Genomic DNA, 1,008,766 nt, shown 5'->3' on the forward strand with positions numbered 1-1,008,766 from the left:
CGTCAGCACCTTTTAAAATTTAGGTTCTAGATTTATTTTAGGATGTGTTACAGTGCTGCTTTATGTAGGTATGTTTATCATGTCATACAGAACGACTATTATTTTCGAGTCGACATCTAGCATCGAGTAGCGGAATTATCAATACTGCTACTTGACAATAGATGTTCCTACGACCGAAAAGTCTAATGCTATGCTCAACAATTTTCAGCTAATATTATAACCGGATTAACCGGAACTCTATTTTCAACCCTTTCTGCTTTTAATATTAGTTGTAAATTGTTGTTCAATACAATTTTCGTGAGTCGCGACACTAGAGAATTCTAGTATCAAGTAGTGGTACTGATCATTCCGCTAGTCGATGCTAGATGTCGGCTGCGAAAATAATAGTCGTTTTGGTACCAAAATTGATGTATGGAGTGAGCTCTCTATTCTTACTATATTTCTCTGTGTTAATACTTACAACGCGCTAAGTTGCATTCCTGCATTTCCTGCAGCCTCAGCGTCAATAGATGGCGTTACTAACCAAAATTAGGAAAAAAATGTTTTGTCCTTCATACCACGTATGTTCAAACTTGTTGTAGGTATAGTTGGTCAAGCAAATCTTGTCAGTAGAAAAAGGCGGCAAATTTAAAAAACGTAGGCACGAAATTGGGCACGAAGGGTTATCGTCCATTAGAAAATTTGAATTTGGCGCCTTTTTCTACTGACAAGATTTGCTTGACCAACTATAGATGGCGTATTTTGTTCTGTATGCATTTCAGCTCAGAATAATATGAAAACTGTTACCTATAAAATGTTTACGATTGTATGCAACTGTCGTTTAAGTATAACTTTGAAACACAAAGCAAAAATTCATTAATTATAAATTCGTACATAAGTAAAGAAGAGACGCTTTCCAGATAGATTTTCGTACTTTGACCCGCCTGTTGCTATCTCTATTGCATGCGAATAATTATATCGCTGTCAAACACGCACAGTGGCATTGACAACTGGCATCATGACCGGGACAGCAATGTACTGTAATTATGCACATGCAATAGAGATATCTAGCAACAGGTGGCCTAGCCAAGGTGACAATCGCTTGCGCTTCGCTATCGAATCGCTTTGTGTCTCTATCACTCTTCCATATTAGTGTGACAATGACAGTTGCGTTGCGTTCGCTACGAAGCGTCAGCATTGGCATCTTATCTACGGGGCCTGGCCATTGATTTTCGCTGAACCTATCAGTTGGGTTTCCAATGTTTCCATTGGATCCGTAGCGAATATGACACCTTATATATTAATGCTTTAATCGGGCAACAGCGTCATCCATATATTTCTTGAGAATATAAAATTCCGACGTGTCCAAGGCCCCAACGCTTTCTGTTCTCTTTGACGGCGCAGCAACTAGTACCATTTCTCTCTCCTTGCTCTTTTAACAATGCCGTTTGTCAAAAAAGGACAACCATACTGTTGACAGGATGGACTTCAAATCCAAGTGTCCCCTTTTTAGGTAGACCCAGGATGTGCATGTGTGCGTAAAAACGTATATATATGTGTGCTCTTTTAGGGATGTAAAAAGTCGATTTTAATCATGTTATATATCGATAAACGCTACACAGCGGAACGAAATAGCGATTAATTCGATTAATTGAAGCTTCAATATCTTCGTTAAACATAAACATAATTGAAATGCTAATGGATAATGAATATATTATAATATAATAAAATAATTCAATTATTGCGGAACACCTATTTTAGTAGGTATTTATGTATTTTAATTAAACATCTGAACTTTCCCTTGATTCCCTGCTGGGGCGTGACTATAAAATTGTGATCTGATAACCACAATAAAGAATAACAGCGTTTTTGTTCATTTTAGGTATCGTTAAACCTTTGAAGTAAAATTAAAATTGCAAGAAATGTCGATAGTTTATCGATATGACTTTATCGACATGGCTACAGCAAGGTGGGCCACATTGTTAATCGTACACTAAACAAAAGTGGTCCCACTGACAGCTCGCTTGGAAGGTATCTCTGTATATTATTATATCTATGGACGTGTCGGAAGCCGGTGTTGCTCGAAGAGTAAATATGTACAGTCAAGTGTACAAATATGGGTGTAGACAACTTACCTTCTCAAAAATATGTCCCATAGTTCTTAATTCGCTGACATAAGAGTTACAGGACATATTTTTGAGATGATTTGTGCACCAACATTGTTACACTTGATTGTAAGTACATAGATTAACCATGTTTTCAGATTGGCTTTAGATGGATAATTTTAGGTAGGACAAATTTTCCCGACTTTTACTTAGCCTTGTCTTTGAAGTTCACGAAGTCATACGAAGTCCCGCAATCTTCTCAGTCTGCTGATGCTCCAGTGGGTACCTATACTCTGTATCTTTAGGTATTTAAATAAAAGTAAACAAATAATTTGTACATTTTCGGGTAGTTATAACATTTATTGGTTAACCAACCAAATACAAACCCGCCTGGATCTGTCACTGAACGACCTGGCTTTAACCTACATTATTTGATCGTGTACTGTTTTCATCTACCCTCGACTGGCTTTAGGAGCCATTTAAGGGTAGATTTTATTTACTCTTTTTTAAATACCTAAAGATACAGACTATAGGTATTAGCTTGCAGCCACGCATCGACGGTGTACAGCCACCTGCAATAATATGTTACACAACGAAGGCCGCAAAAATATCTGACGCGATCTTATTTGTAGAGCCATAAGAGCGTGTCACATAACTATTTTTGCGGTCTTCGAAGAATAGGTAACATACTATTGCAGGTGACTGTACCTATCTATAGGACTTTTTACACTGTTCGGCTTCACACTGAACTAATTTCTAAGTATTTGGATGTATAGTCTGTAGATTCGTAACAGACCCCGAACTGCTAATCCTTTGTCTATACCACACTTACTACTTACCTGCAAAAAGGGTCTTAATTATTCTAATTGGCACATGCGCGCGGGCTAGTCCAACGCTCAAAAAACCAGTGCAGGTGCGCTCTCCGATAACGCGCCTTCGTTACGCATCTGGATGACACATTTTAGACTAGTTCGACTCGCCAGCACTCAGTAACCGTAGAGAATTACACGACCCTTTTTTTTTACAGGTAGAGGTACGTGCGGTTTTACTTAACGATAGACAAAGGATTAGCGGCTCGGGGCCAGTTACAAATCTAAAAACTATACTCATAATCATAACGAAGTAGGCAGGGCACCACTCTTTTTTAACACATTCAATACCACTAAGTGCTTACTGGGTTACGCTCGTAGCGCGTAGCCACGGTTTCGTCGTATGTAGCGCGTAGTCGCTACGAACAGTGTACCCGACAGTCGGGTTCTTGGTGTTAATGTGTTAATTGATCTAGAGGAAAATTATATTAAGATTCATTGATTGTTTAAGGACTTTAAGGTGTGTAAATTCTAAAATAAATTCATGCTTCAAAATGGACACCGATGTAGATGATGCTGTACCTACATCTTTGTAATTCGGTAGGTAATAGCTAGGGTATTTGACTGTATTTAAAATAAATTATTTCACACTATATATGAAATAAATCACAAGAAGATTAATAGAGAAACGTATAGGTACAGCAGTTATTTTTAGACACAATATATATTTTAAAACCCCTATAAAACTATAAAGAGTAGGTGATTTGATTGTGACGTCACATGCTAGTGTTTCATATGTGACGTTCCACGGGAAAAGGTACCTTATGAGGGTTTCTAATTTCGGAGATATGAAATGTTTTGTAAAGAGGTGAAAAAATTCTCAATTTTTTTTATTGTGTGATCTGAAACCTTAATGCGTAACGTTTGTTTACCTGTTTTTATTTTTGTTATAAGTTAGTTATAAGCCTAGTAATGTCGTCTCAGAGTTTAGTAGAAAAGGTACCTTATGGAAAAAAGATTGAAAATTCCCAAAAAAACTAGTCAATACGGGAAAAGAAGTTTGGTAGAGAACTGTATTAGCATTCTGCAAAACTAATTTGATAATTTCAGTTCTGGTTGGGGCGCCTCGCAAATATTATAACCGTACATAGACCGACATCACAAATCCAAGTAGCCTGCTATTATACCAAAGTTACTCTCGTCAAGTCTTTCTTAACTAGAATAATCTTCATTTGGTTTGGTCGCATGCAGTAAATCAGCCATTGGTTTGCTGAAAAATGCCAATACCCGACGCATTACCTTATGGAATATCTGAGGTCATTGAACCTCAATGCCGCTTATCTTCAATAGCAACCGAAATATATTATTGATAAGAAATAGACGATTTATACCAAGTTAACCCCAAAATATTATTAGTTTATCCTAACTGTTCCATCATCATCATCATGCCTCATCATGTAACTTAATCACAAGGTACCTTTTCATTACATACAAATTATTGGTCTTTTTTAAGATTATTATGACGAAGAACTAATTAAATTTGGGGCAGTTTAATGTAAATTAATATTTTCTATTCATAAAAGATAAACTGTAATATGATTGATATTTTGTAGTGATGTATTATTAGATTTATTTCCATAAGGTACCTTTTCGTAAATGTATGGAGCAAATACTGTTATTGTTATGTAAGTTTAAAGTGGCATAAGGGGTTAAATATAGTATTTAGTTGGGGTTTTAGGATTTATTTCATTTGAATGACAGAATTTCTTTCATATGTGCTCAGAAAAATTGATTGTGTGTCACATTAAAAGTAAAAATATTCAATTTTGTGATTTTATATGAAAAAGTCAGAAAATACATTTTCACCTCTAAATCGGTATTGTTTTTTGCTTAAACTGTCTGTCAGTGTCGTTTTCTAATAGATAAAATTTAAATCTTGAGAGCTCATTGCAATCAATCGTGAAAATGAAATAAAACTTTATTTTCAAGAGATTGGTTAGTATACACATAAATCAGTCGATATCAAAAGTTTCTATTTGCATTACAGAACAAGTCGCAATATTTTTTAAATCTCAGATATATAAGGTATTATTATTTGTAGTCAACTATGTAACTTACTTCAGGAACATAGTTTTTTAGGCGGCTAAACTTAAAACTTCTCTATCGTAAAGTTGCTCATTTCACAACATTATTTTCAAAAAATCATATCTCTGTAACTACGCAACCTAGAAGGTTGATCTTTTGTGTTATCGATAGCTTATCTATTGTAGATTACTGGGGTATGCATAACTCCATACCCACCATAAGGTACCTTTGACCGTGGGACGTCACATATAAATTCCATAGTAGCAAAATCGTTTTGACCTTAGAGCATTTAGTAACTGGAGATGTCATCGCTGTCTTTTTCTTTACGAAACAGTCTGCCGATTTTTGCGGGGGAGGGGACGTCAAATGTATTGCTATTTCTACATGATTTATACGTAATCGTACGTACAAATATCCATTTCAGTCCATACAAAAGTTTGCACAATTGTGCAAGTTTTTCGGCAGAGGGGTAAGCTCTTGGCCACTCCAGTTATTAATTGCTCTAAGGTTTTGACAGATCTAAAAAATAAACTGATTTGACTAGTAGTCAAATACCCTATTCTGGTTGGCAATAGGTGACATTGTAACAAGACAGTTCCCACGAAACATCGCGCTGCACTGCGCCATCTACTTCAGCTGTCACACTCGAGGGTACAATTTTAGTTAGACTTTACCCCCCTTATTCATAAACGTTTACTAAAGTTGACAAGCCGATAATAATCGTTTGTCCCTTTCCAACGTATTGGTATGATGGAAAGGGACAAACGATGATTATTGGCTTGCTAACTTTAATAAACGTTTATGAATAAGGGGGTGGTTACATCTCTACCACTATAAATAACTCGTTGCTACAGAGGCGTAGCGGCGTAGCATAGCACACGCCGCTACGACAGCTACGAAGCGCGTAGCGGTACAGTCACCTGCAATAATGTTACAACGAAGGCCGCAAAAATATCGGACACGATTTTATTTATGGAGCCATAAAGGCCCCAGTACACAATAGGCCATCGCCGGCCATTCCAAGGGACGCATTTATGCGTTAGAGGGAGCAAGTGATATTGCTATCTCATTCTACGGCATGGCTGCGTCCCTTGGAGTGGCCGGCGATGGCTTATTGTGTACTGGGGCCTTAAGAGCGTGTCACATATTTTTGCGGCCTTCGAAGAGTAAAATATAGCAGGTGACTGTACTACATCACAAACATCGTCAGAAGAGTTTTTAGATGTGTAGTAGGTACCTAAGGTAAGTTAATAGAGTCAGTCTAAGCTAACTCTGCACCGTGTTTGATAGCACAGTGTGCAAGAGTATTTTAAACGTCATAATTTCATAATTTTCATAGAAGTTTGACGTTTATATGATAAACACTTCCAAACTCTGTGTTATCAAATACGGCGCAGTGATTCTATCTCATAGTAGGTATTAATTTCATAGCGCTCATCTCACCAATAGAAATGTGAATGGAAGTCGTCGCCTTTAGACGTGGTTTATCCGCACTGAAAAGGTTGATAAACGTGTTTTTTACAAGTAGGCCCTTGTATAACAAGTAGGTAGTTTAACAACGGTTTCTTCGTCTAGCCCAGCGGTCGGAAACCTTTTAGCAGCCAAGGTTGTTAATGAAGTTGACGCGGGCCGCACTTTGTTAATATATGAATTTAATTACCTATATTTAGGACATTGTCGTTTGTCAATATTACATATAATAGCCAGGGAGGCTCGCGGGCCGCAAGTAAGAGGTTCGGGGACAGCATGCGGCCCGCGGGCCGCCTGTTGCCGACCGCTGGCTAGCCTAGGAAAATCAAAATGTTATGTCTAAATTAAATCAAAAGCAAAATAAAATTGATGATACGAAGTTTTAACCTTTTCGTAAAACAAGTTGTGTCAAAAGTGTATGGTGACACTTTTATTACTGTCTGTACTTCTCATTTGCATGTCTATCAAGTACCTTCTACTTCAATCAAGTACTTACTTTCAAGGATATAAGACACATTCGTCAGATTCCTTTTTCGTCAGGATGAATTTTAGCCTATTTTTTGTCTGACGAAAACGGACTTTTGGGTCAAATTCCGCTTTCGTCGGGATAAATTATATCTGTTTTTTTTTTCGACTAAAGCGGAATCTAATATTTAACTGGCAATACATTGTGTAGCTGTATTTACGGAAATGTGATTTTATATAGAGACTAGCTGACCCGGTGAACTTTCGTGTCACCTATCTATAGTATATGTCTCCTTTTGGCACGTCACGGATTAGCCTGGCCCCACACGCTCGGAATTTTCCGTACGGAATGACATGTGCAAGCGAGACAGCACCATGCATTTGTAGAGCGACGTCCCGTTCCCACCTGTCATTCCGTGCGGCAAATATATAAGTGGGGTCCCATACAACAAACGTGATTTATTGCCACTTTTTGCGTAATGGTACGGAACCCTTCTTGCGCGAGTGCGACTCGCACTTGGCCGGTTTTTTTTCAATCCTGTTGGCACCTCAGACAGTGGGGAGACACTCCTGACTTCGGGCAAACTCGGCTCAGCATTGCTCCGAGCAATTATTAGGGTTGGCACCACTTGACGTCCTTTTGTATGCATGACCACAGATAAGATAATGACTTGAATTTTGACAACCCTAAATAGCCGAGAGGGATAGCATGATTCGTCCCTGAATCGCTGTCAAACTGTCACTGGTGGAAGTATCACAGGATAATTCCAAATCTTTCACACCAAAGTTTTTTCTATCCAAAGAGGAATCCCGTTTTCGTCCGAAAAAAAATAGGCTATAATTTATCCTGACGAAAAAGGAATCTGACGAATGTGTCTTATATCCTTTCAAGATAGACCCCTTTCTAATGAGTCGAAACTTTTCGTATTTTTCTGTCGAGAAGTTGTTTTCGTTACCTTCAGACTGTATCATCAGATCATCGCCATCTCATCAGTCGATATTTTCTCTGCGCTGTTTGGTAATATACCTAATCATACCTTCTGATACTTACTTTTATTCGGTTTTGGAGTCAATACCCGTACCGTACCATGTAGTTGTAGATGGTAATCTATACTTTAACTTGTTCTAGTGTGAAGTTATTCTACCATAGTTCCTACCATAGTTCCTACCATAGTCCCTTCTTCATATTGCACTAGGCCCTAGTGCAATATGAAGAAGAAGGGACTCGTATCAATTTTATATAATAGACTATGGTATCGTCTTGGGTCGTCCCATTCGTTTTTCGTCAAGTTCTTAAAATAGTCCTATTCTGCTTTCGTCACTCATTCTACATTCGTCACAATCGTCGTCTTTCAATGTAGAATGAGTGACGAAAGCAGAATAGGACTAATTTAAGAACTTGACGAAAAACGAATGAGACGACCCAAGACGATACCTAGAGTATTTATCAGCACAAAAATATAAACAATGAGTCTTCAAGAAATGTATGATTACTTTATTTTTATACAGTTACAAATACTCATTTATACAAATCTAAAACTGTATTTCTATTAGCTTCCTCTCAAAATCTAAGTACGTAAACGTGTCATATGTAACCCCATCTAAAACTGCTTGAAAATCATGTAGACGCAACACCAAAGAAGAATCCACCAACAAACCCAACAGAGTAACAGCTGTTCCTCCTCACGAAGGCGACGACAGCATCCGCTATATCTTGACTCTGCCGGACACCCTCCTTCACCCTTTCCCAGTTCACATGAATGTACCCCCACTCACACGCAAAATGGAGAAGCAATACCCCCCCACCCAGACCGAAAGCTGCTATCTTCCCTACCCTCATAACAGCACCCCCTGTCATCCACCCACATAATGTCCCGAGAGCTAAATTCCGGCTAGAACGATTCTTGGAAATCTTCTCTAGAGTAATGTCGAAGTAGGATTTGTCCTTAGGCTCTTCATAGGTAAGTTTGGACACGTCTCGTAAGTCCGGGATCGGTCTGGACATGGGGCATCGTCTACTAATGAGTTTTAAGTACACAATTGCTCTTACGATTTGTTTAGGGGGCACGGAAATTGTTTGGTTAAAAATGACGAAGTAAATTGTGTAGCTTTGTTTTGATCGATTTGACAGGTGTCACTTGGACAAAGAGTAGAGGATTTATCACTTATGCTTGGTGTTGATAAAGGTTTTATTTTACTTAGCGCGGTCAGACCGGTCGGACTCTTTATTGACCGAGATTTTCAACAAAGAGAGTGAATATTACACGAAACACTGCGTAGGGGGCGCTACTACCACAATCCATCAAATGGAAAATTTAGATTTTCGCGTTTCCCGGTAGGCCCTTGTAACCTCTTGAACGCCACAGACGGCAATTGACGTCAACGCAAAATCGTGACAACGTCGCCAAAGACGGCATTTGACGTCGATCATTTTTTGATGAAAAAACTACTGAAAAACACCCCACTTTTAGGTTGGCATTATTTATTCACAAAACTAAATTTTACCCCCGTGGCGTCAGTGGCACAGCAAATGGATGCGCCGTTTGGCGTTCAAAAGGTTAACAAACCGCCTTGATGCATCAATATCATATTTTATTGTCTGCGAAAACTTGCCAAAAAACAGTTTTTAAGGCACAGTATGTATAAGTTACTCTATGGTTAACTAGCTAGCTTAGTGCTGCATTCTAGCGGCAGAATATTGCAGTAATACCCCCTATTAAGCAAAGGTCTCCGTTTCAGCTTTGACAACAATGCTTCCGTATGTCCGGGAGTACTTCTCTACAGGACGCATTTCTCAACCGATTCTCGTGAAATTTTCTGAGCGAGCAACTAAGTAATCGGTGAAAGCGAGTCAAATGCATCAATGCTACCCGTTCATGCTATTGAATTTGTAACTTAAAACTAGATGTCGCCTCTTTTATATCTGTTTTAACCAAGTTTTCTAGAACTTAAATCTGTACCATCAGCCGCAAAAGTGCATGGCGACTTTATCAATTTATGCATTCATAATTTCTCCATGCAAGTTCGCAGCTCACTGTAATACAATGTAGTATTATAGTAGATCGCCTCTTGATACTCCAAGATTCATTATGTTATTTCACACGTTCAGTAAATGCGGTGATCAAAAGACAAACTTAGGGCTCGTTTACCCTGGACACCACATTCGACAGTTGAAAGGCTACATTTTGCATGAATCTATCAGCTGACGAGTGCGTTAATCAATCTAGCATATATTAACGTCCCCTAACTTTGGCCATAGCAATATGAGAGGTAGACCAAGAAAAGCGATTCTGATAACCCACGCAGTGCAAGTGTTATTTATACGTCATAATTTCATACAAGTTTGACGTTTAAAATTACACTTGCACTGTGTGGGCTATCAAAATCGCTGCAGACTTTTCTCGGTCTGACTCTACCTACTGTCAAAGCAATCTGACCCTTCCAGTAATTCACTTCTTGTCATACACAAGGGCGCGAAAAGTAGTGCAAAATTAGGTTGCCGCAGTTTTGATAGGTGGCGCAAATGACATTGTGCAGGTTCTACACTTTAGAGTATGTGCGGAAAGAGAAGATACGTAGAATGTAGTGTATCCCATACATTACACGACTCTTGCCTTTCCGCACATACTCAATGTGATAACTAAATAATGGCTTTAGAACTGTCAAAACGGAGGCAACATTATTTTGCACTATTTAGTATTTACCCGTCTTAGTATTTTTCATTTGTGCTTTTAGTTTGTTTTATAAGTATCTCAAGCATCACGTATTTCTTGCATTTGTTAACCTTTTCGACGCCGTGTCAAACACAAAAGCTTTCACTCGGACGCCACGTCACCGAAGTGTCTAAACTGAAATTGAACTTGATGCATATTCACGTAGGTCTATGTTGCTCTGTGGTCTGTGACCGATTAATCGGTCTATGGTGTTGAACTTGCGGTGCGGATATATGTATCGGTAATTGGCGTCCAAAAGGTTAATATGCTTGTTGTTGTTAATGTTTTCTTGTGCCATCTTTCTAGTTATTATCATGTATATTTTCTTTCTCAACGAAGAAAAAGTAATTGTATTAGTTATATGCCATTTTCCGTTAATATGTGTAAGAAAATAACGGAGCTATTGAAAATTAAACCTTGAAACGTAGCTCAGTATCGCCGTCGGTTCCTTTCACCTATATGCAACACACAGCACATACTAACTACATGCGTTAACTTCAAGCTCGGGGAGGGAAAGGAGGGAAAAAAATAAAAATAAACTACCCCCGAAACGCCTCTCGAGAAACGCCTCGGGGACTAGCATGCACACGTCAATTCCATTGAATGTATTTCAATAAAATCGCTTTACCACTTCTCGTTAGGTATTGTCCGTATAATATCTACCTATTAAATATACTATTTACAAGACGGCCGTCTAAATGCTGCGAGCGATAAAAAAACGATCTGAAAAATATTGAACACCTATTAGGGGCTAGAATTAAAGATAACTATCTATTCGGCGGCGGTCACACCGCGGCGGCGGCGGCGGCGGCGGAGGCGGGCTTGGGAGCGGGCGGCTCCTCACCTTTGTCCTCCGCGGCCGGCTGAGCGGGGTCCGGGGCCGCCGCGGGGGTGGGGACAGGCGCGGGGGAGGCCGGCTTCACGTCGGGCGGCGGCCGCGGCTCGTACGGCCCGGGGTAGGGCCGGTACGGTCGGTACAGCAGCGGCGGCGGCAGCAGCGCGCGCGGCAGCGAGTACACCGGCGGCGGCAGGAGGTGGTGGTGCGGGTGTAGCGCGGCCAGTCTCTGCTCGTCTCGTAGCGCCTCTCTCGCTCGGCTCTCCTTCTCCCGTTGTTGTCGCTCGCGCTCCCTTTGTTCTTTTTCTCGTTGCTCGCGTTCTCTTTCCCGTTCCCTGAAATGTGATAGACGATCGTGTTATTATTGTACACTTATACGCAACTTCGTTTGGCTCCATAGGACGCGCATGAGCAAATATTTAACCTGCCAAACATTTCGAAACTTGAGAATCGTTTACATAATCTGCGAAAAAGTTTTCAAAGTTGATATTGAATTATAATCATACGCCTTTTAAGTACCTAAATCTGTTTTTGTAGTAATTGTTAAAATTTACTCAGGCTCAAGTAAAAAAAAATGTCTTTATAAATTTCAAGAGAAACACAATTGGTCCATTATTTTTTTTTATCTAATCCCAAATCACTAAGTTAAAAGTTGAAGCCGCTGTTTTGAAATTCAAGCTGAATATCATACTACCTAACCTCGGTGCCTAAAAAACTTAAAAAGTAAGTACTAAAATTACGACTAATACGTCAGGTCATGTTTGCTCAAATTATTGACAGCTTTCACGACTAAATAGAATAACGATCATCCTAGAATCCAATTAGCAAATTCTGCAGCAACCTCAAAAATCAACTTGTGAAAACTTGCGTAAAATGGAAAATTGGTGTTAATTGATCCCAAATCAATTACCACCAACTGTCTGAGACCGCGTAAGCAATACAAAGGTTTGACTTGTCCAAACTCACCGTTCTCTTTCCCTTTCCCGCTGTAGCTGCAGATCTCGCTCCCGCTCCCGCTCGTCATGCAGGTGATGCGCGGGCGGCGCATGCGGTGCGTGCTGCGCGTGCTGCGCGTGCGCGGCGTGCGGCGTGTGCGGCGTGTGCGGCGCGGGCGGCACGAGCGGCAGGTGCGGCGCGATGGGCGGGTACAGCGCGTACGGCGGGAGCCAGCCCACGCCCACGCCGCCGCGGAACACCCGCTCCAGGTACATTTGTTCTTCTGCTGCTAATCTGGGGACGATACACGATACAGCTGACTGCGAGAACACTGCAAATGTTTACACATTATCAGTATGATGTTAATTTTCTTTGAAGTCCAGCCAAAGTTCATTTGAAAATACTGCACGGAAATCTTCCGTTCTGTTCATCTGCATGCTATCGTTTGAAAGCGATGTTCTTAGAGATTCGCTACTCAAAGAAGAACTTGAGTGAGGAATCTCTATTTCCACTTGCGTCTGGAATCTGACTACGTTATTCATAAACGCGTTACTGGCCTGAATTAGCTATGAATCGTTTGTCATTTTGACTTATGTATTTGTAACAAAGGGATAAAACAATTAACTAAATCAGAACATAATTTAACTAAATCAGACCCGTAAAGTATTATGAATAAGGGGGTAAAGCGATATCTCAGGCAAGTAAAAACAAATAATGCTGTCACTTCCCAAGAGGCTGGCAGAGGAAGTTGAACAATAATAATGAAGCATACCTATACTGAAGCGCGGCGCTGGAGTAGAGTCCGGGGTGCGCGTACGGCGCGTAGGCCGCGGGCTCCAGCAGCGGGAACGACGCCGCCGCCGGGTGCGCCAGCCTGCAACCACACAACACAACACTAGATATTGTGCTTTAGTCTGCTTGAAGCTAATTGCACCAACCACACTGACGGACTTTAACGCTGCGACAGTGTCTCGCGCACGAGACAGACTACCTGTCTTTTTGTAACTGAGCTGTGTTTTTGTTATAGTTTCGCGCGCGAGATACTTTGCCCGATTCGAACTTTAAGATACGTCAAATATTACGACTAGATAAGATATGGATTAGATATGTCAGTGTCAAAAGTGACGTTTCTTCAAACAAAAACGTCAGTTTTGACACAGACAAATCTAAACTATATCGTATCTAGTCGTAATGTTTGACGTTCGAATGGGGCCGACTGACGTGTGCTATGGCTACCATCACATCACAGTCACTCAGCACCTCAACAGTGAGCGTTGAAAAGTGTTATGAAAAGTCCCACACGATAATATATTGCGAACTTTATAACGGTGACAGACGGGTTGGAGTAACCGGCATAAAAAGTCGGTAAGGGGACGGATTCGATTCAACCGATATCCTATTCCGCGAATGTCATTGCAAGCACGTCGCCTTGACATGATTCAATACCACCTGGACTGCAGGCAACTCAATTTAGGAATTGACGTTAGGATGGATTGCGATTTAATAAGTTTAGGGTTAACGTTCTGTGACACCGAATCAACGAATGCTGTGTTATGGTCTCGCCTTCGCCAGATTGCGTAGATAGCTATATAGCACATTTTAGAAACATTCTTAAATTTAAAATTATCATTTGACTTCCTTGAATTATTCAGAGAAGTGTATAAGTTTCTCTGCACTGGCCCAGCTTTATACTTTGGCCTGGCGTCTGCATTTCCGAGTAGGGCATTAAAACTTTCAAGGGTTTACACAGGCTCGAATAAAGTTATCTCTCTTGTTCCCGCAAGAATCAGGGTTTTAAAGTCACTATTTTTATGCAATATTCATATGGAAGCTGTTGCAGTTTGATTTTTTTATGATTTCACATATTTTGTGCACCAACACTTTAAGCATTAGACTTATGGTGGAATGGAAGATACTGCCTTCTGGAACTAATGCTGCCATTTAGAATTCATCATATCATCACAGAATAAATAATAGTACTAGGTAAGAAGACTCACTCTCTAACAAAACGCGTCTGTTACGATCAGCACAGATATGGCCGCTAGGTGGCGACAGCGCCACGCGCGGCTTATGGCAAACCCCAAAATTGGGGCCGAACGGATGTACTTTTAGCTACCTGTAGCAAAGCGACGAAATCGCGGAGTGAGCCACGCCTGATATCATGTCCTAAGAATGAATAGCAACCTGTGTAAATCCTGATTCCTGACTGCCTTATAATTATTATTAGGAGACCGTACACATTTAATTCTTAATAAGAAATGCCATTTTAGGGCAATTCGCTTCAGCCCAGTCTTCAATACCATACGGCGCGACTTCTATTGCGTCTAATGACCGAAACTAAATGGATGGTGTTTAGCAAAAATGAGTCATCCCACATCCATTTTGCAATAAAATGTCAACTCTAAGCGTTAATTTTTTGAGTTGACATCTTATTGAAAAATTTATGTGGGTTGACACATTATTGCTTAACAGCATCCAAATGCACCTTAGCAAGGCTAGCGTGCAACTCAGGCGGAAGAGCAGTGCGTGTTCAGTGTTCACGTCCCGCTGATATACTTGCGTTGATTTTCCCGCGCGATAAAAATGCAATCACATGTCACGCGGGCAACCATTAGAGACTAGATACTTCAGCTTTACAATACGCTTACAGCGTCAGATTGTATGTAGACTTCCAAAGAACGTGAGACTGTTGCTGTACGCAGCGTACTAACGTCTGGGCCACCTAACGCACGCTCCGAGCGTGCACGCTCGACGCTGACGCTGACCGCTATAGGGTTACTGCTATACTAATTGGCCACTCCTAACAAATCAGAAAGAAACAAGCCAAGTGAAGCTTTATTGTTAAGAGTGACCAATAACTACCTATAGCAGTCACCCTACATTGTTTACAACAAAGCATAGCGATCGGCGTAAGTGTCGAGCGTGCACGCTCGTGTAAAGCCTAAAGGTGGGATCAGACGGTTCACTCGAATGAATGTTCACTTGAGTGAATGATTCATTTTTCATTCATTGCATGTTCACACGGTGCTGGTGTTATATTATACACTTTTCATTTCCTTTCACTATGGCGTCGAAGGAAGTTGTGCGTCTTTGATTAATTTTATTTGTGGTCATTTAATAAAATAAGATGTTAACAAGCAAAACGCAAACGCAAACGTCGACGGTGGTGGGTGCGAGTTTTGAATACATTGGGAACACTAGGTAGTCATTGAAGATCCTGAATTGTATCGCAATCATTTGCGGATGAATTTAAGTAATTTTGAAGAACTTCTACTATTGGTTGCATCACCCATGGCAGCATGGTTCCATTTCTAAGAAGTCCAGGTACTACCTACTACCCATAGGATTCGAGAAAAATATGCAAAATTGGTATGAACAATCACTCTGTGTTCACACTGTTCATTTTTTTCATTCGGAGTGCGAGTGAAAGATGCCGAATGAAAATATCCAACACTGTTGGATCACTTCACTAATGAATAAATTTTTCACTTTTGGTTCATTTTGTGTTCACACGTCTCACTTTGAGTGAAAGATGAATAATGAAACACGAAAATGAACACAAAATGAACCGTCTGATTTCACCTTTACAATAGTAAAAACTGTGTGTACTCACCGGTCATCAGGCCTGTAGGGCTGGAACCCGCTGGTGGGGAGGTGGTGGGGGGAGGCGCGCTTGGCGGGCGCCGCGGGCGGCGGCTTCTCCTTCTCGCGCTCGGCCGAGCCTGCAACCTTCCACGGTCAAACACACGCTCGCCACGAACACTACTCGCTCTTATGTCGAGGCCACAAAAACGCTCCGGGCGTTTTCGCTACACGCTTGCCGGCAGCATCGAGCGCTACACATTACAACTTTTGGAACAACTATTTTTTTTTTATATTAATGTAGTCACACTACTAAATATAATCCGGCCTTCACCAGTGGAGGGCTTCGTCACTTTTTCATTAATATATGACAACTATTTCAGTTTACGCTATACATTTTGTTGGGTAAACTATACTAATGTCGGCCATTCAACGTTCTTTTAAAGCAGCAGTGAATGATTTTCCTATAAAAATAGGTGTCAACGACTGTCGTGTCGATCGTGTCGTTAACCCTATATCGTACAGAAGTAGTGAATAATCATTTACCATCGTATTTTCACGGAAACGCACGAACGTGTAATGCTATTTCAACCAGTCTCAGTACAAAAAGTACTGAGGTTGACTGAAGTAGCATGACAAATAGGTACGAACGTTTCCGAAAAAATACGATAGCGATTACCACATCTGTAGTCGACGCTGCCAGCTTCAGCGTTGAGCGAATTCGCTCGGAGCGGGTTTTCGTGGCCTTCAGGATTGACTAACAGAACCACACTTTTATGATTACTCGTAGGACTTTACGAAACTAAAACATGAGTGAAAGTAAAAAATACCTCTATTTTTGTGTTTATTTTTCTTGTTGGGCATTATCTTAACCAAAGTGCCATATATTATGTGTAAGCCGCGACCGCGAGGATACAAAGACGGTAGTCGCGTTTCGAAGAACATTTCGTCAAAACATATGAATCCTCAGTTAGAAACATAAAGCCTGTTTGTGAAAAATACAGCACATTATAATAAGCTAATAAATTATTTACGTAGTAAAATAAGAATATAAGACATGATTTTCTGAACCACTGCGATGCATTTTTGTTTGTAGTTATTCAATAAAAGTGTGGTAAATGAATAAGAGCGAATTGTGTTAACGTAGCTAATACATTTCATTTTACAATAAAACAATTACAAGGACTTACAATGGACTTGTTTAACAACATACGAATTACAGAAGGATATTTTAGAATGAACAAAGAGAAGTTATACGTTATGTTCTTAAAGATTTGCGTTATTATTAGGATTGCATGTAATTATTGACACAGCAAAAGCGACGGTCTCGAGCGTTTAGCTTAGAAACCAAAAATGATTTATTATGTCCGGCTGACCAGACGTTCTCCTCTTACCTCTACAGTGCCCTGTTTATCAAAAGCTTGCAACTTGTAATACAAGTGGAAGTCCCTTTTTGACAGCTTTTGTTAGAAAGGGACTTCCACTTGTATTACAAGTTACAAGCTTTTGATAAACAGGGACCAGGGTCGCAATTCTCAACAGATTCTTGTGAACTTTTGTGCTTAACATTTACAGCTCATAGAGCTACTAGTATCAATAGTATAATACTTATTTGATTTCAGAGAATCATTAGTTAACCTTTTGTAAGTGTTTTACTTTGTTCAATCTTTACAACAATGTGCAGATATTATATAATACAGATACATAGATTGAGTCGTATTTTAGTCAGTATCGAAATACTTAGGTCCCTAACGCGAAGTAGTCAACGATACAAAACCCAACAAGTGTGAGTTCGCACATTGAATGTGTAGAGAAATAAAACAAAAGAGGGAAATCAGGGAATGCTGGCCCTTTCGCACCCCGTTTTGGGACTATTATAATTTAAGGTTCATTTATAATCCCTAAAAATCCCTTTAAAATCCCTTATGCCCCAAACAGTGACGAGGGATTTCCATGTACAAAAAAATTGACTTAAGAATTCATTAAATAAACTAGATAAATATTTCAAAGTAATAAACTATAATCGTCCCAGGACAGTTTGTAAAGTACTGTTTTGATATAAGCCATCATAATTATGACTACAACGATTTTGATCAATATCAAACAAATCAAACTTTACAAGCGGTATTTCTTTTGGTTGCTAGTTTCATCAGAATCAATGATCATTTAATTTGAGCTCAAAGTATGTACTCGTACAGCCAAGGATTATATGTGAAACAAGCAACACAACAGATAAGCCAACGTAACTCCCTATATCTCGATACACCGCAAAATTTCTTGAATATCTGTTTCACACCGCCAAATATGTATGCAAAATTCTCTAGGTTAATTCCGAACGATCATATAATATTTTAGATACAAAGTCTCATCGTTCATAATAATAGAACCGGCTGAGGTTCACACAGAGCAAATCGTTACCTCTGTATTAGCTGAAAGAAGTATAAATGCAGATATACCTATCCACAATGGGATACTAGTTGGGAAGAAAATATAGGAGGTTACAGCAAATTGCAAAAAACTTATCTCCAGCTCCATCTCTCTAGCATTATTGAATTTACCAACTTAAGTTCGCGGCAGGTCTTGTAAGGAGCAACTTGCCATATCGCCCACCTGAAGGCCTACCGCAAAAAAACCAGAATCGAAATTTTGTCATCTTTCTATCGCTCTTGCATATATTCGAGTGATAGAGAGGCAGATAAAGAAATTCAGATTGTCGTGGCAGGGCCGCCTCAGTAAACTCCTTTTAGAAGATCGGTACGGTACACCATGTGTGAATTGGATATTCTGTCAATTCGGCGTCTAGTCAGTAAGGTGTCACGTGAGCTCAGGGCTAGGGCCAGCAGGTAGGGTAGATGCTACAGCTAGCGACTCACCGTCCTTGGAGTCGGGCCCGGCGTTCTTGGCGAGCGTGCGGAGCGCGGCCGCGAACGGCCCGCCCTTGTTTGGCGTTAGCTCCGTACGCTTCGCTATTTTGTTCGCGCTGCCACCTGGAAAGAAAGAAACTGGAGGTTAACATTATTTATTTAACGAGACTACACAAGTAACAGTAAACTATAAATAAACTTAAATATAATACAAAGTACTAAAAAACGTCCCCCAAGTCACTGCCGATGGGCAGTGTGCCCAGAACAGAAGGTTGGCCACATTGCCCACGTTGGATGGCAAAATCCTTTCAGCAAAATACTGGCCAGCCCTCTGGTCACCTGTGGCGTCTATACGGCGCGTCGGTAGGTCCTTATAGAGCCGACGCGCGCTTGGTTCCCCTCGGGGGGGTCAGAGTTGTGTTGATAATGTTGGCTGGTTTTCATGTTTTTATATAGCAGTTAGTGTTGAAAGAAGATTACTGTTGAAGTGTCTCAATATAATTCTTACTGCTATGATGGCACTTTTAATAAACACTATGGATTAAGTAAAGTAACTATCAAGTTCGCGACGTTAGATGTAGAGGGTCACCGGCGTCACCGCTATGCGCTCTTGCAACGTTAGCAATAAATTCACGACGTATAATATATAGGTATGTAGGTAACTCAAGAATGAACTCTGTATGGACAATTTCAATTTCGGCGAATAAAAATTAAAACAGGCTGGTGTAGACAGATAATTCAATAGACAGATAAAACAAGTAGGTAAATCCCATACCATGACGAAAACCCACGAAATGTACTTAACTACCGCTTATGAATTTCCAAATGGCAAACCACAGCAACAGGTGTACTCCACCACACACACAATTATCATATTCCCGTCCGTGTGAACAGGCCAACCCTCCTACTGTCCGGCTTTAAGGACCACTCAAACGGACACGTGCTCAAAAGCAAACAGGAACACACCGAATAACTGGCATCTAGTTATAATGCTGTGGTAACTGCTTAAATTCATGCGAATAAAGTTCAAACTTAAACAAACGAAATCAAAATACAGAGTGTGAGAGCAATCCGGCTCGGAGGACCATCCAAAAATGATTTATTTGAACAGAGCTAATATCCACACCACCACAAAGCTATAGCGTAATCAATCAAGTTATACAAAATACAATCTACGTTCAAGAGAATAATGTTTGAATTCCGAACAAATAACCACCGTGCTACGGTCACGTCCGAGTTTCCCTTTGCCCCCGGCAGTGTCGATGACAGTTTAATTTCGTAACAGTTATAAAAAAATATGGCGGCACCGTCAAACGGAGGCGGTTATTAAAAATCCCATTGTGTGGAACCCTTCGCAATTATGTTCACACTTTGTTGGTCCGTCCAGCCGGCAGCGGGGGCTTGAGCGGAAGCGGGGAGTTTTATCAATAGTAATTGTAACTACCTACAATGTGTTTGCGTGTGTACAATTAGTCTACTGTGTGCGGTTGCTTCGTATAGTCGATTAATAGTGTATATTTATACAAAACCGTTCAGATGCAAAGTGCTGCTGAGTGTATAAATTCAGTTTAACATAACGGCTTTGTAACATTTCTTCGTCTAATGTGGATACACAGTAATTCTGATGCAATTAAACTTTTCTGTTCTGTTCTGAGATGTTGACATAGTGATCCAAAAGACTCGAGCCTTTGGAGCTCGTTTTTTAGGGCTCGCCTCATCTCTTGAAGCCTAAAAGGCTAAAAGCCTATTTAGCTCTTTAGCCCCCGAGCCTAGTTCTATTTAAGAGCCTAGACTCTTGGGGCTAATAACCTTATTAGGCCTCTAAAAAAAAGCCTATTTAGCTCTTTAGCCCCCGAGCCTAGTTCTATTTAAGATCCTAAACTCTTGGGGCTAATAACCTTATTAAGCCCCAAGAGTCTAGGCTCTTAAATAGAATTAGGCTCGGGGGCTAAAGAGCTAAATAGCCTTTTAGGAGTCAAGAGATGAGGCGAGCCCTAAAAAAAGAGCTAAAAGGCTCGAGTCCTTTGGATCACTAGTTGACAGCCATACAAGACAACACGACGGCACAATATGTTTTATAAGATCGGATCATCTGAGTCTATATTATATTTCTACAGATCGCAATCCTTATGCCTCAATTTTAACTACGTACGGAATCCAGACAGCCAAACCAATGTCAGTACAAGGTAGTTTCAACATTTCTCTATCCAAATCTCCGGCGTGATTTTACCAAAGTACCGCAAAGTCTAAATGACCTCGCCTTCTGCAACTGTGTCCAGCGTGATTCCATAATGTATCGTCCTTTGGACTCGTCGCCAGTAGACAGACAGACCACAACCTTACCCTCTAGGGCAAGTACCGGTGACGCGCGGCTAATGGAGCCAGCCCGGCGGCGGTTTAAACATTCATCGCCCACGCCCGAGCCGGTAATTGAACGCTTATTGTGTTACATTTACAGGTTATGTACACGTAAATACGAGAGAGAAATGTTTAATATTGGATTTTGAAAGAAACATAATGGTAGGGTGCGGTCGAAGGGAAAATAACAAGGCCGAAGCTTATTTTTGACTGGATTTTCTTAAAGACTAGTAGTAGCCTAGTGGTGCTCAGTTGGCACGAAAGGCAAGTCGGTAGGTTGCTCCAAAAAATGGGTCAAAGGAAAAAGGAAAGGTTACAAATATTTTGTTTTCTAAAACTTATTGGTTAACGAACGAACGAAACATAAGGTCACGTTCGAAACGTCAGTCCATAATAATAAGCGTATGTGTACGCGATTAAGTCCCGCTTCAGTTTTAAAATGATAACTTATTGCTTTTATTTATATTAGTTATTAATACACCAGAAGTTACAACTTTTTTGTTAAGGACAAAGCTCCACAAAACTACATTTAGTTTGACTGAGGAGTCTCACTATACTATACTTAATTAAATTTAAATATACCTTCAAACGAGCAATTCTTGTTATTTATTCGGGGATCTCGGAAACGGCTCTAACGATTTCGATGAAATTTTGCTATATGGGGGTTTTCGGGGGCGATAAATCGATCTAGCTAGGTCTTATCTCTGGGAAAACGCGCATTTTTGAGTTTTTATATGTTTCCCGAGCAAAGCTCGGTCTCCCAGATATTTAAATTTAAATATTATAATAGGCTTACATTGGGAGTTATAATGCTTACATTGCGCTCGTTGCTTCCTCACATAAACAAATATACCTACCTATGAGAGCGAAATGCACTGACAGAATGAATTGCTCGAAAGGAAGGATCCTTCATGAGTATAACTCGTAAATTAGGTTACCTTTATAAAGTACGAGTTGAAGCAGCAGAAGGGTTGAAGTGTAGCTGGAATAAATAACGATGCCGTTCGTCTAGCAGGTAAATATGCAATGAAGTCATTTGTAGCCTGCCCGCCGCTCGGCTGAACACCGGGAGGAGGCGGTATATGGATCGCATCATTTTTAGGGTTCCGTACCCAAAGGGTAATAACGGGACCCTATTACTAAGACTCCACTGTCCGTCCGTCTGTCTGTCCATCTGTCTGTCACCAGGCTGTATTTCATGAACCGTGATAGCTAGACAGTTAAAATTTTCACAGATGATGAATTTCTGTTGCCGCTATAACAAAAAGTACGGAGTCCTCGGTGGGCGAGTCCGACTCGCACTTGTCCGGTTTTTATATGAATTATTTTTATAATAGTAGACAGTCTGAGCTAACTCTGCACCGTGTTTGATAGCATTGTTATTATAAACGTCATAATTTCATAGAAGTTTGACGTTTATTATAACAATTTCCACACTGTGCTTTCAAATACGATGCAGAGTTAGCTTAGCCTGACTTTGGATATGTGCTATTTCTGACCCTACTTTGGCAATTATTGATAACTGATTTGGACACATTTTTAAGTTTATTTAAGGGTGGTATTCCATCTGTCCAATATCTTGTGTCAATATCAATAATGCTATTGCGTCTCATTCTCTCATTAAGCAAAATGTGAGACAAAATACACATTCGACAGGTGGAATACCACCCTAAGCCATACATAGAATATAACAGAGCAAGGTCATAATAATCGGCATTACTCGTACAGTCGCCATCAGATATATCGAACCGGCCAAGGTGCTCACAAATATCTGATAACGCCTCTATTGTCAGGGCGTTAGAGTGCGTGTTTAGATATTTATGAACACCTCGTCCGACCCGATATATCTGATGGCGACTGTAAAACTCGTCAAGAAAGCCATATTTTATTACAAATAGAATCGCTCGCGTGACCATGTGTGCCAGTTAACTCGAACAATATTATGAATAGTTAAGGGGAAACATGTGTTAGCGATACGTTCACACAAAAAACTATTTAGGTTTCTTTCTCGACAGTTACCTTCTTCATAATTGAAGAAACTTGAATTTGTTTACATAAAGGTACCTACTGTACTTACACAGTAAAAAAAATATTTCATTATTGTGTTATAGGTACTTAATTTTTGTTTGAAGAGGAATATACAATAAGAAAAAAACATTCGTAATTAATTCACTAATAAAACATAAATAAAATAAATAGAGTTAAAGCAGAATGACATAGCAACACCACCAGTCATTTTAGAAAAAATATTAAGATTCAGTTTTGGAAGAAGAAACAGTCGAGAACCGTTTAGTTTATTAAAATTGGCGAAACGCTAGCTCATATTTCCCCTTAATCCACAGGTTCTTACGATCACTAGCAATAAAGAAATATGAGTGGCTGAATTACAAATTTTATACGACATTTTTCAATGCAGTGACCATAAAACTAAATGATATTAACGTGAAGGCTATACTTTATAACAATAGGTAGGGCTATTTGTGGTTAATGACTAATTATTGATTATTACGATGAAATGTTATTCCTGAAAACGCAAGGGTAATTAAAATAGGTAATAAGCGAAGTAAAATATATTGGTTAAGATAAAACCTATTATCTAAAAGAGCAATTCTTGTTTATTTATATATATTATGGATCTCGCAAACTGCTCCAACGATTTCGATGAAATTACTTATATGGGGGTTTTCCGGGGCGATAAATGTAGCTAAGTCATATCCCTGGGAAAACGCGCATTTTTTAGTTTTTATATGTTTTTCGAGCAAAGCTCGGTCTACCAGATATTTACCGTGATATGGCGTGGTGTAGTTACGTGTTGCGTACCCTAAATTTGTTACATTTTAGTTGGTGTAAGCATGTGCATGTAAGTACATTACGTTACTGAATTCGGAGACCAAAGCAGAGCTGTTCTAGCCCATCTTGTATAATGAATAAAATAACACGACACATCTCCGCCAGCCGTATGTATAGGTAATTTGTATTTATTGTACGATGTCACATTCTCGAATTGACATTAAAGAGACTTAAACATTTCCAACTGAAAATGCAGTGAACTGAAACTTATGAAATTCGGACGTTTTAATGTTATTCAACGAAGCTCCGTGCGATGCAAATGAAACACGGGAATGTTCGGTTAGCGAAAAATTTAATATCTGTAAAAATAGCACGGAATATAGAACAGCGAGCTGGAAAGTGCATACTCACTTTATATTTATGATTAATTTATACAACCTTATGCTGGTTCGTATGTGCCTTGACTAACTCGTTGGCGATTAAAATGACAATTCCAGAAAGCAAAGATAGATGTAGACACCTGGCGTGAACACGCGATCCCTGTGTTACCCACAATTATCCACAGATGGGCCCGATATGACCGCTGTTAGGAGAGGCACTTCAGCGTGAAATTTCGGTTAGACATTTTTTTACCAATAAGACAAAACGAGATATCTATGTATAGAAAATAGACATCCAGTTTCGCTGGTATAAATGGGAAGAATGCTGATTAGTGATGGTCAATAGAAGCATAACAGATGACGCTGTAGGTCTTGACCGTTGAAGAAGTGAAAGCAAAACTTGCTGAGGTCTGAGATAGTGGCAGAAAGAAGTTGCAACCTAGTCTACCAGTCCCAAGATAGAGTCAACACAAGCACCAATAAAGAGCGTTCGCAAACAGCAGTTTTTTGCCTGCGTCCACAACACAAAGTGCCGGTTAAAAATGTTTATTTTACAGTGTGAGGTGTGTATAGTATTGTTGGTCTGTGGGTCTGTGTTACGTCCGTTCCATTGTCGAGGTGTACCCGTCATCGGTGGGACCCGCCTCATTAACCCCGCAGCTGACAAATTGTTTGGTTCCGCCCCGGCGCACTTTGTACTCGGGGGTTAGTATATATTCAAACGTAACTTAGGCAGTTGTCAAACTGAATACAAGTCACTTGGCATGGCACTTCTCCCATCGTATCTTTAAGGAACTCGATACCTTACTATAGGAAGACATACAGATATTCGATACAGGTTTGTAAGAAGCTGACTTTGCATCAATCGAAGTGGAAGTAGCTTCTACTATTAAAAAGTAACTGAAGTTACCATGCACCACAAGTTCTGCAAACAGAGGCTGTTTCGTAATAATTAAGGCTGCCTTTTCACTGAGGAGGAGATGAGCGGAGACTTGCGGAAATCAAGCAATAGAAGAAAGAAGAAGAAGAAGAATTACATTTATATTAACGCCACAACATAGTACATGAAAAAAAAGAAAAGCATGCAGACATAAAAGACATTTGGATGCTAAAATAGGATCCCCACTCAGCATAATGCCGCGGCAAACCGTGGCGCTGGTTTTCTGCGGGGACCTGACTTAATCTAAAGTTGATGGCGACACGTACGTCAACGACACACAAATAGAATCAATAGAATTGATTGTCTTCACCGCTCCGCTGGATTACAACCTCAGTGGATATGCAGCATAACAAGTGCCGTTTTCATTGAGTAGCTAAGATATTTACGCAACGCCCTGACGAACAACACAAAGATCAACGTTAAAAATGGTAACGGCGGTTGCCATAGAAAACTGACCAATTTTTTATAAGTACAAGCAAAACTAAAACGAACTACGATGACGCTGACGGGAGGTGCAACTGCTCATTAACGAGTTGAGGTTAACCCCTCGCCGGTTCAGTCCCACCTCATTTGTACCGCAGCTGACAAATTTGTACGGTTCCGCTCCACCGCGCTTTTTTGGGGTTACACATGTAACTATTTTAAATTGAGACTAAACACACACGCATGTGGTTTAGGGGTAAAAAAACTGAGTTTAAATAAGGACAAAATTCTCAATTTGATAATCAATCAATCAATCATTTATTTATTTCTTTGTATAGGTAATAATAATAATATAATGTCTATTTCAAGAAAAGCCTTTCAGTACGTACGTATGTACATATATTTATGAAGTCGGTTAAAAAATGAAGAGAAATGTTAGAACAAGGCCGGAAACGACAAAGTTCCCAGAATCGGTAGTCTACAAAATGAATTGTTAATATTAAAGCAACAAGAGACATTTATTAAATTTCAAGAGAATCTGCTGAATGCTCTCGCTTTCGTAATACTGTTTAATTAATTTCGACTTCAAATAGGTTTCACCGGTTTCACGAGAAATACCTAAGAATGATCAATGTTGTGATAGGATTAAACGACAACGATTTTGACGAGTATAAAAATAAATTCAGACGCGACTAAAACTAATTCTAAATAATATCCTCAAAGCAATTCCTAGCTACATTTCAAATTATAGCACCACTCATTGACGGCAGAAGGAATTAGTAAATTGTAGTGTAGAGTTCCTTATTGTATGTCATGCGCATATAGTAACCCACAATGCAGTTACATTAAGAGAAGTACTCGTATGAAAGAAAAATATTTCTTCATCTCCATTTTTTAAGACAGCGGCCACTTTCTTCGGTTTATTTAAGAAATAAATACCTGGGGACATAAAACTTTGCTCGGAAAACATATAAAAACTCAAAGACCTAGCTAGATTAGTTTTTCGCCTCTGAAAAGCCCCGTGTAGCAAATTTCATCGAAATCGGTAGAGCCGTTTCTGAGATGCCCGAAATGTATATAAAATAAATTAATATACCAGAATTGCTCGTATAAAGGTATAAGATAAATTAGCTAAAAGGTGCATCAAAGAAAACCAATACATTTATTTAAAGGAGACTCCTGTCAATGACCGCATCTACTCACCGTCTGAAAGCCTCCAGCTAGAGAGCACTTTCTAAGTGGCAAATCTATCAAGATCCATCTTCGCATACAACCGAGTCACGCTTAAAAGCCGAACTCTGGCATAATCAGGCGATGAATAAGGAAATTGAAACTTATTATTCAAAGTTAAAGTTTGCGAGTGGCCGAGCGTAGATGCCATGATTACCTCAGAAGTTTAAAAACTTAGCGGTGTTAAGATTGTATAAGAATGAAGTAAGGTAACCATTACCTACGAATATAAAAGTGTAGTAGAAGGGGTATGAAGCCTAAGAAAGGTTCGTGTCTCGAATTTGACAACTGAAATAGATGTCGCTGTTTGGTCATGTAGGTAGGTACTTATAGTATGCAGTAACTCCGGTGTCAAAAATTAAGTTGCCACAAAACATATTACCGTCATCTCCATCTTCTTCCTCGCGTTATCCCGGCATTTTGCCACGGCTCATGGGAGCCTGGGGTCCACTTGACCACTAATCCCATGATTTGACGTAGGCACTAGTTTTTACGAAAGCGACTGCCATCTGACCTTCCAACCCAGAGGGGAAACTAGGCCTTATTGGGATTAGTCCGGTTTCCTTACGATGTTTTCCTTCACCGAAAAGCGACTGACAAATATCAAATGATATTTCGTACATACATAAGTTCCAAAAACTCATTGGTACGAGCCGGGGTTTGAACCCGCGACCTCCGGATTGAAAGTCGCACGCTCTTACCGCTAGGCCACCAGCGTTTACAAAACATGTTACCGTCATGACGGCTTTTAAAGCTTCCTAAATAATACGATATTCGAACTGGGGGAGCACAATTATTTCTTAGACAATTACTGACACCATATGTCTGTGACACTTTGGCATTAAACATTACTTCTTCAGACCATTGTCTTCGGTGTCTACTTGTCAAACATGATATTGGACACACAGCTAGCGAACTAGCATCTCGTTAACAATGTCATTGGACAGAGCATCCGTCACAAGCTAGTACAGTGCGTGCTAACCGCGTTAGGGGTCGCCAATTGACCTGCGCTCCCGCTCAATTGACCCGCGTGCGTTGACTCACATCATATTACTAAACAGAGGCCGTGTCCATTACAGAACAGATACTGTAGATGTTTCAATGACTAAGATTCTGTCTCGTTGTTCATGAAAACTGACTTCTTGCATAGTTAGTATTACTAAAACCCCGTTTAGACGGTTCAAGAACTTGCGATTGTCGTTACATTGCGGTATTTGGTCGATCGACTGAATTCATTGTAGTCTGTAGTCGGCAATGTATTGAATATTACGTGCAAGTTCTTTAATCGTATAAATGGAACTATAAATGACTATGGGTTGACACTCAATCACCAAACCGTATATATTATCAGTTGTCACTTATCAGTGCATCAAGCAGCAGAAGAGGAGGTGGTCAAAATTAAATAAAAAATAAAAAAAATAATATACCTAGGGGACATCTTACACAGATCGACCTAGCCCCAAACTAAGCAAAGCTTGTACTATGGGTACTAGGCGACGATATAGATATGCTTATATAGATAAATACATACTTATATACATAGAAAACAACCATGACTCAGGAACAAATATCTGTGTTCATCACACAAATAAATGCCCTTACTGGGATTCGAACTCAGGACCATCGGCTTCGCAGGCAAGGTCACTACCCACTAGGCCAGACCGGTCGTCAAATTATCTGAAGAATCTCTTACCCTTTTAACAAAACAGCTGTGCTCAGATCGTTTTGAATAGCTCACCCAGATAGCGACTTTTGCTGCTGACTGTACCGCCTGTTACTATATTTGCCAACCTTTATTTATTACGTTCATGCTTTACCGTTATGCCAAACTCGAATACAATTTTTTTTTATGTGACTAAATCACTACACCTTATAAAACAGTCCCCCATCAAAAACTACTGAACGGATTTTCATGCTATATACACCTATCAATAGAGTGGTTCTGGAGTAAGGTTTAGGTGTATAAAATGTTAAGATTTTGTCTGTTTACACCTATCAATAGAATGATTCTGGAGGAAGGTTTAGGTGTACAAAATGTTAAGATTTTGTGTAACCCGTGCGAAGCCGGAGCGGGTCGCTGGTTATGAATAAATCTATACGTTACCAAACACTTTGTATTGAATAGTGTGGTATCAGAGTTCCCAATAGCAGCGTGCTATGAACCGTACTTTCTGTATTTCATTACTCTGTTTGATAGCATCAAGTCACGGCCTGTTTCAGTCATTGATGTCGTTAACTAATCAGTCGATACAATGACTCTTCCTCCACTGAATTACTTACTGGAATTTTCATTTAGTTTAAAGTTCGTATGGCATAGCTTGCATACCATTTCAAATAGAGTTGTGCGATTGGTTAAAATCGCAGCGCATGTCAGCATGGTCCCGGTGAAATACAAGAAAAGAACCCTTCACTGAGAATAAGACTGATTATGACGATGATTTATTTATCTCACAATATACAATTTCACTTAAAATTACACATGGTAAATTTTTAGGAATTGATATTGTGATTGTCAGTTTTTTACATTATGAATAATTGAGTACGAAAAATAAGTATGAGTGTGAGTAATTGAGTAGGTATGTAAATATTATTAGGTACCCTAATTGGTTGATTATAAAGATCTATTTCGCGTTGAAGATACAATTCAAACCTGGCCTGTGTCCCGCTGAAAAATCTAAGATTAACTCGAACATGTGGTTACCTGGAACAAAGCAAAATTTTTCATTAGTTTTAGGATTTTAAATAAACACAAAGTACCTCTATAATGAAAAATAAAGTCAGTTATAAAATAACTGAAATAGAATGCGGTACATAACTATGCACAGATTATATCAAGGGTATCAAGTCACTTTGCATTACCATTACGCCAACGCCTAGATTTGCCGCATGACTGCGTAGTCTAAACAAATCAGCAATATTTATGTATATCACCAACCCTAGTAGCAAATCACAATCCGCTTTATCCGTGTGCGTTTTAATTAACTTAATAGCTCGCTGCGCCTGTGTGGGTGTGTGCACAGGATACAGTACAAAGGGTTGTCGCGCAAACATTTGCATTACTTTTGCCCGAATGATCGCTGCGAACCGAGATATTTCCATCGGCATTAATTATACGGACGCATTGAAACCGCCAATTAATGTACACGATAATTGCTAGGCTTTTAATATTTCACGTGTTGATTATCATAAATAACTGACGGTTTCCAGCATTTATTAATTTTTTCATTAATATTAAGTGGTGGATTGCTGACGGGTTTTACGCCCAATTAATACGAATATTGCAATATGTAACAGGTCCGCCAGTGTAATGAATAAGTTGTCAATATTTTCATACATAATGGAGCTTCACATATTTTGAATCAATTTGTATAATATGATATGATGTGGCAGTGTTCCACTGCCTAGATTTGTAAGAGTTGCTACGCTCCACCTAGCATTATTTTGTCTACGTCACAAACATGTTTCGTTTCGAAACGTCGCGGTATCCCGTCACGCGCAGCTTAGTAACTTGAGCGCAGTTAAAAAACCACACCTGGCAGGGTTGTCAAAAACGATCCGTCGGTGCACTCAGCTACTTCACGGCTACCATGAGTTGGCATTTGACTCTCTCTCTGGCGTGAACTCTATCGCACCAATACATCAGTGCGAGCGAGTTGCAGGCAGTCGCCAGCGTAAACGTCAAGTGTTAACTCATGGTGGCCGTACTAAAGGCTCAATTACACGAGCAAACGGCGGGCAGGTGATCGCGACGTCAACGCCCCAAATTGAATATTGCCCCAATACCGCTATGAAGCTCATGAATATGCTAATTCAAGGTAACGTTTTCATCCTATTAGGGAAAGTGGATTTCGCGGAATCATTTCTATTGTTATTGTATTAATATTGACCTTATGAATTTGGTTTGCCATGAATTTATATTTCGTGCAGGTTTATGTTGCTTCAATTGATTTAGGTTTTATTAGGAAATTGATTAAGTCTGGCACACCCACTTTTCCGTAGAAAAAGGCGGCAAATTAAAAAATGTAGGCGCGAAGGGTTGACTTCGCATAGAAAATTTGAAATTAACGCCTTTTTCTACTGACAAATTTGGTGTGCCAGAGTATGCTTCCTTGCACTTGCTGTCCCGTTCAGCACCACCATGTTTCACTTACGCAAGGTTATTGACATCAGTGTTTCTCATTAAATCGCCTTTGGGGGGAACCCTCAGAACCGAAGCGCCTACCCGATAAAGTCGAGCGCAGTTTGGAACGACTAAATGCAAATATTGTCGACATTTTCGTTTAAATTACATCTAAAACATTCCGTAAGACAATTGTTTAACTATGCAGCGGATGTCAATCGATGTCGGTAGCGTGGCAACCCTGCGCCGAGGGTTGTCACCGAAGCGAGTACTAATTAATTCTGTCTGAAGCTAACTCGGGTGCCGTGCGAAACTAACTTATAATTGGACGTTCGACTAAAAATAGGCAACTCGACTGCATATGCCTCGAATATATCGAAAAAAGATGATCTCTACTCACAGGCGTCTGCTTTTAATAACAAGCTATGAATTAGATCTGGATCAGATCTGTCAGCGTCAAAAGTGATATTTCTTCAACCATAAACGTCACCTTTGACACTGACAGATCAGATCCATATCTGATCCAGATCTAATTCGTAGTTTGTTTTAAAATCAGGATACGCCTGTCAGCCACTGTCAATCTACAAGCATAGTGCAACGCCGTAGCCCTCAGAATTGATAAATCAGTAATTAGAACAATAGTCTTAAAACTAAATATCACAACGATGACTAGCAAGGACCGACCTCTCAACTCAGTAGTAGCTCCGAGTTTGCTTCGTATAAAAACTTTTTACAAAAAAAAGCAAACCGACTTCAAAAAGGATGAAATAAAATATTATCCTTTTTGAAGTCTATGCGTTACCAACTGATATGTTTGAAGTCGGTGCCAAGCCAAATTTTGAAGCATACCATGATTTTGGTGCGATTCGATAAGGATGTACCTACGTTGGATTGCCTTACACGAGGACAATGAACGTACTTTCTGTAGGTACAGTCGACGTTAAAAATATGTTTACACTTTTCGCCTTATTACAAAGGAGTAAGGTGCAAAAGTGTAAATATATCTTTGACGTCGATTGTATCTAAAGCCCCCTCCAGACTATGCGCGTGAATCGCGGGCGAAGCCGCGAACGCGAGTGTGGAGTCGATTTCGCAGGTCTGCGTTCAGGACTCCACACTCGCGTTCGCGGCTTTGCGCCGCGATTCGCACACGAGTGTGGAGGAGGCTTAAGAACACACCTCAGAACACACGATCAAACCTTCTTGGCGCAGTCTGTACCATGTTTGTCGGCACATTAGTGGAAATCCAATGCATTTTTTTTCGTCGTATTTTTTAAAGAGCATTTCTTACTAATGCTCGAACAGTCTATAGCACGCAAGTGTGAGATTGGGACTGAGTAATTTCCCGTCCCTTATCCAGAGGACTACATTTCAAAATATAAAACAATTTAAGAAATTTACTTTCTTGCCAAATTTCACCTAAAGCGGTTCAGTTGTTTAGCCTTGAAAAGGCGACAAAGAGGCAGACAAAATTACTTACACATTTGTAATAGTTATTAGTGCAGTTCTAATGGGATTTATAGCCATAAAGCTGATTATTTTGACTGGTATTGTTACTACTTGGCTTGGCACCGACTTCAAACATATCAGTTGGTAACGCATAGACTTCAAAAAGGATAATATTTTATTTCATCCTTTTTGAAGTCGGTTTGCTTTTTTTTGTAAAAAGTTTTTATTTTTCCATTTTTAGTTTTAACGCATTGTTAAGAGCGCGACGCATGAATGAAAAACAAGATCCGTCTGGGAAATTATAATTCCTGTCAACTAAATCCATCCGCTCGCCCCGCCACTGACCCAATCCCTCAGCCCCCCGATCACTCAACCTCACAGCACATCAACCCCTGATCCAGGAACCCCTCGATCCTGAACCAGCAACCCTTCAACCGCCATTCCCCGACCCGTTAATCTCTGACCCCTTAACTCCTAACCCTAACCCCCGATCAGTAGCCTTACCAGCTTACCACGAGTTTGACATTGATATATTCGCTAGCATGTGTGTAACTTACTTCCTATGCATCTCGCTCGTACTAACCTTAGTGTGAGCGAGATGCATAAAAAGTTACATTTAGATGCATAAGACGTTAGCGAATATGTCAATGTCAAACTCGTGGTAAGGCTACAGTTGCAGTACATCAAATTGGTGGTTTTCGGAAGCAAATGCTCGAGTTACTTTAGAAAACCCCGAAATCACTTAACACGTGCCTTTAAAAATTGAGGAGTTCCCTCAATTCCTCATGGATTCCATCATCAGACCAGAACCAAAAATAATACGGAAACACCTTGGAGGTAACTTCTTCCAAACAAAAAAAGAATTACTCAAATCGGATCACAGGTGCCGGAGTAATCGGTGAACATACTTACATTTAAAGAAATCATCATCATTATCATCATCAGGTCTACTTCATCAAATTAGTGGTTTTCGGGAGAAAATGCTCGAGTTGCTTAAGAAAACGCCCAAAACACCATGCATGTGCCTTTAAAAATTGAGGAGTTCCCTCAATTCCTCATGGATCCCATCATCAGAACAGAACCAAATTAAAATGGGACCAACTCGAAGGTAGCTCCTTTCAAACAAAAAAAGAATTACTCAAATCGGACTACGGATGTCGGAGTAATCGGTGAACGTACATAGAAAAAAAAAAAAAAAAAAAAATAGCCACAACCGAATACAGAACCTCCTCCTTCTATGAAATTGAAGTCGGTTAAAAATGCAAACTTTTCGTCCCTCGCTTGTCATTAGCGAGGCAGCCCTACGGCTAGGGTCGTCAACGAAGCGGTGAACTGATTAATTCCGTCTGAAGCGCTAATTCGGGCCGCGAGTCAACACGGCACTAAACTTATAATTGGACGGAGTTCAACTGAAACGCGAGTTTTCTATCGCAGTGAGATTTTCAATAAAATTAAAAGTGATGATTTGATGAATAGTTTCGACCAACCTGTTGGCTAAAGCGTTTATTGAGATAGAAAATATGAAAAGACACTCCTCAACTGCACTGCATAGTCTTCTTCTTCAGTTGAATATCAGTATGTACCTATTAGTATTTACTTACTCGTATACCTACTTACATAGTGAAATAATCAAAATACAAGATGGTTTTATTTACCATTTACACAAAGTTCCGTATAGGTTTCATTTTAAGTTATAGCTGAGATTAATCTGGATAAGTGGGAAGTGAATTTCTAAATAGTCATACCTAGGTTTCCATGCCTTCTTAACTCGCTGTAGTTTGGAAGCTAAATGTCTATATTGATCTAGTAAACATCCGACTACAAGAATATTAGTAAATTGCGATTTATCACCACGTCAGCCATTGCATCCCACACTTTTGAAAGCAATCTTCCCGTCTCTCTTGCACTATGGCTTCATGACTTGCGTGTGAACAGGATACACTCCCCTGACTTGTGGACGTGCATTATTAACCGTTTTATAGCCGATTAAGGGGCACGTGTTTCCACTGGTGGCTTTAAATAGGCATTTTTATGTGCCACCAAAAAGAACCCGCTGTCGGAGACAGAAGTGAGCTCCATTTTCAACTGTTTTTGTGCGTTGCGTACGCACATATTTTTTTACTACACTGGTAAGAAAGGCAAGTAATGTTTTATTAAGTACGTTGTTTTGTCTCTAAAAAAGGCGTTCGTTTGAAAGAAAAAGATGATGATACCTTTGATGGTAAAAGAAAATATTTGAGGGTCATTTGAATGCCCTCTCCGTCCATTCAGTTTCAAATACTTCACTACTATTGTAGGGCCATTACCAACTGAGCGTCGGGGCAATAAATAATTTTTATATAATAGCTCTGTGAGCTGTAGACCTTGTAAAACCCCCATGTAAGCGCCATTTTGAAAAAACTACAACAAATGAATCGACCAAAAAAATCTATATAATTTTCCAACCAACCAATCAAATTTCCCGAGAATCTGTAGAGAAATGCTAGAACGGCGACCTTCGCTCTCGCCAGTCAACTATGTCGACTGCTCCCTGCTATTGGAGTTCCATAGAATCCACTAGTTATAATCTAATAGTACCGAGTAACAAAAACATTAGCAGCCATGTTCACGCGTTGGAAGGGAGTCAAGGAAGTAAATCGTAATTTTATCGCGTCACTCGGGGACGGGACGCGGGGAGTGACGCGTGGGGTCTGCTGAGGATCTAATTTAAGGTTAATGTCCTCATTACATGCGACGACAACCACAGACTATTATTTGATACAAGAAAACGTTCAAATAAATAGTAAAACAAATAAATTACGGCTTTCAGGGTCGTTCATGTCGTTATCTAGTTAGAAAGGCAAAGTGGCTCTGTGAGCTGTAGAGCTTGCAAACTCATTACGTCTCCGATATTTTGATTGGACTCGGTTGAGACATGCGACCTGAAAAGGAAAACTGCTGGGCAGCCAGATAAACAAACAAAAGCATTTTAAGCTGTAACGGAGTGTCAATTATTGCAACTGGTATTAAACCTACAAAGTGACTTTCCTAAATTTAGATTACGTCGATCTTAGCGGCATATAGTGGATTTTACAAACTCAATGGTCTGTAAGCACACGGGTGAACACACCCCGGATACACACATGCATGTACCCGTACCATAGCCATAAAGCCCCCGTATTAAAGTCAAGAGTGCGTCACGCGAAGAAACGATTCGATAAAATTAATCTGTTTCCTTTACACATTTTCATAATGCGAAGGGCACTCCGTTACCAACTTCATCGGGATCAAGGCGATTACTTTCCAAGCGAACGTTAGTTGAGAAAGGACTTGAGTAGTCCAGAAACTAGCGGCACTTGATCTCCTTCGATCCCCAAAAGGCGTATACAATAGGACGACTGCGGGTGGACGCTCCATCCTTACGGATGTCTATAGAAAATGGTTGCCTGAAGATTACAGCGTTACGGTTCGCGTTTAATCAATTTCAGGGGGGCGGGCGTTGAAAAGTGAAATCTGCCGCAATTGTAATAAAGCATAATTTACTGTGACGTCGATTCGAAGATTCCGTCCGCTATTTGTTGTGATAACACGTGATTTGCGACTGTGGCGGCTGTGGGCTCTATTCAGTTGGGGATAAAGCTTTTTTCAGCTTAGCTTAGCGAGTGAGGAGTAGTGCTGTTCGAGACTCGAGTCTTTCTTTTAAGCCCTGTAAGACTCACTCACTCCTTTTAGACTACTTCTTCTAGTTCTTCTTCAATTTAAGTAGAATGACTTCCCAACTTGTGAGTGATTTGAGTTTACAGGTTCGAGTGTGTATAGTAGAGTTCGTAGAGTAGACTTATCACTTTTGTAATGTCGACTGTACAACCTCGTTGAGAGTCTCCCCACCGCTCCGATCCAATCGGAGAAGCGCGAGACAAGAAAAGGAAGAGCGAGATGAGAAGGGAGCAGCATGTATACACTCGTTCTCGGCCTGTCTCGGGGTCTTCTGAGGAGTGTGTACAGCCCGCATAACAATTTTCAAGTGTGATCAGATACGATTAATAACTTTCACTTACGACGTTTTAGGTCCAAAAATTATCAAGCTTATTTTAAGTATAGCCAGGCGTGGTTCACTCGATTTCGTCGCTTTTCTACAGGTAGCTAAAAGTACATCCGTTCCACACCAATTTTGGGGAAAGCCATAAGCCGCGCGTGGCGCTGTCGCCACCTAGCGGCCATATCTGTGCTGATCGAAACAGACGAGTTTTGTTAGAGAGTGAGTCTTCTGTACCTAGTACTATTATTTATTCTGTGGTATAGCCTTAAAACTACGCCAAGTGTCCCAAATTTAGACAATAAGGCTCGAGTTTTTAGCAACACTAGCGAGGGTTGATAATCCTCGCGGCAGCCGGTCGTGCTTCGTCAACTTTTAATTAAAGTTTCACGTTTAGGGAGTGTCGGCTGAGTCGGATGGTTTATTGGTTTAATTGCTTGTTCTGGTGGATTTCAACGCCAATGATGAGCACTGATTGTGGCAATTTGTTTCGCCTTATCATTTAGGGAGTGCGGTCCGTCCGTCTGTCACCAGGCTGTATCTCACGAACCGTGATAGCTAGACAGTTGAAATTTTCACAGATGATGTATTTCTGTTGCCGCTATAACAACAAATACTAAAAACAGAATAAAATAAAGATTTAAATGGGGCTCCCATACAACAAACGTGATTTTTGACCAAAGTTAAGCAACGTCGGGAGTGGTCAGTACTTTTTTTTTTTGCTTTTTTTTCGTTTTTTTTTTTGCATTATGGTACGGAACCCTTCGTGCGCGAGTCCGACTCGCACTTGCCCGGTTTTTTCTTGTAGCCTTATCGTACAAAGCTATTGTTTATCCCAGGCAAGAAAATCCTGTTGTTACAGACACTTTGTAAAAACCTACTACTAATCGAAAACAAACTTTAAAAATCCATCTCAACATTTCTCATAAAAGAAAAAAACAAAAATCTCGTCGCCAGCCCACCTTTACTAATTACCAGACTAACTCCGCTACAGAACCCTGGGAAAAAAGGAAAATCCCCGAGTCGTGACTAACAACCTCGCGATGCTGAAGTTTTCCCGCTTAGTGGTTCATTCTCCCCCCGCCATGCGATTCACCAACCTAGACTTGTAAAAACTCTGACATAACTTGACCTGGAGATACGTAACAGCTATGTGCACTCGAAGGTCAGAGTTACACCGGTGGAATTCTCATGCAAGCTTCAGCAAACTGCCCTGGAGTAATTCCAATCGCTTCTCAAGTCGAATTTTAAAGCAAACCACTATATAAGCGCTCTCCGATACTCTTAGTTGTCAGGGTTCACACGTTACATGGGGAAGCTAGAGAGTTTGACCGCCATATGCTCGGTAAGCTTTGTGGAACAGGCTCCAGTGGGGAAGGTAGTTTTTATATCGCCGCCGACCATCCGCGGAATAAGCACACCCGCGCCATTTTATACGGTTATCCGGCGCGGGGCGACGGGTGTCCATGTTGCGAGTGCTGAGGTAGACTTGCTTTCTTTTTTGTGGATTATGTCTGATTTTTACAATGACTTGGCTATTTTTCAGCGGGGTTAGACGGTGTACTGAAAAGTATTATGTCAAAAGAGTTTTGCTTGTTGGTGTGAGTTTATTTTATTTATGGAATGTATTTCGTACGTTGCCTAGGTAAATAGTATCTTTGGGTGTTACAAAATACTGTCATGATTCAGAGGTAAGTATCGTTAGCTAGCTTGAGATGCGCCTTTTTATTATTTACGTGTCAGTTTACCGTGATACCTGTCAGATATTAGCAGAAGAATCTTGTTAACATAAAAAATCATGAATTTTATTTATCTCCGTGTCTACAAACCTGAAGCTCACATCAACTTGTACATTTCCAGCTGCAGCCTAGAGATGAATAACGCTCTTCAGTCGTCGCTCCGACGCTCAAGGATATTAAAAATACAAAGTATCCACGGGATGCACGCCTTTGTGCGCCTCAGCGGAGCCGTGGAGAAAGGTACCAAGTGTCTACGAGACTCGCATGCACTTACAACCTTGTTCGTCTAAGCGGCCACGTTGCAGGATTGTTGCGTCAACAAAGGAAGCGTTTTCACGGAGACAAGTTATTAAATATTCACTGCGGTGTAGGGGAACTGAATTTACAAAAGACATATTTGAACCAGTGTATTGGATTCACGAGCATAGCTCCGAAGTGATGGACAACGATGTTTGTAGAACGATATGTCTTTCTTACTTCGCGGTTTGTGCAGATGTTAGAGAGACAGTCAATATGTTGATCAAATTATACTATCAGTATATAGATGGCCAATGCTGGGCAAAAACTACAGACAAGAATCTTTACAACCATCGGCCGTACGCTACCCTCAACCAACAACGGTCTTCTCCAGATATCCGGCCTAACTTTTGCCTGTTGAAATACTGCCAGTATTTGGTTTAACTGCGGCTTGCGAGCGGCTCGTGCCATCTCCCTTGCGCCTCTCTAAACAGAAGAAGACCCTTGCCGTTGTTGTTTGATTGTTTTCACAATTAACTTTTCCAACGAGTGTTTTGAGGACAACGCTTTGACCAAGGACTAATTATATCTATTCAGATATTGGACTGAGTAAGTTGAGTGATACTTGTGCAAGGGGTTGGAAGTTTTTTACTGCTTTTACACTATTATGAAAATAAAAGTTGTCATAAAGACTATGCTTTTATTCAGCAAATCGAAATTGTACGGCGAGAAACCTGGCACATGTCTAAGAAAGCTTCATTAACGACGTTTTAAATGCATCTCAGTTATTGGATAAAGGCCGTATCCTTCTGAGAACTTACTTCGTTTCCAGAGACGGCAACCGATCAATGCGCTCAGCTTAAGTCGGAGCTTGAGATCATGAATAAGGCTTTGCGTTACTAATCTGTTTGTCGTTCAGTCTCGGCAGTTTAGTCAGCAGCAAATACATGTATCAAAGGAAATGTTTAACAAGCAAAGTTACTTAAGGTTAGATGGGGTGGAACACTGGGGCAAGATAAACACGCAGGGACTCATCATACTGTTGCCCCGAGCAAAAAAAAACTGTTTCTCTTATCCCACGTGATCTTAATAGAAATTTAGCGCAAACTGAAAGAATTTACTATATTGAATGTTTACAGGGACGCCGCGTAGCAGTGATGTTTTATGTATTCTTGGTACATTATCCCGGAATAGACGTTGCGTCAAGTTATTAAGTTTTAGTCAATACTCCAACAGTATTATACAGTTATGCAAAAAACACCTCTACAAGGTCGAGGTGTTTATTAAACACCCAGAGGAATTGAAAACGAATGACCCCACAAAACACGCAAACATAACAACCGCAAAACCCTCGGAACCCTCATCGGCGCGCGGAGTCTCCGGTTGCGGGGTAAACTCCCCGTTGGCGGGGTAACGGGCGCGGGGTATAAATTACCCGGGAGCAGATAGCGTCGGGCGGTAATTGGCGCGCCGGGCCGCGACAAATCTGACGGCCATTTCCGGCCGGGACGCTAGATGTGTATAGCGAGGCTGGGGTTAGTGTGGTGTAAGCGAAGAGACCTCAGCATCTTTCATTCCTACAGTGACACGTGTGCTGGCGCGATGGGGAATACGAACCGCCCAAAGTAAATAACAGACGGCACCGGGCGTTTAAGCCGTACCGTGGGGTTAACCTATAGCCAACCAGTAGATACTAGAACTAAAATGGAATGTTTATTTGTCTAACAAGACTGATATTTGAAAACAAGAGATCACAAACCATGCCATTCCTCCCTGATGGTTAACACAATCTCTTACAACTCGCTAGCGCGCAATACTCAGCAAGCAAGAGGTTAAACTTATCTTTGAAGGTTTAACTTCTTAGGTAAGGTAAGGTTTTTGTTACCAACCGATAAAGAATCCGAAACTTATGAAATCTCATTGAACATCTCAGCTTACTCGAAAACTATTATTCCGTATTCCGCTAAGCAGGTCAAAAGTAGAGGGGTATCATAGATACACATAATCTCCGTGTTCTCATCACTTGTACCGCACCCATCGAAGCGTCGGGGCGCGAACCTGCGCGCGCATCTCGATAGGGTGACAATGATGCCGCGTTACGAAACCGTCCCGATAAAACACCGCACTTATCCGGGGCTACTGATTGATCACTATCGCGAGCCACTCACGCAATTGTGCTTTAAATCGCTCTTGTGGACTTAATAAGGGTGACAATGATTTCGCATTGGGGTTACAGCGATATTGATGATGGCTGGTGCGGCATTTGTCAAGTAATCTGACCGTTTAATCACACCTTAATTTGCTTTTGTCAGCATTATAGAAAAGCCTTAAGACTGGATTTCTATCACGAAAGGCAAGATATCGTTACGTCTCAGCAAACAGCCTCGCCTCAACCACAAGTACTTTAAAAATGTTTCCATGTATCTTAAAATCGGGTTGACTGATAATTTTCCATCTGTGTAAAGTATTTGTGAATTTATACCTTGTGATATCATCAGCGATGGTTCTTACGCGTTTAAATTCTTAAGTAAACCTCCTCGTTTTTTACGGGAACTCTTGGCTAGATAAGAACTCTGTACGGTACTTTATCTCTTGGGCCGGTCTCTCATGTCTGAGGATCGTGGTCAGTATCAGGGTTGTTTTTGGAGCGGATGATCTGCCTCCACCGGTTTCTGTCCAGTGTCCAAAAAAACGGAGTCGGAAAGGGTTTAGATCGAGAGGAGAGGCGAACAGTGAAAGTGTTTACAATGCATCTATATCCAGCTTTCCTAATCACATACTAAGCTCACCCAATGTTTCCATGTATCTCAAAATCGGGTTGACTGATAATTTTTCATCTCAGTAAAGTATTAGTGATATAATATCCCCTGATAACATCAGCGATGGTTCTTTTGCGTTTAACTTATTTATTATTTATTTTATTTTATTATGACAACAAACAGTCATTACATCAAAAGATACAATGGATGGATCACAGAGAAGACAAACAGTGCCGAAGTTTACAAGCGTTCTTGTAGAAACATTATAGGAGTTGATACTGAGTGGTAGAGAGAGATCTTAAGTAAATCTCCTATCGTTCTACGGGAACTCTTGGCTGGATAAGAACTCAGTACTGTACCATGGTCTATTCTTAATGTTACATGGACGGAAGGCGTCGGATAAAGGGCGGGTTTACGAGCGCGTCCGGGCACTACATCAGCGCTAAGAGGCCGTCCATAAAACGGGCCATTTAGGGGAAGTGCACTGCGCTGTGGAAGCTCTTTATGAATATTTTTAGCAAGCTTGGGTCTATTACGGCAAGTTATACCATATCTGTCGAGATTTATAACTTCATGTCACTGTTATAAAATTATTACGATGATTAGAATTTGTCATTTTTCATTCAGCACTCAGCAGGATTGTTATTTAGAATTCGGATCTTGCCCTTTCCACAATTTCTCTAATGGTATAATACGCGCTTACCGCTCTATAGAGGTAGGATTGTAGCTCTTCAAGCCAGCCAAAAAACGAACACTTCCGTTCTTATAGACCTCTGAAAACAACTATTTCTACTGTGGTTGACTCTTTTCAAAAGTTTGCTGACCTCTGCCCCAGAAGAGACAACCAAATCCAAAAAGAAAGCACGCAAAAGCGATTAGCTTTCTTCAATTTGTCACGTGACAAGGATAGCCCCCGTCAAGCCGGCCAGGCCATCTGTCATGGCATGGCCGCGTCACAGGGACGATTATCCGAGTGACCCCGACACGTCAAATCGCCTATTGTACTGTGTTTTTACTCGAGTACTATATTGTGAGTGAGAATGGGGTGGTGGAAAGTCGGAGCAGCGTTGTAGAAGACAAATGGATGCGTATGACGTTTGTATAAGGGCAAACAATATAGAAAATTTAAGGTTGACTGAAAACAAAGGAAGAGTTAATTTCTAATCATACTACTCATACTGTTGTTCCCTATCTTTTTTTCATAATTTTTTGTGCCGGTCTCTCATGTCTGAGGATCGTGGTCAGTATCAGGGTTGTATTTGGAGCGATCTCCCTCCACCGGTTTCTGTCCAACGCGTCTCTTACCATCGTGTAGAAAAAAATGTCATACAATGAAGTGTTTATTACATGCAGTGTTGGCCGAAAGTTAATGCGAATTGAAAATGTTGGCCAGTAACCATTATAAATTGAACCTTAAACCGTAATGGATGATTACAGTTTACGGTTCAATTTATAATGGTTAATGGCCAGCATTTTCAATTTGGATTAACTTTCGGCCAACACTGATTACATGCTTACTTACATTTCTACCGTCATCGCTTACAGTATCATCTAAAGTAGTGTATGTATGATATAGTAGTTCATCATCTGAATCTGTCACAAGGTCGAAAGCCGATGATCCCAAATTCCCAAGCGGCCGCTTTCACAATTTTCGCTAATCCCACTGCGGCCAGCGGGGGCAGCCGCTCAGCTAATGACGTCACGGCGTCTCCATCGGCGGTGACGTCATCAATCACGCTGTCACCGCGACGTCACCGGGCCCTAGATTAAGACCGTTTGACCTTTCACGTTGGATTATAGCGGGAGGGATGATTACCTGATGGAGATGGGTACCTACGCTGAAGTGTTTTCCGACGGATATTGGATTGACTTCAAAATTTTATTATCTTAATAAAGTGTTGCCAGTCATTACCTCGAGGGGTTTCAAAATATTAAATTCAAGAGCTCTGTTTTTGTCGTCGGAAGCTAAGGCGGTTATCACACTGATGCGGTTTTTTGGATTGCGACTTGCGACACAAGTGTGATAGCTGCCTAAAGTGGCAAATCCAAATTGCGCAAAAAATGTTTGCACACGACTCTATTGTCACTAGAATAGAACATATGCGTCATATTAACTTTGTTCTTTTTTATCAACATTTTCTCTGCTATCCCTCACCATGCCCTACTGGGGAGGATGAAGTGTCCATTGGTGGAGTCATCACCAATTTCGCTGTCACAGTGACTACATGCCCAGGATTAAGACCGTATGTACTTTCACGTTTGTTTGCTGTTATGAGTCTTTAACTCCACTTTAGATTAGATTACAGACACCCACAGTACACCAGCCAGAGACAATACCGAAGTTGTCAGCAGTGGCCGTAGCCGACACCCATCTTGGAAGTATTACGTGGTCAAGTACTACAGATCTTATTACATGGTTACATACCTGGATGGTTGAAGTACGGGGCGCCGACGCTCATGGGATGCGGTGCGCGGTAATCCATTTTGCACTACACTGCACACATCACAGTTTAACACTATACACTATATCTGCACTCGCAACGTCTTCATTGTCAAAGGTAATTGTAATGGAAGAGTTATCTATATTTTACATACGGCACATCACGACGGGTGCAAAGTTTTATTTATTTGAGTTCATTTTCACACTGAAAAATTCAGTCCCAATCACTTACTTGATAATTTGAATCAACTACCATTTGCGATTAAATATGCTGCAAAAAGGAGAGTAATGTTATCAGGATTCAAAGTTGTGTCTATGTCAAATTTCTTTGGTGGTTCTTATGATATGAAGGATTTTACCACAAAAGGTGATATTGAATCTACCTTGACTGAGAAACTTAAGGCTAAATAACGATACTTCAGTATGTAAACTGCACGTGTTTAAAAAAAAGCAAATTAGCGTGTGTCTAAATGAAACTGTATCCTAGAATGTTGGAGCATATGGAGCAATTAACTGAATACGGCGCTCGATTCACCTGTCCACTCAATTTATTTATGAGAGCAATGCGAGTGAAGGTAAATGCAGGCCCACTGACGTAAGATACAATGCCAACAAGGATAAAACTCCATGCTACTGTACGATGCTCTGATACAAGTAAAAGAGCGATTAAGTTGTTAAAAAAATCGACTAAATCGATAATTTATAGGAATGGCTGTTCCACTGAACTTTTAAACGTTCAGGCCATCAAAACGAAAAGATATCCTCCGTATGGCCCAACTCCAAAGTGCAATAAAGTTTGAATGTCTAGCACATCTTGCCAAAAGTCGCGCGGCTTCATACCTACATCAAGTGCGACTTGACATATAGAGTCGCTCCAGTCGCAGCAAGACTTACTAGGCCTTCTGACTACGTTTAGAAAATCAAGCGGAGATATGACTAGCAAGCTCACAGGAAAAGACAGTAAATTGTGTTTTCAGTACAAACATTCTCGAAAAGCTAGACTATTCGGCCGATATAATTGAAAATGAGAACAGCCGCCGCAAATCCGGGGTCAGACTGACAATTGAAAAAAGCCGTCCCTATCAGCTTCAGATACGAAAAGACTTGACAGTCCTCGTAGGCCCAACATACATACACCTGGTACGGTGTACAAAACACGAAATATTCTATCTGCCTTTGGCGCCTGTATGCTTTCACGACATTCTAGCTTCACGCAACAGAATGGCCCCGAGTCTCTTTTATTGAATCGATTAAAACAACGCTCGTTGTGTTTTTAGGGTTCCGTACCCAAAGGGCAAAAACGGGACCCTATTACTAAGACTCCACTGTCTATCTGTCAGTCTGTTTGTCTGTCTATCTGTCCTTCTGTCTGTCACCAGGCTGTATCTCATGAACCGTGATAGCTAGACAGTTAAAATTTTCACAGATGTGTTTCTGTTGCCGCTATGACAACAAATACTAAAAACAGAACAATATAAATATTTAAGTGGGGCTCCCATGCAACAAACGTGATTTTTTGTCGTTTTTTGCGTGATGGTACGCAACCCTACGTGCGCGAGTACGACTCAAACTTGGCCGGTTTTTTAACGAAGCGGAATGGATACGAACGACCGCCTATTAGAGTAAAGGATAACGTGGTATAAATCATACGCACCGAGTGGGATTAAAAGAAATATAAAAACATTTGTGACCGAGGTTACACTTTGTTATGTGTAGCAGTCCCACGGATGTCAATAAGATACATGAAAAAGATTTTCACAAACCATGGACTATCATAAAACGAATACTATGGTTATAATATGAAGTACCAAATAACTACATATAGTAGAATATGAAGAAGGCTATTCCTATTTCTATATATGAATGGAGATAAAACATTGATACGAGCCCCAAAATCTTGATTTGTCGTAATAAATCTTGATGTATTCGGAAAAATCAGAATGACAATAACGGATTGAGTCCGATATTGCGGGGAGTATAAAATATTATCCGCCAACGACATTGTATTCGCCGATAAGAAAACATGGAAAATACGAAAAGCTTTCAAGGTTACAAATTGGAGTCAAAGATATTGAGTAGCATCATCGCGGCGTCACGTTTATGATGTCTGCCCATTTATTTGGCATTACTAATCTTAAAGCTGAAATGGGACTGGGCAGGGCCGAATGCACCCAGAACGCTGGGCCAATGTAGCCACGGACTGGATCCCACAGGATGGATCTCGGGGCAGAGGAAGACCCAGACGGCGATGGCGGGACAACCTCGATACATTCTGCGTGGAGTGGCGGGAGTGTGCATTAGACAGAGACAAATGGCGGGAAAGAGGGGAGGCCTATGCCCAGCAGTGCGACACACTAATAGGCTAATTAAAAAAAAAATCTTGAGGGATTTTAACGAATGGAGGAAATAAATTCATCGGGCTTTATGAAATTAGTCAGTGATTTTGAGTTGTCTTTTAAAGTGTTCTTTAAAAAAGTTAAGGGTATAGAAGTTACCTGGAGGCATAATAGTCCGGTATCACTAGTTTAAAAGCGGTTGAAGTTAAAGAACTATTTCCAGTATAAACTTTTGCAGTTTCAGTTTTAATGGAAGCGGTTAAAAAAAACGCAACAGGCGCGGCGGTGTCGCGTCGCGTTTCATCAGAGAGCTTACCGCGAACACCGAAGTTCGCAAATTGCGGGCATATTTCTCTGTCACTCCAATTACGCCTTAATTGGAGTAAAAGAGATGAGAGCAGATGTCCGCAATTTCCGAACTTTTGTGTTCGCTGTAGGTCCTGAGGCCTGACCTGAGTCTACTCGACTGTCGGGAGACGATATGACGCGGTATGGAAAATTGTTCCTTCAACTTTAAGGCACTTTATTTTTGTCCATATAGGTATCGTTTAGCTTAGCTTGTACTCATGCGGCCTTGATGTCTTTGAAATCTTCAATTAGGTTTGCCTCTACCTCTATGGCTCTTTTCTAAGAGGGAATCTTGCATTTTGAATCGTTAAAGTGCAAGCCGTGACGTCAACATCGCATTTGAATACCTAGTTTTTGTTCTATTTACTTTACCAAACATCATAATCGTCTTCTCAGTAATTTTCTGCAAGTTTTCTCACTCATTCAACAACAGGAAAATCCAACGAGAATACTGTCGTAATAATATGTAGGGATCCATGCAGACATAGCCACGGGACAAAATCCACTGAACATCCAAATCCGTCTAATCCGCCGGAACCGTATTTACAAACGGGGAGTAGATCCTACCGACACTCACACACTTAACGTCGTAAGTAACTAAACATTCGTACTAAAACATGACATTATATGTATGAAGCAGAGGAGTGTTGTAATTCTGAGCGCTTACCGAGCGTAGCGCCTCGAGGCAACCAGTATAAGTGATACCTCGAGATTTCTTTATTGGTGTTCGGACTTAAACTGGTTGGTTTTTAGCTTTGTAAGTGTTTAGAATAGCAAGCAGTCTCGCGGGAGCACGGGGGTCAATTGAGACGTTTCTGGAGGGGAGGGGGCTAATGTGTCGGTGTATTTGTAACGCTAATGAGATTATGGCTTTAAAACTTGAGTTTTATTACTCTTTCGCGTTTTAAATGGACTTGTGGGGCTTCTTTGAAATTTAATGTACAGTAGCGATTCAGTGGCAGACAGACAAATCTTGACTGAGGGAAGAGATGTAACAAGCTTGCCAACAGAACGTTTGTTACTAATTAAAGTTTGGTGCACGTGATGTTGAAAACACCACTTAAGTAACAGATGGGAAAATATCCTTACCTAAAGATAAATTTACGAAATTAATCCAACTATTAGGTAACTATTATTTTGATGTCACGTCTGTATTAACATCAAAGAGCAGATGACACTTTTATATCTACATCCACAAACAGTCCTTAAACACTCGCGCGCCAAATATAACTAAGTATCCATACAGATGAACGAATGAATGAACCACGATAAAACACTCGCATCACTATTACATATTTAATAACCATCGATGTTTTTTATGCAGCATCACTAGTCCGTCGACATCTCGCGACGACACACGTCCGTTCCGAACGGCGCGCGGAGCCCACTGAATATACAAGCGTCTGTGATTGGCGCGCATGCGTCAAAATATAACACATATGCCGATCTAAATAGAGCCTAAAACGTAGAATCATAGGGTTGAAATTCTTATAACAGAGGTTACAGACACCTGTATATGCTGGCAGGGGTCGGAAGTCGACGGTACAGTGTCATTTCCACTCTTTCCACATTACTTCCCTAATAAAAATGAGATTTGGCCCGAGGACGTGCATTGGCGACGCGATTACGCTTGCATTTGCATCCCCCCCGACGTTACACTTAAAGCCTCTTTTAACGATGCAGTGGAAATCGGGAAAGTGTCGAGTGAGTTTAGGAACTTTTTGTAGGGCTCAGGGAATAAGTCCAAAATGATAATCGTCAGAGATCACAAACATTAAACATTACAAATATATTCTTAAGTAAGCCCAGTTGATAGTTTTTGGACCATTTCTCTTCGCTATTATTTTTCGCAGCACTAGTATTCAATTCAGACTTGTACAAATATTCGCGTGGAACGGAAGTGGATGACTATTTGCATAATAAAGTTTTGAGTTGTGTAGTCGACGGTACGGAATCAAGAAGCGTTGAAAGAATTTGCATCATTTATAATTTTTCATCGATATAATCATACGTAAATTACCAAAGGTCTAAATGTCAGATAGGAATTTCAGTGCACTGCGCATTTACCGCATTGCATCATATTAAAATCTCTGTATTTAGTAAACTGAAATAAATGTCATATTAGGCCCACTTGCACCATTCCACTAACCCGGGGTTAACCGGTTAAACCTGGAGTGACCATGGTTACCAGTACAATTTGACACTAGGTTAACGGTTTAACCGCTTAATCCCGGGTTAGTGGGATGGTGCAAGTGGGCCTAATAAGAAAAAGTATAGTGTCTCTGTATTTAGTATCAATAAAAGACAATTAAAGAATATACGAAGCAAGAATCCAAGTATGTTAGAGTTCTTAAAATGCAATCCCAGATCAATAGAAAGACTTAGGGACGGGAGTTGGACGGTCAATAAGATAACCACCTGAGATGGGGAATTGGGCGACAACGTCTCTCTGCGAGTGTGGAGTCCCGCAAACAACAACAAATGCACTAAGGATGATCTCTTGTAAGCTACACCCTGCACCCCGAGTGCTAAAATTAGCAAAACATTGGTAAACAAAAATTCAGTTATAAGAAATTGTATCCCTTCACACGAAGTAAAAGACATAAATACCTAATCCATCTTCATCAGTGAACATGACACGTATATATGTCCGTTAGAAAATACGAAGAACCGTCGATTCTAAATAAATAATATCCCAAGCGGTGATACTAAGCAGCTGGCGGTCTCGCGCGTTATACCTCACTTATAAATAGAGCCATCATCGACATGTGGCACTAATGAAATGAATTTACGACTAATGGTAGACTGTTAGTGTGAAACTGTAGTGCATTCTTTAAAGACATGTCACGTTGCGGCAGGGTTCCTTGCAAGCTGGCAGCATTGGGCTTGATAAAAGCTAATAGAAATGGTAGAAACCAGCTATTGGAATAAACTTGAGTACGTTATCTTATGTACTAAAGGTTTTCTATAAAAAAATCCTTAACGCCGAATGTAGAAAGAGTCGTCATGGTCTGCCGCTTCGGAGAAAATGTTACCAGAGGACTTTTAGGAGTCTGATCACTTCTGATGTAGCTTATAACTACTAGAATATAAGTGTGTCAGGGTCATTCACTTTCCAATGGAATGTTTTGTGGATATCATCACTTTTGAACGGACATCTCAGCTACCTGACATGGTAAGGTTAGCGCCTGACCACCGAGCATCACCGATCAGCACCACCCATCGCAAATAAATTCAACAGCAGTAAGAATATTTCACGTGCTCTTATTGCCATGTCGGGGGCTGATACTCCATGAAAGCGACTACCACACTTGCAGAGCACTCGCCTCAGGCCAGTGTAAGAGTGGCCTGTTTTGTACTATACTAGTGGCTCTGTGAGCTGTAGACCTCGCGAGCAGAGCTTTAAATAACATGGTACTAAGAGCTTTAAATATAGTAAATTAAAAAAAAAACCGGGCAAGTGCGAGTCGGACTCGCGCACGAAGGGTTCCGTACCATAATGCAAAAAAAAAAACAAAAAAAAAAGCAAAAAAAAACGGTCACCCATCCAAATACTGACCACTCCCGACGTTGCTTAACTTTGGTCAAAAATCACGTTTGTTGTATGGGAGCCCCATTTAAATCTTTATTTTATTCTGTTTTTAGTATTTGTTGTTATAGCGGCAACAGAAATACATCATCTGTGAAAATTTCAACTGTCTAGCTATCACGGTTCGTGAGATACAGCCTGGTGACAGACGGACGGACGGACGGACGGACGGACGGACGGACGGACGGACGGGCGGACGGACGGACGGACAGCGAAGTCTTAGTAATAGGGTCCCGTTTTACCCTTTGGGTACGGAACCCTAAAAACAATACGAAATGTATGTGTAAAAAAATACAAAAAGTTATATAATAATATCCCAGCATACAATTACTGGGGATCGAACCCAGACCCTCTGTGCAAACAGAAAAAGCGAACGTTTACAAACTGAGCCAAATAGTTCTTAGATGGGTTGACGAAATTTAGCTACTCCTTCTCAAATTAAAATTAGTTAAAATTAAATATCTCCATACCTTCGAAACCAGCGAAATAAATTTTCTGAATTTTTGGCCATTTAATCTATAAACATATCTCAAAAAGAAAACACTCGTATGGTACCGATACCACTATTTGTTTAGGCGCGAGCTATCACAACTCCGCCATTTAAAAAAAAATCAAAAAACCGGACGGACAAAAAAATTTTATTTAGACATAGAATCCAGTCACAAAATTTCACGAGATTCGGTTAAGAATTACGACCTGTAGAGGAGAACATCCGGACATACAAAAGCAAAATGCTCCAGTCGAAACGTAGACCTTCGCTACGCTCCGGTCAACTAGTATTGTTGTACGGGATATCGATATTGTTGTGTGTTGATACACACAACAATACTGACGTATTGTATCGATAATGATATCGATGTTCACTTATGAGTGAATAAAGTAGGCGGTCGGAGCGGAGCGGTTACCGTTATATACGAGGGGTGTTCAAAATATTCTCGGTATGAGAATGAAAACAAACAAGTACGAAAAGTTTGATATTTTTATTTTTCAATATACTCCCCCCCTATGTTCATACACTTAAGAGATCGATCAATTATTTTTTTTAATCCCTCATAAAAATATTTTTTATCTTTGGTGTAAAAATGCTCCTCCGCTGCCGCCTTCAATGCTTCATCGTCAGAAAATTTATTTCCACGCAGATCCTTTTTAAGATTGGGGAACAAAAAGAAGTCGCTGGGGGCTAAGTCCGGGCTATACGGTGGGTGAGTAACAGTTTCAAACCCACATTCAACAATAGCTGCCTTGGCAATATGAGCAGTATGGACGGGGGCGTTATCATGCAGAAGCAGAACACCTTTGGTTAACTTTCCTCGCCTCTTTTCTTTGATTGCATCCTTTAACTGACGTAGAATATTAGCGTAGTACTGTCCTGTGATACTGACACCTTTTTCTTTATAGTCGATTAGTAATACTCCTTCACAATCCCAAAATATCGTGGCCATGACCTTGCCAGCTGAAGGCATGACCTTGAATTTCTTGGGATGAGCTGAACCCTTAATGTGCCACTGCATGGACTCTTGTTTACTCTCTGGGTCATAATGATGAACCCAGGTTTCATCTCCAGTAACTATTCTTTGCAGCACCTCATCAGGATTTTCACCGCACAGGTCAATAAAATCGGAACAACAAGCAACACGCATGTCTTTTTGAAGCCGAGTCAGCATTCGCGGAACCCATCTTGCACTTACTTTTGACATATTAAGATGGTCATGGATAATATCATGTACGGTACCAATAGAGAGATTGGTTACTTGAGCTATAGATTTTACTTTCACTCGACCATCTTCTAATATAAGTTTTTCCACTTTATCTATATTTTCTTGTGAAGTAGCTACTACAGGCCGGCCAGGTCTAGGGTCATCTTCAATACTCTCCCTTCCACGTTTAAACTCGCTTGACCACTTTTGAATGGTAGATAAAGAAGGAGCAGACTCGCGGTAAACACAATCCATTTCCTCTTTTATGGTTTTTTGATTTTTACCCTGTTTTGTCAAGAATTTTATGACGCATCGATGTTCTAATTTTGTTAACATTGTCAATTCGCACATGATGTCCGTGTTTGTTCAGCAATTGCAGAAAAACAAAAGAACATCTCGGTTCGAATTATACTTTTTTTTAATGTCAACGAATAAACCTTAGCGGCCAGTAACGAAAGAAATTTTAGAAGAGGTTGTAAGATATCAATACCGAGAATATTTTGAACGCCCCTCGTATATAAAAAGTAGACAATGGTAACGGAACAGGATAACATTTGCAGCGCTATTTCCAACGTCAAACTCGTTACTGTTTTCAAACAAACGAAATTTTGTTTATTATTTAGATCGTCCCGAAAGTCAAGTTCAGGAGGTTATTCCTAGAGCATATAATTGATTACCTCGAGGTAAAGTTATACTAGGGAATAGTAATCGTTATGCAAAATGTTTAGTCCTCCATCAATTAGCGCGCGTTTGGCACGAGTGGCGGGAGGTCAGAAGGGGCCGCATCGACAAATAGAAAAAACATGCTTATATCGACCGGTGATGGCGAGCCGAGGTGATGTGGGTGATGGCTAAATATACAAGTAGAGAACACCGGAGTAGTTATAAGGAAAATTTTGTTTGTGGAAACTGATAAACGGCTGGTAAAATTAGCTGAAAATTTTTCACGATTATCTAGTTAGAAATGATGACTGGTGAAGAGATGAGCTTATGAATACCAAGAAAAACAAATACGGAACTAGAGTACAAGTTGGAACTATTTTGTGAGATTATTCACAAAGTAATCCTAGAAGACTTAAACAGGTAGTGTTGTTGCTAACATGAGTAGTAGGTCTTATACAAAAGTATCTACATGAAAATTAATAAAATATTACAGAGAAATTTCCCGGTAATTTTATTTGCTTGGTTTCATCCGCATTAAAAATGAGATTCACCGTGCCGGAGTGCAACATAATGCGATTAAGTCTGCAATTCTGCATCGACCGCCACTCACCCTATCGCATCGTATAAAATCTGGCGGGGAGAAATGAACGCGTCAAATTATAGCACTCGTCACACCGGATCTTGACGTTGCGTTTACGCAGTGTTTTGTGAGTTGGGTGGCTTTGCGTCTTAAACGATTACTATACGGTCGGAATTAAGGTTTTTGCCCAATGTAAGGTTGCTAATTTTCGACCGTGTGGTAGGCTTGCCACCAAATTGTATTCCGCCCCAACCAAGGTCAGGGTGACATTGGACCCTCGGAAGATTGGTTGGTCAGTGGTCACAGTGTATAAGTCTCTATATGAAACTGTATGAACAATCCTTTATTCGAGATTATTTTTTCGCTTGTACCTGCATGATGAATATCAATATTTTGATCTAATAGCAGTCGACCCACGAAAATTGGATAGGATGACATGTTGAAAGTGCATACATCAATACACCCTTTCATTATTTATTCCTGTATTTTATTAGCTATGTTATTGAAGCGAGACCTACACGGTCCAGTTATCAAAATTTCTATATCATCACGCCCTGCGATTGTTGCGCCATTTAGGGTCCTAGCTAAATTGGTTGTTCGATACTTACGCTATAGAATTTCCAATTCAGCAAGAAACCTAAATGGCATATCAATCCAGAGTGGAGTGGCTGTACGGTAGCTAGACGTACAGAATATCCGAACCGTGTCAATACGCCGGATAGCTAGGTATACGATTAGGTAAGCCATGTCATAGCCGGCTGCATTCGGCCGATCCAATATAAGCTCGGTCTGCGCACTCCCAATGGCTACCTAGAATATACGATTCCATTTTGTGATATCGAACTCGAGAATTATTGGGTTGAGAACTGAGAGATGAGATAAAATAGATTAAAAGTTAGATTCTGTCTTAAATGTCAACTTGGAAACATTTAACCAATGACAAGAAGTCTTTTGAATGATGGCACAATTGTTTAATTGCGTACCATTATTACAGGTAAAACTATAGATATAAACAGTGTAACATAAATTTAAATACTTAAGGAGTCTATGGTTCCCAAGAGGCTCGGCCTAGTTTGGGGACCACTGTAATTTTTTTTCATGTAAGGTGCAGTGGGGCAATTTAGACTGCATCTTAATGATTTTTGCCTCAATAAACCTTTTTCATTTTTGTAGAGACGTCCGAGTGTTCGTCACTCTCCTAGTACATGTCATCTTTACACTTACGTCATTAGCAATAAAGGTGACGGGGTATCTACTATTGGGCATTAGCATGTTGAGCCCTAGAACGTTTATCTTGCTACGAACAAAATTAAGCATTAACCGATTTTTAAACAAGGCCAAATTTTAATGGGAATATCCTGAAAGTAACCAAAACTCAAGAGATATTTATCCTCAAATAATTCTAAATAGAATTTATAATATCGACATCGATAAAGACGTGTCGCGTCACTGGGCGACTGATTCGTACCCGGTATACCCCGACATATCTCTAGTGTAGTGCATGCCTGTTAAACCTACTAACCACTGCGGTGGACGCATGCGCGCTGGGGGTGCGCAGACCTACGCGATACTAGAGCCCACAAGATTACGATGAATACGTACTTACAGTTTGATGATTTAGTGAATAAATTAGTGCTGTAGCTTACCTGCAACAAAAAACGTTAATTATTAATGGTGGACTTAACACATACCTACATATGTTAAGCGAATAATTATCGAAAAAAGTTTACTCCTCACTAAAATGTATACAATGCTATGACGACAAGTTTTATTCTGACGACTTCAAAATGATTTCGAATCATCCCATTGCAAGTTATCTCAGGAAGTTATATTTCAACAGCCGCCTACACCTCCAGATTGCAATCATAGCATACTGATTTACCGAAAGACAACTACATATGTATTTCATAGTTCACAGGTACAGGTTCAAACACATTGACATAAACATTGACAATAAACCTGGCGGGTCTATCGTTTCGCAGGACATTCCACTTGGCTCGGAGTCACACTCTACACTGCACCCGAGTGTGACCACTCTAGATTGCAATCATACGTTGATATAACGTCTGCATATTATCGAGAGCGCGTAAAATGTCAGACATATTGCTACTGCTCTACTTCTACCGACACAAAGATACTCGATCATGACGGGTCTATCTTTTCGCTAGGCATGCAGCTCGTAGCAACTTGGCTCGGAGTCACACTCTACACCCGTGTGCGCCCACTCGAGATAGCAATCATACGTTGATATAGCGACTGTATATTACTGAGAGCGCGTAGAGTAACGGACACATCGCTACTGCTCTACTCTCTCTACCGACACAAAGGTACATGAAACTTGACGATTTTATCGCTTCGATAAGCATGCAACCCGTAGCAACTTGGCTCGGAGTCACACTACACTACACCCGAGTGCGACCACTCGAGATAGCAATCATATGTTGATATAGCGACTATATATTATTGGGAACGCGTAGAGTAACGGACACATCGCCACTGTTCTACTCTCTTTCTAACAACACAATTTATGACAACATTAACATTATGACGGGTCTATTGCTTCCCTAGGCATGTAACTCGTAGCGACTTGGCTCAGTGTCACACTCTACACCCGAGTGCGACCACTCGAGATAGCAATCATACGTTGATATAGCGACCGTATATTATTGGGACGGCGTAGGTGACAGACACATCACCACTGTACAAAGGTACCCGAACATGAGTACATCGCTTCGATAGGCATGCTGCTCGTAGCAACATGGCTTGGAGACACTACACTACACCCGAGTGCGACCACTCGAGATAGTAATCATACGTTGATATAGTGACCGTATATTATAGGGACGGTAAGTGACAGGGACACCGCCACTGATGTCTACTCTCGCGTCGATAAAACTGAATTCAGACTGGCCATACAGTGACGTATCCGTGCAATCAGTAATCACAATCACTCTAGATTGCAATCAATATGGACGTGATTTTGTTTCATAATTCATAACATATAATCAGAAAATTGGTACGGTTTATATTTATCGCGCATGTGACATTTAATATGTATGTGATGCTTTCAATCAAAAATTTAAACCAAAAAGGTTAATATGCTCCGCATAAAGATGCAAGTCTCCTATAGAAAATTCTTGAGGAGCGTTTGATCGTAATAGCACGATATACCGTAAATTTCATTATAACATTATTACTACCAAAGGAATTTCTAAGGGATGTGTCCACAGTATCGACAAAAGCTAATTTAGAGAGGCATTGTCCGGTGATACAGCGTGTGTAGCAGCGGCCGATAACCACGGCGTGATTAGGGTGTGACAGCACGCTCGAACCTATTAAGATATTACTGCGCTAGTTCGATTACAGGATCTTAACAATATAAATATAATGATAGAGGTATTATTACCTAATTTGTTAAACACGTTTGAATATTGTCTGTAGCTTTATAAAGGTACCCTCACCACCGCGACAGTTGTCGCGTCTCCAAAATTCATGGTAAAGATTACAGGCTAAGTCTAAACTGTGAATTTTGTGATCTATACAGAATTTCGATTATTTTCCTAACAAATAGAGATCTGGTATAATATAAAGCCATTGAATAGTACCGGACAACGAAAGCATAGCAATATTAAATCTTTCAGTTATTTTTAATGCATTGAATGGCACAGTACATTCCGTGCCATCTGGTAAACAGTCATTTATTACATCGTCGATCGATCACTTCAGACAGTTACCGGAATCGATTCACACCACAAATCGCTGAAAGCTTGCTGATAAAAGAGCACCGAAATTCCGGGAATGTCCATATTGCCAATCAAGCCACTTTGCCAGTCAAATGTCAGTTCTGTTGTCGTCACCCCTTAGGTACGTTTCCAGGAATATTGCCTTTTAAAAGGATTTATTTGTCAAACAAAACTATTAGTTCCTCTGACCTGTGACTCTCTGTTCGATGAAAAATCATTTAAAAATAAAGCATTCAGATTCAGGGAAACTATGGGGCTTTTTTATGATTACACTACAAAATTGTTTGGGGGATGTATTGATTGTATTGTAACGTAAGTACAGTCAAATAATTTGATTTCTGTGCATTTTCGTTTCTTGTCACATGACAACCAATATGAAACTCGCTAGGAATCTTATGTTATTGTAATTACAGAATGGCACTGAAAGCAATACCTTGATCGCACCTAAACACCTCATGTGTCGGATTAAGTATACTAACAATTACACAGCTAATATACGACTAATAATTCGCATATTGCGTGTCTCTGAACTAACTATTCGATATGTCGTCTGTTCATCACTATTTGACGAGTCGAGCTTGGCTATACGCTACGTCAGCTAATCACCAGGAAACTTTGCGCCCCCACCTTAGAGGCGGGCTTATCGATACAATCGCGATGAATAAATTGCGAGAATATCAACTTCGCTAGAGATGGGGTAGACAATAATGAAAATGATGAAGTGGTGAGATACGTATATCCGCTTTTCAGCTTTTCACTGTTTCGATAATCATCAAGGCCAATAAAAGCAGTGACAATTAACACAGACAGAACAAGTAAAAAGTTCCACCAGTTCCAGAGTAAGGCAGCAGTTGAAATGAACAACGCCGGTGTAGCAGCCTAAATAGCCTCCAGTTGCCGACTGCTGAGCATAGGCCTCTCTCCGTGTAGGTACGCCACTTATCTAGTAGCTGGGCTAGAGCTAACAGACGCCACGCGCTTTTTTCAAAAGCGCCTGCCAATCCACCTGCCATCACTCTGCCTTACAACTGTCCCGCCCAATTCCACGTGGTAATGACGTCACCTACGATAAGAAAACGTATCGATAAAGGTGCAGCACTAGAGGGAGGCAGCAGTTAGCATGCAGGCCGTCAGTGTGGCCGCCGTGAATAATTCCGACCCCCGTTGCCAACTGTGTTGCCTTTAAATAAATTATTTATCCAGCCTTCTTGGGTTTTATCGCCTGTTGGCGCTGACACTGACGGTTCCGGGGGCGTATTCAGATTTTCACACGAAAGTTTATAGTTTGGTGTCAGGGGTTGCACCTGAACCGAAAATTTTATACTAATCTAATACAAATTCCATTTAAATATAAATATCAGTGCGGTGCGTTCGAATATAGACTTAAGGTAACAACTTTTGTCCACGGGACACTTGTATTGTTTGTCAAGAGTTCAGTTATTTTGATTATTTATGCATTCGGGGCCAGTTATTTAAAAAACTTGGTAGCTATTGTTAAAGTACTGAATACTGATATTGTACTCAAGATGCCAGTAGCGTACATAGCGTACGTAGCGTTAAGGCGCCCACTGATTAACAGTCCGCCGGACGGTATCGGCCTGTCGGTTAGAACAAAATTTTTTACAGTTCCGAACAACTGACAGGCCGATACCGTCCGGCGGACTGTTAATCAGTGGGCCCCTTTACAACGTATTTCCTTTCGAACGAACAACCAGTTCCACCGTTCAAATATAAAAGTAGGTACCGTAGATAATGCCGGCACGTAAGCCTGAGAGACTATGCATCTACCTTACATTAAGCTTGCTATTTCCATATACAAAACTTAGGCGCGGTTGAACTTTTCACTTGCAACTTTTAAACACTGCATATTGGCAAGGTCTTCATCAAGAAGTCTCGTCGATTTACAAACTACTTAGTTGCCTGGAGTCGTTCGAAGTTACTGCCGATCGACTTATAATGTTTACTTTGTTTCTTTATTGCACTTGATTCAGAATGGAATATAACGAGGAAACTTCGAGATCACCATTAAATTTGAATTCAGCGTTACATAAGGAAGACGGAAGACCATTAATCTGTTCTTTACAGATACGTATTCCCTCTGAAGGGTCGACATTCTACAAAATTTTAGACACCCTTGTAACATGTCCATTGTATCCTCCTGAGACACAGAAACATTTGTTTAGTTTTTCGATTTGGAACTCTTTGTTATTCAATAAAAGTTCAAAATAAGTTCTGGAACATGTACAAAAATTTGTACCGGGGGTCTCAGGAGGGTATCACGAAATCAGTTGTGCGCGTTCTATAATTTGAGCATCATATATTTCGGCATCGAAATATATATTTTATAAAAGGGGCCATAATGTCGCCGTCAATAACACAAGTGAAATTTCACCCCAGTTTTACGACAGATATGTAAATAACGCAATCAGTGACGTGGACAAGCTCGTCAGCGGGGAATTTTCCGGTTGGCGGAGCGCGGCTTACCCCCGACCCGGTAGCAGAAGCTTAAGCGACTGCTTTTACGGGTTCGGATAGGGTCTGCATTGCTGGACTAACAGTTTTTGTTCTTGCTTCTTCCAAAAATGGAAAACACGTGGTTTACGCTTTCCAATTACAATAATGCAGAAATCGGTTTCATAAAATAGAAAATTTAAATTTTTACTTGCTTCGTCACTAAAAATTTGGATAGCATCCAAAGAGGATCATTAAGTTTGACCATAGTCATTTCTGGTTGTCGCTTTCACATGACCGAGCGTCAGTCATCAGGTTATCACCAAGATCATGGTGTCGAGCGTATTTTTCTTAAGACTGTATGCTTTATCCTTTCTTTAAATATTTAAAATTAGAATAATTTAACATAACAACAGTTGTGATGTGATACACGGTTTTATACGGACACCTGAATGATATACAGCACTAAGCTGTACGAAGTCAAGTGTACGCTGGAGCGACACCAGCAAGGACAGGAAGTCATAACAGATAAGAGGATTGCTCGCAAAGCTGGTGCGCTTTCCAACTGGAAATATATTGTTAAAGTCAGAAATAGGTCAGCGAGCGATCCATTTGTTCTGTTCTTTGAAGATGTTTCAAGTTATTAAATGTATTTTTATAAATAGACGGTTCCAAGTAGTTTCAAGTGATATGATCGTTTTATTGTTATTGTTACAGCGAAATGGGGGTTACTCTATTTGCAAAAGTGACATTAATGTGGTCAAGTCCTAAATCAAGAATGGTCAAAAAATGTAATCCTATTCTAATAATCTATTCACACATTACTGTCAATCAAATCCAAGCCTCATATTTCTGCTCCAGTCAGTCTAAGCCATCGTCCAAAACGAACGGGGATAAATGGTCCGAAGGTATCCTCGGATGAGTTAAAGCTCTATCCCTGAACCGGTGAAGTGAATTCCAGCCGCAGCGGCCTACGGGCCTTATTCAGAAAAGAAAGTTCAATACCAATTCAAGTGGAAAAGGTTGACGAGATGGTTAAAACGATAACAATTAACAATGCTCCAAATGTATGATACACGGATCAACTACAAAATTCATCTAAAGGGTACTACTGGTTTGTGAATGATGCAAAAGACAGAAGCTTGTGAAGCCTATCATATAGTCCTCCATTGCATGAACAGAGAGAAAGAAAGAGGCATATAAAGGTTTCGCGCTTGCACACATGTAACTTCTAAAGAGAATAAGCGCAGTAAATCAATGCGTTTTTGATATCATTTTGCTACATTAAAAGCACATGCGAGAATCAAGGCCTCTGGTGGACTCGGCAGCGGAAAATGACCCGCATTAAATAAGCCCGACCGCGACCCCTCGTATTTCAACCTGTTCGCTCCTCTCCCGGCTTTATTAACTCGACGAGAAGATATTTTCTATTATGCAAAAAAATTGCTCAAGTTTTTCCTTCAGAAGAAATGTAGCCTCATCGGATACTTTATTCCAAACTTCTTATTTCCATAGCTTCAAGATGGAAAGATAAAAAGCTAATTTCTTGTCTGTTGAGATGAAAAATTGCGTGGAAATAAGAAAACCTTTTCGGATGAGATTAACTGTGATTTTTCTTGATATATCTTTTTATCTTCGCAGCATCGATAAAACAAAATTGTAAGGAAAATGGTTTCCTTCATCGCATTCCAAATATAATCTGTAATTCGATCCCTTCGGTCTGGCAAATTCGCAAGCCCATACCACCATAACCGAAGTTCATTCCGTTTAGCACATTTCGCATTCCTCGTCTGGCGTCGGGTTTCACACCCCTAATCAACGCCCGCCTCACGTGTACTGTCGACGTTAAAGATATAAACATTTTCTGTCTTATTACAATGGGATAAGGCGTAAAAGGGAAGATGTCGGACGATCATTAAAGAGATAACTTCCAAGCACTCTTGTCATTTGCGACATTTCTCCTTTTAGTTTTAGCTGGGTTGCCAAGAGAGAGCAATATCTGCAAGACTGCCTTGACGTTAGGCCGTTTCTCCATCCACAAGAATGCTGGCCGACTTTGAAAAGGGAACAACTGGGAAAACCACGAGAAGTTCCAGGCATTCCCTAGAAAGTTGCGAAATTTCTCCACTTTTAGCCGTGTTCCACATCGTTGGCAAAAGAGAGCCATCTCTGCAAAATTGCGTATACGCTTACAACGTTTCTTCTACGATGATAACAGAAGAGTTTGAAGAGGGAATAAACTCACTGTATATACGCGTAACTTGCGCTGTTCCTGCCTTGTAGGGGTGTACTGTGGAGGGTATAGGTGTACCGAGAATAGCGCCGCATAATCTTGGCGGCAACAGTGGCCCGCGCCCCTCGGCCGCATTGCCGCCGCGCCTGCGCTCTGCGCGAGTCGGGGAACGAGGTTTGGGACGACACGAGACGGGACTCGAATGAACGACATGTGTCGCTATATGACAATTTATTAAAGCTCCTTTGAAGAACACACTTCATTAAGCTAAAGACTTTGATTGATAGTCAGTGGGGCAGAAAGGATCTAGATTGGCAAATACGTATCGGAAGAGAACTGAGCACGGAAAATCACCAAGATGTTTGGAGATGACTTGTCCAACAGTAGGGGAATCTTAGTCTAAGCGCCACTTGAACCATCTCTCTAACCCGGGGTTAACTGGTTAAACCAGGTGTTACCATGGTTAGCAGTACAATTTGACACTGGGTTAACGGTTTAACCGGTTAAACCCGGGTTAGTGGGATGGTGCAAGTGGCGGTAAGTCGATCAACAAGTTACCTCGGTTTTCGTTTTAGTTTATATTATTATCGTTTGGCGTCCCGACATTGACTGTGGAAACGAACCCGAGCACTACACGCAGGACCCGGGGGTTAAGCGCCCGTAAAAAGGGGGTAGCACGGCAATAACGTCTTGATAGCAATTCCGATTCCTCTGCCGCCAGACTGAGCCAAAACTACCCTTATAACGCCAGGAGCAAGGCTATTAATGGTGCATTAGTTACGGGGTTGTATTTCAACGTTTGCATGACACATCCATTTAAGAGAGAGCTGCCAGTGGGGCGCGTACTTACGATACTTAGTTGGCAGAGTAAATGCTAAGGGCGATGAGTGGCGGGACTGTCGCGGCACTATTTGGTATTTCGAGTAAATGTTGAGGAAGTTTTGAACAGGAAACGACAAATATGAACTTCCATTGTTTGCCAAAGAAAATTACAAACAATCCAAATTTGAGACGTAAATTGAGCTTGTAAGCGGAATAGTAGTTGTAAAATAATTTTGGAAAGTTATGTAGTGTACAAAACGAGCGAAAGACTGTCCTCCAATGTTGTGAGAATCACCGAGAACTTTTTGAACCAAAGCTTGATCATTTTGTAATTAAAAGCATCATATGAACATAATCTAGCCTCAAAGTTGATATCAATACGGAGATTTTTTTTTAAATTAACGAACACACCTAAAGTAAAGCCTGACCAGGAATATATGATCACGCGCCATGTTGCGGAATTTCACTGGAACGATTTTTTTCATAATATACTGAACTGTCATCCTATACATGAGAATAACAGCGCCCTCTTGACAATGATCATATATTACTGGTCAGGCTTTACCAGCTGTGCTACTTGTGGCACGTATACGTTGTAACAACTTGTCACCATGGACTAATGATCCGCGGGTCTCTCTGCGCTGGTGGCACTAAGCGCTAATGGAGCGAAGTGTGGATATAGCAGCAGATTACTCATGGTTGCCACAGCGTTGTTACTAGCATTTGTCCATTCTAAAGTAATGCAGAATAATGTGGCTGCTAACTTGAGAGCTGAAGTTGGTGGCTCAATGCGACCTGACACTACATTACATCAGCTACAGGGTAAGTAACTAGGGTTTGATAATCCAGTCACCACAAAATGTACACAGGTGACGTATTTTCTGAGTATTTTATTCCTATAAGAAAAACAAACTCTTATTCCTGCAAATCCATAAAAATATGCAGGCCCTGTAGAGTGTAGACTGCTCCTAAATGTTTTTTGGACAGAGAATCCTCTGAATTTTAAATGCTGACTTCGCATGCCTATAAAATCAGGAACAAATTGAGAAAAACGTAAACCATTTTCCGGAGAGTTAATCGTTAATCCATTAGCGCAGCCCTTCGTTTCACGCCTTGCATACAGTCCATAGACTGGCTCCCGCTAGATCTTACTCGTAAACTCGGGCTCACTATTTATTACAGGTCAATTCGAACGTACAATGACATGTTATTTAGCTATGCGTCTCGCCCGCGCAAATTCATGTATGGACAAGTACGACCGAAATGCACGATAACAAATATCGTTAGTGTACGTTATGATGATGATGATGATATTATTATGATGTTAGTGTACGTTCGATTTGGCCTATGAGTTGGTTTATGTTACCGCCCATAGAAAATTCACTTTTAAACATGGTATCATTATGTTTTTAATTTCAGTCTTTCGTGCCTGTATTATATGAGCGAATGTCAACTAATTATTTAAGTTAAATTGAATTGAAAGGATAAACATAGGCTGCTTCAAAGTAGGTCGCTACTGAACGATTTGCGAATTAGTTTAGATTCGTCAAAGTAGGAATTTGTGTTAGGCTTATTTTAGTCAGGTCTATGATATTGAACTCTGTGTTAAATTCGATCAACACTAAATTAATCTAGAAGTTAGTCTGGTGGTGAACCCGAGTGTTCTATCTTGCGAAAGATAATCTATGCATACGGTTGATATGGCGGCGTAGTGGGGCGTAGGGGGTAGCTTGTTAACTGTATAGGGAGCAAGTACATTTGAGAATGGAGTGCACATACGTCTGTATCGAGGGGTGGGGTAATAGCGGCGTGCGAGGGCAATGATAACGAGACGGTAGGTAAATTGCTGGTAGCTTGGCAGTGCAGCGTCGAATTAGTCACGGCATGATGATTTGTATGTGGCGATACGGCCACATCTGGCAAACGCGCCTGTACGCTAAAGGTTACTGTTCGTTAAAGGTTCGTTTACTGTTCGTTAAAGGTTGGTTTACTGTTCGTTAAAGGTTCGTCTACTGTTCACGTGAATTACATGGTACGTCGCGCGCGTGCAGTGTGAAAGCCATGCGGGAACGGCCCAGTAGATGTACACCCACCATAATGGCCTCATACATGAACGCTTTGCAATGCCTCATGCGCTACGACGTAGCTTGTAGCAGTTTTCCTTGCTTGCTTCATAGAGGCGTAACGACAATGTATTGTGATTAACGCTGATATTTTATAAGGCGCTTGAAATATCACAAGCATGGTACGTGCTAGGTACGTCAGAGGTCGGCAAACTTTTGAGAAGAGCCAACTGGGGTAAAAATTACGAGTTTTAGGAGGCTCCAAGAGCCGCAAATGTTGTTTTAAGAACTTAAGAATAGGGTTAATTTTATGGGCGATTTTAAGAGCTGCAATTGTACCTCCAAAGAGCCGCATAGCTGCGCATTCTAAGCTCGATGTTAGTCACACTGGTTAGACAGACAGAGCTTCCGACTCGATAAGCGTCATACACGGACCATGCTCGAAACAATAAAAGGGGATTTGGCGGAGTCGACTCTTGTTTACCGAGGGCTTTGTGAGGTTTCTCGTTCTCCGTTCGGCTTATGAGCTCCGTATTGTGTGGCGATATGTATCTCAGATGTTTGTGGACGCAGAGCATTATGAAGCAAATAACTGGTCATTTGTCTTGTTTGTTTTGTTAACCGATTTAAAAAAAGAAGCTTCGTTATTAGACACGGATGTAAGTACGTAATAGATTTATTACAGTGCGTCATCATGTCACCAAACTTTACGTCTTGAAAATAGCTTCAGTAAAACTATTAGCTAATCAAACCTGCATAGAAATTTGTATGTAGTGGTGCTAAGCTAATAGTTTGGCTGACTGTACTGACATTATTAGAGCTTCCAAGATGATACAAACATAAAATGTATGTATTTACATACGACATTAATTATATATGTCTCATATTTATGCGAAACTTTAAATCAGATTATGGTCATTATTTTTAGGGTTCCGAAGCCCTATAGTTTCGTCATGTATGTCTTATTTTAACTCGAGTTAATTGACTTAAAACTTAGGGAATTTATATGAAACTTGCACCGTATTTCATTCAAATCGGTCCAGTAGCTTTTCAACATAAACCAAAGCATCCAAATCCCGTAATATCAATATTCCAAAAATAATGGCAGCATATTTATTCGTGCGCCCGTAACAAATGCCTCCGACGTCGTCGCGTAGAAACTTGGAGTTTCAGCCGTCGGAACAATCTCGATCACACAACACACAAACAGCGCGAGTGAGTGCTCGGATATTACAAACGCTTACAGGGTTGCCTCGGTGAACCAGAATACTTAAGAATCGCAGTGCTAATAAATAATAATGCGGTAGCGACTAGGCCGATTGGAGTTGTCATTTAAATTTGGATTGTAACTACTTTCTGCTTCATGCTATGACTCTAGGCGAATGGTGTGAATTGGACATAAAGGGGCCTACTGATTAACAGTCCACCGGACGGTATCGGCCTGTCAGTTGTTCGGAACTGTCCAAATTTTGTTCGAACTGACAGGCCGATACCGTCCGGCGGACTGTTAATCAGTGGGCCCCTTAAAGTAGCACTACCACGTCACATCCGCTGTTTCAAGTCTAATAATGTCTAGCCAAACTTAGTTGAGTGTACGGTACGAATTATTAAGGTACTGAACAAAGCGGTTAATTGGTTAACTTAAGACTATCCCCAACGGCACTGTCTTCTTGAGGTTACATAGAAACCTGGCGCCTAAATAATTCACCTGTCACCTGACGGACAATTTACTATACATATATGGGTTAGCAAAAGGTACGTCGTACCATCAACTTTAACATTCACTTGTTGGACCAGCAATGTACGAAAAATTTACATTGTCATCTGATAATTGTCAATGTGGCGTAGGGGCCAAAGCTCGGCAAGCGGTGACAACAGCGAGTGCTTATTCGACGCCGTAAACACGTGACGCGGGCGTGGCCGGAATACCGAGCGGGAACAATTTGACAACTGACAAGTGGGGGTGTGTGTGAACATGATTACTTCATTTCATTGTGATTACGTGCTTTTATGTTGGCGTTTTGTTATTAGCTAGCCAGGCAGCGGCAATATAACCAGGTATGGAAATAGTCAGTTATCTCTGAAGTACATCGACCAATCGGGCCACCGCACGCCGGACGGCGATGCGTAGCGAGGCAGTCGAGCGTGCCTGTCCTTAGTTCGACTGGTATTTTAACCTAGAGGCAGATTACACACGGCGGCAAGAGACTAAACGAATGAAGTTGACCATGTGATGACATCCGACGGCACCCGGTACCTACGCAAGACGACTGGATTCCAAGTCCTAATGTACCTCATTTCAATATGAAATCCAACCACTGACTGTAGATAAGCTTCTAACTCGTTAGCTAGTACAAATTTGCCCTTCGACAAATGAGAATTTGTAATTACTTATAACTTATAACCACGTTCTATTAGACTCCTATCTCACCACTATCACGAAGCCATATTTCACGCTCCTAAATAGAAAATGCCGTGTAGTGGCGAGCGATTATTTAAAGCTCGGTGCCGGGGACAATATGTTCGCGGGGGAGGTAAAAATAAACAAGCGGGGGGTGTTCCAGCAACGATACAAGTACATGTGGGGTATGCTAAACAAGTGACGAATGCTAATAAGAAACAGACGACAGGGGAGAATTGTAATCACGTATGGGATTCAAGCAAGATATTAATTACAGCGCATCAGCTATACTCCCAATCTGTTGTGACTAAATTGGTATTAAGATGATTTTGAGTAACTGAGGTTGAGGTTAGATTAGGTTACGTAAAATGTATACGTAAGAACAGTGAACGTTACGAAAAATTCTATTTGAAAAGTTGTCAACATAACTGATAAAAAAAAATCGGTGATACTCATTGTACAGTTGCTAAAGCATGTCACATATGTATTTCAGTGTTGAGTGATTAGGCCTGCTCTTTGATCGATAGCACTACTTAATTGCTTGCGGCTGCGATTTTGAGCGCTCGGTTCCTCCACGCATTCCTGACTCAATACTTCACCCTTCACCCGATCGCACTATCGACACCATCCGTAATTATATTAATTCCCCGCAAAAGCCAAACCGCCCCAGTCTCCCCACTTGTGCCAGTCGGCAGGGTGTGAGCCGCCGACAAATAGCACTCCGGCCCGAGCATGCGCAGTGCGGGCTGCAGAGCTTGTTGCACAGGGCGCGCGATCGCGATGGCACGCGACAAAGTCAAAGGGGTTATAGTTGGCGCCCAAACGTGGGACCGTGTCATTGCTTGGGGTAAATTGAAAGGAAATAATTCACACTCAGGTTATGATTACTTCAAATTAATGCAATAACCGCAGTGGATCCTTTCCAGTTTCAATCGCTTCCTTATTGAATGACTGCATTCACAGACGTTTTAAAGTACTTCGAGAATTGGTCAACTATATTATATTAGGGCTCCAGCTTCTTGTTTTAAGAACGTCTTTACATAACTATTCTCCTCGGCGTTTATTTAGACCAAAATACTAGAAAATACTTAGACTAACCTCGGCAGTGAGGACGGGTTAGTCAGAGTAAAGTTATGTAACTTAGCTTAGTTTTATAGTGCGTTGATTTTTACAAATACGACAAAGATGAAGTTATATTTTGGCTACACTATATAACAGATCAGCTCAATGATAATAGGCTCCTAAGCTTCAATATTCTTAGGGTTGAAATCAAACAACAAACGTCACTGTATCTAAAAATGAGTGCCAGCCCTACACGTTGTCTCGTCTCGACTTTGCTTACTCGTCACCGTCGCAAGACAAAGGGCGGCGGAGTGGTATCGCAGCCGAGAGCCCTCCAGCACAAAGGGATGGAAAACATGCGAGGCTACCCTCGCTGCTCGAGCTTTGTTGCTCTTGTTAGGGTGCGATGTGTTCAGATACACTTTTAGGATGATATCGTGTGAACTGTCGATATATATCATGTTCCAAACGTGTTGAGGTAAGATCGATAATAATCAGCACACCCAAAATATGCTGCGCTTAATCACCCCTCTCTCCTATGATCGCCACAATAATTTGTATGCCCGCCTTCCTAGTGGATTGACAATGATTACCAGATGAGACCGAGTAATGAATGATCCTAAACCTGTTAGGAGGTTTGAGGAACAATGATCATACCACTAACATGCACTACTGCGCATGGGGGTCCCATCATCTTTCTACTATGATCACCACGATTTGTGTTTTGCCATCCTCACGTAGTGGACTCGCTTGCCAGATCGTATAGAATGCTGGAACTGATTTTAGTGGGACGCCTACCCACGCCGATTTCTAACATGTGGTCGTTTATTCGAAAACTTTTCGGCCCTATCGAGCGTCCCTTCCACGAACTGTACTAATATAAATTCTTACCTACTATAACTAGTAAACTGTAATGTTTTCTGCAAACTGAATATTTGAAATAAAACTTTCGAGGTACGAGAAATTGTAGTGCAAACATAAAAGACAAAACTTGCACCTCTCAGTGGGAATTGGTTTAATAAAATCTGTTGGCACGTCCCGTCTATAAGTTTTACGACGCGAGTGCAGCTAAACTAGTCCGGACACGTTCTCTACAGGAGGACACCCAGGGTTGCGCATGCAAGGGTTCAAATGTCCGTTAAAATCCATGACAAGTGCGTTTGGGGTGCATGGCGTAGAGCTTCTCAGCGTTTCGGATTTGTGGGGGACCCCATAGCAATTGACCAGGAATTGGGAAATTGAAATTGGTTTAATCTAAACTTATCCAGAGCACACCGCACAGCCTTTAACTTCAGTAGACCAGATTTGTGTAACACTGTGTGTTCCGATTCTAACAAATATATCCAAGAAGGTGATCTAAAAATACCAATACTAAAAAGCTAAACATCTCCCAAGCACTCGTCAAATAGAGCACCGCTCACCCCTCGAACGCCTGCCATTCCGCAAGCGGAATTATTCCAGAAGCTTCCCAAGCACTCAAGACTAAGAAGCCAGCCAGTATAAGCAAGGCTCATGATCCGTAACAAGTATTGGAATTCAGGGATCAATATTACTGGCTACGGATGGAATAATATGCCAGCAATTGCTCAGCTAGAGTACAAAGAGTCGACAAACTCGATTACCCACCGTCGCACGCGGCGCGAATGCCGCCCAACTAATATCCTAGCGGTTTCCACTTACTTGTTTGTGTTTGCGATGCGAGCTGGATGTTCATAAAGTAACGTGTCTGTGGTACGTGGTTTTTTGCGAAAGTTTGATTGGATGCCGGTTGCATGCCGTGCAAATGGCAAAGGGAAATGAGTTTTTCGGAAAAAATTTGACAGGAGCAGAAAGAGGAAGACCATGGCTTACTGAATACATTAAGTCATTTATGCACTAACATCATACATTTACCGAATATTGGAACGGACCAATGAAAAGAGAATGAGAAAGTTTCGTCTCGAACTTTAAGCCAAAGACGCGTTAACCTTTCCGACCGCTTAAAGGAGATAATCAAGAATAATGAGACCCCATTTTCTTAATATTTATTGTTCCATAAACAAGTGATTCCCCCATTACCGCAGCATACTAAATCCGACCATACGTAACAATCCAATAGGCAATTAAGTAAATAGGCCCATTAGTATGCTACGCCTCGCGCCGTATCCATCTCAAGACGTATCACCGTCTCAGAATAGATGGGGCGCGTGAGAGAGATAGCAGCTAAAACACCGAGGAAGAAGTGATTAGGTGTTTAAGCTAGAGTCCAGTGAACCCGCAAAGTGTTTTCGCTAATGTTGTTATGTCAAATTATTATGTCTGTTGCGTAGTAACGGTAACAGTAGAAATGAAAATACATTGGCTTTGGAAGCGAAACGGGTGTGAGGATGATAATAATAATAACTAGTGGTCTCGATAAACAATAATGAATGAAATATTTCGTTGTGCACTGCGAGTACTATCACTAATTAAATTATTGATGTACTCCTTAATTAGCATTTTGATATTTAGGTATAGGAATTAACCTGTAATTAATGACATTCATATTGGAATGTATTGTTGTATTACACGAAAATGTCATCTTGTTTATCAGCTAAGTCTCAGTTACATGTATTTAAAATTAACTTAATTAGTTTCTATCATTTACATTGTAAACATCACAGAAAAGCAGTGACAATAAAGCAAACAATAGAAATAATCCAAAGGCGAGTGGCCCCACGTTGGGCGCCAATTAATGCTCCCATGGCGACGAGGAAAAAGTCAGCGCATTCAATCGGCGCCTTTCTGCCCTAGGCTGTTATTATTGTCGTTTACTGTGCGCTTTGTCTTACACAAACCAGTAATCGTGTGAACTTTGATCACCTGACGTTGTTACGAGGCGTGAGGTCATATTAATACACAAAGGTTAAAATACTGGTCAAAGTGAGAGTAACTTTATAGGTGCTTCAATAATACGTCTTTTTTCAACAATATTGTCCTGGTGCACGCAAGGGTTGGGCAGGAGTGTCGCGTTAGACTGTCTGGTTATTTCGATGTCAGACTTTAATTAACGTAGCTCTGCCTGATGTCGTACCGTAAAAAAAGAACTTGAACTTTTCGTGCTCAGCTAATTATTCGTTCCCTTTTAATGTTGATTGTCACTGGCGATGTCAGAAAATGAACAATGACGAAAATCTAAACGACGAATTTTAGTCAATAACACCTAGAACGTTTTTAATCCACAAATGGGTCTGCATTTCAAACCTCCTACCGACTCGTATTTATAATAATCGCTATTTCCTATAGGTAGGACAAATGTAGGCACGAAGTTAATATTGACATCGAATTCAATCCGCGTATCAATGCATCTGCTAGCAAGCAGTTTTTTTTTGTCCATTCTCAATACTTGGTTCAGAAAACTTATTAGGTTGTTGCCATAACAAAGCAATATCCCATCAATAGACATATCAGCCGAGCTTTCACCCCGTCGCCACGGATCCCTTGACAATCCTCCCTTTGTCCGAGCCACTGTCGCCGCAAAACGGCTTTCCGATAATCCCACGTTGCGTGGCAAATAAGCGAGCAACAGCGTAAGGATGTATACGAAGATATGTGGGGTCAGATTAGGTTGTATAACCTGGTTGTATATAGGATTATAAATCCTTAATAGAATCGGTCCAAACTAACTCGCATCGCGTTTGATAGCACAGACTGCGGATGAGTTATTATAAACGTCATTATTTCATAGACATTTGACGTTTATGATAACACTTCCACGTTCTGTGCTATTAAATTCGCTGCAAAGTTATCTTGTTCTAACTCTAGGTACTTAGCGCCTAAATATGAGGTTATTAGCTGCATTTTTTTAGTTACAAATGTAGATACCAGAGAATGGCAGGGTGTTATGGCTAAAATGCTTGTCTCCAACACGAAATCATTCGACTTGGAATTAAATAACGGAAGAGTAATTTCCTTGTTACAGTGTACGTCAACAAAACTTTCCCATTAATCTTCAAAACTATCGGTGGTGCGTTTAAGCTGCCGCCATCTCTCTATCATTTTCACCAGATCTCTTCTACCAACATTAATTTCAAAATCAACCCCCTCGTTTCACCGATGTTTTGGAGATTTATTTTTGATCTGTTATTAAATTTTGCCAGTCATAACTGTAGCTACCGTAGTCGAGTTACTCGTATATATGAATATGATAAATATAGTTGTAGCGAGAGCACAAAGCGAGCACAATAAACTGTGACACGAATCAATTCCGATATCGGACGTAGCCATCGGCGTCACTAGTTTCCGTTGTGCGGTCTTTGCTGCGGTCTTCAGCGGATAGAATTATTGCAAGTTTACAGCCGATATATTGCCATTAACGTAAAGTTTATGGGACGTCGCTTGCAGTGCAAGAATTAAGACCCGGATCATTTCCACCAACTTAATACAACCCCTCTTGATACGCGAGCAGCGAATGTGTTAAGTGATAAATTTCACTTAACACATTCACTGCTAACGTTTTCGTAGCGCTACGCTCTTAGCCGATCCCAGCGTTTTCTCGTTTTGTAGAGGAAAGCTACTACAAACAGATAACCCACCGAGCAGCTTCCCAGCACTCAAGGTGTTAAATAAGAGTTTATACCAAAGAGGTTATTGATGGTGGAAGAGATGTGTCAAATCGAACTTCCGAGTTTGACAGCTAAGTAGGTGGCGCTTTAAGGCACCATAATGTTTTGTCAACATTACGGCCACATAAAGTAATTCGAAGCATGTTTTATTCAGCAATCAGTAACTGTTTGGTTTATACTAATAATTTCCACTAACAGAAATTACAGCGTCGTAAGATCTCTAAAAAATACCTATTCGATGCTCCATAAATATCTATCTCTTTCTCTTGTAAATTAATGTTTATTTAGGTCGATAGTGACGACATCAAAATGTTCACAAAGTCGTTTATCAAATCGCTAGTCTCTCCCAACTCGCGCACATAATCACAATCGATCCGCACCAATATGTAGCGAAACGCGATACATTCAGATACTCGCATCCTCTCATCAAATCTGTCCACCGACTCCCAAACGTCACAACAACTATTCACGCGACACGCAAAACTAGACCCTAAAGCAGTATAAACAAAGTTTGTTTTTATACATTGTTTTTCGACGATCGTTACGGGCTAGAACGGCATTTTGCATATTTGATTTCGGTGTATAAATATTAAATTTGATTCGCAAAAAGCAATGTTCGATTGAATCTGTATCGGAGTTCAAATTGTTATTCGATATTGGAGCTTTAGGATTGTTTGGCGAACGGGGCGCTTCATATCCTGTTATTGGGTTTCGTGGAATCTATGTGCCTAGTAATATGAAGCGAAATAGATTCGCAAATTGAAGATGCTTTGTGTATATAATCCGGCTCCTTTCAATGAGTTTCTAGGAAGATAATATATGATTAATATGATGTGCGAAATATCATTTGATATTTACCAATCGCTTTTCGGTGATGGAAAATGTCGTTAGGAAACCGGACTAATCTCAATACGACCTAGTTTCCCCTCTGGTTTGGAAGGTCATATGGCAATCGCCAAAAACCTAGTGCTGTGCCAATTCTTGGGATTGGGTTACCGAGCGTACCACAACCTTTCCAAGTGAGCCGTGGGTGCAAACAAGCTAATTTTGTTCGGGCCGAAGCCAAAGTCAACATGCATGGACTAAATGTAGAAAATAAATAGTGTCTTATTCGTGTCAAACAGAACTACTTATAAGAACGTCGTATTTATTGACCGAGCGAAACCGAGGATCTCCGTTTCAACTTGGGCAAAAATACTTTCGTATGTCGTCCGGATGTAGGTACATTTTTCAGATCCATATGAAATTTCGTGAGTAGATTTAATAACTATATGATTTTCTATGTATATAGTTATTAAAGTTTCAAAAGGCACCATACATTTATACGTTTAGAGTATGCAAAGACAGACTCGCAAGGTCTACAGCTCACAGAGCCACTAATAACTACAAATCATGTCGACAAATCCCTACATTGTTAATAATAGCCCCTAATCGTCCTAAAACACACTAAGATTCCCTCACACACAGTGGTTAAGGTTACAAACGACAAACACGCCTTTAGTCCAATCAATAGGGCTCGCACGGCCATTTGCGGGCGAGTAGGGTTTCCGCGGGGGCGACACGGATACCGCACTGCACTTACGCCGGTATCGAGTTACCCCGCGGGGGCGGGAGATGAGGGAACGCAGAGGCGACACTATGGTAATAGTACATTATTGTCGAGGCTCGGAAGTAGCTACTTGCAGGCTGAGGATTCGTTTTAAACGGACGACCTTGGGAGTCCGTTTAATTGAATCCGAAGCCAGCAAGTAGCCTTCCAGCCGAGTCATATATAGTGCTTTTCTCAAAAATGGTGCAAGAAATATAAATATCATAGAAATATTTTACAAAAGCAACTTTCTTACGTATATATTTTCACAGAAAAAAGTAGAAACAATTGAAAAAATTAGCTTTGACGCCTTTTTATTTTTTTAATAAAAAAATAGAAGTGTATTTTTCTGCCGAAAATACGCCAACCTATTTGAGACAGCTAAATAGTCGCGGTACTAATCATCTGTTTGGCTGTTTAATGGGCCTGTGCCTTCATTTGATATGGCCATTTCAACTTTTAAAAAGTTTGGAACTCGACAAATAATGGAATTTGTATGCAACATTGCAGTCCCAAAATCGAGACTGCAATGTTTTTAACTTTTTAATTTTTGACTGACCATAAACTACGCGCTTCGCAACCTATTTTTTAAACGGCAAAGTCGACTTTGCCGTCCATTTTTGAGAAAAAGTACACTTCATTTGTCATGCTCGTAAAATTGAGATTAAAGTCGCGTGTAAGCGGCACTAAGTTGCTTATTATGCACTAGCTAGAGCATAAAGTAAAATCATCTATTACGACCCTTATTGACTTAATCGTGCCTTGACTCTTTAGTCCGTAGCGGCAACATACTTGCCATCATAATTAAAACAAAAACGCATCTCTACTACAAGAATTACGGTTCGAAATCGAATGTATACAAAGGAATGTCAAATGGTTAAAGGGTTAAAATCAAATCAATTTTTTTGTACCATATGCCCTATTCTGAATGGGTCTAATTGTCAGACTAAAGTAAAGTGGCTGTAATATGGATACTTTATCCACTGACCTGTCACTAGAGAGTTAATTAGGGTATAATTCACCTTCGCTCAGTCAACCTGTCTTTCGTCAAATCAATATCGGCTCGGGAGATGTCATAGCGCAAAAGAAATCATGGTGTAATAAATGCCTTATTGTGAATATGGCCAGATAAATCTGCAATAAGATTCTTTCTTCCTCTTCGAAACTACGGCTCTATCTTATCAATCTGAGAGCGAGTAACTATCTCCCTCACTGAGGCACCGTACCTTTAGGTACAAAATGAGCACGTTCGCTTATTCCTTCCTCTTTGGCCACGTCTTGGGAGGCACTTAGCCCTCCACAGGTGGTTACCCCCGCTGAAAAATGAGCGCTTATAACTCGGGGACTGCGACGCTAATAACTTGCGAGTGTAACCTGGGGGAGTATTGACACTATAGGGTATATTGGATTGAGATGCTGAGGAATGTTCAGAGTTCTGCTTTTACATTGATTTAAACCATTTTTTAGGGTTCCGCACCCAAAGGGTAAAAACGGGACACTATTACTAAGACTCCGCTGTCCGTCTGTCTGTCACCAGGCTGTAACTCATGAACCGTTATAGCTAGACAGTTGAAATTTTCACAGATGATGTATTTCTGTTGCCGCTATAACAACTAATACTAAAAACAAAATAAAATAAATATTTAAGTGAGGCTCCCTTACAACAAACGTGTTTTTTTTTTGCCGTTTTTTGCGTCATGGTACGGAACCCTTCATGCGCGAGTCTGACTCGCACTGGCCGGTTTTTTTTATTTCCCACCTTAAATTTTGCATGATTTATGGTGGATGGTGGGTAACAAATAACCCGACCAAATTACGTAGGTCCTTTTTGTAATGTTGCCAGGAATGTTAAAACGTGTTTTTAATTTTGTCGCATTGCGTATGTTCTGCCCCTCACGGTGAGTGGTTCAGTGTAAAGGTAAACTAACCTTGATCCTTGTCGGGTTTGGGCGGCGGCCGTCGGTCGGGCAGCGGCGTGGGTTGCTTGGGGCTATTCCGCTTGGCGCCGCGCGACACCACCAGCGACTGATGCGACATCTATACAACATAAGTCAATACTGTAGTCTGTAGTCTACAGTGTAGACTTTACGATTTTCTGTTCCAATATTATTGTTGAGAGTTGTTTTAATATGTGACGTTTTCAAACAAAAGGTACCACACCACATTGTCGCTTACCATAAGGACAAAATTTGCTTGTATCTTCATATTAATAACCAGTCAGAGCGTCCTTATTGCAAACGACAATGTGGTACCTTTTGCTTGAAAAGGACACATATTTGATATATAAATAATAATAATAAATAATAAATTTGGCACTGTCGGGTGTCGTCAAAAATCGACAAAGCCCCTCGATGCCCCCGGTCTAATCCAGTCTATTCTGGTATAGATACCTAGAACCATGTGTAAAATATCTCTATATTATACTGTGGCAAGCCAGCTTTGTTCGTAGAAAAAGGCGCTAAATTTGAAAAATGAAAAGCGTGAAGGATCGATCTCTTATACAAATTTTGAATTACGAGCCTTTTTCTATTGACAAAGTTAGCTTGCCAGAGTACATTGGCATCCGGACGCACACGGTCAACAGCGAATTGTCGAAGTGTTTGATGCTTCGATCAGTTCTGTCGATGTGTCGTACGTAAGCCGTACGACTGGTTGGTTGCTCAATGTATCGACGTATGAAAGTTTGTACAGAAGCAGGCGTGGCTCACTCCGCGATTTCGTCGCTTTGCTACAGGTAGCTAAAAGCCACAAGCCTTTTTCACACACATCCGTACTTCCGTTCCACACCAATTTTGCTGGCTAGCCATAAGCCGCGCGTGGCGCTGTCGCCACCAAGCGGCCATATCTGTCCTGATCGGAACAGACGCGTTTTGTTAGAGAGTGACTCTTCTGTACCTAGTACTATTATTTATTCTGTGACAGACGTTCTAAGGGCCAGTGTAAGAGTGTGTAAGTGTTACCAGCTTGTCGGAGCGGTCGCCAGAGGGCAGCCTGGCGATGGTGACGTCGGCGCTGTCCTCGGGCGGCGGCGGCTGCTGCAGCCAGTTGTACTCGCGCTTGTCCACCGGCACGCCCCGCCGCTCGTAGTCTTGCGCTTGTGTTCTACAACAAATAAATAAATATTGGGGACATCTTACACAGCTCGACCTAGCCCCAAACCACTGACAAGACATCCTCCAGACTGGGCATAGTAGCGCTACCCCCTCTGCCACAAATATACGGTAGTTTTACTCCATTTTCAAGTCAGTGTCTTTGTGTGACGTCCGTGTCTTTGAACGGACCAATCACGGCACGGGACTCGCTCACCTCGTCCCCCGCACCCCAGTATTTGGCAGTATCGGTTTCATGAAATAATTGCTAGTCCGCCGGTTCCGTATGGACATTTTGACCCCTGCACTTTCCGGCGATCGAACATTTTTTCACGTTGACTGCCCACTCCCGGAACGGTCTGATCACGTAGCGAGTTCATATTATGAGCATATTAATGTCATTTAAGGTCAACTGATGGAATTAAAACCTACGTATAAATCGCTAATAATTAATTTAAGTCTCAAGTTGCAAGTACTCACCTTAAACTTTCATAACAGTCTAAACATACAACGGCATAATCGCCGTTTTCTAATAATAAAGAATTTTCAGTCCGCCTCTGCATTAAAAATGGGAATTCCTGTAACAAAAAAGTTCGTTAGGATTCATTAAAAAAATAAGTATAAGATTGGAGTGCTGTAGCGGATTCATTTCAATGCTAAATCTCGCCAAAATTGTAGTTTTAGTGCTACTGTATCTTAGACAGTATTTAACAACTTGTATGTGTATGTCGCGTTAGTCGCGTACCAAGTTCACAACCGTACTTTATTAGCGAAAAAAATTGTTGTAATTAGTACTGTAGTGCGCAGACATAAAGTCTAAATTACAAGTCCAAATTTTCCACGCAATTAGTACGAATGTGAACTAGGGTATCGATTTGTAACCGAAGCCCGTTGTAGCAATACATCAACTTCCTTACATGGCGACCCTGCCATAAACCGCCAAGCGTATACTTTCAGTAACTGACGATAATCACTTTGACGGTGTCTTCAATAGTATAAGTATGTATGTCGCCTACCTTAATAGGTAACGCGCGCACGCGTTTCCGGTACGTCTTGATGCCGCACAGGTGGCAGTGGTAGTCGTGCGTGTTGTACACGCGCCGGTCTGCGCCCACGCCGCCCAGCGCCTCGTACCTGTGGAAACGTATGTACGGTACAATACACAATAAAGGGACAATCGAACCTATATTAACTACTCAAATTATACCGTCGCGATATCACATCGGCAGAAAAGTTACCTCTACCTAACAACGTCACGATATCGAGTTATGCGATTTCATTCATACATTGCCGCGCTAAGCCGGTCGGTCGGTGGAGAGGTGCCTCGCCCGAGGCAATGCGGCCGAGGCACGTCTACATAGACCGAGCTGCTTCGTGCGGCAATTTCCTCGCGAGGCGGTTAGTTCTGTGTGGACCCGCTCATTGACGACGAGTGAGTAAGCGCCTCTATGAAGAAGCACACTTCGAAGTTCTGTGAGTTGAAGGGTTACTCGGAACTCGAATATTGTAAAGCTGAAATGCTCACAAATGAGTTACAACACACTAAACACGCATATTGATGTCTAATTCTAACTATAACTGCATCCAGATATATACACAGTTCTATATAATGAATATACACATACCTTCTCCATTGACTAAGTAGCGAGTGATAACAGAATGTGCATACTAGCGCCGACCCGTTTTCCCGTAGTTGCTCTGCGTTTGGTAGACTCTGTAAGAGATAAATCATGTTATTTATAGCAATTTTGTTTATACTTCGTTCAATAATTAGTTCAAGATATATGAATCCAAATGATTCATTTTCCCAACGTAAACAACTAAATATAAATATCTTGTTGAGATAAAAATAAACGTAAACAAACTGAACATACAAAGTTTTAAAGGGTCTAGCAGGCTAAGCGAAGAAGAAGTGCCCCCAACGACGATTTGGTCATTCTTTCAGGTGGTGTACTGGCAGGTCCTAAGCATACACTCCATGCTTAATATCAGTCCTCGATCATCTTTTGTTTTCGAGATATTCAGGATAATGTAAAATAATCAGTGTATCATTGAAAGTGTCATATTTTGTAAACTGTTCAAGTTAGATTAACCAAACAAAATTATAGTTGACAACAATAAACCTGGTGGGTGAGGAGACAGGGGAAGTAGGGCGCGTTGCCCTGCGGCTGCCCGTACAGTATCCGCGCCAGCGTGAAGTCCGAGTGCAGCCCGCATAGGAAACAATATATCGATGTACACGCTGCAAACAAACGTAGTTATTCTCATTAATTTATACCACGTTTCATGCCGACTGTACACACTCGTCGGGAGCCCGAGACAGGCTGAGAGCGAGTGAGTACATACTGCGCCCATCTGTCTCGCTCTTCCGAATCTCGGCAAGAGGCGAGTGTGTACAGCCGGCGTCACATTATCTCCGAAAAGTAAGGCCAACGATGAGTGAGTAGACCTTATCACGTTGCAGTAAGGTACTTATATGAAGAATCATATGACAAAGATAGGTAGGTACTTACTATTACTAGCGACGGTTCTGTCGGAGGTAGTAGAAGGTGGGGTGGGGATGACTCGCTCGCCGTTCATCGACGAGTTGCTCGGCAGCGGCGACGGGATGTTGTACCTGTTAACAAATGATTCTTATTTATTTAACTATGGTAATTTCAACATTTCATACTTAACACTGATTTAAACTTTCACGATTATTAAACATTATCAAACTGCACAACGGGACTTAATCGCGTATTTAAGTTTTAAGATTTACCTCCGACGTTTCGAGGACGGCGTTGTCCCCGTGGTCTCGGAGAAGACTGGCTCAAGTTGACATCAACATCTTCTAGCCGCGCGAGTTTTTCGAACTACCCGCACTTGGTCTTGTTTATCAGTTAACGTTTTGCACACTAGGGATGTTACTCTGTCGACACACAAGACTAACGATATTCGATTTATCGACTGTCGATATTCGTTTCCGCTCACATTTGCTAATGACTGGATTCCATGTGGATGAGATCTTAAAACCCAAATCTTAAAACTTAAATACGCGATTAAGTCCCGTTGTGTAGTTTGATAATTTCATACTTAGTTTACCTCAGGTCGACCTTCATACTAGCAGGGCAGGCCTATATCGTAATGTAAGTATTCGAGGGGCATGTGGCGCCGCGTCCATGTTAAACTAATGCAAATGCGAGCGGAATGTAATCACCTTGGACGCTACACGCCCTGCCGAACCCTCCGCTGGACATTAGGCGTATAGACCTGCCTCGGGCGAAGCAAACGACACGCGGCCGTAATGCTTCTGGCGAGGCACGTCTCCGCAGACCGAGCTGCTTCGCGCGGCAATATCCTCGCGAGGCGCCTCGGTCTATGTGTACCCGCCTATTCGCTACTGAGGCCGTACTCTTATATATTGGACACCTATTATAAAAGTACCGATGAAGTGCCAAAGACCCCACAGCTCGTCGGCACCCGCACTCACCTCCGATGCTCGAGCGGCACGCGCTCGGCGTCCATGAGCTCCCACTGGCGCGCGAGGTGGCGCACGCAGCGCGAGCACGCCAGCACGCGCCCGCCGCGCGCCGCCGCCGGCCCGGCACCGGCGAGGCACGGGAAGTGCATCGCGTGCGAGTTCATGTACTCCGCCGTCGTCGACAGCCACTCCATGGACTGTTGCGGGAACAGCCCACAGCACACGTAACACCTGGGGATTTCATTACACTATTTACACTGTTATGTAAGCACTGATATCGCTGAATCCGTCATCATCTCTTTCTATCCTATCAGAAACTAACGATCAGGGGCCGATTGCATAACAATTATAACAAACTACAACTAATATTACAAGCGGAACTCCTTATTTAATAAGTGAAATTAGAAAAGGAGTTGCGCTTGTAATATTAGTTGTAGTTTGTTATGCAATCGGCCCCTAGATAGAAGAGTGAGATGACGATAAGCTATGTAAAAAAATATGTTTATTTCAGTCATCGAAATAGGAAAAAACTGCTGATGAATTTCTTTAGTAATTGTTGTCTCTAACTCATCATTTCGGAGTATCTTCTCATCAAAGTTTAATAATAGATAATTCACACAAAACATGCCGTCTCGCGAGGATATTGCCGCACATTGCACATCGGTCTGTGGAGACATACCTCGCCCGAGGCAAACGCACAAGCGATCACGATGACCCGGGCGAGGCACGTCTTGAACTGCTTCGCGCGGCAATTTCCTCGCGAGGCAACTCGCTGAATAATCCCACGTAATGAATGATTGGAACGCTAGACCAGGAATGTCAGTACAGACCTATATAGCCCCATGCCATTCTCGCCGGCGACCAGTTGGCTGTGTGGCGACGGCGGCAGCGCGGCAGGCCGCTTTGTCGCACTTGACGATTTCATGTCGTACGGCTTAAACCTGCACACCAACGCAACTTGTCAGTATTGTTTGACCAACAGTCGATGTTACTGGAGGAAAGGCAGCGTGACTTGTATGTATAGTCACCTGCGATAATATATTACACACAACGATGGACTCAAAAACATCTGACACGATCTTATTTGTAGAGCCAAAAGAGCGTGTCGCATATATTTGCGGCCTTCGAAGAGTAACATATTATTGCAGGTGACTGTACTGTTTTAAGGCAGCGTAAAGAGATGACACCATTACGTGACGTAGTTACAAGTAATCCCTGTATGATCTAGACGCTTAGAAAAATTTGTTTGTATTTACTCATGTTTAATTATTTTAATGGTTCTATTTTCTTGCATGGCGACCGTGACAGGTCTCCCCTAAGTAATCCACTTATCCTTAACACTGAAAATTTCGATATCAAAAATATATATAGTACATTTACTAATAAAAATATCCAAAGGCTAACTCCTAACATTACAAATGTATTTAGATAAGATTTTTTTTTTAACTAAGCCTAACTAACTAACTAAACACTGTTATCAATAATTAGTTTTACAAAGTGAAAATTGTTATTAAAGCAAGTCGTGAACCGGATATGTCACATTTCGTTTTGTATGCAATATGCATTCGCTTTGATAACCTGACACCTCTAAGTTATGATAACTGGGGGCAAGACAGTACATCTGTCAATATATTTAACAATTAACCTCTAGATGGGGACGTGCAATGATAATTTTAATAGTAATGCTAGTTTCGAACAGAGATAGCCCTAGTGGCGATAAAATGAGTGAGGTCGTTTTTTACACGACTATGGGAAGGGTTGTAATTTTGTAAGTATTACCTAAAAGGTACGTAGGTATATTTGTTCTGTGTGTTCCACCGCAGTGACAAAACTGTTAAGCGGATTTTGGTGTCAATCGGTTGGTTAGGTTTTATAATGCGGTGACATACCGTATATTTTAATCCTTTTTGAAACGGTCTTCTCTGGTGGTTTTTAGGGTTCCGTACCCAAAGGGTAAAACGGGACCCTATTACTAAGACTTCGCTGTCCGTCCGTCCGTCCGTCTGTCACCAGGCTGTATCTCACGAACCGTGATAGCTAGACAGTTGAAATTTTCACAGATGATGTATTTCTGTTGCCGCTATAACAACAAATACTAAAAACAGAATAAAATAAAGATTTAAATGGGGCTCCCATACAACAAACGTGATTTTTGACCAAAGTTAAGCAACGTCGGGAGTGGTCAGTACTTGGATGGGTGACCGTTTTTTTTTTGCTTTTTTTTTTCGTTTTTTTTTTTGCATTATGGTACGGAACCCTTCGTGCGCGAGTCCGACTCGCACTTGCCCGGTTTTTTATTAAAACAGTAGTGTTTTGAAATTTTTGATGTGACATGTGTAAGTCCAGTCTTATTAATTTCTAATTACATAATGACGTTCAAGTATCTGAGCTGTATTTCACACGACTACTAATTATTAATAATACTACATTTGTAATAAGTATATTAATCATTAAAAACTAATTAATCATAAGTGCGCAAAAAGTGAACCGGTAATAACCGCGTGTAGGCAAATATTTGACCCGTTTTTATAATGAGTATAGCCCAGCCAATTAAGATCTGTGGGCTGTTTTATAAAGCTACAAGTTACAATTTACAAGCGGATCGTTCTAACACATAGGGTTAGAAAGAGACTTCCGCTTGTAAATTGTAACTTGTAGCTTTATAAAATAGGCCACTGATCGTGCTGGTATGAGCCAGACATAACAATCTGTGAAAATGTTATGATATTATTTGATCTTTATATAATGTTATCAATCCGCGAGTGTAACTAACTGTTTTACGCGATATATTTATCGATGATGCCCATTTGAAGTTTCTTCTTTAATTTTTCTAACAAATGCCTATTTTTTTGTTTGCTTGATAGGAATTAGTTCAAAAATTGACTGATGATAATCGATAACAGCGATCTATTATTAACTTCATCACATGTAGGTAATAGTTTAATAAACTCGGAATCATACTAAACATTCCCTAACGAACTCTGTCTCCAACATCGAGGCGGAATTTTATGTTTAGATTACATCGTAAAAGGCCAAATTGTTACTAGCTAGTTCCAAAAACCAAATTCTACTGGTTGGCTTGTTCAACATTTTCCGGAGAGATGCCGCGAATAGGAAGCTTTAACCTAAATATTAATAAGGTTGGTATTCCATCTGTGCAATGTGTATTTGCGTCTCACATTCTGCTTAATGAGACGCAGTGCATATTGGACCAACAAACTGGACAAGTGGAATACCACCCTAAGCAGAGTCCCACACAGAACAAGAAGCCTCGCGAGAAAATTGCCGCGCGAAGCAACTCGGTCTGTGTAAACTCGTCCGAGGTAATGCGGCCGTTGGTGTTTGCCTCGGTCGAGGCACGGCTGTACAAACCTCGTTCTGTGTGGACCTGTCTAATGATAAAAGTAACATCATACCTAATGTTGTTGGCGTGCGCATTGTTGTTGTTGTGCGCGTGGTTGGCGTTGGCGAGCGGCTCCGGCTCGCCGTACGAGGGGTATTTGTGGGGGATGCTTTTGTAACACGACGCGCAGATTTGCACCATACCTGTAACATAACAAACACACAACCGTCTTTCACACGTCCGAAACAATATACCGAAAGAAAACGATCTAACCGAAATCCGTCTACTACATACTAAGATTTGCTACAGTCAGCAGCAGAAGTTTCAGGTGTTCAAAATTACCTTGACACGCTCTTATTCTTTTAACAATAAACTCGCGTCAAGATCATTTTGAACACCTCGCCCGCTTAGCAACTTCTGCTGCTGATTGTACAAGCAAGATTGGTCTTGAGACATTTCTGCCAGCAAGGTATTTAATGCTACGCTCACAGTGGCGGATTTGCCTTAAGGCCCAGTAGGCCCAGGCCTAGAGCAGCAAGATATTAGGGGCGGCAGTCTGTTTGATGGGTGCTGAGAAAGGGGCGGCTAGTAGCTACTTTAGAGCCTGAGGCCTAGGGCGGCCAAGACTATAAATCCGCCACTGTACGCTCAGCTACCAGGAGCTCATAACTCACCCTGTGGACTAATAGGACTGGCTTCAGGATGCGGCTTCAGCGACGTTATGAACGGGTAATACGGCTCCCGCTCCGGGTTCGCACAACAGTACACCAGCCTGAGCTGCGACGAGGGGGCGGAGACGCCGCACACGTAGCAGACGAAGGATGCGGTGGTGGCGGGCTGGCTGGCGGGGCGCTCGAGCGACGGCGAGTGCGTGTTGGCGGCGAGCGACTTGTCGCCGGAGCTGGCGAGGCTGAGGGGGGAGGGCGGGAGGAGGGAAGGAGGGCGGGTGCGGAGGGTGTACACTCGCTCGTTCGCCGCGACGCCGCGCATCTGTAACAAGAGAGGTCGAGGTTAGGTTCACCTTCATATTGAAATGTTTCACAATAGTTATTTGTACAACAAGAGATCAAAGTTTGACATTTCTTCGAGTGCTTATTTTGAGTCCCGTGCAAGCGAAAGATTCTATAATAGATTCACGAGCGTAGCGAGTGAATCTAATTTAGAATTTCTGCCGAGGTAGTATATATAGTCCGAGTCTGAAATGATGCCTTTCATCCGAGTTAAACACTCTACTTTTCATTTCGAATACGAGGAAAGTAAAATGCATGTGTTCTTTTAAAAACACGACTAAGTAACTATAAATTTTTTAGGGTACTTTCAGCTAACAATTTAGGCAAAAGTATCGTTATTTATGGAATGGGGAGTCAAATATCAGAATGGAAATTGTATAACAAATCCATTTATACCCAAATTTCAACTGCTTATCGAAAAAAAATTGGAACCTAAAATGCTCTAGTGCAGAAACGTATCATTTTCTGCACACCTTTTATAACAACAATGACCCTCTTTCAGAGCATGAGAAATGAAAAGAATAAACAATAATGTGTACGAAATGCGGTATCGTCTTGGGTCGTCCCATTCGTTTTTCGAATGTAGAATGAGTGACGAAAGCAGAATAGGACTAATTTAAGAACTTGACGAAAAACGAATGGGACGACCCAAGACGATACCCGAAATGCATGTGCAATTGGTAACCATGAGTGGTATAATTGAAATTGCTAAAAATCGGCACATGTTGCGATTAACCGATTAGGGTCGTATCGCCAGTAATTAAATGTACAAATAATCGATTAGATAACCGTCGCCACCGATTAATGCCGTATCATGTGGTCCGACCACGATTGACCGGTATGCTAGACTTTGTCCGAGGTCAGACCAAATTCAAGCTTATGTCAATGTCATAAATAAATAATAAATAAAATAAAATAAAATAAAATAAAAATAATTTATTTCAGACAGTTGACAGTCCATATTTTAAATGAAATAAAATTAAAATTACAATTAAATTAAAGATAAAATATTAAAATTAACAAACAACTTACACATAATTAAAATACAATTTAAATTTGAAATTACTATTAACATTCATAAATAACATTAGATTAAATTAAATTTACAATTATTAAAACTAACATGTAGGGAGGACCAGTGCTTTAGCAAGCCACTGTCCCACCTGTTACCCACTATAGCCAGGAGGCTGTGGCGGCTGTCACGCACCCTGCTTATCATCGCGGCGCAACGCTTGCGGAGCGTGGCGTGGAAACCGTCCACGCTCGCGTCCGCAAACATTCCGGACGCGCTACAGTGCCGCGGCAGCCGCAGCAGGACCCTGAAAGCGTCATTATACTGGACTCGCAGAGCGTTTAACGATCGCTGAGTGTATCTTGTCCATAGGCTACAGGTGTACAGCGATGTACAGTACGCTTTAAATAAGGTTATCTTTACTTGGGCTCTACATCGGCTGAACCTGCGCGCTATCATGTTTGCTCTCATCGCTAAAGCTCTGCGTTCCCTCTCGATGTCTGCATCATCGCGCAGATCTTCGGTAACCAAATGCCCAAGGTATTTAAATGAGCTCACTCTATTTAGTTCCTGGCCATCAAGAAGTATAGGAGGGACATACGATGGACTCTTGGTTCCGGCTTTAAAAACAATAAAGATTTCCAGTAGGTATCAATTTTATCTGTACGTTAAAACTATTGACGTGATTATCGTACTAGTGATTGATGCAACTGTAGATATCGTAATGGACTCTCTACTTTAGATAGCGTAGTATAGATAGTGAGGGCACTAAATATTCTAGAGCATAAGTAGTAAAAAATAAATATCAGGGGACAATCTTGAACATATCGGTTTAGTGCCAGCTAAGCCGATTAATCTATCTAATCAATTCTTGATAGTTACTAGAAGATAAACAAAATAAACAACTATTCGAAACATTTAAATACCTACATAGTAAACATCCTAACTTCCTAAATAATAATGCTTTTTTGGGGCAGTCGTTTAAAAATATCTCTGATCAATTTTTGATCAGAGACCTGTAAGGGCGACCGCTAGCTGGCGCGGTTACACGGAGCGGGTGAGCGGGTTAACGAAAAATAGTATGAGCAACGCTCTGGCGCGGACGCTTGCGACGGATTTTACCTACAATGGCACCCGTCGAGTGCATGCTTACAGCATTTAGTAATCTCCAGTTACTCTCAGTCATGGCTGTCATTTTCTGTACGAAACAGTCTGCCGATTTTTGCGGGGGAGGGGACGTCAAATGTATTGCTATTTCTACATGATTTGTACGTGACGTACAAATAGCCATGTCAGTCCATACAAAAGTTTGCAGAATTGTGCAAGTTTTTCGGCAAAGGGGTAAGCTCTTAAAGGCGACTCCAGTTATTAAATCCTCTAAGTGTGCGTGCGCCCGCTCCGTGCACCCGCCAGCTCCGATCAGACACCCTAACGGCTCCGCCACAACATCGAGCGACTTGCGACGGCGGCAGCGATAACCATAGGTTGGAGCGTGACACAGCGAACGGACCTTTCGTTCCACTCTATGATTATCGCTGCCGTCGTCGCAAGTCGCTTGATGTTGTGGCCGAGCCGTAACTCTTTAATTGACAGTCCATGTCGTGTGTAATGGAGTAATCAATTCGAAGACTGTATACGAATCAGTTCGTGAATGAATCGGCCGATCTATGATGCCGGCGGTCAATGTCACTGTGCGAGCAGGTCAGCAATATAATTATGAGCATGCGATAGAGATAGGAAACGGCGGGTCAATATACGAAATTATTCGTGCTTCTAATGTCCTTAGCGCCACTTGCACCGTCCCGTTGACCCAGGGTTAACCGGTTAAACCTGGAGTTACCATGGTTACCAGTATAATTTGACACTGGGTTAACGGTTTAACCGCTTAACCCCGGGTTATTGGGATGGTGCAAGTGGCCCTTACGTTAATAAACTTTATTCCAAACACATAAAGTTAGCATAATCTGTGTACCTATGTACATGTGCGTCCTACCACACTACGCGTCAGGCCATGTGCTTGGCCCCGCGATAGCCCGGCGACCCCCCGATACCCCGGATAACCCCGGCTGTAGGTACGTTATTAGAAGCGTATTATTTGCCCTGCGGATTATTTGACCCGCGGATACAAGTTGACGCGATAAGGCTTGCATAAAGGAGCCCGCTTGGATTGAATGATGTAGGTGGCCCACTGCGGCGTACGGTGCGCACGTAAACGAGCCACGTGGATCTGCAATTGTGGAGGCTTAGTGTAAGGCCTGAGTGGACGCTCGAAGCGGAGCGTTCGGCGGGGCGTGCAGCGTGGCGTCGGGCTCACAAGTGATTTGAGCAGCGTGCACTAAGGCCGCTCCTATACGTTTGCATAACAAATGCAACATGCACGCCGCACGCCCCGCCTCGCTGCTGCACGCTCAACTCGAGCGTCCACTCAGGCCTTACACTTAGAGTGAACTGTCTTGATGACCATGCGGTATTATTCGTTTAAAATATTACATAAAGAGTATGACTTAAGTCAGACTCACATTAAATATTCTTTCATTGAGTTGGATTTCGTGTACAGTCACCTACAATAATATGTTGCTCTTCGAAGGCCGCAAAAATATGTGACACGCTTTTATGACTCTACTAATACCTAAGATCGTATCAAATATTTTAGCGGCCTCCGTTGTGTAACATATTGCAGGTGAATTGTTAGCAGAACTAACGAATATAATCAAACTTTGCATAGATCCGTTGCCCAAGTTACAACGAGACTCAAACTTTCAAATGTGCCTATTTTTTCTACAATCTAAAATTTCTAATTCATATAAATGACGGTGTTTCTGTTATTTTACAAAAATCTATATATAAAATTTGGTACCAATACGTTATCAAGCATACAACACTTGTAACACGAATGAATATTGACTCATTTTCACAATAACAACATTATAATCGCTTCATATCCGTATATGAAGCTTGTCAATGTTTGTGTAACACAATTTCGTGACTGCAGTAGGTATTTGTTTAGCCAAGACGAGGAACCGACGATAACGGGTTTAGGTATTTCGAAACACGCCTCCTGATAATTGGCCATAATAAAACGATTACGTTATCTTTAATCATATAATGACATCTGTAGGTATCACAGACAATTACTACCTACTTGTTATGTCTGGCCATAGTTGTGTATAGAGTAGTGATGCAACGGATAGTTGCTTGGCCGGATACCGGATACCGGATGTTCGGCCTGACCATCGGCCGAATATTCGGCCGGCGGAACTATACCTACTTTTCGGTTTTCAGGTGCGCATTGTGTAGGTTTTGACCTGTTTCGTAGACCGTCCGTTATTTGGCCGGATAGTAACTCACTATCCGGTATCCGACCGGATGTTAAAATAACGGCTGGATAGGCCGGATCCCGGATAGTAACCGAATATCTGGTGCATCTCTAGTATAGAGTCGAGAGTTCCTAAAATTTAAATCATATAAATATAGACAAACATATTTATGAAGTGCAGCTGAGAAAAAGTTAGTTCAAAAGTATATGTACAATAATGTAAAATCGTCTCAAACCCCGTCGAGTTTAAAATTATTCCATGAGATGCTATTTAATGAAGGAGAGTACAGTCAGCAGCCGAAGTTGCTAAGCGGGCGAGGTGTTCAAAATAACCCTGACACGCTCTTATTCTCTTAACAATGAATTCGCGTCAAGATCATTTTGAGCACCTCGCCCGCTTAGCAACTTCTGCTGCTGACTGTATCAACTTTATTAATAGTTATTTGGGAATATTTACACAAGTGTGTGTACAGGAAAGTCTTAAAATGCTACTTTTGATGGAAACTTATCGTATTATATGGTGATTTTAGACGTTATCAATATACGAATGAGACGATACTATGCTATCTGCCGATATCCAGCGACACTTGGGTTTATCTATAGATGGAAAGACACCATTTAAAATAAAACAAATAATTAAAAAAGCTGATGAAATAAACTGCCATATACACGTCATCTTTCGCTGATATTAAAACCCCTTGCCACGCCGGCAAAAAAAAAAGCTATTTTCAACGCCGAATAACAAGTGTCTAAAGGAGCATTCCACGGACTGTCCCGTACAAACGCATTTTATTTCCCTTGTTGCGACTTTTTTCTCGGCATTTAAAGCAGGTGATTATTTTTCTGTACATATTTTTGATCATTTGTCATAGAAAAGGAAACTCTTATACGTGCAAATCTTCAGAAAATTCGTGTTTGTACGGGACAGAAGGTAGATAATTTCATGGAATGCTCCTAAAGATAAGTATAATAAATAAGATCAAAAGTCAAAACTTTAGAAACCTGTAGTCCTGTTATAATATATTCGTGTTCGTACTGACACTTGCAGTAATATCTTGCATAACGAACCGCAACAATATTTGACAATCTTATTTGTAGTTTACGAGGGGTTTTTGTGCAGTTTGTTGAGCAAGATATTATTTTTTGTCGAATTTGATGTCGATTAGTGACGTTATCCATAAACGTGTGATAAATCTAACAAGCCTTTGATGATAGGTTATCGCTGTCTTTTCGACATTTACATTTGTTAGAAAAGAGATAAAATTTAACAGAACTTTGCAAAGTTTTTTATCGATGTTAAAAGTTCAAATGATTTGAGTTAATGCGTGATTTGTCGGTGATTCGGTTTGATCCAGTTAAAGATATGATTACATTGATTACCCATGAATTGGTCATTGTTTGTATAAAATTTGGCGATAACATTTGAATTTAAAGATCATGAGGGCATCGGAAAAATGAACGAATTCGCGAACGGACGCACGTCTGCACGGGTAGTAACTAGATGTTTGTAGATTCGAGCTAACTTGACCTTTATGACGTCCGTTACAAGAGATATTTTGTGTATTTTTGACCGTTGTTCCGAGATAATTTCGAGTAGATATTGGCTCAAAACACGTTTAAATAAAGGAGAAAAGATAACAACGCAAAATATAGACTTCGTATTCAAATTTTTTAAATAACCTCACAAATAGTATATGATGACGACGAAGGTGGCAGTACGGTGGCATTGATTTTAAGCTATTCAAAATCGTCTATTTAATGAACAGAATATTATTGTCTAAACGACAATTAAGTACAGTCACTTCATAAAACTGGTATCTAAAATGATTGTTGGATATAACATTTTTTTTTGACAAATATCATCCCACCCAATTGATCAAGAGTTATCAAATCGCAACATGGAATAAACCCATGATCTGAACACGGAGCGAAGAATAAAAATATGGCTCGGACCTTTGACTCGCGATAGCTTGAACCGGAGACTTACTGTAATCAATAATCATGTACAATATTTAATGTATATTGTCATCAAAGACATTTATGTGGATACTTTGACGGACAATGCACTCGGGCTGAGGTCATATTGGTACAATCATCTATTTTTATGACACTATTTTCGTCTTTTATTTTTCTTTATAATCAGGGAGACACGAGTGGTTATGGTGTAATCTACTAGTAAACAATTCATCTATGAACCAGTTGAATCCATAAAACGTTACTCATACTTTAGTTTTGGTTCCTTTATCATCACGTCAGAATGATGATGGGATTCTGAAGAAATCGATTGAACTCTTCAAATATAGGCAATGGTTGGTCGGGTTATAACTGACCGTCAACTGTGTTGCAGCAATCTATTCATTTGTGACGGAAAATTACAAGAATGATATGCGAATGATTATATTGTTAGATATCTTTATAAAAATGTTCAGTGTACCTGTGTGAGAACACAGTAATTGAAATAAATATAATAACATTCAAAGTTGATTAGATAACAAATTCGAATGTTGTACTTTACTTGACCGCGTTATCCGACATCTTGCTCACTGTAATACCTTTATCTCAATTATTGTATTAATCAGACTAATTGTAATGTTATCGCGTATAATCTCGCAGTTGGTAAATCTTAATAGCTTCACTCACATTACGTCCAATTTCACGATATCATCTGGTATTTCTTCATTTCTTATCACTTATAATACTGATCGATGATTATTGTACTGTATAACTAATCTTTCTTCTAGAACCTAAGTCGTTATCAAGCTTAAAGCCTCTAAAACGATTATCGTACTTATTTATATTATTATCGAGTGTTATCATTTAATACGGATATACCTAAACATACATAAATAACATGTAACATCCTGACACGGTATCAGCGGGTCACTAAGATAGCAGCTGATCTGTGTTCGCAGATTACGTAGACTATAAACCGATTCCTATTGTAGATGAGACATCAACAGTCGGGTAACCGACATACAACTCGGTCGGAATATCCGGCATTTTTGGCGCCAAGTCCGGCTTTTAAAGTTTAGGGCCTGACAACCCTAATTGTAGGCAAAACAAAAATACACCTTTGTGAATCACACTAAGGGCTGATTTACACGGCTCGCGAACTCGCATGCGATTTTAGTTACATTGCGGACTGTTGGTTACGTCCAATTCAACCAAGTCCAAGTTTCATTACATTGCAGTTTTTGATAGGACAAAAACTGCAATGTAATGAAACTCGCATGCGAGTTCTCGCATCGTCTAAATGAGCCCTAAGAGTCAGTAAGTGAGTAAAATCGGGGTTCAGAGAACCGATACTAATATTATACGTGTGAAGAATAGAACGGGATTATGAGAAAAGTGGCAATGGCACGTCAACCGCATTATCCTTAAATTTTAACCGCTTAACATTTGCTATATAGAAGTGTACAATGAATGTGGATTTAACATTTGCTATATAGAAGTGTACAATGAATGTGGATTTAACATTTGCTATATAGAATTGTTCAATAAATGTGGAGGATGGTACAGTCATCAGCAATAGTATCTTACACAACTAGGGCCGCAAAAGTATATGACGCGCTCTTATTGCGTTCCAAATAAGAACGTGTCACATATTTTTTCAGCCCTAGTTGTGTAAGATACTATTGCTGATGACTGTACTACCAAAGAGTTATTGATCATGAAAGAGGTCTAAGAAAATATAGTGCCCACGAGTTTGACTGCCGGCGATAGATGGCGCTATACGCCGTACATTATGAGGTACTCTGGTAGTCAAAAGTTGACGTTTTACAATTCATAATTACCACAAAACATATATAGCGCCGTAAAGTGCCATCAATTCGGCTACCAAAGTCAGTTCCAATAACTCTTTGGTACTACGTAGGTAAATATTGGGGCAGACGGTGTAGAAACAATTGTGGCGTTTGCGTCACAGGGCCCACCTGAATACACTCACACGGCCTGAAAAGTCTCGTATGGGTTTAGTGACTATTAACGGTATATCTGTTGGGTGGCGATTATTTTATTAAACTTTACACGTCTTCCACGATCGATAACTCTATGGTACTACGTATATAGGAAAACAGTGGGTAGACGGTGTAGAAACAATTGTGGCGTTTGCGTCACAGAGCCCACCTGAGTCCACTCATGCGGCCTGAATAGGCTCGTATGGGTTTAGTCGTTATTAAGGGTATGACTGGTGGGTGACGATTATTTTATTAAACTTTACACGTCTTTCACGATCGATAACTCTTTGGTACTAGCTACGTAGGTAAACAGTGGGCAGACGGTGTAGAAACAATTGTGGCGTTTGCGTCACAGAGCCCACCTGAGTACACTCAGGCGGCCTGAATAGGCTCGTATGGGTTTAGTCGTTATTAACGGTATGTCTGTAGGGTGGCTATTGTTTATAATTATAACCTTTGAATAGGAGGAAATCCTCAATTTATAGGTATCGATATCTCTTTCTAAAAGGCTGGATTGATTAGTTTGAATGAAAATAATTTTCTCTTAGAATGGTTCCCAGTGTTATCAGAAGCAAAAGAGGAAATTCATAAAAATATTACGAATTAACTATACAAATAAAACATAGTTGACAAAGGTACTAGTAGTAGGAAAGGTACTAGGTAGTTGGTAAAGGTACTTTAAAATAATGGTGTATGAATCACGTCAATTACATCAAAAGTGATATTTTAGATCAGTGGTGGGCAAAGTACGGCCCGCGGGCCATCTGCGGCCCGCGAAAGGATTTTATCCGACCCGCCGACGGTCCTATGAAATAATTAGTAAATGGCATTGACCCACGATTATCAATTTATCACAAATCAAAATAAATTTTGGCTACAATTCTGGCCCTTCACTTAAATTTTCTAAACTTTCTGGCCCCCCATGAAGAAAGTTTGCCCACCACTGTTTTAGATACATAATGTATTGAAATATCAAGTCTAAGTAACATCTAAGCTGAGGGCAACAATATATAGTTCGTTGACATAAAACGATTGCTAATGCCTGGCTAAGTAATCGTCTAGTTTTAGAAGGCTTCAAACAGTTTGGGTAAATAAATTTTTCACGCCACTGTTCGGAAATGTGGCAATAGATGGTCTAAAACCAAGCTGCAAAGTAGGCAATAGCTGTAGCACCTGAACCACCACTACTACAATGTTTCATTGTTATCATCATCTGTCATTGGTGACGGTTCGCTACAGCAATGAGTATCATTTAAAACATAAAAATCAATAAAAGGTCTTTTTTGGCGCAACTTTTTCCTTAAAAATAAAATAAGGTTATTTATAGGACCAATTTCTTGTATGAAAAAAAAAAAGAAATGTCAAAAACCATTCAGTTCATTTTTTTTAACAATTATCCATTCAGTTCACACTTAAGGCGTTTTTTACTTTTGTAGCTGCTTGTGGTTTTTTTAGCAAAAACGCTTCTAAGTTTAGAGTCGGTTTGAAGCAAATAAGAGAAAAACGCCTCTTAAAAGTGATAAAAAAAGTAAAAAAGGCGGGATTTGAAAATACTTACTGAATTGGATAGTGTAAATTGTGTTTGACTAAAAAATACAAGAAACGCGTATATCTACGCTCGCTATAAAAATGAGTTCTTCTAGTGAAGAAAATGATATTCTTACACTGACGCCTACCGAAATTCAAGAGACAGCACAGGCAGTGGCTAGTAATTTGCTACCAGAGAAATCGCGGGCAAGTACTTATAGTTATGCAAATGTTTTCTTATTTCCTCGCAGTAGTCGTGAAAAGCACTATGTAATGCCTCGGCCGGAAACGCTAAAGATGGACTCGTATTATTTGAGGGCCTCCACTAACGTGTCGGCCCTCAAACGACTCGTCCATCTTTTAGCGGTTTTCCATCCTCTCCTACAATGTACTATTGAGAATAAATGCACGGTTTAACATCACTATGACGTAAGTTTAAACGAAAACAGTCATTATCACGGGTGTTACAATATCTTAATTGGCAACTAAATTATCGATACCAAAATGTCTTAATACAGTTACAATCTTACAATAGGTATAATCTGAGACAATTATGTGTTACTTTCTGACAGCAAAACTTCTTGAACAAGTGACCTTGCCTGTATTGCGCGACAGAGATGGAAACAGAGTACCACAGTGAAACAACCTAACAACAACAGCGTAACTTTGTACTGTATATCCATCTCTGTGGCGCAAATAAATGATAGGATTAAACGAACTTACAGGCAAAATCACTTGTTCAAGAAGATTGCCGGCCGGCACCTGTACAAGAGTTCTTGCTCTATGACGGTCTCTCCAACCAAAAACTTTACATGCCGGTCTTCTCCACATTAACCATATTAACATTATAAAACAAGTACCTGGCCATCACAACTTTTGTCCTGTTTCCCGCACATCACCTCTCCATTCCTCTTCCCAACCTGCCTCAAAACCAGAACCACGTTACACACTATACACAACACTACACTTACACACTACGGTATACCTCACTGAGCATCGGTACCATGAATTTCCCGTTGTACCACATTATCGACACTGCACATGATCACTCGTTGAATATTTTGGTGACACTGAGTTGAGTTATCGTTATCAGTAATAGTGATTGCGGTATCGCTATACACGCGCTATCTGAGGGGCAAAAGCGACTTGCCATTGAGTGACAAAAAAAAAACAATCCATCGGAGAAATTGATTAAATTAAAAAAAAATCTCGAGATAAAATTAAAGGAAAATAATTACAGTCTAAAAAAAACGCTCGCAAAAATACTTTCAATGTTTTTTTAAGGATTTTGTACTCCACAGCTTAACTTTTTAGGTCCATTTAAAAAGCGATATACGGATCACTTACTCGGCTCAAACGTTCAAGCGAAGACGCGTGCGTCAACTTCATCTGCGCAAGCGACTGTGCGCTGCGCGCTCACAGGCGCCTTACTCCGAGACTCACGCGCAATAGTAACGAAAACGTATTGGCTTCTTTGGTAGCTAGATGTGTGGAAGCCGAACTTAGTGACGTTTATATTAGATTTTTATTGAATATTTATTATGAATAAGGCGCAAGTTTTGTAGGTCATACGAGGTTAATGGCGAAGCAAACAACGCGTTGATGTTATTTGCGCTTTTATTTGGATTTTGAGATGTTTAGATTTGGTATTATCGAATGTGTGGTAATGTGTAGGCGTGACACTTTTGAGTTTTATCGATTCATTAGCAACTCGTATGATTTTTATTCAGTTGGCTAAGTCACCGATCAATAGTGATTCTTGATGAAGGTTTAGGTTATAATTTGTTAACCCGTGCGAAGCCGGGGGGGGTCGCTAGTTGAGTATAAGTAGAGGTGGATGATCATTTCTTGTATATTTATATCGTGCGTTGCACGCGCGTTTATTCTTATTACTGCCATAAAGATAAATAAATACTTAAAATACCTATTCAAAGCATTAAATACAAACCTGACTGACGAGATTAATCAGAAATCGCAAACATGTAATGCAGATTTTTAGTAGCTATTAATAAACCTTAATCAAACGCAGTTAGATTCACATTTCATAAGCATAGTAGTTCATGTTTAATATATGCTGCAACAAATGTCAAACAAAAATTTTTGTACCCGTTTAAAAGGTGTGTTCCTGTTTCTTTTATAACCTTCTAACCTTTTTCTTTCTTGTTTTAGAGAGGGTATAATAACAAATCCTAAAAATAATATCAGTGTATAAGTACTAATATCTGGGAGAAAACATATAAAAACTCAATAATGCACGTTTTCCCAGAGATCGCCCCCGAAAACCCCCATATAGCAAATCATCGAAATCGTTAGAGCCGTTTCCGAGATCCCCGAAATATATATTTAAATAAATTAATAAATAAACAAGAATTGCTCCTTTAAAGGTATTAGATTTATGAACAAGGTTAACTATACATTTACAAGTATCAATTAAAAATGTAGGTAAGTATATAGTTACAATTAACATTTACAAATAAAAATTAAATCTATAGATTTAAAAAAACAAACCGACCCTGCCATTCCCGGTGCAAAGGTGCCCATGATGCTCGCAGCATTTCCAAGCTGGATCACCACGGACAGCCTTTGGATAAGGAACGACTCGGAGCGGAGGCCCTCCCCTTTGTGTCTGAGTTGACGTCCTAAATACTAGTCCTAGTTAACTATTGGTATTTTATGTTCGAGTTTCTCTTAAATCGTCTGTAATAGACGAAAGAGCCCTTAATGATACTTTTTCCAATACGCACTTTGGGGCTGTCCATAAATTACGTCATCGATTTTTGACGATTTTTGACCCCCCCCCCCTATAATCATCCAAAAATCATGCTTCAAATGACCCCATTTCCTCCTACTTCATGGTACCGTCATCCGATGTCCAGACCCCGACCCCCCCCCCCTAATTTGAAATGACGTAATTTATGAATAGCCCCTTTTCTATAAATAACATGAATAATTGATTAAGACCTTACTGCTCGACACAATTTAAAAACAAACAAAAACAAGCTAATTAAGCCCTCCCATTCAACTTGAAGTCTTATATGCGTAAATATAAAGTCGATAACCTGTTATCAAAGTGCAAACATTAATAAACAGTATCGGGACAGTTAACACTGATCCTGCCCTTACACAAATCGACCCCAGACGACTCTTAGATAAACTATTAATAACATGATATATACGAAAATATACCTTGCCGGTATAAATTTAAAGTTGATTATTGTAGTATGGGGCGATGCCCCGGGGTGACATAACGCCGCTATACTTACTCAACCTCGTATCTGCAACACTCATTTGATGACAAAAACACCCGTATTCCGAATGAAAGAAAAGCGACATTTCCATCAAATGATTGTTGCAGATATGAGGTTGAGTAAGTATAGCGACGATATACGCCCATTTCGTTATATCTACAGATATAGTAGTGACGTAAGAAGCTCATTAGTTAGATACGTGACTAGCACGCAGTCCGTTCTATTTTGACTTCTAATGGGAATTTCACGTGTCGATTAAAAATGAATTCTAATCTGTAAGACATTAAGTTGACAATTAATTGTAAACGAAACCGTAAGTCAGTTCAAAAAGACACAAGTCACATGGCTAATTACTTCCTGATTCAGACGTAATACGATGGCATAAGGTCGAAACTGCAACGAATCCGATTGATTTAGTCTGAAAGCCCAGTTAAGTAGTAAAATTATTCAGTGTAAATAGTACTGTAAGTTAGAACCGGTAAGATTTAGTTTAAACCGAATTGAATTAAAGTATTAATTAGCGGAATTTTGGGTGTGGAATAAAGAGACCTGCTATCAGTACGTGATTAATGAAAGAGGATTACGTTCCAATTAACACCTTTACGATAACACTTTTGTATGACGAAACATTATCACAATATTGGTGGTGGTAATTGCTATAACTGTTCCAAATTTTAGGTATGTACGTCAAACGGTCTCTGAGAAAAACGCATTTAACTGATTTGCAAGATCGAAGTGATCACATAAGTGTTCCGTGAATAAAGTTTTGCACGGAACACTAAAAACGCCACCGAAATAGTGGTGTGTCATTTTTCACTTATTAGAAACTAAGGAATCAGACATTACAAGTGATCATAATATTACATAGTTATTATAGAAATGTTTTCAAAGGAAAGTTACAGATTAACAAACGATTAGTTAATCAAATAATAAACATGGTAATGTTGTGACAATTATTAATAGGACAGATATTCTACAAATAGGTAGCTATCATATGAGTACGATGCAACGTGAATCATTAATTTTGTGGACATATTACTCACCGATATTTAAATTATAGTAAAACAAGATGCAAGAAAGTCAATTTAATTTTACATTTCTATGAACTATCCTTCCTACTTGTGGGTACAGTAACATTTATACAATACGCAGTATTGGGGGCGCATATCAACCAGGTAGCAGTAATGAGCATCGACCAACCAGCGCTGCGTGTATTATAGCTGGGATACGCGGATGTCGAACTAAGTTAACAACCCTAGCTACACTAGCAAGCCACAACGTATTACGTTATGGCACCGCATTGCGCTGTAGAGCCAAACAATTGCGACAACTTGCGACTGCAACCGCGTACTCACGTCATACCATACCGTAAGTCATCAGTTCAGTGTTAACGATCACGCCCAGTTGCATACTAAAATTGAAGATGCGATCAGCACTTGCGAGTCCTTACAGTAAAAGAAGTCTTGCTCACAAAAATGCCGCTCGCAATGTTGTACTTGAGCCGTTACGTGTCAAGCGTGAAGGATGTGACATGTAATTGTTTAACTTTCAGCTTTGTCACAGAATAACTAATAGTACTACCGTACAGAAAATTCACTCCTTCACAAAAGTCAGATTTAGGTATAAAATTATAGCTCTATACTTGCCGCCTGCAACAAAATTGAAACTTATAACCGCGCACGAACGGTGAATCTTCTTTGCGCCAGCGCCACGTGACACGACTATCGTGCGGTCGAGCGGCGCCCACTGCCATACGCCTGCCCTGCCCGGGAGGCCCGCCGGCCAAATGTACCTAAACTGCGTAGTGACACCCCCCTGGCGTTGTGCTCCAGAAACTTCCTGCCTCGCACGGCTAAACTGTGGAACAAACTGTCGCCTGCGGTATTTCCGGACCGATACGACCTTCAAACCTTCATGTAAAGAGCGTACTCCCATCTCAAAGGCCCGCAGCGCACATGCCTTACCACCTCTCTGGTCATCATGAGCGATGGTAATTCGTGGATTAATCTGCTATTTTTCCTCCTATATCATAAGAAGGTATATATCTAATAGTACTGACCTGGTAGCCGCTCCACTGCTGCAGCAGGTGGTGGTGGCAGGCGGCGCAGGCGCGCACGGTGCCGAGCGCGTCCTTGGGCCGCGAGCGCGGCGGCCGAGGGTGCTGCTCGCCGAAGATCGGGAAGTATGGTTGCTTGTTCTGGAATTATAATGTCATATGATAGATGGTTATATTGTGAGCATATAATGAAATATTTGTTCAAAATCCCCTGACATTCTAAAGCATCGGCCATAAACGCACGCTCCGAGCGTGCGCGCTCGACGCTGAATCTGACCGCCATACATTGATTATAAGAGATGTAAAAAGGTCGGCGTCTGCGTCGATGGTGCACGCTCGTAGCATGCGCTCACCCTGACCCTAGAGCAAGATGGATATAATCGTGGTTTCTAATCAACAGGAGTTAAGGATTACAGCATAATCTTTAACACAATTAATTTAAAATCCCCTGACGCTAACACTTCAGCCACGAAGCGCACGGTATTGGTAAAAATATGGCGGTCAGCATCAAGCGTGCAAGACCGGAGCGTGCATTCCGTGGCTCTCGGCTAAGCGTGCAAACTGAGTGGACGCTCGTGTATGGCGTACATGTTAAACAAATGAAAGTGTGCCTCAATGCGGGCCACTCAAATTCCTTGAAAGCTTGACACCACTGCGAATGCGAACCGAGCGCACCGATGAGACCGTACCCTAAAAAAGTCGAACATTTGTTTTTCACATACGTACGGTGGCGAAATCACTGGTTTTCCGTGTCTGGGGAATTACTTTGTGCTAATTTGAGGATACCGTATTGGTGGAGGCGTGTCGTACTATGCAATGGCGAATGTGTTAACATAATTGACAGATATCGCGCGAAATACAGGTACATAACGGCATTTTTCGTGCATTAGGTATGTGTGCAAAACTGTCAATGTTTCTTACACTAATAGCAACGCACAAAACTGTTGGTAGATCTGATCTCGTTGCAATAAGGCTCTCTAATAGTATCTACATTTAAATTTTCATCTTATTAGTTACCGTCGTTTACTTTTCTTTACAAATACAAGCAAATTTGCACACCTCAAGAGTAATACCACAAATAATACATACGAACAGAAGCAAATAACATCCGGCTAATGATAAAAAAGTTACACATGTTTTCATAGTTAGTTGGATTTTGTCGTACATTTTTAATAACAGTTACAATCACAGGGTTATACTGATAACACTTAGGTTAAAAGTTACCGGAATCGTACCAAAGCGGCTTTACTGACACGCTAAGTCGATCTAGATATCTTGTTAAATTAATTTGTCCAATTAGCCGGATCGTTCAGAAAACTGTGACCTTTGGATAACGAGAAACGGGGCAGCGCTTGTCATGTCGCGACGGAGAGAAACTTGACCTTAAATATATTGTGATTTGCAGGGTGGTGTGTAATATGGCTAGCAAGTTTAGAAATAATATAGCGCAGTATTTACAAAGTTATGCCAAACTAAAAAAAATAGATAATCAATCACCTACCAACACTAAACTGCAATAAAAAAAGATTCTTCTGATCTATTTGATACACAATTTGATTAATTTGACCATTTGGAAAAGTAATCGAGGATGGCAGATACCTTTGGCGCATTGTTTCATACGCATACTATTGATGACTGGACATTTGGGCAGTGTACTCAATGATATTATAAGTACAGATAGGTTAAACGCGCTCTAAAATTTAAGCACTTGTGACAATTGTATACAGTTTAACTTTAACTATGACCCGCAAATAACAAATACCAATAGTCTCTTTCTTATTTCGGTATTCATTTAATTTTGCCGTCTCTTTTACACTTTTTTGCGTATGTGATCAATAAACATAAAGTGAGTGTGTGCTGCCATGACGTTAGAAGCATTATTTTCGCTTGTTATATAATAGTAGGTATGCCAGTTATTAACACATTCATTGCCTCCCAGCCAAACAAGACGTCCGCGCCAGGTCACAACAATTTCGTCATATAAAGCAGTAGTACCACGATCCCGACTACCGGGTCGTCCGGCCTGGGAACGAAATCCTAAAACCGATAGTCAGGTTCTCGGCACTGAATGTATTAAATCACTCAGTATCTCAAATCGAATTTCCTGTTTTATTTCTATAAGTATCCGATCCTTTATATCAGCAATAAATGTGACATTCGACCTGCAGGGCCGTGTTTGTCCGTCGCAAACACTAGGGTCGGAGGGCAGCCGATATCCATCCGATATGTCTGCGGGTCGAAAGGTCCACTCATGTGACTGATAGCCCGCTACATACGGACTGTATTATCGTAGACAGAAATAACTGATCATTCGTAGACTTTATTGCAACGACATTAGGTCTATGGTCCGTTAAGAGTGCAGTTCTTAGTACGCAAGTAATTTTATTAAGGCCTGTTCAGCAGAGAAAGTGCCGTGAGCGCCGTCTTAAGCCCCATTTAGACGATGCGAGAACTCGCATGCGAGTGTCATTACATTGCGGTTTTTGATCAGTCGGTTGAATTGGACGTAACCAACAGTCCGCAATGTAACTAAAATCGCGTGCGAGTTTGCGCGCCGTCTAAATCAGCCTTTAGGCTGTGTTTCCTCCAGAGATGTGCGAGGAATCGTAGCGAGGGATGACGAACCAATAGAATTACTACACGCTAAACGAGTATAGGTAAACAAAGAGAAAAGTTCTCATTGGATATCGTCCGAAGTTGGATATAGTGAATAAAAAAAAGTTCACTACATTTTTCTTAAATCTAGACAACGAAAAGTTCTTAACAAACGTATCTATACGTACGTATCCTCGCACATATCTGGTGAAAACGCAGTCTGAAATTTGTGAGTCTTACAAAGACAATCTTACAGGTACAAAAGTGAGACCGGGCCGATTGCATAACAAACTACAACTAATATTACAAGCGGAACTCCTTATTTAATAAGTGAAATTAGAAAAGGAGTTCCGCTTGTAATATTAGTTGTAGTTTGTTATGCAACATGGCCCTGTGCCCTGTTTATCAAAAGCTTGTAACTTGTAATACAAGCGGATGTCACTTTTTGACAGCTTTTGTTAGAAAGGGACTTTCCACTTGTATTACTAGTTACAAGCTTTTGATAAACGGGCCCCTGCTCCCTTATTACTCATTCTATGGTCAACGCCGTAGACTCTACGGTGATAACAAACATGGATTAATGATGATTGTCTAAAATGAACTTTATTACATAAGCGTAGAGTTCACATTGAATCGTGATCGCGTTTAACTAAATTAGTTCAATTATGATCGAATTCATAAATATTTCGAATATGGTTGCGAAATTCGTGTTTATGCGATAGCAAATATTGAGTGGTTAGAGTACGAGATATGACTTGCCAAATAAGTAATAGTAAATAAAATAATTAGATACAATATGTAACCGGATATTCGCAGTTTAACATTAACCAGTACATTTCACGAAATGATACACGAATGAAATGAAGTAAACATGTTTTCTTCCAGACATACTAAACATATATTTAAGAGCGCTATTACATTTCGGCGTTGAGCGAGTTTAGGTATTTTACGCGCTGCGGCAGGCCGTGCGAGCTCAGTACGCCGATCCCTTCTACCACACTCGCACTACAATGATGGATTAAACATTCTTGATCCTTCGCGAAGCATATTGAAATCAACCATAACAACACTAACTGTACTTAACTTTTAAAGTTCTAAAACTGTTATTTGGTAAGTACGAAAATACTAAATGCAGTGCAAATGTACATAGGGGCTGTTCATAAATTACGTCATCTATTTTTGACGATTTTTGACCCCACCCCACCCCTCAAATCATCCAAAAATCAAGCTTCGGATGAATCTGTTTCCTCCTACGTCATGTTACCATCATCCGATGTCCAGACCCCCCCACTCCTCCCATTTGAAACGACGTAATTTATGAATAGCCCCATACTTGTACTTATGAAGGTATATTACTCGAAAGAAATTATAGGTACCTACTCGCTTATTTACATGTTTCGTCATTGCATTTGGTACCTATAGGTTGTAAAGTTTGTATCAACGAGGGTTTAAAAACGAACTGGTACTGAGGATCTGATGATGATTAAGGTGGTCACGGATACCAATCAACCATGTAGTAACATGATTAGGCTCGTTTGATTCGTCTCAACAAGATCTTTGACACTGAAGATACACAGGGTCTGATGATGGAGCTTGAAGGTGGCCACGGGTACCAGTCTATCATGTAACTAAACAACTTCGTGTTTGGGCTCGTTTGATTCGTCTCAACAAGATCTTTGACACAAGACAGTACTCAGGGTCTGATGATGGAGCTGGAAGGTACCATTACCAATCAACCCTGCAACTAAACCACATCGTGTTTAGGATCGTTTGATTCGTCTCAACAAGATCTTTGACACTAGGTGATACTCAGAGTCTGATGATGGAGCTGGAAGGTGGTCACCGGTACCAATCAACCATGCAACTAAACCATTTCGTGTTTAGGCTCGTTTTATTCGTTTCAACAAGATCTTTGACACAAGATAGTACTCAGGGTCTGATGTTGGAGCCGGAAGGTGGTCACCGGTACCAATCAACCATGCAACTAAACCATTTCGTGTTTAGGCACGTTTTATTCATCTCAACAAGATCTTTGACACAAGGTAGTACTCAGGGTCTGATGATGGAGCGCGAAGGTGGCGACGGGTACCTGTCTGTCATCATCAGCTCCATCATCAGACCCTGAGTAGTATCTTGTGTCAAACATCTTATTGCGACGAATCAAACGAGCCCAAACACGAAGTGGTTCAGTTACATGGTAGACTGGTACCCGTGGCCACAGTCCAGCTCCATCATCAGACCCTGAGTACTAACTTGTGTCAAAGATCTTGTTGCGACGAATTGAACGAAGCCAAACACGAAGTGGTTTAGTTGCATGGTTGATTGGTACCGGTGACCACCTTCCGGATCCATCATCAGACCCTCAGTACTACCTTGTGTCAAAGATCTTGTTGCGACAAATCAAACGAGCCCAAACACGAAGTGGTTCAGTTACACGGTAGACTGGTACCCGTGGCCACCTTCCAGCTCCATCATCAGATCCTGAGTACTATCTTGTGTCCAAGGTCTTGTTGAGACGAATCAAACGAGCCTAAACACGAAGTGGTTTAGTTGCATGGTTGATTGGTACCGGTGACCACCTTCCGGCTCCAACATCAGACCCTGAGTACTATCTTGTGTCAAAGATCTTATAGAAACGAATAAAACGAGCCTAAACACGAAGTGGTTTAGTGGCATGGTTGATTGGTACCGGTGACCACCTGCCGGCTCCATCATCAGACCCTGAGTACTATCTTGTGTCAAAGATCTTGTTGAGACGAATCAAACGAGCCTAAACACGAAGTGGTTTAGTTGCATGGTTGATTGGTACCGGTGACCACCTTCCGGCTCCATCATCAGACCCTGAGTATTATCTTGTGCCAAAGATCTTGTTGAGACGAATCAAACGAGCCCAAACACGAAGTGGTTTAGTTGCATGGTTGATTGGTACCGGTGACCACCTTCCGGCTCCATCATCAGACCCTGAGTACTATCTTAAGTCAAAGATCTTGTTGAGACGAATAAAACGAGCCTAAACACGAAGTGGTTTAGTTGCATTGTTGATTGGTACTGGTGACCACCTTCCGGCTCCATCATCAGACCCTGAGTACTATCTTAAGTCAAAGATCTTGTTGAGCCGAATCAAACGAACCCAAACACGAAGTGGTTTAGTTGCATGGTTGATTGGTACCGGTGACCACCTTCCGGCTCCATCATCAGACCCTGAGTACTATCTTGTGTCAAAGATCTTGTTGAGATGAATAAAACGAGCCTAAACACGAAGTGGTTTAGTTGCATGGTTGATTAGTACCGGTGACCACCTTCCGGCTCCATCATCAGACCCTGAGTACTATCTTGAGTCAAATAAATACATATAGAATGTCAGGTCGTTTCAAATATTTTTAATCCTGTCCGGTAGTTTATTAAACTGTACCATTATAAATTATAATACTATAAAAACGGTGCTAGGATCAAAGTCTCTCGTTGCGGTTTACACGCACACAGTATAGCGTTTTACACGGCGCCCGCCGCACACAATGATAAAAAACCTCGTCGTCGCCGTTGAAAATGTGCGGAGCCGACCGACACACGTCCTGCCTCTACAAGCTCTGCCGCGGCACTGAGCTGGCGCAGCGCGCGTCATCGGTAATATAGAGTAGTTTTCAAAAAATTGCCAAAAAATTATAGTAGAATTTCATAAACACTAATGTATACCAACAGTATAAGCAAACGTTGCAGATTGCTTGAGTATGAAAATGACTTCGATATTAAGTAGATTTTCGTAGGAATTGACACTTGTTTCGGAGAGAAAATCGAGTTCGTTTTACTTTGATTTTCTCTTTCTCAAAGGTATGTAGGAAAAATATAGTTTGATATGCCTAAAGTACAGGGTATTAGTAATACAAAATAGCCAGGTTTAGCAGAGTAAAATTCTCAACATTTCCAAATAAGAGCTCGCCATTCAGTGCTTCACGGGGTTTTTCGGAAACGACCATCAGAAAAAAAATCATTACTAATTTAATAAGTCCTTTTTCTAATATTTACAACGATATTTATAAAGATAAGAAGACGCTTTTACTGGAACAAGTACTCATTGTTTCTAATAATGAGCGCAAAGTCCTGAATTTCGTCGACTAGTATCATCAATTTTGCATTATTTCGACTTTTCTTGTAAGAGCGCTCTTAACCTATGCGTAATCTTTAAACGAGCAATTCTTGTATATATATTTATTTATTTATATATTTATATGTAGGTATATATATTTCGGGGATCTCGGAAACGGCTCTAACGAGATCGATGAAATTTGCTGTATGGGGTTTTTCGGGGGCGATAAATCGATCTAGCTAGGTCTTATCTCTAGGAAAACACGCATTTCTGAGTTTCTAAATGTTTTCCGAGCAAAGCTTAGTCTCCCAGATATTAGCTCTATTATGTTATAATATCTGGGAGACTAAGCTTTGCTCGAAAAACATATAAAAACTCAAAAATGCGCGTTTAAAAAAATCCAAAAAGATAACCTATGCAATCGGTTAGGATCATGAATCATTATCATACAAACACAAGTTACACAAGAGGTTAATGATGGAGAAGCACTTGTTACAACGAGCCAACTGCAAACTTGTAAAAAAAAATCTCATTGTCTTGTGATGCGTCTACTAAACTAGAACCCCACTATATAGGTCAAAGACCAATAGTTCGCTGCCCACCTCCTGAATAAGCATTTCCTATCCTGCACAATAGTATCCGCTTGTACGCTTATTGACCATTTGTGAACTCTATTGCAACGAGATAAGGTGTATTTTAATAAAACCCCACTATATAGGTCAAAGAGCAATAGTTCGCTGCCCCACCCTCTGAATAAGCATTTCCTATCCTGCACAATAGTAGTATCCGCTTGTACGCTTATCACTATCAGTTGTAAACCTCAGTTGCGACTGGCTCTAACTGGTCACAAGACATCGCAGCTAGCTGACCATTTGTGAACTCTATTGCAACGAGATAAGGTGTATTTTAATAAAACCCCACTATATAGGTCAAAGAGCAATAGTTCGCTGCTCTGAATAAGCATTTCCTATCCTGCACAATAGTAGTATCCGCTTGTACGCTTATCACTATCAGTTGTAAACCTCAGTTGCGACTGGCTCTAACTGGTCACAAGACATCGCAGCTAGCTGACCATTTGTGAACTCTATTGCAACGAGATAAGGTGTATTTTAATAAAACCCTACTATATAGGTCAAAGAGCAATAGTTCGCTGCCCCACCCTCTGAATAAGCATTTCCTATCCTACACAATAGTATCCGGTTGTACGCTTATCACTATCAGTTGTAAACCTCAGTTGCGACTGGCTCTAACTGGTCACAGGACATCGCAGCTACCTGACCGTTTGTGAACTCTATTGCAACGAGATAAGGTGTATTTTAGTAAAACCCCACTATATAGGACAAAGAGCAATAGTTCGCTGCCCCACCCTCTGAATAAGCATTTCCTATCCTACACAATAGTATCCGGTTGTACGCTTATCACTATCAGTTGTAAACCTCAGTTGCGACTGGCTCTAACTGGTCACAGGACATCGCAGCTAGCTGACCGTTTGTGAACTCTATTGCAACGAGATAAGGTGTATTTTGTGCCTATAGTTTGTTGTTTATACGGAAACACGATGCGTCACTACACTCATATGTAATTGCGTTTTTGTAAATTCTACTTTATTTAGGCGGAGGATGGTTTAATACTGAAAAGGCAAATTTTTAGGCTGTTTTTTTCTTGTTGTGATTTTGTGATTGCCGTCAATACAATTTTATTTTACGAATACGCATAGAGTTTATAACGCTTGAGGAATTTGGACATATAAAATCGCGTTTAGTATATTTGAACTTTTTGACTAAAAATGTATGTGGTTTGAGCTTAGAGCATTTAGTAACAGGAGATGTCATCGTTGTATGTATGTATGTCACTTTATTGCACATAAACAGGTTTACATAAAACGGACAAAACAAAACAAAAATAAAAATGTTATGTACAAAGGCGAACTTATCCCTAAAAGGGATCTCTTCCAGCTAACCTTACCATTACGGTTGTCATTTTCTTTACGAAACAGTCTGCCGATTTTTGCGGAGGATGGGACGTCAAATGTATTGCTATTTCTACATGATTTGTACTTTACGTATGTGTCATGTCAGTCCATACAAAAGTTTGCACAATTGTGCAAGTTTTTCGGCAGAGGGCTAAAAGCCAGTCCAGTTATTAAATGCTCTAAGGGTTTGAGGTCTCTAATGGAAAGTTCTTGGCATCTTTTATAGCTGCCGGTGCTATGTAACGTCAACCGATTCGTTTAAATGTGTATATGTATCATGTTTGAAGACATTGTTAATAATCTAGAGTAATCTAGACCATGAAACGGGCTGTTAAGTACAGCATCTTTGTAGATTAACCTTATATCTTCGCTGTAAGATTTACAACATGCCAGCTATGTGGATAATGGTACATATCAATAACAATGATTGAAGCATCATATAATCTGCCACGCGAATCGGTTATTAGCGATAGATCCGAGCGATTATACTAGTATCTGTCAAAGGCTAACATAAAACACGTGAGGTCTAAAGATAGTACAGCTATATTGACAGATGCACCACTATAGAAAAGACTAACGACCACACGCACAGGATTTGTGTGAAATAGGGAATATTACGCGAACTTATGTACGAAATGTCATTTGATATTTGCCAGTCGCTTTTCGGTGAAGGAAAACATCGTGAGGAAACCGGACTAATCCCAATAAGGCCTAGTTTCCCCTCTGGATTGGAAGGTTAGATGGCAGTCGCTTTCGTAAAAGCTAGTGCCTACGTCAAATCATGGGATTAGTTGTCAAGCGGACCCCAGGCTCCCATGAGCCGTGGCAAAATGCCGGGATAACGCGAGGAAGAAGAAGAAGGGAATATTACGCGAAACTCTGCGTAGGAGGCGCCACTACCACTATCCGTCACAATCGGGGAGTCTACCGCGAAATAAGAAAATCGAAATTTCGTTATCTAACCTCTCTATCACTCTTGCATATTCAAGCGATAAAGAGGCAGATAACTAAATGTCGATTTTCGCGTTTCCCGATAGGCCCTTGTTAACAAACCGCCTTTATGCATTAATGTCATATTTTATTGTCTGTGAAAACTTGTCAAAAAGCAGTTTAAGGCACAGTATGTATAAGTTACTCTATGGTTTACTAGAAGAGCTAGTGCTGCACTCTGGCGGCAGAACATTGCAGTAATACTCCCTATACTGTACGCTGAGCGATGAAAACAAATGAAGTGATTCTATTGGTTCTTAAGAAACATCCCTCGCAACGCATCCTCGCACATCTCTGGTAGAAACGCAGCCTAAATGGAATATCAGCGCTACTATATTTAGCAATAGCAAAGATATATTGATTGAGTAAGATGTGTAAAATCTATAGTACATTGTAGGAGAGGACGGAAAACCGCTAAAAGATGGACGAGTGTAGGGGAGGCCCTCAAATAATACGAGTCCATCGTTAGCGTTTCCGGCCGAGGCATTACATAGTGCTTTTCACGACTACTGCGAGGAAATAAGAAAACATTTGCATAACTATAAGTACTAGCCCGCGATTTCTCAGGTAGCAAATTACTAGCCACTGCCTGTGCTGTCTCTTGAATTTCGGTAGGCGTCAGCGTAAGAATATCATATTCTTCATTAGAAGAACTCATTTTTATAGCGAGCGTAGATACGTATTTTTTAGTCAAACACAATTATTTACACTACAGTGAGTATTTTCCGATCCCGCCTTTTTTACTTTTTTTATCACTTTTAAGAGGCGTTTTTCTGTTGTTTGCTTCAAACCGACGCTAAACATAGAAGCGTTTTTGCTAAAAAACCACAAACAGCTACAAAAGTAAAAAAACGCCTTAAGCTTGAATCGAATGAACTGACTGAATGAATGAATGGTTATGACATTTCTTTTTTTTTAAACAAGAAATTGGTCCTATAAATAACCTAATTTTATTTTTGAAGGAAAAAGTTGCGCCAAAAGACCTTTACTTGATTTGTATGTTATAAATTATACTCATTGCTGTAGCGAACTGTCACCAATGACAGATGATGATAACAATGAAACATTGTAGTAGTGGTGGTTCAGGTGCTACAGCTATTGCCTATTTTCCAGCTTGGTTTTAGACCATCTACTGTCACATTTCCGAACAGTGGCGTGAAAAGACAATTTCGTGCTTGTAATTTGACAGGTAAACGAGATGACACTGTACAAGTGTACAGCTCCATACATTTTTCGGTAACTTTGACTGTAAAAATTGACGTTTGACAATTCAGTGACCACAAAACATTTGGGGCAGTACAGCGCCATCTGTTTGGGGTGTTAAATTAAGGGGCACGTTTTTTCCTTAGACTTTACCTCTCTATTACAATCGATTCTCTTTGGCAATAGGTATGATCAAAGAAAACTATCTAATTCAAATAACAAAATATCGTCAGGTGACAAAACTCACTAATTACTAAAAAAATATTAAACAAAAATCAACCTTATTTAGGTATTAATATGGTTCACTGTCTATGGCTATTAACTTGTGGTAGTAATTAGTGAGTTTTGCTTGTCACCTGACGATATGTCATATGGAACTATCAAGCCCTACCACGCATAACTCGCTGGCCCAATATTACAGGGTTCTATGTTGCACTTTTATCAAACTGGAATTTGAACTTTGTCATAGTGACATTAAGTCGAATTTCAACTAGTTTGAAAATGTAACACGGAACTTTGTAATATTGAGGCAGCGAGTTCGTAGGCACATTAATTCTTGGTAGGAGCCAGATTCTGACCTTACGACGTCCGGGTTGAAAGGCACACGCCTGAACTGCTCACGTGAATATATTCAGGTCGCAAAATAAGATGAAGCTTACAATGGAACTATTATCAAAACTTTTACAATATTCGTGAGACTAATTAGGTTTAGTATAGTAAAAATAAACTAATTAAAAAGGTAATCTGGAGTTATCACGAGTGCATGTTGCAACATTGTCTATAATTAAGAGAAATAATAGCGATTTATATTTACTCGTAATATGAAACAACACAAGAGAGACAGTTAGTGCCATCTACTGAGAAGCGGCGGAACTAAATCGAGTTGATCGGTGAGAGGTATGTGAGTTTCGTAAAGCCGCGAGAGTATCTGTGTCTTCATGTAAAATGCGGTTAACTAATCTAAACTGAATTCTTATGTTCTTCCTAGTCACTTCTGCTGATCAGATAAACGCTAGGGATATCTAATATATCTATGCATCTACCAACTGTTTTAAAGGTGTGTTTAGAACTGCTATGTAAGTAATCTTAAAGGACTCAATATTTTCTGAGCGTGAGCTATTGTTCACAACAACAGGAGTGTATGAAATTACTCGGTCTCTGCTCTCTGCGGCCATACTTTAGGGTGGTATTCCATCTGTCCAATACCTTGGTCTAATGTCATTGCGTCTCACTCTCTCATTAAGCAAAATGTGAGACAAAATACACATTGGACATGTTAATACCAACCTTAGTAATAAGTCTGTGTGACAGTTACTTACGTTTTTGTCGTTCGGCTCCTTAGTGTGTAGATTACAGAGCGTCCCGCGCTTGTATTCGTCGCCGCACACGTAGCACACCTCCGTCATGGAGTTCTTGTCCGGCATCGACAGGTCGTCAGTTAGCAACTTACATATGTAGCAACCGGATTAATGTACAACATTTTTAGTTGTCCGTACTCGGTTACAACAAAGTGGACTTACGTTTTTGTCCTTCGGCTCCTTAGTGTGTAGATTACAGAGCGTCCCGCGCTTGTATTCGTCGCCGCACACGTAGCACACCTTCGTCATGGAGTTCTTGTCCGGCATCGACAGGTCGTCAGTTAGCAACTTACGTATGTAGAAACGGGATCAATGTACAATATTTTTAGGTGGCCGTACTCGGTTACAACAAAGTGGACTTACGTTTTTGTCCTTCGGCTCCTTAGTGTGTAGATTACAGAGCGTCCCGCGCTTGTATTCGTCGCCGCACACGTAGCACACCTCCGTCATGGAGTTCTTGTCCGGCATCGAAAGGTCGAGGATGTCGCGGTCGGAGCTGGAGTTGGAGTTGCCGGAGTACACGGACACGGTTGATCTGGAACATGGTATAATAACGTAAGCAATCGATGCATCGATATATCGGTAGAAAGGAACACTCTAACAGGTATTGTGACTAGAGACCGAATTCCGAACATTGTATCTCTTTGAACTTCGGTCTTTTGACATAGAAACATCGATAGCGAGTTATTCCAAGACTCTATCATATGTCTACTGAACCCATCGTGGTCGTTACAATTCTTCACAATCCGACGCCGTCCCTCCCGTACTGAATCTCTTTTTGTATATTCGCTTTTTAGAAATCCAAGTGATTAGAAAAAGCAGTGCCTTCTGAAACCTTTTTTGAGATTTATTTTCTGTAGTTTAATATCCGCATTATTAGAGTAACGCGTATACATTTTGTTCAGCTTAAGTGTGATGGATCATTAAACAATTGAACTCAAACTACGCCTAACGTCCGCGGCTTGTCACCGTGAACTTCGTGAATACACGAAGGTTTATATTAGGCCATAGCCGCCCGCGTCAGTTGATGTCTTTAGTGGACAAAGCGTTAAGCTGCAGTTCAAGAATTAGCTCGGTGCATTATCGATCTGAGAAAGCAGAATGTTTGCCGCGCCGTGCACCAAGTACAGGGGTGTGGAGGCAAGCAGGGCTCCCCTACAATTCAAACAAGTAGTTACCGCACGGCGTCGAGGTAGCCCGCGGTCTCGGAGGCGCCGGAGTGCTGGGAGCCGACGGAGATGACGGAGGGGTCGCGCGCGCGCAGGTCCAGCACGCCCTCCTCCTCCGTCGTGCCGTTCGTCGTCGCGTTGTTGGCGGGGAACCGTTGCTGGAACATACAGACTAATTATCAGTTGTTTTCAAACAGAAGAGTCCGGGAATGGAGTTAGTTTTACTGGGCATTTTCCGCAAATCGACATCCACTGTGCTTATATTGCGTGAAACGAGGTAGCCCTACTCTAAACATCCCAGCTCCTCCACGAAACCTAGCCAGGTCTTCAGGTTGCTAACTGCCTCCTTCAGTGTGCACGGATTCCCTAGCTATTTGCTCCTGTATACAGGAGTAAATACCTGCCATACTATTGGAGTTATAGTGGCGATCCAATAATAACGAGCGCTGGTGGCCTAGCGGTAAGAGCGTGCGACTTGCAATCCAGAGGTCGCGGGTTCAAACCCCGGCTCGTACCAATGAGTTTTTCGGAACTTATGTACGAAATATCATTTGATATTTACCAGTCGCTTTTCGGTGAAGGAAACATCGTGAGGAAACCGGACTAATCCCAATAAGGCCTAGTTCCCCTCTGGGTTGGAAGGTCAGATGGCAGTCGCTTTCGTAAAAAACTAGTGCCTACGTCAAATCATGGGATTAGTTGTCAAGCGGACCCCAGGCTCTCATGAGCCGTGGCGAAATGCCGGTATAACGCGAGGAAGAAGGAGTGGCGATCCAATAATAGGTTAGCTATTAAATTGGCGGCCTGCGATTTCAGGCCTCCTAATCTGTTCCTAACAGTCTTAAATCTTGACAAAAGGCACTTATCACAATGAACATCAAACTTGAAACTTTAAGAAGAATAACTCTCCCGTATACAAACCTGAAGGGTGTTAAATGTCTGCAGCTCACTGTACTCGAATGTAGGCACCGTTTTGACAGGGCAGTCAAGCGACATCGTATATTACGACTCCAACAATGTGTTCCGGACTATACATAATATACGAGCAGTACAGCTGATTTATACGAGCGGAGAGCCGTAAATCTGTTTCAGAATCAGTCTGGTGCCGGATTTGAGTGACTAAGGAGTTATTATAGTCGTAACGGTATTCGATTATTGGCCTCTTTGAACACTACAACGTTCCGTGACATGTAATGTGTTATAGTTAATGCTAGAAGTTGCTAAGCGGGCGAGTTTATTGTAAACATTATTGTAAAGTGAAGGCAACTTTAGTTCAAAATAATAAAAGAGTGTTCAGATCCTTTCGAACACTTCGTTTTATTCAGCTCAGTTACTTTCTACTGATGTCTGTAAAATCTGCTACAAATAAAATAGTGGGTATAACCACCTAGATTACGTGGGAATAGGACCGCAAGGCCGACATTTGCTCTGACGCCGCCCCGCTCGCTCTGCGAGCTGCGAGCCGTGCTGTATACGAAGCGGTGTGCCTCGGCCAGTACCCAAGTTGTTTTTAAACTTGGGGTCCGCATTATCTAGGGCGCGCGAATGCTGCCAGCTCCTCGCGAGCGGCGTCGCTGCTTAGCTCTAGCATAGATCTTCAGGAACATACAGGGTGGAAAGGCACGACGATCCTTCCCGGAAGTATTAGGTCGTTTAAGTGATACAGAGACTATTGGTAATGGTAAGAATCGTTAATTGAGTAAAAAATAAAAATTGCAAAAATACTACTTTTTAACTGTGGTGATAACCCTATAGCATGTGCACATGACGGCTAGATTAAGGATCTCCGTCGGGAAAGCTCGGGACTTTACACTTTTTTCCGATCGTTGACAGTATCGCAATGATGTATGAATGACGCATAAATGTCAAATAAATCAAATGCATGCAAAAATATTACAAACAATTTTATTACTTTCTTAGATAATTACTTTTTTCCAATATTTAATACTATCTTCTTTTCACATACGGTGTTCAAATGTACCTCCGTGTATTACAAAGCCGCCGCAGCCCGTACCCGAGTATGTCGATGCACATGCGATATAGTGTATGCTCTTCGTCATTTATCCTCCGCAGAAAGCACCAATTAGCCTTTGTCTCATTTCGTCCGCAGTTTCACATTCCGTTTGGTTTGGTACACCATATCTTTTACACAGCCCCACAAATTTAAATAGCCACGAGCATCTAACATTTTTATTTGAAGAATATGACATTCAATAAGTATAGTTCAATGAAAATTTAATTTCAAACATCAGACGTCTTGTCTATTTCCTACCACGCAAGAAGGTTTGTTAGTTTGGTATTGAAGAAGTATTTATTCTTGATTTATTCTTAGTATTTAATTTTTACAAGTTCATTTGGTGCAACTAACACAACCTACTTGTTATTTTTAATTATTTTAGATAGTTTCCAATTATTCGAAAATAATTTTGTGAAACGTGTTAAGAAACTAAAACCTTTTTATCAGTTAAGGAAACCAGAGATATTTATAAGACGATTGCGTACTTTTGAGTGGTTGTCAATGTCACAATTTGAACTGTCGTTGTAAACAATGTTGTGGTTAGTATTATTAATATTAAGGAATAACATAACTATTTCATTCAAGTATTGAACAAGTGGAACCACTAAGAAAGCGAAAATCCTGCAATGATTCTTACCGTGCTGTAGGCAGACCTAAAAATGGTTAGATGGCAACAAATTAGCATAATTTCCTGTCGAATACTGATTGTTTACAAGTAAGTTCATTGACCCTGTCACCTGTTAGGGTTAGAACAAAGTAGTTTTTTGCGTGGATGTTTAAAAGGTCATAATTTAGAAACGGTTGCCCATATTAACATAGTTTCTATGGAGAAAATATAGAGCTTAGGCTAAACTATCTCCCATTTCCGGAAAGGATCGTCGTGCCTTTCCACCCTGTATACTCACGTTGTTGTTAAACTTGGGGTCCGCGTTGTCCGGGCGGTGCGCGGGTACGGGCGGAGGCGCGGGGGCATCAGGAGGGTAGAGCGCCCGTGACGCGGGTCGCGGGGACGCCACCGGTTCTTCGCGAGCTGTGTCCCCGCCCAGCCCTAGCACGGACGCCGCATACTCGCCCTGGAAGGACATGTCCGCACCTGGAATAGAGATAGTCCGGTTGAGAGATTGTAAATTACATTACATCATAAAGAAAAGAGCCTAAATGGCAGGTTAGGTCAGTGTCACGTCTGTGTCCAGTCTAGATTTATTGTGAATATTTTTTAACACGGAGCTGTTGAGCGTCTATGCTAGGTAGTTTGAGACGCTAGACGGGGTGATAGGTCATACGCGTAGGTATCTCGTATTAGACAATAGACAGGTATTGAGACAAAAGGGAATAATTTTTTATTTGTTTAACGTCGACAAGGGCACTAGACGTAGACGTCCGAGTCAAATACGTCTGTAATAATCTGTTTTGGTTGAGTTTTATTTTCTCCAAACAACAATCATCACAGCACAAACTCAATGACGTTGCGTTGTTGCACTGTCACCCAATTTATCAATTAGTAAGTACATCCGCCGAAATTTAACGAGATTTCGGATCAATTGTTTTCATCTGTAATCAGAAAAAACCTAGCAGATTGCATATCGAAGGTTACATTTTATCTATAACGCTAACAAGGCAAATCCTAATGATATAAAGTTATGAGCAAATATCAGCGATAGCGCTTATCTCCGCGAGTCAAAGGGAAATTTCGTTATCTGCCTCTCTATCACTCTTGCATATTCGAACAATAGAGAGGCAGATAAACCTCGGTATAGCCTACGTTTCGAAAAAGCCCTGGCGCAGACTAGCGCGTGACTCATTTAATTCTTGCGGAGGCAACGCCGGCTCTCGAGTTCACCGGGTTAAAGTGATGTAAGGCGACCCAGATGCCGAGCAACCGGTTAGGATACTGTGGGTTATTGATACAATGATCAATTATTACATGTAATCTGGCGTGGATTGACCTCATTCTTCATCTAGTTTTTATTGGGAGACGCTTTCATTAATATACCTCGTAAACCTCGTGTCAAATCTAAACTGCCGTCAGTCATTTTGACATACGAGTTTGTTAGACAGCCAAAATTAAACGGAAGTTTGCTGTCTTATACCGGGGTCAGTCTGTGCCCTTATCTATATTTTTACGAAAACGAAAAATAAAACATACTAAAATTTACGAGTAAGACTTGGTTTCCGGATTCCTCCGCAAAAGTTCAATATAACGAGGCACAGCGTATGGATCAATAGGATCTCTTAAACATTGACAAGTGCGCACTAATGTTTCACTTTTGCGATAATACGAGTACTAAGATAGTATCTATCGGGGAATAAAAAAGACGAAATCAAAAACTGCGAACACTAAATATAGGGGTGATCCAAGTTGGATTCGCAGGGCCATCCGTGATGTAATGCCAGCCGGCATTCGTTCGATTATGCGCATGTAAATTAATGTCTTAGATGTATTCACTGTCTCAGGGCCTCTGAGCTTCTGTTTAACAACTGACGCAAGTATTGCTTACTCAAACATATGTATACTTGTATAGTGAACTCTAAGAAGCGCTGGTGGCCTAGCGGTAAGAGCGTGTGACTTGCATTGCAATCTGGAGGTCGCGGGTTCAACCCCCGGCTCGTACCAATGACTTTTTCGGAACTTATGTACGAAATATCATTTGATATTTACCAGCCACCTTTCAGTGAAGGAAAACCGGACTAATCCCAATAAGGCCTAGTTTCCCCTCTGGGTTGGAAGGTCAGATGGCAGTCGCTTTCGTAAAAACTAGCGCCTACGTCAATTCTTGGCATTAGTTGTCAAGCGGACCCCAGGCTCCCAAGAGCCGTGGCAAAATGCCGGGATAATGCGAGGAAGAAGATGTATAGCGAACTCTGCTGGATATTGGGGTGATCTGTCTTAATGTAACGGCAGCTGGCGTTCGTCGGATTAAGTGCAATGTCTTAGGACCTCTGTTTAAATTTCAGTATTTTTACCAGGGAAGTCCTTTGACAGCCTGCCTGCTGTGCTGCCTGTCAGCCTGTGTCGACTGTTCAAGTCGCCATGTATGCATGACATAGGGGTCGTCCAGAAATCATGTGATCGTTTAGGGGGGAATAAAAATATCACGAATGATCACGATGGGGGAGAATAATAATAGGCCAAATATGATCTCATGATTTCTGGACGACTCCATAGACATACTTAGTAAAAAGGTTTGCATTATTGTGCCAAGTGGGTGGCACACGAGCGTATGCGCTGCCTGATGGTAAAGTTATCGTAGCCATTAGTCCTTAGCGAAAACCTTGGCACGGAGTTCATTCGACAGCTGGAGAAAATCTCTGTAAAACCGTCCAACTGTGATCTCAAGGTGTGGGGGTGAACGCCCTGCCGACGGTCCATGACCAATAATTCAATTTGAACCAGCCTCTAGATCATTGTCGGTGCATTAGCCCCACTTACATCACGTCTCCCGTCCTGTTTAGCTGATCCATCAAAGCGTTTCCGATATCCACATAAAACGGCTGTTGCTAAATATCAACACTGGACCGCGCTAGAATTAGAAAGGCGTAATGTATCAAAAGTTTCGTTTACGCACATGTCTTTTATTAACAAAGATAAACCTGACTGTGTAGTTTAATCGCACACCTAACACACGCGAGCTTCCGCCTTCGCAGAACCAATTTAAGAGTGATCTCCGATTAGGTTTAATTGTTTCGGAGCTAAAGCTTACACTTAACTGGTTCCCTGAATTTGAACAGAAATAACAACTCGAAGAAGTGCGTAGATCGAAAGGACAGGAAAGCCGGGCCAGCGTGTGTTGCGTCGCTATTAATAACATCAAAGAGATGTAAAGGGGTGTACATGTAACGGGGCTCTGAGACCTCCTCGGTGTCATAAGATTTATTCATTTAGCAGTATTTCTAACCCATGACTTTCTAGATTGATTAAACCGATTTAGGAGGCAGAAATAACATAATTTAAAAGTTTCGAACTGGATATCATACATAACAATTGTGCGTTAGAATGGGTATAATCATAATTCTTCTAAATAACAAATAAGCCTGAAGCGTACGAGAATATTGTATGCGTAGCGAATTTCTCTTTTCGACAAATATTGCTATATTTGGTGAAAATATATGGAAAGATTTAGATAATATAACATTGCTCCAGGCAGGGATTACTTAAACATCGCCGTAGACATTTCTCTAATGGATATTACTCTCAGAATAATATAGACATTGTTTATTGTTTACAGAATGGAATAGGTTTACGAGCAATAAAGCTTTAATTAAAGTTGTTAGAGTCAACCTCCAATATTAGAGTTAATCTTATCCAGCTGATAGACTTTCGAGCTGTAATTGGATATTGCCTAACTCAATCTATTTATTGGATCCCTTCCACGGCAGAAGATAACTGTGTCAACTGTCAACGATTACTTTAGTAATTTGATCAAATAGCAAAATTTTATCAGATAGACTTATATTTTTCTTGAGCATGTCTCCATCATATAATACGAAGCGGACAAGGCGCTCACAAATATCTGATCACGAGTAGCAGTCTCACTGTCAGCAGCCGCATCAAGTCGTACGAGATCTACCTACCTCATTCTGATGCACGGTACCTACTAATAGGTGCCTATGAGACGAAAATGGCCGTCTCTTGCGACTTGAAAGGAAGTCCAACTCATGCTACAAACAGGGAATTCGAGTATTCAGATGTTTTTTTATCACCCTGAATAGTATATGTTCATTTATTCTTCTGTCAGTGTTCATTGCGTTGCCGAATCTACGCGAGCATGCACCGCACCGCCGAACCGATAACGAGAAGTGGGTCAAAGACGTCTTGCGAGAATAATTCACACAATTGTTACGTTACTTTAGGTCAAGTTCTACTAAACTTGCGAGATCTTTATACCCCTGCGAAATATTATTGTAATTAGTTATGTAGGGTTTTCACAACCTACTTTTTACAGGATCACACGCGTCATAATCCTTCAAGCCGTTTGAGCTACAGAACGTTAAATGAGCATGTGATGTGCCAGCCAAAAACGGTCCTGTGTTAAACTTATGAACAGGATTCACGGTTGTCCCTTTCTATGGAATCGCGTGACGCATTCTCGACTACTAGGAGCAGTTATGATTCGAACGCGCCCGAACAGTTAAGTAAAATACCAACCACTGTTAACACTTTAGTGGGCATACCCTTTAAATCTCTTTCCCTCCTCAGTCAGTCAGCTGTGAAAGCTTTAAGTTTGTAGAAACGACAGTAGCTGGTGGGTGTGACAGCTACCCAGTCAGCTGTTCGTCTACTAACCACTTTCGCCGGTCGAGGCCGTGCGCTGTTATAACATCTGACCCGGTGCCCCCGATCTGCGCGCGAGTGACGCGCAGAACTGACCTAGCGGCGCGTTCTCATTGCCTAGCGCAATAGAACCAGAAGGCGTACCACGAAAATCCAAGTTTCGTTATATGCCTCCCTATCGCTCTTGCATATTCGAGCGCTAGAAGAAGTAATCAGTGTGTTTATTGCTTTCATAGGTTATACAAGTTGGTACGTTTTATCGGTTCAGCTATAGGGCACTGCAATATAACTTAAATCTAACATAATTACTAGAAACTAGAACGAACGAAATATTTCGCGGTAGGCCTCAGTGGGACTCTGGCTTCAACTATTATATTCAGTCTGATAAAGTACGTATGCCGTCTTGCAGTTGCTCAGTAAGAGATTGGAATCATCTTCTGCCATTCTGTGATACTTAAATAGAAATCTCTTTTGCCAAACCTACGCTATGCTTTCAAGCCAATGAACAATTATGCTTCATAAGATTTGTCTGAGTAGTGAGAGTCACAGATGCTTCATCATTATTATTATTTATTCAGGACAGAGATCAGACAGTTTACCAACTAAATTTTGCTCAGAAATTCTTATTTTGAAGGTGAGACATATCTTTCTACTCTCCTGAGCGATTATGCGCATGGCAATAAGCGACGAGGGATCGCAGCTGGATGCTAATGGAGTATAACAAAAACTCAACATTAAAATGATCGATGTATCTCGGAAAAAGCTACTTGATATTTTCAATCTTTCTTACAAAGTTGTCGCAAGAGATTTTGTAATTTACTCTGAAGCTATAAGGACAAATATACCTACGCCTTAGTAGAGCATTTAATAACTGGAGTCGCCTTTAAGAGCATACCCCTCTGCCGAAAAACTTGCACAATTGTGCAAACTTGTATGGACTGACATGGCTATTTGTACGTTACGTACAAATCATGTAGAAATAGCAATACATTTGACGTCCCCTCCCCCGCTAAAATCGGCAGACTGTTTCGTAAAGAAAATGACAGCGATGACATCTCCAGTTACTAAATGCTCTAAGACCTACTCAAAAAGACTGACACCCTTATTGTAGGGGATTTTAATTTAAAGGATAATACTTTAGTCCACTGCCTCTTGCATCTTGTATTTTCTTGAAGCACAATCCTCGGCAACTCATCCAGATTGGGTGGCTACCCAATACCCACTGTAGTAGTCGGAAAAAGTCCGACGTTTGCGGATTAATGGTATCTGTCTCTATTCTTTCACTAACTCGTTGATCCACTCTAAAATTACATATTTGGATTATAACAAATTTAAAACATAACATAACAACTAGTCTGGCGAGTACCTAAAGTCGACAAAGAACTGTGATCTATTGTTCAATTTTTGAATGAGAATCACACAAATATGTTTTACTAAATTCTAACATCAATATGCCGCTTTGTCAACGGTTTCAGTAAAAAACACACACATGTATGTCATCTTAGCTTATTCTTACGTGGAGATATAAATATTTACTTGGAAGTCTATTAGATATGTAAATAAAGGTGATTTGAATGTGAAAATAAGGTCACAGGAAACCTGTCTAGTTTTAATGAAATATGGAAGAAATCTCTTTGCAGGTAACTTTATTGGGTAAAGAAAGACGTCTAGTCAAGTAGTCACTTCACGGGATTCTCTTGAAAATTATATTAAGCTGTAGCCGAGATACTTCTTAAATTTTCAAGGTGTATGATACAGAAAATTCCACTTTACAAGCTTTTATTTAACTTGTATAGTGTATGTATATGTATGTTCGGGTCAAAATCCTGCAAGCTAAATTAGACCCATTTCCCATTATTTAATTGAGCTGAAACTTCACATATACGAGTATAGGTATGTAAATTGAGTGACAATGCAATATTACGGTGCCATCGAGCTGATCTGATGCTGATGATGGACACAGGAGGTGGCCATAGCAACTCTGTCATAAAACAACGCAACCTAATTTTATTTGGTTTTGTTAGAATTGTCTCGGTGAGTATTAGTTGCATGTTGAAAGAAAAGTACAGTCAGCGATAAAAGCTTGTATCGAGTTTTTGACAATATACCTACATGGCATATCTTAATGATAGGAGCGCCACATCACCATTTTGCGTACCTATAAGTCCAATTGGACTAAGCCTCTGAAATGCACTGCATTTGGCGTATCAACTGCAATACCAAAATTTTCAGGTCACCGATGACATCGCCAGTGACGACTCTTCACAAAAATCATCACAGATCGTCATCAATACAATATACACTTCCAGAATCTCACCCTTGACTTTAGCTACCTACACATCAACGTAAATTGAACAGTCACCTCTTATGTCGCGAATGTCCTGACCCTCGACCCTCTCATTGTTTAAAACTAAAGTCAAACACATGCAAACTAGACGCGTGAAAATTCGCGGCATTGAGAATGAGAATTTTAAATGACTTGTTAATTTTTGAATGCATTGTTAACGAATTTTCCGCTAGTCAAGATTATAAAGAGACCCAAAATAACTGTAAGGACCTATTTATTTAAAAACATCAATCCTTAATTATTCATTCACATGATTAGAAACATTGTGTTAACCGCGAAAATAACATTATATCGACTAAAGAACCCTTAAGAAAGTCAAATGACCTACGCTCTGCACAAAATTTTGCAGTTATTTCAAAACAAAGGGTGTGGTTAAGTATTCGATTGATTAATTACCTCCGGTAATGTTGGCATCAACGCATACAAATTTAATGAAAACAGAGAGGGTGTGGAAATATACAGAGTTGGTATGTACACTTGTATTAAATAACCGATCCATAATCCTGAATTCTTTCAAATACAACATCATAAATATTTACAAGGAGAAAAAATGCAAACTCCAGCGCTCGCCTGTCATAACAGTGCCACAAATCAATCGGTGGTAACGTGACACTGCATTTTAAACGTTAGCAAACACATAACAAGGCCTATTGTTCCGTGCGTGTTCCGCGTACGTTTTCCTAAACATTGGGGTGCTGGAAAATTCTAAGGCCGGTCGCACAATGGATACAATTTAGTGTCGTTTACATACTTGGCCCGTCCAGCGTAATCTTTCCCTGTGATTACGAGTATGTCGGCGGCCGATCGTAATATCCGTCAGATCATGAAATGAAAAGGAAAAACCATTGTCTCGTTCCCTGAGTGGACGGAGTCGGGGCTTTTATTTCTGGACAGTTTGCCCTTCGGGCCTCTGAAGCAACCTAACGATCCTATCCTACCTATCTATTAGTTAAATGTGACTACCGTCAAAACATTACCCAGGAACTTTACGATCGGCCGCCGACAATTACACGTCGTTCACACAGAGTAAGCAAACTGCATAATTACATTAAACAGGCAGTTCAGTAATAATGTTGCATTCGTCAAGTGCGGTCGTACGTACGTCGTCAGATTCGTAGTTCGTTTTGTATCCCGGCAAAGAAATTTACTTCAAACTCTCGTTGAAAATGATAATGAAAACTAGGTAACTTGGATTCATCTTCGGGCAAATAAATCAGCATTTTTGGACACCGAAGAAGGGATGCTATGATTTGCCACCCCTGTACCTTTAATTTATAATTCACTTGCCTCGTTTTGTATGTTTGTCCTTAAAATTCGTACGAAAACGCATACAATGTGTGAACGACCTAACCTCGCGAATGACAGACGTTGAGGGGGCATTTGAAATGCGGAGAGGATGCCCGTGTCAAATCGACGTCCGATTTATAATGGCCGTTCGACGCAGAACACTACAGCGAGTTTAAAATAGAATTGTATATAAATAAAGCTCTCGAATACCATAACTAAGGAAGCATGAAAGAGTTTCGTAAACCACGACGTTGGCTAGACGATGTTACTGATAAATCATCTGTGGCAGTGGTCTGTAAATAATACGAGACTAACAGGTACTGATAACGCGCGCCCCTACTAGGATTAAAAACGTATAACTTAAACTAAATCGAATATATTAGTCTTAATCCGGCAATCACGGGGTTTAAAAGATAAATGCGCTCGTCCGTGCCGCGTGGGATGACGAACGAGACCCATTCGTCTTTCGCTAAGCGCCGCTTCGTCTCCGTTACCACTGAGGTGAAGTATTACGGAAGTATAGAAATGTTTTACTGTTACATTTTATTGGAACTTGGCAAGTGTCTTCATCGTATAAGGCAATGAAGCGTGCTGCAATACTGCACAACGTCGAGCTCAACACTACTATAGAATTTTATTTACTTACTCTTGTTTACATCCTTACGATATACGAATATCGAAATAACTACGTGTTATTTCATAAGTTTTAATTCCTTGATAGATAACGTTCGTCTTACATTAGATACAAATCGTAATTATCAACGTTTCGAGTGCTGATAATCGAGGCCGTATAACATTGTACCGATAATGCTACCAGAATGGTACTACAGAGACACGGAGATACGGTTACGACTTTGACGAGATTAGTGACATTGAAGCTCAATACAATGGGTGAATCTATGTCACCATTGTGTTACGAATCATGAGATAGTCTCTAGAATTTCTCTTCGATTATGGCAGCTTATGTGTATTGCATGAAATATCTAAATTGCCAGGCGAACCTGAGTTTTATTCATAGTCCATATAAAATGTCCAAGCTAGTACTAAGATCGGCAACATATGTACACGATAAATACGACCAATAAAAGCTTACAGGAATCCAGTTCCCGACGATAACTGCGCGAAAAATAAAACCTGCGTTAGAAATGAGAGAGCATCGAATAAAATGATAAATTCACCTGGGATTCTTAGCGGAGAATTTTAAAAGACAAAGCTTTGTTGAGGCGGATCTCTTTGAGCGTTCTTTGAAAACGTTATGTCTTTGTTAGCAATAATATTTGGCGAGGGAATCAAACATTTGTGGGGAGAATAACTACAAGGTTTACGCGTTCTTTGGAGGGTAGACCGCTCTACCCTGGGATTCTGTACGATTAGTTAGTAAAAGAAACAGTAATGTGGCACAGTTTTGTCATGTAACTTTATGTGTAAACGGTGCGTCAACAGCTTTTAGGTTTGGTGCCGACGGTTGATTAGTTAGCAAGGGTTTCGTGCAGCTCAAGGGGTTATTGTCTTTTCGACAATATATATGGACTTAAAACCATCCATACTAAAATCATGCGTTTATAATACGAGAGCAGTGAAGTACAATTATTTCGCACACTCTACTATACTCCCTATTTTAATCGGTCGATCTTATTATTTTCTGTCTGTCGGCCGTTCAACTGGACAAAATTGTTACTAAAACAAACGAGTTTTGTTTCTGAGCAAAGTGGATATGAGAATTGATTTTTCTATTTAAACTCTTTCATTTATTAAGCCTCATGTCCATCAAATTCCCCCCTAAAATGGAGTAAAAAGGTTATGTTCGTCAATCAGCCCTCAGGCCTGGGGAGAGGGGTGTATTACGTTGCGTTAATCTAGGGGGCGATCAGGTTCCGAGCGGCTCGTTTCTTTCTGTTCGATGACCGAGCGATTCGAGGGCGTCGATAGCGTATGCGATTTACTAGCTGTCATCGCACATCGTATTAGGTACTAGGAAAACGGCAATATCGGTGGTTAAACTTCATATTTACATGGTAACTGCTTGCGGTCGGCTGCAATCGGGTATGGAAAGTTACTGCTGTTTGGAAGTTTCAAATCTCCTATGCCAAAAGTCAGTCGTACGTATCGTATCTCGAGAACAAGTAACGACACACGGATGGATAAAGCGTTAGACTAACACGAGAACAATCTAAATGACTCTGTTCGACAAAAGCGGCGATGCTCGAAGGCTCGAAGGCTCCTTAGTTCGGACGAAATCTCGAGTGACACAAAGGGAAGGGATTATATCGGAAAATGTTTGACAAGACCAGGGACGTGTAGGATTACGGGATCGTGTATTCTATTTCTGTCCTATCAGTCGTTGTGGGCAACCAGGAAAAAAGGCTTGTGGAAGTTGTAGGCCGGCGAACCTAATGCGTTGAATCGAAAAAACTAGTGAATCTATGGAAGGCTATTCAGTATACGGGTAAAGAGGCCAATTCAAACTTATATTGTGTTATCAAAACGATATTTAAATGACGCCAGTCGCCCGTGCGTCTCGCAGGCGCCAAAACATTTACGGACAAGCGAGCGAAATAAACGTGCTCACATCATTTAGATATTATTTTTCATAACTCATGCTCTGAAAGTGGGTCGTTGTTGTTCTAAAAAGTGCGCAGAAAGTGATACGTTTCTGCTCTAGCGCAGAAAAGTGGTGTACTCCTCTGCGTCCCCGTCTCACGAGCAACTGGGTGGAAACAAAATGGAAAAAAAATAGTGTCTTTATTTCCCCGCTTGAAACAATTGGTAATTGTTCAATTTTACTAATCCCGTATTGAATTTTTTCATCGAAAATGATGTACGTAAATTATTAAAATAAATTATTTTTGATTTCTTATGATGAATTGTATTTACTCGATTACATAAGGCGGGAACCAAAAGGAATACACCAAAATATTATTTTTAAACCTTACACTTGCGTAAATGAGCAACTAAAGGCAGAATGTTATACAGCCACAGTTAAACGTTTGTACGTTATTAAATGGGTTTTAAAGTTAATTAGCACTTCATAAAAATGAAATAAAATACAAGATAAAAATTGCTTATTTCATTCATCAATTGTTATTTTGCAAAATATTTAAATTCTTAAAATATTTTTAGTGCGGTAGTCTGTTACGGCTTTTAGAACAAAAAAGTAAAAATTTAAAAAGTAAGAGGCAATCCCGCTGATTTTCATACTACATATTAATAATGAACAAATCATTTTAAAATACTGCAGTTTGTTAAAATGTGTGTTTTTTCGTAAATATTGCAATCTAAATGTTTTTCACTAGGGGTTATTGATCTTCACACATGTATGTCTCCGTTTGCAAGTAAGTCCTAAGGAAAAAATCATGGCCGTAAGTCAATTAGGTAAGTAGTCTAATTACTGATTTTGCAAAATTGTCATGTTTGGTTTCGTCGCATTCAATATGAAAAGTAGAGTGTTTAACTCGGGTGAAAGGCACCATTTCCGTCTCTGACTATTGACTACCTCGACAGAAATGGGTGCCTTTCAACCCTTGGTTAACAATCTACTTACTATTACCATACATATTTTATTTGGGTAGTCAAGGATAAAATTATATATAATTATAATTTTATCCTTGACTGTACCCAAGTAAACCTTGTAGCAACAAATGCGTAATATTTCCTTTTACAAATGAGAAGGCGTCCGTAATTGTTTCATAAACAAAGGCGAGTGTGCTCAGGGTGTGTAGGAGACTCGGAAACGATACGATTATCCGCCCTTATTGGATTCGGTTACTTAGCCGAATTGCTCGGAAAGTTGTCCACATGTTACATAAAACTGGCGTTGGTGGAAGGACAACCTTCGTTTCTACGAGCTTAATTCATGAAACTCTATAGTTCGGTTTTTTTAGCATTAGATATAAGGTAAACAATCTTGATGTGTATTTTAATTGAAAAACACATTTTTAAAATAATTTACGGCAAATATGTAACAATTATGAATCTAATATGATCATTTATATGCTTCTACTTTCATAAGTAATAGTTACTGATTTTTAAAAACCGTTTTTCAATTAAAAGACATGTCAAACACGCTTACCTTCTTCCAAGTTCTTTCTAATGCTAAAAAAAACGAACTATAGGTATGGATATACCAGAATCAATCATCATTATAATTAACTTAAGCATGTCCTTCGATGATAAACACTCGTATATAGCAGTCATGCTTTTTCTGTGTCATGCTTCGTAAAAAGTGGGGTACAATTATCTTTCGTCTTACAAAGTTTATTAGATTCATCCCATTCGGTATAATTTAATTTGTTTTTCACTTCTCATGCTCAAAAAGTGCACCTTTATGTCGTGCGTAGACGACATAAAATCGCATTTTATGCTCTAGAGCATAAAGTAAAATCATCTATTACGATCCTTATTGACTTAGCAATAAAGTCCAAATTCTGCCATACAAACTGCCAGCCCTGCCGGCGCGCCCCCGACCGGCGCTCTCCCGATCGGCGTGCCCCGCGCCTCCGACCGGCCCAAGAACAATTTTCTTTAGTCTTGAATAAATACGTTAAAATAACCTAAAATATTTGATTTTTTGTATATTTTCCTCGCAATCGAAGTGAAAAGCAGAGTGTACAACAAGGGCATAAATGTCCATTTTTACCCTCGTCTACTATTTTGCCTCGGGTAAAAATGGGTCACTTTATGCCCTTGTTGTACAATCTACTATTGACAGACAGTGCTTCCTCTGTATGGCACAACTGCGTCTGGAATGGTATCAGGTCCGCGGAGCCATCTGTTTCCATCAGCGCGGACTGCTCGCAAAAACGCAGTGCATCTCAGTAAGTTTTACGTTATTGGCACGACAGTGTACATTCGCGTCTGTAGCTGTACAGTCAGCAGAAATCGAGCAGTAACAAGTTCGAAATGTTCCGAATTAGCCTTAACGCGACGATATAGACAGGTGATAAAATCACCCAGGGGATGTGCTGGATATTTACGTCCACGAGATCACCCAGAGGATCTCATAAGACAATCGGACCGTACTATATAATTAATAACCTGGAAGTTCCACTTAGGTGATTCTAGTGGATTGTAGTGGATATTTTGGTGGAGATGGTATTAACGTTTGTGATATTAAAAACTTGATACAGCTTCATATACTTAGTATAACATCAGATCAGGCCCCAATTTCACCACGGTGACAGGCGCGACAATTGTAAAATCACTGTTGCTGACGTCACAGGCATCCATGGGCTACGGTTACCACTTACCATCGGGCGGGCCGTATTCCTATTTGCCACCATCATTGTATTATTTAAAAAAAACTTTATTATATCGGAATAAAACAGATATTTCTTTTGCGTAGTTTCTGACAATTGTCAAGATTTAGAAGAATTGTAGGTAATTCTTGACAGGTAATGAGTTATATGTCGGAATTTCGTGACAATTGTAGTGTTTCTTGTGACAATTGTCATAAACTTAGCAAGAGAAATATCTGTTTTTTTCCGATATAATAAAGTTTTTTTTAATAAAACAATGATGGTGGCAAACAGGAATACGGCCCGCCCGATGGTAAGCGGTAACCGTAGCCCATGGATGCCTGTGACGTCAGCAACAGTGATGTTTTACAATTGTCGCACCTGTCACCGTGGTGAAATTGGAGCCAGGTGGTAAACGGACGGCCATGCAACCAATATAGTAAAAGTTAGAAAATTACGAACGTTTCATTATTTAATTGCTACCGCCATCTGTACATTTTTTTCGAACAGTGTTTTCATAGATCGAGAATTTCTTTAACACAGTACCTCTAGTGCTAACTGTACAAGTGTACACTGCCATTGGAATGGCAAGATTGTTGCAACCGTTTTATAGAGACGATCGTAAATCCAGCTTCGATCCCACAATCGCTGGGGATGAGATAAAGATATACGCAACGGATCCTAACTTGGCAGCTATTAAATTAGCCTTTTTAAGAATATTACATTAAATTAGATAAAATTAGGATGAGTTTTTTCTTTGGGCAAAGCAAAACTATACTTTTTGAAGTGAAAACTTCTTTAGCGGCGCTGAGCACTTTTTGAGGTGGGGAAAAAATGATAAACTCGAGACAGCGTAACGCGTAACGCGCTGACGTCATGTGTGACGGACAATGTTATTCACCAAAGAACTTAAGTCATAACGTATCATAATCAGGTCAATTATTTAAAACTGGACTTTTATATTAAGCAATAAAGCTCAATGTTCTAATCTTGTACGGGCTGAAATACGAGGATCTCACAGTTACATTCTAACTTTATATCACTCCAATATAATTCAATAAATCTTGATGAAATCGCTAATAAAAGTGAACTCTAGTACTGGTGAATAAAACTCAAAATATCATGACCAAATATATTTAGATACGAGGTCTGCAAGGTAACTTTACAATTTCTATTCGAATTTTAAACAATTAACGCTACAAATTTAAGCTCACTGGCCAGCAATTTCGGAACTAGTTTTTCAATAGAAAGGAGGATGGGTCAATTATACATAGTGCTGCAGACATTTTGGACTAGTCATTGAGTTTTCACTTCTGTCGGCACTCCCGGAGTGCAACCCGTTGTTTTTTTACTAAACTAGGCCTGTTTGTTGACTTGGGGTCAATTGCACCAACCACAATTAGCGCACTAATCAACATCATTAAACAGTGAACTTTCCATAGAATATATTTTTGCGAACGTTTTAACAGTGACAGACGGTTATACAACCGACTCTTAGTAGAAAACTTTAGCATTTGTAATCAACATCTCACATGGCAATACAGCGGGCCATATCACCACCGAGCATATTTCAGCAACATTGTACGGGCCGCGCAATCTCAGCCCACGCTGCGTCCGGCCGTTCGAATTTATTGTCGCTGGATACATTGATTCCAGTTCAAATATATCATTATGACAACAACGGTTGAGATGACAGGATAGTATTTAAGGGTACATGACAAAGTAACATTGCGTGGGACTACTTGGAACTGTTTGGCTGTTTGAACTTTCTAAGTCACATAAAAGTAGCTAACCAAACATTCATATTGCCAATTACTACTTAGAACCTATGGCCATTGGTGTAGTGACGTTGCGCTGGTGCGAAACACGACTGGAGTGCTAAAAGGAGGGCAGTGATCCTAGCAGCCTGATGGTGCAAAGAAGCTTGTGATATGATTGAAAATACATCCACCTTGTTTAGAATAGTAATAGAATAGAAATACATTTATTTATGACAAACAAACACAGATGACAAAAACATGTTGACAAATATACAATGTATAACATTTAGTTCAACATGCCATAAAAGGGTCACAACTCAGCATGTAGCTGGCAAAGCCAGCGCTGTTCTTCCGTTGTGACCCAGGCGTACGCCGTTCGACGACGAGGTGGTTATGCTTTAATTTACTAAACTAATTAAAAACTAGAACTATACCTAACACATAAAATTGAAACGAAAACTATTTATACAACTGCAACATTGCGTTTCACTTTGCCTCTGCCTATAAGAAACCTAGAACAGTTCTGACGTAAAGGTCAATTTTCCAAAAGCAGCCGGGAGCGATGTACGAACGGAACTTACAACCTCACAAATAACATCCTGATAGAAAGTTAACAATAAGTATAAAATTGATAGAATAAATAACCTCATAGAAAATTATAGTATAGCTTAGCGACAGTTCAGAAAAGATTATAGGCCAAGGAAATAAGCCTACTAAATAACAGTTAGTATCAGACAATGGCGGCTGGCACAATGGTGGCAATCAAACACAGGATTTTTTCGTGCCGTGACACACATGTATTGTGCCACCATAATGCTTGATGACGTGCAACGTGCATTATGCCGACTAAAACGTAATAAGACAATAGGGGTATATGCGTACATGGTGCCTTTTTGTGGAAGTCCGTGTCATGCGCTAAAAAAGGCAATCGCGTGCGAAAGTTTAAACTATTGCGGTGACATATTATATACCTAGGATATATTAAACGCTATTCAAAATGCTATGTCTCAACACACATACAAGCAGGGCTATTCAAACAGCGTGTGTTATGTTATGTCATTTCTAATTTAAAATATGTTTAATGTTATCATTTCATAACCAGCACATTTGGCAAAGCTTCACAGACTGGCAGAATGATAGGCACAATAAGAAATAGTAGTTTATGTGACTGCTACATAATGAAAGGCATTAAAATACGAGTGTGGGTTTATGAAACGAATGAAATGAGTTTCATAATAGTATCACACGAGTGTTTTAATGCCTAATTATGTACAGTTACATACACTGCTTTATCTACACACATATTATAAACTTTCTATGATATATTCACTAACCTCATATTACAGCCGACATTGGGGCACTTTTCTCTCTGGCGGAACTCGCGGATATGAGATGGCGTCTCCGAAATATCTTTATAATACATTTTACACGAAACTTTTGTTATAGTTACTTTAAAAACAACAAAACAAATTATTTTTTACTTACAAACTAATTAAAAGATAAACTGTACGTCAAATGGCGGCAAATGAAAACTTTTTTCACGCATGTCACGCATCCGTAGTTTTTTTTTTAATTCAAAGACAAACTAGAGTCGGGGTCGATTACCATATCGTCCGATACCAACTTACAAGCGAGATTTGTCAATATTGTATGCAATTGCCATTTGATTTCGAATAAAACGTCATCTCGACTGATATTAGAATAGGGGTCAAATCAAATTGCCTTTTTTTTTCAGAGATGTTCGAAATTTGAATGTCATTACCAAATCGATTTTGATATAGTAATGAAGCTATTACCACATTTTCACAGATAAGAAATTTGCTGTAACAAAACAGTTTATCGTAATGTGGGCCATTATTTACGGATTTTGAAGGTATCATAGAGAGTTTATGATATGTGTGTAGATAAATTAAATTTAACAAACGAGTTACTCATGAAAATGGCATTAGGAAGTAAATCCGAAAGCTCTAAGCAATGCGAAACATTTAATGCCGCAAAAATTTTAGACCCATTTCTGTCAAATCGACGTAAGTAAATAACGACTCTGAGAGCTTTAAACAGAGCCCACAATCACACGACTGCTTGTAGGGTACTAAATTTTGTGAAGGTACATTAGTCGTATATGTACGTCGATGAAACAACGTGCCAAGTTATGGTAGCAGTCCGAACTGGGGCAGCGATAAATTCCTAGTCACTAATACCTAGTGTTTGCACTGTGTCGGTAGGGAATTTTACTAGTGAGATATTTATCAACAGAACGGTGAAGGTAACACCTGAAAGTCTTGAATTTATTATTGACCGAAGCGAAGCGAAGGTCTACGTTTTGACTCGGGCATTTTGCTTTCGTATGTCCGGATGTTCTCCTCTACAGGTCGCAATTCTTAACCGATTCTCGTGAAATTTTGTGACCGAATTTTATGACTAAATAAAAATTTTTTGTCAATCCGGTTTTTGGAAATTTTTAAAAATGGCGGAGTCGTGATACCTGGCGCCTAAACAAATAGTCGTATCGATATCATAAGACTTTTTTCTTTTTGAAACATGTTTACAGAATTAATAGCAAAAAATGCAGAAAAAAATTATCGCTGGTTTAGGCGGTATTTAGATATTTAATTTTAACTAATTTTAATTTGAGAAGGAGTAGCTAAATTTCGTCAACCCATCTAAGAACTATTTGGCTCAGTTTGTAAACGTTCGCTTTTTCTGTTTGCACAGAGGGTCTAGGTTCGATCCCCAGTAATTGTATGCTGGGATATTATAACTTTTTGTATTTTTTTACACATAAATTTCGTATTGTTTTTCTTTAATTTACTATACACCGTGTTTTTATTGAATTCCGTAACTTCGGGGTATAGTTAAGTACGTTTATAAGAACTAAATGGCATAGTTAATTTTCAAAAAAAAAATTTTTTTTTGTTTTCTTTTTTGTTTTTTTTTGTTTAAAAAGTAATTAAATGTAGCATATAGCGTTGTTGTAACACGGGCATTACATTTAACTCAACCAAACAATTGAAATCTGTGACATATCAATGTCATTTCGTACATCAATCGACCGAGATTGTACTTAAGTTTAGTAGCAAATGTATGAACTCATTCTAAACACTAATCAATATGTAAGCCGGCCCTAAGGCAAGTGTACACGCTTGTAGAGGCCTTATAGTAAAAAAATAAATTATGGATTATCTCCGAAATGGACTTAATTAGAACATCGGTGTCTTTGAGAAAGTTACTTGATTTAAGCTCAGGAATGCACCCTTGAAATTAACGGAAATCATAAAAACACGGTGTATTTAAAGCTCTTAGCACCATGTTATTTCAAGCTCTGCTCGCGAGGTCTACAGCTCACAGAGCCACTAGTATAGTTCAGTCAAGAGATCTGAGTGTGTGTTACAAGACAGCGAATTGTCGAAGTCCAAGAACAGAAACTGAAGTTTCATTCAACATTTTGTCAGCCTGTACCCGTTCACAGTTGGACCAATGCCTCTCCCATGGCACGCCACCGAGTTCGATCTTCAGCTCACCTCCACTCCCACTGGCAGAATTATGCTACATAATAACTCACCGACGAACGGTTTCCCGTCGAGCCTCTTCATCCAGTAGAAGCGCTCGCTGTGTGGCTGGTTGCTGGCGCAGGAAGGTGTAGCAGACGGTGTCTCCTTGGACCAGCCGGGCTAGCACATGATTGGCGTGACAGTATCTCGTCTTTCTTTAACTATGTTAACAAAAGAGGGACGGGTAGTCTATCTCGCCGCGTGATACTGTCGATGTCGCGCCAATCATGCGCTTGGCCTACAGTGACGGTACTACAGTATAACTCACCGATGAACGGTTTCCCGTCGAGCCTCTTCATCCAATAAAACCGTTGGCTGTGCGGCTTGTTCTCGCGGTCGTACTGCTCCCACTGCTGGCGCAGGAAGGTGTAGCAGACGCAGCAGCAGCGCACGGTGCCATCCTCGTCGGTGCTCTCGCTCCGGTAGCCGGTTGGAGGCGCGTGGGCGCCGAGGAATGGGAAGTATGGCTCGGTACTCTGTAACAAAGGTGGAGATTGAGATTGTTAGGGACAATCATGTTTGAGGCTTTAACGGGCCCCAATACACTTTATCTGAATATTGTACTAGCAGATTTACTGTTTACTGTTTTACTGTTAAAACGCGCGCTAATTATGTACCAACTTCTCCAGAGAAAAATCTAATCTGTATTGTTGATTTTATTTGGAGACCCGTAGGAGACCCGTGTTCGTTGTCTTAAATTAGAAAAGTAGGTGGAAATTAAGTTCTCCAAAAACCTCACAATGCGTTAACATCAAATTATGTGGCTTGTTACACAAAAGAACTGAACGATTACGAAAAACCCAATTACTTTTGAGACTGTAAATACCTACAAGGCTATAAATTGCGACAATTACAGTAAATTGTTGAATATCTCGCTGAAACCGCTTCGCGGGGCATTAACCACCCAACGCAGCTCATTAGCTGGTATCAGTCAAACTTTAAGGGCAGTAGCAGTAGCGGTAAAAGTTGACTAACGGCCCGGGTGACTCATGCGACAGGTTTGTACACCAATAAACGGAGCCGTTGTCATATACGCTATGTCCATAAAATCGTCGGACGGCTTTATCGGACGGGTTAGTAATGTGATGGGCAGAAACTGGTCACACGCGGCAATTAGTCAGTGTGCAAACTAATTTGCAATGTATATGACGAGGTAGCGTTTCTCCTTATCTTATGCTAATCCTATCAGATGAAACAAGCAGTTCTAATTAAGTAGGTACATAAAATCGAAGAGTAGTGTGTTAAGTAATTAAGTGGCATATTCTAAGAGAGCGGCGATGCCTTCCGCTTTATAAATTAGTTCGTACTTCGTAGACTGATTCATAAGAGCTGGTAAGTGATTTTTTATTGAACTGTCAAAATTGTCACATAAAATCCGTGCTAGCTCTTGTTAATCCATTTATACTGACTGTGATAAACTTCGGATTGTATTAAAGTCCTTCGGAAAGTATAAAACTGAGGTATTCAGTTTACAGATGTAATAATTTACATCATATAAAAACCGAAAATATAACACGGCATTATGAGAAACATAATTATTGGACCCTACAAAAAATGCCCTTCGTTGAATGGGGTAGAGCGAATAAGTGAAAAACTAGCATAAACATAAACACGATCAATTATGGGATTAAGCTGCGTGTACACATGCAAATGCCACGAAAGGAATAAAAACACAAAAAAAGTATCATAAATACAAGACATCACAATGACATAAAGGCCAAGGCCAAGGTGACAATTTGTTTCATATAGAACAGTGAAAAGCAAACCAATGTGCTAAAAGAGGGAGCTACATTGAAATAAGTACTAAGAAGAACGCAATACTCTGTAAAACAACGATGGACGGAGGATGATTACAATAACATGGCTTACGATTGTCTGAAATGTACTCTACGTTCCACAAACACTCGTAACTAACCTTGCAGAAGGGACTGAACATATTACACATATTAGTATATGTGCTAACAATTCTACAAATCGAATAAGAAATACTCGCAATTATCGACTGACAGGTACTCAATACATTTCTCCACTCAGCCGAGACAATTGGAAAAAGAAGAAACCATTGGCCCAGCAGGCTAAAATAAAATAACACGAAACACGATCCGCTCGCACGTCTACACCCAGCATTACGCGAGCAGCCATATAAATGGCACAGTCCAATTTGGGATTCGAAATGGCGAGTTCTTGTTTTACATCTACAGTGGGGCTACCTCAAAACGTGCCGAATTATGAATCATTTGTAAACTTTCCATCCGAGGCAAAGCAGGAAAATTAAAAATTAGAAAACTTTGTTTCGCAAACATTTGCACGTTTACAGGCGTGAATCTAGGGTTCTCAAGAAAACAACGACACGACTCGTTATTTTTGAGAATTTCTATGAAATAAGAGGAAGCTAATTAATATCAGTAGAAGACACAGTATACTTCTCCGTGTTTTGTTTGTTGACCTAAGACGAAACCATTGGAAATCAGCAACCTGACATGTCGAACGTATCGCCATATGACAATGACATCTGTCTGACGCGTTCCACTAGGTCGTTTCGATTATAGATGCTAAAGGGCCAAGATAATCAAGATAAGTGGAGGTACTTAAGACACCGACAGTACCAGGAACACTGAGAACATGAAGTCCTGTTCCATTATCATAATCCAAGGGGGCCATGAGAAAACTTTATGGGAAAATTCTTCGCGTTAATTTAATGGCTTTCTACGAAGAGGTGACGTTATGGCGTTTTTCGTCTGGGAACCGGCGTTGCTGATGCATTGATCCCACGGTGCACAATTATCTTTACATATAGAACAGTTCCGTGAACGATTGAGTTATTGACTGACAACTGATAGGCTACACTACTGCCATGGGGAACGACAACTTGGGAGATATGATCGTAATAGTTGATATGGTAGAGAATTAACCTAAGAAATCCTACATCTCGCCTAATTGTAATCGGGTACCTTAACAAACGGAGTAAACGGACACTAACAGACGAAAATGGAAACTCTCTGCTTAAAATACCACTTTAGGACATGCCGTGAAAATATATACAGACATTTAAATGTGGGTAAGCATATCTACACTCAAAAAATGTTCTGTAAGTGGATTGGTCATTGGTCAAGCAAGATGCTCCCTAATCGATCGTTATCGAACTTGAGAGGGACGGAATAGTTACATAATTATAGTAAAGTACGAGTATCACATGTAGCACGTTTCGTCTCATGCACTTGCTTCCGATTTCTACCTATTAAGCTTGAAAGTTCAATAAACTGGCACAGTGTAGTGTAAAACGTAAACGCCATGTCATTTCACTCGTGTCGAATGCATGCCAGCATGTCCCGATTAATGAATTCACGGAATTTATAGGAGTTCAATTTACGTGACTCGTATCACGTCGTGAATATGACGCTGCCGGTTATTCATTAAAATCAGTCAGGCGTCATTTAGTTATCATTTTATTTAATAGTACGGTTTACCTAAAAAGTTTGGCAAAGTATTCCCCCACAACGGATGTTTTCTCTATTACATTCTCCTCCTTTATGAAAGCAGATTTAAAATTTAGCCTAAACTCTGAACGAGAAAGCCTAATCACCTATTTAAAAGGACCATCGTCGACATTTTGTTCTAATCCATGACTTCTATGATTAGTGACTTTGAGCTCGCTGGCTCAATATTACAAAGTTCTGTGTTACATTTTCAAGATAGTTGAATTTCGACTTAATATCACTATGATAATGTTCAAATTTCAGTTCGATAAAAGTGAAACATAGAACCCTTTAATTTTGGGCCAGCGAGCTGTAGACTTCCAAGACCCTTATAGCAGCGCCATTTTTCAAAATCTCCCAAAACTATAATAATCCAACCTGCTCCCAAAATTTCATGTCGATCGGTTGAGAAAGCAGTTTTGCCCAGGCTGAAACGGAGGCCTCCGCTTCCCTCGGTCAAAAATGGAAACTTATCATCCTAACACTGTCAACATTGTATTCTTCCGAGAGCATGTTCAACCTATTGTTTTAGCCAAGTTAGTTTAGGTCAGTACCTCGCTAAAGGTCAACCCTCATAGCGAAGGTTTACCTGCGATGTTTTTACACGCCGATAACGAACTCTTGTTTGGTTAGGATCGTTTGTCTTGCGAATCATACGGCGATTGATGGCTCTGTGTCGGTAGTGTTTTGTTTTAGTATATCGCTACCTAAATATTGACTGTTTCAGATACAAGATATATTTCAAATTGTTTTTCCACCAGTCGATTTTAACATTTTACTTGCTCCGGCACGGCCAGACGCTACAGAGTTAACTGACAGTTCGTAAACCTTATTACAAATGGCATAAGGTCCTTAAGAGTGTTGCTGTCTGTATGTTCAGTCACCCTGTAATGTTCTCTTGGTTTGAACAGTCTGATTACCAACGGCTCGGGTAGATAGGCATTGAGGTAGCGTTAGGTACGTCCTAATAATTATGACCGCGACAATATAATCAGCCAATCTTCAATTCATTTGACTTTTTGGTTGTTTTCTTTAATCAATTGCTTTTTAAAAGCCAAAGCTCCGTTTTGTTCCCACATACCTAGTCTCTATAAGGATTTCTTCTGTAATTAAAACAGCGAGCCTAAGAATCTGTTTCTTCGAACACTTGGCTCGGTCGTCAACTCACGTCGCGCGTCGGTGTCAATTGACTCGTGTCTAATGTCAATCGTTTTACTTGTCTCGCTAATAGCTAACTGCCTTTAACCGGTTTCGCGATAGGCGGTAATTTGCATCGACGGAATGGTGACTTTGAATGGTCAAGTGGTTTGATTGAGTGATTTCTAAAAATGTTTGGGTGGAGATTTGATGGATGTGTTGTTTGATGATGGTTGACGTCCAGCGTGTGACGAACTACTTTTCTACTGATTTTTTTGAAGTGAAAACTTCTTTAGCGGCGCTGAGCACTTTTTGAGGTGGGGAAAAAATGATTCAATAAAGTCTCATCTTGATGAAATCGCTAATAAAAGTGAACTCTAGTACTGGTGAATAAAACTCAAAATATCATGACCAAATATATTTAGATGCGAGGTCTGCAAGGTAACTTTACAATTTCTATTCGAATTTTAAACAATTAACGCTACAAATTTAAGTTCACTGGCCAGCAATTTCGGAACTAAAGTTTTTCAATAGAAAGGAGGATGGGTCAATTATACATAGTGCTGCAAACATTTTGGACTAGTTATTGAGTTTTCTTATCTGTTAACGTAATTAAATTTTCGGCTTGACGTTACGGCTTACGAGGTGTGCAGTTTCCTTGTATTCTTGTATCCAATGAAAAGTAAACTATTTTTAAGGCGAATCGTAGTTATTTTGATAGTTTATGTTTCGTAATATTCACTGATGTCATGAGTTGATGACGATGACCCATCTGTCACGAATGTTGGGGAGTCGGGTGAGGGTCTACTGGTCGTTGAAGACAGCGCGGCCGCACACGAAGCACCCGCGGGGACGCCGGCCACGAGCTCTCTGTACGTGTCTCACCTGAGGTTCGGGCTTCACTCGGACGGTGTACTGGTCGTTGAAGCCGGCGCCGCCGCACACGAAGCACACGCGGGCGTCCTCGGAGGGCGCCGCGGGCTTGTCGCGCGGGGACGCCGGCCGCGACGCGCTTAGCGAGCTCTTTATGTACGCTTTCGCCTTTTCCATCCTCGGTGCTGGAACAAGAGATAACCATGTTAGGTTCAAGTGTCAGGAAAATATTTCATCCTTTAACCACTTATCGTGAAGAATAGTGAAGATACTTCAACATATACTCTACAAGTGCCACTTAACTTTAATCTCGGGTAAATCCATTCGACCCTCTCAGCAAATATCTACCCTATTTTTTAATACCAAAATCGCATAATCTGACAGATGGATTTACCCGAGTTTGAAGTTAAGCGACTCACATATCCTATTGCCATACTGGCGACATGGAGGATAGTTGCATCGGGATTAAATTAATCAACGTCCTCAACTTTGCCTTAAATGTCTTAATGCGATGTTTGTTAAATCTTTATTTAGGTACACATTATTCTATTGCATAATTTTCTAGAACCGAAACACTAGCCCGTGTAGCCTAGAACCCCCTGAGGCGATGCGTTTAATGAATATTTAATTGAGATCCGAAGCGACGGCGCGATTAGGCTAATGCACCAGTTATCGCGTGTCTAGTGTGTTCCCACTGCTTAACATAAGCGAATAAAACCTGCTAGATGTGGTGTTAACTTGACCCTTAGATCCGTGGCAACTATACGCAATGAGAGCGAACTTATACTAGAAGACGTCGAATCTATCTTCGTGCTACTGTAACACCCCTGGACGTTACTGACTGGTAGAATAATGTCGTAGTCCAAGTCCACTAGAGAAATACCATGGACATGAGCGGCCTTGTCGCACTATAATCCTAAGTCTTCTCTATTTTCCAAATGCGACTCTAATGGTTACAAGTTAAGGTTGAAAATTGGAAATGAAAGTATCACGTACGAGCTTGGGGAGGTTAGTTAGTTGGCTGTTGTCATGTCGGGCCTTATTGGGGAATGGAGAGGTGCCAGAATGGTGTTCGTTGGCAAATGGGTTTAGAACCTTTTAGGCTGTAATTTACGAAGGACAAAACATCGTTATGCGAGAGACTAATATACGAGTTAAGCGACCACCCTTGACGCTACCAGTAATTTAGTTAAAAGCCAAATGATGCCCGTAGCTATGTTAAACCACTATCGTCCTATCCGTCTAAAGCCGTCCACCTACCTACCCAATGTATACCGTACTACAAATCATTGAGAGAATGATGTTTATGCTTTGGATGTTACCTACTTCGTAGATACGCGATATTCTATATGTCAAAAGAATTAATAAATAACCTGAATTCACTTAAACAAAGCACATTATTTAACACCTACGCCTAGATTACAGTCGCGATCGAAACCACTAATAATGTCGGCTTAGCGTGACAATTTATCGATTCCAGTTATTACTGGCTTAGCTAGGGACCAGATTAGAAAGATATTAAATATTACTGGGTCAGCGCCACATCATTCCTTATTTAAGGGAGTTGAATAAACTTAACTTTGATTTTACTATTTCGAAACAAAAATCAGTATATTGGCGTTGCCTGAGAATAAGATCGCATTAGAATCATATCGTATAAGAATGATTCAATAACTAAATGAATAAAGAAAGAAGATGATGACAATATCAATTAGATAACACACATCACATGCACAAAGGTACCTAATCTAATTGCATTTCATTTTTCCGAAATAAAAACTGAAATCCGTATCCGCGTATGTCAACTAAAATCAGAACACAACGACAGCTACATCCGATAAGAATGTACATGATATATTGATTTTCTCGGTATTTGTCACAAAATCAATGTGTCAAACTAGTACTGAACGCGTACTGGAAGCGTATGTGCAGATAGGTATTGGTAATGTGAATTTAGAAACGCAGTAGTACATATTATTATCCTATCTATATATTACAGATGGAGGTCAGAGCGCCGAACAGATTGAACTATATGTGTACATGTGTACAAGGTGCAAAAGTGTAAACATATTTTTGACGCCAGAAATGTCCGCAAGATATATCTTTTTGGGATATAACGATAACAACAAAAGCACTCGTGCGGAAATATTATTTTGACTAGAATTTATTTTATAGGTTGTCTATAAACTTAGAAAAGGTTGTGAACTTCAATATTAATAAATAAATTTAGCCCGCCTTGCGTTAAATGTAGCTGACGGTTAATAGAAAACTGTCAAGCTTCATTTATATCAGATGTTAGAGAAATAAACCGAAAAGAACAAGTAAATATTCTATAACCACACCGCTTGCAAAATTGTAAGCAACGAACTAAAAGAAAGCCAATTTAGGCCTTACGACCAGATTTAACCAAAGGACTAATCAAGATTAGAATGCAAATTGTTAGATATCTTATAATTTAGGGGTAATCTTCCGACGCCGGATTAAACCTACACATTTTTATTTCTGTCTTGAAAACAACGAATCGTATACACGTGTCTATACAAGGATTTAGAATCAAAACAACTAGCCGGCACTGCGTCCGACAATGCCGTCTGCGCCGCTTAATCCTGCATTATTCCTTTGTACGGCCTAATAGCATCATACACACATACATACAAGTCATGCAACGCACAAAGCCTCCCTCATGCAAATCCGAGGCGTACTATAGTATATTGTATACAAGAGAGATATATGACACGACGGACAGGCAGACCAATCAATATGCGTGTTGCGGTGCACGTGTGGAAATTAGTGAAATTCCCGGATGGGAGTCGAGTGACGTCTCTAATATCGTCGTATGTTTGAGTAAGATAGTGACATTGAGCTTCTAGCACACTGACATTGGACCACGAAAAAGATTTCAGTAATAAATACTCCTAATAATCCTGTATTATCCGATTATTTAACCCCCTACGTCTGCTTTTGGAATGCGTTCTTATTCTTATCATATCATAGCCTCTAGCCGCCCAGAAATCAAATCTTGTTAAGACAAATGCAATTTTGATTTGTCAAAATAAAAATTCAGATAAGAATGGAACGGGAGACTTTATACAGGCCTTTAGCGGCTAGAGGATAAAGAAGATAGCAATACAGCCATTATGACACTACCCAAAATATTTCGCTTTTTGAAGATCGAAACCAGACCTAGCCAAATTCAATTCCCCTGTTACCCCACAACACCCGCCACTTACACCAAACACTGTGTACATAGTCATAGTACGCATACGCACTGTCGGCCGTCAAAGACATGTTTACAGTTCTGCACCTTATTCGCTTGCAATAAGGCGAAAGTTGTATACATATATTTGATGCTGGCGGCACAAGTTACGCAACGTGTCGTGCGGGCACTAATTGCTCAGCCTTTGTGCCCTATGTCAGATACATGTACATGTACGGGACATGTATGGTTAGTTATTGTTAAGAGCATCTAATGGTTGAACCCCTAAATTAACCTCGTTTGTTGCGTGATTTCTGTATGTCATGTTGACTTGTTAAGGCAAATAGAAACGAGAGGTATGTACCTACTACTCGTAGTAATTGCTATGTGGGTTGGTTATATTTCAAAGCGACGCTAGGTAATTTATAGGTCATTAACGTTGGAATACAATCACCAGCAGTCTTAAACAAGAACGAATAAGTACGGTCAACCAAAAACTTGTTTGTGTAATGTAATGAATCTTAACACATTCACTGCCAATTACACGCTAGATGTGTTCATTTTGAAAAGGAAATGGGGCGCCAGGCACTGAAAGTGTTAAATTTACTAATTAGGTACTAAGAAAATTGACACACAACTTTTGGGGTTAAACCAGCAAAGAGGTTGTATCGTAAATGCCAACAGCGAGATGGTATCAAAACTAAAGGAACAAATAAGACAATAGATGTCAAATAAATCAAAGAAACCGGTCGGTTGTAAAGATATAAGAATACTTAACATTTCAAAGCAGTAATCAGCCTTATCCAATTACAGAATAAATCAATTATACAAGTTTTATCGCATTCAACGCATATTTTACAGCTTGCATGGATTTTATAACACCGAATTCAAATTGCGTGTCAAATGCAAAAAGACACACGTATGTATATTCTCTTTATTTACATTAAACAATTACACAACGATACAATACAACAACAAAACTTGTCAAAAACGTTTCATGCGTCTATAGGTAATGCAGAAACTACGATTGCAAATATTGCCATTTCCTCAGTAAAATCTGAATCTACTAAAGATCGATGCTCGGTGAGATATTCTGCATAGGCGTATATATTACGTGTCTGGCATCTATCGAAAATGAAACCGGTGCCGTATTTAGTTCGTCAAGTTTCCGAGACTCTAAACTAGACCAAAGCGTCTTGCATTTTCCGTCCGCGTCGATGCGCTCCGTCACATAAATCGAGTCACGAATAGAGATAAGCCTTGCGTACTGTGCGCCCGACAAAAACGAAACCGGTAGTCTCGGAGTTAAAACTAGAATTAAAGATCGTGCTTTTCCGTTCACACCCATGTGCTCTCATTATCGAGGTCTCGGGGTATCTAGGTGTCGATGTCGGCGCGGTGTGACAGACGGCCGTCGAAAGCGAAACCGGTCGGGTCTAGTTCGTGTTTACGAGAATTTAATGAGTCGCCCACGTGATCTATTGTATTGGAGCACTCAGAACACGGTCAATTTGCATAGTGATAAACTGATAGCGTGTCAACGCCGGTATCTTTCTCTCCCTCTATCTGTTCGTGTAGACTAGTACCTATTCTAAGATTCGAAGTTATTGAATTGAGTTATCAACTTATCAGGCCTTTCAATGTTTCTGAAATCCTTAATTTTTCTTGTTCAGTCAACGGTAAAAATATGGGTGTAGACAACTTACTCAAAAATATGTCCCATAGTTCTTAATTCACTGACATAAGAGTTATGGGACATATTTTTGAAATGATTTGTACACCCATATGTTTACCGTTGACTGTTCCTCCTATGCTAAAACTCGTTTGTTAGTAGAAGGTCCGCAGGAAGCTCCGTAGGGAGTTAGAGTTACCATCAAAGTCACACTATCAACTCTCTATTTTGATTTTACGTAACATTCAAGTCTAAACATAAAAGAGAGGCGTTCGTAAAGGGTCCTGGAAGCCTGTTATGTGTGTGGGTGTTAAAACAAATACTTACATAAGTCTTGGTCAACCCAAAACTTAACGGGCCGCTAGCTTGACCTTGGCCGCCATTTCAAAGAGATTGAGTAACCCAAGTTCCAGTTTACAAGGACCGTCAACTTACAGACACAAAAACATTATAATTCCTGGGGTTTCTTGAAAAATTTTAGACATTTTTCAGTAGCAAAATATGAAATAAAAGAAGGGACAGAAAATTGTAATGAAATCTCGCTTTATTTGATGTTCGCAATCTCGTTTACGAACATTTTAAACAGCGCAATGCGGTGAAATAATTTCAGGTATCCGCAGAAAAAAGACAAGCAGCAAAAACAATTCTACATATTCGTTTCCTACCCAAGTAGGCTAAAAACAACATACATTTTGATAACCCACACTCTACAGCATTAAATGGGTATTGACAGAAATAATATTGGACGAAGCCTCTCGTCGTTTTGGATAAAAGGGGGGTTTAGGAGGGGCCACCCGGCGGGGGAGTGCTTGTGTATTATTTGACGGGGGATGTCGATTCGGAACGGTTTGAGTTATTAATGTCCAATGAATGTTTATTTTCCTTTTTCTGTTAGCGAAGGTAACATTTTCAGTTGATTTTCGATTCGTTTGTGGTGGCACAAGGTGCAGTATAGGTATTTGACATCCCGTCAAGTAAACGGTGCATTTCATTAGATCTTGGCATTCATTTTGTGTCTGTAACGGAGTGTTGAATGGTGCCTGCAAATTGAAACGTTCCTTTGAGGCAATTCGTGCTTGAAAATTAAACAATTAAACGAGTTTGTGCTACAGTTATTTCGGAACTGAAAGCTTTGTATAATTCACATTTCTTTTATCTAGAGAGCGAACTGAAGGCTTTTAAGTACTTTAATATTTATTTATTAGGCCAAGCAATAAGAAGGTATAGAGGGAAATGCTAGTGACACAATTTTTGACTCCGTAACTTTGTTTGGACTAGTTAGGAGGTGAACATATCAAGTCCCCGGTCGTAGCTCATGAGCCGGGGGAGAGGGGGCTTTGAAGGTCCCATTTTTCGGTTTATCGATTATATCTCAGAAACTATGCATCTTAGCGACATGGCCACTTATACAAAATGAAAGTTGATTAAATAAAGCATTTCCCTCTACAACTTTTTTTGAGCATTCGTTGCCTGACCTATTATATCGTTTATGTTTTTAGTTTTTACGTGTCACTGGATTTTCCATCATCAGCTTGCTTCTATTGAAATTTTTGTATTTGACTGTGACGTGGCGTGTACAAAATTTCAATACTTAAACTTTTTTTTTTTATTCAAAAGACTACGTTAAACCTAAATCGGTTGTTTTTACTGTATGCATGTACGCCACACAAACTAAATCCATAAACTACGCAAAATTAACAAAAAACAATCCCATATTTCACCGTTACCTGGCAACGTATTCCCATTGCTTGCATAAACACAGAGTGTTCATGCTCCACTCTAACGAGACATCAAGATCAGCAACTACTATACGTAGCTTTTTAAACGGTGCGAGCGATCGGAAACACAGCCCTGTAAAGTTGGCCGCGTGCACAGAAACGTTTTTTACCCCCTGTTGGTTGGAATTTTGCGAAATCCTCTAGCCCAGAACAAAGTTATTTGGCAACCGGCGCGAAACCGTTGCAATGCCGGGGGAAAGCCATTCAGTCTTCCCACTCGAAACGAGTAATTTCCTCATGTTCTGTTGAAATTTTTGGAGTAAAGCCATAATATTGCTAAATAATTGTTTGAAAGGGGAGTGCCGAAATCATAAACCCGTGAGCCTACGCAAAGGCAGAGTTTCACTTGGATGGCTTTCCGGCTGCCAATTACCTAAACACATAATATCTAAGAAAATGCCAAGTTAGGGTTTAAAAGGCATTTATAACAAGAAACAGATATAAGTGTCAACAGATAATATGTTAAGTGCCAAACTAAGTACGATTTTCGGTACAACGCTACTTTTATGCCTCATAGAACTTAGGACCAATTTTCCACGTAAGTCAACTCAATTCCCTCAAGCAAATCGCTACCTACACGGCAAAAAGTTATACTCAGGATTCTCAGGAACAATTAAATAGGCCACTTTAATTAGTACTTACCGAACAAAGTTACCCGTTTTCGTTGCTGTTGAGAGTAGTAGACGTAAATATTAATCTGAAATGTCATCTGGTCTGTAGATCGTCTACGTTAAGAACACCGTAACATCTTTTGGCAAGAGAGCGGACAGAAGCCAGGTATACGCTCAAACAATTAGGGAATGTATGTAGAATCTTGTAACAATTTTATTTTAGCAACGAAAATTTTAAAGTTATCTAGCGCCTAAAATCGCGCGATGTCCCGTTGTGTGTTTTTCCATCTGATACTAACGGTTTAAGTTCATATTACTTTCTAAATCCCCTCGTCACCGGCGTGACGCGCTAATAGTGTAAACTCTAAAGTACCATTAAATAAGTCGACAGTGTGCACGAGAGTAACTATTAAAAGAGCCATATAAAACTGCTGTATTTTCAGTGGCGACCTATTCCCGAGCTTGCTCCTGGAATTGATTTTCTCGGTAAGCTGCGGCATTTGTGCTTTACGACGGTTTAAAACTTCGGAGAAATGTGCTTTAGACTTCTTGTACACGACAGCCGCTGCAATATTGCACTGGTAAGTTTGACGAGTCTTGGATGACTCCGCATTAGGGAGGTATATACGCTGTAAATATATCGTCAGCAACATTTTTTTAAATGATATAGTAATTAGAGATGCCACGAATATTCGGCTTCTATTCGGTATTCGGCCTATTCGGCCTCTTTGCCGAATATTCGGTATTCGGCCGAATGTAGTCACTCGGCTACGGCTACGTTACCGTCGCCCATGGAGGGGTGTAAGTGCCTCGCCGGTCGCCGCCCTTTAACTAAATGAAAGCGTTTAACTTACTTTACCAATATAACATAAGACTTCCCCGAGACAATCAATCGCGATTGTCAAACGGCCGTACAGCGAGCTCATAAAGTGGGTATGTACTTTTGCAGCTGGGTGTACGTTATTGATGATCGTGTTTTAGAATGTGCAAGAATCGATTAGCAATCACAGCGGAACGTGGACGAATACGTGGCGTTAAGGCTCCGTCACACAGGCGCGTTTTTCTGGTGGGGCGTGTGCGTTTTAATATGTAAAAGCGGCGCGCCCTGCTCACGCACGCCTAAAAACGCGCCTGTGTGACGGAGTCTTTAATGAATATTTCTATCAATCTTACAGGTATTGTATTGTAAACCAATTGTCAACAATTGAACAACGAACGAATTGTAAGTGATTTTTCTAGTGACTCGCGACCCGGCTTCGCACGGGTTAACAAATTATACACCTACACCTTCTTCAGGGATCACTCTATTGATAGGTGAAAACCGCATGAAAATCTGTTCAGTAGTTTTTGAGTTTATCGCGAACATACAAACACACAAACACAAACAGACAGACGCGGCGGCGGGGGACTTTGTTATATAAGGTATAGTAATAAGTAACGTACAAAAATCACTCCTCATATACTCAATTTATCTTAAGTTCATTCATTTGTAAAGTGTAGGTATTGGATTATGCCTATCATTTAAAAACAATGTCATGTGTCATGACTCATGACTGTCATGCGAAGAACAGGCCACATGTGCGGGTGGCATGCACGCTCAAATATGTGGAGTATCGCAGCTATGCAGGTGCATAAACGTGTAGTTAACTACGTAGTTAGCATTGATTATTACACATGCATTTAATTTTAAGGTTATTAGGTGACGCAAGGTTTGTATAAACTAATCTATAGTGATACGGTTTTAATCAAAAACAAACGAGGGTGTAAGTTCATAATTATATTGTTACAGATCTACAACATGTTCTGGAAAACCCAACTAATTATATTAATGATAACAAAAAATGTCTGTGGGAAGAAAACGTGGCTATGTCTGAGAATGAGCCGGGATCATAAGTGCCACGGAGTTTTTCTTAGCTAAGCGAAACAACGAAAGACATATACAGAGCAGACTTCCAATCTACACGACCTCTATCCTAAGGATATATGTCCTCAGTCTAAAAACTTAGGCACTATATTGTATAAGGCGAGAACGTATGCAATGCATTATGACATCTGGACCCTGAAATTTGTACGCTTAGAAACATACGTGTCATACGCAACGCAACGCATGACAAGTATGTTTCTAAGCATACAAATTTCAGGGTTCAGATGTCATAATGCATTGCATAACGTTGCTTACGTGGGATAAGTGTGTCTCTGCCTTAAATATGCCATCACGAGCATTCAAACTTCAGACAGGTTTTCCAATATAAATTTCGGCTTATACAACCCTAAGCGCTGAATAGTCGAAATACATTCCAACAAACATGCCTGTTCCAATCAAATCTCAAATAACCGAACTACAACATAGAATCAATCCGACAGAGCAAATATTGCTTCATTCAATATATACAGAATGTTAAAACATTGTCTAAAATAAATCAATACCCAATCACAGCGCAGGCCTGCGTAGTTTCTGTCCAAATTTGGGTCGACGTACAAAATTTTAACGTTCCGTTATTTTAATTTAATGCCGGACTTAATTAAAATATTTGCATAATTAAAAGGTTTCCGCGAAACTGGACGTTCAATATGATCAATATGGGTTTTGGGTAAATCCTTTTGCAATACTGTGTATGGATTAACATTATATTACACATCCAGTTTCAATTAGATATGAGCGCCGATAGGCATTTAGCCGGCGGCGGCGCGCCGGTCAAAATTGGTCGGCGGCGGCGGCGAATCGGCGGCGTGGCCTTGAAACACCTTTGATTAATGAAAAAAGAAATCAAACCAAAATTTTACCGAAAAGACATGTTTTTTCTGTAAGAAAGTTATAAAATAAGTGCATTTTTCAATTTCAAGCAAAATTTATTGAATAAAGGTACGATTTTTAGGGTTCCGTACCCAAAGGTTAAAACGGGACCCTATTACTAAGACTCCGCTGTCCGTCCGTCCGTCCGTCTGTCACCAGGCTGTATCTCACGAACCGTGATAGCTAGACAGTTGAAATTTTCACAGATGATGTATTTCTGTTGCCGCTATAACAACAAATACTAAAAAGTACGGAACCCTCGGTGGGCGAGTCCGACTCACACTTGTCCGGTTTTTTTAATATAGTATAAACGATAGCGCGCATCATCAGAGGCGGTCTTAATCTTGGCGAGGCCCTGGCCGGAAGATCTTTCCGTGGCCCTTATCTTTTGTACTAAGTAAAAAGTAGCGGATTGACTGTATCATGGAAACGTCTGGTCGACAGTCCAAAGAGCCGAAGTGAGGAAAATCAAACTCCGTCATGAACCAATATCGACCCAACAAACCGATTAATGTCAAAAAGGCCGAGCTCCACCTAACACCGAAGACCTGATTCCGACGCCTTCCCATGAGAGGCTAGATGCTGAGTTGCAAGTAAGCTTACAGCTTAGAATCGAACGCCAAGTGTGAGCTTGGCTGAAGGCCGAATGCGCGGAGCGCCGACTACGGCGCGCTTCTTTGCGAGGCCGAAGGACAAGCTGCAAGAGAGCAAAGCTGGAATTGAACTATTGGTCCAGTGTAAGCAAGTCCGAAGGCCGATAAAGACCGAGGCCATAGTGTTAAAGACCTGGAGCTTTCCTGCAGGTGCATTTGTACGAGGCCAAAGGCTGTGCTGCAGTGGAGCTAAGATCGGAGAAGAACCAATGACCAAGCATTTTAAAAGCGAGGCCTAAAGTTAGGCTACAAACAGGGTCGAAAACTTGGAGGTTCAGATAGCGGCTTACTTCTATGCGAGCGATGCGAGGCCAAAGATTGGGCTGCGAGGGAGCAACGCTTGAATTTTGAACAATGGCCAAGCTTGAATGAGACCCGATTCCGCTTCCGATGCCTTCCGTGCGAAGCCAACGGCCACCTTTGGGCGTGAAAACACTTAATATCTGAAATTAACCCCCTTTTACACCTTTTTAAGACATTCAACCATGTTTGCAATGGTTAAATTAGCGGTGAATGACGGATGAGCTAGCCAGCTGGCAAAATTAGTCATTTCGTTGCCCTAACACTAGTAGCGCGGTTACCAATCAGAAAAGTTTGAATTTACCATCGATATTTTTGAATTATATGGACCTAAAACACCTTTTAATGTCTATAAGCTATTCAGACTGGCCCCGTTAAAGATCTAAACTAGATAAAATATATATTATCTGATTCTGAAAATAGTAGTATCTAACAAGGTCACGCCGATGCCACGCCGATAGCGCAGCGTCGGCGGCGGCGGCGCGAAAATTTTGTCGGCGGCGGCGGCGCGCCGGCGCGGCGCTCATATCTAGTTTCAATACAGCGAATAATTAATATTGGAGTTATATGATTTGCATTAATCAGTGCAAAACAAATGTTTTGATCAACACATTTGCACTTCTAATGATCTATCAATTTCTAAACAAAAATTCATCGCTTATAATAATTAACAAATCATAATGAGGACTACTAAACTAGACGATTTTACGATAGTCTCTTGAATATGAGCACCTATTTTTCTGGCTAGGCCTCATAAACCAGTTTACAACCTGCGGAATCGGTATCAAATGCGATTTACAATTAAGTCTAGCCCAACCATTTTTTCGTCCTCTCACACATGGTTTTACAACAGTACAGAGGTTACCGAAGATCGTCCGAGGCGAAAAATAATTGCCTGAACGCGGGTCTCTCAGATTCTAAAGCAACAATAATATAATAAATCATTTATTTCGAGTAACTTTACAGACTCATATATTTTGTTAGTATGTACTTATAGCTAGCTATGTTAGTGTTTACACTTATCACTATACACCAAGAAATGTAATCGGTGATCAGGAACCAATATTTCTAATTCAGTCATCGATGGCGATCACATTTAACTATGCGACCAACCTCGAAATCACAAAAAAAAAATTTGCCTGTTACATTTGGGCTGGTCCGATGTTGATATTTTCTAAGAGAGAGTTAATTATTTTTTCGCGATTTCGGGGTTGGTTTCATAGTTAAATGTGATCGCCATCGATGACTGAATTAGAAAAATTGGTTCCTGATCACCGATGAAATTTCATAGTGTATATACAGAAAAATAAAAATGTTAATATTGGAGAGTTAAAATAAAAATAATAGATGAGGATGAAATCGGGATAAAGGTGAGAGATCATTTCTCCAACGTATCAACGCTGATGAATAACAGAAGCTTTATATGAAAGATGTAAACAAACATGGAAACAAGATACTTGATGTAAAGCCAATGGGATATTAAGAGAGAGGTCAACAACATACTGTTTACAAATATTTGTTCCAAATATTTGGTCAAATGATGAAGATCTAAATCTAAAGCACTTCCCACATAGAGTCGCTTTTTGAATCGTCGTACCTCTTAATAATCCAGTATCATATAGTATCATACAGTAATTATCATAAAATAACTACAGTATTCTCAACCTTGTTAAGATAAACTTAAGATTGCTTTTGAATACAGCGTTTTCGAGATGAGCCTTTATATGAAAGTAAGGTGCAAATTACTCAACAGAGCATTTACAACCATACCCCACTAAATCACAGCGCAAGCTGAAATAAAGTTCTTAAAAAACGACAAATTAATGTCACACCGTGTGATACATAATACACGTGGAAGACACGTTCATAAATTTATGTTATGTACGAAGGACATAAATAAAGAGCAAACTTGGTCGCGATAAATTTGATTGACCCATAAAAATGTCACGATCGTAAAATTGTTTATTTTTTTACTGTTTACTAGCGCTCGGTCGAGATAATTTTATGTATAATTAAGTTCTTGTTAATGTTGGTCCTGGCCCCTGTTTCACCAACGTGACAGGTGCGACGAATTGTAAAATCACTGTTGCTGACGTCACAGGCATCCATGAACTACGGTTACCGCTTACCATCGGGCGGGCCGTATTCCTGTTTGCCACCATCATTGTATTATTAAAAAAAACTTTATGATATCGGAAAAAAACAGATATTTCTCTTGCTAAGTTTATGACAATTGTCACAGAAACACTACAATTGTCACGAAATTCCGACATATAACTCATTACCTGTCAAGAATTACCTACAATTCTTCTAAATCTTTGACAATTGTCAGAAACTTCGCAGGAGAAATATCTGTTTTTTTCCGATATAATAAAGTTTTTTTTAAATAATACAATGATGGTGGCAAACAGGAATACGGCCCGCCCGATGGTAAGTGGTAATCGTAGCCCATGGATGCCTGTGACGTCAGCGATAGTGATTTTACAATTCGTCGCACCTGTCACCGATGTGAAATTGGGGCCTGCTGTATGTTGATAGAAAGGTTCTTGCAATATTAACTTCAGCCAGGCATGTATCATGTTTGATGAAAACAAAGGACAATAAACAAAGCATTTTATAGGCATGTAGCATAATACTTGACTTTTTATTTGACTACAAGTCTCTGTTATGAAAGTGACATAATTATATAGTAGCAGTATTGATAGTAGATGCGATGTTAAGTCTAAGAAATAATCGTGCCCCTTGTTTGTCTTGGTTTGACTTAGTCTTAGACTTTACACAACATATATGTAAATCAACGAAACAATGATAATAGTCAAGTTTAATTAGCAGCCAATTTTTTAAAGTTTCTTTTAACTATACTTGTTAACAATAGCACGATAAGAGGGTCGCGCGAGGAGTGCATTGGTCTCATTAAGGTCAAGACGAGAGATATGCAATCGCTGCACAGGTCAAATGTTAACGATAATAGTGCATACTTAACGATGCATCTTCAGTCAAAAGGCCGTTCATTCAGACGACAGCAAACGGGATACAAGTTCCATCGTCGACCCTGTTAACTGACGACTCGTATGGGTATCCACTAGCTGGCGCGGTTGCACGGAGCGGGTGAACAGAGGACCTACCGCGAATCACGTTCGACGTGTTGCCTCCCTGACACACTTACGTACGAATTTACAAGCGCGACAGAAAGGCAACACGTAGAACGTGGTTCGCGGTAGGCCGCCAGGTTAACGATAAATAGTATGAGCAACGCTAACGTGCGACGGATTTTACCTGCAATAGCACGCGCTAAAGCCTGCGTACAGCTTATTGCAAAGGCATAGGATCCACCATTTCCACCAATGGTTCCTTTGAACGCTACGCCGTCCCACAGGTTACCAGTTCGCCGGACGATATCTGCCTGGCAGTTGCTCGGAACTGTCACCTTTTGCGACATCCGGCGATCGGTAATCTGTGGGCCTCTTTAAACATAACGAGCCATCTTAAACCTTAACGGAATGCTTGAAGGTCTATATTACACCGTAATCGTGCGCGTCAGTTGACGTCTTTACCGGTCAAAGGTTTGCTGCTAGTTCATCTGCATATTACCGTATTATAAGCCTCATCTAAACGTTTCCCTCGTTGGTATGAGTCTGGCATAGAACTCATGAGCTCCTATTTGGAACTAGCACGCTGTACTCCTCTGCTAGTTCGGCTACAAGCATTCATTAGGAGATCTAGGCCAGTATTGTTCTATGATAATACATTGCCGGCGCCTATGTTTGGCAGTACGTTATCGCAGACAAGCAAAATATTTGTTCATATTCTGGAAAACGTTTTCTCAAACAAACGCACAAATATTATCGTTCATCACATCACGCATCCTTGAGGCAACATTAGCGAATGTAGAAACAACGATGGTATTTATACTAACATCACAATACGAGTAGCATCAAAAGTAGCGGATCAGACTACGCGTCAAAAATGAGACTAAAACGCCAATTTCCGTGCGCCAATTTCTGGCGCAAAGGATAACCGGACAGCCAAAATAAAAAGTGTGTGTTGTGCAGTGGATTGTGAGGATGCTAGGTAGTGACTACCCGTGGAAACCCCGTGCGCCAATTCCCGTGCGCCAAATTCCTCGTGCCAAACTCTGGGCGCAGAGGAAACCGGACCTAAAACAAAGGTGCTGTGAGGATCGGACTGTGAGGATGCAGGACTTCGGTAATCGTGAACTCTGCGCGCCAGCTTCCGCGTGTCAAACTCCTCGCGCCAAATTCTGGGTGCCAAGGATAACCAGACTATTGAGACAAAAAGTGCTAAGAAGTTAAACAGGACTGTGAGGATGCTAGACAGTGAGTACTCGTGATCTCCGCGCGCCAACTCCAGTGCGCCAAATTCCATGCGCCAAAATCCGTGCGCCAAATTCTGGGCGCAAAAGACAACCAGACAATCAGAATAAAAAGTGTGGTGCAGTGGAAGCGGACTGTGAGGACGCTAGACAGTGATTACTCGTGGAAACTTCGTGCGCCAATTCCCGTGCGCCAAATTCCTTGCGCCAAATTCTGGGCACAAAGGAAACCGGACCCAAAACAAAAGTGCTGTGCAGTAAATCGGACTGTGATGAAGCAGGACTCTGGTACTCGTGAACTCTGTGCGCCGGCTTCCACGAGCCGACTCCTCGCGCCAAATTCTGGGTGCCAAGGATAATCAGACTACTGAAACAAAAGTGCTAAGAAGTGAAACAGGATTGTGAGGATGCTGGACAGTGAGTGCTCGTAAACTCCGCGCGCCAAATTCCGTGCGGCGGTAGAAGAGGAAGCTTCAGGGGGGCTGCCTCACTTGAAGCACGGTGGCCGAGCGGTTGGTTGCTGCGCCAAATCACACGCCAAAATAAATGCGCCATACCAGATAGGATAAAAAGTGTGCGCCAGTACCCCGCACATGTGGATCGTGGCTGGAAGTCTTCGTGTCGAACCTGCGAACCTGCGTCGAACACCAGGCGGGAAACCCGTGTAACGGCCCATAGACAGTGATTACCCGTGGAAACTTCGTGCGCCAATTCCCGTGCGCCAAATTTTGGGCGCAAAGGAAACCGGACCCAAAACAAAAGTGCTGTGCAGTAAATCGGACTGTGATGAAGCAGGACTCTGGTACTCGTGAACTCTGCGCGCCAGCTTCCGCGAGCCAGACTCCTCGCGCCAAATTCTGGGTGCCAAGGATAATCAGACTATTGAAACAAAAGTGCTAAGAAGTGAAACAGGACTGTGAGGATGCTGGACAGTGAGTGCTCGTAAACTTAGCGCGCCAACTCCAGTGCGCCAAATTCCGTGCGCCAAATTCTCTAAAAGCCTAAGGGCCACTTGCACCATCCCACTAACCCGGGTTAACCGGTTAAACCTGGAGTTACCATGGTTACCAGTACAATTTGACTCGGTTTATCGGTTTAACCGGTTAACTCCGGGTTAGTGGGATGGTGCAAGTGGGGCTAAAAAAGGTATGTGTCTTTACTATGTAGATAAATTAGGTCAAGACATACTTTTGAACGCCACCTGTAGTGGTATATATATCTCTATTTGAAAAAGTTATTCAGGGTGGCAGATACTTTTGGTACGTTTTGTTTCATCCGCTACTATTGTGCTTGCTGTGCAGTCGCCATCAGATATCGGAGCGGCCAAGGTGCTCACAAATATTTGAACACGCCTCTAATATCAAGGCGTTAGAGTGCGCGTTCAGATATTGTGAACACCTTGGCCGCTCAGATATATGTGATAGCGACTGTACAACATTATTAGCCTTTACAAATTCGGCATTGCTCCCTAATATGATTGGGGTCGGTAAATATTTGCTAAATATATTGGTGCCAATCTTGCGTACATATATTTACTCGTGGTAGTAAACGCGGCACAGGCGATAGCGAGCGTGCAAATTGAAACTGGCGCGTCAATAGTCAATCATTACATGTGTTTATATTAAGAGATACCAATTTTTTTAGTGTCCATAGAAGTTTGTAAAAACCAAAACACAAATGGGAATTTTGTTCGTCTACAGGTGCTATAGACTCGAGCAGATCATCGAGCTCGAGAACGCTAGTACACTCTTCTGTCCGCGAGAATGCTCATTACAAGTGAATGTCCAATTTCAAAATTAAAACGAGTGTCTTCTCATAGAATGTTTAGCTTAAAATTGGTTACGACACGACACATGAAACCAAGAAGATTCCCACACAATTTTAAGGGCGAAGCAGAAGTAAGAATAGCACGAAAGCTCAAAACATACTGATAAATGTGCGATGATCTTTGGATTCTTAAATACCTAGGATTAAAGTCGTAAACGCTGTTGATGATACTATATGTACATGAAATAATGAATGCGGTTTACGTACTAAGTACTAACTATTAAATCGATTAATGATTAAGCTCATTAAAATGCAAAAAAGAAATTTATATAGTATGTAAGATACCGGTTATCTCGTCCGCAAAGATTACCAATAATGAGCGCTTAAGTCACGACGCTGATATCCAAGATAACCATAAGAGACGCACTCTGCGAATAAAGGCCAATAGTCATTATTTGTAGGGCATGCAATGCAACGCAAGCTATGTGACAATCGCTATAAAATTCCATACATTACAAACGGCGTGTGTAAGCAGGGAGCTGGACTCGTGATCTATGTATTGGGCTTAAGTTTGTACGCCAAACTGTTTAGTATTCGTCTCTCATTACGCAAGTAGATACAAATACCTAAAAACACGAATTGACGTTACAGATTAGACACACCTTCCGAAATGGCGAATGGGCATGACTTTGGCACATTACGTGTACGTCGGCCGTCACGGATGTTTACTTGTTTACAATTTTGAATCTTATTTCATTGTAATAAAGTATACAGACCTTTGACGTCGCCTGTGCAAACGTTTAGCGTGAAGAAAATACTTCGGCGTAATGACACTGGACATGATTATGACATTTATGATAGTGGTATAAATTGTAAAGTAAGTAGAAGGCGTGGTGGTACTGCTAATGCTAATACCAGGGACTTGTATATTTGAAACGTGACTTTGCTATGATATCATGGTCTCATGTCCGCTTTTGTCCAAATAAAACGTGATGAGCATACCTATCGTATGTGTAAAATGTGCACTTCTATCCAGTTTTCATCAATTTCCAATTGTAGAGTTCCGTCCCTTCAAAGCACAGCTTCAATAGTAGATTGTTAACCAAGGGATGAAAGGCACTCATTTCTGCCGAGGCTGAATTGATGCCTTTCACCCGAGTTAAACACTCTACTTTTCATTTCGAATACGAGGAAAGTAAAATGCATGTGTTTTTTTTAAAACATGATTAAGTATAAATTTTTATAGTATTTTTTGAGGGTACTTTCAATCATGGTATAATAATATACTCCGCCTGGTACTCTATTCCGAGATTCGCGTATGACCTAACTGACACGGGCCTACGTCATCATGCTGTTTACAGGTTCTCAAACTTTAAAATGTGGGAGAATTTTAACCAACGGTGAAAATTATTTTAACGGCATTAATTTTAAGTTATTCATGTAGAAACATAGTAAAATAAAACAAATCTAATGTATTAAATTAAACTTTATTTATCCATACAAGACAAACGATTAAAAAACTAATTCACAGTTACACATTAATTACCAAGCTTACGACGTGAAAAGTTTGGAAAACACTGCGACTGCTGACACTGAGCGAGAAGGAAATAACAATTAACACGCGTTCGACAAGGATGACGGTCAGGGCATGAAGTTATCTAGATCCGAATTGTCAAATGTGACAGCGCTATCCTGTGTTGCCAGTAATGTAAACAGAATTACCCGAACGTCTGAAATTTCTTTCGTGAATCGGAAGATATTGCTAACGAATAATTAAAAATGACGTGTTATTGTAAAATTTAAGATAAAATACATTATAAATGAAAATTATAAAATTATAAAGAAATATTTTAACTTATTAACCATAGCTATAATGTACCCATGTAACATGTTATGTTGAAATAAAGTGGCAATGTTATTGTGACGTAGGCCCGTGTCACTCTGGGAATAGAAGACCATGTTTTATTAGACCATGCTTTCAATTAACAATTTAGGCAAAAGTATCGTTGTTTATGGAATGGGGAGTCAATATGTATCAGAATGGAAATCGTATAACAAATCCATTTATACCCAAATTTTAATTGCTTATCGTAAAAAAAAACATAAAATCGTACTTTAAACCTAAAATGCTCTAGTGCAGTAACGTATCATTTTCTGCACACCTTTTAGAACAACAATGACCCTCTTTCAGAGCATGAGAAAAGAAAAGGAAAAAACAGAACCCTTATAGGATCACTTTATTGTCGGTCCTTCTGTCTGTGTCTGTGAAGACCCTTTATCTCGGGAACGCGTGGAGGTCGACCCTTCGGCCGTGTACGCAACCGGAGCTTCGTAACCAGTTGCGATCGAATACTTTTTCGGTCTTGTACGAAACCGATTGCGATCAAAAACTATTTTCTTCTCATACGTAACCAGTTACGATTGAACATTTTTTGTTTTTGTACGAAACCTCTCGACCGTTCGTAAAACCAGCAAAGACTTTCTTATTATAAATTTTAATGTACTAATAATGCACATGTTATACAGGTAAATAAGCCCGTTTAAGCTAACTCTGCACCGTGTTTGACGATGTTTCACATAAACTAACCTTTATACTAGATTAATTTTAGACATATGTAACTTTTTATATTTACATAACCAATTATGTTTACATTTACCTAGACCAAAAATCGGTAATAGTACATTATTGTTGGTCGAGGCTCGGAAGTAGCTACTTGAGCGCCATTCATTTATTACGTAAGACGATTTAGGGGGGAAGGGGGTCGAAAAAATCGCAGTTTTCTTACAAGGGGGAGGGAGGGGGTTTTCATAGTTCTTACGTAAGATAATAAAGATGCGATTTTTTTAATTTCTATGCAATGATAACGTTTAAAATAATACTTCCATAATATATGCTATCAAACACGGTGCAGAGTTAGCTTAAACGGGCTTAATTACCTGTATAACGTGTGCATTATTAGTACATTAAAGTTTATAATAAGAAAGTCTTTGCTGGTTTCATGAACGGTCGAGAGGTTTCGTACAAAAACAAAAAATGTTCGATCGTTACTGGTTACGTATGAGAAGAAAATAGTTTTTGATCGCAACCGGTTCCTTACAAGACCGAAAAAGTTTTCGATCGCAACTGGTTACGAAGCTCCAGTTGCGTACGCGGCCGAAGGGGTATCGAGATGAAATTAAAACCAAATACAGTAGCGGAAAATAATCTGTCATATTTTTTCAGATACATTTGCATTTTTTAGGATTCCGTAGCCAAATGGCAAAAAACGGAACCCTTATGGTTTCGTCATGTCTGTCTGTCTGTCTATCCACCATTCCACCTCTGTCGCTCATTCCACCTCTGTCGCTCACTGCGATAAGTCAATACAGTGCTCCAATATTGTAACTTTGTTTAAAGTTAAATACTGTGCAAATTAATATCAACCTTATCTACGTGCCAATATAGTATTCAATCAGTGTAACCCAGTGGGCAACACATCTGCTAAGCAACAGACGATTCTTGCGTGCATAAGGTTTGTAGTATATGCAAAAATAGCAGAACAAATGGGAACACCAATTGACAATAAATCAATGTCGAATCCTGACCTGTCAGACAATGCGGATACGTCCAATGTAAATGTTAGAAAAAGGAAAAACCGTTTGGACTTCGACGATATGACGTCACTGGAATCAGGTATACGTGAGATGCTTAACACCTTCAAAGCCGACAGGGATGTTCAGAATACGAAGTTATATGCAGCAATTGATGACTTGAAGGCACAAAATAAAGAAATCATCAAGACCAACAGCAAAATTGAGAAAATTCTGGAAGATACGACATTGCTGTACAACAAGCTGAATGACAAATATGAGAAAATGTCTACTGAACACGATAATGCCATGATAAAAATAAACAGCCTTGAAGAACAAGTGGAAGCCTTGCAGAGGGCTCAAAGTGCTGCAATGGTAGAAATAAGAAACATTCCTGATGCCGGAAATGAAGATTTGGGTGATTTAATTGCTGTAATGCATGGTTCATTGGGACTTCCTTTCTCTCCGAATAACCTCAAGCATGTTAGGCGTTTAAAGACTGCTCACAAAAAGCAAATAATTGCCGAGTTCCAGACGGTGCAGCAAGGCACTGCTTTGCTCCAAGCAGTAAAAGAATATAACAAATTGCATCCAGATGACAAATTTAATACGCTGAATCTAAACATAGAAGGAGAAAAGCAGCCAGTTTATGTATCGGAATCTTTAACTCCGCGAGCCCGAAAGCTTCACTACTTCGCACGTGACCTTCGTAAAAACCATAACTATAAACACTGCTGGACCCGGCAAGGAAACGTGTTTGTCAAACAAACGGATGCATCACAGCCCATCCTGATCAAATCAGAGCAGCAGATTGAAGCACTCAAGGCAGCTTCTGTGTGCCAATGACTATTTATTGTGTTACCTTGTAAGTTTTTCTTGTTTCTTATTGACTCTTTCATTCACATTTCCCACACAACACACCAACATCCTCAGACACGCCATTTCACTTGTATTATTTTCCTAAGCAGCACTCTGTTAATTCCACCGGTGGAAGACTACTTAGCCACATCATATCAACTTAAACACGACCGACTTAATATTGTTATCATCTGATATTGATCAGAGTATCAATATCGGTGATTCGGTGGCGGTGGATCAACCAGAGTGTTGCAAAAATGTTTTTACTAGTTCAGCACACCAGCTGAAAGTTATGACTCTAAATATAAGAAGTTTGAAGCATAATTTCGATGATTTGCAGGTGCTACTTGCACGAATAGACATTAATGTTGACGTCATTATATTATCTGAATGTTGGCTAAGCGACGATACTTGTTTGCCATTGTTACCTAACTATAAAACATTTTCTACTAACCGTATACTCAATCAAAATGCCGGTGTGGTGGTCTATGTAAGGACTAACATATCGTCTAAAACAACCGAACCTGATTCAATCCAAGACGCAAACTGCCTTGTCACAGCAATCGGTAAAAAATTTGCTATTGTTTCGATATATCGGCCTCCATCTTTTAGACAAACTGATAACTTTATTACGTCTCTTGATTCATTATTGCAGACACTAAAACAATACCAGAACATCATTCTTATAGGTGATATTAACATAAATATAATTGAAAATACACAAGACAACAGATCTCCCGACTATCTGGATATGCTGGCGTCACACGGACTGTTACCTTCTCATAAACTCCCCACTAGAGGTTGTAACTGCCTGGACCATTGTATGGTTAAAACAAAACTAAAAAATACTACAATAGTTTGCGATTCCTCTATTACTGATCACTCGTTAGTCATGATATCACTTTCCAAAGCACATGTACAGAAATCAGATATACCAAAAACACACAAAAAAGTTGATTACGCCTCGGCTATAGCAGAATTGGATCTAGTTAACTGGGCTACAATATTGAGTGGAACGGATATTAATATTGTTACTAATATGTTTCTGCACCTCGTCAACAGTACTCTAACAAAACATACGACATTATTTAAAATGTCTCACAGGAAACGCAATGTTAAACCGTGGATAACACCAGGTATTGTCCGCTGTTTAAGGAATCGGGATAAACTCCACCAACGACTCAAAAAGGATCCAGATAATTGTATTATTAGAATAACTTACAAAAGATACAGAAACACATGCAACCGTATGCTACAAAACCTAAAACGAGCGTATCAGAGATCTTTAATCAAAGAACACAGTAGAAATGTAAAAAAACAGTGGGCTGTAATAAAAAATATTTGCAATTTTAATAGGACTGATAGTAATGAGATGCATCTTTTAACGTTGAAATCCTCACCACAAGAATCTCTAAATCATGCGAATAGTTACTTTACCAATATTGGCAAAGAGTTAGCGACTAATATTATAACTGGCACTCGACTATCTGAGTCTAATCGAGTTGAGACTATGCCTGCATATACTACTCCGTTAAGTTCAATGGCGTTATTACCAACTGATGAGCTAGAAGTAAAGGCTACTATTTTATCACTAAAAAATACTCACTCTTCTGGATGGGACGGAATATCTTCTTACTTTCTAAAACTGGCACTTAATAGTCTTGCCCTTCCTATAACAATTATATGCAACCTTTGCTTTAAGACTGGCAACTTTCCAAAGGCCTTGAAAAAGTCAATAGTTGTACCTATTTTTAAGTCTGGAGACAGAGACAGCATCGAAAACTACAGGCCTATTTCACTATTACCCACAATAGCAAAAATTTTGGAAAAAATCATTAACAAAAGATTAAAAAATTACCTTGAAGATAATGATCTATTAAGTTCTAACCAACATGGCTTCAGAGAGCGCAAGTCGACTGCTGATGCAGCACAACAGCTAACATCATTTCTTGTGGACAAGCTTGACAGAAATAAAAAGGCAACTGGCATATTTCTAGACTTGAGAAAAGCCTTCGACACTATCTCTGTCCCACTACTTATTAAAAAGTTGGAAAATAAAGGAATACGTGGTTTACCGTTGCAACTTTTCCAGGACTACTTGACCGATCGGACTCAGGCAGTAAGAGTGGGAGACCGATATAGTACAGAAGAACCTATTAATTATGGTGTGCCACAGGGCAGTGTCCTTGGGCCAACCCTTTTTCTCGTGTACATAGACGATCTCTGTAGACTTAAACTCACCAACGCACAAATAATAACCTTTGCCGATGATACTGTGATATTGTTTTACGGAGAATCTTGGTCAGAAGTTAATAATATTGCTCAAACGGGTTTCGATTTAGTCACACAATGGCTAAATCAAAACTTACTCACGCTTAACTTAACTAAAACTAAGCTCATCAATTTCAGTATAAGAGACAATTATCGACCTGCAGAGGATACAATATCCATCAAGGCTCATGTAGACTGTGATAGGAATAGAATCTGTGACTGCCATGTGATTACTGAGACTACATCAATAAGATATCTAGGCTTACAAGTAGATAAAAACCTTCGCTGGCAAGAACATATTAACAGTCTTACTAACAGAGTTCGAAAAATGATCTACGTTTTCAAAACATTAAGACACGTGTGTGACCAGAGACTTTTAATCTCAATTTATTATGCACTGTGCCAGTCCGTCATATGTTATTGCATCAATATTTGGGGAGGTGCAGCAAAAACGACCATGCTTAAGCTAGAGAGATCACAAAGGGCGGTATTAAAAGTCATGTTATTTAAAAACTTTCTTTACCCAACCACAGCTGTTTACAATGACTCCTGTGTTCTAACAGTAAGGCAATTGTTTATTAAACACTTGCTTCTGACGCAACACAAAAATCAACCAGACTTTTCAGCATCACGAAGAAGAAATGACAAAAATATAAATTTACGACAACTTACTAGATATTCCTGTAAATTGATGTTGGAAAAATACATGAAATCACTGAACTATGAAAACACGGAAGAACTAATTACTAAGTAAATGGCCAGGCACACATACACATACACACACACACCCGAAACACGCACACAAACACACACTCATACACACACACACACACACACACACACACACACACACACACACACACACACACACACACACACACACACACACACACACACACACACATGCACGCACAAACACATATGTCAGGATACGCATACATGAATACATAAAACAAACTGATACATATCAAACCTCTACACATACTCATTTAGTTAAATAATCGGAAGAGTCAATGGTAAATAATAGCGTAATTATTAAGTTAATACTATAATTTATCTTTAATAAGTTTGATCGGCTAACTTTGCATATACTACATGTTTACTGGTTATTCGCACAGCCGCGTTGCGGCGGAGAGTCGTATGTTAGTGCTAGTCCTTAGTGACATGCGCCCTTCTGCCTCGTTTCGACTGATGCGAACGAATTAGCTGTTTGTTACTTCCAACAGTTTTATTTCTATTGTGTTTAACTTAACCACATATCTAACTATATGAAAAGTCATGTTATAATATAATATAATAATTAGATAATTAATGTAAACAACGACAAGGGGAATCCTGTTCCACCGTGATACAGTTTTTACTAGTACGGGGATCAGATGACGCTTACTCAATGTTTCATTGCACTTACCTTAAAAACTTATGTGTACCTACAAGTTATTTACAATGTTAAGTTCACCTTGTATCATTCGTTACTTGTAAGCAGTTGTGAGCTATCATTTAGCTAAATAAAGTTATTTTTTTTTTAGTTATTTTATTTTATTTATCCGTGTATGTCACAGCCACTTTTTCCGAAACTATAAGAACTATACTGTTGATACTTGGTAAGTTAAGTGGTGGTATTCTGTGAACCGCATTAAGATTTTCACACAAAAATAGAAAAAAAAAAACAATAAATTTTGGGGGTTCCCCATACTTAGAACTGAAACGCAAAAAAATATTTTTCATCATACCCATACGTGTGGGGTATCTATGGATAGGTCTTCAAAAATGATATGGATGTTTCTAATATCGCACTTGGCCGCTTTTTTGGTATTTATAGTCTCCATTCGAACATGTAAAAACAAATATTGAAAACTCACGTTAACTACATCGTTAAAATTGCGGGCGCCGGGCAGTAGATACGAACGGCATACAGCCGGCCGAAAATATTGATTCATCGTGAACAAACAGGCTGGCCTGCAATTACTGCCCGATGCGATAACACGCATCCTATGTTGTGACGGTTATGTGCTTGTGTGAAAACTATTGTGGAAATTTGGAAAATGTTTGTTTTATAAATATTACAGAAAAATATTGACGTTAAGCTGTTGAACGTGGAAAAACCGGACAAGTGCGAGGCGGACTCGCCCATCGAGGTTTCTTTTTAGTATGTCCGACTGTCACCAGGCTGTATCTCATGAACCGTGATAGCTAGGCAGTTGAAATTTTCACAGATAATGTATTTCTGTTGCCGCTATAACAACAAATACTAAAAACAGAATAAAATAAATATTACGTGGGGCTCCCCTACAAACAAACGTGATTTTTTTGCCGTTTTTTGCGTAATGGTACGGAACCCTTCGTGCGCGTGTCCGACTCGCACTTGGCCGGTTTTTATTGTTAGGTTCCCGACACTTGGAACCTTTTTTAAACCTCATTAGTACAGTGTAGTGTACTAGTTGTACCCGCAGCCAAACGTTAATCCCGTATTTGGTAAAGCATGCCTGAATAGCGATCGTCGATCGTAAGCTCGTGTTACAGCGGTGTAATTACGTACAACACCGCGCCGACCGCCTAATAGTGGATATTTAATGGTAATTGTCCTTTGACACACTATTCAGACCGTGCGGGCACTTCTAAGGCCAGAGACACATTAGCCGCATACAGAATTGATTAAATGCCCTGTATACGCGGCTATCATTATCACATTGATGTGCTCCAGTTTTTTGAACGAGAAAGCGCTTTGTACCTTGTACGTATAGAGCGAAACCCTGCTCGCACACCAAAGTGACATGACTGACAATACTGACATGCATCCGCATGCAGATCTCAGCATAAGGTATGTTGTAAAAGTGCATACCGTATTTTTTTTCTTACTCACGCGCAATAAAGATTGGTACAGACGGACTGCAACTTGAATGGGGCGGTGCAGTTGGCGTGCAGTTCCCATACAAATTGCAGTCGGGTTGCAGGCCCTCTGTATCAGCCCTTAAGCCCAAGTTCAAACTGATTTGTTATGCGCGATAGGACCAAATATTAACATGGTATGTATTAAAAAAATGCGGTACAAGGACGTCCTGAAACGCCACCTGTCGGCCACCGGCATATCGTGTGAGTCGTGGGAGGAGCTTGCAACTCGGAGATCGGACTGGCGAACTGCGATCAGCACTGGTCTCAACAACTTCGAAAGTGCACGCCTCGAAGATATTGATGCTAAACCCCAGCTTCGAAAATCTCGGCCCAAGCCCTCCTACACATACACTTACGACTCAAATGGCGAGCTTTACTGCATGTCTTGCGGCCGGAAGTTTAAAACAAAACTCGGTTTCGCAAGTCACGTTCGAGCCCATGCACCTCAGAATTTACATAATACCTGATTTGTCCGGGTGTCGCCGTCGACGGATACGTCTGGGAGGACATCATCATCATCAAAAAAAATGCAAAGCGCCAGTATGTCCTCACCTTTATCATGTAGAGCCCGTCGATCCGAATGCGTAATGAGGCTCGTTCATCATTCATTGATTATTTGTGTTGCCGTGTCTGTACTTACGTCAAAAGACCCGACGTTCGACGTGTTGCCTCCCCGTCACACTTACGTACGAATGTACAAGTGCGACAGAGAGGCAACACGTCGAACGTGGTCCGCGGTAGACCCTCTGTTCGTCGCTACTAAGTTGATATGATTTGACATTACGGGACAGCTGTATGTTTTTTTGGCTTCTACATATTTGATGACTGCGGTTGATGACCTGGCCCCTGTTTCACCACGGTGATAATTTCACGGTAAAACATATTACACGGTTAATATTGTCGCTGGGTACAAACAGCAACACTCTTAGGTGTACCTCGGTGGACCTTATTACAAAAGGCATAAGGTCCACCGATGTACAGTTAACCGTGTGGGCGATGGTACAGTCGCTACTTGCGAAATGTACAAAAAAGATTCAGTCTCAGGTGTCAATCGTCAGTGTGGTGAAATACGCGCCAGAAACTTTCTCGACATGCAGGCAGGTGCTAGTTGAGTATATTTTCAGTATATTTCAAAAACAAACATCCATCGACTCAAATTGACCCTGCCCATATCGGCTTCACTGAATAATGAAATTGATTCGCCGTTACGATGCGGAATGGGGCCGCGACTCAGATTTATAGGCTGTTGTCTAAGAATACGTAACTTTAGTGCTAAATTTTGGTATTACTGACAGAATACAAGAGGAAGGTCTAGAATTTGGTGAGACGTCTAGGAAAACCTAAGAATGGGCAGGGAAATGCTTGGAGCAGGGAGGCCAAAGAGATAGCAAAATGGAATAAAACCGCAGAGGAGACTAAAATCCACAAGAGATATACATATCGCTGCAACAAGTTAAAAGTAAGATAAGGAAGTCTACAGGTGTATCATTAACGACACTGACAATTCTTAAACTTTATCAAAACGTAATAACTACTATTTTACACAATCGTGATATAATGGAGAGCTTTTCAGTCGAGTACCGTGTTTACTACTATTATGACAATATATTTGACAATTGGAATACACGGAAACTTTTGATGTTTCTCTTCGTCGTAATAAATAGGTGTCAGCGTCATTTTAAAACTTAATCATTTCGTAAACGCTGTCGATATAACATAGGTAATAAATAGCCCGACTAACACAATAAGATAGCTGAGTAATGGCTGATATACGGGCGTTTGATGGTCATTAGCGTCGCGGCTTGTTAGCTGGTAATGATCGGAATATGGTAATGGGACGCAATATATCGGTCGGGCTTAGTAGACTAATTTGTAGGTGCCATGATTTATACTAATTCGGTTAGCACGAAGAAACGCAGAGACATAGACATTGGCAATTTAGCACCGAGTCGCGGTAAAGCTCTGTTTTCCTATAGCGGTGCCGTCATATAGCGGCCGTCTCCATACAAAATAATACGACTAAATATGGATGTAGTAGTATTTTGTGTGGAGACGGGCGCTATATGACGCCACCGCTATCCTAGGGAATGGAGGAAACCCCAGAGCTTTAGTGTAAAGTATAAGCATTCCACGAAATTGTCTACCCTTGTGCCGTACAAATGCGAATTTTCTGAGGATTTGCAAGTAGGTATAAGATTTTTCTGTCACAATAGATGTAACAAATGCTCAGTAAAAGGATCATCGACATAAAACATTGAAAAAATATACCTAAACAACGAAACAAAATGCGTTTGTATGAGACAGCTGTTGGAATGCCCCAAAGTGAAACCAGTAGTACCTATATGCAGCGACTTTTGATGTCATTATTGTAGTCAGAGGAATGTTGGGAAAAAGAACCAAAGCCGGCACTATAACTATTAATTTTTAACAGGCTGTTGTATTACAAAAGACAATTGTATTATGGCTAAAACAGAGTAAGCACGAACCACACCTGGTGCGTCATGCAGGCGCGGCTCTTAACTGCACGCGCACACACCGGTTGTAAAATTTGGAATTATATGTCAACTGCCACATCACTTGTGTCGCGTGCTTGTAATATCATACGTATCAGAGGGCCTCCGCCAACAATAAAAATACGAAAATCGTTATCATCCTCTCTTACTCTTTTGCATATTCGAGCGACAGAGAGGCAAGTAACGATTTGCGATTTTTCGATGTTGGCGATCTGCCGCTTTCAACGCGATCGCACCCATTACGTTGCAATCATCATAGCCACAACACAACGGTACCGCGGCATCGTCTGGCAATCCGTCAGTGTCGGCTTTTGATGAATCGCACCGCAGACCCAATACATCATATCTATATCACCCAATATAAAAGGACCAAAGCGATACGGTCAAGCCAAAAAATGCAAACAATTTTGAGCTCTATCCTATAGAATCTAACGACTATATTGTTACGCTTATCGTGTATAGTGTAAAGGTTGTTAATACATATTGAAGGTGGGATAATGTGGCGAATTGTATCGCGATACATGAGCTTATTAGCGGATATGCGAATCAAATGACATGTAAAACATGCATAACACTGTATCAACACTATCAACGCATAATGGAATAGCGCGGCTGCCAAACAGGGTGCGCTATATCGACTTTTAAGCCGTTTATTTTATCAGATAACCCTCCATAAACCTATTATTATTGTTGTAATAGTAGTTATTTTGACAGAAACGGCAATACGACGCAAATTCGTCAGGTATTTTTCCCAGAAATTCAGATCAAGGTTTGCTGATCGATTAAAAACCTATTTTATTCTCTTCTTGCGTGGAATAATTTCCTTTATGACAAGTGTAATAAAAAAAGGTTTATCAAGCCTTAGTCTTTAGAGTGTTGCTTGCTGACTCGCATTGAGTAAAATTTGTAAAATAAACATGAGTGATCTGTTCGCATTCACATGCTACTGCGGTTTGTACGTTTGTCTGCCTCCAACGTGGCGATACAAAGTGATATATCTACATAGATAGAGTTTGTCTTCCCACGTCTATTTTAGATAAAGAAAGGGAGAGAAAAAACTCGACTGAGTAAGCAGGTGCATCCGATCCACGATTATTCTGACTTTTTGCACGTGCTTCGTTATTCTTAATCTGACTGGAGTCAGACAAACCCTAACGGCCTTAACCACTGACGAGGTTTTACGGTAACCAATTATGAACTTTAACGAAACGTCATAACATAACGACTTTGACTACGCGGACGTACCACATTCGTACGTTAGTGGTTAAGAGCTAAAGAAATGCTATGAGAAGTGTAGCTAAAATGTTTTTTTTTTTGCATGTAGGACATAGATTGTGTATAGTTTTTGTTGTGAGTTTTAAAAGTTATCGTATATATCAACCCGACATCGTATCGGCAACGTCTGCCTTCCCTGTCACCCCAAAGCTCAATGCCAATCGCTGTCATAGTTGCTAAGTATACGATAACCTTAATTATATGTTTGCGAGTAAGTAGTAACACTAGTAACTAACCACACGTTATTATTTTCAAGTGGACTTACCGCGCCAAATTACTGCGCCAAATTGACAGGCGCCAAATTTACGCCATACCCCGTGCGCCAAATTCAAACAACTCTATAGATTTTAATAAATCTGTAATTATGTAAAAGACTAAAAGTTGAACCATACGAAAACTCTGTGCGCGCCAAATTGTGCCAAATTAGTATGCGCCATATGCCGCGCCAAATTAAGTGAGCACAATTTGGCGCCGTACCCTGTAGCTTAGGAAATGTAGTGTTTTGCGCTGAAAGCGCGCTAATCGGATCGCATAAAGAATTGAAAATGTATAGATTTAAATAAAAAGGTAGTTATGTAGAAGCTAAACCATACGAAAACTCTGTACGCGCCAAATTGTGCTAGATTACTATGCGCCATATGCCATATGCCGCGCCAAATTAAGAAGCACAATTTGGCGCAAAACCCTGTTGCTTAGGAAACGTAGTGTTTTGCGCTCAAAGCGCGTTAATCTGAGCGCATAAAGAATTGAAAATGTATAGATTTCAATAAAACGGTAGTTATGTAAAAGCTGAACCATACGAAAACTCTGTACGCGCCAAATTGTGCTAGATTAGTATGCGCCATATGCCGCGTCAAATTAAGGAGCACAATTTGGCGCAAAACCCTGTTGCTTAGGAAATGTAGTGTTTTTCGCTCAAAGCGCGCTAATCCGATCGCATAAAGAATTGAAAATGTATAGATTTAAATAAAACAGTAGTTATAGTTATGTAAAAGCTGAACCATACGAAAACTCTGTACGCGCCAAATTGTGCTCGATTAGTATGCGCCATATGCCGCGCCAAATTAAGGAGCACAATTTGGCGCAAAACCCTGTTGCTTAGGAAACGTAGTGTTTTGCGCTCAAAGTGCGTTAATCTGATCGCATAAAGAATTGAAAATGTATAGATTTAAATAAAACGGTAGTTATGTAAAAGATGAACCATACGAAAACTCTGTACGCGTCAAATTGTGCTAGATTAGTATGCGCCATATGCCGCGCCAAATTAAGGAGCACAATTTGGCGCAAAACCCTGTTGCTTAGGAAACGTAGTGTTTTGCGCTCAAAGCGCGCTAATCCGATCGCATAAAGAATTGAAAATGTATAGATTTAAATAAAACGGTAGTTATACAGAAACCGCTCGCAACTGTTTATATCGCTTAAAACTTTTATATAACATCCGAAACTTTCTCAGTGTCAACCTTCGATTGAGACTCTGTGAATCCTTGGTTTTATCCAAACTGAATTATTGTCTCACTGCATATGGCCCATGCCTTCTGGCTCGTTCACAGCGTCTCATTCAAAGAGTACAAAATGCTTGCGCGAGATATTGTTTCAAAATACCTCCTAGGACACACATCACACCATACCTTAATAACTCGGATACGTTAAAAATGGCCGCTCGACAAGAACTTATGTTTGCATGCCTGCTATTTGACACTATCCAAACGAAACAGCCCTCTTATCTCTTTAAAAAACTCGTATGGCTCTCTAATACCCACCACCAACCTAGAACGTCACGAGCGGTCGTTTTACTGGTTCCCAGGCACAGCTCCGCTGCTTTTAGGGGGAGTTTTCGGTACCGTGCTAGTAAATGCTGGAACAATATTCCTCCACCGATCCGTCGCTTACGAAATAAACTTAGTTTCAAAAACAACTATCGTCTACACCTTTTAAAACAAAAAGAAAAAGGCTGAAACTCCCTTGTCTTCATTCATTCATTTTTTTGATGTTTCTTTAAATGTACTTATATATATGTCACTTATGTTACTTTCACGTAAAAAAAACCAGATCACACAATTTAAAAGATATTGCCGCGACTCGCATATATACACAATTACACATACTAAATCACACTAACACAACACTTACACAAATACTACATAAACATCAGGTACATCATAAAGCGTTGCACATTACATTATGTAAGGTCCTGGCAGAATATCAGCGGTGTGGCTTGCCGCATCATCATGCTGAGCCAGCGCCAATTCTCTGCCACGACACATGGTCCTTTTTTGTATAATAGTTTATCGTGTATAATAGTTTTTCTTTTAATTTAAGCTGCATGTGAATGTTTAATAAATCTCTCTTTGTAATTACCATGTATGTTGTGGAAATGAATAAAGTGTTTATCTATCTATTAGTTATGTAAAAGCTGAACCATACGAAAACTCTGTACGCGCCAAATTGTGCTCGATTAGTATGCGCCATATGCCGCGCCAAATTAAGGAGCACAATTTGGCGCAAAACCCTGTTGCTTAGGAAACGTAGTGTTTTGCGCTCAAAGTGCGTTAATCTGATCGCATAAAGAATTGAAAATGTATAGATTTAAATAAAACGGTAGTTATGTAAAAGATGAACCATACGAAAACTCTGTACGCGCCAAATTGTGCTAGATTAATATGCGCCATATGCCGCGCCTAACCTAATTAAGGAGCATAATTTGGCGCAAAACCCTGTTGCTTAGGAAACGTAGTGTTTTGCGCTCAAAGCGCGTTAATCTGATCGCATAAAGAATTGAAAAAGTATACATTTAAATAAAACGGTAATTATGTAAAAGCTGAACCATACGAAAACTCTGTACGCGCCAAATTGTGCTAGATTAGTATGCGCCATATGCCGCGCCAAATTAAGGAGCACAATTTGGCGCAAAACCCTGTTGCTTAGGAAACGTAGTGTTTTGCGCTCAACGCGCGTTAATCTGATCGCATAAAGAATTGAAAATGTATAGATTTAAATAAAACGGTAATTATGTAAAAGCTGAACCATACGAAAACTCTGTACGCGCCAAATTGTGCTAGATTAGTATGCGCCATATGCCGCGCCAAATTAAGGAGCACAATTTGGCGCAAAACCCTGTTGCTTAGGAAACGTAGTGTTTTGCGCTCAACGCACGTTAATCTGATCGCATAAAGAATTGAAAATGTATAGATTTAAATAAAACGGTAGTTATGTAAAAGCTGAACCATACGAAAACTCTCTACGCGCCAAATTGTGCTAGATTAGTATGCGCCATATGCCGCGCCAAATTAAGGAGCACAATTTGGCGCTAAACCCTGTTGCTTAGGAAACGTAGTGTTTTGCGCTCAAAGCGCGCTAATCTGATAGCATAAATAATGAAAACAAGCAATCATAGAATCATGTTTGATTAGAGTGTATAGGAAGTAAGAGAAAAAAAAAAAAGAAAAACAAAAAAAAAAAAAAAAAAAAGTACATATGCTTCAAAAATACTAGTAATAAGGAACAATAGTGTTAAGTACAGAAAATGTTAATTGTCTTAGTTTATTAGATTGTGTAAGACGTGACATGAAATAAAAGAAAATAAAATATACAAAAAGATAAAAGACAAAAAGAAATAAATATTGAACAATAAAATCAATAATAAAAAACAGAGGAGGGAGGAGAGAAAAAAAAACACACGTTATGGCACGACGCCCTATATGTAATTAAATATACGTAACTAAAACTCGTGTCAAATATAAAACATACCCTACTAGAGCAACACACCCTGACCACTGGTAAGCTTTATCTCTTATGCTGTAAGGTTTAAAATGTGTAAATTAAAGGTAATTGTAAAGGGGTGTCCTCACCTGCCAAACACCTGGCTCGTTTTGGTGTTTAATCACCCTTTTATTAGAGGGGTTTTTACCTTCGTTATACATCATTGATAACAATGAGAACTCTAAATTGATTCATGGGGTAGTATAAAAGGGATAGGCCACGTGCGCCTGATAAAATGATGCCATATATACGTTTAATTTGATTTATTAAACTATTTTCGCGAAGGGTATTTTTAGTGAATCTTCAGATACGGACATTTTACATTTTAGTTGTATATTGTAAGGAAGTTAAAACTACAGTTTAGTTTACTACGAGGATATAGTTTGAGACATTACAAAGGTAAAGATACACATTTCGTTTTTAGGGTTCCGTACCCAAAAGGGTAAAAACGGGACCCTATTACTAAGACTCCACTGTCCGTCTGTCCATCTGTCAGTCACCAGGCTGTATCTCATGAACCGTGATAGCTAGACAGTTGAAATTTTCACAGATAATGTATTTATTTCTGTTGCCGCTATAACAACAAATACTAAAAAGTACGGAGCCCTCGGTGGGCGAGTGTGACTCGGACTTGTCCGGTTTTTTTAGAATTTCATAATATCCAAAGTGATAAAACTTATAAAGGAAGCAGTATATTACGCCTCCGCTGGTTATCTGAGCATTTATTAGTGAGCTATTCATATTTTTATGGTCGCTAAAACAACAATCAATAAAATTAATAACAAATTAAAAAATCATCCTCCGTCCCATGGCTTTACCAATACCATAAATACATAAAACCTAGAGTTAAGACAAAGTCTGTTTAAAATAAGCGGTTTTGACTTATTCACAGTGTTAGTGATAGTACTTGCTATAACTGTTCCAAATTTTAGGTACCTACATCAAAAGGTACGTAAATCCTACATCATCATCTTTGAGAAAAACGCATTTAACCGATTTTCAAGACCGAAGTGATCACATAAGAGCTCCGCGAACAGTTTTGTGCGGCGTTGAAACAATATTATAAAAATGTGAGTACGGTACGTTGGGGCACCATTTAGACTCGCACTTGGCCGGTTTTTAAACAGATGCAACGTTAACAAGCCCGACCGGGACGGCTTCCTGCGCCGCGGCCGCAACCGCATTGAAAAAGATTTATTCTAAATTATTCCAATTTGGGTAATTGCTTGGGAAAGGTCAGGCATAATGACATTAATGACAGAATTACGAATTAGCGATCGCTTCCGTTTCCTCGTCAATGTTATATCAAATCAGTTAAAAAAGTTATAATAAATGACCAACCTGTGCACACCGACTGCGTGTGCGTAGATGTACACGTGCGCGTTGTAATATACAGATCACTATGAGAGACGGCACACCGCTTTCGTGATGTGTGCGTGTCCGGCGACATTTTAGTGCACGCGCACATGCACGTCTACGCACACGCAGCCGGTGTGCTCTGGCCTTTAATATCAATGCGATTGATACGATGATCGGCAGGGCAGGTCAACGCAAATAGTTATTTACGATACAAGTGCGGAAAAGAGGAAATTCGAAACGAGTGGCGATAAATTAAAACACGATCGAAGGGAGTGTTTTAAATCGACACGAGTTGTGAATTACCTATTCGCACGTGTATCGTACAACGTTTTACAGTACATATGGCCCTTTAAACTTTTGACATCGCACGAAAAGTGCTATTTTACGCACTAGTGCGGGAAAATAGGACTATATGTACTGTAAAAAGATTTATACTTGAGAGAATTTGGTTCTGCACTGCTCTGACATATAACAATGTGAGATCATTGGATAAAAACAGGCTACAGTTGGTCAGTATCGTCAACAAACTTTTGGGTATATACAAACATCATTATTCTGTGTTTAATTGTGTTGTATTGTAAATGGAGGCCGCCTGTTATAGTGACTTTTTCCCTTCTCCTGCGGTTAAGTACCTAATTATCATATTTCTTCAGAATTTATTCCAAACAAACACAATAGAAGCCTTATGTATATGTATTGTATAAATAACCTGCAGCTAGACAAAGATTTCAACTTGACAACTGAACCTGTCGATTCACAAAAGGCCAAAGATCCAAAATTTGAATAAACAATTAAACACAGACCTGTTTGGAAGCTTTGCTATATGCAAACTGTTCCTAGCTAAGCATTAGACTTGTTGACATTGTAAATTCTTCTGTTAACATGTACGAATTTTATGTCGCTATATTTGAAACAAAATAGTTTTAACTCACCTCGGAAAGGAGGTAGTATACACAGTGGCCAAAAAATTTGTGCATTCCCATTGCCAGGGAGGTTTACTATGGGACCAACCGTGAAATCGCGAAAAAAAAATTTACCCTCCCATAGAAAATGGACGCCAAAATATGAAACTGCCAAACAATTTTGTGCGATTTCGGGGTTGGTCCCATAGTAAAAGTTGCTCAGTAAAATCCCAAAACCTACCTGGCAATGGGAATGCACTTATTTTTTGGCCAACCTGTATGTTCTGTGCTGTATTCTTTACAGAAGTATGTCCACTAATTGGTCTAAATAGGTTAAGGTAAGTGTTTTTTGTGTGAGTTTGGATCTTAGACTTGATACTTAAATTAATCAGTAATACTAATAATAAAAATATGTAGATTGCAAACAATTGTAATACCTAAGTTTACTCAGAATTAGTCATTACCACAGGAACTAGACAACACAAGGAAAATCCCATGTACTCTTTAGTGACCCTTGTACTTGTTTATTAAAAAAAATTTTAGAACCAGTGAGTTAGCACAACAAAGAGGACAGTGAAGAAATAAATGACAAGACTATAACCTCCTGTCTAGTAGTCATTTTTGCAGTTTTGAATTTGGAAAGTTCTTTTTTTCCATTGCAGTTCAAAATTCGATTACATTTTGTCCATTTAAAGTATCCTCCAGTAGATCCCCAACTACACTTGAGGTAGCATTCGGTTCTTAGCCACACACGACCGCAACCACAACCACGACTCACTAGTTTGTATGGATTACTAAGAAACACTGACAGATGCAACTACCACGTCGCGCGATTTAATCCACACGGAACACATGGGTTGCGGTCTCCAAGAACTGAATGCTACCTTTAAAATGAGAAGGCAAAAACAAGAACATTAAATGCATTCAGTGAATAACTTATCAAGAAAATAAAGGTTGGGAAAGGTATCTTGAGAAATTGGTAACACCTGCCTTTTGCTAATTGCTGTTTTTATGTAATAGCATTTCGTGAAGCCTGTGCATTTTTAAATGTTATGAAATTCATATTGAAGCAAAAATAAATGCATTTTATAGGCTTGACTGTACAGTATTCCTTGTCTTAAGGGTTTTTTATAAACCACTTTGGCTGATGTAATTTCAACTCAAGAAAGTTATAAGAATAGATTTCTTGTGCATATTCACATTCATATATTCATAATAATTCATATTACATGCATTTTTGGGATAAATATAAAACTGTTGTATTAAGTATAAGATGTGAATTATGACTAAATATTTGATTTCCAGACATTTCTAAACAGTAATATCTTGTGTGATCAGGATTTTATTATAGAATTCTAATGTACAAATCATACTTGGATCGAAAATGGGTACAATAAACAGATCAAAGATCAATGTTTAATACATAACATTTAAATTTATGATAACCTCCCACCTAACTCAGATAAATTGCGTATTCAGTAAATAGAATAGTTGTTTATGGATGAAAAAACTTCAGAACGATATTATGAGCGTCAGTCGCGAGATCGGTCTTTGGCAGCCACATCGATTGAAACCACCCGGCCGGTTTAGCCTTAAAAACGGAACAACACCCTTTAGTAAGCCAGCAAACACCATATGAGGAGTTCGTGACGCTTGCAAAGAGTCATAATCACTTGTCAAACAAAGAACTAAAACATCTGTTCCTAGATAACTAAACTTTCGTGTCAAGTTTGAACAGAACATTCTAGGGTTACTAAATTTAATGCCAACCCAGCTTTCGGCTGGCGACTTATCAGCTGCTCGGCAGCCGGCAGCCCGGCGCCACCACGCCACTATAAACTTAAAACCCCGATATAGTCAAATAGGTTACTGACGAAACAGTTCGACAAACATCAAAAGATTTACAAAAGTAAGTATAAAGCTGTTGGTACTTACGTGGAACTCCCTGTATCATCCAATAATAAGCATAATATCAGCCCAAAAGGGCTGTCACTGCATAAATAATCACGAATCAACACAGAACATTATAAATGCCACAAATCCAACGCAATATTGCACACACGATTTAACAAATATAACTTATAAAAAATTGCACGAAAACATTAACTGAGCGTTAACACTATATTAGTAATATATTTATAACGCTAAAATCACATTTGTAGTGTATTATCACACTAGTTGAAAATATCACTAAACTACTTGTCCTTGCATTCACATAAATTGGCAGCCATCTTGCGTTCGTGCAAAATGGAATGGAAAATAAATGTTGCCAGTTTATAATATATTTCTCCCGATTTTTCAATTTTGTGACATTGTTTTTAAATCGAAATGTTTAGAGTTAGACCAAAGAATATAATACTCACTAAGTTAGACCAAGCTAAGTTGGCAGCAATTTTGATAGCCCAGACTGTGCAAGTGTTATAGACGGTCAAGCAAATCTTGTCAGTAGAAAAAGGCGCGAAATTCAAATTTTCTATGGGATGATATCCTTTCGCGCCTACATTTTTCAAATTTGCCGCCTTTTTCTACTGAAAAGATCTGCTTGACCCAGTATATTTAAACGTCTTAATTTCATAAAAGTTTGACGTTTAAATTAACACTTGCACAGTCTGTGCTGTCAAAATCACTGCGAATTTAGCTTGGTCTAGTCCTCCATAGACAATTCAGATTTTAACATTATACAATATGAATATATAGTTGGTCAAGCAGATCTTGTCAGTAGAAAAAGGCGGCAAATTTGAAAAATGTAGGCGCGAAGGGATATCATCTCATAGAAAATTTGAATTTCGCGCCTTTTTCTACTGCCAAGATTTGCTTGACCATCTATAGTTTGGCCCAGGATTGCCTCATTTCAAACTTTTCTATGTTTTAATCATAGACAGAGCGAGAATCATGATGTCTTTGTCTTACGAGCACCCAAAAGAAAGGGCTGAGTAAGCAGACTAAGCAGAGTTACTGTTACTGACTCTGAAGTTGTGTTTGCCAGACTTTAATTATTTTACCTTGCCTTAACCTAACCTAACCCAACCCGTGCGAGACTGCGAGCATCTTAGTAGGACGCTAGCAGTGGAACGGTACGTGACGGTACTAGGGTTACCAACTTTTTTTTGGTGGAATATAGCATTTTCCAGAATACGGCATCATAAATATAGTACATTTCTAAAAAAAATAGTATTTTTAGATAAAATACTAAACATGAGTGTAATATACGTTTAATCGGAAATATAGTATTTTAGCGTACTATATATTTTTCCAAAAGTATATAGTACAGAGAGCCAAAATATAGTACAATACTATATAATATAGTACGGTTGGCAACCCTAGACGGTACGGACGAGGTGCTCCAGAGCTACCGTTTGTGCTCCAAATAAGAGTGTGCCACTAAGATATCTACTCCGCGGTGATCCAAAGCCTCTACGTTTTCTGGCACTAATATTAGTCTGTACATATTGTGACGTCTAGGTTCTGTTGTATTACAAGGTGATAAATAAAACTCAGTTGGTCAGTCAGGTGTGCTCCGCGACCCGCCTGTACGCCATGACAGTTGACAACAGAATGTCGACTTGCAGGTAGTTCGCATTGCACTTTTATTGTATAAACGTCACATCTCTTCCTTTTTATAATGATTTATTTATTTTATTTTATGCGTTAGCCATGCAACAATAGTTCAGTCATCTCACATCTGTTTATCTTATAACTGCTAGGTTAATTTAGATTCTAATTCCGACATACTACCACCGGTTCGGAAAACAGCGTTAACCTCAGACCCGAGAAGAACCGGCGGAAGAAACTCGGCGAGGTGTGGATATATTCATTTCTCAACAGTTCAACAATAAACATTTTTTAACAATATAACCTTGGAATATTTACACTATTCCTAGTATCTCTCTCAGTTACTTAGCGGTCAGCTGGAAGAGATCCTTTAAAGGGATGAGTTCGCCTTTGTACACATTTATTCTATTCTCTTATTGTTATGTACTTGTTTAGCGTAATAAAGTGTTTTAATACAATTATGGTTTTACTTTTACAATGTCAGTCTCTCTCCTTCTCCTTTTTTCAGTTTTGAATTTCGAGTCTGCTTTCTTTTATTCAAATTGACAATAACTCGAGGTTTAAATATCTTACCAGTTTAACCTTAATTGATACATATTTTCTTTGGAAGCTTACACTTTTCTAGGTATTTTCATTAGCGTTCAAGGTATATACACGTTTCACACAATTAATACCTATTTCGTGAATTTCCAATAAAATTGTAACATACAGGTCGCTTTCCAATAACATCTCGTACATGTACATTATTTATTGGCAACAACTGATTTCCTCAGTTTTACTTGGCTGTTTGATAGGTAATATAGTATAATATATAGATATAATGCAATTTATAATATACGTAAATGGTCCAATGTTATGTAAGGTAAAAAGTCATACCAGATATCACAACCTATTTAGTTTTACTTGTGTACTGGTATGTTATTTACGCAAACCATGATCTATACAAATAGATTTCTATTACTCGGGTAAAATGATGTAGGTACCTACATATTTGACCGTTATTATTATAAATTGCATTGGATACATTATTTTATCACCGTTTTTTAATTATAATACTTGCTGAATACAGTATTGACCTCAATTATATTCAAGTATGGTATATCGACTGTACTGTTAATCTAGCAACTTAATGTTACTTATACAATGAATGATATTATTTATGTTATGAAAACAACTTTAATCCCTGCTTACAATTGGAAGTTGATTTTAGCCTTGACTATAGTCTACAATAGCCCTTGACTACAATATACACAGCCTTAATTTTACAGTTACAGTCACATTAATAAAAATTTTTAAAGACATTTTGCTTCCCTTAGGTTCAATTACTTACAGATTTATTATAGAGCAAAACTAGCACCTGTGTATGTTCATTTTGATGGTGGCATATATTGTTTAACTCTAATTATGTATATTTTACAAGGAACCAATGGAATTTCATTACCATGAACACGGTTTCACCGACTACATTGTTCGAAGATTTACTTTATTATTATTCCGTTGCTTTAATAAAACCCTACGTCATTTTGGGTTTTAGTTCATACTTGGTACTTAGTACCTGTACGATAATTAAACAACGACTTAAGTAAATAACTCTTTGATAATATATATGTATTCTTGCAAATATAGAGGCTCGATCTGCAACCTCAATTTACAAGGTTTGTTTGATTTTGTTAGTTTCAACCTCAACTAGGCAAACTGCAATTTGGTGCAATCAAGATCACGTCTGGTCCTTACGTTTTTATACGTACACAGTATAAATTTCCCACTAACGTGCCTTTTTATTACACTTAATTAAAACTCATCTCTATCTGGGTAACTGTCCGATATTGACGCCATCGCTTGGCCGTCCATTTTACGGATTTGGTTACTATGTTCGTATGTGTATGTTTTCACTATTAGGAACAAGTCATATATAAAGTAGCGCAGTGGGAGTGCAAGGTTTCACGCATCGTCACTGATTGGTACTTTGTATTTTTTTCAGCATTTACTTTAGATACCTACACAATGTGTGGCATTGTGACGGACCCAGCGTCTATTTATTTACCTTAAATTGACCTTTGACCTGATTGTAAATTTATAGAATTACTATTGTGTTCTTTTGGCACTAAAATTAGTTGATTGGCTTTAGGTAATTTATTTATTTTTGGACTTTAATTTAGTCGGCCCGTCGACTTTTATCGGTACTCATTTAGTCCTAGTGCAGCTTTGCATTTTGAATTGGCCTTTGTAGGCACATTTATCACATGCCGGCACATTTTATCTTTTAGGGGGAAGGCGGCGCCATTATCGCAATCCTGTCTACCTGTTTGTTGTTTGCCCAAAAACTCTTTCAGTTGCCTCCTAACATTTTATCAAATTTGTTCCCATAATCACTTGTTTATTGTAACTGAAACCCCTAGATTCAATATTTTCCTTTAGATCGGCGGAGGCTCAATTTTCCGCATTGAAATCACATTTAGAATCATTAGGAATAGATTAGATTAGAAATTTCCAAAGTACAATTCTTGTTGCATCAGTCGAAACACGAATCGTTCATACAAACTCTGTTTTTGCGAAAAGTATTCTTATAATTTGTCGACAGCAACTTTAAAAATGTCCATTACGCTAGCTTCTGAAACGTGCGTACTTGGAAGAGTGCTCGCAGATAGCAGCACACGACACCCAGGCACATTCTAAAGCGGACAATTAAGACATTATTGTAATACTATCCGTAAGTAAGCACGGAACATGTGCGTGAGGTAAGTACCTTCTAACTACCGAATTTCTGTACTTAAGGAGTTATCGAAGTAACCTAACGTGTAACAAACAGAACAGGTAGACACATATACATAGGATTGGACCCCAAGACATACATTAAAGTTCAACGAGTCTTTGTGACAATAACCTGAGTTTCACACCTTAACGTTAATTATAGTCACATATTACTAACAATTTAAATTTTATGGAATTTTTCCTGAGCTATATTTATTTTTAATTCTGAAGAACTTATCATTTGCACTACATGGGCCGATATCCCATGCAGCACTCGCGGAGTTTTCACTCCAATGGTATTTCCTTATTCGGACTTAGGTTCCACTCACGGAGTCTTCACTCCAATTGTAGGTATTTATTTATACGGAACTCGTATCTTGCATAAACTATACATTAATACCATTGTCTTTTCAGCCTATGAAACTCGACTTTTCTAGTTTTCATATTTATAGGCAAGGTTGTGTCAATGTCTAGTTAGTTATTTTAAATACACCATAGTCGGCATCAGCAACCCCGCCCCACCACCATAACCGCGGTACTTGCATTTGAAAACTCGTTTAAATAATTAAATAAAGAACTTATTTAAGGAGGACAAGGTAAGCATTTCATGAGTTTCCAAATGTAATCGATCACCGCGCAATCATTGCTGGCGCGGCAGAATTATTAAGCATAGCCATACCTTCCCAAGGCCCACGGTCCTACCAGCTGTAGTAGGTACTTTCTAAGTTCGGTGGAAGAATTTTTTACATTTATTCGGAAAATGGTTTTTTTTTTATTATAATTATTTTCAACAAAATCTGTTTACTGCACACATGTACGCCTCTAGATTCTTCAGACTCTCAAGACCCTTTAGACTTCTTTAGACTATTTAAACTCTTACAATCTTTAGACTCTAACTTAGATTCTGTAGTCTCCTTAAGACTTTTTAGACTATTTAGACTATTAAGACTATTTAGACACTTTACTTTTTAGACTATTTAGACTCTTTACTCTTTAATCTCTTGAAACTCTTTAGACTCTTTAGACTTTTTAGACTATTTAGACTCTTTAAACGCTTTAGACTCTTTAGACTATTTAGACTCTTTAGACTCTTTAGACTCTTTAGACTCTTTAGACTCTTTAGACTCTTTAGACTCTTTAGACTCTTTAGACTCTTTAGACTCTTTAGACTCTTTAGACTCTTTAGACTCTTTAGACTATTTAGACTCTTTAGACTCTAGACTATTTAGACTATTTAGTCTCTTTAGGCTCTTTAGACTATTTACTCCTTAGACTCTTTAGACTCTTTAGATTCTTTAGACTATTTAGACTCTTTAAACGCTTTAGACTATTTAGACTCTTTAGACTCTTTAGACTCTTTAGATTCTTTAGACTCTTTAGACTCTTTAGACTCTACTCTTTTAACTCTTTAGACTTTTCAGACTCTTTTCACTCTTTAACTCTTTAAACTCTTAAGACTCTTTAGGTTTAAACTCTTAAGACTTTAGGTTCTTTGATCTAACTTATTTTTATTTTTTATTTCCTTATACATATATTATGTGATGTGAAAAGCAGTATGGGTCACATGGTAGCAAAATTATTTTCACTTTGGGCGTTAACACTTGAATCCCTCACTACGCTCAGTATTCCATTTTAATACCTCGCTTCGTTCAGGATTCAATGTTCGCCGTCGCCGTAACCATGACATTTTGCTCCTTAGCGACACAACCTAATGTTTAATTGAAGCAGAGTTGCATCTGTTTTGCTTCGTTCCATTTTAAACAAAACAAAATCAACCCTGAATCCTACACTATAGATTCAAATTTCAATAGCAAATTTCAGACTTTTTCCTTGTATGGCTGGGCCCCAGGAGGGTGAGTGCAATATTAACACAACAACATTTACAACCATAAAAGTATTCCATTTTTGGAGAATACTCGTATTAAGCTTAAGCTTTACGACAAATTTCACCGACAGTATCAGTTTGTTTACTTATTTTTCCTTTTGCATTATAGAAACAAGACCCAGATAATATTATGCTGATTTGGTTAAATAATTTAAATGCATATCTAACTAGCACACGTAAGCTAAGTAGCACCATGTTGTATAGCAGATGATCTGTTGATTTTTATTGAGTCTGACGCTAAATAAAGCGTACACTTATTATTTATTTAGGTAGATAACTTCTGGTTAAAAGTGTTAACCCTATTATGTGAACTATTATTAAGCATTTGTCGTTAATTTGATACATTTGTGAGCTAATAATAAACTACAACGCACCCAGATATTGTTTCAACAACCGTTAACGCAGACAGCACCACGTTGGTATACTTAGTTACCTGTGGTAAATTACCGGTGAACAGACATATTCAGCACTACACAGCAATATGCGCGACAGTTTATTTATTATACGTATAACTTAATTATAGTTTTACACGCTTCCTTAAATACACAGTCGCTATAAAAGTTTTATTTCTATTTTATAATAACTTATTTTACTGTATTTGGCTTAATTTCTGTTCACCGACCCGTTTTTTGGAAAGGTAAAAGCATTAAATAGTATTTAAACTGAATAAGACGTTGAAATGTGCCCTATAGTAATAATATTAGCGTAAAAATAGTTCTTTTCTCGATCAAAATATAGTTTAAATACCAGAAGTGTACCTTATAAAGATGTTTATGTGCGCAGAGCTATAAATTAAGTCCACAATGGGTCCATCATACCTGTGCTATTTGGGTCATTCGTCTCCCTCCCTTATATTGAAAAAATAATTTCAAACTGATAACTTTTTGTCGGTTATTTAGCAACTACATCGATTTTTTTTGTTTTTTCTTACGTTCTTTATCCTCGTCGCCATTGTGACGTCTAGGTTCTGTTGTATTACAAGGTGATAAATAAAACTCAGTTGGTCAGTCAGGTGTGCTCCGCGACCCGCCTGTACGCCATGACAGTTGACAACAGAATGTCGACTTGCAGGTAGTTCGCATTGCACTTTTATTGTATAAACGTCACACATATAATCACCCCCTCTCTACAAAACTGTAGGTATTTGATAAAATAAAACTCCTCTGTTTTTAGAGCCAAAATTTACAAAATATTATTCATCTCGTCTTGCGCCACACTTTGACATAAATGTAAGGGTGTGGCGTAGGACCCCGACGAAGCCGGAGAAAACGACTCAACGATCCTCTGTGAGGAAAAATATGGGGAACGGGAAAGAGGTCAATAACTGTATTGACGTCACTCTTCAATGTCATGTTAACTTGTTAAGTGCTGGAATGGAATATCTAGATAAATTAATAATTTGGTGCCTGAGTGAATAAAATAATGTCTGTAGGTATATAAACTGACAATAATACCAAGAAGTACTTATTTGAAGCAACGCAGTCGTTATGTTTTTGTAACGTTAAAGTCTCATTGAGTTGGAGCAGGCAGCTCGCCTTAATCCTATCTAGAAGTGCGGCTTGAATGACTCGTTTACCCTAACATGAAGAAGTTTTGATTCGCCTGGCAATACTAATCAACGCCATAGACATTTTTTATACTTTTAAATGGACGATGGAAAACACTATACGGACAAAATTATAAAACTTTAGGAAATTATTTTAATTAATAATAAATAAAGTCGTCTAAAAATATAAGGCGCGATATTCAAATTTTCTATGAGACGATTACCCTTCACGCCTACATTTTTTAAATTTGCCGCTTTTTTCTACTGACGGAAATAGCTTGACAGACTATAAATTGCTTTCTTCCCAGTTGTCCCTAGGACTAGGATCTGTCCCCGCCTGATGTATGGGGCTGTACACAGACATTGTCTATGGGTCTGTATGGCGGCAGGGCGGCAGTCACGTGGGGCGAGGACAAAGGGAATACCACAGACCAGACCACAGACAGACAGGTTTTCTGTGGGGAATACATAGTCAAATTACTCCCTGAATTGAAAAATCGTGTACTTAACAGCATGAGGCTGAAATGTAGACCGTAGGTAGTTCTAAAATGTTGATTTACTTAATTCACATCGGCTAATTAGTTTTGATGTTACGATAGCCCACACGACACAAACATACATAAAGTTAGACCAAGAAACGTCTGCAGCGATTTTGAGGTGCCTGCACTGCCTACTATAGATTGGCCACTCCTAACAAAATCACAAAGAAACAAGCCATGTTTATTGTTAGGAGTGGCCAATATCTATAGCAGTCACCCTACATGATTCTGGTCACTACCTTCCATAATAGGGTATTTGCCTACTAGTCAAATCAGTTACTTTTTAAGAACTGTCAAAACGATTTGCTAATATGGAATTTATATGAAACATTACATCGTGACGTCACGGTCAACTCACCTACTTATTACATTTCTATCCGATTTATTAAATAGAACTTGTGTTTTAAAATAACTCCTATCTGTGTTTTTCTAATAATTATCTGGTGCTTAATTTCATGCATGGTGTAAAATAATTTATTTCAAATACAGTATAATACCCTATTCTGGTGGCTCCGTGGTCTATGTATGGGTTAACGGTCACAGGTTAAACTCCTATTGTTAGGGTTCCGTACCTAAAGGGTAAAACGGGACCCTATTACTAAGACTCCGCTGTCCGTCCGTCTGTCACCAGGCTGTATCTCACGAACCGTGATAGCTAGACAGTTGAAACTTTCACAGATGATGTATTTCTGTTGCCGCTATAGCGGCAACAGAAATACATCTGTTATAGATAACAAATACTAAGATATAACAAATACTAAGATAATATACATTTGTTATAGATAACAAATACTAAGATAATATACATTTGTTATAGATAACAAATACTAAAAACAGAATAAAATAAAGATTTAAGTGGGGCTCCCATACAACAAACGTGATTTTTGACCGAAGTTAAGCAACGTCGGGCGGGGTCAGTACTTGGATGGGTGACCGTTTTTTTTGCCGTTTTTTGCATTATGGTACGGAACTCATCGTGCGCGAGTCCGACTCGCACATGCCCGGTTTTTTTTCAGTTGCGTTGCACTTTAGCGTTATTCATAAATGCGTTCCTGGCCTGAATTAGCTATGAATCGTTTGCCTTTATCTGTCATTTTGACTTATGTATTTGTAAGAAAGGGATAAAACATAATTTAACTAAATCAGGCGGCTTAGCACGGTCGCGTTTTTATCCCTTGTCACCATGCCTGTCACGTTCTAACAAGTGTGTAAGTGCGAAAGGGACGCGCATAGTGATAGTCGATAAAAATGGAACCGTGCTGAGCCCGCAGGCCTGTGAAGTTTTATGATTATGAATAAGGGGGTAGGGTTTAATTTTAATGCAAGTTAAAATCTGATATAGGTAGATATTGTAATGAAACCACATCATAGTTGTAACATAATTATTGTTTATTTTCATATCTTTTTATTTGTTAAATCTTACAGACCACGGGTCTTACGTTTTTAATTAACTTACATAATTAACTTTAAAGTAAGGAAAATTTTAAAGATCCAAAGTACAGTCCAATAAAGGCAAGAATTTATACAAAATGCAAAGGGTAGTTTTTTTTTCCGTATACAAACAATACAAACATAGTCAAAATAGAGTCCCAGTCAGTGCAAAACAGAGAATATTAAACAAATTATTGCTAATCCAGTTATCACATAGTTAATTCTACAGAATTTTTGCCGATTTTCGAATATTTTTCCTTTTTTTTATCACCCTTCTAAAACGAAGGTATTACAAACTAAGGTTACATTGTTAGCTTAAGTACGTTTCCATATGGATTCCGAACATTCCAACTTAATTGTAGGTAAAAAAATGCACTTGTAGACCATTAGGTCTCGAACACCAGTCTTTACTAACTGTATACAATCCCACTTTCTTCCACAAGGGACCACTTTAACCCATTTCAGGTAAAGGGTCTGTCACACTCGCTGACTAGACACACACGCAGGCACGCCAGATATCGACAACCGTCACATTTTGAGCAAAATGTCGGTTATGCGATGCTCATTTGTCGATGAGCAGGGCGCTGCTCTGGTACTCGATGGGAAGGAAGATGTGCATGGTTTTCTCTATCTCGCCGCGGCACAGCGGGCATCGTTCGCATCTGTAACAATATGGAGGGGTTTTGTTAATTTTTGTTGACAAAAATAGTTTCCAAGAGGGCAGATATGGATACAAATGTTGCTAAATATTATTAAGTCAAGCCAACTTGCAGAGTAGGTAAAAAAAAATTAACCCTACCTATATCTAATATTGCTGCTAGTGTTATTTAATTACGATATTACTTTTTCCATCATTCTAAAATCAGATATTGAAGCTTTTTCAAGAAACAAATTTAGCTTTTGAGGCCAATGATGACTTTTACTACCAACACAACAACGAAGTTTTGTTAATTTCCATACTTGGTCTGAGTGAGGTTTAGATGCCTAGCAGTAGCGGAGCGACCATAGATCTGGTTTACCACTGGCTAGCCATGTTTTGAGCTATTTAACTTTAACCATTATGCTCCGGACTGTCCAATCGCAGTTTCATAGGTGTCTAAAGCTGCGTCTACAGACTTGACATGTAAAAGTGCCTTAGTGGCGTATTGGCTGAATGAATTTTTGAATTTTTTTAATGGACTTGTACATACCTGGGTGCGCACTCCTGACAGCAGACCACGTGTCTGCAGGGCAGGAACAGCGTGTCCATAGCGCTGTCCATGCACACGCGGCACGCGAGGGTTGAGCCGCCGCTGCGGGAGCGGCCACGGGACTCCTGTGGGCAAGGAACGGGCTTGGTTAGTGATTATATAAGAGGTTGGGTATAGGTACTGACATCTCCAAATAATAACGTTAAATTTTCTGAGCAGTGACAAATGTAAACAGTAATCTGGTTGATGACTTATTTTGAGTGTCAGTTGAGTAGTTGAGGATCTAAGTATACAATAACACATTTTTAAATGACTTAATTTTTTAAGAAGGTTGATTCCTCGATTATTTGAATAACAAAGGAGTTTCATCTCACTAAGTACTACCATTCGTTGGGGTCCAACCACAACAGATGGCGTTACGTAAGTATCGCTAGATATTTTATACTACAGTACCATTAATATCATCATTATTAGCAGAAATACGTCACGACAAAGTCACATCGTCCGTGATGATTCTGACTTGATCGAATTAACGTGGACCGGTAGTGCCTGTCTTCACGCACAACTGTTTCCTGCGATTGCTGGCCTTCCTCGTAACTTTATACTAGGGTAATAGTCGTACCTTGTTGTCTGTCCCAGATTCGCGGCGGCGCGGTCTCGGCTCGTGCGCGTGCGCGTGCGCGTGCGCGTGCGCGGCGGCGGCGTGCGCGGCGCGGCGCGCGCCGTCGTGCACCTCGCGGCACGTGCGCCGGATGTCGAACACGTAGCGGCGGCCCAGCGTCGTCGAGTCGTTGAAGATGGACGCTATCGTGCCCTGCAACAATGGAATACTCATTTTAAGACCTGATATACAAAATTCACATTAAGAAAGACCCCACACCGGCGTCACTCGCCCGAGAGTCGGCGGCTCAAAATAGTGTGAGGTATAGATATAGAGATCTGATTCTGAAATAAACGATCACTCGCCTATGAGCGATGACCGCGAGTTTTCATATATTTATAAGCTCCATTTGATAGTAGTAAGTGGTATTCCACAACAGCAGGTCGGTGACTTTCCATTCAATTCTTCCTGTTATACTTATGTATCTGTGAACCTTATGTCTTTGTATTAAGGTATAGGAACTGTCAGTTAATACTGTTAATAGTGTAAATAATGATACAAACAGAATAATTTAGGGCGCCATTTAACGAGACATTCAATCGCAAAACATCTAATGATTTTAATATTGTTTTAGATATTACTGGTGTAGTAATACATCACAGAGAGAGACTATATACCTACAGTAATGGTTATGCCACAGATAAATGTTTAACGGACGAGCTGAAACAAGGTCGATTATAAAACGAGGCCATAATACCTAAAAATATCAAAGTGTTTCTTTAAAATACAGGGCAACCTGAATTGCTGTTTATCCGAAAAGAAATAGCGCACAAAAAACAAGGGTCAATGAATTCAATACCTACCTTTAGGTATGTATTGGTAATTTAATACAATATATTTAACTTTTTCTTTAATTTAGCACGAACAGAACAATCGTAAAAAGAAGGTGTGTCTTTTCGAATAACAATTGGGAGCAAAGTTCACTTGATTGGTTTTTAATATACGTTTAATTAACATCATTATACGTTTCGGCTTGACATTTACCGTGTCCCTAATAAATTATGCGCACTAAATCCTTTTAAACTTCCAAAAATATAATTTACAAGTTGAAAAATTGAGTATATCAGTTAGAAAACTTATAATTTATAGATTTCTGTCTTCCTTCCTTTTGTATTATTGAGACACTAATAGGTAAGTACAGTCAAAGAATTTAACTAATCATTTCGTAACTTGTCACAGTGGCAATCGATATGAAAGTCACTAGCAAAGAGAATAGAGTATATAGAGACGGATTGTCAAAGTAAATTATGTAGCCACTGTAAATTTACTGCCATCTTTCGACAGAACATAAAACTGTTAGAACGCCATTTGACTTTGATCCTTAGTATGTCACTGATATGTGTTAATTTATTAAATATTAATATTAACGCCATCTACTCGAGAGTAGGCTGAAAGTTATGGCGCCATCGCTCGAAAAGATTGCACCATACATTTGGCCTATACTCTATTCTCTTTGTCACTAGGGACCTCATACTATTGTCACTGTGACAAGGTACAGTCAGCCAAGAAAGTGGTCTACCACTTTTCGACTCTATCATCTGATTGATAGAGTCGAAAAGTGGTAGACCACTTTTTTGGCTGACCGTACGAATTGACCGTACTGTAACGACAATTTTCCACAATTAGTAATTTATCATCATATCATATCGTATAATTTTATTAGCAGCGGTTCTAGAATATACATACATATATGTACATATGTATATACATGTATACTAAGCCGTTGTTGTGTCATACATACCATATTTGATCTAGATATAATGTAATGAATAGATAACATAAATATTGTGGTAACGGAGGACTAAAGATAGATATAGCGATCACGTGAAGATATTTGAGTAAACATTTTCAGTTGTTCTCATGCAAAATATACAGAACAAACTAGCAAGCAGATATCGACCATATTAACAACTGACATAGTGGTGTTTTTTGGCTGTTAATTTTACATTTCCATAGATGTCTCAACAGTGGGCTATCAGTTTCTGCAAGCGTGAAATTCTCGTATTGCGCATCGAAGAAACATCACGTTTCGAGCGACCTTACTCAATATTTTACTGTAAGTTACTCGTAAATTAGTACCAATGAGTCGTAAACGCATGAATTATGGTTTTGTTCTTGGAAATTTATGATGTCTACAAATCCAATTCTAACCGTATCCGTATTTTCAACGACTATGGGACACTATGGGTTCTGTTTAAAGTTTCTCGGTATGGGGCGAATCAATTCGAGTAATGACTATCGTTATTCGTAATAAGTTACTGAGGGTTCTTCTAAGTTAACCGGTCCTCAATTGAAGCTGTAACTTTGTAACTAGTCCTTCCAAATTTGGGTGGTAATACTGGAATCTAGAAACATCGCTGGCGTGTTCCAGCTCGTCTTTTTCGCTCCGAAAATAACTACAATAGATAAATAACAATTCCTAATGTCAGATTCCTACAGTTCTGTAATATCACTGCCACACAGTGACTTACTGTCACCACACGGCAAAGCGTATCAGCCTATCGACACGGCCATCCTGATAGCCACGCGTCCTCTGCCTTCCTCAAACAAAACATTAGATAATCACCTTTAGATCCCTAATGAACTGCTCCGTGACGTCACTCCGAACAGTCTCGCAGCAGTAGAACGCGTGTCGCTCCGTCACCGCGCGGTACACCGCGCCCGCCTGCCCTGAGGTCGCCATCTTGACGTGAAGCGTGGCTTCGTGTCCCTCCCCTGTCACGTATGTCAGCTGGAAATTACGCCGCATTGGCTGCGCGCGGTGGATCGCTGTGTACGGGATGCTGAAAAGATGGGGGTTTTGATTAGTTTTTGGGTTTCTAGCTTACCAGGACAAGGTTTGTTTAGTTTAATCAAGAAGGTCATGCTTCTTTAGGTACAATCTCGGTATAATTATATTTAGCAATGAGAAATGCGTGCCTGAAATAGATAATGTACCTAATCACAATCAGATAATGTTTTCAATATAATGTAAATTATTGTTAAAGGTTTTGACATTACTGAATTGTAACCGGATGTGACTATAATTATCATCATACCGGATGTAATTTTGTCCCAAATTAGGTACTAAAAATTTACTTCTCACAATTTCAAAAATAAAAGTAAAATCAAATTTGGATTAACCAGATTCAAAAGTGAGTGTTTCTAAAGCCTTGTGTGACATTTTAGCAAACATGTATATTTGTTCGTTATATTTTAGAGGGCCACTAGAAAGATCCTCTGTTCACTTTTTATCTTATCAAGAGTAGCTGTTTGCTTGACAACTCCACTATCGCAATAACATCACACAAAGGAAATCTGTGTGTGAAATTATTATATGTAAATTGATTTGTTAAATTTGTTGACGCAACAAGAGACGTTCTATTTAACAAAATACCTATAAAAATCATGTGATAAATGTATTGTTGCGAAGTTGCATATATATCTGTTACTAAGACATATGGTTTTGATTCAGCATTTTATTAACCTAGTAAAAGTCTGAAAAACAATTTACGTCAACTTCGATATCCTTCATTAGCATTTAAAATATGGGATTGACGCAATAAGTGTCGTAACTTAGGTAGTTATAGTTATTTATGTTATCAATATCATACCTGACTAGGATTTTCTACATACATATCACATACCTATTATTCTCTGTTAGATAAAACAACAACTAGCCTTATTAAACAGATATACAGGTACATCCTTCGGGTACTAACCGATATCCACACTCAACCTGATAACATACTTCCATAAAACAAAGATTAGGCTTATCTTAAGCTTAATGAATGCGGCTTTAGCGGGTTAACAATGTAATCTTAATCTTACCTTTGTTTTTCAACTCCGATCTCCTGTTCCCCGTTGCACGCGGGCCGGTAGACCACGATGCCGTGCGGCCCCACGCCCACGCACGTGCTGAGCCGGCAGCCGCAGCCCGCGCCCGTCTGCCCTGTGGCCAGACACCCCACCGTCCCACTCCCGTCTATCTCCTGGTCGTCGCGCGTCTTAGGCTCTTCAACTTGCTGCGCGTGATACAACAAGTGACTGTACAGGTTGTGAGCGTTGTTGAGCTGCGTCACTGGCTTGCAGAAGAACAGCTCCTCCCCAAACGACTCCAGCTTCGATATCTCTTTTAGAAGCCTGTATTCCGCCTGCGACGCGCGCATGCCGACTATCTCGCAATGGTAGTCAATGATTTTCTCTAAATGGTCGTCAGGCTTCTCGCCTTGAGGTCCGATTTTGTCGCATTCAGCGTAGATGTCAGTGGGGGGTACTTCGGCGTCGCAGTCGCCGGTTTCAGCCTGCGCTATGTAGGCTATGATTCTTCTGGCCACTTCTTGATCGGCGACGACGAGTCTGCCTTCGGTGAGGTCGAGTTTGGCGTGGAGATAGAACTGGTGACGGGTGGGTTCGTTGATCAGGAGGTGGGGAGGGACCCAGAATTTGACTCTGAGGTCCAGACGGCCGCCGGGGATGCGGTGCGGGTCGAGTGGGTTCCGCAGATTGAGCCAGCGACTGGGCCCCGAGGCGGGGCACACGCGCAGTCCGAAGTAGTCGGACTCGGCGCCAATCTCCAGCTTTTCGCATAACTGGAACAATTAAATCGAACGTTAGGACTCTGAAATTGCTAGAGAATATTGCGTAAGTTTCTTTACTACCCAGACTGGGAGCCTTGATAGCTTTTGAATTCAAAGTCTTACGAAATAGACGTGCGAATGTATGCGAATTTGCTAAACGGAGCCACGCCATCGTGGAGTGAAAGCAATCTGACAACTCAAACCTATTATTAGTCGACATTTTGCGTTTTTACGTCTATGGCTGACATGTTAAATTAGCACTTATAAATAGTTCCGAACTGCGAGTGTGTGTTATGTTTTACGAGCGTGATTAACAAGCAACATGGCGCCTACGAACTGTTATTACAAAGGAAAGTTATCAGTACTGTGCCAGCTGCACCTCATATTTGTTATTCGGTTGAGTAAATTAAATATCAAATAAGTCAAACACCTCATTTGAATGTGTCACAGTTTCAAAAGAAAAGCATGTTTCTTTATATTGTACCTGTTGACTTATTCAAGTTAAATCAACTTGATGCGCAGTTAATTCTATTTTTACGCAGCAGGAAATGTGTAGAGGCAATTAAGGTATGGTAACAACGACGTACTATGGGTAGGATGACAAATATTTACAACTACGGAACGCTGTTGTGGGGTAACTTAAGAGCTCATCTCAAGTATCAATGGGCACAGAACTCGCTCAAGGATAGACGTAAGATGAACATAGAATATTGAATTACATAGGTATCGGTATTATCTTTGCTTTATACGTTTTACGCATTCATAAGTTTGATTTATAAAGAACTCTAAAGCACTTAAAAAACAAGTACCAACTGATAAAACCTCATTCATAATATTTGACCCGTTTAGTAAAACTGAGGGCATTCACCCTCAAATAATCTTGAAACCGTATTACACTACACTTAGTAGGTATTTACAATAAAGTCATAGGTACCTATGTATTATTACCTATGTACATTAATACCCATTACGTTCGATTATAACCTATACTTATCACATCATTGGTTTAACCATTTAAATCTCTAAAATTATATTAATTAGGTCAAAATGATGAAAAATTTCTCCCATATTTATTTTTCCACGGAGATAACTGGTCAACGAATTCTGGCCCTTATCAAACGAAATATAATTTGTAAACAAGCCTTAGCATTGAACGGAATTGTAATCAATGTAACTGACATTTATGTTGACATCTCGACGTTCCGTTCATAGTCAGGGGCAAAAATTACGAAATCATAATTCTGAGTTCTGAATGACTAAAAATTAAGAGCTAAAGCTAAATATAACCTCGATTTGCAGATGCTTAAAGGTTAATGTAAATCGTAAAATCTTAAAAATTGTAATAAGACGACCATCTTGGATTTAAGAAGTTTGGAGATAGTAGTAGAGAAAATATGACCAAGTCAACAGTGTCAACACCGAAGACCTACATTCGATAGAACTCAATTAATTGTGCTAACTGTTAAGTAAAATATTTACTCCCCAAGCAAATCTGGCTAAGAATGGAATATCTTATAAGAGAAAACCGAATTTTATAGGTAAAGCTTGTTTGTGAGTTGTAACTTTATGGAAGGCGAGCGTAGCGCTCATAAGTCATAACACTAGAAATAATTCTTAGAAAAATACAGAGAATACTTACATAAATAAAAGTAGGTATAGATTGGCCAGGGACTGTCTCATTTCGAACATACATATTTGTCTTTTCGCTAGTACTAGACCACAAAAGGATTTCTTTGTTCTAATTTATTGAAAAATTGGGTTTGCCAGACTATACCATCCGAACACAAACTGACCATACGTAAACCTTTAAAGACATAAAATAAAAACACCTAGTAGGCTAGGCTAGTTAAGAGCGCTATTACATTTCGGCGTTGAGCGAGTTTAGGTATTTTACGCGCTGCGGCAGGCCGTGCGAGCTCAGTACGCCGATCCCTTCTACCACACTCGCACTACAATGATGGATTAAACATTCTTGATCCTTCGCGAAGCATATTGAAATCAACCATAACAACACTAACTGTACTTAACTTTTAAAGTTCTAAAACTGTTATTTGGTAAGTACGAAAATACTAAATGCAGTGCAAATGTACATAGGGGCTGTTCATAAATTACGTCATCTATTTTTGACGATTTTTGACCCCCCCCCACCCCTCAAATCATCCAAAAATCAAGCTTCGGATGAATCTGTTTCCTCCTACGTCATGTTACCATCATCCGATGTCCAGACCCCCCCCCCCCCCACTCCTCCCATTTGAAACGACGTAATTTATGAATAGCCCCATACTTGTACTTATGAAGGTATATTACTCGAAAGAAATTATAGGTACCTACTCGCTCATTTACATGTTTCGTCATTGCATTTGGTACCTATAGGTTGTAAAGTTTGTATCAACGAGGGTTTAAAAACGAACTGGTACTGAGGATCTGATGATGATTAAGGTGGTCACGGATACCAATCAACCATGTAGTAACATGATTAGGCTCGTTTGATTCGTCTCAACAAGATCTTTGACACTGAAGATACACAGGGTCTGATGATGGAGCTGGAAGGTGGCCACGGGTACCAGTCTATCATGTAACTAAACAACTTCGTGTTTGGGCTCGTTTGATTCGTCTCAACAAGATCTTTGACACAAGACAGTACTCAGGGTCTGATGATGGAGCTGGAAGGTACCATTACCAATCAACCATGCAACTAAACCACATCGTGTTTAGGATCGTTTGATTCGTCTCAACAAGATCTTTGACACTAGGTGATACTCAGAGTCTGATGATGGAGCTGGAAGGTGGTCACCGGTACCAATCAACCATGCAACTAAACCACTTCGTGTTTAGGCTCGTTTTATTCGTTTCAACAAGATCTTTGACACAAGATAGTACTCAGGGTCTGATGTTGGAGCCGGAAGGTGGTCACCGGTACCAATCAACCATGCAACTAAACCATTTCGTGTTTAGGCACGTTTTATTCATCTCAACAAGATCTTTGACACAAGGTAGTACTCAGGGTCTGATGATGGAGCGCGAAGGTGGCGACGGGTACCTGTCTATCATCATCAGCTCCATCATCAGACCCTGAGTAGTATCTTGTGTCAAACATCTTATTGCGACGAATCAAATGAGCCCAAACACGAAGTGGTTCAGTTACATGGTAGACTGGTACCCGTGGCCACAGTCCAGCTCCATCATCAGACCCTGAGTACTAACTTGTGTCAAAGATCTTGTTGCGACAAATCAAACGAGCCCAAACACGAAGTGGTTCAGTTACATGGTAGACTGGTACCCGTGGCCACCTTCCAGCTCCATCATCAGATCCTGAGTACTATCTTGTGTCCAAGGTCTTGTTGAGACGAATCAAACGAGCCTAAACACGAAGTGGTTTAGTTGCATGGTTGATTGGTACCGGTGACCACCTTCCGGCTCCAACATCAGACCCTGAGTACTATCTTGTGTCAAAGATCTTATAGAAACGAATAAAACGAGCCTAAACACGAAGTGGTTTAGTGGCATGGTTGATTGGTACCGGTGACCACCTGCCGGCTCCATCATCAGACCCTGAGTACTATCTTGTGTCAAAGATCTTGTTGAGACGAATCAAACGAGCCTAAACACGAAGTGGTTTAGTTGCATGGTTGATTGGTACCGGTGACCACCTTCCGGCTCCATCATCAGACCCTGAGTATTATCTTGTGCCAAAGATCTTGTTGAGACGAATCAAACGAGCCCAAACACGAAGTGGTTTAGTTGCATGGTTGATTGGTACCGGTGACCACCTTCCGGCTCCATCATCAGACCCTGAGTACTATCTTAAGTCAAAGATCTTGTTGAGACGAATAAAACGAGCCTAAACACGAAGTGGTTTAGTTGCATTGTTGATTGGTACTGGTGACCACCTTCCGGCTCCATCATCAGACCCTGAGTACTATCTTAAGTCAAAGATCTTGTTGAGCCGAATCAAACGAGCCCAAACACGAAGTGGTTTAGTTGCATGGTTGATTGGTACCGGTGACCACCTTCCGGCTCCATCATCAGACCCTGAGTACTATCTTGTGTCAAAGATCTTGTTGAGATGAATAAAACGAGCCTAAACACAAAGTGGTTTAGTGGCATGGTTGATTGGTACCGGTGCCCACCTTCCGGCTCCATCATCAGACCCTGAGTACTATCTTGAGTCAAATAAATACATATAGAATGTCAGGTCGTTTCAAATATTTTTAATCCTGTCCGGTAGTTTATTAAACTGTACCATTATAAATTATAATACTATAAAAACGGTGCTAGGATCAAAGTCTCTCGTTGCGGTTTACACGCACACAGTATAGCGTTTTACACGGCGCCCGCCGCACACAATGATAAAAAACCTCGTCGTCGCCGTTGAAAATGTGCGGAGCCGACCGACACACGTCCTGCCTCTACAAGCTCTGCCGCGGCACTGAGCTGGCGCAGCGCGCGTCATCGGTAATATAGAGTAGTTTTCAAAAAATTGCCAAAAAATTATAGTAGAATTTCATAAACACTAATGTATACCAACAGTATAAGCAAACGTTGCAGATTGCTTGAGTATGAAAATGACTTCGATATTAAGTAGATTTTCGTAGGAATTGACACTTGTTTCGGAGAGAAAATCGAGTTCGTTTTACTTTGATTTTCTCTTTCTCAAAGGTATGTAGGAAAAATATAGTTTGATATGCCTAAAGTACAGGGTATTAGTAATACAAAATAGCCAGGTTTAGCAGAGTAAAATTCTCAACATTTCCAAATAAGAGCTCGCCATTCAGTGCTTCACGGGGTTTTTCGGAAACGACCATCAGAAAAAAAATCATTACTAATTTAATAAGTCCTTTTTCTAATATTTACAACGACATTTATAAAGATAAGAAGACGCTTTTACTGGAACAAGTACTCATTGTTTCTAATAATGAGCGCAAAGTCCTGAATTTCGTCGACTAGTATCATCAATTTTGCATTATTTCGACTTTTCTTGTAAGAGCGCTCTTAAGAGTGCAATAGTACTTAACAATTGCGGCCGTTACATACTAATAGCACGATGCATTAAAAACGTTGCATTCTTTAAGTCACGTGGCAATAGCGTGTTTTTAACGAATTGTAATAACTAGACTTCTATTAGGACTTAGCATTGTAAACTAACACGATCTAGTGGCGTGGTGCTTTGTCGTGCTACTCTCAACTCTATGGCTACTGGTTTTAGGTTGAGATCTTGTTTGGATCACTATGTTTATGCATGTCCAAAGGTAAAGTGTGCAGGAGTGGTATAAGATTAGAAGTATGCATGCTGTTGTTACAATTATGACCTTGTAAAACGAGCAATGTAAATAATATTATGATTGTTTACTTAATATTATTAACATAGAACTACATTTATTATAATTACCTACTTACATATTAATTATCCTACACGCAAATTTATGTTTTACACTAGCCTTAGTTCTTCCTAACTTTTGCTTTACTTGATGTAAATTATTTGTTAATTATTTTAAGAAATATAATTATTGTTAGAAACTTGATTCTTCATTAGTTTAACGGTGATCTAATCGTTAAAAGTATTGCGCAAAATTGAATTAAGTAGATTAAATCGTAGCTAAGAATAATGAGTCATTATAGAATAAATTGTAAAAAATTAACCCTTTGACATGGCGCCGAAGACACGTGAATGACTAAAATGTACCTACACCTACATATTGCGAGTACGTATTTCAATAAGATTAATAAAAACTTTTTACAAAAAAAAAGCAAACCGACTTCAAAAAGGATGAAATAAAATATTATCCTTTTTGAAGTCTATGCGTTACCAACTGATATGTTTGAAGTCGGTGCCAAGCCAAATTTTGAAGCATACCATGATTTTGGTGCGATTCGATAAGGATGTACCTACGTTGGATTGCCTTACACGACGACAATGAACATACTTTCTGTAGGTACAGTCGACGTTAAAAATATGTTTACACTTTTCGCCTTATAACAAAGGTGTAAGGTGCAAAAGTGTAAACATATCTTTGACGTCGATTGTATCTAAGAACACACCTCAGAACACACGATCAAACCTTCTTGGCGCAGTCTGTACCATGTTTGTCGGCACATTAGTGGAAATCCAATGCATTTTTTTCCGTCGTATTTTTTAAAGAGCATTTCTTACTAATGCTCGAACAGTCTATAGCACGCAAGTGTGAGATTGGGACTGAGTAATTTCCCGTCCCTTATCCAGAGGACTACATTTCAAAATATAAAACAATTCAAGAAATTTACCTTCTTGCCAAATTTCACCTAAAGCGGTTCAGTTGTTTAGCCATGAAAAGGCGACAAAGAGGCAGACAGAATTACTTACACATTTGTAATAGTTATTAGTACAGTTCTAATGGGATTTATAGCCATAAAGCTGGTTATTTTTGACTGGTATTGTTACTACTAAGCTTGGCACCGACTTCAAACATATCAGTTGGTAACGCATAGACTTCAAAAAGGATAATATTTTATTTCATCCTTTTTGAAGTCGGTTTGCTTTTTTTTGTAAAAAGTTTTTATTTTTCCATTTTTAGTTTTAACGCATTGTTAAGAGCGCGACGCATGAATGAAAAACAAGATCATGTTTAACACTAAATTCGTGTACCTATTTCTTTAATAAATATGTAATCAGGATTTTTCTCGAGTCCGTCTGGGAAATTATGATTCCTGTCACTACTACACTAAATCCATCCTCCGCCCCGCCACTGACCCAATCCCTCAACGCCCCGATCACTCAACCTCACAGCGCATCAACCCCTGATCCAGGAACCCCTCGACCCTGAACCAGCAACCCTTCAACCGCCATTCCCCGACCCCTTAATCCCTGACCCCTTAACTCCTAACCCTAATCCCCGATCAGTAGCCTTACCAGCTTACCACGAGTTTGACATTGATATATTCGCTAGCATGTTTGTAACTTGCTTCCTATGCATCTCGCTCGTACTAACCTTAGTGTGAGCGAGATGCATAAAAAGTTACATTTAGATGCATAAGACGTTAGCGAATGTGTCAATGTCAAACTCGTGGTAAGGCTACAGTTGCAGTACATCAAATTGGTGGTTTTCGGAAGCAAATGCTCGAGTTACTTTAGAAACCCCCGAAATCACTTAACACGTGCCTTTAAAAATTGAGGAGTTCCCTCAATTCCTCATGGATTCCATCATCAGACCAGAACCAAAAATAATACGGAAAGACCTTGGAGGTAACTTCTTCCAAACAAAAAAAGAATTACTCAAATCGGATCACAGATCACAGGTGCCGGAGTAATCGCTGAACATACTTACATTTAAAGAAATCATCATCATTATCATCAAAATAATCATCATCATCAGGTCTACTTCATCAAATTGGTGGTTTTCGGGAGAAAATGCTCGAGTTGCTTAAGAAAACGCCCAAAACACCATGCATGTGCCTTTAAAAATTGAGGAATTCCCTCAATTCCTCATGGATCCCATCATCAGAACAGAACCAAATTAAAATGGGACCAACTCGGAGGTAGCTCCTTTCAAACAAAAAAAGAATTACTCAAATCGGACTACGGATGTCGGAGTAATCGGTGAACGTACATAGAAAAAAAAAAAAAAATAGCCACAACCGAATACAGAACCTCCTCCTTCTATGAAATTGAAGTCGGTTAAAAAGTAAGTACTTATGTAAAGAAATTCGCTGAAAACTAAACACGCAACGACTGCAAAATAAAAAGTATAAAAATTTTGTTGTCTGTGGCAATTTCAACGCCATTATTAAAAAGTGAAAATCCGGCGGCCATTTTGTTTCATATTCGTAGGCTCGGAACGTGGTGCGGAGTATCCTCGCGTTCGTTGACCTGCTGAGGCTCGGGACTGGTTGCCAATTCTATCTCACGATCCAGTCCCTTCAATACAGGTACTACTCTGTATAAATATCAATATCAGGTTGCATATATTCCATTATGTACTATTTACTTCGCTTCGGCTTACCGCTATTCGGATTTGTTCTATACGAATTGTATAACTGAAGTAAACAACCTCTAATAAATGTAGAACAAAACAGATAACCAGACAATGTTCGACAATGATGACTAAAACCATTTTCTTTACGAGTTTTACGACCTACTTAATGACTCACTGATTCTCTTATAATAGCTTTCCTCGTCGCATTATATTTACATCATGCTATAGTTACCTTGTCTCTAGATTTATTGGCAACGAAGAGACTAAAAAAATAACAGAAAAAGTCCTCGATGGCTAAAAGCAAAGCGTCCCAATTTCGTTGTGTTGTGGAGAAAAGAGACCATTGTTAATTGTTTGAAAATTACAGAAAGTGGCACCAGAGCCTGCCTTGCGTGACCCTTACGAATAAGTACAAAGCAACTTGCGAAATATGCATTTGCTTTGCGTTCCACCTTGGTTTCATTTCGAATCACATAAAATCTTAAAATAACTGGACAGCCACATACGCTAAGAAACTGGTTCGCAATCACGAACAATTATGAATCTGATATAAAATGAGACGCGAAAAACAAATTATATCAACCGGTTTATCAAGTTTCCTATTTTCATAAATAGAAGAGGTTAAGATTAAAGGACAACAAAGATCAGATAGATTCAATTTCAAAGGATCGAAGGTTTCATAAAGCTTTTGATCAGTCACCTTTCAAAACGCACCTAACAAACTTCCTTTAGAAGTTTAGAACAAAGAGACTGCACGCCGTTATCTGGAGCCCCAGGTACTTGCGAAGGGTGAACGCACTTTGCGTTAGAGCCCTATTTTAGGACGGATGTGTCAACTTACGCTGAAATGAGAGGCACGTGCAAGCTAAATGAACACAACCATTAATCCATATCAAATGTATAAAACTAACAAGTTTAAAACTTCGAATTCCGTCTCTTTTGGTCTATGGTAGATGGAAAAGGACGCCGAGAAAGAAATCCGTGGCAAAATGCGGCTAGAAGCTTGTTGCAAACCAGTTATAGGTTATAGGACAATCAACTACGCATTACTAAGCAATGGGCAACTGAGCTGGTTGCAAATAACCATGATGATTCTTGGGTAATAACCAACCCATCTTTTATCTACCGTGACAGAACAGCTTTCTATTGTGACTGATCATATCCTCAAGAATTATGCACGCACAATAATATATACAACAGCCATATAATGTAAAGAAGACAGGGTTTTAAATTTTAATGGGCTGGTTTAAAGTAAATCTGAGGTCACTGTATTTTAGATGCCTTGGTTTGGAACAAAGGCTAGAGCTGCCAAGGATGTAACAAAGGCCAGAATACTTTGTGTTGCCAAGGATTTAACAAATCGATTTATTTTTAAATACAAATCAATACCGCCAGAGCAAAAACTCGCCATGTTTACAAACGAATGCAAACAAGATTATATGCAATTCTAGTCTCTTTACCAAATTATCACCCACAAAGGCTTGCCTTTGAGTGCCCTCACAGCTTTTTATATCCTTACTTAGCTGTATTACATCATCGGCTATATTTGTGGCGTTGCTACCGCCGTGTCACGTGAAGGTGAAGCCATAGTGTCTGGATTATTTGAATTTCCGACCAGCCCGACTAATTTGAAACGCTTAAACTCAAGTCAGTCATAAACCCTTGTTTAATTTAACGAGAGCAGACCAGATTGTTTAGCAAAAACAGTTCTATTAATATTTTTGCAAGCCCATTTTGCCAAGATATTTATAGTAGTTGGGTTACTACTGTTACTAGTGACTTCCGTATTAAGGATTAGTGATCACGCAAGCCAGTCGTGTTAAGTTGAACGAACAAAGGTTGTATTTGCGTAGGTTTAGACTCTGTTGCTATTTGCCATGTGATGTTATTCTCTTCTCGTTTGTTTGCGCGGCACATGAGAACATTTGCTTTTATGATCATCGCATAGGTCGAGTGGCGTCTTACATATGTACTCGTATACCTATTTACTGTAGCTTTGTAAATACCTGCTAAGTCGTAACGAAAATGGTGGTGCTTATTGTTAAATGTACAAGACTTAAGTCAATTTGAACTGATAGTGTCAAGACTGATGTCACAATGTTATTCAAATTTTAATAAAAACATCTATAATTTGTATTATTTGCACATTTGTTACACTTCAAATTTACCTTTGTTGTTTCACTTCAAACTTAACTTTGTGTTTATACTTTGTATCATTGCTTCTATACTAATTGTTATTGTAATTAAGTAGACACACGATTCTGGTCACGTAGTCCCTCGCGCAATCAATTCATCATTAGAATATTAAATTCTGTTCCTGTAAGTACTTCAGCGATTAGTATCAGTAGTTAAACTCAATAGTAGGTACATCAAACTATGAAGTCTTAAAATCTGGTAGATTTAGACGGGTTCGTATCATATCATGAAAGAGGAACAGTAGATGAAGATGACTATACACAGCTTTTTATCATAACATACGATGAATTCCTTTCTCAATTAGTCTTAATGAGTGATACTGCATATGAATAACAGTGTTCATCTCCATCTGAACAGTTATCCTCTTAAATTATCAGATTTAATTGTTTATATTAACAATCTAATTTGATAAACAGCCTATTTCAAACTGTTATCGAACTCCGCAGGGGTCGGTTCAACCATGACACCAAAACACGCAGGTGTACTGCGCAGTTCCCACTATCAGTTGTTTTCATGCACTCTACAATCAAGGAAATTGTCACGAGAATTAGTTGTTATTGTAGTTGGGCCTATTTTGAACTTATCGCTTATTGTTGATTATTCAAGAGCTTATGCTTAATCTGTTTTATTTATAATAGCGTTGTGGCGTATAAAGAACAACTTGAACTGTGAGCAGTAAAGGGAACTCAGGTTCGTCTAGGGAAAATCGCCTGTATCTTTGACCGTTCGACTAACCTAAAAAGAGTCTTAACTTAGGCTTCGACATAAGTCGAAAATGTTCCTACTCATCTCATTCCTGTGTCCTCGATCAATTTTCCGCTAGCTTCAAAAAAAACGCATATTTGAGTCTGCACTCGAATTTGTTCCAATGGCACCTAATGACAAAATTGCAAAATCGTACAGTCTTGAGAACTCTGGACTCTCTGGAGTCTGGAATGTTGCGGTTGTATTCGAGCAACTTAACATTTGAATAGCTGATAATGTGAACTTAAATGGCGTTATTGAGTCATTGTTGACACACGCTGCTGGAAATTATGGACTATTCACTAGAAATTAAACGATACGAGCCACATGGACTTTGGACTACGAATGTTCTATGAAATTCTATCAAATAGCGAGCCTTAATAGGTTGTGCAAACATCATAATTTGTACTGTTTGCTTTAGGATTGACTCGTATTTTGGTTGTCAGGGATAAAACATGTTCTAAATTAGAATACCTATTAATTTGATATTATCCTTACGACTAAATGCAGCTCGTTTATGTCAGACCACGTTGTCTTTTCTCGGTTTTATTTAACGTACCTACATTTTTGCTGAAGTTGGGAGCTCTGGCGATCATCCAAATTTAAATCGTGAATCGTGGAAGACATAGTTTTCTATTTTATTATCTGTGCTAGATGGTATTTCATATTTATATGATGTATGCAGGTAGTTTTAATTTTTGGTTCGAAACATATAAACAACAATTGCGAAATTCTTCATAAATGTAAATAATGCTGTTAACCGTAAATAGTTCTTTAACCACGCTGTAGTGTATTAAAGTTGTACAAATATGGCGAAAATAAACAGTTTAATTCATCGCTCGGCCTTCGCCATACAGGCCCCGTAAAATATGCGCATACGCATATGCGTAGGTACATAACGTCGCCATCTTGATGTTTTGCTGGACTCGCGCAAATAACATATTTGTCAAATGTTTATCTGATATTTTAGCTAGATAAGTTAAACACGGTTGCACCTTAGATTTTGTATTTGCTTTAGGTTTATATTTTCAGATTTTGTTTATCATTTCATGGGACTGACAAGGTGCAGTCAGACTTAATGACGTATTAAATTTTGTCCACATGAAAACAACAATAAACAGGAAGCCTTTGTATTTGAATTAAGGTATAAATAAAGTCAAAAATCCGTTGCTGTACGTAATCATTCAATTATTTAAACTTATCATTTTAATCAGAGCAGGAAGTGTACCTTATTCCCAATTGGCCTGACCTTATTCACATTTCCGATCCGATACGGATATTAAATTATTCATATTCTACGAATGAAAAATGCAAAACCCTCCAATATTATGAAATTGGAGTCTTGGTTCTGCGCCAATCTGAAAGTATTTTCAGAGCAGCATTAGTGAAAATGGTTTTTCGTTTTTATAGAGGATTCCAGTGTAGGTCAGTTATTTAAGAAATCGCAAAAAGTTATAATTTATACATTTGAATCAAAGGCATTACCAGATCCAAGTGAAAGGGCCTTTGAGGCTTTCCTTCGGAGCATCTTGACTTTATTGTAAAGCAGAAAGCTTATGTAAATGAAGACTCAACTGGTCAACTTAGCTAAGTCTACGTAACTAATGTCCCTCCAAATCTAGACTTTATATCAAAACTCTAAAGCTTATTTCAATCTAAGTTACTTCTGAAAAGACGCTGTTGATTGTTTAAGTCACTGACTTTTTGTCAGCTATTGACTCCCCAAATGATCTTGCCAAGGACGTTCTAATACACATTGAAATAATCCTACGACTGGTCAGTGACACGATGACAACTCCATTTTGGAAGTATTCCAGGAAACACCACGAGGTGAGCGCGTGGCCATGACAACGCTTAAAAAAATGATCCATTTTAGACTGTCTTTTTTTGAGCTGTCAACATTATGAAATAGAGTAGGTTGAATATTAAATAACACGGCAACTTTATGACGTAGGTATGTATTTAGGTTTATCTTTGTATGTACGAAATAATTTACATGTAAGGGACTATTGTCAAACAGGCTTGATGCAGAAAGCATATAGTAGGAACCTAACTAACATAAAGTAAATCGTACACCTTGGTTATTAATTTCTGTTAATCCATAGATACACGGATATTTCTCGTCATCGCCGAAAAAGTGCTAAAGCCAAGCAACACCAATCATTAAGAAATAATCGTTAAAAAATTACTTCCCAAAAAAAAATTACAAATTCTTTCAAACATCAACCTTAACATTGAAGCAAGAGGATAAAAATCGCAGTATCAGTAAGTCGCAGTAAGTTTTCCTCCATGTTATAATGACCACAGCGTGTAAACGCACGCTCAAGGTGCGCGGGAGTTGCGTACGTGAGCGGCCCAGCGTATGCGTCTGTGACTCTCTACTCCCTAGTCCCCAATATCTTTGTAAACATGGAATCGTACTGGAATCTTTGATTGCGTAGTAACCTTGCTCCAGATTTCGTAATTTCGATCTAATCTACATGATACTAAAAAAATATGTTTATGTTTAGGTATACCTACATATTTTTAGGGATAAAAAGTTTTTCGGAAAACGTGAATAGAATATTATTTCAATTATTTGACTTTGTTTCCGAAACTACTACTAAAGTCTGATAATTGTTTAGTATTTAAGATCTTATTCTTATCATACCTCGCTTGGATACAAGCTTACTTAGCACAAATTAAAATGTCTTATCAATAACAAATATGTGATAACAAGGTCCGGTTCAGAGTATAATCCCCAATTTGATTAGGAGAAAATAACATGCTTAATTTCTTTGTGACGTCATTATACTTGAGATGTTTGCGACAAAAGTGAGTACATATTATAAGTACACATTTTATTTACAGGAAACAATAAAAAGGTTATAAAATTTATTCATACTGTGACAACAAGGTGTAAAACCAATTTTTACAACTGCCGGGTATTCGACGTAACCTAAACAATGTCGTATTGTTTACAAAGTGTAAACACTTTTTAAGCTAATATTTTAATACCTACTGCATACTTTAATGATTTATCCATCATCATCATCATTAGCGCCCCATATTGAAACGAACTATAATGAACATGAGCTCAAGATTCTTAATAACTATACCTATACGGAGATCTTTGTATACTGGACAGTTTTACTTGAGAAGTTGAGATGTAAACACGTTTGGGTTTTAGGAAATCATAGACAGTCAATTGAGAAATGAGAAAATATTATTGACTAAAAGGACTAATCCCCTCTAACTCCGAATCCGAAGGACTGTCCTATGGATTGTAAACTGGAGTCCTCAACTCGTCACAGTTAGCATGCATGCAGTTGAAAATATCTTGACACAAATCCGTAAAGATGTTTGGATTTCATCATTTATGGGAGGAAGGAATGTGGAAGTATTATCAGTACCTACAGTTGCCAAGGAGTTATCTTAATTGCTAAACTTATCGCTTTTTTACCACATCCATTTTACAAACAATATTAGTATTAAGTATGTCGGTGTGTGTCACTTTATCATTCTAGCGATGACCTGTATGGTCCGGTCTTATCGTATGAAAACAACAATTTAACCAAATTCCAACCTAAAACCTGTAGCAATAACGTCTAAAATTACTAGACACCTCTCATTCTTCGATACCTATATGAGTGAATGACGAAATCACTAAACCGTACATATCCTGTAATTTTGAACCGTATACCGTAATCGAAGAACCTTATCGAAGTAAATTATCTCCCGGTTACGTAAGATTGTGTACGCACGGGTCAAAGTGACAAGGTACCGTCTTGGGCTATCAGTGCCTGGTTACATTAATTACCGATAACTTGGTGTGACTCGGACGATTAATTGATGTAAGTTCATCGCGATATACATACTTACTATCACCGCATTTATCTCTGCAGTTTACGCATTTAAAATGTTTTATGCACTTATACATATATTATAATAACAATATGACTATTACTTTTACTGACTTTACTTCAAAGAAACTCCACAACATGCTTAATTTCATCTTCAAATTTTAAATTAGTTAAAGACGACGGACTTGTATTTTATGGCCAAACAGTCAGAATTCATTTTTGAACGGTTATAATGTAATCCAAAGGTTTTCGCAACACCTAACCCATAATTTACCGCGCTAAGTGTAAACTGCATTGTAGACCTTGTTCTTGTTCTCAATGTTCTCATAAGACAAGAGTATACAGTTAGCCGAGTTTTCAAATACATAGTTGCGCTTATAGAAGCCAGCGATCAGCAAAGGCAAGATAATGGTATGTGAGCCAAGGTCCTCGATCACGGAGTCTCCTCGTGCTAAAGTCACGTAGACTGCCCAATTTACACTTCCTTTTTCAAACACTGAATGCCAAAATACGGAAGCTCTAAATCTAAAATTTGCTATTCGTTATTTTATTGAACATGCTATAAAAATGACCTAAGGTGCATTGGGGTAAGTGCGATAGGGTTAATTAGAAGCCATTTCTACTGTAGGAACAGTAAGAAAAGATGCTTCGATAAGCTTTGCAGCAGCGGAAGCTTTCGCAGTTACCCCAATGCACCTTACATTCAACATATAATATAGGTACCATCATCAACATTTTTGTGCTCAGAATCGGAACCGCCAAAACTCTTTCGCAATAAACCTCTTGTTCTAAATTTGCGTGTTGAGTGTTAAATGCTCCAGATGCATCATTTAAACAGATGTACAAACAGAACCCCTCTGTTCGCAGTGAAGTATTGAGGCTATATAATTAAAGCCACATGGTCAGCTTGAGAATTCTATATAAATCATTATGCTGCCACTAAGGTATTATTAGAGACACGGTAAAATAAAGTATGTCCGAGGAAAAGATTCTCTAAGATCGTTTGCGGCATAGCAAAGATATTGATTCAATATATACATAAAACAGCTCAGCTCAAGATCAACGTACAACACAATGCGGTGACGAATTGTTGTTACCTTTTCTGTTCGAAAATATAAGGTTGTAAAGTAAAAAATAAACTTTCAAATTATCATAATAAATTCATAATGGGTTGAGTAATGGCGTAACAAACACAATAACATATAGTCGAATTAATAACCTACTGTTTTTGTGTTTATGTAGGCGGTTAAAAATCGGAAACTGTCCAAACGTCATGTTCATGTTATATGCTTTGACAGTTATTATCTTCGTGTTGTTAAGTAATGTTGCTTAAAATTTTCTACCTACGTAGATTTCCTTCACTTCTTTTAAGTGGAGGACTATTAGGTTTGCTCGATCGCTTTTACGAACGTATTTTTGCATATCCACATGCTTAGCGATGGGATCACGTAACATGTGCATAAGTTTTTGTTTCGAATGACTAATGTGAGAGAAAGTTCTGAGAAACCAGATGGATGGGTCCGTAAAGCAATTTAAGACCGAGAATCCTTATGCAACCAGAAAACATGCAGGAATATGTCTGTTGCGGATTTTCGAATCCTTTTAATAACTTGGTTTCTAATGTTTCTATCCTCCACATATTTTGAGCTTGCAAAGCAAAGGAGTAGAAATCTTGGCAATTAAAATTAGTGATTTTACTATTTGACGTACTTAATCAGATTTAGATCAACAGATTCATAATTATGGCCTTTCAAGTCTTTCAAGTTGAAAGTTTCAACCCAGTGGGGAAGTAAGACCTTTTAGCTGTAATCATTACGAAACACAACCACCTACAATTCGTCTAACTACTCTTAACTATCATTATCATTCCATAAAATCGTGGTTTACCTTTGTACCCACAGCGCGTCGGCACATACCAGGCAATCATAACGCCGAAGGATATTGTGACAAACAACGTCGGTATGGTTACAACAGAAGGCCGGGTGACGTGTGGCTCCAAAGTCCACCGGCCCAATTGGAAAGTTCAAATGCAAAGCAATTAACAATTCGTCTAGTTTTTGCGCGAACTAAATTGAATAGAAGCTTCGAGTGTGATTCTGATACTGCAAAAACTAGTTACCAATGATAGGTAATACCTACCAATATCTTTAGATTTTAGTCTCACATTAAATGCCAAGGCAATTTAAAGATGTTAGTTGAATCAAGCTAAAGTATAATATCAAAATGTCCAACGACTTATAAAGCCTTAATACTTGCTTGCATATTCCACAATTCTGTATTTTCTAGGTTGCTTCGTGTCCATCACGCAGTTTTGTGATTTTCGATGTCAATGGTATTTCGCAATACCGATTTGGGTCGATTGTGAAACTGCTAACAATTCGTTTGTTTCCTTTACCTATTCGTAGAATCTAGGGCAGTTTCAACGTGTAGGTACTAAATATACTGTAACCCTTGTCTAATAAAGTCGGTGAGACAGTCGAATTGAGTTAAATATACCGCTCGGGTTGGACTTTGGACTCTGCTAGGCGTGTTAGCATCGAGTAAGGTTAAATGCATTAATTAAGGCAATTCAAACTGTATTCATTCCACAATAGAGTTCTTTATTGCCTGCGGCCGCGGTTCGTTTCGTATACTTCGCACTTTCGAAAAGTTGTCATTTGTTTTGTAGAACTAGAAACCCTTTTGTGGATCCAATGAAGAAAGTAAAATTAGATTCTTCTGTCTGTTTCATTCATTTATAACTTAAGTAGTTGGTTGGTACCTATACCTACTTAGTACTTACTGAACCACTTTGCTAGGAAGGAAACCTGTACGGTTACCATCAGTTTCTCACTGACATAAACGCCGTCGAGAACGTAATTTACTTTCTATACATCCCGTTTGCACTAATATGCGAGTGCGAGCGAGATGTATAGAAAGTAAATTACGTTCTCGACGGCGTTTACGTCAGTGACAAACTGATGGTAACCGTACTGTTGCACAAGTAGCATAGATCATAGAATCTAGTGGCTATGTAGGGAATACCGGTCTGAATAAGCAGTTCAATTACTTTTAGCATTATGTAATGCATCGTGCTTATAATTTGCGTTAGCAACTGAATGGACCTGCTTGTAGCAAAAATACTAGCTGTCCCAAATACCTAAGAACTTAAAAAAATAAGCTTAGAAAATGAGAGTTCTGGTATTAATTTACATACAAAACATGGATGGTTCAATATGTTAATGGTCTTCCATATTTGGCATGACGTATAGGTTTGTTACATTTATTTAACAACCATAAAAATTAAAACGCTCTCGACTTAAAATAATGCGGCAGTTAAGCACACAAATTTAAACAAAAGACTGAAAAAAGTTCGAATTCTAAATGGTTAGTTATGATTAGAGAACCGTTTTCATTTATTTCACGCAGCGGCCACGTGAACGCACAAGCTGTGTATTCCCTACGCCTACCGAGCGCAAGCGACACAGAACGCTCAGCAGAACCAGCGAAACTGTGAGCTCGTGATCCGTTACAAGTAGAATATCTCGCGTATACTGGGTCAATGGAGCGTTTGACTCGTTGAAATTCGATTGGCAATAAGAATTACACGGCCAGCTGGTGGACTTTGGACCCGACGCACAATCGCCGGTGAGAAGCGGTTACGAGAAATCAAAATGGCGTATGACTCAGATAAAAAATTACACAATTATAACCTTCTGGGTAATACCTTGGGTTATTTTAAGGCTTAGGATGGTTGAGGAAGTTTGATATAGGGTTTCTGATTGACCAGGAAGTTTAAAGAACAGCACAGGTTGCAATTTTACTCGTGGTTTTCCTGTAGGTTAATAAATGATACTTAGTACATACTAGGTAGGTAGGTATAAGTACTGTAATTGCTCTAAAGTCTGTATGTTGAGTTGGGATAACTTTTAAGATAAGTAGGTACCTACCTACATTGGGTATTCTTAAGGACCTTATCCTATGTAGGTAGGTTACATTAGATATTACCGTACTTGAACGAAATTAATCGATTACCAATGCCTGGCGGCTTAGCACGGTCGCGTTTTTATCCCTTGTCACCATGCCTGTCACGTTCTAACAAGTATGTAAGTGCGAAAGGGACGCGCATAGTGATAGTCGATAAAAATGGAACCGTGCTGAGCCCGCTGGTGTAAATTCCAGTCTCGTATTGAAATCCGCTTTAAAAATAGGTAAGTAGGTACATCTACAATTCCACAATCAAGAAAGTGCGTTTTCTCATAAAACTTGAATTGATCAAGTAAGTAGGTAAATACCCGCCTAGTCATCGATCAAAGGACATGGTCAAAACGTTTATAAATAGGTAGGTATTAAGATGCGCGACATGCAGTAAACGCCATGCACCTACACTCAAGAGCAAAGAAATCTGGTCAATTACTTTGGATCAATATAGAAGAAATGTTTCTGCAGGGGCAGATGAGATTGTTACTTCTAGAGTCAGACCAAGCTAATTTGGCAGCGATTTTGATAGCAATGATAGCCCAGACGGTGCAAGTGTTAATTTCAACGACAAACTTCTTTGAAATTATGACGTTTACTTAACACTTGCACCGTCTCGGCTATCAAAATCGCTGCCAACTTGGTAAAACTCTACTTTTTTCCTAGGTACAAGGCGAAAATGTAGGTATATTCTTACACGGTCTGTTACCTGGTTGTCTTTCACAAAATGCTAGAGTGTTTTATAAGAATAGTGCAAGTAGGTCGGTGCAAAACCGAAATACCTATTTCCCTGAAAACCAACCTGAATTTAAAGTGGCGTGTGAAATCATTTTGATTTGGCCACCGGCCAGCGAAAACGAACCGTTTTGGCGCCGTAATCGGACTTCAAGGAATTTACTACCAAATATCTAGGTTGGACCAGTCAAAACAAAACAATCACGGTATTTCGGGACCTAGGAGTAGAAATGAAGTCTGTCTTACGGTTTGTCTTTTAGATATCAAGTTTTGAGGTATCTACAGACATAATTAAGTATGAAGTTGGTATAATGTATTAATATAATAATATGTGTTGGTATATAAGTTGTATTGGGATAACTTTGTAAGAGCGTTCATTTCGAAAATGGCTAACCAGAACCACTTATAACGGCATTTTGCTGACTGTTGCTATAATAGGAAGTGTTTGTGGATAAGAAGATATTAGCAATTTCCTAACCCGCATACGATATTACCCCAATGCACCTATACTTTAGTATACACAAGGTCAATAATGACCGAGACTGTACTTAGTTATATTTGGGAACATTAACTTATTAGGTAGGTATTTACCTACAAGTTCTGGTTATAATTTGAATTGGTGATTTATAGGCCTCCAGTAAACAACTGGTTACCTAAATGTCAAATGAAACCACTTTATAACTAAATTAATAACGTGTCAAAAGTTAGACACTAATGGTCTCATTAAGAGACAGGTGTATACCATAGGCCATCCGTATGATGATTCGAAAAGCCCTAAAGTAAAAACTATTGGCATTCGATTGAAATTTTACCAACTATGTACCTATCAAATGTAAATGTTGAACGTAAAAAATGTAAAGTTTGGTACTTGCACGGCAAGAGAGCGTGATCGCAGCCGGGTCCAAAGTCCGCAAGGTAAGTCTGACGTCGACAACGTGTTTCTACAGCTAGCATTGTAATTTTAATAGAAGCACGGTCTTCATTATTAAAACCATTTGATAAAAATCCCCTTAAAACCGGTAATTTACTAATGTTATAAACTTAAAAATAACATTGTGTGTGTTAGTGAGGATTTTACACAATTGCACAATTTTATTATTTATTTTTGAATAATTATCGTTTGGTTAATTAAGGGTTAATTATGTAAGGCTGGCACATGTCCTTCGACCTCGAAACATTCGAAATTAAAAAAAAACAGGCTCTGTGTTGTCAAATTTACAGCTAAAATTTAGCAAAACATTCAATGTTTTTTTGAAAAATAAGCATAAAAAGCACTTACTCTTTCCAGGCACTGCTGCCCAATGGCGTTGGGTTCTGCCTTCACCTCCTGGATCACTCCGTTCGGTTGACTGATTAGCCACATTTTGGATAAAAACAAGAAATCCGTGAAAAATTAGAAAACAGAAGGCGACCGAATTAAAAACAATTAATATTATTTCACTGCTCCTTCAATGTTTATGTCACTCGCGTAAAGAATTTATTAATAAATGTCTTTCTTAATTCGCTCTGTGCAATGTTTATCGCGTATTCTTTGTGGAAGTAAAACTGTGAATACTTCCAAATGACGGCCATACTATGTTAAGTTTGCCTTCACAATGATAAAGAAAGAAGCGGTGACGTGACGCCTAGCGAGGGAGCGGTCTTGGACTTTGGCCAAACGAGCGTGCGTTTAAAACACTAATTACAGATCCATTGCTGCTTTGATGCGAGAATGTAGTAATTGTATATGAATGATCCAGTCATTGCAACACAAACTGTGCGATTACCACAACAAAACACAGCGTGTCAAATAGATGGGAGTGGAATGGATTTACATTTCTGTTTCATTATTTGCGCTATGTAAGAGAGAGACAGCTACATAGAGGCCAACGGTTTCCCTACTTTACAATATAATATATAAAGTCACAGATTTCTGTGAATAAAGTACTAAGTTTTAAAGGTTAATTTGAAGATCGCTAATAATGGTACCTTTAATTGAGAAAATAAATAAACTAAAATAATAACTATAATATCCACTATTCTTTACAATTATAAAATGCTGGAAATAAATACTTAATGTAATAGCCTCGTTTCTCCGTGGAATACGAAGTATTATTTACGCGCGTTAATTTGTATAGTTGATAATGATAAGTAAGAATGTACCTTTAGTAATTAAAATAGAGTTCATTATTCATCGCATTATTTTAAATTTTTGACAGTGGTGACCTTGAATGGTCTAGTCTATGGTTGCGCATACGTATAATAAAAGTAATTGAAACCTACAATTAATTTATTTATTGTGAAAAGATACCCTCATATTTATCATAAATAACCAATTTCTAATTTTTATTTTTATTTTCTGCAAATAATTTAATTAACCCATGGTAGTGCCATCTAGTAACAAATTAAGCAAACAGTATCATGCTTAGTTCATTATACGCAAAAGAAACTATTTTAATAACGTTTCAGTTTTGACAAATATCGATACGACAATGAATATTTGCAATACATGCTGCAAGTTTACATTTTCAACATTATAATTTAAAGTAACTTATGAGCAATCATCGTTAAAAAAATTTAATGCAAGATAGAAACCGTTCCATTTTACTCATATGTTACAAAGCACGAGCCGCTGACAGCGCCAATCGTGACAACATGGTGTAACTAAAGTAATCATATGACTTTCGTCACATCTCCGTTCTGCGCCTATTGATTCTGATCCTGGTCTTGATTCTTACTCGACATAGTTTTTGTGTATCGGCAGAAATGGCGAGTCAAACCCAGGGGATCCAGCAATTGTTGGCTGCTGAGAAGAGGGCGGCCGAGAAAGTCTCAGAGGCGAGAAAGCGTAAGTCAAATTACTCATATTGTCTAATTTTACTACGTATTTATTTGGGGTTGAGCTCTGCGTCTCCACCTTAGTATGTATAGATACCTACCTATATCTACAGTCTTGTTACTAATTACTGGTGTTTAGTATGATATATGTGCCTAATTGGTATCTTTACGAGGTTTTAGCGTATACGAGATTATTGTGTTAGATTTGATCACATGATTTCGTTTAACATCAAGTCCATCAAGAATCTAGTAACATGACCCTGAGTACTGCTAGATAACGATTTATTTGTCCCCAGAATGATCAATTAACTCAAATAGTCCAAAATACAATAGAATGTAATACCTTTTTGAACATTTTGACCCCTCTTGTTAGACATGAATCCGTAAATCCCATCTCAAGTCTTAACATCTTGATGTAAGAATTATTATGCCATGAATACTGCCATAAATTTGCTGAAGAACAATATATCTTTAGCATTTTTTTGTCATGCAGGATATTTGTATGGATAAATCATTTCATATAAATATAACTGAGAAGTTATCTACAAAAAAGTGAAATGATAATATATGTGCTGATTTTTTAAATCATATTTATGTAATGATAGATGATAGGTATCCAACTTTAATCACTAATTTATAACATAGATAGAGTGTTGGAAGGTGGATAGTTTTTAATTTTAAAACATTAATTTCAAAGCACTACTATAAATTTTATTGTACTGGGAAGAATTTAATGATTGCAAATCTTTCAGTGAGTTGGTAACAGTTTTGATTTTAAGCCTGTAACTTGTAAAATAGACTTTCACTTAATGTACAATTTGACAGATGTTTGTAAATCGGTCCACTCTCTATTGAAATATTAAAAAAAAAAAAGTCTTTTTTACAAATAACAAGTGAAGGTGAAAATAACCTTGCAATAAGTATACAATTAACTCGGTTGATCATTTCAGGAAATGAGTTCTTTGAACCAAATGAATGTTATAGGAACTGGTTGCTACTGACTGATGTTTTGTAGATTTGACAAAGTTTTCCATATTATAGATAACAGATAATTTGGGAATTGCATTATGTTATTTATGTTACTCTATATGGATATTTATCATTATCACCATTGGGTTTGGAACCAATAATTAGGTATTATGTGCCAAGTTTTTGGGTTGGGTTCGTTGGTTGGGTTAGTGTGCTCTGTTTTTGGGTGATGCATTTGACTGTGACATTTCATATTTGTTTACAGGAAAAGCGAAACGCCTAAAGCAGGCCAAGGATGAGGCCCAGGATGAGGTGGAGAAGTACAGGCAGGAACGGGAGAGGCAGTTCAAAGAGTTTGAGGCCAAGGTGAGGAACATCGCCTTATTGTATAATCTTTTATTTACTACTTGATGTCCTTGTTTATAATCAAACTTTGTAAGTAAAATTCGACTGCTTCCTGGTGAAGTGATGAAGCTGAAATATAGTAAACTTATACTTATAATTGAAGATATGGTATAACACTTTAAACTCTCGCGTTTAGTACACATATTTAATTACACAAACGGGTAAAAACAATTGAATCGCGGTATACCAGTTTGTGTAATTAAATACCTATGTGAAGATATGGTGCCATTTGATGTCGACATTCGACGTCAGTTTGGTTTGATGATGGAAACCTAAGGCGGTCAAAAGAACTTTCCCTTATTGTCTTTCGGCTCATGCAGTTGGTAATGAAAACTTTTGATAAAAACATACTGTCAAACATTGGAAACTGGTGAAAGATTATTTTCTTATTACATTTTCCTTTGCCCTAGTTATGTCAATTTTATATTTAATATAGTTTAAAAAAATTCTTATAACAGATTATCATCTTGTACTGCAAAAATGTGCAAATGACTGTTGTTTTGGGTGCCAGTCTGATATTATAGAAATGGAAATAGGAAGTGTTTATCCCTGACGAAAAAGAAGGGAGCAACATAACATAAGTAACATACCTAAGCCGCGAAATGGTCCCGACTCAGCAGTTATTACTTTACTACTAGATAAGCTAAGCCCTAAGGGCCAATAAGCATTCCAAAGACACAATTTTACAATAAAGCTTGGTACTCAATATAGAATTAAGAATTAGACATTTCCTTCACAGCTGTAACATTGAAAACCATCCCCTTTGTAACAAAACTTAGCCATACATATGTCAGGTTTTTAACTGCTAGATAAAATAAAAACTACTTAACATGTTGTTTATTGTTTTAGCACATGGGCACCCGAGAGGGAGTGGCCGCCAAGATCGACGCCGAGACCCGAGTCAAGATCGACGAGATGAACAAGATGGTCAAGACCCAGCAGGATGCGGTCAGTGCCCTAAACCCTTTAAATCTTTTCATTTATTTTCTACACCCAATGCTTCACTTTAAGAATTTAAGACTATAGTGACCCAGGCCCTGTTTCAGGGTCGATCAACTATTGCTTGTTGTTATTCTGTCCCATCAGCCAGGAGACAATAGTAGCATAGTTTGTTAGAAGAACTGCTGTACCATGTTCTCAAAACATGCTTAGTAGGTGTCCCATTATGGAAAGGCCTTCATCATCATCATCATCATTCTCTTGTCGGTGGAGTATCTTCCAGCTTTCCCTATCTTGCGCTAGCTCTTTGACTTTTTGATACGACACAACCCCTACTTTTTTTTTCACTTGCTCCAAGAAGCAGCATCTGGGTTTTCCTCTTCCCCAGTTGCATCCTATACGCCCCTCCAGGATAGTTTTAAAGAAGTGGTCGTGGCCTTATAAAAAATCAAATTTGGTTCATTTAAATACGAAAAAACTAGGATTTTAAGAGTGACCCAGGAGACCGTATTCATTACCAGCCCTACTAAGCTAAATGGCGGTATCTCAGAAAGAAATGAACTTGAAAAAACTATCAAATAAACAATTTAAGGTACATCATACATGTTTGCATTCATTTTTTATTTGAGGTGCCGCTAATTAGCGTAGCAGGGTCGCCACGCTGTATTTGCACCCGACGTTGATAATTCATTCATTTCATTATACATTGCTGGGCCAACAAGTAAACATTAACACCAGGTACCGTTGTTAACACTGACCCAGAAATGTTCAGGAAATTGACAGTATCAGGTGTCGATTGTCAAGAGTTGGTGTAATAGGTTCCTGACGTTCCTGTAGGTTTTTCAAAACATTGACGCTAGCTTGTTTATTCACTAGTATTTCTGCTAGTTTAATTACGAGGCTCCTGTGTAGAGGGCATCACCATATAAAAGCTTGGGTTGTCAATATCGACTTTTGAGATATTGTCGAAGAAGCCTGTACTGTTTCGTCAGCGAGTACTTGAAGCTAGATGTCGACTACGAAAATACACCTATACGCGTAATGCTTGCGCTTGCTTGAGTGCGCTTGTAACGCGTGCGTTTTGGTTACAAGTTACAAGCACATCAAGGGGATTGGCGGTCTAGTGTTATTAATCTATGTCAAAGTTTAGTTTAAGCGACTCTTTAGTAAATAACCTAGGTTGAAATGTTTATGAATAATGTTCCTGTGATTACTTTATATCTTTTACCACGACAGCAATCATACTGGGCACTATATCTTAAACAAAATCCAATTGTCAATGCTCCTGAAGTTCCGCATACTCATCATGAATGTTTTTATTTCCAGGTGATCCAAGATATCTTAAACCTGGTGTACGACATTAAGCCAGAGCTGCACGTCAACTACCGCGCTAAGTAATAGGCTAGCCGTTCTACGTTAAATTATCGCATAAATTATTATTACTACGCGAGCGCCTACCAGTTATCCGCCATTTTCCTAACAGCTGTCACAGATAGCCGCCATCTTATCTAATCTGACAGCTGTCACGTCAGCCGCCATCTTGAATATTAAAGCGTCAAAATGGCCGCCGCTGTATATACAACGCTTGGGTTTTACGTATTTAGTAATATTGAAGTTTAGTGTTTGGAATCAGCTCGATATCATTCCATGAAATATATACGGAGATCCGCTACGAACTTCCCATGTATGTTCAATGTTGTATGTTATTTAGAAATATATAATGTTAAATAAAATGGATTTTTGATTTTTGTGTAGTGGAATGGAAACTGGCCTGTACAGTATTAGAGCAAATATATTGGTTTATGTTTTATTATTGTTTCATTGCATGTCGTTCATCCAGCCGTGCACGAGCTCGTCGCTGTGAAAGAAGAACAAATGTCACACTTTTTATAGGTACAGTCGCCATCAGATATATCGGAGCGGCCAAGGTGCTCTAAAATATCTGAACACGCACTCTAACGCCTTGACAATAGAGGCGCGTTCAGATATTTGTGAGCACCTCGGCAGCTCCGATATATCTGGCGACTGTACTAAAGTCAGATGTAGAAATAGCTGAGCAGGATCAGGTGTTCAAAATGATCTGCACACGCGCTTATTCTCTAACAATAATGGTGAGGTCATTTTTGTATGCCTCGCGCGCATAGTACCTCTGCTGCTGATGGTTCTTTCGGTCGATTAATTTATCGATATTCTTTCTAATAGGGTAATTCGCCAGTAACTGGCCACCCTAAACTAAAAATGAATTCTATTCACCTAGGGTAATTGGCCAGTAACTGGCCACCCCAAACCAAAAATGAATTCTATTCACCTATAAATAGGATTAATATTAGTATAAGGTGGCCAGTTATTGAAAGCTGGCCAGTTATTGATACCTTATACTAAAATGAATTCTGTTTATAGGTGAATAGAATTCTTTTTTAGTTTAGGGCGGCCAGTTACTGGCGAATTACCCTATATACCTACAATTCATTTTGGTAGGTTCAGTCACCTGCAATAATATGTCACATAACGAAGCCCGCAACAATATCTGACACGATCTTATTTGTAGAGCCATACGAGCGTGTCACATATTTTTGAGGCCTTCGAAGAGTAACATATTATTGCAGGTGACTACATATAAGGTTTCAATAACTGGCCAGCCTTCAATAACTAGCCACCTTATACTAAAATTAATTCTATTTATAGGTGAATAGAATACATTTATAGTTTAGGGTGGCCAGTTATTAACAGGTGGCCAGTTACTGGCGAATTACCCTATCACCTCTTTCGCCGAATGTTCGGAATGCTATCCAGCCAGTCCGCGGCGGCGCCCGTGCTCGCGAACACCGCAGGCTTGTCGGCCTCGTCGCAGCGCTTCGCCGAGAACGACAGGATGCCGATCAGCTCGCCGTCCATGATGGCGGGGCCGCCGGCGTCGTGCTGCAACAAGTCAGGTATGGTCTCTGTTAACTCAGTATTCGGGAATCTTATTGGAAAGTATATCGACGGGAGATCTGAGGCCCAAGAAGAGACGGTAGAAAACTAAAGCGGATAGTCATATCAACGTACGATACGTTGAGATCCATAGTACCCACCTATGGCTGTACCTACTCGGAGTTTCGTGCGATATTTTGAGGATTTGGTCTCATATATGTTGTCTCACTCTCACAACACTAACTGATACATCATTTATAAATGTTGAAATGAAAATGACAAAAGTTTATTGTATAAATTTAAACATTAGTAAATCACGACCCTGTGTCCTGAGCTCGGACCCTGTGTTAGAGCTGTAATTTAACCAACTATTGGACACTACTGTATGATGACTATAGGTAGGTAGTACTTGGGTTGGTAGACCTGCATATTCGGATCCACTCTGAAAATCCCAGTTCGAGTGTATTTTGACTTACCATTTTTGTTTCCTCATACTTACGTTACAAACATTCTTGATCTTGCTGATAAAGCCAGCGCAGAAGGTGCTAACCGAGACCAATTCCCTGTAAAACAGTGAACTTTCATGGCTCTTGGTTTTGCATAGTGAGTCATAAGTCCCCTCCACACTCTTGGCTTCGCGCCGCGATTCGCATACGAGTGTGGAGGGGGCTATAGTGTCACTACTATAAGGTAGAAATTTGCAAAAAACCCGTTCCATCATGTTGTGAAAGCACGTGATTTGGAGTGGTTATAAGTTTTCTGTAGAGGCACTAAAGCACAAGAGACACAAGTAATGGCGTCACCAGTCGATGGACTAGGGAGTGGGTAAGTTGATATAGGCCTAGCGTAGGGGAGGCCCGCCCTGACCCCTTTGGCAATGCCCTTGTACACAGGTAAACGTAAGATAGACAAGTAGGTGTACACAAATACGTTACTTACTTTCCGTAAACGTCGATACAATCTGCCTTGTCGTAGATGGGAAGATTTACTTTCTGGAGCAGCACTGCTCCACCCTTGTCGCCCATTCCCTGAGAAAACGCAGTATAATCACCTAATTAAACCAAACCAATGTCACCAAAATACGAATAATAGAGCTATGTTACCTCGTGTCGCTTACGAAATGCTTTTATTTTAATAAGTATTTTTAATAATGCAAAGGGACCAGGGTATCCTTGCATTCTCATTACAATGTAGTATTTCATAGATAAGCGACACTGGTGGGAATGCTTATACCAACCATACCTAATTAGTACAAAGGAATCTAGATGTAAGTACCTGGAGTCAAAACTTTAAAAGTTATCTTACCAGCACCGATCCCCATCCCAAGAACGTAATCGTCTTATCAATGGTGACATCCTTCCTCTTCGAATACTCTATCTTGGACACGTTCAGCGCTGAGAACGTGATATTCTTATGCAATCTGACGACAGCATAGTTGAAGGCTAAATTATCTGGCTTGTAGTTCGGATGGAAGAAGATCTCGTCGACCCGTAGGACTTCGCCGCCGGCCGTGGCGTTGCTGGAGCCGATGCGGACGGTCAGCATCTTGACGTACTCTCGGAAGAAGCGGTTGTTGTATTGGCTGGAATAACATTGATGAGATCATAGTGCAAGACCTAATGTGGGCAAGGTACATTTTGCGAGGCCGTCTGGTGGCCGACTCATAAACCATTGGGGCGCGCGAGGCCGTTAGCGGTGGCCGACGTCGCCTATGCCTAACGTAATGTCGCCCGATCATAGTGTTAGATACAGTGCATTGTCAATTTGGAAAACTACGACGAATGCATAGTACCATCGCCCACACTCTTAACTGTCCATCGGTGGACATTATGCCTTTTGTAATAAGATCCACCGATGGACAGTTAAGAGTGTTGCTGTTTGTAACATGTTTAACTCCGCATGACTGACATGTCTGACACTTTCTCCATTGAAGGTAATTTATAATTCAATTTCGAACATTCCGACCGCCAAAATATTGGTTTTAGTGTGAGTAACCCATCCAACAGGTCCTTCTAACCGGATATAGCAATCAGTCGTGAGATTCGTGAGCTCAATTAATCGGCAGAGCAGTGTAAATCTTGGGCCAAGTTAAAACGATAAATTTACTCACAGTTGCAGACAGTGCGCCGCCGTAAGCACGAGATCGGAGCTGATAATCGCTCCGCCACACCACAGCTGGTTGTTCATCAAAACAGCGGCCAGATACGGGTATTCCTCTATCCTGGCCGTCTCATCCGAGTTGTAGATGCGTCGGTAGCGCGGGTGCAGCGGGGGGATTATGGGGGCTTCTGTTGTTGTTGTGGTTGTTGTCGAAGCCATTTCGGTTGTGCTTGTAGAGGTGGTTGATAACTCCAGTATCGTCGTTCGAGTTGCTGGTGGTGAGTCTGTAGTTTAAAGCAGTTGAGGCAACGTAAATTCAGCTGCCATAAAATCACAACAAGTGATTAAATAGCGTTCGTGTGAACCATGAGTCATGTCACGGCGTTTACGCTTCTTTAGCGAATTTTGAGCAGCGGTGTGGTCGATCCTTTAGTAATAAGTATGTTTTTGTATGAATTCAAGAGACTATTATAATCTAGGGCTAGCTAAAATAGTTTGCAAATTCTTTGATGCGAATAATTGGTTGCTGTTAAATGTAAGATGCGAATCAGGTGTTCCGAAATTGTCGTGATAGGTAGAGTCGAAAATTTAAATTTATGACCCTTTTTGTACCTTGTCACAGTGACAATCCAATAGGTCTCTAGCGACCTAGCGACTTTCATATAGATTGTCACTGTGACAAGGTACGAAAGGCTGTGACAGCGCAGGAGTTCTTTGTTTGGCTTAAAATGTTTTACACAATGCTAAGTATTTGTAGAACAATAGGATCATACATTTTTGCACACTCATTGTGTTAAGCTGCCTTTCTACGGGACAGGATAATGAGCGTGAAACGTGAAGACATCAACCAATAGCATTGGTACTCTTTGCTGGATTACAACCACCTCTCATCTCGGCTGATCTCAGTGGCATAGGCGGATCCGGCCCTAGGCTGGGTCACAATAAATAAGTTTCATAGTTTTGTTTGCGAAAATATAGCTAGAATATAACCATGTGACCCCGACCCTCTGACCCTAAAGCTGGATCCTCCCTTGCTCAGTTTGACGGCAGCCTAATATACTAGCCTGAATAGCCACCTACTTGTAAATGGTATGTATATACTCACTGCTCTCACTGGAAGGTTCAATTTCCTTCGACTCGCTTCTTCTCGCCATCGCTTCAACGGGAATACCCTCGTATTGCCATGCACGACGGGACAACGTTTGGGCATCCACTAAAACATGATCATAATTATTCTGTAAAACCCAAGCTGCAATACAACCATATCGCGGCTACAACTCTGCAGCTGCTGCAAATATTGGTCGCCAAAGTCACGCCTATCGGGCGCGGTGCAGAGGGCCTACCGCGACTACGTTCGACGTGTTGCCTCTCATTCGCACTTGTAAATTCGTACGTATATAAGTGTGACAGGGAGGCAACACGTCGAACGTGTGGTTCGCGGTCTCAGAATGCACAGAGGGTGTTAAGATTGGGCTGTAGCCGCGGCCGTCAGTTGACGTATTTGTCGGTCAAGGGGTTATTAAGGAGCATCCCGGCTCTTTAAGGCCGGACCACACCGCATGCCTAATACAGCAACTCGAGATGTGTGGCACTTAATTACGAGAGATGTACACACAGAAGCTGAGTAGTGTAGTAAATAAAGGTAGTGGACCCCGCAGTAATTCCTCAGCTAGAAAAAACTTTACAGTATGATAAAGTATCACTAAATAAAAAGTATTGTATAAATTTCCAAAGAATAATAATAATAGAATTAAAGTAAATACCTAAAGTCTTAAATCGTTAATATCTTTTTACGGAAAAATGCTCCGTTTAAACTTTCTTCACCAGACATATTCATGTAACGTATTGCAACAATATATGAAATATCAAAAAAATATCCCAGCAGAAATACCAGTATTAATAAAATACATTTTTTTGGCGCGTCTTGGACCGGAAAATTGCTCAGTCTAATTTTTTCACTGGAATGCCATTTTATTGCCGTTTTATACCTACAAAATGAAAATCTAAAAATTTTCCACTCTCAGTTTTTAATAGTTCTATAATACATACATTTCGATACGCATTTTTTTTGGATTTTTTTACCCACTGCGCCAAATTATATTCTAAGATCATATAAGAAGAAAAAAATGACAGAGCAATTTTCCGATGAAAATGAGCGTCAAAAAAAGGAAGTATCATAAAAAAATATTCTCATGTTTGACAAAACTTTTAGATTTTTGTCTAGTATCACATACTGATACAAATAACTTATTTTGTAAAATAATTTTGGACTGAGGAATTACTCGGTTCAATATATACTCAGATTTGTGTTTTTACCTAACTTAGGAGTGTTTTTTTTTTGGATATTTATAATGTTAGTCTCGGCTCATACTATACAATAACCAAGCTAAATTTCATCGACTGAGAAATTAATGCATGGGTCTCCATACAACAACTTGCTTCATTTACTACACTAGAGGGCGTACCGCGAACCATGTTCTACGTGTTGCCTCTCTGTCGCTCTTGTGAATTCATACGTAAGCGTGACAGTCGACGTGTTGCCTACGTCGAACGTGGTTCGCGGTAGGCCTTCAGTGAGCAGGGAGCTGTAGCTATGATAGTTTACGCATGCGATGTGATTTGGCTACATGCATGGGCAGATAGAGTAGGAAAGAGGCGATATAGTTACATGACATGATGCCAACGAAGGTAAATGATGAACAAGTGCGGCAAAATGAGATCTGAATATAGTTTGCTCTCTCTCTCACAGCTGAGTAGTCCCTTATTGGCCTACGGTGGATCAAAATATTAATCGCGCGTAACAACTACTTTCCTAAATAAAATTATATTAATGTTACGAGTAGGTAAATAGGTACTAAACAAGTATCCTCAATCAATCCACCCTCCAATCCAATTCTCCCTCAATTGCTCAAAGGTTAACTGGAAGAGATCCCTCAAAGGGATAAGTTTGCCTTTGTACTAATGACGAATGTTATTTTTCCTGTTTTGTTTTGATTATTGTACAATAAAGTGTTTTACTACTACTACTACAAGTAGGTACTACAAACAGCCAGGAGGCAGGCTATTTAGACCTCAGTAATAAAAACTATTAAGACATCATAAGAATCATAATCATTCGTACCGTTCATGAAATACCTAGTCATTATTCAATTATGATAATTTGATGAATGGATTAGAACTTAATAAGTCTTGTCCGTTATTAAAATTGAAGGAAGGAAGGATGTGAGAAATTGTTATTCACCTACAAGTTGCGATCCATTGCATACCCACACTCGGGAGCAAATAAAACAGGATGATATATGAAAACTCTGTGATACAAAGCGCCTCGTTTTCATTGCAATAGAGTGTAACTATGGACACTAATAAGTAGGTAGATACACAAATATATAGCCGAATTGATAACTTCCTCTATTACTTTTTTTTTAAGTATTTTAAACATGACTGGTAGGTAGTATATTACTTAGAGCAAAGAGAATAGATAGTATAGAGGGGTCCTGTCATAGTAAATTTTTTAGTCACAGTAAATTTACTGCCATCTATCGACACACGACCAAAACTCAAAATGAAAACGTATAAAACTATCAAAAAATTAATATATATGGATAAATGATTTTATTATTTTTATATCATTTTGACCTATGTTCATTCACTGATACCTATTTGTTAAAATTGTTAAATATGAAACGGTGTCTTCACCGCCATCTAGCCGAGGATAGGCCAAAGGTGTATGCGCCATCTGTCCGAGAATGACTTTTTCTTGACTTCCGAGGCACGTTTTTTCCTTAGACTTTATTCATCTTATACGGAGTTACATATGTCTTTGCTTAGAGGCAGGGGTGCGAAACTCATGACTTCGGTCAAACTCGGCTCCGCTCGGCTCAGCATTGCTCCGAGCAATTATTAGGGTTGGCACCACTTGACTTCCTTTTGCGTGCACGACCACAGATAAGATAATCACTTGATTTTTGACAACCCTAAATAGCCGAAAGGGATAGTGCCATCTATTAGAAAGGGACAGCATGATTCGACCCTGAACCGCTGTCAAACTTCGTTTTTGTAGGAAGTTTCCTTTCTGTACGGTAGTACTATTAATTATTCTGTGTTAGAGGTAGGTATTGTTTGGCTTTATTTCCTCCGACATATGAAAATGTTCACAGTTAAGGCCAGAACGTACTTACCTGGCGCATTTACACTGACATGTAGATTAATTGTTACAAGATCTTCCTTGGATCTTTAATACTACAGCGCTAATTTGATTATGATTAGTAAACCATAAGAGTAACTTAAACATACTAGGCCTTAAACAGTTTTTTGACAAGCTTTCACTGTGACATTGATGCATCAAGGCGGTTTGTTGTGTTACAGGTGGCCTACCGCGAAACGCGAAAATCGAAATTTCTTTATCTGCCTCTCTATCGATCAAATAGGCAAGTGTGATAGAGAGGCAGAAACCGAACTTTCGACTATCGAGTTTCACGGTAGGCCATGTGATTGGCCTAGTGACGCCCTCTACGCTGAGTTTTGCGTAATATTCCCCCTATTGGAGAGACAGTAGACAGAGATGGTGATACACGAATGATTTTCTAATTCGTAACGTACTGTCATCGTCGTCAATATTGTCTTCGTCGTGGCCACAGAGCGCGCGCGCCGCCAGCAAGAACATCAGCGCCATCTTGATTTGAACCGCCATTTTGTACCTTAAATTTAACGTTATCTTTGTACGTCTGTTTGAAATGATTTATTGACAGCAGAGAGTGTATGCCTTTATTATTTAGGTATATGTATGTCTCTGTTGACAGCAATGCTAATTGTTGAGCAAAAGAAGATAAAAATGGTCTATGCTGTCATTGCCACATTTGAAACCAGGGTCTTGACCTCCGAGCTTTGAGTAAAACAGGTGCATTCCCATTTGTCCTCGAACACGTGAGGCGTGGACAGAGAGGAATGATTCATATCAATGTACCTATTCCCATCTATGCCAGGGACACATGGGAATATACCGTAAAACTTTATAAAGATGTCAAGTTCTTTAGAAAATATGAAATGAGCCTAATTTTCACATCTAAATCAGACTAATCCATTTAAAATCTACACTAACCTTCCTCACCACGCTCCAACTCCAATCTTGACTGCGCTCAATAAAACAAAGCAATAAAAACAAGATTATATTTGCCAATATATACAGTAACAGGCTCAAGAAAGCAATATCGTTTCAATATTGAGAGATGTCGTCACTTATCAGTGCCAGCCGTGACCACCGAGGCCGAGTCCAAGCCCGGAGAGGCCGAGGGGCGCAACGATAGGGGAGCGGATGATGGGCGCGCTGATGATGGGGGTCCTGATGATGGGCGCGGTTATGATGGGCGCGGTAATGATGGGCTTCACGACAGGGAGGGAGACGCCGTGATTGATGACGCTTGAGCTGTAGGACACAGCGCTGGGAAGCAGGACGGGGCCTGTGGGAGTTATAGTTGATGAAATCATTGACACATGTACGATTTGATATACACAACTTGAATTAATTATTAACGGACGCATTTGGAGTAAAGGCTCATTTAATTAAGGGCTTTTCTCGGAGAATTGTCTGCGTTTGCGTCTCATTACCACGACCACGACACTTATCATGCATATTGTAGGAGTCGCGGCAATAGGGGATATTACTGCAATGTTCTGCCGCCAGAGTGCAGCACTACCGACTCAGTAAATTCATAGACTAACTTATACATACTGTGCCTTAAACTGTTTTTTGACAAGTTTTCACAGACCATAAAATTTGACATTGATGCATCAAGGCGGTTTGTTAACAAGGGCCTACCGGTAAACGCGAAAATCGAAATTTAGTTATCTACCTCTTTATCGCTCGAATATTCAAGAGTGATAGAGAGATTGGATAACGAAATTTCGATTTTCTTGTTTCGCGGTAGGCCATGTTCTTGACGTGACGTGTGATGTGTCAATGTGGTTTGTTTACTGTATGTGCCACAAAGGTGCCACCTACGCAGAGCTTTGCCTAATATTCCCTATTAGATCGCAACATATTCGTCGCATGCGGTTTTCGATACATTGTCCAATAATTACCAAGAGGTGCAACAAATTAAATATCAAATGCCTCAAATACTAGAGCCCTAAGCCGCCTAAGCCTAAGCCGCTTGAGCCGGAAGACGCTGGATGCGGGTCGCATCCAACCGGCATGTATGTAGGTCCAAGGGGGAGGCCTATGTTCAGCAGTGGACGTCTTATGATGAGCCCTAAATTAGGTACAAAATTATTTCACTCGTGAGTTACGCTTTGCGCTACTTCGTATTATGATGGTTCATATCCTATTGGAATACATACCGAGACCCCAGCCCAGGGATGGAGCCACGGGGACAGCCGTCGCCACTCCGAAGAGGGCCAGAACGATAGCGACCTGTCGAGTAAACAGAGTTAGAAGGTCCAGTTGAGGTCATTAACAAGTAGGAATAAACATAGTATATAAACATTCACCTTCTTAAACTTTACAAGCTGGAGTAAGTATATTGGATAAGACAGCTACAGTCTTTCAACATCCCAAGAAAACAAACTTGCCTGTTATATCCGCACCCATATATGTCAAAAGCATTGTTAGTTAATCCCGTCATCCGTTAAGTAGTGCAAAACATTTTAGATTTTAGCCACTAATTTGAAGACTGAAGTAGAGTGCGTTGCACAACTTGCACAGTGCCATAGGTTCCGTAAATAACTACATGATTGATTTACGGTTGAAATTCAAAGTGGCAAAGTCGCTTAAATTATTTTTTGATTTTTTTGCTCATTAATTATTACTAAGTGTTAGTCATTTAAGTAATCCTCAAAAAGGACCTAAAATTCTCACGGACACTACGATTCTAAAACTCGCGATTTCACCTCGACGGGCTCACATTCACAACAGGAGGGCCAAGTGAAACCCATTTCAAACATTTGGACGATGTGATGCCAAGATTAACTTACCGCGCACTTCATGTTTGTAAGGTTGTGAACTGATAACAGAACTATGGTTTGGTGGTGGGCAGACGTTATATATGCGCGCTCCAGGGTTCACGCTTCGTTACACTCGGCGTATCCTTTGAAAACTTATCAATTTATCGTGATGGACCGGGACCTGTTACTGTAACTAGTAGTTCGCCAAAAACTATACAATATAGAGTAGATTCATTAGACATGTATTGAATTTTCGATGTGATTAGATAAAAAAATTGGAAATTGAAGATTTCTAATTTTCGACTACGGATTTAGGGCCTTTCAGATCGTCATACATATTTTTTTACAATTTTGACTTACAAGGGTCAAGTTTTGAACCCTAAAATTGCTGAAAATAAAATTTTTTTTTGGCAGTTTAATCCAGTAGGTAGGGCCATCCGGCAAAGCAAACTTTGCACCGATTTTAATAGGTACCGTCATTTTTTTCATAGAAACATGATATTAATGATGCCATTTCCACACTTTGTCATTGCTAAATGCCATGCAGAGTTAGTTTAGTCCACGCCTAACGTAAATTATTTGTATCTGAATACTAAAATTAAAGCAAATATTTTTGACTAACTCCCGCGCCGCTCGTACTGATACTTGATCGACATATGGCGGTGTGGAACACGCTCCAACATTTTAGAGCATTAGCATTACTAATTTTCGGTACAATAGCAAATTGCATCCCGCTGCAATCCGCTTCCAATCTTACGTCAGATGTTGTCTTCAGTGAATGTTGCAACTTGCTTATTTTGAAAGTTTTATCGAAGGAGCGAGCGAAGCGAAGTTCTTAACCTTTTGGACGCCAATGATCGATATAACGCCAAATCGGTCACAGACCACAAAGCAACATAGACCTACGTGCATATGCATAAAGTTCAATTTCAGTTTTGACACTTCGGTGACGTGGCGTCCGCGTGACAGCTTTTGTGTTTGACACGGCGTCGAAAAGGTTAAGGCCCCTGTACATATTGGACGAGGCAATAATTCTTAAACTAAACTAAAAGTTCAAATTGAATGTTTTTGAGAAGGAATATATCTTAATCATGTTAAGCCCTAGCACAGAATAAGTAATAGTACTCTAGCTTTAGCCAGCACAAAATTACAGGCCGTCGAAAATGGCCTGAATCGCTTCGAGAAAAGGATGGTACGGCCGTGCCTCTTTGTTTTGCTCGACTTGGCGGGGGCACTGCAGTTCGGGTGAACGATGTCGATATATGACATTGATACATAAAGGCGGTTTAAATCGAAACTTCAGCTATCTGCCTTTTTTATCACTTGAATATGCATGAGTGATCTATCACTTAACAAAATTTCAACTCTCGTTTGCGGTAGACTCTCAGATTGTGAGTACCTAATTGTGGTACCTAGTGGCGCCCCCTACGCAGAGTTTCGCGTAATATTCCCTTATTGGTACAAACCTATTTCAACTCCACGTCACCGGCCGCGAAAACTAAAGCCGAAACGTCAATTCAAATCGCTTTCTGACTTGTTATAAAATTTTGTCAATTATCAAGTTGACAACAATGGCTATGTTAAAATCTCGTTTTTCCCCGGCCATCCGGTACGCCAGGACTGTAACCAATCGGTGCAGGATCGGGACGAGGGATGTAGTGGGGTATGGCCATAATGGGGGGTATAACTATAAAGATGACCCGCACTTTCCGTTCCCGGCGATTCGGTTTAAGGAGAACACTAGGGACATTGTGGTAAGAATTTTTTCGTCGTTTATTCCGATTTACTCGCACAAAAGATTTAAGGTAGGATTCCACCAGTATGCAGCGGCACAAGCATATTCAATTCCGTACAAAAATCCTTGTGCTGCACGCTTGTGGAATCCTGCCTATAGATCTGCCGAACGTCATTAGAGAAACGCAAGCACGTAGTCTGGATGGGTGACGATCGTGCAGTCTGCATGTCGTACTCTGGCGTACCAAGTGGCCAAGACCTAGGTACCGCTGGAGAGACGAGGCGCATAAAAGCGTTATCGAATGCGGCGCCGTCGATTGGACAAACTACTTTGGACAGAGAAGCATTGGAGGTCTTTGGTGTCAGAGACCACAACTTCCACTTCGGTCCGTCGCGCTACAGCAGTAAGTACGTACCTACCGTAGCTCAAATATCAATGAGACTAAACGTAAAACTTTTAACCTAGGCTAAAAGTCATAAAAACGATTCGGTTGTCACATTCGCCAAAATCAGATTAGAATCCGTTTAACCTCCTAAGCATAAGACTCTGCGTACAATTTTTTTTATGTTATAACAATCGATTTTGAACTTTTATTAAGTCACCAAGGATTCAAAAACACAACAAATGCTTCTGGGTCTCAAGAGGTCTATGAAAACTTTTCAGAGACAAGAGTGTGAAAGTAAACGCCACATTCCTATAGAAAATGTTAGCTCGGTACCTACGGTACGGTGAAACACATAAATAAATAAATATTGGGGACATCTTACACAGATCAACCTAGCCCCAAACTAAGCAAAGCTTGTACTATGGGTGCTAGGCGACTATATACATACTAATATAGATAAATACATACTTAATATACATAGAAAACACCCATGACTCAGGAACAAATATTAGTGTTCATCACACAAATAAATGCCCTTACTGGGATTCGAACCCAGGACCGCAGGCAGGGTCACTACCCACTAGGCCAGACCGGTCATTCCAGTCATTTCACCGTATGTACGCTATATCAGTGACCGAGGTGCTCAAAAATATCTCAACACGCACTGTAACGCCTTCACAATAGAGGCCTATTCAGATATTTGCATCGTCCCAGCAAATGTGAACGGAGATATTAAATAAAACAACACTGAACTACCCGAAATTAGTTTATAAAAACAATGAAACTATATCGCGGTAGACCCGATACTTATGTGTACAAAATGCGAGAGTTTAAAGACTTTGAAGTGTTATAACGTCGTACTCATTTCAGGCCCTCCGCCAAAAAGAGTGCGGCGACTGGAGGATGCTGTGCTGTGAAGAAAAGAAGGCGTTGTACCGCGCGTCCTTCTGCCAGACATTCTCGGAGTTCCAGCACCCCACGCACCACTGGAAGATCGTCATCGGCGCGGGCATGTTCTTCCTGTCCTGGATGTTTTGGCATCAGATAATATATCGCCACTTCAGTAAGTCCCCTAATATTATACTTATACCTCTCTCTTTCTTTTTATGTCAGGGAATAGCATAGAAGGTATATAGGATCCTATAGAAGTGGTACGCGTGCCTCCGTGAGGGACAAGACATACGCAATGCGACACTATGATTGGTCGAATTTATTTGTTGCCCACCATTATCCATACTAAATTTACAGTAGGGAACACATATAATGTGAGACTGTGATATGGACAAACAATAATAGCTCTTTCGCTGCTACTCCTACTGAAAGATACATAAGACTATCCTGTTCGGTTACTTCCCCCCACCTTTTAATGCCGGATCTAGTTATATACTAGATTCATGGGGAATAGATACGACGTAGCGCTGGTGGCCTAGCGGTAAGAGCGTGCGACTTTCAATCCGGAGGTCGCGGGTTCAAACCCCGGCTCGTACCAATGAGTTTTTCGGAGCTTATGTACGAAATATTATTTCATATTTGCCAGTCGCTTTTCGGTGAAGGAAAACATCGTGAGGAAACCGGACTAATCCCAATAAGGTCTAGTTTCCCCTCTGGGTTGGAAGGTCAGATGGCAGTCGCTTTCGTAAAAACTAGTGCTTACGTCAAATCATGGGATTAGTTGTCAAGCGGACCCCAGGTCCTCATGAGCCGTGGCAAAATGCCGGGATAACGCGAGGAAGAAGAAGAAGAAGATACGACGTCTAAAAGCAGGTAATAGCTACCTATACCTACTATAGAGTTGAATAATATGGTTGAATGGGGCGGACGCAGAGGTTACGTGCATTTTTAATGAAACGGCACTTCTACACCAAAGTGGATTGGGGGCGTTACGATTTTTATTCAATTTCTTTAATTATCTTAATTTCCTGTAAATTTATCAGCGCATGTATGCAGGTTTCCTCACGGCGTTTTTCTTCGCTAGCTATTGATAAATATTAAGGCGCGGTGTGTAGTAAAATGCGCTTTTTTGTCACCATATTTACAGACTTTTACAAGGATTTCATGCATTATTTTCTAGTATGTATAACTTCAGTCCTTGAACTACGTTATTGCTTGTCAGAAACACGACGGCTCATTATTTTCTCGATAGAATCTTAAGTTGAAAACATGCCTAACACTGTCTTTATTTCCTTATGTTAGAAGTACTACGACGAAAATGTATATGAAATTTACTTCAGTCGATAGCTTTTAAGTAAATCTTCATTATTGCTTGTCCTTTTATCGATACGTTAATTTTTTCATTCATCATTTGATGAATTCAACATTTTGCCTACTAAATTACATCCTACGCGGCAATACCTTGCGCCCATTCCTCACGCCAGTACGCCCGTGACCACTGTCAGCGTCGGACCTATGCTAGTTTAGCGGACGTTTCATAAAATGGGTAATCACAGTATAAATATGCAAATATGTTATACACACAATGTTTTTCAACATACTTGCGAAGAAAAGCAAAATAATTCTTAAATACGGTGACATTTCAGACATTCGTCCGTCATATTGTCATTTTATAGCAAGTTGGGCAGCAAAGGCACACACCCATCTAACCAATCCGGAATTCAGTCACGATTGATAAATTGTGTAAACATATTTTAAAAGTCTATAAAATTAATCAAATTGAATAATTTTTAAACATAGATATACAGGATTCAAATATTTTAGACTGGTCATATTTTTCATAAAATCGATTTCATTTGGCAAATCGTATTACTTTTTGGCAACCGGGTTTTTTAACCTAATTAGACCCCGCTGAATCCGAAATTGCTGGTTGCTTGATCGAATTCTTGACCGGAAGTGAGATATTTGATATTAAAGGACCCTTTTTTTAGTTTTTCGTAAATAACTCTTAAACGGTGGCGCATAGCAAAAAATATTCTATTACATAAGTAATCTGCATAAAATTGCCTACAAGAAAGATTTAGTACAATTTTTTGCTAGGATCAATATTCAAAGAGATATTAACGCGGGAAATTCAATTATAATCAATTCTAAGGTCCCCTTTTTTAGATTTTCGTAAATAACTAGTAAACGGTGGCCAATATCAAAAAATGTTATAAAACGTTAATAATCTACACAAAATTTTGTACCAAAAAGATTCAGTACACTTTTCGCAGGGATCAATATTCAAAAAGATAATAAAGAAGGAAAGTTAATTATAATAAATTCTAAGGTTCATTGTTTGTATGTTTTCGTTAATAATTTGAAAAGTATGACTCATTGCATCTTATACATAAATAATAAACATAAAATTTCCTACTAAACATGTAGAACTTTTCGCTAGGATCAATATTAAAAAAGACAAAGCAGCGGGTAAGTTAATTATAATCAACTTTAAAGTCCCTTTTTAGTTTTTTGTAAATAACTCGTAAACGGTGTCCCATAGCAAAATAGGTTTTAATTAATAAATAATTTACATAAATTTTTTTTCCAAAAACATCTTGAACTTTTTTTCTCTAGGATCAAATTTAAAACGATATTAAAGGAAGAAAGTTAATTACAATCAGTTCACAGGTCACTTTTTTTTTAGTTTTTCGTAAATAACTCGTAAACGGTGGCCCGTTGCAAAAAAATATTATACATAAATATTGAACATAAAATTGTCCACAAAAAAGGTTCTTTACACTTTTGCGCTACGATCAATATTTAAAGAGGTATTAAAGGGGTTAAGTTAATTAGAATCAATTTCCAGGTCCCTATTTTTAGGTTTTCGTAAATGATTCGTAAAATAAGGCTCATAGCAAAATAAGTTCTTAATGTTCTTGTAAATAAATAATCGGCATACAATTTTCTACGAAAAACATAACACTTTTCTCTAGGATCAATATTTGAAACGACGAAACGTTTTCTTAAATCAACTTTTTATCTCTTTGTTAACTTTAACAACCCTAAAGTATTGATCGTAACGTAAAAATAAAAAGATCCAAATTTGTAGGAAATTTTATGTTAAAACTTTTGTTATTGTTTTGTACCTATGCTATTCGTACAGATATTCGAGATATTAGCAAAAATATGAAAAAGGTACCTTCACCCCCCTCCCCCCTACACCCTCAGCACACCCGCTAAGCTCGAGGACATTAAGTATGGTTATCTGGACACCACAAGGTATAACTGTGCCAATTTTCAAAATTATACGAATTATTTCCGCAGATTTTTTTTATTTTCTTGAGCTATTAACTAACTCGAATGTCGAAGTAGAAGTGTTTTTTGTCATTACAATCTTTAAATGCTTGACTTTTACTCGTCAATTCAAAATTAGAAAAATAGTAAGTAATTACAGTTAGAGTTATAAATTGTTATAATTCTTTTTGTGAAGATAGCTAAATCATCTTAGCTTTGCTAGTATTCTTCCTTATTTTCACTACCTACTTGCCCGAAATTGACTGCTAGAGTTAGACCAAGTCTGCAACGATTTTGATAGCATAGGCAGTGCAAGTGTTATACATAATTTCATAGAAGTTTGACGTTTAAAATAACACTTGCACTGCGTGTGCAATCAAAATCGTTGCAGACTTTTCTTGGTCTAGCTCTATTACATTTTTAATGTCTATTAGTAAGAACTATTATTTGTCTCATAATAATTTGGTATCATTTGATTAGATTCTCAGTTTGTCGCGGTATACACTCATATTGTATATATAATTAATAATTATTTACACTCACCGTCTTACCTACCATTTTTAATTTCATTAAGTACTCATCAAAATTCGAATTTGCTAATAAATCTTATTCAATATTAATTGCCGGAAAAAATCCCGGAACTGACAATTCAGAATACCGATGTCGTCAGAATAAGGACGTAGACGTGCTGCGCGGGAATGGTGCGGTGCGCCGCGCGGGGCGCCCGCCTGCCCGTTCTACCACGCGTCTGCTTCACCCCCTTGAAAACGTAAAACTCGAGTATAAGAGCGCCTTAATAGTATTTTATACAATTGTGATATAATAGAGAGCTTTTCAGTCGAGTACCGTGTTTAGGCAACGAAGCTTGCTGAGTTACCTAAGTGAGGTACGAGATTGAAAAGCTTGATTATATCACTGTTATATACAATACTTTTTCTACGAGTCAACAAAAATAATACTTTAAACTAGTAGAATCATACATACAAACAAACCAAACCAAAAGTATACAGCTAAGATACGCGAGCAGCTGCGATACCTTCATACTGGTACGCGGCCCGGCGGGCTGGTCAACGACACCTTCTCGTAACTCATGAAGCCCTGGTACTTGCTCCGCGCTAAATTCAATTTTTAGACAGTTGTATTCTCGATTTTGGCCACCGTAACCATTGGAGACTAACAAGCAACACTAAGTGGTTTTCGTAGTCTATGGATGTTGCTATATTAAGGGTGTCACATGCGCGTTTCTGACTTATGAACCAATTATTTCTACTATACAACCTAAAATAAATAATTAATTTGAGCTATGGTTTTGTTTCGTCCTCTTGATCGCGGCGAGCTGTGATTGGTCAATTTCATTATAGTTGATTAAACTGCATCGAAATGAATATTATAGTTGAGTTGGGCTACATTAAAAATACCCAATTGCAGTTTGGTATAAGAAATCTTAATTCAAGAATTACAGTCGACGAGTAGAAAAAAGATATTTCGTACTCAAGTTCACCAGAATTCGATCGCATTGTTATCGCAAAGTTAAACGCCTGAACTTCCATTTCACTTCAACAATTTTGAATGAAAATTTTGGATTGCAGTCGCCGAGCCCAATTGGCCGGACTCCTTTTCCCTGGAGTCGCAAATGGCGCAGCTTCGCCGCATGCTGGAGTTACGCGTGCAGCCGATCGACGGCTTGTCCTCTCTGTGGGATTACGACAACGACTGTTGGAAGGTAAAAGAACAGTGCAGCTTGTGTCATTGTAAAGGCAATCTGCTGATCGAGAGACACTCTTCAGGTCTGTGCACACTGGCTGCGTATGCGTGACGTGTACATGCGCGTGCGGCGAACAGATCTGTATGAGAGACGGCACACCGCTTGCGTGACGTGTGCGTGTGCGGCTCCAACATTTTAGCGCACGCGCACGTGCACGTCACGAACACGCAAGCCGGTGTGCACAGGCCTCATTAGCAAACAGCTTTTTCGCATGCGCTGCGCATGATGCGCAAGATTCCATCAGTCGACCAATGGACTACTACTATGTACTGTATGTTTTCTTTGTGAGACTATAATAACGACCGAAGGTAAGCGTGCCGCCTTGTGGCTAATCACACGTGCAAGTGTGAGTCGGACTCGCGCACGAAGGGTTCCGTACAATTACGCAAAAACGGCCAAAAAATCACGTTTGTTGTATGGGAATATTTATTTTATTCTGTTTTTAGTATTTGTTATTATCACGGTTCATGAGATACAGCTTGGTGACAGACAGACAGACGGACAGACGGACAGCGAAGTCTTAGTAATAGGGTCCCGTTTTTACCCTTTGGGTACGGAATCCTAAAAACCAATCTGCTGATCGAGAGACACTCTTCATCAGCAAACAGCTTTATCGCATGCGCAAGATTCCACGCAGTCGATCAATGGACTGCATGTTTTTTTGTTACATCATAACAACTAATACCGTTTTAAGACTTTTAAGGTAAGCGTGCCGCCTTGTGGCTAATCACACTCGTATTAAGTTATAGGCGGGGAAGAAGAAAATAAATGTCTGGAGCGAGAGCATCCAATTAAAGATCTCTCTGCCGTGCCGAGATCCTTACCTGGCCTCAACTTTAATTGGTGAAATAGTAAATTTAGCGAACATCACTGTTCAGGAATACAAGTGCAATTTCTAGGTCCGTGTAGATTTAATATGAATATTTCTATTGTTTCAGAAATAAGAGTGATTGGAGTTCAGTATGCCCTGATTTTATTGGATCACTATGTTGAATATACGTTTCGGACCGATGTAAGAGATTTCATTTATATCACAAGTAAATAGTGCACACTATAAATCGTCGCTATACTTACTCATGAAACCTCATATCTGCAACAATAATTTGATGGAAATGTCGCTTTTCTTTCATTCGGAATACGGGTGTTTTTGTCATCAAATGAGTGTTGCAGATACCTACGAGGTTGAGTAAGTATAGCGGCGAAATACTACAGTAGGTACAATAAGTTCTTAAAAATATTGAAATGTAGGTGCATTTTAATTTGGGGAAAAACAAATCATCATAATCAAAAGAATATACCAATTTCAAGATCATTCTTGTTAAAAGTCTAAACAAACTCCTGAGCTAGACGAGTTTTAGCTGCTAATGCTTTAAATCCTCTTTCGTAAATGGGATCGTTTTTATGCAGTTCAATTCTCTCAGTAGTACCAGAATCGAACATTACAATTACTGCCATATCATCTTCGACATTATCAATTTTAGATTTTATTGGTTGCTCTAGTTCAATTTGGTCTCTTAAACCTTCAAAATCTTTTGGATTTTCGCGTAGTAAATTTGAAGCTTTCGGTCCTTTCTTATTACCTTTTTTGCATGAAATATATTCAATAGCACAGTTTTCTTCAGGGTTTGTTTTGATGTCATTAAGTGTATTGTCAAAGTAATTTTTACTTAGACTTGTTTCTGTTGTGGTATGATCATTTGTAGACCCGTCGATGTCCTCGTAAATGCCTTGTGAGCCATATGCTATATTTGTTGTCATTGTAGCCAATGTTGTTGTATCAAACTGATCTTCAGGTGCATACTTATCGGGTGTCGGATCTGTCTGTTCGTTTGATGGCACATCTCTCCAGTACTCGTCTGGTATTTCGGGGATAATGGGTTTCGGAGTTTCAGATTGAGGTAAGTTTGCCACAAATTCTGGATTAGGGAACAAGCTTGGGTCGCTGGGGAAATGTCGCAAGAATGATTGGTTAAATACTATAGGGTTGTCTTTGTCGTCTAATGTTTCTATTGGCCCGTAAAGTACGTCATTGACGTTGTAGTTTTCTCGGTATACATCCCTCATAGCTTCGTCTATGTCTGGAATATCATTGTTTTCAGTATAGTCCTTCAGTTCATTTGCCTGGGATGTGATTTCTAAATTCTGTAAATAATGGAATCTTTAGAAAATTACCCTGAATAACACGTTAATCAACGAAGCAATCAATTGCACCAACGAGCAGGAAACACGTTACGGAGTATCTACGTGTACATATAGGGCTACGTATAAGACAAACTTACGACTTAAAACCGTCGCGTAAAAGTGTAAGCTAAACTAACCTATAGGTACCATTCATAAAATTATTGTTTTTTATTTACCGACAAAAAGACCGCGCTCAGTTCGGTGTATGTCAAGCTGTATCTCCAATACGATGACATCCTGTGTTGTGTTACCTGGGCAAGCTTCTGGAACACGCTTTCGATCCACTCGTCGTAAGGACTGAGGCGAGTGAAGACTGTGGGTGCTTCTGCGGCGCCGCAGTGTGGGGATCCGAAGCTGATAACTCCGACCAATACGTTGTCCACTAATGCCGGTCCGCCGGCATCGTGCTGCCAATCACACAAATAGAAAAATCTGAACACATATTCCTCTTGAAAGCCAACTGACAATTACCTCTGCATGATCTTGGAATAGCCTTGTGGCATATGCTTCTGCTAGGGTTTTAGTCGCTGGCTTTAGGTAAGCCGTCTAAGCTATTTATTTATGGTTGACAGACCGAAAGAGTCGTGTAGACTGGAGTCTGCCACGGTGTGTTTTACTCGGTGAGTAGGTAAGTGCGTACATTCAGAAACCCATTGTATAAAAAAAACTACAAGTACACTACATTTCTGTAATCTGATAACCTACATCGGGGTTTTCGGTGAGGGAATGATTCCGTGTAAAGCCTAACAACAGTTTATTTGACCATCGCCATTTTGCGGATTTTCAATGGTACTAATTTCTTTTACTGGCAACAAGTACTCTTTGACAACGAACGTTGGATGTCATCGAATGTCACCGATGTAAACAAACCATGGAAACAAACGGAAAATATCCACGAATATATTCAAATATAAACGGTTTTATTACAAAAATGACAAAAAAATTTACCAAAGATGCGAAAAAATTGTAGTGAATGCAATCAAATACTTACAGCTTTAAGCCCCCCATTCACACCCCTACCGTGTAGGCCGCCTCTTAGTCCGCCTCGTTGGGTAGGATTGTGTATGGGGGTTACTACGAGCCGTCCTACCGTTTAGCCGTTTGTAGGACGGCTCGTAGTCCGCAACCCCCATACACAATCCTACCCAACGAGGCGGACTACAAGGCGGCCTACACGGTAGGAGTGTGAATGGGGGGCTTAAAAAAGACGAAGGATTACATAGCATTCCAATAAATAATGTTTTGAAGTTGGTTGTTGACATGACCGGTATTGACATTTTATAGTGCGGTTTTATTGAACTGGTTAGTTGTTTCGTTTAAACTTTAACATTTCATTTAAGGATGTAGATCGACGATAAAAATCCTATAATCGAATTGGAGACTGAACGTTTTATAATCGAGGTTGGTGGTCCTGAAAGCGACACAACATCTGATGAAAATCAGACTTCGTCAGAGTCAGAAAACGAAGAATATATTAATATTGAATATTTAGAATCAGATTTTGACGAATAGGTAAATTGAAAGAACCGAATTCTCTGTAAGCAATGTTTCTGACATTATACGAGTATCAACATGAAACCAATGTCCACTACCCCGACTATACATGACGTACGCACATTATTGCCATACGTAAGCTGTTTGCAGCGACACTATCTCAGGGTTAAATAAACTGTTGTCAGGCTTAATATTAACTTTGTTTTTCTACTCGTCGACTGTAATTCTTGAATTAAGATTTCGTATACTTACCAAACTGCATTTGGGTACTTTTAATGTATGGGCTCCCAACTCAACTATAAAATTCATTTCGATACAGTTTAGTCAACTATAATGAAATTGACCAATTACAGCTCGCCGCGGTCAAGAGGACGAAACAAAACCATAGCTCAAATTAATTATTTATTTTAGGATGTATTGTAGGAACAATTGCATCATAAGTCAGAAACGCGCATGTGACACCCATAATAAAGGAACATCCATAGACTACGAAAACAGCTTAGCGTTACTTGTTAGTCTCCCTAGGCTACGGTGGCTATAACCGAGAAAAAAACTGTTTAAAAATTGAATTTAGCAAGGAGCAAGTACCAGGGCCTCATGAGTTACGAGAAGGTGTCGTTGACCAACCCACCGGGCCGCGGTCTGGGAGCTACGAGTATGAAGGTATCACGGCTGCTCGCGTATCTTAGCTGTATACTTTTGGTTTGTTTACCTATGATTATACTAGTTTAAAGTATTATTTTTGTTGACTCGTAGAAAAAGTATTGTATACAATAGTGATATAACCAAGCTTTTCAATCTCGTACCTTACTTAGGCAACTCAGCAAGCTTCGTTGCTTAAACACGGTACTCGACTGAAAAGCTCTATATTATATCACGATTGTATAAAATACTATTATTGTAAAATAATTATCAAACTATGAATTAAACGTAGGTAGTAAGGTCCAAATGTGCTTAGGAATGTTAAATTAGTATCGTTTTTTACAGTTTTTACCTGTTATTTGGCTAGTGTAAAACATTCCCGCACCGAAAACCCCGATGTATGCTGATAACATAGACGAGATTGATATGCGCTTCATCACGTTGAAAGGCCTTTGGACCAGTCTTGTTATCAAGGGGGTGGCTGCTGGTTCGAGTCTCCAAGAGTGATGAAGTAAGAAGATAAGTGACTGTAGTGTGATAAGTATACTTACGTTGCATGCTCCCGCGCCTCGGTCGACGGACCCAGCGCAGAAAGCCTTATCAGTAACGAAATCTCTGAAACATCATTTACTATCTTATTTTTAAAATCTGTACCTAATCTTGTCATTTGTTCAAGCCGGGTCAGCCAATCGTACCCGTAGCAAAATGGCTAAAAAAAAGAATCTACTTTCCTAGACAGCTCTGTCTTTATTAGCTCAATATGTACCTATTTACTTTAACTTGTCTCTGTGCTTGTCTGTAATCTCATCCTGTCTCTCGTTGACTTTTTCCTTCCTTCTTCAGTGGAAGCTTATGTAGGCATGCACAGAGCGAATAATTTAGTTATTTAAACTTTATTGCAGTTGCACAAAACATAATAATAATGTACAAATGGCGAACTTAATGCCTAATGGCAATAGATTAAGAGCGCGGCGCGCTCATTCTTTCTTCCGTGATTATGCGGAATCCTAGCTATTTTGGTATTTACTAAGAGCTCTTTCCCACTTACGTCCAGTTTTTTGCATGACCCCGTTTTGGTAGTAAATTAAATATACGTGGTAATATGCGTGGTAGTATAACGTTCACACGCGCATTCTGCACGCATATCTACTACAAAAACTGGATCCTGCAAAAAACCGTACCCGCAAAAAAACTGGACGTAATAAAAACTTTTACAAGAAAAAAGAAAACCGACTTCAAAAAGGATAAAATAAAATATAATCCGTTTTTAAGTAAGTATATGCGTTACTAACTGATATGTTTGAAGTCGGTGCCAAGCCAAATTTGAAGCATACCATGATTTTAGGGCGATCCGATAACAATGTTTGCCATAACAAGGATTGCCTTACACGACAGCAATTATCATACTTTCTGTAGATATCTAAGAACCCACTATCAATCCACCTTGGCGCAGTCCGTACCATGTTTGTCGGTACTAGTATAAAACCAATGCGATTGCTGATATGTTTTTTAAAGAGCAATTTTTACTATTTTTCGAACTGTCCATAGTACTCAGGTGTGGGATTGGGACTGAGTTATTTCCCGCCTCTTATCCAGAGAACTTGATTTCAAAATATAAAACAATTCAAGAACCATCTACAGGGCTTTAACTTTTTACGTGCATGGCAAATTTCACCAGTTTACATGGCAGTTGTTTAGCTGAAAAGGTGACAAAGAGACAGACAGAATTACTTTCACTATTATAATACCTATTAGTACAGTTGTAATGTGATTTATAGACATAAAGCTGATTATTTTTGACCGGTATTGTTACTATTTGTCTTGGCACCGACTTCAAACATATCAGTTAGTAACGCATATACTTAAAAACGGATTATATTTTATTTTATCCTTTTTGAAGTCGGTTTTCTTTTTTTTTGTAAAAGTTTTTATTTTTCCATTTTTAATTGTAAGGCATTGTTAACAGCTTATGAGTGACGCGTGACGCATGAATGAAAATAATAATGATGCGTATCACTAAATTCGTAATCATTCCTGTCACTACAGTGCACAAACACAAAATCCATCCTCCGCCCCGCCACTGACCCAATCCCTCAACCCCCAGATCACTCAACCTCACAGCACATCACCCCTGATCACGGAACCCCTCGACCCTGAAGCCTGAACCACCAACCCTTCAACCGCCATTTCCCGACTCCTCAGTAGCCTTACCATAAGTCTAACACAGACATATTCGCTAGCGTGTGCGTAACTTACTTTCTATGCGTCTCGCTCGTACTGGCATCCTATTAGTGCAAGCGAGATGTATAGAAAGTAAGTTACGAAGACGATAGCGAAGATGTAGTGTGTTATTAATGGGAGGAAATGTTTGAGTTACTATAAAAAACAACGATGTCGCCATACTCGTACCTTTAAAAATTGAGGAGTTCCCTCATTTCCTTATGAATTCCGTCACCAGATTATAACCAACAATATTATGGGAACACCTTGGAGGTAACTTCGTTCAAACAAAAAAATAATTACTCAAATCGGACCACGGGTTCCGGAGTAATCTACACTTATAAAATCATCATCAACAATCATCATCATCAGGTCCACTCCATCAAATTAGTGGTTTTTAAGAGGAAATGCTTGATTCGCTTAAGACAATACCCAAATCACCATACATGTGCCTTTAAAAATTGAGGAGTTCCCTCAATTCTTCACGGATCCCATCATCAGAACAGCACCAGATTAATGTGGGACGCTCTTGGAGGCAGTTCCCTTCAAACAAAAAAAGAATTGCTCAAATCGGACCACGGGTCTCGGAATAATCGCTGAACGTCGTACATTTTAAGAAATCGTCATGATTATCATCAAAACAATCATCATCATCAGGTCCACTTCATCAAATTGGTGGTTTTCGAGAGAAAATGCTCGAGTTGCTTAAGAAAACACCCAAATCACCCTACATGTGCATTTAAAAATTGAGGAGTTCCCTCAATTCCTCATGGATTCCATCATCAGAACAGCACCAGATTAATGTGGGACCACCTTGGAAGTACGTACCTCCTTTCGAACAAAAAAAAATTACTCAAATCGGCCCACGGGTCTCGGAGTAATCGATGAACATACATAAAAAAAAAAAAAAAACATAGCCACAACCGAATACAAAACCTCCTCCTTCTATGAAATGGAAGTCGGTTAAAAAGGGCTAAGGGGCCCACTGATTAACAGTCCGCCGGACGGTATCGGCCTGTCAGTTGTTCGGAACTGTCAACATTTTGTTCTAACTGACAGGCCGATACCGTCCGGCGGACTGTTAATCAGTGGGCCCCTTTAGAGTTTCTCAGCTCTGCGAGTTTTGCAATAACTTACTTTGTGTAGATATACTGGCAGGCATTAAAGTCGTAAAGTTCGACTTTGGCCTCCGAAAGCGGTCTGTCTTCTTCACGCAGGTCTGCTTCATCTGTCTATATCAATTATATTTGGCTTCAAAAACGAACAGTATTTTTATGTTTTCATTGGTTTTATAGTCATATAACAAAATAACAGAGGAGAGTTTTTCAAAAGGGCTTATTTCTCTCTGAACACCATACAAAAATAAGCCCTTTTGAAAAGACACTCCTACAACTAGGTATAGGGAGTACGTGAACCTGTAAAGAGCAGCAAAGTTCAGAAACAGCTTTAGTTTTCCATTTATCTACGAACGCCACAACATGATTCTAGTCTTTCCAATAAAATAAAAAAAATAAAAAAATAAATATTATAGGACATTCTTACACAGATTGACCAAGTCCCACAGTAAGCTCAAGAAGGCTTGTGTTGTGGGTACTCAGACAACGATATATATAATATATAAATACTTAAATACATAGAAAGCAACCATGACTCAGGAACAAATATCTGCGTCATCACACAAATAAATGCCCTTACTGGGATTCGAACCCAGGACCATCCTTTCCAATGGGCGAAGAAGCGTGCGTGAACTGTAGCCATTGTAGGGGGTTACTGCTACTATATTGCTGACAAAACTGGAATTTATTTGGTAACTCTGTCTACTATATATTTATCTATTATGGTTCTAAATGCGAGTCAGGACACCTCACCTTTCTTCGACCCCAGCCCAGTATGACGACGTGTTCGACGCTGGGTTTCAGAGCGCTTGCTGCCGCCGTGTCGTACTGGATGGCTACCACGCGCTGTTGTCTGAACCGCAGTGCCTTTTACATTCAACGGTACATATTATTGGGAGAAGGAACTGCAAATTGAGTGTTTTAATCGTTCTATAATACATATTAACCTCATCACAAAATCTTATCTATATTTCAATCAAAATTACAATTACAAGGTTGCTTTAGATTGCGCGCCTAATTAGTGCAACTCGTGTAAAGCTCGCAATTGGTGCGCTTGCTCTTACTTAGCCGGCAATTTACTATTTACGAGTAAAATCAAGGCCAAGGGCTGTATAACTTAAACACACAATTTGTAGAAAGTTGCGAAAAGTTTCTGGGATATTTTGAACTAATTAGTTTCCCAGATTTGAACTTTACCAACTTTTTGGAAACTTTCTACTTTCCACAATTAAAGTAATTGTGAATCTATTCTCAGTTTTGTATCAAACCGATTAAATTGTTGTAAAACAAGACAGACTCACTTTCTTCGTCCGTAGAAGCACTAAGTTGTTAGCCAGAGTTTTCCTGTCGAACTGAGGATGGAAGAGGAGCTCGTCTATGTTTATGAGGTGACCCATTTTGCTGACGAAGTCGCTGGCCACTCGGATTTGGACGTGTGCATTTAAATCTGAAGGACTGAGGGATAAAAAAGGCTATATTAAAATACTTAAGGCATGGACAAACTATGCTAAGGGGGGGAGGAGGGAGTAGGTACGCTCAGGTATGCGACGCTGGGCTATTGGCCAACACCTCAAGTCCATCATACACGTCCCCGTCGTCCCTGTATCTGCCGCCGCGGATCAGGGCCGAACCCACCCAGGGTCTCATTGGTGGGTGGGTCGTCCCTCCTGGGCAATGCTAGTGGTCGGATCGGGCGTCGCTATATTTACCAACGTACCCCGGACCACTAGTAGCGAAGTATGAGGGCCCCGCCTGGTGTGGGCCACGCCAAATGTTGTGGCATTCCAACCCGCCAGGTGTTCCTTTCCTTACCCTAGAATTCCATCTTTCAATCCCATGATCCAAAATGTCACTTCCTTTCTTTATTCCCGTCTCAACTTTCCTTCTTCTAGGGTTTGCAGTCCGGAGCCTGAATGTGCGGAATAACCCTTCCGCACATTTGGGACCCGGAATGCAAACCCTAGACTTCCCTTTCACTCCACAACTCCTACTCCACTCCAAGAGGAGACAACCTCTTTAAAAAACCCCAATCTAAGGTGGACCAATCGTGGGCTCAGTCGCTAACGATGACCCTCGATACCGGGCAACCTCGAGGTGTATTTTGCCTTGTTCCAGCAAGCGGGGCTCTGCTGGCAACTGACCACATCTTTCCCTAGCTTCTCGTGGGATTTGTATGGAAGAAGCTAATAAAAAAACTGAAGGTACCCTGGAAGACCTATGCCAGGAACTAATGCCCCTGATGGTAGGTGCGGAAGATTCTGCCCAAACATCGGAGTAAGCCATGGAGGGAGTGGAGAGCGCCGACACGGTTGAAAGGAGCGATACTCATTGCCCAAACAACCCAACGGAGGCTCCCAACCCTGACATGCGCAAGTCCGTCAAGAAATTGACGGGCTCTGTGAAGGGCCGCTACAAAGCTCTTAGAGGACTAGGAGTGGCGCACGAGGAAGCGCTACAACTGTCCGCAAAGAGCTTTGCGGAACTTAAAAAGATGGGGTACAAGTTCGGGTCCTCACACTCCAAACCCGAGCCGAAATCGGCCAAACGGCCGCGCTCGGAGGAGAAATCGCCACAGGGTAACGCTAGCAAGTTCCCAAAGGTGAGTGAGAGCCCTACAACCCAACCCCAACCTCCACAAACCTATAACGAGGTCCTTAGCCAAGTCCGGGTCGGAATCAAGGACTGCAAGCCGATGAATGTCGCGCAATTGGGGTCCCTATGCAATACCATCCTGCAAAAGATTGCGACCCTGGAATTGGACAAGGGACCAAAGTTTAAGGGTTACGCTTACAAGCCAGGCTGGTTACTCATTACATGCAGTGACCAAAGATCTAAAGCCTGGCTTGAGGAAATAACACCAACCCTAAAACCATGGCCGGAAGCCAACCTCGGGGTCATCCCTGAAAATGAGCTTCCTAAGCCTAATATAGGGATGGTGTTCATTCCTGAGATAGACGACTCCAAGGTCAAGCAGTCGCTATCTCTACTCTATGCGCAGAACCAGGGGCTGCACACAGAGTTATGGAAGATTCTCCACACCAAAGTCGAAAAGGGCGGGGTTATGGTAACCCTGTCTCTAGACGACGTGTCGGTGGAGAACCTTCAAAAAAAGGGCCTAAAGGCAAACCTAGGTTTCCGGGAGGTCCAGTTTCGGCTAAAGGGCCAACCTAAGACCCAACAGCCAGAAACGCAACCCACCCAAAACCCTACACCGCAGCCTGCAATCCCTGTCCCACCCACCACCCTAACCCAAACACCCGCCCCAAAGGTGCCTTCCGGCCCAAAGCGGGCGGCTCCTTCCACCTCCAATCCTACTCCAGGATCCTCGGGGATGCAGCGGTTTCTCGCCAACAGGGGAGGCCACAGGGGCAAAAACCGTCCAAGGGGTAGAGGGAACGGAGGAGGCCACCAAGGGCACAACAGTGCCCACCGCCGTGGTAAATAACGACGCAACCAGGGGTAGGGGGGTGATGTTCCTACAGGCCAATCTACACCACGCCATAGCGGCCACTGCGGTCGTAGAGAAACTCTTCGGCGAAAATGGCCTGGACATCGCCCTCATACAAGAACCATGGATAAACAACAAATCCATGGTAACAGGACTCAACAGAGCAGGAAAGGTACTAATCGACGAAAAAGGTGCTAAACCGAGAGCCTGCATCGTATTTAACAAAAACATTAACTTCTTGCCTGTTGCAGAACTATGCAGTGAAGACACCGTAGCTGCCTATGTCAATCTCAAAGGGAGAGGAGCACTGAAGGTAATAGTTTGCTCCGCCTACCTGCCCGGAGAGAAGCAAGACCCCACAGAAGAACTGACTAAAGTGCTAGAGTACGCTCAGGCACAAAAGGCGGAACTTATTGTGGGGTGTGATGCCAACGCCCACCACACCATCTGGGGGAGCACTGGAATCAACAAAAGGGGTGAGTTACTATCCCAATTTATCTTTACCAATTGTCTGCACTTGTTGAATAAGGGCAACACGCCCAGACGCCCACCTTCGTAACTAGAGCTAGGCAAGAAGTATTAGATATAACCTTTGCTACTGAAAAGGCGGCAAGCTGCCTAGTCGACTGGCGAGTCAGTAGCGAAAACTCAATGTCGGACCACAGACATATTTTGTTCAGTGTTAAAGACTCTCTAGCTAGGGAATCACTCATGCGTAGAAATCCAAAAGAAACGTCATGGGAAGCCTATAAGGCTGACCTCGAAAACCGTCTAAAGGATTTACCAAAATATGTTAAAACACCAGACTCTCTCAACCTAACAGTCGACTTATTATCCGAAGGCATACTTAAGGCCTACGAACAAAATTGTCCTTTGAAGGAGTCAAAAACTACTAACTCAACGACGTGGTGGAACAAAAGGCTAGAAAACCTCCGCAGGTCCACACGTCGCATATTCAATCACTCTACCACACCGAATGAGTGGGAAAGGTATGGTAGAGCGCTGACTGAATATAATAAACAAATCAGGAAGGCAAAAAGGAAGTCCTGGAGAAGGTTTTGTGAAGAGATTGCCCAAACTCACAAAGGAGCACGAATTCACAAAATACTCTCCAAGACACCAACCAACTACCTCGGTCTTCTTAAAAGACCAGATGGCACTTTTACGAACACAGAAGAGGAAACTCTAGACCTGCTCAGAGGCACCCACTTCCCCGGTTCGTACACAACCAGTAACACACAGTTATGCGCCCAAAGGAATAATCAAATCCACAGGGCACGCAATATAGACTGGAATTTGGCAACTAACATCTTTAGACCAAACAAAATTAAATGGGCTTTGGGAAAATTTAAACCATTTAAATCGGCGGGAGAAGACGGAGTGTTTCCAGCGCTTTTACAGCAAGGACAGGACCTCCTCCTCCCGCATCTGGTCAGAATATTCCGAGCAAGTTTTGCGTGGGGAATTATACCAGATCAATGGACTAGGGTCAAGGTACGATTTATACCAAAAGCAGGGAAAAAGGACTATTCACAGCCTAAATCCTTCAGACCCATTAGTCTAACATCGTTCTTACTCAAAACGATGGAAAGAATCATTGATCAGCACATTAGAGCGAAATAGCTGGTGGAGAGACCACTAAGCGTAAACCAACATGCTTACCAAAAGGGAAAATCTACGGAGACTGCCCTACTCGACCTGGTTGACAAGGTGCAAAAAACCCTAGAGGAAAAGCAAACCGCTCTATGTGCGTTCCTTGATGTTGAAGGTGCTTTCGACAACACGCCCACAGAGACCATACTCAATGGTATGACATCAAAGGGAGTAGACGAAATCACCACCAGATGGGTACATAGCATGCTCTCGAACAGAGTAGCCACTTTGACCATGAATAATATAGAGCATGCATTTTATACCACTAGAGGGTGCCCACAAGGAGGCGTTCTATCCCCACTATTATGGACCCTAGCAGTGGACCAACTTCTTGCAATCATGTCAGGCCAAGACTTTGACACACAAGGATATGCCGACGACCTTGTAGTTATCGTCAAAGGCCCTTGCCTCAGCACCATATCCAACCTAATGCAAGGAGCTCTAAACACAATATTCAAATGGTGTAGAGAAAATGACTTGTCCATTAATCCGAGCAAGACTGTAATAGTACCATTCACAAGGAAACGGAAGCTCGATAAACTAATAAAACCAAGACTTAATGGACAAATAATACCGTTCTCGGAAGAGGTCAAGTATCTAGGGGTCACTTTTGACCAAAAGTTAACTTGGAACCCTCACCTGAGAAACATTATGCAAAAAGCGAAAATGGCCATGTGGTCATGCTGTCGAATGGCAGGAGCAAGATGGGGCTTAAGACCCAAAATTGCTATGTGGTTATACACAGCGGTAGTGAGGCCAATTGTCACCTACGCCTCCGCAGTCTGGTGTAACAAAACCAACCAAAAGACAGCAATAGACACTCTAAACAGCCTGCAACGCACGGCTTGTTTAACAGCAACAGGCGCCTTCTCCTCGACACCGGGAGCGGCCCTAGATGCACTGCTAGACATCATACCACTCCACCTGCAGGTGCAAAAGGAGGCCAAGCAGTGCGTCTACAGAATATACACGCTAAACAGGCCAAAATGGCGCTCTCAGGCATTAGCCAATCTAAAGGCCTGGGTTTTGCAAATAGAACCCTTAGCATGCCCACTGATGACACGCACACCGAATGTCATCTCACCAAACTGTACACAGTAGAAATACCTCCTAGAGACAAATGGATCAACAACCAAATGTACGTCAAAGAGGGAAGCCACGTTTGGTATACAGATGGTTCCAAAAAAGGCAATGATGTAGGATGTGGGATCTATGGTGAGAGACCTAAGCTCAGAGCTAGCGTCAGCATGGGCACACAGGCCTCAATCTTCCAGGCAGAAGTCTTCGCCATCAACAAATGTGCGGAGATCAACCTGGATAGAAACCTAAGACACCAGCATATCTACATCAACTCAGACAGCCAGGCTGCTCTGCTGGCACTAGAATCCCTTGAGTCAAACTCAAAACTAGTCCAGAACTGTAAAACAAACCTAAATGCACTGGCTAACTCCAACAAGGTCACACTTAGATGGGTACCAGGGCACTCCGACATTAACGGAAACGAAGAAGCGGACGAACTTGCTAGAAAGGGCGCAGACTAGGGCTTCCAATACCGGGATCCCGGGATCCCGAAATACCGGGATCCCGTCTTTTTAAACGTATTTATCAATACCGGTATTTTTAAATGCAATACCGGGATCCCGGTATTTTCAAAAACAAGGAGAATTTGCAGTAAAACCATTTATATCCATTAGAATGGTCACATTCGGCTGTATTAAGAAGCTTACTACACGTCAGACGCATCTAACTTGCATCTAACCCTTATTTTATTATTGAAATAAGATCGTTGCCTGAACGTCAGATAAATATTTGGTGGTTGGTAGTGGATGAATCCTGACAGTGAGATTAATATAGTTCTTAAAATTTTATGAAAAAATTTAAAGAAAAGAGCATGGAACAAACAAAAACAAGAAAAACTGTAGTATGGCAAACTAATTTAGGCCGAAATTAGAAAAAAAGTTGGCTGGTGGGTTGTTGGACTAAAAATGTGACTGGTGTAGTCAACAAGTTGGATAAAATTATTGCCAACCTGGAGTGTGAAATAAAATTTATGCATATGGAGACATTGATTGTTTATTGTTCTAAAAGCTTTTAGGACATTTCTGATGTTACATTAACCCTTTTTAATAAAACTATAATTTTTTAAGCGATTCATATTCAATACCGGGATCCCGGGATCCCGGTATTGATGAAGACAGTTTCGGTATTAATACCGGTATTGTGAGAAGTCCGGTATTTGGAAGCCCTAGCGCAGACACACCCCTGGTCGGCCCAGAACCGTTCTGTGGAATCACAAAACGGGATGCATATTCTCTGCTCAGCAAGTTAGAAAAAACGAGAGCAACCGAGTGGTGGAAGTTCGTTAAAGGACAAGAACACTCGAAAGCTCTAATCAAAGGGTTCAACAGCAGAACTGCTAAGGAGCTTTTAGGACTCAAAAGGCACAAAACCTGCGCGGTGACCAGAATACTGACTGGACACTGTAAGTTGAATAAACATATGTTTCAAATTGGGAAGAAACAAGATGCGACATGCAGGTTCTGTCAGGAGTCAGAGGAGACTGCAATGCACATTCTCTGCTCTTGTGGACCACTAATGTCAAAAAGAAGTACCTACCTAGGGCGACACGTAGTGCAACCCTATGAGGTACAGAACATTACGGCCCAAAGAATCTGGAACTTTCTGGATGCAACGGGCATTAGTAATGAACTTTAAAGGGCCGTCACAATAGATCAATGCTGGTCGATGCGACACTCAAAGGCCCACAACACCACAATAATAATAATAATAAACTATGCTAAGCCAGATAGCGCTGATAATCATCATTTTTGTCACAACTCTTCCCTGAAGTAACCAATAGCTCACCGCATTAAGCCCCCTCTACACTCGTGCGCGAATCGCGGCGCGAAGCCGCGAACGCGAGTGTGTAGCGGGCTTTAGACAGGAGGCCGCGCTGAGCGCCAAGCTCTCGTGAACCAGCGAGTCGACGCACACGAAGCGCCCCGCCACGCGCACGCTCGAAGATTCGCTTCATCTTGGCTACGACTCTGTGCCTAAAGTGACCACAGTGGCTTACCGCATGAGACAGGAGCCCGCGCTGAGCGCCACGCTCTCGTGAACCAGCGAGCCGGCGCACACAATGCGCCCCGCCACGCGCACGCTCGAAGATTCGTTTCATCTTGGCTACGACTCTGTGCCTAAAGCGACTACAATCGCTTACCGCATGAGACAGGAGGCCGCGCTGAGCGCCAAGCTCTCGTGAACCAGCGAACCGGCGCACACAAACCTCCCCGCCACGCGCACGCTCGAAGATTCGCTTCATCTTGGCTACGACTCTGTGCCTAAAGCGACCACAATGGCTTACCGCATGAGACAGGAGCCCGCGCTGAGCGCCAAGCTCTCGTGAACCAGCGAGCCGGCGCACACAAAGCGCCCCGCCACGCGCACGCTTGAAGATTCGCTTCATCTTGGCTACGACTCTGTGCCTAAAGCGACCACAATGGTTTACCGCATGAGACAGGAGGCCGCGCTGAGCGCGAAGCTCTCGTGAACCAGCGAGCCGGCGCCACACCCCGGACACTGGCGGTCAAATGTATGAAACAAACGCGTTCCTACGCACACAGTCTAAGCTCGTGTGGGTGAACGCGTACCATGCTTGTGTGAGTGAGATAAGACGGGCTAGGGTTCCCGCCATTTTGTTGTCAAGTTCGATGATGACTCAAAACTCATTGCGCGAATTAGGAAGAAATAAGAATCGTATTATGTTGTAAGGTGGATATCTAAGCTCGATTTATACAATAGTTTCCTATTTTGAATCAGTATAAACGAAGTAACAAAATTTTTGTAAGGAAATTCAGGCCACCAAAATATTACGTAAGTTGACAACATGATTTTTTGTTCATATAGATATTGCGATGTTTTCAGTGTGATCTGATAGGTTTAGGTCTAAAACAGATAGGGTAAAAGAAATACTAAACATAAGTACCTATTGTAAGTTGGTATTCTACTAAAACATAAAACACTTTAAAAATAACTGGGTATGTACTTGCCTTGATTCATCCAATGGGAATCTGTAGAACTTTCTTTTAGTTTTGTCGTTTATAGAGCTTAAACAACCGTACACAGCACAACACACGCCCATTGCAAAAAGATTTGTAAATTTGTTTAATATTTTACGTGACCTCCGCTCTGCGCACCGCGTCGTCGCGTCCTTGCCAGCCGGTAACTGAGAGGTAACCGAGAGCGGGTGGGCGGCACTTTCAACGGGAGGCAAGGAGTGTCCATACTGTACGTTAGTACTCTTTATTATACTGTGCCGGCGCACACAAAGCGCCCCTCCACGCGTACGCTCGCAGCTTCGCTTCATCTTGGCTACGACTCTGTGCCTAAAGCGACCACAATGGCTTACCGCATGAGACAGGAGGCCGCGCTGATCGCCAAGCTCTCGTGAACCAGCGAGCCGGCGCACACGAAGCGCCCCGCCACGTGCACGCTCACCATGAACGGGTACCGCTTGATACCCGTGCTACTGCCTTCGAAGATACGCCGCGCTTCATCTTTGCTAACTTTCTTTGTGCCTAAAGAACAACAATACTACTAAAATATGGGTGCATACAACTTACTCAAAAATATGTCCCATAGTTCTTAATTCACCGACATAAGAGAGGACATATTTTTGAGTGCCTAAGATGTGGGCACCTATATTTTTTACACTTGACTGTACAAAAAGGGGCCATAGTATGTACGGGGGATATCGATGGATTGTGTAGGCTGATGTGACCACAACGACTACTCTATCAGGAGCCACTATTTTATTTTTGTGGGAGCAAGAGCGTGTTTAAATGCTCGTTATATTTGGAGTTATTCAATGATAAATACGTACTTATTAAGTAAAGTGTAGGTATATACTTACTAGGTAACTTAAGAACAGTTGCAGCAATTGTTTTGACATTTAAATTAAATCTTCTTGCTAAGTTAACAAAGTCTTGTCTTCCACTCAATGTGTTGTTATCATTCTGGTAATTTTCGTGTTTTATCACCATTTCATTCCTTATCATCTCGTCAACAACTTCGTTAATGTTTGAAATGTAATAAGCATTTTTATGGCTAATATCCGTTTTACTTATATCGCGTATTTCTTTATATTTTTTATGGTTTTTATAAAGCGCGTCTTGTATAAGACCGTGCTTGGACATATACTCTTGTACGTTATTGAATTTTGAGAAGTTTCTATTGATTTTCAAGGCAATGAACAAGGCATCGAGGATGTCTAGTATTTTGTCGCTAGTTTGATGAACCATAGCCGTTTCTGTGGACTCCGAAAATGCGGTTATGATCGTTGTTTTCAAGAAAACGGCGAACAAAATTACCACTTCCAATTTAGTCATGTTTTGAAAATTATAATTTGAAATTGAAATGATTTCTGCAAGTATTGTCTACAAGTAGGTCCCAATGAAATAAACAACTTCTACAAATTATTGTTATTTTACTACCTTGTGATAAACTTTACACCTATGTATTTCAACATGAAAAATATAATAATGCAACAGCAATTACCCACTTATCGATTTTGTTTTCTATTTGTTTAGGTAGAGTTAGACCTAGAAAAGTTCTATGAAATTATGACGTATAAATAACACTTGGCCTGCGTGGGCTATCAAAATCACTGCATACTTTTCTTGGTCTAACTCTAGGTATAAAACATTCAAATCAAAAGGTTCCTGGTCAATTGTTTGAAATCAACATAAGATTGTTTTACCTTTATACAGTCACTTGTAATTAATTAATGTAATACCTTTAAACGAGCAATTCTTGTTTATTTATCTCGGTATCGGATCTCGGAAACGGCTCTAACGATTTCGATGAAATTTCGTATATGGGGGTTAATGGGGGCGATAAATAGATTTAGCTTCTGGCTAGGGCTTATCTCTGGAAAACGCGCATTTTTGAGTTTTTATATGTTTTCCGAGCAAAGCTTGATCTTCCAGATATTTATATCTATAGTCACTTATAATCAGATTTCGTCAGATATTTTTCATCCTTCTATGTAGGTATAATAGACATTATTGCAGGTGACTGTACTCCGACCCTTGTTCAAGAATGTGTCTTGAGAAAGAGCTGCTCCGAAAGTACAATCATCCAATTTGATTCCTAGACCACTATAGAACCATGTTGCTTTAACTACGAGTACCAGTACCTGTGATGTATCTAACATTAGGTACCTACATCACGTCGCAGAATGTAATGAAATAATTATAGATGGTCAACCAAATCTTGTCAGTAGAAAAAGGCGCGAAATTCAAATTTTCTATGGGACGATAACCCTTCGCGCCTACATGTTTAAATTTGCCGCCTTTTTCTACTGACAAGATTTGCTTGACCAAGTAAAATTAATTATGACGCGGTCTATAGTGGCCTAGGAATCAAATTGGTCGACTGCACCTACAAATGTTGTAAAGCTAGAACCTATTAAACAATATGATTTATATTTAGGCCTTATTTTCTGTCTGTGACCTATAAGTAAAAATAGTAAGGGCCTGTAGATATTTAATTGCAATCACTTTTAAAATTGTTATTGCAATCTATAGTAAATTATAGCTTGATAACATTAGATTAAGACCAAAAACTTTAATGTCGTAAGAAGAAATAAAATTTAGGTATTGCTAGTTTGTACCAATCACTTTGGCGTATGAGTGACGTTTTTGATTAAGACAAATAGCGTTGATTTGTATAAAACTAATAAAAAAAAAAGCATCTATACGATTTTGGTATTATCTTGTTTGATTTGAGCATATAATTTCCACATTTTTAATTGCAGGCATTTATATAAGTACCTCAGGCATTTCGAAATATCGATTGGAAACGGAGTGAAATCCATATAAAGAATCGTTAAACGAAATCGATTGAAAACAGTTAATGTCGCAATTCACATAAGAGTTAGGCCAAGAAAAGTCTGCAACGATTTCGATAGCATACGCAGTGCAAGTGTTATATTTCAAAGAAGTTTGACGTTTAAAATAGCACTGCGTGTGCTGTCAAAATCGTTGCAGACTTTTCTTGGTCTAACTCTACGTATTCTTAAGATATGCCAAGAATAGGAGTAAGAAAATTCAAATAAGGAGATAGCGGCGCGATTCGGGAAATGAATTAGAGATTAACTAGATACGATATAGTTAAGATATGTGACGTTCCACGGATAAAGGTACCTTATGGCGGTTGGCGCTTACCCTATTATTAACGCCGCTCCAATATTATTGCGGCGCTATGCGACGTAAGCGCCAGCCGCCATAAGGTACATTTTGCCGTGGAACGTCACATATCTTTGCTATTTCATATCTAGTGAATCTCTAATTCATTTCCCGAATCGAGCCGTAGGGGCCATTTTGTACAAAATTATACCATTTGATTTAACAAGGCTATATAGCCTTGTAGTATTGATAAATGAAAGAGTTGTATGATTGGAATCACAATTTATTATCTTACAGAGATAGTTCTTATTATACATTTGTCTACTCTACCCAAGCCGGACCATAGCACCAACCCAACTGAAACAGAAATAGCAAAATTATCATAAGCACTAAGGGTGGCCTAAAAATACGTTGACGTTTTTTCTAATTATTTTATTAAGTACCTAACTAACTAACTAAGAACTAACACAAAGTAAGTTAGGCCAAGTGCGAGTCGGACTCGCGTTCCAAGGGTTCCGTACATTAAGTCCGACTCACGCTTGACTGCACTTATAGGTAAAGAACTATTTTGTGTATTTATTAAAAAAAAAACCGGGACTGGTCATTTTTTGGCTATTTTCTTAAATAACTTCTAACCTATATATTTTAAAATTATAAAAAAAATATATTTGAAATTCTCAAAATGAGACATATAACACGATATAGTTTAAATAACTTTATTTTAAAATTTTCTCATTTGCCCCTCAAAAGTGGCCCCCATGTTTAAAATTCATTTATTTACGTTACAAGTCCGTCTTTGGGTCACTAATTTACATATGTGTATTTAATTTCAACTTAATTGGTCCAGTAGTTTCCGAGAAAATAGGCTGTGACAGACGGACAGACAGACAGACAGAAGCACGAGTGATCCTATAAGGGTTCCGTTTTTCCTTTTTAGGTACGGAACCCTAAAAATTAAAACTAGTCTTTTTATGCAACAAAAATTAATTGTCTTCAAAATAGCCTCCTTTCGCTTTGATACACAAACGATTTTTCACGATTTCGGGGTTGGTCCCATAGTAAAAGTTGCTCAGTATAATCCCAAGACCTCCCTGGCAACGGGAATACAGTAATTTTTTAGCCAAGCAGATCTGCTCTTAAGCATACCAAAGGTTAATATTGACTGCAGCTGGCATATGAGTGAATAATGTATTACCTCGAGTGTCAGTTTACTTCCAGCGGTTGTTCTCGTAGTCCCACTTGGAGGCGAGACCGTCCACGGGGTTCACCTTCATGTCCAGCATGCGCTTCAGCTGCGCCTTCTGTTTCTCTTCGCTGAAGGAGTCGGGCAGCGGGCTGTACACTGTAAGGATATGGGAAATTTAGTTTGGGAATATGTGATGTTGTATTTGAGGAAAAAATTGTAATGTTATATTATGAATTATAAGTTTAACATAACTGATGAATAGATTTAAGGATGGTCGTTTTTAATCAAAAGGTTTACCCGTCAACATGGTTCTTAGATTTTAACGCATTACAATCACTGTTATACAATAATGTCAGGGTTTTTTTAAATCACAGATTTTGAGTTACGAAAAGTTATATGGGTTCTGACGCCCATAAACTCGTCTTAGACTCTAAATCAGAAAGAAATGTGCTGATCTACACTCATCAAACATCTTTTTATTTAACTGTTGCTAAAAGTGTGCTAAATTCTATTTACCGAACAGTTTCATGCCCATGTAGATCCAGACAGACAGAGAAGCCAGGATAAGACCCCATCCGACAACTCCCTTCCACTCCCCCGTGGGAGCCTTGAACTCAGCAAAGGTCTGGCAGAAGGACGCGCGGTATAAAGCTTTCTTTTCTTCTAGCGTCAGCTTCTTCCAGTCAGCCTTTTCCTTTTCGCGGAGGACCTGTTTTGAATATTTAGTTAGATTTTTATTAGACAAAGCTTATTGGTGATTGGGTTGGTAAAAGTCCACTGGATAATCATAATCGTCAAAGCTGACAGAAAGTGGGCGTGGCATTGATCGTAGAACCTCTGCCCGCTGAATAGGTAACATTAGGCAAAGCTCTGTGTAGGTGGCACCATTAGCACATACAGTAAACAAACCTCATTGTCATCATCAATGTCACATCATTCGTCACTAGGTCAATCACATGGCCTACCGTGAAACACGACAATTGAAAATTCGGTTTCTGCCTCTCTATCACTCTTGCTTATTCAATCGATAGATAAAGAAATTTTGATTTTCGCGTTTCGTGGTAGGCCACCTGTAAACAAACCGCCTTGGTGCAAACCTATTTTGAGTAGTGAAAACTTGTCAAAAAGGCCTAGTATGTATAAGTTACACTATGGTTTACTAAACAAATTAGTGCTGCACTCTGGCGGCAGAACATTGCAGTAATACTCCCAATTAAGTAACCGTATCTGAAGACTCATTAAAAGAAGGCAATGATTGTTGGTTTAGTCAAGATCGCATGGAACCATTGATTTGATTACTACAAAATCTTCCTTTGAATCTTCGAGTAGTTGGTAGGCTTGAGTCGGTCCTGAACTAAGAACTATTAAGAATGAAATCCCATCAAGGACCGAAAGGAACTAAATCTTTTTGCGCGCTCTTAATCGGTCTTTAGGTCCTTTAGTTCAGTGGGATTCGAGAGCGCTTGACTGAGTGAAACGTAAAATAGACGGAACGAAACGGTTGTCAATGTCGCTGGCACGAGTGTGAACGAGATGAAAGAACGACGTGACACTCCTAAGCCCGTAAAATATGAAGGAAAATCAAATATATTTCGACATATTTCACATTTTTTAATTATGTTAAGGTGTTTTAATGTTAAATACCGACACATCGTATCGTACAAGTTGAATTGTATTCAGTTACCAAAGATTGGAAAGAAACCAATGAAAAATCGACTCCTATTCATTCCCGGCTCTCAACGACCGAACTGAACTAAAGGAACTAAAAGACCGAACTAGTTCGTTTGACCGATTGACCGAGAGCGGAGCGCTCTCTGTAGTGACCGAGCAGGCACAAGCCTAGTAGTTGGACTGGAGCGACTTATGGATTTTATACCTACTGCATCTCTTTCTAGCAGGGCTCCATGACTGGTCAGGAGCTTTCAGGTCAACTGTTTCCTTTTTCGGGCTTTAAGATTTGCCTCTTCCTTTCCGAGGGAGCAACCACATACCTTGATGTCTGGGGTGTCGGGGCGGAAGCGGACGGCGGGCAGGGGGAAGTCGGGCCTGTCCACGTAGTTGGGTTGTCCGTTGAAGCCGTAGCCCACCCACTCGCGGCTGCCGATCTAACAACACATCAAGTTGTAATATCATTAGCAATTTCTTTTTAATGTATTACATTAGGATGTAATTATTAGGATGTCATTTGAATGAGAAGAAAGCGCTGGTGGCCTAGCGGTAAGAGCGTGCGACTTTCAATCTGGAGGTCGCGGGTTCAAACCCCGGCTCTTACCAATGAGTTTTTCGTAACTTATGTACGAAATATTATTTTATATTTACCAGTTGCTTTTCGGTGAAGGAAAACATCGTGAGCAAACATGACTAATCCCAATAAGGTCAGATGGCAGTCGCTTTGGTAAAAACTAGTGCCTACGTCAATTCTTGGGATTAGTTGTCAAAGACCCCAGGCTCCCATGAGCCGTGGCAAAATGCCGCGATAACGCGAGGAAGATTTGAATGAGAAGAAGTTTTTACTTCTTCTTCAAGTGTTAAATTGCTTGTAAAGCCACTATTTAACTTTGACAGGCTGGTACTAACTTCCAATAAGATAATGATAATTACCTTGGACAGCTCACTCATGGCACGGGTGCCAGCGGGAACGCGGACTGCATCTAGCAGCGCTCGGCGCATCAGGTAGTTAGCCATACTGGAAATATAACAAATGATTAAAATGTTTAACGGTGGCAATAGGTACATACAAGTGTTTTTAACTAGTCACAACATTTGAAGTTAACAAGGTTACTTACATTTATACCTACTAATAATTAAAATGTTTAGTAGTTTCTCTTATAGGCTTTTTGTATCAATTATTATTCCTAGATACAAGATAGGCTGAGCCTAGTGTAGGACCCAGAGCAACCTGAATTGTATATTTCTTAGCCAAGGTATTAACCACCAACCAACTGTACCAACTGTATTTAGTACTATTTATTTAGGAAAATTTTACCTTATTAGTTTAAAATAAATTTTAGAAGTTTTGATTGTGACCCATTATTGACTAGCGATGCCACGCAGCATTACTATTTGTATGAAAGGTCAGGTTTTACACGATTTCAAATGAAATTTCATTTGAATACTAGAAAAATTTCTAACTTTGACACCCAACATTAATTTGGCATTATTTAATTGGTTTATTAAGCAAGTTCCTGATAATATGGCATAATTTACCCAGTTACCGAAGCTTTAATTATAGAAAATATGTACAAAAAGATAAACCATCATAAGAAATCATAACATAAGACAATGTGAGTTGAAGGACATTTTGCCAGCTTACTTTATAAGTATTCCGACTGAATATTTGCAGGTTTTTTAAATATGTAGTTGTTGAAGACAAAAACTTAGGTAAAGAAACAGTAATCACGCAAACTATTAAATGTTTCTCTCTAGCTTTATACTTGAAACGGGACATAGTCTAGTTGTAATTTTATTATTGAGCTATTTGCACAAACAATGCATGTTAGTATATTATATTATTTAAGAGGAATTTATCCTTATTTTTTAAAAAGTTACTTGATAAATAATTACCTAAGATGTAATACTATACTACAAATAAGGAAAATACTAAAATAAAATATGATGGTAGAAACTTTGCAATATGAAGTTAAGTTATATTAAGGTTTCAAATAGATTTTTATTTCCAATACGGATGGATTAGCACACCAATTAAATAGGTTATAGATAATTATTTACCAAATGATAAGGTTACGTTATGACAATCGATAGCATGGTTACATAACGGGAAATGTTGAGAAAACTCCATTCAGGATTACTTAAATGTACACCAAAACTTACGCAATCACTAAAATACTTGTTTTATTAATCTTAAAGACAAGAGAACATCACTAATTGCAAGAATTAAATGAAATTCCAAATTCCAATCGGCACTTTTCGAATGTCAATTTTAGTCATGTACTTACCTGTTTGAAACGATATATTACTTTCAAACTATCATAAATAAACACACATCACATAACAAAAGAAAATAGATGAAATAACTTGGAAATATTACCTGGAAAATTTAGTTTCTTTTCACGTGAAATATTTTATCACCACCCAATATGACTGAAAAATTCCAGTGACATCTGACGGATATTTAGCGAAGTAGTAGCGATTCGTTCCACGCACTTTTGTTTGGCTGGTTTGACTTTGACAAAGGAGAAGAGCAGCATTTTATGTTTAAAATGAAATAAAATAACATTGAAACAGTACAATATTTCAAAAATATATCTATAGCGATTTTTCTCAGCACTTGATAGTGCGAAGTTGAGAACCAAAAAATACACAACACCGAGAAAACAAATAATGGCAAGCAAAATAACTGTTTGTGCAATCGCGAATGTAGAGCGCGAGAGGGTTCACGAATGGGCTTTAAAGGCCCCTGTACATATTGGGCCAACGCAGGCCAGTCTCAGGGACGCACCCATGCGGTAGAATGAGATAGCAACATCACTTGCTCCCTCTAAACGCATAAATGCGTCCCCCGGACTGGCCCACGCTGGCCCAATATGTACAGGGGCCTTACGCGTTGTTTCCATGTCCCTTTTAAGCCCCCCATTCACACTCCTACCGTGTAGGCCGCCTACGAGCCGTCCTACCGTTTAGCCGTTTGTAGGACGGCTCGTAGTCCGCAACCCCCATACACTCGGAGTAATTAACAATGGAGCCGCCATTAACAGGCGTTCCCCTCTGTCGAAAATAGGCGGCCAATGGTCAACCACATGTCAACCATATGTATGGACTGACGTTTATCAGACATGCTATCTTAGATTCCTTTAAAACTCCTAAGTGAAATTTAGGTTTAGTTAATTTAGTTTAAGTTTAATTTAGTTTAAGTTAAAGCTTTGTATCTGCATCTAATCTAAGCAAACTTTTTCATTACATATTTGTTATATTTATAAGGCATGACGTCACTAACTTAGCACATAATTTTGACCTGTTTAAATAAGTAGGTACCTACAATGTACATCAAATAATTATCAGTTTCCCTTTTTTGTGCCAACCATTGCATAATTTTGTTGTAATCCGTGGATAATGTCGTTGGTTATGCATTAAGTTAATTTTAATTCTACTACTAAATGTAACACTGTATTGTATAGCTGTTTGGTATCCCTAAAATGAATAAAATAAAATGACGTACCTATACATTTGATGTGCCCCTCCCCCGCAAAAAACGGCAGACTATTTTGTACCGAAAATTTTAGACATGGCGTCTCCGTTGGTTATATCCTCTAAGCCCATACACAATCCTACCAAACGAGACGGACTACGAGGCGGCCTACACGGTAGGAGTGTGAATGGGGGGCTTTAGCAGCAAGCTAGCAGAAGTGACAGGCGAAAGGATAGACTCCTTTCCGTCAAGGGCGATAAAAATGCAGTAAATTTTACTCCAATGTTTTATTAATTACAGTGTTCATGACGTTCGCAAAAATTGTGTATATTTCACTTTTCCCTATTAATTGATTACTGTCGTTAATTTGTTTTTTAAACGGTTTTGGATCTATACTCAATCCTTCGTCACTTGTGTCTGATTTCGCTCGTCGATGGATTTTCTCCTCAACATCTGTCAAATAAAGGAAAGTTAGTATGGTGTCTGAATCTTTAATTTTACGAGTATCTGTATTTTTCAGATTATTGCGTAACGGACTATGATCAGTAGACTTGTAGACGTCGGTTTGTGAGTTTAACTCACTGCTTATTTCCAGCTGTTCTATTAATTTTTGGATTTCATGTTTTACAATATCGTCTGAAATATCATTTGCAAGTTCAACATGACCTATTTCTTCTTTATCGGTAGTAGGTTCACGATTTTCTTTCCAAATTATTTTGTCAATACCAAAATTTTTATCAACTTCTGGATTTTGCACTTGTTTATTATTTTCATTTTGAGTAGCTTCATGATATTCCTGATATTTAGGCAAATTATTTGTACCATCATATTCCAAGTCAATAGGATGTGGATTCCCAAGAATATTTGGAGGATTTGGAGGGACGTAACCCTTATGCACAGTGTGGTTATTTGTTTGTGGCATTTGTTTATTTCCGATCTGAAAATTGACTACAGTAGTAGGATTACGATGTTTTTTTCTTAAAACAGAATCGTCGTTTTTAACTACTGGAAGTTGTTTTTTGATTAAAGTAACACCTGTTTCTCTTGATATGGATTCTACGGGACCAATATTATCAGTCATTGATTTTTTTGCTGAACCAGCGTTCTCAGGGAAATCAGATTCAGAATCCATATTGAAATGATTATCCGGTGGTTCTGTCACTCTAACGTTCTCTATCTGAATTTCTCTTGACTCTGTTGGTTTTGGTTCAAAATCAATTACTTTGGTTGCGCGATCTACTGGATTCATAGTTATACCATCAGAATCAACGTCACTTCTGTACACATTCGTTTCTTCTAGAGATGTATTCTTGGCTTCTTCTTCCTCTTTGGTTTCAGGATCTTCATTGTGTTGATCTTCTTCTCTTAATGCATTACCGGTTTCTTCTTCTTGAGTCCGATAAGAATCAATAATTTGATGTACTCCTACTGGATTATTTTCGGTACCAGGTTCAATGTATTTTATTTCGGGGTCTTGTTCTTCCTCTGGTAAACTTATCTCTTGTTTTTGGGGAGTTCCAGGTTGTATGTTTCGAATTAGATCCGCACTCTCTTTGCTTTGCATTCCAAGCTTTTTAAGTTCATTCAGCACTATTTCAAGGTGTTCATCTATGTGTGCAGTGTCTTGGGCTGGCTCGGTATTTGTCCCTTCACGTTGTAAGGGGATTGGTGCTGTTTCCTCGCCGAGCCCGTATAGAATGATTTTTTTATCCAATATTCTAAAGGGTCGTTCTGTTGTAGTACTGCGACTGATTCGAATTTTCTCCTGAAATGTAACCAGAGAGGGTTATCATGGGAAACCATAAAAAAAACAACGCGTTGCACTCCGGAAGTGCCGGCAGAAGTGAAAACTCAACGACATTGTAACTCAAAATATTAATAACAGCGCCATCTAGTGCAAAATGTCTGCAGCACTATGTATAATTGAGGTTAACGCCATCTAGCGTTATTTCCTCGAATGCGACGAAACTTGAAACCCCTAAGCACATCACTGTGAGTACTAGAGTTAGATTAATACCAGTTTGAGGGAAACTCACTAGGTGGCATTTAAATCAAACACAATGACATTGTTCGTCACACGTGACGTCACGCAAGCGCCCTGCGCCGCCAAAACGAAACAGCAGGCTCAGGCATACATTTTCGCCGCGCGGTAGAAAGAGAGGGTTACGCCTTACGCCTTACGCCTTATGCTGTCTCGAGTTTAACATTTTTTCCCCACCTCAAAAAGTGCACAGCGCCGCTATAGTTATTTGTACAACAAGAGATCAAAGTTTGATATTCCTTCGAGTGCTTATTTTGAGTCCCGTGCAAGCGAAAGATTCTATAATTTAGAATCTTGAGCGTAGTAAGGGATTCAAAAGCGCACGAGATGTAAATAACTTTGATCTCGTGTAGTACACAAAATTTTTCACCCTAAGCAGTGAGAACATACCTAGAGGGACAGAGATAATAGAACCCAAGTATATCGAACTTGTATTAGACCCCGCATGTTGAAATGACATTTGACTATAAAGGTCACTTGAATGTCATTTTGTCTCACTCAGTGAGCAAAATCGCATTTTGCTCACTGAGTGAGACAAAATGACTCAGTGAGCAAAATCGCATTTTGCTCACTGTTTTTAAGAAGCAAAGTACCCTTGTTCGTGCTGCTGAGGTGAAAAAGAAGTTTTCACTTCAAAAATCAAAAAGTTTTCGTATAGTCCGCGTTTTGTATGTTGATTGATAAATCCGTGCGAGCTGATTCAAAACACTGTCTTGCTCACTGGTCGTACGCTTAACCGCGTAAGCAAGCGGGCATATAGGGAGAGATCCCTGTACTGGTTTAGTACCTACTGAAACTGGGGATTTCCAGTTCTCTATATGCAAACTCAAGCATCTAAGTTGACAGGAGTGCAGTTACCTGATCCATGAGGGCTTGAATCCAGTCGGCATAGAACCCGACCTTGGTGAACACTGTGGGCGTGTCAGGTCGTCCGCAAATCGGAGAGCCAAAGCTGGTGACGCCCACCAGGTACATACCCGTGACGGCCGGGTCGCCTACGTCTTGCTGGAGAAAAAAGGAGTATGAAGGCTTAGTTTGATTGTTTAATAACTCCGACGCATGGTCTAATAAAACATGGTCTTCTATTCCCAGAGTGACACGGGCCTACGTCACAATAACATTGCCACTTTATTTCAACATAACATGTTACATGGGTACATTATAGCTATGGTTAATAAGTTAAAATATTTCTTTATAATTTTCATTTATAATGTATTTTATCTTAAATTTTACAATAACACGTCATTTTTAATTATTCGTTAGCAATATCTTCCGATTCACGAAAGAAATTTCAGACGTTCGGGTAGTTCTGTTTACATTACTGGCAACACAGGATAGCGCTGTCACATTTGACAATTCGGATCTAGATAACTTCATGCCCTGACCGTCATCCTTGTCGAACGCGTGTTAATTGTTATTTCCTTCTCGCTCAGTGTCAGCAGTGGCAGTGTTTTCCAAACTTTTCACGTCGTAAGCTTGGTAATTAATGTGTAACTGTGAATTAGTTTTTTAAACGTTTGTCTTGTATAGATAAATAAAGTTTAATTTAATACATTAGATTTGTTTTATTTTACTATGTTTCTACATGAATAACTTAAAATTAATGCCGTTAAAATAATTTTCACCGTTGGTTAAAATTCTCCCACATTTTAAAGTTTGAGAACCTGTAAACAGCATGATGACGTAGGCCCGTGTCAGTTAGGTCATACGCGAATCTCGGAATAGAGTACCAGGCGGAGTATATTATTATACCATGCTCCGACGGACGGACGGCAATGACTAGTGAAACTCATTATGGCATGAGTTATGGAAATCTCCCTCGCCCCGTGTTGAATGTAGTACCTAATGTTCAGTTTTTATAGTTGTGGGCAATTTCCATAACTCATGCCATAATGAGTTTCACTAGTCATTGCCATTGTGAGATTGGGATCTCACAATAGGTGTCACAGTTCTATCGATTTTTCCACAACCCCTTATATAGTAAATAGCCGAAAGGGATAGTGCCATACATTACAAACGGACAGCATGATTCGACCCTAGACCGCTGTCAAACTTCGGTTCTGTAGGAAGTTTCCTTTCTGTACGGTAGTACTATTTATTCTGTGATCCTACCATCTATGTTGCGCGTGGAACCATGTCGGAACAGACTAGTATTGGACTTACATTGCATGCACCTTCGCCTCTTGATATGAAACCGGCGCAGAAATTTGTTCTAGTTACGTACTTCCTGAAATAATTTTAAGTTTATTATAATTTGGGCACCTTCCTTTAAGTCAGAGAAACATACAATCGCTCTACTATCACTACATAAGCCCCCTCTACATTCGTGCGCGAATCGCGGCGCGAAGCCGCGCACGCGAGTGTGAGTCGAGTTCTCAGATCTGCGAAATCGACTCCACACTCGCGTTCGCGGCTTCGCGCCGCGATTCGCGCACGAGTGTGGAGCGGGCTATAAGTCTACGTACGTCTGCTGACCAATGACGGAATATTTGGAATCTCATGGAATTGTCATGGAATGGAATCGGAACCCAAATCTGGTATCAAAATGGAACGTGGTAGTAGTCGTAAACTCTCTATTGTACAGAAACATAATGAAAGTATTTTTCACCTCAGCAGCTCGAACAAGGGTACTTTGCTTCTTAAAAACAGTGAGCAAAATGCGATTTTGCTCACTGAATCATTTTGTCTCACTCAGTGAGCAAAATCGCATTTTGCTCAATGAGTGTCTCACTCAGTGAGCAAAATGCGATTTTGCTCACTGAGTGAGACAAAATGACATTCAAGTGACCTTTATAGTCAAATGTCATTTCAACATGCGGGGTCTAATACAAGTTCGATATACTTGGGTTCTATTATCTCTGTCCCTCTAGGTATGTTCTCACTGCTTAGGGTGAAAAATTTTGTGTACTACACGAGATTAAAGTTATTTACATCTCGTGCGCTTTTGAATCCCTTACTACGCTCAAGATTCTAAATTAGATTCACTCGCTACGCTTTATTATTATAGAATCTTTCGCTTGCACGGGACTCAAAATAAGCACTCGAAGAAATATCAAACTTTGATCTCTTGTTGTACAAATAACTATTTTTATAGAAAAGGGTTCATATTTGCACCTTAGGACACGCGCTTCACCAGAGGGATTGTAAGTACGGTCGTTGTCTGCCTTAAAGTTTTATTTTCTTAAAGGTTTGAAGGTCGTATACATAATGATTATGTATAGTATGTGTTGAATAATGTTTACTTACTTTCCGTATACTTCCCTGCACGACTCTCTATCGTAGTAGTCCAGACTAGCCGCATGTAACTTTTTTCTATGATATTGTACATTGCTCTCCTGTAGAAATAATCAAACAATTGTGCGATTTGTGCGATGCCATTAGATGGCTTGGCGATATGACGTGGTCGCTTAAAATGAGTTTCATAAAAATGCGGGTAACAGTAACTTTAAGGGCAATGGAGCGAGGTAAGGTCAGTTTCACTATTTTCACTAGACTTAGGTTAGGTATATCGACTGGAATATGGTCCCGTGATTACCTTTTGTATTGTTTTTCAGCTCCAATCGACGGCCCCGAGCTCGTTCAGATCTTTCACGACCTCATCGCTCCAGCGATTCCTAGGACGCCCAACCGGTCGTCGACCATCCGGACGGCCCGAGTAGGTACGCTTCCAAACCGCTCGATCTTCACCCATACGGACCACGTACCCGAGCCATCGGAGTCTTGAGGCTTTCGTTTCTCCTACTATGTTGGGCTCGGCCACCAGATCTTCGATTTCCTGGTTCCTGGTTTGGTGGTTAGAAACGGCGCTAGACGGAGAAGTATGGCGTTCCTTAGTGTCAGATGCCAAGATCGGGTCGCTGCGCCACGGCAGTAAGTAAGTAAGTAGTAAGTATTGTTTTCCAGATCCCAATATTTCGACGCAGTTACAAGTATGGAAAACAATACAAAAGGTATATCCTCGTCATCATCCTCGGTTCGGGTCCTCACAGTGAAGTAGATAAACTAGGTAAGTATACAAAAGGTAATCACGGTTCATATCCCGGTTGAAGACATAAGTCTAGTGAAACTAACCGTAAATAATTCAAAACTGTTCGTCAGTTTCTTTCTGCAATTGAATTTTAGATCTTCGGGTGATCCAAGAATCCAAGGTGGTTGATATAGCTCAGTTGATGCTGATAACATTTTTCGCTGTAACCCTATCATGTAGGGTGGTTTTGGATAGATCTAATATCAAAACGAATAGGTGTTTTCAACAACCATTTTTTGGTAAATTGAATATTAATGCTTACTAATATCCCCCGATTGTGACGGTCGGATTACTACCGGAGACTAAGCCGAACATGGTCTTAGCCAGCTTTTTTTTCTAATGCCAAAGACTTACCCCTGTAGCGCCCCACCCAAGAATAGTAATGGGCGGCGTGTTTTCGGGCAAAGCGGACGCAGCTCGGTCAATCTCGATCTTCTTCACGTTCTTATGCCTGAATCTGAGGACCCTTTGGAGCTGCATGACAGCTAGGTTACCGTGCAGGGTTTTAGGATCGTATGAGGGATGGAAGTACACTCCTGTACAGGGAGGGTACATATTGAAATTTGTGACAGCACTTAAACGCGAGTGTGGAGTCGATTTCGCTGATCTGCGATCTCGACTCCACACTCGCGTTCGCGGCTTCGCGCCGCGATTCGCCGACGAGTGTGGAGTGGGCTGTACATTTTGCAACGAGGGGGGCAATGCTCTGGTTTCCTATAGTTCGTTTTTTTTAGCATTAGAAATAAGGTAAACAATCTTGATGTGTCTTTTTATTGAAAAACACGTTTTAAAAATAAGTCACGGCAAATATGTAAAAATTATGAATCTAATACGATCATTTGTATTCTTCTGCTTTCATCAGTAATAGTTATTGATTTTTCAAAAGCGTTTTTCAATTAAAAGACATGTCAAGATCGCTTACCTTCTTTCAAGTTCTTTCTAATGCTAAAAAAAACGAACTATAGGATAGCGGTGCCATCATATAGCGGCCGTCTCCATACAATTACTACGACATCCATATTTAGCTGTATTATTTAGTATGGAGACGGTCGCTATATGACGGCACCGCTATCCTAGGAAAACCGATCTTAAGCGAGATTTTGTAAACGAGGTCTATATAATTCACGACAGCCGCAGGCCGGAGTGAAATGTTTTTCATCACACTTGCGAAGAAAAAACTAAATGTTAAGCGAAATAATTATTAAATACCGTGACATTTCAAACAATCGTCCGCCATATTGTCATTTCTCGACAGGTTAGGTATCGAAGGCACACTTCGGCATTCAGCCACGATTGAAAATTGTCTAAAATATTAGCGACTTACGTATGACAGGGATAATCTCGCCGCCTAAGAAGAAGTAGTTAGATCCGGCGCGGATGGCGATGAAGCTGGGGTTCTCGCGGTAGAAGCGATTGTTGTGGGCGCTGAAACAGACGGGTCGATCGCTAAAATATGGTAAAGGTCATTAGGCTGATAATTGGTATATACTTTTAATGAGTTCCCAAATAGTCCTATGCTCATCCCCATTTTAGGGATAGCCCCAACATTCCGCGAACTTTTGGACCCTCCCCTCGTAGTTCGTACGTAGGTACCTGCTTACTGTTGACTGTTTGGCCGCTCCCCGCGCCGCGCGCCGCGTGCGTCCAGTCCGCGGCCTACGGGGATCTATCTCGGAAACATTCGATATCATTATATGGGGGTTTTCGGAGGCGAAAAATCGATCTAGGTCTTAGCTCTGGTAAAACGCGCAATTTTTGAGTTTTTATAATGTTTTTATGTGTTACTATAGAAATAAACATACTAATACTTACAGCTGCAAACATGAGGCAGCGGTGATGACGAGGTCGTCTTTAATGATGGAACCGGCACAGTAGAACACGTTCAAAATGTGAACGCTCACTATGAACGGATAGTTTTTGATCTTGACTGTCTTTCCCCTGAAGATCCGCCGGGTCGGAGTGTCATCTGGATCTGTCGGATTATATTAGTAGTTATTTAAAGGTCAAGGTTTTGACCTCCTGAGACCCAGAAACAATTGATTTGTTTTTGAAATTGGAACCCTTAGTTACACAATAAAAACCGGACAAGTGCGAGTCGGACTCGCCCACCGAGGGTTCCGTACTTTTTAGTATTTGTTGTTATAGCGGAAACAGAAATACATCATCTGTGAAAATTTCAACTGCCTAGCTATCACGGTTCATGAGATAGAGCCTGGTGACAGACGGACGGACGGACAGCGGAGTCTTAGTAATAGGGTCCCGTTAAAATAGATTTTGGAATATGTACAAATAATTGTACGCAGGGACTTAGGAGGTCAATAGCCTCACTCACTATATTTGAATAATTTTTACTGCAAGTGGATTATTCCGTTAAATTCCGGATATTTCACCACAAAAAAAACCAAACCAGCAATCAAACCAAACAAACGAGACAAACCAACAAGCTTTGTAAGTAGAAAGAGGCATCCAATTTCAAAAATCTAGGCACAAAGGAGCGGACTGACAAAGCTGACTTTCCAGAGTACAAAATGTGTACCAAAGCGATTTACAGCCATCGCTAAAATTCGGATCCGTCAAGAAAATAAGCTCTTACTCCAAAATGGATTCTCTTCAATGGCTGTTCCACTACCAGCAGCGTCAGTATCGTTAGTATTCAAATCATTGTCATCAAGTCTTGTTAAGTTCGGCTTCGTGTCCCAATCCAGTCTTTGCAGGTATAAATGGGCTAACGCTTTAACATTCTCGGGGTTACTAGCATACGTTTCGAGATATTCCACGATTTTACCGTTGAGTAGTTTGTTGTTGTCTACTGTTATATTTTCTTCGGCCAATGCATCATCTAAGGCTGAGGAAAAAATTGCGTATTAGACACTATAGCCACGCTCAAGAAGTGGAGATGACAGAAGAATATTGTTACGCGCTCTGACCTTTCTAGGCCAATCAAATTATCTACTTCCAAAAAAAGCGTTTTGAGGAATTACTTCTCAGCAAGGTGGAAATCATTTTAATATCTTCATTTGGTTCTAAATTAGTGTAATTCGAGTTTGCTCCATTCCAGAAATTGTAGAAAATTTTTTGTTCTTTTTCAGTAGGTGTTTTGCTTGTAGTTCAAAGACGGTACATCCGACGGAAAATTTGCTCTAATCATCATAAAAATTGACATCTGAAGATCCGAAAGGTACCTTAATATGAATACGATTACACAAAAAAAAAGATTACAATCTTTGACTACGTATTCATATTAAGGTAAAACCTATACATAGAAAAAACATAGTGAAAACTAAAAAGTGTCACGAAATGGCCCCATCTCAGCATGTTGCTGACGACTTACAGCGTTGATCTTCTGATGAGACAATCAAGTGAGAAATAATCGCGGAAGATAACAGACAAAAAAAAAGAAAATAAAGGAAAGAAACATAAAATAAACCGAAAAATAAATTACACACAGTTTACACAACTAATACAAAAAAGAGATACAACATGACGACAAGTAAATACATGACACTAAGTTACAGTAGATAGATAGATAAATAGAATACTCTTTATTGGCACACCTCAGTAAAAATATACAAAATGAAACACGAAAAAAAAGAAGAAGAATTACACGGATCAACCGATCGAACATATAACGGTTCCCAGTTGACTATGGAACCCTAAAAATATATAAGATTGCCAGATATGCATCAAAAATCTACTCGGACTATGGCGTACGAACGCCTCTTACCAGTTTCCCATGCTAGCGATCCATACAAGTCATCGCTTTCGTCATCTCCAGTAGAGTTAGTCCACCCAGTCGCTAGTCTACTCAATACTTCTCTGCTCCCCTTCTCTCTCACAGTCAGATTCACGTAGTGATTAAATATGACAGCAAACTCCTGTAGTTTTGACTCGTTTGGAGCGAATATTTGACTTGATACGCCTTTTAACAATCCTGCTGCTATAATGTCCTGGGGTAGTTCAATAAGGCCCTGGATTGAGTGTAAACAACATAAAACTGTCCAGAAAATAAAGGTAACCATGTGAATACCGGAAACCAAACGTTTTCGAGGGAACTGTGTAAGCGTTATCAGTAAACTATTTATGATATTATTTTAAAGTGTGATTTGGTATTTATTTCGACATGTTGTAACTGTGCTAGTGTTATAACAAGAAGTAGTAGGTAGGTAGCTAAAGAATAAAATATTTCGACATTGGTGACTTGACTATTATTTCAATGGAACTTAATAAAACAATTCTACGTTGAAGGCCTTCACCTTCATATGAGGAGGGGTTCGTGCGTAAAAATAAACCTAAAACTAAATAATTAATAATCCACCACTAAATATATACTAATTATTTTCTTTTTATCTTACGTTTCCCAAAACTGTGTACTTAACTTTTGATACTTGCATGAAATAAAAGGCTTTTTATTTATTTTTATTCTACGCCAGAGTTATAAAATTTTAATTTTATACTTACTATAATTTATTAACTGATAGAATGAGAAACACGGAACTGCGCTCCAGAACTAGAGTTGTAGATGTAGGTGTCAAGACCGCTAAGCTTAAGTGGGACTGGGCTGGACATGTCTGCCGCATGCTCCGTGAAAGGTGGGCCAAAATGGTTACGGAGTGGGACCCACGGAACACCATAGATGGTGCTGGCCGGAGTGCAGGCAGACCGAAAAGGAGACGGGACGACTTGGACGCATTTTTTCCGGATTGGCGGGAAACTACAAAAGACAGGGTTGAGTGGAGGAAGCGAGGAGAGGCCTTTGCCCAGCAGTGGGACACTTAACCAGGCTAATTAAAAAAAAAACTTACTTAAGTTGTGTTTCTGTCATTTTACTGACAAAATTTATGGGGTTTGAAACATTGACCATCAGTTGAGGTACACAGTAAAGTGAAAAGCAACGTACTCCAATGCAATGGTCCTATAAATGTTATAATTAGACCAGTGGTCTATCTCTTAACGCTACGATTCCATTAGCTGCAGAATTTAGAGGCGGCAAACTTTATTATTGGAAGTCCTTGGTTTGGATTTGGATGATATATTTTTCTACTCGTCGACTGTAATGGTTGAATTAAGATTTCGTATACCAAACTGTAATTTACATGTATGGGCTCCCAAATCAACTATAATATTCATTTCGAAAGGGTTTAGTTAACTATAATGAATATGACTTATCACGTGGCGCCGCGGTCCAGTGGAAAAGACACCAACGCGCAACTATTTATATAATCAAGCTTTTCAATCTCGTGCCTTCATGCTGAGTGGCCTAAACACGGTACTCGACTTAAAAGCTCTCTATTATATCACGATTGTATAAAATACTATTTATTTAGGTAACAGTTTTTACCATGTAGGTACATATTTTAACTTAGCTATTCAATCACCCCAAACTTTGAGGCACCTTTAGTAGGTAGATATCTAATAAGGGCTAGTAGTAGGTATTTGCTGTGTTGTTCGCAGATGTTGTTAGTGAATCGTTTATACAATTTTATAATATTATGTTGGTATTATATCGCATACCTATAAATAAAACAACGAAAATCAATTATCATTTTTATTTGTTTTTTATTTAATACGTAACACATTTAATTCAATTTTTGCTTTGTTGTCGTCATTACTTCAAACTATCTTCCAATTTATAGATTGTAATACGATATAATTTTAGAAACCGTTAGTAAAGTAAGGTCTTATCAATTATGAAAATAGTTTGGAAATGTGTGGAAATGTGTGATCTAAATTCTATTAGGCGTTAGTAAGAACATTCTTTCAATGGTTGTACCTGATTCACTTAAGGTAGATATTTTCGGAAGAGTATTGTCCAATGGAACCATCGTTGTACTATGTTCCTCACTATCATCAATCTCTACTACTCTTAATCTCCTTCTTAATTTTACATCTTCAAACTTTCTCCTACGAAAAGTACGTAAGTTCGCGAGATCTTGTTCGTCTTTGTTACTAACATCAACATCATAGTATACAGGTGTAGATTCCGTGGTTGTGGTGTCTACAGGAGTAGGTTCCGTGGTTGTGGTGTCTACATGTGTAGGTTCCGTGGTTGCGGTAGGTTTCCTTGTCCAACCACTCCAACCAGCACACTCGGTGGTCGTTTCTGTTGTTGTATCTGTTGTTGTTTCTTCGGTGCTTGTACTTTCATCCGATGATGATGATTCCTAAAAAAAAACAATAAACTGTATGCCATTTGGGTTAGAACCCAATGGGATAAGGTAGACATTTGACGGTATTTTGGAACAGTCACCTGAAATAATATGTTACTCTTCGAAGGCCGCAAAAATATGTGACACGTTCTTATGGCTGCACAAATAAGATCGTGTCAGATATTTTTGCGGCCTTCGTTGTGTAACATATTATTAATGATTTATATTTCTGTTAATAGCTACCTAGTTACTATATGTACCTACCAATCAACGCATTTTAATAGATTTATCTTTTTTTATTGTGAAACGTACCACATTAAAATCTATAAATTGTACATACCAGATCTATCACAATTAAAAAGTGAATTTAGGCTAACGTGATTCAACCCACATATTTAGATTGCCAGTCTAAAGCGCAACGGAATTGGTTTTGTAGTATTATTATTTATCTAGTACGATTAATCGGTCGGTGGGAATCGTACATTATATATATCTAGTATAATGTACGATTCCCATCGACCGGCTGGAGTCGGGCTGCGCCGGAGCGCATTTTCGATGTGCTTATACCATTATGTTTGGCAGAAGCGATGGAGTCCGTCCGGAGCCGTCCCCGTCCGCGAGGAGTCGACCGGCTTGCGGCTGTTCAAATGTGAAATGCGCTCCGACTCCACCCGTTCTGTGGGAATCGTACTAAATGGTCAATCTATCAGCAACTTCGCTTCCTAAACATTGCCCAGTCGTAATATTTTTGACAGATGTTTATTAATACCAACGGAGTCTGTGAGCTTTAGTCTGATGATGATGATGATGATGATGATGTTAGGTTCAGCCACTAGGTCTTCGATCTCACGGATATCGCTGGTGCGACATGGTGGAGGCTTCGAGTGCGCGAACTTCGAGTCAACAATTGGCGAGAGTTCGCACAGGACCGAGAAAAGTGGCGCTGTCTTGTGTCGGAGGCCAAGTCTCATTTTGGGTCGCTGAGCCAACGGAGTAAGTAATTTATTAATACCAGGGACATGTCCATGATCTCTTGAATCCAGTCTGCGTAGTAGCCAACGTTGGTGAAGACTGTAGGAGCGTCCCATTGCCCACAGTTAGGGGGGCCAAAACTGACAACACCCACTAGCACCCCATCGACCACCGCAGGGTTACCTCCATCGCCCTGTGATCGAGAGTTATAGAGGTATATGTATTGCTGGTATAACCAGCAAGCCGTTCTCAAGCAAGAAAAAGTTTACCTGAGGGCTTGTTCGACGTGTTGCCATCCTATCACACTTACGTACGAATGTACAAGTGCCACAGAGAGGCAACACGTCGACCGTGGTTCGCTGTAGGCCCTCTGCTGTGATCGCCCCTTAAGCAAATAGGAGGTATATTTTTAGAACACCTATTCCATAATAAAAAGCAGTAGAAATTAACGAAGATGATATAAAAGCCATACTCAGCCTTTTGTTTTAACTATGAGGACCACAAAGACGGCTTTGTCTTGTAGCCCAGGGACGCAAGATGAATTTGCTTAAAATTGACGTTACTTGTCGGACCACCTAAAAAGCGGCACTCGGGTTGTATGGTTGGCTGCGATAGATTGATAGAGCCATTTGAAGGAGAAAAATAGTCATCTTACATTGCATGCTCCCTCGTGATGTTCACTGAGCGCACAAAAGTTCGTTGTTCTCACGAAGTTCCTGTAGAGTTGTTAAAACAAACAAGTAAGTAGGTAATTATTTGTAATAACATTGATACTTAGCTGGTGCGGTCACGAAATGCACTCGACGTTGTTGCCGACCGCCATACATTTGGTGGAAACAATGGTATTTCGAAAGATGACAACCAAAACTCACTATGTAATTCCTAAAAAATAATATTACAGAAATCAACCTTATTTTGGTTATTATACGGTTCACTGTGGCTATGAACTTGTGGTGGCAATTAGTAAGTTTTGGTTGTCACCTAACGGTATGATAATAGTTAATTTTTATTTAATTTTATTTTCTTCTGGTCTCAGCTTGAATAGGTAAAATGTAAAGTAAAGTAGGGTAGTTAAAGTGTATACTTACTCAGTATATGTATCTACGCACTCTTCTTGAGGACTGACTGTCAAGACAGCCTTGTGGATCAAATTCCATAAAGCGTTAAAGATTTTGTTGTGGTACTGAAAAAAAATTACATTAGAAAACTATTCCTACTTTTAAAATTAATCAAGTCAATAAAGTAATTTATATTATTACTTCATTGACTTGTTACTAAATTAATTACCTACCTAATATTATAAATATTTGCGAAAATTGTAATTAATCATGTAATTGTATCTAACTTTAAACGACTGAGTGACTATAGGCATCGGTATATCACTGACAAATATTTTCACATGTCTATCTTGACTGAATGTATAATGGGAAGCAATGTATTTAAATTAAGATCTTATGTTACTATATGTTCATTGTGAATAAACGATTTCATTCATTCATTCAATCATCACACCACCATAATTTTAAGTATTTTTAGAGATTCTAGGTTGAAGTACCTATACTTAGTTACTTACAGTCTTAGCACCCCAACCAGCAATGGTCACTTCAGTACCCTCGGGCACATCACCGTCGGTACTGATCTCTATCTTGCGTACTCTCCTCCTTTCGAAGATGAGGTGTCTCTCCAGTCTCATGATGACCAGGTTGTCTTGCAAATTTTCCTCATCGTATGAAGGGTGAAAGTAAACATTTGTGATTTGGACCACCTTTCCCTCTAATCTGTAATAGTTCGTGCCAATGCGAACAGAGAGGAGACCAAGAGTTTGAGGTGTAGAGGTTTCTTCCGTGACGACTGTCTTTGGTGGATAAGTTTCGTAGCTCGAGCTTTTGCCTGATTCGTCCGAGTTAATCATTATTTTATTGTCGTTTAGTGTCTCTGTAGTGGTCTCAAAAAGGATAGTTTCAGTTCTATCAGCGATGGTTGCATCGGTATCGATCGTGATTGTATCGGTCGTGATTGTATCGGTCGTGATTGTATCGGTTGTGGTCTCATCAGTGGTGGTCGCTTCTGGTGTAGTGCTGGTGCGACGTATCCATTCTTGCCACCTGCATTCAAAGTTAGATAAGTGGTTCAGCATAAGGCTAGAGCACGGCTAGAGCCACAAGGCCCCCCGAATCTTTAAACATGCATACTCTTAATTGTTCTATTAGCAAAGCAAAAAATCCACTATTTACTTATTTACCTTTTCAAACAACTGGCGGCGGTTATGACCAGGTCGGATTTGATGATAGTGCCGCCACACACGAACCGGCCTAACACGTGAACGGTCACCAAGAAAGGAAAGTGCTTGATCTTCGTTTTGTGTCCGCGGAAGATGCGTCGAGCGGGAGTGTGCACTGGGGATAAATAATTTAAGGAATTAATTTGTGAATTTGAAGAAGATAAGTACAAAGATAATGAAATACGTCATATCATTTGTTAAATGCTATCTCTATCTACTGATCCCACAGCAGATGTGCATAGGCTCTCTTTCACGTCGGGTAGACACATGCCTACTAAAGTCAGCAGATCGAACGTGCGAATGTGTTGACAATGGTCAAGTATAGATGATATTGATATCTTCGTAGAGGTATTAAGAAGTTATCATAAACGGTAAATTAAGCAATAATTGGAATTTTTAATAGGACTGTAATCTCACCCCTGTAATGATTTTCCTCGGTACTTGTTTCTCGTGAATCTGATTCGCTTCTTGTGAAATCCCTATCTTGGAAAAAATCTTCTGATTTCTGATAACGCTCAGTAACTCGGTGTGGCTTCTTAGGAAATTTAGTCGCACTTAAAGTTTTCTTAATAAAGTCATCTTCTTGTATTATATTTAAATTTGAAGTAAACATTTCTTTACGAAATCCGTTTATCGCTGTCGTTAAAACTAAATTACTATAGTTATATGTGATATCGGTTATTGTTGGTTTGGTTACTTCTTTACTACTTTCATTTTCTACAGGAGTCAGCCTAGTGAAGTAGTTTTCTTTATCTTTAGTCAATACTTCAGCTGATTCTTTATCATTGTCTGTTTTTAATTCCTGACTCGAAAGTTTTTGGTGAACATCATAAACGAAGGGTGATGTTACTATGGGGTATGGCAGCCACTGTTTCAAACCATGAGTTGCGTTGAAGAAACAGACGATAGCCCAAAATTGGATGATCACCATGAAGATATCGATTATTGAAAAATTATAACAAATGTTTGAAACCTTTAAGTAAATTGTAAAATGTTACCACATTAAAGTCTTTTCTTTGTATGAATTGTTTTATTGCAAGTCGTAAATATAGGTTTCTAACGGTATGTTGCAATATGTGTTTTCGTAATATTAATACATCTAAGTCAATAACTTTTATCAGGAAGCAAAGTACATATTTTATTGTTGTTTTAACGTTTCGAAATCAAATAAGTGAGTAGGTACATAAGTTATGTAGGTACCTTACCTACCTACTAGTATAATGACAAAGTGATGAAATAAGTAATGTAGCTTATCTTAAGTACCTATAAAGTTATTTACATTAAATTGAAATTTCGAAATATGAAAGCGATTGAGGATATGATTAGGTTGTATAAACAAACTATTTGTGTAAAGTTATTTATTAATAATTCATAGAAACTAGTTGTCTAAATACACTATTTTAAATCCATTTTAATAATAAACTATGACAAAATTTGCAGCTATTACTTTCATTATAATTTCTTCGCTAGGCAATTTAAGCATTACTGTTAAAATCATAGACACATATGATGTAACTCAAGAAGTTAGCGACAGAATATTTGCTGTAGTAGATGATTTATTTATTTCTTTGAAAATCAACCAAACGCTTATTCAACCCAAGAATAGTGAAGAATACGTGATTATGCAGAATTTTGTGCAAGGCGTGCTTCGCAAAAACTATGAAAAACATAAAGAAATGCACAATAATATTAAAACAAATATAAGCGATGAAATGGCTGATCAAATTACTGGCGTTAACGAAGTCATTGATGAAATGATAAGAGAATATGCTGTTACACAGAAGGACAGCAGTCACAATGAGAATAAAGCTTCTCTTCAGCTCGACAACTTCGCAGATTTAACAAATCTGACAAAAGGGTATAATGTCACAACGAAAACACTCACTCCGAAAGATTATACGTTATGGAGTAAGTATTATAGAGAAAATTAAATGGTAATGCTAAGTAATCCCTTAATTTAAGCAAGTCTGCAATGTAATCATTTACGTCGTAAAGAGTAATTATAATGTTTTATTTTTATTTTTATTAGCCTATGAATGTGTCCATAGTCTATGTGTGTCGTAGTCATGGCAAAGTCGATGGAGGAACTCAGCATGATGCTCGATGACCTCAACCGAGTTTCACAACGGGTGGGCTTGAAAATGAACATGGACAAGACGAAACTTATGTCAAATGCCAATGTTGTGCCCATCCCAGTCTCTGTTGGGAACTCGGTACTCGAAGTTGTTGACTCGTACATCTACCTAGGACAAGTAGTCCAATTAGGTAGGTCCAACTTCGAGAAAGAGGTCAACCGCCGAATCCGAAACGTGGTCTTTCACTATCGGCCTCATCTCAAAACTCAAAGTCGCTCAACGAGCTATGGAGAGGGCTATGCTCGGAGTTTCTCTACGTGATCGAATCAGAAATGAGGAGATCCGTAGACGAACTAAAGTCACCGACATAGCCCACCGGATTAGCAAGCTGAAGTGGCAATGGGCAGGCCACATTGCACGCAGAGAAGATGGCCGATGGGGTCGAAAAGTGCTCGAGTGGAGATGGACAGACGATCTTGTTAAGGTCGCCGGAAGACGCTGGATGCGGGTCGCTTCCAACCGGCACGTATGGAGGTCCAAGGGGGAGGCCTATGTTCAGCAGTGGACGTCTTATGGCTGAGATGATGACGATGAATGTGTCCCACTGCTGGGCAAAGGCCTCCCCTCTCCCTTTCTAATCCTCCCTGTGCTGAGCAAAACCAAATCCCGCTGGAATGCATCCAAGTCGTCCCGCCATCTCTTTCTCGGTCTGCCTCTGCCACGACTACCCTGGGGATGCTAGCTAGTGGCTATTTTGGTCCATCTGTCATCATGCATCCGGCAGACATGTCTGCCGAATTATAATGTATTGTATTTTAATCTGTATATGGATGCAGACTCCAACTCTAGTCAGGAAGTGGCCCTGGAAAGTCGACGGATTTTCAAAGGCAGTAGCACCGGCATAGCACGGTACCCTTTCATGGTGAGCGTGCACGTAGCGGGGCGCTTCGTGTGCGCCGGCTCGCTGCTGCATGAGAGCCTGGCACTCAGCGCTGCCTCCTGCCTTATGCCGTGAGTTCTGTCATACAGAAATAAGTGAGAGTTTCTTTTTTTTTTTGACACTTTTGTGTTATTTCTAGTCAGGATCGCGAGCCCTTTTCATCCTTATAGGAGAAAAAAAGTGTCCTAAAATTTCCATACATTTTTCAAACTTTCCTTTTTGTTACCGCCATAAAAGTATATGGGGAAATGGTAACATAGTAGGAAAAAACTCTGGGACGTTTTTTATCCCATTAGAATCGAAAGAGCTCGTGATTCTGAGTAGAAATAACACAAAAGTGGAAAAAAAGTTCACAATATATGTATAAAAATGGCAAAAAATGAAAGAAACGCTCAAGTAAGCATATGTAGAGTGCAGCTCACTCCATACATCAGTTTTGTTACTAAAACGACTATTATACGATCGGAAAGTCTAATGCTCAACAATTTCCAGCTAATATTATAACCGGAACTCTATTTTCAACTCTGCTTGTAATACTAATATCACGTGTGTCGCGGGTGTATTCACAATTAGTTGAAGGAGCAGTACTGATAATTCCGATACTTGAAGCTAGATGTCGACTACGAAAATAATAGTTGTTTTGTTAACACACTGCTTTCAATTCATCGATGCCATCTTGAAGATGAGTTTTTCAACGGTAGGTACAATCTTCTTAAAGCGGTCACGCAATGTACGCCAGTGCTTTACTATAACTTTGGATTTTACAGAACTCGGGACGATACCAAGCTCGTGGTACAGATACGCATCAGTAGTGATTACGTCACCAAAATGGGCTACCTAGTGAACATAGACAGACTTTTCTTCCACCCAGACTTTGACAGCTCTACCCTAGCTAACAACTTGGTTATTCTCAAAACTCGGAAAGCGTTGCGATTTCAAAAGAAAAAAGTGGTGGCTGTGAAGTATGATAGATTTGATCAACTCAGTTTAATGAAGAAAGTTAAGGATATCATGATTTTGGGGTGGGGACGAAGGGGTGTAAGTTTTATCTATTATCTTAAAAGTAGCATAATGCCTTCATATATAAGAAAGCCGGTCAAACTTTTCAAACATTTTGTTTATGTTTCTAGCCGTCAGAAAAAAGTGAAGTAGACGAACGACCGTTATCTCGAGCCCGCCTAAACATCTATGATTTAGAAGAATGCAAATACATTTACACCAAGTAACAAATGTTCAATAATTTATGTGTTTTTGTAGTTAGAGGGTTCATTTGAGGTGGACTTTTATTTTTATCCCATAAATCTGACGGACATCTATTCCAGAAAACTTTTGCTGATGTGCTTGGGAACAATTGCTAACGTAATTGCAGAACAAATTATTTTCTTTTTAGTTTCTTCCACATGTTTTTTGCTATTGTTATAAAAATTATAGTTTTCTTACTGATAATTAATTATGACTACTTTTTAGGGAATATGTCTCAGACAAGAATTTCTGCGCTGGATTTGTTGATCGTGGTGAAGGAGCCTGTAATGTGAGTACTTCATACATTTTTAAAAATATATTCATTAAGTGGAGCAAGTGTCAGAGGAATAGTCGTAAATAAAACGAAATCGATTCTGTCTTTCCTTACATCACATACTTTTGCTGAGTTTTGTATTTTTTAGCTTCAGCCCGTAGATACAGTATTTTAGAATACGCTATTCTCGATTTTTCATTAAACTTTAATGCTTTTTTTTATATTCAGTTACTAAGGCTCCATCGCATGTGATAACTAGTGGGATGGATAAATGACGATCTTAAATCTTCAGCTCGGTCATTTTGAGTGTTTCTCTCGGCTCTGTGCCGCTTTTTGCCGCATTCTATTTGGTCTCATAAATGAATGTCGTTTTCGAACAATCAGCATGACGGCGGCGGGCCTGCGCTGGCGGGCAACCTGCTAACGGGTGTCATCAGCTTCGGTTCTCCGAAATGCGGCCGCGTCGACGCGCCCACAGTCTTCACACGCATCGGCCTTTACGCAGACTGGATCGAAAGAGTCTTGGATAGCGTTGCGGTATGTTCACTGTTGTTATAGCATATAGAAATATAGTAAGCAAGAGTGCTCACTCCATACATCAGTTTTGGTACCAAAAATATTAGTATTTTCATAGTCGACATCTAGCATCGAGTAGCGGAATTATCAGTACTTTAAGTAGCAGTAGTAGTACTGTCAAGTGACAATAGATGTAGCACCGACCGGAAACTCTAATCTCAACAACATAAGCCATATTACCGGTTATTACCGGTGTATGTGCCTGGCTCCTGTCAAACACTATTTATAGTACCTAGTTCATATTATTAGTGTTCCGTACAAAACTTTGTTTTAAGTTAAATTTAGTTTGAAGATAGTTAGTTTTTTGGTGTAAGTGTATGGACTCAAGGTCAGAAATAAATGTTTTTTTTTTTTTTTTTTTTTTATTAATAAGACTTTCCGGTCGGTGCTACATCTATTGTCACTTGACAGTACTACTAGGTACTACTACTTAAAGTACTGATAATTCCGCTACTTCTTCTTAAAATCTTTTATCTTTAGTAGATTAAAGCCTGAAAGGTTATTGTCAGGATTCAGTACGAACAAAAAAATAACCAGTAAGTAGGTATATTTTTAACAAAGCACTTGACAATAGAAGAATAAGTAAAAAAAATATTGTCATCATAATTGCTATCTCCATCGTTGTCATTAAGAATCAATTCTCATAGGGGTGGTTACACTATCACCATAATGAGGTAATTCAGATGTTACACGCACTTCAATATAAATAGTTCGTTCCAGTTAGTTTAGTTAAAATTCATTTGGAGTTTCTAACATATGTAAATTTATTGTTAAATTGATATATGTAATCTACGAAATATTAATTACCACGTTTGGTTTTTAGATTGCCGACGGTAAACTGGCTAATCCACATACATTTCAAACTCCTAGTTCTATCGACGTCGGCGTTCCAAGTGCAGAACTTGATAAGATGGCATTAGAACTAGAAAATCCTCAAGAGGTATTACAAAGAGAATTCGGTTTGAAAGACATACTTAATGGGCCTATAGATAAACAAACAAATGGGACAATTAAGCCCTCCATTAAAGAAAATGAATATTTAGAAATACCAAAGCATGATGCCACTCGTACTAAAATTACTGATGTGGAGCATTCTGAAGTAGATCAGATCAGGTTTTCTGATGATTCTCAAGAACACTCAACTGTAACACCAGAGCGACCGACACTGTTCGAGGAAAAGGGAGAAGTAGAAGATGCACATGACGAAAGTGGCGCTTTTACCAATTTTATTGAGACACTTTTTGAAAGCGGTAAAATTATCGAAACTGATGATCCAGGAATCATCAATTCAGAAGATAATGAAAATATTGACATTCCGGATATTAAAACAGATACCACTGCTCGACCTGAATATTATACTGAAAAAGAGTCATCGACACAACGTTCTGACGTCCCTCGTGAGGTACAAGTTACGCGAATGCTGAACTGGGATTTAGGTACCAATGATACATCAAAGGAACCCACAAGGTCGCTTCAAGCGTTTGATGTTCAATATGAAATAGATGTTAAACCTATTTCTATAAAGAAAACTAATAGACCGGGTCATAATAAACCGATTATTATATTGTCTAATAGTGGGACTACTCAACGTATTAGTATCAAAAATACAGACAAATTAAATATAAAACTCACAAAAGGAATTAAAGACTTAATAGAACATATTAATGACCTTCCATTAAAAAATAATGGTAAAGTCAAGAAAACTAATTACGTAGATATTACGTAGATCTACAAAGTGTTATTGTAAAATATATTGGTGTGTTAGATATCTTTCTTTATAATTCCATCTTTAAACTCTGTATCCCGACGTTAGTTTTTAGTCACTTGACCCTCATGTTATTAACATTCAGACTCTTTTTGCCAGTTTAATTGTTATAAAAAATGCATCTAATAACAATTTGATCAATCCTATCGTTAATGCTGACGAGATTGCTTTCAGGTTTATTGCGGAGTGTGTTACAAGTTGTATAAAGATAATAAAACGAATATTGGGAACAACTTTTATTGTTTTATATGAAACAACAATTCAACATAAATTCAAACAATATATCCACTGAGCGTTGTTAAGACATGTAACATGTAGTATATTATGAACATATATCACTTTACGTATCTATACAATATAATAGGATTTTCTTAAACTGAACCAAAAGTAATATAACTATTTCAATGTTACAACAAATTCAAGTTTGAAAACATATTTTTTCTGGAACTCAAGTTTTTCACTGATTCTATTCTAAATTCTCCGGATGATATTGACTAAAAAAATGACATATAAAAAACTATTCAACGAAAATCATATCCAAAATATTGAGATCTATAAACCTGGACACCTAGTTACAATTCTTAGAGAAATGAAATGACTAGAGATAAGACTAGCTTAGCTAACTCAATGTAAGGATAGAATTAGTAGACTACTGTCGCCGAGACTAACCATTTGTCTACAAATATTTCTATCTGTTTTCTGTATCTCATTGGTGTTTTCTATATTCTGATTTGGCATGAGCCGATGTGCAATCTGCAGAGATAGTTCACCCTCCCTTTGCATAGAAAGTTGTTTTCAGGGGAGGACAGCTATATCTGCAGCCGACTGTAAATCTTTAGTGACCAACATCTGCTTTCAGAACTTTCATACAGTTAAACTGCCTTTAAATATATTAGTTATAATGCTTGATTTACTTTTTCATACGTTTCCTCTAAATTAACAAGGTTGCTAAAACCAACTAAAGCAATTACGATTTTTTCAGAGGTTCTATTTTACACAAAGATCAAATCTCGGCAACTTTCAATGTGCGTTTGAGGCATACGCAGACGATACTTTGGGGCTGTCCATAAATTACGTCATCGATTTTTGACGATTTTTGATCCCCCCCCCCCATAATCATCCAAAAATCATGCTTCAAATGGCCCCATTTCCTCCTACTTCATGCTACCGTCATCCGATGTCCAGACCCCCCCCCCCCCTAATTTGAAATGACGTAATTTATGAATAGCCCCTTTACTGCATATTACAAATATTTCATTCGAATATTCCAAAAATACGGATAATATGAATGAAACAACATTTAGGAAACAAAATGATTACGTTTGATATCAATCACCGTTCTAATAGGTGTCGAAAGCAGTTCGTCTGCGAAATACCTCGAAATGAGTAGGTTATTGGAATTATTAGGTTGTTTTATGCTTCTTAATATTGTATCCCCCATCGACTCGTATGTTTGTGGCAAAAATATAATGTAGATATTGATAATTTAGGCGGTTTAAAGTCAATGTGGGTGTAAATTACTCGTACAATCTATTAGTTAATCTTTATTTTACAAATGACTTTAAAGTACAGTACTCAGAAATAACACTTCGATAGACTTATAGTTGTCCAATGATAATAATAGTAGTTTATGTGACTGCTACATAATGAAAGGAATTAAAATACGAGTGTGGGTTTATGAAACGAACGGTCGTGTGATACTATTATGAAATGAGTTTCATAATAGTATCACACGAGTGTTTTAATGCCTAATTATGTACAGTTACATACACTGCTTTATCTACACACATATTATAAACTTTCTATGATATATTCACTAACCTCATATTACAGCCGACATTGGGGCACTTTCCTCTCTGGCGGAACTCGCGGATATGAGCTGGCGTCTCCGAAATATCTTTATCGTACATTTTACACGAAACTTTTGTTATAGTTACTTTAAAAACAACAAAACAAATTATTTTTTACTTACAAACTAATTAAAAGATAAACTGTACGTCAAATGGCGGCAAATGAAAACTTTTTTCACGCATGTCACGCATCCGTAGTTTTTTTTTTAATTCAAAGACAAACTAGAGTCGGGGTCGATTACCATATCGTCCGATACCAACTTACAAGCGAGATTTGTCAATATTGTATGCAATTGTCATTTGATTTCGAATAAAACGTCATCTCGACTGATATTAGAATAGGGGTCAAATCAAATTGCCTTTTTTTCCAGAGATGTTCGAAATTTGAATGTCATTACCAAATCGATTTTGATATAGTAATGAAGCTATTACCACATTTTCACAGATAAGAAATTTGCTGTAACAAAACAGTTTATCGTAATGTGGGCCATTATTTACGGATTTTGAAGGTATCATAGAAAGTTTATGATATGTGTGTAGATAAAATATATTATAATTTCAAGCGTTCTAAATATGTGTTGAAGTTGTACTGCGTAGGTACGTGATGGACGACAGTAGGACCGTGTACTAAAAAGTCGTTTGTATATTAAAGACTTTCTTATCAAGGTAAGGATTTAAGGGAACTATATTTAAAGCTATTTTACGATGACATTGAAAGCGACATAGAAATAGTATAGATAAAGATCTTGATACGTTACACGATAAAATAGAATTTCCTTCCTTATAATAATCATAAGAAAATTTTCGGGAGTTGTTATCCCATCGTCAAGCCAGTGAACAATTGATTTCGCAGTAAGTAAGGATTATTCGTCAATCTGTTCACAAACTTGAGTTCATATTTAAACATCTAATAAAATACTACATTTATCTCTTTAAATATCTATTTTAACCGTCGTACTTTATTTTATTGTTTCACAATAAAGTCTAACATTTTAGGCTTCAAAGGTTTGGATTTATCCACAATTTTCAACATTCTTTCAAATAAGGGTATGAATGGTATGATACAACTAGAATTTTTTTAATATGTAGTTACTGTTAGAAAAAACGTTATGTAAAGTTATGATAAAATAATACTGGTTATTCTTTTCCACAAACCGTCAATAATTAGCGATAAAATTAATCTTAAGACATCCCATTATTAATCATGTCAACATCCATAATGCCATTTAGGCTACAGACAAAAAAATTATCAACACAAATACATTAATTACCCACCATTTTGGGGCAATCTTGTAAACAAGGAGAAACTAAAAATTATATTTATAAGTACTTGAAACAGCCATTGATATTATACCTTAAATATTTATCACACAAAGATTTATCAATCCATTTATCTTGGAAGTGCAAGTTTGGCTTCATTTTGTTTTAAAATGTCATTCAAATACAAGTTCATTGGATTTTGGTCCTCAACTAACCAAAACTCTTACTTTTAATCATACATAAAATATTTCTATAAATAAGTAAAACTGATATTTGTAGTTTAACTGATAACTATAGGTAGTTATTATAAAGCCTGACCATTAATATAAGAATATGATCATTGTCAAGAGGGCGCTGTTATTCTCATGTTCAGTATAGTATGAAAAAAATTATTCCAGTGAAATTCCGCAACATGGCGAGTGATCATAATATATTCCTGGTCAGGCTTTAGATTTTAAAAGCCAATCTTAGAAATGGCTCAAGCTATCATTTGATCAAAACCTTAAGAAGACTAGACCAGATATTTCGCCATGGGAACACGAATGGCACCAATACCTACTATTAACAGATTTTTTACCTCATATCTTAACTATCTTAAAGTTTTGGTCAAAATTATGCCATGTTCAGATACTTACAGACATCACTGTGCCTTGGTTTTAGTAATCCAGGACAAATTTTCGGGCCAAACTAGCTAAAAGCCCTTTAAATTTAGCTCTTGATTCATTCTACAATGTTACTTTCTACATCTTCTCCACGAGTTTCTTTTTACGTTGAATGATAATTTCTCTAAGTCTTGAACGTTTTTACTTTTTAAGTTTCCAGTTTTCTCAAGTTAATAACAATGAACACGTATCAATTCACTAATTTTAGTGACACTTAGATAAATAGAAGATAAGAGGAATTATCGTAACCATTTAGCAAATATATAATGACGACATCTGAATATTCGTATCGTTCACAAGATTAAACCCTCGATAGGCTAGATTTAAATATCAGGAAACATCATTCAAACCACCTTATTAATAGGAAAACGTTTCACGGTTCTTTAATTTCCCAAAAATTCACGTAGATATACTTAGATCTTGAACATAATGCCAGCATAGATTTTGTCTCTTAATATCCAACTTTCTTTTATTTTGGAAGCGTTTAATTTATCTTTCCATTTTATTTCCCATTCTACAAAATTATTCAATACGCATACAATATATGTATACTCTGTCAAGCCATTTCTGTTAGTAGAAATGAGCGGCTTTGAATAATGTAGGCGCGAAGGGTTATAGTCGCATAGAAAATAAAAATATCGCACCTTTTTCTTCTGACAAACTTGTTTGACCGGCTATATTATCCATGATATCCATCTTTAATTCGCTACCAATAATATTTTGACATTAAATTACATTAGGTAAACATGCATGTATTGTATAGAATCAATTGAGATTCGTGATATTTATGTTAATGCTCATTATCATTCATTTCTTATATTCCTAGAAACTCCAGTGTTTCTTCTGTTTGATTATATCTTCTATGTGCTTGTCCGGATTATATTTGGATATTACGGACATTTCTTCTTGTGGGTTTTTGCACTATTAAAATGTTTGAGTTGTAAAGTCAAAGATTTTGCACGTTTACGAAGCAGGAATAATTCTGTTCCACTATCACTAGTTCTTTTAGGAGGAACTTGATACCACACTAGTCGCAAGAAACAAAATTCTCTTATAGAAGCATAACAAGTAGTGTTAGAGTCATTGATGCACAATATATTCGAACGAGGGAGGGTCCTTCAGCACCAGACTAGTGGCAAGAGAGGATAATCCTCTAAAGACAGCACTAGTTAGAAGAGAGAGCTCAGAATCACCGTCATATGAGAGCTCAGCTCTAGCAGGATAAGAACCCCCCCTCCTCACACTAGTCACGGAAGGGGAAGAGTCCCCCCACCCCGCCGACGTCCCAGTCGGCGACCTCCACGGGCCCGAAGCACTCGTCGAAGAACTGTTCCATGGCCTTGTGCAGGTGGATGGTGGAGCGCTCGAAGTTGTGGCCTTCGTCTGGGTAGATCTGTGTCAACAAAACATACACTTATAAGTAGTCAGCAACATGGCTGGCTGGTAAGATATAATATGTTACTGAAGGGGCAAGTAAATCAAAATATTCAGTTGAACAGTGAACAGTGAACATTGTTTGAAAAAAGTCTTAACTAAAAAAGTTGCGGCGTGAGCATTGGTTGTTATTGACCAGCTAGCGGGGTGGAAAATTGTCCGCCTGTTGTGTCTCATCTCATTTGGTGTATATAGACTGCTCGTATCAGAGCCCCAGTGAGGGTCAGTGCGTGGTCATGTGGGGCAGCGAGGTCAGTAGATCATGAGTCAGTAACAGTCGGCGGGGAGGAAGGTCACCTGCTGAGACTCACCTGGTGAATATAGACCGCTCCTACTCGTATTAGTGCCCGAGCGAAGGCTAGTGCGTGGACCGGCAGCACAGAAGGGTTCGCTGTAGCATGAGCCAACAGCAGTTGACGGGGTGGAAGGTTGCCTGCTGTGACTCACCTGGTGTGTATAAACCGCTCCTGCTCGTATCAGCGCCCGAGCGAGCGCCAGTGCGTGGTCCTGTGGCGCGGCGAGGTCGGCTGTAGCGTGAGCCAACAGCAGGCGGCGGGGTGGAAGGTTGCCCGCTTTACGCCACACTGCGCTGGCTCCCAGCGCGCCCGCCCAGTGCGCGCCGTAGCCCGTGTATCGCTCCGTCCAGAATGAATCTGGAAAATAAAGTGGTAGTGTTTTTAAACCTGTATAAAAAATGTCTTAGACCTTGCAACTGTAAAAATGATAGTGTTTTATTTGAACGGTCTGTTCAGTGTCGTCCGAGTTGTCTGACCGTCTGCGCGTCTGTCGTGAACTGCCTATACGCGTGCTTCACTAGATATAAGAAAAAATAGGCCCTTTTAGACCCGTTATTATCTACTGCCATATATTATGTAACTGTCATCGTAGCAGAAAACTAAGAGTCACATTATTAGCCACAGCATCTTTGCAGATGATAGTTGCAGCGACTAAAGAAGGTATTTTGAGGAGGTAGTCTACCGCCTACATCGACTGCGATGACTGTAGAGACCAATGGCCGATCGACATTTCTTGCCGCAGCGATCACAGACGTGTCTTAACTCCTGGGGTGGTCCAGCAGCTCTGCGATTTCGTTTCTGCTTAAGTTGGTCCAACTGGTGCTCATCATGCTTTGCCATGGCTTCCCGCAAGTTACGACGCCACTCCGGTCTCATCTACGCGCGTTCCTCCCAACAGTTTGCTGGGTTGCCGAACGTCAACAATAATTTGCCATTATAACGCGAAGGAGCCCGTCCTTTGGTAGCGATCTGACGATCTCTAGTTACTTATAGCAGGTCGGTAATCGGCGCGATGGCGGTGCCCCCTGTTACAACAGACATACTAGAAACTTACTATAGTGGCGCAGGTCGGTGACGGGAGCTATGGCGGCGAGGCAGCGCGTGACGTTGCGCGCGTCGTCCGCCACGAGCGCGGCCGCCGCGCCCGCGCCGTAGCCGCGCCCCCACACGCCCACGCGGCCGCCGTCCACCATCTTCAGGTTGTCGCGGAGGTACCTGGACAACGGTGTATTACAGTCAAGTGCATGGGCGCCGCCAGGATTACTTTCAGGGAGGTGCATATTTGGAATAGAAGCACTCGATCGACTTGATACAGTCATTTGTTTCTCTTATGTCATAAATCATAATAATTGTTTGACCAAGCACAATTGGCTAGCTGGGTAAATTTTTGAAGAGTGAGTTTTTTCGACATTTGTATGGCTTTTTTTCTTTTATTGGAATATTAGATTCGTAATGATTGGGTAAAGGGGGTGTTTTAACAACAAAAAATATAAGGCATCAATCTGCTTTTTGAAATATGATCATTATAAACGCTTAAAAATCGACATTTGTATGACAGTATCGACATTTTTAAAATAGCACTGTGTCGACATTTGTACGCCACATTCGACATTTGTATGGTGTAAGTAGCCGTACAAATATTATATTATCTTTAAAAAGTTTTTTGACCATCTTTCGTACATCATGAACCCGATTGAAGCAGTTATTAGACACGAAATTCTACCATCACTTTGCTAACATCAACAAATACGGGCCAAATACGAATTTCGTAGTAACCGTACCAAATACGTCACTTAAAAATTTAACCTTTTTTTCTTCGATCATAAACACCGGCTCTGTGTCCACTAGTGTTGGAGATAGAAGCCCAAGTGATGCACTATTGTATCGTATGATAAACCTAAATAGTGAACCAACAGACACACCATATTTTGGGAGGCATTCTTGAATCATAACAAAAACAGTGCCGATGCCGCGCCGTCAAACACGTCAAATAAACGCTTTCCTAATTTTAATAAATAACGCATTATTTTTTATAAACAATAAAATCAGATCTTAAGCTAAGCAATACTCTTTATAAAGGTATTACTTAAAAAAAGTGTTGTTTTATAAGTGTATCTCATGTAAGTGAATTTTGTAAATTCTTAATGAGATAATAAATGTCTTAAACCATATTACATTTTTAACAATACATTACCTAAGTCCAAAGTTATTATTTTTCTGAGCCATCACGTGATTACTGTTCGTATGTATTTGGAATTTTAGCCTTAGAACACCAAAAAATGCTCAATCGAGAATTGACCCAGCTTATGACATTAGGATTAGGAAATATACTTTGTTCTCAGGAACAGAGTAGAGGAGGATACTGAATTCCTTGACAAGGTGATGAACAAATTTGGACAGCAACCTAGCCTTTTTTATTGAAACAGTAACTTAATAATGCTGGTGTAGTCGGGTAAAATTTTATTTTTCTATGTATTTTCTTTCCTGACAGGGGGGTGCAAGTGCACCCCCTTGCACCCCGCTGCCGGCGCCCATGGTCAAGTGCTAAGAAATGTTAGAACTGGTATAGTCTGTAGATTTGTAACTGGCCCCGGACTGCTAATCCTTTGTCTATTGTTAAGTAAACCCGCACGTGCTACTTACCTGCAAAGAAGGGTCTTAACTCTAATTGGTACCTGAGCGCGGGCTAGTCCATCGCTCAAAAAAACAATGTAGGTCTTTGTTACGCATCTGAATGACACATTTTAGACTAGTTCGACTCGCCAGCACTCAGTGACCGGTAGAGAATTACATGACCCTTTTTTTTTACAGGTAGAGGCACGTGCGGTTAACAACTTAACAATAGACAAAGGATCAGCGGCTCGGGGCCAGTTACAGATCGAAAGACCATATAAAATACAGAGGGACAACTTTTAAGCGAGAGAGCTATCTATGCACCCCTCGCAGTCGTCGCAAAATAAACGTTGACCCCTCTTCAATCACGTTAGTTCTCTTTATAATGGCGTGACCAATCTAAGCCATGTAAATTATGTAAAAAAGCCAAAAATTATTGTTGCTTACGATAAAACGGCGATTTGATCTTCCACGTCTACAGACAACAGCTTGTGGTATATTTCAGTCCTAAGCTCCTCTCCCTGAAAATAAGAATATCCAGTGTACTGTGTTGTGCGACAAGAAACGTATCAAAATTAAAATAAATGAGATACCTACCTATTTGTAATATATATTTTTATATTGTAAATAAATAGAGTCAGTCAGTCAGTCATCAGTGTAAGTTCTTTCAAGAACGTGCAGTAGGAGAAATTACGGATAAAGCTGGTGGTACTGACCTGCCCGCCAGAGCCTCTTGCATCAATTTCAGCCACGATGAAATTACGTGCGGCTGCGAGGTACCAACCCCATCCGGGATTCCATTGCTCCGTCACCAGCTGCCCTCCTGGTTCCGCTGACCTGCAGGCCACAAATAAATCACTCTGAAACTTGAATACCTTGTGATTCTCACCCACTCAATAACCATTTAGACTCACCTCTCCTGGCACATGCGGTGAACATGCCCAGAATCTACGATTTGAGCCCTAGAGGGCAGTGCCGGTAACGTTATTAGATCACTCATGCGATCAGTAATAGTAGTATACGGCGTACGTTATACTCTCTGGAAAATCGTTGGGCTTTAGAAACCTGAGTTATTATGTGAAGCAGAGGTATAGATAACTTACACGTGCAGCACGAGTGGCAGCGGCAGATCGTCGGTCTCTCGGAACCCAGGCGGCAGGTAGAGTCTCACACGCGCCTCCCTGTTCGCTTGCACCTGAAGTTAACCAATCATTATGGTTAAGTGTAGAGAAAATCAAGTGAAAAGGTTGAGACGCTCATACAGAACATGTACAGAACACAGATAAAACTACAGTTATGTTTGCCAGTTATTTCTTAAGGAAAACATTGCGAGGTATCTGGATTAATCTAAGTAAGGTTTCGTTTTTCCTCTTGGAAGGGTGGCAGTCGCTGTCATAAAATTCAGTGTCTAAGATGAGGAAGAGAACTTTCATTTTCAGACTTCAATTTATAATTGAACGGTTGAGTTTACAAGCCAACATTCCAAAAATATATTCACATGAGCTTATTGTCAGTCAGTGTCCTAGAAGAGGCGTATTAATAAATTTTTGGAAAGTTGGCATGTAAAAATGTTTGTGAATTCGACTGTAGCTACAAGAGTGTAGTCTGTTTTAGCTCTGGTATGAAAGTGAGATCAGTAACATTAACATCACATATTTAGCATTAGCACCAACCTCAACCCTGAAGACCTTGGCCTGTGGCACGGCTAGCGCGGCAAATTTCTGCCGCAGCGGGGCCCCGTCCCACAACACCGCGCGACGCTCCCCGTTAGATGCGCATAGGAAAATGGTGGGTGGTCCAGGACCCAGGCATTCCTGAAATAAATTACATGAAAATTTAAATACAAAGACATATCTATAGTTTAACAGAATGCTCTCCTGTCATTGTACGAATAGTATTTTACCACAATTCTTCGGCCACACAGTCAGACGCGGCACGGACACGCTAGAAAGGCGCATTATTACCAGGAATGTCGACGGACGAAGGAGTAGAGGGCATGCACCCAGTAGATGGGCAGATGTGGTCCAAAATATTACCCAGACTTCGCTCCAGGCAACGATGCAGATACCCGAAGATCGAGAGGCCTGGAGAGCAGTGATAGGAAGAATACCCCATAGGAGTCACGTCCCTCAGACATGAGGTCACGACCACGAAGAAGATTTTACCAGAAATTTAGACTCAGATCTGTTCTGTGTTGTGTCAGATCAGGTCTGTTTAAAAAAGTTTGCGGCATGCTTACCTGGACATAGTAAGAGAAGTTTCTGCTGAAGATGACTCGGTTGTAAAGACACTCGACGGGCAGTGAGTCGTTCTCCTCGGATACATGTGGCAGCACTGTTGATGTCGGCCATGCCGGCAGCGGTGACGTCGAGTTCTCCGGCTCCTGCAACTAAATCCATCATTGACTTCATTGATATTAATTAGCAACAAATGAATCAACGCATTAGCAAATTAAAGTTGCTTAAGCTGTGCCACCCGGTATACCATCTGTCCAATATCTTTGTCCAATGTGTATTGCGTCTCACATTTTGCTTAATGAGAGAGTGAAACGCAATGACATTGGACAAAGAAATTGGACAGGTGGAACCAACCTTAACTATCATAAAGACTACATTTCCATAAAAATCCAGAAAAAATGCATTGTTAGTGCTTTTACAACTGTAGTAGTTATGTTCTGATGAGCTGGCTGGCTGCCGGACACGTGAGGTAGTGCGGCGTGTATCGGCTACTGTCGGTCACTATGCTTAATACTCTCCTGAATTCTGGCAGACGCTACAGGCAGTGATATTGAGTGATGTGCTATTTGCCAATAGTTGAACACAGTGCCTACTGACCGGCGGTTCCTCACTGGTGGGTGGCGGCGGCTCGTCAGGCGGTAGAGGGGCTGAGTCCGGACACGTGAGGCAGTGAGGTGCCGGCCAAGTGCCGTCATCGGCTATTCGCACGCGGTACAAGTGTCGCTCGCCCGCCTTCTCTGGTGCAGTGCCCATTACGTAACTGCAACAAGTAAGCTGTTAAAACAGCGTAATACCAAATATCAAACATAGGTTTGTAAATAAAATGAAGGAGAGCAAGAGGAAACGCAGTAGCGCCCAGTTTTCAGCCTAGACTAAACACTCAAGTCTGGTTGCTCCGATTATAGGCTGAATTTAAACCCACATTAGCTGATGGTGCCAACCAACATATGTGTACAGTAGCTTTTTTAATTCCAGTAGTTTTCATTCGTCTCTTCTCGACAGCGGTGTGCCTTTAAGGAGTTTAAGGCATATGGCATGAACCTGTTGCTGTAAAATGTCAAGCAAAGCAATGTCAAACTGACAAGATACTTACAGTAGCTTCCTGCCCTCGTCCCATCCCATTAACTGCGTCACTTCGAACGGTCCCTGCGTGACGCTAGTCTTCCCGTCGGGGCCGAGCCGCACGGCGTGCCGCCACGCCCCGCCGCGGTCGGCGACAGGCGCGCTGGTGAAGAGTGCCGTGCGTCCGCCGAGCAGCGCCGAGCCGCCGCACCAGCCGCAGTCGGGCTCAGGCTCAGCGCCGAGGCCGGACCAGCGGGTGCCGTCGGCCTCGTCGCGGATTATCTGTAAAGCAATCATCATTGATAACGTTTGATTACGAAGTATCATCATCACTGCAGCATTATTATCACCGGACAATCTAGTATACTGAACGCCAACAATGACGGCTAAGGTAGAGCTATAGTAAGATGGACGCTCCGGCTTGGGCTGATGGTAAGTGAAAAAAAAATTACCTGGTTTAGCTAAATTATAAATCTTTGATCATTGTAAGCTTACGGCCATTTACGTAAAGTTCAACGTTTTTGCGACACACATACGAAAAGCAATATTTTTGTATTTATTTATTTCAAAAGATTAAGAACTTTAAATATGTCCAGTCTCGTTGACGAGAGTGCCAATGTGTGTGAAATAATTAAGTATCTAAAATAGAATGTCATGGAATACGTCTAAAAAACTTGGCCACTTTAAAGCAACTAAAATAATTACCTACATTATTATGATATTTTGTATGATATCTTTCAGACCTGCTAGCATGAGTTGCGTTCTCGCGAGCGACTCTATACATCTAGCGCGATTTCAAGTATGGACTCGCGTGCGAGAACTCAACTTATGCTAGACCGCCGGGTATATCTGAGAAGAACTTGCAAAATGCTAAACAGCAATTATAAGTACACTCGAGTCAAAGCATGGCTCTCCTTAAATATAAAATCTCCGCAACATCATGCCACAAAAACGTGGCATCCTGTGACAAAACTGCCCTCATTAATCTTCCTAACTGGCTGATGTGGAAATTATAATTCAGTCGTCAGCCGCGAGCGTAATCAGCAAGAAACGCTGGCTCATCATTATTCGTCATTGTCTGAGGGTTTTTCGTTAGAGCCCTTGTAAAAAATGGCTAGTGATTCTTGAAATGTAATTGAGGGTGGAGATACGAGCGTCAGTTATTGTGCGGCTATTGAAAAACGTTGTCACCCATTAAGGCCGGTCGTTCATTCTAGAGACTGCGTAATAAACAAGCTAGATAAATAGTTCTCGAAATCAAATTTGCAATATACCGGGTGAGCCCTATAACAGGAGCAATAAACTAAACTGTAGGCTGTACTCCTCAAACATTTGTGCAGCGACTTTAAAGTTTATTCTAAGACGCAATCAATGTATTGCGAATTTTGTTATGTTTAAAGCGTGAATTTTGTGATGTTAGCGTACATTGAAGAAAATAATTAATTTGTATTAAAAATAGTACCTAAGTGTGTAATGAAAATTTGTAAACAAAAGTTTTATCGTTGGAAATGTACAATATACTCGTATGTTTTAATTATTTGCTCGTGTTACATGTGGGCCGTATAAAATTCGAAGATTTGACGTTTCATTTCAGTTTTAGATTTAAAACAAGTATATCGGCTAATTAGACCCATGTTGATATAATGTTATTTACCCATAATACCGCCAGGATGTGATTATAGTTGGTCGGGTTACTCAGCCCCAATTTGTACATGTACTTGAAAGGCCACTTTAAATGTAATTTGGCGACACGCGCCGTCCAGCAGCCACGCGCTGTTTTCGTAATTGCAAAATAATTCAACCGTCGCGTGTAACAATAGTATTAAATAAATGTGGCTTGTTTGTGCGCATTTACTTTGTTAACAAGGGTGTAATATTAAAGCGTGTAGAATGTGGCTGATCGTCATCAAAAAACAATTTTCTGAACTTTTATCAACTTTTCGACAAATATAATGCGGGCTGTACACACTCGTCGAGAGACACCGAGACAGGCCGAGAACGAGTGCGTACATGTTGCTTCCTTCTCGTCTCGCTCTTCCTTGTCTCGTCTGGCGCTTCTCCGATTGGATCGGAGCGGTGCCGAGATTCTCGGCGAGAGGCTTTTAACGAGTGTGTACAGCCGACATAACTAAGCTACTACAACACCTCTCATTCAGCCAGTCCACTTGTACATGGTGGCTTAGACGTGGTGGAATATGTTCGCAAGAAAACCTGTTACGAGCTGAAAGTGTTCCAGTTGCGATTGCGCTATTACGTGCACACCAGCTCGTTAGTAGTGCGAGTGCCGCGGCCGCTTTTGCAAACCATCACAAGCGCGCTGCCGAATGAATACTGCACCGGAACAGGTGAAGGAACAAAAAACTATGTCGCCAATTTTTTTAGCTTTAAAGATTTTTATTATTGTATGTACCTTAGTTTGTAAGGTCATACATATAAATGGGCTCAACGTTATTGCTTCGGTAGCGAGACTTACGTCCTGACAGTTGTAGTTGGTGGCGCTGCAGACGCTGATGACGGAGACGTTCTGCGCGCGGTTCAGCAGCAGCACCGCCAGCTGCCGCTCCGATGACCACGCCGTCCAGCGGACGTACCAGTCTGCCGAATAAACCCACAATTCAGTACTAATAATAATAATAATTGGGGCAGGGCAGCTTGTGGCGAGCTGTTGGGAAGTAACGACCCCACGGACCCGAGTACTCCCGAGAGTCGGTCAGGGTCTCCGTCTCCGGCGTGTCTTCGTCGGTCGGAGTGGACCCCAAGGGGATCCGCAGGACACTCAGCTCTGGCTTGCCTTAATTGGCCGTCCAGAGAGGAGTCGTTAGAGCTATATGCTCCAGGGGTGGAAGTGAAAGATGCATAAGACGCGAGTTGGCACAGTGGCTGTTAACAGCCACTGGGTAGAAAGCGGCGCACACCTCTCGACACCCCTGAGCCGCTCACACCGATGTTGCTCCTGGTCGTCTTCGCGACGGCAGTTTCAGGGGCCCATCTAGTGCGCGGCAAGTCATCACCTGCCTCGATAACTTGTGTAAACATTGTTATGGCAGGTGTCCGTACGTCTTTGTAATAACCCAGTCTCATAGTCCACCCAAACTTCAATCCATAGACCGGTATACTGTTCTCTTTTTCTACAATAGTCCCAATGCCTGCTGAGACCGGTTCATGGGTGTCTATTGTTGCACCTGTGAACGGGCTCCAGCAGGCGTTCTACATGACATAAAAGCTCTCCAAGGGGCCTCTACGTGTTCGATCTGTGTCCCCACGCAAGCCTATAAAAAAACCGGGATTATAGGCCCGTGATATCCAAGGAGATACAAATAATAATAATTCAGCCTATATGGGCATTTTCATTTAACTTGTACTCTAAAGCGTGACTTAAGTCGTGTTTCAGTAACGTCTAACCATTACATTCCTGACAAAATGTATGGGATTTGACATTGACCGTCAGTTTTGTAACGATTGCTAACCAGCCGTTAAAGGTGTTCAATTAAGTGAAAATGCCCATATACGTCTCACTGCTGGGCAAGGGCTTCCTCTCATGCGCGAGAGGGCTTGGGCTATACGTAGTCCCCACGCTAGCCCAATGCGGATTGGGGACTTCACATACACCTTTGAATTTCTTCGCAAATGTATGCAGGTTTCCTCACGATGTTTTTCCTTCACCGAAAAGCTAGAATTCAGCGTAATTCAGTACTAATCTGCGAAATCCATCATGCTCTGATATCTGTATAAATGTACTTTACTAAATTTTAAAGCATCACTTAAATGAAAATGAAAACTTTTATTTTCAGGCAACTATTGGCCCATAGATAAATACCTTAAAAACTAGCATACATATTATTACAAAATATATCTTAAAACTAAAAACACAAAAAAGCGAAGCGGAGACTTGTAAAAATAGAAATTGTAAAAGCACTTGAAAATTTAAACTGCTTTAAGGTCAGGTACTATGTGTCCGTAAAAGCTTCCTGTTGACGTGACAAATAACGCGCCAGAAGATGCGTTAAGTACCTACGGCGGTGCTTACATTAGGGAGAAGGTTGACAGGATGTCTGTCTGCGCCAAGTGGCAGGTCTTTAAGTCGAAGGTGATCTTACCTTTGTCGATTTGGGGAGTGAACTGTATCGCGTGCGGGAAGAGGAACTTGGGCGTCTTCAAACTGACCACGAACACCGTCGCCACTGGATTGTTCGTGTTCACCTGTAATTGAACCTTCAGTTAAACAGATAGGTAGATAATATAAGGTGCAATTTGAAATACTTGATTGTCCGAGCGTTAGTTAAAGATTGGGCAAAAATGCTTTCGTATGTCCGGATGTTCTGCAGCTGTAGCATTTCTTAACCGATTCCCGTGAAATTATGTGAGCAAGTTCGCTAGATAGAATTTTTGTCGTTTCATTTTTTGGTAAATGATCAAAATGGCGGACATTGACATAAAGGACTTAAAAGTGACCATTGTGAGTTCGCTGTGATAATGACTCAAAAAAATTAAGTATTTTAATTTTACATTTTCTAAGCTTATGAAGCCTATCGTGAGGTCTACAGCTCGCAGAGCCAATAATTATTTAATTGCTGGCGTGGGGATTTTAGATTAATATTTTGAGAGAAAGAGTAGAATCCTTGGTTTTGAATTATCAGCCCGGAATCACGAATATCTTTGGGATAGAATGGCGCTTTGGTTGATTGGAGGTCTTGGAAACTTGGTCCTAAAGGTCGGGGGCGTACTAAGGATACCAGTGCTGATAGGTCAGTGAGGTTATGACTGACGCAAAATATTTGGAACTTGGTCTTAACAACCTACCTTGGGGTACCTCAGCGTCCTAATAGCCGGGTAGGCCGGAGGTTCTTGTTCCTCCAGCCCGTACCAAGGATACTGGTGCTGGTGGACGAGCGAGCAGTTGTAGCTGACGTAGAGCAGCGTCTGCGCGTCGGGACTGAACCAGAGCGCGCGCTCCAGCCGCAGGACTTGCGTCTCGTACAGGAAATCCGGGACGCCATTGAAGATCACGCCAGGAACACCTGGAATCAGGAGGTTTTTTTTCAAATTGCTTTCTTGCTTTTCTTTGCTGACCGTTACTTTTAACCTCGACTTTTGGTATAAAGAAGCGACTCGAAGAAACGCGCGAGAACGCAACTCATATTAACCGGGCTGGTATTCTGTAGTTATGAAAAAATTGTCTTAGTTACCGAAGACAATGTTCAATGAACAATATTTTTTCAAACAATAACAATTACAATAACCTGCACACGACAGCTTTGCTGACGCTCGAGAATCCACCACGTGTGGTGGCGTTTACTTATTTAATTCCAAACGAAATGTTGATTTCGAAGTTGGCTCTAGTGTATCTTTTAACCGCAAATCTTTTAGTCCTATCGTATACTTATTAAGATTCTAATAGAATACACTCCGTTCCAATCCACAAAGTTTCCGCTTATCGCCTATTTGGCACCTTTACAGTTCGTATCGCAAACGCCGCAGCCTCCACACGAAGTCTTCACGCCTTACATAATACAGTTGGCGGGTCACAGGCTTTCTAGGAATTCAGAAGTGGGTCACCACGTAATCACGTCTCCGCTGATAGTTTCTGTTTAAGGCTTGGCTACGCACGAATGCGCTCGGTGTGGGATTTTGCATAATTCCGGAAAAGGCAGTTTTCCACTTCCTTTCGTTTATTTAAAACCCAAAACCCTGCATAAAGTAAGGTTACACTGGAGTAACCTAAAATGTGAATATTTTCGCGGTGCAATGCAATATTTTAGGCACCTACGTGGAAATCTATATCAGTGAAAGCAAAATATTGATTGCACGGTTCAATGAACTCGTTCACGCTGGCTCTCAATATACTTTTCACCTCAGCAGCTCGAACAAGGGTACTTTGCTTCTTAAAAACAGTGAGCAAAATGCGATTTTGCTCACTGAGTCATTTTGTCTCACCCAGTGAGCAAAATCGCATGACTGAGTGAGACAAAATGACATTCAAGTGACCTTTATAGTCAAATGTCATTTCAACATGCGAGGTCTAATACAAGTTCGATATACTTGGGTTCTATTATCTCTGTCCCTCTAGGTATGTTCTCACTGCTTAGGGTGAAAAATTTTGTGTACTACACGAGATCAAAGTTATTTACATCTCGTGCGCTTTTGAATCCCTTACTACGCTCAAGATTCTAAATTAGATTCACTCGCTACGCTCGTGAATCTATTATAGAATCTTTCGCTTGCACGGGACTCAAAATAAGCACTCGAAGAAATATCAAATTTTGATCTCTTGTTGTACAAATAACTATTTACAAATATAATATTGCGAGTGAAAGTCGGAATAATATATGTAAATTTACAGTAGGTACTCTAAATACAGCTTCATCCCATCTATTATATGGAAAGCCTGTTGCCGAGATAGATGTCGTGCCTATCGCAGATATATGTGGGTTTATCGTGTTCTTTGATGTGAAGCACTCCGGACGATGACGTTGATATTGATGTATTGTTGTTTACTCTAAGATTTTTCCCAGGAATGGTTGCCTGGCAAGCTTTACTTTAAGCTGTGAACGTGAAAAGAAGAGTTGTAAACTTAGCAAAGCAGTACCTACTGTAACCGATTTGCGCTATTTAGACTATAGACTAGAAGAATATTTTTAAATGAAACAAATATCAAGAACTGGTTAAAACTGGCTAACTAGAAGAATATTTTTAACTGAAACAAATATCAAGAACTGGTTAAAACTGGCTAACTAGAAGAATATTTTTAACTGAAACAAATATCAAGAACTGGTTAAAACTGGCTAAAAATGTTTAACCCAATCAAAATAGAAATAAAGAAAACACCTAAACAATACCTCCCAAAAAGTACTCAAAGTACTTAAACAAAGTTATGAATTTATTCCATATTTACTCCATAATACAGACATTACACTTATCAATGTTCTTAGCTAAATGGTTGTGTTTAAGTATACATATTTAAACTTATACACATCTCGTTCACTGTGGATAAAGTAAACGACCTCTTGCACTTGTCAGAGCGTGATGGATGATGATCCACAACCTTAAAGAAAATCGACTTGCTTTTAATCCACCAAATTTTAAAGCACCACTTAAGCGGAGCGGAGTCTTGTAAAAATACAAATTGCAAAGGCACTTGAAAATTTAAACCGCTTTAAGGTCAGCTACTAAGTGTCCCGCTAAAAGCTTCCTGTTGACATGACAAATAACGCGTCAGTCAGACCACCACTCAGTGCTAGGAGATGCGCTAAGTGCATTAGTGTAGGTACACTGAGTACTGCGGTGCTTACTACTAGCTTAGAGGTACATTAGGAACGGGAGTTGGCTTGTAAAGTTATTCGTGAACTCGACCGTACACTGAGTACTGCGGCGCTTACTTTAAGGTTGGTACAGCCGGTACAGGGTTGATAGGATGTTCTGGGCGTATTTCTTGAGAGCTTGTAGCTTGAAAAACATAAGGAAATCTCTTCTTAAATCATTTTATTGTAAACACACGACCAGTATGTGGATCTTAATGTAGAAATCACATTTTATCTTCTTCCTCGTGTTGTCCCGGCTTTTTGCCACGGCTCATGGGAGCCTGGGGTCCACTTGACAACGAATCTTCAGAATTGGTGGAGGCGAAAGCGACTGCCATCTGACCTTCCAACCCAGAGTGTAAGCTAGGCCTTATTGGGATTAGCCCGGTTTCCTCATGATGTTTTCCTTCACCGAAATTGAAAGTCGCACGCCCTTACCCCTAGGCCACCAGCGCATCTTAATGTAGAACTCTACTGACCATTATTGGTGATCCGGCACACCAGTGTTTTGAGCACTCTGGGCTTGTAGTAGATGTCGTTGTCATGCACGAAGACCAGGCTAGATCCAGTAGGGGACCATTCCGCGTACTGCAGGAGCGGCGCTGTTCGGTCATCCTCGACGGGCGAGATAGGGATCTTGTTCCTGTCAATAAAACTACAATTCAACTACCTGTACACTTGAGCACATTATACGAGGGTCAATTTTCAAATAGGCATTTTTTGCTGTCCCACGGTTAAAACTCGAAGTCCATAGGACTAAAAGACTGGGTATGTATATATTTTCATTCAATGTATTATAAGCTTTAAAAATTATGCACAATTGTACCTAAAATATTATTTGTTTCTGAGAAAATCGCATTTCAAGTTCCAAAAACAGCGAAATTTTTCGCGTGTCCCAGTGGCGGCATAGCGCAATAAAAAAAACATAACTTTGGATGTAGGCAACGTATTATAAACAACTTTGTATTTTTATAAAGAGCATTTTCTAGAGAATTGATTTAATCGTATTGGTAAATTAATGCGTTATTTAATAAAACAAGGAAAGCCTTTTTATCGCTGTCCCGCGCGGCACCTGTTTGGTTATGACTTCAATATACCCCCTATAATCTTCTTTGTCTATTGAATAACGGTTAGATTAAATTTCCGAAGCAATAGTTGGGCATCGGTTGACATTGAATGTGGACGCGGAAACAGTTTAATTTATTTAAAAACAGGTAAGAATCTCTTTCGATATATTTTAGTACGACTACAATGACATTTGTATGGACGCTTAGTTGATATAAAAATGTTTATTTTATAATAATAGTTGCAAATATATTGTTAAAATATATAGTATAATAAATAAGTGAATCGGTTGTATTGTGTAGGAAATATCGCTAAAAATATTATTGGCGACATGTCGCGACATTTGTATGGCGACATTTAAACGGCTATTTTGACCGTAAAAATGTCGATTGTGGCATACATAGTGTCATACAGATGTCGAGAAGGTGCCATACAAATGTCGTCAGGGTCTTATAAATGCAACAAAAAGAAAAAAAATTTTAAGTAGGTTTATTTTAATTTTGGTTTAGTTTGTAAATCTTTAATTCATAGTTAGTTTTAATGTTTTTTTTCTAAAATTATATTAAATGTTGTTATAACTCCCATGAGATTTACACATTAAAAATATTTAAAACCGGACCACTAATATTGATATATTATAAGGCTCCGTTTTTGTTGCCAAACTATTAATTTTAGTACCCATATCTATTTTTTTAAACTACCCAAATTCGATGAATTAGTTGGCCGGTTAAATAAGTACGTGCCTTTGCAAAGTAGCGGGGTACTACCACCACTCTTAAGGTAACATTCCATTTCTGACCGCAGCTGCACTACTGCTCCGACACGTCGATGTTATTGTCAATTTCCATAGTAAAATTAATGACATTGACAAGACAATGAATGACAACAGTTGTGCAGCTGTCGTTGGAAATGGACTGTCGCCTTTAATTGTCCATTGTTCGCGTTTTGAAAACATAATTGCGTGTATTGGTGTGCGTGGATATTGTGCGTGTTGCGTGTCGGACTATTGACAATAATCTTATACCTTTAAACAAGCAATCCTTGTATATTAATTTCTTGATATATATATATATATTTCGGGGATCTCGAAAACGGCTCGAATGATTTTATGCAACAAAAATAATAAATAGTGGCATATACATGTTAATACTGCCATACAATATCGAAAAAATGCCCTATACATGTCAAAAGCGCCTTACAAATGGCTAAATAGTGCCATACAAATGTCGATCTTTAAACGTCCATATCTAGCTAACTATAAAAAGTACAGAGGTGCCTCGTACAGTATATTTTTTGTTGTTAAGAACCGTTCCTAAAACGATGATTATAAATCAGATTTTTCAAAAATAAAAAAATGCCATACAAATGTCGAAAAAACACCCTCTTCAAAAATTTACCCACGATTGGATTTGGATGTTTTTTGCAATGGAAGGTGATTTGGGACATTGGATGATGATATCGATGATTTAATTTCCGAAAGATGCAAGTTATAGCTCATGGATCTACGAGTAGAGTCTATAGGCGCTGGAACAGAAACAAATTCTGAAACCCCGAAGACAAATTCTTGGCCTTTTGCTTAGCAGTGATCTTTTGGGTAATATGATTCATTAGCTTACTTAGATTTTAAGAATTTGTGTGTATGTTGAAAATAGTTTTTCCAGATAAATGTATGCTATAGGAAAGCTGTTTAGTTTAGACCTAAACTGTTAATGACATATTCTTCTGGACTGCACGCAGGTAGAAGTATACAGGCAAAGGTACCGTACTAGGAACAGGACTAGGTCTCCGTACACACTATAGGAAGTATTAGCAACCTGGAAACCTGTGGACCCTGTGGTTAGAGTAGCGCTACCTCGTTCTTCACGCAAAATAAGGACAATGGTTGTCGACTCGATTGTTATGTTACCTGTTGATGACGTCATAGACGTGGTATCTGGCGAGCCTGGCGTGCCGCCAGCCCGGCCTCACGTCCGACACCAGCAGCACGAACTTGAGGTCCGCCGATACTTTGAAGTCTACGGCGTTTAGCTCTCTCTGCAATAAAAAACGCCCCATTAACGGTTTGTTAAAAAAGTTTTTTTACACAAGTTTTTATCCCTGACTATACTTTTCTTTCAACTGGCAACTATTAATTACTGAGACTGTTGTTTTATCTTAGAGTGAATTCGCACCTCCTGTATCCGTCATCAGATGAGCTCAATGGTACCATAATATTACATTGTCGCCTAATTTACCTACCTACATATGTAAGTGAGTCTAATTTAGTTCGCAAGATTTGCCACGAACACACATACATACACCGCAAGTTAAATAAAAGCTTGTAAAAAGTACCAATTCGTCAGCAACCGCTACTTAATTATTTGCGGATAACCCTTGCCAGTATAGACTCATCAGCGGTTTATTAAAAATAATGGTCCCTTGTTGAGTTAAATTGTGGGAGAACGAATATAAGTAAATAACCACATGTAAAGCAACTTTGTTATCATTGACAACTAATAATAATGTATATAATGTAATAAATACTTAGCTTAAGAAATACAACAAATATTTGCATGCTGTTTGTGGGCGGTTGAATTAGGAGAAACTTTATGTATATACTCGTATAACAACTGTAATCTGACCCTATTCACGCAAATAAATAATTTATGATTTATGATTTAACTAAGGGTCGGTTGTACCAAACTGTTTGTCATCGTTTAAGAGTTAATTTTATTGTATGGAAAGTTTCATAGTAAACCGCAGCGGCACGCCGGGTGACGTTGATCAGTCTGTCAAGTGCGAATGGTGCAACTGGCACTAAGTCTTGAGAATTTTCAATCGAACTGTCAAAGACCACATTATCCTAAAAAAACTTTCTCTACTAAGCGCTCGCAAACCTAAAAACCCTTTGATCGTCGGTCAATCAAGCCAGGGAAACAAATCGAACGAACAATTCTCCAAATAGTTCTCGAGGGATAAAAGAAAACGCCGAGAATAGACTCGTCCTGTGCAATAAAAGAATCGCGCCTATTGAATATTCGAGGCAGTTTGAAAAGGGTGAGTTCAAAGGTAGACAGATTATATAATGGGTTCATTCAAATGTGGATTGGACGGATGTCTAAGAGATATGTTTAATAATTGAGCGATAAAAATGGCAAGGATAAGAATGGTTAGATATATATATAACCACCTAGTTGTCACTCTGTTAGGTAATATATCCGTAAGGCTCGTGATTTGCCCAAATTTACTGTCATATATAATTCAGGTATCCGTAAAACATGCTCCAGTAGAAAGCGAAATTTAGTAGCCCCGTCAGAAGCAATTCAAAGTTTCCTTAAATTTCTTGACTTCACGCCCCCGCTTAAGATTTAGTGTAGACCTTTACAAGATCGCAAAATTTCGTGTCCGTGTTACCTTGAGAGCGCTCGTGGCCTAGCGGTAAGAGCGTGCGACTTTCAATCCGAAGGTCGCGGGTTCAAACCCCGGCTCGTACTAATGAGTTTTTCGGAACTTATGTACGAAATATCATTTGATATTTACCATTCGCTGTTCGGTGAAGGACAACATCGTGAGTTGGGTCGGCAGTCGCTTTCGTAAAAACTAGTGCTTACGCCAATTCTTGGGATTAGTTGTCAAGCGGACCCCAGGCTCTCATGAGCCGTGGCAAAAATGCCGGGATAACGAGAGGAAGAAGAAGTACCTTGCGCGCGCATCACACAATTTGGTTTAAAATTATCATAACAATATACTTACACAGATACCGAAAAACTTTGCATCTCAAGTGTAATTAATTCACGACCTTATTCCATGGTTCATAAGTATCGAATTGCCACCAACTGAGGACAAAACGACCTGAATATCGCCCCAAAATCATGTTAAATTTCCATACTTATCTTACAAACGCGTTTGTTTACGAAATACGTAACTTTTTCTGGTTGGGGCGGACTTTGCAGATTTCTCATGAGAATGTTTTCTGATTTGTCTTATAGTTATACCGTTAAATGGGGTGAGTAGGGATTACGAGGGCAGTTGGGTTATGAATGGGGTGAGGAGGGATGACAGAGGGGTGAGTTGGTTTTTACAGGCTACTGCTACGTTAATTATATATATTCTAATAACAAATCAAGCTATTATAATGTTCATAATCCCAAAGTGTCGATCCAACAATTTTCAAAACTAACCTTAGTAGGAAATCCCTCCTCACCCCTAGTACGGGGTGAGCTGGGAATTCTTACTATTTCGTATCTTTAAAGTTATGAAATGGAACTACACAAAATCATAAAAAAATTAAAATTCAAACAACCGGAACATTTATTATGTATAAAAATCAGTTTGCCACATGTAAAAATAAAGTTTTATAGAGGTTTGAATGTCAGTTTTGTTCCTACTCACCCCATTTTACGGTACGACTTTATTATTGGTAAAAAGTAAAATAAGGACTGTTAGGGTAACATTCCATTTCTAACCGCAGCTGCATTACTGTCAATTTTACTATGGAAATTGACAATGACAGCGACGCGTTCAGTACCGGTAGTGCAGCTGCGGTTAAATATGGAATGTTACCATTAGTGTTACTTCGAACTTTAGATACGACGTTAAGCAAAATCTACAAGGTTGACAACGTACAATACAAAGTAATACATATGAATCTGAGATGGGTCATGCAAACTGACACGTGGTAGCATTTACGACAACAGGAACGCAATTTTGTATAGAAATTGTCAGCACTTATCTTTAAGACGAAACAGGAGCTGAGTTTTAAATATTTTAGGTAAATATACCCGTCTCGCTAACGGAAGCGGCACCTAAAAGTAGTGCGATAAGGACAAGGCGAAAAATCCTGCGTAAAAATCTCAAAAATCGAGGTTTCGTACTTCTCTGTTTCCTCTTCCAAAACTTAACCAATCGTAACCAAATTTGGAAATATAAATGATTATGAAATTATCTGTGTCGGACCGTTTTGTTTTTTTGGCTAATTGATATCAGTTTTGAATGCCACGCCTCTCATTGCGGCATAGTCAATTAGGCCATTTTGGCCATTTTTGAAGGGCTCTAGCGCCTTAAAAAACAAAAATATCAAAAAAAGCAAAACGGTCCGACACAGATATTGACAATATTAATCTGTGTTGAAAAAATCATTGCTCTAGCTTCAAAAACCACGGAGGAAAACGAGGAGTACGTTTGTATGGAGAAATGACCACTCTCGTTGGCTCTTAAATTCCGTTGTATCTTTTGACGTTTACAAGTTCTTGTATGTCATTTGAATATATATTGTGCTCGTTTTTAAACAAGGTTGTGTTGAAATATTGGCAATGGATCAAACGAAGTAAATGAATGCATGAAAATGCTATTGTGTCTGAACTCGGTCGAGGCTGGAGATGGGATGTTTTATTTGCACGATTCGTTCAGCTTTCATTCAAGATTCAATTTTAACAACATTGTGGAAAGCAATCTTAATTTATGTATATGAAGTAGACATTTATTTCTTTTTAAAAGTATATTATTCAAAGTGTAATTATTATTGGTATGAAAGACAGTCATAGCTGGTCAAGTTACTAAATTTCGTGTTTGTAGACTTACCTATTCCATTAAAATCGGTTTAGCAGTTTAATCGTGTAAGGCCCACTTGCACCATTCCACTAAGCCGGGGTTAACCGGTTAAACAGTTAATCCAGTGTCAAATTGTACTGGTAACCATGGTAACTCCAGGTTCAATCGGTTAACCCTGGGTTAGTGAATTATGGTGCAAGTGACCCAAAAGGTAAAAATAGATAGGTAATAGACAAAGCGGCTGACAGATAGAGTTATTTATAATATTAATTGGAATAGGTAAATTAATTTTGTATCAAGCAGAAACGTCTGCGAACTGCGAAATTAGAAGGGGAGAAATTTTTCTGTCTTGGGTGGGACTTGAACCCACGACCACTGGATCACTAGTACAGTGCTCTGCCCTCCGAGCTACCAAGACCGTCCCCAATACAATGGGTACAGTATTGGCAAAGACATATGTAACTTCGTATAAGATGAATAAAGTCTAAGGAAAAAACGTGCCTCGGAAATCAAGAAAAAGTCATTCTCGGATAGATGGCGCACCCATCTTTGGCCTATGCTCGGCTAGATGGCGCGACGACACCGTTTCATATTTAACAATTTTAACACATAGATATTAGTGAATGAACATGGGTCAAAATGATATAAAAATAATAAAATAATTTATCCATATATATACATTTTTTTGATAATTTTATACGTTTTCGTTTTGAGTTTTAGTCGTGTGTCGATAGATGGCAGTAAATTTACTGTGACTACAAAATTTATTATGACAGGACTCCTCTATACTATCTATTCTCTTTGGTATTGGGTAATATGTGTTCAAAACGCGAAAGTTATAAACATTGGTATTGGGTAACCCTAAAAAAATGGCGAAATAAGAACATTTAGTCCATATTTCAAGCGTCAATAACATGCAATACAGAAAATACAGCCAAAATACGAGCGCCCTTCACGTCAAGTCGTCGAAAAACGCCCAATAATTCAACAACAAACAATAACTCCTCCGTTTTATACATTTCTGACAGCGTGTCAGCGCGCCATAAAAACACGTCCCCCAAACACGCCAATCTACCCCCAATATTCCGGTAATAGGATCCAATTTCCCTTGAAAAGTTTAGCTAGGCACCGGCTGCCGGCGATTTGTCTTGTTTTTTACCGTTTTTCCTGAAGCCTTGCCTCCGGATATAAATATAATGCACGAAACGTTCGGATAAGTTGCGATATTAAAAGGCAAGTTGGACTGAGTTGGACCCTTAGACCAATAAAAAGGTTTGCAAGAAAGATGAAAGTCTGAGTGGTTAAAATACTGTTAAGTAGTGTCATAACCGAATAAGTGTCTCTGGCGATACTTTAATGTTTACAAACTCACTAGCGATCCGCCCCGGCTTCTCACGGGTTAATAAATTACACACCTAAATCTTCCTCAAGAATTATTAATAGGTGAAACCCGGATGAAAATCCGTTCAGTAGTTTTTGAGTTTATCGCGAACATACAAACAAACACACAAACAGACAGACGCGGCGGGGGACTTTGTTTTATATTTAAGGTGTAGTGACTTATTTATTGCCGACTGTGGATACCATCGAACAACTTGATTTCTGATTCACTGTAAAAACCTTTTCACATTTACTGCGTCATCAATAAACAAATAAACTTAAAAAAAAAGAAAAACCGACTTCAAAAAGGATAAAATAAAATATTATCCCTTTTATATGATATGTTTGAAGCCGATGTCGATATCGTGGCAAGTAATACGAAAAAATTCCGTTTCGTAGCGAAACAATACCTAATGCTTTCTGCTACGACGTAGTAATCGTAGCGCAGCATAGTATGGGCCGGACACTATCATGAAACTGACATTAATTTGAAAAAATTACGTTTTTAGTGATAGTGTAGGGATTGTCATGAAGGAATGACGGCAAGTAATGAAGTGTATTTTAAATAATTGCCGTCAGTATTGGAGTTATGTCAAAGTAATGATACTAGAAATGACATTACTACTGACAGTGAATTGATTAGAATGATGGAATCAGAAATGACAGAAAGAATGATGGACGATAATGAAGTTATCAAACATTTTTAATATTTTTGAAGTAATGACAAAATAATGACATTATACTGTCATGATAGTGTCGGGCCCGTATATGATATGTACGGCCCGATTTCGGTCTGCCAGTGTAAAAAGTGGAGTTTTTGGTTGAAGAAATGTCACTTTTGACAGTTTTGACACTAACAGATTAGTATCGTATCAGTCAGCCATGTTATAAGCATTGTTCGAATAGGGCCTATTGGAGCGTCATGCGATCGCAAAACGCACTGTGGGTCGCGATAAGGTCGTCACATAACAATATTAAACATGAACTAATTGTGAAATCTTCTAATTAGAACATAGACTAGGAATCCTCTAGACGGAGTTTAGCGCAATTATTTTATGAAACCGCTGCTGCCAAAAATACGGGGGAGCGGGGGACGACGTGAGCGAGGTTCCGTGCCGTGATTGGTCCGTTCAAAGACACGGACGTCACACAAAGACACTTTCGACTCGAAAATGGAGTAAAACTACCGTATGCGTGGCAGAGAGCGTCGAGCTACTATGCTCAGTCTGGAGGATGTTTGTCTGTGACTTAGAATATCAAGCGGGCCGCAGCGAAATTAATGTTGATGATTTCTCAAAATGTTGTTTTTATTTTGAAGTGAAAACTTCTTTAGCGGCGCTGGGCACTTTTTGAGGCGGGGAAAAAATGATAAACTCGAGACAGCGTAAGGCGATCACGTGACCGTAAGGTTTAGATGGCCTCTCATTTAGATGGCATTTAAATCAATAAAGAATAACTCAATGACATTACATGAAAAAGGTTCTAATCTTGTACGGGTTGAAATACGAGGATCTCACAGTTACATTCTAACTTTATATCACTCAAATATAATTCAATAAAGCTACATCTTGATGAAATCGCTAATAAAAGTGAACTCTAGTACTGGTGAATGAAACTCAAAATATCATGAATATATTTAGATGCGAGGTCTGCAAGGTAACTTTTTACAATTTCTATTCGAATTTTAAACAATTAACGCTACAAATTTGAATCTCTAATTTTAAACAAGCTCACTGACCAGCAATTTCGGAACTTAAGTTTTTCAATAGAAAGGAGGATGGGTCAATTATACATAGTGCTGCAGACATTTTGGACTAGTCATTGAGTTTTCACTTCTGTCGGCACTCCCGGAGTGCAACCCGTTGTTTTTTTATTGACCGAAGCGAAGCGAAGGTCTACGTTTTGACTCGGGCATTTTGCTTTCGTATGTCCGGATGTTCTCCTCTACAGGTCGAAATTCTTAACCGATTCTCGTGAAATTTTGTGACCGAATTTTATGACTAAATAAAATTTTTTTGTCAATCCGGTTTTTGGAAATTTTTAAAAATGGCGGAGTCGTGATACCTGGCGCCTAAACAAATAGTCGTATCGATATCATAAGACTTTTTTCTTTTTGAAACATGTTTACAGAGTTAATAGCAAAAAATGCAGAAAAAAATTATCGCTGGTTTAGGCGGTATTTAGATATTTAATTTTAACTAATTTTAATTTGAGAAGGAGTAGCTAAATTTCGTCAACCCATCTAAGAACTATTTGGCTCAGTTTGTAAACGTTCGCTTTTTCTGTTTGCACAGAGGGTCTGGGTTCGATCCCCAGTAATTGTATGCTGGGATATTATAACTTTTAACATATATATGACATTTTTTATTCAGGGAAGTAGCAAAAAGATCTATTTCTGGCATACCGAATTGTTTAACGATAATCTTGAAAGCGGAATTATTTAGTTCCCATTCGATATCCGAGTGAGGACGACGCGATTCCGCGTCGGCCACAGTGTTATCTACCGATTTAATATAAGAGGCGTAAACAATAATATTCCGCGCCTCGCACCACTGCCAAAGATGCCAAATAACTTTTTGTATTTTTTTACACATAAATTTCGTATTGTTTTTCTTTAATTTACTATACACCGTGTTTTTATTGAATTCCGTTAACTTCGGGGTATAGTTAAGTACGTTTATAAGAACTAAATGGCATAGTTAATTTTCAAAAAAAAATTTTTTTTTGTTTACTTTTTTGTTTTTTTTTTTGTTTAAAAAGTAATTAAATGTAGCATATAGCGTTGTTGTAACACGGGCATTACATTTAACTCAACCAAACAATTGAAATCTGTGACATATCAATGTCATTTCGTACATCAATCGACCGAGATTGTACTTAAGTTTAGTAGCAAATGTATAAACTCATTCTAAACACTAATCAATATGTAAGCCGGCCCTAAGGCAAGTGTACACGCTTGTAGAGGCCTTATTGTAAAAAAATAAATTATGGATTATCTCCGAAATGGACTTAATTAGAACATCGGTGTCTTTGAGAAAGTTACTTGATTTAAGCTCAGGAATGCACCCTTGAAATTAACGGAAATCAAAAAAAACACGGTGTATTTAAAGCTCTTAGCACCATGTTATTTCAAGCTCTGCTCGCGAGGTCTACAGCTCACAGAGCCACTAGTTTATTTAGGTAAACAAACAGCCTCTACAAGTATTACTTACTAAACTAATTACTGTAATGTGTACAATATGTGTGGCCCACATTGATATTATCCTTCCATGAGCTGACTGTACTGGCTTCAACCACAGAATAATTAATAGTACTACCGTACAGAAAGGAAACTTCCTACAAAAACGAAGTTTGACAGCGGTTCAGGGTCGAATCATGCTGTCCCTTTCTAATATATGGCACTATCCCTTTCGGCTATTTAGGGTTGTCAAAAATAAAGTGATTATCTTATCTGTGGTCCTGCACGCAAAAGGAAGTCAAGTGGTGCCAACCCTAATAATTGCTCGGAGCAATGCTGAGCCGAGCGCAGCCGAGTTTGACCGAAGTCAGGAGTTTCGCACCCCTGCTTCAACTTAAAGTCACGTGCGTGGGCTACGTGCAGGACGTGCACCTGCTGTGACGCCGATCTAAACAATTTGCTATTTAAGTTTACAAAAGCCCTGGGTTTCGGTAAAATCTGCCTTAAGACCATAATAATAAGAACTAGGCGAATGCATTAAAGCTGAATTGTCCTGATAAATGTTTTTGTGTCGCTTTGTAGACAAACGCCAAACAAAAACTTTATAATTTAATTTTGTACTAACGAAACGACTGATTCTGTGCTTCGGACTGTCTGTGCTACACAGCCTTTTCCTTTTTTAAATAAACCTAATTAAATCAACAACTTTTCACTAGTCACTAGCTTTTCGGTGACGGAAAACATCGTGAGGAAACCTGCATACATCTGCGAGGAAATTCAAAGGTGTATGTGAAGTCCCCAATACACATTGGGCTAGGGTGGGCCAAGCCCTCTCGCGCAAGAGTGGAGGCCTGTGCCCAGCAGTGAGACGTACATAGGCTGAAATTATGATTAATTATTATTATTATGTCAACAATTCAAATTTCACCTTAACCAGCCTATAAGGGCTCTCTTTATACTTCAAAAACTGACGAGAAAGTTGCATTTTGTCCACAACAGTAGCAAAGTAATTAGATGCAGTGTTGCCAACTTGGCATAAATGATGCCAGAACTGGCATATTTTCACTCGCTATGGCACCCAATTTTTCCATTTAGCATCTGGCATATTTTTTAGCATAATTTAGTCTCAGCCAAGTTTGCACCAACTTGGCAGCGACAATATGCGCCATCGCCTTATGTGGTTCATATTTTCATATGAATTTTGAATTTTGTGGGCGGATGGACGTCGACGGACTATATTCCGTACGGAATGACAGGTGCAAACGAGACATGGATAGTTATGTGACTAGCGACGTCCTATTCACACCTGTCCGTCCGGAAACCGAATGAAAATTGCGTGCGTCTGAGGCCAGCCTATATAGCCAAACAACAGCAGACTCGTAACCGTCGTAACTATAGTCTGTCAAGCCATTTCCGTTAACAACTGTGGCAAATTTAAAAAAAAATAGGCGAAGCATTATAATCCCATAGAAAATTTGAATTTCGCGCCTTTTTCTACTGACAAAGTACGGTGTTTTTACTGAATATTTTTAGACACCATATTATTTTAAGTCTCTATTTTCAAGTTACACTTTAGCATTTTTTAGCATATTTCAAAAAACTTTGGCATAATTTTGGCATAATCTAGACATTAGTCTAGCATTTTTTCAAAATTCGAGTTGGCAACACTGATTAGATGCAAATTTTGAGTTGTTTCCTTATGTTGGCTGGTTGAATTCGCTTTTAAGTGTTAATTTTAATGATAAATATTAAATAATGTTCATTTGGATTTGATTTGTGGTATTTTCCTCGCGTTGGTGTTGTGGTGTTTCACTCGGGAACTTGAATTACACTGATTCTAACTTTTCGAATTTCAATTATCTGATCTGTCGCTTGCTCGGGTATCAATATTAGCAAGAGAGGTTAAACAAAAACTTTGCCTCCTTGTAAAACAAATAAATATTAACATGATTTCAAATTACTTTCATTGACTGAAATGGAGTAGGACTGATGTTGATATCTAAATTGATTAACTGAATACTGGGGTGGTCCAAAAATATGAATTGATTTATATTTAGGGAATGCAAATCGGTTATTTTTTGTATGGAAATAACCGCGGTTTCGGTTAATAACCGATAATTTCCATACAAAAAATAACCGAAAATAACCGATTTGCATTCCCTATTTATATTCCTTTTCAACAAGGTTACATAAAACATCTCCTTACCAAAATTATGATCAAATAAAACATCATTTGAAGGTCGCCACAAATTAAACATTTCTAAAAAATATTTTTTATTTAGGTATAAATATTCTTAGAACGGATAATTGTGATATGAGAAAATTGTTGAGTAATTTCCTTGTTTTTGCCTTTCACAGCTGTGTAAAAAATATCACATGATTCTTGGACCTGCCCTCCCCCATCGTGATCATTTGTGATATTTTTCTGAACTTTGTTTCGGTTCTAGGTAACTTACATTGACAAATACCAAGATAAAAGGCAGGTATAAGGCGATCCCCTGAGGCGTTTTCACAAACGTATTCATTTTCTCGCATTATTTGCCCCATAAATCCAGATACGTTTGTTGGCCTTAGGAAAACGATCCGAAGCCGATCATCACACCGTTAAATAATAATTAAGCGTAGCCTAAATAATTTTATTAAAGAAGACAATTTCATTCCTTAAGTCCATCCTTTCCATCCTTCGTCAATTTGTCATTAAAATAGTAACCCTGAACTTAATGTTATTTTTTAAACTCCGCTAGCCACCACTAGGATCATAGAAATATGTAAACAAATAGAGTTAGACCAAATAAAATCTGCAGATATTTTGATAGACCACGCAGTGCAAGTGTTATTTTAAACGTCAAACTTCTGTGAAATTATAACGTACAAATAACACTTGCTCTGGGTGAGCTATCAAAAACGCTGCAGACTTTTCTTGGTCTAACTCTAACCATGTGTATCGGTAATTAGACTTAAAACTATTCGAAATAATATCGTTGGTCTAATGAATATAATAGTAATATTATTTAGGACTTTTCACACCTTTTGGGATCTTCCAGAGGCCCGTTCTTCTTAAACATTCAGTTTGTGCGAATAGTTTTTGTGTCTCATAAAATATAAATTTATCCTTAGAATAAAATAGACTAGAAATAGTTTAGAAAGAATAAGTGCCACGAAATTTAGGAGTGCAAGATTTTCAATCCCTAGACTTTTTGAGCATCTCATGCGTCTCGGCACAGTGTAAAAAGTAACAGTGGTCCGACGGTCTTTGACGTGTACTGAGCTACTAATAAGCGCGCGCGACCCCCCCCCCCCCCCCCTACTCGTCGAATGACTATAATAGACTTTGGTCTCGGTGTGAGTGTCAGTCTTTCCATTATTCGTAAGATAAAAGTTCCGTTCAATGCTAAGTCGATACCATTCGTTCAGGAACGATCTTATTGGATGTTTACTGCCGATCGAATGGATTCTCATCGGCCCGCGTGAATATCAGTAAGGTCTAGAACTCTAGACGATTGTATTCTGCAAGATTTTTTTTAAAGGTGTATGTGGTCAGTAAATCCTGAAATATTTCTATTCCGTTTTAATGTATTGATTTTGGCATTAGTAGGAAAGAGTCTGAATATGATGATATTTGTAAACAATAAATAAACCGATTAAAAAAAACCGGACAAGTGCGAGTCGGACTCGCCCACCGAGGGCTCCGTACTTTTTAGTATTTGTTGTTATAGCGGCAACAGAAATACATCATCTGTGAAAATTTCAACTGTCTAGCTATCACGGTTCATGAGATACAGCCTGGTGACAGACATACGTACAGTGGAGTCTTAGTAATAGGGTCCCGTTTTTACCCTTTTGGGTACGGAACCCCTAAAAAGAAAAACCGACTTCAAAAATTATAAAATAAAATATTGAATCACCTGGATCCCATAACTGATCACCACAGCAATTATTTACAATAATGATACATGCAAAAGACTCGTCGTAAAATTACAGTTGAATTTCTTCAAATCTCTTCCTACAATTCAGATATCATAAAACATTCTAAATCGGATCCCTTTGTTTGACATACTTATTGAATGTCATAACGTAATGATTGTCAGATTATCATTAGTCATAATTCTGAAACCGTTAACTTTGCAGGATTTTCGTAAGGTTATTCTATAGATAGGTTAAGCTAGGCTTGTTTTATGGCAATCCTGAAAAGTCACGCGTTCTGACAAAAACCAATTTATGACTAACGAAAATGAGGACAAACAATACATTATGACTTAAAACTTTATGGGAAACAATAGAGACTCATTCTAAATATGCCACTAACATCAACATTTTAAATATTCTTCTCTAAATGTTCTGCTTTTACTCGTATTGTTGATATTTTCGGCCCTTGAGCCGTCTATCTTTCTCCTCCACCGGCCTCAGAAATGGACAAGGCTTTTCAATTTCGCCCCGACAGTTTACCGATGGCTGGCGTTTGTACGAGCACTCTATTATTGGACCACTCTTTTACATTTCTACGCAAAATTACTTGAGTTAGAACGGCGACAACAGAAAAAAACCTTAGAAATAGCTATCTTAAATATGTGTGTATATGTCTGGTGACAGGCGTCTGATTTTTGCGCATTAGTTTCTAGTTGAAGTAGTAGTTTCAAGTAGCTTGTTTCAGCTCATAAGAACATCTTTGAGAATATGAAATGAGAATAATAAAATTACAACTCAAACCTTTTTACAATTACCATAAAATATCCAGTTTTACACAAAGGATATCTGATTCGGCGCCTTACCTTTTACTGTATTACAAGAGAAATTAATGATTATGCAAACATCGAGGAATCCCTCGGTACCGAAATGGACCACCATTATACTCTAATTTCCTCCTGATGGATCGTGCTGGCAAACTTTCTGATTCCCCCGCTTTCGACGTGATTTTCAAGGATTTTGGGAACAAATCACGTATTTTTTGCTCAGTTGAATAACGCGCAATGTTCTCGTACCGGATTATAAAAAAATCGAAACTGAGAAATAAAACAACAAGTTTGCATTGCTACCATAGTCTCTAAATATTCCTACTTCCCTACTTATTTAATATTATAAATGCGAAAGTGAATCTGTCTGTCTCTTAGTTACCTTTTCGAGTTTCAGGCATAAATCGTTGAACTGATTTAGATGAAATTTGTTTTGGAGAACCTCTAAGTTTTGAGTTACTGAAAAGGATAAAAAGATAGTTTTTATGATACAAGTTACTTACAAAAGTGGAGTTGTTCATAAGCAGCCTCGTGGTGAAGTTGCGTACGTTGAACAGCGTGAGCCCGCCCCAGCGGTCGCGGAACACCAGCTCCTCGTCTGGAACAAGCAAATGTAGACTTTAAACTCTCGCGTTTTGGACACATATTTCATTACACAAACGGGACTACCGGTTGGAATTTAAAGTAGAAATAATGAAAGTATATCGCGGTAGAGCCGTTTGTGTAATTAAATAAGCAAATATAGACCTTATCCGTTAATTGGTACGGAGCGTGGCCAAGGCGACAATCGTTATTACAACAACAACAACGAAAAGTGACAAATGTATCGAAACGAGAGATGTGTTCAACTGTCGTTGTGTTCGAATGACGATTACTAAGCCCACTCACTGGTCAATTTGTTCCAAATAAACTTTTGAACATAGTAAATTAATTTTGATGCGTCTTCTACGTGCAGCTTTGTTTAATGTAAGTACCTTGAAAGTCCTGTAACTCTCAAGTATTACGTATTTTGCTTGTAAACTTATACAGAAGCTTTATTCCAGGAAAATCTGCAAAATGATGGAGTGACCTTCGTAATACTTTGGGAGAGCCCGTGATGGATCGCTCACGGTTAATAATGCCCAACTTCCTCTAGGCAACACCATATAACAAGTGCAAAACAATTATGGCAGATGCCCAAGTTAGTGTAAGTTTTTGAACCAGCTACCCCAATATTCGTAAGTACATTTAATGTGTGGAAAATGGTATTAGGTCCGTCACAATAGACCGACATAAAAGACTTTTTTTTCCAGGGTACTTCGGACATAAAAAGCAAAAGGTAAAGGTATAATTATACCTTTAAGGTAAGGAGTATCTTCGCGGCATTGGGGTTGGCCGCTCAAAGTAGGTATATACCAGATGGCGCCAGCATAGTTTGCCCTGTCAATCCCTAGAATTGTGTCAAACTTGTATTTTTTTATTTAAGTTTTTTGGCCTGGAGACAGGGGCAAGCTATGATGGCGCCATCTATGCAAACCTTTGACAGTTGCCAACCCTATTAGTTACGTTCTTTTACTCAGGGATAACATTTTGCAAATAGGTAAGGTAAGGCCTTATATTATACCTAAGAACGGATGTAAAGAGTAATGAAATAAATGCATTTGTATTTGTAAGTACTCAAAAACGGCTTAAACTTTACTTTTTTTCATATTTTGTGGACCCATGGTTCAAAAGTTTACAAGAACAGGTATAATTAACACTCAGCAGCAAATAATCAACCTAAAGGTTATTGAAACTATAAATAATATGCATCTCGACCGTCTATTATTTTATTAACAGTTTAAAATACTTCAACAATATTTTCCAGGAAGCTCTGAAGCGAAAAGTTTTCCTATTCAGTTACCGAAAATTTAAATAAACCCTACTACTTTACCTTAGAGTAGATTTTCATGTAGCATTCCAAGAAACTTAGCTGGTTTAAATTTGGACGTAATTACTTTACAAATACGATTCAAACTTACTTGAGCTGTCCATGGTTTTGTTCACATTTTAGGAACCTGGCTCATTCTAAATTAGACTGAATTAATTGTTGAATTCGAATTTCGTTAATAGTTGTCTGTATTTTTGTTCGTGGATGAAAGTAATTGAAACGGCGCACGGCAGCCATTTTGAATAATTGTACGGTCGACCACTTGTAGATGCATATAAATTGCGGAGCCTGGCGGGCCCGAGTGTTGTTTTAAACAATTCGGTGCAGCTTAGTTTGCGATTTCGGAACGTAAATACGTATGTTTTTATGGCCAGACGCGAATAAAGGAAAGCGGGTTGTAGTATAGTCAAGCATAAAAATATGGGTGTGGACAACTTACTCAAAAATATGTCTCATAGTTCTTAATTCGCTGACATAAGAGCATGGGACATATTTTTGAGTAAGAAATGTGCACCCATATTTTTACACTTGACTTTACCTATTTATTCTAAAATTAGTCTTTAAGTAAAGGTTGTTTCTGAAGCTTGTTTTTGTGTTTATACATAGAAGTAATTGGATGAAATTTAAATGGCAGTGTGACGTCACATATGTAGATACAGTCAACGAATTTAATTTCCTACCCATTTGGCAACTCGTCGCTAGAGACCTCATATATGAGGTCCGTATTTACTCATTTAGGTGGGTAGAGACCTCGTATATGAGGTCTCTAGCGACTTTCATGTTGATTGTCACTGTGACGAGGTGCCAAATGGGTAGGAAATTAAATTATTTTACTGTACATGTACTGTATCGTATGTTCTTTTATCAATTTCACTTCTAATAAATGCTTTTATCGCCAAATGTTCTATTTCTGTCTCTAGACAGTAATTTTACTACTCATATATGTAGATGATTATAACGAGCCTTACACAAGAGGATTATGTTCATATTTTATATCAGAGTTTTTATTCCGTAACAAATCATTATAGGTACCTAAACGAAATTATAGTCGTACGGTTTTAAAATGTCCTAATCCACTTGAGAGATTACCTGCCGATAAATGGCATTGTTATCTATTGTGAAACCAAACCGCTAATTACGTGTGCAAAATAAAAAACAACAACAAGAAAAGATTCCTTACAGATAACAACTTTACCGCTTAAAGAATCTCTTCTTCTTCCTCGCGTTATCCCGGCACTTTGCCACGGCTCATGGGAGTCTGAGGTCCGCTTGACAACTAGTCCCAGGAATTGACGTAGGCACTAGTTTTTACGAAAGCGACTGCCATCTGACCTTCCAACCCAGCGGGGGAAACTAGGCCTCATTGGGATTAGTCCGGTTTCCTCACGATGTTTTCCTTCACCGAAAAGCGACTGGTAAATATCAAATGATATTTCGTACATAAGTTCCGAAAAACTCATTGGTACGAGCCGGGGTTTGAACCCGCGACCTCCGGATCGCAAGTCGCACGCTCTTACCGTTAGGCCACCAGCGCTTTTTTTACCGCTTAAAGAATAGAGTCTGAATAGAGAGGGCCTTTTGGAATTTAGAGCCGTGGTCGCCCACGGTGTTTTGTTTCTTTCATGTTTAATTTCCAAAAGGTTCTATTCTACCTATATCGGTTTAACTTTCTCAAGATCTCACAAATAAGCCAACTAACATTAATTTTATTTAAGTCCATTATGGTCTCCTAAAAGTGTTCACTCAAAATGTCCCAAAAATCAAAAATTCCCTTGAATTTTGCAGTTTCACTAACCAAGCCATTTGGTTGGCTACAAGCAATATGGCGCCGCTTCCGGTGGCGGAAGTGGCGCGGCCACACCGGAAGTCAATTTGCAGCGGCGCGGACAGTGCCGATCGAGCTGGGATTAGGTTTACAGGGCTTGGTTTCAATATTTTTCCATTTGGTTTTAACGTGTTACTTATCCTACCCATGATCAGAGTATCGTGAAAAACTAAATTTCTTTATCTGCTTCTCCATCGCTCGAATATGCAAGAAGTATAGAGAGGCAGATAGAGTCAGACCGAGATAAGTCTGCAACGATTTTGGTAGCACACTCAGTGCAAGTGTAATTTTAAGCGTCAAACTTTTAAGAAATTATGACACTTGCACTGCGTGTGCTATCAAAATCGTTGCACTCTTACCTCGGTCTAACTCTAACGTTTTTCGATTTATCGATGTTAGTGCGTCTCTGGTATAGGTCTACTGTTCAAAGCGATTAAAAGTATATGTACTAAAGTTAGATTAAAAGATGTTTTAGAAAACTTCTATCTTCCTTTGCATTTTACTAGCAGTTCTTAACCTAGATTCTAGTTATTCGAGGAGTACTATCAAGGAAACTAAAGCGATAAAAGACGAATGTATTATTTAAAATTACATTATAAAATGTGTCTTAGAACGATTATTACTTCCTTTGCCATTTGAAGCAGTTCTTATCTTCGATTCTAGTTCTTAGAGGTACTTAAGAATTGAATTCATTTGATATGTTGGCGCTTTGACTGTTAATGGCTTCGAAGGAGCAAACTTCTGACTTTGAAGCTCTAAGTTCAACTTAAGTTCTATTAATGAGGGTACAGTGGAGCTTTACTTAGAGTGAAAGTTATATAGCGGATTTTAACTAAGTACTTATCGTTTGAAGGTTCTTTATATATCGGAAAAAATCGAAGATAACTGTAGATACAACGAGTACACCGAAATCTATAGTAGAACATGTATGTAGATTGCGAACTAAGAGTTGAAAGGCGCTCATTTTTGACAAGATATTTTAGTTCGAATTAGAATGGGTAGTTTTCACCTGAGTTAAACACTCTACTTTTCATTTCGAATACGAGTATAATAATATCAAGCACTTCTAGAGTTCTTTCTAATGAGCCAGCCTACGCTCTACACCCGATGTGTTTGTGTTTTTCGAGGTGCTCCGTTTGTTACCTTTCATGTGTTTTCATCGAAACTATAAAAGTAAAACCTCTGCATTTCAACTGAATCAGCTTCATTGCGTATTCATATAATTGCATTTATACGCAGTGAAGCCAATAGGGTATTTTCCTACTAGTCAAATCAGTTACTTTTTTAGAGCTGTCAAAACGATTTGCTAATATGGAATTTATATGCATCATTACATCGTGACGTCACGTCACTCACCTTTTTTTTATATTTCTATCCGAGTTATTAAATAGAACTTGTGTTTAAAAATATCTCCTATCTGTGTTTTTCTAATAATTATCTGGTGCTTTATTTCATGTATGGTTTAAAATAAGTTATTTTAATAGTACATTATTGTCGAGGCTCGGAAGTAGCTACTTGCAGGCTGAGGATTCGTTTTAAACGGACGACCTTGGGAGTCCGTTTAATTGAATCCGAAGCCAGCAAGTAGCCTTCCAGCCGAGTCATATATAGTGCTTTTCTCAAAAATGGTGCAAGAAATATAAATATCATAGAAATATTTTACAAAAGCAACTTTCTTACGTATATATTTTCACAGAAAAAAGTAGAAACAATTGAAAAAATTAGCTTTGACGCCTTTTTATTTTTTTAATAAAAAAATAGAAGTGTATTTTTCTGCCGAAAATACGCCAACCTATTTGAGACAGCTAAATAGTCGCGGTACTAATCATCTGTTTGGCTGTTTAATGGGCCTGTGCCTTCATTTGATATGGCCATTTCAACTTTTAAAAAGTTTGGAACTCGACAAATAATGGAATTTGTATGCAACATTGCAGTCCCAAAATCGAGACTGCAATGTTTTTAACTTTTTAATTTTTGACTGACCATAAACTACGCGCTTCGCAACCTATTTTTTAAACGGCAAAGTCGACTTTGCCGTCCATTTTTGAGAAAATACAGTATAATACCCTATTACATGTGTGTAAAAATGTGTAGGTATTTAACCCAGACAGTCCGGCCAGCACACCAAAAATACGAGTGGCTGATTTTACAATCCTTCACTGTAGGTACACAACCGTGTAAATTATCGGGTTACCCGGCACCCGGATATTTATCTCCGATCCGGGCAGAGGGCGCAATAACCGGCCAGCTTCGGTTTTTAAACTCGGCCATTTTACCTCAGCGATGGGGATAAATCTGCGGTGTCTGCGGAATGAGAGAGATTGTTTCCACAGTTTTTCTGGGAGTTAATTTATGAACTCCGCATAAAATGATGCCCAAATACAAACTTGAATATTTTCCTTCTCATTTTCGCTTACTTATTTTTTAAAGGAGCCTTCTTTTCAGCTGCCTAATTCTAGCAATTGACTAGATTGTACCCCGTTGCTGCGAGGCCTTACTTAAAGATAGTGGAATACTTGAAATAACAAATCATATATAATTTTACTATTTTATTAGGGGCTCTTCATGAATTACGTCATCTATTTTTGAACCCCCCCCCCCCCCTAAAATCATCCAAAATCATGCTTCGAATGACCCCGTTTTCTTCTACCTCATGCTACCATCATCCGATGTCCAGACCCCCCCCCCCCCCTAATTTGAAATGACGTAATTTATGAATAGCCCCTTATATCAAAGTCAAATTCAAATTCAAAATATACTTTATTCATGTAGGCCTAGCAACAAGCTCTTATGAATTGTAATTAATCTTCATCTAATTATCAGAGCAATTTATTGATGTTAATATTATTCCATAATAACATTGGATTATTTTACAGATCAAATTTAACACTAAGAATTTCACAAAAGGATCGTCAAACATGAAAAAATGTATAAAAAATAATAGTCTAGAATTTCTACAATAAAATCTAAATGTCAAAAATAACATAACAAAAGAAGTACCTACATATTTACTACGGAATATCCATTTCCTCATCAATAACCAAATATACCTTATAAATAAAATAATCATTTCGAATAACAATTAATCCCACGTTGTATTATCATTCATGTAGTCTTGTGTGGTATAATAAGCTTTAGAAATGAGTTTGCGCTTAGCATAATTCTTAAATTTATTAATAGATAATTCGGTAATATGGAAAATGAAAATGAAAATGAAAGTTTATTGGTAACAATGGTTACAAGTCTGTTTAGTTAAATAGTACATTTAGTATATATTTTTCACCTACATACACAAACATGGTAAGTTAGGATTTTTTAGACATCAGACAAATTTACAATTTGGAAATTCATTACGTATACATTTATATCATTATATTACATTCATTTTACTATGTATTTAAGATTCATTATTGTTTATGTATTACATTAAAATTTAACAATTTATCATTATATTATAAGCTAAGTGGCATGTCAAAAAATTCATTATAGTCGTAAAACATATTAGTAAGGAGCCACTTGTTTAATTTAGATTTAAAACCGGCGGTGGAAGTTGCATTTCTGACGCATTCCGGGAGGCGGTTAAATACTAATGGTCCGAGACAATAGACCGATTTCGCCGACTTCGCTAGTCTGTGACGCTCTGCTACTAATCTATCTGCGTATTTATTATTCTAATCGAAGGCGCGTGAGAGGTCACAGCAAATGATAGCCACGTGATGTCCCGCCTCGCGGGCGCGTAGCGCGCAGTGTGTCACTTCCCTTAGGTACCAAGTCTGTGGTCGATCGGCCCTGGCGATAAGCGTACTGTCTGTCCGATAGAACATTCCTAGTAAACCAAAAGGACAGCGACCTTTTGTTTAAGCCCACTTCAAGGCATTTGCTGAGAGCTGGTACTAAAGATATAGGACGGTACGATTTAGGGTCTTTTTTGTTGCCTTTACCTTTGTATAACGGGCAGACTTTAACTTTCTTCAGGCTGTCTGGGTATGATCCTAACCGTAAACAATTATTAAATAGCTGTGAGAGTACGAAGCTCAATACAGGGTTGGCTTGTTTTAGTAGATTTGCGGCTAAGCCGTACACGTCAGTGCTATTTTTTGCTGCTATGGATGATGATATAATTACATATATTAATTTCGCCCGGGGTGAAGGGAGATAGTCGCAATGAACAATCACTATATGACGTGCGGCGGGATATCGACGTTAGGCATAGCGCACGATCGGCGGCAGGTGCGCCGTACGTGGTGCCTGCATATATGAATTCTTCGTTCAGTGCATCGACAAGTTGTTGCTTTGACGCAAATGGGTTTCCGTCATGGTCGACGAGGAGGTCTGTAAAGTCAACACGCTCGCGAGGTGCTTTAGCTATCTCACTGTTTATGGCACGCCACATAGCTGTGCTTTTATTCAAACTGTTATGTATTGCGGAATTAAAGTATTCCGTGCGTTTTGTCTGCAATTTACGGTTGTAAGTGTTGAGTAGTTTGGTCGAAACGGTATTTAGGTGACTATTATCGGAATTAGTTTTGGTAATGGCAATTACATCGAACAGTACGGTTACCATCAGTTTGTCACTGACATAAACGCCGTCGAGAACGTAATTTACTTTCTATACATCTCGCTCGCACTCGCATATTAGTGCAAACGGGATGTATAGAAAGTAAATTACGTTCTCGACGGCGTTTATGTCAGTGACAAACTGATGGTAACCGTACAGTAGTATTTTCAAGTTAATGAGTTCGGAGTCTATCCACGGGTTTTTGTTGTGCTGTATCGTGACAGTTTTATACGGTAAGTGAATATCTATTAGGTTGGTGATAGTATTCAATATTCTAGAAGCAAAATGCTCGCACTCGCCTTGGTGTTTAGCGGCTAAATTATGCCAGTCTATGCTTTCTAGCGCGGTTAGAAACGAGTTTCTATTTTTATGGCTAAAAACGCGTTTTTTAACAGTAATGTATCGCGGCTCTGGGGTTGATCGCGGGACGACTAGACGCTGCGCCATATGGTCGCTGAGATTGGTGATAACGCAGGACGCGGACACACGGGCGTCTCTGATGTTAGAGTAAGCGTGGTCTAGCAATGTTGCACTATCGCCGTCTCTCCTGGTAACTTATTTTATGTATTGCTGGAAATGGTGAACAGAGAGAGTGTCAAGGAGATGTTTTTTAGTGGTGTTGTTATTGAGGAGGTCGATGTTAATATCACCCAATATAATGGCGGTTAGCTTCTCATCGTTTATTTTGGTAAGCAGGGTGTCGAATAGTTTCAGGTATTCGGAATAACTCGTTAAATTAGAGTGATATATTCCCACTAATAATAGGTTCTCGTCGAGTAAATGTATTTATTGCACATACGTCAAATATCTGCTCGCAGGATAATTTGCAATAGTCGGGTCGGTCTATGGCTTTAATGTGGGGTTTTGCGTAAATGCAACTTCCACCGCGCTCTATGTTTGTTCTACAAAAGTAGGATAATAAATCAAAGTTTGTTAATGTTACGGATTTAATTTCATGTTCACGCAAAAAATGTTCAGTTATAATTAATATGTCACATGTCAGATCGTCGCTTAATAATAGTTCTAATTGTTTAGTTTTACAATTTAAACCTCTAATATTTTGGTGACAAACCGTGAGGGTTGTAGTTTTCCGTGGCTGTGTGTCGCGCCGAGGTGCGCTGGATGTTATTGTCGGCGGCCGGTCGCTGGGCGCTAGCGGAGCGGGTGCGACGGCGGTGGGGGGCGCGCCCGGCGCGCCCGGCGCTGGTGAAAACCATTCGCTAACAACAATCCCGTGTGGCCATGTATCGGGGGACATCAATTCCTCAAACTTACTGCATGGGACGGTAATGGAAAACGACGCGTAATGCTGGTGTTTGAGGCGGAGTTTCTCCACTACGCAGTTTGTATAGCCGGTTTTCTTGGCAATATAAGTTTGGATGACATCCTGAGTTGTATCACTCCTAAAAAAGCATGCGTGGATTTTCTTGACACGCTCTGCCGTGTGCAAGTCGCTGTCTACCGGGCCGGTCCCGGTGACTGCGATACGCTTCGGGCTTAACTGCATCCGGCCTTTTTTATACGTCACTGTATGGTAGTTGTTTTTATCGGAATTCGTGAGAATAGTCGATTCGTCATTCAATACATCTACTCCCATGTTCGATGTTTCCAAATTGTCGGGGTCGGCCGTTTTAGTCGTTGTAGGTGGATTCGCTTGCGGTGATGACACATTGGTATTCGCAATCGTCGCCGGTCCGCTCACCTCGGGTGTTTCCGCGCCATCTAGTGTGCTTGATCCGCCCGCGCGCTCAGCGCTTGATTTTTTCGCTGCGCCGGCTGCTAGGTTCGCGGCGGCTTTCATGCGCGCTTGACGTATTGGCCGCTGCAGCGCTACCTGGGTCGGGGGTGTGCAATTGGTAATGGACTTGCGGTGCGCCGTTGCGGTACCCTCCGAATTCGCTTTTAGAACTTTTATCACATCACTTTGCTTTTTAATTAACTCACTTTGTTCGGTTATTTTCAATTCGAGTGCACTTCATTTATTCGACATTGCCGTCACTGTTAGTTGTAGCTCGCGAATTGCACATTCGAGCGCTTTTTGCGCCATCTAGATATTTTATTTTATTAAATTGCTTAGGACCGATCTGACGCGCGGGGCTGCTAGCTACCCACTCTATGGTTTGGAAGTTTATTATAAAATCTTACACAATTACCCATGAATGATTTTTTAATTTTATGGAGCCGAGTGAAGGGCACTGCGAGCTTATGTTTATTTCTAGTATTAATATTATGAATTTCACAATTTTTCCTAAAATTTACAATATTTTTATGTACATACAGAATATTCTCATAAATGTATTGACAGTGCACTGTCATTATGTCAATTTCCTTAAATTTATCTCTAAGTGAGTCTCTATGGTTTTGTATATTGCTCGAATAGCCCTCTTCTGCAAAACAAAAATGGTATTTATCTCTGAAGCACCACCCCACAGTAAAATACCATATGCCATAATGCTATGGAAGTAACTAAAATATACTAATCGAGCTGTTTTCACGTCAGTTAACTGACGGATTTTGCTCACTGCAAAAGCTGCAGAACTCAGTCTATTCGAAAGAGTAGCAATATGGGGACCCCACTGGAGTTTAGAATCTAAAGTTATACCAAGAAAAACTGTACTATCAACTAATTCCAATTCCTCATCCTTCACAATGACACTTGTTTGCACATGCCTTACGTTACTACTAGTGACAAACTTAATACATTTAGTCTTTTTCTCATTTAACAATAAATTATTAACATTGAACTAATTTACTACTTTTGAAATAGCATTGTTTACATAATTGTGAGCTTGTTGCTGTCGTTGGACTTTGAAAATAAGTGAGGTGTTGTCTGCAAACAATACTATATCATGGTGGGTCTTAACAAGGAATGGCAAGTCATTTATGTAGATAAGGAACAGGAAAGGCCCCAATATTGATCCCTGTGGTACACCCATAGAGACCAATGCCCCAGGTGATCGCTGTCCATTCACATCGACCCTTTGTATTCTACCATTTAAGTAGGACTTAAGTAAATTCAGTGCCGATCCTCTAACTCCATAATAATGAAGTTTCCTGATTAATGTTTCATGACAAACGCAGTCGAAGGCATATCCTCGATTTAAATATTGTAATTTGGCTATAACAACCCAACACAGAATAGGGACTATATAGGTATTACCCTAATTAAAAGGGTTGCTACGTGGATCTCATTGTTATACAAACTTTCTTGCGTTCACTTTTCCTTCAACCCTTTTCCGAAACTATTTGGTGCCCATAGTAAATTCGGACTTGTTCTTGTTTCAGTCGAAAACATGTCCGTAATGAAAAGGCTAGCCAAATAATATTGGTATTCAATCATCAATCTTACTGGCCAATTCGAGTTTTAGATATTAGATCTGATTCCGAAACGATACTGATCTGGTAGTGTCAATGAGTCATTCTTCGCCCAAAAACGTCACTTTTGACACTGACAAATCAGTATCGCATCGGAATCTAATCGCATAACTATAACTCGAATTGGCCCGTTAGAGTTCGCCAGCCTGGAGCCTTCAAGTTGGAAGTGGGAATAAATAACGAATAAATCAATAATACTCGTATTATGTTAATACCACATCTGCGCTCTCGACGTCTGTTTCTTTCCGCATAAACAGGTAAATAAAATAACAACTAGACTTCGACCTGCTAAGTTTAACACATTCAGGGCCAAGAACCCGATAGTCGGGTACACTGTTCGTAGCGACTACGCGCTCCATACGGCGAAAACGTTGCTACGCGCTACGAGCGTAACCCGTAGCACTTAGTGGTAATGAATGTGTTAAAGCTTCCTTTCTACTAAGGCATTTATTTATTTATTCGTATGGCATTTACAGAGATTACAATCAATGCTATTGGTTGATTCCCGCATGTCTTCTCTCATCTCCGCTCGTCTCCGGCTCAGTGGAAAGACAGCCTAAAGTATGGCTTTGTTATCCATTGTTATTACCAAGAAATTTAAGTCGATGCAAATTTAGCGTGGTCAATGTGGTCAGATTCTAATTATAAATTACGAGTATCTAAATATTTTATAAATTTCCAAAACTAGAATCTAAATTAACCTTCGAGCAACACCGGCTTCCGACACGTCGGAAGGGAGGGGCCCAAGCGATATCTCACCGTACAAATCTTTCTGCCATTTTTTGCGGGAGGAAAGGTGCACACAGTCGCACTTCTCACACACTTACATAAAAAATCCAATCTGTAATGACGACACAAATATATAGAAAATGACACCCTACACCTACACAGACAAATCTTGCACACCTCGATCTGTTTTTGTGTACGGACGAGTCACAAGTGTCACAACACGCACACTAACACATTTTCGGGCTATGCTCCCGATCCTGTCTTCACTGATTCTAGGCAATTTGTATCTTATGGGAGACTACACTAAATATGCCACAAAAAAAACCGGGCAAGTGCGAGTCGGACTCGCGCACGAAGGGTTCCGTACCATAATGCAAAAAAAAAAAAAACGAAAAAAAAGCAAAAAAAAAAAACGGTCACCCATCCAAGTACTGACCACTCCCGACGTTGCTTAACTTTGGTAAAAAATCACGTTTGTTGTATGGGAGCCCCATTTAAATCTTTATTTTATTCTGTTTTTAGTATTTGTTGTTATAGCGGCAACAGAAATACATCATCTGTGAAAATTTCAACTGTCTAGCTATCACGGTTCGTGAGATACAGCCTGGTGACAGACGGACGGACGGACGGACGGACGGACGGACGGACAGCGAAGTCTTAGTAATAGGGTCCCGTTTTACCCTTTGGGTACGGAACCCTAAAAAGCAACCAATCGCAATTAAAAAAAAACTATTTATGAACGCAGATGAAATACCAAACTCGTTTTCCGGTTAACCGTGTTGTGTAACTGCGTGTACCCGGGCGGGTGATTTATCCAGACGAAGGTGGAATTGATGGCCACCGGCGGCCATCCGGGTACTCGGGTTACCCGGGCGTGACGCTTAAATCAAAAGGGGTCACGTTAAACATGACCATGAAAGTTTAGGGTAACATATGATTTCAAAATGGAAATTTATATTTTTCATGACAGTTTTACCGTAGTATGGCGCGAATTTAATTTAATTGCTAAATAATGGAATGACTTATGTGCCGTAGTCTGTACCTATTTCATGATTAATATTTTATAGGGCTCTCTATTGTTTCCCATAAAGTTTTAAGTCATAATGTATTGTGTCCGAATTTTCGTTAGTCATAATTTATTTTTTTCTCAGAAACGCGTAACTTTTCAGGATTGCCATAAAACAAACCTAACCTAACCTATCTAGAGGATAACCTTACGAAAATTCTGAAAAGTTAACAGTTTCAGAATTATGACTAATTATAATCTAACAATCATTACATTATGACTAATAATTATGTCAAACAAAGGGATCCGATTTTATAGGCTTATCAAGGGGCTTAACTATGCTAGATTAAATAAAAAATCATAGAATTTCACTAAATTTATATGCGCCAGCTACAGATACGTCTGAAGTCGGTGCCAAGGTTTGCTTTTATGTAAAGGTTAAATTTATTTTTGAAGTGAAAACTTCTTTAGCGGCGTTGTGCACTTTTTGAGGTGGGGAAAAATGTTAAACTCGAGACGGCGTAAGACGTAATCCTCTCTCTCTACCGCGCGGCGAAAATGTATGCCTGAGCCTGCTGTTTCGTTTAGGCGGCGGAGGGCGCTTGCGTGACGTCACGTGTGACGGACAATGTCAATGTGTTTTTCATTTTTGATTTAAATGCCATCTAGCGAGTTTCCCTCAAACTGGTATTAATATAACTGTAGTACTCACAGTGATGTGCTTAGGGGTTTCAAGTAATGCGACGATATAACGCTAGATGGCGTTAACCTCAATTATACATAGTGCTGCAGACATTTTGCACTAGATGGCGCTGTTATTAATATTTTGAGTTGCAATGTCGTTGAGTTTTCACTTCTGCCGGCACTCCCGGAGTGCAACCCGTTGTTTTTTTCATTGTGAGTTAGGTTTAAGTTTTTGTTATGCGTGGCGCAGAATTATGCAGGACTTGTTCCTGTCGCGCCAAATAGTGTCACTAAATGTCACTAAAAACCTGCTCCTTTTTTTTTGAAGTCGGTTACCCTCAAGTATCCTTTGTCGTTAGCTCCTATAGCCTCTCGAGAAAGGATCTATGGTCACCATGAATTTAATTTATGACTTTCGAATTTAGCCGTCGGCTTCCGAACTAACATTAGACAGATTGGCCGTTTGAGAGCGTTTCGTTCCAATCAATCCCGTTAAAAAGTATTCCAATTTTGAATTTGGTCTTTCAAAGGGAGCCGTTTTATGAATAGTCATGGATCTCGTTGCGATTCGAGTTTAAAAATAGAACGAACTAGCTAGCCAATTCGAACGTACACTAACATCAGATTGATATCGTTTTGTTATCGTGCGTCTCGCTCGCGCGAATGCATGTACGGACAAGTATAGGCACTTGCAATAATATGTTACACTTCGAGGGCCCCAAAAATATGTGACACGCTCCTATGGCTCTACAAATAAGATATTAGTGTCAGATATTTTTGCGGCCTTCCTTATGTAACATTCAGGTACGCGCGAAATTTACTGTACCTGAATGACATCATCATCATCACATCATTCTGATGTCAGTGTACGTTCGAATTGGGCTGTAGGTTTGAAATAAAATCATTTTAGTTTACGTAGAGTGGGATTTGGTTCGATATTTTTAATTTTTTAAACATAACATTTTTTGTTGGCTGTTATTGGTTTTGAGTATTCGTGTGTTTGTTTTATGTATGACGGGAAATTAATGTTGCAATGAATGACGAAAATTGTATATTTAAGGCAGCGTTTATCCTGAAAGCCATAGACACGTGCTGAGCTTGGTTGGTTTTAAACATCAAAACATAATGAATGAGACATGTAATTACTCGAAGTCATAGATGGTAGAATCCTATAGATGTGCTATACGCGTGCCTCCGTGAGGGACAAAACATAAGCAATGCGACACTATGATTGGTGGAATTTATTTGTTGCCCACTATAATCCATACTAAATTTACGGCGGGGAATAAAAAAATGTGAGACTGTGACAAGGACAAACAATAATAGCGCTTACGCTGCTACTCCTACTGAAAGATACATAAGACTATCCCGTTCGGTCATTTCCCTCAACCCCTCATGCCTGATTCAGTTATATACTAGATTCATGCCCGAAGTCGATTTGGCTCGCAGTCCCTACCTAATAATAATATAGGTAGATTGTAGCCAATAAGCCTGACATCGTGATAATAGATCGATCGCAACGTCGGGCCGTGCTCGTTGACATCACCATCTCCCATGATGAGAATCTCGTGAAGGCCGAGAAGGACAAGTCCAGTAAGTACCTAGACTTGGCTCACGAGATAACCGCCATGTGGGATGTTGATTCGACGATCATTGTCCCGATAGTCGTTTCAGTGAACGGTCTAATAGCGAAGAGTCTCGACCAACACCTTGAGAGACTCTCGCTAGGTGGTTGGATCAAGGGTCAGATGCAGAAGGCGGTGATCTTGGACACGGCGCGGATAGTCCGCCGGTTCCTCTCTCTGCGGCCCTGACCACCGGTAGCTTGGGCCTTGCCCCGCTGCTGGCGGCACCCTAGGTTAGGTTTTTTATAATGTGTTTATATGTATTTTTTATTGTTTCTTATGTGCTTTTGTATTTTACTTTTATATTCATGTTATAAAGAACCTAACTTATGAAGAAAAATAAATACAGAATATAGGTAGGTACTTAGTAAGTAGTACGAGTAAAATGCTTTAAGAGTGATGTCAAATTAACATAGTTAATAACAGGGACCGGAACCGGTTACCTTAACCGGGGTTTTTCATAGGGTTATTTTAGAAGTGGTTAATAAAACCCCTACCATAACGGTAACCGTCTGATAAGGTAACACTTTGATTCGGTAACCGTATCAGATAGAGTTAACCTCGGTTACCGGTAACCGAAATAAAAACCCAGTCGATTCAGTTACCTCATAATAAGGTTTTGAACCAGTTCAAACGATTGTAATCTTTACGCACACTTAAATTGAACTTATTATTGAATAACCTTGGTTGGCATGGGCGGTCTATTAAGTCTCCAGCACAAACACGTTTTTTTGTCGGTAACTTCGCTTATTGTCAATTCAAACAATATTGTACTTTGAGTCCTTAAGCTAAAATTGAAAACATTATTGAGCGATTACAGTATTATTTTGGAGCGACAGCCGCAGCGCGGCCATTCCTTTGTTTATCTTTATACCTGTGTGTGTTCTTATTGTTTTTGTTCATTTCGGAGCAATTCTAGTTTGGAATTTTTAGAAAAGGGCTTGCTGCAAGTATACACTATCCTATCCTAGCAATATCTGCTATTATTTAGTTATATTTTTAATGCTACTTAGATATTATTTTTCTATTTTCGGGTTCAAACTTGGTATGTACCTACAGATTAAAGACTTTTAACCTAACTAGTAATTTGACTGGTAGGTATAGTTTATCTTTAGATAGAGTGATTAAAAAAAACACTTTGTGATAAAGATACATACGTTAGCGGATTGTGGTAGTGTGGTAGATATTTAACCATTGTTGACAAATGACATAATAGTTATTATGAGCTTATTTTATAATAAGCAATTACTGTTAAACGTTTTCAGATGCGGTGAGTTGTGTCAGCTAAAAGTCGTAATTTACCTTGTTTTGCTTAATGCAGCGAGCAGAAAAAAATATATATATTATCTATAGCAGTGATAACCTTATTTGAATACTTCAAATCTTTCATTAATACCAGAATTCATTATATTTATTAAGTATCTGTAACAATGGTAGGTGAAATAATTTTGATTAAATTAAATAGATACATACTTAGTAAGCAGTGTTGGGCATTCAAGAATAAAATCATTATTTGAATAAGAATTCCTAAGAATAAAATCCTGTTGATTTTATACCCGTTAAAATTATTCAAATAAAAAAATTAATAAGAATAATCTCATTCTTAATCAAGTAAATGTAATCATGATTTTATATTCTTAATAATATTCCTGGATTAAAACGTAGTCTGGGTGCCGTATAGATAGAAGTAAATAATAATAGTTTCTTGTCTAATTTATACTTAATTTTATTCAATAAATCTTAAGAATTTAATTTACTGCCGCATAGTCTTTGTATTGGTCGATACCCGTATTGCTTTTAATGTGATAACTAAATCATCAGGTACAATTCAGCTGATCTGATCGGATGGTGGATAGCGAAACACTTCAATGGCTCACTGTGCCTAATTTAATGTAAAAAATAAAGTACCGGCCAAGTGCGAGTCGGACTCGCGCAGGAAGGGTTCTGTACCATTACGCAAAAAACAGCAAAGAAATCACGTTTGTTGTATGGGAGCCCAACTTATATATTTATATTATTCTGTTTTTAGTATTTGTTGTAATTTTTAGCGGCAACAGCAATACATAATCTGTGAAAATGTCAACTGCCTAGCTATCACGGTTCATGAGATACAGCCTAGTGACAGGCAGACGGACAGCCGAGTCTTAGTAATAGGATCCCGTTTTTACCCTTCGGGACGGAACCCTAAAAAAGATGTTTTTAAAGGTATGATAAGGAATAGCTCGATATGGTGTATTCCTAATTCTCTCCGCCGGGCACAGATGGGAATAGGCACTTCATTTAAATCATTCCCATATATATGTCCCCACCTCATGTATCGCGGCGGTCACGTTGGGCATGAACAAATGGGGAAAGTATTCATGATTTTTTCTGTTTTCGAATTATGTTTAGTATGTAGTTTCAGTGTCCGAGTTACTACCGAGACTCATTGTGTTTTTAAAAGTTCAGCTGATATTTAAAATTTGCATTCATTATTAGACGGAAATGAATAGATATTAATATCGTTTGACACACCGCCTACCACACGTGTTTAGCAAATGCTGACAAAAAATTCACCACGCCACGACTTAATCTTATTGTTATTGCCAATGAGTAATAAATGACGGTCTCAAGTGGAAACACGCCAAATAATACAATACAATTCATGCTGCGATCTGCGACTTTCTGCAAATCTAGTGATAAGCGTGGGACTATTTTCTTACCTGCTGTAATTTGCTATCTCATTCACTTTCCGTAGGTGTGAAAGAGATAGCATACGCAAGACCTCAAGGCTGATAAGAATAATAAACAAAATACATATTTAATTGGCAAAGGAATATACATTGAACCATCATAATTATAATTTCGCAGTTTACTTTATATGTAGTTTCATTATCAAATTATCATCGCCACAAAATAAACAAAATAAACAAAATAAACAAAATAAACAAAATAAACAAAATAAACAAAATAAACAAAATAAACAAAATAAACAAAATAAACAAAATAAACAAAATAAACAAAATAAACAAAATAAACAAAATAAACAAAATAAACAAAATAAACAAAATAAACAAAATAAACAAAATAAACAAAATAAACAAAATAAACAAAATAAACAAAATAAACAAAATAAACAAAATAAACAAAATAAACAAAATAAACAAAATAAACAAAATAAACAAAATAAACAAAATAAACAAAATAAACAAAATAAACAAAATAAACAAAATAAACAAAATAAACAAAATAAACAAAATAAACAAAATAAACAAAATAAACAAAATAAACAAAATAAACAAAATAAACAAAATAAACAAAATAAACAAAATAAACAAAATAAACAAAATAAACAAAATAAACAAAATAAACAAAATAAACAAAATAAACAAAATAAACAAAATAAACAAAATAAACAAAATAAACAAAATAAACAAAATAAACAAAATAAACAAAATAAACAAAATAAACAAAATAAACAAAATAAACAAAATAAACAAAATAAACAAAATAAACAAAATAAACAAAATAAACAAAATAAACAAAATAAACAAAATAAACAAAATAAACAAAATAAACAAAATAAACAAAATAAACAAAATAAACAAAATAAACAAAATAAACAAAATAAACAAAATAAACAAAATAAACAAAATAAACAAAATAAACAAAATAAACAAAATAAACAAAATAAACAAAATAAACAAAATAAACAAAATAAACAAAATAAACAAAATAAACAAAATAAACAAAATAAACAAAATAAACAAAATAAACAAAATAAACAAAATAAACAAAATAAACAAAATAAACAAAATAAACAAAATAAACAAATTAAACAAAATAAACAAAATAAACAAAATAAACAAAATAACAAAATAAACAAAATAAACAAAATAAACAAAATAAACAAAATAAACAAAATAAACAAAATAAACAAAATAAACAAAATAAACAAAATAAACAAAATAAACAAAATAAACAAAATAAACAAAATAAACAAAATAAACAAAATAAACAAAATAAACAAAATAAACAAAATAAACAAAATAAACAAAATAAACAAAATAAACAAAATAAACAAAATAAACAAAATAAACAAAATAAACAAAATAGACAAAATAGACAAAATAGACAAAATAGACAAAATAGACAAAATAAACAAAATAAACAAAATAAACAAAATAAACAAAATAAACAAAATAAACAAAATAAACAAAATAAACAAAATAAACAAAATAAACAAAATAAACAAAATAAACAAAATAAACAAAATAAACAAAATAAACAAAATAAACAAAATAAACAAAATAAACAAAATAAACAAAATAAACAAAATAAACAAAATAAACAAAATAAACAAAATAAACAAAATAAACAAAATAAACAAAATAAACAAAATAAACAAAATAAACAAAATAAACAAAATAAATAAATAATATTAATAACATATAAAAACACTTACAAAACATAACAAAAATATATAAACACATTATAAAAAACCTAACCTAGGGTGCCGCCAGCAGCGGGGCAAGGCCCAAGCTACCGGTGGTCAGGGCTGCAGAGAGAGGAACCGGCGGACTATCCGCGCCGTGTCCAAGATCACCGCCTTCTGCATCTGACCCTTGATCCAACCACCCAGCGAGAGTCTCTCTAGGTGTTGGTCGAGACTCTTCGCTATGAGACCGTTCGCTGACACAACTATCGGAACAATGATCGTCGAGTCAACATCCCACATGGCGGTAATCTCATGAGCTAAGTCTAGGTACTTGCTGGACTTGTCCTTCTCGGCCTTCACGAGATTCTCATCATGGGGGATGGTGACGTCGGCGAGCACGGCCCGGCGCTGCGATCGGTCTATCAGCACGATGTCAGGCTTATTGGCGAAAATAGTCCTGTCAGTGATGATAGATCGATCCCAATAGAGCGTGGCACGACCATTCTCGAGAACAGGTGCAGGTAAGTACTTGTAGTACGGTACTTCGCGGTCCACAAGGTCGTATAGAAGAGCAAGTTGCTGGTGAATAATCCTGGCTACGAGATTATGTCTGTGCAAGTACTCACCGTTAGCAAGATGAGAACAACCGGAAATGATATGCCTGAGTGACTCTCCGGGACGGCGGCATGCCCGACAAATGTCGACCGTACCGTCCTTCAGGATATATTTCCGATAGTTAATAAAATAATTATTATTAATAAAATAAATATCATTAATAAAATAAATGAATTATAGTAAATAAATAAACAAAAAGTTAAAACAAGATTAAGAAAATTAACAAAGTTAACAATTAATAAATTCACTATTTTTTTTAGTATTTTACTGACGGCACATCACTAAATACGGATGTAGCAAACCTATAAGCAACCGATAATAAAGGTTACCATAACTGAATAAAAACCTGTTAAAAACCCCTAACAAAAACCCTATCGCGATTGGGTTTTGAGATTAACTCGGTTAAAGGTTAAGGTTACCGTTTCAATAAGCTTACCATTACAATCAGGTAACAGTATGATAGGGTTACCGAATGATACGGTAACCGAATCGATTGGGTTACCGAATGGATAGGATTAAGCGTAAAGAGGGGTTTTCCGGTCCTTGGTTAATAATCAAGATCAGATTTCCAGAGTTGAAATGACGCCTCTGTTACGAGTATATGTGGCTTTCCATTACAGAAAGATTATGTCTCAAGTGTCATAAGGTTTTTTCAGCATGTTAGCCTACATGTGAGGCATATGTGGCTTTCCATTAGAGAAGGTTCCTTATGCTTCATGTGCAATAAGGACCTTTTTATTATTTTCCATCTAGAATCAGAATTCTACATAGGCTCACAGTGCACATATGGCTCACATGTAGGCTAACATGCTACGAAACTCTAACGCATCTGATAATTTTAGGACGCTACGGGCTACGAGATGCTACGTCGTAGCGCATTCGCACTATGGATTTGACAAACGTACACCATTCATTATTTCAATCAGATGACCTACCGCGACCACGTTCGAAGTGTTGCCTCCCTGTCACACTTAAGTACAAATGTACAAGTGCGACAGAGAGGCAACACGTCGAACGTTTCGCGGTAGACCCTCAGGAGCCTGACGGCCTGGGTCGAAGGCCGTGATTCGGATCTAACAACTAGTTAGAATTTTGATCTAATTTTGATACTTTGAAGATATGAAGAGAAATTCGTGCGAGAGATGTACACCAATTACCAAGACGATCGTCAATGCAGGTATAGGTAATAATACTAATTGCGCTCCACTCACTATCAGTATAATGTCATTATTTTGTCATGACTTCAAAAATATTAAAAATGTTTAATAACTTCAATATCGTCCATCATTCTCTCTGTCATTTCTGATTCCATCATTCTAATCAATTCACTGTCAGTAGTAATGTCATTTCTAGTATCATTACTTTGACATAACTCCAATACTGACGTAAATTATTTAAATAAACTTCATTACTTGCCGGCACTCCTTCATGACAATCCCGACAATAGCTATAACTAAAAACATCATTCCTTCAAAGTAATGTCAGTATTCATGATAGTGTCCGGCCCATAAATAATTTTAATTCACATATTATTTAATATGGTGATATGTCAATTAAATGTATTATGCCCTTTGCAAATGTGGTATCAGATAAGATGAGCCTGGAGCTAATAGTCTGTATCTTTAGGTATGTAAATAAAAGTAAACAAACAATTTGTACATTTTCGGGTAGTTATAACATTTATTGGTTAACCGACCAAATACAAAACCGTCTGGATCCGTTACTGAACGACCTGACTTTAACCTACATTGTTTGATCGTGTAATGTTTTCATCTACCCTCAACTGGCTTAACGAGCCATTTGAGGGTAGATTTTGTTTACTTTTATTTAAATACCTAAAGATACAGAGTATACTGATTATTGGGCTTTACCGAGCGAGAGTCAAGTTTCATCAAAAATACACACAATATGTCACAGAACAGATAAAAAGACGATTGTGCACTATACATAGTGAACCGGAACGCTCGCTACGCAGGCATTAGCCTAACCGGATTGCGGGCTTCTGGCGGCGCAGACGGGCGGGCTAAACGCGCGGTTTGCAAACGGCCGCTATTTTAAGGGGTAGGATATTTTAGGCTTACGGCTACTATTGGGAAAATATAATTCACCATCTTCAACATCATCATATCAGCCTTTTATCGCGCACTGCGGAGCATAGGCCTCTCTTCGAGTACGCCACTTACCCCGGTCCCGAGCCAATCTCATCCAGAAGTGACCCGCAATCTTCCGAATGTGGTTCACCCAACGAACCAACGGACGGTAGGCACTCCTTTCGTCTGTAAGCGGCCACCATTCCGTTCCGTTAAGTTTGCATGCTTCTTTAAGTAAATGTACGCACTTTAACTACCTACTGTCCAACTATGTTTACCACTACATATTTGCAAATAAATATCTTTATCTTTAACATTTTAGCCCACCTGTCATCACTCTGCCTGGCAACATGTCCCGTCCAACTCCATTTAAGTTTGGTAATGACGTATCCGACGTCTTGCACCTCGGTGCAACGTCGGATCTCCACATTCCTCACTCTATCTTGAAGTTTGTAAATATTATTACCTACTACAATCGCGTTAGTATTTGACACATAAACTGTGCTAAGTTTGAGACGGTCCCCACGAGTAAATAAAAGGGTCTTTCTATTTATTCCATTATGTTCTTTTTTATTTTGTAAGGTAATTTAACACCTAATTTTGCATACAACACACCCGCTTGCGGTTTTTTCGTACACAAATAACGTTCCATCTGATTTTGACAGGTAAGTGCTCTTAAAAACGGCTCACCCCCTCTTTTAAGTGGATCCTGTCCATGCCAGGTCAATTTCGAAAATATTTATTAGATTTTTAAACAACCAGGGGTTTAATTTAAGAATTATATCAAATTGACACGTTAAAAGTTTGAGAAACAAAATATTCATAATGTTTTTGATTGCTATTCTCTTCTCGTAAATATGAATAACTTTTAAGAAAATGTCGTACAAAAAAACCGCTCGTGTGTGTGATTTTACATTACACTAACTAGATTGCCGGCGCGCCTAGATAGAACTAGCACTAGCCTTCGTCTTGATGTCCTAGGTTGCCTAGATCGATACAGGAAGATCGCACCTAGCACAGATACGCCACCTTTTAAAAGTTACGACTATTCTTGAATATTATATAGTTTTTTAGAAATTAAAAAAAAACTAGTTATTTAGAAAAGGCTACAAATATAATGACCACCAAAAATACTTTGGTACCCTAAATAAAAAAATCATGCTTACCAAAAAAAATTACTGAACACCAAAAAAAATAAGGCCTAAAAATACAAAAGTACCACCATTTTAATTACGACTGCACTTCAAATTGTATTCAAATACCAAATATATTGAATGATCACCAAAAATCATTAATGATCACCAAATCTTGAAGACCAAATTAATGCGATATTTTCACCTAAATAAACCACAATGATTACCAAAAAATTTATACATATTACCAAATAAAGTAAACTGATGCCAAAATTACTAGCCCCTCCCGCTCAACCCCCCGTACCCCGCACCGCATACCTACCTTACCTAATCTACTTTTCTAGTAGCATTTCGTTATGCTACTAGAAAAGTAAGTCAAACTGCTATCAGTTAAGTGGGTTAGGTTAGCACTGCGACCCTTACAGAAACGAAATGGTACTAGAAAAGTAGGTTAGGTTAGGTTTGAACTGCGACCTTTACAGAAACGAAATGCTAATATAAAAGTGGGTTAGGTTAGGTTAGAACTGCGATCCTCACAGAACCGAAATGCTACTAAAAAGTGGGCTAGGTTAAGTTTCAACTGCTACCCATACAGATACGAAATGCTACTAGAAAAGTGGGTTAGGTTAGGTTTGAACTGCGACCCATACAGAAACGAAATGCTATCAGAAAAGTGGGTTAGGTTAGGTTTGAACTGCGACCCTTACAGAAACCAAATGCTACTAGAAAAATGGGTTAGGTTAGGTTTGAACTGCGACCCTTACAGAAAAGAAATGCTACTAGAAAAGTGGGTTAGGTTAGGTTTGAACAGCGACCCTTACAGAAAAGAAATGCTACTAGAAAAGTGGGTTAGGTTAGGTTTGAACTGCGAACCTTGCAGAAAAGAAATGCTACTAGAAAAGTGGGTTAGGTTAGGTTTGAACTGCGACCCTTGCAGAAAAGAAATGCTACTAGAAAAGTGGGTTAGGTTAGGTTTGAACTGCGACCCTTACAGAAACGAAATGCTACTAGAAAAGTGGGTTAGGTTAGGTTAGAACTGCGACTGTTACAGAAATAAAATGCTACTAGAAAAAGGTGACGAAGTGGATTAATTAATTTAATAGGATAACGGTAATTATATTAAATATTTGCACATTTTTAATTAATAAATAAATGTGGTTACAATTTTGGTGGTCATTTACAATTTTTGGGTTTACAATGATTATTTTGGAGTCATTTGCTTTAATATGATATCAAGATTTAAACATTTGGTTATAATTTTACATTAAAATGGAGTTCTAATTTTGGTGGTCATTTACTATTTTTGGGTTTACAATGATTATTTTGGTGTCATTTTCTTTAATAGGATAGCAAGATGTAAAAATTTGGTTATCATTTCACATTAAAATGGGGTTTGAAATTTGGTAATCATTAAGTATTTTTGGGTTAATAATGATTAGTTTGGTGTCATTTCCTTTAAAAGGATAGTAAAGTGTAATAAAATTGGTAATCATTTCACATTAAAATGGTGTTATAATTTTGGTGATCATTCATTATTTTAGGGTGGTAAAATAGATTTTTTTGGTATTAAATTTTACTAAATCTGGTGATCAGTTAAATAGCAGCCTTTAGAAAAAACGAGTTTTTTTTGTAGTAATTTTGCTGATGCTGGGCACCTCGGTTGCTAGTGTTTTTATTTTTTTTACTCTCCATTACTCGTCGACTGTAATTAAGATTTCGTATACCAAACTGCATTTGGGTACTTTTAATGTATGGGCTCCCAACTCATTTATAACATTCATTTCGATACAGTTTAGTCAACCATAATCAAATTGACCAATCACAGCTCGCCGCGGTCAAGAGGACGAAACAAAACTATAGCTCAAATTAATTAATTATTTTAGGTTGTATTGTAGGAACAAGCTTCATAAGTCAGAAACGCGTATAGAAACATGCATAGACTACAAAACCGCTTAGCGTTACTTGGTAGTCTCCATAGGCTACGGTGGCTAAAATCGAGAAAAAAACTGTTTTAAAATTGAATTTAGCAAGGAGCAAGTACCAGAGTAACGAGAAGGTGTCGTTGACCATGGCTTTAGTTTGATGTTTAACGTACCCACATTTAGGAGAAATGGTTCAGAATCAAGCATCGACAATATTATATCTAATCTTTCCGATGAGAATATTATTTGTTATAAAATTGATCATAATAATTTAGCTGACGGGCACGCAGGTATTTTCGGTGATTTTTACTTCGAGCAGAAAAACAAAAAACAACTTCCAAAGTACATTTTCGCGGAACAAAGGATGTATAACAAAACTAATAATGAAATATTTAGAAACTTTCTAACATCTGTGGACTGGTATGAATTAGGAGTAAATAAGTTCTTAGACAAAATTAAAGAAATTTTCCAAGAAAGTTTCAAAAAAAAGAAAAGAAAAATATTGCTTAATAAGCGGGAAACACTTAATTGGGTCACTCAGGGGATAAAGGTATCAAGTAAAATGAAAAGATTTTTGAACTCTGTTAATAAATCTGAATGTGACAGCAGCATCCTAAGTTATAGAGATAAATACATAAAACTCTATAGAAAAGTCATGAGACAAGCTAGGAGACTTGCCGTTCAAGCGGAAGTAGACAGATCCAATGATTCTGTGAAATGTATTTGGAAATTGGTCAATAAATGTAGAAATAAGGTGAAGAAGAATAATCAAAAATCAATACAGCTAGTTGTAGACAACAAAGTAATTTGTAACTCAATGGAAGTTGCAGATATTTTTTCGAGCAAGTTTGATCACGGCAAGAGCGCTGATGTAGGTGACTGTAGCAATGCACTTGACATGATAGAGAGTAATATAGAAACAAGTTACAATGAAATGAAGTGGTGGGCTGTAACACCTAAAGAAATTGAAAGCCTTGTTACTTCCATGAAAAATAAAAAATCTTGTGGCCATGATGAAATGCCGATTACAATTTACAAGGACAATATTGATTTACTAGCGGGCCCATTAGCACACTTCTTTAATAAATGCTATGAACTAGGCAGCTTTCCCGATCAACTCAAAGTAGCAAAAATTCTCCCAGTACATAAAAAAAATGCTAAGAATGATCCAAAAAACTACCGACCGATTTCTTTATTGCCGGTTATGTCAAAATTGTTCGAGAAAGTGATAAAAAAAAGGCTCAGTACACACCTAAATATACACAATGTAATAAATCCTAGACAATTCGGATACCAAAGAAATATTGGCACTACAGATGCAATAGATACTTTACTTAGCGACGTAGCACAGTACCTCAACAATGGAATGAAAGTAGCGGGTCTCTTCCTAGATTTGAGCTCCGCCTTCGATACAGTAGACCATACAATTCTTTTAAGAAAGTTAGAATACTACGGAGTGAGGGGGAAAAATCTTCAAATACTTAGAAATTATTTGCAGAACAGGAAACAGTATGTAGAAATTAGAAACGTAGATGAGGGACAAGACAAAGTCTTCAAGTCAAAAATGACCACAATTACTAGAGGGGTCCCTCAAGGATCTATTTTAGGCCCTATTCTCTTTATCATATTTATAAATGACGTCATAAAATACGTACAGAACTCCCAAAATAATTTAAACGTGGTGATATTTGCCGACGACACAAATGCTATTATTAGTGCAAGTAATGAAGTCGAACTAAAAAATAATATTAAAACGGCTCTTTCAGTTTTCCATAAGTGGTTTGGAGATAATAATTTAAAATTAAATACAGAAAAAACAAGTATCGTCCAGTTTAAGAGTGATCGAAAAAATAAGGACATCCTAGAACTAGCCTTTGACGATAACACTCTACGATCCGTTGAGGTTGTCAGGTTTTTAGGGGTAGAAATTGATTCTTTTCTTAACTGGAAACAGGAATTGAATCAAATCGAAAACACAATTAGTTCTGCCTGCTTTGCACTGAGAAATTTAAGAGATATCATCGGAATAGATCGATTGAAAACTGTATATTACGCTTTAGTTGACTCAAAACTCAGATACAGCATTAAATTCTGGGGGGCAACGTATAGTTATAATATAAAAAGAGCTTTCATCATTCAAAAGCGGGCAATAAGAATAATGGTGCGTATACCCCAGTGGGTTTCATGTAAAGACTTCTTCGCCAAATTAGACATTCTAACTGTACCATGCCTTTATATTATGATACTATGCACGGACTTAGTAAAATTTCTGGCAAGTAGTGAAACTGTAGACGCTCGGGCGATAAGACTGGCAACAAGAACAAAAAACCTGAACCGTCCCTTTACTCCAAGACTAAAAGTCACTGAGTACTGTGCTAGATACCAGGCTATCAAAGTTTTTAATAGGCTACCCACAGAACTCAAAGCGGTTTGTAACCCAACTACATTTAAAAATAAATTAAGGTCGTTTTTGCTAGCTAAATGTTTTTATTCAGTTGAAGAGTTTTTCCAATACAATAATGAATCTATTTAATTCTGACATGTACACCGTATATTATTTAATTGAATCAAGTTTTCTTTGTTTTTTAGTTAAGTATTTGTTTTTTTTTTTTTTTTTTTGATTGACATGTTATCAAATATTTATTTCACTGTAACTATTGTAGGGTACGATTTTATAACATTTTATATTTGACATTATATTATATTATTTTATTAGTACTTTTCACCTGTTATTTAATTGTTTAATTTAATTATTGAAAACTTATTTACTTATTTGCTGACATGTATTATGCGGCATCTATTCAAGGAGATCGCTGGCCTAGCGCCGCCGGCGATACATGCTGACATAGAGGACATGCGGACTACGTGCATCGCGAGTCACGAGGAGCTGACCAAGCAACCCGTGGCCGGCAGGAATCGAAACCTTGGGACGCATTCAATAGCTAGCATCGCATTGATTCACTTCTAATAATTAATATTAACTTTATTGTAATTTTTCTATTTCAAATTAAATTAGTTTAAAAGTATTGGTTTTTTTTGGACTCTCGAGCTGCAGCTTCCATATTTGGCGCAGTCGGTATTCGGATTCTCGTGGCTGATCGGTAGCCGTTCGTTGTGCGCGAGTTACGAGCAGCCGGCAGTCAACGCCTTCATCGGGATCCGGAAAAGAACCTGAAGTTTGCCAGCCCGAAGAGGAATCTAGCCATCGATTCACCAAAGATACCAGGGACATCTTTTACTTCGTTTAAACAAACAAACAAACAAACAAACAAAATTTACTTTATTCATGTAGGCCTAGCAACAAGCTCTTATGAATCGTAATTAATCTTAATCTAATTATCAGAGCAATTTATTGATGTTAATATTATTCCATAATAAAATTGGATTATTATACATATCAAATTTAACACTAAAAATTTCACAAAAGGATCGTCAAACATTAAAAAGATTGTATAAAAAAATACTAGTCTAGAATTTCTAGAATAAAATCTAAATGTCAAAAAAAAAGCATAAGTAACAAAAGAAGTAGATAGTATTACATCGGAATATCCATTTCCTCATCAATAATCAAATATACCTAATAAATAAATAATCATTTCGAATAACAATTAATCCCACGTTGTAATATCATTCATGTAGTCTTGTGTGGTATAATAAGCTTTAGAAATAAGTTTACGCTTTACATAATTCTTAAATTTATTAATAGATAATTCAGTAATATGGTTTGGAAGTTTATTATAAAATCTTACACAATTACCCATGAATGATTTTTTAATTTTATGGAGCCGAGTGAAGGGCACTGCGAGCTTATGTTTATTTCTAGTATTAATATTATGAATTTCACAATTTTTCCTAAAATTTACAATATTTTTATGTACATACAGAATATTGTCATAAATGTATTGACAGTGCACTGTCATTATGTCAATTTCCTTAAATTTATCTCTAAGTGAGTCTCTATGGTTCATTTTGTATATTGCTCGAATAGCCCTCTTCTGCAGAACAAAAATGGTATTTATCTCTGAAGCACCGCCCCACAGTAAAATACCATATGCCATAATGCTATGGAAGTAACTAAAATATACTAATCGAGCTGTTTTCACGTCAGTTAACTGACGGATTTTGCTCACTGCAAAAGCTGCAGAGCTCAGTCTATTCGAAAGAGTAGCAATATGGGGACCCCACTGGAGTTTAGAATCTAAAGTTATACCAAGAAAAACTGTACTATCAACTAATTCCAATTCCTCATCCTTCACAATGACACTTGTTTGCACATGCCTTACGTTACTACTAGTGACAAACTTAATACATTTAGTCTTTTTCTCATTTAACAGTAAATTATTAACATTGAACCAATTTACTACTTTTGAAATAGCATTGTTTACATCATTGTAAGCTTGTTGCTGTCGTTTGACTTTGAAAATAAGTGAGGTGTCGTCTGCAAACAATACTATATCATGGTGGGTCTTAACAAGGAATGGCAAGTCATTTATGTAGATAAGGAACAGGAAAGGCCCCAATATTGACCCCTGTGGTACACCCATAGAGACCAATGACCCAGGTGATCGCTGTCCATTCACATCGACCCTTTGTATTCTACCATTTAAGTAGGACTTAAGTAAATTCAGTGCCGATCCTCTAACTCCGTAATAATAAAGTTTCCTGATTAATGTTTCATGACAAACACAGTCGAAGGCCTTAGATAAATCACAGAAGACACCTAAAGCATCTCGTGACTCCTCCCAGGCATCGAAAATATGCTTAATTAGCTCAACACCAGCATCGGTTGTTGAGCGACCCCGTGTAAAACCAAACTGCTTATTATGCATCAAATTATTAACGTTAAAATGTCGTACTAATTGAGAAAGAACTAATTTTTCAAAAATCTTGCTAAATGTTGGTAGCACAGATATCGGTCTAAAGTTAGTGGGGTCAGAGCTGCTACCAGATTTAAATAAAGGAATTACTTTACTATGTTTCATTAGATCAGGAAACTCGCCGCAATCAACACTGTTGTTAAATATAACTACCAAGTCAGGCGCTACAATTTCTACTAAGGATTTGACAGCATGGACAGAGACTCCCCAGAGGTCATTAGTTTTTTTGACATTAATTGATTTAAACGCCTTTATTACATCTGAGGTACAAACATGTTCAAAATGAAGGTCTCCACAACACTCTGGAGCGTTATGTTTTAATAATGTAACAGCAGATGAGGGTGATGAATTTAAATCCTTAGTTGTGGATACTGGTACCTCGGTGAAAAATTTTTCAAATTCTGTAGCTACTTCTAAATTGGAATCTATAATTTTGTTATCAATGTTTAGTTTAAGTTCTTTAATTGTATGTTTCGAGCGACCAGTCTCCACATTTATAACTTTCCAGGTTGCTTTAACAATGTCGGAACTACTTGTTATTTTCTGACTTAGATAATTTCGCTTAGCTATGTGACAATCTACTTTAAACTTCTTCGAATACTCCTTCACATGTTCTTTAAATTCATCACTCTGATTAAACCGCCGTTCCTCATATAAGGCATACAGTTCACGTCTTCTTTGATGTAAGTCCGCAGTAGCCCACTCACTAAAAACTGATGCACTACTAACTACGACCGATTTTGAGGTGAATATCGCATTATAATGATCCATAAAAGTGTGAAAGAATGAATTATACATACTATTAGGACTCATATCGGAAGACAAAAAGGGTTTAATTTAGTTTAATTTAATTAGAGATTTAGTTTAATTAGATTATAAGTATGTAATTAGTTCATAAGTTTTCTAACACAATGTATTATTGTTATAGAAATAAATGAAATGAAATGAATGAACCAACCCGCTGCCGGGCCGCGGCCGGGGAGCGTACGAGTATGAAGGTATCGCGGCTGCTCGCGTATCTTAGCTGTATACTCGTACTTTTGGTTTGTTTACCTATATGATTCTACTAGTTTAAAGTATTATTTTTGTTGACCCGTAGAAAAAGTATTGTATACAATAGTGATATAATCAAGCTTTTCAATCTCGTACCTTATTTAGGCAACTCAGCAAGCTTCGTTGCCTAAACACGGTACTCGACTGAAAAGCTCTCTATTATATCACGATTGTATAAAACACTATTATATTATCCAAAGGTCTACTAAGCTTCCTACTCCCGGTTAACACCCGGGCAAAGCCGAGAAAACTAATAAATAACTTTCCCACAAAGCTGAGTCGGCTGCCGACTGGCGAATTCACTAGTAGCCATAATTTTTATTAGGCTCTATTTAGTTCAATGGCGATTCAGCGCTTTTAGTTTCATGAGGAGTGTCGTCTATTTTTAGCATAGAATCTAAGGGCAACCAACTAGGCTGAATTAGTTAACGAAGTGTAATAGAAACCCGACACCGGAATGTGTACTAAACAATATTTCATTAATCAAAAAAGAAATAAAAATAAGAATAACAAACATGGTTAGTTCTAGGTCACATTCATAATAACAAACAACTTTAAACGCTTACCCTAAAAAAGAAACGAAATCCCGGGCATCCTTCAACTTATGTATTCAAAGAGACACAGGCCTGTTTTGAAAACGTTGTTTCTAAGTGTATCCGTAACTCGCGGTTAAAGCCCGGATAAAGCCCGGGCTAATAAATAACATTTTCATACAGCTGCTTGCTGCGAGTTCATTTCAAATTTGTGTCGCGCACTAAGGGTTGGCAGTTTAAATAAGCTTTATTAAATTAAATTATTACTGTTTTCTGAAATTAAATTAATATAAATATTTATAGGTAAACTGCCACCTCATTATGATTATGTACAGAACGGATAGAAGAATTTGTGTTATAATTCGAATACGTAATTTCACTCGTCCGACTCGCACTTGTCCGGTTTTTCAACCGATTCTCGTGAAATTTTCTGAGCAGGTTCGATAATAATAACCAGGTATAAATTTTTTTGGCGATTCCTTTTTTGGATTTTATTCAAAATGTCGGAGCCATGGGGGATCACGAGATCTGTACCTCACAGGGCCACTAGTAAATAAAACGACTTGGCGGGGGCACTGCCGAGTTCAGACTAAACGTGATTATAATGTTGGTTCCTTAATAAAATGCTTGTAAAATGACCACCAAAAATACTTTGGTACCCTAAATAAAAAAATCATGCTTACCAAAAAAAATTACTGAACACCAAAAAAAATAAGGCCTAAAAATACAAAAGTACCACCATTTTAATTACGACTGCACTTCAAATTGTATTCAAATACCAAATATATTGAATGATCACCAAAAATCATTAATGATCACCAAATCTTGAAGACCAAATTAATGCGATATTTTCACCTAAATAAACCACAATGATTACCAAAAAATTTATACATATTACCAAATAAAGTAAACTGATGCCAAAATTACTAGCCCCTCCCGCTCAACCCCCCGTACCCCGCACCGCATACCTACCTTACCTAATCTACTTTTCTAGTAGCATTTCGTTATGCTACTAGAAAAGTAAGTCAAACTGCTATCAGTTAAGTGGGTTAGGTTAGCACTGCGACCCTTACAGAAACGAAATGGTACTAGAAAAGTAGGTTAGGTTAGGTTTGAACTGCGACCTTTACAGAAACGAAATGCTAATATAAAAGTGGGTTAGGTTAGGTTAGAACTGCGATCCTCACAGAACCGAAATGCTACTAAAAAGTGGGCTAGGTTAAGTTTCAACTGCTACCCATACAGATACGAAATGCTACTAGAAAAGTGGGTTAGGTTAGGTTTGAACTGCGACCCATACAGAAACGAAATGCTATCAGAAAAGTGGGTTAGGTTAGGTTTGAACTGCGACCCTTACAGAAACCAAATGCTACTAGAAAAATGGGTTAGGTTAGGTTTGAACTGCGACCCTTACAGAAAAGAAATGCTACTAGAAAAGTGGGTTAGGTTAGGTTTGAACAGCGACCCTTACAGAAAAGAAATGCTACTAGAAAAGTGGGTTAGGTTAGGTTTGAACTGCGAACCTTGCAGAAAAGAAATGCTACTAGAAAAGTGGGTTAGGTTAGGTTTGAACTGCGACCCTTGCAGAAAAGAAATGCTACTAGAAAAGTGGGTTAGGTTAGGTTTGAACTGCGACCCTTACAGAAACGAAATGCTACTAGAAAAGTGGGTTAGGTTAGGTTAGAACTGCGACTGTTACAGAAATAAAATGCTACTAGAAAAAGGTGACGAAGTGGATTAATTAATTTAATAGGATAACGGTAATTATATTAAATATTTGCACATTTTTAATTAAAATGTGGTTACAATTTTGGTGGTCATTTACAATTTTTGGGTTTACAATGATTATTTTGGAGTCATTTGCTTTAATATGATATCAAGATTTAAACATTTGGTTATAATTTTACATTAAAATGGAGTTCTAATTTTGGTGGTCATTTACTATTTTTGGGTTTACAATGATTATTTTGGTGTCATTTTCTTTAATAGGATAGCAAGATGTAAAAATTTGGTTATCATTTCACATTAAAATGGGGTTTGAAATTTGGTAATCATTAAGTATTTTTGGGTTAATAATGATTAGTTTGGTGTCATTTCCTTTAAAAGGATAGTAAAGTGTAATAAAATTGGTAATCATTTCACATTAAAATGGTGTTATAATTTTGGTGATCATTCATTATTTTAGGGTGGTAAAATAGATTTTTTTGGTATTAAATTTTACTAAATCTGGTGATCAGTTAAATAGCAGCCTTTAGAAAAAACGAGTTTTTTTTGTAGTAATTTTGCTGATGCTGGGCACCTCGGTTGCTAGTGTTTTTATTTTTTTTACTCTCCATTACTCGTCGACTGTAATTAAGATTTCGTATACCAAACTGCATTTGGGTACTTTTAATGTATGGGCTCCCAACTCATTTATAACATTCATTTCGATACAGTTTAGTCAACCATAATCAAATTGACCAATCACAGCTCGCCGCGGTCAAGAGGACGAAACAAAACTATAGCTCAAATTAATTAATTATTTTAGGTTGTATTGTAGGAACAAGCTTCATAAGTCAGAAACGCGTATAGAAACATGCATAGACTACAAAACCGCTTAGCGTTACTTGGTAGTCTCCATAGGCTACGGTGGCTAAAATCGAGAAAAAAACTGTTTTAAAATTGAATTTAGCAAGGAGCAAGTACCAGAGTAACGAGAAGGTGTCGTTGACCATGGCTTTAGTTTGATGTTTAACGTACCCACATTTAGGAGAAATGGTTCAGAATCAAGCATCGACAATATTATATCTAATCTTTCCGATGAGAATATTATTTGTTATAAAATTGATCATAATAATTTAGCTGACGGGCACGCAGGTATTTTCGGTGATTTTTACTTCGAGCAGAAAAACAAAAAACAACTTCCAAAGTACATTTTCGCGGAACAAAGGATGTATAACAAAACTAATAATGAAATATTTAGAAACTTTCTAACATCTGTGGACTGGTATGAATTAGGAGTAAATAAGTTCTTAGACAAAATTAAAGAAATTTTCCAAGAAAGTTTCAAAAAAAAGAAAAGAAAAATATTGCTTAATAAGCGGGAAACACTTAATTGGGTCACTCAGGGGATAAAGGTATCAAGTAAAATGAAAAGATTTTTGAACTCTGTTAATAAATCTGAATGTGACAGCAGCATCCTAAGTTATAGAGATAAATACATAAAACTCTATAGAAAAGTCATGACACAAGCTAGGAGACTTGCCGTTCAAGCGGAAGTAGACAGATCCAATGATTCTGTGAAATGTATTTGGAAATTGGTCAATAAATGTAGAAATAAGGTGAAGAAGAATAATCAAAAATCAATACAGCTAGTTGTAGACAACAAAGTAATTTGTAACTCAATGGAAGTTGCAGATATTTTTTCGAGCAAGTTTGATCACGGCAAGAGCGCTGATGTAGGTGACTGTAGCAATGCACTTGACATGATAGAGAGTAATATAGAAACAAGTTACAATGAAATGAAGTGGTGGGCTGTAACACCTAAAGAAATTGAAAGCCTTGTTACTTCCATGAAAAATAAAAAATCTTGTGGCCATGATGAAATGCCGATTACAATTTACAAGGACAATATTGATTTACTAGCGGGCCCATTAGCACACTTCTTTAATAAATGCTATGAACTAGGCAGCTTTCCCGATCAACTCAAAGTAGCAAAAATTCTCCCAGTACATAAAAAAAATGCTAAGAATGATCCAAAAAACTACCGACCGATTTCTTTATTGCCGGTTATGTCAAAATTGTTCGAGAAAGTGATAAAAAAAAGGCTCAGTACACACCTAAATATACACAATGTAATAAATCCTAGACAATTCGGATACCAAAGAAATATTGGCACTACAGATGCAATAGATACTTTACTTAGCGACGTAGCACAGTACCTCAACAATGGAATGAAAGTAGCGGGTCTCTTCCTAGATTTGAGCTCCGCCTTCGATACAGTAGACCATACAATTCTTTTAAGAAAGTTAGAATACTACGGAGTGAGGGGGAAAAATCTTCAAATACTTAGAAATTATTTGCAGAACAGGAAACAGTATGTAGAAATTAGAAACGTAGATGAGGGACAAGACAAAGTCTTCAAGTCAAAAATGACCACAATTACTAGAGGGGTCCCTCAAGGATCTATTTTAGGCCCTATTCTCTTTATCATATTTATAAATGACGTCATAAAATACGTACAGAACTCCCAAAATAATTTAAACGTGGTGATATTTGCCGACGACACAAATGCTATTATTAGTGCAAGTAATGAAGTCGAACTAAAAAATAATATTAAAACGGCTCTTTCAGTTTTCCATAAGTGGTTTGGAGATAATAATTTAAAATTAAATACAGAAAAAACAAGTATCGTCCAGTTTAAGAGTGATCGAAAAAATAAGGACATCCTAGAACTAGCCTTTGACGATAACACTCTACGATCCGTTGAGGTTGTCAGGTTTTTAGGGGTAGAAATTGATTCTTTTCTTAACTGGAAACAGGAATTGAATCAAATCGAAAACACAATTAGTTCTGCCTGCTTTGCACTGAGAAATTTAAGAGATATCATCGGAATAGATCGATTGAAAACTGTATATTACGCTTTAGTTGACTCAAAACTCAGATACAGCATTAAATTCTGGGGGGCAACGTATAGTTATAATATAAAAAGAGCTTTCATCATTCAAAAGCGGGCAATAAGAATAATGGTGCGTATACCCCAGTGGGTTTCATGTAAAGACTTCTTCGCCAAATTAGACATTCTAACTGTACCATGCCTTTATATTATGATACTATGCACGGACTTAGTAAAATTTCTGGCAAGTAGTGAAACTGTAGACGCTCGGGCGATAAGACTGGCAACAAGAACAAAAAACCTGAACCGTCCCTTTACTCCAAGACTAAAAGTCACTGAGTACTGTGCTAGATACCAGGCTATCAAAGTTTTTAATAGGCTACCCACAGAACTCAAAGCGGTTTGTAACCCAACTACATTTAAAAATAAATTAAGGTCGTTTTTGCTAGCTAAATGTTTTTATTCAGTTGAAGAGTTTTTCCAATACAATAATGAATCTATTTAATTCTGACATGTACACCGTATATTATTTAATTGAATCAAGTTTTCTTTGTTTTTTAGTTAAGTATTTGTTTTTTTTTTTTTTTTTGATTGACATGTTATCAAATATTTATTTCACTGTAACTATTGTAGGGTACGATTTTATAACATTTTATATTTGACATTATATTATATTATTTTATTAGTACTTTTCACCTGTTATTTAATTGTTTAATTTAATTATTGAAAACTTATTTACTTATTTGCTGACATGTCCCATCTTTTACTTCGTTTAAACAAACAAACAAACAAACAAACAAAATTTACTTTATTCATGTAGGCCTAGCAACAAGCTCTTATGAATCGTAATTAATCTTAATCTAATTATCAGAGCAATTTATTGATGTTAATATTATTCCATAATAAAATTGGATTATTATACATATCAAATTTAACACTAAAAATTTCACAAAAGGATCGTCAAACATTAAAAAGATTGTATAAAAAAATACTAGTCTAGAATTTCTAGAATAAAATCTAAATGTCAAAAAAAAAGCATAAGTAACAAAAGAAGTAGATAGTATTACATCGGAATATCCATTTCCTCATCAATAATCAAATATACCTAATAAATAAATAATCATTTCGAATAACAATTAATCCCACGTTGTAATATCATTCATGTAGTCTTGTGTGGTATAATAAGCTTTAGAAATAAGTTTACGCTTTACATAATTCTTAAATTTATTAATAGATAATTCAGTAATATGGTTTGGAAGTTTATTATAAAATCTTACACAATTACCCATGAATGATTTTTTAATTTTATGGAGCCGAGTGAAGGGCACTGCGAGCTTATGTTTATTTCTAGTATTAATATTATGAATTTCACAATTTTTCCTAAAATTTACAATATTTTTATGTACATACAGAATATTGTCATAAATGTATTGACAGTGCACTGTCATTATGTCAATTTCCTTAAATTTATCTCTAAGTGAGTCTCTATGGTTCATTTTGTATATTGCTCGAATAGCCCTCTTCTGCAGAACAAAAATGGTATTTATCTCTGAAGCACCGCCCCACAGTAAAATACCATATGCCATAATGCTATGGAAGTAACTAAAATATACTAATCGAGCTGTTTTCACGTCAGTTAACTGACGGATTTTGCTCACTGCAAAAGCTGCAGAGCTCAGTCTATTCGAAAGAGTAGCAATATGGGGACCCCACTGGAGTTTAGAATCTAAAGTTATACCAAGAAAAACTGTACTATCAACTAATTCCAATTCCTCATCCTTCACAATGACACTTGTTTGCACATGCCTTACGTTACTACTAGTGACAAACTTAATACATTTAGTCTTTTTCTCATTTAACAGTAAATTATTAACATTGAACCAATTTACTACTTTTGAAATAGCATTGTTTACATCATTGTAAGCTTGTTGCTGTCGTTTGACTTTGAAAATAAGTGAGGTGTCGTCTGCAAACAATACTATATCATGGTGGGTCTTAACAAGGAATGGCAAGTCATTTATGTAGATAAGGAACAGGAAAGGCCCCAATATTGACCCCTGTGGTACACCCATAGAGACCAATGACCCAGGTGATCGCTGTCCATTCACATCGACCCTTTGTATTCTACCATTTAAGTAGGACTTAAGTAAATTCAGTGCCGATCCTCTAACTCCGTAATAATAAAGTTTCCTGATTAATGTTTCATGACAAACACAGTCGAAGGCCTTAGATAAATCACAGAAGACACCTAAAGCATCTCGTGACTCCTCCCAGGCATCGAAAATATGCTTAATTAGCTCAACACCAGCATCGGTTGTTGAGCGACCCCGTGTAAAACCAAACTGCTTATTATGCATCAAATTATTAACGTTAAAATGTCGTACTAATTGAGAAAGAACTAATTTTTCAAAAATCTTGCTAAATGTTGGTAGCACAGATATCGGTCTAAAGTTAGTGGGGTCAGAGCTGCTACCAGATTTAAATAAAGGAATTACTTTACTATGTTTCATTAGATCAGGAAACTCGCCGCAATCAACACTGTTGTTAAATATAACTACCAAGTCAGGCGCTACAATTTCTACTAAGGATTTGACAGCATGGACAGAGACTCCCCAGAGGTCATTAGTTTTTTTGACATTAATTGATTTAAACGCCTTTATTACATCTGAGGTACAAACATGTTCAAAATGAAGGTCTCCACAACACTCTGGAGCGTTATGTTTTAATAATGTAACAGCAGATGAGGGTGATGAATTTAAATCCTTAGTTGTGGATACTGGTACCTCGGTGAAAAATTTTTCAAATTCTGTAGCTACTTCTAAATTGGAATCTATAATTTTGTTATCAATGTTTAGTTTAAGTTCTTTAATTGTATGTTTCGAGCGACCAGTCTCCACATTTATAACTTTCCAGGTTGCTTTAACAATGTCGGAACTACTTGTTATTTTCTGACTTAGATAATTTCGCTTAGCTATGTGACAATCTACTTTAAACTTCTTCGAATACTCCTTCACATGTTCTTTAAATTCATCACTCTGATTAAACCGCCGTTCCTCATATAAGGCATACAGTTCACGTCTTCTTTGATGTAAGTCCGCAGTAGCCCACTCACTAAAAACTGATGCACTACTAACTACGACCGATTTTGAGGTGAATATCGCATTATAATGATCCATAAAAGTGTGAAAGAATGAATTATACATACTATTAGGACTCATATCGGAAGACAAAAAGGGTTTAATTTAGTTTAATTTAATTAGAGATTTAGTTTAATTAGATTATAAGTATGTAATTAGTTCATAAGTTTTCTAACACAATGTATTATTGTTATAGAAATAAATGAAATGAAATGAATGAACCAACCCGCTGCCGGGCCGCGGCCGGGGAGCGTACGAGTATGAAGGTATCGCGGCTGCTCGCGTATCTTAGCTGTATACTCGTACTTTTGGTTTGTTTACCTATATGATTCTACTAGTTTAAAGTATTATTTTTGTTGACCCGTAGAAAAAGTATTGTATACAATAGTGATATAATCAAGCTTTTCAATCTCGTACCTTATTTAGGCAACTCAGCAAGCTTCGTTGCCTAAACACGGTACTCGACTGAAAAGCTCTCTATTATATCACGATTGTATAAAACACTATTATATTATCCAAAGGTCTACTAAGCTTCCTACTCCCGGTTAACACCCGGGCAAAGCCGAGAAAACTAATAAATAACTTTCCCACAAAGCTGAGTCGGCTGCCGACTGGCGAATTCACTAGTAGCCATAATTTTTATTAGGCTCTATTTAGTTCAATGGCGATTCAGCGCTTTTAGTTTCATGAGGAGTGTCGTCTATTTTTAGCATAGAATCTAAGGGCAACCAACTAGGCTGAATTAGTTAACGAAGTGTAATAGAAACCCGACACCGGAATGTGTACTAAACAATATTTCATTAATCAAAAAAGAAATAAAAATAAGAATAACAAACATGGTTAGTTCTAGGTCACATTCATAATAACAAACAACTTTAAACGCTTACCCTAAAAAAGAAACGAAATCCCGGGCATCCTTCAACTTATGTATTCAAAGAGACACAGGCCTGTTTTGAAAACGTTGTTTCTAAGTGTATCCGTAACTCGCGGTTAAAGCCCGGATAAAGCCCGGGCTAATAAATAACATTTTCATACAGCTGCTTGCTGCGAGTTCATTTCAAATTTGTGTCGCGCACTAAGGGTTGGCAGTTTAAATAAGCTTTATTAAATTAAATTATTACTGTTTTCTGAAATTAAATTAATATAAATATTTATAGGTAAACTGCCACCTCATTATGATTATGTACAGAACGGATAGAAGAATTTGTGTTATAATTCGAATACGTAATTTCACTCGTCCGACTCGCACTTGTCCGGTTTTTCAACCGATTCTCGTGAAATTTTCTGAGCAGGTTCGATAATAATAACCAGGTATACATTTTTTTGGCGATTCCTTTTTTGGATTTTATTCAAAATGTCGGAGCCATGGGGGATCACGAGATCTGTACCTCACAGGGCCACTAGTAAATAAAACGACTTGGCGGGGGCACTGCCGAGTTCAGACTAAACGTGATTATAATGTTGGTTCCTTAATAAAATGCTTGTAAAACTTTTAAAGTGGATTAAGGCAATGTAACCCTATGTTAAGGCTGCACTAAGGCACGGCAATAACCGTCTAATGGGTTCCGTGCCATAAGGAACCCCATTACCCTCTTATCCGGAGTCGGGTAAGTGCCCATCAGGACTCAATTACGGCTGAATTTAGCACATTGTTGGAGATAATTGGGTGTTTCTACACTGCCCCTGTAAGTAATGGTCGTTTATGAGTTGATCGATGACGTCACAAGCAAACTTGTATACATAATTTAAAACCAGCCTGATTCTAAGACACACAACGTGACAAGAAGCTGAGTGACGACCTTTTGGCACAAATATTTATGTTCTGAATGAATTTGAAAACCCTGGATGCGGGTCGCTTCCAACCGGTACGAATGGAGGTCCAAGGGGGAGGCCTATGTTCAGCAGTGGACGTCTTATTGCTGAGATGATGATGATGATGAATGAATTTTAGTTTTGTGCTATTTATTATTTGTGCTAATAAACATTTCTTATTCTTATTCTTATCTGAGGATTAGTTACACATTTTTCAAATAAATGGTGACTCGCGTTAGCACGGTCCGGGTCTAAGGCGTCCGTCACATCGTTTTCTATAAAATACAATAGTGTGCAAAGAATTTTTCAAAATCATTAAAACTCACAAAATAAAAGTTTTTAATGATATAAAAAAATAGCGGGAATATAATCTGTCTTTTAAAAGTTTCAGGGTCACTCGGTGCATTCAAGATTTATGGAAGATTTACGAGTTTTAGGTACCTCAATTAGTTTCCAGGTCGGTTAACTGGCTGCCCGCCAGGTGGCGCTGGAATCAGGTCGCTATTGCGGATACTCCGATAAACGGTAACCCAGGCAATCGAATACGGATAAACGAATGAAAAAGAACATAGGATGAGTAACTTAAACAATACTTATGGAATATATTTATCCGTAAAATTTCATAAATATATTATAGAACATCTCACCGAATATTCTCTTTATTCAATTAGGGTCTTAGGTTAGGGTTTTACAATGTGAGTATAAAAGTAAAATATAAAAACACTTACAAAACATAACAAAAATATATAAACACATTATAAAAAACCTAACCTAGGGTGCCGCCGGCAGCGGGGCAGGGTCCAAGCTGCCGGTGGTCAGGGCCGCAGAGTGAGGAATCGACGTACTATACGCGCCGTGTCCAAAATTACCGCCTTCTGCATCTGACCCTTGATCCAACCACCCAGCGAGAGTCTCTCTAGGTGTTGGTCGAGACTCTTATTATTATATATTATTATATTGTTTAATACACTAGCAGCTGAAAGCTGATGCGTGTATATCACTGCACTTGTTTTTTTAACGATTAATGTTCATTTTTTTTTGTTTTAAGTACAATACAAGCTTTTACAAATTACAATTATGAACTTAGAAAGTTTAAACGAAAGTTGAGAGTAGGTAGTAAATACAAGATTAAGTGTTCATAAAATATGAGTAATTTTATGTTTATTTCGAATTTACTAAATACAAAATTTAAATTATAATTTCTTGAAAACTAAAAGTAGGTAATTTGCTAGAGAGAGTTATACCTTACGATTTATACCTTAGTATCTACAGCAATTTCTTACGAAGTTATCGAGGTAACGTCCTGTTTTAGGCCCCACTTAAACGTTGTGGCTTCTCTGACTCCAGATTAGTCGAAGAATCGAGTATACATAGTTACGGACAAACAAACGGGTGTTGTAAATATCTTTAAAGGAAAATACAGATTATATACAGTATAAAATTTAATCGGTGATCAGGAACCAATTTTTCTAATTCAGTCATCGATGGCGATCACATTTAACTATGAAACCAACCCCGAAATCGCGAAAAAAATTAACTCTCTCATAGAAAATATCAACATCGGACCAGCCCTACTGTATGAAACAGGCAAATTTTTGTGATTTCGAGGTTGGTCCCATAGTTAAATGTGATCGCCATCGATGACTGAATAAGAAAAAATGGTTCCTGATCACCGATTACATGTCTTGGTGTATATGACACCGTAAGACTGTGAACCCGTCAGTTTATAATCTAACGTAGGTTAGGTTAGGTTAGATTGTAATCTCCCTACCGTCAGTTTATAATTTAACTAGCGATATTATAAACTGACCAGTGTTTACAATTTTACGGTGACATATATAACCCAATCAATCTACAATCGTTGTTACTCGTACTCAGGTGCGTGACATAAATGACTGATAAAAACGTTCGTTCCGAAAATGTAAATACAAACAGCAACACTCTTAACTGTCCACTGGTGAACCTTATTACCTTATGCCTTTTGTAATAAGGTCCACCAATGGACAGTCAAGAGGTACAATAGCCCTACAATAACTATATTAACATCAAGTAACTTTCTTCTTCCTCGCGTTATCCCGGCATTTTGCCACGCCTCGTGGGAGCCTGAGGTCCGCTTAACAGCTAATCCCATGATTTGACGTAGGCACTAGTTTTTGATGATGATGCTCTCCTGACCGATTTCGGCCCCAGCGACTGTGTGCTCTGGAATAGGCAATTTTTAGCTCGTCTTATTAGAGTGTAGCTGATCCACTCTCTGATGCTAAATACTCGAGCGCATTTTGGGCACGTCAGCACACCACCTATACACAGTTGTAGGAAATTGAGGTTGGCTGAGCTCGACAAAAAACGTGATGAGCTTAAGGCTCGGCCTTAAGCTCATCACGTTTTTTGTCGAGCTCACTGCGGCGTTCCGTCTCAAAAATGCTAACTCTATCATTAATGACAGCAATAATAAATTAATGGCCAACGTCCCTGACAACGAACCAAATGCGAGTGTATGTATCGGTGATGAGATGTTGAAGCGGGTGGAGAGGTTCAGGTACTAGTTTTTACGAAAGCGACTGCCATCTGACCTTCCAACCCAAAGGGGAAACTAGGCCTTATTGGGATTAGTCCGGTATCCTCACGATGTTTTCCTTCACCGAAATGCGACTGGTAAATATCAAATGATATTTCGTACATAAGTTCCGAAAAACTCATTGGTACGAGCCGGGGTTTGAACCCGCGACCTCCTGATTGAAAGTCGCACGCCCTTACCTCTAGGCCACCAGCGCTTCTATAGTAACATCAAGTAACAAGTCATCTTAATCATCATAGCTTACATACACAAACAATATTTAATATCGGGCAACATCGAATGCTCGTTTCGGCAAAACAGTTGAAAAGTCCCAGTAGCTCCGGAGCGTTTGCCGAAATCCAATTACACGAGTTAGCGAGTTCGGATAGTTGGGATAGCCGTTAAAAAGGTGTGGGCACAAACTAGTGAAAATCAGCGCGTTATTACCGAAGCATACAGGCCGTGGTCGAATTTTGATTTTCCGATCTGTTTCAGATATTGTACTGATTTGTTAGTATCAAAAGTGATATTTCTTCAACCAAAAACGTCACTTTTGATACTGATAGACTTTTGTCTATTTCAGTCTCGGACTATTGCCTTGACAGAAATGAGTGCCTTTCATCCCTTGGTTAACAATATACTAGGTATTTCACGAAACTAAAGACTCGATAAAACAAGACTGGAGGAGAATTTAACTAATGACAGTAAGTTAGTCTCGTTATTCCGAGTTTTCTTAGTTTTGTGAACATAACTTACTCAGAATAAATTTAAAAGTGGAAAAATTACTGTCTTGGGTGAGACTTGAGCTCACGGCCTCTGGATCTTAATTCTAAGCTTAATAGCATCGTTCGCAGATGTTTCTTCTTGCTAAAAAATAATAATAACTTACTTACAGGCCTATTCGGATTTCGAGATAATCACAAGATCTTGAGACGATTTAGAGATCAACTAGATCTACATTAGATATCGACTAGATGTGACTTGGATATCTAAGTCAAAACTTGTCGAAATCGTTCAAGAGGACCTCCAGAATCGCGGAAACGTCAAATTTGACATATCTATCTTACACATATCTTTAAATTATCCGTATCGTAACTTGTTGAAGTCTAGTAGAAATCTAATTCATTTTCCGAATCGAGCCGTAACGGCCTAATTCCTAATTCCTAATTTTTCACGTCAAAAGCATAATTTTCTGAGTGTTTCTTTAGACAAACAAAATGTAAGTTCCCTCAAATCTTCATAAAACAAACTTTTGGAGTTCATCGGAGTATGTCAAAGTTTTTAACATTTTTACGAATAACAGAATTTGTGAAACGGAACTAACTTAAACTTTATGATATCTAAGTTTTGAAAATACTAACATTTTAGGCTATTATGAACTCATGAAATATGCAGTGAAGTTCCATATAACTCGTTTTCCATCGGTTTATTGTATAGGTACATAAAGCGCCTTATTTACTTACAGGTCTTGGAAAATGATGAAACTAAATAGGCATCATACATATAAATTGACCGAATATTTAATCATCGTTTTGCATTTTTTTCGAGAGCAATTTTTCTGCTCTATACTGCACAACCAAGGTTTGAACTTACAGTTTTACCACTACACACATATGACAGGTTAAATCTAAACCTACGTAGAAGGTAACCGCCATGCTCCGTTCCACAATAGAAACAAATATCGCATTTAATAATAATTACGTAATCCCAGCTCACTGTAACCCCGTTCCGACGCGCGTGACGGGTAATAACTAATCCTGGAGTTAGTTGCATTAGCCTGACTTATTGATAGCGCTCGAGACTTGAAACCTTAAGGCCTCTATTTGGTAAGGTAAGTAAAACTTGATTATATTAAGAGTTTAGAATATTAGTGGCTCCGTGTGCTATAGAGTTCTCGAATCCTCCTGAGTCCTGCCCTAAAAATTGAATCAACAATGATCTATAAAATTATGAAACCTGCTTACAAAATAAAATAAAAAATAATTGAGAAATACGACCTGTAGTAGAGGAGAGATTCGGACAGACGGAGATACATACGAAAGCATTTTGGTCCCAGCTAAAACGGGAACTTCGCTCTCGATCGGCTAGTAGTAGGTACCTAACCTAACACGATGAACTTGGTTTCTAGTTCTTTTAATAACTAAATCATATATCATCTTTAATATTCACGTCAATATCATGTAGGTTATTATGATGCAGTTTTATGTATTGTGTCCAGTCATCTTGTGATATGGAATAAGCCTTGTTTAAATAGATAATTTTAAGCATGTCATTCCCCAGAGCTGATACTGATTAAAGTAATACTCAATTGATAAATACAGATATGGTATCTCTATAAGTATTATTTGGGTTTTTATATTATTATGTAGCAGCTTAGTTGTGTAAACTATGGAGAAATATGTAGATACAGTATTCTACGTGGATTTCACATGTTATGCAATATTCAGTCGCCCGAGCTGCATACATCGCTTTCATCGCCATTTTTAGGAGCTCGGTACACGTCAAAGGCCGTCGGACCACTGTTACTTTCTACACTGTGCCGTTTACGTAATGGTACGGAACCCTTCGTGCGCGAGTCCGACTCGCACTTGTTCGGTTTTTTATTACTTCACATCATATTTACGCTCCAGTTGTGTATCGGCATTTTATATGGCGTCTGATTGCACAAATTGCAACGGAATGCATTTTGCATTGCAATTTGATTCAAATTAGACGACGCTACGGACGAGCTTACATTCAACAAACGTGTGTCAGGCGCGTGTGCTTATAAATAGAACTAGATTTATGTTATTGTACCATGAACACATGAAATACGTAAAATATTAAAATTAAAAAAATAATCTCAACCAGGTATATACCAGAGGTAATTAAGTAAGTAAATTATTATAGACTTAACTGATTTCCTTAGATAACATAATATTATGCTATTATTTAGCAGTCAAAAAAAGATAAAAGATAAATAATCACCGTATTATTTATGCTTGAGTTCATGCTTGAGTTTATAGAATGCCTCAGCAATGTCGAGTACGTAATTTAATTAATGATTACTTCACTACTGGTTAAAACAATACCATCATCTTCTGCAATCGCCGACTTCCTAGTGCATTCGTGCAATCGTATAAATAGCTGACTCATTTAAGAATGTAACGAGATTATATTGACATTGACGGATTGCCAGTCGTATCTAAAGCGTATAGCAGATAACATCAGTTAATCTAACAATATAAATGTTCGTACTGCGGTAATCATACCACAGAACGCTATTGCTGGCCGAAGAGAAAATATATTTTGTTATAAATATTTAAAAACACCATGATTGACAAAGTGGCATTAGTGACGGGGTCCAACCAAGGCATTGGATTCGCTATCGTCGAAGAATTACTAAAGCGAGAAGTAAAGTATGTCTACGTGACATCTAGGAACGAGCAACGGGGCCAGGATGCCGTCAACAAGCTTAAAGCAAAAGGTCTGAATCCTCTCTTTCACCAGCTAGAAGTCACTGATGCAGAAAGTGTTAAAAAATGCGCGGCTTACTTGAAATCAAAACATGGTGGCTTGGATATACTTATCAATAACGCTGGCGTCATCGTTGAAGATTGGGAGAAAACTACATACGAGGACGCAGTTCGAGTTATCACCACTAATTACTACGCTATCCTGACAATCCAGGAGCATTTCTTTCCAATCCTGAATCAAAATGCAAGAGTAATCAACATTTCAAGCGACTGTGGGCACATTTCTAATCTCAAAAATAAAGATTGGATAGCCAGATTAACGAAGAAGGATTTAAAGAAAGATGACGTTGATGCGTTCGTTAACTGGTTTTTAGACTCAGTCAAGAATGGAACTTTGAAAAACGAGGACTTCTTTCAAACTGAACTGCTTGCTTACCGGATTTCCAAAGTGGCGCTGTGCGCGTTGACCGTCGTGCAACAGAATGAGATTGATAGAAACATTTCTGTGAACTCTCTACATCCTGGATTCGTACAGACATCGATGACTAACGGGACTGGCCCGTTTACAATGGAACAGGCTAGCAAAGCCCCGGCATATTTAGCTTTGGACGTGGATCAGTCGGTGAAGGGACAGTACTTCTGGTATGATAAAGAAGCGAAAGATTGGCGGAACCCCGACCTGCCGCTTTACTGTGATTTTAATGTGACAAAGCAGTATTTGTAAATTAAGCAAAAAAAAAAAAATCTTATTATATCATGAAATATGTAACAAATCTAAATTAAAATGTAACCTTAACTTAATCGTAGATTATACTTTGTCATTATGGTTGGAAAATATTGTCACCGCTTTTGAGAGGCAAATATAATTTTCATCGTATTAAATTTTTTAAATCATTTTCAACCTAAACGGAACTTAATCAACAAACACATTAGTAATTGCGATAATTTTATACCTTGTTCAGTAGAAGAGCAGGAAATAGATAACATAGGTTATCTAGATAACATACAATTACGAGTGAACTTTAGGTCGAGTGTTGATAAGTTATCATTCACTCTTACGATCGAGTCACCTTGTTAATGACATTCATGTGAAGTACCCATAGCTAATCACACGTCGATATTAACATACGTTTTTATATAAATAAATTCTGTGGATCGCGGAGTAGAAAGGATTAACAATTTATAATAAAAAGTCATGATCAATAAATTAGCATTGGTAACTGGCTCAAATCAGGGCATTGGATTCGCCATAGTGGAGGAATTATTAAAAAGAGGAGTCAAAAATGTCTACGTCACAGCAAGGAACGAGCACCGAGGTAGAGACGCCGCAGATAAGCTTAAAGCCAAAGGCCTGAACCCTCAATTTCATCCGTTAGAAGTCACAAATACAAACAGCGTCAGAAGATGTGCGGAATACATTAAAATGAAACACGGAGGATTGGACATCTTAATCAATAATGCTGGCGTCATAACAGAAAGCTGGGAAACCACCGCATACGATGACGCAGTACGAGTGATTAATACAAATTACCACGCTATTCTAACGGTCCAAGAGCATTTCTTCCCGATCCTTAACCAGAATGCGAGAGTTATAAACATCGCCAGCGACTGCGGGCACATTTCTAATCTCAAAAATAAGGACTGGATCGCCAGACTGACGAAAAAGGACGTTCAAAAATCAGACATCGATGCATTTATTGAATGGTTCTTGAATTCCGTGAAGACTGAAACGTGGAAACCCGAGGATTTCTTGCAAACGCAGTTACTAGCTTACAAGATTTCCAAGATAGCGCTATGCGCGTTGACTGTGGTGCAACAGAGAGAGATTGACAGAAATATTTCCATCAACTCCCTGCACCCTGGATTCGTTCAGACGTCGATGACGACTGGCAGTGGAGTGTTCACACTGGAAGAATCGAGCAAAGCCCCGGTGTATTTAGCTCTGGATGTTGACCAGTCGGCGAAGGGGCAATACTTCTGGTACGATAAGGAGCCAAAGGATTGGCGTAATCCAAACCTGCCATTATATTGTGATTATGAAGTGCTTAAGAAATATTTGTAATATTGTGTGATAAAGTGTTATATTTAATATAATAAGCAGGTAAATTATACAAATGTACATCCCTTTGCTAAGTAGATATCATATTTATTATAACACTTTAAACTCTCGCGTTTTGTACACATATTTAATAACACAAACGGGAAATCTAAACGGGGAACCGTCGGAATTTAATGTAAAAACAATGAAATTATATCGCAGTAGACACGTTAGTGTAATTAAATATCATAATAATTATTAAAAAAAAGTAAATTATTATTATCTTCAATTACTTATTATTAGTTATATTTCCTTTTGCATTTTCCTATCCGGTGCATTCCAAGTTGAAACAAGCGCCAGAATAAGCCCGATAAGATATTTAAGATACGTCAATTAATAGATCTAGAAATGGATTTATGAGTCAGTGTCAAAAGTAACGTTTTTGTTTGAAGAAACGTCACATTTGACACCGACATATCTAATCCATATCGTTTCTAGATCTATTAATTGACGTATCTTAAAGTTCGAGTCGGGCCGTAAGAAATAAGTTGTTAAACTTTCAGATAAAATTACGTATTTTGACAGCAGGTAGCCACGATTTCTTATCAAACCCCCCATTTAACTTTGCCTGCCAATTTGTTAGGGAAATTTGAACATTTGACCTACTTTCGTGCTAATCGAGAATTGTTTTTGATGACATTGCAACCCCGCCGGTGCCAGGGAACTTTTGCTTCTTACATCCGTGGCTAATTTAATTATTTTGAAACGAATTCCGAAATCTTAAACTGCTATTTGCTTGGGAATTTTAATAAGTTGATTCATTTTCAACTTTTTAACGTCTGACGCAAATTGCACTTATAAAATATTTGAAACTATTGAAAAACTTTGTCGATTTTGAAAAAAAGGGGCCTATAAAAAAGTACTGGGGCCCTCTGCTCTGTACATAATATATAGTACAGTCAACGGTAAAAATATGGGTGTAGACAACTTGCTCAAAAATATGTCCCATAGTTCTTAATTCACTGACATAAGAGTTATGGGACATATTTTTGAGATGATTTGTACACCCATATTTTTACCGTTGACTGTACGTTCAGGGCGTTTTGGCTTATATGAGTTACGTGACCTGAATTTCTATAGAACCCAACATAATACTTTATAATTGACTCACAAAGAGAAGAGAGTACAAATAAGCCGTTATTTCCGCATGCTTATTATAAATATGAATAAATGTATACCGTAAAACGGGGTGAGTAGGTTTCGCGGGGAGCTATGGGTTATGAATGGGGAGAGAAGGATTGAGAGGGGGGTGAGGTGGGTTTTTAAGGCTACTGCTACAAATATAATGTATTCCAATTTAAAATGGAGCTATAGTAATATTCATAATAAAAAAAATCGATCCAACAATCTTCCAAAATCACCTTTGTATGAAAAACCCTCTCACCCCGAATACGAGGGACTACGGGGTGAGGTGGGTTTTCCTCTTTATCGTCAAAGTTATGATATGGAACTAAGTACCCAAAATAAAATACAAACGTCCGAACCACTTATTATATACACCATTCAGTTTTCACATGTAAAAATAAAATTATATCGAGCTTTGAAAGTCAAATTTCACCCAACTCACCCCATTTTACGGTACCTATGTTTAATTATATATAACCACTAGCGATATGTTGAGTTTGATGACAATGCAATGTCTGATGATTGAGATGAAATATTGTGATCAAACAACGCAATCTTGTCGACCTTGTGTTTGGTAGATAAGATGTATGTCTCGTAATTAGTAGAAGCTCAGTTTTGGGATCTAGTTTAGATTTTCTTTTGGTTTTTCTTTACTTAAGATACTTATATAATACAAGTCACAGAGTTTTCAGCCCGTCCATAGTTGAGTATAATTGCTTCTTACCAACCACCTCAGTCAACTAACTGATATGATTCTAATATGATTCAAATATTGGTTTGACGAAGGCTATAACCGCGAAAAAAGAAGTTCGCAAATTGCGGGCATCTTTCTCTGTCACTCTAATTACGCCTTCAATGGAGTAAAAGAGAAAGATCCCCGCAATTTGCGAATTACGGTTTTTTCAGTAGCCCCCCGAGGTGTACGTTCCAATAGGCCTGTTAGCCGTTACAATTACTAGAGAAACTTTGAGCCAAGTTAGTTTTAGAGTGGAAACGTGGCCAACTGTGGACCCGTATCCTGAAATCGGACTCAAATAGTACCAAGCTCTTTTGCTATAGGAGCCCGCATCGAGGCTGAAACAGAAATGATAAGGGACCTATATAGTCCATAGGGGTTCAAGTATTTTTTTTTGTTTATATATCCAGAGTTGATTGGCGGTATATTTCGATACAAACGTGATGTCATGCCTGATATCTTGAGAAGATATCATATGTACAGTCGAGCTCAAAGATATCTTTACACTTTTTACCTTAATACAAAGGAGTAGGTAAGTTGCAAAAGTGTAAACATATTTTTGACTTCGACTGTGCTAAAAAAATTGGCCGTATTTGATTTCTCAATTATAGAACCGTCATAGCACCAACGTTTACCAAATTGCGCATAATTTCATTTGGGTGAATTATCATTTAGCATGTATTGAATAAGTATATTAAACAATCATTCGCAAAAGATAATTATGCGAAAAGTTATTACAAGTTAGGTATGCCATGTTTACGAACCGTAACCGTAACGAATCTCTGAACAATTAAAAATACGACCATATAATAGGGAATATTAGGCAAAGCTCTGCGTAGGTGGCATGACTAGAGCACATACAGTAAACAAACATCAATGACACATATGCATCACTACGTCAATCACATGGCCTACCTGAAACACGACAATCGAAAGTTCGGTTTCTGCCTCTCTATCACTCTTGCATATTCGAGCAATAAAGAGTAACTAAATTTTGATTTTCGCGTTTACCGGTAGGCCCTTGTTAACAAACCGCCTTGATGCATCAATGTCATTTGTCTGTGAAAACTTGTCATAAAACAGCATAAGGCACAGTATGTATAAGTTAGTCTATGAATTTACTAGAGTCGGTAGTGATGCACTCTGGCGGCAGAACATTGCAGTAATATCCCCTATTTCGGACGACGGTGCCCTTTCGCGTGCATCACTTTTCTTTCCGTACCCTTTGTTTCAAGATGGATTAATAACCGTTCGTTGGGACAAATTGGGACAATTTTACTAAAATAAAAATACCTACATCGTTTATCGTTCGGTATCTTTTAAACCTCAAACCGAAAGCCCCGAGCGTTTTTCGCTTTCCCTTCGATTGAAAAAACACCAAAAAGATTAGATTATAATCGTGGGGGGTCACAGGTTCGACCGACCGGAAAATTGAAAATAGAGGGTTCTGTTCGTTCACCTGTCGATAGTTATCTAGGCTCAAAATTCAAATACCTTTATAACTACAAACTAGTTCAAAACATTGATGTGAAACTTTGTAAGTAGTTTCAATGAGTATATAGAATTTATTGTCGATTCAGTTTTTGATAATTTTACAAATTTATACAGCTCATAGAGCCACTTGTATACATGGTGTGTCTGACCATGGGGCTTTAAATCCAGGGTTTGATTTTACTCGCTAAACTGAGCTACTTTTACTATGGGACCAACCCTAAAATCGGGGAAATTTTTTTGGCTTTTCCATAGAAAACGTCGACATCTGATCAGCCAAAATGTATGAAAAAGTAAAATTTTTTTTCGGGATTTCGGGGTTGGTGCTATAGTAAAAGTACCTCAGTTTAGCGAGTAGAATCGAGCCCTGGATTTAAAGCCCCATGGTCAGTAACACACAGTAGAAGGAGTCGGTTAGATTACTCGTAAATAAAATTTACTTTTGTTTAGCTAGTGAATAGAATCAGGCGTTACTTTGCGGAAATCCATACTAATTAAAACCAAAATATTACTTTGCTAATCCGCGAAAAGATAACGTGCTAGTCAATCAGTGCTAACCCGTTATACTTACTTGCGTATTTTTACATGCAATTAATATTCCCACCCTCCCACCGCAAAAATAAATACGCAAATAAATATAACAAACCACCACCAAAAGAATAAACCTCGACACGTGTTTCGCCTCTCTACGAGGCATCCTCAGGAGTTGTTGACGGTCTGACGCCCGGCAACGGAATAACCTGTCTAGAATGGTCGGCCATATTTATACCTTGACCACTCCCCCTACCGTGCAAGTGTGAGTGAGATGGAAAAATTCGTAATAACGGCGATGACGCAACATTCAATTGTTCGTTAAGAATCATGCCCCTATTGTTGTACCTAATTATTTCCAGTTGTTCCAGAACACCCAAACGCAATCCCTTTTCGCAAACATGTAAAATATCGAAAGAATGATTCTCAGATAAAGTGTGACCTGTATCTAATAAGTGCTTTGCAAAATTGGACTTCTCTGGATGGTTATGTCTATATGACGCAACATGCTCTTTATACCTAGTAGTGAAACTACGGCCCGTTTGCCCCACATACACTTTATTGCAATCGTCACAGGTAAGCTTATAAACTCCAGACTTTTTCCCATTCTCGATCTTATCTTTGCCATTGCAAAGCTTCGAGTGCAAAGTATATTAAAATTAAGTATATTATTTAAGTATAGTAAATTTTGAAGTCCAACGACATTCCTGTGGCCTTTAAGACAAATAATACTTTGCACTCGAAGCTTTGCAATGGCAAAGATAAGATCGAGAATGGGAAAAAGTCTGGAGTTTATAAGCTTACCTGTGACGATTGCAATAAAGTGTATGTGGGGCAAACGGGCCGTAGTTTCACTACTAGGTATAAAGAGCATGTTGCGTCATATAGACATAACCATCCAGAGAAGTCCAATTTTGCAAAGCACTTATTAGATACAGGTCACACTTTATCTGAGAATCATTCTTTCGATATTTTACATGTTTGCGAAAAGGGATTGCGTTTGGGTGTTCTGGAACAACTGGAAATAATTAGGTACAACAATAGGGGCATGATTCTTAACGAACAATTGAATGTTGCGTCATCGCCGTTATTACGAATTTTTCCATCTCACTCACACTTGCACGGTAGGGGGAGTGGTCAAGGTATAAATATGGCCGACCATTCTAGACAGGTTATTCCGTTGCCGGGCGTCAGACCGTCAACAACTCCTGAGGATGCCTCGTAGAGAGGCGAAACACGTGTCGAGGTTTATTCTTTTGGTGGTGGTTTGTTATATTTATTTGCGTATTTATTTTTGCGGTGGGAGGGTGGGAATATTAATTGCATGTAAAAATACGCAAGTAAGTATAACGGGTTAGCACTGATTGACTAGCACGTTATCTTTTCGCGGATTAGCAAAGTAATATTTTGGTTTTGTTTAGCTTACAAATGCGAGAATTTCCACTACCTATCCAAACCTGCGCATTCCCTACCAACCCTGATAATATTCTCCTCAAAACTCCCTGGCTTATTCCCGTCACAGACTAGTTTAACCAGCGTAATGTGATCTCCCAACACGCATAATTGTTACGGACCTCGAGATGAAAGATATACTGGTGTAAGGTCTAGAATATTTCTGAGATTCCTTCCTATCGGCTTATTCCAATAATTTAACAAAGCGCTTTAGCCGCAAACACTGTATTATTATATTACATTCCTGACTGAGCTCGGTGAGGGCCAGGCGCACAATGTAGAAGGTAAAGTATACCTACTTAGATTAAATGATGAAGCAGAGATTTCACTTAAGTATTAAGAGGAGGTAAACGCAAAATTGCCGCTTTTCTATTAAATTTGTACACGTTTTCATCAAATGTCATGAAAAAAAAAAAACAACGGGTTGCACTCCGGGAGTGCCGGCAGAAGTGAAAACTCAATGACATTGTAACAGTTTTTCGATCAGGTCACGTGTTCGTCTTACGTCTTACGAATCCTACGGTCACGTGACCTGTCGCGAGTTTTACATTTTTTCCTCATCACAAAAAGTGCACAGCGCCGCTAAAGAAGTTTTCACTTCAAAAACCACTCTGATACTGGACTAATTTACTCAAGCAAACCTTAAAAGGTTAAGGTTGGCTCGATAGAAAAAAATCACGAGACATATGTCTTATGTCCACACGCTTTATAAGTTTATAACCTTAAAAATATCGTGCAAATCTTTTTTACTCATTTCCTAAGCGTAACACCTTCTGATGTGAACTGTATGAGTAGATATACCTACTCAAGTACTCATGGACAAATTTTATTTAATCGTATGGCATCATATTATATTTACAGATATAGAGAAATCATAAATCTAACTCCAGAGAATGAATCCACTTGATAGCTTCGTCGTTCAGTTTTATCAGGTCTTCCGGGGGGCCTCCAGTATACCGAGTAGATGGGCACTCTTGGAAAATATGTCGGACAAATTTAGACGCAAAACATTTGGTAAGGTTTATTTCAAAATTAGTAACAAAACTTTATTTTTGTGTTCATCTAAATTTGTATATGAATGTATTAAACAGTAAACATCTGAAAATTACACTTACTCATCGTCCCAAACGTAACAATACAATGCATTTCGATCTGTATCTTCAATTGTCACCAGATATTGTTTACAAAAGAATCTTTAGCGCATTTTTATCTATCTCCATTGTGTTTCATAATTTAAAATGGGATCTCTATTTAATTCTAACACATAAAACCTTAGAAAAGGAAACCTCACCGGAATTTCACCGTGTATAATTATGTACCCGGGGGTATCTTTATAAAAAGTTTGCTTAAAGAATTCATCAAGAAGGGGGTCATGACGGTGAAGAAGGGGGGATGTAGGGAAGTGTGTTTGTTTAGGCGCCATTGATATTGAATATCCATAGTCAACGAAATATACAAATATTTTTACGACGCGTGGCAGTTAATCAAATAGAAAGATATATTTTTTTATTGAATCGTGAAGCACTACTATTGATTGTCATAATACCAATGATTGGCTATGAGGTAAAGAGACAGGGCCCAATTCAATTTAACATTAACGGTTTTGATGTGTTTGCTGGTGAAATGCGTGAGTGAGATGCACGCCATTCACTAAGACGATGGTCATGGTCGTATCAAAACCTGTTAAAACCATAACAAGTTGTTAATCTGAATTGGGCTCAGAGACATAATATACACTTAGAGCACATACGGATCAAAGTCAAATGGCGTTCTAACAGTTTTAATCTTCTGTCGAAAGATGGCAGTAGGTAGGTACCTAAATTTACTGTGGCTACATAATTTACTTTGACAAGCCGCCTCTATTTCAAATTATTTTTGCCATTACTCAGTACTAATATATGTATATTCTTTTTTGTAGAGTGTTTGTCGTAAACATCGCGCAGTCTACCTCCCACGCTTTAGAGCTTGTTTGTAATCGATATTATTCAGACGCAGGCTGCTTGGAAAGCGATCCGGATTTACAATGTTTTTCTTGGCTCACCGCGTACCTATAAGCTTTACAAGTATAAACTTAACTTTACAATATTTACATGGTGGCCAAAAAATAAGTGCATTCCCGTTGCCAGGGAGGTTTTGGGATTATACTGAGCAACTTTTACTATGGGACCAACCCCGAAATCGCGAAAAAAAAAAAAATTGCCTGTTTCATACATTTTGGCTGGTCTATTTTCTATGGGAGGATAAATTTTTTTACGCGACTTCGGGGTTGGTCCCATAGTAAAAGTTGCTCAGTATAATCCCAAAACGTCCCTGGCAACGGAAATTCACTTATTTTTTGGCCACCATGTATATCTAATTGCATTTATATACCAGTGGCCCCATGAAACGTAGATCTCCTGAATCCATGGCAAATTTCAACATGGCACCGCCATGCCGCCGCCGCCGCCAACGAAATTTTCATATCTATACAGCACAACCGAGGTTTGAACCCACGATTTTTAACCACCACACACATATGAAAGGTAACTGTATTAGTTACGTGATAAAGATGCTCGTGATTATACTTTTATCCCACTAAAAGCCTGAAAGTCAAAGGACCGGCTTTTGCACAGGTCATTGACTGGCGACCTTTCACCGTCTAGGATTAACGGCTAAAGACGCTGAAATAGCATTATATTAAGTGCCGACTAGAGTAGGCTTATCTGTAAATAATCTGGTTTGGAATAAAAGGTAGCTGTAATTATAATATTCATGCCAAAAGGATAATACTTAATAGTTGTCTTTACTATTTATAACAAGGCCACTTTGGTTGATTTGTACTATTTGTTGTATACATTCAGTACTTAATCAGCATGTCTTAATTATCTACCTAGTTACACGTCATTAAGTTGATTCGTCCCCATTACATTTGATTACAGTGATACTCCTATTAGCCAAAAATCTTGACCAACAATAAATTTCATTTTATGAAAATGGAATTAAAAGTACCTGTACCTAGCAATATCTTAATAAGGAGGCATGGCATGTAATAAAGAGGAATGAATGCCATTATAGGCAAAATAATGTTAGGGATGAATGTTGATGGACGGAGAGCGGATGATGGTAGACCCAAAAAAAACGATGGATTGATTGTGTGAAAGAGGATATGAGAAAGAAAGGAGTGAGTGCTGAGGTAACGAAATTTCTAAACAAATACCTACATTGAATATTGTGTCTTCATTGACACTTACCTGACAGCCAAGTCCCGTTAAACGGCTTGTAATGTTCCTGCAGCAGTTCTTGCAGCGCAGGCCGGCGCCCGCGCACCCTCCCACCGTCACCGGCCGGCGTTAGCAGCGCGATACTGAACACGATCAGGCCCAACACCGCCGCGATCACTAGGAGCGCTATGAGGATCCCGCGCCAGTTGCGTTGGGTCGGCGTTGCCGCTGCTAGCTCCTGGGGACAAAAACATGAAGATTTTAATTCTTTGTACCCCTTAATTCAGATTTGATGTTAGAGCTATCTCATCCTCATGTAACTAGATGTAAGACAGATAGATGGAATACTCTTTATTGGGACACCTCAGTAAAACAAAAACACGCAGCTTAAAGGAAAAACTGTTGAAGAAAAATATAGGCAGGCAACAGGCGGCAGACAGTCGTAGGAGGTAGTTACTAGTCCTAAAATAAAATCTCTAATTGTTGACGTAGCTTTGTTGTGCAGCCATGTAGAATTCTCTGGACACATTGGCCACATTTTAAGTGAGCGTTAAATATAAATAACTTGCGCGAGGATTAACACAATCTTTACACATTCATCTTTCTAAATCGAGATAATATACAGAGTAGCCAGATCCGATCGCAGTTGTTTTTCGCTTATCACCCCCGTGGCTCCAACCGATTGATCAATTAGGCAGGAAAAAAGTCAATAACTCCTGTCCAGGGCACTCCGGGGTGCCGAGGGACTACGATTTATTAGTTCTTTGGCCAGTCTGAGCCTGGGCACGCAAAGGTTTGACGCAACATTTAGGAATTTAAGAACAGTATAATATCAATACAATATAAGCACGTCACGCTTTCACACAAGAGGCTGCGCACTAGAGTGAGCGAGTGGACGCAACCAATCAGTTTTCAATATAATCTTGGTACGTAAAATATATGATGGAGAAAAATGCTTATGGAGTTCGCAATGCCAGCAAAAACTCAACGATAATTCAAAGATGGCGCAAGCAAGGTCAGAGTTAAGACGAGGTGTGTACAAGCTAATTATTAATATATTCGTTTTGTTTTTCTGTTGAGCTTGTTTCATGCTCTCATGTAATCTCCTAGAATCTAGATACTAGGGCTAAAATTCCCAAGGGTAGAGTCACTACCCTTGAATTCCCCTTTTCCCTTTATACCTAACTAAAAGCGGTGGGCTCGACTTAAGGTGATTAGCGTTAAAATGGGTAATAATTTAGTTAGAGGTAATTAAACTTCTATTCATTGATCTGTGCCAAAGAGATTTATCTGCCTTATTCGTAAATTATTATTGATGAATAAAATAGACTGTAAGGATTTCAGTTTGAGGCAAAATATTCTTCGACACATGGATGGGGGAGGGTGTTGTCATTCATGGAGATCATGGTACATAGGCGAACATTATCCCTATAAGGGATCTCTTCCAGCTAATTTTCGAGAAGATGAGGGGAGAATTCAAATTAGAATTTAATTCGTTGCTCCTACTTAGCCAGCAATTATCTAAAGGTCTGTAGAAGCCTTAAGCAAGCTCGGTAAGTGATAGCAATGGCAGCCCACCTAATTGATGTGTCGCTCGAGTCTGTGCGCACTTGGAATATTAATTGTGGTTGATTGCACTAATGCTAGACGGACGCTATACTCTGTATCTTAAGGTATTTAAATAAAAGTAAACAAAATCTACCCTCAAATTACTCCTAAAGCCAGTTGAGAGAAGATGAAAACATAACATGATCAAATAATGTAGGTTAAAGTGAGGTCGTTCAGTCACTGATCCAGGAGGTTTTGTATTTGGTTGGTTAACCAATAAATGTTATAACTATCCGAAAGTTTAAAAATTGTAGCTTGTAACTATCGTAAAAATTGTAAGTGCGGCGCGCGGTAACGTGCGTACGTGAGCGCGTGTGGCAACCAACTGGCTTGCTTTTCTACCGTGAACGGGAACAGAATCGTAGGTATAAATCCGAGCTCGCGCGGAGAGTTCCATAGGCCTGTCCTGGGTTCGAATCCTGGTAAGGACATTTATTTGTGTGTTCATCACAAATATTTGTTCCTGAGTTATGGATGTTTCCTATGTACCTATATAACTATATATTATATATATAGTCGTCTAGTACCCACAACACAAGCCTTATTGAGCTTACTGTGGGACTAGGTCGATCTGTGTTAAATTGTCCTATAATATTTATAATATTTATTTATTTATTTATTATTTATAATAATATTTATTCTAGTGGTCTGATAAACTTAAAATTTTAATTATATATTTGCGTCATAAAAATTGTACGTAATACTTCGGGTTCTTAGCTGTTCAAACGTCTACAACAATGCGCTCGAGTGTTCATTACTTAGTGGTCTCAAAGACGTCTCGAGCTCCTTCTGGTCTTTGTTGGCGACAAACCCCTCGAGCGGCGAACGGGTTAAAGAGACCGAAGGTGTTCTTGAGAAGGTCCGCTTTTGTGACGATTTGAATGGCTTTTATGTGAGTTCATGTTTGGACGACTAGGTGTAGGTACGGTCAGCCAAGAAAGTGGTCTACCACTTTTCGACTCTTATCAATCAGATGATAGAGTCGAAAAGTGGTAGACCACTTTCTTGGCTGACTGTACCTATAGTTCATAATTTTATTGGTTATTTATTTATTTAAACTTTATTGCACAGTAAAAAATGTACAAAAGGCGAACTTAATGCCAGAAGGCATTCTCTACCAGTTAACCCTCGAGCCAAACAGAGAACAAGTCGTAATAGGTGCAAGAAAAATTAAAAGTACGAAAAATTTAATATTAAGAATAAATTTTATGTTGAACAACATACTATTTCAAATATACATATACTTACTTATACATACATAAAATACTAATATACATATGTGTACATATAATACAATATATATATCGGGTGGAACAGAACGAAGGACTTTTACGCAAACGGGGAATTGTTTAGGCTACGTACTTTATTTTTCACTTATTAATCACGTTCATATTTCTAACCGTTTTAGAGATACAGTTTGTTAAACATTAGTGCATAAATCTGTATGTTTCAACCCTAGCAAGTAGATCCTATTGAATGACATGACATGTGTCAATTTAAAATGTAAATATCTTTGTAGGGTTGTCACTGATATAAAAATATTTCATTTTAGTGATTTTGTTTTACTTGTTACTTCAGCTTTACGATTATAATAACTCGATTGTAGATCACTTAGATAACATTATCCTTTCAGCTCAGTCTCTAGAAATGTTCTACCCTGTATATCTATATACCTGCTTTTTATGAGATTTTTATGAGACTTACTTAGCTTATGGTTGAAATTAGTTTCTTAACTTAGGTTATGGTTGAAATTAGCTAAGGAAATCATCCAAATTATTTATCTCGCTATAACTGTTTCATCATACTGAAAGTTATTAAAGGCATAACATCAGCTTATTATTTATTACTACGGTACTTTATGATTAAGGTGACATTCGGATTGCAACTGCAGCTGCATGACTGTTGCGACATTACTGCTGCGACTTTGACGCGAGCGCTATTATTGTCAAATGCCTTGATAAAATCAGTGACAGAATGAACATTCTAATCGCGGCAGGAATGCAGCTATGAACGTCACTCATTTTACCAAGCAAATTGACGTGACAGCGCCCGCGTCCACGCAGCAACAGCAATGATGAGGGTACAATTTTCTTTCATTTATAACCGTATCCGAAAACACATTTTAAAATCCATCAATTTTAAAACCACTTAGGTAATGTTCAAGTAAGCAAACGTTCAGTTTCAAAATGAATGCTTCATGATTGATAGCAACTAAGAAATTCTACTTAACAGAATCAAAATTTAGAAAAATGCAAAAACTTACCGGCGGACCATCTATAGATATATCTACACAGAACTTATAAGCTGCATGTCGTAAATAAACCCTAGGGATAAAAAGTACAACCACACAACAACAACAACACACTTACAACACAACACAACAACAACACGAACACAACAACAACTTAAAATATTTTTCTTAATAAATTTAGAGAAAATTTTAGAAACCACAGGTACACCATATTTGTTACTTAGAACGACGTGGACAACTTTTAATTAATTGCTTAATATAATTTTGTGCCTAAAACGCTCATTCATCTTAAGTTCAGTAATGTATTTAAATTACTGCGTAAAGCTACTGGAAATAAACCTAATATAATTCAAGCCATAAAATGTAAATACAGCTGTAATGGCAGCCGTGCAAGTTAAACAGCGGTGTGGAATATAATAGTTGGACAAAATAAATACTACAATTTCAGTTCACAGAGTGGCACATTGTGGAATAGTCCGTATTGTTGGACATTTTTAATGATGTCAATGCATTTTAGACCTCGGATACCTATAATAAGTAGGTATAAGATACCAGCAGCATTTTTATTTAATCGTGTAGGTATCTATTTAGTAACTTCAGTCGCATACACAATAGGCAACCTACTAAACGGTTACTTGACACTTACATGATCGATAATAAATATTACAAAAAAAAAATTAAAAAAAACCCCTACGCAAGTACGCAATTATGCCAAAAAATGCCTTACATCATTTTGGAAAAGAGTTGATACTCTTCAAACGCTGGATCGATTTTTATGAATCATAGCTAAGAACCACAGCCGCAACTCGCATTCACGTAAAAAAAAACCCGCGCATTGAAATCGGTCCATCCGTTTGAGAGCTACGACGCCACAGGCAGACACACAGACAGACATTGGCGGCTTTTTACGTCGGGGGTTAAAAATATCAAATCGAAAATACTACAAGTCAGCTCTAAAATATCTTGTCTTGAAATTAAACACAAAACGTAATGTCGCAGGCATACTTAGGTATGTTTTTGGGCACGTGGAACGGTACATGCCCGGGATAATGGCTTGAGGAAAACGATGTAGCCGTAATTGCCATGCTAATATTTCTAGTCGTTCTTTTATGAAACCCAGCGCAAATAAAAAGTCCATTACCTTATTACGGTACATGCGAAAAGGTCGTATATGTAGACACGTGTAAACAAAAATCTTTTGTCCCAATATACTGCAACTTTTTTCCTTGCGGGATTTACATTACGAAATTAGTATCATGCGTGTTGAAATCAGTTTCACGAAAGTAGTTTCGATATATGCGAAAGTAATTTCGTGAAATAATTAGTGTCATGAAATTCACAGTATTTGACAGTTCTTTTGACAAATTTTGGCAGTTCCGAACAACTGACAGGCCGATACCGTCCGGCGGGCTGTTGATCAGTGGGCCCCTTACCTTTCACGTCGCATCTACACTACGAAATTAGTTGCACGACACTAATTTCACCAAAAAATCGCGCAGGGCACGAAATTGATTTGCTTTCGTGAAATTAAAGCATGCATTACGAAAATAATAAATTACACGTGAAACTGTTGATAAAACTAATGTCACGAAATCAATTTCACGTCACCAATTTCGTAATGTAAATCCCGCTGTTGTAACTTAAATCGGTCATAATCATTTCGGTAGTTTTTACCGTTACAAAGTTGACTCTTGTTACACCACATTTGATAACTTTCGGGAGCTATAAGGCAAATTCTAACTTGAATCTCCGTTTGACCCAAATATAGGACAAACGTTACGATAAAAGGGTTGCGTGTTTGACTACGGAACTCCGAAACCATCATCTGTCTTCATTTAACGCGCGACAGCTCGGTCTGAAATACACGTCAAGTACCTTTTAAAACTAAAGCGAGCTAAGTCATGAAAGGCGATGCTTTTAACCATTCTATGTCAACGAAATAAAGATGAAATTGCAGTGTCGTCTGTGCGGTAACTTACTACACTTCAGGTTTGCAAAGATTAATGGAAATCAACTGATGTTATGAAGTTCCCATTTTAAACTTTTTGCCACCGTGTTAAGGTTGCAATTGGAATGTTTTAGTAATGGCTTAGTCTATGCACTTGCCTTTTGCATTTTTAATTGTGTTGAAGAACGCTCAGCGGATTTCACAAGCTTTTTATTAGCTTGCGACGTTCAGTCGTTCAAGTTTAACGTAATAACGGGAAGTAGGTAAACATTAAACTTTGCAAGACATTTTAAATCATTTTCCTGTAACCTATTAAGCTAAAATAAGAAAAATATATAAATAAAAGTAATCATGGCATTAAAACCAACAGCGAAAATTTAAAAATATTAAACTTACAAATATCTCGTTTATATTACATACTAGCTTTTGCCCGTGGCTTTGTCTGCGTGGAATAATGATGATGATTAATAAAATTTATCCAATGCCCTTCCTCAGGATTCAAACTATGTTCATACCAAATTGTATCTAAATCGGTTTAGCGATTTAAGCGTGAAGCCGTAACCGACAGATAGAGTCACAATAGGAATAAATCTATAAAATAAAATTTTCTAAAACTGCAAACTTTAAGGTTTCCTCGGCGAAAACCATCCGTCAAACGTCTAACGGTCGCCTGTAGAATTAGCGAGGACCGTTGGTACTATTCATTCGTAGTTCTAATATAACAAAAAAACAACGGGTTGCACTCCGGGAGTGCCGGCAGAAGTGAAAACTCAATGACATTGTAACTCAAAATATTAATACAGCGCCATCTAGTGCCAAATGTCTGCAGCACTATGTATAATTGAGGTTAACGCCATCTAGCGTTATTTCGTCGCATTACTTGAAACCCCTAAGCACATCACTGTAAGTACTAGAGTTATATTAGTACCAGTTTGAGGGAAACTCACTAGATGGCATTTAAATAAAAAAAGAAAAACTCAATGACTTTGTAACAGTGTCCGTCACACGTGACGTCACGTCTTACGTCTTAGGCTCTCGCGAGTTTAACATTTATTCCTCATCACAAAAAGTGCTCAGCGCCGCTAAAGAAGTTTTCAATTCAAAAACAGACAGACATAGTTACATTCGCATTTATAATATTGAGGGGTTTTTAGTTAGACGAGCATTTAAAATAAGTATATTTAACAGAATAACTTTCACAACTTATATTACTATATTTTGCTCAAGAACGGTGTCAAAAATATAATGCCGTCGAAGTGCCAAACTGGCCGGCAATTTGCCCCAGTTCCCCAAACTAAAGGGATCGAATAAAACTTGTAAGCGAGCCGATATGAATATTTCATTAAAAACTTTGTCGTTGTCGTGCCGTGGAAAGTTGTTCAATCACCGATTGGTTTTTTTAGACGTCAGAGATCGTTAACTTGACAAAACGACACATTTTATTTACTTGTAAGTACGGTCACGGAAATCAGTCTGTATCGTATTGACAGAATTCATGGAATTCAAAATTTCAGAACCAGAATGTCATTTCTATGTCTGTATCTTTAGGTATTAAAATAAAAGTAAACAAACAATATGCACATTTTCGGGTAGTTATAACTGTTATGACATTTATTGGTTAACCGACCAATTACAAAACCGCCTGGATCAGTCACTGAACGACCCACGAACGACCTGACTTTAACGTACATTATTTGATCGTGTCATGTTTTCATCTACCCTCAACTGGCTTAACGAGCCATTTGAGGGTAGATTTTGTTTACATTTATTTAAATACCTAAAAATACAGACTATACACAGTATAGTTGAAGAAACGTCACATTTGACACTGACAGATCATATCCATAACAAATATCCGGACATACGAAACCATTTATTTCAAAGCTGAAACGGAAACCTTCGGTCCGTCCACTCGTACAATTAATCAAAACAGCCATGTACATGTCTGCATATGTATGAAAAATCAAAATATTGCGGCTCTAAAATTAACAGGTTCTTAGGTTTTATCACATAGGTACACACTTATATCAAGGATCAGACTTATACTTATAAATAAGAATACAAGGATGATATTGAAACACTCTTTACTCGATCGATCGCGTCTTTATGAACACTCCATCAGAAATCATGGCTCCGGCTCAATGGTTCCGCGCTAATCCATTGCCGATATTATTTCGCCGTAATATTATTATGGCGTTTTATAGACGACGAAATCAAAAGGGAATGGTTTTCGAGGCCGAGCTCTAGCGAAATCCTTAATATTTAAGATGGTCAATTTGAATTTACTTCAATATTTAGTGTTAGTATTTTGTTGTTTAATTATATTTGAAGTGGTTTTTGAACTGTACTCGTAACACAGGCAAGTAAATACGATATGCCCGTCGAAACCTACGCTTTATTTTCCTTAGAAAACTGATTCTAACATTGCAGTAATTCTCTAATTACAAAGCTGAAATCCCAGCACCTCTAAGTGGTAAATCATGTATCGACAAGAACCGGGACCTCTATTATTAGACAATGTATTCCTGTTAATTGCGTGCACGCGGGCGAGTTTATTTCTTGTTAAAACGAGTATAAAATGGCCGACAGGCCCGTAATAATTATACGTAAGCAACGAGCGCTCTTATAGCGGTTGAGTATTTCTGCCTGGAGTTAAAAAGCGCTTGGAAAAAATACCTCCGCTCGCGCCGATCGATCGAACCTTAAAATAAATTTGCCCTTTGTGGATAAAGATACCTACATAATTATCCTTATTACATTGTTTAGATTTAATCTCACTAATCGACGTTTCACAGGGGAATATTTAGTTGGAAACTTGATAGCAATACACGCAGACAGTTCGGTATTGAATTAAAGTTAGTTGGATTGAAATTCAACGCGATCCCGGGGTGCTACTAACATTTGCTGTGCATCATGCATCACTTTGCAAAACCAATAAATAACCCCTAATTCAGTTAAAAAGGAGGTGAGGATCTAATTTCAATATTACTTTCCTGACGATGCAATTTAGATCTAAACGGTACCAAATTCTATAGAAAAACATATACTTAGGATATATCGATCCTCAAGACTTCACTTGTTACTTTTTACAAGGAAACTTAATTTTTGGAATATGTTTACTTTGCACAATTATAGTGTAACGACGTATCTAAAATGCCTCGAAACTTTTATCTCGGTGATATTGCAATATCATGTACATTTTGGAAGGAATTTGGTGTCTAAAATAATAAAATGAATAATATCACGCATTCATAAGCGGCAGCTTTTCGCCTATATTAGCATTCCCGGCGGGGAAATTGTGAAATTTAGACCAAAGTTAGTAGCATAACCCGCGTGAAAAGTTAAACCTGTGATGTAGAACCTAACGTGCTCTTGGAATAATGCAGGCATTGCTTTTAGGGGTTGTGGGTTCTGTAGGTTATTAGTCATTCATCATACTTGTTGAATGTACACTAGCGTCTCCCGAGCATCGCCGTAGGTGGGATCAGACGGTTCACTCGGATGAATGTTCACTCGAGTGAATGTTTCATTTTCCTTTCATTTGACGTTCACACGGCTGCTGGAAAGATTTTTTTTTCTTTTCTTTCACTATGGCGTCGAATGAAGTTGTGCATCTTGGTATAAGTTTAATTTGTGATCATTTAATAAAGATTTTAACAAACAAGATTCAAAGAAAGCGTCGTCGGTAATGGCTGCGACCTTGGATCGCAAGAAGAAATTTATTTGGAGCCTCGAATACATTGCTGAGAGAACTAGCCGATGAAGATTCGAAATTGTATTGCAATCATTTGCGGATGACTTAAAGTAATTTTGTAGAACTTCTATTATTAGTAATAGGTCCGTTAATAGCGAAAGAAAACACTTTAATGAGAGACAGTATAATACCTAGCCGAATAATACTCCAAATTGTACTGCGATATCTTGCTACTGGCGATTGTTTTGGAACTCTGGGATATTTATACAGAGTACCTAGAATTACCATATATCCTACTTTGTTCGTTCCACTTGAACACAATTTTATTGCTTTTACGTTATCTTAGTCTATTAGCTAGATAGTAGGTAGTATAATACCCACAGGATTCGGGAAAAATATGCGAAATCCGAATGAGCGTTCATTTATGTGTTCACACTGTTAATTTTTTGTTCATTCGGAGTGCGAGTGAAAGATGCCGAATGAAAATATCCAACATTGTTGGATTCTTTCATTAATGAATTCATTTTTCATTTTTGGTTCATTTTGTGTTCAGACGTGTCACTTTGAGTGAAAGATGAATAATGAAACTAGAAAATGAACAAAAAATGAACCGTCTGATCCCACCTTTTTTAGTCAACTCCTATGGCTGCTACTCGACGCAACGTTGGCGCAACTGCGCAGGGCCGCAGCGCTGACTAAACGCCGAGGCTCAAAAGACACTAGTGAGGGGGTGGGCCTTAGAGAGTGTCTAGCGTCTTTTGTAGTGATCCAAAAGACTCGAGCCTTTGGAGCTCTTTTTTTAGGGCTCGCCTCATCTCTTGATGCCTAAAAGGCTAAAAGCCTATTTAGCTCTTTAGCCCCCGAGCCTAGTTCTATTTAAGAGCCTAGACTCTTGGGGCTAATAACCTTATTAAGCCCCTAAAAAAGCCTATTTAGCTCTTTAGCCCCCGAGCCTAGTTCTCTTTAAGATCCTAGACTCTTGGGGCTAATAACCTTATTAAGCCCCAAGAGTCTATAGGCTCTTAAATAGAACTAGGCTAGGGGGCTAAAGAGCTAAATAGGCTTTTAGCCTTTTAGGCGTCAAGAGAGGCGAGCCCTAACAAAAGAGCTAAAAAGGCTCGAGTCCTTTGGATCACTAGCGTCAGCGTTTAGTCAGCGCTATGGAAAATGGCGTCGCCAACGTTGCGTCATGCAGCAGCCATAGAGCTGGTTAGATGCCGACGCTCGGGAGACGCTAGCGCGGTGTCGCCCTTTGTGTTAGAGAGTACCTACAAGAGAAAGCGAGTTTATGACGGGACGGTAGCCAAAAAACGTGAATTCTTTAGACTGACGGCCTGGCGGCTTTCGTTATCTTCCACTCTATCACGTGAATAATCAAGCAAGACGGATAGAGAAAAAGATAATGAAATTGTTCGCGGTAGGTTTTTGAACTCCGCGAGTACGCGGTGCCGTGCGGCGCTGCCGGCCGAGCCAAGGTGGCAATCGCTATCGCTATGACAACGAAACATTTTGTGTCTCTCTATCACTCTTCCATATTAGTGCGACAGTGACAGTTGCGTTTCGATTGCTACGAAGCGTAAGCGGTTGGGATGTTGGCTACGCGGCCTGGTTATCTAGGTACATATGTATTAGCGTGTATGATCTGCCTTGACTAAAAGACCTATTGGGATGTGCCTCTTAATTAAACTAAACTAATCAAAATGGCGAGACATTTGTCTCTGAAATCCCCAACAATATACATTGGAGCTGTACTAATGAGTTTCACGCGGACAGAGTTGCAGGCAATTCATAGCATAGCCTACAATGAAGTTACGTCAAATTGCGATAAAATACTGCTGAATCCCAATATTATATAAGCTTCCCTAATGAATATTCCTCTACAACAGGGAACGCTGAAATCTTAGAATGAATAAAGCGCAAAACACACGAGGCTCGCCTCGACAAAAATTGAGACATTATATGCTAGTAGTATGCTGCTGAACCACAATATTTTATAAGCTTCCCTAATGAATATTCCTCTACAACAGGAAACGCTAAAATCTCAGAATAAATAAAGCGCAGAACACATGAGGAGGCGCGCCTCGACAAAAATGGAGACGATAGTTAGATGCTACGGAATAGGTACCTTCATACATAGGCTGCAAAAATCCATTCCCCTAGTCAGGTAAAAACTTGCGTGCAAAAGCGTAGTTCCCTGTATAACTCTAGGTGTGCATGTCTTTAACATTTGTTCAAAACAATTAACAAATCATTCAAAAAATAACTATTTTGTAGCCCCCAGATAGTAAAAACTTATTAATTTAACACCTCAAACAAATACATATTACCAAATATAAACTTAAAGGCAATCGGCCGCCCGTACTCCTAGCGAGGACCGACTGACCCTCACCAACCACCAATATGATAAAAAAAAACCTATGCACAGGTTAGCCGCAAGTGTGTAGGTTAGCTCATATCGCTTAGCGCTAAGTTCAACACGTCTCTGTTCTTCAAAGGTTTGCACTTTATAACTGCCAGCCCTTCACTCAATCATCTGACTATACACTACACTCATTAACTACGATTATGATTGATTTTTGATTTATTACGGGGTTAGCGTAATTTGATTGACTAGCACGTTATCTTTTCGCGGATTAGAAAAGTAATATTTTGGTATTAATTAATATGGATTTCCGCAAAGTAACGCCTGATTCTATTCACTAAGTTACAAAAGAAAATAATTTGTTTTGACGTAGATTGTCCCGTAAATCGGTGTCGATAACTTCCGCACACAATGCCAAGACCATCAATATTTGGTTATCAGGAAGTAGCCGAAATGATTTTAATTTATGGTGAAACTTGACGAAGTGGGCGGCTAGCCAATAGCTTTATACAGGCAGCGATTTCCAGATCGTAGCGTACGATTTACAAACTCATACCAAACTCAATGTCGGCTATTATTGACAGCAGTTAAGAGTTATCACTTGTGACAGTTGTGACGTCACGCCAATAAGGCGAAGTAGCGATACATTGTGTGCTGAATTATTTTATTAAGGAGCAAAAAATAGTTAACGATTTTTTTTCTTGCAATATCGGTTCATAGCACTAACGCCTACGTCTGGTTAAAATTTGAGGTAATATTAAAAATACACGCTGTATAGGTAGGTGAGTTCAGATATTTTCTGTCTCCTACTACTTTACAGCTCTAAATTTAGAAATGTTTCATGTTTGACAAAATACCTCTCCGTATAACCTGAGCCTAAAGCTTACTGTGCGCTTAAACTTTCACAACTTTGCCAGTAATGTCCCGAGTCTGACAGAGGCGATATCATTTGGGTCTACTTTCAAGGTTGCGAAGGATCCATTTGTAAGAACTGAAAGAAAGTGGATTGAAATAATTTCGTGCCGCCCAATGTACATTAGGATGAACACGTTTCGATGGAATGTAAATAAAAAGTAGCATTTCACTTGCCTCGTAAAATTTTGAACAATTTAAACTGGATTCAAACTTTCTTAGCTAGAATTTTGTATGGTGAGCGTCACGTGACAGGCATGGTGACAGATGATAAAAAGGCGGCCATCTTAGCCCTACTGATTCATAATCTGACCAACGAACAATTGGCACACGTAATCGTTTTCAAAAGCTGAGCGGATTATTTAGGATGTAACCTAATTGGAATTAACTGAAAATAATACGAGTCAAATTAAATACAGGCCCAGTGAAATCGATCGCTCCAACAGGTGGTTTAGTGACCACCTGGCTCCAATTTCACCACGGTGACAGGTGCGACAATTGTAAAACATCACTGTTGCTGACGTCACAGGCATCCATGGGCTACGGCTACCGCTTACCATCGGGCGGGCCGTATTCCTGTTTGCCACCATCATTGTTTTATTAAAAAAAACTTTATTATATCGGAAAAAAAACTGATATTTCTCTTGCTAAGTTTATGACAATTGTCACAAGAAACACTACAATTGTCACGAAATTCCGACATATAACTCATTACCTGTCAAGAATTACCTACAATTCTTCTAAATCTTGACAATTGTCATAAACTTAGCAAGAGAAATATCTGTTTTTTTCCGATATAATAAAGTTTTTTTTAATAAAACAATGATGGTGGCAAACAGGAATACGGCCCGCCCGATGGTAAGCGGTAACCGTAGCCCATGGATTCCTGTGACGTCAGCAACAGTGATTTTACAATTGTCGCACCTGTCACCGTGGTGAAATTGGGGCCTGGCGGCGTCGGCAGATCGCTACAGGTTGACAACAGTACGAAATGCACACCTGACGGTTTAGCATAAGTTGTGTTATCGCGCTTGATGTATAGAGTCGCGCGTGAGACTGCAAGTCATGCTAGACCGCCTGGTCAAGTGAAAAACTAGGTACGGTATTAGTAATAGGGCCATTAGGCCCTCAGCACACGGCGTCGTAACGTAAGAGACGTAATACGCGCGTAGAACGAGAGCGCTACGAGCACGAACAAGTTCAAACAAGCGTATGAGATTTCTGTCGTAATTATGACAGTTGTAGCGTAATACTGACGTAAAGAACTTTTTATGCAAACAGTTTCTTCGTAATTGATGTGAATAAATCGATTACGCTTACGCGACGCTTCGTGCTCAGAACTCTACGCCTCTCGAACTCGTAACGTTTTTACGATACGCTTACGAGACGCTTACGCTTACGCACCATGTGCTGAGGACCTTAGTTTGCTCGTTTACCCTCCTATATTACAAGAAAGTTAGAGCAATAGATAATACTCTATATCCCAGCAGTAACCCTATGTTTGCGCATGACTTAATCCAGTGGGGCGAATTCAAATATAGGTTCTTATGTACCTCCCCTGTGTGCAAGCGGCCATTATGAAATCTCTTTCACAGCCTCTTCATTAGCCATTCAGCCGAGTCAAATAAGAAAACCACCCCAGTGTATAAAGAAATATGCGAGTACCTGCTTTTATGTGTTATATATTGACATACTTTTTAATCAGAAATTGTTCGCATATCGTATAAATAACGTAAATATATATTTATCTGTAATTAGTTTAATATGTATAATTAGTTTCTTAAAATAAAATTTAGCAAAGACAGCATTTAAGTAATTTACTCATGAGTTTCAACCATTAACAAACAAAATCCCAACCTTGCTTTTGTTTGGTCGTGGTCGGGAAAAAACTATACGAGTAGGTACTACCTAATAAAAATAAAAATTAAAAAAATGTACATTTATTTTTTGGATAAATATTTTGTTTTAAAGATATTGATATAGTTTATGGATGGAGTCTCCTAATAAGTAGGTTTATACCTGTGACAGGAGATCCCGGTATTTTCATAAATCGGTTTACCCCCTGGATGCAACGATATTAAAACCAGACAGGCAAATACACATGTTAAACTTAATACCCCTCTTTTTCCGAGGGAAAACCCACTAATCTCGGTAATCTGTCAGTTACGCAAGCGTTGGCTGTTGTAAACAACGCTTTGTTTACGTTCGACGAACGGTAAACAAAGAAATACGATATTCGCCAGAGTTGTGGACAAATAGACGGCCGAGCACACAATAGGGCGAGTACGTACATACAAATAGTGGAGAATCCACATAAAAAATATTGTCTGTTCATAGAAATCTCGATATATTTAGAAATCTCGATATACTCAGGCAAACCAAATTTGTCACTACAAAAGCAGGAAATACAAAATGTGTATGGGCGATTGATCCTTCGCGCCTACATTTGTCAAATTTGCCGCCATCTTCTTCTGAAAATGCTGGATTGCCAGAGTACAGTTGAAATTGCTCGTAAAAAAATTAAAGTGGGAAACCAACGTCATCTTCGGTTATCAGTGGAGTTCAGAGTGACAGGCCAGCAAAACCGCTTTAGAAATTGGTTATTGTTAAAGAAATGTGAGAGTAGTAGCTCCATATGGTTTTAGGCTTACCCTCAAAGTAATGATAAGGCGTCCTTGCGGGTGAAAATTTAGGACAACGTGTTTTTAAGGAATGTAACCTATGTCTGTACCTTTAGGTATTTCAATAAAAGTAAACAAACAATTTGTAATTTTTCGGGTAGTTATAACATTTATTGGTTAACCAACCAAATGCAAAACCGCCTCGATCAGTCACTGAACGACCTGACTTTAACCTACATTATTTGATCATGTAATGTTTTCATTTACCCTCAGCTGGCTTAAGGAGCTATTTGAGGGTAGATTTTGTTTACTTTTATTTAAATACCTAAAGATACATAAACAGTTCGATTGTTAACACTATTAATAAAACAACTATGGAATGATATACAAACTATAATCAGAGCCTTTACAGAGCAGTATCTTTGATATATCTCCTGTTTTCTTCCAGACACTTCACTGTTCATTTCTCCATACACCCACAGATTAAACTCTTCCTCCCCTCCGTGTTGCCAGTGCAATCTTATTTTTACAATTAAAGTTACATTTGAAATAAACTATTATCTTTTTATATTGATATTGAAATAAAATTGATATTTAATTTTAGAAATGCTCACAGACGGCCTTCCTGTTAGTCGGAATGTCCCTATTCCGTTTCGGCCATTCACAACGATGTATGTCTCTATACTCTAAGTTACATTGCAATCAAATAATTATGTGATTGTAAAATAAAACAATATTATTCAAAACTAAATAGCTATTTCAATATCGCAATTTATGACGTAAGATAATTATCCAATTGTAATCAAGTCTTCTTCTTCTCGTTATTCTTGCTTGATGGTCTGTTTGAGTGGCGGCTGCTGCTCTTCTTTTAGAATACCTGTAAATGATAGAATACAAATTAAATTCGAATAATAATTCTACTTACTGTGCAGTATTTAGTATATTTCAGTATAACTGTTCAATTTAATCACTGATCACCGCATTACACGGCATATTTCAGTACAAACATTCATGTTCATTGAATCACTGATCACCGCATTACACGGCATATTTCAGTACAAATATTCATTTTCATTTAATCACTGATCACCGCATTACACGGCATATTTCAGCACAAACATTCATGTTCATTGAATCACTGATCACCGCATTGCACGGCATATTTCAGTACAACCATTCATTTTCATTTAATTACTGATCACCGCATTACACGGCATATTTCAGTACAACCATTCATTTTCATTTAATTACTGATCACCGCATTACATGGCATATTTCAGTGTATCTCTTGAATTTAAACTTATGAATAATTATATATTTAATTGTGTATAAACGTATTATATATGATAGCAAGCACTACATATAACGCAGAATATTACGCTTATTAGAATAAGCATAATATATATCACATAAATGTTTTTTTTTTTTACTTACACTTTTTATTTCCATTTATGACATGATTCAGCAAGGTACGCCACGCCCAAGTAGCAACTGTTGATTAGTTTTTTATATCCTGCAACATTCACTAGGAATAGGACTTTGCTATTCGAAAAGCATTTTGTTTAAATTAAAAAGGAAAATATGAAAGGATGGTTATTGATGGAATACATTATACAAAATTTGAAATCTAATTGTCTTGTTCGTCAGTCAGTTCAGCATCGTTGTCACTACTGTCGCTGGTGTTATTAGTAATATTATCATCTTCGCAATCTGGTGATGAAAAGGTTATCCATCTCTTTAAAGCATCCGCTGGATATATACTTTTGTATTTTCGTTTAGAATGTCCATCAATGCTGATGATTTCGTAGCGATCATTTGCTAGGACAGCACTAATTTTATACGGTCCTCTAAATTTAGGACATAGTTTTTTGCTTTTCCCATTCGCGGGCAGATGGTTGTTGGGAGTCATGACCAGATCCCCCAAATTGAAAAATTTGGTGGGTGCTTTATTCTTATCATAGCGAGCTTTCATCGATTCTTGATTTTTCTTTATATTTTCCACAGCAGCCTCACGGATAGTATCCCTAAGACTTTCAAATACGCCAGTCTCCGCGTCTTGCTCACTTTGTGTCAATGTATCTGTTTCGTTATCAGCGTCATGTCTCTGTTGAATATTAGAGTCCTGGTCTCGTATAGCATTTAGGACAGGACCTTCTTGAGGGCTAGTCATTCTCCGTCCGTAAACGATTTCTGACGGTGATGTCCCAGTTCCACGGTTTATGGTATTATTCAGAGTTGTTTGGATGTTATTTATATGCTGATCCCAGTCGCGCTCGTCTTGTCCATGGTTAGAGGCTGCCAAAGATTCCAGTATGGTACGATTGTACCTTTCTATTTGGCCATTAGCTCGAGGTGTCGCCACGGCGTTAAGAATGTGCTTTGCACCAATCGACTTTGCGTACTTTGTGAACGCGGCGGAAGTGAAGCTAGTACCTCGATCTGAGATAATTATTTTAGGACTGCCTATTACACTAAATATATCGGTCAGAACCTTAATAGTGGTCTTGCTTTTTAGATTTTTGACAGCCTTTATAAAAATAAATTTGCTAAAGCCGTCAATAACTCCCAGTATATAAGAATTACCCTGTTTACTTCTCACAAATGGACCAAGATGATCCATATGCAACGTGTGGAAGGGAATGTTGCCTTTCGGAATCGGGTGCAAATATCCACTACTTTTAGTAGTTGAAGTCTTATTGTACGCACAACTAAGACACGCTGAAACATATTTACGTACAAACCTATTCATTTTAGGAAACCAGTAATCTATTTTCATTTTGTCTATTGTTTTGTCGAATGAAAAATGTCCTGCCTCATCGTGGCACATTTGACACACACGCCATCTTGCACCATTGGGTACAACCCATTTTAGTCCATCACCTACTTTCCGATACAGTTTGTCATTTTTTAGAACGTAATTCTGTGTGATATCCTTAATGTCTGTGCTGTTAGTATTCAAAATGCTTTTTATTAATTTTAACTTTTGGTCAGTCATTTGGACAGTTTGCAGCCATTCCGTTGACGTAATATGCATGATTTCAAATTGACGTATTTCTTCGGTATCATCTTGAGAATCTACTTGAATGGGATTTCTACTTAAAGCATCCACGTGTTTCATATTTTGGCCGGGTCTGTACTCAACAGTAAAGTTATACTCTTGAAGCAATAACCACCATCGAGCAATTCGAGGCACTAAATCTCTCTTTGTCAACGTAGATCTTAAAGCGTTGCAGTCAGTATATACCTTAAACGGAATCCCTATTAAATACGTTCTAAATTTCTTTAGGGACAACACGACAGCAAGGGTTTCTAACTCGTATGAGTGTAAATGTTCCTCTTCTTTAGTCGTTTGTTTGCTAAAGTAGGCTACTGGTTTGAATGCTGTTTTTTCATCAGGTCTTTGTAATAATATACCCCCATATCCCAATTTACTAGCGTCACAATGTACTTCGGTCAAATAGGATGGATTATACAGTGCCAATATCGGTCTAGCGACTAATTTAGCTTTTATATTTTGGAATGCCGTTTCTTGTTCTTTGCCCCATTTCCAAGGTGTGTTGGACTTTGTAAGACTAGTCAAGGGTTTTGCGATACTTGCAAAACCAGATATAAACCTTCGGAAGAAACTAGACAGGCCCACAAACTGTCTCACTTGGTGAACATTTGTTGGGGTAGGGAATGAAGCAACAGCTTCGATCTTTTTCATACCGGGCCGTAATCCTTCATTCGATACTTCGTAGCCTAAATAATCAAGCTTCTTCTCAAAAAAATGACATTTGGTTATATTTAAAGTTAACTTTGCGTTTCGTAAAGAAACTAGAATCTTCCGTAACTTAGCTAACCCCTCGTCTATTGATTTAGCGGGGGATAATAAATCATCCATATATGGAATAGCGAGGTCGTATCGATCCTTCCCTAATGCTTTATTGACCATGTGTTGAAACACAGCCGGGGCATTGACCAAACCAAACGGCATACGAGTATACTGATAATGACCGTCAGGCGTTACAAAAGAAGTTAGGTGCATTGAGTCTTCGGCCATAGGTATTTGATAATACCCCGACTTAAGATCGAGACTCGTGAAATATACTTGGCCACTTAAACGGTCCAGTTGGTCGTCAATAACTGGCATCGGATATGAGTCCTTCACCGTTTTCTTATTTAATGCCCGGTAGTCAACACATAATCGGTACTCGTTGTTTTTCTTTTTTACTAGGACTATCGGACTTGCATATGATGAGTTTGATTCTTGTATGATTTTGGTCTCCAGTAATTCGTTTATTAAATCTCTGACAATCAAACGTTCACTATACGGCAGACGATATGGTTTATATGAGACCGGTGAATTATCTTGCAGTGTTATGTGCATATCCGTTACATTAGTCATACCCAATTCATGTAGATTTAATGCAAAACAATCCCTGAACTCGTTAATTAAGTCTAACAAACCTTGTTGTTGTTCTGGTGTCAAGTCTTCTCCTATATTGAGCATGTCTAATGTAATCATACGGGTCTGATTAGGATCGCAAAAAGAGTCACCATTTGATAAATTTAATGAATTTACCACAAATTCATCGGGGTTATGATTTTGCATTGTTTTTAAATTAATTGGTATCATTTTAGCACGCGTCAGAAGTCGGTCTTTTTTTAGCAAAACATTTTGACTGATAAAAGACATCACCGGGATCTGCCCACAACCATCGTTAATATGATAAAATCCTGGCAAAATCATGAATTCTTCGCCTTCTTTCTTAGAAATACTTCCGGGTACATAGATTAATCCGGTATAACTACTATCGCATCGTACTTTGATAACTCGTAAATTTTGTAATGTAACATCCTCGACGTTGCGTACAAGAATTTTATCAAACTCAGAGTTTTCGGAAAAGAGTACCAGATTGGAGCTCGTCTTGTAAACTATCACTGCAGGCATCTCTGTGACATTCTGTCCAACTAACAGATCCGTGTTCAAATATTGGTCGGGGACAACATATGCTTCTGTTTCCATTTTGACGAAATCTACCATTATATCGAAACAAACCCTACCAATAGCTTGTAATGTACCTAAAGCGAATCCTTTCAGAATAGGCATATCTTTTGTACACATTTTTAGATTCAAATCTTCTACTGAACTTTGTTTTATTACGGTGCATTCACTACCGAAGTCAATAAATGCAGTTCTTTCTTTATCGTTAATGTAAACTATTTTATTATAAATTTTACTACGTAAATTTTGAGCTGTAATACATACCTTTTTAATTACTATTTCTGTATTGCCCGTGTTTGAATTGGTATTTGTATTCAAGTTTTCCGTACCCCGTCGACAATATTCGGGCAAATGTCCTAGTTAGTTACTGCATTTAGTGCATTTGTGGGGATTTTTACGACAATTAGGTGCAATATGTCCAGATTCAGAGCAGTTGTAACAAACACGAATTGCTCTTTGACTCGTTTTATTTATTTCATAATTTTTCAAAGAGGGTGTTGATGTTTTTATTGGATGGTTCGGCTTCTTTACATCGGTTCGGTTACTATTCCGTTTGAGGGCAATGCTACGTAAATACCTTAGCAATTTACTAGGGCTCCTAAAATTGGCCCCTTGAGCATTTAATTTTATATTGAAGTCAAAAATTCCATGTATTATGCAGTCAACTGCTTCTTTACCTCTTATATTGCAACGACTGACTAATTTAGATTTATCGTAAAAATATTCTTCGAGAGATTCTTCTCGTCTACTTGTCCTAGCTAACATTTCAGAAAGCCTATCAGCGTAATTACGGTCATCAGGAAAATTGCGAGACAATTTGCGTTGCCATTCTTTCCACGAATATCTAACCGTTGACAGCCCTTCATACCATTGTTTTGCTAGGCCCGTTAGTTTTGGAAGTGCATGAAAGATGGTTTGCTTATCACTCCATTTATATATAGCGGCAGTTTCATTTACTTTTCTGAGCCAGTCCTTGGTCGACTGGGTCTTTTCACTTGGGTTGAATTTGGGTATAACGTCATGCGAACCTATAAAGGTATTTTTACCGTGATTACTAATCGCATTTATAAATCTCTCCATTACACTTCCACTCTTACTAGAAGACGCCCTGCGAAGTTTGCGCCTTGTATTATAGCCGCGCCTTCTTGACTGGGTTGATTCAGAACATGACGAACCACTGTAGCAACTGCTCGACGTATTATAACTAGACGTATTCGTACTAATTGAACTACTACTAGCTCGGCGAGTACGCCGTCCTCTTCTAATGTGCCGTGATCGACTTCGGCCCATACGGCGTGAATTTGAATGCCTAGTAGGCGAGCGATGGCGTCTTTTATGCGCCCCTCTTCTATTCCTAGTGCACGACGCAGATTTATCACGAGTAACATGTTTTCTAGCTTTCTTTGCCGTGCGTGTTATTGAAGGACTCCGAGTCCTCTTACGCCGACTATTATCAAGTAATGGAGGAGTACAACGATCACTATCCACACTAGACATATTTAACGACGATGTCTATTTTCATACAATACATCATTAATTCGTCTTAGTATTTTTGTGAGAAAATAGGTAGTTAGGGGACAGGATAAATGTGAGTTCATTAGTATATGCGTCACACACTTAATAAATCCATTAAAAACTAGACGTACAATGTACATAGCATTCCGATAGCTATAACGAAACTATGTCAAATCAAGAGTGTATATATTAGTTAGTGTATATGGACCTACCGCGTGGCCCTTTATTCGATTTTTATTATTATTCTTGGTAACTAGATTATTAAGCTACCATTTTATGCATAAAAATTCCACAAGATATTCATCGTGCATCTTAAAATAATGATTGCGTTTATTTTGTACATTTACGTTTAAACGTGTAACCTCTCTGAATGGGTAAGAACAAGATGGAATGCAATGTCACTGCGCTGAAACAATGCACTTATATACAAAACACGCGAGCGCAAGCAAGACGACAGGAGAATGTCAGCCGCGCTTGTCTTTCAATCTGTATATAGGTGCCGTTTGCCTTACTTTTACTTAATTTCATACTTTAAATTGCAATTGAATTTGAGTTTTATTGTTATTGAAATAGAATTCCTTTTATTTTGTAATAGCATAAACTTGTAAACATTTATGTTAAATTACTGAGAACTTAAAAAAATAGTTTTATTGGATAAGTATCATAAGCTCCTACGAGTATTTAATATCGTAGAATGTGTATTGTAGTGACGTTGCGATAACGAGAAAAGAACAATAAGCACCTGTATGTTACCATTAAATGGTTGTTGGATGTCTATAAATTAGGATTGTTCCCAAATATTTTTTAAATAGCAATTGTATATGTATAACCATACCAAACAGAATGTAATTCATTCAATCAATTTGCTCCCGGGAAATACCTAAACCGAAATTACCGGTTCAGCCATCCCTACTACAGACTTACAACATCTAAGTATTCTGCTCAAAAAAACATAGGTACGAATCTGCAAAATACCTACCTAATTTCTTTGTTCAAATACTTTGAACTCATTATTACCAATTACGCAATCTATAAAAGAAACCTTATTCATACAGACGTAAGGTTCATTTTTTTAGCATCTTCAAATAAATATATTGTGGGTAAGCTAAGCACTTGACTTGCCGTACGGTAGTACAAGCGTACGAATAAATGGATGAAATAAAATAAAAGAAATCATGAATTGCCGATCGGAACATACAGTTCTGTTTATCTCGTTATAATTTCAATAAATAAAACCGATTAAGTTTTATTCCCTGCGCAAAATAAGTACTTCACGGCAAATATGACAGTTCCTTTACAAGTAAATTCAAATGTACATACCAAAGCGATGATGAGCGTTTTCAGTCGTCCTACACTTCTGATTGTTAACACTATTAATAAAACAACTATGGAATGATATACAAACTATAATCAGAGCCTTTACAGAGCAGTATCTTTGATATATCTCCTGTTTTCTTCCAGACACTTCACTGTTCATTTCTCCATACACCCACAGATTAAACTCTTCCTCCCCTCCGTGTTGCCAGTGCAATCTTATTTTTACAATTAAAGTTACATTTGAAATAAACTATTATCTTTTTATATTGATATTGAAATAAAATTGATATTTAATTTTAGAAATGCTCACACGATCGATATGTCTTTTAGGTCAATCCGTAGGTAATATTGTAAATGTCGTAGAAATAGTTAGAGTTGTTACGTAAAAATATTGCCCGTTTAACATAAATAACTAACTCATTTTCTATGCTCATTCATTCATAAACCAAACGGCTACGTCGTAAACTGTAGTAAGTCGGGAAACGCTGAAACGTGCTGAAATACTGTAATGTGCAGTAACGGTGACATTTACTACGGAGGGGACTGAGACGTTAGCTGTAATTACATTTGGAACAATTCAATTTATTCGTTTGTAGTCGGTTGCTGACAGTTTTACGAACTTTTTGGGTTTGTGGACTACTTTGTTGGATTCGTTATATAAGTTTTAAGTTGGTCTATCTCACTTTATAGCACAAAGTATGTTTGTACATACAAAAGGTCGAACGCATAATAAAATGTCTGCTACATCACGAATCATGACTGTAGCGTGTGCGATATGTGTGATGTAGTGCGTGCAGTAGCGTGCATACGTTTAAATGTATTTCAGTGACGGAGTCCGGATTCCAGCAGGCATCTTCGGCTAACGCCTTGGATCTCTAGGCTATCCCGTCGGTACCCATCCCAACTTCTCGAGTATATGCAACCTTAGAAAGACTAGGCGTCTTCGATCAACTCTAAAAGCGAGCAATAGGTATACGTGCCTGCACCTCTTATACGGATCCCTTACTGGATTACGATATTAACGTAGATCAAGATCACATTAAAATTCAGCATTCTCCTTACCGACATACCTTACTCGTAAAATGGGGTAAGTCGGGAATAGTTGAATCGGTCCGACGTGAAATATCGCAATGCTAAGTTACGGCGACTTTTACAGCCGGAGAGCTCGAGATAGGGAGCTTCTATAAATATACTTGATGTACATATACCTAGTTGAGGTAACTTTATTTCAATAGCTGACTTCATGAGTTTGAAACGAATGCTCCCATTTGAGACAGCACTATGCTATGGGTGATATGGACAAAAGTATTAACTGTAATCAACTAATTAAAGAGAAAACTTAATGTAAGAATGTTTTATTGTCTATGATTTGAGTGTATAATTTCGATTTCCTTCGATTATATTTTACATCACATTTCAATTAAAAGTAATCGTACTTGGGACTTTGCCCAGAGTCTACCATCACGTTCTATACAGGTACCATTGCCATTTAAGTAGGTGATATTTTGGGGGAATTTAGTTACATATTATGACGGTACGAGTGTTTGAAAATCACATGATCTGCGTGCTACCATTAGATCATTGCACTCAATAAATATAAATAAATAAAATAAATAAATATTATTCGCTCACAACCACTTTTTGGAACCCATATTTTTTTAATGCTGTTAGGTAGAGTTACAGTAGAATATCGAATCTAACACCGTAACCCAGGTGTACCCAAGTAGATACAATGGGCGGTAATGGGTTAAAGATCACTGACTTCTCCCACAGATGGTTGAAAACCAAGTATATATGGAGTTCATGGTTCCCTAATATACCTACCTTCTTTGCTTATTCTGTTCAGAATTATATTCCTAATAGCTTACCGTGAGCATTGCTTCACTATCACCCGCCAGGGATCGGATACCGGTTTTTTTTGGGAACGACAACGGTAATTTTTCGTTCTTTGTTCATTATTTAATTTCTAATTGGGCTATCTAATATTTAATGCGAAGTCGTTACCTAAAAACACAACTGGGTCCTACATTTGGAGTTTAAAATAATTCGAAATATATGGTTATTTCGAAGTTTTTGCGAAAAACCGGTTCCGTTTCCTGTCACCAGCTATATAGTAGGTAGGTCTTTTCTCTAAACTGAAACCATAAACTTTGGATGCTTGTAAGTATGTATAGCAGTGTTAGGAGGCCGTTTTTGACCCATTTTACCTAGATAATTAACGCGTTTACAAATGTATTGGCAAAGGCTGTTTCATTTTTACAAATTTTCGATTTTCATCTGACTTCGCTCGAATTCTTGTTCTAACTCTCATTCGATTTTAGTATCAGTTCATTAGGTATATTTTGTCATTTTAGAACATAGTTCATTTTCACGCAATGTATGGGGTTCTCACTCTACCTTTTCAAATTGTGCAACCTCTAAACGTTATTCGATTCTATTGAAAATTTAAATAGATAGTTTTTAGTGTGGGGTGGGGAGAATCCATTGGATAGTTAAAGGAACTAATTAAGTACTTATGTCAAAAATGTGAACTAGTAAAAGAGCGTACTCTCTAAATGCCCCTTTGGTGTTGCAGATGTCCATGAGGGACAAAAATCGCTTACCATCCGACATCACTCGTTTTCCTCCTATCCTCCTAAGGCCCAGCCATACAAATGAAAAATGCAGAAATTGCCACTGAAATTTGAACCTGTGGTGCAGGTATTAGCGTTGATTTTGGTTTTGTTCGAAAATTGAACGAAACAAAACAAATGCGACTCTGTTCCAATTGAATATGATTTAAATTTCATCGAACTGAATAACTACTATAGGTAGGACCTTGGGCCTTAGGAGGATATATCATAAAAAAAAACTTCTGGGGGCAACATTTTTGGGCTTTGTCAATAAACAATTATCATCTTTGCTACGATCCCTGGAAGTACAAACAGCAACAGTCATAACTGTACATCGGTGGACCTTATTACAAAAGGCATAACGTCCACCGATGTACAGTTAGGAGTGTGGGCGATGGTACCTTGAGTCGAAGCTTTACGTCAGTGTCGGGAACAAGGCGTGGTTTAATGGGGAATATGCGGCGCCGTCGCGTCGCCACGGGTCGAGACGAGCTCGTATACTTGATATTGTAACTGTGTTTTAATAGAATGACATCATTTCCATCTTCACCTGACTCCATAGTTAAAAGAAATGGTTAAGATTTAAGTATGTAGCGATGTTTAAAGTAGCGTCTGTCCGCGACTTCATTCTCGAAGAAATCGATAAACTGCCCAAGCTGCCGGCCTAGCCAAGGTGACAATCGCTATCGCTTCGCCATCGAATCGCTTTGTGTCTCTCTATCACTCTTCCATATTAGTGCGACAGTGTCAGTTGCGTTTCGATCGCTACGGAGCGTAAGCAATTGGCATGTTGGCTACGCAGCCTGCTCCGACTTTCCCTCACCCGGTGGTACAGTCGCCGTCAGATATATCGGAGCGGCCAAGGCGCTCACAAATATCTGAACACGCACTCAATTGTCAAAGCGTTAGAGTGCGTGTTCAGATATTGTGAATACCTTGGCTGCTCCGATATATCTGAAGGACTGTATTGTTATAATTTCAATCCCATTTCACAATTTTAGGAAATTAATTCATAAGTAATATCCTATTCCATATTACTATCTTATATCTGTCTGTTAAAAATCATCACTATCTTTTAAGTATTTTTTGCGTGGATGTGATTACAAAATTAGGTACCACATTTTATAGACCAAGCGAGAGCGAAGCGCAAGTGTAGCGTTTACGATTCAGCTTGTTTTTAGCAGAGGTAAAAACGAAATGATAATTTTATAAACTTGAAGCCAATGAACAATTTTATCAACACAATAAGTTCAGTGCAGTGGAAACGTACCCACTGCACAAACGTGTTCAACTATTGTCCATCACTCGAACACACTAGTAACTTGCATCGAATGAATCGAATCGGACGCCACAGCATTCGGTTCCAATTTGCGATTCGTTAATTCCGCCGTCAATATTAACGATGCGTTGATTCAGCTTCATGAAATAGATTGCAGTGGGAGCACTTGAGCGAAAAACGCTGCTGCTCTGAATGAATAGGCGGAACCAGCGGATACACTATTGAAACGCATATCGCTGGCCCAATATTACAGGGTTCTATGTTACGTTTTCAAGATACATAGTTGAAATTCGACTTAATGTCACTATGACAATGTACAAATTTCAGTTCAATAAAAGTGAAACATAGAACCCTGTAATATTGGGCTAGCGATAGCCCCTTTTTAACATCATGATGTTTTGTTTATATGTAAACATTTTAAGATTTTATGTTTAAATGCTTAGACTAAATACATTAGATCTATGTTCAAATGTACCATTAATGTGATGTTTGTGATGTTAAATAAAGTTTTTCTGTCTATGTCTATATCCTCCTAAGGCCCAAGGTCCTATCTATAGTACCTCTTCAGTTCGATGAAATTAAAACCATATTAAAATAGGAATAGAGTAGCAATTGTTTTGTTTCGTTCAATTTTCAAACAAAACAAAATCAACTCTATTCCTTGCATTATAGGTTCAAATTTCAGTGGCAAATTTTGGATTTTTCATTTGTATGGCAGGGCCTTAGGAGGATATGATACCATGAGTACAACGACACGCTTTCAATTTCATCATTTGTTTATGTGTTAATTAGGATCACCAACAGAAGATACAATTTACACACTATAATTAACATACTATTATTGATCCCCCACTTATAAGGTCAATTACAGCATGCATTATTATATTAAATTAAACATTAAGTTAACACTCAGAAAAAGGTTTAGTAAAGACTTCGTATAAATTAGAATAATGTATACTTAATACAATACGAAATTAACAAAACATCCACTTAAAATACAATACAATACTCTTTATTGCTCACATACACGTAGTTTAGGTACAATAAATGTACAATAACATAAACAAAGACAATATAGGTAACAACAGGCGGTCTTATCGCTTAAGAGCGATCTCTTCCAGACAACCTTTGCACTTAATATTAACAATAAATATTCCACACAACGAACTAAGTTAAGTTAGTGTGTGCTTGTGCGTTGGATCTGAGCTAGATTCTAGATTACATGCTGAGTGCGTTGCTTCGTATGAAATCACGACGGCCGGTTCAGATCAGGTCACGGGTATTCATAATGTGTGGTCCTTGAAATATGATTCGATTCAACTCTGTACCTATCACGTTATGTAATTTCGAAAGTGTGTTTTCACCAAAATTCAGGGGTCTCGTTCCAACTATTTGCTGACCTGAGTCTTGAAAATTGTGAACTAATAATATTAATACAGAGTAAACAACAATTTCATTATTTACATCGCATTAAAGATGACTCACGCTAGATCAGGCCGGGGCCGGGCCGGAGCTTTCGGCTCTTCGTTTTCTTTTGGAAGCATCACGTGATCACTGAACAGCCCTCATAGAAAATGACATGTCGGACGCCTCGGCCCGGTCTAGCGTGAGTCATCCTTTAACTGAAGCTAAAATATGAGAGGTGTTCCACAAGTTAAACACTGTTTGTTTTATGTAGAAACAGCGTTTATTCTTTAAAGTACATAGCTAAATATTCGCTGTAAACACATCGGTGCGATTTAAAGCGGCTGCTATTTAACTGATCACCAGATTTAGTAAAATTTAATACCAAAAAAATCTATTTTACCACCCTAAAATCATGAATGATCACCAAAATTATAACACCATTTTAATGTGAAATGATTACCAATTTTATTACATTTTACTATCCTTTTAAAGGAAATGACACCAAAATAATCATTATTAACCCAAAAATAGTCAATGATTACCAAATTTCAATCCCCATTTTAATGTGAAATGATAACCAAAATTTTACATCTTGCTATCCTATTAAAGAAAATGACACCAAAATAATCATTGTAAACCCAAAAATAGTAAATGACCTCCAAAATTAGAACTCCATTTTAATGTAAAATGATAACCAAATTTTTAAATCTTGCTATCCTATTAAAGCAAATGGCTCCAAAATAATCATTGTAAACGCAAAAATAGTAAATGATCACAAAATTGTAACCACATTTTAATTAAAAATGTGCAATCATTTAATATATCGTTATCCTATTAAATTAATTAATCCACTTCGTCACCTTTTTCTAGTAGCATTTTATTTCTGTAACAGTCGCAGTTCTAACCTAACCTAACCCACTTTTCTAGTAGCATTTTGTTTCTGTAAGGGTCGCAGTTCAAACCTAACCTAACCCACTTTTCTAGTAGCATTTCTTTTCTGCAAGGGTCGCAGTTCAAACCTAACCTAACCCACTTTTCTAGTAGCATTTCGTTTCTGTATGGGTCGCAGTTCAAACCTAACCTAACCCACTTTTCTAGTAGCATTTCTTTTCTGTAAGGGTCGCAGTTCAAACCTAACCTAACCCACTTTTCTAGTAGCGTTTCGTATCTGTATGGGTAGCAGTTGAAACTTAACCTAACCTACTTTTCTAGTACCATTTCGTTTCTGTAAGGGTCGCAGTGCTAACCTAACCTAATCCACTTAACTGATAGCAGTTTAACTTACTTTTCTAGTAGCATAACGAAATGCTACTAGAAAAGTAGATTAGGTTAGGTAGGTATGCGGTGCGGGCTACGGGGGGTTGAGCGGGAGGGGCTAGTAATTTTGGCATCAGTTTACTTTATTTGGTAATATGTATAAATTTTTTGGTAATCATAGTGGTTTATTTAGGTGAAAATATCGCATTAATTTGGTCTTCAAGATTTGGTGATCATTAATGATTTTTGGTGATCATTCAATATATTTGGTATTTGAATACAATTTGAAGTGCAGTCGTAATTAAAGTGGTGGTACTTTTGTATTTTTAGGCCTCATTTTTTTGGTGTTCAGTATTTTTTTTTTGTAAGCATGATTTTTTTATTTAGGGTACCAAAGTATTTTTTGGTGGTCATTATATTTGTAGCCATTTAAAGCCACCACTCATGTTTACCGAGTTAAGCCCGGTGGGGGTCCCCGGGCAGTTTGCATAAGTGGACACGACACACGACTCGCGATGTACAGTCGACATTATATAGGCCAAAGTGGCCAAATACATCGGAACATCTTTATTTGCATGGTACAGACGGTGGTCTGTGACTGTAACGTAGTCGGAGCACATAAGACAATGAAGTCACCGCACATAAACGCTCACGTAAAAAAAATATATTACTAGTAGTTCGCCCCGAACTGAGAACTCGCAGTTAACCAAAAATTATTATAGAGCGATTGACTTTGTTGCACCTACTTAGGTATCGTATAGTGCGTCATAAAATAGTAGAAAATAAATGAGAGCACCACTTTCTACGTAACTGTCACATTTTTGACGTAAAATGCTTACACATGGCAACAATTTAGTATGGTCATTTTTGAGTTCCATTTTATTCAATTTCTACTATTTCATGTCGCACTATAGGCGGCAATAAGGCGGCAATGGATCAAAAATCGCCTGGATTTATTGCAAGCTCTGTGGAGCCCTTGACTGATAGATTTAAGCAAAGAGTAGTATGTATAATATATAGGACAAAGAGAGCCCTCTCGTGGAACTTTTTTGCATCCATTTTGAAATGCCATCTGTAATTCTTAACCAGAAATATCAACGTCAATACAGGGGGGGGGGGGGAGAGGCATAAATAGCGACTAAGTATGTTGCGAACGTAAAAAACTTTGAAGAAAGGCAAGATTAGATACTTTTAAATTGACTGTTGATGTAAATAAATTACCTATCCATAAACGGCTGGAATAACACACAATTGACCACGAAACACAATTACACGCAGCAGGTTGTGAATCTACCCGCCATAATTTTTTGGTAATAAAGTTCTCAGCTACTGTGATGGCGTATAAAAACTTTGTTTCTTTTAATATTGTAAAACTGAAAGTATTTTTATTTATCTGAATCATGTCGTAGACTCGTAGTACAGACAATAAATGGGGTGCTATAATATTTTGAGCTTTATTTGACAAAGTTGTTTTTTTGTGACAATCGCCTCCATGGCAACGATGGCCATAAATAATCTGTTCTAAAAGATGTTTTTTTGTTTGATCCATGCCTTAGATACAAGACTTTTAAGAAGTTCTGACGAAATAAAGTGAAGCCATATTAAAAAAAAAAGTTTAGCGTTAAGTAATATAGATGTCGCTATTTTTTCGCATAAAGTGCTTATATACGACTGTCCCTCCCCTAGATTTAAGTCATCATAGAAATCATAGAGATTAAAATAAACTGTATCTGTGCTAAGCCGAAATATTTCCTGTCAAATGTCAAATACCTACATTATGTTTATATTATTTTATTTTTATCATGCTAATTATTTCAAAAAGGTAAATTTAAAAACGATATTATAAAAGTGCAAACCGAGCACTTTCATTTGATACTAAATTCGACCATGTTTTTTGCAAATAAAATGACCAGAATAGCTAGGCCCCTCACAAACAGCTTTTTGGCCTTCTAAGCTCTTCTACCTCAATAATCCCTTAATCGAGCCTGCTCATAATTTAATGACTAAAATATAATGCCCTCAACTACACGTTTACCCAATTTCATTTAAATTAGAACAAATTTACTTAAGTTCTTGAGTTTCAAACTATCTTCTGACAGTTCAGCTTAAAAACATCGAAATGCCGGGACGTGCCGCTAGCCAGCCGCGTGATCCAAGTCGAATGTAAGAACTTCGCTTCGCTTCGCTCGCTCGTTCGATAAGAACTTCGCTTCGCTCGCTCGTTCGACAAGTGTAATTGCATGTAAATATGTGTGGTGAGTGGGACTGGGACCTCGTGCTCTTTAACCTTTTAACCGCCGACGACTGATATATAAGACAAACTAAATCGGGCTCATTTTGGAAGCCAGGGAATGATTTTACACGATTTTCATAATTAGACTGATATGTTAAAATCGAACTTCACCTCATAGCAACCTTTTCGTAATTAGTTTGAACATACATTTTATGTAACATTATAAAAAAATACTTAAATAAATCTTATTTATACTCACATACCATTAAACACATCAAATTTAGAGGAAAAACGAAAATACCCGCGTATATACCCGCGGGTAGGTAAATATCGGGTATTTACCGGGTAAATACCCGCTCTCAGGTATTTACCCGGGTAGTTACCCATCTCTAGTTGTATTGTAGAGCATCTAAACAAAAAGGTGAATAAAGACATATACAGCGTGTATTTTGTATACAATCGCATTATTTTAAGATAGCTAGTTTAGGCCCTAATGAAAACACTTTCATAAATTTAATAAAAAATATACGACTTTTATTTTTCCTTATTAAATAATTCACTCAAAACGTCGCATTTACGGGGTGGATTTCAACACAAAAAATTTCACCATACAAAAAAATAATTTTTTTAAATGTTTAATTTAACACGAATCTAGCTGGGTAAAGTAATGGGGGGCTGTATATTGAGGATATGTATGGTATTTATACAATCATTTGTGGCTTATATTTGAAGTTATCGCTTTCGGAAAATAAAAACGCAAGATGGTGATGACAACCATGGTATGGTAATGACTCTTTTAAAGACGGTAATGACACTGCATGTACGGTAATGACGATTTGGGAACTAATTTACATATGTATTAAAACGTATTAAAAAAACAAAAACTTTTTTTAATTGTAATACTTTAGAACTTTAATAAACATTACAAATAACATGTTTTTGAACATAAGACTAGCTACATAAATTATTTTTAGAAAATTATAAAAAATACATTTTATTCATATAAATAAATAAATAATAAGTATTTTTATTGCATAATTTTAAATAATTTATGTTCCGAAATAGGCAATTTATGTATTCATTTATTTTTTTGGATTTTTTCAATGTTAAATCATATTAACAATATTGTACTCTTATTATCTGTTTAAACCCGCATCTTCTTTTATCTACTGCATAACTTGGTATTTATGTCATATTATAAAATTACTGGCTTACCAATGAGCTTAATTTTTATGATATATTACTTTTTTTTGATAGTTTGATTCATTGCACAAGTTTGTATTTTTGTTGTTTTATTAATTAACTTTAAAAATAGCTATAATGATTTAAATCCATATATATGTTGTTTAATAGCTAAACATTAATATATAATCAGTGTTTTATAAGTTGCAAGACCCCTACTTGTAATGCATGTCATAAGTTACAAAATGTTAGGTATTGGGTCCGGTGACTACCCAATGGTATAATTATTAATTGCTGTAATTATATACATCAAATCATATAATATTATCAAAAAACATAAAGCCATCACGATAGTGAGCCAGTACCGTAGCCTATGGTCGCTTAAAACTTAATATATGTTGCTTGTTTAAATACTTTGTTTTAACACGACTAACATGCAATTACAGACTCTAAGTTGCACGATTTACATTATTAGATTATAAAAAAAAAAACATTTGTATGTTCTAAGTTCTAAATGACCTAAATTTTGCCTACTTCAGTCAAAATGTTAATTAAAAACTAAGCATCCTCTAGTGTGAAAGAAATAGTTATATCTTCTTCTACATTTATTCTACATTTATAAGGTAGACATTATATAGTGTTAGAAGACATAGAGAACGTTTTTCAAACATACAGCTTAATTTCATAATGAATTATAGCAAAATAACTAGAAAAGTTTCTGAGAACCGTCATCACCATACACATGAAATCATCACCGGTCGTCATTTTTTCCCGGTGATGATGGGTATGGTGTTGACGATTTGAGAGTTTCTTGTTTTTATTTCTAGAATACGAATAATAGTAGTTAATGTCTATGCTACACAATAAACTTCATGTAGTTTGCCATTCATTTCAGTAATTATTTCTAATATATCATTTGTAACTTTTTTAAACCAAAGCATAACGGTGATGATGCTCTGTTGTGACAAACTACGTTTTACAAATTTGTTCGTAATATTTCTCACGATTCAGTGATGTGACTTTATAGTGAAATCATTTTTGGCATTCTATACTAAAGTGAAAAATAGGGCAAGGACCTTTAGCGGTATTTCGTTGTTCATACACCGAGATAAGCTCACATTGACATTACCATGACGGTGTTGACGAATATTCGTGACAAAATTTTAAATATTTTTAAATGTACTTTCTCGGTGAAGGAATTATTGCATATTTTTTCATGTGTTAAACAACAACATGGAAAAGATATAAGTAAAAGAAAAATCGCAATCGTACGATAGGTATGCTATAATTTTCACTGCAAACAAAAAGGTTCAGATTTTTCCGGTCGACGGTGATGATTTTAGACACATAAAACATTTTACATAAAAAAAACTATTAAGTTATTGGAGATGGTAATTGAAGGAACATGAAGATAATAGTTCTTAAAAACATATAAAAAAGTTGCAACTCGCACAACCTACTAGTTTTTTTTATAAAGACCGAACCATAAGTTTTTGCTGGATTTTGAAATCCACCCTACGACGTCACAATGGTTACAAGTGATCAAATTGCCGATATTTCCGCTCGAAAAAAAAAACTCTTTGGTTAGTAAAAGTAAATTAAAATTGTCTTTTAGCTTAGAGCATTTAGTAACTGGAGATATCATCGCTGTCATTTTCTTTACGAAACAGTCTGCCGATTTTTGCGGGGGAGGGGACGTCAAATGTATTGCTATTTCTACATGATTTGTACATTAACGTACAAATAGCCACGTCAGTCCATACAAAAGTTTGCACAATTGTGCAAGTTTTTCGGCAGAGGGGTAAGTTATTAAAGGCGACTCCAGTTATTAAATGATCTGTCTTTTAGAGTCGTTTCATAGCAGTAATACCTACGTCTTATTTAAGTTTGCAGTGATATTAAAAATACACGACTAAAACCTACGTAATTAATGTCATTACAGGTCGAACGCGATAAAATTTCATTATTTTACCTTTTTTTGTTTAAATAATGAAATTTAATCGCGTTAGACCCGTTAATGACATTCATTATGTGCTTAGAATAAATTTAAAAGTGGAAAAATTATTGTCTTGGTTGAGACTTAAACTCACGGCCTCTGGATCGATACTCCAGCGCTCTGCCATCTGAGCCACCAAGACCTCATCCGTAGCCAGCAAATCTGTCCACCATATGGATCAAGGGGACCCTAGCGACATCTACCGTAAGAGTACACTTCTTAAACGGCCACCGGAGTCGTCGGAGACGTTTCTGCTTGTTAAAAAATTAGTACTCATTATGTGTACAAAACGCGAGAGTTTAATAGTAGTTTATGTGACTGCTACATAATGAAAGGCATTAAAATACGAGTGTGGGTTTATGAAACGAATGAAATGAGTTTCATAATAGTATCACACGAGTGTTTTAATGCCTAATTATGTACAGTTACATACACTGCTTTATCTACACACATATTATAAACTTTCTATGATATATTCACTAACCTCATATTACAGCCGACATTGGGGCACTTTCCTCTCTGGCGGAACTCGCGGATATGAGATGGCGTCTCCGAAATATCTTTATCGTACATTTTACACGAAACTTTTGTTATAGTTACTTTATAAACAACAAAACAAATTATATTTTACTTACAAACTAATTAAAAAATAAACAGTACGTCAAATGGCGGCAAATGAAAACTTTTTTCACGCATGTCACGCATCCGTAGTTTTTTTTTAATTCAAAGACAAACTAGAGTCGGGGTCGATTACCATATCGTCCGATAGTGAATAGAATCAGGCGTTACTTTGCGGAAATCCATACTAATTAAAACCAAAATATTACTTTGCTAATCCGCGAAAAGATAACGTGCTAGTCAATCAGTGCTAACCCGTTATACTTACTTGCGTATTTTTACATGCAATTAATATTCCCACCCTCCCACCGCAAAAATAAATACTTACGCAAATAAATATAACAAACCACCACCAAAAGAATAAACCTCGACACGTGTTTCGCCTCTCTACGACCAACGGCAACGGAAACACCCGTTTCCGTTGCCGGGCGTCAGACCGTCAACAACTCCTGAGGATGCCTCGTAGAGAGGCGAAACACGTGTCGAGGTTTATTCTTTTGGTGGTGGTTTGTTATATTTATTTGCGTATTTATTTTTGCGGTGGGAGGGTGGGAATATTAATTGCATGTAAAAATACGCAAGTAAGTATAACGGGTTAGCACTGATTGACTAGCACGTTATCTTTTCGCGGATTAGCAAAGTAATATTTTGGTTTTAATTTTTATATCGTCCGATACCAACTTACATGCGAGATTTGTCAATATTGTATGCAATTGTCATTTGATTTGGAATAAAACGTCATCTCGACTGATATTAGAATAGGGGTCAAATCAAATTGCTTTTTTTTTCAGAGATGTTCGAAATTTGAATGTCGTTACCAAATCGATTTTGATATAGTAATGAAGCTATTACCACATTTTCACAGATAAGAAATTTGCTGTAACAAAACAGTTTATCGTAATGTGGGGCATTATTTACGGTCTGAAGGCATCATAGAGAGTTTATGATATGTGTGTAGATAAAGTGTTAAACCTACGTCTCGCTTAACTTTGCGGTTATAGAATAAATACACGCTATATATGTATACACATAGTTACATTCGATTAATACTTTCCACGTGTCACGGCTCGATTCGGAAAATGAATTAGATTTCTACTAGACTTCAACAAGTTACGATACGGATAATTTAAAGATATTTGTAAGATAGATATGTCAAATTTGACGTTTCCGCGATTCTGGAGGTCCTCTTGAACGATTTCGACAAGTTATGACTTAGATATCCAAGTCACATCTAGTCGATATCTAATATAGATCTAGTTTATCTCTAAATCGTCTCAAGATCTTGTGATTATCTCGAAATCCGAATAGGCCTGTAAGTCGGCTTTGCTTTACTCCCGACCTCTATTTCATACGTATCTTTTAACAGCTGTCTATATAGCGTTCCTCATATGTTATATGGAACAAAGGCCCCGTAAAGCTGAACAAGGCGTATTATTCAGACGCTATCCGACTTCTATTGTGAACCTGAAGCTTGTGTTCCTATAGGCGTGAACGTGAGGAGTCGAGTTCACAGGCTATCCAGTAAGTATTAAGGATGACTCACGCTAGACTGGGCCGAGGCGTCCGATGTGTTTTTCTATGACGGCTGATTGATGATCAAGTGGTGCTTTCCATAGAAAACGAAGCGCCGGAAGCTCCGGCCCGGCCCCAGCCCGGTCTAGCGTGAGTCATCCTTTACGTCACTTTGAGATCTTTAAGAGTTCTTTAGTATTAGTCAAAAGTAATCCAAGAGCGAGCGCTTCTATATTGAATCTTGTGACCGATTTGGGAGTCGCCAACCGGACTATAATAATGTCAATTTAACTGTCAATAAATAAATAAAAGTAGAAATTAACTCTCTCCTGTATGCCAAGTTACCGAGTTGACAATATCTAGCGCGCCCTAGTTTCAATATTTGCCAACTTTTTGCCAGCCCGCAAAACAAGCGCCAAGTTCGGGGCAATTATGGCGGCAATTAATCTCGCAACTTGGCGTGTTCGCGATGATTAATGTTGCACAGGTATCTTGCCTTGAAATTAACTGTGGAATTATGACGTTTGGAGTGGGGCTAATTAAGGTAGTGCCTAAGTTTGTCTGATTCTAAGGAGATTTATGTTTAAGGTGCCCCAGCAATAATTAATGCACTTTGTCTCTATCCGAGCATTTCAATGTTACAGGCAGAGAGACATATCATATTATCTTATTTAACTCAATCGTAGTTACACCGTTTTCCTGTGTCTTCACGTCATATTTTAAAACTCGGTGACACGGCTGACATCTTACTTTTTTTACGTGACATAGTGATAACATAAAAATATGATGACTAAATTTAAATAATCACTTGAGAGAAAATACTGGAATGTTGTTACATAATAGTCGCCCCCCTCAGTATAATACAAATAGAACATCACTTACATACAGTTAACATACTACCTCCTAGAGGGAAGCTACACTTACATACCCAAGTTCGATAAAGCGGTTATACAAAACATACTTCGGCGTCACAAAGCCTTTGGCCTCACGTTTCTAACCTTCGGATTAATTATTAACTTTGTATTACAAAGTAATGTAACACGCAGGTTAATTACTTCGCCTTTGAAACACCCTGTAGATGAGCACAAAGGGAGACAATGGGGGCGTACACGTGTTTATATCGAAAACTTCGACGTGTATTGGGTAAAGAGACCCGTTTAATTACTTGACTAAAGGAGACGATTCTGATTTATAAATTTGTCACGGTTTTGATATTATTCCATCGATAGTTCTGCCCTCCTAAGCCGAATAGCATATCTCAAAAACAAATGACGTTGAAAATTGAATTTTCAGATAAAAAATATAAGGTATATGTTTGCATTCCATTTTTATTAGAGCACCGTACAAAACTTTGTTCACGGTGCTTATGGGATCTTATGGGATCACTTCGGTCTTGCAAATCGGTTAAATGCGTTTTTCTCAAAGACAGTTTGATGTAGGTACCTAACATTTGGAATAGTTATGGCAAGTACCATCACTAACACTGTGAATAAGTCAAAACTGCTTATTTCTGATTTTAGGGGGAAATTTAGGGGGTTGAGAGGGGTAGCCTGATTTTTTTTTTATTTGTAAGAATCGTGTGGGGTACCATTAGAAAGCTTGCAAAAAATTGAGTCGATGGACTGATTTTGACTTCATTTTAGAGTGCAATAGTTTCGATAAAAAATGCATTTAAAGTTGCAAGTTTTCATACAAAAATTTTCACCTCTGTCCTGGCGATTTTCGCGAAAACTATAGCTAACAGGCAGCTGACCAGTCAATACCCAACTTAAAGACGCATGGAGACGGCGGGAAAATTATCAGCTTAACTTTATCTTTATTAGTTTTTCAACTGCAGCCTGATCTTTGGTTGCTTAGGGCTAGCTAACTGATGCTTACACTGGTCATTCATATTAGGAAGTAGTTTTAGCGAGAAAGATCCTTAGTTAAAACTTTGGCATTGAAATTTATGACTTATGTCTTTGATACAAAGTTTAATTCTGCTTGCTTATTTTTGTGGGATATTTTTTTTTTCTGAATAGCCTACTATAAGTATGAGAGAGATCTACAAAATACAACCTTATTATATTGCAAATAAGTTTAAATTTCGAACGGGCTTTCCAACCAATTGACTATCAATGTGCTCGGTAAGAATCATATTTATTATTGGCTACAAATATAATGACCACCAAAAAATACTTTGGTACCCTAAATAAAAAAATCATGCTTACCAAAAAACATTACTGAACACCAAAAAAATAAGGCCTAAAAATACAAAAGTACCACCGTTTTAATTACGACTGCACTTCAAATTGTATTCAAATACCAAATATATTGAATGATCACCAAAAATCATTAATGATCACCAAATCTTGAAGACCAAATTAATACGATATTTACACCTAAATAAACCACTATGATTACCAAAAAATTTATACATATTACCAAATAAAGTAAACTGATGCCAAAATTACTAGCCCCTCCCGCTCAACCCGCCGTACCCCGCACCGCATACCTACCTAACCTAACCTACTTTTCTAGTAGCATTTCGTTATGCTACTCGCATCGCAGTGCTAACCTAACTTAACTGATAGCAGTTTAACCTACTTTTCTAGTAGCATAACGAAATGCTACTAGAAAAGTGCGTTAGGTTAGGTTAGGTTAGAACTGCGACCCTTACATAAACGAAATGCTGCTAAAATAGTGGGTTAGTTTAGGTCTGAACTGCGACCCTTTCAGAAACGAAATGCCACTAGAAAACTGGGTTAGGTTAGGTTGGAACTGCGTCCCTCACAGAAACGAAATGCTACTAGAAAAGTAAGGTAGGTTAGGTTTGAACTTGCGACCCTTACAGAAACGAAATGCTACTAGAAAAGTGGGTTAGGTTAGATTTGAACTGCGACCCTTACAGAAAAGAAATGCTACTAGAAAAGTGGGTTAGGTTAGGTTTGAACTGTGACCCTTACAGAAAAGAAATGCTACTAGAAAAGTGGGTTAGGTTAGGTTTGAACTGCGACCCTTACAGAAAAGAAATGCTACTAGAAAAGTGGGTTAGGTTACGTTTGAACTGCGACCCTTACAGAAAATAAATGCTACTGGAAAAGTGGGTTAGGTTAGGTTTGAACTGCGACCCCTACAGAAAAGAAATGCTACTAATAAAGTGGGTTAGATTAGGTTTGAACTGCGACCCTTACAGAAAAGAAATGCTACTAGAAAAGTGGGTTAGGTTAGGTTTGAACTGCGACCCTTACAGAAAAGAAATGCTACTAAAAAAGTGGGTTAGGTTTGGTTTGAACTGCGACCCTTAAAGAAACGAAATGTTCTAGAAAAGTGGGTTAGGTTAGGTTAGAACTGCGACTGTTACAGAAATAAAATGCTACTAGAAAAAGGTGACGAAATGGATCAATTAATTTAATAGGATAACGATACATTAAATATATGCACATTTTTTAATTAAAATGTGGTAACTATTTTGGTGGCCATTTACTATTTTTGGGTTTACAATGATTATTTTGGAGTAATTTGCTTTAATAGGATAGCGAGATTTAAAAATTTGGTTATAATTTTACATTAAAATGGAGTTCTAATTTTGGTGGTCATTTACTATTTTTGGGTTTACAGTGATTATTTTGGTGTCATTTTCTTTAATAGGATAGCAAGATGTAAAAATTTGGTTATCATTGCACATTAAAATGGGGTTTGAAATTTGGTAATCATTTACTATTTTTGGGTTAATAATGATTAGTTTGGTGTCATTTCCTTTAATAGGATAGTAAAATGTAATAAAATTGGTAATCATTTCACATTAAAATGGTGTTATAATTTTGGTGATCATTCATTATTTTAGGGTGGTAAAATAGATTTTTTTGGTATTAAATTTTAATAAATCTGGTGATCAGTTAAATAGCAGCCTTTATTATTGCAGTTTATCTGAAAAAAATCAAATTAAGAATTCCGTTCTTCACTGTCGTTGTGTTTTTTTTTTCACAATAGAGCACATAGAGTTAGTAAGGCGTATAGAGAAAGGGAACGGTGCTCTGAACACCGTAGTCTTGACTTCGTGCTTGGCCAATTATTTGAGATACCGCTTATTGGCTTAGCATGGCAGAGTTTACAGCTTTAACTATTTTATTTTATTTAAGCCATTTAATTCCTTAATAAATAAAATATACATATTTCATTATTAAGTTAAATAATAATACATTAACAAATTCAATTAAATATTATCAAACTAATGTACATGCAAGTTTAAATTGGTAATAGTTCTATAAGTTCTATTCAATAATTTAGTTTTTATTATTAAGGACCTCTTGACGAGTAAAGGCCTCCTACATTTTACTCCACAGTCTTGGGCTATTGTTACCTTTAAATTAACTATACTGTCATACTAAAATGCTAATTGTGAAATGCATAATTGCATACTGTCAGTAATATAAACTGAAATATATTGCGATTATACCTAATAAACAAAATAAATGTTCTCTTGGACTTGGTATTTCTCATAGGTCCAATCTGGGCTCAGCGCTAGTGACGTCCACGCCTTAATAAGCATAACAAGCAATATCGCCAACAATATTTTCTCACAGCGAAGTACAGATTTCCCGGCCAATGTGCTGCATCGGAGGGAATACCAATTTCCGGCCGTCAGGGCTCGCGGCCAATCTCACGGATCTCAAAACTGGAGCGAGCTATCCCGGGCCGTAGGGCATGGATTTCAGTTACAGACCAGCACAAACAACATTGCCAATACAACGTTAACTTTTAAAAGAAATGTTCAAAACCAGTTTTGTTGTTGTAGAGACATCGGTACGGACAAGTGAGGCTTGGTAGTTCTTTTAAAAATCATGAAAAAATTAATACATCTGCTACTAGTGAGTTGCTATCTATTTAAGAACAATCGCTGGCGCTGAGTGTATCAATTTCAAGCCATTTTGAAGATTAACTGTGTGCACAAACACGCAAACAAACCGCCTTTAACCCAAAATACATGTAATGTTTACCTTCCAGCGGGTGTAAAAATACATTAAATTCCAAAGGTTACAAAGTGTTGATGTACCTATGTGAAATTCAACTCCCTTCTTTTCTGCCTTACTACCCCACCCCCCACCGGTTTCACGTTGGAAACTTTCTATTGCCAAGTTAATTTTAAGTTTCGGTCACATGGCTGCACGAAGACACTATAGTGGCGATACTAACAGTAGGTTGATATCAATTCAATACTGGGTTATTACAGGGTCATAAGGTTATACGGTTATAAGGTTATGTCCTATATGGATGCGAGACATGGCCCGTCAAGCAAGACATAACCAGTAGACTCCAGGTGTTTGTAAACAAGTGTTTGCGGCGAATCGTAGGAGTCTACTGGCCACGGACCATCTCCAATATTAAATTATGGGAACTGACTGGCCAAAACCCTTAAGCTAAGGAGATACTTCTGCGGAAATGGCGCTGGACAGGACATGTTTTACGAAAGCCAACCAATCACCTATCCAAGCAAGGGCTGACCTGGAAAATTCCCGGAAAAAGAGGGCAAGGTCGCCCACGTACCACCTGGAGGCGCACAGTGGAAAAGAGGCGGCATCAGTTGGCCTCGGCTGGGCGGAGCTGGAAGAGGCCGCGCTGGACCGCGAAGAATGGAAATCCCTTCTGAGAGCCCTATGTCCCTGATAAGGGAAAACAGGATATCATCATCATCATCATAACCTTATGTGAAATAAGTAGACCATGAGATGGAGGAAGTGTCATTTGTAGGAAAGGAGAAGTCTAAGTTTTGAACGTCGATAGTACCTAAGTCCTGAATGTATGGAAATAGTATACTCTCTTTAGTCTTTTCACTGTGACAATATCATGTATAGAATAGAATAGAATAGAATAGATTTATTCGTAAGCACAAACAATCGGAACAGTACATAGTATAAAAGAAAACACAAAATAAGATTAAAGTGCCACGAAATGGCCCCATCTCAGCATGTTGCTGGTGGCTTCCAGCGCTGATCTTCCGATGAGACCATCAAGTGAGAAGAATCACGGAAGGTAACAGACAAGAAGAAAAAAGACAGAAATAACATACAGTAAACAGTTAGTTAAATAAGAAAAAAGTTACACAGCAAGAAGATACAACATAACGACTATTTACAATTAAGATTAATTAATACAAAAACAAGCATCGTGCTCTAAATTGCTGTATCGATCCGGTCCGACCATATCTTGGCTGAGCATTACAGCTGTATATACTACTAGCGCCAACGGTGGCTACACTAACTAAAAAGCAATGTCAGACCAAACCAATATCGAGCGTTCATGAAATCTACGTTAAAAAATCTTGTAAGATTAGCTTATTAGCAAAACAGCATTGTAGGATGACGAATTTACGAAAATGTACGAAATACTAACATAACAGCACTCTACTAAGTATGGCGTAAAGGAATGATGAACCCTTGTCAGGCCAAAGGAACAAAACACTTGAGGTAAGCATAAGTAAAATTACAAACTACAGGCAGCTGGTATCAAGTCTGTAGGCTTCTTGGCTACGTTGGTGATTAAGTAAATACAGTTTAATCTTTGACTTAAAGCTATGAATACTTTGCAGGTTTCTCAAAGGCGGAGGTATATTGTTCCAGACTTTCGACGCGGCATAGCGAAAACTTCCCCGAAACGCTGCTGTGGCATGGCGTGGCATTAACAATTGAATTCCACAGTTACGGCCTTCGCGGAGCTTAATACAAGAAAGCTCATTGAAGAGATAAGGCGGAGTACCATATTTAAGCACACCAAAGAGCAGACAAGCCAAATGAAGTTTACGACGGTGTTGCATCTTGAGGATCTTATGGCTGTTCAGAAATGGTGTCACGTGAGCTCTCAACGGAATATTGAAACAGAAGCGAGCACAGGCATTTTGAACACGTTGAATGAGTCTCTTTGTCTTTGCAAGAAGTCTAGGCCCAAACACTACATCCACATAGTTTAATTTTGATAGGACAAGTGATTCAACTAGTTGACAGCGGAGGTTTTCGCTTAAATATGGCCGAATTTTATATAAAACTTTAAGCTTGTAAAAACAACGCCTAATGGCCTCGGAGACATGCTTCTCATAACGTAGTCCACAATCCATTATGAGACCTAAATTACGCGCTTCATACACCCTCTCAACCGGTGTATTCATTAGCGTAACATCCGTTGATATACTGACACCAGCCAGTTGTTGCCTGCTGCCAAATACTAGGTATTTAGTTTTATTTGGATTAAGCAACAGGCAGTTTTCTGTGGCCCATGATGCTATTGAGGTGAGATCTTGGTTTAATTTTTCTATAGCACTGTCAATGTCAGCTGGCTTACATGATATATACACTTGTATGTCGTCTGCATATATATGGTATTTGCAATGCGTGATGTGGGACCCTATATCTGCGGAGTATAATATGAACAGGAGTGGGCCGATCACCGATCCCTGTGGAACTCCTCTTGTTATATCAGCTTTTTCGGTAGGTATGTAGGTTCTGGTGTAGTTCGCCAAGGTCTGTCAAGGTCGCCCACGTACCACCTGGAGGCGCACAGTGGAAAAGAGGTGGCATCAGTTGGCCTCGGCTGGGCGGAGCTGGAAGAGGCCGCGCTGGACCGCGAAGAATGGAAATCCCTTCTGAGAGCCCTATGTCCCTGATAAGGGAAAACAGGATATCACCATTATCATCATAACCTTATGTGAAATAAGTAGACCATGAGATGGAGGAAGTGTCATTTGTAGGAAAGGAGAAGTCTACGTTTTGAACGTCGATAGTACCTAAGTCCTGAATGTATGGAAATAGTATACTCTCTTAGTCTTTTCACTGTGACAATATCATGTAGGTTCTGGTGTAGTTCGCGCACTTAATGCAGTTATTGCTAACGCGAACTTCGCTTAAAGGAAAAGCTTTTAAACAGCTTCGTATGTCAGTCTAGTTAACTAGTTTCATCTATACATATACTTAAATATACTCTAGTAGTTTACTCAGAACTGTGAAACTCGCGATTCGTCAAAAATGTGCAAGAAAGCTGGTTCTTTTGATTACAAGATTTAATTAGAGTGGATTAAATTAAATTAAATTTTCGAAGCGAATGAGTTAAAAATGTAGAAAATTAAGATTTGTATCGGGTACGAATATATTAAGTAAGGAATTTGAAACTTCGTAGTAAGACACAATATCAGAAAACAAGAAAAGCAATTGCAGCATTTATAAAAATGCATTCCGTAGGGTATCAAAACAAAAGCAGTTCGGAATGCAACAGCTCGAGTTTATAGGTTCGCTGATGATCGCTTTGCAGAACTACGGGCCGCCACTAACACCGTAGCGTAACATCGGTTTAAGACTAGCATTGTTTTTGCACGTCCTTCTCGAGCTTAAAGTACCTATATGTCGTCTCTGTATCAAGCTTTCATGGGCACTGGTTAACTCGTATACCCCGTAATAAGCCCGTACAGGTCTAGTGAATAATTTTCCATCGTATTTTCATGGAAACGTACGAACGTGTCTTGCTATTTCAGTCAGTCTCGGTTCAAAAAGTACTGAAGTTGAATGAAGTGACATGACAAATACGAACGTTTCCGAGAAAATACGATGGAAAACAATTATGCACTACATCTGTACATGTGAATGTAGAATTTAATGATTGTGCTGAAAAAACCGCTACTAGTAAGCAAGCTACAACGAAACAAGAATGTGGGAAAGAAGATTATACGTTCAAGGAAACCAGGCTATGTTAGAACAGGCATTAAACCCACAGTAGTATAACGAAAATAAAGAGAATATCATGTTTCTCAAAAACGTATCGCGGGAAAATTTAGATAATTAGGTAGGATTAGGATGTCTGGAAGAGATCTCTTTTTAGCGATAAGACCGTCTGTTGTTTAACCTCTTCTTTCCTGTATTATTTGTATTGTTTTCTGTAATGAGGTGTGCAATAAAGAGTATTTATTGTATAATTGAGATTTAATCCATCTCCTAAATCTCTAAATCAGAGATCTTCTAAACCAGAGAGACTGAAATCCCGCGAGAGGGCCATGTCGACTTACGCACCGTATTAAGACCAAATTTTTTTTTTAATTTATTTATTACTAAAAGAGAAGTTACATTAATTATTGTTACTTATCTGCCAAACTGCATAGCAGTTTGTTGGCAGAATAGTAGATTGTTAACCAAGGGTTGAAAGGCACCCATTTCTGTCGAGGTAGTTTGGCGCTCGAACGCAGTGAGAGCGCCAATAGTCCGAGACAGATATGGTGCCTTTCACCCGAGTTAAACACTCTACTTTTCATATCGAATACGAGGAAAACAAACAAGACAAGGCAATTTCCCAAAATCAGTAATTGAAGTACCTAATAGACCTACAGCCATGATTTTTTTACTTAGGACTTACTTGCAATCGGAGACTTTAGGTACATGTGTGAAGATTAATAACCCCTAGCGAAAATCATTTAGATTGCAATATTTACGAAAACACACATTTTTTAACAAACTGCAGTAATTATAAAATTATTTGTTCATTATAATATGAAAATCAGCGGGTTTGCCTCTTACTTTTTAATTTTACACTTTTTCGTTCTAAAAGCCGCAACAGACTACCGGACCTCACCGCGACCTTGGTGCGGCGCACCACGTAATAACAATAACATAATAAAAGTAATTAAAATATAAAATAACAATTTAATTTAAAATATAAGAAATTATTATATTGTATTTTATTTTATTTTATTTTATTTTATTTTCATGAATATAGTGATAAATAACTTTAAAAACCAATTTAATATCGTACAAACGTTTAACTGTGGCTGTATAAGATTCTGCCTTTGCTCATTTACGCAAGGGTAAGGTTTAAAAAATATTTTTGGTGTATTCCTTTTGGTTCCCGCCTTATGAAATCGAGTAAGTAGAATTCAACGAAAGAAATCAAGAATAGTTTATTTTTAACAATTTACTTACATCATTTTTTATAAAAAAAAGGATCAACGTGGAATTAGTAAAATTAAACAATTACCAATTGTTCCAGGCGAGGAAATAAAGACACTATTTTTCCATTCTGTTTCCACCCAGTTGTTCGTGGGACGGGGACGCAGAGGAGTACACCACTTTTCTGCGCTAGAGCATAAACGTATCACTTTCTGCGCACCTTTTAGAACAACAACGACCCACTTTCAGAGCACGAGATATGAAAAACTTATTCTACCCTCCACCATTGTAAAGTAAGTTAATTCTTACTTAATTTATAGCTGTGCGAGTGCGATTTCTTACGAACAGTTGTATACGTAACAGACAGACTTTATTAAAAAAAAAACCTTTAGATTACAATAACTATTAATAACAATATGATCATCATATTTGTCCAGAAATAACCTTAAAATGTTGCTTCGTTGTGATTGGCAGCCATTTTAACGGGCGGACTAAACCGCAGCCAGAAATGTTCCTTTTTACTGCGAGGTAGTCGGATCGATGCAGTCCCCGGCACATATTACTGGCGATAGACTCGAGAGACTCGAAGAGACTTAGCTCCAGTGGGTTAAGCTAACTTTGTAAGTACGTATTTTGTTTTGTAGATTCAATCATTCGATAATGTTGTGAATAGGCTTGCATTCAAATACACCAATGTAAAATAATCCCATTATGTATGTTATGAATTTAATTTAATTTATTTCATTTCCGTAATCAATACAAATACTCTTATTGGTGTTATCTGAGCTATTTCTTCCAATTATTCGACATTCAAATAATAGTCACACCGAAACGCGGATATTCGACTTAATATTTTTGGAGCATAGTTGCGACCTTTTGAACTGTGGTTTGGTGGTTACTGTAAGTCTAAAAGGCAAATGTTGGTAGCTTTTTTTCGCTGGTTTTCCAATCAGATGAGCTTCAATGTAATCGTGTTATCGTAGTGTGTGTGTGTGTGTGTCACGAGTTGAATCTCTAAACTAGTGATATTGCTACACGGTTACAAGATTACATAATTTTTGTTAGACGGTTACGTGTGTATGTGTTAACATTCGTCAGTAGCTTTATTGAACTCTTACTCCGCCCTAAAACTAGTGCCAGAGATTTCAAAACAATAGTCAAACCTCTGTCTCTTTCTTACAAGCTTAGAGAAGAAGAGATAAAGGATTATAGATTATTGAATTTTCCAGTAACGTGGCATCGTAAACAAGTTAATGACCGTTTAGAACGCAGTTGAAAGCTAGGATATTCTTGGCGTTTGCTTTCCAGATACAAAAGGTCTTAACTCATTTGGTTTTCTTATGAAACGAGACGTTTTGTATTTGGCTGGCTTTTGTTTTGTTTGGTTTAAATAGAATGCTGGTTGCTGGCAAACAATGTCTGCATCATTAATTACGTTCAGCAAAATTTTAGGAAATAACAATATATTCTCACCCTGATATTTAAGAGTCGACAGAGTAGGAACAATATAAGACACTTCTACTGAGATGGCCATTAAAAAAAAAAAGAAAACCGACTCTAAAAAAATAAGTTGAAGAGTTCCGTTCTGACTTCATTAGTAGTTCCACTTCACCAAACGGCACTTTTTATAATACAAATGCTTGATTAGTTGATGAAAATACAAAAAATCGCTATATGCTCATGGCTCAACTCTTGGAACTACCCATATCATCATCATCATCATCATCTCAGCCATAAGACGTCCACTGCTGAACATAGGCCTCCCCCTTGGACCTCCATACGTGCCGGTTGGAAGCGACCCGCATCCAGCGTCTTCCGGCGACCTTAACAAGATCGTCTGTCCATCTTGTGGGTGGACGTCCTACGCTGCGCTTGCTAGTCCGTGGTCTCCACTCGAGCACTTTTCGACCCCATCGGCCATCTTCTCTGCGTGCAATGTGGCCTGCCCATTGCCACTTCAGCTTGCTAATCCGGTGGGCTATGTCGGTGAATTTAGTTCGTCTACGGATCTCCTCATTTCTGATTCGATCACGTAGAGAAACTCCGAGCATAGCCCTCTCCATAGCTCGTTGAGCGACTTTGAGTTTTGAGATGAGGCCGATAGTGAAAGACCACGTTTCGGAGCCGTAAGTCATCACTGGTAACACACATTGATTAAAGACTTTCGTCTTGAGGCACTGAGGTATGTCGGACGAAAAGACATTACGTAGTTTCCCGAACGCTGCCCAACCGAGTTGGATTCGGCGGTTGACCTCTTTCTCGAAGTTGGACCTACCTAATTGGACTACTTATCCTAGGTAGATGTACGAGTCAACAACTTCGAGTACCGAGTTCCCAACAGAGACTGGGATGGGCACAACATTGGCATTTGACATAAGTTTCGTCTTGTCCATGTTCATTTTCAAGCCCACCCGTTGTGAAACTCGGTTGAGGTCATCGAGCATCATGCTGAGTTCCTCCATCGACTTTGCCATGACTACGATATCGTCGGCAAACCGAAGGTGAGTGATGTATTCGCCGTTGATGTTGATGCCAAGTCCTTCCCATTCCAGGAGCTTGAAGGCGTCTTCCATTACGGCAGTAAACAGTTTCGGAGAGATAACGTCTCCCTGCCTTACGCCTCTTCGCAATGGAATCGCCCTCATGCTCTGCTCCTGTACTCGGACCGACATGGTGGCGTTACTATACAAACACTTCAACACTTCGATGTACCGATAGTCAATATGGCATCGCTGAAGAGACTCAAGCACCGCCCATGTTTCCACCGAATCGAAGGCTTTCTCATAGTCCACAAACGCTAAGCATAATGGCAAGTTATACTCTTCGGTCTTCTGTATAACTTGCCGCAGCGTATGGATGTGGTCTATGGTACTATAGCCTTTTCGGAAACCGGCTTGTTCGGGAGGCTGGAAGTCATCAAGTCTGTGTTCGAGACGGTTCGTGATGACCCTTGAAAACAGCTTATAGACATGGCTCAGAAGCGTGATGGGTCTGTAGTTCTTCAATAGGTTGTTATCACCTTTTTTGAAGAACAGCACCACCTCGCCTCCATTCCATGTTTCAGGCGTTATGCCCTCGGACAATACGGAATTAAAGAGCTTCTGGAGGACTTTAAGTACCGGTGTTCCACCCGCTCTCAGAAGCTCTGAAGTGATTCCGTCTTTGCCCGGCGCCTTGTTGTTCTTAAGCTGCTTCAGGGCCATCCTAATCTCGTACAGACTGATGTCCGGGATATCTTCGGTATAATGTCGGGACAGCTTGGCTCTTGGATCTCCTACCAAGCTGTCAACGGGCTTTGCGATCGAAGTGTATAACTGTCCATAGAACCTCTCGATCTCACCTAAAACCTCCGCTTTGCTCGACGCTATGCTGCCATCTTCCCGTTTCAGCTTTGTCAGCTGGCTTTGCCCAATAGACTTGTCCTTTGCGAACACCTTGGAGCCTTGGTTTCGCTCAATAGTCTCTTTAATACGGTTAGTATTAAAGAGACGCAGATCGTGTCGCAAGGACTTAGATATACGTCTATTGAGCTGCCTATATGACTCCGCGTCATCGGGAGACTGCAACTGTAACGAGCGTCGTTCAGCCATGAGGTTTAAGGTTTGCTCGGTCAATTTCTGAGGTCTATCTTTACGGCGGGGTCTAAAAAACTTAGACCCTACTGTGTGGACAGTTTCCACTAGCCCGTCGTTGATTTCGTCCACTGAAGCCAAGTTCTCTAGGCAAGCAAAGCGGTTAGAGAGCTCGAGTTGAAAGCTTTCGGGGTTTTGAACATGGGCTCGAGTAGGTCGGAGCGTAGACTTTATCAGGCTGGACCTTTCAAGTTTAATATTGATATTCAGTGTGCCTCTTACGATTCGGTGATCACTACCGGTCTTTACCCTGTTGATCACAGAGACATCACTGAATATCCGTTTCTTGTCGGTCATGATGAAGTCTATCTCGTTTCTCGTGGAACCGTCAGGACTCATCCAGGTCCATTTCCTGTGAGGCGGCTTCTGGAAGAAAGAGTTCATCATGAAGAGTTCCTCCCTCTCCAGAAAGTCGGCCAGCCTCTGACCCCTAGGGTTCCGTTGCCCATACCCAAATTGCCCCACTCTCAACTCATCCCCGCTTCTCTTGCCCAACTTTGCGTTGAAGTCCCCCATAACAACAGTAAAGTAGGTTTTAGAAGTATGTATGGCCCTACTTACGTCCTCATACATAGCTTCTACTTCATCATCGGAGTGTGACGAGGTCGGTGCGTATACCTGAATGCCCTTCAGCGAATATCTTTTGGATATTCTGAGTATTAGGTATACCACCCTGCTCGACACACTGTCGATGGTTATTATGTTGTTTACGAGGAACTTGTGAACGAGAAACCCGACACCACCTTGGGACTGTTGGTCGCCCTCCCGGTGGTAGAGCAAGTTACCAGACTTCAGGGTTGTCGTGTCCTCCCCCTCTCTACGGACTTCGCATAACCCTACAATGTCCCAGTGTAACCTGCTCAGTTCCTCTTCCAGCTCGCAGATCTTTTCGTCAGTCCTCATAGTGCGTATGTTGTGTGTTACCAGGGCCAGACGTCGTCGGGGCGGGTAGCCGGATCTTTGCCGGAGATTCTTAGCACCCCTGACCCCGCTAATGGCCTGACCGCTACCATAGCCAGAGCACCGGGGGTCGCCGGAACCTCGGGGCCGTGGTTTTATTGTGCTCATTATGATGGGGGGTGAATGCCATAATCGCCACGCTTGGCAGGCGGGTTGGCGATCGCAGTCGGGTACACCGAATTTGAGGGACGCTGCTGCCCGTCCACCGGTGGTCTTGGACGTAGTTTAAGGACATACCCGGGTCCATACTACCCATATACTTCTGAACTATTAAATAAATATTTTCCAAATCGGAATTTTAACATAACAAACATCCAAAAAAGAAATATGGTCCAATTAATAACCTCTTCTTTTTTTGAAGTCGGTTAAAAAAGCACACTACAATTTTCAGTAAGAATACAAAAGACAAAAGGTTTTAAATTTACGAGTAAGGCTTTTTATCTTTTCTAGTTTTTTCTTATATTTCTGGTACCAACTGTTTTTTAACCGACTTCAATTTCATAGAAGGAGGAGGTTCTGTATTCGGTTGTGGCTATTTTTTTTAAATAAGCGTTGCATATTTGTATGTAAGGTACTGGCAGAATACCAGCGATGTGGCTTGCCGCATCACAATGCTGAGCCAGCGACTTTTGTGTGCCACGACACATGCCTTCTTCATTTTCTTATGTAATATTTAGTTAATAGTTTTTTACCGACTTCAATTTCATAGAAGGAGGAGGTTCTGTATTCGGTTGTGGCTATTTTTTTTTTCTATGTACGTTCACCTATTACTCCGACATCCGTAGTCCGATTTGAGTAATTCTTTTTTTGTTTGAAAGGAGCTACCTCCGAGTTGGTCCCATTTTAATTTGGTTCTGTTCTGATGATGGGCTCCATGAGGAATATATGGAACTCCTCAATTTTTAAAGGCACATGCATGGTGTTTTGGGCGTTTTCTTAAGCAACTCGAGCATTTTCTCCCGAAAACCACCAATTTGATGAAGTAGACCTGATGATGATGATTATTTTGATGATAATGATGATGATTTCTTTAAATGTAAGTATGTTCAGCGATTACTCCGGCACCTGTGATCCGATTTGAGTACTTCTTTTTTTTGTTTGGAAGAAGTTACCTCCAAGGTGTTTCCGTATTATTTTTGGTTCTGGTCTGATGATGGAATCCATGAGGAATTGAGGGAACTCCTCAATTTTTAAAGGCACGTGTTTATTTAATTTCGGGGTTTTCTAAAGTAACTCGAGCATTTGCTTCCGAAAACCACCAATTTGATGTACTGCAACTGTAGCCTTACCACGAGTTTGACATTGACATATTCGCTAACGTCTTATGCATCTAAATGTAACTTTTTATGCATCTCGCTCACACTAAAGTTAGTACGAGCGAGATGCATAGGAAGTAAGTTACACACATGCTAGCGAATATATCAATGTCAAACTCGTGGTAAGCTGGTAAGGCTACTGATCGGGGGTTAGGGTTAGGAGTTAAGGGGTCAGGGATTAAGAGGTCGGGGAATGGCGGTTGAAGGGTTGCTGGTTCAGGATCGAGGGGTTCCTGGATCAGGGGTTGATGTGCTGTGAGGTTGAGTGATCGGGGGGCTGAGGGATTGGGTCAGTGGCGGGGCGGGCGGATGGATTTAGTTGACAGGAATTATAATTTCCCAGACGGACTCGAGAAAATTCCTGATTACATAATTTACTAAAGTAATAGGTACACGAATCTAGTGTTAAACATGATCTTGTTTTTAATTCATGCGTCGCGCTCTTAACAATGCGTTAAAACTAAAAATAGTAAAAAAAAAATGAAACCGACTTCAAAAAGGATGAATTAAAATATTATCCTTTTTTTATGTCTATGCGTTATCAACTGATATGTTTGAAGTCGGTGCCAAGCCAAGTAGTAACAATACCAGACAAAAATAATCAGCTTTATGGCTATAAATCCTATTAGAACTGTACTAATAACTATTATAAATGTGTAAAGAATTATGTCTGCCCCTTTGTCGCCTTTTCATGGCTAAACAACTTAACCGCTTTAGGTGAAATTTGGCAAGAAGGTAAATTCCTTGAATTGTATATTTTAAAATGTAGTCCTCTGGATAAGGGACGGGAAATAACTCAGTCCCAATCCCACACTTGCGTGCTATAGACTGTTCGGGCATTAGTAAGAAATGCTCTTTAAAAAATACGACGGCAAAAAAATGCATTTATATATACACTAATGTGCCGACAAACATGGCACGGACTGCACCAAGAAGGTTTGATCGTGTGTTCTGAGGTGTGTTCTTAGGTCCAGTCGACGTCAATGTTATGATATGTTTACACTTTTGCACCTTACTACTTTGTAATAAGGCGAAAAGTGTAAACATATTTTTAACGTACAGAAAGTACGTTCATTGTCGTCGTGTAAGGCAATCCAACGTAGGTAAATCCTTATCGAATCGCACCAAAGTCATGGTATGCTTCAAAATTTGGCTTGGCACCGACTTCAAACATATCAGTTGGTAACGCATAGACATAAAAAAGGATAATATTTTATTTCATTCTTTTTGAAGTCTGTTTAATTTTTTTTGTAAAAAGGTTTTATTAGTAATTAAGTTGTTTTACATGTTCTTATCTTGTACTTTTTTCAATGCCGTGTATGTTGTGGGTGTGAATAAAGAAATTATCTATCTATCTAGATAGAGTCAAGGGTCAATGCCTACATAATCGTTGTTGACTGCCCTATTTCAGAATACAACAGCAGTATCGAGCGCTGACTGAACTGGGTTGCAGTAATCGTTCTAGGAACTGTGGGAAACTGCCACTTGGTCACTACAGTTAATTATTTAACTGCGATACTGATGATGGCCAGTATAAAGTTCAATAAAATTGTCTTTTACGTGGTCTTAGCATGTGGAAAACTCGTAAATTCTGCGATGAGTGTCCTCTCTTCGTTGTTGTTATACTCTTTGCAGAGTGTCGTGGTCAACTGTTGACATCAGGCACAGATGTTGCTCGCCGTATTTCTCGCCATTTTCCGCGGTTGGAGGTCATTCTGGCGAATTACATTGTTATCGCAAGTTAAAGTGAGGCTGTTTTTTTGTGTACTCGCTTGTTAGTTCAGAAAATTATGAACTTATGATGTACCTACGCGAGTACGCGTCATAGAGAGGACACGCGCATAATATACAGGTTGGCCAAAAAAGTTGCTCAGTATAATCCCAAAACCTCTCTGGCAACGGGAATGCACTTATTTTTTGGCCAACCTGTAACTATTGTGTGCCTCGATGCGACTACTATTAAAATCGCCAGCCAAAAGTATCCCCCGGAAGGTTAAAACCCATCTAAGTACAAACAAACAGCCTCACCCTAACTTGCGATAACAATGCAATTGTTTAGCCTCTTCAAACGTTCTGCAGATAATCAAAACGCCAAGTCTCGTAAAACTGTAACGAGACCCACAATAAAACGCAGCAATAACTCAAATTGAAACCAAATCAACTTAAGATTGGTCCTAACTTTATGATTGGATGTCTTGAAAAGTTTTTGGCTTAAGGATGACTCACGTTAGACCGTACCGTGTCCGGGCCGGAGCTTCCGGTGCTTACTTTTCTATTATGACATAACAGGCTATCACGTGATGACGATGCGCCAGAAGCTCCAGCCCGGACACGGCCCGATCTAGCGTGAGTCATCCTTTGCTTAAACATATTTCAAGAACATTCGTAACAGGATTTGTGGATATTCAGACCATCAAATATCTTCCTTAATTGACCGAGTGCAAGCAAAAGTCCTCGTTTAGATTGGGCATAAATTCTTTCATGTGTCCTCGTCTAATACAGGTCGCATTTTTCAATCAATTCTCGTGAAATTTGTAAAGCTCGGATATTTTCTGTCGATTTATGTTTTGGAAATTTTTCAATATAGCGGGGCCATAGGGGTTCGAAGTCTACAGCTGACAGAAACACTAGTTTATAACCCGAAATATATGTCATATAGGTACCAAACCTTCTTATGATCAGTCATTACACAGCTTCCCTAGTTGATTTTGAAAAGATGTTTTTTTATGAGGTCTTGGCGGCTCAGGTGGCAGGGCGCTGGAGTATCGATCCATAGGCCGTGAGTTCAAGTCTCATCCAAGACAGTAATTTTTCCACTTTTAAATTTATTCTAAGCTTAATAGCACCGTTCGCAGACGTTTCTGCTTTTAAAAAATTAAAATTACGATAATTATTTATTAAAGATATATATGAAATTTCTACCTATATTTTATTCGCCAATTCTTTTTAGTTCCACATCCTTGAACCTACCTATTACCCCCCAAGTAGAGCTCAAGTTTCAAGATTTATGGCAGTGTTATTGACGAGGCGTGGTGGAGCGAATTTTAATGACCTCCTTTACCTTTTTAAGTGATATTCGGATAGCGACTGCAGCTGCATTACTGTAGCGGCATTACTGCTCAGGCGTGGATGCGATGAATGAGTGACGTTCAGCGCCGCATCACAATTCGAACGTTCAATCCGTCACTCATTTTATCCAGGTTATATGGGGTATTACTGCAATGTTCTGCCGCCAGAGCGCAGCACTTGTGCCTATAGTAAACCATAGAGTAACTTATACATACTGTGCCTTATCTGTTTTTAACCGACTTCCAAATCTCAAAGGAGGTTATCAATTCGGTTGTGTTTTTTTTTATGTTTGTTACTCCATATCTCCGTCATTACTGGATCGATTTTGAAAATTCTTTTTTTAATTGTATGTATATGCATACAGATTGGTCCCGTTTTTGTCAAAACCCAGTTCTGATGATGGGATCCATGAGGAATCGAGGGAACTCCTCAAATCTTAAAGGCATACATATAGTGATTTTTGGGTTTTTATCAACAAATCAAACATATACATACAAAAAAGTGACAATTGATGAAGTCGAACTGCTGATGATGATCAGAACAGAACTCTTCAACGACGCATAGTTCACGTTTGGCGATTTTTCCTCTTCGTTATGTTTGTTAAGCAAGTTAAGTTGCACAATCTACAATAATCTTTCACCGGCCCCCATAGAAGTCGGTTTTTTTCCTTAAAAATTATTTGACAAGTTTTCACAGATAATAAAATAAGACATTGATGCATCAAGGCGGTATGTTAACAAGGGCCTACCGGGAAACGCGAAAATCGAAATTTAGTCTTTATCACTCGAATATGCAAAAGTGAGTGAGAGAGGTTTGATAACAAAATGTCGATTGTCTTGTTTCGCGGTAGACTCCCAGATGATGATGATGATGATGTGATGGATTATGGTAGTGGCGCCCCCTACGCTTCGCGTAAAATGCCCTATTTATAGTGACAGCGCCCGCAACAAAGCAGTAATTTTGCAACAGTAATTGCCTTTTAAACGTCACCTTTACTGTTGCGACGTTACTGCTGCAGCGTCAACGCGGGCAATGTCACTATCAGTTTTCTTTTATAAAATGAGTAAAGGAATGAACGATCGTGGCTACGATTCGCGAGAACGCAATTTACCAAGGAAATAGACAGTGACATCGCCAGCGTCAACGCTTCAGTAGTAACGCAGTTGTAGTCGTAATTCGAATGTCACATTTTGCGCTTCGTTTCGACTCAATTTAGTGACCTAAAGTTTTTAAGGTCATGTGAAATTTATAGGTACGACAGTATATTCTGAATTATAATCAAAATATATCACATACATTTTAGAGAGGCCGTAATTTCTTAAACTAAACTTACGAGTAATACGGGGGCGAAAAACGGGTTGTTATATATAAAATCTTCATCCTTATTGACTCTTGAGTGTAGTTTTTTTAGAGCACCGTACAAAACTTTGTTCACAGTGCTCTTATGGGATCACTTCGGTCTTGCAAATCGGTTATTTTACATTTATTTTTAGGGATTTCAATCCATTTTAGTATGTCAATATTGGCAATACTTCCTTTTACTTCGACTTACTTCCTTTTACACTGTCAATTTCAGCTACTTACCTGAAAAAAAAAACACGATAAATTAGTAATACGAAGTTTTATCATGATAAAAGTCCTGCCGGTGAAGGTAGATTATTATTGAAGGGTCAGAAACTAGCGTATTTCCTGCGGACGTTAGTCTCTATACTCTGTATCTTTAGGTATTTAAATTAAAGTAAACAAATAATTTGTAAATTTTCGGGTAGTTATAACATTTATTAGTTAACCAACCAAATACAAAACCACTTGGATCTGTCACTGAACGACCTGACTTTAACCTACATTATTGATCATGCAATGTTTTCATCTACCCTAAACTGGCTTAAAACGCCATTTGAGGGTAGAGTTTGCTTACTTTTATTTAAATACCTAAAGTTACAGACTTTAGACTCAGCCAGTTTGTCATCAAAAGTTAACGATTTGGATAAATTTTTATTAGAGTTTCATTATACAACTTTTAAGATGTAAAGTCGGTTTATTTCATGATTTCCACAGGTAAGAGGCATAACCTTATCATTACACATCGGTAACTCGTGGCATTTAGGTAGCACTTAAAAGATTAGTGATGAGTACACATCGGTAACTCGTGGCACTTGACAGTTTCTAACAGACTAGTGATGTGAAAATGTTCTTCCTATACGAGTCGAGAAAAAGAAACCACAAAAAAAAGGAATTAATTAAACTAATCTTTTAAGTGCTACCTAAATGCCACGAGTTACCGATGTGTACTTATCATACTATAAAAGTTTTTGATCTTTAAGCGTTCCAACCACCTCAGTTTTACGGGTATTCATATAATCTATTGGAATATTTGGTTACTGTAGCCTGTACTAATGAACTCTACAACTTATTCAAAATAACACGAGGGTACGTTTCGAGCAGGTGATGGGAGTAGTAGTTAAACAGTGTGATAGTATAAGAACGTATATTCTCTAAATGCCTGCCTATATACACTTTAGGTTGCGCTGACACAAGCAATATGCGTTTATGTCGCAGCAAACTATAGCGTTGCTGCGAAACACTGAAAGTGGCTAATTGCCATATTACATTATAAAAATAAAATGTACAAGAAAATGATTTGAGACAAATGTAAGACGATGCGAATAAATAAAAAGAAAACATGAAACGTTCCACCAACGTGGGATAAACCTACCGGTCTCATAAACCTAACATCATAAGTATCATAACTAACGTCCTTTATTCATTTCCTTCATAAATAAAGGCCTGTTTCTGCCACAACAGATAAATAACCAGGGAGAAATATCATAGCTGTTTGTCATGCCATGTCACATGTGGACCAGTTGTCATGTTATTTCATAAGGTCTTTATTTAACTTCGGATTGTCAGATACAATTTTAGACTTGTACTTATTGTTTGGGAGGATTATATATCTGGTGTAAATAAGTTTTGAAACCTTATATAATTGCCCTCTTAAGCCTTTATATACCTAGTTTTAAATAATATTTTTGATTCGCTCTAACAAGTGTATAAAACTTAGATAGATTCATATCCATATATGTGTATATATTATACATATATACAGATAAATTTTAAATTGTAAGTGCTTTGCACCAGGTACTAAGGTTACCATATTTGATTTTTATTATGCAAGAAATAAAAGGCATTTATTTATTTATTATAAGCCTTTATAAGGTAAAGGAAATATATTTCCTACATGATTTTGAACTTTTTTTCAAGGTGATAGGGTCCAACTTTGCATAATTTCTGACACTTTTTCTACTGCGATGTACTTAGCCTAGGCGTTAAAAGCGTATCTTGTCGTCGCATACTTTCTGCCATATTTCTTCTGAGAGGGTCAGAAATATATTATGTTACCTTTCCCTGTTCCTCCCAGCAGGTACCTAGGTATTTATTAACACGACTCTCAGACACGAGGTGTCGGTGCAGAAGAGATAAAATAATATACGAGAATATTAACAGAGAAAACGTTATTATCTCAGCTGAGCCTCCAAATTTATCGCGGTGAAATATCGCGGCGGCGTTAATTGCGTTACCGCGATGAGGACAATGCTTTATTATCCAAAAGTAATAGCAATGACAGCAACTTATCTTATGAACGTTTACGGCCCGGCCACGACATTGCGCGACCGGCGACGGCGGCGGCGGCAACCATAGGTGGGAGCGAGACACAGTGATAGGACCTTTCGTTTCCATCTATGGTTGACGCCGCCGCCGCCGATCGCGCAACGCCGTGGCCGGGCCGTTAAGGATGAATCACGCTAGTACGATGTGGATCCGGGCCGAGGCGTCCGAAACAATTGTGGTACAGCCACTATGAACGTCATATTTTCATAGGAACTTGACGTTAATGTTGACACTTATACACTCTGTTGCTTGCCAAGTCAGTGCAAAGTTAACTTAACTATGTATAGTGTTATTTCGTCACTTGTTTTTGTACGAGTAAACGTCTTTAGCATTCATTTCTCTATGAAGTTGGATTACTCTGTTAAATTACCTAATCTATTGTGTTGTGCTAAGCGGTGTCAGGGGAAAAAACAGATTAGAATACCTTAAAATGAATTAATACTTGACGAAATAAATGTCTTGTCGCATACAAGAAATTGTTCTTAATCCATTATTTCTTCAAAAATATCAAAATGGAAAAAATGCCCATAGTTTAATAAATACTGTGTACACAAAAACACGTACACATTTACATGTTATAGAAGAGCCAACACTGAAGGGATTATAATCCTTACAAGTTTAGTTAAGCTAAGACTGAGACTAGACCGTATCAAATATGTAGGTATAACTACGTATATCATTGTAGCCAAATAATGTATAAACTTATCGGAACCCAACTTAAAGTACTTATATAGCCCCAGGCTCAGACATCGGAGGGAAAATATAAAAATGCACAAAATATTTCGGTCGACAGCATAATGTATCTGTCCTACTTGTCCCCTGACGACTTGACGCTAGACTTGCCTAGAGTATACAGGGTGGAATATCATATTGAATTTCTTCTTTAAATTAGACTTGTAGCGGCTCAATTCCTTTCAATTTATTTTATTAACGACTTAATGTTGTGTTAAGCAGAAATGTTGGGAAACCATACCACAATCCTTAGAAGCAAAGGAAAAGAGACAAACTTATTGTCTCGGGCGAGACTCGAACTTACGACTTTGGAACACCAGCCCATCGCTCTACCAACCGAGCTACCATAGACTTAAGGATGACTCACGCTAGACCGGGCAATGCCCGGGCAGAGACGTCTGACATGTCATTTTCTATGACGGCTGATCGGTGATCACGTGGTGCTTTCCATAAAAAACGAAGCGACGGAAGCTCCGCTCAGCCCAGTCTAGCGTGAGCTGCGTGTCACCACTGATTGATGCGAGCGAAATTTACTGCAAGTCATGTCATCAGACATCTCGCTCGCGCTTATTGGTGAGTGGAAGATACACTGAATCGTGTCAAGGTCGTATCATAACAGGATCGAAACAATAACAAAATGGTAAAACAGAATCGGCCCCTAGGTGGTCCTTTGATGTCATGTGTACGATTCCTCATAAGCATTATAGTAAACTATTAGCTTTTGCCTGCGACTTCGTCTGCGTGGGATCACAATGATGATTGATAAAAACTACCATATATTCTTTCCTGAGTTTCTAACTACATATCTCCATACCAAATGTTATCTAAATCGGTTCAGCGATTGAAGAGGTAATAGATAGAGTTAGGACCTTTTGCATTAATAATTAAGTAGCGATAGCCAAAACTCGACTTGTCATGCTGACGACCCGAATTTGCCTCCTGTCCATGTCCACCCCGTATGTCCAAGCCAACTATCTCCACGTCCCTTATCTGTGGTAATTTCCCGAGGGCGGCCGTAAGTGATTGGTGTGGGACGGCCTTTAATTGATTTTGCCTCGATTTTCCCGATCATCCCTGGTTTGAGATTGTCAGTCAGTTGTTTGTTTTGTGTCTACGTTCTACGTTCATGTCGTCCGTTACGTGTTAGAGTAATATAAGTAAAGAAAGAGTGGTAACTCCATACATCAGTTTTCTTACCACGCGAGTTATTTCGTAGTCGACATCTAACGTCAAGTAGTAGAATTATCAGTATCGCTACCTGGCACCAGATATTACAAGTGTCGCTGCTGACGAAAAATGTACTGCTAAAATAAATTACAACTAATACTAAAAGCAGAAGGAGTGGAAAATAGAGTTACGGTTAATCCGGTTATAATATTAGCTGAAAATCGTTGAGCATTAGAGTTTTCGTTCCTTGCAACATCTATTGTCGACTAGCAGTACTGATACATTCCGTTACTTGACGCTAGATGTCGACTACGAAATAACTCGCGTTTTGGTAAGAAAACTGATGTATGGAGTTACCACTCTTTCTTTACTTATGTTACTCTATGATCCTACGAGGAATCACAAATACAGGTTACATACAAAAATGTGGATATTATGCGTTACAGACCGAACTAGGCTGAACCTGTCGCTGGGCCATCTATGAGTGTGATTAATTGGTTAACATGATGTAATATTAATATTGGTGGGTATCTCAAACATAACAAAAATCTATGTTACAAAACTAAGAATGACCGTATAACATCAACTAGGAATAAATGTTTTTTGAACAAGGAAAGTACATATAAACTAGAAATGTATGATAATTGATTTTGCCTCGATTTTCCCGATCGGCCCTGGTTTGAGTTTGTGGGTTGTTTGTCTTGTGTCAATCTACGAGTAAGTACGTGGTAGCTGTCTTTATACTTTAGGACGTGGCAGGGAAAATTAATGATGTCGAAGATTGTACAAATCCTGATTTATATTGCTGTCATTCAAAGTTGTTTTCCGTCCGTTATTATTGTACTAGGGTAGGGTAATTTTTCATTTGTTTGTGATTGGAGTAATCTCTGGGCAGTCGTAAAGACGGTCCCTGTCAACCGCCATTTCTGGCTTGGCCTGTCACGTCGTTACCTATCTTGTGGCGCCCGCTATGTGATTTACAGATGTAGTGCATAATTACGTTCCTTCGTATTTTCACGGAAACGTACGAACGAGTCTTGCTATTTCAGTCAGTCTCGGTACAAAAAGTACTGAGGCTGACAGAAGTAGCATGACAAATACGAACGTTTTCGAGAAAATACGATGGAAAACTGTTTTGCACTACATCTGTAGTCGCAGGTTTGTCTGGACAGGTACGTCAGCCTAACAGTCTTTTATTTAGATTTCAGAAATGTATGTTTCAAAATTAGAGTCTCTGCGGAAAGAGGAGAGTCGTGGAATGTATGGGACCCATTACATTCCACGGCATTTTTAGGTTACGTACATGTAAAAAAATCGGTAAAAAGCAACAAATAAGCTGAACAGAATTGTACACGCCGTTGTTTTGTTCAGCTTGTACATTGAAAGGTGTTTGAAATAAAAACTTCACTGCTCAAACTTCAACTGAAAATTACTTAACTATATAATTCTAAATAACATATGTAATGAAACATCTGTAACTGTAATCAATTAGTCACCCTATTTCTTTAACTGAGCATTTCAGCAAAAGAAAATGTCAGTAAGTAATGTCAGTAACTCTTGGCCAGGCATCGTTGCATAAAAGCAAGTGTTCGTTCCCGTGAGATCCGACGGCTGTCCATAATGGCCGACACATAATACCTAGCTCCAGCCAGGCTCGTAATACAAGATTGGCGGCTTCGGCTACTCTATGGCTTGTTACCGAACTTACACTTCCTATCTAATTATTTCTTATCAATGGAACAAAGACTGTGTAATCGTTTAAATCGAGAGGCAGTTTGTGTTTGTCGACATAAATGAATGTTTATATGTCTAAAAAAATTACCGGCTTAAATAGTTGTAAAAGTTTTAGGGCTGTTATATTTTTGTCCAAGAGTTACATTTTTTAATAAAGTTATTCGTATGAAGGATGGAAGCGAATGCAGATGTTTGTATGTATGATGGTTAGTGGTGCCTAGTGAGGCGAGGATTTGCTGATTAGTTTTCCCCAAAAATATAAGTATGTCTCTACGGATGTTTATGTTAAACAGCAGTTAAGGTTGTCGAAATATAAAGTGACCCGATCTCGTTCAGTTGGAACAAGATCGGCTCATTTTATATTTAGTCATGTTTACCCATCATTGTTGCATAATAGATGAAGAAATAAACTCATTCTAGTTCAACAATGCCTAATCATTAATTAATGGTAAGGCATTGTTGCATGAACGCATGTTGGCGCTCCCGTGGGACCCGACAGCTGGCTGTAATGGCCAACACATATCTGACTTGGATCCGAGTAGTAATGGCTACGTATTTTCATGGTTTGTACGAGAATTGGAGAGCCGAGTACTTAAGTGAAACAATCCTGACCTCGAGATCCGTAACAAATTCGAAGGCACATTTCCATTCGTCCCCAAGGAAAGATAATAAACACGCGATCATCTTAGGCCGGTAGTAGCTGACAAGAACAGCTTTGAATGATTCACGGTTAGTTTCATTAGACTTATATCGACCGGGATATGAACCGTGATTACCTTTTGCATTGTTTACGAGCTCCCGAAAACAATATTCCGATATTCGAAAACAATACAAAAGGTAATCACGGTTCATATTCCGGTGTTCGATTCGATTACAACAGTTCCGCATTCAGCTTCCATCATTAATTCCTCAATTTCCATTCGAGGATATAACAACATTACTTTCTCTTCATCAGTAAGCTAATACCTTTAAGATGAGATAAAAATATCCTATTCGCAGTAAACCGAGCTCGCAGGTGTCTGAGCGTGTTTGATTGCCGTTTTACTGCGGGGAATCGAACCCGCATAAACAACTCGGCGTAAACATTGGAAACTGGCATAAAATGGGAATCGCAAAACAGCTTAAGCGACATAATTGGAGAAGGGAGTTGAGCCCTTTTAAAACCGTCGGGGGTTTAATACTATTGGGAATCGGGAATAAAAGAATCAGGTGTGCGTTTCGTAATGTTTTTGTTGGAATACTTTCAGTGTGTTTGGAATATTTAGGCGGTTGTCATACAGGCGGCCTAGCCAAGGTGACGATCGCTTGCGCTTCGCCATCGAATCGCTTTGTGTCTCTCTTCCATATTAGTGTGACAGTGACAGTTGCGTTTCGTTCGGTACGGAGCTTTAGCGATTAGCATTTTGTCTACGGGGCCTGCGGCTGGCGGCTTTCGTATGGAGGATTTAAAAGTAGAAACCTACGAAAAATAGGCAAGTCTTAAGGTAATATTCGGATAGCAACTGCAGCCTGCAGCTGCATTCCTGTTGGCTGTCGTGTTGACGCGGGTGCTTTCACTGTCAATTCCCTTGATAAAATGAGTGACCTTCGTAGCCGCATTAAATAAATAAATAAAAATAAAAAGCCTTTATTGATTCTCTACATGGTACATAAAAAGTTTAAAAAAATGATTTGATAGTTAAAAAAAATATATATTATTATTTTGTAGAGACCCCTCTTCGGGTGAAGGCCTCCTCCAGACTCAGCCAGTTTTTCCTGTCCTTTGCCTTCTGTGACCAGTCTTGCCCGGCTGTAGCCACGATTTCGTCGAGCCATTTTTCTTTAGCCTTCCCTCTATTCCTTGTCCCCGCAGGGCCCCGCCATTGGGTGGTTATTTTTGCCCACCTGTCTTTATGCATTCGTGCTGTATGGCCACACCATTTCCACTTAAATTTTTGCGCAAATGATAATGCGTCGATTACACCAGTTATTTGCCTTATGTCTTTGCTCCTCTTTCTTTGGATTAATTTTATATTAAGTATGGATCTTTCCATGGCACGTTGGCAGCGTTGTATTTTATTCCGCGCTTGTTGGTTGTATATCCAAGACTGGCACGCATATGTCAAGCTAGGCAGCAGACAGGTATCGAGTACTCTTTTTTTCAGCTTCATTGGCAGACTTGATTTTAAAATGTCTTTGTATTTCCAGAATTTAGCCGCACGTAGCCGAACGTAGCAGCATTACTGCCGCGATTTGAACGTTCAATCTGTGACTCATTTTACCTAGGAAATTGACAGTGACGTGCCCACGTCAAGGTCGCAACAGTAATGAAGCTGCAGTTGCCATCAAAACGTCACCTTTATCCTGTTTACCAATAACTTGGAAAAAAAAAGAATGTAATACATTCACTGATGTCAAATTGCTTTTAGTTAGACATTGATTCCTTAATGGTACGCAGCTCAAGTTACTTTCTTTGATCGACCGAGCGAGGGCAAATTTCTCCATTTCAGCTGAGGCAAAATGCTTTGGCTGTTCTCCTCTACAGGACACATTCCTCAACCAATTCTAGCGAAATTTAGTGAGCAGGTTCTATACAGAACTTCATTGTAGATTCACTTTTTTTTCAAAAGGGCTGAATCGCGAGGTGTACAACTCACGTAGCGCACAATGGGCCAAAGCAAATTATCAAAATGTAAAGTTCACTAAAAAGAAAATCGATTCTATCATTGACATTTCGGCCCCCCATCTAACCTTCATCAAAAAGTTATTATCAAGTATCAAGATACTCCGCCCTTCAGCCGTATTATACTGTCTTGGCCAGTTTTATACTGTCCCCGCCTTTAAATCCAAACTTATTACGGCTTAATCCGCAGTGACAGCCATTTTAATGGCCACAGCTTAGCGGCGCGAAGATAGACGGTGTGTCCAGAATACATGTGCAAATAATTCACTCTGAAAAATTATCCAATATCTTTCTCCCTCCATTACGCTGGTGAATGCGTAAACATTTACCACGCCGTCATTTGAAAATTCCAAATGTGTTTACTGTTTAGGCTAGAAGGGATTTTAACTATTACTTTCTTTGCATGTACGTACAGTCGACGTCAAAGATACGTTTACACTTTTGCACCTTACTACTTTGTAATAAGGCGAAAAATGTAAACATATCTGTGACGTCGACTGTAAAAGGCCAATTTTACACTAACATACTCGTAGATATAGGTACCTAGTTAAATAATATTTTTTGTACTAACTGAACTATGTGGGATTTGTGCCTGAAATAAATTCAATTTCAATTTCAAGCCTCCGAGAAAAAGTCAGGAGAATAGTTATACATGGGTTGACCTGTATAGGTTTTTTATAATTGTATATATATGTTAGTTTGTAAGGTATGTATCTATGGGCCTTAGTAGCCTGAAAATAAATGCTTTGATTTGATTTGATTTGATTTTATTCTAGGAGAGCGGACGAGATATCTGTACCTGACATTTCTCATAATGCAAGCTAATGAGGTAGGTAAGGTTTCTCATGAATATCCAAGTGAATGAGACGGGTAAGGGTAAACTACAATGATGTAAGTGTGAACTCTCTGTTTTGTTCTGTAGCAGCCATTTGTGCGGATCGCTGGTTGATGAGAGGAGAGTAAACAATCGGCGGATGATGAAATGCGCCGCTAATGTCCAAGTTAAGCTGAATTTCAGGATTTTCTACAGAGCACAGAACTTGTCAGCCATATAGATCTCAATTCTTTTGTCGGCTCAAACTATAGTATTCACCATGAAAGCAGTTTGCCTAAGCTGAAAAGGAGACCCTCGCTAATGCGCGGTTAATTGTCAAAAAGTTGCAGTTTTCAGATTTTTTCTTTTGTATACGCGTAATAGTCTTCTACCTTCATGCCAAATATCAAGTTTCTAAGTGATCTAGAAGTGGGTTAGGTTTTTGGTCTATATGTATTAATTTTTTTCCATCGAAATATCAATAATTTCCAGTTTTCAGATTTTTTCCTGTATATTGATGCCAAATATCAATTTTCGAAGTGATCTAGAAGTGGGTTAGGTTTTTGGTCTATAAGTATTAATTATTATTTTTTCATCGAAATATCAATCATTTCCAGTTTTCAGATTTTTCCCTCTATATCTGCCTAATAGTTTACCTTGATGCCAAATTTCAAGTTTCTAGGTCATCTGGAAGTGGATTAGGTTCATGATCTATATGTCAGTCAGTCACAAAAATGCCGGTTTTTAAACGTTAATATATCAATAACTGTTTGAGCTACGTTTATGAAATTTTGTATTTTGGCCAAGCTAAGAGGCTTGAATACATGTGCCAAATTTCATGTGTGTAGGTTAAGTAGGTTTCAAGTTGTGAAGCGGTCAAAAGTAGCTCGAAATGGTTCGTGTAATATTACACACGGTTGCTGCGTCGCCAGTTCTTTTTTCTTTGAACCTGGCTGGACACGCTACCGCGTGTCTAGATTGAGTAATGAGGGAGATATTGCAAGAATTATTATCCTGACGGAATTGAAAATCCAGTGCCGTTTATCAGTAATTTGCCTCCAGCGGATCCTTAACTACTTTGGACACGTGGCCAGACGGGAGCCGGACAACTTTCAAAAGCGCATTATGGTTGGCATGGTGGATGGACGGGGTAGTGGACATCCACCAACCCTCTGGATGGACACTGTAAAGAAGGCCTGCCAGGGATCTACACACGCGCCTATTATTAGGAAGGCGTAAAATCGTGCAGAATGGAGAGCCTTGGTGCACAAAAAAAACGGCCTCATGTAGTCGCGACCCTCAGTCATGAGGAATCGAGGAAGAAGAAGAAGATTAACGAAAGACGTGACATGATTTGATGATGACATTTTACATTTTAGATTTTTATCGCTCAATTATAAGATGAAACCCTGAAATATGTAACTGTTACTATCACTTTCGTTTAGGGGTCCACTGATTAACAGTCCGCCGGACGGTATCGGCTTGTCAGTTAGAACAAAATTTTGACAGTTCCGAACAACTGACAGGCCGATACCGTCCGGCGGACTGTTAATCAGTGGGCCCCTTTATAGTTTACGTAAGGCCGGACACGGAGACCTCATGTCGGGCTCAGGAGTCAGGAGCGTAAGTAATCCCAACCGAGTCTCTAAAATCTTTTCACCAACATTTTTCTCCTGCTGTGAGTTTCTCCGCTGGTTTTGATATACGGCCGCTTGTGGGCACAAAGTTTCGAAACTTAAATTTGAACATTCTTCACTACACTTTTACAAGTTACTTGGATTGTAGTTTAAACGCGCCTCATGTAATCTGGATTAGATGAAATATCTTGAACATTAATGTTGCAGCTGTTGTTTTAACTTCTTTCATTAGCAAGGCGCGTCTAATCGTAATGGAAAATTTCACTGCGGTTCATTGAAAGTTGGAATTCATCTGCGTTTGGCAGTTCATTTGATAAAGACGCTTTAACGAAATGTAGCTCTTTAGCGTACAGTGTAAACTGTGTTTTGTTTTTGACAGTATATGTCTGGGATATATCCTTTATCGCCTTGATTATTGTAAACTACTAAATGGATCTTAATGATCGAGGTTCATATTGAATTGTCAGAATCTAGACGTGATTAGGCTAAGTTTTGTGGCTATAAAGGACAAATTGTGGAACATAAATCAAGAACGTTTAAAGTATAGAAATATGGGTATAATTTGTTGCTACCTATCACTGAAATTTATTTTAAAATCAATTATCTACCTCTATTCTAGAGTATCCAGTTGGGTTGTATGTTTAATTTATTTTAATAAATTACAGTTAGTAGGTCGAAAATGCTTTATTTCTGCAGGCAAGTCTAATAAAGCCTGTCTTGATAGACATCAGAAAGGCGTTTTGAGATGCCGGTAATTATTGATAGTAAATTCTACTAAAGGTCAAAGATAAATTTTGCAAGTTCTTGAATGAGAGTTCTACAAGTTCTAACACCCTCTGTATTAGTAAGTACTGTATTGTATTGACCGGCCTCGGGCCTATATTTCAAGATACGCTCCCAGGTCGAAATGTATTGAAGTGCCTATTTGTCCTACTCACTGACCCGTTAATGTAGTCCAGTCAACATTTATACATTAGATTTAATATAACTACTTTCGCGTGCGCTTATTGCAATTGATAATTATGATTAGTGGCTCTATGAGATGTAGGCCTCACGAGCATAACGTATAACTGAACAAGTATGGCCATTTAGAAAGATTTTCAAAAACTGAACCACAATAAAAAAAAATTACCATTGCTCACAAAATGTCACGAAAATTAGTTGAGAATTGCGACCTGTATAGGAGCTCTGTAAAGCGGCCCACTGATTAACAGTCCGCCGGACGGTATCTGCCTGTCAGTTAGAACAAAATTTTGACAGTTCCGAACAACTGACAGGCCGATACCGTCCGGCGGACTGTTAATCAGTGGGCCCCTTAACGGAGTAATAGCAACGGAACCTAATAAAGAGCGTGCACGAACTATAGGGGGCAGCAAAGGAGCCATCAGATTTTTGGCGCGAGGCGTAAATGTGAAGTTTATGCTTCCGATAACACACAACTACAGGCAGGCAGGATTGTAAGTAAAATTTGCATGCCTACACTCTCGGCGAGATGTGATGTTCGATTTAAGATGAATGTTACCATCTAATTTATGTACCACATTTCTGGCAAATAAACGATATTTCTATTTCTATTTCAGATCCTACTATGCCCAAGAAAACGTATGATAACGGTAGATGGTAGCACTTGCTTCGGCATTGTACATGTTTATGTTTCCCATTCAGGCCACAAGATGGCAGACCCTCCAACGCGCACGGTCTCTATAATGACGATACACTGCCAGAAACTTCTTAAGTATTCAGTTCCAATCTTAACACTATCAGAAATGTAATTAAGGTAAACGTACTAGTGCTCGACATGCTAATGCCCAATAGATCACACCTTGCTGTCATCCCTATTGACAATGACTTAAGTTTCAAGATGACATGTACTGGGACCGCGTCGAGCACCAGTACGTTTAATTGATTGCACGCACGAAGTTATACTAAGTTTCCTTTGAAATATTCAGTAGGTATATACATACATGTCATCTTCTACATTTATCAAAAATCTTCATCATCTGGAATAGCTGGGTAAGAGCTCGAATAGCCTGCAGGTATTCTCGTATTTATCATCAAGATCGGTGGTCCGATCCGTTATATATATACTTGGCCCATCTTCGGCCCCTTGGGCGTAGGCGGGTGATTTGAAACAGTACGAAAGTATGTGTTTTATCTAAACTTTTAGCTGGAACTGTCAAATCGCTATTTTACTTACTTAGCTCATGGTCACTGAGCCAGTGAACCCAAAACGGATTTTAGCTTCTGACACAACACAAGAGAACGCCTCTCTGCCCTATTCTAATAGCTATCTACTATTCATAACAGTTTTTTTTTAATATCGATTAGCAAGATTCGATATTTAGGAGAACAAGAAGCGTAGGACTTTTCGCGCGAAAAGTAGTGGTATTGGTACTAGTGGTGATTAATTCTGGTCTGCAGATATTCTTCTTATAGATTATAAACTATCACGAAGCCTTTTCCTAGAAATTTAAAAAAGAGAGTAGGTATTATAGTAAAAAAAAATTGTAGCTTAACATACTAATGTAATCTACAGATCACATCACATCATGAACTAAATATTGAATAAAATCGAATGGCGTTATTCATAAACGCGTTAGTGGCCTGAATTAGCTATGAATCGTTTGTCTTTATCAGTCATTGACTTATGTATTTGTAAGAAAGGGATAAAACATAATTTAATAAAATCAGGCCCGTAAAGTTTTATGAATAAGGGGGTGAATCTCCAGCTAAAAGGGTGACTCACGCTAGACCGGGCCGTGTCCGGGCCGAGGCGTTCGACACGTCATTTTATATGACGGCCGATCGGTGATCACGTGGTGCTTTCCATAGAAAACGAAGCGCCTAAAGCTCCGGTCCAGCCCCGGCCCGGTCTAACGCGAGCCATCCATTAATCTAATGTCTTCTAAAAATTTAAATTGTTGACTTACTGTAGTTAAACTAGCCACTGTTCTCCCAGCTGAGAGGGTCCGTGTGACGGGTATGTAGGACCGAGTAATGTCATTCAGACGACGTTTTATTAAAACAAGGGATTTATTGCGGTGCCCCGTCTGACGCATTTGTTACTCCCTTTGTTTTGCAGGTTATATTATTAATTTATTATGCAAAAAACCCAAGGGAAAATGTTCTATAAAGGCCTTTAATTGTAATGGTGTTTTAAATTGTTGCAAAATAGTATTTTATACAATCGTGATATAATAGAGATTTTTTCAGTCGAGTACCATGTTTAGGCAACGTAGCTTGCTGAGTTGCCTAAGTGAGGTTCGAGATTGAAAAGCTTGATTATATCACTATGTTGTATACAATACTTTTTCTACGAATCAAGAAATTAATATTATAGTTGAGTGGGGAGCCCATACATTAAAAGTACCCAATTGCAGTTTGGTATACGAAATCTTAATTCAAGAATTACAGTCGACGAGTAGAAAAAGACAATTTCAAATTATCTACAATGTTCGTACATGGGTTATAAATACTGACAGGCCAATTCGAATGTACACTGACAGCTAAATCATGTCATTCAATTATCGTGCGTTTCGCTCGTACGTACAGTCACCACACGGGAATTAGGGTTCTAGCTAAATTGGACATTCCATAGCGAAAGTATTGAACAACCAATTTAGCTAGGGCCCTAAATGGCATAACAATCGCGGAGCGTGATGGTACATGTATTGCAGCGGACGAGACACACGATAACTAATATAATTCAGAAGGCCTACCGCGAACCACGTTCGACGTGTTGCCTCCCTGTCACACTTACGTACGAATTTACAAGTGCGACAGAAAGGCAACACGTCGAACTTGCTGGTTCGCGGTAGGCCCTCTGATGACAGTATACGTTCGAATTGGCTTAAAAAACTAAAGCCGACCACTGACTAACAGTCCGCCGGACGATATCGGCCGGTCAGTTGTTCGGAGCTGTCAAATTTTTGTTCTAACTGACAGGCCGATATCGTCTGGCGGCCTGTTAGTCAGTCAGCCTGGTAGTCGGCTTAAACATCTAGCATTCTCAATCGCTACGCGCTACGCGGGCCTACGCCGTAGCAATTACGGCCATCTACGACGTAAAAAAATATCCGTTTTTATTTTTAAGGTCACTAAATATAGTAATAAAGAAATCATGTACAAGTTTGTAATTGAATTGCGTTCTTAAAATTTGTCGGTAATTTAGGTACAGCAAGTAGAAGTTATATCTTTTATTTAATTATTAATGTATATCATCGCCTACACTGTTAATTACATTACGTAAACCTTATTCCATAGACATACGGCGCGATTCGGGAAATGAATTAGAAATTAACTAGATACGATATATATAGTAAACATATGTGACGTCCCACGGGTAAAGGTACCTTATGGCGGTTGGCGCTTGTGCTATTATTAACGCCGCTCCAATATTATTGCGGCGCTATGCGACGTAAGCGCCAGCCGCCATAAGGTACCTTTTTCCGTGGAACGTCACATATCTTTACTATTTCATATCTAGTGAATCTCTAATTCATTTCCCGAATCGCGTCGCCAGCCGCCATAAGGTACCTTTTGCCGTGGAACGTCACATATCTGTACTATATCGTATCTAGTTAATCTCTAATTAATTTCCCGAATCGAGCCCTTAAGGTTCACTTATTAAGAGTTTTTCTGTTAGTAATTAATCAACTGCTTTGAAAGTTTACAACGTAAAAACCTCTTTGGATTCAAGTAAAAACCTTATTTAATCAGCAGAACTGTATTTTCAAAGTTTGGTGGAGTTTTTGGAATTACTCTGAAACATGGCACTATGAATACCTACCTACTTACTTACAGGAGCCCAATTCTGATATAATCGTTTGTTATGATTTTGATTTTATTACAAATATATGATACAATCTTGAAGATAGCTCTCGCTGATTGGTGCATGCGAAATGAAGTAAAATAAAAAACCGGGCAAGTGCGAGTCGGACTCGCGCACGAATGGTTCCGTACCATAATGCAAAAAACGGCAAAAATAACGGTCACCCATCCAAGTACTGACCCCGCCCGACGTTGTTTAACTTCGGTCAAAAATCACGTTTGTTGTATGGGAGCCCCACTTAAATCTTTATTTTATTCTGTTTTTAGTATTTGTTGTTATAGCGGCAACAGAAATACATCATCTGTGAAAATTTCAACTGTCTAGCTATCACGGTTCGTGAGATACAGCCTGGTGACAGACGGACGGACGGACGGACGGAAGGACAGGACAGCGGAGTCTTAGTAATAGGGTCCCGTTTTACCCTTTGGGTACGGAACCCTAAAAACCGGCACGAAGGGTTCCGTATTACCATTACGCAAAAAATGGCAAAAAAAATCACGTTTGTTATGTGGGAACCCCACTTAAATATTTATTATATTCTGTGTTTAGTATTTGTTGTTATAGCGGCCATAGAAATACTTCATCTTAGAAAATTTCAACTGTCTAGCTATCACGGTTCATGAGATACAGCCTGGTGACAGACAGACAGACGGACGGACGGACGGACAGACAAACAGACAAACAGACAGACAGACAGACAGACAGACAGAACGACAGACGGACAGACGGACAGACGGACAGACGGAGAGCGCGACGGAGTCTTAGTAATAGGGTCCCGTTTTTACCCTTTGGGTACGGAACCCTAAAAGGTAAAGGTTGGTCAAAGTCGTATTAAAACCAGTGCAAAACTAAACAAATTATTATATTAGAACCAACCTCCAGGGCGTGGAACGATTTTGCTGCCTCAGCATTCAATTGAAATTCTTTTAGAATACTATATAACATTTTATTAGCGAAGTAATAAACCGGCCAATAAATGAGATTATCCCGCATTATCGAGACGCGCGCCATTAGTATTGAGTACGGTTTGCAGCGAGACCTTGAAGATATAATCTAAAGGGGCCCACTGATTAACAGTCCGCCGGCCGGTATCGGCCTGTCAGTTGTTCGGAACTGTCAAAATTTTGTTCTAACTGACAGGCCGATACCGTCCGGCGGACTGTTAATCAGTGGGCCCCTTTATATGGCCGATTGGCCGCATTATGTATTAAACTATATCCATGCAATAACTGTAACCATGTAGATTTATGTATAAAAAATATAATTCGGTCTTTGTTGTCTTGAAGCCGGGTAAAAAGACGTACTTAACGTGATCTAGAGTTAAATATTGAGGAAGAAAAATAGAGACAATATTTTTTGACCTGATATAAAAGAATCAGAGTGTGTTTCTCTCCGTTGTTTAACCCTAAAAAAGATTGTTTAACCCTCATCTTTAAAACGCTCGCAACGCTCAAGATTACACTTTTAGAATCTAACTTTTTATATGGATTCTTTCGCTTGCGCTGGTATCAATATTAGCACAAGGAGTTAAACAACAACTTTTCCCCCTTGTAAAACAAATACCTAAGTGGAAAACCGTCGTTCATCTAGTCTAAACTTACCTCAGGGTTGACAGTAGGTGGCATGACAATCTTCTTCTGCGCGGGCGACCTCAGCACCACATTCTCATCCCTTATGATAATCTGCTCATTCAACAGCTTCTTCTTACACTCCTGCATCTGTATGCTGTCCTTGTCTCTCCTGGACAGCACGGACTCCGACGATGCATGCTTCGACGAGCACACTGAGGTGTTTTTACTTGACAGCTTTAAGCTGTCTATTGACGCCGTCATTTTAGAGTCTTTGCCGTTTGAGGACGCCATTTTGTTTTTGGTTTTCGCTATATCGTCATTGTTTTTGGTTTTCGCTATATCGTCATTTTACTTTTGAAATCTAAAGGGTTTGCAAGGTTTTTAATAGAAAAAAACAACAGTGGCTATGTGAAAGATGATAAATAACATTCATCCAAGATGATTGTAATTGGAAAATGTTACGCAAAAGTATGATGAAAAAATGAATGCAAAACGCACAATGGCTGTCGAGGCTGTTTCCGTCGCGGGCCAGATATCTATTTAAGTAGCTAATTACATTTCTCAGTGCAGAGTCCTGTCGTTCTTAAATAACGATATTTAAGCATAAATATTTCAAGCGTCAGACTGTTGGACATGTCGAAAATTGTCGAGGCCATATCTCCCATAAGAGTTCCTAGTTGACGATGATAAGTACCCTAAAACCTGTTCAACTGTGAATCGGAATCTTTTCGTCCGAAAATCAAGTTTATTTGCTGTTCGAAGCGCGAACGGTAAACTCGGACTTTAAGATTTACGATGAAAACATTTCTTTCCTAACCAAAATCGAAGCCGATAATTTATGTTTGTTTCTCCTCATTGAGAATAACCACGTGTCGTAGATTTTAAACTCTTCATAATATGTTTATTTTAACACTTATGAATTTGTTTATGTTGCGCTTATGAAGAGCGGGTTTTATGTATTATTTTAAAATACTGGTTTTGATAGGGAATATTTGTATTTTAGCATAGTAAAATAATATTAGCCAGAGTATTATTTTTAACTTCAACATTTTCAGAGAAGAGAGAGCATGTACTGTAACTATTTCCAGTCATTTTGTATATCATTGTACAATCATAAAAGATGATATACAAATCTATATATACCTACCTAAACTAAAAAGCGCCCATGCCTACTATTAAATAATTAGGCAAAATAGGCCAAGTTATTTCGGACTTCATCCGGATGACAACCTCCATCTTCAAAAGCTTTAATGTCTATATCTATACCGCCTTATAAATCAGTACATGATAAGTAGTACCTACGTAATTTAAGGAATGAAAACTGCTCTATTCTTTACGGGCAACACGCGGTTTATACGAAATGGAACCAGAATAAGATTTTGGCAAAAATTAAATTTTTGGTACAAGCTTTTATCGCTGACTGTACTTTTCTTACGACAGACAACTAATACTCATCGAGACAATTCTATAAACCCCTAACATAATTAGGTTGCGTTGTTTCATCACAGAGATCCTATGGCCACCTCCTGTCTCCATCATCAGATCAGTTCGACAGTACCATATTATTGTATTGTCATCAGAACTACATACAGCTGCTAATTTTCATGACGCTACGATCCTTGGAAGATGGTTAAATTAGTTACCTTAGATTCCATTACATAGTTACACACAGGTCGACCTAATATAATTTTCTTATCAAAAACTCGAAAAGGTCAGACAAGAATTTGATAATAAATAAAATTATTTAACCGTTAAATTGTGAGTTTCGTCGTTAATAGTCGAAGTATTTAGGGTAGTAATATCGAAAATATTCCCTGCTTAATTTTTTTTAAAGCAGGTGTGGTGACATTCACACATAAAACTGTAAGTAGTTTAGGTACTTACATTAAAAACCAATCATCATTAAATTGGAAAAGAAGCACCTATAGCTCCCTTTTGTAACACTCCAATTGTTATTAATCGACTGACATATTTTGTATAGCCGGTTACATGCTTCTAAGAAACAACCCAAGGCCGTTACGTAATTTTGTAGTGACCGGCATTCACGCCCTACATCAACGTGACGGACACCCGGTGCTTATTCGAAAAATCAGTGAATTAATTGGAACCCTTTTGTGCCTTACCCGCCTCGTCATCGTGGCGAGCTCGTCGGCCGTAAAGCCACTCCCATTCAGCGCGTGACGTGAACAGCCCCCTTTTCATTACCATCCCAAAGACTGTTATCATCCTCTTAGCGCCGCGTTTTGAAAAGACTGACAACTCTTAAGTGCCACGGGTTTAAAACGAGCGGGTCCCGTACCGTTTTTACCGGTTTTTCGGGGGTAAAAACGTACAGTGATTCAGGTGTTATCGATAGCAAGCAATTTCTAAATCGTAATAATAAATGTGACTCGTCTCTGAAGTAAATAATATAAATTGAGAGTGTTAATTTCTTTATTATGTATTTGTAAACCTCTTTGTTTTTTTTTGTAATGAGATGATTCTAGTCATTCTGACTTAGGTAATTAAAGTTACATGAAATAATCATTAATTTACATAACGATTGTCTTACGTCGACTTATAATACGACTATAAATTGGGTCAAATAAGAAGCATGCTTGTATGTACATGTATGTACTATTTTTCTGCCGTTATCGTCGCTATCCAATGGAGTTGAATTTTGCCTTAAGTATTTATGAAAGATCGATGACGCTACAATAGACATAATTGAGCTGATGAGCAGTCGTATTATGGATCGCTTTATCCACGTGATAAAATAACTGTCACTTTTTAACTCCGCGGGTGACGGATACCGTTTTATCACGCTGTCACGTAGACAAAAAACGACCATCATATCCGTACTGGTGATGAAACCAAATGTAACCATAGGTGCCTGTGATAAAACAACGAAACTACGTTGAAGGGCTCGCCAGAACCGCCTCAATAACAAGATAAGTATTTAAGTACGGTCAGCGATAAAAGCTTCTATAAAAAATGGATTTTGCAAGAATAAAACCTATTAAGGCATGAATGTGTAATTGTGTAGGTACACATTCTTGCCTTAGTACAAGGTTGTCTATTTGGAAATCATGCAGTGACCCAAAAATCACAACAGACCTATGCACTAAACGGGAAATTAAAAAAAAATCACAACAGATATATGCACTAAACGGGAAATTAAATAAAATCTCGTAAAGAGTAGATCGCAGAAACAAAAGAACTCTAAAAGCGGAAGACTTCTCTTCGCGACCCGTCCGCCATGTTTCTTTGAACGTTCGCGTTTTGTTTCACTTATTTCTTAAACCCTTTCTGTTTTGCGTTTCTGTTTTCGTTTTCAACCAATTTTAAGATATGTAGCATTTCTATTGAAATTTAAAATAATTTTATTGTGTGTTTCATATTTATATAATAGTAGTAGTAGTAGTAGTAGTAATCACTTTATTGTACACAACACAGGTTTACATAATATTTACAGAAATAAAGGTACAAAGGCGAACTAATGCTATAATGCTTGCAATCATGGTTTGCATTATCAAATTTTTCAGACCTGCGTTGAACTAGTATGTAATATTCAATCAAATTACGTTCTATTTACAACATTAACTCATTTGAAGAGTAGGCTGTTGACTGAGCGAAGCGTCTCCGTTTCAGCTTCGGAAAAAATGTTTTCGTATGTCTGTCCGGTAGTCCGCCTATTCTTCTCCATGGGTCGCATTTTCTCAACCGATTCTCGTGAAATTTTGTGAGCAAATTTGATAATTGGAACGTTTTTATCCATACAGTTTATAATTTTTTCGCAAGGTACAACTTTCAGATCCGCTAGGGATAATATGACAATTTTATATTTTTTACTTAATTTATAATGTATGAAGTGTTGCTAGAGATTCGTAAACGATCATGATTCATGAGTTAAATAGCATATCTCTAGTTTCAATTTGAATTGAATTATTATTAGGTCGTCAAAAATAAAAACTTATAAGTTATCGTTAAGGAATTAGAGATACCCTTAATTTGCACTTAAAAGATGTCATATCTTAGTAATGAAAACTAGTATTAATATTTTAACACATCAGATTACAAACCCTTTGGATTTATCTTTTCAATTTTTATTTAATTTACAGTTCTCACTAACACTGACATTGAGGTTAATTACAACAACTACACACTTAATTACTGTGACATTTTAAAGTATTTTTGTCGTTATTTTCAGTCAATTTAATCTCAGCTTAACACCCATGTTTATAACCATCACAACAGCTGACGGTGTCCTAACAGGTTTTACTATTGTCAAATATAATTACAATATAAACACGTCACTATTCATTTAAAAACACGAACTACACTACATCAGCTATTAAGTACTAGAACGTACTACGTGCTAGTACGCTACGAGTGCTAGTACCGCTAGCGCTAGTAAGCGGACGTGCATCTAGCGCGCTTCGCGGCGTCTCACTGCCGCTGGGCGGCCCGCCCTCGATGGAGCGTTTGCAAAAACATGCCATTTTATTGCATTTTTTATTTGTATTATTAAGTCGTTAAGTACATTGAGTTAGGCCGGAGCCCCACTGCTGCGCACGCTACATCCACGGCCCACGTTTTAATACAAACCGTGGGCAAGCCCACGAAATTTTGTATAGGAACGTGGGTTGTGTACATAGCGTGCGCAGCAGTGGGGCTCCGGTCTTAAAGGGTCCTTTGTTTGTCGTGAGGTGTAAAGTGGTTACTGTGTAAGTTGACTTTCCTTACAAAATTACTCTGTAAGTTGGCATTATGTTTCAATGTTGTGATTTTAGGTTTGAACACATTCTTGTCGCCATATCACTTGTTTTGATTTAGTTATTTCTGTTGCTATATAAATTTTCCAAACTTTTGAAAATGGCAGCCCGTAGAAGCCTTTGGGTTAGGTCGTGTTAGATTGGTGACCCTTCTAAAAATTCAATGGTTTTGACAAAAAACCAGTTCAGTCAATGAACATTTCGGGATTTTAATAATCGGATTAAAATTTTCGGAGATGGATGCATAATGTACCTATGTCCAAAGAAATTAGAGTCGATTATCGACTACTCTACAATGTTTTGTTTGTCTGTCTGTTGTCAGCTTCGCAATTAAAATCGTTTCGAATTTTGAAACCTTATTTAACCTTTTTTCATTGGCTGGCTTGTCAGTTAAATTTCTAGTGACGCTTCGCGGACATAGTCGCGGGCGCGGGCACAACTGATAATATAACAACACCCAGCACCCAAACCTACCCGTCTATCAAGAGTTCCTACACCCACCAAAGCACCGCCCGAAATCTCGGAACCCACCATACGAAACAGCAAAAACCCTGCGGGAATGTGGGTTTAATATAAATGAAGAATGGAGAAAACCTGGATGTCAGATCCGCCTAGACAGTCCCTATCGAACTTCGACCCTACAAAAAAGCCAGGATGTTTTTCGGCTCCCAGAAAGGAATGGTGCCAGATCAACCGACTTCGAACTGAGCATGGACGCTGTGCCGATTATATGTTCAAGTGCGGGTGGCGAGACTCGCCAGAGTGTGACTGCGGAGCTCCAAAGCAGACTATCCACCACATAACAGTCGACTGCCCTAAGAGAAAGTTTATTGGTAAAACCATGAAGACTTGCTCGCTCCTAGTGAAGACGCAGCCCTATGGGCCAAGACATTGGATATAGTTCTTTAATTCTTTATTACTTTCTAATACTCTAAGCGACTCGAATCTTGCCATACGATTAAATAAAAAACTATTATTTTCTTATGACCATCTAATTACGTCTCCTTCTAAGTATGTAAATAGTAACATCAACATATAGGAATCATAACATGAATAATTATGTACTTCTCACCACTAATTGCATCAGAAATTATCGTCACTTACGACCTTTCTGGCTGCAGGCAACCTGCATTCGCCTGGTGATCAATCTTGCGATGTCACATTCGTGACGTCACACGCTTCGTACCTGACGTGTGATTACGATGTCGCATCGGGCTAGAACTTACCTGGAATGAAAGAATGCTTATTTATTATGTGACTTATAGCATTTTACTTTTACCTTACACTTTAAACTTATGACAAGTACAGCCATCAGCTGTACCTAATAAATATTATTTGGTTGGATTAAAATTGTCTGCTACTGACACATTTTCCTATGAAATAGATAGTGCCAAAGAAATAACACGAGGCTCCAAAGTTTTTTGCAGAATTAGAACTGATAAGTTTGATTGTTTATCATGTAGATTCATCGCTTTTTTAATTAAATGGATCAAGAGTCGATCCCAGCACACTTACTCGGACGCTTAACGGCTCAATAGGCAATGTCCTAACTGAAATGACATAGGTACAGTCAAGTGTAAAAAAATGGGTGCATATAACTTACTCAAAAACATGTCCCATAGTTCTTAATTTGCCGATATAAGAGCTATGGGACATATTTTTGAGTATGATGAGTCCATTGTACACAGTACCACTAAATATGCTCGGCGACATACACGTCCGCGGCCTTGTTAGCCTCGAGGGTATTATGGATCTGCCTACCCATAATGACAATCTTTAATAGAAAAACGCTAATCCAAACTTATATAATGCATGGAAATGTCACGTGACTTTTTGTAGCATCTGCCATTCCAATACATTTCTTCGCTTCGTCAGGCGTGGCTCACTCCCGCGATTTCGTCGCTTTGCTACAGGTAGCTAAAAGTACATCCGTTCGGCCCCAATTTAGGGGAAGGCCATAAGCCGCGCGTGGCGCTGTCGCCATCTAGCGGCCATATCTGTGCTGATCGTAACAGACGCGTTTTGTTAGAGAGTGAGTCTTCTGTACCTAGTACTATTACTTATTCTGTGGCTTCGTTTGGTGTTTGTCGATGGACGATTGTCGTTTTAGCTAGGCCTTTAGTCGGTCCATAAGCTTCTAATCCATCTTGTCGGACTGTTCCTTTTCTACGTATCCTGCGTTACATTTTTCTAGACAATGAGACCGAGGATTTTTCAGTAACAGTTTTTGGACTGAGAGCATAGGCTTAATTTCCCTTAGATTTGTTAGTTTTACGTGTAACTCAGAGCATCATAATATCTATTGGGTCTATAATGAAATCATACTCATCAAAATCGGTGAAACACAAAACTGCTAACATAACCCTTCTTTTTGGCTTTGCTATAGTCCAGCAAAATGTAGGGCAATACTCGTATTTTTTATTTACTTTTTCCAAAGCTCGACTTTCCCGTTGAATGGCAATTTATTTATAGGTTTTATTTTGCTGTCGGTACGCGCGGGTTGCCGAGAGTGACACCCGACGCGTAGCGCGAGAACCTATTTTCGCAGACGGGTCACTGTTTTGTATAGAAAATTGTTATTTATGGGCTTATTACTTTGCTGAAAATACCGGCCTTTTCATTTTATAAGTCGGGTGACATATTTTTCCGCACTGACGACGGATAAAGTAATTAGATTCGTATCAGTTGTGGTAGTGGCATTAAGGGAATTTCAAAAACCTTCTTTCGACTTTCTTTGTTTTCCTAGCTCCATTTCACTTAGCTTTTATTAAACTTATCGTTTAAGTTAGAAGGAGTTATTCGTGTGTTAGTAAGCATGTGTATGTTAAATAAGTTAAATCTAGGAAACTAATTAGAACTACTTCCTGATGTTTGGTTGGCCTCAAATTTGTTATAGCTACAGTCACCTGTAATGGTATGTTACTCCTCGAAGGCCGCAAAAATATGTGACACGCTCTTATGGCTCTACAAATAAGATCGTGTCAGATATTTTTGCGGCCTTCGTTATGTAATATATTATTGCAAGTGACTGTACTATTGAAAAAGGCCGGCAACCCCTCTGGTGTTGTGGGTGTCCATAACCGACGGTAATCACTTACCATCAGGCGATTTGTCTAATCGTTCGCCACCTATATCATAAAAAACACTGACTATGCAATATTAGGATGACGTGGGGCTGATCTCCAAGTTGGCCGTAGACAGTGATAAAACAACACAACCTCTTTGAATATGGGTTTGTTAGAATTTTTACGAATAGATAAAGAAAAATACATTCGGCTATTTTTTTTGCTGCCAGTAAAAAAGTTGCAAAGCAAACCCCGGCACACTAGACCCAATTTGCATAATATATACAAGACACAGTATTGTGTTCAAACTATTGCGAAAAATCTGAAATGACGGACGAAGTTTCGTTTCACTTTGCATTCAAGAGATAATTTAAGAAGAATGAAGAAAGTTCTATAAAATTGCTGGAACACTGTGCTTACATAAAAACATATTGGAGTAAATTTTAGATGTTTTATTATACTTTATTTGAGACGTCTTGTATGTTATTATATTTATAGGTTGCATTCTTATGGAGCCTACTTGACTACCTTATTGCCAGAATTTGATGTTACCCATAACTGAAGATCAGTTTCCTGAATCTGGAAATAGGGGAATTCTTATACTGGCTGGACGTTGCGAGGGATGACATGCGTATTAAGGGGCCCACAGATTACCAGTTTGCCGGGCGATATCAGCCTGCCAGTTGTTCGGAAGTGTCATCTTTTGCGTTTAACTGATAGGCTGATATCGTCCGGCGAACTGGTAATCTGTAGCCCCTTTTTTGGTCTTACTAAAGAGGATGCCGAAGACCGTGCGAACCAGTGGATAAGAAGTAAGAGACCCTGGACTCCGAATCAATAGTGGAGGATGCAGCCGGAATAAATAAAATTTGATATTTGATATTTGATATTTATTGAAATCAAATTTTACAGCATTACAGCTAACACCAATGCACTGTAAAATTAAGTAGTAAAATTAAGTAAGTAATAATAAAGCGATTAATTGCATGTTTGATTCGCAAAAACGTAAAAAATCTTTAAAAAGTTTATGACTTTGGTCGGCAAACAAGTCGCAGTCAGGTGCAAAAGATAAAAAAATATTAAGGAGTGTCCGGGAACGGACAATTGGAGAGTACTGGTGTGCAGTCGTGTGAAAGGTTCCATTATCTAGGAGGCGATGGCTACGACAACGTAGGTAGTTGTCGGGAACAAAAAAGGTAGTTGTTTTTGCCACCAAGTCTAAGCAGTCTGACTCTCTCTGAAAAAATGAGAAAGAGAGAGAGTTTCCCCAATATGTATTCCTTCAATGAAGAGTTCATTGAAGGAATTCGAATCTAGGATTAAATGTAACACGTTTAAACCACAAGGACAATCGAGATGTGTCATATCTGCAAATGTATAGCATTGCCTTCCAACTACGGATGCACAGCTTGACTCGAACTGCCGCAAGAATATTAAAATACCTACACTTTTCAGCGCAATTTGGGCGTTTTATGCTATTAACGGTGTGCTTTTGTTTTGGGGAGCAGATTCATTCCGTTCCTCTGTTGCATGTAAACTTTTAATTAAAAGCTGCTTTTTAGTGTACCTTAATACCTATTCAGTACAGTTGGCATCGTGTCTACAAGCTTGGACAAATATTTATAGCAATATTATCTTATTAATTATTCTGAGTGTGCGGCGCTCCGCACCCGCCGGTAATCACTTGATATTGATGAAGCTTTCGAATAGGTCCAAAAACATGATCCCTGCGATCTCGAGTACGCACAGCCATTTCGCTCAATAAGAGTGTGAGAAGCCCCTGAATCCACGGGGCATTAATCTCAGAGCACACTTCAGCCACCAAACGTTTTCGTAAAAATCATTTAAATAACTTTTTATACCCACGCCTTAATTACAACGATGATCACACTTTGACAAGTTCTATGGAAAGTTTTTAAACATGGCCGCACATGAAACCTTCAAGTTTGTAAGGTCGGTCGTCGCCCTTCGTGACTTGTGGCGGTGGCGTTAACAGATTACGTGCATTACCCCTCCTCTGACACTGTTACGATGGATTACCATGTGAACAGATCAGGAGTTGGTTGAGAAGCCAAAGAATCTGATATTTATAGGTGGGGGTTTTCAGAGAAAATGGTCCCATTTACTTTTTTTCGAAAAATAATCAACTTTTGGGTTATTTAGACTCAGAATCAGCAGAATCACGAGTACTATTGAATGAGACAAAGAAAAAAAACTCCCTAGGGTTTCATACAAATTTTGGGTGTCAGTTTTGTGACGGTCCATACAAAATGTTTGTGAAAATGCGTCACAAAACTGACATTTTTGGGGACACTTTTTTCTTCTTTTTAAATCGATAGTTCTAGTGATTCTGAGTAGAAATAGGTAACCCAAAAGTTAATAGATTTTCGAAAAAAAGTAAATGGTACACTTTTAAGTAAAAATGCCCAAGTACTCTATTCCATTAGGATCTTAAAATAATGTAAACAAACAATACCATGTCGTACGGTATCTTAGGGTGGTATTCTACCTGTCCCATTTCTTTGTCCAATGTCATTGCGTCTCACTCTCTCATTAAGCAAAATGTGAGATGCCATACACATTGGACAAAGATATTGGACAGATGGAATATTAGGTTGTCCAGATAGAGACACGTATTTAGTAGAAATGGCCTAAGTTTTATGCGAATCATTGGTCCGTGCTGTCGGTAAGCTGACACCGACTTTTAAACTTTGTTTAATGTTTAAATGTGGCAAACTGTATTATGGAATCTAGATGCAATTCTTACAGTACATACCATTTTTATTTTTAAAAAACTTAATTGAGAAATTCCTCAATTACTTTAAATTTCCTGTGAGAAAAGAATAGATATATCAAAATACTATCAATTGTTGTTTAATCATCTTCCACATCCTCTCTGCTAGGTCGTATCCCTTTACAGTACAGTCACAGTAATAGTATGTTACACAACGAATCCCGCAAAATAGCTGATACGATTTTATTTGTCGAGCCATAAGAGCGTGTCACATATTTTTGCGGCCTTCGAAGAGTAACATATTATTGCAAGTGACTGACGTACCTATCACTTTTCCGAAAAAGGCACTCAAATCAGTTCATCCGTTTGGGAGTTACGACATCACACACAGATACACACATGCATAATGTTAAATTTATAATACCTCTTATACGCCGGGGGTCGAAAATTGGATCGATGCCCGCTGGTTTAACCGATCTGACAGAAAACCGAGACCATAAAACGTATTGATGATTTAAGGGAACATTTATTCGTGTGTACAAACAAATACACAAACAATCTTTTATCCGAAACGTGTACCGTCTTCATCGATTTTGTGGTTTAATAGGTAGTTGTTATCTCTATCATCTGTCGAAAGCAGCCGTATTTACCCGAATGGGTCCAACTTTCGGCTTAAACTTCGCAGTAGTATCGAACACAGTAAAGCTAAGCTGCCCTCATTGCGAACTATCAACTTCGAACTGTCCCGTGGTCTGCAATTTATGTTCGCAGTAGGCACTAAAAGAGTAGCTTTACTATATACGGGATAAGGCATACTTTACTGATAAAACGTTGCAAGTTTTTCAATGTATTCAACAGCACAGAATATTTCATTTAAAATTTCTTACTACGCACCCAAAAAAAAAAGGTTTTATTGTCTTGCCCTTATTACTTATAGTACAAGTTTAATATCAGTTTCATCTCGCGTAATGAGGGTTTGTTTCTGACTGTGAAACATTCCCCGTTATAACCTAGCATTCCCCGTTATAACCTAGATTTGAGACTATACAATATCAGTTATAGGTATATTATGTTTGGTACTAATTCGACTACGAGCATATCAGATTACTTTTTCAACCCACAGTGAAACAAAATTGAATTACTCATAATAACACCATTGTTTGATTGTATTTTATGGCTCCTCTATACGATGCGCCAACGTCGGCCAATCCAAGGGACGCAGCTATGCGGTAGAATGAGCTTGCAATATGGCCGACGTTGGCGCATCGTGTAAAGGAGCCATTAGGGTAGGTACTGTAACTGGCCATATGCCTATTACGTAATATTAAGATCATTTATCAATATAAAACTTACATTTTAGCGGTAAAGGAAAGCTTCCGGGAGCTTCCTTGCCGGTTGTGGGTTTACGTTCTTGATTTTCATTGAAAGATCTAAACGATGGTAACTCGAAGCACTTGATTTCATAGTCTAGTCTTTATCATATGTATCCACGATTAAATTAATTGCTAATTAACTTAGTAAAAACAAAATAATAACAAGAATTTGCTTAGGAAAACAAATATTGTAAGGTTGTTTACATTGACTTTGACAGGTATAGGCGCGGTGACGTTCTGATATCTTTTTAAACCGCAAAATTCAAAAAGCGTGAGGTAGATAAAAGGTTACAATTATTAAATAATTAACTTCTATTATATGTTTAATACATTATTATAAAAATAAACATGAAATACCTCAGTACGGACGCAATATTTGGAATCATAAAGGGAAAGATGTTAACTCAAACATACTTTTGGTTGCTTTAGTGTGCGTAGGTATCGTTGAAAAATAGCTTCATCAGCATTAATAGATTATGAACGTTAAAGTGTAGGACATAAGGCTTATGTAAACAAAATAGGATTTAAATATTTGAATTTCGAATTCTGTCGCCAGTTTTATGATCGTATTGTTCGGGTATGGTTCCGTTGGGTTCGGCAGATTATGAGCCTTAATGAGTGGGACATATGACTTAGTAAACAAATAAGGATTTAAGATCTTTACTTCTAAGAGGATCATGTCGCTATTTTTATGACTGCATTGATAGCCTCCACCTTGCTAACATTAAACGATTATGAGTATTAATATGCAGGGAATAAGCACTTTCGAATAGTAAACAAACGGGGATATATGACTCTTCTTCTTGAAGCGTTGAAACGTTTGTCGCCATTTGGATATTATATAAGGCTGAGCGGGCCTTGCTTACGGACTTATTCATTCTCTAATCTTTGGCTAACAGTGACTCTGGCTTAGGGCGTACATAACGCTGGTGGGTGAAGTTTCTCTGCTACTTTTTCTGTGTTTGGGTTTACCTGGAATTATCCTAGTAAATTTAAGCTTGGAGATTGTGTGTCTGTGCTTGATTGTACGAAGATAATATCTATCTTTGTGGAATTAAGTTAGGACTATGGCGGAGTTTCTTTGCTTTCTTGTGTGTGGGTTTTATCGTGAAGTTTTCTGTGGGTACTGTGTTTCTGGGTTCAGCTTTGGGGGTACAATACCGTTACAAAGCGTGGATTCAGAATGGCAGTGTTTAAGGGAATTTCATGGTTTTGTTTTAATTGCGTGGGGTTCTTTTTGTAAAAGTAAACTTAGATATTCTCATACCTTCCTAGAGTCTTTTTGCTATTTTTAAAGCCAGATCATTGTTTGGACTGACAGTTTGTCCAGCTAAGCATTCACTCCGCCTAACGGTGTCAAAGGATTGGATGGTTAGGAGTCTTTTGCTCCAAGTGTGAGAGAGCTTGGCATTCCCTTTTATACTTGCACAAGGGATGAGCATCTCACTGGTCTCAAAGTCCAGCTGTTTAGATGGATGTGGGGACGTCACGTGTGCGTCATCCGGAGTAATCTGGGCCCACTGAAGTCGGCAGTAATTGAGGCTAGGTCCCCGCTTAAATATATTTATCTATTTCGGTGCATTGGTACGTGCTTGTGCTGGTTGCAGGGCGGGACTCTGTCGTGATTGATATCATATCTCACAGTTTAGGTCGTGGCAGAGTTTCTCTTGTGATTGGTGCGGGTGTGTGCTAAGGGTATCGAGCGATTATATACACGGAATAGGGCGGCCTACTTCCTACCTCTTAGCCCGCGGGCGTAGGAAGGGGGGTCAAAAACACCGGCCTGTAGGTTGCCTTATCGGTTTCGCCTGCCGAACGATTACAGCTTCTCGTAGGGACAACACTTGTGTATATTACAAAGCATTAGGTCGATTGTAAGAACGAACTATGCTTTGAATATACTAGATTAGGGCCTACGTTTAGGTATAGGGTAGAATCACACACTATAAATATGGGGTTTCTGTTAGGTTGGTATATATTTCTCCTTTTAAGGACTTCATATATGGTATCATTATTTTAAGTCATGCGGTAAGGTGGTGGTAATCGTCAAAATCTCCTAATATTTTAATTGATCTGGGTAAAAAGGTAATATTTCAATTTTATCTATCACAATTCTGGTCTTCTGGAGTAGAAATGAAGTACTGGGTATTGTAATCAGGTTTCTAAGGTATTTACAAAACAAATTCTTTAATATCAAGCTGGGTTTAGGAACACAGACTTTTCTGAGATAGAAAATCGAAGAAAGGATTGTTTTAGGGACCCTTTGGCAGGCAGAAGTAATCCAGAGGATGTTTCGAGCTAAATATATCTACTGGTCTTGATATTCTTAGTCTTATAAAGTTTAATTTTTAACAAATAAACTTAGTACTTCGTTTATACCTCTAAAAATCAGATTTACTGTTTATACTCTTAGTTCTGGGAAATGGGATGAAAGGATTCGTATCCTTAGCTTTTGAATGTAAAAAAGATTAGTAATTTTGATGACTGATGGATACTTTGACACTTCTTTTCATCATCATCTAGGTGCGCTTATCTTACGAAGTGTTGGTAAAAGCCCGTCTGGCTAACAAGTTAGGGTAGGTGTTCCGACTAACCTTGTTGACTGGACTAGGAGCCCCCAATCCTGCATCGAACGTGTGAGTAGCATCTTTGCAAGAAGCTGGTAGTTAATTATAATCTTGAAAAGTTAGGGTGTAAATGGGCTTATCCCAGGAATGCTACTTACATGTTATCCCGGAGGCTTAATAGGTGTGGCAGGTTTTTACCAACAAATTTTTTTTTAAACTCATTTTTATCAAGAATATATTACTTTCTCAATATTTAATATACTGCATTACCATACCATTCTAATATTTTTAGCAATACCATTCATATTTTACCTTAGAACACGTTGAATATGCTGCGACAATAACTTAATAAAATATTCCTGAAAATTTTCTTTAATAACATAATAAAAAAAAACATTCTCAGTAATAAAATCTCTATTTTAAGAACTAGGTAATAATAAAAAAAAACAGAGTCCAAAATTTAGCTTTACTCATTAAAGAATCTAGGTTTCCGCGGTTCACTTCGAGGGGGTCCTAACTGCTAGCTAGACGATCACGACAAGGCCAAATTATAGGGGTAATTATTAAGGGGGGGTTTATTATATGTATTTATAAAGTGGGGTTTATATATATATTTGGGGAAGGTACATTTTTGGTTCCGTGACCAAGGGATCTAAAATGTTCCTTTTAGGTTCATTTTGGATACCGAGGTTTCTAAAAATAAATAATAGAAAGTAGCCCAATGGGTTACAGTACACTAAGTTTTATCGGACAATACTAATGAGCTCCATTGGCGCTACTACGAGTACGAATACGTCACTAGATATGATATATCTAACAATGATAGTCTCATAGTCACTCGTGATAGTGTCCTTTTAACTTCCAATACAGTCCGTGAGCTCTTAGAATGACATTCGGGTTGTAGAAAAATACTTCGGGCATTGACGGCGACACGCGATTATAATGCTGCTATTGTACTTTCTAAATAAGTACCTAACTCATAAAACTTTGTAACTTACTGTAAAAAATTGCCAAGGTGATCATTTTCCATTCATTTAAGTCTGACCCCCAATTTCGTATAGTTCCAACCAGTTAATTTGGGGAACTTATGTGGAGAATCTTCACCCTTGCGGCGGTTTGTTAATTAACTTGTAAGTTCAACTTAAGTAATTTTACATCGAGTAGCCATGTTTTCTTGGTAAATAAATAATGAGGTAAGATACAGTGTATTCTGCATAGTAAATAATTATTTTAACTCGCACACCGAGGGTTCCGTACAAACATCAGGCAGTCTCTCTCTCGCCTAAGAATTGCAAATAGTCAGATAACATTCTAGGCAATTACCGTACTTCGCCTCTTGGAGTGCTCTAAACTCAAGCGGTTTGAAATTATACTGTGCCCTTCTTTGCTTCGAATACTCTTCAGGTTCCCACAAGCATAGAAAAAAAGTACATAGAGTGCTCACTCCATACAATACATCAGTTTTAGTACCAAAACGACTATTATTTTCGTACTCGACATCTAGCATCGAGTAGCGGAATTATCAGTACTGCTCCTTGGCAATAGATCTTCCGACGACCGAAAAGTCCATTTTCAGCTAATATTATAACCAGATAAACCGGAACTCTATTTTCAACTCCTTCTGCTTTTAATATTAGTTGTAAATTGTTGTTCAATACAATTTTCGTGAGTCGCGTCACTAGAGAATTCTAGTAGCGGTACTGAGAATTCCGCTACTCGATGCTAGATGTCGACTGCAATAATAATAGTCGTTTTGGTACCAAAACTGATGATGGATTGAGCACTCTATTCGAACTATATTTCTCTATGCCACAAGTGACAATGATTGTTTTAAAGTACACATCCGACAATTGCTCCTGTCATCGGCAGTGAATAACCTTGGCGTGTCACGTCACTTCACTCGCATTTACCTCAATCTGGGAGAAGAGGCGACATTGCGTTGAGAGCCTCTTATCTAACGCCTACATTTTGAATTTTAGGGTTCCTTTTGTTGATACATTATTTATATTTTACGATTAACATGATGTCGACTAGAATCGGCACATGGACTATTTGTTTTTAGGAAAGCGACTTTGGGATTAAAATTTTTAAATTCCGTTAAAAGCGACTGGATAATATCAAAGTTTATACATAGGTATATAATATCCTGAAGTATGGTTTGTGTTAATTCAAAATTAACCGTGTCAGAGTTTGTTGATTAAATGTTGATATTAGTTTTATATTTAATTCCCCAAATATACGGTAAGCTATAGGTACTTTAACTTAAAACTAAGTCACCTTAGCAAAATTTTAACCCTTTACCAGGCTGACATTTCAAAACTGACAATCGAAAATCGTCTTACTTATCGAAAATAGAACACATGTTACAAGTGCCGTAGGTGGGAAATATATATCCCTTAGCCTGGCAAAGGGTTCAATAAAACTGAACCGTGTTGCCATTTGATGCCGTCTGAGGCGTGTGGTCGATTCCAGTCAGTCAGAACATACGCATTTATATAGATGGGTAGGTACAGTAAAGGTTTGCTCCTAGAGGTGCTTACCGTGAGGTTTCGAGGCAAAAATGGACATGTTTAGAGTGCAAATGGACCCATTTTTCGGCGAGGCAATTTGTCTTAATTGTGCATTTTAGGGGCATGGCACACTGCGCCTGATTCGCACGTCTTGCGAGCGGGATACGCATTAATACGCGCGTAGTCTCGCTCAAATTTCGGAGCAACCTGCGAATCGGACGCAGTGTGCCATGCCACTTACTAGAATTTTACGCAGCTTTAACTTTACTGCCAGAATTAATAGATTTAATGTTGCAAAGGTATCATAACAACAATCTCGTTTTAATTATAATACACCTTTACTTGGTCTGCAGCGCAACTGCAAAATGATTCTGTAACAGTCAAAATGAAACAGGTACTAAAGGCAATCGCTACCGATTAAATCGGTACCAAGAAAAAGGTGGAATAAGAGTTATAATCCAATAATAATAGATTTATGTGCGACCCTCATTATTCCTGAATTTAAATTGCCCTAATTTGGAGCCCTAGGGCCCGATTCGGATTTTGAAATAGACATATATTAGATATCTTTTAGACATCACCAAGATACGATAACGATATGTTTAAGATCTAACCTGTCAAATTTGACATTTGCGCAGGATTTCCACAGGATATGACTTAGAGATCCAATTCACATCTAATAGATATCTTACTCTATTTAACGTAAAAGTGACATTGGTTGCCCGAATTGCGCTGCAAAAGAGAACTAGTTGATATCTAAACTATAACGTATAACGTATCTAGAATGGATCTAGTACGTGTCGTCTCTTGAAGTTCGAATACGGCAGCTACTCGCATTTCGGCAAGCGCTGCCTCTAACTTTAAATCGTTACTGACGGCGCGATTCGGGAAATTAATTAGAGATGCACTAGATATGGAATAGTAAAGATATGTGACGTTCCACGGCAAAAGGTACCATTGGCCCGCCTGAATATTGGAGCGGCGTTAATAGTAGCGTAAGCGCCAGCTGCCATAAGGTACTTTTTGCCGTGTAACGTCACATATCTTTACTATTTCATATCTAGTGAATCTCTAAATATCATATAGAGCAGCGGTCGGCAACCTTTTAGCAGCCAAGGGCCACATAGTAGTTGACGAAGTTGACGCGGGCCGCACTTTGTTATATATGGTTAACATTTATGACTTTATCAGACATTGTCGTGTGTTAATATTACATACAAAATAGCCAGGGAGGCTCGCGGGCCGCAAGTGAGAGGTTCGCGGGCCGCATGCAGCCCGCGGGCCGCCTGTTGCCGACCGCTGATATTGAGCAATTTAAGATAACTAATACAATGAAACCAATAAATGCATACTTATGAAGTAATTTCACGGGCTCCATTGATACAAAATTTCATTTTAACTGCCCTGTTCCATTTTAAGTTCTGTTGTACACTTATGGCGTTATTCATAAACGCGATACTGGCCTGAATTAGCTATGAATCGTGTGTCTTTATCTGTCATTGTGACTTATGTATTTGTCAGAAAGGGTTAAAACATAATTTAACTAAATCAGGCCCCTAAAATTGTATGAATAAGGGCGTTAGAAGACAGATTAGTTAGATATTACAAATCCGAAAATCATGGCCTCGCACCCGCCTATATAAGAAGCCTATTTATTCCTCCCGAACGGTAAGAATACGGGAAAATGGGGAATAATCAGATTAGCAAGCATTGCGAAGTTGACGTTTATTAATGTGAAAGCCAAATTAAATCGTATTCGAAGTTCCGTCGTTAAGAGTCATGGAATTTACGCCAACATTCTAAAATGACAAGAAATTTGATAACTTACTAGTTTTCCTTGCTACAAATTGTAATTTTAAACGTCAAACTTCTATGAAATAATGACGTATAAATAACACTTGCACTGCGTGGGCTATCAATATCGCTGCAGACTTCTTGGCCTAACTCTACATATTTATTAGAGCGCTATTTATTTTCTTAGTAGCAGATATACTTAGGTAATATATGTTGATAATTATAATTATGTTACGTACCTACTAAATGTTCATGCCAAGTGTCATGTAACTTAAAAAGCCTGTCGTTTTGAAATTAGATCGTAACATCGATTGTATGGGAGCGACTTTTTGGCGGCGGAATCGTATGACTCTTATGCCGGCTATACACACTCGTCGAGAGCCTCTCGCCGAGTGTCTCGGGAAAAAAATCGACCCAAACAGATATTGTCTAAATAAAAGTACAGTCCGTGACAAAAGTTTCATAAATGAAAAGTTTGAAACAAACTTGTTGTAATTAAATTAATTTTATTTTTGGATTGCTGACAGACTAGGAGACTCTGACTTGTGATAATATCTAAAACTTATAAATAACAGATTGAAATAAGTAAATAAAAAACTCTTCTTAACTTCAAACTCGGGTAAATCCATGTCAGGTTATGCCATTTTGGTATTAAGAAAAGGTAATAGGGTGGATATTTGCTGAGAGGGTCGAATGGATTTACCCGAGTTTGAAGTTAAGCGACACAAATAACGAAAGTAGTGAAGTCGAATTCGACTTTCGAAAGTCCTCGAATTTTGTTGGAGACTCAGATTCGAAGTTCAAATATCTACTGATTACAATCATTAATGATGGCGCCGTTTCATCAAAAAGTTCCGTTCGCGTAAGCTCGCGTTCATAAGGGCACTAGTTGCTACAGCGTCATCAAGGCGCCGTGAATTCAGGGGGCCTAGCCATGTTGACAATCGTTTGCAGAAAACGAAACGAAACGCTGTTGTCTCTCTATCACTCTTCCGTATTAGTACGATAAAGACAGATAGCGTTCCGTTTCGTTTCTCCCCGAACGATTGTTATCTTGGCTAGGACTCCAGGTCGTTCTCCGAATGCAGCTCGCTGAGCACTGAGCGGACGGCCGTGCCGTGCCGTGCCGTGCCGTGCCGGACGGACGTTGCCATCAAATCAATAGTGCGTGAGCTTGATGCAAGACGACTAAAATACAGAAGAGCCAAGAGCAAGATTACAACTCTGGTGTAAAGGCGCCTAGTGTACGGCGACTGGCTAATGCTTAGCTGTTAACTTACACTTTTCGACTTTCAAACCTGTATGGCTACCACCAGTTTGGCACTGACATAAACGCCATCGAGAACGTAACTTACTTTCTTAGCTCATACTCACATATTAGACGACGTTAGCGTATATGCGCTAGTGTTACCGACGCCCGGTAACACAATACTTACTTTTAGCGTATTATATTTATTTATAATATGTTTTTCACCATTCTTCAAAATAAGATACTACTTTTCCATATTGACATGTTTATTATTCTGCGGCCATGACAACGTCAAATTATTTGAATATAGGTAAAGAGTAAAAAGGTAACTAAATGTAGGTTTCAGTAAGAAGTCCGCAACATATTCCCCCGGGAATGCGCGACTAAGCGCATTCAGCATCAGTCGGGAGGCGGACAATCTTCACAGCGGGGCGCCGCAGCACTCCCCCGGCAGTGCGGACGTCGGCGACTCGTACGCGTCCATCAGCACCTGTGAACACTTTAACTATTATGCCCTTCGGCCAGATGTTGCGTGGTAATCCGGGGTCTGCGATAACAACCACATCGCCTTCTTTTAGGTTCGGTCGCTCGCGGACATGCGATCTGGGTAATAATGTTGGCAGGTATTCGCGAACCCAACGATTCCAGAAGACATCGCACAGTCTTTGGGCCTTTCGCCATTGTTTTCGTGTAATCAGATCATTGTCAGTGAAAGTTCCAAAATGTGGCATGTTGTTTCGTCCTGTAAGGAGTAAATGGTTCGGTGTTATAGCTTCACGGTCATCTGGATGCACCGAAACATGTGTCAGAGGCCGGGAGTTTACTGTCCATTCTGCTTCAGTCAGCACAGTTCTCAAGACTTCTTCTGTTGGGCATTGTTCTCTAAGGGTTGTACTCAGTGCGCTCTTAACAGAACGAATTAGCCTTTCCCAACAGCCTCCCATATGGGGCGAAGCGGGTGGTATAAAGCTCCAATCAATGCCTTTATTGAGGAAGAAATCCCTAATCAACCCCTGATCGATTGCCTTGATAGACCTTCTGATTTCAGTGTCCGCTCCGTGGAAATTCGTGCCGTGGTCCGAGTAAATAACCATTGGCGATCCTCTGCGGGCTATCATCCTGCGCAAAGCGAGTATAACAGAGTCAGCAGATAGTGATGCAGCCAACTCGATGTGTACAGCTCTACTCGTCATACACGTAAACAGAGCACCATATCGCTTCTCGTGTCTTCTCCCTATAGTCACCATCATGGGTCAAAAATAATCTAAGCCACAGTGGCTGAACGGTGGGTGATGGTGTGCAAGTCTTGCTGGTGGTAAATCTCCAAGCGGAAGGCGTGTCGGCTGGGCTTTGCGTATTCGGCATAATTGACAAGACTTTGCAGTGTTCCTCACTGTAGGGCGTAAGTTGAGGATCCAAAACATCTGGCGCAAGGAGTTGACAACAGTCTCATTATTTCCGTGGTTAGCTCGTTCGTGGTGATGCAAGATAAGTAATTTCACGTATGGATGTTTGCCGTCCAATATAATGGGCTGAATGAGGTTCCGATCTACTTCGCTCACAGCGCTGGCTCTCCCCCGCAATCTCAATACGCCATTATCGTCTATGAATGACGACAAGTCACGTAGGCGACTGTTCTTGTCCCATGGCCTATTATTTCTGAGATCTTCCAATTCGACCGGAAAACTTTGATATTGAGATTGCTTAATCCATGCCTTTTCAGCTTTTTCTATATGTTCTAATCTATAGCCAGTACGTTCCTTGTTTTGAGTACTCTCCAGAAATGTGAAAACGTATGCAGTACTTCTGATGAGTCTCAGCCATTTGGAGAATCTACTGATGTCAGGCAAACATGTCGTGTATGCGTACACTGGCAGGACATTGTAAGTAGGTTTCTTAACCTCCAGTAGGTTTGGTGGTACTGGCTCGGTGTCCGCGCGCTGAGCCGGCCACGTTTCAGGCTGCTGATATAAGAAAGACGGGCCCTTGAACCATCGGTGATCGGAATTCAAATCTTCTATATCTCTGGTGGCGTCGTCTGCTACGTTTTGTGACGTCGACAGCCACCTCCACTCTTCAGTGCTCGTATGTTCTGCAATTTCACCCAACCGATTTGAAACAAAGGTTTTGAAGTTTCTCGGGTCTCCCTTAATCCATGAGATTACGGCTGAGGAATCAGTCTAAAAATACCTTTTAGCTGGTTTGATGGTGTCGTGATCTTTCTCGATCGTAGAAGCAAGTCGCGTCGCGAGAACAGCAGCTTGAAGTTCAAGCCTGGGGATAGACACTGGTTTCAGTGGGGTCACGCGGGATTTACTGGTGACAAGCGCAACCCATATCTTTCCATCTTCTGGTACGAAACGCCAGTACGCCACTGATGCGTATGCTTTCTCGCTGGCGTCGCAGAAGATATGCAATTCTATGGTGCATCTAGTAGGCTCTGGTGCGTAGTGTCGCGGTACTCTACACGCACAGGCATTAATAAGGCGAGAAATCCAACGGTTCCAAACAAGATGATCGGCTTCTTGCACATTTTGATCCCAACGTATTCCTGATCGCCATATCTGCTGAAGAAGGATCTTTCCTTGTATGACGATAGGCGTCAAAAGACCGAGTGGGTCAAACACACTCATCACAACCTTTAGCGCTTCTCGCTTTGTCGGTTTCCGTGTGTGGTCGATAATTTCTGCAGGTAATTTTGACAGGTTTAAATTAAATCCAAAAGTATCTTCGGACGGGTTCCATCTCAGTCCAAGGATTTTGACATTTACGTTGAAGTCAAGATTTACCCCTCCTGAGCCTCTTTTACTCTCTTCGATGTCTTGCATGACGTTTTCGTTGTTGGACACCCATTGTGTTAGAGTAAACCCCCCTTCTTTGTTTATGTGCGCAACTTCTTTAGCGATTTTACGAGCTGTTTCTTCGGAATGGAAACTGTGTAGATAGTCATCCATGTAAAATCGGGTCTTTATCGCGTCGACAGCCTCCGGGTGTTCCTCAGTAAAATCCTCTGCGTTTCTATTTTTAATATATATTGCAGTTGCCGGTGAAGAAGTTGCTCCAAAAATAACTGATTTCATTTCGAATTCCTTCATTGGCCCTTTTCTGTCAAATTCTCTCCAAAGAAAGCGTTGGGCGGGGCGGTCCTCTGCTCTTATGCGGATCTGAAGAAACATTTCTTTTATATCTGCAGACACGGCTATTTCATCCTCTCTGAATTTGAAAATGACTGCTAACAGTGAAAGTAGCAAGTCGGGGCCGGTGAGCAGTTTGTCATTCAGGGACACGCCTTGCACTTTGCTAGCAGCATCGTGGACAATTCTAAGTTTCCCCGGTTTGTTGATGTTAGTTACGCCAAAATGAGGAAGATACCACTTCTTTGGGGACTGTATTGGCTCACAAGGTCCAGCATACCCACTGCTCAAAAAGTTCTCCATATTTGCTTTGTATTTTTGACCATACACAGAGTCTCTGTCCATTTTCTTTTCTATAGATTGTAATCTCTTCGCGGCGTGGGAAAAGCTCTTCGGCATTACAGTGTTATCCTCTCGCCACAAAAGACCTACTTCCCATCTCTTGCCATCTTCTACCCTTCTTGCTGTGTTTTGTAGAATTGCGATGGCTATTTCATCCTCTTGATTCAACTTCAGCTTATTCGTGACTCCTAGAGAGTCAATTTTGAAGTAGTCTTCTATCAATCGATGCAGATCCTCGTCAGTATGTCCTACAAAGTGTACGGCGTTGGAATACGAATGGGAAAATCCGTGCACTACCCACCCAAGTGGAGTCAGGGTGACTAGTGGTTCGTTCCTCTTTCCTTTACGGACCTCCTTGGTAATGGTCGCTTGCCAATTGTCTAGGCCGATCAAGAGCTCTGAGACCATGCTCGTAGCATAGACCAGTCTTGGGTAAATCCTGTAGGTGCTCGTATTTGTCGATATTGGCAACAGTCTGTGGCGAAATCGGCAATCTTTCTATTGTTCGAACGTCGTATAATTTCAGTAACACGTCGGAGGGCCCAGTAACTTCTACGTCGAGACGTTCAGATCCACGATGATCGGAGGTGGTATTCACACCAGACAGGCTCAACGGTTCGGCGATCCCTTTCAGGCCAATTTCATTCGCGAGGTCTTGCTTTAGAAGCGTGAGTGTACTTCCTCCATCCAGAAAGGCGTACGTTAATTTCGACTTGACTGGCCCATGGATTTGAACAGGTATGATCTTTAATAAAACTTGAGATCTGGTGGTTCTGCTGCAAGCTGTCGTTTCTTGTGGGGGTTTCTCACCTTCTGCCTCCATTCCGGTAGGTTGAGGGTTCGAGGTTGATGGATGTACGCAAGCTGATACTTCGGGCTGGTGAGGAACCGGAGAATGAAGTAGTCTATTATGTGACCTGCGGCATCCGTCAATGCCACACGAGCGGGCTCGGCAGCTCTCTCTATGATGTCTGGATCTTAGGCACTTAAAGCACACCTTGGCCTCTTTCGCCCAATCCCATCGATCGTCAATTGACAGGCGTAGAAAGTTTTCACAATTCTTGAGAAGGTGAGTCTTCGAATTACAGTATAGGCACAATATTTCAAGGGGACCTTTGGGCTGATTCGAAGCATAGCAGGGTTCGGGTTCGAGATCAGAATCGCTATCTTCAGATATAGCGTAATGGGTCTTGTGCTGCTGTAACGGTTTTATTGTGGTGGTGGTGTGGTGGTGGTGGTGTGGTCTCGTGCATCCAGTACTTTGAAGTAGTTTGGGCTTCCTTCTTCAAAAATTCTGACAGCTTAACAAGTTCAGGTTCGTGATCGTGCTCATGTTCTGAAGCATATGTAAGCCAGCGCGTCTTGAGGTGGGGCATCTTCTGTTTCAGGGTCCGTAGAAGCTCCATAATGTGCAGGTGTTCAGGCTTTTTAAGGGCTTTGATAGTTGACACGCAATTCCGAACCTTGCAGGCAAACTTGCTGAGCTGCTCTGTATTGTCAACGATCTTAGGTAAGTCTCTGAGCGCCTGTATTTCCTCTTGTAGAATAAGTTCCGGTAAGCCAAATCGCAGTTCTAGGGCTTCCATTATCTCGATGACAGAGACATGCGTGTCTAAAAGCGCGGCGACAGTGACACGAGCTTCACCCTTTAAGCAACGTCGGAGTTTGGAGATAAGTTCGTTTTCGGTCTACGAGGCTTTGATGTCTGTGACGGCGGCTTTAAAAGAAAGCCATTCACTGACATTTCCGTTATAGTAGGGCAAATCTTTTGGTTCACTTGGACGACGTAGATTCCCTCTCTCTCGAGCTAGAAGTTGTATGTCTGAGAGCTTGGGATCAGGACGGGCACAGACATTTTTCTCGTTTGGCGGCTCGGTACATTGCTCACGTTCAACATGGTTCGCTGGTTCACAGCGACGGGCTGGTTCGTCTTGTTCATGGGCGTGTAGTTCCGTTGTCAACCACTCTTGAACGCGGCTTCGACTAGTTCGGCTGGATTGAGATCGATGGCTTCCCTTGGCGTCTAGACGAGCTAACGTTACTTCCAGTTCTTTCTGAATGACGGTTTGTTCTAAGTTTAGCTTCAGTTCTGCTAGTCGTTTCGCGGCCGCTAGTTCAGCCTCCTTTTTTTGTACGAGTACACTACTAACATTAGATCGGATGGTCTGGTTTCGTTCCGATTTATTCTGGCTGACAGTACTTGCCTTCGATCTTACTACATCCGATTTTTCTTTAACAGGGGTTGACGTGGTCGGTTCCTTCTTATCTCCAGACGTACCCGGTTCCAGTTCTGGTTTCTTAGTGCGGCTCCTCGTAACTCGCCCCGACATGGTTCAGTTCGGTTCGGTTCAATATGTAGGGGAGTCAACGGCGGCGCGGCGCTGGATCGTGCGGCTCGATAGGACCACTATGTTACCGACGCCCGGTAACACAATACTTACTTTTAGCGTATTATATTTATTTATAATATGTTTTTCACCATTCTTCAAAATAAGATACTACTTTTCCATATTGACATGTTTATTATTCTGCGGCCATGACAACGTCAAATTATTTGAATATAAGTAAAGAGTAAAAAGGTAACTAAATGTAGGTTTCAGTAAGAAGTCCGCAACAGCTAGTTTTGACACTGTCAGTGACTCATGGTACGGGTACTGGTTTATTTTACTTATGACGTATTCCCGATTTAGAATTCAAATGTTATATTTGCCTAATTTTGTATCAACTCGCATCAGTATATCAACACATAAGATAATCAAACACGAAGCTCCCATGGCCTAATTTTCAATAATTACGCCTCAAGCAGTATCTTCATTACAAAACTTGACACCCTCCTTTGGTGATTCAAGAATTTCGAGATCCCCTCCAGCGTGCGCGCGCCCTAACATTCGGAACGAGGAAAAAACTGTTAAACGAACGCTTGTTAAGAATCGGAAACACGCCTTATCTTGAGCCTCGAACAAAATGAGGATTACATTGAAAAAGTGATTGTTCTTTTACGTTGCTGGCATGAAACTGAACGTTCTACCCGTAATCTTAAGGTTCAATTTGGAATAAAAGAAACGGAAGATTTATGGTTCTTTGAAATAAAAATTCTGAAATTACGCCTCCCAGAGACAGCCAATGTCCCGGCGAACGTTACTAATGTAGACCTTTGATCCTCGGTTCACTAGAGTTCAAAGTAGATATAATTATTTATTTAACCAACTTTACATTGACAGTTAAACCAAACATGCAAGTTATGGGTTACAAACATATGTACTTAAAACTAATTAAGTATAATAGACTTATCACTAAATTTACCTAATTAATATTAATAGTTGTGGGCGTAGATATTGACTCTAGATTTTGTAGGTAAGTACTACCTAAGTGTTGTCAATGTATTTAGTAAATTATTGTGTTTTACGTAGGTAAAATCACTTAACGTGTTTTACGTATGTCTGATTTTTCAAAAACTGGAGTACTCTGAAACTTTTTGTACCTAGCGTTTCTCAAACATTTATTTCAGCGCCATCTAACCAGTAAAGGTGGAGTCACTACGAGAAACTGAGTCGGAGGCTACGTTGTAACGCAGTGTATGCTACCCTTCACTAGATGGCGATGGCATGTACATCCCGCCTCCCGCCTCAGTGTTCCAGCATTAAAGTTCACAAGTTGTTATAAAGATGGCGTTACTGGTTCACGCCCAATCATATTTTGAAATATTTTCCAGTACGATCAGGAGCAGAAGTATTTAACGGGTGAAGTGCTCAAAATGAACTGCCCACTCTCTTAAGGCCAAGCCACACCGGATGCGTGTGCGTAGACGTGCACGTGCACGTACGCGTCCCGATGCGTTGTATAATACCAAAGATATATGTAACTCGGTATAAGATAAATAAAGTCTAAGAAAAAAACGTGCCTCGGAAATCAAGAAAAAGTCATTCTCGAATAGATGGCGCCATTACCTTTGGCCTATTCTCGGCTAGATGGCGTTGATGACACCGTTTGATATTTAACAATTTTAACACATATCAGTGAAGGAACATGGGTCAGTATGGAACAATAAAAATTAAAAATCATTTATCCGTATACATATTTTAATTAAACTATACATTTTCAATTTTATTTTAAGTTTTAATCGTGTGTCGATAGATGGCAGTAAATGTACCGTGACTACAAAATTTACTATGGCAATAGCCCTCTATACTATCTATTCTCTTTGATAATACGAAAACTCATACGAGAGGACACACCGCTTGCGTGATGTGTGCGTGACGTGCGCGTACGCGTGACTTGCACGCAATGCAGCTCCGACGAGACAAACCGGCTGCGTGCTGCGTGCACGCGTCCACGCAGCGGAGCGGCAACGTCGCTTCGTTGCGTGCAGTGATGACGTTGTGTTTAACTGCGTTCCCTATGAGAGGGCGAACCGAGCAGGTTCGGACACGCACAGCTCGGTGCTGTGCGTGTACACGCGCAGCTCGCTTGTATTTATTTACAACTCGGCCGGTGCGCGTGCTGGTTTTTAATATGGCTTCAGTGATAAAAGAAAAACTAATTAATATATTCGTCAATACGAATGTATATTTAAACATATAGCACAAAGATTCCAAAAAATACGTCTTATAAAAATTTGGCCTGTGGGAACAAGTCGATGTTAGGTACTAATAATACTATTGGAAAACAAGGTTGTTGTATTGTGAACTTAATAATAATATTATGTACTCTGAATTATCTCGATTCAAATATGAGACATTTTTTTCCTCTAATTGAAATGTCGGCATTCGGTGAGCTGCTTCCATTTGCAACAGGAGTATAATAGAATAGAATACCATTTATTTCAGTATAAGTAACAGTATAATAACATGATGTACTGTCGCAGGAGTATTTTATTTTACTGCACGCATGACCGAGCTGCAGCGTGCGCCTGCGTGACGTGTACAGCACACTGCGTGGCGTGCGCTGCGTGGCGTGCGCGTCACCCGGTGTGACAGGGGTGCTGCGCAAGTCTACGCTTACGTCGACGCACACGTGCTGCACACGCAGCCTTTATACCTTTGAAAATAGTTGTTAGCTTTAAAATATACTATGGAAAATAAAATATGGCGATTGGATATATAAAAACTAGCAAAAAGCAGAGCTTTGTAAGGGCTCGCGGAGTTTTTCTACCTATATACATGTAGTTATATAATTACTAAGGTAGTTTAATTAGAGATTCATCTTAAAAAACCGAACAAGTTTTTTTCCGATAACTTAGAAGTTTGAATTTTTCACAGCTTTTAGGACCTTATGCTTTAATTTCAACTCGATACATCCACGCGTTCCCGAGATAAAAGGTCTTAGTAGACAGACGGACGGACAACAAAGTGATCCTATAAGGGTTCCGTTTTTTTCCTTTTGAGGTAAGTACTGAACTCTAAAAATGATATGATGTGATATAAGATGATACGAAGGCTTATGTCCGTCGCTAGCTTCTGGTCCCGCTTAATATGAAATACGAAACCATCGACACGAGAAGAAGAAGAAGGGCTTCTGAATATATTTAATACCCCAAATCATTTTCAGACTGTTGGTATTATATTATATCAATAGGTACCTACTTACATTAAATTCCTCGTACGAATATATTCTTGTTTCCTACATTTTAATACATTACGTAATCTATTATAAGGGAACCATCTATATCTCGATGTATCCAAAACATCTCATATTTTAATGCCGTTTAGTACAGCTTTTATGTCTACCGTTTTGAAAGAAAGAGAGGAGCTTTCTCTTCAATTGCTCAAAAGTTAACTGGAAGAGATCCCTGAAAGAGATACATTCGCCTTTGTACTATAAAACTTTGTGTGTGTTTTCATGTTTTATGTTTCTTTTTGTACAATAAAGTGTTTTACTACTATTACTACGAGTACTACATCTCATTAAAATGTCAAAAGGGCCCCACGTGTTGGCTTAAACTCTGCGCACGCCTTACAAATGTCCGAAGCACCTATAGGTTCTTGATGGGTAGACATGAATATGGGCGTAGCAATGTGACGATCCCATCGCCTGCTGATAGACCAGTACAATCAGTCAAAGCAGGGCAGTTTATGGAGAGCTGTTGGGAAGAAACATTCCCACTGCTCCTGGGAAGTGAGAAGTTCTACCACCCGATATGGATAAAAAGGGCCCTCTGCCTCAGTCTTGCTTTAGCCGGTCGTCCAGAGTGGAAAGCGACATCCATTTTGACATTTAAAACAGTAAGGCAGTAATATCGCACTGCAATACTGCTGCTGACTGCGATATTGCTGCCGACTATATTACTGCAAATGTAAATAATATTAATTAAAAACTCGATTTCGACATTTGCGCGCTGCAATACTACTGCCGAGTGTGCCGACTGTATTACTACGGCAAATGTCAAAAACCCTGGCAGCGACATCGATTTTGGCATTTGAAACAGTAAGGCAGTACTATCGCCCTGCAATACTGCTGCTGACTGCAATATTACTGCCGACTGCATTATTGCCTCAAATGTCAAAAACCCTGGCAGCGAAATCGCTTTTGGCATTTGAAACAGTAAGGAAATACATAATAATATCGCGCTGCAATACTGCTGCCGACTGCGATATTACTGCCAACTGCATGCATTATTGCCGCAATATCGAAAGCAGTCACGTGTGATTTTAACCGCCATAGTAGTAAAAACGATTATAGATTCAATAAAAAATAGTCACGTATTCACTCATAATTAATTATTGTTACTAATTATTGCTCTAAGTACATATGGTAGAACCTTTAAAACATATATAGAAAAAATATATAACCTACAGATAAGACTACTGAAGACAATTGTACCTAAGCATATAAAAAAGAAACACGAAACCGACTACGCACAACTTTTCAAATACTGTAATATACTCCCAGTTCAAAATAGATGTAAACTAACCATACTAACTGAAGAATATCACCATGTTACTAAACTAAAAGAATATATAAGATGTACAAAACTAAGAAGTTTACAGAGCCAAAACAAATATTGTTTACCCAAATATAAGAACATTTATGGCACTAGATTGTATAAGTACATATATATTGCCTAAAATATTAAATGATTTGCCAGAAGATACTAGAGTAAAATATGTAAACGGGAAAAATAGAAAAAAAGTAATTAAGACGCACTTGTTACAATCTAACGACTTTAGTTACATATATTAAGAATCTTAATTAGTATAAGATAGATATGTATATTGTCATGTTATTTTCTCGAACTCCCCATCGGCATACAAACCTCCGCAAGGTTTTGCCCACGATGGGTCTTGTAATAATAATGTACTTTAATTAGCTTATTGTTCAATAAATAAAAAAAAAAATAAAAAAAAATAGGGTATTAGACTGTATTTAAAATAAATTATTTTACACCATTATCATCAGTTATTTTTAGTCACATTTCTATTTTAAATCCCATATAAAACTATAAAGAGTAGGTAATTTGATTGTGACGTCACATGCTAGTGTTTCATGTAAATTCCTTAGTAGCAAATCGTTTTGACAGTTCGAAAAAAGAAACTCATTTGACTAGTAGTCAATTACCCAATTATACTGAGCCAAAAACCCAGCGCATTTTTAACGGAACAACCTTTAACCTTGTTACTACTAACGCCATCTGTTAGGAAAATAAATAACCAACATTAGGCCAACAGATGGCGCTAGTAGTAATACACATTATTGACCCTTTTATTTATTTTTTATGTTTATAAAATGATATTTTTATGTTTGATAACACATCTAGACATGAATTTAAATTACTATGTTAAGGCGATATGATTCGACTCATCAACGAATCTGAGGGGGTGAGGTGCGCGGCAAACCGTGAAGCCCCGCCCGCGCGTCCCGCGACCCGCTCGCCGAGATCGTGAGCGCGCGCCGCGCACGGTAAACATAGCAGACGGGTCACAGTATAATGATCTTATGATGGCAGTATTTTAACTAGACCGGGAAATGGTCACGTTTTAGAGTTTTTATTGTATATGTACGTATGTATTTTTTGCATTACGTATTTCTGATCATTTCATGTAGAATTATTATTTTTATATAGACATGTGTACTTATTATTGATCAGTAAAGAACGTTTTAATTTCATGGCAGCGTGTTCGAGTTAAAGTACCTAAAGGAAAGTAACAATTTTAAAGGAGACGGTCAATTAAGGGTTCTATTTATAAAGGTTATTAACCTTAATCAATAATTTTACTTTACAGATTCCTTTAACTCAATAACGCTGCCGTGAAATTAAAACGTTGTTACTGATCAGTAGTACTTATTTATAAGCTCTAAAAACAAAAAAAAAAACAGTTTCAAAGTAAATTTCTGATAACTTTTTGTCAGTGCAAGCATTATGGTTTCTTCTTGGCAACATTTTACATGAAAATGTTTTTGGTGGGTCTCATTATCACAATTTCCAATACTTTTGTTGCCTAACTTAATAAATTATTGTTTACAATACCTATCGACTTTATACCTACTTTAATGATCACACAATTTTAACGAAACAATGTTTTCAAGAAAATAATTCAATTAAGTGCGAGTCAAACTCGCGCACCGATGGTACCTACATTTTATTAAGTACATACATTATATATATATATTTTTAATTAAGTTGTAACTGACTCATCATCATCATCTCAGCCATAAGACGTCCATTGCTGAACATAGGCCTTCCCCTTGGACCTCCATTCCGGTCGGAAGCGACCCGCATCCAGCGTCTTCCGACGGCCTTAACAAGGTCGTCTGTCCATCTTGTGGGTGGACGTCCTACGCTGCGCTTGCTAGTCCGTGGTCTCCACTCGAGCACTTTTCGACACCATCGGCCATCTTCTCTGCGCGCAATGTGGCCTGCCCATATATATATATATATAACATTTTCAAGAAGTCTGGTCGCTTGTGGTGAAAAAAAAATGTATGGAGAACAGAGTGGCCAACTTTCTTAAAAATAGTTTATCTAATACTGATTCTAAAATGGTATCACACATGCTATTTACATTTCTACAAATAAAGATATGGCCTAGATGGTGTTTAAAGTGAAGTATGGTGCTAACTAGTAAAAAAGACAAAAGTGCGATTATCTCGAAAACCACGAAACTTTTACTAGACCTATAAGTGCATTTTCTGGACCAGCCTAAGCTGCCCTGTCGATTTAAATAAAGCTAGAATTATATGGTTTTCGCGCAAGGCATTTAATACACCGACCGAGTAGGTCGCACCCATCGTCAAAATCTAAACTAACTGGGGATCTATTTTAAAGTTTATTTATGTTATTTCTGTGTCAAATTTGTTGTCTGTTAGGTGACGATAAATATATCCATATTTACAGTTGATTATCCACCTTTTCCTTATTTTTATTAAAAGAAAAATGAAAAATTCATATCGATTTACTTAGACGACTACCGATTCATAAAGGTGGTGTCCGGCTAGCCCTAAAATTAAAAAAAAGACGTAGAACGTAAACGTTCGTAGTGCAATTGTTTTCCTTTGTGATTTCGATGTGCGAGACATTTTACGTTGTATTGCTGTTGTGAGTGACAGATGTCAAATAACGCAAATAAATATGCACACAGTATATGTCGGTGACTTTAGTTCGTCTACGGATCTCCTCATTTCTGATTTGATCACGCAGAGAAACTCCGAGCATAGCCCTCTCCATAGCTCGTTGAGCGACTTTGAATTCTCAGATGAGGCCGATAGTGAAAGACCACGTAACTGACTGAATAACACAAAATATTAAAAAAAATTGTCTTATACCCGCCTTATTTTGAACTCCCTGTAATCACACCCCGTATTCCGCACCCTTCACAAATAATCTGATTTAGTAAAGTTTACTAAATGTTTTTTTTTTATGATCTTGATCGCGTAATAATGTGTAAAACCCAAAATAGCATCTTAAAACGTATTAATTTTTTTATAATGTGATCTTATTAAGCATTTATATGAGAAGAGCGACAAAATTTTACGATAGTTATTTATAATTTTTTTTTCGTTTTCAATAAAGAAGGAAGTTTGAGAAAATTTTGTTAATTAACAATTGCCTAAATAACTTTAAGATAATTTTCTACAAGTAGTACATTTGTTGACATGTTTTAAATACACCATAATTTTTTTTAAATTTTCAATGAATATTTAATACCTTTAAAATTATATTGAATGTTACGTAATCGCTTTTTCACGCCGAAAATGAGGCGTGGAGGACTGTGTTCAGGGTTGAATAAAAAGTATAAATAATGGAGATACAGTCCTGCAAGCATATAATGTTGTATTGGAAATATCCTCCTCTTTAATAATATTAACTAGATTTTGCCCTGTGCGCGGGGCCCGAGGGCCCCGCGGTACGCGTGTTGTTTGCTGTTGGTGCTGTTGTTGACGTGTTGTTGTTGCTGTTGTTTGTGCTGTTGTAACTATTAACCTAACCCACTTTTCTGGTAGCAGTCCGTTTCTGTAGGGTTCGCAGTTCTAACCTAACCTAACCCACTTTTCTGGTAGCAGTCCGTTCCTGTGAGGGTCGCAGTTCTAACCTAACCTAACCCACTTTTCTGGTAGCAGTCCGTTTCTGTGAGGGCCGCATTTCTAACCTAACCTAACCCACTTTTCTGGTAGCAGTCTGTTCGTGTGAGGGTCGCAGTTCTAACATAACCTAACCCACATTGTTGGTAGCAGTCCATTCCTGCTGTTGTTATTGTTGTGTAGTAGTTTGTTTTCCAAAGGGAAAAATAAATAAAGTTGTACTTTTGATAGAAAGAAAAGATCCGCATGCGAGAACTTCATTCCCGCAGCTCGGCCTTCGGCCTCGCGTGCTTGGGAAATCGTAACTTTTCCTATTGGGTAGTGTTTCAGCTCCAACTTCCTCCTCACGTGTGACGCTTCGGGCCTTCGGCCCAACGCGGAGCTCGGCCTTCGGCCTTCGCGAGCCTTGACGCTTCGCCGTCGGGCCTTCGGCCCGCCGGCTCCGCTTATCAAGAAAGTTGACTTTGTAGGACGTTTGGAGGAACGGCATTCACGCAGCTCGGCCTTCGGCCTCGCGGTTTGGGAGTCGGGGTGTAGGCTCCGGGCCTTCGGCCATCCACTGGGGTCGGCCTTTGGCCTCCCTGCCTGAAGCTCGCCCTTCGGGCTCGCTTAACACACTTTTTGTATAGGATTTTGCTTTGTTCGTCATTCCCGCAGCTCGGCCTTCGGCCTCGCCCAAAATTACTGGGGGTGGAGCATGCTTGGACATTCGAGATAAAGCTCCGGGTCTGACGGCCCTCCGCGGGGTCGGCCTTCGGCCTCCCAGCCTGAAGCTCGCCCTTCGGGCTCGCCTAACCTACTTGGAAATTTGAATTTGGCCCGTGTCCGCCGCCATTTTGGATTTTTCCAAAAATTTTTTTTCACATGGTAATTTTGGGCCCCCAAGCTCGCCGCATGTCAAATCTCAGCGCGCTCGGACCAACTTGAAAAAAATTTAAAAAAAGTCGGGCTGTTTGAAAATTTTTAAATGCAGTTTGTTTTGTCTTGGGGCCCTCTATGACATTTGGTCGAGCACCCCCCACCCATCTCGCACCGTTTAAAAGTTGCCATACAAAATTAAAATGACCATTATTTCCGCCATCTTAGATTTTTTCCAAAAAATTTTTTTTTCATAGGAATCTAGAGGTCTCCATCTTTTGCCATGCCAAATCTCAGCGCGCTCGGACCAACTTGAAAAAAATAAAAAATAAAGTCGGCCATTTTGAAAAAATTTAAACGCAGTTTGTTTTGTCTTGGGGCCCTCTATGACATTTGGTCGAGCACCCCCCACCCATCTCGCACCGTAATATGAATACTTTTTGAGATATTGGGGAAATTAAAGATCTCTACTTTTTCCCCCTTTTTTTGCTTATAACTTTTGATATTTTGTGTGTACTACTATACGCTTCGAATGCATTTTTCTAGGCATTATGACGAATCTAATGAGGTATCACACGTATTTTTAGGAGTATTATCTCTATTTTTCACCGTGTTTAGTTTCTCGAACAAGACTAATACAACCAAGCGCAAGATGAACTGCCTGTAGGCACCTTGAACTCTCAATTATATTTAATTCATGTCGACCGTGGTCAAATATTAAAATTAGTGATATGTATTTAGTTCTTAAATAATTGTATTGCGATATGCCTATTAGGGTAATTTTTTCAATTATTTCAATTTGACATTTTATAGTTATTTAAATTTATGATTATGATGATGAATTTGCACGCTTGACGGGCGTGGCGCGTTGTCGCAGGAGATCTAAGGTCCCGTTTTCTAAGGGGACCTTGCATTTTGGAGACAAAGCAAACCGCTTGGAACAGGTGTTCCTGGGGGTGACCTGAGCTGATTAAGCCCGGTTGCCAAGAGGTTCCCCCCAGTAGGTGGGCAGGGGAGGGGGGGTAAAAGTGCCTCCGGCGCGCCTCACTCTAAGCTTTATATCTGCATACATCTTGCAACTATATCAAGTTTGGTGTCATTTTCGTATAATTCGAGGATGAAGAAATCATTTCTGTGACTAAATTTTCACTCACCCATACAAAAAATTCGAAAAATTCAAAATTCAAAAAAAATCTTTAGATTTTTTTTTTGAAAATCCTCTACAAAATGTATACTATGAGGATTTGCTCTAGAAAAAAAATACCTGTGAATAGCCCAGTTCTCCTACTATACAGAATAGTAAATTTGTCAATCATTTTTTTTCATAACTCTGTTAAAAAAAATGTTTTGTGTCGCGCGGCGTACTTGCATTGTAAGAGTGGTATGCAACGTTTAGGATTTTTAAGTATGTTTAGATGATTTCTGATAAGTTGTTATTCTTCTGGTGGTAGATTACATCAATAAATTACTTCTGGACGTGATATATATACAAATATAAATTAAATATATAAATAAAGATGTTGGGAAAACTTTCGCTAATAGAGTTAAGTATTATAAATGTGATAAAATTAACATAGGAGATGTTTGACAAAAAATGCGGGTTAAAATAAGATATTATATTGTTCGTAATTGCCATTACATGCCCATGGGACTGTGCATTTTAGGTTTTTTTTAACGCAGTTGCACCTCCTTGCGCATTTTGTTTTGCAGCGGCAACGAATAAGCTCTAAACAAGCAGCAACCGCCGCAGGTAGGCTTGTCCATATGGGCTCCCAATAACCTTGTTGTTTGGACCAGCCCCAGTCAGCAGGGCATGGTGGCTGTTGCTGAGGGGCTATAATCTGTCCCCAAACATAGACCAAATCGCGCCGTGCGCCAAAAACCGCCGTGTCGCCGAAATAATTTTCAACCAGGTTGACAAGGTGCAGAAAACCCTAGAGGCAAAGCAAACAGCTCTATGTGCGTTCCTTGATGTTGAAGGTGCTTTCGACAATACGCCCACAGAGACCATACTCAATGGTATGAAATCAAAGGGAGTAGACGAAACCACCAGATGGGTACATAGCATGGTCTCAAACAGAGTAGCCACTCTGACCATCAATACTATATATAGAGCATGAATTTTATACCACTAAAGGGTACCTACAAGGAGGCGTTTTATCCCCACTATTATGGACCCTAGCAGTGGACAAACTTCTTGCAATCATGTCAGACCAAGACTTTGATACACAAGGATATGCCGACGACCTTGTAGTCATCGTCAAAGGCCCTTGCCTCAACACAATATCCAACCTAATGCAAGGAGCTCTAAACACAATATTCAAATGGTGTAGAGAAAATGACTTGTCCATTAATCCGAGCAAGACTGTAATAGCCATTTAACCATTCACAAGGAAACGGAAGCTCGATAAACTCACAAAACCAAGACTTAATGGACAAATAATACCGTTCTCGGCAGAGGTCAAGTATCTAGGGGTCACCTTTGACCAAAAGTTAACTTGGAACCCTCACCTGAGAAACATTATAGAAAAAGTGAAAATGGCCATGTGGTCATGCTGTCGAATGGCAGGAGCAAGATGGGGCTTAAGATCCAAATTGTTACTTAAGTGGTTATACACAGCGGCCTCCGCATTCTGGTGTAACAAAACCAGCCAAAAGACAGCAATAGACACTCTAAACAGCCTGCAACGCACGGCTTGTTTAACAGTAACAGGCGCCTACTCCTCGACACCGGGAGCGGCCCTAGATGCACTGCTGGACATCATACCACTCCACTTGCAGGTGCAAAAGGAGGCCAAGCAGTGCGTCTACAGAATATGCACGCTAAACAGGCCAAAATGGCGCTCTCACGCATTAACCAATCTAAAGGCCTGGGTTTTTGCGAATAGAGCCCTTAGCATGCCCACTGATGACGCTCACACCGAATGTCATCTCACCAAACTATACACAGTAGAAATACCTCCTAGAGACAAATGGATCAACAGCCAAATGTACGTCGAAGAGGGAAGCCACATCTGGTATACAGATGCTTCCAAGAAAGGCAATGATGTAGGATGTGGGATCTATGGTGAGAGATTTAAGCTCAGAGCTAGCGTCAGCATGGGCACATTGGCCTCAATCTTCCAGGCAGAAGTCTTCGCCGTCAACAAATGTGCGGAGATCAACCTGGATAGAAACCTAAGGCACCAGCTTATCTACATCAACTCAGACAGCCAAGCTGCTCCGCTGGCACTAGAATCCCTTGAGTCAAACTCAAAACTAGTCCAGAACTGTAAAACAAACCTAAATGCACTGGTTTACTCCAACAAAGTTACACTTAGATGGGTACCAGGGCACTCCGACATTAACGGAAACGAAGAAGCGGACGAACTTGCTAGAAAGGGCGCAGACACACCCCTGGTCGGCCCAGAACCCTTCTGTGGAAGCATAAAACGAGATGCATATTCTCTGCTCAGCAACTTAGAAAAAACGAGAGCAATCGATTGGTGGAAGTTCGTTAAAGGACAAGAACACTCGAAAGCTCTGATCAAAGGGTTCAACAGCAAAACTGCAAAGGAGCTTTTAAGACTCAAAAGGCACAAAACCTGCGTGGTGACCAGAATACTGACTGGACACTGCAAGTTGAACAAACATATATGTTTCAAATTGGCAAGAAACAAGATGCGACATGCAGGCTCTGTCAGGAGTCAGAGGAGACTGCAATGCACATTCTCTGTTCTTGTGGACTACTAATGTCAAAAAGAAATACCTACCTAGGGCGACACGTAGTGCAACCCTATGAGGTACAAAACATTACGGCCCAAAGAATCTGGAACTTTCTGGATGCAACGGGCATTAGTAATGAACTTAAAGGGCCGTCACAATAGATCAATGCTGGTCAATGCGACACTCAAAGGCCCACAACACAACAATAATAATAATAATGTCCCGCGGGGGCAGCTTGTGGCGAGCTGACAGTGAGTGACGACACCGCGGACCCCTATTCCAGAGGGCCCTGTCATCTGGCCCTCGCCTCTGTGCTTGCCTTGATTGGCCGGCCAGAATGGAGTCGCAAGAGCGGGACCTATGCTCCAGGATCGAAGTGTAAAATGTCATAACGCCGGCGGCCTGCTGAACGGATTACCGGGATCTGGCTACCGCAGACTCACCTCTCGACAACCTCACAGCCACTCCAAAGTGTTGCCCTGTTGTCGCACTGTGTGTGCGGCCATTGCGGAGCCCACTCAATGAGTTGGCGAGTCACCACCTGTCATTTACAATTTTGAGACTGATTGTCACGGCAGGTGTCCGCTAGTCTCTCCCATAGCCCATTATCCAGTCCATCCAACTTTCAAATCTATAGCCCATGACCTTAGTTCCCATCGCAGCACAAAAATGCTGCACTGTAATAGTCTTTGCACCTGGCGGGGACCATCTCCGGATGTATCACATTGTGCGTTCGGGGATAGTATCCACCACATGTATCCCTTGCTTTTAGATTAACGTGCCTTAAAGGGCCTCTGCGCTGTTGGCTTCGTCCCCACGTACGCCTCCCAAAGGTCCGGAACCCCATGGTCCCGAGATATGGAAAAGACATGCAAATAATAATGTTAATTTTATCACATTTATAATACTTAACTCTGTTGGCGAAAGTTTTCCCAACATCTTTATTTATATATTTAATTTATATTTGTATATATATCACGTCCAGAAGTAATTTATTAATGTAATCTACAACCAGAAGAATAACAACTTATCAGAAATCATCTAAACATACTTAAAAATCCTAAACGCTGCATACCGCTCTTACAATGCAGGTACGCCGCGCGACACAAAACATTTTTTTATAACAGAGTTATGAAAAAAATTGTTTGACAAGTTTATTTTTCTGTATAGTAGGATAACTGGGCTATTCACAGGTATTTTTTTTCTAGAGCAAATCCTCATAGTTAAAATTTTTTAGAGGATTTACGAAAAAAAAATTAAAAGTTTTTTTTTTTAATTTTGAATTTCTCGAATTTTTTGTATGAGTGAGTAAAAATTTAGTCACAGAACTGAATTCTTCATCCTCGAATTACACGAAAAAGACACCAAACTTGATATAGTTGCGAGATGTATGCAGATATAAAGCTTAGAGTGAGGCGCGCCGGAGGCACTTTTACCCCCCCTCCCCTGCCCACCTGCTGGGAGGAACCTCTTGGCAACCGGGCTTAATCAGCTCAGATCACCCCCAGGAACACCTGTTCCAAGCGGTTTGCTTTGTCTCCAAAATGCAAGGTGGTGGACCTTAGATCTCCTTGCGATCCAAAGCCGGGCGCCTTCGGCACCCTCAAACTAAAAGCGTAACACTATACATATATTGTAACATCCCCATACTGTATCAATCCAAATAAATAATTTCTGATTTTCAAAGGAGTCAAAGAGCACGAAGGAATATAATCATTTTGCAGATCGGACGTAGGTATATCAGTAAAGGTGAAATACTGTAAATATATCATACTTACATACTCACAATTATATTATCTAGGAATATAATATTATTTACCTACATTGAAATTGGTTGCTGACCTAGTGAAAATACTGAAATATTTTAACTGTTGATGTAGGAAAGCTAGGCGCTTTCAAGCACCTCGTAAAGTATTAGATGCTTCTGTTATCAGAAAGTGTGTTTTTATAGCACTTAGTGACTTTTTCTTACGTTTCATATGCTTTGTTTCCCATTGTTTGTAAATGGTAAAATCACGTGACCGCGCGGAACATACTGACGCAGGTCCGTCCTCTACAAGCGCTGCCGCGCGACTGAAGAGGGCGTAAGTGCGTTCGCGAGTGATGGCGGTTGCGGATTTAGTAGGTATTGAAACATAGAAATTATTTTAATGATGTTACCGAGACAAAGTGATCCAAATCATCTAGATTATCTTATTACCTATACATTTATGTAACAAACAAGTCAAAAAAGTTTGTATTGTAGCTCTGAGATTGATTTATTGTTAAAAAAAGGCGTAACTTTGGAATTTTTTTCTATCGAGCAAAGTTTATCTAATCATGTTTTTGAGATCCAAAACATATCTGCCAGATCCTTAAGTATAAGATATATTTTTTTCACAATTTTAAAACATTGTTTCTTATATTTCCGATGGATTCAAAAAACTGGTTCGCTTAGCTCGTACGGGAAAAGCACGCCTTAAATCTCAAACCTAACAGTGCGATAGTTTTTCCGTAAAGTGTATCACAAGAATGCATAGTATGTATGTATGTATGTATGTATTTACTTTATTGTACATAGAAATATAAACACGAGAAACACAGTTACAGAGTCAATTAAATACAACAAAGGCGAACTTATCCCTGAATGGGATCTCTTCCATAGTTTGTCGAATATTGATAGGGCTCGCTTCGCTCGCCCTAATAATCTTGAGCGCTTAACAGAATCGAAATAGACGACAACTTCTTTAAAACTATTATAGAAGGCAAGGTAAAAGGAAAGAGAGGCAAGGTAAAAGGAAAGAGAGGCAAGGGCAGACCAAGACGTAGCTACGTAGACCAAATTAAAGAAAAAGCTGGAGTTGTGTTGTATCAAGAGGTCAAGGATATGGCATACGAGGGGGAAATACTTTACTGACCAGAGAACACCTATTAAATTGTAGAAGAAGATTTAAACTGTTTAAGAAATCCCTGACTTTGCGTCCCCTAAATGGCTTGTTGCTTTTACGGCAGATATCTCAGCCCTGAGTGCTTCATTATTTACGATGCCACTCGGCCTTGCTCAAGAAACTACTATGTATTCATTTATTACATTATGTATGGAGCATAACAATGTCAATTTTTTTATCAGTAACTATAGTAAATTCTGGTAGCTATTAAGGTCCACATCAGACAGGTATGATCGAAATTTTAAGAGCGTTTACAACGTGTATTCATAATAGTTACATTAGACACAGTAGGTACTAAATTCAGAAGTGTATTTAATAGAAAAGATGTGTTAAACTAAATGGTAATGTGTACAAAAAAGCCTAATAGTATTACTATACATAGACAAAATAATTGAGATCTAAACGGGTCCCACGTTAGTTAGATATATTCAGATATGCCGATAACAGGATAGATGGAATCGCAGGACTCGACTGTAAAAAAAAAGTAACAACTTTAAAACAAATATCGAGAACTTCATATTTTATGGAATCGGTACGGTTAAAAAGTAAGAGCCCTAAAGTGTTGTTGGAAGCGCCGGCTCACCGCGCAAGATTAACAATTCCTCTCAGACTCCAGCAGATTTCAGACGGTACCCCACAAGGGACCGGAAGAGGATATCCGGAAGCGGTCCGCGGCTTCCTAGAATGTGCTGTAAATTTGAGGTCTGGCGTGGGCATGCATAAGATGACGCGATAATGACGAAAACTACGTAAGTTGAGAGTTTCTTTTAAAGACATCAAATGAGCCAAAGCCAATAGGTAGTATAATGGGTTAATGGGTAATAGATATGAGCGCCGCGCCGGCGCGCCGCCGCCGCCGACAAAATTTACGCGCCGCCGCCGCCGACGCTGCGCTATCGGCGTGGCATCGGCGTGACCTTGTTAGATACTACATACTACTACTTTCAGAATCAGATAATATATATTTTATCTAGTTTAGATCTTTAACGGCGCCAGTCTGAATAGCTTATAGACATTCAAAAGGTATTTTAGGTCCATATAATTCTAAAATATCGATGGTAAATTCAAACTTTTCTGTTTGGTAACCGCGCTACTAGTGTAAGAGCAACGAAATGACTAATTTTGCCAGCTGGCTAGCTCATCCGTCATTCACCGCGAATTCAATTATTGCAAGCATGGTTTAAATGTCTTAAAAAGGTGTAAAAGGGGGTTAATTTCAGATATTAAGCGTTTTCACGCCCAAAGGTCCGGCCGTTGGCTTTGCACGGAAGGCATCGGAAACGGAATCAGGTCTCATTTTAAGCTTGGCCATTGTTCAAATTTCAAGCTTTGCTCTCTCGCAGACCAATCTTTGGCCTCGCATCGCTCGCATAGAAGTAAGCCGCTATCTGAACCTGCAAGTTTTCGGCCCTGTTTGGAGCGTAACTTTTGGCCTCGCTTTTAAAATGCTTGGTTCTTCTCCAATCTTAGCTCCACTGCAGCACGGCCTTTGGCCTCGCACGAATGCACCTACAGGAGAGCCCCAGAGGTCTTTAACACTGTGGCCACGGTCTTTATCGGCCTTTGGTCTTGCTTACACTGGACCAATTCCAAGCTCTGCCCTCTTGCAGCTTGGCCTTCGGCCTCGCACAGAAGCGCGCCGTATCGGCACTCCGCGCATTCGGCCGTCAGCCAAGCTCACACACTTGGCGTTCGATTCTAAGCTGTATGGCCTCGGATGGGAAGGCGTCGGAATCTGGTCTTCGGTGTTAGGTGGAGCTCGGCCTTGGGCCTCACTTTTTGACATAAACCGGTTTGTTGGGTCGATATTGGTTAATAACGGAGCTTGATTTTCCTCACTTCGGCTCTTTGGACAGTCGACCAGATGTTTCCCTGATACAGTCAATCCGCTACTTTTTACTTAGCACAATAGATAAGGGCCTCGCAAAGATCTTCCGGCCAGGGCCTCGCCAAGATTAAGACCGCCTCTGATGCCGCTCGATACCGTTTATACTATATAAAACTTTTTTCGTACCTCTATTCGATAAATTTTGCTTGCAATTGAAAAATGCACTTATTTTATAACTTTCTTACAGCAAAAACGTGTAAATTCGGTAAAATTTTGGTTTGAATTCTTTTTTCATTAATCAAAGGTGTTTCAAGGCCACGCCGCCGATTCGCCGCCGCCGCCGACCGATTTTGACCGGCGCGCCGCCGCCGGCTAAATGCCTATCGGCGCTCATATCTAATGGGTAAACCTAAGTACTTATATATTTCTCAAATGATCTCTCACTTTTTAAGGTAGGTAGTATTTGTGATTTTGTTTATATGACTTGGCTTTTATGATTCCCTTAACTGATTTGTGCCTATTGTACCTACTTATTGTACTTATAGTAGAGCGGCCAGGGAAAGAAAAGTCTTCTAGAAATCGGTTTTCGCTCATGTCGTCTCGGATATGGGTGAATATGGTATCGATGCATTCAGTGTATAACGAAAACTAACCAATTAGTGCACACACTAGCAAACGGTAGTTTGTGCATTAATTAAGTCTAAATATAATATTATTATTAGTTTTGTTTTTGTGCATATCTATTTTATGAGTGTAATTTTCTTCGTAATCTGTAAAATATTCTAGTCTATCTCTATCTTCATCTTTATCTGTGTACTAAAATGAGATCACCATGGATGTAAGGATCACAACAAACTATTTTCCGCACCTAAATAATTTCATATTCTTGTTTAACCCTTTATAAGGCCCCAGTTATACAGATATGCTACGTGAAAGTTAAATACACTACCATGTTTGTAATGTACTGGGGAACACATCTACGGCAAAAAAAAAAAAGAAATCATTAAGAAAAACATGTGGTCAATATATGCACTCAGCCTGTTAGTGCACTTGAGTTTTCAGATGATCTGTTTCCAATACACATATTCATTGACATTGACATAACAAACATAAGGTGCTCTGTACAGACTGGCGTTTAATTGACTACATACGGTAAATCGAACATTATTGTGTATCTTGTAGTGGGTAGGATTAATATACGAATATCACTGAAAAAATTATAATCTGTGGCCCGTTTCACGATACAATTTACAAGCGGAAGTCTCTTTCTATCAAGGAGTTAGAAAGAGACTTCCGCATAAAGTTCTAATTACGATACTTATCGATATAGCATGTAACCTTTTATAATTTTATTAATCTTAAAGTGGCAAATGATACACTTTCCTGACACTACAAACAACGTAGTACAGTTATTTCAATTCACGATGGAGAGTGGATTTATCAAAATTAGACCTTGTCATCATACCAATAAGAGTCTCGCCACTCGCCATCGTGAATTGCAAGAGCTCTAATTCAAATTATTAGATACAGCGACGTGTATATTTTTAATAGTATAATGGAAACAATGACGATAGCTTGCTTCCCTTGACAGGCATAGTGCATAAATTGACCACATACTATAAATTAATTAATTACACTAAAATTAAATACTGACCGAAAAAGTATGAATGAGGAAAGAAAGCCTGATGTACTCGCTATATAATACCATTATCGTTAAATAAAAAGAGGATGTTCTTCTCCGTAAATGTTTATTAACTAAGTGGTTTCCAAATCGTCTCTGCCTTATAAAGGGTTAACGTATACTCGTGTAATTATTTGTAAATATTGATCACCAAATCATTAAAGTGCATACCAATAATTGACCTTACCCGAAATAAATGCAGATCACCATGGAACTGAAAGTCACAACAAGTTATTTTCAGCAACAAACCAATTACTATAAATTAAAATAAACTTTCAGAGCAGACAATGTGGGAAACGGGGCTTCAGTTGCTCTTGACGCGTCAGCCTTTACACTCATACTAAGAGTTAAACACGTTATGCTAAATGTAGTTTTCGATTCAAAGAGTGTATCTAGAAAAATCTTCGTTTTTGTGCTCTCCTTAAAATTGTTCATGATTATTAGGTTAATATTAGGATTTTATCAAAACGTCACAGAAAACTTAAACATGACGCGCTTTTTAACTGCTTACAATATACTGATAAACACTTTTATTCCTCTCTTTATGCTGTGGAATATACCTTCGCATTCTTCTTTCTACTTTACAAATTACTGCGAAATATTCGAGCACTATGTACTAGTTCTGACATCTATTATTACTCACGAGGAATATTTCGCCAATTATATGTCAGACATGCACCGAGTTGAAGCTACGATGCGTCTTCCTCCATATATTGGGGATGAAACTCTTCTAACAAGATTCGTGAATCTGTTGATATATTCTAGAATATCATCAGTCTTCATCACATGCGTTCTTTTTTTCACTGAGAACCTATACCAGTATATTTTACCTGTCCTCACGGGCATGTTTGTCTATTACAGCAAAGACATAGCTATGATACCTGTTATTATCATGTTGGAAATATTTAGAAACCGATTGAAATTGCTAAGACATTCAGCCGAGCAATGCTTACGAGACGAGCAGTTTCATAAGGAGAATATTCGTTTGAAATTATCGAAAATAAAGAAAATCGTATATGTTTACAAAAATCTCTACAATGTAATAGAATCGAAGTTTAGTGTACTGAAATTCATGGTAAGGTTTTTATTTAATTTCACTATAGCAGACTATTGCCAAAAACACATGAAGTATAGAAATAGCACATTACTACAGAGGCCACAAGGGGACAATAGTTATTTGTACAACAAGAGATCAAAGTTTGATATTTCTTCGAGTGCTTATTTTGAGTCCCGTGCAAGCGAAAGATTCTATAATAGATTCACGAGCGTAGCGAGTGAATCTAATTTAGAATCTTGAGCGTAGTAAGGGATTCAAAAGCGCACGAGATGTAAATAACTTTGATCTCGTGTAGTACACAAAATTTTTCACCCTAAGCAGTGAGAACATACCTAGAGGGACAGAGATAATAGAACCCAAGTATATCGAACTTGTATTAGACCCCGCATGTTGAAATGACATTTGACTATAAAGATCACTTGAATGACATTTGAGACAAAATTACTTAGTGAGCAAAATCGCATTTTGCTCACTGTTTTTAAGAAGCAAAGTACCCTTGTTCGAGCTGCTGAGGTGAAAAAGGGGTTGCCGGCCGAAGACATATAGACGGCCGAGCGAAGCGAGGCCGGATAGGTCTGAGGCGGGCAACCCCATATTCCCGCCGAGGTATGTATAGTGCTTTTTCTCAAACATGCAATGAAATAATAATAAAAATGGATGATGATGATTGTTTCATGTCCTAATGTGATAGGTTGTTCAGTGCGTGGGATTCCTATGGGGAACGAAAATTTTATTATTTTTGCGCTACGACGCACGGTTTAGGAGATACAGCCCTATAAATATTTTTCTTTCTTTTTTTTCTTTTTTTTTTCTTTTTTGTGTTTTTTAAATATGACTTAAGGGTTTCATAAAGGGGAACGAAAATTTGATTATTTTTGCGCTACGACGTACGGTTTAGGAGATACAGCCTTATAAAGTTTTTTTTTGTATTTTTTTTTCTCTTTTTTGTGTTTTTTTTTTAATATTAATAAGGGGTTTCTTACAGAGGAATGAACATTTTATTATTTTTGCGCTACGATGTACGGTTTAGGAAATACAGCCTTATAAAGTTTTTTTTTGTTATTTTTTTTCTTTTTTGTGTTTTTTTTTAAATATTAATTAGGGGTTTCTTACAGAGGAACGAACATTTTATTATTTTTGCGCTGCGACGCACGGTTTAGGAGATACAGCCCTATAAAAATTTTTCTTTGTCTTTTTTCTTTTTTTTTCTTTTTTTGTGTTTTTTTAAATATGACTTAAGGGTTTCACAAAGGGGTACGAAAATTTGATTATTTTTGCGCTATGACGTACGGTTTAGGAGATACAGCCTTATAAAGATATTTTTGTAATTTTTTTTCTCTTTTTTGTGTTTTTTTTTTAAATATTAATTAGGGGTTCCTTACAGAGGAACGAACATTTTATTATTTTTGCGCTACGACGTACGGTTTAGGAGATACAGCCCTATAAAGATATAAAAAAAAAGAAATCGTACCATAAACCAAATACTGCCTATATTTTTTTTAAGTGGTAACCATCGCACCGCACCGCGACCATGGAGCGTCGCACCCATAAGTGAGAGCGAGAAAGCGAAACAAATATCTCTTTCTCGCTTTCACCCATGGGTGCGACGCTCCGAGGCCGCGGCGCGGTGCGACAGTGTGTTACAACTTTAATGGCTGAATGCCACGATGGTGTGTCACAAATATCTGTGAAATGGAAATTAAAAAAGAGGACTTTGCCGGCCTAGGCCTGCAAGATTTGTATGAAATTCCATTAACGACCTCTTGTCCTAGCCGCACCTGAAACGTCATACTTCGCAGCCTATTATAAGGAACATAACATCAATATTTCATTGCATGTTTGAGAAAAGTATTTTTCATTTCACAGATATTTGTGACACAGCATCGTGGCATTCATCCATTAAAAAAAACTAGAGGCAGTATTTGCTTTATGGTTCGTAATGACACTCTGCCACTACGCCTATAAAAAAAAAACAAAAAACAATGTTTGCTATAATTTGCAGTTTTATTTGTATAAAATCAACATGAACTTAATAAATAATACATTCTATAATTTTATAATTTTAAATTATAAACTACACAAATAAAAACATTTAAAATATTTCATCTAAACTTTAGCGGTAAAAAGGTCTACTCAAACACGCGTAGTTATATTTTTTAAATTGTTATGGAGGTAAAGTTGAAAAATATTCATTCTGTTTTATTGGATTTATGGTGCGTTGTTGATTTTTTTACTTTAATATGAGTTCCGACGAAATAATGAAATTAATATTAATTGTAATCGTAGGTGTTGGAATGGGCAGCGTAAGCAGAATTGATTTTAATAACTTGCTGCCTCTGCCGCCAAGTCAAAGACGAAGTATGTATATGGTTGCTTATGGCAATTTTATTATTTGAGAAACTAAGAAAAATGGCTTACAGTTTATTAGAAACAGTTTTGTGGCATATTTTAATGGAATGTAACTACAAATTCGTCAACACTGTGGATATTATACTTATTTACTCCATGCATAAAGCAACGATGTATGTGAAACATGATATCAACATGAAAGACTATGTAAACTTATGTGACGAAAACGACAGTCAGACGGATACAAGGCGAAAAAATCAAAGATACATGAAAATATACGGGTAGTAAAAATACACGACTCGTGTAAAACATACGCGTGATAATGATATAGGTACGTGTTGGTTATATTTTGGGTGTAGGTTACTTTTAGTTTTTTCTATAAATAAAACTTGGGTTTCGTGGATCTTTTATTTTATTTATTTCATTGCATGTTTGAGAAAAGCACTATACATACCTCGGCGGGAAATGGGGTTGCCCGCGCTCAGTCCTATTCGGCCTCGCTTCGCTCGGCCATCTATATGTCTTCGGCCGGCAACCCCTTTCGTCCCGGCCTCTGTAGTAATGTACTATTTCACCACACCAACTAGTAAAGGCACTCTTGATTGTTCAAAAACTGATAAGAAATTAGCACTTTATTCACATGTAAGGCAAAGTAATAAAATGCAAATTTTAAGTTGTTTTCTTATGTTCGCTGCAAGAATTGACTTTTAAATTATGATTTTGAATGATAAAAATTGAATAACATTCATTTTGAATATATTTGCTTTGATTTTGTTTGATTTTTTACAGTTAGTATTTTCCTTGTGTTGGTGTGGTGAAAAATTTTGTGTTTCACGCGGTGGCAAAATTTGTTTAACCCGCGTGCCTTGAAAACATTCAAACAACATTTTTCGAACCATTCGCTACGCTCGTGGTTCAATTTTGGAATCTTTCGCTTGCTCGGGTATCAATATTAGCACGAGAGCTTAAACAACTACTTTGCCTCCTTATAAAACTAGTGGCTCTGTGAGCTGTAGACCTCGCGAGCAGAGTTTAAAACTGAATAAATGTATGGTTCCGTTGTTTTGAAGAATTTAGAGAATCTAATTTGACCATAAAAACTTAACTATCAATTGCTTACAAAATTCGGGAATTGGTTTAGATATGCGACCTGTAGAGTAGAACATATGGACATACGAAACAATTTTTGGCTAACAGGCCAATTCAAACTTACACTGATATCAGAAAGACATCTAACTGATGTCATTTAGTTATCGTGCATTTCACTCGTTCTTGTCCGTACGTGTATTGGCGCAAGCGAGACGCACGATGACTACTAAATAACATGATAAAAATATCATCCCGATGTCAGTGTACGGTCGATGCCCCTTAAGTATACACGTCGCTATACTAATTGTATAGAAAAGTGGATAGAGTTAGACCAAGAAAAGTCTGCAGAGATTTTGACAGCACACGCAGTGCCAATGTTATTTGTGCCAGTGTCAAAATCTCTGCAGACTTTTCTTGGTCTAACTCTACCTATGTTAGGAAACCAACATTACATTTGAATTAACCTGTAAACTGCAACTAAGAAGCTTCGTGCGCGAGTGTGGCCCATAATTTCCGAAAATCATTTTTTCTTCGAGGCAATTACTCCGTTCTCATATTTTGCGTTGCCCATAATTTCCCGAAATCATTCATTCTCGGTAGCAATTACTCCGTTCCCATATTTTCCCAATGGTTTTCTTCCGCAATCACCTATTTTTAATATTTTTAAATTAATCTTTTCCTTATAGTTTTCGTTCTTTTAAATATCTAGGATAATATTTTCTTGTTACTGTATGTTAATAGTGTAGTAATTATATTTGTTACTTGTAGGTATTTCACATACAACAAATATCAAAAACACTAAAATTAAAACATAATCTAAAAAACTACAAGTAAAAAACCAAACGCTGTCAGCCAATAACTCTAACCATACCTATCTCTGGGAGCAGATTCGTTTTTAGGGTCATCAAAAAAAAATAACCCTAACCTACCTATCTCTGGGAGCAGTTTCGTTTTTAGGGTCATCAAAAATAAATAACCCTAACCTACCTATCTCTGGGAGCAGTTTCGTTTATAGGGTCATCAAAAAAAAATAACCCTAACCTACCTATTTGAAAAAAACCTGGTTATTTTTACCACTAGCATTAAAAAAAAGAGAAAATATGGAGATAGAGAATATTTAGTTAGTGAAAAAAAACCTACTGGTTATTTTAACTACTGGGATTAAAAAGAAAAGGGAATAAATTGAGAAAAGGAAAATTTAGTTTTTGAAAAATGTACACGAAAAATTAAATAAAGCGAAGAAATTCCACTGGAAAAAAATGAGAACGGAGTAATTGCCTCGAAGAAAAAATGATTTGCGGAAATTATGGGCCATTTTAGCGAGGCGATCCAAATTAAAAGGCTCAAAGTCTAACTAACATTATTGTTAGTCAGACTTTGAGCCCGGGAAAGCGCAACGTACGAGCAACCTACAGCTAGTTCTAGCCCTAGGCAATGTTAACCCCTGCGATTTATGGATGATGACCGCCCATGCTATAAACGTAAGTGGAAATTGACTCCTGGAACAGCCATGCCCTTGAACTAAAACCGCTAAAAAAATGTTCAAACAAAAACTCAAACGAATACGCTTACCTCGCGCTTCGCGCTCGCTTGATCAATCAGCAATACGATGTTTAAGTGCAAAAAAATAATAAAAAAAATTGCATTTATTGGGGATCGAACCGGGTACCTATTCCCATATCCTTGCTTGTAAGCGTCTTTCCAACTGCGCTATGATAGCATTTAGATGAGCTGACGAAATTTGGTTACTTATTCTCGAGTAAGAATTTAAATATCTAATCTAAAGAGAATAAAGTGTATAGGGGACGTGCATGAACTATAGGGGGCAGCACAGGAGCCGTCAGATCTTTGGCGCGAAGCGTAGATGTGTAGTTTATGATTCCGATGTAGCCCACGAGATGGCAGAACCTACTATGCACAAGGAAACGTACTTACGAGAACGGTAGATGGTAGCACTTGCTTTGGCAATGTACATGTGCACATATGTTTCCGATTCAGGCCACAAGATGGCAGGCCCTCCAACGCGCACGGTCCCTATAGTGGGCGTGCGTGAACTATAGGGGGTAGCATAGGAGCCGTCAGATTTTTGGCGTGAGGCGTAAATGTGACGTTTATGCTTCCGATGTAGCCCACAAGATGACAGAAGGAAACGTACCTACAAGAACAGTAGATGGTAGAACTTGTTTTGGCAATGTACATGTTTCCGATTCAGGCCACAAGATGGCAGACCCTCCAACGCGCACGGTCCCTATATGTAGTAGAGGGTTATTGTCATACTAAATTTTGTAGTCACAGTAAATTTACTGCCATCTTTCGATACAGGATTAAAATGAAAATGAAAAAAAAATATCAATGAATGTATGTATATATGTATGGATAAATGATTTTTTTTATTTTTAGAACGCCATATGATTTTGACCCATGTTCTTTTACTGATATGAGTAAAAATTGTTAAATATAAAATGGTGTCGCCATCTAGACGAGCATAGGCCAAAGGTATGGCGCCGTATATTCAAGAATCAAATTTTCTTTAAAGCGCAAAAAGCCATCATCTGTTCCAAAAAATAAACGAATGCGCTTAGCCCGCGCTTGATAAATAAAAAATACGATTTTTTTTCATTTTTTCAAAATAAAAAAATAAAATAAAAAACAACAATTGATACGAAATTTAAGTATAAAAAAATACAAAAAGTTATGTAGCAGCATACAATTACTGGGGATGGAACCAGGGACCTCCCTATGCAAACAAAAAAGCGAACGTTTGCAAAATGCGCCATGATAGTTCTTACTAAAGCTGACGAAATTTAGCTAGTCATTCTCAAGTAAAAACTAAATATCTAAATACCGCCGAAACCAGTGATACAAATTTTCTGAATTTTTGGCCATTTAATCTATAAACATATATCAAAAAGAAAAAACTCTTATGATATCGATACGACTATTTGTTTAGGCGACAGGTATCACGACTCCGCCATTTTTAAAAATTTCCAAAAACCGGATTGACAAAAAAATTTTATTTAGTCATAGAATCTGGTCACAAAATTTCATGAGAATCGGTTAAGAATTGCGACCTGTAGAGGAGAACATCCGGACATACGAAAGCAAAATGCCCGAGTCAAAACGTAGACCTTCGCTTCGCTTCGGTCAACTAATAACTATTGAGTAGGTAGGTATCACAGTAAAATCTTGTCTAAGATGTACTTTATTTCAGATTGCTGTCAAATATGCAGGGGATTTTCGTATATGCATGATTTTTATCTACCACGTTTTAGACGATTTGATTAAAAAACGAGAACCCGTAAGTATTATTTTAAGACAACAATTCGGTACATGGTCTGTACATTGGCGTCAATTTGATACCAAAATCTGAATGACTTTGGTTAAGCTTCTGGCAATCAATGTAATGAATTCTTGTAATGAATTTTGTCTTCTTTAGAGGACGTTATACTACAGCGAACTCTTCCAAATACTGATCAGTGCCATGATGACCGTGTTGCCGTCGCTGCTAGCCGAAATTTCTGCTGATGAAGTTGATAAGATCAGAACCATTCTAGCTAATCAGTTATTGACAAACCCAGGTAAGTAATTTATTAATTGCTTCACCCCCTTGTTTTCCTTAAAACGGTTTGTACATCGTTTATTTGACTAAAACCTTGTACATTACATCGAAACTCTTTTGCTAGACTCTGATTAGTCCGAAATTCATACTTGGTGACAATCGCCTCCTAAGGCCCAAGGTCCTACCTAAAGTACTCATTCAGATAGATGAAATTTAAATCATATTAAATTGGAAAAGAGTGCAATTTGTTTTGTTTCGTTCAATTTTCAAACAAACCCAAAATCAACTCTATTCCCTGCACTAAAGGTTCAAATTTGTGTGGCAAATTATGGGTTTTTCATTTGTATGGCTGGCCCTTAGGAGGATAGAACATAATGTTGATCTGATGATGCCGATGGATTGGATGGTGACGATCTCCATAGGCACTTAACGAAAAACCACAATCACATCGAGTTTCAGTTTATTAAAAACGTCTAGAGAAATAACTAGTGGCTCTGTGAGCTGTAGACCTCGCGAGCAGAGCTTTAAATAACATGGTACTATAAGAGCTTTAAATATAGTAAATTAAAAAAAAAACAATACGAAATGTATGTGTAAAAAAATACAAAAAGTTATAATAATATCCCAGCATACAATTACTGAGGATCGAACCCAGACCCTCTGTGCAAACAGAAAAAGCGAACGTTTACAAACTGAGCCAAATAGTTCTTAGATGGGTTGACGAAATTTAGCTACTCCTTCTCAAATTAAAATTAGTTAAAATTAAATATCTCCATACCTTCGAAACCAGCGAAATAAATTTTCTGAATTTTTGGCCATTTAATCTATAAACATATCTCAAAAAGAAAACACTCGTATGGTACCGATACCACTATTTGTTTAGGCGCGAGCTATCACAACTCCGCCATTTAAAAAAAAAATCAAAAAACCGGACGGACAAAAATTTTTTATTTAGACATAGAATCCAGTCACAAAATTTCACGAGATTCGGTTAAGAATTACGACCTGTAGAGGAGAACATCCGGACATACAAAAGCAAAATGCTCCAGTCGAAACGTAGACCTTCGCTACGCTCCGGTCAATTAATGTATTAGCCGAAATAAAAGCATGATTGTGTCATTTTTAATTGCAACTTCTGGACAATAACAATCAAATGATTGTCATGTCAATTGTTGATAACGATTAAGACAACTATGACGACGATAAAGACATTAATGATGACGTCGACGATTATAATGACGTTAATGCTCATTGCAGAAAAGGAGGTCCGTGAAGCGCTGCAAGACTCATTGACGTACTTGCGCACGCGTCGATTCCGTTGCGTGATTTGGCGCTCCGTCGACATCGACGCGTCCACTCCGTTCTCCTTTATATCGCTGCTCACCAGCTACGTCACCGTCATGATACAGTTCATGAAGCCGCAGATTTCGAATACATAGACGGTTAACTGTGGTGATTATGGTGGTGGTCCGGGCCGGAGCTTCCGGGGTATCGTTTTCTATCCTGGAAAGCATCACGTGATCGCCTGTCATGTCATAGAAAAGTAAGCGCCGGAAGCTCCGGCCCGGACAATGCCCGGTCTAACGTGAGTCATCCTTAATAATATTCCAATGAATCGAGCACATTCGTTCGTGAGACACAATTAAATCACTAGGTACCTATTTGTATTTTAGTGTGAATCTGAACACGTTAGGATCAGTAGGTACTTACACTTGAAGTTAAATGTCACATTGGAGTGAATAAGATATGTAGTTCATTTCAAATTTAAGAATCTATTTTCAAATATTCCTAGGTACATACCTGGTCTACCCTAATCATAAAAAGTCCAAGTTTCTTTTTTATCTCGACTTGTTTAACAAATTGATAAACAGATGATCTCGACTCAATTTAAGTTTTTCCATTTAGGTCCAAACGAACATTAATCACCGCGTCGTGTGAAGACGCTCAAATTAATTAGAACTAGAGTTAGTAAACTGATGTACGTACTTATAATAATTGTTGTATAATAAATCTTGGAGCGAAGTTGTACATTTACCACCATTCATGCGATGAGGTGTTAATAAAATTATCAACCAAAAAGTCAGCGGTTTGTGCGCTGAAACTCATCCTACGCCCATTTGGTTCTTGATCGTAAATCATCAAAATTGACGCAGTTGAACTTCAGGCGGTCTAGCATGTGTTGCGTTCACGCGCACTACTCTACACACTCGGCGCGACTTCAAGTATAGACTCGCACGCGAGAACGCAAGTCATGCTAGACCGCCAGAGAACACGAAACAGAGAATTGTTTTCAAAACAGCTGCATCTTCAACGTGTCCGTATTTGGCGCATGTTTAGTACTAAAATTATAAAATAATTACCTATTTGTTCAACATCTATAGAGTCTTGTTATATCTATTTTTAATAAGTGGAAAATGTATTTAAAAAAATGTTTAGCGATTAAACAGACACATTGCTGTAAAGCCATCAGAAAATACATCTGGGGGCACGGTAGTGCCCCCGCCAAGTCGAGCAAAATTATATTTTCCCACTACAGCTCCCCTAAGACCACTGAAAACCTCGAATGCTCATTTTCCATAAAATAAGCAGGAAAAAGTGAAATACGCAATGCTGGAATCGCAAAAAATGTCTCCATTTTAATACGCTGCGGATGTCGTATTTCCGTGACATCCATTTACCTGGCTGTTCATATTTCGAGTCAAGATTTGATCGGTCTTTTGTAACATGAACCCAAAATCTGTAGTGTATCTTTGTGCATTCGAAAAGTGCTCATGGGTATTGGTTTGCTCTAGCAATGGACTCTTTAGTTCTCGGGAAGCGTCTGGAATAACAGCAAGCTGACAGACGAGACGAGGGGATGACAGACGACTGATGATAATATATCGGATGTTATTGTTAAACATAGCTCGTGGGAAATCTATGCTTATATTGACAAATAGTTATGTGGATTATATTAGGAATAATGAGTGTATTTTTGTATGAAACTACAGAGACTTTTAAAACAGTTTGATGTTTTTGGTGTATTATTTAAACAAAAGCACACTGTGTGGTCACTACGTGTTTTAGGATATGGCTTAGCTTGTTCTAAAATTCAACTGATCAACTCTTTTATAAACGATTAGGTTTATAACTGGTTTCAAAATGAATATATAGTTGATAAGCTGAGTTTTAAATAATTACATACATGTGTATCGGTGTTAAATTTACTCCTATTTTCTAGCAATAAACGCTTTAACTTTAAAATAATTACATTTATTTCATACCTATTGTAATTATTTCGGCCACTTCGACAGGAATTTAAAGAGAATTTAAAGGGTCTCCACGGAAGACCAGCGTCGGGGACCTCAAAGGTTCCTTGGCATTATGCTGAGTGGAGACCATTTCAGAAACGCTTTATAACCAATCTATGCCAGTGTTATTAATTAAGTTTAAATTAAGCGTTTTTGAATAAAGCATCTTCTATTCTATTCTATTCTAATTAAGAGAAACCTAAAAAAAAACGCTTTTATTTACTCGTATTCTGATTCCCTTATATTGTTGAAAAGTATTACACGACAGATCGCACGAAAACTAGTCCCCAACTCTTCCAACTTCAGAACTACTTAATACTTTGTCAAGTCAATGGCCTTATAAATGCGAATCAGATAAAACTATTCAGAACTAATAATCAACTGACAGAAACATATTATTATTGTGAATTCAGATCAGAATGTCTATTTATTGTACAGTCAACAACAGAGCTATGAATACAGGCAAAGTGTCAAAAATATGTATACAGTACTTTATTGCCTGTACATTAAGGTCGTGTATACATATTTTTGGCACTTTGCCTGTATTCATAGCTCTGTTATTGACTGTACAGTAAAAAATCCTATGAATATATACAGTCACGATTTTTTTAAAGAAATTTGATAAATTTGGAAGGATAGAATTTTCATATGTGTCTCGGGGCACTTATTCTGAGTAAGTGACAGTATAACCATTGAAAATATTATTTGTACTAACCTATTAACAATCGTGTAGGTACCTAACTATACAATACCGCTACAATTATAGTTTTTGTAGTAAACGATTCGTGATACGTCAGAAATTGTTTTAAGATAATTCTCCTCACCCTATTAGCTCATGGCTTATCTTCATCAGAGGACCATCCTGTAATCGAAATATTATGTTGTAATATTTAAATCTTGGAATTGCAAAGATAATGTCCTAAGCAATCAGCCCAAGTCCTAACCAGTTCGTACCAGACAGACCGGATTAGCATACAGATAGCCACACTTTATCTCGTCTGCGAAGGAAGCCTGTGAAAGATGTTTCAAGATCTAGGTAAAACGTTTCAAGTTAGTCTGAGTGATTTTGCAAATGTGAATGGAATTTTACCATCCATAATGATTCAAGTGCTTTACATTTAGCAGAAATGTTTGAACACACGAGATTCTACATAATGCCATAAGTATTTAAGGTTATGATTTTATGATAAATATATTCGTATAAAATAGCTATAAGCATTTTTAAGTACATTTTATATTGCGATTATTTTAATCACAGCGGTGAAAAATCGTGGGCAAAGTATCCTAGAGGAACCGTGCACGTAAGAGAACCTGCCATCTTGTGGGTTAAACCGGAAACTTAAACTTGAATTTGACACTTTGCGCCAACAAAGAAGCCTACCATGCTGCTCCCTACAAATCACGCACGCTCTTTATAAAGACATAACACCCTCAGTTACGCAATTCATTAAGTCCAGTCACATCTTACATTGTTATGTTAATTTGAAGCAGTATACGACGCACCGCGGAGGTTGTAGGTACTTTCTGAAGTCTTGTGACGTGGAAACATTTATTCTTTTGTACTGTGGCACGCGTGACATCATTCATTTATAGCACGGAGGATTGGAGGCAATAACGTTACGTCTCAATGAATTTAACAGGGTGCCTTTTGCCCAAAATCTGGCTATTGATGTTTTATTGGCCTACTGAAAACGAGTAGAAGATCTGCTATCCATAAAGAAATTCTTGGTGAGAACTTGATATTATTATTTTTGAATAGAAACATTTTTGGGTCTACGTAATGGTTGTAGATTATGAAATAATAAATTAGAAACCCCCATAAAAAAAGACGCTGCTTACAGACTTGTTATTATGGTGTTACCTAATTTATCTGTATTGTATCATCAAATTAAACAAAAGTTAGACATAATTTTAGTACCAATTTTAAGTCGTCGGTCCCACGCGAGACCCATTTTCTAAATTAAAGGTGCGAGAACTTTCACATACAATTTTCATACTAGAAACAAACGATAAAACCAAGTGCTGACTCAATTATGCAAGCCGCCATCATCGGCGGTACATAACTCGGCATTTCTAGCGAACTGTGTATTACTGTCGAGGCCAGGATTAATATTTCAGCGCAATACACTCGCTGGCACCTCCGGCAGGATTCCGCGAGAAGATAAAATTACTAAATACGAAATAAATTAGGTTGAAAGCGCTATTAACTGTGCAGCTTTTAAAACGGAGGTTATAAGCTCAAATCCCATCTCGTACCAATAACATTCTTAGATTTTATTAATATATATGGTACAAAAACAAGTCAAAAAACAATAAATAAAAATAACTTAAAATTAAAATTAAACTAAATACAAACTATTCTAAAATAAAATAAAACTAAACTAAACTAAATCTAAAAAAGGCCCCTGTGGCAAGGTCCCCAAGATGCTGGCTGCGTTACCCCGCTGAACTGCCAGACTGAAGCATTGAGCGAGGTAACTGCCAGCTCTTGGGTCCCCAGTTGCGTCCCTGAGTCTCTTTGAAAGGTCTCCAAAGAGACTCAGGGCGCCAGGACCCCACGGATGCAGGGTCTCGACGCCGAGACCGCGATACTTCCCAACCTTTGCGTTTTCGGCCGCCTCTGCAGCACCCGCCCCATAACATTCTTGGAACTTACGAAATATCATTCGATAATTACCTGTTGATCTTCAGTAAAGGAAGACATTGTGAGAAAATCTGCATGTAATTAGGAGTATAGTATAGTATATAAAATGAAATATATAATAGTCCGGAAGTGTTAAAACTGTCACGTCAGCGTGCGGTCGGGATTTTGTCTCTATACAAATTGCAGCTGAAATGCAGTACTCTATCTGCTTCCGACATTAAACACGTTTTCTATTGAAAGCCGAGACATCCATTCAAATTGTGCAACGTAGGGTTCTAAGTTCTAACCTACAGGTCGTTTCAAGAATGGAATGAATGAAACTTTCATTGTATGAGTGACACATGTATCTGTAAGAGCCGCTATTTCATTGGTTAATATCATACACATAGATATTTTCATTCACTCATTCGTTCCATTCGTGCCAGCTCTTGTGGATTGACCTGTAACATATAATAAAGATATTGCATTATCATACTCATAACTTGACGTTGGGTATGAATTCGATTTTAATACCTATAGCGATTCCAATTTGACTATGTATTATGTTAGAGGGAAAGGCAAATGGGGTATTCAGTATGCGTACTTACGCTATTGTACAGTCAGTAGCAGAAGTTGCTAAGCGGGCCAGGTGTTCAAAATGATCTTGGCGCGACATTATTGTTAAGAGAATAAGAGCGTGTCAAGGTAATTTTGAACACCTCATCCGCTTAGCAACTTCTGCTGTTGACTGTATGTTGAATACGACAGCTATATTTCTCGGCTTGCTTTAGCTAAATATATAATACATATTTATTTAAATTAATATTTATGACCCATTTCGTACCTTCTCACAATGATAATCAATATGAAAGTGTCTAGAGACCTCATTCTATTGTCACTGTGATAACGTACAAAATGGGTCATAAATTAAAACTTTCGACTATACATTACAATTAGTAACTGTGTGAGCTGTAGTAGACCTCGCGGACTCAATGCTCCGCCATTTTGAATTATTTTCTTTAACTACAAATGTAAATTGCCCAAAAAACATACAAAGCTCTAAAAAAAACATGAAAATCGGTTGTGAAATGGAATAGTAGAGAAGAAGAGTCTGACAGACATGCTAAAAGCATTTTTGCCTAAGCTGAAACGGAGACCTTAACGTTGGCTCGGTCAATTATGTCCAAAAATAACTTAAACAAAATTCTATAGACTTTGTCTACATTACATTAGATACCTACTTTTACGGTCTTCGTTTTTTATGATAGCACCAATTGCATATAGGTGCACTTACATATAGGTATATATCTTCGGTTTTTATGCCTGAACTATTCCTTCAATAATTTCTTCAACTTCAATTCGTTCTATGAAGCCCCTAAAATTCTACGGAACCCTGATTCCCGTAATGCAGAGCGGTATGTCTTTTTATTGCTTTCCTAGAAAAGATGGATTTGCAGAGCTTTGTTCTAGCGCTTAGGGCCTTAGGGTGGTATTCCATCTGTCCAATGTGTATTGCGTCTCACATATTGCTTAATGAGAGAGTGAGACGCAATGACATTGGACAAAGAAATTGGACAGGTAGAATAACACCCTTACCTGCATTTTTAATCCAGTGTGGAGTTACGACGTAATTTCCTGGTTGGATCGTGTTACAGCACTATTACAGTAAATTGGACATGATATTTACCTAGTAAAGTTTAGTTTAGTTGAAGCGGTGGTGGCCGAGTGGATATGTCGGATGAATGGAGGTCGCGGGTTCAAATCCTGGCTCGTAACAATGAGTTTTTCGGAACTTATGTACGAAATATCATTTGATATTTACCACCTGCTTTTCGGTGAAGGAAAACATCGTGAGGAAACCTGCATACATCCGCGAAGAAATTCAAAGGTGTATGTGAAGTCCCCAATCTGCATTGGGCCAGCGTGGTGGGGACTATAGCCAAAGCCCTCTTGCGAGTGAGAGGAGGCCTGTGCGCGGCAGTGGGACGTAGGTATATAGGCTGAATTATTATATTATTATTTATAAAGTTTAGTTACGAAAGAACATCTATTACACCTTGTACCTAGTCAGCTAATTTGTTGCTATAAGGCCAGGCTCCAATTTCACCACGGTGACAGGTGCGACAATTGTAAAACATCGCCGTTGCTGACGTCACAGGCATCCATGGGCTACGGTTACCGCTTAGCATCGGGCGGGCCGTATTCCTGTTTGCCACCATCATTGTTTTATTAAAAAAAACTTTATTATATCGGAAATAAACAGATATTTCTCTTGCTAAGTTTATGACAATTGTCACAAGAAACACTACAATTGTCACGAAATTCCGACATATACCTCATTACCTGTCAAGAATTACCTACAATTCTTCTAAATCTTGACAATTGTCAGAAACTTCGCAAAAGAAATATCTGTTTTTTTCCGATATAATAAAGTTAAAAAAAAAAATACAATGATGGTGGCAAACAGGAATACGGCCCGCCCGATGGTAAGTGGTAACCGTAGCCCATGGATGCCTGTGACGTCAGCAACAGTGATTTTACAATTGTCGCACCTGTCACCGTGGTGAAATTGGGGCCAGGTGGGCCAGACAACAGAAACAGTATGAGGATTCCATAAAAGTAGGTATTTTTTGTCTCGATGTTTCTCTTACTTACCCCACGTTGACCTTATCTTATAAACTATGCACAATAAGTGCACCAACTTTATCCTCCTAAGGCCCAAGGTCCTACCTATAGGACTTATTCAGTTCTATGAAACTTAAATCAAATTCGATTGGAACAGAGTTGCTTTTGCTTTGTTTCGTTCATCGAATTTAAACTGTTGTGAAACATACTAACATTACGACAACATTGCACACATTGCGAGTGACTAAAAACAAGTGAGTCTAAACCGTAAAATTATTCAATTGTTTCGTACAGTTTTTGGACAACGCAAAATCACGTTAGACCGGGCCGTGTCCGGGCCGGAGCTTCCGGCGCTTACTAAGTTTCGCACGTGTTGGGATTACTTGAAAGTTGACAAAGCTTATTACATGAACATAATCTTCCATGTTCTGCTTTTAGTGTGTCATACCGCTTGTTTACTGCTAATTTCTGCTGTGTATTTTCATAAAACGTAGTTGTATTCCACACAGGTGTATAGAAAGTCTGTATTACACAAAATCACACCCTTTACAAGCAAGTGCAATACACATTAATCCACATTTTTGTCGACTTGATTTAGTCACGGACAATTGCCTTCTCCCAATCAGCAATTGAAAACCAATTTCCATTCCCAATCACAGAAAAGCTTGCAGAATTAAAAGTCCAACGTCGTCCCAGCTCAGTGGACTGTCTAACCGAATCGATATGTAATCACGGAACAGTAAGACGATGGACATACGGAGTGGTACGGTTAAGCGATCAAGCTTTTTAGAACTTTGAATATCTCTGTAAGTAAGTAGGTATGAATGTCTATTACGTAAATTGCCTGGCACTTAACGCTCAGCGGCGTTTTGTGAATCGCAAGCAGGGGCCCGTGTTTCAAACGCTTGTAACTTGTAATACAAGTGAAAGTCCATTTCTAACAAAAGCTGTCAAAAAGTGACGTCCGCTAGTATTACAAGTTTCAAGCTTTTGAGAAACGGGCCCCAGATCACATTTATTTAATCTTGTAAAGCGCTCGGGTACTAAATGTGGTAAAGCTCACACTATTTTTACAAGCTTTTATTGAACTTGCAATGTTTGTATGTTCGGACCAATGTTTGCAAGCTAAATTAGACCCAATTCTTATTACCTATTTGATTGAGCTTAAACTTCTAAAGTTGATTTGAGTCGGCTGATTTGATGATGAACACAGGAGGTGGCCGTAGGAACTCTGTGATAAGACAACGCAACCTAATTGTGTTTGGGTTTGATATAATTGCCTCGACCTGTTAAAGAAAAGTACTTACCTACAGTCAATGAAATTTGTGACAAAAAACATATTTTTGGTACGGTACACCTTTTTGGTACGAAATCCTAACAAAGTGAATCAATGTCCAGGCATCTTAAAAGCTTCGTTTCGTCCCGTACATTTCGTTTCTTCGGTTTCGGTAATGACTCAGTAAACGAGTCTCATTTACAGTGCAGTGTGTTGAAACGATATCGGTTATTGCAACATAATATAAAATCATGTCTAGGACCTATTTGCGATATGAAAGAATATAGGTGGGAGGATTGGTTCTTTTTCTAATCAAGTGGGACACTTACGATAGCGATGCTGAGGTAATTTAATGGTCATTGTGATACCCGTAGACATTGATTTGGGAAAGCTATTATTACTAGGTAGGTAGGTGGACACCCTAGTTACCGCTGGAGAGACGAAGTGCAAAAAGACCTTAGCGAACTCGGCGCCGTCGACTGGACAGAAGTAGCTTTGGACAGATTAGCATGGCGGTCTTTGGTGTCGGAGGCCAAGATCACCTTTCGGTCGTTGCGCCACAGCAGTAAGTACCTAAGTAAGTATAGGTATACTGATCCACAGACAGAACAAACCTAACTTAAAACTACTCCTTGCAATTTCTCTCTTTCACTACAAATGTCTCCGATATCTGCGTTCACCTAATTCCGTCAGTCAGGCTGGCATTAGGGCGCTCGCTGTGGTCGGGATGGCCGAATCTGATTAATGTTCCATTCGCTTGTAAGCTAGAAACCGCTTAAAGTGATCTCCGCGGTAGCATAGTTGATAAATGTCTCGAGCCCTCACTTATGCTGGTTCGCCTAAAATACATCTGTGTTCGTTGAGAGATAGAAAATGAGCCCTGCGGTGGGTTTAAGATATGAATCTCGTCGCCAAACGATCGATCACGCCGTTTTTTTGGAAGAAATTGCGCTTTATTTGAAACCTTGCGAGTTGTTTGACTGCATAAATTATGTATAAATATGTATATCAACTAGTGGTTAAAAATAGATACGGCACAGCGTAATGTCATCTCTCTTGAATCAGCTTGGAAGGGAACTGAACCACATTGCAGAGGTCATGTGGCTTCCTACCTTCTACTATGTTTTAGCTCCCGAAGATATAGGTACCTACTCTGTTAGTGATGATGGACTCGCTTTTCACCCGTAACATCAACACAGTGACATTAGTACCTATACGTGCAAAATACGGTAGCCTTTACATAGGTAGTTGTAATTTAGTCTGTGGTTGTGGTTATTTAGCAATGACCAAAAGAGCAAAAATTGAAGAGCAAAAAGCTGTTAAGTAATATGATAACAATAACGTGTGTTTTGATAAGAAATGGTTTGAACGTGACGTGTCGAAATAGAAGTGGAGTGTTAGTTCTTATATATTACATAGGTCTTGAGTTATGGTCTGAAAATTATTAGAGTACTGGAGGACTGTGTCTAGTTGGCGTAGTGCCTGGCCAAATATAGCATTAATAACAATGATTTTTGCTCTTACTTTCCATTTGGTGACAAAAATCTTATGCCTTGCTTATAAATAAAAAAATAACTCAAAATCATCATTATCCTACCGTTTTACTAGCATTTGACGGCTTGGGGTTCACTTGGGAACCTAATTACAAGAACTGTCACAGGTTTTAGTTTTTAAGAAATCTACTGCCATCTGACCTTCCAACCCAGAGGAAACTAGGCCTTAATAGCATTAGTCCGATAGTAGTCCATAGAAATAAACGTAAAAAACGACTAGAAAATAAAATAACCTCACGACAAACCTAAAAAAAATCTATATCTTTGTTCCCTGCTTTTATATAAGTGTCTGTATCACGTAATCCCACCTTCCCTCATACAGTTCCTTGTATTAAATTCCAAAAGAGAACGCCCTGGAGACCTCAAAACGCACGTGCCGCTTAGCCCGCAATGCGTCGGACGTTTTACGCCAAGGTCCTGCGGCTGCCGACAAAATATCAAATACAAATGGCCGGCAGAATCATTCCCAGCACACACCGAGAAAAAGCGAATTAATAAGTTAACCTTTTCACGGTCCAGATTAAAAAAAATACCAACTTAAGCCTTTACGCCTCATCGCCTCTTTAGTCTTGTAAAAATCATTCAATTTAAATATTTTCTCTGCTTCTTTGAAGATATAAAGTAAATGGCATCTATGCTTACCCAGCAGGAATAACCGGTTTCTGCAAGAAACTTCACTAGACTTTTCTTGGATATTGCACTGCAAGTAAATTATTAGCTCAGCCGGAAAGATTGCAGCTTCGCTAGGTCTAGGTACTTAGTGACTTAAATTATATAAATAAAAAGTTTGGAATGCTATTGTAAATTGTAATATTAATGATGAATTTTATGGCATTGACGTTATAAATGTGGTGGTGGTTAAGTCTCAACCAATTAGTGAATGGAAAGTAAAAGTGTGGAGTGTTGGTTCAAGTGTACAACTAAGTGCTAATTAATACTTTCTAGTCAAGATTTAGACCATCTATTGCCACAATTCAGTAAATTCTATTTAATATAACTTCTGTTTGAAGCTATCAACGACGGCTAAACATAATTTAAGCGTACCTATAGGAGTAATGTCTAGTAGATTTGACTCCCAAGGGAACTGTAATGACGGTATTAACAACACAAATGTTGGTCTTAATTTTATAGCCAATCGGGTCGTTGCGGTAGGGATGCGCCTTAAGTTATATGTCATATACCACGTATACTCCATCGCTCCGTATCTTGTACAACAGGCATTAATAAACGAGTCCCAGCTCAGTAATGGCCGGCGGGTCTAGCAGCTAATTGGTAGCTTCCAGACATCTGGTTCACGAAACATTTTGGTGTCACTATAACAACATTCAGAAACCCTTGACCTTCTTGTTCATACTAGCTATGCGTTACTAGAGGCCAGTATATACTGGTAGAACTGAACATTTCGCTGAACCTCGTGAATAAGTGCATAGCTATTCGTATGTAGGAGATGAATGAGCGAGTAATTACCTCTACTATCGTCTGGCTTCGGATCGTGTAGAATAGTCAAAGGTTATATTATAATATAACATAGTTTGAGAACATTCCGGTAGGCTGCCTCAGGGTACTGGAATAATATTCCTTCGCCAATAGTAAACAATCCTTCACTGTTTACATTCAAAACAAATTGAAACCCCGTATGCTAGAATAGCAACGTTTTTATTTTGATAGAAATCAAAGCCGATAGTGCTGCAGCTTTCAAAGCTTGTGCTCCTTCAGATTATTTGTATGATTTATGTGAACACAAGTTTACTGTCGAGGCGGATAACTTAGCCGAATACAATGAATTACTACTCAAACCTTCCTTGGGTCTTATGATATTAAAGAGTTACTTAAAATATGACTATTTTAAGGTAAATATGGAGGTAGGGTATATAATATACACTAGCGACCCGCCCCGGATTCGCACGGGTTACACAAAATATTAACAAATTATACCCACACGCAAACCTTCCTCAAGAATTACTCTATTGATAAGTGAAAACCGCATGAAAATCCATATAGTAGCTTTTGAGTTTATCGCGAACAAACAAACACACAAACAGACAGACGCGGCGGGGACTTTGTTTTATAAGGTGTAGTGAGAGTGATTACTAACTATAACATCTTCGTCTGTCAGATGAGCATTTATTAGTAAACATCCGTCGCAACACTCGAGTGGTCTCAAGAGACGAGCTAAGCTACACACCCGCGATGCCACGAAATGCGAACGCGACTCAATATTACACTGCTTTTGGGCCGAAAAACGTCGTAACTACGTTTAACGTTTATACGCACTTTTACCGTTTTGGATGTAGACAAAAGTGGATTTTCGATTTTAGTCGAAAAACGCCCTAACTACGTATGAAGCTTGTATATACTTGCGGCGTTTTTCCTGTGGATTGAAATGGATTTTCGGTGGGAAAACATCACAGGTGGGAGCTGGGATTATTGCGACTACTAGTAAGCCTTAACCGACATTTTCCGTGTGAAATAGTAAGCTAGGTTTAAGAAGGTACCATTGTGTATAGTATTATCTCATAAGCCTTATTGGAACGATAAAAAGGCCACAGATGGTCAAAAAAGAGCGTTGATATTAGTACAGATACCCGGTTTCCAAAATGGAAATCGTATGTTCATGGTCACCCCCGGTTCCATTATAACATTATTATGAAATGAATTTATTAAAACTAAATGAAATAAACAAGAACAAAAGAATAAAACTTAGTAAATAACCTATAGGTAAAAAAATATGAAATTATATTTACCAGCCACTTTTTTGTGAAAAAGAATGTAAACAAAGCTGCAAGTAGGTAGTCACAAAAAAATTTAAAGGTATATTTTTTATGAATAATAATGAGAAGAGGCTGGATATAGATACAGCATATATAACATGTGATACACCTTTTCGCTTATAAATAGAAAAAATAGCAAAGGTAGCTTTATTTAGTCCAGCTTTTTAGTTGACTGGTACCTACACATAAAAGGGTAGTAATGGTTTTTCATTGTTCTCTTTGTTAATCCGAATAGCTGTTGTTTCCGGACTAGATACTGACTGTTGATATTCGGTGTCTCTGGCTAGGGTTGCCAGCGAACAAATTGTAGATTTAACCAACAGAAATAAATAAGTTTTTGGCAAAAATTTCATTTTTGGTACAAGCTTTTATCGCTGACTGTACTTTTCTTACGACAGACTACTAATACTCATCGAGACAATTCTAAAAACCCCTAACACAATTAGGTTACGTTGTTTCATCACAGAGTTCCTATGGCCACCTCCTGTCTCCATCATCAGATCAGCTCGATGGTACCATAATATTGCATTGTCATCCGATTTATACATGCATGCAAAATTTCAGCTCAATCGGAAACCGGGAAGTGGATTAAATTTAACTTGCAAGATTTGATTACACACAGACAGACAGACAGACAGACAACGGTCAGGTGAAACTAAATAAAAGCTTGTAAAAAGGCACTCATTTCAGGCGAGGCAGTGGTGATGGAATACAGTGAAAGCGCCAAAAGTTGGAGAGTGAAATTGTGTATTTCACACTTTTAATTTCGGATACAAGGAAACTATATAAAAACCGAAATGTAAAGATTTATCTGTATTTTGAAAAGTTATCCAGGGTGGCAGATATATACTTTTGGCGTGTTGTATTGATGCTGACTGTACTTAATATTTTTACTCAAATTTTCATTAGCTACACATATAAAATAAGTTTTTGGCAAAAATTTAATTTTTGGTACAAGCTTTTATCGCTGACTGTACTTTTCTTACGACAGACAACTAATACTCATCGAGACAATTCTAAAAACTCCTAACACAATTAGGTGTGTTGTTTCATCACAGAGTTCCTATGGCCACCTCCTGTCTTCATCATCAGATCAGCTCGATGGTACCATAATATTGCATTGTCATCCAATTTATACATGCATGCAAAAGCTATGTAGACCAAATAAAGGAAAAAGCTTGTGTAGTGTCGTATCAAGAGGTCAAGGATATGGCATATGAGAGGGAGAAATGGAAAATACTCGACCGACAAGAGGATACCTCTTAAATTGAAGAAGAAGAGAAGACACATATTATCATTTATCGTGTCGCCGCCAATGAAGTTTTCTTCAAGAACTATTTTTTAACGATTATTTAAGGTATATGTGGTATTTATAAAATAATAGTAGGTAGTCTACTTATAAATGAGCTATATCACGCTATATTGTTATTAAATTGTTGCCGTGAACAGCGGGAGATGTTTGTAGCACGGTCCGCTTGTAAACTTGATACTCCTTTGAGTCGCGCTTACAAACTACTTCTCTACACTGTCGTTTCAGGAGGCTATTCGAACTTCACACATTCACCTTCTCTGCTATTAGCCTACATCACACCTCGTTCGCACCAATATACAAGAAAGATTGAAGAATAAACGTAGAACTACTTAATCGTCTCTATTTATCTTATTCTCCTTACCGTTGCCTGAAAGTGGTGGAAATACCTTAGAGCACCGATTGAATGCTTTTAGTGTTTCTAGGACTAGGTTCACTAGGTACATTAATTTGGTAGAAGTTTACATTGAATTGTGCGCGATATTTTCAGTTATTTTGTGAACTTTAATTTGTCCGTGATTTTCGACGCGATTCTCCAAGCCAGGTGAAGATAACGCGTGTGACAATTTAGCGCCCAACGTGGATCCGAGCCTAGGACCCTGAGATTAAGAGTCTCATGCTCTATAATATTTATAATATGCACTGTGAGCATTGATATACACTAAGCGCGATGTCAAGAGAATATCAAATTTAGATCAATTTGTAAAGTTCAAATAGGCGGTCGTTTCCGTTATCGGTTCCAGTGGCGGTGAACAGTATCCGGCCGCCGGTCCATAGGGCTGTCACCTAATTTCGAATGAAATAAAATAAATGAATAAGTTTTTTTTATATTAAATAGAAATATTGAAATGTGTTTAATCTTCCCAGATTGTATTATTGAGATTAGGAATTTGTAACAAATCAGATTGAATATTGCGAACAATCTCTTGATCTAGGACTTATTTCGAAAAAAGCGCTAACGCTATGCAGTAAAATGAAACATGTTTACAAAATGATTTACTTAAAGTTACTAGTGTAATGTGCAGTAATTTATATATTCACTTTTTAGAATCTGTGTATTTTGTAATTTCTTTCAGTTCAGTCTAATAAATTGGATATGTGCCAACCCCGAGCCCGGTCACGGCGCCGGATCATTTGTCCGGTAATTACCGGGCTTCGTTCGTCGCCAATTAACACAGTCTCATTTGGGAGCGCCAAACACAATTACATTTTTATTTCTTTGTAATTTTTCTGCAAATAGATCCGTTTTGTGAAGAAGAAAATAATTTACCTTCAAAATTGTGTAGCGACTATTCTATATAGTATTTAGATGACATAACTAGAGCGAAGGGAGATCCCTTTGAGCTTGGCGCAAAACGCTTGCATATGTCTAACTGTCCGGCTATTCTCCCGTACAGTACGGATATGATGGTCGTTCTTGTCTACGTGACAGCGTGATAAAATGGTATCCGTCACTTTTAATCGCGCTCTGTTAAAAGGTGACGGATATTTTGTCAGGTGGATGAAGCCATAATAGGCCTGCAGGTTGAACTTGATTCTCAACCGACTGTCGAGAAATTTTGTGGGCAAGTTCGATAATTATATGGAATTTTATTGATGATTTAGTTTTTGGAAAATGTCAATATGGCGGAATCATGGAAGTTCTCTAAGTCTACAGCTCACAGAGCTACTAGTAAATATTCAGTTTACAGTGTGGATGATAAAACTATCTGATATTGGAAGTTGTTTGCTATTCACGGCATATTTTTATCTTTATATCTGACGCAGCAATAACGGCCGTTTACGAGGTTCTTAATATTTCACACGGAAACTTAATTCCACCTGTTGTGCAGGGCAGGACCGCAGATACCAAATAACCGGTTTCGGATTTAGGATACCTAATTTTAAGCAAAGTGCACGATTGAAAAAAAGTTTTGAAAATCGTCTTGTTACTCATCAACGATGAGACTGCACTCAACTGATGAAAAAGGACGGATGTACAAACAGCAACACTCCTAACTGTACATCGGTGGACCTTATTACAAAAGGCATAAGGTCCACCGATGTACAGGTAACCGTGTGGGCGATGGTACCTATCCTTGTGCACGGTTTGATGAATGGAAACATCGCGTTATGTGACATGTGATTAATTATAGCTGCGATAGAGAATTAGGTTACACCTGTGTATGTATTCAGATTTTCTAGAGTTTCGTATCCAAAATAGCAAAATTGGAACTTCATATCGTTTCGTTAAGCACGTTTAAATATCCGTACGTTCTTATCTTTCAGCCATTATACTAAGAAATAAATAATAAAAAGTAACTAGATCAATTTTACATGGAAGTGAAAATAAATAAATTATCATTTATTTCGACCATCTGGTATCATACAAACACACACAACAAAATAATACATTACAACAAATTAAATTAGTTAATTAATAAAATCCTAAACACTAACAAACATTCTGTTTTGATTTTAGAAATATCCTAATTCCTAATCCCGTTATGGTTTCGGTATCAAGCCCACCCCTCCCTCGGACGCACCTTGCCATTCCCTCCACGCGTGCCTATCACGCTGACGTGGCGCTTCTCGAGCACTCTCTTTTTATTCACCGGAGCACCGCTTTGTTTTACAATGAGTCTTGTTTAGTTTTTTTCTAGAATTTGCCTTTCGTTTTGTATATAATTAACCTGGATAGCCCTAAAAGTAAAAAATTAAGAATACCCCTGGATTTCTTATGATATTTTGATATCTTAATATATCGATTTCGATACAATATTATTGTCAATTAGCTGCTACAAAAAATGAAACAAATAATGCGGCGTTATAAAGGTCGGTAGTAACAAAATAATTTAAATTTAAATCAACATTACTTTTTTCATTCAAATAAGTAGTCGGTGACTCTATGACTATAGCCACCGCGTAGACAACAATGTGCCATATGTAAAACTCCATTTAAGTATATTGGAAATTTATAAAAAATAATGCTAGTTTAATAACTTTACAACAATTCCTAAATCCTATCTTGTCCATATTAAAAAGCATTTTATGTAGGTACTTAAGTATTATTGCCTTTTCAAAAGTATCCTGTATCAAGATGTTCAAACTATTGTACTTACTTTTATTTGTATTCTGCGGTCGTAGCTTTCCATTCTTAACTTGCATTTAATACGAAGTCACGTTCTGTGTCAAATCGACTTCAAGTGATCTTGTTACATCATCGAGTTGCCTAAATTGGACTTAAAGTTTATCCACACTAGGTTCAATATGGGACGCCTAAATTAAACTATGCACTTTTAGAAAATCACCAATTTGTAGACAGTAGTTGATCCTTGGTTAGAAACTTCACACTGAAAAGGGAGACAATATTATATGACTACATTCATCTTTCTTAGGGCCACTTGCACCATACAATAACCCGGGGTTAACCAGTTAAACCTGGAGTTACCATGGTTACCAGTACAATTCGACACTGGGTTAACGGTTTAATCGGTTAACCCCGGGATAGTGGGATGGTGCAAGTGGCGCTTAATGGTTGAGTTAGTTAAGTTTAAGGTTATCGACTTTATTTTCTCTCAGGTGAGCGTGCGACTTTCAATCAGGCTCCAATTTCACCACGGTGATAGGTGCGACAATTGTAAAACATCACTGTTGCTGACGTCACAGGCATCCATGGGCTACGGTTACCGCTTACCATCGGGCGGGCCGTATTCCTGTTTGCCACCATCATTGTTGTATAAAAAAAAACTTTATTATATCGGAAAAAAACAGATATTTCTCATGCTAAGTTTATGACAATTGTCACAAGAAACACTACAATTGTCACGAAATTCCGACATATAACTCATTACCTGTCAAGAATTACCTACAATTCTTCTAAATCTTGACAATTGGCAGAAACTTCGCAAAATAAATAATTATCTGTTTTTTTCCGATATAATAAAGTTTTTTTAAATAATACAATGATGGTGGCAAACAGGAATACGGCCCGCCCGATGGTAAGTGGTAACCGTAGCCCATGGATGCCTGTGACGTCAGCAACAGTGATTTTACAATTGTCGCACCTGTCACCGTGGTGAAATTGGGGCCAGTACGGCTACCACCAGTTTTGACATTGACAGATTAGGTCGCGTCTACGTAAATTACTTTCTATACATCTCGCTTGCACTAATATGCGAGTACGAGCGAGATGCATAGAAAGTAAGTTACTTAAACGTGAGTGAATATGTCAATGTTAAAACTGGTGGTAGTGCTTTAGGAGGTTGCGGGTTTGAACCCCGGCTCGTACCAATGAGTTTTTCGGAACGTATGTCCAAAATGTCATTTGATATTTACTAGTCGGTTTTCGGTGAAGGAAAACGTCGTGAGGAAATCGGACTAATCCCAATAAGGCCTAGTTTACCCTCTGGATTGGAAGGTCAGATGGCAGTCGCTTTCGTAAAAATTTGTGCCTATGCCAATTCTCGGGATTAGTTTCCAAGCGGACCCCAGGCTCCCATGAGCCGTGGCAAAAATGCCGGGATAACGCGAGGAAGATCATAAGGTAAAACCATTTAATAAGAAGGTATTTTTACCACCGACGGAACGAAAACGGTATATGCAAATGCGTGCACCACATAGCGTAGCCCACACTGTCCACTATCCAACAGTAGACCTTATTACAAAAGGCATAAGGTCTACCAATAAACAGTTAAGAGTGTTACTGTTTGTAGTATATGGTGCACTGTTTGAGCACACAGATGAATGTTTCCTGTTTATCTCCAAAACGGTTTAGTCGATTAGTCCTTACTCCTTAGTCTAGCTTATCGCGATTAATCATGCACAAACATGATTGATCGTCTTTTGAGTGAAAGCGCTCTCTCTATCGGTACAGTCCCTTGCATTTCTCGCACATAATAGATCTTCTAGAGACGTTTCGTCTTAAAGCTGGTCAGTCCATATTACGTGTGATTGACTACTAGATTTCCAGCTTTACGAGTAAGATAGGTTTCAAAATTAAGCAATTAGATTATTAATTTTAAAATGATTTTAAATGGGCCACTCACGTATTAATTAGTCGACATTCGAGTCTCACGGGACTTTTATAGATAAAAAATATTAAAAATCACCTAAGTCTAACGCATGATACCTAGTTACGCAATGACGTCGCTATGATATACCTATACATATTTTTTTCATACTTTTTACTTTAAATGGTCGATCCTAACTGGATCGTTACAAATTCCTCAATAATGCTTTTAATTTCCTCAATAAATCAGTATAACGAGCGAATTTACCGAATAAAGTTTAAACATAAGAAGAGATAAAATGGTGCCCGGGGCAGACACCTTATTTCGAAGAGTTCTCCATTCTCGAAGCTTTACGTTAAAAGCAGTAGTTACTAGTTAACTGTAGTCTTGGCTCCACCAATAGATGTTTGTGCTGCGGGAGTCTAGAGACAGGATAAGTAATAATAAAAACATAGGAGATACAAAGACATGTTCCTTTTAAACCCTCTACAATAGCAACATATATTTCGTAAAGCACAACATCTACTGCAGAACCGAACGTCCTAACGCTATCAATTTTAACTACCAGCTTGCAATAATACGTTATGAGAGAACTGAAATCATAAAACTTGGAAAATGAACTTGCATTATTTATATCTTAATTAACATTCGCGCAAGAGCGGATAAAAGCTGGTAACAACTTGCCAACGCAAACTTCGAAGTTGTGCGGTTGGTTTAACCCACTTAGCAGGTAAAGGAATACCTGGAAACGTAAAGTAGACTAACTTGTAATATTGCTGTGTAATAAACGTTCAATTTTACATTATAACTACGCAACGAAAGCTCATTTTGAAAGTATTCTCCATTTTAAAACTCAAGCGATTGTTTGTACCATCGCCGACACTGTTAACTGTACATCGGTGGACCTTATGCCTTTTGAAATGTTTGGAGTGTTGCAGTTTGTACCAGACTTAACGCTGGAAATGAATGCCAATGAGTCGATGAATACATATCAATATACCACACGGACATGAGCAGCCTAGCAGCATGTTTGAGTAGGGTGTCCAATTCTTACCTGAAACAAGGAAATATTAAAGGTTACACAGGATTAAAGGTTACGAAACATAATCACAACAAAATTATTAAACTGTTAGTTAGGTGTTGCATACACCAGTACTATTTAATATTGTAAATGCGAATATAACCTTGTCTGTCTGTCTGTTCCCGCTTAAGCCGCCGAGCATATAGATGAAAGGTATGGAGATAGTTTGCGGCCTAGGGATGTACGATAGATTTTAACATCATCATCATTATTCCACTCAGACGAAGTGAGCAGAAGCTATTAGTATAACATACCTAAATTACTACAACGGGACACATAATAGTTGTTAAAGTTTAACCGACTTGTTGCCCACCCCATATAACCATTCCAGTCGCAGAATCACAAAGTGGTAACTAAATGTCAGATGTGTCGTAACAGAGTCCACACAATGTGTCTAGAATTGTTTCGAAACAAAGTGTCGTCGCCGTGTCTACACTTTTCCGTAACAAGGTGTCGACACATTTGTGTGCACTTTGCGTGCGGTTTGCGACTAAATCTGACAGCAAATTTGTGACAGCAAATGTCAATATAAAATACCTCTTGAAAACCAAGGTTTGTCAAACTACTATTAGTGTCTCGTGTGCTCGTAATTCTAGTAAGTCATCATGGGCAATGCAAATGATAATAATCGACCGAAACCATATAAACACCCAACACCCGTCAACCTTTTACAGAAAAGTTTTTAAAGAAATTCAATAAGCTACTTAGGTCAGGCAACGAATGCTCCAAAAGTTGTAGAAGGAAATGCTCGGAACACAATTTTTGACTCCGTAACTCGGTTTGACAAGTTAGGAGGTGAACATATCAAAAGTCCCCGGCCGTAGCCCTTGAGCAGGGGGGGGGAGAGGGGGCTTTGAAGGTCCCATTTTCCCGTTTTTCGATTATATCTCGGAAACTATGCATCTCAGCGACATGGCCACTTATACAAAATGAAAATTAATTTAATTTGTTACAAGTTTATTCAATCAATTTTTTCGATATGTTGAATAGTTTTTGAGATATCCACTCTTAAAAGTTTATTTAGGGCTCTCAATTTTATCTTGATATATCTATATCAGTGAAGGTGCTAGGCCGTGTTTGGTATCGTTTTCGTATAAATCTGGGGTGCTGAAACCATTTAAGATATCACATTGACACCATTCCACAAAATAAAAATAAATCTTTTTAGGGTTCCGTACCTCAAAAGGAAAAAACGGAACCCTTATAGGATCACTCGTGCGTCTGTATGTATGTCCGTCTGAATACACAAAATAGTTCTTTACCTATATATGACAGGAAAACCTATTAGAAATGTGCAGTCAAGCGCGAGTCGGACTTAATGTACGGAACCCTTAATACGCGAGTCCGACTCGCACTTGGCCGGTTTTTTTGAAACTCTTCTTGACGCTTAACCGCTGAACCGATTTCGTTGAAATTTGGTATAGAAATAGTTTGCGTCCCGGAACAGGACATAGGATAGATCTTATAACCAAAATCATCTTTTGAAGGTGTGAAAAGTGGCGTGGAAATTTGTACGGGAAATCAATAACCGCTGAACCGATTTATATGAAATTTGGGATGGTCTACATCTTTGATTTAGTTAAAAATGATGAAAAAACATGACTTCAAACCTAAACTTAAACAGTATTTACTTCAAGAAGTCAATTCTGAATTCCCCCCTACACCTCATTTCACACCTTTAAAGGATGATTTTTGAGATAACTTATTATATCCTGTCTCGGGACTCAAAATATATGTGTACCAAATTTAAATTAAAACTGTTCAGCAGTTTAAGCGTGAAGAGGAGTTTAAAAGAAAGTATTTTAATAAGTTTATATGTTTTTACTTCGGAATGGTGTCAATGTGATACCTTAACTAAATTTGGTACTGCGAATTTATACGAAAACGATACCAAACATGGCCTCGTAGCTTTACTGTTGTAGAAGTCAAAATAAAATTGAGAGCCCTAAATTCTTATTACTTGGCCAAACTTGTGTAGAAGGAAAAGGTAAAATAAAAGTCTTCGGCAGGAATATAAGACACAAATATTTTTTTTTTTGCGTTACTATTTCATTCATCAAATATAAACATACCTTGATTATACTATTCTAGTGAGATCCTCATAGATAAACAAAAACATTTACTTAATAAATTACAAGGTCGAAATGTCACGGAACTTGTGAGAGTAATAAGTGAAAAATAAAAACTTTTATGACAAAAAAAATCTGGACACAATTTAAGAATCACCCAATTGCGTCGAGGAATCATCTGTATTTTTGCTTGTTTCATTACCTCCTCGCTTCTTTTTTGTCCTTTGTATTCTGTAGCAATTTGTTAGATCTGAAAATAAAGATAACTTGCGTCGTCACGGATGTCGATTTATAGGTTTTAGGGAGTGCAGAATTCGAAAACGATGATCATTTTATAATCCAAGATGGCGGCTACGTATTTTGTCATAAAAGTGGAATCCAAAATAGTCATCATTTCCGAAATCTGCGCCCCCTAAAAACCTATAAAACGATATCCATGACGACTTTTATGACATAGTGCATTGCCGCCATTATGAAATTGAAAATGTTATCATTTTCGAAATCTGCGCCCCCTAAAACCTATAAAACGACATCCACGACGACTTTTATGACATAGTGCATGGCCGCCATCTTGGAATCCAAAATAGTCATCATTTTCGAAATCTGCGCCCCCTAAAACCTATAAAACGATATCCATGACGACTTTTATGACATAGTGCATTGCCGCCATTTTTAAATTGAAAATGTTATCATTTTCGAAATCTGCGTCCCCCAAAACCTATAAAACGACACCCATGACGACTTTTATGACATAGTGCATGGCCGCCATTTTGGATTCCAAAATGGTCATCATTTTCGAAAGCGGGGCCCCCTAAAACCTATAAAACGACATACATGACGACTTTTATGACATAGTGCATGGCCGCCATCTTGGAATCCAAAATGGTCATCATTTTCGAAATCTGCGCCCCCTAAAACCTATAAAACGACACCCATGACGACTTTTATGACATAGTGCATGGCCGCCATTTTGGAATCCAAAATGGTTATCATTTTCTAAATCTGCGCCCCCCAAAACCTATAAAACGACACCCATGACGACTTTTATGGCATAGTGCATGGCCGCCATTTTGGATTCCAAAATGGTCATCATTTTCAAAATTGGGGCCCCCTAAAACGTATAATACGACATCCATGACGACTTTTATGACACAGTGCATGGCCGCCATTTCGGATTCCAAAATGGTCATTATTTTCGAAATCGGCACTCCCTAAAACCTGTATATCGACACCCATCTCGACTTTTATGACAAAGTGTTTTGCTACCATCTGCATGCAAGACATTTCTATTATTTTTACGTACAAAAATGGCCCCCTGTCAACTTTCAATCGAGATTTAATCGATAATTTATTCGATTAATATTCAGATTAATTCAATTTCAATCTATGTTAGGTCGACTAAACTAATCGCGATTAAAATTTGAGAATTAACTTTTTTTATTCCATTAATTAGTCGAATAAACAGTTAATCGATTAATGCCCATCTCTGACCACGGCATTTTTACACTTTGAGAATATCTGAAAACAAATCAACACAAGGAGCCATTTTGCAAATCCAGTAACATACCAGTAACTTTGTTATTACTTTTGACAGCGCGTGTCATGTGTCAACACAGAGTCGACACAAAGTCGAAACATTGCAACTACTTTGTGACTGCAATATTTCTCAGCCTTAAACCATATTTATACATCATAATTAACAAGTTTCGTAGTATGTAAAGCGTTATTTCTGTTATTTAAGTATAGTATACGCATCGAAGTACTAAAAATGCTTCAAATAATATAGTTATGAACACAGGCACTGAGAAGTAAACAATTTCATTTCCGGCTAAACTAAAACAATGTGGTGGCGCGTTGATTATATTACACTTAGTTTATCAAATCACTCGAGCAGTTTAATTCCCCATAATAATTTAAGTCCTATTGTAATATAAATGCAAACAATATATAATTACGTCTTGTAATCCGTTTTAGAGATGGCGTATTAATGTCACTTATTTTTATTTAAGTATTTTTCCATCTGACAGTTTCCATTTGACAGGAACAAAATGAACGAATGAACGAATGATTTTGGCATAAAGTAGTCGCAAACCCGAAACAATGTGTGCACACGGCGACCACACTTTATGTCACTTTGTGTCATGTGTCGACCCTTCCCTATTTCTGGTAACTGTGTCGACACGGCGACGACTCTGCGACTGGAATTGTGACCGAAACAGACGGTGTCGACACAAGATGTGTCAACACCGCGTCGTAACGGCGACTGGAAATGGTTGTATGGGACGCTAGCAGGTAGAACATCAGCGGGGTAAAGTTAGACAAAAGTTGTTCAAGCACTTGTTAGCAATATCGAACAAGTTTCAATATAGTTTGTATGATGTAACAAATTGCACACTTTGTCTGAAGGAGGAGAATTATTATTATCCAAGTGAGCGCGAAGCGCGATCGAAGCGTCTCCATTTCAGTTTAGGAAAAAAAAATGCTGACGTATGTCCGAAAGTTCTCTATAGGGGTCCGTTTCTCAAAAGCTTATAACTTGTAATACAAGCGGATGTCACTTTTTGACAGCTTTTGTTAGAAAGGGGCTTCCACTTGTATTACAAGTTACAAGCTTTTAATTAACAGGACACTGGTCGCATTTTTCAAGCAATTTAAGTAAAATTTTCTGAGCTGAATAATAATAGGTATGGGATATTTAGCTGAATCACTTTTTCGAGAAATTTCAAAATGGAGGAGCCATGGGGTTAGCGACGTCTACAGCTCACAGAGTCATCAATTCATATGTAACCTACTCATATATTATAGAACAAACGAATTTGAAATTGAATTACCTACAGCTTTACCTACACAATACGTTTTTTGCAATTAGCGAGAGAAAATAAATGAGAACGAACACTGTGAAAGCCGGTTTCATTTGTGCTTGTCGCACATTGGAATTTAGATCCTACGTTATTGATGTATATTTTTATTTGTTTATGGAAAATACCTGATAGTAAGTGACGATGGCGTTGGCGATGAATTACCTATGCTTACCTAAAAGTTTCCTTGATATTAGAGGGGCTACCGCGAGCATCTAAATTCTAAATCGTTATCTCCTTCTATCACACTTGCAAATTAAGGGACGCAGTTAATGAAATTTTATAGTTAAGGGAACAGTGTGATACCTACCATGTTTGACGAATTTCTATCTTTCTATCCGACTGTTTGCTCGATTTACGAATATAGGTAATATATACGTAATACTAAATATAGTTATATATATATATTTGGTATTACGTGTACATCAGTGTGTATACAAATACATGTTAGCATTTAATCTAAGGGCGGAACCGTAGCTTCCCAATTTGCGTGCGATTTTATAATCGAAAGTGTTGTTGTCGAGACAGTTCTTAGATAGGTTTAAACACACTAAAGAGTACTACAGAATAAACGGGTATCCTCTTGAGACCCAGAAGCATTTGTACGAGTATTGTCTTTGACAATGGAACCCTTAGTTACTCCACAAAAGTCAAAATAGATTGTGGAATATGTACAAAATTTTGTGCGCCGGGTCTTTTGAGGTAATAACTGCGCATTGCACTGTGCAATGTGCGGCAGGCCTAACTCCTGTTTCAAACCATTGTACCTACTTACTTTTGCAACAAAATCGTAGAAAATCGTATCGCATGTATCTTATTTTGCAACTGTTAACAAACATAAAATATTTGTTCTGGAAAGAGTTTACTCAGTGTGTTAAACGTTTTTAATGAAAATGCTTCAAATTATCCAAAAATTCTGTTAGAATTATGTAAAAATGGTGTAACAATTCTTTTCCGAGAAGGGTTTTCGGCAAAATTTAATTACATGACGTTAAAATTAGGCACGAAGCTCATAAATAACGGACAGGGAATGTAAAGCTGCTCTTTTAAGCTGCCATTTTGAGCTTCAAGCTCTAGTTTTACGGCTGCCCGGAACTGGAGCTTTTGAAATGAAAGTTCCGTACAACTTTGTGCTTGAAAGCTTTATGACTAAGACTGTGCTTCTCGGAACGAAATGTGACAGTTAAAGATCTATATTATTTTCTAAATAGCTATTAAATCAAACCTTGAAGACCAGCCACGTACTTGTTGGACCACGCATAGCAGAGGGTTTTACAGTTTCATACATCTTTCAAGGTTAATACGCTGTGACTTGCTTACTAGATGCTTACGTGGTCTCTCAGAATCTTCTTGCCGGTTTTACTGTAATTTGAAATTTTGTAGCCCTGCGTAAACAGAGAGTACAAGTGTTAACCGCTAATAGGAACTATCAGTCTAGTAACTGGGTTAATCGAGCGCCTGGTCGTTTACAAAAAGCAATTCATCTTCCCGTCGGCTACGCAGCTGATGTCCGCTTATTGTGGAATTGCCCTGTTCCTACCGTTCCGTCTAACGGTGGAGGGTTAATGGTAACCTGTACTGAATTTGGGCCGTCGTTGTATATGTTACTTTGTACCGAGGCAAGTACTTTACCGAGTAACAAGCCATGATCAGATCAAAATGATTGAACGATGGTGTGAGGTTAAACCTCGGGAATAGCCTTACTTGTGAAAACATTTTTGCCTGATCTGAAATGGAGACCTTCGCATTGCTCGATCAATTATTGTACACTCTGCACCAAGGTCTCGAAGGGGAAGTAAGAACAAATACCGAGTTTAATAATAAACTGACGTATAATTGCCTGGCTCACACAAATCACACATAATACAAATTAAAATAAATCTCTTATGAATTCCATGCTACACAAGCGTTAGCTAGTTTCCAAACTAAAAAGCGACATCTCTTGGCAAATTGAGTAAACTGTTTATACATACCGCCCACCAAGGACGACATGTCCTTCCTCATGACCGCCCACCTTGAAGTAACTAAGATAACAAAATTGAACTGAATACAAACAAATTTCGTGGATGCGGTTTTACCAAGTACAATTAACTTGAAACATAACATAAAACAATTAAACTTCTTAACAAAACATAATTATAACTCTTTAAATATAAACAAGCACATATTGACAAAATGAAACACTTGTCTATTCAGTTACAGGTAGTATAATGACCTTTGAAGTCGGCCGTTTTATCAACGTATTTTTACATTTTATAGTTACAACTCTGGTTAATGAATCTGTGCCGGGATGTTTTTGTATAATTCTACCAAAAAGCCACTTAGAAGGAGGAAGATCGTCTTCCTTCACCAAAACGACATCCCCAATGGCAGGTTCGGGCACCTGATATGACCACTTATAGCGATGTAAATAATGGGTCAAATATTCGTTGGACCACCGACGCCAAAAGTTTTGCAACATATGCTGCGTCAATTGCCATCGCTTTAAATTGACAGTGTTTGAACCTTCAAAGTTCCTTTCCGGTACTATTACTAAAGGCTCTCCTATTAAAAAGTGACCAGGAGTCAAAGGGTTTGGTTCATTTGGATCAGTATTCATAACTGAAATAGGACGCGAATTTAAGCAAGCTTCAATTTGGCTAAGCAGCGTTGACATTTCTTCGTATGTGAGTCGAGTCACCAATCACTCTTTTAATATGGTATTTAGTTGACTTAATTCCAGCTTCCCATAATCCGCCAAAGTTTGGACTTTTAGGTGGTATAAAGTGCCATGTAGTGCCGTCTGAAGCTAAATTTTCTGCTATTTCCTGAATCATAGTCGATTTCTCAACATTGAATAATTCTTTTAATTCTTTCGCGGCTCCGACAAAGTTTGTCCCGTTGTCACTATGAAGTTCTAAACAGCGACCGCGTCTGGATATAAAACGCTTGAAAGCTTCCAGAAACCCACGCGATGTCAACTCACTTACGACTTCTAGATGTATCGCTTTCGTGACCATACATATAAATAAGCAAATGTATCCTTTATATGAACGATGACCTCGGCCCTTCGAAGTCCTCAGATTGATGGGTCCTGCGTAGTCTACACCGCTGCGAATAAATGCTCTCTCTGGAGTGACTCTTGCTGTAGGTAAGTTTCCCATCATCTGTGTTTGCATTTTGGCTTTATAACGAATGCAGCGAATACATTTACGAATGTGTTGTTTTACCAAATCTTTTGCTCTTATTATCCAATAAGCTGACCTCAGATAGTTTAACATAATTCTTTGATCTCCATGAAGGGTGCGTAAATGTGCGTCCGCCACGATCAATTTTGTTAAATGTGAATCATATGGTAAGATCATCGGATGCTTTATTTCTTCGGAATCTAACGTATTCTCTAATCGACCGCCAACTCGTAAAACACCGTTTTCGAGAAAGGGTGACAAAGAACGAATTTTAGAGGTCTTTGAGGATACATAACCATTTTTATCGATCTCTGCTATCTCATTTTTAAATTCTGCGTTTTGACACATTTTCACACAGTTTATGAAAGCTTCGTCTAATTCCCATTTTTGTAGATGTTTGGTGTGTTCTCGATTTCCGCATAAGTCGTGATGAATAAGAAAACGTCTACAATACGCGACTATACGAATAAGCTTGTTTAACGATGAATATTTATCCCAAATAAGTTCTTCTACAACTCCTAAATGAACCTTCGCTGTTTTTTCCAGATTCGTTTCGTTGTCTTTGGGTTTGGAATAACTAATGACCTCGTCGTACAAAAACTTAGGGCCAGATTTCCACAAGTCATGTTCAATTAGCTCTGCTGGTCGGATCCCACGAGACGCACAATCTGCGGGATTTTCTTTTGTTGAAACATGTGACCATTGAGATGAATCCATAGTGGTAAGTATTTCCGAGACTCTATTGGCCACGAAGGTTTTCCAATTACTTGGATGTTTGTTTAACCAAGCAAGAACTACTGTAGAATCTGTCCATGCTCTTACCTTGGGTTTGGGTATGTTCATAACTGTAGCAACTTCTTTCAGCAGTTTAGCTACGAGTACAGCGCCGCAGAGTTCCAGTCTTGGTATACTGACCTGTTTGACAGGAGATACTCTTGTTTTAGCCGCTACCAAAGCAACTTGAACTTCACCTGAAGCTTTTACTACCCGCAGATATACAACAGCTGCATATGCAGCAGTAGCGGCATCACTAAAGCCATGTAACTCCACTAATGTGTCATTAACATTCATGTTCAGCCATCTTGTGATCCGGAAATCTTCAAGGTAAGTTAACTGTTCACGGTAAGTTATCCAATCTTTTAATATATCAGTTGGTGGTTCCTCGTCCCATCCAATTCCTGCTAGCCACAATCGCTGTATAAAAATCTTGGCTACTATGACACACGGAGCTAACCATCCTAACGGATCAAATAGACGCGAAACATCCGAAATGATTTTTCTTTTTGTTGCAGGTGGTGAAAGCGGCGGCAGATTTACTGAGTACTGAAATACATCTTCATCTCTATTCCAGGTAAGTCCTAAGATTTTTGTTACACTGTCTGTTTTTAATTCCAGGTTGTTCTTTTCTTCTTCATTTGCTATATGTTCGTTTTCTTTTTTATTTATCTGATCTAACAGCTCTTGCCTATTACTAGCCCATTTCTGTAACAAAAACCCTCCTTCGTTCATTAAGGCTTTCATTTCTTTGTATAGCTGTAATCCTTCTTCTATTGTTTCACTACCAGTCATCAAATCATCCATGTAAAACTCTTTGTGAACTCTAGGTGCAGCCATTGGATATTTGTCTATATGATCACAAGCTACTTGATTCAACGCTTTCACCGCTAAATATGGAGCTGAAGCCGTTCCAAATGTTACTGTCAGTAACTTGTAATCTGTGATTTTCTTTTCAGAGTCCTCTCTCCACACTATGCGTTGGAAGTCGGTATCTTCTTCTGCCACCCGCACCATGCGGTACATTTTGACAATGTCCGCAACTAAACAGACTGGGTACTGTCTCCAACACATAACTAGATGACGCAAATCTGGCTGCAAAGTGGGCCCTATCATAAGTAAGTCGTTCAGCGATATCTCTTTGTCGTCTTTGCAGGATGCGTCAAACACGACTCTTACTTTTGTTGTGGTTCGATTTTCACGAATGACAGCATGATGAGGTAAGTATATAGCATCTTTAAGTTTGTGGTCAGGTTCTGTCACAGGTATCATATGGCCTAGTTGCTCGTACTCCTTTATTACTTCTGTATATCTAGCTTTAAGTGTTTTATCTTTTTCAAACTTCCTCTCCAAACTGTGTAATCTTTTAACTGCGATCTCTCTTGAATTTCCCTTACAGGTAGGATCATCGCGAAACGGCAATTTCACGACGTATCTGCCCTCTTGGTCTCTCACTGTCGTAGATGCAAAAAAATCTTCGCACCTTTGTTCTTCTGTTGTAAACATTCTGGAGTGTACCTTCGGTTCTGTTTCCATCTCCCAAAATCTTTTCAACATATCATCTTCATTCACCTGCGTATGTAAAACTGTCAAGTTGTTATTTGCACTGGTTGAACCGTCTGGGCCAGATATAATCCATCCGAGGGTGGTGCACTGTAGCAGAGGAAATCCATTTGGACCTTTGAGTGTTCCATCTGTAATTATCTTGCAGTAAACTTCGCCTCCTAACAGCACATAGATTTTTCTGGAGATGTTATAAGTCGGGTCGGCTAACGTAAGCTGTTTCTGTTTTAACCATCCTGGAAATGTTACTTGTTTACCAGGAAGGTGATTGGTGACCTTGTTTAAAACATATGTCTTTACTACCGTATTAAATGTTGGGTCAACGAGCGATTGAATTTTTAATTCTACTATGTATTTCGGTACAGCAGAAGTTGGCTCGCCGCCTAACCCCGTAATTGAACTTCTGATGGGCACTTTCTTTAGCCCTAAGGCTTGTACCACAGCTTCAGAAACAAATGAAGACTGTGAACCTGGGTCTATGAATGCACGAAGCACCTGATATTCGCCTGTTTTGGACTCAGCCTTTATGAGGGCTGTGGCTAATAATACTTCTTCTTTCACTATCTCTGTCGCAAAACAGTTGACTATCGGTGTGGACTCATTTTGTGTGTTCTCTGTCGCGATATGTGTGGCTTCCTTCGAGACATCTTCAGCTGCCTGAACTACTTTCTTTGGATTGACAGTTGAAGATGAGAAATCCTTTTGGTGAAGCAAGGAATGATGCTTCCTTCCACAAACTCTACAACTAGTGGCCTTTTGACAAAACTTCACACCGTGGTTACCGCCTAAACAATTGTAGCACAGGCGATTGTTGGTTACAAATTCATGCCTTTTGTCAAAATCTTCATTTGCAAATTTTTTACAAAAACAAAGTTTGTGAGCTTCGCTACAAAATTCACAAGCTAAAGCCGATGCGTTGACAACATGAAGAGTATTCGGCTTGTTTGAACTATTATTGCCAGGTTTTGCGTAAGCATTGGGATTCCTATTGACGTTTCTCGGCTCGATGAATTCTAATGCTCTGTATCGACTCGTCAAAAAATCTTTGAATTGCTCAAAAGTTGGCAGAGCATCTGAAGCTGAGTTGGTCGCTACATTAAGCTCCCATTGCTTGCGCGATTCTGGATCTAATTTTAGCGTCAATAAATGTATCACTATTATGTCCCATGTGGAGACGTCAATGCCTAAGTTAGACAGTGCACTTAAACAATCTGTTGACGTGTCTAACAAATCCTTTAAAAAGGCGGGAGATTCAGAAGTTGCATTCCTTTGGCTTAGTAAACGTTTTAAAATGCAGTGCGAAAGGTATTTTTTATTATCATACCGCTGTTCCAATTGACTCCAACACCGAGCATAATTGGAATCTGAAACCGGAATATTGCGAAGCAACTGTTCTGCCTCTCCCGTGAGATAACTCTTAAGATACTGCAATTTTTGTACGCTATCTAATGCAGTATTGTTGTGAATCATAGACATAAATAAATCTTTAAATGTCATCCACTCTTCATACTTGCCCGAAAACTTGGGAATGCTTAATTTAGGAAGCTTTATTGAATTTATCTTAGCCGACACACTATCTTCGTTGGTGGCCTTTGATTGGCATGAATGAAAGCTTACAAATTCAGCTAAACCATCTTTAAGTTCACATCGATAATCAGTATATTCATCTTCTGTTTGGTCGTAAATGTCATTGACAATATAACCTTTTGTTTTCAAAAGTTCTAAATCGTAGGTACGCATTAACTCCTTGTGACCTAGTCTGAATTCCGACCAAAACTGTTCTAGTGTTTCCAGCCTACTCTCTATATAATGCTCAGTTATACGAGACTTAGGAGATTTTTTAAAATTAACGCGCGCCTTGAAAATACGACTGGATAAGTCATTTTGATAATTTAGTAATGTCTCCATAATGTTACGACTTTCCGACCAAACAGTTTGAATTGAATGACAATCTAAAGTTTATATAATAAAAATACTAAAAAATATAAAATTTATAAATAATCATATTTTAAAAATTTTACAAGTCTTTGAATTTTGATACACTTTGAGCAAAATCGGGCGTGGATTCCCCGTTCCAACAGGATTTTCTGAATTATTCTAAGTGTCTACTCTACTAAATTATTCTAAGTTAATATTCCATATAAACTACAGCCAAATATTTTCTATGTCCATGTAAACAATCGAATTCTTCAAAGTAAATTTCTTCTTGTAAATAAAGTTCAAAATTCCATAGCAAAATAAACTGATAACACAAAATAAACTATTGTTCACAAGGTTGAAAATCTCTTGAGAAATAACTTTTAAAGTACTCACGGTTCGCACTTGACACAACTCACTGAACTGATGTGACGTCACACTTCGCTGAACTTCTTTCCAGTTGCTGGTACTAGATGGCGCCACTTGACCTCTAAACTGCTGCCACTCGTATCCGCTTCCGTGTTTAGCTTCGGCTACTCGTCGCTAGATATCCCAGGTAGCTGGAAACTTTACCCGTCTAACCACGGGACGAAGTGAGTCCGCACTGGACTGAACTTCCAAAAAGCCGCTCGCTTATCCGATCGAGGGACCATGTACACTCTGCACCAAGGTCTCGAAGGGGAAGTAAGAACAAATACCGAGTTTAATAATAAACTGACGTATATTTGCCTGGCTCACACAAATCACACATAATACAAATTAAAATAAATCTCTTATGAATTCCATGCTACACAAGCGTTAGCTAGTTTCCAAACTAAAAAGCGACATCTCTTGGCAAATTGAGTAAACTGTTTATACAATTATTTTACGCAGTAAACTGTATTCTTGCGCAATAAATTCCGAATTCAAGCAAAAGGCACCTACCATAATTCATGTAAATACCTATTAAAAAAAACAACGGGTTGCACTCCGGGAGTGCCGGCAGAAGTGAAATCTCAATGACATTGTAACAGTTTTTCAATCAGGTCACGTGTCCGTCTTACGAAGCGTCTTATGTCTTACGTCAAAATATTAATAACAGCGCCATCTAGTGCAAAATGTTTGCAGCACTATGTATAATTGAGGTTAACGCCATCTAGCGTTATTTCGTCGCATTACTTGAAACCCCTAAGCACATCACTGTTAGTACTCGAGTTATATTAGTACCAGTTAGAGGGAAACTCACTAGATGGCATTTAAATCAATAAAGAAAAACTCAATGACATTGTAAGTTTTTCGATCAGGTCACTTGTCCGTCTTACGTCTTACGGTCACGTGATACCTGTCGCTAGTTTAACATTTTTTCTCCATCACAGAAAGTGCACAGCGCCGCTAAAGAAGTTTTCACTTCAAAAAATCTATGACACTCTTCTTCTACCTAGCGTTATCCCGGCCTTTCAGGGTCCGCTTTCCTACTTGCTTTCCTCCACTTTGCGCGATCTTGGGCGTCGTCTCATGTGAGCCCGTTTACGCTTATATCTGTTTTCACAACATCGAGCCATCGCTTTTACACTACTTTATGATTTGTTGCAAAAGTAAAACACGGCATCCATCTTTATATCCGCCTGCAAATGCTTCCGCACCGTAAAAGACAAATGAACACAAAATGTCGAGATAAAAGGTTTCCCGCGTAGGTATTCCGGCACCTTCCTTATTTGTTTCTAGTCTTCATTGCTAAGGACGGTAAATCTTACGCGTTTTGCGGTACAGTGCGTTCGTGGAATGGTAATGTTTTGACCGTAGCGGTATGTACAAGCGTATATTGCTGCTTGGAAACAGTGAGTAAAGTTGTTCTGTAACGGCCGGTACAGACAAACTGCAACCCGATTGCAACTTGTATGGGAACTGCACGCCGACATTGCAGTTGGCGTGCAGTCGGCGTGTAGTTCCCAACAAATTGCAGTCGGGTTGCAGTCCGTCTGTATCGGCCCTAAGTAATCATTGATGGAGACGTAGGTAGGTAATATGATTAGTTACTTACACTGCAATACAAATGGTAGTTTATTAAATGTAATTCAAGAAACACTTTTATTTACATTTTATGGGTAGATATTTATTTTGATGATTTTTTTTCGTCAAATTTCGATAAAATTTGGTAGATAAATAGAGATCCCTATTTTGTACCCAATAAGCTCAATTTCGCCGTATGTTCTAAAATATCGTCCACTGAATTACGAATACCCACTCACATGATTGATATTTTTCAGTGACCTCTATTATTTTGTGAAAATAAGGGTGACAGCTTGCAACTACAGTTGCATAAAGCATGTGAGTGGATACGCAAGGTAGGAATTTTTAACTAAAAATTATATACATACATTTTCTCTCAAATTGGGATTTTGTATTCATTGGTAGGTATAATTAGAAACCAACTTCAAACCAGCCAAATTTTAACAAAATCTAATGACAGCATTTCAATCATAATCAAAATTTAACTAAATAAAAATTGCTCTTATTATAACTCTTCTTCACGTACCTATTGAAAGAGACGGTAAACTAACAACACATAAATCTAATGAAAATCGTAACTTTATAAGAAACAACAAATCCAATAACATCTTCAATGTGTTAGACTGTTACGGGCTAGCATTTTTCATGATCGGAATAGCGAGATTTACTCTGAGATCCTCTGGGAACCACTACAGAAATATTACAGAAAACTGGATATCTTGCACTACGAGCTACTTTGTTATAGTCTGGCAATGCAGCACAAGAAATATTGTATCAAGTATAATGTTTGTATAACATTGTCTGTATTAGATCCTGTATTTTAATGTAACATTCATGGCAGCCGGATAAACGGACGACGTTCGGAATATACCTATACATTATACAGCTGCTTGCACAGTAGGTAAGTTAATGAGAACACAGAGGTTCCAGGAGAATAGAAAACTACGGACTGTTGACAGTCACAATATAACCAGAGGCCCTTATATTAAATGAAATCGCTGAAAGTCCTAATCACAAGGCACATCTTGAGAAACGAATTTGCAAAAGCAAATTTTTCTCTCAATTTATAGGCCATTATCCAAAATAACTGACGTATCTTCGCATAAAAACTGCGTCACTTATGCCTTTTTACTAAACAAGTACCTACAGTTGATTAAAGTCATCTAGTTTCGTTAGAGGGCCCTTCGGCAACCTAGTTACGAACTGTTCAGCCGAACTTCAAACAATGTTTTCAACAAAAGCACTTTTCTTTATTGAATACCGGTTAGCGGTGGGTTAACAATATTTCTAGGAAAGCCGGAGCTAATTTGGCTTTCTATAGATATATAAAAAGTTATTCAACTGGCTAAAATTTAGGCAACAAGTCAAAAGTTAGGGTTCTGTGGACACTACACCACGCCGCTGATGACTTAAAATTTACCTTATCTAATATATTCTAGACATAGCAGATAAAATGCAAGTGCCTTTGCCGTCTATACGTTTACAAAAACCGCCAAATAACGGGGTAACCAATATCTGGTTATACATATTCCTTGCACCTAGCTAGTCCCAATAGGTATATGAAGGAGTACAAGGAAATGCTGGCTAGAGATTGCATGAATGACATGCGTGTCAAAAGACGATACCGAAGAAAGTGCTATGTGGACCAGTAAATGTCGAGAACCGGTAGCCGAAATATTCGCAGAGATCAATAGATAAATATTACGTACGCCAACTTCCGTTCATGCCACACATTGCCACGCCAAGTGCTAATACATGGGGGCATCCATATATTATCTTTGTTAAGTTGTTGCCAACGAAGCATTGGCAGGCTCTGGATATGCTAATTAAACTTTAAAATATATAGACAAGCCAAAATATTTCACAAGATGGTATATCGTTGATATGGATGGATCGTTTGATATATTATAATTCCAATAAAGTAGTTTTAAATTCTATTCAAAATCCATCAAAACTCGTAAGTAGAAACTTTTTCTAAGGCTTCGTTATGCAGTAGGGCCATTTTATTTAAAGTTGTCCGCTACACTTTTTTTTTAAATTTGAGATTTTTTATGTTATTTCTACTCAGAATCATGAGCTCTTTTGATAGGAGCCTAATAGGAGAAAAAAAGTGTACCAAAATTTCCATACAATTTTCGATCTTTCCATTCCGTGACCGCCATACAAAGTCTATGAAAAATGGTAACGGAATGGAAATAAAAACCTTGGGACACTTTTTTTCTCCTATTAGGATAGAAAGAGCTCGTGATTCTTAGTAGAAATAACATAAAATTTCACAAATTAAAAAAAAAAGTGTAGGGGAAAGCTTTAAATAAAATGGCCCAGTAGCAAAGTCCATTTCACCCGACTTGAGAGCTCAGAGGATATACAGCTTCTAGACCACAAAGTTGTGATGTACGTAATATAGTGAAAAACGACGTACGTACTCACGTAGATGTTTTTATTTAAGCTGCAAAGTTTGTATGTATCTAAGTTTTCTGTTTTAAAAGTTGGGAAACTACTAGGTTTGCTGAAAGGCAATGCAACGCGTCAAATACTCTCCGCGGAAACCTTCGTTCTCACTGGGTCGATAATTATTATCCTTGTTTAGCGCAAAAATATGTTGTTTCGAATATACAGATTCACGCATGACTTTCATTCTTTAAACTATCAAAATCATAAAGTAAAACAATAGCGTGTGCCCGCGACTTCGACTGCATGGAATGATGATAATGAATAACAAAAACTACTCTTCTAGGTTCTTCCCCGGACCTCAAACTATGTCCATACCAAATTTCATCATCCTGAAGAAATAACAGATAGAATTACTTTCGCATTTATAATATTAGTAATTAGGTTTACATAAATGCGAAAGTAGTACAGTCAGCAGCAAAAGTTGCTAAGCGCGCGAGGTGTTGAAAATTATCTTGATATTGATACGCTCTTATTCTCTTAACAATAAAGTCGCGTCAAGATCATTTTGAACACTTGACCCGCTTGACAACTTCTGCTGCTAACTGTACATTGCCGCTCGCGACGGTAAGACAGGCTCCGATCGCGCTAAAGCCTAGCCGCAATATCGCGGTAATACATTATCCTGTGTGATACCGCCATTAAGCCGTGGGCGCTGATATCGACGTCAGATAATGGCCGCACAGCTTATCGCTGATCCGTGTTTGAACTAAATGTTTTCACGATTAATGGCCTTTAGAATGAAGCGATTAAATGTTATTCTTGCGGGGTGATAGGAACTATCTGTTCCTATTACCTCACGAGAATAACACTTTATCGAAAACGTTTAAAAAATAATCGTTGCTGATGATGCCTTCAGTGTGCGGAAAATTTAAGACTTAAAATTTTCCGTATATTTAGTCATCTGTTTCACCAAGCTGACAATTCCTGTCTGACAGTGACCACTCTACGTATATTGCCGGTCCAACAAATAAATATTGACGCTTTATACCGCCATTTGATTACCTACCGACCCTAAACTGTTCAGGAAATTGTGAACTACTAGTGTCAGGTCTCGATTGTCAAGTTAGTGATTAGTGATCAAATAACCGAGAATTAACCTTAAGCATTCGTTAATGTTTGTGACAGGTGAGCTGGCAACCAGCCATCGCCAAATTCTGGCAGATTATGATTTATTGATTGACATTGGCGCTCTGTTACACCGATACCTATATAAATTATGTCTGAATCTTTTTAAAGGGATTTAGGGTTCCGTACCCAAACTGGACGGGAAAGTGCATAATTGTTTTATATCGTATTTGTCATGCTAGTTCAGACAATGTCAGTACTTTTTGTACCGACACTGACCGAGCTAGCAAGACACGTTCTTAAGTTTCCGTGAAAATAAGATGGAAAATAATTATGCACTACATTTGTAAAACTATAATAAAAAGTGACCAAGTAGCTGGGCGGAATCACATCTCAGATAAAAAAAAATGTTTCCTATAGTTCGTTTTATTTAGCATTAGAAAAAAGGTAAACAATCCTGACGTGTCTTTTTATTGAAAAACACTTTTGAAAAAGAAGTCACGGCAAATATGTAACAATTATGAATCATAATTAACGATTATTTATTAATTTTGAAAAAGGTTTTTCAATTAAAAGACACGTCAAAATCGCGTAGTCTTTTTCTAATGCTACAAGAAACGAACTATAGTTAAGTGTAACGGTCTGAAAGCGGCCATTAGAACTAAACTACTTAATACAACCCCTACAACCCCGTCACGCCCTTACCGATGCCAATCGACTAGTCCCGAGAGCTCGATTACGTTGGATAAGTGATTACCTCTTAGTCACATGGAGCCAGTCACGTCACTAATGGCCCGTATGAATTTAATGTTCGGCTTGAAGCTATTTAAGAGAGGTCCTAGTTGATTGGAGCCATAATAAATATTGTGTGTTTGTGGATAGATAAGTTTAGGAGTAAATAACTCTTTGATGATTATTTTCGTTAAAAATACTCGTACGTAAAAAATCGAAAAGACATGACGCCTATCGAGACTGATTTCTAGAATCGTTGGAGCTGTTTTCGGTAACTCGGACTTTGCTTAGTTTATAGAACAGTACGATAAATCTCATGATACCCACTAATAAATTAACAGCAATCTCATTTTAGAAATTGGACAATGCCATATAATGGCTCTTACTAAAACCTTAATTAGCAAATTATTAAGGCGGGCTTCTACCAGTGTGCGGCACTGTGCAGCACAAGCATTTTTGTACTGAATATGCATGTGCCGCACAGTGCCGCACACCGGTGGGATTCCGCCTTAACGTGAAGCGAATCAATGTGCGTTAAATAGTGCCCTCACTGTCCTATACAGTATCCCGAAAAAAAACTAGTATTAGTCTGAAACGTTTAATCTATACATGAACGCTAAATCAGTGTGCAATACGACATCTTGTATATATTGTTAAATATTTTCACGAGATAAAACATATGGCCACATATTTAATGCTGGAGATTAATATCTGTTAAACCTATTCTTTTCGACAAGATTGATGTTAGCTGTCCTGGATAGGTTTTAGCTTTTATATGATATACTATAGTACAGTATATTACAGAAAAATATCATTTCATTTACAACCTTACTAGCTCAGCAACCAATGTTTCAATGCGGCAATGTTATTTTGAGATTGGGTTTAAACTATATTGGTTGCGCGAAGTAAATATTGAGCGTGTGCACTTATCAGATGAAAAACTAAAAGGAAATAAAAAACCGGCACTAACACGAAACGAGTCGACCAAACAATAGCACACTGAAAAGAAAAAAATAATTATTTTGTCTTCAATAACGCAAGTGAATACCTATGAAATGTATATACATACTTCTGAAATCAATCACACAAATCTGCGTATTTATATATTTACAATCTGTTATTTTTGGAGTCGGTGCAGGTGCTTCACTAAGGTGCTCAAGTTTGTTTGAGGCTGGCACCGACTCCAAAAATAACAGATTGTAAATATATAAATACGCAGATTTGTGTGATTGATTTCAGAAGTATGTATATACATAGTTCATAGGTATTCACTTGCGTTATTGAAGACAAAATAATTATTTTTTTCTTTTCAGTGTGCTATTGTTTGGTCGACTCGTTTCGTGTTAGTGCCGGTTTTTTATTTCCTTTTAGTTTTTTTTCGGCGGTTATTTTTTTTGTTAAAAAGTTTTTATTTTATAATTTTCTGTGGCTATAATTTATACAAATTATTACATGCTTAATTTTTGATTACTTTTAAAATAGCTACCTACCTTGCTTTAGCTATTAACTGTTATATTAATAATCCTACTTTAACTATTATGTTCTGTAATATAAATAAATTACCCCTATTTTCCCACCCTTAGGGTAGGATTTTTTTCCAAATTTTTATTATTATTACGACTACTCTGTAAAAGGTTATGCGTGGTCATACGTTACAATCGGTGAGTGAAAAAATCAATCATCCCCTATTTTCCTACCCTTAACGTTGGATTTTTTTTTCCAAATTTATATGGGACCAACTTCGGGGTATACCCTTTCCAATAAAAAAATAATTATCAAAATCGAACACCTCTGTAAAAAGTTATGCGTGGTCATACATAAAAAAAAAAAAAAAAAAAAATATACGCGTCGACTTGAGAACCTCCTCCGTTTTTTTTTTCGTCGGTTGAAAATCTAAATTATATGAGTCATTGAAGAACACAAGTTTCTGCTGTAAAGATAACTAAGTAACTATAGTCAATTGGATATTTAATAAATTATTGAAGTGACTTACATCACCGACATACGGTCGGACAGTGACAAACAGACGGAGGACGGTCGGACAGTGGAGTCTTAATAATAGGGTCCCGTTTTTACCCTTTGGGTACGGAACCCTAAAAAACCCTGTCTTGTAGTAATCTACAGGCAGTCATCCGTAGCTACAAATATGCATATAGACAGACATATATATAGTGATTTTTAACCCTCGAAGCAAAAAGAGGGGTGTTAATTGACGCCAATGTCTGTATGTCTGTCAGTCTCTTTGTTTGTATGTGGCATCGTAACTTTCCAAAGAATGAACCGATTTCGATGCAGTTTTTTTTACGTGAAAGCGAGCTTGCTTGCGGTGGTTCTTAGCTACGCTTGATAAAAATCGATTCAGCAGTTTGAAAAGTATCAGATCCTTTCCATAATTTTTGGCATAAAATGGTTTTTTTTTTGCATAATGCATAGGGGATTTTTTATTTCATGGTGATTATATTTATTTTATTTTAATAGTTGTATTTTAAGTACCGTAAAATGGGGTGAGTAGGGTCAAAACTGAAATTCAAACCTCGATAACATTTTATTTTTACATATGAAAACTGAATGGTGTATATAATAAGTGTTCTGGACGTTTGTATTTTATAGTTTTTATTTTATTTTGGGTAGTTCCATTTCATAACTTTGACGATAAAGAGGAAAACCCACCTCACCCCGTAGTGCCTCGTATTTGGGGTGAGAGGGGTTGTCATACAAAGGTGATTTTGGAAGATTGTTGGATCGATTTTTTTTTATTAGGCGTATTACTATAGCTCCATTTTAAATTGGAATACATTATTTTTGTAGCAGTAGCCTTAAAATCCCTTCTCACCCCCCTCTAAACCTTCTCTCCCCATTCATAACCCACCTCTCCCCGCGAAACCTACTCACCCCGTTTTACGGTAATTTACTAAAAATGTCATTGCCATGTACATAACAAGGTATTACATTAAATAATGACAGTTCATTGCACACCCGTAAGGGCTCACAATAGTAGATTGTTAACCAAGGGTTGAAAGGCACCCATTTCTGTCGAGGTAGTTTGGCGCTCGAACGCAGTGAGAGCGCCAATAGTCCGAGACGGAAATGGTGCCTTTCACCCGAGTTAAACACTCTACTTTTCTTATCGAATGCGAGGAAACCAAAAAAGACAAGGCAATTTCGCAAAATCAGTAATTGAAGTACCCAATAGACCTACGGCCATGATTTTTTCCTTAGGACTTAATACTTGCAATCGGAGACTTTACATGTGTGAAGATTAATAACCCCTAGCGAAAATCATTTAGATTGCAATATTTACGAAAACACACATTTTTTAAGAAACTGCAGTAATTTTAAAATGATTTGTTCATTATAGTATGAAAATCAGCGGGATTGCCTCTTACTTTTTAATTTTATTCTTAAAGCCGCAACAGACTACCGGACCGCACCGCGACCTTGGTGCGCCGCACCACGTAATAACATAATAAAAGTATTTTAAATATTAAATAACAATTTAATTAATAATATAAGAAATTATTATATTGTATTTTACTTTATTTCATGAATATAGTGCTAAATAACTTTAAAAACCAATTTAATATCGTACAAACGTTTAACTGTGGCTGTATAAGATTCTGCCTTTGCTCATTTACGCAAGTGTAAGGTTTAAAAAAATATTTTTGGTGTATTCCTTTTGGTTCCCGCCTTATGAAATCGAGTAAATAGAATTCAACGAAAGAAATCAAGAATAATTTGTTTTTAACAATTTACTTACATCATTTTTTATTAAAAAAACTATCAACGTGGGATTAGTAAAATTAAACAATTACCAATTGTTCCAGGCGAGGAAATAAAGACACTATTTTTCCATTTTGTTTCCACCCAGTTGTTCGTGGGACGGGGACGCAGAGGAGTACACCACTTTTCTGCGCTAGAGCATAAACGTATCACTTTCTGCGCACCTTTTAGAACAACAACGACCCACTTTCAGAGCATGAGATATGAAATAATAATAATCACTTTAACTTATCAATGATAAGGTTAAAATGCCATCATACTACCCCTCATTCAGCATAATAATAAAAAATCCATAGTATCTCACATCTACCAACATTACAGTATGTTACAATAACCCACGTTATTTGTTTTTTGCCTTCCCGACCTTCATTTCATACTCGTATATGTAAATACAATATACAGGCAACTTATATTCAAATGGAGGTACGCTGCATCAATTCAGTGAGAGAGCGGAGGTGAGGGGTGAAATGCGAGGGATGAATGGAGGTGATCATTACGTACAGCGGTGTAAAACCCAGAATATTCAGCCAGGTATGTTGGATAGCTGTAATGTAACGTGTGGAAGAAAATACTGGAATGTGATCATTTACAAGAAACAGCTTAAAATGCAAAGATATTATTCTATAGTAATAGGAGCACTAGTGTTTGAACTGTTAAAAGTTGTGTGGGTTCAGTTTCTTAAATGAACAGAAATAGACGAATAGTAGGTACCTATACCTACTCACAATTATATCACATGGCTAACACTAATACGTCATTTTCGTCAAAATCAAAAATACAATACAACAGCAATAGATTTTCTCAATATTATAGAAACGCGGGAACACGAATTTTCTCGCCAACAAACCTAGACTGATCTTTCGTTTCCTTAACCGGATATTTTGTCAAAATATTTGTGCTGTTTTCTAAAAGATGTATTTTATTTCGGTGGACAATAAATTCCTCTAAATCTTTAACCGTTTGCTAACAGAGGTATTTGTTCAGCAACTTGAGTTTTTTAGCTGACGTAATGCTACTACTGTCTACAGCTCCTAGTGAGTACTATTCTTTGGTCTACATTAATTTAGAGAATATTGCGAAGATACAAGCTGATACAAAAATACTGCGTCATTCAAATATACGCAACTTTTATGATTTTATCCTATTTATTCAAAGATAATTGGGTCAGTTTATATGGACAATTGGACATCTACAAATAAATGAGATAGTATAGTTTGTTGATTGTTCAGAGCTGTTGGAATTCTTAATAAAAATACATTTTTACATCTTTTTATTTTTATTATCTAGCAAGTTTCAGCAAACCGTTTATCAATACTTGCTGGAAACTCAGCTGAAAGTGGTACCTATATACAAGTAGTAACAAAAATAGTGGAGATCCATTTAAGGGCACATTCTGTATCATGTTCTGATTAGGAATTAGAAGACCAAAATGTTTTAGTATATTGTCTTTTTCCTAATTCATTTAAATAGGCTGTAGAACAATGCGACCTCATCAAGTTTCGACCCTTTAGAATTGTGATGTAGAATAACAATTCTGCCGACTGATTAGTAATCTAGACGACGCGGCTGCGATATATTTTAGATACCATCGAAAATTAAGTTGTGACAGTAATTTACTTGTTCTTATTTCATCGTTGTATACGTTTTGGCAAAGCCTTGTGGCTATTATCGTCAATAAAATTGCAAAGCAGACAGCGTAGCAGTAAATGTTACCGATAACACGACCCACTGCGATTTTATAGCCGGCGTGGCGTTTATTTATTGTGCCGCATTATGTCGCGTTTACACTAGTGCATGTCTCGGAAAGATGGATTTTGTGAATATCTCACAAACAGCAACACTCTTAACTGTCCATCGGTAGACCTTATGCCTTTTGTAATAAGGTGTAAGGTTACGAACTGTCAGTTAACAGTGTGGGTGATGGTACGCCTGCAGCTACGAAACGGTGTGAACTTAACTACGCTTGAACGGTTAGCGTTAGCACACTCGAGTTTAGCGATCTGATCTATCCGAACGGTTGTCAAATAGTAGTTCGAATGTTCGCTGGACGTGGGGCATACACTGAGTAGGTATCGAATAAAGCGGTTGATGCCTACGCTGAGTGGTTCTGAGCGTATGTATTTTGCTGTTAGAGTCCGTCTGCTAAAGTTGCACTTCGGTTGGTGCATAGCACATGGTCGGACTATATAATTTACTTTTCGGTAGAAACCAACACGAAAATGTAACACGAATAATTCTACGGTAGTAAAAATAACAAAGTCATCTGCCATTGATCTGCAGGCCTATCATGGATAGAGTTGTGCCGTTCTTTAGAATGTTCTCTGCTTACTATGGGAAATATTCTTGAGCGAGAACATTTCCCATACAAAACGGAGAACTTTCTCGAGAACGGCATAACTCTAATCATGGATAGCTTATCCACGTGACAAAATATCCGTCACTTTTTAACAGACCGCGATTAAAATTAACGGATACCGTTTTATCACGCTGTCATGTAGACCTAACGACCATCATATCTGTACTGGATGCATGCATAGATGTGTGCTACTGTGGAACATGCTATTCCAGAATGGTTATGAGAAAGGTTAGATTAAAAAGAACGGTATACATATTCGATAAGAAACAGTTCCAAAGTAAATATAAAAAAAATGTGTAGTTAATAAAAATGCAGTCGCTATTTTTATTAACTAACCAGTACTCCGTGGAGGCAGTGCTTGAGTTCTACTGAGTTGAGATGGGTCAACTGAAATGAAAATTTTCGTAGTTTAATTGGCTCTGAATTGAATTCGCTGAAATTTCACAAATATCCACTGAAAGTTTAGTCCATTGAGCACAGTATTTCTGTCATTAGGCACTGGAGGCAATATAAAACAGTTTTAACAGTTATGATTTGTTGCAGTTTTATATTGCCCCAATCAATTTTTAAATTTACGTTGTAGGTACCTATAGCGAATTTGCCTGCTTCCTTCCTCTCGGCAAAATAAAGTAACTAAGAATCAGTAAAGTAGATTATTATTATGTAGCATCATTCATCATCATTATGTGTCAAAAACAAAATTTAGTTGCTGAAATTGGAAAGTACCTAGGTATATTTCGACATGTTCAGAGCCTACTGTCTTTAGTTCTCATATTGTGGTATTAGATATCACTGTCCTAGGTACAATAGTCACAGTCTCTTCAACCTAAAGTGTTCTAATTAGCCCAAGCAGGCTTCTGATTGGCGCATCCGTTGATATGATCAGTTAGGGTATTACCATTGAGAGAGAGAGTCGAGATCGGACCAACCACTGTTTGTAGGTGCAGCGTGATCTCGAAATAGTTTTTACACTAATGTTCGATTCACATCCACCAGTTCGGATTGGGTGGTATTGGACTCGATTTAGGTACGAAAAGTCAGCAAAGCGTACCTATTGACTTCCAATTGTGTCTTTGTCTATTGGGCGAACTGTTGTATAATAAATTAAAATTCCTGTGACGTATTGTAAAGAAGAGTCGATCCAGCATTTGATTGCCCGGCCCAGAGGCTAACATGCCAATTCGAATGTAGACTGACACAGAATTATAACTAACTAACTATTTTGGCTCAGCGATCCAAAGAGAATCTTGGCCTCCGAAACGAGAGCATGCCACCTGTCCCAATCCTGCGCAACTTCCTGCCAGTTACTGACGTGAAGCTGAAGCAGATTCGCCATCACACTGTCTTCCCAGCCACAGAACATATTAATTCACAGCGATACCTGGGCCGACCCACCGGACGGCTACCAGTCGGTCGTCCCAAGAACGCCCTCTTGACAGCCCGATACTCTCCCACACACACACAGAATTATATGATATTTGAACCATGTCATGTTATTTAGTTATCGTGCGTTTCACCCGTGCCAATATATGTACGGACAAGTACAAGCAAAGTGCACGATATCTGAATAATATCAGATGCAATTCTGATAGGTACGATCGAATTGGTCTGTAACTCGAACGTTTACATTTTGATGTCATTGTGTTATCATTCACCAGTGTCTCTCGCTTGTGCCAATACATGTACGAGCAAGTTTGTACTTGCGCATGTACGCGCGAATGATAGCAAAATGATATCGTTTCGAAGTCAAAATGTAAGCTCAAAATGGCCTCCCGTTTGTTGTGAGTCGAACATAAACCGAGCATGCTCAGAGCGATTAGAACAGCAAATCATTGCGCGAGTTCAGCTCCTCCGATGAGGGTACTCTGTGTCATCCAATTTATGGGTCAAGGGTTCAAATTAGTATACAATTATGAATCTTATTTCCTTTGCATAGGTTCCAATATCGTAGAATGACTGAAGATCAAAGAAACAAAGGTGAGGTTATTGTCGATATTCTTTGTTGTGGGATTTTGGAGTTGTAGGCGATCAAAAAAATGTTAGTGTTTCAATAATAAGAATATTATAAATCACAAAAAATTTACTCTACCATAGAAAATGTCAAAGTCAGACAGCCAAAATATATGAACCTACCAATTTTTTTTCGCGATTTCGGAATTGGTCTCATGGTAAAAGTTGCTCACTATGACCTATATATTCACCCCGTAAATTATTACAGGTGACTATACAGCCTGTATTTGTCTGAGTTGTATATTATTATGTGACATGTGACATGTTCCCTATAAACTTTTTTGGTTATATTGCTTGAGTTGGTAACTAAGTTGTAAAAATAGTACGTATATTATGTCGCAAATTGTACGCGCAGTTAACCATAAAGGTAACAGTCCATTTCCAGTACAAACGCGTCGGTGTTATTGTCAATTTCCATAGTAAAATGAACGGTAGTGCTGCTGTCGTTGGAAATGGACTGTCACCTTAACAATTCGTATGTCATGTTATTGTTGTTTCTCTTTAACTGAATATGTCCAGTCAACCAGCCGGCAATAGCGTTAGTTCGGACCGAGGCAACACGTAAGTAGTGTGATCAGGGTTACTACGAAAATACGAACTGATTTCAAATGCCAATCATTATCATTATTCTGGCCGGTTTCGACCACGGCGACTGTTTAGTGCTGATTAATGGGAGCGACGTTTGCAACTATTACAACATGTAATTTTAGAAACAATGAGCATATCTTATCAAGGTTGTCTGGAAGAGATCGCTTACAGCGATAAGACCGCCTGTTGCTACCTTTATTTACACTGTAAATCTGGTTTTGTATTTTTTTTTTCTTTGTGGTGCAATAAAGTGTATTTACTTACTTACTTACTTATCAAATGAGTTTTTGGAATATACTATATATTTGGAGTATATGCAAAATATCGTTTGATAAATAATACTGCTACTATTTGGTACCTACTGGATAATCAATGAATGGAAAAATCACATGGGAATCAAAAAAACCGGCTAAGTGCGAGTCGGACTCGCACACGAAGGGTTCCGTACCATTATTTATAAAAACGGTCACCCATCCAAGTACTGACCCCGCCCGACGTTGCTTAACTTCGGTCAAAAATCACGTTTGTTGTGTGGGAGCCCCACTTAAATCTTTATTTTATTCTGTTTTTAGTATTTGTTGTTATAGCGGCAACAGAAATACATCATCTGTGAAAATTTCAACTGTCTCACGGTTCGTGAGATACAGCCTGGTGACAGACGGACGGACGGACGGACAGCGGAGTCTTAGTAATAGGGTCCCGTTTTACCCTTTGGGTACGGAACCCTAAAAAGAGACCCAATTTCGCATCTGGTTTACAAGTATTATTTCTTAGAAAACTTAAGGCTTTGGTTACAGGACAAAGGTGGCATTCGTTTGGCAACTGCCGTTGCATTATTGAATTACTATTGCCGCATTACTGCCGCGAGTAGAAAGTTTAATCAATCACTCGTTTCATTGATTGATTGATTGATCATTTATTTGGTATCAGGGGAATTAACAGTGACATCGCCCGCGTCAACACCGCCGCAGTTACGCCACAACAGTAGAGTTAGACCAAGAGAAGTCTGCAACGATTTTGATAGCACATGCAGTGTAAGTTTCATTTATACGTCATAATTTTATAGAAGTTTGACATTTAAAATAACACTTGCACTGCGTGTTCTATCAAAATCGTTGCAGACTTCTCTTGGTACAACTCTAGCGCTATTGCATTCGTTATCCGAGTGCACTCCGGGTGTTACTTTAAGATAACCAAGCGTGCCATTCCTTCAGAATTCAGCACACAATAGTAGCACCGCAAAGAATTCCAATCAAGCTAAAGAAGTCAACTCCCGGACGGCTCAATACATTTTCGATTTATGACGGGAAAATTTATTATATAGTAAAAGGAAGTGACAGACGAATTCTAGGTACAACTCTGTCTTTGTACCAAGTCGTCGTGAAGTAATTATCAGTGATGAAGCGCTAATTAAATATTATGATAGCTAAAACATACCGACTTCAACTTTTAATGACCATGATTTAATTTCAAGAAAATTTACGATGATATTGTAAAATGACAGTTTTGTCAGCAAAACACGATCTTTTTAAATATCAAAATTGAATAACTTTTACACATATTTTTGACGTGCATAACTGATATAAAATTCAAATTCTAAACTTCGCTCCGATTTCCCTATTCAACTGTTGGTAAAACTGAAATGTGGCTTTCTGGAAACCTTTTACAAAAGTATTCGGTTTGAATGGGAATTCGTTTTACTAGCTTTTGTTACAAACGTGATGTATGCTTGTCCTTTGGCACTGTGGCGCCGCCTAGCGGGTGTGGGACATAATTGTTTATTTGACAGTTGGCAGCTGCCAAATAGTATGAAGATGTCGTCCCACAAAAGTTCATATTTTTACCACCTTGTGCGTGGAGTCGCTAGTATTTTCCCCGTCACCAACTGCGCACATAGCCATTAGGTACTTTCTCTTAAATTTTCTAATATTTATTATTATTATTTTTTCTTTCTAATAAATATTGTGTTTTTATACAAAGTTCCAAATCCCTGACGAAAAAAAATCCCGATACAAGCATTCAACCCCTTTTTAACCCACATAAAGGATGAATTTTCGAAACCGCTAAAATTGCTTTCCTTGTTTTCTAATATTGTGTAGGTATTACTACAACGTTTCAATCTTGTATTTAAATAAAATGCCTCTTTACGAAATTTCAACTTGCTAGTTTAAAATATTATTTGTAAGCAAACTTTCACCCTCTAAGTGGGTTGAAAATGTCTGGGCTAGGCATTGACTTAAGACAGTCAGTCAGGGCTTTTATTGACTCCCACTGTACTTATTGGATGCACCAAGGCCAACAAGAGAAGAGCGAATTCCGCTCCCGAGCTCTGCGTTTGTTTGGTTTTCCCCCGAGCTCTAATTAATGTTTGTAAATGTTAGCGCTCCGTAATTTATTACTGCACAGCGTATGTGCCATTATTTATGAATAGAGATTTATTCTTATAAAACTAAAATATGAGTTTCGTTATGTTATGTGTTAGGGCGTTAAATAAAAGATGCAAGAGCGCTAGAGTTAGACCAAGACAATTATGCAACCATTTTGATAGCACACACAGTGCAAGTGTTATTTTAAACGTCAAACTTCCATGAAATTCTAACGTATAAATTGCACTGAGTATGCTATCGAAATCGTTGCAGATTTTTATTGGTCTAACTCTAGGTGCAAACGTTACTTAAGTACGTAGCGAATTTGTTGAATATTACAAAATATTTAATATTAATTGCACACAATACTGCATTATACAACCTCTCGTTAGTTAGAGGTCAGCAAGGCCGCAGTGTTAAATTAGTGTGCTGAAATTCTGGAGCATGCAAGTGGAAAATCTTCAACAATTTTTCCTTAAAATCTATCTGTAAAAAAATAAATCCTTTAACAAAGAGATTCCCAGCCAACACTGGGTGTTAAGGCTGCATTTCCTGCCCAAGTGCAGAAACAAACATCCTCTGCAACGTTTCGGTGAACAATAAAATTGGTCTTTCGCTTCGATTTCCCATAACGAGTGAAATGATTTAAACTTGCGAAAGCGACTCAGTTTCGTTTCGTTTCGATGTTGAATGGAATGAATGCGTGCAAAAAATAGCAGTAAAATATAATATGTACTAAGATGGGCCGAATATGGACTTTGCCGAATACGAATATTCGGCCGAATGTTCGGATCAGATCATACCGAACCGAATATTCTGCCGACTATTCAGTTGGGCTAAAACTGCCAAAAATGGTGAAATGAAAAGATACACAATAACTTTCCAGTACCCTTAATGAGATTATGAGTTTGTTGTACATAAAAGGTAATGGTATCAAATTAAAACGAACAAGAATCCACAGAATGGAACCCTCAGTGCCCTCCATCAACCGGCCGCCGGTCGGTAACAAACGCTAATTGGGTATCCGTTACGCACGACCGGATACCCGGGTACACGGATATACGTGTCAGGTGAACAGTGTACTGCGTTCCTGTTTACGATCAATTGGAGTTACTTTTCTGACAAAAAAATGCAGTGTTTTGGTGAGTTCAATCTAAAACCATCAAAAGGTTTATTCGTTTTCAACATCAGTTGGTGCATCAACCAACCACTAACTTTAAAGGCATTTTTGCAGTATCCATTTTGTCGTGAATAATTAAAAGCAATAATAACCTAACTGATCACATAAATATACTACTACGAGTACTAATCTATATTGTAATTTGCGTGATAAAGGAAAAGTGTGGACTGAACGAAGATGTAGTAAAAATCGAGAAAAGGTATGTTGAGATGGTTTGGACACGTGGAAAGAATGCGTGAAAGAAGGATAACAAAGAGAGTGTATAAGGGAGAAGTAGAAGTGGGAGATGGAAGGGGTAGACCTCGGCGGACATTCTCTGATCAGATCGGGGAAATCCTGAAGAAAGGCCACGTCAAGAGCACCCTAAACAGGCGAGCTTGTATGAGGAATGTTATGAAAGTGAAAGAGGTATGTCAGGATCGTAGAAAGTGGAAATCCGTGGTCTCTGCCCAGTGCCCACCCCTCCGGGAAATGGGCGTGATTATATGTATGTATAATGTTATTTCAACAACTGATAAAAATCTATGAACACCGGGCAAGATTCTTCTAACTTTGCAGGAATTAGTCGGTGTGGTCATATACCGTCCGTTTGACATGGGTGCAGGTCCGTGCGCCCTCTTCTGTGTCTCAGGCAAGAAATATATACCTTAGTCGCCAACAATGAAGTAATACTTCGTACTGTTCCGTTAAGTTCATTGACCATTACGAACTATCTGAATATGCTTAACTATTATTTTGAGTTCCATATAAACTTCAAAGTAACAATATTTCCCCGCAAACCAAGCGACTTCAAGAACTGTTCTCCTTCTGGGTTAAACTAACACTCGACACAATCGCAAATTTCACTACAAAGCCGTTATTTGTCTTTGGCGCGGGGCCAAAGCGCACCCCGTTTAGATAAACCCAGTCTGGGTCGCGTCTGACTGGGAATTCGGGTTTATTAGGTGTATGCACTGCATCCTGCACATAAATGGCTGATTGTTAGGGATTATCTTGGAGTATTGTGCGATTCAGTGACATAGATACACGAGACAACAAGACCATGTAACGGCAAAAACGAAGACTTGTACAGTAAGTGCATTTTCCCATAGCATAATAGGCTTTCTCCTGATGGTTACCTACAATTATGCTTACACAAAATAGCAATGCAAATGCTTGGTTTGTAGATGAAAATACTAAATTCGCTGTAAGTAGTACGCTTATAAGATTTGAAAAGTTCCCTCAAACCCTCATTTAACACATTCTCGTTTCTGTGAGACCGATTATCAATGCGACGCTGCGCTATCAGTCTTACCAAACTATTTAATAAAATTGGACAGGTGAAGAATACTGGAATTATAGTTAGAAAACTAGTTTAGATACTGTGCCGGTCTGCAGAATGTTATCTAGTGATTCAGTTAAGATTATGTCTAAGTGTACCCGTCAAAGGTACCTTATTTATCATCCAGCCGCGGCCCCTAAAGACACCGATACCCATTAAAGTCTGTCCTGAGTTGTATTTGAAGTCCTTTATTATTGAGATAGTTGTATGTATTTAAACAGTAGGTTTCTAAGAAATAGTCCTCATCGCTGGATGATTTTGTATGTTGATCACGTGTTGCGAGATGCACCGTGGTAAGGAATCTTTACTAAGAGTAAAGTCACTATCGCAGGAAAGTCGGTTAGGGGCAGCGAATGGATATTACAATATTTTTCAAACTGGAAGGTTACGATGATATATGTCAATTCAACACAATCTTGCGACATTTGGCATTTTTAGATTATAAATTGTATGGAGATGACATCTATCATCGTACCCTTGAAGTTTGATTAAAAGAAGGTACACTTTTCATGTTTGTAAGTACATTGATTTGCTAATAAATGTTTAAGTTTGAATTCGAGGAAGTTAAGGAGTTAGAGAGATCAAAATGTATACATGTCACATATATGCATGTGTTGCGAGGCGTCAGTGTCAATCAGTCTTCCTAAAACTTGTTGCTGTCCAAAAGAGGATTACTGGTTAGTAGCAATATACCTACAAATATTTCTCTATGTTAACGTCAGTAATCTGTCTCTCCCTTCTTTATTAGAAGCTTACCTATGTTCTGCGTTATTTTAGATTTAAATAAATAGCTGTTAAAGGTTACCGTACGTTTCTCGTTAGACTTCATATTGAAAAGTAAGTTGGCATGCAACCTAGCATGTAGCTTCACGTTTTTGCATACCACCGGTGCACCAAACTAATGCCTCCGGATGTAGCGTGAGACATGCTAGGTATATACTGAGCTAAAGAACTCGTTTTAGATTTACTCATGTCACCTACTAAAGATAAACCCCCTTATTCATAAAACTTTACGGGCTTGATTTAGTAAAATTATGTTTTATCCCTTTCTTACAAATACATAAGTCAAAATGACAGATAAAGACAAACGATTATTAGCTACTTGAGACTTGTAGCACGTTTATGAATAAGGAAAGTTTTTTGCACTCTATGCTACAAACACAACAAGGCGGCGTGAGGCAAAGATCAATTGTAATTACTCTAAGACCTTTATAAATATTCACTAATCGATAGCTCAGATCTGTTTTATTCGTGCATACTCAAATGGATCAAAAATATGGAATGCGTTTGAAATTTGTTAGGGTAGGTATTAGGTACCAAAAATGTGACTCCATTGGTCAAAGTAAAGTATAACACCTATAATTATCCTTTCTACCTAAATATATTATAGAAATACATCCAAGTGTGTTGCTTACAGGCAGATGCAGGAAATCCAATGCATTGAAATGGTGCATTCTGTCGCTATTGTTATATTCTACGTTCTATTACAGTAACAAACACAGTAGTGTTTATTAAGTAGGTATCTATGTTTGGTTCGACATAATTCTGTGTTCATTCAAATAATAAGTATCTGAATCTACATAAACAAAATAGCTATTTATCATGCGAAAAATGTTTTAAATTAGATTATAAATTATTGGGGGGCTAGTCGGGCAAGGGGGCTAGTCGTTATTTTAGTTTAACCCCCGGTGCTAATATTGTTAGTTGATATCCGAGTAAGTAAGATAAAGATTGCAAAATTGAACCACGGGCACTGCGATTGGTAGCTTCTATTAAATTTATTTAACTGCACGCGGTTAGGTCCCGTTTTCGTAAATAACAATTCGGTCAATATTATTTCTTGGCAAATTAAGTCGTGTTTTATTCTGCTACTACTAGCTTCATTTACTTACCCGCAACATGGCACATTAACTATGCATATATATTATACGTGCAAGCTTCGTGTTATTAACGACGTCCACCTCATTTGCATATACATGCATCCCGTTGGTCGTACTTACCTGAAACAGAAACGATGTTTGAATATGTTATGAATACAAAGTTTTGTGGATAGTTTCTGTACTGGAGTATTGTAAGGTTTATATTACTCCTATTTTCATACAAAGGGAGCAGCAAAATTTTTAAAGGAACCAGCAGAATTTTTAATTGACTTATAAACAGGAGGAGACATAATATTGGTAATTGTAAAATAATTATATTCAGCGCAATTGTAAACCAAGATGTGAGTCGAAATTGAAATATTTCATTAGAAGCAAACAAACAGACGCATAGACATATTATGTATGTATGATGATATGAAAAACTAGGTGTCTGCCTTATCAGAATTTGCAAATAGACGTTGAAAAACAAGTCTGTTATTTTTTCTTGATTATACACAAGTGTTTACAAGTGCAAGAAACAGCGACGGCAAATAAAGATTTCATTTAAAAACATGTTTTTAATTTAAATTTAGTCTCTTCTTTATGTCTTAGCATAAATTTTGAGTTCCATTATCTTAGGTATTTTATCTTATACCTTTAAACGAGTAATTCTTGTTTATATATATGTATATATCGGTGATCTCGGAAACGCCTCTAACGATTTCGACGAAATTTACTATATGGGGGTTTTCGAGGGCTATAAATCGATCTAGCTAGGTCTTGTCTCTGGGACAACGCGTATTTTTGAGTTATTATTATGTTTCCCGAGCAAAGCTCGGTCTCCCAGATATTAAATTTTAAAGCTATCTACGGTTACAATTTTACAGTTATAATTACGGTTATAATTAAACCATATGAGCACTGTCTCTCCTTTATTTTATTAGAGCATTTTAAATATTTAACTTTTTGAACAGGGACCTGATATGCTACCGTAATTACTTATACATCTTTAAAGTTTCATAAGCATTCACTGTGCTGTCTTTAAATTTATGAAAACATGACCTTACCAAGAACCGTATCATTAAAGTCAAATTAATAAATCCAAAGAAAACGCGTTAGTCAGCAGGCCATTAAAACACGGACGTGTATGGCATACATGATGGATGAGACGTCACACTGATTTATATGGCAGCTTCCCTGATACGCTTTTTAAGTGATAAATTTGTGAAGAAAAATTGGTTCAAAAATATTTTTGACGCATTTATGCCAAATTTCGTGTCCATAATCTATTCGAGCTTTAGCACGATAATGTAGGTTTGGACGGGCCTTAAAAAGCCATCAAAATGTTCCATGACTTGTAAGTTATTTGTAATTTTAAGATATGGGAAAAATTCCTGCACATCATTAGTCGTATGGAAGTTTTCATACAAAGATACACTTTTTCAACACGTTTGACAAAAAAACAGATCTGACCGATAAATTCGAGGTCGTCACTGGACTTAAAAGAGGGGAGCGCTGTCACCCATGCTCTTTAACCTGGCAGTCGAACACGTCTTTAGCACGAAGTACCTACTGGACGGCGGAGTGTTGAACGATCTCCATAGCTTCGTGAGACGCTTAAATAAGATTTTTCAAATGTTAGATTCTAAACCATACGTCAGAAATGTAAGCCAGGCGCTGAATACGAACAAAGATGTCCAGACATAGAAGTTTTTGTGGCACAAACGAGTGTTTGAGAAAATAAAACATCTATAAATCTGTTACCGATAAGTCTGTAACAGATTAATAATTAAAAGATGTAACTTCTACTTGCTGTAAATTACCGACAAATTTTAAGAACGCAAATTAATTACAACCTGGTAAGTACATAATTTCTTTATATATTTAGTGTACTTAAAAATAAAAACGTTAACTCTAGTATAGAGTGCCAAAAGAATAGAAAACTAACAAAATATCGAACGCGTTGTGTACTTCGCGGTAGCTATGTTATTATTATCATACAGTGTTATAAATATCTATGATAAATTTAAGGTAACATCGATAACAGACATGTCGATATTTCATTTTGTCAATCCCTTTATTTTGCCACAATAACTTCTATGTCTGAAGATGTCGTTCCCGAAGAATGCAGAAGAATCGCACGCGTAGAATATAACAGCGAGGTATATCATAAGTAGATTTTAAAACATAACATTATTATCATACCGAGCTCATCGCGCCCTGTCTGCACTATTGTTCTGGTGCGAGATGTATAAATATATTTCAATCTTGTATATAAAAGATTTGTGTATAATAGTAGATTGTACAACAAGGGCATAAAGTGACCTATTTTTACCCGAGGCAATTTTTTGGTCTGAGCGAAGCGAATACCAAAATAGTAGACGAGGGTAAAAATGGACATTTATGCCCTTGTTGTACACTCTGCTTTTCACTTCGATTGCGAGGAAAATATACAAAAAATCAAATATTTTAGGTTATTTTAACGTATTTATTCAAGAGCAAGACTAAAGAAAATTGTTCTTGGGACGGTCGGAGGCGCGGGGCACGCCGATCGGGAGAGCGCCGGTCGGGGGCGCGCCGGCAGGGCTGGCAGTTTGTATGGCAGAATTTGGACTTTGTTGCTAAGTCAATAAGGGTCGTAATAGATGATTTTACTTTATGCTCTAGAGCATAAAATGCGATTTTATGTCGTCTACGCACGACATAAAGGTGCACTTTTTGAGCATGAGAAGTGAAAAAGATTTTTATAACCGGAATACGGCTCCGCACGTGTAATGAGCGCTATGGCGAATTTGAAAAAGGAGTCAAAGGTCCTTTTATGCATTACTTTTATTTTTGCAGGTCATCATGCCGCTACAAGAATACAATATATAAATGTACATGTATTTACTGTATTTACGACAAAATATATTTTAACAATAAAACTAATTGTTATAGGTATACCTACACTTATCGCCATAATTATCACAATAAAAAAAAATAAAAAAATAATTATCTTCATTAGCAAATTCTTATATTATTCTAAAATACATCCCTCTTATACTCGTAAGCATCTCTGTCATTTGGTTGTCGAACACATTTCTACATCACCTTTGTACTGCATCTTCAGCTCGATGTAACAGGGTATAACTATTTTATTGTCAATTTAATTATTATTATTTTTCCAATGTTTATATAATACCTACTTTTAAATGTATATATTTCTGACATACCTATTGTATAATAATAATGTAAATTACGCATCTGTGACAATGTATGATTAATACAAATAAAGAATATGAATATGAATATGATGTTAGCATAACAGCCATCAATATTACAGAAGTATTTTTCAATGTCTGATTAATCTGCAAATCGTTGTACCCATTCACACCTCGGAAAGTACTCAAAGGTTTGAACCCAATAATATACATACTCAAACCACTTAAAACGTCCCTGTGAAATAAGCGTTTTTGCACAGAACCCTAAAAATCCACGAGTGAAATATGTCAGCTCTCATCGACATAAGGTGTCGTTCACACGTCGAGCACCCGTATTGCATGCCGTAAATAACGACCGGTGTAGAGCGGCCTTTATATCTCCTTTCGTGGTCTTTGCTGAGAATGCTGAGCATTTTAAAGAGCGGACGTCTTTTTGCAGACGTTTTTAAGAAAATATTGCATTTAGGTACTTTCCTAACTATGTTGTAACTAACACACGTTCTATCTTAAATAATAGTACTTAATAGTTGAATACTAATACTAAAATGTTAACAGATATAGGCGTATGTGTGTAACTTTGATTTGTATACTTGTATTAGTTGTATATTATTACTTCCCTGGTTGATACAAATCTAACGATATCTCAAAGGTCATCAAGTTTTTTGGCCTGTATGATATATTCGACCTACTTACCACAAAAATATCCATAAATTGATACGTACATATCGTACATACAACTAGGTACATGTAAAGTTAGTAACAGATATAGTTCACTCCCCCTGCAACAAATTTCTACGCAGGGGTTCAGTTGTCTCTGCAGCTGACTTTAATCACAGCTGCAAAAGTACATACCCTGTTTATAAATGAAATACTGCAACTCTCTGCTCTTATACTTGAAATTCATTATCCCCCAGACTTCGCCAGCCGAGTAAAAAAGACAAATCGTCAATCCCAATCTCCAATCCTCAAACAGAAGGCAAATTCAAATCAAATAACCAGCCTGAGCGAGTTTCCGCCGGTTTGAACCAGTCCAAAGCAGTTTAAACCGGTTTACGGCGGAACGAAAGTTGTCTACAATCTCATTTGACTAAGCAACGGCTTCTTCGAATCTATGTAGTTCGCGAGGTTGTGAAGCGCCTCGTAAAAATTTGGATTAGCAAAGTTTTTGAGTTAAACATTTTGAATAAAGTTTAGGCGGGCCTTAAGAAAATCTGGAGAGCTTGTGCCTACTTCGTTGAGGGTCATAGCTAAGACCTATTAACATATATATTACTAGCATTTGCATTCAACTTCTTAAACTAATAAAAAATTGTAAACGTTGTCTAGATTATATCACTAGACTTATTGAAGCAAGTAGTGTTCGGGTAACAAGAGACACTGATATTCATTTCAAATAGGGGATATTACTGCAATATTCTGCCGCCAGAGTGCAGCACTACCGACTCAGTAAATTCATAGACTAACTACCGGTAAACGCGAAAATCGAAATTTAGTTATCTGCCTCTTTATCGCTCGAATATGCAAGAGTGATAGAGAGATTATATAACGAAATTTCGATTTTCTTGTTTCGCGGTAGGCCATGTGATTGACGTGACGTGTGATGTGTCAATGTGGTTTGTTTACTGTATGTGCCACAAAGGTGCCACCTACGCAGAGCTTTGCCTAATATTCCCTATTGGTATCATATTATTATTATCAAAGTCTCGTTTCTAAATAAGATTGACTATTTAAAAATCAAAAATAATTTAGGTATTGTAAGGCATAAATATATTTTAAGACTAGCTTGCGCTCAGACGCTTTTCTCGCTGAAATTTTAAAATCATTTTATATCTCAGCTTATCCTCTTGTAAGTACATTTCATCACCTACCTACCTACCTACCAATACCTACCTACCTACCAATATCTACCTACCTACCAATATCTGTACGTGGCTATATCCAGCGCGGCCTTTCACACGTAAAGAAGTAAATGCCATTTGATCAGTCAAAGCCTTGGCAGTTGGTACGTAATAGGGAATCGATAGTCGCTGGGCAGAACCACGAACCACGAAATCGACCAACGAAATCTGCAGTGGATAGGAAGGCATCTTACTAGTGGCTCTGTGAGCTGTAGACCTCGCGAGCAGAGCTTTAAATAACATGGTACTATAAGAGCTTTAAATATAGTAAATTAAAAAAAAAAAACAATACGAAATGTATGTGTAAAAAAATACAAAAAGTTATAATAATATCCCAGCATACAATTACTGAGGATCGAACCCAGACCCTCTGTGCAAACAGAAAAAGCGAACGTTTACAAACTGAGCCAAAAAGTTCTTAGATGGGTTGACGAAATTTAGCTACTCCTTCTCAAATTAAAATTAGTTAAAATTAAATATGTCCATACCTTCGAAACCAGCGAAATAAATTTTCTGAATTTTTGGCCATTTAATCTATAAACATATCTCAAAAAGAAAACACTCGTATGGTACCGATACCACTATTTGTTTAGGCGCGAGCTATCACAACTCCGCCATTTAAAAAAAAATCAAAAAACCGGACGGACAAAAAATTTTTATTTAGACATAGAATCCAGTCACAAAATTTCACGAGATTCGGTTAAGAATTACGACCTGTAGAGGAGAACATCCGGACATACAAAAGCAAAATGCTCCAGTCGAAACGTAGACCTTCGCTACGCTCCGGTCAACAAGATGGACGGATCATGAAGGTCGAAGATCGGAAGGTCATGGGTCAGGGAAACATTATGAGGATTCCCTACAAGTGTTTCTCTTTCCCCAGTGTTCCTCTTACCCAATCTAACCTTATTATATAGTTATATATGATCGTAATATGTAATCTACCACACTATCATGACTGTCATCTGAGAAAATGGAGGAGATAATGCTTTTGATTTTCTCTGACTAAAGCAGTGATTTTATTTATTGTTCATGATTATAACGTAATTTAGTTGGGTACTATAATTATATGTAATAAATAGATTACCATCATCTTGAAACATATTTTTCTTGTAAATGAATAATGTCAAACCACAATACTTTTTTTCTGGTAGGTAAGTCAGTCGTCATCACTACACCTTATAAAACAAAGTCCTCCGTTGCGTCTGTCTGTTTGTGTGTTAGCGATAAACTCAAAAACTACTGAACGGATTTACTTGCGGTTTTCATCTATTCTATCAATAAAGTGGTTCTTGAGGAAGGTTTAGGTCTATAATTTTTAGGGTTCCGTACCCAAAGGGTAAAACGGGACCCTATTACTAAGACTCCGCTGTCCGGCCGTCCGTCCGTCCGTCTGTCACCAGGCTGTATCTCGTGATCTGTGATAGCTAGACAGCTGAAATTTTCACAGATGATGTATTTCTGTTGCCGCTATAGCAACAAATACTAAAAACAGAATCAAATAAAGATTTAACTGGGGCTCCCAAACAACAAACGTGATTTTTGACCGAAGTTAAGCAACGTCGGGTGGGGTCAGTACTTGGATGGGTGACCGTTTTTATAGATAATGGTACGGAACCCTTCGTGTGCGAGTCCGACTCGCACTTGGCCGGTTTTTTTTAACCCGTGCGAAGCCGGGGCGGGTCTGTAGTAGTATTTTAATGTTGCCTTACTCGTATTTACCCACAGTTGTAATGAGTCTTATAAAAGAGGTATTTCGATAAACACATTAGTTTGATATCTGCAAAGGTACTGTACGCGTACACCACATAAAATGAGAATTTTACTTGGTAAGAGGATTAATATTTTTAAATTAATATGATAATTACAAATTATTGGGGATCATGCTGTTTATTGTTATCGAGAGAGCATTGTCAGATCTGTAATTACTCGGTAATTTAAAGAAAATAAGTTTTAATCAGCAAGAGTAGATCAACTTTTGCCATGCCCGTATGGACAGGGGTCTGCCAATTTTTTCAAAGACATTAAAGACTGTTCAATCTTCATCTTCCTTCGTCGCTTGAGATAGATAATATAGATATAGTAGAACTCTGACTACATTCCCGTGATAACTAGTGGTATTAAATTTTTTTATTAACCCCTAGGACTTGTTTCAGTGTTGACGTTGATCACCACACTACTGGGGTGTGCATTGGCGGTGGCAGAGAGTTGCATATGTTCTAAGATATTCGCCCCCGTATGTTCTACAAATGGAAACACTTTTTCAAACAACTGCACGTAAGGAACTCTGGCTTTAATTATGATTATCTACAGTCTTTAACCCTTGACAGCTATGATATAAGACGTCGATTTAGTTCAATATTTTATTCATAACCGATCCAATTATCTAATGAAATCAACCAATACGACTAAACTGGTTTCGCTGTAGTCATCTATGTCATATTAATTAATGTGTAAGGCCTGGCCAAACAGCCGGCGCGACGCAGCGCCGCGTGATGGCGACGCGATGCCTGTTCAAACAGGGCGCGCGCGGATCGCGCCGGCCTCACGCTCTCAACACGCCCTCATCGCGCGCGCGAACGCGGCGCGGCCGCGCGGGAACGCGGCGCACCGCTCGCTGCCTAACGTCCGATCCGACTGATGTGACCTTGCGCGACGCGGCGGGCCGCCGCGTTCGCGCGGCGCAGCGCTGCGCACGCGCCGCGTGGACGCAAGGGGCCGCGCAGCGCGGGGCGCGACAGAAGCGGGGCGTGATACCGGCGGGACGCAGTCTGTTTGACGTCGGGAACCTGTGAGCATGTGCCGCGGTCGCGCGGCGCGGACGCGGCGCTGCGTCGCGCCGGCTATTTGGCCAGGCCTTTAAGGTTACAGTCCATTTCCAACGACAGCAGCACTACCATTCATTTTACTATGGAAATTGACAATAACACCGACGCGTTCGTACTAGTAGTGCAGCTGCGGTCAGAAATGGAATGTTACCCTAAGTACGGCTACCACCAGTTTTGACATTGACATATTAGCTCGCGTCTGTCTATTACTTTCTATACATCTCGCTTGCACTAATATGCGAGTACCTACGAGCGAGATGCATAGAAAGTAGGTTACTTAGACGTGAGTGAATATGTCAATGTCAAAACTGGTGGTAGTGGTAAAGATAGACTTCTTTCTAATGCATGACCGTATTCAAATTATATATTAAACTTTTTTCAGGAGGAAGTGTGCAAACGAGGACTTTGCCCACAACGGGGAATGTTGCTACAAGTAGTATTACAGAACTAAAGAGCTCTCAATACTGCTGCAATACGTACTTATTTTTATTGACTGTCACACTGATATAATAAATTACTTAAACTAAATTTGTTAAGTTTTATTTCGACTTCTTTGATACCTATATTATAAATAAGTATTTGTGTTAAAATGTACAATCTTAAATAAAGTCACGCCGGTGTTTACTAGCTAATTAAAATAACAAGTTCTCGATAAAGGTTTTACGTTCACATTTTCTTAAAGAAAAAAAGGTACGTGAATTTTTATTAGCTTCAATCATACACAATTTCCGTAAGGTATAAATTCAAAGACTAATATTATTATAATAATTTATAAAATATATGCTACCTACCTACCTGTTTAGGTGTTTAGAGTCCACCAGTTTGAACCAGTCCAAAGCAGTAGTTCGCGAAGTTGTGAAGTGCCGTAAAAATTTGGATTAGCAAAGTTTTTGAGTTAAACATTTTGAATAAAGTTTAGGAGGGCATTAAGAAAATCTGGAAAGCTTGTGCCCACTTCGTTGAGGGTCATAGCTAAGACCTAACATATATATTACTAGAATTTGCATTCAACTTCTTAAACTAATAAAAAATTGTATACGTTGACTAGATGGTATCACTAGACGTATTGAAGCCAGTAGTGTTCGGGTAAGAGACACTGATATTCAATTCAAATTGGTATCATATTATTGTTATCAAAGTTTCGTTTCTAAATAAGATTAGGTACTATTTAAAAATCAAAAATCATTTAGGTATTGTAAGGCACTAAAGACCCATATATTTATTTTATAGACCAAAAATACCTACATATAATAATTATAATCTTACAAAAATAAAAATCATTATGGCGACACAGTAATTTTGGCTTGTTTTACCTGTTCTGGTGGAGGACAATCGAAACACTCTTCAGTCAGAAGTCCGCGCTCGCGATGGTTTCCAGGAACATCCGCGATCGAAGCTGGAACACCCTCAACGTATAGCCAGTCTTCGGTGTACCTACATATACTGATACAGCGCCTTACTCGGTGTAACAAACCGCAATCCAGAAGGCACGCGCTCAACGAACGAGCTAAAGTGCACTGGAACACCCTCAACTCATACCGGGTCTTCTTGCGAACATATTCCACATATCGTGCCTTGGAAGCATGCAGGCGCTAAACCTTAGGTTGGCTTTACTTTATATACGAAGGCGGTACAAAGTTGGATACATCGACAGGTTATTCATCACAAGTAGCGTCATGTTTCGCAATTCTCAACTACTACATATCTCACATGTGAACGCTGGCTGGCTGCCAAATATGCGATTGATTTAAAGTTTTGGCAATGTGCAGCTACAATGGGGATGATACCCCGACCTGAATTTACAATATAATTCACTCATCCAGTCATGGTGGAATTTGTCGAGACTTAAAAAACCCACTTTGCAATGTTCTTGACAGAACCGATAAAATATAGAAGCAACTTTGTTTAGTGTAAAACTGAACTAAATAAATAACATCTGATCGAAATTTTACTCGATTACCTATTGCGATGCAACATTTTTAAACATGCTTACCTACCTATAATAAGAAAATAAGTGACATCCATATGACAGAATTATAACACTAAGATCAATGTACCACCACGTTCCGCGATTGTTGCGCCATTTAGGCTCCTAGCTAAATTGGTTGTTCAATACTTACGCTATAGAATTCCAAATTTAGCAAGAACCCTAAGTGGCATAACAATGCCGTGTGGTGACTTTACTTACTCTTGTCATCTATGTAACTGATTCTCATCAGGTATCACAATCAAATGACTGTGGCACGCACTAAATTAGCTGTTAAGTAGCCGCTCCGGCGTTAAATCCGCAACTTGCATGAATTTTTAACTGTGAATCAAAGATACAAATAAAATACAGAAATAAAAATGTATGTAGGTATTTATTTGGTTACTTGAAATTGAAATGCGAGTTTGTAATTGATATATTATGTTAATATAAATAATTTCTAAGAGTTTCACTTATTTTTAATGCTCGCTGGTATCTGAGTCATCGCATGCACCATCGCGTACGTAAGGGTCACGAGGGATGGTACACATTCTTCTGAAAATACAATAAGTTACATGGGGCCAATTTCGACTGCGGGGTAATTTCAACTAATCGAAATATCTTCCATGTTTTCATTATTAATTAGAGTGCCATATATGTCCAGACAGCAAAAGAAATGTGTTGTGTGTGACTCTAGTTAATAATGTAAAACATGGAAAGTATTTCGATTAGTTTTGTCTTATTCTCTTAAATTCAATTTAAATCTTTCTTATCGCAGCTCTCCTCTCAGACGTTAGACATTGTAAAGTCTTCCAGAGTAGGTATTTGAAAATACAATTTTTTTTAAAGCGGCCAAGTGCGAGTCGGACTCGCCCATGAAGGATTCCGTAGCAGCAAGTAAAATAATAAAATTGCGGTTTACGATTTATGACGTATTAAAAAAAACTACTTACTAGATCTCGTTCAAACCAATTTTCGGTGGAAGTTTGCATGGTATATTTTTTTTTAGTTTTATCATTCTCTTATTTTAGAAGTTACAGGGGGGACGGGACACACATTTTACCTTTTTAGTAGTGTCTCTCGCGCAAACTATTCAGTTTAGAAAAGAATGATATTAGAAACCTCAATATCATTTTTGAAAACCTATCCATAGATACCCCACACGTATGGGTTTGATGAAAAATAAAATTTTGAGTTTCAGTTCTAAGTATGGGGAACCCCCAAATTTTGTTTTTTTTTTTTATATTTTTGTGTGAAAATCTTAATGCGGTTCACAGAATACATCTACTTACAAATTTCAACAGTATAGTTCTTATAGTTTCGGAAAAAAGTGGCTGTGACATACACGGACAGACAGACAGACAGACAGACATGACGAATCCATAAGGGTTCCGTTTTTTGCCATTTGGCTAAGGAACCCTAATAAAAAACCTATTCCAAAATAGCGGATTCTCACGTGCAGTTACTGCTGTAAGTATTGCCGCTGGCGCCGCAAACAGGTCTCCAAACACTCTCGGTTTCGGCACATGCGCACAACCCAACCGCTGGTTCTAGCACTACCGTCAGATAGACTACTAAAACGGCTGAAATCAGGAAATGGTCTTACACAAAGTTACAGTTTACATTTACCCATATCAAAGAGAATTGGAAATAGAGGAATATTGTCAAAGTAAATTATGTAGTCAGTACATTTACTGCCATCTCTCGACACAAATGATTTAAAATTTTAGAACGCCATTTGACTTTGATCCTTATTTTTTCACTGATATGTGTTAAATATGTTAAATGTCAAAAAGTACCGCCATCTACCCGAGGATAGACCGAAATATTCCTCTAGTCTAAATCCGTACACGGCGGGAAGAAGTTGATAACTCGAGATATTTTATTGAAGAAATTTGAACTTAAAATTAAATTACATAAAGTTCAAATTTCTTCAACTTCTTCCCGCCGTCTACGGAAATTATCTTTGCCCATATACTTAGGTAGACGGTGAGAATAGCATGATAAAATTAAATATTCATTCTCGTTTCTCATTCGAAACTTGCACTTTTGCAGGTGGTGAACCTGTCTATTGAGCCAGGCACATCGTTAATAATTATTTTCTATTAATATTAACTTACCGAGAAAGATTCTCATTGTTACAATTTTTTCATAAATGAAATATTTCATTAACTTGATAATTTTAAGTAACGTTCACATGTATAGGCACATTAACAAAGATAGTTGTTTGTCGAAGAAAAACAATAAATGCAGTTGGTACCTACAAGTGTTGTTATCGCTAGTTGTGTTGACTCATACTTTTTTAAGACTAGCTTGCGCTCAGAGGCTTTTCTCGCTGAAATTTTAAAATCGTTTAAATCTCAGCTTATACATACATATATCTGTACGTTTCTCTTGCCCCAATGTTTATCTTACCTTATCTAACCTTATAGTTATGATCGTAATATATAATCTACCTCACAATCATGACTGTCGTCTGAGAAAATGATGATGGATGCTTTTGATTTTTCTCTGACCAAAGGCACAGTGATTTTGTTTATTGTTCATAATTATAAGGTTTTAGTTGGGTACTATAATTATAATATTCTCATAAATAGATTACCATAATGTTGAAACCTATATTTTTCTTGAAAATGAATATGCACAAATCACAATACTTTTTTCCTGGTAAGTCATTAACATCGTCACTACACCTTATATAACTAAAGTCCCCCGCCGCTTCTGTCTGTGTGTTTGTATGTTTTTTCGCGATAAACTCAAAAAGTACTGAACGGATTTTCATGCGGTTTTCATCTATCAATAGAGTGATTCCTGAGGAAGGTTTAGGTATATAATTTTTTGACCAGTGCGAAGCTGGGGCGAATCGCTAGTAGTATTTTAATGTTGCCTTACTCGTAAATACGACGTAGGTACCTACGTAAATACGTGGGTAAATACCCACAGTTGTACTGAGTCCTATAAAAGAGGTATTTCGATAAACACATTAGTTTGATATCTGCGAAGGTACCGTACACCACATAAAATGAGAATTTTACTTGGTAAGAGGATCAATATTTTTAAACTATTATTATGATATGATAATAAAAAAATATTGGGGATCATGCTGTTTATTGATATCGAGAGACCATTGTGAGATCTGTAATTACGCGGTAATTTAAAGAAAATAAGAGTTTTTAATCAACAAGAGTAGATCAACTTTTGAAATTTGCTATGCCCGTATAACCAGGGGCCTGTCTATTCTTATAAATACATTCAAGACTGTTCAATCTTCATCTTCCTTCGTCGCTTGAGATAGATATAGTAGAACTCTGACTACATTACTGTGATAACTAGTGGCTTTATAGTTATTTGTTTTACAAGGGGGCAAAGTTGTTGTTTAACCGCTCGTGCTAATATTGATACCCGAGCAAGCGAAAGATTCCAAAATAGAACCACGAGCGTAGCGAGTGGTTTGAAAAAGGGAATCTTAAGCGTTGCCGGGGTTTCAAAGCACGAGGGTTAAATAAAATTTGCCCCCGAGTGAATCAAAATTTTTCACCACACCAACCTGAAGCAAATATTAAATGTAAAATATCAAACAAAATCAAATCCAAATGAATGTTATTAAATATTTATCATCCAAAATCATCATTTAAAAGTAAATTCCACCAGCAAACATAAGAAAACAACTCAAAATTTGCATTTGATTACTTTGCCTCACATGTGAATAAAATGCAACTTTGCTATCAGTTTTTGAAGTGCAAAGTACTTAAGCCTTTCCGAGCTGGTGTGGTGAAATTTTTTTTACAGTACATGTGGTGCTACTTTACCGCCCTAGGGCGGGATTAAGGACAATACGTGAATACTGAATATGTCAAAAATTCAAAGGGCCATATGTACTATAAAACGTTGTACAATACACGTGCGAAATGGTAATTCGCAACTCGTGTCGATTTAAAACACTTCCTTCGGCCGTGTTTCAATTTATCGCCACTCGTTGCGAATTCCCTACTTTTCCCACATGTATCGTAATGTACTATTACTAACCCTTAGAAATTGTTTTAGTGTTGACGTTGATCACCGCACTACTGGGGTGTGCATTGGCGGTGGTACCGAGCTGCATATGTCCTGACATATTCTCCCCCGTATGTTCTACAAAAGGACACACTTTTTCAAACAACTGCACGTAAGGAACGCTTGCATTCATCATAATTAACATTATTATATTATAATAACGGTCTCCTAGCCTAGTCGGTAGTGACCCTGCCTACGAAACAGGAGGTCCCGGGCTATAATCCTGGTAAGGGCATTGTGTATTTATCACATATTTGTGTGTTCATCACAAATATTTGTTCCTGAGTTATGGATGTTTTCAATGTATAGTATAAGTATTTATATATGTGTGTATATTATACACATCATCGTCTAGTACCCACAACACAAGCCTTATTGAGCTTAGTGTGGGACTAGGTCGATCTGTGTAAAATTGTCGTATAATATTTATTATTTTTTTATTTTATTATATGTAGGTTATAGGGAATGCAAATCGGTTATTTTTTGTATGGAAATATTCTGTTTTTAACCGAAACCGCGGTTATTTCCATACAAAAAATAACCGATTTGCATTCCTTAGTAGGGTACTACATACAATACCTCGATTTAGTCCAATCCTTTATTCATAACAATCATAACCGATCCAAATACCTAAATCAACTGATGCGACTAAAAGGTTTCGCTAATACGTAGTCATCTGTGTCATATGAATATGAGATGATTTAATTTATATATTAAATTTTTTTCAGGAGGAGGTGTGCAAAAGAGGACTTTGCCCACAACGGAGAATGTTGCTTCAAGTAGTATTTACAGAACTAAAGAGCTCTCAATACTGCTGCAATATACATGCCTACTTGTTTTCTTGACTACCATGCACACTGATATAATAAATTACTTGATCTAAATTTGTTATCTTTTATTTCGACTTCTTTGATATAGGTAAGGTACCTAAAGTAAGTATTTGTGTTAAAATGTAGTATCTTAAATAAAGCCACGCGGGCGTTTATTAGCTAATTAAAATAACAGGTTCTCGATAAAGGTACACACGCACATTTACACGCACATTTTATTTTTAAATAAAGTATGGGAATTTTTACTGTCTGGCTACTGAAATATTACACAAATGTTTGGCGGGAATTTCAAGAAATCTTGGGCTGATAACACTTTGTGTAGTAGGAATTATAGTTTTGATACTAGAAAATATCCTTGATTTTCTGAGCACACGTAAATATACGTTGACGTGCACTCAAAGTCAGCTCACATAATTTCTACCACTATGTAAAGTACAGTCAACGATAAACACATATGTTTACACTATCTCACCATATACCATTGTAGCAAGGCGAAAAATGAAATGTAATGTAAATAAGACCTAGCTCGATAATACCGTAATATTAATCCATCACCAAAAAAAATACAGAAGTTTATGCCAAATAATATACCTATGCTAAATGCTAAGTATCAAAATATTTATAGAGCACCAACCTTCTAATTTGTTTACATTTGTTTATGAGTTGTAAACATTACAGTTTTTCGTTATACAACGCTACAAGTCGACTTCGCACATGTTGTCGTAATTATTTACGAACTTAAATAATAGTTTGCGAACCTCACTCAGTATATACATTATTAATATTATTTAATATAAACCCCTTATAAACCACAAACAATTTGAATGAATGACATAAATTGACAACTGACTTTTTGCTTTTTTTTTAAATCATAGACAATTGGTGATATAACAACGAAATATCTGTCAACAATTTTTGGCTAGCCAGACTCTAGCTTAAATCATACACAATTTCCATAAGGCAAAAATTCAAAAGTAATATTATAATAATAATTTATAACATATATGCTACCTACCTATTTAGGTGTTTAGAGTTGACGTCGTACTAAAAACATACCTAGTTCCTACATATATCTTAGTTTGATTTGGTTTGGTGATAAATTACCTTAATATTTTTTTTACGAGTATATCCCTTAATTTACCCCGTATATCAAGAGTTAATAAATATATTAAAGGACTTACTTGCGATAGTACCCGTCATGGTAATTAAATGTTATCTCACTTTGCATACTTCCATAAGAGTGGAACTTTATACCATCATTCGGTGTCCAACTGTTCCAACGCAAAGTCATTTGCTTTTTGACGATATGAGGATTTTATTTGGTAAGTAATACCAGCAGCTTATTTATGATTTCAATGAAAACTTAATATTGGATTTATTTCTGTTAAACGATTTTTTGGCATTTCTGTTTTGTGTTAAATAGAGAGAATAAATGAGAGAGTTAGCCAAGTTTTTCAGAAAATCGGTTATAATTTTTGATATTTGTGCCCAATTCTGTTTTTAAATTATCTGCCGTGTTCCAGTGTTGTTTTTGCTCTTGCTGGCTGCGTCTACACTGGCGGCGAAATGTAGATGTTATAGTTTCCTCTATTCTCCCGTGTGTTCTACCCTTGGGCACACTTTTGACAACAACTGCTGGTATGGCACATTATAATCAGCAACGTCCTGTACAAATTCCATAGTATTAATTAAATATTTGTTACTTTATTATGGGAAGAGTTATGACAAATTATTTCCAATTCGTCATACTTCCGGTCCGTAGAAGAGATCCCTCTTAGGGATAAGTTCGCCCTTGTACTATATTTATGTTCTATCTGATGTACCTGTATTCCTGTCTTCCGTACAATAAAATGTTACTTACTTAAAATTACTTAATTATTAGGTGTCAATCGATTTATTTTTATGCCGCGATTGACAAAATTACTTACTTAACCGACTCTGATAGAGAGGGACGAGGCTAAGCAAAATCAAATTTTTCAAGGATTTTATGTATTATTTAATTTCAAATTATTGTCTACCTTAACTTTGTTGGTTTCAGGAGAAAATGCGCACAGGAACAGTTTGCCTATAATGGAATATGTAAAAACGCATAGATATCACGTAAATAATATCAGGATGGAATTAAGTGGCATGTCATGTTTGTAATCAAATCTTGATAGCTAAATTAGACTCACTATTATTTGATTGAACTGAGTCTTCACATACCTAAAATCTTGAATTAAAAATGTTAATTTTTTTTTTTTTTTTTTACTAAACCCTTTATTTTTTTAGGTTTATCCCTTTATGTAATAAAATAATACAGATGTTTTATGCTGTTAGATTTTATTGTATCAATATTACATAGAAGAAACATTTTACTCCAACTTACAGTTTATTCCGTGTTGCTCGAAGATCTGTCCCATGGTTTGTATGGGTGTAATCAAACACTTGCAAGCAAAATTAGACCAATTTCCCATTATTCTATTGAGCAGAGTCTTCGCATAAAATCTAAATTGAATAATTAGTTACTGACAAAACTCTTAATGTATTAATTACGTTTACTGTCACTTCCCTTAACCTTAATGTAATAAAATGATACAAATATTTTAAGGCTGTTTGATTTTAATGTATACAAGTTAATTTGATTTATTTTAGGATAATTTGTTTACAATAAAAACGGGACCCTATTACATACTAAGACTCCGCTGTCTGTCCGTCCGTCCGTCTGTCGGTCTGTCACCAGGCTGTATCTCATAATAATCATAATCATTTATTCATTCTTATCATGAACCGTGATAGTTAGGCCGTTGAAATTTTCACAGATGATGTATTTCTGATGCCGCTATAACAACAAATACTAAAAACCGAATACATATAATAAATATTTAAGTGGGGCTTTTTGCGTAATGATACGGAACCCTTCGTGCGCGAGTCCGACTCGCACTTGGCCGGTTTTTATCTTTCTCAGCCACTGTAAGAAATTTAGGCATTGTCATGGATCAGACTCTTTCTTGGGCATCCCACGTGACTGAAACCAGTAGAAGACTTTTTGCTTCCCTGCACTCGCTTCGTCGGCTGCAGAGTTTCCTCCCTGTCCACACGAAAGTCATGCTAGCACGTTCTCTGCTTATTCCCCTTCTTGATTATGCGGATATTGCTGTTCTGGATCTCACGGAGGAACTACTTGACAAGCTTGAGCGTTTGCAAAATGTTTGCATCTGATACATTTTTGGCTTACGCAAATTTGATCATATTTCATCTTTCCGCTCCCAACTCAAATGGCTGCCCATTCGGCGTCGTAGAGACATTCATGTACTTTCCCTTCTCTTCAACGTCCTTTTCTCTCCCTTTTCTCCCCCTTATCTCTCGGAGAGATTTAAATTTTTAGCAGACGGCAGCGGGCACCGGCTCCGTTCCAGTGCAGATCTCTCTCTGGCTATCCCGCCACACAAACACCGATCCTATGACAAGTCTTTTACTGTGTACTCTGTCAAATTATGGAATTCCTTACCGTCTTCTCTTCGAAAGTGTCAATCGGTCGCATCGCTAAAGGCGAATTTAAAAAAGTTATGGCTTTCTGACGGAACTTCAATCTAAAAGATGTATGCGGTTAGGTAGTTTTAGTATATATGTATTATATCATATATAATGTATTATATGTATTATATATTTTAAATATATATAGCTGTTTGCATGTTTGTTATATTTCATATCCCATACTTTGTATATACATAATTATAGTAGGATATAGGTTTACCTATCTTGTAGGATATTAAATATTTTATCTTTATGCCGTTTAGTACAGCTTTTATGTCTACCGTTCTCCAATTCTCCCTCAATCGCTCAAGGGTTAACTGGAAGAGATCCCTGAAAGGGATAAGTTCGCCTTTGTACTAATGATGTGTGTTCTTTCATGTTTTATGTTTCTTTTTGTACAATAAAGTATTTTACTACTACTACTACTACTAAAGTCTAATTGGGGTACTTTCAGAAATTTGACAATCCCGAAAATCATTTAAAAATCACCCATATACCGTTGTAAAAAGTGTTTCGGAATTTGAGTATTGAGTAGTGAGTGTTTTTAACAAGCTTTTATTAGGTCGACCTGTATGTAACTATGTAATGAAATCTAAGGTAACTAATTTAACCATCTTCCAAGGATCGTAGCGTCATGAAAATTGGCAGCTGTAGGTATGTAGTTCTGATGACAATACAATAATATGGTACTGTCGAACTGATCTGATGATGGAGACAGGAGGTGGCCATAGGAACTCTGTGATGAAACAACCCAACCTAATTGTGTTAGGGGTTTTTAGAATTGTCTCGATGAGTATTAGTTGTCTGTCGTAAGAAAAGTACAGTCAGCGGTAAAAGCTTGTACCAAAAATGATTTTTTTACCAAAAACTTCATATTTCTTTTCGAAATTGCCTTTCTGTTTCACCGAACGCTGCACTAGCGCACCTAACATGAAATGTGTCATAATCTACATGCTGCACGTCACCTTATCTTGAACAGTCGACGTCAAAAATATGTTTACAATTTTCGCCTTATTACAAAGGAATAAGGTGCAAAAGTGTAAACATATCTTTGTCGTCGACTGAACAATACCTGTCTTGTCGCTATAACTATGTATAATTGTATAATCAGGTGTCAACTGCATATATAAAGGTTTTTTTATGAAGAAATCAAGTTGTTTTCTTGAGCGGCAAACTCGATTCCATAATGAAGCTCTTCTTTGGTGAGTTTAAAAAATTAATCCAGTATATTTAACTACTTATAATAATCCTTTGAATTATGCCTGTATGACTGTCGCACTGCTTAGGTTCGATTTTGATGATGTTTCTATAAAAAATATCAAGAATATTATTGGATTAAAAATGTTTATGTCTATTTTGGGCCTATTTATAAAAAAACTCTAGCGGGCCTTTTCAAAAGTTTTAACCGTTTGATGCCGTATTTTTATTTAATTGAACCAAAATGTTTTATTTACAGTAGCGGTCACGATTGCGCTTCTAGCGGCGGCATTCATTTACGTTGAAGCAACCACTTATTGCACTCAGGAGTATCAACCAGTATGCTCTATCCACAACATCACATATGGAAACAATTGCTCGTAAGTCATCAATGTCATTATAACATCAGTAAAGATAGGTCCTGGGTCCATTGCTGGATAAATGTCCCGCAAAGTACCTACAATCTTGTTCAAACCCTCATTTGGCTAGGTACTTTGGCTTGGTGTGGTGGAGAGAATATGTGCCTGTCAAAATTTTCAGTTTAAAAACAGTCTTTTACTTTGTTCCATATTATTATTAGGTACCTAATGTAACTGTAGGTATATGTACTTTTACTTGTATTTTATTATGCTAATTTTAATTAACTTAATTTTTTTTTAATGTAATTATGAAAAACGACATGTAATATGAATTATTATGAATATACGAATATGAATATGAAATATTGTAACGACATTATTAGTATACAGTAGTATATAAGTTGCAAATTGCTGAAACCATACGGCTATTAGACTCAGACTAAAATCGACTTGCAATATTTTATTAAACTGAGTTACGAGTGAAGATAATATTCAAGTGAGTTAAAAAGTTTTTTTTACAAAAGCTATAAATTAGCTGATTTGATTTTTTAGACTGATCAATCTACGGCATTGAATTATGACTGGTTACATTATGTATGGTTATTTTTCAGGAGAATTGTTGCAGGCGACCCATACTGGAAAGACGGGACCTGCGATGGAAGAGGAGGGGCAGTGGCAGAATCGGCTTAAATCATGGCTCATTAGTTTGATTCTTTACCTACTTTCAACCTTCTAATTAAGATTACATGCAAATAAAAATCGAATTAAAAAAAAACCATTGACTGACTACGTAATTTATACCCTTCGTCGCAAACACACAGGCCAATTCGAACGTGCACTGACATCATACCGATATTAGAATGATATTGGAATCATATTCAGTTGCTTGCTTGCAGCTGTCATTGGTAGCCTGATAATTGAGATAAAATTAATTTTAATAAGATAAATTTACGGGGAAAATCTGACATCATTAAATCATTACAGCTCATTGTGTAGGTACTTACATCGTACGATGAACCATTTCTCATGTATTAAAATGTTGAGAAAGTTGTTTTCAAAAATGTTAATTCAAAATTTGAGCTCAATAAATAACGAATGGTCTTGCAATAGTAGATTATATCAAAATATTATGCAAAAAATAAAAAAACAACGGGTTGCACTCCGGGAGTGCCGGCAGAAGTGAAAACTCAATGACATTGTAACAGTTTTTCGATCAGGTCACGTGTCCGTCTTACGAAGCGTCTTACGTCTTACGCTCTCGCGAGTTAACATTTTTTCCCCATCACAAAAAGTGCACAGCGCCGCTAAAGAAGTTTTCATTTCAAAAATTAGTGTCCTAGAACAGAAAAGTAGGTACCTACCACTTTGATCCATCGTATCAGGAAAAAAAAGCCCTTTTCCGTATAGGTGATGTGAAAATATAAATGATAGGTATACGTTCACGTTAGCCCTGAATTATTCAGGTAGGTACACATTTTTGGTGGTCAATTGTTTGGTGGTAATTTCACCCAATTTTTTTGATGGCTGTACGTGAATCTTACTGCTTGTCTCCCAAGCAGTAAGATTTTTTAAGTTGCAATTGTTTATCAAAATACGTAAAAATTGTATTATTATTAACGGATATCATCAAATTTAGTCATAAAAAAAACATACTCCGAAATGTATGCGTTAATGTCACGAAATGAAGACATGAAGTTGCTCATTTATGGCAACATGAAGACATGGAGTTAGTATGAAACGTACATTATTGTCCGCTGCTCTAAATTTTTTAATTTGCTCACTAAGATTAGACTGACAAAGGAAATATTACATACAGCCAACGACCACTCTCTCTGTAAGCAAACTAGCGTCATTAAAAAAAAAAATCTATGGTACTATATTTATAAGCGGTTAAACATGGTGTTCGAATAGGTTTTTTAAATGTCAAGTTTAAAATATAAAAAATGCGGCAATTTAAACATTTTTATTACTTGATTACTTGATTTTAATTATAATATTTTCTTACATTGTTTGAGAAAAGCACTAGGTATACAATCCTTGGCCGAAACAGGGATTGCAAAACTCGCTTTATTCGGTCTCGTCTACGACTCGGCCGTCTACCGCAATTTCGTCCTGCAATCTCTTACTTCACGGCCTCTGCAGTAATGTACTATTATTTAAACAACAAACTTACAATAAAAAGTAACCTAAAATTAAAAATGAAGGTATTTATATGAAAAAAAAATGTGTTTCTTAAGTACACCTTATCAGTCAAACGGCGTATGGACTGTGAAATGTTATTACAGCTGCCTTTTTAGGGTTTCGTACATTTTAAAATAAAAGGAATGACTCATTACCTACCTATGCAATCTTCCGATCTATGTTCAAAGCTAAATCTACGTACAAATAGACGTAGACGTACAGGATATAATATATGTACAAAAATCTGGTTGTTTCTTGAGCCAGTGATTCTTGGATCTCCAGTATAGGAATGCTAATTGTAATATTTTAAAATTACGATTAAAACAAAAGCTGGTATTGGTACAAACTGAGCTGCATTGATGGTGGTAGGTACACCTATATAAGCTTTGTCAAACATTAAAGCCACTTTAACGTACCTTCGGTAGGCTGCGAGTATTTTGATCACCAGACGGTATACCTAGTACAGAACCCATGAAACGCTAGTAGGAATATATCTTGATGCACTATCTCTTCATAAAAGGAGTGTTTTTAATAACAACATGTGACAGGGAAAAAACATTAGTTCAGTTTTATCATAGTAAGCAACACGTACTCTGACAATACATATTAAGTATACTTACTTAGTTTCCATAACATGGATAACATGAAATATATTTTTTGTAAGTAAACACACGATTTTGAAACTCTATTTTATTCTTCATTTGACTATTTAACGACGAACTTAACGATTATTAGAGGGAAAAGATTATAAAACCAACGACCTACTTAAAGTATGTTTGTTAAAAAAAACATGATTAAAGGGGCCCACTGATTAACAGTCCGCCGGCCGGTATCGGCCTGTCAGTTGTTCGGAACTGTCACAATTTTGTTCTAACTGACAGGCCGGCCGATACCGTCCGGTGGACTGTTAATTAGTGGGCCCCTTAAGGTCTATGTGCCTAATTCCGTCATGGCCTCATGGGGTCTATTACGTCCACGAGCGTATATTTCTTTGATTTTCAATCGTAGGAAAAAAAAACCATTTGCTTTTGATTGCTGAAACTAAAAGCAATCGCGGCTTTGTCGACGTTATTATTGCAGTGAGTTTTGTCATTGTCATTCTGGCAGCCACATATATTTACGTAGAAGCAGCCGGTTGCAACTGCCTCGCCGTCTACGAGCCAGTTTGTTCCATCAACAACCGCACATATGGAAACAATTGCACGTGAGTCATCATCATCATCATCATAAAATAATTGGGTTTTATAATTAATTTACGGCATGTTTTGCGAGTGCTTGTAGGTACTCATATTTTATATTTTATAATATCTTTCAGGCGAGCTTGTGCCGGCGACCCATACGCTCACGCCGGAACATGCGACGGCTCTGGTGGTTACGCGGATTATTAAACTTACTTCGATAAGGCGCTAACAAGTTACTGAAAACTGTGTGCATTTTCATCAATATGTTGCATGTTTATTTATAAGTTTGTAAAATGTTTTTAATATTTTTATTTCAAATGTACCTATACCAAAATGTTAGTGTATAAACCCTTAAAAGAAAACTAGGGTAGGTACTTTGATATGATGCAGTAACAATTAGTATATTACGATAGAAGTGCGAAAAATAGGAAATTCGCAAGGAGCGGCGATAAAATTAAAACACGCGCGAATTTTAAATCGAATTAACCGTGTTTTAAATCAACACGAGTTAATTAGTACTTAATGTGCTTATTATAGCACAGTGTGTCTTAATGGAGCACCAGATGTACTGTAATAGTACATTACTACAGAGACCGGGACGAAAGGGGTTGCCGGCCGAAGACATATAGACTAGAGATAGGATAGGTCTGAGCGCGGGCAACCCCATTTCCCGCCGAGGTATGTATAGTGCTTTTCTCAAACATGCAATGAAATAAATAAAATAAAAAATCCACGAAACCCAAGTTTTATTTATAGAAAAAACTAAAAGTAAAGTACACCCAAAATATAACCAACACGTACCTATATCATTATCACGCGTATGTTTTACACGACTCGTGTATTTTTACTACCCGTATATTTTCATGTATCTTTGATTTTTTCGCCTTGTATCCGTCTGACTGTCGTTTTCGTCACATAAGTTTACATAGTCTTTCATGTTGATATCATGTTTCACATACATATGTAGGAATGGAACGTAAGGGGATAGCGTGAAACGGAACGTAAGGGAGAGAGAAGTATGACAAGAGGTACGAAAGGGACGGGGAGAACGATTTGAATGGTGAGCGAGCAAACGTGCGTTAAGGTGTTAATATATTCTAAATAATTCGTTTTTCTAAAACAAGTGAAGTTTAGTTTTGGTTTTTATTACGAGGCCTAACATAATCCCACATAATTTTGGGGGCTCGTCCGGGATTGCCTCTAAAAACCAAAAAGTTGAACGACGGTGGCACGTGGGCGTGCGCAACGCGTACCGGCGAAAGACGGCGGCGGTACCAGAACACGGCGAAAGAAGATTGTTCTCCATTCCAACACGACGACACGACGAAAAAAAGGAGTTGATGTACGACGATCAAGACGAAGATAGCATTTTGAATATTCTAAACTCAGATATTCAAGACGAGAAAATGGCGGACGCGTGTGCTAGTCTTTTAAATCTCACTGTCATGACGGACAGTATCACGAAGTTTAGCGGCGACGATAAAGCACACACGGCGTCGAAATGGGCGCAAGATATAGAAGATAACTCGGAAATCTTCAGCTGGACGGAGGCACAGAAGCTCGTGGTGACGCGTAGATCCTTGGTGGGCACGGCGGCGTTATGGTTGCAATCCGAGAAAACCTTTAAGAAGTACGACGAGCTCAAGACGGCATTGCTTAAAGAGTTCCCGGATGCAATCAACACTAAGGAAATGCACGAGCTTATGGGCAACAGAAAGAAGAGAAGAGAAGAGTCTTACTATCAATACATGCTCATTATGAAAGAGCTCGGTAAGCGAGCTAAGTTTCCGGATTACGTCGCGATACAATACATCGTTGACGGCATTACGGACTACGAACCTAATAAATCTATATTGTACGGGGCTACTACTTATCCCGTACTCAAGGAGAAGTTGTTTTTATATGAAAAAATTAAGACTAAAACGAAGAAAGAAGACAAAGAAGCTAAACCTAATAAGATAGAAAAAGACACGAAGTATAATAGTTCATCGTCATCATTAAGTCGAAAAAGGTGCTACAAATGTGGTGAAGAAGATCATCTGGCGGTAACATGTACTAAAGGGGTGAAATGCTATTTTTGCAACGATTTTGGGCATATAAGCAGAGAGTGTCCATCGAAATCGAAGGAACGCGGCGGCGGCGGCGCCGGCGCGGCTGGCGGTGGCGGTGCGGATTCGTCGGTAAAGCAGTCTCGCATAAGCGGCGCGGGTGTGAAAGCGAGACAGCAAGCATCTCCATCGGTAAAGCAGCCTGCAGCGGTGGATATTCGTCGGCAGTCGGCCATGTTTGGAATTCTGGCCAATGAGGAGACAGACGTCAATATGGCGGATGACAGCGTTGACAGTTACCGGCATGATGTAAACATTGCGACTAAAATGATTGACAATCCGAAGACGAAAACTTATAAGAAAAAGCCGATGAAGTCGATTAATTTGTGCGGAGTGGAAATATCGGCGTTAATTGATTCGGGCAGTGGATTCAATTTGATAAGTAAGCACTCATTCGACGAACTTAAAGTGAAAATGTGCAATGACGACTCTGTGTTTACCGGACTCGGAATGAAAGATGTGTTTCCTTACGGCAAGTTCTACGCGAATATGATTATCGACGAGACGTGCTATGACGATACTATATTTCACGTCGTACCTAATGATTGTATGCCGTATAAATGTATTGTAGGTCGGGAATTTCTTGACACTGTGACCATGGTTATGTGCAAAGGTTCCGTAAAGTTCTTGCCACTTGAGGATGAGGGATGGCTGGCGCGTGTGGAATGTGTGTGTGAGGTGTTCACTGTTTCAGATCACGTACGCGATGGTTCCGTTAGGGAAGAGGTCGAGCGCCTGGTCGCCGAATACGAACCCGTGCAGACTAGGGAGGCGCCGATCGAGCTGAAAATCATTCTTAAGGATGACATTCCAGTGGCGCAGCGTCCCAGAAGGCTTTCCATAGTGGAGCAGAACATTGTGGAGGAACAGGTTAATGAGTGGATGCAAAAAGGAATTATACAGGTGAGTTATTCCGAATATAGTAGCCCGCTAGTTCTTGTCAAGAAAAAAGATGGTTCAACCAGAGTGTGTGTTGACTATAGATTGTTGAATAGTAAGATGGTTAAAGATGAATTTCCCCTGCCACTGATCGAGGATTTGATTGACAAGTTGAGAGATGCTAAGTTGTTCAGTGTGTTAGACCTTAAAAATGGGGTTTTTCCATTAAAAAATAAGTAAGGCGAGTCTGTGCCCTACACTTCATTTGTGGCCCATCACGGCCAATGGGAGTTCCTGAGAGCCCCTTTTGGGTTATCAGTCAGTCCGAAGTATTTCATGAGGTTTATTACCACTATATTTAAAGATTTGATGCAAGAAGGTGTAATGATGGTATTCATAGATGACATTATAATTCCAGCCCAGACGGAGCAAGATGCACTGCTAAGGCTGCAACGGGTGTTGGAGGTTGCTGCAGAGTATGGACTTGAAATTAACTGGAAGAAGGCCAAGCTGATATGCAGTGAGATTGAGTACCTAGGCCATCTGGTTAAAGAAGGTCAAGTACAGCCAAGTCCAGAGAAGGTGGAGGCAGTAGCGCGATACCCTGAGCCTAGGAATGTCAAGCAGATCCAAAGCTTCATCGGATTAACCTCATATTTTAGAAAGTATATAAGGGGCTATGCACAGATAGCCAGACCCTTGACAGATTTGATGAAAAAGGATGTAAAGTTTATTTTTGGTCCTGAGCAGCAAGAAGCATTCAATATTTTGAAACAGAAGTTGATGAGTGAGCCAGTTCTCAAGATTTTCAACCCGAAGCTTCATACCGAACTTCACACAGATGCGTCAAGCCAGGCTCTGGCAGGTATACTTCTGCAGGCCAGTGAAGATGGAGAACTGCACCCTGTATACTATAGAAGTAGACGTACAAGTGAAGCAGAAAGTCGATATTCTAGCTATGAACTTGAAGCTCTAGCTATAGTGGAAAGTGTGAGGAAATTCCACCACTATCTGTTCGGTATCCATTTTAAGATTGTGACAGATTGTCAAGCATTTGAGCTTACTTTGAAAAAGAAGGAGTTGACACCAAAAGTGGCAAGATGGGTGTTACTACTGGACCAGTATGACTATGAGATAGAGCATCGAGCTGGTGCCAAGATGCCGCACGCAGATGCGCTTAGCCGGAACCCATATGTGGCTGCAGTAGTAAGCCTACACGAGAAGATTGGTCAAGCTCAAGAAAGAGACGAGGAGCTCAATGCCATTAAACAGGTGATTTTGAAAGATGGACGTTACAATGACTTTTATTTAGAAAATGACATACTATACAAAGGAGACCAACGGCAACTGGTGGTGCCTAAGGTAATGGAGAAAGAAGTAATCAAGAAGGTGCATAGTAACGGTCATTTTGCTATGAGAAAGATGAAGGAAGCTATAAGCAAAGATTACTACATAAGAAACATGGATAGAAGAATAGAAGAGGTGGTTACAAGTTGCATACCATGCTTATTAGCAACAAGAAAAGAGGGGAAGCAGGAAGGATTTCTAAATCCTATTGCTAAAGAAGGTACTCCACTGCATACTTTGCACCTGGATCACATAGGACCACTGACAGAGACGAAGAAGCTCTATAATCATATACTTACTGTTGTGGATGCATTCACGAAGTTCGTGTGGCTCTACCCAACGAAGTCAACATCCAGCGCAGAAGTAATCAGTAAGTTGCAGCCACAGCAGCAGACGTTTGGTAACCCCACACGTATTATCACTGATAGAGGTACGGCATTCACTAGTGGAGCATTCCAGAAGTACTGTGAAGATGAAGGAATCCAGCATGTGACTATTACCACTGGAGTAGCAAGGGCGAATGGTCAGGTAGAAAGGATGCACCGCGTTATGATCCCAATGCTAACGAAGCTATGCATTGAAGACCAATCTACGTGGTACAAGCTTGTCGGACGAGTACAGAGAGCTATAAACAGTACTTACCAAAGAAGTATAGATACCTCGCCATTCCAGCTGTTGACCGGCACGAGGATGAAGTGCAAGGAGGATGTCAAGATATTGAACCTTTTACAACAGGAAACCATATCCCAGTTCGATGAAGAAAGAGAAAGTCTAAGACAGAAAGCTAAAGAACAGATTCAGAAGATTCAGGAAGAAAATAAGAAAAGTTTTAATAAGAAGAGGAAACAGAGCTCCAAGTACGAGGTAAGCGATCTTGTCGCGATAAAGAGGACACAGTTCGGGCCAGGGCTTAAGCTCAAGCCAAAGTTCCTCGGACCTTATAAGCAAGGACCGGAAAACCCCTCTTTACGGTTAATCCTATCCATTCGGTAACCCAATCGATTCGGTTACCGTATCATTCGGTAACCCTATCATACTGTTACCTGATTGTAATGGTAAGCTTATTGAAACGGTAACCTTAACCTTTAACCGAGTTAATTCAAAACCCCATCGCGATAGGGTTTTTGTTAGGGGTTTTTAACAGGTTTTTATTCGGTTATGGTAACCTTTATTATCGGTTGCTTATACGTTTGCAACATCCGTATTTAGTGATGTGCCGTCAGTAGAATACTAAAAAAAATAGTTGTTTTATTAATTGTTAACTTTCTTAATTTAGTTTTTTTTTTACTTTTTTGTTTATTTATTTACTATAATTCATTTATTTCATTAATGTTATTTATTTTATTAATAATATTTATTTTATAAATGTAATTTATTTTATCAATGATATTCATTTTATTAATGTTATTTATTTTATTAATAATATTCATTTTATTAATGTTATTTATTTGATTAATATTATTGATTTATTTTGATTATTTTGTTTATTGTATTTATTGTGTTTATTTCGTTCATTTCATTCATTTCATGTATTGTTTAGTATGTGGTTTCAGTTATTCATACTGCGACCTGCGACTTTCTGCATTATATTCAATTAGAATGTTATTCTGAATTAAGTTAACTTTTGTAGTACAATGTATATAATTTGTAAAATAAATTTCACTCCTCTTTTCAATGGTCGGATTGATTTGAAATTTTTTTAGCGTAAAAGTTGTGATTGTGATAGATAGGTAGGTACATTTTTTTTAGGAGCTTTCGAAACGGTGATGATAATTTGATAATGAAGCTACATAAAAAGTAAACTGCGAAATTATAATTATGATGGTTCAATGTATATTCCTTTGCCAATTAAGTATGTATTTTGTTTATTATTCTTATCAGCCTTGAGGTCTTACGTATGCTATCTCTTTCACACATACGGAAAGTGAATGAGATAGCAAATTACAGCAGGTAAGAAAAGAGTCCTACGCTTATCACTAGATTTGCAGAAAGTCGCAGATCGCAGCATGAATTATTGTATTGTATTATTTGGCGTGTTTCCACTTGAGACCGTCATTTATTACTCATTGGCAATAACAATAAGATTTAATCGTGGCGTGGTGAATTTTTTGACAGCATTTGATTTGAGACACGTGCGGTAGGCGGTGTGTGAAACGATATTAATACCTATTGATTTCCGTCTAATAATTAATGCAAATTTTAAATATCAGCTGAACTTTTAAAAACACAATGAGTCTCGGTAGTAACTCGGACACTGAAACTACATACTAATGCCTATTCCCATCTGTGCCCGGCGGAGAGAAATAGGAATACACCATATCGAGCTATTCCTTATCATACCTTTAAAAACACCTTTTTTAGGGTTCCGTACCCAAAGGGTAAAAACGGGATCCTATTACTAAGACTCGGCTGTCCGTCTGTCTGTCACTAGGCTGTATCTCATGAACCGTGATAGCTAGGCAGTTGACATTTTCACAGATTATGTATTGCTGTTGCCGCTATTACAACAAATACTAAAAACAGAATATTATAAATATATAAGTTGGGCTCCCATACAACAAACGTGATTTCTTTGCTGTTTTTTGCGCAATGGTACAGAACCCTTCCTGCGCTAGTCCTACTCGCACTTGGCCGGTATTTTATTTTTTACATTAAATTAGGCACAGTGAGCCATTGAAGTGTTTCGCTATCCACCATCCGGTCAGAATGGTCAGATCAGCTGAATTGTACCTGATGATTTAGTTATCACATTAAAAGCAATACGGGTATCGACCAACACAAAGACTATGCGGCAGTAAATGAAAGTAATAAAATTAGGTATAAATTAGACAAGAAACTATTATTATTTACTTCTATCTATACGGCACCCAGACTGCATTTTAATCCAGGAATATTATTAAGAATATGAAAATTTTACCTTCCAATAAAATTGTTATTATGTTTCCTTCTTCGTCAGAGGTCTTCATTGAGAGAGTAACGCCTCCGGTGTCCGATAGATGCCGCTAGCGTCTATGTAGTCGCTCCGCCCCACGCCGTGACGTATTTCCGCTTCCCCTCCCTGCGAACCGTTGCCCGCTTTCCGCGACTCGCCGCCATGGCATTGTTGAGGAGAAGTACCGTCGGCATAAAAGTAGCCTAGTAGCCTGCCAGGAAGGCATTACTCAGACCTCTGACGAAGAAGGAAACATAATAACAATTTTATTGGAAGGTAAAATTTTCATATTATGTGTTCCGTACTCTTCGTCAGAGGTCTTCATTGAGACCTGTTTATTATCTCCTGGTGGCGAGTCAGCGGGCGCGCAAGCGTTAGGGCTACACCTACTGTCATAGAACTCAGAGAAAGAATAAATATATACGCCTTATTGCAACCCATGAAATCACAGTGACTCGTTATAATGATGCAATACAGGAAATTGAGAATTTAAATTGTAATCCCAGGTTCGAATCTGACGTTAAACTGGTTTAAGAGATTTCCCATTCGAAATCGCATCCGATCCGCAGAATCTCGGCGATAGAATCGTCTAAAGAAAAAATCATGTTTCCAATTAACTTAGCTAATTGGATAGTTTTCCCGCCAATTTAGTGATTAAGTACATCGTGGATCGAAAGTAATTGTAGGCGAGGCCGGCTTGGATGAGACTGTGGCTGGAAGAAATAGGCGCAGTGTCCCCTAACATTTTGTGTAATTCTCACAAGTTGACGTACCCAGACTACCTACTTACTGGGTCTATACTTTATTCCAGCGCTTAAGAGCTTTTAAGCGTCCAGTCGGTAAGACACGTTATTTGGTTTAGAGCCGAATTTCGGACACAAAATAATAGCGCGAAAGTTATCTATGCAATTGTCCGGGCTACAGAGTAGTAGAGTAAGGTCATTGACCCTGCGGCCTGATGCTAACAGTAAAAGTGCGGCAGCTCTTCTATATAGGTACGTTGTAGGGCTATTCAAGTTAGGGCAAGTAATTTTAATCAGATTTCTCGCGTCCCAAGCTGGTGGTTTGGGAGGCGCTGGTCTCGCTATTAATGGAGTTGGAAGAAGGCATAGTGTCCGATAGGCTTATGAACAAGTGTCGTTCTGAAAGCCAACATGAACAATAGAAATAGATGTCTGAGATAGCTCGTTACTTCACTGGATATTAGAGGTACCTGGCAATCAATCTTATTTTTGATGCACCATGAAGACCATTTCTACATTGTGGGCGTACAGGCGGCCTAGACAAGGGGACGATCTAAGGAGTGCTCCCGGTACTGGTTTTCTATACAAACACAGTACCGGAACCGGGAATACCCGGTTCTCGCCATACAAACTCAGTACCGAGAGTATCCCCCGGACGATCACTTGAGTTTCTTTCTGTCTCTTTATCACTCTTCCATATTAGTGAGACACTGACAGTTGCGTCTCGTTCGCTACGTAGCGTTAGTCCTTGGCATGTTGCATGCATGCGCCAGTCACGCCAGTAGGTACATCAAGCGGACGTCACTCCTGATCCCGCCAGCTCGGTGTTGGAGCGTCCTATCTGACAGGAGCTACGCCTCGATTCTTAAAGTCGTTGACTCGTTAGGAAGAGCGGTCGGGCGTTGTATTCACTAGGACCGCCAGTAAATTGCAAGCTTACCACAGCTGCGTGAAGGCTCTCCTCATCACGCCGTCACAGTAAACAGACTGGGCTGGGAGGTGGAGACATCCATGCCAAGTCGTATCACCGGCAGCTGCCAAACGCGTCGTGGTAGCAGTTCAAAGAGTCGGTTAAGAAATACCGTGGCACAGTGCGAGGGCTCTCGAAAGCGGAGGCCGGCCAACAGAGTGCCTATCAGGCGAAGATAGTCTCGGCGGCTTCTGGGCGCGGCTGCCCCTCGGGCGCGCAGTGACTTCTTGATAAACAGTCGCCCTCGGGAGTTGTACTGACCTGGTAAGTAGCAGCAAGGAACCAGCGCGACTTGTAGACGATCTGCTGGCATCAGCAGTTTTTGCGACAGCCGTAGTAACGGAAGGGATGTAGTGTCGCCGTCGTTTTATGTATAATGTAACGGTTCGGTTGTATGTTTGTAGGACACTTCTGTCGTCAGCGCTGCAGATGCGGCCCGTTAACGATTACTCTCCACTGAAAGGGCCTTACCTCGTACATTGTCTACCATTATTGGAGATTGTAACGGACTGCAGGCATAAGATGAGGAGGGAAGTGGCACGAGGCTTTCGGCAGCTGTCAGAAGTGTCGCTGGGGTCTGCCAAGGTGTCACCTTCCTCCATGAACTAAAGTTTGCGAATTTTAGACTAAACAGGAGGCATTGAGTCTCATTTCTGCGAGAAACTCGGCAGCAAGGCAAGCCTGTATGTCACGAAAAAGAAAACTTTCAATCGGGGTGCTGTGCCGCGTGTCCCACGTGATTTCTGGGAGCGTGATGGTCTAATTCGCTTTATCCGAAGAAACACCTATATTGAGCTAGTATAGGGGTATGGTAGCATGCTTTTAAGGAAATCGAACTGATGAAATCAAGTCTAAAATCGATTTTGGCGCTATGCGTAAACAAAACTGTTTCGATAATGTCGAAGACAGACAGATGGAAACTGCTGGAGTCCCGCTGGCCCCTTTTTCTTAGCACCGGAAACTCAAGCTTGTTCAGGCGCAGCGGGTTTATTTGTCCCATTTTGTTTATTAGGGGCTTGGCGAACGAGTTCATCTTTGTAAGACGGAACTTAAGCTGGAGAGCGCGGGCAGCAGAGAGATAATTATGTGAGGTCTGCAGACCTTTTCGATGCTCTCAACCTCGGTTGTGAGCGGTCGCACAGGATCGTGTCGCAAAGCTGCTCTCCGGTTGGATCGCTCGCTGGCCTCGAGACGTCGTAGGACCCTCGAAGCGGCACGGCTCCTCGTCGATCAGTACCTTTATGAAGCCCAGGGACGCGACGTATTTTCCTCTGGGTATCGACATATCTTACCGCTTTCAACTCCGGGCAGTCGAGCCACGCTAGGACGAGGCTCCTAACGACCTTGCCTGCCGTCGCCATCCTTAACCGAAACCAAGAGTTTAGCGGTCTGTTCGTGCTGTGGCACGATAACTATAGGCGCCTGCGTACCTCAATGGGACCATGTGGACAGGACAAAACTGATACCGTGGCTCCCAGCGTCAGCTTGGTGGGCAGCATCAGCGACGGGTGAGTTCGCGGTGGTATTCTTGCGAACAGAACATGGGCGCCATCGCAAGGGACGACATCGTCGTAGTTGCAGCATCGGTGGACAGCATCGGCCTGATTGTCGGCGCCATCATGGCAACCGTCGCCGCTCGGGAGGCGTCGGTGCGTAAGGTGAGATGCGCCATCGTGGTGGCCGGCTCGAGAGGCGCCGGTTCGTGAGACGAGAGGCGCCATCGTGGCGGTCGGCTCGGGAGGCACCGGTGCGTGAGGCGGGCAGCGCTATCATGGCGGCCGCCACTAGCTCAGGAGGCGCTGGTGCGTGAGGCGAGGACCCGTCGTCGCGGCCCGCTCGAGAGGCGCTGTCGCGTGAGGCGGGTGGCACCATCGTGGCGGCCGCCGCCGCCGGCTCGGGAGGCGCCGGTGCGTGAGGCGAGAGGCGCCATCGTGGCGGCCAGCTCGGGAGGCACCAGTGCGTGAGGCGGCCGCCGCCAAGCTCGGGGGGCGCTGTTGTGTGAGGCGAGAGGCGCCATAGTGGCGGCCAGCTCGAGAGGCGCCGGTGCGTGAGGCGGGCGGCGCCAACGTGATGGTCGTCACCGCCGGCTCGGGAGGCGCCGGTGCGTGAGGCGAGAGGCGCCATCGTAGCGGCCAGCTCGGGAGGCACCGGTACGTGAGGCGGCCGCCGCCAGGCTCAGGTGGCGCTGGTGCGTGAGGCGCCATAGAAACAGCTAGCTCGAAAGCCGTGAGGCAGGCGGCGCCATCGTGGCGGCCGCCGCCGCCGGCTAGGGAGGCGCTGGTACGTGAGGCGAGAGGCGCCATCGTGGCGGCCAGCTCGACAGGCGCCGGTGCACATGACGGACGTTACCTGCACGGGAGGCGCCGATGCGTGTGGTGGGCAGCGCCATCGTAGCGCTCTCCGCTGGCTCTGAGGGGTGAGGTGTGCGCGTGGCGGCTGGCTCGTAGTTGCACGCATTATCACGGCGACATTGTTGCCCTCGGCGGCGCCATCGTGGTGGCCTCCACCGGCGCGTAGGTCACCAGCGACGTCATGACGGACGGCAACCGACGGGCGAACGGCACCGCATCTGTACTCGTAACGTTTCCACTGCTTCCACGTAACTTACCTTCCTTCCACTTCGAGCAGTCGGGACGCAGGAGCGGTCCGCTTTCACCTTGGCGCCAAGACGGGATCGAGAGGTCCGTGATCCACCGCAGCAACAGGAGCGGGCGTGTTCTCTCGTAGTCTCGGAGTCTCGGACTGGACGCGCCCGCACTGCGACACCTGGGGCCCCGGCCCGCAGCGTCTCGGCGTCTCGGAGTCACCTCGGACGACAGCAGAAGAAAGTCGGCGGCGCCGGCGCGGCGCGCGACACGGGCGGGGGGTGGCGCCGGTGCCACGGGCGGGGGCTTCCCTGTCGCGTCACTTCTGAACGCCAAATAAAACTAGAATATCATTAAACTGGCTCACCGGATGGTTCGAGACAATCCAAACCTCCTTATCAGTCCTATAGAAGCGCGGCACCCTTAGCAGCGCGCGCAGGCCCTCCGCCTCCGCGCCGCCCCGGGCGCCGCACCCGCCGCCGCCGGCACGATGACCGCACGTTCCCTCTCCGAACGCGGAGCGACTTGCGTTACCACTTGTTGATAAAAACTACTGATACTGACGCACTTCCTACTTCGTTCTCGAAAATGCGCGACCCGTCTGAGAACCGTGCCTGTCAAAGTAGGCATTTACGATGCGCAACTAACGACACGAGGTACTCCCAGGCTTGTTAACGGTAACGATTTTAGCAGCATGGTATGTAAAAATTAATTTAGCAAGAAAAATAAAAATAAAAAGTGGGTAGAATCGAAAAGCACTTTCGATCGCGAGATCGCCAAAAGATTAATAATAGCAATCTCTGCTATATCTCACTATTTAATGGAACAAGCTTTGGTTCGGAAATTTTAAAGCACCATGCTGCAAAAATGTACGCAAAAAAATATATTGCGGACTATCGGACAAGACGGTCGACGAAACAAATGTCATGGCGGCGAGTCGCGGAAAGCGGGCAACGGTTCGCAGGGAGGGGAAGCGGAAATACGTCATGGCGTGGGGCGGAGCGACTACATAGACGCTAGCGGCATCTATCGGACACCGGAGGTGTTACTCTCTCAATGAAGACCTCTGACGAAGAGTACGGAACACATAATATAAAATCATGATTACATTTACTTGATTAAGAATGAGATTATTCTTATTAAATTTGTTCACATACGTTTATTATTTCCGATCAAAATTATTGGAATAATTTTGACGGAAATAAAATCAACATGATTTTATTCTTAGGAATTCTTATTCAAATAATGATTTTATTCTTGAATGCCCAACACTGCTTACTAAGTATGTATCTATTTAATTTAATCAAAATTATTTCACCTAGGTACCAATGTTACAGATACTCAATAAATATAATGAATTCTGGTATTAATGAAAGATTTGAAGTATTAAAATAAGGTTATCACTGCTATAGATAATATATATATATATATATATTCTGCTCGCTGCATTAAGCAAAACAAGGTAAATTACGACTTTTAGCTGACACAACTCACCGCATCTGAAAACGTTTAAAAGTAGTTGCTTATTATAAAATAAGCCCATAATAACTACCTATTATGTCATTTGTCAACAATGGTTAAATATCTACCACACTACCACAATCCGCTAACGCATGTATCTTTATCACAAAGTGATTTATTTAATCACTCTATCTAAAGATAAACTATACCTACCAGTAAAATTACTAGTTAGGTTAAAATATTTCCTTAAATCAGTCTTTACTCTGTATGTACATACCAAGTTCGAACCCGAAAATAGAAAAATAATATCTAAGTAGCATTAAAAATATAACTAAATAATAGCAGATATTGCTAGGATAGGATGGTGTTTACTTGCAGCAAGCCCTTTTCTAAAAATTCCAAACTAGAATTGCTCCGAAATGAACAAAAACAATAAGAACACACAGGTATAAAGATAAACAAAGGAATGGCCGCGCTGCGGCTGTCGCTCCAAAGTAATACTGTAATCGCTCAATAATGTTTTCAATTTTAGCTTAAGGACTCAAAGTACAATATTGTTTGAATTGACAATAAGCGAAGTTACCGACAAAAAAACATGTTTGTGCTGGAGACTTAATAGACCGCCCATGCCAACCACGGTTATTCAATAATAAGTTCAATTTAAGTGTGCGTAAAGATTACAATCGTTTGAACTGGTTCAAAACCTTATTATGAGGAAACTGAATCGACTGGGTTTTTATTTCGGTTACCGGTAACCGAGGTTAACTCGATCTGATACGGTTACCGAATCAAAGTGTTACCTTATCAGACGGTTACCGTTATGGTAGGGGTTTTTATAACCACTTTTAAAATAACCCTATGAAAAACCCCGGTTAAGGTAACCGGTTCCGGTCCCTGCTTATAAGGTAACCAAGGTGAAGCGTAACGACCGATATGACGTGGAGAAGTTGTACAGCGGCACAGAGGGTCCCAACAAGACAGCCACGTCTGCGGACTTCATGAAACGATGGCCGGAGGAGGACTGCGAGTGATACAGGTAGTAGTCTAGCCCTTTATCTCTTATTCCTTGATTGGCAAATTTTATGTTTAATATAAAAGACGGACCTTCTGCATATGGTATGGACTTGATCTCGTGTACGAAATTTCTGGTTCCTAAATGTTAGGTTAGGTTAAATATAAAATAAAAAAAATATATAAAATATAAAAAAAGCGTTTATTGCGCAGAGTACTTTAGTTACCGTAAACCGGGGTTACTTTGATTAGTGGGGTTACCTTGATCATTGATTTATGAACTATAAGGAGTTGGTTTCTTTTAAACACTTTTACTTGTATCATGTATTTCTGTTAAGGTCGCCAACGACATCATAAAAGTCTTAAGTACGCGTTCAAAAATCATCTGCTTATTCCTCAAAACTCGATAATCAAGATTACCCCACAAATCAAAGTAACCCCAGTTTATGGTATTAAAGCAACAGAGTATAGAAATGTACCTAACCCAAAAGGGTAAGGGCTCTTTAAGGAGAACAGGTTTCAAAATAAAACAAACTCTTCAACCGGTAAGTTTATGTTTATAAACAAACGAGTCCGCACTCGCATCAAACTTGACATTTACCTTCCCTTCATTTCCTATTTGAGCGACTTTATTCTTTATATTTTTGTATAAAAACGCAGTGGATGGTAATGGTATGACAGTTATTGGAAGCGACTGTTCCGTCAACATGAAGTTTTATATCGGTGAGTTTCATTTGTTAAATTTATTAAATAAATATTATAAATGCGAAGTAACATTGTCCGTCTATCTATTACCTCTGGCTCAATTTATATATAAAAAGTTAAATATTTCCTTTCTGACTACCTATGTAAATTGTAAATTTAATGTTAGTGTTAATTTAGTGTTGTGTGTTGTGTTTAATGTTAGTGTGTGTGTGTGTGTGTATGTGTACCCATACGACATAATAATTCAATTCAATTATTTATTTGATTCGAATCATACTCGTAGATATCCATATTGTGTTAGTATAGTACAACAAATCTTAAAAATAATTAATAATAATAGCCTCTTCAGGCTTAAACTGCAGAACCAATTAAAATAAAAATTAACATGGAGATATTATGAGGATTGTTTTTAATAAATTATCATCACAGTTTCACGCAGACGACTGTCGAAGTGTCGTCGTAATACTAAAATAAGACTCAAATTTGTCTGGCTTCTCTCTCCCAGGTTTCTTAATGCTGGTAGTGCTGGCTTCGCTGGCGCAGGTGAACGCGCAGTTTGGGTGCTTCTGCGCAGAAAACGAAGATCCAGTCTGCTCAATCAATAGGATCACTTATGGAAATGATTGCAAGTGAGTTATCCGATTATAGATATAGATTAGAGATATAGTCTGTATCTTTAGGTATTTAAATAAAAGTAAACAAAATCTACCCTCAAATGGCTCCTTAAGCCAGTTGAGGGTAGATGAAAACATTACATGATCAAATAATGTAGGTTAAAGTCAGGTCGTTCAGTGACAGATCCAGTTGGTTTTGTATTTGGTTGGTTAACCAATATAACTACCAGAAAATATACAAATTGACAGCGTTTTACACAAAAATAAAACGCTAATTAAATAACTTACCATATTCGGAACCTAATAATAATATTGAGAATGGCAACACTGCGTAGTCGGTCGTATTGTCCTTTTCTAGCATATACGTCCTTCTCTCTCCCACACTCCCACCACTCAGGCAGGTTGCTTTGACAGTTAAACAAGGGAAATTTTCAAGTCATTGTCTCAAAATTATTCATATTTACACCAGGCAGGATTAAAAACTTTAGGTTCCGAATATGGTAAGTTATTTAATTAGCGTTTTATTTTTGTGTAAAACGCTGTCATTAAACAACTGTACCGATATTCGGAACCTAATAATAATATTGAGACGTGTTTGTTATCGCCTGGTGGTGGGAAGACGCCAAGCCAATGTGATTATACATGTAGTTAGTATATGTAATATTATTATATTACGAGTGTTTAATTAATTATGTAGTACACCCTTTATTTTAACACTTGTGAGGAGAGAGGTAGTTAGTAAAGCATACATTTTGATATAAAATTATATTATAATACTAACTTTACATTTTATATATGTACTTAATGTAGGTCCTTATACATTTTCAAAGAGGATAAGTGTGTCACCACAAGGGTGCTATACTTAATTATATGTATGTGAAACTAGGTAAAAGAAGATGAGATTTTAAGTCAGTCTACTCTTCAAGGAGCATACAGCATCTGTGATAAGGAGTGATGTAATTAAAATATGAAGAGATAAGAATTATTTATAAAGTACTCGAGTAGTTTTTATTTATAACTCCCAATTATTAACAAATTTGATAATAATTATCTAGTAAAGTAAGCAGTTGCAGGAATATAACAAGGACAAGACCTTTCTTATTTCCAAAATCTCTCGGGATTAAGTAGACGAATATTGTACATATTCGTTATATCACTATCACTACCCACAAAGTTAGTATTGGGTACCTACTTACTAAAATGTCATAGGGAATTACTGAATTCCTTTCATGACTGTGAGCCAATGTGAGCTACATACTTGGTTATAGCTATAAAATGCATTTAATCCTTTGTACGCTTTACTAACGCGAACGCGAGCTAATGTACCTAAACAAACCTTACTTAAAATTGTGAAGGTTACTTTGAGAGCTTAAGCCATAACATAACACTCATGTTGGCACGACTAGTAATGATAATGACGCTTTTTGGTGCTCTTGGCGTTCAAATGGTTAATATAGAAATGCCACAGAACCTTATCAATGATATTTGTATAGGTGCAGGCTCATTCTGATTATATTCATGTTTAGCTATCATCAAGTGACCTAAATTGTACTCATTAATTTCTATATATGCAGTAAGTTTACCTTATCTGGTGCCTACTAGTAGACATAAGCTTGATTGGTTCTGAACGCTTAAGTGGCTTAATTTATGTAAAGCATTTATAGACATTGCATAGTTCTGAATATTCAGTTTCCTCTTTCCAGTGTGTAAATTATTAAGAATAAGGTACTTAATTCGAAACCTTAGCTCATCGCATGTGTTTTAATCAAAATGCAGATTTGTGTGTTTATTTAGTGATTTTACATTATCTGCAAAAACTGTGCGGAACCATGGGGTCCCCGACCTTTTGCCGGGCACCCGTGGGCCCAAAGCCAACAGTGCAGAGGCCCTTTAAGAGGGACCTATTTCATCCAATGCTAGAGTCAACACTTTGTCGAATTTATTTGATATTTATGTATACTTATCCTCCTTATGAACTAAGGATAACTGTAACTTTTTGATATCAAATATACGCAGAATTGTCAATTATTTTATATTCTGAAATTATAATATTACTGGATTTGGGCCAGTGTGCTTTTGTATACTATATCTCTGGCCTACGATATAGGCTAGTCTATTAACATTCCGCCTCCTGGAAGGCAGTATACAGACTTCTTAGATATATATTCACGGTAGCGCTAAGTGTGTGGACCTAGTTTTCCGTCATTTGACTGCATGAGATTATTGTGAACATTTTTTTTCAGGTCTCGAACAAGAAGGGTACCTAGATAGGTTGAGGTCCTTAAATTGTGGATTTGGTAGGAGCAAGACACAGACGGGGTGTAAATTAATTAATCCACCATGTTTCAAGAGATTTTTGTTCATTGATGCCTTCAGGTTACACTGTACAGACAGACTAACACTTTGGCAGAGTTTTGCTAACATATAATAAATGACTGCATTTGTTTGGGTGTACATGTTCCACATCAAAGACATATTTATATATTTCAATCTATTTTTGAAAAGTTCGCGTTTCAAAATAGCTTCGCCTTTTCGCAAGGCGTGCTCCTGTTTCCCTATTTTATTGTGCAAAGCGAACAGTATCACAATGTTATAATTATGTATAAATTGAGAACTAGAGGGTTATGCCCTAGACGTGACCGCCCAGAAGTTGTGCTAGAACCGTTCGTGCAAACCATTCAGTCACTGTTTTTAAAAACCTTTTTTGTAGTGGGTACATTCCACGGTCTTAAATTTGTTAAACTTGCAGTATCAAACTATGACAAGTCATGATAAGTGAATTATGTGTGATATGTGATAACAGTATCTAGTCCGTGCATAGAAGCACTTGCCCTTGAGGTTAGGGCATGGGTAGTTAAAAATAAACTTAATCCGTGCAGACCGTGCATAGGAGCACTTACGATACAGGTGGTTTAAAACTTCCTAGGTCACAATACAGACACAAGGTGTAAAATACATAATTGATAAACGCCCGTCAGGCCAGTTTTGTATATTTTATTTCAAACATGCTTGTGCAGCACCGCCAGCACATGATAATTTTCCTATACCATGGCAGTCAGGGATATAATAGTTAAATAGGTAGGTAACCTTGGTCATGTCGTGTACAAAGGTAGGTACTCGTAAACATGTTAACTGAAAGTCTAGTGCTCTCGAGGCAAATATAATTTATGCAACTGTGAGCTGCTCTTACATTGAGATCATATGTATTTATTTCTAGTCTGCCTTAGCAGGCCTAGACTTCAAAGGTTTTTTTTTTTAGATATTCATAGGGCCGTTAATCGGACCCTTTGTACACCTTGAGCAGGCTGTTTGTTTCACACCATGAGTAATATAATTTGAATTATATTGTAAACATAGCTTATTTCAGAATGGAACCGTAAGCACTGTCGTGAGCTTACATAGTCTGATTAAATTAGAGTCCACAGATTGTCTGGACCTTGGTGGATTGACCACTCCTTATTCTAATTATCAATTTTCTGCCTGGGCTTATAATCGAAATTAGGTGACTAAATCTCTTAGTATTCTCTATGCCGCCCAAGTTATGAGGCTAAGCGTCTCTAGACCACAATTTTATATTAGGGTGCAAAGATTTTTTTCATCTTTAAAATAAAAATGAGTCGAGATAGGCCTGGAATCTTTGGTTATTTTATACCTTATAATTTTAGAAATGTAATGTAAATGGAAAGCAGTTTTCACTTTTACCACAGTTAATTAGCCCAATTTTGGGCTTAGCCAATAGGGTGTTTGGGACCCTTTTAGAATAGATTGGTAAACAAAAATGAAAACTAATAACAAAGCCTTGCCTATTTCGACTGATTTTGTTAGAACCCTTTTTACTTTCTCTAAAAGGAGATATTTACAAATTCATTTTTGTAATATTTTTCTGATTGTGGCTTACTTGCTCGCATGTGTTATGACCATATCATTTATATTTCTGTGAATATGTCTGACATGCCTTGCGCAGGCTTACATAGGTTATAATATTATCATCAATAACTTGACGTCAGTTTGTGAATGAATCAAAGATTCTTTGGCACACCTTACGCAGGTGGAGACATGGCAGCCTTGCGCAGGCTTAGATAGGTACATAATATATTGGTTTCATCACAAATAACTTGACGTTAGTTTGTGAACGAATAAAAGATTTTCTTAGGCACACCTTACGCAGGTGGAACCATAACAGACGTAGGTTTAAGAATATCATTCAAATCGAATACCCTGAGTTTATGGGTAATATTCCCTTAGTTGCGGGTTCCTTGCTCGACAAGGTGAAAGGCTTTATGCAGGCTTTTACAGGCACTTTTAGAAAGTGTCATTCACGGTGACGCGCAGATTTGCCAAAACTAAACTTTAACTCTTCAGTTAACTAATATAATTTGACAATATGAACCATGCGTCTTCGTCAATGAATCAATCTAAAGATTCCCGTATCGTTAATGCCAAGTGTACTATTTATGTAGGTAGGTAGGTAGGCTTAAGAATTGACCCTCTTGTATGTAGTTACGTAACGAATTAATAATCAAGTTATTCAAATCCAATATAACACAAGCACATATAGCAACTACATGCAAGAGTTATTTTCCTTAACCTTTTAAGCTGTAAGTACCTGCTAAGTTATTTATTTAAGTAGGTACCTACATTTTAACCTACCTACTATTTAACAATTTTTTCAAAATTAAATATCTAGTTGGAGAGATATAAGTTGGTAGATCAAGAGTGAAATACTTCACGATTTCGCATGTCATTCTTGCGCAGAGCCATGCTAATCTCTCTCTATGTCTAGTCAGATTTAAGTTTATGTACTGCCGAAGTACTCACTTTCCACAAAAATAAATGCAATGTTTGCGATGTAGGTTTGTTCGTTACCTTGTGTCCCTCAGAGCGGAAATAGAAGCCCCGCGAAGGCGGGGCTTCGTCGACTCCTAAGCGGGTACACTTATTTATCAGCAATTTAATTCACAAAAAAATAATTTTGCAATATTATATTAACCCGGAACGGGATAAAAAGACAAATTGCTGATAGATACTTGGGCAGATAAAATTTACACGTCTATAAACTTCTACCTCAATACATAGGTTCTACTTAACACGTATTAACTATCCGATCCTTTCGTATTCGAAAACACAAATCACTTGAAAACTGAAGGGTATGCCTCCACACATCACCATTTAAGTATTATAATTTCAACCGTTATTATACACACACAAAGATTTAAACTAACAAGACTCGGAAGAGACTTAATGTAGGTATAAAATTAAATTCTAATGGTGACACGTGCACGCTTTACCAGCTCGATGTGTTTTCTAACATATGTGTTTTAGTATTTTCATTGGCATAGCCACGGTGCGCGCAGGCAGCCTTTGAAAACACTTGCACATCACTATTCCGGATCGTTTTTATTTGCTAGATAGTTTATCGGACAACTAAATTTAAATATTTATTTCGAACGGCAAAAACCGTTAGAAACTGTTTTTCAATATAGTCAGCTAAACTGGGGTACAAATTCAAAAACTCACCAGCAGTTTAGCTTCACGACCTTCCAGATGGAAAAACAGCAAGCCAATGACTTGAAAATTTCCCTTGTTTAACTGTCAAAGCAACCTGCCTGAGTGGTGGGAGTGTGGGAGAGAGAAGGACGTATATGCTAGAAAAGGACAATACGACCGACTACGCAGTGTTGCCATTCTCAATATTATTATTAGGTTCCGAATATCGGTACAGTTGTTTAATGTTTGTTTACTTTTATTTAAATACCTAAAAATACAGAGTATAACCTAGGACATTATCGACATTGAAATTGATTATGGTTTTGATATTGATATGATACGATCGATCGCGCTGAGTACGAAATCCTGTAACTCTGTAATTAATATTATTACGTTTCACCGCTGTTATAGCGTTCTTGTCTGTTACCTCCCGTGATTCTTCTCACTTGATGGTCTCATCGGAAGATCAGCGCTGGAAGCCACCAGCAACATGCTGAGATGGGGCCATTTCGTGACACTTTAATCTTATTTTGTGTTTTCTTTTATATAATGTATTGTATTGTAGGTACCGATTGTTTGTGCTTACGAATAAATCAATTCTATTCTATTCTATTCTATTTAACGTTAGTGTTTATACACATTATACATATGGCGTTTTTCATAAACACGTGTCAAATCTAAATAGTCCTTGATGATTTGACTCTATATCATTGTGACATTATTGTTTCTTGGATAGAGACAAAATTTTGTAAAAGCTTGCTAAGGGGCTGTCCATAAATTACGTCATCGATTTTTGACGATTCTCGACCCCCCCCCCCCCTAACATCATCCAAAAATCATGCTTCAAATGACCCCGTTTCCTCCTACTTCATGCTACCATCATCCGATGTCCAGACCCCCCCCCCCCTAATTTGAAATGACGTAATTTATGAATAGCCCCTAAGTGACATGGATAAGGTAGACATTACTATCGTTTTCCTATAGTTGATTTGAGAGGCATTCCATCATTCTTGTTTTGAAATAATTTAAATTGTTAATAACGAGCTAACTTAGCATTTGTTGAATACCTACATATTGTTTTTTATTTATTTAGATATATTTAAATGCACTTAAGATGAATGTAAAAACTACCACTTACACCACCGAACAAATACCTACACGAGAAACTCGGTGGCACACAATAAAAAAAACATCAAATCTTATAAGTACGTCGTTCTCTTAGGGAAATATTAAATATCTTTTACAAAACTATATTTAATTGCAGGAGATCGTGCTTCAACGATCCTCTGCTGCACAGAGGCCCGTGTTTCATCTACCCCTTCTACAAGAAATAATTGCCAGCCCATTCTTCAACCTACGCAAAACATCGTCAAATTAAGTCCACTCTATAGCAATTCAAACGAGACAGTTTGTATTGATATTCCCACACAAAAAGATCCACCCATTATTCTTGAGTGATAGTAATGCGTATATAACAGCGTAGGCGCTTATAACTTTCCTGTACCAACTGATAATAAACGAGTTACTGACAATTTCTTTTTTTTGATACACTATTTTATTATTACTACTTATATATTTCATCTCTATTACATATATATAAAATACTCTTCAAGACCTTCTTAATGAGCGTAAACTCAAATTGTTTGTGTATTTCTATGGAGAAGTTTTTTGGCTACCTTCCGACTGCGTCATCAGATCAGCTCCATCTTGGCGTATTATTGGCGCATTGTCATTAGAATTATGGAAGTTTGCCAAATTTTAATTCAATTAGACACCGAGAAGTTGTTCAATTTACAGTTACAAGACTTGAAGCACATAATTACCAATTTACCAGTACATATATACGGAGTGAAGCAATTAAAAGTGTGTATAAGTTTTTTGTCGATTTTTATTTTTGATACAAGCTTTAAATGCTGGCTGTACTTTTCTTTGAACAGGCAACTAGTCATCAAGACAAGACTGATGTGAAGTTTCAGTTCAAACGAATAACAGGAAGTGGGTCTATTTTAGCCAGGGACCCAATACCGGTATATTTTTCATACATATAAACCGGTATTCAATTTCGGTATTTAATTTAGCTTATGTGATCAATCATTATGCTTACCTAAATACTATTCTATAATATCAAAGAAATATTGTGGAAGGTTTGAGATATTTTGAGTCTTAGTTGTCACGTAAATATTCCTTGCCCGGCAGGGGCTCTCCCAGAGGAAACTCACGGACAATTAAAGTTACTAAATTAAATAAAAACTAAATCTTACCAAAAGCTCAAGCAGGTGCTAAACTTATTTCCATCAGCTATTCAGGGCAATGAAATGAAACGTTAGATTTTGTGACATGTGAACATCATTTATTACTAATTCGAACACGGGCAGTTATTCTACATGTAAATCATTAAGCTAGCATAAGCACCTTATATTAATAATGTCATACGATAGAGCTGGGTCGTGCCAGAAATGGTTCTAAAATGATTTACAAGCAGACCTATCTAAATTTGTTAGTCCCTAAATTATCATTTGGCATCACATATGATTCTACTAAATTCTTTAACTTTAAATTTGGAAAATGCTTCTAGGATGGAAGGAAAGCGTACACCAACCTCATAACAATGTTCCACCAGTTCAAGCCCGACGTGTCATCCTCCGCTGTGCCGGAGCCGATTTGCAGCAGCAGGAATCTGACCCGACACCGCAGAGCAACACCGAAGGACTAAGGTCTCAGTTTGAAGGTGACGTCACCTCCATCCAGCAGAAGAGCGAAATTCTCATGGCGAACTGCTCACCAGACACACTTGAAGTTTTAGGAATATGGACAGACTTCCATACTCTGATACGCGAACTGATTTCACATACGTAATAACATAAAACCCCAGTCAGCTGAAAGAAACAATTCAAGATTAATAACTAGAAGCATGTGCTCTGCTAACCTAAGAGACATTATATGATCTAAGTTTCTCACCAGCTGGAAATTCCTAGAGTGGACTCATCTCACAGCTCTGATACTCCCTCCCAACCACATTGTTTTACCAGCAGACTGGAAACAAAGCGAAATGGTCAAACAAAGATTCAACAAGGAGTTGCACCTGAGGACATCTATATATTATCATATTCTACTTACTGTTTGTGGCAAAATAACAACAGCATGAGCTCCCTAGCTCATGGATGCAGCGGCTACTGCATAACCAAGCTTCTGATCGATGCTACCAGAGCATGATGTACTTCGCTTCACTGTTCTATGTATAAAAGATGCCCATCCAGGGCGAAAACCAACCGGAAAAATGATCTCAAGCCTAACTATCCCTGGGATGACACAATCAAAATAACAGTAACTAATGAAATTCATGGAATAATTTTATATGTAAGTATAACTCAAAGAAATAAATCATATTTAATTATTTAAACATATTTCAACCTATTTTGTATTTATAAATTAAGTTATTTTTGATTTAAATATTTATTAATATTATTCCATAAATTTAGGATTTAATTTGAAGTAGCAACACCATCAGCTTCAATTTGTTTCTTATTGGCTGAATGCCTGTCATGTATATTGTTGCTACATCAAAGACTTCCTTGCCATAGAACAAAACTATACTATATTCGAGACAATCCTAAAAACGTTAAACTGAGCTAACCATACAAAGTGCCGTGTCACATAGTTATACCGGTAACGGTCGCTGATTTTAGCTGCAAGCTTTGGCCCGAACAAACATAATTTTATTACAAAAATTGCAAGTTAAATAAAAGCATAACAAGTTTCACTCGTCAACGGGTTCAACGGAAAGCCATTTAGGTTGCAGAGGTTGCAAAGTAAGTAAATGAACATATAGGTATCATTTCTTACTGACGAAATCATATTTAATATTTATCACGAATGCCCGCCATTACAATAAAGAATATTTAGTTGTAAAAGGACCTTAGATTATTTCATGTCATTAGCATTTTGATCCCGTTTTTGTGCGGCTTGTTTAAGTTTAGTTGGATAATTTGAAAAGTCACGATCGCTTATACGAGGATGCTACTATCAGGTAGAAGCCCACCAAAAACCTGGTAAAATATATCAATTGTTTATATACATCTATATAATGTGTCGCTGTTAAGGTCTGCTGCACTCGATAAGTAAATACCTAGTAGGTACCTAGATGACGGTTGCAAGAGCTTATATCAAAAATATTTATTTACAAAAAAATATTATCATTCTTTTACTTTCGCTTATTTATCACCATTACCTTTCCTTTGCCACGCGAAATATTTCAGATCCATTATCGAGGTGATACATTATTCAGGCTTCGCGGGGCGTTAATTAAACTGCTATTTGTGATACATTGCTATCACGGAAATATGAATATACATGACCCATATTCGAAAATAATGGACATTTAAATGTAGAAGTTAAATCTCAGCGATGTACAGTCGACGTCACAGATATGTTTACATTTTTCACCTTATTACAAAGGCATAAGGTGCAAAAGTGTAAACATATCTTTGACGTCGACTGTACTCCACCGGCCCACCGACCTATCTGTCCATACCTGTTCTACTTGTTGACTAACCTAGCACTAGCACACACTGTCCAGCTTAGAGTCCTAGCAGAAGGTAACTAGCAGCTAGAGTGAGTTGGTAATTATTAAGAATAATAAGAATTATTTTTAAGCACAAGAAGTCACATAGTGTATAGTTTAATATTTAATGGTAAATAGAAAATTACGCTAAAAAGTCCTCACTCAGCTTGATGTCCCAAAGTGAGTCCTAGAACACATTACGTGAGGCTGGTTAGCAGTGAAAAAAAACCTGGTAAAACTAAATCTAAAACTGAACTAGTGTGTATATGTGAAACTGTAAGCCGACAATGAGAACCTAGTAGGTTTACTCGTAACGTCATGGTCACATAACATTGGCTAAAGTCGTAAACCTTATATCTTCATACCTTAGCTAACAATACCTAATGTTGTAAACACCTTAACACCCCCGGAGGAGTTTACGACTTTAGCCGACGGTGTATGAAAGTGTGTTGTGAAGAAAGCCTTAAATTTTATTCCATAAAGGCTCTTAGGGCCACCTCACACTAGCGTCTCTCGAGTGTCGGCGTCTAGTTACCTCTATCTGCCGTATTCTAACTTCAAGATATTCACAAGAGACGACACGTACTAGATCCATTCTAGATACGTTATAGTTTAGATATCAACTAGTTCTCTTTTGCAGCGCAATTCGGGCAACCAATGTCACTTTTACGTTAGATAGAGTAAGAAATCTATTAGATGTGAATTGGATCTCTAAGTCATATCCTGTGGAAATCGTTGAACAGTATTTCCCCAGAATCGCGCAAATGTCAAATTTGACAGGTTAGATCTTAAACATATCGTTATCGTATCTTCGTGATGCTGATGTCTAAAAGATGTCTAATAGATGTCTATTTTAAAACCCGAATCGGGCCCTAAGGCTGCTGCTCGACGCAACGTCGACGCAACTGCGCAAGCTGAAAATATACTCACATCGTGTTTGGAGTCCTTTTTCATAGACCCGCCGTGGCCGCCGGTACTCTGTACTGTATTCATGGTTTTTCTCCTGTTATTCCACTATAGACGCAATGTCAATCAAAGCCCGCACTATAAATTTGTAGGAAAACAACAGTAACAGTAGCGAGTTGTTACGAAAAACATCTGAAGGATTTGCACTGTCCGTATTATTTTATTTACCTACTAAACACTTCAATGTCACTTTCCTAGGTAACACACTAAATTGACGTATTTTCAGTTAGACCTATCTACATTCTCAACAATGACGTCATGAGTTCAACTAGTTTAAATGGACATGTCACTACGTCTAGGCACTGTTTTAAGGTACGTCACAGCACGAAATTTTCAACAACGCAACATCCTGAAATTTTTTTTGTCGTGTTTTTGTTTTTGGGTTCGCCAAAAGTAAATGAAATAAATTACAAAATGCTTGTATTTAATTACTGCTAACGTTCAATATTGCTGTCAGGCACGAAAATGTCAAGAGCGAATCGCTTATCAGACCCGTGTTAGAGGTACTTGAAGGGAAGGGGTTGTGTACCTAGGTATATAATACGAGTACCTGTAGTTTTAGCTGTGTAGAGTGCATTTTTGTTACATTCAGATTACGACCGCCGTAGTAGCAGGGTGGGAACGTTAGAGCTGTTTCCCAGTGACGTCCAGTTTTTTTGCGGTTACGGTTTTTTGCAGGATCTAGTTTTCTGTAGTATGCATGCAGGAGCCCGCAAACAAAATCCTCGTGTGAAAGTTACTATATTAGCACTAAAACCCTAAAACGGGATCCTACAACAAAACCGTACCCGCAAAAAACTGGACGTCAGTGGGAAACAGCTCTTAGTGTTGACGCTTGCGATGTCTTGATGATGTGTGTTGTATTGAGATGACGGATTGATAGTGATAAGCTATGGGAAAAACAATATAGTTAGGTAGAAAGCGAGTCAACCTTCTTCCATAGAATTGAATTTTGTATCGTATACAGTGGCAGCCAATATGATAGCCGTTAGGAATCCAAGCGGTGAAAGTTGGTAAGAAGTGGCTCAGAAATATTCCTTATTCTGTGATATAAGTATGGATCGCCGCTGACCTTACCGATGAAATTGGGGATAACTTTTACCAAAAAAGCCACGGAAAAATCACAAGACAGAATGTAGTTTTATCCGTGGGAACCCTAATAACTCGCAGCTTACACCCCGTTCCACGTAGATTTATATTGGCATTTACATAAAGCAATTTGTGACTGGTCACGACAGTCGCTGTACAGTATTATACAAGTAAGTTATACCTACTGCGTTATCTGCTTATAGGTGTAGCCAAAATTTTCTGTTTATTTTGGATTTGGATATAAGTACTAAACTTATGTGTACCGTACACCACCCAACCACTTATAGTCCACCACTACAATTACGAGTATAGTCCTTTTTAACCGACTTCAATTTCATATAAAAATATGTTGCCTCAAAACTGCGATATTCAAATAATATTCACACCTGAACAAGATATAAAGTAGAGTTATTTTTGACCATATTTGGGAGTTATTGGTCTACCTACTATTGGGTGAGTTTACTGTATCTGGTTTCACTAGAAACCGTCTTTTTTACATTAACATTATAAATTGGCTTGAAAGTATAGTAAATTGCGTTTTCCAAGCATTTAAAATAACAAAGACATGACTTCCGCACATTTTAATTAAGCTACAGAACGGCAGCAAGTCGAATTGATATTTTATTAGACTGCCCGTTTTCATCCAAGACGCAAATTAATTTTGTATCTGTTTAACCCACTTTGAATAATTGCAACAAATACTGATTTCTAAAATAGGAATATTAGCTTAAAGTTAAAAATATTATTTTTAATGTACAAGAAATATGTATGTAGAATTAAAATGTAATGTTTACATTTTAAAGGCGCAAAAACTGTCTCTGATCCACTTTAAATCCACTTTGCCTTACTAAAGGGGCCCACTGATTAACAGTCCGCCCGGACGGTATCGGCCTGTCAGTTAGAACAAAATTTTGACAGTTCCGAGTAACTGAGAGGCCGATACCGTCCGGCGGACTGTTAATCAGTGGGCCCCTTAAGGCTATATTAATGAGCTTACTCAACGTCTTCAAAATGTGTTCATATTTCATGGGTACTCCAATAATATAACATCCTTACATACATAGACAGGATTATAATCCATCATTACCAAACTACATTACACGCAGTATTTACTCAAGGAATCTAAACCTTAATACTTATCGCACAAAGTCATATAATCACAAGATATGTTTGAAACATCGGTCTCTAGTAAAACGATACTTCTAAAGCCTTCCGATCCCCTGTCTTGTTCTGTTAATCCGCAAAAACGAGGGGAGTTTCATAAACTATAACTAAGCGAAGTAAAAAGCTTCGGTGTGAAGCTTTCAAAAAGTTTTGGAGCTATTTATGATGAGAGCTTTATGTCTGAATACTAGTTTTTTTCTAAATAGGAAGTTGTGCAGAGTCCGCCTGGACCACTTCCACGTTGCTAGTATATTTTTCCCGACATATTTTTTTTAAATCAGGCAAGTCCAATTTTACTTACGTTTCGAATTTATTTTATTACTAATCGCAGTACCTAAGATTACGGTTTTAAGTGACAAAAATAAAATTGCATGGTTGCATTTTGAGCAGCCATGCATTTTATCTTTATGTCAGTCATGATGACTTTCAGGGCGTTTCATGGTTATTACTCTTCTACTACTTGAATCTGCTTTTCTGCAACGGAGCATTCACCGATAGCTACTAAGGGTCGATACAGACGGACAAACGGACTGCAACTTGCATAGGAACTGCACGCCGACGTTGCAGGTGGCGCGCAGTTCCCATACAAATTGCAGTCGGGTTGCAGTTCGTTTGTATCGGCCCTAAGTGATAATGCAAAGTGTTGCAAGGCTACATTCCTATTGTGCGCTTTTTACTGTTACGTTCTTCTTCCTCGCGTTATCCCGGCATTTTGCCACGGCTCATGGGAGCCTGGGGTCCGCTTGGCAACTAATCCCATGATTTGACGTAGGCACTAAGTTTTTACGAAAGCGACTGCCATCTGACCTTCCAACCCAGAGGGGAAATTAGGCCTTATTGGGATTAGTCCAGTTTCCTCACGGTGTTTTCCTTCACCGAAAAGCAACTGGTAAGTATCAAATGATAATTCGCACATAAGTTCCGAAAAACTCATTGGTTTGGGGTTTGAACCCGCGACCTCCGGATTGAAAGTCACACGCTCTTACCGCTGGGCCACCAGCGCTTTTACTGCTACGTTCCTATGAATATAAGTGGATTTATCTTCACGCCCTCTACCTCGTACAGCTCTGATGGATGACTTGTTATTGCGTATATTCAAGGCACATGCCTAGTCCTTAAGACAGGATCTTACCATCCTTTGTTAGTTTACAGAACTTTTGTGCGAAAGCCCTCGCTAAGCTCCATCCGTCATATCCTAAAGCTCAGCATGGAAATGTATAAGGCCTTTGAAGTCCTAATTACGCAGTTATATTTTAATAAAGAAAGTACAAAGAGCTTGAAAAAATTTCATAATTGTAATATTCGCTGTGATTCGTTACAACAGTGTGCTCTTTATGACCCGTCAAATCTATTATCTAAATGATCTTATACTTTTAAACGAGCAATTATATATATATATATATATTTCGGGGATTTCGAAAACGGCTGTAATGATTTCCTCGAGTTTTGCTATGGGTATGGGGGGTTTCGGGGGCGAAAAATCGATCTAGCTAGGTCTTATCTCTGGGAAAACGCGCATTTTTGAGTTTTTATATATTTTCCGAGCAAAGCTCGATATCCCAGATATTTAATCATTAAACTACGAAATTACCTATGTGACGTCACAATGAATCCACCTTAAGGAGACCAGTCCAGATAATAATTTCTTGTTATCAATTTGTTACGTATATGATCTGTCAGCTGATTGAAGCAATTGCTTTCTGAATTATCTTTAATGAGTTTCCATTGAGTTAAAAATAGAGTGCAAAAAAATATGCATTTCAGCGTATTTATGCAAAATATTAACGCGACGGTTTGAAATAAATTAACTGTATAGTCTAAAAAAAAAGAATAGAAATTAAAAAGTGGCAATACTATAGTGTCGTCCCGTTTTCTTAGATTGATTTGAAAGAGACGGCACTACAGTATTGCCACTTTTTAATTTCTACTATTTTTTGTCAGACATGAGAAAACGAACACCTTTTTTATTGAAGTCTCCTAAAATTGCTTAATGATCTTGTGAAATAGCTACTAAAATGTTAATTAATTTTGCTCAGTTTACTTTGCCTATTACTGAAACATTTAGTAGTATGTTTTCCGAAGCATTTGATATTTAAATAGGGACATTTAGTCAAAGAGGGTAACGACGAATTTTGTAATAATACTTTAGGGAGAAATAGCTTTTATTTGTGATCGTTTACCTATTTATGGTCGTTCGTTTCGATCGTCGATCGTTTACCTATATCAGGAACGAATAAAATAAATATCCATATATAAGAAGCGCGTCAACAAGTCGACATAAAACCACCTCCTTCTTCTTTCCTTCTTTTTTAAAGGCGGCAAATAACAAAGGATCCGCAAGTCGGTTTAACTATAAGTATATTTAGCAAGACTCCAAAAACAATTCATAAGATTAATTCATCAAAACCGCCTTTCATAATGAAACAACAATGAAATGCTTCAGTTAAATTTCAAGAGTTTTCGTTGCCCTAATAATTAAAGAGCGTCTTCAAATATAATAAGCGATAGCTCTTGACATTGTTGCGCATTTAACAACCAACCTTATTAACACGTAGATATGTCTCAAATAAGAACACAACAATTACGAAAAACTAAATTTTATCACAGCTTAGTATTTAGGCCACTCACTAAGCAATTGCATTAACTAACTACAATAAAAGCACTAAAATTTTAATTCGATTGGGAAAATTGTATTTGACATCTTATTTTTAATTGCGATCAGAGGAAATAGGACTTTGTGACACATTAATAGAACTCAATTTTGTCATAATGCGATTATCGGATACGGAGCGCGACCGCGTGGCTGCGCCCACCTGTAGAATTAGATTTAGAATTTGAAAATTTCGGCGCCATTCTTTTTGTGAAATTTTTATGAAGCTTTTAGGTCCTTTTGTAACGGCATTTTTTGTTGGAAATGATGTTTTAGAAGAAGATAGGTGAAGCGACCGTTTAGGGCAGCGTCGCGGTGACAACTGAGGAGCTATGCCTGGCAACTGGAAATCCGCAAAGGTCGCCGGACACGTGCGCTGATTTGTCGGCCGACTAATCGGGCAAACAGTTGAGTTGGATCCAAATGAATTGAAGGTTTCAGCATTGCTTTTTTCTGGTAGCAATTTGATTGGATTTTTTAAGGATTCCAGATTTTATTCGTCTCCTTTTTGGGTGTAGTCAACGAGAAAATTTTAGTTTCGCCATATTCGTCTTGTTTCCCATTCCGCCGCTGTTTATCTTATAAATATGATATAAATATATTAAATAACAGTTGAGGCACCAATTAGTATAGAAATACCATTAATCATGGCGCCAAGTTCATTAGTTAAACCGTATAACGCGATAATAATGACTGATAATGATTTTCAGAGTTTAGTTTGGCGAGGTTGTGAAAATTTTTGTAGTACTAGTAGTGGCTAGTATTAGTAGTTCTTGCCCTGAGCCTGGCCTGAGATGCTATAAAAACATATGTAATTGAAAATGCGAAACTTTACTAAATATAATTACCTATTCATCTTAATAATCCATTATATTAACGTGCGCGTAGCTAATTTAAATGGAAATTATTCAGAATAAGTTATTATTTCAGTCACGTTTAAAAGAAGGCAAGGTTTTCGAATGACTTTTTTATTACTTTCAAGGTGATTTTTCCTTATTAGACTTACATCAAAAGAAGGAAGTAGATTATAAGTCGGTATATTGTGGAATAAGAGCAATATACCAAAAATTATTACAATTTATATTTTACTTCAACTTGGCAGATGCAATTGAAGCATATTTATGCGAGGGGTTATATTTTGTGCATGTTTCTAATAATGTAAGTATTAATAGGTATCGCTTTTCTGAATAAATGTCAGTATTTACGCAATACTCGTGTTGTTTACTTGCTGCCCTACTTCCCGCTCCACATGGCGACCCTGCCACGTGCGGTGTCGGGTTTGGAAGTCGGAAGTGCAATCGCGCACGTTATATGAACAAAGTGGATTTATTTCCTATTCGACGTGTGCCAGAATACACATACAATTAAAAATTAATATCTGCAACTCCAGAGTGGAAAAAGATGTCGTGTTTATCATCCAAAATTCTGCCAAAATTTCTTGGGATAGGTACATTTTTTTTTGAGGTAGCAACACATACATACCCACCTAAGGCGCTACACCATAACAGGTGCCGCACCAAAAAACCGTCGTGTCGCCAAAATGATTTATATTTTTTTAAAGTTTAGGTAAGGTGCAGGGGGGGCCAATTCGACTACGGGATAATTTCGACTAATAGAAATATCTTCCATGTTTTACATTATTAAATAGAGTGCCATATATATCCAGATAGCGAAAAAGATATGTTGTATGTATTGTGTGTGATTCTAGTTAAAAATGTAAAACATGAAAGATATTTCGATTAGTTGAAATTAATCCGCAGTCAAAATGGCCCCCCTGCACCTTATAGTCATTTTATGTATGTTAGTCGTAAGGTAATCTATGAGCCCTTGTTGCCTGACAATAAATAACTTTTGGATTTTGATTTGTAGCACTTGGCATGAAAACTTAGCGTGGCCAGATTCTACGTAATCATATTAGGGTAAGAGGCAGGCCGTGACCCGCCTCGACCATGTAATCTAGCTGTCTGGCTCGCGTGCCTCGCGACGGATGAGTCTGGCGTGACCTTAACATGAGCTAATTATTTACCAACCGATTAAAAAGGTACTAGCTATGTTACTTTAAAGTTTCATAGAATAAATTAAAAAAAACGGGTCCATTTTCCATGTAAATCTGCCCGTATGACCCTATTTTTCAAAAGCATCACCTCAGAAGGCTCAAATTCTGACATCTAAACAATTCAATAAAACCGGCCAAGTGCGAGTCGGACTCGCGCACGAAGGGTTCCGTACCATAGCGCAAAAAACGGCAAAAAAATCACGTTTATTGTATGGCAGCCCCGCTTAATAGTACATTACTACAGAGGCCGGGACGAAAGGGGTTGCCGGCCGAAGACATATAGACGGCCGAGCGAAGCGAGGTCGGATAGGTCTGAGCGCGGGCAACTCCATTTCCCGCCGAGGTATGTATAGTGCTTTTCTCAAACATGCAATGAAATAAATAAAATAAAAAAACCGGGCAAGTGCGAGTCGGACTCGCGCACGAAGGGTTCCGTACCATAATGCAAAAAAAAAAACAAAAAAAAAGCAAAAAAAAAACGGTCACCCATCCAAATACTGACCACTCCCGACGTTGCTTAACTTTGGTCAAAAATCACGTTTGTTGTATGGGAGCCCCATTTAAATCTTTATTTTATTCTGTTTTCAGTATTTGTTGTTATAGCGGCAACAGAAATACATCATCTGTGAAAATTTCAACTGTCTAGCTATCACGGTTCGTGAGATACAGCCTGGTGACAGACGGACGGACGGACGGACGGACGGACGGACGGACGGACGGACGGACGGACGGACGGACGGACAGCGAAGTCTTAGTAATAGGGTCCCGTTTTACCCTTTGGGTACGGAACCCTAAAAATCCACGAAACCCAAGTTTTATTTATAGAAAAAACTAAAAGTAAACTACACCCAAAATATAACCAACACGTACCTATATCATTATCACGCGTATGTTTTACACGAGTCGTGTATTTTTACTACCCGTATATTTTCATGTATCTTTGATTTTTTCGCCTTGCATCCGTCTGACTGTCGTTTTCGTCACATAAGTTTACATAGTCTTTCATGTTGATATCATGTTTCACATACATCGTTGCTTTATGCATGGAGTAAATAAGTATAATTTCCACAGTGTTGACGAATTTGTAGTTACATTCATTTAAAATATGCCACAAAACTGTTTCTAATAAACTGTAAGCCATTTTTCTTAGTTTCTCAAATAATAAAATTGCCATAAGCAACCATATACATACTTCGTCTTTGACTTGGCGGCAGAGGCAGCAAGTTATTAAAATCAATTCTGCTTACGCTGCCAATTCCAACACCTACGATTACAATTAATAAAATAAATAAATAAATAAATAAATATTATAGGGACATTCTTACACAAATTGACTAAGTCCCACGGTAAGCTCAAGAAAGCTACAATTAATATTAATTTCATTATTTCGTCGGAACTCATATTAAACTCAAAAAATCAACAACGCACCATAAATCCAATAAAACAGAATGATTATTTTTCAACTTTACCTCCATAACAATTTAAAAAATATAACTACGCGTGTTTGAGTAGACCTTTTTACCGCTAACGTTTAGATGAAATATTTTAAATGTTGTTATTTGTGTAGTTAAATTTATAATTTAAAATTATAGAATGTATTATTTATTAAGTTCATGTTGATTTTATACAAATAAAACTGCAAATTATAGCAATCATTGTTTTTTGTTTTTTTTTTTATAGGCGTAGTGGCAGAGTGTCATTACGAACCATAAAGCAAATACTGCCTCTAGTTTTTTTTAATGGATGAATGCCACGATGCTGTGTCACAAATATCTGTGAAATGAAAATTAAAAAAGAGGACTTTGCCGGCCTAGGCCTGCAAGATGTGTATGAAATTCCATTAACGACCTTTTGTCCTAGCCGCACCTGAAACGTCATACTTCGCAGCCTATTATAAGGAACATAACATCAATATTTCATTGCATGTTTGAGAAAATGTTTATTATATTATGTTTTTAGTATTTGTTGTTATAGCGGCAACAGAAATACATCATCTGTGAAAATTTCAACTGCCTAACTATCACGGTTTATGAGATACAGCCTGGTGACAGAAGACAGACAAACAGACAGACGGACAGACGGACAGAGGGACCGACAGACAGACGGACAGCGTAGTCTTAGTAATAGGGTCCCATACCCTTTGAGTACGGAACCCTAAAAATGTACTATGTGGTACGGTATAGGGTATTTTAAATATGGTCAACGTCTCTATCACGTAGTAATGTTTTTAGTATCTTACAAAACTACCTTGAAAATCGTTCACGCTGAGTAGTGCGTGCGAAATGAAGTGAAAGAGCGAAGAATGCGCCAATCACCAAGACGATCGTGAAGGTCGTATCAAAACCATAACATGTTGTTGAATCTGAACCTGGCCACAGAATAAATAATAGTTTTAGGTACAGAAGACTCACTCTCTAACAAAACGCGTGTGTTACGATCAGGACAGATATGGCCGCTAAGTGGCGACAGCGCCACGCGCGGCTTATGGCTAGCCACCAAAATTGGTGTGGAACGGATGTTCTTCTAGCTACCTGTAGCAAAGCGACGAAATCGCGGAGTGAGCCACGCCTGACCAGGCTCTAGTTTTGTAAACGACACAAAAATAACATTATTGCTATTTTTAACATAGATCTGCATAATACGTTGAAAATGTTCACTCCATGTACCTACCCTTTATAGGGATTTTTAATATCCTGGGACCTCGTCATAAATCATGTCACAAAATACGCAAATATATATAAAAGCCGCAGCCAACAGCAGAGCGTCAGGAGCTTAAGAGTTTAAGCTGGTTTAATTTTCACAAGTGCATGAATTTTCATCACAAAGCTTGCAAACGCGAAATGATATTTTTTTGGCAACACCTCTGAATGACTAAACTATCAAAGACTTTAATTGATCGAGCGAAGACTAAGGTCTCCGTTTCAGCTTGGGCAAATCGATACTTCCTAAGTAAGCATACTGAGGCAAGTGCAAAACCGGCCACAGAAAAAACCGGCCACGGACAGTATGAAATAAAATAAAATACATATATTCTAGGTCATTTTCAAAACATTTGTAAATTCTGGCATAAATCTGGCAAATTAGATTTTCTAAACAAATTAAATATCGCCACTTCATCCTACAGTTTGTCAATCAAGTGTCAGAGTAGACACAGAGAGTTGTGTATAAACTTCGGTTTCTAATTTATAGTTATATCGTCGGCATCCTATCTACAAAATCTCGATATGGTGCTCGCAATCAAATAGATTTTTGTCGTAGTTTTGTACTTTAAAAGGTACGTACGATATACTACTCCCTTGGTGTGGGATGCTACCTGCGTAGACACACTGGCACCGTCCCACCTCCAACGGACTACTGTAAAAGCGGGCGGAGCGGCGGAAAGCGCCGAAATTCTAAAACGTAACAAATATAAGAGCCTCGGTAGAGAGTACCATTTTGTACCATTTGGTGTTGAAACTCTAGGTCCATGGGGTCCCAGCGCGCATAAGTTGTTCGCAGAAATCGCGAAGCGTCTGGTTGACGTAACTGGTGACCGAAGAGCTGGCGGCTACCTCGCACAACGTATCAGCATTGCGATACAGCGAGGAAATGCCGCCAGCATCCTTGGTACAATGCCTCAAGGGCCTATTTTAGATTTAAGCTAGTTATTAATTTCGTTTAGTAGTACCACTGTATATATATTCTACTAAAAATAAATTAAAAATGGACATATATTCCTGATTCTTTTCTATCAAACCAACCTTATAAGATTTGGGTTAGATTCTACCCTAACCTTGCAAATATATTTTGAATCCCGGGGAAGGATATGGGATAGTTTTCATCGCAGAAATCATTCCAAAGGGGGGGTAAAATTTACTATTGGAATGAGTATATAAAAATACCTACAAATTTTACGCAGACGAATTCCCGGGTAGAAGCTAGTATGTTTATATAAAGCCTTAACTTAGAAATACATGTAGTAAATAAGATTTAGGGGTAGAATTTAGTTATGGAGCACAGTACCTACATGTAAACCTTCGTCATCAGTCAAATACCAGTCTTCAACTAAGTATCTAAAATAGTTCACAACTCCAACAATGTCAGCTTACCGCTATCTAGCATTTTAAGGCTTAAACTTAACTTAAGAAGGGTCTGAATGAACACCAAGAATTTATGCGAGCTTTAAAATAATACTATTTCAAAGGTTAAAGGGAAAGGGTTTTAGAGAAGATTAACCGAATCTAAATTAGGATTTCATGCCCACTTATACAGTTCAAAGTGTAAAATTTAAATATTCATCGCACAAATAATTTTCTTAAATGTGGTTAGATTTTGCAAAAAAAAAGCAATTTAATAATTTGGACAGCATACAAATATTTTGTTGGCAATAAATAAAAATCGAGCTACAACTCATGTTCAGCATGCAGCATGCAGCATGATAACAAAATGACTGTACCTAAGTTGGAATTGGCCTCAGTGTGATAACCGGCTACAATAAGTGAAACTTTTTTTTTTCAATTCCCTGTATCGAAAGGGATAACGATAAATTCTGATAGCGATTCTGAAAAAAAGCGTTAAAATGCAAACATCGCACAGAAGTAAATTAAAACGAAACAACCGCTCTCGCGTTTTACCACGCTAGTGCTTAAAAATAATTCAAACTTTTGTTATTTGAGCGCGGATTCAACCCTAGAGGGCGGGAAGTACGTCATTACTGGGATTGTGGCCGAATGAATGGCTGACGGCTAACAGTTGCGGTCTAGCTATGTATTGCTAGAGCTTGAACGAGCCGAGTGCCGGTGAACCAGTGAAAACTAATCTAAGGTCAATATGGCTATGTATGGATGACCTTCTCATTGGGACCTGATTACGCATTGATTAGTGTTTATTGTGAGTTCATACGTTTTCATCACACTCGCTCAGTAAATGTGGAATTGCACGGAGTTTTAGCGGGAGTTATAGAAAAAGCGTTCTCCCTAGGGAGTTATAAAGTTTCTAGTGCCATAATTAACAGTTTTTTGTCTTTATACTTAATTTTTGTATCGCAAGTGTGATGAAAAACATTGTGTGTAACTCGGGGCGTAATAATATTGCAAACTCGAGTCTATAAATCACTCCGGCCAGCCGTCGCGATTTAACTTACTCTCGTTTGCAATATTCAACTTACGCCCCATGTTGCAAAATGTACTATTGCTACATATAGTTCTTGTGTTTAGTGTAAAATTCAAAAATCAAGGCAGCAATGCAGTTGGCAGTAATGTCGCGCTGCAATACTGCTGCAGTAATTTTGCCGCCTGCATTACTGCTGTAAACGGTCAAGTTAATTGTAAATGTATCTTATAAAATTACCTTTTTGCTGGTGTAGTTTGAATCCGACCGATACCTAAAAGGGCCTTATCACACTGGTGACAAGTTCGTTGTACCTATACTAAGATATCGCAAATCGCTAGTGTGATACAAAATCTCTAATCTCTCTCTCTCTTCATTCCTTGCCGTATCCGGCAATGGCGACTCCATCAACAATTCTTATCCGGATTATGTAATGCCCTCATGTGGCTCGCAAAGCCAAACTCTCTCTAATACATAAGCAGTCGTCATCCAACCCATTCTCGGTGAGCGTTTGGAATCATGGATTGTCACCGTCATTCACTAGCAAACCCGGCAACCTTTATCCTCGTCTAATACTAGATTGTTAATCAAGGGTTGAAAGTGACCCATTTAAACGTTTCAAACCAGAGATAAATATTGTTGTTTTTCTGACTTGTCTTCCAATACAATACCTCGATTCTGAAAAAAACTTTATAAATGGCCAATTTCTAGAACGGTCCTTGTTTTAAAATCTGTGCACGGTTACTGATCCTAACGCTTTCAGCGGGCGCAAAGTTTTACATAAATCAATAAGTATATAGGTGTTTGCCGTGAAATTGGTTACAAAATAACTTTACCTAACATTATTTACAACTAAAAGCCACCAAACTTGAGTCGATGTTGAAAAGAGAGCTTGTGTACTTAGTAATATTACAAAAAAGTTTGAATGAAGGGACCAACATTTTAGGAACTTTGCAAAGCTTTTTCAAAGTGTCATTAATCATTTGAAGGGATACACAAAAGAGATTAAAGCATATCATACAACATTTTGGACACAAAATTATGATGTCTGTCATTAATTTTCATTTGTTTTGTCCGACCGGCAAAAAATATGAGCAATGTGTTTTGGGCGTAGTTACGTATGTTTGATTCTTTCTATTTATTAATTCCTATAAAGCTTATTAGAAATATAAGTCCAAAGATGTTCAGGTAAAAAGACATTTGCAACTCGACTTTCTTTTCAGCGAAATTCGGATTTATTCGCGAATAGGGCGAGGGCGCAACTAAAAGTTTCTGGACGATATTTTTGAGGTTATGTTTCTTTCGGAAAGGGATGGTCTGTGCCATATTTCAGTGTAAACAAAACCCCATTCACTTAGCGGTGGCCGCACGGTAATGACAAATTTCCGTAGCGCTGTACAGGGGTTGACTTAGAATGACTTTGCTGGAATACTACCCTAGTTTAGTGACCTGAGGACCGGTAAGTACAGTCACATCAAATAGATAGTGGCGGCCCAATATATTATATTTACACAACCCTTTTGTCAGTGTCTTCGAGGCGTGTAAGTACCAAAATATGTACAAGTACATATTAGTACAATGGTATGAGAAGTTTCTTGTAAAATGTAGCACAGGACAGATTGCGAATTGCGACAGACATGTATGTCGCGAATGCAAATAATAGCGGGATATTGGACGCAACGGGCTGCGAACAGATACGTATATAAAAGACCTATTCTGAAGGAACTTTTATCATAGATTTGTAATTTAAAACTCCCACTAATAAGAAGGGACCGCTAGACAACAGGTGAGGTTGTTGTCTGTTTGTGGGGTGTGTGCCTGTTTTTTTTTTGCTTGGTAGCTTACTAATAAAATATTGTATGTTCTTAAACACAAGTTGTTTTAAAAACTGCATGCATTGTTCTAACGATCCTAAAGTTGATACATTTGAGGATGGTCTCATTTATCACTTTTATCAGATCAGTGCGATGGAACTATCTAGCACAATGTTGTATTATCATCAAATTTCATATACCTTTATCGAATCTACTTATCATTTCACGAGAATTGTCGAAGAGTTGAGAAATGCGACATGTACATAGGTACATAGACTAGAACAGCTATACACACGAAAACATTTTTACCCAAGAGACGCTTAAAGGGGCCCGCTGATTAACAGACCGCCAGACGGTATCGGCCTGTCAGTTAGAACAAAATTTTGACAGTTCTGAACAACTGACAGGCCGATACCGTCCGGCGGACTGTTAATCAGTGGGCCCCTTCACCATCGCTGACTAAAAAACTTGTATGAATTACTCGTAAAAAGAACAAAGAATGGTGGCAATAGTGGCATGTTTATTGGTCATTAGTCACAAGAATACCCGCCGCGCATTACTCGTCGCTGTTGACCTTTGACGTCGTTTAATCTCCACTGGGTCGTTTGATTCAATCGGAACTACGGTTTTTCATTAAAAAAGGCTTTGTTGCGACCGCTATAGTTATTGCGAGACATCAAAAGTGTCGAGGTAAATTGGAACTTTATTAACTGACGTGAAGCTTCACGCGAATATGGGCAGTATTTTTGACAAACTGATTAATGTACCGCACAGCAGGTTGCGGTTCTGATATATCATAACGTTTGATGCCTGCGATAGGTACGGCCAATTGGGCAACAAAATTTTTAAAGGAAAGTTAACTAAGTATACAATTTTTAATTAAGATGGAATTTTTAATCAATAATCATATATTTTGAGATGTGGCGGTATTGCAGGCAGGCGGCGATGAATGCTAGTTACGGGGGCTTTTGAATGACCATTCTCAGAATATATGATTGCAATTTAATTGCCATGGCTGCATATAAAATGTACTTATGGTTTTTCAGGTTTGGCAGTTATTATATGTAAGTTGCCGCAGACATTCTTATTTGCGATGAGCGTTGCAGAAGCGGAAAATGAGCTTACTGTCAATTTCCTGAGTCATTACTGGCGCGATTATGACGTTCATTCCGTCGGTCATTTTATCAAGGAATTTGACAGATACAGCTGAGCGGCGGCAACAACGACGCTGCAACAGTAGTGCAGCTGCAGTTTACACCCAAAGGTCACCTTTATGACTTGAAAATAGTCAGGATGACAGGTGATGTGACAATGTATATTAGATTGGTACCATCGCCCACACTGTTAACATCGGTGGACCTTATGCCTTTTGTAATAAGGTCTACCGATCGATGTACAGTTAAGAGTGTTGCTCTTTGTACTCTATAATATAAGGTACTCCACTCTTGTGTACATTTATAAAAACCGTAGTGTAAGTACATGGCCATATCTTGATTCTGGCCAGTCAAATAGGATCCCAGCTATAAACAGACTGAGGTTTAGTGCGGCATGTCACACATTAAAAAGTGTCAAGTTCCGGCGGTTCCGCGGCCGGCTCCCTGAGACTGCGGGGTTGCGAACTGCATTGCAGCCATACTCGTAATTGTGTGTTTTTAGTTTTAAGATATATTTTATAATAATATGTATGCTAGTTTTTAGGTATTTATCTATGGGCCAATAGTTTCCTGGAAATAAATATTTTCGTTTCATTTCATTAAATTCAATCAGGTTATTCAATTATCTATGTTACCTTATTGATGCTGGTAACAACTTAACAAGAGCTATTAATAGCAATGAGAGTAACCACACATCGGGAAACAGGGTGATTTAATATTCCATTACCGCGTAACAATGTTTAACAGCAACAACAAATAGGGAAGCGTAATTAATTTCGTTATTTTGCGCAATTTCAGGACAATTTACCCTGCTTTCAAATAATGTCTATTTTCAAATAATAATGTCTATTTCATTGACATACATGTATAGATCATCAGGCTATTGAAATATCAAATATTTCTAGCAAGCGTGCGGCTGTCGGGAATGATAGACCTCGGTTACAAAATCTCACTTACCCCCCACGTTGCATAATGTATTATTAATTATTTTGAGCTTAGGGAGTAGCTTTAGTATAAAATAAATGGAAAATGTTAGGTTTATTTATAGTATATGACCCAATAGTTTCTCTAAATTCGCAATTATGATTTTAACTTCAATAGATTTGAGAATTTTGGACAGGATTTATCTATTTGATTCCTTTCCCAATGGATGGCACGAATTCAGTAGTCAACAACGTTTCTTCTAAGAATTAATGTACGAGCCAAAAAAGTCACCTGACTTTAGCCCTACTATGATTTGCTAATTAATTCAAGGAGCGTCAATCTAAGTCTCTGAATATCAATAAAATAAATAGGTATCCATCCGCACAGCCTTGGAAATGGCATTTAAATTTTATCAGCAGCGATCCGTTATTAATGCGGTGTAGCCGCAAAACGCTTAATTTCTGGCTTGATAGGATTACCGGCCGCGGGCGCGAGGCTGGCGTTAATTACGTTCTGTCAAGTTATTCGCTAAGTCGACAAGGTCAAAGACACCGCGCCGTCTGGTAAGTTTTAACTAAGCTTTTTTGTTTCCCAAGTACTAAGATTGTACAAGCATTGAGCAACCGAAGTGGTTGTGGTTGGGTTACAAGTAGCAACAGTAGGACTTATTTAGTACTTAACTGAGATATAAAACATATATGTCAAAGTCAGATGTATTGTATCCTCCCAATCCCTTTCTTTGTGAGCTGCAGACCTCGCGATGATGCAGATAAGCTTAAAAAAATTTAAAATATGAAATACTTACTTCGATGAGTCATTATCACAATGATCGGTTTAAATCATTCTCTCATCTTAAAGGCATGATATCTGTAGCTACATAATACCTTTATCGTCGCCGTTCCATCGTGGGTAAACATGTAGTGAAACATTTCTTGTTAAATCTTTTTTTTAATATCATTTATTCGTTTAACATTGCCATCTCTTGTTCGTCATTGAGTTAACGATAAAGCTTCCATGAGGCAGCACTGGCAGCAGGGTTAACTTAATTCAGCCGAATAACACAGAGTTGTTATATCATTTAACGTTCCAACGAAATTCAAATGAGATTGTAAAGTCAACTCAATTAAAACACCGTAAAGTTGTTTTTACAGTGGAACTTTTGTTCCAAATATGACCTGAATTTAAGGTAATAATTTACAATTTTGTGACTCGGGTCGGATGTTAATTAGTCTTTCGTAAAATAACCTTATTGTATGAAGGTTAATTGATGTTTTATCTGTAATTTGATTTAACTTATTCGGAGGTGAATTAAATAGGTACTTTTGGTAAACTCTTACGTAGTAATACGGAGCCACGATTAAATGTAATGGTACAGTCGACGTCAAAGATATGTTTACACTTTTCGCCTTATTACAAAAGTGTATACATATCTTTGACGTCAACTATACCTGTATAATTATATTATAAATGTGTACATTCACGTAACATTCCTTCTCAACACAGCTTAAATACCAAATACCAACAGTGTACAGTCACCTGCAATAATATGTTACTCTTTGAAGGCCGCAAAAATATGTGACACGCTCTTATGGCTCTACAAATAAATCGTGTCAGATATTTTTGCGGCCTTCGTTGTGTAACATATTACTGCAGGTTACTATACGTAGGTATAACAGGCAACGCTAATAAGATCTAAGAAGGAAAGTTGCTCCGTTCAAACTAAATATGTATACACTTTGTATTATCACGCAGCCAATGCTCTTCCATTGATTGCAAAACCTAGCGCACTAAGTAAGACCTGGTTTCAAACTAAAAGTAAATACTAGTTTAACTTCGAGCGAGCTCAACGCTAACATCTAATGAATGCAGCCTTATCTTGGCAGTTAAACATATAAGTAGGTACCTAGTTAACTTAATGTACTTACTAAATACATAGAGTTAGTTTCTATACAAGCAAAGCAATGTCAAAAGGATGGGTTATAAACTAAGAGGTCTATGTATCGTGGATATATTAATAACCTTAACATGATTTATTTATTCTTATTTTTAACATAATACATTTTCATTCCGCTAGGAAATGTTCGCTTTATTTCCCTGATTCCGCACTACTATGTCTGATGTACCTATACATGTCACCGCTTCAAACTGTTTTTGCCGAGCTGTGAGCGAGTTTGCCTTAGAAACTGCAACAGAACTGCGAGGCTTCGCACACGGGAGTAGTTTGTTTCCAACTTAATCTAAATTTATAATTATAGCAGCCCGAGCTAGACAAAAAGATTCATTAAGATGTGTTATATAACTGAAGAAGGGACATGTTTTATCCATTTTGTAGCCAGAAGAGTTCGGATATCTATGTCTTGGTAATCATAATGATTTTTTATACTTTACGGTTCCTTAAAAGTATTCCTGTGTTTTCTTTTATCTTAGGTGTATGATTGGTATGAGTTGGTATGAGTAACGTCTTTTCTTTATTTTCCTTTAGGTACAGTAGGTACCTGTATATTGCATATTGTAGGTTTTTGTATATTGACCGATCGAGTATAAAGGGGCCCTTAGATTACCAGTTCGCTGGACGATATCAGCCAGTCAGTTAAACGCAAAAGGTGACAGTTATGAGCAACTGACAGACTGATATCGTCTGGCGAACTGGTAATCTGTGGGCCCCTTAAAATGTGAACGAAGATCTCCGTTTTGGCAAAAATGCTTGCGTATGGCCAGTTGTTTTGCTCTACTGATCACATTTCCCTACGTAAGTACTCTCTTAAAAATTTATGAGCTGGTCGATAATTATATACTTTTTAATGATTCAGTTTATGTATTTTTTTAAATGGTGGATTTGGACTCTTGAGTCAGGTTACAAAGCCACTTGTTTATTCGTTTTTGAATTAAAAACAGACATAAAATAGTAAATTGTTCCAAATAATTTAACAAAATAGTTTGCATTGATGCACACCTTACAATTAGTTTATTTTATCACTGACAGCAGGGAGCGGCCACCATTCGTGCCGTGATGAAAATATGTACTTATCTACATCCAACTGTGTTAATGCGAGATATAAATTTTGTATCTCCTACACCAACATTTGTCTCTATTTGACCCAATGCTTGAGTGGTAGAGAATGCTTTTAGCCATTAAGTGCGCCATTTGTATATTTTTCCTGTGTTTGTGCAATAAAGTTTAAATAAATAAATAAATAAATATAGGTCAGACATGATTATGTATTTTTTACTAAACCAATGTTTGATTATTACATGCAATGTACCTACTAGGGGAATCATAACAAATTGATGTAGATGGTAAGTTTGTAAGTAAGGACAAATTGATAGGTAGGTACTCAACATTTCTACACGATCCTAACCTGGATATGTCCTTAAACTACGTCCAACCAAAAGAGAGGTAGGGCACAGTAAAAATGTCATCTTACTCTAATCTGGAGCAGCCCAACTAGGGAATTACCTCCGCCTCTCAGAAGATGGCAGCCATAACAGCACTGCTACTTACTCTGTACGTATGTAGTGTAGGTATGTGTTCCTGCATGATAAATTGATAATGAGTAAAATTCTTGTAAGCTTGTAGAGTCGGCAACGCGTGTGAAACACTAATACTAAAGTCGCAAGCAACCATGGGCTACGGTGTCTGATAAACGGTGTCTGTTTTTTTACCCTTCCTTACAGTTAAGTACTCTTCCTTATTTGCTCGATAAAAACAAATAGTAGCAACATTTAAAAAAAAAGACACTTCTACAGCGCCATCTGATTTTATTTGCACTAACTACAGCGATAGCTCCTGAAAACTTTAGCTTTCAGGAAATACGTTAACGCCGCTCGTCGGCAGATGGCGCCGCACTGCTGGGTTTCGCTACTCTTCGCTAGGTGGCGCTGGAAGTAATGTCATATTATTTTAATGCCCAATGTTGGCACTCTGAAAGTTGTTTCGAAACAGAAAATATTATAAAGGAAACAAAGTTGTGCTAACTTTTAACTATGTATACTGTATAAACTAGCAATATTTATATTATCTCTAAACGTACCTACTTCGACTTTTTTTGATGAAATTTTTGATAAGAATAGAAATTTAAGGATACGACGACATGTTTCATCATCAAAGGTATTAAGAACACCCCAAGTTTTCACGCACTTTCAACGAAATCAACAATTGTCAGTAGACCAGCACAATTTGTTTAAATTAAAATACCGAATCTGCGAAAAACATTTTAATATGTCCTTGCCAATCAGTTTACACTCCGGCTCTCGGTATCACGGGGAAGTGTTTATGCGAGTATGCCCCAATAATTGGATCGGCGACACGGTGGTTGAATATGGGTCACGTCAAACAATGTCAACAAAAAGGGCTCTATTTACCGGGTAAACGCAAGCTTCATGGGAAATACGAACGCAAATATAAGATATTTTACTTGAACTGACGAATGGTATACCGGTTGAATGATATCATCAGAACCGTCATACCTTAAGGGCACAGGGGGGCCGTGCCCAGGGCCCCAATCCTCAGGGGGCCCCGAAGGACAGTATATTTAATATATAGAAGATCATAGTCGAAAAATGTTAGTTTAATTCGCTTTCTTTACTTTCCAAAAGAGCCCCAAATTCTTATATGCCCAAGGGCCCCAGCATAATTTAAGGCGGCCCTGGATATCATTGATGTCTGGGTTGGTGTCAGCATTATGAAAACTCTAAAACTGTTTGGCACTACATCCATGACAAGAATGAAGCGTTAACGAGTGCGTTTACCTACTTGGAAAAATGTAGATTTCAATTGTAAACTAATAAATGTATTGTAAATGACATATGATAAATAAATTAAAATATTATCCTTTGTTAAGTATGATATGCGTTACCAACTGATATGTTTGAAGTCGGTGCCAAGCCAAATAGTAACAATACTGGTCAAAAATAATCTCTTCCCCTTCTTCCTTGTCGTATCCGCATGGCTGAGGGACGTGACGAATGTGGACACTTTTCACCAGTGCTTTCCAAGCCGCTCTGTCTTGGGCCCAGTGTATGCTAGTCTGCAATGTGACGTTTGTCACTGACGTTATTCTGTCCGCCCAACGCGTAAAAAATAATCAGCATTCAGCTTTATGTCTATAAATCACATTACAACTGTACTAATATTATAAACGTGAAAGTAATTCTGTCTGTCTCTTTGTGGGAGGAAAAGAAACATCATACTGGATGAATTCCACGCAGGCTCTGCCGTTATCTACACATTGAGGTAGCTAACAAAAAAAAACAATCTTTAAAAATCTCAAGAAATTTTGCATAACAATACGGAAGCCACTTAAAAATTAACATTCACCAACCCCGGAGGATACAATTATCCTTGAACTTCGACATCAAAGCTCTTGGGGATATAAAAGATAAAGATAAGATAATATATGATAAGACGGACACGGCCGTCGGTTCGTGTTTCCGGACATCCATCACGGGTGAAATTGAGTAGGGGAAAAAATGGCCAAACCGAAAGTGTATGATAGATTATGAGGCGAGAAAAACTAATTTACTAGAACGCTAGTGCTAAAGAGGGCCTCCCTGACCGTTAGTAATCTAGATTAGGGTTTAACCTATGAGTTAATGACACCCAAAGATATCTAGCCTACTTTTTCGAGCATATAACTACGACTTCCAGTCACAACATAATTGGCGCTTCCATACTTGTTTAGTAGGTGAATACGATAATGCGTCCGACTGTATCAGCTGCGTTTACGTTAAATTATGTTAAATAACATATAAGTACAGTCAATCTTTTTTTTCTGATTTTTTTTTCGTGTCACGAATAAACTATTTATATTTAAAATATTACTAGTACGGGGGCTATATGTTGTCGTTGGATGTCGTGGCTCGTAGCGTTCGTAAATCTCTACTAGTACTATAAATGCGAAAGGAACTTCGTCTGTCTGTATGTCTGTATATGTATATCTGCATGTTACCTCTTCAAGCTTTAACCGCTGAATCCTTAGAGAATAACCAACGGAGACGCCATGTCTATAATTTTCGGTACAAAATAACTACATAGTCTGTCTGTCTGCATAGTCGTAAACATAGCCATGTCAGATAAACGTCAGTCCATACATGTGGTTGACCATTGGCCGCCTATTTTCAACAGAGGGGAACGCCTGTTAATGACCACTCCGTTTGGTTATATTCTCTAAGGCTGAATCGATAAAGATAAAATTTTGTATGGAGATAGTTTGATGCAAATCGGTAAAAGTAACGGTACTGACTTCTTCAGCATATTTTCTCATTCTACCTCTAGTTATACCCATAAGGAACCACACAGTAGCTTTTAAAACGTTTCTTCTCCTTGTAATAACGGCAACATAAAGCGACTCATTGATGGCGATAATTAAGATATAAAAAAACTAGTGCCTATGCCATCTCGGGATTAGTTGCCAAGCGGACCCAGCTCGCCTATGACGCTCCCATGAGCCGTGGCAAAGGCCGGGATAACGCAAGGAATTTGTTAAATAGCTTTGACTTGTGAAATGTCTTTATTATCGCTAATGGATCTGCAAATTAAATTCATTGCCGAATTGATTAGTCGCTGTCGAACGACGTTCAAAACATTTGAATTTATAATGTAGTATTAAGTAATCAACTTATTGATGATGAATGGCTAATGTGAGGTCAGACGGCTTTTATAATGTTGAGCGAATAACAATTTGGCAGTGAAATTGTAATGATTCTGTAGTATTATAGCAGGATAAATATAGTATAGCATAAAAATGGTAAAAACATCATAATAAAAGTACAACATTTTACAGCTAGCTAGGATAAACAGCTATTACTCTTTGCCCAGGAAATTACTTGAGTCGATTTCAATTATATATCATTAATTAGCGACCAGCCCCGGCTTCGCAGGGGTTAGACAAAACCTTAACAAAATATACACCTAAACCGTCCTCAAGAATCACTCTATTGATAGGTGAAAACCGCGTGAAAATCCGTTCAGTAGTTTTTGAGTTTATCGCGAATATACATACACACAAACAGACAGACGCGGCGGGGGACTTTGTTTTATAAGGTGTAGTGATATCGCCATTTTAACTATTTTACCATCTGTAACTGTTGAGAATATCGTGTGTAAATAGTCATATACATAAGTAATATCTTTTATTTTAATATTATCAGTTTTGCGTTCTCACTTTAAGTGACTTGTAAATAATATAAAGAAACGACCGATATCTTAATCATAAAATGTTATCAGTACATTTATTTCAAAACCAAATAAAATACTAGTTCAGCTACGACTGCATAACTCAGCTGAAATGTTGATATTTACTGTTATATACTTTTCATGTGCTGTGGCTACTAACGATATCTATAAAGAACCATCTGTTAGTGATATAGCTAGCCACTTAGTAGATATTCTAGCAGTAAATTCAGCAGACAATCCAAAGTTGAACGAATTAAGAGAGAAACTAAAGACGATAAACAAATATGTTATCGATAAAGAAAAGATGGCGGAATTATTGTTAAATGAAAGTAGAGACATCACCTTAACCGAAACTAATTTCTATGAAGCTCTGAATGATAATGATGGCTTCAGACTATTACAGTTAAACGAAGAACCTAAAAATCTCTATTTGAAATTGAAAGAAAAATTTAATCGAGATGATATTTTAAAAATTATTTCTGAAAAAAACTCAACCGGAATTGTACAATCGTTTAGAAGGTCAATGAATATGAAAGATGAAGTTCCAGGACTTGACGAGGAAGTAATAGAAGAGATAGTCGATAAGATGCTAGGAGAAAAGCTAAAAGACGAACATAAGTTTGATGAAAATAATTTAACCAATATATACTGGGGTGAGTCCAGCCCAATCTTTGATGAGGATAAATCAAACATTCATTTTCGTCGCTAAGCAAACGGAAAAACTGTAGGAGTTATTGTTTTCTAAAGCAATATTTGTCCGTCCCAGATGATAGTTCAGGGTATGTTTGATCAAATATAATATCTCCACTGGATTTTATATTCAATCTATGTACGGCGTAAGTAGGTATTTAGATTTACTGAATTATAATTATGAAACTTAAATGAGTTATATATATTTCTATGCAAAGTTACCGTTTTTATTGATCTTGAGTGTGCTAATAATATCATGTTTTAATAACATCAGAATCTGTGATAAATTGCAATTAAAATACTTTACCCAATTAAAACTTTTGCTTACTTGTCGTCTCATACTTGTTATTATCCAATTATTATTTTCTTTATTCAATTAGGGTCTTAGGTTAGGATTTTACAATGTGAGTATAAAAGTAAAATATAAAAACACTTACAAAACATAACAAAAATATATAAACACATTATAAAAAACCTAACCTAGGGTGCCGCCGGCAGCGGGGCAGGGTCCAAGCTGCCGGTGGTCAGGGCCGCAGAGTGAGGAATCGACGTACTATACGCGCCGTGTCCAAAATTACCAATTATCCAATTTATTGTTAGTCAGTTTACGAACCATTTTAATTTGAGGGTAAATATTTAGATTCATACTAATAAAATAAATGTGAAAAAAAGGACGTAAGTAGTATAAAAAATAACTCTGTCTGTTAGGTACCTCTCCACGGTTGAACCGCTAAACCGATTTTGATGATATCTCTTGAAGTCCCGGGGAAGGATATAGTTTTCATCTCGGAAACCATCCTGAGACATCAAGTAAGCAAAAGGGGATGGAATTTATTTTAAACGATAGGTATACAATACAATACAATATACAATACAATTGTATTAATACAATACAATACATATGGGTAAATTTTTGAAGAGGGTGTGTTTTAACCATTTGTATGGCAATTTTTTTATTTTTGGAAAATCAGATTTATAATCATCGTTTTAGAAAGGGTTTTTAACAACAAAAAATATACTGTACGAGGCACCACTCTACTTTTTATAGTTAGCTAGATATGGATGTTTAAATATCGACATTTGTATGGCACTATTTAGAATAGAATAGAATAGAATAGAATATCGTTTATTGCACCATGGTAAAAACAAGTTGTTACAAAATAATGGTATCTCATGGACCCTAATAGGGTATGGCAAACATTTCCTTAATATAAGTAGGTACATATTAAGAAGAAATAAAAACTACAAACTAGCTTTATAATTTTAGGAGATCAAAACTTACTTATTTACTATTAACTAAATTATTTAACAAAACTGTCAGTGAGAAAATCAGTTACTGAATAATATGCTTTTTCAGCAAGGAACGATTTCAACTTCTTTGTATACGAAGTGTCACTTTCCTCTGATTTTAAATAATTTGGGAGGTGATTATAATATTTTACTGCCGCATAATGAGGGCTTTTGCGGTATATTTCTAATTTTGGCTGGAGTAATTCAAGTTTGTATTTTTGTCTTTTATTCTGTATCTCTTTGAACAAATGTATGTTTTTTCTTACATATATGCATAGCTCTAAGATGTAAAGGCATGGAAGAGTGAGTATGCCGTGTTTGATGAAATAAGGTTTGCAGCTATCCCAATTTCGGATTCCGACTAGCACACGAACGCATTTTTTTTGCATGACAAACAAGTCATGCACATCTGTGCTGTTTCCCCATGTTAAAATTCCATATCTGCCATTTGTAAGGCGCTTTTGACATATATATGGCATTTTTTCGACATTGTATGGAAGTATCAATATTTTTATGGCACTATTTATTGTTTTTGTGGCATTTGTAACACCCTTACAACATTTTTATGGCACCTTTTCGACATTTGTATGGCAGTATAGCGACATTTTGTATACCACAATCGACATTTATATGGTCTAAATAGCCGTACAAATGTCGCCATACAAATGTTGCCAATAATATTTTTTGCGAAATTTCCTACACAATATAACTGATTCACTTATTTATTTTACGACATATTTTAACACTGTATTTGTAAGTATTATTGTAAAATACACATTTTTATTGCGACTGTATACCAACATATTAAGCGTCCATACAAATGTCGTTGTAGTTGTACCAAAATATATCGAAAGAGATTCTTGCCCGTTTTTATATAAATAAAACTGCTTCCACGTCCACATTTGATGTTGATCGACGCCCAACTAACCGCACCATTACGTCGTAAATATAATTTAACCGTTATTCAATAGACAAAGAAAATTTTGGGGGGTATCTTTAAGTCATAACAAAATAAGTGCCGCGCGGGACAACGATAAAGAGGCTTCTCTTGTTTTATTAAATAACGCATTAAATTATCGAAATTATTACATCTATTCTCTAAAAAATGCTCTTTATAAAAATATAAAGTTATTCATAATACGTTGCCTACATCCAAAGTTATAATTTTTTTATTGAGTGTGTTCCGCCACTGGGACACGCAAAAAACGGCATATTTCGCCGTTTTTTGAACTTCAAATGCGATTTTGTCAGAAACAAATAATATTTAAGCTACAGTTGTATATTATATTTAAAGTTTACAATACATTTGATGAAAATATATACATACCCAGTCTTTTAGTCCTATGGACTTCGAGTTATAGCCGTGGGACAGCAAAAAATGCCTATTTGAAAATTGACCCATATACTCTTTATTGCACGCCTCATTAGAAAACAATACAAATAATACAGGAAGAAGAGGATACTTTTAAGGGAGATATACTTTCTATGCAGACGCGGGCAGAATCAACTTTCGCAGAAAATGTTTAGAATTCGACAAAAGATACAAGTTACAACTGCCGAGTTACCTTTGAAGTTGTAATTGTCAAAAACGTATCTCGTGGAACTCGATTGGCCAATATTGATGTTATCGGAACTTCTTGCCGATGGATATTGTTTTTAGGGCTCGTACATTTCTTGTTTGATTACGGAGCCCTATATTTAGACGCCTCTGTGAGAAACTTTAGAACGTGTGAATGTTGATGAAACGTAGAGAGCAATAAAATTTATCGTATTACTCAAGTTAGTATAGTTTTGGTAAGCGATATTTACGTCATAGTTGGGACAAAATATAAAAACGGTAAAACTCTGTTCGCAGATCCAAAATCAGAGCTGGAAGACCTAAAAGAGCACCACAGCCGATCCGGGCGCCGGATCTACAAGGGCGAGCGCACGGTCATCCAGAAGTACCCGTTCATGGTTTCCGTCCACATCATGGGTCGCTTCTGGTGCGGCGGCGTGCTGTACTGGCACGACCTGGTGCTGACGTCGGCGGCTTGCTTGCAACTGTAAGTTGCATTATGATGATTCAATGGATACAGCGGAACTATAGTTTTGCGATTATTACTACGCCTTATAAAACAAAGTCCCCAGCCGCGTCTGTCTGTTTGTGTGTTTGTATGTTCGCGATAAACTCAAAAACTACTCAACGGATTTTCATGCGGTTTTCACCTATCAATAGAGTGATTCGTGAGGAAGGTTTAGGTTTATAATTTGTTAAACCGTGCGAAGCCGGAGCGGGTTGCTAGTAGTGATACAAACTGAAATTTTTGCCATCTGGGTCAGGCCGGGAGTATGTCGTTGTAGTTTGTGTTGTGCGGCAGGTGACACGTGTTATACATTTTTATCTTTCCCTAACGCGGAATCAGCTGTGCTGAAATGCAAGTGCTGGTATAGCAGTAAAAATGGTCATATTGTAAAACTGTAACTAGGTAACTGTATGCACTGCAGATCAGCAGTTGTTGTGTAAAATTAAAATTATATTTTTATCAATAAAGAATTGAATTGAATTGAATTGAATTGTCAGAAAATAGTTAGATATCTTACTAAATTTGTTCTGTAATTGATTTAAGTCAGAATTGGTCAGGACGAAAAGTCTACTCAATTAAATTATTTATTTGATAGATTTTAGAAAAACTAATTGAATTTGATTCTACCGATCGCACAATTCAATTTACGATCGTATTATTTATTTTCAACCAAACACCAAGTTAACGTTGTTATCGCTCCCGTATTGAAAATAATATTAACTAGATCGAAACACTTTAATAAAAACATTAATTATTTATCCCATGAATACCAACGATACTTCCAAAGCTAAACTTTGTCCACGAAATAATTTTGAACTGAATAAATTATTTTAATGTGATAAAGTTGCAAGTTAATTAAGATCTAAGCTGGAAAGTTTAGCATTTACTTCTTGAACGTGGTTTCGTAATAAAACTCTCAAGGGACGGACCAGTCTTATTTCGACATTGTTAAATGTCCTGAGACGTCTTCTACATTTATTAGTTTTCTGCTCACTTTATCTCGACTGCAATTTAAAGTGTCTTTTTGAGCTAGTTTCACGTGTATTGTATATTAGGTATCTGACAGAGAATTTAACAGGTATAAGAAAAAAACCTTGCAAGTAATTTACAAGAATAGTCAGGGGCTGCGTGTTATTGCCATGAATAAATAAATAAATAAATATTGGGGACATCTTACACAGATCAACCTAGCCCCAAACTAAGCAAAGCTTGTACTATGGGGTGCTAGGCGACGATATACACACTTATATAGATAAATACCTACATACTTATATGCATAGAAAACACCCATGACTCAGGAACAAATATTAGTGTTCATCACACAAATAAATGCCCTTACTGGGATTCGAACCCAGGACCATCGGCTTCGCAGGCAGGGTCACTACCCACTAGGCCAGACCGGTCGTCAAATATGTAAATAATACTACTAGCGACCCGCCCTGGCTTCGAACGGGTTAACAAAATACACATAAACCTTCCTCAAGAAGTACTCCATTGGTAGGTAAAAACCGCATGAAAATACGTTCAGTAGTTTTGGGGTTTATCACGAACATACAAACAAACAAACAGACAGACGCGGCGGGGCATTTTGTTTTATAAGGTGTAGTGAATCACAATTAACTAATAAAATGGGTATTCCACAGTATGCACAACAACCGATTCTTCCGAGAAAACCCTCGCGTGCTTCAGGTGCGCATAGGCAGCAACCACAGCAGAATCAGCGGAGAACTTGTCGACGCACTTGAGGTAAGAATCATAAGATAAGATAAGATAAAATTTATTTCATTGAAAACTATCCAAAAATTACAACAATCATAATACGCTTAAATAGTTATACTTATCATGGAATGCTTCTAATAAAAAAAAATCATTTCTCATGCTCAAAAGTGGCCTGCGGCTGTCGCGAATTAACCACCTCATTTCCAATATTTCACTTACCCCCTTCGTTGCAAAGGTACCTACTATTGGAAGGCAAATATAGGTTCGGATTAGCTTTTAATCAAACCGTAGCAAATTCACGGCGGGATTGGAAATAAAAATCCAATAATCGAAGGTAAGCTTTACATAGGGGCTGTCCATAAATTACGTCATCGATTTTTGACGATTTTTGACCCCCCCCCCCCCTATAATCATCCAAAAATCATGCTTCAAATGACCCCATTTCCTCCTACTTCATGCTACCGTCATCCGATGTCCAGACCCCCCCCCCCCCTAATTTGAAATGACGTAATTTATAAATAGCCCCATACGTACTTTTAAGCATTTTCGGACTTTAACAAATCGTTGAACACCTATTTACATGAAATAAAACTATTGAAACGGATACAATATATATATATATATACAGTGGTACTACTAAACGAAATTATTAACTAGCTTAAATCTAAAATAGGCCCCTGAGGCATTGAAACGGATTATATCGCGTATATTGAATTCATACTACATCCCGACGTTTCGAACCCTTTACAGCGTAATAGTTTAATTTCATGAGTAGCTATCGCGGTAACCGAAGACAATACCTATTTTAATGTTCATTGCAAAAATTCGAGGAGATTTAAAACATGTAAGTACAGTCGAGTTTATAAATATGTATACTTTTATTCACCTTATTGCAATGGATTAAGGTAACGAAATGTATTATACATATTTATGAACTCGACTGTATCTCATAGATAGATAAGCGTTGCCAGCGTTGGTAACATAACCTAATATTTAATTCTGTTGCAAATAGCAATCTTATAAACAAGTGTTACACGTACGTTGCCTTTTGAATTTTATTTGTTTTCAATTATGTATATATCTACTTTGTAACTCCTCGAGGCCTAGCCAATATGCCAATCGTCGTATCGTATTTTTTAGGTTTCGATCGGCGTTTTCTATTGTCATATTTTCAAGGCTTATTTGTTTTCAGGTATACTTCCACCCGACGTACAACCCGCGCACGCTGGCGGACAACATCGCTGTCATCCGGCTGCGGTATCGCATCGCCTTCGACCACCACCGCGTGCCGAAGATCATCGACATCTCGCACTTCGACCACAACCCCGCCGCTACTGAAGTGCTGGTGTTAGGGTGGGGTGTTACTAGGGTAAGGACTTGTTAAATTAGTAAATGGGTAAGATTATTATGTCATAGTCTTTTACAAGCTTTTATTTAGTTTCACCTGACCGTTGTCTGTCTGTCTGTAATCAAATCTTGCAAGTTAAATTTGATCCACTTCCCGGATTCCGATTGAGCTGAAATTTTGCATGCATGTATAAATCGGATGACAATGCAATATTATGGTACCATCGAGCTGATCTGATGATGGAGACAGGAGGTGGCCATAGGAACTCTGTGATGAAACAACGCAACCTAATTGTGTTAGGGGTTTTTAGAATTGTCTCGATGAGTATTAGTTGTCTGTCGTAAGAAAAGTACAGTCAGCGATAAAAGCTTGTACCAAACATGAAATTTTTGCCAAAAACTTATTTCTACTAAGGTCTAGTTCTACGAGAACGGTTTTTACGGAATCACGGTAGTTTACATCCTGTTTTTTTACGTTAAAATGAGAATGAGCACAATTGGCAGAAAGTGAATGCAGGAAGCGCTTAGATTATGAGAAGACTTCCAATTAAACTGGATCCTGTTTTTTACCGGACAATGTCATCTAGTTATATTAGTGGCAAAACAGAACAGCAGGATTCGATTCGTTTTTTGCCTGATTCTGTAAAAAACTGCTCGTATAAACGTTAGAATAAACAGTTAAACACCTACATTACTAAATGGGATCCCGCAGAAAACAATACCTACACAAAACGGGATGTTGTTGGAAAGGGAAACTTTGGATCAAGATAGTGCATTTTTTTGGTAAAACATAGTCACATGCGTTTATTGCTGAATCACATTTGCATGTATTTCAAGTATACTTCTTGAGACCTTTCTTATGAGCCTAAGCTCGATATGTTTGTGATCGTCCATCGGAAAAATCATTTAGCTTCAACTGCATCAGCAGATCTTAATCACGGGAATTACAGAAATATCAACTGATTCAGATAGTAGGTGGTTTAAAAATTAACAAGACTTAAAGCACACAAATTCATACAACTACATATACCAAAACCACACTCGCACTTACAACCCTGGTATTGCGGGTGTCAAGAGCGACGGTAATCACTAACCATCAGGCGATTCATCTGCTCGTTCGCCTCCTATAGCATAAAAAACTAAAACACACATCAACAGATGTCCAACCGCCTCGCGTACGAGCCAGTGTTTCTACAGCGCAAATTCCTGCCTGTCTACCCCAACTCTTTCTGCAAGGAAGTCTACGGCGAGTAAGTCAATCATTATGCCCGCCATATCATTGGCGAAACTTATGAAAAGGCAAAGGTCTTATGAAAAGACAAGAGGGCATACCTCTTTAACTTTAGCAAATGCAAATTCTTGAAATTGAGTTACGAGTTTCGCAACTTTAGCTGACGATGTGGTCTCTACTTAATTTGCAATATTGGAAATTGTATTTTTTATTAGTATCAATTGACCTGAATGCAAAGCGAAGATAGAGGCTAAGATAGAGCTCACCGGTTCAGTAATAGCCTATTCACTCTTGCTTTAAAGATAACGAGATCATATTTGTCTGGGAATACAGATGGCGGGAACGCATTCCATTCCTTAGCATGTGAACACTTCCGTAATATGTAAAATCTAATAAAAATCCCATTACGTTAACAACACGACATAAACAAAATAAGTTACTGTAAAAAATACGGATTGTATCACGACTAAAACTGTTTTATTGTTTTTCTAATTTCGATTGCAGTAAGTTTATAACTAAGCATCAATTCTGCGCTGGCACGCTAACCACAGGAGAAGGCGCATGTGATGTGAGTACGAGGGAGTAGCCTACCAATTTATTAGTAATCCGATATTTGCAATTCAAACCTTCATATATGCAACACACATGAGTCCTTATTTCAGACTTACGTACCTAATTACCCTCTTATTCGAAAAACTTTACGGGCCTGATTTAGTTAAATTATGTTTTATCCCTTTCGTACAAATACATAAGTCAAAAGGACAGATAAAGACAAACGATTATTAGCTAATTGAGGTTTGTAACGCGTTTATGAATAAGGGGGTTACTCTTTATTACTTAATCTTATTGTAAAGCTCCTATAGCCACTTCCCGGCACAGAATAAATAATAGTACTAGTACTAGGTACAGAAGACTCACTCTCTAACAAAACGCGTCTGTTACGATCAGGACAGATATGGCCGCTAGGTGGCGACAGCGCCACGCGCGGCTTATGGCTAGCCACCAAAATTGGTGTGGAACGGATGTACTTTTAGCTACCTGTAGCAAAGCGACGAAATCGCGGAGTGAGCCACGCCTGTTCCCGGTTACATTTTCAGACATACCGGTTTTCTTAAAACATCAACCGATTATCGCACATCCAGCCTGCAAAATTGCATGGTCATTTTATGACTAAATTCCATAAATAAAAAGTCCATGCAATTTTGCAGCTCGCTGTACAGTTGAGTGCGTTCACGGTGATCCACTTTTAAATTGCCTCGATCCATGCACCGAGCCATGGTATAATAATATACTCCGCCTGGTACTCTCTTCCGACCACGTGACTGACACAAGCCTACGTCATCATGCGACAGCGCTATATAATAGTATGTAATAGCGCTATGCAAAGTGGCAATGTTATTGTGACGTAGGCTTGTGTCACTCTGGGAAGAGAAGACCATGTTTTATTAGACTATGCAACGAGCTACACTCCGGCCCTTCATACAGATAACCAATTAGGACGCATTTAATCCCCACCTTAGTGTGAAAGCTTGAGCCTAAGCTTAAGTTTATCTTGAGGCAAATTTTTCGTAAGTGGAACACCGCAAACGCACTCGGCTGCAATGATATTATAAAATTATAGATAGGTTATACTCATACATTAGGATTACAATAAATACTTCCATATTAATTTAATTACCTCTGGATGAATTTGTGTTTGTTGATTAATTTTCGCATACCATTTATCTTTGTTACACTCGTTGTTGAACGTATGCCTGTCGTTTTTTCTTATGATGTGCGCGAGCACATGCACATCTCTCACTTGTCTAGGTGCAACTGAAGTACATTCTGTACAATTGTCACAAGTTAAGTGCTTCAATTTTGGAGCGCGTATAAAGGCCACTAACGAGGCTTCCAACAGTCCAGATAGCGTGGCTGCAATCCAAATTCGGTCCGTGAATGTCAAAAACGTACTTCAATGTTTAATATTTGGATGCCGTCCATTTGGATGAATCCATTGTACCTAACGGCACCCATTTGGAAACCTCGTCAGTGGCCTGCTTTACCTTGCTAGGTATCTATAGTTATAATATCATTGCTCGGCTGTACCTCGTCGTTAAATGTCTTCTATATTTATGAACACCATTCCTGTACCGATTTATTAGCACGACGCCGGAGGTCCGGCCATCCTGTCTGGCAAGCTGGTAGGCATCATATCGTTCGGGCCGACGGTCTGCGGGTACGCCAACGCTCCGACCGTGTTCACGCTGGTCGGAGCCTATGCGGACTGGATCGAACAAGTCAATGATTCGGTAAGTTATACATAGTGGCTCCATTGACTTATTATTACTATAAAGAAGCCATACCAAACAATGAAATTGTTGCAATCGCAACCTGTACCACGTGACCAAATCGCAATTCAGTTCGCAATGCGTTACGAGTATTGTCACTATAACATTGAACGTAACCCCACTTAATGAATGAATTTCATAAAGTGGGTATGGACTTTTGCAATGTCATTAAATCATAAATAGAGTAGGTATATACTTAAACTTTTACAGTTCGCTGTACATTTGCTAAATTATAGCACAATGGAAAACAGAAAATCGTGTCAATAAGGCGATTTTGATAAATTCAACCCCTAAGGGAGTTAGAAATGGGATGAAAGTTTGTTTGAGGTTAGAGTTTTTTTTAAGCTAGGAACTTAAAATTAAAAACTGCTATCAGTGTTGTTGAAAATTCAATTCATACCCTACAAAAATTAAAAAGGGGTTGAAAGTTTGAATCCAATACAAATACCTACTTTAAAACTTCTAATATAAGAATACAAGAAAGTGTTTTCAACGTTTTTGGAAACAATTCAACCCCTGAGGAAGTTAAAAAGGGGTCGAATAATATGCTCATGTAGAATTAATATATAACCACCAATATATATTTAAATCCACGCGTCCTACGAAGTCACGGGCAACAGCTAATTATGGGATATGTCCTGCACGGATAATTATCATGGTCGCATTTTATCACCTGTCATGTCATGCGTCACTTTCGCACTTTCATACTTGTTAGAACGTGACAGGCATGGTGACAGATGGTAAATGGGCGGCCATCTTAGCCCTACTGACCTTCTTATGTTGTTTCTAGATGCCGGATTACTACCGCCTCAAAGTGCGCACGACCACACTGGGCATCAAACCCAATGTATTCAAACAGCTCAACACGCTGGTGCCTGAACGCCCAGAAGCCACAATCTAAACTGTTTCAAATGTGTTTTATGTGTTTTATTTTGTCACTTGCAATATTTTATGGGGTACTTAATATATAGACAGCGGGCCGGTAGCCAATATCGTCAGTCATCGCCTCCCGCTTGATAGGTACAGTCGCCATCAGATATATCGGAGCGGCCAAGGTGTTCACAATATCGGAACACGCACTCTAACGCCCTGACAATAGAGGCGTGTTCAGATATTTGTGAGCACCTTGGCCGCTCCGATATATCTGATGGCGACTGTACTTTGTCAATGATAGTTTAGATGCTATCGTGAATTTAAAAAAATAGTCAGCCGGTTGTATCGCGGTGGAAAGACCGTCAGTTGATCACATGAATAGGTATGTAAAAATTTTTTTTCAGTCGTCGCCTGTACTGTAGTAAAAAAACCATTACATTTTCCATTATGGTTTTGCTTTTTAAATAAAATATGTATGACAGAAATATCGGATCCTCAATTCCTCACTGCCTAAAGGAAATCCACAGGGAAAACGCTATGTCTGCTATGGGTATTTAAAAAAATATACATCGAACTCTATTTCAAATCAGCTGTATAAAGTAACTCAGAGGTAAAACTATTGAAACGGATTATATCGCGTATATTGAATTCATACTATTGAATCAATATACGCGATATCATCCGTTTCAATAGTTTTATTTCATGAGTAACTATCGCGGTAACCGAAGACAATATTAACTCAGAGGTAACAAACGTTTATTGGAGTGCAACCTACCAAACAAAAAAAGAATCATTAAAATCAATCCGTGCATTAAAAAGATATGTAATTACGAGTATGCAGTCGAGTGGTAAAAATATGGGTGTAGACAACTTACTCAAAAATATGTCCCATAGTTCTTAATTCGCTGACATAAGAGCTATGGGACATATTTTTGAGATGATTTGTGATATTTTTACACTTGAATGTAACGAAAATCAAAAATATTTACATCTTAATTTGAAGTCGAAATCAAAAGAATTCAAAATAATATACCTACGATATTAAAAGGGGTTAATAGACCAGTCATTTAAATAGGCTGACATAGAAAATGCCAGTAAAATATTTCAAAATTATAAATTGTGACTTTTATTACTTCATACACATTATATATGTCGTAGGCTGATCGTACGATCATGCAGATCGTAATGTTCCTGCGTAATGTTTTGACGATAGTCACATCAAACCAATATATAGGTAGGATAGGTTCGTTAGGTTGCTTCAGATGCCCGAAGGGCAAACTGCCCAGAAATAGGAGCCCCGCGTAGCGGGGCTCCGTCGACTCAGGGAACGAGTCAAAGATTTTCACGTTTCACGATATGCCTAGGAATTTCACGATATGCCTGATCTTACGATCGGCCGCCAACATATAGATTAACAACAAAGTACAACTAATATCACTATTGACAGGATACATGTGTCCTTATTATTATTACTGTGGTTAAATTAAATACTCGTATTGAGATCTATTAAATTATTAGGTACCTATTTAAATTTAAAATTCATGACTCTCGTCGTTGCTTGCAAAATACCTTCGCCATTTCAAGTACCGTACTCTCATCTTGTTTTAGCACAGTAGCATTGAAAATTTTCGTCTCTTTGCCTACTTTTTGGCAATGTTCTGGTATATTCTCAACTGGCACATACTCTTTCTTATCTAGGGAAAACTTTCCTTTATAGTGCTTCAATTTCATATGAGAAAAGCTGCTGGTCGTGCCTTTTACTGTAGAATTAGGGTCTAGACGAAAAGACACGCAGAGTATATGATCGGTATCACTACACGCTCGGATTATGAAGTTTCCTGGGTATTTCAAGAGGAGATATTCCACTTCGGAGCGAGTGACATTGCCCCAGTACCAGTCGAACCTGAAACGTAATAAAACAGTGACCAGTTAGGACCAACACAAATTAGGACAGATACAATTTTTAAGAGCCTATCAACGTGCACACTAGCGCCACTGCTTAATAATCGAGATTATTTAAATTTAACGAAAGATATTTTTAAAAAAGGGGCCGCTACGTACCTTTGACCGTATTTTGTATTTAAGTACCTTTTGAATACATCAGACTAGTTTTTATGTTGCTGGATTCGTCGATATATGAACTCAAAACAAAAACGGCCGTTTTAACTTTGGACTCATAGATTGACGAATCCAGCAACATAAAAAGTAGTCTGATGTACTATTCAAAAGGTATTTAAATACAAAATATTATATAGACAACACAGCACGCAAAGCAAAATATTATACAGTACGTAGCAGCCCCCTTTTTAAATATCTTTCGTTAAATTTAAATAATCACGATTATTTAGCAGTGGCGCTAGTGTGCACGTTGAAGGGCTCTTAATGAACAATCAAATCATTTTCGGCTATAGGTACATAGCAAACTGTTCTATAGTTCTGTAGGAATATTCGCGAAAAAGGCGCTTTATGATAACGCATTAAAACAAGCATACGGTACCTTAGCCTGATGGTACGTAATCACCGTAGCCCATAGACGCATATATAGATGTTTAGGAAAATTATGATGTAGTGTAGACATTTGTTACGCTCAACGTACCTTGGTAATTTGCAATAAATGGAACAGAAATCTTCATTGCTTTCGGGATCCCTGTCTCCCCGGCATATGCAATCTGCAATTCGATAGATATGATATGATTGCCCGAAGCGGTGAGTTTTGTATCTTAACTTTAATTTAAAAGTTATTATTTCAATAAATTCTGTATATACTTAAATAATTACACATACTTGAATGTCAACGTATCAAGATCATAAGGAACAAATATGAAGGGGCAGTAAAAAGTATACTATCCGCAAACAAAACTGACGACCGGTGAAAAATCTCTCATTCACATTTGCATGGTCGCCGCAGCCGCAAGAGTGAAAAAGATAGTAAGATGACCCCGATCATCAGTTTGGTTTGCTCAAAATATAGCAATGTCAAGGAAAAGATGAATGATCTGTGAGAAACGATATGAACAGGAAGGAAGTGAAGGGTTGGATATTGAGCGACGGAGATATATGGAAGAAAGAGTCATACTGCGTTGTCCCCAAGGAAAATGTGTTCAAGTAAACAATGACAAATATGCGGCAATGTATTTCCCAACAACAACAAAAACAAGGCACATTTATTGAGCCTGTTGATTCGTCCATCGTTTTGAAAGGCTCTTGATATTAAGTACAACAGAAAGTTTCATCGTTATATTTTTGGGGTCAAAAACATCCAACACAAAGTTTTTGGTGACTACACACAACATTTTCTAGGTAAATTCTACAAGTTATTCTATCAGTTTTATTTATTTTCAGATTTCGTTTTTAAGTTTTGTAGGTTAGTTATTTAATTATGTTTCTAAGTATGTATTGTACCTATTAAGTTTGTTTGCACTAATAAATAATAAATAACTTATTAAATTATACATTAATTGTGAGGTAGGTACATTTCTACGTACGTACAGTCACCTGCAATAATAATATGTTACACAACGAAGGCCGCAAAAATATCTGACACAATCTTATTTGTAGAGCCATAAGAGCGTGTCACATATTTTTGCGGCCTTCGAAGAGTAACATATTATTGCAGGTGACTGTACAGTTAACATATTTGCAATGTTGCAAACATTTAGTAAAAAACGTATTTGGGTTCCATTTGGTTGGGTGTATCAAAATAATACACTTATATACTGCACGGATATCATGGTCGCATTTTTATCACATGTCATGTCATGCGTCACTTTCGCACTTTCATAATTGTTAGAACGTGACAGGCATTGGTAACAGATGATAAAAAGGCGACCATCTTAGCCCTACTGGTTAGTTAATAAACGAAAGTTACCTTGCATTTTGCTTCCAATATTTGAGTATTCATTCATTATCTACAACGCGTTACATCAGCCACTGAAAGTGGGGTGGGTACTCGTTGTATAGGTCATACTGAGCATCTTTTACTATGGGACTAACCCCGAAATTGCGATAAAAAAATTGACACTCCCATAGAAGATATCAACATCAGCCAGCCAAAATGTATGGGAGAGACAATTTTTTTTTCGCGATTTCGGGGTTGGTTCCATAGCAAAAGTTGCTCAGTATGACCTATAAACGTGTGCCTATCCCACTTTCAGTGGCTGATGTAACACCTTGTATATAGGTAACTTCAAAACAACATAATTTGCATTTCACACAATCTCACATCAAAGGAATTTCTGGATATCACTATTTATCATCAAAGGCATTTCAGGATACAGCCCCAAATACTAATTTAATATTTAAACTAGGATTCAAAGAGCACTCTTGTTTATTGTACAGCAACAATACTTTAACTAAATGTCCAGTTTTCCTGTATTTTATATGTATATGGTAAAACATATACTTAATCATAGCCACAAAACGAGGACAAAACAAATGATGTAATATGCGGTAAACTGTGTTTATTATATGTTAAAAAAAACTTAGTTGAATTTAGTATCATAATGTTCTGGAGACTCCGCAAGAACCAGGAGATTGAAGATCTGGTGTCCGAGCCGAACATCATTGGAGAAACGAAAGCCGCCAGACTCCGATGGCTCGGGCACGTAGTCCGGATGAGGGAAGATCGCGCAGTCCAGTCTGGACTGGAGGGCGTACTCTGGAGTACCAAGTGGCCGAAGACCGCCTGGACGCCCTACCGCTGGAGAGACGAAAGTGCACAAAGACCTTAGCGAACTCGGCGCCGTCGAATGAACAGAAACGGCTTTGGACAGAATAACATGAGGGTCTTTGGTGTCATGTTGGGCCAAGATCCACTTCGGGTCGTTGCGCCACAGCAGTGAGTGTTTGTGAGTGTGAATCATGGTATAATAATATACTCCGCCTGGTACTCTATTCCGAGATTCGCGAATGACCTAACTGACACAGGCCTACGTCATCATGCTGTTTACAGGTTCTCAAACTTGAAAATGTGGGAGAATTTTAACCAACGGTGAAAATTATTTTAACGGCATTAATTTTAAGTTATTCATGTAGAAACATAGTAAAATAAAACAAATCTTATGTATTAAATTAAACTTTATTTATCTATACAAGACAAACGTTTGAAAAATGAATTCACAGTTACACATTAATTACCAAGCTTACGACGTGAAAAGTTTGGAAAACACTGCGACTGCTGACACTGAGCGAGAAGGAAATAACAATTAACACGCGTTCGACAAGGATGACGGTCAGGGCATGAAGTTATCTAGATCCGAATTGTCAAATGTGACAGCGCTATCCTGTGTTGCCAGTAGTGTAAACAGAATTACCCGAACGTCTGAAATTTCTTTCGTGAATCGGAAGACATTGCTAACGAATAATTAAAAATGACGTGTTATTGTAAAATTTAAGATAAAATACATATCAATGAAAATTATACAATTATAAAGAAATATTTTAACTTATTAACCATAGGTATAATGTACTCATGTAACATGTTATGTTGAAATAAAGTGGCAATATTATTGTGACGTAGGCCTGTGTCACTCTGGGAATAGAAGACCATGTTTTATTAGACCATGGTGTGAATGTTTGACTAATTGAAAAAGAAAAGGGCTCTGAATAGATAAACAATTTTGGAACTACAACATGTAATCATAATCAACCCATTTATCCCAACCGAGTTATAATACCGCTTATTTTTGGTTTTATGTCGTGGCTTATTGATACTAACTAAGTAGGTATATCAAAAAATCATAAAAAATCCACTGGTAAGATTCTTTAGTTTTAGGGTTATCTGGGTATAGGTATTTTACCAAAAATATTACATATTTAGAAACATACAAACATTGCAAGTTAAATAAAAGTTTGTAATAGGTAACCAACCATCGAACTCTATAAAGCTATCCGGTGCCAAACAAGTTTAAGAGCCAACGGGAGTGGTTATTTCTCCATACAAACGTACTCCTCGTTTTCCTCCGTGGTTTTTGAAGCTAGAGCAATGATTTTTTCAACACAGATTAATATTGTCAATATCTGTGTCGGACCGTTTTGCTTTTTTTGATATTTTTGTTTTTTAAGGCGCTAGAGCCCTTCAAAAATGGCCAAAATGGCCTAATTGACTATGCCGCAATGAGAGGCGTGGCATTCAAAACAGATAGATATCAATTAGCCAAAAAAGCAAAACGGTCCGACATAGATAATTTCATAATCATTTAGATTTCCAAATTTGGTTACGATTGGTTAAGTTTTGGAGGAGGAAACAGAGGAGTACGAAACCTCGATTTTTTAGATTTTTACGCAGGATTTTTCGCCTTGTCCTTATCGCACTACTTTTAGGTGCCGCTTCCGTTAGCGAGACGGGTATATTTACCTAAAATATTTAAAACTCAGCTCCTGTTTCGTCTTAAGTATAAAACTGAATCCCCATTCCAACCGCGTCAAAGGATCCGTCCACTCATTCCAATCATTCGGGAATCCATTCATTTCGCTCATCGCACATACAAGTAGTTTTATACCGTATGTCTATATTAATAAGGATGGTTTTAGTAATGCCGTGGGTAAGCGTATGAAATGATTGAAAATATTTTCAAGTTTTTTTGCTATTGCTGGAAAATTGGAGTTTGTAGTTTTATTGTTAGAAAACTCGGGCCGGATGAGGGAAGATATAAATGCGAAAGTATTTAACTTTTTCTGTTTTTCTGTCTATTACCTCTTCACGTTTGAACCTCTGAACCGATTTCGATGGAATTTCGTATGGAAATATTTTGAATTCCGGGGAAAGACATAGGATTTCATGCCGAAAACCTTAAGGGAGTGAAAAGTGGGGTGGATTTTTTTATAGAAGTGGATGTACTAATTTTTGCAGACGAAATCGCAGGCAAAAGGAAGTTCGTTATAAACTCAATATGCTTGATCTCGATTTTTAAATTTAGGAGCAGTTGAAACTGGTGTGCACTGATTTTGAAAGGATTTAAAATGAACGCCGAAATCCAGCCACGACCGCAGTTATGAGTCACGTATCGTATACACGGGATCTACATGCGCTTCGAGTTTGAAATTTACCCGTACGGAATAGAGTTATTTTCACAAACGAATTGTATTGATAGAGTCAAACCAAGAAAAGTCCGCAGCGGATTTGATAACCCAGCAAGTGTTATTTCAAACGTCAAACTTCTATGAAATTATGACGTATAAATAACACTTGCACTGCGTGTATCAAATCCACTGCAGACTTTTTTTGGTCCGACTCTAACAGGTGTATATGTCGGCGGTTGACCGTAAAATCAGGCAGATTATGAAATTCCTATGCATATCGTGAATATCATTGTCTCGTTCCCTGAGTCGACTTCTGGACAGTTTGCCCTTCGGGCATCTGAAGCAACCTAATGAACCTATTCTACTTGTATTAGTTTGATGTGACTACCGTCAAAACATTACACAGGAGCTTGACGATCGGCTTGATTTTACGATCAGCCGCCGACACATAATGATATGTGGTTCAAAGATTAATTAATACACACAATTGATCATCTCTTATATAAGAATCTACTATGACCTCCAATGTGAAATGTAAATTTTTTTGGTCACAAACTCAAAAGCAACTGGTCTTCCAGGAAAATTTTGACTTCACAATCTCTACATGAGATGTGGAGTCTTGCAAGATTAACGCTATTACGAGCAATTAGCAAGTTTGATAGGTTCCCACGAGCCCCCGGGGAGCGGTTACCTCCGCAGCCTATTTAACTTTGCCGGATAGGAGACAAAAGGCCAAATGCGCACCATGTTACATTCATAGTTTCACGTGACACTGTACAGTTAGACACTTTCAAACATTTCCAAAAAATTGAATCGAAAAAAAAATGTATATTGTAATAAAACTCTCAACAAAATCTGACGAGTATTGGTTGAAAAATGTGATCCGTAGACAAGAACTTCCGAACATGAAAGAATTTATGGCCAAGCTGAAAGCGAACTCTGCTTTCGGTCGGTCAGTTATGACAGTAATTCAATATTTTAAGCTACAGCAACCTCTTTATACGCAACGACTACAAATTTATTTAAAAATTTTACAAACACAAGTTATCATAAACATTATGGATGGCAAGTAAGTACCTACTAAATAATTCCACGCATCTTTGAAATTTCTTTAAGAATAACAATCCTTCATCTCGAAAAGTAATGGCGCGTCAAGAATGACACCAGAAAAGATTTGTTTCGACTAAGTGCAATTTACTGCGGTGCGGTGTATTCACCATAATATATGTAACACTCACAAAATTTGTTGGCAGCAAATACGTTTCATCACAATGGAACCAGATGCAAAAATGTCGGCGCCTTAACACAAAATTATGTCGACGTAATATATTATGTTTCACATGAAATACCGCGAATCGTTGATTGATACGCCCGTCGTACCAAACTATACGTCGCTTACATCCACCAAAATAATATCACAGGCCTTCTTAAGTTATTAAAACTTGTCATAGGTACTTATCCTGGCCACTGAAAGAGAAAGTCAAAAGTTAAAACCATAATCGGGATGGTTTCCTAAATTACCTACTGGACATAGACTGGACATAGGTATAATAAGGTTTCTGATAATTTAAAACCCCCAAGAATTCTGTTAAAAAATCTAAGAGGGGTTCAAAGCATCCCTTCTTTCACCTCAACGTTTCTGAATTAACCCTAAGACTATGTGTTTTATGATTTGTACTTTCGAATTCATTCATATGTATACACCTTAATCCATTGCAATAAGGTGAACATTGTATACATATTTATTAACTCGACTATATTTGAGCACTCAACGATTTCACCTAAGATCTTAAGCTTTATAATTAAATACCGGGCCTTCGGTCGGACGGTGTAAAGTCTTGTGGCCTTATTTAGGATTAACTTGTGAGGTAGAAGGTTTAGTTACAAATTATTTCATACTCTACGAGTTTACGCCATCAAATTATTATATTTGTAGGGAATTAGGTAGGTAGGTAAGATAATCACACGTGCAAATTTTGTATGTTACATGCAACTACTACTTTTTTTGTACGCCTTACAACCCAAACGGTTTCACAGATTTTAACTCGTGAGGAATTTTAGTCGGTTTTAAAACTTAAAACTTATTAAAAATTTTGTGATAAACAAGAAAAAATTATACTTATTTCAACATTTCATGTTGTATATGTATGTCATAAGTGTATGTAAAACGAACACCCTAAACACACGGCGCTAAGGAGTTGTGCACACACATGCAAATGAGACATTCGTGTTGGCTAAACTTGTGCGGGTTTCGCTGTTTTAGGGCCGTTTTAGATTTCAGTAAACATAGTATTTGCAGTATTTAATAAAGATATTTCAACAGCAAATATTACCTATGTTTACTTTTGTTTTATTAAAATAACAGTTTGTTATTTATAGGTAATTATTTCTTTGTTATACTGTTTACAGTACGAATGAAAAGTATAATAAAGGAATACACACGTGCTTTTTACTACCTATAAGCTGTTATTGTTAGAAATGAGACAGATTTATCGATATAAGGATATAATACACAAAACAGTGGTCGTGGTCCCTTTTACGTTTTATTTATGTTTGATCATACTCTGAGGAAAAAATATTACATATTAAACTACTTTTAATATGTAATCACAACTATCTCAATGTTTCCTACGGAACAGCAAATTTACATATTCACCCCTCAGTATGATCAGACATAACAAAAACTACGTACCGATATATTTTATGTCTTAAATTGGGTCTGTCGTTTTATGATTTTGCATTAAATAGTAAGTTTATCACTAATATGATTTCTGATTTCAGTGATCCGTTTTACGAACTTGCCGCCGTTGTACCTTTAGAACCGCTTTTCGAGATCATTCGATTAATCCAGTGACTAAAGTGGCCTATAGGATCCCCTATTTATTACACCTTAGTTGATTACGCCAAGACTGATGAGAATGCAGCCGCAGCTCCATCATGCATTGCAATTAGTGCTAAGTGTGCCTTATTTAGGCGGTGGATTACAGGTGCCACGGACGAACGGGCGCAATTTACTAGGCTCAATGCGGCGCAAGGTATAAACGACCAGCGGCTCACAGAGCTTTTGCAAGCTAATAGTATACATAGTACCTACCCTGTAATAACTCCACGGTCGATTCGGCCACGGCGACTGCTATCAACTCTTTAGCTGTCTCTGATGTGCTCGCAAGTAGGATAGTACCCTGTAGTGGGATTCTGACCATACCTATACCGAGGCAAGCCGAGACTGGAATTCCCAAGGAAAGCGGAAACATTTCCGTCCAAAGCAGAACTGTCGACCGACTAAATATTATTGCAGAGGCGAAGGCGATTAGGAAGAATTGAAGCGAACTCGAGCAAGAAGCTCAAGACCGATCAGATGGCGGCGCACTCTGGACGCTCTCTGCCCTATCTAGGCCATAGATTCTAGGGCATTAAGTAAGACACTTAATGCATTTATAAAATTTTATGGAGATCTGGTGTTAAATGTGACCTGTAGAGGAGAACTGTCAGACAAACAACCAAATATAAGAAATAATTAATATCCATCCTGAAACGGAGACGCTTCGCGCTCGTTCGGTCAAATACAGCCAATTTTTATTTTTATTTAATTTTTTTCAGTGGGAAAATGCGTTTACGCATGCCACCTGGTCCGGGGGAGCCAGGGGGGATGACGGACTAACCAGTAATAGGACTACCGTCTGAAACCACCAACGAGTGCCGACTCCACCTTAGATGGGGTGCCGCAGGGTCGCTATCAGCATTCGACCGCGTGCAATTTTTTTTTATCTTGGTTCTTAGGCAGTTATGGCAAAGCCACGGCGAGCGTTCTTAAACCGCGTGCGCCTATGGTTTGGCTGCGGCAGTTGAGTTTAAACCGGCTACCTGCTGTGAAACCGGCACTGATTAATGCCCCATCTGCCTCCAGGCAACGTACGTATTATGAGTTTAAGAGGTCATCAGCAGGACTTTACATACGCTAGACATGGGCAATTATAGTATTCATTAACCTTGTGGACGCCAATGACCGATATATCCGCACAGCAGGTTCAACGCCAAAGACTGATAAATCGGTCACAGACCACAGAGCAACATAGACCTAAGTGCATATGCATAAAGTTCAATTTCGGTTTTGACACTTCGGTGACGTGGCGTCCGGGTGACTGCTTTTGTGTTTGACACGGCGTCGAAAAGGTTAAGAGAATAGTGGATGAACGCTTCTCCAATATAGAAAATGAAATACTAAACGTACGTACCTAGATATAATTGGGGCTATGCTGTTGAAGCGGACTTGCGCGATCTCCAAGCCAATAACTGGCGGGAGATTACGCAGGATCGAGACAACTGGCGTGAACTCGTGTCGGAGGCCAACAGGCGCAGCATGGTTCCATTTTTATCGCCTGTCGCTATGCCCGTCACTTTCGCACTCACAGACTTGTTAGAACGTGACAGGCATGGTGACAAGCGATAAAAATGCGACTATGCTACCGCCACAAGACTCATTTTGTGTATGTTTTAAGTAACCGCTGTTAACTTTTGTGGAACGGATTGGATCAAAAACGTCACTTTTGACACTTGTTTGACACTGACATATCCGAACCATATCGTTTCAATATCTAGTATTTGACGTATCTCATTGTTCGACTACGGCTGTAGCCGCTGTAGGTAAGTTAACTAATATTACCCTATTGCAAATGCAGTGTTGGTTCACACAAGTCATCTGCGGTGTAGATGCAGCTTAACATCAACATGCTTCACTGGCCCTATGTAGACTTTATCTCGCTGCAATAAGATCTAAGATTGGTCACTTAATTGTGTCAACGATGAGACTCACTGAGCTGTCGCGACCCAATCTCAGATAATGTCTGTAATTTCGAGCGCGACAGAAAAAAAGGGGCCGAGTAATTACTTTTTTTCGTCTAGGACGGGACTTAACGAATTACTTCTGCCATTTCTACGCCTTGGGCTTGTTTAACACAAAATCTTAAACTTGAATTGTGTATTGTCTGGCTTCTTATCAAAACAACAGTCTAATGAAATAGGGCTTCTTTCAAAAAGTTTCTTATTACATGCTTTAATTTCACAGTTCTAATCTCATTTCTCTGCAAATGTGTTTGAGTTTTCTCGCAAAGTTCCTGTCGCCATCTTTGTAACTAATTATTACCAGAAACAGTTGATAGCATTTATTCTTAGTTTTAGTTCGTAACAAAGTATACCTACAGAAAAACTTAGTTCTTTGTTAGTTGAGTAAAAAATACACACTCTGTAAAATATATGCGGAGGACTCAGTTTGTAATCTTTGTATACAAGAAATTAAACTACTTAGCCAAAGATGCTAAGTAACTTGGAGAGAAAACAGGATTCGCAACGCGGAGGCACCGAAAGTCAACAGCAGGACTGGGGAGGCAAACTGGTCCGAGCATACAAAGAAAAACCTCAACTAATGTAAATACAAGGGAAAGAAATAGGTATTGCGTGTATCTTAGTACCACGCTTATATTAATTTATAATTAAAACTCATAGAAAAAATTAGGTAGTTTTGTATTACTAGGTGTAAATATACGCAGTAAAGCTATGGCGTGAACTCGTGTCGGAGGCCAACGGGCGCAGCATGGTTCCATCTATGGGCCTTAGTTGCCTGATAATAAATGATATTTAATTTTTTGAAGTGATAACTTCTTTAGTGGCGCTGTGCACTTTTTGAGGTGGGGAAAAAATGATTCCCTCAAAACGGTATTAATATAACGGTAGTACCAGTAGTACCCTCAGTGATGTGCTTAGGGGTTTCAAGTAATGCGACGATACAACGCTAGATGGCGTTAACCTCAATTATACATAGTGCTGAAGACATTTTGCACTACATGGCCCTGTTATTAATATTTTGAGTTACAATGTAGTTGAGTTTTCACTTCTGCCGGCACTCAAGTGATTGATTACTTTACTATTTCCCTACAGTCCGTATCAATTTATCAACAGAGAAATAGATCTTATTAACGACACCTCAAATCTGTTAATTCATTTAAGCTATCCATATTGCAACCAAAATTATTATATACATAGGTACATCATCATCACCAATGGCCACTGCATACCTGACGGATGATTGTTGCAATGCTGTGTCAAGAGCGGAAAATCGGCCTTTACTCTTCATCGTTCGAGTACCAAAGAATCTTTCCACTAAACTCTAAGCTTCTGCTCAGGTTTTAATTAAAAATCGCTGTATTTGTTGACCCCAAGGCCCTCATAATCGAGTACCGATTGAGTCCATTATTATTCATAATTATTCATTACGACCCGACTTTCAAGAAGCATCCAACCGCAACGAACTTAGCCGTTTGGCGTCGAATTGCGTCACTGGACTTTGAACCGTACAATAAAACGAATATAGTCGTCTTTTGGTTGTATGTAACTGAAAAAGCAGATCTTAAGTCGCTGAGGCTAGTCCAAGAGTCAAGCCACTTAATTACTTTTATATATATGATGCGGAGCTGTTAAGTAGATCGTATTGTAATTCAGAATGTAATCAAAAAATCATAATTATTAATTATTATTAATTAAATCTTGCTCTTGCTCCAAACAATAATTTGCACAAAACGACGTCATACATATTACTGATTAATTCATGAAGAATAAAGTCTCTACCAGGAAAATATCTAAATAAAATGTCTTTCCTCATTGTTGCATAAATCGTTGCAATAAACGTGCTGATATGTCCAAGCTGTCGAAAATCAAAATAAAAAATATTCTTATGTGCTATGAATCAGTTTCAAATTTTTCAACGTGGCTTCCAACATGTTTTTTCATAATTTGTAAATTAAAAATTAAAAGTCCTAGACAAATAAAAGCTAAGCTTAAGCTTTGCTAAGATTCGTGTTTTTTGACATAAAATAAGTAAATCTCAATAGTTGAATAGCAAAAAGTTGATTTTACGGCTTTATATTGTATCGTTAAAGTAACCTGAGTTAAATTGAGGGAAAGCCAGAGAGTTATTAACGAACATGTTTCGACTTCTAATATAGTAGAATTATATAACATAATACATCCGAAAATTAATGCTGTTTTATTTATTTATTTTTAAGATATCCCCTGAAAATACCTGCTATTTAGGTACACGAAATTTCGGCATCATCAAATACCCCCCGGTTGATCGTAATTTACTTACACCACGACCCTTGCAAGTTAAATAAAAGCTTATAAAGAGAAACTTAGAGGTGAAGGTCGTAACCTCTGTTTGGTATGGGATATCAAAAAGGTAAGGTCAAGTTAGCCTAATAATACATGGTGTAACGTTCGGCTACATTCTCAATAATGTATGCTGATCCCGAATTCGGATACCTTTGTGTTCCATTGGGCACAGTATCCTGACACAAGCAGTGGGTAATTGTTTAAGTTACCGAGCCTTGAACTTTTTGCCGTGACTAGCTACAGTGGTTCTTACCCGCAGGCCACTGATGATCCTGGAAGCGCCTGAAGTGATCAGCAACATTATAGATAGAACAAACCGTTGTTTACTTTATTCGACGTGTAGTGGTATCGCATCGAGGTCGCATCGGGACCGCATCGCCTCGTCTCGACAAAAACTAAGCGGTGCATTGACAACTCGCAGTAACCGCGCTTCTGTCATGTTACTTGTAACTTACAATGTACCCTACTGTTATCAGAAGAACTACTGTGGCACATTTGATATTATCATGAGCTGCGCCTACTGAATGCGGGATGCGTTATCTATGGAGGGAGGGGTGGAACTATTTACCCTAATGCCCCTCATCGGTATTGGAAGCCAGGTACTAACGATCTCAGGCACATGAACATCACTGTGCTCTTTCAAAGGGGATACAAAAAAATAGAATCTACTCGTGTACAGATGATTTTTTTCTCGGCATCATATAGGTATTGTAAAGGTTTGCAACCTTTCAAGCATTTTTGATCAGTGACTGGCTAGTTAGAATCCTTTACAGTACCTACTAAACCTTTATAATTTTACTGACGTAAAAAAAGTCACTAGTGCCTCCAGTGTCCAGTTGCCCACGGCTAGAATCGAACCCAGGTCATAGGTTAGGCGCTTTTGGCTAACACTAAGGTTTCGACCTTAAATAGTAACTAAAGCCGTGTGTTTATTTATTATCTCATCCGATTTAACTTATGTAGTCTGGTAGGTACAGCGAGAAAGTTGGAGCTGCCGCCTAAGAAGAATTATTTCAATAATTTTATTCACATAAAACTACTTATGTATACAAATACAAAATACAAATATAATGTATTGAAAAAAGTGTTATACAATATACAGTTCTTAAAGACTAAGGAGTGTACTGTATGCTAACTCAGTACATAGTGTAGAACAATTTTCAGAATTTAATATACGAAATGTCGATATTGGAGTGCATTCGGCTGCAGCATATTATGCGCCGTCGCGTCGCTGTAAAAGTATCGAGGACACTTTACGTAATGCCATGGTCTGGCATTAGCATAGCGATTTATTGCAAGAAGATCGGTCATACCAGACATACCATTATCTATGTGATTTTACGACTACGTACTCTTAACCAAAACATGCCAAAGGAGTGAACGGGTAGTCGAGTATTTATAATAATGTTACTACTTTTTGTACCGAGTAAGCCCGGAGTCCGCTCGGTAACCTATCTTTAGAGAGAGGGACCTTAGGACCTTATATGTACCTATGAACGTGACTAACATCAGACCTTCTAACTCATAGAAATAGCTAAGCATATTGGGGTCAGTCTGATTTTCTTGGAATATATTCCGCTACGAGAACTCCTGGTAAATATCAAATGTTAGTTTATATGTGGTAAGTCATATAAATAAATTTATGAAATACGGTTTACGCAAATATCGTCGTTACCAGCCGGTGTTCAAATGCACGACCTCCGTTTTTGCCATCCATCTCCATACGAATCCATCTCCTTCCTTACCTACCTCTCAGTTATCTAGCAGTGTCCTGACTTTTACTTGTTATTTACTTTTATTTTAATATTTGAAATTAAAAGAAAAATCGCTCATCCTGTGGACTAGGCGCAGCTTTATGCAGCCTGGCTCTCGAGGTGGATCAAAGCGGGGTTCCCTCTAGTATCGGAGCGGCCCATTGTATTGGTCTGCACCCATTATTACTGTTAAGTATACGACGGAGACTTTGGAAGCATTTGTTATACAGATTATTGCAATAATGTTTAACAAACTGTATCTCAAAAACGGTTAGAAATATTAACGTGATTATTAAGTGAAAAATAAAGTACGTAAGCCTAAACAATTCCCCGTTTGCATAAAAGTCCCTCGTTCTGTTCCACCCGATATAAGGTAAGTACCCCTATTAACGAGCCCATTAAAATCGGCATTGATTACCGCGGTATGTACAAATAGGCGTTGTATAAGAAAGCCTATTGACTTTTTTAAAATTGAAGTACACACAAATAAAGCCTTCTCTATTGACTGTCGAATAAGTATAGCACTATTAAAGAAACACAAAGTAAACAATTCGAAAACCGTAAACTAACTCATCGGGGGCGAAGGATTTGAATGCTCCATACTAACGCGCAACACCTCAAGTAAGCAAACGCGTATTTTATTTAGAGATTTTCATAGTAATGGTGAATATTATAGATAGACTAAGACTTTATATCAATTCTTAATTATGATATGTATGGTTCCCAAATCCTCAATTTGTAAATATTTGCTGGCCAATAGTAAAAAACAGGAAATTAAAAACCTCGGTGTTGGGTTCCATTTTTTGGTGTGGTTCCTAATTTCGAGGTATACCTCGGTAATAGCGGAAACGGTATTTTAAGTTCGAAGGGTTATATATTCTTATGTAAATACATATTTCCTTAACTCTTGATGTTATTGAAATATTTAACCGTCTATAAAGCTAAAGAGCTATTAACGTGGTATGAAATCTATTCAAGAACTCTTAATTTTAACTACAGTTTTAAGCACTTAACTGGAGGTTTCCCTAGAAACCATTATATGAGAATCTTGTTTAAATATTGATATAAAAACAAAAGCATGGCTGTCAAGTCTGTTTTATACAATGTTTCGTAATATTTAGTATCTTCCATTTTGATTGTGTTCAAAATATACGCGATCTTTATTTATTTTTATCAGTCGTAAATGAGTTTTACAATAATGTGAATTAAACCGTTTAGCGATGGTTACAAAAGACATCACTCGGTAATAAGATTTATGGGAACCCAATACCGACCCACCTACAACTTTGGTCGGAAATAAATAGGTTCATAATATAATTATTATAAAACCTATTGTATTATTTTAATTACAACAAAAAATACACCAACATACAATCGCAATCCAACGCGGCAACGCAGCGAGCGTGATGGGCACCTTTGCGTCGGGGGCGGCCCGGGACGGGATTCAGTAGGTTGTTTATTTTATACATATTTAGTTTATATTTATATTCAAGTTAAGTTTTTAATTAATTTAAAATTATGTTTGGATTATGTGTTATTACTTATTAATAAAAGATGCAGTAAGTACATCCAATATTAATTTATTTTAATAAGTATTCGATTTCACATATTTTGTATCACTGGATCAATTTGATGTTGATGGGCATTTATTTGTGTGATGAACACAGATATTTGTTCCTGTCATGGGTGTTTTCTATGTAGGTATATAATATATAATGTATGCCCAGCAGTGGAACGTATATAGGCTGAATTATTATTTTTATTTTATAAATTTGCATTTATTTATATACGTATGTATATCGTCGCCTAGTATCCATTGTTGAAGCTTTGCATAGTTTGGGGCTATGTCGATCTGTGTAAGATGTCCCCTTATATTTATTTATTTTATGTTGTTTTATGTAAATACTTGTATACAGCATGTATTATTGATACGACCACATATATATTATTATCAAAGTGTAGTTAGTAGGTGTAAGTAGACTCAAAGGAATTCACTTTCATAATAATTATATTTTACTAATAAAAATCCTCTTATTTTTCCTTATAGACTTACCTAAAAATATATTAATTGAATCTTATGATTGGACTGATTAAATATAACCCCTACTATTTATTTAACTACTATTGTCAAATAAATATAAGTAGGTATATAAAGAAGGAACTAAACATGCGATGGGTTTATCTACCCTCGTAGAAAGGAACCCTTATCCGCGGTATTTGGGTATCAATGATCAATTACCACGGTAATAGGCGATTTCGACGTTTTAAGTTTAATAATTATTTTTTTCTATATAACTGGCGAAAACAAGTCCAAAAACGAATGAAATATAAATTTCGATGTACAAATTATCATAAAAAAATATGTCTTTGTTCATACAGAGCCAGCGTATGTTTCATTTTTGGCTGTCTTTGTAAAAGTTGCTTAACCCCCTCGTTAATAGGGGTACTTACCTTACTTATATGCTGTTTACATTCCACAGCTATGCAAAGACCGTCACAACGTTGACTAACCAAAAACATCGTATTAAATCAAAATATACATCTACGAAGATATGTGTGAAGACGCCAATCCTCATGGGTTTGGTTCGCCTTTGCCTCACCAGTTTTTTCCTTGATCAATAATGTATCCTATGCCATTTGGGCCATAAAGACGAATCATTTGACATGCCATTCTTTACTACGCTACGTGATAATACGCACCTTCACTATCAACCGACTTATTAATCGATTTTTTTTTAATCATTTATTTACATACAATATATTTACAATGGTACTACTAAACGAAATTAATAACTAGCTTAAATCTAAAATACGCCCCTGAGGCATTGTACCAAGGATGCTGGCGCCATTTCCTCGCTGTATCGCAATGCTGATACGTTGTGCGAGGTAGCCGCCAGCTCTTCGATCACCAGTTACGTGAACCAGACGCTTCGCGATTTCTGCGAACAACTTATGGACCAATCGAATTAATTTATTTGAAAATTGTGACCTACAACAACTCTCCGAAATTTCACGCAAGTGGCTAAAAATGTATAAGCAAGTTAAACCATACAATTCTTTTAATGATACAAAGACACCTATAAACCATGAAAGTTTTTTTTTATTGACCAAAACAAATCCTTCAAAATAATCCAGTTTACATTCGTAAAACTAGTAAACTATTCGCAATAGGCTTCGCCAGGTGGCTATGAATACAAATCAGCAACAGCAACATGCTTCATCCCAAATAAACCAATGATGACATCCGCAACATACCTTTTAAATTAAAATACAAATCATAAAACTACCTACCAATATAAAACACCAATCATAAGTTTTCCTTTTGACTACGTAGTCGGGTAAGCATGACTGGCATCGGATTCCAAGTTGCCACGGAATCGGTGTAACGCGACACCTTTCTACGAATTTACCAGCGTTATTGCCGTTTCATCAAACATGAAATCCCTACAACGATACTTGAGCTCTTTCGCTATTATGGTGGGATTACATGAGCTTAGTGACTAGATTAGTCTGCTTAGTCACCAAGTCTAATATTTAGTATACGCCAGGGGAGCAATTTAGACTGCGGGGTAATTAAATTTAAACTAATCGAAATATCTTCCATGTTTTACATTATTAACTAGAGTCACACACAACACATATATGGCACTCTAGTTAATAATGTAAAACATGGAAGGTATTTCGATTAGTTTAAATTACCCCGCAGTCTAAATTACCCCCCTGTACCTTAGTCACTTTACCTTACATTATGTGTATGTTGATAATAGTAATTTTGATTTCTTAGTGACCGCTAGATAACTGCACTTTGGCATAGGCATAAATATAAATCAATCGTACGCAATGTGCTGGTAAAAGTCAAGATAAAAGCAAAGTGTGCACTAACGAAGGGACTTGGCCAGTTTATACTTACTTTTTAAGTTGAAGACGAGATGGTATACTGAAGCCTCACTGAAGCATATACAATTTATGCTTCGTTTACTAAAACTGCCAGCGCGAAGGAATAGAACTCATTGCTTGTACCAAAGAGAATAGATAGTATAGAGGCGTCCTGTCATAGTAAATTTTGTAGTCAGAGTAAATTTACTGCCATCTATTGACACACGACTAAAACACAAAATGAAAACGTATAAAATTATCAAAAAAATGTATATATATGGATAAATGAATTTATTATTTTTATATCATTTTGACCCATGTTTATTCACTGATATCTATGTGTTAAAATTGTTAAATATGAAACGGTGTCGTCACGCCATCTAACCGAGCATAGGTTTTCTTGATTTCCGAGGCACGTTTTTTCCTTAGACTTTATTCATCTTATACGAAGTTACATATATGTCTTTGCTTGTACTAAGCGCCAAACATGTAGGTAAAATGTCGAGTTGTGTTAAAGCGTTGTCTATTACAACATACCTCTTACACCAAGCCACTTGTTCTGCAACAACTGTTTGTTACTTGTAAATTGAATACTGATGCTGCAATTGTTAATATAATAGCTCTAAGTTCGTGTAAACGTAGCATTATGGAAGTATTTGACGTGGAGCTCTCACTTTGGCCTGACGCGGCGATCTATTTCCTGAGGAGATAGATTTGCATCGCCCCGAGAGCCACCCTTGAGCGGTCGTCGTCCCTTAAGCACACTGCATACGTTTAAAATACTTGGCATTTATTAAGTTTTTAAATTTAGACATTTAGGTATTACCATTACCACTGGTATACGTAAAGAAAAATCTTGTCACTAGAAGCCGTCTATCAGATCCATATCTAATATAGAGCTTATTAGATATGGATCTGATCTGCAGGATTAAAAGTGACATTTCTTCAACCAAAAACGTCACTTTTGATACTGATAGATCAGATCCATATCTAATCCAGATCTAATTCTTAACCTATCATTAAAATACGCCCGTGTATTTAAGGTTATAGATGTTTTAGAATGTTGCTAATCAATTTAAGTAAAATTTACATAAAATAATATTTCCCTAAAATAAATTAATGCGCCCAGAAAATTCCCACAAACGTTTTGCACAATACGATTCCTCTTAACAGTTTCGAGTCAACGAAATTTCAATCTTCTTCCCGTAGTTCCAGAGTTCATTTTAATTACAAACCGTAATGTCTGAGACACCGTTTTAAATCTCAGTATTTTCAAAGTGATCCGCTCATCCGTTCATCACTTAAACTAGTCCAAGCTCACTTCCAACTTCAACTACAATTTGATCCAACTTCATTCGATATTGAATCTCACGTCGGAAGAATTAAAGTTTTTAACACTACTTTAAGTGTTTAAAACTTTGATGGATCTCTTAAATGCAGTTTTGAAAGTAATATTGGTTAATCTTTTACTATCCGCTTAAGGTGTTGGCACATATTAGAATCAGGTACCTACATTTAAAGTGTACCTTTCGGTCACATTTTTATCGGGCCTTTAAATAGATATACGTGCGTGAACTAAAGATAATACTTAAAGTATTTACATATGTCATAAATATAATAAATTATGTCTACTCCAGTATTTTAGTGCACTTTCAGTTTAGTTACAAATTAAATCTACCGAATATCCACACACCCTCCCCACATTTACATAGTAGAAATAATATGCCTGCCCCCGATGTGCAGCAAAACATTTCAGTAATGACATTCCGGCCGGCAATATCCATTTTCATTCCGTGCACCGAACGCCGTAACCCGATTTGGCGGCCGATCCGGGACAAAGGCCTTCCCGGATTTCCGGAAATTCAGTTAGTCTAGTCCTGTAGCACACGTCGTGTGATGGCTTTCCGGACTGATATCTGTTTACCATTTAGGTAGTCGCATCTGACTTTCTGCATCTACCGGATTAAATTCCGTTAATGCGATGTCTCTCAAACAGTTCCTATGAGTGGAATCCGAGAGAGTGGAGGAAAAAGAGGGGCGTTACAAATTTAACGTGTATCTGTGTGTCAGTCTGTAGCATCGTAACTCATAAACCAAAGATATGGAGGCGGATTGTCAAAGTAATTTTTGTAGCCACAGTAAATTTTCTGCCATCTTTCGACAGCTGACTAAAACTTTTAGAACGCCATTTGACTTGAATCATTGTTCTTTCACTGAGTTGTGTTAAAGTTAAATGTCAAAAAGTGTCGCCATTTACACGACATAGGCCAAAGGTTTGGTATAATAGGGTAAAGGTATCTTTTCGAGCGATGGCGCCCATACCTTTGATAATACTAAATTCTCTTTGCCTAAGCGGATGAACTGATTTGAGTGAGGTTTTTAATAGAAAGTTTTTTTAAATTTTTAAATTTCTTTGATCAAATAATATTTTATCTATTGATGAAAAAAAAACCGGGCAAGTGCGAGTCGGACTCGCGCACGAAGGGTTCCGTACCATAATGCAAAAAAAAACGGAAAAAAAAGCAAAAAAAAACGGTCACCCATCCAAGTACTGACCACGCCCGACGTTGCTTAACTTTTCCGCTTAGGGTTCCGTACCCAAAAGGTAAAACGGGACCCTATTACTAAGACTTCGCTGTCCGTCCGTCCGTCCGTCCGTCCGTCTGTCTGTCACCTGGCTGTATCTCACGAACCGTGATAGCTAGACAGTTGAAATTTTCACAGATGATGTATTTCTGTTGCCGCTATAACAACAAATACTAAAAACAGAATAAAATAAAGATTTAAATGGGGCTCCCATGCAACAAACGTGATTTTTGACCAAAGTTAAGCAACGTCGGGCGTGGTCAGTACTTGGATGGGTGACCGTTTTTTTTTGCATTTTTGTCGTTTTTTTTTATTATGGTACGGAACCCTTCGTGCGCGAGTCCGACTCGCACTTGCCCGGTTTTTTTAAATAAAGCCTATTTAATTTAATATAGGTACAAAGAGCAGCACTCTTATTGACCGAAGCGTAGCGAAGGTCTACGTTTTGACTCGGGCATTTTGCTTTTGTATGTCCGGATGTTCGACTCCACAGGTCATAATTCTTAACCGATTCTCGTGAAATTTTGTGACCAGATTCTATGAATAATAAAAAATTTTGTCGATCCGGTTTTTGGAAATTTTTAAAAATGGAGGAGTCGTGATACCTCGCGCTTAAACAAATAGTCGTATCGATATCATAAGAGTATTTTCTTTCTGACACATATTTACATAGTAAATGACAAAAAATGCAGAATAAATTAATTGCCGGTTTAGGCGGTATTTAGATATATAGTTTTTACTCGAGAATGAGTAGCCGAATTTCGTCAGCTTAGCTAAGAACTATCATGGCGCATTTTGCAAACATTTTTTTTTGTTTGCACGTGCAAGGTCCCAATAAGCTATGCTCGCGAGGTCTAGAGCTCACAGAGCCACTAGTTATAACCTTATTATAGAAGGCATAAGGTCCACCAGGTGGACAGTGTGGGCGAAGGTATTATAACAATTAAATAAAAAGCGCAGAGAAACTTGTGGTCACTGTCTACAGTCGGAAACGGAATGACACCTGTAGATCCATCGCTATCCACGTGATAAAATAACTGTCACTTTTTAACATCGCGGGATAGAAAGTGACGGACATCGTTTTATCACGCTGTCACGTAGATAAGAGCGACCGTCATATCCGTACTGATATCAAACACAGTACAATTCAGTTTGAGTACTTCCTGTTGACGCTTTGCGTGGGCGTTTTATTCTGTTTCAATTCAAACACAATCCTATCACTTTACTTCAGGAAACAAATGAAATTGTGCGCAAAAACAGTTCCTGTGTAAACAGTCTCGCTGCGAACAAGGGATTATACGAAAATTCCTCGCCCAAACCGCGTTCGCCTGATATGTAGGAATACTCACTGACATTGACCGGGTTTTTATAGTTAAGCTTGTTACATCACTAGTTTCAATTCATTTGGTCAACTTGAAGGTCAGTGATATGCCCGCTTCGTGTAAATGAAATCAAAATCAAACCAAATATGTCTGTCACTCTCACATCATCATAATTTTAGAGCGTGACTCTTGTCGGTGGAGTAGACGCCAGTTTACGTGATCCTCGGCTAAGTTTTTTTGGTCCCTGTATGACACAACATTTGAGTTTTCTGTAAGTTTTTGTATATCGTTTGCTCGTAGTTTTCCTCTTCCTCTTCTAGCTTTTACCTTGCCTTCAACTCAATGAAAACATGAAATTCTGCTAAATTCAAGTGACATGGTATTAGACAAACATTATACTTATACGTACCTACATTTATGTCCTTAAAAACAACATTACCTTAACTTTTATATCAACAATAGGGAAAACAAATCATGTAACCCCATTCAAAGGAAAGATAAATCCCATAATTGAATACCTACGTTCCCGGATCTTTGCATTGGAGGTGTTACCTTAAATATATTTCATGGATGATCCATTATTGTGCCCAGGCTGGCGAGACGTGTGAGTGACAGTCACAACACGTTGATGTCACCTTTTCTCGTCATTTACCAAGAATATAAGACATGTGGGTGGGGAGAAATGACCGAACAGGATGGTCTAATGGAACTTTCAATAGGAGTAGCAGAGAAAGCGCTATTATTGTTTGTCCTTGTCATAGTCTCACTTTGTTTATATATTGTAGCACATTATCTAGACAGTCCGCACATAATCGACTAATCGAAGTGAAAAGCGTGACTTTGACATAAAAACCTACTTTTCTTACGAATTTTTCAAAATGTGGACAAAAGGTATTAGCCGGAATTTATTTATTAATTTATTCAAACAAAACTTATACAGTCTGACAGTATAAACCAAATCACTGTACAATTTAGAGTCAACTTATACGCTACGGTACACAACACTTTACAAAAACAGTTTTATAAAATACCACTACCATCCATCGCCTCGCAATACTTCAGACAGATACTACATACAATTGCCCATCGATTTGCAAACAAATCACATTCAGAATCCCATGACAGAAATTTTAGAGCGCGAATGAGAGGAGATTTTAGGTGTAATGTCCTACCATTGAGTCCAGTGAAAAGAACTCTTTGTTTTACTGTAAAGTAGTCTTATGGCGGTCTACAAAAATGACACTTAACCCATGTAATATTCACATTGGGCACCGATTCGGTTCGGTCTACCTACTGTCTAAAGACGTTGACCATTGAAGTGAAGAATGAATAAAGTAGTTAATGAAGTACTTCGTTTAGCAATTGCCTCAAAAAACGTGTGCAAAATAAAACGGACAACTTACTCAAATAAAAACCTACTAGAAAGCTAACAAAGAGTAAATTAAACCTTATCAAGCCACGCTCCCACGCGAGGCTAAACTTTTTTTGTTTAGGACAGAATGGACCATGAATAGACTTCACTAATCCAATATCCAGCCCACGGGCGGGAAAAGGCGTGAAATTTGTCAACCTGCAGCAGGGGGTTGGTCGGGACAATAGATGCCATTACTCTGATATGCGGCCACAAGGTTGCCGATAAGCGGCCAGGATTTTTATACCCATGGAATAACCATCAATTAAGAGAGTTTTTTATTAAATCAAAATTGTTGTGTTTCGAGATGATTCTTAAGAGGCGTAAGACGAGGAAATTATTAGGTTTTTACCTTTTATCTCAATTACGAGTAGGTACTCAGAAAATATAATTATGTTTAAAATTTTGCTCGTCAGATGTATTGGCTAAATCACTACCTATATTATGCTAAAATTATAATGCTGTAGTATGCAGGGTAACAATATACAACTGAAAATAAAGGAAAATGCAACACATTTTTGTATTTTTTTCCATCAAGCCAACTTTAAGTGATAACTGCTAAATATATAAGTACTTATCTTGGCAGTAGTGGCCCAACAGACATGGCATGGTTCAGCTAGCGAGGTGAACACTAAGTGGATTTAAACTGCTATCTAACACAAAAATTCTCCCATTGCCTGCGTTTTCGACTTTTATCACGTTCTATAAGCTTAAAACAGAACGTCTCAAGCGCCACCCTTTAGATATGATTTTACGTTCTTTTATTCAAAGCGAATCTAAAGATCTCTTCATATGGACTTTAGGCTCATAATGCTGGCAGTTTCGCGAGAGTTCACGAGTAAAATTACTAGTCAAACTACTTGAGAAGTTTGAAGGAAGTACTAAAAGGGTTCCTTATGTTATAGTGATAGATATGGGGTAATTTTACATTTACGTAGTTTTCTAAAGCCTTCGTTTATAGCAAGAATCTGTTACATAGGTTAACCTGAATAAATTAAGATAACGAACGTATAAATTTGTAAGATAAAACCATAAGTGAATAATACCTACATTTTTAATCTGATACAATTACAAAAAAATCTGAAAAGGACACTTACAAGTGTGTTTATAAAACATTAAAATGTAATGTTTACTTCTACTGATTTACTTACTCAAAGATGAACGGCTGTCAGACACTTACCTGTAACAAAGCAAAGTAGATTATTATTCAACTGTTCTTATCTTACAGGTAAATATACATTATGTACAGTCAGCCGCATAGATAGTTGACCTACAAACAAATTTCTATGCAGAGGGGGTCAGTTACAGTTATTAGTCTTATTTTATAAGTTTAAGGATCCACTGAAAATCAGCGTCGTTGCACTAAGTGCTCCGACACATGCTGTGGTAGGTATCCACTTTGGGACAATCAATGGCATAACTATCTGCCCGATTTGAACTTTAAGATACGTCAATTAATAGATCTAGAAACAATATGGATTAGATGTGTCAGTGACAAAAGTGACGTTTTTATTTGAAGAAATTTCACATTTGACACTGACATAATATATCTATTTAATCCATATCGCTTCTATATCTATTAATTGACGTATCTTAAAGTTCGAATCGGGCCGTATGTCACATGTTTATCATCTATTAATTTTAAGATTGTGTTGTTTCAAATACATTATTTTCATTTCATTTTCATTTTATCATTTTCATTTTTCATTTTCAGTTATCCCTGCAGGTGACTATACAATTGTACATGACTCGACCAACAGTCAGGCTAAATACAGTCCAATATTTTACACCGTCTTGAGATGTTTTTGTCATCACGTTGACACCGAACTACTAAATAATTAATTTTGTGAACGCTGCGCTTAACCAAGGCGCACTAAAAACGTTATAGAGTCTGTTCGGAAAGAAAAGAGTCATGGAATGTATTGCACCCCATACATTCCACGACTCTTCTCTTTCCGCACAGACTCTATAGTTTAACATGTCATTGAATTCAACATCAGAAGTACGTAAAGAAGTAAGTACAAATAAAAAGTTAATTAGGCACACTTTCATTAACTTCACTTGTAACTAAGAAGCTAACAATGTAATAAATTCTTACAAATCGATCGCTGATCTGATAATAGGGTAAGGACCCCGGATAGTCAAACCTTTCCATAGCTACTAGAAAATCCCTCGAGATATCGCTCATATCACATGATTCGATTTGACAGGTCCCATAATATTATGGCGGCATACAGTAAAGACGGCAATAACAATACCTTTGTATAGAAAATTTCATTTATTAACCGACCGACAGGAGGATGTTCTATTTCGTCGGAATATTTTTATGTATGACTCACTGATTGCTCGAAGACTTTCGAAATTTCTATTTTGTGTAGTGATTGTGAATTCTAGTTGGTTCCATTGGCATCAAGTCCTGATGACAACTTGGAGAAATCCAGGGAAGTCTTCAAAAATTACATAATTTTGTAAAATTTTACTCTTGATTTGGGTTGTTCGTCAGGACATAGGTACATAACTAGTGATCCAAAAGACTCGAGCCTTTGGAGCTCTTTTTTTAGGGCTCGCCTCATCTCTTGACGCCTAAAAGGCTAAAAGCCTTTTTAGCTCTTTAGCCCCCGAGCCTAGTTTTATTTAAGAGCCTAGAATCTTGGGGCTAATAACCTTATTAAGCCCGGCCAGCCGGTCGGGGGCTAAAGAGCTTTTTTAGGGGCTTAATAAGGTTATTAGCCCCAAGATTCTAGGCTCTTAAATAGAACTAGGCTCGGGGGCTAAAGAGCTAAATAGGCTTTTAGCCTTTTAGGCGTCAAGAAATGAGGCGAGCCCTAAAAAAAGAGCTAAAAGGCTCGAGTCCTTTGGATCACTATACATAACCCTTAACCTTCTTTTTGTATGTTTAAGAACAAGAACCATTTGGACCATTTTCAGGGTCAAGCAGGCGTAAACTCACTACCTTGATTCTATGAGCCAAATTGAGGTTAAATAATATAATTTTGATGTAGGTTGTTCAAAGTTATATGTCACAACTTACATTACATTACATTACATTGATTCACACGTTCGAGCACTATACAGTTACACACATGTTAAAATATTACATTTACTAGTGATAACATGTAACACGCAACATCTAAGACTCATGTATACACAGAACTAATTAATTCATTCACACAATTCTACAGGGTGTTAAATACGGGGCACTAAAGGAAAATATATCTAAATTTGTTCTTATAACCTACTTAGGAAGTTTCTATTTGGAAGTGTGTCAAGTCAACTGCTTTTAAGGGAGGTACTAAAATGGTCATCAATATGACGAAATTTTGTAAATTCCATTAACATTGTACATTCGGATTTTGAAATAGACATCTATTAGATATCTTTTAGACATCACCAAGATACGATAACGATATGTTTAAGATCTAACCTGTCAAATTTGACATTTGCGCGATTCTGGAGATACTCTTGAACGATTTCCACAGGATATGACTTAGAGATCCAATTCGCATCTAATAGATATCTTACTCTATCTAACGTAAAAGTGACATTGGTTGCCCGAATTGAAGTTCGAATTCGGCAGATAGTCTCGTATTATGTAAGTATGGTAATGGGATCACTTCGGTCTTGCAAATCGGTTAAATGCGATTTTTTTGTTTATTTTGGCAGCGAAAATACTTACGCATTTTTTTTAACTAATTCCAATGTTGGATTCTCGACTATGTAGCGGATATGAAGGCTTTTTGTTTTTTTTTTATCAGTTTTATCCCTCGAGACGGTACTGCTAAGTTTTTAAAGATTTTTTAAGAGTTATGAGTATCCTAATAAATATCAAATATGATATTATCTTTTCCGTGTTCCCCTAACTACCCCCATTTTCTATTTCCCATCAGCGACTGCATCCGGCTGGCTTCCGCCGGCGCGTGCTCATTTCCGTTTCCAGATAACATCTGCCATAGATAAGAACGTTGATCTAATATGGCGTAGCGTTTTTCTATCGATTAAGTTAAGTAAATCAAGGTAGCTAGCCAAGATGCTAATCCTTCGCTTAGTAGCAAACGATACGGATAGCACGACTAACGTAATATTTTTTTCACCACACCAGCTCGGAAAGGCTTACTTTACACTTCAAAAACGGATAGCAAAGTTGCACTTTGCTATCAGTACCTAATTCACATGTGAGGCAAAGTAATCGAATGCAAATTTTGAGTTGTTTTCTTATGTTTGCTGGTAGGATTGACTTTTAAATGACGATTTTGGATGATAAATATTTAATAACATTCATTTGAATTTGATTTGGTTTGATTTTGTTTGATATTTTACATTTAATATTTGCTTCGGGTTGGTGTGGTGAAAAATTTTGTGTTTCACTCGGGAGAAAATTTTGTTTAACCCTCGTGCTTTGAAACCCTCGCAACGCTCAAGATTCCATTTTTCGAACCACTCGCTACGCTCGTGGTTCAATTTTGGAATCTTTCGCTTGCTCGGGTATCAATATTAGCACGAGCGGTTAAACAACAACTTTGCCCCCTTGTAAAACAAATAACTATTTCTTCGCACAGTATCTACTAGTTATAAAGATATCGTTATGAGAGGTGCCAGAGACAAAGCTCATGTGACAGGTGTGGCGATGATAACAATAGCACAGTCTATAAAACACTACAGTCATTCAACGCAGCCGTCTATAGACCGACCGCTTAAATGAGTTCTCGCCTCGGGGCGACGGGGTAGGACGACTAAGGGTAGCGGGGAAGGTGCGGGCGGCAGGCGTACGGCGCCCGTCGCCCCCGTACCGCGCAGGCGAGGACTCATTTAAGCGGTCGATCTATAGACAGGGCAATCGTGCGGAGTGCGAGGGGCGAGGGGTGGGTCGCGCGCACCCGAGCTGCATCTACATCGCCTTTGCTAGTAGCTCGGTACTACTTACAGGGCAGCGTGTCTTATAGTAAGTCTTGGGCAGTTGTGTAAAAGTCTGACAACCCTACTGTGTTCTTGTGCGGAGTCGGCATTTACGCAAACATCAAAGGCGTCGGTCCACTGTTACTTTTTACACTGTGACAATAGGCTACGGTGATCGCTTATCATAAAATAAACTGAATCATTTGCAAAATAAAAGTTTTTACTTTAGACACAAGATTTGCAAACTTTTATGGTAATTTTCCGTCCACGGCACTATCATTTGAAAGATGAGGCTGTATGACCCGAACATTGCATCCAACAAAAAAAACCTAGTAAAAAAAAACGGCAAAAAAAAACGGTCACCCATCCAAGTACTGACCGCGCCCGACGTTGCTTAACTTCGGTCAAAAATCACGTTTGTTGTATGGGAGCCCCACTTAAATCTTTATTTTATTCTGTTTTTAGTATTTGTTGTTATAGCGACAACAGAAATACATCATCTGTGAAAATTTCAACTGTGACAGACGGAAGGACGGACGGACGGACAGCGGAGTCTTAGTAATAGGGTCCCGTTTTACCCTTTGGGTACGGAACCCTAAAACACGAGTAAAAGTTTAAGGTCCGTCCACTGCCCGTGTCCACGTCTCATGCATAGTGAACACTATTGACCTTCCGTCCACTCAAGTCTATCGTTAGATATAACACAAAAAGAACTGAGCTTTTCTACCTCAAGGACTTGGTCCAAGTAACTCAAGCGGAGCGTTGAGTAGAGCAAGAAACCGGACGCTACACACAACTAAATACAACTATAACCTAGGAGGCCAATTCGAACATACACTTGACATCAGAACGATAATCTAAATAATGTAATTTAGTTATCATTTGCGCGGACATTTCGCTAGGACTTGACCGAACATGTATTACGAGAGAAACGCACAGGCATCTCGCGCAAAATTACATCATTTTGATGTAGTTTTGATGTCAAGTGTACGTTCGGATTGGCCTCTGGACTGGTACTATGAGTATAAAACAAGCCGTTTCAGCTAAGACATTTTTGCGTTCCGGTCTAGTCCAATCCAAGTTAATAGGCCTGGGGATCTATGAGAAAATCAAAGCGGTATCTCGGTCTCTTGCTAGTTGCTCTTTAGCGTGTTATGACCTCTATTTCTAAGGCAAATTTCCTTATATAAGCAGTTTAATTTTAAATAATTTTAAGGTTTAGACTCATTTGTTTTTAGGTTGTTGTTTTTGTTGTTTGTGTTTGGTAATGTTAATATATCTCACAACAGTTTAAATTCGATCGCTTTCATTGTATAACCATTTCATTGTATATCGGTCTGTTTAATCAGTTCAGGTTCAATAGAACCGATAAAAGCCCGACGAAATCTGGGGCCACGGCAGTGCCCCCGCCAAGTCGAGCAATACAAAGAGGCACGGCCGTACCATCCTTTTCTCGAAGCAATTCAGGCCATTTTCGACGTCCTGTAATTTTGTGCTGGCTAAAGCTAGAACCCTGAATTTTCAGTGACATATAGGGGTTAACATGCTTTACATATAATCTCAAAAACATTAAATTTGAACTTGAAGTTTAAAAATTATTTTACGTCAAAGTTCCTTAATTTCGACACTGACACACTCACCGATCATCATAATTCTAAGGTACTTCTAGCATACCCACAAGCTTTAAAATTTAAACATAGGTAGTTTTCAGTGTATCAAGCCATAGAAAACCTAAAAATATTGCAATATCAGTCACGTTTTAAAGATCTAAGAACTGCATAAGTAAGTTCGTAATTCCATATAAATATATGCTATTACAAAGTTACTGTTGCAGTTAATACAAATAGTAGGTAAAGTAAAGGTACACTACGATGTACGATGTGAGTATGAATGAAGATGTGTTTAGTTATGATATGTGTATACATAGTATAGGTGTGAGTACCCGAAAACAAGGACTGCTTACAAAAAGAGATGAGATCCCATCAAAAACATTACATGTAAAAAGGTGCAAGTCTCGCAACACTTCTACTACAAAAAAGTTTTGAGATGTAATGTGAAACCAAGTCGGTTATTTTAATCAGTGCCAGTAATACATATAATGACTTGGCAATCGCACATAATGCTTTACTCGTACCGTACTCGTAAATATGTGTAATGCTCAAACTGCAATTTTATTAGCGCTAGCGTTATGTTCAATTAGAAGAATTTTTAATAGGTGACGATGATCCTTATGTCATTATGCAGCCGTGCGATTGCCAGGTCATTATATGTATTACTGGCACTGATTAAAATAACCGACTTGGTTTCACATTACATCTCAAAACTTTTTTGTAGTAGAAGTGTTGCGAGACTTGCACCTTTTTACATGTAATGTTATTGATGGGATTTTTCTTTTTCCAAAATCTAAAGCTAAACAATCATACAATTGAAGACGTGAGTGGATGAACGTGCTATATTAGAAAAACATTATTTCGAGTAAATTGCAGTTAAAGATTTTTTTACTGTAGGTACATACATGTTATAGAATTATCTGGAGCGTCCGCCAACAGTACATAACTTGTTTCTAAGGTCACTTTATACGAGACGATGTCCAGCTGTGTGGAGCGATAAATTGAATGTCAGAGGACAGTCGTGACCTACTTGCCATCAAGGCGGCGGATCCAGACCAGACTAGGACATATATACTACTGGCACATACTTTTCACTTAAGTTTGTTACTTTGGGACAAGGTAGACTTTCACACGGTAAATGGGTTATGTATAGTCTAGTTTTGTGAGGAGTTTTTTATTTGTACAGTCGAGTTAATAAATATGTATGTATACATTTCTTCACCTTAATAACCCATTGCAATAAGGTGAGAAAATGTATACATATTTATGAACTGTAATATCTCAAACAACAAATTCATAATAGATATGGATAGAATACTCAGAATAGAACAGAACTTGAATTGTCTACCAGAACTAGAATTTACAAAAAATGAAAACTGCTTCTCTACTTGATTCTAAAGCCGAACACTGACTAACAGGCCGCCGGACGATATCGGCCTGTTAGTTAGAACAAAAATTTGTCAGTTCCGAACAACTGACCGGCCGATATCGTCCGGCGGACTGTTAGTCAGTGGTCGGCTTAAGATCTCTCTTTCCTCGGTTGATTACAACGAGAAATACACACTTAGAATTGATTTCGTCGATCCTTTTATTTGATCTGTAGTAAGCAGAAATAAAAATTGGTTGAATTGTCAGAAAACTAAAAGACCGATCTGAATATCAAAAATGTTTAAATTTAATGAACTGCTGACACAAAATAATTGAAGCAAAATTAAGACGAAGAAGTAAATTGTCTGTCTAAAACCGGACAAGTTAGGCTAGGAATTAAATCCTGATTTAAAATTTGTGCTCTTTGTTACACAAAACAATCTAGATTCCGATCACAAACTATAAATATTGACGACGACTGACGAACGATTGCATTCAACTTTAATAACATTTTGGTTAAAGAATCATGTGGCCCACGCTTATTTCAAATAAATACTTTAGAAACCTGAGTAAGATTAAATTTAATTCAATAGATTCGTCATCTCGGTCATTCAGTTATCTCCAGCCATCACTCAGGCCTTGTTTCGTCAAGCATTCTGTTATTGTCAAGTAGGTACCGAGCCCCAGGCGAGTCCCTTTTTATTGCACGGACCCGTACGGATGGCCCTCAGGCCGAGTATTCTTATTGGATTGCATGGGCAGTCCAGTTTTTCGACCATTATTCGTACAATGTGGTCTCAAGATCTGCCAGCAACTATGTGCAAATGCAGAGTGCTTTTATACTGGTTTCTCTTCGCGATCGACTCGTCCACAGAAGGCAGTCAATGGGAATGACCCACCAATTGCTCGTGATCGTTACGAAGGAGCCTTTTTTTGAATTGGGGTTTTATGTTATAGTTATTGCTATGGCTCGTAGGAATTTCTATTAAATTACGAAGGGAAATGAAGAATAATATGGTCATTATGATAAGTCTAAATTTAGTCATAACATTTGTCTAGTAAGGTATGGAGAAGACCAGTATATAAAATTTATTGTTGGGAAAACCGTGATAGGGTAAGATCTCTCGTATTTGCATACATACGTATCTTAGACACAATCAAAATGGAAGAGCTTCTCCTTTTGATTTATTGACCTTTTGTAAGTGGAGTATGTGTACAAACGCAAGAGTTACAGGAAACGAAAGAGCTAATAAATAAATAATTAATAAATAATAATAAATATTATAGGGACATTCTTACACAAATTGACAAAGTCCCACGGTAAGCTCAAGAAGGCTTGTATTGTGGGTACTCAGAAATAAGTATTTGTATATTATATGTACTGTACTTGTCTCAGTTCCCACAATCTATGTATATCTATGTATTTACATAGAAAACATCCATGACTCAGCTAATACACGGTCTTCTCTTATAGCCTTCCAAATTGACCTTAACCTTAGTTCACCCTCCTTGGGTTCACCGTACGGTACGGTATTAGTAAAAACCAAAACATTCCCTACGTATCTAAATCTGTAGATCCCTGTCTCTTCAGCATTTACGCCGAGAACAAGCGCCGTTATATTTCAAGGCGTAATTGCTCGCTCGATTTATGTCCCACTCTTAATACGCGGTACTTCATTACGTTAAGGGCCCTTAAGCATGTTGGCTTCTTGGGATTCCACTATTTAGTCTCGTGTTCAAAGGGTTTACCCTATTCACGAACCTTACTTACTTACCTTACATATTGCTATTAGCATTATCCAGGCGCTATACCTACTTTAGCTGCTGTCACTAATTCCACGCAGACGAAGTCGCGGGCAAAAGCTAGTACCATATAATGATGACATAATATTTTGTGAATTCATTTCTTATTTTTAGTAAAAGTAGTTATTTCTTCAATACGAGTAGCACCCAATTATCGACATCAAATAAATTATATTCAATAGAAAGTAAATCACCAACAATGAGCTGAATTATACATCCACACAGATTTAAAAGGTCAGAATTAACATAAAATTTTCATACACAATACCCTTTTTAGCGCCGCAATTATTATTGCTGACAATAGCCAATTTACGGGGTTTAAATGTATAGAAATTCAATCTAACAGTAGGGCTACAAAAGTAACTTTTGCAAGCTCATGTCTCAGTTTCATTTCTATTTTGAATTTAATCTGTATCCGTTTGAAAATAAGGTTTCGTTCAGAATGACAGGGCCGGGTAAATATGAGGTTGGGAACGTTGTTGAATATTTGAATTACTGGATTTTATGCTGGCTAATGCCGATAATTTAGAAAATTGATAATTTACTCGATCATATGGACGAATAACAATATATCCTACAAATAATTGAATAGGGAGTGCTAAAAGTCGAATAAAGCAATATATAAACCAGACCTCGCTTAGGCTTTGCAAGCAATTTTAATATGGCCAATAATCACTTTAACAGCTGAGATTAATCTAATGACTCCTTACATATTGCAATCCTAAATGGAGTAGGCTGAAAGAAATACATACTGTAAATGATATATTAAGTATAAAGTAACCCTTCATCAGCAGTCGGGCAAAAAGGGCTAAGATTAACTAGTCAGAGTCGGACTTTAAGTACAACCGCTTTGCGTGAAATTGAACAGAAAAACTAAGGAACCGCTAGCATTTCCAGGGTTAAGCTACAACATATTATTATTGTACCGAAATCTAATACTAAGTAGACGGGTATACCTCTGTTTCGTGAGTGAATGGATCGATGATCGGATAACACATTCAGTGCACCGCCGGGAATTGGATTTGATGAACAGTCTGCCGCGAATGAACGAAGTCTGGAGGCCGATTGTATTTTACAAGCTTTTATTTAAATTGCAATGTTTGTACAATCGCCTGCGCTCGCGGTGTTCCACCCTTAGGGCGTTACTCGTTTGAACGCCTTGCAGGCCCCAATTTCACATCGGTGACAGGTGCGACAATTGTAAAATCACTGTTGCTGACGTCACAGGCATCCATAGGCTAGGGTTACCACTTACCATCGGGCGGGCCGTATTCTTGTTTGCCACCATCATTCTATTATTTAAAAAAACTTTATTATATCGGAAAAAAACAGATATTTCTCTTGCGAAGTTTCTGACAATTGTCAAGATTTAGAAGAATTATAGGTAATTCTTGACAGGCAATGAGTTATATGTCGGAATTTCGTGACAATTGTCGTGTTTCTTGTGACAATTGTCATAAACTTAGCAAGAGAAATATCTGTTTTTTTCCGATATAATAAAGTTTTTTTTAAATAATACAATGATGGTTGCAAACAGGAATAGGGCCCGCCCGATGGTAAGCGGTAACCGTAGCCCATGGATGCCTGTAACGTCAGCAACAGTGATGTTTTACAATTGTCGCACCTGTCACCGTGGTGAAATTGGGGCCGGTAGTAAGGATTAAGGCAATTTTTGAAGTGAAAAGTTCTTTAGCGGCGCTGGGCACTTTTTGAGGTGGGGAAAAATGATAAACTCGAGACAGCGTAAGGCGATCACGTGACCGTAAGGTTTAGATGGCCACTCATTTAGATGGCATTTAAATCAATAAAGAAAAACTCAATGACATTACATGAAAAAGGTTCTAATCCTGTACGGGTTGAAATACGAGGATCTCACAGTTACATTCTAACTTTATATCACTCAAATATAATTCAATAAAGCTACATCTTGATGAAATCGCTAATAAAAGTGAACTCTAGTACTGGTGAATAAAACTCAAAATATCATGAATATATTTAGATGCGAGGTCTGCAAGGTAACTTTTTACAATTTCTATTCGAATTTTAAACAATTAACGCTACAAATTTGAATTTCGAATTTTAAGCAAGCTCACTGGCCAGCAATTTCGGAACTAAAGTTTTTCAATAGAAAGGAGGATGGGTCAATTATACATAGTGCTGCAGACATTTTGGACTATTCATTGAGTTTTCACTTCTGTCGGCACTCCCGGAGTGCAACCCGTTGTTTTTTTCTTAACTGATGGAACACCGCGATCGCAGGCGATTGTATGTTCGGGTCAAATCTTGCAAGCTAAATTAGACCCGATTCTCATTATTCAATTAAGCTCAAATTTCATTATATTATGGTACAATTGAGCTGATCTGATGATGGACACAGAATGCCATAGGAACTCTGTGATGAAACAAAACACCCTTATTGCGTTTGGGTTTGTTAGAATCCTCTTGGTAAGTATTAGTTGCCTGTGGGAATAAAAGTTCAGTCAGAGATAAAAACTTGTATCAAAAATGAAATTTTTGACAATAAACTTATTGACAGCATGATATTATGATATAGTTTACATCTTATTTTTATACGACCTTGATCGTGAGCCCCAAACAGCGTTAGCTCATGCTGATTGGTGCTGACAAAATGCAATCAGGGGTCGTCTCATAAGACTTTTCGCTCGTACCTCGTACCAAAGAGAATAGAGTGTAGGTGTACAGGCGGATTGTCAATATACTGCCATCTTTCGACAGAAAATTAAACCTGTTAGAACGCTATTTGACTTTGATCCTTATTCTTTCACTGATATGTGTTAATTTGTTAAATATTGAAATTAGCGCCATCTACAAAATTTACCATGACAGTAACTCTAGCTCTATTTCAAATTCTCTTTGCTCGTACCTATTGGTGCGTGTGAAATGCCTGATAACAAGACTCAAAGTCGTATCAAAATGAGGTGAATAAGTACCACATCAAATTGTGAAAGTCGAATCAGCCTTTTGCTCAGAAGGCCGGTTAGCTTTGAGTTGTTTCTTTGAGCTGTTAACAGAACAATAAGATTGCGCAGAGCTTTGCGTAAGCCATTTAAATCCTTCGCGGCTTTAATGTTATCCGTGACAATGAGAAACTTTGCACAGAAGTGATATTTTGAAATAACTCTAAGAACTTGAGATTTATTTCGTCTAATTTTATCATTTTTTTTTTTATGGAAGTTGTTTTTCGCTCATTTATTACTAAAAACAAGTAGTATACAACAAACAATAAAAAGCTTACTAAAGGTACAAACTGAAATTAAAAACTAAGCTTAAAAATAAACTATAAATACAAAATTTGCCCCAAAAGGCTGTCAGCATTGCTACGTTGTATGACAATGCTGATCCGCTGTGCTAGATATGACCCAGCCCTTTGGTCGCGCGTCAACTCCACTCTTAAAGTAATCAAAAATCCAAAAAAAACAAATGACGGGACATATTTAGGGATAATTTCGCCTTTGTACATTGTATACTTTCTTTTAATTGTATCTTAACCTGTCTTATGTACAATAAAGTGTTTACATACATACATATGTACATATTTATGATCAGTATTTATAAATCAATTCAAAACATATTTTCTATAGTGTTAATTAAATATCCAGAGAGGAAAATGGGGACTACGTTAGAATGGAGAAGCGTTCGCCCCCTTTCCTCTTAAGGCAGATAATAAGCAAAAGGCAGAGGTAATCTACATCAGGTCGCATGACTATCACATGAGGTAGAGATAGATACATAGAGTACTCTTTATATCATACGTCAATAGATACAGTACCTAGGTACAGATGTAGTGCAATAGTTATTTGTTTTACAAGGGGGCAAAGTTGTTGTTTAACCGCTCGTGCTAATATTAATACCCGAGCAAGCGAAAGATTCCCAAATTGAACCACGAGCGTAGCGAGTGGTTCGAAAAATGGAATCTTGAGCGTTGCGAGGGTTTCAAAGCACGAGGGTTAAACAAAATTTGCCCCCGAGTGAAACACAACATTTTTCACCACACCAACCCGAGGCAAATATTAAATGTAAAATATCAAACAAAATCAAATTCAAATGAATGTTATTAAATATTTATCATCCAAAATCATGATTTAAAACTCAATTCTACCAGCAAACATAAGAAAACAACTAAAAATTTGCATTTGATTACTTTGCCTCATATTTGAATTACTGATAGCAAAGTGCAACTTTGCTATCCGTTTTTGAAGTGCAAAGTAAGCCTTTCCGAGCTGGTGTGGTGAAAAATTATTTTCCATCGTATTTTCACGGAAACGTACGAACGTATCTTGGTATTTCAGTCAGTCTCGGTACAAAAAGTACTGATATTGACTGAGTCATGACAATTACGAACGGGTCCGAGAAAATACGATGGAAACCAATTATGCACTACATCACTATCCACGTTTCTAAAATCCACAATGAAAGGCGCTTACCTAAGACCTATCTTCAGTGGCGCTAAAGTCATAAATATTCTCAGTTTAATTTGCAGAGTAATCCGGTGTTTAAGCTCGTCGGATTGTATTAACTGCCTCGGCCAGATGCTTCAAGATGATTAAAATGCAAGCTCCAGATTTGCTGTGTGGTTGTAGGATTTTGTATCTTGAAACTGTTGGTAAGCGTCTGTGGAATACTTTCTTGCTCACTTAACCTTTTCGACGCCGTGTCAAACACATAAGCTGTCACGCAGACGCCACGTCACCGAAGTGTCAAAACTGAAATTGAACTTTATGCATGTGCCCGTAGGTCTATGTTGCTCTGTGGTCTGTGACCGATTTATCCGTCTTTGGCGTTGAACCTGCGGTGCGGATATATCGGTCATTGGCGTCCAAAAGGTTAAAGGATGACTCAGGGCCGTGCCCGGGCCGAGGCGTCCGACATGTCATTTTCTATGACGGCTGATCGGTGATCATGTGGTACTTTCCATAGAAAACGAAGCGCCGGACGCTCTAGCCCGGCCCCTGCCCGGTCTAGCTTGAGTTATCCTTTAGCAACTCAAAGTCCGATAGGCTGAGCAATACCAAAATTGTCGTAGAAAACTGATATAACCAGTAGGTCCAGTTAGTTAAGTTTGGTATTATCATTACTATCACATATTTTGCATTTTGCTGGCAACCTATCAAGTAAGTGCTTTCTTTTCGGAATATTCGTTTTCTACAGAAGCGGCTGCAATCTGCCTTAATCCTGAAGAGACTCTAGGCTTCTCTGGAATTCTTCATCATGATATCGACTAAAAAACGTCTAATACTGGAAAAACACCTTCCACTTGGATCTCCACAGCAACCAGCCGGTCCCTGCCTTCGTCCAACGTTCCCTACTCTAACCCCCTTTACGTATACCATCAGTTTTAACATTGACATATACGCTCACGTTTACGTAACTTACTTTCTATGCATCTCGCTCGTACTCGCATATTAGTGCAAGCGAGATGTACAGAAAGTAAATTACGTAGACGTGAGCGTTATGCCAATGTCAAAACTGATGGTAGAGGCTCTTATTCATAAACGCACTACAAACCTGAATTAGCTAACAATCGTTTGTCTTTATTTATTTATTTAAACTTTAATGCACACTAAAAAATGTACAAAAGGCGCACTTAATACCAGAAGGCATTCTCTACCAGTTAACCCTCGGGCCAAACAGAGAACAAGTAGTAATAAGTGCAAGAAAAATCTTTACCTGACATTCTGACTTATTCTTGTAAGAAAGGGATAAAACATAATTTAACTAAATCAGCTAGGCTAATATGGTCTTCACGCCTATCACGTTCTAACAAGTATGAAAGTGACGTGATATGACAAGTGATAAAAATGCGACCATGATATGTACAGGCCCGTGAAGTTTTTATGAATAAGGGGATAAGAATATTTCTGCATATACAATAACAAGTTATACGAGCAATATAAGCCATTCTCGGATTTATTAAGTGTGCAGGCAACATCTCACCACCTCCTTTTTTAAAGTCGGTAAAAACGTATCCTATGTAAATGGCGTCATAAAAACGAATGACTTCACTCACGAATATCGGCTCAAGAATTTTGATGCCACGGTGGAACACACGACACAAACATACCTACATATCGCTGGCCCAATATTACAGGGTTCTATGTTTCACTTTTATCGAACTGAAATTTGAACATTGTCATAGTGACATTAAGTCGAATTTCAACTATCTTGAAAATGTAACACAGAACTTTGTAATATTGAGCCAGCGATATGTATGTAGAATAGGCTACCGTCTAAAATATCGGGTATATATTGATCAATAGCAAAACATTTGACTGTTTCACAAATAAAACGGTGATAGGTACCATTTACCTTAATCGTGTTTACATCTGGGTCAAAAACGTTCGGGAAAACTGATGTATTTTATGTGAACATTATAAAAGTACATTTAGATACATTTTGGCGATTTAGATACATTCTTATAATAATTTCATCATGCAAATTTTATGAAGTACAAGGTTTTTTCAGGTCGCTAAGGATAAAATAGGTACGAAAATATTAGGCATCAAAGTCCATTTATTTTATGATATAAACAGTACAAGTCGCATAACCTTAACTCATACTAGTGGGAAGACACTCCTGACTTTGGGCTAACTCGGCTCCGTTCTACACAGCATTGCTCCGAGCAATTCTTAGGGTTGACACAACTTGACGTCCCTTTGCGTGCACGACCACAAATAAGATAATGACTTAAATTTTGACAACCCTAAATAGCCGAAAGGGATAGTGCCATAAATAAGAATAGGATAGCATGATTCGTCCCTGAATCGCTGTCAAACTTCGGTTTTGTAGGAAGTGTCCTTTCTGTACGGTAGTACTGTTATATTCATACCTACTAAAAAAAGTCTGTGACTCAAATGCTATGCCTACCATAGATATAGTGTAGATAAATGTAGGTAGGTACGCGCTACCTTATACATATACAGGTTGTCTGGCGTGTAAGGGAGCGCCACCAATTACCAGTAAGTGATGGATGCCTCATAACTACATTGGACATTTATATTACTTATACTGAACACGTGCAGTGATGAAGCGAAAAGATAATGGTTTTGTTTTTAATTATATCAAGACGGTCGAAGAGAAGGTCTCTCTTTTTAGGGTTCCGTACCCAAAGGGTAAAAACGGGACCCTATTACTAAGACTCCGCTGTCCGTCCGTCCGTCCGTCCGTCCGTCCGTCTGTCACCAGGCTGTATCTCATGAACCGTGATAGCTATTAGGCAGTTGAAATTTTCACAAATGATGTATTTCTGTTGCCGCTATAACAACAAATACTAAAAAGTACGGAACCCTCAGTGGGCGAGTCTGACTCGCACTTGTCCGGTTTTTTTATTCTTGAGCAAAAATGGTTTCGTAGACTGTTCTTTTCTATATACGGGATGCATTTCGATTCGATTTTGGGGTTGGTCCCATAGTAAAAGTTGCTCAATATAATCCCAAACCTTCCCTGGCTACATGAATGCACTTATTTTTTAGCCTACACACGGGGCCCGTGCCCAGGGCCCCCATCCTCAGCGGGCCTCGAAGGAAAGACAGTAACAGTTTTGATTACCCATAATAAAGAAGATCATAGTAATTCTTATGTGCCCAAGGGCCCCAGCATAGTTTAAGACGGCCCTGGATATTATCTATATTTGGAAAATAATTCCAGAATTGCAGATACTTTTAGAGTCTTGTTACATCCGCTACTTTCGAAGCCGACTGTTAAAAAACACGTTTAATTAAATACTTAATTAGCTTGTGTTTTGCCAATATTCTAAAGTCAGCAACAAACACACACTTGACCCGCTGTATGTATATTTAGACCCGACTCTGACCCGACCGAGGCTCATCCTTTAGTAAAGTATGCAGAGAGCAGATAAGGGAACGCAGCGTACCACGAAATTTGGGGGATTTATTACTGAGCAGTTTTGCGAAAAATTTACGGCTGGAGATATAAATACGAGACATTTTAATGCGGTCATTGGTTCACGGTAAATTTAAGTACTTAATTAAGTACCTAAGCATTGTTTTCAAGTTTTTAACAAGGTACGTTAAGGTAGGTTAAGGTTACATTCTAGTTAGTTATACTGGGCATTTTCCGGAAATCGACAACCGTTGTGCCTATTTACCGAGAAAAACAAGGTAGCGCTACTCAAACCACCCCAGCTCCTCCATGAAGCCTAAGAGCGTTTTCATATTTGTATTTGTCGGAGCGTGACTCCAGGAGGACGTATTGCAGCGTTACAGTTCATAGTTAAAGACGCCTGTATAAAGTCGATTAGCAATGTTTGGCTACGTATTACTGGGTTGTAACGAAATTCATAATGTTGCGTAGAGAGTAACGCCATCTATTGGCGTGTTGTTGAACTAAGATGTCAGGTAGAAGGCTTTGGAACGTCAAGATGTTTCTCTTGGGTGAACGTAGGCACGAGTTGGCAGTTTTGTCGTTATGTTGGTAGACCGGTCGAGCAGGTTTGCCAACTTGACTTCGAGGCGGTAGCGGTGAGGCTCCGCCAGCAGACTTGATCGAGCCGCGCTAGTGATCGGACGTTAGCCAACCTCGTGCCTAATTCGCCACGTTCCTGAAGGCTTATACCTGAAGGATTATTCTGAAAGCTTATAGATTCTAACGTTCTTTAACCATTTAGCTAAGTGTTTTATTCCAAGTGTTATTTTGATTTCTTACGTGTGATTAGAAGCTTACCTTTGTAAAATAAAGAGAAGTGTTGTTTTGAAAAGATGTGTCCCGCCGAGTTTGTTGCCGGTCCCGATTGGGATACCCTTCTCCAATTGAGAAGGAATTAAATCTTCTCGGGTCAGAGGTGTACAGTTGGAGCCGGCCTAGCTTGACTTGAATAAAGACTTGAACGATTTTATGCGATCCTTTTATTTGAGTGCAATCCAAATACATCCCAATAGCGACTAGATATTTTAGTAGGCACTAGTATGGTTAACAAGTCCGAAAGTTTATTTCATGCACTGGTAGCATACTGAGTTAGCTGTGAAGTAATACATTGAGATACTACGCCCACCCGCCATCCTGTACAACACCCCATGCTGCCTCCGTCATATTTATTTATACATTTAACAAATTATTATTACTAAAAACGCAAAAAAGGCGGACTTAATGATGGAATTCTCCTGCAGCTATTTTTTCAAAGGCGCCTACCGACATCCGATATCGGAAAGGCGCTTCCGATAAATTCAGCCATGTCGGAGCCCCCCGCCAGCTGTCGGACCGATAATATTTGTTTGTGTGCGTATGTGTAGGCATAATGCTTGTTGTAGTGTGCGTGACCGCTAAATACGACGCCCGGGCACGCCCGCGCGCGGCCTCACTACGCGGATGTAGGATCCTACATCCGATATCGGATCGGACAATGTGAAAACCCTCTTACAATGTCTTCAGGTTAATAACTGCCTCTTTTAGTGTGCACGGAGTCCCTAGGTCTCCGCTACTGTATGCTTCTACCTGTTTACAGTCTAGGAATTCTCCTAGACTACCACCTTCTACTAACTTCTACTAACTTCTGTTGTTTCCTCTGTTAAGGTTACATTTTAATGACATCTGCAACAGCATTGCTGTGGCAGCCCTGACGCGGGCGATGTCTGTTTATACTCTTGGTATATATAATAAGTGAGAGATTGAACGTTGTAATCGTGACAGCAAAGCAGCAGTGACACGTCAACGCTGCAACAGCAGTACTGCTGCAGACGTCATTTGCTAGTAACCTACACTGTTGATTTAAACTAACTTGCATTTAGATCAGCAGGCGTATTATGGATCGGTTTATCCACATTTATCCACGTGATAAAATAACTGTCACTTTTTACTCCGCGGGATAGAAAGTGACGGACACCGTTTTATCACGCTGTCACGTAGACAAAAACGACCATCATATCCGTGCAGCTGGTTATATTTTATGTTGAAAAAAACAAAATTATTCTGTAAAGAAAACTACAACAGTGAGAGATAGCGAAAAGCTGTCTTATTTTAGTGTAAACTAAACTACAGTCAAGTTACTTGACGAAATACTTAACTCAAGTAGGTATTTCGTCAAAAGTCACCGAACTTTGGCAACTGAAAATTTCTTGATCATTTACAAAATATATCATACCAACTTGATAACATTTCACTATCGATAGCCAATCAGCTGTCACGTCACTCGGATATCCGGGTCGAAATGTAAGTTATCTCTCTCAACGACTACGTCCCACAGATCCCGTATTTTAAGGCAAAGCGTCGGTTAAAGTGACAAAAGTCTTAACTCCATTTGAAGGACATAAGGAACATGCAACTTATCCGATAATACCTAACCTTGCAAACCTTGTGGAGATTTGATGATTTAATCGATTTTAGTACCTACACAAAGACGTACCATCGTCCACACTGTTAACTGTACATTGGTCGACTTTATGCCTTTAGTAATAAGGTCCACCGATGTACAGTTACGGCTGTTGCTGTTTGTATTCATCACACGTCAGGCTTTTAAAGCCTGTATAAGCTTCAATAAGCTTCTATAACATACTTATGAAATAATTTCTGTGTCTGTCTATTTGTCATATTCTTATTTAAACTTATTAATAACTAAATTGCAAGCCGCAATATTAAATTGTCCATATTTACCTGGAAGAGATATTTAGCGATAAGACCGCCTGTTGTTACCGTAGTCTTAAACTTGTCTTTCGTTTCTGTGTATTATTAACTTTATGGAGTGCACAATAAATAATATTTTCTTACTTAACACTGATTTACCCTTTCACGAATTTTAAAGATTATTAAATTGCACAACGAGATTTAATCGCGTACTTAAGTTTTAAGATTTACCTCCGACGTTTCGAGGGCGGCGAGGGAGGGGAAAAGTCTTCTCCGAGACCACGGTGACAACGCCGTCCTCGAAACGTCGGAGGTACCTAAATCTTAAAACTTAAATACGCGATTAAGTCCCGTTCTGCAATTTAATAATATTTACTTACTTAACAGCCAGTGTGGGAGCACCATTATACTCTATCTAGTGGATTATTGATCTGTCCTAAGCCTAAGTGAGATGCAGGTGCTATCGCCTGTCTGTCGGCTGTCACTTTAACGGTTCCGTTAACCAATGGCCCGTTATCTGCCCGTAATGGACTTCGATTGTGCAAATAGGTTTAGTAACAGTAAATGCGTCCTAATGGCACAACAGGGAATGGTCAGCCGAGTGTGATATGGATGGCCGAGCATTACGAGGCCATTTATTGATACAAGGCTGACAACCCACCTTTGATGCTTATGATATAAATAAAATGTTCTCGTTAAAGGATGACTCACGCTAGACCGGGCCGTGCCCTGGCCGGGGCGTCAGACGTCATTTTCTATGACGGCTGATCGGTGATCACGTGGTGCTTTCCATAGAAAACGGAGAGCCGGAAGCTCCGGCCCGGCCCTGGCCCGGTCTAGCGTGAGTCATCCTTTAAGTGGCATAGGTCGTGATCAGGACTCTGTTCTTGATACCTACCTATACCTAGGAAAAAATCAAACCGACGACAGTCAGTATATTGTTTTTACTGTAGTACAGATGTAGAGTAGAGCATAATTGCTTTCCATCGAATTTTCTCAGAATCGTTCGTATTGGTCATGCTACTTCAGTCAACGTCAGTACTTTTTGTACCGAGACTGACTGAAATAGCAAGACACGTTCGTACATTTTCGTGAAAATAGGATGAAAATTAATTATGCACTACATCTGTAGCTTTAGTAACGCATATTATTGGGCTTCAATCATTCGGCGCGATTCGGGAAATGAATTAGAGATTCACTAGATATGAAATAGTAAAGATATGTGACGTTCCACGGAAAAAGGTACCTTATGGCGGCCGCAATAATATTGGAGCGGCGTTAATAATAGCGTAAGCGCCAAACGCCATAAGGTACCTTTTGCCATGGAACGTCACATATCTTTACTTTTTCAAATCTAGTGAATCACTAATTCATTTCTAGAATCGCGCCGATTAAGAGTTAAGATGAGGATTAACGAAAATGTTTGATAATATCACGTGGCTCGACATTCATGCCAAATCGGACGTATATACTGATATCATAATGTCATCTAACACATTCATTGCCACTAAGTGCTACGGGTTACGCTCGTAGCGCGTAGCCACGGTTTCGCCGTATGTAGCGCGTAGTCGCTACGAACAGTGTAAGTACCCGACAGTCGGGTTCCTGGCCCTGAATGTGCTAAATGATGTCCTTCTGTTAGCGTGCATTTCGCTCGTACTTGTCCGTAGGTACAGTCGCCATCAGATATATCGGAGCGGCCAAGGTGCTCACAAATATCGGAACACGCCTCTATTGTCAGGGCGTTAGAGCGCGTGTTCAGATATTGTGAACACCTTGGCCGCTCCGATATATCTGATGGCGACTGTACATGTATTGGCACAAGCAAGACGCATGATAACTAAATGACATCAATTAGATATGATTCTGATGTCAGTGTACATTCGAATTGGTCTGATTATTTATGTACCTAAATAATAAACATGCAACGTTGCTGATTCGACACTGCGGTAAGGTTAGCTGATATAACAGTCATATTTATTCGGTTCTACAACCCCAAACAAACAGCGCTGGCAACCCTGACAATGGCTGCTTACCATCTGCCGTCCGCACAACGTTTTAGGCAACAAAGTAGCTACTGCGATCGAAACTTTTTATCTGCCTCCCTATATCTGAATATTTGAGTGATGGAGAGGCAGAAAAAGAGTTTTCGTTTTCGGATTTCATGCTAGTCCCTCAGGGCTGTGCCAAATTGATATTGCATTTTGTTCTTGTGAAACACGAGTTGATTAAATTTGTTCATAATATTGACGGGTTTATGAAGGGTTTGTGTTGATTCTAATTTTATTTGGAACGCAAAGATGACAATAGGTTCGATTAAATTGAAAGCATACCTAAAAGTAAAAAGTTGTGGAAAAACGACTAGAGGCCCGATTTATAAATAGACATCTATTAGATATCTTTTAGACATCACCAAGATACGATAACGATATGTTTAAGATCTAACCTGTCAAATTTGATATTTACGCGATTCTGGAGATACTCTTGAACGATTTCCACAGGATATGACTTAGAGATCCAATTCACATCTAATAGATATCTTACTCTATCTAACGTAAAAGTGACATTGGTTGTCCGAATTGCGCTGCATAAGAGAACTAGCTGATATCTAAACTATAACGTATCTAGAATGGATCTAGTACGTGTCGTCTCTTGTGAATATCTTGAAGTTCGAATACGGCAGTAAGGATCTTTTTGTTATTTGTACAATGCAAACATTGCTGTCTCACCACTGATATTTGATTAGTGAAATTTTGGAAGGATATTTTTTTTATAACAAGTAGAGAGATCACATGTAGACTTAATTAGCTATTTGATTGGTAAAGTCTATTTGATTATTAGGGTCAAACAGATCACTGTGTTATGTCTTTCCTGTAGACATACACGAGAGTTAAGGGCTATAAAGGCTAATTTTCTTATTTAACCCTTATCCACATGAAAAGGTCCTCCTTTTATTTAGAGAACTATGATAAAATCATTGCTTACATGCCCACAAGCTGTTAACTATTGCCCACAGGAGAGAAAAATGTACTGTTCGCGATAACACACTAGTTTTCTCTCCTGTGGGCAATAGTTAACAGCTTGTGGGCATGTAAGTAATGATTTTATCATAGTTCTTTAAATAAAAGGAGGACCTTTTCACGTGGATAAGGGTTAAATAAGAAAATTAGCCTTTATAGCCCTTAACTCTCGTGCATGTCTACAGGAAAGACATACCACAGTGATCTGTTTGACCCATTAACATTTATGACATCACAAATCGAGTCGCGCCATGAGTTTGTGAGCGTTGGATAGACATCACTGTCGCTCCGCTGTCACATTACCGGGTCCAACCGAGACCGTGATTGCCGGATATCCGAGTGTGATCCGGATAAATCTGGGATTTACAGTTAACTTGACGGATTTGCTCCACTGATTTACTTTTTGTTAATTTTTTTGTTTAGTTGTGTGTAAACAGAGTTGCAGAATAAAATGGTGTTCAAACTTGTCAAACTATGACAAACTTAATTCTTATGTTTATGTTTAACGGGTCTATAAATATGTTGGTATTAAGCGTAGAGAAAAAAGTTTATTAAAACAATTTAATCAAAAGTTTCACTGTCAAAAGGTTAATTTGATAAGCCATTACAATTATTTACGAGCTTCTCATAACAACTATAATTAGCCCCAAGACGTAAAATATCTACTTGTTATTGAGAGTATTCATCAGCAGTTCCATTTTACCAAATAGAGTGCTATTTATTAGAGTATTTTTATTTAACACATTCAGGGCCAAGAACCCGACTGTCGGATACACTGTTCGTAGCGACTACGCGCTACATACGGCGAAACCGTGGCTATGCGGTACGAGCGTAACCCGTAGCACTTAGTGGCAATGAATGTGTTAAACAGTGGTTTAAATAAAAATACTTAGTTTTGCGATGAAAATACAATAAACTGTTCCTTTTTTTGAAGTCGATTAAAAATATGACTGCAGACTGTGTTGTATCGTAACAAATCCACTAACGGCTTATTCCTGGATCTTTGCTAAACAGTCTTCATATTATTTACTCATGTAGCCAGTTTAATGAAAGGGGTCTAATTACGACGTAATTACCTGAAATAGTACCTAAACTAAATTAATCTCGCTTTCAAGAGTCACGGGGTTTACTTAACACGATAGACTGAAAGTGGCTCAATTAGCTATCGTAATAATATGAGAGGAGTCAGTTTGAGTGTATTCATTAAGGTATCAAGCTTTCAAGTATCAACGTGAAAGGAAGGGTCAGTATTTAAAAAATCCGACCAAGTGCGAGTCGGACTTGCGCACAAAGGGTTCCGTACCATTACCTAAGAGTTTGAGTTGCAAAAATCACGTTTGTTGTATGGGAGCCCCACTGAAATATTTTTTATTGTTTTTAGTATTTGTTATAGCGGTAAAAAAATACATCATCTGTGAAAATTTCAACTGTCTAGCTATCACAGTATCACTGTATCATGAGATACAGCCTAGTGACAGACAGACAGATGGACAGACGGACAGAGGAGTCATTGGTCCGTACATCAATAAAACGGAACCCTAAAAATGAATTTTTCGTTTAAACGTAAGAAGAGTTCAATTTAAATGACAAATTCCTGTGGAGATGTTTTAATATTCTTATAGCCCAACGCTAATATGTTACGGTTACGCAAAGCAAATTAAAAGATGTGATTTATCAGTAATAAAAGTCCAAAGGTCTGCATCAAGTCACCCAAGAAGTTTAACAACTATGTATTTATACCCAAATATTCACATCATACTCGTACTACCCTAAGCGTACATATCATATTCCGATATATATTTCGGCAAATACGTGATTTGATAACGTTATGAAAGGCCAAACTGTCTGTGTCATAAATCTTTGACGTGGTAGTAAATAACGTAAAGTTTAAAAACAAAGCTAAAAAAAATCCAGACCAAAGTTAGCGTGTCGATTTTCAAAGGCTTTCACGGTGAAAATGTATTTTCATTTCAGTAAATTCTGGTGTATACTTTCATAAAATTGTTTTAGAGAAAAGTGTAGGTAAGTAGTATGTAGTATAACCTACAAGTCTAAAAATGTTATAGCCTGAGGCTCTAATTACTCTTTTGTTAGTAGAAATGTATACCTAGTTTAAAAAATAAGAACAACTTAATCTTGTTGGCTTTCAAAGAATGAAATAGGTAGGTAAATGAATATTCCCAAACATGTCTTCAAAGGATGAAATACTGAATAGGTAATTTTTTTGAAAGTTTAATGTTTTTATCTACCTTAGCGTTCATGATTTTAAATCCCCAGTAATTTTTAATAAACTTATAAAAACATCATTTAAATTGTACATACAACAAGAGTCTAATATGACTCATATTGTTTATGCAATTCGTTCGATTTTCGATAAAATGAGATAATCCTTAACCCTTTACCAGGATAAGGGATATGTAATATATTTCCCACAAATCCCACATACGCCATCGGCACTTGAAACATGTGTTCTATTTTCGATCAGTAAGACTGACATTCGATTATCATTTTTGAACTGCCAGCCTGCCTCTTTACGGGTTAACATCTCAACAATCCTAATAAGGCTGTCAATTTGTCTGAATTGGCAACGCCGTGGTGTCAGATTTTCACAGAAATTTCTTTAAAATAAAATAATTTCGACGAGATGATGCAAATGTTTATGATCGTATAACCTCTAAGTAGATTATCCTTGCCAAGTTTGTTATGATAAAGGCTTCATTGGGACTTGTTTACGGATCGTTATTAAAATATTATCTCAAAATTTTGCGGAACATAACAGTTGGAAGGCAAATCGTGATCATGCTTGAATAAATTCAGTTCGTAAAATGAATGAATACCTTGGCTGAAATTGTATTAGTTATGAATCTTTTATTCTGTGCAAAGTCTGTGTGTTGACGAGCAAATACTGCCAACAAATATTATTATGTTAAAGTGATTGTGTTTGAAGTAAAGATGCAAAAAATAGATTGTACTTTGTTTCTAGTTCCTCAACAAAACAGATTGCGGACTTTTGAAATGTATTTTTTATTTTGGGATAATTACGAATACATGTGGTGCATACAGAAAATTGGTATGTTTTGCTTGACTTGGCAGATTTGAAAATTCTTGTCAATTCCGCTGCACTGAACCTGAACCGTATTTTTGATAAATGTGCTAGAAATTACCACGTCAAAGGTCATCAATAAGCCACTGCATCCATAGCCGATCCGATGCGACGCTTTTTGCATCATGTTTAATTGCTCTTTATTGGCTATTATGTCTATGTAATTCCACACAATTATGTCAGCAGCAGAAGTTGCTAAGTGGGCCAGGTTTTCAAAATTATCTTGACGCGCCTTTATTGTTAAGGGAATAAGAGCGTGTCAAGGTGATTTTGAACACCTCACCCGCTTAGCAACTTCTGCTGCTGACTGTACATTAATTTAGTCACACCTTTGCAGCTAAATCAATCTAAACATGAATCTAAAACTACTGCGGGTTTTTATCATTGTGGACAAAATTAACTGATCATTTTATAACCCTTTCTAGTATTAAAATACCAGTAAGATTTACTTCTGACCAGTTTACAGTGTCTATTCGATCTGATTGCACAATTTGGGTTTGTTCTATAAACATTCCAAAATGAAATACTTAACACATTCACTGCCCCCGACGCACATGTGCGTCCACCGTCATACAAGTTTGTTCCTAGGCCACGCCCCCTGGCAGTGAATGCGTTAACCATCGTTTTCATGATCAATTACTATTTATTCTACTTTCTTAAACAGTACATTGTCCTTTTCCTTTTGTTTAGAACTTTGTAGTCAAATAAATTATTCCGGGTGTTGGCTATTTTCCACATATATCTATGTAACCATATGAGCTACTAAATAGAAATTCGGAACGGATATAAATAGCAATCACGTCAACTAAGTAGAAAAATAAAACAAAGTAAACTTGGTATACGAAACATCAAATCTTATTTTTTTCTTTATGAAAAAATATATTAAACGTGTTGAATTTCATATCACACAAAAAAAATCGGATAACTAGTGAACATTACGAACGAAGGCCAGTTATGACTGCAAAATCGCCAAACAACAACAAAGGCTGTTTTGATTCTTTACGCATAATTCAAAATTCTAAATACAATTACTGCGCGTTTCGGGAAATGAATTAATTAGTGAATCTCTAATTCATTTCCCGAATCGCGCAGTTAGTCATTTCCTTAAATAAAACGGTTGTTGCATTGAACGATTTGCAAGCGGCTTTGCCCTTCGCTGGATTTGATTCGGCTTCAAACCAAAGGGCTTATCTCGCAAGGAAATGTTGGAGTGACTTTGCAATGAAGATAAAACAGCGTATCGATAATCGAATTAGGCGGATGCTTGCCAATACGAATTTCGAGCCAAAACTAACACAATTAACAGATTGAAGCCAACAGGGAGCTTAGTTATGTAATGTATTCCAGCCAAATTGGAATTGCCTTTGATTTTAGTAAAAGTCGGTATATATTGTTTAATATTACCTATAGTATTAAAAAATCATAAATTCTAAATATTAAAAAATGCTTTATTTATAATGCGCACGTCTTTGGAATGGAATCGTCTATTAGCTACGATCGCCGCTTACCATAAGGCTGACTATTTGCTTATTTGACATTTTATTGTGTGCGTATATGAAATGTTTTCGGCTTCATTAGAAGTGATTTATATGATTGGATAAAATTATACAAATAATTTTAGCAAGTGATATTTAGATTTGAATTGTTTGACCTTTTGAAGGACAAACTCAAATATGAACTTACAATGATAAGTTCATATTTGAGTTTGTCCTTCAATACATCCTTATATATTCAGTAATGACTGAATATATAAGGATGTATAAGGATATATACTACAGGCTGTTGCCTGAAGCAAATTCAATAAAGATTGTTTGTACGGGATCCAACGTTGAAAGTCGAGATCGAAAATGTTTACTTAATATCGGTCTCCATGTTTACTTATATGATGCTAACGTATGCGTTTCATAATATATGCTTGAATAATTAACTTTCTGTTATTTAACAGATCCAAATTGTGCAATCATTTCAGGTTTCTTTACGTTAATGAGCTCAAATTAAAGTACAATTTTTGAATGCTGACATAAAATTTTGTTTAATTACCTACAAATAATATTTAAAACTGCAATTTTCAAGACTGCATTAAACTCGAAAAAAAATTTTACAAATGAGATTATTAAACTTTACAAAGAGCTCGTTAGCGTAAATCAAAAAGCGTACCTATAATATAAGTTAGACAAATACATACATTTCGGACGTACTGATCAAAGGTCCTCACCGCAGTCCTGCCGAGCAGCAGCGCGTCCATCTCGCTCTCCGGCACCGCCACCACCGCCACCGTCGGCGCTGGGCCCGCCTTCATTGACACGTTCATTTTGGACTTTAAGTTCTTTCACAATAGGTTCAATTATAAGAAAATCTTCAACAGCTGTTACGCCACTTTTACTTTCATTCACATTTGTTAGCACTTCTTAATCTTCAAATTGAACTGTAGCAACCGTTTTAATTTCAGTGGCTGTTTTATCACTTTCATTGTTTACATTAGAAATTTCTATAACACTACGTTCATTATCGAGTGTAGATTCGGTGACTTTCGAACTACCCGGAAATTGTTATTATATCACTCACTAAGTTGATTTTGTAAAGTTTAGGTAAATTTATATGTCTGCTTCACATTTACTACTTCACCACAATCTATTTTATTAGTTTAGAATATATTTTAACATCGCCATATGAATCCGTTACCCATGTGGAAATAACATCATAAGTAACCACATTCAGTTTCAACTTTATAACTAGGTACTATATCACTACTATGCTCAAACTCCAATGCAAGTTTGTACTTAGTTCTAAGAACTTTGGCTTTCTAGTTCTATGTCTACAATACTTTGAATTCAACACAGTTCTGAGCTAAACTGAGTGAAACGTAAACATTAAATTTTAAATTTGATCACGTCAAATTGAAGTCCAAATTTGTACAGCACGTTCGTTGAGTTCGTCTTCGGCACATTCGATTTAAAGATTTAAGTTCGTGCACTTAAAGTTGTGTTTACACTGATTAGGAATGTTTAAGTCAGTCACGTAGAAAAGCAAGCATGATTACCGAATTATCCCAGATTTTCGCAATGCTTCAAATACTCTCCTTCAATGGGATTTCTTATCCTTTATACACTCGATATTTCTTTAGGCTTTTGTTAAATACAAATATATTTCACCATCACTCTATCACAATTCTTGCACCAGTTCGTTCTTTTCTTGAGTTACACGTTTTAGGTTTGAATAAATAATTGACAAAATAAAATCAGGACTGATATGATGTTATTGTCTTTACTAAATTGACTATTACTAATCCGTCTACTATTTTACTTTCTAAGGGGTCTGTATAATTTAGTCTACTTTTGAATTCACTGTCATTCTTAACACTGTTCACATTCTGTTGTCACATTTCTGTTCATGCACTTGTTCCCGATTCAGTCTTTAACATATACTTTTTTTCTGACAGTTTTCGGGTGGTAAATAAAATTCGTATTTTGGACCTTGGTTACTGGTGATATTTACTTGATTCTAAGTTTAACTGAAATCTTTAAAGTCAGAATAGGAGTGAGTGGTTAAAGGTGATTTTGTCTTAGACCACATACAATGTTGTGATTTTCATGTAAAATGTGTAGTACCGGTGTTTGTAAAAAGCAACAATAAGTTAAGTTTAATAGAAAACGAATAGTTGCATTGATTCAAATACTTATTTATCATTATTCGTACTAATTAAAGTCAAATTAATCACTAAAATATGCATAAAGTTTACTTGACGACATATGCCTACAGATAGTAACGTACACTTCTAAAACTTGCCAGCTACGCATATTAATTGAGGAAAACTTGATGGCGATCAGCAGTTATCAAGCCAGCTGGATCCAACTTATCTAATTGCCAAGATTCGCGCTTTCTTTCACTGATCTTAATAATTAATAATTGATAGTAATTGTCGCAACTATTGCGGGCAACAGTTTGCTGCAATTCAGAGTTGTTGGCTTTTATTGCCACTATTATGAAGTAGGTATCTAAAAGTTATGTGACTTTTAACGATATTGTTGCCTCATTTGGTTAATTCATAAGTAGATGTAATTAAGTAAAATCACTATAGAATACATAATTATTACTACTTACTAAGTAAGGAGGGTAATATTTCTCGAGTGTAAATATCTTTATTTGTAAATTTCTTTTGTTAGCATTCAACGTCTGAGATATGTCTATGAAAAACTTGTTTCAGCTTTTGATTGAACTTGAAAAGTTTTTCGTTATTTTTCCACATATATATATATATAGACCTTTTGTACTAAAGATGTCTTCAAATAGTAACTATTTCCAAACAGTTTTCTTTGAAGAGAATATCGGATGCCTGATTACAAAGCCATATCGATTGCTACATTGAACGAGCTCAATACCCAAAGGAATAGGATCCTAGAAGATCTAATGTCATCATAAATCTCTGGGAATTGGCAGCATCCCACGATTCCACTAAATTTATAATAGAAAAAGAAAAATTTAGCTCTTGGAAAATAAAGTGGCCAGTAATATTTTTAAAACTAATGTCGGCAGGACATTTTTATCACCTTTCTCAGCCCTAAGAATGTCCGATAGGTACTGATCGGAATAAAAGTTAATATAAATGTGGAAGGAGTTAAAAAGACAGAAATAAATCCGATAAATGTACATAAATATGGGTAGCAAGTTCTTGGTCATATAATTTGTCTCAGTTTAGGTTTCAATATTTATGTATTATCTGTCAATCGTAATATTGATCGAAACCTATGGTATGAGCTATGGAAACTCTGATATACTTATAACAACACAACATCGTTGAAGAGGCCCACTGATTAACAGTCCGCCGGACGGAATCGGCCTGTCAGTTAGAACAAAAAGTTGACAGTTCCTAACAACTGACAGGCAGATACCATCCGGCGGACTGTTAATCAGTGGGCCCCTTGAGTTTATTAAGTGTTTTACTTCTGATATATAAATTTGCAATGGGATGCTATATCTTAACTTAAATGTCGTAACCACATACAAAATTATACCAAAAACCGTAATATAAAACCATTGTAACGGCAACATTTAGATTAAAAAAAATAGGTGGCACCGTACGCCCAGTACATTATGCGGTAGGTAACTAGGTTGTCAAGCGCTAACATTTGGCAATCCAGTTACCGTAGGGCTCATTTAGACGATGCGAGAACTCGCATGCGAGTTTCATTACATTGCCTTTGATTTTAGTAAAAGTCGGTATATATTGTTTAATATTACCTATAGTATTAAAAAATCATAAATTCTAAATATTAAAAAATGCTTTATTTATAATGCGCACGTCTTTGGAATGGAATCGTCTATTAGCTACGATCGCCGCTTACCATAAGGCTGACTATTTGCTTATTTGACATTTTATTGTGTGCGTATATGAAATGTTTTCGGCTTCATTAGAAGTGATTTATATGATTGGATAAAATTATACAAATAATTTTAGCAAGTGATATTTAGATTTGAATTGTTTGACCTTTTGAAGGACAAACTCAAATATGAACTTACAATGATAAGTTCATATTTGAGTTTGTCCTTCAATACATCCTTATATATTCAGTAATGACTGAATATATAAGGATGTATAAGGATATATACTACAGGCTGTTGCCTGAAGCAAATTCAATAAAGATTGTTTGTACGGGATCCAACGTTGAAAGTCGAGATCGAAAATGTTTACTTAATATCGGTCTCCATGTTTACTTATATGATGCTAACGTATGCGTTTCATAATATATGCTTGAATAATTAACTTTCTGTTATTTAACAGATCCAAATTGTGCAATCATTTCAGGTTTCTTTACGTTAATGAGCTCAAATTAAAGTACAATTTTTGAATGCTGACATAAAATTTTGTTTAATTACCTACAAATAATATTTAAAACTGCAATTTTCAAGACTGCATTAAACTCGAAAAAAAATTTTACAAATGAGATTATTAAACTTTACAAAGAGCTCGTTAGCGTAAATCAAAAAGCGTACCTATAATATAAGTTAGACAAATACATACATTTCGGACGTACTGATCAAAGGTCCTCACCGCAGTCCTGCCGAGCAGCAGCGCGTCCATCTCGCTCTCCGGCACCGCCACCACCGCCACCGTCGGCGCTGGGCCCGCCTTCATTGACACGTTCATTTTGGACTTTAAGTTCTTTCACAATAGGTTCAATTATAAGAAAATCTTCAACAGCTGTTACGCCACTTTTACTTTCATTCACATTTGTTAGCACTTCTTAATCTTCAAATTGAACTGTAGCAACCGTTTTAATTTCAGTGGCTGTTTTATCACTTTCATTGTTTACATTAGAAATTTCTATAACACTACGTTCATTATCGAGTGTAGATTCGGTGACTTTCGAACTACCCGGAAATTGTTATTATATCACTCACTAAGTTGATTTTGTAAAGTTTAGGTAAATTTATATGTCTGCTTCACATTTACTACTTCACCACAATCTATTTTATTAGTTTAGAATATATTTTAACATCGCCATATGAATCCGTTACCCATGTGGAAATAACATCATAAGTAACCACATTCAGTTTCAACTTTATAACTAGGTACTATATCACTACTATGCTCAAACTCCAATGCAAGTTTGTACTTAGTTCTAAGAACTTTGGCTTTCTAGTTCTATGTCTACAATACTTTGAATTCAACACAGTTCTGAGCTAAACTGAGTGAAACGTAAACATTAAATTTTAAATTTGATCACGTCAAATTGAAGTCCAAATTTGTACAGCACGTTCGTTGAGTTCGTCTTCGGCACATTCGATTTAAAGATTTAAGTTCGTGCACTTAAAGTTGTGTTTACACTGATTAGGAATGTTTAAGTCAGTCACGTAGAAAAGCAAGCATGATTACCGAATTATCCCAGATTTTCGCAATGCTTCAAATACTCTCCTTCAATGGGATTTCTTATCCTTTATACACTCGATATTTCTTTAGGCTTTTGTTAAATACAAATATATTTCACCATCACTCTATCACAATTCTTGCACCAGTTCGTTCTTTTCTTGAGTTACACGTTTTAGGTTTGAATAAATAATTGACAAAATAAAATCAGGACTGATATGATGTTATTGTCTTTACTAAATTGACTATTACTAATCCGTCTACTATTTTACTTTCTAAGGGGTCTGTATAATTTAGTCTACTTTTGAATTCACTGTCATTCTTAACACTGTTCACATTCTGTTGTCACATTTCTGTTCATGCACTTGTTCCCGATTCAGTCTTTAACATATACTTTTTTTCTGACAGTTTTCGGGTGGTAAATAAAATTCGTATTTTGGACCTTGGTTACTGGTGATATTTACTTGATTCTAAGTTTAACTGAAATCTTTAAAGTCAGAATAGGAGTGAGTGGTTAAAGGTGATTTTGTCTTAGACCACATACAATGTTGTGATTTTCATGTAAAATGTGTAGTACCGGTGTTTGTAAAAAGCAACAATAAGTTAAGTTTAATAGAAAACGAATAGTTGCATTGATTCAAATACTTATTTATCATTATTCGTACTAATTAAAGTCAAATTAATCACTAAAATATGCATAAAGTTTACTTGACGACATATGCCTACAGATAGTAACGTACACTTCTAAAACTTGCCAGCTACGCATATTAATTGAGGAAAACTTGATGGCGATCAGCAGTTATCAAGCCAGCTGGATCCAACTTATCTAATTGCCAAGATTCGCGCTTTCTTTCACTGATCTTAATAATTAATAATTGATAGTAATTGTCGCAACTATTGCGGGCAACAGTTTGCTGCAATTCAGAGTTGTTGGCTTTTATTGCCACTATTATGAAGTAGGTATCTAAAAGTTATGTGACTTTTAACGATATTGTTGCCTCATTTGGTTAATTCATAAGTAGATGTAATTAAGTAAAATCACTATAGAATACATAATTATTACTACTTACTAAGTAAGGAGGGTAATATTTCTCGAGTGTAAATATCTTTATTTGTAAATTTCTTTTGTTAGCATTCAACGTCTGAGATATGTCTATGAAAAACTTGTTTCAGCTTTTGATTGAACTTGAAAAGTTTTTCGTTATTTTTCCACATATATATATATATAGACCTTTTGTACTAAAGATGTCTTCAAATAGTAACTATTTCCAAACAGTTTTCTTTGAAGAGAATATCGGATGCCTGATTACAAAGCCATATCGATTGCTACATTGAACGAGCTCAATACCCAAAGGAATAGGATCCTAGAAGATCTAATGTCATCATAAATCTCTGGGAATTGGCAGCATCCCACGATTCCACTAAATTTATAATAGAAAAAGAAAAATTTAGCTCTTGGAAAATAAAGTGGCCAGTAATATTTTTAAAACTAATGTCGGCAGGACATTTTTATCACCTTTCTCAGCCCTAAGAATGTCCGATAGGTACTGATCGGAATAAAAGTTAATATAAATGTGGAAGGAGTTAAAAAGACAGAAATAAATCCGATAAATGTACATAAATATGGGTAGCAAGTTCTTGGTCATATAATTTGTCTCAGTTTAGGTTTCAATATTTATGTATTATCTGTCAATCGTAATATTGATCGAAACCTATGGTATGAGCTATGGAAACTCTGATATACTTATAACAACACAACATCGTTGAAGAGGCCCACTGATTAACAGTCCGCCGGACGGAATCGGCCTGTCAGTTAGAACAAAAAGTTGACAGTTCCTAACAACTGACAGGCAGATACCATCCGGCGGACTGTTAATCAGTGGGCCCCTTGAGTTTATTAAGTGTTTTACTTCTGATATATAAATTTGCAATGGGATGCTATATCTTAACTTAAATGTCGTAACCACATACAAAATTATACCAAAAACCGTAATATAAAACCATTGTAACGGCAACATTTAGATTAAAAAAAATAGGTGGCACCGTACGCCCAGTACATTATGCGGTAGGTAACTAGGTTGTCAAGCGCTAACATTTGGCAATCCAGTTACCGTAGGGCTCATTTAGACGATGCGAGAACTCGCATGCGAGTTTCATTACATTGCGGTTTTTGATCGGTCAGTTGAATTGGACGTAACCAACAGTCCGCAATGTAACTAAAATCGCATGCAAGTTCGCGCGCCATCTAAATCAGCCCTAAAAGCTACGACGCCGTGGCAACGTGAGCAGGCAGCCATATTATTATTTTCTAATTCAGTGATACCTTTTCCTGTTTCTTATGAGGCTTCAACGGCGCTTAAATTCGAGATTAATTGGACGGAAAGGCTCGATGCTGAATCTGGCTAATCGATGGATTATGTTATAATTAGATAGTGCTATTGATTACCGAGAGCCTTTGATGCGTGGGTAAGATATCCATAGCGACAACTTTAGAGAGTTAGAAAGTTTTGATGTTTTCGTCATCGTTTAAAATTATTTACTGAACCGTTGTGAGAACTATTCATTACTTATTGAAGTGAAAACTTTTTTAGCGGCGCTGTGCACTTTTTGAGGTTGTTATTAATATTTTGAGTTTTCACTTCTGCCGGCACTCCCGGAGTGCAACCCGTTGTTTTTTTTTTATATAAATGTAAAATCACACCATTTAATATAGTAATAAAAATCATAATACATAGGCAAAAGGGTAGATAATACATAGGTAGGGTAGAAAAGGGATTTCAATCAATATGTGGAAGGGCGGCACCGTCGTCGAACCCAAGCCACCTGGCAGTGGACTTGAAGCGATGGCGTGTGCCTCGGATGCACATGCTGGTGGCGCGTATTACGTAATGTGTAAATAACCCTTAAATCCAAACAATTTAATCAATAAAGAAGATTTTTTTTGAACGACGGAAACTCACAATCGGGTTTTTCTTGAAAATGCGTTCAATATTATGTAGCCATTTGCGGTTCAAGTAAATTTCGTTGTATCTACAGCTTATGCTAAGAACAGTCAAATGTAAAGTGAACTGTAAACTGCTAAAGAATCAATTTACTTGTCTGTACTTTTCTTAAGTCATGAATTCATGATCAAAGATAAAATATCATTTAAAATAGAATTAACGATGTGGTACTGAGACAAAATGGTTTTAATTTATTTTAGCAAACTAAAACGAATAATTAATGGTTTCTGTCAGTCTCACGTCACTGCCTTGAACAGATATTTGAACATAGTTCGAATTCAAACTGGGTATTGAAAGTTAACAGCTTCCAAAGTAATTATTGGAAGGTAAGAATGTTACTGAACTGTGTTGGTTTACAGTATCTTTGGAGCATTTTATTTAGATAATATTAATATTGTAGTCTGTAAAGTTAGTCTCAAAGGTATAATGAAATAATAAATAAATAAATATTATAGGACAATTTTACACATATCAATCTAGTCCCACGGTAAGCTCAATAAAGCTTGTGTTGGGGGTACTAGACGACGATATATGTATATATATATATATATATATATATATAATATATAATGATATATAAATACTTATATACATATAAAACATCCATAACTCAGGAACAAATATTTGTGATAAACACACAAATAAATGCCTTACCAGGATTCGAACCCGGGACCCTGCTTCGTCGCAGGGTCACTACCGACTAGGCTAGGAGACCGTCAAAAGGTTAGGAGGCCGTAAGGTTTAGTCATTTAAAGATAATTAAAACCAAAATATTATTTTGCTAATCCGCGAAAAGATAACGTGCTAGTCAATCAGTGCTAACCCGTTATACTTACTTGCGTATTTTTACATGCAATTAATATTCCCACCCTCCCACCGCAAAAATAAATACGCAAATAAATATAACAAACCACCACCAAAAGAATAAACCTCGACACGTGTTTCGCCTCTCTACGAGGCATCCTCAGGAGTTGTTGACGGTCTGACGCCCGGCAACGGAATGACCTGTCTAGAATGGTCGGCCATATTTATACCTTGACCACTCCCCCTACCGTGCAAGTGTGAGTGAGATGGAAAAATTCGTAATAACGGCGATGACGCAACATTCAATTGTTCGTTAAGAATCATGCCCCTATTGTTGTACCTAATTATTTCCAGTTGTTCCAGAACACCCAAACGCAATCCCTTTTCGCAAACATGTAAAATATCAAAAGAATGATTCTCAGATAAAGTGTGACCTGTATCTAATAAGTGCTTTGCAAAATTGGACTTCTCTGGATGGTTATGTCTATATGACGCAACATGCTCTTTATACCTAGTAGTGAAACTACGGCCCGTTTGCCCCACATACACTTTATTGCAATCGTCACAGGTAAGCTTATAAACTCCAGACATTTTCCCATTCTCGATCTTATCTTTGCCATTGCAAAGCTTTGAGTGCAAAGTATTATTTGTCTTAAAGGCCACAGGAAAAGATAAGATCGAGAATGGGAAAAAGTCTGGAGTTTATAAGCTTACCTGTGACGATTGCAATAAAGTGTATGTGGGGCAAACGGGCCGTAGTTTCACTACTAGGTATAAAGAGCATGTTGCGTCATATAGACATAACCATCCAGAGAAGTCCAATTTTGCAAAGCACTTATTAGATACAGGTCACACTTTATCTGAGAATCATTCTTTTGATATTTTACATGTTTGCGAAAAGGGATTGCGTTTGGGTGTTCTGGAACAACTGGAAATAATTAGGTACAACAATAGGGGCATGATTCTTAACGAACAATTGAATGTTGCGTCATCGCCGTTATTACGAATTTTTCCATCTCACTCACACTTGCACGGTAGGGGGAGTGGTCAAGGTATAAATATGGCCGACCATTCTAGACAGGTCATTCCGTTGCCGGGCGTCAGACCGTCAACAACTCCTGAGGATGCCTCGTAGAGAGGCGAAACACGTGTCGAGGTTTATTCTTTTGGTGGTGGTTTGTTATATTTATTTGCGTATTTATTTTTGCGGTGGGAGGGTGGGAATATTAATTGCATGTAAAAATACGCAAGTAAGTATAACGGGTTAGCACTGATTGACTAGCACGTTATCTTTTCGCGGATTAGCAAAATAATATTTTGGTTTTAATTAGTATGGATTTCCGCAAAGTAACGCCTGATTCTATTCACTATTTAAAGATAAATATAACTCTTTATAGGTACAACTCAGTAAAAGATGCAACTTAAGGAACAATATAATTATTTAAAGATACAGGCAGACAACTGGCGGCTATATCGCTAAAGAGCTATCTTTCAGACAATCTACCTAACCTAGATATACATCATGTATGTATGTATGTACCTATGTATACATCAATGACTTCTATACTCTCAACCCTTTACAATCCAGTAAAAACTGAAGTTAATTATGGTACAGCTCAACCAACAAAAGGTTAAAAGTTAAAAGGTCACAACCATTTCGCTGAAGCACTCAATCCAGCCATTAAAACTACTTAACCGCGCGGCTCCGCGTATCGTTAACCTGGCCATCCCAGCTGTTACAGCAGTTATAGCATTTATATGGGTTCTCAAAGGCTTTATGGACGGTATTATGTCACATGAGGTAATGGAGAACGCTTAGCTTTTAGGACATTATGTACTGAGTGAAGGTCTGCGATCATATATAACCATGGATACCGCCTTTAGGAACATTACCGTTCAAATTCTCGGGCCAAATTAGCACACATACACAATTACGCCTACATTCAAATATGACGACGCGTTTACAGAGCCTGTAATCAAAGCTGGTAAACAAAATAAGAGTCATCTTTATTACACTAATGGTACATAGCTAAGTGTAGATGAAATGCATATAATGTCAATAACTACCAATCAGCGACATTAATCCGCTACTAACCTTCTTGCTGTACGTACTGGCCGCTGAGAGTTCGCGGTTCATATTTGATTAGAATATGACTTGGACAGGGATAGGTTTATGCCATACAGTGAAGAACCAGTCAAATAATTCACGTATAATAATTTAATGCAGATTAAAAGATAACTAGTTAAAATGTTGTTATGACATGACAGACTAACTTACCATAAGTAAATATATCATTGTTGTATAAATGTATTCCGCTATAATAAGTATTTTGTATATTTTATTATCAATCTGCATGGCAGTACGAAGTCACGTTCAGGTATAGTCTGTCCGTTTTTCTAAGATCAAGTACGCCATAGTAAATGTATGGCGAACTTGATCTTAGAAATCGGACTGGCCATACAGTCTGCAAAATTTACATGGGTACACGAATCGGGTCAAAAATATTTGAACAGGTCACAATAAATCCCCACTTTCAGTTCAGAATATTTTATATGTATATAGCCGGTCAAGCAAGTTTGTCAGTAGAAAAAGGTGCAAAATTAAAATTTTGTATAGGACCACAGCCGTTCGCGCGCTTACATTTTCTAAATTTGCCGCTCTTATAATATTTTAAACTTTCGCGTTTTGAACACATATTAACTCACATTATACGAAACGAAACTGATTTACGTCGGTAAATCAAGGCAATTGAATATAATTCGCGTTAGACCCGTCTATAATGTGAGTTAATATGTTTGCCGCTCTTTTCTACTGACGGAAATGGCTTGAGAGAGAACCTACATATATTCACATATACCACTGTCACCAGTAGAGGGTGGATTCAAATGATCAACATTTTCAGATAATGTGTGTATTTGTTAAATTAATTCAGTGAAAGCATGATAGGAAAAATGTATCTACATATAGGAGACCGGGTATGATTATCTCACGGGTTATATTTCATGAATAGAACATATTCTAGATATCTTGCCAGGCATCCACTCAATTTCATGTCTCTCTAATTGGACAGCTTTTTTCCATAGTTCTCTGCGAATAGCATCTTGTGGGAATCTGAATGGAAAGTAATGTAAAATGACAATACCAAATTTGATTATTAATTTGAAATAACTGGGTAGTTTTTTTATAGCTCCATCTCATGAAATAAAAAAGGAAAATACAAATCTGTAAGAAGGAATTTATTACTACATTTATAATTATATAGAAAATACCTAAACCAAACACAAGTTAATAAAATAGTCTACTTCATTTAGCATAACACCATCCCTATTATCCTCGCAATTTAAAAAGTCGTATGTTGTTATGAAAGTCGTATGCAGTTGTTACGTTTTAGCTTAGCACGGTAGTATTGAAAACAAATCGTCATGTTTTTTCCAAATTCTACTTAAGTTATCTGTTTACTACAAGTGAAAAGTGATTCCACTGTCCTTGGTATGAACTAAAATAACTTCTGCACCACTTCACGACACATGAATATATTTTTAATTACAAAAAAACGTTGTTTTTATAAATCAATTTAGCCTTTTGTCACTGACTGTCATCTCGGTGGTACTGAGATTGCCAATCGAGCAGTTTGTAAGTACCGCCTATCGCGGGGTAGTTTGCGTTGGGTCATAATTGAGCGGACAGAATACTTCCATGTATAGCATTTCGCTGGTGAAGGTAGTTCTATAATCGTTAAAACTTTTGCTTGCAGGTACAACATATAGTGCTGTTAAAGAAATTTATACTTTTATTGGTAGGTCAGAAAGAGGTGGTATAAGTAGTGTTCTAAGTATTTTTGATACATTATTACGCCCTTAATGATAACTCTGCGTATTGTATACATGTACCTACAGTATACAAATACAATTTATTTGAATGTACTAAATGTCCTATTTATGTTGTTGAATGACACCATAACTAGTGCCTCTGTGAGCTGTAGACCTCGCGAGCATATCTTATTGGGCACGATGACAATTTAGTAAATAAAAAAAAATACGAATAGTGTAAAAAAATACAAAAAGTTATATCCCAGCATATAATTACTGGGGATCGAACCCAGACCTTCTGTGCAAACAAAAAAAGCGAACGTTTGCAAAATACGCCATGATGGTTCTCATTCTCAAGTAAAAACGAAATATCTTAATACCTCCAAAACCGGCGAAATAAAATTTCTGAATTTTTGGCCATTTAATCTGTAAATATGTCTCAAAAAGAGTACACACTTATGATATCGATACGACTATTTGTTTAAGCGCGAACTATCACAACTCCTCCATTTTGAAAAATTTCCAAAAACTGGCTCGACAAAAAAAAATATCGAATCATAGAATTCGGTTACAAAATTTCACGAGAATCGGTTAATAATTGCGACTTGTAGAGGAGAACATCCGGACATACAAACTAAAATATCTTAATACCTCCAAAACCAGCGAAATATTTTTTTTGAATTTTTGGCCATTTAATCTGTAAACATGACTCAAAAAGAATACACTCTTATGATACCGATACGACTTTTTGTTTAAGCGCGAGCTGTCACAACTTTTCCATTTTAAAATATTTCCAAAAACCGCCTCGACAAAAAAAAATTATCGAATCATAGAATTTGGTTACAAAATTTCACGAGAATCGGTTAAGAATTGCGACCCGTAGAGGAGAACATCCGGTCATACCAAAGCAAAATGCCCGAGTCAAAACGTAGTCCTTCGCTACGCTTCGGTCAATAATATAGCATCATCTGACTTATATACACAACTCTAGCTTGGCTGCAAATACACGAGATGTTGTTATTTTCCAACAAATAATATTTCATTACCAACAGCCAGTAGACAAGAGAAACTAAATAAAACTTAGCGAAATAGACAAGCCAACCAAAATCTGTCCCCGTGTACAGTCACCTGCAATAATATAGTACTCTTCGAAAGCCGCAAAAATATGTGACACGCTCTTATGGTTCTACAAATAGGTACGATCGTGTCAGATATTTTTGCGGCCTTCGTTGTGTAACATATTATTGCAGGTGACTGTACCAATTAAACGTTTCAAACTTTAATCTAGCTTCTAGCCTGCCTGTATAAGACTCATAAAGACGACTTTTAATCTAATTTTACTGCCGCCTTAACGAAAATAAAGCTCCTCCCATAGACATGTAAACAATAAAGGAATGGTAACAACCGTATTATTTTGTAATGTACCTATTTAGACTTTTATAAAGCCATCCATTTTATGAGCTCGTTAGATGGTATTATGTTACATAACGCTCTCAAAGCGCATCACAGTAATGAAATCTCGCTAAGCTTGACTAGGTATATTTGTGGATTGTTATAATTGTAGCAAGAAAAACGTTTCACTACAACATCACTTTATTGACTGTCGTTTATACATGACGCTAAATACACACAATGACATTCATGAATCATTAACGCAGATACATAAGCGAATTAGTAATAGGGTCCCGTTTTACCCTTTGGGTACGGAACCCTAGAAATCATGTGGTTTAAGCCTGTCGTCTCGAATATTATTTACCTTTCTAATTGCGTTAATGTTTAATTTAGCCCCTGCAGCTTGATACTAATGAAATAAAACGCACAATCCAAGAGATAAGGTACCTATTAGAAATTTATAAATGTTTTAACATTTCCAGTTTAACTTGCGATACATTACAACAATACGATATCTAATATACAACAATTAAAAAAAAAGTCTTACCTGTCTTTTCAAATTGACAGTTTTTATAATTTATATTTCTTTGTCGCTGTAAAGTTGTTTATTCATGAAGAAAACTCAATTAAGTCCGAAGACATGAAACAATCGCCTTGTTAGCTTAGTCCAGAGGCCGTGAGTTCAAGTCTCACCCGAGGCAGACATTATTCTACTTTTAAATTTATTCATTGTTGTTTTGTTGTTGACAACTGTGGCAAACGCATGCCTTTGGTAAATTAATTAAATATTATAATGGCAATTTTATTTAGGTATGACCGAAACTTGTCCAACGTAGATAATTCTTGGTTAGTATGAAATCTGAATTACAAATAATTTTATGTCAAAATTATGTCTAAATATCAATTTCTACAACTTTTTACTAATTTTGTAGAAACATTTGCTTTTGTTTTACTAATCGCTGCCCCAATATTAGAGGGTTCTATGTTTCACTTTTATCGAACTGAAATTTGAACATTGTCATAGTGACATTAAGTCGAATTTCAACTATCTTGAAAATGTAACATAGAACCCTGTAATATTGGGGCAGCGATATTATAAGCATAATAAATATAGGATAAATAAGTTCTCTAAAAATGATTTCACTTTACAATTTATTCTTCCAAATTTCAAAACATCAAATCTTTTCCAATATCATCAAAATGTTATTTTACCAATATCGCCGTACAAACGTGTAAATTCTCACCTTTAACCACTATCCTACAGGGTGTATATCTAACATTCATCTAAAATAAACGGTTTATAAAAAATATCCATCACTACGAGAGCGCGGGCGAGCGAGCGTCAGCGAAGCGTGCGCCTTGCGGCCCGCGGCAGGGGGCACTGACGGACGAGCGTCTGACGCTACGCTACAGTATAGGGACAAAGATAGTACCCTATCTTAAATCTCGAATCTACTGCTCATCTAGGTTTATCCAGTAGGAAGTGACGTTGGCTTTATCACACGGATAACCTCCCTATCATATGACCGCCGGCTAGCTGTGCGAAACGGTAGGTATTGTCACCTGGTTTTTTGCAAATCGCGCTTACTAGTTTGAAGATATACGAGTAAGACTGGTTAGGGAACTGTGACGTCTAGGTTCTGTTGTATTACAAGGTGATAAATAAAACTCAGTTGGTCAGTCAGGTGTGCTCCGCGACCCGCCTGTACGCCATGACAGTTGACAACAGAATGTCGACTTGCAGGTAGTTCGCATTGCACTTTTATTGTATAAACGTCACATCTCTTCCTTTTTATAATGATTTATTTATTTTATTTTATGCGTTAGCCATGCAACAATAGTTCAGTCATCTCACATCTGTTTATCTTATAACTGCTAGGTTAATTTAGATTCTAATTCCGACATACTACCACCGGTTCGGAAAACCAGCGTTAACCTCAGACCCGAGAAGAACCGGCGGAAGAAACTCGGCGAGGTGTGGATATATTCATTTCTCAACAGTTCAACAATAAACATTTTTTAACAATATAACCTTGGAATATTTACACTATTCCTAGTATCTCTCTCAGTTGCTTAGCGGTCAGCTGGAAGAGATCCTTTAAAGGGATGAGTTCGCCTTTGTACACATTTATTCTATTCTCTTATTGTTATGTACTTGTTTAGCGTAATAAAGTGTTTTAATACAATTATGGTTTTACTTTTACAATATCAGTCTCTCTCCTTCTCCTTTTTTCAGTTTTGAATTTTGAGTCTGCTTTCTTTTATTCAAAATGATAATAACTCGAGGTTTAAATATCTTACGAGTTTAACCTTAATTGATACGTATTTTCTTTGGATGCTTACACTTTTCTAGGTATTTTCATTAGCGTTCAAGCTATATACACGTTTCACACAATTAATACCTATTTCGTGAATTTCCAATAAAATTGTAACATACAGGTCGCTTTCCAATAACATCTCGTACATGCACATTATTTATTGGCAACAACTGATTTCCTCAGTTTTACTTGGCTGTTTGATAGGTAATATAGTATAATATATAGATATAATGCAATTTATAATATACGTAAATGGTCCAATGTTAAGTAAGGTAAAAAGTCATACCAGATATCACAACCTATTTAGTTTTACTTGTGTACTGGTATGTTATTTACGCAAACCATGATCTATACAAATATATTTCTATTACTCGGGTAAAATGATGTAGGTACCTACATATTTGACCGTTATTATTATAAATTGCATTGGATACATTATTTTATTACCGTTTTTTAATTATAATACTTGCTGAATACAGTATTGACCTCAATTATATTCAAGTATGGTATATCGACTGTACTGTTAATCTGGCAACTTAATGTTACTTATACAATGAATGATAAGTATTATTTATGTTATGAAAACAACTTTAATCCCTGCTTACAATTGGAAGTTGATTTTAGCCTTGACTATAGTCTACAGTAGCCCTTGACTACAATATACACAGCCTTAATTTGACCATGGTTACAGTCACATTAATAATTTTTTTTTATAGACATTTTGCTTCCTTTAGGTTCAATTACTTACAGATATATTATAGAGCAAAACTAGCACCTGTGTATGTTCATTTTGATGGTGGCATATATTGTTTAACTCTAATTATGTATATTTTACAAGGAACCAATGGAATTTCATTACCATGAATACGGTTTCAACGAGTACATTGTTCGAAGATTTACTTTATTATTATTCCGTTGCTTTAATAACTAGGGTTTTATTTCATACTTGGTACTTAGTACCTGTACGATAATTAAACAACGACTTAAGTAAATAACTCTTTGATAATATATATGGACTCTTGCAAATATAGAGGCTCGATCTGCAACCTCAATTTACAAGGTTTGTTTGATTTTGTTAGTTTCAACCTCAACTAGGCAAACTGCAATTTGGTGCAATCAAGATCACGTCTGGTCCTTACGTTTTTATATGTACACATTATAAATTTCCCACTAACGTGCCTTTTTATTACACTTAATTAAAACTCATCTCTATTTGGGTAACTGTCCGATATTGACGCCATCGCTTGGCCGTCCATTTTACGGATTTGGTTACTATGTTCGTATGTGTATGTTTTCACTATTAGGAACAAGTCATATATAAAGTAGCGCAGTGGGAGTGCAAGGTTTCACGCATCGTCACTGATTGGTACTTTGTATTTTTTTCAGCATTTACTTTAGATACCTACACAATGTGTGGCATTGTGACGGACCCAGCGTCTATTTATTTACCTTAAATTGACCTTTGACCTGATTGTAAATTTATAGAATTACTATTGTGTTCTTTTGGCACTAAAATTAGTTGATTGGCTTGAGGTAATTTTTTTTTTTTTAATTATTGTGTTCTTTTGGCACTAAAATTAGTTGATTGGCTTTAGGTAATTTATTTATTTTTGGACTTTAATTTAGTCGGCCCGTCGACTTTTATCGGTACTCATTTAGTCCTAGTGCAGCTTTGCATTTTGAATTGGCCTTTGTAGGCACATTTATCACATGCCGGCACATTTTATCTTTTAGGGGGAAGGCGGCGCCATTATCGCAATCCTGTCTACCTGTTTGTTATGTTTGCCCAAAAACTCTTTCAGTTGCCTCCTAACATTTTATCAAATTTGTTCCCATAATCACTTGTTTATTGTTACTGAAACCCCTAGATTCAATATTTTCCTTTAGATCGGCGGAGGCTCAATTTTCCGCATTGAAATCACATTTAGAATCATTAGGAATAGATTAGATTAGAAATTTCCAAAGTACAATTCTTGTTGCATCAGTCGAAACACGAATCGTTCATACAAACTCTGTTTTTGCGAAAAGTATTCTTATAATTTGTCGACAGCAACTTTAAAAATGTCCATTACGCTAGCTTCTGAAACGTGCGTACTTGGAAGAGTGCTCGCAATTAGCAGGCACACGACACTCAGGCACATTCTAAAGCGGACAATTAAGACATCATTGTAATACTATCCGTAAGTAAGCACGGAACATGTGCGTTAGGTAAGTACCTTCTAACTACCGAGTTTCTGTACTTAAGGAGTTATCGAAGTAACCTAACGTGTAACAAACAGAACAGGTAGACACATATACATAGGATTGGACCCCAAGACATACATTAAAGTTCAACGAGTCTTTGTGACAATAACCTGAGTTTCACTCCTTAACGTTAATTATAGTCACATATTACTAACAATTTAAATTTTATGGAATTTTTCCTGAGCTATATTTATTTTTAATTCTGAAGAACTTATCATTTGCACTACATGGGCCGATATCCCATGCAGCACTCGCGGAGCTTTTCACTCCAATGGTATTTCCTTATTCGGACTTAGGTTCCACTCACGGAGTCTTCACTCCAATTGTAGGTATTTATTTATACGGAACTCGTATCTTGCATAAACTATACATTAATACCATTGTCTTTTCAGCCTATGAAACTCGACTTTTCTAGTTTTCATATTTATAGGCAAGGTTGTGTCAATGTCTAGTTAGTTATTTTAAATACACCATAGTCGGCATCAGCAACCCCGCCCCACCACCATAAACGCGGTACTTGCATTTTAAAACTCGTTTAAATAATTAAATAAAGAACTTATTTAAGGAGGACAAGGTAAGCATTTCATGAGTTTCCAAATGTAATCGATCACCGCGCAATCATTGCTGGCGCGGCAGAATTATTAAGCATAGCCATACCTTCCCAAGGCCCACGGTCCTACCAGCTGTAGTAGGTACTTTCTAAGTTCGGTGGAAGAATGTTTTACATTTATTCGGAATATGGTTTTTTTATTATAATTATTTTCAACAAAATCTGTTTACTGCACACATGTACGACTCTAGATTCTTCAGACTCTCAAGACTCTTAGACCCTTTAGACTTCTTTAGACTATTTAAACTCTTACAATCTTTAGACTCTAACTTAGATTCTGTAGTCTCCTTAGACTCTTTAGACTATTTAGACTATTAAGACTATTTAGACTCTTTACTTTTTAGACTATTTAGACTCTACTCTTTAATCTCTTGAAACTCTTTAGACTCTTTAGACTTTTTAGACTATTTAGACTCTTTAAACGCTTTAGACTCTTTAGACTATTTAGACTCTTTAGACTCTTTAGACTCTTTAGACTCTTTAGACTTTAGACTCTTTAGACTCTTTAGACTCTTTAGACTATTTAGACTCTTTAGACTCTTTAGACTCTAGACTATTTAGACTATTTAGTCTCTTTAGGCTCTTTAGACTATTTACTCTTTAGACTCTTTAGACTCTTTACTCTTTAGACTTTTCAGACTCTTTTCACTCTTTAACTCTTTAAACTCTTAAGACTCTTTAGGTTTAAACTCTTAAGACGTTAGGTTCTTTAATCTAACTTATTTTTATTTTTTATTTCCTTATACATATATTATGTGATGTGAAAAGCAGTATGGGTCACATGGTAGCAAAATTATTTTCACTTTGGGCGTTAACACTTGAATCCCTCACTACGCTCAGTATTCCATTTTAATACCTCGCTTCGTTCAGGATTCAATGTTCGCCGTCGCCGTAACCATGACATTTTGCTCCTTAGCGACACAACCTAATGTTTAATTGAAGCAGAGTTGCATCTGTTTTGCTTCGTTCCATTTTAAACAAAACAAAATCAACCCTGAATCCTACACTATAGATTCAAATTTCAATAGCAAATTTCAGACTTTTTCCTTGTATGGCTGGGCCCCAGGAGGGTGAGTGCAATATTAACACAACAACATTTACAATCATAAAAGTATTCCATTTTTGGAGAATACTCGTATTAAGCTTAAGCTTTACGACAAATTTCACCGACAATATCAGTTTGTTTACTTATTTTTCCTTTTGCATTATAGAAACAAGACCCAGATAATATGCTGATTTGGTTAAATAATTTAAATGCATATCTAACTAGCACACGTAAGCTAAGTAACACCATGTTGTATAGCAGATGATCTGTTGATTTTTATTGAGTCTGACGCTAAATAAAGCGTACACTTATTATTTATTTAGGTATATAACTTCTGGTTAAAAGTGTTAACCCTATTATGTGAACTATTATTAAGCATTTGTCGTTAATTTGATACATTTGTGAGCTAATAATAAACTACAGCGCACCCAGATATTGTTTCAACAACCGTTAACGCAGACAGCACCACGTTGGTATACTTAGTTACCTGTAGTAAATTACCGGTGAACAGACATATTCAGCACTACACAGCAATATGCGCGACAGTTTATTTATTATACGTATAACTTAATTATAGTTTTACACGCTTCCTTAAATACACAGTCGCTATAAAAGTTTTATTTCTATTTTATAATAACTTATTTTACTGTATTTGGCTTAATTTCTGTTCACCGACCCGTTTTTTGGAAAGGTAAAAGCATTAAATAGTATTTAAACTGAATAAGACGTTGAAATGTGCCCTATAGTAGTAATATTAGCGTAAAAATAGTTCTTTTCTCGATCAAAATATAGTTTAAATACCAGAAGTGTACCTTATAAAGATGTTTATGTGCTCAGAGCTATAAATTAAGTCCACAATGGGTCCATCATACCTGTGCTATTTGGGTCATTCGTCTCCCTCCCTTTTATTGAAAAAATAATTTCAAACTGATAACTTTTTGTCGGTTATCTAGCAACTACATCGATTTTTTGTTTTTTCTTACGTTCTTTATCCTCGTCGCCATTGTGACGTCTAGGTTCTGTTGTATTACAAGGTGATAAATAAAACTCAGTTGGTCAGTCAGGTGTGCTCCGCGACCCGCCTGTACGCCATGACAGTTGACAACAGAATGTCGACTTGCAGGTAGTTCGCATTGCACTTTTATTGTATAAACGTCACAGGAACCATTTTCCATGATACTAACATTGATAAAACCAACAAGGGCGCCTAGTAGTTAAGCTTTTTAAGCCATAGATTCAAATTCTGGCTCGACAAGCGATAGGGCACAGTATATAGACAGTGACAGTAGGTAGTCTTTGTCGTAATGTTCAGGAATATACAGGTTAATCCAGACAGACACATCTACAGGAGGTATAGATATACGTGCTGTATTAAGCGTTAGGATGTACAATAATAAACTTGGTGATTAATTTTTTGGCTATATTAGAGCAGTCACACATCCATTGATGTAGTAGGTATATAAATGTTTCCCAGCAATTAACTTGCTGACCAATTTTGGCCGAACGAAAACATTGCTCCCAAAAATGTGAATATATCGCCGACCGTTTAAAAGATACCCGTATATTAATATTAATACACACAATAACGACTGGCCTGTGGTTCAGGTTTCCGCCTAATGGCTGGCGACCGCCAGGCGCTCAGTGTATGATATGCTTATGTTTAGTTTTATTTGTGAACGCTGCCCAGGCAAAAACATGTTAGTCAATTGTTTGTATTTTTGTTGCTTAATAACTGATAGAATCAGGCGTTACTTTGCGGAAATCCATATTAATTAAAACCAAAATATCACTTTGCTAATCCGCAAAAAGATAACGTGCTAGTCAATCAGTGCTAACCCGTTATATTTACTTGCGTACTTTTACATGAAAATAATGTTCCCACCCTCCCACCGCAAAAAAAAAATACCCATCACAGCGTAATTTTTGGGTCAGATCGTCAACATCTATGCCGCAGGAAGGAAGGTTTTGATTCGTGAGTGACCCTTTTTATAATAATTATATATTAAATATACCAGAAACGCTTTTCATATGGGTTACATCCGAAATACAGGGTGTTTGGTACATCGTTTGCCAAATTAAAACGGCAGATAGGTTGAGTCATTTGCTATCTTCTCATGCCAAGAAAAAAAAATTGGCCATGTTTTTTTTTTACTACTGCGCAAGTAAAAATTTGAAATTTACGAAAAACTGGCATACAGCTGAAAAAAAAAACGTGCGCAAAATTAAAAATTTCTAGGCCTGAGAAGATAGCAAATAACTCAACCTATCTGCCGTTTTAATTTGGCAAACGATGTACCGAACCCTGTATATCTTTAAAGGCATTAATTATGCTTTGACACACGTGTTACTTACCTTTTTCCTGTATGTCTGTTAGTATTAAAATAGCTTTATCTCTTATGTATATTCAGCAAGTAAGTTTTCTCTGTTTTTGTCGTTATTCAGTCCCGACAGCCGGGAAAAGCTTTTCTACCCAATGATATTTAATTTGACTACTACTTCTATCGCGCGTCGCTCCCGCTCACGGCCCGATTATAACTTTAAGATACGTCATTAATAGATCTAGAAACGATATGGATTAGATATGTCACTGCCATATTCGAACTTCAAGATATTCACAAGAGACGTCACGTACTAAATCCATTCTAGATACGTTATAGTTAAGATATCAACTAGTTCTCTTTTGCAGCGCAATTCGGGCAACCAATGTCAGTTTTACGTTAGATAGAGTAAGATATCTATTAGATGTGAATTGGATCTCTAAGTCATATCATGTGGAAATCGTTCAACAGTATCTCCAGAATCGCACAAATATCAAATTTGACAGGTTAGATCTTGAACATATCGTTATCGTATCTTGGTGATGTCTAAAAGATGTCTAATAGATGTCTATTTCAAAATCCGAATCGGGCCTTCAGTGTCAAATGTGACGTTTCTTCAAACATAAACGTCACTTTTGACACTGACGCATCTAATCCATATCGTTTCTAGATCTATTAATTGACGTATCTTAAAGTTCGAATCAGACCTTAGAGAATATAACCAATGGAGTGGTCATTAACAGGCGTTCCCCTCTGTCGAAAATAGGCGGCCAATGGTCAACGACATGTCAACCACATGTATGGACTGACGTTTATCTGACATGCCTATGTTTACGTTACGTATACATTTGATGTGCCCCTCCCCCGCAAAAAACGGCAGACTATTTTGTACCGAAAATTATGGATATGGCGTCTCCGTTGGTTATATCCTCTAAGAATCAGACAGTCAGTCAATTAACAACCGTTGGTAGGCACGTTGTTTATAACGCCGCGTTGAATAAAACCGGGCAAGTGCGAGTCGGACTCGCGCACGAAGGGTTCCGTACCATAATGAAAAAAAAAAACGGAAAAAAAATGCAAAAAAAAACGGTCACCCATCCAAGTAGGTACTGACCACGCCCGACGTTGCTTAACTTTGGTCAAAAATCACGTTTGTTGTATGGGAGCCCCATTTAAATCTTTATTTTATACTGTTTTTAGTATTTGTTGTTATAGCGGCAACAGAAATACATCATCTGTGAAAATTTCAACTGTCTAGCTATCACGGTTCGTGAGATACAGCCTGGTGATAGACAGACGGACGGACGGACGGACGGACGGACAGCGAAGTCTTAGTAATAGGGTCCCGTTTTACCTTTTGGGTACGGAACCCTAAAAATGGAATCCCATCTGAACACTCAAGTTGTCACAGGCTGCAGGATCCGTTTCGAGTGCAAGGTCGACCCTCCCCCGCGCGCCCCTTTACCCGTGCTCGCTCGAGGCCGGCATCCAATTACACGCGGGAGAAGAATACCTCTGACAGACTGCGCATTATTAACAATATCTGGGAGACCGAGCTTGTCTCAGAAAATATATATGAAAACTCAAAAATGCGCGTTTACCCAGAGATAAGACCTAGCCAGGTCGATTTTTCGCCCCCGAAAACCCCCAATTAGGGTGGTTCAAAAAACATTTTTTTTTATTTTCCGACGGGGCACCCCCTTATTTTGTTACACTTATTATGCTGATAAAATACAGCAAGATTCGTAATTTTATCTCAACTACAAGGGGGTGCTCAACCACTTTGAAAATTTTGTATGTTGTATGAAAACCAAAAAAAATACAAGTATTTATTATTCAGAATTTTATTTAAGTATCTGTTTTCATAAATATTTATAAGTTTTTAAGTAGAAAACCATTTTAATTTCTATTTTTTATAATTTTTCAAAAGTATGATTTGTAGAATTTCACTTAAAAAAATCATAAGAAATAGAAAAAAAAATGGTTTTTCACCAAATAACTTTTAAATCACACTTTCAAATAATGTGAAAACTACTACTTACATAAAACTCAAAAAAATAATAACTTGATTTTTTTGGATTACATACAACTTTGAAAAATTTCAAAGTGTTTGAGCACCCCCTTGTAGTTGAGATAAGATTACAAAACTTGGCATATTTAGTCAACAGAACAAGTGTAACAAAATGAGAGGGTGCCGCTTCTTCTAGCCAGAGTTTGAATTTTTCCCATACAAACGTGAACCACCCTAACCCCCCCCCCCCCCCCATATAGCAAATTTCATCGAAATCAGAGTCGTTTCCGAGATCCTCAATATATATAAGTACATAGGTATAAATAAATATAAAAGAATTGCTCGTTTAAAGGTATTATATAGATACAAAAAACTTAAGATCATGTGACGTGTCTGCACCTACTTAATCTTTCTGGCTTAACCCATTGGTTGACTGGTAGAGAATGCCTTAAGGTATTAAGTCCGCCATTTGTCCTATACCGCAAACTGCATCATTCTCACACGATTTTTTGAACGGGACAAAGGGCCTACTGCAAAAAACGAAAAATAGATATTCCGTTTTATTGGCCTCTCTATCGTTGTTGTCTATTTGAGCTATAGAGAGGCAGATAACGAGACTTCGATTATCGTTTTTCGCGATAAGCATTAAAATGATGAGTGTTTTTGACCAAACGAAAGCTCCCAAGAGAGATTGACCAATTTGATTGTGCTTTTCTGTTAACAATATACAGGGTGATTCATGAGACGCGAGCAGGACTAATCCTGCACACTCAGTAACTGATAATTGATCGATCACCGTCGTATTTAGGAGAAACAAACACTTTTTCCTATTTTTTTACTTTTTGGTGAGGGCAAATTTAATTCTCAACAATCATGGTCACCCTACAGGACCTAATTAATCAACATAAAACCTCTTTAACCGTAATGGCATTTTGATTACGAAGAAAATAAAATGTCAAACTTGAGTGAGATACGAGTTTTCAAAAGTAACCAGACCGTGATGACAGTAATGACATTCAATTTGACACAGAATATCGGTAGTTTAGTATTCTAATTTTAGGGTGACCATGGATGTCGTAAAAATAATAATAACTTTTTTTTTCAACACGACTAGAAAATTAACGTTAACCTCACTAATACTGATACGAAACAGTTGCTTATAATTAACGATATGCGCAGTGTTAGTCCTGCTCACGTCTCCTAAATCACCCTGTATGTATGTGATAAATCTGCCATGGATTTAACTTATCCGACGACACTCCACGTATGTATTTCGTGAACAAATGCAAATGAATTGAGCTGAACCCTCTTCATCATGCTAATAATTGTCACCTGAAACAGTGATAGTTCATCTTGCATTGCTGGCCCATCAAGTCGACAGTATTAACGCTTAGGTACCTATAGTCGCTACGACCCTGAAATGTAAATCGCAAAATTTCATGGTCGTTTCATGAATGAATTAATCAATTTTGCAGCTCACTTGTCATACTGCTGTATTCGAACTTCAATATATTCACAAGAGACGACACGTACTAGATCCATTCTAGGTACGTTATAGTTTAGATATCAACTAGTTCTCTTTTGCAGCGCAATTCGGACAACCAATGTCACTTTTGCGTTAGATAGAGTAAGATATCTATTAGATGTGAATTCTAACTCATATCCTGTGGAAATCGTTCAACAGTATCTCCAGAATCGCGCAAATGTCAAATTTGACAGGTTAGATCTTAAACATATCGTTATCGTATCTTGCTGATGTCTAATAGATGTCTATTTCAAAATCCGAATCGGGCCCATAGTCAGTTGATAATTATCATGTTGAAGAAATATACACCCAGTGGTACGGTCTCAGACTTTCATAACGAATGCGTCGACCCTTCTTAGATGCTGCTGTTCGGGAACTGCATCTAGTGATAGAGATCTGTGTTCGCAGGACTCCAGATCAGGAGTGTGTTAGTATTCAGGCACATATTAAATGCTATTTAAGAATAATGATTAAATTGTGCTCCAGGCAGAAAGCTCTCCGTTTCATCTTGAGCAAAATTGCTGCTAAAGACCGTAATTCTCAACCGATTCTCGTGAAATGTTGTGAGCCGGATCAATGTTTTTTTTGCCGATTTAGGTTTTGAAATATTTTCAAAATGGCGGAGCAATATTGTGTTTAAAGCTATGCTTGCGAGGTCTACAGCACAGCTCACAGAGCTACTTGTATATATTATCATTTTATATTTTATAACAAGGAAGTATTATTTGATTACTTTTTTAAATATCTTCTTACAAAACAAAAATGTGTCTATTCTCTCAAGCCACGTAGTTGGAAGAAGCGCTCACCAGGGAATCCACTTAGCCAAGTCGCTAAGTAATAGCCTGGCTAACTCAGTAACTTAGTTGCGAGGACTGTCGTCCCGAATCATTCGGATGGCCGCTAAAACATGTAATGTGCGGGAGCTACTGTCGTCCCGAATCATTCGGATGGCCGCTAAAACGTGTAATGTGCGGGAGCTACTGTCGTCCCGAATCATTCGGATGGCCGCTAAAACGTGTAATGTGCGGGAGCTACTGTCGTCCCGAATCATTCGGATGGCCGCTAAAACGTGTAATGTGCGGGAGCTACTGTCGTCCCGAATCATTCGGATGGCCGCTAAAACGTGTAATGTGCGGGAGCTACTGTCGTCCCGAATCATTCGGATGGCCGCTAAAACGTGTAATGTGCGGGAGCTACAAATCCTAAATAGATACGGCCCGATTCGGACTTTAAAACGTCAAATATTACGTCTAGATACGATATGGATTAGATATCTCAGTGTCAAAAGTGACGTTTCTTCAAACATGAACGTCACTTTTGACACTGACATAATACAGGGTGACCTTAGCCATTGGACAAACCCTGAAATCCCACGTAGGATTTCATCTCAGAAATGCTCTACCGGTTTTTTTTTAATTAGAACAAAAGATGAAAAAATAAAATATCAAACAAAAGTTATTTCCAATAATCGACAACAACAAGAAACATACTTTAGTAATCATTAGCAGTGCTTTTGACAATTTGTTTGAGAATGTGCGGCAATGATGACATTTGTCATTTATCAGAATCTTATTAATGTCATAAATAAAAAAGATAATCAAAACGGTCAAAGAAGGTTTCATACTACATATTTATCCCTTAGGGTGGCAGCACCTCCGGTTGAACGGTAGGACAAATGGCGCGGCCATTTTTTTAAATATGCCTCTGCGTGGCAGAGGCCGCGAGAAGGTTCGGTCATAACAAGCCCGTAATTGGCAGAGACCGTCTCGCGGCATCTGTGCGACGCTGCATTTCGCGCCTAAAATAAAACCGTTAAAACTATGCCTTGCTTGCTCACTCTTGCAAGATGCATTCGTCAATAAACAAGGATGGTATTCCCAAACGGTCGAATTCCCGCGTAAAACAAAGTTTGTTCGAAATGACGTGATGTTCCTGCCCCACCTCGCCCATTACGCGCCGACCGTCGTCGAGCCGCGAACATTCAAACGGAATACGCACTGATAAAAAGTGAAATAAACTGTGTGAATCGTGTTAAATGTATTGTTTTGTCATAAAGACTGCTTTTTCTACAATCAATTGTTTTATTTCGTAATTATACGTATTTTTACATGAAAGTAGAAAAAAAATGTATAAATGATAAGAACAAGTCTAGCATAATTCACATAAATAGCATAGAATTCATTGGTATACAATCAAATAACCCATTTTATGCCGAATTCAGTGATATATAGTTTATATATATCATTCATACATTTTTTTTGGAAAACGGTCATATTTCTAACACGCGCCAAATTCGCGATGATCACCCGTTGAGGCCCCGCCACTTGACGTATATTTTTCCAAAATGGCTGCGCCACTCAACCGTCTTGTTATATCTGTCCGTCTCGCGGCCACCGCCACTTACCGTAGAGACCTCGAGGAGGACAATGCCACTCGAAGGGTTATTACCTCAGGAGCTAACGCATACAGGTTGCTCCAAAGTAAAAAAAATCGTAATATGTTAATTTCTTCGTAACCGCTACACCGATTGTTATGATACTTTGTATACTGGTTCTAAATACCCTAATGCATATATGTATGTACATTTGCCGAATGGCTAGGGATTTGTCCAATGGCTAGGGACACCCTGTATATCTAATATATCTAATCCATATCGTATCTAGACGTAATATTTGACGTATCTTAAAGTTCGAATCGGGCCGTAGTAACATTTGTAGTAACAACGACGCGACGAAATTTTCACTACGAGTGCTACGTAAGCGTCGTAGCTGAGCTACACGGCTACGCCGTAGACACCTACGCCACTTTTGCTACCATGCCCACAAGTAACTTACACAATCTCGTATCTCGCTGCAAAGTCTATTGAAAACGCTCTCTTATTACATACGACTAAAGTTCAATATATCGAAATATGCGGAGGTGTGATAAGATTATAATGACCAGACTTTGATATGCAGTATTTCAATAATGGAGTGACATTTTTACGGGTTGTCGTAAACATACATAAATATGCTTATAAAAGCGATAGAGAGTACATTATTTTTAATGGCGAGTAGATTGACTTGTTTAGTATGATATAATAGTAAATGGCAAGGGATAAAATGTTATAGATACTCGGCCTTTCGATGACAAAATAAAAATAAATAAAGGATAACTTTTTATTTATATTACTTTGAGTTTAAATGAGCTTTAGAGACCACTAATAACAATTTATGGTTCGTCTTCTTTGTCGGGCTCGGCTTTGCTTCGTTCGATAATTTTGTCGATTCAGGTTTTGGTCTACAGCTCACAGAGTCACTAATTGTTTTGTTTTGACCCATTGCGTAAGCCCACCATGATTTCATTCTTACTTAAACTCTGCATAACACTAAAAACCGGCCAAGTGCGAGTCATACTCGCGTTTCAAGGGTTCCTTACATTACCCAATTTTTAACAATGTATTTTTTATTTGTGAAACGCAAGTGAATTGCGTTTAAAAAATCCGTAGGGGTCGGATCAAAAACTAAGTAATGAGTCCGACTCACGCTTGACAGCATATTTCTAATAGGTTTTCCTGTCATCTATAGGTAAATAACTATTTTGTTGTATATTTTTTTCAAAGTTTTAGGACCAGTAGTTTCGGAGATAAAGGGGGGGGGGGGGGGGTAATTTTTTTGGCTATTTTCTTAAATAACTTTTAAACTATTTATTTTTAAATTACAAAAAATGTATATTTGAGATTCTTAAAATGAGCTCTTTCATTTAATATGTAGCACGATATATTAAAAAAAAAACATTATTTTTTTAATTTTCTCATTTACCCCCAAAAGAGGTCTCCATGTTTAAAATTCATTTGTTAACGTAAGATGTCCGTCTTTGGGCCACGAGTTTACATATGTGTACCAAATTTCAACTTAATTGTTCCAACTTTTGGCGAAAATGGGCTGTGACAGACGGACAGACAGACAGATAGACAGACAGACGCACGAGTGATCCTATAAGGGTTCCGCTTTTTCCTTTTGAGGTACGGAACCCTAAAAACAATCAATTATCAATTTATCACCTTACGCCAATACCAGTACTTTATCTAACATTTTGGCCAATACATCTATGCATTGAAATTTCATCCTTATTTTAACTCAGCATACAGCACTCTTATGAAAATATTTTACATAATATCACCAGCCAATGAGACAATATGAACCTTATCATTACCATATCAAAGTTCATATTAACTTGCTGCGTATAACTACGAAAGTGTCATTATATTTTATGCCTTATTGTGTGTGCCGTAGGGTTGAAGGCTGTTATTATGTGTACCAGCTCACATGAACGCGTTCTACTTAGTATCGGAACACGTCGTTAGGTACGGCTCCGCGAATTTCTTTCATAGACCGAGAGCTATGCATTAAATAACGATGTAAATTATACAGTAAATAAATGCACGGAGCGAATAATCAACGCAAGGTGAACCTACTGAATATAACTTAAATTAAGAACTTTTTACAAAAAAAAAAAAACCGACTTCAAAAAGGATGAAATAAAATATTACCCTTTTTTAAGTCTATGCGTTACCAACTGATATGTTTGAAGTCGCTTACCAGCTTACCACGAGTTTGACATTGATATATTCGCTAGCGTGTGTGTAACTTACTTTCTATGCATGTCGCTCGTACTGGCATATTAGTGCGAGCGAGATGCATAAAAAGTAAGTTACGAAGACGTTAGCGAATATGTCAATGTCAAACTCGTGGTAAGGCTACTGATCGGGGGTAGTGACAAACTCATGGTAAGGCTACAGTTGCACTCCATCCAATTGGTGGTTTTCGGAAGCAAATGCTCGAGTTACTTTAGAAAACACCGAAATCACTTTACACGTGCCTTTAAAAATTGAGGAGTTCCCTCAATTCCTCATGGATTCCATCATCAGACCAGAACCAAAAATAATACGGAAACACCTTGGAGGTAACTTCTTCCAAACAAAAAAAGAATTACTCAAATCGGATCACAGGTGCCGGAGTAATCGCTGAACATACTACATTATAAATCATCATCATTATCATCAAAACAATCATCATCATCAGGTCTACTTCATGAAATTGGTGGTTTTCGGAAGAAATTGCTCGAGTTGCAGAAAACACCCAAATCACCATGCATATACCTTTAAAAATTGAGGAGTTCCCTCAATTCCTCATGGATCCCATCATCAGAACAGAACCAAATTAATATGGGACCAACTTGGAGGTAGGTCCTTTCAATCAAAAAAAGAATTACTCAAATCGGACTACGGATGTCGGAGTAATCGGTGTACGTACATAGAAAAAAAAAAGATAGCCACAACCGACTACAGAACCTCCTCCTTCTATGAAATTGAAGTCGGTTAAAAACTACTGAATGTAACTCTCTGATGTATATAGAGCCCTTATTTTAGAGTAAACGGGTCTAGCGCGATATTATTTCATTATTTTTCCCTTAACTTACGTTACGTCTCAGCTGGGTTGCCCCAGCTGTGGTCACGGATGACTGACGACCCACCAAAATGTCAACGGAGGTGAGTACACAACACTAAACTACCCGATTAGTTTATAAAAATGTTGGGGTTAGACAAAACACCGCGTCTCGCGTTTTGTACACTAAAATATGTGTACGATAATGGACTCTTTTTACAAGCTTTTATTTAAATTCCCCTGTTAGTATGTAAGTTTTTTAGTGTGGGTCAAATCTTGGAAATTTGACCCACTTCCCGATTTCCGATTGAACTGAAAACTTGCATATATAAGTCGGCTGACAATGCAATATTATGGTACCATCGAGCTGATCTGATGATGGAGACACGAAGTAGCCATAGGAACTCTCTGATAAAACAACGCAAACTAATAGTGTTTCGGGTTTTTAGAAATATCTCGATGAGCATTAGTTGCCTGTGGAAAGAAAAGTACACCCAGCGATAAAATCTTGTACCAAAATGATTTTTTTGCCAAAAACTTATTTATACGTAAGCTCTTGGACTGTAATAAATCCGTGCGGGTCTCTTAGCGTGTTTATTTTTATTCGCGATGTTTCAGGGCAGCCATCCGGCGCTGATAGGGGCTCAAGTCTTCTATAGTATTTCTTTAGATAATTTAAAAATAACAAACCTAAAGCGGTGGTGGCCGAGTGGATATGAAATTCGACTTTCAATCCGGAGGTCGCGGGCTCAAATCCTGGCTCGTCCCAATGAGTTTTTCGGAACTTATATACGAAATATCATTTGATATTTACCACTAGCTTTACGGTGAAGGAAAATATTGTAAGGAAACCTGCATACATCTGCGAAGAAATTCAAAGGTGTATGTGAAGACCCCAATACGCATTGGGCTAGCTTGGGGAGTTGGGGACGATAGCCCAAGCCTTCTAGCGCATGAGAGGCCTGTGCCCAGCAGTAGAACGTATGTATATAGGCTGAAATTGTAAATTATAATTTAAAAACAAAATATCTAAATTGTGTCAGGTAGATTTTTTAAAAGTTGCTTGATTTTAATAACAACTTTCGTTTAGCGCTAATGAAATTGTTTTAACTCTGAAACTCGCTATGAAATGAATTTCTTAATTAAAAATTACCAAATACGAACCGTAAAATAAGATACATTAAAGTGTTTTTAACGGTGAAATAAAGTACTTTTAAGCAAAATGTTAATGGTGCCCATAGTCTAATAAAACATGGTCTTCTCTTCCCAGAGTGACACGGGCCTACGTCACAACAACATGGCCGCTATATATAGCGCTATCGCATATTATAATATAGCGCTGTCGCATGATGACGTAGGCTTGTGTCAGTTAGGTGACCTAGAAAAGACGGGAAGAGAGTACCAGGCGGAGTATATTGTTATACCATGATGGTGCCTAATTTCTAATCCACAATAATATTTGAGAAACAAACATTTTCAGAATAAAGTTATGTATGTTGTACAAACAGCAACACTTCTAACTGTACAATTGTACATCGGTGGACCTTATTACAAAAGGCAGAAGGTCCACCGATGTACAGTTAACAGTGGGGGCGATGGTACGTATTATTTAAACTAAAAGTGTCATCAATAAAATTCAAATACTGTCAATTTGCTAAATACCAAATTTAGTCAAATTGTGTTTTTTGAAAAACTAATTATAGCCAGCCTTTTATGAAGGTAGTATGATACCTTTGGGTATGGTGCTTTACGCACGCTAGCGTCCCCTTCCCTCCCCCTGCCGCAACCCCCCCTTTTTGCATGAAATATGTCCCGGTATACAGTTTTTTTCATTTTTTGGGGAAAGTATACAATATAGGAAAAAAGTGTCAATAAAAGAAATAATCCCTATTAAATTCTTAACAAAAAAGGTGATATTAATTTTTTTGATATAACGCACCATATTTATGTTATGGCTAGACGAACTTCGACAAAATTTAACCGAGCTTATTCTCCGTATAAGATTTCTTTCAGTACTATCAAGTACTATGTTAAATTGAACTTCAACAAGTTAATACATGAATATGGTGAGCCTTACCAAAAAGTTTCATATAACCTTTTTTGTTTAGAATTTATTAAGGATTATTTCTTGCCTTGACACTTTATTCCTAATTCTAATACTTTTCTCAAAAATTAATAAAAACCGTCAACCGGGACATATTTCATGCAAAAAGGGCAGGGGGAGGGAAGGGGACGCTAGCGTGGGTATAGCACCATACCCAAAGGTATCATACCACATTCATAAAAGGCTGGCTATAATTTGTTTGTCTTCCCCATACATTAGAACACAACTTAACCGAATCAATGACAATTCCCGAAGATTCATTGTCCTTTAATGGCATCACTCAAGGTATCAAAAGGTAACTACATACAAAGGATAATAAGTACAATATTGTTTGTTAGTTTGATTCTTAACAATATCAGTCGAGAAAGTTTGAAATATCTGCATTCTACATTGTGTCAGCGCTGTTCCTTGAATCCATGAAACTCTCAACTCGCAAAAAATGCACGACTGGTGAATTTTAAGCCATACTTGCTATTCTGTTCACTCAAAATGTCATATTTGAAAGGGAAATGTAAAGGAGTTACATCTTTCTTTAAACGTGGCATCATTGTTCACCGGTATTTGGAAGAGTAGTTTATAGAATGTCGTATCTGTCACGTCTATTGAAAATAGAACCTTTCCTGTAGCGGCCTAAAGTCGGTATTACTACAACGTTGGAAAAATAACTCTGCTCAGGAGAGGTTTTACAGCGAATAAAACTTTATGACTGGTCCGTAAAGTTGATTTTGGAATGGCATCGTAAAGTTTTACTGGAAGTAAAATTTATAGGTTGTTATTAGTGGGAATAATATAATTACTGCTGGCTGGCTATTGGGCTTTATTACTGTTTTATTTGACAACTCTCCGAAAGTTCCCTTACAAAGATATATAGGTAAAATAGTTATTTGTTTTACAAGGGGGCAAAGTTGTTGTTTAACCGCTCGTGCTAAAATTGATACCCGAGCAAGCGAAAGATTCTAAAATTGAACCACGAGCGTAGCGAGTGGCTCGAAAAATGGAATCTTGAGCGTTGCGAGGGTTTCAAAGCACGAGGGTTAAACAAAATTTGCCCCCGAGTGAAACACAAAATTTTTCACCACACCAACCCGGAGCAAATATTAAATGTAAAATATCAAACAAAATCAAACCAAATCAAATCCAAATTAATGTTATTAAATATTTATCATCCAAAATCATCATTTAAAAGTCAATTCTACCAGCAAACATAAGAAAACAACTCAAAATTTGCATTTGATTACTTTGCCTCACATGTGAATAAAGTGCAACTTTGCTATCAGTTTTTGAAGTGCAAAGTAATCCTTTCCGAGCTGGAGTGGTGAAAAGTAAATTGTAAGATTTTTACAAGTAGGTTTTTGCAATGTTTCCTGTAATACGAGTATGTTTGTTCGGACCAAATATTGCAAGTTAAGTTAGACCTACTTCCCATTATTTGATTGACCTGAAACTCAACATACATAATTATGTAAGTCGGGTGATAATGCAATATTACACTACCATCCCCGGACCCGGGTATGTCCTTAAACTACGTCCAGGACCCGGCTATGTCCTTAAACTACGTCCAAGACCACCGGTGGACGGGCAGCAGCGTCCCTCAAATTCGGTGTACTCGACTGCGATCGCCAACCCGCCTGCCAAGCGTGGCGATTATGGCATACACCCCCCAAAGGGGGAGGCCTATGTTCAGCAGTGGACGTCTTATGGCTGAGATGATGATGATGATGATGACACTACCATCGAGCTAATCTGATGGACACAGGCGGTGGCCATATAAACTCTGTGATGAAACAACACAACCTAGTCATATTTGGGTTTGTTTGAATTGTCCCTAGAGTATTTGTTACCTGTTGAAAGAAAAGTACGGTCGGCAGTGAATCAACAATGGAATTTTTGACAAAAACCTTATTAAGGTTGAGTTTCAGGTCTTACCTATTTAAAATACAGCAGGTATTTTGCGTCGAGAGCCTAGGCAAGAAATCTTAAGGTGTAATAAACTTGTGTTCTAGCTTTGTTTGAAGCGTTTGTTCCTACTCGTAAAGCATTCTTGCAGCATTGTGATCTTCAAGAGAATGCCTTGAATGCCGCTGGTTTCTTATTTATTATACTCCGAGGAGGCTTAAGAGATTATCTCATCTACTGGGAATTATACAAACTCGATGAGCGTAATTCAATGTTTGAAAATAGACGGCTGCGATATACTCGTAAATGTGGATTATTCAAAGAATGATATGAATGATATCTTATAATCTCGATACCGACCCGATCTCGAATATCTCTAAATAATCTATTAATTTCTTCTAAGATCTTTCGATTTATCACAGATGACTTAATTTAATTATTGACTAAGTATATTATTATGGGACTTTCTGGAAAATTTTCCATTCAACCAAACCAATAATTAATCGGAAAATGTGGCACTCAATATGTGTAGTTAATAATAATACGACAAAAATACACAATAGGTACGGTCAAAGATATAATCTTCTCTTTTTGATTTTGGTTAATAAGTGTATTAGTATTAAACCTTAATTGCAAAGAACGCCAACAAATAACGTACAATGTAGCCAAAAGACATCCCATTAATATTTCAATTAAGTTGAGCGACGAACAATTAAAATAGCGCCGAATAATCAGCTCCACGGATGAGTCGGGTGACCACTCTCAAACTCCCATCTCAATTAAATACAAATATCTGGAAGACCGAGCGTTGCTCGGAAAACATATAAAAACTCAATAATGCGCGTTTTCCCAGACACAAGACCTACCTAAATCGATTTTTGGCCCCCGAAAACCCCAATATAGCAAATTTCATCGAAATCGTTAGAGCCGTTTCCGAGATCCCCGAAATATATTAATAAACAAGAATTGCTCGTTTAAAGGTATTAGATAAGTAGATACATTTAACCTGTCTTAGAGAAAACGAGGATTTTTAATTAAAATCCGCCTTAGGCCCATAACGACCGACACGTCACTTGTTTACTTCAACTGACGGCTCGATTCGGGAAATTAATTAGAGATTCACTAGATATGAAATAGTAAAGGTATGTGACGTTCCATGTCAAAAGGTACCTTATGGCGGCTGGCGCTTACGTCGCATAGCGCCGCAATAATATTGGAGCGGCGTTAATAATACCGTAAGCGCCAACCGCCATAAGGTACCTTTACCCGTGGGACGTCACATATCTTTACTACATCGTATCTAGTTAATCTCTAATTCATTTCCCGAATCGCGCCGTAAGAGCCTAGCCAAGATAACTATAGTTGAAAACGCTAATCGAAACTATCTCGTATCTCGGGCGGTATTCGAACTGGCACCGCATTCCGGTACCCGCCCTAGTTCTTCCAAGGAAACTGCGAACAACCCGAAAAGCCTGAGAGTTATCAAGGTACGCCATCTATTTTAAATTCATTACAACCTTAACAACGCCCCCTTTTGCCGAGCGGCGAAACTACATAGTAACCTAGAGGCTCTTTGAGGTGAAAATGCTAATACAGCGCTCCAAGTGGCGAGTAGCTGAACTTTCCAAGGTCACATTGTTCAATAATGTTAAGCAGTTGCCATGGCAACCGCCAGGAGAGGCGGGGCCTCACGTAGCAACAGTTTGTTTTGAGTACTGTTCAGGGCATATTCAATGGAGTTGAAGTCTTAATAGTCTGAAGATAGAGTCGATTTTGGAGCTTCACGAATAAAAGCTTTCCGATATTTGTTTTGTTATGTAGTTGAGCGCTCTCTGGACTAATTAAAAGCAATGTTTGTATCTCGAAAGTAGTAAATTGGATATTTTACTTTAGGCACTAAGAAGCTCGCTATGTAGCGTAGAGGAGGTATCATGATCTGATCTTAACTGATGGCTGATTCCCTAGTATTTTAAAAATATAGAAATCTTAGAAGATTTCAACTGTATATACCTGCTTACAATCCGGTGGTGTCACTAGTGCGTTGCAAAATTTAATGGAACAAAAATGCAAGTACAGTCAGCTAAACTATTAGCCCTGCAGTTTATTTGTATACCTACAAAATACAAATATACCTATATTAAAAATAAATACATAGTAGTACAAGTACTGCCTGTACTTGTACTACTATGAAACTATTCAATTTATCCCACTGGCTTGCCTAGTGGAAGGTTCATGCATATGCTATGCATACATATATCTATCTCTTTCACTCTTGCAACGACCACGCATGTGCAGTTAAGTTGTTTTACGACCGCGATCGTCAGTTTGGTTTGCGAACACTATACTTACAGGCCGATTCGAACGTATACTGACATCAGAATGATTCTTTAATGTTGTTATTTAGTTATCTTGCGTCTCGCCCGCGCCAATACATGTACGGACAAGTTAGAGCGATAAGTGAATGACACCAGTTAGATTTCATTCTGATATCAATGTACGTTCGAATTGGCCTCATAGCCTCCGAGTGGACAGTAACTCGGCATACAGACGTGCCCGGAATCCCGTATCCGGATTATACCGGTTTAAACTGAACTACTACTGAAGTAATGCTTATTAGTGATTCGCGGATAGAACTTAGCGGTGACGATCAGAGAACTAGCTGAGAATGCAACCGGGAGAAGTTGAATAAGCTTTTTTGTCAAAAACATCATTTTGCATGCAAACTTTTATCGCTGACTGTACTTTTCATTCCACAGGCAACTAACGATTCTAACAAACCCCAACACAATAAGGTTGCGTTGTTTTATCACAAAGTTCAATCTAATAATGGTAAGTGGGTCTAATTAAGCTTACAAGAATTCAATGGCACACGGCAAAAAAACAATTCCTAGAATTTTGATAGCCCATTTATTCAGTTGTAAGGTTGCACTGCGTGGGCTATCAAAATCGCTGCAGACTTTTCTTGGTCTAACTCTAGCGAACTGGACAACTAAGACAAATCGATTGAAGAATTAATCATCAAAATCGACACACTCATTTAATCTCTAGTATACCACAAAGGAACATACATACGGGTAAAAATAGCAGAGGTATATTTATAATAACAAAACAAATACTATATTAAGAACAATAAACTACAATATTGCATTATTGCCCCATAACCGAAACCAATCTATTGTAATCTCGCCAGAAATATCAGTATTACTGGAAAGCTCATAACCTATAACTCTGTCCATGATTGGGCCATTAACTGGAATGATTGTTAGCGTCGGCCCGGACTATTTATCAAGTTTGCCTGCCTCTGGGTCCTTTAGCTTAATTACATTAGATATAGCACTATGGAATGAACAATAACATTTGTACATAGTTGCTGTAGTTGCTGTAGAAAAATTAGTAACAAAACCAAGATCAGATTGATACGAGCACTGGTATTCCCTATCTTCCTGTATTAAGGCAAAGCAGAGAGATTGTGGGCCGTGATTTTTCATTTTCACTCCTTTATAAAACTTCGCCTTTTAAAAACGTTATAATAACTCTTCTGACTAATTACAGGGCCAGCTCCAAGCTAAGAAAATACTTAATAAGATAAGATTGTGCTTAACAAAGAAAAAGAGCGTAAATATTTTACTGCGTTTTACGCCGGAGTTGGAGTACTTAACTGAAACACAAATTATACACACACAAAATGAACAATAAGCATAATGGTTATATGTGTATTTTTTATGATATTATAGAAGGCAAGAGCAGACTAATCGCCTGGTGGTACGAGTAAGTAATTACATTAACCTATGAGCACCTGTAGGTGGGGTTTCAAGTGCTTTGCCTACGGATTTGACATTATTTCACACAAAATACGGCTGTACAGATTTCTATAAAACTTGGCACACAGATGTCTTTTAATCTGCCTTTGCATAGCTTACAACTGAATAGCCATACATTGCTCCGACATTTTGAATAAAATTGAAACCAGAATCCACAAAACAAACATGACGGAAAGTATGGAACCTGCTCACAAAATCTCAAAAGAATCGGTTGAGAAATACGACACAGGTTCTCCCAGATTCTACAGAATTGGTACCCGGGAAATTAATTAGAGATTCACTAGATATGAAATAGTAAAGATATGTGACGTTCCATGGCAAAAGGTACCATTGCCCCGGCTTAATATTGGAGCGGCGTTAATAATAGCTTAAGCGCCAGCCGCCATTAGGTACCTTTTGCCGTGGACCGCACATATCTTTACTATTTCATATCTAGTGAATCTCTAATTCATTTCCCGAATCGCGCCGTTAGTGGGGTCAGCTAATAAAAACAAACCAAAACAAGCTAAAGAATATTTGTCATAAGACTGTTCTATGTTAAATTCTATAATGACGGCTAATTTGTGCCTAATTGGGGTTCTCTGCAAACACTCCAAAATGGCCGGTTTATTAAGCTCAGCTTTTAGATAATAAAAATGTCTCAATTTTCAGTCTTCATTTTTAAGTAGGAGCTAAAATTGTTTGATTCTGAAAGCGTAGTTGATTTTTAAACACAATTCATTTAATGTAGTTAGTGAGTTAAGGTTAACTGAAATGTTAATTTAGTCAGACGTACGTGTCCTTTCGCGTTGAAATTCCGTTATAAGTAAATAAAGATAAGATAAGATACCCGTAAAACATCGAAACCTCTTTAATCCGGGCTTCTTATCTTAGAAATTATCTCGATGCGAGTAGTAGGTAGATGACTTTTTATTAAAATACAGTCAGCGATAAACTATACACTTATCTCTAAGCTTATTTAAGTTGCTTACTTATTAGGTAGGCCTTCTCGCGAGTGAGAGGAGGCCTGTGCCCAGCAGTGGGACGTATATAGGCTGAATGATGATGATGACTTATTAAGTACCTACTTAAGTACTACTTTAAAAAAAACAACGGGTTGCACTCCGGGAGTGGGTTTATGCGTCGTTGGACTAAAAGTAAATATGGCGATGTATAAAAATGTCTACTTGCATAAGTTCGTGCGTATATAATTTCGACGAAGTATAAAAATGTGCATCTGTACATTAGACCAAATATAAATATGTTGCGGCACTAGACTAAAAGTAAATATGACGATGTATAAAAATGTCCACTTACATAAGTTCGGGCGTATATAATTTTGACGAAGTATAAAAATGTGCATCTGTATATTAGACCAAATATAAATATGTTGCGACACTAAAAGTAAATTAATGGCGATGTATTTTTATATATAGACTCAAAAAAGAAGCGAATCATTTTGATTATATCATTAAAAACAGTCTGTTTTTTTCAACGAGAAAGAATAGACGGAACACGGACATTTTATTCGATAAGACGTATGAGAGGTATTTAGTGGAAGTAATCGAGGAAGATATGACACCGATAGAGCTTCTTGACAAAGTTATCAGGTTCAAATTACAATACAAGATGTTGGAACGCTACGAATAAACTTTTAGACTTATAATTTTGGAGGAGAAACAATGAATAAAATATCTTTATTTTAAGTGTAAGCAGAGCAATTTGGTTTAGTAGTTTTGTTAAAGATAATTAATAAATATATTTTCAAATGTTCTCAGTTTTTTTTTATAATTTATAGATAAATGTTTGTCTGTTTAGAATTCAGCTTGTTTGTTGATCGCTTATCTATTAGCTTGTTCATATTTATTGAATATTATTCGTTTTAATTTAAGAACTAGATGTTACGAGGGGATGAATTTGTCCCGTATATGTATTATTATAATCCTGGACCTATGTAAAGAAAGTAGTCATTTTTATATTCCGACTTGATAAGACTTAGACATTTGTATACTTTGAAAGTAGTCATTTTTATATTCCGACTTGATAAGACTTAACTTAACATTTTGAAGTATTGGCTTTCTAATACTCGGACCAATTTTTATTTTATATGTAGACATTTTTATACATCGCCATATTTACTTTTAGTCCAACGACGCATAAACCCGGGAGTGCCGACAGAAGTGAACACTCAATGACTAGTCCAAAATGTCTGCAGCACTATGTATAATTGACCCATCCTCCTTTCTATTGAAAAACTTTAGTTCCGAAATTGCTGGCCAGTGAGCTTAAATTTGCAGCGTTAATTGTTTAAAATTCGAATAGAAATTGTAAAGTTACCTTGCAGACCTCGCATCTTTATTGAATTATATTTGAGTGATATAAAGTTAGAATGTAACTGTGAGATCCTCGTATTTCAGCCCGTACAAGATTAGAACATTGAGCTTTATTGCTTAATATAAAAGACCAGTTTTAAATAATTGACCTGATTATGATACGTTATGACTAAAGTTCTTTGGTGAATTGTTGTCCGTGACACATGACGTCAGCGTTACGTTACGCGTTATGCGTTACGCGTTACGCTGTATCGAGTTTATCATTTTTTCCCCACCTCAAAAAGTGCTCAGCGCCGCTAAAGAAGTTTTCACTTCAAAAAGTATAGGTTCACGTTCCTTTCTTTTGGTTCGCTAGCCCCAAGGCCTATTTCTTGGGACCCGCTGTTGACTTGCAATTACAATATTCATTACTCTTACTCGACTTTCTTTTAAATTTTATTACCACAGTATTTGCTTTATAAGATCAATGGTGGGGTTGGATATAAGAATAATATTTTTGTAGGAAAGTTTTGTTATTAAATGTTCCTTACAATCCACGATACGTATTGCACTCCGTAATATTTTTGTATTTATTAGAAATAGGGTAAATAATCTTACTCGAAATAGATCTTCTTTCTTTAAAAATGTTTATGGTGCTGTATGTATAGATGGTTTTTGCAATAAACGTTTTTCTATTCTATTCTATATATTATCTACAATTCGTCAGACGGTCAGAAATACCATTTTCCGACAAAGGTACACCATACGTCCCTCGGGAGCTGCTGTCAACGATTGGAGCAATATTATTTATTACATGTGGTCATCGGCTGAAATATTGTTGATTTGAAGATTATTTACACCCTACAAACTAAAATTGATGGGTCGTGTTTTTCAGTCCTTGTATCCATCCATCCGCCATCAGATATATCGAAGCGGCCAAGGTGCTCAAAAATATCTGAACATGCACTTTAACGTTTTGATAATAGAAGCTCTGTTCAAATATTTGTGGGCCGCTCCGATATATCTGATGGTGACTGTATGTCTGTGAAAAATTATTACCTTCACTCGCAGCGCAATCGGATTGATTGCAGTTTCGTTAAATGTGATTCTGAACGTGATATAAACGACAAATACAGGGTGAAATCGGGGTCGTGTAGCAAGAAAGAAAAATAAGACTTGCCACTTAATTAGGAATACAACACTGTAGATTTGAGTGCATTAATTTGTATCTTTTTCGCACATACAAAAAATAAATACAAAATAATTTCTTATTTAGAGTCATGGTCACCCTGTACAGACTTGACAAGACAAACATCTAGTAAATAAAGTAGTGGTAACTTACGATAATTAATTGATAACACTTATCTTCGGTTTTACATTCAGTGTAAAAGCAATTAAAAAGAACCTATAAAATAATTTAAAGACTTTATTAAAATAATATTACAATCACTGGGACGGATCTCCACAAGCTTTTAACAAATTCGATCACAACTTAAACATACTTCAGGAGCTGCTCAAAGTGTGATCCGTTTTGCTGTCGCAGTGTCGATACAATTCGGCTCGTCGCCTTAGGTTATCTTTTAATCTGCCGAGAGCAAAGTGATTCATTTTCACACTTTAAAATGCTCCAATAACTCGCTGACGAAGCTATCGAACTATCGAAGGATGGTTGGTGTTGGACTCTTTTTCGTACACCAATCTTTTGATTTCGCCCCAGAGAAAAAGATCCAAGGGCGTCAGGTCGGGACTACGAGGAGGCCATGCCATGGGTCCGCCGCGGCCAATCCAACGTACCGGGAACTGTTCATCGAGGTAATTGCGTACTCGGTGTTCAAAATGAGCCGGAGCACCATCGTGTTGATAGTGTAAGTTATGCAAGTAATGTTCCGGCACTTCTCGCAGTAAATAAATAAATAAATCCCGAGCAGTGGTAGCACGACGTGCTTGGTAATAAAACATTACCATGTCAGACTGCTTAACATTTGAAAACGGATATGTCGCGGGCATTTTTCTGCTTCATTATCTTTTAAATTGCCAGAATTAATAAACTCAATGTACAATCCTTGAATGATTTTATTTATTTTAAAGTTTTGATTTTGTCATAACAGTGACGGTTGACATTTCTTACTCATCTAATCAGTTGTTTATTAAATAGGTTTTAACATTAATTGTAAGGTAACCATAATTTGTGTTTTTAACTGGGATACTTAAATTGCTGATTAATTAATGAATAGCTGGAATTAGTTAAAAATTAACTTTATACCTAACATCGCATTAATTTACCGAGTTAAGTACAATAGGTTTGAGTCACGACCCCGATTTCGCCCTGTATAGTTATATTTTATATAAATGAAGTTCTTTGAGTAACTTTACTCGTTTATCTTCTTAAACTGGACTTTTTTCTTCCCCTGAAGCACCATTAAGTTACCGTAAACATAAAGTGGATACAAAGCTTGTCCTGGTCATGATTCAAGCGTATTAAAAGTTTTCAACGAGAAACCAGACCCATCGTTAGAAACTTTGTTACATTACATCAGACTTGTCTCGAAATAGAAACATTTTATGATACATGTGAGTTTTTTTGGCGATATTGAAAACTTGAACCATGGAAATAGTACCTACTACGTGTTGATAGAATATGATTGAGCAATTTTAACAAAACTTCCGTGAGACACAGACATATTAAATATATTCAGAGCGTTTTTCAACTTAAAATACGTGAGTGACCCGTTCAGAATATATTTAATTTTATTGAGATTAAAAACATTGGTAACCAGTTGTTAAAACTTTAAAAGTACATGATATTTCTGAAAACAATTAAAAAACATTGTTTTTATCGCTTTATAAAGAGCAATGGCTCTCTCCCGATAATTAACCTCTTGTGTCTGGAGAGATTAATTGCGTCTCATTAATGCATCATTTATTATCCTGCTGTTTATACGATCAACATTTTATATACTAGCTTTAATTGGCAATTTATTTTGCAGTGGAAGTTTTAATACAGTTCCGTAACCAAATTGGCAAAAACGAAACCCTTAAGTATATGTAGAATCTGTATGAAAATAAAAGAGTATTGACTCCCTTAAATTTATTCCATGACTCTTTCCGCATAGACTCTAGTTCCGTCAAGTCTATCCGTACGAGTATGCCACAGACATTTTACTCAAAAACTAACGGACATATTTTAATGAAATTTTGAAAACAAGTGTATTTTATGAGCCGCTACTTAGGCTAGACTTACAATTTAAAAATATGTATTTTGAGGGGGATTCGGAGCGAGCTAAAGAAATGGATATTCAAGCCAGTCATAAAGGCCATCATGTATTAAAATGTATCGTAGTGTACGTTTGTGTAGTACATATACCTATATATTTACAGATATTTTGGGATTATTCCAAAATCAAACCGCACGTCAACCACTAGGAAACTAATATCTGTTTGTTCATTTTCCTTATCTACACACACACACCTGTATATCTAAGGGAAATATTTTAGCAGCAGCGGATTTATTACAATACACGGATAAAGATTCCAACTGAATGGAATTCATTCATCTCCTAGCCGTCATCTTGACGTGTGGCATAGGTGCTCAATTTATACAGTTGTTCTATTTTTTTGCCTGCGTGAAGGGTTAAGGCTACCTTTCCATTGAGGCGGAGATGAGAGGAGACGTGAGGATATATAATGTCACTGGTTGTAATGTAATCCAGCGGAGCGGACAAGAGGGGTTGATTTCCACACGGTTCTCATCTCCGTTCATCTTCGCCTTAGTGGAAAGGCGTATTATTTTTGAACTTAGCAATCTAAGTCTTCCTCAATAACGTCTGTCTTACGACTCTAGGTTGTCCAGTAGTCATATGAGCGTTACTGGCCCTTAAAATTACAAACTTACAGTCAAAAAAATGAATTTTAGTACCATTTCGTACCTTGTCACAATGACAATCAATATTAAAGTCGCTAAGGACCTCACAATGTGACAAGGTAAGAAATTTATTATTTATTTCATTTTCATGTGATTTACAAACATAGATATACAAAACAATAAGTATACAACATAAACACCTTAAAAGTTGACAAATAGATATAATACAGCGGTAGCCAAACTATTAAATTTTAGCTACCACATACTTGTAGGGGAATATAGTGGAGCATTATGGGAGGACAGTCTGGTTTTTCCGCTATCATTCTCAAGGTGAATGAAATGGTACTGATATTGAATTCCTTGACCGTACAATCCTTTCTTAGCTATGACGATACAACGCGATCGCAAGCAGTAGATTAATATACTCTCATAACACTGTATTATCTCAAAATGATCCAGCTCAGCTCGCACTAATGAATGTCCGAGTGAAACGCGCTGATTTATAAGTGCTATCCATCAACAGCAAAGTATTTACACGAAAATGGATACCGTCGCTTATCTTATTTTAACATCGTTAAGGACGGGCATGATAAATAAATGGCAACTTAGCATGGCATAAAAAATATTATGTAATCATCGGAATTTTCCAAATGAGTTTTAAAAGCGCAATATTAATAATAATGACTAAGCACTTCTGTAAGCTCAATCAATCATTATCGTGATAACTTTTTAATGACAATCAGTTTAACGGTTTTTGAGAAAAAAGATTATATTGGCATGTGCTAAGCTTCTGGTTGGGGAATGGATGAAAATTGATTAGTGCAGGGAACTGTCAAACTTTTATAACTTGACTTGTCATCTGTCCTATGTATACCTATTACTGGGGGCAGTTATGAAGTTGACCCAAAAAAATATTAAGCTAATATGTGCTTCATCATATATGTTCCTTAAGTAATTCTAAGTATTTCTAGTCCGGGAGGCAATAAGAAATGTGTGTCTAGTCGGGAAGGGCGGGGTACAAAGATGGCCACTAGGCATGTGTCGTTCACGAGCGAGTAATTTAAATGAACTGTACCATTTGACTGAACTCACTCACTTTTCAACGCAGTGCAGATTCAACTCGCTCATTTCGCTCAGTAACTCATCTATCTCAGTGTTCCTTGCTCGCTCTTTACCACTCATGATTCGAATGAGCCAGCCGAGCGTAACGAGCGAGTGAACGAGTGAGACGATGCGAATAGGTTTCGGAGCGGTTCGGAAGAATTCGGAGGGTGTCGGGAAAACATGGCGGGATCGTATCGCGTGATTCGCCATCTTGGTCGCACTTATGTCATCTGATTGATTGACATCTCTCTCTATTCACTCGTGAACAATATAGCTTACAGATCCACTGAGCGAAATGAACGAAATGAGCGAAATGAGTGATACATATCACAGCGAGCTTCTCAACTCAGTGAATCTTTTCAACTCAGTGCAGCGTTTTGCGCATCTCTAATGGCCACCACCCATTAAAAAAAATCTATTCTCGTTATCGTGGCTACTAGGGCAAGTTTTGTTTCATTTTCGTATAAACCGAAGACGTAGAATTCATTGCTGATATTTGTTTTTTTCAGTTTCATCGTAATTTTACAAGAGAAACTTAAAAAGGTGAAAATTTTGGATGGACATTTTTGCTTTAAGAGCTAAACTTTTGTATAGTGACAAAAAATACCATACAATATATAGTATAATAAAGCGCAATTCATGTAGATTCTAAAAATATACACTCGATCGAAAATTCGATGATTAGAAACAACATAAAAAACTCGTCGTCGCCATTTAGCCATCAAAACTGCGCAGTCGGGTATTAAGCATTGTTTCAGTAAATACTTAAGGCGCCAACCCCTCAACAAGGAGTCCGATGTCTGCCTACTTATCCGGAAAATGCTTAATCATTCAGACACCATATTTCATAGCTCTTGTTACCCGAGAATTTGTAAATCTCTCAGTTATTTAGTCGTCTGGTTTCGGAAAATGTGACGTCACAAAGAAGGTTTAAGGTCATTCAAGGTTTTGGTCGTGGTATAGAATATTTGTCCTTATGTGGGGTCAAAACTCCTTAGACCAGGCTTCGATAATAGTGGATTTTGCTAGAAAATTTGTTTTTTTAGTGTTTCGTTGTCAACAATGTCAAATGATAAAATTATTATGAAATGAAAAAAAAAATTATAGTCTTGATTTTCACAGGGATCGGAACAGGTTTTTAGCAAAATCTTCGAAAGAATCATATTTTTCGAATTATTTTATACTCCAAATGTAGGACTCCGTTATGTTTTTACGTAACGACTTCGTACAATTAGATTGCCCAATTAGAAATGAAATAATTAACAAAGAACGAAAAAATACCGTTTTAGTTCCCATACAAAAAATACCGGTATCCGATCCCTGGATTTTCAGGCAACTATTTGCTCTCATATAAAAAAAGCCATTTAAAGGCGTTGCAGTGAAATATACCCAGCTTATCATGGAGATCGATTAGGAATATCAATATTTATCTTTATTTCCGACTGCATGTCCTGTCCTTTGCACGCGTAAGGGCCGATACAGACGGACTGCAACCCGACTGCAATTTGTATGGGAACTGCACGCCGGCTGTACGCCAACGTCGGCGTGCAGTTCCCACGTTCCATACCTACAAGTTGCAGTCCACCAGTACCGGCCCTAATAATTCCTATTCGAGAATTTGCTACTGAGCTCAAACAGGATGGACTCTTTCCGGCTGGTTCATCAGAGCTCCATAAATAAATAAAATAAATAAATATTAGGGGACATCTTACACAGATCAACCTAGCCCCAAACTAAGCAAAGCTTGTACTATGGGTGCTAGGCGACGATATACATACTTATATAGATAAATACATACTTATATACATAGAAAACACCCATGACTCAGGAACAAATATTAGTGTTCATCACACAAATAAATGCCCTTACTGGGATTCGAACCCAGGACCATCGGCTTCGCAGGCAGGGTCACTATCCACTAGGCCAGACCGGTCGTCGCCATGTTAGCAGATATTATGACGGAAGTATGCATTAGGAATTACAAAAGTTTACTCTTAATTTCAAACGATATGGAAAGATGCCAAGTAAAAACATTGAAAAATATTCATATTCACAATCCATAGAAGCAGTGGGGACAGAATAAATAAGTAGTAGCTTTTACCAAAGACATATGTAACTTCGTATAAGATGAATAAAGTCTAAGGAAAAAACGTGCCTCGGAAATCAAGAAAAAGTCATTCTCGGATAGATGCCACTCACCTTTAGCCTATGCTCGGCTAGATGGCGTGACGACACCGTTTCATATTTAACACTTTTAACACATATATATCAGTGAATGAACATGGGTCAAAATGATATAAAAATAATAAAATCATTTATATAATTAATCATTTTGAGTTTTAGTCGTGTGTCGATAGATGGCAGTAAATTTACTGCGACTACAAAATTTACTATGACAGGACCCCTCTATACTATCTATTCTCTTTGCTTCTACTGAATTCCATCCTAGCTCGATGAAAGTTGATAATAAACCTAAGTTTATAGGAGGAAAGAAATGTTTTTTATGTCCCTCCAGCGAAGCGGCACCTATAGACAAAAGATTTTACGACTTCGCGATAAAACGAGATGAATCCGCCACTATAAACTGGTGTAGCTTCACACCACAGTATATTATGAAACTACTAGTTTCCTTAAGGTTTCAATATATATCCAAACCAAAAGGCAACCAATGTAGGAGGTATTTAGCCAACTGAAACGTATCTTATAAGAAATCACGTGGGGTGGAGTCCCGGGCACAGCTAGTAGTTGAATATGTACAGTCGCCATCAGATATATCGGAGCGGCCAAGGTGCTCACAAATATCGGAACACGCCTCTATTGTCAGGGCGTTAGAGCGCGTGTTCAGATATTGTGAACACCTTGGCCGCTCCGATATATCTGATGGCGACTGTAGTAGTTCTAAAAACTCATGGGTAAATTAATTGTGTTTGAGAACTATGTATTTGATGCTAACAATAAACGCATATTATCGTATTGGCTGGATTTGGAAAAGGAAACTAATTTTCTAATTTTTTTTTTTGACAACATACATAACGGATGTACCTGGTAACAGTTTCAGATATTGCGAACATCAAAAAGTACTTAGCGATAAAATCTAACTGTAATTAGCTACCTATGTACAGTCGCCATCAGATATATCGGAGCGGCCAAGGTGTTCACAATATCTGAACACGCGCTCTAACGCCCTGACAATAGAGGCGTGTTCCGATATTTGTGAGCACCTTGGCCGCTCCGATATATCTGATGGCGACTGTACCTGGTATATCACAGAACTTTTGAAATAAAAGAGATATGAAAGTAGCTTAGATATTGTCATTTTACTTGTAAATGAAACCTTCTAAAGTATACAAATACTCTATTACAAAATAATACGGTAATTTAAGTGGCAATTAGCGTAATTCGGAAATTGTATCGCCCATCTGGACTGTATCACGGTTACCGCTATACGTTAATAACACAATATCCTTTGCCTCCGGACATAATTATCTGAAACCTATTATAATGTTGATTATCGAAATTGATATTCACCAGAAAGTGATCAGGGCGATTTTGTTGTTTGACCAAATTGACCATAGGTATTAGGGTCAATATGAAAGTCATATTTTTATGATTTAGTATACGAGGCAAATAAGCAGACGAGTTGCCTGATAATAAGCAATTACCATTGCATATGGACACCCACAACACCAGAGGGGTTGTAAGTGCGTTTCCGGGCTTTGAGATGAGAGTACGGTCCGGAAATACTGTCCGTTCATTCCACAGCTTAGCTCCGAGGCAGAAAGTCTCTGGACGTTTTCTAAAATATATATTATTCAAAACCTGATTCTTTCAAATCTGGATATTCTTGGGCTCATTCTACTCAGAATTGACAGAATTCTCTATCCTACCAAAGTATGTCCCAAAATGTCCATTCCATGACGTCACGTTTTAGTGTGAATTTTTTAGGGTCACCCAAAGGGTAAAAACGGGACCCTATTACTCCGGACTCCGCTGTCCGTCTGTCCGTCTGTCCTTCGGCAGGCTGTTTCTCATGAAACGTGATAGATGATGTATTTCTGTTGCCGCTATAACAAAAAATACTAAAAAGTACGGAACCCTCGGTGAGCGAGTCTGACTCGCACTTATCCGGTTTTTCTTTCACTTGCACGTGCGTGACGTAGTGGAAAGTTTAATTTTCATACAAATTTTTGAATCAGGCTTGAATATGCTAGTGATTCTGAGTTGAAAGATCCCAAAAACACCAGGATCAGTGAGAATCAGTACATATTCAACAACTTTAGTATAGGTATCACTTACCTCAGCGGTAGGTCGGTAAGCCCCCTTGCCCTTCCCGTGATCCGGGGAGTGGCGTAGATTTTTAGAGTCTATCTGCACGTTCGTCTGCATCTTGACGCACTTTTACATATCTTGTTGTCTCTTGCGAAGCACTATTTGAGCTCAGTTAGTGTATTTGACTGTCTGCGCACTAAGGCGTACCAGTTTTTGCTTCCACTACATCTTTTCACTATGTATTAATTTTCACTGTTTATGCCCTTAATTTTCACACTATTTTGGATAAACTTAACACTTCTCTGATGTTTAATTTGATTGAAAATTAGGTTGTTTTACACTAGATCTACATTCAATTAGGTCTATCTAGATTCATTCACTTTAGTGTCACCATTTTTCCTTAAATAGTTTTATTGAAATGTTACAAATTTGTTTAACATTTCTTGATATTGATGATTTTATTTGCATTTTCACCGTCGGCTCTCCGATTGTTAATCTACCTGTAACAATACAAGCATAACTATTATAATTGTTTAACTTAATAAAAACTTAATACAATAAGCCTCAATATTAACGTGACAATGAATTTTCTTCACATAGAACCTCATATTTTTTTAAAGTCTGTTTTAGTGTAGCAGTCACTCAGGCCATGCTCAGGCCGTAAAAAAATCAATTGACAATGTATCATTTATGCTTATCGTACCGGCACCGTTGCTAGCTGTATTTTATCAGAATATTTGACTAAGTACATTATTACATACATTCAAACAAATCCTATATTCCTTTGTAGATTATGGCTTGATTAAATAAGACGAGTCTTCGCAAAGTGTGTATTACTTTAATAAAATAACTTGTTCCTAGAGAAAATATCCATTTTCTTGGCTGCAAGACTTCTACAAGCGCAACACGTAAAGTAAACAAAATAAACTCTGCTCTTATTTTCTTACCATCTACTAGAAAACTAGACAAACTCACGTAATCCACGATGCGCAACAAATTTTACATTAAGTAAGTAGGTTACATCTTCCTTCAAAAAAGTTTTAGGTTATATGTCAAATGCTGAAAAAATCTGTCTTGTTAGCATTATTTGCATTTTCTATTTAATTGCACTTTGTGTATATGTATAAGTATATACAATTTTACCTGCAGTAAAAGGCAGCCTATGTAACGAAGTAATTTTCAATAACTATGAAGCTTTAACATCGAGTAACACTAAACAAATATAATCAGAGTTGGTCATATTGCCGAGAAAACTTCACCGGAGTGAAACAAATGACGAGCGGAAAATGCATATTTTTTATCACCGGCCAGCGCGCGCGGTGGGTGCACCATACAGGATATTGTTACAAATTTTGAGTTGTTTCGTCATGTCGGCTGGAATAGGGAATATTACGCCACTACCACAATCCATAACAATCTGGGGGTCTACCGCGAAACAAGAAAATCGAAATTTCGTTATCTAATCTCTCTATCACTCTTGCATATTCGAGCGATAAAGAGGCAGATAACTAAATTTCGATTTTAGCGTTTCCCGGTGGGCCCTTGTTAACAAACCGCCTTGATGCATCAATGTCATATTTTATTGTCTCTGACAACATGTCAAAAACAGTTTAAGGCACAGTATGTACCTATGTACCTATAAGTTACTCTATGGTTTACTAGAGGCGCTAGTGCTGCACTGTGGCGGCAGAACATAGCAGTCATACCCCTATTGATTTTAAGATTTTTAAGTGTCGATTGTGAATGATAGAGTTAGATCAAGATAAGTCTGCAACTATTTTGATAGCATACGTAGTGCAAGTGTTATTTTATTCGTTTCATATAAGTTTTACATTTAAAATAACACTTGCACTGTGTGCTATCAAAATCGTTGCAGACTTGTCTTGGTCTAACTCTATTTAATTGCCTTCATTTGGATTTGATTTCTAATAATTTAGTGTTAGTATTTTCCTCGTGTTGAATTGGTGAAATAATTGTCTGACTGAGTTGTTGACTTGCTACGTGGGTTCTCTTTTCTCAGGCGCTTTTCGCTACATACGGTTTTTCCCTTTTTATCGGCTACTACTCTCATAGCGCGTAGCTAATTCTGGCAGTGAATGTGTTAAAGAAATCTCTAACATATGATACCTACAATAATTGTAAATACCTATACCAAAGACATATGTAACTTCGTACTATCTATTCTCTTTGATACCTACTGATGTCAATCACAATGAAAAAATCAACGATGATCATCACTCGAGCCAACGTGGGACTCGAACCCACATCCTTGGATTGCCGGTCCAATGCGTTACCAATTCCGCCAGCTGACCGTCCGTCAATCAACGTGAATTTAGTCACTGCAACCGTGACAACGTCTAGCGACATCTGCATTCTAAGGTTTACAACCTTTGACCACCTCTGATATTTTGATACCTACTTTTTTTTAGCAGCTATCATCATCATCATCAACTCTCGGAAGTGTAATCAATATCTGACTAGGTAATTACTAGGTTCACCTCCAATCCATATTTAAACTACATTAAATTCGCAACAATGCCGATTTTAACGCACTCATTTCCTCCACGTGCAAAAACGAATTCATTATAAACTCATTAAAAAGGGTGAACGGGAAGCGTAGCCAATTCCATGTTTCGCAACTTGTTGTTACTGGAAATGAGTTTCAGTTGGTTTCGCTGTGTTCAAAATTGTCTATCCATTTACACATACATTCAGCATTAAATAAGCTTTCAAGTTATACTTATTATATTTTTTTTGTATCGCCTTAGATTTCACGGGCCTATAAATTCCGGTCTTTTGATAGGCCTGCGTGGGGATATAGATCCAACACGTAGAGGCCCTTTGGAAAGCTTTAATGTCATGTCATTATTTGTATGTCTTTCCAATCACGGAACAATGGTGGCCCGGACCTTTGGGAAGCGTGCGCGGAGTCGAAGCCATCACGTAGAGGCCCTTTTGAAACTTTAATGTAATGTAAGGGGTACACAGGGGAGTGGATGCTGCCCTTGCCCGTGTCATGGGGACGCTCGCAGAGGCAGCACCCGCCAGGGTGTAAGGACTATTGAGAGTTGATGGGAGCTAAAATGAACTAGGTTATTATTATTATTTGGAGCCTGACGTGTCCCACTGCTGGGCAAAGGCCTCCCCCCAATTTCTACACAAATCTCTGTCCAGTGCTATGTCTGGCCACTTCTTTAAGAAGGAGTCCAGTTCATCCCGCCATCGCCGGCAGGGTGGCCAGATCCCCGAATTGAGTTTTCGGGCTCCCACTCTGAAATGACTTATATATAAATAACTAGCGACCCGCCCCGGCTTTGTATGGGTTACACAAAACCTTAACAAATAATACCTAAACCTTCACCAAGAATCACTCTATTAATAGGTGAAATCTGCATGATAATTCGTTCCGTAGTTTTTGAGTTTATGCAAACATACATACACACAAACAGACAGACGCGGCGGGGGACTTTTTTATAAAGTGTAGTGATAAGGGATCTGTACCTATAACTTTATTATCAGTAAAAATCTTTGGAACGGAACTTATGACCTGACTAAGTATGGCATGGTTAAAATAAACCCCTGACGTACAGCACCATCTAGAGGGAAAAAGCTATATAAGCTCCATCCTCCTGCCGTTTTGTAAGCAATCATTCGCGTGTAAAAACACAAACAAACTCCGTTGGGTATTATTTCTAAATTAAATCTAAAATAGGTAGAATAAATACAAGCCAGTTTGAACTTTCACTGACACCAAAACGATATCTAAACGATATAATATTAGTTATCGTGCGTTTCGCTCGCGCCAAGACATTTACGGAAAAGTACGAGCTTGATGTCAGTGAACGTTCGAATTGACCTGTTACTCAAGATTTTTAGGGTTCCGTAGGTAGCCAAAGGGTGAAAACCGATTATCAGGTATGTATGAGGTTTCAATAGATAGATTCCTCTCAGTTGTGAGAGTGATAATTAACACGAAACTATCGCGGTGACCGAAGACAATCTTCTTCTACCTAGCATCCGCCAGTGCCTTGCCAGGGTCCGCTTTCCTACTTGCCTTTCTCCACTTTGCACGATCCTGGACGTCCCCTTGTGTGAGCCCGTTAACGCTCATACCTATCTGCTTTCACGACATAGAACCATCGCTTTTTTGGACTGTTCTGACAATATTATACTTAAAATGCTCGTGCAAACTGACCACAGGGATTTATAATTTATTTAATTTACATAAATACAAATGGTTTATTCGCAGTAATATGGTTACATAATGGTCTTAAGTAGGTACAAAATTGTTCTACAAATTACGCCTTTTCTGGCGTGTGAATATCAAAAAATAAATATATATATATATATAATTGAACTTGTTCCACTTCTGCAACTGGCATTAGCTGGATCAGGAGCTAAAACGCCACCGCTGCTTGATAACGACATCAACATATCCCTCAATGAGGCGTTCGTGTGTGGTTGACAGAGACGTGTTGGCGTACACTCGACCCTTGGAGAACGGGAACGTCTTCAGCAGTGGCAAGTCAGGCACGGACATGTTCACCAAGTGATATTCTCCCTGGAAATCGTTGAGAGTTTAGACAAGAAGGCCGAACATAGACACAAGTGCATCTTGACACATAGATGCAATACATAATTTTGACATTGGAAATGTCTTTTCGTTCGCTCCAGTATACGGTCCGATTTCACGAAAAAGTGCGATCCCCTTATATCTCGGAAAGTTGTGAAGATATGATATTAAAAAATAGGCTCAAAAGACGCATAATCACGAGAGCTGTAAGGTGCAAAAATAATTATTCGAGAAAGTCAAAAACAAAAAAAGTTATGGTCGAAATAGTGAAAATAAAATTATTTTTTTTCCGAATTTTTGATTTTGGTGCTCGATAATTTGGAAACGAAGAATGATATCAAAAATTTGAGAAAAACGGCTCTGGACAATTTAGTCAGCTACAATTTGAGCCTAAAACAAAGACGATCGGGTTAAGGGTTTGCCCTGTAGCCTAACCTTAAAATAGTCAAAAAGTCAGAACGACATTTTTCACAGGACATTTATGACTTCATGTTTCGCAGAGTTCGTTATCGGTGTTTGTTATGAATTATCGGGATTATGACGGCAGAATAACACTTCCACTGCGTGGGCTTTCAAAATCGCTGCAGATTTTTCTTGGTCTAACTCTATCTATCCTGTTTGAGACGGGCGTAGATAACGCACTATTCAACAATCTATGCATTCTTGTGGTGGTGGAAATAGAAATAGAGATAGAGGCAGAGGTAGAGGCAGAGGGAGAGGGAGAGGGAGAGGGAGAGGGAGAGGGAGAGGGAGAGGGAGAGGGAGAGGGAGAGGGAGAGGGAGAGGGAGAGGGAGAGGGAGAGGGAGAGGGAGAGGGAGAGGGAGAGGGAGAGGGAGAGGGAGAGGGAGAGGGAGAGGGAGAGGGAGAGGGAGAGGGAGAGGGAGAGGGAGAGGGAGAGGGAGAGGGAGAGGGAGAGGGAGAGGGAGAGGGAGAGGGAGAGGGAGAGGGAGAGGGAGAGGGAGAGGGAGAGGGAGAGGGAGAGGGAGAGGGAGAGGGAGAGGGAGAGGGAGAGGGAGAGGGAGAGGGAGAGGGAGAGGGAGAGGGAGAGGGAGAGGGAGAGGGAGAGGGAGAGGGAGAGGGAGAGGGAGAGGGAGAGGGAGAGGGAGAGGGAGAGGGAGAGGGAGAGGGAGAGGGAGAGGGAGAGGGAGAGGGAGAGGGAGAGGGAGAGGGAGAGGGAGAGGGAGAGGGAGAGGGAGAGGGAGAGGGAGAGGGAGAGGGAGAGGGAGAGGGAGAGGGAGAGGGAGAGGGAGAGGGAGAGGGAGAGGGAGAGGGAGAGGGAGAGGGAGAGGGAGAGGGAGAGGGAGAGGGAGAGGGAGAGGGAGAGGGAGAGGGAGAGGGAGAGGGAGAGGGAGAGGGAGAGGGAGAGGGAGAGGGAGAGGGAGAGGGAGAGGGAGAGGGAGAGGGAGAGGGAGAGGGAGAGGGAGAGGGAGAGGGAGAGGGAGAGGGAGAGGGAGAGGGAGAGGGAGAGGGAGAGGGAGAGGGAGAGGGAGAGGGATATTTTTTCGAATTCCGTAGATTCATTTCCAATGTGCTCGATAGTCGTGTGAGGCACGAAATCTGTGAATTTTTTTCCATCGTATTTTTATGGAAACGTACGAACGTGCTTATTGCTATTTCAGTCAGTCTCGGTACAAAAAGTACTGAGGTTGACTGGAGTGTAAGACAAATACGAACGTTTCCGAATTAGGTACGTACTGCGGTCAAAATAAAGCGTGACACACGGTTATTAATATCAGATTCTGGATTATAATGTGTGAGTAGTTTTTGGATATTTATTAACTTTTGTATTTTTGGACATTAATTTTGAATGTTTGATATTTTTAATTGTAATATGTGTGCAATAATATCTAATAATTATCTTGTACCTACTAATGTACAGATTTTGTAAAAAAAACTCAGAATACGCTAGAACTAACATACTTAATTAGTTTATTTTCAACATAATGAGACATGATATTATGCATATCGATTAAATGTTAAACTAAATGAAAAGTAAGTAAATTTAAAAGTGGAAAAAATTACTGCCTAGTGTGAAACCTGAACTCACGAACTCTGGATAGATACTCCAGCGCTCTGCCAACTATACATAATACCTCCTCCATAGCCAGCGAATCTTTCTACCATATAGATCTAGGGAGTTCAAGTCTCACCCAAGGCAGTAATTTTTCCAGTATTTAATTTATTTTAAGGTTATGCAAAAAAAATATTTATATGAAAAGTATACCTTGGGTATGGGGCATTCTTTGGGTAGATTCTTATTCACGTAGGGCCCGAAGACAGTGTCTTTCAAAATTAAGTCGCACACTTTGTAATGCATCTCAACGAAACCCCGTCGATACTCGTTACTCAGGAACTCGTACACGTACACATCGACCTGCAACGGGAATAGCCAATAAGCTGACTTCTTAAGAGGGAAGTATTCGATACTTCGGTCACATAGCTCGCAGAGACCCTGACAACTTGGAGAGACTTATGGGTCAAACAGATCACTGTGTTATGTCTTTCCTGTAGACATACACGAGAGTTAAGGGCTATAAAGGCAAATTTTCTTATTTAACCCTTATCCACATGAAAAGGTCCTCCTTTTATTTAGATAACTATGATAAAATCATTGCTTACATGCCCACAAGCTGTTAACTATTGCCCACAGGAGAGAAAAATGTACTGTTCGCGATAACACACTAGTTTTCTCTCCTGTGGGCAATAGTTACCAGCTTGTGGGCATGTAAGTAATGATTTTATCATAGTTCTTTAAATAAAAGGAGGACCTTTTCACGTGGATAAGGGTTAAATAAGAAAATTAGCCTTTATAGCCCTTTACTCTTGTGTATGTCTACAGGAAAGACATAACACAGTGATCTGTTTGACCCTTATGTGGTGATGGGAAAGGTGGACGGCAGACGGCCTAGAGGACCAAGTAAGCAACGCTTTCCACAAAGCAACCTACAGGGAGAAGTGGAGAGCTGCCATAGGAAAAATTAGTAAGCGGAGTCACGATCCTCAGCAGTGAGGGACCGACTTAGAAGAAGAAGACTAACAAAAGGTACTTTTTCATACAATTTTCATTTCGGGAGAAAACGGTTACCACTCACTAAATATTAACATGTCACTTTTATTTTGATGTCGATCGCTTCAGCATTCTAGGTTTATTCTAGATTTATATGTTTCAAAATCGCGATCGCTCTTAGCGTATCATATAACAATATTGCTTTACCATAACAGTTTTGAACGATTCACGGTTAGTTTTACTAGACTTATCGACCACACAATACAAGATGCATGTAACTGCGTCGAAACATCGGGAGCTCGAAAACAATACAAAAGGTAATCACGGTTCATATCCCGGTCGATATATATTACAAGTCTATTGCTTTAAGGTTGACTCACGTTAGACCGGGCCGTGGCCGGGCCGGAGCTTCCGGAGCTTCGTTTCTATGGAAAGCACCACGTGATCACCGATCAGCCGTCATTGAAAATGACATGTCGGACGCCCTGGCCCGGGCACGGCCCGGTCTAGCGTGAGTCATCCCTTATAAGTATATTGCGTTACTAGTTGAATAACAATATTTAAGACTCACCGTTGCGTTGTTACCGAGAGGCACCAGGGTTTCGGCATGTACATGGATATAGTGAATGGGATCCCAGCGCCCAAACCGCCGCGCCGTGGCGTTCAAAAACGCATAGTACTTACGGTTCACGTATGTAACATTTACGCTTTCTACATCCAGGTAATATGTCTGGGAAAATAGTTATAGAAATAAATAGGTAAGTAGAGGAAGGGCCGGATTCGGATTTTGAAATAGACATCTATTAGACATCTTTTAGACATCACCAAGATACGATAACGATATGTTTAAGATCTAACCTGTCAAATTTGACATTTCCGCGATTCTGGAGATACTGTTGAACGATTTCCACAGGATATGACTTAGAGATCCAATTCACATCTAATAGATATCTTACTCTATCTAACGTAAAAGTGACGTTGGTTGCCCGAATTGCGCTGCAAAAGAGAACTAGTTGATAACTAAACTATAACGTACCTAGAATGGATCTAGTACGTGTCGTCTCTTGTGAATATCTTGAAGTTCGAATACGGCAGTTAGACCAAGAAAAGTCTGCAACGATTTTGATAGGACACCCAGTGCGAGTGTTATTTTAAACGTCAAACTTCTATGAAATTATGACGTATCAAAGAACACTTGCACTGCGTGTGCTATCAAAATCTCTGCTTTTCTTAGTCTAACTCTATTATACTTAGGATATAACTCTATTGACCAAACTCAACAGTAAGCTCAAGAACGTTTGTGTTGTGGGTAATCAGACAATGAAATATATAAATACTTAAATACATAGAAAACATTGACTCGGGAACAATTATCTGTGCTCATGACACATATAAATGCTCTTACCGGGATTCGAGCCCAGGACCATCGGCTTGATAGGCAAGATCACTACAGACTAAGCCAGACCGATCATCAAATATCAACTCAATGATTTGAATCCAATTTTAATCGTGCACTTCCTTCTACAACACTAATAAAATGTCGCAGATTTATGTTGTGCATAATTGTTTTCCATCGTATTTTCTCGGAAACGTTCGTATTTGTAATGCTACTTTAGTCAACGTCAGTACTTTTTGTACCGAGACGAGACTGACTGAAAGACACGTTCGTACGTTTCCGTGAAAATACGCAGGAAAATAATCATGCACTACATCTGTATGTACACTATGAAAGCAGAGGTTATTATGCAAATAAAGACAGCTCTTTACTTTACTTTTACTGTCACAGACTGTACTAGACAAAATTGCCAGAATTTATATACTTTTTTAGAAAGGTCCTTCGCTACATAAAAACAAACACATTTTTATGGACCGTAAAAACCGGAAGAATTATATGCCGGATGTAATTTATACATCGTATAAAGGTAAAAAACCTAATAACAAATGCATGAACTTATTGTATGTCCAATAACAAAAATAATTATATCAAAGGTCATTATGTTTTAGAATCATTAAAATATAAATAAATAAATAAATAAATAAATATTATAGGACATTCTTACACAGATTGACCAAGTCCCCCAGTAAGCTCAAGAAGGCTTGTGTTGAGGGTACTCAGACAACGATATATATATAATATATAAATACTTAAATACATAGAAAACAACCATGACTCAGGAACAAATATCTGTGTCATCACACAAATAAATGCCCTTACTGGGATTCGAACCCAGGACCATCGGCTTCACAGGCAGGGTCACTACCCACTAGGCCAGACCGGTCGTCAAATATCTAAAATCTAGTAAATATCTAGTGCTTAACAGTGAGCTAGCAAATGGTTTGCACAGTATCATGTTATGTTGTTCGGCCGTGCAGTGCCTGATTAAATACTTATCCTTTGAACACTTAATTTTTCCTTGTGTGTTAGTTAATTTTTCTTCACAATTGTTGTAGCATATTTGTTCTGGTTTAAACAAGTAACCGAATTTAAATAAAATTGTTACTGACCAATTCCTTAGCTAATGCGGCCACAGACATAACTGCGACCAGCAACGCGAATCTCGCCATTTTCCGACTGTGTACGCACTGGTAATGAATGATACTAATGAATCATCCGTAGCTACCACATTTAAAATATAAGTGTATTATTGTAATGTCAAGTTCTGTACGCACCGTGCGCGGTACTTCCCCTATTCGAAGTAAATTATCATGGTCAGCCAAGATTGTTAAGAATTATTCGAGTTTTCGTACATAGGGTACTCGTACATAGGGTACTCGGCTTATAACTTCTATAAGTATCTGTAAAGTCTGTGCCTGTAGTGATAATAATATTGTTAATAATATACCCTGTATCTGAACGAAAAGCAATTACTCAAACCCGTTAATGTTTAGGTCATACTAAGCAACTTTTAAAGAACGGCATGCATGGCTATTACTGGCGCGTTTAGAACGACGCCAACAGCGGCGATGGATGTACTGCTAGACCTCTCGCCGCTACACCTAGTGATACAATCTGAGGCGCGGAAATCGCTACACAGGTTGACCCTAACAGGCCTCTGGAGCGATAGCAAGCCAAAGACCAAACACACAAACATGGAATGTGACAATTTCATGAAAAGGATTACGAACATGGGCTGCGATAAGATGCAACCCAAGTTTGTGTTCCATAAGAATTTTAACGTTAAAATTCCAACAAGGGCTGAGTGGACCGAAGGTCTTGAAGCACCAATCTCTGATGAAAACGACATCATATGGTACACAGCTGGGTCTAAGACAGAATCTGGTACGGGGGCAGGCATTTATGCAAATGACTTTAGTAGTAGTATAAGCATGGGCAATTACGCCACTGTCTTCCAAGCCGAGACATTCGCTATAATTGCCTGTGTGCATGAGAATATAGTTAGGCGAACCCAAGGGAAGAATATCTATATACTCAGCGACAGTCAGGCCGCTCTCAAAGCGCTCGAAGCTCCCAGAGTGGACTCTAGACTGGTATATAATGGCGTCCAAGCCCTGAACCAGCTTGGAAGGCAAAACAGAGTGCAACTGGTATGGATCCCAGGGCACGAGGGATTCATAGGCAATGAAAATGCAGATGAACTCGCCAGAGCCGGATCTGTAAGTAACCTTATAGGTCCGGAACCATTCGTGGGGCTCTCACAGGGAACCATCACAACGGCTATTAAAGACCATACCAAGACCAAACACCAGGAAGAATGGGATAGTCTGACGGGTCTAAAGCATGCAAAGCTCTTTATGCAAGGAATAGACTCCGGCTGGAGCAAAAAGCTTTGGAAACGTAGTAAAAGACAACTCCAAATCATAACGGGGGTGTTTACTGGCCATTACGGGGTCAAAGGATTTCTGGCCAAGATGGGACACTCTGACAACACCGATTGTCGTATGTGTGGCGAAGAGGAAGAGACAGTAAGACACTTAATGTGTGAATGTCACGCCCTCGCCAGACAAAGAATGAAGGACTTTGGAGCAGGATACCTGGAACCAAAGGACTTTAAAACGCTACCCATGAGCTCCATCATCCGACACATGGATATGGTGGGAAAAGCTCTTGAGTAGTTGACGGATCTCTTCTAGGGGGTAACTGCACAAAAGATCCCTATGGGTCGAAGTGTATCCGCAAGGGCCCCCGAAAACAATAAGATAAGATAAGATAAGCAACTTTTAGTATGGGACCAACCTCGAAATCGCGAAAAAAAAATTGACTCTCCCATAGGAAATTTCAACATCAGACCAGCAAAATGTATGACACATCAAATTTTTTTTCCGCATTTTCGTGGTTGGTCCCATAGTAAAAGTTGCTGTATGACCTAAACATGGGTTTGAGTAATTGCTTTTCCTTCAGATACATACTGTATAATTATGCAAATTTACCAAGTTTTCGTATTGTTCTTTCATTAGACTACACTAAACTAGCGACCCGCGCCGGCTTCGCACGGGTTACACAAAACCTTAACAAATTATACACCTAAACCTTCCTCAAAAATCACTCTATTGACAGGTGAAAACTGCATAAAAATTCGTTCACTGGTTTTTGAGTTTATCGTGAACATACATACACACAAGCAAACACGCGGTGGGAGACTTTGTTTTATAACGTGTAGTGATAAGTCAGATTCCAACTAACTTGGCTCTTTTTACTCAGCACCCCAATCATCAAAATCACATTACAACAACATTTATGAATAGATCAGCATACATGAACTTCCACAAATTTTAAATGACCTAATTCGAAGATTTTATCTACAAATCTGTATATTTACAAATGTTATCTACAAATCTACAGTGCAGCAGTGAATTTCATATTTGCAGCTCTGCAGTTGAAGTTAAAGTGTGCAGTATAAATATTACAAGTAATTAATTGTGATAAGTTTTTTTTTCATTTCTCATGCTCTGAAAGAGGGTCATTGTTGTTCTAAAAGGTGTGCAGAAAATGTTACGTTTCTGCACTAGAGCATTTTAGGTTCCAAGTACAATTTTATTCAAGCAATTGAAATTTGGATATAAATGGATTTGTTATACAAATTCCATTCTGATATTTGACTCCCCATTCCATAAATAACAATACTTTTGCCTAAATTGTTAGTTGAAAGTACCCTCAAAAATAGTATAAAAATGTATACATAGATAGATAGATAGAATACTCTTTATTGGCACACCTCAGTAAAAAGATACAAAAGAAAAGAACAATACAATACATAGTTATGTTTTTAAAAAACACATGCATTAATTTTACTTTCCTCGTATTCGAAATGAAAAGTAGAGTGTTTAACTCGGGTGAAAGGCATCATTTCACCCCTTGGTTAACAATCTACTATTTTATGTCTAGATGAGGATGTGGTACGCCATAATCCTGTTCGTCGTCTACGCAGCTAATATTTTTCAAAGCAACGGAACCGTACGTATTTTATTATAACAAGCTTTTACCTTGCATTGTATGTACCTATGTACAGGGTTTTAGCTAAATTGGACAATCCATAGCGTAAGTATGTAACAACCAATTTAGCTAGGACCATAAATGGTGCAACAATCGCGGAACGTGATGGTACCTATGTATTATGTAACTATGTTGTACGGGTGAGTCATCCTTTATTTGTGAGTTCTTCTTTAATATTTGTTCCTGACTTATGGATGTTATAATCTTAGTTTGGGGCTAGGTTGATCTACTTATGTAAGATTGTCTCCAAATATTTATTTACTTAAGTATCAGTAGCTTATCAATACAGTCATAAATATCATACATTTTTTTTTCAGAAATTCTACGTGGATTTCGAGCACCCGAACTTAACATACTGGAATCCAAAGTACTACTCGTATTTAAACTTCACCGCGCAAAGACGCAGCCGCCGAGACTCTATTCACTATGTCAGCGCGCATTCCAACTGTTTAGTCGACTTAGGGAACGAAATATTGGTTGGTTCTTACTTCGTACTAAAGAATATTTTAAACAGCAGGTTTTGCACTGCGAATAGGGTGGAACTAGGGTTGCAAATAGAAAAAAAACCAAATGTATTTGTTTCAAATTTATGGAAAAAGACATGAAAAAAAACCTGGCACCATGGTTTTTTTTCTAAATTAGGTTTTTTTTCAGATGAACAAAAATATGCCACAATAACGGTTTTTCGTAATTTAGGTATTTATATAAGTAACTTAAAACTAAGTAATTTTTGGGGAATCCCTGAATTCCCCGATGCGGCGACGAGAGGCGTTGGTGTTGTCAACAGTAAATTGCGATAACTACCACTACAGATTTCATTTATGTTGTTATTAATCAAAGTTGTTAAATTAAATTGGTTTAATGGTTAACATAAAGTCTAAAACAAGTAAAACAACCGTATAAAAGTATTAACTGCCTTGCAAATTTTGAGTTTTCTTAGAAAAAAAAACGTACTCCAGAAAAAAAACGGTTTTCTTTCATGTTTTTTTTTTCAAGTCAGAAAAAAAACCGTTTTTTTACAACCCTAGGTGGAACTGCATACAGCAACTTTCTTAACGGAACATACATGTGTTGTTAACAGTGTGGGCGATGGTACAGTCACATGCAATAATATTTTACTCTTCGAAGGCCGCAAAAATATGTGACTTGCTCTTTATGGCTCTACAAAATAAGATCGTGTCAGATATTTTTGCGGCTTTCGTTGTGTAACATACTATTGCAGGTGACTGTACCATAGGCTCACAGTTGTTTAGGTGGAGTGTAGAACTCATAAGAGTCGTAAGATGTAGTGATAGTGATAACAGGTACTATAGTACATGTACAAATACTAAACTAAATTAATAACTAACTTAAATCTAAAATAGACCTTTGAAGCACTATACCAAGGATGCTGTCGGCATTTCCTCGCTGTATCGCAATGCTGATACGTTGTGCGAGAAAGCCGCCAGCTCTTCGGTCGTTGTTACGTCAACCAGACGCTTCGTGATTTCTGCAGAAAACGTTTGCGCGCTGTGACCCCATGGGCCTATGAAGTATGTTTATTGAATAATTTTACGGTTTAGACTCACTTGTTTTTAGTCACTCGCGCGACATGTTTCGGAGAGCCTAGGTCTCCTTTCTCAAGCACTAACAGTGCGAGCAGCGTTCACGACGGCCGTGTATCGCGTACTGCGGCTCGCCGCGTCGCACGCTGCGCGCGCGCCTATAAAACAGGTTGGGGGAGGTCTTCCGCTGTTATTGTAGGCGGGCATAGTGGTGTGTTTGAGCTTGGGTCACTTAACACTTGTAGCGATACACAGCACGAACTCACTATGTCCACTACACTGTCACAACACTCATTGGTATTCTGCTGAAGAAGCACAGGCTTCCATGCTGGCGGCACAGCCCAGCCGCTATCCCGATTGAAATTAGGGCGCCGCCCAATCTCGATCGCTTCACGTATTTTACGTGGTACGTAACATTTTTCTCGTACCAGTAATCTCGCCTTGTCGAATCAAAGATAGTGCGACGTCCCTGTATCCAAGGCGTGCTCTGCCACTGCGGAGTTGCTGCAGTCCATCTTCTTTATGCTCCGTATGTGTTCTATCAGTCTAGTGGACACGTTGCGTCTGGTTTCCACGACAAGGCGTTCCCCCAACCTGTTTTCTCGGCTCTTTTTAAACGCGGCGAGCCGCAGTACGCGATACACGGCCGTTGTGAACGCTGGTCGCACTGTTAGTGCTTGAGATAGGAGACCTAGGCTCTCCGAAACATGTCGCGCGAGTGACTAAAAACAAGTGAGTCTAAACCGTAAAATTATTCAATGTTAGTATGTCTCACAACAGTTTAAATTCGAAGTATGTTTATAGTTCTTCTATTTACTTAATGCTTGATTTAGGACCTATAACGAAACATATTTGATTTTCATACTTCCTTTCCATATCATACAAAATGTTCCTTCTAATTTCAGGTGGACGCCTACGTCTACGAGTCGATGAGTAACGAGTTCCGCCGCGGCTTCCTCGAAGCTCACTACAAGCTGTGCGACTTCATGAAGATGGAGAAGGTTTTCTTACCTTTCGCCTTAAAGTTTTTCCCTGTCAAAATATGCCCGTTTCCCAAGGTAATTTCTTCTTCTTTTTCCGTATCGAGGTTCCCTTCAAGGATGACTTACGTTAGACCGGGCCGGAGCTTCCGGAGCTTCGTTTTCTATGGAGAGCACCACGTGATCACCGATCAGCCGTCATAGAAAATGACATGTCGGACGCCTAGGCCCGGGCACGGCCCGGACTAGCGTGAGTCGTCCTTTAACAATGGATGAAATCAAAGACAATCATAATCTGGATAAGCAAGCTTTTTAAAGTTACCTACGTAAGTTTATAAAAGCAGCAGAAGTTGCGAAGCGGGTGAGGTGTTCAAAATTACCTTGACACGCTCTTATTCTCTTAACAATAAAGTCGCGTCAAGATCATTTTGAACACCTCACCCACTTAGCAACTTCTGCTGCTGATTGTACTACTAAAATAAATTAGTAATAACTAGCTTAAATCTAAAATAGTTAAAAAGGAATTGTACCAAGAATGCTGGGGGCATTTCCTCGCTGTATTGCAACGTTGTGCGAGGTAGCCGCCAGCTCTTCGGTCACTAGTTACGTCAACCAGACGCTTCGCGATTTCTGCAAACAACTTGTGCGCGCTAGGACCGTAAGTTTATTAATTTTTAGTTTGGTACAAATATGTATATTTTTGTATTTTTAGGGCGAGTACCATTTTGTGGACATGTACCTACCGGAAATGTCCATATTCAGAACATTCCCGTTCACGAAGGGGCGCTTTTTCGTAAATGTCAGCAACTGGCGCACAGGCGAGCGAGTACTGGAGAGCTACATCGATGTATTCATCAAGGAAAAAGCAGATTAATAAATTAATAAAATAAATAAATATTTATTTAGTTATTTTAAATTTTAAATCAGGCAACAAGGCCCATATTACAACGGAGCACAACACTACGAGCCCCGATGCACATGTTTTCGTCTAGTGAGACCATTTTTTGAGGTTCTCGCGTTTGTTCAAAAATAATGTTTTTGTTTAAAAATTACTAATATTTAATGCTTATACTAATGTAATTTAATTTTATATGATAATACTCTGCAATAACTAAATCCAAATACAAGAAATACCGTTTGTACTGAAAGAAAAAAAAAATCTTTTTTTTTTATTGACGGGTAGGATTACAACATATGTGAAAAGGGTTATTACTAGGGAAAGCAATAGGGCTCTGCCAATGTACTGACAATTTTGTTTCGAGCCCATGCATGCAGCAGTGCTGTAGGAGAGGACAATGTGATTTGGACAACGTTTTTGAAAAGTCCTTTTTTTTTCAGCAATAAAAGTCTCATGCAATTTTATTATACGATCAAAATAAACTACATTAAACATTGCTATTATGGTTCCCATTACTGGGTCATTTTATGTTCATGTGTAAAATTTATTAAAATAATCAAAATTGTTGCGTGGAACTAGACGAAATAATTTGCATCGGGGCTCGTACATGTGTATTGTGACACACCACCCTTCTCGCTGCCACTTCATTTACTAAAGCTTGCTGATGAGTTGGTTTATCCACCTTAGGCTCAGACGCAGTGGCCCGTGTAACGTGTTTTCTCACCTGTTAGGGTAGTAAATGAAGCAAGTTGTTGTATGGAGACCCATGCATTAATTTCTCAGTCGATGAAATTTAGCTTGGTTATTGTATAGTATGAGCCGAGACTAACATTATAAATATCCAAAAAAAAAAAAACTCCTAAGTTAGGTAAAAACACAAATCTGATTATATATTGAACCGAGTAATTCCTCAATCCAAAATTATTTTACAAAATAAGTTATTTGTATCAGTATGTCATACTAGAAAAAAATCTAAAAGTTTTGTCAAACATGAGAATATTTTTTTATGATACTTCCTTTTTTTGACGCTCATTTTCATGGGAAAATTGCTCTGTCATTTTTTTCTTCTTATATGATCTTAGAATATAATTTGGCGTAGTGGGTAAAAAAATCCAAAAAAAATGCGTATCGAAATGTATGTATGTATAGAACTATTAAAAACTGAGAGTGGAAAATTTTTAGATTTTCATTTTGTAGGTATAAAACGGCAATAAAATGGCATTCCAGTGAAAAAATTAGACTGAGCAATTTTCCGGTCCAAGACACGCCAAAAAATTTTATTTTATTAATACTGGTATTTCTGCTGGGATATTTTTTTGATATTTCATATATTGTTGCAATAAGTTACATGAATATGTCTGGCGAAGAAAGTTTGAACGGAGCATTTTTCCATAAAAAGATATTAACGATTTAAGACTTTAGGTATTTACTTTAATTCTATTATTATTATTCTTTGGAAATTTATACAATACTTTTTATTTATTGATACTTTATCATACTGTAAAGTTTTTTCAGGCTGAGGAATTACTGCGGGGTCCACTACCTTTATTTACTACACTATGTCGGCTAAATGCGTGGCCTTTAAGGGTCGCGGGGTCCCATCTGTAACAAGTAACACTTTCTGTTAGCGCAGTCATGTGTAAAGATGTAGGTGTAAAGAAGTAGGTAAGATACGAGGATATTTACAGCATAAGTTAGGATTAGAAATTAATATGGTAGGAACCACAGGTATTTACCATCAGCTGTAAAAGTGCATGGCAACTTTATCAATGAATGCATTCATAATTTTTCCATGCAATTTTGCAGTTCACTGTACCTACTGTTCTTTCTTAGAGTCGGCCAGGGGTGTCGTAAGCCTTTAAGAGACTTTTTTACACTCGAGAAAATTCGACTCATAGCGTCGTGACTCGGGTGGGCGAGTGGTTGAGGCATCTCCCGCGAATATCGAGGACGTTGGTTTAATCCCATCTCGTATACTAGTTTACAAATATACATGCACTCGAGCAACATTTTTGAAGTGAAAACTTCTTTAGCGGCGCTGAGCACTTTTTGTGACGGGGAAAAAATGTTAAACTCGTAACAGATGTCACGTGACCGTAAGACGTAAGACGTAACCCTCTCTTTCTACCGCGCGGCGAAAATGTATGCCTGAGCCTGCTATTTCGTTTAGGCGGCACAGGGCGCTTGCGTGACTTCACGTGTGACGGACACTGTTACAATATCGTTGTGTTTTTCCTTTTGATTTAAATGCCATCTAGTGAGTTTCCCTCAAACTGGTATTAATATAACTCTAGTACTCACAGTGATGTGTTTAGGGGTTTCAAGTAATGCGACGAAATAACGCTAGATGGCGTTAAGGGGCTGTCCATAAATTACGTCATCGATTTTTGACGATTTTGGACCCCCCCCCCCCCCTATAATCATCCAAAAATCATGCTTCAAATGACCCCATTTCCTCCTACTTCATGCTACCGTCATCCGATGTCCAGACCCCCCCCCCTAATTTGAAATGACGTAATTTATGAATAGCCCCTAACCTGCATTATACATAGTGCTGCAGACATTTTGCACTAGAACATTTTGCGCTGTTCTTAATATTTTGAGTTACAATGTCGTTGAGTTTTCACTTCTGCCGGCACTCCCGGAGTGCAACCCGTTGTTTTTTTTATTCGGAGCACCAACAGCTATCAATTGCACAATAGTTATATATATATATATAAAGCACATGTGAAGTAACAGAGAGCCAGTTATAGGTTGCATCAGTTCAATCAAAAGTTCTTATAAGACAATTACATTTAAAAGATGAGGAGTCAAGATAAATTCTTGGTCTACCAATATAAGTTCTGCAACGATTTTGATAGCACACGCAGTGCAAGTGTTATTTTAAACATCAAATTTCTATGAAATTATGACGTATAAAAGGGTTTGTCTCGGTGTTCTCTGTACTGTAAGTTTAATTAGCCTTCCACGGTTGCTCTAAACCTCAAGGCTCTTCCTGTGTCGCGGTTGGAACACAACGGTCAAAGCAGTTACTTCAATTAAGTTCCTCTCTGGTTTAGTAGGTATGTACTAGATTATACTACCCATATTAAGGACGACTCACGCTAGACCGGGCCGAGCCCGCGCCGGGGCGTCCGACATGTCATTTTCTATGACGGCTGATCGGTGATCACGTTGTGCCTTCCATAGAAAACGACGCACCGGAAGCTCCGGGTCGGTCACGGCCCGGTCTAGCGTGAGTCATCCTTTATATGATGTGAACAGCAACATCAAATGCAAGTATTTAATTACACAAACGGGTCTACCGCGATATGTGGTTTCCGTGACCACAGCTGGTGCAACTCAGCTGAAACGTCGGAATTAAAGGTAAAAACAATGAAATTATATCGCGGTAGACCCGTTTGTGTAATTAAATATGTGTACAAAACGCGAGAGTTTAAAGTGTTATATCAAATGCAAGTGTATAGTGCGCAAGAGATTATTATTGTTATTTGATTACAGAGTTATTTTGGCCATCTTTAATCTCCATAATCCAATGCATTGTCCCCAAAGTTGTGTACTTAATAGGTACCTATAGTCAATTCCAATTCAAACCCAAACATAGAAGTGTATCAAATTTGCTTTACCGTAAAACGGGGTGAGTAGGTTTCGCGGGGAGAGGTGGGTTATGAATGGGGAGAGAAGGTTTGAGAGGGGGGTGAGAAGGGATTTGAAGGCTACTGCTACAAAAATAATGTATTCCAATTTAAAATGGAGCTATAGTAATACGCATAATAAAAAAAAACGATCCAACAATCTTCCAAAATCATCTATGTATGAAAACCCCTCTCACCCCAAATACGAGGCACTACGGGGTGAGGTGGGTTTTCCTCTTTATCGTCAAAGTTATGAAATGGAACTACCCAAAATAAAATAAAAACTAAAATGCAAACGTCCGGAACACTTATTATATACACCATTCAGTTTTCATATGTAAAAATAAAATGTTATCGAGGTTTGAATTTCAGTTTTGACCCTACTCACCCCATTTTACGGTACATGGTTTTATTTCAACCATTAAAACCTAAGGAGGTAATCGTAGAGAAAAGCTGGTAAACAAAAATATGACAGATGTTCCGGTCATATAGGTCATCTAGTACCTAGAGATAGGATGTCAACAAAGTCCCGACCAGTAAAAGGCGCCAGCCTGTCGGTCGTGTCCGTGTCCTCCATGTTTACTCCCCTAAAACGAAACGCAACACAATTTATGAACCATGCTCTTATTCTTGCCACCTCGCCTGGACATGACACGTCGCCATAGCTATATGCAGAATTGTATGCTAAGCCATAACAGCGTGTATTACCATGTCGTAAGGACCACTGCGGGCTGTGGAAAGATGCATTACAGCCGGAAGCTAGCTCCGCCATATTGAATAACGGCGCTTGATCTTTATGGCTTGGCTAAGGCATTTCCGCACATGTGACGTCATCGGAGAAAATTGCGTCTCTCAAAAGACAATATAAGAGCTTTTTTTGTGCATGCTTCTTGACCTTAACTGTACAAACAGCACTCTCTTAACTGTCCATCGGTGGACCTTATGCCTATTGTAATAAGGTTTACCAATGGACAGTTAACAGTGTGGGCGATGGTACAACCAAATTCGAAACCAGATTTTCCCACATCTTAACGTTATCCCGGCTGTATCCTGACGCAGGCACTTGTTTTTACGAAACAACGATGTAAATATTTTCTTTAAGTATTTTGGGCCTGTCTCCAGCTGGCGCTTCCTACGCTGCTCAGCGTCACATTCTAATAGAAATATCTGTCTTCACAAAAATGTAACGCTGTAAGCAGCGTACTTTGTCAAGCCCTTAGAGAATAAATTTCTGATTTAGTGCTGTGGGCCTCAGTCTCCAACTGACGCCGCTTACGCTGCCTACAGCGTCACATTCTAATAGAAATGTCTATCTTCACATAAATGTAACGCAAGCAGCGTACTTTTCCACGCCCTTAGAGAATACATTTTTTATTAAATCTGTTTGATATTTATTTACGATCATAACTGCATTGAAGTAACTCGTTGTAGAGTAGAAAATGGCTCATATCGACGTCGTTGAGAGTTCCCTGATAAACAAGACCATAAACACGATCCTGCCGCGACTGCATCGGATGTAAACAAACCAGTAAATACCGAGACCAAAGAAAAGTACGTAATAAAGACTGCAAATTAAATTACAATGCACGTATTGCAAGATACCGTCAATACCGTTTTATTAAAATTAAAGTCATCTTCACTGACGATGTACATAATTAAAATGTAAAGCCTGTCTCTTTTTCATTTTCATATTAAATAAACTCTTACTGAGCTATCTCCAATTTGACGTCATTTACAATGGCGGATGGATACAATTTTAAATTAGATAAACTTCATTCATTCTCACTCATTGCAGGGCTCTTTGGTGAGTTAAAACCGTTACACCTACCTTAAAACCATATCAAGTCTGGTAAGTAAATATAATATTTTTGTACAGAAAACCGCAACTAAATCAAACCATCCCTTTCGGAAATAAATGGCAATACTTATTGTTTCGTAAGGTCAAGCAACTTTAGACAAAGAATGATGTTTATTTAGTGTATAAGTTACCAGGAGCCCGATTCTGATTAACGGTTATGTTTTTATTTTAATACGACCTTGAAGATCGCTCTCGCTGATTAGAGTATGCGTAATGAAAGTGAAAGTCGTGCGAAATGGCTCCTCTACACCTCTACATCTACATGATGGGCCAGCGCCGGCCACTCCAAGGGACGCATTTATGCGTTAGAGGGACCAAGTGATATTGCTATCTCATTCTACCGCATGGCTGCGTCCCTTGGAGTGGCCGGCGCTGGCCCATCGTGTAGATGTAGAGGTACCATTAGATGCTGCGCGCCAATCACCAATACAAAGAGTATCAAAACCAGCTTAAACCGGTAACGAGTTTTTAAACGTCGGGCTCCAGTGCTTATTATTAACTCGTCTCTGCCACGATATAAGTGCGGGGTGGTAAAATAGCAAGTGTGTCCAAGTGGGTCAGTGCTGGAAGCGCATTGAGATTTCACACATGTAACATTTATGTAAAGTTAAGCTCGTTGCATCCTGGTCGGAATTAGGTACGCAAGGGGGACACACTGGGTGCCTAGCCAAGATGCCAATCGTTTGCGCTACGATAACGAAACGCTGTGTCTCTCTATCACTCTTCCATATTTGTGCGATAAAGAGACAGGCCGCGTAGCCAAGATGCCAATCGCTTACACTCCGTAGCGATCGAAACGCAACTGTCACTGTCGCACTAATAGAGAAGAGTGATAGAGAGACATAAAGCTTTTCGTTGTCGAAGCGATAGCGATTGTAACCTTGGCTAGGCCGGCTGATAGCGTTTCGTTATCGTAGCGCAAACGAATGGCATCTTGGCTAGGTCATTTGATATTAATTACAAATCGATATCGAATTGTTAAGATACCGTAGTCAACTTACCCTTATAAGTTTCGCCGTGTCCGTTCGTCTGTCTGTCCATCCGCGGCTTAGCTCACAGACCTATAGTGCTAGAAAGCTGCAATTTGGCATGAGTGATTTGGTGATACCTACAATCTTCAATCACGCCGACAAAGTAGTGAAATAAAAACTAGAAAAATATGTTTATAGAATACACCCCCTACAAATAAATTGTAAATCTCAATAATGGGCACAATTATTTGTTTTTTTGCCAGTAAAACCACGTAGAACAAAGTTTGATATTATAACACATTTAATTACAGAAACGGGTCTACCGCGATATAATTTCATTGTTTTTACCTTTAATTCCGACGTTTCAGCTGAGTTGCATCAGCTGTGGTCACGGAAACTGTGACGGGGACTGTGAGTGTTGCGTGACGTGCCGTGGATAATAAACATTAAACTTTAACGGGTAGCTGCAATTTCTTTGTCTACCCCGAACATTTTTATAAACTAATTTCGGGTAGTTTAGTGTTGTTTTATTAATATCTCCGTTGACATTTGATAGGACGTCAGTCTTTCCGTGACCACAGCTGGTGCAACTCAGCTGAAACGTCGGAATTAAAGGTAAAAACAATGAAATTATATCGCGGTAGACCCGTTTGTGTAATTAAATAAAGTTGTGACAATAAACGACAAGCATGACTCACGTCAGACCGGCCCTTCCCGAGCCGAGACGTCCGACGTCATTTTCTATGACGGCTGATCGGTGATCACGTGGTGCTTTCCATAGAAAACGAAGCTCTGGAAGCTCCGGTCCGGCCACGGCCCGGTCTAACGTGAGTCATCCTTTACACGAATGGAGGTAAAACTTTTGATTAGGCAACACTTTATATTCTAAAAACTTGAACCGCAAATTTAACAAAATAAACAGTAAGATGTCCTGTACAAGTTTCACTGCAGTAATCTCATTACTTAACAACAAGTCTCCACAAAGGAATAAAACAATAAAAAGTCTGGCCGGAAACTCAGAAGGGCCCCAAGAGGCCGCACAATAGCCGAGTTTATGACGCGAGAAATGCAGATAGGTACAGAAAAGAATACGTAAACATTATTATGGTACATAGCAGTGGTATCATGGTCGCATTTTTATGACAAAGAACCAACCATCTTAGTCCTACAGAACGCAATGACTAGCCCTAGTCACATCATCGAAATAGCGGACACGCTAGAAAGGCGCATTATTACCGGGAGTGTCGACGGACGAAGGAGTAGAGGGCGTGCACCCAGTAGATGGTCAGATGTGGTCCAAAATATTATCCAGACTACGCTCCAGGCAACGATGCAGATAGCCGAAGATCGAGAGGCCTGGAGAGCAGTGGTAGGAAGAATAACCCATAGGAGTCACGTCCCTCAGACATCGGGTCACGACCACGAAGAAGAAGTCACATCACATATCGTCGCTGTGCCTACAAAAGTCGCTATGTGATTTTTGACGATTTTTAGGTTTTGATGCCATTTTGAACCTTATTTCCATACGCATATGCTCCAAAAACAGCGTTGAGCTTATTCCAATATTTAAGGATTTAACAAATGTAGGTATGTGATGCCTATACAATGAATGCTCTTCCTATAATCGCTAACTGGAATAAATCACATAACTACATTAGCTTATTTGAACAGCAATTACAGACGTGCGCTCGCTATGTCATTCTTGACACATAGCGATATTTTCTACAAGTTTATTGAAAAATGATTAGATGCGCTTGCGCCCAATATGTAGTTTTTCGCACATAGCGATAATTTTTGTACTGGTTGGAGTCGAGGCTATGTTTCCAGGCCGTGCGTTTTACGACACATGGCGGAATTTTCTTATAACAATCCAGTATCCAGTCTACCGTAATTACGTTATAGGTAAGTACTTTTACTTACCCTCAAGTTGTATACTAAACACGTTAACATGTTCATTTTAAAGTGTATCATGATTGATTTGGCACTAAAAAGTCATCAAGCAAAATAAATTACGTGTGTGTACAAATAATTGAGTTTTGTGAGTTTTCATTACAAGTTGTTGGCAGTTTTAAAGGTAATAAGTGAATGGAAAATTACATAAAAGATAGAAATATGTATTGCCTATTGTATATTTCATGATTTAAGTACTGCGGAATGGAGTAAATGCGGAAAGGAGGAATAAGTATCGAGACAAACCATTCTGGTTTAACGATGCTTTTGGATCAAAATATTATGTAATTGTGATTTATATCTAATAAAAAAAATTATAAAGTTAGCGCAATGTACTTTATAACATGAACATGTAGTGCGTTTATGCATTACTTAAAGACATTTTTTTTATATTCTATTATAGGACATTCTTACACAGATTGACTAAGTCCAACAGTAAGCTCAAGAAGGCTTGTGTTGTTGGTACTCAGACAACGATATATATAATATATAAATACTTAAATACATATTAGAAAACAACCATGACCAAGCCATGACTCAGGAACAAAATATCTGTGTCATCACACACAAATAAATACCCTTACTGGGATTCGAACCCAGGTCCATCGGCTTCACAGGCAAGGTCGCTATCTTAAAGACAATTGTTTATTTTCAACTCGGCTAAAACTCAGTTAGGCAATATCGCGTCGTGTTTAATCTTGTAAATTTATAGATAATAAATGAAAAAAAAGTAGTAAACATCAGACCAATACATTATTATATTATTCATGTCTTTTCAAATGAAAATTATAAATAACTAGTACCAGATAATAAATAGTACCAGAATATATGTAGAAGAGTCGTTTGAATCCTTTATTCGTATGCTGTTGGGAGAAAGAAGTTTAAAGAAATATTAGAAGACAACAAAATTTCAATTTACAAGCAAGGAAATATTAATATGTAGTAATATCTAGTTATAATAAAAAAAATACGTAAACTATTCATTCATGATAAAATTTCCATTATATCGTCTTAAATATTTTTTTTCTGTTTTATTGAACACCCACGTCATTTTATTAAATAACCATGTAACGATAAAGCACACAAATTGTATAAGGTCCTTAATAATTAAATCTGGCCATGTACGGGTTAAGACACTTAGAGGTTTTTACGACTCAAACAAAAATCGCTATGTAACATATTTTTGAAAAAAAAATTTTTTCACGCTATTGAAACTAAACTATCATTTCAGATAATTCCGTAATATATGTAAAAGTGCAAATACTTTTGTCATAAAAATATTGATTTGTATATGTTCAATAATTATCGAAATAAACAGTTTTTTGTGTCTCCTGTAAAGTAGGTTAAAAACACATGGCGACTTTTGCACGCACAGCGACGATATGTGAATTTTTCGAACTGTTATTCATTTTAAACACCAAATGCATAAATAAGAGTTTTATTAGTTTAAAATGATCTATTGTGTATCTGTTCTGACGTGGTTCTGAGTTGTCTGACTGTCTGTGGCACCGTAGCTCCGCACTAAAGTCCGTTTCGGACCTACAGTGCCACAAATATCACCCGTATTTTTGTGTCAAGAATTTACACAAAATTAGGGGTCCCGTGTTCAGGCATAAGTCACCAACCCTCATTATACTAGAACAATGAATTAATATGAAGATAACTCTCGGCTCTTAGTCATACCCATTCATAAAATGTAAGCTTCCACTTTCCATGTTCATGTCCCGCACACAAATCTTCGCTATCGTCCTCTCAGGCCCTCCTACACCCAACAATGGGAGGTTTATGGCCTGGAAAATGCTGTTAGGAAGCGGTGCAGCGCTGTGGTTTACTGTGCTGATGCTAGACCCGTTCATCTTCGCAATAATAATTTGAGTTTCTCAAATAGTTTCTAACATAATTTTTATTTGAAGTTTATTTGTAACAGGTATAATTTTAATTGAAACGATTATTCTACATGATAAATAGTATGATTTTTTTAGGTTTACGTTTTTGAATGGTTAATTTATATTGTGTAAAATTATGTTGTCAATTTTTCTGGCAGGCATTTAAGATACCCATTATCACCCATTCTAGAGTTACGATTGGGTGATACCGCATACCGTTACCGAGCAGCACTTAAGCAGGCTCATTTAGACGGTGCGAGTTTCATTACATTGCGCCCTATGATCGTTCGGCTGATTTGATGTAACCTCAATGGTCCGCAATGTAACTAATATCGTATACGAGTGCGCGCGCCGTCTAAATCAGCCCTTATTATTGTTAACGTGCTGTAGGTTCAGCTAGCAGAGTATTTGAAAAATCATAGCGCTTTTTGAGATCGCAATACGATTGCTAAAAATTTAATTAGAATCCTTGAGGCATTTCTTTAGTAACTTCATCGATTCACCGAAACCTGATTACTTGACTTTCGCTCAATAGAAAAAATCTCGAACATGTCTAAAACGCATTTTTCAATAATCTATCAATTTTTGCAAAAAAAGTTGGTCCGAAAATGCGCAATTTTAATTTTAATCAAACTTATCGCTTTTTTTGTTAAAACTTACAAAAAATTAAGATTCAAAAACATGTTATCCGCAATCCCGGGCACGCACAGCCATCTCACTCACGCTTACGCTCAGTAAGAGTGAGAGAAGGAACTGACCCTACGGGGACTTAAATTCAGGACTGAAATGTAAAGCCTAAGCCATTACGATGCTAAAGTAAGACGTACTTTGAAGCTCAGTAGTATTATGACGAGGGTTTTATTATGTCGTCTCGGGGGTTTCGTATATGAATGGCGCTAAATAAGAATATTTGGCTGGGTTTTATGCTTTTATGCTATTCCTTCATAGTAAGAAAGAAATAAGTCTTAGATTACGATATTTTAAAGCGTGCTACTCGATTAGACAGAAGAATTCAATCTCATAAAGGTATGTACAAACTTAACACATTCATTGCCACTAAGTGCTACGGGTTACGCTCGTAGCGCGTAGCCACGTTTTCGCCGTATGTAGCGCGTAGTCGCTACGAACAGTGTACCCGACGCTCGGGTTCTAGGCCCTGAATGTGTTAAGGAGTGAAGCTAAGTAAAATGATGTACCTAAAAACATTGTTTTTATTTCTTCTGATCCTTTGTACAAAGCAAAACCTAATATTAAAAGTATAACATTTAGTTTAGCCACAACTGAATATAATCCGAAAGCCCAAAGTGAACGAGTATACTCTATCCTGATTATCGTTACCCGATATACTCGTAGTTGACAGTGAGCCAGCGGATAGTCACCTGTAAACCGTATTGAGTTTAACGAGCGCCAATGAAATGAAATTAAATAAAATGAAAATATTTATTTCAGGCAACTAGTGGCCCATACATAAGTACCTTAAAAACTAGCATACTATAAAAATATATTTTAAAACTAAACACTAGAAAATCACATTATACGAATTATTATCCGTATTATCAATGTACAAGTATTGTCGTTATCATATGAATTTGACTGGATCTTGCCCTTTGATGCATTAGGTATATACACCCACAATGTACACCCCTATATCCTTGACATGTCATATTGATTAGTGTAAAGTGCGATTTTATACATTTGTTACTAAACGCATGAACCAAACGCACAGCAAATTTATAAAGCTTTAGTGTGAGCTCAATGTGTTAAGAAGCAATTATAGTTTACTGACAGTATAAAAAACCGGCTAAGTGCGTAGGACTCGCGCACGAAAGGTTCCGTACCATTACGCAAAAAAACGTAAAAAAAATCACGTTTGTTGTATGGGAGCCCCACTTAAATACATATAGTAACAGCACCAGTCATGGGACATTTAAGAGGAAATTTGGAGTATTTATGATATTTCCCTTGTACATGTAAATGGTCTTCCGCTTAGCGTGTTAAAAGATGAAAGTCCTATCCGCCTTTCATGTTTTAGGCGTGTTGTATCAAAGATACTGCAATGAGTTTCCACATAATTAACAAATTAAAACTATGCTTTTTTTCTCCAGTCATGGACACCAAAGCTCCAGTAATGGGCCCCCGGTAATGGACGTGGATCCAGTAATGGGCCCCCTATAATGGACATTGCTCTATCAGTATAAAATTTTGAAATGGGGAATAAGTTATGGCAAAAAAAAAATTTTTTGGTATAAGCTTTTATCGCTGAATGTATTTTTCTTTCCACAGCCAATTATTATTGTATTAGATTCATCGAGACAATTCTAATATACCCAAACACAATTAGTTAGGGTTTATTGCGATAAAGTTCCCATGGCCACCTCCTGTCTCCATCATCAGATCAAGTCCATGTTATCATAATATTGCATTATCATCCGATTTGCATACTTAATTACGTACTTACACAAAATTTCAACTGAAACGGAAATCGAAAAGTGGGTCAAATTCAGCTACCAAGATTTGACCCTCACTAACTAACAAGGCAAGTTAAATAAAAGTTTGGAAAAACGATATTAATTTATCCTAAGTCCGAGAATACCTCCTGGTTGACATATTTCGTAACTACATTTTACTTCTGTATTGTTTAAACATGAAATTATGGCATGGCAAGTATCATTATGTCAATTGTCCCATCATAGGAGGTATGCAGTTTTACAGCTCCTATAATGGGATTGGGCCAAATACCACTATTTTTTTACATCTGTGGAGTCACAACATAGTGTGTAAAAAATAACCGAATTTAATAAAAATTCAAACATAATCAGCTCTAGGACTCTTATTTATGATAAAAATATATCCAGTGTTTATAAACTACTTTTATATACTTATTTTAGAGGAATTGTGTTTTTTTGTCCCATTACTGGTTCCGTGTCCATTATAGGGTACCTATACTACTATATTTATTTTATTTTATTTTTAGTATTTGTTGTTATAGCGGCAACAGAAATACATCATCATTGAAAATTTCACTGTCTAGCTATTACGGTTCATGAGTTACAGCCTGGTGACAGACAGACAGACGGACGGACGGACAGCGGAGTCTTAGTATTAGGGTTCCGTTTTTACCCTTTGGGGTACTATTATGAGGTATTATTATGCGTCTTTCCTATGAGTATTACGCAATAAATGGAGTTGAAACCCAATTTTCTCGTTGAAACCTTATAGGCATGTTTAAACTTATCCTCAAAAGAGTAAACGTTAATATTTAATTTAGGCAAACTGCCGGTTTTCATAGCCTTGATTCAATTTAACCTCTAAACTTCACAAAAAGCCGTTTAAGCCGCCACGGCATTTACAAACAACACAATATTAATAACATTACATTATTAAGTCACATAGTACAAGCCATGCGTCTACATCGAAAAATTCTAAGACCAATCCTCTTACCATTTACTTATAGCGTTCTTCAATGTAAGGAACCTTAGTGGTCAATCATTAAATAAGCTCAAGAGTATATTATAGGCTTGGCGTATTAGACTTTTCGTAAGTAAGTGTGTGGCGGTATAAAGTAGTCCTCGATAGCATCTCGCGTGCTCGGAATGGTATTAGGGGGGAATGCTGGTTATAACGCATACCTTTTTACATTACGGTCTCACGAGACTGAAAGCAGGTCTGTGAGGGAGCTTTGTAATTGGAAGGTAGAAGAAGCCTGTTGCGATGTAAAGTAGACTGCAAGCAGGATACTTCTGGCGGAACTCGCGGAGCGTTATTTTAAGCCGAAAACTTTAATTTTTACTTTATTTAGTTAGTTTTCGTAATAATAAGACTTCTTTTTTTCTGATTTGATAGGAAAGGCCAATTACTATGTAGTGGCCAATAACTATAGCAGTCACCCCACCTACTTATTTTTTAGCATTCTTATTTACACAATCCTTAGGTTCTAAGGCTAGAAATAGCAGCAGAAATACTAAATAGTTAGTTAAACCGCCTATTCCACCTATATATCCCTACCGCGATATCCCCCCCAGTGGGGATGCGTGGAATATTTTTCCATCTATTTCTACTAGTAGGAATACTTTTCCATCTACCCCTACTAATTGATGCCAAATGGATTTTTTTCCGCATATCCCTACCATTTTCCCCCTGGTAGGGATAAATGGATTTTTATCCACCCGTACCTACTGTTTTCTCCCCTGGGGGGGACAGGTGGAATTATTTCTATGTATACCCTAATATTTTCAGTAATAGGTATTTGCATAGGTATCTAATATAATTTCTGAGCAAGCAAAATACGGTGATTCCCAGTCGAAAATTTGACGATTTAGCAGCCCAAGGCAATCACGTCGGAGGAAACGCAATTTGGTATTAAATTACCTATTTATTTATTCGATACACAAAGGTCTGCAATATTGCCGAATCGCCTCCGAACAATAATCCCATGCATTATTAAGCAGCCGTTAGCACACGGGGTCATAAAGATCCGAACAGGAATAATCAACTGATGAACATAAATGTATGTAAATCGGCCTGGACCGGTGCTGTAATATTCAGGGGGTATTGCTTTGAAAGCTATTAGAATGTGTAATGCGCGAAAGAGAAGTTATGTTAGTACCAGAATGTAACAAACTTTATCAGCTAAAAAAATGCAATAGGTATGATATTAATTATTCCTCCTTTACCATATTATTTCATTAACTACTCTTCAACACATTTCTAATGAGCCCATATTCTTGACGGCATCTAAATGGCGAAAGTATAGGAAATTTTATATCAATCAAACACTGGAAAATGGTTCAATTTAAGCTTACTAATTGGTTCTGTTGCTGTTATGGTACAGTCATCAGCAATAGTATGTTACACAACTAGGGCCGCAAAAATATATGACGCGCTCCAAATAAGAACGTGTCACATATTTTTGCGGCCCTAGTTGTGTAACATACTATTGCTGATGACTGTACCATCAAGCAAAAAAAACTTTATTCATAAATACAGTTTATACTAAAATCCTGAGATCGCATTATATATGTATAATATGTATGTGTATGTGAATTGTGTATGAGTTGTAACTCTGCAAACACAATTTTACCTGCGATTCTGAAACCGGCCATAAAACAAAATGTAAACACGACATTTTTGAGGAAACTACATTACATACTACATACTAGTAAGTTGATGACCAAAATCACAGCAAATGTTTAAAACAAACCCTATTCGTAACCCCTGTTTGAATGCCTTTGATCTGCGAGTGTCTCATATTTATGATAATTACCTCGAGCGACTGGCCAAATGGCTACTGCTAGCTAATTTAATCCTTAATCCCATGTGTTAGAGTCGTCATTCGCAGCTGGCAGTATTGCCATCAACTGCGAGCTAGTTTTCAGAATCAGTTCCAAAACGTACTATGATTTATATGGCTCGTAAAAGCTAACTGCCGTTTAGTTTCGATCGCATTATGAATAGCACTCATATGCAAATGAAAGCAGTTAGAATCTGATATAACCCGTATACTTGTAAGTGGGTGTAATACTTATTTGGGGTCTATTTAGAGCTGATTCTGATTCAACAATTTGTTAAGATTTTGATATCCTATTGATAAGACCTTGACAATCCCTCGCGCTATTAGGCCCCCGCGCGTCTTGAAGTCGTGTCATTAGACATTTCTCTTACTGGGGGTGTTTTCATTATGTGAATATTGCGAAATCCTTCCTGTTGCTATGTAAGTAGGTAATTCAATTAACTGTTAATAATCGACTTATGACGAAAAAGATGATGAGACTTATGATGATAATGAGGTAAACGTACTGGTGCTCGACTCGGTCTCAGTACATGTCATCTTGAAACTTAAGTCATTGTCAATAGAGGTGACAGCAAGGTGTCATATATTGGGCATTAGCATGTCGAGCACTAGTACGTTTACCTTATATCTTTTTCTTTGCGATATCTAGATAATTAGATCATGAAACCAATTGAACAATGTAAACGTGTCAAATAGATATCCTTAGAATATCTTAATAAAGATATTCTGATTCAGAAATAACGTAGGCTATTTATAATACGTATGTGTGTCAGGATTTTCCACTAATGTAAAGTTTATTGGTTCCATATGGCAGTGTGACGATAACTTTAGAAATACAATATCAAGTTTATGCGTCCCGTGGCTTAAGTAAACCATTCAATCTAAAGTTTCGCTATCAACAACGAAATCGAATTTGTTTACCTCATTCAAATAAGTCTGGGCTCATGTAAGTGCACTTTGCTATGATAATAATGTACGCTACTATTGGGAAAGCTCGGGTTCCAATGAAATACTCCCTTTAGTTTTCCTTGTTTTATTGGTTTTACATTTTCAATTCCGCTTTACACAATATCCATCCATCTAGTCTACAGCTAATGCCGACATAAGTTTAATCACAAAACTCATTTAATTATCACAGCATCGTCTACTTCATTGTCTTCTGTTTTTTTTTAATAGCCTTTCCAGTTCTGACATCTGTCACATTTCCCGCGCATCGCGCTTAAGTTTTTAAAAAGGTCTCCCACTAATAAGGCGCGTTCACATTTACTTACTTTTTGATATAAAGATAATACATACTACTAAAATTAACTATAGACGCGATGTCGGAACCTAACAGCTTCGGCCATCCTCTTTAAGCGAGTCCCTTCGCTTAGATTGCTATCACAACGCAAAATACTATTTTTAGAAATCAACGATAACAAATTCAACATAAGTCTAATCATTGAACTGTGCTTCTAATGACAACACGACATCAACATACAATTTGTAAGTTAAAACAAATGAAACAAAAATTCAATAAACAACAAAAATGACATCTGTTTCAGACGATATACGAGTACCTACCCAATTATACAACAGGTTGTTACAATAAGCACATCGGCCATCCTCTTTAAGCGAGTCCCTTCGCTTAGGTTGCTATCACAAAAGAAAACTACTATAATACTATAGTTGGTCAAACCAATTTGTCAGTCAGTAAGAACCAGGAAAACTATACTCTTGTCTTTTGGGTGCTAGTACTAGTGTAAGACAAAGATAGTATTATTATCTCTGTCAACGATAACAAATTCAAGAAACTATAAAAATTAAATTTTGCGTCTAATGACAATATAACATCAACATACAATTTATAAGTTGCAACTAATGAACACAAAAATATAAATTACCATTAACCAAAATCGATGTCTATTTCAGACTATAATCATAACGACGATTATATACATAGTATAACAGAAATTAACATGTACCTAAGACATAGTTTATGAAATCTTACAAACATATATGTATTATTAGTCGATATTAGGTACAATGCAAATATTTTTTTAATAACCTGCCTTCATGTGCAAACATGCTTACTCGCTTTCAGTATATGATTGGATGCATTCGATTATAAATCTCGAGAAAACACCATACAGGATTGTATTTTGCCAATAAATATATATTAGCCTCATACTTCCTTATCGTTACTTCGGGTCAGAAACCTATCGTTAGGAAGAACGTAGTACAGTAGTTACCAGGGTTTTATTGATATTCTCCATCGTGTGGACCCTGTCTCACTACCCGTACTAAATCACCCTCTTTATGTTGCCTTAATGATTTCCCATGTTTATTGAAATTAAGAACGTCTTTCGATTGCTGGCGGCTTAGCACGGTCGCGTTTTTATCCCTTGTCACCATGCCTGTCACGTTCTAACAAGTATGTAAGTGCGAAAGGGACGCGCATAGTGATAGTCGATAAAAATGGAACCGTGCTGAGCCCGCTGCTCTTTTAATTTTATCACCAGCGCCTATCCTAACTTTTGTAAACTTGGCGATTTTGGATGTGTTATTAATAAGAGCCCAATATACTTACCTTCTTTCCGTGATATCAAACCCTATTAACAGTTCCAAGTGGCTCTTTTGTGCAGTCGTGTATACGCACCAGTACATCGGTGATATGTGCGTCCCAAGCTTTATCGACGTAGCCAACGCGTCCAAAGTCCAAAATGGTCTTGTTGAATCTCTCAACCTCCCTCAAGGCTCTCGGGGTTGCTACCGCGTTAACAATGAGCTTCATACCAAATGATGTAAACTCTCGAAAATACTTATTACTTGTCAAACCCAAACCTTTATCGGTGATGAGAGACGAACTGGAACACCGAAGCAGCTAATGTGCTCTTATGACTCGAACGGTTGTCCCAGGCTTGGGTTAGTCGGTTTGGGAAACTCAGACTACATCTGTATTCCTACTAACAAGCCGGATTTCCTGAGTATACTTACCCCAAAACCCAGATTGCGGAAGACTATTTGGTGAAACAGAAATAACATTTACTCAGTTTAGTATGAGACCCTTTCTTTAAGTTGCAACACCTCCGCAATCTCTGAATACCTTCGGTCAGTATCATCCGCATGAACTAAAAATATCTATATGTCGATATATAAACTACTACATATTGAGCTTCTCGGAGTATCTTGTGAATAGTTCTTTTCGAGGTCCATCAAAGGTAACATCAACTCGGGGTAATGTTAATTTTGTGGTCTAATACAATACGGCCACTTGGGCCAGCTTAAGACAAGAATGCTCTAACAATACCACTGTCTGGTATAGGCCTGTATGCAACTGGTTAGAAGTCTTCTATATTAATTACCATCTCGGCACCATTGAATCCTAGAGGTCTTGAAGCCAAATAGAAAAGTCATTCTTATGTTGTACGAGTACCTGTTCCAATATTGAGCACTGCTCGTCAATCAATTCCTGGTTACAATTAATTCCTGATAAAGTGTCCAAGGTCGTTATCTGTTTTGATGAAAGGAGTGAACTTCTGGAAAAGGATCTCATTACTAAGGTTCCCTTTTTGGTAGTTACAAACTAAGAGAGCGCCAAGTCCCTTTCTGATTTCAATCATACCAGGTACAACTAGTACAAGATAATATCGATTGTCTCCTTCGCCCGCAGCGAGCCATTCACGTATACCTACATTGAATTTACTTTAAATTCGTAGTAGCTGTTATCAGCCACAAGCTACAATACATTACCGTTTTGATTAGTGTCCTTCTAGACTACAAGATGTAAGCTGTTTTGTATTGGCACCATGTGAAGTGCATGGTGGGGGTAAGTAAAGCGATCGCAGTGCATAAAGTGGTAAAAATAGACACTAACGAAATTAGCATCTATCATTTCATACAAGTGTCTCGAAATGGGACTTTAATTTACGATTACTCCTGGGATATTCATTTAAATTGTATGGTGTAAGGGACCATTGTAATCTGTCTGAAATGCTTAATCTAAATAACGTATTCAATAAGAATGGGTATAGTAAGTTATCCTTAAAAGATAGATATATACCATCGCGAAAGAAAGAGAAGACAATCGCATCATACATTGTGTTGTTATATGTCAAACGGATTCGGTAATATTTTCGATTGAAGCTTTTAGCCAGCACTATTTTTCTCTGACTTCATTAGCAAATATCGTCATATTTCAACCAATTTACACAGAACCTTAACTAATTATACGGCTTAATCTTCCTCAAGAATCACTCCATCCATAGGTATACTCCACATATAACTCCATTCAGTAGTTTTCACTGAAATTATTACGATTTACTTACTACTCGCTTAACCTTTTCGACGCCGTGTCAAACACAAAAGCTATCACTCGAACGCCACGTCACCGAAGTGTCAAAACTGAAATTGAACGTTATGCATATGTACGTAGGTCTATGTTGCTCTGTGGTCTGGACCGATTAATCCGTCTTTGGCGTCCAAAAGGTTAATAGTTGTGACAAAATACGGGCCTATAGTTGCAACCGATGTGTGATGCTGTCGTCGTGCACTAACAAGGTCGTTTAATAAAGTTGGCTGAACCGTAATCATCTATAATTGTTATTCCAATTGTTTCCTGTATTCCTTGAACTTCAGCGTTTAAGTACAATAGAGATGCCTATAAGCGTCAAACTCTTTTTTTTACTCCCCTCTAGAAATGCAAATTATCAAAAGAATGAATTTGGGTTCCTAGAACTTTTATTGTACTAACTCTAATGAGGCTGCACCCATTTTTCAGATCGATTAGTTATGTGTTAAGTAAATGAATATTGGCGTTCATAAGTTATCTTTTTATTTTGGGTCGCCACTGTTAATAGTCGCTTCGCAAACTGAACGTTTTTGTCTTTACCTACTGCCTGTTTGAATGCCATTCATATGTTAGTAGTATTTTTATTTCCAAACAAAAATCTGTTGCCAACTATCGTGACCAATCTCTGATCCTCAATTCCATAAATACCTAGTGTAGTCTACCTACATCTTCTTTATTTTTAATAATACACATTATTCTTAACAAACTACATAAAGCAAATTACAAATTACATAAAACAGTAGGTACCCCTGGTACCAAGTATTAGCTAACCCTCTTAGTTTGGGTAACGCATAGTGGATTGTTGCCTTATTTATCGTTCCAACCATATATTTCGGCACATTTCACTTTCGTTAACCAAGCTAACACGGTTTGCACCTTTGTTATCGGATCAAACTCTGAAATCACATTGATACTTGTATTTATCCGAAACCCTGACCTTATCAAGAGTACTTATACACGAATTTAATACTGCACTAGTATCTTATTGTTTACTTGTTCCTTATGTAGTGATGATCGTCCATTAGATCCCGATGCAGATGTTGAATAGTGCCTCAGCCTCGTTACTGGAGTTGCTCTGTTAGCACTGTAGCGACTGACTCCTCCTTGAGTTCTCATCCATTTCCATTAGTGCTCCTTTGATCCATTGCACTCCGCATTACCTGAAAATTAGATTCATGGCCTAGTCCTTGGCCTCCCTGATGTCTTAGCCCTTCCCCTCAACTAAGTCCATCCAAATCCATTAGTGCCGGGTTCTCCATCCTTGAACCCAATGCACTCCGGATTGAATGTTTATACTGGCCTAGTCCTTGGCCTCCCTGATGTCTTAGCCCTTCCCCTCGACTAAGTCCATCCTTATCCATATCCATCAGTGCCGGGTTCTCCATCCTTGAACCCAATGCACTCCGGATTGAATATCCATCAATATCCACTCCTTGACGTACTGACCCTCCTCCTTGGTCAGTTCCGTCAGTATTGCATGCTTGACGTACTGACCTCCTCCTTGGTCAGTTCCGTCATCCATCCTGAAACTTCCAATCAAATATTAGTTTTTATTCTTTATTTATTTTGCACTTTCTATTCTCTTGCTCTTTGTACATTTATTTATTTATTATTATTTATTTATTTATATTCCTGTTACATATCATGATATCACTCATTTACACATCTCAAACAAAAGACTAATACTTTTAACAGATAACAACAAAGAATCAAATATAATAGTCACTAGCGTTCACACAAACACCCACATACAAAGATCACTTCTTCAGTCAGAGGCTGTCACTTATGTCTATTTTTTTTTCAATTACATACCCTTTTCCTTGGCTATACTTTAATTCATTATGTAATGACATCTTGCCAATGCAGCAATATCGAATTTTAAATAAATATAGAGACTTAAGACTCAATCTAACACCAGATGACTGATTTTAATCTGGCAATGTTAAAAGTGATAGCACAATATATTTGTACTAATACTGTACTATTACAAAAATAATCTGCAACACACACACACACACACACACATACATGGTACACACTATAAATGTTATCATAATAATTATATTAAGTATCCTTTTATGGAACAGCAGAATCTCAACTGATGCCTGAACCGTATAAGAATATCAAAATAAATATGAAATTTATTCAACTAGGTGCCTTGAATAACTTGTAACGTGGGTGGGTAACTTGTACTCGACTCAATGAATGTTTTACTAAACAATAAAAACATAATGTCAATCATGAAGTAGGATCATTTTCTATTTTACTAAAATATGGGAGGATAATTTTGTAAAAAACATGCATATGGAAAAAAATAATAATTAAGTAACCAACTCCAAAGCACCTTGTGATATGTTTACCTTTGGTTAAAATGTGAAGCCAAACTGCTTTTACTGTAACTGATCAAGTTAGACAACAATACTTTTTATCCCATGTATTAATGTGAATCTTCATCTTTTTAGGAAATGTTATGCATGAAACTTATTAATTCTACAAAATGAATCCAATAACATACATACAATTTTACTTAAGAACAAATCTTTCCGCAGTCCCAATGACAGGTAAGTACAAGTTATAATGCATGATTGGAATGTAAGAAAGTGCAGTAAGTAGGTAAAAAAAAAACATTTCTTGTAATTAATAGACTAAACACACTGGTAGCCTGTACCTCAATCTGTTATATTGATAAAAGCACTCAAAACAATCAGTAGTTTATCCTGTTTATCTTATAATCACTTTTCTTTCCATTATATTTCGATATCCGTTCACAATATCTGAGAATCATTATCATGTTGAATCGTTTCGCTCCATTGCAAAGTATTCCAAAATAAAGACTGTTTACCTGCTGTTTTCCGGGATGTGGACGTGATTTAGGCGATTTACATGAGAGTAGCCTTACGATCCCACTGGCTGAACTATTGGGAAAGCTCGGGTTCCAATGAAATACTCCCTTTAGTTTTCCTTGTTTTATTGGTTTTACATTTTCAATTCCGCTTTACACAATATCCATCCATCTAGTCTACAGCTAATGCCGACATAAGTTTAATCACAAAACTCATTTAATTATCACAGCATCGTCTACTTCATTGTCTTCTGTTTTTTTTTAATAGCCTTTCCAGTTCTGACATCTGTCACATTTCCCGCGCATCGCGCTTAAGTTTTTAAAAAGGTCTCCCACTAATAAGGCGCGTTCACATTTACTTACTTTTTGATATAAAGATAAAACATACTACTAAAATTAACTATAGACGCGATGTCGGAACCTAACACTACGTACACGTTTGTAAACAAGTTTGTTTATTTACGAAACCGGGACGGGTAACCAGATTCATGTTTGTTAAAATAAAGCTGTTTAAGTTAAAGGCACTTCAATAATGAAGTTTCCCTCCTCACACAGTATAATTTAAGCTTAATTTTGAAGGAAGAAATAATTGCACACACTTAAGGAAACTAATAAACTAACGTTGCTTAATTGATTTAAAATTCATAAGTATTACATCTTAACCATTTATTAACCTTGTCACTGGTTAATGGTTTAACCGGTTAATCCCGGGTTAGCGAATGGTGCCAGTGGTGCTGTACATTGAAAAAACAGCGAATGAAAAAATTTTTATTTATTGATTTTTAATGATTTATGGTTACAAGTAAATTTAAAAATTATAATAATCCCGATAGCGATAGCTAAATATTTAATCGTTTTAAATGCGGTCACTGAAAATAAATATATATTTTTTTTCACAATACATAAACAAATGAATAACGAATCAAGCTTTTATATATATTTACTTAGAAGTGGTTTTGGAACTTGAAATTTATTAACATTCTACCTTGTTACAATAGGGTACTGTTAGCTTCGGTGTACAACTTTCCATAGATTTTCATTGAAATTTAGGTTCTACTTGTCTTAAAATAAAGCTCTCATATACATCTGAAGAAAATTAATTCTTAACAACGTATAGATAGTTGCGGCCCACTGCAGAGGCTCTCAAGTCGAGAAGGTTTGCTCTTGAGACTGAAAGGGAATATTGATGACGAGGAATCGACGCGAGGCTCAAGGGCCTGTGGCTGAATTTTTTTAACAAGTTGACATTTTTTATAAACACGGCCGTAAAACCGTCCATCTTTTGTGGCTAAGGTTACCAAATGTCTATATTAACAGCTGTGAATGTACCATACTCGTACACACTGATAAATAGAGCTACTTTTCGAATTATGTCATAGAGAAATATAGTAAGTATATTTTTCTCTATGATTATGTATACTTGTGACCGAAGCGGTTTCCTCGCACAACGTATCAGCATTGCGATACAACGGGGAAATGCCGCCAGCATCCATGATACAATGCCTCAAGGGCCTATTTTATTAGATTTAAGCTAGTTATTAATTTAGTATAGTAGTTGTACAGGTACTAGTACCTCAGTTATGTAAATAAGTGTTACTTGTTCGCATTAATACTGCTTGAGTAATACTGTTTTATTTTTCCAAAGCAGACATACTCAATACGATTTTGATCCCACTGTGTATTAAAATAGTTACGGAGAATGTATGCAATCCAGAAAACTTTCAAAACCGATCCAAAGTAGTAAATACAAGCCACGAATATTCCCTCACAAATAACTTGAGATCATAGATGGAACGGAATTCGAGCGACGCAAATTTTATTGAACTTTTGAGCAGGCCAATATCTATAAAACTTCTTATCTATGATGGTTATGAATTTGCAATTTCAAGAAGCCAAAGTTAAATCAAAACCTCGGTAGATACGTTTAAGCGCTACAATATCGCAGATGGATAAACTTAGAACAGTCACCAAGTAAAGTCAATTAATTCTGCATACCTACTTATTAATTTTTCATCATCTAAATGGATCGGTAATTTATGTGCAAACAAATCGAATGTCATTTAAATTGACAAAATCTTAATAAGTTAATTCACTCAGACTGCCAAAACCTTCAACAAGTTAACATAACAATTGAAAATGAATCTATAACTTGCTTAAATAGCCTTTTGATGTCCCAAGATACGTGCTGTATAACTTTGAATGCCAACTCCAAAACCCCTGGCCAATTCTATTCAAGTTCAAACTTTACAACTATTCGCTAACAAAATTAAATGAGACCGGAATAACTATCTGTACCTACCCACGCAAATTTTAGTATCGTCAGCCAAATATCTGAATAACAACCGGTACATTTGGTCCGACAAAGATGAGGAAAACTTTGGGAAATCCATTCATCAAATCCGCATGTAGAATTTTCGACGCTCCGGTGAAAAATACATATATAATTTCCGCTAAACTTAACTGTTGTCTGGAAGAGATCGCGTTTCAGTGATAAGACCGCCTGTTGTTTTCCTCTACTTATGCTGCTGTTTTCTTACTGTATTATTTTCTTTTAAGTTAGTTGTATTATATTGTATTTAGAATAGATACAAACATAAACATGACATAGATTGCCCATAATATAAGTCTTAATTATTTCGACATTTCCGTAGTCGGGTAAAAAATGGAGGTCTATGTTATCTAACGGGCATTGCTCGTAACCAAGTCCCCCTTTAAGCCATAAATCCTATAAATTGCCACCAGCCTTAAACCGGCGACAAAAAGGCCCATCCCTGCATAATACGCCCAAAAGTCCGCTAAAGCCATGCAGATGCCATCTCGATAAGGGTACACCTTCATATCCTTGAATAATTACATGGGCAACCGCTATCTAAGACCAGATCTTGACAAAGTATACAAATCAAGACTTTAAACATAGTTACAAAAGGTTGAAAATAAAATGTTAATTTTTTTTTAAATGGGGCAAAAGCACTTGTCACGCTCTTCTGACACATTTGTAGTATAAGTAACACAATTGTATAAATATAAGTCTTTGAAGATCTCTTAAACATTACTGTACTTGATGTTACAACCAGTTGTTTATACATTTTAATAATTTTCAAAAGTACCTACTTATTTAAAATTGTCTCATGAAGAGTAGGAGAAATTTATTGTCCACGATATTTTAAGCGTTTTATTGGTATAAAAACCTGTTTTTGTTTTGACATTGATCGCTTATACTTTACTTTTGGTACATTTCATACAAATACATTAAGTGAAGACATGCGAGTCGATAACATATAATAACATATATAACATAACATATACAGCCAGATGCATTGAGAATGAAGTAGAATGATAAAGTTACGTTTGTTATGTATGCATCATCATCATTGGCCGGATCACAGGATCTTTTTATTTATAAGTTTCTCTTAATGTATATCTAGAAAAAATGTACTATTGTTTTTTTATTACATAAATAATTTTATGTCACCGTAAAAACCGATTATCTGTTAAGACATGAAGTTCTGTCCAAATATTTTAGGGTGTCGTAAACGAACTTTATCTATTGTTTAATAGCAGGCGTTGGGATACAGTGAAATAAAGAATCGTTTATGATACACGCGAAATAAGCAAATTCCTAATATGAAATGATCTACACGAGTAAGCAAATGGTTTACAATATAAATACCTACTATAAAACTAGCTAAAATTTTTCATATTTATTTTTTCTACTCGTCGACTGTAATTGTGGAATGTATACCAAAATTTAATTGGGTAGTTTGTTTGAAATGAAAACTTCTTTAGCGGCGCTGTGCACTTTTTGAGGTGGGGAAAAAATGTTAAACTCGCGTGAGATTACGTCACCGTAAAACGGTCACGTGACCGTAATACGGACCTGTTACATGTAATGTGTTTGTAATTTTATGAATAAATGAATATGAATATGAATATGAATACATAGTGCATTTTGCACTAATCATTGAGTTTTCACTTCTGCCGGCACTCCCTGAGTGCAACCCGTTGTTTTTTTTTCTTTTCTGTACGGTAGTATTATTACTTATTCTGTGGCTGTAGTCCAAGCCAACCAGTCAAGTCCAACCCAAATGGAGTAGCATAGTCTCCATTTGGGTCATAGTTTACAGCTCAGATAAATGTTAAAACTTTATTTCTTTTTGGGGTAGAATAGCAAAACCAAGTGAACGAAACGCAACTGTCACTGTCGCACTAATATGGAACAGTGATCGAGAGAAGTTACTACGACACGCTACAGGATTGGCACGTTGGCTACGCAGCCTGAAGCCATTACGAAAGGACGAACGCCACGGACGGATGGACGCCAGAGTTCCCTGAGAGATATTTCATGGGATCAAAGAGTACGTAGGCTATTCTTTTCTCTAAAATATGCATGGTTTCGAGGGAACTCTAAAGCTTGAAAAATACCTTCACTTAAGATAGTGAAACAGACTGAATTTAAAGTAGTTACAAAGTCATACATAATTTGTTTATTTTCCAAATGCAATTTGAATATTCGTATGTGGTAAGTATATAAATATTTGGGTTGTCCATTGGTCGGTTGTAGGTGTTTTTATATAGGTTCTGGTTTCTGATTGGGCTAAAGTATAATAGAGTCTTTCCCCTTTATCGTGTAAATTTGATGACAACTCATAAGTGAATTGACGCTATCTAATGAAAGCGCATGTAGGCATAACAATTCAAGCTAACTAAGAGGTTTCAGTAATTAAGCTTGTAGTTATGAGAACTGGCATTTTAGACTCCCTACTCTATGAAATCGTAATATTCATTTCCGTCGGTACAATCGTACGTTCAAATTAAATGCGATAAGAGAGAGATACAGAGTGCGGTAACCTTCATATTTAAACCATTGCTTTCAGCCCTAGTGCACTCCGCTCGTCAGTGAATGGCGGCGTTAATAGCTTTTTTCCCACAAGCGCGGTAACGACTTGTTTTATGCTCCGCCTGGCCCTAAAAAAAGACACGCTCAAACGCGGTCATTATATGTAAAGCTTCCGATGCTCCGGTCCTTATTTCAATAACGTCACAGATGGTGTTCTTAAACATTAATGACGCGCTAAGCACATTGTATCATAGTCATAAGGTACTGGTGTTCGACGCGGTCCCAGTACATGTCATCTTGAAACTTGTCATTGTCAATAGAGGTGACAGCAAGGCGTCATGTATTGGGTATTAGCATGTTGAGCACTAGTACATTTACCTTACATTATTGTATCAACAATATCATTAACTATTGTGTCATTTTTAACCCCCGACGCAAGAAGAGGGGTGTATATGTTTGGCGCCAATATCTGTCTGTTTGTCTGTGGCATCGTAGCTCTCCAACGGATGGACCGATAGTAATGCATTTTTACGTGAAAGCGAGTTTCCCTGCGGTTCTTCTTTGTTATGTTTGATAAAAATCAATCCAGCAGTTTAAAGAGTATCAGCTCTTTTTAAAATTGATGTAAGGCATTTTTTGCATAAAATTGGTTTTTTTTTTGGCATATATCGTAGGTGTATTTTTACTTATTAATTTAATGGTTATATCATAGTCATGATATACTTATGGCGTCTAAATTCATCCTCTTGAACAATATAGCGTGTCAGAAATTCACAGATACGAAACATTCAAGTCTATTCCTATTCAGCATATGGGTACACGCCCTTGAAACATGATTTCAGACATGCCATACCGGAGATAACACCTCACCGACCGTTAATAAAAGGTAAACTTTGCCCTCATTATCGTCTCCAAACAAATCCGATCACATAACCTTTGTAATTTAATCCAGGTGACACAGAAATTACGTATTAATTTCCCTGGAGAATTTGCGAGCTACGTTTAGTTCAAGAGGCGTGGACACACGATATTATTGAGCGACCGCGACCGTCGCTTTGTTATTTACCTTCGCAATCCCACTAAATACATACCCGAATACAATATAAGTAACTAATATAGCCGTTTTACCCAACGGGACTGCAAATCGTCGGGTGACAAGCAAAACTCACTAAGTACTATCAAAAAATTAAAGTAACAATGCACTTTATTACACTTGTAACACGGTTTATTGTCCAATAATTTCGATGATGTTAGTGACTTTTGCTTGTCACCCGACGATTTGCAGTCACGTTGGGTAAAACGGCTATATTAGTTACTTATATATCCGTTGGGTAAAACGGCTATTTTAGTTACTTATATTGTATTCGGGTATGTATTTAGTATGACTATTCAGTTGGATTGCGAAGGCTAACCAACAAAGCGATGGTCGCTGTCGGTCAGTAGAAGAATGATGAAAGTGCTCTATCTCTCCACTCTAGACTAGTTTCTAATCCAATGATTGGATGGTACCTAAGAATCGAGTAGCCAAACGTACTAAGGATACGGGACCCTACTAAGACGAGGAGTATGGAAGTAGCAGAAAATGTTAAACAGAACAGGGGTGCGTTGTGAGCGTTGCGGTTCGAGCAATAACTAATGGCTAAGCTCGACCTAATGAATATAGGCTAATGGAGTTCAAGGCGTAACACACCAAGTAAAAACAGTATATTATTTCAAGGTATTTAAGACATTACTTAACATTTCGCGGTTATTATATTATACTTTCCCAGAATAAGGTTTTTTCAAATAAATATTATTCTATTCTATTCTAATTAACATACATAACTACGTGAGAGCTATATACTGCGCCAAGGAAGGAAGTCGGGAAGCGGAGGAGAATGTTTTTGTACCGAAATTCCTAAGTGGGTAAAACAGAGTTCGGCAGTTTGTACGCTTTTAAGTAAACAAGTTATGATGAGGAATTATAGTACTGAAAAGTATCCTAAATTAGTTTACACAATTAAATGTACTGATTGGTAAAACTTTCACTGTGAGGGTCCTGTTTCTCTCTTGTGGTTAAAGTAATTAAAACCAGATACCTATGTGGTTTAGGTGTTCCCAGGCTCTCATATTATTTTAGAAGTTTATATACTACGTATGTTAATGTACATATGTAAGTATAATAAGTATATGGGTTTGGGTATGTTGGTATCGTGAATACCATAGCGTCAAGAATATTAAGCTGAGCTTGGTGAGTGAGGAATCAATAAATTCAATAACAAAGACTGTAGCTCTTATAGACGGGTTTATTTTCAAGTACTATGTTAAAGCAGAAATTTCTTTAGGAGAAAAGCGTAGTCCAGTTTATATTTTATCTAAATAATAACAAATCTGTTTACAATATTAATAACAAACTTAGAATAAAAAGTAACCTAAAATTAAAACTACCTACAAAACTAAAACTAATACCTAAAAAAATATAGAACTACCTACAAAACTAAAACTAAACCTAAAAAAAAAACCTAAAAATCTATATCTAGAGAGGGCCCCTGGGGCATAGTGCCAAGAATGCTGGCAGCATTTCCTCGCTGGATCGCAACGCTTATGCGTTGAGCGAGGAAGCTGCCAGCTCTTTTGTCCCCAGAGACCTCAACAAGCCGTTTCGACAAATCTGTAAAAAGACTCTGAGCTCCCGATCCTGGGGGTTCCAATCTGTGCACCGCATAAATGCCACTGTGGGAGTGATGTGGACCAGCTGGGGCGTCATGGTCTGTCTTGCCAGCGAAGCGCGGGGCGATTGTCACGTCACGCCGCGCTCAATGACATTATCCGTCGGTCTCTTGTCACCGTCAACGTGCCAGCGATACTCGAGCCGACCGGTATGGCCCGGGACGATGGCAAGAGACCGGATGGTATGTCGCTGATTCCGTGGAGGATGGGACGAGTGTTAGTGTGGGACGCGACCTGTGTGGACACACTGGCACCGTCTCACCTTCACGGTACCACAAAGAAAGCGGGTGCCGCTGCCGACGCTGCCGAGTCCCTCAAAAGGCGTAAATACGGGGGTCTCGACGATAATTACAAATTTATCCCTTTCGGTGTCGAGACCCTCGGTCCGTGGGGATCGGGAGCTCAGAGTCTTTTTACAGATTTGTCGTTTATATTTTTAAACATTTTTCTTATTTCTATTGCTACATGTGAACGCGTGTCCGAACAAATCCAGCTACTAGCTTTATATAAAACTTGACGTTATCTAACTGCAAGAGTCCTTAGATAAAGTCATTTACATAATTGTGACTATGAAATTGCACGTTCGGAGAGTTTTCTTGGAAAACTCTTCTGAGCTGTGTTTATTTTACCCGACAGACAAAGAAACTTGTACCTATTTTTTTAAGAGAATGATGGTGGAACCTTTGCTCACATGTGGTTTTTGTCGCCATACTTTTTTCATACGTTTTTCAAATCTGTTGACCCGTATATCGAGCGATGTATGTAAGTAATAAGAATATGTCATATATTTACATAAGTACCTAAACAAAGTCGTACAGAACCGCGCAGGTTCTGCCATTTTCTCATATTTTGCCGCATCGTTCGCGCGGATAAATCACTTTCAACTTGGCTCGTAAATCTACCGGCGGAATTGGTAGAATGCAGCTGTGTTTTACTGCCCTTAAGAGGAAATGAGTCATTTTCTTTCAATGACGAGAACTTCGTTCGAGAGTTTTAACTAGGATCTTCTCTTTTGAAAGCTAAAGACTCTGAAAATCAATTTCTGGTTGAGTTGGAGCATACACTGCGCAAGATGTAGTTTTCACCCACCAAAATTGTGGTCATTTGATTATATCGTGTCCTGAATTTCCCGTGAACAGAAATGGCAAATTACAACCTATTGCCTACCAACCTAAATTCTGTGAAACTTTTTGAATGTATCTTCATATACAAATATACGAAAACAAATCAGTTTGTTACATTCATGCGAGCAATATTTACTAAATAAACTTGCCTGTATTTTTAACCCCCAACGGAAAAAGAGTGGAATGGAAAATGAATTGTTTTGTGCGGCTTTTTTATATGAAAGATTTTTTTCCGTCTAGTTAGTTCTTAAATAGATATGTTTTAACTCATTTACCCAGTTTTAAGCTATGCAAAGACAGACTCGCGAGGTATACAGCTCACTGAGCTACCAGTAAGACCAATAAGAAAGATAAATGAAGGAAAGGGATAAGACTAATAAATCTATGCCGGCCATAGACTTTAGCTAGGCGCTGTCGATTGGACAGAAACGGCTTTGGACAGCGAAGCATGACGGTCTTTGGCGTCGGAGGCCAAGATCCACTCCGGATCATCGCGCCACAGCAGTAAGTAAGAAAACACTTTATTGTACGATAAGAAAGGAATATTGGTTACATCAGATAAAACATAAATGTGTGGTACATATAAGTACCTAAGTAATCAAAGCTAAATTTAGCCATTAATAGAATCCAATACCACAACAAAGTGGCCGCGTTTACCGACAAGCTTATCGCGGCGGCGACGGGCTGTCACTGAGGTAATTACCTCAAGCCATGCGCCTGACACTTTTTGAGGCAATAGCAACTTTAACCGTTCGCTTATTAAGTTTAAATTTCATTGCAATGTGAAATTCCTATTAGAAATTCATGTAATAAGAACATACGGGATTATTTAAATTAACAGTGTGTAGGTTTTAAATTGTTATAAATTTTACAACAGAGGTTGTCTAGGCAAGCAATCCAGATGAACACAAATCGCCGCTATACTTACTCAACCTCGTATCTGCAACACTCATTTGATGACAAAAACACCCGTATTCCGAATGAAAGAAAAGCAGATATGAGGATGAGTAAGTATAGCGACGAAATATTGCACCTGATGTTGGCCACAGAACGTTGCATTAAATAATATTCGCGGTTTTATTCTTATCAGACTATGTCTGAAAAACAACACCAGACGGCTTAGCACGGTCGCGTTTTTATCCCTTGTCACCATGCCTGTCACGTTCTAACAAGTATGTAAGTGCGAAAGGGACGCGCATAGTGATAGTCGATAAAAATGGAACCGTGCTGAGCCCGCTGATCTCTGACTAATAACGACCATTACGACAATATTCTTTTTAACAACGTAAAAATTCCATCGGTCTATTGTATTGTATTGTATTGTGTTGTGTTGTGTTGTGTTGTGTTGTGTTGTGTTGTGTTGTGTTGTGTTGTGTTGTGTTGTGTTGTGTTGTGTTGTGTTGTGTTGTGTTGTGTTGTGTTGTGTTGTGTTGTGTTGTGTTGTGTTGTGTTGTGTTGTGTTGTGTTGTGTTGTGTTGTAGTACGGGAGATTTTTCGCAACTCGACAACTGGCGCCTATTTTGCGTGAAAGGGGAAGGGCAAGGGAGGGAGGTAGGCGAGTCCTGATAGCCCAACTGCTCAAGGAATCCTTTGATGTTGAGCCCTCGGCATCGGTGCCCATCTGTAACACATGAGGCCCGTTTCTCAAAAGCTTGTAACTTGTAATACAAGCGGATGTCACTTATTGACAGCTTTCTTACAAAGGGACTTCCACTTGTATTACAAATTACAAGCTTTTGAGAAACGGGCCCCTGTTATAAAAAGATGTTTGTTAAAATATTCCATGACGGAGTCGTTTCTCAAAAGCTTGTAACTTGTAATACAAGCGGATGTCACTTTTTGACAGCTTTGTTTGTTGCTTTGTTTGTTTTTTGACTTCCACTTGTATTACAAGTTACAAGCTTTTGAGAAACGGGCCCCTGTTATGGGGTCATCCATTAATTACGTCACACGTTTAGGGGGAGGGAGGGGGTCAAGAAAATGTGACATATTGTGACATGGGGGAGGGGGGAGACACGAACTTTGTGACGTCACTTTAACTTCATCAGTAACCGAATTTTTTTTTTTATTATTTTATTCGCTGTACATTTAAATAACAAGTTTTTAAAACGATAATCGTTTTTATTCTTTTAATTTTCTTTCCTAAGCACTTTTGGGTTATAAAATTACTAATATTTATATCGTCAAAAATATTTTGATAAAATATTAATAATACTTAGGTACTTACTTAATTCGATTTGGCGATTTCGTAGAAAAAATGTGACGTCACACTAGGGGGGAGGGGTTTGCCAAATGTGACCAAATGTGACAAGGGGGGGGGGGAGGGGTCAAAAAACCTAGAAATTCGTGTGACGTAATTAATGGATGACCCCTATCCATCGGTCTAACCTTCACATAAATATGAGTAGCCACTAACCACAGCTATGCATAGCAGGTAACATATCTAACGGACCTTTATTCATCATTTAATAGGCACCCTGGCCATTAACAACAGGTTACACCAGTAACACCCATAACCTAGCTTTACGAGAGCTGTGACATGCTTCCAATATTAGTGCCAAACTGTCGTCGCCTTGCCTCAACCTGCCAACTTATCCGAGCTTAAAAACAAACTAAACACGACCTTATTCCGTCAGCATAACAACTATGACGAGTTTCACTTAATTTTGTAAACCTGTTAACCGCTAAACCAAATTATCCCAAACTTGGCCAATATTCATCCTTCACGCGCAGTCGTAAAGTCTAATTTCATTTGCGTTAGACGGCAGCGAAAAGCAATCAAAATAAAACTATGAAATGAAGTGGATAGTTTAGTTTCCTTTGTTTTATATTCTAGGATTTAAGGCTACGAATTTCAAACACATTTTTATGAAGAATTTTTACTTTCACGGCGGTATCGGATCGAAAGACTCCATGCAAAGTATGGTTACTTACGAGTTACCTCAGTATTGAATTACCTCAGGGAAGGTGTTAAAATTGATCACTTTATGATATGGTTATGTTTGAAGTTTCCATCACATGGAAAACCGATCATGTCATGAAATGATTGCCACATCATGAAATAATCAATTCTAAGATCTGGCTACGATATATAATCACTTCATAATATAATTGTTGCAGGTTTTCATAGCTAAAAGTTTTTCTTTGATCAGTACTTAGAGTCGGTGTCCCTCAAAGTTCGCGTCCACTTTTCTTACAACACAACTTGTAGGCCGAGCCATAACTGACCTGTTTATCACCAGGCATAACTTAGGGGACCAGCATAGTATGTTCTTAGAATCGATACGATACGTAGATACTCGGAAATCACCCTTATACGAATCATATCGATACGACGGGCTAGGTAGCAATAAGAATAGAATCTGAAGTATTAATCGCCGCGCGGGGAACAATGTTTAGTTTATCTCCCTCGTAAACGATCGACTCTCCTTTCTGCCTTTAACAATATAAAGGCTTAATAAAGGACATACAGGAACATATTTTAGCATTTTTTGTGGTCACTAGCGTCATGTTTATGGACAGCGCTGGCAATAACATTTTATACAGTCATAAAAAACGGCGATATCCTGTAAAAAATATGGGGCTCTGTGGCAGGCTTTAACCATAAATGGATGATTTGTGACCTAATAAATAGGTATACAACTTCCGCAACAACTAAATTATTTTTATGCAATATTTAATAATAAGACAGCATATAGTCGAGACATTGGGACTGGTTCCGCCGTGGCGTTGTGACCTAGGGGTTCATGGCGTTAACTGCGATAGCTAAAGACGCCTGCCGGTTCGTATCCGACCTTCAGCTCTGGATGGCTTTGTCACTTTTTCTTTTCTTTAGTACCTACATGACATTTATTTCAGTTAATAAATACGGATATTGCTTAGACTACGCATCCCAGGATAAAGTGGTGGCCTAAATACTGTAGACTATAGACTACGCATCCCAGGACACAGTGTTGGCCTACATACTGCTATTGAAATTATATCACGTGGCAAATAACAGCTTAATTAAAGCGTTGATTACAAACGAGCGACGGCGGAATATTTATAGTCACGTTGATGAATAAACGCCGGATATTAACCTACAGATTGGCTGAAAGCGCCGAGAATTTCAATTGACGGGAAAATTAATAAGTTCTAAATAATCTAAATTGTCTCACGCCTCTAAGTGCAAGTGTTCTTCCTCGCGTTATCCCGGCATTTTGCCACGGCTCATGGGAGCTTGGGGCCCGCTTGACAACTAATCCCAAGAATTGTCGTGGACATCAGTTTTTACGAAAGCGACTGCCATCTGATCTTCCAACCCGGAGGTCTCTAAGTGCACTGCCGTGTCACGCCAAACTCCGTTAACTCGAGTTACATGAGTTACGGATAACCAGTCTAAATCGTCTTAAAAACCATTAAATATATATCTTCTGAAAGAAAATTTTGAAAATCTTCATTATTTACTGAGAAAAGCATATGACTAACTCATGTAACTTCATTTTTTTGCCGATGGTGTCAGACACAACTCAGTTAACTTGAGTTGCATGATATATGCATGACTGACACAATCAAAATATCACCAACGTTTCTTAAGTTACCGGAGTTAGGCATGACTGGCCGAGCGCTTGGTTTATACGACAACAATATTATTTCACTTGATTATGAAAAAAATTACACATTTTATCTAGTAAATACAGTATGGTTTATGCGCAAGCGGAATTATCCTTTCTGCTTAACGCAATTCTATTAAGAAGTGTTAGCATAAGGAGGTACTAATAGAATCGAAATGTCTAATATATGTTTACTTTGATGAGTTGATTATCAATGTCTTTTATTTTATGACCCAAATTATTTAAATCATACTTATTTGTTAGCAATTTCATTGATTCCGTTGTTTAACAAAACCCATAAATTGAGACGTTTTTCGGTTAAAGTGACGCCTTGGTCGGTTCGATAAGGCGCTAATGCCATAAAGATTCATTTGGAACCTTATCAACAATCGACAAAGTGGTACCTTTTACTAAACTCAAGCACAATTCATGACATTTTATGCGTAACACAAAAGGATCAATTAAATTGTTGACAAATTTGAGTTTGACGAAAACTTGAATCAGGTTGGTAAAGTAATACGTGCCACGTCTGATCACGCGTATGTCATGTAACTTTACATACTTAAAGGGCCTATTCTGTGACCATATTTCCTACATCTAGATTAGAAAAAATAAAAAATTACGATAAACCGTCAACGATAACAGCATATGAATCTTTAAAACTTTAAACGTAATTATCTCGAAACTCAACTTTGAAAGTTACATGAGTAGAGATGCGCGTGACACGGCAGTGCAAGTATTTACCGCATAATGACAGAAAACAGGTTGTATTAGGGACCTATTGAGCTACACTATTACTACTATTATGTACTTCAGTTAAGTGTTATTTTATGCGTGTTATTTGAGAACGAATAAAGTCTACTGTCTCAGGATTATTTAAAATTTAATATCGTTAATCAACAACAACCTTGCAAGGCAAGGCACTTAGTTAACAGAATTATGCACTTTGCACTGTTAAAAATTATGTAATTTTACATGCAAAAAAATTACATAATCCTGTAAAATTCCCGAAAAATCTGGGAAATTTACGGAAAAATGTGACATTTTACGTAATTCTCGTAAATTTTTACGAGAATTACGTAAAATGTCATATTTTTCCGTAAATTTCCCAGATTTTTCGGGAATTTTACAGGATTATGTAATTTTTTTGCATGTAAAATTACATAATTGACCGAAGCGAAGCGAAGGTCTACGTTTTGACTCGGGCATTTTGCTTTCGTATGTCCGGATGTTCTCCTCTACAGGTCGCAATTCTTAACCGATTCTCGTGAAATTTTGTGACCGAATTTTATGACTAAATAAATTTTTTTTGTCAATCCGGTTTTTGGAAATTTTTAAAAATGGCGGAGTCGTGATACCTGGCGCCTAAACAAATAGTCGTATCGATATCATAAGACTTTTTTCTTTTTGAGACATGTTTACAGAGTTAATAGCAAAAAATGCAGAAAAAAATTATCGCTGGTTTAGGCGGTATTTAGATATTTAATTTTAACTAATTTTAATTTGAGAAGGAGTAGCTAAATTTCGTCAACCCATCTAAGAACTATTTGGCTCAGTTTGTAAACGTTCGCTTTTTCTGTTTGCACAGAGGGTCTGGGTTCGATCCCCAGTAATTGTATGCTGGGATATTATAACTTTTTGTATTTTTTTACACATAAATTTCGTATTGTTTTTCTTTAATTTACTATACACCGTGTTTTTATTTAATTCCGTTAACTTCGGGGTATAGTTAAGTACGTTTATAAGAACTAAATGGCATAGTTAATTTTCAAAAAAAATATTTTTTTTTGTTTTCTTTTCTTTTTTGTTTTTTTTTTTTTGTTTAAAAAGTAATTAAATGTAGCATATAGCGTTGTTGTAACACGGGCATTACATTTAACTCAACCAAACAATTGAAATCTGTGACATATCAATGTCATTTCGTACATCAATCGACCGAGATTGTACTTAAGTTTAGTAGCAAATGTATGAACTCATTCTAAACACTAATCAATATGTAAGCCGGCCCTAAGGCAAGTGTACACGCTTGTAGAGGCCTTATAGTAAAAAAATAAATTATGGATTATCTCCGAAATGGACTTAATTAGAACATCGGTGTCTTTGAGAAAGTTACTTGATTTAAGCTCAGGAATGCACCCTTGAAATTAACGGAAATCAAAAAAAACACGTGTATTTAAAGCTCTTAGCACCATGTTATTTCAAGCTCTGCTCGCGAGGTCTACAGCTCACAGAGCCACTAGTTTAATTTAAAATTACATAATTTTTAACAGTGTGGTGTTGAATACGATTAAAAATAATTGGTAAATACCCTACTGATCCCATTGTTTTAAAGCCCATGTTTTGCAAGTTAATCAGACTTTCATTTCCTATCCTAATCTATCATTTGTTAAAATCCGTAGATCTTCAAAACTTTACCCTCCCTTTATCAGTCGAGTAAAGGCAAATTAGCATTTACAGAGACTAGCTGACTACACATTCCTCGTCTCAAAACAAAGGTCTTACTGATCACACACGGTGAGTTCCATGAAACTTGCCGACTTGTGCGACCTCTATCAGTCACACGCGCGTAATTGCCCGAGATAAGAGCCAATTAGGGGGGGGGGGGGGCGACTTGAGAAGCATTACTCGACAAGTTTCTACGAGTTCTACATTTTGTGCAGAATCCAATTAAATAACTAGAATTAATTTAATCGTATGTAATCGTTTGTAAAAATATAACTCCTAACAATAGAATAGAAGTAGGTAAGCTCCAATCCAATCTAAATGGACACTATGGAATATTTATCATGAAAAAATTATCACTTAAAATTCACTATTGTGGATAAAATGCAGTTTTCTCATCAGTTTTTCAAGGCTAAAGAAAGCCTTTACGAGCTGGTGTAGGGAAATTATAACACAGAAAACAGCTATCCTGGTGAATTAAAAGCAATAAACCTACCTATATATATAACAAACACTATACAGATTTTTACATATCTTTTACAGAAAAAACCGATACTACATCGTCGACCCACTGAGTATCTACATACATTATATATTATTGTATCTTCAGTCTGTCAGCCTCTTATCCTAAACGCATTTGAAGTTTCCATAGGTAACCTAACCTAACGCTGCGTCTTACGTAAGCGAACGCGACGCGGCGTGGCGCGGCGCGGCGTGGCGCGGCGCGGCGCGGCGGACCCAAGGCGTTCGCGTTCGCAACGAGATGTTCTATAGGTATAGTTGAATTATCGAGAAGATGGAATTGCATTTGTAGTGGTTGTATGCTGATAGTACAAGAAAATAGAAAATTCAAATATAGAATGCCTGTAAACAAACAATACTACTACATATGCAATTCCACGCTCTCGATGATTCAACTATATCAAAGGATTGATTGGTCTCGGCCGCCATTATGCTTTGTACTGCTGCTCCAGCTATCCTCCAGTGCATCGTGAAGGCCTCGACGGATGACTGAATATCGACGACTGTTATACTAGTGGCTCTGTGAGCTGTAGACCTCGCGAGCAGAGCTTGAAATAACATGGTGCTAAGAGCTTTAAATACACGTGTTTTTTTTGATTTCCGTTAATTTCAAGGGTGCATTCCTGAGCTTAAATCAAGTAACTTTCTCAAAGACACCGATGTTCTAATTAAGTCCATTTCGGAGATAATCCATAATTTATTTTTTTACTATAAGGCCTCTACAAGCGTGTACACTTGCCTTAGGGCCGGCTTACATATTGATTAGTGTTTAGAATGAGTTCATACATTTGCTACTAAACTTAAGTACAATCTCGGTCGATTGATGTACGAAATGACATTGATATGTCACAGATTTCAATTGTTTGGTTGAGTTAAATGTAATGCCCGTGTTACAACAACGCTATATGCTACATTTAATTACTTTTTAAACAAAAAAAAAAAAAACAAAAAAGAAAAGAAAACAAAAAAAAATATTTTTTTTGAAAATTAACTATGCCATTTAGTTCTTATAAACGTACTTAACTATACCCCGAAGTTAACGGAATTAAATAAAAACACGGTGTATAGTAAATTAAAGAAAAACAATACGAAATTTATGTGTAAAAAAATACAAAAAGTTATAATATCCCAGCATACAATTACTGGGGATCGAACCCAGACCCTCTGTGCAAACAGAAAAAGCGAACGTTTACAAACTGAGCCAAATAGTTCTTAGATGGGTTGACGAAATTTAGCTACTCCTTCTCAAATTAAAATTAGTTAAAATTAAATATCTAAATACCGCCTAAACCAGCGATAATTTTTTTCTGCATTTTTTGCTATTAACTCTGTAAACATGTCTCAAAAAGAAAAAAGTCTTATGATATCGATACGACTATTTGTTTAGGCGCCAGGTATCACGACTCCGCCATTTTTAAAAATTTCCAAAAACCGGATTGACAAAAAAAATTTATTTAGTCATAAAATTCGGTCACAAAATTTCACGAGAATCGGTTAAGAATTGCGACCTGTAGAGGAGAACATCCGGACATACGAAAGCAAAATGCCCGAGTCAAAACGTAGACCTTCGCTTCGCTTCGGTCAATAATCTCTAATATATGTACTTCACATTGGCAAAGTGCCCTGGTAGCAGAGAAGCCATTATTACGAATAAAAAAAAGGATTGATTCACCCCGCGCCGCATCGCTTCGCTTCGCGTTCGCGTGTTGTTCGCCTACGTAGTACGCTGCGTAACAAATTCAAAGTAAATAACCTAACCTAACAAATTTACAGAATCATCTTATCCCAGACGGACGGCCGGCCGGCCCGGCGCCGCGACACGTCCATGTCCTCGTCATAAAAACTTACGGGCAAGGCCAAGGATAGCTATCGTAGGAGCCTGGGGAGTGTTTGTCTCTTTGATCTGACTTTCGAACTTTAGTTTTTTAAGCGAAACTACATAGGTACTGCATGATATTTAATTAACATACAATATATATACAGTGGTACTACTAAACGAAATTAATAACTAGCTTAAATCTAAAATAGGCCCTTGAGGCATTGTACCAAGGATGCTGGCGGCATTTCCTCGCTGTATCGCAATGCTGATACGTTGTGCGAGGTAGCCGCCAGCTCTTCGGTCACCAGTTACGTCAACCAGACGCTTCGCGATTTCTGCGAACAACTTATGCGCGCTGGGACCCCATGGACCTAGAGTTTCAACACCAAATGGTACAAAATGGTACTCTCTACCGAGGCTCTTATATTTGTTACGTTTTAGGTACTTACATGATATTAAGGAACTTACAAATACAGCGACAGCAAAGAGTGAGATGTAATTTTTATGAGATCAAATTTGATGTGTTTTCGTAGTTTCTTTAGCTACTTTCCACCTTATAATATACCTACCAAGTGCTCCAAATTAAACTTAGGCATAACATAGGTATTAGTTTAATGCTAATAAATATTTAAACAAACAATTAGACAAATATTTCTTTGTAAAATTTATTGACTAACAGTTTAGGTAAATAATACAAACCCTCGGCAAGGTGCCTATCACGCAGGCAGCATTCCCGCGCTGTAAAGCGATAGCAATCCTTTGCGCGAGAAAGCTGCCTGCGCGAGAGTCCCCTGTTGCCTCCCTTAATCGCTTTCCAAGCTCCTTAAGGAGCCCACACGCTCGTCTACCCCACGGCCCGACGCCAAAAGCTACGAACTCATAGTTGGCTTCGAGACAGCTGTATTTGTAGGCCTTAATATTACTTTTACTTGTCGTGGAATATTAGAATTGATCATATCATGATGTGGCAATCGTTTCATGAAATGATCGGTTGGTCCGGTTGGCCATATCACGAAAAAGTCAAACATAACCTAACCATATTATCATGAAGCGATCAATTCTAAAATGAAATTTCATGAAATGATCTGGCCACGACAAAATACAGAAAAGCAAGTAAGTATAAAGTGTTCTTGGCCGTGGCTTAGTAATTCGATTATACAGATGTGCTGAATGGGCTAATGTAGAAAACTGTCTCGCTAATTAAAACGAAAGCTATCTATTTACTCTAATTAGTATGTAAATGTGTTAGCATCTCCGCTCTGCTCGGACCAGTTTCAGAGGAGCTTATAGCTGGCGTTTTTGTAGGAAACCCTACGCTTTCAGGGTTCCTTATAAATAACTGTGTCCAAACAATGTCATTGTTTAACTGTTTTTTTCTATTTCTCGACTTTAAAGGTTGAATTAAGGCTTCGTATACCAAACTATAATAACATACTTATCACTAGGTACTTATGAGAGTTATGAGCTCCCGACTCAACTATAATGCCTTCATTACGAAACACTTACTATAATGAATTTGACCAATCGTGTCGCTGCGGTCCAGAAAAAGTAGAAATAAAGGTTAAACAGATTTGTATTCAAACTATTTCAGACTTTAGACGTCTGTTTTGACCATAACTACGAAATAATCCTTAGTTGGGAATAAAGTACTATGTTAAAAAAAATAATCGTAGAAACATCTTGTATTTGCTCATCATCTCATCATCATCTCAGCCATAAGACGTCCACTGCTGAACATAGGCCTCCCCCTTTGGGGGGTGTATGCCATAATCGCCACGCTTGGCAGGCGGGTTGGCGATCGCAGTCGAGTACACCGAATTTGAGGGACGCTGCTGCCCGTCCACCCGTGGTCTTGGACGTAGTTTAAGGACATACCCGGGTCCTGTCCTGTTGTATTTGCTATTGGCCACTATTTCGCCCAGCGCATTAGTATAGCCATACAGCGGGGAAATACGGCCAGCCTTCTGGGCACCTTGCGCATTGACGGCGATCTAGGCCAAATTTTTTATCTGTAGATTTTTAAGTTTTATTATGTTTGTTTATTTCTTTCTTTGTTTTTATGAATAAATCATCTCTTGTATTAGTTTATTAAATTCAAACAAAACAAATACGACATGAAAAGAAAGCTCTCTTGGCACTGTTTTCTTATCACGTCTTCTCAACTGTAACGGCGGGCCCTCCTAATGCGAGCAAAGGGAATTATTATCATACAAATAGACTCCGCCTTTCTCTCTCGCTCAGGGTAGAGGAAGCAGGACGAAAGGTTATTAAGTCAAAGCTCAACGGCTGTTCTGTTTAATCTCTGTTGTCGTATTTTTTATATCACATGGGTATATAAATTAACCGAGACGAAAATCCCATTTAAATACTCGTAGACTAGGTACCCACCTCACTCCTACTCCTAGATACGCAGCGTGATCGCAACGCAAGGTAGATAATCATACCGCCCGCATTTCAACTTCGGTCTCCCAAATAACGGTTGTAAATAATTCAAGAACCAAGTAACTTCTTCAACACATACGTACACCTACACGTGTAGGTTGAGTAGATAGGGGTAATGTTTGCGACGGATCCTCAGCCGCATTGCATAATGTCATTATGCAGACCCTCGTAATCAGGTAGCCGGGGAGAAGAGAGGTAAAATGTACATGTTCACAGATAAATGTTACCACGACGAAACGAGTCTACACCTTCGTCGACGAAACTGCGGGTTTTGATGGCGTGTGGGAACTAGCGAGTGGAGAAATAGCGCACGTGAAATAAGCTTTCAGTTTGTATAGAATTTTCACGAGAAATGTTTTTGGTTTTATTAGTTTGAAGTAAATAAGGTGGGGTAAAACTATCACCGGGGTAAGACAAATACTTGTATGGAATCCTCATACTGTTTGTCTTGCCCCGAGCATAATAAACTATGTTCGTCTTACCCCACTTTACCTTAAATAGGTAATTTGCTTGGCAAGTTTTCGATAAACATTTCCGAAAATCGAATTTAGTGCTTTAATATCTATTGTATTTAAATTGATGATAATTTATGCTAACATAACATGATCATTAAAAATGTGACCTCTTGGTTTCCAGTTCCCAATGCCCAAACAAATTCAAATCAAATTCTACATCTATATAAGTATAGTTAGGTACCTACTGTAGGTATTTTGGAGTAAATTTTCTAACGAATGAATTTTATGATCAGGATCATCTAATCGTGTAACCAATATTATAGAAAATACTTTAGTAATACTAATAAGTGATTGAAGTAAAGCCAGACCTAGACATATTCTTGAGTTCATACTTGAGTTGGAAATAAGTGAGTTGACCTGCCTGACAAAGAAGTGCGGGTAATGTATATTGAGAGCACAAACTGTTTACTGTTTACACGAGTTTTGTGGACAAGAATGAAACATGTGTCGTGTTTGTCGTCTGTGATCGAGAGGCGTGGGTTGCGGCCGCACTCAAACATACATCTCATTAGTTTGCAAATCTTCATGTGTTGACGATACTGTTAGCGATTTCTAATGCTGACCCCGTAGACAAAATGCCAATCGCTAACGCTACGTAGCGAACGAAACGCAACTGTCAATGTCACGCTAATATGTGAGAGTGATAGAGAGACACAAAGCATTTGAATGGCGAAGCGCAAGCGATCGTCACCTTGACTAGGCCGCCTGTACCCTGTTGCGGAAGAAGTACGAAGATTAGAAGCGGAAAATCTGCAAGGTCGACGAAAAAAATCACAATTTACAAACTATAATAGCAGTAGGAGTACATTTTTTGAACCAATGGTCTACTTGTGTATTAAAAGACACAGCGTGAAATGTCCAAGCGACAGCAGAGTAAACCAACAAACTGGTTAAGATAAAGTTAGATGCATGTAAATCACCGCCAGACACTGTCGACATCCTTGGGGATTATTTGTACCCTTTTCTAGCAGACCTAGCAGTGTCCTCATTTCATGACCTTACAAGATTACCTATTTTGAAAGGTATGTAACTATTTTCTAATCATTATGTTAAGCTAGCGATAAAGTTTAGAACGCAGTTTGAAAGAGTTCACTCTATATTATGTGCCATATAAAGCCGTTTAAACTCGCCAAGAAAACGTAATATAGCTTATGCCCCATTTAATACTTAAGTGATCTATTGGCAGCTAAAGATCGCCTCAGAAATTCACAACTTTTAAAACTAACCGCTACGCCTTAGAGTGACCAGTATAAGTATGACCTAATACTGAATAGGGATCCACAAATATCACAGTTAAGTTACACGAAAGTCAAACTAACATATTAATACAAAATGCTTTGTAGATAGCTAGCTAACTCTAGTGGTGTTATTATATTCGCCTGCCGAACGCCGGTGATTTTAGTCGTCGGGCTAACCAGCATAAATACTCACCAAATTCTTATAACAGTTGCAGACCAGGTAGTCATAGATATGCTAGTCCTCCTGGGCGTTATCTTCGCCTGTACTCTACAAGCGATAGGAATACATCAGGGTTGTAATCGAGAAGGACTATAAATCACAGCTCTATCGCAAACATGGCGCCGATTTCCCTAATCGAATTACCGTCACTTCATGTTGAAGAACACGGGAACTGGCCAGGATACATTATGCATGGACTGATATGCTAGAAAAAATACTAGAGTGTAAGGTAAACGACACATTGCTGTCACCTCTATTGACAATGACTTAAGTTTCAAGATGACATGTACTGGGACCGCGTCGAGTACCTGTACGTTTACCTTATATGAAGTGGTTTATCGGAACTATCGGAAGTATTTTTCAAATTTTACATAAAGTATTTTCGGTAGTTACAGGTTGATTTACGAATGGAATGAATGATACTTTCATTTTATGAGTGACACCTGTATCAGTATACATTCAGAGCCATCATTTTATTGGTTAATATGTTACACAGACACAGATATTTTCATTCACTCATTATTCCATTCGTTCCAGCTCTTGTGAATCGACCTGTACCTACTCATGCACTGCTTTCACGATTATGGTGTAGCGTTTATTTCCAGGGTCTATTATTTTACTAAACTCAGAGTTAAGCAGGAAGAAAGAAAGAAAGAAATAGTTATTTGTTTTACAAGGGGGCAAAGTTAACCGCTCGTGCTAATATTGATACCCGAGTAAGTGAAAGGTTCCAAAATTGAACCACGAGCGTAGAAAGTGGTCCGAGAAGTGGGATCTTGAGCGTTGCGAGGGTTTCAAGACACGAGGCTTAAACAAATTTTGCCACCGAGTGAAACACAAAATTTTTCACCACACCAATGACGACCAGTCTGGCCTAGTGGGTAGTGACCCTGCCTGTGAAGCCGATGGTCCTGGGTTCGAATCCCAGTAAGGGCATTTATTTGTGTGATGATACAGATATTTATTCCTGAGTCATGGTTGTTTTCTATGTATTTAAGTACATATTTATATATTATATATATCGTTGTCTGAGTACCCACAACACAAGCCTTCTTGAGCTTACTGTGGGACTTAGTCAATCTGTGTAAGAATGTCCTATAATATTTATTTATGTATTTATTAATGCAAGGAAAATACCAACTGTAAAACATCAAACAAAATGAAATTAAATCAAATCCAAATTAATTTTATTAAATATTTATCATACAAAATCATAATTTAAAAGTCCATTCTATCAGCCAACATGAGCAAACAACTCAATATTTGCATAAAATTACTTTGCCTCACATGTGGATAAAATGTAACATTCTTATCAGTTTTTGAAGAGCAAAGTTAGCCTTTCCGAGCTGGTGTGGTGAACATATATTTATTTACGTCAAAAAGACCTCTAGGTATAGTTTTTTAATACAATACAGTAGCAGATTTATACAGGTAGGTATTATAAATGTATAAAGGATGACTCACCCTAGACTGGGCCGGGGCCGGGCTGGAGCTTCCGGCGCTTCGTTTTCTATGGAAAGCACCACGCGATCACCGATCAGCCGTCATAGAGTCAGACCAAGAAAAGTCTGCAGCGGATTTGATAGCCCACGCAGTGCAAGTGTTATTTTAAAAGTCAAACTTCTATGAAATTATGACGTTTAAAATAACACTTGCACTGCGTGGGCTATCAAATCCGCTACAGACTTTTCTTGGTCCGACTCTAGAACATGACATGTCGGACAGCTCTGCCCGGGCACCGCCCGGTCTAGCGTAAGTCATCCTTTAAGATTACTTGCGGTTATTCTGGGCGGCACTTTAGACAGGACATGATGAATGACAATATGCTTTTAGCCAGTGCCTGTCAGCGATGGGTCTTCTCTACCCTATTGACGCGGCACCGATTGATAATCTCATATGCTTGACAATGTTCGGACGTCACAAGCACTATCAATTTGATTCAGAGCAGAGATTTCTTTCACTACTTTTTAAAGGTTCCGTAATCGAAGGATCTTAAGTGGGCCTTTTCAGAAATAAATATTGAAAACCTGATTCTCTCACATCTGGACGTTCTTGGGCTCATTCTACTCAGAATCGACAGCATTCTCCATCCCACCATTAAAAAAAGATGTCCCAAAATGTCCATTCCATTACGTCACGTTTTAGTATGAAAAAAAATTTCTCTTGTATGTGCGTGACGTAGTGGAATGTACAATTTTCATACAAATTTCTGGGATATTTTATTTTATCATCAGAATTGAATACTCTAGTGATTCTGAGTTGAAAGAACCCAAAAACACCGGGATCTGTGAGAATCGGGTTTTCGATATTTATTTCTGAAAACGCCCAAGTATTTTTCCGTAATCTAAATGGCAAAAATTGGTTCATTAATTTTGAATTTCTAAAGCCATCGAGTAATTCCGAAAAGGGACGGGATTATCCGACATACGAAATTACCTATACTTTTTATTACTAAATTTTTTTTAAAGGGTTTTTGGATATGTACCTTGTAACGAGTATGCCGAGACGATGTCATGAATTAATTCATCTATGTGACACGAGTAACATGTGTGAGAACATAAAATGTTAAGCGGAAGGATAGACTAACATTCTTAAATACAAGACCGTCTCTACCAAAGTTTTATGAAGTGGAGTCTTGCTCGCCAGTCGTTTCATGTTGCTCGGTCCCCAGAGGCCAGTAACGCTTGTTACGGCCGTGTGGGACTTTAAACGGCCACCGAGCGGAGATATAACTGGCTAATAGTTTCAAAACACTGCTGCTGTTCAAGTAACTTAATAATAAATGTAGGAACGCTTAAGCTTAAAAGGTAAAGTGTTAGTACTTTTAGAGATAAATATGTGGTTTTTGGTTTTAAATCTGGTAATTTAAAATACTCCCATATTATTATCATTGCATGGTTTTGAGCTGTTAAGCTACTATATTTGGCGTTACTTTCTCAAAATCAACTATGGTTAAAATTAACAAATTTACTTCTTTCAGGGAATGACTTAGGCACCAATTAATTTTACTTTGTGTTTTCTGCAGGAAAGCATAATGTACTGGGGCACGATATAATTATATGGGCTCCTGAGCTGGCTCATGGTTAATTAATTCACGCAGAAATATTACGCGTAAGAAACTTGACTAGGCTTTTTTCCTTGCGAAATTTTCTTCTTGGTATTTGCTTGCGAAAGTACGGACAAATCGAGTACCTATTAGGTCAACCTGTGTAATGTGACTGTAACCTATAGTTCCCTGCCACTACCACCATTACCATAAGGTTAATTAGAGAGGTGGTCATAATTTCAGCTGTTGATGATAAGATTATCAGACGTCATTCTTCTCAAAGCCACAATATCGTGCCATAACCCACAGAAATATAATAAAAGCTACGAGTTTGCTACTATAATTTGCGCTGAATTATATAGCCCCGGCGTAAACAGAACAGAGATACAACCCTGATATCATAAATCTAAGTAAGAACCTAATAACGAACCTTTCCCACGGACTGCTAAACCGAACTGGAACCGTGCCATTTACTTCGAGCCTATTCGAGCCCTAAACAATGTTGGGAGGAAAGTTGAAGGGGTAGGGGGATGTATATTGCTCGCCTCTGCGCTGTTGGACAATTATCTAGCAGGATAATATTTTGCCCTCTTTGTGTTTGGAAATTATTCTCGTCCTGTTCGGCGCCAACAACGCAAATATAGCAAACGATGAGGCTTATCAATGTTACTTTAAGCTAAGTTTAAGGTTTCACTTACGTATTTTAGTCACTCGCAAATTTCGCAATGCAGCAATGTTATGTAAGTGCGAAATACGTTTTGGGGTAACTAAAAATAATAATAGCGAACGCCGTAATGTATATGTGGTAGGCTCAAAATTTCATGCTATTTTACACATATACCTAAATACAATCATTTTAAATCAATGATAACCACCAACCCACAATCATACAGGCAGCCTAATTATTATCTGTTATTTACAGAATCAGTATGTGGTTTTTGGGGTAAACAGTGCAGATCTGTTTACCAATCGAATGAACTAAATAATTCTGAATCCGTACAGCGTTTTCACAGACTAACTTAGTTTCGCATTTTACTTGATTAAACCTATACTGTAATACTCAACAAACCCGGTCAATATACTTTCGGATATGAAAAACAAACCTAAAGAATACCAGCGCTGACCGCGACCCATCCTATGCAAACACGCTACAGGTGTCTCGCCTCTTCCATCACGAGATCCTTATGTCTTCACAATAAGAGCCATATTCCACTGACACGCCGTCTACAGCCTGTCGCAAAACAGACGTATTTACGACTTGATAATATGTAATAGCATTGAGTTAAGGTTTAAAATGGTGCGGATAAGCTGTTTCCAGTTTATTCCGATAAAGTTTGCGCCGTATCGAGGAACAAATGCGGGTAGGTTAAACTAATTTCAAAGGCCGCGTTGGTAGCGCTCGAGTCGTACGTTTGGATGTTTTTCATCAAACTGAAAGCTTATGGCCGCCCAAACAGTATTCTTGGTGCTGGCTGGGACTGGCCGTTGTTCGCGTGCTGGGTGCGGCAACACGCGCCGCCGCTTGCCGCACCACGCCGCTTTTAATTAATTTATATTTTTGTTTGTTTTTATTTTACTTTTATCACTAACATAGATTTATAAGTTTTGCTTACTCATTTTACCATAAATCTTGCGTACTCAATCCCCTGGACGCAGGAGGATGGATGGCTGAAGGAACTCTTTAATAAGACGACCCAACTTCGACTCAACTTCATGAAGTCTGCAATAACGGTCGTAAGTCGTAAGTAATTTTGTTTAACATTGACACACTCAAGATCTTTAACAGTTTATTTTTATACCGTCTACTGTGCATTATCTGAAGTGTGCATTGACTGGAGTGGAATATTAGGTTCAAAGCATTTGCAGTAGCATCTGTTAGGTATTCAGTTCTAGTTAGAGCGCCAATCGTTATTCATTCCGGATGACCAGATGTTTCCAACTATAGTTATATTCTGTAACTACTACTAGTCTACTAGCCTATATTCTGTAGATTTAAACTGCAAGCACATGAGATATTATATTTTATTTATTGTATGAAGTGACCCTTGGCGACTAATTATATGATTTTGATTTAAATTCATGCTTATCATATATGTTTCACACCTTGATAAAGTTGTATTGAAAACTTTCGCGTTTTGAACACATATTAAATCATATTAATTTATTTTGTTACCTTTATTTGCAGACGTTTCGACACAGGTTTCACTGGTCGTGGTCGCGGTTAACTGATGTCCCAGCAAGATGTCAAAACAAAGATTGGTGTAACTACCCGACGAAAAGTCTATGAAATAGACCCGGTTATAAAAATATGATTTGATAAAGTTAGTCTCACACTGTTGCTAGCGATCATCGCTAATTTATCATATCATACGAATCCTTTTTATAAAACTGCAACTAAATCTTTCAATCTAGCCTTCAATACATTTTCAACAACAAGTTAAACACATATACATATATAATCTACATACAACATTTTCAAGTCATCACTATTTTCAAACTTAAACATCGTGATTATGAGAAATTTATGTACCGTTCTAATATTCCGCCCACACAATGAGCCCGTTTTCTACTGCACCGCGTTTTTTCCGTCGTAGGTACACAATGAACATTGCACCTGTCATCAACTGATGGATTGAGGTACCGTAAGGTCGGGGTACATACTTTAACTCCCCAAGGTTACTTTGCGCACCCATGAAAACCTATTTTGTTGAATTGATAAATTCTTAAAAAATAGTATTATTGTGATTAATCTGTTTTTGTGTAAGCGTTTAGTGGCGTTTTTAAAAATGTATTAATTCATTAAATGGGTTTTCATGGGTGGACAAAGTAACCTTGTAAGGGCTAAAGTACCCCGACCTTACGGTATGCGAAGCATTCTACACTGTGATACTATGGATTCTCTTCCAAGAGTGTATATATATATAATAATTCTAGTTTGACCTCATTGGCTATCCAATTCAACATTTAACGTTTGAAACAAAACATAGACCTGTGATTTTTCTGAACAATGATAATTTCAACCCTGAGCTAATTTTACAAAGCGATAAGATATCTTCCCGGAAATTTTTAGTACCATGCACCATGTACTTATCGGGGGAAAATTAACAATGATATCGAAAAGTGGCAACCCGGACTGTAGTGTGAATTAATAAATTGTAGGTATGTACATAACAGCGTCATACGTAAATAAGGGAACATTGAATAAGCAAACTCGAAGCGCAATTTTTCACTGTCCAATACGAATGACGAAGGGTTTTCATTTATTCATTGGAATACTAAATTATATTGTATTTGGATTTCTGTATTGCTTGAAGTTACTCACAGAAATGTAAATATTTACACATACCTATACATTTAACTTATCGAACGAGACTACAAATGAACATATTTTTTTCAAACATGCAATGAAATATTGATATTGTGTACATTAGGCAGGGAATAGGGTCTCATGCGCGGCTAGACGAGAGGTCTTTAATTAAATTTCATACAAATTTGCAGGCCTAGGCCGGGAAGTGGCTCTTTTTTAATTTCCATTTCACATATATTTGTAACACAGCAGCATCGACTTCTGTATGTCAAAAGTATGTAAATCATAACTATATTTAAAATAAAAATAAATATACCAGCACACGAAAATTTCAAGTTAAATAAAATGTTAAACCTAGTCGACAATGGTTTTATAAGATACACTTTTGTCGAGTTTGAGTCCATTTGAATGTCAAATGAACTGCCTCAAAACGAATTCTCTCCCTAACTTTACGCACGGTGCGTTCGTTAGAGACTTTTCTCACGAATATTTTGAATTTTCAGGCTACCTCGCATTCATTTGTTCATTTGTAGTCTCGTTCGATAAGTTAAATGTATAGGTATGTGTAAATATTTACATTTCTGTGAGTAACTTCAAGCAATACAGAAATCCAAATACAATATAATTTAGTATTCCAATGAATAAATGAAAACCCTTCGTCATTCGTATTGGACAGTGAAAAATTGCGCTTCGAGTTTGCTTATTCAATGTTCCCTTATTTACGTATGACGCTGTTATGTACATACCTACAATTTATTAATTCACACTACAGTCCGGGTTGCCACTTTTCGATATCATTGTTAATTTTCCCCCGATAAGTACATGGTGCATGGTACTAAAAATTTCCGGGAAGATATCTTATCGCTTTGTAAAATTAGCTCAGGGTTGAAATTATCATTGTTCAGAAAAATCACAGGTCTATGTTTTGTTTCAAACGTTAAATGTTGAATTGGATAGCCAATGAGGTCAAACTAGAATTATTATATATATATACACTCTTGGAAGAGAATCCATAGTATCACAGTGTAGAATGCTTCGCATACCGTAAGGTCGGGGTACTTTAGCCCTTACAAGGTTACTTTGTCCACCCATGAAAACCCATTTAATGAATTAATACATTTTTAAAAACGCCACTAAACGCTTACACAAAAACAGATTAATCACAATAATACTATTTTTTAAGAATTTATCAATTCAACAAAATAGGTTTTCATGGGTGCGCAAAGTAACCTTGGGGAGTTAAAGTATGTACCCCGACCTTACGGTACCTCAATCCATCAGTTGATGACAGGTGCAATGTTCATTGTGTACCTACGACGGAAAAAACGCGGTGCAGTAGAAAACGGGCTCATTGTGTGGGCGGAATATTAGAACGGTACATAAATTTCTCATAATCACGATGTTTAAGTTTGAAAATAGTGATGACTTGAAAATGTTGTATGTAGATTATATATGTATATGTGTTTAACTTGTTGTTGAAAATGTATTGAAGGCTAGATTGAAAGATTTAGTTGCAGTTTTATAAAAAGGATTCGTATGATATGATAAATTAGCGATGATCGCTAGCAACAGTGTGAGACTAACTTTATCAAATCATATTTTTATAACCGGGTCTATTTCATAGACTTTTCGTCGGGTAGTTACACCAATCTTTGTTTTGACATCTTGCTGGGACATCAGTTAACCGCGACCACGACCAGTGAAACCTGTGTCGAAACGTCTGCAAATAAAGGTAACAAAATAAATTAATATGATTTAATATGTGTTCAAAACGCGAAAGTTTTCAATACAACTTTATCAAGGTGTGAAACATATATGATAAGCATGAATTTAAATCAAAATCATATAATTAGTCGCCAAGGGTCACTTCATACAATAAATAAAATATAATATCTCATGTGCTTGCAGTTTAAATCTACAGAATATAGGCTAGTAGACTAGTAGTAGTTACAGAATATAACTATAGTTGGAAACATCTGGTCATCCGGAATGAATAACGATTGGCGCTCTAACTAGAACTGAATACCTAACAGATGCTACTGCAAATGCTTTGAACCTAATATTCCACTCCAGTCAATGCACACTTCAGATAATGCACAGTAGACGGTATAAAAATAAACTGTTAAAGATCTTGAGTGTGTCAATGTTAAACAAAATTACTTACGACTTACGACCGTTATTGCAGACTTCATGAAGTTGAGTCGAAGTTGGGTCGTCTTATTAAAGAGTTCCTTCAGCCATCCATCCTCCTGCGTCCAGGGGATTGAGTACGCAAGATTTATGGTAAAATGAGTAAGCAAAACTTATAAATCTATGTTAGTGATAAAAGTAAAATAAAAACAAACAAAAATATAAATTAATTAAAAGCGGCGTGGTGCGGCAAGCGGCGGCGCGTGTTGCCGCACCCAGCACGCGAACAACGGCCAGTCCCAGCCAGCACCAAGAATACTGTTTGGGCGGCCATAAGCTTTCAGTTTGATGAAAAACATCCAAACGTACGACTCGAGCGCTACCAACGCGGCCTTTGAAATTAGTTTAACCTACCCGCATTTGTTCCTCGATACGGCGCAAACTTTATCGGAATAAACTGGAAACAGCTTATCCGCACCATTTTAAACCTTAACTCAATGCTATTACATATTATCAAGTCGTAAATACGTCTGTTTTGCGACAGGCTGTAGACGGCGTGTCAGTGGAATATGGCTCTTATTGTGAAGACATAAGGATCTCGTGATGGAAGAGGCGAGACACCTGTAGCGTGTTTGCATAGGATGGGTCGCGGTCAGCGCTGGTATTCTTTAGGTTTGTTTTTCATATCCGAAAGTATATTGACCGGGTTTGTTGAGTATTACAGTATAGGTTTAATCAAGTAAAATGCGAAACTAAGTTAGTCTGTGAAAACGCTGTACGGATTCAGAATTATTTAGTTCATTCGATTGGTAAACAGATCTGCACTGTTTACCCCAAAAACCACATACTGATTCTGTAAATAACAGATAATAATTAGGCTGCCTGTATGATTGTGGGTTGGTGGTTATCATTGATTTAAAATGATTGTATTTAGGTATATGTGTAAAATAGCATGAAATTTTGAGCCTACCACATATACATTACGGCGTTCGCTATTATTATTTTTAGTTACCCCAAAACGTATTTCGCACTTACATAACATTGCTGCATTGCGAAATTTGCGAGTGACTAAAATACGTAAGTGAAACCTTAAACTTAGCTTAAAGTAACATTGATAAGCCTCATCGTTTGCTATATTTGCGTTGTTGGCGCCGAACAGGACGAGAATAATTTCCAAACACAAAGAGGGCAAAATATTATCCTGCTAGATAATTGTCCAACAGCGCAGAGGCGAGCAATATACATCCCCCTACCCCTTCAACTTTCCTCCCAACATTGTTTAGGGCTCGAATAGGCTCGAAGTAAATGGCACGGTTCCAGTTCGGTTTAGCAGTCCGTGGGAAAGGTTCGTTATTAGGTTCTTACTTAGATTTATGATATCAGGGTTGTATCTCTGTTCTGTTTACGCCGGGGCTATATAATTCAGCGCAAATTATAGTAGCAAACTCGTAGCTTTTATTATATTTCTGTGGGTTATGGCACGATATTGTGGCTTTGAGAAGAATGACGTCTGATAATCTTATCATCAACAGCTGAAATTATGACCACCTCTCTAATTAACCTTATGGTAATGGTGGTAGTGGCAGGGAACTATAGGTTACAGTCACATTACACAGGTTGACCTAATAGGTACTCGATTTGTCCGTACTTTCGCAAGCAAATACCAAGAAGAAAATTTCGCAAGGAAAAAAGCCTAGTCAAGTTTCTTACGCGTAATATTTCTGCGTGAATTAATTAACCATGAGCCAGCTCAGGAGCCCATATAATTATATCGTGCCCCAGTACATTATGCTTTCCTGCAGAAAACACAAAGTAAAATTAATTGGTGCCTAAGTCATTCCCTGAAAGAAGTAAATTTGTTAATTTTAACCATAGTTGATTTTGAGAAAGTAACGCCAAATATAGTAGCTTAACAGCTCAAAACCATGCAATGATAATAATATGGGAGTATTTTAAATTACCAGATTTAAAACCAAAAACCACATATTTATCTCTAAAAGTACTAACACTTTACCTTTTAAGCTTAAGCGTTCCTACATTTATTATTAAGTTACTTGAACAGCAGCAGTGTTTTGAAACTATTAGCCAGTTATATCTCCGCTCGGTGGCCGTTTAAAGTCCCACACGGCCGTAACAAGCGTTACTGGCCTCTGGGGACCGAGCAACATGAAACGACTGGCGAGCAAGACTCCACTTCATAAAACTTTGGTAGAGACGGTCTTGTATTTAAGAATGTTAGTCTATCCTTCCGCTTAACATTTTATGTTCTCACACATGTTACTCGTGTCACATAGATGAATTAATTCATGACATCGTCTCGGCATACTCGTTACAAGGTACATATCCAAAAACCCTTTAAAAAAAATTTACGTATGTTCGGATATTATTTCCTAGCAAACATGGACGCAAAATTTGAACCCATTCACATTTATAAAAGTAGTATGAAATTTTGAAAGTAATCTTAAGAATATTTTATTTGTCGTTTCGTTTTTTTTAAGGATTTTAAGACCATTGTCTTTTTAAACATGACCAAGTTATGTTAACAATTTTATTTAATTTTAACGATTTCTCTCACAGGATCACAAAACTTTATAATCTAACCTTTAAATTCACATTTCTCTAGCACTTCCGTGCAAGTTTAGATTGGCGTTGAAGGAGTCGTATCCAATCTGCAGGCATGTTTGCTCGAGCGATCTACGGATCGTCGGCTATTACCCGTGAGATAACCTCGTCTCCTCTAGTGCATCTGCTAGGCCAATTGGGACGTTGTTGTCTGTTATACCGGGTGTGGCCTGTAATATGAGCAAAAAATTAAACTGTAGGCTGTACTCCTCATACTGACCAACATTAGTTCAGCGACTGTTAAAAATAACTTGTGGTTTGATTTTTAATACACTTTAAAGTTTATTGTAAGACGCAATGTATTGCAAATTTTGTTATGTTTAAGGTGACAAGCAATGTCAATCACAATGATAATGGCGCCCATTGAATATAATATTTATTTCATAATTTTTAAAAGATGTTGAACAAAAGTGTCACCGTTTGAGGAGTACAATCTATGTCTTTATTATTTGCTCGTGTTACAGGCCACACCCGGTATAATATTAGTTATTTACGATACAAGTAAATAACTAATCACGACTTTCAATCCGGAGGTCGCGGGTTCAAACCCCGGCTCGTACTAATGAGTTTTTCGGAACTTATGTACGAAATATCATTTGATATTTATCAGTTGCTTTTCGGTGAAGGAAAACATCGTGGGGAAACCGGACTAATCCCAATAAGGCCTAGTTTCCCCTCTGGGTTGGAAGGTCAGATGTCAAAAAATCCTAAGTCGTAGTCGCTTGTTAGCGCCCAGAAGTCCGGCCGCATAGCCCCGCTGGATGGCAATGCTGATCCGCTGGGCAAATATTGGCCATCCCTCTGGTCACCAAAAGCCTCTATGAGGCGTTTTCAGCTCCTCTCAAATTGATTTTCCTAAAAAGTTCGTAGTCAAAGTAAAGTGGTAGATCAGGATTGCTCCAATCCATCGCTTCTAGAACAGTTTTCTTATTTGGCCAGAAGTACTGTCCTTTCACCGACTGGTCCACATCTAGGGCTAAATAAACTGGAGCCTTGGCTCCCCGTTCTTCTGAATAAAAACCCATTCCACGGTTAATTGAGGTCTTCACGAACCCGGGGTGTATGGAGTTGATAGAAATGTTCCGACCGATCTCTCTCTGTTGCACAATGGTCAACGCACAAAGCGCTATCTTGGAAATCCTGAAAGCGAGCATCTCAGTTTGGAAGAAGTCCTCAGCCTTTACTTTCCCGTTTTTGACGGAGTCTAGAAACCAGTTGACGAATGCATCAATATCAGCTCTCTCCAAATTGTTATTCGTCAGCTTGCCGATCCAATATTTGTTTCGGAGATTAGAAATGTGTCCACAGATACTGGAAATGTTAATGACTCTTGCGTTATCATTAAGGATTGGAAAGAAATGTTTCTCCACGCTTAAGTTACCGTAGTAATTTGTGTTAAGAACTCGAACTGAGTCTTCATAAGTAGTTTTTTCCAGGTCTTTGGCGGTAACGCCTGCATGCGTTATTGACCAGTATATCCAAGCGTCCGTGTCTTTGTAGCACGTAATCCGCACAGTTTTTGACACTTGTTGAATCAGTTACATCTAATAAATGAAATTCAGGTTTGAAACCTTCAATTTTGAGCTTCCTTATTGCATCACTACCTAGTTGTTCGGTCATTGCCGTCACATATACCGTCTTTATTGCTCTTTTCATGAATTCTTTCGCGATAGCGAAACCGATTCCTTGGCTTGATCCAGTCACTAATGCTACTTTATTGATCATCGTTTATTCGTATATTTATCGACAATTTACACAACACGCGACGTTCTCGATGTCATGCGGTTTAATGCGAATCAAATGCACACGACATTACAATATATTTAAGGAAAGTCATGAGCGCAATAAACACGTTTGATCACGAAAATGATCATTAAGTTTCGTTTAGTTGCTATTCGTGACAACGATAAAGTTACTGTGTACCATTCTGCACATTTACGGCACACGCCATTAAGGTAATTATTGTAGATCATTATTTTAGTTTCATGTAAATAAACATGGGTACGATTATTGGAAGCCTGTGAACTTTGAAATCAAAAGATGAAAGTACTTAATGTTTTTGCGCCATTACAAGTACAACAAATGATCAAATACCTCCATTATTTGAATTTTAAATTAATGCAAATATAATTCATTTCCATTCAGCCTATTTATAAAAGATCCTAGTTAAAATATAGAGCTCCAGAGGCTCACAACAAAGGGTAGCGACATTCTAATGCGATTCAAACACCAATTTCGCCAATCCCGCCGCAGTGTGCGGACGAGACAAAAATTTCCAACCATCCAGACACATTTTCGTTCCTTGAAGCCTTAATTCTCTGATATCAAGGCTCAAACTTGAATATCCGAGGTGTAGGAGTATTTGGTGCGAGTGTTGATTAAAACATAGAAAGGCGAGCTGTTAGCTCGGAATACTCTGAATTGAGTTTTATTCGCGCGACGAGTGAATAGCAACTAGTGCAATAGCAATAGACAATAGTCGCACCGGGCTGTTGTCTGTTTATATGTTCGTGTAGTTAAAATGTAAGAAATGCAATATGTACAGTCACCTGCAATAATATGTTACTCTCCAAAAGCCGCAAAAATATGTGACACGCTCTTATGGCTCTACAAATAAGATCGTGTCAGATATTTTTGCGGGCTCCGTTGTGTAACATATTATTGCAGGTGACTGTACACATATTTAAAATTACATGAACGGGTCTCCATTGACATTTTGCTGAGACGTCAGTCTTTAGTTCCGTGACCACAGCTGGTGCAACTCAGCTGAAACGTCGGAATTTAAGGTAAAAACAATGAAATCATATCGCGGTAGACCCGTGCAATTAAATATAATGCAAATAAATGTTATAGAACCTACCAGCTACACAGCTACACCTATTTTTAAACAGGGTATCTAAGCTAGTCACATTTTTGCATGTAATATTTCTTAGGTAACATGGCGTTATAAATAAAGTAGGTACTTATTTATATTTCATGTGTGTCTTTTCAAAATGGCTTTTTTTATGGTTTTCATAGAGAAATAAGCCCTTTTGAAAAGACACTCCTCATTTGTCCTTGAGATGTGTACATTAGTCATTTAATTGGATCTCTATAGGGAGAAAGTGAATATTCACATGTCTTACAAGTTTAGTTTTAAAATCTTTCCCAAGGGATATTAGACAACATTACCCTTTTCTTCCTCTATCTCTATCTAAACGACACAACGCACAATTTCATCAAAATACGAGCCTTAAATTGATGTGTAACAATTAATACTGAATTGTTACACATAAATTTAAGGCTCGTATTATGATGAAATTGTGCGTTGTGTCGTTTAATCGCTGGGACAGGTTAATCCCACATTAACTTTAAGCTCAAAAAAGATGACATCAGAAACATGACTGCTCATATAAATATGGGATACATTAGATACATATACAGATTTTACCGTACATCAGTCTGGTGCTACATTATGACACCAGCACCAGGTGCTCTAATAAGGTCCTTACGTTACTACCTGTGTTAGTGTTAAAAAGAGTAGGAGAGAAAAGGCAACTGTTGAGGACAATAGAGAATAGGAGAGGGAAAATGATTGGTCATCTTATACCACATGGCGCTTTTATAAATAACATAATAGAAGGAAATATTGCAGGCAAGAGAGGAAGGGGAAGGCCGAGGATAAGCTACATAACACAAATAAAAGAAAAGGTAGCTGTAATGTCGTATAAGGAAATCAAGGAGGCGGCCCTGGATAGAGTCAAATGGAGAGAGCTACACCGACAAGAGTCTAACTCTTAAATTTACGACGACGACGTTACTACCTACGTCGAAAATTTAATTTAAATTTACAAATTTAAAGGTACAGTAAAACGTTGTACGATACACGTGCGAATAGGTAATTCTCGAATTTCCCATCTTCGCACTTGTATCGTAAATCCTTCTTCCTCGCGTTATCCCGGCATTTTTGCTACGGCTCAAGGGAGCCTGGAGTCCGCTTGACAACTAATCCCAAGAATTGACGTAGGCACTAGTTTTTACGAAAGCGACTGCCATCTGACCTTCCAACCCAGAGGGGAAACTAGGCCTTATTGGGATTAGTCCGGTTTCCCCACGATGTTTTCCTTCACCGAAAAGCAACTGATAAATATCAAATGATATTTCGTACATAAGTTCCGAAAAACTCATTAGTACGAGCCGGGGTTTGAACCCGCGACCTCCGGATTGAAAGTCGTGATTAGTTATTTACTTGTATCGTAAATAACTAATATTATACCGGGTGTGGCCTGTAACACGAGCAAATAATAAAGACATAGATTGTACTCCTCAAACGGTGACACTTTTGTTCAACATCTTTTAAAAATTATGAAATAAATATTATATTCAATGGGCGCCATTATCATTGTGATTGACATTGCTTGTCACCTTAAACATAACAAAATTTGCAATACATTGCGTCTTACAATAAACTTTAAAGTGTATTAAAAATCAAACCACAAGTTATTTTTAACAGTCGCTGAACTAATGTTGGTCAGTATGAGGAGTACAGCCTACAGTTTAATTTTTTGCTCATATTACAGGCCACACCCGGTATAACAGACAACAACGTCCCAATTGGCCTAGCAGATGCACTAGAGGAGACGAGGTTATCTCACGGGTAATAGCCGACGATCCGTAGATCGCTCGAGCAAACATGCCTGCAGATTGGATACGACTCCTTCAACGCCAATCTAAACTTGCACGGAAGTGCTAGAGAAATGTGAATTTAAAGGTTAGATTATAAAGTTTTGTGATCCTGTGAGAGAAATCGTTAAAATTAAATAAAATTGTTAACATAACTTGGTCATGTTTAAAAAGACAATGGTCTTAAAATCCTTAAAAAAAACGAAACGACAAATAAAATATTCTTAAGATTACTTTCAAAATTTCATACTACTTTTATAAATGTGAATGGGTTCAAATTTTGCGTCCATGTTTGCTAGGAAATAATATCCGAACATACGTAAGCATTTTTCCCAAGTGAAACCAAAACATAGACCTTCGCTTTCATTCGGTCAACAAGTATTTGAAATATTTTAGCCACGCCTGAACTCGTTACAAAATTATTAAAACACTAATTAACGTGATTTAACGACATTTCCCGTTAAAAATAAATGTTTTGCTCGACTTGGCGGGGGCACTGCCGTGCCCCCAGACTTTAAGATATTATGCTTTAGGGCATGTTCGCAAACCTCCTCTTTGTCCTCTTATTTACTTTTTCTACTCGTCGACGGTAATTCTTGAATTAAGATTTCTTATACCAAACTGCAATTGGGTATTTTTAATGAATGGACTCCCAACTCAACTATAATATTCATTTCGATACAGTTTAGTCAACTATAATGAAATTGACCAATCACAGCTCGCCGCGATCAAGAGGACGAAATAAAACCATAGCTCAAATTAATTATTTATTTTAGGTTGTATAGTAGAAACAATTGCTTCATAAGTCAGAAACGCGCATGTGACACCCTTAATATAACAACATCTATAGACTACGAAAACCACTTAGTGTTGCTTGTTAGTCTCCATAAGCTACGGTGGCCAAAATCAAAATACAACTGTCTAAAAATTGAATTTAGCGCGGAGCAAGTACCAGGGCCTCACATGAGTTACTCTCAAGGTGTCGTTGACCAGCCCGCCAAGCCGCGGCGGCCGGGGCGCGTACCAGTATGAAGGTGTCGCGGCTGTTCGCGTATCTTAGCTGTATACTTTTGGTTTGTTTACCTAAAATAAATGATTCTACTAGTTTAAAGTATTATTTATGTTGACGCGTAGAAAAAGTATTGTATACAATAGTGATATAATCAAGCTTTTCAATCTCGTACCTTACTTAGACAACTCAGCAAGCTTCGTTCTCTAAACACGGTACTCGACTGAAAAGCTCTCCATCATATCACGATTGTATAAAATACTATTTAATTACTCGCGAAAGACATAAGCCTCGGTTGAGTTAAATCTGTACCTATTCGCTGCAAGCCACGGATCCGAGGGGCCTACCGCAAATACCGAAGTTCGCACATTGCGAGCATCTTTCTCTGTCCCTCTAATTACGCTTTAATCGGAGTAAAAGAATAATACGCTCGCAATTTGCGTACTTCGGTGTTTGCAGTAGCCCCTCTGCTCCTTTCTCGACTAATTGCGTACCCGGAAGAACAATAGCGAATAATTGGTCTCTCGCAAACTGGTTTGCAAGTTGTCCCGCTTTCCTTGGAATCGAGTTCAGCTAACTAATCTAGCTCAGATCATGTCGGTATAATATCTATCAATTTTAGCTGTGGAAAGTTAATTACCGAAGCTGTAAATAAATAAAGTGGAAAAGTGGGATTATAGAAAAGATAGTCGGAATAAGATCCTACCGACTGCGCCTTGTAAAATATAGGTAGACCATTATCAATTATTATTACACGGCAAAGATTTTAAATAGTCCAGAAGCGGTATCATGGTCGTATTTTTATCACTTGTCAGGCCATGCGTCACTTTCGCACTTACATATTGGTTAGAACGTGACAGGCATGGTGACAAATGATAAAGAGTCGACCATCTTAGCCCTACAGATGCGGTATCATGGTCGCATTTTTATCACCTGTCATGCCATGCGTCACTTTCCCACTTACATATTTGTTAGAACGTGACAGGCATGGTGACAAATGATAAAGAGCCGACCATCTTAGCCCTACAGAAGTAGCTCTCTATCATTTGTCACCATACCTGTCACGTTCTAACAAGTATGTAAGTGCGAAAGTGACGCATGCTATGATACCACTGCAGATATATGCGTCCCTCAACCCCACCCTTGACCACTTTTATTAATATTCCGTCGGGCATAGTGACACCCATTGTGCCCGGTAACACTCCAGTCGCTGCCACACGAAATTGCGCCTTACATCCGTATCACAAGACACATATTCTAGTGACGTTGACATGGAGGATTCATTAGACCGCGTCTTAGGCATGCCATTAAGATCTGCGTCTCCGGAAAGCTCTAATCTAACGAGCATGCAGACTCCATTATGACATGGCTTATTTCATACTATACGCAGAAGCTGTAGTCTTTCTTTCTGACATAACAAATAACACAAAATTAAGAAGAAAAACATATCGGGGATGTTTAAATTTTAGCTAGCAACCCGCCCCGGCATCGCACGGGTTACACAAAACTTTAACAAATTATACACTCAAAGCTTCCTCAATAATTACTCTATTAATAGATGAAGAGCGCATGAAAATCCATTCAGTAGTTTTTGAGTTTATCGCGAACATACTTACACACAAACGGACAGACGCGGCGGGGGACTTTGTTTTATAAGGTGTACCTAGTGATTTAGGAGATATCTAGACTAGGTATGCGTTCGAAAGTTTGAAACAAAATGTTTCGTAAATTGGGGTTCTGTTATAGTCCTGTGCCCAGCATCCTCGCACCCGCGGGCTTTAGGAACGCTTTTCGGTAGTCAAAACACTACCATACTACTCGGACTTACAACTCAATATTCTTTAGCCTCAGTCAGTTTCATTTACATTTAACTATTGAGAAGCTAAGATCGCGTTGTAGTAAACACAGTCTTATACCAATGGAAACAACGTTCAAGTTACAGTACTGTAGGACGTATGACCTTCTAATAGTTTGTGTTAGGTACAGTCTATAGAACAATAAATTATTAGGTTCGATAGATAACACTCGTATTGGTTATATTGAAGTTGTAATAGTATGATTTTATGATATCACGTCTCCTTCAAAGTAGCACTGTTTGGCATAATGGAGATTTTTCGTCAGTAGTTATTTAGTTTTATAAAAAAAGCGCTGGTGGCCTAGCGGTAAGAGTGTGCCTTCAATCCGGAGGTCGTGGGTTCAAACCCCGGCTCGTACCAATTAGTTTTTCGGAACTTATGTACGAAATATCATTTGATATTTATCAGTTGCTTTTCGGTGAAGGAAAACATCGTGAGGAAACCGGACTAATCCCAATATTGCCCCTCTGGGTTGGAAGGTCAGATGGCAGTCGCTTACGTAAAAACTAGTGTCTACGTCAATTCTTACGATTAGTTGTCAAGCGGACCCCAGGCTCGCAAAGCCGTGGCAAAAATGCCGGGACTTCTTCACTTACAAGCTGATAAATGTGTGGCATGATTAACGTTTGATAGCTTTCAATTCAACGGTATACAGATACAGGTTTCTGTGGGTTATAAGGTAGCTGCCATATGCGTCAAGTCCTCGACAATGTAGACCTTTTTCTGGAATGCCCCGCAACTTCCTGAACTTAAAAATGCACAGAGCCGATGAGACTTGAACTATTCAATTTGGTACTTAAAGGGTAGTCCATTGAGGGTTGCCTAATTGCCTCTGTTTCTGCTCTTACGGTCCCTAGGGGGGTCCCTTTGTTTCACATAAAGTTTTAAGTGTTCATGTATTGTTTGTCACATTAGTCATAAAACTGAAACCGTTAACTTTTCAGGATTTTTCGTAAGGTTATCCTATAGATAGGTTAGGTTAGGTTTGTTTTATGGCAATCCTGAAAAGTTACTCGTTTCTGAACCAAACAAATTATGACTAACGAAATTGTGGACAAAAATACATTATGACTTAAAACTTTTTGGGAAACAATAGAGACCCTCCATAGGGACTACTTACACATGGCATACTTAAGCGCTTACGGCATTAGAATTGGTTTGCTAAACATTATGTAAACCAGTGCCTTATGTAAGTGTACTGACCCATCACACATACCTAAACATAAAAATAGTAAGTATAAGTAATATTCGACTACTCATGTAATTATTTACTTTATTCTCGCATAATAAATTGTAAGTTTCCCAATGCCACCCGTTTAATGCTTATTTATAATGACACGTTGTCGTTTTATCTACCTATACGAAATATTGCCTGCATACCGACAAATTTATCGCAATAACAGTAGCTTAGTTGTGAATGTGTTTAGGCGGTCTATTTTCTTTAACATGATGATGACATTTCTTTAACCACAAACCATACATTTCTGGTAGAAGAAATGCCACTGTCGACACCCGACTTATCATATCCATAACCTGTTTTGATAATAAGAAATTATTATCGAAATAAGCCTCAAGGCTGCTATGTGTTGTGGCGCAATTATGCGGCCTAGATTTTCCACGATCTTGTATAATTTCACAAAACTGTTTTCCAACGATACCACCTCTGACCTCACAGCCAGCTGGTACTAACTAGTGATGCCACGAATATTCGGCAACTATTCAGTATTCGGCCTATTCGGCCACTTTGCCAAATATTCGGTATCCGGCCGAATGTTGCCTCCTATTCGGCCGAATACCGAATATCTGTTGCACCTACCTATAAGTAAAATTACAAAATAAAAATAACCAAAAACTTGGTAAGTTCTTAAATACGAAGACCCTTTTTTGAGCATTTATTGATTACAAAATATTTTATTTTTATCATGGGTCTGATTTGATTGACTGTAACATTCATTAAAGCTGTTCAACAAAAAAATATATCTTAGCAAACGTTGTGTTTTGATGGCGAACAGTTTTCATAATAATTGTGACTCAAAATGTTCGTATGTCATATCGGCGACCGTATATTCGGCGCTTCGGCTGAGAGAGGGCCCGAATATTCGGTATCCGGTGTTCGGCCAAACCACTATTCGGGGCATCTCTAGTACTAACACAATTATCGGAGCAAGTTTAGGCCATTATAGCCCCTATTGTGATGACGTAAGGATACCGATACAAATCTTGTTCGCGTGCCTAATCTCACTGTATTGGCCTTATTTATTTGGCTTTGGCGTTATTGGGCCATTAACTTTCACACTTATTTACTTAGTGGATCAGCTGGGCACAGTGGGCACCTATTTGGGTGTGAATACCTTCTTCTTCTTCTTTTCGTGTAGAGGGATCAAACTTCTTAAAACTAAATTTTTACCTGATACAATCAATTTTATAGATGGTCAAGCAAATCTTGTCAGTAAAAAACGGCGCGAAATTCAAATTTTCCATGAGACGATATCCCTTCGCGCCTACATTTTTCAATTTTGCCGCCTTTTTCTACTGACAAGATCTGCTTGACCAAGTATAGCTACGATGATTATTGTCTGTTGTATTTGCATTTTGCCGATGCCTTTAATTACTTGTCTAATCCATAATTACCTACTAACTCATAAATGGAAATGAATTAGTACATTACGATACAAGTGCGAGAAGTAGGTATGCACGTATTGTGACAATTACCGCACTAGGGCGTTAAAGTAGGCATACGAACTGTAAAATTATTTCGCATCTTACCAAGAGTTTTACTTGGTTTTACGGAATGTTTGTGCCTAATATAAGATATGTGAAAGAGAACCCAGTCAGCATTGTGCTAGCATGGGATATCTAAAACATTATGAAATAGAAATATGTAGAGAAATCTGTAGCGAGCAGAGAAACGTATTGACGTCCGATGATGATAATGCCGAAATTGGGCATACGTCCGATCGAAGTTGAATAAGTGCCCTGTGAGTAGTGTGGTTAACAACTTAACACATTCACTGCCAGCGTGCCAGCGATCTTCTATGCGGATTATTTTTAGGGTTACCCAAAGGGTAAAACGGGACGCTATTACTAAGACTCCGCTGTCCGTCCGTCCGTCTGTCGCCAGGCTGTATCTCACGAACCGTGATAGCTAGACAGTTGAAATTTTCACAGATGATGTATTTCTGTTGCCGCTATAACAACAAATACTAAAAAGTACGGAACCCTCGGTGGGCGAGTCCGACTCGCACTTGTCCGGTTTTTTCGTAGGCGCTTTTCGCTACATGCGGTTTAATCTCGTAATATCGGCTACGCTCGTAGCGTAAACTCGCGCGGGCACTGAATGTGTTTGTACGTAGCGCTACGTAGCTGTAGCGCGTAGCAAGTATTCCCGCATTGAATTTCTCTAACAGACGCATTTCATCAGCGCCTAATATTTAAGCCCAATTGTTAACACGTACAATGTAGAGAAAAACGTTGTAACTCGTCAATAGCCCAGTACTATGCTTGAACTGCAAAGTGACACGTAACAACAACTGCGTGTAACAATTAACAACTGTCTAACAATACTCGATCGTAACTAAATATACCGTAATTTAGGCAGTTGAAACACTCAAGCATCCATTTAATTCAATTCGAAATGCAGGATAATAAATCAGCTCAACTACAAACTTGGTAAGCGATTCATTCCGACAATTAATATTTATGTACATCTGCCGCTGGACCACCCGTCGCGGCCTCGAGATGATCTACGGTGGGTCTGGTAATGAAAGGCCTTGTTAAGGGCCATGACACACTAGCGTCCTCCGAGCGCTGGCGTCTAGTTAACTCTATCTATGGCTGCTGCTCAACGCAATGTTGGCGCAACTGTGCAACCACGCCATTTTCCATCGCGCTGACTAGACGCCGACGTTCAAAAGACGCTAGTGTGGGTTGGCTCTGAAGCTGAAGCACAATTTCCTACTTCGGCTCTGTATTGAGGCCAATAAGACCTACACCAGGCTTACTGCTCACGACAGGCGAATGAGTGAGAGATCCACTGCTAGTCAGTACAGAAAGTAATCTGTATAATACAACGATAACAGTACGCTGTAGGTTCTACGACTGTGTCTACAAATGACACTCAGGATTTACTGCAAGCGTCAACTATGAATTTTCCACACAAGAGTTTAAAGCGTAGTGGTGCAGAGTTGATACATAAGTATGTGTATTAAGCGTTAACCTTAGGCTCAGTACATAAAGCCACTGTCAACAATGTTGAGTTTAGTGTGGAGAAAGCATGACGAAGAAAGTTTATAGCGATAACACATTTATAAATTCTCCAACGACTGCAAAACTTAACCAGAAAATGAGTCCGTGAAGAATAAAATCATTCAACCCAACTTGTTGCTCTTAGGGTCAGTTGCACCAAACCGCCGTTAAAGCGTCTCGCAAAATTTTTTTGTATGGGAAGTTTCATAGTTCACTGCTGAGTGACGTTGATCAGTCTGTCAAGTGTGGTCGGTGCAAAGCTGGCCCTTAGTCTGTTGCATACAAGGTCGAATGTGGCAATATGTTCTTAATGAATGAACATGAATTGTTAGTAAAATCTTTATTATTGATTTAATTATTTATCTGCTATCAAGCCTGGCTCGATCAAATGAAATCATGCAAGTACAAACGACCAATCAGAGCGCGTGAGGATTAACCGATAAGAGCATTAGAGCCATTAGGACTATTTGTAGCCGCCAAATGCCACGCCGAGGTCGGCTATCGTTTATTCGACGACCAATACTCACTCATTTATGAATTATACCATAATTGGTAAGCCATTTGCAAGGTATTTCCCGTCAACAACATAAACTCGTATTATATTATTACTTAAACCCGCTTATATGCTTAAATTTTACTCCGTGGACTTCAGTTGGTTGTTTTTTTTTTCAAAGATTAACCCAAAGACCTAAAATGGCTAACCGCCAAAATATTTTCAATCCTAAGGTAATTTTACGGTTTCACTCGCGTGATTTCCAATACCACTAAACAATAAAGAGTGCTTTAGTGTGGGATGCTACCTGCGTAGACACACTGGCACCGTCCCACCTCCAACCGACTAATGTTAAAGCGGGCGGTTTGTACCATTTGGAGTTGAAACTCTAGGTCCATTGGGTCCCAGCGCGCATAAGTTGTTCGCAGAAATCGCGAAGCGTCTGGTTGACGTAACTGGTGACCGAAGAGCTGGCGGCTACCTCGCACAACGTATCAGCATTGCGATACAGCGAGGAAATGCCGCCAGCATCCTTGGTATAATGCCTCAGGGGCCTAGTTTAGATTTAAGCTAGTTTATTAATTTCGTTTAGTAGTACCACTGTATGTAAATAAATGAGTTTAGAACAGAGTGCTTATACAATACAGGGTGCAACATATTTAGATGGTTGCTTGGACCGCACAGTGATTTTGCATCAGCGCTCACGAACAGCGCTGCGGGGGCACTCACGAGCACCGCTACTCTGTATTGTTTTCCACATCAATGCGTTCTATCCCGTGCCCAGTAGTTGAATATCAAACGTTAGAAACCATCGGTATGCCACTTGCATCATCCAGGGTTAGCCACTAACTCGGAGTTAAGCTCCGGGTTTAACCAGTTAACCCCGAGTTAAAGGCTAACCCTAATTGGCGCAAGTGGCCCTCAGCGCGACTTGCACCATCCCACTAACACGGGTTTAACCGGTTAAACCGTTAATCCAGTTTGAAATTGTACTGGTAACCATGGTAACTCCAGGTTTAACCAGTTAACCCCGGATTAGTGGGATGGTGCAAATGGCACTTAGTGTAGGAAGATTCATTAAAATAAACAAGATTCTTACACTTCTCAGTACATTTATGACGTTGCAAAACACGTTAATGAAAACTTAACCACATTTCCGTGCAAACAGATCACTCGCACAAGACAGGGCTCAAAAAATCAACTCCGCACTCATCCTATTAGACTGACCAAGTCATCTAAAATCATGTCACAGTCATGTAGGGCCTAGCATGGTATAATAATATACTCCGCCTGGTACTCCATTCCCGTCTTTTCTAGGTCACCTAACTGACACGGGCCTACGTCATCATGCGACAGCGCTATATGATAATATGCGATAGCGCTATATATAGCGGCCATGTTGTTGTGACGTAGGCCCGTGTCACTCTGGGAATGGAAGACCATGTTTTATTAGACTATGGGGCCTAGAATATACAATAAGCTCCCAGCGGAGATAAAGAACGTGGGTAGTACCCAAATATTTCTAAAAAAATTACGAAAATGGCTTCTAGATTACTCTTTTTACGACATCAAAGATTTTTTTTATAAAGCGAATTTAATAATACTATGTTATGTAATTTAATTGAATAATTTAATAATAATATTTTAATAAATTTTAATGTTATATTAAAACTGCCTGACATGTAATATTTAAAATATTATGAATAAATGTCTATGTCTTTGTCATTAAAGGCCCTTGCACTATCCCACTAACCCAGGGGAAGAGATCCCTTATAGGGATAAGTTCGCCTTTGTACTTCCATTACTGTAATTTATTTTTGTAAACCTGTGTTGTGTACAATAAAGTGATTACTACTACAAAACTGGTTAAACCTGGAGTTACCATGGTTCATCATCGTCATCATCTCAGCCATAAGACGTCCACTGCTGAACATAGGCCTCCCCCTTGGACCTCCATACGTACCGGTTGGAAGCGATCCGCATCCAGCGTCTTCCGGCGACCTTAACAAGGTCGTCTAATCATCTTGTGGGTGGACGTCCTACGCTGCGCTTGCCAGTCCATGGTCTCCACTCAAGCACTTTTACCATGCTTACCAGTACAATTTTACATTGGGTCAACGGTATAACCGCTTAACCTCGGGTTAGTGGGATGGTGCAAGTGGAGCTAAATAATTAACGGGTTTAGATGTCCATTCTACAAAAGAGATATAACACATAAGAAGCATTTCCTTAAGTAACTTGTTTTGCGAGAGCTAATGGCGAGAAAGCGCAGCGGGAGCTAAATGTGCGAGCATTGTTGCTCATCTTTCGCGGATAAGGAAAATGAATTCAAAAACGTCAATATGGAATATCAGATTTTTGTTTTTTGCGTAGTTGTTTTCTTGGTTTCATCTCGAGGAAAAATATATATTTACATATTTTCATGTGTTCGGCTGTCTGGCAATGCGGCTACTCTCCTGTACAGCTTGCATTTTACAAGCTTTTATAACTTGCAATGTATTTCAATTGATTATGTGAAATTTTGTGAACATGTTCGAAAACTAAATGGATGTTTCACCGAGTACTCTTTATATTTTTTTCAAAATGCCATAGCCATGAGGGTCCGCGAGTTCTTCGTAGCTCACAAAACCTCTACTTACTTCATTAGGTACCTATACGAAATCGTATGTTGTCTTTCTTATCATGAAATAGATAAAGAGATATCGCCAAAATTGTTTACGAGAGTCTGGTGTCAATATTCGATATTATGAAATTTATGAATCCAAATTTCATGACCCGATTGCGACGTGCGCTGACAGGTGTTGTACCTATACTAACCCTTAATTAAAAATTTACACATCCTTTACAAGGACGATGAAAACATCACAAACAACAACACAGGCGATACAATAATTATTAAAATTGCAAATCCCCGTCATAAAAACCCTTTTCCCTTTTTGATGCATGTCAGGTTATGTATGTTTATCTATTATGACTATCAGTGTACGTAAATAACCTATTCTAGGGCACATTTAGATGGCGCGAGAACTCGCATGCGATTTTAGTTACATTGCGGACCATTGAGGTTACAACAACTCAGCCAACCGATCAAATAACGCAATGTAATGAAACTCGCATGCGAGTTCTCGCACCGTCTAAATGAGCCCATGTGAATATATTTTGACATCAAAATGATATCTAAATAATGTAATTTTGTTATAATTTCGCTTGCATTTTGCTCGCACTTGTCCGTATTTGTATTAGCGAGAGCGAAACGCACGGGTGAATGATTACAAAATGACATCATTTTGAGGTCTAAATGTACCTTAGTTTGAATTGGCCTCCAAGTTTCATTTGTCGCTTACTTTATATGGCCCCATATACAGTAAGCGACAAAGTTTTTGTCACGTCCACTCTAGGGAATGTGAGTCACGATTAATATAGTTAGGCTTAGGTTACGTACTCTTGGAAACTTTATAAAGTTATACCTGTACGAGTTAAATGGCCGAAAATTATCTTTGATATGATCGAAGTTATTGGTGATTTTCGAAAATATCCGCCATTCGGAACTACCCGAAAATACAAACTACGGAAAAATACATATTTCTTGGAGTGTTTTAGAAATTCCGATCACAACGGTTCTACCTTCAAGATGGAACACTAAAACTATAAAAATCGCCGATAGTGTGCACATCCCGCTAAAAATTACGACTTTCACACTGTGCGGTCTAGCAGTGACAGTGTGCTCAAGGTGTGCTACGCCGTAGCTCTCTAAGCGCCACTTGCACCATCCCACTAACCCGGGGTTAACCGGTTAAACCGTTAACCCAATGACAAATTGTACTGAAAACCATGGTTACAACAGGTTTAACCGGTTAACCCCGGGTTAGTGGAATGGTGCAATTGTGGCTAAGTTATCCGTTGTATCTAACAAATAGGCCAATTCGAATTGGTTTGCTATTTGTTAGATACAACGGGCAACTTGGAGAGCTACGGCGTCAAAACACTATTTAAGCACGACTTACAATGTTGTCTTTTTTTACCTACTCTTCTGTGAAGGAAATATAAATATCTGAACAAAGGAAATCCAATATTTTGTTGACATATATTTGCTTATGAAGCGAGCACACATTTGAACATTTAAAGCTCTAGAGTAGCAGTTCATTTAGATATCGCTTACTGTGTATTCAAAATTAACAGACAGAGTTACTTCTGTGTTTATAATATTAGTAGGGTTAGGAATAACACTAGTAAGTGATCCTAAGGACCACCTACAACTATAAATACCTACCATTTTCAAGTTCACTGCACTGTTTGCGTTCTGTTATTGGATAAACTTCGAGAGACAACAGGTTAGAATATCACTAAAAACCCAATCATCACTCATACAGACGGTCCATTACACTATCAAGTTCACTGCATTTGAGTTCACTCATTGACAAATCTGTGAGTGAGCTCTACAAGATACACCATATAGAATAAATCCGACATTTAAGTTCATCGCGTAATTAGCGACAGATACGGTCGAAAGTTTCTTTGTGGCAAAGTTCGGTCGCGCTGAGCGGTCGCGAGCGTCGACGTCGCGTTGTCGCTCGGCCGGCCGGCTCCCTACTGCCGCGCCCGACGCACAAAGGACGCAGAGCTCTGCTTTCCATACAAATGGTTCTCATTTTCAAGGGATCTTTCGTTGAACCTTTGATCAAGAATATTTTTGACATTGGAAATGTCTTTTCGTTCGCTCCAGTATAGGGTCCGATTTCACGAAAAAGTGCGATCCCCTTATATCTCGGAAAGTTGTGAAGATATGATATTAAAAAATAGGCTCAAAAGACGCATAATCACGAGAGCTGTAAGGTGCAAAAATAATTATTCGAGAACGTCAAAAACGAAAATAGTTATGGTCGAAATAGTGAAAATAAAATTATTTTTTTTCCGAATTTTTGATTTTGGTGCTCGATAATTTGGAAACGAAGAATGATATCAAAAATTTGAGAAAAACGGCTCTGGACAATTTAGTCAGCTACAATTTGAGCTTAAAACAAAGACGATCGGGTTAAGGGTTTGCCCTGTAGCCTAACCTTAAAATAGTCAAAAAGTCAGAACGACATTTTTCACATGACATTTATGACTTCATGTTTCGCAGAGTTCGTTATCGGTGTTTGTTGTGAATTATCGGGATTATGACGGCAGAATAACACTTGCACTGCGTGGGCTATCAAAATCGCTGCAGATTTTTCTTGGTCTAACTCTATCTATCCTGTTTGAGACGGGCGTAGATAACGCACTATTCGACTATCTATGCACTGTTGTGGTGGTGGAAATAGAAATGGAGATAGAGGTAGAGGTAGAGGTAGAGGTAGAGGTAGAGGTAGAGGTAGAGGTAGAGGTAGAGGTAGAGGTAGAGGTAGAGGTAGAGGTAGAGGTAGAGGTAGAGGTAGAGGTAGAGGTAGAGGTAGAGGTAGAGGTAGAGGTAGAGGTAGAGGTAGAGGTAGAGGTAGAGGTAGAGGTAGAGGTAGAGGTAGAGGTAGAGGTAGAGGTAGAGGTAGAGGTAGAGGTAGAGGTAGAGGTAGAGGTAGAGGTAGAGGTAGAGGTAGAGGTAGAGGTAGAGGTAGAGGTAGAGGTAGAGGTAGAGGTAGAGGTAGAGGTAGAGGTAGAGGTAGAGGTAGAGGTAGAGGTAGAGGTAGAGGTAGAGGTAGAGGTAGAGGTAGAGGTAGAGGTAGAGGTAGAGGTAGAGGTAGAGGTAGAGGTAGAGGTAGAGGTAGAGGTAGAGGTAGAGGTAGAGGTAGAGGTAGAGGTAGAGGTAGAGGTAGAGGTAGAGGTAGAGGTAGAGGTAGAGGTAGAGGTAGAGGTAGAGGTAGAGGTAGAGGTAGAGGTAGAGGTAGAGGTAGAGGTAGAGGTAGAGGTAGAGGTAGAGGTAGAGGTAGAGGTAGAGGTAGAGGTAGAGGTAGAGGTAGAGGTAGAGGTAGAGGTAGAGGTAGAGGTAGAGGTAGAGGTAGAGGTAGAGGTAGAGGTAGAGGTAGAGGTAGATGTAGAAATAGAAATAGAAATAGAATTAGAAATAATTTTATTCGTGAGCACAAACACAAAATAAAAACTTATACAGAGAAACATAAAAAAGAAAAAGTGCCACGAAATGGTCTCACCTCAGCATGTTGCTGGCGGCTGCTAGCAGATAGCTGATGCTGAACCCTGGCAGTACCTAGTGGAGCTCTGGTTTAATACAACATAAGCACACGCTGTTTTGGTCATCGGACTCGTCTCGATGAACACTTAGGAGAGTAGTACCCAAGATAGAGCTGATGCTGAACCAAAGGAACTCAGGTTTGTTGCAACATAGGCACACGCTGTTTTGGTCATCCGACTCGTCTTGATGAGCACTTAGGAGAGTAGTACCCAAGATAGAGCTGATGCTGAACCCTGGTAGTACCTATTGGAACTCAGGTTTGGTGCAACATAGACAAACGCTGTTATGGTCATCTCTCGTCGCGTCAAACTGCTGTCAAGAAAATTTCATATCTTGCAGCAAATGGGCCGCTGCCGATCAAGACTTGAGTGACGATAACGGCGATGTGGCTACCACTTCTCGAGTTGACTACGGATTTGCCGTGTAATAATTTTCTTGTACTTTGAACATTAATATATCCTGCTTATTAATCGAAAAATGAAATATGTACCTATCTATACTTATGCGCCACGGCGACAATTATTCAAATTTCGATACGCGTGTGGAAATTTTGCAATTTGTTTGTTCACATGCGTTATGTCCAGGATACTTGTGTTAATCTAAGAATAAAATAATTATCATTCAACGTTGTAGTTTTATTTTGTAACTTTTTCCTTATCCAGACTTTCTCGTCGCTCAGCGACAATATTTTTTCGAATTCCGTAGATTAATTTCCAATGTGCTCGATAGTCGTGTGAGGCACGAAATCTGTGAATTTTTGATTAAGTCCCGAAAATGATCCCAACGATTAAGATGAAATTATCAGTATAGTTGTTTACCTTACGTGTTACGAGACATTACCTATAGCTAGTTTTCATTCGGAGACAAATACTTAGTAATCGTATTTGATAGTAATCAGACCGTAAATATTTAGTAGCAATAAAAAGTTAGAGCCTCACCATACGAGTACTATCTCATTTTATAAGTGCTCTGAAGTTGAATGCCACCAATACCAACGTGATCTGATAGGAAGAATCAAATGAATATGTCGCAGGCATTTTGTGAGAATCCGCCGTTTACAAACGGCGGCGGCATTTTACAAACGTTTCGCCGATTGCAAATTGCCGAAGGCAAATTGTTAGTGCGCTCAATAGCGTCAACGTCAAACGTTGTGGGTTTCGCTAGGGTGACCATGGTTTACAAAAAAAAAACTTAATGGTATTCAATAATTTATTCCAAAAATTAATTTAACTGAAACTTACATTTCAAACTTCTGCACATCAAGACTATGAAAAACGCTGCGATGTCCATCAAATCTGGAGTTCTTGGATGGTCCCATCGCACTATTTATTTTCAAAAAATATTTCTTTCTCAACTTAACTAGACGGAGCTCCGCTTCGCGGGGCTCCTAATTCCGGGCGGTTTGCCCTTTGGGCATCTGAAGCTACCTAACGAACCTAACCTACCTACCTATAGATTTAGTGTGACGTCCGTGAAAACAATAGACTTTGAGGAAAAAAAGCGTAGGTAGGTAGGTATTTAGGTTAGGTTCGTTAGGTAGCTTCAGATGTCCGAAGGGCAAACCGTACAGAATTAGGAGCCCTGCGAAGCGGGGCTCCGTCTAGTTACGTTGTGAAGGAAATGTTTTTTGAAAAGAAACAGTGCGGTGGGACCATCCATTCATAGTTACATGGACCATCCATTCATCCGTTTTTCATAGTTTTGATGTGCACTGTGCAGCGCCACGCGTGGTAAAATAAAGAACTAATTTAACCAAAATGCCGCGGCAAATTACAAACGGCGCCGTTAATGCCATAAGGTATTATACATAATGCCGACATTTTACAAATTGCCTTCGGCAATTTGCAAACGGCGAAACGTTTGTGAGATACCGACGCCGTTAAGTTTGTAAACGGCGGGTTCTTACAATTTGCCGGCCAAAAAAGAGAAGGCAAAGTTTATAATTATATATGTAACTTTGACAATCTGTCTCCTAAACTATGAAATGTTGATTTTCCCTTGCAAATTAACACCCTTACATGGCCTTGTTATTATGACAATATTTTCTGACCGTCATTGCGTAGAAATTCTCATACAGACCGAAATATATTCGAATTTTATGTTTCTTGCGACTATATTTGTCAGTGATATAAAATAAAACAACGTGATACTTTTCCTTGTACATTTTAATATAACTGCAATATATGTATTTCATATTTAAGACAGCAGGCGGCTTAGCACGGTCGCGTTTTTATCCCTTGTCACCATGCCTGTCACGTTCTAACAAGTATGTAAGTGCGAAAGGGACGCGCATAGTGATAGTCGATAAAAATGGAACCGTGCTGAGCCCGCAGATGTACATATAGGTACATAAAATATTCAATAACACACAAAAAATCTTACTAACTAGAATTATCATTGAAATAAGTGAAAGGAAAGTGTAAGTGCAAAAGGTATCACAGATTCATAGAACCACAAACCTAATCGCCAACATGAATATAAGTAATCCTTATGTAACCTTAAGCATTGCTCCAACAATGCAGCAGTCTGAATGTCACTTTTTAAGCCTCTTCAATGACGTATTATTTTGTGGTTCCACTGCAAATTACGAGTAATGTGCCGAACTCCAAAGCCGGTGGTGGTCTTCGGCTGTCGCTCAGTGATCCCGCGCAGGCGTGTGCAGCTCGCGCACCTGAAACAGGACATTTTAAGTCGTAATGAATAGTGTAAGTATACATTTTTCACCTAACGCCCATGTGACGGTAGCGAAACTGCCAAGCCACATATTTTGACTAAGGTGTAGAATTTGTGAAGTTAGGGCTTGTAGAGTTAGAAGCTTGGCTCTACAACTTCTACAAGAGATCTGATAATTTTTTGACAGTGGATTTGATAATTAGGGTTCCGTACCCAAAGGGTAAAACGGGACCCTATTACTAAGACTCCGCTGTCCGTCCGTCCGTCCGTCCGTCCGTCCGTCTGTCACCAGGCTGTATCTCACGAACCGTGATAGCTAGACAGTTGAAATTTTCACAGATGATGTATTTCTGTTGCCGCTATAACAACAAATACTAAAAACAGAATAAAATAAAGATTTAAGTGGGGCTCCCATACAACAAACGTGATTTTTGACCGAAGTTAAGTAACGTCGGGCGGGGTCAATACTTGGATGGGTGACCGTTTTTTTTTGCCGTTTTTTGCATTATGGTACGGGACCCTTCGTGCGCGAGTCCGACTCGCACTTGCCCGGTTTTTTTTTTGACAGTGGATCTGATAATTTTTTGACAGTGATCCTTATGGTTTCGTCTTGGCAACATTTTACATGAAAATGTTTTTGGTGAGATCTCATTTACAATAATTGGCTTAATAAGAACACATCACACAAACATCACATTAATCACATACATACAGCTACAAAAATCATAACCCCTTCTGTATTTCGCTAAAAATGAATTTCACCTGTCTGGCCAGCCACGCAATCCCGTCGTGCAGCGTGGTGGCGTCGCGCGCGCTGGTGGCGCACACGTGCCAGGGCCGGTCCTGCACGCGCTCCAGGCACAGCGCGACGGCCAGCCGGTCCGGCGGCAGCGCGCCCGCCGCGTCCGACTTGTTGGCCAGCACGAGCAGCGGCACTCGCCGCGCGCTCATGTCTGGGTGCGCCAGCACAAGCTCTAGCTCTTCTCGGGCCACCACTGGAACGATTTAAGACCATTAGTAATCTGAATAAATGTCAAATACGAAAAAAAAATTGACTAGGGCCTCCAGTACCCGAGGCTGGAATCGAACCAGCCCTCTGCGATCGCGGCAGATGCCTAAAACCACTCGGCAATCCGGGTCGAATTTTTCCTTCGTATAAGCAATTTCTTAAACGCTCATGGCGCCGTCTAATTAAAGACAATTAGTGTTAGTTGGTTGAGGAAAGCCAGCATCATTATCATCTTATGATCAGGACACGGGCGTATCCGAGTACCTACGCCAGGACGAATTTTTACTCTTCTTGGGCGGCTGTCGATTGCGGTATGGAACCCTAAACAGCGTTAAATTTTTACAATGACTGCTAGCAAAGATATAAGGATGTGTCCCGATATATTTCGCTACACTAGCCGTCACTATTTATTTGACGCTGACTGTATTACCAAGTCTCAGATGGTCAGCGGCGTCTACAACGAAGATAAGCGCCTGCGCGCGCCTGTAGTGGCGCTCCCACAGCGCACGCGCGCGCGCCGCTCCCGACACGTCCCATGCGCTGAACGACACTCCTCCACCTGCAAATATCAGCAGGGCTAGTTACAGACACTAGCGTCGTTTTAGCATCGGCGTCTAGTTTAGCGCTACGCTAAGTCGAGCCGCATAGAGTGGACTAGACGCCGACGCTCAAGACGCTAGTGTGGGGGGCATTGATCACGAGAAAATTATTACGAGACAATGCACTGGCATGATTTTGACGCCTGAGATATTAAGATCTCCCCTATCTCGTTCCAAGAAGCGTGATAGATAAAAAGGCCGAAAAGCTTTTGTATTTCTTCATACCACCTTTTAACTTACATAGGAATCATGCAGGCTATCTAGAACCGAAAGAATTCAAAGCGCTGCCCTTGAGCTCCATCGTCCATATGGAGATGGTCGAAAAAGCTTTTGATTAAGCAATAGGTTGCTCTTGAGAGTTGAGAGGGCAATTGCACAGAAAGTTCCGAAGAGCAAGCGCCCTCGAAATCATAAGACAAGGGATACATGGGAATCATGAACATACTCTGAAAGTGCTCAATCTGCGGCGTAAGCCCGGCCGCCGGCGCGGGAGCGGGCGCAGCACCCGCGGGGTCCGGGGGCCGCAGCGCCTTCAGCAGCGAGGTCTTGCCGGCGCGGTCCAGCCCCAGCACGAGCACCGGCGCTGACACGCGCGGCCGGCTGCCCAACCAGCTCGACACTTTGTCCATTAGACCCATATTTGCGTCTGAAATAGGGGGTATTACTGCAATGTTCTGCCGCCAGAGTGCAGCACTAGCTCCTCTAGTAAACCATAGAGTAACGTATACAATCATAAACTGTTTAAACTGTTTTTTGACAAGTTTTCACAGACAATAAAATATGACATTGATGCATCAAGGCGGTTTGTTAACATAGGCCTACCGGGAAACGCGAAAATCGACATTTAGTTATCTGCCTCTTTATCGCTCGCATATGCAAGAGTGATAGAGAGGTTAGATAACGAAATTTTGGAAGTGGCGCCTCCTACGCAGAGTTTCGCGTAATATTCCCTATTGATGAATTAGCAATTATTGATACTTGAAGTTACTGACAATCCCGACAGAATGCGACATTAAGGGCATAGGGTAAAAGAAACACCAGGCAAGAGGAACACTTGTAGGGAATCCTCAGAGTCCCACCACGCTAAGTTTTCATGCCAAGAGGTGCGTCAAGTATGGAGCTTATAGGCACTTTTGTATGCACTCTTACTGCATAGATTGTACAAAGCGTGGTCAGTGTCTACTGTTTCTCTTGCCCCTAACAAAATAAACTATATTTCAACTACCCTACTGACCTTACCCAATAATATACACGTACTTAAGGTAAGGGACTGTTTAAATAGAGATTCTGCTTAAAATATTTTTCCTTAAACAATAAAGCTTACTAACTCACCTGAGACCTTTGATATTCAACAAGATTATTACAGTTAATAAGGGCCACGATCAGAAATTACGCGTTAAAACATCTGCAAGTATGGAATGGTATCGACTAGTGGTTGCCAAGCAACGCGTGGCAAACAGGACTCATGACTGTCCATTGGTGGACCTTATGCCTTTTGGAATAAGGTTTACAGGTGTACAGTTAACAGTGTGTGCGATGGTACGGTAGTCACGGTGGCTCCAAACAAATGATAGAGAACAGTGGCCCGATTCAGATTTCAATTTGGTCGTTGAACTGGTTTCGACACGACTTTGAAGATCGCTCAAGCTGATTCATCTTCCTCGCGTTATCCCGGCTTTTTGCCACGGCTCATGGGAGCCTGGGGTCCGCTTGGCAACTAATCCCGAGAATTGGCGTAGGCAGTAGTTTTTACGAAAGCGACTGCCATCTGACCTTCCAACCCAGAGGGGTACTATAGGCTTTGTTGGGATTAGTCCGGTTTCCTCACAATGTTTTCCTTCACCGAAAAGCAACTGGTCATCAAATGATATTTCGTACATAAGTTCCGAGAAAATCATTGGTACCTACGAGCAGGGGTTTGAACCCGCGACCTCCGGATTGAAAGTCGCATGCTCTTACCGCTAGGCCACCATCGCTCTTATTGGTCACGCTGATTGGTGGATGCGAAATTAAGTGAAAGTCGTGCGTGAGATGCGCGTCAATTACCAAGACAATAAGTCAAGGTCGTATTAAAACCAGGTCTCTTCAAATTCAGGTGTGACGTAGGTACATTGTATTTATGGAATTGTGTATAGGACCTGGTACTTGTGTATGAGGCCCTGCCCCAGTCCCCATTTGTGCAAACTATCACAATCTTTAGAGATAATTTAATAACTTATACCATATACATACACGGTGTTTTTAAGCACCTTTAATTTTAAGGGTGCATTCCTGAGCTCAAAATAAGTTATTTTGTCAAAGACACCGGTATTCTAATTAACTTTATTGACTCCATCTGTAAAATATAGCCGGTCAAACAAATTAGTCAGAGGAATAGGCGCGAAATGCAAATTTTCTGTGGGACGATAACCCTTCACGCATACATTTTTTAAATTTGCCGCTCTTTTCTACTCACGGAAATTGCTTACCATAGTGTAGGTACTTCGACCGACCAACCCCATTATTTCACGCTTTGTGTATGATATTTGGTATGATACATCAGTCAGTATGCACATAAATCAGATAATAACAAAGGTTTCGATTTGTAATACAGAACATGTCGCAACATTTTTGTAATTACAGAAGTCTAAGGTATTATGATTTGCAGTCAAGTATGTAACTTACTTCAGGAACATAGTTTTTTTACATGGCTAAAGTTAAAACGTCTCTTTCCTTAAGTTGCTCATTGTCAACATTATTTTCAAAAAATAATATCTCCGTAACTACACAACTTAGGAGGTTGATCTTTTGTGTTATCGATAGCTTATTTAATTTTATTTTAGATTACTGGGAATACTGGGACATAATCGCTGGTGGCCTAGCTCGTACCAATTGGTTTTTCGGAACTTATGTACGAAATGTCATTTGATATTTACCAGTTGTGAACCAACCAGTACCAAAACATCGTGAGGAAACCGTACTAATCCCAATAAGGCCTAGTTTCGCCTCTGGGTTGGAAGGTCAGACGACAGTCGCTTTCGTAAAAACCAGTGCCTACGTAAATTCTTGGGATTAGTTGTCAAGCGGACCCCAGGCTTATGAACCGTGGCAAAATGCCGGGATAACGTGAGGATAAAGAAGACTGGGAATACTGGGATATGCATAACTACCTGTAGCAAATAGCAAAGCGACGAAATCGCGGAGTGAGCCACGCCTGCCTTTACCCACGTACAGCGTCACCTATTGGAAAATCGGCTCACTAATTTGAGCGAACGATAGGGACTCGCATCCAGGCCAAAATAAAAAAAAAACGTTTATAAATGTCAACTGTCAAACCGTTTTGTCTGTTCTGTTTACTACTTGTTTGCATACAGGTAGAGGTGATTTACATGTTTTATTGATAATATTAATTGCTGTTTAAATTATAAAAATTTTTCGTAGTAGATATTATGCATAAGTGACCCGCTGAAATATGGCAGATCTCAAAATATGTAGGATATGTCTACGAACCGAGTGTAAAGTGTTCAAGATTGATCAATTTCAACTCAAATCGTATTATGAGGAAGTTATGGCATTAAAAGTAAGTATTTTTCAACAAATATCTGCTGTACTCGATAATATTCTGTTTCGGTTGACAGCAGTAATTCAATGTGTGCTATATGCAGTGTTTTATTAGGCAAATTAGGTTATGAAAATTATAATGTTTTAATCTTCTTACAAATCAATTTTCTGTAAATTTCATTGACATAGAAATTAGAAAACAGCTATAATAATAAAGATCGTTTAGGAGCTTAATTAAAATGAAGAATAATTAAATTTACTTATGTCCATTCTTGATATTAAAGTTGACTAAAGTCAGGTGGGTTGGGGGCAAGGGAAACATTGTTTATTTGCTTAGGGCAAGAGAAACTGTAGACTTTAACCATGCTAACTTTACACAAACTTGTCAGTAAGAATGCATGTTTAAGTATTGTATACACTCATCAGTTCAATCTCTCTAGTTAAATTATAAACTGACAGTAGGAAGATTACAAACTAACCTAACCTACTCTTATTCTTTCCATCCTGTTACCCCTGCTGGGGTGTAGGACTCGAGTCTTTTTCTTCCTCTGACTCCGGTCCTGGGCAGCTTTGGTAGCCTCCTCCCACCCCATCCCTAATACACCCAGCTCTTGCTCCCACCTACCCTACCTAACTTAACCTACGTTAGAATATAAACTAACGTGTCTTAACGGGTGCACAATCTTAAAACAGTGTCATAAGCTCCATACTTGACACACCACTTGGCATGCTTTACTGACAATCCCGACAGAATGAGGTCCTTAATAGCTTAGTGTGGTACTACTCTAAGGATTCCTTACAAGTGTTTCTCTTGTTACGGTGATTCTCTTACCCCAACTGACCTTATCATATATTATTTAGTTCAATCCTTCAACAGGTAAATGATAACGATGTTCTACCTCATTATTTCTGCTACGAGTGTGCAACAATGCTGCACAAGTTCCACAAATTCAAAGAGAAGTGTTATTGTGGACAAAAAGCTCTCAGAGAAATGTTATGGAGAGGCCCGGTAAGTATCATCCAAAGTAAAGATACAACTAACAAATGTTTTTCTGTTGGGAAGATTAGGATAACAAAATAAACTGTAATCAATTGAATTAATCTAAATAAATTTACAGTACATCTGGTGCTAATTTAAGGATCATATGTACTGTAAAACGTTGTACAACACACATGCGAATAGGTAATTCGCAATTGTATCGCAAAATTCGCAAATAACTATTATGCTTATACTCCATTCATGCGTATTCAATAAACCAGTGAATTTATTGACTTTTTTAGACTTATTACCAGTAAAACATGAACCAAAACATGTATTTATTTTAGCTACTTATACTTGCTTACAGAGCCACTTTAGTATCTTATTCCATAAAACAGGACACTGTTATTTGTTGTTGAAATCACCTTAACCAGCCTGTTATTTTAATGAATAATTACAAGACAAGACAAGACAAGACAAATTATTTATTATTTTCATTTTGTTTAATAATGTACATTACAGATAACGTATGAAGCCATTTACAAATTTGACCGAAAAGCCCGAAACTTACAATCATCTTTAGAAATAATGACTGTAACGGACCAAGTTCAATCATTCACAGTCGTAGAAGATACACCAGAAAACCAAAGAGATATAGAAAACGCCACAATCTGTGCCCATAGCCTTAAGAGTGATTCTAGCCCAAATAGTCCGACATCAGTATTCATAGATATTAAGAAAGAAGTTATCAAGTTAGAGAATAAGAAAATAGATGAGCGAAGAAAGAGCAAAGACTTCGAAGTTGACGCTTGGAAGAATAAGAGCTGTAGACGCACAAGGTTTCTGGATGCTAGTAATTGGAAGAAGTGTAGTTTAACTGAGGAAGAGGCAGTTAAGGAGTTTCGGGAGAGGGCCGAAGATCCGAAGTATTTGAAAGCTAGTCACAAATGCCAGGATTGCTTCAAGGGATTTTCTAAGAAGGAAATGCTGAGTCGACATCTGCAGTTGAGACACAGTGAGGTAAGACTTTTGATGCAAGGATAATATTGAGTGAATTGAGTGTAATGTTAACCACTCTCTGAACTTAAACTCCAGCGGCTCTGATGATGCAGTCAGAAGGCTGCCAAAAAAATTCCTTGATGAAAAAACACAAACTCATCCAGCTTATACACATTAGAAAATCTCAAGAAGTACTTGATTGACTTACTAAGGATAGGAATTACATTAGTACGGTCGGTGCCCCAACTTAAGTAGCCAAGTTGCCATGCTAATTGTATAGAAAAGTGGATACTTATGTTAGGGAACCGACCAGCAATAAAAGTGGTCACAAAACTTTTTTAACCCTTTATAAGGCCCCAGTTATACAGATATGCTACGTGAAAGTTAAATACACTGCCATGTTTGTAATGCACTGGAGAACACATCTTCGGTAAAAAAAAACGAAATCATTAAGAAAAACATGTGGTCAATATATGCACTCAGCCTGTTAGTGCACTTGAGTTTTCAGATGTTCTGTTTCCAATACACCTATTCATTGACATTGACATAACAAACATAAGGTGCTCTGTACAGACTGGCGTTTAATTGACTACATACGGTAAATCGAACATTATTGTGTATCTTGTAGTGGGTAGGATTAATATACGAATATCACTGAAAAAATTATATCCAAAGCCGATCAAGACAGATACGTGATAGGAAATACTCAATACTTCTTTATTTGTCTTCATACCATGCAAAAAGTTCTAATTACAATACTTATCGATATAGAATGTAACCTTTTATAACTTTATTAATCTTAAGTGGCAAATGATACACTTTCCTGACTCTACAAACAACGTAGTTCACGATGGAGAGTGGATTTATCAAAATTAGACCTTGTCATCATACCAATAAGAGCTATAATTCAAATTATAGTTAAATAAGAAAGAGGATGTTCTTCTCCGTAAATGTTTATTAACTAAGTGGTTTCCAAATCGTCTCTGCCTTATAAAGGGTTAAGGTCAACCACACAGATTTGCTTAAAAACGGTGACGGTATGGTTAAACTACATATAATTCACAATTTTATCGCATGCCCTCCAAGTAAAGTAAAGTTTACTGCATGTATCTGCGATTCCGCACCGTCAGAGTATTTTGACAGCGGTGTGGCCGAACCTTTATGCAGTAACTTATTAAAAATTTTGATTTCATTTTATTGGATTGGGGGTTACAGTCGCTGGGGCCATTCTCGTGCCGGCTGTGCCGCATGCGGTTCAAGTGGGAGTCGCACCTGCGCGCGCATTTGCGCCAGCATTTCACCGAGTACCGTTGCCGGCGCTGCCCCTTCGTCTGCAACCTTGAGTGAGTTGCCTCTATACATATTAGCCGGGTCCACACAGAGCTAGCAAGGCAATTTCCTCGCGCACATAACGGCCAGTGTAGACGTGCCTCGGCCGAGCCACGTCTACACTGGCCGTTTACATATATCGCGGCTGCATGTTTCGTCCACGCCAGACGATCTTCAAGTGACAGTAACATGTGCGTCAGCACTTCACCGAGTACCTGCATCCTCGAGTGAGTTGCATCGGACTATACCTGCCGCCAAGTCCTATGATTATGGGTCCGACCTAGCTGTTTTCAGGCCGAGTGCAACGTCCAGTATGGCGCTCCTATAACGAATGTATATTTCGGCGTAGAAATCATGTTTTGGTCAAAGAATCTTCGGTACCTATCGACCTATAGGTATTCATGGCCACTTTGGCCATCACTATTTATTGCATGCTGACTCACCGAATAAATAATAGTACTATCGTACAGAAAGGAAACTTCCTACAAAACCGTTTGACAGCGGTTCAAGGGCGAATCATGCTGTCCCTAATATATGGCACTATCCCTTTCGGCTATTTAGGGTTGTCAAAATTCAAGCCATTATCTTATCTGTGATCGTGCACGCAAAGGGACGTCAAGTTGTGTCAAGCCTAATAATTGCTCGGAGCAATGCTGAGCCGAACGGAGCCGAGTTTGCCCGAAGGGAGGAGTTTCGCAGCCATGGTAATTTATTGTTTCTTATTTTTATTTGTCCACAGTAATTCAGCTCTATTACATGAAGAATATCACAGTGGTATAACGAGAAAGTGTATTCATTGTGAAGAGGAATTCAGGTACCTACAAAATATCATACTAAAGTATTTGACCGTAGAACATTTTGAGGAGGATGCCTTCTCAATTCAATAAAACGTAAAACAGCGAGATCTGTAGTGTAGGTAATTAGTTGTAATAAACATTGTATGTCATTCTAATTGTGTCAAACTATCAACCATATCATGGCAACCTTTAAACAAGCAATTCTTGTTTATTTATATATACATTTCGGGGATCTCGGAAACGGCTCTAACGATTTCGATGAAATTTGCTATATGGGGCGAAAAAAATTTTTTTTTTTTTTATACAATCTTTTTAATGTTTGACGATCCTTTTGTGAAATTCTTAGTGTTAAATTTGATATGTATAATAATCCAATTTTATTATGGAATAATATTAACATCAATAAATTGCTCTGATAATTAGATTAACATTAATTACGATTCATAAGAGCTTGTTGCTAGGCCTACATGAATAAAGTATATTTTGATTGATTGATTGATTGAAAATCGATCTAGCTAAGTCTAATCTCTGGGAAAACGCGCATTTTTGAGTTTTTATATGTTTTCCGAGCAAAGCTCGGTCTCCCAGATATTAGACTTAATAATAGGTTGATATGTGTAAGATTGTCTCCAATTTTTTCAAAGGAAAACTTAAAGTGAATAAAATGTTTGGGCAGATTGATAGTTATTACGTATTCCAGACACGCGTCGACGTACTACACTCACTTGCGCACGGCGCACCGCAGCGAGCACGTGTGCTCGGCGTGCGGCGCGTCCTTCGTGAGCACGGCCGGCCTGCGCCAGCATACTCAGCTGAAACACAAACACGACGACGTAGTGAGTAAACGGCCTTTTCTTTTTATAATCTTTACGTTTAAAACTGAGTTTATCCGAAGAAGCGATGGTGGCCGAGTGGATATGACGTCCGTCTTTCAATCTGGAGGTCGCGGGTTCAAATCCTGGCTCCTACCAATGAGTTTTTTGGAACTTAGTACAAAATATCATTTGATATTTACCACTAGCTTTTCGGTGAAGGAAAACATCGTAAGGAAACATGCATACGCCTGCGAAGAAATTCAAAGGTGTATGTGAAGTCCCCAATCCGCATTGGGCTAGCGTGGGGACTATAGCCCATGTCAGTTTCTTTTTTCGAACTATCAAAACGATTTGCTACTATGGAATTTGTGTGAAACACGATCAAATGTGAGGTTTTCAACCAAAAGGTACCACATTGTCGATAAGGTTGATTTCAAATTGAAGCTATATGGAAATAGAGCGCCTTATTGACAACCGACAACGGGTTTTAAAATTGAAATTGTGTCTAAATATAACTGTTGTCTACGTTTCTCTATTAATGTTTATGTTTATGCTTTTCTTTTCATTTTGTTTTGTTTCGTTTCTTAATTAGTTTTCTTGTATTTTGTATTTTCTGTTTTCTTAATTATTTCTTCTGTCTTTCTTTTGCAATGTTTTAATATGTATCTTTTTGTGTTATCTGTCGTGGCATCACCGAATGGGCCCTACGGAAGACCAGCGCTGGCTTTATAGCTAGCATTATGCTGAGTTGGGTCCATTTCGTGATGCACACTTATTGTTCTCTTCTGTTCTTGCTGTTGTTGTCTGTACATGTTCGTACATGTTTTGTGATCGTCACGAATAAAAATCTTTTATCTTTTTTTTTTATCTAATCTTCTGGTGCTTAATTTCTTGCATGGAGTCAAATAATTTATTTTAAATACAGTCAAATACCCTATAGAGATAGGAACACGCGAGTCCATGTACGAAATTCCTCATGCTAAAGATCGGTTTTCCTAGGATAGCGGTGCCGTCACATAGCGGCCGTCTCCATACTAAATAATACGGCTAAATATGGATGTCGCAGTATTTGTATGGAGACGGCCGCTATATGACGGCACCGCTATCCTAGGAAAACCGATCTTTAGCGTCCTTTCTATACAGTTCTCGGATAGCGGCGACGATTCGGAGGTGGAGACGTACTGCGAGCGCTGCGACATCCGCTTCGAGTCGCCGAAGGCCTACGAGGAGCATAAGTTCCACTCCGTGCTCCACTCGGAAGGCGTCGAGTGAGTATAATACGGATATTAACTGCATGTCATATTATTTGTTTAAATTTGAATTGCTGTCAATATGGAGTATTACTGCAATGTTCTGTCGCCAGAGTGCAGCACTAATTTATTTAGTAAACCATAGAATAACTTATACATACTAGGCCTTAAACAGTTTTTTGACAAGTTTTTACTATGACATTGATGCATCAAGGCAGTTAGTTACAGGTGGCCTACCGCGAAACGCGAAAATTGAAATTTCTTTATCTGCCTTTCTATTGATCGTATAAGCAAGAGTGATAGAGAGGCAGAAACCGAACTTTCGACAGTCGCGTTTCACGGTAGGCCATGTGATTGAGATAGTGACGCCCTCTACGCAGAGTTTTGCGTAATATTCCCTATTAAATTTGAATATATTGTTGCAGGCATGAACTGCAGGACGAGATCGCTATACCTAGAAAAGTCCTCGGCAAACGACTTCGGGCTAAAGTAAGTGTCACACATTTTTACCCAGTATGGATTAATTTATGATTTTAGCAATTTATCTGTGTACAAATGTAGTGCATAATTGTTCTACATCGTATTTTCTCGGCAACGTTCGTATTTGTTATGCTACTTCAGTTAACTTCCGTTATTTTTGTACCGAGACTGACTGAAATAGCAAGACACGTTCGTACGTTCATTTGTATGTTTTACTATGTTTATTTAGTGTGTTCCAGCGTAGCGTCAAAACTATTGAGCCAATTTTGGTGAATGATGTGTTAATCGATTCGTTTTTATGCCGCGTTTGACGCAGGTTAGCTTAATTTTTTTTTACCGACTGAAACAGAAGGGAGTTATTTTAGTACGAATCGTCATAGTCGAATTAACGTTGTTGTAATGTTTTGCTTTTTGCTCAAAGACAATAAATATGTAGGTACGTTCAGGATGAGTGTTTGTGTGTTTAAAATAATATCATAACATTTTCTTGTTTCAGATAACAAAAGAATTGAAGAGGTATGAACCACATTTGTATAAAGTTTTTTGGAGACTGTAACATTACTACTATTTACACTTGTGTAACGATTTTATGACTTTCTAGCATTTGCCGTGAGTTTGTTAACAATATAGAGTAGGTACAGTCAGCAGCAGGAATTGCGCATCGGGCGAGGTGTTCAAAATGATATAGACGCGACTTTATTGTTAAGAGAATAAGAGCATGTCAAGTTAAATTTGAACACCTCGTCCGCTTAGCAACTTCTGCTGCTGACTGTACCTACGCTTAGTGAAATTTGGTAGTGTTAGGGAATGACGACGGACTTGAATTCGATCTGTCGCGCGCGGCGCGTCATTGTCAACCTTATCCGAATGCACGAAGGTTGATATTGGGTTGTAGCCGCGCGCGTCAGTTGACGTCTTCGGCGGTCAAATTAAACTTTATGAATGTTCCAGAAAACCGGAAGATGAGCAGTTTACCGCTTCAGACACAAAACGTCGGAAAAAAATGAAAAGAAAGCGCCGAAAACCTACCACATGTCATCAGGTAAAGAGCAATATTGGACAGTTATGTAATCTGTAGCATTCTTTTATAAGACTATAGTCCTGACGCGATTTATTTAATATAATTTCCTTCTGACACTTGCAGAGCCTATATATGAAATTTTCTTCTTTTAATGGAATGCCACAGTAAATATAAATATTATAAGACAATTTTACACAGATCGACCTAGTCCCACAGTAAGCTCAATAAGGCTTGTGTTGTGGGTACTAGGACGACGATCTATATAATATACACATATACATATAATTACTTATATACATAGAAAACATCCATTACTCAGGAAGAAATATTTGTGATGAACACACAAATAAATGCCCTTACCAGTATTCGAACCCGGAACCTCCTGCTTCGTAGGCAGGGTCACTACCGACTAGGCTAGGAGGCCGTTACAATGGTTAAAATATATAGTATTTTTAGCATATTGATTCTGCTGTTAAACTGGTCGCTACTCCACTAGTCTAGCTTTTGCCACATTTCATTTCAGTGGCATGATAATGTATGGCTAAGGTTGGTATTCCATCTGTCCAATATGTATTTGCGTCTCAAATTTTGCTTAATGAGAGACTGAGACGCAATGCACATTGGACAAAGAAATTGGACAGATGGAATACCACCCTAATGAATGAACTCTTGTTTTGTAGTGCGGCAAACACTTCGAGACACAAACAGCGTGTATGCAGCACCATCTACGTCAGCACCCGCGCACCTCCTTCTACCCCGACAACGAACGTCACATCTGTGAGATTTGCGGCGCTTCCCTCGCGGTAATTATAAACTACCATAACCTTAAAAAGGGTTTACCAATTACCGAAACAATCGTAGACCGCGGGCAAGGAACAGACTTCCACGATCAAGGCGATAACCAGTAAAATGGGTAAGGACCATGTGTAATGAACCTTCGTGGACGTCAGCTGCCACTCCGTTGGTGGTTTGAGGAACTACAGCCACCCAAACACGTAAAAAAACAACGGGTTGCACTCCGGGAGTGAGGTTAACGCCATCTAGCGTTATTTCGTCGCATTACTTGAAACCCCTAAGCACATCACTGTGAGTACTACTACTACTATATTAATACCAGTTTGAGGGAAACTCACTAGATGGCATTTAAATCAAAAAAAGAAAAACGCAATGACATTGTCCGTCACACATAATGCCACGCAAGCGCCCTGCGCCGCCTAAACGAAACAGCAGGCTCAGGCATACATTTTCGCCGTCAATTTTGGGCCCAGGGGAAAACCATCACATTACAGACTATTACACAAAATGCATACATTTTTTTAAGAAAATAGACGTAAACAAATGAAATGAAATGAAATGAAATGAAAGCATTTATTTCGGATACAAATACATCCATATTATGTTAGTACTAAGTAATAACTTATATTAGGTGTGTTAGTAGAAAGTATAATTATAATTACAATTGACAAAACCTGAATTAGAATTACATTACATAAATACATTTTGTTGTTTCCGCGATTCGTTGACCACGTAAGGAGGTTTGTATAGGTTATTTTATGTTTGTGTATCATGTGATTGATGTGATATATTTTCAGCCGGGCAGTGTGGCGGTGCACCAAAACATGCACACGAGGAGCACCGTATTCCCGTGCGAGAACTGCGGCCGCCAGTTCCACTCCAGCGTCGGCCTCAAGCGGCATCTAGTGGTAATACATCTACATATTTAGTTATCAACAGTCAAATTTACGAAAACATAACATCACTCTTCTAGAGGATGTCTTGTTTGTGTAAGAAAACATAAGATCTCTCTTCTAGAGGATGTCTTGTTTGTGTAAGAAAACATAAGATCTCTCTTCTAGAGGATGTCTTGTTTGTGTCTAAGGGTGGTATTCGACCTGCCCAATGTCGGTGCGTCTCACTCTCTCATTAAGCAAAATGTGAAACGCAATACACATTGGACAAATAAATTGGATAGGTGGAAGATCCTGTCATATTTGAAAACATTGACATAGATATCTAGGGACTGGGTTTACGGGCAATAATAATGAGGCACGACAGGGGCCAGTACAGCGGTGTGAAACCGCTACAACGCGATTGGTTGATGAGTTCGCATCACGCGCGCGATTGGTTGACGAGTTCGCATTACGCGCAATATTGGTCGCAACTAGTTGCTTTAGACTGCACGATTGGCTGGAATTCGTGAGTAACACCGCTGAACTAGTACCATTTTTAGTGCCCGTAAGGCCCGTCCTTAGATATTATACGTCAATGTTTGAAAATATAAGAATGTAAATGCAATGTGATTTGTTTTTGTATTGTACAGTCGGCAGCAGAAGTTGTTATGCGGGCCAAGTGTTCAAAATTATTTTGACGCGTTTTTATTGTTAAGAGAATAAGAGCGTGTCAAGGTAATTTTGAACACCTCGCCCGCTTAGCAACTTCTGCTGCTGACTGTATGCAGCTTACGTCTGTACGGTATAAGTGTTATAGAATGATGCATTGAACGCATCCATATTTCCACCTCATTCCTTTATTACCATAAAACGAATGTGATTATAAGGCCACTTTAGTTTCCACCGTTTTGCCCGTTTTGACGAATTTTACTTGGTATAATATACAGACACACACGGCTGAGAAGTGAGATTTCGATTTTTCCTTAATTCTAAATTTTACCTGGTATATGCAGACACACACGGGTGAGAAGCCGTTTCAATGCAGCCTGTGCGACAAGCGTTTCACGCAGAGCAACAGCATGAAACTGCACTATCGCACCTTTCACCTCAAGCAGCCCTACCCAAAGAGGTACGTCAGAATAACCGGATTACCAGATGAAAATTCTTAAACCCCTTGAACGCCGATGACCGAATCTCAGGTATCCGGCTAACCTTTGCATCTCTAATAGTCATAATGCAAGTAATAGCATAGAGAAATATAAGTAAGGAAAGAGTCATCCATACATCAGTTTTCTTACTAAAACGCGAGTTATTTCCTAGTCGACATCTAGCGTCAAGTAGCGGAATTTATCAGTACTGCTAGTTGACAATAGATGTCGTGACGAACGAAAAATCGAATGCTCTATCATTTTCAGCTAATATTATAACCGGATTAACCGGAACTCTATTTTCAACTCCTTCTGCTTGTAATATTAGATGTAAATTGTTTTAACAGTACATTTTTCGTCAGTAGCGACACTTGTGACATCTGGTGTCAAGTAGCGGTACTGATAAATCCACTACTTGACGATCTAGATGTCGACTACGAAATAACTCGCGTTTTGATAAGAAAACTGATGTGACCACTCTTTCCTTACATTTCTCTATGGTAATAAATATATGGGGTTTTGACGACCGGTCTGGCCTAGTGGGTAGTGACCCTGCCTGTGAAGCCGATGGTCCTGGGTTCGAATCCCAGTAAGGGCATTTATTTGTGTGATGTCACAGATATTTGTTCCTGAGTCATGGTTGTTTTCTATGTATTTAAGTATTTCTATATTATATATATCGTTGTCTGAGTACCCTCAACACAAGCCTTCTTGAGCTTACTGGGGGACTTGGTCAATCTGTGTAAGAATGTCCTATAATATTTATTTATTTATTTAATAGATAGCGCCATCCATAACAATGATCGGAGTTTTAACTCATTAAAAGGCGCTGTTGAATTTGATATCTCTATAAGCGCCACTTTCACCATCCCACTAACCCGGAGTTAACCGGTCCAACCTTTAATCCAGTGTCAAATTGTACTGGTAACCTGGGTAACTTCAGGTTTAACCGGTTAACCCCGGGTTAGTCGGATGGTGCCAGAAGCCCTAATTGTTTTAAACTACGCTTGTTTCATACGACGTCATTACAGGAACAGGCGAAAGAAGAAGCAAGAAGAGGCCCCGGAGACCGTAGACCTGGAGTCCAGCTCGTCGAGCCTGCCGTCGCCCGACATGAGCGCGGGGCCGCCGCAGCCCGCCGCGCGCCCCGTGGAGGCGCCGCCGGAGCCCCGCCGCGACCACGTGCACTACCTCACGCTTGACTAGGGCGGTTAGCGGACGAGCAGAGCGAGGACCTAAAGCTATCGAACTAAATAGGAAACTTGATCAAATCGAAATCGAGTATTTTCAAATGTCAAATGCATTAAAAAAATCAAAGCCTTTGTATACCGCACTAGCTTAACAGTCTCCTCAGACAACATACACTGCCTCAAGCTCAACTAGAATGCGATAAACGGGCAAGCTGAAAGGAATCATATATGATGTTTCATTACATTTAACTTGATTGGCAAAGAAAGAGACTACATGAGTATAAAAGTAGTCGTTTGTAAAGCTCGGATGCTATCAGAGATCAGACCAAAACCAATCGAAGAGTTATCGACTTCGACGACCGGTCTGGCCTAGTGGATAGTGACCCTGCCTGCGAAGCCGATGGTCCTGGGTTCGAATCCCAGTAAGGGCATTTATTTGTGTGATGAACACTAATATTTGTTCCTGAGTCATGGGTGTTTTCTATGTATATATGTATGTATTTATCTATATAAGTATGTATATCGTCGCCTAGCACCCATAGTACAAGCTTTGCTTAGTTTGGGGCTAGGTTGATCTGTGTAAGATGTCCCCTTATTTATTTATATTTATTATTTTATCTCATAACTAGATATATCATTCATTCACTACAGGTCATTCACCAAAATGTTTGCTACTGAAAGCAAGCTGTTAAGAATACTAAAAAAACTAATTTCATTTTAACGAATTTAAAAATTACTTGAGGGGCACCTTTGGTCAATATTCAGATTTAGACGTGTTAATTTTAGGTGATTTTAATCTTAATTCATGTAGTGTGCAGGTACGCCAACAATTTGAATGTTTTCTTGAGTTCTGTGAAATACATCAGCACAATACCATTCGCAATAATCAAGACGGGTTATTAGACTTGGTTCTAAGTGGTTTAGGGCAGGAGCGAGTGATAGTAGAGCTCGCTGAGGCGGCGCTCGTGCCGCCCGACAACTACCATCCGCCGCTACAGGTGAGTATAAAGTTGCCGCGGGCGCATGCCCATTCTCTCTTCGTTTGTAAGCAACCACCAACTGTCTCTCCTGTACCTGAATGGAACTTTCGCAAAGCAGACTTTAGTGCACTATATGAAAGCATAGCCAAAACCGATTGGACATCTGTGTTAGATTCGGTAAGTGTTGATGCAGCAACCGAAGAATTCTATTTTAAATTAAGGGAATGCATTTCCCACCATGTTCCATTAAAAAAAAATCCACCACCTACAATAGGAAAATACATTTACCCGATTTGGTATACATCTGAAATTAAACAAACCCTACAAAACAAATACTTTCATTTAAAAAAAATTAAAGTAACTGGCGCTGAATTCAATAAAGAAATGTTTAAATATTATAGAGGTAGAGCTAAATTTTTGATTGACTGTGAGTATAAAAAATATAAAACAGGTGTTGAGCGAGACATAACTAACGACCCAAAAAAGTTTTGGAAATATGTAAAGAGCAAACGTAAAAATATGAACCAAATAAGTGACGAATATACCTATCAAGACCGAACGATTTCGGGCCAGGACGCGGCAGATGCCTTTGCTCAATATTTCAGCTCAGTCTTTCATAATGAGGTACCGCGACTAAACGCCGAAGATGCGGCGCGGGAAAGCGCAACGCGCAGCGGAGATGCACGCGACTCGGCGCGGGTTGCCATTGATGCCATCAGCACCACTGACATACGACGCGCTGCAAAGCGGCTCAAGCCGAAGAGCGCTGCTGGGCCTGATGGCATACCTACCTTTTTAGCGAAAGATTGTATATCTGCTCTTGAGTCACCCCTTCTAGCTATATTCAATCTCTCTCTACGGTGTGCGGAGTATCCGTCCTGCTGGAAAGTATCGAGAGTAACCCCTGTCCCCAAGAGTAGTACAGGATCCGATGTAACAGGATATAGACCCATTGCTGTGCTGTCAGTGTTTGGCAAATTGTTTGAATCCATTGTAGACCATCTTATCGCTCAACAGATCGCAGTAAAAATGAATGACGCTCAACATGGTTTCCGTCGTGGTCGGTCAACAACGACAAACCATGTTGTGTTAGTTGACTACATTACGGAAGCTATGGATGCCCGGATGCAAGTTGATGCAGCATACTTTGATTTTCGTAAGGCTTTCGATCTTGTAGACAATGATATCCTGCTGCGAAAATTCGCAGACATTGGTTTCACTCCTAGGCTTTTACACTTTTTCGCCAATTATCTACAGGATCGAGAGCAATATGTTAAACTTGCCGGATATGAATCTCCACACTATGATACTCGCTCTGGTGTAAGCCAGGGCAGTACATTAGGACCTACCCAATTCTTAATAATGATTAATGATTTACCAGCCGTTGTCAGTACAGCCCAGTGTTTGATGTTTGCCGATGACATCAAACTTTTCCATCGTATTAAGGACGACCACGACCGACAGCAACTACAAAAGGACATAGACGCTATTGCTGAATGGAGTAACGACAACCGCCTACACTTTAACGTATCCAAATGTATCCATATAACTTTCTCTAGACTCCGAACGCCGATTCCTACCACCTACAGACTACATGACACACCTTTAGTACAGACTGACAAAATACGCGACTTAGGACTAAATTTGGACAAACAACTTGACTTCAGACTTCATATAATAACAATATGCAAAAAAGTTTCGAAAACGCTAGGTTTTATATTTAGAATATCTTCACAATTTTCCAACATAAAGGTGGCAGTCATGCTCTACAACGCTTACATCCGTAGTCGCCTTGAATTTGGTGCTGTAGTATGGGATCCCTATGAAACTAAATATACCACGATGTTGGAAAGAGTGCAAAAGAAATTCTCGAGACATGTCTACAAACGTCTGTATGGATATTACCCCTACATGTATCCGTCTTTATTCGTAACAGGAATGGTCGGCCTTCAAACACTAGAGACTAGACGAAAGCTGCTAGACATAATGCACTATCGACAACTACTTCACAATAAAGTAGATGGCGCATCCGTGCTTGAGAGAATGGGACTGCAAGTGCCGCGGGCGAACGTCGCAACAGGCGTGCCGGGCGGGTGTGGCGGCGCGGGCGGCGCGGTGCTGCGCGGCGGCGGCGGCGCCTGTTCGCGGGCAACGGCGCGCGCACGCAGCGAGGCGCCCACGCTCCCACCGCTCGGGCCCGAACTGCTCTTAACCGCATCATACTGGAGTCAGATGATGTAGATATATTTGCTGATAGTGCTGGTGTATTTTACAGGAAACTGATAAGGTGCATAGAAAATATTATAATGTAAAAATGCGTCCCGGATCTCATTGTTATAAGTTTATTTGTTGTTGTATAAATATTTTTTTGAATTTTAATATTATTATGTAATATACCACATAAGTGCTTTGGTGTCATACTGTTAATTTATGTGTAAAGTTTAATAAATAAATAAATAAATAAATAAATAAATAAAATACAAGTTTACTGTTAACTGTACATTGATTGACGATAAAGGTGAATATATTTAATGATAAAAGTATTGTAGGACAGTATTATAAGTTGTTAAGAAGGCATAATTTGTATATTCCTTCCAATAAAATTGAATTGTATTGGTATTGACAAAGCTTATGTATTATTGAACATATCATTAGATCATTACTATGCAGTAGTGTCCACATCCAGTAAATACGTAAACATAAGTAAAATGCTTGCTTTCATGGTATACACTTAATTTATTGTAATTATTATTGAATTCATGTACTGTAATAAATTTTTTGATGTGAAATTTAATATACGGTTTTTACAAAGTATTCGGTTATTATTTCATCGGACTCCAAACGAAAGACATCGTGATTGGATTTCAGTTTATATTTTATTCAAGCCAGTTGTATTAGCGTTACAAGAAAGTGAACTGCAGTAACGCGACTACGTATAGTGCGACATAAAATAGTACAAATTAAATAAAATTGAACTAAAAAATGTCCATACTAAATTGTTGCCATTTTACGTCAAAAATGTGACAGTTTATACGTAGGAATACAGCCCTCAATAACTTTCTACAATTTCTTGTCGGACTATAGGCGACCGCCGCTCTCACAAAACGCAGCAATTTCTGTACAGTAGTACCATTATATTCTGTGGTATTAAGCCATTTCTTACTCTATTGGCCAATTATCTACGAAGTTTACCTTTCTTCTTAGGTTTCTCTTTATTCAAACATTTAAGCGTGTGGTACTCCTTCCAGCACGGCCCAATGCACAAGCCGACTTGGCACTTGGCACACATCACCGTGACTTGACTACGGCGGCCAAGCGCTTGGCACCGGTGGCATCGACGTCTACTCCTCCGATTTTTGCCACTTGGCATTTCTGTGTGGGTCGGATAATGGTCGTTTTTACCGTCTAACCTAATCTCGTTGCTTCTAGACACCGGTTGGGCGGATACTTTGTTAACTCCGTAGCGAACTGCCAAATTTTCAGCCAGATCGTAACGAAAATTCCTATGGCTTATAGGTTTCGAAGTGTTACAGGTCGACTGGTAAAGAACGTAAGCGTTTAGAATGCTGGAGTTTAATAGTCGGCGGAATATCTTGATGTACCATTTGAGACCTCGTTTCCTCTCCATGGTGTAGGACATTTTTTTGTCTTTGTCTACGTTGCATTTGTTGTAGTCGTGGAGAGCTAATGGGATTCTCGGGAGCATGTGACTTAAGCTATTCTGAGCGACTAACACCATATCTGGTTTGTGGTAGGTTGACACTATTGTGGTGAGTTCCGCGTCTTTCCAGGATATAATGGATATATCTCCGCTCTGCCAGGAGAGTAACTCTCCTTTCTGTAATCTCTTATCATCTATATTTTTAATAACCTCAGGGATGAGAGGTCTCTCCTTGTTTATTAAGCCGATGACGTCGGTCCGTCTCGTTTTCAAGTACCGAGTTAAAGGGACTTGTGTGTATGTGGCATCCATAGCCACAGAATGGCCTCTGTCTAAGTATTGCTGCATGAGTTTAAGGGTGGTTTTCGCGTGCGCTCTCTCGTCGGTCCCTCGACCGGTATCTATGAGGAATTTCAATAAATAACCAGTCCTAGCTTCGTAGAGCTCATGCGATTTAAAGCCGAACTGCTCTCGGTTCTTAATGCTTCTCTCCCAATTAAACTGACCTTTCCACAGCGGATACGATTCGTTGAGACTCAAATACTGTCCAGGCACGTAAAGATTACTAAATTTCATATTACAGTAATCTATGATAGGTTTAATTTTAGCCAATTTCTTCTCATTTCCAGTTACTTTAGAAACCAGGAGCGTGTCATTATCAACAAAATGTAGGAATCTGAGGAGCAACTGAAACCTATTTCTACTCATTAACGATCTGAAGTTAGACATTTCCAACCTGCCCGTCGACCAGTAATCCGCAAGTTTTTCTCTGTGGCAAAACGGCATGAAAATCAAAACGGCGAAGAAAAGATACAACTCCTCAACCGTAGTGTCTTTCCACCTAGAAAGTCTAGAAGTGTTCGGTATGCCGCCTTCAGTCTTGCATTTAGGGGTGATAGTTTGCCAGGCGTACTTGTTAGTTTCATCCGCGATTTTCTGCATGATATTTCTATCCCATATTGATGTGAATAGCTCATATGGGGATTGGGAGTTGATTTTGGAGCCAGGTACGAAGTTGTAAGGTTCCTGTCGGCCGGCGTATGTGCTGAAATCCTGTGACCAGTAGAAGTTTTGGTTCATACAGTCGTAGGTGTCGAAGGTTTCTTCTGGGGCGGGTTCCAGTTTGAAATTGGCCTGGTATTGTACGGAGAGCAGGGATCGTATGAAGTCTTCGTCGTCGGCCTCGCTGCCGGAGTCTACGGATATCACGTTGGGGTCTTTAGGCCTTTTATTTTTCTGGAAAAATTATGATGAACAACAATGATAGTAAATTGAAATAGATGACATATACTATAGAAAAAGTGACGAAGCTCTCCAGTGGTAAAGGCCGGATTTGAACCAGCGTCTTTAGCTATTGCGGCTAACGCCATGAACCCCTAAGCCACCTCGTCACGGCGGAACCAGTCCAAAAATATCGACGTTATGCCGTGTTAGAAAGACTACCTATAGGTAGGTCTTTGACCAACTCTAAGAGCGATAAGTACATGCTTGCACCCAAAGAGTAAAGTAAGTATAATAGGTACTTGCACCTATACGTATCCCTTATGTCATTACGATATAGCGAGATCGGTGTGAAATCTACCTGTACAGTCACCTGCAATAATATGTTACTCTTCGAGTCCGCAAAAATATGTGACACGCTTTTATGGCTCTACAAATAAGATCGTGTCAGATATTTTTGCGGCCTTCGTTGCGTAACATATTATTGCAGGTGACTGTACCATCGCCCACACTGTTAACTGTACATCAGTGGACCTTATGCCTTTTGTAATAAGGTCCACCGATGTACAGTTAGGAACTTAGGAGTGTTACTGTTTGTATGTGTAAAATTCTAAAACCGTCAAGTAATGGGGTTGGCCGGTGGAAGTTTTTAGCAGATGGCGCCATCATAGCTTGCCCCGTCAATCCCTAGAATTGTGTCAAATTTTTGTTTTTTTAATACCCTGGATGCCAGCTCTTTAAGCCAAATCTCATAGAAAAAGGGGCAAGCTATGATGGCGCCATCTAGGCAAACCTTTGACAGTTGCCAACCCCATTGATGCCAAAATTCAGATATCTAATCTAGTTATAAAACTCATAGCTTAATATTTACCTTGTTTTTATCTCCGACCGCATCACCCTCGTTCGAAGCTTCCCCGTTCTCCTCATCTGAAAATTGCAAAAACGCGTTACAATTATTGCAAAAAGTTAAGGCCCAGTTCGGATTGACTTCAAATTGCGTAGCAAAATGATGTCAATGTAACATTAACTTAACACATTTGCTACAATTGCAGGTTTTTGCAATTTTCATTTGGACCGGTTTCTTATTAACCTTTTAACCGCCGTAGACTGATGTATAAGACACACAAAATCGGGCTCATATCGCCGCTGTCTGATAAATAAGACGAAACTTTCGAACTTCATGAACGTTCGATGAAAAATTCTATAGCATTTAAAAGGTTAAAGATGGTAATATTAAGACTTCATATGGTAAACTTTTAATGTCATTTAAATAAATTTTATATGATTTAGGTCCTATATATGGAAATGCGGAAGCTAATTTTACATTCACTAATGAGTATAGCAATAAATGGTATTCCCATTTGTCCCCCCCCGTGACTGGTCACACTGTTAACTGGTACATCGGTGGACCTTATGCCTTTTGTTATAATGTCCACCGATGTACCAGTTAGGAGTGTTGCTGTTAGTACACCAGGTGGGGACAGCTGGGATTGATTCATATGAATGTATCTATACCCATCTGTGCCCGGCGGGGAGAAATAGGAATACACCCAAAAAATAACGAACAAAAACTTGCCATAGTGGGGTAAAAATAGACGTACTTAGTTCAATGTATATTCTACCATACAATAGGAACAAAATTAGGATAAATCGATAAATAATAATTGAAATGCTTTGTAAATGGTAAAATCACATAAAACTAAGCATATAACTAAAACAAACAAAACAACAATTACAATAAGATACATTTAATTACATAATTACATTAAACAGTCTAAATTGTAATAAACCCCCTACAAGCCTTGAACGAGTTACAATTCTAATTTCGTATTTAAACTGTTACTGAATATAATATTATATTAGGAAACCTTCATTATGAACTATAATACCGCAGCACTTAATTTGCTTACTACTTGAAAATATTTGAACCCGTGATTTTGTATAGGTAATACATTCTAATTTTTAGTGATGTGACGATTTTAACGTTTGAAAAATTCTAGCAAAGCGAACTATTATTATAGACAAATGAATACAATTGACCGGTAATGTCTTAATGGCAAAGAAATCGTTCCCCATAGTTGTTGTAAATGGCGTTACTTTATATGTATTAGTCCAATCATAGAGTAATATTTATAACTTTTATAAGTAAATAAAGAGTGGTAACTCCGTACTTCAGTTTTCTTCATTTCGTAGTCGACATCTAGCGTCAAGTTAAGCAAAAATATTTTGCATAATGTCAATACCCAGAGAGTAAATTGGGGACTGTCCCCTTTCCTCTTAAAGCAGCCGTTTGAACTAATAATTTACTCCATAAGAGTTAACGTAGAAAAGCCCACAAAATGAGGGCAGCACCCGTTGCGTCCTAGCAAATAAAGTGAGGCAACGTTTGGAAACACGCTAAATGACACCATTTATAACTATGAGGAATGACGCTTTTTGATAAAGATTACCAGACTATAATTATTTACTCATCTTCAATATTATATTATTCTTAAGTTTTAAATATTAAAAATACTAAGAACATAATTTGAACTAAGTATCGACTGGTCTTTTTGCTCAACTTAGCAACCGGTTATAAAAATGTAGTAACAATTAATTTATTATAAGATCAATTCAATCCAATCCTGCGTCTAGGAATCACGATCGAGTTTTTAAAACGTGTTACGCTAATTTAAAAAAAACCACAAAACTTCTTGTATAATCCTTAACAAATTTGCATTTTTCGGCGAGTTGAGTTAAATTCGATTTCAGCTGAAACTGTTATCCTAATTCATCGCTTGCACAGATGTAGTGCATAAATTTACAATCGTATTTTTTCGGAAACGTTCGTATTTGTCATGGTACTTCAGTCAAGCTCAGTACTTTTTGTACCGAGACTGACTGAAATGCAAGACACGTTCGTACGTTTCCGTGAAAATACGATAGAAAATAATTATGCACTACATCTGTCCACATTATCAAACTGCACTCGGGACTTAATCGCGTATTTGTTTTAAAATTTAGTTTAGTTTTTAATCGTGACGAGAGTTTTAAGATCTCATCCACATGGAATCCAGTCATTAGTAAATGTAAGCGGAAACGAATATCGACAGTTGATAAATCGAATATCGTTAGTGTTGTGTGTCGACAGAGTAACATCCCTAGTGCGCAAAACGTTCAAACTGATAAACAAGACCAAGTGCGGGTAGTACGAAAAACTCGCGCGGCTAGAAGATGTTGATGTCAACTTGAGCCAGTCTTCTCCAAGACCACAGGGACAACACCGTCCTCGAAACGTCGGAGGTAAATTTTAAAACTTAAATATGCGATTAAGTCCTGAGTGCAGTTTGATAATGTTTAATAATCGTGAAAGTTTAAATCAGTGATCTGTACACATTCCTTCAACCCATTTACTTGCAGCAACAGCACTGCGGTTCACCGCCTAAGCATAGAGTAATATAAGTAAAGAAAGTGGTAACTCCATACATCAGTTTTCTCACCAAAACGCGCGTTATTTCGTAGTAGACATCCAGCGTCAAGTAGCGGAATATATCAGTAATGCTAGTCGACAATATATGTCGCAGCGAACAAAAACTCTAATGCTCAACAATTTTCAGCTAATATTATAACCGGATTACTCGAAACTCTATTTTCAACTCCTTCTGCTTCTAATATTAATTGTAAATTGTGCCAGCGGTACTGATAGTTCCACTACTTGACGTTAGATGTCGACTACGAAATAACGCGCGTGTTGTATTTTATAAAATTGTTGATGTATTGTTATTATTTTTTCTCAAAAATGGACGGCAAAGTCGACTTTGCCGTTTAAAAAATAGGTTGCGAAGCGCGTAGTTTATGGTCAGTCAAAAATTAAAAAGTTAAAAACATTGCAGTCTCGATTTTGGGACTGCAATGTTGCATACAAATTCCATTATTTGTCGGGTTTCCAAACTTTTTAAAAGTTGAAATGGCCATATCAAATGAAGGCACAGGCCCATTAAACAGCCAAACATATGATTAGTACCGCGACTATTTAGCTGTCTCAAATAGGTTGGCGTATTTTCGGCAGAAAAATACACTTCTATTTTATTATTAAAAAAATAAAAAGGCGGCAAAGCTAATTTTTTCAATTGTTTCTACTTTTTTCTGTGAAAATATATACGTAAGAAAGTTGCTTTTGTAAAATATTTCTTTAATATTTATATTTCTTGCACCATTTTTGAGAAAAGCACTATATATGACTCGGCTGGAAGGCTACTTGCTGGCTTCGGATTCAATTAAACGGACTCCCAAGGTCGTCCGTTTAAAACGAATCCTCAGCCTGCAAGTAGCTACTTCCGAGCCTCGACAATAATGTACTATTGCTTGTATGTAAATTCAATGTTGACGTGTAAAAGTGCCCTTGTGGCCTATTTGCTGAATAAATGTTGAAGTTGAAGAAGTTGAAGTTTGGTAAGAAAACTGATGTATGGAGTTACCACTCTTTCTTTACTTATATTACTCTATGGCCTAAGTAAGAATAGTAATATTGTGCGCCTCTAACTTTTCTCCTTGTGCTTGTCGGTGGACGGCCGCCGGCCCAGAAGGTCGCGCTTGCAGCATTTGTCCTCCTGAAACAACCATCACACACTTTTAGTCAAGCTGTTGTCATCATATTATATAGGGTGGCTAAAAAATAACTGCATTCCCGTTGCCCTGGCATGTTTAGGGATTATACTGAGCAACTTTTGCTATGGGACCAACCCCGAAATCGCGAAAAAAAAATTTGCCTGTTTCATACATTTTGGCTGATCCATTTTCTATGGGAGGGTATTTTTTTTTCGTGATTTCGGGGTTGGTCCCATAGTAAAAGTTGCTTAGTATAATCCCTCAACCTCCCTGGCAACGGGAATGCTGCTATTTTTTAGGCACCGTGTATAAGAATGTCTCTGATTTATTCTATAATGTTTTCACGCCACTGTTCGGAAATATGGCAATAGATGGTCTAAAACCAAGCTGGAAAGTAGGCAATAGCTGTAGCACCTGAACCACCACTACTACAATGTTTCATTGTTATCATCATCTGTCATTGATGACGGTTCGCTACAGCAATGAGTATCATTTAAAACATAAAAATCAATAAAAGGTCTTTTTTGGTGCAACTTTTTCCTTCAAAAATAAAATTAGGTTATTTATAGGACCAATTTCTTGTTTAAAAAAAAGATATGTCAAAACCATTCATTTCATTTTTTTTTACAATTATCCATTCAGTTCACGCTTAAGGCGTTTTTTTACTTTTGAAGCTGTTTGTGGTTTTTTTTTTAACAAAAACGCTTCTAAGTTTAGAGTCGGTTTGAAGCAAATAACAGAAAAACGCCTCTTAAAAGTGATAAAAAAAGTAAAAAAGGCGGGATCTGAAAATACTTACTGCTTACTGAATTGGATAGTGTAAATTGTGTTTGATTAAAAAATACAAGAAACACGTATCAACGCTCGCTATAAAAATGAGTTAGTGAAGAAAATGATATTCTTACGCTGACGCCTACCGAAATTCAAGAGACAGCACAGGCAGTGGCTAGTAATTTGCTACCAGAGAAATCGCGGGATAGTACTTATAGTTATGCAAATGTTTTCTTATTTCCTCGCAGTAGTCGTGAAAAGCACTATGTAATGCCTCGGCCGGAAACGCTAAAGATGGACTCGTATTATTAGAGGGCCTCCACTAACGTGTCGGCCCTCAAACGACTCGTCCATCTTTTAGCGGTTTTCCGTCCTCTCCTACAATGTACTATTGGCGCCCAATATTTATGATTTTAATTTTTTGAGATGAAGTAAAAAAATAATCTTCCTTCGGCAGTTGTGTAAGAATATAAATAGATTCATATAATACATCGAAAGACAAATATATTGATTTAGGAATTCAGTTGTACAATTATCTGTTTTAAAACAAAAATATTTGTGAAAACATAGATCATTAGGCGAGGACATTGCAGCTCAGTCTAGACGTGCCTCGATCGTATTGCCTCGGGCGAGGCACGTCTACACCGACCGAGCTATTTCGCGCGGCAATTTCCTCGCGAGGCGGTTCGTTCTGTGTGGACCCGCCTATTGTACCTCTATATCTGTAGTCGAAAAAAAAACTACGGGTTGCACTCCGGGAGTGCCGGCAGAAGTGAAAGCTCAACGACATTGTAACTCAAAATATTAATAACAGCGCCATCTAGTACAAAATGTCTGCAGCACTATGGATAATTGAGGTTAACGCCATCTAGCGTTATTTCGTCGCATTACTTGAAACCCCTAAGCACATCACTGTGCGTACTACAGTTATTATATATTAATACCAGTTTGAGGGAAACTCACTAGATGGCATTTAAATCAAAAAAGAAAAACACAATGACATTGTCCGTCACACGTGACGTCACGCAAGCGCCCTGCGCCGCCTAAACGTAACAGCAGGCTCAGGCATACATTTTCGCCGCGCGGTATTAGAGGGTTACGCCTTACGTCTTACGCTGTATCGAGGTTAGCATTTTTTTCCCATCACAAAAAGTGCACAGCGCCGCTAAAGAAGTTTTCACTTCAAAAAAATTAACTCACTGGTTCGCTGTCGCTAGAGTCCCCGGTGTCACTAGAGGAATCAGTGCCGTAGTGTCGCAGCCCGGGCAAGACTCCCACGCACCGCATCGCTCCTAATTCAACTCCGTCGGCGGAAGGCACACTGAAAAACAAATATATTGTCTTTATGCATACATGTGTTTGATTCGATTTAAAAAACCGGACTCGCGCACGAAGGGTTCCGTACCATTACGCAAAAAACGGCAAAAAAATCACGTTTGTTGTATGGGAGCCCCACTTAAATATTTATATGTGACGTTCCAGGGGAAAAGGTACCTTATGGCGGCTGGCGCTTACGTTGTTATTCACGATGCTCCTATACGTAAACGCTGCTACGCGTCGTAAGCGCCAACCGCCATATGGTACCTTTACCCGAGGGGCGCCACAATTTATTCTCTTTTTAATATTTGTTAGAACGGCAACAGAAATACATCATCTGTAAAAAAATTTAACTGCCTAGATGTCACGGTTCATGAGATACAGCCTGGTGACCGACGGACAGCGAAGTCTTAATACTAAGGTCCAGTTTTTACCCTTAATGGGTACGGAACCCTAAAAATTAGAAAGTCATGTTTAAGTTTCCAATTTATGTCAGCAGATGACAGACCCTGCTACAGGCATGGTATCTATTTGTCCTTGGCAGCTGGTTCAGTCAATATCAAGGTTTTGAGCATATGAGTGAATTGCAAAAAAATTGTACATAGTTAAGTGCCTGTAATTAGTATAAAGTTAATTGATTCCATTGTGTTACCACAGTTAAGCCATTTCTATTTAAGTTAGATGCATGAAAGTGTGTTAACGTATGCTATAGACTTATATGTGTACGAATTCATCATCATCATCATCATTTCAATCTATATACGTCCCACTGCTGGGCACAGGCCTCCTCTCATGTGCGAGAGGGCTTGGGCTATAGTCCCCACGCTAGCCCAACGCGGATTGGGGACTTCACATACACCTTTGAATTTCTTCGCAGATGTATGCAGGTTTCCTCACGATGTTTTCCTTCACCGAAAAGCTAGTGGTAAATATCAAATGATATTTCGTACATAAGTTTCGAAAAACTCATTGGTACGAGCCAGGATTTGAACCCGCGACCTCCGGATTGAAAGTCAGACATCATATCCACTCGGCCACCACTGCTTGCAATAAATACAATTTACATAATTAATTTTCGTAATACAAATTAATCAATTAAGTTAAGAGTAATCACAGCGTCTTAACTGCGCTTAATTACGTACATTTTTTTTGCAATTCACTCATATGGATTTTATTACGGGCCTGCGATCAACAAATTTCGGTTTTAGTTACCTGTCTGTACCATTGGCGTTAGTTTTGGCCGGCGGGGGCACAGGGGCGCCTTTTTCTGCCTCCAACTCGCTCGCTTTACGTTTTCTCACCACCACCTAAGACAACAATAATTTAGTTGACTCTACATTCATAAATTAACACATTCAGTGCCTAAAACTCGACTATTGGGTATTTTATGATTTCGTTCCTAGGCCGGACGACCAGATAGTCGGGATCGTGGTACTACAGCTGAAATTAATGTGGCCTCGCGCGGACATCTTGTTCGCCTGGTTGGCATTGAATGTGTTAATCCTCGATACATGGTAATGTATACCCGAAAAGGGTTAGCCATTGTGACTATGTATAATTTTAACATCTCGTTTGACACGGTAAACAATAAACGAATTCTAATTCTTACTCTTAATATGGTAATGAAACGTGGAAGCGTAACGCGAACATACCCCTTGCAGTTTGTTCTTCTGTTGCTGCGCGGGAGTGGTGCGCGCCGGCGCGAGCTGCGCGCGCAGCCTCGTCAGCTCCTCGCTCTCGGCTAATGTTGACACGCGCTCTCTGGTACAACACAAACTTGCGATTAACATGGTTCCATACTGGCCGTTATATAATGTTAATATTAAATTAATTAATTTAAAAAAAATATTGTTTATTTATCAAATAAGTAATAAAAAAAAAACATTAAAACTAACTTAAAAACTAAACTAAAATTAAAATAAACCTACTTAAAAATTTAACTAAAACTTATAATATTATATAAAAACTAAAATATATGAAAATAAAAAGAAGTTATCAAGAGAATGTAAAAAAATATTAGGGGACATCTTACACAGATCAACTTAGCCCCAAACTAAGCAAAGCTTGTACTATGGGTACTAGGTGACGGTATATATGAGGGTGGTTTGAGAAGTAACTTGGTTCGATAGAAATTCAGAATATGGTTTTAGCTGGCAGAAGAATAAAAGTACGCGTATTAGATGAAGCCATAAGCATCTCAACTGAGTGAGTTCTTCACATGTTTCATAAAGCTTCAGTTCATAAAGTACACAACATTCCTCAACACATTTGGTTTCAGGTCGAACCAAGTTACTTATCAAACCGCCCTAGTACATACTCATACAGATAAATACATTCTTAGATATAGAAAACACCCATGACTCACGAGCAAATATCTGTCTTCATCACACAAATAAATGCCTTTACCGGGATTTGAAGCCAGGACCATCGGCTTCACAGGCAGGGTCACTACCCACTAGGCCAGACTGGTCGTTCAGTAATAAATATTAATAAATAATGCAGTACCTGAACTCCTGCATCTCCTTCTGCTCCTGCAAGGAGATCTGCTGCGCCGCTTTGGCCTTGCTGCGCTCCACCAGGTCCAGGAAGCCCACCTCGTCGTCATCCAGCCCTCGGATCATGTTTTCTGGTTATAAGTTACATCATTATTGTCTAGTTAAATCTATTAGCACTAAACAACGCCCTATGCTGCCGAATAGCTCTATCTAAAAAACAAATGATTTTGAAAATGGAGTTCTCAGTCCTATAAACTAAAGTATAAGTTAGCAAAGAATTTTCTTTTGAGATAGCGCTTTTTGGCTTAGCAGGGCAGTATGGTAGGTACTTTATGTATGAAAGTGTAATTTTGTAATAATGTCCCAAATAAAATACTAGAAAAATTTACAATTATGAAGCCTAAACTATGGCGCTAATGGGAAGGTGAAATTCACTAGGACAGAATCGTTTATGCCTTTTTAAAGCCTATGCCCTTCACAATTTATTCCTATTCTGCCCTACTCCTACTCCTATTCCCGGGGCCTATTCACAATTTAGTATACAACCAAAGTTCAAAATAAAACATAGATTTCCTTAGAAAACCATGAATGCTAATATTGAATGAGGTCATAGATATCAACAATTATCATCTTTATACCTCAAAAGGAAAAAAGGAACCATTTTTTTTATAATTTTAAAATACATAGATTAGAAGTTATTTAAGAAAATAGCCATGAAATGACCATTCTCCCCCTTTATCTCCGAAACTACTGGGTCTAAAATTTTGAAAAAAATATTCAATACACTTCCTTACCTATACATGACAGGAAAACCTATTAGAAATGTGCAGTCAAGCGTGAGTCATACTTAATGTATGGAACCCTTGGAACGCGAGTCCAACTCGCACTTTGCTGGTTTTTTTTTAATAATTCCACTGAACTGAAGATATGTTATAAGTATATTTATACTTAACGTAAACATTGTAACATACTTAGTTTGTGAGCCTCCTCATATTCAGCGTCCTTCCTCATCTTCTGTTCCTCAAGGCGCTGGTACAGAGGCCTGGTGTCATACGGCTCTTCTGGGGCCTCTGTAAGACATTAACTTGGATTATCCACTCATGGAGTGCTATACAATACAATACAAGGTGTGAAAGATAGAGTATTTATCTTGCACACCTCAAAAGAAGAAAATATCATACAGAATGAAAACAACACAAGTAGAGAATAGATATTATCGCTAAAAAGCGATCTCTTCCAGACAACCTTTGGATAGCAGAAGTTCTGATGCTGGCTTTTAGGAAAAAATAATAGCGAATAAAAGTAGCAATTATTACATTTTTAACTGGATTGATCACTCATTATAGTTGCATTGATAAAGAAATTACGCACGCAAATGATATGACGTTTACCTTTTACAAACCTAACAGCTTAAGGGGTTTGTTACAATACTCGAAATAACACTATAGCATTGAAGACCATTTGACTTGCACTTTAAAATAACAACACACAAAAATATTATCTTCATCAATAACAAATACACTGTAGGCGCATCAAAACAATATTGGTAAGCTAGTTTACCTTTGGGTTGGTCTTCAGTTCGAACTTTGTCCCATTCTTCTTGGCGACGTCGTCTCTGCTCCAATATTTCGGATTCAGATATAAATCCAGAACTCATTGTCCTTAATTTTAACAAAGAAATTGATAAATTAAAGCAGTATAACGACTTTCTTTATTTTAGTATTGCTAACCTAACTTTTTTTTAACTCCTCGACGATGTTATTCAATTGATTACGTTTATGGGTATTGCTACAAATATAACAATGAACTAATAATTCTCCTACTGAAGTAATAATCCTCCTGGCTGAAATTATGTTTACAGTGTGCATGTAAATATTGATAATTTAGGATTTAAAGTTTCATTTTTATATTATTTATAGTGACAAAAATATTCAAATCTTAAAATCGAATCTTCATGAACATCAATTGACATCAATCAATAGCGTTTACAAAGCCTGGTTGAAATGTAATTATTTAGGTTTAGTCATTGTAATCACAATATGTTTGAACTGTTGCATTTTTATTAATTGGAAAAATAATCGTCTAAACAATCATACAAGAAATTACAAGTAATGTTTATATTTTATATCCAAAAGTATGTATTTGTAATAAATACGTGTCCTACATTTTTTGTTCTTGGAGGTGTAATAGCTATCTCTTTAAAATTTCAGTCAATCTTTTCTGTCACTGTCATTGTCATGTAATTTGCTCTCAAGTTCACGTCGAACTGTATCGTACCGGTTGGGAATTGTTACAATAACTATTTTATTTGCATAAAACTTTAGATCAAAGCCAATCGTTACTTCCCTGCTATTTCGACACATAAATCCCTTAACATGGCTGACGTAGAAAACAAGAAAGATCTCGTTGAAGACGGAAAAAACAAAATGAATGTTAAATGCAAATTCTGCAGTTCTAAAATTCTAGACAAGAAATCTGCGAATTATATCACGCAAGAGGTATATATAGCGTTTCAGCTTTCTATTGATACATGTTCTCGGTGAAATTAGTAATATTTTTACATCAATTCACAAGTTCAATTTATAATTTACTTATAAGTTGTACATCTTGTTTTACAGATGGCTCTGCCTCTAATGCAGCAAGACAACAACCGTAAGGAGGGCGAGATACAGAACGAAACAGTGAACGAGTTCTACCACGTAGAAAACATGTATACATTTGAAAATATTGGTTTTACACACACCGTTGACAATTACAAATACCTGAGCTGCGCAGACTGCGACGCTGGGCCGGTGGGCTACTATGACATGAATACCAAGCATAGCTACGTGGCGTTGTCAAGAATTGTACATTCCTAGATAGTTCTTGATTTAGATTAGATGCTAATATTATTATAATCTTGAAATTGATGGAAAGGGAAAGATATCAAGAGTATGCTTGTAATTGAAGCTTGTACATGTGATTCTGGTTGTTGTGAAGGATATTTTTTCTGTGGCCACTTTTTTTTATGGAACTAGCAACTAGATTACCTATTTTAATGCAACTTATGCTGACCTGATAAATTGCAGATTAAATATTAACTCTATAAACTAAGATAAAATAATACTTTACAATAAATACTAATTATTTAAAGAGTTCATATTTACAAGCAGTCAAATTTTAAAAACAATCTAATAAAAATGGCAAAGATTTTTGCATAAAATGCACCTACATTATATTGTGTTGGATATCCAATCAACCCCAAAAATACATCATGGCTTATGAATATGAATATAAAATAATGACAGTGGTACCATACAGATACTCTAATCCATTTTATTTTCTTTTGAAAATGTAGATCTTTTTGAATTGAAGCCAAATCGTTGTGACAGTTCTGAAATGTCAAGGCAAATATTTCCTGCCACCTTTAGGGCTCATTTATATGGTGCGAGAACTCGCATGCGAGTTTCATTACACTGTGTTATTTGATTGGTCGGCTGAATTGATATAACTTTAACGGTTTGCAATGTAACTAAAATTGCATGCAAGTTCGCAAGCCGTCTATAAGAGCCCTTATTATTCAATTGCACTAATGTCTTTCAGACATTTACTGAGACTTTCCAATTTGCTCATAAGTTCAACAATTATTAATAGTTAGGTTATCAACTGCTTTGGTATTTTGTGCGGAGCACGATTTGAGCTTATTGCTTACTGATAAATATAATTTTTGTATGTTTTTCTGTAAATATACTTATTATGCATAATCCTGAATTTTATTATTAACACCCTGTGAGATTATAAATTAAGCCATAATTAAATTTAGTGAGTTATCTCCACGAATTATTTAATTAGTGGTTCGTACTTTCGTAGGTGTTTTCCGCTACGACGCGGAAAATACGTTTTATCGGCTACGGTCGTAGCGCGTAGCTCGTGCTGGCAGTGAGTGTTAATGATGACATTGTCACAGTTCGCCCGTACCATTGGGGGAACCTGTCCAAAACCACTAAACAGACACCGCAATCCACTACCAATACAGCTCTTACTGAAAGAAAGAGCAAACGGCCGCCCGTATCTCTAGCGACTCTAGCGAGGACCGATTGACTCAAATCAATTACTCAAGTATACAAAAAAAACTTTCATAGTAAACGCCGTGCAGATGACGCTGATCGCAGAGTTCACTTGGTCCAACACAAAAAAAATGCTGATCAAGTATTTCGACCTCTTCACCATCCGTTTCCGTGGTGTAGCGGTTATCACATCTGCCTAACACGCAGAAGGCCCCCGGTTCGATCCCGGGCGGAAACATATCTTTTGTTTTTTATTTTGTTTTATTTATTTAATTATAGGTAATTAATCAAGTTTTTAAATTGTGAATTACATGTTATTCTACAAACCAATGAATACTACCGAGAGATAGTAATACAACGCCTGCTAATTTTCAATCACATAAAATGACGTTGCGCATTTGCGCATAGATTTTTAAAAGGCGTTTGTTTTTTGTTTCTTCAAGTTTTACGATGCATGCATGACTGCTGCACACGCTATGTATATACGTAAGAGTGGAAATAGAACTACATAATTAATGAAACGGACACCTTCGCTTTCAGTTGGTCAATTAGGCTTTAGAAGTAACTGTGAAACTCGCCTGCGTAGCGCGCTGCAATAGATAATGTGATAAAATTATAAGTCTCGGTACTCAGGGGCATATTTACCCTTTTTTTTTAGAGGGGAAATGCGTTACGCATACCACCCAGGCGCGCATACCACCCGTCCCCGCGCCTGGGTGGTTATGTGGGACTCCCGTAGGTATAGGCTAATGAGGCCCACGGTATACCCACTAAAATCCCTCTTGGCCGGCTCAACGCTATATGGCGAGGTCACAGGGACACTGCGGCACTCTTCCGCAACCCCGCCAGCGGCCGTCCGGACTCCAGACACAACTCTGGAGGAAATGTAATATTCCCCCTACCTCCCTAATTGCGCGCCATTATTACGGCGTGCTCGCCATCCCAGGGGCATATTTACCCTAAGCCAGCGGTCAGCAACCTTTTAGCAGCCAAGGGCCACATAGTAGTTAGCGAAGTTGACGCGGGCAGCGCTTTGTTAAAATTTATGACTTTATCAGACATTGTCGTTTGTCAATGTTACATACAAAATAGCCAGGGAGGCTCACGGGCCGCAAGTGAGAGGTCCGCAGGCCGCATGCGACCCGCGGGCCGCCTGTTGCCGACTGCTGCCCTAAGCCATCCGGGCCATGGCCCGGGCGCCAATCCGCCAAGGGCGGGGTATGCCGCCCCTGGCGTCTTGCTTTTTGTTTTTCTTCCTTGACTTTTGGGGCGACGAAACTTATTGACCCGGGGCGCCAAATTTCAAAATACGCCCCTGTCGGTACCGGTACTCTCGGTCTAACAACTGTAGATACATAGTGCACGTGATCCGAACGGTCTAGTAGGAAGCAATAATAAATCATTTGTTGAATAATAAATTAGTACCTATTTTTATTTCAAGTAACATACATTATAGAACACCTGTACAAATGTACAAAGATATGACGGCATACCTATTAAAGATTATTAAATTAAATTAATTAAATTAAATATTCCTTTATTTCAGACCTGTGGCCCATAAAAGTTGTTAGTAACAATGCCTTATTCTATGTTAGTATACAAAAAAGTAAAAACTAATAACAATTAAAATAACAACTAAATAAATTAATGTCTATATTTTACACAAGCCCCAGCATTGTTTGCCTCCATTTGTTATAAATGGGGCAGTCAAACCTATACGCAAACAGTCCCAGGATGCTGTTGCTGCTGCTTCGAACGCGACTGAGCAAGGAGGCCACTTTCTTGCGGATGATGGCGTGGAACCCGTCCGTGTGCGCCTCCGCGAACATACCAGATGCGCTACAGAACCGGGGCAGCTTCATCAGCATCCTGAAAATGTTGTTGTATTGGATGCGCAGAACATTGGCAGCCTTACGGGTACATGTCACCCATTAAACAAGCATAACTTTTAAATTCTTTCCCGACTACGGCGACTGCATATGGGAAAGTGTTATGATTTACAATTTTAGCCGTTTGTATGTAAGTATGTTGTACCTATGTAATATAGGTATAAGACGTATAGAGAGAATTTTACATAGATTATTTTTAATGTCTTGCTATTATGATAATTTTGCTTTGGTGTATAATTATATACCATTAGCTTAATTTAGGTATATACTTGTTTATCTAAATTATGGCCATAGTGGTACATAATCATAGATAATCAATCATCCGCACTATTATCTGACAATTTCATAAACCTAGGATCACCAATAGGTAGTCAGTTATTACTATTTGTAAGTAGGTAATTAAACTGAATTATCTTTACAGGGAAACTTTTTGTATCCCTCAAACTTTCCATATTCTTCCTTAATCAAATCAGCCGCCTTCTCAGCGACCACCACCGTCGGCAGAACTGTCGCCGACTCGGGTACAGATGGCATCACACTCGCATCTACCACTCTCAAGTTCTTTATATCTATCACCTTAAATCCATCATCAACAACGTCTCCCATAGCACACGTGCTGCTACTATGATACAATGTAGCAGCAAGGTTCTTGACGTAACAAGCCCAGTATTCATCACTGTCAAATGCCAGGCTATCACACTCTGGCAATGGTGGTCTAACGAATCTACCTCTTGCTTTCTTGAAGTATGAGGTATCTTTAACTTTCACTACCTTCCTTACAGCCTCCACCATTCTGTCCACGTCACTTTGATCAGCAAAGTAATTGTTATAAATCATAGGTGGATCTCTTGGATCTGAGCTTCGGAGAGTTACTCTACCTCTAGATTTTGGTTTCTTTAAGGTAGCGAGGATGAGCATTCTTTCTTTCGCAGGCTGAGTAAGGTAAAACGATTTAGTTACCTTTAAGTTATAGTTTAAATTAACAATCATTACATAGAAAAATAATGGGTTCAAAGAGCCAAATATTAAGCTGTAGTGTGCGAGATCCAAATCACCTGATGAAGAAGTAAAGGCACCAGAGACTAGTGGTCCCGGGAAGGAACCTAAATTCGTCGACAGCCCCGTCGTCACACCAGACGTCAGATCAGTCTGTCCAGTTATCACTACAGGAGCAAATACTTGATCCTGAAACCCGTATCCTACTGGTAAGTCTTTGACTACCGGAATACCGAGTCGCTCTAAATCTTGCTGGGGCCCTAAACCGGATAACATCAATATCTTTGGGGAATTAAACACTCCAGCTGAAAGAATTACCTCTTTTGCATAGACGTTAATTTTACCAAATTTAGTATCTACGGTAACACCTTTTGCTTCTCCATTAGCAACTATAATTTTGGTCACATACGCTTCTTTCAATATGTATAAATTCTTCCTGTCTTTGCAAGGTAGCAAGTATTCTTCTGCCGTACTCGCTCTTCTGCTAGCTTTGTCCGTAATCATATAGAAAGCTTCACTGGTGCCGTTCGGGAATGGAATTAAAGGATCGTCAAGAATGTTCATGCCAATTTCTTCGTATGCTTTGAGCATAACTTTATTTTTTTGTCTTAAAAGATCATTAATTTCTTGTGATTTCGCACTGATGGCTCCTTTATCGCAATGGTATTCGGATGTGGGGCCGGACATTATGTTCTTATTCAGCATATTTTCTGCCTTCTTGAAATACTTCTGCACATAGTCATAGTCACGTCCAGCCCATTCGCCGTAATCACATTCAGGCCCCCTGCAACATAAAAGTTTGAATAAGATAATGAATAAACTACAAATACTGAAATCGAAGTTTTTGATTCTGCGTCAATGCCATCATCAGATTACGTTTCTAAAACATACCCTTGTCTATCTACTAGGTACCTACTTTTAAAACACGGCCTTTTGAACGGTTCAATCATGTACCTATTAAAAACCCAACGACCACCAAGGATTTCTCCTTCCAAATTTCTCATCACAAATTAATACCTCTCGTTCAAAAGATGCCCAATCGAAGAGCACCCGCCCAGCACTTTCCCGGCGGTGTGCGTCGTGCGTCCGCCTCGCTGCGCCTGCGACGCTCTCCCGTCCACCTCCGAGTAATAATCCCAATCCATAGGCCCGTGAGTCAGTAGAGGCCAAGCACCGGGTATCTAAAAATTATCACAGATGGGACATCTTTCTATTGAAGTTATAGGTACATAACTTAACAAATTCATTAGCAGAAGGCTGTACCGCTCTCAAGCCTGCAAGGATTTCGACCAGAGTCAAGTCTTAATTCTGAGACAGATATGATTAAAGGATGACTCACGTTAGACCGGACCGTGGCCGGGTCGGAGCTTCCGCAGCTTCGTTTTCTATGGAAAGCACCACGTGATCCTGATCACCGATCAGCCGTCATAGACAATGACATGGCCTTAATAATGCTAGTGCATCTAATGTAGCATAGGTACTATAAGAGTACACCTACTCACCACACTTGTCAAGGCAGGGTCCCCTCCAGCCTCGATACACAGCACACGCCATTCTGCCACCTCTGAGAGCCGATTGCTCAGCACAGACCCTGCTGTGCCACAACCCACTATGATGAAGTCGAAGCGATCACCATCTGATACCACAAAAATAATACTAACTTGTCATTGTTCATTAGATTTCAGCGACTGACTACAGAGACCAGTTCTATTATATATCTTCTTGTCGTAGTCAATTGAACACCTCCAAAGTTAAAGGATGCTGCTTACGCTTAAATTTTAGATCTACCGCAATAAGGTCTTACATACGAGGGATAGAGAATTATTGGAGATTGGAGAATATGAAAGAACCACAAATATTACATAAAATTATCTCGTTACCTCGCACCGAACTGCTTTTCGGCCAGGAAGTATTTAAATAGGACGATGCTAATGTCAACGTGTTTAAGGAGTTCACGACCGCACCGATCGCCACATCGGGATCAAAAGCATGGCCGACTACAGGCGATAGAAAATCCATTTCAATTTTACTCAAAAATTCAGTATAGTGCAGACGAAACCATATATACGGCTTCAAAGTAAATACGAACTGTTTGTTCGGAAGCGGATAATATATAATATAATATATACTCCATGTACACAAGTTATTTGGGGCAGATGTTTTGAAGGTTAAAAACAACGTTCTCCGCATTCTTCAAGCAAAGTTAAACCTTACAAAAACATAAATGTGAAATGAGAGCCAAGTTAAATATTAAGATGAATGTGTCGTGGTTGAATCGCCGACAAAAGGATTTAGATCTATATGGGTGCCAAGTTCTGTGTTGTGTAGAAAATCCTGTAATTATGAAGGATTTGTCTTGGTTAGACCCACTCATACATTTGTGTAACGTGGCTCTGTGAGCTGTAGACCTCTACCTAAATGTTGTCAAATGTAAGAAATGTGACTTTATGATAAAAATTTACCTAATGCTGAATGCAAATGAGAGTTACTGCATATATGTGCAGCAGTAGGCAAAAATCGTAAGATGCCAATCAATCATAATATCCCATTCTTCACAATTCATGCAAATTAGATTGACGACACAACATTGCGTATAACAATAAAATTTACACATTGCGAATGACCAAAATGCAAATGAAACTGTTAATGAATCACGGAATCACGCGACGCTAATATAATCCTTTTATTTTGGATAATTTGCATCAGCCTTTGGCAATGGCGATTATGAGATTGTTTAATCGTTTTCTCACGCGTGGATAATATAACTATAACTTTAGATATCATCTTAATGATCTTAATTAAAATTTACGACAACATGTTTCGATCCGATCTGACGAAATATTTGGACAAATTATTTGGCCTATTTTCCCAAATGATCATGTTAGGTGTACCTAATCTTTGACTACTATATGGCAGCGGTCGGCAACAGGCGGCCCGCGAGCCTCACTGGCTATTTTGTATGTAATATTGACAAACGACAATATCTGACAAAGTCATAAATATTAACAAAGTGCGGCCCGCGTCAACTTCGTTAACTACTATGTGGCCCTTGGCTGCTAAAAGGTTGCCGACCGCTGCTATATGGTGTCGTGTCTAAGTAAAGTCAATTGCCAACATCAAAAACTTCTAGTACCTACTTAGCGCCATCCCACTGACCCGGGGTTAACCGGTTAAACCGTTAACCCAGTGTCAATTTGTACGGTAACCATGGTAACTCCAGGTTTAACCGGTTAACCCCGGGCTAGCGGCCCTTACCGTATGTAGTGGTAGCTTTTAGTAACAATTCTACTAGAGTTGCAAGTGCCCATAGGTTGCGGTGGCTGCTTAACATCAGCCGGGCCGCACGCTTGTTTACCATCATAGTATTAACCTTAACTCTCGAGGTCTTTGCGGATCTTAAGAATGACATGAACCCGCCGCCTAATAGCCGTTCCCATACAATCAAACTTACGTTCTAACAAGATCTTTTTGTTACAGAAAAACAAAACTTACGTTCTCATTATAAAATTTCATTCTCCTTAGCATGTACATTTATGAATGGAAAGAGCTGGAAGTAGCCGCTCAAGATCTTGACAAATGGATTCTTCTACGAGCCCTAATGACTATAATGAAGGATAACAGAATGCATCATCATCATCATCATAATATTATATCTCTGTCTGTCTGGTACTTATTTTTGGACTGTCATTGGAACATCCAATTAACAGGGTCATTTATTAATATAAATTACCTACTAAAAGACATAGACAGGAATATATAAAACTAAAGTGCTAAAACTAACTACAATTAAAATAACTAAAACTAAAAATTAGAAAAACCTATCAAAATTAGGTGCCCTCGGGGTGCCCAACACGCAGGCAGCGTTCCCGCGCTGGATTGCGATTGCAATAAAATTCTCTGCGCGAGAAAGCTGCCCGCGAGGGGGTGGCCCGTTTTCTGGTACTAGTTTTCGTTGCTTAACGTTTTTTAGGTACACAAAAAATAGATCGAGTAGGTAGCAGTTTTGTGTGTAAAACGGCAAGGTTCGTATGACTCTTAACGTAATGTCTTGTCATTTGCACATATTTGTATGTCCTTCAACCTCTTTTCCTTGTATCTGTTTTTGCGCTTCTCTAATTAAAACTCAGATTTATAACCCGTATCATAAGCCTGAAATCGATTTCTTTGCAACCTGATGCACAGGAAGTCATTAGACACGCAATAAGAAAATTTATTCGCCATTGTCAAAAACATAATTACCATATTTCATTTAAGTATTTTCATTGTTATTAGGTTATTACGTAACCAACTGTGTCGTAATACTAAGTACTCAAACTACCAAAACATGACAAAGCATCTCGTTTTCAAATTCAGGTGACGAGGCACCTTATTAAACTTCTTCAAACTTCAAACATCTTTATTGCCATTATATTACATTTACTTACATGAAATATTGACCCTGGAAGTGTACACCGGATCCCTTTGTTTGACATAATTATTGAAAATCATAATGTAATGATTATCAGATTATCATTTGTCATAGTTCTGACACCATTAACTTTTCAGGATTAGGTTAGGTCTTGTTTTATGGCAATCCTGAAAAGTTACGCGTTTCTGAGACCAAATTATGACTAACGAAAATGCGGGCAAACAATACATTATAACTTAAAACTTTATGGGAAACAAAAGAGACCCAGTGTACACTAACGAGTTCGTATTTGACATGTTCGGCTTAGGTCAGATTTTTATCACTAAACATGCGATGGATATCTAGTACAACTACTGGTACCCCGCGAAAACGAACTTATATCGGTCCTGAATTAATGTAAGATATCATCTGAGTCTGAGGTATGTTGAAAAACGTCTAATACTAATCAAATCACCATTTATTTCACCTCTCCTATTAGTCATATATGTATTATATTTATTAAAAAAAAAACAACACCGGTATTGTGTTTGAAAATTTTATGCAATGGCTCTCTAAATAAATTAATATAATCGACATACTTATACTTATCCAACGTAGGTGTTGCCAAACTCAAAATCGAAGTTTAGATACAGTCAAAGCGCCAGGTCAAGTCGCATTTCCTCTTTAAAAGTGTTATCCAAGTAAGTTTGTGCTTGTCACGCCAACACGTAACAAGCATACCTGCCTACACGAGAATGGCAAGTGCACGGATTGCACGGGACGGAAGTTCGGGTCGCACCGAATGCCCTTTGGGTCGCGGCATCTCCCACGTACTCGTACGTGTTGACGTTTAAATAAATACTTACGTAACACGTAACGTAAGTTTAACGTGATCAATTACTGATTTCGTGCTGGGCCACTACTGTAACTGTGAATAACGATAACTTTCTCTAGTATGTTTGGTTTAGGTCATCGCTTGGTTTGGTAAATCGTAAGATCTGCAGACTTCACAACCTATTGCTTTCATTTCCCACTGATCTTACTTATTGGAACCTTCAGATGTACAGGGTGGCTAAATAATAACTGCATTCCCGATGCCAGGGAGGTTTTGGGATTATACTGACCAAGTGTTACTACGGGACCAACCGCGAAGTTTACCTTCCCATAGAAAATAAACCAGCCAAAATATATGAAACAGCCAAATTATTATTCGCGACTTCGGGGTTGGTCCCATAGTAAAAGTTGCTCAATATAATCCCAAAACCTCCCTGGCAACAGGAATGCAGTTATTTTTTGGCCATCCTGTATAATAACTAGGAGGCTGGCTTTTACCTACTGGTTTGACGTTAGTAATGTAAAGTCAGCATTAATATACGTAGTAGCGAATGAAATCAACGCACCAAAAGTGTCCAAAAGTATCTGCCCCCGGGAATACTTTTCCAAATAGAGATAAATCTCTACAGTTCGCGTTCAAAAGTATCTGTTACAGTCTAATTGTTCCACCTATCTCTTTTGTTAAGCTGTTAGACAATAGTGTGTGTGGTGCCTAGCCAAGGTGACAATCGCTTGCGCTACGGCAACGAAACGCTTTGTGTCTCTCTATCACTCTTTCAAATTAGTGCGACGGTGACAATTAGTTGCGTTTCGTTCGCTACGGAGCGTAAACGATTGGCATGTTGGCTAAGCACCCTCTGATCCGCTACTTTAGATGCTGACTGTACCTACTCGGTAACTGTTCCCGATAAGGAAACAGATATCCTTATAGGCATTAGAAATTCATCCCGATCCTTGACTATCTGATGTTATTCAACCCTTTGAAGTACCAAGGATTTAATTTTCGCGAATTTCGCGACAATTATACATGTATAATTTATAGGTACATCATATAATAATCTTGTGATGGAGGTCAAGCAGTAATTTAGGTTAAATATGCTTGATGCACGCCACTATTAACAATATGTAAATTGGTAAATAAATATTATTTGAGTAATAAAACAGTAATATCTAATAGGTATCCTTCAACCATCCGAAGTTTAGTATACTTATACGATGGAACCTCGCTAACACTCGAACCGAGGTTCGTTTCATAACGTTGTATCGAGATACGACGATATAAATTATAAAACAAAATCCTCGTTACCACGAAAAAAATGCTATTGCCAACCCTTCAAAGCCCAAAATCTCCATAACTCGAAAACAGAAAGGAGACCATTGATTTATGGGCCCAGAGAAAAACATCAAATATATTATACAGACTAAACTACATATTTTAAGGAAATATACATAATATTAGGTGTAAATGAATCGGGAATTAGAATTACATTATAAAAAGACATTTTGTAGTTCATTTCCGCGATAGAATATTTTATTGAATACTCAAGGATTATACATAGGTTAAGATATGTATGTTTACGTATACAGCAACAAAAGCTTTGCCGTTATCATCGTCCTTATAGCATTGACGCAAGGCTTAGCTTCACCTAAACCGTGAGGTTTTTTTCGCTGAGAAGTTATATCCTCTTTGCAGTAAACTTGTTTATAGCGGCTAGTTTGTGTTCTGTTTTGACACTAACTGGCAATAATTATAATAATTATAATATTAGTATATTATGATATTATTTTAGTGGAAGCGCTACATTCAAAAAGGCCAAAAATGAAACTAATGTAGAGTTAGACCACGTGTTATTTAAAACATCAAACTTCTATGAAATTATGACGTATAAAATTATAAATAACAGTTGCACTGCGTATGCTGTCAAAATCGTCGCAGACTTTTCTTGGTCTACTCCAGGTATTATGTTATGGTAAGGTAGAGTGCTCATCACTGGCCCAGTATATGTCATTTTTAAACCCAAGTCATTGTAAACAGAGATGGCATAAAGAGTGTCATCTATTGGGCATTGGCATGTCGATCACTAGAACGTTTACCTTACTTTTTGGTACTTAAAATCCTAATAATCTAAACTTTGCACCGATTTGAATATAAACGTTATAATTTCATAGAAATTTGATATTAATGTTAGCATTCCCTCCTTTGTCATTCCAAATGCCATGTAAAGTTATCTTACAATTAGTCCGACTCTAAGTTCTTACATGATCCGTTCATCAATGGTAACGGTAAGAAAACGGTCATCAAAAGCTCGTCGGGTCGAGGGTTAAACATCTCATGTCATTAACATCAATGATCTCTTCACGAGAAACACATCATGTTAAGGTAAATGTTTAGACGCATATTTTTACTGCGGTTGACAACTTCTCGGGTACACTTGTGTCAAAAAATATTGGTCATGGTCGGTGTGTAGGAGATGAATAAATATTTTTTATTATTACGCAGATACCTAGGTCGTCCGAAACTATTTATAGTTGTAAACGGAGACGGTATTTTTTCCGGTTTAATATGAGACTTAAAAGGTTGTTTAAATAATAAATAGCATATGACGATTTATATACTATGCTTTTTGGCAAAGAATTTGAGATATTATATTATTAATTGAGATGGTTCATTCACAGTAGGGGTAATTTTCCGTGTTTTTGTTCCGTTAAAATGTGTTTTTCTACTGCCATTTTCCCTATTCGGGTATACTTCTACACCACTTAACTTACATTTTTGAAGTGAAAACTTCTTTAGCGGCGCTGTGCACTTTTTGAGGTGGGGAAAAAATGATAAACTCGAGACAGCGTAAGGCGTAACGCGTAAGGCGTCTCTCCTTTCTTTCTACCGCACGGCGAAAATGTATGCAGCCTGAGCCTGCTGTTTCATGTAGGCGGCGCAGGGCGCTTGCGTGACTTATGTTATGTGTGACGGACAATGTCATTGTTTTTTTATTTAAATGCCATCTAGTGAGTTTCCCTCAAACTGGTATTAATATAACGGTAGTACCAGTCATAGATATAATAATATACAAAGATTACGTCTAAGCGAGCTGTCACTGTAACCACTTTTGTTTAGTGTACGATTAACAATGTAACTCCACCTTGCTGTAGCCATGTTGATAAAGTCATATCGATAAACTATCGACATTTCTTGCAATTTTACTTCAAAGGTTTAACGATACCTAAAAATGAAAAAAACGCTTTTATTCTTTATTGTGGTTATCAGGTCATAATTTTATCGTCACGCCCCAGCAGGGAACGAAGGGAAAGTTCAGATATTTAATTAAAATACTTACATAAATACCTACTAAAATAATAATTGAATTATTTTATTATATTCTAATATATTCATTATCCATTAGCATTTCAATTATGTTTATGTTTAACGAAGATATTGAAGCTTCAATTAATAGCTATTTCGTTCCGCTGTGTAGCGTTTATCGATATATAACATGATTAAAAACGACTTTTCACATCCCTAAAAGAGCACACATACACGTTTTTACGCACACATACACAGACTGGATGCACCAAAAAAGGCAACACTTTGATTTGAAGTTCACCTTGTCAACAGTATGGTTGTCCTTTTTTTACAAAAGGCATTTTTAAAAGAGCGAGGATAAGAGAAGTGATACTAGTTGCTGCGCCGTCAAAGTGAACAGACGACGTTGGGGCCTTGGTACCAGTAGTACCCACAGTGATGTGCTTAGGGGTTTCAAGTAATGCGACGATACAACGCTAGATGGCGTTAACGTCAATTATACATAGTGCTGCAGACATTTTTCATTATATGGCCCTGTTATTAATATTTTGAGTTACAATGTCATTGAGTTTTCACTTCTGCCGGCACTCCCGGAGGTTTTTTTTTTCAAGTTGACCAATTATTAATCTCACTATCCTCATTGAAATAAATTACATATATTATAATGCTCGAAATGCAACACAGTGCTTAAAAGAAATTACTTACATAGGTACAGTGACCAAAACTATTAGCTTAGCCCTGCTTAAAAATGTGTATGCAGGGGTGCCAATGCCAAGCTAATTTGCTGACTTTACATTTTGACAAGGCTCGAAATGCAACACGATTCTTAGGTATAATCTCATTGACTTTGGCTTTGAAAAGACCGAAGTATATAACCGTATCATTTTCCTTATAGGTAATGTAACTTCACTGAATCAAGAATTCGTCTATTGTGTCTAATAAAACAAATTCTTAGAAGTAACACTTGCGCGCGCGACGCTCTAAAGGCCACCGGGCCGACCCTGGCTCTCGGAGCTTCAATACCGTCCTGTTGACATCATATTGCCCAATAATCGTTGTAAGTTGCATGAAACAAAAGCACACCGTGAGTTGAGGCTTTTTGCTACGATGATTTACAAGAAATTAACACCGAACAGTGTTTGTAAGATTAAAGGATGACTCACGTTAGATGGGGCCGTGTCCGGGCCGGATCTTCCGGCGCATCGTTTTATATGGAAAGCATCACATGATCGCCTGTCATGTCATAGAAAAGTAAGCGCCGGAAGCCCCGGCCCGGACACGACCCGGACACTACGTTCTGTTACGTTCTACGTTAATCAAAAGAAAAATGTAGTATTTATGTATGGGATACATACACAATTACTGCCTTTCAATTTAAGTAGCAGTGTGAGGTACGAGATTTTTCAAAGTAGTGACGATTTGAAGCTTTGTCTCCGAATGACTGCGAAACAGTGATTTCAGTGACTTTCCCGCAAATGGGCAATTGTTTAGCCTTATGTTTTTCCCAAGTAAACTACGTTAATATTTGCAACTGTTTTGTAAAACTTTAAGTAATCTCACAGTATTTTAATATTCAACGCTCTCGACTATACTAGGTACGTTTAAACTGTATAATTTGTCAGTTTTTACGTGCGTATTTTTCACTAGCACTCTAAAACAATGAAAACGGGTCACTAAAAAATACAAAGTGTATAGGATACAAAAACAAAAGAATCAGATTATGTCTGTCTGTCCGATTAAGAATTGCTTGTCCAAATTGTAATCGAATGATCTAATCGCTGTCTCTAAATCGATTTCTGTGGCAGTTGTACACATAATCGATAATGCTAATCCACCTGTTGAAGACAACAATCGGTAGGCGCCCGCCCACTGAATTCTTTCAAAACATGCCCAAAGATCAGAAGATTAGAGTAGCAACTCAAAATCGATATGTAATCGAAAATGATACCTATATTGTTTGCTTCCAAGATAAATGTTTGAAGAGTATTTGTTCCGCTTTTTAGTGCATTAGAACGTTAAAATGCAGAATCTAGTCTATATTATTGTTCCAATTACAACAATGTATTTTATAATGGACCATACTTTCTTGAATAATAACGCTCTGCCTCTCACTAGATAGCCATCATGAGAGCTGCAATAGAAATTCGGAAACAATTAAATGTCATAACGATATTGTTTGAGGTAACATTTTGATCCTATAATACTTAGTAAACTTTTGTTATTCGATGTAACATAGATGTTATGTTAGAGATGAAACTATGCTATTGATATCTTAATACCGACTGTATTGCATCGAATATAGAGTTTAAATTTAAGACTAACGGCGGCGTATTGGAGTGCAATTGGAAGTTATAACCGCAAAATACCGACTCTACAAAATTCATTTGTTTCAACAGACGAATTAGTAGGTATCGTCATTTGTTTTTTATTTATTAACGGCAAATAGGTACAGTCACCTGCAATAGTATGTTACTCTTCGAAGGCCGCAAAAATATGTGACACGCTCTTATGGCTCTACAAATAAGATCGTGTCAGATATTTTTGCGGCCTTTGTTGTGTAACATATTATTGCAGGTGACTGTACCTAAATGCCGTTTTTAATTTCATTAGTATTTTCGCCTATGGCTGGTCAAATAATTAAGGCAATACTGGTCAAATTGTGAATTAAGTACTTAATAATTAATTTCTAATTTGAATGCGGGCTGATCCTACAAACAAAGGTCGACCAAACGTACCTACGAGTATATACGGAGTCGCAGCGCAAATGTTTTCTGTGACTGGCTTTTTTAAGACTCATAGGGATTTATAATCATAAATCTCATAACACATCACAATGTAACTTGACCCAGATACGTCCCAACCATCAAAGCACAATAAACAATTAAGAACTTGTATTGCAATTAATTTAACATCTTCATGAACGTTATGTTATGGTATTACATAAGTCGCATCAGGATCTAATAGTGCTTTGCATACGCACTGGCGTAAAATTATCACTCTCAGTTTCTACTTCTTATTTAACTTGCCAATTTTGCAATATCTACCTACGTGTGTGTAAGTTATATTGTTCTTCTCAAAATTAATAATTATTCAACCACCTGGGGCCTATCTCAACACAGTGACAATTGGTTTAGGCAAGCGGTCGGCAACCAGCGGCCCGCGAACCTCTCACTTGCGGCCCACGAGCCTCCCTGGCTATTTTGTATGTAATATTGACAAATGACAATGTCTGATAAAGTCATAAATATTAACAAAGTGCGGCCCGCGTCCACTTCGTTAACTGCTATGTGGCCCTTGGCTACTAAAAGGTTGCCGACCGCTGGTTTAGGCGGAGCATGTCACTTTCTTAGGAGGTCACTTTCGAGTTAGGTCACGTTCTGAGGACGTCACTTTCTGAGGACGTCACATTCTGAGGACGTCATTTTTAAGCTGCATTTTTAATTTACTTTGAAAGTCGGTAATAAAAACAGTAGTTGGGATGAAATTATTTATACATTTTGCTTGTTATTATTATGTAGATGCCTATGCAGTAGGTACGAATATTTGGAACCACACTAAGTAGTAAAAGAACAATAAACGAAGGAATGTGAATGTTTGAATTAATTTTGAATATAATATTAAGTACTTGAATTTCGTAATAACTCCAATAATTATATTACCTAAACCTTCCCTTTTTTATGTGTTTTCTTTATTTTCCGGTAAAAGCGGCCACCTCATAATTATGGTAATCGGTCGCATAAGACCTTTGTCAAACTTATGCATTAATTGTTAGTATTATGAGATTAATTAAGATTTAATGCGTTTTGAGGGTTCCGTAGCCAAATGGCAAAAAACGGAACCCTTATGGATTCGTCATGTCTGTCTGTCTGTCTGTCTGTCCGTGTATGTCACAGCCACTTTTTTCCGAAACTATAAGAACTATACTGTTGAGACTTGGTAAGTAGATGTATTCTGTGAACCGCATTAAGATTTTCACACAAAAATAGAATAAAAACAATAATTTTTGGGGGTTCCCCATACTTAGAACTGAAACGCAAAATTTTTTTTTTCATCAAACCCATACGTGTGGGTTATCTATGGATAGGTCTTCAAAAATGATATTGAGGTTTCTAATTTTTTTTTTTAAACTGAATAGTTTGCGCGAGAGACACTTCCAAAGTGGTAAAATGTGTGCCCCCCCCTGTAACTTCTAAAATAAGATAATGATAAAACTAAAAAAAATATATGATGTACATTACCATGCAAACTTCCACCGAAAATTGGTTTGAATGAGATCTAGTAAGTAGTTTTTTTTTAATACGTCATAAATCGTAAACCGCAATTTTATTATGTTACTTGCTGCTACGGCCTTCATGGGCGAGTCCGACTCGCACTTGGCCGCTTTTTTTTCTACTTTTCAATAAAATTATCAACTTGACCGCGACGCACGGCGTTTTCACAAATTGCGTAACCGTTTATGTTTATCACGTGACAAAAGTTATCCCATCCTGTTTAATTGACCCACGAAGCAAGGAGGTTTCTGTTTTTACTAGCTTGCCACAGGGCACATACTAACAGTAGGTAGTATGTTAGTTGGTTTGTTAGTTAATGTGGGTCAAATCTTGGAAGCTAAATTTGTCCCACTTCCCGATTTCCGATTGAGCTGAAATTTTGTATAATACATGTATAAATCGGATGACCCAGTATTAAACGATTGTGGGCCATTCACAATTCTTAACTTTTTGTAAAGAACATACATTTTCTAATCCAATCTGAGCATGAGAAATCTAAACCTAAATCTGAGTATAGGATATATTCTTCATTAAGACAACGGAAATAAGAATTATCTAGAAATTAATGTTGAGGAACAAATTAACTTAATACTTGCTTTAAGAATGATTCATGCTAGACCGGGCCGAGTCCGGGCCGTAGCCTCCGGCGCTTCATTTCTATTGAAAGCATCACGATCCGTCATCTGTCATCGAAAAGTAAGCGTCGGAAGCTCCGGCCCGGACACGGCCCGGTCTAACGTGAGTCATCCTTTACGAGATTATAGAGAAATTGCACTACGAGTATTCACGCACATTTATAATTAATTTAGCCAAATTACCGTTTAACTGGTTATTTACATACGTTTATCTTGGCGCCGGTCTGTTGGTTACAATCGCGGTCATAAACATGTACACACATTGCAGCCTTATGTCGTTTGGGATAGGGTAGAAGTTTGTATACATTTTTATGACCGTGACTGTACCTTTCTAAACGCATATTGTCTTGAATAATCTCGCTGACATAATATTTAATTGTCCATCCAGATATCAAGGATGTCTGATACAGTACCGTCTTTACCATAAGGGCACACGGGGCCCGTGCCCAGGGCCCCCATCCTCAGGGGGCCCCTAAAGACAGACAGTAACAGTATATTTGATTACCCATAATAAATAGAAGATCATAGTAGAAAAATGTTAGTCTAATTCTCTTTCTTTACTTTCCAAAAGGGCCCCAAATTCTTATTGCTTAGGGGCCCCAGCACAGTTTAAGACGGCCCTGTCTGTATAGAGGTACCTCTATAGGTCTATGAAGCAGTGATGAATAAAGCCTTTACATAGAATAGAAAAATATTTAGGGTAATTGCGTCAGTTTACCGTCCAGTGTCAGTTTCCGTCCACTTGACGGATTAGCAAATAATACATTTCATTTTTGATTTGCTTCTTGCGAAACATATTTTTTATGTAGATACATAAATTGTTTAGATATTAAGGATTGCAATAAGTCCAAATTTGTGCAGCAATGAAGGTTTATATTCAAATTTCGTCAAGTGGACGAAAACTAGAGCCGGACGAAAAGTAGCGCAATGATGAATGAATGATGATGATTTGGGAAGAGACAGTTTTGTAGTTTTGAATTTGGACCTTCTTTGATTCCATAAAAGTTCGAAAATCGATTGCAATTGGTATTTTAATAGGACATGAAGATTTAGATAAGATCCGGTTTTGGCAATAGACGCTCAGCAATTTCATGGCCTTCTTTCAGATAGCTGATAAGAAAGGGGCACATTAATTGGTTACAATTTAATTAGGGTTCCGTACCTCAAAAGGAAAAACGGAACCCTTATAGGATCACTCGTGTGTCTGTCTGTCTGTCTGTCACAGCCCATTTTCTCCAAAAGTGCTGGACCAATTAAGTTGAAATTCGGTACACATAATGTAAATCGTGACCCAAAGACGGACATCTTATACGTAAACAATAGTACATTACTACAGAGGCCGGGACGAAAGGGGTTGCCGGCCGAAGACATATAGACGGATAGGTCTGAGCGCGGGCAACCCCATTTCCCGCCGAGGTATGTATAGTGCTTTTCTCAAACGTGCAATGAAATAAATAAAATAAAAAATCCACGAAACCCAAGTTTTACTTATAGAAAAAACTAAAAGTAAACTACACCCAAAATATAACCAACACGTACCTATATCATTATCACGCGTATGTTTTACACGAGTCGTGTATTTTTACTACCCGTATATTTTCAAGTATCTTTGATTTTTTCGCCTTGTATCCGTCTGACTGTCGTTTTCGTCACATAAGTTTACATAGTCTTTCATGTTGATATCATGTTTCACATACATCGTTGCTTGATGTATGGAGTAAATAAGTATCATTTCCACAGTGTTGACGAATTTGTAGTTACATTCATTTAAAATATGCCACAAAACTGTTTCTAATAAACTGTAAGCCATTTTTCTTAGTTTCTCAAATAATAAAATTTCTATAAGCAACCATATACATACTTCGTCTTTGACTTGGCGGCAGAGGCAGCAAGTTATTAAAATCAATTCTGCTTACGCTGCCAATTCCAACACCTACGATTACAATTAATATTAATTTCATTATTTCGTCGGAACTCATATTAAAGTTAAAAAATCAACAACGCACCATAAATCCAATAAAACAGAATGAATATTTTTCAACTTTACCTCCATAACAATTTAAAAAATATAACTACGCGTGTTTGAGTAGACCTAGCTTTTTACCGCTAACGTTTAGATGAAATATTTTAAATGTTTTTATTTGTGTAGTTAAATTTATAATTTAAAATTATAAAATTATAGAATGTATTATTTATTAAGTTCATGTTGATTTTATACAAATAAAACTGCAAATTATAGCAAACATTGTTTTTTGTCTTTTTTTATAGGCGTAGTGGCAGAGTGTCATTACGAACCATAAAGCAAATACTGCCTCTAGTTTTTTTTTATGGATGAATGCCACGATGCTGTGTCACAAATATCTGTGAAATGAAAATTAAAAAAGAGGACTTTGCCGGCCTAGGCCTGCAAGATGTGTATGAAATTCCATTAACGACCTTTTGTCCTAGCCGCACCTGAAACGTCATACTTCGCAGCCTATTATAAGGAACATAACATCAATATTTCATTGCATGTTTGAGAAAATGAATTTTAAACATGGAGGCCACTTTTGCGGGGGAAATGAGAAAACTAAAAAATAATGTTTTTGAAGTGAAAACATCTTTAGCGGCGCTGGGCACTTTTTGAGGTGGGAAAAAAATGATATACTCGAGACAGCGTAAGGCGATCACGTGACCGTAAGGTTTAGATGGCCACTCATTTAGATGGCATTTAAATCAATAAAGAAAAACTCAATGACATTACATGAAAAAGGTTCTAATCTTGTACGGGTTGAAATACGAGGATCTCACAGTTACATTCTAACTTTATATCACTCAAATATAATTCAATAAAGCTACATCTTGATGAAATCGCTAATAAAAGTGAACTCTAGTACTGGTGAATAAAACTCAAAATATCATGACCAAATATATTTAGATGCGAGGTCTGCAAGGTAACTTTCCAATTTCTATTCGAATTTTAAACAATTAACGCTACAAATTTGAATTTTAAACAAGCTCACTGACCAGCAATTTCGGAACTAAAGTTTTTCAATAGAAAGGAGGATGGGCCAATTATACATAGTGCTGCAGACATTTTGGACTAGTCATCGAGTTTTCACTTCTGTCGGCACTCCCGGAGTGCAACCCGTTGTTTTTTTAAACTATAATATTGTGTTATATATGAAATGAAAGAGCTCATTTTGAGAATCTCAAATATATTTTTTTTGTAATTTTAAAATAAATATTTTAGAAGTTATTTAAGAAAATAGCCCTTAAAATGACCATTCCCCCCCTTTATCGCCAAAACCACTGGGACTAAAATTTTGAGAAAAATATACAAAATACCTAGTTCATTACTTATAGATGACAAGAAAACCTATACCGTGAGTCGGAATAATGACTTAGTTTTTGATCCGACGGGTTTTTTAAAATCAATTCACTCGCGATTCACATATAAAAAATACATTGTTAAAAATTGGGTAATGTACGGAACCCTCGGAACGCGAGTCCGACTCGCACTTGGCCGGCTTTTTTTCCTTTCATTCCTCTCAATTAATAAATGATGACATTATGACAAGTCACAATTTCGTGCAGCCGTTATCACATAGGCACTTAAAATGCATGGTGATTCAGGAGACGTGAGCAGGACTAACACTGCGCATTTCGTAAATTATAAGCAACTGTTTCGTATCAGTATTAGTGAGGTTAACGTTATATTTCCTAGTCGTGTTGAAAAAAAAGCTATTAATTTATTTTCGACATGCATGGTCACCCTTACATTAGAATACTAAACTACCGATATTCTGTGTCAAATTGAATGTCATCACTGTCATCACGGTCTGGTTACTTTTGAAAACTCGTATCTCACTCAAGTTTGACAGTTTATTTTCTTCGTAATCAAAATAATGTCATTACGGTTAAAGAGGTTTTATGTTTATTAATTAGGTCTTGTATGGTGACCGTGATTGTAGAGAATGAAATTTGCCCTCACCAAAAAGTTAAGCAATAGGAAAAAGTGTGGTTGTTTCACCTAAATACGACGGTGATCGATCAATTATCAGTTACTGAGTGTGCAGGATTAATCCTGCTCACGTCGCATGAATCACCCTGTATATCGGAGCGGCCAAGGTGCTCAAAGAATCAAAGATATCTGAACATGCTTTTAATATACAATTAACGATTTTTATTTTGCAAAAATATCCATGGGTATAAATTTAAACATTGGCTTGTTTATTCTCACCATCAGCAGTTTATAAAAGATACAATCTAGCTAACTTACTAAATTACTGTGTGCTTTTAGTTTGGTAACAGACAATTCTCTAATAGCCCAAACCGAGAACCGCAATTGGCACCTCGAACACTTAATTAAAGTCCAACCCAAGATTAAGTTCCGTCCCATTGTCTCGTTTACCCAAAACCCAAATCCGAATGTCTCACTAATTGTTGCTTCTTCATTAATTTGTGTCAACTCCTCCCCCCGAAAGTCGCGTAACTTAACCATATTCAGAAGACCCCTTTCTAGTTAGCCGCGATCTCTTCACAAGAGGTCATGTCAAGTTGGCAAGTTTGCCAGCTTAAGTAAAGCTCGCGTAGATGTAGCGATGTTTGAATGGGAAGGTCTATCTATGGTGGTGGTAAACGTAGCGGAAAGGTTAAAAGCGTGGTCTATGGATCGCACGCGTGCATTCGAGTCCCACACGTTCGCTTGATACTGTGTACCTTTTCAGTTTTTTCGGAAGTTGCAAAATTTGGTGACTAGTGTTGTGAATTGACGACTTGTTTCTTCCGTGCCTTGAGTTTAGAAATAATAAGGTGAGTTTAGTGCTTCCAGATAATAACTGACAATTACGATATGGATAATTAATGGAATCATTTGCTTTTGTGCCTAAATTGTATGTAATGATGTTCCTATTTTTTTTTTAATAATTCAAATATTTAACTAAACAGTTACGTAATCCATTTAAACCAGCAAAAGTTCTGAAAAGTGCAACTCTTGAATTTAAATTTAAGTAATAGGTTCTATGCATACCTATGATCTAAATATTCTAAATCGTACTACTTGGTAAATCTTATGTCCTGTCCGGATGTTCTCGCTCTACAGGTTGCAATTATGAACCTATTCTCGTGAAATGTTGTGAGCACGTTCGATGAATAAATACTTACATTTTTTTTGTCGATTTATATTTTGGATTTTTTCAAAACGGTGAGGCCATACATTTATTCAGTTTTAAGTTATACTAGCGAGGTCTATTATAACTCACAGAGCCACTAGTATATTTAGGCTAAAAACCGACCAATTTATTATTTACAATAAAAGCAACCTTCATAGCAACTACCATTTATTGTAAATAAAGGTTAAACAAAGCAAACTCAGTGCTAATCCTGCAAATCTCGGTACTCAACAATAAAGATTGATTTACGAGTGTACTCAGTCTCGGTACCCAACAATATTGATTTACGAGTGTATCGAGAATGCAATTACGATTCACAATTACGTATAAATGCGTCTTCGGCAAGTACCATGAGAATGAAGACAACGAGGGCATGAGACCGCCGCCTCACTTTTTACTACCTGTTTATATTGAATCCACGGATAATCATCATAATCAGTAATCACACGTCTTGGGAACAAATTAATTTATTTTATAATTTTTGATTTGTGGCGTTAGCCGCGTATGCTAAACACGCCGGTTCGATTCCGGACTAGGCCACTCTAATAATCATGCACACTCTATAGTCTGTACCTTTAGGTATTTAAATAAATAAAAGTAAACAAACAATTTTTACTTTTTCGGGTAGTTATAACATTGATTGGTTAACCAACCAAATACAAAACCGCCTGGATCAGTCACTGAACGACCTGTCTTTAACCTACATTATTTGATCATGTAATGTTTTCATCTACCCTCAACTGGCTTAAGTAGCCATTTGAGGGTAGATTTAGTTTACTTTTATTAAAATACCTAGTAATACAGAGTATAGTTCGTCTTTCGTTAGGTATATAAATAAATTATACTAACAGACCTTATTATCTAGCCATCCAGAGGCCTATAAGCCTTACATTCTATTTAGTTTAGATAAGTAGTTTTTTTTAGTCTTGGCATGTCTTTAGGTGCAAACCCAGATTACCGAGAATTTATTTGAAATACTATTTGAAATCTTTCGTTAACTTCTCATTGTCTGTATTTTGTTAAAATACACAACATTGCAGATTGTATTATATTTTGTACATTTTAATTGTTATTTGTTTTAGCTTAAAATAAATATTTGTAGATCAAACTTACTTAATATATCTTTATAAACTATTCCCGATTAGGATTTGGGTATTTAACACAAAAAACTTCGGCAAACGAAATATTAGGTATTTGACAGTCCAACTCTTCGAGCAACACGGAAGAGAGGCGGCATTCGCACTATTTCCCCTCTGCCGAGGTACAAGATTCGCGCGTCAATCTAATCTAGCGCGGGTAATAAAACTAGTTGCACTTGGATTTTTCACTAGACCGAGTCCAGACGCGCGCGTGAACACTGCTGCACAAAAATGCCTGTTTGCTCGGTTTTTTGTTATAAAAAGAGGTCGGGGGACATCAAATTTACAAAATTAAAGTGTTATATTTCACATGTAATATTTTTTTTTACATATCATACGTTTAATTACATTCAAACACAATTATTATATTTTAGTCTCATGTAATTGTTGGATTTATCGATTTTGCTCGCTCAGTACAAATTGTGGATCGGTCGAGCGACAAATCCGACTTCTCATCTCTCAGAATACAATAACATACTTCAACGAAAATGTGTTAGTGTGCGTGTTGTGACACTTGTCACTCGTCCGTACACAAAAAGAGATCGAGGTTTGCAAGATTTGTCTATGACGTGTGTCATGTTCTATGTATTTGTGTCGTCATTACAGATTGGATTTTGTATGTAAGTGTGTGAGAAGTGCGACTGTGTGCACCTTTCCCCCCGCGAAAAATGGCAGAAAGCTTTGTACGGTGAGATATCGCTTGGGCCCCTCCCTTCCGATGTGTCGGAAGCCGGTGTTGCTCGAAGGTCCAACTAGGCATCAAATCAAATTATTTTATGATTTTTCTAACCGGCGGACTTGGTCACTTTTTCTTTAAAGTATAATATCTACTTCAGTTTAAAAGTACTTGACAAATTAAATATGAATCAAATCTATGTCTTTCTAAGCCCTTATCATTTAATTTATATCGAAATCGCCGGAGATGTTCTTGAGAATCAGTTTAGAAATTTATATGTATATAGAATTGTCGCACGTTTATCTAATGGTAAGTATCGGATAAATGTCAGCCGTTTTCCCCTAGCCACCAGAACCGTTTAAAAGCCGTATCTCTATGCCCTCTCTCAGTGACATATGCCTTTTCTTAAACTTGAGGTGATGGGGTCATTACCGGTGCAGTGAACACGCACCGGCTACAGCCACTTACGATTTCATTGAAGATTCACTACCGATTATAGAGAATTATCGAGCCTCTTAGAAAGTAAGATTGATAATCATGATTATTAAGTATCTATTTTCATCATTAGCATCTTAGTTACATTATTGCATCTTCAGGTAATCCGTTATTTAGTTTTTCGACGTTGTTTAGTTAGACTTCTGATTGATATTTCATGTTATACACGGTGGCTAAAAAATAATTGCATTCCCGTTACCAGGGAGGTTTTGGGATTATACTGAGTAGCTTTTACTATAGGACCAATCCCGAAATCGCGAAAAAAATATTTACTCAGTATAATCCCAAAACCTCCCTGGCAACGGGAATGCAGTTATTTTTTAGCCCCCCTGTATAGTTAGTAGGTAAACAGGCCGCGAAAACTGTCCTCCTTGCATCATCACTGAGGGTCGTGGCCAGTTGGCCACTTCTAATCTAGGGAACAGCTTCTCAGACAATTTGCCGCCACCTATACCTATATATACAAAGAATTCTTTTTTTTTTTTAATAAAACACTCGTAACTGTGTTACATCCTTCACGGTACTTATATCGTATTTTATTCATGAGCAAGACACCATAGTAATAGGTCACACCAAAGTTCAAACTTACCCGGCCCTCACTTTGCTTTAAGCGTTAAAATATAATCAGATCTTTTATAAAGGAATATCGTATCGCGATGTGTCGATTCTTAACCTTAACTGCACAATGCTTCACCACTTGCTCAATCAAAATGGTCATTAATAATATAAATGTGCAGTCTCCATTCGACAACAGTTTTGAGTTGCTTAATCGCATCACAACAATATATAATTGACTGTTAGGTATTTGGGAAATGTGGTAGAATGGAAACCTTGGTACGCGAGTCCGATAATGAAGGGGAAAGGCCAAAGGATCTCCTCGACGAAAAAACACTTCGATCTTGGGCTCATTTAATAAGGTCTCGAGAAGGAATTGGTAGACCAAAATTAAAGAACAGGAGGATTTGCAATAAAAGCGTGTGCCCGACTCCCCACCGTCCTTAAAATGAGGACAGATACGACCACCCCAGAGCAGTAGGGTGCGACCCGACACAGCTGTCATAGTCCATATTATCCTCTAGAATGGAACGTATCGAAAGAGCCACCAAAAAGTACTAGTGTGCTAAAAGTATCATTTTGTCAGTAACTTGTTAAATGTAGAAGCACTAACCTCTTCTTGGGTTTTTGAGACTGACTAATAATATAGATAGATACTCGTCGAAAGTGTTTTATAATGTATCACGGTTGACCCAGTAACTTGGCCTTCACAATACAAACAAATGAAGTAAACATTAAGTTTATTCGAATATCATTAGCTCAAATCATCTTGACGATCATTACGCAATTTGTACCATTATCATCATACGACAGATCATCATAAATTCATCTCGCAACGATCATTCAATAAAAATACTTAACACTATCCAAATAAGGTTTGAATTGTTATGGACCGGTTTGAAAGAAAGATATATGACGGATGATAATCGTAAATTAAGTTACCTTATAACAATGCGTATTTTATTGTTATTAAATGTCCAATTTGCATGCTTTGGGAAAGGTCACTTGAAATTGACAATGGTTTATAACAAGGTAAGTCAATATGCGGAAACTGACAACCTAATTAACGAAAATTTAATTAAGCACTACAGCAATTAAAATTTCAAGAAATAATTGGCTATCTAATATCCTAGAGTGGGTACAATCACCTGCAATAATATGTTACTCTTCGAAAGCCGCAAAAATATGTAAGACGATGGTTCTACCTACAAATAAGACCGTGTCAGATCAGATATTTTTGCGGCCTTTGTTTTGTAACATATTATTGCAGGTCGCAGGTCTAAAATGTCGTTTTTATACTTTGTGTTTGGTAGTCTTATTTCCATAATTTACAGCATTCTTGCATATTTTTCATATTTGTTGCTAATAATTAATATTGAACGTGGCAGTATCGAGCACAAGCATTTGCGCCATGTGCGGCTGTGGGCTGATCGAACGATCTTTATTTTATTAGAAAACTAATCAGAGTAGGTATCAACGCCTCAAATCTGTAGGTTTACATCGTACGTTTTCTGTAAAGCAGACAAAGTACCTGTTCGCAATTAAATGTCATCTCTACTAGTTAATTTACATGGCGTTGGTGCTAGTTATAATCAGGTACAATGATAGAAACAACCTCGACACACGCGGAGCTTCCTTCCGAGTTCCGAGTGTCATAAGTCCAGGTGAAATCGAAAGGCGGCGGGTCGGGGCGAGGGTCAGCGAAAGTGAACCTGGAACCCACCGTGCTGATCCGTGATGCACTCTATGCAATTTATAATGGTTTAATGTGCATCGAAGGACTTGTTTTGCCGTAAAACTGGTGTGTCACGTGTTTGAAACGAGTTTATGATATAGTTTATGATTTGCCGGTTAACGTAAACTTTAAATAAACTTAAATAAACAATTTTATAATTTTCCGGTAGTTATAACATTTATTGGTTAACCAACCAAATACAAAACCTCCTGGATAAGTCTCTGAACGACTTGACTTTAACCTATATTATTTGATCATGTAGGTAATGTTTTCATCTACCCTCAACTGGCTAACTACTTTTATTTAAATACCTAAAGATACAGCGTATACCAGAAATACCTACAGACTATGTACGTGGTACCTACCTATACAATTTCTATCCAAATATTGACGTGTTTGGCTCTTAATGTTAATTTAGTGATAGGATAGCCCCGAGGCTTTGTGTGACTGTAATGATGTTTTTGATTTGATGTCTCTATGCCGTACCCTATGGCATTTCGTGCGCGCTAACACTTACAGCTTTTACATCTGACATTTTGTTTAAGGGTCGTAAGTGTGTAGGATACTTTCCATATCATGACATTAATATGCCTTTACTGTTGTCGACGACATAAGGTATTTGATAGACATTTGCTCCCGACCAGTCAAAAAATCAAATTATTTACATGGATATTTAGGTCTGTATCGGGTCAAATTTTTATTTTATTTTATATACAGCACGTACGAATAGCAACACAGATCATTGGTAGACTTATTGAATCTAATGCAATAACATTCACTAACGGTCAATTGATGTTCGACCGGACTAATAATCATGTTTAACGTACATTCTTTAGCAGAAATTAATTAAATTTAATTAGTAAATATGAGCTTCTGTGTGAAAAATCGTCAAGTCCGTAAAATGTAATTAGGTACATCGGCCAATTTTATACGGAAAGGTAATCTCAGTGGTATTTTATTTCATCAATTTAATTAAGTACTTGGTTTTAATGAACTGTTAATCTTACATATGCAAGCGATGCAGCACACACAGGCATTAGCTTGCATAATTACAAATCCTTATTACCAAATAGACCACCCAAGTACCAGAAACAAACAGCTTGCAAAATCACAAACTACTTGAAATCAGTCCAATCGAATAATTAGGTTAAACAACCACTAATCTAAGATGCTCTTGCGCTCATGCAATTGTGGGTTGTCATTGGCAAACCCAATCTTAATAATACATGACTAGTATATATCTGGTCTCCTATTGCATATAGTATCATACTAAACTTCGGACCAAATTATACTGTGAACCAAGTAACATGTAGTCAGTAGGTAATGACTCCGCACGCCAAACAATTTGACTTCACATCTTCCATATCGTAATAATTCAAAACATAACACAAGATGACATAATATTTGCGTGCACAATGTGATATATTATGTTATGGTTACTCTTCCTTATGATCCAATGTGCTGACAGCAGACCACTTTATCTCATTGCTGTAACATTGAAGTACGAATCGACGATGATACATACAGCTTGTATAATTTATAAATGATATTCAAACATATGTAAGTACATTAAGTTAAATAATGATATGTAATGAAATTGATTTATATTAATAAAATTAATGCCCTGTAAATGATATTCTAGTTCTTGTCAATGTAGAGATTACGCTACCAGAAGATATGAAAATTAGCTATTTTTGTAATAAGAATAAGTAGAATAGCTATAATATTTTTGCTGTACTTTCTTGGAATTATCTGGGTGAAGATTTTTCCTATAAGTACTTTCTAATTTTCCATGGGCTTATCAATTAACTTGGGTAAGCTAGGTCACAATGGGATGAAAATACAAATCTAAAAAGAATCTGTTATACTTTTGGTCTATGAAATACGAGTACCTAAGTAGGTACGAGTACTATAAGCTGTAGTTAAGTATACCGTTAAATATACATAATTCAAGTTAATTCGTTAGTTTGACCATGACTTAACTCTAAAAACTTTGTCTTTTGCGGCACATAATAGGTAATATATCTTCAATTGTACTAATTTAGTCAACAATAATAACCCATGACCGTTTAGTTCTCATAGTCTAAAAAAGAACTTTTGACCTTTCGCAGCTATTGTTACGTGGAAAGTTGCATCATAATCGGACAAGCTTATTTTTAGATCATAATCGCTTGTCGGATGAAGGTAACTACAATTATACATCTTTAACCAGGTAACCCAGATTATAGCTCAGACGTTTATGTCACATTTATTTAATTGTACTCGATTTTGTTTGTAATTAGAGGTAAGGTATGTGGGGTAAGACTATCACTTGTATGGAATCCTCCTACAGTTTGACTTGCCTCGAGCAAAATAAACTATGTTAGTGTTAGGTACCCCACGTTACTTTACAATAAAGCTGCATTTACTAGCATTTATACAATCGTCATACATATAATGGAGAGCTTTTTAGTAGAGTACCGTGCTTAGGCCTGAAAAGCTTGATTAATATCACTATTGTATGCAATACTTTTTACCTAAACAACCTTGTGTATCGTAATTAAAGGATAGAACAAAAGACATCAACGAGATTCTTTTTCATTTAGGGTGACACAGAAGTTGAATAGAGTTAAGTTGAGGATGACTCACTTTAGACCGGGCCGTGGCCGGGCCAGAGCTTCCGGAGCTTCGTTTTCTATGGAAAGCACCACGTGATCACAGCTGTCATAGAAAATGACATGTCGAACGCCTCGGCCCGGGCACGGCCGGGACTAGCGTGAGTCATCCTTTAAACTCATTCATTCATATCTTGAAACCATTTAGAAGCATAGTAATTATCCAAACACCTGATCTCACAATCATTCATGTAAAGGCTTGTTATCTTCATTGACCAACCGCAGCGTTGAGTTTAAAATTACCGGTTTCAAAACGTCAAATTTGAAACAATGGCGGATCCTTTTCCCAGATTTTGCATAACGTCTGTGAATGCTCGTGCACATTAATTGTATTTTCTTATCTTTCTATCTCACTTCGTTCAATAGAGTTATGACAACGAGCTGGTTAAAGGAGGGTAATGTGTTTCTGCCAATCGGGGAGTTAATCAAAGTTTTTACTGACGGTTGAAGAAGTTGATTGATACGTGTGGGTTCATAGTTCACATTATAACTCTGCGTATAACCGAAATGTTTTTGTCATTGTCATAGATGTTTCGAGTTATTTAACAAGTTATCGTTATTGTTTAATTATTTGCACTAACGGCCCACTCGACTAGTATTGAATATTCAATCTGTGAAAACCAACCCTCACACGCTTATAAACTTTTTCTATAACACGCATTATAATCTTTAGAGTAATATGTAAATAAGCAATTTGGCAGCACTATGTAAAACGCATAATTGTGTCGCCTAACTTCAAACTCGGGTAAATCCATTCTACCCTCTCAGCAAATCTCTACCCTATTACCTTTTCTTAATACCAAATTCGCATAATCTGACAGATGGATTTACCCGAGTTTGAAGTTAAGCTACTCAAATGGTCTTGTTACCATGTAAGTACCACTTTTTAATCTGCCAAAAACTAGGGCAAAATTCTGATCCGCGTCACAGCCTTCTACAATTGAACAAAAACCTGTATAATGCCCAATCACTCATAAATCAAATTTAATGTCTCGTTAAATTAGAATTTTGTTGAGCATTGCAGCGCTCCAAATAATTTACCTACATACAGTTGCTCGAATATTCTTTGAAATATCGTACAGACGTAGAATTTTATGGCCACATACGACCTTTCTACGTTTCACGGTAGCATGCGCACGCGATGGTATCGGTAGCAAAAAATGTTCACACGCATACAATACAGTATAAACACTTTGCATATACTGCTGCTAATTTTATTTGTTTTGTTTTACTGCAATGTTCTGCCGCTAGAGTGCAGCACTACCGACTCTGTAAATTCATAGACTAACATACTGTGCCTTAAACTGTTTTTTGACAAGTTTTCACAGACAATAAAATATGACATTGATGCATCAAGGCGGTTTATTAACAAGGGCCTACCGGTAAACGCGAAAATCGAAATTTAATTATCTGCCTCTTTATCGCTCGAATATGCAAGAATGATAGATACGTGATTGACGTGACGTGTGATGTGTCAATGTGGTTTGTTTACTGTATGTGCCACCTACGCAGAGCTTTGCCTAATATTCCCTATTCCCTAGTCGCTTTTTAAAAATTTATTATTTACTAAATTAAATGTACTGGCTCCGTAGACAACATGTCAATCGCTCCGCAGCGAACGAAACGCAACTGTCACTGTCACACAATTATGGAAGAGTGATAGAGAGACACAAAGCGATTCGATAGCGAAGCGCAAGCGATTGTCACCTTGGCTAGGCTGCCTGTTCTGTACGGATTTAACACAAAAAGATTAGGTCATGTAGTGAAGCGTCTCATTTGTAATAATAAGCGTCTGAGCATCGCATCATCAATCAAAATATCGAAATAAAATATGTAGTACCTATTTCGTCAAGTCATAATCTCCATAAATCCGTGTTGATGTATTTCCAATTTTATTCAGCCCTTCAAAACTAACGCATTATCTTCCATTCATTCCGCACGTAACTGAAGTGACGCAATAGTTTGGATTCTAATGCTTTTTGAGGCCACGATGGAGTCATTTGTGCAGTGTAATGACTTTGTATGTATTGACATAAGCTTTCTGAGAACTCTTGACATATTAACCGAACGTAACAAGGAGGGTCATGTACAATGGCCTTTTACATGCGTTTTGCATTTGATTACGTATAGGAAGATTTTTGAACTTGCTTGTTATGTTGAAGTTCATGTGTTAAGTTAATAATAACTTAATTAAGTAGTAAGTATAAGATAGGTACCTACACCCTGCTTTAGAAAAAAGTGCTTCTCTGCACATAACTTTGATGATTATAGGACTATATAACGACCTCCCAAAAATTACTAACCATAAATGCGTAGTATTTGCCGACGATATCTCCCTCCTATTTAATCATGACAATGACCCAAATAATAACCTTTCACGCATAAAGGAAACCTTTTTTGAAATTTCACAATGGCTACAAGACTCGGAGTAATTAACAATGGAGCCGCCATTAACAGGCGTTCCCCTCTGTCGAAACTAGGCGGCCAATGGTCAACCACATGTCAACCATATGTATGGACTGACGTTTATCTGACATGACGTACCTATACATTTGATGTGCCCCTCCCCCGCAAAAAACGGCAGACTATTTTGTACCGAAAAATTTAGACATGGCGTCTCCGTTGGTTATATCCTCTAAGCTACAAGACCATAACTTGACTATAAATACAGATAAAACAAAGACTATACAATTTAGACCACACCAGAAACGACCGACTGACTTGACACCACTACTGCAAGATTTAAACATAAAAGAAGAGACTGAATGTACTCTATTAGGACTAACTATTGATACCCACTTAGACTGGAAAAAACATATAGCCAAAGTAAAAGGGTCAAACAGATCACTGTGTTATGTCTTTCCTGTAGACATACACAAGAGTTAAGGGCTATAAAGGTTAATTTTCTTATTTAACCCTTATCCACGTGAAAAGGTCCTCCTTTTATTTAGAGAACTATGATAAAATCATTGCTTACATACCCACAAGCTGTTAACTATTGCCCACAGGAGAGAAAAATGTACTGTTCGCGATAACACACTGTGATCTGTTTGACCCAAAATCAAAACTATCTTGCTTCATTTACGCGTTCAGCATTTTAAAATCCAACACACATATCCAGTGCGCCCTGTCAGCTTACTACGCATATGCACAGTCTTGGCTTAGTTATAGCAGAGGTTATAGTTTGCTGTTGTGGGGTCATAGCAGTGACGCCCACGATCTCTTTATAATTCAAAAAAAATGCATCCGTATATTGGCAAATATTTCACAGACCGACAGTTGCAAACCTCACTTTCAGAAACTTCAAATATTGACTCTCCCCTCTCTGTATATCCTGGAAATAACTTCATTTGTCAAAAATAATCTTCACCTATTTGAATTCAATAAGAGTGCGCGTCGCAAAGATAATCTCATTCCTCCAGAACCAATCTTAGATATTTATAAAAAACGAACTTACTACCGAGCAATAAAAATATATAATAAGTTACCTACTGAAATAAAAAATACAGAAAAAGATCATATATTTTCAAATAAACTCAAGTCCATTCTATTAAAAAAATCATACTATACCATCGAAGAATTTATGCAGGATGATCTATGATTGAAAACAAAGTTCCTATACTTAGATAGTAATAAATATGTAGTAATAATATAAGTTAACGTTAAGTAAGACTATTTTTCTGTACTAAATATTATATTTAGTTAATGTATTTAGTAATAAGGATAATTGCCATAACCTACCAGGGTGCCATGCGACCCATTTCCATTGTGACATCTATTGTATTATACCATGGTTTGCAATAAACGATACTACACTATACTATTTGGCTACTTATAAATACTTCCACCGTAATAAGGTTATTTTTGAGTTACATGTAGAAATCGCTGAAGAATTAGGTACCGATCTAAAACTAGTTTGAATGGACGTAATAATACCGCTTATACATACAAATGTATCCGAAATTTCACAAAATATTGAAATAATCACCATTCTTCTATGGGTAGTGACATAACCGCAATGTCTTTAGTCCTCACACTTGCAAAATATGCTAATATTAAACTGTATATTACCCACCGGTGCTGTTATTTTTATGACGCGTAATGTTCCTACCAAGTACGAATATTCCGCGTCCGAATTGAGAAATAATCAATAGTTTTACATGTTAATGCTCGCCCAAGCGGATCGATGTGTAACTCCGGTAAAAACTATATTTAGGGAGGATGATGACTACAGGTTATGGGCTTTGTACAGCAAAGTGGTACTGTAAGCTTAAGTGGGACCATTTAAAATTGACAAATAGCAAAATGTAACATTCGACTTATAACGTCGATCTGACGTTGTTTCAATGTGTGTTGATGGCCCAAAACAAGGTTAATCGTTCAGGTAACTTTCCAGACAATCTGTGGGTACCTACAATGTTCCAGAAAAACTGAAAATAAACCATAAAGTAACAATAAATAATACCTAAAATATTACATATCTATTTCATAAATATACCTAGTAGTGTGACTACTTTAAAAACACAAATCCAAATATTTCATAAAATAATTTGACTTGTTCCCAAAATTTGTATTTGATAACTATTTTATTTTGTATTTATTCACAAAATAGTAGCGTAAGGTATTGATACTCTATATAATGTATTGGTAAACCACTTTACCTCACCGATTCAACTATCTAAAGTTATAAACTAAACAATGGCTAAAACAGTCACATGTCTTGTTTTTATAGTCTTTACCGATAATAATTAGTCGAGCCTGCAAGCGATACGGTGAGAAAAATATGACACTTGACTGATACAGAAAATTGGTTTCAATGAAAACGAAATGACAAGGGTTACGAACTCATATGCATTCACCTCCATACTCTACAGGGTGGCCAAAAAATAAGTGCATTCCGTAGCCAGGGAGGTTTTGGGATTATACTGAGCAACTTTTACTATGAGACCAATCTCGAAATCGTAAAAAAAATTTGGCTGTTTCATACATTTTGGCTGGTCCATTTTCTATGGGAATGTAAATATTTTTTTTCGCGATTTCGGGGTTGGTCCCATAGTGAAAGTTGCTCAGTATAATCCCAAAACCTCCCTGGCAACGGGAATGCACTTATTTTTTGGCCACCCTGCATATGTATTGGGGGCACAGCACAACAAACTCTAAGCGCCACTTGCACCATCCCACTAACCCGGGGTCAACCGGCCAAACCGTTAACCCAGTGTCATATAATTGTACTGGTAACCATAGCAACTCCAGGTTTAACCGGTTAACCCCGGGTTAGTTAATGGTGCAAGTGAACCTTAAGGAATAAGTGTCTATCGTTTTAATTTTATGTACAAACTTTTATTGCCAACTGTACTTTGAACGGTCATCAACTACTCATCAAAACGAATGTAACGAGGCTGGATTTGATAAGGTTGTGTTTATTTATTAGAGTTTCTATGACCAGTTTAACGGTTATGGTACTGTTGCCGACGAGGTTATGAAACTATTTAATGCTAGATTTTAGTACTTACAATCGAACTTCAACTTGCATGATTTGACCTAAATAAACAAATAGTGGCTGAGCTGTAGACCTCGCGAGCATAACTTAAAACTGAATAAATGTACCTATTGTACAACTGCGCCATTTTCAAAAATTTCCAAAAACTGAATCGACAAAAGAAAACCATTTAATCATCGAATCTGCTCACAAAATTCTGCTCAAAAATGCTTTACAGAATCGGTTGAGAATTGCGACCTGTACCTATTAGTGAACATCCGGACATACCTACGAAAGCATTTATGCCCAAGCTAAAACGGAGACGTTCACTAACGCTCGGTCAACCCACAAACATTGATAGTTCAATACACTCTAAAACATAACTCTTCTTTTTACGTTTTTTTATTACATCATGCGAAACGTAACATAAAATATGAACTATGCTAATATAAGTTAGCGAAGCATCTCACCTAGCACCGAGCAATTAAACCAGGGCTCTCCAAACCCCGGCCCGAGGGCCAAATCCGGCCCGCGACGCGTTCCAATCCGGCCCGCCGACACCCAAAGCGTTCGGCCCGCGGGAGCCAGGCTCCAGGGGTTCAGCCCTAACAGCAGCAACCAGATACACCCCCTCCCCCCGGGCCCGACGGTGGCCCGCGCGAAAGTTTCTGAGGCGCAATATGGCCCTCAGGTAAAAAAGTTTGGAGACCCCTGAATACGCATAACATACATCTTCCGGTACACGTCGTTTAACCTCCAAATTGTATTCCACATTCGTTTATGCTAAATTTACGACCGCTAATTGCCCGGTAAATACCAATGATGCTGCGGTTACATTGAAGCATTTTAATTGGGCGCGGAGAAGTTAAATAATTAATATTTTAAGTTATAATAATTATGGTTTGTTTTGGTTTTGTAAACTTCGTAAAATGTTATGTCCATTTGAAAGTTGAAAACAAATATTACATAAGCTCCTAGTACCAATTAGAACAAATCATATGCCTAGTTCTTACTCTGGTTTGACTCTTAGGCATTTCGATTTTTAAGCATCAACATTCCTTTGTTAGTCTAACTCAGCGAACTCATTACATTACCTATGTCAATATTGATATCATCAAAGTCAAAATGTAAGTAGGTATCCTTTTAAGTAATCTACTTATTTAAATCTTAAGGATGACTCACGCTTGACGATGTCGGCTCTTGATTTTCTATGGAAAGCTCTACGTGATCACCGAATTACCCTTATTAAGATGACTCACGCCGAGGCGTCCGACATGTCATTTTCTATGACGGCTGATCGGTGATCACGTGGTGCTTTCCACAGAAAACGAAGCGCCGTAAGCTTCGGTCCGGCCCCGGCCCGGTCTAACGTGATTCATCCTTTATGCAGATATGACGGATCAATTTAGCACAGACTTCGCATTACCTCACTCAGCGTATTAAGAAACGCGACCACAATCGATATCGGATAAGAATAGCGAGTATCGATCGATCACGATCATTGTTCGATCGATTACATCATGTATTGGTGGTTGGATGAGGCTTGTATTTGGGCCAATTGAGATGAATACGGGTGCAATCAATGGATGATAGTTGTTATACCTAGCTTTCTTTTCTTCGCAATGGTAATTGAGCTGCCAAGAATTCATAGGACTTTGCGACGAAAAAGATCCACACCATATTTAGATTCATCACAAGCATTTCCAGAATGAATAGAAACATTTGCAAGTACATATTTTATTTTAACTTTTATTTTATTTTATTTTGACTTGCAAAATGTACTTTTATTTTAGCAATAAAAATTTGTATTCAGAATTCTGTAATATAATTATGTCGAATTTGTTAATTGTCAATTCGTAAACCGTACCGCTTAGCATGACATGCGTTCTCGCGCACTAACTCATATAAGTATCTTCTAATACCTATGGACAAAAAGAATAGATATAGTAGTATACCCTATAATGGACACGGAACCAGTAATGGGACAAAAAAACACAATTCCTCTAAAATAAGTATATAAAAGTAGTTTATAAACACTGGATATATTTTTATCATAAATAAGAGTCCTAGAGCTGATTATGTTTGAATTTTTATTAAATTCGGTTAATTTTTGAGAAATGTGCGTCAACCCAAAAGTTGTCGTGCCACTGAAAAAAAATATCACTAAAAATTCTTAACAACTTCGCTAAGAGAGGTGAGTTAATTTATTAAATTTTAATTAATTAATACTTGATGAAAACTAGAATGTGTTTTGTTAATTGCATTTACCATGAGATAAGATATACAACACAGTATGTTGTGATTCCACAGATGTAAAAAAATAGTGGTATTTGGCCCAATCCCATTATAGGAGCTGTAAAACTGCATACCTCCTATGATGGGACAATTGACATAATGATGCTTGCCATGCCATAATTTCATGTTTTAAACAATACAGAAGTAAAATTTAGTTACGAAATATGTCAACCAGGAGGTATTCTCGGACTTAGGATAAATTAATATCGTTTTTCCAAACTTTTATTTAACTTGCCTTGTTAGTTAGTGTGGGTCAAATCTTGGTAGCTGAATTTAACCCACTTTTCGATTTCCGATTCAGTTGAAATTTTGTGTAAGTACGTAATTAAGTATGCAAATCGGATGATAATGCAATATTATGATAACATGGACTTGATCTGATGATGGAGACAGGAGGTGGCTATGGAAACTTTATCGCAATAAACCCTAACTAATTGTGTTTGGGTATATTAGAATTGTCTCGATGAATCTAATACAATAATAATTGGCTGTGGAAAGAAAAATACATTCAGCGATAAAAGCTTATACCAAAAATTGATTTTTTTGCCATAACTTATTCCCCATTTCTATATTTTATACTGATAGAGCAATGTCCATTATAGGGGGCCCATTACTGGATCCACGTCCATTACCGGGGGCCCATTACTGGAGCTTTGGTGTCCATGACTGGAGAAAAAAAGCATAGTTTTAATTTGTTAATTATGTGGAAACTCATTGCAGTATCTTTGATACAACACGCCTAAAACATGAAAGGCGGATAGGACTTTCATCTTTTAACACGCTAAGCGGAGGACCATTTACATGTACAAGGGAAATATCATAAATACTCCAAATTTCCTCTTAAATGTCCCATGACTGGTGCAGTTACTATAGTATAGAGGGGTCCTGTCATTGTAAATTTTGTAGTCACTGTAAATTTACTGCCATCTATCGACACACGACTAAAACTCAAAATGAAAACGCATAAAGTTATCAAAAAATGTATATATATGGATAAATGATATTATTATTTTTATATCATTTTGATCCCTGTTCATTCACTGATATCAAAAAGAATAGATAGTATAGAGGGGTCCTGTCATTGTAAATTTTGTAGTCACTGTAAATTTACTGCCATCTATCGACACACGACTAAAACTCAAAATGAAAACGCATAAAGTTATCAAATAATGTATATATATGGATAAATGATTTTATTATTTTTATATCATTTTGATCCATGTTCATTCACTGATATCTATGTGTTAAAATTGTTAAATATGAAACGGTGTCGTCACGCCATCTAGCTGAGGATAGGCTAAAGGTGTGTGCGACATCTATTCGAGAATGACTTTTACTTGAATTCCGAGGCACGTTTTTTCCTTAGACTTTATTCGTCTCTATGGAGTATGGTCGATTCCTCCAATGACCAATAAAGAGGGTTGCTGTTTGGTTGGCACACCTTGACGCAAATAATTATCATTAACATAGGAGCTTGAAAAAAAGGTGACTGTACCTGTGCTGTATGCGTAGATATTTCTCAGGACCATATTTATCATTCACCAGTTTAATTCAATGCCCTAAACCTAAACGAGAATGTCTATTGGATCACTATCGGCGCGGTTCCCAGACTGTTGGCACTGTTGGCAGTAACAAGCAGCTCGTGACTTATTTGGCGATGCGCCGGAGAAAGCAGGATTTATACACTATTTCACGAACGGCACCATCCCGACATCCGTTTTCACCAAAACGGGAGAACGATAATAAATTCAAATAAATTGATATTAAAATTAAATGTTAAGTGCAAAATGTCATCCTTGCATGAACCAAGCTTTCAATTGAGAAAAGGCATTGTGAAAAAGCTTGTGTTACTTGTGATATTGTCAGTGACATGCAATCCTGTAATATTTCCACTTGAACTTTCTTTGATAAAAGTACGATTAGACATTGCCTCATTTCATTGCCTCTTTACACAAAACTCTTATTAAAAAAATGTCCCCAAAATAAATATGTCCCTCAGGTACAAGGACATTTTTCTTAGTGTCTCTTATGTAAAATATGGGTCTTAAATCTAAATTATTGAGAAATAATTTGCAAGAGCTTCATATTAGGTAAATCTATGTATATATTTATACTATATTTCCAAATTAACTTGAAATTTAAATTTCTTTCAATGTTGCACTCTGCTAGTAAAATCGGAGGTAGGTACTTCCAACGCTTAGGTAACCTAGCCCTCTGCTAACGTAAACTGATAAACCTCTAACTTTATGCTTAAACAACTGAAAGTGTTCCCAATAGGTTGGTAAAACCCAAACACCAAAGCGGTTTCACTATGCAAGATTATAACAAAGGAAACAAATATGTAACTCGAATATTACATTGTTATTCGCTAAGTGTTAAGTAAAACATGTGCATGCTTGTAACAAATGCGCTTTCCATCATTAGAGTTTCCTAGGATCTGCAAACAGTGGTAAAGTCTGCAGCGGATAAATTGTAAAATCATGACTGATTACATAAATATGATGTCAGTCTCATTCCCTGATGTGCATCACAAGGCACACTCATCAAAATTTACGTTTAGGCTAATACAGCCGCTACAGGCTGCTTCAAATATACATTTTAACTTACTTTCTTCTGCGTGGATAGTATTTCCGACGGTATGTACAGGCAGCAAAACTGTTTGCTTAGCACCCTTGCATACATATACTAAGCTATTAGCTTGGCGGACTCTACCTAAGAGTTAGAGCAACTTCTATTAAAGTTGACGCTATTTTAGAATACAATATAAATAACTGACTAGCAATTAGCAGTAAAATTGAGCGTACTTACAGCGAAAATAAACGTGGGTTGCCTTTGACCCTCTTTGTAGTTTCATATCTTAACTACCATTTCCAGTAACCGTTGTTATGTAAGGAATATAAATACTTACGTATTTGGTGCGTTTATGTAATTATTGGATGACTAGCACCTATCTACTCGTATTTGAGTTCTCTTCTTATGGAGGTGTAAGTATACACATATGTCCACAAGCAAAGAGACATTTAGGTCACTACCCTACTTATTTACTTAAAAAATTGCTGACTTATGTATAAGATTTAAAACACCCAATATCTAAGTACATCATGTTATAAATAAAACTGCTATTGGTATTAATATTAAACTGGCATTTTAAAATCCATGACTTGTAGGTACATAATTTTATTCAGAACAAGTTTCACAAACCACACGGAAATAAGCTCAAGCCTTCCAATTGAATTAGCTACAATGCTACAATCCGTTACTAAGAATTTCATAGAGCATTAAGAATTTAAAATACTTATATTTAAAAAGACACTTGAACCTGTCCGCATGAAGTGTCTCATCTTTGACATTTTATTACACAACATAACAGAGGTCATCACAAACCCAAAACTATTCAAAACAATGTAACATTCGCAACGCGCGCGCAGCTCACGCCAAAACGTCACAACGACCTTTCTCTGATTAGCAATTATCAATTTTATTAACTCGGATATAAAGCTTAAGTTAGCCTTCTGTAATACGGCTATTTAAGCACGTTTCATGGTCGTATTCGAGCTAGATTTTTGTAAACTTATATAAACCTTCATAGTTTAACTCAAGACCGACATTGGCTTACAATCATTTTGTTACTTTTGGAAGTGATTGTTGTTGTGTGAAATTAACGTTCTCTGTTCATGGATGGTGATGGGTACCTATAATTTAGGATATTAATAACAAAAGAGTTACTTAATTGTGTGACTCGTGACCTAAGCTTCGATTATCAAACAACAAATAGAAATTATCTATAAAAAAATAATGAATATAGAGGTCAATAGAAGGCCAATTCATGATTTTGCGCATCTTAGGTAGGTACTAGGTACAATAGGTACTATTATGTTAGCGTGTTCTGCAATTTCTAAAAAACCTAAATTATTCTCTTTCATGTAACTTTACGAAAAAAAAAACATTACAAGTTTCTTGCAAACTTTTATTCTTAATTTAACGAAAGAAATTAAATGTTGTTTAAATTATGCGTATTACGTTGTCTTACACGAGCTTACTATTTGAAACAATGCTGCACTTCATACTTATGACTGAAAAGGTGAAAGGTTTAACTCATCTAAAATTTCATAGGCCCTGGCGATTTGCATAAAAAGTTGACACTTATGTGCGGAATGACCTGCGCCCGCGAGCCGTGTTTACAATATTGCACAAACTTGCTACTTCTATTTATTTACGTTACGGTACAACTTAACAGATATTTTCGCAACGACTGTCATAACGTGAGGTGAGAATGAAATTGTATTAGTATCGCTAACCACAATATTCAATGGTTTTAGAGTCTATTGTATAAGGTCCTTCGGTTCGCAAACCTACAGTGTATGTAAAAATCCATTTCATTCATATTCCATTTAAAAAGAAGCCTTGTGAGTTTACTTCTTTTTAAATGGAATAGGAATGATATATAATAAGTTTTTGAGTGTTTAAAATGTAGTCTTAGACCCGAAGAGAGACCTCGCAACACATGCATTTTATACGCTAAGGGTCATAAAAATAACAATGAATCCCAACCCTGTCTCTAAAATTAAGAACCATTTCCTAATTAAATATATTGGCATTGATACAGCCAAATACAGCTGTTGAAACACAACACAATGGCAAAGGAGTAATACGAGTACTCCTAGATGCAATTAATTAAATTAGACAAAAGCTTACAATGAGCGTTAGTTAAATTAACACCGTATTGTTCGTCTGGGACGCAGACGAAATGTGGAAAAAAGTGCAATAACGTGTCAAGGTTTAGTTACTAGTTAACGATATTAGCATCGCTTTAAATCTTATTTATAGCGAAACCTTAATGCTTGACCATGATGAAGAATTTAGTAGCTTGTAAAATTTGAGAAGCAAATTGCAAATTGAGACAACTGTTATTTCGACAGCTGCAAGAAACCAAAATTACTTAATGCTAATCTTTGCTTTGAATACATGATTTAGCGATTAAATATAACAGGATAGGAAGCAAATACTTAAATATATCAGAAGTATCAGGACACATTCAGTTAAGCCCAGATGCTTCTGATCATCTTGTTTGAAAATGTAATCGAAACAAAATAAACCCATTGACAAATAGTAACATATACACTAATACGAGTACGATGTTTCTAATGTAATTTATAGGATACGCAATCCTTAAAACTACACTTAAAGCCCCCTCCAGACTATGCGCGTGAATCGCGGGCGACGCCGCGAACGCGAGTGTGGCGTCGATTTCGCAGATTGTTCACGCCTTCGCGCCTTGTTCTCCGTTTTTTGTCGGTATTTCGGCCCGCGTCAAAGGAGACGCGAAGCGCGAACTTGCAAGACTCCACATTACACAATATTTTGGCTCCTCTGTGGCAAGATAAATATTAATTATATTATGATTATATTATATGAAGCAGCTATATTTTACGGTTTTACAATAAAACAAAATGGAAAAACAGCTAAATCACGTATGATGCCATAGATTTATAACAGTTAAACTCGATCAGCTGTTGCTTTTCCGCCATATTGCCGCTAACCAAACTACGAAATCACCGTGAAGTGTGCGAGTGTGGAGTCATACGTCAACTTCGCGATATGTTCGCTCCGCGACGTCGCACCGCGATTCACGCACATAGTCTGGAGGGGGCTTTACAAGTATCCCTGACTAGGCAAGTGTGTGATTACATCCATAGCGCAGGCGCTCTATCGAGGCGCGAAGATAAACGCCATTGTGCCCACGCGCAGAAGGCGATAGATCAAACCTGGGAATCGAACCCGCAACAATGCACAATGCGTGCAAACTTACGCAATGCTTACTCTGTGAGCTTAATTTACATTTTTTAAGCTAATTATTTTTCTAGTTTTACGAGGGAAGTGAAATTGGTGTGAGAAAAAATTGCACAAATTGGCTAGACAAAGATAAAGACAAGGCTAGGCTATTTCCTGTTCTTTTTGGATTTACAGACAGGTAGTTTTATAGTCACACGCAAACATATCTCAAGACGGAATAAGGTAAGGATGCACAATATCCAACCAACTACCAACCAACCCAACCAGACCAACTAGATCTTTCGGTTTAGCCCATGGTTGACGGGTAGAGAATGCCTTCTGGCATTAAGTCCGCTGTTTTTACTCTTTATGTATTGTGCAATAAAGTTTCAAATAAATAAATATCAAGCGAAAATGATGTACACTTACATACGATTCACTTATTTTTAATCTTTACTCTCCTTGTTACTTCTGATACTGACTAAGTACTTACGACACGATGGTTGATTGATTCAAGTTGTAACATTGTTCTAATTTTGTATTCCAGATGGCGCGGTGGTGCGCTATCCTGGCGCTGTGCGCGCTGGCTGCGGCGGCGTGCACCAGCGCATCCGAAGCGCAGTCGACGCAGGCGAGACTACGTAAGACCATTGATTTAAGGAACATTGTAAAAATGTAGGCACAGTAGTCTGATATAAATTATACTTGGGTGTATATTTGAGTGATTTTATCGCTTCACTTGCGTGGATTCTTTATCTGCCGGCCTCGAAGCCAAAATGGCGTGAAGGTTATACGATTATTATTATTAGAAATCCTAAACTACTACCAGATAACTGGATAATATATTATATAAAGATATTTGTGGACCAAGAACGTGTAGTTTTTTTTTTGAGGATAATAGAAATAACAAACTTTAATTTGAGTGGTCAGTCAAAATTGTTGCTAGTTTTTAGCCAAAGCTGAAATAGACTTGCGTTTAGTAATTAAATTACGAGTAATATTAAAAAAGGAAGGAGAAAATAAACAGTGTACCTAGACTGTAGATTATTCAACTTAGATTATAGATTATTCAAAAATGAAGAACAAACTCAAACAATGACTCATGACATGACATTTAGTAAAACACAATGCTATTCTTCCAGAAAAAATACGCAAACGCGCTAGGAGTGGTACGTACACAACAATTACCACTAATACCACCTCCACTTCCACCATTCACCGTCCAACCCGCTCATTCACTATCACAACACTGATATTGATATCACACTGGCGATATTTCATCGATTACATTAAATCACACCAAATTCTGCTCACGACTACTATGCTATACCTACTACTACTTTCAAAATACCTCATGATCTCTAGTAAATTTAAGATAGAGATTTAGAAACAGAACGATTTAATATTGGTGTGTGATTACAATCCATCTGTTTACTACTGTGAATCGCTAATGGCATTGTCAATTGTATGTTTTTGATCCTTAAATTCAATGTTAATCTTCACATAGCTTTATGCATTACACAACCAATTTTCCTTTACCTGAAAAAGAAGATGTAATTGTAAAGCCCGCTTTGCTGTAAGTATCTTTAACTGTCTCCTTAGTCCTTTTTGGTCTTCTACTTTTTCCTACACTTTTTCAACATTCGTTACATGTAGTTTTAATTTTTTACAGTTGTAAATACATATGCTTATAATTCCTTTTTGTAATATATGTATATATATTTTCATTGTATATTTTAGTCGTTTAATGTGTATATACCTATTTCAATGTATTATTTTTTTTGGTTTTACATTAGGTACCTACTTCGTGTAATGTTTTAGACTTTCCTCTTCTTAATTCATAACCATATCTTGTTCGTTCTACATGGAGTATTTTACCCAAGTATACTTACTTATTTATGTAATACCTTCTCTTTTCATTAAATGATATTGTATGTGGGGTTTTTAATGATGCTTTGGTGTTCGTTTTGTCTTCTTTTGTATTTAGTATACCCTTTAATTTCTATCATTTCAGTAAGGTACCTTTATACTAGTTCAATCTACCTATTAATATTTTTAACCTTCTATTACATCTGATAATAATGTTGATTCATCTTCTAATAAAATAAGTATTTTATGAACTTATTAGCTTTTTTGTCCTTCTTTGACAACTTTGTTTTTCCATTTAATATTACTTATGTTAATCCCATTTAACCAGTCTTCGTCATCGTTTTTCGGTAGTGATCCACTGTCATATTCAATCGTCTTGGTCTCGAATAGCAATGCACAAGACAATAATTTTCAAGACGTAATTCAATTGAAGAAAATTTCCTTAGGAACATTTTCCAAATATAAGAATTTTCGGAACATTTCTCCGAGAATGTCAAAAACATTGCTAGTCTCGAAACTCTTGCCACCCTAATAATTTTCTGGTCTAAACCATCACTAAACCCCCATTTAATCGGTGATTTGGTGTCTTCTCATCATTACTGATGACTCCTGGTCTTGCAGCCGACCAGTCGCCGGCCAAGCAGGCGGAAGTCGATGAGATGGTCAGCAACCTTCTCCAATGGATTCAGGGCTTTTATCAACAAAGGAACAGAAAAGGTTCGACACTGACTAAACAAGTTTTAACTTACCGTAGCCTTAGGAATTAAATGTAGAGTCTGTTCAGAAAGAGAAGAGTCGTGGAATGTATTGCCCCATATATTTCACGACTTCTCTTTCCACACAGACTCTGTTAACAAGTAAAATAGGGGATTTGTACAGAAATACGTTTTGTACGCATATGATGGTCGCACTTGTCTACGTAGTAACGTGATAATGACAGTAAATTTATTTACTATCAAGTGGATAACGCCATACATCATATGCCTGCTGGATAAATAAAAAAAAACAATCGTTTTAAATTACTTCTTGTATGCTTTCAGCTCGCCAGTATTTCGGAGGGAAACCAGAAAAGCCAAGACCATTCGAACCAGCTAGCTACCTACCGCCATACCCGCCAGCTGGCCAGCGTCCGACGCCGTCGTATAACGAAGGGCCGTCATCGTCCTACCAGCCGAGCCAACCATCACCGAGCCCATCATTCCCGTCGCCGACTCAACCTGAACAGCCATCATACAAGCCACCACAACAGGACAATGCCCCGTATCAACCTAGCCAACCTACGTACAAGCCCAGCCAGCCTAGTCAGCCTACCCAACCGTCCTACCAACCAAGTCAGCCGAGCCAGCCTAGCCAACCATCTCAACCTTCATACCAGCCTAGCCAGCCGACTCAACCGAGTTACCAGCCAAGTCAACCAGGGTATCAACCTAGTCAGCCAACCTCACCCCCGTATCAGCCCAGCCAACCGAACAAACCTGATGATACCACTCTCCCGCCCTATGAAGAACCCCAGCAGCCCCAACAGCCCCAACAGCCACAGCAACCCCAACAACCACAGCAGCCGCAGCAGCCTCAACTACCAGACTCTGGTAGCGACGGTACATCTTCAACTCCCGCAGTGCCCGATGATGACGACCGTCACCCCCCGCACATCCACGCTATCACGGTCGATTGCGGCAAAGAAATGATGACCATCAACATCGAATTCAATAAAGTTTACAACGGAATCATTTACTCTCAAGACCATTTCAATGAGCCCGAATGCGTTTACGTTAGAGAAAACTCTGGCCAAATAAAATACTCGTTCACAGTCAGCTTGAACACCTGCGGAACTAGGTTCTTCAGTGACTTCGAGAACGAAGGTCAGGCGTACTTAGAAAATGTTCTGGTGCTGCAAAACGAACCTGGCATTCAAGAAGTGTGGGACCATATTCGCCGCGTCAGGTGCTTGTGGGAAGGCAACCTTACCAAGCAGCTGATTTCCTCTTTAAGCGTCGGTATGCTGAACCAGATCACGAGCAACTTCAGTGGTGATACTGCAATGGCCCGTTTAGACATCCAAATAGGACGTGGTCCATTCGCGCCTGAAGCCAACGGCTTAGTCAAGATTGGAGAAATCATGACACTAGTCGTCACAGTAACTGGTGATGCCGGCTTTGACATATTTGTCCGGGAATGCGTCGCGCGAGACTCGGAGAGCCGCCATATCGTTCCCTTGACTGACAGCAACGGCTGTGTGCTTAAGCCTAAGATTTTCGGCGCCTTCCAGAAGACTAGAGAGACAGGAAATACTGGAGCGTCGATTATAGCGTACGCATTCTTCAATGCGTTCAAGTTCCCTGATGAAATGGATTTGATCATCCAATGCGACGTCGAGCTGTGTAAGACAGACTGCGATGCATGCCCCAATCCTGGTAGCATAGAGCCCAGGAGGAGAAGGAGAGATATCATCCATTTCGGAAACAGGACTTATGAGCCTTCGACTACTATCGCCAAGGGCTTGCGTGTAGTATTTGCGGAAGACTTACCAAAGGATAACGACAATTTCTGCTTATCGCCCGCTGCTGCCATGTGGGGCAGTGTTTTGGTACTTTTCGGTTCATTGGCGACTAGCATAGCAGTATCCTACCTGTGGCAGAGGGGGCGCGGTTCAAGCAAATTTTTATAAAAACCGCGAAGTTTAGAAAACTTATTTAATTAATAACAGGAGCGATTTGTAGGAGGCGTCGCTTGTAAACTTGAAAGATATTACTTAATTTATTTGGTCCATAATATGTCATCTTTTACTTATGTGAGGAAAATTATCGAAGTCTGCGAATAAGACAACAAATTTTAATTATTATTGTGATTTTAGTTATATATTATGATTTTTTTACCGTGCCTAAGACACTAAGTAGTTCTGCTGTACAGACTCTGATGTAGACGTTTACATTAATGTTTTAAATTTAGGAAGGCTTGTACTAAAACAAATTAGTTAACACTGCCACTAAGATACCTCTAATGAACTAACAGATTGACAAAAAAAACATGAGTGTGATATGTGCTATGCACGAATATGATAATGAGATACCTAATGCAGAGAATATATGGTATGAGACTTTCCCTTATCGTTTTACAATCTTCTTTTATTTACTTACTTAATATTGTAAATATTAGATAGGTCTTTTGAAAACATAAACTATTATAAAAAGAAATTGTCTGTTTTATTTTTCCGTAAATTTGTCTATTATGTAATAATCTAATATTATATGATTAAAATTCTCATTTACCATCATAGGCCAGTCAAATTAGATCCAAAAAAAAGCGTTTTGAGGAATTAATTCCCAGCAAGCTGGAAATCATTTTAATACCTTCATTAATGGTCCTAAATGCGTATAATCTGAGTTTGCTCCATCCCAGGAGGTGTGGATAAATTTTGGGAGCCTTGGGAGATACATTTTACCTTGGATTGACAAAACCACTCGATGTAGAAGGGACCCACCGTCAAAATCAATGTCACTACCAGCAAGGTTGTTGTGGATTAGACACTGGTAAAAAAATCGGATTTTAATACGATTTTACAAAAAATATTTTTTAAGAAAAAAAACCGACTTCTATGGGGCCCGGTGAAAGATTATTGTAGGTAGATGGTGCGCTATGTAGAAAAGGAGGTAAAACCAGCCACTTTTCTAGGAGCATTTATTATTAGTACCATTTCGTTTCTGTAAGGCTCGCAGTTCTAACCTAACCTAACTCACTTTTGTTCGGTTCTGTGAGGATCGCAGTTCAAACCTAACCTAACCCACTTAACGGCGCATGCGGTGCGGTGTTGAGCGGGAGGGGTTTGGCATCATCATACTTTATACCTACATTTTAAGGTAGGTAATCAACTAATCATAGTGGTTTATTTAGTTTAGGTATCATAGTGGTTTTCCAGGTCAAGGTCCAAACCTAACCTAACCCACTTAACGGTCCGGTCTCGGACCAGCCGGCCTAGTCAAGGTTACAATCGCTATCGCTTCGACAACGAAAAGCATTATGTCTCTCTATCACTCTTCCATATTAGCGCGACAGTGACAGTTGCGTTTCGATCGCTACGGAGCGTAAGCGATTGGCATCTTGGCTACGCGGCCTGGACTCGGACCCGGACTCGGACCCGGACTCGGACCCGGACTCGGACCCGGACTCGGATCCGGACTCGGACCCGGACTCGGACCCGGACTCGGACCCGGACTCGGACCCGGACTCGGACCCGGACTCGGACCCGGACTTGGACCCGGACTCGGACCCGGACCTTGACCCGGAAAACCACTATGATACCTTAACTAAATAAACCACTATGATTACCCACCATAAAATGTAGGTATAAAGTATGATGATGCCAATCTTACTAGCCCCTCCCGCTTAAACCCCCGTACACCGCACCGCATGCGCCGTTAAGTGGGTTAGGTTAGGTTTGAACTGCGATCCTCACAGAACCGAACAAGGGTTAGGTTAGGTTAGAACTGCGAGCCTTACAGAAACGAAATGCTACTTGAAAAGTGGGTTTGATTAGGTTCGAACTGCGATCCTCACAGAACCCAACTGCTATCAGAGAAGTGGATGTTACCTCCTTTTCTACACAGTGTACCATCTACATTAATCTTTCACCGGCCCCCAAAGAAGTCGGTTTTTTTTTCTTAAAAATTATCTAAGACATGCATGACAGGCGATCACGTGAAGCTTTCCATAGAAAACGATGCGCCGGAAGCTCCGGCCCGGACACGGCCCAGTCTAGCGTGAGTCATCCTTTAATTTATTTTGTTTTGACTGTGACTATAGTCGGCATTCATAGATATCTATACAACATTTTACCTTAGCTTTAATTTTAAATGAGTTTACATAAATATAAATAAAATACGAAAACGAACGAAACACGATATCGTAAATACGAGAACGGTAGAATGGCGCTACACTGTATATTTGCATTCGCCTCAATGGGCTCAATGTTATCTGCGACAATCCAGCCCAATGCAAATGAACTGTTGGAAACTCACACGTGGCAGTCTACGAGTAGGGTAAATGTGCCTGTGCATGATACCTCAAAATAAAGGTGTGTAACAAAGAAAAATATATAGACATATCCGGCTCATATCAATCACTACACATTATAAAACAAAGTCCCCCGCCGCGTCTGTCTGTTTGTGTGTATGTTCGCGATAAACTCAAAAACTACTGAACGGATTTTCATGCGGTTTTCACTTATCAATAGAGTGATTCTTAGGGAAGGTTTGGGTGTCTAATTTGTTAAGATTTTGTGTACCTAACCCGTGCGAAGCCGGGGCGGGTCGCTAGTTTAGTATAGTCTAATAAAAGTCTAGAAAGTCTAGAAAGTCTAGAGCTTTAACAAATACCTAAATAAGAAATGCCTAAAACGCAAACTTTTCTGACCCACCACAGACAAGCGTAAGTAACACCAGCACATATTTGATCTTGAAATTTAATGCATAGTAATATTATTATGGTAAGCAATAGGAGAGTTGATTATATTTAATTAAAACTTGGCTCTCTGAGCTCCTGTAGAACTCGCGAGCTCCGTCATTTCCAAGCTCACTGAATCGATGATATCATTTTTGACCAAGCTGAGACGGAGACCTTTGTTTTCGCTTGGTCAATAAATATTGACTGTTTGACACTACATAGACTTCATACTGGGTACCTAATCGATTTCATGGTTCGAAATAAAACTGATTTGACTTGTCATTCAAACACTATTGAATGAGTTTTCGACTGTCACTTTTACGGTTGTCAAATGTCAGGACAGTATTATCCCTACCAAATATTTCATTTCTATTTTTGTCCTGTATTGTATGTGCTGCTTTGTTTGATAGATTTTCAAACTAGGTCTTGTCCTTTTTGCAAGAGGCATGAAGGCGAGAATAAGTTAGCAAGCAGGATTAGGCAGCCCGAGATAGAGGAAGAGGTGTCGTGATGCACAAAAGCCGATGCGATGCGATGGAAAATCGTTTGGGAACGCCTGGTATAGACCCACTTACCCCAACATTATATTAAGCTGCAAATACACGTGATTGAAGTTTAAGAACGTAGAAACAGTTTCCGTACATATAACAAGAATCAAAACAATATAATTCAGTCATTATGGAACAATTAAAATAAGACAACTATTGTGATAATTATTACCTACTGTTAGAAGTGTTCAAGTGTTGAATCAAAATGAGGAAATCTTTAGTAATACAAATTTTGTCGACTGTTGTGGGTTAGTTATGTCATTTGATCCGAAGGTAGAGGGACTTCCCAATGGGAAAACTAAATAAAAATATTTTCTCGGAAAGGCAAACTGGAAAAGACTGAAGTGATTGTTTTTGCAACGACAAAGTGTGGCAATGTCATAATTAATGACAATTTTTTATGAAAATATGACATTTGTAATGAGACTCCCTTACTTTGTTGTATTCAAGTTGGTGTTAGCTTAGATAGACTTCTATGTACTCTTTGAGTATCCTATGTTGAACTATTTATATCACTAATCAATATCTATATACTCTGTATCTTTAGGTATTTAAATAAAAGTAAACAAAATCTACCCTAAAATAGCTCCTTAAGCCAGTTGAGGGTAGATGAAAACATTACACGATCAAATAATGTAGGTTAAAGACATTTTTACTGATGTTAAGTTACCATTTGTCGGATTAATTTATGTTGTTATGTAATGCTAATTAATATCCTCTATAATATTTGCATACTGTTTAAAACAGTTGAAAAAGGTGAAACATATTTTATTTTTACACTAACACATGTAATCTTTACCCTTTTTCTGCGAATAAATTTTTGTTTGTTTGTTTGTTTGTTTGTTTGTTTGTCGTTCTGTGACTGATCCAGGCAGTTTTGTAATTGGTCGGTTAACCAATAAACGTTATAACTACCCGAAAATGTACAAATTGTTTGTTTACTTTTATTTAAATACCTAAAGATACAGACTACTTATAGTCGAATAATAGTTATTTGTTTTACAAGGGGGCAAAGTTGTTGTTTAACCGCTTGTGCTAACATTGATACCCGAGCAAGCGAAAGATTCCAAAATTGAACCACGAGCGTAGCGAGTGGTTCAAAAAATGGAATCTTGAGTGTTGCGAGGGTTTCAAAGCACGAGGGTTAAACAAAATTTGCCCCCGAGTGAAACACAAAATTTTTCACCACACCAACCCGAAGCAAATATTAAATGTAAAATATGCAACAAAATCAAACCAAATCAAATCCAAATGAATGTTATTAAATATTTATCATCCAAAATCATCATTTAAAAGTAAATTCTACCAGCAAACATAAGAAAACAACTCAAAATTTGCATTTGATTACTTTGCCTCACATGTGAATAAAATGCAACTTTGCTATCAGTTTTTGAAGTGCAAAGTAAGGCTTTCCGAGCTGGTGTGGTGAAAATGAATAAGAATCTATTTCCATTAATTTTCCTCTCTCTGTTAAAAACTTGTAAACATTTCAGTTGCATTTCAAGCCAGTATAACTGGCGCCACGATGAGTTGGCCGTCGGTCACTGTGGACATATTCAAATCGAACTCCACAGTCTTACATAGGCCCATGACATTGCTCGAGATATCGTTGTTCGGAAGCCTGATCAACGTAGGAGGCTTGGTCACGGCACCGTTCTGTGGGACAATCTTCAACAAGTTGGGAAGGAAATATGGATGCGTGTTTTTCGGTGTGCCATTTCTGGTGAGTATTTTGTGGTGACAGTGGACATATTCAAATCGAACTCCACAGTCTTACATAGACCCATGACATTGCTCGAGATATCTTTGTTCGGAAGCCTGATTAACGTAGGAGGCTTATTGGTTACGGCACCATTCTGTGGGACAATCTTCAACAAGTTGGGAAGGAAATATGGTTGCGTGTTTTTCGGTATGCCATTCCTGGTGAGTATTTAGTGAGCCTGTTGCATAATACAATTCCGAGTTTATTATAGGGGATATTACTGCAATGTTTACAATTGTTAACAAACCGCCTTGATGCATCAATGTCATATTTTATTGTCTGTGAAAACTTGTCAAAAAACAGTTTAAGGCACAGTATGTATAAGTTACTCTATGGTTTACTAGCTAGCTTAGTGCTGCACTCTGGCGGCAGAACATTGCAGTAATACCCCCTATTGAGGGCAGCCGTGTTGGCAGTTCAGCTAAAAGTATAACTCACGCTAGATCGGTCCGGGTACGAGTACACTTCAGTTTTCAAAAAAGCACCTTACGTGATCACCGATCACTGTCATAGAAAACGAAGTGTTGGATGCCTCGGCCCGGACCCCAAACGTTCTAGCGTGAGGCATCCTTAAGAAATATCCCCTAATGGTCTCCATCAATATCATGGTACTCATCATCATCATCATGGTGGCCTTTTGGTGATCCAATCTTGGATGTATGCCTCTTCCCTCTTCTTCCACTCCTGTCGATCTTTTTCCCGATTCATCCAGTCCCGACTCCGTGTCGTCGGATGTCGTCCACCCAGCGCTGCGGTGATCTACCGCTGCCTCGGGTGTCCACTCTGGGCCTCCATTCAAGGACTCGTCTTGTCCAGCGACTCGTGGCAATCAAGCAATGGTACTATTTCACAACATTACAGCATCTGACAACATGTCTATTTCAGCTAGGCTGGGCTATAATCTCCATTACGTCCGACGTAACGATGGTGTTGATAGCCATGGCACTGTCAGGCATCGGCGCTGGCGGTCAGGCTGTGGCGACCATCTTCATCGTGGAACTGGCTGAAGACTCGGTCCGGGGCGGACTGACGGCTTGTGCAGGTCAGTAACCAGTGTACCTATCCGCTATGGTCTAGTTGGTAGGTGCTACTAAACGAAATATTGACCTGGCCCTGACGATTTTGGACTTTTCAACATACGCCGCCAACTCAGAAGTTTCTATCAACTTTAAGGATTAAATACCGATCAATATATAATTGTAGTAAAGTTTCTCTGGTTGAATAATGTCACTGTTTTTTCCAGGAACTGGTTACTTCTTCGGAATCTTGCTCTGCTATATTATCGGCGGGTATTTCTCTTACCGGACTATGGTACTCATCCAGCTCTCGATGTCAGTCTTGAGCATTGCTCTTTTTATGACGCTTAAAGATTCGCCGGTTTATTTGGCACTTATCGGGAATTATGAGGTGATTCTATTATCACACTATTGTGATACATTCTTAATATAAATTATTAAGAATGTAACACACGTTACATTCTTTATAATTTTTACAGCTTTTATTTAACTTGCAATGTACCTACTCGTACCTATGTTTGTATACGGGTCAAATCTTGCAAGTAAAATTTGACCCACTTCCCGGTTTCCGGTGAAGCTGAAAATTTGCATGCATATGTAAGTCGGGTGACAATGCAATATGTTGGTACAATCGAGCTACTCTGTGATAAAACAACGCAACCTAATTGTGTTTGGGGTTTTTAGAATAGTCTCGATGAGTATTAGTTGCCTATGTAAAGAAAAGTACAGTCAGCGATAGAAGCTTGTACCAAAAATGAAATTTTTGCCAAAAACTTAGTAGTTAGTATTCTTATGTACTCTCTTATAACCATTATTAAAACCATATTTTATTATTTCCAGGAAGCAGCGAAGTCGTTGGCGTTTTACAGATGGACAGATGTATCATCCAAAGAAATCCAAACTGAACTAGCGAAGATCAAGCGAGAAGCGAGAGACGACCCGAGCCTTGATGATTTGCTCTTACAGGACAAAGGTATTCGCTTTAGAGCGTTTTCACATTGTTCGATCCGATATCGGATGTAGGATCCTACATCCGCGTAGCTAGGCACCGGGGGCACGCTCGGGCGCCATTTTTAGCGGTCACGCACACTACAACAAGCATTATGCGTATACAAACGCACACAAACATATATTATTGCTCCGACATAGCTGAATTTATCGGAAGCGCCTTTCCGATATCGGATGTGGGAAGGCGCCTATGACAAAAACAGCTGCAGGAGAGTGTCATTGGCATTAAATCCGCCTTTTGTGCGTTATTTATATTTTTTTAGTAATAATGATTTATTAAATGCATAAATAAATACAGAGCTAGAAATACATTTCAATTATATTTTACTTCCTCCCGACATCCGATATACTCGGATTTATTCGCATCCATCTTAAGCCAAATTTACTTACTTATTTTCCAGAATCCCAGCCAGCTGCAGCTGCTCTCTTAGAAGACAACGCTCAGAAGTCAACTGGAAAGAAAACTCAAGACAGTTTAATATCGCAACTCAAGTTCTTACGTAAGTTCGAAATAAGTGCAGAGGGCCTACCGCGAACCATGTTCGACGTGTTGCCTCTATGTCGCACTTGTAAATTCGTACGTAAGTGTGACAGGGAGGCAACACGTCAAACATGGTTCGCGGTAGGCCCTCTGACTCTTGCGTACATACGTGTTACCTACTTGATACACTCAGATGTAGTGCATAATCGTTTTCCATCTTATTTTCACGGAAACGTTCGTAACGTGTGTTGCTATTTCAGTCAGTCTCGGTACAAAAAGTACTGAGGTTGACTGAAGTAGCATGACAAATACGAAACGATAAAATACGATGGAAAACAATTGTGCAATACATCTGTACCTGACTTTATTATCACCTTACTTACGTACTTTATTGTGTAGTTGGGCATTTTCATTCTAACTTGTACTTTAAAGCGCGACTTAAGTCGTGTTTCAGTAACGTCTAACCGTTACATTCCTGACAAATGGTATGGGATTTGACATTGACCATCAGTTTTATACTGACTGCTAACCGGCCGTTAATGGTACACAGTTAAGTGAAAGTGGTACGAAAATGAATAAATAAATAAATTGATAAAAATAAAACTTCCGAATACTTACTAATCATTTTATTCCACAGATAACTCGCGATCCTCGAAGATGGCATTGTTCGTGACGTCATCCCTGGTATTCATGTCAATCATGATGGGGTCACTAGCTGTCCAGGTGTACGCTGAGCCTTTGTTCAAGTCAGCAGTACCTTCATTGCCACCTAACATGTGTGCTATCTTCTTGGCTATCCTGTTTCTGATAACTAGCTTACTTTGCGTGTCGCTGGTGGATAGATGCGGAAGGAAGGTGAGTCGTGCATGAGAAGTGATATTATGTTTCTATAATAAGTTTATCGACATACCAGTCGCAACTGAACCTGCAAATTGCAATGTGTACTACAGTCACTGTATTCCGAATATTATAGGCGCTTGACGTTTATGACACCCTTGATTCCTTGGAATAATGGAATTGCTTGGATGCAATGTTTTACAAAACGCACATTTATTTTACTTTTTTCACAGTCGAAATGAAAAGAAGAGTGTTCAACTCGGGTAAAAACACCCATTTCACCATCTAACTATTGGCACTATCCTTCCTTTGCGCGTCTAAATATATTTTTGGTGCAACGGCCAACGGCTCTCTTTCAAGTTTCTTGTTTAAAAATCTACTAACTGTCACTTTGTGAGCTGTAGACCTCGCCAATATCCATGGCTCCTTCGGTTTAAAAAAAATCCAAAAACTAAATGGACAATAAAAATCCATATTATGACGGCGACTTCAGCAATCAAGGGGTTTTCCTCTCATGAGCTCTTATGTGGCTGGTCAGGCCAAACTTTCTCTTAACTTTAAAACTCTTTTACATTCACGGCAGTAGAGTTAATCGGCCGTGTTGTACGTGTGAGGGCTTAGGTCTTTCGTTGCGTAATTGGCGTTTTACGTCTTATGTCGAAGCGGTTTTCCTCAAACGACTACTTAAATATATTGCGTTTCCATTCAACAGATGCTGATTATCGTGTCTTCTCTGGGCTCTGGGCTGTGCACCCTCCTTCTAGGCACGCAGCTGCAACTAGGCTGGGCACCGCACTGGTTCTCAGCGCTACTGATCTACGCCTACAGTTTCGCGTACACACTCGGGGCTGCCGTGGTCCCGTTCATCATAATGTCCGAAGTCTTCTTGCCTGAGGTAACTACCACATATCTACTGGAGGCCTAGCCATAATGACAATCGTTTGCAGAAAACGAAACGAAAAGATATCATTTCCACACATTATTTATTATTTTATATTAGCGTCGCGTTTAGTTAGATCTTGAAGGAAAGTTTTGAACAGAAACAGAACCTTACCATTGATAAAGTGATCCACAAAGTAGCCGCAGTTAAGTTCGAGTTTCAGATTTTGACTCTTCTTTAGCACTAACTTTACGAAATTGATGGCGTAATAGCATATAGCGCGATTTAATAAACTTCGGAGTTGGTGTTTTTAAGATACAATATAGATATGGCACGAATATGGAGTTGTCCGAATACGAAATTCGGACGAATGTCGGAATGATGGATTCAAACCTTACCGAACCAAACTTCGGCTGAACTAATCGTTTCATACATAACACTCTAATAAACCATTCATAATCTTTAATAGAAAAAAACCGACTTCTCAAAATAGTTTGAAATGCCATATAAATTATTGGCTGGTATTTAACTGATCACCACATATAGTAATCCACTTCCGTCACCTTTTTCTGGTAGCATATTACGTTTCTGTAAGGGTCGCAGTTCTAACCTAACCTAACCTTAGGTGCCCACTTTTCTAGTAGCATTTCGTTTCTCTAAGGGTCGCAGTTCTATCCTAACCTAACCCTCAAAATCGAAATCGCCAAACTATGCGTCGTTGAAGAGTTCTGTTCTGATCATCATCAGCACTTCCACTTCATCAAATGCGACAGTTTTTAATAAAAATGCTTGATTTTCTGATGAAAATATAAACATCTCTATACGCATGCCTTTAAGATTTGAGGAGTTCCCTCGATTCCTTATGATCGCATCATCAGAACTCGAGCTTGACAAAAATGTGGCTTTAAAACTTAACTTAACGAACAAACATAACGAAGAGGACAAATCGCCAAACGTGAACTATGCGTCGTTGAAGAGTTCCGTTCTGATCATCATCAGCAGTTCCACTTCATCAAATGCGACAGTAATGAAAATGCTTGATTTTCTGATGAAAATACAAAAATCTCTATACGCGTGCCTTTAAGATTTGAGGAGTTCCCTCCATTCCTCGTGGATCCCATCATCAGAACTCGAGCATGACAAAAATGTGGCTTAAAAACTTGCTTAGCAAACATAACGAAGAGGACAAATCGCCAAACGTGAACGATGCTTCGTTGAAGAGTTCCGTTCTGATCATCATCAGCAGTTCCACTTCATCAAATGTCACCTTTTTGAATGTATATGCTTGATTAGTTGATAAAAATTAAAAACACAAAAATTACTATATGTATGCCTTTAAGATTTGAAGAGTTCCCTCGATTCCTTATGGATCCCATCATCAGAACTGAGTTTTGACAATAACGGGACCAATCTTGCATATACATAGGTACATTTAAAAAAAGAATTCTCAAAATCGGTCCTGTAATGACGGAGATATGGAGTAACTAACATTAAAAAAAAAAACACAACCGAATTGATAACCTCCTCCTTTTAGATTTGGAAGTCGTTTAAAAAACGCTTCAATTACCTACATCAGTAGCTAAATATGTTACTATTTTTGACTCAGTAAAAATTTCAGAACGAGCGTCAGCATCAAAAAACCCGGTCAAGTGCAAGTCGAACTCGCGTTCCAAGGGTTGTACATTACCCGGGCATTTCGCAGGAGGGCCATTTTTACGTGTCCGGGGCAATAAATGATTGAATTTACTGTTCAATAAATCTGAATTAATTTAGGCATGATCTTCAACCTATATTCTGTCTGGGGCACTATCAAATTATTTATTTATTATTTATATAATACAAGAAAAAAAAATTCAAATGCCCAAAATGATGTTCGGTGGGAGTGTCCCGCACCCAGATTTTATGAAACAAAAAATTATTACTCAAGATGGGGCATTAGATCGGAGTTATTATGGGTATTCACGCATAGGGTATTAGTTAACTTATCATATTCTTTATATCACAATAATGTGTTTGCTCAACTCATTGAATAAAACCAAATTTACGATGTGTCCCGGGCTAGTGCCTGATTTCGGTGTAATTTGCAAAACATGTCGGTACTCCTTCAAAGTTGTAAACCAGGAACTCAGTGTCTCAAACATAGTATGCTTTAGTTGTGCCTTAACCGTTGAATAGAGCAGAGGTACAGTCACAGTATAATAAAGTGATTTTTTAAAGGTTTCACCGTCCTTCGGTGGGTTTGGTTCTATGTTTTTTTGAGATCGGTGGTGCAATTTACTCCGAAAGTTTTAGTGCATTTATCGTTATGCAAGTGATTAAGAAATCCTCGAAAGTACGTAAATCCATCATTATTACATCTCCTCTGTATCACTCATGCTATTTCTGTAATTGCTAAAAAGCGATTAATTTTGACATCGCTGGTGTTGATTTCCTTGGATTCGGTGGATTTTTTGACCACCGATATCAAAAAAGTGATCACTGAATTCAAATCCTGCTTTGTAACCTAGTTTGTTGTACTAATTTATCACACTTAAAAAGTGCAAGATACGTAGTATAAACGTAAAATTATGTTTGTAAATAAATTAAGTCATAATAGGTACAAAAGATCACTAGTTTACTATGAGTAGTTTTTTAAACCAGACGTGTGTTGAAACTTGAAGACCCAATGTTTCTTTCTCTGTCTTGATATTCTCTTCAAACCAATGAAGTAAATTATGTTAATTGTCCTCTGTATCACCTGAGGCCCTACACCTCGATACCTTTAAACGTGTCAGGTATGTTAAATGAATGCAGTCAATTAGATCCCACTTCTTTTACAATAACTTGTGTATGTAAGTACTATGCACACCCAAGGGACAGGATGTTCAGAACAAGGGATTAAAAATAAAGTGGCCTTCTAATGTCGAGATCGCTTCAAAGGCAATGAGACCTAGACATAGACCCAAAGTGAACATAGCAAATGTTTTAACAATCCTCAATGTCTTATGTCTTTATGTCTAAATATAGGAGTTACAAATTAGCTCAAGTGTTTGAGGGTGCTGGAGATCTCCAGCACCCTCAAATAATTAACGGGTAATTAGATCTTCAGGCATTAGTCGACCACTTCAAATAGTTTTAAATTGATGGAGTTCACGCTTTAAAACTCTGTTATTCAAAAATACTTGTTTTCCGTATTGCATCACATTGCTTTATATATCAATCAATCAATCAAATCAAAAATATACTTTATTCATGTAGGCCTAGCAACAAGCTCTTATGAATCGTAATTAATCTTAATCTAATTATCAGAGCAATTTATTGATGTTAATATTATTCCATAATAAAATTGGATTATTATACATATCAAATTTAACACTAAGAATTTCACAAAAGGATCGTCAAACATTAAAAAGATTGTATAAAAAAATACTAGTCTAGAATTTCTAGAATAAAATCTAAATGTCAAAAAAAAAGCATAAGTAACAAAAGAAGTAGATAGTATTACATCGGAATATCCATTTCCTCATCAATAATCAAATGTACCTAATAAATAAATAATCATTTCGAATAACAATTAATCCCACGTTGTAATATCATTCATGTAGTCTTGTGTGGTATAATAAGCTTTAGAAATAAGTTTACGTTTTACATAATTCTTAAATTTATTAATAGATAATTCAGTAATATGGTTTGGAAGTTTATTATAAAATCTTACACAATTACCCATGAATGATTTTTTAATTTTATGGAGCCGAGTGAAGGGCACTGCGAGCTTATGTTTATTTCTAGTATTAATATTATGAATTTCACAATTTTTCCTAAAATTTACAATATTTTTATGTACATACAGAATATTCTCATAAATGTATTGACAGTGCACTGTCATTATGTCAATTTCCTTAAATTTATCTGTAAGTGAGTCTCTATGGTTCATTTTGTATATTGCTCGAATAGCCCTCTTCTGCAGAACAAAAATGGTATTTATCTCTGAAGCACCGCCCCACAGTAAAATACCATATGCCATAATGCTATGGAAGTAACTAAAATATACTAATCGAGCTGTTTTCACGTCAGTTAACTGACGGATTTTGCTCACTGCAAAAGCTGCAGAGCTCAGTCTATTCGAAAGAGTAGCAATATGGGGACCCCACTGGAGTTTAGAATCTAAAGTTATACCAAGAAAAACTGTACTATCAACTAATTCCAATTCCTCATCCTTCACAATGACACTTGTTTGCACATGCCTTACGTTACTACTAGTGACAAACTTAATACATTTAGTCTTTTTCTCATTTAACAATAAATTATTAACATTGAACCAATTTACTACTTTTGAAATGACATTGTTTACATCATTGTAAGCTTGTTGCTGTCGTTTGACTTTGAAAATAAGTGAGGTGTCGTCTGCAAACAATACTATATCATGGTGGGTCTTAACAAGGAATGGCAAGTCATTTATGTAGATAAGGAACAGGAAAGGCCCCAATATTGACCCCTGTGGTACACCCATAGAGACCAATGACCCAGGTGATCGCTGTCCATTCACATCGACCCTTTGTATTCTACCATTTAAGTAGGACTTAAGTAAATTCAGTGCCGATCCTCTAACTCCGTAATAATGAAGTTTCCTGATTAATGTTTCATGACAAACACAGTCGAAGGCCTTAGATAAATCACAGAAGACACCTAAAGCATCTCGTGACTCCTCCCAGGCATCGAAAATATGCTTAATTAGCTCAACACCGGCATCGGTTGTTGAGCGACCCCGTGTAAAACCAAACTGCTTATTATGCATCAAATTATTAACGTTAAAATGTCGTACTAATTGAGAAAGAACTAATTTTTCAAAAATCTTGCTAAATGTTGGTAGCACAGATATCGGTCTAAAGTTAGTGGGGTCAGAGCTGCTACCAGATTTAAATAAAGGAATTACTTTACTATGTTTCATTAGATCAGGAAACTCGCCGCAATCAACACTGTTGTTAAATATAACTACCAAGTCAGGCGCTACAATTTCAACTAAGGATTTGACAGCATGGACAGAGACTCCCCAGAGGTCATTAGTTTTTTTGACATTAATTGATTTAAACGCCTTTATTACATCTGAGGTACAAACATGTTCAAAATGAAGGTCTCCACAACACTCTGGAGCGTTATGTTTTAATAATGTAACAGCAGATGAGGGTGATGAATTTAAATCCTTAGTTGTGGATACTGGTACCTCGGTGAAAAATTTTTCAAATTCTGTAGCTACTTCTAAATTGGAAGCTATAATTTTGTTATCAATGTTTAGTTTAAGCTCTTTAATTGTGTGTTTAGAGCGACCAGTCTCCACATTTATAACTTTCCAGGTTGCTTTAACAATGTCGGAACTACTTTTTATTTTCTGACTTAGATAATTTCGCTTAGCTATATGACAATCTACTTTAAACTTCTTCGAATACTCCTTCACATGTTCTTTAAATTCATCACTCTGATTAAACCGCCGTTCCTCATATAAGGCATACAGTTCACGTCTTCTTTGATGTAAGTCCGCAGTAGCCCACTCACTAAAAACTGATGCACCACTAACTACGACCGATTTTGAGGTGAATATCGCATTATAATGATCCATAAAAGTGTGAAAGAATGAATTATACATACTATTAGGACTCATATCGGAAGACAAAAAGGGTAGCGCCTGAACTAAACTTAGCTTCATTCTTTCCACGCGGTCCGAGGTTACTGGTACAAAAGTTATTTGTTTTCTCATGGTATTTTTCCTTAATGCCTCAAATACCATTAATTGACCTAAGTGGTCTGATTCTAAATTGCTGATAACTTTTTTAGCAATAGGAAAAATATCTGTGAAAATATTATCTATACAGGTTGCACTAGTAGCAGTCACTCTAGTGGGCTCCATAAACATGTGGTTGAGATTACAAGATTTAAAAAGATTCAATAATCTACAAGACATTGTTGAATTTTCCATAATATTTACATTAAAGTCGCCGCATATAAGCAATTTCTTACTAGAAGATGATATTTTAAGTAGGGCAGATTCCATTATGTTTTCAAATAATTCAAAATTACTTAATGGCGGCCTATACACACAGACAACAATAAATTGCTCTAATTCTACTGCACTTAGTTCTATAGTCCGTTCAACAGACATGGATACAATGTCCTTACGTTCCTTAAATTTTAACTGACTATTTAATATAATTAATGACCCACCATGTATGGAACTAAGTCTGGTGAACGAACTTCCCGCCTGGTGATTATTAAATTGGGGCATTAATTCATTATTATTTAACCAATGTTCAGTAAGACATAAAATATCAATATTAAAATCATTCAAAAAAAGTTCTATCTGTAAATTTTTTCCTCTAATACATTGAATATTTTGATGCACCAGGTGGATATACTTTCCATGTTTGCAGTATTTTTCATTATATTTATTTAAAACTAAATTGCCAGAGACAGAATCTTTTGTCTTAACACCTAGTTTAAATCTATTAAATCATTGGTTATGACTGGAACCAATTCCATGTTCATACTGGGCTGCTCAATAGGAGCAGAATTGTCTGCCAAATTCTTGGCAGAAATGTCAAGTAACTTATATTTTTTGAGCATTGATCAAAAGTTTCTTGTTTATCGGGTGTAGGTAACATAAGTTTCTTTTTGATGCGTGTGCGGTCGGATTGTGTGAAACAAACACCTTCTCCTTTATGGCACTAATGTGCGAATTTGTGGTCGACATGTCTGAAACTCGTTCCAGGACCATACATCGCCCATCACCCTATTATATGAGGACAGTCAAATAGTGTGGGATATCTTCTAGAGATGTTGTTTTACAAGTCGTAATTAGATTACTTTAAAATCTTGGGTCTATATCTATTACATTTATGTAAGCTTTCGACATCATTAGCCTTGTTACATCGCTTATAATCAAATAAGAATGAAAAATATGATTAAAATGTAATATGGTTGAGATATAAAATTGAAATGTGATTTTTGTGTATGCATTATTGAATTCGGTGACGCCAATTGATTTCAGTGCCTGCACATGATTTCGGTGTTTTTTAAATCTCAAATATCTTAAAAACTATAAGGTTCTAATGGAGGCCTCCACTACCAATATTTTTTATATTAAGGCTAGATTTTAGGAAATAAAGTCGCATATCAAATAAGTTAAAAAAAAAATTTGGCACCGAAGTCAGGCACCGAAGGTCATCTCTGAGAAACGCCCACCCAATTTTTAACAATGTATTTTATTACCTACGTGGAATGTGAATGAAATGGCTTTGATTAAAAAACCCGGGTCGGATCAAAAACAGTAATTAAGTCCGACTCACGCTTGACTGCACATTTCTAATAGGTTTTCCTGTCATAGATATAGGTAAAGAATGTTTTAGTGTATTTTTTTCAAAATTTTAGACCCAGTAGTATCGGAAATAAGGGGGGGGGGGGGAAGGTCAGACAGACAGATGGACGAGTGATCCTATAAGGGTTCCGTTTTTTCCTTTTGACGTACGGAACCCTAAAAAAGCATCGCATTGTTCCCAGGTCCGCGGCCTCTGCAACAGCATTGTGACCCTCATGCAATGGAGCATGAACTTCATCAGCCTGATGCTGTTCGAGATGCTGCAGCCGCTCGTCGGCCCCGGACCCATCTTCTACGCCTTCAGCGTTGTCTGCTTCGCATGTGTGCTGTTCACGTGGCGCCTGCTGCCCGAAACCAAGGGCTTGTCTGTCGACCAGATACAATTGGCGTTTTTGAAGGGGAATAAATGAATTGATGTATTTGCTAGTATTTTATTACAGTAGTGCACAATTATTTTCCATCGTATTTTAAGGGAAACGTACGAACGTGTCTTGTTATTTCAGTCAGTCTCGGTACAAAACGTACTGAAGTTGACTGAAGTAGCATGACAAATAGAACGTTTCCGAGAAAGTACGATGTAAAACAATTATGCACTACATCTGTACAAACTATTCGGTAATAATTTCTGCGTTTTCTAATACCTGTCCTGTCCTGGCCGCGTAACCAACCTGCCAATCGCTAACGCTCCGTAGCGATCGAAACGCAACTGTCACTGTCGCACTTATAAGGAAGAGTGATAGAGAGACACAAAGCGTTTCGTTGTCGAAGCGATAGCGATAGAAGAATGATAGAGATATTGCCGTTTTGTCCGCTACGGTGCAAACGATTGGCATCTTGGATTGGCACCCAGATTCTGCATCCATGTTTGTTTGAAACACAGATATAACTTACAGGTCACTGGCCTTTGAAACGCGACCCTGTTCACAACAAGCATAAACCCATCATCTGCGCAGTTTGCGCTACATATTGGGATACCCTCCTCCAATTGAGGGCGGATTTATTTCTTCTCGAGGCAGAGGTGTAGGGTTGGAGCCGGTGTAGCTTTATTTGACGTTCATAAGCGCATTAACTATCAGACGGCGCGATTCGGGAAATGAATTAGAGATTCGCGGCGCCAGCCGCCATAAGGTACCTTTTGCCGTGGAACGTCACATATCTTTACTATATCGTATCTAGTTAATCTCTAATTCATTTCCCGAATCGAGCCGTTTATCTTATCATAGCAGGAAAACTTAAGTTCTGGGCTACGGCGTAGCACTTATATTCGCAGCACATATTTATGTATACCGAAAGAATAGTCCAAGAGGCATATAGAAATTTGAAAAATTCGACTTGATTTGATATTCGCATTGATACCACACCCTTACCCAGGCTAATCAACCAACCCTTTGATGAACGTTACTTTCCGGAAAGGCTTAAAAACAATAGAAGCTAATACCGACCTATCGCAGTAGGTACTACTCCCCATGGTATAATAATATACTCCGCCTGGTACTCCATTCCCGTCTTTTCTAGGTCACCTAACTGACACGGGCCTACGTCATCATGCGACAGCGCTATATGATAATATGCGATAGCGCTATATATAGCGGCCATGTTGTTGTGACGTAGGCCCGTGTCACTCTGGGAATGGAAGACCATGTTTTATTAGACTATGCTACTCCCCACTGTATTAAAAATATTTGAAAAATGTTTCGCAACCCATAGGTATATAACTACATAGAGATTCAACTCATAAATGAAAAACATTATATCAATTTGGCTTTAGAAAAAACAATATATTGTTAGTTATTTATTATATTAATAAATGAATTATAATAGTTTCGTTTTTGCTGATTTCATTTTCGGTTTTTTTTAAATGGTTTTGCCATGGCCATGGGGGTCCGCAAGGTTAGCTTACAGAGCTACTAGTAAGTATATTACGGGTGAATGCACCAGGTTTTGTAATTAGAAACATTATATTATATTTATTTTTTACTCAAAGCCGTCAATTTATTTTTAATACGCAAACAAACAGAATATCCGAGTGTTATCGCGGTCGTGTTTGCTTATACTAGTGATAGACGCTTGCTAGTGCTCCGGGTAAATGCTCCTATAGAAGAACACATAAAGGGCACGAAAGACGAAATACATCCTGCTATATACTTAGTTACGATTTTCAAGCTGCATTTCTAACCGAACTCCTTAAATTTTTTGTGAGACGGTTAATAATTACATAATTATTTTGATTTTCTGTCCATTCAGGTTTTGGAAATTGTTCGGAATGGCGCTACCATATATTAAGTTTCTATTTTTAATCTATGCGAAAGTAGACTCGCAATGGCTTCAACTCACACAGGTTTATTAAAATTTATTTTAAGGTTGGTATCGAACACAGTAGAATAGAATAGAATAATATAATAGAATATTAGCGCTTACCCGCTTGTATCCCGGGTTATCACCAGTTGAGCCCAGTTGCTATTTACTTTCTATTCTTAGCATACTCGCATTCGCATGTCAAATGATCTATATGCATCGTTCGAGGGTAGATAAGTAGGTACTTATTTAGTCTTTAACACTTTCGCAACCGGGCAAAAAACGGCGCACTACCCCAGAAACCGGTCGTCTATATCTGCGTACAAAACAACCCGCTGGGCGGGTTGTCCGGCATCTGAGCAAACATTACGAGTGCCTACCAGGCGGGTTCTCGGTAGTCAAAGTGTTAAACATAATTGTAATTGTATATTAACAACATTGCACAATATCGCTGTTCTTATTATCGGTACTAAAGTGTTTGTGTCCCCTACTTCCTTTGGGTACTAAAAGTTAAATACAAACGAACTGATGTCTGGGCATAATCATTCACTTAATGTACTCGTAGTGTGTGTGTGTGTGTGTGTGTGTGTGTGATGCTCAGTGACCCATCTTTTAAAAGAAAATGGTTTTATTAAAGTAACAGAAAAATATTGATTTAATCAATTTAAGTTACGTCATAACAAAAACAGTGTTATTTAGTGATAAGTGTATTGTGACTATCGATATCGACAATAATTACATTAAGTTATGTTGGTGCTTCGCGATGGCCGCCATGTAAAGGCCATAGCATGGTATAATAATATACTCCGCCTGGTACTCTATTCCCGTCTTTTCTAGGTCACCTAACTGACACAAGCCTACGTCATCATGCGACAGCCAGGGTTGGGCAGTATTTCAATTACATGTATTTGAAATACGTATTTGAAATACATTTTTGTATTTTGTATTTGTATTTCAAATACTACCTGGAAAAGTATTTTGTATTTGGTATTTCAAATACTGCACTCACATGTATTTTGTATTTCAAATACTTCAAGCATCAAAATACATTTCTACAAAATACATTTTATTAAATTCTATAATCCTAAAATGGAACGTTTATTTAAATATAATGTACGACTTGTACGAGGGCAAATACAATGCGCGAGCTATTCTGCGCGGAACTTTTCTTCAACAGCCAGGGTATAGGGTCATTGCAGTAGTTTCCGTCCATGCTCTAGTTTTAGACTACTTGACGGATTAGCAAATAATATATTTCATTTTTAATTTACTATTTGCGAAATATAATTTTGATATCATCATCATCATCATCATCAGCCTACTCTCGTCCACTGCTGGACATAGGCCTCTCCTATTGCACGCCATTGAGCACGATTTGCGGCAACTCTGAACCAGCTCTTGCCAGCCGCCTTGCGAAGGTCATCGCTCCATCTAGTCTGAGGGCGTCCTACGCTACGTTTGCCGATGCGCGGTCTCCACTCGAGAACTCGTCTACCCCAACGGTTATCGGTTCTACGGCTAATATGATCGGCCCACTGCCACTTCAGCTTGCTAATCCGGTGGGCTATGTCGACGACTTTTTAGTTCTCTGACGGATAACTTCATTTCGAATACGATCCCTCAGAGAGACTCCGAGCATAGCCCTTTCCATAGCTCACTGAGCGACTTTGAATTTATGGACCAGTCCTGGTCTGGTCCATAATTTTGATATGTAGACAGATATATATATATACATTAAGAACAGACACGACATTGAAATCAGTCCAAATTTGTGCAGCAATGTAGGTTGATATTCAAATTTCGTCAAGTGGACGAAAACTAGGGCAATGACCCTATAAGTTTTTAGGAAAGGATATTCGTTAAAAAAACTAAATGATTAAACAAAAAAATTGAAAGGTATTTTGTATTTTGTATTTGAAATACATTATTTTAAACACTGTAATTTGTATTTTGTATTTCAAATACCCGTCACCAAAGTAATTTGTATTTGGTATTTCAAATACTTTTAAAAATGTATTTTGTAATTTGTATTTGAAATACGTGGAAGCCAGTATTTTGCCCAACCCTGGCGACAGCGCTATATGATAATATGCGATAGCGCTATATATAGCGGCCATGTTATTGTGACGTAGGCCTGTGTCACTCTGGGAATAGAAGACCATGTTTTATTAGACCATGGGCCATAGTCTGTTTTCCATAGTAAGTTGGCCCTTAAGTCAATTTGATTCGGGTTTTTTTTTTGTGAGTAAGTACAGTCGCCATCAGATATATCGGGGCGGATAAGGCGCTCACAAATATCTGAACACGCCTCTATTGTCAAGGCGTTAGAGTGCGTGTTCAGATATTTTTGAGCACCTCGGACGCTCCGATATATCTGATGGCGACTGTACCTCTTATGGTGAAGGATATTTTTGCTGAGTATCAACATCCTACTAGTGACAGTCTTTGACTTATGATTTTATTATTTTTTTTCTTTAATGTATTGTTTTTCGGGATGTATTCAACAACTGGTATTCGTTTTTTGAGTATCGATGCATACTTAAATAAAGAACACTATTTAAAAAATTTAAGCAAATCGCTTGAATACATCCCGAAAAACAATACATTAAAGAAAAAAAATAATAAAATCATAAGTCAAAAACTGTCACTAGTAGGATATCGATACTCAGCAAAAATATCCTTCACCATAAGAGGTAGGTACTCACAAAAAAAACCCGAATCAAATTGACTTAAGGGCCAACTTACTATGGAAAACCGACTATGGCCTTTAAATATGGACCTAAACCGGGTGAACTTACCCTATTTCACTATTTTGATGTTATGTGAGCTAAATAATGATAATCTAATATATTATCTTTAAACAACAGAGTTTACAGACTTAGGTAAAGCAGGGGTTAGATGCATATGTCAACGTACCATTTAATTAAGATACACATTAGCAATCGGTTGTGTTGTTTTGTTAAAAAAATATAAATATAGACATGGAAAATAAAAGGGATAAAGTGACGAGGAAGGCATTTTTCATACAATTGCTGTCAACTATATCAAGTTAGTATTAGGTCATTACCTATGAAATTGGCGTTTTGTTCGGAGAATTTCAACGAAACACGAATTTCCATACAATTAATTTTGCGGATATTTTTTTGATGGCTAATTCAAACCAAACAAAATTTTTCCAGTAATTTTTGACACCTTTAAGGTATGTTTTCAATATCTCCATTTCTTGAAAATTGGTACCATTAGAAAAATATAAGTAATTTTAATACTCGAACCGACAGCACATGAAAAGACCTATTTTCAAGGCTTAATTCTGAACACTTAACAATAAAAAATAACAATTAATTGTATGTAAAATCGTTGTTTATTGAGTGCACTGTAGTTTTATTGTAATTGTGTATGTACTTTTGTAAAAAAAAAAAAACTAGGATCAGACTTATATCTATGAACAAAAACGCCAATTTCATAGGTAAGGACCTAATATAATTCATACATAAACTTAATTAATTCGCGTGATCGCTGAAAAATTTGCGTGGCCGCAAATATGCACATTTTTGGCGAAGCCATGGATGGCGATTAGCGAGAATCGCGGCCTACAGGTAACCACTAGTTTTAATTTCGACTTTTTTGAAGTGAAATCTTAAGCGGCGCTGTGCACTTTTTGTGATGAGGATAAAATGTTAAACTCGCGACAGGTCACGTGCCCGACAGATTCGACAGATTGAAAATTCGTAAGACGGACACGTGACCTGATCGAAAAACTGTTACAATGTCATTGAGTTTTCACTTCTGCCGGCACTCCCGGAGTGCAACCCGTTGTTTTTTTTTTTAGATTTTTCTCTGATGTTGTGAATTGCTGCAGACTGCAGATGTGTGTGCTCAGGCTTACGCACAGATCGCCAAACATGCACATGGGAACATTAATTACTAATTAGGTTTCGTTTTGACGTTGCCGTTCCAATAATATAAGTACCTACCAAATCTAAACGGCTAAAAAATTCTGTAAAGTGTATATATTTTAGATACCAAGCTCAAGCTGAACGAATTTAATTATGTGACCAACTCCGAATCCTTGCCAAAATATTGAGCTGCTTGCTTAATAGTTGCTATTTATTTTCTATTCTTGCCAGCCCCCGTAGCCAACATGCCAATCGCTAACGCCACGTAGCGAACGAAACGCAAATATCACTTTCAGACTAATATGGAAGAGTGATATAGAGATACAAAGCGATTCGATAGCCAAGCGCAAGCGATCGTCACCTTGGCTAGGCCGCCAGTTCTTCCAAGTTACTTCTGATTAGATCTCGAAGTTTTCTGAATATCCTCTAATCTATCTCCTTAACCCGCCTAAGCTACTCTAGAGCGACTTAACTATTATCACTACAATAGTATTTTAAACGCCTTCAAGAATATTAATATCAATATTAGTCAGGGAGGCTATGTACATGTTTTTCTCAGGCAACTTTTGAAAGTGTTTGACTGTGTGTGTGTGTATCTGTGTGTGTGAGTGAGTGAGTGAGTGAGTGAGTGAGTGAGTGAGTGAGTGAGTGAGTGAGTGAGTGAGTGAGTGAGTGAGTGAGTGAGTGAGTGAGTGAGTGAGTGAGTGAGTGAGTGAGTGAGTGAGTGTGTGTGTGTGTGTGTGTGTGTGTGTGTGTGTGTGTGTGTGTGTGTGTGTGTGTGTGTGTGTGTGTGTGTGTGTGTGTGTGTGTGTGTGTGTAATTACGAGAACCTATACTCGTATGGACTTTCAAAGTATCTATTCCATTTGTACATCATTTTAGTGTAGCTTGTGGGCAAAGATCACAACATTCCTATTCCAAAAGTTTCCAACATGTGAAATTTCTACATATAAACATTTCGGAAACCTCTCACACTTTTGTATAGGAATCGAAATTTTCCATTTTCAAAATGAAAGTTTCCTTTGTTTCCTGTGATTTTTTTCTGATATTTCCGATATCTTTTCCAACTCTTTGGAAACTTCCTCTTTTTCCGCATTTTGGACATCTGTAGATAGGTACTTCCTCGCGATCCTTACCTCCTCTGTACCTACTCCCTAAGTCCACTCTAAGTTTGTTTACACGCCCCTATCTATGAAATAGGGTTCGAGAAATAGCGGTATAAACTTATAAAGCCCATATATAACAGTGATGTGCACTCGATAACCTTTGCAAGTCACAATTATAAACGATGTCACTGTTACTGTTGAACTTACAACAGTCAGGTACTGATTAAATATTTACGCTTCGAACAAACAGAATTATTAACGTGTTGTTTCTGCTGTTGATTGTTACAGTAGAGGCCTATTTGCCAATAACATATTATAGGTATTTATAATTATGTCAATAAGGCTGTGTACATATATCACTAACACCTTATAAAATAAAATCCCTGCCGCGTCTGTCTGTGTGTGTGTATAAATGTTCGCGATAAACTCAAAAACTACTGAACGGATTTTCATGCGGTTTTCACGCATCAATAGAGTGATTCTTGAGGAAGGTTTAAGTGTATAATTTGTTAAGATTTTGTGTACCCCGTGCTATGCCGGGGCGGGTCGCTAATTTATGCTAAATTTGGAAAAAATAGGGGTCCAAAATCGCCGGTTACGACATACCCCCTTCAATTTTATATCTAGCGTTCTTACTACAGGCGGTCTAACATAAGTTGCGTTCTCGCGCGCGAGTCCATACGAGTCACGCTAAATGTATGGAGTCGCGCGCGAGAACGCAACTCATGCTAGACCGACAGATGCTCCTTACTCTCGGAAACACTGGCTCACCAAAGCAAATATTATTATTATCGTTCGAGCGACCGAAGCGAAGTGAAGTTCTTACATTCGACTTTGGACACAGGGCTGGCTAGGGGCACGTCCCGGCATTTCGGTGTTTTTAAGCTGAACTATCAGTGGATAGTTTGATACTCAACAACTTAAGTAAATTTGTTCAAATGAAATTGGGTGAACGTATAGTCGAGGGCATTATATTTTGAGCTGGCTCGAACAAGAGGTTATTGAGCTAGAAGAGCTTAAAATGCTAAAAAGCCATTTGTGAGGGGTCTTGCTATTCTGGTCATTTTAATTGCAAGAAAGTATGATCGAGTTTGGTATCAAATGAAAGTGCTCGGTTTACACATTTATAATATTGATTTTTTTTATTTAAATTTTTTTTCGAGAATTATGACAAGTTTGGAATTCAAGATGGCGGCGGCCATAAACTGTCATAAAAGTCGTCATGGATGTCGTTTTATGGATGGACGAGGTTGTAGCCGGGGTTGTAGGACGGGGGCCCCGATTTCGAAAATGATGACCATTTTGGAATCCAAAATGGCGGGCATGCAGTATGTCATAAAAGACGTCATGGATGTCGTTTTATAGATTTTTGGGGCGCAGATTTCGAAAATGATGACCATTTTGGATTACAAAATGGCGGCCGTGCACTATGTCATAAAAGTCGTCATGGATGTCGTTTTATAGGTTTTAGGGGGCCCCGATTTCGAAAATGATGACCATTTTGGATTCCAAAATGGCAGCCATGCACTATGGCATAAAAGTCGTCATGGATGTCGTTTTATAGGTCATGGTCATCATTTTCGAAATCTGCGCACCTGTTTCAAATAAGATATAGATGCATCCTAGCAAGTCAACTACGTCTATATCTACTATCGAAATGTACTTTTGATAATAGTAGTACGAAATGTAATCTGAAAGGAATCAAGTAATGCATTATTGTAATGAGGAATCGACATTGATTCCAATTACTAGTAATTGTAATATTCGAGAAATTGATTCCTGATTCCTCAAATGGAATTGTACTTAGTAATTCGGTATTGTTAGATTACAAAGTAATCTGGGAATCGGTAATCAGATTAAAAAGTAATTTCAAGTAATCGTGGAATCAGGAATCAATTACGAAATGCCCATCTCGGACTAAGTAGCACTGCATTCAATTGATCTTTTTGGCGAACCGCGAGTGGCGAATTTCAGATGAATTTTATCCATAGAATTGTTAGTTTGGCTTATGACTACGTTAATTACTAAACTACTACTACATGAAATAACTATTTAATTATTATTAGGTCAACCCAAAATTTCAGGAAGGTACAATCCACCCTCTCTCCTCAATATGATAAAAGAACTACAGCACTCATTTTTATCGGCCGCTTCTTTTGCAGTTGCCTTCCTGACTTCCCTCACTGGTTTCACCTACGCCTGGCCATCAGGGGTGATAGAAAACTTCCGCTCAAATGAAACTGTGTTGTCACATCCGATGTCCTCCCTCGAAATCTCCTTGCTGGGCAGTCTGACCAACGTAGGAGGGCTAGTAGCCACCCCTTTCTGTGGCTATGCCGTCAATAAATTTGGAAGAAAGTATACGGCAATGCTGTATGGACTACCGTTCGTGGTGAGTAACATGTGTGGTTGCGTTCTTTGACGAGGAGTTATTTTGGCTAACTTCAGACTGTATCATCAGAGCAGCTAATATTGATAATGTATATATTCATGCATAGTCACTAAACTTAGAAATAAATGAAAACTGTAAAAAATCACTATCTCGGGCGAGACTTAATCTCACTCGAGTACATAGATCGGGTAGTTTTTATCAATCATCATCATTGTTCTACGCAGACGCCGACGAAGGCAGAACCTATAAGCCACGTATAATAAAAGTGGTAGGTATTATCTACTCATGAATACATTTCATGTCAACCCTCTTTCTTTTGCAGCTATCCTGGACGATAATCTCTCTCACAAGCTACGTGCCTCTGATCTTAGCCGCAATGTGTGTAGCGGGATTCGGCGCGGCCGGGCAGATCGTGTCCGGGGTATACGTGTCCGAAATAGCCCAGGATTCCATCCGAGGTGCTCTGACCTCAAGTGTCGTCTCAGGATTTTTCCTTGGGCTACTTACTTCATACATCTTGGGAGGATGCTTGACGTACAATCAAATCATTTATACATTTCTGACGCTGTCTGTGTTGTATATTATGTTTCTGACATTCTTGAAGGAATCGCCAGTATTTCTGATGCAGCAGGGCAAGGAAAAGGTAAAATAATCAAGAATATACAACGCATTCTAGAATAGATATAAAACAAGTCTCTGTGATATAATGTGACCTTAATTTTAACATTGTTTGGAAAATTCCTTTGCCGAGACTTCTCGATTGCCATTTCAATTATTATCTTATCACAATGAAATATTACCACAATCCTTTTATTGAAATACAAATAATAATTTATTCGTTAGCATAACACACACATAGGAGATAAAATTATACAAAACAGTAAAACATGTTGTTGTTGTTGTCCTATGGCACCCCAGGGGTGCAAAGGGCCTTCACAAGCTCGCGCCACGCCTTCCTATCTTCAGCGACCCTTCTGGCCTCGTAAAGAAAAACATAACAGGAGAAAGTGCCTCGAAATGGTCTCATCTCAGCATGATTCTGGCGTGACTTCCAGCGCTGATCTTCCGATGAGACCATCAAGTGAAACAATCACGAAAATTTAACACGTTCCCTGTGGGGTGCCCCCAATGTGGGGTCATGAAGCTTTTTTTTATGAGTCCGTGTTTCCAGTATGGGTTCACAACTTCAAAGTGGAAGCACATTTGGACGTGTGACTTTGTCATATTACTTTTTATGGGGACTGTGAACGTGTTATCTAACATTGACAATTTATTGTGCGTATTAGGATATCTAGCAGCTGACAGTTTCATTATCTCTTCTAACCAGCCGGCGTATTATGGATAGCTTTATCCACGTGATAAAATAACTGTCACTTTTTAACACCGTGGGATAGAAAGTGACGGACACCGTTTTATCACGCTGTCACGTAGACAAGAACGACCACCATATTCGTACTGTACTTTCTATCCCACGGTGTTAAAAAGTGACAGTTATTTTATCACGTGGATAAAGATGGATAAAGCCATCCATATTACGCCGGCAGGTGAACGTTCTCGATGCGTCCTTCATATCTACTTTGTTGCTATTTAAATAGTGTTCCTTGATTGCACTTGGTATTACCTAATATAACGTGAGTTTGTTTGCAGGAAGCTGCGGAGGCGATAGCGTTCTACAGACATGTACCGGTGACGTCAAAACAGGTGGAGATGGAGATAACGAAAATAAGAATACAACTCGATCCCAGAATAAACGAAGTGCTGCAGTGTGAGAATGGTAAATTGCATTGTATAATTATGTATGTGTACCTAGTTGATGATTGCTTGAAAAACATTGTGATGATAAAGACACAGATAACTACATCTGTGTTTTTATCACAATATTTTATATATAGTATCATCACAATATTTTATATAATACATTATATACTAGCATAAGCTTTTACTTTCCATCGTATTTTCACCCGAACGTAAGAACGTGTCATGCTACTTCAGTCAGTCTCCGTACAAAAAGTACACTGAGGTTGTCTGACGTAGCATGACAAATACGAACGTTTCCGACAAAATACGATGGCAAAGGATTGTTCACTACATCTGAGGAAGGACGTCACTTAACGCTCGACGAGATTGCGATTTTGTCGTTTAAGTACTTGTCATTCTTAATTTGAAGTAAGATTTAGGTGCTGGTGACGAATATGTGTTACGAATACACATTTCACGTTATTGCTTAAATCATAAAAAGAGTTGCACAAATACGGCAATTAAGGCTCCATTGGAAAAAACTTGAGAATAAATACAACCATGATGATTTGCGTACATTTTAAATGCGTCTACATTAGAATAAATACTCACGCGGCTTTTATCACTTGACAATCATTTGTTTGACGTAATAATCCTCCAGGGCATTGAACAAGCATATTTACTTACAGAATATTATCTGATAGAGAAGATTCTATTTATACCTCTTAATTACGCGTTCAAATTACATCACGTTAAATTCGATATCACGTTGTAAAAATTCGTATGGAATGTTTATTTTTTTAATCATATCTAAATAGGAAATAGTCATACAAACTTAAATTAACTTCAACAAACTTAATTATTATTTACTTGATAGTAACTTGCGCAAACGAAAACCTTGCGATAACTGACTCCTTTCGTTTTCCTCGCCACAATTCTCAAATGTAATTTTAATATTTTCAGAGCCCGATTTAACCAACACACTCTTAAAAGACAAACCTGCACCGACTCTTCAAAAACCTGAATCGGCATGGCAATTCTTACGTAAGTACCTTCATTTATGTTACCTGACATATCATACTAGGATTTCAATTAAATATTACGCATTCAAATTACACATACTCGTAGTTTTAATTCCTTATCATCTACACTAGACAATTTGGCATTTGCGTTATCTTCCATTACATTTAATTGCATTTATCGTAATCCTCACGCCAAAAGTCATACCTAATAGAGGCGTAGAGAGTAGGTACTCTCTCCAGGCGGGTGATGTGCCTGGGGACCGAACTCCACTGAGAGTTGGTTAGGAGTTGTACATATATAATTGACAAAAGGAACTCGGTAAGCGCGATGTAGAACGTGCTAACGCCACATATTACAATCTTATGGCACGACGTTGCCAGTGACAGAGACGGCACAAGATAATTGTTATAAAATTTGCATTTACGATATTGTCCGATTTCAGGAAAGTCCGAGTCGTCAAAGCGTGCCTTAGCCGCCGTGCTAATCGTGATGGCGATGACCATCCTCATGGGGTCCATCGTGATCCAAGTCTACGCGGAGGAGATGTTCAAGATGGCAGTGCCCTCGATGCCGCCTAACCTGTGTGCCATCGTGCTGGCTGTCATTTTCGTCTGCGCTTGTTTCGTGTGCGCCGCCATTGTTGATAAACTTGGGAGAAAGGTACTTATTGTTTTTAATGTCAGAATTAACCTGTATTCCTCTCTTCCGTACAATAAAGTGTTACTTATACTTACTTAATTCTTGATTTTGATTCGCGTTACAAGGAGGCAAGGATGTCGTTTAACTTCTCGTGAATTACAAATCAAATTGAAGAATAATTACTTTTCATTAAACTCGGCGAAAACCATGCGAAAACATAAAAGACTATGACTATGACATAATCGGTAAATTTTTATAGGTATCAGTGGGATATCAAAAATACTCCAAAATTTCTATTACACTTTTCATGATTGGTGCGGTTACCATATGGCACCAAATAGACAATCTCACAAAGATCGACCTAGCCCCACAGTAAAGTCAATAAGGCGTATGTTGTTGTGTGTGTTGTATTGTGACTATATTCGTATACCTATACCCTCCTGTATTTTGCTTGTTTCTTTACTAGATGCTTTTGACGAGCACGTCAGCTGCTTCCGGAGTGTTCACTCTACTACTGGGAACACAGCTAGAGTGTGGCTGGGCCCCGCACTGGGTCACAGCTCTCCTCATCTACCTATACTGCTTCATCTACACCCTCGGCGCCGCCTGCGTGCCCTTCATACTCACCGCTGAAGTGTTCCTGCCGGAGGTTAGTGTCTAGTGTTCACGGTGCTGCTCGCAGCGCTGCTGGTGCAGCACTGGGTCACAACTCTCCTCATCTACTACAGCTTCATCTACACCCTCGGCGCCGCCTGCGTGCCCTTCATACTCACCGCTGAAGTGTTCCTGCCGGAGGTTAGAATCTAGTGTTCACGCTACTTTTCTGATGGCGGCGGCTCCACACTGGCTTAAAGCTCTCGTTAGTTTTATCAGTTCGGCTCAATACTGCAAACATTTAACAAGGCATTAATCACACTCCATATTCTTCCACCAGCTTCGGTCCATTCCAGTTCGAGTTACCTTTCCCAACCCATCCCCAACACACTTTAGGTATTTAAATAAAAGTAAACAAAATCTGGGTCTCAAATGGCTCCTTAAGCCAGTTGAGGGTAGATGAAAACATTACATGATCAAATAATGTAGGTTAAAGTCAGGTCGTTCAGTGACAGATCCAGGCGCTTTTGTATTTGGTTGGTTAACCAATAAATGTTATAACTACCCGAAAATGTACAAATTGTTTATTTACTTTTATTTAAATAGGTACCTACAGATACAGAGTATAGATAAATGACTTCCTATTTACGTTCCAGGTCCGCGGCCTCTGCAACACCTTCAGCATGGCCTGCATGTGGATCTTCAACTTCATCACTCTCATGATCTTCAACCCACTAGTGGAGGTCCTGAGCCTTGGCATCGTGTTCTGCGGATTCTCTGCCACCTGTTTCCTTGGAGCGCTCTACAGTCATTACTGCCTGCCCGAAACCAAGGGACTGCCGGCCGATGAGATACAGCTTCTGTTCCTTAAAAAGAAAACAAAGAATAATAAAGTTTAGTTTAATCAAACTGTCTTTTAATACTTATTACGTAACCCTTGTAAATAATAAAAAAACATAGTTTATTTATTTAAAATTTAAATCAGGCAACAAGGCCCATATTACAAATACCTTACAGACTAACATACATATATATATATATATTATAAACTTAAAGACTAAACACATAGTTTAGTCATATCATACGTCTGCTTAGCTTGCGGGCTGTAATTAGCACTGTAGAGATGGAATTTTACATGCTTTTTAGGGTTTCGTAGTCATCTAAACCCTTATAGTTTCGCCATGTCTATCTGTCTGTCTGTCCGAGGCTTTGCTCCGTTATCGTTAGTGCTAGAAAGCTGCAATTTGACATGGATACATAAATCATACCATTTGTTACCTGTTATCTGTTAGTTAAATTAGTTGCATGATAGATTTAGTCCTTTAATTTTAAGTTTTTCATTTGATATTCGCACGCCAGAAAAGGCGTAATATGTAGAACTATTTTGTACCTACTTAAGACCACTATGTAACCATATTACTGCGAATAAACCATTTGTATTTGTATTTGTATACAGAACGGTAAAATAAAAAGTATAAAAAAAGTTTTTTTTAAGGTAGGTACCTAAACAAAAATATACAAAACTATATTTATAACAAACCCATACAAAAGTATATTTTTTGAAATTTTTTTTGCTTTTTCGCAATATTGTGGGATATCGTTGGATAGGTCTTTCAAAACGGATAGGGGTCTCCTAAAACCATTTTTTATATAGTTAATATTTTCGGAAATATGCGCTCCGAAAGAAAAAAATAAGTGCCCCCGACCCCTCTAACTTTAGAACCATGGGTCCAAAAAATATGAAAAAAATCGTGAAATAAGAGCTTAATAAATACTTTCAACGAAAACTATAGCGAACATGATAGGTCTAGTCGTTTTTGAGTTATTGCAAAGAATCTTCTTTTCTTAGTAAAAAGACGTAAGTACAAAGCGTTTGGCCTATTTTGACAGAATGGTAACTACGAAACCCTACACTGAGCATGCTCTTGGCCGATGTTTAGCGCGCACCGTATCCGCAGGAACGTGTGACAGCTAGTGTGATAGGGCCCTAATTATGGAACCTGGAATCAACCACAAAATTTCACAAGAAAAGCTACCTGTAGAAGAGAAAAAGCGGCCCGGCTGGCATATACGAAAGCATTTTTGCCTAAATTGAAACGGCCGAGATCTTGGTTTTCGGTCAGTCTATTCGTTTTTAGTAGGTAGGTATGTTGCTTTGTCGTATCGTACGTAAGTAGGGAACCTTAAAAACCCTATTTGATTGCAAAGCAACGGTATCAGAGTCTAGCGACTTGACTTAGGAAATGTTAAAGAACGGGGAAAGATAACCGTAATAAAGAATAATAATGACATTAATGACCTAAGTCCTCATCACGACAATTATTCTGAAAATGAGCCACAAATCTTTGGCAACTGATAAGCAATGTTTTAGTTGTATTCGCTATCTCTGTATAACAATATTTGCTTCGTCTTCAAATTGTCACATTGCTATTTATCTTTTCTAACGTATTGTTTTCATATAATGTATATTTTAAACAGTTTCAACCTCTGTCCTTCGACAGTTCTAACGTAGATTTTGCAAGATTGCTACGTTTAATTAGGAAGTAAGGTAGTTTTAGTAGGTACTAAGTAGAATAATAATTAAAATGGGAAAGGCACAGCAATGCATAACAGGAGTGACTGGTAAGTTTTGATAAATCTACAGCATATAGTTACCACAAATATGGTGGGCTAGAATCAAGACTTTTAATGGCATTATGTCCATCGTTACATAGCAAACAAGCCTAAACCTTTCACTCTTTGGCTTGAAATCGTAAAGGCAAAAGTGAGCCCAGACCGAATTTAAAAATTTTACAATTATACTGGGCCTAACAACCAATCCTCTGGACGATGTCCCTTTTTTAGGGTCCCGTACCTGAAATAGAAATTAACCTGAATAGATAGGCATTCATTTCAGTCGAATTTATTTAAGTAGTTTAGAATATTCTTTCAACTTGCAAGATATTTTTAGCAGGAAAGCTATATGAGACAAAGCTACATAGTTTTTACATGATACCCAACAAACATTCGAGTTTTTCATCAGATTAATCCTTAATTTCAGTGTGCTTCAGCGCCATATTGATGGGCAGCCTCAACTGCTGGCCTTCCTTCACACTGGAACTGTTCACCAACCCGAACTCTACAGTGTTGTCCACGCCCATGACAGAGGTGGAAGCGTCGCTGGTCGGCAGCTTGCCTTCCTTAGGCGCCATGGCTGGGACGGCCGTGACTGGTCTACTTATTGACAATTTGGGGAGGAAAAGAGGTTCCATGGCGCTAGTCTTACCCTTTCTGGTGAGTCTATGCTGCGCTGAAGTTGTCTTGTTTTTTTACCCGCCAGTGCAACGCAAAGGAACTTAAAGAATGTGTTTATCAGTCTATGTATGTATGTTTGTTCCTTTGTGGCATAGAGATATATAGGTATAAGTAAAGAAAGAGTGGTAACTCCATACATCAGTTTACTTACCCAAACGCGCGTTATTTCGTAGTCGACATCTAGCGTCATATAGCGGAATTTATCAGTACCTACTACTAGTTGACAATAGATGCATAGAGAAATATAATAAGACAAGAGTGCTCACTCCATACATCAGTTTTGGTACCAAACATATTAGTATTCTCAACAACATAAGACTTTCCGGTCGGTGCTACATCTATTGTCATTTGACAGTACTACTACTACTACTTAAAGTACTGATAATTCCGCTACTCGATGCTAGATGTCGACTATGAAAATACTAATATTTTTGGTACCAAAACTGATGTATGGAGTGAGCACTCTTGTCTTACTATATTTCTCTATGATAGATGTCTCGGCGAACGAAAACTCTAATGCTCAAAAATGTTCAGCTAATATTATAACCGGATTAACTGGAAGTCTATTTTCAACCCCTTCTGTTTATGATATTAGTTGTAAATTGTTGAGCATTACACTTGTGACATCTGGTGTCAAGTAGGGGTACTGATAGTTCCACTACTTGACGTTAGATGTCGACTACGAAATAACGCGCGTTTTGGTAAGAAAACTGATGTATGGAGTTACCACTTTTTCTTTATTACTCTATGTTTGTGGCAATCTAGAAACCAAACACGTGGCCGAGTTTGATTATCCTTAATTAAGTTAATGTTGACTGTCATCAATGACTGCCCCAATAGTGGGCATGAAATTCGCCTCTTACCTAAATTCGGTGGTTCTTACTTCGTTTTCTAATTTGCGGAGTCAAGATCCTGAAGCACATTTTAAATTATTTAACTTTCAGCTATGCTGGATCATTATAGAATTCTCATCGTCGGCACTGCCTATCATGGTTGCTCGCTTCATCGGGGGCATCGCGGGAGGAGCAAACCTGGTTTACGCTCCAATCTTCATATCGGAAATATGCGAGCCTTCTATTAGAGGAACATTATCTTCAGGTACGTATCTTCAGTTTCTCAGAAACTGGAAGATTTTATATGTACAACATATTTTTTGTAGATTAACTAAATATGTATATTTTTTCTACTCGTCGAATTAATGATTGAATTAAGACTTCGTATACGTTACGTATACCAAGTTGTTATCCATAAAATTTAAATATGGGCTCCCAAATCGTCCCGATTCAACTATAATGACTTCATTAAGAAACACTTTAGTGTACGATAATGAACTTGACAAGAGGACAAAACCAAAGAAAGAACAAAATACATCAACGAGCCGCCTTCTCAGCATTTTGACAATTTTGGTTCATTGACCGGAGCGTAGCGAAGGTCTACGTTTCGACTGGAGCATTTTGCTTTTGTATGTCCGGATGTTCTCCTCTACAGGTCGCAATTCTTAACCGAATCTCGTGAAATTTTGTGACTGGATTCTATGTCTAAATAAAATTTTTTTGTCCGTCCGGTTTTTTTAATTTTTTTAAAATGGCGGAGTCGTGATAGCTCGCGCCTAAACAAATAGTGGTATTGGTACCATACGAGTGTTTTCTTTTTGAGATATGTATATAGATTAAATGGCCAAAAATTTAGAAAATTTATTTCGCTGGTTTCGGAGGTATTGAGATATTTAATTTTAACTAATTTTAATTTGAGAAGGAGTAGTTAAATTTCGTCAACCCATCTAAGAACTATTTGGCTTAGTTTGTAAACGTTCGCTTTTTCTGTTTGCACAGAGGGTCTGGGTTCGATCCCCAGTAATTGTATGCTGGGATATTATAACTTTTTGTATTTTTTTACACATAAATTTCGTATTGTTTTTTTTTTTAATTTACTATATTTAAAGCTCTTAGCACCATGTTGTTTAAAGCTCTGCTCGCGAGGTCTACAGCTCACAGAGCCACTAGTTTAGGTTGTACCTATACCTAGTAGAAAAAGTATTATTTTACTTAACGCATAGAAAATAGTTATTTGTTTTATAAGGGGGCAAAGTTGTTGTTTAACCGCTCGTGCTAATATTGATACCCAAGCAAGCGAAAGATTCCAAAATTGAACCACGAGCGTAGAGAGTGGTTCGAATAATGGAATCTTGAGCGTTGCGAGGGTTTCAAAGCACGAGGGTTAAACAAAACTTGCCCCCGAGTGAAACACAAAATTATTCACCACACCAACCCGAAGCAATTAATAAATGTAAAATATCAAACAAAATCAAACCAAAAACAAATCCAAATTAATGTTATTTAATATTTATCATCCAAAATCATCATTTATAATTTATAAGTCAATTCTACCAGCGAACATTAGAAAACAACTCAAAATTTGCATTTGATTACTTTGCCTTACATGTGAATAAAATACAACTTTGCTATCAGTTTTTGAAGTGCAAAGTACCTAAGCCTTTCCGAGCTGGTTTGGTGAAAAGTATTGTACAATACAATAGTGATATAATTAAGCTTTTCGATCTCGTATCATGCCTAAACACGGTACTCAACTGAAAAGCTGCCTATAGGGATGTTTCCTGTACTTAAAATAATTTATTTCAAACCGTGCACGAAATAAAGCACCAGATAATTATTAGAAAAACATAGATAGCAGCTATTTTTAAACACAATTTGTATTTAATAAATCGGATTCAAATATAAAAAGTAGGTGAATTTACCGTGACGTCACTACATTCGTTTTCATATAAATTACATATTAGCAAATCGTTTTGACAGTTCTAAAAAAGAAGCTGATTTGACTAGTAGGAATGTAGCCTATTAATATTACATTTGAATAACTACTATTCCATATATACAAAGAAAGAAGTTCAAAGTTCATGAAATTTGTTTTTATCATTTTTGTGGATAGAGTTAGACCAAGAAAAGACTTCTATGAAATTATGACGTATAAATAACACTTGCACCGCGTGAGCTATCAAAATTGCTGCAGACTTTTCTTGGTCTGACTCTACCTATATTGAGCATGTAACAAGTAATGTTTATAATTCAACAGGAACGGTATCAATGTACTGCTTTGGAGCAATCTTGTCGTACTTGAGTGGCTGGTTCCTGTCATACAGGATGATCATCTGGCTGAACCTGGCCCTAGGCGTCGTAAACCTTCTGCTATTCATGCTAGTGGTGGAAAGCCCGATGTTCTTGCTGAAGCAGAAGAAAGAACAAGTGAGTTTCCATAAATAATTTTGTCCATTTGGAGTTGAAACTCTAGGTCCATGGTGTCCCAGGGCGCAAAAGTTGTTCGCAGAAATTGCGAAGCGTCTGGTTAACGTAACTGGTGACCGAAGAGCTGGCGGCTACCTCGCACAACTTATCAGCATTGCGATACAGCGAGGAAATGCCGCCAGCATCCTTGGTACAATGCCTCAGGGGCCTATTTTAGATTTAAGTTAGTTATTAATTTCGTTTAGTAGAACCACAGTATACTTATATCTTGTATGTAAATAAATGTTTTTTTTTTTAATGTGGCTGATGGAATTGCATATCTGTTACTACAACTTGCACACAGATACAGCGTTTTCATTCATGATGCACCTAAACTGTGCAAGTGCATTTGTGGGTTTTTTTCAAGATTGATTGTTGAAGACCTAACACCAACACAAAATTAACACAAACTTACCACAGGTATAAAATCATACAAATATTTTTGAAACCCTTGAGAACTTTCTAACGTACTTGTGTATATACTTGACTTGTTCCAAGCCTAAAGGATAAAATGTTAAAAAGATTTCCATATTTCCAGGAAGCTATAAAGGCGCTAGCACACTACAGGGACGGGTCTGTGTCGTCGAAAATCGTTTTGGAGGAGCTCTCAGTGATGAAACAACAGCTGTCGCCGGCTGTGGAACTACTCTCTGTTAATTCAGGTAAGGTATATCACAAAACGGCCGATGATAAAAAATCCTCACACAGCCAGAAAAGTCAGTTAAATGGGCAGTTCTCACAACGTGTCAACCTATTTCACTTTCTTGGCCGTGTCGTTAAAGTCTTGTTTATATTATTTTGGCGTTATTCCTTATCATTTGATCCGTGATCTGTGATCCGTGTCAAACAAACCAAAAAAGACATAACAATTTACAGGACAGAAAAGTAAATCTTGAGGTGAAAAAAAAAATTGTTTGAAAAACTACCTGAAACGAATGAGCCGGCCTATGCAGAAGTGTTTGACAAAAAGATCTTAACTTGTGTAAAATAATATACAGAGGTCATTGATAAACCTTTCAGATGAAAAGAAAGAGGAGGAAGCCGAGAAAGAGAAGCTAACCGACGGGGAACCAGTGCCGGGGACGCACAGACAGTCCGCTATCAAGACATTGTGTAAGTCTTTGATCCCCTCATATATGTATACTAGATGCATACTAGCAACCCGCCCCGGCTTCACACGGGTTAACAAATTATATATGAATAATCACTCTATTGATAGGTGAAAACCGCATGAAAATCTGCTCAGTGGTTTTTGAGTTTATCGCGAACATACAAACAGACAGACGCGGGGGATTTTGTTCTATAAGGGGTCGGCCAGAAATCATGTGATCAGTTTTGGCCTATTTTAGACCGCCGATAAAATACCTAGAGCGGATTATTTGATCTGATTAAATTTTTGAGTAATATTGTAGTTTTTAGCTTTCCCGTTTTGAAAAAAAAAATACACGTGATATCTTCTTTGACCATGAAGATACAATAATTATGATTATGTGAGCTGTAGACATCGCTCGGATATACATATTTGCCATATTTTTTCATTTGAGCCCAAGCTGAATTTGTGACCTTTACTTCCCTAGGTCAATCAACAAAGTGCTTAATTTATATGCACAACGAACAAATCAAATATATATAGATTGTAGAATTTTAGTAAAATGAACGCTTATTAGTTAATCTTACTATCATGAGTGGTGAATTAACTTGTCAACGTTATCTTTTGTGCTAAACTTACCTTTATTTATTTATAAATTACCTAGTTATTTATTTATAAATCGTAGTGCGACACAGGATTCTACAACTGAAGTTAAAAAAAATTGTAAAAACCTTCTCCTCTGTCAAAGCTCGTTTTTAGGGTTGCGTACCCGAAGGGTAAAAACGGGACCCTAATATTACTAAGACTCTTCTGTCCGTCCGTCTGTCTGTCTGTCACCAGGCTGTATCTCATGAAAGCGATTTCTGCTGCCGCTATAACGACAAATACTAAAAACAGAATAAAATAAATAAGGTAGGACTGCCATACCACAAACGTGTTTTATTTTTCGTTTTTTGCGTAATGGTACGGAACCCTTCGTGCGCGAGTCCGACTCGCACTTGGCCGGTTTTTTAAACATGTACGAGTACTAACCCTACCTCGCCCATTATTTTTCAGTTACCGAACCGGCTAGTCGCCGAGCGTTCTTGGTTGTAGGAACTGCCTTGACTTTACAGGTAAGGTTTAATTTAAGTACCAAAATTTCATGAATACTTTATGAATGAATTAAAATACCCATAGTCTTCACTTCAGACGGGTGTTTGAAGTGGAAAAAAATGCAAACTCCATAGCGCAACCTAGTTCAATTTAAAATCCAATGGGAATCAAGTACCTAGATACATAAGTCTGGAACGATTTTAATAGCACACGCAGTGCAAGTATTATTTATACGTCATAATTCCATAGAAGTTTGACGTTTAAAATAACACTTGCACTGCGTGTGCTATCAAATTCGTTGCAGGCTTATCTTGGTCTCACTCTACCCAATTAATAAGTGACGTTAACAAGTGCCAGCCGACAATCGTACTTGTCGTTTGATTTCAGTTTTATTTACGCTGCTCGCTGCTCTTTTGTCATGTTCTGGGTTCGCACCGCAGTTCGCAAATTGCGGGCATTTTTCTCTTTTAATTCTGTTAAGGCGTTATTAGAGTGACAGAGAAAGATGCCCGCAATTCGCGAACTTCGATTTTCACGGTTATAGTGTACCAGCTCTGATAAATATAAATGTGATTTATGTGATGTTCCAGGTGGGCATGGGGATGGTGGCGGTACAAGTGTATGCCGGAAAGCTGTTCGCGCAGGCGGCCCCGGACCTGTCCAAGGACTTCTGCTCGGTGCTTCTTGCACTCACTTTGTTCGCTGGGTGCGCCGTCACCGCCGTAGTGGCGGACAAGGCTGGAAGACGGGTAAGTTTGTCCATTTAGCGAGGCCCCACACTAGCGTCTCACGAGCGTCGGCGACTAGTAAAATCGACGGCTGCTGCTCGACGCAACCGCCGACGCGACGCCATTTTCCATAGCGCTGACTAGACGCCGACACTCAGAAGATGCTAGTGCGAGGTAGCCCTTTTAACTACTTAGATGGTTGGCAGTTCCCAAATGTTTCACCAGAAACATCCTGCCTCGCACAGCCGAGATGTAGAATGAACTGTCGCCTGCGATATTGCAGGACCGTTACGACTTACTCCCACCTTAAAAGCCCGCAACGCACTTACAAACCCTTCGGTGTTGCGTGTGTCCATGGACGACAGTGATTGCTTACCATCATAAAAACACTACAATGTTAGGTAGATACAGATTGATTCACGAAAGCTGGCACGGATGGAATGAATGAAACTTAATTTCTTTGTATGAGTCACACCGTATGTGTATCGGTATACAGTAAGAGCAGCCATTTTATTGGGTAATGTAATACACACATAGATATTATTCACTCATTCGTTCCTTTCGTCCCAGCTCTTGTGAATCGACCTGTACCGGCTGTACCTAATACATAGTAGAAAAGAGAAGTAAAAAACTTCAAGAAATAAATGAGTCTCATCTGTCTGTCTGATGCATGCCTTTCTTTTTTCATGTACTACCACGTTGTGGCGTTAAATAAATGTATTTTCTTTCTTCATCTCAGATTATGTGTGGAACTGAACACTCATCTTTCTCCAGGTGCTGATAATCTCCTCGTCAGCGCTGGTGGCGCTGTTCATGGGCGGGCTGGGCGCCCAGATGCAGACAGGCTTCCTGCCGGCCTGGGTCTCCGCTGTCCTCGTGTTGCTCTACTGTTTCTGCTTCATTTTTGGCGCGGGCAGCGTGCCCTATGTTCTGTTGGCTGAAGTCTTTACTCCAGAGGTACTAGATTCTTAGCACATACTCAATTTTACCGCCATCTAGTGAGAGCAGTTGTAGCGCTTTCATGTAATGGTTCGGGCACCATAGACAAAGGCACGCTAAGATTCGTGAGGTGGTATAAAGTAATGCAGCCACAGTTCAGAAAACTATTAAAGTGTAAATGCGCGTTGTAATATAAAGATCTTTATGAGAGATGGCACACCGCTTGCGTGACGTGTATGTACATGCACTGCTCCAACATTTCAGCGCACGCGCACGTGCACATCTACGAAAATGCAATCGATGTGTTCTGGTCTTTATCTCCAGCTATCAAAACCACGGCTTCAATATCTGGAACTGTTGTGAGCATATTAGTTCATGTCTTAAACCTATCTTAAAGGATGACCTACGCTAGACCGGGCCGGGCCCGGGCCGAGGCGTCCAACATAGCATTTTTTATGACATCTGATCGGTGATCACGTGGTGCTTAAATACCTCTATAATAGTAACGCGTGTGTCATTCGACTTTGTATGAAAAACAAATAACTTTATGACCTACTTGCTTATTCGCAGGTCCAAGGCATTGCCTCTATGATCCTAGTGGAGTGGGTGTGGCTCCTCAACTTCTTGATAATCGCGGTATTCCCGTTCCTGGTGTCCATGCTGGGTATCCACGGCTCCTTCTACGCGTTCGCGTGCGTTGGCGTGGCCAACACATTCCTTAGCTACTTCAACGTGCCGGAGACGAAAGGGATGTCAAACAAGCAAATACAGGAGGTGTTCTCTAAATAAAAGTTTTAAGGCAAACAAGCATTTTTAAAAATATATCCCAGTCTTTGACCTGTGTCCAGCAGTGAAACTTGTGTGCTAACGGCAGCACTCGTTAACTGATGACCCTTGGTAGATTTTTCTTTGCAAAACTTTATTGTCTCACCTTAAAACTTTTAAGAATATTTGCTGCTGGCATAAACCATAATTGGGCCCATAATAATTTGTAATTGTAATCGGAGATCTTTGTACTTATTATCGACAGAGCAGTAGTTTTTAACTTTCAATCACTCCGATTGCACGAAGGCTATTAAGAATCCACGCGACAATTTAGGCCTGGGACCATTTAAGGATGACTCACGTTAGACCGGGCCGTGTCCGGGCCGGAGCTTCTGGCGCTTACTTTCCTATGACATGACAGAGGCGATCACGTGATGCTTTCCATAGAAAACGATGCGCCGGAAGCTCCGGCCCGGACACGGCCCGGTCTATCGTGATTCATCCTTTATTTAATAGTTTAGGAAAATTTAAAATACATTAACTACTTCCCAAATAATTTATTTAATGAAGACATATTTTATTTACTGCTAAGAATGATATAGAATTACATACTTATAAAAATATAAATTTGGCATTTCTAACGATTAAATATCTAGGGCCTGGGCCGATTAAATTAGTCAGAATCACAATCATACTTACATTAGCAGACATGGTAGTCGGGTCACTTTTTCGCCCCACAGAATCTGGATTTCTGATCAAGATCTTTTAGAGAGGTTCCTGTGGCAACCTCGTGTTCAGTCACAGTTTTCGAACTACCTCAAATTTCGAAAATTTAAATTCTTATCTCTACTCGCTCTATCACTATTACTGCATAAAAGTGACAGAGATAGAGATAGACTATTTCGACTTTCTGAAGTTCGCGGTAACAGATTCTCTGGTGCCAACGTTTGATATGTATGTATGCAGTTGTATGTAGGCAGTTGAGTAAACCACGTCTTCCTTTCACAGTTGAGTATATGGCCACAAGGTTTGGTCGAAGTTCGTCTCAAGTTCCAAATACAGTAAAAACACACTCTGTATTTTAAACTTTCGTTTGACACGTTCAATGTTTATATAAATACAAATATTTGTAAAACGTACATGCCTGTGCGTTCGTTATTAAATGGTTACACATTGTCTGCAACATCACTTCTTTGGAAGTGTCGAAGTCTCTGTCGCTCTTGAAAGTGTTGGCTATGTTCAGGAACCCTTGTGCTGTCGTATCGTCCGGATTATCTTCTACATAATGCCTGAAAAACAATTAGAAACTTTGTAGGAAAATTTCTTTTACATATATCTACACTTTGAAGCAAGCACAGAGCGTTTTATTTATAACAATAAGTCTCGAAGTTTATAAAGAGACGAATGGAAATATGTAATAATAAATAATAAAATCACACACAGGTAAAACAGTGTTTAGATAAGACTTCCAAACTTGGTAGAATAACACCTTAAACTCATATGTTTATGACAACTCTAGAGTTTCCTTTCTGGGCCCATAACCTCTTCTAATTAAGAGCAATATCGATGGAGATTGGAGATAGACGATTTAATTTCAACTCGGTTTCTTAAGATTATCTAAATGAAAACTAGAGTAACGAAGACTGCAAATGAAAGTTCAGTAGACGTACCTCAAACAACTCTTTATGTACTCAAAATGTGATAGAAAACACGAGCATCGTCCAAACGATGGCGTCCGTGGCGTCCCACAATCCAACACCTCATTCCTCGAGTCTTGTCTCTCAGTCTCCACCTTACTATAAGAGATTTCATCTTCTCCAAACTTCTTCAAATACAACTTTCTGATTAACGTGGAAGTTGTGACAGGCATCTGTTTGTTTGTGACCATTTCTAGCGTTCTCCGGTTGTATTCGTTGTGGTGGCGGTCTATGGCGACCTCTCGTTTGACTTCGGTCAGAATGGACTCGAAATCGTGGGAGTCGGCCATATCGCCTATCTTGCTGCAGAGGGATTGTATGAACCAGGAGCCGTGGAGCTCGTTTCTGAAATTTTAGGGAGTTATGTTGACAAGTTGTGTCGAGCAGTACCGTAAAATGGGGTGAGTAGGGAGAATACTGACATTCAAACCTTGATAACATTTTATTTTTACATATGTAAACTGAATGGTATACCTATATAATAAATGTTCCGGACGTTTGTATTTTAGTTTTTTTATGATTTTGGGTAGTTCCATTTCATAACTTTACCGGTAAACACAAAATTCCTCCTCACCCCGTAGTACTCGTACCTCGTAGTTGGGGTGAAATAGGATTTTATACACAGGTGATTTTGGAACATTATTGGATCGATTTTTTTTCTTATGAATATCACTATAGCTCCATTTAGAATAGAATAGAATAGAAAAATATTTATTCAGGCAATTTGTAATACGAATACATTATTTAGGTAGCAGTAGCCTTTAAAAACCATCTCACCCCCCTGGCATCCCTTCTCTCCCAATTCATAACCCAACTCTCCACGCAATCCCTACTCACCCCATTTTACGGTAACTACCGAAATTATCATAGGTCCCATTTTCAACCCTTAGTTCTGTGAATTGAAAGGTAAAATATAGGTCAGGCACGCTTATTCTAAACACTTTGAATGTGGAACTAAACCCGCAATCGCGAAAAAAATTACGGTTTATTTTGAGATAGAGTTTTCTGTGATCTAGTGTAGGTAGTAAAGGGTACACTACATAATTCCGAAATATTTTATGCCGAATTTTAGAACATCGAATTTTATTATTCCGATTTTTAAATGCTCGACCCATCAAAATTCCGATTGTCGTAATTACGAACGATGAAAATCACGAAGGTTTATATTTCCGATTAGCAAAAACGACGATTTTTTAAAATGTGTTACAACACCCGTCACCATCTCTTCTCATTTAAGTACGATAAAGCTAATAGTGCTATTCACACCAATATTCCTTATACCCAAACTTACAGGCTTAACTTTTGACACTGACATATCAGATCCATATCTAATCCAGCCGGCAAATACGCCCATAATAATACATCCATAATAATGGATTGTTTTATCCACGTGATAAAATAACTGTCACTTTTTAACACCGCGGCATAGAAAGTGACGGACATCGTTTTTAATAACAAAACACTCCTCGGTACGGAGTGAAACATGTCGAGCGTTTTTCGACTTAAAATACGTGAGTGACCCGTTTTTAGGGTTCCGTACCCAAAGGGTAAAACGGGACCCTATTACTAAGACTCCGCTGTCCGTCCGTCCGTCCGTCCGTCCGTCCGTCCGTCCGTCCATCCGTCCGTCCGTCCGTCTGTCACCAGGCTGTATCTCACGAACCGTGATAGCTAGACAGTTGAAATTTTCACAGATGATGTATTTCTGTTGCCGCTATAACAACAAATACTAAAAACAGAATAAAATAAATATTTAAGTGGGGCTCCCATACAACAAACGTGATTTTTGACCGAAGTTAAGCAACGTCGGGCGGGGTCAGTACTTGGATGGGTGACCGTTTCTTTTTTGCCATTTTTTGCATTATGGTACGGAACCCTTCGTGCGCGAGTCCGACTCGCACTTGCCCGGTTTTTTAATATATTTAATAAGAACGACCATCATACCCGTACAGACCTAATTCATATATCCTGTTATTAAAACGAGAATACGCCTGTCAACCTATGCTCACCTATGTGAAGGTTTGCCGACGTAAGAGCTGTGCAGTATGAGCATGTCGGACTCCACTGGCAGGGTGTAGGGCTCCACCTCCTCGTCCAGGTCGCGACGCACGCGACCAGCTGTATGGACCGCCACGCCTGCCGTCTGCTTCGTGCCGCGACACGCCTGGACAGAAACATCGTTAAGAAGCTTTGCTACCTTCATTATACCTTTAAAACTAGAACATTTAAAACGGTCAAATTCTTCAAATGTAACAATAGATGTATAAAGTCTGACCAAACTCATGACTACACTTACATACCTACATAGTCCGCCAGATCGGTGGTCGGTGCAAACTTAGCGTAGGCCAAAACGACAGTAAAATGCCAGAATCCAGAATGCATCAAGAGTAACGTAATAAATCGAGGATAAGCCTAGAAATAAGCCTAGGATTAAATATAGGCCGGTCAATTTAGTTATTATCAGACGGATAGTTAATACTAGTGAAGAGTTAAAGTCATTGTGATACTAGTGAAGAGTGCACTAACGCGTCTGCTGCAGCCCGTTTCTCGTCAGGATCTGACACGTCACACGAACAACCTGAATGATGTACAGGATCGGCTTGGACACGAGCATGGGCTTGTCCATGAAGCGGTTGAGCAGTCTTATCTCGCAGTTCGCGTCGCTTGCCCTTAACCCGTTCCTCTTCAGGATCTGCCATGACCAACCTGGATAATGAAGATGATCGGCTTGGACACAATCGGTTTGTCCATGAAGAGATTTAGCAGCTCCATCTCGCAGTAAGGCACATCGCGTGCCTTGAGCCCGTTTTTCGTCAGGATCTGACATGAAGCTTAGAAATAAATGAAAAGTGGAAAAATTCAGCGGCCGTTTCTGCTTATAGCCGCGTCAAATTAAGCCGAATTTGGGCAATCTGCGGAAATAATTCGTGTAGTTTTGAAAATTGGTACAGGCATACCTTGTGGTGTCCAGATAAACACACTAAAAGTCCTCGAGGGTAGGGGTTGTGCTGAGGGTGTAGGAGGGGGTTGAAGGTACCTTTTTTTCATATTTTTCCTCATATCTCGAATATCTGTACGAATAGCATTGTAATTACTTCGGACAAAAGTTTTAACATTAATTTTCCTACAAATTTGGTTATGTTTCTTTTTAATCTGCGATCAATACTTTAGGAGCTACAGGCTGTTAAAGTTAAATAAGAAATAGAAAATAGACGGTTTAAGAAAACGTCGTTTGTTAGTAATTGTTCATCATAAATAAAAAACCGGGCAAGTGCGAGTCGGACTCGCGCACGAAGGGTTCCGTACCATAATGCAAAAAACGAAAAAACAAAAAAAATGCAAAAAAAAAAACGGTCACCCATCCAAATACTGACCACTCCCGACGTTGCTTAACTTTGGTCAAAAATCACGTTTGTTGTATGGGAGCCCCATTTAAATCTTTATTTTATTATGTTTTTAGTATTTGTTGTTATAGCGGCAACAGAAATACATCATCTGTGAAAATTTCAACTGTCTAGCTATCACGGTTCGTGAGATACAGCCTGGTGACAGACGGACGGACGGACGGACAGCGAAGTCTTAGTAATAGGGTCCCGTTTTACCCTTTGGGTACGGAACCCTAAAAAATAGTTTAGAATAAGCAAGCTAAGCGACCTGCTGATAAAATATAAAAAAAAAACCAGCCAAGAGCATGTCGGGCCATGCTCAGTGTAGGGTTCCGTAGTTACCCGTCTGGCAAAATAGACTATTTGCAAAAACTCAAAAACCGCAAGACCGATTATGTTCGCTAGATTTTTCCTTGAAAGTCTTTACTAAGCTTTACTTTCACGATTTTTTTCATATTTTTTGGAGCCATGGTTCAAATGTTAGGGGAACTAAAGTGGGAAACACAACTTTTTTTCTTTCAGATCGATTTTTTCCGAAAATATTAAGTTGATCAAAAAATGGTCCTTAAAGACCCGTATTCATTTTAAAAGATTTATCCAACGACACCCCACACTATAGGGTTGATGCGAAAAAAAATTTCATCCCCACTTTAATGTAGGGGAGCCACCCTATAAAATATTTTTTTCTAGTTTATATTTTACGACTTTGTCAGCGTAACTGATTTATATATTCGTGTCAAATGTAATCATAAAAACTAAAAAAAATTGTTTTTATGGTGGCTGCCCTTCATTAAAGTGGGGATGAAATTTTTTTTCGCTTCCACCCTATAGTGTGGGGTGTCGTTGGATAGGTCTTTTAAAACGAATAAGGGTCTTCAAGAACCATTTTATGATCAACTTAATATTTTCGGAAATATTCGATCTGAAAGAAAAAAAGTTATGTTTTACCCTTTAGTTCCCCTAACTTTTGAACCATGGGTCCAAAAAATATAAAAAAAATGGTGAAAACATAGCTTAGTAAAGACTTTCAAGAAAAAATATAGCGAACCTAATCGGTATAGCTGTTTTTGAGTTTTGGCAAATAGTTTATTTTGACAGACGGGTAACTACGGAACCCTACACTGAGCATAGCCCGACATGCTCATAGCCTGTTTTTTATATTTGATCAGCAGGTCGCTTAGCTTGCTTATTCTAAACAATTTTTTTAATTTATGATGAACAATTACGAAAAAACGACGTTTTCTTAAACCGTCTATTTTTATCTCTTATTTAACTTTAACAGCCTGTAGCTCCTAAAGTATTGATCGCAGAGTAATAATAAACATAACCAAATTTGTAGGAAATTGAATGTAAAAACTTTTGTCCGAAGTAATTATAATGCTATTCGTACAGACATTCGAGATATGAGCAAAAATATGAAAAAAGGTACCTTCAACCCCCTCCTACACCCTCAGCACACCCTCTACCCTCGAGGACTTTTAGTATGTTTATCTGGACACCACAAGGTATGCCTGTAATAATTTTCAAAACTACACGAATTATTTCCGCAGATTTTTCTAATTTGCTTAGGCTATTAATAAAGAATAATTTAGGATCTGACTTGACAAACCTGGATGATGAAGAGGATCGGCTTGGACACGAGCATGGGCTTGTCCATGAAGAGGTTAAGCAGCTCCATCTCACAGTAGGGCGCGTCGCGAGCTCGCAGCAGCCCCTTCTTCGAGCCGTGCGTCAGGATCGCCACCGCGATGCAACCGTAGTCAGTGAAGTCTGTGTTGCTGACTGAAATGATAAAATCAATAAACAATTAGCATATATCATGAGTAATTACATGTACATATGTAGATATGTACTTAATACTAAAAACATATACGACAAAATAACACTTTAAACTCTCGCGTTTTGTACACATATTTAACACATATTACACATATTTAATTTCAACCGAGAGGACGGGTACAAATTATTGTCTACTTGGGGACCAGTGATTCAAATGTTGAAACCAGCGGATATATCTTCGGACCAGTGTACGGATACTGTGAGTGTTGCGTGTCGTGCCGTGGACAATAAACATTAAACTTTAACGGGTAGCTGCAATTTCTTTGTCTACCCCAAACATTTTTATAAACTAATTTCGGGTAGTTTAGGGGTGTTTTATTAATATCTCTGTTGACATTTGTTGGGACGTCTTTCCGTGACCACAGCTGGTGCAACTCAGCTGAAACGTCGGAATTAAAGGTAAAAACAATGAAATTATATCGCGGTAGACCCGTTTGTGTAATTAAATATATATACGACAAAATGTGACCAATGCCTCCAATGCCCAAATGGAATTGATTAACGTTTGCAGATACAAGTGTCTTTGAACCCCACCTGATAACTTATCGGGTATCAGATGCCACCAACAGAACTGGTTACCGAATTAGGTCATACGGGGGATTTCCCAGTGAAAACAATAAATTAGTCAGTTCATTTCAATGATTTATGGGGAAGGCCGATAAAAACTAAAAGTAGGTGGCGCTCTAGATAACGGTATATTTTCACAAGATTTTTTTATTTCACCTGTCCCGTTGCGTGTAGGTATACCTAAACAAATCTTGCAGCCTAAATTATACCCACTTCCCATTATTCTACACATCGTTAACCCTCACATATTTACCTACCATGTTTGATTTATATATATTCATGCCAAATTGCATTCCTCGGACGAACAGACAGACGAACATGGCGAAACTACATATACTTAAGGGTTCCTAGTTGGTTGACTACGGAACCCTAATAAGACGTTGTAGACTCAAATTTTTAACAGTTGCCTTCCCCATTCGTTTGACGGTTCATAAGTACCTACACACCGGGCCCATGTATATTAGCTAGAAATTTGACGAAATTCTAACTTCATATGTATCTTTCCACTCTCGGGGGGAGAAATCTGTATGCTATAATTGACCGAAGCGAAAGGTCTACGTTTTGACTCGGGCGTTTTGCTTTTGTATGTCCGGATGTTCTCCTCTACAGGTCGCAATTCTTAACCGATTCACGTGAAATTTTGTAACCGAATACTATGAACCAATAAAAAATTTTTGTCGAGCCGGTTTTTGAAAATTTTTCAAAATGGAAAAGTTGTGATAGCTCGCGCTTATACGAATAGTCGTATCGGTACCATAAGAGTGTATTCTTTTTGAGACATGTTTACAGATTAAATGTCAAAAAATTCAGAAAATTTATTTCGCTGGTTTTGGAGGTATTAAGATATTTAGGTTTGTATGTCCGGATGTTCTCCTCTACAGGTCGCAATTCTTAACCGATTCTCGTGAAATTTTGTAACCGAATTCTATGAGCCGATATTTTTTTTTTGTCAAGCCGGTTTTTGAAAATTTTTCAAAATGGAAAAGTTGTGATAGCTCGCGCTTATACAAATAGTCGTATCGGTATCATAAGAGTGTATTCTTTTTGAGACATGTTTACAGATTAAATGGCCAAAAATTCAGAAATTTTATTTCGCTGGTTTTGGAGGTATTAAGAGCGCTCTTACAAGAAAAGTCGAAATAATGCAAAATTGATGATACTAGTCGACGAAATTCAGGACTTTGCGCTCATTATTAGAAACAATGAGTACTTGTTCCAGTAAAAGCGTCTTCTTATCTTTATAAATATCGTTGTAAATATTAGAAAAAGGACTTATTAAATTAGTAATGATTTTTTTTCTGATGGTCGTTTCCGAAAAACCCCGTGAAGCACTGAATGGCGAGCTCTTATTTGGAAATGTTGAGAATTTTACTCTGCTAAACCTGGCTATTTTGTATTACTAATACCCTGTACTTTAGGCATATCAAACTATATTTTTCCTACATACCTTTGAGAAAGAGAAAATCAAAGTAAAACGAACTCGATTTTCTCTCCGAAACAAGTGTCAATTCCTACGAAAATCTACTTAATATCGAAGTCATTTTCATACTCAAGCAATCTGCAACGTTTGCTTATACTGTTGGTATACATTAGTGTTTATGAAATTCTACTATAATTTTTTGGCAATTTTTTGAAAACTACTCTATATTACCGATGACGCGCGCTGCGCCAGCTCAGTGCCGCGGCAGAGCTTGTAGAGGCAAGACGTGTGTCGGTCGGCTCCGCACATTTTCAACGGCGACGACGAGGTTTTTTATCATTGTGTGCGGCGGGCGCCGTGTAAAACGCTATACTGTGTGCGTGTAAACCGCAACGAGAGACTTTGATCCTAGCACTGTTTTTATAGTATTATAATTTATAATGGTACAGTTTAATAAACTACCGGACAGGATTAAAAATATTTGAAACGACCTGACATTCTATATGTATTTATTTGACTCAAGATAGTACTCAGGGTCTGATGATGGAGCCGGAAGGTGGTCACCGGTACCAATCAACCATGCAACTAAACCACTTCGTGTTTAGGCTCGTTTTATTCATCTCAACAAGATCTTTGACACAAGATAGTACTCAGGGTCTGATGATGGAGCCGGAAGGTGGTCACCGGTACCAATCAACCATGCAACTAAACCACTTCGTGTTTGGGCTCGTTTGATTCGGCTCAACAAGATCTTTGACTTAAGATAGTACTCAGGGTCTGATGATGGAGCCGGAAGGTGGTCACCAGTACCAATCAACAATGCAACTAAACCACTTCGTGTTTAGGCTCGTTTTATTCGTCTCAACAAGATCTTTGACTTAAGATAGTACTCAGGGTCTGATGATGGAGCCGGAAGGTGGTTACCGGTACCAATCAACCATGCAACTAAACCACTTCGTGTTTGGGCTCGTTTGATTCGTCTCAACAAGATCTTTGACACAAGATAATACTCACCGGTACCAATCAACCATGCAACTAAACCACTTCGTGTTTAGGCTCGTTTTATTCATCTCAACAAGATCTTTGACACAAGATAGTACTCAGGGTCTGATGATGGAGCCGGAAGGTGGTCACCGGTACCAATCAACCATGCAACTAAACCACTTCGTGTTTGGGCTCGTTTGATTCGGCTCAACAAGATCTTTGACTTAAGATAGTACTCAGGGTCTGATGATGGAGCCGGAAGGTGGTCACCAGTACCAATCAACAATGCAACTAAACCACTTCGTGTTTAGGCTCGTTTTATTCGTCTCAACAAGATCTTTGACTTAAGATAGTACTCAGGGTCTGATGATGGAGCCGGAAGGTGGTTACCGGTACCAATCAACCATGCAACTAAACCACTTCGTGTTTGGGCTCGTTTGATTCGTCTCAACAAGATCTTTGACACAAGATAATACTCAGGGTCTGATGATGGAGCCGGAAGGTGGTCACCGGTACCAATCAACCATGCAACTAAACCACTTCGTGTTTAGGCTCGTTTGATTCATCTCAACAAGATCTTTGACACAAGATAGTACTCAGGGTCTGATGATGGAGCCGGCAGGTGGTCACCGGTACCAATCAACCATGCCACTAAACCACTTCGTGTTTAGGCTCGTTTTATTCGTTTCTATAAGATCTTTGACACAAGATAGTACTCAGGGTCTGATGTTGGAGCCGGAAGGTGGTCACCGGTACCAATCAACCATGCAACTAAACCACTTCGTGTTTAGGCTCGTTTGATTCGTCTCAACAAGACCTTAGACACAAGATAGTACTCAGGATCTGATGATGGAGCTGGAAGGTGGCCACGGGTACCAGTCTACCATGTAACTGAACCACTTCGTGTTTGGGCTCGTTTGATTTGTCGCAACAAGATCTTTGACACAAGGTAGTACTGAGGGTCTGATGATGGATCCGGAAGGTGGTGACCGGTACCAATCAACCATGCAACTAAACCACTTCGTGTTTGGCTTCGTTCGATTCGTCGCAACAAAATCTTTGACACAAGTTAGTACTCAGGGTCTGATGATGGAGCTGGACTGTGGCCACGGGTACCAGTCTACCATGTAACTGAACCACTTCGTGTTTGGGCTCGTTTGATTTGTCGCAACAAGATCTTTGACACAAGGTAGTACTGAGGGTCTGATGATGGATCCGGAAGGTGGTCACCGGTACCAATCAACCATGCAACTAAACCACTTCGTGTTTGGCTTCGTTCGATTCGTCGCAACAAGATCTTTGACACAAGTTAGTTCTCAGGGTCTGATGATGGAGCTGGACTGTGGCCACGGGTACCAGTCTACCATGTAACTGAACCACTTCGTGTTTGGGCTCGTTTGATTCCTCGCAATAAGGTGTTTGAGACAAGATACTACTCAGGGTCTGATGATGGAGCTGATGATGATTGACAGGTACCCGTCGCCACCTTCGCGCTCCATCATCAGACCCTGAGTACTACCTTGTGTCAAAGATCTTGTTGAGATGAATAAAACGTGCCTAAACACGAAATGGTTTAGTTGCATGGTTGATTGGTACCGGTGACCACCTTCCGGCTCCAACATCAGACCCTGAGTACTATCTTGTGTCAAAGATCTTGTTGAAACGAATAAAACGAGCCTAAACACGAAGTGGTTTAGTTGCATGGTTGATTGGTACCGGTGACCACCTTCCAGCTCCATCATCAGACTCTGAGTATCACCTAGTGTCAAAGATCTTGTTGAGACGAATCAAACGATCCTAAACACGATGTGGTTTAGTTGCATGGTTGATTGGTAATGGTACCTTCCAGCTCCATCATCAGACCCTGAGTACTGTCTTGTCTCAAAGATCTTGTTGAGACGAATCAAACGAGCCCAAACACGAAGTTGTTTAGTTACATGATAGACTGGTACCCGTGGCCACCTTCCAGCTCCATCATCAGACCCTGTGTATCTTCAGTGTCAAAGATCTTGTTGAGAGGAATCAAACGAGCCTAATCATGTTACTACATGGTTGATTGGTATCCGTGACCACCTTAATCATCATCAGATCCTCAGTACCAGTTCGTTTTTAAACCCTCGTTGATACAAACTTTACAACCTATAGGTACCAAATGCAATGACGAAACATGTAAATAAGCGAGTAGGTACCTATAATTTCTTTCGAGTAATATACCTTCATAAGTACGAGTATGGGGCTATTCATAAATTACGTCGTTTCAAATGGGAGGAGTGGGGGGGGGGGGGGGGGGGGTCTGGACATCGGATGATGGTAACATGACGTAGGAGGAAACAGATTCCGATCCGAAGCTTGATTTTTGGATGATTTGAGGGGTGGGGGGGGGTCAAAAATCGTCAAAAATAGATGACGTAATTTATGAACAGCCCCTATGTACATTTGCACTGCATTTAGTATTTTCGTACTTACCAAATAACAGTTTTAGAACTTTAAAAGTTAAGTACAGTTAGTGTTGTTATGGTTGATTTCAATATGCTTCGCGAAGGATCAAGAATGTTTAATCCATCATTGTAGTGCGAGTGTGGTAGAAGGGATCGGCGTACTGAGCTCGCACGGCCTGCCGCAGCGCGTAAAATACCTAAACTCGCTCAACGCCGAAATGTAATAGCGCTCTTAAGATATTTAATTTTGTATGTCCGGATGTTCTCCTCTACAGGTCGCAATTCTTAACCGATTCTCGTGAAATTTTGTAACCGAATTCTATGATTCGATAAACATTTTTTGTCGAGCCGGTTTTTGAAAATTTTTCAAAATGGAAAAGTTGTGATAGCTCGCGCTTAAACAAATAGTCGTATCGGTATTATAAGAGTGTATTCTTTTTAAGACATGTTTACAGATTAAATGGCCAAAAATTCAGAAATTTTATTTTGCTGGTTTTGGAGGTAAAGATATTTAGTTTTTACTTGAGAATGAGTAGCTAAATTTCGTCACCTCATGTAAGAACTATCATATGGTGTATTTTGCAAACGTTCGCTTTTTTTGTTTGCACGGAAGGTCTGGGTTCGATCCCCAGTAATTACATATAAGTATGCTGGGATATAAGTTTTTGTATTTTTTTACACTTAAATTTCATATCAATTGTTGTTTTTTTATTTTATTTTTTATAAAAAAAAAATTAAAAACGTATTTTTTATTTATCAAGCGCGGGCTAAGCGTATTGTAAGCAGGTTCGATAGATAAGGTTTTAATTGTCAAATTAGATTCTCTAAATTCTTCTAAACAACGGCGCCATACATTTACTCAGTTTTAAGCTCTGCTCGCGAGGTCTACAGCTCACAGAGCCACTAGTTATAGCTAAGTAGGTACTTAGTTATACTTAAATACTTCAATGTTAAAATACCTACATGCTTCGAGTTCACTAAATAGATCTGCTTTAGTTAGATCTTTCCTTTCTGTCACTTCAAATCCGAATTTCTTGAATGTAGTGTCTAAAGCCTCCACATCTTTCTCTGTCCCTAATCTTTTCCTATATCCGTCAATGCTCTCTTGGTTAAAGATTATCATTGCATTCTTTTCAAATTTTTCCAATTCATACGTCGGGCTGTGTTTAGGTAACGCTCTGGTGTTGTAGATCAACTCTTCAGGGCTTGAATATTCGTTTTCTATTCCTTTATCTTCCTCTTCGGGTTTCTCTTTAGATAAAGGTACGTTTTCAGCTTCCGGAGTCGTTATAGTAGGCGGTGCTTTCATCATCCCATCTTGCACTGTAACGTCATTTCCGTTTTCACTTGAATCAACTATTTGAATGTTCCACTGTTCATCTTTTGTTTCTTTGTTCGGTTGAATTAATTTGAAGTTAGGCCTATATTTATTTCTTCTTATTTTGTTGGTTCCCACGAGCTCTTCACTGTCGCTGTAATGAACATTACTATCACTTTCGGATGAATTGGACATTTTTTAAATTATTTAAGTACACTTGTTTACACCTGTTTACATTACAACAATCGATTTCACAATGCGTTTAAATAAGCGTGTTTATCTTATCCTCGATATTTTTGCAGCATTGTCGATGTATTTTAAATCAAGCTATGTAGAGAATAGTGTTGAATTCTTTTTGTCCTAGAATCTTGTGACTATACTGTAGAACTCTATTCCTTATATAAAAGATCCATATTGCATTAAAATTGATACACGTTTTATTAAACGTTAGAATGCTTATCGGAATAGATAAATACGCACTTACGGATTCGCTGAAACATACTTGATTAAGTAAATTCGCTAAGATAAGTGATAAAATGTGACACCGATGGCGTCATTTATTCCATAAATGGAAGTGCAAGTAGCGTGTTTGTAGATAAATTTTGATGTAAGATAACTTTAGTTGATTCATCTAATCTCTACTTCCAGAACATAGCGTTTTGAGACTTTTGAGTAAAGAGCTGGATGAGCTGACTAACACTTTATAAAGTCTGGGATCAGAAGGTTGGAATTGTCAATTTAAAATCACTGAATATCACTTAAAAGTTTATTTAGAGTTCCACAAATTTAGAAAAATTGTTACAGACATTTACAAGTACGTTTACACGATTGGTAAAGTAACTACCGGGCAGGTCGTAAGACGGGGGACAACTGGCGAGGCCCGCACCTCGCGGCTTGCATCTAGAATGCGTTGTCAGCATTCCTGTTACAATGTGTCCCTACAGAGGCAGCAAGTTTTTCGCCAGTATCACAGAATAAATAATAGTACTAGGTACAGACGACTCACTCTCTAACAAAACGCGTCTGTTACGATCAGCACAGATATGGCCGCTAGGTGGCGACAACGCCACGCGCGGCTTATGGCTTTCCCCAAAATTGGGGCGGAACGGATGTACTTTTAGCTACCTGTAGCAAAGCGACGAAATCGCGGAGTGAGCCACGGCTGCCAGTATGTACCTAGGTATAATTATCAGAGCTTTCTTTGTACCTCTATAGCCCCCTCCAGACTATGCGCGTGAATCGCGGGCGAAGCCGCGAACGTGAGTGTGGAGTCGATTTCGCTGTCTACGAAAATCGACGCCACACCAGCGTTCGCGGCTTCGCGCCGCGATTCGCGCACGAGTGAATTAGCTGTTTTTCCATTTTGTTTTCTTGTGAAACCGTAAAATATAGCTGCTTAATATAATATTATCATAATATAATTAATAGTTATCTTGCCACAGAAGAGCCAAAATAGTGTGTAATGTGGAGTCTTGCAAGTTCGTGCTTCGCGTCTCCTTTGACGCGGGCCGAAATACCGACAAAAAAACGGAGAACAAGGCGCGAAGGCGTGAACAATCTGCGAAATCGACGACACACTCGCGTTCGCGGCTTCGCGCCGCGTATCGGGCATAAATGTGGAGCGCGCTTTACATCTTGTAAGGAATCCCCTCACCTTGTAACATATCGTTCGGGATTTTAGATACAATGCGGCATTTGATCGATAGATTGAAGTCATTGCATCTACTAAGTCGGCAATGTACCAACAATGTACCTATTTAAAATCGCATGCAATTTGCTGTTAGATCTGTGAAGTTCTTTACACAAACCAGGTAAGTCCCCACCAAAATTTAAAAATATCACAGCACCTTAGTGTTGCTATAGCAATATTTAACTGTGGAAGCGTTTAAAAAAATATGTGGATAATAAACGATTGTTCGCAATTATCTTCGTAATATTGGAAAAATAAGTCTCATCTAAACCTACATAATTTATTATAATATACATAGGTCGTTCAACCATAACATGATGGAAATATCTCGTGAATAGATGCTTTATATAAACAGGAAGTCACTCTGTTTCCAATTACTTAAAAGTGACGCAGCGCAAAAGCTCTGTCACTTCTGTAATTCTATTGGTCAACTGGAAGTTAAGTTCGCAAACATTCTCAATGATTGGTCAAAATAATATTCTAATAAACTAACTTTAGCAAAATGAAAACGGATTATCGTGGGTGTCATGTCATGTGTCATATCAATTATGATGTCAGTTGTGTTGTGTACTGTGTGAAATGCACACGGTCGATTATTTTGAAACCTTAGTGTTATAATATCATTACATTTACAACAAAAACCTAAACCATGACGTGAATACTTTCGATAAATTAAATGAAGCTCCTCCGCTTATAAATCAGTATTTTTTATGTTTAAGTGAAGTAAAGTCGTGAAAATGATCAATTACAAGTACTTGAGTAAAGACCACTTGGAGGGTTTCGATAATTATAAGGTAAGAATTTCATTGTGTTATGCGGAATATTTATATTTATAATTTTCCATAGCGAGTGCTACTGTCTCATTTATGCGTCTCTAAATATTGATTACTTACATAACCTTAAAATAACTAGTTATGCGCATCGCATGACATGATGCCGTACATTAAAAGCGGTAATTAATTAGTTAAAACTTGTTTTAACGATAACTGTTCAGGATAATCTTATTATTTATACCTCATACAAAGTTCTTATTTCATATCCAATGTGATTAAATTTGTTTTCAACATAAATATTGAATATGTGAGTTTTCAATACACAATCAACTCGATAGCTTATTAAAAATTCATTAGGTGATAAAACTTATACACAGAGTGAAATAGGTATTAATTAAAAGAGCATTTTAATTAGGTACTTTTAGAGATTATGGTAAAAATTGGAGAAAATCTGTAAAGTTTGAGTTTTTACTATGGAAATTTATGTAAAATGCAAATAATTTTTTTTTAATCTAGGCTCAAGCCTGAATACTGACTTTCATAAATTGTCTGACTGATGAATGTTACTTGCAGGGCCGGATTAACCCTAAGTCAAAGTAGGCAACTGCCTAGGGGCCCCCGCCTCGGCTAGGGGGCCCCGGCGGCTCAGCGCGCACCAAATAAAATCTTGTTTCATAGGGTCAAAATTGAAAGGGGGAAGAAGACGAAAGTGTCCCTAGTTTTTCATAGGAATGCTCGACCTCAATTTACCATTGGTTTGTGTTCCACATCTCCTCTACTTCAGCTTAAGGTGGGATCAGACGGTTCATGTTTTGTTCATTTTCTAGTTTCAATATTCATCTTTCACTCAAAGTGACACGACTGAACACAAAATGAACCAAAAATGAAAAATGAATTCATTAGTGAAAGAATCCAACAATGTTGGATATTTTCATTCGGCATCATTCACTCGCACTCCGAATGAACAAAACATTAACAGTGTGAACACATAAATGAATGTTCATTCGGATTTTGCATATTTTTCTCGAATCCTGTGGTTATCTAGACAAAGATAACGTAACAGCAAAAAATGGCGTTCAAGTGGAACGAACAAAATAAATGTCTCTGGAACCACAAAATTGATGAGTATAGTATAAAGACAGATCAATTGTATAAAATCTCTAATTAGTGATTTAAACTTAAACTTCTATAGGATATAGTTTTTCTAGGTACTGTATAAATATTCCAGAGTTCCAAAACAATCGCCAGTAGTAAGATATCGCAGTACAATTTGGAGTTTTATTCGGCTAGGTGTCTGTCTCATGACTGTCTCTCATTAAAGTGTTTTCTTTGCTTCTTGTTTGTTAAAATCTTTATTAAATGATCACAAATTAAACTTTCTTATACCAAGACGTACAACTTCATTCGACGCCATAGTGAAAGAAAAGAAAAAAATGAATAGTCCTTCCAGCAGCCGTGTGATCGTGAAATGAAAGGAAAATTATACATTCACTCGAGTGAACATTCATCCGAGTGTCGAGTGAACCGTCTGATCCCACCTTTAGCCTTTGGCCTCGCTGCGCCAAGCTCAGCCTGTGGTCTCGCTTTTTAATACAATGGACATTGGTTCGTGTCTGTGCTCAACTATTTATTCTGAAGCCTGATGAAGCACGGCTTTGACTTCGCATGAAAGCTCGCCTCACTGGCGCACTTCGGACTTTTAGGCCCAGATGAAGATCGATAGGTACCCGGCCTTTTAACACGCTTTCACAATTTGCGATATTGTTAGCAAAAAATTTCGCGCTCGCTGCGCTCGCGTTTATTTTTGATTCTTTAGTTGACCCTGTATCATCTACATATTAGCTTGACTGGTGAATGAATAGAGTTAGACCAAGAAAAGTCTGCAATGATATTTATAGCATACGCAATATATTAATTAATTATATATAAATTATAATTATGGCATAACAATTTTGATAGCACTCGCAGTGCAAGTGTTATTTATACGTCATAATTTCATAGAAGTTTTGACGTTTAAAATAACACTTGCACTGCGAGTGCTATCAAAATTTTTGCAGGCTTATCTTGGCCTAATTCTAGTAATTTTAATAATTTTAACATATGGAAATTCTTTACTATTACTTATTAAGTTAATTCTAATCATGTGGCTCGGCGTTTGGTCTTATGGTCGGACAATCGCTGTTCAGCCTCGCAAAATATGAACTATTGAGAAAATCAACTTTGCGGCACTAGTTGAGCTTAAAATTTGCCATTAGAGGTAGATAGGAAAGTGACGCTGAAGCTCACATCTTTGGTATTCCACTGGGAATTGGCCTTAAGCCTAAATGGTTCTCCCCACACTTGACGCGACGGAATCGGCAAAAACCAATAGAATAAAGCTTTATACGTCCACGCAATAAGAGCGAAAAAGACATCGTTCGATTCGGATCGGCTGGACGGCTGGGCTGACGCCTGAAGATTGAAATTAAAAACGCAAACTAATTATTTCCCTGTACTGAATATGCTGTGTGCAGAATTAACTGTAGGGGGCCCCGAGCCTCGCACTGCCTAGGGGCCCCGACATGCTTAATCCGGCCCTGCTTACTTGGCTAGAGATTTTTCTTGTGTAGGGCTCAAATTAAATGGTTATACTTACTAGTGCCTACGCCAACTATTAGAATCAGTTGCCAATTGAACCCCAGACTCCCATTAGGTGTATGGCAAAAATCCGGGATAACATGGAAAAGATGATGATGACCAAACATTGAGGTTTAGGTGTGGGAATGTTCTAAACTAGCCAAAAAACCGGACAAGTGCAAGTCGGACTCGCCCACCGAGGGTTCCGTACATTTTAGTATTTGTTGTTATAGAGGCAACAGAAATACATCATCTGTGAAAATTTCAAGTGCCTAGCTATCACGGTTCATGAGATACAGCCTGCGGAGTCTTAGTAATAGGGTCCCGTTTTTACCCTTTGGGTACGGAACCCTAAAAATGAGTAAAACCTGTACAAACAAACTATTTTAACATTTCTTAGCCCATTTGGAGCTCACCACTAATATTTTTGATTCATACAGGCCTATTCGGATTTCGAGATAATCACAAGATCTTGAGACGATTTAGAGATCAACTAGATCTACATTAGATATTGACTAGATGTGACTTGGATATCTAAGTCAAAACATGTCGAAATCGTTCAAGAGGACCTCCAGAATCGCGGAAACGTCAAATTTGACATATCTATCTTACAAATATCTTTAAATTATCCGTATCGTAACTTGTTGAAGTCTAGTTGAAATCTAATTCATTTTCCGAATCGAGCCGATAGTTTGGTAATTATTTTACAATAAACAAAGTTATAAATACACAAATTCATTCCTGCACCCAAAACCCTGATGTATGACGATGACTTACTTTGGGCCTAGGCAGATTGAAATAGTAATGACTTTAAGTATTTTAACATCTGTGAAAGTCAGTTAATAATACTTCAACAATCCACATTAAGGGTCAGTTGCACCAAACCGTCTGTCACCGTTAAAGCATTCACTAAATTTTATTGTATGGGAAGTTTCATAGTAGTGTTGATCACTCCGCTAAATCTGGTTGGTGCAACTGGCCCTTAGTCTATGTCAGCCATTCTCTAAGTGTGTTCCGCGGAACCCTAGGGTTCCGCAAGAATTTAGAACACTACGCTTTAGTCGCCTCGAAAAATTTTACTATGCAAAAAACACACTTCTAAAAACTATTGTTTTATTGTAGGGTTCCATCAAGTATTTCGCTTTCCAAAAGGGTTCCGTCAAAAAAAAAGATTGAGAACCACTGGTCTATGTAATGTGAATATTCAGTGTAGCATGCACCAATCTACTCAAGCATGGGCGAAAATCATATCTGCGAGGCCCTTTTCAATGTGTTTTCCCAAGGTAATAAAAAGGTTGGCTTTGCGAGGCCCCCCTGTGCAACGCCATTCGCCCACGCCTGGCTACGCCACTGTGAATATTTTATGTCTAACAAATCCTTAATATTTCCAGTATATGGCGATAGACACAAGCCCCCTCAGTGTCTATGTAATGCACCCATTTTGGAATAAAGTGGTTGAGGTAAGAAATATCAACTTATTATACTTGTAGTAACTATGAAATACTTATGGTCACTGGTTCGGTGGAAAGAAAAAGAGGAAGGAGCCGCAGTCCTAGGTTAGAGCACTATCCTCAGGAGTTGATCTTTTCATCTGCAAAATATCCTAAAACAGTAATTAATAATTTGGCCATGACATGGCAGTTTTCATAAATACTCAATATTAGTCATTTGTAAAATACTGCATTAGAGTAGTATCCCATTGTACAGGAAAGTAGCTATACGTATTCATACCTATAGGTAATTCTATCAATAATTCGTTATTTTTCTGCACTCATGCATACATTTGGTTGGTACTTTTAGCTTTGGGAATTTCAATCATTGATTTCCTGTTTACACATTGTTTTATCTCACTATACATGTATATGCTATAAATATCCATGAAGGAAAAATGTGCTAAAAACAGAAATGTAATGTGTGTGTGTTGTGAGCCATAAAAAAAGTGGTTCCATACTTCACACAATACCTACTCAAAAAACCCTAAAAAAGTGTTAACTTTTCTAACATTGCCTACAACTTCGTCTACCCCCCACGTCCCCTCCAAGGCCTCCAACTACCCGCGTCACCCCATTACATTAATTTAGAGAATAAATTCCAGTACAAAATGTACTTATGTGTAGGTATATAACTTATAAACTGCCAGAATGCCAAATTGTTGTAAGAATATGAAAATATCAACTGCCTAATAGCTATTATGGTTCATGTAATACAGTTTGTGTGTCTACGAACAGAGGCTTAGTAATAATTATCTAATGGGCACCTTTTCTCTTCATCCAATGTTGAAGATTAGAATAGATACTAGTAGCTCTGTGAGCTGTAGACCTCGATATTAGCTTAAAAATGAAAAAACCGGACAAGGACTTTAGGTACGGAACCCTAAAAAATACGTACATACTTTGTGGAGTCATTATCACAGCGAACTCACAATAGTCTTAAGTGCCAAAGTGCCATAGACCCTACTGGCGCTTAAGTCCTTTATGCCAAGTTCCGCCTTTTTGAACTTTTTCCTAAAAACGAAACGACACAAAAGTCTATTTTAACTACTGAACCTACACAAACACCCACACACAAAATATCACAAGAATTGGTTGAGAATTGCGACCTGTAGAGGAGAACATCCGGACATACGAAAGCATTTCGCCCGGCTAAAACGGAGACCTTCGCTGACGCTTCGGTCAATTAGTATATGTATGTATTTAGGTGATCTATTTAAATATGTTTGTCTGCAGGATGGCTCATGAATCATTCATTTTATAAGTTATTCATAGTCTAGGTCGAGATCTTTATCGTAAGATATTATTATCAGTATGGTCCGATGCGCGTCACATATTTGTAAGAATACGCTTGTATTTAGTGTATGTGTATGTATATAGAGATAATGAATAAATATCAAGGTGTGTGTGCATAGGGTTTTAGGTCAGAATACTGTAGAGTGGCATAAGTAAACATGGCACTGACAGACTTTGGTATGCAACTATTTAGGTAGGTACAGTCAGTATCATAACGGATCAAACTACGCGTCAAACGTATTAGAAGCTTGACAAAAAGATATATGTCTCTATAAATATGTAGGATCATTAAACTATATCAGATACTTTTGATCGCAATTGTTTTTTTTTTCACACTTACAACTATTTTTACTTTTTGATTGTAGAGAGTTATCTCTATAAAAGTATTACACACACACACACACACACAAGTATTACACTACAGAAACTTTTCGCATGTTTCATCCGCTACTATTGAATATTGATTGTACTATACTATTAAAGTTTAACTGTACTATTAAAGTTTAAGGAAATTTACAAGTATGTATTCATATAGAGACTGTAGCCTATTACCTTCTCGCGTTACGTATTCTACTAAAATTTGTCACACACGGGTAGGTATTATGAAAAGGCTATTGGCCTTGTCTGAAGGATAGTCATACAAAATTTGTAGCTATAATAAGACAACATCCACATCATACATACATTGTGTTGAAAATTGTACGAGTAAAACGTTTAACCTTACGAACGTCACGCCTATCTTGTACGGCGTGTTGTCGTGAATCTGGTCGGAACGCACGTAGGTTGTCGATATTGGGCTGTAACCACGCAATATTCATCAAAATCTGCTCAGTAGTTTCGACGTCACGTTGAAACGTAAAGTCTGACAAAAAAGAGTAGAAATTAAAAAGTGGCAATACTGTAGTGTCGTCCCATTCAAACCAATTTATATAATAATATATTTGACTGTAGATCAAATATATTGCTAAAATTATAACTGTTCATTTTTTGGCGTAGTCTGATTAAAACATGCAAGACATCTAGTTTAATTTACTTTGTTTCCAGTTGGTACCCCGCTGGGTGGCCCCGAACCTGCTCACATTCCTGGGGTTCCTTCTCACCGTGCTCGACTTCGTTCTTCTCTCGTGGTACGACTACTCGTACACGGCCGCCAGCGCCAGGAACGAGACCATAGTGGAGTTGGGCGAGCGGCCTGAGGTCATACCGCAGACGTTGTGGTACTTCCTAGCGGTGTTCCTGTTCCTTGCGTATACGCTAGGTGAGTTGTAGTTCATATGTTGTGATATTACTCTCAGAAGGCCGCCAGCGCCAGGAACGAGACCATAGTGGGGTTGGGCGAGCGGCCTGAGGTCCTACCGCAGACGTTGTGGTACTTCCTAGCGGTGTTCCTGTTCCTTGCGTATACGCTAGGTGCGTTGTAGTTCATATGTTGTGGTATTAATCTCAGAAGGCCGCCAGCGCCAGGAACGAGACCATAGTGGAGTTGGGCGAGCGGCTTGAGGTCATACCGCAGACGTTGTGGTACTTCCTAGCGGTGTTCCTGTTCCTTGCGTATACGCTAGGTGAGTTGTAGTTCATATGTTGTGGTATTACTCTCGGAAGGCCGCCAGCGCCAGGAACGAGACCACAGTGGAGTTGGGCGAGCGGCCTGAGGTCATACCGCAGACGCTGTGGTACTTCCTAGCGGTGTTTCTGTTCCTTGCTTATACGCTAGTTGCTTATACATAGTTCATATAAATTCCAATCTGTAATGACGACACAAATACATAGAAAATGACACACGTCAAAGGAAAATCTTGCACACCTCGATCTCTTTTTGTGTACGGATGAGTCACAACACGCACCGCGCTAGTTGTGTGCATGCCCAGTTGGGCATGTGCTTCGGCAGAGAGGAAATAGTGCGAATGCCGACTCCCTTCCCGGTGTTGCTCGAAGCTGAGAACTCTTGACTTACCAATTCGTGTTTATATAAGAGCACATTGAATTGCAGATGGTATCGACGGCAAGCAGGCGCGCCGCACGCAGACCTCGGGCCCGTTAGGGGAGCTGTTCGACCACGGGCTGGACTCCTACTCGGTATTCTTCATCCCGGCCTGCCTCTACTCCATTTTCGGATGTATGGACTACTCTGTCAAGCCTATTAGGTAAACTTCAACCCCTTATTCTTAAAACCTAGTGGCTTTGTGAGCTGTAGACCTCGCATACTGGTTGATGAGAGTGGCGTTCGTGCGCTCTCAGGTGGCTGACATAGCCTATTTTAGAAGTAAATTTATGGCATTTATGACTGAGTGACTCACCACCTTCGATATAATAATATCGGGTGGAACAGGACGAGGGACTTTTACGCAAACGGGGAATTGTTTAGGCTACATACTTTATTTTTAAATCACGTTAATATTTCTAACCGTTTGTGAGATACAGTTTGTTAAACATTAGTGCAAAAATCTACATGGTTCAACCCTAGCAAGTAGATCCAATGTAAAGTCAAGTTAATGACATGTGTCGATTTTTTAATCCAGCTATACGATTATAATAACTCGATTGTAGATCACTTAGATATAACACTATCCTTTTAGCTCGGTCTCTATAAATGTTCCACCCTGTATTTTATGCTAAAGACGTAACCCAATTGTCAATATCTCTGTATCTGAGAGCACGGCAATGCCGAGTCGAGCAAAACAATGTCAATATCTCTGTATCTGAGAGCACGGCAATGCCGAGTCGAGCAAAACAATGTCAATATCTCTGTATCTGAGAGCACGGCAATGCCGAGTCGAGCAAAACAATGTCAATATCTCTGTATCTGAGAGAACGGCAATGCCGAGTCGAGCAAAACAATGTCAATATCTCTGTATCTGAGAGCACGGCAATGCCGAGTCGAGCAAAACAATGTCAATATCTCTGTATCTGAGAGCACGGCAATGCCGAGTCGAGCAAAACAATGTCAATATCTCTGTATCTGAGAGCACGGCAATGCCGAGTCGAGCAAAACAATGTCAATATCTCTGTATCTGAGAGCACGGCAATGCCGAGTCGAGCAAAACAATGTCAATATCTCTGTATCTGAGAGCACGGCAATGCCGAGTCGAGCAAAACAAAGATGCGCGGCCGTACCATCCTTTTCTCGATCCTAATAACTTCCGCCGTATAACACGCCACGTCTTGTTCCAGAATGTACTACATAATGTGGAACATACTCCTCAATTTCTACCTCAGCCACTGGGAGAAGTACAACACGGGCGTGCTGTTCCTGCCGTGGGGATACGATTTCAGCATGTGGGTGAGTACAGTTCATTTTATGTTAAACTTTATGGCAACAAAAACGGATCGCATTGTATGGAAACCTCACACAGAAGCCCTCTATTTATTAGTGCCAACTGTGAATGTTTAAGTTTTCCAGGCCTTACAACGCACAAGAGACCACGTGAACTTTAGGGTAGCACCTGCTTATTGTCGTGAAGTGATTAAGGGTCGGTTGCACCAAACTGTTCGTATCGTTAAAGAGTTCGCTAAATTTTTATGTATGGAAAGTTTCATAGTAAAGCGCCGGGGCGCGCCGGCTGACGTTGATCAGTCTGTCAAATGTGGTTGGTGCAACTGGCCCTTAGTCAAGTTCAAGTTTTCAAATTAGGTCACAAAGGGGAGACCAACGCGCAAGAGCGCTGTAGTCGTATTTCATGTACAACGGTTACATTCACGTAAATTGTTGGTCGCTATTGGCGACATGTTTCGGGCCCAATGGGGGGCCCTTCTTCAGACGCGAGTGCTCGCGACGGCTGCACTCCGTGCACTCACACAAACATGTCGCCAATAACGACTAACAATTCATGTGAGTGTAACCGTTGTGATTTAAATATTTTAAAATGTGTCTCACGAAAGTTTAATTTCGAGTAACTTGTCTGTTTCAGGCGTCAACAATATTCTTCCTGTGGACAGGACACGCGGGCACGGCCTGGTACAAGCGCTACCTAGTGGGCGGGTACACACTCGCTGATGGGTTCGAGTGGCTGGTATACGCCACCGGCGTCTTCACCAACCTGCCCGTGGCGCTCTACAACACGTATCAGTAAGTTCCCCTGGTCACAGTGTAAAACGTAACAGTGGACCCACGTCTTTGATGTAAATGCCGACACCGCACAAGAACACAGTAGGGTTGTCACAGACTTTTACACAACTGCCCAAAAAATACAAACATTTCAAATAAAACACGCGAGCCCTGTAAGTAGTACCGAGCTACTAACAATAGCGACATGCAGCTCGGGTGCGCGCGAAATGCAGTGAAGGAAAGTCTTGATGGCTTAGTTTCCCCTCTGAGTTCATAAAAACTAGTGCCTATGTCCGTTTTCCTTCTATGCCCAAATTTTTGAATATATTTGTAGTTGATTCATTTAGATAGATACTTTTAAGTACATTATTTGCGCTTTTTTTCATATGTTATAGGCTATTTGACTCATTAATTAATTGTTATTTCAGATCATACAAGCTGCGGACGGGCAAGATGCGCTCATTCACCGAAGCTCTCCGACCACTCTGGTCCCTACTGACAGTATTCACAGTGTGCAGCGTGTGGGTGCACTATTCACAACGGCTGCCGGACCACGACCCCAGGATGCTGTTCCTGCTCATTGGGACGCTGTTCAGCAATGTCGCTGTAAGTACACCCCCGAGCAATGACAACAGGTCACCATGAAGCTCAGACCACTCTGGTCCCACCTGACAGTATTCACAGTGTGCAGCGTGTGGGTGCACTACTCACAACGGCTGCCGGACCACGACCCCAGGATGCTGTTCTTGCTCATCGGGATGCTGTTCAGCAATGTCGCTGTAAGTACACCACCGAGCAATGTCAACAGGTCACCTTGAAGCTCCGGCCACTCTGGTCCCTCCTGACAGTATTCACAGTGTGCAGCGTGTGGGTGCACTACTCGCAACGGCTGCCGGACCACGACCCCAGGATGCTGGTCCTGCTTATCGGGACGCTGTTTTGTGGAGTTGATCTGTGACGCAATCACAAAGTGGCCAAAAGATCTTCGACGAAAACTCGCAACCTTGAGTTTGGGCTCATCAGAAAAATCTGGAGATCGTATATGGTGTAAATCTAGTTTTATTATTTGTAAATTAGCAGGTGAAATGGGATGGCGAGAAGTCAAATACTTTGTGATCGGTGATTTATTTTATTTATAATTAATTATGATTAATCGGACAGAGTTTCCACTTAGTAGTTTATCAATCAGAATGAACACCCAAAATGAGGGTGCGCTGGCTTTTATAGGCTGGCTTGTCATCTCCCACTCCGAGGCTCGGCTAGGCAGCATGGCGGGGCTGGTGGTAGTGGGGCGATGACGTGGCTTGGCTGGCTGGGCGGTTGAATGGCAACAGGAATGCGTTACACTCGGCCGTCCTGAAACAATTGCTCCCGCAATGGGGAGAGAATACACCATTAATAATCGAATAAATAGACACATGCATCATTAAAATTCTAACTTTCCAAGAGATCAATAAGGTCCTCAGTTTCTAATTGCTCATCAGTACTACTCTCACTATCTGACATACATGCTACACTTTTGTATGGTCTTATGGCATCTGCAGAGACAAGTCCCATTAACTTTTTGTACCCTCTTACCCCTTTTATACTCCTAACTTTGTACCTGTCATTACCTAACACTTTAACCACTATATAAGGACCGGAGTATAAATCATCTAATTTGGAATTTACCTTGCTAGCACTACTTACAGGGGCCTGGTTCCAGAGAACTAGGTCTCCCTTTTTATATAGAACACTGTTTTTACGCTTTTTGTCATATTGTCGTTTCATCCTAGCACTAGCAACCTTGTTTCGAGCTACTGCCTTTTCACGCCTAGTTTGTATGGGTTCCTGAACCTGACCCGGAACCGCAAGATCACACACAGACCTACTGACCCTAGCAAACATTAAATCAAATGGTTTGTATCCAGTGGAGGCATTCAGAGTGTTATTAATACCCCAAATTATGTTAGGTAAACTATTAGCCCAATTGTTGCTAGCACTACTAGGGTCAGTAGCCCTTAACGCGTCAAGAATCGTACGGTTTGACCTTTCCACTTGGCCGTTCGCCCTTGGGCAAGCAATGGTACACAGCGTATGACGAAACTGTTTTTCAAGTGAAAATTTTTTAAAATACCTACTGGTAAAAGCTTTCCCATGATCGGATACGATCCGTTCAGGAACGTCGAACAAGCTGAATATCTTCCTAAGCACGCGTATAGTTTCGACAGAGTTAACAGTGCGCGTAGGTTCCGCAATAACAAACTTGGAGAAGGAATCTGTCACTACTAACATATACTGGTACCCTTTTTTTGTTTTGCAAAAGGGTCCCAGGTGGTCTATATGTATCATTTTCATGGGCTCCGAGGGTTTAGGTATAGGATGTAATTTACCTGCTTTCTTTCCGTAATCACCCTTGCCATATGCACAGTGAAGACAGCTCGAGACGTATTTCCTAATAAACCGCGACATTTTAGGAAACCAGTACACCGATTTGATTAACTCTGTACATCTTTTCAGACCTACATGGCCGATGTCATCGTGATGCATCTGTAGGATTTTCCAACGCGCGAAACTGGGAACTATAAGCCGATTACCGTTGAGCGTTTTACGATAAAGTCTATCATTAATTAAGGCATAGTTATTTACTATATCCAAGTCCGTACACCCACTATTTATCAAGTCGATCACAGTTTTAAGTTTTTCGTCTTGTTGTTGAACCGTAAGAAACCAATCTGTCACCTGTCACTTCGAGGCGATTGACATTGACACTATCTATGGCCGGCGAGGGACGTTCCGATACACACTCCGATTTACTTTTCGTTATCAAAGAATTTAAATCCACGGGATTTCGGCTAAGTGCGTCTACATGCTTCATTCGCTCGCCCGGTCTATAATCAATGTCAATGTCAAAGTCCTGTATCAACAGCCACCATCTCGCGATTCGGGGAATGAGGTCGCGTTTTGTTAACGTGGCGGTGACAGCCGTGCAATCTGTGACTATCTTCACTCTTTTTCCGAATACATACACACGAAATCTGCGCAACGATTCAACTACCGCCAATGTTTCTAATTCATAGCTATGATAAACACTTTCTTCTCTACTCGTGACGCGGCTAAAATACATAACGGGACGTAAGGTGCCATCGGATTGTTTCTGTAATAATATACCTGCGATGCCTAGCTTACTCGCGTCAGTATGTATCTCTGTTTGCAGTAAGGGATCGTATATTGCTAGCACGGGCTTTTCGCATAGCTTACGTTTAAGTTCATCGAAACTATGTGCTTGTTGTTCGCCCCAAACCCATGGAGTGTTTTTTTGTGTTAGTGTCGTAAGCGGGCGAGCTATAGTTGCAAAATTATATATGAATTTGCGAAAATAACTACAGAGGCCTATAAATTGCCTGATTTCGTGCACATTACGTGGGACTGGGAATTGAGATACGGCTGCCAGCTTTAATTCACTAGGTTGTATGCTATTCGGAGAAATTTGGTGACCTAGATAGGTAACTTCTTTTTGCAGGAATGAACATTTACTCATATTTAATTTCAGGTTTTCAGCTTTCAAACGGACCAAGACTTTCTTTAGTAGTTCAATACCGGACTCAACGTCAATTGATGGTAGCAATATATCGTCTAGGAAAGCTAGAATTTCGTGATCGCCTACAGATTCTACTACCTTATTAATCAAGCGCATGAAAACTGACGGCGAATTGGCCAAACCATACGGGACACGTGTATACTCAAAATGTCCTTTGCGTAATAAATCCTGTCTTATGTGTATCCTCAGGCCTTATATTGACTTGGTGGTATCCTTGAGCCAGATCCAAGCTAGTGAAATAATTTTTACCGGCCAACCTAGACAGCTGGTCGTCTATGTTAGGCAAAGGATATCGATCGCGTATAGTAATGGCATTAAGTGATCGATAATCGACACAGAGACGATAATCGCCATTTTTAGGGTTCCGTACCCAAAGGGTAAAACGGGACCCTATTACTAAGACTTCGCTGTCCGTCCGTCCGTCCGTCCGTCCGTCCGTCCGTCCGTCTGTCTGTCACCAGGCTGTATCTCACGAACCGTGATAGCTAGACAGTTGAAATTTTCACAGATGATGTATTTCTGTTGCCGCTATAACAACAAATACTAAAAACAGAATAAAATAAAGATTTAAATGGGGCTCCCATACAACAAACGTGATTTTTGACCAAAGTTAAGCAACGTCGGGAGTGGTCAGTACTTGGATGGGTGACCGTTTTTTTTTTGCTTTTTTTTCGTTTTTTTTTTTTTGCATTATGATACGGAACCCTTCGTGCGCGAGTCCGACTCGCACTTGCCCGGTTTTTCTTTTTAACGAGGATAACTGGAAAGGCGTAGCTTGATTCTGACTCTTTGATAATGCCTGCACCTAATAAATCGGCTATTTTAGACTTTAGGACCGCTTGCTCACTGAGAGAGAGTCTATAAGGACGATAGTAAATAGGATTATCATTTTTCAAATTGATTTGCATTTGAACTAAATTGGAACAGCCTAAATTCTTCGTGTCGTTGGCAAAACAATCACTGTACTCGGATAATAAATCGACAAGAACCTTATGCTGCGTTTCATTTAACGGACCTATCTTCAAATCTACTATTTTAACACCCCCTATAATATGTTGTTTACTAGCTGAATCGGCTGAGCTGATGCATAAAACATTTTGGGCTGAGGAAGATGGCAATAAATCGGAATTTTGACTAACCTGGGCTTCCATGCAGCTCTCGGCACGCAGCAGAACGGTGCCCTCGCTCCATTCCACGTCCTTGCTGCCAGTGTTGACGACTTTCAGGTAGCCAGCTTCGCCGCGAAGAAGAGTAGCGGGCAGCGAGTAGGTAACTCCGTGCAAGTCGTGGTGTCGCGCAGGTGTGACCACATCATTATCAGGTCGGTTCCCAAGTATGCGAACCTTGATGATGGATGTTCCTGGTGGCAAGCATTCCTTCACCGCGGTAACAACCTTGAAGCGCTGGGTTTCGCTATCCACATCCATGTTTGCCATAAAATCTTGTTCGGTGATACTTAAAGTGGCTGCGCCTCTGTTGACTATCAGGGTCACGCCGTCCTTATTAATAATAGGCTGGCCAACTATTAAGTCAATATCGGTCATCTCGACGTCCGTTAGATATGCTTGGCAATTTACGTCCAGGCTGTCAATTTGTAGTTTAAACTCGACTTCACCTTTGCTCTCCACCCTGTCGCCATAAAATCCTTTAAATGCGACTTGTGATGGTTTCACTTCTAAGTTGAGCAGATCTGCGATTTCCGAATTGAGAACGTTGACCTCGCTTCCGGTGTCCAAATAGGCCTTCACGTAGACGTCGTTGATTTGAGCGGTCTTCTTGTAGATGTTATTATGCTTTTGAATCATCTTGATTTCCTTTACAGCTGGAGTCGTCTCGTCTCGAGTTTTTAGGTTATCTGGGCAACGTGGTGCAATGTGCCCCTTTGCGCCACACTTGAAACAGGTGCGCTGGTCAGGTAAAGGGCAATTCCGTACCAAATGCCCGGTTTTCTTACAGCGTGGGCACGGATCTGCCTCAATATTTACCGGCGCTTTCTTTTCAGTAGACTGACGTGTACCGTCCTTAGAACCGGCACGAGTTACATCGGCGCCATGAAATGGCGCACGGTAGTCGTCCAACGCAGACAGGAAACGCTCGTACAACTCCGTCGGCTGATCGCATTGGAATGCTCTCGCATTTGATTGCAGGGTAGGCGGGAGGCCGCGGATGATGCAGGATACTGTAGCGGCGTTGGACAGCTTGCACCGATGACACATGGCGATTTTTTTCTTGGTAGTACTTTGTCATGCTTTCGTTCGGCATTTTCTTCCTGTTAAGCATTTCTTCTAGTATATTCGAATAATCTCGATGTTTCGGAAAAGCACGAAGAATCATTTCCTTCCAGTCTTCCCATGAATGATCGTACTCTTCAAGGCGATTATACCACTTACGAGCTTGGCCACGCAACTTGTCCTGGAGATGGAATGATTTTGTTTTATCATTCCAACCGTGGATGTCTCCTAATTGGTCGATTTTCTTAAGCCACGTCTGAACGGTACAGTCCTCATTATCAGGGTCGAATTCAGGGATCAGGGATGCAGCACGATGGTGTTTTGTACGTGCTAGCACCGGTATATCGTCTTCCAAGGCTTCAAAGGCTTTATGCACTTCTTGGGTCAAAAGACTTTTAAGAATTTTTCTTGCTGGTGGCGTAGACGTACCGTCTTCTTCATCTTGATCGTAAGTAGCGTCCGTAATTTCGATGTCTTCGTCACTGGCGGAAGCGGCCACGTGTTCAGTGTTCCAGTCAGGTGGTCGTGGTCGTTTTTTTGTTGCCGCTCGCGTCATCATTAAATTGTAGGTACTCGTATCCCAATTTCTGAATGTAAATTAGCAGGTGAAATGTGACGGCGAGAAGTCAAATACTTTGTGATCGGTGATTTATTTTATTTATAATTAATTATGATTAATCGGACAGAGTTTCCACTTAGTAGTTTATCAATCAGAATGAACACCCAAAATGAGGGTGCGCTGGCTTTTATAGGCTGGCTTGTCATCTCCCACTCCGAGGCTCGGCTAGGCAGCATGGCGGGGCTGGTGGTAGTGGGGCGATGACGTGGCTTGGCTGGCTGGGCGGTTGAATGGCAACAGGAATGCGTTACATATTCTAAAAACTTGTCCTCTTATGTTACAGTGTCGCCTAATAGTCAGTCAGATGTCCAACCAGCGCTGCGACGCCGTCAACTGGCTTCTATATCCACTGGTGTTGTGCGCCTCGGTGGGACTCATGTTACCACAACATGAGCTGACTGCGTTCTACGGCGTCACTGTGCTGGCTGTGTTGGCGCACATACATTATGGAGCGTGTGTGGTACGTATTCAATTATACACGGTGATTTCTCTGAACATGCATGGGAGTCAAACCCTCTTAACACATTTACTGCCAAGAACACGTATGTGTGTTCATTTTGTGACTGGAAACGGGGCGCCCGGCACCTAGTGTTAAGTTTCGACTTTCGTTTGATCCATCCTGCGGGCTGAGCACGATCGCATTTTTATCACTTGTCGCCATACCTGTCACGTTCTATCAAGTATGTAAGTGCGAAAGCGACAGTCGATAAAAATACAACCATGCTGCCACCGCTGAACGCGACATCCTGTATGCATTATACATAGTGTTTAACCTCCTCGGCACTGAATTTCCACGGATGCGGAACGCGGTATTGACATTTCAAAGTGCTGAGACTCAAGGGATTAATCCAACTATAGCAATACGGAAAAACTAGAATATATTAGAGATAGCTTAATTTGTCATAAAGGGCCGCAAGGTCTATTTTTAATCCCCGACGCAAAAAGGGGAGTGCTATAAAGTAAAGATAAATTTAGTGTGTAAGGGACCGATTTCAGTGCCTTTTTGATCGAAAGTGCTGTCGGACGAGACGGTTCTTAGATAGGTTTCATCTCACTGGAGGCCCTATTTAAATTTTGTTGGTGAAGCTTAACAGTTAAATATTTTTAATAAACTTTTTCTCCGAAGCAGGAGGCCCCCGGGTTCAAATCCTGTTAAGGGCATTTATTTGTGTTCATCACTGAGTTAGATGTTTTCTATGTATTTAAGTATTTATATTTATATTATATATATCGCCGTCTAGTACCCACAACACAAGCCTTATTGAGCTTAATGTGGGGCTAGGTCGATTTGTGTAAGGGATTGTGGTATTTCACCTGTCCCATTTCTTTGTCGAATGTGTCTTGCGTCTCACATTTTGCTTAATGAGAGAATGGGATGCACAGACATTGGACCAAGGATGGAATACCACCCTAAGATTTGTCCCATAATATTTATATTTCTGTTCTCAGGTGCAGCAGATGTGCGCCCACTTCCGAATAAACTGCTTCCATATAAAGAAGCGCGACGATTGACTCTTAGACGACAATGCGTGTTAGTAACAACATCACACGACATACATATCCATTACAACACTTGAACACTACTCCAATTGTTCAGTACTAGACATTTTAATGTTAAGGGGCCCACTGATTAACAGTCCGCCGGACGGTATGGGCCTGTCAGTTGTTCGGAACTGTCAAAATTTTGTTCTAACTGACAGGCCGATACCGTCCGGCGGACTGTTAATCAGTGGGCCCCTTAAGGCAGCCTTTACCTCGGTAACTTAATTCAGAATCATGTATTCTGAAGAGTTGCCGAATATTCGTGGCATCTCTAATTACAACCACTGTATTATATTATAAGTTGGAGTATTTGTATCTATTATGTTGTTAATTATGCATATGTTGTTCTGATGTAATGTTACGTTGAAGATTATGCACAGTGTCTTCAAAAATTACATCAAACAGTACATTGACTGCTTATAAAACGCTGTAATGTACTTCATATCATATGTACTGTTTATTTACCCTAATTCGGTATTACATGCAGTCAAAAGTGACTAAGCGGACTAGGTGGTCAAATTTACCTAAACACACTCTTATTCTGTTAAAAATAAAGTTGTGTTTAGATTTTTATCAACACCTCATCCGCTTAGCTACTTCTGATGCTGTATATTTTAAAACAATCATGATATATTTTTAACAAACTTTTTCTTGTGCATATATTTTCTTACTGTTTGTAACGCGCATTGTCTATTTTTAATTTATATTGCTTTTTATAGCTTGTGTTTTACAGTAATCTTCTTATACATTTTTATTTAACATTAATTTATTTAATTTAAACAATGTTTATTGTACAGTTGAGATCTAAAGTGTAATCATATAAGTAATGAACTTGACTGTCTGTACTAAAACATAATTCTTCTTAGTTTTATCTTAGTACGTGTTTTAATATTTTATTCATAGACCCAGGACCTATTGCATGGTTACTATTAATAGTATTAGCTTGTATTTTATTATGCATTAATAGTATTTGCTTGCATTTTATGCAACAATACTATTAATAGTATTTGCTTGTTTTTATTATGCAATAGGCCCCCAATTGTAACATTTAGTATTATGTTGAAGATCTAACAGTGTATTAACCCTTTACTTTAATTAAGCCAGCTTCAAGTCATTATTATTAAGTTTGGGAGCTATTCATACGTAGTATTGTCATTTGGAAATATAAATATATAGTAACGACTATTCATTCGATGGATATTTTTATAAGGCCTAATTTAAAAAATATACGAACGTTTGAGACGAGGATATGGCATAGATTCAGTGTATTTTATACAGAGTATACAGTAACCCAAATCTTAAATGAACACCCCTCCAATATACGTTTACGCTTACATCTATACTCTGTATCTTTAGGTATTTAAATAAAAGTAAACAAACAATTTGTACATTTTCGGGTAGTTATAACATTTATTGGTTAACCAACCAAATACAAAACCGCTGGGATCTGTCACTGAACGGCCTGACTTTAACCTACACTATTTGATCGTGTAATGATTTCATCTACTCTCAACTGGCTTAAGGAGCCATTTGAGGGTAGATTTTGTTTACTTTTATTTAAATACCTAAAGATACAGAGTATAGTGTCGATTAGTAAGAGACGATGATTTCAGCATTGGCTTTATTCTACTCGTCTTATGAATTGCTCCCATGTAAGTCGCCATCAGATATATCGGAGCGGCCAAAATGTTCTTAAATATCTGAACACGTCTATATTGTCAAGGCGTTAAGGTGGAGGTTCGCGCCGCGACAGAGACAAGCGACCGAGACAGTAGACCGCGACCATCACTTGACCATAGGCAACACATAAGCGACAGTTCGCGAGGAGACAGAGACCTCTCGCGTCTCTGTCACGCCGCGAATTGTCGCTTATATGTTGCCTATGGTCAAGTGATGGTCGCGGTCTCCGGTCGCGGTCTACTGTCTCGGTCGCTTGTCCCTGTCGCGGCGCGAACCTCCAGCTTTTGAGTGAGTGTTCAGATATTTTTGAGCCCCTCGGCCGCTGCCATATATCTAATGGCGACTACCAACCTAACCTAACTAAAACAAAGTGGCAGTTAGACCTTATGTGGTTACAATAAGGTACAAATTGCTACGTACATTTTGTTACGTACGTGTATTTGTTTGGTACCGCATCTGTATTTCTGTACTAACCGTATTTGTATTTTGTGTTTAAACACTTTCGTAAGTATTTCTTAGTATTCTTATTTATTTACCAATCGCGTTGATAGTGAAACTATGTTTTTATAAACTATAAGTTATAATTAGCTCAATCTAAGTTGTACACTGGCCTATATTAAGTAGTAGACAGTGATTTAGACAGTTTGTTTAATATACAAATGTGATAAGTATCCAAATAGATAATTTATTTAATTTTCTGGAAAACAACATCAATATATGTATCACTATATTCATACTGTATTAATAATTGACTTTATATTATCGCATTTAAAGTTTCTTTTTTTATTTAAACTTTAACCTTTTCGACGCCGTGTCAAACACAAAAGCCGTCACTCGGACGCCACGTCACCGAAGTGTCAAAACTGAAATTGAACTTTATGTATATGCACTTAGGTCTATGTTGCTCTGTGGTCTGTGACCGATTAATCCGTCTTTGGCGTTGGACCTGCGGTGCGGATATATCAGTCATTGGCGTCCAAAAGGTTAAAAGGTACTCAATATTGTACTCACCATAGGTTATGAGATGAAAGTACATTTTTTTTGGGTTAAATGAGTACAATTGGGAATGATCTTTTATTTTTGACTATTGGCATTGTATCTTGATTTTATAATACTCTTTCTTGATTTAGTTTGTGATATAATTGTGTAAATAGTTTGACTGAGTTAAAGGCAATGCAATACAGTTAAATTTAAAATGTTATAAAAGTCACGGGCCTGACAAAATGAAAGATGTAGTGTATAACTATATGACATAGTATTTTTAACGTGTGTATATGTATGTCTGTATGTAGCACGGTAGCTACTAAACTGATGCACCGATTTGAGTGTTGTGTAGCCACCATGTAGTAGGTTAAAATCAATTTATTCGTTTAAAATAAAACGTTCGTTGTCATATAATTATTCACTACACTTTTCAAATGATACAGTACATAAATACATAGGTATTAGCTATCGTAGATTATCATAAAAAGGTGTGTTGTTTCCAAATCATAGTTCCATACTAGTACTTATCGAATCGCTAGTATTAATATCAAGTGCCTCACGAGTGAATGATATTTTTGTCACGTAAGTAATTGTTATTCCAAAAATTCTAAATCACACTTTTGACAGGTCTTCGTTTCGCCGAAACAGGGTGTTTACAAAGTTGACATTCGGTTATGATCCTCGATGACCGACGTTCGTAAACTACGCACGGTCGCCATCAGATATATCGGAGCGGCCGAGGTGCCCTAAAATATCTGAACACGCACTCTAACGCCCCGACAATAGAGGCGTGTTCAGATATTAATGACAACCTTGGCCGCTCCGTTATGTCTGATGGCGACTACGTAATTACCCTGCGTAACTAGTTGGCTAAAACCAACGAAAGCTTGTAAAAAGTTTGACTCTAGCGTTAACTCAGTAGCATACATAAATGTATTAATCACTAATGTAGAAAAAAATAGATGTACAGATAACCTACTATGTTGTCACTTTTAACGAAGTTTTATCACTTATAAAGCCTTGAAGAAAGTGACAAATAAGTTCAGTTGTGATCCCTGACTTCTTTTAACTTTGAAGCTAATTATTTCGGTCCTAAAAAGGTATACCATCGATGTGGTCAAGGTCACAATATACCGTTAGTTGTGGCTAACACACGACCGG

General features: G+C 38.5%; 27 protein-coding genes, 2 long non-coding RNA genes, 4 other non-coding genes and 1 pseudogene across 38 annotated transcripts; 17 read left to right on the forward strand and 17 right to left on the reverse strand.

The window, feature by feature from the left end:
- Positions 1 to 11,216: 11,216 nt before the first annotated feature.
- Positions 11,217 to 178,964, reverse strand: LOC134800584 (uncharacterized). Its single transcript, XM_063773074.1, has 23 exons — positions 178,660 to 178,964; positions 140,237 to 140,409; positions 135,007 to 135,214; positions 116,193 to 116,380; positions 113,280 to 113,428; positions 112,465 to 112,636; positions 99,903 to 100,046; positions 84,449 to 84,764; positions 83,848 to 83,977; positions 81,262 to 81,372; positions 80,441 to 80,662; positions 79,485 to 79,588; positions 79,095 to 79,213; positions 78,597 to 78,685; positions 77,988 to 78,105; positions 77,452 to 77,549; positions 76,843 to 76,984; positions 75,811 to 75,919; positions 18,853 to 18,966; positions 16,011 to 16,119; positions 13,170 to 13,271; positions 12,428 to 12,691; positions 11,217 to 11,796 (listed from the first exon to the last, which is right to left on the reverse strand). Exons 1-23 carry the CDS (start codon positions 178,676 to 178,678, stop codon positions 11,412 to 11,414), a joined length of 3,585 nt encoding a protein of 1,194 aa, XP_063629144.1. The 5' UTR covers positions 178,679 to 178,964; the 3' UTR covers positions 11,217 to 11,411.
- A 9,401-nt stretch (positions 178,965 to 188,365) lies between these two features.
- Positions 188,366 to 215,866, reverse strand: LOC134800504 (E3 ubiquitin-protein ligase MYLIP). Its single transcript, XM_063772973.1, has 6 exons — positions 215,541 to 215,866; positions 194,090 to 194,850; positions 192,846 to 193,062; positions 190,241 to 190,432; positions 189,619 to 189,743; positions 188,366 to 189,090 (listed from the first exon to the last, which is right to left on the reverse strand). Exons 1-6 carry the CDS (start codon positions 215,622 to 215,624, stop codon positions 188,991 to 188,993), a joined length of 1,479 nt encoding a protein of 492 aa, XP_063629043.1. The 5' UTR covers positions 215,625 to 215,866; the 3' UTR covers positions 188,366 to 188,990.
- Positions 215,867 to 216,922: 1,056 nt separating this feature from the next.
- Positions 216,923 to 221,199, forward strand: LOC134800506 (V-type proton ATPase subunit G). The gene is made up of 4 exons (XM_063772976.1): positions 216,923 to 217,088; positions 218,313 to 218,413; positions 219,302 to 219,400; positions 220,718 to 221,199. Exons 1-4 carry the CDS (start codon positions 217,007 to 217,009, stop codon positions 220,787 to 220,789), a joined length of 354 nt encoding a protein of 117 aa, XP_063629046.1. The 5' UTR covers positions 216,923 to 217,006; the 3' UTR covers positions 220,790 to 221,199.
- On the reverse strand, positions 221,166 to 231,499 carry LOC134800505 (trypsin-7-like). Its single transcript, XM_063772974.1, has 11 exons — positions 231,374 to 231,499; positions 230,741 to 230,813; positions 229,503 to 229,860; positions 229,004 to 229,101; positions 225,510 to 225,617; positions 224,415 to 224,688; positions 223,610 to 223,886; positions 223,244 to 223,332; positions 222,804 to 222,867; positions 222,153 to 222,310; positions 221,166 to 221,249 (listed from the first exon to the last, which is right to left on the reverse strand). Exons 4-11 carry the CDS (start codon positions 229,092 to 229,094, stop codon positions 221,210 to 221,212), a joined length of 1,101 nt encoding a protein of 366 aa, XP_063629044.1. The 5' UTR covers positions 229,095 to 229,101; positions 229,503 to 229,860; positions 230,741 to 230,813; positions 231,374 to 231,499; the 3' UTR covers positions 221,166 to 221,209.
- A 1,379-nt stretch (positions 231,500 to 232,878) lies between these two features.
- On the forward strand, positions 232,879 to 240,407 carry LOC134800579 (cytochrome c oxidase subunit 4 isoform 1, mitochondrial-like). The gene is made up of 4 exons (XM_063773069.1): positions 232,879 to 233,097; positions 234,334 to 234,526; positions 239,223 to 239,356; positions 240,337 to 240,407. The coding sequence occupies exons 1-4, from the start codon at positions 232,915 to 232,917 to the stop codon at positions 240,340 to 240,342; spliced, it is 516 nt and encodes a 171-aa protein (XP_063629139.1). The 5' UTR covers positions 232,879 to 232,914; the 3' UTR covers positions 240,343 to 240,407.
- A 67-nt stretch (positions 240,408 to 240,474) lies between these two features.
- On the reverse strand, positions 240,475 to 257,660 carry LOC134800546 (transmembrane protease serine 11A-like). Its single transcript, XM_063773030.1, has 8 exons — positions 257,064 to 257,660; positions 256,560 to 256,728; positions 248,352 to 248,505; positions 247,804 to 247,917; positions 247,073 to 247,167; positions 244,267 to 244,330; positions 241,831 to 241,986; positions 240,475 to 241,540 (listed from the first exon to the last, which is right to left on the reverse strand). Exons 1-8 carry the CDS (start codon positions 257,536 to 257,538, stop codon positions 240,725 to 240,727), a joined length of 2,043 nt encoding a protein of 680 aa, XP_063629100.1. The 5' UTR covers positions 257,539 to 257,660; the 3' UTR covers positions 240,475 to 240,724.
- Positions 248,525 to 253,977, reverse strand: LOC134800593 (uncharacterized). Its single transcript, XR_010145550.1, has 3 exons — positions 253,616 to 253,977; positions 251,592 to 253,123; positions 248,525 to 248,749 (listed from the first exon to the last, which is right to left on the reverse strand). It is a non-coding gene; the product is annotated as an uncharacterized LOC134800593 (long non-coding RNA).
- LOC134800572 (uncharacterized) lies at positions 249,198 to 251,571 on the forward strand. The gene is made up of 2 exons (XM_063773060.1): positions 249,198 to 250,670; positions 250,750 to 251,571. Exon 1 carries the CDS (start codon positions 249,332 to 249,334, stop codon positions 250,493 to 250,495), a length of 1,164 nt encoding a protein of 387 aa, XP_063629130.1. The 5' UTR covers positions 249,198 to 249,331; the 3' UTR covers positions 250,496 to 250,670; positions 250,750 to 251,571.
- Positions 257,661 to 259,600: 1,940 nt separating the features above from the next.
- Positions 259,601 to 264,727, reverse strand: LOC134800507 (cytochrome c oxidase subunit 4 isoform 1, mitochondrial-like). The gene is made up of 6 exons (XM_063772977.1): positions 264,573 to 264,727; positions 263,126 to 263,210; positions 262,516 to 262,629; positions 261,041 to 261,233; positions 260,534 to 260,680; positions 259,601 to 259,695 (listed from the first exon to the last, which is right to left on the reverse strand). Exons 2-5 carry the CDS (start codon positions 263,207 to 263,209, stop codon positions 260,547 to 260,549), a joined length of 525 nt encoding a protein of 174 aa, XP_063629047.1. The 5' UTR covers position 263,210; positions 264,573 to 264,727; the 3' UTR covers positions 259,601 to 259,695; positions 260,534 to 260,546.
- Positions 264,728 to 265,939: 1,212 nt separating this feature from the next.
- Positions 265,940 to 275,902, reverse strand: LOC134800508 (uncharacterized). Its single transcript, XM_063772978.1, has 9 exons — positions 275,463 to 275,902; positions 274,332 to 274,583; positions 273,551 to 273,710; positions 273,063 to 273,163; positions 272,093 to 272,274; positions 270,958 to 271,046; positions 269,875 to 269,938; positions 268,570 to 268,716; positions 265,940 to 267,435 (listed from the first exon to the last, which is right to left on the reverse strand). The coding sequence occupies exons 1-9, from the start codon at positions 275,755 to 275,757 to the stop codon at positions 265,945 to 265,947; spliced, it is 2,781 nt and encodes a 926-aa protein (XP_063629048.1). The 5' UTR covers positions 275,758 to 275,902; the 3' UTR covers positions 265,940 to 265,944.
- A 1,374-nt stretch (positions 275,903 to 277,276) lies between these two features.
- LOC134800941 (uncharacterized) lies at positions 277,277 to 282,173 on the reverse strand. Its single transcript, XM_063773471.1, has 7 exons — positions 281,555 to 282,173; positions 281,099 to 281,252; positions 280,430 to 280,961; positions 279,945 to 280,039; positions 279,512 to 279,572; positions 278,897 to 279,049; positions 277,277 to 277,899 (listed from the first exon to the last, which is right to left on the reverse strand). The coding sequence occupies exons 1-7, from the start codon at positions 282,066 to 282,068 to the stop codon at positions 277,462 to 277,464; spliced, it is 1,947 nt and encodes a 648-aa protein (XP_063629541.1). The 5' UTR covers positions 282,069 to 282,173; the 3' UTR covers positions 277,277 to 277,461.
- A 264-nt stretch (positions 282,174 to 282,437) lies between these two features.
- Positions 282,438 to 288,798, forward strand: LOC134800544 (transmembrane protease serine 11D-like). Its single transcript, XM_063773029.1, has 7 exons — positions 282,438 to 283,045; positions 284,049 to 284,223; positions 284,920 to 285,190; positions 285,283 to 285,374; positions 285,620 to 285,683; positions 286,053 to 286,205; positions 287,068 to 288,798. The coding sequence occupies exons 1-7, from the start codon at positions 282,562 to 282,564 to the stop codon at positions 287,968 to 287,970; spliced, it is 2,142 nt and encodes a 713-aa protein (XP_063629099.1). The 5' UTR covers positions 282,438 to 282,561; the 3' UTR covers positions 287,971 to 288,798.
- Positions 288,799 to 292,504: 3,706 nt separating this feature from the next.
- On the forward strand, positions 292,505 to 457,869 carry LOC134800592 (uncharacterized). Its single transcript, XR_010145549.1, has 3 exons — positions 292,505 to 292,521; positions 424,346 to 424,465; positions 457,858 to 457,869. It is a non-coding gene; the product is annotated as an uncharacterized LOC134800592 (long non-coding RNA).
- LOC134800535 (inactive dipeptidyl peptidase 10) lies at positions 292,568 to 753,454 on the reverse strand. 3 transcript variants are annotated; one of them, XM_063773015.1, is made up of 19 exons: positions 460,208 to 460,564; positions 456,177 to 456,454; positions 381,173 to 381,380; positions 323,107 to 323,201; positions 309,693 to 309,820; positions 307,201 to 307,364; positions 304,224 to 304,441; positions 303,521 to 303,623; positions 301,897 to 302,018; positions 299,455 to 299,705; positions 298,959 to 299,121; positions 298,364 to 298,513; positions 297,798 to 297,938; positions 297,228 to 297,319; positions 296,841 to 296,961; positions 296,572 to 296,645; positions 294,566 to 294,726; positions 293,663 to 293,868; positions 292,569 to 293,174 (listed from the first exon to the last, which is right to left on the reverse strand). In XM_063773015.1, exons 2-19 carry the CDS (start codon positions 456,435 to 456,437, stop codon positions 293,025 to 293,027), a joined length of 2,808 nt encoding a protein of 935 aa, XP_063629085.1. In that variant the 5' UTR covers positions 456,438 to 456,454; positions 460,208 to 460,564; the 3' UTR covers positions 292,569 to 293,024. The 3 variants fall into 3 exon arrangements, with proteins under 3 accessions (XP_063629087.1, XP_063629088.1, XP_063629085.1); XM_063773017.1 differs by lacking the exons at positions 456,177 to 456,454; positions 460,208 to 460,564 and adding an exon at positions 753,308 to 753,454 and having other exon boundaries at positions 292,568 to 293,174; XM_063773018.1 differs by lacking the exons at positions 456,177 to 456,454; positions 460,208 to 460,564 and adding an exon at positions 614,346 to 614,445 and having other exon boundaries at positions 292,568 to 293,174.
- Trnat-agu (transfer RNA threonine (anticodon AGU)) lies at positions 313,661 to 313,733 on the reverse strand. The gene has a single exon. It is a non-coding gene; the product is annotated as a tRNA-Thr (tRNA).
- LOC134800510 (carbonyl reductase [NADPH] 1-like) lies at positions 370,217 to 371,391 on the forward strand. Its single transcript, XM_063772980.1, has one exon. It carries the CDS (start codon positions 370,367 to 370,369, stop codon positions 371,231 to 371,233), a length of 867 nt encoding a protein of 288 aa, XP_063629050.1. The 5' UTR covers positions 370,217 to 370,366; the 3' UTR covers positions 371,234 to 371,391.
- On the forward strand, positions 371,535 to 372,771 carry LOC134800509 (carbonyl reductase [NADPH] 3-like). The gene has a single exon (XM_063772979.1). It carries the CDS (start codon positions 371,705 to 371,707, stop codon positions 372,569 to 372,571), a length of 867 nt encoding a protein of 288 aa, XP_063629049.1. The 5' UTR covers positions 371,535 to 371,704; the 3' UTR covers positions 372,572 to 372,771.
- LOC134800647 (uncharacterized) lies at positions 500,334 to 510,675 on the forward strand. Its single transcript, XM_063773130.1, has 4 exons — positions 500,334 to 500,339; positions 509,114 to 509,259; positions 509,597 to 509,642; positions 510,424 to 510,675. Exons 1-4 carry the CDS (start codon positions 500,334 to 500,336, stop codon positions 510,673 to 510,675), a joined length of 450 nt encoding a protein of 149 aa, XP_063629200.1.
- LOC134800960 (U6 spliceosomal RNA) lies at positions 608,078 to 608,181 on the reverse strand. The gene has a single exon (XR_010145603.1). It is a non-coding gene; the product is annotated as a U6 spliceosomal RNA (small nuclear RNA).
- Positions 637,558 to 649,083, forward strand: LOC134800564 (transmembrane protease serine 11G-like). Its single transcript, XM_063773053.1, has 8 exons — positions 637,558 to 638,147; positions 641,330 to 641,519; positions 643,184 to 643,286; positions 644,452 to 644,628; positions 645,765 to 645,856; positions 646,342 to 646,405; positions 647,982 to 648,128; positions 648,958 to 649,083. The coding sequence occupies exons 1-8, from the start codon at positions 637,607 to 637,609 to the stop codon at positions 649,066 to 649,068; spliced, it is 1,425 nt and encodes a 474-aa protein (XP_063629123.1). The 5' UTR covers positions 637,558 to 637,606; the 3' UTR covers positions 649,069 to 649,083.
- A 2,066-nt stretch (positions 753,455 to 755,520) lies between the features above and the next one.
- Trnaa-ggc (transfer RNA alanine (anticodon GGC)) lies at positions 755,521 to 755,592 on the reverse strand. Its single transcript has one exon. It is a non-coding gene; the product is annotated as a tRNA-Ala (tRNA).
- Positions 755,593 to 826,880: 71,288 nt separating this feature from the next.
- Positions 826,881 to 827,862, reverse strand: LOC134800648 (carbonyl reductase [NADPH] 1-like; annotated as a pseudogene).
- An 18,998-nt stretch (positions 827,863 to 846,860) lies between these two features.
- Positions 846,861 to 850,215, reverse strand: LOC134800578 (ADP-ribosylation factor-like protein 6). Its single transcript, XM_063773068.1, has 5 exons — positions 850,104 to 850,215; positions 849,217 to 849,417; positions 848,603 to 848,731; positions 847,926 to 848,158; positions 846,861 to 847,161 (listed from the first exon to the last, which is right to left on the reverse strand). The coding sequence occupies exons 2-5, from the start codon at positions 849,407 to 849,409 to the stop codon at positions 847,126 to 847,128; spliced, it is 591 nt and encodes a 196-aa protein (XP_063629138.1). The 5' UTR covers positions 849,410 to 849,417; positions 850,104 to 850,215; the 3' UTR covers positions 846,861 to 847,125.
- Positions 850,216 to 852,130: 1,915 nt separating this feature from the next.
- On the forward strand, positions 852,131 to 864,067 carry LOC134800549 (zinc finger protein 726-like). The gene is made up of 14 exons (XM_063773034.1): positions 852,131 to 852,330; positions 853,189 to 853,320; positions 853,813 to 854,310; positions 855,505 to 855,632; positions 856,358 to 856,432; positions 857,116 to 857,251; positions 858,374 to 858,498; positions 858,906 to 858,969; positions 859,457 to 859,476; positions 859,912 to 860,002; positions 860,662 to 860,784; positions 861,574 to 861,684; positions 862,665 to 862,780; positions 863,831 to 864,067. The coding sequence occupies exons 1-14, from the start codon at positions 852,223 to 852,225 to the stop codon at positions 864,003 to 864,005; spliced, it is 1,902 nt and encodes a 633-aa protein (XP_063629104.1). The 5' UTR covers positions 852,131 to 852,222; the 3' UTR covers positions 864,006 to 864,067.
- A 4,062-nt stretch (positions 864,068 to 868,129) lies between these two features.
- LOC134800556 (piggyBac transposable element-derived protein 4-like) lies at positions 868,130 to 869,761 on the reverse strand. The gene has a single exon (XM_063773045.1). It carries the CDS (start codon positions 869,708 to 869,710, stop codon positions 868,145 to 868,147), a length of 1,566 nt encoding a protein of 521 aa, XP_063629115.1. The 5' UTR covers positions 869,711 to 869,761; the 3' UTR covers positions 868,130 to 868,144.
- Positions 869,762 to 869,843: 82 nt separating this feature from the next.
- On the reverse strand, positions 869,844 to 880,767 carry LOC134800577 (PSME3-interacting protein). Its single transcript, XM_063773067.1, has 8 exons — positions 880,582 to 880,767; positions 879,993 to 880,091; positions 879,032 to 879,152; positions 878,179 to 878,287; positions 877,739 to 877,833; positions 876,410 to 876,530; positions 874,374 to 874,440; positions 869,844 to 869,866 (listed from the first exon to the last, which is right to left on the reverse strand). Exons 1-8 carry the CDS (start codon positions 880,676 to 880,678, stop codon positions 869,859 to 869,861), a joined length of 717 nt encoding a protein of 238 aa, XP_063629137.1. The 5' UTR covers positions 880,679 to 880,767; the 3' UTR covers positions 869,844 to 869,858.
- A 502-nt stretch (positions 880,768 to 881,269) lies between these two features.
- On the forward strand, positions 881,270 to 882,740 carry LOC134800942 (guanine nucleotide exchange factor MSS4 homolog). Its single transcript, XM_063773473.1, has 2 exons — positions 881,270 to 881,519; positions 881,640 to 882,740. The coding sequence occupies exons 1-2, from the start codon at positions 881,397 to 881,399 to the stop codon at positions 881,877 to 881,879; spliced, it is 363 nt and encodes a 120-aa protein (XP_063629543.1). The 5' UTR covers positions 881,270 to 881,396; the 3' UTR covers positions 881,880 to 882,740.
- A 492-nt stretch (positions 882,741 to 883,232) lies between these two features.
- Positions 883,233 to 883,305, forward strand: Trnav-aac (transfer RNA valine (anticodon AAC)). The gene has a single exon. It is a non-coding gene; the product is annotated as a tRNA-Val (tRNA).
- A 20,309-nt stretch (positions 883,306 to 903,614) lies between these two features.
- LOC134800550 (mastermind-like protein 2) lies at positions 903,615 to 930,396 on the forward strand. 3 transcript variants are annotated; one of them, XM_063773035.1, is made up of 5 exons: positions 903,615 to 904,174; positions 925,881 to 925,974; positions 926,476 to 926,502; positions 927,824 to 927,919; positions 928,243 to 930,396. In XM_063773035.1, exons 2-5 carry the CDS (start codon positions 925,881 to 925,883, stop codon positions 929,868 to 929,870), a joined length of 1,845 nt encoding a protein of 614 aa, XP_063629105.1. In that variant the 5' UTR covers positions 903,615 to 904,174; the 3' UTR covers positions 929,871 to 930,396. The 3 variants fall into 3 exon arrangements, with proteins under 3 accessions (XP_063629105.1, XP_063629106.1, XP_063629107.1); XM_063773036.1 differs by lacking the exon at positions 926,476 to 926,502; XM_063773037.1 differs by lacking the exons at positions 926,476 to 926,502; positions 927,824 to 927,919 and having other exon boundaries at positions 903,617 to 904,174.
- A 2,887-nt stretch (positions 930,397 to 933,283) lies between these two features.
- Positions 933,284 to 946,931, forward strand: LOC134800511 (uncharacterized). The gene is made up of 9 exons (XM_063772981.1): positions 933,284 to 933,437; positions 934,683 to 934,912; positions 935,837 to 935,993; positions 936,195 to 936,358; positions 936,808 to 936,940; positions 937,377 to 937,475; positions 938,094 to 938,311; positions 939,006 to 939,188; positions 946,701 to 946,931. Exons 1-9 carry the CDS (start codon positions 933,395 to 933,397, stop codon positions 946,926 to 946,928), a joined length of 1,455 nt encoding a protein of 484 aa, XP_063629051.1. The 5' UTR covers positions 933,284 to 933,394; the 3' UTR covers positions 946,929 to 946,931.
- Positions 946,932 to 951,722: 4,791 nt separating this feature from the next.
- On the forward strand, positions 951,723 to 961,109 carry LOC134800513 (facilitated trehalose transporter Tret1-like). The gene is made up of 8 exons (XM_063772982.1): positions 951,723 to 951,861; positions 955,978 to 956,207; positions 956,530 to 956,850; positions 957,855 to 957,981; positions 958,908 to 958,988; positions 959,410 to 959,627; positions 960,073 to 960,255; positions 960,857 to 961,109. The coding sequence occupies exons 1-8, from the start codon at positions 951,795 to 951,797 to the stop codon at positions 961,097 to 961,099; spliced, it is 1,470 nt and encodes a 489-aa protein (XP_063629052.1). The 5' UTR covers positions 951,723 to 951,794; the 3' UTR covers positions 961,100 to 961,109.
- A 1,568-nt stretch (positions 961,110 to 962,677) lies between these two features.
- On the forward strand, positions 962,678 to 971,448 carry LOC134800514 (facilitated trehalose transporter Tret1-like). Its single transcript, XM_063772983.1, has 10 exons — positions 962,678 to 962,822; positions 963,241 to 963,473; positions 964,439 to 964,592; positions 966,585 to 966,754; positions 967,332 to 967,455; positions 967,814 to 967,906; positions 968,940 to 968,998; positions 969,569 to 969,727; positions 970,481 to 970,663; positions 971,216 to 971,448. The coding sequence occupies exons 1-10, from the start codon at positions 962,786 to 962,788 to the stop codon at positions 971,432 to 971,434; spliced, it is 1,431 nt and encodes a 476-aa protein (XP_063629053.1). The 5' UTR covers positions 962,678 to 962,785; the 3' UTR covers positions 971,435 to 971,448.
- Positions 971,449 to 971,937: 489 nt separating this feature from the next.
- Positions 971,938 to 985,321, reverse strand: LOC134800563 (caspase-7-like). The gene is made up of 5 exons (XM_063773052.1): positions 984,705 to 985,321; positions 978,103 to 978,275; positions 975,117 to 975,271; positions 973,081 to 973,452; positions 971,938 to 972,699 (listed from the first exon to the last, which is right to left on the reverse strand). Exons 1-5 carry the CDS (start codon positions 985,252 to 985,254, stop codon positions 972,513 to 972,515), a joined length of 1,437 nt encoding a protein of 478 aa, XP_063629122.1. The 5' UTR covers positions 985,255 to 985,321; the 3' UTR covers positions 971,938 to 972,512.
- A 1,999-nt stretch (positions 985,322 to 987,320) lies between these two features.
- On the forward strand, positions 987,321 to 1,004,997 carry LOC134800515 (ethanolaminephosphotransferase 1-like). Of its 2 annotated transcripts, XM_063772984.1 has the most exons (9): positions 987,321 to 987,543; positions 991,530 to 991,598; positions 993,969 to 994,182; positions 994,915 to 995,068; positions 996,096 to 996,204; positions 996,833 to 996,990; positions 997,398 to 997,575; positions 1,003,683 to 1,003,859; positions 1,004,849 to 1,004,997. In XM_063772984.1, exons 1-9 carry the CDS (start codon positions 987,487 to 987,489, stop codon positions 1,004,909 to 1,004,911), a joined length of 1,179 nt encoding a protein of 392 aa, XP_063629054.1. In that variant the 5' UTR covers positions 987,321 to 987,486; the 3' UTR covers positions 1,004,912 to 1,004,997. The 2 variants fall into 2 exon arrangements, 1 of the variants encoding a protein (XP_063629054.1); XR_010145545.1 differs by lacking the exon at positions 1,004,849 to 1,004,997 and having other exon boundaries at positions 997,398 to 997,748; positions 1,003,683 to 1,003,822.
- Positions 1,004,998 to 1,008,766: the final 3,769 nt, after the last annotated feature.

This window comes from Cydia splendana, chromosome 20 (assembly GCF_910591565.1).
Source record: "Cydia splendana chromosome 20, ilCydSple1.2, whole genome shotgun sequence".
Classification (NCBI taxonomy): Eukaryota; Metazoa; Arthropoda; class Insecta; order Lepidoptera; family Tortricidae; genus Cydia; species Cydia splendana.

Coding starts and splice junctions, on each gene's coding strand:
- LOC134800546 (XM_063773030.1), bottom strand. CDS start 257,538: ATGACTAAATTGGAAGTGGTAATTTTGTTCGCCGTTTTCTTGAAAACA. Junction 247,918..248,351: donor TGCTTCTACGGACGAAGAAA/GTGAGTCTGTCT, acceptor TGAATGTAAAAG/GCACTGCGGTTCAGACAACA. Junction 241,541..241,830: donor TGTTCCAGAAGCTTGCCCAG/GTAACACAACAC, acceptor CATTATTTACAG/AATTTAGAAATCACATCCCA.
- LOC134800515 (XM_063772984.1), top strand. CDS start 987,487: ATGATCAATTACAAGTACTTGAGTAAAGACCACTTGGAGGGTTTCGAT. Junction 996,991..997,397: donor GCGCTCTACAACACGTATCA/GTAAGTTCCCCT, acceptor TTGTTATTTCAG/ATCATACAAGCTGCGGACGG. Junction 997,576..1,003,682: donor CGCTGTTCAGCAATGTCGCT/GTAAGTACACCC, acceptor CTTATGTTACAG/TGTCGCCTAATAGTCAGTCA.
- LOC134800511 (XM_063772981.1), top strand. CDS start 933,395: ATGAGGAAATCTTTAGTAATACAAATTTTGTCGACTGTTGTGG. Junction 935,994..936,194: donor CGGACTGACGGCTTGTGCAG/GTCAGTAACCAG, acceptor TGTTTTTTCCAG/GAACTGGTTACTTCTTCGGA. Junction 936,941..937,376: donor TTTGCTCTTACAGGACAAAG/GTATTCGCTTTA, acceptor CTTATTTTCCAG/AATCCCAGCCAGCTGCAGCT.
- LOC134800584 (XM_063773074.1), bottom strand. Junction 116,381..135,006: donor CGACGGGAAACCGTTCATCG/GTGAGTTATACT, acceptor TCTCTATTCCAG/GTGCGGACATGTCCTTCCAG. Junction 113,429..116,192: donor ACCCCAAGTTTAACAACAAC/GTGAGTATACAG, acceptor TGTATGTTCCAG/CAACGGTTCCCCGCCAACAA.
- LOC134800572 (XM_063773060.1), top strand. CDS start 249,332: ATGGAGGGAGTGGAGAGCGCCGACACGGTTGAAAGGAGCGATACTCAT.
- LOC134800513 (XM_063772982.1), top strand. CDS start 951,795: ATGGAAAATAAAAGGGATAAAGTGACGAGGAAGGCATTTTTCATACAA. Junction 951,862..955,977: donor ATTGCTGTCAACTATATCAA/GTTAGTATTAGG, acceptor CTTCTTTTGCAG/TTGCCTTCCTGACTTCCCTC. Junction 956,208..956,529: donor TGTATGGACTACCGTTCGTG/GTGAGTAACATG, acceptor TTTCTTTTGCAG/CTATCCTGGACGATAATCTC.
- LOC134800579 (XM_063773069.1), top strand. CDS start 232,915: ATGGCTATGTTAAAATCTCGTTTTTCCCCGGCCATCCGGTACGCCAGG. Junction 233,098..234,333: donor AGAACACTAGGGACATTGTG/GTAAGAATTTTT, acceptor TACTCATTTCAG/GCCCTCCGCCAAAAAGAGTG. Junction 234,527..239,222: donor GATAATATATCGCCACTTCA/GTAAGTCCCCTA, acceptor TTTGGATTGCAG/TCGCCGAGCCCAATTGGCCG.
- LOC134800509 (XM_063772979.1), top strand. CDS start 371,705: ATGATCAATAAATTAGCATTGGTAACTGGCTCAAATCAGGGCATTGGA.
- LOC134800549 (XM_063773034.1), top strand. CDS start 852,223: ATGGCAGATCTCAAAATATGTAGGATATGTCTACGAACCGAGTGTAAA. Junction 854,311..855,504: donor TGCAGTTGAGACACAGTGAG/GTAAGACTTTTG, acceptor TGGGGGTTACAG/TCGCTGGGGCCATTCTCGTG. Junction 860,785..861,573: donor TTTGCGGCGCTTCCCTCGCG/GTAATTATAAAC, acceptor ATATATTTTCAG/CCGGGCAGTGTGGCGGTGCA.
- LOC134800577 (XM_063773067.1), bottom strand. CDS start 880,678: ATGAGTTCTGGATTTATATCTGAATCCGAAATATTGGAGCAGAGACGA. Junction 877,834..878,178: donor AGAAGAACAAACTGCAAGGG/GTATGTTCGCGT, acceptor TTGTTGTCTTAG/GTGGTGGTGAGAAAACGTAA. Junction 874,441..876,409: donor ACTCTAGCGACAGCGAACCA/GTGAGTTAATTT, acceptor TGGTTGTTTCAG/GAGGACAAATGCTGCAAGCG.
- LOC134800942 (XM_063773473.1), top strand. CDS start 881,397: ATGGCTGACGTAGAAAACAAGAAAGATCTCGTTGAAGACGGAAAAAAC. Junction 881,520..881,639: donor CGAATTATATCACGCAAGAG/GTATATATAGCG, acceptor CTTGTTTTACAG/ATGGCTCTGCCTCTAATGCA.
- LOC134800505 (XM_063772974.1), bottom strand. CDS start 229,094: ATGGCGGTTCAAATCAAGATGGCGCTGATGTTCTTGCTGGCGGCGCGC. Junction 224,689..225,509: donor TGAACCTTCCAGTGAGAGCA/GTGAGTATATAC, acceptor TTTAAACTACAG/ACTCACCACCAGCAACTCGA. Junction 222,311..222,803: donor AGATCAAGAATGTTTGTAAC/GTAAGTATGAGG, acceptor GACTTGTTGCAG/CACGACGCCGGCGGCCCCGC.
- LOC134800563 (XM_063773052.1), bottom strand. CDS start 985,254: ATGTCCAATTCATCCGAAAGTGATAGTAATGTTCATTACAGCGACAGT. Junction 973,453..975,116: donor GTCGGCAAACCTTCACATAG/GTGAGCATAGGT, acceptor CTAAAATTTCAG/AAACGAGCTCCACGGCTCCT. Junction 972,700..973,080: donor TACATAAAGAGTTGTTTGAG/GTACGTCTACTG, acceptor ATTGTTTTTCAG/GCATTATGTAGAAGATAATC.
- LOC134800564 (XM_063773053.1), top strand. CDS start 637,607: ATGTTGATATTTACTGTTATATACTTTTCATGTGCTGTGGCTACTAAC. Junction 638,148..641,329: donor TTTAACCAATATATACTGGG/GTGAGTCCAGCC, acceptor CTCTGTTCGCAG/ATCCAAAATCAGAGCTGGAA. Junction 643,287..644,451: donor AACTTGTCGACGCACTTGAG/GTAAGAATCATA, acceptor ATTTGTTTTCAG/GTATACTTCCACCCGACGTA.
- LOC134800550 (XM_063773035.1), top strand. CDS start 925,881: ATGGCGCGGTGGTGCGCTATCCTGGCGCTGTGCGCGCTGGCTGCGGCG. Junction 926,503..927,823: donor ACGCAAACGCGCTAGGAGTG/GTACGTACACAA, acceptor CTGGTCTTGCAG/CCGACCAGTCGCCGGCCAAG. Junction 927,920..928,242: donor TCAACAAAGGAACAGAAAAG/GTTCGACACTGA, acceptor GTATGCTTTCAG/CTCGCCAGTATTTCGGAGGG.
- LOC134800647 (XM_063773130.1), top strand. Junction 509,260..509,596: donor TTATTGACAAACCCAGGTAA/GTAATTTATTAA, acceptor GCTGGCCCTTAG/GAGGATAGAACATAATGTTG. Junction 509,643..510,423: donor TGATGCCGATGGATTGGATG/GTGACGATCTCC, acceptor ATAACGATTAAG/ACAACTATGACGACGATAAA.
- LOC134800504 (XM_063772973.1), bottom strand. CDS start 215,624: ATGTGGCTAATCAGTCAACCGAACGGAGTGATCCAGGAGGTGAAGGCA. Junction 194,851..215,540: donor GGCAGCAGTGCCTGGAAAGA/GTAAGTGCTTTT, acceptor TAATTGTTCCAG/TTATGCGAAAAGCTGGAGAT. Junction 193,063..194,089: donor ATCGGAGTTGAAAAACAAAG/GTAAGATTAAGA, acceptor CCATCTTTTCAG/CATCCCGTACACAGCGATCC.
- LOC134800514 (XM_063772983.1), top strand. CDS start 962,786: ATGGGAAAGGCACAGCAATGCATAACAGGAGTGACTG. Junction 964,593..966,584: donor TAGAGGAACATTATCTTCAG/GTACGTATCTTC, acceptor ATAATTCAACAG/GAACGGTATCAATGTACTGC. Junction 968,999..969,568: donor GAACTGCCTTGACTTTACAG/GTAAGGTTTAAT, acceptor GTGATGTTCCAG/GTGGGCATGGGGATGGTGGC.
- LOC134800556 (XM_063773045.1), bottom strand. CDS start 869,710: ATGAACCAAAACTTCTACTGGTCACAGGATTTCAGCACATACGCCGGC.
- LOC134800535 (XM_063773015.1), bottom strand. CDS start 456,437: ATGGCGTCCTCAAACGGCAAAGACTCTAAAATGACGGCGTCAATAGAC. Junction 303,624..304,223: donor GGACGCTGAGGTACCCCAAG/GTAGGTTGTTAA, acceptor GTTCAATTACAG/GTGAACACGAACAATCCAGT. Junction 293,175..293,662: donor GAGCGGTTTATACACACCAG/GTGAGTCACAGC, acceptor TTGTTGACACAG/ATCTACCCAGACGAAGGCCA.
- LOC134800510 (XM_063772980.1), top strand. CDS start 370,367: ATGATTGACAAAGTGGCATTAGTGACGGGGTCCAACCAAGGCATTGGA.
- LOC134800544 (XM_063773029.1), top strand. CDS start 282,562: ATGACAAAATTTGCAGCTATTACTTTCATTATAATTTCTTCGCTAGGC. Junction 283,046..284,048: donor GAAAGATTATACGTTATGGA/GTAAGTATTATA, acceptor ATATGGATGCAG/ACTCCAACTCTAGTCAGGAA. Junction 284,224..284,919: donor GCTGCCTCCTGCCTTATGCC/GTGAGTTCTGTC, acceptor TGGATTTTACAG/AACTCGGGACGATACCAAGC.
- LOC134800508 (XM_063772978.1), bottom strand. CDS start 275,757: ATGGTTACCTTTATTTTCTGGACAGTTTTATGTTGTTTACACTCAATC. Junction 272,275..273,062: donor CGAGATTATCCCTGTCATAC/GTAAGTCGCTAA, acceptor CTCCCTGTACAG/GAGTGTACTTCCATCCCTCA. Junction 267,436..268,569: donor TTCAAGCCCTCATGGATCAG/GTAACTGCACTC, acceptor GTTACATTTCAG/GAGAAAATTCGAATCAGTCG.
- LOC134800506 (XM_063772976.1), top strand. CDS start 217,007: ATGGCGAGTCAAACCCAGGGGATCCAGCAATTGTTGGCTGCTGAGAAG. Junction 217,089..218,312: donor AGTCTCAGAGGCGAGAAAGC/GTAAGTCAAATT, acceptor ATTTGTTTACAG/GAAAAGCGAAACGCCTAAAG. Junction 218,414..219,301: donor TCAAAGAGTTTGAGGCCAAG/GTGAGGAACATC, acceptor TTATTGTTTTAG/CACATGGGCACCCGAGAGGG.
- LOC134800941 (XM_063773471.1), bottom strand. CDS start 282,068: ATGGTGATCATCCAATTTTGGGCTATCGTCTGTTTCTTCAACGCAACT. Junction 281,253..281,554: donor CGAGGAAAATCATTACAGGG/GTGAGATTACAG, acceptor ATTTATCCCCAG/TGCACACTCCCGCTCGACGC. Junction 280,040..280,429: donor CTGGTTGGGGTGCTAAGACT/GTAAGTAACTAA, acceptor ATTTTTTTTCAG/TACCACAACAAAATCTTTAA.
- LOC134800507 (XM_063772977.1), bottom strand. CDS start 263,209: ATGGCTAACTACCTGATGCGCCGAGCGCTGCTAGATGCAGTCCGCGTT. Junction 262,630..263,125: donor CCATGAGTGAGCTGTCCAAG/GTAATTATCATT, acceptor ATGTGTTGTTAG/ATCGGCAGCCGCGAGTGGGT. Junction 261,234..262,515: donor CCGACACCCCAGACATCAAG/GTATGTGGTTGC, acceptor TATTCAAAACAG/GTCCTCCGCGAAAAGGAAAA.
- LOC134800578 (XM_063773068.1), bottom strand. CDS start 849,409: ATGGGTCTAATGGACAAAGTGTCGAGCTGGTTGGGCAGCCGGCCGCGC. Junction 848,159..848,602: donor CGCTGACCATCTGAGACTTG/GTAATACAGTCA, acceptor AAATCGTTCCAG/TGGTGGCCCGAGAAGAGCTA. Junction 847,162..847,925: donor TTGCGTGGCTGGCCAGACAG/GTGAAATTCATT, acceptor GTCCTGTTTCAG/GTGCGCGAGCTGCACACGCC.